This window comes from Ranitomeya variabilis, chromosome 1, assembly GCF_051348905.1.
Source record: "Ranitomeya variabilis isolate aRanVar5 chromosome 1, aRanVar5.hap1, whole genome shotgun sequence".
Classification (NCBI taxonomy): Eukaryota; Metazoa; Chordata; class Amphibia; order Anura; family Dendrobatidae; genus Ranitomeya; species Ranitomeya variabilis.
In genome coordinates, this window is record NC_135232.1 from 989,310,188 (window position 1) to 990,373,778 (window position 1,063,591).

The 1,063,591-nt window shown below is 44.1% G+C and overlaps 1 protein-coding gene across 2 annotated transcripts; it reads right to left on the minus strand.

Annotated features, from left to right (window-relative positions):
- Positions 1-31,297: 31,297 nt before the first annotated feature.
- On the minus strand, positions 31,298-586,696 carry MARCHF1 (membrane associated ring-CH-type finger 1). Of its 2 annotated transcripts, XM_077279450.1 has the most exons (7): positions 585,782-586,696; positions 286,936-286,986; positions 240,385-240,464; positions 239,420-240,163; positions 232,928-233,108; positions 185,202-185,349; positions 31,304-34,872 (listed from the first exon to the last, which is right to left on the minus strand). In XM_077279450.1, exons 1-7 carry the CDS (start codon positions 585,878-585,880, stop codon positions 34,571-34,573), a joined length of 1,605 nt encoding a protein of 534 aa, XP_077135565.1. In that variant the 5' UTR covers positions 585,881-586,696; the 3' UTR covers positions 31,304-34,570. The 2 variants fall into 2 exon arrangements, with proteins under 2 accessions (XP_077135566.1, XP_077135565.1); XM_077279451.1 differs by lacking the exon at positions 239,420-240,163 and having other exon boundaries at positions 31,298-34,872.
- Positions 586,697-1,063,591: the final 476,895 nt, after the last annotated feature.

Here is a 1,063,591-nt window from a genome sequence, read left to right on the forward strand (position 1 = left end):
CACTGCTTTATATGGAGCATCTATGGGGCCATAATGAACGATGCAGAGCATTGTATATGGGGCATCTATGGGGCCATAATGAATGGTGCAGAGCATTATATATGGCACAGCTTTATAAGGAGCATCTATGGGGCCATAATGAACGGTGCAGAGCATTCTATATGGCACAGCTATATATGGAGCATCTATGGGGCAATAATCAACGATATGGAGCATTATATATGGCACAACTTTATATGGAACCTCCTTTGGGGCAATAATGAACGGTATGGAGCATCTATTTTTATTTGTGAAATTCACCGGTAGCTGCTGTATTTTCCACCCTAGGCTTATACTCGAGTCAATAAATTTTCCCAGTTTTTTGTGGCAAAATTAGGGGGGTCGGCTTATACTCGGGTCGGCTTATACTCGAGTATATACGGTATATAATTCCACATGTGTTTATTCATAGTTTTGATGCCTTCAGTGTGCATATACACTTTTCATCTTCATGATAACACAGAAAAATCTTTAAATGAGAAGGTGTGTCCAAACTTTTGGTCTGTACTGTACATATAAGGATTAAATAAATATAGTGATTACGTATATATGAAGATTAACTACATACAGTATACTTACATCATCCACAAGAGGCTTTTAAACATCATCTGTCTGGAATTTCAGTGAAGCAGCACCGAGACAGAGAACCCCTGGGAGATTACCTACACTGCATGGGCATCCTCAATTATGCAGGTATCAGCACACTGTACATGTACAGGTACCTCAGTTTTGTCATCTGTCTTAGTCATGTTTCTCTGGTCTTATATAGTGATTTACACTAGGTAATAACTCTAGTTTCACCCAGACCTTCAAGTGGCCAGCTTTCAAGGTTGTATGAAACTGAAATATCATGGAGTCATCAGACGAGGGGCCATAAACCCCTAGAATATAAAAGCCAAAAGAATTTAGATCAAACCACCACAGGCAGTGTTTCAGTAAACCTTAATGTTTTACAATGACAAACAGCAAGCATGTAGAGGCTTAGAACTGTTTGTGAAGTGAATAAACAAACATTTATCAAGATTGTGTCACTATGAGCATTGTCTGTCACATCTGTAAATGTTTTACAAGAAAGTCAGCTACAGTCATATGAAAAAGTTTGGGCACCCCTATTAATTTTAAGCTTAATGTTTTATAAAAATTGTTTTTTTTGCAACAGCTATTTCAGTTTCATGTATCTAATAACTGTTGGACACAGTAATGTTTCTGCCTTGAAATGAGGTTTATTGTACTAACAGAAAATGTGCAATCTGCATTCAAACAAAATTTGACAGGTGCATAAGTATGGGCACCCTTATCATTTTCTTGTTTTAAATACTCGTACCTACTTTTTACTGACAAACTAAAGCACTTTTTTTGGTTTTGTAACCTCATTGAGTTTTGAACTTCATAGCTAGGTGTATGCAATCATGAGAAAAGCTACTTAAAGTGGCCACTTGCAAGTTGTTCTCCTGTTTGAATCTCCTCTGAAGAGTGGCATCATGGGCTCCTCAAAACAACTGTCAAATGATCTGAAAACGATTAAGATTATTCAACATAGTTGTTCAGGGGAAGGATACAAAAAGCTGTCTCAGAGATTTAACCTGTCAGTTTCCACTGTGAGGAACATAGTAAGGAAATGGAAGAACACAGGTACAGTTCTTGTTAAGGCCAGAAGAAAAACATCAGAAAGGCAGAGAAGAATGGTGAGATCAGTCAAGGACAATCCTCAGACCACCTCCAGAGAGCTGCAGCATCAACTTGCTGCAGATGGTGTCACTGTGCATCGGTCAACTATACAACGCACTGTGTTTTTTTGCCGCCATGCATAACGCCTTTTTGTATGACCAAACAACTCAATCTTGGTTCCATCAGTCCACAGGACCTTCTTCCAAAAAGAAATTGGCTTCTCCAAATGTGCTTTTGCATACCTCAGCCGACTCTGTTTGTGGCGTGCTTGCAGAAACGGCTTTTTTCTCATCACTCTCCCATACTGCTTCTCCTTGTGCAAAGTGCGTTGTATAGTTGACTGATGCACAGTGACACCATCTGCAGCAAGTTGATGCTGCAGATCTCTGGAGGTGGTCTGAGGATTGTCCTTGACTGATCTCACCATTCTTCTCTGCCTTTCTGATGTTTTTCTTGGCCTGCCACTTCTGGCCTTAACAAGAACTGTACCTGTGTTCTTCCATTTCCTTACTATGTTCCTCACAGTGTAAATTGACAGGTTAAATCTCTGAGACCGCTTTTTGTATCCTTCCCCTGAACAACTATGTTGAATAATCTTTGTTTTCAGATCATTTGACAGTTGTTTTGAGGAGCCCATGATGCCACTCTTCGGAGGAGATTCAAACAGGAGAACAACTTGCAAGTGGCCACTTGAAGTAGCTTTTCTCATGATTGCATACACCTAGCGATGAAGTTCAAAGCTCAATGAGGTTACAAAACCAAAAAAAGTGCTTTAGTAAGTAAGTAAAAAGTAGGTAGGAGTATTTAAAACAAGAAAATGATAAGGGTGCCCATACTTATGCACGTGTCAAATTTTGTTTGAATGCAGATTGCACATTTTCTGTTAGTACAATAAACCTCATTTCAAGGCAGAAACATTACTGTGTCCAACAGTTATTAGATATATGAAACTGAAATAGCTGTTGCAAAAAAAACAATTTTTATAAAACATTAAGCTTAAGATTAATAGGGGTGCCCAAACTTTTTCATATGACTGTATGTGATTGTCTGAATGCATTCGGTATACAGTATTTTAATATGGATTCCAAATTACCATTTGTATATTCGCCATTTGTACATTTGAGACAGCCAAAGTTATGGCTCTCAAGGAGAGAAACTAATATAGTCGACAAATAAATATTTGTAATGATCTACTGAGCCAAATTAACAGCATTGCTTTATCAAATCTATATGAAGTGTATTGTGTTCAATGTGAGCAACCAGGCAACACAAAAAGGAGCTTTTCAAGTGAGCTCTTTAAGGTACACAAATGTTATGAAGTCTTTGCCAACAAGGATGTGGTTTCACCAATGGGGGGTACCTTTTTTAAAAGTATACTATTGCCATCACAGCCCCCCTTGCTCAAAATTCTGGGGCCTATAAAAGTACAGAAGATGTTGACCCAGGTCATGTCGTCAGAGATAAGGAAGAGACATTGCAGGAAACAGAGTTAGGAAGTAGGCCCAATGTAGGGGTGTGGGTCTCTGAGATTTGTAGTGGAGGGCATGAGCTGACAAACAATTCCCCCTTGTGGGGTCCTTTCTTTACTAAATAAATTTGTGCCATCACAGCCCCCTTACCCAAAATTCACCGTACAGAGCACGTTCACCCTGGTGAACTAGTGGCAGTTAAAGGACACATTGCAGGAGACAGAGTTAAGAAGTAGGCCCAATTTAATGTAATGCACAATTCCCCAATGTGGGGCCCTTTATTTCCAAAATAAAATAGTGCCATCACATCCCCTTGCCCCAAATGCACCGTACAGAGAACGTTCACCCTGGTGATCCAGTGGCAGTTAAAGGACACATTGCACGAGACAGAGTTAAGAAGTAGACCCAATGTAATGTCATGCCCAATTCCCCAATGTAATACATGTAACAAAACCCGGCACTCAACTTAAAGATGAGATGCTGAACAATTTATTGTGTAGTGTCAACAACAAAAACGTTTCGGTCCATTCAGACCTTCCTCAGTTACAAATTGTGAGGTGTGTAGAATGAGAATGCACTGCCAATAGAACCCTATTGGAATCACTTGTATACCAGTAATTGCTTCTGGAGTACTTTTCAAGCTTATGTCTATCCGGGTGAAGACGCGATGTCCACCGTTAGTCGTTACTGCATACCGGAGTCACTCCAGTATGCAGTAACGACTAACGGTGGACACCGCGTCTTCACCCGGATAGACATAAGCTTGAAAAGTACTCCAGAAGCAATTACTGGTATACAAGTGATTCCAATAGGGTTCTATTGGCAGTGCATTCTCATTCTACACACCTCACAATTTGTAACTGAGGAAGGTCTGTATGGACCGAAACGTTTTTGTTGTTGACACTACACAATAAATTGTTCAGCATCCCATCTTTAAGTTGAGTGCCGGGTTTTGTTACATGTATTACTTAGAAGGTGTGGGAACCTACCCGTGCACCTATGGCAGCAGTGCTCACGGTTCAGTTCACCGCACAATTCCCCAATGTGGCAGCCTTTCTTTACTAAATAAAAAAGTTCCATCACAGCCCCCTTGCCCAAAATGCACCGTACAGAGCATGTTCAAACTGGTGATCTAGTGACAGTTAAAGGACACATTGCACGAGACAGAGTTGAGAAGTAGACCCAATGTAATGTCATGGGTCATGCCCATGGGGGGTACCTTTTTTAAAAATATACTATTGCCATCACAGCCCCCCTTGCTCAAAATTCTGGGGCCTATAAAAGTACAGAAGACGTTCACCCAGGTCATGTCATCAGAGATAAGGAAGAGACATTGCAGGAAACAGAGTTAAGAAGTAGGCCCAATGTAGGGGTGTGAGTCTCTGAGACTTGTAGTGGAGGGCATGAGCTGACAAACAATTCCCCCTTATGGGGTCCTTTCTTTACTAAATAAATTAGTGCCATCACAGCCCCCTTACCCAAAATTCACCGTACAGAGCACATTCACCCTGGTGAACTAGAGGCAGTTAAAGGACACATTGCAGGAGACAGAGTTAAGAAGTAGGCCCAATTTAATGTAATGCCCAATTCCCCAATGTGGGGTCCTTTCTTTACTAAATAAAATAGTGCCATCACAGCCCCCTTGCCCAAAATGCACCGTACAGAGAACGTTCACCCTCTGCCCAAACTTGGAACACTCAGATATATGAGGGCAGTCACGGAAATACCACACTGGCAAATATGTGGCCTTTTTATATTTTTTCATGCTAAATAGTGCTGTATATAATTAGAGTAACAGACAGCAAACAAATTGGTCCACCGGCCTACAATGACCAAACTTGGAGCACGCAGATATATAAGGGCTGTCACAGAAATACCACACTGGCAAATATGTGGCCTTTTTATAATTTTTTATGCTAAATAGTGCTGTATATAATTAGAGGAACAGACAACAAAAAAAGTGGTTCCCCGGCTTACAATGCCCAAACTTGGATCACGCAGATATGAGGGCTGTCATGGAAATACCACACTGGAAAATATGTGGCCTTTTTATATTTTTTTATGCTAAATAGTGCTGTATATAATTGCAGTAACAGACAGCAAAAAAAGTGGTCCATCGCCCTACAATGCCCAAACTTGGAACACACTGATATATGAGGGCTGTTACCGAAATACCACACTGGAAAATATGTGGCCTTTTTATATTTTTTATGCCAAATAGAGCTGTTTATAGTTACAGTAACAGACAGCTAAAAAAGTGGTCCACCAGCCTACATTGCCCAAACTTGGAACACGCAGATATATGAGGGCTGTCACGGAAATACTGCACTGGCAAATATGCGGCCTGGTTTTTTTTAAATGCCAAACAGTGCTGTATATAATTAGAGTAACAGACAGCAAAAACAGTGGCAAAACGGCCTAAAATGCCAAAACTTGGAAGAGGCAGATATATGAGGCTTTTTTGGTGAATTTCAAAACACCAAAAAAAAAGTGGCACAAGGCTAGCACACACAGCTACGTGTGCCTGACAAACTATGATTGTTAAACAGGCCTCAGTCTGACAGAACACACTGTATATTTTTTTTGGGGTGGTGAATTTTTGGGAAAAAAAAATGTGCAACTAAGTATATAGTAAAGAAGCTGCAGCAGACAGTTATGGAGCTTTGGGAGGGATGCAGTGGGAGCTATGTACACACATACAGTGCCTGCAGGCCTTGCACTGATGTGGATATGCTGTGCCCTGCCTACCTAGCGCTGCTCTATCAGGACCCACTAATTAGCCCTAAAAAGGACTGTTGGTTTTCAGGAGTTGTGGATTTAAGAGTTGCAGACCTACACTAAATCTAAAAACCACGATTCTGACCCTATCTTAGCAGCAGCTCTCCCTACTCTCGCTGAATCAGGAACAGAATGCGGCGAGCAGGGCGGCTCCAGGTCGCTTATACTCGGGATGATGCTGTGCGGCCAGCCAATCACTGCACGACCACAACAAAGATGGCATTTCATGGCCTGGCAGACAATCCCTGCAGTGTGATTGGGTCTCTAAAGTCCACCAAAAATGCTGGGTGGTGACACCAGTTACCGCTGAATAATCCCGGAAATGCTCGGTGCTCGCCGAGTACACCGAGCATAGTGATACTCAGGCGAGTAACGAGTAGTGGTGTGCACGTTCGCTCATCATCACTAGTAATTTTCTATCAGCGACATGCAATGCTGCTTGTTTCTGGAATACATGGAGTCAGATAATCACTACATCTGTAGATAAATTCCCAAAGGGGTAATCTTTTCAAAATGGGGTAACCTGAGGGGGGTATTCTGCTCTTCTAGCACTTAGGGTGTCTGTGTATGTGCAGCGCCCCAGAGTCCTGGTCGTTGCAGTACTGTGGCTCCGCCACTAAGGGGAGCTATGGTACGTCTGATGGCACTGAAGGAGTTCATCTGATCAGGTATCACAGACACCAATACATTTCACAGCCGGGCCTCCAGGGGGAGCTAAGGGTTCTATTCATTAGGCCACTCCTCACATACTGGTAAAACTGGGGGTCAGGCAGGAAGTTAGGGAGAAAGCTGACTGAGTTGGAACCAGGCAACACCTTGTGGCAGAGGGTGTTGTGGGGGAAGATACAGTAGGGTCTCTGTCAGGGGTGGGATCCTGACAGAGGCTTGGCAACTTGAACGAACGTAACGGGACCGTGCCTGCTCAGGATAGCGGCGGTGCCCAAGGAAGGATTAGAAGCGAGATAGATTGTGCTGAGTGAGAAACGAGATCACGCAAAAGGAGAAATGCCAGTAGGAGTCGTGCTGTAAGACCGAAGCAACATCCTACTGAGGCGCACTACCGGTGGCCGGAACGCCGAGGGAGTATCATAACATTCAGCTTCAAGCAATACTCCAAACAGCGGCAGGACAGTCAGTCTAAGGCGGGCTGTCTAACTTAAATCACCTATGCAGTCTTGGGGGGCAACTTGTGGAGAGGGGCGACTCTAGGGTCCCGGAAGAGCTCCGAGCCTACCCGTCAAATGGGTGCCGTCCCAACCAGAACATCAGGGAGGGACGGAGGATCAGCAGAACATCATCTAATCGAGTTGTGAGGGAACTTAAGAAACAGACACAACAGTTGTGGGGACTTTCCGTAAGCACAGCAGGGGAGGACCACAACACATAGCGCTAGGGGGAAGGCACAGATTTCCACCTGTGAGGAGGGCTCTGGAGGTGCCATTAGACCGGCCGGACTTGTGCAGCCTGGTGGACCGTATTCTGGACTGAGGACCCAGAGATCTTCAGTAAAGAGGTAAAGAGACTGCAACCTGGTGTCTTCGTTATTTACCGCGACCTGCACCCCACAACTGCACCATTATCCTCACACTTCATACCTATCTACTGTGCGCCCCACGGCAGGGTCACGGACCGGGGCCTAGCCACCATGACAACCCCGGAGCAGAGACTCACAGGCCCGGTACCGGGTACCCCTCGGCCCTGCGGCGGTGGGGGCGCTACATATGGAGCCTGCAAACTATTTTAGGAAGCAAATAGCGCTCTGTCCCTCCTGATTCTTGCCGTGTGACTAAGCAGTTCTGTACAGCTACATATGGGGTACTTCCAAGTTCAGCAGAAATTGTGTGACAAATTTTAGTACCTTTTTTAACCTATTTCCCTTTGCAAAAAATATAAAATCTGGGGCTAAAACAGCATTTTTGTTGTAAAAAGGTACTGTATATACTCGAGTATAAGCCGACCCAAGAAGCCGAGACCCCTAATTTTGCCACCAAAAACTGGGAAAACGTAATGACTCGAGTATAAGCCTAGGGTGGAAAATGCAGCAGCTACCGGTAAATGTCAAAAATAAAAATAGATACCAATGAAAGTAACATTAATTGAGACATCAGTAGGTTGTGTTTTTGAATATCCATATTGAATCAGGAGCCCCATATAATGCTCCATACAGTTCATGATGGGTCCTATAAGATGCTCCATACAAAATACACCCCATATAATGCTCCATACAGTTTATGATGGGCCCCATAAGATGCTCCATATTAAAATATGCCTCATATAATGCTGCACAAATGCTGATTATGGCCCCATAAGATGCTCCATAGACACATTTGCCCCATATAATGATGCACAAATGCTGATTATGGCCCCATAAGATGCTCCATAGACTCATTTGCCTCATATATTGCTCCACAAATGCTGATTATGGCCCCATAAGATGCCCCATAGAGATATTTGCCCCATATAATGCTGCATAAATGCTGATTATGGCCCCATAAGATGCTCCATAGACACATTTGCCTCGTATAATGCTGCACAAATGCTGATTATGGCCCCATTAGATGCTCCATAGACACATTTTTCCCATATAATGCTCCACAAATGCTGATTATGGCCCCATAAGATGCCCCATAGAGATATTTGCCCCATATAATGCTGCACAAATGCTGATTATGGCCCCATTAGATGCTCCATAGGCACATTTGCCCCGTATAATGCTGCACAAATGCTGTTTATGGCCCCATAAGATGCTCCATAAACTATTATGCCCCATATGCTGTTGCTGCGATTAAAAAAAAAATCACATACTCACCTCTCATCGCTCTGGCCCCCGACACTTGCTATAGTCACCTGTCTGCGTTCCACCGTCGGGTACCGCTGTGTCTTCCGCGTCCTCTGCACTGACTGTTCAGGCAGAGGGCGGCGCGCACACTAATCGTGTCATCGCGCCCTCTGACCTGAGCGTCACTGCAGAGGACGCGGAAGATGGAGCGGCACCGACGGTAGAAAGGGGGACAGGTGAATATTGTGCACTGCCCTGGCATACTCACCTGCTCCTGGCATGGTTCCTGCACATCCCTGGTTCTCCGGGCGCTGACAGCTTCTTCCTGTATTGAGCGGTCACATGGTACCGCTCATTGCAGTAATGAATATGCGGCTCCTCCCCTATGGGAGTGGAGTTGGGTCCATATTCATTACTGTAATAAGCGGTACCATGTGACCGCTCAGTACATTAAGAAGCTGTCAGCGCCCAGAGAACCAGAGACGTGGAGGGACCGTGCCAGGAGCAGGTAAGTATGATTAGACAGCTGCCGCTCCCCCTCCCCTGCCGACCCCTGGGGATGACTCGAGTATAAGAGAGGGGCAATTTCAGCCTAAAAAAAATGGGCTGAAATTCTCAGCTTATACTCGAGTATATACGGTAATAATTTTTTCTTCACTGCCCAATAATAGCAAATTCTGTGATACACTCTTGGTGTCTATATGACCATTGCACCCTTAGATTCATTTTTTGAGAGGTGTAGTTTGTAAAATGTGGTTACTTATGGGGGATTCTGCTGTTCTTGCACCTCAGAGGTTCTCCCAGTGGGTTATGGCACCTGCAAACCATAACAGTAAAATCTGGACTAAATTATGGCAATCCTTCCCTTTTGAGTTTTGCATTGTGCCTCAAAACTAGTTCCCAATTACGTGTAGGGTATTGGAGTAATTGCACAACAAACTGAGAGGTCCATTTTTTCCTATTAGCCCTTATAAAAATGTGGGGCTAAAACATAATTGTGAGGCACATGTGATGCCAACATGCTCACTGCACCCCTAGGTGAATTCATTGAAGGGTGCTGTTTTTGCACATCAGGGGCTCTGCCAATGTAACCTGGCACCCTTAAATCTTTCCAGCAAAATATGAACTCCAATATGGCGCTTCTTCCTTTCTGAGCTTTGCACTATGCCTCAAAAGTATCTTTCAACCACATACGAGGTATGATTGTACTCAGGAGAAATTGTACAGCAAATTGTATGGTTCATTTTGCTCGTGTTACCCTTTGGGCAAAGTCGACATTTACGGAATGTTTTTTGAACTTTTTTACAGTTCAATGTTATAAACTTCTGTGAAACACCTGGGGGATAAATGCTTACCACACATCTAGATACATTACACGAGGAGTCTAGTTTTCAAAATGGGTCACTTTTGGTGTGTTTAAACTGTTTAGGCACATCAGGAGCTTTAGACATCTGACATGGCATTTGCTAACGATTTCAGCCAATTTTGAGTTCAAAAAGTTAAATGGCACTCCTTTCCTTCCAAACCCTGCCATGTGCCCAAACAGTAGTTTTTCCCCACATATTGGGTATTGATGAACTCAGGAGAAATTGCACAACAAATTTTATTGTGCAATTTTTTCTGTTACCCTAGTGAAAATGCAAAAATTGGGGCTAAAAAACATTTTTGTGGGAAAAATTAGATTTTTTATTTTCACAGCTCAATGTTGTAAACTTCTGAGAAGCACCTTGCTCACAATACATCTAGATACATTCCTTGATTGGTCTAATTTCAAAAATAGGGTCACTTGTGGGGGGTTTAAACTCATTAGACACATCAGGGGCTCTCCAAATGCAACATGACGTCAACTAATGATTCCAGTAAATTTTGCATTCAAAAAGTCAAATGGAGCTCTTTCCCTTCCCGGGCGCTGCTGTGCACCCAAACAGTAGTTTTCCACCACATATTGGGTATCAGCGTACTCAAGAGAAATTGCACAACACATCTTTAGGACCATTTTCTCCTATTACACTAAAGTAATATTTTTGTAAAAAAAAAAAGTAAAATGTTAATTTTTTTCTTCCACATTGCATCAATTCCTGTGAAGCACCTGAAGGGTTAATAAACTGCTTGACTGTGGTTTTAAGTACTTTGACGGTTGTAAATTTTAGAATGGTGTCACTTTTAGGTATCTTCTATCATGTAGGCCCCCAAAGTCGCTTCAAATTTCATGTGGTCCCTAATAAAATGGTTTTGTAAATTTTGTTGAAAAATGAAAAATTGATGGTCAACTTTTAACATTTCTAACTTCCTAACAATAAAAATTTTGTTTAAAAAATAGTGCTGATGTAAAGTAGACGTGGTAAATGGTATTTATTATCTATTTTGTGTGACATAACCCTCTGGTTTAAAGGCATAAAAATAAAAATTTGAAAACTGCGAAAGTTCCAAAAAGTTCTGCAAAATTCCATTTTTTTCACAAATAAACGCAAGTCATATTGAAGAAATTTGACCACTATCATGAAGTACAATATGTCACCAAAAACAATCTCAGAATCAGTGGGATCTGTTGCAGAGTTATTACCACATAAATTGAAACTGGTCAGAATGATCCAATTTGGCCTGGTCATGAATGTGAATACAAGCTTCGGGGGGTGAAGGGGTTAAAAAAAAAGGAAAACTATACACAACATTTTTTATCACCATAATCATACTGACATAAAGAATCATGTTGCAAATCAATCTTACCATACAATTAATTCTGTGAAATCAAAATAAGAAAAACGGTAGCAGAATGTTTTTTTTAGCAGTTTCACTACACTTTCCATTTTACATTGAATGATAAAATTAATAGCGCCATTCAAGACAACTCATGTAGCAAAAAACAAGCTTTCATACTTCATCGTTGATGGTAAAATAAAAAAAAGCTAAGGATCTTTGAAGAAGTGGAGAAAATATATGCCACAGCGGAAAATCTCCCAATTGGGAAGCCTTTAAACATACAGTTGTTTGATGCTTTTCTTTGCATAGTTTTTGGTAATGAACATGAAGTCTTAAATCTTTTTACATTTTAGGTCACTTTATTTTATTATCCTACCAACCAGACGCCAATTCATACTAATACATGCACACAGGATGTTTTCTGTAAATTACCGTGAGCCATCTTCACCATGAGAGATCGAGAGAGCGAGTAAGATACTTGCTGAAAATCTTTAATGTTGTAATGTGTTTCTGATCTGTATTGAATTTACAGGAATTTTTCAATTTCACATCTAATAGAAACTGTGGCACACAAGTAGAATTACAATGAAATATTGCATCTGGGGTGATGCACATACAGAATTCATTCATAAGAATTCTATTTGATTACTTTATCTAAACACATACACATCAGGCGTTACATACACATGGGTCAATGTTCCTACTGAAATGTAATGTAAAGCAGATTTGTATAGAGATAATAGTGTAAGTGTTTATTTTTATAAAGGTCATGGATCTGAAAGCACTTTTTTATAGATACGGCACATGCGGTTTCCATCTGTTGGCTGCTTGCTGTGTTACTATATAATGGAAAAACAACAGGATATCAAAACACATTGATGTTAAAGCTACTGAAAACAGTGTCAATATCATATATGTTTGTGATGTCATGTATTGTAATTTATAGTATTATGCAAATTAATTGAGACAACCAGATTTAAAAGAGAGATAAAAGTAACAGTATGAAGTCTAATTTATTTCTCAAACTTGATGTGCCCTCTTCTTACTGTTATTTGTTGATTAATAGGGATTGGTGAACACGAACTATAAAGTTCAGAGTCCTTGCCGGTTACCTAGTGTTCGTGCATGGACCCCGAACACTGACTTTTTCCAAAAGTCTGTGTTGGTTCAGGTTCGACACCCCGAACATAGCTTGTTGAAAGGCTGCAATTCAGCCAATAAACAAGCTTTTCTGGTATGGGCACAAGGCCCAAATGCCTACTCTAAATTGTTTGTGCTAAAACTGTGTTTCATTGGCAAATCAGAAGGCCAGATTTCCACTTAAAAATCGTTAGGCCTAATACAGTGGTGCAGCCTGGAGGGCCAAATAGCTACTCCAAATTGTTTGTGATAAAACTGTTTCAATGACAAATCAAAAGGCCAGATTTGAAAATATAAATTCTGTGTGCTAATTCCTTTGTCCTGAAACAATGCCACATTTTTGCAGAATAATATGTTGTGCTGGTAAAATTTTGGCTGTCTGCCGGGCATGATAAAACCTCCAAGGCGTGACAGGTAAGCTCAGGCAACTATTCCATCTTTGAAGACCAAAATGCAAAGGGGTCAAATTCTCCCTTAGGGCATTGATATTGAGCTCCAGATACTCCTGTACCATCTTCTCCAATCATTCACAACATGTCAGACTTGTACTCTGTTCTGCTGGTGCATGGGCTAGTCTAAAAATGTGTGAAACAGCTCACAGAAACTAGTTATGTCACTGACACTGCTGCTGCTAATGTTTTTACGATGACGCCTTGACCTTCCCAGGGTTGGACGTCTAAAACTGCAATGCACACTATGTGCTGTCTTGGGGAAAACCACTCTCACAACTCACAGAAATTGCTTATTTTGATTTGTAGTTATTTTACTCACTTATATAGCATCATTAATTACATGGTGATTCACAGACATTTGCGGCACTGTCCTTATTGGGGCTCACAATCTAAATTTCCTATCAGTATATCTATTGAGTGTGGGAGAAATCCAGAGTAAATGGAGGAAACTCACGCAAACACGGGGAGAACATACAAACTCCTGACAGATGTTGTCCTTGGTAGTGTTTAACCCAGGACCCCAGTGCTACAAAGCTGCAGCGCTAAACAACAAGCCGTCGTGCTTCCCCTGCCACTTACACTGCTGCTGCTGTTTTTGCATTGATGACTAGAAGTTACTGGGGTTGGAAATCTATAACTATGTGCCTCACTGTCTTGTGAAAAATCACCCTTTAGATTCTTTACAAATGTGTTTTCGATATTCCAGCATGCGCGTGTCCTTTTCAAGGGGATGAGGCATCTGGCAAAATTTAGTCTTGTATTGTGGATGTAACAGAGTGGCAACCCAGTAATCAGCAGTATTTGTAATCCTAACAATACGCCCAACAATCATATTGCAGATAGTGCAGCAAGAAGGCGCTCATGTGTCAGCCACTTCCATGAGGTCCAAGTACATGCTGTGTTGGTGGTGAGGAAAGACTTGAGCTTGCTTCCTTCATCCTCTCCTGCTAACCACACACAACAGAGGGGATCATTATCCTCTTCATGTCCTAACTGTTGCTTACCCATCACCTCTTCATCCTTGTCCTCATTAATTTGTTCCTTGGCTTCTGCATCTTAACTAACAGTTTGTCTGGAACCTTGAGCCCCCCTCGATAGATATAATTCATTCTCCCATGGCACCCGCTTGTACGATGACAGTCCAAAAGTTAGAGATATTGTTATTAATGATGGGCGAATACATTTGGCACTGTTCGATACTCTCACGAATAGTACGGTATTCCGGCTATTCGTTATTAGGTGAGTATATGCGCCTCGGTATATTCGAGTGACCTGCACAGCATGTTTGCCACTTTATTTGCAGCCAATGAACATGCAGGGCTTGCTTGCCAATCACAGTAATGCCACCACCATCTTTGTTGTGGCATTACTGTGATTGGCTGGCCTTACAGCTTCATAGAAGGATACTTAAGCCCTGCCGGTGCCATCTTGCACACATTGCTGCCAGAAATAGTATAGGCAGAGCATAGTTTGAGCATAGGGAAAGTGAAAGTAGTGTAGGGAGAGTGATAGGAGTTTATACTGAGGGTTTATTCATTACAAGAGGCTCTTTTAAGAGCTGAAGATAGTGTAGAGATTAGATTACTTGTTTGTTAGGTGGGGATTTCAGTCATAGTGAGAGATTTAGTAGGAGGGAGGGTGGGTGAAAGGCAGGCATCTGGTGGGTGTTCTGATCATTGCAAGTCCATGCTGCAGATCTCTGCAATTTTCCACTGTGTTGTATAGTAGTTAGTGATGGGCAAGCACTAAAATGCTTGGGTGCTCATTGATCAGATTGAGGAAATTGTAGTGCTCAGGTGCTCGACCCAAGAAAGGAGCCCAATGTAAGTCTATGGGAAACTTGAGCATTTTTATGGCAGCCCCCTGGCGATCTGTAGAGGGACTAGAAATTGCGAAATCAATGGGAACAGTGTTCAAATGACATGGGAATAGCATGGGGAAGGGCCCTGGAAGCATTTCTGACTCCCACGTCACTGCTGTGAACACTGTTGTGAGAGTCTTACGTCACTTTTGTAGACTCACAATAAAACTTACAAAAATGAAACCAAAATTACTGTATATACTCCAGTATAAGCCGAGATTTTCAGCCCATTTTTTTAGGCTGAAAGTGCCCCTCTCGGCTTATACTTGAGTCATTGCCCCAGGGGGTCGGGGGGAGTGGGAGCGGCAGCTGTCAAATCATACTCACCTTCTCTCAGGATGTCTCTGCATGTCCCTGCTTCTCTGGTGCCTGCAGCTCTTCCTGTGTTCAGCGGTCACATGGTAACGCTCATTAAAGTAATGAATATGGATGAGACTCCACTACCATAGGGGTGGAGCGCATATTCATTACTTTAATGAGCGGTACCAGTGACCGCTGAGAACAGGAAGAGCTGCCGGTACCTGGAGATCATCGCATTGGAGAAGCTGCCAGGGACCGCAGCGGGAGGGTGAGTCTAATGGGTGGGGTGAGCATTGCGATATTCACCTGTCCCCATTCCATCGCCGCTTGGTCTTCTGCGTCATCTGGCTGTGACGTTCAGGTCAGAGGGCGCGATGATGTGTTTAGTGTGCGCGCCACTGATTGAACCGTGCGGCGGTGGAAAGGGGACAGGTGAATATCGCAAGTGTCGGTGTCCCCGCCTGCTCAGGACAACAGGTGGGTATGTCATTTTTTTTAATCGTAGCAGCAGCATATGGGGCAAATGTTTCTATGGAGCATCTTATAGGGCTGTAATCAACCTTTATGCAGCATTATATGGGGCACATTTTCTATGGAGCATCTTATGGGGCCATAATCCACCTTTATGCAGCATTGTATGAGGCATAATATTCTATGGAGCATCTTATGGGGCCATAATCAACCTTTGTGCAGCATTATATGGGGCAAATGTTTCTATGGAGCATCTTATTGGGCCATAATAAACCTTTGTGCAGCATTATATGGGCATATTTTCTATGGAACATCTTATGGGGCCATAATCAACCTTTGTGCAGCATTATATGGGGCATATTATAGTATGTAGCATCTTATGGGGCCCATCATAAACTTTATGGAGCATTACATGGGGCATATTTTGTATGGAGCATCTTATGGGGCCCTTCATGAACTTTATGGAGCATTATATGGGGCATATTTTGTATGGAGCATCTTGTGGGGCCCATCATGAACTTTATAGAGCATTATATGGGGCTCCTGATTCAATATGGATATTCAAAAACACTTAACCTACTGATGCCTTAATTCATTTTACTTTCATTAGTATCTATTTTTATTTTTGAAATTTACTGGTAGCTGATGCATTTCCCACCCTAGGCTTATACTCGAGTAATTAATTTTCCCAGTTTGTTGTCACAAAATTAGGGGTCTCGGCTAGTGATGAGCGAATATACTCATTACTCGAGATTTCCCGAGCACGCTTGAGTGTCCTCCGAGTATTTTTTAGTGGTCGGAGATTTAGTTTTCATCGCCGCAGCTGAATGATTTACATCTGTTAGCCAGCTTGATTACATGTGGGGATTCCCTAGCAACCAGGCAACCCCCACATGTACTTATGCTGGCTTGCAGCTGTAAATCATGCAGCTGCTTCAACAAAAACTAAATCTCCGAGCACTTACAAATACTTGGAGACCCCCCCGGGCATGCTCGGGAAATCTCGAGCAACGAATATACTCGCTCATCACTAGTCTCGGCTTATACTGAGGTCAGCTTATACTCAAGTACATATGGTATTTTCCTGGGAAATATGTTAAGGAACTTCCTTTCCAGGGTAATGACTTATATATAAGGTAAAATAAATAGCCAGAAACAAAAATGCTCCTTCACACCTTAAGCTATGTTCACATGTAACGTTTTTGATGCGTTTTTGAACTTTAGCATTGCTTTCAACCAAGAGAAATGCATTCACTGGGAAATGTCATTTTAATAATTTACAACCTTATCTGACCATGTGGTGTGTGACACATCATCAGACACATTGTGTTTCTATTATGATGGAGGGACTTTGAAAGTCACAAAGCCTATTTTTATAGGGCCATCAGGTGGCCTTTACTATTCTTAAAGGGCAAGCAGTTGGCCCTCAGTATCCTTAGAGAGCCATCAACCGGCTATGCTTTGCTGTTCCCATTATTAAACAGTGGGTCTCCCATACTGTTTGCCTATGCAGTGAATGCAAGGCCAGCTCAAAATTTAGATGCACCCCAATACCCCTTTGAAGAGACGTGCAAGAAGACTTCCTGAAAACAATGTTCCCATTATTCCGAAATTGGGTCTCCAATACTCCAATAAAACAATTGTTCCCAATATTAGGAAGTGGGTCTCCCATACTGTTTGCCTATGCAGTGAATGCAAGAGTTGCCAAAAATTTGGATGCACCATAATACCCCTTTGAAGAGACGTACAAGAGGGCCTCTTGAAAACAATGTTCCCTGTTGTGAATTTGCTTTTTGCTCCCTCTAGTGGTTACTAGTTTTTTGACTCTGGTTTTTCTGTCATTCCTTTTATCCGCACCTGGGTCGTTAGTTAGGGGTGTTGCTATATAAGCTCCCTGGACCTTCAGTTCAATGCCTGGCAACGTAGTTATCAGAGCTAGTCTGCTGTGCTCTTGTCTACTGATCCTGGTTCCAGTTATATCAGCTAAGTCTGCCTTTTGCTTTTTGCTATTTGTTTTGGTTTTGTATTTTTGTCCAGCTTGTTCCAAATCTACATCCTGACCTTTGCTGGAAGCTCTAGGGGGCTGGTGTTCTCCCCCCGGACCGTTAGACGGTTCGGGGGTTCTTGAATTTCCAGTGTGGATTTTGATAGGGTTTTTGTTGACCATATAAGTTACCTTTCTTTATTCTGCTATCAGTAAGCGGGCCTCTCTGTGCTAAACCTGGTTCATTTCTGTGTTTGTCATTTCCTCTTACCTCACCGTCATTATTTGTGGGGGGCTTCTATCCAGCTTTGGGGTCCCCTTCTCTGGAGGCAAGAAAGGTCTTTGTTTTCCTCTACTAGGGGTAGCTAGATTCTCCGGCTGGCGCGTGTCATCTAGAATCAACGTAGGAATGATCCCCGGCTACTTCTAGTGTTGGCGTTAGGAGTAGATATATGGTCAACCCAGTTACCACTGCCCTATGAGCTGGATTTTTGTATTCTGCAGACTTCCACGTTCCTCTGAGACCCTCGCCATTGGGGTCATAACAGTTTGCCAGGCCCGTATTAAATGTTTAATGCATTGCAGAAGAGGGATTATAAGAAAGAAGATTCTGAGTTTTTTTTTTTTTTCTTTTTCCCCTTTACCTCAGAGTGGCTATGCTTGCTGCAGACATGAATGTCCAGACCTTGATTACAAGTGTGGACCAGCTGGCTACTCGTGTGCAGGGCATACAAGACTATGTTATCAGAAATCCTATGTCAGAACCTAAAATACCGATTCCTGAACTGTTTTCCGGAGACCGATTTAAGTTTAGGAATTTCGTGAATAATTGTAAATTGTTTTTGTCCCTGAGACCCTGTTCATCTGGAGATTCTGCTCAGCAAGTAAAAATTGTTATTTCGTTCTCACGGGGCGACCCTCAGGATTGGGCTTTTTCGCTGGCACCAGGAGATCCGGCATTGGCTGATCTTGATGCGTTTTTTCTGGCGCTCGGTTTACTTTATGAGGAACCCAATCTTGAGATTCAGGCAGAAAAGGCCTTGCTGGCTATGTCTCAGGGGCAGGACGAGGCTGAAGTGTATTGCCAAAAATTTCGGAAATGGTCCGTGCTGACACATTGGAACGAGTGTGCACTGGCCGCTAATTTTAGAAATGGCCTTTCTGAAGCCATTAAGAATGTTATGGTGGGTTTTCCCATTCCCACAGGTCTGAATGATACTATGGCACTGGCTATTCAAATTGACCGGCGGTTGCGGGAGCGCAAAACCGCAAATTCCCTCATGGTGTTGTCTGAACAGACACCTAATTCGGTGCAATGTGATAGAAAAACCGCAAATTCCCTCATGGTGTTGTCTGAACAGACACCTGATTTAATGCAATGTGATAGAATCCTGACTAGAAATGAGCGGAAAATTCATAGACGCCGGAATGGCTTGTGCTACTACTGTGGTGATTCTACACATGTTATCTCAGCATGCTCTAAACGTATAGCTAAGGTTGTTAGTCCTGTCACCGTTGGTAATTTGCAACCTAAATTTATTCTGTCTGTAACTTTGATTTGCTCACTGTCATCTTATCCTGTCATGGCGTTTGTAGATTCAGGTGCTGCCCTGAGTCTCATGGATCTCTCATTTGCTAAGCGCTGTGGTTTTACTCTTGAACCATTAGAAAATCCTATTCCTCTTAGGGGTATTGATGCTACACCATTGGCAGCAAATAAACCGCAGTATTGGACACAGGTTACCATGTGCATGACTCCTGAACACCGCGAGGTGATACGTTTCCTGGTTTTACATAAAATGCATGATTTGGTTGTTTTAGGGCTGCCATGGTTACAGACCCATAATCCAGTCCTGGACTGGAAGGCTATGTCAGTCTCAAGTTGGGGCTGTCGTGGTATTCATGGGGATTCCCTGCCTGTGTCTATTGCTTCTTCTACGCCTTCGGAAGTTCCGGAGTATTTGTCTGATTATCAGGATGTCTTCAGTGAGTCTGAGTCCAGTGCACTGCCTCCTCATAGGGACTGTGACTGTGCTATAGATTTGATCCCAGGCAGTAAATTTCCTAAGGGAAGACTGTTTAATCTGTCGGTACCTGAACATACCGCTATGCGTTCATATATCAAGGAGTCTCTGGAGAAAGGACATATTCGTCCGTCTTCTTCCCCTCTTGGTGCGGGATTCTTTTTTGTGGCAAAAAAGGACGGATCTTTGAGACCTTGTATTGATTATCGGCTTTTAAATAAGATCACTGTCAAATTTCAGTATCCTTTACCGCTGTTGTCTGACTTGTTTGCCCGGATTAAGGGTGCCAAGTGGTTCACCAAGATAGACCTTCGTGGTGCGTACAACCTTGTGCGCATTAAGCAAGGTGATGAATGGAAAACCGCATTCAATACGCCCGAAGGTCATTTTGAGTACTTGGTGATGCCTTTTGGGCTCTCCAATGCGCCTTCAGTTTTTCAGTCCTTTATGCATGACATTTTCCGGAAGTATCTGGATAAATTTTTGATTGTTTATCTGGATGATATTTTGGTTTTTTCTGATAATTGGGATTCGCATGTGGAGCAGGTCAGGTTGGTCTTTAAAATTTTGCGTGAAAATTCTTTGTTTGTCAAGGGCTCAAAGTGTCTCTTTGGTGTACAGAAGGTTCCCTTTTTGGGGTTCATTTTTTCCCCTTCTGCTGTGGAGATGGACCCAGTCAAGGTCCGAGCTATTCTTGATTGGACTCAGCCCTCGTTAGTTAAGAGTCTTCAGAAGTTCTTGGGCTTCGCTAACTTCTACCGTCGTTTTATCGCTAATTTTTCTAGCATTGTGAAACCTTTGACGGATATGACCAAGAAGGGCTCCGATGTAGCTAACTGGGCTCCTGCTGCCGTGGAGGCTTTCCAGGAGTTGAAACGCCGGTTTACTTCGGCGCCTGTTTTGTGCCAGCCTGACGTCTCACTTCCCTTTCAGGTTGAGGTGGATGCTTCGGAGATTGGGGCAGGGGCCGTTTTGTCGCAGAGAGGCCCTGGTTGCTCTGTTATGAAACCTTGTGCCTTTTTCTCTAGGAAGTTTTCGCCTGCCGAGCGAAATTATGATGTGGGCAATCGGGAGTTGTTGGCCATGAAATGGGCATTTGAGGAGTGGCGTCATTGGCTTGAGGGTGCTAAGCATCGTGTGGTGGTCTTGACTGATCACAAAAATCTGATGTATCTCGAGTCTGCTAAACGCCTTAATCCGAGACAGGCCCGCTGGTCATTGTTTTTCTCCCGCTTTGATTTTGTTGTCTCGTATTTACCAGGTTCAAAGAATGTGAAGGCCGATGCTCTTTCTAGGAGCTTTGTGCCTGATGCTCCTGGAGTCGCTGATCCTGTTGGTATTCTTAAAGATGGAGTTATCTTGTCAGCTATTTCTCCGGATCTGCGACGTGTGTTGCAGAGATTTCAGGCTGATAGGCCTGAGTCTTGTCCACCTGACAGACTGTTTGTCCCGGATAAGTGGACCAGCAGAGTCATTTCCGAGGTTCATTCCTCGGTGTTGGCAGGTCACCCGGGAATTTTTGGCACCAGAGATCTGGTGGCCAGGTCCTTTTGGTGGCCTTCCTTGTCAAGGGATGTGCGGTCTTTTGTGCAGTCCTGTGGGACTTGTGCTCGAGCTAAGCCTTGCTGTTCTCGTGCCAGCGGTTTGCTCTTGCCCTTGCCTGTCCCGAAGAGACCTTGGACACATATCTCCATGGATTTCATTTCTGATCTTCCGCTATCTCAGGGCATGTCCGTTATCTGGGTGATATGTGATCGCTTCTCCAAGATGGTCCATTTGGTTCCTTTGCCTAAACTGCCTTCCTCTTCCGATCTGGTTCCTGTGTTTTTCCAGAACGTGGTTCGTTTGCACGGCATCCCTGAGAATATTGTGTCAGACAGAGGATCCCAGTTCGTTTCCAGGTTCTGGCGATCCTTTTGTAGTAGGATGGGCATTGATTTGTCGTTTTCGTCTGCTTTCCATCCTCAGACTAATGGACAGACGGAGCGAACCAATCAGACTTTGGAGGCTTATTTGAGGTGTTTTGTCTCTGCTGATCAGGACGATTGGGTGACATTCTTGCCGTTGGCTGAGTTTGCCCTTAATAATCGGGCTAGTTCCGCCACCTTGGTTTCGCCTTTTTTCTGCAACTCTGGTTTCCATCCTCGCTTTTCTTCGGGTCATGTGGAGCCTTCTGACTGTCCTGGGGTGGATTCTGTGGTGGATAGGTTGCAGCAGATCTGGAATCATGTGGTGGACAACTTGAAGTTGTCACAGGAGAAGGCTCAGCGCTTTGCCAACCGCCGCCGCGGTGTGGGTCCCCGACTACGCGTTGGGGATTTGGTATGGCTTTCTTCCCGCTTTGTTCCTATGAAGGTCTCCTCTCCCAAATTTAAACCTCGTTTTATTGGGCCTTACAAGATATTGGAAATCCTTAATCCTGTATCTTTTCGTCTGGATCTTCCTGTGTCGTTTGCTATTCACAATGTATTTCATAGGTCCTTGTTGCGGCGGTACATTGTGCCTGTAGTTCCTTCTGCTGAGCCTCCTGCTCCGGTGTTGGTTGAGGGCGAGTTGGAGTACGTGGTGGAGAAGATCTTGGATTCTCGTCTCTCCAGGCGGAGGCTTCAGTACCTGGTCAAGTGGAAGGGCTATGGTCCGGAGGATAATTCCTGGGTGGTCGCCTCTGATGTTCATGCGGCCGATTTAGTTCGTGCCTTTCATGCCGCTCATCCTGATCGCCCTGGTGGTCGTGGTGAGGGTTCGGTGACCCCTCACTAAGGGGGGGGGTACTGTTGTGAATTTGCTTTTTGCTCCCTCTAGTGGTTACTAGTTTTTTGACTCTGGTTTTTCTGTCATTCCTTTTATCCGCACCTGGGTCGTTAGTTAGGGGTGTTGCTATATAAGCTCCCTGGACCTTCAGTTCAATGCCTGGCAACGTAGTTATCAGAGCTAGTCTGCTGTGCTCTTGTCTACTGATCCTGGTTCCAGTTATATCAGCTAAGTCTGCCTTTTGCTTTTTGCTATTTGTTTTGGTTTTGTATTTTTGTCCAGCTTGTTCCAAATCTACATCCTGACCTTTGCTGGAAGCTCTAGGGGGCTGGTGTTCTCCCCCCGGACCGTTAGATGGTTCGGGGGTTCTTGAATTTCCAGTGTGGATTTTGATAGGGTTTTTGTTGACCATATAAGTTACCTTTCTTTATTCTGCTATCAGTAAGCGGGCCTCTCTGTGCTAAACCTGGTTCATTTCTGTGTTTGTCATTTCCTCTTACCTCACCGTCATTATTTGTGGGGGGCTTCTATCCAGCTTTGGGGTCCCCTTCTCTGGAGGCAAGAAAGGTCTTTGTTTTCCTCTACTAGGGGTAGCTAGATTCTCCGGCTGGCGCGTGTCATCTAGAATCAACGTAGGAATGATCCCCGGCTACTTCTAGTGTTGGCGTTAGGAGTAGATATATGGTCAACCCAGTTACCACTGCCCTATGAGCTGGATTTTTGTATTCTGCAGACTTCCACGTTCCTCTGAGACCCTCGCCATTGGGGTCATAACAGTTCCCATTATTAGTAAATGGTTCTCCCATACTGTTTGCCTATGCAATGAATGCAAGAGCTGCCAAAAATTTGTACTCACCATAATACCCCTTTGAAGAGACGTATAGCAGGGCCTCCTGAAAACAATGTTCCCATTATTAGGAAGTGATTCTCCTATACTGTTTGCCTATGCAGTGAATGCAAGGCCTCCCCAAAATTTAGACGCACCCCAATACCCCTTTGAAGAGACTTACAGGAGGGCCTCCTGAAAACAATGTTCTCATTAGTAGGAAGTGGGTCTGCCATGCTGTTTGCCTATGCAGTGAATGCAAGAGTTGCCAAAAATTTTGACACACCATAATACCCCTTTGAAGAGACATACAGCAGGGCCTCCTGAAAATAATGTTCCCATTATTAGGAAGTGGTTCTCCCATATTGTTTGCCTATGCAGTGAATGCAAGGCCTACCCAATATTTAGAATCACCGCAATACCCCTTTGAAGAGACATACAACAGGGCCTCCTGAAAACAATATTCCCATTAATATGAAGTGGTTCTCCCATACTGTTTGTCTATGCAGTGAATGCAAGGGTTGCCAAAAATTTGGAGGCAGTCCAATGCCCCATGGAAGAGACGTGGACGATGGTCTCATTAAAAAATGAAAAAAGGGAAAAATACTCCAGCCGGAAACAAACCTTCTTTTATTAAAATTCCATATATTTATTACTCCAAAGGTATGAAAAGGGATAATTTGGTAAACCACTACAGCACTTTACAGCATCATGCGCATAGAGTAGCATTGAGCCAATGCGTTTCGACATCCGTCTTAGTCATGGGATCAATCAATTTACAATTTAATTAAAAAATGTTCCCATTAGAAAGGAGCAGGTCTCCTATACTTGTAATGCCCATGCACTGAGTGTATGGGCTGACAAACATTTACCCCCGGGGGCATACATGAACATACTGTATACCTTTTTTTTTAAGGACATCATAAACACCTTTTAAAAAATATGTGGGTGTTGCATCATGGACCACGGTCACCCTGGTGATTTGGTGGTGGAGAGGGAGGAGGAAAACAACAAATAGCTAAAATCAAGAAGCGTATAGCCATGTGTGGGTGTGAAGAGATGCATAGGAATAGACCTCTCAAAAAAAGACACTGGTTTTGAGTTGACGCTATCATTCGGTGGTGTTGAGAAGTCAGGCCCAATCCAGTCCTTGTTCATTTTTATAAGAGTCAGCCTGTCAGTATTTTCAGTTGATAGGCAGATGTGCTTATCAGTTATAATTCCACCAGCAGCACTAAAATCCCGCTCTGACAAAACGCCATGACCTCCTAGACGTAGAGAGCCAGTTCATGCCATGTGTCCAGCTTGGATACCTAATAATTGTAAGGCACAGATGAATCACAGAAGATGTTGGTACTGTCAGCAAGGTACTTCCTCAGCAGCTTCTCAAACTTTGCAGTCCTTGTGAGATTATCCCACGCCTCAGGGCCTACGCGATGGGAGGGACGGAGAAAACTCTCCCAGAACTTTGCCAGTGTTTCCCTGCCTCTGCTGGATTGGAGTTATGTCTCTCTCACCTGTACTCCTTGGTTGTTCAAGGAACTGTGACCTCTGCCGCCAGCGTTTTCAGATGGGATTTTTTTTAATAATTCCGCAACAAGGGACTTCTGAAACTGCCACATTTAAGTAGACTTATCCACCTCAGGAATAAGTTATAGAAAGTTCTCCTTGTAGCGTGGGTCTAGAAGTGTCACTAACTAGTAATGACTGACACAAAATTTTAAGAACGCGAGAGTCACAGGAAAGGCAGTGTAACATAAACTCAGCCATGTGTGCCAGACTGCTAACAGGCAAGACTTCCGTGTCCTCACCAAGAGGACGACTAACCATGTTCTCCTCCTCCTCTCTGTCCTCAGGCCATCCACGCTGAACAGATGGTATGACAGTTGTGCAGGTAGTACCATCTATAGCACATGAAACTAGCTCCGGGTCTTTCTCCTCCTCCTCTTCCTAATTGTCACCCACTCCACGTTGGGATGAGATGAGGCTTTGCTGTGTGTAATCACCCTGTATGGTTCCCTGTTCCATCTCATTGTGCTCCGCCTGCAATGCATAGTCTTTGATTGTGAGTAGAGAGCATTTCAGAAGACAGAGAAGCGAGATGGTGACACTGGTGACACTAATTATGTCATCATCGCTGCGCACCATCTTGGTGGAGTCCTCAAAGTGTTGGAGGATGTCTGACATCAATGTCCACTCCTGAGGTCTTATGTGTGAAGTCTGAACTGAATAACAATGGCCTTGTTGATGCTGGTAGTCAACAACTGCCCTCTTCTGCTCACAAATCCTTCCCAACATCTGCAGTGTAGAGTTTCAATGCGTGGGGACATCATACAACAGTCGGTGAGCTGGAAGCTGGAAACACAGCTGAAGCACAGCAAGGGTGGCGGAAGCTGTAGCAGACTTTCTAAAATGGGCACACAGGCGGCATACTTTGACAACTAGATCTAGCAGCTCGGGGTAGGTTTCGGGAAACTGCTGAACTACAAGGTTAAGCACATGGGCCAGGCATGGTATGTGTGTGAGCTCTCCTCACCTCAGAGCCGCCACCAGATTCCGGGCCATTGTCACACACGACCATGCCTGGCTGTAATTTCAGCAGTGCTAGCCACAGATCTGCCTGTGCTTTCAGAGCTGTCCACAACTCTTCAACATTTGCGGTTTGTGACCTAAGCATATTAGCTTCAGCACAGCCTGTTGCCACTTGGCTGAGGCAGTGCTGCAGTTCCTCCAGCTTGTGTCTGATGTGGTAATTTTCTATATGGAGGCTGAAGAGGAGGAGGTGCAGGAGCTGTAAACTGTGAGGGCAATCTTCAGCGTCAAGAGGATGTGTTCCATCCCAAGGTCCTACTGGGTCCTGGCTTCCACTATGTTAACTCAGTGTGCCAACACGGAGATGTACCGTCCTTGCCCACAAGCACTTGTCCACGTGTCAGCGGTTAGGTGGACTTTCCCAGTAACTGAATTGCTGAAGACACGGCTAATGCTGTGGGACACATACTTGTGTAATGCAGGGACGGCATACCAGGAGAAATAGTGGTATCTGGAGACCAAGTACCGAGTTACGGCCGCTGACATCTGGTTGCAAAAAGCTTCCTTCTCCATGAGCCAAAAAGGCAACATTTCGAGTGCAAGCAGTCACGAAATGTGTGAATTTAGTAGTGTGGCCTGTGGGGCATTAGCTGTGTATTTGCGCTTCTGTTCCAAAGACTGGGGTATAGACAACTGAACGCTGCCATGGGCAACGACGTGGATGTGCTTGATGATGGTGCTAGTTGACTGTGTGCAGCGACAGGTGCAGGGCAGGAGGCATCTTCACATGCACTGTGGACAGGGGATTTGCTTGCGTGCACAACAGTGGATGAAGCAGTGGTGTCACCCACAGACACTGTTCGTGGACCCTGGGGTTGGGCCCACAAAGTCGGGTGCTTTGTTGCCATGTGTCTGATCATGCTGGTGGTGGTCAACTGGTAGTGTTGAGCAGCTGCTAAATTATCCCAAATCAGCTTCCACAATCCTTCTCTCCTGACCCTTTAGTGTGGCCTATAAATTTAGAAGCATTCTAAAGGGTGCACGCAGTGTGGGGTAGATGTACGCATCCCCTCAGCAAAGCATCCCAGCAGCTAAGCATCTAGAAGAAGCAGTTAATCCATGGCAATGAATTAACATCCATCTTCTCTCTTCAGAAAGGTATAGAACTCTACTTGCTGTCTATCATCTACTGTCTTGTTATCCTGCAATAACTTTAATGGTATGGAACTCTGCTTGCTGTCTATCATATACTGCCTTGTTATCCTGCAACAACTTTAATGGTATAGAATTCTGCTTGCTGTCTATCATCTACTGCCTTGTTATCCTGCAACAATTTTAATCGTATAGAACTCTGCTTGCTTAATCCTTGCTATAATTCATCTGTTGCATTCTACTCCATACTCACTGCTGTATATCAATGGCTGGGATCATTGTAGATATTATCTTGGGAAAGGTGTTATGGCAAAGAGATGGAGCCAAGACTAGTGTCTTTGATCATTTATCCACCCCCTGGGGTGTTGAGCAGCTGCTAAATTATCCCAAACCAGCTCCCACAATCCCTCTCTTCTGACTCTTTAGTGTGGCCTATAAAGTTAGAAGCATTCTAAGAGGTGAAGGCAGTGTGGGGTACATGCCCTCAGCCAAACATCCCAGCAGCTAAGCATCTAAAAGACGCAGTTAATCCATGGCAGTTAGTCAGGGCAGGAGACAGGTAACCCACACTGTGCTCTCCCTTTTACACATGTGCTTTATTTCTATCCTCCTGTGTTCCCTTGTCATCCACATTCACTGCCCCATCCCCCATCATGACTCATACACATCAGTCCTTCTATACTTCCATCTCCCATATACAGTTCCCATGCACTTCCCACCTTCCTGAAAACCTCAGCCCATCTTGCCCAAACACATCACACAAAAAAATTTCTTACAATTCCAATAACAGCTTGCTCTTTATCTCCCTACTCCTACTGATTTTGGGGGACATCTCCCCCAACCCTGATCCACCATCCCCCAGCCTCAACCCCTACCCTAACTCATATTGAAACCTTATTAACCTTTTTAATATTAGTTGCACCCCTTCATCTACTTCTTTTAATTGTGCCCTCTGGAATCCATGGAATAATCCTCTAGATAATTCATTGCTTCCCCTCTCTGACCACAAAATTCTCTCCTCCATGCTCACAAATCATCGTCCATACAGCACACTCCTACCTACCATACATTCAGAAATCTACAAGCCATTAACCCTCATACACTTTCAGACTCCCTACACTCATCACTGTCCCTAATCTCCTCTTTTTCCTCTCCTGATCTTGACCAAGTAACTCGCCCTCAAAACCTCCAAGCACAGAGTAAAACAGCCCTGGCTCACATCACAAACTCGATTTCTCCAGCGATGCTCTAGGAGTGCTGAATGCTTATGGAGGAAATCTCGCACACCAGAAGACTTCATCCACTTCAAATTTATGTTAAGAACCTATAACTCTGCCCTTTATCTCGCCAAACAGAGCTACTTCACCACCCTGACCTCCTCACTTTCCAACAACCCCAAGAAACTTTTTGACACCTTTCACTCCCTCCTCAGGCCGAAAGCACAAGCCCCTATCACAGACATTTGTGCTGATGACCTGGCCTCCCATTTTATAGAAAAAATGGATAACATCTCTCAGGAAATCCGCTCCCAACCACCAGGTGCCATGACTCCCATCACTCTCTGCATTTCCCCTGGCTCATTCTCCATATTTGATCACATCCCAGAAGAAATTTCCAGGCTCCTCTCTTCTTCTTGTCTGACTACATGCACTACTGACCCCATTCCCTCACATCTCCTCCAGTCCCTCTCCCCAATTGTCACAACTCACCTTACTACAATCGTTAATCTCTCCCTCTCCTCGGGCATTTTTCCCTCCTCCTTCAAACATTCTATCATTACTCCATTATTAAAGAAATCCACTCTCAACCCATCCTGCACAAACAACTACAGACCAGTCTCCAATCTCCCCTTCATCTCTAAACTCTTAAAGCACCTGGTCTACTCCCGCCTTACCCGTTACCTCTCCACTCACTCCCTCCTAAACCTTTCACAGTCAGGCATCCGCCCCCTACATTTGATAGAAACTGCACTCATCAAAGTGACCAATGACCTTCTGACAGCAAAATGTAATGGTGACCACTCTCTGCTCATTCCTCTCGACCTTTCTGCAGATTTCGACACTGGTGACCAGCATCTCATACTCTCTAGGCTCCAGTCACTAGGCATTAAGGACACTGCTCTCTTCTGGTTCTCTTCCTATCTTTCTGACTGCTCCTTCAGTGTTTTGTTTGCTGGCTCAACTTCATTCCCTCTCCCTCTCACTGTTGAGGTACCTCAGGCCTTAGTCCTGGCCCCCTTCTCTTCTCTCTCTACACAGCCCCATTTGGACAGACGATCTGCAGATTTTTTATGCTGATGACACACAACTATGCATGTCATCCCCTGACCTTACTCCTGCTGTTCTACAGAACACCAGCGACTGTCTGTCCACAGTCTCCAACATCATGTCCGGTTTTTATCTGAAACTCAACCTTTCCAAAGCTGAACTTCTTCTGCTCCTACCGTTTACTAACGTCCCTGAATCTGACATTTCCCTCTCCATGGTTGACACTATAATAACACCCCAGCAGCAGGCGTGCTGTCTGGGTGTTATGTTTGACACCAATCTCTCCTTCACCTCTCATATACAATCTCTTGTCCGCTCTTGCCGCTTACACCTAAGGAATATCTCTAGAATTTGCCCTTTTCTCACCATGGAAACAACAAAAACCGCCAGAGTCGCCCTGATTCACTCCCACCTGGACTACTGTACCGCTCTATTAATTGGCCTCCTCACTTGACTTTCCCCTCTCCAGTCCATCCTTAATGCAGCAGCCAGGGTTGTTCCTCTGGCTGATCAGTACTCAGACGCGTCTGCTCTTTGCCAGTCATTACACTGGCTTACCATTCATTATAGGATCCAATTCAAAGTACTTGTTCTCACCCACAAAGCTCTCCACAGTGCGGCACCCCCTTACATCTCCTCCCTCATTTCTGTCTATCGGCCTAGCTGATCGCTGCGCTTTGTAAATGACTTTTGACCTCTGCACTAATCCATACCTCCCACTCCCGACTCCAAGACTTCTCCCGCGTTGCGCCAATCCTCTGGAATGCTCTACCCCAAGAAATTAGGACCAGCCACAACTTGAACAATTTTAGTCGCTCCCTCAAAACACATTTGTTCAGAGCAGCCTATCATGTTCCCTAATCATTGTCATTTTATGTGTAAGTTTGTGTGTGTAGCCCATTCACTATCTGTCTATCCCCCACTCCCTCAAGATGGCTGGACCATAATTGTAATCACACACCTGTACTTTATATCTCCCCCATCTCATTGTAGATTGTAAGCTCTCACAAGCAGGGTCGTTTTATTTTGCTCTACTTATTGTATTATTGTTAACCTTGGTTCTTATCACTGTCATGTTTGAAACTGTTAAACTGTAAAGCGCTGCAGAATATGTTGGTGCTATATAAAAAAAGATTATTATCATTATTATTGTTATTAAACTCAAATCCAGTGTCTTTTTTGGGAGGTCTATTTCCATGCACCTCTTCACACCCACACATGGATATACACTTCCTGATTTGGCCTATTTGCTGTTTTCCTCCTCCTTCTCCTCATCCTCATCATCCACTACCACTAGATCACCAGGGTGACCATGGTCCGTGATGCAACACCCACTGTATTGTTTTAAAGGGTGTTTATGATGCCCGTAAACAAAATTTTTTGACAGTACGTTGCTGTCAAGAGAGCAATAGAGATATTTCCTTATCAGCAATGAGTCCCACTTTTGTCTTGGATGCAATGATAGACATAGATTGGAATGGAGACCACATTGGGGAACGGCATTAAGAAGACTTCATTAGGGAATGTCACACTGGTTCTACTTCTGAGATTATGGTCTGGATTTGCATAATGTATGGTAGGCAGACCCCTCTATTCTTTTTTCCAGGTTCACTAATAGCCCGCCATTACATTGATTTGGTCATGGAACTCTTGGTAGAGCCAATTCTTCAAATTGTCCTAGGAGCCTTTGTCCAACATGCCAATGTCAAGATGTATGTTGCTCTTTCTACCGTGAGCAGTTGGTGTGACCTAAATATGCTTTCTTGGCCAGCAGCATCTCCGGATTTTTTTTCTTCACATACATATTAACATGTCAATTGATTCTGTGATTTCAATAATTCCACAATTTACCTTTTCGGTGTTTCAATTTCAATGTTCTGTATTTTGACTTCAGCAGAGAAAGACTCAATAAACCAAATTAATGTCTCTTTGATTCTTCCCTACTATGGCAAAGTTCAAGGATATTATTCTAGCATTGACACAATATTAAAGTAACTGAAAGTCCTGCGAAGATAATACATTGAAAAGCTAGGACAATATTAAATAGAACCTTTGGCACAGATGTACTTTCATATGTAACAGAAAAATTTGAGACATATAAATTCAGTGCTTAGACAATTTTGGTTTTATTCAAAATGCAATAAACCATGAAAATATTGTGTGCAAAACATTCACCATCCCTGCTTTTCTAAGTGGAAAAATGTCACATTAACTTTTAGCCATCTAGAAATACATAGTTGCCAAAATGTTAATAATTTCCAGGAATTTTAATTTAACACATAAGCTCAGTAGCTATAATTAGTGATCTTGTATTTTACATATACTGTAATATAGTTCAGATGCAGTCAAAGGTTTGGACAACAGACTGAATGTTTGTTTTATCCATTTAGTGACACACTGATCTGAAGATTAATGGATATAGTTTTATTAAAATGTAATTTTGTAATTTATGCTTATTGATGTAGGTATAAATTGCACATTTCGTAAGCAAGTTTTTTTTTTCTTTTGAATGCACCCAGGTGCCTTTTTAAAGCTATTTTATGAGGTGTCTTTGCATGTTCATACATAATGCCTATACATTTCAATAAGGGGCATAACTAACAGAGTCCTTTTTGGGTTTTCTGTTGCTAGTATTCCACATTAGGACTAAAACACCATAGCTTACAAAAGACTAAAGATAACCCATCCTTACCTTAAAAAATGTAGGTCAGCCAATATGGAACAATAACTTTGAAGGTTTTTAATGCAATGACAAAAACGATTAGATGTTATGGGGAAACAAGTTGTTCTAAGAAGAAACATTTCTCCTTATGGAGAATACCAAACCAGCGTAAGGAGACTTATAGGCCATGCAATGCTCCTCTGGGAATTTAAATTTGCAAATATCCTCTTCAGAAAAGAATTAGATTGCCTATAAGTCTCCCTATTTTGGCTTGTTTTTTTTCCACAAAGAGAAACATTCCCCTTAGACACCATGTCAGAGCCCTCTCACTTAGCCAAATCAGTTCTCCTACTTTGCACTGATGAGTGGCAAACACCTTTAATTACATATCAGCAAAAGGAGTGAGGGTCTATCTTGGATATTTATCTCACATAATGTGGCAAGGTTCGTTAAGAAGTCAATATTGTCTTCTAGGATTGCACTCCCAATAGGTGGCACCAGAGTTCTAGTTCTTTTTCTCTTTGAAGTTGATCTTTGCCCATGAGGAAACAAGTTTTAATGAAGAACAACATAGAAAAGGCAGAGGAAGAGTTACTTTTACTGCACAGGACAAGTATATAGAATTTATTAGTCTTGGAAAATATAAGCAGGCATCAGAACTCGACATCAACTGTTCAAGGGAGGAAATGTGAATCAGGCCTATGTAGTTGAATTGTTTGCAGAAAACTAATAAGAATATTTGTTGGGTTAAGAAACATATATATGTAAAAATATAAAGATGTTATTCAAATGAACAACAGTTGTGGTTGTTCCATTACAAAAACTGCTGCTTGACTAAAAATTAAATGATAACAATCTAGCATGCCACACAGGACTTTTTAAGGCCTAATAAGTCCGTAGACAGTGGACACCAGACCAGTAGAAGCATGTTTTTTGGTTTCATGAGTCGAGATTTGAGAAAGTGATGACTTCAGGTTAACCTGGTTGCCAACATTATGCAAAAAGGAGATGGTGTGATGGTGCTTTTCTCTTCACACAGTTGGTGATTTATATAGCATTGGATGCACACCCAACCAACATGGCTACGGCAATGTTCTGTATCAAACAACATTTTATCTGCTTTGCACTTAAGCTTGCCATAAACAATAAGCAAAAATGGCTTTCGGCCAAAAATGGTTCAGCTGATTGTTTGGACAGCTCTCCCCTACACAGAAACGTTAGTTCAACGAAGCGCTCCTGTTCTCTCTATAATATGTCATGTCTGATAGCAGTTTACACCCTGGAGACAATATGATGGGCAGTCAAAAATTGGACTTTGCGGTTCAATATTTTCTCCAACAATAAATGATCCATAACTCGAACACACAATTAATTATTGGCCAAACACATCGCCATTAGCAGGTTTAGCTTAGTTTAGTCTGCCATGTATGAGGAGCTTTGGTTGGACCATCTTTTATATTTCAACAGTATAATGACCCAAACACACCACCAGGCTGTGTAAGATCTACTTGACAAGAAAGGAGAGTGACAGTCACCTAATTTAATCCCATAGACTGGAGATTCAAGGAAAAACAGTCATCACATGCTTAGAATACCTAGAAACATTTTCAAGACTATTAAAAGTGCATCACTACTAGGTATGAAAGATGGGCTAGGATCCATTAAGATGTTATCAAGGCAATGGTTGTCTGTTGTGCAGAAATTAAAATATAAGATACTGCAGCTATTAATTCTGTTAACCTGTTTTGGCCACAGTTCCATTTATATTATTTATTTTCAACAGAAAAAATAAATTATTGACTAATATGCAACTAAAGTATAAGCAAATAGAAAGTTCAAATATATGACTACATGAGCAAACATGGTTTTCATTTAGGCTTCATATGCAAACTTTTTTTTCCTGGCAAAACTTTAAAAGTTGGATCTGTCATGTGCATACAAACTTTCTGGCTGTAGTTTTGCTATGAGAAAATATCATATGATGTAGCAGATTTTAAACTTTTTGCATTATTTGTAATGATTACGACACCCCACTCCACGACGCCCCTTAGGAAACAACTATTGCTGTGATGGACATGGTGAAACCATTTTTGCCTTTCACCTGTAACTTTGGAAATTAGTATCATTTGGCAACTATGGCACTAAAAACAGTTCAAAATTCCACAAGTAAAACAAATGTTATATGGTTCATTTCATTTGCCACAATTTCTAAATTCAAATCTTTAATAATGTATCATAACCTTGTACAAATTTTAAGTGCATTTTTTATATTAGTTCTGAACTAGTAAAGCTTTTTATTCAGAACATTGAATAGATGACACAGAGCTATAGGGGAGAATTTGTAGAATGCGCTGTACATGTATTTTGTAAAATGTGTTTTTCAATAAAAAACATTCAACTCACTCACACAGTAACAAACACAACAACTTGGGAAAAAAAAGTTTTCCCTAACAAAACTAATAACGTCAGCTGTTTGAGTTTGCTGGCTTTCAAAATTGTGGACTTTGCTCTGATGTAGTTTCTCACTGTTTATGCTCTTCATGGTAATACTACGACATTTGTAACATTCAGGGAACTGTCATTTCCACATTGGGTGTCACGGTTGCACTCCTTGATGAAGAGTAGCTCCCAGTCGCATCTTTGCAGTGAATCAGAAACACTTTCATTATAACCTCTGGAAATGTACAAATATATTGAAAAATTCCACCATGTTCATCAAACAGACATGAGTCCAGCTACACTTGCACTGGAACATGACTGGAGATTAGTAGATGTCTGTGAAACTGGAACACATACAGAATCCTTGAGTTCACTGTTCTGATTACTTGGATAGTTCTTAGTTTCCAACTTCTTTGTGGTGTCAGGACAGTTCTGAACAAATATCACTCTATTGTAAGCCTTCAGTCTTCTCCACAGCTGTACGTAGACTTTACACTGAACATACATAAAAACTAAGCCGCCTGTAAATCCAATAGCAACAACAACTAATTTTGTCCAAAATGGCCATTCCAGGACACCTGTGAACATAAAAATGGATACAAAATAATATTTTATTTTTAGGAAAAATTTATAGAAATCGATTTAGCTTTTCAAAGAACAGAAACAGCACATCTCCACTGATTCACATAAAAACATTTAGCATATGCACAGCATTCAGGTTCAGTATAGGACAGAATTGAAAGACTTACTGTTATCCTAGTAGATATAGGAAAATTAGGCTAAATGAAGCAATAAATGGCAATTGTCTGTAAAGGAAACTCCTTCTTTTTGATGTCCTGAGATCACAGCAGGATAAACACTGATCTCAGAGTTAGCTATTAAGGAGGGTCCTTATGTAAGGCCTTCATATACTACTCATAGAGCAGCTACAAAGAGTTTCTCCCACTCTACAAGACCTCGAATATCTTAGAATTACACTTATGTAACATGCTATATTTTTTCTACTGCTATGGTAGGGATTTCATCTTATCGATGGCACCTGCAGTGGATTATCCTGTGAGCACCTTATTGTGAACGACTCCGTCCAATTAACAGGGATTTCATTTAAATATATTCTGACTTATCCTGATAAATTGCTGGTATAGATGATAGGCTGAGTACTGCAGATTTTTAAAATCTGGTCATTGATACCTATGTTAGATTTTGGATCTTTAATTTATCCCAGTAATGTTCTATGCTAAAAAAGGGTGATAGTTCAGCTGTGTTTAGGGAAGTAGTGAAAAAATAACTGTGTTACACACAAAAGCACCTCTTCATTAATTAAATATATATTTCTGGCCTGTCAAGATAGATAGACTTATATGTCACACATTGAATGAAAGATTATTTTACATGATTAATTAAACGTTGTTATTATAATAATAATAATAATTATAATATATAATATTACGAAAATGCAGTAACAGTGTATTTTTTATCAATTAACACAATGCATCTGCTCTGCATGGTAGGAGGAGTGGCTGCTATACTCCCTGGAGCTATTTATCAATGAGAGAACAATAGAGTTTAATAAGAAATATGCAATATATTCAGAATAATTTTTCCATCAGCTTCTGATACTCATCAAAGGTACTGCAAAAGATATAGACATCTTGATGACAAATTTCTTTGAATATTCTCAAATTGTAACTGTCCTTTTAGGGCTTTGGTGAAATTAGGAGCTAGGTGAGTATGACTGTGTTTATTATTTTTAAATAAAAATGGAAACGTGTGTTTTGTTTTATTTCTAACATAGGACTTTATTCTGGCTGTGTCTTTATTTACCATATAACTATAGTTAGTAATGGATAGGTATCTTATAGACACCTCTCCATTACTAAACCATGGGTTTGATGTCACCTGACAATACAAAGGTGACATAAACCCCACAAATATAAACCCCACTTGCCACCACTGCAAGGCAAGTGGGAAGAGCCAGGCAAAGCACCAGAATTGGTGCATCTACTAGATGCACCTTTTCTGGGCACATGCAGGCTGCTATTTTAGGCTTGGGGGGCCTATATCAATGGCCCCTTACCAGCCTGAGACTACCAGTCCTCAGCTGTCAGCTTTTGCAAGGCTGGATGTCAAAAATGGGGGGACCCCATGCCATTTTTTTAAATTATATATTTAAATAATTTAAAAAACAGTGAGGAGACCCCTATATTCTTCATAACTAGCCTTGGTGAAGCTGACAGCTGAGGATTGCAGTCCCCAGCTGTCAGGTTTGCCTGGCTGGTTACAGAAAATTGAGGGGAACACATGCCAGATTTTTTTATATTTATTTTTTTACAGCGCAGGACCCGGCTGATGAATACTCCCATCAGCCGCAAATGCTGTCACTGTTATTAGCGGCAGTAGGTATATACTGATGAGAGTTATGGTCCCATCAGGCTCCACCTGCTGTCATTGTTCTCACTTAAATACAACTCTCATCATTCTCCCTTGCTCACGCTGATCGCAGGCAGAGCAAGGGAGAATGATGAGAGCCGTGTAAAACACCAAGTGCCGTGGAATAGCCTTTACTGTACTGCTGCTTCTCAGGCGCTGGGACATGTAACATGGATGACATTCCAGTGTTCCATCTGTGCGCACGTGTGTGTGAAGTTTTGCGGTCCGTGCTAACGGTAAAAAAAGGATATGTCTACATGTGGGTCACATGGACACACAGTCCGTGGAAACACACTGACATGTTTTCAGACCCATTCACTTGAATGGATCTATGTGTGTAAGTATCCCTGGTATGTGTGAAAAATGTCACCTCACTTCCTAGAGACACTGATGCATGTCTAGACAAATGGGATAAGAGAAAAGGATGCCCCCTTTCCCCGGTTAATACATGTCATAGTTATGGAATGTTTGGCAATTGCAATAAGAAATAACCCCAGTGTACTGGTCTGTGCATAGGCTGTAACCAGTATAAAACTTTCCTACATGCATCTGATCTTGTACTGTACATATCACAACTAGGAATGGGTGAACCTGATCTGTGAAGTTCTGGACCCATACCAAACACAATATTCGGTCACAAGGCCCCCGAACACGGGTTTCCATGGGAAACCCGTGTTACAGTTCGGGTCTAGTTAAGGTCCAGGGCCTATAAAAGCATAAAATTAATAATAAACATTATAATTATACTTACCTGTCCAGCAATGCATCATCCCGTCCAGCTGTCTACTGGCCGCATCTGCTTTCGGGGCCGCTCATTAGCTTCCCGTGTTATTCACTGAACTCAGCAGTCTACGGCTTTTTCTGGCAGTGTTCGTGCGGTGATGTCACCGAACGAACATTGCAAACGCCGGCCGAAAATTGGTGATCGGCGAGCTTTTGGAGTGAATAATCAGGAAGTTAATGAGTGGCCCCGGAAGTAGATGCGGCTGGAAGACAGCAAGATGGGAGGATGCATTGCTGGATCGGTAAGTATAATTATATTGTTTATTATTAATTTTATGCTTTGTTTTACAACCCCCCTGCCCCATCCCATATCTGTGAAGTCCAAGCTCAGGGTTCGGACACAAGTTTGCATCATCTCCGGCCCCGAACTCGAACTTTACAAAAAACTCAGGTTAACCCGTCGATTCTGATCATCGGGGGGTTCGCCCATCACTAATCACAACCTCACATTACATTTCTCTCTCTCATGTATGAATTTGACCAATTTGATTATCTAATTACTTTTAAAGTTAATTATTTCAAAACTGAGGCGCTAAAAAATTCCTTGAAACCTCTCAAAGACTTTGCTACATATGATAAAAAAGCTATTTTGTGCTTTGGGCGAATAAATACACTTAAAATGGATATCTTCACCAGGTTCTTATACATTTTTCAAACAGCTCCAATTATCCCGCTGGCGTGAATCTTCAGAATACTTAAGTCTGCTCTGATCAGGTTTGTCTAGACAAAATAAATCAAGAATAAAATTTCAGATTTTTATCCATAATTTCTAAAGTTATGGGAGTAGCAGGTCTCCCAAACCTGTTGTGTCAACAGGCCTCTTTATTAGTCTGATTATTTGATTGGCACTTTTACTCAGACTCAAAACAATGGGTCATATTGGAATAACAGTATTTCTCTATTTCCTTAAAATACATTCCCTGGATTTTCTGACCTGAAGATTTGGGTCCAATTAAGAATATAAATCTTCTCACAAGACCTTACAGCCCATTTATTGACATGTTTTCCAATGATTAATTCCCACCAGACTACACAAGGGACAAATTCCTTAGATGGAATGTACACTCTGAAATAACTTTTTGTCATATATTAAAAGGAACCAATATTACCTCTTTTGAAGAAGAACAAACTCTTTGACCCATCACAACAACACTCTTGGTTAGAGTACGAACAGCTGAGATCTTTTATATTTTATATTTTTTACTTGTGGAAAAAAGGGGGACCTCACTCTTTACTTGCTATACTAACTCCATTTGAAGATCTATTCCTTTTGGTACTCACCACCATCTCATCTGTTTTCTCTTGTATATAGTTTTTTGATTTAATCATCTCACCTTACAGACCCTAACTTTATTCACTCTTGGGAAACTGAGTTAGACACTATCTTCTCAGAAGAGGAAAAATAAAAGACCTTTCTGTTTATTCACAAAGTGTCAGTGGCAATGTATGCTCAAGAAAGAAACTACAAGATTTTGACAACGGTAACAGTACCCAACTAAGCTACATATCTTTCCCTTCATACCAGATTCATGTGAGTGCTGTTGAAAAGAGAATGGTATGATGTTCTGCATTTGGTGGTATTGTGATAAAATAAAACCTTTTTGGGAAAATGTATTTTCTATTTACCTTAAGATTACAGGAGAGAGAATTATTCCTTCCCGTCAGATAACCATCCTGTCTAAGCTCTCGGGTTCAATAGGTGTCCAGAACCGTCTCCTGTGATTCTGCCTAACTGCTGATTGCTCACTGATAACTAGACACTGGCGTTCAACAGAAATCCTGTCTATGTCTGAGTGTTAGCAAGAATTCTCACACAAATGTCATATGAAAGACTTATCAGCGGAAGCTCCCGGAGACATGATATTTGTCCATCTTTGGCAACCCTGGATCACTTTTAGAGACACACCCAATTTCCATTACATATTTTCAGGGTATTAAAAGAAACTTCCCAAATCCTGCAGCATATAGAGAATAAGCTGAAATTGTTCCTCCCTCTATTCCTCCCCTTTTTTTCTTTCTCCCTTTCGCTCTCTCCTCTTGATCTTTCCCCTAATGCTTTTTCCTCCTAGTTATACTTCTCTCTTCTTCTTCCTTCTCTAATCACTCCAACTCTTTACAAATTGGGATATTTTTATCCTTTTCATTTGCTGACTTAATTCGGGTGTGTGAGTTAATATCATATATCTGCTAAACAACTGTTTATTCACAAATTCTATTGGATACCTTACGTTTACGGATCAAAGCTCATATGTTTAGACAGAGTTCTTCCTTTTACACCATTAGGAACTGAATACAGTTAAACATTTACTTTTTTGAATATTGATTGCTTATGTATGAATATTGCTTATGCTGATGGATCAAAGCGTTATTGTCAGTTTTTCAATATACTTGTTTGTGATCGGGCCCTGTGTGGTCTTGTATTCATTTATTTCTAAAACTATTTTTAGGCTGTTTCAGTTGAAAATTCAATAAAGTTAGATTAATAAAATAAATCTGCATTCAATAAAGACAGTATGCCCCTTACTGAGATAGAAGGTGACCTTTGATGCTTATGAGATTTTATGGAGCGGGGGAGGGGAGGCAGCTAGAGGTAAACACGTATTCTGGTGTAAATTCTCTTGAAACATGGAGATTTAATTGTCACCTTTTCTACTCATTGTGGTTTCACATGTTCCCACTTACCGTAATAACATGTTCCCTATGAGACATTTGTACCTGAAAATTTTAGAAACATCTACTTTTATACTATACATTATCTGCACCATTAATGCTAGAATAAATAATGCGTGAATACAATTATTATTGTATGGCTATTACTTTAATTTAAAGGGAGTCTGTCAGCACAAGATGACTGTTCAAACCAATCACAAGCGATTGGTGCACCAATGGCATGGCTAAACCGTTGAGTGCACCTTCCCACTTCCTTGTTTTTTACCTATCTTTTCTAGTTTTGTAAAACCAGATCTACCAATCAAGGAAGAAGGAGATAGAAATGCATACAAAATATGTAGGTTTGAAGGGGTATTGAATTATTCGACCACACCAATTATTAGTTCTTCTGCTTGCATTTTGTGCTGACAGATTGACTTTAGGGAGTGATTTTTTAAATAAATATAAGTAATAACTCAGTGTCATGTCTCGGTTTTGGGACTCGATACGGTGACCTCTTGCTGTGTGGTCGGTATTCCTTTTTTTCTGAGCCACAGCTTGTTTGGTCTCTGTCCAACTGCTGATAGTTCCCTTGTCTTTGCTTTCCATGCCTTGGTTTTCTTTACAGGTGTCTCTCACTTTTCCAATTGGTTCTGTCCTATCACATCTTGGGATGGGCTATTTATGCTCACCATGTACCTGCCTTCTTTGCTGGCTATAATTCATGATGGATGGATGTTTGAAGTTACAGCTCCTTATCTAGGGATTATCTTGCCTGCTTAATCTCTGTTGCTTCTCTTGCAGTTTGTTTGTGAGATGTCCTTCCCAAGCACCCATTCCCTTCTATTACGTTTAGGGACAGGGAGGTTTCCATGTATTCTATTTGTATTTTGGTTCTTCTTATTTTCCTCCGTCTTTCCTGTCTGACTGTTTGAACAAGTTCATAGACCTGTGCACTATCCTATGATCTCTGGTTCTTGTGTATTTAATTTTATAGCTATACTTCTGTTTGTGTTGCACATTATCTATAAAGAGTGCATTTAAGGGTACCGTCTCACAGTGGCACTTTGGTCGCTATGACGGCACGATTCGTGACGTTCCAGTGATATACATACGATCTCGCTGTGTCTGACACGCTACTGCGATCAGGGACCCTGCTTAGAATCGTATGTCGTAGCAGATCATTTGAAACTTTCTTCCGTCGCTGGATCACCCGCTGTCATCGCTGGATCGGTGTGTGTGACACCGATCCAGCGATGTGTTCGCTTGTAACCAGGGTAAATATCGGGTTATTAAGTGCAGGGCTGCGCTTAGTAACCCGATGTTTACCCTGGTTACCATTGTAAACGTAAAAAAAAAACCACTACATACTTACATTCCGGTGTCTGCCACGTCCCTCGCCGTCAGCTTCCCGCAATGACTGTGAGCGCCGGCCTTAAAGTAAAAGCAGAGCACAGCGGTGACGTAACCGCTGTGCTGTGCTTTACGGCCGGCACTGACACAGTCAGTGCGGGAAGCTGACGGCGAGGGACGTGACAGTCACTGGAATGTAAGTATGTAGGGTTTTGGTTTTTTTACATTTACAATGGTAACCAGGGTAAACATCGGGTTACTAAGCGCGGCCCTGCGCTTAGTAACCCGATGTTTACCCTGGTTACCCGGGGACTTCGGCATCGTTAGTCGCTGGAGAGCTGTCTGTGTGACAGCTCCCCAGCGACCACACAATGACTTACCAACGATCATGGCCAGGTCGTATCGCTGGTCGTGATCGTTGATAAATCGTTTAGTGTAACGGTACCCTTAGATATTCAAGGTCCGTCGATGTTGAGTGAGGGCTCCACTATATTTACTTAGGGTGCCTACCTCTGCGGTCAGGCAAGGACAAATCAGTGTCAGATTAGGGACTTTTCTAGTCTGAACAGGGACCTGTTGTGTGCAGGTGTTGCATCTCTCCTGGTTTATACGTTACCCATGTGAGTGTTTTGGCACAGTAATAACACTCAGGATACAGTAGTGAAAAATTTGATGAACCCCAAATGTCATTCTTATAGAAACAACAGGCTTCAGGGCTAGATTTATGTTAGATTTATATGCCTCTTTAGCACAAGCCAAATAGACATTCTTACCTATGTCTTAAGGTCTATTTACACAATACAATATTTGTGAAGCAACATTCCTAGCAATTGTTTTTTCATTTGGAGAAATTATTTTTGTGCTGTAAAAAAATCATCAATCTTGAGAGTGCATCATCCTATATAAGCACGATTTGTGCTACTGGGAAAAATGCCAGCCTATATGCACTGACCAATCTGTTACAGATCATTCAGTGCTCATCTAAATCTGGGCAGAACAGCATAGCCAGCCACTAACTAGATAAAACTTAGCCTTTAATATGTATACCTAAAAGAAAAAAACTTTTTTTTAAAAACATTCAATAGAATTAGTGCTCATGGTTAACAGTGCATTAAAAAAATGGCAGAATCTCACCCAATCGTCGCCTCTCGATCTGCTAAAGATTTCTGTGATCTCAGGATCCGTGAGGTTTTTGCAACATGGGGAGCAGGAGATGCCTGGGGGGGGGGGAGAAACAATAGGGCCTACTTTCCCTGTCGTGCCCTGTGCAAAAGACTCCCACCCTCACAAGGGCAGTACCCAAGTATGAGCCTGTTTTTGTGATGCCCTTGACAATATAGCCACCCTGGAAAGTGTGTCTCCCTTTCTCTTTCCAACGCGTTTCCTCCCCTGTTCAGGGGGTTCATCAGGGGAAGTCGTCCAGGTTAAAGGGGGTATTCTGCAGTGGCAGACATATCCTCACTCGGTATCGAATTCCTCAGTATGAGGGTAAAGCAGTCTCCAGGGGAGGAAACGGGGCGGGATTGTGCCATTTCTTTAATGCACTGTTAACCATGAGCACTAATTCTATTGAATGTTTTTTTAAAAAAAGTTTTTTTCTTTTAGGTATACATATTAAAGGCTAAGTTTTATCTAGTTAGTGGCTGGCTATGCTGTTCTGCCTAAATATTTAGTAGTCAGATTGATTTGGAGCAATATGTTCTAGCTTTAATTGCTGTTGCATACACTCATCTAAATCTGGCCTGTGTAGTATATTCAGCAAGCATTGCAGAGTGTAAATTAACTTTTGTAGAAAAGCCAGGTAAGACAGGGTTAAATTCTAGCTTTGTATGATTTGATTAGATGCACCTGACTATCCTTGACTACAAAACAGTGCCTGTGTTCTAGGCATATCAGTCAGCTGAAAGAAGCAGAGGCAAATGTGCTGCTGGTAAGTGACCAGCCAAAATGTGAGCTTTAGCAGGGAGAGAGGCATGCCTGTGTCTCTTTCTGAATAGAGACTGCATTGGAAAGCTAGAAAAGTTGAGCAATCTGTGTGTTGAAGCTGTAGAGAAGCATGTAAAGCTGCCACCGGTTCAGTGTGAACTGTGCATGGAATTGCACACTTCTGTTTGGTGCTGGAAGCTGCTGGAGCTCGAGCTAAAGGGGATACCACCACTAGTGAGATCTTGCTTCTTCTGAGTATGAAGTTTGTTCTGTGTAACAGGACTATAATATGTTCAGGTGAGCTGTCACTAACACGTCTCCTGTTAAATTAACAGTTTATTTGCTGTGATACATTTGTGCCTAGAATAGGCTGTTTTTTGGCTTTGAAACCCTTGGAGTTTTATGAAAGCAATAAAACTGCACCTGTTTGGACCAAACGGTATTGTCTATGTGAACGGTACTTAATGCTTACCTTAGAGCGTGAATCCCTACACCCTATAAAATATTGTCATACAATGTCAAACATCAATACCATATATTCCTTCTTATTATGGATGGGCAAACTTATTATATTTGAATTTCATCCTACTCAAATTTAAAATAAATATATGTACTCCAGAAAACTGATTTTTTGCAATTCGATCCACATGAATTCAACGGCCAGCAAAAGGTTATAAGAATCTACAAAAACTAACTCACCTCGCTGGTTACGTGCCCCTCGCTTCCTCTGGTGCCTGCGGCATGCTGTCTGGTAATTAGGGCCTTTCCTTTTGGCAGCTGCGCTGATGTCATCAATCTAGAGCAGGAATTCTGGCCACAACCAGGTATCAGAGGTTATACTGTGTTGTATCGTTGTGACGTAGCGATATGCATTGTGATGATACTGTCATGTCGGACGCTATTCACACTAGGGCGTCCGACAGACAGCGGTAATTCCACATTCATCCACTTTACACTCAGTGGCGCCAGCTAGATTTTTATCCAGGTTTCCCAGGGTTAATCTAGCTGGTACTCGGGTTGGAGGCTGGGTCACTCCCACGGCCTTTAAATAGTATTGCCGGACTTTGGGCGTCGCCGATTATAGCTTGTGCCTCGTGCCTAGTGATTCCGGTCTGGAGTGGTGGTCTTGGAGAAGAAATATCGTATCTGGTGGTGTATTATCATTTGTTATATTTCTCCTTCCTATATTTGTATTTGTTTCGCCCTGGGCACATTATTGTGTTTTCCTGTGTGTCTGCGGCGTGGTGCGTTTTTTAGTTTTCCCTGTCTGTGCTTTCTGTGGGGGTTGGTGTGTGGTCTATTCAATGGGTGGCGGGTGGGGCTTTCAGCATAGGGCTGAAACAGGAGTCAGGGCCAGGCCTGGTGGCCCAGACAAGCACACCATTAGTGTAAATTCTGGGAGAGGGACAGACAGGGTTTTCCCTAGTCTGAGGGATATCGCAGGGGCCCAGGTAACCAGCCTTAGCCTACCTAGTCTCCCCGTGACATTATAATCGGCCCCCAAATTTTGTATTCCATGGATCCCATGACTTCCATAACCCGCCAGTTGGAGGCGCTGTCCTTACAGGTCACTGAGTTGAAGGGGGCGGTTCAGCAACAGAGTCTAGTAGTATCTAATGTGCAAGCTGAAACTGCAGGTAGAGTTGCAGAGCCAAAGATCCCTTTACCTGAGAGGTTTGCTGGGGAACGCAGTAAATTTGTTATTTTTCGTGAAGCTTGCAAATTATATTTTCGTATGCGCCCGATCTCCTCAGGTAATGAGGCTCAGCGTGTGGGCCTGGTGTTCTCATTTCTGAACGGGGACCCCTGTTGTGAACTCTGTGTTCAGGCTCCCTCTTGTGGTCACTGGTGGTATGGTGTGACTTTTGCTTTGGGCTCCCCCTGGTGGCTTTGCCTGTTATCCTGCTGGTCTCTGGCTATCAGCTGGTTCGTTATCCTCTGGGAGGTTCCTATATAGCTCTGTTTTACTTCCACTTGTTGCCGGCTGTCGATGTAATCAGTGCTACTCAGATTCCTTCTGACTACCTTGCTCCCAGTCCATCCAGGATAAGCTAAGTTTTGTTTGCTCATTTTTTGATCAGCAGTGTTTATCATGTTTTCTGTTCCAGCTTGCTAAAATGTAATTCCCTCGCTTGCTGGTTGCTCTAGTAGGCTGAGTTTCTCCCCACACACCGTTAGTTGGTGTGTGGGTTCTTGAAATCTCAGGATGGATATTTTGTAAGGGTTTTTTATTGATCGCATAGACCCCTGCTCTATTTTCTGCTTTCTAGTACTAGTGGGCCTCTTTTGCTGAATCTGATTTCATCCCTATGTATGTGCCTTCTTCTTACTTCACCGTTAATATTTGTTGGGGGCTTCTATATCTTTGGGGATTATTTCTCTGGAGGCAAGCGAGGTCTTTCTTTCTCTTTAGGGGTAGCTAGTTCCTCAGGCTGGCTCGAGACGTCTAGGAATTTTTTAGGCACGTTCACCGGCTACCTCTAGTTGTTTTGGATAGGTTCAGATTTGCGATCAGTCCAGTTACCATCTCCCTAGAGCTCGTCCTTAGTTTAATCACTTGCTGATATATTTGTGATCCTCAGCCACTAGGGATCATAACAGACCCCCAAGCATGGACATTTTCTTTACCATCTGATTCAGCTGCATTTAACTCAGTGGAGTTTTTTTTCAGCTCTTGGGCTCATTTATGATGATCCTGACAGAATGGCTCTAGCAGAATCTAAAATACGCGCTCTCCGGCAGGGGGAGCGAATGGCAGAGGATTACTGTTCTGAATTTCGCCGCAGGGTGGTGGACACCCAATGGAATGACCCCGCACTGCGGAGTCAGTTTGTTCATAGGGTTTCGAGAAGGGTTAAACAAGCCCTCCTGATGTATGAGACTCCTGCTTCTCTAGAGTCTGCTATGAGTCTTGTTATCCGCATTGATCGCCGTTTGCGTCAGGGGGCGCAAGAGACGCCGCCTATGGGGGAGGGCGTAGGTGCACGTGAGGTTGCTGCAGGTGAGCCCACGGAGCCTATGCAAATCGCAGGGGAGTCACATCATCGAGCCCCCTCGCTCAGGAAGCAGGGAGCCTGTTTTGCTGTGGTAAAAATGGGCATTATGTAAATGCTTGTCCTCTGTTATCTAAGAAAAGTGCAACGGCGGAAAACTACTAAGCTCAAAGGGTGTGGAAGAGGCCAATCTGAGCTTATGCACATCTTCCATGGTGGTCTCTCAATGTATGCTCCCTGCCAGAGTTATGGTCGCAGAGAGCTGCCAATCACTGTTTTTGTGGATATTGGTTCGGCCACTAATCTCATTGATGAGGAGTTTGCACGCACAGCCAGGATCAGGATCGAAAAACTGCCTCATCCTATCCGGGTGGTCACCATCAATGCCGCTCCTCTCTCACAGGGGGAGATTACTGAGTTTGTGGCTGAGGTGAAACTCCACATTGGTGTCCTACATTTTGAGCAGATTACATGTAAGGTGCTCAGTAATCTTCCTGCACAAATGGTTCTGGGTTTTCCATGGTTATCTATGCACAACCCGGTGATTGACTGGAAAACCCAGGACATAATCCAGTGGAGCGGATTCTGCCAGGAGAATTGCCTGGCCACATGTGTGTCTGCTGTGACTCCTAGCATTCCTGAGTCACTGCTGGATTTCGCGGATGTGTTCTCTGAGAAGGGTTGCTCAGAATTGCCACCACATCGACCCTATGACTGTACTATTAGGTTAAAACCAGGGGCCAAATTGACAAAAGCAAGGATGTTTAACATTTTTGGTCCTGAGAGGCAAGCTTTAAAAGACTACATTGCTGAGAGTCTGAGCAAAGGGCACATAAGGCCTTCGTCCTCACCTGTGGCAGCGGGGTTCTTTTTCATTAAGAAGAAAGATGGCGAATTAGGCCCGTGTCTGGATTTCAGGGAGTTAAACCAGATTACGGTTCGTGATCCATACCCTATGCCGCTGATACCTGATTTGTTCAACCAGGTGGCTGGTGCTAAGTGGTTCTCCAAGCTGGACCTCAGGGGGGCGTACAACCTCATAAGAGTCCGTCAAGGGAATGAGTGGAAGACGGCTTTTAATACTCCTGAGGGTCATTTTGAAAATTTGGTGATGCCATTTGGGTTGACAAACGCGCTTGCTGTATTTCAACATTTCATAAATGATGTGTTCTCGCATGTCCTGGGGAAATTCGTTATTGTGTACCTAGATGACATTCTCATTTATTCATGCTTCCGTGATACTCATTTCGAGCATGTTAGGCAGGTGTTACAGCTACTCAGAGAGAATAAGCTCTATGCAAAACTTGAGAAATGTGTATTTTCGGTTCAGGAGTTGCCTTTCTTGGGTTATATTGTGTCTGATTCAGGGTTTAAAATGGACACTGCTAAGGTGCAAGCGGTGCTGCGTTGGGAACGGCCTGATAACCTAAAAGCGCTCCAGCGGTTCCTTGGGTTTTTTAACTATTATAGAAAGTGACAGATACAATGCTCTGTAAATTCTGAGGCCTGGCTGCAGCCAAAGGATGAGATGGAAGCCAATGGGAAATGGAGGCAGCAGGGCATCTGGGACCAATGAGCAATAAGGGGAGTATAAGCTTTTTACTTTTATATACTACGTTTATTATGCCCTGGGGTCTAGAGAGACCCCACTGTTAGGTGTCGAGTTCCTGCCGCTGCACAGGAGGAATCTCGAGCCATGTCCGCTGTGGTCTCCCATTCTTCTCCAGCAGCAGGGGAGCCTGCTCAGCGGAGACGTCGGTCCCAGCACCTGGCTCGGACAGATACTGCACGTTTGGTTACTGCTGCCCTTCCAGTTCCAGCCATTATAACCAGTACTGTTTGGCGCTCCTGGGACTAAGTCCTGCTTTTCTCCTCCTGAGCATGCCCAAGGGAAGACCTCTCATTGGAGGTCGGGGGTCACACGCTCAGGTCCTGTAGCAGCTCCTATTGGTCCACTAGGAAGGTCCTGAACTGCTACAGCTGTAAAAGGTTTGCATGGCCGCACGGCCATGCACTAGTATCATTTGTGTTTGGCAGTTGCCAGTGGATACTCTGCCACACTGTATGTAAGTGGTGTGAGTCTGTTAAAGCCTTGGGGCTGTACACTCAGGTAGGCAGCTAGCGTCAGTGGGGGCAATTAGCCTTGGCTTAGCATCTGGTTCCTTCATGTGTGCGGTTAGCACAGAAGAATTCCAGAGCAAGCACAACTTTTAGTTAGGGTTTTAGTCCCTGTGTACAGCATGACTCTGTGAGGCAACAGAGCTCGCTTTCATTTCACACGGGGTGAAGTTTAACTCACGTGTGAGCTCAGTGTCCATCCGCCATTACTTGCAGCAGGTATCTCTGCACGTTGGACCCCAGGCTGCGATCGCACCTTGTATCTATCACCTTATTACTTGGTGCGTTCCGCTATCCCTAACACCCAGAGCCTATTGGGGAACATACAATTAGCGGAGCATAACTGTATTGTAAATTGAATTTCCCAGTAAAACTTGTGCACAATTTTGAATTTTGTCAGATTGCTAATCTTGACATCCTATATAACAAAAGTTAACATTGAACAGATAAATGTTTACATTGTGGTTTCACAATATCCTCATATTGTATCTAAATTCAGTCATTTGTGTCACAAGGTGCAACTTGACTACAATGATAAGGAAAGCCTACAACCTGTGTTTTGGCTGCAGAATAGGAGATTTATATATATATATATATATATATATATATATATATATATATACTGTATATAATAGGAGATGAAAATTGGGCTCCACACACACAGTTTGCTGCAATAGATGTGCATTGTATGTTACCCAGTGGTTTCATGGCAATCTATGCCCTTTGCAGTCCCAAAGACCTGGAGAGAGCCAACCAATTACACTACCAATTGCTATTTTTGCATGGGCCCCCCATTAGGAAAAGAGTTTCATGGAAGAAGAAGTGGACTTTACAATGTCCAAACATTCCATCTGCAATATGCCAAGTAGCACAAACAGAACAACTGCGGGTTCCAAAGGCACCAGAAACATTTTCAGTTGAGTCAAGTGAGGAAGAATAGGGCTCTTGGAGTCATCTTCCTCTGATGACCCAGACTTCCTGTCAGTAACCTTAACTGAATCACACCTTATGACACAAAGTAAACTTAGCCACAACTTAAAACACAAAGTTAGAGATTTGGATCTGCCCAACAGTAAGGCTGAGCCCATAGGTTTATGGCTACAGCCGTGGATCTCTTAAAGGGGACATGTTTGGATTTCCATCATAAGGATCTTGTCTAATACTTCTTTATGGTAGGCAATCTTGAGGCATGTAACAACATCAACAGTTTAACGGAAGCTACAGATAAGTCATAATTCAGAGGAATGTAGGCTTTTCATTGATTTGTTAAAAACAAGCCTAAAAGATGTCTTGCTGCATAATGGCAATTCGCTACCTTCAATTCCAGTTAGTTATGCAGTCCACATGAAAGAAACAGCTGTTCAGGTACCTGAACTATGACCAACATTTGGTGTGGTAAGTGAAAGGTGGTTGCCCTCTTACTTGGTTTTCATGGTGGATGCAAAAAATACAGCTGTTTTCTGTGTTATTGGGATAGTTGTGAGAAGAGAATATCACTACAATAAAAGAGATTGGCTTCTTCAACATTCACTTCAGCAAGGGAGTAAAAATGTTCTGTATCCAGCACTCTTTGACCCACTTAAGATTTTGTTACCACTATTGCATATCAAGTTGGGACTAAAGAAGAACTTTGCAAAGGCAATGGATAAAAAATGCAGAAGCATTAAAGTATCTCATTGATAAATTTCTAATGTTGAGTGAAGCAAAGATAAAGGAAGGAGTTTATATTATACAGGTTTGTAAGCTTCTTCAAGATGAAGAGTTTCTCTGTTTGCTGCAGGGCAAGGAAAAGGGTGCATGGTAGCATTTGCATTATTTGTAACTATACTGAACAAAAATATAAATGCAACACTTGTTTCTGTCATTGTTTAAAATTTGTAATAGTGTATAGAGATGTTTTAGTTATTTGAATTGTTGCTAAGTTTCCTCTAAATAAATATCAGAAAATTGGAATAAAAAAATTGCATCTTTATATTTGCAAAAATAATAATGTTTCAAAGTACTGAAACTTTTATGCATTATTACACATAGAGGTAAAAGGAAAACCATTTGATAGCATAGAAACAAGAGCCGTCTAAAAATTTTCATTGTCAGATTTAATTTCAGAAGGCCAAAATCATTAAGAAATAGCTCATTTCAAAGCCAAACCTGACAACGACTAAAATTATGTAGAACAGTGTACAGTACAAGGGCATATAAATGTTAATGGAAAATGGATACATAATACTAAATACAGAGCTCTTTAGTTTTCTTATGTTAGCTAAGAACCGTGCTTTGTTCTCATTTTTCCTTGATAACACAAAGCATCCAAACAATAACCCATCTAACTCCCAGAGGCAATTAATTTTGTTTCAGTAAGAGAAAAACAGAGTGATGTTTCAAGCTGTTCCCACCACTCCAGTATGTGGTTCTACAAATAGCATTAATGATCTTCAGATAGGAGGATACAGTCAGATTTCATCTCTTCACTTTATAGCAATTTGATGTCAATTAAAAGTCTGGAAAGTTGCTTTTCATTTTATTATTATTAATGTTATTACATGTTTGTACGTTACTGTAATAATTTGTATTAGTCTTAAATGCCTTCTACATGCTGGATATTGACAAGGCAGAGAAGGGGTCAGCAGGGTAGGTCTAGGGCCTAGGGCTTTAGTTCTTTCCTACCCGAGGGGGGCATCTTTTGGTGAAAAAAAAACCCCTGACATTGCTGAATGCCTGCAGCTGCCCATCATCTTCCTCCAGCTGCAGGCATTCAGCAATGTCAGGGTTTTTTTCACCAAAAGATGCAATGTGCAAATGCAATGTGATGGAAAAGGAAGAGGAAAGCCAAACGGTTGGGAGTGGGGGATGTGATACCTCCTGACATCAACCTGTGCCTGTTACTAAGTTTCTCTAATACCCTATGCGGGACCTTGTTCCCCTGCTGCCATCACATGCCTAGTCTCTCTGACTGTCACCTCTACTAACCCTGGCTAGTGCACTGGCCAGCAAGGATGCTAGCCTCGTCACTGCAGATGATAATACACAGGTGAAGAGACAAACAGGGGACAGACTAAAAGGATAATTCTCTGCTCAGGTTCTGCTGCTTAGCTTCATAGCAGCAGAGAACAGGGCACCAGGATAACAGAACTCAAACCCCAGCAACACCACCGTCAGAGTCGAGCTCCACATACCTAGCTTGTCTGCATAGAAGATAAACTCTATAGCCAATGATCAGCTGATGGGTCATGTCATTATTTAAAGGGAGGTGGAAGTGGTTACCCAGCAACATCAGCTGACCAGCCTACAATAAACTGCCAGCAAGAGACTGACATTAACTCATGCAGGCCCAAAGGAAGAATACTTTTACATTTCAGCAGACCCTGTCACACACACAGTGTAGGACAGACTAAGTGCAACACAAAGGACTAAGGGGAACGAGGGCCCAACAGTAGAAAAGAATGGAGTGGGGACCCCTAAGCAGATCTAACGTTATCTTGTCTGCCCTAAGAGACCCTAAATAGGTTCCACATCTCTAGCTGAGCAAGCAATAATCCTGTACCTAGTCCATTTCAGACCCTAGCGGTAAGCCCTGCTTAGGGAAGGAAGGGGTGCATGCTGATTGAACCACAATAACACTAAAGACAGCTAGGATACACAACAAGGGGAAACTTAGCTTGAGTAGACTCAGAGAGAAGCACCGTCTACCTTCAAACTCCAAGGAGGACGCTAGCCGACTGCTGCAGCTCCAAGTTTCAACAGGGAAGTATAAATAGAAAATAACACCCACAACTCCCAACAGGAAGTTGAGAGTTAAAAACACCCACATGCAAGTGACACCATTAAGGTGGGAGGAGATGGCCACTAGTCTGCAAGGTCAACCACTGAGACGGTTCTGCAGCCAGATGCAGAGTGACTGTCTGCAGCCTCTGACTCACCCATGACAGTATCCCCCCTTCTACGAGTGGCCTCCGGACAAGCAGGACCAGGCTTCTTGGGATAAGAGGTGTGAAATGAGTGAACCTGCCTGGGAACATCCACCTCTGATGCCGAGACCCACATCCTTTCCTCTGGACATAACCCTTCCAGTGCACCAAGTATTGTAGAGAACGATATTGGAGACAAAAATCTACAATCCTCTAAATCTGAAACTCCAGATTTCCATCAACCATTATTGAGGTAGCCAAGATGAAACACTGCTGGATTAATGATGGCAGTTATTTTAGAGGGAGCAATGAATTTAGATCCCAACTTCCAGGAAGGAACCCTCAACCTGATATTCCTGGTCGGCAACCACACAAAGTCATTCACATTCAGGTTCGGACCTGGTTCACGTTTTCTGTCAGCCATATGTTTGTACTTTTCTCCCATAATCTTTAAATTACTCAGAACCCTTGCCACACTGAGGAGAGCGACGTGGCAAAACGTTCCTCTTCAGGAACCCCCCGAAGCCCCTCCCCAGCTAAAAGTACCAAACTGTGGATGATAACCGTATGCACCAAAGAACCGTGACCTGCAGGTAGATTCTTGACGATGATTATTGGATGCCCAATCTCCCTGATTTTTGGCAACAAAACACCTGAGGTAGGTCTCCAAATTCTGGTTAACACACTCAGTCTGTCCATTCGACTGGGAATGGAAGACAGAGGAAAATGACAGCTGCACCACCAGTCGAGAACAGAAAGCCCTTCAGAACTTGGAAACAAATTGGGCCCCGGAAATGACACCACATCAGAGGGAACCCTGCCAAGCTTCACTCATTTACAGACACCTGAACAAGAGTCTTGGCATTCGGAATGCGATGAAATGGACCATTTTATTGAACCTATCTACAACCGCCAAAACCACAGTCTTGCCCTACTGATGGTGGTTCTGGTGATGTATTCATGTACGGATGGTGGTTATAGTGACCTATTAATTTATTGCTGATTGTTCTGGTGTTGTTTGCATGTACTAGTGATGTGTTCAATGTGTTTAATGTTTTTTGTTTCTTATACATGAACTGTTAGTGGTCCTTGTGATGAGAACAGCACCAGAACTATCATCTCTATGCAAAAGTCATCAATAGTACATGAATACAGCACCAGAGCAACCATCACTACATGAAGATGTCCCAGAACCAACATCAGTACAGGAATACGAGACCAGAACCACCATCAGTGCATGAATAGATCACCAAAGCTACTGTCAATACCGGAAAATGGCACAAAAACCACCATCAGTTTTGTTGCAAACTATTTGTTCCATGATGGATGTCAAAACCATTATACATATCCATTAATATTTTATCTTCCATTGAGGTATCCGCCAAATGCTGCCCACCTTAACTGAAACCAAATGACCCTAATTATAGTGCAATAAAATTAGTTTATATGACTGTTGAATTTTACATTTAAAATATAAGATGTCATGGGATAAATATCAGTATTTTTCACTAGTATTTTGTAACTGACCTGCAAGCAATGACTGATTACATATCTAACTATGAAAACACACACCCTGTTGAGGCTGAGCAAAACCTCTAAAGTGCAGTATTTTTTTTATTTTTCTGGTATCTTTTGGTGAAACTGGTAACAATTCTAGAGAAAGTGGTCATCGGAGCTTGTTACCTGACCCACTGGAGTGGAAGTGCATTAGGGGACCTGTTACGTTCGCCTCTGACCCATTCCTTTACATGTGGGCTGAGAGTTCATGTGGGGGAAAAGACATCAGCTCTATCTGCTGTAAGATGGCCGTCAGACAAGTCCTTGAGGGGACATATGTGTCATGGCGGCTATTAGCTGTGGTGATGTGCGCTTGGAAGTAAGGTCCAGCATGTATAGTGCTGAGAGAGTTGTTTGGGCCGCTCCATGGCTGGGTTTTACGAGCGGTCATGAGAGATGGGTGGGAATGACCACTCACATATCCCCACCCCAGGAGCATGGTTTGGATAGTAAAATAGAGTCCAATTGACTCATTCAGTGTCTGTGGCTAGAATTGTGAAGAACTCCATGTGTGTGTTGCTGAATACACTGACCTGAGCAGGTGGACCCGCAGTCCTATATGGACTGTTTATTGTCTGTTTGTTTTCACATTGTGCTGGAAAAGGCTGTTCATTTGTTTTTCTATCCAGAGTGGTTGATACAAATTAATAAACTAGCTTGGACATTCCAGTAATACAGCTTCCTGTGCCTGCCTCAACTGCAGCCAAGTGATTACAGATCCCTACATTGCCTAGGGCAACAAAATACAGATCCCTACAATTGGTGCTAGAAGAACAGGCATGAATTTCAAGACGTAGTGTGACTGCCGATACTGCTTGTCCTGGATGAAAGCGGCTGCAGGAGGGAAATCTGTCAACATGGAGGAAGTGCTTAAACACCTGGTCCAAGCGCAGCAGCAACAGCAGGAGACCAATAGGCTGTAGTTACAGCAGATCCAGCAGGAGCAGTGGCAGCAGATTCAGCAGAGCCAGCAGGAGCAGTTACAGCAGATCCTGCAAAATCAGCAGATGCAGCTTCTGAAGACCACCATCCAGGGCAGGATGAGCGCCACAACCCAAAGTCCGGCTGATGAATTCGGTAAGAAGAGTGTTGCAAAAGATGACCCCAGGGGATGACATCAAGGTGTTCCTGGTCGTGTGTTTTAGAGGGTGGCAGACCAGGAAAAAATGCCCCTGGAGCAGTGGGCTGAGGTTCTGGTGCCATATTTGACAGATAAACCGCAGATAGCTTTTTATGACTTGGCGTTGCAGGACGCAAAAGAATATGCCAAGATAAAGGCTGAGATCTTGGCTTGCTTAGGAGTCACTTTGACTGTCAGGGCACAATGGGTACACAAGTGGGCATATCGCAGTGACAAACCTCCTTGGTTCCAAATGTTCGATCTCCATCACCTGGTCCAAAAATGGTTGTAACCTGGAATCCTCTTCCCCAGCACAGATGGTGGAGAAGGTTATCATGGACAGATTAGTACACTCCTTGCCCAAGCCGGTGTAATTCTGGGTTTCCCAGGGAGAACCCCATAATGCCGATGACCTAGTGAGCTTGGTGGAGAGGTACCAGGTGGTCAAGAGGTCCTTGGGGAAGCAAGGGATTGTAGCATCCCCATACTGGGGTTCCCAAGTGGGGTTGACACCCAAAAGAGGGGAGTTAGAGCCACACCTGGGGGGCATCATAAAGCACAGGAGATAGTGGCCAAGGTCCTTTCACATTGTGTAATTTGTTGGTAGTGTCATACGCTTGGCCACATAGCCGTCCATTGTCCCATGACCTCTGAGTCAATGGACTGCAGCACAGGATGGCGCTGCTCGTATTTTGCCTATCCAGCCTGCAGTGCTGTTCCCCAAGTGGGAGAGGGGCCACAGGCATGCCCTGTGACAGTAAACGGGGGGCAAGTGACTGCTTTGCTGGACTCAGGAAGTTTGGTAACCCTAGTGAGGGCAGCTGATTCCTGGAAAGAGGCTGGGCGTCCACTGTATCCATGGCGACACAAAGGACTACCCTGTGGCCCAGGTGGTCATAAAAAAAACTGTGGCACCGAGTCCCATGAGGTCGGCTTGGTCAAGGACCTATTGCACCCTATTATAATAGGGCGGGACTTTGGGTTATTTTCGGACTTATGGGGAAAAGGGAGGACGTCTGGTTGCCCGGACAACAGCCAGGTTGCTCCTAAAGAAACCTCGTTGCAGGCTGCAGATGACAGGTTTCTATTTTGACTGAGGTCAACATCGCTGAGCTGGAGGTGTCTGGGGGAAACTTTTGGACCACCCATCTCAGGGATTTGACTCTAAAAGAGGTATTTGATAATGTAACAGTACTTAATAGTGTTGCTCAAGAGCCAGGGGCTGACACTCGATACTCACATTTTGCCATAAATGGGGACATGATATATCGCATCATCAAGCTGAGAGCGGAGGTAATTGAGCAGTTACTGCTGCCATGGCCATACAGACGCTGAGTGTTAGACATAGCCCATACACATGTGTTAGGTGGTAACCTGGGCATAGAGAAAACTCAGGAACGGATCCTCGGGAGGTTCTACTGGCCCGGTTGTCACCGTGATAATAAATTCCTTTCTCTGGTACCACCATCTCCTCACTCAGACTATCCAAAGTGTGCTCCAGCATGTAACATAGTAATATAGTAACATAGTAAGGCCGAAAAAAGACATTTGTCCATCCAGTTCAGCCTATATTCTGTCATAATAAATCCCCAGATCCACGTCCTTCTACAGAACCTAATAATTGTATGATACAATATTGTTCTGCTCCAGGAAGACATCCAGGCCTCTCTTGAACCCCTCGACTGAGTTCGCCATCACCACCTCCTCAGGCAAGCAATTCCAGATTCTCACTGTCCTAACAGTAAAGAATCCTCTTCTATGTTGGTGGAAAAACCTTCTCTCCTCCAGACGCAAAGAATGCCCCCTTGTGCCCGTCACCTTCCTTGGTATAAACAGATCCTCAACGAGATATTTGTATTGTCCCCTTTTATATTTATACATGGTTATTAGATCGCCCCTCAGTCGTCTTTTTTCTAGACTAAATAATCCTAATTTCGCTAATCTATCTGGGTATTGTAGTTCTCCCATCCCCTTTATTAATTTTGTTGCGCTCCTTTGTACTCTCTCTAGTTCCATTATATCCTTTCTGAGCACCGGTGCCAAAAACTGGACACAGTACTCCATGTGCGGTCTAACTAGGGATTTGTGCAGAGGCAGTATAATGCTCTCATCATGTGTATCCAGACCTCTTTTAATGCACCCCATGATCCTGTTTGCCTTGGCAGCTGCTGCCTGGCACTGGCTGCTCCAGGTAAGTTTATCATTAACTAGGATCCCCAAGTCCTTCTCCCTGTTAGATTTACCCAGTGGTTTCCCGTTCAGTGTGTAATGGTGATATTGATTCCTTCTTCCCATGTGTATAACCTTACATTTATCATTGTTAAACCTCATCTGCCACCTTTCAGCCCAAGTTACCAACTTATCCAGATCCATCTGTAGCAGAATACTATCTTCTCTTGTATTAACTGCTTTACATAGTTTTGTATCATCTGCAAATATCAATATTTTACTGTGTAAACCTTCTACCAGATCATTAATTAATATGTTGAAGAGAATAGGTCCCAATACCGACCCCTGCGGTACCTCACTGGTCACAGCGACCCAGTTAGAGACTATACAATTAATAACCACCCTCTGCTTTCTATCACTAAGCCAGTTACTAACCCATTTACACACATTTTCCCCCAGACCAAGCATTCTCATTTTGTGTACCAACCTCTTGTGCGGCACGGTATCAAACGCTTTGGAAAAATCGAGATATACCACGTTCAATGACTCACCGTGGTCCAGCCTATAGCTTACCTCTTCATAAAAACTGATTAGATTGGTTTGACAGGAGCGATTTCTCATAAACCCATGCTGATATGGAGTTAAACAGTTATTCTCATTGAGATAATCCAGAATAACATCCTTCAGAAATCCTTCAAATATTTTACCAACAGTAGAGGTTAGGCTAGGTTCACATTGCGTTAGGGCAATCCGTTTAGCGCTAGCGCTAGTGGATTGCGCTAACGCAATGTTTTTTTCGGGGCCGCGTTTAGGGGTCACGTTAACGTCCCCGCTCTAGCAGATCCCCGATCTGCGAGAGCGGGGAACGGACCTCGGGCACGCCACGGACACTGCAAGCAGCGTCCGCGGCGCGTCACAAAAGAACGGCACATCGCTAGCGCGAGCCGAAAAAGGCACGCGCTAGCGATGCGCTACAGGCGAAATTTATATTGCTGTCAATGGGTGCGCTAACGGACCCGTTGCACGGCGTTAATTGCGACATTTTCGCCGTGCAACGCTGTCCGTTAGCGTGCACACATTAACGCAATGTGAACCTAGCCTAAGACTTACTGGCCTATAATTTCCAGGTTCACTTTTAGAGCCCTTTTTGAATATTGGCACCACATTTGCTATGCGCCAGTCCTGCGGAACAGACCCCGTCGCTATAGAGTCCCTAAAAATAAGAAATAATGGTTTATCTATTACATTACTTAATTCTCTTAGTACTCGTGGGTGTATGCCATCCGGACCCGGAGATTTATCTATTTTAATCTTATTTAGCAGGTTTTGCACCTCTTCTTGGGTTAGATTGGTGACCCTTAATATAGGGTTTTCATTGTTTCTTGGGATTTCACCTAGCATTTCATTTTCCACCTTGAATACCGTGGAGAAGAAGGTGTTTAATATGTTAGCTTTTTCCTCGTCATCTACAACCATTCTTTCCTCACTGTTTTTTAAGGGGCCTACATTTTCAGTTTTTATTCTTTTACTATTGATATAGTTGAAGAACAGTTTGGGATTAGTTTTACTCTCCTTAGCAATGTGCTTCTCTGTTTCCTTTTTGGCAGCTTTAATTAGTTTTTTTGATAAAGTATTTTTCTCCCTATAGTTTTTTAGAGCTTCAATGGTGCCATCCTGCTTTAGTAGTGCAAATGCTTTCTTTTTACTGTTAATTGCCTGTCTTACTTCTTTGTTTAGCCACATTGGGTTTTTCCTATTTCTAGTCCTTTTATTCCCACAAGGTATAAACCGCTTACAGTGCCTATTTAGGATGTTCTTAAACATTTTCTATTTATTATCTGTATTCTTACTTCTGAGGATATTGTCCCAGTCTACCAGATTAAGGGCATCTCTAAGCTGGTCAAACTTTGCCTTCCTAAAGTTCAGTGTTTTTGTGACTCCCTGACAAGTCCCCCTAGTGAAAGACAGGTGAAACTGTACAATATTGTGGTCGCTATTTCCTAGATGCCCGACCACCTGCAGATTTGTTATTCTGTCAGGTCTATTAGATAGTATTAGGTCTAAAAGTGCTGCTCCTCTGGTTGGATTCTGCACCAATTGTGAAAGATAATTTTTCTTGGTTATTAGCAGTAACCTGTTGCCTTTATGGGTTTCACAGGTTTCTGTTTCCCAGTTAATATCCGGGTAGTTAAAGTCCCCCATAACTAGGACCTCATTATAGGTTGCTGCTTCATCTATCTGCTTTAGAAGTAGTCTTTCCATGATTTCTGTTATATTTGGGGGTTTGTAACAGACCCCAATGAGAATTTTGTTACCATTTTTCCCTCCATGAATTTCGACCCATATGGACTCGACATCCTCATTCCCTTCGCTAATATCCTCCCTTAAAGTGGACTTTAGACAAGACTTTACATAGAGACAAACCCCTCCTCCTCTCTGATTTTTACGATCCTTTCTAAACAGACTGTAACCCTGTAAGTTAACTGCCCAGTCATAGCTTTCATCTAACCATGTCTTGGTTATTCCCACTATGTCAAAGTTACCTGTAGATATTTCTGCTTCTAGATCTTCCATCTTGTTTGTCAGGCTTCTGGCGTTTGCGAGCATGCAGTTTAGAGGATTTTGTTTTGTTCCAATCTCCTCGCTGTGGATTGTTTTAGAAATGTTCTTACCTCCCTTCTGAGTATGTTTTCCTGGGTCTTCTTTGTTCGAGTCTAATGTTTTTCTTCCCGTCCCCTCTTCTTCTAGTTTAACGCCCTCCTGATGAGTGTAGCGAGTCTTCTGGCGAATGTGTGTTTCCCAGGTTTGTTGAGGTATAGTCCGTCTCTGGCGAGGAGTCCATCGTACAAGTAATTCACACCGTGGCCCAGGAATCCGAATCCTTGTTGTCTGCACCATCGTCTTAGCCAGTTGTTCGCATCAAGGATCCTGTTCCATCTCCTGGTGCCATGCCCATCTACTGGAAGGATAGAAGAAAAAACTACCTGTGCATCCAGTTCCTTTACTTTCTTCCTCCACTCTTCAAAGTCCTTGCAGATTGTCGGGAGGTCCTTCCTTGCCGTGTCATTGGTGCCAACATGTATCAGAAGAAACGGGTGGACGACCTTGGAGCTGAAGAGCTTTGGTATCCTATCGGTCACATCCTTGATCATCGCACCTGGAAGGCAGCATACTTCTCTTGCGGTTATGTCCGGTCTGCAGATGGCTGCTTCTGTGCCTCTCAGTAGTGAGTCTCCCACCACCACCACTCTTTGTTGCTTCTTGGCTGTACTTTTTGCTGTCACTTGTTGCTGTGTGCCCTTTTCTTTTTTGCTTGCTGGTATTGCTTCATCCTTAGGTGTGCCATCTTCATCCTCTACAAAGATTTGATATCGGTTCTTCAGTTGTGAGGTTGGTGATTTCTCTTTGGTCTTCTTGCTTCTTTTGGTCACATGCTTCCACTCATCTGTTTTTGGAGGTTCTCTGACACTTTTTTCACCTTCTGTGACCAGTAGAGATGCTTCTGTTCTGTCTAGGAAGTCTTTATTCTCTTTGATGAGTTTCAAAGTTGCTATTCTTTCTTCCAGACCCCGCACCTTTTCTTCTAAAAGGGCCACTAGTCTACACTTCTGACAGGTGAAATTGGATTCTTCCTCTGGTCGATCTGTGAACATGTAGCACATGCTGCAGCTCACCATGTAGGTTGTCACATCTGCCATGTTGCTCCTAGATCCTGCTGACTTGCTGTGTGTTTTCTTTCTTGTGTAATCTACTCAGCCAAGCTTTCTTGCAATAATGTCCTGCAGGCAAAAATTCGCGCTCCGTAAGGTAGGTGACCAGAATAGTGATGTTGATGATGGCACCTTCAGCGCTAACCATCTTAGTAGCCATTTCAAAACTGTGCAGAAGGGTGCAGAGGTCCTACAACTGTGCCCACCTGCAAGTGTGACTTGCACCACGTCCGTACTGTGTTGGCCCAGGCTATGCAAAGGACATACTGTACCAGGGCTCATCACGGCTGCCTCAGTTGCTGCAGCATGTGCAGAGTGGAATTCCACCACGTGGGAACATTGCAAATCAAACAGTAAACCGTTAGGTCGGACAACCTCTGGAGCAATGCAAGTCGATGACTTGCGGGGTACAATTGGCAGAAGTGACCACACAGCAACCATGCTTTCTGCAGCAGTGCACCAGGCCGGGATAAAGGCAGAGAAATTGCAGTACCACCAGGTTCTGAGGATCTGAACCATGCACGTGTTTGAGGCTGCCAAAGAAAAGGAGTCAACCAGTCTGTCCAGGAACAGATGTTGTCAGTGGTATATGGATAGGACGAGATGATGTCTGTTCAGTTGAGCTTTCATTAACATTAACACCTAACCCACGAACACGTCGAACACCAAGCCTATTCCCCCTTCCACCATGACCTCCCTTTTTCCTACTTACGAGTATGTTGAAAGTAACCTTTCCCTCTTGTAACCTGCTGTTTCACAACTTTAGGGTACCGTCACACAGTGCCATTTTCATCGCTACGACGGCACGATCCGTGACGTCGCAGCGTCGTATGATTATCGCTCCAGCGTCGTAGACTGCGGTCACACTTTGCAATCACGGCGCTGGAGCGATGCCGAAGTCCCCGGGTAACCAGGGTAAACATTGGGTTACTAAGCGCAGGGCCGCGCTTAGTAACCCAATGTTTACCCTGGTTACCAGCGTAAACGTAAAAAAACCAAACAGTACATACTTACATTCCGGTGTCTGTCCCCCGGCGTTCTGCTTCTCTGCACTGTGTAAGCACCATAGCCGGAAAGCAGAGCGGTGACATCACCGCTGTGTTCGCTTTCCGGCCGGCAGGCGCTCACAGTGCAGAGAAGCTGAGACGCCGGAGGACAGACATCGGAATGTGAGTATGTACTGTTTTTTTTTTTTACGTTTACGCTGGTAACCAGGGTAAACATCGGGTTACTAAGCGCGGCCCTGCGCTTAGTTACCCGATGTTTACCCAGGTTACAAGCGAACACATCGCTGGATCGGTGTCACACACAACGATCCAGCGATGTCAGCGGGTGATCAAGCGACGAAAGAAAGTTCCAAACGATCTGCTACGACGTACGATTCTCAGCAGGGTCCCTGATCGCTGCTGCGTGTCAGACACAACGATATCGTAACGATATCGCTAGAACGTCACGGATCGTACCGTCGTAGCGATGAAAATGGCACTGTGTGACGGTACCCTTAGGCCCACAGCTGTCAGTCTCTTGTCACTAAATCAACACTCATTATTTATTTTCTTAGATAGTGTGCCTGAACAATACCTAATGATTTTTAAGTGGAATTCTGGCTTTCTGATTTCACACTGGATTAGCTAATTGGGCCTAATGATATTGTAGTGGAAATCTGGCCTTCTGATTTGTCTCTGAAACACAGTTTGATCACAAAGTATTTGGATTAACTAATTGGACCTCGTGGGTATAACCCAATATTAGGCCTCATGATTTTTAAGTGTAAATCTGGCCTTCCGATTTGTCACTGAAACACAGTTTTAGCACAAATGATTTGAAGTAGCTAATTGGGCCTCATGGCTGCACCACAATGTTAGGCCAGCAATTTTTAAGGGGAAATCTGGCCTTCTGATTTGTCACTGAAACACAGTTTTATCACAAACTATTTGAAGTAGCAAATGGGGCCTCCAGAGACTGCCACACAGTTTTTGCTTAATGAAGTTAGATGCTGGAAGATCAATTTGACTGAGATCAAGATCCTATCTAGCTAACTGACAAGTTCACTTGCAGCACTATCAGGAGTGACCACTTTGCACTGTGACACTGAGCAAATTCCGCCAGTAAAACAAGATGTCCGTTTTTTATATGGCCAGGAACATGTGGCTTCGTCAACCAATTACAGAAGACCTTGTGGACAGTTTCTGCACCCTGATTGGCTGCCAGAATCAACACACATAAAGTTAAGAAGTTAAGGGAAGAAAAAAAGAAAAAGAGTGCCCCACTGCTCTAAGTTCCCCACACCCCCTCCCCTCATCAAATACATCACCCCGTCCCCCTTGCTCATAGTGCAGAACCACTATACTAACCAAGGTAATAATATACTGTAAGCATTAGTGGAAAAGAGATGATTTACCGAGCTATGACAGAATTTTGATGACTTTGAGTAAAAATGCTTGTGAAACTGAACACGAATCCGAATGCGCTACATTAGTGCTGAATTGGAGATTGGCGAATGTTTTCCGAACAAGTTCACTCATCTCTAATAATTAATGATATAAGTAGATATGCTGAACAAGACGGCGTGTGCAGGTATACGGTGACCAACAAGTGAAAACATTGCTTGTGTAGAAGTCATTGGAAAATGCCACACATTGCTCAAGATACTTCAGCTGCTGTTTTCTAAAAACACATTGTAATTCATCAGTATTTATAAAAGAAGAGCTTTTCAAGTGATTTTTCCACAAAATATGAAGAAAGTTACTGTGAGTTTTTTATTGGCCATAAGCGGCCATGTTGCAATAGATAGGTTTATTATTTGTTATTTAATTGTGCACTATTTTTATTCTAGCTGCAGTCACTACAACCTTGACGCTAAGTCTGTGCATTTTTAAAAGAACAACCCAGCAATTTATATAGTGACATATCTTTTAGGTTACAGGGCCTCTGTACCAGGTCGTTCTTTATGTAGATGTGGTGCATTCATCAGTTCTAAGAGAAATTAAATCAAGCTCATCGTAAATGGCATCCTGAAGGTGTTCAAAGCTTGGAGACACCTCATCAAGACATAGAAAATAACAAAATCAAAGGAATCTGGCTCAATAAAACATGACTACTTTATCATGATTAAAGGTGCGTAGCCATCTGAAACGCATTGATGCCGCGTGTCATGCAACTTGTGCCGATGACTTCGCAAGTCCTCCTTGAATAAAGTTTTCACGTTTCATTGACCTGGATTCCTTTCATTTTGTGCACTCACCAGTTCACATGTACCCAGAAAGTTCTAATAAACAAAGTTTACTAATTTCTTAGGTCAGATTAAATCATGGAATGAAAGGCCGAACATGAGTATTAGTACACACTGATTTCTATGTGAAGGACTAATCGTCTATCCCCATGACTGTATCAGGAAATGGACTGAAGAGCAGAACAGTTATGCATCATTTTGCACTGCGAGAGGGGGAAAGAGCCATGTACAGGCCAGTATTAATGCTGTAATATTCACATTTCCTCTGTCACATGGTTTGGACAGAAGCAATGCTAAAAAAAGTAGTAAAAAAACCCATATCTAATAAGAAACAAAACTCATTCAACCCATTTAGTGGAATTCTCAATTGAGAAAGAGACATCAAAACATTTTATAACCATAGAAAAGCTCAGAGATCACACTGTTAAATTTGACATTTATGTTTATACTAGATGGCAGCCCGATTCTAAAGAATCGGGAGTCTAGAATCCATATATACTTTATTTATTCAAATGTAAGAATAATACAATTAATAAATAATAGTAAGAAAGAACAAAAAATGGCTGCACTCACCAGCTCTTGACAATTCTTGACAGTACGGCACATTTCTGATTGGTCGCTCGCGGCAGGCGGCAACCAATCAGAAAAGTGCCGCGCACCACGAAGGCATATACAGTGGGGCAAAAAAGTATTTAGTCAGTCAGCAATAGTGCAAGTTCCACCACTTAAAAAGATGAGAGGCGTCTGTAATTTACATCATAGGTAGACCTCAACTATGGGAGACAAACTGAGAAAAAAAAATCCAGAAAATCACATTGTCTGTTTTTTTATCATTTTATTTGCATATTATGGTGGAAAATAAGTATTTGGTCAGAAACAAACAATCAAGATTTCTGGCTCTCACAGACCTGTAACTTCTTCTTTAAGAGTCTCCTCTTTCCTCCACTCATTACCTGTAGTAATGGCACCTGTTTAAACTTGTTATCAGTATAAAAAGACACCTGTGCACACCCTCAAACAGTCTGACTCCAAACTCCACTATGGTGAAGACCAAAGAGCTGTCAAAGGACACCAGAAACAAAATTGTAGCCCTGCACCAGGCTGGGAAGACTGAATCTGCAATAGCCAACCAGCTTGGAGTGAAGAAATCAACAGTGGGAGCAATAATTAGAAAATGGAAGACATTCAAGACCACTGATAATCTCCCTCGATCTGGGGCTCCACGCAAAATCCCACCCCGTGGGGTCAGAATGATCACAAGAACGGTGAGCAAAAATCCCAGAACCACGCGGGGGGACCTAGTGAATGAACTGCAGAGAGCTGGGACCAATGTAACAAGGCCTACCATAAGTAACACACTACGCCACCATGGACTCAGATCCTGCAGTGCCAGACTTGTCCCACTGCTTAAGCCAGTACATGTCCGGGCCCGTCTGAAGTTTGCTAGAGAGCATTTGGATGATCCTGAGGAGTTTTGGGAGAATGTCCTATGGTCTGATGAAACCAAACTGGAACTGATTGGTAGAAACACAACTTGTCGTGTTTGGAGGAAAAAGAATACTGAGTTGCATCCATCAAACACCAAACCTACTGTAAAGCATGGTGGTGGAAACATCATGCTTTGGGGCTGTTTCTCTGCAAAGGGGCCAGGACGACTGATCCGGGTACATGAAAGAATGAATGGGGCCATGTATCGTGAGATTTTGAGTGCAAACCTCCTTCCATCAGCAAGGGCATTGAAGATGAAACGTGGCTGGGTCTTTCAACATGACAATGATCCAAAGCACACCGCCAGGGCAACGAAGGAGTGGCTTCGTAAGAAGCATTTCAAGGTCCTGGCGTGGCCTAGCCAGTCTCCAGATCTCAACCCTATAGAAAACCTTTGGAGGGAGTTGAAAGTCCGTGTTGCCAAGCGAAAAGCCAAAAACATCACTGCTCTAGAGGAGATCTGCATGGAGGAATGGGCCAACATACCAACAACAGTGTGTGGCAACCTTGTGAAGACTTACAGAAAACGTTTGACCTCTGTCATTGCCAACAAAGGATATATTACAAAGTATTGAGATGAAATTTTGTTTCTGACCAAATACTTATTTTCCACCATAATATGCAAATAAAATGATAAAAAAACAGACAATGTGATTTTCTGGATTTTTTTTTCTCAGTTTGTCTCCCATAGTTGAGGTCTACCTATGATGTAAATTACAGACGCCTCTCATCTATTTAAGTGGTGGAACTTGCACTATTGCTGACTGACTAAATACTTTTTTGCCCCACTGTATCTTTGTCCACCCTGAGCGGGTGTATGAGGCTGGTGACGTCACTTATCTCCGGACATTATCTCCGGACAAAGCCACGGAAGTTGGCACAAATTGCCGGAAGTAGTATTCTAGGCAATTATATATTAGATTTTAATGTTATCAGTGTTTACCTTTGAACGTTTATATTGTATTGTCCTGTCACCAGCCATGTGTACGATTATCGGCCGAAAGCCTCTCTGGAACCAATAATCACCCCATGTAAAGGTATCTTTATAAGTTAAAGATTCAGAATACTATGACTTTTATCATATCCTGAACAGTCAAGTTTTTTATGAACCGTTAAGGTTTTCTGGTTGAAGTAAAAAAAACTCTGAGTGTTTACAGTTTGAAACCATAAAATGTTGAAAAATTATGTCATTCTTGAGTATATCACTCAATGGTGCTCATAAACGTGTCAAATTTGATCTATAATATACTTTAATATACGTTACTTTAATCTTTAATATACTTAAGAACAGGGCCCCAGACATCACACAGGGGGTCTGAAACACCGCACAGTGGTCCAAAATATCGCTGTGCTCTGCCTGGGGCCCCATATGCTGCCTGGGGCCCCTGTGCTCTGCCTGGGGCCCCATATGCTGCCTGGGGCCCCTGTGCTTTGCCTGGGGCCCCTGTGCTCTGCCTGGGGCCCCATGTTCTGCCTGGGGCCCCTGTGCTCTGCCTGGGGCCACTGTGCTCTGCCTGGGGCCCCATATGCTGCCTGGGGCCCCTGTGCTCTGCCTGGGGCCCCATATGCTGCCTGGGGCCCCTGTGCTCTGCCTGGGGCCCCTGTGCTCTGCCTGGGGCCCCATGTTCTGCCTGGGGCCACTGTGCTCTGCCTGGGGCCCCATAGGCTGCCTGGGACCACTGTGCTCTGCCTGGGACCACTGTGCTCTGCCTGGGGCCCCATATGCTGCCTGGGGCCCCTGTGCTCTGCCTGGGACCACTGTGCTCTGCCTGGGGCCCCATATGCTGCCTAAGGCCCCTGTGCTCTGCCTGGGGCCCCATATGCTGCCTGGGGCCTCTGTGCTCTGCCTGGGGCCCCTGTGCTCTGCCTGGGGCCCCATGTTCTGCCTGGGGCCCCTGTGCTCTGCCTGGGGCCACTGTGCTCTGCCTGGGGCCCCATGTTCTGCCTGGGGCCACTGTGCTCTGCCTGGGGCCCCATAAGCTGCCTGGGGCCCCTGTGCTCTGCCTGGGACCACTGTGCTCTGCCTGGGGCCCCATATGCTGCCTGGGGCCCCTGTGCTCTGCCTGGGGCCACTGTGCTCTGCCTGGGGCCCCATATGCTGCCTGGGGCCACTGTGCTCTGCCTGGGGCCCCATATGCTGCCTGGGGCCCCTGTGCTCTGCCTGGGGCCCCATATGCTGCCTGGAGCCCCTGTGCTCTGCCTGGGGCCCCTGTGCTCTGCCTGGGGCCCCATGTTCTGCCTGGGGCCCCTGTGCTCTGCCTGGGGCCACTGTGCTCTGCCTGGGGCCCCATATGCTGCCTGGGGCCCCTGTGCTCTGCCTGGGGCCCCATATGCTGCCTGGGGCCCCTGTGCTCTGCCTGGGGCCACTGTGCTCTGCCTGGGGCCCCATATGCTGCCTGGGGCCCCTGTGCTCTGCCTGGGTGTAGGACACTGGTGACGTCACTTATCTCCGGACATTAGCTCCGGACATTAGCTCCGGACATTATCTCTGGACATTAGCTCCGGACATTATCTCCGGACATTAGCTCTGGACAAAGCCACGGAAGTTGGCACAAATTGCAGGAAGTAGTATTCTAGGCAATTATATATTAGATTGTGCTGTGCCTATTAATGAGAACTTTGACACCAAGAACCTTAACACTATTCAATTCTGTATGAACTAAATTGCATTGAGGACTTTGGTGGTACATGGATGTAAGAAATTTCATTATCAGATATACGTCTTTCACACTTTCTGGGAAAAGCCTCTCACATACTGTGTGAAAATATTGCTCCAGGTTTTCATCGGTTAAACATTTGTCTGGTGTGTCAAAATTCATAAAGTGACTATTTTATGGAAGAACAACATCATACAAGGAAATAAAACCACTAGACTTACAGATTGGAAGGAAAATATTACAACTCCATGTAAGAATATTTTCTAATATGCTATTGCTGACGTTTTGACCTCTGGTTCTCCTGCCAAGACAGATTGAGATTTTGTACTGCACTGATTGGGCTGAAAAACTGCATCCAAGGATTTAAAAAAGTTCAGGCAGTTGGCCTTCTATGGATAAGGGAGTGCTGGCATTCTCTAACACAAATACATCAAGTCCTATAGAGGGAAGATGGCTTAAAAAACTTGCAAAATGATTATTGGTCATTCTGTATCCATAGGATAGGGGATAAGTTATCTATTGCTGAAAGTCTGACAACTGAGACCCTTACCAATCCAAAAGAACAGGGCTCTGAAAGGCACCATCTTGAAGTGAGTGGAGGTTGAGCATGCATACCTCTGTGCCATTCATTCTCAATAGAAGTGCTAGCCAAGCACAACATTTGGCTAACTCTGGTTGGTCCAAATGAGAATGGAAGAAGTTTCATTTTTCATCTTTGAACATAGAACTGATGAGACTTTCATAAACGTTTTGTCTGATTTGTCCAAAAGACATTTTCCCTGAATCTTTATTATGATTTGCTTTCAACAGTAGTTTCATTCTCAATCGTCCTCCATGAAGTCATGTTCTGACACTGATGTACCTTGACGGAAGCGGGTGTATGGAGCGGGCTCATGGAGCGAGCCAGTACCATGCCTGGCAGGAGATGTCTGTGTATTACAGCCAAGACCTGCAACCAACAATCGTAGTGGTGCAGAGCCCACAATTGTTAACCTGTTAAATGCTGCTGTCTATGTCTGACAGTGGCATTCAACTTGCACAGACAAGCGCGCGTGTGCTTACTTCCGCCCATCGGCGCACTCATGACGTGATTGCGGGTCACCAATGGGTTATCATGAAAGCTGCAGACCCCTGTGACTGTCATCCCCTGTGATTGTCATTATGGAACTCCTTTGAAAGTCTGCCTGTGGCTGGACTTTAAAGGAGACTGTGATTTCTGACACAGTGGGGAAAAAAGTAATTAGTCAGCCATCAATTGTGTAAGTTCTCCTACTTAAAAAGATGAGAGAGACCTGTTATTGACATCATAGGTAGACCATAACTATGAGGCTGCTGTCACACTAGCAGTATTTGGTCAGTATTTTACATCAGTATTTGTAAGCCAAAACCAGGAGTGGAACAAATAGAGGAGAAGTATAATAGAAACATATGCACCACTTCTGTATTATCACCCACTCCTGGTTTTGGCTTAGAAAATCACCTTGTCTGATTTGGCAAGATTTATTTTACAAATTATGGTGGAAAATAAGTATTTGGTCATTAACAAAAGTTCTTCTCAGTATTTTGTTATATATCCTTTGTTGGCAATGACAGAGGTCAAATGTTTTCTGTAAGTCTTCATAAGGTTGGCACACACTGTTGGTGGTATGTTGGCCTATTCCTCCATGCAGATCTCCTCTAGAGCAGTGATGTTTTGGGCAACATGGACTTTCAACTCCCTCCAAAGGTTTTCTATGGGGTTGGAGACTGGCTAAGCCACTCCAGGGTCTTCAAATGCTTCTTACGAAGCCACTTCTTCGTTGCCCTGGCGATGTGCTTGGGATCATTATCATGCTGAAAAACCCATTCACATTTCATCTTCAATGCCTTTGCTGATGGAAGGAGGTTTGCACTCAAAATCTCACAATATATGGCCCCATTCATTCTTTCATATAAACGGATCTGTCGTCCTGGTCCCTTTGCAGAGAAACAACCCCAAAGCATGATGTTGCCACCCCCATGCTTCACAGTAGGTACAGTGTTCTTTGGATGCAACTCAGCATTCTGTCTCCTCCAAACACGACGTGTTTGTTTCTACCAAACAGTTCTACTTTGGTTTCATCAGAGCATATGACATTCTTCCAATACTCTTCTGGATAATCCAAATGCTCTCTAGCAAACTTCAGATAGGCCCAGACATGTACTGGCTTAAGTAGGGGGACACATCTGGCACTGCAGGATCTGAGTCCCTGGTGGCGTAGTGTGTTACTGATGGTAGCCTTTGTTATGGTGGTCTTAGCTCTATGCAGGTCATTCACTAGGTCCCCCCGTGTGGTTTTGGGATTTTGGCTCACCATTTTTGTGATCATTTTGACCTGACGGGGTGAGATCTTGCGTGGGGCCCCAGATCGAGGGAGATTATCAGTGGTCTTGAATGTCTTCCATTTTCTTATTATTGCTCCCACAGTTGATTTCATCACACCAAGCTGCTTGCCTATTGCAGATTCAGTCTTCCCAGCCTTGTTCAGGGCTACAATTTTGTTTCTGGTGTCCTTCGACAGCTCTTTGGTCTTCACTATAGTGGAGTTTGGAGTGTGGCTGTTTGAGGTTGGGGACAGGTGTCTTTATACTGACAACAAGTTCAAACAGGTGCCATTACTACATATAATAAGTGGAGGACAGAGCCTCTTAAATAAGAAGTTACATGTCTGTGAGAGCCAGAAATGTTGCATGTTTTTAGGTAACATAAATCTTGCCAAATCAGACAAGATGATTTTCTGGATTTGTTTTCTCAATTTTGAATCTCATAGTTGTGATCTACCTATGATGTCATTTACAGGCCTCTCTCATCTTTTTAAGTGGGAGAACTTGCACAATTTGTAGCTGACTAAATACTTTTTTTCCTCACTGTATATGCAGCGAAGAACCATAGCTGCATGTAGCACGATAGATCAGATGATCACATCTTGGGGCTAACAAACTCAATAAAAAGTACCAAAAATGTTTTTAAAAAAATATGAACAAAAATATAAAAATAAAAGTTCGAATCACCCTTCTATCCCCCTAGTTAAAATAAAGCTATTAAAAAAAATACACATATTTGGTATCGTTGCATTCAGAAAAGTCTGATCTATCAAAATACAAAACAATTAATCTGGTCAGTAAAAACGAAAAAATTCAAGAACACCAAAATTACATTTTTTTGGTAGCCACAATTCCAGAAAAAATCCTGCAACAAGTGATCAAAATGTCACAACTATCCCATAATATTACTAATAGGCTATCATACAGCTCCATTGGACAAAAAATAAAAATGTTATGGGTCTCAGAAAATGGCAATACAACTCCCAAAAGTTTTTTGCAAACTTCAGATTTTTTTATGACAGTTATATTGCATGGTGATTTTTTTTTACCACAAAATGTACACTATAAAAATAATTCCTCCAAAATCAAATTCAATATTGTAATTTTTTCACAATTTCACCTCACTTGGATTTTTTTCCCCAGTTTTCAAGTACACTATGTGGTAAACTGAATGGTGCAGTTCAAAAGTACACCTCACCCCACAAAAAAAAAGCCCTCATATGTCTATGTGGACAGAAAAATAAAAGCGTTATGGCTCTGGGAAGAAGGGGAGTAAAAAAACAAACAAAAAAACAAAATGGGTTGTGGCGAAGGGGTTAAATGGAATCTGTCCTCAGGTTTTTGCTATAGAATCTGAGAGCTGCATAACGTATGGGCAGAAAGCCGGATTCCAGTGATGTATAATTCACAGGCCTGCTTGGTGCAGTTTTCCTAAAATCCCTCTTTTCTCTGTTGTAAATGTAGCAGTGGTCAGAATACTGAGCTGTGTATAACCCCACCCACACCCCTGATTGGCAGCTTCCTGTGTGCACTGTGCATAGTCAGCAAGCTGACAATCAATGGTGGGGGCGTGGTTACAGAGATTAGCTGGTCTGTCTTGCATGTGATACCTACCCGGCAGTGATAATCTCCTGCTGCTCTGTACTGAAACTACCACGTTACTGAGCAAGTGACAGATCACTAGAATACAGCTCTCTGCCCCTACATTATGCTGATCCAAGATTAAATAGCAAAAACCTGCTGAGATATTCCCTTTAATGAATATATAGTTTTATGTAAGATACACTACTGTTCAAAATTTTGGGGTCACCCAGACAATTTTGTGTTTTCCATGAAAACTCATACTTTTATTAATCAAATGAGTTGCCAAATGAATTGAAAATCTAGGTCCAGACATTGACAAGGTTCGAAAAAAAGGATTTTTATTTCAAATAACAATTTTCTCCTTCAAACTTGCTTTTGTCAAAGAATGCTTTCTTAGCAGTTAATTTGCTGAGGTAATGCTTCCAGAAGCCCCTCCCACAAGTTGGTTTGGCTTGATAGGCACTTTTTGGGCACCATAAGGTCAAGCTGCTCCCACAACAGCTCAATGGGGCTGAGATCTGGTGACTGCGCTGGCCACTCCATTACAGATAGAATACCAGCTGCCTGCTTCTTCCCTAAATAGTTCTTGCATAATTTGGAGGTGTGCTTTGGGACATTGTCCTGTTGTAGGATGAAATTGGCTCCAATCAAGCGCTGTCCACAGGGTATGGCATGGCGTTACAAAATGGAGTGATAAGTGACAGCCTTCCTTATTCAATATCCCTTTTACCTTGTATAAATCTCCAACTTTACCAGCACCCAAGCAACCCCAGATCATCACATTACCTCCACCATGCTTGACAGATGGCATCAGACACTCTTCCAGCATCTTTTCAGTTGTTCTGCATCTCACAAATATTCTTCTGTGTGATCCAAACACCTCAAACTTGGATTTGTCTGTCCATAACACTTTTTTGCAATCTTCCTCTGTCCAATGTCTGTGTTATTTTGCCCATATTAATCCTTTCCTTTTATTAGCTAGTCTCAGATATGGCTTTTTCTTTGCCACTCTGCCCTAAGGGCCAGCATCCCAGAGTCGCCTCTTCACTGTAGACGTTGACACTGGCGTTTTGCATGTACTATTTAATGAAGCTGCCAGTTGAGGACCTGTGAGGCGTTGATTTGTCAAACTACAGACTCTACTGTACTTGTCTTGTTGCTCAGTTGTGCATCGGGGCCTCCCACTTCTCTTTCCACTCTGGTTAGAGCCTGTTTGTGCTCTCCTCTGAAGGGAGTAGTACACACCGTTGTAAGAAATCTTCAGTTTCTTGGCAATTTCTCACATGGAATAGCCTTAAATTCTAAGAACAAGAATAGACTGTCGAGTTTCACATGAAAGTTCTTTTTTTCTGGCCATTTTGAGAGTTTAATGCAACCAACAAATGTAATGCTCCAGATTCTCAACTAGCTCAAAGGAAGGTCAGGTTTATAGCTTCTCTAATCAGCCAAACTGTTTTCAACTGTGCTAACATACTTACACAAGGGTTTTCAAGGGTATTCTAACCATCCATTAGCCTTCTTACACAGTTAGCAAAAACAAAGTACCATAAGAACACTGGAGTGATGGTTGTTGGAAATGGGCCTCTATACACCTATGAAGATATTGCATTACAAACCAGACGTTTGCAGCTAGAATAGTCATTTACCATATTAACAATGTATAGAGTGTATTTCTGAATCATTTAATGTTAGCTTCATTGGAAAAAACTTTGCTTTTCTTTCAAAAATAAGGAAATTTCTAAGTGACCCAAAACTTTTACACGGTAGTGTATTTGCCCTACTCTTCCTTATTTTGATATGTGTTGCTTTTTTATGGTGCTGTAGGCTAGTACTGTACATAAAAGTGCACTGTATAGATGTCTCCCTCTTTTCTGGAATGTAACATTAACCCCTTCCCGACCCATGACGCCACATAGGCGTCATGAAAACCCGTGCCAATCCGACCCATGACGCCTATGTGGCGTCATGGAATGATCGCGTCCCTGCAGATCGGGTGAAGGGGTTAACTCCTATTTTACCCGATCTGCAGGGAGAGGGGGAGTGGTGCTTCAGCCCAGGGGGGGTGGCTTCACCCCCCCGTGGCTACGATCGCTCTGATTGGCTGTTGAAAGTGAAACTGCCAATCAGAGCGATTTGTAATATTTCACCTAAAAAACAGGTGAAATATTACAATCCAGCCATGGCCGATGCTGCAATATCATCGGCCATGGCTGGAAAACCTGAAGTGACCACCCCCCACCCCACCGATCGCCCCCCCAGTGCTCCGGTGCGTGGTCCGGTCCCCTCCGTCCTGTGCTCCGCTGCCCCGTGCTCCTGCCCGCTCCCCCGTCCTGCTGTCCGCTCCCCCCGTCCTCCGATCACCCCCCCTGTGCTCAGATCCACCCCCCCACCACCCCTTCATACTTACCGATCCTCCCGGTGTCCGGCCGTCTCCTTGCTGGGCGCCGCCATCTTCCAAAATGGCGGGCGCATGCTCAGTACGCCCGCCGGCCGGCAGATTCCTTACAGGTACATTTTGATCGCTGTGGTAGGTTCTACCACAGCGATCAAAATAAAAAAAATAATAAATAAACCCCCCCCTTTATCACCCCCATAGATAGGGACAATAATAAAATAAAGAAAATATATATATTTTTTTTTCCCACTGTGGTTAGGGTTAGAACTAGGGTTAGGGTTAGAACTAGGGTTAGGGTTACGGGTAGGGTTAGGGTTATGGCATGTGCGGATTTGGCAGCGGATCCGCAGCGGATCGGCCGCGGATCCGCAGCGGATCGGCCGCGGATCCGCAGCGGATCGGCCGCGGATCCGCAGCGGATCGGCCGCGGATCCGCAGCGGATCCGCAGCGGATTGGCCGCTGCGAATTCGTAGCAGTTTTCCATCAGGTTTACAGTACCGTGTACACCTATGGAAAACCAAATCCGCTGTGCCCATGGTGCGGAAAATTCCGTGCAGAAACGCTGCGTTGTATTTTCCACAGCATGTCAATTCTTTGTGCGGATTCCGCAGCGTTTTACACCTGTTCCTCAATAGGAATCCGCAGGTGAAATCCGCACAAAAAAACACTGGAAATCTGCTGTAAATCCGCAGGTAAAACGCAGTGCCTTTTACTTGCAGATTTTTCAAAAGTCGTGCGGAAAAATCTCACACGAATCCGCTACGTGGGCACATACCCTTAGGGTTAGGGTTGGAATTAGGGCTAGGGTTGGAATTAGGGTTACGGGTGTGTTGGGGTTAGGGTTGTGGTTAGGGGTGTGTTGGGGTTAGGGTTGGGATTAGGGTTATGGTTACAGTTGGGATTAGGATTAGGGGTGTGTTGGGGTTAGTGTTGAAGTTAGAAATGAGGGGTTTCCACTGTTAGGGCACATCAGGGGTCTCCAAACGCAACATGGCGCCACCATTGATTCCAGCCAATCTTGCATTCAAAAAGTCAAATGGTGCTCCCTCCCTTCCAAGCCCCGACGTGTGCCCAAACAGTGGTTTGCCCCCACATTTGGGGTACCAGCGTACTCAGGACAAACTGGGCAACAACTGTTGGGGTCCAATTTCTCCTGTTACCCTTGCAAAAATAAAAAATTACTTGCTAAGACATAATTTTTGAGGAAAGAAGAATTATTTTTTATTTTCACGGCTCTGCGTTGTAAACTTCTGTGAAGCACTTGGAGGTTGAACGTGCTCATCACACATCTAGATAAGTTCCTTGGGGGGTCTAGTTTCCAAAATGGGGTCACTTGTGGGGTGTTTCTACTGTTTAGGCACATCAGGGGCTCTGCAAATGCAACGTGACGCCCGCAGACCATTCCATCAAAGTCTGCATTTCAAATGTCACTACTTCCCTTCCGAGCCCTGACGTGTGCCCAAACAGTGGTTTACCCCCACATATGGGGTATCACTGTACTCACAACAAACTGGGCAACAAACATTGGGGCCCAATTTCTCCTGTTACCCTTGTGAAAATAAAAAATTGCTTGCTAAAACATCTTTTTTGAGGAAAGAAAAATGATTTTTTATTTTCACGGCTCTGCGTTGTAAACTTCTGTGAAGCACTTGGGGGTTGAATGTGCTCATCACACATCTAGATAAGTTCCTTGGGGGGTCTAGTTTCCAAAATGGGGTCACTTGTGGGGTGTTTCTACTGTTTAGGCACATCAGGGGCTCTGCAAATGCAACGTGACGCCCGCAGACCATTCCATCAAAGTCTGCATTTCAAATGTCACTACTTCCCTTCCGAGCCCTGACGTGTGCCCAAACAGTGGTTTACCCCCACATATGGGGTATCACTGTACTCACAACAAACTGGGCAACAAACATTGGGGCCCAATTTCTCCTGTTACCCTTGTGAAAATAAAAAATTGCTTGCTAAAACATCTTTTTTGAGGAAAGAAAAATGATTTTTTATTTTCACGGCTCTGCGTTGTAAACTTCTGTGAAGCACTTGGGGGTTGAATGTGCTCATCACACATCTAGATAAGTTCCTTGGGGGGTCTAGCTTCCAAAATGGGGTCACTTGTGGGGGGTTTCTACTGTTTAGGCACATCAGGGGCTCTGCAAATGCAACGTGACGCCCGCAGAGCATTCCATCAAAGTCTGCATTCCAAAACGTCACTACTTCCCTTCCGAGCCCCGGCATGTGCCCAAACAGTGGTTTACCCCCACATATGGGGTATCACCGTACTCAGGAGAAACTGGACAACAACTTTTGGGGTCTAATTTCTCCTGTTACCCTTGCAAAAATAAAAAATTCTGGGCTAAAAAAATATTTTTGAGGAAAGGAAACACATTTATTATTTTCACGGCTCTGCGTTATAAACTTCTGCGAAGCACTTGGGGGTTCAAAGTGCTCACCACACATCTAGATTAGTTCCTTGGGAGGTCTAGTTTCCAAAATGGGGTCACTTGTTAGGGAGCTCCAATGTTTAGGCACACAGGGGCTCTCCAAACGTGACATGGTGTCCGCTAATGATTGGAGCTAATTTTCCATTCAAAAAGCCAAATGGCGTGCCTTCCCTTCCGAGCCCTGCCGTGTGCCCAAACAGTGGTTTACCCCCACATATGGGGTATCATCGTACTCAGGACAAACTGGACAACAACATTTGGGGTCCAATTTCTCCCATTACCCTTGGAAAATTAAAAAATCCTGGGCTAAAACTCATTTTTGAGGAAAGAAAAATTATTTTTTTATTTTCACGGCTCTGCGTTATAAACTTCTGTGAAGCACCTGGGGGTTATAAGTGCTCACTATGCATCTAGATAAGTTCCTTGGGGGGTCTAGTTTCCAAAATGGGGTCACGTGTAGGGGAGCTCCAATGTTTAGGCACACAGGGGCTCTCCAAACGCGACATGGTGTTCGCTAACGATTGGAGCTAATTTTCCATTCAAAAAGTCAAATGGCACGCCTCCCCTTCCGAGCCTTGCCGTGCACCCAAACAGTGGTTTACCCCCACATATGAGGTATCAACATACTCAGCAGAAATTGCCCAACAAATTTTAGGATCCATTTTATCCTGTTGCCCATGTGAAAATGAAAAAATTGAGGCTAAAAGAAATTTTGTGTGAAAAAAAAGTACTTTTTAATTTTTACGGATCAATTTGTGAAGCACCTGAGAGTTTAAAGTGCTCACTATGCTTCTAGATAAGTTCCTTGGGGGGTCTACTTTCCAAAATGGGGTCACTTGTGGGAGCGCTCCAATGTTTAGGCACACGGGGGCTCTCCAAACGTGACATGGTCTCCGCTAGCGATGGAGATCATTTTTCATTCAAAAAGTCAAATGGCGCTCCTTCCCTTCCGAGCCTTACCATGTGCCCAAACAGTGGTTTACCCCCACATGTGAGGTATCAGTGTACTCAGCAGAAATTGCCCAACAAATTTTAGGATCCATTTTATCCTGTTGCCCATGTGAAAATGAAAAAATTGAGGCTAAAATAATTTTTTTGTGAAAAAAAAGTACTGTTTAATTTTTACGGATCAATTTGTGAAGCACCTGGGGGTTTAAAGTGCTCACTATGCTTCTAGATAAGTTCCTTGGGGGGTCTAGTTTCCAAAATGGGGTCACTTGTGGGGGAGCTCCAATGTTTAGGCACACGGGGGCTCTCCAAACGCGACATGGTGTCCGCTAAAGATTGGAGCCAATTTTTCATTCAAAAAGTCAAATGGCGCTCCTTTCCTTCCAAGCCCTGCCGTATGCCCAAACAGTGGTTTACCCCCACATATGAGGTATCAGCGTACTCAGGACAAATTGGACAACATCGTTCGTGGTCCAGTTTTTCCTTTTACCCTTGGGAAAATAAAAAAATTGTTGCTAAAAATCATTTTTGTGACTAAAAAGTTAAATGTTCATTTTTTCCTTCCATGTTGCTTCTGCTGCTGTGAAACACCTGAAGGGTTAATAAACTTCTTGAATGTGGTTTTGAGCACCTTGAGGGGTGCAGTTTTTAGAATGGTGTCACTTTGGGGTATTTTCAGCCATATAGAACCCTCAAACTGACTTCAAATGTGAGGTGGTCCCTAAAAAAAATGGTTTTGTAAATTTTGTTGTAAAAATGAGAAATCACTGGTCAAATTTTAACCCTTATAACTTCCTAGCAAAAAAAAAATTTGTTTCCAAAATTGTGCTGATGTAAAGTAGACATGTGGGAAATGTTATTTATTAACTATTTTGTGTCACATAACTCTCTGGTTTAACAGAATAAAAATTCAAAATGTGAAAATTGCGAAATTTTCAAAATTTTCGCCAAATTTCCGTTATTTTCACAAATAAACTCAGAAATTATCGACCTAAATTTACCACTAACATGAAGCCCAATATGTCACGAAAAAACAATCTCAGAATCGCTAGGATCCGTTGAAGCGTTCCTGAGTTATTACCTCATAAAGGGACACTGGTCAGAATTGCAAAAAACGGCAAGGTCATTAAGGCCAAAATAGGCTGGGTCATGAAGGGGTTAAATTATACATTTCTTGGCACTACTGATAAATCTATCCAACAATTCTAAGAAAATATTGCTACACATAATGTGAAATGTGATATCAAACTGTAATACTACATGTTAGACAAGTGGGTTGAGTCTTTTTAATTTTTATTTTTTTCAATAGTTTTTTAAGAGGTAAAACAATGTCAAATGCTTATTTTAAAATATTATATAGAATAGGATACAAATATTGTAATATTAAAGGGCTTCTGTCAGTAGGATCAACCCTCCTAAGCCATCTACATTGGCTTACGGAGCATTGAAAGTCGAATAAAATTATACTTTGATGTTTGTAACCAGATGTCATATTCCAGAGAAATCCACATTTTCTTATATGTAAATGAGCTGTTAAGATCTATGGGCTGGACATTGATCTCCCTGAGAATCTGCCTCCAGAGATTATTGTAAATGAAAGGGGCATTACTAGTGTGATATGTAATGACTGCCAGTATCATCTTATAATCACACACAACTCTGCAATGGGATCGGAACTAACTCAGTCTGTCAGGAGTGACACAGGCCAACAGAAGTGAACTTTGTCTCAAAACAAACACATTTGCAGCTGCAGTTGTCTTATTTTAGTGCTTCAGCTTCCATCTCACATGTAACCAGTGAGGGAGGAAGCACAGCAGAGCTGACAGAAGTTTGAATATATAACTAAAAATGGGTTTGTAATTAAACAACCTTCAGCTCTGCTGTACTGTATCTATTCTACTGTACTGTTATATTTGCTATATTGTGTTATCTCTGCTTAACTGTGCCAGCTCTGCTGTACTGAGTTGGCTTTGCTGACTTATTAGCTCTGCTGCATTGTGTCAGCTCTGTCGGACTGCATCAGGTCAGCCAGACTGTGATAGTCGTGATTTCACTGCAGAGCTGTGCATGGTTATTAGAGTATTTCCTTTACAGTCTGTGATAGTCGTGATTTCACTGCAGAGCTGTGCATGGTTATTAGAGTATTTCCTTTACAGTAAACTCTGGAGGCAGATTCTCAGGGAGTTCTATGTCAGGCCCATAGAACTGAACAGCTCATATACATATAAAAAGCATAGATTTTTCTGGAACAAGACATCACATCACAGACATCTAGACATAGATAAGATATCGGATTACAGATATCAAGGTATCATTTTATTCCATTTTTCATGCCCTGCATGCCCTTATAGACGGCTTGGGGGGTGATGCTACTGACAAATTTCCTTTAAAAAAAATTCATACTGCAAAAGCTGGAAGCTCAGCTATCTAACCATATCTTGATAAAACATATAGGATATATGAGGATTACTGGACTATATCAGCCAAATAATAAAAATACATTAAAAGTGCCTGTCTCATAAATGGAAAAATTATAGGAGAATTCTCACACATCTCCACTCCCAATGCCTTCCATCATGACACCTAAATGATGTTCCTTTGTTACAGTCCTTTGTGGGTCTCCAACCTCAAGACACTTAAAGCCCCCATCAAGTCTCCTACAGAGTACCTCTCAATGTACCAAAATGGGCTCACTAAATCTCACATCTCCTCCTTTTTCTAGCATATACTGTATCAACACTGTTTCCACTTTTTAAAGAATTTACTAACCGTATATACTCGAGTATAAGCTGAGATTTTCAGCCCATTTTTTTAGGCTGAAAGTGCCCCTCTCGGCTTATACTCGAGTCATTGTCCCAGGGGTCAGCGGGGGAGGGGGAGCGGCAGTTGTCAAATCATACTCACCTGCTCCCGGCACATCTCTGCATGTCCCTGCTTCTCCGGCACCTGCAGTTCTTCCTGTGTTCAGCGGCCACGTGGTACCTCTCATTAAAGTAATGAATATGGACGCGACTCCTCTCCCATAGGGGTGGAGCGCATATTCATTACTTTAATGAGTGGTACCCGTGAACGCTGAACACCGAAACAAGCTGCTGGCGCCGGAAAGACCATCGCATCGGAGAAGCTGCTAGGGACCGCGGGAGGGTGAGTATAACAGTAGAGAGGGTGAGCATTACGATATTCACCTGTCCCCGTTCCACCGCCGCCTCTGCATCTTCCGCATCCTCTGGCTGTGACGTTCAGGTCAGAGGGTCCAATGATGTGTTTAGTGTGCATGCCGCCCTCTGCCTGAACAGTCACTGCAGAGAGACAGAAGACAGAGCCGTGGCTGTGGAACAGGGACAGGTGAATATCGCAAGTGCCAGTGTCTCCGCCTGCTCAGGACAAGAGTTGAGTATGTCAATTTTTTTTTAATCGCAGCAACATTATATGGGGCAAATGTTTCTATAGAGCATCTTTTGGGGCCATAATCAACCTTTGTGCAGCATTATATAGGCCACATTTTCCATGGAGCATCTTATGGGGCCATAATCAACCTGTATGCAGCATTATATGGGGCAAATGTTTCTATGGAGCATCTTATGGGGCCGTAATCAACTTTTGTGCAGCATTATATGGGACAAATATTTCTATGGAGCATCTTATGGGGCCATAATCAACCTTATGGAGCATTATATGGGGCATATTTTATTTGGAGCATCTTATGGGGCCAATCATGAACTGTATGGAGCATTATATGGGGCTCCTGATTCAATATGGATATTCAAAAACACTTAACCTACTGATGTCTCAATTAATGTTACTTTCATTGGTATCTATTTTTATTTTTGACATTTACCGGTAGCTGCTGCATTTTCCACCCTAGGCTTATACTCGAGTCATTAAGTTTTCCCAGTTTTTTGTGGCAAAATTAGGGGTCTCGGCTTATACTCAGGTCGGCTTATGCTCGAGTATATACGGTATATCTCTTTCTTCATGTTTCTGTGTCAAGTCGGTCTACACGGAACAATTGTAATTTGATAACTGCCATATCACGGAGTCTTTGGCCCTAATAATTGATAGAAAAAAGACACTGTTAAACTACCAACAAGATTATATGAACCATTTTAGCACAGTGGCAATGCCTGTTGTACCAACCTATGGGGACTAAACTGGTGAAATAAGCTTGGATTGACTCTAAGGGGAGCCTTTATCCTTCAATCTCTGTGTATATATTCTGATATCTTCTTCCACTCATTTTGTGTGTGAATATACACTCCTGAACCCATAAGTTGGTGAGGTGAGTTAGCATTTCAAGCTTACTGGAATCTGATTTGGGAAGTTAGGGGATGGCCATATATTGAAACCACACAAGGCAGCATGAGTTATTTTAAAGAAGCATTCCCTCCATTGTCCATTAATTACGCATTTCGCAGCTTGTATCTGTTCTGTAATGTCTTCATCAACTGTCCATCTTGCCCAAGTTCTACATATCTTTTTAGATTAAGGAAGTTGTTTATGAGAAAAGGACAGGGATACTCTGGCCATCTGTCATGATCCAGACCGGGTTTTGAGTCCTGCCTTCCCTTTTCCTGGTCTGGTCATGTCGGGGGTTAACTTTCTCAGCCTCAGTCTGGTTTCAGGTTTGATATTTAGCCCCACTGTGTCCAGCAGATCATGTCCGTTATAGATTTTATCTAGTGCTGCTGTAGCTGGCCCTTCTGTCATGACTCAGTGTTTCCCTTTAGCGTGCAGACTCCTTGGTTTGACTTGGCATGTATCCTGACCTGTTTTCTGTCCTTTGTCTTTTGGCTTATCCGCTCCTGACCGATACTGATCCCCTAGCTTGTCTCTGACCATGAGTTTGCTCATTCCTTTGGTACTGCGCTACAGTCTAGGATTTGACCCGGTTTGTTTTGACTATTCTGCTGCCATCTGTGGTAGCCTCACTGTTGCAGTTCAGTTTAGCTCTGTTTAGGTGCAGACCTGCTTCATCTCTACTGCCATCTAGTGAAGCCTGCACCTACCTGCATTGAAGCAGCATGACATAACTGACCAGAAGCAGTTTTTTTTCCTCTGCTCTGCTTTCTATGGATCTGCTCCATACCTTGGCAAACCAAATGGCTAGTTTGACATAAATGATGCAGGATCTGTCTGTGGAACATAGGGCCTTTGCCACGTCTCATAACCTCCTGCAAAGAGAGATTTCTGACACAGTAAGATCTTTTCAGGGATAATCATTTCTTTACTTTGGGAGGGACCACAATCATGGGCTTTCTCTTTACCTGCTTCTGCCCCTGAATATATGTCTGTTGATAAGTTCTTTGAAGACTTAAGACTTATTTTTCATGAGCCTGACCAGGTCAGAGTGGCAGAGGACGCAATCATGAATCTATTTCAGGGTAAGCTATCAGCTGAATGTTATAGCTCCGAGTTCCGCCAATGGTCCACTGAGGTGTCCTGAGATGACTCTGCGCTGAGATGTCAGTTCAGGAGAGGACTGTCTGATCACCTGAAGGACGCTCTGGCTCTCTATCCACCTCCTAACTCATTGGAGGAGGCTATGACTCAGGCTGTCCATATAGATCGGAGGATGCGGGAAAGAGGTGTTATATAGCGAGAGGTTATGCTGCTCCCTGCTAATCCTGTTTTTTTGTCACCATCTGAACCCATGGAGTTGGGGGACACCAACTCCAAGGAAAAGGAGAGGAAGCGAAGACATGATGGTAAATTATGTTTTTATTGTGGAGATTCAGGACATTGGAATAAGGACTGCCCCTCTTGTCCATCGATTAACAAGCTTCCGAGTCTGGGTGATTATCGAGGAGGTCACCCAGACTCTCAGGTACCATTTTCATAATTTCAAAATATTTTTGTTAGAGGTGCAACTGTGTTATGGAGGTGGTTACATATCCACTTCAGCTTTTGTGGACTGTGGATCTTCCATGAACTCTAGTCTGGTGTCCTAGTTAAAGTTAGGGACAGTTAGGATAGAGTCTCCTATCCATATCATTGCCATTGTTAAGACACTGTTGGCTCAAAATGTTATTAAGTTTGTTTCTGAGGAGTTCCTCCTCAAGGTGGGTTCCTTGCACCATGAACAAATATCATGTAATGTTATGAATAATCTTCCTGCAGGACTGGTGTTGGGGTTCCCCTGGTTACAGAGGCATAACCCTGTTATAGACTGGGGATCTCGTGATATTGTTAAATGGGGTCCTAATTGTTCCAGTGGTAGTCTTTCTACTGGTTTTGTGTCTGCTATTAACCTGGAGGGTATTCCAGAGTACCTGAAGGATTTTGGGGATGTGTTCTCCGAAAAAGAGGCTTAGGTCTTGCTACCACATCACCCGTATGATTGTACAATTAATCTTATTCCGGGTTCTAAATTGCCCAAGGCCCGTTCGTACAATTTTTCTGGCCCAGAACGTACCCCTATGAAAAACTATATCTCTGATAGTCTAACACAAAGGTCACATCCTTCCTTCTGTTTCACCTGTGGCCGCTGGATTCTTTTTTGTCAAGAAAAAAGATGGTGGTTTACGCATGTGCCTCGATTTCCAGGAACTAAATAAAATTATAGTGAGAAATAACTACCCTCTCCCACTCATTCCAGATCTTTATAACCAATTGTCTGGGGCTAAGTTGTTTTCCAAACTCGACCTCAGGGGAGCATATAACCTTATACACATTCAGGAAAGGGATGAGTGGAAAACGGCATTTCTCACCTCTGAGGGACTGTTTGAAAATTTGGTCATGCCCTTCGGTCTCATGAATGCGCCCGCAATGTTTCAGAACTTCATGAATGATGTTTTTTCTTATTTTATTGGCCGCTTTATGGTTGTATACCTGGATAATATCCTTGTTTTCTCACCTGACAAGTAGTGTTGAGCGATACCTTCCGATACTTGAAAGTATCGGTATCGGATAGTATCGGCCGATACCCGAAAAATATCGGATATCGCCGATACCGATACCAGATACCAATACAAGTCAATGGGACTCAAGTATCGGAAGGTATCCTGGATGGTTCCCAGGGTCTGAAGGAGAGGAAACTCTCCTTCAGGCCCTGGGATCCATATTCATGTAAAAAATAAAGAATTAAAATTTTGGTCCATTGGAGGGGTTACAGTCCTGAGGATTGATCTAGGGTCCAGGCGCGATCTGTCCATGCTGATCGATTGGTTTGGGCATTTCATATATGTTATCCTGGAAAACCTGGAGGTCCGGTGGCCCCCCTTGAGAGGAGGGTACTGTCATGATCCAGAATGGGTTTTAAGTCCTGTCTTCCCTTTTCCTGGTCTGATCATGTCAGGGGTTAACTTTTCTCAGCCTGAGTCTGGTCTCAGGTTTGCTATTTAGCCCCACTGTGTCCTGCAGATCATGTCAGTTATAGTGCTGCTGTAGCTGGCCCTGATTGCTCCAATTTGTCCTGCTGCATTTGCTGTCTGAACCAATGTCTCTGTTTTCCCCTATTCCTGTCTTGACTCAGTGTTTCCCTTTAGCGTGCAGACTCCCTGGTTTGACTTGTATCATGACCTGTTTACTGTCCTTTGTCTTTGGCTTATCCGCTCCTTTGACAGTTACTGATCCCTTGGCTTGTCTCTGACAGCGAGTTTGCTATTTCATTTGGTACTGCGCTACAGTCTAGGATTTGACCCGGTTTGCTTTGACTATTCTGCTGCCATCTGTGGTAGCCTCAGTGTTGCACTGCAGGTTAGCTCTGTTTAGGTGCAGACCTGCTTCGTCTCTACTGCCATCTAGTGCAGCCTGCACCTACCTGCATTGCAGCAGCATGACACCCGCCTTATCCTCCAAGGTGTCAGTGCTTCCTCACGAAGAATAGCAGCTTTTTTAGAAAACCAAATAGTTTCTAGCCATCTTATGTGAATGGAATTTCAAAAGATCTCCTTTGCAATAACGCAAAATCACTGCGAATGAAGAAATGAGTCTTAAATAATGAATGCTATTTCTGTGACTTACTGGCAAGCATGATGGAAAATTCTCAAGATATGTACTGAACATTTTACTTGATCATTTAAATTTATTGCAATCAGTTTCGGAGAGTTATTCAGAGGGATGGTGTAACTTGTATTATATTGTAGATTGTGAGCCCTCGCGGGCAGGGTCCTCTCTCCTCCTGTACCAGTCGTGACTTGTATTGTTTAAGATTATTGTACTTGTTTTTATTATGTATACCCCTCCTCACATGTAAAGCGCCATGGAATAAATGGCGCTATAATAATAAATAATAATAATAATATGCTTAATGTGGCATGCTTCCATTCTTCTGTAGAACAATGAAAATATTCTCATTTGGATTCGTAATGTTCAGTGAATGCAAATTCTGTCTGAGCAGAGGTCATTTATCTCTGTGCTATGGGTTCATGTGTGTTTACAAACATATTGGAAAGAGATTTAAGTGCTTATACTGGAGAAAATGATGCATGACCGTTCTGCTCTTCAGTCCATTTCCTGATACACTCTTGGGGACAATTAGTCCATGACATAGAAATCAGTGATGTACCTCCAATATGTTTCTATGGGGAACGCTGCCTAATACGTGTGTACAGCCTTTCATTCCATGATGTAATCTAACCTAAGAAAACTCTTTTCATTGGAAACTTTGTCTAATAGAACTTACTCCGTAAATGTGATATAATTCATGGCAACGGGCGCATACGCTACATCTTCAAAATTATTGCAATTCCTCATACGTAACCTTGACCTTCAATGTTTAGGATCATGCAGTTTGAGCTAGGATGTGGGTTATGCATTTACTTAAAGGGGTTGTCCGAGCATAAAACACTAATGATCTATCTTGGACAGGTCATCAATATCAGATCAATGGGGGTTTGACACCGTGCTCCTCCACCGATCATCTATTATTAACTCCAGCAGCTACCCAATGTAAGCATTGAGTGGAGGTGAACAGCACAGCTTAAGTCAATGTATAACTGGCGCTGCCAAGAATTACGGTTCAACTTCTATTCAATGTTTTATGCCTGGACAACCCCTTTAATGTACACATTATTGTTACAGTTATGCATTGACTATCCTAAAGACATATAAGAACTTTATTCTGGATACTATTTGTGGTGTCATACTGTATTCTTCTACATATGTGGTTAAATGAATAGCATCTCAAGACAGACTAAAATGTCTGTAGTTCAAACAACTGTTAGGGTAAAGGTACCTTCACACTGACCAACTTTCCAACGATAACGATAGCAATCCGTGACGTTGCAGCGTCCTGGATAGCGATATCGTTGTGTTTGACAGCAAAAGCGATCTGGATCCTGCTGTGATATCGCTGGTCGGAGCAGAAAGTCCAGAACTTTATTTGGTCGTCAGATCGGCGTGTATCGTTGTGTTTGACAGCAAAAGCAACGATGCCAGCAATGTTTTACAATGGTAACCAGGGTAAATATCGGGTTACTAAGCGCAGGGCCGTGCTTAGTAACCCAATATTTACCCTGGTTACCATTGTAAAAGTAAAAAAAAAAACACTACATACTCACCTTCTGATGTCTGTCACGTCCCCCGACGTCCGCGCTGCTGCTCAGAGCTTCCTGCACTGAATGTGTCAGTGCCGGCCGTAAAGCAAAGCACAGCGGTGACGTCACCGCTGTGCTTTAGGGCCGGCGCTTACACAGTGCAGGGAAGCGGACGCCGGGGGACGCGACAGGCACCGAAATGTAAGTATGTACTGTTTTTTTTTTTTTTACATTTACACTGGTAACCAGGGTAAACATCAGGTTACTAAGCACGGCCCTGCGCTTAGTAACCCGATGTTTACCCTGGTTACCCGGGGACTTCGGCATCGTTGGTCGCTGGAGAGCTGTCTGTGTGACAGCTCTCCAGCGACCACACAACGATGAAACAGCGACGCTGCAGCGATCGGCATCGTTGTCTATATCGCTGCAGCATCGCTTAATGTGACGGTACCTTAAGTTCACACAGGGCATTTTTGCTGCTTTTTTTATGCTAATTTTCAGCTGCTTTTTACAGTACCAGCAAAGCCTGTAAGATTTCAGAAATCTCATACACACATACTGTTTTTTTGTTTGATCAGTATTTTGTGCTTTGCTGCGTTTTTTGGACATAGAGCATGTCACTTCTTTAAGCGCTTTGCTTCGTTTTTTCAGCATTATTCACCCATTGACTTGAATGGGTGTTGAAAAAACACAGCAAAAGCGCAGGTATCATTATTTGCTGCATTTTTGCTGCTGAAAATCCAAGGACATTAGCATAGACAAAGAGGGAAAAAACACGCACCAAAAAGCTTCTTTCCTGACAAGAAAATCAGGTTTTACTGCAAAAAAAAAGGCAGCAAAAACGCCATGTGTGAACGATAACAATCGACATTTTGGTTGGTGCAATGACATGTACTTAGACTTCCACCAACCACTTAAACGAAGGGGGCAGAGGCCGGCTGGGGGCTGTGTATCTTTGGCTGTGATTGACTCTTTCATAGAGGATGAGTTAGTAGCATGCAGAGTCTTACTTTACTTTAATTAGGACATTGTTTCCTTTAAATTGTCTCTCTGGACTCTTTGGGCCCAATTCATCAAAGCTTTGATGCCAGAATTCTAAAGTATAAACCTGTGGAAAGTTGTTAAATTTTGTCGCAACTTGAGGCTGCGCTAAAATTTCAAGAATTTGTGTATTCTCTTGTGTATTGCTCTGGCAAAGTGAGGGGAGCTGTAGTGTTATAGGAGCGCGATAACCCCAGGCAACAAACTAATGACAAGTTCCTTATGCTACAAATCTTATTCCAAACCCCAAATGGAGTAGGATTTCTGTCAAGGCGAACATAGAGGTGCACGCCACTTGTCCGATGGTTCTGATTCATTAAGAGGCACATGCCTCTTTATAAATCTGACTCCAGCATGCTCCATCTTCAAGACCAGCATGAACAACACCAGTCTTGATGATTTGAGACCTTTGTTTCTCGCAACCGTTACGTATCTCAGAACCATTGCTCAACAAAACTTCTGACGTGTCAAATATTTTATAGAGTAAGAGTTGCAATTTAAGAAATAAGTTGTTCCATAATGAAGTAGTAGAAGAAGAGTTTCTTTGATTCCCTGTCACTTTATATATCTGCAAATACTGATGATGTACAATGAGGTAGTTCAAGGCCAGGGCAATGAGCAATGTGGGGCTACAGCTGTGTCAAAATGTCTGTCTACACCCTCTTGAACACTGTTTCTGAGCATTTGGCATTTATTAAGTACCTGTACAAACACATTTAGAAATTAAATCCATAGACATAACGTATATTTTCTTTTGACTGGTTGAATCCCAACGGAAAGCTGTGAGATGACTGTGATTTTCCATTCAACAGCCATTGTGGTAAAGTTTCTGAAATCATTGCATTTAACTGTAAAATAACTGACATATTGTGTGCCTGAAATACCATTATCATCAACATTGCACAATTACTTGGTTTTATACTGCACATTTTTAAAATAATTTAAAAAACACAATAAAGACAAAACTTGACTTCAATGTGAACATTAAAGAGCAGTCCGCTTAGGTAATACAGAAAATACTGTTTTCTACAGAGACAGCAGCTCAAGGTAAGTGAAGTGTTGATGTCAGAAACAATTAGAAATGAACAAGAGAAAAGACCTAAGAGGACTTTGAAGATGTGCTGTGAAGCAGAAAGTCAAAGGGTATAGTCTGCTGGGAAGGATGAAAATGACAGTGAATTAATTCAGTTTGCTCCATGTAGGTTGTAGAGCGCATATATCATGTAAGCATTTTAAATTAAAGTAAAACACAGAAACATTAAACCCATCATAGAGACCAGGTAAGACATGCAGACTGATCTGTGTGTATTCTGGAGCTGAAAATTCATTTTAGAGTCTGAGTGCAGCTGCAAAAAGTTCATTTTAAAGAATATCTCTTTGTAGGCAGCAAGATCAAAACCAAACTCCAGACTTAGCTGTAAGCATTTTTTAGAGTTTTCTTTCATCTTGACTATGCACATATTTGGCACACCATCTGAGTTCAGCGTATAAATAAAACATAATGAGATTAAAATAAACTAGGCTCAAATCAATGCTGTTTGTCGCATATTTAGAAATTATTTCTAAAACTGCAGTTACAACCGAAAATGAGATTTTATCTTTTTTTCTCTCATAAGATTAGTTAAAAGGAAACCCTCCTAAGTCGTCTATATGGGCATGTAGGTCATAGAAAACTAAATAAAATTATATCTTTTCTGTGAAATCTATTGTTTCTTATATGTAAATGAGTTGTTAAGAACTATACACTGGAAAATGATCTGCATGAGAATCTGACTCCAGAGATTATTTTAATTAAAAGGTAAAGTTACCAGCGTGAGACATGTAATAACCCAGGATAGTAGACCTAAACTTTGTCTTTTTACAAACACATTAACGACCGCTTTCATAGCTCTACTGTGCTGCAACACTATTGCAGCTCGGACTGCCTGTGAGTTGGAAGCCGAACCTGAGAGAAACCTGCAGATGTGTCAGGTATATTCACACACAGCTCTGCAGTGAGATCTGGAGAGCAGAGAGTGGCCAGTAGATATCACACTGGTGACTATTATATCTCACACAGGTAATGTCCCCTCTCATCTATAATAATCTCTGGAAGCAGATGCTCATGCATATCAGTGTCCGGCCCATAGTCTGGAACAGCTCATCTATAAATTAAGAAAAATTTGCATATCTCTGGAATAAGACATGATTGCAGATATTAAAGTTTAATTTTATTAAACTTTCTATGACCTACATGCCCATATAGACTGCTTAAGACGGTTGATCCGACTGACAAATTGCCTTTAATTTTGCAACTAACAAGGGTAAAAGTACAGGATTTATACTACTATAATTGTTAAAATACACAATATAGCAAATAGTAAGGTTATGGGTACTAAATTTCTTAATGCAACGTTGACTTAGGAAACTTGTATGATTACTGTATGCAGAGTAGGAAGGAATATGTTCTCTAAGAAGGGGTAATTAACAGCTGCCTCATGGGGTTTTTGCCTTCCCCTAAATCTGTGGTTCCTATCCTTTCTGACCTTGAGAGTTACATTCAGCTTTGAGAAAGTCTCACAAGCCATATTAAGTTCTAAGGCTACCTTCACACTAGCGTCGTACGACGCACGACGAATTGCGTCGTTGCGACGTACCGACGCAAGCAGTGAAAGCGCCGCACAACGGGGGCAGCGGATGCTGTTTTTCAATGCTTCCGCTGCCCCATTGTGAGGTGCGGGGAGGCGGGGGCGGTCGGAAAAGACGGACACGATGCACCAAAAAACGTTACATACAACGTTTTTTGGTGGTGATGGTCCGACGCAACACGACGCAACTGTCGCACGACTGTTGCGACGTGTGGCAATGCGTCGCACTTCGTCGCTAATGCAAGTCTATGTAGAAAAAACACATCCTGCGAGCACTTTTGCAGGATGCGTTTTTTCTACAAAACGACGCATAGCGACGTGCAGTGCACGACGCTAGTGTGACAGTAGCCTTAGAGAGAGTAAACAGCCACATCCAACTCTAGCCTTCCTTACATTAGTGACACACAGAGTCCCGATTGCTGGTAAATTGACAGCCAAAGCTTTTCTACAGAAACTCCACAGTATACCAAGATCTAGAAGTTCCACAATTCCTCCATTCAGTATTCTCAAATTAATCATCCCCACAGCATGCAATTACAAGAAGAAAAGCAGCGAGTAGAACCACTTGTATAAGGTAAAATCACCTCTTTATTGAGGTTCCATTAAAAATTTGTTCAGACTGTTCAAACTCTCATCTCTGCTGCTGCTGCCCCAAATGATTAAGTTGTCATCCACATGGTGGCCATACCAGAATTAATCAATTATCTAAACTGTAATGAATACAAATTAAAATCCACTTTTTCCAAACCAAATAGCATATTCTAATTTTGTATATTAATTTAGAAGGCGATTTTCATCTAAATAATGTGCATACCTCCACGTATCGTAAACACATGAATGGCAATACAATATTACAAGCCAACAGATGTCACCCAATTCACACCTTAAACCTCAACTGGTGAGGTGGGGTTTTTGTAACACAACTGGTGATGTGGGGTTTCCTATAACCCCCAGTGTTTAGAAATCTCTTATTTTTACAGAAAATGCAAATATCACGTTTGTTTAATCGTTTTCTTATTGGCAATTGATTACACATGAGTATAACAAATTTTTGACACCGACAAGTATCGGAAAATGTAATACTTTGATAAAAATAAAAAAGAATTACATGAGTGGTGATGTGGGGTTCAGCAAGGCCAAGACAGCACTTAGCAACAGCTAGCTCTGTTATGCGTGGCCAGAAGAGAGAGGCCTTGATGACATCCTGTTGACAAAGAAATGGATGGAAGCTAGTGAGACACGTATCCTCATACCAACATTTTTCAATGAATGGCAGTAGAACAAAAATTCCCTGTGGTGTGGCAAACCCCACCTCACCAGTTGAGGGTTAAAAGCAATTCATTTTAGTGAATTTTAGCAAGCCAAATTATTTCTTTTAGATAAATATAAATTTAAAGAAGTGTGCAACAATATCAGTGATTGACTATTTAAAAGAGGATACAATCCAAATAATATATTGAAATCACATGACAAAGTATCAATAAAACCGCTTACACAAATTATTATCCAATAAACCAAAAAATAAATAATAATCTTTATTTATATAGTGCAGACCCTGTAGTATAAGGCAGCACCCCACAGGCAGACCCTGTAGTAGAAGAGAGCACCCCCATAGGCAGACCCTGTAGTATAAGGCAGCACCCCATAGACACACCCTGTAGTATAAGGCATTACCACACAGGCAGACCCTGTAGTAAAAGGCAGCACCCCACAGGAAGACCCTGTAGTATAAGGCAGCACCCCATTGGCAGACCCTGTAGTATAAGACAGCACCTCCATAGGCAGACCTTGTAATATAAGGCAGCACCCCACAGGCAGACCCTGTAGTATAAGATAGCACCCCGAGAGGCAGACCCTACAGTGTAAAGCAGCACCCCACAAGCAGACCCTGTAATATAAGGCAGCACTCCATAGGCAGACCCTGTAGCATAAGGCAGCATCCCTATAGGCAGACCCTGTTGTATAAAGCAGCATCCTACAGGCAGACCCTGTAGTATAAGACAGCACCCCTATAGGCAGACCCTGTAGTATAAAGCAGCACCCCCATAGGCAGACCCTGTAATATAAGGCAGCACTCCATAGGTAGACCCTGTAGCATAAGGCAGCACCCTACAGGCAGACCCTGTAGTATAAGACAGCACCCCCATTGGCAGACCCTGTAGAGTAAGTCAGCACCCCACAGGCAGACCCTGTAGTATAAGACAGCACCCCAATATTCAGACCCTGTAGTATAAGGCAGCACCCCCATACACAGACCCTGTAATAATAGGTAGCAACCCCATAGGCAGATCCTGTAGTATAAGGCAGCCCCCACAGGCAGACCCTGTAGTATAAGGCAGCACCCCATATGCAGACCCTGCAGTATAAGGCATTACCCCACAGGCAGACCCTGTAGTAAAAGGCAGCACCCCATAGGCAGACCCTGTAGTGCTGCCTTATACTGCAGGGTCTGCCTATGGGGTGCTGCCTTATTCTACAGGGTCTGCCTGTGGAGTCCCCCTTATACTACAGGGTCTATCTGTGGGGTGCTGACTTATACTACAGGGTCTGCCTATAAGGGTGCTGCCTTATACTACAGGATCTGCCTATATATATGGGGTGCTGACTTATATTACAGGGTCTGGCTATGGGGGTGCTGTATTATATTACAGGGGGATGCCTATGGGGGTGCTGCCTTATACTACAGGGTCTGCCTATGGGGGTGCTGTCATACACTACAGGGTCTGGCTGTGGGTGTGCTGCCTTATACTACAGGGTCTGCCTATGGGGATCCTATCTTATATTACAGGGTGTGCCTGTGGGGTGCTGCATTATACTACAAGGTCTGCCTATAGGGGTGCTGCCTTATACTACAAGGTCTGCCTATGGGGATGCTGCCTTATACTACAGGGTCTGCCTATGGGGGTGCTGCCTTATACTACAGGGTCTGCCTGCGGGGTGCTGTATTATACTACAGGGTCTGCCTATAGGGGTGCTGCCCTATACTACAAGGTTTGCCTTTGGGGATGCTGCCTTATACTACAGGGTCTGCCTATGGGGGTGCTGCCTTATACTACAGGGTCTGCCTATGGGGGTGCTGCTTTATACTACAGGGTTTGCCTATGGGGTGCTGCCTTATATTACGGGGTCTGCCTATGGGGGTGCTATCTTACACTACAGGGTCTGCCTGCGGGGTGCTGTATTATACTACAGGGTCTGCCTATAGGGGTGCTGCCCTATACTACAAGGTTTGCCTTTGGGGATGCTGCCTTATACTACAGGGTCTGCCTATGGGGGTGCTGCCTTATACTACAGGGTCTGCCTATGGGGGTGCTGCTTTATACTACAGGGTTTGCCTATGGGGTGCTGCCTTATACTACAGAGTCTACCTATGGGTGCTGCCTTTTGCTATAGAGTCTGCCTATGGGTGCTGCCTTGTGCTATAGAGTCTGCCTATGGGGGTGCATTATACAATATATAGTAGGCCTATGGGGAGTGTATTATACTATTTGGAGGCTTATGAGGAGTGCATTATACTATATGGAGGCTTATGGGGAGTGTATTATAGGATTATCTGGTGCATTATACTATATGGAGGCTATCTAGGGGGCATCATACAGTGTGGAGATTATAGTGAGGGGGCCATTGTACAGTATTGGAGCCATCAAACAGTTTTGAGGTTACTAAGTGGTCAGTATACTGTGTGGGTGGTACTATACAGTGAGGGGGCATTATACTGTGTATAAAAGAGTATCATACTGTGTATAGGGGAGCTGTACAGGGGGGAAGCTCGGGACATTATTAAATGTAAAATGGGCACTTATTGTTATAGGGGAACTCAGGTTACTGTGTCTATCAAAGGGGCACACAGGGCATTATTACTTTCTAGGGGGCAAAATGTGCACACTGTTTTCTAGGGCACTTGCACCCAGCATTACTATATTATAGAGGGTTGCTTTAGAATTTAGAGGGCACAGAGAACCGCACAGCAGGTGCAGTAATAGGGACACATACGGCAGCAGCGGCTCAGTATTGGGGTATCAGCAGGATGAGGAGTTTGTGCAGGTTCGAGATAGATGGTGATGGGGCTGGAATGTGAGAAGTAAAATGTGTCTTTTTTGTATTCTCTGCAGACGAGTCCTGTCTGGAAGAAGTTGTCATTTCGGTCTGGATCAGATTGAAAAAACAGGAAAAATGAACAATTCCATCAGAAAGAACGTCAGCGGTAAGACATTATCTGTAACTTTTCAGTGATCTCTTACATGTTTTGTAGGACTGGTATTTACCACTGACCATATGGCGGTAATATCTATGTTGGTCTTTATATAGAGATTGTCTTCAGTAATAGCGCGGTCATCTGCTGAGGTTCTCCTCCACTATTAGGGCGCGTCACTGAATTGTAATCAAGGTTACCTGGTTAGGGGCCCACTCAGAAGTTTAGCCCCCCCCCAAACAAAACCCTATATACGCCTTTGGTTTAAGAGTTCCAGAGTTATGACCCCATGAAGTGATACTAGTCAGAATTATAAAAATTGGCCTGGCCATTAGCGTGCAAACCAGTGGTTAAGTGGTTAATCAGCCCCAATTGGTTCCAAAACTGTCCCAGGCCAATACCGCTGGATGTCAGCTGTTATGTACAGCTGTCACCTGTTGGAATTTTGCTTGTGGGACAGCACTATTTGCTTATTCTACGCTATTTAAAAATGTTGATGAGGGAATAAGACTGTAAAACAACCACAGTTTTCAGGCGTATTGGCGATCGTTAAGGGATTAAAACCCTTTTCTAAATCCTTTTTTAAGTAGCTCAGTTAAAAAAAAGCTCAGCTTTTCATGTCTAAGTGACTGGCATGGTTAGAATTTAGCTACTTGATCAAAAGAGATTTGTAACCAGATTTTTGCTACTATATATTAGAGCAGCATGATTTAGGGGCAGAGACCCTGATTCCAGCGATATATCATTATTGTGCTGCTTCCTGCAGTTTTGATAATGTCCCTGTTTATCTGCTGCTGATCTACAAATTCTCTGAATACTGAGCTCCGAATAATCCCTTCCACATCATGGATTGGCAGCTGTCGGTGTACACTGTGCATAGGCAGAAAGCTGCCAACCATTGGTGAAGGTGAGGTTACACAGAGCTCATGAAAATAGAGAACTAAAATGTCAGCAGGTTTACTAGTCCTCTAGTGATTTTATCAAAGCTACATCAGGCAGCTCAATGAGTGACACATCATTGGAATCAAGGTCTCAGTCTCTATATTATACGGCTGTAGGAGTAAGTGGCAAAAACCTTGTGACAAATTTCCTTTAGAACTTTGCAACCAGTTAGGACTTCAAGAATACTTAGAATTAGATGATAGTGTAATTAATTTAGACATTAATTTTAACACTACAAAAGAAAAGAGCATTAGAGCATAGCCATTAATAGACAAACACAAATAGTATTTTTAAAAAAGATCCACAACTTCCATTCAAACATAGACATGTCATTAGGATGCAAATATGATTAGCTTTTTCTAGATTTTATGAATTGAATCCCCTCACACATTGATGGCTTGTCCAGGTCCTAAAAATAGACTGTCAATGTTATAACCTAGACATCCCACAAGTCAAAACTGTCGAAAGGAAAATCAATTACTATTGACCCCAGCAGCCAATCACAATTTACCATAGCAGTTTAAAAAAGAAAGCCAAGCTCTGATTTGTTTCTGTGCACGACAAAAACATTTTCCTTTTAGACAGTTGATGTATAAGGACCAATATCTATACCCCTATAACACATTATGGAACACAGATTAACAATTCTCATTGGTTTTGTGTGACTATATCGCGGCATGGGGCTGTACTTGGAAGCGAGGTACTTGTGTTTCACACTCCGGCATACTACATGAAAATTTTGGCAGTGAGGCACCTGTCCGCACTGCCAAAAGTAACAATACCTGGTTTAAAAATGAACAGTATCACTGTGCTTGATTGGCCAGCAAATTCACCTGATCTTGACCCATAGAGAATCAATGGGGTATTGTGAGGAGGAAATCAGAGACATCAGATCCAACAATGCAGACGAACTGAAGGATGCTATCAAAGCAACCTGGGCTTCCATAACACCTCAGCAGTGCCACAAGCTGATCTCCTCCGTGCCACACCGCACTGAAGCAGTAATTGACGCTAATGGAGCCCCGACCAAGTTTTGAGTGTATTTATAGGACATTCATTTCAGTAGGCCAACATTTCCGATTCTAAAATCATTTTTTCAAGTTGCCATTATAAAGTATTCTAATTTACTGAGATAATGACTTTTGGGTTTTCATTGGTTGTAAGCCATAATCATCAACATTAACAGAAATAAACACTTGAAATAGATCACTCTGTTTGTGATGACTCTATATAATACACATGGTCAAAATTGTTGGTACCCCTCGTTTAATGACAGAAAAACCCACAATGGTCACAGAAATAACTTGAATCTGACAATAGTAATAATAAATTGAAAATCTATGAAAATGAACAAACGAAAGTCAGACATTGCTTTTCAACCATGCTTCCACAGAATTTTTAGAAAAATAAAACTCACGAAATAGGCCTGGACAGAAGTGATGGTACCCATAACTTAATATTTTGTTGCACAACCTTTTGAGGCAATCACTGCAATCAAACGATTCCTGCAACTGTCAATGAGACTTCTGCACCTCGTGAGGACATTTTGGCCGACTCCTCAAGAGCAAACTGGTCCAGTTATCTCGTGTTTGAAGGTTGCCTTTTCCAGATGGCATGTTTCAGCTCTTTCCAAAGATGCTCAATAGGATTTAGGTCAGGGCTCATAGAAGGCCACTTTCTCATGGTCCAGTGCTTTTCTCTTTGCCATTCTTGGTGTTTTCAGCTGTGTGTTTTGTGTCATTATCCTGTTGCAAGACCCATGACCTGCCACTGAGACCAAACTTTCTGACACTGGGCAGCACATTTCTCTCTATCCCTTGACAGTCTTGAGATTTCATTGTACCCTGCACAGATTTTAGACACCCTGTGCCAGAAGCAGCAAAGCAGCCCCAGAACATAACAGAGCCTCCTCCATGTTTCACAGTAGGGATAGTGTTCTTTTCTTGATATGCTTCATTTTTCCATCTGTGAACATAGAGCTGAAGTGCCTTGCCAAAAAGTTCCACTTTTGTCTCATCTGTCCATAGGATATTATCCCAGAAGCGTTGTGGCTTGTCAACATGTAGTATGGCAAATTCCAGTCTGGCTTTTTTATGATTTTTTTCAACAATAGTGTCCTCCTTGGTCGTCTCGCATGAAGTCCACTTTGGCTCATACAATGATGGATGGTGCGATCTGACATTGATGTTCATTGAGCTTGAAGTTCACCTTTAATCTGTTTAGAAGTTTTTCTGGGCTCTTTTGTTACCATTCATATTATCTGTCTCTTTGATTTGTCTTCAATTTTCTTCCTGCGGCCACATCCAGGGAGGTTGGTTACAATCCCATGGACCTTAGATTTCTGAATAATATGTCAATTGTAGTCACAAGAACATCAAGCTGCTTGGAGATGGTCTTATACCTTTAGCCTTTAACATGTTTGTCTATAATTTTCTTTCTAGTCTCCTGAGACAACTCTTTCCTTCACTTCCTCTGGTCCATGTTGAGTGTGAAATGCACCATGTCACTAAAGAGCAGTGACTAGCTGTAGCCCCTTATACAGGCCCACTCACTCATGCCAAGATTATAAACACCTGTGATGCTAGATAGTGGACACACCTTGATTTAACATGTCCCTTTTGTCAACATTATTTTCTGACTTTTATTTGTTCATTTTCATAGATTTTTAATTTATTATTACTTTAGTCAGATTCAAGTTATTTCTGTGACCATTGTGGGTTTTTCTGTCATTAAAGGAGGGGTACCAACAATTTTGACCACGTGTGTATATGAGTTTCACTTTTAGTATTGAAGAACTGAAATAAATTAACTTTTTGATCATATTCTAATTTAGTGAGAAGCACTTGTATTTCTATCTATAAATATACACCAGGATGGAAGGGACCTGATCCAAATCTTGCACCAGGGCCAATCAGACTCTAGTTACGCCACTGTTGGGGAAGAGTATGTACAATGGATACCGGATGTAAATCTCCATAGACATTTCTTTCTTTACTTCCTAGACTCACACAATTCAGCCTCAGTTGGTTTCTTTGCTTTCACCACAACCCAGCACAGTGCTTCAGGAGTTTCCCTTGCCCCCAATAATGACGCAATAGTTAAGTAAACGAAAGTCCTAATTTTCAACCTACAGTTCTGCATCCTTTTCCCTTTAGGGGAGCTACTTTTGCCACTATGGTATTGTCGGTTTACCATGACAGAGAGGGGCCAGAAAACTGTGGTGTCTGATTTCTTGTACTTCTACCTGGATTAGAAGCACTTCATCTTCATGTTAAACAGCAGGATTCCTTTAGCAGTGCAGGAGTTAATATGTTCAGTTGAGAGCTCCTGGAAGCTTTCCTGCTTTGATTGTCTCTGCTGTTCAGTGTTGGTTATTTCAGCCTTTCTGGACAGTGGGTGGGGTTTAATTTCATCGATGCTAGGTTCGTCCAAGTTCAGGACATCAAACCACATACAACACATACGCAAAATTGCCAAAGACTCTGTCCCCTTGAGCCAGGGTTATTTTACTCAGGTTGCCTGAGGGATACATCTACAGGAAGGGGCCATGCACTCAGAGTTTATTGATTGTTATGTGCTAGAGGGCTTACCCTCTCCTGTAGTTTTTGGACTGCCTTGACTTATGCTGCACAACCCCATGGTTGATTGGCAGACTTGGGTGGTAATAAAGTGGAGCGAGTTTTGTCAAGGAAACTGCTTGGGCACCCAGCTGGCCAGGGTGGGCACCCAGTCTTTGCCTGAATACCTATCTGACTTTGGAAATTTGTTTTCTGAACAGGGGTACAGAGAACTTCCTCCTCATTGTTATTATGATTGTGCCGTTAACCTTATTGTTGAGGCTAAGCTGCCAAAGAGCAGACTATATAATATGTCTGGTCTAGAGATGCAGGGCATGAAGGACTATGTCACTGATAGTCTGGCAAATGGTCATATCAGACATTTCCCATTGCTGCCTTTTTTTTTCTTTGTTAAGAAAAAAGATTGGGGGGTATTTCCTTGCCTAGATTTCCACGAACTTAACTGGATCGCGGTCCAGGATCCCTATCCTCTGCATATCATTCCACATCTGTTTAACCAGATCGTAGGAGCAAAATGGTTTTTTAAATTGAATCTCGGGACATATAATTTCATTCAAATTAAGGAGGGGGATGAGTGGAAGAGAGCCTTCAATACTCCTGAGGCACACTATTAAAACCTTATGATGCCATTTGGGATGACTAATGTCCCAGTGTCTTTCAGCACTTTGTAAATTACATTTTTAGTAATCTGGCAGGTAGATTTGTTGTTATCTATCTTGATGAGATATTAATTTATTCGCCTGAACTCAAGTCACATCAGGTACATTTCAGGCAGGTCTTACAGATACCCAGAGAAATGTATGTTCTCGGTTCAGGAGTGCCCTTTTCTGGTTTATTTCTTGTGGTCCACCAGTTTTCGCATGGATCCATCAAAAGTACAGGCGGTACAGGATTGGGATCACCCTGAGGACTTAAAGGCGTTACAAAGATTTTTGGGCTTCGCCAACTACTACCATAAGTTCATCAAGAACTTTTTGATAGTGGCCAAACCACTGTCAGATATGAGCAGTAAAGGGATGTACTTTTCCAAATGGTCAAATCCAGCCAGGGAGTGGGCTTTTGAAGAGTCACGTCATTTTCTGGAGGGGCAGTTTATCCGGTCATGGTAATCACTAATCATAAAATATTTTAACTTTAGAAACTTCTGACATCCAGACAGGCAAGATGGTCATTGTTCTTTACCAGATTTAATTTTTTTGTGAGATATAGACCGGGGAATAAGAACATTGTTGCTTTCCTTGGGGTGAAGATAATTGTGAATCAGTTTCTATGCTACAAAAAGGTGGGGTTATTGCATCTATATTCTCTGATCTTGAGAAAGAGGTTGTAGAGGCTCATGGGGATGCCTCTGCTGCCTGTCTATTAGGTAACTGTTCTTACCTGTGACTCTCCATCTTAAAGTTTTAAGTGAACATTATGATTCAGTCGTGGCTTGACATCCTGGTAGTAAAGTCATCGCAGTTATCCTTATTCAGTGTTTTGTGGTCTGGGGTGCACCAGGATGTTTCGGAGTAAATAGCTGCCTGCAGTGTTTGTAAATATTCAAAAACCCCTCATACTTGCCCGTCCGGGTCTTTCCAGCCATTGGTGATTCCCACTAGACCTTGGACTCATTTATATGTAGATTTCATCACTGACCTACCCGTGTCTGCAGGTAATACAGTAATTTTAGTGGTGATGGACAGGTTCAGTTAAATGTCACATTTCATAGCGCTACCTGCTTTACTCAGTGCCAAGACTTTAGCGCAAATTTTCATCAGAGAGATTGTAAAATGACATGGGAATCTTATCAGTACTGTTTAGGGTGAAATTTATTCGCAAATTTTGGAAAGCGTTTTGTGATCATTTGGAGAACCATATGTTATTTTCTTCAACCTATCATCCACAGTCTAATGAGCAAACTAAATGTGTTAACCAGAATCTTGAGACTTTTCTTAGGTGTTTTGTGTTTGAGAATCAGGAGGATTGAGTTACTTATTTACATCTCGCTGAATTTGCGGTGAATAACATTTTCATGAGTTTACTGGTACGCCCCGAATCTTCGGGGCATATGGGTTTCATGCACAGTTCTGCTCTAATAGGAATTGTTTTCATCATCTATTACTTCTGTGTGGCAGAGGGTTTTGAACAATTTGAAAAGGATGGGGTCCAAATATAAGTGTGTGGCTTAAAGGAGAGATTTGGTGTGGTTGGCCTCAAGGAACATTAAGTTAAAGGTTACTTCTTGGTAACTGAGACCCAGGTTCATTGTTCCTTATAAGATTGTGGCCATCGTCAATCCTGTAGCATTGCTTTGCTACTCACTTTTAGGATTTATAATGTGCTTCACCAGTCTCTACTCAAAAGATATGTTGCGTCTTCTGTACCATCACCACCACCTCCATCCCCGATCATTGTTGTTGGATATTTGGAGTTTCAGATCCTTGATTCTTGGTTCTCACTTGGTTTGTCATTCGTTTCAGTATCTGGTACACTGGAAGGTTTACAGTCCTGAAGAGGGAATGTGGGTACCAGTATCTGATGTAAATAATGTCAGGTTGACCCAGTCTTTTCATGCAGCACTCCCTGAGAGACCCAGCCCTAAGGTTCCAGAAGTCTCTCGTGGAAGGGGGTACAGTCACGGGTTTACCACTACAGAGAAGGGCCAGAACACCATGCTGTCTGATTTTTCTTACTCCTGCACTGATTAGAAGCCCTTCACCTTTATATTAAAGAGTGCAGGTTCTGTGGGCTGTGCAGGGGTTAATCTGATCAGTTGAGAGCTTCTTTAAGCTTTCCTGCTTTGATGGTCTCAGGTATTCAGCATTGGTCACTCTGCTCTGTTATATATACTTGCCTCTGGAAAACAGCGTTTGACAGTGTTAGTTTTATACTGCCTAGTTTTGGAGTTGGAAATGTTGATTGTTAAGAGGTGTTTGGAGTGTTGTTTTAAAGACTGTTGCTTGGTGATTTGTCTTTGTGCATATCCTCATCCTCTCCTATTTAGTTTTTCCTCCCTTTACTTCTTGGTGTTCCACTCTGCTCTTTGTGAATGCATATTTGTATATGAGGTATTTTCATTTATCCCTGTATGTCTTTCCTTGTTAGTCTGGTTTGTGTATTTGTCTACACTGCTACTCCCCACTTACCTGGGTGAGAGAGGTGACAGATAAGGGCTGATTTAGTAGCTCAGTAAGGCACGTAGCCCAGGCATCTTCACCATCAGAAGTAATCTGAGGAGCAGGGATAGCTATGGTGCCCCTCGCTTTAGGGATAGGGAAGGAGCTCCTAGCCCCAGGATCTCTGGTAACTGCACTGTGACATTTGGCCTTTACTTAGGTTCTCTGCTTGCTCCCTTGGGATTACCACTTTCTTTTTCCACTCTGATTTGTACTGTTACCTCTTCAGCTTGCGAACTTGGGACCTTCCTGATAGGTCTCCTGCCCTAGAATCACTCACTCCTTCTATCTCGTTTCCTCGGCTCTACTCTGGATCTTGCTATCTTTTGCCTCAGCCTCCTCTCACTTCAGGAACACCTATTTCATGTGGCACATGCTTCTATTGCATGCTAGGCCCTATCTGCCTCCCTGACAGAAAACTGTCTCTGTCCCTTCATTTTCCCCCTCACACTGTAGGTTAGTCCCAACTATTAACACAAACGGTCCCTATTAACTCCCTGCTAAGGGGCAGAATAATCTATCAGTAATAACACACATTACTTAACATTATTATTATTATTATTATTATTTATTGTTATAGCGCCATTTATTCCATGGCGCTTTACAAGTGAGGAGGGGTATACATAATAAAAACAAGTACAATAATCTTGAACAATACAAGTCATAACTGGTACAGTAGGAGAGAGGACCCTGCCCGCGAAGGCTCACAATCTACAAGGGATGGGTGAGAATACAGTAGGTGAGTAGTGTATTTTATTAACATAAAATACATTGCAACAATACACATCTCTTTCAGGAAAAACATCTTCTTACACGACACTCAGTCCCAGATCTAATATCTAATAATATAACTGTGAATATACTGTATTACTGGGTGGTGATGGATGATTCGTTACTGCTCATCACTGAAGTAAATCATTTGTACAGTGATCATATCAAGAGGCAGTTACTCTGCAAAAATTGAAATAAACTCTGACATCATGGTTCACTTATTATAGATCTAGTCTCAACCGGTGCACACAATAGACCAATTAATATTCATTGAACTCTAAACCCCTCTGCTACTGAAGACTGACAAGAAGCTATTAATACCTGTATGCACTAAGAAAATAGGACACTTAATAATTCAGTACTGAAACTCTGCTTCAAACCTGGAAAATCGCATATCAGGAAAGAACAGCAAAAACATGTAAAAAGTGTAGCAAGGCTATTCGTATATAATGTTCACTAACACAACTCTTCTCCATATAGTGTAAATGCGGACACGCTCACAATGGCATTTCACATGGCTGAGGGCTATGGGATGTTATATAGGATAGCACTTGGCCCAATGTTGTACTACGGGGCAGTGCAGATCTGCAATTTTTTTCTTGTGTTGATTCGGCATGAGAAGAGAATTGCAGCATACTGTGGGTGCATCTCATGCGAGAGAATCGGATCATACTAAGGTGACATTCCTCTGACAGAGTTTGATCTGGGTGACATTAGTATAATCAGTCCAATTCTCTGTGACCCCAGACTCAGGATGAGGTAACATGGCTGTAAGATGCTAGCAGGTGATGCGGGACAGTGACGGACTGGACGCAGAGCAAGGGTTAACACAGGTTTATTTACAGGGGAGATACTCCACGCAGGGAGGTAAAGCGTTAAAGGTATTAAAGGCACGGTAAAATGCAATAGTTCAAGCACAACAATTAGGAAGCAAGAGTATATGGAAGATCTCACAATGCAGCTCCTGCAGCGCACTAAATAGCGCCGGCAACGGGGGGTGCAGTGCCTACTCCTGGAGGGTACTGTAGTCACTGGTTCCATCTTCTGGCGGCAGTGGTCGGTCTCCAATACATTCAACTGGGCCTAGTCCATATACTAATGTAGCTATTAAGGAGACGGGCCACAGTCCAGTGCGAGCCCAATGTGGCTCATTAACTATCTCAAAATGGAGGGTAGTCAGGTGACAGATGGTCAGGGCAACTATTGTCTCCCTATGTAAGGGTGCAAGTCTCAGTCCCGTGTGTGATCTCTCTTGGGGGCAGCACGTGTGCGGTACTCATGGTGACGTCGTGTACAGCACCTGGTACTCTCTGGCTATCACTAGGCACACACCACACGTCCTGCTCTCCCTGGTCCCCGCTGTTGGTGGCAGGTGACGCTGGTCTCTTTGGCACTGATGCTCCCGACTTGGGCACTCTTCTCTAAGTCTGCTGCGATACCCGGCTCAGCTCTGCTCTGTGTGCACAGCTCTGCATACCTCTGTCCTGCACGGTCCCTCACTCCGGAATGCTGCTGGGCACACTTGGCTCTGCAGGTGACTGGGTCCCCTCTATGTGGCCTGCTATAGCGCCAGTACCCTCTGAGGGTAAGGGAGACACTGCTCTGCCCACTCCTCTGCTTTGGCCCGCAACTCTCCTCTTGTGTGCGCTTACTCTTCACTAGCTGCGTGCCCTTTTCTGGCTCTCCCCGCCTCTCTGGGTCTGCAGGAAGGTCCCTCCCAATCAGGCTTCCCTCAGGCTGCAAGGGAAGGTCTGCCTCCTCAAAGCTGTCCCCTGGGAGCAGAGGATGCAGCCTTTCTAGTTCCGGACCCGGCATGCAGGTACCCAAGTTCCGGTCTATTTCCCTACATGACGACAATTAATGTGACAACAATTTTTTGACAAGTCTTGCAACTAAAAAATTGGAGCAAATTATCTGCTAATATTTTAGGGCTCTGATTTTGCAGTAAATAAAACAACTAAGTTGTAGCTAAGCCGCATGCAAGTCGCATTTCCCATGCACGTGCAGTGTACGACCAGCGACAGAAAGTCCAACACATTTAGAAACAAATGCTACAAATGCCACTATGTGCTACAGTTGTGGTATGTCTCAAATTGCAATGTGACACCATAATAAATCGTTACATCCAATGCTACAATGTATCACTGCCATTTCAGTGTTTTCAGTGTTGGGCAACACATCGACGTATCCTTATAGCCCTTGCCTTAGATGTAGTATATAACTTCCATCAAAAAATTTTATAATCACAATCTTACTTATATTTAATGTTGATAACGCCAAGACAAATCAGGTTTTCATACAAAGTGAATATAGCCTGATAAAAGTGTAGTAACAACAGCAACAACCAAAAATGCAGCAAGGAAATGGTCAGTTCTTAAAATTTGTGAAGTGGGAAGCAGGAAAATGGGCAAGTGTAATAATCTAAGTAACTTTGACATAGACCAAATTGTGATGGCTGTTTCCAGAAGTCGATGGTTAGTACCAAAAGTGATCCATGGAAGAACTGATGATTTGACAGGTTCATGGGGGCCCAAGTTTTATTGATGTGTGCAAAGATTGAAGGGTGGAGCGTCCTAGTCGGGCTTGCAGGAGACATGATGTAACCCAAATCGCTGAAAACATTAAAGGAGTTGACTACGTTGGGGTAACATTTTCTTATTCGATTCCATGGATTTTGAGCTAAATACCATTTTGCAATAGAGTCTCTTTAAAAAAAAAATATCAGACTATGACTTTTATAGCCTCTGTCTATTGTTGGTTGCAAAGTGAGTTAACTGAGTATTCATCAGTGAGATCCTTTTGATGGTTCTCACAGGAGTGTCTGTAAAAAACGAATAATGCAACATTTTAAATGAACCCAATTAAAAAAATAATTTTTAGCCCCAAATACATGCACTTAGGCCGGGGTCACACTAGACCGTAATACGGACGAGTGCAATGCGATAAAAAATTGCATAGCGCTCGACCCAATGTTAATCTATGGGGCAGCTCCCATTATCCGATATTTTCTCGGCCGTATTCAGGATCCGAGTGAAATCGCAGCATGCTGCGATTGTCAGCGTATCTCGGCCGAGAATCACCAATGCAAGTCTATGGGTGCGAGAAAAAAAATCGAGATTTACAACGTGGGACAGAACGACGGAAGGTATGGAATATTGTTGTTTGTTTTGTTTAACTTTGTTACAGGTGACAAGGGTCTTCAGGTGGATTACCAGTATAATAAAATATTCAAACACCCTGTGTCTTTATTTCATTAAAATACTTATAAATAATGTTTGTGTGTTTTATTAACCATTTCCTAGTATTGGATTAATAATGGATAGGTGTCATAATTGACGTCTCTCCATTATTTACCTGGCTTAATGTCACCTTACAATAGCAAGGTGATATTAACCCTTCATTACCCCATATCCCACCGCTACACGGGAATGGGAAGAGAGTGGCCAAGTGCCAGAATAGGCGCATCTTCCAGATGTGCCTTTTCTGGGGTGGCTGGGGGCAGATGTTTTTAGCCAGGGGGGGGCCAATAACCATGGACCCTCTCTAGGCTATTAATATCTGCCCTCAGTCACTGGCTTTACTACTCTGGCGGAGAAAATTGCGGGGGAGCCCACACCAATTTTTTCCACGATTTAACCCTTTATTTTACAAGCTACAGCGCCCAAATTTTGCACATACACACTACTAACATTAGTAGTGTGGAATATGCAAAAAAAAAAGGGATATGAGATGGTTTACTGTATGTAAACCATGTCTCATATCCTGTCGGGTTTGTGAAGGAGAAATGAGAAGCCGGCAATTGAATTACCGGCTTTTAGGATATCTAGCGCTGAATTAAATATAAATACAGTATATATATTATATATATATATATATATATATATATATATATATGTGTGTGTCTCAATGACATATATATATATATATATATATATATATATATATATATATATATATATATACTGTATATATGTTTAAACGAACATTTGAGCCGAAAAATCCATTAGATGTTTGTTTTGCAAGCCTGCGAGAAAATCTCGCCATACGGATGTCACACGGATAATTTGATGCGAGGATATCGCATCCTCGCACTGCATACGGATCACTGTTTTGGAAACATTTGTGCGATTCTCGTCCGTGAAAAATGGACCGTTTTTTAATACGTTGTGTGTGTCCCCGGCCTTAAAAGGAAACTGTCAGGTCCCCCATGCACTCCAACCCAGCATCATTTACTTATTTATGAGTAAATTCCCTGCCTAAGCAGCCCTGTAGAACATCTTTTTGTAAAAATTAGGTTTAAAAAAGTCCCCATTTCCTATGCTAATTAGGGCTTTCACTAGTCGATGGGGCGTTAGTTGGCTCAGACTCGTCAGCCCTCATCACCGGCTCCTGCAAATCTTATGCACGCGCGCCGCACATTTTGGCAGCGTCACTGCACCTCTGCAGCGGGGTGTACACTTTCCGACTTCAGAGGCATACTGCACATGGCCAGAAGCCATCTTCTGAACTTCCATTCATGCGCAGTACGCCTCGGAAGCTGGGTGTACGGTTCTCTGGCTTCACAGGCGCAGTGCGCATGACTGGAAGTTCTGAAGATGGCTTGCTTTAAGTTAAAAAATGCCTGTCTTCAAAAGCGGGCAACATTTTTAATTGTAGCAAGACAGGTTTAAAAATACACAGTGCAATTGAGCTTAATGTGATATGGTATGTGTGTAGCTGCAAACACATGGTAGCCCAGGGAGCAATAGAAGAAGTTAGCACTTATGTGTGCCTTATAATCTGGTGCGTCTTATAATTCACAAAATACAGTACTTCCTTTTCTGCAACATTTTGAAGGGTGCCAACTAGTGTTGAGCGATACCGTCCGATACTTGAAAGTATCGGTATCGGAAAGTATCGGCCGATACCGGCAAAATATCGGATCCAATCCGATACCGATACCCGATACCAATACAAGTCAATGGGACTCATGTATCGGACGGTATTCCTGATGGTTCCCAGGGTCTGAAGGAGAGGAAACTCTCCTTCAGGCCCTGGGAACCATATAAATGTGTAAAAGAAAGAATTAAAATAAAAAATATCGCTATCCTCACCTCTCCGACGCAGCCGGGACTTCAGCGAGGGAACCGGCAGCGTTGTTTGTTTAAAATTCGCGCTATTACTTGGTTACGTGAATTCCCGGCTTGTGATTGGTCAGGTCGGCCATGTTGCCGGGACGCGGACCAATCACAGCAAGCCGTGACGAAATTACGTCACGGCTTGCTGTGATTGGTCCGCGTCCCGGCAATATGGCCGCCCTGACCAATCACAAGCCGTGACGTCACGGGAGGCTGGACACGCGCTCACTTTAAAATTGGCGCGTGTCCAGCCTCCCGTGACGTCACGGCTTGTGATTGGTTGCGCCGCGGTCAACCAATCACAAGCCGGGAGGCTGGACGCGCTCATTTTAAAATGGGCGCGTGTCCAGCCTCCCGTGACGTCACGGCTTGTGATTGGTTGCGCCGCGGTCAACCAATCACAAGCCGGGAGGCTGGACGCGCTCATTTTAAAATGGGCGCGTGTCCAGCCTCCCGTGACGTCACGGCTTGTGATTGGTCAGGGCGGCCATATTGCCGGGACGCGGACCAATCACAGCAAGCCGTGACGTAATTTCGTCACGGCTTGCTGTGATTGGTCCGCGTCCCGGCAACGTGGCCGACCTGACCAATCACAAGCCGGGAATTCACGTAACCAAGTAATAGCGCGAATTTTAAACAAACAACGCTGCCGGTTCCCTCGCTGAAGTCCCGGCTGCGTCGGAGAGGTGAGTATAGCGATATTTTTTATTTTAATTCTCTCTTTTACACATTTTAACATTAATGTTGTTGCGATACCCGATACCCGATACCACAAGAGTATCGGAATCCCGGTATCGGAATTCCGATACAGCAAGTATCGGCCGATACCCGATACTTGCAGCATCGGAATGCTCAACACTAGTGCCAACACTTTCGGCATGACACACACTACAAAACAATGGAGGCAACAAGCCACGGTCAATTATATATATATAGCTCCTTACATTTCTCATGCTGTTTTTTACTTTAGTGAAGTCATTCTTTTTTAACATTATACAAGAATGAAGAATACATGACGTGACCAGGACACCCACTTACAGTCCGCAGGGAATGAATTTCACAGCAAGAGATCATCTCACTTGTTTACATGCCATCTCTTGAACATAAATGGAAAAATATGTAAGATTCATCAGCTTTAGTTAATGTGAAAGCCTCTGCCACCTGATGAAAGCACTATTATATCAAAAGTCATGGCCGGAAAATATCCACAGCCGATCTTGTAAGTCAGACAATGAATTTAAACCAGAGTAAAATTCTCTATCAGGGTAAAAGAAAACTGGATGAAAATGAAAAAAAAAAAATGTATTTATTTAAAACTGATATCAATAAATGATTTGTCCATCTCGTGATAAAGAGAATTGTCTTGAACTACTGATTCTTCACAGTTTATAGTATATTCATTGGTTATGGAAAAATAAAATGTATTGCATTTTAAAAGAGAAAAAAGACTGCACTTACACTATGGGTCACATTTTCTAATAGAGTCTGAGTTTAGACTGCATAGAAATTAGACCATTTAACTCCCCTTTGTCACTAAGCCAAACTCATTTTGTTGCCAATTAGTGATGAGCGAATATGCTCGTTACTCGAGATATCCGGAGCACGCTCGGGTGACCTCCGAGTATTTTTTAGTGCTCAGAGATTTAGTTTTCATCACTGCAGCTGAAAGATTTACATCTGTTAGCCAGCATAAGTACATGTCGGATTTGCCTGGTTGCTAGGGAATCCCCACATGTACTTATCCTGGCTAAGAGATGTAAATCATTCAGCTGCAGCAAGAAAAACTAAATCTCCGAGCACTAAAAAATACTCGGAGGACCCCCGAGCGTGCTCCGGATATCTCGAGTAACGAGCATATTTGCTCATCACTATTGCCAATCTTTGCACCCTAGCCAAGATTCAAAGCCCTCAATACATTTGGCACATGTCTTCTGCATTTTGATTAGTAAATGTTACCCTATGACTTGGCATATGAAAATATAAAAATCCCCTATCTAGAGTTGAGCAAAAAGATTTGCACTGTCCTGGCCCAGTATCCAATCCAGTCTTCCATGGCAGCGGAATAAAGCTTGTCTTCACTTCTGCGTGCAGCATCCTGGGCACTCCTTGCTCGTAGAGGGCCCTTCACCTTTATGACATTATGCGAGGTCTGGTCACTTATCCTCAAACAACATCATGACACTGAGGATCCAGTAAACACAACAGGGGCCCCAGATACTGAGTGCAGAAGTGAAAACTCGCTGCTACAGAGGGAGGCATGAGTCTTTTCGCTCAACTCTAATGTTAACAGGACCATATGTATTACTTTCAAAATACCTCTCAAAAGGTTGTCCTTATGGCTCGTACATTTGGCTGGTTTACATCAAGCTCCTGCAGATACATTTGTATTAAAAATTACAGAAGATTGCACTCCGTGTAATGCAATATCCATATATAAACAATAAACTACAAAATCTAGCATACATTTTATACTGATAGTCAGTGGGAGACCTGTGTCACTGTATAGATGTACAGCTGAATAAGTCGGTTCAAAAGTACTAAAGGGTTGTACAGTGGTAAGCTACAGGTCTGCATTCATTCTATGTGACTACAGACTTGTGAATCCTCACATTGTGCCCAGTGTGGGTGGTGAGCGTTCTCGGTTGCCAGGCAATCATATGACCACAACAATGCCATTTGCTTACTTCCGGCCACATTTCGACTGAACTGTTTACGGCGCTGTTCAATACACTTGCATCGCCCATCTAGTCGGAATGTGGCCAGGAGTATGCCTATCGCATACGTGTTGTCACATGACATTCTGCCTCCAGCCCCGGCACCAGACAATCAACAGCACACAATGTGAGGATTCACAAGTCTGCCCTGACATAGTGACTACAGACTTGTAGCTTTAAACTGGACAACCCCTTTAATGTTACACTCCCTTTAGAACTGGTATTTGAATACATATACCAAGTAGAACATGTATTTGTGTCCACAGGTATTTTAAACCAAATATCCAACATGACTAATAACGGTGTACCAAGGTGACAGTCTACATGTCAATTGGTAATATTAGACATTCCAGGATGAATGGTTTTAGACTATTAGAGCTTAAAATTAGAAGCTATTTTACTGATTTAATGAATATACTGTATCTGGCATATCCATCCAAAAGAAGACAAATTACTGAGAGATAGCATACAGACAATATCCAAAGTGGTGTTCAATTGAAACAGAGTTTCCTCTTACAAGAGAAATCTTGTTAGACGTACAATGTCTTTGAAATTAAAAAAACAACAAGTAGCAGAAATGGATGGAAACACATTGATCCGTCTATTTATTCCTTGAAACCTATTACATTTGTGACCCCTGAGAATATAAGGTCATTCCTTGTAGCTAAAAGAATATAGACTTATTCTTAAAATATGAAAGTGTTATTTACCGGTCAAGATTGTAAAATTCCAGATTATTAAATTATCTGCAGAAGACAAAAAGTGTTGACAAGAAAGGTTTAGACATTTTCTTTTAGAAAGGAATGTGCGGGGTTAATGCCATTAATACTATTTAATTGCCTTTAGGGTATTGGCCTATCTCGTTCAAGAGTGGTTTTTGTCCGATTCAGGTTTGCACGCAGAAAAGGTTGAACTTGATGGACGTATGTCTTTTTACAAACGACTAACTATATAATTATGTATTGATTCATCATCCATCTTTTCAAAGAAGCAAAATAATCAATAGTAATACTATGTAACATCTGGTAAAATCATGACAAACCTTCTGTAACAGCAGGTCTTAAGCCAAAATTAAAAAGGAAAAATGAGGCAGTAAAAAGCAATGCTATCCCTAGAAAAACCTGAGACAAGGTCCATTATCAAGGTAAAAAGCCATTATATTAACGGGAAAAGGTTAAAAAACATGCACATTTTGTGACGTATGGGTGCAAAATTTCTACCATAATTTATTAGCAGACTAACCATTTAAAGGCCATATTACTATGACATTCTGGGAAATACATTTTTAAAAAGTAAAAAAAACAAACATTATTATTATGTTACTCCTAGAGCAAACTGTAGCTTTAAATCCTATATTAGCAGTATATGTACAATGATGTAACATACTAGCAGGTACGTAGGAGGCAGTGACACACAGGAGACAGAGCAAGGGTTAGCAGGGATTTTATGTAACACAACAATAGATCAAGCAGGGGAGTATTATAATAAAGAAAACAACAGTTCAACTTATCAGTCTCTGGGCCTTGGTAAGAGGTGGCTGGAAGATCCCTCAGTGGCGCCGCAGGCAGCACGAGAAGTCTCAAATCAGCTCCCACAGAAAGGCGATGCACTGTCTCCTTGCGGTGGTGAATCCTATGGGTCCTTCGGCACGTGGACTTATGGTACAGGCACGAGATGTTGTAGAGATGTGGGTCCACGGCACAGTGGACATAGCAAACAGTTCAGCAGACAAAGCCGCAGAAGAAGTATGCAGTCCAGCGGTTACGGCCACAGGAGCGGCACTCACTAGGCACCGCAGGGATAGGACTCAGCGGTGCCTCTGTGGTGGTGAGCGGAATGATGCTCTGAAGTCCGTACTGGTCACTGTGTCGTGCGGGGATCTCTCTGGGCTCGGTGTCGTCAGTCGGGATGGTGCTGCTAACCGAGTGGGAAGGCACGGATAGCGGGCATGGGAAAGTCGAGAGAGAGTCAACTGTCTCTGTGCTCTCAGGCTGGTTCCCCACCAAAAGCCTCGTCTTCCCACGCACAACGCCATTTCAGTCGGGCCTGCCCCCATCAGTCAGGTGTCCTGAACTGCTCCGGTCAGAAATCTCTTCCCCCCCGGAATAATGGTGACAGCCCCGACAGTTCCAGCACAGACACACAAGAGAGACCGTTAGACTGACTCTGCTCCCTACAATGACATAAAATTATTATCGGGTACTCATTTTAAGACCCTTTTTTAGGATCACTTCGTTTGATTACACATTTCTAGATATAATTGTATCTAGGGTTTAAATTAATAACTGAGGCTGTATTTCATATATATGGGGTGATGTGCTCATTGCCAGTAGGGGTCAGGAAATGATCCTCAGCTTCATGTTGAAGATATTGTTCTTATTTCACTCCATTGCTCTAGTCTATAGGAAGCAGAAATCATCGGCTTGATCTATGAATATTAAAATGTTGATGTTTTTTATTTACCTTTACCACAGTCAACTGTTAGCATATTATTATTTACTCTACCATTCTAGGTAACATGGGCCAATTCATCAAGGCTGGTGTTGTTCATACCCGTCTTGATGAGAAAATGTAATGAAGTTAGAAACTCCTGATTCATTAGCAGATGTTTGATGATTGGTGTAAACTTCTCTTTACACCTCGCCATAAATCCTACTCCAGTCACCATGAATTTAATTATTGGTGGTTGCAATGCCCCAGCTCCGCTCCAATTATGTCCGCTTTGTCAAAGCTGGGAGAAATTGGTTTGAGAATGCTAAAAGTTGCAATATTTTACTACTGCCTCAGGTTGTGCTAAAATTATATGACTTTTAAAAGCTTTTTATACCAGTGTAAAAGCTTTGATGATTTGGGCACCATATATTGGCTTTTACTCCATGTAAGATAATGAACTGGATTTTCAGTGATATTGCTACATTAATACAAATCTAAGCATAGGACAAATAGTTCCACTAACATGTACTTTAAATTACTGTCAACCTTTCAATGCTGTGTAATTTCTAGGTCTAACATGTTGATAAATTTTCATAATAATTGCCCAAAACTTCTGATATCCTTTATATAAAAACTTCCTACTCACTCCCCAATGTGGGTGGTGGTTTTTGTCCTTTCTCATTCTCAAGTCCTCTACCAGAGGAGGAGTTGTTCCAAACATTGCGCTTTTCTGGACAGAGAGTTCAGATGTTGCTCCTGGGATCTGTTGTAACCATTTTCCCAACTTAGGGTATGTTTCCACGTTCAGGAAACGCTGCTTGTTTGATGCTGCGCAGCGCTGCAGCGTCAAACAAGCAGCGTCCAGATGTTCCAGCATAGTGGAGGGGATTTTATGAAATCCCGTCTCCACTATGCGTGGAAACCCGCACGCGGCGGCCCTGCGACTACGGACATGCTGCGCGTCTTTTCAGATCGCAGCATGCCCGTACACCTTGCGGGGACGCAGCGTCCCCGCAAGGCATATCACAGGGCCCCATGGGACAGAGCGATCATCCCGGATGTGAAGAGTTAACACATCCGGCATGATCGCGTCCCATTAAGGGGGCGGGGCTTAGCGCCGAGCGGCTTCGCCGCTGCGGCGATACCGCCGGCCATCCTGATCGTGGAGTCATACCCTTAGGGGTCACAGCTCCAAGTGCTCCTATCACCACTGGAATCACTGTTGCCTTCACTTTCCACATCTTCTCCAGTTTTCCTGTGAGGCCCTGGTTCCAGCTTCTCATATTCCTTCTTTCTGATGTTGCTGTCACTTGGCACTGCCACATCGAATATCATTGCTGTCTTCTGATCCTTGTCTTCTAATACAATGCCTGATTGGTTAGCCAACACCTGCTTATCCATCTGGATCTTAAGGCCCCGTCTCACATAGCGAGATCGCTAGCGAGATCGCTGCTGAGTCACAAGTTTTGTGACGCAACAGCGACCTCAGTAGCGATCTCGCTATGTGTGACACGTACCAGCGATCAGGCCCCTGCTGCGAGATCGCTGGTCGTGTCGGAATGGCCTGGACCTTTTTTTGGTCGTTGAGGCCCCGCTGACATCGCTGAATCGGTGTGTGTGACACCGATCCAGCGATGTCTTCACTGGTAACCAGGGTAAACATCGGGTTACTAAGCGCAGGGCCGCGCTTAGTAACCCAATGTTTACCCTGGTTACCAGCGTAAATGTAAAAAAAAACAAACACTACATACTCACCATCTGATGTCCATCAGGTCCCTTGCCGTCTGCTTCCCGCTCTGACTGAGATCCGGCCGTACAGCGAGAGCAGAGCGCAGCAGTGACGTCACCGCTGCGCTCTGCTCTCAGTGTACGGCGGCTCAGTCAGAGCAGGAAGCAGAAGGCAAGGGACCTGACGGACATCAGAAGGCGAGTATGTAGTGTTTGTTTTTTTTGGTAACCAGGGTAAACATCGGGTTACTAAGCGCGGCCCTGCGCTTAGTAACCCGATGTTTACCCTGGTTACCCGGGCGCTGCAGGGGGACTTCGGCATCGTTGAAGACAGTTTCAACGATGCCGAAGTCGTTCCCCTGATTGTTGGTCGCTGGAGAGAGCTGTCTGTGTGACAGCTCCCCAGCGACCACACAACGACTTACCAACGATCACGGCCAGGTCGTATCGCTGGTCGTGATCGTTGGTAAATCGCTATGTGAGACGGGGCCTTTAGGGTATGTGCACACGTCAGGATTTCTTGCAGAAATTTTCCTGACAAAATCCAGACATTTCTGCCAGAAATCCGCATGCGTTTTTTTTTTGCGGATTTTATGCGGATTTTTTGCGTTTTTTTCCTGACACTCCAATTTCATGAGAAATCCGCAAAAAAACTGCAAAAATAATGAACATGTTGCTTCTTTTTCCGGAATGCATTTTTTTTGCGGAAAAAAACGCAACATTTGCACAAAAAATGCGGAATGCATTCTAAATGATAGGATGCATAATGTATGCGTTTTTTATGCATTATTATAGCGTTTTTTGGGGGGAAATCCGCAAAAAATCCTGAAGAAATCCTGACGTGTGCACATACCCTTAAAGTTCCACATGATTTTAGTCATTTCATTCTCCACCACTTTCTCTGTGGTCTCTTAACTGGACTGGTTTCTTTGCATAGTCTGCACCTTGGTATATTGTAATATGGTATATTCCTGCTTCTATGGATCTGGTACTTAGTGCTTGCTCTTGTTCCGCTATCCAAAAAAAAAAAAAAGTGGTTACTCCAGCTCCAGTAAAATCCGCTATGATTAGTGCCTCTGCTGTCTCGCAGTCCAGCTTTCTCCAGCCATTGGTAGGATTTCTCCATGTCAGCCACCTTCATTATCTTTTGATGGTACATCCTATGCAGCGGCTTATCTTGCCATGGTGCTTCAGGTTCTTGTTCTTCCTTCCATATGTATTGTTGTTGCTGCCTTAGGGTACGTGTCGACTTTCAGGATGGCCGGCGGTTTGGACGGAGCGGCAAACCCACTCCACCCTAAGCTCCGCCCCCTTCTGTGACGCGATGATGCCAGATGTGTTCATTGCACACATCCGGAATCATCGCACCCCACACATAGGGCCCTGTGTTTTGCCTTGCGGCGGCGCAGCGTCGCCGCAAGGTAAACGGATATGCTGCGATCTTAAAAGACGCGCAGCATGTCCGGAATCGCAGGGCCGCCGGGTGCGTGTTACCACGCATAGTGGAGAGGGGATTTCATAAAATCCCCTCCACTATGCTGTAACATCTGGACGCTGCGTGTTTGACGCTGCGGCTCTGCGCAGTGTCAAACACGCAGCGTTTCCTGAATGTGGAAACACCCTAAGGCTTTCTCTCAGTATCTCATGCTTTGGTGCCATTTTTCTGATGTATTCCTGGATACTCCTTGTTTCATCCATGATGGTGGCTTGATGCTCGACCACCCTCCTTTCTGTTGGTATACAATCTTCGCGTGCTAGACTTAGGGTGGAGACTTCCATGCATTGTAAGAAGCTTTCGTGTCTTAACATCTACAGCTTCCATCTCTTCTTTTGGCCATCATACTGTGCCAGCACGGTATCTGAAAAATTGGCTGGGCATATGTATTGATGGTGTGGATTTTATTATTCCCATTGAGCTGACTCTTCAGGACCTGTCTTACTCTTAGGTGCATTTTTCACTGATTTTTTTGCGCATTTTTGGCTAACTTGTGTCTCTTTGTACATGCTAATGAAGTTCAGAACCCCAGGGAAAAAGAAATCATCACTTCCTGCTGTCCATGACTTTCTGCACAAAAAAGGCTGCAAATAATGATACCTGTGTTTTTGCAGCATTTTTTTCAATACCCATTCAAGCAAATGGGTGAAAAACACTGAAAAAATGCTGCAAAAATGCTGAAAGAAGTGACATGCTCTGTTCTGTCTCTTCCTAATGGCTGCAAATCCCAAGCATTCTAATTATACATTTTTTATCAATAATTTAGGTAATTAGATAATTGTGTGACTCCTACTTACACCACCAGGTGTCCACAGACAGTTTAACTCTACTGAAACTGCAACTGTAGAAAGATCAGGAGCTGTTTTCTTCCAAAATCTTGTATTAGTTACAATGACCAGTAGGTAAAAAGGAGTAATCTGTACAGGGCAGTACACATACATCTTGAGTAATGCTACTGTACACTAAACTGAGGAAGAAGGGAAGAGCAACCTAATACAGAACCCAACTTTGGGAGGGACATAGGGACAATCTTAGCACAGTCTAATTCTGCCTAGCAACAACAGGGAATTTTGCTGATTGGAGGAAAAAACTCAACACAGAGAAATATACATTACAGGTTGTTCCCATGCGTGGGACACAACATGCTCTATGTCCAAAAAGAGCAGCAAAGCACAAAATCCTGATGACTAAATAAAAATGTGTGTGCATGAGATTTCTGAAATCTCATATGCTTTGCTGGTACTGTATAAAGCAGCTGAAAATTAGCATAAAAAAGCAGCACAAATGCCCCTATGGGTATGTTCAGACTGGGTGTTTTTCATGATCAGCCCTGCATGGTCCTGCAGCGCTGTGATCAACAGTACTGGCGGTAGCGTTACCGCACACAGCCACACCCACAGACAACCGCACACACAGACACCCGCACACACACAGACAACCGCACACATACAAACAGACACCCACACACAGCCGCACACACAGAGACAACCGCGCACATGCACACAGACACCCACACACCGGCGCACACACAGACAAGCGCACACACACACAGACACCCACATAGCTGCACACACAGAGACGACCGCACACACATACAGACAACCCGCTCACACACATACAACCGCACACACACAGACACCCACACACAGCCGCACACACAGACAACCGCACACACACACCCACACACAGCTGCACACACACACAGACAACCGCACACACATACAGACAACCATACACACACAGACACCCACTCACACATGCAGACAGCCGCAAACACCCACAGACACCCACACACACATATAGACACCCGCACACACATATAGACAGCCGCACACACATGCAGACAGCCGTACACACACGCAGACAGCCAAAAACACCCACAGACACCCACACACACATATAGATAGCCGCACACATACGCAGACAGCCGCACACACCCACAGACATGAGCACACACATATAGACAGCCACACACATACGCTGACAACTGCACACATGCAGACAGCTGCACACACACATATTCTCTGGTAAAGTACAAAAACGCAACATTGTTCACAGCAGTGACCTGGGAGTCAGAAATGCTTCCAGAGGTCTTTCCCATGCTGTTCCCATGTCATTTGAGCACTGTTCCTGTCAATTTCCGCAATTTCTAGTCCCTCTAAACACTGCCATGGGGGCCACCTGAAAAATGCTCAAGTTTCCCATAGACTTACATTGGGCTCGTTGCTCGGTTCGAGCACCCGAGCATTCCAATTTGCTTGATCCCAGCAATGAGCACCCGAGCATTTTAGTGCTCGGCCATCACTAGTTCTCACCTTTATTATCTGTAAATAAGTTCTTTCATACTCTTCACTTATCTGAGACATATAGTGGATGTACAAAATATCAATGTAAATTGTATCATAGCCATAATGCTCTGTAGGGATACATGGCCTTTACAGAACAGTGAGACATCCTGTTTAGCTGTAAATTCCCCTCAGCCCTAAGAAGTTGATTATAAGCAGGATTTTTATGTCACATTATTTACACTTACACATAAATAATGATTATAAACCTATTGTGATGTCCCAAAAATCTTGAAGGGCTGAAAACTAGGTTCAGTAAACCATATAGGAAATTATCCGATATACAGTATTAGCCCTTACTGTAATTGTCCCCTTAATTTATGGCCTGATCAAGTTATATATGCTATAAATATATTGGTTTATGTACTGTAAGAGGATATGAGAGCTGACATTAATCATCAATTTAAAGCATTATTGTCCTTCTATCATTGTACAAAAGGAAATACTAAGAATAGAGGCAATAAACAGTTTTCACTACTACCCCAATGCCATGAATCAGTCATGCCACTTAAAAACACTCCCATCAAAGTTTTTTACTTGTAAATATATTACAATCATCATATTACTTGACACTGTGTACTTGTAATTGCTCATTTTGCCTTTCTACCCAGCTAATTTTACTCTTTTCTATTCTCTATGTAGAAACATTAAGTCTCTTTTTCCTACATGAGACATCCCCCTCTTCGCCTCCTTACCCAGGTGCTCCACTTCACCCTCCTGCCAGGGACTTTTGCAGTGATAACTCATGCAGGGAAAAGAGACTTCCTGTTTCTACATAGAGCTTAGAAGGAGTTAGCTAGTCATTTTTTAAATCAGTGATGTCATGGATCTAAATGAAAAGGGAAGCATTAGCTGGGTAGAAAAGCAAAATGAGCAATTGTAAGTACATAGTGCTATATAATATGATTGCAATATATTAAGAGGATAATTTTTATGGGAGTGCTTCTTTAGAAGAAATTATCCAGTACGTCGGTAAATAGTACTGAAACAAAGGACAAAAAAGACATTCATCAGCTACTCATTTACTCAGTAATCTTCGTCTTTTTAGAACATCATGGAGAGAATACAACAGTAATACAAAACTCATCAAAACTGTTTCCTGCAGGACATGAAGGTAGATGTTCTTGCAATACCCCTATATACATTACATATGCAATAAATGGGCTACTCATCACCTCTGTTGAATTTATATCTTGCAATAGATAGTCAGACAGTCACTATTATAATTTTGCTCCAAAAATCTTTTGCTTCACTCTTTTTATCCTATATGAGCTTTTCGCCGGTCATTTACACATCATATCTTCAGTTTTGTGTGCCTTTGACAGTTTTCCTGGTTTCACGTTGTAGTCGTTATCCAGCAAGAAGCACCTGCTCTTCCCTATGCAATGTTATTCTTCTACCTTGGCTCCATAGTGTTTGCTTTTCCAGTTATTAAATATGATATGTTTACTGACTATTCATGTGCTTGCCTAATCAATAATGTCCATCTACTGTCTTCCAGTCATTTTTCATCACTGTGACCAACTATATTTCCTCTATCAATTCCAATTCAAACATTGAATTTGTAAAGCAATAAATGAGGAAAAACCACATACAACTTAAAAAAAACTAAACATAAAAATTTCTGTAACAATTAATACAGATTGTTTTCTTGTGCTTTTTGTTTAATTGAAATATCACATTAAACTTGAGTTTTGTTAATTACAAAAAAAATCTGCTTATCAATCTATAATATTCAGGTAAAGTAAAAACAGAAGTTTCACTACTGCCCTTCACTATTACTAACTTTCTAATAGTAATAGCATTTTAATATACAGTGGCATGTAAATGATTAGGCAGGCACCCCTGGTCAAGATTACTGTTATTGTGAACAGTTAAGCTGAAGATGAAACGATCTCTACAAGGCCTAAAGTTAAAGATTACACATTTTATTTCTATTTTAGACACACACAAAATACATAAATAAATATATATACTTCCAATGTCTATATACACTGCTCAAAAAGATAAAGTAGACCACATCCTAGGTATCACTACTCTTCATTGGAAAATTCCTCCAGTTCTGTGAGATTCCTGGATCGTCTTGCATGCACTGCTACTTTGAGGTCTAGCCACATATTTTCAATGATATTCAAATCAGGGGACTGTGAGGGCCATTGTAAAACCTTCAGCTTGCGCCTTTTGAAGTAGTCTATTGTGGATTTTGATGTGTGTTTAGGATTATTATCCATTTGTTGAAGCCACCCTCTTTTCAACTTCAGCTTATTTGCAGATGGTGTTATGTTTGCATAAAAAAATTGTTGAAATTTCATTGAATCCATTACTCCCTCAACCCATGAAATGTTACTAGTGCCATTGGCTGCAACACAACTCAAAGCATGATTGATTAACCCTCATGCTTAATGGTTGGCAAGATGCTTTTTCCTGAAATCCTGTGCCCTTTTTTCCCACACATACCTTTGCCCATTGTGACCACAGAGTTCTATTTCAATTTCATCTGTCCACAAGACTTCTTTGCAAAATGCATAAGGCTTGTTTAGATGTTCTTTTACATACTTCAGATGTGGAATTGTATGGGTGGACTGGACACAGAAGAGGTTTTCTTCTCATGACTCTTCCATGAAGCCCATATTTGTGTAGGTGACTATGAACAGTAAAATAATGTACCACATTTCCAGAGTCTGGTAAATCTTTCTGATGGTCTTTTGCAGTCAAGCGGGGATTCTGATTTGCCTCTCTAGCAACCCCATGAACAACTCTCACTGAAATTTTGCTTGGTCTTCCAGACCTTATGTTGACCTCCACTGCTCCTGTTAAGTGCCATTTCTTAATTACTTTTAGAAATGAGTAAAGAACAACTTGAAAACGCTTTGCTATCTTCTTATAACCTCTTGCTTTGTGGACCTCCACCATTTTTAGTTTCAGAGTGCTAGGTAGCTGCTTAGAAGGACACCCATGGCTGCTGTTTTTTTTGGCACAAGGTTAGAGGAGGCTGGGTTTTCGTAAAGCATTGAAATTTGCATCACCTGGCTGTTCCTAATGATGATAGTATGCAAGCCATAACCTTAACAGGCTAACTAAGGTCTGAAATCTTGGTCAAAGTTACATAAGCACACAAATCTCCAAGAGTGCCCAAGCTTTTACATTTGCCCATTTTCCTTTTTGTCATTTTTAAAATGTAAAAAATTACAATTATTTTTTACTAAAATACAAAGGATAGGTATCATCTTTATCTTTAGGCCTTTTAGAGATATTTTCATCTTCAACTTGCTTAACTGTTCATAATAACAGTAATTTTGACCAGGTGTGCCCAATATTTTACATCACTATACCTGGTGTTTTACTGTGACTTTCAAAAGGGTAGTGCAATAGTGTGTGTGGGAGAAGTGCAAAATCCAGCTCAGGAAACCAAAAGACCTATCCCATTATCATTATTTTTATTATGACAAATACCTATTCAGAATTATAATGGCTAAGCTTTGAAAACAAAAGCATTATACAATTACTGCACACAATGAGTTTTGCCTTCCGAAGGAGATGGCAGTCTTTATCTCCACCTTCTGATGAATTGGTCCTTCCATCTTGGTATATATGTCTCTCATCTTGGCCCCATCCTGTTATATATATATATATAATCCTCCATCCTGGTATATATGTTCCCTTTCTGGCCCCATCCTGGTATACATATCCCTACTGATACCCTTCACTCAAAAGCCTCCAAACTCCTGTCCCTAAGTTCATCTTTTGGACTTACTCAGTGGTCCTCCTCAGCCACCCACACAGACAGACATACATTAGACCTGATCTTCACTCATCTCTGCACTCTATCTAACTTCACAACCTCCCCCTTCCCTCTATCTGGCCACCATCTACTCACTTTCTAATCCCTGTCCTCCTCACCTGTCACTAGTGTTGAGCATTCCGATACCGCAAGTATCGGGTATCGGCCGATACTTGCGGTATCGGAATTCCGATACCGAGATCCGATACTTTTGTGGTATCGGGAATCGGAATCGGAAGTTTCCAGTGTATGGTTCCCAGGGTCTGAAGGAGAGGAGACTCTCCTTCAGGCCCTGGGATCCATATGAATGTGTAAAATAAAGAATTAAAATAAAAAATATTGATATACTCACCTGTCCGGAGGCCCCTGGACATCACCGCTGGTAACCGGCAGCCTTCTTTGTTTAAAATGAGCGCGTTCAGCACTTTCCATGACGTCACGGCTTCTGATTGGTCGCGTGCCGCTCATGTGACCGCCACGCGACCAATCACAAGCCGCGACGTCATCCCTCAGGTCCTAAATTCCCTTCTAGGAATTTAGGACATGAGGGATGACGTCACGGCTTCTGATTGGTCGCGTGGCGGTCACATGTGCGGCACGCGACCAATCAGAAGCCGTGACGTCATGGAAGGTGCTGAACGCGCTCATTTTAAGCAAAGAAGGCTGCCGGTTCACAGCGGTAAGGTCCAGGCTGCGTCGGAGAGGTGAGTATATCAATATTTTTTATTTTAATTCTTTATTTTACACTTTAATATGGATCCCAGGGCCTGAAGGAGAGTTTCCTCTCCTTCAGACCCTGGGAACCATCAGGGATACCTTCCGATACTTGAGTCCCATTGACTTGTATTGGTATCGGGTATCGGTATCGGATCAGATCCGATACTTTGCCGGTATCGGCCGATACTTTCCGATACCGATACTTTCAAGTATCGGACGGTATCGCTCAACACTACCTGTCACCCATGTCCAGCAATATGCGCACCCCTGCAGAAACCTCACACTCCTAGACACCCACATGCACTCTGACTCTATTCTACCACTGGTATCCATATCCTCGCTCCATGACACAGACAGTGCCACTGCTTTCTACAATACCACTCTCGCTTCTGCTATTGACATGGTCGCCCCTCTCATTCATGGCAGAGTGTGATGTGTCAATAGGCAACCCTGGCACAATAACATCACTAAAAAGCTCCGGCAAGTGTCCAGGGTTGCAGAGCGATGTTGGAAGAAAACAAATTTGCAAGATGATTTCACTGCACTCAAACAAGCAACACTCGCTTTCAAATCTGCCCTCAACTCTGCTAAACAGGCCTACTTTACAACCCTCGTATTTTCCCTATCCTACGACCGCAAACAGTTATTCAAAACTTTTAACTCCCTCCTCCTTCCACCACTGCCCCCTCCAACCTTCCACATCTCTGCTGAGGACTTTGCCACACACTTTAAGAATAAGATCTACCAAACAAGGCAAGTCTTTATTGTTCAACCACCACAACCCCTTTGTACACCAGACCAATGCCCCTCCCCCATAATCTACTTCTCCAACATCACTGAAGGGGAGCTTAGTTGTCTCTTCTCCAAATCACTCCTCACCACTTGTGCACTAGAACCCATCCCACCCCACCTCCTCTCCAACCTCACCATCACACTTATCCCATCCCTAACCCATCTCCTCAACCTATCACTAACTTCTACTACCTTCCTTTCTGCTTTAAAACATGTCACAATCACACCTATCCTTAGAAAGCCAACCCTCGACCCAACTGCTATGTCCACTTATCTCCAAATATTGCTGGTCCCATTGCTTCCAAACACCTGGAGCAGCATTTCCACGCTGAAATTTCCTCCCACCTCTCATCTAACTTGCTCTATTACCATCTACAATCTGGCTTCCGTCCCCATCATTCCACTGAGACTGCCCTGACCAAAATTACTAATGACCTACTTACAGCGAAAGTTAACGGACAATACTCTATACTCTTCCTTCTAGACCTATCCTCTGCTTTTTACACAGGTGACCACTGCCTCCTACTAGAGATCCTCTCTTCTTTTGGCATCAAAGACCTCGCCCTATCCTGGATCTCCTTACACCTTTCCAACCACACATTTAGCATATCCCACTCCCACACTACCTCCTCATCCCACCATTTCTCTGTTTGAGTCCTCCAAAGCTCTTTTCTAGGACCCCACTCTTCTTAATCTATACACTTGGCCTGGGACAGCTCATAAAGTCCTATAGATTCCAGAACCAGTTTTATGCTGATGACACTCAGATCTACCTCTCTGACCCAGAACTCACCTCTCTGCTGTCCAAAATCCCAGAGTGTCTATCAGCCAAATCCTCCTTCTTCTCCTCTTGCCCTGTCCTTTAAATCGCACATCCAAGCTCTTTCCACCTCCTGTTGCCTCCAGCTCAAAAATATTTCCAGAATCCATCCTTTCCTCAACCCTCAATCTACTAAAATGCTTGTGCATGCCCTCATCATCTCCCGCCTCGATTACTGCAACATCCTCCTCTGTGGCCTCCCTGCTAATGCTCTCGCACCTCTCTAGTCCATCCTTAAATCTGCTGTCCGACTAATTTATTTCTCCTCGCTACTCCTCCACTTCTCCTCTCTGCAAATCTCTTCACTGGCTCCCATTCCACAGCGTATCCAGTTCAAATTACTAATAGTGACCTAAAAGCCATCCATAACGTCTCTTCTCCATATATTTCTGAACTAATCTCCCAATATCTCCCATCATGTAATCAACGGTCCTCCCAAGACCTCCTCTCTTCCACACTTATTTGCTCCTCATCCAATTGCCTCCAAGACTTCTCCTGAATATCCCCCATCCACTGGAATTCTGTGCCCCAACACGTCCGACTATCAACCACATTTGGATTCTTAAAGCAGAACCTGAAAACCCACTTCTTCAAGAAAGCTTACAGCACTGAAGTGGTCATATCAGTTCCCCTGCCTCCTTTGCACTTACAGGTGTGGAGGCAGCATGGCATAATTTAACTGCAACCCAGCGCTGTGCACTAAGCTGCAATATCCCTCTGTCACTGCGACTTACAGTGGTGATACGTGGACTGAGAAGAGCTGGTGACTAGAGGTATGGACATGGCGCAGGAGTGGTGAGATACTGTAAGGAAGTAAGTGACTCATACAACAAGAATGTACTGCTATGCTTGTGTGAACAGATGCTGCCACCTAGTGACTAGAGGCTAGAGGGGTCAGAACTAAAAATGACCTAGGAGCCACATAGACAGGATTGTTGATACAGGGGGGAATAGAAAAGTGAGATGAACAGTGACTTGTGATCTGCAATGTATACAATAAACTTGGCACTCAAATCGGTTGTAAGATGAAGTTAATTGACTTTATTGCACGTCCCAGATACAGTTTCAACAGTTAAACGTTTTCGGTCCCACTGGACCTTCTTCAGAACAATTTCCAATTTATCTGATGCAAAATACCAAGAAAAGGCATATGGAACAATGTTTTAGTTACTGTCTGGTAACACAATATCACATATTAGGTGTAAACATTGACAAAGGACATGTCTACAAAGAAAAACACAAAATATAAACAATAAAACAAAAGAAAAAGAATATCAAACAAGTATCAAAATCAAGTATATACAATATACGGTAATTAAGCGGATGCTACCGCAGCTTATGACTAACTCCAAGGTCTAAGCATTTACTGGAGATCTGACACAGAAAAATTGGATATAGTATGCTTTGCTATAAAGAGCCCCTACGAGAAAAGGATATATGTTCATAGGTGAGGGATGGAGCTCCCACGTGGATCAGAAACGAAGTGACGGTATTTTATTCATCTTTATAGCCTGATAAACTTAGTGCATGGTATAGCGTGCCTAAGGAGATAAAGCATATAGGGTGTTGATATATAAACGTAGACTAAACCTATACATACATATGCCTTTTCTTGGTATTTTGCATCAGATAAATTGGAAATTGTTCTGAAGAAGGTCCAGTGGGACCGAAAACGTTTAACTGTTGAAACTGTATCTGGGACGTGCAATAAAGTCAATTAACTTCATCTTACAACTGATTTGAGTGCCAAGTTTATTGTATACATTGATTGACGGGTTGGAGACCCTACTTGAGCACCATATCTCACCATCCAGCAGAGTGCCGTGTTTTGCATAATATTTTGTGATCTGCAATGTCGCAGCAAGAAAATACAAAAAGCACCTGGAGCCAGGACTGAGCTGACTCAATTCCCTAAGTTGCATGCAGATTAAGACCTGCACTAGCTTACAGTCATACCCCAGGATAGTGTGGATATAAATGCATAATTATCATTGGAGGTGAACTAGTCCAGGGGTGCAAAACCTCTCTGAAGAACAAGGAATTCTGTTTCTCCCAATTAAGTGAGGCCGCAGGCAGAACCCCCTGATCGAGTGAGTTGCAGGCAGAACCCCCTGATCGAGTGAGTTGCAGGTAGAACCCCCTTATCGAGTGAGTTGCAGGCAGAACTACCCGATTCGAGTGAGTTGGAGGCATGCAGGCCTGATCAAAGGTACAGAAGTCCCTGATCAGGTGAGCACAAGGCATGGAGGCTTGATCAACAGTATGGAACCCCCCAATCGAGTGAGCAGCAGGCACGGAGGTTTGATCAATGGTACGGAACCCACCAATCAATTGACCGGCAGGCACATAGGCCTGATAAGTGGCAAAGAACCCCTGATTGAGTGAGAACCAGGCACAGAGGCTTGGTCAATGGTACAGAACCCCCTGGTCTAATGAGCAACGGGCTCTAAGGTCTGATCAACGGAACTGTCTGTGGCCTACAGCAGGAGTAAAGAGTTGGCATCTGTTAAGGCCTGAAGTGGTAACCACTAATGCACTCCAGAAAGGCCAAGGAAAGGCTCATACAGATTTCATTAAGACTCTGATGGTTGACAGGACACTGTATTCTTCTCAATATTACTATATTACCAAAGGAAGTAAATCAGTTTTTAATCCATATCCTATATTGCTATGTTATACAGTCAGTGGTCATCAGTATCAGGGAAAGCTAGTTAATCTTTATACTGTAGATGACTAATCTATTGGTGTCACACTTGTAAATGTAGTAGCGCCAGGTTTATTATTTTATAGAGCAGTGGCTAGGGCTAAAGAGATAGAGTTACTGTGGGAACAAATAATAAGCACTAGGGCAGAGAAAGATCTAAAGAATACAATAGTACTACAATGTGTGTTCTCACTGCCACTGTCACAACTAGCATTCAAAGCTGAGCAGCATAATCATCACTCTCCATCATACTAGACACTGACTAATCTCCGGACAGTCAGTGTAAAGCCTCATTTAGACATGATACACAAATGTCTGAATCAGGCCTTACTTCTGCCTTTTCAAAGTGCATCAGACGAGATGTTTGTCATTGGCTACAGCTCTATACTTACACTGTATACCAGTGTTCCCCAACTCCGGTCCTCAAGGCCCACCAACAGGTCATGTTTTCAGGATTTCCTTAGTATTGCCCAGGTGATAATTGCATCACCTGCACAGGCAATAACTCCATCACATGTGCAATACAAAGGAAATCCTGAAAACATGACCTGTTGGTGGGCCTTGAGGACTGGAGCTGGGGAACACTGTACCAGTGTTCCCCAACTCCGGTCCTCAAGAGCCACCAACAGGTCATGTTTTCAAGATTTCCTTAGTATTGCCCAGGTGAGAATTGCATCACCTGCAAAGGCAGGAATTCCATTACCTGTGAAATACTAAGGAAATCCTGAAAACATGACCTGCTGGTGGCTTTTGAGGACCGGAGTTATGGAACACTGCTCTATACGTTCAACTTCAATGTGCAGATTGCAGTAACCAGTTACAAAGTCATCTCTTCTGATGCGCTTTTCAGATCTAGCAGTAAAGCCTTATTCAGATGTTTGTGGTTCATATCTGTGTGCTGAGTTAGCAAAACTGAGTAAGTGTGCAGATTGAAGTCATGAAGACTTCACTGCTGCACCAACATAGTAAAAATAATAGGAAAAAAGTGTAAAAAAAAAGTATATTAAATATAAACAAAATTCAAATCAACCCACACCTTCTCCCTCATTAGAAGTAAAGAAATTTTAAAAATAAATATAATTGATGTTGCCACATCTATAAAAGTCAATTTTGTCAAAAATATAAAACAAATTAATCCCCAAATTAAATTAAATAAACAGAAAATGAATTTAAATGCCAGAATTGTGTTTTTTCATTTACCATACCTCCCAAAAATGCAATAAAAAGCCATAAAAAAATCTAATTTACCCCAAAATGGTATCAATAAAACATCAGCTCACTAATCAAAAAAACAAGTCCCAATTCATCTCCATCAACAGAAAAATAAAAACCTAATGGGTGGCATAAAATTGTGCCACAAACCATTTTTTATGTTTTAAACTGATTTTCTCAACATTAAATCAATGTAACTTTGGTATCGTCATAACCATACTGACCTGGAAAATCATGCTGACAGGTTACTTCTATCATACAATGAACTCCATAGTAAAGTGACCCCCCAAAATTAAGGGATTGTGCTTATTCACTGTATGTTTCTATTGCACTGTGGGGAGCAGAGCCTTTTCAATTTTCTCTTCAGTTAGCAGAAAAGTCCAAGTTGCCCATACAAGTGCTCATCAGCGACACTGTCCACATTTTAGTATCACATTGCAGTTGCCAGCAAAACATCTCTGCAGGGTTATCCTAAACATTATCCCTGCTCCTCTTGAAAACACTCAGAAGGGGAGGTAGGAATGACGTCAGAACGCCAGACTTATATAAGCAGACCCCACCTACATTTTACTGCAGTCATAATGCGAGCTAGCAGTACACTAGTATCAGCAGCTGCTCCTCCTACTGTTTAAATATTGAAAATATAAAAAACTTTTAAAAAAAGTATATTTTATACCATTGGAAAAAAGGAAATGGTTATATTTTTAAAGGGAACCTGTCACCTGAATTTGGTGGGACCAGTTTTGGGTCATATGGGCGGGGTTTTCGGGTGTTTGATTCACCCTTTCCTTACCCGCTGGCTGCATGCTGGCCGCAATATTGGATTGAAGTTCATTCTCTGTCATCTGGAGTCCACGCCAGTGCAAGGCAATATTGCCAGCATGCAGCCAGCGGGTAAGGAAAGGGTGAATCAAACACCCGAAAACCTCGCCCATATGACCCAAAACTGGTCCCGCCAAATTCAGGTGACAGGTTCCCTTTAATTAAAATGTTATAATTTTTCAGCTGCTAAAAATAATTATTTTATGGCACATTATGGCAATATTGCAACTACTATAACACAAACCTAAATTAAATGATCCAGTGGTCCGAAATGAGGGGTTGCCTGAAACACAAATCAATTTTCATCTGTCACTTGCGGCCTTCGTCTCAGCAAGCTGGGTATTTGTCTTACATTGCGCACTGGCAATGTGCTCTGTTGCTGACTCATTACAATTGATCTGAGGTGGCGAGAGTGTGCACTGTCATTGTGCACATCACACTGTGGCAGAGCAGGGAAAAGCCCAGCCCCTGAAATGAAGGTCATCAATGATGCATCATTTCAAGGAGAGTCAGGGACTGTGGCAGTGAAAGCAGCATCTGCCCCTTGGTGATGCTTTGATTGAGTATCCCAGCATGCACTGATTATAGCTTCAGTGTTAAAAATAAAAGTTATTCTACTTCCACACTAAAAAGAGATTTCCAATTGTTTCCAATGCTCGATTAACATGACAGTTCGGCGATGGCATTTTAATCACACCATTACTCATTCATGTCTCTATAGTCGCATAACCTGTATTTAAATGTTTCAGATATGGCTAAGAAATCATCCAAATAAAATCATCTTTTTTTTTTACTTTTATTAAAGTGCTGCTTATTATGTTAACTGGAGGGAAGAAATCAATACTCTGTCAGTGAGAATCAATGGAAATATTATAGTTTTCATTTAGCGTGCATTAAAAATGCATTTTCCATAAATAACCTTTTGTAATTAAATAAAGATAATTAATAGTCTACACATTACTATCATAATGAAATTACAGCTAATTTATTTTTGAACTAAAGACTGCATGAAAAGCCGTTCTAATGATGTCATTTCTTAGATCAATCTAACGGCTTAAACCAAAGGTTAACAACAACTCTAACCTCATGAACGGGCCAAACAGCGGCCGAAGAGCGAATAGTAGTAGTAATAGCGCACAGAAGAGTAATACATGTGACATTGCAGCATATATTAGCTGAAAAGAATCCTTGCTATGTAAATAATTCATGTAATCCAAGAAATTTTATAAAATATGTAACAAATTTAATGGTTTAATTCAACAAAAGATCGAGCAACTGTTCGGTGTAGGAGCTTTGTCTAAAAGGAGTAATAGATCAGACTACAATGTCATCTCTATTATTATATCTACACATCATCTTCTCACTTTCAGGATTCTGAAGGATTTAAGTGTGAATTTCCCCGACAAGAGAATGGGATATTAATCATATGGCCCTCTCCCCTTCTCAACACAGTGGATGCCGAGGATGAGTAATTTTAGGGCCAACTCTCACTACGTTAAAAAGTCAATATGACTGCAGGAGCGCCACAAGCTACTACTATTGGGCCACATTGTGGGGTGAATGCTAATGGCAAGTCAGAACCACGGTGATAAATAACCGAGAGCAGCATAGGGGACTGTCGCCAGCTTTCGATACTCCCATGCAGCGTTCACACAATATAGGGCCAGATAGTAATGCATACATGTGTAGATGACGCAGTATTGCCTCCTCCTCCCTTAGCATTTCCATCATCACCGATGTATAATAGCAGCATGTCCAAGCTTGTGACTGAGATATATGTCACAGTAGGGTCCTTCTTAAACGGAAGGTGCCATCAAAAAATTTATTTTCAAGAATTTAATAAATGTAAAGAATTGATGTTTTAATTTTGTTAAACAATATTATGATTTGCTTTTAAGGAAGTAAAATATGAAAAATAATTTAAAAAGGTTAAAGGTTGGCACTTCCATTTTTAAACACTGAAATTTGCCATGAAAATCTAATGTACAACTAGTTTACATTACGACTGCAGTAAATGTGGGTGGGATCTGCTCACATGCGTGATGTCACTGCTCCCCGCCCCTTCTGGGTGTTTGCAAAAGAATAAGGGAGGATAAAGTTTAGGATCACAGCGCGGAGCCATTTTGTTGGTGACTGCAAAGTGATACTGAAAAGGATGGCAGTGCTGATTCTGTTAGTTAGTTCTGTTCGCTGTATCATAAGCTGGGGTTAGGTACGAGGAGTGTATCTCGTGCGTGACTAGATACGCTTAGAGTAACATGCTGAAATTAGATACAGGGCTAAGCATAGTGTATCACATGATGGGATTAGATATTGAGGTCAGCGAAGTCTATCAAACAGAATGGGATTAGATACGCAGTATCTAATGTATGTAAGATGTGACCCTGCTCTGGCCAATTCTATGGGAGCAGTGGTATAATGTGTGACCCCATCCAGTCCACTATATTACTACTCCATAGAAGCGGACAAAACGGGATCAAACATTACACCACTGATCCCATGGAAGTGGATGGAGTGGGACTCACACATTACACCACTGCTCCAATAGAAGTGGATGGAGTGGGGGTCACACATACACCACTGCTCCCATTGAAGTAGACGGAGTGGAGTCACACATTACACTACTACTCCCATAGAAGTGGACAGAGCAGAGTCATGCATTACACCTCTGCTCACACAAAAGACGATAAAGCGGTGTCACACATTACACCACTGCTCCCTTAGAAATGTGTAACCCTGCTGTGTCCACTTCCATGGGAGAGGTGGTGTAATGGAATAGATGAATGGAATAAATGTCCTGTAGATATATAATTTCACAAGCTCCCCACATATAATAAACTTGCACTCTTTAGTGCCTTTCATGTGGCACTAAATGGTGTTTACCCTAATAAATAAATGAAAAAGCCACGTGGGGTCTCCTCCTATTTTTGTCAACCAGCCAAGGTAAAGCATACAGCTGGGGGCTTACATTATCAGGCAGAGAAGGTCTATGATTGTTGGTACCTTCCTAGCCTAAAAGTACCAGCCAGCAGCCACCCCTGAACTGGCGCATGACATTAGTTGTGCCAATTCTGTCACTTTGTCTGGCTCTTACCGATTGCCCGGGTGCGGCAATTTATTTTTGAAAAAAAAAACCCACCCATGCAGGTCCAACATAGTCCACAAATGGAAACATGGAAAAAAAAATAAAATTAGAGAAATATAGACAAGACACTGTCCCTCATTCACCAATTTATTGAAAAGCAAAAAGTTCCCATGCAGGCCTGCTGTAGTCCGTGGTGTTCCCACGACAAACCCCAAATCAAACATCCAAAGGTTATGGAGCCTCATTTAGAGAATGAAGCCCTATAGGCTGTAGTAGCAGCCACCTCAGGTCCCGCTGCCCTCCACGAGACCCAGCGGCTGTAATGAGCTGTGACAGCAGTAACTACACCACTCATCAGAGATGCCAAGCCCTTTGTATAATGATCCCACATAGTGCACCATAGTGTAATGGCCTCATGTAGTGTGCCACAGTATAATGGCCTCATATAGTGCCCCACAGTATGATAGCCCCATATAGTTCACCACTAAAGGCCTTATATATTGCCTTACAGTATAATAGCCCCATATAGTGTTCCACAGTATAATGGCCCCATATAGTGCGCTACAGTATAATGGCCCCATATGTTGCCCCACAGTATAATGGTCCTATATAGTACTCCACAGTATAATGGTCTCGTATAGTCATCCACAGCATAATGTGCCCCATATAGTACAACACAGTATAATTGATTCACATAGTGCTCCACAGTGTAATGGCCCCATATAGTGCCCTACAGTATAATGGCCCTATGTTGTACCCTACAGTATAATGGACTCACATGTTACCCTACAATATAATGGCCCCATATAGTGCCCCAAAATATAATAGTCCCATATTGTACAACACAGTATAATGGACTCACATAGTGCTCCACAGAAAAATGGCCCCATATAGTACCCCACAGTATAATGTGGTCCATATAGTGCATCCTGGTATATAGGATATATATATATATATATATATATATATATATATATATATATATATATATCCTTATATATGGCCCCATCCTTATGTGTAGCTCCCATCCTGATATTTGGATCCAATCATGATATATGACCCCCATCCTCTTATCTGGCCCCCATTCTGTTATATGGCCCCCATCCTGGTATATGAGGCCTCCATCCTGGTATGTGGACCCATCCTGTTATATGTACTCTATCTTAGTATATGGTCCCTGGTATATGGCCCCCATCCTGGTATATGGCTTCTCCATCCTGGAATATGGCCCCTCCATGCTAGTATAAGGCCCCACCATGCTGGTATATGACCCCTCCATCCTGGTATATGGCTCCGCCATCCTGGTATATTGCCCCATCCTGGTTTTTGGCACCTCCATCCTGGTATATGGCCCCACATATTTAATGCATAGAAACACTTGTACTTATCTTCCCTGCACTCCCACGCATTGCTGCATTCTATTCAGTGTGTTTAGAGTACAGCATTTGATGATCTCCCTGCTGAGCACTGAACATATCAGAAGTGAACAGTGATCTGCAGCCTGTACTCTAATACAGATGACAGGCTGTGATCATTGCTCACCACCGCAACCTCCACTCCCTGGCACCTGCTCTACCGGGCAGCTCCCATCATTGCATGCACTGAGCAGTGTGTGCGATGACAGGAGGAAAATTAGCCCACAGCATACACTACAGGCTTCACAAAGATGGCCGCTATCTCCTCCCACATGTGATGCTAGTCACTTTTCATGGCCAAGCCGTGAGCCAGAGTGGTCAAGAAGTCCAAGGTCAGAAGCCAGGAGAGTACATCATAAACAGAAGGAAGAGACAAAAGCATGAACATGAACACTTGAGACAGCCGACGCCTCACAGTCTCAAATTGGATAGTCGAGCTGTCAATCAGCACACTGACAGCTCAGCATGCCCCGTACCAGATTGGAAGACCAAGCTGTCAATCACAGTACTGACAGCTTCAGCACACCCCTATACCAGATTGGATGGCCGAGCTGTCAGTAACTGCATCCCAGACACCCTGAGGGGTGGAACTGTGACACCACTGCTGTGAACTGGACAGCCCAGGGTGGGTTGCACAGGTCACAGCTAGAGGCAGGAGAAGTAGCCTTAATAGAAGAGATGTGGTAAGACGGCAAATGCAGTCTCTTATGCCCAGGGCTGCCATATTTGTGGTGTGCAAGTGTCGTGCTCAGACACTTACACACACCCAAATGCAAATGGCAGTCCCCAGTTGCTGAAATAAAAATTAATAAAAAACCTAATTAAGTTGTACATTTAATTATGTTTTAAAAATAATTGATTACATAGTCAATAATTATTAATACGACATTACAAATTGTTGCACCTTCCCTTTAAGTGTGCACTTCACCCACTGCTTCACTGATAGGCCAGGCCTGCATCAAGCTGAGATCCACTGTGTGTTCTGATAACCTGTCTATCATAGCCTAGCAGGTAGTAACTTTTTAAGCAACTTGCACTCCATAGCTCTACACTGCCCATACACATTAGCCTTGGATCCCCATGAACCTGTTACTATTTCCCCTTTTGTTCTTCCTGGGGTCACCTTGCAAGGTACTAACAATTGCATACTGGGAAAACCCCACCTGATATTATGTTTTGCACATGTTCAGACCCAGTGAACAGGCTTCAATAACTTGACCCTTGTTAAAGACATTGGTAATTCTTCCCGACTTCCAACACTTCAACTTCAGATATTCACAGTTTACTTTCTGCCTTATTATATATACCTCCCCCCCTTGACAAGTTCTGTTGCCACAAGATAATCTACAGTTGAAGCCAGAAGTTTACATGTACTATATGAAAAGACACATATGCATGTTTTTCTAAATATCCGACAAGAAATCAGAATAAACCTTTCCCGTTTTAGGTAAATTAGGATTACCATAATTATTAATATTTGTTAAATGCCAGCACAACGAGAGAGAATGTTTTATGGCACTTACTGCAAAGTCAAAAGTATACATACACAAAGATTACTATGCCTTTAAACAATTCTGTACTGTCCATATGATGATGTCATGTGTTTGGAAGCTTCTCATAGGATTCTGAGCTAATCAGAGACACACCTGTGGATGTATTTTAATGCACACCTGAAACACACTTCTTCTTTATGTATCATCATGGGAAAGTCTACAGAAATCAGCCAAGATATGAATTGTGGACTTGCACAAGTGTAGCTCACCCTAGAATGCAATTTCAAGATACCTGAAGGTGCCTCTTTCATCTCTGTAAACAATTATATGCAAGTACAAACAAGATGGGAATGTCCAGCCATCATACCGCTCAGGAAGGAGTCGGATTCTATGTACCAGAGATGAATGTGCTTTGGTCTGACATGTGCATATCAACCCAAGGTCAAAAGGATAAGACATTGTGAAAATGATGGCAGAAGCTGGTAAGATTGTGTCAATATCCACAGTGAAACAATTACTGTATCAAACATGGGCTGAAAGGCAACTCTGCCAGGAAGAAGCAACTACTCCCAAAAGAAAGATAAAAAAGCGAGATTTACGTTTGCAAATGCACACAGGAACAAAGACCTTAATATTTGTAGACATGTCCTATGGTCTGATGAAGCAAAAAATTGACTTTTGGGCAAAATGACCATCGCTACGTTTGGAGGAAAAAGGGAGAAGCTTGAAGCCTAAGAACACCAACCCAACTGTGAAACACAGGGGTGGCAGAATCATGTTGTGGAGTTTTTTTTGCTGCAGGAGGGACTGGTGTGCACTTCACAAAATAGATGGCATCATGAAAAAGAAGATTATGTGGCAATACTGAAGCAACATCTTAAGACATCAGCCAGGAAGTTAAAGCTTGGGTGGAAATGGGTCTTCCAAATAGACAATTACCCGAAGAATACTGCCAAAATGGTAACTAAGTGGCTTAAGAATAACAAAGTCAATGTTTTGGAATGGCCATCACAAAGGCCTGATCTCAATCATATTGAAAATTTATGGGTAAAGCTGATATGGCAGATGCGAGCAAGATGACCTACAAACCAGGATCAGTTACTCCAGTTTTGTAAGAAGGAATGGGCTCAAATTCTGACCAACTATTGTGAGAAGCTTGTGGAAGGATATCCCAAATGTTTGACCCAAGTCATTCAGTTTAACCCCTTCACCCCCAAGGGTGGTTTGCACGTTAATGACCGGGCCAATTTTTACAATTCTGACCACTGTCCCTTTATGAGGTTATCACTCTGGAACGCTTCAACGGATCCCAGTGATTCTGACATTGTTTTCTCAAGACATATTGTACTTCATGATAGTGGTAAAAATTCTGTGATAGTACCTGCGTTTATTTGTGAAAAAAACGGAAATTTGGCGAAAATTTTGAAAATTTTGCAATTTTCCAACTTTGAATTTTTATGCAATTAAATCACAGAGATATGTCACACAAAATACTTAATAAGTAACATTTCCCACATGTCTACTTTACATCAGCACAATTTTGGAACCAAAATTTTTTTTTGTTAGGGAGTTATAAGGGTTAAAAGTTGACCAGCAATTTCTCATTTTTACAACACCATTTTTTTTTAGGGACCACATCTCATTTGAAGTCATTTTGAGGGGTCTATATGATAGAAAATACCCAAGTGTGACACCATTCTAAAAACTGCACCCCACAAGGTGCTCAAAACCATATTCAAGAAGTTTATTAACCCTTCTGGTGCTTCACAGGAATTTTTGGAATGTTTAAATAAAAATGAACATTTAACTTTTTTTCACAAAAAATTTACTTCAGCTCCAATTTGTTTTATTTTACCAAGGGTAACAGGAGAAAATGGACCCCAAAAGTTGTTGTACAATTTGTCCTGAGTACGCCGATACCCCATATGTGGGGGTAAACCACTGTTTGGGCGCATGACAGAGCTCGGAAGCAAAGGAGCGCCATTTGACTTTTCAATGCAAAATTGACTGGAATTGAGATGGGACGCCATGTTGCGTTTGGGGAGCCCCTGATGTGCCTAAACATTGAAACCCCCCACAAGTGACACCATTTTGGAAAGTAGACCCCCTAAGGAACTTATCTAGAGGTGTGGTGAGCACTTTGACCCACCAAGTGCTTCACAGAAGTTTATAATGCAGAACCGTAAAAATAAAAAATCATATTTTTTCACAAAAATTATCTTTTCACCCCCAATTTTTTATTTTCCCAAGGGTAAGAGAAGAAATTGGACTGCAAAAGTTGTTGTACAATTTGTCCTGAGTACGCTGATACCCCATATGTGGGGGTAAACCACTGTTTGGGCGCATGGGAGACCTCGGAAGGGAAGGAGCGCCGTTTGACTTTTCAATGCAAAATTGACAGGAATTGAGATGGGACACCATGTTGCGTTTGGAGAGCCACTGATGTGCCTAAACATTGAAACACCCCACAAGTGACACCATTTTGGAAAGTAGACCCCCTAAGGAACTTATCTAGATGTGTTTTGAGCGCTTTGACCCACCAAGGGCTTCACAGAAGTTTATAATGCAGAGCTGTAAAAATAAAACAAAAATTTTTTCCCACAAAAATTATTTTTTTAGCCCCCAGTTTTGTATTTTCCCGAGGGTAGCAGGAGAAATTGGACCCCAAAATTTGTTGTCCAAGTTGTCCTGAGTGCGATGATACACCATATGTGGGGAGAACCACTGTTTGGGCGCATGGGAGGGCTCGGAAAGGAAGGAGCGTCATTTGGAATGCAGACTTAGATGGAATGGTCTGCAGGTGTCACATTGCGTTTGCAGAGCCCCTAATGTACCTAAACAGTAGAAACCCCCCACAAGTGACACCATTTTGGAAAGTAGACCCCCTAAGGAACTTATCTAGATGTGTGGTGAGCGCTTTGACCCACCAAGGGCTTCACAGAAGTTTATAATGCAGAGCCGTAAAAATAAAACAAAAATTTTTTCCCACAAAAATTATTTTTTAGCCCCCAGTTTTGTATTTTCCCGAGGGTAACAGGAGAAATTGGACCGCAATAGTTGTTGTCCAATTTGTCCTGAGTGCACTGATACCCCATAGGTGGGGGGGAACCACCGTTTGGATGCATGGAAGGGCTCGGAAGGGAAGGAGCGCCATTTGGAATGCAGACTTAGATGGAATGGTCTGCAGGCGTCACATTGCGTTTGCAGAGCCCCTAATGTACCTAAACAGTAGAAGCCCCGCACAATTGAACCCATTTTGGAAACTAGACCCCCCAAGGAACTTATCTAGATGTGTTGTAAGAACTTTGAACCCCCAAGTGTTTCACTACAGTTTATAACGCAGAGCCGTGAAAATAAAAAATCTTTTTTTTTTCCCACAAAAATTATTTTTTAGCCCCCAGTTTTGTATTTTCCCAGGGGTAACAGGAGAAATTGGACCACAAAGGTTGTTGTCCTATTTGTCCTGAGTACGCTGATACCCCATATGTTGGGGTAAACCCCTGTTTGGGCACACGGGAGAGCTCGGAAGGGAAGGAGCACTGTTTTACTTTTTCAACGCAGAATTGGCTGGAATTTAGATCGGACGCCATGCCGCGTTTGGAGAGCCCCTGATGTGCCGAAACAGTGGAAAACCCCCAATTATAACTGAAACCCTAATCCAAACACACCCCTAACCCTAATCCCAACAGTAACCCTAACCACACCTCTAACCCTGACACACCCCTAACCCTAATCCCAACCCTATTCCCAATCGTAAATGTAATCTAAACCCTAACCGTAACTTTAGCCCCAACCCTAACCCTAACTTTAGCCCCAACCCTAACTGTAGCCTTAACCCTAGCCCCAACCCTTGCCCTAACCCTAGCCCTAACCCTAGCCCTAACCCTAGCCCCAACCCTAACCCTAGCCCTAACCCTAGCCCTAACCCTAGACCTAGCCCTAACCCTAGCCCTAACCCTAGCCCTAACCCTAGCCCCAACCCTAGCCCTAACCCTAGCCCTAACCCTAGCCCTAACCCTAGACCTAACCCTAGCCCTAACCCTAGCCCTAACCCTAGCCCCAACCCTAACCCTAACCCTAACCCTAGCCCTAATGGGAAAATGGAAATAAATACATTTTTTTATTTTTCCCTAACTAAGGGGGTGATGAAGGGGGGTTTGATTTACTTTTATAGCGAGTTTTTTAGCGGATTTTTATGATTGGCAGCCGTCACACACTGAAAGACGCTTTTTATTGCAAAAAATATTTTTTGCGTTACCACATTTTGAGAGCTATAAATTTTCCATATTTTGGTCCACAGAGTCATGTGAGGTCTTGTTTTTTGCGGGACGAGATGACGTTTTTATTGGTAACATTTTTGGGCATGTCACATTTTTTGATCGCTTTTTATTCCGATTTTTGTGAGGCAGAATGACCAAAAACCAGCTATTCATGAATTTCTTTTGGGGGAGGCGTTTATACCGTTCCGCATTTGGTAAAATTGATAAAGCAGTTTTATTCTTCGGGTCAGTACGATTACAGCAATACCTCATTTATATTATTTTTTTATGTTTTGGCGCTTTTATACGATAAAAACTATTTTATGGAAAAAATAGTTATTTTTGCATCGCTTTATTCTCAGGACTATAACTTTTTTATTTTTTTGCTGATCATGCTGAATGGTGGCTCGTTATTTGCGGGACAAGATGACGCTTTCAGCGGTACCATGGTTATTTATATCTGTCTTTTTGATCGCGTGTTATTCCACTTTTTGTTCGGCAGTATGATAATAAAGCGTTGTTTTTTGCCTCGTTTTTTTTTTTTTCTTACGGTGTTTACTGAAGGGGTTAACTAGTGAGCCAGTTTTATAGGTCGGGTCGTTACGGACGCGGCGATACTAAATATGTGTACTTTTATTGTTTTTTTTTATTATTTAGATAAAGAAATGTATTTATGGGAACAATATATATATTTTTTTCATTATTTTGGAATATTTTTTTTAATTTTTTTTTTACACATTTGGAAATTTTTTTTTTTACTTTTTTACTTTGCCCCAGGGGGGGACAATACAGATTGGTGATCTGCCAGTTTGCATAACACTCTGACAGATCACCGATCTGAGAGAAGTGCAGGCTGCTTCACAGTGCCTGCTCTGAGCAGGCTTCTGTGAAGCCACCTCCCTCCCTGCAGGACCCAGATCCGCGGCCATTTTGGATCCGGGTCTGGAGCAGGCAGGGAGGGAGGTAAGACCCTCGCAGCAACGCGATCACATCGCGTTGCTGCGGGGGGCTCAGGGAAGCCCGCAGGGAGCCCCCTCCCTGCGCGATGCTTCCCTGCACCGCCGGCACATCGCGATCATGTTTGATCGCGGTGTGCCGGGGGTTAATGTGCCGGGAGCGGTCCGTGACCGCTCCTGGCACATAGTGCCGGATGTCAGCTGCGATAGGCAGCTGAGACAGCGCCGCTGATCACGCTGGACGTACTATCCCGTCCGTGGTCATGGGGGCCCACCCCACCTCGACGGGATAGTACGTCCGATGTCAGAAAGGGGTTAAGGGCAATGGTAAAAAATACTAATGAAATGTATGTAAAGTTTTGACTTTGCAGTAAGTAATAAAAATGCCTTAAAACATTCTCTCTCTCTCTCTCTCTCTCTCTCTCTCTCTCATTATTCTGGCATTTGGCAAATATTAATAATTATGGTAATCCTAATTGACCTAAAACCGGAAAGGTTTATTCTGATTTCATGTTAGATATTGAGAAAAACATGCATATGTGTCTGTTTATATAGTGTACAGTATGTAAACTTCTAATTTCAATGGTATGTCAGTGGTCAGTGTCAGTGTCTCATGTCACAGGTTTTAATTTTACGGCTGCTTGAGCTATCCAAAATGGTTTGATGTAGCTTTGAAATTAAGAAAAAATATGAGATCTATGTCTGATTTCCTTATGTTTATCACATGGTATTTTCTATGGATTGATTTCTGTTTTTCAGCATGCCCTTCATCCCTCTTAGGTAGATTTTAGTTTTCTGTCACAATGTCACACTGGAAGAAGATGGTAATCAGCTGAGGCATATTCAGAATGGGAGACAGACAGTATCCTTACAGCACTTTGTTGTTACCAGCTGTGGGCATATTTGAAAACGCTGTCTAGAAGCCGTTCTACTTCACAGAATGTCGAGGGAATTAAAAGAGAGATTTCATGAAAAAATTTCAAGTGATTGTTGGAGACTTTCTTTCCTGTTAAGTGTCATTAAAATAATTTTTCCTATCAGTTTTACTCATAAAAAACAACTGCGTTAACAAAAGTTAATGGAGTTTGTCCACACAAGACATATTGAAGAGCATAATTATTCATAGATTGTTAACTTGTAAAATTGTACATAGATTGTAAAGTTGTTTATTCACAATTTTGGAAAGGTGACAGCAATTTTGTCCAGACTCATTTTGGGGGTTTTGTGTAAAATGATGTCCAATTTGCCTTTTTTTATCTGTTTTTGTTGTCCTGTTCCGATACGCACAAAGGAAATAAACACACCGTATTTTTCTGACTATAAGATGCACTTTTTTCCTCCAAAAATGTGGACAAAAATGGGGGGTGCATCTTATAGTCTGGATGTACCTGCTCTGGTGGGGAGATGGGGGAGCGGTTTCAGCGGAGCAGTGGGTGACAGAACCAGGAGCTGGCTGCTGTGGCTAACTCCTGTGCCCACTGCTAAAGAGAAATGAATATTCACTGCATTCCATGCCCATGGGCATAGAGGGCAATGAATATTCACATCTCTTTAATGGCATCCTGGTATGACTGGTCCCATCCTTTCCTTATGCTGGTATGATTGGCCCCCAAGCTCATTCTAGTATGCATGGCCCAATCAGAAAATATTAAAAAAACAAACCATTATACTTACCTTCCCAGCGCTCTCTCACTGTATCCTGCTTCTATGCCAGCAGCTGCTCAATGCTTTTTTTGTGAGTATTCATTGCTCTCTAGCCAGCACAATGTCAGCCGCAGCCTTCCTGCTGCTGCCGTTGGTCACGTGTGCCAATACTTAAGAGGAATGAATATTCTATTCACCCCATTCCATGAATATTCATTTCTCTTAAGTATGGGCACACGTGACCGCCTGCAGCAGCAGAAAGAATCCGGCTGACACTGTGCTCGCTAGAGAGCAAAACTACCAAAGAAATAAAATGCTAAAAAAAACGTAGAACTCTATTAAAATAATAATATACAAATCTTTATTGGACATGATAATTAAAACATAGACATTATAAGGTAGTACATGATTAGACAGAGTATTTAGCCCCATTTCATTGGAGGTATCACTATAGGGTCCACTTGGGACCTGTCCTTGTTAGGACAGGAGCAATACTGGGGCACGACAGGAAAATCATTCTAGGAAATCATTGCATACTGCTTATGTCTCTCTCCCTATACTGTATATAGTCCCCTTTTTCTTAGTGTGTGTGGATCCATTTCTCAGCTAGGTACTTCCAGAAGGAGGCCAGGATCTTTTGTCCATCAACAGTGGTGAGACCAAACCATTTTTTAATGAGCACTGGTTTGCATGAGCACTTTATTTGGTTTGTTTGTGATATTTGTCCTTTTAATAATTGATTAAAGGTTATGTTTTAATATTTGGGGACCCCTCCAAGCTATATTTGTTAGTTAACCCCTGAGGGTACTTTGAATGGTGGTGAGAACCTCACACCATAGCTGATATCATTTTAGTTGAATTATCATTAGGGACTCCCAGGGATAGCCATCGCTGAGCGGGGGTGCCATATCCGCTGACAAGCAGGGTGCCTACCTCCGCTGTCCGGCAGGGCTCATATCAACAGGGAACAGTATAGCAAGGTACTACATATTTCTTTATGCACATGTCACTTTAACAGTGTAATATTGTTCACCTTTTTAAGCACATCTCTATTATTGCCGTCTACCTATGCTATCAGTCCTTATATGGCATTCATAGAATCATAGAATGGTAGAGTTGGAAGGGACCTCCTGGGTCATCTGGTCCAACCCCCTGCTCAAAGTGGGATTCACTAAATCATCCCAGACAGATGTCTGTCCAGCCTCTGTTTGAAGACTTCCATTGTAGGATAACTCACCACCTCTTGTGGCAGCCTGTTCCACTCATTGATCACCCTAACTGTCAAAAAGTTCTTTCTAATATCGAATCTGTGTCTCCTCCCATTCTGCTTCATCCCATTGCATCTAGTCTTTCCTTGTGCAAATGAGAATAAAGATGATCCTTCTACAATGTGAGAGCCATTGAGATATTTGTACACAGCTATTAAGTCTCCTCTCAGTCTTCTTTTTTGCAAGCTAAACATTTCCAAATCCTGCAAACGTTCATCATAGGACATGGTTTGCAGACCGGTCACCATTCTGGTTGCTCTTCTTTGAACTTGCTCAAGTTTATTGATGTCTTTTTTAAAATGTGGTAACAAAACTGGACACAGTATTCCAGATGAGGTCTGACCAAAGAGGAGTAGAGGGCAATAATGACTTAACAAGATCTAGACTGTATGCGTCTGTTAATACATCCCAGAATTGCATTTGCCTTTTTTGCTGCTGCATCACACTGTTGACTCATGTTCAGTCTGTGATCTATTAGTATACCCAAGTCTTTTTCACATGTGCTGTTGCTTAGCCCTATTCCTCACATTCTGTATATACTTTTTTCTTTTTTATTGCCCAGATGTAGTATTTTGCATTTCTCCCTGTTAAAAAACATTCTGTTAGTTGCTGCCCACTGCTCCAGTTTATTTATATCTTTTTGAATCTTCTCTTTCTTCTCTAGTATTAGCTATCCCTCCTAGCTTTGTGTCATCAGCAAATTTAATCAGTTTACCCTTAATTCCTTTATCTAAATCATTGATAAAGATGTTGAGCAATACAGGGCCCAGGACAGAGCCCTGTGGTACCCCACTTGAGACATTCCTTCAACTGGACGAGCAGCCATTTACGACCACTCTTTGGGTCCGATCACTAAGCCAGTTATGAATCCACCTAACAGTTGCCTTGTCCATTCCATACTTAGTCATTTTTTCAATAAGGATTGTGTGAGATACTTTGTCAAATGCTTTGCTGAAGTCAAGATATACTATATCTACAGCATTTCCCTGATCCACCCAGTCAGTGATTCTGTCATAGAAGGAAATTAAGTTAGTCTGACATGGCTTATTAGTTACAAACCCATGCTGACTCTGTTTAATCACTTCATTCTTATCAAGGTACATGCATACATGTTGTTTAATAATTTGTTCAAAGATCTATCCTGGTATAGACGTCAGACTCACCAGCCTATAGTTCCCTGGATCCAACTTCTTCCCCTTTTTGAAGATAGGAACAACATTTGCTCTTCTCCAGTCTTCTGGGACTTCTCCTGTTCTCCAAGAATTTTCAAAGGTTATAGAGAGTGGCTCAAAAATTTCTTCTGCTATCTCCTTCAGTACTTTGGGGTGTAATTCATCTGGACCTGGAGACTTGAATTCATTCCCTGTCTACTCCTTTCCCCTATGCATGCACAATTAGGTGGTTGCATGGTTCACCAGCATAGGGCTATCTAGGAGATTTAGGGATAGCTGCCGAGGAGCAGGGGCGCCATCACTCATTTATTTGCTTAGGGTGCCAACCTCCGCTGTTAGGTAGGCATTGGATACAGGAAAATTGGTGCACGTTAAACAAAGCCAGCACTGCTGCTTTTACGGTGATTGTGTTTTTTTTATTCTTCTTTTCTGAACCTTTTTTAGAGTAACTCATTAAAAGTTAAATTTTATCTGATATCTTTAAGTGATATAGGGTTAATTTCTTTGGTAGTTTTTCTTGATTTATTGACCATATCAGTTCATTTTGAAATTTATTCTCTCGCTAGTGAGCAATGAATACTCACTGCTCTCTGCGTACACAGTCCTGGCGTACAGAGCATTGACTATTCCAGCAGCTGCCCTTCGGCTTGCAAGCAGCGCATGACATCCCTGCCATGCGCTGCTTACAAGCATAAAGCAGTTGCTGGCATCGGAACAGGATGCTGCGAGGGAGCGCCAGGAAGGTCAGTGTAATGGTTTGGTTTTTTTTATGTTTTCTGATGGGGCCATGCATACCAGGACCGGGATGGGGGCCAATCATACCAGAATAGGGATGAGGCCATTCATACTGGGATGAAATGGGGCCCTGCATACCAGGATGAGGGTGGGGCCAACCATACAAGGATAAGGATTGGACCATGCATACCAGGACCAGGATGGGAGCCAATGATACCAGGTTAAGGATGGGGCCCTGCATACCAGAATAGGGATAGGGCCATGCATACTAGGATGAGATGGGGGCAATCATTCCTATCAGGGTAGGGATGAGGGGGATCATTACTACCAGTATAGGGATGAGGGGGACCATTTCTACCAGGATAGGGATGAGGGGGACCATTCCTACCAGAATAGGGATAAGAGGAGCATGCTTACCAGTCTAGGGATGAGGAGGCATGCATACCAGGATGGGGATGAGGGAGCAAGCATACCAGGGTAGGGATGAGGGGGGCCATGCATACCAGGGTAGGGATGAGGGAGCCATGTATACCAGGATAGGGATGAGGGGGCCATGTGTATCAGGATGGGGATGAGGGGACCATATATACCATGATAAGGGCTATTAAGTACAGAATTGATCACATTTTTTCTTCAATTTTTTTTTCCTAATTTTCTCCTCTAAAACCTAGGCACGTCTTATGGTCCAGTGCGTCTCCGAAAAATACGGTATACGTATAACAAAACATGTACAATTGTAATAATTTTCTGTGAGAAATACTTCATTTTCTGGAACAATTTCAAGGGTGCAAACACTTTCAACTGTAATTGGTATCGTCACATTCCTACAGACCTCAGCTATAAAATGTTATTTAACCCATAAAGGAAAAGGCTGAAAAAAAACAGAAGTGTTGTTCATCTTTCATCCACCACTAAAAAAATGCAATAAAAAGCGATAAAAAAAATTACATGTACTCCAAAATTATACAAAAAAAAACTATCAAAAAGTTCCTCCAAAGGAAAAATAATAAAGTTATTGCCCTCAGAATATGGCGGTACAAATAAAAATGTATTTAATTGTTTTTAATTGATTAGAATGGACAAAAGTAGGAAAAATAAAACTATATAATTTGATATTGCCATAATCGCACTGACAAACAGAATACAATTACTGTATATACTTGTGTATAAGCCAAGATTTTCAGCACATTTTTTTGTGCTGAAAACAGCCCCCTTGGCTTATACACGAGTCACGGTCCCAGAAAGCCGGTGGGAGAGGGGGGCAGCTGCAGAAGCCGGCGGCTGTGACATCATACTCACCCTCCATCGCTACATCTCCATCCCTGCATCTCAGTTGTCCGGCGCCGGCATCTCTCCTCTCCTCTGCTCAGAGGTCACATGGTACCGCTCATTAAGGCAATGAATATGTACGCGTCTCCACTCCCATAGGCGTGGAGTGTATAATCATTACCTTAATGAGCGGTACCACGTCACCGCTGAGCAGAGGAGACTTGCCGGCACCGGACAGCGGAGATGCAGGGACGTGCAGGACCGCGCAAGGAGGGCGAGTATGATGGGGAGGACGAAGGAGAACGGGGAAGGACGCAGAGCCGTGCATATAAGGGGAGGATGGGGGAGGATGCCGAGCCATGTATAGAAGGGGGGAGGGCGCCGAGCCATGCATAGAAGGGGGGAGGGAGGGGAGGAAGCCGAGCCATGCATAGAAGGGGGAGGAAGGGGAGGATGCTGGGCCATGCATTGAAGGGGGAGGACGCTGAGCCATGCATAGAAGGGGGAGGAAGGGGAGGACGCTGAGCAATGTATAGAAGGGGGAGTACGGGGAGGATGCCGAGCCATGCATTGAAGGGGGAAGACACTGAGCCATGCATAGAAGGGGAAGATGGGGAGGACGCTGAGCCATGCATAGAAGGGGGAGGTTGCTGAGCCATGCATTGAAGGGGGAGGACGCTGAGCCATGCATAGAAAGGGGAGGACGCTGAGCCATGCATAGAAAAGGGAGAATGGGGAAGATGCTGAGCCATGCATAGAAGGAGGAGGATGGGAGAGGACACCAGGCCATGCATACAACTAGGAGACCGGGGGAGCCACACAGGACAGGGATGAGGGGACAATGCATACCCGGTTTATACTCAAGTCAATAAGGTTACCCAGTTTTCCGTGGCAAAATTAGGTGCTTGGCTTATAGTCAGGTTGGCTTATACTTGAGTATATACGGTAACATGTCAGTTACACTGGACCACTGGACATTAACACATTATGTGTACCCAAAAATGCTACAATTAAAATATTTTATTCATGTCATAAAAAAAATAAGGACATGTCGACTTAAAAAAGAAATAGCCATGGGTCTTGGAAAACACTTTACACCATTTAGGGCCTGTTCATACAGTGCATTATCTTTAGCACATTATTGCCACAAAAAACAAACAGCGTTTTCCATTACCATCAACGTAAATACAATTTTTTGGAATCTCATTAACATGCTCCATATTTTTTCCTTGTGGATTTGAACCATCAAAGTGTTTTTTTCAAACATGCAGCATTTCAGATTTTTTCGACATTTTTTTGCAGCATTTTTCACCCATTCAAATGATTGAAAAAAAAAAAAACACGTGAAAATACATGTAAAAATGTGTCAAAACCGTACTGTATAAAAAGCATATGTACCGTACTTTATGCAGCATTTTTCCTGCCAATACTTGAGTGCTTGCATCAAATTTTTCTGTAGCAAAAACAAAATGTATGCGCAGAGCTTTATAACTCCCTTTGTATATAACACTTTGTATATCAATTAATGTAATTGAATTCAGCAACAAGAGATTAATTTAAAAAAAACCAAAAAAAAGCAAATGTAGTTCCTTGTGCGGTGCAGCCATTCTTTTACTATGCAGGTGAAAGACATGAGCTGTTACCTAGGGGGTGGTTGCATGCAGAAATTCCTCATTATTTCTGCACCGACACAGTCTACACAAGTCATTCTGCAGAGACTTTTTTCCAGAGCTCTTCCCGGCTGTACAGGACAGAAATGCACTATAGAGACTGCAAATCAACTTACGGTATATTAACTCTCAATTCCTACTTGCGAGCACAATATTTCGACAGATTTACAGTTTATTCATCTGACTGGACACAAATGTTTTATATGTAAGTATAATTTACAGTAATCAACTTCAAATGATACAGTATATTCCATCACATAGTAACCAAATAATACCACCATACTAATCATTAAAGGGAACCTGTCACCCCCTCAGGAGTTTGTAACTAAAAGATCCACCTTGTGCAGCACTAATGCTGCATTCTGACAAGGTGGCTCTTTTAGTTATGCTCCCTGAGCACGCTGAAATAAATGCTTATAAAATGTGCCCCCTCATACCGTGAAATCGTCCCGGGGCGGGTCTTTCCCCCCTAAACAGACGCAGCACAGCCGTCACTCTGGGCCTGTGCGCGCCAGGCGCCACCTCCTCTTGCTTCATCAGTGTTCCCGGCGCCTGCGCTGTATGTTTTCCAGGCATGCGCAGTTGCGCTGCCCTTCGAACTTAAAGCGCAGGCGCCAGGGATGCTAATGAAGAATGATATTTAACAGGGAAAAATGCAAGATTCTACATCTGGGCAAGAAAAGCAAAAATTACATCTACAGAATGAGAGGAATAGAACTACAACGCACTTGTGAAAAAGGCAAAGCAGTTCTAGGATATATTAAGAGAAGCATAAAGTCTAGATCACGTGAAGTAATTATCCCCCTCTACTCCTCCTTGACAGGCCTCATCTGGAATACCGTGTCCAGTTCCGGGCACCACATTTTGAAAAATACATATAAAAACCAGAGCAAGTTCAGAGAAGAGCAACCAAGATGGTAAGCAGACTGCAAAGTATGTCCTACAAGGAACGATTAAAGGATCTCGGAATGTTTAGCTTTCAAAAAAGTAGCCTAAAAGGAGACTTAATAACTAAAAATATCTGAAGGGATGTCACAGTGTAGAGGGATCATCCTTATTCTCATTTGCACATGGAAACACGATAAGCAATGGATTAAACTAAAAGGGAGAAGATACAGATTAGATATTAGAAAAAACGCTTTGACAGTGAGGGTGATCAATGAGTGGAACAGGCTGAGACAAGAGATGGTGAGTTCTCCTTCAATGGAAGTCTTCAAAAAGAGGATGGACAGACATCTGTCTGAGATGGTTTAGTAAATCCTTCATTGAGCATGGGGTAGGACACAATGACCCTTGAGGTTCCTTCCTACTCTAACATTCTATGATTCTATTAATGGGCAAGAGTTTCAGTCTCTAAGTGTACAAAGCTGGCAAAGACATACTGCAAAAGGTTTTTATCAGCAATTGCAACAAAAAGTTGTCTTGCAAAGTATTGACTCAGGGTAACTGAATACAGATGCTTGTCACAAATTTCAGATTTATATTTTTTAAATATTTAGAAAACTATATATAATTTCCTTTACACTTCACAATTACTTGCTACTTTGTGTTGATATATCACATCAATTCCAAATAAAAAACATTTAAGTTTGTGGGTATACCATGAAAAAAAATTGGAAAGATTTACAGGGTATGTACACTTTTTCAAGGCAATGTATCTATTTTGGAGCAGGTGCTGACTTATAGAGCAGGCTCAGGCATTGAGCCTGCTTTACACAGGTCAGGTTCTAGATGTTTTACACAGTCAGCATCTGCCTCTAACAGCAGATATTGGCGCTAGCTCTGAGTGCTGCTGTTTAACCACTTAAATGCTGTAGTCTAACTCTGAGAGCAGAATTTAATAGGCGCTTTCCTGCCTGTGTAGCCATCAGGGCCCAAGTTGTTTCTCCCCTTTCCAGATGCAATCCTGGTGGATGAATTGATTGCCATAGCAGTTGGGTGCCTTGTTAAAAAAATGCTTTTAAAATCTTTAAAAACAAAAAAACTAAAAACTAAAATCACACCCTTTTTCTCCATCCAAAAATAAAGAACTTTCAAAAATTAAAAATTAAGCATTTCCACATTGCTGTAAGCTGTAAAGAAAACAAAAAATGAAAAGTCAGAATTGATATTTCTTTAGTAATTGCACTTTCCCCAAAATAAGAGAAAGGCAGGATCTAAATGTACCCCAACATGGTACCAATAAAGACCAAAGTTTGGCAAGCTAACAATACGCTCTCATTCGGGTCCATGAACAGAAAAAGAAAAAAAGTTATTGGCATATGAAAAGAATAGTGTCACTGACATTTTTCAGGGCAATTTAGGACTTTGGGGTATGTTTATTTGCAGTGAAGTGATTTACTGTATATTGACTTTCCTGGGACAATTCATTGAGTCTGGCAAATTAGACTTTTCAAGGATTCAATCATCTCTAGTACTAACCTTTGGACACAACACTCTACAATTCCTGTCATTTTGGAACTTCCCACTCATCTGGACAGTGGACAGCCTACTACCTCCCTACTTAATATAGTTTACGGGCCTTTTTATGGGATAGTCAATGTTATTCTCTCCATTGGGTCATTGGTGGATATAGATAAGATTTCAATAAATTGGCAAAAGAATATTCTGCCTATTTATGCATCTTCGTTGATGTTTGCCAGGAGAATATTCCCCTTGAAAGAATTACTAAATACTACACAACAATGCGATACATACAAATGATTTCTCCTAAGAAGAATTCCAGCTATAATGAGGACAATATTATTATTATTTATTTATATAGCACCATTAATTCCATGGTGCTGTACATGAGAAAGGGGTTACATACAGAGTTATAGATATCATTTACAGTAAACAGGTTTACAGTGACACACTGGTACAGAGGGGAGAGAGGACCCTGTCCTTGCGGACTTACATTCTATGGGATAGTGGGGAAGAGACAGAAGGTAGGGGTGAGGCGGCAGCGGCTCTGGCGGTGGTGAGGCGGCGGCTCGGTTATTGTAGGCTGTAGGCTTTCCTGAAGAGATGGGTTTTCAGGTTCCATCTGAAGGATCCGAGGGTGGTGGATAATCGGACGTGTTGAGGCATGGAATTTCAGAGGATGGGGGGAACGAATAAGTGTGGAGGAGAGTAGGAGGTCTTGGGATGAACGAAGATTACGTGAGGGAAGATAGTGGGAGATTAGTTCAGAGATATAGGGAGGGGACAGGTTGTGGATGGCTTTGTAGATCAGTGTTAGTAGTTTGAACTGGATTTGTTGGGGGATTGGGAGCCAGTGGAGGGATTTGCAGAGGGGAGAAGCAGGGGAGTAGCGAGGAGAGAGGTGGATTAGGCGGGCAGCAGAGTTGAGGACAGACTGGAGTGTTGAAAGAGAGTTAGCGGGGAGGCCACAGAGGAGGGTGTTGCAGTAATCGAGGCGGGAGATGATGAGAGCATGCACAAGAGTTTTGGTAGATTGTGGACTGAGGAAGGAACGGATTCTGGCAATATTTTTGAGTTGGAGGCGACAGGAGGTGGCAAGAGCTTGGACGTGAGGTTTAAAGGACAGGGCAGAGTCAAGAGTTACCCCGAGGCAGCGGATTTCAGGAACGGGAGAGAGCGTGATGCCGTTCACCATAATAGATAGATTGGGTAGGGGGGATACGTGAGGTGGGGGAAAGATGATGAATTCGGTTTTGTCTACATTGAGTTTTAGGAAGCGAGAGGTGAAGAAGGAGGATATGGCTGACAGACACTTTGGGATTCTGGACAGCAGGGAGGTGACATCTGGGCCAGAGAGGTAGATCTGAGTGTCGTCTGCATACAGGTGGTACTGGAAGCCATGGGGCTTTATGAGTTGTCCTAGGCCAAGGGTATAGATGGAAAAAAGTAGGGGTCCTAGGACAGAGCCTTGAGGGACTCCGACAGAGAGAGGGCGGGATGAGGAGGTAGTGTGGGAGTGGGAAACACTAAATGTGCGGTTGGATAGGTATGAGGCAATCCAGGACAGGGCGAGGTCTTTGATGCCAAGGGAAGAAAGAATCTGTAGCAGTAGGCAGTGATTGACTGTGTCGAAAGCAGAGGACAGGTCAAGAAGGAGGAGGATGGAGAACTGTCTGTTAGCTTTGGCTGTGACTAGGTCATTAGTAATTTTTGTCAGGGCAGTTTCGGTGGAGTGGTGGGGGCTGAAGCCAGATTGGAGGTTGTCAAGGAGAGAGTTAGATGAGAGGTGGGAGGAAAGTTGACCATGGACATGCTGCTCAAGGAGTTTTAAAGCAAACGGGAGCAGTGATATGGGGCGATAGCTGGGCATAGCAGTTGGGTCAAGGTTAGTTTTTTTGAGGATGGGTGTGATGGTGGCATGTTTGAAGGCAGAGGGAAAGGTACCAGAAGAGAGCGATAGGTTGAAGAGATGGGTTAGGGCTGGAATAAGCATGTTAGTGAGGTTGGGGAACAGATGGGAAGGCATGGGGTCAAGTCCACAGGTGGTGAGGTGTGATTTGGAAAAGAGGCAAGTAAGCTCTCCTTCAGTGATTTTGGAGAGGGAGGTTATTAGGGAAGGGCAGAGGTCTGGTATATGGAGTGGTTGGGGTGGTGGACAAGTAAAGGTTTGCCTTGTTTGGTCGATCTTGTTTTTGAAGTAGGTGGCAAAGTCCTCGGAAGAGATGAAGGGAGTTGGAGGTGGCAGTGGTGGGCGGAGGAGGGAGTTAAATGTGCTGAACAGTTGTTTTGGGTTGTAGGATAGTGAAGATACAAGGTTAGTGAAATAGGTCTGTTTAGCAGAGGTGAGGGCTGATTTTAAGTCAAATGTAGCTTGTTTGAAGGTAGTGAAGTCGTCTGGCAGGTGTGTTTTCTTCCAACGCCGCTCCACAACCCTGGATGCTTGTCGAAGTTTTTTTGTGACATTGTTATGCCAAGGTTGCCTATTGGTTTGTCGCACTGTGCCATGCGTGAGAGGGGCGACTGAGTCTATGGCTGATGTGAGGGTCGAGTTATAGAAAGCGGTGGCGCTGTCCGTGTCGTGCAGTGAAGATATGGAGGACAGGGGTAGAAGAGAGTCTAATTATTATTATTATTATTATTTAAAACAAAACTACCAATGGCAGACTGGTACAGAGGGAAGAGGACCCTGCCCTTGCGGGCTTACATTCTACAGGATTATGGGGAAGGAGACAATAGGTTGAGGGTTGCAGTAGCTCCAATGGTGTTGAGGTGGCCGTGTGGTCTTTACAGGCTGTAAGCTTCTTTGAAGAGGTGGGTTTTCAGGTTTCTTTTAAAGGATCCAAAAGAAGTGGATAACCGAATGTGTTGGGGCACTGAATTCCAGAGGATGGGTGATATTCAGGAGAAGTCTTGGAGGCGATTGGGTGAGGAGCGAATAAGTGTGGAGGAGAGGAGGAGGTCTTGGGAGGACCGGAGATTACGTGAGGGAAGATATTGAGAGATTAGTGTGGAAATATACGGAGGAGAAAGTTATGGATGGCTTTGTAGGTCAGTCATTGTAGGTCAATATTACTACTTTTACTATTATTGCCGGTGAAATCATCTACTATATAATGGTCTAATTCTGTCTGTTTGTCTGTAACGGAAATCCCGCATCGCTGATTGATCATGCCAGCCGCCGGTGACTATCAGCGACAGGCGCAGTCCGGCTGCGAATTGGCACGGGATTTGAACCACACTTCGCTGATTGGTCGCGCCCGGCCGGCCGCGACCAATCTGCGGTATTGGTGTTGAATTTAACCCCCACTCACAGCGTGACGTAGTTCACTCATGTTTAATGAACAAGTTCTGTCAGTCACAGTGTGATGTAGTTCACTTATGTTTTCTGGACAAGTTTTGTCAGTCACAGTGCCACATAGTTCACTCACGTTTACTGAATAAAAGTTCTGTCAGTCACAGTGCCACATAGTTCAGTCCTGTTTACTGAACAAGTTCTGTCAGTCACAGTGTCACATAGTTCACTCACGTTTACTGACCAAGTTCTGTCAGTCACAGTGCCATGCAGTTCAGTCAGGTTTACTGAACAAGTTCTGTCAGTCACAGTGTCACGTAGTTCAGTCACATTTACTGAACAAGTTCTGTCAGTCACAGTGCCACATAGTTTGGTCACGTTTACTGAACAAGTTCTGTCAGTCACAGTGTGATGTAGTTCAGTCACGTTTACTGGACAAGTTCTGTCAGTCACAGTGCCACATAGTTCAGTCACGTTTACTGAACAAGTTCTGTCAGTCACAGTGCCACATAGTTCAGTCACGTTTACTGAACACGTTCTGTCAGTCACAGTGCGATATAGTTCACTCACGCTTACTGAACACGTTCAGTCAGTCACAGTGCGACATAGTTCAGTCAGGTTCACTGAACACGTTCTGTCAGTCACAGCTTCTTACTGTACGCTATCACGATTAACGCTTCCTGTCTTCCAATGGGTTTTAAGCGAAAATACGCCAATGAGGATGACAGAAAAGCAGCAGCAGCAAGGCAATGACAACGTCGAGAGCAAGAGACACTTCAGCTAACTGCCGCCAGACAAGCCCAGGATGCAGAATCTCACAGACAACGTCGCCAACAGGAGACACCACAACAAACTACCACACGAGAGGTACAAGTAGCTGATTCACAGAGACAACATCGGGAACAGGAGACACCACAACACACTGCCGCTAGGCAGGAACACAATGTGGAATCCCACAGACAATGTCGGGTGAATGAATCTCCACAATCTAGGGAAAACAGACAACAACACGATCGCCAAATTAATAAAAAACGAATGCTCTACCAACTAAGGCAAGCCCAGCAGAATATTCAACAACTTGCACGTTACCTAACAGACAACGAAACTACAATTATTGAACACTACTGTGTAGTGTTGAGCATTCCGATACTGCAAGTATCGGGTATCGGCCGATACTTGCTGTATCGGAATTCCGATACCGAGATCCGATATTTTTGTGGTATCGGGTATCGGTATCGAAACAACATTAATGTAAAAATGTGTAAAAGAAAGAATTAAAATAAAAAATATTGCTATACTCACCTCTCCGACGCAGCCTGCACCTTACCGAGGGAAGCGGCAGCGTTCTTTGTTTAAAATTCGCGCTTTTCTTTCCTTTACTGAAGTCCCGGCTTGTGATTGGTCGCGTGCCGACCATGTGGCCGGGACGCAACCAATCACAGCAAGCCGTGACGTAATTTCAGGTCCTTCAGGATTTTAAAATTACGTTCCAGCGTTGTGATTGGTTGCGTCGCAGTCACATGGGCAACGCAACCAATCACAGCAAGCCGTGACGTAATTTCAGGTCCTTAAGGATTTTAAAATTACGTCCCGGCTTTGTGATTGGTTGCGTCGCAGTCACATGGGAGACGCAACCAATCACAAGCCGTGACGTTACGGGAGGCTGGACATGCGCGCATTTTAAAATGGGCGCGTGTCCAGCCTCCCATGACGTCCCGGCTTGTGATTGGTTGCGTCGCGATCAACCAATCACAAGCCGGGAGGCTGGACACGCGCGCATTTTAAAATTTTAAAATGCGCGCGTGTCCAGCCTCCCGGCTTGTGATTGGTTGATCGCGACGCAACCAATCACAAGCCGGGACGTCACGGGAGGCTGGACACGCGCCCATTTTAAAATGCGCGCATGTCCAGCCTCCCGTGACGTCACGGCTTGTGATTGGTTGCGTCTCCCATGTGACTGCGACGCAACCAATCACAAAGCCGGGACATAATTTTAAAATCCTTAAGGACCTGAAATTACGTCACGGCTTGCTGTGATTGGTTGCGTTGCCCATGTGACTGCGACGCAACCAATCACAACGCCGGAACGTAATTTTAAAATCCTGAAGGACCTGAAATTACGTCACGGCTTGCTGTGATTGGTTGCGTCCCGGCCACATGGTCGGCACGCGACCAATCACAAGCCGGGACTTCAGTAAAGGAAAGAAAAGCGCGAATTTTAAACAAAGAACGCTGCCGCTTCCCTCGGTAAGGTGCAGGCTGCGTCGGAGAGGTGAGTATAGCAATATTTTTTATTTTAATTCTTTCTTTTACACATTAATATGGTTCCCAGGGCCTGAAGGAGAGTTTCCTCTCCTTCAGACCCTGGGAACCATCAGGAATACCGTCCGATACATGAGTCCCATTGACTTGTATTGGTATCGGGTATCGGTATCGGATTGGATCCGATACTTTGCCGGTATCGGCCGATACTTTCCGATACCGATACTTTCAAGTATCGGACGGTATCGCTCAACACTACTACTGTGTTAATATGAATGCAGTTTGCTCTAAATGCGACTCTCTTAATTTCACTGATGAAAAACCATCTGACAATCAGTTTACTCAATGCTGCCAAAAAAGAAAAGTTATGCTACCGAGACCTCACTACTCAGATCTGTTTGAGCAGTTGATGAAAGGAAGGCATCAACACAGTAGAACTTTTATGGAAAATATCAGAAGTATCAACAGTTCTCATGCATTTGCTTCATTTGGTGCCAACATTGAACTGCCCCCTGGATTCAGACCGTATTATTTTAAAATTCATGGCCAGATCTACCACCGCACTGGAACACTTCACCCAGAAATAGGACAACCACCAAAATTTGCACAATTATACATCCTTGATACAAATGAGGCTACAGAACAAAGGATGAACCTGAAAGAAAACGAAAAATGTGGTGCTGAACTGATGAGCCAAATTGCCGTACATTTACAAAAAATCAGCCCATTTGCTGTCGCATATCGCATGTTAAAAAAGGTCAAAGCTGAGGAGGAACAGAGGGCTATACAAAATGGGACTGAAATGCCTTCTATTTTCATGGCCATTAAACAAGAACTTAAGCAGGATCCCCGACTTTACAACAAACCACGTGTAAGTGAGGTCGCAGTTGTTTTTCAAAACGATGATGGAGATCCTCCTTTTCAAAGCGATATATTAGTCCATCTTAAGCCAGACCAAAACAAGTGTTTGGTTCCTAAGACACAACGAATTAGCATTTTGCACAGCAACCTTGATACTCTTCTGTATCCGCTATTCTTTCCAAGAGGTGATCAAGGGTGGCATGAACACCTACACCAGCAAGGAACTTCAAGAAGAATTACATAACTGCAGTACTACAGTTTTCTTATATCTGTCCGAAATTACTTCAATCCTATTTTAAACGGGGGGAAACTGACACAACAGTACTTAGTTGACGCATACGTTAAAATTGAAGCTAATCATCTCAATTTCAGGCGAATGAACCAAAAACAACCTAAAGTTGAAGACTACTGCGTTCTTCAAGAATATTTGCAAAAACAATCAATTCAAAAGGGAATTTCAATTGGAAAAACAGTAATTCTCCCGTCATCGTTTGAAGGTAGCCCCCGCAAAATGCAACAGAGTTATCAAGATGCAATGGCAATAGTAACAAAGTATGGAAGACATGACATTTTAGTGACAATGACCTGTAATCCTAAATTGACAGAAATTACCAAAAATCTAGAACCCTGGCAACAAGTTGAACACAGGCCGGATTAAGTCGCACGTGTTTTTCAACTGAAACTCAGCAGCCTTTTGAAAGACATAAAAAATAGGCTTTTTGGACAGTCATAGCAATGGTACACATCATAGAGTTTCAGAAACGAGGCCTCCCACATGCGCATATACTAATTATCTTAGACGCGGATTCCAAGTTTCGCACGGAGGAAAAAATCGACAATATAATGTGGGCTGAAATTCCTAACCAAGAAAATTATCCTGAACTGTATAATATTGTAGCCTCTCATATGGTTCATGGTCCATGCAGTGTAGCAAATCCAAAAAGTCCATGCATGGAAAATGTAAAGTGTACAAAAGGGTTTCCAAAGGAGTTCAATCAGCACACTGTTAAAGACTTGGATGGCTACCCATCCTACCGGCGACAGCACATTGATAACATTGTTCACAACAAAAAAATTATAAATAACTCATGGATAGTCCCATACAACCCGTACTTATCAAAACGCTACAACTGTCACATCAACGTAGAAATCTGTGCTTCAATAAGAAGTGTAAAATAGCTTTTCAAGTACATCTACCAGGGGCATGACAAAGCTAACATCGAATTACAACAGAAAACAGTCAATCATGATGAATCATCAACTTTTGTTGACTCAAGATATGTGAGTGCTCCAGAAGCTGCTTGGAGGATATTTGCATTTCCAATGCATTCACAGTCCCATGCCATTATATGTTTAGCTGTTCATTTACCAAATCAACAGCAGCTTTATTTTTTTGAAGATGTTCAAGTCAAAGAGGTTTCAAAAACTTTAAGCACGATGTCAACATTAATGGAATAGTTTTTGCTGAACCAACGTGACGAAAACGCAAGGCAGTATTTGTATCGAGAGATTCCAGAGCATTACGTTTGGAATAAAACTTGGAATCCAAGACAACGAGGCCTTATCAGAATAATTGGACACATGTATACTGTTAGTGTCAAGTATCAAGAAAGATATTGCGTTCGGCTGTTACTACTGCATGTCAAAGCTACAAGTTATGACAATTTGAAAACAGTTAATGGAGTATTGCACGATACATTTAAAGCTGCAGCTTTGGCTTCAGGACTTCTATTGGATGATACTGTGTGAAGACTTACTGTAGAAGACGCAGTTACCCTACATATGCCTAAGCAACTTCACAAATTGTTTGCCTACATCTGCGTATTTGAGCCGCCTACAAATCCGGCTCAACTTTGGACAAATTTCAAAAAACATATAATCGAGGATTACTGCTTACATCTCCACAACAGAAGTGGAAATTGTCAAAATTGCGAATCTTATGGAAGATGTCCAAAATGTCTTACTACTGCAAGGAATAACTTTTCAGACTTTAATTTGCCACAGCCTGCAATTCAAGTTCCACAAGTTCCAGAGTATGTTGAAGCTTACGAATTATTGTTGGCAACAGAGAAGAGAAACTCCTTAAATGAACAACAACGGATTGCATATGACACTATTGTGAGCGCTATAGAAAATCAAGCAGATGCAAGGCCAAAATGTTTCTTTATTGATGGTCCAGGAGGGAGCCGTAAAACATACCTCTATGAAGTTTTAATACATCACGTTAGAGGGTTGGGAAAAGTCAAACCTTTTACAAGGAGGTCGCACTATCCATTCATTTTTTTGGATACCAGTTCCAGACAATGAAATCTCCGTTTCCAGAATAAAACAAGACACATTTGCAGGAAGACAGTTAAACAACACAAATCTTTTGATACCTGATGAGTGTACCATGGCACCCAGATATGCTTTGAGCTTAATTGACAGACTTCTGCGTGAAGTAATGACTAAAACTGTTGCTGAAAAAAATGAGATTTTAGGCAATGCCTTCCAGTCATACCAAATGGAACAAGAACAGATGTTATCGAGTCCAGCTTAAAAATGACTGACCTTTGGAAACAGTTTAATAAACTCCAACTAATTAACAACATGCGATCTTCTGACCCAGAGTACAGCAACTGGCTTCTTTAACTAGGTAACCGTGAACTTAGCAATGAATACAACCTTGGAGAAGACATTACTGAAATACCAGAAGACATGTTCTGCACTGACTGCATCGTAAGTGATGTTTTTGCACAATGCATTGATATTGATGTGAATGACCAAAGCAGTGTTGAGAGGGCCTCTTCCCATGCAATTCTCTGTCCCAAGAACGATGATGTGGCTCTGCTAAATTTCCGTGTGATGGATAGAATGCCTGGTGAGTATAAGTTGTATAAAAGTGATGATTCAGTGGATGTAGACAATGAAGATGAATGAGAGCATTATCCAGTTGAAGTTTTAAATAGACTTACGCCATCAGGAATGCCATCCCACAGACTACAACTCAAAGTTGGAACAATCGTAATGTTGCTGCAGAATCTAAATACAAAAAATGGTCTTTGTAATGGAACTCGCCTTATTGTTAGTGGACTCCATTCCCACATAATTCAAGCAAGAATGATCACTGTATCAGCAAAGGAGACGAAGTGTTCATTCCACACATTGATTTATTTCCTTCGGACACCGGTCTTCCATTTAGGCTTCGGCATCGACAGTTTCCAGTAAAACCAGCTTTTGCCATGACAATAAACAAGTCACAAGGTCAAACTCTACACAGTGTTGTCATATATCTACCAGAGCCCGTTTTGGTCATGGACAACTCTACGTTGCATTTTCAAGAGTTAAAAAGAGATCCAACGTCAAGGTGCAAGTTCTTCATACCCCTTTACAAGGAAAGCTGCTTAAGATAGTCAAAAGGTATTCACAAGAAATGTGGTGTACAAAAATATTTTAGGTTAATGTTGTTAACAAATATATTATAGTGTCGATGTACTTCTTTCGTTCAATGATTTATTTAAATACAGTTAGATATTCATGCAATGGTTCATATATTTTAATGATCTGTTTAATAATTTCATTCAGTTGTATTAAGTTCTATGAGCAATAAGATTTAATGATAATGTATATATTTTACCTGGAAAATCATGTGTATTCATTGCAATATTCTTAAATCTTCATAAATAAACTACATACATATTCTAGAATACCCGATGCGTTAGAACCGGGCCACCATCTAGTAACATATATAAATATATATACAGTATATATATATATATATATATATATATATATATATATATACGTATATATATATATATATATATATATATATATATATATATATATATATATATATATATATATATATATATATATAAATTATTAGTAATCTCTTGTTTTCTAATATGGAATTTTATGAACAGAATGAAAAGAAGAACACTTGGCAGAAATGGTGTCTAATTAGCAGTGGAGATGAAAAAAAAACAGTATCTTATTGTACACTTGACAGCTCTCATTTTAGCATTTCAAGGTTTAAAGCTTCTCACAAGGCTGTCATGAGGAATATTGCATGTATGTTAATTATTCATACAAAGTGGAAGGAATATTAATTGTGCCTCATTAGTGGAATAAGAATAACAAGAAATACTGTTTTAAACGTTGGGGATCCATTAACATCATAATTTAAAGAGAGTTGTAAAAATGTAATAATAAATATAAAAATATGAAATAAATAAAAAAAAAATTCAAAAGGCAGGTGATGCAGTGTCAAGAAATAATGGATGAATGTGCCCTACATTAACTTATAGTTTATCAATGCAGGTGCTGTTATGAAGAGCTCACAAGAGCTGCTTCAGCTTAAAAACAGTTTATTTCAGCATCTCAAAAAAGCCAGAAAAGAGTGCAAACACAGCAAAAGTGGGAGAACATCAGGCCCAGCACTATTGGCACATTAAAAGTACTGATAATAAGTAGTATATGTGGCATAAACAAGAACTTCAGGCAACTCAGATTTATTTAGCCAAAAGGACACTTAACAGGTTCATCAGGCGAAAAGGAGGTATCCCCTATCTACGGAATAGATGATAACTTATAGATCGATGGGATCTGACTGCTGGAAACTCCACTGTTTGTTGGAATGATGCACTTTCATCCTTGTTTGAATTAAGCGCCAGTCCACACATTTGAACACCACTCTAGTCATTCTCTAAGGGACTGCCAAGCACTCGCTCAGCTTTTTCTGGCAGTGCCATGGAGAATGAATGAAGCGCCACTCCAATCTAAAGGGAATAGCAGTGTCTCCTCTGCTGATTAATTAGGGTCTCAGCAGTTGTATCCTCACTAATCTATGATATCACCTATCCACTGCAAGGGTAGCCCAATGTACGTCTATTGGAGACTCGAGCATTTTTCCGGTGGCCTAGAAATTGCGAAAATCAATGGGAGCAGTGCTAAAATGACATGGCCACAGCATGGGGAATACCCCTGGAAGTTTTTCTGACTCCCAGGTCACTGCTGTGAACAATGTTGTCAGAGTCTTATGCCACTTTTACCCACAAAAAAACATACAAAAACGAAACCAAAATGGATTTTCCTGGTAAATATGTTAAGAAACATTACCAGGGTAATGACTTGTATATAAGGCAAAATAAATAACCAAAACCAAAAATGTTCCTCCACACCTTGGGATATGTTCACACGTAGCGTTTTTGATGCATTTTTGAACTTTAGCATTGCTTTCAGCCAAGAGAAATGCATTCACTGGGAAATGTGATTTTAACATTTTACAACCTTATCTGGCCATGTGGTGTGTGACACATCATCAAACACATGTGGAGCGCCCCCACTGCCGCAGGGCCGAGGGGTACCCGGTACCGGGCCTCTCTGTCTCAGTTCTGGGGTTGTCACGGTGGCTGGGCCTGGTCCGTATCCCTGCTGAGGGGCGTCCAATGAAGGTGGGGAGTGTGATGAGATTGTGGTGCAGTGCAGGTCGCAGTAAATAACGAGGACACCAGGTTGCAGTCTCTTTACCTGTTTACTGAAGGCTCCAGGATCCTCAGTCCGGAATACGGTTAACCGGGCTGCGTGAGTCCGGCTGGTCCGATGGCACCTCCAGAATTCCCTTTGCAGGTGGAAATCTGTGCCTACCTTCTAGCGCTTGTGTGTTGTGGTCCTCCCCTGCTGTGCTTACGGGATAGTCCCCACAACTGTTGTGTCTGTTTCTGAAGTTCCCTCACAACTCGATTTTGATGTTCTTCTTCGTCCCCCCAGATGATATGGCTAGGACGCACCCGTATGACGGGTAGGCTCGGAGCTCTTCCGGGACCCTAGTGTCACCCCTCTCCAACTGTTGCCCCCTATGTCTTCTTAGGTGATTTGAGTGAGACAGCCCGCCTATAACTGACTGTCCTGCCGTAGGTTTGAAGTAAGGCCTGGAGCTCAATACTTCCTCGGCGTTCCGGCCACCGGCTATGCGCCTCAGTAGGATGTTGCCTCGTCTTACAGCACGACTCCTACTGGTAATTCTCCTTGTTGCGTTGATCTCGTTTCTCACTCAGCACAATAAACCTCGCTTCTTGTCCTTTCTTGGGGTACTGCCGCGATGAAGTGCAGGTGCGGTCCCATAACGTTCTTTCCTGTTCGCTAGGCCTCTGTCAGGATCCCACCCCTGACAGGGACCCCCCTGAATCTTCCCCTGCAACACCCTCTGCCACAGGATGTTGCCTGGTTCCAACCCAGTCAGCTTCTCTCTAACTTCCTATCTAACCCCCAGTTTTACCAGACTGTGAGGAGTGGCCTAATGCATAGCACCCTTAGCTCCCCCTGGAGGCCAGACTGTGAAGTGTATTGGTGTCTGTGATACCTGGTCAGGTGAACTCCTTCAGTGCCATCAGAGGTACCATAGCCCCCCTTAGCGGCAGAGCATCAGTACTGCAACGACCAGGACTCTGGGGAGCTGCACTCCCCCCCGGTTAAATCCAGTACTCCTGGACTGGGAAGAAAACAACAATACATGTCAGCAAAAAGATATACAATTTTGGAATGCAATAACAATAAGCAAATTTGAACAGAGCTTCCCTTTATGGGAGGTGAGGACACTTGAACGTTACAAACATGGTTAAATACTTTAAATAACATACTATAAATAACTTTTCTTACCCAACCGGGTATTCTACTAAGTGCAAATTTTTGAACAATACTTTAACGTTGCCTTTAAGGACGTACACACTGAATCCACTAAAGACCTTCTTATAAAACACTATAAGGCTAATCAACTTTTCTTCATTTTCCATCATCACATCTGCCTGTGTATCTGCCCCAGGCCTACTGCCTCTCGTTCTGTTGCAGGACCGCCCCTTTCCGCCCGGGCCTACTGCCTTTCTGCTACTATACACAGTATAGAACTTATCAACCTTCTCTCAGTTCAAGATCACTGAGCTATCTCTGTATGGCTCCTAGGAGGACTCACCGACTAACCCCGTACGGGTTCACTTCCTGTCCTCATTATCTAACACATTATTAAAAATTTCTTACAATTAACTAGCTAACTACATATAACTTTTACATGTAAGCATTATTTGACTTAAAGTGCTATTGGCGAACGTCCCCTTTAAGAAGGGACCAAGTCTCTCGGAGATAGTGCAACTTCTCAAGCTGCAAGTCCGTATGCAGCAATGACTCCAGTACTGTTTCCAGGAACAGTTTCTTCGCAAAGAGTCCTTTTCTTTGTAAAACCAGCAGAGGGCACCTTTAAGAAGGAGCAAACTATTTACAATGAGTTTGTAATCATGCAGTGTTCATGATCCAGCAGTTCTTTTCAACAATGATGAACAAGAAACAAAAACAAAAGCAAAAAGGCAAAATAGGGATCCCGGGTAAACTAAGGGATCCCTTTAAGAGTTAACCCTAGACGGGTTGTAGCAGCAAGAAAACACATAAAAGGACGGACAGTTAACTATATACAGTTTGCAAAGCACTTTAAAGCTTCATAGTAAATTGCAAGACATCAGCCGGTAGTGGACATCTCCTGACCGTGGCGGCTTTGGCCCCTGGTCTCTGGCTGATGCAGTGTCGGTATCGGTGGTTGGTCTCTCGGGTGCAGTCAGGTCACCCGGTGTCTGGATTCGAAGGCTAACCCTAGCTGCGAGCTCAGTAGCCGCAACAAGGCGTACGGTGGCAATAGTAGCAAGATCTGTCAAGTCTGGTCCAATCATGGCTGAGGCAACAGGTGACGCCCCCTCAGGCCCACATCATTGGACGTTCCGAGCACACCATCCTTGTGCACCCCGGTGGCGAGTGTAGGTCACCTGATCCCCCCTTTGCAATAGTGGGTCACCATATCGGTTGCAGAAAGGAGTCTTCACATCGTGACTAGTAACAAAGACGTCAGTCGGTAGTCCCGGTTCCTGTATGGAGACCCAACCCCGCTTTGGGTGAAAGGCCAACACAGTTCCCCGCTTTACCACGTCTTTCCTGCCGTGCGCAGGCTTTGGGTGTTTCACTTTTGGCGCGTCAGTTTGTTCTGTCTCTTTTCGGTTTTTCCAGTGCAACATCAGGCATTGTTTATATTGTTCCCAAGTGAGCACAGCAAGGGTGAGGCCTTCCTCCTGAGCTCCATCTGGCCCGATCCAGGGGGTGTCCCACTGGAGGATCACCCCGTCTGAGCTCACATCTAGGGGTTCCCCCATCTTGGTCGGTAGTGGAGGCACCAGTTTCCCCATCGTGTCTGGAGTCAGCACCACCCGCTCCACTGAGAGGAAACGGTTATTGTTGGGGTGAGGAGCGGTCGCAGGAGCGGGATCGGTCAGGAGAGCAGGATCGGTCGGGGGAGCAGAATCGGCCGGGGGAGTAGGGGCGCCTTCCATACCTGCGCCTGATGTGATTCCACCGATGTCGATCTGTTCCGTTTCCGGCGGCTCCAAGGAGTTCAGATCCTTCAGCTGCGGTGGATGCGGATCCACCTCTGGTGGGGGAGGGCAAGCCGAGATCACTTCGCCGTCGCTCGGGCACTTGCTGATCATCATCACTGTCCGGCATTCGGCGGCAACGCATGCACCTGGCTCCACCATTTCTCCAAGGTTGAGCTCCCTCTTCACCTCGCTCCCGCCGTTGCAAATCAGGGGGCAGTTCTCCTCTGCTGCTGGGCAGGTCGTCATCTCGCAGCAGAAGTCAGAGGGGGTGGTCGCTGCTTTTGGCGCCACTTTGGTAGTCTCCTCCCATGGCACGCCCTTCTTCTTCCTCTGCACTCCCTGTGGTGCTGCAATGGCGGTGGCTTTTGGCGGGAACTTTTGGCGGCAAGTGGCAACACACAGCCTTTGCAATAAGTCACAGTCCAAGCACAATAAATCACAGTTCCAAGGCACACATGACCTGATTCTTCAGGCTTAAGTAGATCCTGTTCGTGACGCCAAGTTGGAGCACCCCCACTGCCGCAGGGCCGAGGGGTACCCGGTACCGGGCCTCTCTGTCTCAGTTCTGGGGTTGTCACGGTGGCTGGGCCCAGTCCGTGACCCTGCTGAGGGGCGTCCAATGAAGGTGGGGAGTGTGATGAGATTGTGGTGCGGTGCAGGTCGCAGTAAATAACGAGGACACCAGGTTGCAGTCTCTTTACCTCTTTACTGAAGGCTCCAGGATCCTCAGTCCGGAATACGGTTAACCGGGCTGCGTGAGTCTTCTAGCGCTTGTGTGTTGTGGTCCTCCCCTGCTGTGCTTACGGGATAGTCCCCACAACTGTTGTGTCTGTTTCTGAAGTTCCCTCACAACTCGATTTTGATGTTCTTCTTCGTCCCCCCAGATGATATGGCTAGGACGCACCCGTACGACGGGTAGGCTCGGAGCTCTTCCGGGACCCTAGTGTCACCCCTCTCCAACTGTTGCCCCCTATGTCTTCTTAGGTGATTTGAGTGAGACAGCCCGCCTATAACTGACTGTCCTGCCGTAGGTTTGAAGTAAGGCCTGGAGCTCAATACTTCCTCGGCGTTCCGGCCACCGGCTATGCGCCTCAGTAGGATGTTGCCTCGTCTTACAGCACGACTCCTACTGGTAATTCTCCTTGTTGCGTTGATCTCGTTTCTCACTCAGCACAATAAACCTCGCTTCTTGTCCTTTCTTGGGGTACCACCGCGATGAAGTGCAGGCGCGGTCCCGTAACGTTCTTTCCTGTTCGCTAGGCCTCTGTCAGGATCCCACCCCTGACAGGGACCCCCCTGAATCTTCCCCTGCAACACCCTCTGCCACAGGATGTTGCCTGGTTCCAACCCAGTCAGCTTCTCTCTAACTTCCTATCTAACCCCCAGTTTTACCAGACTGTGAGGAGTGGCCTAATACATAGCACCCTTAGCTCCACCTGGAGGCCAGACTGTGAAGTGTATTGGTGTCTGTGATACCTGGTCAGGTGAACTCCTTTAGTGCCATCAGACGTACCATAGCCCCCCTTAGCGGCGGAGCATCAGTACTGCAACGACCAGGACTCTGGGGCGCTGCACATGCTGTTTCATTTATGAAGGAGGGACACTGAAAGTCACAAAGCCTATTTTTATAGGGCCATCAGGCGGCCTTTACTGATCTTAAAGGGCCAGCAGTCAGCCCTCACTATTCTTAGTTGGGTATGCTTTGTGTTCCCATTATTAAACAGTGGGTCTCCTATACTGTTATTGTGTATGCAGTGAGTGGCAGGGCTGCCTAAAATTTGGATGCACCCCAATGCCCCTTTGAAGAGATGTACAGGAGGGCCTCCTGAAAACATTGTTCCCATTATTAGGAAGTGGGTCTCCCATACTGTTTTCCTATGCAGTGAATGCAAGGGCTGCCAAAAATTTGGAGGCACTCCAATGCCCCTTTGAAGAGACGTAGAGGAGGGCCTCATGAAAAAATGTTCCCATTATTAGGAAATGGGTCTCCAATAGAGTTTGCCTATGCAATGAATGCATGGGTTGCCAAAACTTTGGAGGCACTCCAATGCTCCTTGGAAGAGACGTGGAGGAAAACAAAATGTTCCCATTTGAAAGGAGCAGGTCTCCTATACCCCAAGGTGTTGTACTTGGAGGGGCGGACATTTAAGGTATACATTATTGTTCTACTTCATACTTTAATCTGTGATGCGCACTAAATGTGGTTTATAGGTATATATACTTACACTACATCATTTACAATTGAGTGCTTCCTTGTCTGATTATATTTTTTTACACTAGGATCTATTTTTAGATTTATTATTCCGACATTGCACTTGTACACTTTTTTGCACTTTTGCACGTATAGTGTTTTTTTTGCACATGTTTATATATTTATATATACCTATATTTTTTAACATATATATTTTTTAATACATATTCTTTGATGGATTATCATGCACACCATAGTCTAATTATTAATTTTTGCTGCTCATTTTTTTTGTATGAATTTATATCTCTTTCCCTTTTGTGTCCGTCCAGCTATCTTTGTTATTATATATTTTTTATTACATATGTATTTTTAAACTATTGTATTTCTCCAAGTTCAGGCACACTACATAGTGTCATTTCTGCCAAAAATTAAATAAAGGCATTTTATACTTTAATATGCTTTGGTCTTAATCTTCTTACTATTTTATATTTATATGGTATATTTGTTTAATTTCTATTCCTGGGTTTTCTGCTTTTTCAGACTTCTAATAGGCAAGACTTCCCTGTCCTCAGCAAGAGGATATCTGACCATGCTCTCTTCCTCCTCCTTCTCCTCCCTGTCCTCAGGACATCCACACTGAACAGATGGTATGAGGTATGACAGTTGTGCAGGTAGTACTGTCATGAAACTATCTCCTGTTCTTCCTCCTCCTCCTCCTACTCTTCCTCACTGTCACTCAATTGTTGGGATGAAATGAGGCTGGGCTATGTGTAATCATCCTGTATGGCTCTCTGCTCCATCTCATCGTGCTCTGCCTGCAGTGCATCCTATTTGATTGTGAGCAGAGAGTGTTTCAGAACACAGGGAAGTGGGATGGTGATGCTAATTATGGCGTCATTGCTGCTCACCATCATGGTGGAGTCCTCAAAGCTTTGGAGGATGGTACATATGTCTGACATCCATGTCCACTCCTGGGGTCTTATGTTTCGAGTCTGAACTGAATATCGTCATGGAAACATTGTAGAGTAGGGTAAAAGTGCATTAGCCTAGGTAAATATTAACTCCATCAAAAGACATAATTTACTATGCTATATGTTACTTAGAAATTAGAACACAGCACCTTATGGGGAGAACAAGGTCAGCATTACCCATACATGATGCGCACATCTCAGCCAAGGAGTCCTTCTTAGCATAAAGTCTAATATCCAAAAATGAAAAAGACAGCGCCTCACACGTTGGTGAAATAAATCACGCTTTATTCTGCCTTCTGTGGCGATGTTTTCATCCCAAAGATCTTTATCAAGCACTTGATAGTGCTTGATAAAGATCTTTGGGATCGAAACGTCGCCACAGAAGGCAGAATAAAGCGTGATTTATTTCACCAATGTGTGTGTAATTTCCTGTTATGTACATTTCCAAGTTACATATCCATTTGTTACACGTTGAAGAGGCAATCGAGCAGCTCATAGAGCAGTTCTAAAACACACGGAAATAATAATGTCCTATGTCACTCTTATGATCACTAGTGAAGTTCGATAACAAGAGATGAAGATAAAGGAAGGCTGAAACAAATGAGATATGGTGCATATCAGTATCAGATATGGATTATCAAATACATATCTTCCATCATCTGTAGGTATGACTTCAGTTACCAGATCTATGGGAGAATGTTTAAGCACCCTTTCTTATAACCTTTCTTTGACCTGAGGCTGAGCAATTTTAGAATAGTGTTGATACCTCTTGGTTTTCAAAAAAAAGAAAGCAAGGAGCTCAATGTGCTTTTGAGATGCAGCCACCGCAAGGAATATTTCTCAACATTGGCTTAGTCCAGCCTTACCTCCTGTCTTTTTGATCCAATCAAAAGTTACATTTCTATCTAAAATGGAATGGGCTAAACACAATAGCAAATAAAGAAGGAATGGAAAATACTAAGGACATATTCCCAAATAAGAACAATAATGAAGATAATTTGGATTGATCTACTTTGTAGTCTGAAGTAGACTAGAATAGTACACATGAATTAAAGAATACCCCCTTCTGTTCTACCTGCAGGGACTACTGTAATTTCTTGCCAAGCTTATTTCCTAGTTTTGCATTGCATAATAAGGGTATTCCAGCAAAAATCATTTATTACCTATCCACTTTATAGGTATAAATGATAGATTGTTCATGGATGTGAATGCTGGAACCCCTACCAAAGTCACTAAGCACAGCTGTTCCCCACAGTGCCATAGACTAGAGCAGTAGACATGTTTGATGGCTACTCTTTTCAAACCATCTACTCCAGTACACCCAGCAATTAGACATTAATGGCATATCTTTGCATAAATCTAAAAAAAGTATTATTTTTTTTCTCCAAAATAATATGTCTGAAGGTACCGTCACACTACAGCGACGCTGCAGCGATACAGACAACGATGCCGATCGCTGCAGCATCGCTGTTTGATCGCTGGAGAGCTGTCACACAGACCGCTCTCCAGCAACCAACGATGCCGAAGTCCCCGGGTAACCAGGGTAAACATCGGGTTGCTAAGCGCAGGGCCACGCTTAGTAACCCGATGTTTACCCTGGTTACCAGTGTAAAATGTAAAATAACAAACACTACATACTCACCTTCGCATCCCCCGGCGTCCGCTTCCCGCACTGACTGTGAGTGCCGGCCCTAACAGCAGAGCGGTGACTTACGGCCGGCATTCACAGTCAGTGCGGGAAGCAGACGGCGAGGGACGTGTGACAGACATCAGAGGGTGAGTATGTAGTGTTTGTTTTTTTACATTTTACACTGGTAACCAGGGTAAACATCGGGTTACTAAGCGCGGCCCTGCGCTTAGTAACCCGATATTTACCCTGGTTACCATTGTAAAACATCGCTGGTATCGTTGCTTTTGCTGTCAAACACAACGATACACGGCGATCTGACAACCAAATAAAGTTCTGAACTTTAATCAACGACCAGCGATATCACAGCAGGATCCAGATCGCTGCTGCGTGTCAAACACAACGATATCGCTATCCAGGACACTGCCACATCACGGATTGCTAGCGATATCGTTTAGTGTGACGGTACCTTAAGTTAGGATAATTTTTGCCCAGCATTTGTACAAATATGTGAGCGGACACAAAAATTGGATTATTTTTGAAAATGACCCCTGGCTTTGTGAAGGTAGGGTATGAAAAACTCAGTATTCATAACTAGTTTGTAAATTATATAAATGTATACATGACCTACACGAGATGCTTTTTCTTTGATGTTATCTACCTACAACATTTTGCTAAAATATATTTACATATAAGTGATGTTGCAGTATGTTACATTACCAACAAAATTTGTCTCTAGACATAATATTTCAATCACGTTTATAGTCTTTAATGTTTCTACTTTGAGAACAATATCAAGGACAGAAATTTTGTTCTACAAAGAGAAAAAGGTCATGCTGTGTATCAAAAACAAGTGACTATTGATTTCCTTGGAAGACATGTGCAGATTCCTAGGGCTTACATAAAAGTATCAGTCTCCAATAATAATGAATTGCTGTTATTACTTTAACTACCTTAATGAAATATATAGGAAAAAAACACTTGTGCCATGAAATTAATCTTTTCCTTACAACTATAATGGAAGCAGCAGAAAATATCCTCGTAAAGCAAATAGATAAGACTGTAAATTAGGAAGAAGCAATAATTATTGGGGACTAGTGTTGAGCATTCCGATACTGCAAGTATCGGGTATCGGCCGATACTTGCTGTATCGGAATTCCGATACCGAGATCCGATATTTTTGTGATATCGGGTATCGGTATCGAAACAACATTAATGTAAAAATGTGTAAAAGAGAGAATTAAAATAAAAAATATTGCTATACTCACCTCTCCGACGCAGCCTGCACCTTACCGAGGGAAGCGGCAGCGTTCTTTGTTTAAAATTCGCGCTTTTCTTTCCTTTACGTGAGTCCCGGCTTGTGATTGGTTGCGTGCCGCCCATGTGACCGGCACGCAACCAATCACAGCAAGCCGTGACGTAATTTCAGGTCCTTCAGGATTTTAAAATTACGTTCCGGCGTTGTGATTGGTTGCGTCGCAGTCACATGGGAGACGCAACCAATCACAGCAAGCCGTGACGTAATTTCAGGTCCTTAAGGATTTTAAAATTACGTCCCGGCTTTGTGATTGGTTGCGTCGCAGTCACATGGGAGACGCAACCAATCACAAGCCGTGACGTCACGGGAGGCTGGACACGCGCGCATTTTAAAATGGGCGCGTGTCCAGCCTCCCGTGACGTCCCGGCTTGTGATTGGTTGCGCCGCGGTCAACCAATCACAAGCCGGGAGGCTGGACACGCGCCCATTTTAAAAAGCGCGCGTGTCCAGCCTCCCGTGACGTCACGGCTTGTGATTGGTTAATGGCGGCCATGTTGCCGGGACGCGGACCAATCACAGCAAGCCGTGACGTAATTTCGTCACGGCTTGCTGTGATTGGTCCGCGTCCCGGCAACATGGCGCCGTGACCAATCATAAGCCGGGACGTCACTGGAGGCTGGACACGCGCGCTTTTTAAAATGGGCGCGTGTCCAGCCTCCCGTGACGTCCCGGCTTGTGATTGGTTAATGGCGGCCATGTTGCCGGGACGCGGACCAATCACAGCAAGCCGTGACGTAATTTCGTCACGGCTTGCTGTGATTGGTCCGCGTCCCGGCAACATGGCCGCCCTGACCAATCACAAGCCGGGACTTCACGTAACCAAGTAAAAGCGCGAATTTTAAACAAACAACGCTGCCGGTTCCCTCGCTGAGGTCCAGGCTGCGTCGGAGGGTGAGTATAGCGATATTTTTTATTTTAATTCTTTCTTTTACACATTTATATGGATCCCAGGGCCTGAAGGAGAGTTTCCTCTCCTTCAGACCCTGGGAACCATCAGGAATACCGTCCGATACTTGAGTCCCATTGACTTGTATTGGTATCGGGTATCGGTATCGGATTGGATCCGATACTTTGCCGGTATCGGCCGATACTTTCCGATACCGATACTTTCAAGTATCGGACGGTATCGCTCAACACTATTGGGGACTTTAACTGATATAAGTTGGGGAGCAGAAAACTGCAAGTCCAGCAAAGGAAGCAGGTTTTTTGACAATAATAAAAGACAACTTGTGCAAGTGTGAGATGCAGAGCCATAGCCATAGTCGTGACCGAGGATTGCGGTATATCTGTGCCCTGGCCTGCCATCACATGTAAACACTTTCTGTGGTGTCAGGATTTGCTTTACTTTGCTGAAGGCTCACTCCACACAGTTTTGTACATATTGAGACACAGTTCATTTCAACTTTTATATGAACAATTTTACTGACTTCGTTACACAGCACATCCGTATTTGTCACAGTATTTACAGCAGGTTTCACAACGCACGTTCCTTTCTCTTTCTCTGCACTCCTTTCTCCGTCACACAGCACGTCCCCGGGATGGACCGTATCATGTGGTTCCTCAGCGTACTCCCAGTCCAGGTTTGCAACAGTTAGGCATCCCCTCGTCTGTTTCGCTACATCAGCCCACAAAGTCAGCTGCCATGTGGTGAGTGATCTGCCCGGCTGCACTTTCCCTTGTGGTATCACAGCATCCTCCTTATTCATATTCACTGCGTTTGGGGTACCCCTCAGTCATTTCGCACCAGATCTGAGGGCATCAGCCTATGCAATGCGCTGCCACATTCTGGAGCCACCTGTGTATCTGCCTTGTTCTTTCCTTGTTCCCAGACTGCGTTCCCACTCTGCTGCAGCCTGATGCTGTCCTGGCTTGGTCCTGTGGATGACTGGGCTCCCGCTTATAAAACTTTGCGGGGCTACTGGGGAGCCTGGGCTCAAATGCCCACCCAAGCTGTATGGGTGCCCCGGCCCCAACTATCTCTATCCAGGAAGCTACTCCTGCCTTATATCAGTAAACCCCTTTTATGTTTTGTTTTAACTATCTATAGTGTGGAAACCTATCCTTACTAAACATCCTAGAATGCCCCCCATCTAGTGGCCAAAGATGGGCACTACGCTCTCCCTAACTCAAACATTAGTACAGTACATTACATACAATAATTATATACATATAGCAGCATATAAAGATTAAGGGGTAGACTTTCCATCCCCTTACGCTAGAACCAGCAAGAGAGGAAGCACACCTAGATATAATTTTAACCCCTTCACGTCATATGACATATTATTACGTCATATGTCATGTCTGCCTGTTTAATGTGGGATTTGGCACATGACAGCTGACATGTGCCTCTGACAGCCAAGAGTGGAATAGCATTTCACCTGTGGCTGTTAACATGTTAAATGCGCCTGTCAATCTCTCACAGCAGCATTTAACATGATTGCGCCGGCAGTGTGTCACTAGCTCCACCCATCAGCACCCCTGTCACATGACCAGTGGGCGCCGATGGGTTGACAATGACAATCCAGGATCTGCAGGCGACACCAGTTGTTGTCATTGCTGATCTGCTATGATCACTTCCTAGTTTTTCCCCATTGAAAATAAAACAGTAAAAAAGCGCATATTTGATATTTCCACATTCAGAAACACCATGACATATCAAAATATGAAAAGAATTAAACTGATCGGTAAAAGAGTAACGAGGAAAAAATTCAAAATGATCAGAATTACATTTTTTTGGCTGCCTCAACATTACAATAAAATGTAATAACAAGTGGCCAAAACATTGTATTGTCCTCAAAATGGTGTACATAGAAAAGTCAGCTTGGTGCTAAAAAAAAAAGCCCTTACCCAGCTCCAGATCTCGAAAAATGGAGATGCAACGGGTCTCTGAAAATGGCACCATATTTTTTTTTAACAAACTTTGGATTTTTTTCACCACTTAAATAAAAAAGAACTTGTACATGTTTGGTATCTGTATACTTGTACTGACCTGGAGAATCATAATGGCAGGTCAGTTTTAGAACTTGGTGAACATGGCAAAAAAAGTAAACTTTTTTTGCAATTTCACCACACTTTTCAGTATATTATATGGTAAAATCAATAGTGTTGTTCAAAAGTACAGCTCCTCTAAAAAAAAGCCCTCACATGGCCATATGGACAGAAAAACAAAAACAAAAATTATGGTTCTGGGAAGACAAAAAAGTAAAAATGGACAATGGCTTGGGGTGAAGGGGTTAATCAATAGACAGAGTATCAAATGTACAAATTGGGGATCGATTGGATAATTGTTATCACAAGATAACCGCTAAATAAAATGTTTTCAAGTATCCTTTAATAAGTTGTACAGTAGAGGCGCTACAATGACATGAGAAAGGCCCATTGCCATAGAAAGTAAAAATACTGCAAAACTAGTCCTTAAATAAACTGTAAGAAACTCACAGATGATAATGTTGGCCCCTTAAAAAATAATCTGGGTGAAATGGAGAAAATGAAAAGGAAAGGCAAATCTACAAAATACTTTCTTCTTTTATTCTCTAAAGTATTTGCAAAAGAAAATCCCACAAGAGATGATATGATTAGGGTTACTTAAATTGTCTACTAAATGTCACCTGCTTACCCCAGCAGGAAGTACAGCACCAAGTCAAAAACACTAAAGTAGACAAATCACCTGGCCAGATTGCACACATCCCTGAGTATTGCAGGAATTAAGTACTGAGATAAACAGATTACTATTCATAATGTTCAAGGTCTGTACTATTGGACTGGCACTTAGACAATTTAGTGCCAATATTCAAAAAGATGTAAAAAAGCAAGGATAAGAATTATAGGCTAGTAAGTTTAACCTCTACTGTTGATCAAATTTTTGAGGATTTTTAAAGATATGATTTCTTGCAGCATCTCAATAAAAAATAACCTCATCATGACCCAATATGGGTTTATGAGGTATTGGAACGATAAAACTAATCTTTTCAGTTTTTATGTGGGGGTAAGTTTCAGACTGGATCAGGGTAAGACTGTAGATGTCTTCTATCTGGACTTTTCAAATGTGTTTGATACAGTGCCACATTAATGGTTGGTACAGAAAATAAGAGCAATAGGACTAGAGGAAAATATCTGTAATTGCTGTAACAACTGGAAATAGGAAACAGAGTGGTTATTAAAGGAACACAAAGATTGGATCACTCTTAAAACAGTAGGATTCCACAAGAGTCATTATTGGGCCCTATTCTTTTTAACATATATACTACTCACATTTTAGAGAGCTTACAGAGTAGAATTTCAATATTTGCAGATGATAATAAACTTAGCCAGATTATCAACACAGAGAATGATATTTAAATATTACCAAGGGATTTATGTATACTGGAAGCTTGTTCTCAGGAATGGTACTTGAACTTTAATATAAATAAATGAAAGTCAATACACTTGATCGAGGAAATAAAATGTACAATCATGTACTAAATAGTAAAATACTATAATGAATAATTGGGTGCTCAATGGAAAGAGTTATAGCTATACAAGTAGAAAGCTAAGGTACTCCAGGTTGAAAACAAAAATTTCGAGATTTATTGTAATATCATCAAATTATGTGTAAAACATTGGACCAACATCAATTGTTCACAGCCTAGTTATTACTTGATTTACAGTATATATATATATATATATATATATATATATATATATATACAGTACAGACCAAAAGTTTGGACAAACCTTCTCATTTAAAGATTTTTGTGTGTTTTCATGACTATGAAAATTGTACATTCACACTGAAGGCATCAAAACTATGAATTAGCACATTTGGAATTATATACTTCACAAAAATGTGTGAAACAACTGAAATTATGTATTATATTCTAGGTTCTTCAAAGTAGCCACCTTTTGCTTTGAAGACTGCTTTGCACACTCTTGGCATTCTCTTGATGAGCTTCAAGAGGTAGTCACCGGGAATGGTCTTCCAACAATCTTGAAGGAGTTCACAGAGATGCTTAGCACTTGTTGGCCCTTTTGCCTTCACTCTGTGGTCCAGCTAACCCCAAACCATCTCGATTGGGTTCAGGTCTGGTGATTGTGGAGGCCAGGTCATCTGGCGTAGCACCGATCACTCTCTTCTTGGTCAAATAGCCCTTACACAGCCCGGAGGTGTGTTTGGGGTCTTTGTCCTGTTGAAAAATAAATGATGGTCCAACTAAACGCAAACCGGGAGGAATAGCATGCCGCTGCAAGATGCTGTGGTAGCCATGCTGGTTCAGTATACCTTCAATTTTGAATACATCCTCAACAGTGTCACCAGCAAAGCACCCCCACACCATCACACCTCCTCCTCTCCTCCTCCATGTTTCACAGTGGGAGCCAGGCATGTAGAGTCCATCCGGTCACTTTTTCTGCATCACACAAAGACCCTGTGGTTGGAACCAAAGATCTCAAATTTGGACTCATCAGACCAAAACACAGATTTCCACTGGTCTAATGTCCATTCCTTGTGTTCTTTAGCCCAAACAAGTCTCTTCTGCTTGTTGCCTGTCCTTAGCAGTGGTTTCCTAGCAGCTATTTTACCATGAAGGCCTGTTGCACAAAGTCTCCTCTTAACAGTTGTTGTAGAGATGTGTCTGCTGCTAGAACTCTGTGTGGCATTGACCTGGTCTCTAGTCTGAGCTACTGTTAACCTGCGATTTCTGAGGCTGGTGACTCGGATAAACTTATCCTCAGAAGCAGAGGTAACTCTTGGTCTTCCTTTCCTGGGGCGGTCCTCACTTTTAAAGTTTTCCCAATTTTTCGGACTGACTGACCTTCATTTCATAAAGTAATAATGGCCACTCGTTTTTCTGCTTTTTTCTTGCCATAATACAAATTCTAACAGTCTATTCAGTAGGACTATCAGCTGTGTATCATCAGACTTCTGCACAACACAACTGATGGTCCCAACACCATTCATAAGGCAAGAAATCCCATTTATTTAACCTGACAGGGCACCCCTGTGAAGTGAAAACCATTCCTGGTGACTACCTCTTGAAGCTCATCAAGAGAATGCCAAGAGTGTGAAAAGCAGTCATCAATGCAAAAGGTGGCTACTTTGAAGAACCTAGAATACAAGACATAATTTCAGTTGTTTCACACTTTTTTGTTAAGTATATAATTCCAAATGTGTTAATTCATAGTTTTGATGCCTTCAGTGTGAATGTACAATTTTCATAGTCATGAAAATACACAAAAATCTTTAAATGAGAAGGTGTGTCCAAACTTTTGGTCTGTATTGTATATATATATATATATATATATATATATATATATATATATATATATATATATATATATTCTACCTATATATCTACAGTGGTGAACTCTCATATGTATACTACAATATTGTATATTGACCAAAATAGATTTAGTTTCAAGCGAAAATGTGTAAGAAGCTGGAAAACACAAGGTGGACAAACTGAAAGGAACAGGTCATAAAGAGTTTACATGAAAGTACTTGGAGAACTGTGCTGTGCTGCTCAAGGGATTTTTAAAAGGATTGCTCTTTGGATGATTAATATTTCATTGTTGCTTGTATCACTGTTGTAGTTTAATGTCACCGATAGATTTTGTGCCTCTTTCTTTTGCTGTCAACGGTCAGCAAAAACTTCAATGGAAAAAAGAAATTCCGAGTTTGCTGTACACAGGACCTGCAGTGGGCTACATTGGCCGAAACCACTTAATCATATCCATGTCCTCAGGGCGTAAATACTTTTACTAACTGTGGCACAACAGAGAGTCACAAATTCTCTTCTCCCCCACATTCACAGTAGCCGACACCATGTGTTGGATGTCTGGAAATTTAATTACACAACTGCAGTTCACCACTTCCACCAGGCAAGAGATTGTAGTAGAGGAGCACATTACCCTTTGGCGTGGGAGCTGGGTGGAGTGACTAATAGTTCATTGTATTTTTTGGTAGGCACAGTGGGGGTAATATTGTTAAAAAGAGGCACATGAGCACTAGTATAAGGAGGCACAGGGTGCATTGTTATTATTATGAGGTGTAGCAGGCATTATTTTTGTTATAAGGAGACATGAGGGACATTATTATTATTATTAAGCACATGGCAAGTAACATTCATTTATCCTCCACATGCCTCACTCACTACAGAATTGCATACTGTTTCTAGAAATGACCTCAATACAAGGACTGTGCGTCAGGAGCTTCATGACTTTTTCTTGGTAGCAGCTGCATTCTAGTCTATGTATAATGGAAATCGTTGGCTGGAGTGGTGTAACACACACAGTTACTGGACTGATCTTTTACTAGTTGGTTAGTGTGATGAACGATTTTGAGTATGGTGATTGCCAGGAGGAAGCTACTTATCAGCATGCATAATCTACTGTAAAATAGGGTCAGAACGAGAGATAGTGATATGAAGCTGCTTTTCAGGCCTTGGGATATGCCCCTTATTTCAAGTGAAGGTAAATGGTGCTTCTAAAACATATAGAGGCATTTTAGACATCTGTATGCTGCCAACTTTGTGTAACCAGTTTTGTGAAAGGTCTTACCTGTTCTAATGTCCACAAGGACCTTAATCCCAATTCATCAAAGCTTTTACATCAGTATTTTGGTTTAAAAACTTTGAAAAGTCACAAACGTTTGGTAGAACTGAAGCTGTCTTAAAATTTGGTGAGTTTTAGCATTCTCACACCATTTCTGCTCAGCTCTTTGAAAGTAAGCATAGCTGTGGTGCGACAAATACATGATGGGGGGCTGCTTTTCTTACTCCACAAATCTTACTGTTGTGTCAATGAATCAGGGCCACTGTGTCTACTCTGGTATGAAGAAAACTGCTCAATGACGTGATATCAAACATTTTTGGGATAAATTGGAATGCCAATTAAGAATTAGATCTTCTTGTCCAAAATCAGTACTTGACCACAAAAAAAGATCTTCAGGCTTAACAGACACAAATTTAGGCATCACAGTGACTTAGTGATTAACACTGTTGATTTCCAGCTTAGGTATCCTGGGTTCCAAGGACAACATTTTTCCAGAGCAAGGCAAAAATCCCTTGAGGCAGATCCTAATATTAGGCCTGGATCACACATGCGAGAAATACGGCCGAGTCTCGCATGTTAATACCCGGCATTGCCACTGTCACTCAAGAGCGGAGTGTGTGGCTGCATGTATTGCTATGCAGCCGCATGCTCCGCCGGGCCGGGTAGAGGGAAGAGTGCCAGGGAGGCTAGTCCTGATCTGGCACACCCCAATAAGTTTGCTAAGTTGGCAGATGAGGGGGGTGCCAGTACCAGGGTAGCACTGCTGCAGCCAGGCATGTCCTCTGAAAGCCGGAGGAGTGACTGCTACAGTAAAGAGGGAAATAGGAGAGCAGGGCAGGCCAGACAAGTGCTGGTAGTGGGGGACTCAATTATTAGAAAAACAGATAGGGAAATCTGTCACAAAGACAGGGATCGTCGAATGGTGAGCTGCCTACCTGGCGCTCGAGTCCGACACATCGCTGATTGGGTGGACAGATTACTGGGAGGGGCTGGTGAGGACCCAGCGTTCATGGTGCACATTGGCACAAATGACAAAGTTAGAGGTAGGTGGAAGGTCCTTAAAAATAATTTCAGGGAATTAGGCTGCAAGCTGAAAGCAAGGACCTTCAACGTGGTATTTTCCAAAATACTGCCTGTACCACGTGTCACGCCAGAGAGGCGACGGGAGATTAGGGAGGTTAATAAGTGGCTCAAGAATTGGTGTAGGAAGGAGGGGTTTGGGTTCCTGCAGAACTGGGCCGACTTCTCAGTTGGCTACAGGTTCTACGCTAGGGACAGGCTGCACCTCAATGGGGAAGGTGCAGCTGTGCTGGGGGAGGAAATGGCTAGAAGGTTGGAGGAGTGTTTAAACTAGGGAATGGGGGGAGGGTATTCAATTTATAGGAGGGGAAGATAGTGCAGATAGAGACCTGGTTACAAATAAGGAAGTTGGGGGTGGCGGTGGAATGGGGGGTGGGGTTAGATCAATTAATAATTTAAGGAAGAATAGAGGTGCAGAGAGATACATAAAATGTATGTATACTAATGCCAGAAGCCCTGCCAACAAAATGGACGAATTAGATTTCATGTTGTTGGAGCATAATTATGACATGGTGTGGATATCTGAAATGTGGCTGGATGAGAGCCATGACTGGGCTGTTAACTTGCAGGGCTATAGCCTGTTCAGAAATGACCGTACAGATAAGCGAGGGGGAGGGGTGTGTCTATATGTAAAATCATCCTTAAAACCCATCCTGCGTGATAATATAGGTGAATCTAATGAAAATGTAGAGTGCCTGTGGGTGGAGATAAGAGGAGGGGAAAAAAAAAATAAAATACTGATAGAGGTTTGTTATAAGTCTCCAAAAATAATGGAAGCAATGGAGAATATCCTCATAAAGCAAATAGATGAGGCTGCGACTCAAGGAGAAGTCATTATTATGGGGGACTTCAACTACCCTGAAATAGATTGGAAAATGGAAATCTGCAGTTCCAGCAAAGGTAATCGGTTTTTAACAACTATGAGAGACAATTACCTTTCACAATTGGTTCAGGACCCAACAAGAAGGGGGGCACTGCTAGACCTAATATTAATCAACAGGCCAGACCGCATATCAAATATAAGGGCTGGGGGTCACTTGAGGAATAGTGATCACAAAATAATAAGTTTTCATGTATCCTTTAATAAGATGTGTAGTAGAGGGGTGACAAGGACACTAAACTTCAGGAGGGCAAATTTCCAATGGATGAGAGATGATCTTAGTGCAATTAACTGAGACGATATATTCCTGAGACGATATATTCCTGAGACATAAAAATACACAAAGAAAATGGGAGACATTTATTAGCATCCTGGATAGGACCTGTGCACAGTACATACCGTATGGGAATAAACATACTAGAAATAGGAGGAAACCAATATGGCTAAATAGAGCTGTAAGGGGCGCAATAAGTGACAAAAATAAAGCGTTTAGAGAATTAAAGGAAGTAGGTAGTGATGAGGCATTAAATAAATACAGAAAGTTAAATAAATTCTGTAAAAAGCAAATCAAGGCAGCAAAAATTGAGACAGAGAGACTCATTGCCAGAGAGAGTAAAAATAATCCCAAAATATTATTTAACTACGTAAATAGTAAGAAACTAAAAAATGATAGTGTTGGCCCCCTTAAAAATAGTCTGGGTGAAATGGTGGATGAGGATGAGGAAAAAGCCAATATGCTAAATGACTTTTTTTCATCAGTATTTACACAAGAAAATTCCATGGCAGACAATATGATCAGTGATAACAAAAATTGCCAATTAAGTGTCACCTGCTTAACCTAGCAGAATGTTCGGCGGTATCTAAAAATCATCAAAATTGACAAATCTCCGGGCCCAGGTGGGATACACCCCCGAGTACTGCAGGAATTAAGAACAGTCATTGATAGATCATTATTTTTAATCTTTAAAGAGTCCATAATAACAGGGTCTGTATCACAGGACTGGTGTATAGCAAATGTGGTGCCAATATTCAAAAAGGGGACAAAAACTGAACTCTGTAATTATAGGCCAGTAAGCTTAACCTCTACTGTGGGTAAAATCCTGGAGGGTATTCTAAGGGATGCTATACTGGAGTATCTGAAGAGGAATAACCTCATGACCCAGTATCAGCACGGGTTTACTAGGGACCGTTCCTGTCAGACAAATCTCATCAATTTCTATGAGGAGGTAAGTTCCGGACTGGACCAAGGGAACCCAGTGGACGTAGTGTATATGGACTTTTCAAAAGCTTACGGTGCCATACAAAAGGTTGATACATAAAATGAGAATAATGGGGATAGGGGAAAATATGTGTAAGTGGGTTAAGAGCTGGCTCAGGGATAGGAAACAAAGGGTGGTTATTAATGGAGCACACTCGGACTGGGTCACGGTTAGCAGTGGGGTACCACAGGGGTCAGCATTGGGCCCTCTTCTTTTTAACATATTTATTAATGATCTTGTAGGGGGCATACAGAGTGGAATTTCAATATTTGCAGATGACACTAAACTCTGCAGGGTAATCAATACAGAGGAGGACAATTTTATATTACAGGATGATTTATGTAAACTAGAAGCTTGGGCTGATAAATGGCAAATGAGCTTTAATGGGGATAAATGTAAGTTCATGCACTTGGGTAGAAGTAATAAGATGTATAACTATGTGCTTAATTCTAAAACTCTGGGCAAAACCATCAGTGAAAAAGACCTGGGAGTATGGGTGGATGACAAACTCACATTTAGTGGCCACTGTCAGGCAACTGCTACAAAGGCAAATAAAATAATGGGATGCATTAAAAGAGGCATAGATGCTCATGAGGAGAACATAATTTTACCTCTGTACAAGTCACTAGTTCGACCACACTAAGAATATTGTGCACAGTTCTGGTCTCCGGTGTATAAGAAAGACATAGCTGAACTAGAGTGGGTGCAGAGAAGAGCGACCAAGGTTATTAGAGGACTGGGGGGTCTGCAATACCAAGATAGGTTATTACACTTGGGTCTATTTAGTTTGGAAAAACGAAGGCTAAGGGGTGATCTTATGTTAATGTATAAATATATGAGGGGACAGTACAAAGACCTTTCTGATGATCTTTTTAATCATAGACCTGAGACAAGGACAAGGGGGCAGCCTCTACGTCTGGAGGAAAGAAAGTTTAAGCATAATAACAGACGCAGATTCTTTACTGTTAGAGCAGTGAGGCTATGGAACTCTCTGCCGTATGATGTTGTAATGAGTGATTCATTACGTAAATTTAAGAGGGGACTGGATGCCTTTCTTGAAAAGTATAATGTTACAGGGTATATACACTAGATTCCTTGTTAGGGCGTTGATCCAGGGAACTAGTCTGATTGCCGTATGTGAAGTCGGGAAGGAATTTTTTTCCCCAATGTGGAGCTTACTCTTTGCCACATGGTTTTTTTTTGCCTTCCTCTGGATCCACATGTTAGAGCATGTAGGTTAGGCTATGGGTTGAACTAGATGGACTTAAAGTCTTCCTTCAACCTTAATAACTATGTTACTATGTTACTATGTGTGATCCTGGCCTCAGAGGAATAATTCCTTCTCAGTTCTACGTGAGAATCAGACCAGTGCCATGGATCCACCCCATCCCAGAATTCAGTATCCATTACCTGTAATATTGTATTTTTCATAAATGAATGAATCAACAATTACAACGTCATAAGAGACTAAGTTCCATAGTCTTACTGCTCGCTCATTAAAAAATTACCATCAGTGATGATGTTAAATAGTGATGAGCGAATATACTCGTTACTCGAGATTTTTTATTTATTAGCAAATAAATAAATGAGATGTAAATATACTTATAATGTCTTACCATTGTCATTCCCTTGCCGGATTTCCTCTGCTGTCCGGTCTATCAGCACATATAGAGACCATACTACGCATGTAATGGCAATTATGTGGAAAGATACAGAACAGACTATTTTCCTCCTTTCACTTTTGGTCATCTGCAGTTTTTCCCACTGAAATAAAAAAATGGAAAAAAATAATTCATTTTGACTGCAGTTAAAAAGAGAAAATCTTCTGAATGAATAATATTTTTCAAGATCTCTTATAACTATGCATGAAATCTGCTGCAGCTCATCCTGTATAATCACATAATGACCATGTACATTAGTATATAAAGGCTCTGTTCACATTGATGTCAAAGCTTTAATGCATATGGAAACAACCAATGCCAAGACCTCTAACTGCAGCCAGCTGTTTCAGGATTTTCTATACATGACATATTTTATGTCTTTACACCTGTTTAGTGATTAGCACCCCTGGTGATTTAATAATGCACTCAGATCCAATCACGTACTACTCTCTCCCGGCTTCCCTCCCACACACACAGCAAGAAGATGTTTCACAGAAAGCCAGTGATGCTGCAGCTCCATTCTCCTTCTCCAAAATGGATTATTTAATGTATCACTGTACGGAGTTATTTTTGAGAATTTACCGTATATACTCAAGTATAAGCCAAGATTTTCAGCCCATTTTTGGGGGCTGAAAGTCCCCCTCTCGGCTTATACTCGAGTCATACCCAGGGGTCGGCAAGGGAGGGGGAGCGGGGGCTGTCTAATTATAGTCACCTGCTCCTGGCGCGGTCCCTGCACATCTTTTCTCCGGCAGCTTCTTCCTGTACTGAGCGGTCACATGGTACCACTCAATACAGTAATGAATATGCGGCTCCACCTCCCATAGGGATGGAGCCGCATATTCATTACTGTAATGAGCAGTAACAGTGACCGCTCAGTAGAGGAAGAAGCAGCAGCGCCGGGGAACCTGTTCCTCATTCCGGCGCCGCTCCGTCTTCCGCATCCTCTGCAGTGACACTCAGGTCAGAGGGCGCGATGACGTGGTTAGTGCGCGCCCTCTGCCTGAACGTCAGTGCAAAAGTCGCTAAAGATGGGGCGGCGCCGGAACTAAGTCAGGTGAATATTGAAAGTGCCGGGGGCCTGAGTGACGAAGAGGTGAGTATGTGATTTTTTTTTTATCGCCGCAACAGCAAATGGGGCAAGTGTCTGTATGGAGCATCTTATGGGGCCATAATGTTTGTGCAGCACTATAATGGGGCAAGTGTCTGTATAGAGCATCTTATGGGGCCATAACATTTGTGCAGCACTATAATGGGGCAAGTGTCTGTATAGAGCATCTTATGGGGCCATTATTAACCTTTATGCAGGATTATATGGGGCATATTTTAATATGGAGCATCTTATGGGGCCATCATAAACTTTATGGATCATTATATGGGGCTCCTGATTCAATATGAATATTCAATAACACTTAACCTACTGATGTCTCAATTAATTTTACTTTTATTGGTATCTATTTTTACTTTTGACATTTACCGCTAGCTGCTGCATTTCCCACCCTAGGCTTATACTCGAGTCATTAAGTTTTCCCAGTTTTTTGTGGCAAAATTAGGGGGGTCGGCTTATACTCGAGTCAGCTTATGCTCGAGTACATATGGTAGCTCATTTCAGTAGATGGGGAAATTGGATCTAAGGTCAAGAAAGTGCCACTTTCTCCTAATAGGATATATTATAATATTTCCTTTTTTTCCCATGTACTGCTAATTTATGCAAAAATTGACAACCATAGCTATGCTTTAGAAAGTGTTCAATGGGAGTTATCATTCTTGGCATGTGAAAAATGAAAAATTATAGAAACAATGCAACATTGTATTGTTGCTTTACAATATTTGGGCCAATATAAATAAATAGTGTAGTGTAACTGTAAACTGTCAGGACCATAATCAATGGGAAGAGATAAATTTCGCCAAATATCCAGTCCATAAAAATAGGTCACATTTTGCCCCCGTCCGTATAAAAAATATGATTTTTTTTACAGTTCACAGTGAATGCAGCTGATGTCTTCCTATAGGATTTATGGTCTGCAGATATAGATCACTTACAATCTTATTGATTTCTTATGGACATCTAATGAGTCCGTAAATAAAAAATTGGATATCCTTAATTTTTTGAGAAGCTGTCCAGAAAAAAAAAGAAAAAAAATCAAGTTGACAACCCTGGTTTCAATGAACTCTAGTTATTTGGGGGAAAATCGAAGTCTGGTGGAGAAGGGAGTAGAATTGGGGCAACGTGATCTATAGACACAAAAAGGATTATCCTCAATTTATTGGACTATTTGTATTATTACAACGATATTGGAAACATCACTGCATGCATATAACAGATCATTGGGGAGGAAATATTGACCAGTGATTGGCAATGTCTCTTGTTAATGACATTAAGACCAACAAGGAACATCTTCAAATCTGTATATAAGGCGTTAACTCAATTGTCATGATGAAAGCGACACGCAACATCACATTTAAACTGCCCTTTTCGAGTCTGATCTAGAAGACAGCAAGATGTTAAAATAAATTGACCGGATTTGTATTTAAAGTAGAATTCAGCCTTCTTGGCCCCCGAGTGACAATCAGACAAGTCCTTGGATCTAAGCACTGCGTTACTAAGGCTGGTAGTCCTTGTACTTGCCCACAGCCTTCCTGATTCAATTCTTCTAAGAACGCGCTCCATAACTTAAGCCGTGGAATAAAACCCTTTGTCGTTGCTGGTGGTCACATTTTCATGTAAAGGTGACCTTGTGTCAAGCGGGAGCCCGTGAGAGTCCGCAAATTGTGCTAAACTTATAATTGCATACCACAATTGTATTCCCTTTTGTAAACACACAAGATCTGCCCTACCCCCTAGTAATGCAATAATTAGAATGAAGGGATAATTAGACGTTTGGGAATTATTGTTGGGGAGAATATAATGGAATTCTAGGGGTTTAGTCTCTTAAATTATGACAATATCAGCAAGCAAATTTGCATACAATAACTAAAAAAAAAAACATTTTTTTTAAATGTAGAACTTACTAGACCTTTTTACAGTTTTGCTCTAGGAAAGGATGATTCTCTCCTTCAGGCAAGAAGACATATAGAGAAACTCAAAAGATATTTAAAGCCAAAGACTATTAGCACTGCGGTCATAGCTGATGGGAGGATGCTGCCACCTAATGGTAAAAACGAGGAACACAGCAAGTGACCGTCCATTTTCTCAGCAAATACAAGGAAGAATGACAATGTGGTGAAATATTTTCAAGCAGATTTAATGTCCTATTTAATGTTGCTTTTTGCAGCCTGATGAAAAAATATTTTGCTGAGGATATTCTAGCTCTGTCTGATGAGTTGTTAGGAATTTACTCTCTGGAAGTGGCTGCTGTACGAAGTTAAGCATTCACCTTGAAATTAAAGATTTACAAGGTCTATTATTTGTGAAGTACATCTTGTTAATTGATTATCCCATGAAATTAGACGATGAAATACTTCTGTGCAGTCGACAAGGTTACTGATACAATAAGCAATAATTTATATGTGTCATGCTTCTGGCTAGTAATAATTATATATTATATCAGAATGGTCAAGGACTGATACCGGGCACCCTGAGCAATAAGTTACTATCTGCTCCTACAGTAGCATATACTCTACAGAGCCAGAACACCACAACTGCATACAATACATGGTATTGAAGCTCAGCTTCTATTGAGGAGAATGGGAATTGAGCTGCAGTATCTGAGAACAACCACTTCACATTGAGTGGCACTATCATTGTACAGCTCTTTTACACTGTGCTCATCTGGCAGCTACTGGGACCGGGTATCAACTGTCAGACCTCCACCAGTCTTATATTCATGACCTGTCCTAAAGAAAGATATTCGGTAAAGATGAGCCAGTCGTTTCAAAATTGAATTAGCCAATACAGGAAAGTTTGTAATTGCTCATTAAATAAACATGGAGAAGAGGAGAGAGAGTGATCTCCACTGACCATAAGACTTTACTCCCTGCAGAAGATTCATGACCCCATTGATCGTAAGAGCTTACACCATGCAGAAGAGAGATGACCTCATTGACAATAAGAACTTACACCCTGCAGAAGAGAGATGACCCCATTGACCATAAAAGCTTACACCATGCAGAGGAGAGATTACCCCATTGATCATAAGGGCTTACACTCTGCAGAAGAGAGATGACCCCATTGACCATAAGAGCATACACCCTGCAAAAGAGAGATGAATCCATTGACCATAAGAGCTTACACCCTGCAGAAGAGAGATGACCCCACTGATCGCAAGAGCTTACACCCTGCAGCCGAAAGACTACCTCATTGATCATAAGGGCTTAAAACCTGCATAAGAGAGATGACCCCATGGACCATAAGAGCTTACACCCTGCAGAAGAGAGATGACCCTATTTACCAAAGGAGCTTACACCCTGCAGAAGAGAGATGACCCCATTGATCATAAGAGATTACACCCTGCCATAGAGAGATGACCCCATTGATCATAAGAGCGTACACCCTGCGAAAGAGAGATGACTCCATTGATCATAAGAGCTTACACCATGCAGAAGAGAGATGACCCCATTGATCATAAGAGCTTACAACCTGCAGAAGAGAGATGATCCCATTGATCATAAGAGCTTACCCTCTGCAGAAGAGAGATGACCGCATTGACCATAAGAGCTTAAACCTTCAAGTAGATAGATGACCCCATTGACCATAAGAGCTTACACCATGCAGAAGACAGATGACCTAATTGATCAAAATGGCTTTCACCGTGCAAAAGAGAGATGACCTCATTGACCATAAGAGCTTACACCCTGCAGAAGATAGATGAATCCATTAACCATAAGAGCTTACACCCTGCAGAAGAGAGATGACCCCATTGATCATAAGAGCTTACACCCTGCAGAAGAGAGATGACCCCATTGATCATAAGAGTTTACACCCTGCAGAAGAGAGATGACCCCATTGATTATAAGAGTTTACACCCCGCAGAAGAGAGATGACCCCATTGATCGTAAGAGCTTACACCCTGCAGAAGAGAGATGACCCCATTGATCATAAAAGCTTACACCGTGCAGAAGAGAGATGACCCCATTGATCATAAAAGCTTACACTCTGCAGAAGAGGGATGACCCCATTGACCATAAGAGCTTACATCATGCAGAAGACAGATGGCCCCATTGATCATGGGTGCTTACACCCTGCAGAAGACAGATGACCCCATTGATCATAAGAGCTTACACCCTGCAGAAGAGAGATAACCCCATTGATCATAAGGCTTACACTCTGCAGAAGAGAGATGACTTCATTGACCATAAGAGCTTACACCATGCAGAAGAGAGATGACCCCATTGTTCTTAAAAGCTTACACCCTGCAGAAGAGAGATAACTCTATTGACCATAAGAGTTTACACCTTCAAGAAGATAGATGACCCCATTGACCATAAGAGCTAACGCCAGGCAGAATAGAGATGACTTAACTGACCATAAGAGCTTACACCCTGCAGAAGAGAGATGACCCCATTGATCATAAGAGCTTACACCGTGCAGAAGAGACATGACCCCATTGATCATAAAAGCTTACACACTGCAGAAGTGAGATGACCCCATTGACCATAAGAGCGTACACCCTGCTGAAGAGAGATGACCCCATTGATCATAAGCGCTTACACCCTGCTAAAGAAAGAAGATCCCATTGACCATAAGAGCTTACGCCATGCAGAAGACAGATGACCCCGTTGATCATAAGTGCTTACACCCTGCAGAAGAGAGATGACCCCATTGATCATAAGAGCTAACACTCTGCAGAAGAGGGATAACCCCATTGACCATAAGAGCTTACACGATGCAGAAGAGAAATGACCCCATTGTTCTTAAAAGCTTACACCCTGCAGAAGAGAGATAACTCTATTGACCATAAGAGTTTACACCTTCAAGAAGATAGATGACCCCATTGACCATAAGAGCTTTCTCCAGGGAGAATAGAGATGACTCAACTGACCATAAGAGCTTACACCCTGCAGAAGAGAAATGACCCCATTAATCATAAGAGCTTACACCCTGCGGAAGAGAGATGATTACCATTGACCATAAGAGCTTACACCCTGCAGAAGAGGGATGACCCCATTGATCATATGAGTTTACACCCTGCAGAAGAGAGATGACCCCATTGATTATAAGAGTTTACACCCCGCAGAAGAGAAATGACCCCATTGATTGTAATAGCTTACACCCTGCAGACGAGAGATTACTCTACTGATCATAAGGGCTTACATCCTGCAGAAGAGAGATGACCTCTTTGATCATAAGAGCTGACACCCTGAAGAAGAGAGATGACCCCATTGACCATAAGAGCTTACACCTGCAGGAATATAGATGACCCCAGTGACCATAAGAGCTTACACCATGCAGAAGAGAGATGACCCCATTGGTCTTAAGAGCTTACAACCCTGATGAAGAGAGATGACCCCATTGATCATAAGAGCTTTCATTCTGCAGAAGAAAGATGACATTATGGTGAGCCTGCTACATGGCGTCATTAATAGGCTTTGAGCCATATACTTTGCATTCCTGTGTGAACATGCCACATACAGACTATTTGTTTGCACAGGTGCACCAAGAGGCCAATTCCTGATTGAAGGTTGGCTGCATTATCGGTATTATTGCACCTGTGCATTTGCCATCTTAACTTGGGTCCGCTGTACCTTGGTTAGTGCAATTGTTGGAGGCCTTGAACAAGTAAGCATCTCTGCCTGTATACTGTTTTTTTTTTGTTTAGAATAGTGGAGGTTTTTCCTCTTATGGTGTTTTTTTAGAAGAAAGATGACCCCATTGATCATAAGGGCTTACACATTGCAGAATAAAGATGACCCCATTGACCATAAGAGCTTACACCGTGCAATCGAGAGATGACCCCATTGACCATAAAAGCTTACACTCTGCAGAAGAGAGATGACCCAATTGACCATAAGAACTTACACCCTGCAGAAGAGCGATGACCCCTTTGACCATAAGAGCTTACACCCTGCAGAAGAGAGATGACTCCATTGACCATAAGAGCTTACACCCTGCAGAAGAGAAATTACCCTATTGACCACAAGAGATTACACCCTGCAGAAGAGAGATGACCCCCATTGGCCATAGAAGCTTACACTCTACAGGAGAGAGACTTACCCAGTGACTCTGGAGATGGAATACCATTCTGCCTACAAAATGTGCTCCACTGGGAACAGCTGATCTGTGATGGCACAGGTACTGACCACGACTGTATAAGGTATAATAGATCCACTCATCTCTAGTAATCAATACCTAAGCCCAGGACAACCCATTTAAGATATTACTTTTTTTAAATCACTAATAACAGATGTGTTGTTTTGATGCCATTTTGTGCATTTCTTTAAGGCAGGAATCACCCACCAATGTGCATATATGCTCATGAATAGGTTGGATTTGGGTTAGGAGACCCATGACTGGTATATGCATCACGGATCACAACACATGGATGCGTGAATGTAGTTTTAGCAACATCTAGGGGTGGATAAACAAAGAAATATACCATATCCTCTATAACCACCCTTCCATTATCATCCACTTCTGACTTTGCCTTCAAAAACTGCATCAAGAAGCAGCACACGCAAAGGCACTCATACAGATAATAATTGGAGTTGTGTGCTACATTTTAATTAACTGAGTGGAGCACACATTCATGCTTTCATGACAGCTTAGGTCTCTTCTTCAGGCGTAATGTAGTTCTAAACTGGCATGTTCCATTATATGTATGGACAGAATAGCAAAAGGTTTTAATCACTTTGACAGGTACAAGTAAACTGAGAAATCACAAAACAGTAGAAGGCATCCATACATGTGAAATGTAACATACAGATAGTGGAGTGGTTAGATAACAATAGCTGATTAACAACTGGTATGTATCAAACTGTAGATAAAACACAATCAGGTGGATAGAGAATGATGAATATAGATTACATTGGTAATTGACCAACTGAGGACAACAGAAAAAAATCATTGAAGGGATTATCCAGGAATTTGTTTCTTTATCGCTGCATGGTGCTAGTTTGGCCACTGAAAAAGACATAAACAGTCTGTTATTTTAAGTGTAGGTTAATTTTAACATTGAGAGATAGAATATCAAAAATAAAATCCAGAAAATCCCATTGTATAAATTATATAAATTTATTTGCATTTTGCAGTGAGAAATACGTATTTGATCCCTCTGGTAAACAAGACAATACTTTGTACTTTGTGGCAAAACCCTTGTTGGCAAGCACATCAGTCAGACATTTTTTGTAGTTGGTGATGAGGTTTGCACAAATGTCAGGAGGAATTTTGGTCCACTCCTCTTTGCAGATCATCTCTAAATCATTAAGATTTTGAGGCTGTCGCTTGGCAACTTGGAGCATCAACCCTCTCCATAAGTTTTCTATGGGACTAAGGTCTGGAGACTGGCTAGGCCACTCCATGACCTTAATGTGCTTCTTTTTGAGCCACTCCTTTGTTGCCTTGGCTGTATGTTTTGGGTCATTGTCTTGCTGGAAGACCCAGCCACGACCCACTTTTAATGTCCTGGTGGAGGGAAGGAGGTTGTCACTCAGGATTTTATGGTACATGGCTGCATCCATTCTCCCATTGACGCGGTGAAGTAGCCCTGTGCCCTTAGCAGAGAAACACCCCCAAAACATAATGTGTCCACCTCCATGCTTGACAGTGGGGACGGTGTTCTTTGGGTCATAGGCAGCATTTTTCTTCCTCCAAACACGTTGAGTTAATGCCAAAGACCTCAATTTTTGTCTCATCTGACAACAGCACCTTCTCCCAATCACTCACTGAATCATCCAGGTGTTCATTGGCAAACTTCAGACGGGCTTTGTTGGGCGCAGCGTCGGTGACGCAACGCAAAACGCATGCACAACTGTTGTGAATTCTGCTCTTGGGCTCCCTTCGGTGGTTGTAAGTGGTAGCGCTGCTGTCTCTGAATCGCAGATCAGGTGTGTTCACTTTGTGCAATTGTGACTGGGCTATTTAATCTTGCTTCACCCTTTAGTCTGTGCCAGTTGTCCATTGTTCCTGGAGGATTCACATCCCTGCCTGGTCTCTTCTGCTTTGCAGTTCTTTTCAACAAAGATAAGTTCTGGCCTGGATTTTGCTGTCCACATGCTGTGGCCTTATGGTTCAGTTCTATTCATTGTTTTGTCTTTTCCAGCTTGGTCTGTTATAAGGATCTGTTTATCCAAGCTGGTATCTCTGGAGATGCAGATATACCCTCCATATCTTTAGTTAGCTGTGGAGATTTTGGATTTTCTGTGGTGGATATTTTCTAGTATTTTTATACTGACCGCATAGTACTCTGTCCTATCCTTTCTATTTAGCTAGAAGTGGCCTCCTTTGCTAAATTCTCATTTCAGCCTGTGTATGTTTTTTCCCTCTCCTCTCACAGTCAATATTTGTGGGGGGCTGCTTTTCATTTGGGGATTTTCTCTGAGGCAAGATAGTTTTCCTTTTTCTATCTCTAGGGTTAATTAGTCCTCCGGCTGTGTCGAGATGTCTAGGGAGCGCTAGGTACATTCCACGGCTACTTCTAGTTGCGTTGTTAAGTTCAGGGTCTGCGGTCAGTACAGGTACCACCTTCTCCAGAGTACGTCTCATGCTGCTCCTTGGCCACCAGATCATAACAGTACAACTGGCCGACAATGAGTTAACCGCATCTCAAAAGAAGGGAAGGAAAGTGCTGAGCCATTTTTTTTTCTGTAGTCTGTTGTGTTGTTTTTTTTTCTTCCCTCTTTACCTCTGGGTGGTTCAGGAGTTCAGCGCTGATATGGATGTTCAGGGATTGGCTTCTTGTGTGGATCAACTTGCTGCTAGAGTACAGGGTATTTCCGATTATATCGTTCAGACTCCGGTTTTAGAGCCTAGAATTCCAACTCCTGATTTGTTTTTTGGGGATAGGTCCAAATTTCTGAGCTTTAAAAATAACTGTAAACTGTCTTTTGCTCTGAATCCCCGTTCCTCTGGTGATCCCATCCAGCAGGTTAAAATTGTTATATCTCTGCTGCGTGGTGACCCCCAGGATTGGGCATTTGCCCTGGAACCTGGGAATCCGGCGTTGTTTAATGTAGACACCTTTTTTCAGGCGCTTAGGTTATTGTATGATGAACCTAATTCAGTGGATCATGCTGAGAAGACCTTGTTGGCCCTGTCTCAGGGTCAAGAAGCGGCAGAATCATATTGCCAGAAGTTTAGAAAATGGTCTGTACTGACTAAATGGAATGAGGATGCCTTGGCGGCAATCTTCAGAAAGGGTCTTTCTGAATCCGTTAAAGATGTTATGGTGGGGTTCCCCACGCCTGCTGGTCTGAGTGATTCTATCTCTCTGGTCATTCAGATTGATCGGCGTTTGCGCGAGCGCAGAGTTGTGCACACTATGGCATTGTCTTCCGAGCGGAGTCCTGAGCCTATGCAGTGTGATCGGATTGTGTCTAGAGCTGAACGACAGGGATTCAGACGTCAGAATAGGTTGTGTTTTTACTGCGGTGATTCTGCTCATGTTATTTCTGATTGCCCTAAGCGTATTAAGAGAATCGCTAGTTCTGTTACCATCAGTACTGTACAACCTAAATTTCTGTTATCTGTGACCCTGATCTGCTCATTATCGTCATTTTCTGTCATGGCATTTGTGGATTCAGGCGCCGCTCTAAATTTAATGGACTTAGAATTTGCCAGGCGTTGTGGTTTCCCCTTGCAGCCTTTGCAGAGTCCTATTCCTTTGAGGGGTATTGTTGCTACACCGTTGGCTAAAAATAAACCTCAGTTTTGGACACAGCTGACCATGTGCATGGCGCCAGCCCATCAGGAAGATTGTCGTTTTCTGGTGTTGCATAATTTGCATGATGCTGTTGTGCTGGGTTTCCCATGGTTACAGGTGCATAATCCGGTATTAGATTGGAAATCTATGTCTGTGACTAGTTGGGGTTGTCAGGGGGTTCATGGTGACGTTCCTTTGATGTCAATTGCCTCTTCCCCCTCTTCTGAAATTCCTGAGTTTTTGTCAGATTTCCAGGATGTATTCAATGAGCCCAAGTCCAGTTCCCTTCCACCGCATAGGCACTGTGATTGTGCTATTGACTTGATTCCAGGCTGTAAGTTCCCTAAGGGCCGACTTTTCAACCTGTCTGTGCCAGAACATACCGCCATGCTGAGCTATGTTAAGGAGTCCTTGGAGAAGGGGCATATTCGGCCATCTTCTTCACCATTGGGAGCAGGTTTTTTTTTTGTTGCAAAAAAGATGGGTCCTTGAGACCCTGTATTGATTATCGCCTCTTGAATAAGATCACGGTCAAATTCCAATACCCTTTGCCTTTGCTTTCTGATCTGTTTGCTAGGATTAAGGGGGCTAGTTGGTTTACTAAGATTGACCTTCGAGGGGCATATAATCTTGTTCGTATTAAGCAGGGTGACGAATGGAAAACTGCGATTAATACGCCCGAAGGCCATTTTGAATACCTTGTGATGCCATTCGGACTCTCTAATGCTCCATCTGTGTTTCAGTCCTTCATGCATGATATATTTCGGAATTATCTTGATAAATTCATGATTGTATATTTGGATGATATTTTGATTTTTTCAGATGATTGGGAGTCTCATGTGAAAGAAGTCAGGATGGTATTTCAGATCCTTCGTGATAATGCCTTGTTTGTGAAGGGGTCTAAGTGCCTCTTTGGAGTACAGAAGATTTCTTTTTTGGGCTTCATTTTTTTCTCCCTCATCTATAGAAATGGATCCGGTTAAGGTTCAGGCCATTCATGATTGGATCCAGCCCACATCCGTGAAGAGCCTTCAGAAATTTTTAGGCTTTGCTAATTTTTATCGTCGTTTCATTGCTAACTACTCCAGTGTGGTTAAACCCCTGACCGATATGACGAAGAAAGGCGCTGATGTGACGAATTGGTCCTCTGCGGCTGTTTCTGCCTTTCAGGAGCTTAAACGCCGATTTACTTCTGCCCCGGTGTTGGGTCAGCCAGATGTTTCTCTTCCTTTTCGGGTTGAGGTTGACGCTTCTGAGATTGGGGCAGGGGCCGTTTTGTCTCAGAGGAATTCTGATGGTTCCTTGATGAAACCGTGTGCCTTCTTTTCTCGAAAGTTTTCGCCGGCAGAATGCAATTATGATGTCGGCAAACGTGAGTTGTTGGCTATGAAGTGGGCATTTGAGGAGTGGCGACATTGGCTTGAGGGGGCCAAGCACCGTATTGTAGTCTTGACCGCTCATAAGAAGCTGATTTATCTTGAGTCTGCCAAACGGCTGAATCCTAGACAGGCCCGATGGTCCCTGTTTTTCTCCCATTTTGATTTTGTGGTCTCGTATCTTCCGGGTTCTAAGAATGTTAAGGCTGATGCCCTCTCTAGGAGCTTTTTGCCTGATTCTCCTGGGGTCCTTGAGCCGGTCGGTATTCTGAAGGAAGGGGTGATTCTTTCTGCCATCTCCCCTGATTTACGACGGGTTCTTCAGGAATTTCAGGCTGATAAACCTGACCGCTGTCCAGTGGGGAAATTGTTTGTTCCTGACAGATGGACTAGTAATGTGATTTCGGAGGTTCATTGTTCTGTGTTAGCTGGTCATCCTGGGATTTTTGGTACCAGAGATTTGGTTGGTAGGTCCTTTTGGTGGCCTTCTTTATCACGGGATGTGCGTTCTTTTGTGCAGTCCTGTGGGACTTGTGCCCGGGCCAAGCCTTGCTGTTCCCGCGCTAGTGGGTTGCTTTTGCCTTTGCCAGTCCCTGAGAGGCCTTGGACGCATATTTCTATGGATTTTATTTCGGATCTTCCGGTTTCCCAGAGGATGTCAGTTATCTGGGTGGTTTGTGACCGGTTTTCTAAGATGGTTCATTTGGTACCTTTACCTAAATTGCCTTCCTCTTCTGATTTGGTTCTGTTGTTTTTTCAGCATGTGGTGGTTCGTTTGCATGGCATTCCGGAGAATATTGTGTCCGATAGAGGTTCCCAGTTTGTTTCTAGGTTTTGGCGTGCCTTTTGTGCTAGGCTGGGCATTGATTTGTCTTTTTCTTCCGCATTTCATCCTCAGACAAATGGCCAAACCGAGCGAACTAATCAGACTTTGGAAACTTATTTGAGATGCTTTGTGTCTGCTGATCAGGATGATTGGGTGGCTTTTTTGCCATTGGCCGAGTTTGCCCTTAATAATCGGGCTAGTTCTGCCACATTGGTTTCACCCTTCTTTTGTATCTCTGGTTTTCATCCTCGTTTTTCTTCGGGGCAGGTTGAGCCTTCTGATTGTCCTGGGGTGGACTCTGTGGTTGACAGGTTGCAGCAAATTTGGGCTCATGTTGTTGACAATTTGGTGTTGTCTCAGGAGGGGGCTCAGCGTTTTGCTAACCGTCGTCGGTGTGTTGGTTCCCGGCTTCGGGTTGGGGATTTGGTCTGGTTGTCTTCCCGTCATGTCCCTATGAAGGTTTCTTCCCCTAAGTTTAAGCCTCGGTTTATTGGCCCTTATAGGATTTCTGAGATTATTAATCCTGTGTCTTTTCGTTTGGCCCTTCCAGCCTCTTTTTCCATCCATAATGTTTTTCATAGATCTTTGTTGCGGAAATATGTGGTGCCCGTTGTTTCCTCTGTTGATCCTCCTGCCCCGGTGTTGATTGATGGGGAGTTGGAGTATGTGGTGGAGAAGATTTTGGATTCTCGTTTTTTGAGGTGGAAGCTTCAGTATCTTGTCAAATGGAAGGGTTATGGCCAGGAGGATAATTCTTGGGTTGTTGCCTCCGATGTTCATGCTGATGATTTGGTTTGTGCCTTTCATTTGGCTCGTCCGGATCGGCCTGGGGGCTCTGGTGAGGGTTCGATGACCCCTCTTCAAGGGGGGGGTACTGTTGTGAATTCTGCTCTTGGGCTCCCTCCGGTGGTTGTAAGTGGTAGCGCTGCTGTCTCTGAATCGCAGATCAGGTGTGTTCACTTTGTGCAATTTTGACTGGGCTATTTAATCTTGCTTCACCCTTTAGTCTGTGCCAGTTGTCCATTGTTCCTGGAGGATTCACATCCCTGCCTGGTCTCTTCTGCTTTGCAGTTCTTTTCAACAAAGATAAGTTCTGGCCTGGATTTTGCTGTCCACATGCTGTGGCCTTATGGTTCAGTTCTATTCATTGTTTTGTCTTGTCCAGCTTGGTCTGTATAAGGATCTGTTTATCCAAGCTGGTATCTCTGAAGATGCAGATATACCCTCCATGTCTTTAGTTAGCTGTGGAGATTTTGTATTTTCTGTGGTGGATATTTTCTAGTATTTTTATACTGACCGCATAGTACTCTGTCCTATCCTTTCTATTTAGCTAGAAGTGGCCTCCTTTGCTAAATTCTCATTTCAGCCTGTGTATGTTTTTTCCCTCTCCTCTCACAGTCAATATTTGTGGGGGGCTGCTTTTCATTTGGGGATTTTCTCTAAGGCAAGATAGTTTTCCCTTTTCTATCTCTAGGGTTAATTAGTCCTCCGGCTGTGTCGAGATGTCTAGGGAGCGCTAGGTACATTCCACGGCTACTTCTAGTTGCGTTGTTAAGTTCAGGGTCTGCGGTCAGTACAGGTACCACCTTCTCCAGAGTACGTCTCATGCTGCTCCTTGGCCACCAGATCATAACACACAACGCAGCGCTTTGTGACGCATGCGTCCGATGTTTACATGAAATTTGACGCTCAAAAAACTGCATCATGTAGCGTCGGCTGCGGCCTGACTGTTGCGCCCAAATGACGCAGGCATTAGAAAACACTTGACAACGCATACTGGCGCATGTCCATGCGCCCCCCATGTTAAATATAGGGGCGCATGATGCATGCGTCGGTATCCGTCGACAACGCTGCACCCAACAACGCAAATGTGAACGTTACCTTATGCAACCTGTGTGGCCACGCAGGGGCCCAGTAGATAAGGAGGCTCATTTTTACCTCCAAAGCAGGTGTAATTTTGCATTTTTGCTCTCGAGCTGCAAAGGGCCCAGTTATTGTTTTTGCACAGTGGCTCTTTTCTGTCTGTGTCCACCAGTGATGAAGTAATAGATATTCATATATATGTAGAAAAGGTTAAAAATGGATCTCTCATCACTGTCATGACTCTGTTATAAATGGACGCTACTACATGGGAATGGACAGAACTTTTCATGACAAATTCTACAATAACCATATGTGTCATGATTTCACAGCAACTCCTCAGAAGGCTCGGTACAATCATTCATCAATCATCACACAAGTCGTTTAGGACCATCTTCACCCTTCACAGATGCAATATTTTACAATACTTTACATTCTGACATTGAGCTGTTCATGCTGCTGAAAATCTTTAAAGAATTATCACCTAATTCATTCCTTCTAAGGTAAAATAGAATGTTACAGGCAACATTGACTATAAGGCAGTCTTAGTCGTATTTGTAGAGTGCTGCTGCCATCTGCCTGGCCTCACTTCCATTGCAGTTCCATATTCATTTTATTAAATTGAAATATTCCCAAAAGAGCATAAACTAAAGTATTTAGGAAAACACAGCACTTCTGGAATTCTGGTGGTGCACAAGTAGGATAACTAAATCCGTCAGCTGCGATGTAGAAATACTTGGCACTCATATAGGTGTGTAAAAGAACTTATTTATTGAATGAAGCAATTCCAGAACATTAAGGCTATGTGCACACGTTGCGGATTTGGCTGCGGATCTGCAGCTGATTGGCCGAGGCGGTTTCGCAGCAGTTTTCCATGCGGTTTACAGTACCATGTAAACCTATGGAAAACCAAATCCGCAGTGCACATTCTCCGGAAAATACCACGCGGAAACGCTGTAGTGTATTTTCCGCAGCATGACAATTCTTTGCGCGGATTCCGCAGCATTTTACACCTGCTCCTCAATAGGAATCCGCAGGTGTAAAACCACAGTTGATATTTGCACAAAAAACGCAGGAAATCCGTGGGTCATTTTTCAAAACCGGTGTGGAAAAATCCGCATAGAAATCCGCAACGTGGGCACATAGCCTGAGGGTCTGCAGTGTCCACTGCAAAGACAGGAAGTGTCAAGTATTTCTACACCGAGCATAAATGAAAAGCTGCCTGTCTATAAGTTCATATAGTCAGCTATTTTGCAATGTTAATTGGTTTTACATTATTTTTCATTCATTGGGACAGTGCAACCTTAGATGAGGGAATTTTTCAATAAATTCTTGCTGCCCAAACCACAGGCAGCATGACTCAGAGCCTGGCTCCATGACTGCAGCCAGCTTTATTTTTCTTTAAATTGCTCATGCGTTTCAGAGAAAATATTGCTTAAGGACCCAGCTGGGAACAAAGGGGAGAGATGACTACAGTCTGCTAGTTTCTCCCCACACCACTGTAGTTCCTGACACACATTGAAGATCAATCAAGTAGAGAAATAAGAAATGCATGCTCTTCAGTTCCTATATAACTGTGGTGCAGAAGTGTCAGTATGGAGTGTTATTAGATACTTTTCACTGGGTTACGTACTTCTCCCTGTGTCAGTTCTCTCTGGTAACACCCACTTCACACCACAGAGGTGAAAGAAAAAAAATGTTTACTGTTCTGCAGCCACTATTACATCATGTGTCCTGTTCAACAAAAAAAATGGTGAAAGTTGCTCTTTAAAGCAAGATTTTGTAATGTAATGTAAAAGCATGGATGTAATGGTGCGGTAACACAGATTACGTTGATACTTTTGGTGAAGAAATCCACTTTGTGGTTCTTCTTTAATCGACATTTGAAGTTTTCTGTGAGGGTAAGTTCATACTAGGTGCTTTTTCAGAATTTTTGCTGCGTTTTGGGCAGCAGATTCCTTTTTTAGCCTGAGTATCCTGTAACAGTTATGAAGGTACTATGGAAGCTCAGAAGCCAACAGCAAACAAAATACTCAGGCAAGGAGTGTTTCCCAACCAGGACTTAAATACAACTGACAGGAACTTCAAGGACAAGGTGAAGTACCTGACTCCATCTTGGATGAGGGCAAAACCTTACACCCTGTCTGATTCACGACACCACCTGCTGCCTCCAGTCACTGATTGAAATTTTAGCAGTGCCCTGCCATTCCAAGACGGGAAGCAGGTGGCGGAGCTGGGGAGCCAAAGATTGAAATCATGTGGAAGGGCCGGGAAACCAAAGATTGAGAACATTGGAGAAGTACAAACTGGAGGCAGGTGGAAGGGCCAGAAAACCATAGACACAAGTCCGGCAGAGCCACTGGGGAACCACAGACTGGAGACAGGTGGAGGGGCCAGGGAACCACAGACTGGAAGCAGGTGGAAGGGCTGGAGAACCACAGACTAGAGGTAGGTGGAGGGGTCGGAAAACCCCAAACTGGAGTCTGGCAGAGGGGCCGGAGAATCACAAACAGGGAGGAGAAGACCTAATTTGTAGAAACTTCAATTGCCGATTACAGAAGAACAACAGAGGTGATTTCTTCACCAAAGGTGTGTAATCAGTATTACAGCGGTGGAGTGGAAGTGAAGAATAACTGGAGAAAGACGAATATACATGTATCAGATACAGTATATTAAAAAGTTTCTTAGATTTGCATTTACTATTGATTTATGCAAAGTTTCTGGAAACGATAATGATAATTTAAGCTAATGGATAGTACCTTTTCGCTCACTTCTTCCATTGTGATATATATACAAGAGTGGTGATTGCCGATATGTTAGCTGTTAAATCTATCTCTACTGGACACTCAGGGTTCCGAGCTCTTCATCAAACAACTGAAGCTCCAGGCTCTACAGTTATACTTTTATAAGCAGAACATTTTCATTTTATTCTGGGTTTGGAAAGCTGGAAATGTACTTTACAGCACAAATAACAGATCTAATGATGACATAGCACAGCTGAACTTGTCACTTAGCTGTTTTACTATTCAGTGTGATAATATGATGTCAAAGGAGAACCACAACTATGCTTCATTAGAAAGGGCAGCATGGGTAGTGGACATCTTCAGCAGGATTGCTGATTCACATACAGTCATTACTCACAGTATTGCCACAGAATAGGCACATCTGTGCTCATGTCTTGCATTTAATAATTAGATGATATTATAAGAAGGTGTTACAGGTGACACATGTACTAATTTGTCGAGTAGAAAATGTTATTTCTTTACTGAGTATAAGTGAATTTTCAAATGAAAGCAAGTTATCACCTATCCACAGGATATTGGGCAGTCATGGGTCAGTTCCAGGCTACCAAAGATGGCCAGTCATCCACCAGAGAAGGTAATAATGCCATTCTACTCCTTCTGCCTTCCCAACCCTTCTATACACAGCACTCGCATGAATGCTGTGCATGCAATGGAGGCAGTCAGCTATGTCTTAGTGTCTTCGTCTGCATTATTATAGTCTATGGCCCCATCAGCGCTTGCATCCACATCCTGTTTATCAAGGCTGCGGAGGCTGTACACTGTAGCTGATACACTGCTGCATCAGTCACGATCGGTATTGACATGGACCATGGCCGTTTAACCCCTTATATGCTGCTGTGAATAGTGACTATGGCATCTAGATGGTTAGCAGAGTGTGGGTGCACCCTCTTTAACCCATTTAGTACCTTGAGATCATGATTGTGTGGTCCTGATGGTTGCCATGGCCTAGTAACGGCCCTTGAATCAGCCGGCTATAGGGACCTGTTCAGAAGTTAGCAACATTTAGGTGATAAAAATAACATTTTTCTTTCCCGTCATGTTACTTTGCATTAATCCTTGAAAAGCACCTAAAGGGTTAATAAACACCAGTTTTTAATATGTTGAGGGGTGCTGTTTTTAAAATGGTATCACTTTTGAGGATTTTCCAATATGTAGGTCCCTTAAAGCCACTTCATAACTGAATAGTTCCCTAAACAATGCGTTTTGTAAATTTAATTGAAAAAATGAAAAATTTCTCCTACAATTTTAAAGCTCCTAACAAAATAAAAGAACATTTTACAGATGCTGATGTAAAGCAGACAGGATGTAAATGTTATTTCTTAACTACTATGCGTGATATGGCTATCATGATTAAAAGGATAATTATTGAAAGTTTGAAAATTGCTAATGTTTGTTGATATTTTTATAAATAAACGTAATTCATATCAACTTAAATTTATCATTATCATTCATAACATACATAATGTATCACGAGAAAACAATCTCAAAATCAGTGTAATCCGTTGAAGCGTTCCAGAGTTATTGCCACATAAAGTGACACTTGTCAGATTTGAAACAAATTGTGCCTGGTCACTAAGGGGTTAAAAGCATAACTTTGATTGTTCTAAATATTATCTTTGTAAAATATGTGGTGGAGCTGTTAGCCACACTGGAGCCTATTCTGAACTTTCTTATAAGAGCCTTTCATATTATTATTATTATTTATTGTTATAGCGCCATTTATTCCATGGCGCTTTACATGTGAGGAGGGGTATACATAATAAAAACAAGTACAATAATCTTAAACAATACAAGTCATAACTGGTACAGGAGGAGAGAGGACCCTGCCCGCGAGGGCTCACAATCTACAAGGGATGGGTGAGAATACAGTAGGTGAGGATTTCATATCTGAATACTTTCCTAGGCATTAGAACTATTGAATCTACCTAGTTTCATGTTGAAGGACTATCTTGAGTTGTCATTGTCCTCTCGATTTTACTTTCTCGAGTTCATGATGTGTGGTTGTTTACTGTTCTATTTTTGTGCGTATTCATTGTTCCTCATTTATTGTAAATATAATATCTTGTATATAGCACTGTGCAAAAGTTTTAGACAGGTATGAAAAAAATAATGATGCAAAGTAAGAATGCTCTCAAAAATAGAACTTATAAATGCTTATAAGTTAATGAACAAAAGAAAACTCTAAATCAAATCATTAATTGTTGTCACCATCCTTTGACTTCAAAATAGTATCAATTCTCTTAGATACATTTGCATGCAGTTTTTGAAGAAAATCAACATGTAGGTTGTTCCAAAACTTTTGGAAAACTAACCACAGATTTTCTGTTGAATTTAGGCGTGTGCAGATTCTTCTGTCTCTTCACTTAATTCCAAATTGTCTCTTCACAGAGGAAGAGGCTAGAACTCTACTGCCACCTATAGGAAGTAGCAATCCTAAAAGTCAATGTCAACCCTTTAACGAGCCTTGTCACATGATTTAGGATAAAAGCCAAATCCAGAATCTCAATTTGCAGACACTGTGTTTCGTGGTACTTCCTCTCATCAGTGCAAAGTGTGAGATTTGGTTTGGCTGCGTGAGAGGCACCTGACCGGGATCCAAGGGTAACGTTTCTCCTTGGATTCATTTAATTCCGCAACAGACTTGATGGTGAAATCATACAACCAACTTATTCACATTTTGACTCATCAGTCCTGATCACCTACTGCTATCTTTCTGCACATTGGTTTTTTTGCGTAGTTGAGTGATTTGACCTTGCTTACATGTTCAATTTATGTTATTTTGACTGCAATTATTTCATATAGACCACTTTTGGAAATACTTATTTGAACAGTGGATGAGTGTAGCTAGGCCCCACTTGTTGCTGCCAGTTCTGAGCACAAAATCCCTCACTTTGTGTACTGATTGATGCTATTTTGAAAGCCAAGGGTGTCACACCAAATATGGATTTGATATAGATTTCTTTTTTTGTTCATTTTCTCCCGTTAATTGATAAAATATATCAACAACACTTATATTTTGAAAATATTTTTTACTTTACAGCACTTTTTTCAATACCTGCCTAAAACTTTTGCATGGTACTGTATATATAGAAATAATATAAAATATGGGAAGCAACACCAGCTAAAGCATTCGATATATAGAGACATTACAATAACAAAATGCCCTGATGATCAAAAAGGTAACAATGTTTTGAACTTTTGACTTTCAGGCTCCATATCTCACCATCCACTACAGGTTCTTATACATATAAATTTGACTTATAACTATTTAGCATATGATTAGTTATTCATAATATTGTCTTTTCACTGCATTGTTACTGTTTTGCTTCTAAAAATCTAAATTTTTATTTTTATTATTTTGTTAGTATTTTGTAAATTCACCTTTGCACCTATGGCTTCCAACACAGTCCGAATCCTTCTGGGCATGCTCTTGATCACATTCAAGCAAATCTCGACCGAAATCTTCTCTCAGGTCTCGTGTACACGTTGATGTACACTGGTCAACTCACTTGGGTATGTTTACAGCTTTTTCTTCAGCTCTATCCACAAGTGTTCGATTAGGTTGAGGTAAGGGGACTGTGGAGGCCAATCCAGCGCCTCTACTTCATTGACATTGAACCATTTGTTCGCCAATCTCGATGTATGCTTCTGGTCATTGTCCTGCTAAAAACATTATGTCCCATTTTTCATACCCATAGTGCTCCAGTGTATAAAGTAACTTGTCTTGTACTCACATATAGCTCAGCATCGAGAACACTATCTATCCTGCTCAAGTATCCAACAACTTTGGCCTGTGAACAACCCAATATCATCAGGGTTCCGCATAGAACTTGACAGTTCCTTCAGTTTCTCAATCCATTAGCCCCCTTTTTCCCTTGTTTCTTCCAGACCCATTTGCACCTATCAGAGCCTAGTCTATTGACTTCCATCTTATTGTTCCAAATCACCCATTTTCATTTTTGTACTGACCACTTTTACACTTTGTTTCAAACTTGAGCAGACGCTACATATGACAATATTGTGGGCAACGCTTCTCTACTTTTTTGGATCGCCATTCCAGATTTGTGTAACATGTGTCTTACGGTGCTTGCATTGACATTTGTGATCTCACAAGTAAGAAGAACACAAGCCGCCTCCACTGCCATGTTTGCCGCACCAGAACTGATAGATCTTGTGATGAGCCAAATTGTTGACTCAGATATTTAGCCTGGAAGTCCACCTCTTGGCTTTTGAATGGATAGACTGACTTAATTTTGAATTCTCCCAACTGTCATGGCACTCACTTAATGGAATTTGTCATTTTTCTTGGCTGAAAGACCACTATCGATGTGGTGGATGGCGCTGGTTCTCTTTTCTTGGGAAATCTTCTTCATGGCTGCTCCTCGAATAGAACGAGTGGCCTTTCACTTGGAAGTTGACCTAATAACACACTGAGCTATTAGGTCATGTGAGAACAGGTTGTATTTTGTAGTATACAGGAAGAAAAAGATTTTTCCCCCCACCAGGAGCAAAACAGTAACAATGCAGTGACATGACAAGAATCCACATAAATAATCATATGCTAAATAGTTGCAAATCATATTTATTTATGAGATATCCAAGATGATTATCTATAAAATGATGGTAGTCTCACATTTGAAGCAGTAGTGGATGGCGAGATATGGAGCTTGAAAGCCAAAAGTTCAAAACATTGTTACCCTTTTGCTTGTCATTGTACATACACACCAATATAGCTATATACTGTAAAAAAAAATCCCTGAGGACATTAAATAACCATAATTTGTTGGTGTAATTGATATTTATGGTAGAAATATAAACATTAGTATTATTAGAATATGCATTACAAATCTCCATCTTTCTGATTTCTGTTGTCATGCCACTCCATTGTGCTAAACTGAGACTGCACAGCTTGTTGTCATGGTGCAAATAATTGTACAGGAATCTATACTAGAAATATAAAATGCTGTAAATAAGTAGCTTCTAACATGCACAAATGGAGCTTTGCTTGTGTGCTGCCCCCCACCTCTCGCTGGTCTCCACTGCAGAATAACCTTCGGAAAATAACAAAATAAAGATAAGAACATTTAGCAATCATTAAAAACGACCAGAGCCCCAATAGGAATCATTTTACCCTGAACACACTAGGACAAAGCAAAGAAGTACATTAATTAGGTAAAGGGTCATCTTAGTGGTCAATATACAGGCTTTCCTTTAGGGCTCATTCAGACATCCGTGTTTGTATGCCAAAACCAGGAATGATTGACTCCAGTTCTGTGTTTTGGAGACACTCCTGGTTTTGTCACACAAATACTGATGAATAATCACTGACATCTGAATGAGCCAAAAGCTTGCTAATTTTTTGCTATCATATTGAAGGGGCTATGTATTGGTACTTCTTATGGTATAATATATGATTATTGGTACATTACAAAGATCATCATTTAATAAAAGGGTATCTTATCTGTCAATCTGTGTGCCCCATATATTGAATTTATGGCTGGCCTCTATACCACTATGGCCACTGCATTATATATAAATATTTCACCTTTTAATTTGTTTATCTACATTGTTGTAATTGTAATAAAGTTCGTTATCTGGATAGCATTGTTATTATTTAGAGTCTTTTGTGTGTGTCATATTGCATATAGGAAACTTTTTTTGGTTCTTTAACAAACTCTATAAGCTATTTGTTTTCTCTTAACTGTAAGAACATCACACCGAGCCTGCAATGAATTACTGTGTGACACTGATGTAGAACACTAGAGGGTGCAATGGTATTTCACAAATAGTCTTTACTGCTTAAAGCAAGAAGAAACAAGAACTTGTCTGAACGGAATCATTTTCACAGCATTACCGAGCTATCATAGGGAGTTACATACACTACATGTATAAGGCGGGTGAGGTGCCAGAAAAAAGAGGAAAGCCATAGGACTGCATTAGATAATTGTGACTGTTATATAAAAGTTGACAGATAAATAAAATCAAGCACAAAATATTATTATACTCAATATTCGCTAAACTACAAATCCCAACATACACTGACAACTGGAATGAAATGGAATACAGCAATTGCCGTTGTATATTGTAATGTTAGAATGGGTGATGAGCGTCAGCTCACATCTGCGCCATCTCTGATACAGACTAGTTTAGTAGAGCTTTGCTCTGCCATGAATAAGACCTATGTCGAAACGCATAGGCTAACGCTGTTCCTAACGCTGGTATGTGCATGATGTTCTAACAGCTGGTTTTAACATTAAGTGGGGTACCATATGGGATGATATTTTCAATTATGCACAAATAAATGTTGGAATTTTAATCAAGATCCCTATTTTTTCCTCTGGAATATTTTCATTTCTCTGAATCTTTAAGATTAGGATAATATCCATTGCTCAGATACAAAAAATGCAGATAGACTTTCTTATCTATGGGCCAAATTGACAATTTTACTCTTTTGTCTAAATACTCTGAACAAGGCAAAGTAGGTTGTTGCCTCTCCATTCCCCTGTCTCCCTGGCATTCAGCACTCAGGACACACGCCCATGTAGCCAACCAGTCATCAAGCACAAGCTCAAACAACTTTAAAGATATCACAGTTGCACTAATTTGTTATTACGGATGGTGCGCGATCTCCATCAGATCCAAACCATTTTAGAATCATAGGATTTCGTTTCATTGTTACAACACCCTTCTCTTTCTTCTCTAACGTATCCCTCTACACCCAATCCTTGTTTTCTTTCTCTTCCTTTTTTCCCTTTCTACTTTCTATCCCAGATAATTGGAACACTTGCTTTCTACTGGTTGTGATATTAGATGATCAAGACATTCATTCCTGATAAAAGGCCTTCCTGAACAGACTGTCAATCACCCAACAAGTATAATGCTTGTTCATTGGGTGAAATAATTTTTCAGCTTTTTTTAAACAAATCATTATTCTTGACAGCACATCATCCTGTGTAAACAAGAGAATTGTTGCAGAGAACATGTTAGGGTTTGCGGAACGCACTGAATATATTTATTGATGTGATTGGTGCGTTCGCAACCCGGGATCCACCGTGCAGGAAATATCCTGCCGCTAAGTAAATGGCGGCACTATATGGCGGTATTAACCAGCTCTGTTAGCTTCACAGAGCAGCCGAGAAAGCAAAGCTCTGTGCCCTGTTAACTCTCACAGAGACACAGGCTAACTACCCAGAAGAGAGCAGTCAGTGGTCATGCATGCACACAACACTCCTCGCCGGAGGTGCCAGCATTCTAAGGGCTTATTTCAGCCGGGTCCCTGAATACTCTCACACACAAACTCCTCGCCGGAGGTGCCAGCATTCTAGGGGCTTATTTCAGCCGGGTCCCTGAACACATTCACACATATGACCACAGTGGCACAAAGCATGTAACTTTAGAAGATACTAGCGCATGGCCGTGCGGCCGTGCGAGCCTTAAATAGCTGCAGCACGTACAGGACCTTAAAGAAGAGGACCAATGAGAGATTGCTACTGAGTCTGCATACCTACAGGACCTTCCTAGAAAGACCAATAGACTTGGCTGCAGTACCTGAACATGTGACCCTCGATCTCCACTGAGAGATCTTACCCTGGGCATGCTCAGTGTGTGCAAAGCAGGACTTAGTCCCAGAAAAGGCTGTTCACCGTAGATCAGTGCAGGGTACAATAGCAGAGCCTGGAGAGGCAGCAAAAACCCTTTGCACTGAATCAGACTCAGTGAGACGCTGGGACCGACGTCTCCGCTGAGCAGGCTCCACTGCGGCCGAAGGAGAATGGGAGACCGCAGCAGGGACGGATCGAGATTCCCCCTGTGCAGCAGAGGAAACTCGACTCCTAACAGAACAATGATCATTCTGTATGCCTGAAAGTGCATTCAACCTGCCTAAAGAAGCTAGTAATTGTTGTCCAGGCAGCAATTATGAAGCCAATCAGTGGTTGTTTATTGGCTGCAGTTCAGCCAGTATAAATGCACTCTAGCAGGTTTGAAATGCATCAGTGATGCTATCATACAGGTTCATATTATACTATTTTTAAAAGGATTGATTTTTTTTAAAAAAATTTAATCTGTTTTTCTCTGCTACTGGAATCTTGGAAATATTGAGTTGAATGCTGCAGCCAGAATCATGTTCCTCACCAACCGTTACACTGATGCCTCTACCTTGTGCCAGTCATTGCACTGGTTACTCATCTACTCCAGAGTTTAATATAAACTTATCTCTCTCACCCACAAAGCGCTCCACTGTTCAGCATCACCGTACATCACCTGTCTCGTCTCAGTCTTCCACCCTACCCATGCCCTCCATTCTGCTAATGACCTAAGGTTACCATCCTCAGAACGTCCCACTCCCATCTCCAAAACTTTGAGTGCTTGGCCAATTCTCTGGAACGCACTACCTAAGATAATGCGATTAATCCTCAGCACCCACAGTTTTAAGCGTGCCCTAAAAACGCATTTCTTCAGACTGGCCTACCACCTCAACACATTTATCTAACTATCCCTGTGTTGCCCATTCAAAATTTTCTTCATAACCAGGACCCTTGTATCATCTGTTTTTATGCATTAAATAGCCCTCTGTGTCTGTACTTTTAAACATTCTGGTTGGTAACAGGTTCATGCAGCATTAAATGAACACACAGTTTATTATATTATGGCTGTTTAGAACAATGAAAGCAATTGTTACCACCCACCTCTCGTGTCTCCCCTATTTCCTCATAGATTGTAAGCTTGTGAGGAGGGCCCTCACTCCTCTTGGTATCTGTTGATTTATGTGATGATGGTTATTCTGTAATGTCCTTTTTTTGTCTGTACAAGTCCTCTCTAAAATGTAAAGTGCTGCGGAATATGTTGGCGCAATAGAAATAACATTATTATTATTGAAACCTAAGGACTTCTGAATGCATAAATTACAAAACCCTAAATCTAAAGGGTCTGAATGAAGCCACCAAAGTGATTTTATGAACCAGCGAAGAAAATGTTGCAGTGGATCAACATTAGAAATGAGTGAATTGATCTGTAGAGCATTGAAAGCAAGACAAATTTCCTGAAATTCACAGTTTCACGCAAATTCAAACATTTTGATAATCAATTTGTAAAAAAAACTTGCTCTGCTCCATTTGCCACACTGCTGTAGCATCATAGAGCAAGCTAATGTAATTTTGTGTTGTCGTGTGGGCCTCTGTAATGCCCTGAAGCTAAGATATCTTACAGGTGGTCAGTACCTGGGTTGTCACAGATCAGCGGTTCCCAGCGGAGCACAGTTTATATGACAGAGTTGTTTTCTATCTCTAGTCACTTGGTAAGTCTTTCTTTCTTGCAGAGTGTAAGTGTAGGGAGGAGAACCAAGTTGATGGTCTCTCCTGCGCATCTGGGCCGGAACAGTAGGTGCTGTCACCAGTGATGCAGGGGGAAGAGATTACTGACCGGAGCAGTACAGGACACTTGACTGATGGGGGGGCGGGTCGGACTTAGCAGTTTGAGTGGGATGACAGCACACTTGGAAGGGACTGAGCTTGTGAGTATAAGACAGTTAACTCCCTCTTCACGGACCCATGCCCGCTAGCTGTCCCTATACCCCAGCTAGCCAGACACCTGACGCTTCCTACCCACAGTACAGAGAGACTTCCTCACCGGGTAGTGACCAGGATAAAAAAAGATCTTCACTCCATTCACCACCGCGGAGGCACCGCTTAGTCCCATCCTTGCGGTGCCTGCTGAGGACCGGCCCGTGCCTGTGGCTGTGTCCGCTGGACTGTGTGCTCCTACCACTGCCTTGCTCACTTAACTCTCTGCTTCTTCTTCTGTGCCACCCACCATCGCCCCTGCCTCACCGTACGCACGGATCAGGAGATCGCGTGCCAAAGAACCCGGAGGATTCGTCGTTGCAAGGAGAAAGTGCATCGCTCATCTGCAGAACCAGATCAGAGACATCTCACGCCACCTGAGGCGCCACCGTGGGATCTTCCAGCCACCTTCCTCCAGCGCACAGAGACTGATAAGTTAATAAGTTAACCTGTTACATTCTATTGCACTTCACTTTCCCCCATCCTGCAATCACATTCCTTACCCCCCTGCTTGTAAGATTACTGTTCTTATATATAAAGAAAATGTTAACCCTTGTTCTGCCTCCTGTGTATCATTGCATCCTACGCACCTGCTAGCATCCTATATAAGCGCTTATGGTCAGCAGGGTTCTACCTCTGTAACCTATAGATTGTAAGCTCTTATGGTCAGCGGGATTTTCTCTCTCTGCTGAAGAGTGTAAGCTCTTAGGGTCAGCATTATCTTCTCTGTCTGTCTTGTTTCTTGTAAAATGTAAGTTCTCATGGTCAACAAGGTTCCCTCTTTCTCCTCTCCCTATGTGCATTTTCCATGTAGTTACAACTTATCCAGTTTTGAGATTCTCACAAAATGTAATCATGCTTAATTAAAATTTGGGGTAAAATTTGGTCAAGTCATCTAATTCAAATTTAAAAAGATCAGCTAATCTCTAATCGGCCTTGACTAAAACAACTGAAAATATTCTCACTAAGGACACCCAGTGGTGATAACATTGGGAGTACAACATGAAGAAGCCTTATATGTTTAAATAGATTGACCCACTCCAGCTTCTGTAGCCCCACTGTGATGATCTATGTTTGGATTGCAGTAGAGCATATCAATATTTAAAGGGGGTATCTGTAACTTTGCAAAAAACAAAAAATGTACCCATGCACTAACAGGCAGGTAACTGCTGCTTACCTGCCTGTTGTGCATGGTGCCGTTCTTCCCCAGTAAAGAACAGTCAAATACCGCTCATGCTGTCTGCAGTCTCTAACATCATGTCCGCTCTCTATCTGAAGCTCAACCTCTCCAAAACTGAACTTCTTCTGCTCCCGCCTTCTACTAACCTCCCTAAATCTGACATTTCCCTCTCCGTGGGTGGCACCATAATAACACCCCGGCAGCAGGCACGCTGTCTGGGTGTCATGTTTGACTCCGATCTCTCCTTCACCTCCCACATACAATCTCTTGCCCGCTCGTGCCGCTTACACCTAAAGAACATCTCTAGAATCCGCCCTTTTCTCACCATGGAGACAACAAAAACTCTCACTGTCGCCCTAATCCACTCCCGTCTGGACTACTGTAACTCTCTTTTAATTGGCCTCCCCCTCACGCGACTTTCCCCTCTCCAGTCTATCTATCCTTAATGCAGCAGCCAGGGTCGTCCATCTGGCTAATCGTTACTCGGACGTGTCCGCTCTTCGCCAGTCATTACACTGGCTGCCCATTCATTACAGGATACAATTCAAAGTACTTGTTCTCACCCACAAAGCTCTCCACAGTGCGGCACCCCCTTACATCTCCTCCCTCATTTCTGTCTATCGGCCTAACCGACCTCTGCGCTCTGCAAACGACTTTCGACTAACCTCTGCACTAATCCGTACCTCCCACTCCCGACTCCAAGACTTCTCCCGTGCTGCGCCAATCCTCTGGAATGCTCTACCCCAAGATATTAGGACCATCCACAACTTGCATAGCTTTAGGCGCTCACTCAAAACTCATTTGTTCAGAGCGGCCTATCGCGTTCCCTAATCAGTCATTTTATGTTTGTGTGTGTGTGTAGCCCATTCACTATCTCACCTACCCCCCACCCCCTGAAGATGGCTGGACCATCATTGTAAATACATCATTGTAAATACACACCTGTACTTTGTATCTCCCCACCTCATTGTAGATTGTAAGCTCTCACGAGCAGGGTCATCTTATTTTGCTTTATTGCTGTATTGTTAACATTGTTACCTATGACTGTTGTGTTTGAAACTGTTAAACTGTAAAGCGCTGTGGAATATGTTGGCGCTATATAAATAAAGATTATTATTATTATTATTATATGCGGATTCAGCTGCCTCTGCTGATGTGACGGGGCTTGACTTCTGTCATCATTCTGACTGACAACCAATTCCCCAAGATAAGCAGCTGGGATCAGACCGTCAATCAGAATGATGCTGTAAGTTCCGTCCTGTCAACAGACTGGAGAAAAATAGAAGCCTCTACCCTGTGACATCAGCAGAGGCTTCTGAATCCCAGGCAGGAGTGGTCTCTAACAGCTCTGTGCTGAGGAAGAATGGCACTAGGCACAACAGGCCGGTAAGTTGCAATTAACTGCCTGCTAGCTGTTAAGTACATTTTTTTTGTAAAGTCTCAGATAAATCCTTTAAAGAGGTGGTCCGAAGCTAAAATTAATATTCATCCTAAATATCTCCATATTTTAATAATGCAATAGTTTTTACAATATGGTTTACTTAAACTGTCCCTACCCTTCTCTCTCTAATCTACCTGCTTAATTTTTTTTCTTCACCTAGTTCTATTTTGATAACGCTTTGTTTTGAGAATTCTCAGTGCATATTGAGACACTCAAACAAGACGGATTCTCTATCAGGGGGCAGAGGCTGCGGTCACTAACACAGCCTCTGTCTCCACCCTGAAACAAAACATCACCAGTGACTTCTGTTTCAGGGGCTAATCCATGCTGTAATGAGCATGTGTCTGTTATGAACCCCAATGTGTGCTCAGTACGAGCTTCCTTGTCACTGTGCAATATTCTTCTTGATGCACAGTGACAGAAGTCATTTTCAGGATGGGGCTGGTCTCTGCTCTCTGCTTCTTTCCTTACAATGCACATTGACAATGCGCTCTGTTGCTAGCTTGTCACTTCTACTTATAGGCGGCAAGGGAGCGCACTGTTACTGTTGCATGGTATGAAGGGAGCTCATACTGAGCATACCTCAGAATTGACATCCGACGAGTGCTCAGTAGAGCAGGTACCAACCCAACCCCTGAAATGGACATCACTGATGACATTTAATTTCACGGGGGCATGCTGTTTGAGTATCCCAGCATGCACTGAACATTCTCAAACAAAATGTCAAAATAGAAATAGATAAAAAGAAAAAAATAAAGCAGATTAGCGAGGGAAGGGAATTAACTTTTTAAGTAAACTGTATTAGAAAAACTATTATATTATTAAAAGAAATATAGAGACATTTGGAGTGAAAATTCTGAGTTTCGGACCACCCATTTAATAAAGCTAACATATCAAACTCTTGCCACTTCCTGTCGCCTCCATTTCAAAAATATTGCCAGAATCCATCCCTTCCTCTGCCCACAATCTACTAAAACTCTTGTGCATGCCCTTATCATCTCCCAGCTGAATTACTGCAACACCCTCCTCTGTGGCCTCCCCGCTAACTCTCTTGCACCACTCCAGTCTGTCCTCAACTCTGCTGACTGGCTGATCCACCTCTCTTCTCGCTATTCCCCTGCTTCTCCCCTCTGCAAATCCCTCCACTGGCACCCAATTCCCCAATGAATCCAGTTCAAACTACTAACACTGATCTACAAAGCCATCCACAACCTGTCCCCTCCCTATATCTCTGAACAAATCTCCCAATATCTTCCCCCACATAATCTTCAATCCTCCCAAGACCTCCTACTCTCCTCCACACTTATTCGTTCCTCACACAACCGCCTCCAAGATTTCTCCCGAATACCCCCCATCCTCTGGAATTCGACACCTCAACACGTCCCATTATCCACCACCCTCGGATCCTTCAGACGGAACCTGAAAACCCATCTCTTCAGGAAAGCTTACAACCTGCAATAACCATTCTGCCGCCTCACCAACCACCCTAGCTGCCGCCTCACCAACCACCCGAGCTGCCGCCTCACTAACCACCCGAGCTGTCGCGTCACCACCACCAGAGCTGCTGCGTCACCACCACCAGAACTGCCGCCTCACCACTCCCAGAGGTGCCGTCTCAACACCACCAGAGCTGCCGCACCCCCGACCTTCTGTCTCTTCCCCATTTTCCCATAGAATGTAAGTCCGCAAGGACAGGGTCCTCTCCCCTCTGTACCAGTCTGTCATTGTAAATTTGTTTACTGTAAACTATATCTATAACCCTGTACGTAACTCCTTTTTTCATGTACAGCACCATGGAATTAATGGTGCTATATAAATAAATAAATAATAATAAGAATAAGAATATGGTGCTATGATATTCATGCGTCTTTATCTCCTTATCTTCTTATGTTCTTCAATAGGAGTCCCTAATGATGGATTCCCACCTGATCTGCTGGGTATGGTGAGAACTCATATCACATAAGGGAATCCGACATTGGACGAACTAGCATGTGGTATGACCAAAGTTGGCAAGGGGTTATAGACCAATCAAAAAAAAAAAACTAATCAAACTTTTTTATACAAGACAATTTTTCTTGAATATATTTTATTCTTCTTCCGAATTCACTGTCAACAGAGGAAGGGTGAATCAAGGGCCAAGCATTTATGACACAATCTACATTTGTTCATAACAACATAAAAATATTTTTTGTTGGTGAAAAAGTTAAACAAGTGCCAAATAAGTTGAGCAGCACACTCTTTTAATACATTTGGAGCAAATGTTACTGTGTATCCCCTCTGTGTATCCTCCTAATGTAAAGTACGCCATTATTAGACACTGTGGACAGGCGTCTCTGTATCTTTTCTAAACCAGTCTCAAACACAGTAGAACATTGCCTCTTCATTTTTAGGTTATAGATTTCTGTTGACTTTATTAAAGCCGCACAGTACAATACATATTAAACTAAGTGCAGTACTACAGATAATAGGGAACTTATCGTTCTACCAGTTGCCTTGGTAACTGTGACAGTATCTACATCTGACAAACTGTCACTACAAGAACAAGTCTTCAAGAGTAGACTTTGTTATGATAAATGGAGTCTTACGTTACATGACATGATAACGATCAGAACTAATTTGAATTTGTACATTGCTTGCTGTGTTTTACAAGAATAACATGAAGTATGTCTACATATCTAACATAGTAAACACATACTGAGTGTTGAAGGGATTGTCCACTATTTTAACCCTTTCACGACGAAGCCCTTTTTTGTTTCTGCATTTCCATTTTTTGCTCCCTTACTTCCCAGAGCCACAACTTTTAAATTTTTCTGTCGATATGGCCATGTGAGGGCTTTTTTTTGTGGACGAGTTGTACTTTTGAACGACACCACTGGTTTTATTATATTGTGTACTCGAAAGCAGGAAAAAAAATTTCAAGTGCGGTGAAATTGCAAAAAAGTGCAATTGCACAAAGTTTTTTTTACCATGTTCACCAAATGCTAAAACTGTCCTACCATTATGATTCTCCAGGTCATTATGAGTTCATAGACACCAAACATGTCTAGGTTCTTTTTTATTTAAGCGGTGAAAAAAAATCCAAAGTTTGTTAAGAAAAAAAATTGCGTCATTTTCTGGGACCTGTAGCATCTTCATTTTTCAGGATCTGGGGCCGGGTGAGGTCATTTTTTGCATGCTGAGCTGCCGTTTTTAATGATAATATTTTAGCCTGTATTTGATCTTTTGATCGCCCATTATTGCATTTTAATGCAATGTTGCGGCGACCAAAAAACATAATTCTGCAGTTTTCTTTTTTTTTCGCTACGTCATTTACATTAATCACTTTCTATAGCTTGATAGTTTGGGCGATTCTGAATGCGGGGATACAAGATATGTAAATGTTTGATTTTTTTTTTGCTTTATTTTGAATGGGGTGAAAGAGGGGTGATTTGAACTTACTTTTATATTCTTTTATTTCTTTAATATTTTTAAACATTTTTTCTTTTCTTTTTACATGCTTGAATAGTCTCCATGGGAGATTAGAAGCTGCAGTTGTCTGATTGCCTCTGCTACACACAAGCGATGATCAGATCGCCATTGTGTAGCAGAAATGCTTGCTTTCTATGTGAGCTGACCACCGGGAGGCGTGCATACCAATCCGGCTATGACAACCATAGAGGTCTTTTGGAGACGTCTGATTGTCATGCCAACCCATCGGTGATGGAGTAGTATTTCACTTATCAGAGCAATGTTTTGGCATAGTGAAAGAAGAAAATAATGTATTTTTATTGAGAATAACAATAATCCTTTTTAATTTTAGAAAGAAGCTGCACCAACCCTAGCACAACTTTTTTTCTGCATATAACTCTCAAGGCATTATTTACTTTATTTACTCAGTTTGCATTATTACAAATGACATGCTTTGTATATTTCTCTTGTGTGATCGAATACCGATGCATAAGATCATTTATTATTCAGAATACATGAATACTGCATGAATGTGACAATTCAGATGACATCTATTTACACCATTGTGCAGTACAACCAAGCAAATAGGATTCTCAACAAAACTCAAACTATTTTTATTTTACAGCTTGTGTTTGTAAAGCAGCAATAATTTGTAAGAAATGAATAATAAAAATGTACATATTCCAAGCTCAATAGGAGCCTCATGAAAAATTAAAAGATACAAACATCTAAACTCTGTTAAACTCGGCTAATTCTCTTGGATTATTTTGGTCCATTACTGTAATATTCACTTAGAGAAACATTTCTGCCTCTTGGTAAGGATTTTTGTAGGTATACTCCACTAGTGTGAGGAGGTGGACCAGCTGCCATGTTCCCCTTTGAAGACATCAGTGCTACTGTGGTTTGGTTACATGTGGTATACATTATGTTGAATGTGAATAAAATTTTGTTCATGATATGCTTTGCTGAGGTAACAACTGTTAATTTATCTGTGGGCTGCAGTACTAACAAACGACCACAAGATGTCACTGTCTTCTTTTTTTCACTCTTGTAGATAATGTAAGTGAAAGGTGAAATCTGCCCAGTAACATAGACAGCAGGCACAAAGATATTGTGAGGGTTAACTTGAAGTATGGCCCATAGAGAGAGGGAGTTCTGTGGATTCTGGGAAATGGAATCCATTTTAGGCAATCAAGAAGAGGAAGAGAAAGAGGCAAGACAGGTTTTTCCTAGTATGCAACTACAAGGCTCATGAGGAAAAAGATCTAGTTACACAGGCAGCAGGAAAACACAGGCAAGTGGAGAACCATGCAAGAGAGAGGCTTAGAAGTCTGGGAAGCATACTGTCCTGCGAGAAGTGGACCTCAGGATGAGGTGCTCTGGGTACTGTCCAGTGAGAATGGGACCTTGGAACAAGGTATTGCCATGCTAGGGGTACTGAAACAGGGAGCAGGTTTCTTCGAGCAACCCCTGAGATAAGTAAGGACACAGGGTATCATGGCATAGCAATGCACATGGACCCGTATGAACCTGTCCCTAAGAAAAATGCAGGCATTTAATATCTCTTCTCATTATTGTGCCAGTGTATTGTGTGAGAAGTGATGAAGGATGCATAACCTATTACTCCCTGTTCAGCTGTTTGACTGTACATAAAAAGAACACTGTTTATAACAGCTGGTTTGACTTCTTGACTGAGAGGGTAAAATGTGATGGTTCTGCACCCAGTGCATTAACGGGGACTGTGGAGATCTCAGATCTCGAAGCATCATCCCACATGCAACCCCACAGTACACAATTTCCAAAGAAGTGATGCTCGGACATGACTACCACCCTGAAGGCCATTACATTTGCATAGTCATCAGGATTCAAATTCCTCGCATATAGAGAGCTGGATAAGGAAGACCCATGGTGCAAGAGAGTGTGTGCTAGAACACATGTGGCCCAAGATGGCCACCAGATGCATGGATTCCAAGATGGTGATGGCAGCAGTGAAGAGAAGAAGGACCATCTATCGTGGGCGTGGACGGCGCCTAAGAGCACAAAAATGTATCCATCCCCCAAGGGTGTTGGCCAGAAGAAGGATGTGCCCTGCATCCAGGATCCAGCCCGGTGTGGGAGGTGTATACCTAAGGAGGGCACTGTGCAGTGCAAGACCCATTGGGTGACAAATGGCAACAGCAAGAGGAGTGGTCAAAAGCAGGATCCCCAGGAGTGAAGTGTGTGATGCAGTGGATGAGTAAGAAATCCAACCCACGAAGAGGCACAGCCAAACCCACAGGAAGCACGTAGTAAGTGACAAAGGCCCTGAAGGTGATGGGACAAAGCTGTGGAGGGGAAACACAGATGGCACTGGTGGGCCGTAAGTACCGCATCTACTGCTGAGAAAAACCACAAAAGGAGGAAAAAGAGGAAAAAAACTCCATTATTCTAGAAAAAACACCAAAAAAACAGGCAAAAGTGCTTACCTGTTTAGGCATTGAAGCAAATGCACTATCATGGTGCAGCGGGCCCATGTAAAGATGGCAATTACAGGTGTGATAATTCCAATGAGACAGCCAGCCTACAAACAGCAATTGGCCGTTTGGCACACCAGTGCAAACAAATAATCTGCAGCAGTGTTCACACAGAGAATGCAAAGCATCTGGATAATAGCCTATTAATAACGCCCTGCGGCGGGCTGCCCAGTGCTAACTGTAATGCGTCCCGTGTGAACAGAGGCCACAGTCTACAAAGACATCTGGGCCCAACTGCACACTGAAATGTAAAAATAAAGTGCACAAAAGAATATCAAAATATGTAAGGTATTAGTTGATATTATGGCCACAATACGTAAGCTGGCAACCCACGTCAAGGTTTTTTTTGGTGTTTTATCTACTGCTGGGATCATCAGAGTGTGCCAGATTAGCTGATGTACCAAGCTATGGCAAGTTTGAGGGAATCACCGCAGTTAGAGACCTGAGAGGCCCATGAGAAGGAAGACAGAAGGTTACCATAGACAGAAGTGCCTGTACAATTTCCCCAAGTTGGCTAAATAGCCAGGAAAATTGGTCCTGTTGGAGAGACCAGTCCGGTCTTAAGGACTCACGTTTGAGGTGTTCCACCTCTGTTTGTTTGTGAAAAGAAAAAATGGACTGGTGGAACCTTTTTGGCCATAAGGCCTATTGTTTTTTCCCTTAAAAGGGATGGAGGGACAATGCGGGACTCCATTGTGAGCCGCGGACGACAGACGTTGTTTTACTCCCTTGCTGGATTGGAGTACTTTGGAGCTGCGAGAGAGGTGCACACTAGTGTTGAGTAGTGTTGAGCGATACCGTCCGATACTTGAAAGTATCGGTATCGGAAAGTATCGGCCGATACCGGCAAAGTATCGGATCCAATCCGATACCGATACCCGATACCAATACAAGTCAATGGGACTCAAGTATCGGACGGTATTCCTGATGGTTCCCAGGGTCTGAAGGAGAGGAAACTCTCCTTCAGGCCCTGGGATCCATATTAATGTGTAAAAGAAAGAATTAAAATAAAAAATATTGCTATACTCACCTCTCCGACGCAGCCTGCACCTTACCGAGGGAACCGGCAGCGTTGTTTGCTTAAAATTCGCGCTTTTCCTTCCTTACGTGAAGTCCCGGCTTGTGATTGGTCGCGTGCCGCCCATGTGGCCGCGACGCGACCAATCACAGCAAGCCGTGACGTAATTTTAGGTCCTTCAGGATTTTAAAATTACGTTCTGGCTTGTGATTTTTTAAAATGCGCGCTTGTCCAGCCTCCCGTGACGTCACGGCTTGTGATTGGTCGCGTCGCCCATGTGACCGCGACGCGACCAATTACAAGCCAGAACGTAATTTTAAAATCCTGAAGGACCTAAAATTACGTCACGGCTTGCTGTGATTGGTCGCATCGCGGCCACATGGGCGACACGCGACCAATCACAAGCCGGGACGTCACGGGAGGCAGGACACGCGTGCATTTTAAAATGCGCGCGTGTCCAGCCTCCCGTGACGTCACGGCTTGTGATTGGTCGCGTCGCCCATGTGACCGCGACGCGACCAATCACAAGCCAGAACGTAATTTTAAAATCCTGAAGGACCTAAAATTACGTCACGGCTTGCTGTGATTGGTCGCGTCGCGGCCACATGGGCGGCACGCGACCAATCACAAGCCGGGACTTCACGTAAGGAAGGAAAAGCGCGAATTTTAAGCAAACAACGCTGCCGGTTCCCTCGCTGAGGTCCATGCTGCGTCGGAGAGGTGAGTATAGCAATATTTTTTTATTTTAATTCTCTCTTTTACACATTTTTACATTAATGTTGTTTCGATACCGATACCCGATACCACAAAAGTATCGGATCTCGGTATCGGAATTCCGATACCCGCAAGTATCGGCCGATACCCGATACTTGCGGTATCGGAATGCTCAACACTAGTGTTGAGCGATACCTCCCGATATGCAAAGGTATCGGTATCGGATTGGATCGGCCGATACCCAAAAAGTATCGGATATCGCCGATACCGATACCCGATACCAATGCATATCAATGGGACACAAAATATCGGAATGGTTCCCAGGGTCTGAAGAAGAGGAAACTCTCCTTCAGGCCTTGGGATCCATATTCATGTATAAAATAAAGAATAAAAATAAAAAATATTGATATACTCACCCCTCTGACGGCCCCGGCTCTCATCGGTCCAAGCGTCTGCCTTCGTTCCCTAAGAGTGCAGAGTGAAGGACTGTTTTTGGACTGATTTTTAATAAAAGTAAAAACATAAAAATTCCATCAGTGCAGCATTTTATTAATTGGGTGGTTGGTTACGACTGGTTGCCATCTGCATACCCATAGCCATATACAGTGCGCTGACGTTGCATTGACATTCTCTTATCTCTAACCTAAAAGTTTTCCATTTTAAAAACTCTTTGTAAAATTCTAACTGTCATTTCAGGTGAATGTTTGTCTAACTCTAGATCCTACTTCTTCCTCTTCTCTCCCATTTCCAAAGAACTTTACGACTGCCAACTACCATATCCTGTTCAATAAAAGGAAACTCAGTATTCAATGAACACATATTTTCTCGCAAATTGAGAATTTTCAGAATGAAAGATTAGACCAAGAGGAGAAAGAAATAAATTTGTCTGATAAGATATATTACAACGTTTCATATTTTCATGTGTACTATTGATTTCTGAAAAAAATGGACACCCTTTCGGTGTGTTTAAGTTAGTAAGTAAAGCAACTTACTAATTTAGTTTTTGTTTACATGGTGCCCCGATCTTCAGCTACAAACACCAGTCCCAGGCCTCTCCAAGTTTGTGTCCAACATAGGAGAGTATTTACTGCGTTAGATAATAATAATCTTTATTTTTTTATAGCGCTAACATATTCCGCAGCGCTTTACAGTTTTGCACACATTATGATCACTGTCCCCGATGGGGCTCACAATCTAAATTCTACTGAACTGACTGAAACCATGGGTGAAGGGGCTGGCTGACTGCTCTTTTTTATGTTTAAGTTAGGCTGCTTTCACACACCAGTTTTTTGCCATCAGTCACAATCTGTCTAATGTTGAAAAAAACGGATCCGTCGCAGATTGTGAAAAACTGATGCGACGGATCCGTTTTTTCGACGAATCTGACTAGCTGATCCAGCTAATTGGATCCTAAAAAAATCAGAGCATGCTCAGTTAAAAAAAACGGAATCCGTCACCAGATTTCGTCATTTGATGTTCTGGCGCCATAAGGTTCCATTCTAGCAAATGACGGATCCGTCGCTGTCCGTTTGTTCGACAGACACAAAAAACTTCACTATGTCCGTTTTCTCCGGCCACCAGAAAAACAATTTTTGATGGATCAGGTGAAAAACGGTTGAAACATGAGGCCATCCATTGCAATCCGTTGCTAATACAAGTCTATGAGAAAAAACCGGATCCAGCGCCAACTTTTGCAGGATCCGTTTTTTTCAAAATTTGTCGGATTGTGAGTGACGGCAAAAAACTGATGTGTGAAAGCAGCCTTAGCCCCCCCCCATCTCTGTCTATACATTGTCTGTGACTGAGAAGGGGACTGGCTTACCTATGGAACTCGGGAGAAAAAAGAAAAACAATCACCCGCACCACCGCAGAACGTAAGCACTTATAGGTCACAGCTGGTCTTCAGATGTCGGGTGCAGAAAGCCTCAGAGACTTCCAATGTAACATACGAGTAAAAGAGAAAAACGAGGCTGCACTCACCAATCTTCTTATGCAGGAAATTTATTAGGAAAATCTTCACGGCATCGGGGGTGAGTACAAGCAGGGAAATGTGCAAGCGGAACGACGGCCGTTTCGCACCTGTCCGGTGCTTCAACGGGTTCCATGTGAAGACAGGACGTGATGCCATAAGAAGTGCACGGAAAGGTGTCACTCCCCGCGGCTACACTCCTCCCCCACATGGTACAAAATATAAAAACAATTAAAAACAATGTTTACTATAAACATCCTGGAGCACTCGACCGAATAAAAGTACAGTGATTCATCAACAATATTCTAACTAACAAAGTGCAAATTCTATATATCGCAGAAAACAAAAACAGAGATAAAGGAATGATATTATCTTAGTTCTGTTACGTTGCCCTTTACTTAGGCTAACTAAAACCAATAAGGAAAAAGAGAAACATTATATCAAAAACTGGGACCTAATGTTAATCTACTAACTATAGTAGACTATAGTCTATAGTATATAGTATAGTATATATACTATAGTATAGTAACTATAATCCCATATTATGTAGACTGAACTGAACTGAACGCAATGTCTGAACAGGTAATACGGAGGTACAACTTATGTGTCTATAAAAAGATGGACATATCTACCTTGTCATTAAGACCTGCGGGGCCCATTGCCCCTGTTCTCATGATCCAAGTCGCCTCTCATCGTAGTAGCATGTTGTGATGGTCCCCTCCGCGTCTAGGGAATTTGATCTGTTCTATCCCCGCAAAAGTCATTATATCAGGGTCACCATTGTGTACTTCTCGTATATGGCTAATTAGCCGTGGTACCCCCTTCCCTGTTTTGATGGACCTATAGTGTTCACTAAAACGAATATAAAGGCATCTGATGGTTTTGCCAATATAAAATTTGCCGCATGGGCATAAAACAATGTAGACAACATGTTTGGTCTGACATGTGATAAGTTGTCCCACTTTATGTAAAATCGGACCACATTGTAGGGTCTTCCCCGTGATGTGATGTCTACAGTGCGTGCAGTGCCCACAACGATAATTACCTGTAGGGGTATTCTGTCCCAACCAGTACCCGCGTTTACTGTCTGTGATCCGATTATGTACTAAAATGTCCCTAATTCTAGTACTTCTCCTATTGGAGATCAAAGGACCTTTTGCAACCATCTCAGATAGCTCCTTATCACTGTCCAATAGATGCCAATTGTTTCTAATAGCGGATCTAATCTGCTGGTCCATAGGACCGTATTGGAAACAAAATGTAAATCTCTTATCTTTGGGGCCTGGCTTGTTGTTACCTTTATTCATTGGCCCCTTCATTTTGTTACAAGCACCTTGCCACATCCGTTTGGGATATCCTCTATATTGCAGTTTCTGTTCCAGTTCGCCTAGTTGTCGGGCTAGCCCTTCTTGTGTATTGTTAGCCCTCCTGGTTCTAACCATCTGTCCATACGGCAGCGCACGTTTTGTGTGGTTGGGGTGGTAGCTGTCAAAGTGCATAAGTGCATTGGTGGCTATGGTTTTCCGGTACAGTGAAGTACGGATCTCTCCCTCTACTATGTCTAAAGACACATCTAAAAAGTCTAGATGTAATCCACCAAATACGGAGGTAAAAGCCATACCCATTGCATTGTCATTCAATTGGGTTACGAATTCCTCAAATTCTTGTTGAGACCCGTCCCATACTACAAACATGTCATCGACATAGCGTAAATATAGCTTAATATGTTTCATAAAGCTATTCCTAGTCGAATAAAAGTAAACTTTCTCGAAATGACCCAAATAGAGATTTGCGAATGTGCATGCTGCCGGAGTCCCCATCGCGGTGCCAACTGTTTGGAGGTACCAGAGGTGTTGATGAATCACTGTACTTTTATTCAGTCGAGTGCTCCAGGATGTTTATGGTACACATTGTTTTTAATTGTTTTTATATTTTGTACCATGTGGGGGAGGAGTGTAGCCGCGGGGAGTGACACCTTTCCGTGCACTTCTTAAGGCGTCACGTCCTGTCTTCACATTGAACCCGTTGAAGCACCGGACAGGTGCGAAACGGCCGTCGTTCCGCTTGCACATTTCCCTGCTTGTACTCACCCCCGATGCCGTGAAGATTTTCCTAATAAATTTACTGCATAAGAAGATTGGTGAGTGCAGCCTCGTTTTTCTCTTTTACTCGTATGTTACCTATGGAACTGCTTAGTCAGCCAGCTCCTTCACACACAACTCTGGTCATGTGCTGACACTGAAAATGCGTTCCTGTGATGTATACAAGATGTCAGCTTTTTATATTGGGACTATTTTAGTAGGTAATAAAACTCTATAAGTTAAACGGGTTGTCCAGGACTATTTAATTTTTTTAACTATGGGCCTAAAAACAGAGGCAATCATCTTCCTGTTCGACCCGGCATCGGTAAAGAGCAGTCGCTGACCACTCCTGCAATTGACTTGGCTGCTCCATACCGACAAAGCAGCTCTTGTTCTTCCAGCCTGCCCCATGGACAGTATATGACTGCCGATGTCATGAAGATTGAGAGCCATTTCCCTATAATTAGGCAGCAGAGAGCCATCTGTCAATCAGTATGATGTCATCAGCCACGCCCCATTGAATGAGAAGCCACTGGTCTGCCGATGTGATGTCAGCAGAAGTAGCTAAATCACCGATTGGAGCAGTCTGTGACTGCTCTGTGCAAAAAGAGATTGGCACCTGGCACAACAGGCAGGTAGCTAGTAACTATCGTTTTAGGTTCAGCTCCCCTTATGGGATTGCTAAATATCATAGACAGAAAACAAAGTATAAAAATTTATTAAGTGTTCCAACAAAAAATGTAAAAATAAAAATCATATAATCACAGTTTCAGTAATGCAGGATTTGTTTATATGTAAAAAATTAACTAAAAGAAAAAGTCACATTCTGAACTTGTAATAATCCATGCTAAAACATTAAATTAATTTTTATTTCATACGGTGAATGCTATAAAACAAATATGGAAAACTATGCCGTAATTACCATTTTTATTTTTTGCTCAAAGAAATTAAATAAAAAGTGATCATGTGTGTTCCAAAATGCTACCAATAAAAATAACTTCTCATTATAAAAAAGCAGCTACAAAGTTCCATAAATAGAAAAATAAATATGTTAGTCCTCTTACAATATGATGACCAAAAATAAGTGATTTAAAAAAAATTGTGTGAAAAAGTACTAAAACATAAAAAGGTTATAAATTGGGTATCAACTTAATAAATAAACAAAAAATAGAATTGCTGCATTTTGTTTGCCTCACAAAGAAATAATATAAAGTGATAAAAAAAATCACGTGTACCACAAAATGGCACCAAGGAAAACTATATCTTTTAATGCAAAGAATAGGCACTCAAACAGCGGATTGAAAATTGTGAAATTTATGGCTCACAGAATATAGCCACACCAAGACAAATGATTTTTTTTTTAAAGGAGTATTAATTATAGAAAAGCAATAAAATAAAAATAAACACAATTATATCAATTTGGTATCACCATGTTTATAATGACCCACAGAATGAAGATAACAGGTTATATATGTAGCATGGTAAATAGCATAATAATTAAAATGGGTCAGAAGAACTGCTCTTTATATTCCTTTCCATAAAGAGTTAATCAAAGTTTGGCAATAAATGCTAAGAACTTTAAAATGATGCCACAGAGAAGTACAACTAACTCAGCCCCCAAAACGCCCTCATAGGACTAGATTACTGAAAAAAAAAATAAAAACAATTATGACTCCCTTAAAACAACAATAGAAAAGTGAGAAATAACACGGTCTGGCAACTGGCTATGACATCAAAGTTTTAAAAACAGCATGTCTTGACTTTAGCAACACAAGATATTTTGTTTACAGTATAATTGTGCAACAGGCATTCTGATGGCCTTAAAGAAGCATTCTTCCCATCAATGGTTTATCCTCTTAATATATTGAAGTGACTCATGACTCATACAGGGATAATTGATCTCCTGTTTCTACATAGATCTTAGAAGGATTCAGCTAGTTAGTTTTTAATCATGTGATGCCATAGACCTAATGGATCAGTCAATAAATAGCTGGGTAGAAAGGCAAAATGAGCGACTGTAAGTACACATTGCTATATAATATGATGACTGCAATATATTTAGAAGATAAAAATTTTGATGCGAGTGATGTACTTATTTTATTTTTTCATAGGAATTTCTATATGAAAGATTGTATTTTTGCTCGATTAAATGTGTTTCTCAGTAGCCCCATATGAAGATTTTACTTCTATGAAAAGCAATCATGCGGTTGTTCTAGGTTTTGTTTTGTGTGCAGTCCATAGTGGTATATAAATTACAATATTTTTTAATTGGAAAGAATAAGTTGAGATTCTCCATATGTAGCTTACATTCATTCACAATCACACCAGTTAGTGAAATAAATAATTAGTTAATTTGGAGCATCTACAAGTGCATCTCACTAAATTAGAATATCATCAAAAAGTTAATTTATTTCAGTTCTTCAATATAAAACTTGAAACTCATTATATAGAGTCATTACAAACAGAGTGATCTATTTCAAGTGTTTATTTTATTTATTATTAATGTTGATGATTATGGCTTACAGCCAATGAAAACCCAAAAGTCATTATCTCACTAAATTATCAAAGAACACCTGCAAAGGCTTCCTAAGCATTTAAAAGGTCCCTTAGTCTGTTTTAGTAGGCTCCATAATCATGGGGAAGACTGCTAACTTGACAAATGTGCAGAAGGCAGTCATTGACACACTCCACAAGGAGGATAAGCCACAAAAGGTCATTGCTAAAGAAGCTGCCTGTTCACAGAGTGCTGTATCCATGCACATTAATGGAAAGCTGAGTGGAAGGAAAAAGTGTGGCAGAAAAATGTGCATAACCGCAGCCTTGAAAGAATTGTTAAGAAAAGGCAATTCAAAACTTTGGGGGAGATTCACAAGGAGTGTACTGCAGCTGGGGTCATTGCTTCAAGAGCCACCACACACAGACATGGGCTACAAGTGTCGCATTCCTTGTGTCAAGCCACTCACGACCAATAGACAATACCAGAAGCATCTTACCTGGGCTGAGAAGAAAAAGAACTAGACTGTTGCTCAATAGTCCAAAGTGTTGTTTTCAGATGAAAGTAAATTTTGCATTTCATTTGGAAATCAGGGTCCCAGAGTCTGGAGGAAGAGTGGAGAGGCCACAGTCCAAGCTGCTTGAGGTCTACTTGGAAGTTTCCACTATCAGTGATGGTTTGGGGAGCTATGTCATCTGGTGGTGTAGGTCTACTGTGTTTCATCAAGACCAAAGTCAGCACAGTCATCTACCAGGAAATTTTAGAGCACTTCATGCTTCCTTCTGCTGACAAGCTTTTTGGAGATGGAAATTTCACTCTCCAGCAGGACTTGTCACCTGTCCACACTGCCAAAAGTACCAATACCTGGTTTAAAAACAACAGTAGTACTGTGCTTGACTGGCCACCAAACTCGCCTGACCCTAACCCCAAGAAGAATATATGGGGTATTGTCAAGAAGAAGATGAGAGACACCAGACGCAACAATGCAGACGAGCTGAAGGCTGCTATCAAATCAACCTAGGCTTCCATAACACCTCAGCAGTATCACAGGCTGATCGCCTTCATGCCACGCAGCAATGATGCAGTAATTGATGCAAAAGGAGCCCCGACCAAGTATTGACTGCATTTACTAAACATACATTTTAGTAGGCCAACATTTTAGATTTTAAAATCATTTTTCAGGCTAATGTTGTAAAGTATTCTAATTTACTGAGGTAATGGAAGCTCCCATAACAAATATAATGGGGGCTCATGATAACACAACCTCCCCCTTTATTTCTTGTGTGGTGTATTTATGGTTTATGGTATGGTCCTAATCTGAGGTCAAAAGTTCAAATATAAGTCAGCTGTGAATTCACAAGCAGGTTGTTATTCCAGTTCAAACCAGTTTTTTGGCGGTCTTTTTATTTAAATCTGATTGCATAACTTGAAAAAGTGCGGGATGATTTTGGCATATAAATATCCTAGTTTTTTGTCAGCTGTTCATTAAATCTGCTAAAGAGTGAAGCATCCACCCACCCTCCCTCTTTTTTCAACTTCATTTTATTGTCATGATGTTTATTAGTAGGAAAATCGCCCAGCCTTGGCCTTATGGTTATGATATAATGGTTGTTATATATTTATTTATGGTTATTTATTAAAATGTAATATGTTACTCTTAATAAACATCATGGCCTTTTTTCTATCCAACATTGGTATCCTGGTGTATTCTTTCCGTCTGGTATGTCTCAATGTGTTTTGTGTTATTATGACTTTTGGGTTTTCATTGACTGTAAGTCATAATCATCAACATTAACAGAAATAAACACTTGAAATAGACCACTCTGTAATGACTCTATATAATACATGAGTTTCAATTTTTGTATTAAAGAATTAAAATAAGTTAACTTTTTGATGACGTTCTAATTTTGTGAGAAGCACCTGTACATTTTCAAAATATTACTGTAACTTTTATGTTGAATTATTGCTTTCAGTCAAATTTACAAATATTTTTTGCTAGAGTAAGCAGCATTTTTATACTTAAGTTAAAAGGTACAGTGCTTTAGATATCACGGACAGCCTTTAAAACGATGAAAGGAGCTGTAGTGCACATGTGTGACCACCACTTAAAGCCTCATTCTTAGAATTGTGGGGTCCAAGTGAATTATTACAAGTTTATTTCCAATCCTGTGGATAAGTGATAGGTTCTTATGGCAAGCCAAACCCATAAGGGAGTAAAACTTAATAAGTTAGAAGCAGAATGATCAGTGAAAATAATGATAATTAGTTTGGGGATCACAAAAAATTTAATAATGGTTAAAGAAATAATTACAGTGAGCAACTAGTAGACAAATATAGAAACGCTCCCTTAATACTGTGGTGTTTGATAAAAGCTTACATTGTCACATTTCATTACCGACTTAACAATATATTGCAATATATTATCTGCATTTTATGGATGACACACATGGATTAAGCACTATGTGACAGTTTTTGACACATTTTCAGAGCAGTGAGCCCTTGGGGGAAATTGGCTTTTGCACCCATTTTCTCACATTAAAAGTGTAACGTTTTGCCATTTGGAGTAAAAATGTCATTTTTTTGACATTTTTAAGACATTCTCATTAGGTTCAAAGAGTGGGTGGGTGGAAAAGACAAATTTCTGTATGCTAGATATAAGAATTGCAACTTTTTAAAAAGTAAACAGTAGGGCAGTGGCATAAAAAGGGTGAAATATATCTAAGGTTAGTTTTAAATATGTTTTAAATTTATCAAACATTATGTGACACTTTGAAAAGTATGACGCAAATAAGAGCAACGTAGCCTTGAGGAAAACTAACTTCAAAAAGTCCACTTATCAAAAATATAGCCCTTGATCTATGGATTTTTGTCTAGGAAACAGAATTGGTTTGACACCTCTTGCATCATTCTGTGCTTCATTGTAGCTTGCGTGATTATGGGTAGACTTACTTTCTAACCACATTTAAGAATAAGAACCTGCCACCATTTTACACATTGTAGAAGATTGTACTAGCCAAAAGAGGCTCACATGTTCTTGGGTGATGCTGGATGGGCTCCCCCATATTGCCTTTGCAGCTATCACATCTCATGGCATAGGGTGGAAAATTAAGATGGACTATCACAGCCAGTATAAAAGCAGAGTTAGGGAATGCAGCAGTCTGTAACTATGAATAGTGAAAGAATATCACTGCAAAGCCATAAAACTATGAATAAATTCTTCAGATAGTGTGTGGGACAGAACCGTTTTATTCATTTCCATATTTGTTGAGATCACGTTGATATTACTAAGGCTGTGTTTGCAGTACAAAGCATGAAAGGATTTCATTTCACTCCTAAGAGACCTCAGTAGGTCTTACACATTGCAATTCAATGCATTTGGAGTGCTTGTCTGTGAATGGTGAATCGATTTGCTGCAAATTGAATTTTATGATTTTTATGAAAAAAACATTTGTGAAGCTGGCAAATTTGAATTTCAAAAGTTATATACAGGATATTTATATGGCTTACAGAGTGATCGGATGTCACCATAATACCAGAGATATAGTGTTTTGTTGTACATATCTGGAGATTAGCACATGCCAATAATCATTATATTTCCTTACCTTTCTTAAAGGTTTAAGTTTCGTTTCCATTACAAAATCATACTTGCAAAGTTCACAGCAACGTGTATCCGAGCTTTTAATCCACTGATGTAGGCAGCTTTGATGCACAAATCTCAGTGTTCCTGTACAGCGGCATGGTGTAATTAAGGGATTTTCATCATCTCCCTCACAATGGCAAATTCTGAAAAAATGTGGCACAATTAGTTTATATTTGTCAAAATGGTCACTGTACTTTCAGATAACTTGATCTCATTTATTATTTACTATTATTTACTCATTTATGACAAATCAATACAATGTGCCGGCTGCTTGGTGTTTCCTATTCTACTATCTGCCTATTGTCAAGAGTAATCTGTCTCTAGCAGCTGAGTTGCTGAGACAGATTTCAGGAAGGGAAGGCAGGTCGGTGACTCTCTGATCCTGCTCTCCAGTCTGAAAAACTAGGTAAATGCCATAATTTGCCAAAACAAAATATTAATCATTTATCCTATATCATAGGGCAACTTTCTTTTTTGTAGAGCAGTAATACTACATCCTAATTAATTGCTGTGTACCTATAGGTAGCATTTCTATGACGTGGCTCTTGTGTGTGTCATAAAATACTTAGGCCCCAGATGCGGTAGAATCTCATGGTAAATGAATATGCAACTGTATCCTTTTTTGAAAAGGATGATGTTATTCAATCAATAGATGGTGGTCAGAAAACTACTCCTTACTCTTAAAATAAAAGTTTTGAAATGGACATATATTTTAATCAATAATATATGTCATGGCATACATTATTATACATTTTCAAGGTTGCTTCAGAGTTGCCTGACTGTTAGCAATGTTCTCAGCCTGAGGCGCTATTCTTTTCTTCAGTCATTATGAAACACCTAAATGATTTCTGAAATTCTTTTCATTGATATTGCATTTATATATAATGCACTATTCATAGTCAACTAAAGGAAGTTCGGATATATTGCCTTCTGTACAAAGCTTTAGATGTAGTTAGAATCTTTGTCCTCCTTGGATCAGTTCTGACGCTATCTACAGTACTGTGTACAGTTCAATGTTGTTGGATCTGCCCCCACCCCCCTAATGTCCTCCTATCTTACACTAGAAAGCAGATATTTTCAAAAATAAAGATCAGGGTTATTTTCTTCTACTGAACGTAAGCCAATGCTAATATCAGATTCATATGCCCATCTTAACTCCTTCATGACGGAGCCCTTTTTTTTTTTTGCATTTTCGTTTTTCGCTTCCCTCCATAACTTTTTTATTTTTCAATCAATACGAGGGCTTGTTTTTTGCAGGACAAGATGTACTTTTGAACAACATCATTGGTTTTAGCATGTTGTACTAGAAAATGGGAAGAAATTCCAGGTGCCGTGAAATTGCAAAAAGTGCAATCCCACACTGTTTTTTGTTTTACTTTTTTGTTAGGTTCACTAAATGCTAAAACTGACCTGCCATTTGATTCTCCAGGTCATTCTGAGTTCATAGACACCAAACATGTCTAGGTTATGTTTCATCTAAGTGGTAAAAAAAAAAATTGCGCAATTTTCAGATACCCGTAGCGTCTCCAATTTTTGTGATCTGGGGTTTAGTGAGGGCTTATTTTTTGCGTGCCGAGCTGATGTTTTTAAAGATACCATTTTAGTGCAGATATGTTCTTTTGATCGCCCGTTATTGTATTTTAATGCAATGTTGTGGTGACTAAAAAATTCTGGCGTTTCAATTTTTTTTCGTTACGCCGTTTGTCGATCAGGTTAATCCTTTTTTTTATTGATAGATCTGGCAATTCTGAATGCGGCGATACCAAATATGTGTAGGTTTGTTTTTTTATTGTTTTATTTTGAATGGGGCGAAAGGGGGGTGATTTAAACTTTTATAATTTTTTTATTTTTTTCATATTTTTAAAACATTTGTTTTTTACTTTTGCCATGCTTCAATAGCCTTGGGAGGCTAGAAGCTGGCTTGAAGCTGGCACAACTGGATTGGCTCTGCTACATAGGAGCGAAGCATAGATCGATCCTATGCAGGAGAATTACAGCATTGCTATGAGCACCGACCACAGGGTGGTGCTCATAGCAATCCGGCATCAGCAACCAGCAACATATCGCTGACCCTCGATCACATGATGATCTGGGGTTGGGTGAGGGCATGATGGCCAGAAGCGCTAGTTAAATGCCGCTGTCAGTGTTTGACAGCGCACATGTCCGCTGTACAAAACAGCTGACATGTCACAGCTTTGATGTGGGCTCACCACCGGAGCCCACATTAAAGGGGGAGTCACGACATGCGCAGTAGTAGTACAGCGCATGTCGTGAAGGGGTTAAAGCCTGATTCAGATGTCATACCTGTTGTTCTCATAGTTTTAACGTAAAGAACATGTACTTATTGGAATCAATGGACATGCTTCAATGTCTGATTCTCCGTATTAAAAATGGAGGCGTTTTTCTCCTTTTGAACAGATTTGTGGATTTAACCCACCATTCAAGAGAATAGGCTAGAGTGAGAAATGGACAGCACTCAGCTCCGTGTGTCATTTACGTTCTTTCCATTTTTTATTGAGCAGTGTATAGAAGTATAGAAGCTTTGAAAAGCCTCTTTATTTTTTCAGAAGAGAAAAACGACATCGATTATAAAAACTGACACACAAGCTAAACTGGATCTAACACATTGAAAACACAAATGGCCAGCTTTTCAAAAATGAGGAAAAAAAAGGATGTTAAGGCCTTAGATTTATCCAAGTAAATACTAATCCACTATTGTGGGCTTTTTTACGGTCTTCTTTAGTTGGCACATCATCCCTCGACATTGGGTCACCAATGAAAGTGAAAACAATGTATACTCAACTTCCATAGCGGCACCATTCCAACGATGTCAGTGCCAACGTTTCCGGACAGTCACATGACATTGTTGTGTCATGGGTCAGCTGATTGGCTACATCCTTTACTAATTTGTCATGTCGGAGACGGCTGCTCTGACAACTATACTTATGTGTTACAGACAAGCAAAGGCAGTAGACATATGATACAATAGTGACACGTGACCAGCCTGGAAAACCATCACCGGTGGGTGGAATGGTGCTGTGGGTGATAAGTGAATTAATTGATATTTAAAATAAAAAGACTTTAGAAGTTGAGTAAAAGATTGGTAGTACACTGGCCTTTTCAGTAGTCTTTGTCCGCTGGACCAGGGCACTGTAAACCTCATACAACCCGTGGCATCTGCGGCACATCTTCTGGATATTAGACCCCCTTGAAGTCATGCATTTAATACATGGCAACAAAATGACGTTAAAAAACTTACTAACCAAAATATGCACTTGGGTAGTAGAAGGTTCTCAGTGCTCTAGGCCAGCAGCCATGGACAACCTATGTGGACGCTAGACCATGGTCCTGAAAATCTTTGTTTTGATTTTTTTTCATGTAGAAAAATAAAAGTCTTAATGGCAGAGAATTTTTAGCTTTTACAAACTTAAAAGTAAACAGTAAAAAATGATAACAATTCACAGACTAAACATCTTCAACCATATATTTACATCAGGGTGATGGCTGCTTAGACCACTCATTTCCATTTGATGGACCATTATTAAATTAAATTGCTAAGCACAGGTTTCTAGAAGATGCCATTATCTTCTAATGTATGTCTCTACTTAATGTACAACATACATTTTCACTCAATTTATAAATTGTATGTTATAACAAACCCTCCTTATCCAATTAATGCATTTGGTTAACAAAATTCTTACATAGAAAATTATACACTCTTAGCTTTTAGTTCAGTATAAATTATTCTTCCCGACATATCAAAATATTTCACTAAAATATATAGTCAGGAATTTCTTCTTGAGAACTTGACAAATGTGATTGACATGTTGAAAGCCATGCATCTACACTGTGTTCCAAATTATTATGCACAAAGAGTTTATGAGTGATATGGTTAGAATTTTTTTGTTTGTCATTTAAACTCATTGATGGTGATGTGTGTCAGGGCTCTTTATATCACTGAAATCAATTGCAGATACCTGTGCACATTAGTTTGGCCGGTGTGTCCAAATAAAGGCAGGACTACTTAAGAAGGCTGTTCCACATTATTAAGCAGCCTACATTTTTTGCCAAAATGGGAAAGAAAAAGGATGTGTCGGCTGCCGAGAAGCAACAAATTGTGAAATATTTAGGTCAAGGCATGACTACAATCAACATTGCCAAGACACTTCATCATGATCATCGCACAATCAAGAAGTATGTAGCTGATTCCCAGAACACACGAGTGCGTGCTGATAAGGAAAAATTGAGGACTCTTTCCAACAGGCAATTGCGTAAGGTTAAAAGAGCAGCTGCAAAAATGCCTTGTCATAGCAGAAGACAAGTTATTGAAGCTGCTGGTGCCTCCAACGTCCCCAGAACAACAAGATGCAGGGTCCTTCAGAGGTTTGCAGCTGTGCGTAAGCCATCCTGTCGACCACCTCTATCCACTGCACACAAGCAGAAATGGCTCCAGTGGGCCAAACGATACATGAAGACTGACTTCCAAACTGTTTTGTTCACCGATGAGTGCCGTGCAACGCTCGATGGTCCAGACGGATGGAGTGGAGGATGGCTGGTTGATGGACACCCCATGAAAACACAGCTAAGGCGCCAACAAGGAGGAGGTGGAGTAATGTTTTGGGCTGGAATCATGGGGAGAGAGATTGTCGGCCTCTTTATGATCCCTGAAGGGGTAAAGATGAACTCCGTAATCTATGTGGAGTTTCTAAAACAACACTTCCTGCCATGGTTCAAGAGGAAGACCCGTGCTTTCCGCAGCAAGATCATTTTCATGCATAATAATGCACCATCTCATGCTGCAAAAAACACATCTGCATCTCTGGCTGCTATGGGCATAAAAGAGGACAAACTTATGGTGTGGCCACCATCCTCCCCTGACCTCAACCCCATTGACAACCTCTGGAGCATCATCAAAAGGAGTGTCTATGATGGCGGGAGGCAGTTCACATCTAAGCAACAGCTCTGGGAGGGTATTCTGTCCACATGCAAAACAATTGAAGCAGAAACCATCCAAAAACTGACAAATTCAATGGACGAGAGAGTTCAGAAGCTTCTTTCGAACAAGGGGTCCTATGTGCAAATGTAACATCACCTAGAATAAAGTTTTCACTTTAAAACTGTTTGATTTCATTTTGTAATAAGCTGATAATTCTTATAACTTCACAACTGACCATTTTTTTGTTCAAAATAAAATAAAAAAGGTTGAAAACTCTGCTGTGCATAATAATTTGGAACATGCATTTTGAGTGTTTATTTTTTTTAAAAAGATACTGTTTTCATAGGCAGTTTGTTCCAAAACATTGCAATTATACTAGAATAGTAGATGACTGGAAAATAACAATGACTGCAATTCAGATAGGTAATTTAGAGAAAATATGAGGAAATATTATTTGCATAATAATTTGGAACACAGTGTAGACTACATTTTGATTGCTGTATTTTACTGTGTCTAATGTTAAGGCGGTTGCTCTTTGGGAAATATTTTGGGATTTGACATCTTTTGTCTGCATTCTAGCAGACCTCTATATAGATTATCTAAAGGTACCTTCACACGAAGCGACGCTGCAGCGATAGCGACAACGATGCCGATCGCTGCAGCGTCGCTGTTTGATCGCTGGGGAGCTGTCACACAGACCGCTCTCCAGCAACCAACGATGCCGAGGTCCCCGGGTAACCAGGGTAAACATCGGGTTGCTAAGCGCAGGGCCGCGCTTAGTAACCCGATGTTTACCCTGGTTACCAGCGTAAAAGTAAAAAAAACAAACAGTACATGCTCACCTGCGCGTCCCCCAGCGTCTGCTTCCTGACACTGACTGAGCTCCGGCCCTAACAGCAGAGCGGTGACGTCACCGCTGTGCTTTCACTTTCACTTTAGGGCCGGCGCTCAGTAAGTGTCAGGAAGCAGACGCTGGAGGACGAGCAGGTGAGCATGTACTGTTTGTTTTTTTTACTTTTACGCTGGTAACCAGGGTAAACATCGGGTTACTAAGCGCGGCCCTGCGCTTGGTAACCCGATGTTTACCCTGGTTACCAGTGTAAAACATCGCTGGTATCGTTGCTTTTGCTTTCAAACACAACGATACACAGCGATCGGACGACCAAATAAAGTTCTGGACTTTATTCAGCGACCAGCGACATCACAGCAGGATCCTGATCGCTGCTGCATGTCAAACGAAACGATATCGCTAGCCAGGACGCTGCAACGTCACGGATCGCTAGCGATGTCGTTTCGTGTGAAGGTACCTTAACACCTTCTCCAACTCTGCTACGACATATTCTAAGCTCTGATAAGGCCACAATCTTTATGAAATCATATTTTATTCATGTTTATTGCATGGTTGAAACTGTAATGATCTGTGAGGATTAGGAATAGCATGTAGATGATCAAATAATAAAAAATTAAAAAACAAAACATGAAAGTTTTTCCAACTAAATACTACAGTTGAAGACTGACCTGCAAACTTCTAAATCATCACCCCATTCATCGCAGTTAACAGGTGTAGTAGTATGTTCATATTGGGATAGAGGAACTGGCGCCAAGGTCTCTGCACCAGATCCTTCCTCCTTTATAGTTTTCTTAATACGTTTATCTTCTTTCATGTGACATTGACACTTCTGATTACCAGTACAACATGATTTCACTCTTCTCTTCACTCTTCTATTAGCATAGCGCTTTGTTTCAGCCGATGATCCTGATGATGTAGGGCTGCTGGACTCTTTGAACTTTGATGGTTTTCTCCTTCTGTAGTAGGAAGAACTATTGGTAAAATTACTGGTATGTGCCTGTTGTTGCTGCTGTTGATGATGGCGATGATGTTGATTAAGATTTTGTGCTTGTGAGAATTTGGATCTTAGAGGCACCATTTCAATGCCACTAGAGTCTGAAGAAGCAGCATGTGATTTATTATGTTTTCTTCCTCTTTTACGCTGTTTAGGATTTTCATTTCTTCTCACTCTTGTAGCCCACTGTCTGTCATCCGATGAAGAATCTGTGTCTATTCCCTCTAATTTCTCTGTTACCTCTCTAGGTTGCATTTCTCTTTGCTTTGCTTTTTGGGCACAGGTGGAGCAATATGTTCTTCTACGTTTATACCTTCGTTTTACTTGCTTTTTACCAGACTCCCTACCAGAAGGTGCAATTGGCATGACAGGTGTAGTATGGTTAAAGTCATCTTCCGAAACATCAAGCAAGGCAGTTCTAAAAAAATATCCATGACAGATGGGGCATGCAAAAGTAATGAAAGAAAAGATGAAAAACAATGATAAATGGAACAGAAACGGCATGTGAATCTACATGAAATGATAGGAAATTTGATGCATAAAATGGTAACTAAAAATGGAAAATAATGATACATTAGGACCTCAAAGCGTATGGTCATTTTTGCCATTTAGAAATAGAATATAATGCGCTTTACATACCTACATATATCCTGAGTAGATGGACAGACAGATGTTTGTGAATGGCTCCTTGGAGCTGTATCTGTGGTTGGACTGCTTGCCTAAAAGAAAATGAAGTATTATACCACATGATAATATATCGTGCTCTGCCTGCATATACAGCTCTGGCAAAAATTAAGAGACCACCACATCAAAACCCTGTCATGGGCAGCCCAATCTCCAGACCTGAACCCCATTGAAAACCTCTGGAATGTAATCAAGAGGATGATGGATAGTCACAAGCCATCAAACAAAGAAGAACTGCTTACATTTTCCACCAGAAGCAGTGTGAAAGACTGGTGGAAAGCATGCCAAGACGCATGAAAGCAGTGATTAATAATCATGGTTATTCCACAAAATACTGATTTCTGAATTCTTCCTGAGTTAAAATATTAGTATTGTTGTTTCTAAATGATTATTAACTTGTTTTCTTTGCATTATTTGAGGTCTGAAACCACTGGGGTTTTTTTTTTGTAATTTTGACCATTTCTCCTTTTCAGAAAAAAATTACAAATTTATTGCTTGGAAATTCGGAGACACGTTGTCAGAAGTTTATAGACTAAAAGAATAATTTACATTTTACTCAAAAATATACCTATAAAGAGAAAAATCAGACAAACTGAACATTTTGCAAGGGTCTCTTAATTTTTGCCAGTGCGGCAATATATTAATATTCCTTGTTGTGCAAGCAGTATAAGTATGGATTTATTTCTTAATTTATTTATTGCAATGTTTGCTTAGCTACACATGAAAGAAGGCTTCAAGTCACCACCAGATACACATTAACATTTTCAATACTTTATTGTGGAGTAGAAAGGGGTGTAACAGGCTGTTAGGGGCTCAAGTACATGATTGTATCTCAGCTATACTGAGTTTGTGAATTATACATCGCCACAATATTGCACCTGTAAAGTTGCATGTGCTCTATTGTAATGTCACCTTTCTTCAAGGTTGACTTGCTGTTCTTTGTCAAATCCTTCATTCCACTGGTATTCTACTATGCGGTGGTGAATATTTCTATAATACAACATTGTATAGAGGCCAATATAACTGCATAAGAAGTGCCCTTCACTCCACTATATGTGGATATGTATAATATCTTAAAGGAAACAGTTCATCAGGTTTTTGATCTGACTGCAGCATGCTATAGAGGCAGAGTTCCTGATTCCAGTGATGTGTTACTTATTGAGCTGCTTCTTGTAGTTTTGATAAAATTAGCAGATTATCTCTAGAGGATCCTGCTGTGATGTAGTCCAACCACTCAGTCACCACTGATTGGCAGCTTACTGGTTTAGGGGTTGAGTTCCCGCCTCTGCACAGGGGGAATCTCGGGCCATCTCCTCTGCGGTCTCCCATTCTTCTCCTGCCGCAGTGGAGCCTGCTCAGTGGAGACGTCGGTCTCAGCGTCTCGCTCAATCTGACTCAGTGCAAAGGGTTACTGCTGCTTTTCCAGCTTCTGCCATTGAAGCCAGTGCTGGGCAGCGGCGAGCAGACACTTTTGGGACTAAGTCCTGCTTTTCCCCTTCTGAGCATGCCCAGGGTTAGATCTCTCATTGGAGATCGAGGGTCACATGCTTAGATACTGCTGCAAAACCCATTGGTTCTCCTGGAAGGTCCTGACGTTGCTCAGGCTCTGTGGCAGCATCTCATTGGTCCTTCTAGAAAGGTCCTGTACTTGCTGCAGCTATAAAAGGTTCGCATGGCCGCACAGCCATGAGCTAGTATCAAATCTAAGTTATGTGCTTTGCGCCAGTGTGGTTACGTGTATATGTGTTCAGGGACCCGGCTGAAATAAGCCCCTAGAATACCGGCACCTCTGGTGAGGAGATTGTATGATTGCCTCTTTGATTGCGTAACCACAAACTGCTATCTGCTCAGCAGTTGCTGTGTAATCCTGTGAGGTTAACAGGACACAGTGCTTTCATTAGGCGACTCTGTGAAGTAACAGAGTTCGCTTCTACCGCCATATCGGGCCGCCATTTGCCAGCAGCAGGTTCTCTCCTGCACGGTGGACCCTGGACTGCGAACACACCAAATAACATCTCTCTATTTACTCGGTGCGTTCCGCCAGCCCTAAGATACTGACTATGCACAGTGTGAACAGAAAGATGACATTCAGTGGTGTGAGCGGGGTTCTATAGAGCTCAGCATTCAGAGAACTGGCAGATGTGCAGCAGAGAAAGCAGTATTTAATCCAAACTGAAGCGGCAGTAAAGTAAGTGACATAATGCAGGAATTGGTGTCCCTGTCCCTACATAATACTGCTCTCAGATGGGGTAGCACAAACTTGGTGCCAGATACCCTTTAATCTGCCATTTTTTCAAATTAACCAACTATAAACATGAGGATCTTTTGCCTGAAAGGAGGCAAAATAATATTTTGTTACTTATTTTAGGAATTATGTTCTAGTTTTAAAAAATATTCAGTTTTTATACTATTATTATTTCACACTTTTGCAAGTCATGTTATTTTTGCATAGCGGTAGACTCATTGCAGCAATAAATGTACTGCATGTTACACATTTTGGTGCATAAAGTCCAGAATTGTTAAAGGGAACCTACCACCCCATTTTTTAAAAATTAGATAAAAATAGTGTGAAATAGGGGCAGAGCTGGGCTTTACATTAGGGCCTTTTCGGTGCCTTTACACCCCCGTTAGGCTGCCCAAATACCTTTGTGAAGTGGCCGTTTTCTGCTGTCACTCAAGTGGGTCAGGTCGGATGGGCGTGGTCACAGCGCTGTTTGTCCCCCAGGATCCTGCTCATCATTACGTTGGTGGCGTAGTGGTGTGCGCATGTCCAAAGAAGATCCACTGCCCAGGAGATGAATAACGGCGCGGTCTTCGCTATTCAGCCGTTTACCGGTGGGCACGGCCATCTTTCCTGTGGCCGCGCCTGCGCAGATGGAGCGCTCTGCTGCCCGGGACTCAGGAAAATGGCCGCCGCGATCTCCATCTGCGCACGCGCGGAATCCCGCGGCCATTTTCCTGAAGTCCCGGGCAGCAGAGCGCTCCATCTGCGCAGGCGCGGCCACAGGAAAGATGGCCGCGCCCACCGGTAAACGGCTGAATAGCGAAGACCGCGCCGTTATTCATCTCCTGGGCAGTGGATCTTCTTTGGACATGCGCACACCACTACGCCACCAACGTAATGATGAGCAGGATCCTGGGGGACAAACAGCGCTGTGACCACGCCCATCCGACCTGACCCACTTGAGTGACAGCAGAAAACGGCCACTTCACAAAGGTATTTGGGCAGCCTAACGGGGGTGTAAAGGCACCGAAAAGGCCCTAATGTAAAGCCCAGCTCTGCCCCTATTTCACACTATTTTTATCTCATTTTTAAAAAACGGGGTGGTAGGTTCCCTTTAAAAGGGTTGTTTGTTTTAAAATGTTATGTGCCAAACCTATGACATACCAGTTACAGCAGTTAATCATCATCAATGGGTCCAATGATGCCCCTCCATTTCTGATTTTTTAATGGACGGAAGTGGTATATTAATTTCGACAGCGCATATCTCCATTAGTGCCAATCACTAGGCTTAGCAGTGCATAGTGTTTACGTCGGTATCTCCACTGAGCCCCGTAATTGGCTGCTGCAGTAACGTACTGTAGACAAGATGTCACCACTGCAGCCAATCAACCAAGACTGGAATAGTGACTGAGAGGTATCACTAGAACTAGAGAACGTGACTAACAGCTATAATTGTTATTTAAATGGTCTGCAAACCTAGTGACACATAATATTTTAAACCAGAGAACTCATCTAAAATAAATGTAATATTCAGTGGCAAGTAAATTCAATTCTTTAAAAAAGTCATTTTTTAATTGTGATAAATATAATTGGCCATTTAGATTGCTTAATTCAAGTGAATGGCAAAACAAATTGTAATCTTTTCCTTGACTTTTCCTTGACTGGATAAGTAATAATTATAATTTACTTAATAGTTTGCACCTTGATTGCTGACCCTTCATTCTCATAAAACATTAATTAAAAAGTTCTACATAAATTGTTGAATGGCATCTGCTTATAGCACGATAAATACCGGAGAACAAATTATGGCGCTTAATTACATCAAAATAACTCAAAGTCACATATTTCACACCACATTAAGTGCCCACATAAAGTACTAGTCAAAGAACAAATGAAAGAAAGTCAATACCATTTTTCTTGCAGTTGGAAGTGGTTCTCTAAAACATACAAATCTTTTTATTAAACGTCAAATGGAATAATCAAAGAGTAGAACTGAATTTATTAAATAAGTCATGCATAGATATATTCAAAGTGTTTAGAAAGTATTCACAAGCCTCAGAATTGTTTTACTGTGTAAAAACATTGAGTCACTGTCAGTTTGATTACAATGCTTTCTGGTTTACAGTAGAGTAGTACAATAATTAAAAAATAGAATTAATAGCTGTTTGCACTGAAAGAGAATCTCTGGGACATAAACATCGATAACCTGTTCTATGTTTAATGATCCATCAATGAGTAATTATGAGAGTCCATTATCTATTATCCATGAAAGTCAGCACAGTAAAAGCATCACAGAGGTCATTAGAACCCCATGTTAGTACATAGCCATGTAAAGGGCATGGTTATGAGCTGAGATGAGGTATTGCATGTGTGAGGGGTTGACTCACTCAGCTGCTTCCCAAGGTAGACGCAGGAAAGGTTCTTCTAGTAAGTCACATGCTGGTTTATTATGGACTGCATAAACCACAGCAGGGTTCAGCCAAATAAACAGAGCTTTCCTGGCATGACGGCAAACAAAAATATAACATATGGAAAAGTCCAATTGTCTGAGCGATTCACCTGCTCAGACCACCAGGTGTCTTCAGCTCCATCTCGAGCCATTCTTTGTAGTCTTACTCTCTCCAAACCACACCACTGTCTCTCAAGTCAAGCTATTTAAGCCAGACCATGTGATGATCACATGACTGTGACATCATCACAGGTTCTGTCAGTACACATGCCGATGTTGACTCTGCAGGTGGAGATATGGTGGACACCTTCCCACGCACTCTATAGATGTCCATTTGTCAAAATCATTTTGATATTAACATTTATGGGAAAAAAGAAGATATGGGTTTGGAGAGAAATGGATTTTGGAGGAAGAAATAGAGAAAGAATAGAAAAGAACTTGGAGGAGGATTTGAGAGGATAATGAATGGGTGAGAGACGAGAAAAAAAATGCATAAATACAGTGCTATGCAAACTTTTTAGGCAGGTGTGCAAAAAGGCTGCAAAGTAACAATGCTTTTAAGTATATGTAGAGACTTTGAAGACCTAGGCCGAAAAGTGAAGGAACTGGTAGTGCAGGTCATCTTCTCATCCTTCCTCCCAGTGGATGGACATGGATCAAGGAGATTGAACAGGATTCTACAGGTGAACAGCATTTTGGGTTTCTTGACCATGAAGTGAATTACCTCTATGATGAACTCCTTGTTATAGATGGGTTGCATGTTTAAAAAAAACAGGAAATCACATTTTTGGTAGATGTCTTGCTACACTCATAAGGAGAACTTTAAAATAGGGATGGGATGGGAAATACAGTACAGACCAAAAGTTTGGGGACACATTCTCATTTAAAGATTTTCTGACTATGAAAATTGTACATTCACACTGAAGGCATCAAAACTATGAATTAACACATGTGGAATTATATACTTAACAAAAAGTGTGAAACAATTGAAATTATATCTTATATTCTAGGTTCTTCAAAGTAGCCACCTTTTGCTTTGATGACTGCTTTGCACACTCTTGGCATTCTCTTGATGAGCTTCAAGAGGTAGTCACCGGGAATGGTCTTCCAACTGTTAGAGCAGGATTTATTTTATTTTGCTTGCCTCCATTTTGTATAAGTGTTATTAGAGGTCAGAAAAACAAGACATAATTCACTATTCTTCATTGTGCTGTTATCGCTGATTCCTAAGAACTAATTGTAGCAGTGAATGTCCTTGGTAAAATAACGAATAATGTACTGTGTAAAATATGTTTGCAAAACCGTAGGGAGGCAAGGGATTAATACACTCCGACGCTTAGCCAATACATGGAGAATCCGCCTCCAACACAAGAATGCATAAAAAGTGTGTGTAAGCTTATTAAAGACTAGAGATATTTCAGATACAGCCGTGGTGTACTGTGTCATGTCTCTCCGGTGCCGTGACGTCATCTCTACGGTGGACTCATCAGAAAGTAGGTCGAGACCTGCGATAACACAACAATCTTGAAGGAGTTCCCAGAGATGCTTAGCACTTGTTGGCCCTTTTGCCTTCACTCTGCGGCTCGATTGGGTTCAGGTCTGGTGACTGTGGAGGCCAGGTCATCTGGTGTAGCGCCCCATCACTCTCCTTCTTGGTCAAACAGCCCTTACACAGCCTGGACGTGTGTTTAGGGTCATTGTCCTGTTGAAAAATAAATGATGGTCCAACTAAACGCAAACCGGATGGAATAGCATGCCGCTGCAAGATGCTGTGGTAGCAATGCTGGTTCAGTTTGCCATCAATTTTGAATAAATTCCCAACAGTATCACCAGCAAAGCACCCCCCACACCATCACACCTCCTCCTCCATGCTTCACAGTGGGAACCAGGCATGTAGAGTCTATCCGTTCACCTTTTCTGCGTCGCACAAAGACACAGTGGTTGGAACCAAAGATCTCAAATTTGGGCTCATTAGGCCAAAGCACAGATTTCCACTGGTCTAATGTCCATTCCTTGTGTTCTTTAGCCCAAACAAGTCTCTTCTGCTTGTTGCCTGTCCTTAGCAGTGTTTTCCTAGCACCTATTTTACCATGAAGGCCTGCTGCACAAAGTCTCCTCTTAACTGTTGTTGTAGAGATGTGTGTTATGGATCCCAATGGCTAGGAGATCGCACTGGACAAGCAAAAAATAACTCAAATAACGGACGAGCTCTAGGGTGATGGAACCTGGGCTGACCGCTGCCCTACTCCTGACAAACACAACTAGAAATAGCCAGGGAGCGTGCCTACGTTGATTCTAGACGCCTCGCGCCAGCCTAAGAGCTAACTAGCACTGCAGAGAAAATAAAGACCTAACTTCCCTCCAGAGAAATAAACCCCAAAGGTATAGTTGCCCCCCACATGTATTGACGGTGAAAATGAGAGGAAGGCACGCACATAGATATGAAAATAGAGTTAGCAAAACGAGGCCCGCTATAACTAGAAAGCAGAAGGATACAAAAGGGGTCTGAGCGGTCAGCAAAAAACCCTAATCAAAAACCATCCTGAGATTACAAGCACCCATGTGCCAACTCATGGCACATGGGGAGCACCTCAGCCCACTAGAGCTTCCAACTAGCATAGAGTAATATTTAGCAAGCTGGAAAAAAAACAAAACAACTGAAAAGCATAACTTAGCTTATCCTGAGAGATCTGGAAGCAGGTAGTCAGAACCAAACTGAGCACATCTGAATACATTGATAGCCGGCAAGGGAATGACAGGAAAGCCAGGTTAAATAGGAAACACCCAGCCTCAGATGGACAGGTGGAAACCAGAGACCGCAACCCACCAAAGTCACCCAGTACCAGTTGTAACCACCAGAGGGAGCCCAAAAACAGAATCCACAACAGTACCCCCCCTTGAGGAGGGGTCACCGAACCCTCACGAGAACCCCCAGGGCGATCAGGATGAGCTCTATGGAAGGCGCGGACCAAATCAGTCGCATGAACATCAGAGGCGACCACCCAGGAATTATCCTCCTGACCATAACCCTTCCACTTAACCAAATACTGGAGTTTACGTCTGGAAACACGAGAATCCAAGATCTTCTCAACAACATACTCCAATTCTCCCTCCACCAGCACCGGAGCAGGAGGCTCAACCGAAGGAACAACGGGCACCTCATACCTCCGCAATAACGACCGATGGAACACGTTATGAATAGCAAACGATGCTGGGAGATCCAAACGAAAAGATACAGGGTTAAGAATCTCCAAGATCTTATAAGGACCGATGAACCGAGGCTTGAACTTGGGAGAAGAGACCTTCATAGGGACAAAACGAGAAGACAACCACACCAAGTCCCCAACATGAAGTCGGGGACCCACGCGGCGACGGCGATTAGCAAACTGCTGAGCCTTCTCCTGAGACAACTTCAAATTGTCCACCACCTGATTCCAAATCTGATGTAGCCTGTCCACCACCACGTCCACTCCAGGACAATCCGAAGGCTCCACCTGACCAGAGGAAAAACGAGGATGAAACCCCGAATTACAAAAGAAAGGAGAAACCAAAGTAGCAGAACTAGCCCGATTATTAAGGGCAAATTCGGCCAGTGGCAAAAAGGCAACCCAGTCATCTTGATCAGCAGAAACAAAACACCTTAAATAAGTTTAAGTTTCCAAGGTCTGATTAGTTCGCTCCGTCTGGCCATTCGTCTGAGGATGGAATGCAGACGAGAAAGACAAATTAATGCCCATCTTAGCACAAAACGTCCGCCAAAATCTAGACACAAACTGGGATCCCCTGTCAGAAACGATATTCTCCGGAATCCCATGCAAACGAACCACGTTCTGAAAAAATAAAGGGACCAACTCAGAGGAGGAAGGCAACTTAGGCAAGGGTACCAAATGAACCATCTTAGAAAAGCGGTCACACACAACCCAGATAACGGACATTTTCTGTGAGACAGGGAGATCTGAAATAAAATCCATGGAAATGTGCGTCCAAGGCCTCTTCGGGATAGGCAAGGATAACAACAACCCACTGGCCCGAGAACAGCAAGGCTTAGCCCAAGCACACACTTCACAAGACTGCACGAAGGTGCGCACATCCCTTGACAAGGAAGGCCACCAAAAAGACCTGGCCACCAAGTCTCTAGTACCAAATATTCCCGGATGACCAGCCAACACAGAAGAATGGACCTCGGAGATGACTCTACTGGTCCAATCATCCGGAACAAACAGTCTTTCTGGTGGACAACGATCAGGTTTATCCGCCTGAAACTCCTGCAATGCACGACGCAAGTCTGGGGAGACGGCGGACAATATTACCCCATCCCTAAGGATACCAGTAGGCCCAGAGTCTCCAGGAGAGTCAGGCACAAAACTCCTGGAAAGAGCATCTGCCTTCACATTCTTTGAACCTGGCAGGTATGAAACTACAAAATTGAAACGAGAAAAAAACAACAACCAACGAGCCTGTCTAGGATTCAGACGCCTGGCAGACTCAAGGTAAATCAGATTTTTGTGATCAGTCAAGACCACCACACGATGTCTAGCACCCTCAAGCCAATGACGCCACTCCTCAAATGCCCACTTCATGGCCAAAAGCTCCCGATTACCCACATCATAATTGCGCTCGGCGGGCGAGAATTTTCTAGAAAAGAACGCACATGGCTTCATCACCGAGCCATCGGAACTTCTCTGTGACAAAACCGCCCCCGCTCCAATCTCGGAAGCATCAACCTCAACCTGAAAAGGAAGTGAAACATCTGGTTGACATAACACAGGAGCAGAAGAAAACCGGCGCTTAAGTTCCTGAAAGGCCTCCACAGCCGTAGGAGACCAATTAGCAACATCAGCACCCTTTTTAGTCAAATCAGTCAAAGGTTTAACAACACTGGAAAAGTTAGCAATGAACCGACGATAAAAATTAGCAAAACCCAAGAACCTCTGAAGACTCTTAACAGATGTAGGTTGTGTCCAGTCACAAATCACCTGAACCTTGACGGGATCCATCTCAATAGTAGAAGGAGAAAAAATGTACCCCAAAAAAGAAATCTTCTGGACTCCGAAGAGACATTTCGAGCCCTTCACAAACAGAGAATTGGCCCGCAGGAGTTGAAACACCTTCCTGACCTGTAGAACATGAGACTCCCAGTCATCAGAAAACACCAAAATATCATCCAAATACACAATCATAAACTTATCCAGATATTCACGGAAAATATTGTGCATAAAGGACTGAAAGACTGAAGGAGCATTAGAAAGTCCAAAAGGCATTACCAAATACTCAAAATGGCCCTCAGGCGTATTAAATGCGGTTTTCCACTCATCACCCTGCTTTATCCGCACAAGATTATACGCACCGCGAAGATCTATCTTAGTGAACCACCTAGCCCCCTTAATGCGAGCAAACAAATCAGTCAATAATGGCAATGGATACTGATATTTGACTGTAATCTTATTCAGAAGGCGATAATCTATACAAGACCTCAGGGAACCATCTTTTTTAGCCACGAAAAAAAAACCTGCTCCCAGAGGGGACAAAGATGGACGAATATGTCCCTTTTCCAAGGACTCCTTAATATAATTCCGCATAGCAGTATGCTCTGGCACTGACAGATTAAATAAATGACCCTTAGGGAACTTACTGCCAGAAATTAATTCTATAGCACAGTCACAATCCCTATGAGGAGGGAGCGAATTGAGCTTAGGCTCCTCAAAAACATCCCGATAGTCAGACAAAAACGCAGGGACCTCAGAAGGAGTAGATGAAGCAATTGAAATCAGAGGTGCATAATCATGAACCCCCTGACATCCCCAGCTTAACACAGACATTGTTTTCCAATCCAGGACTGGATTATGAGTTTGTAACCATGGCAGACCAAGCACTAGTACATCATGTAAATTATACAGTACAAGGAAGCGAATCACCTCCTGATGAACGGGAGTCATGCGCATGGTCACTTGTGTCCAGTACTGCGGTTTATTCATAGCCAGTGGTGTAGAGTCAATTCCCTTCAAAGGAATAGGAACTTCCAGAGGCTCCAGACTAAAACCGCAGCGTTTGGCAAATGACCAATCCATAAGACTCAGGGCAGCGCCCGAATCCACATAAGCATCGACGGAAATGGATGACAGTGAACAAATCAGAGTTACAGACAAAATGAACTTAGACTGCAGAGTACTAATGGCAAAAGATTTATCAACCTTTTTTGTGCGTTTAGAGCATGCTGATATAACATGAGCTGAATCACCACAATAAAAACACAATCCGTTTTTCCGCCTATAATTTTGCCGTTCACTTCTGGACTGAATTCTATCACATTGCATAGTCTCAGGTGCCTGTTCAGAAGACACCGCCAACTTGTGCACAGGTTTGCGCTCCCACAAACGCCGATCAATCTGAATGGCCATAGTCATAGACTCATTCAGACCTGTAGGCGCAGAGAACCACACCATAATATCCTTAATGGACTCAGAAATACCATCTCTGAAGTTTGCAGCCAGGGCGCACTCATTCCACTGAGTAAGTACCGACCATTTCCGAAATTTTTGACAATATACTTCCGCTTCATCATGCCCCTGAGAGAGGGCTAATAAAGCCTTTTCAGCCTGAATCTCCAGGTTAGGTTCCTCATAGAGCAATCCCAGTGCCAGAAAAAACACATCCACACTGAGCAATGCAGGATCCCCTGGTGCCAATGCAAATGCCCAATTCTGAGGGTCGCCCCGCAGGAAAGATATTACAATCTTGACCTGCTGAGCAGGGTCTCCAGAGGAGTGAGATTTCAAAGAAAGAAACAATTTGCAATTGTTCCTGAAATTCAGGAAGGTAGATCTATCTCCAGAAAAAAACTCTGGAATAGGAATTCTAGGTTCAGACATAGGAGTGTGAACAACAAAATCCTGTATGTTTTGAACTTTTGCAGCGAGATTATTCAGGCTGGAAGCCAAACTCTGGACATCCATATTAAACAGCTAAGGTCAGAGCCATTCAAGGGTTAAGAGGAGGTAAGAAGCAGCTAGACAGCAATTAAAGGCTAGGCAGCAAAACTCTGAGGGAAAAAAAAAATATATCCCTTCAACACTTCTTTTTCTCCTGCTTCAGCCCAAACAATTATCACTTTGTTGGCCGGCTATACTGTTATGGATCCCAATGGCTATGGGATCGCACTGGACAAGCAAAAAATAACTCAAATAACGGACGAGCTCTAGGGTGATGGAACCTGGGCTGACCGCTGCCCTACTCCTGACAAACACAACTAGAAATAGCCAGGGAGCGTGCCTACGTTGATTCTAGACGCCTCGCGCCAGCCTAAGAGCTAACTAGCACTGCAGAGAAAATAAAGACCTAACTTGCCTCCAGAGAAATAAACCCCAAAGGTATAGTTGCCCCCCACATGTATTGACGGTGAAAATGAGAGGAAGGCACGCACATAGATATGAAAATAGAGTTAGCAAAACGAGGCCCGCTATAACTAGAAAGCAGAAGGATACAAAAGGGGTCTGAGCGGTCAGCAAAAAACCCTAATCAAAAACCATCCTGAGATTACAAGCACCCATGTGCCAACTCATGGCACATGGGGAGCACCTCAGCCCACTAGAGCTTCCAACTAGCATAGAGTAATATTTAGCAAGCTGGACAAAAAACAAAACAACTGAAAAGCATAACTTAGCTTATCCTGAGAGATCTGGAAGCAGGTAGTCAGAACCAAACTGAGCACATCTGAATACATTGATAGCCGGCAAGGGAATGACAGGAAAGCCAGGTTAAATAGGAAACACCCAGCCTCAGATGGACAGGTGGAAACCAGAGACCGCAACCCACCAAAGTCACCCAGTACCAGTTGTAACCACCAGAGGGAGCCCAAAAACAGAATCCACAACAGATGTGTCTGCTGCTAGAACTCTGTGTGGCATTGACCTGGTCTCTAATCTGAGCTGCTGTTAACCTGAGATTTCTGAGGCTGGTGACTTGGATAAACTTATCCTCAGAAGCAGAGGTGACTCTTGGTCTTCCTTTTGGGGCGGTCCTTATGTGAGTCAGTTTCTTTGTAGCGCTTGATGTTTTTGCCACTGCACTTGGGGACACTTTCAAAGTTTTCACAATTTTTCAGACTGTCTGACCTTCATTTCTTAAAGTAATGATGGCCACTTGTTTTTCTTCACTAAGCTGCTTCTTTCTTGCCATAATACAAATTCTAACAGTCTATTCAGTAGGACTATCAGCTGTGTATCCACCAGACTTCTGCACAACACAACTGATGGTCCCAAACCCATTTATAAGGCAAGAAATCCCACTTATTAAACCTGGCAGGGCACACCTGTGAATTGAAAACCATTCCTTCATGAAGCTCATCAAGAGAATGCCAAGAGTGTGAAAAGCAGTCATCAAAGCAAAAGGTGGCTACTTTGAAGAACCTAGAATGTAAGACATAATTTCAGTTGTTTCACACTTTTTTGTTAAGGATATAATTCCACATGTGTTAATTCATAGTTTTGATGCCTTCAGTGTGAATGTACAATTTTCATAGTCATGAAAATACACAACAATCTTTAAATGAGTAGATGTGTCCAAACTTTTGGTCTCTACTGTATATGTCCAGGAAAAATTATGGAGCTAATGAATTATTGCTATTAGATGTAGAAATAAAGAAAAAAAACATTAAATTCTAAATGAAACTAGAGGAACAAGAGAAACCGAATACAAACTAAAATGTGTCTATACAAATGCACAGCACATAGGAAGCAAACTAGGAGAATTGGAGCTGCTAGCACAGAAAGAGTAATATGATGTCATAGGCATCACGGAAACTTGGTGGGATGATAAACATGATTGAAATACAAACCTTGAAGGCTACAACTTATTTATTAGAAACAGGACTAACAAGAGGGGAGGAGATGTTGCATTGTATGTTAGGAAAAAGTATATCTCCACAGAGATCCAAGCATCAGAGAATGGTAGCTCTGTAGAAACTGTTTGGGTAAGAATACAAGAAGAGAAGAGCAGAAAGGACACTATTGTATGTGTTTACTATAGACCACCTGAACAGACTGAAGATATGGATGAACTCTTTTTGCATCCAATGTCCCTGTTTTCAAAAAAGTGCAACATAGTGATCATGGGAGATTTTAACTATCTAAATATTTGTTGGCAATCTCTCTCAGGCAAAAGCAGAAAGGTCCAGAAAAATCTATCCTTGACAACTTTATATTTCAAAAGGTAGAAGAGAGGACAAAAGGATCTGCCAACTTTGACCTAACTCTCACCAACAAGGAGAAAATGGTTGAGGAAGTAAAGGTGGCTGGGAATATAGGCGGCAGCGATCATGCTATGTTCAAATTTTGGATTACAAGAGGAGGAAGACTCGTGCGAGGACTCAAGATTTTAAGGTTGGACTTCAGGCAGGCAAATTTTAATGGACTCAGAAAAAGGGTACAAAAAGGTTCAATGGCTGGATGATCTAAAGGATAGAAATGTCCAAAAAGGATGGGAGAATTTGCAAAATGGAATTATTCCTGCACAATCAGTAACAATCACTAAAAGAAGGAAGAATTGAAAGCATTTAAATAGACCATTATGGATTAACACAGAACTTGAAAGCTTGTTAAAAAGGAAAAAATAAATGAATAGTAAACGGAAAGAGGTTGTCACATGTAATGAAGAATGTAATGATGTCTGCAGGGAATGCAGGGCAGGCGTTAGAAGAGTTAAAGCCAGTAACAAAATGAGCCTTGCTAGGGAGACCAAAAGCAATAAAAAAAGGATTTGGGGGGGATATGTCAAAAGCAAAAGAAAAGTCAAATAGGATATAGGATATTTAAAGAATTAAAAGGGTGAAATTGATGTTGAGAAGGCCAAACTTTTAAATTCCTATTTTGCATCTGTTTTCTCTAAGAAATCAGTTGTAACATCAACTGATGTTCATGGTGCTATCGAAGGGATAAAAGAATCCACACTATCTGTAAACAGAAAGTTGGTGAGGGAACACTTATTTAAATCTTTTTCCAGATGAATTACATCCTAGGGTGCTGAAAGAGATAGCAGAGGAAATTGCAGAACCACTGGCCATAATCTTTTGAAAAATCCTGCAGAAAAAGAAGTCCCAGAAGATTGGAGAAGGGCAAATGGTGTCCCTGTCTTCAAAATAGGAAGGAAGATAGAGCCAGGAAATTACAGGCCAGTGAGCCTTACTTCTATTATTAAACCACATATATGTAAGCACATGGATAAGAATGCAGTAATTAGCCAGAGTCAGCATGGCTTTGTAGAAACAAGTCATGCCAGACTAATCTAATTTCCTTTTTTTTTAGCTAGATAAGGAGGAGTATATCCCTAATATATAACCACATAGATATGTGCAATACGAAGCACAACTCAAGCAGACAACATATTAGATGCAAAAAGAAAACTATTTGAAGTAAAAAATAGTCAAATATTATTGCCAATTACATGATTTTATTAAGGACACCAAAAATAGACAAGACCAATTAAAAAACATGAAATTACAAGACATAATTAAAAATGCACAAAGGTTAAAAATGAGGCTATAGAACAGCATCAGCAACATGAATAAAATATGACATCCGAAGAAGTTAGATGTAGATGTAAAGTACAAGTGCAAGTGTACAGTAGAAATTACTCAAACACTCATAATAATGAGACATGTATAAATATAAAGTGCAGTGCATAATACGGTTAATTGACCCAACATAATATAAGAAACAGAACAAGTCATGATAGAAGTGTCAAGTGACTATAGCAGAATTATAATAAAGATAATAAAAGCAACAATAATGAGTAAAACTGAAAAGGATATGGTGTAAGATTACAAGGAATATATAGATCACATTACTGACCCAGGTTCATGCTGTGAATGCCGTTGCCAGTCACTCCAAGGTGTGTTTCACGTGAGCTTCTTCAGGGAGTGATGTAGTGGGGGGAAGTGCATGGAGTTTGAATATAAGCATAATGATCTCTAGACCAATGACAAGTAACTTATTCAGGTGCCTACTACTGGGTACATGAATTGTCTTGCCAGTGTTGCCGTGCATCCATTGCGCGCCCCTCATCAATGTCACAAGCAGGCGAGAACGCACCTGACTAAGTTACTTGTCATTGGTCTGGAGATCATTACTGTTATATTTAAACTCCATGCAGCCCCCCATTCCATAATTCCCTGAATAAGCTTGTGTGAAACGTGCATTGGAGTAAATGGCGGCGACAGCAGCATTCGCAGCAAGAACCTTGGTCGGTAATCTGATCTATACATTCATTTTATTCTCACACCCTATCACTTTCAGTTTTACTCATTATTGTTGCTTGCATTATCTTTATTATAATTGTACTATACTCACATGAAACTTCTATCATGACTTGTTCAGTTTCTTATGATATGTATCGTCAATTAACCCTATTGTGCATTGCATTTTATATATATATATATATATATATATATATATATATATATATATATATATATATATACATAGCTCATTGCTATGAGTGTTTGAATATCTTATACCATGTACTTGGAGTTTATATCTGCATCTAATTTCTTTGGTTGTCAAATTGCATTCATTCTGCTAATGCTGTTCTGCCTCCTCTTTTTTAATCTTTGTGTTTTTTTTATTATGTCTTGTAGTTTCATGTTTTTTAATTGGTCTTGTATATTTTTGGAGTCCTTAATAAAATCATGTAATTGACAATGATATTTGACTATTTTTTACTTCAAGTAATTTTCTTCTTGTATCTAATTTCCCTCTATGATGGAATCACTGACTGGGTGTATCAGGGAAATGCAGTAGATATACAGTTATGTCCATATATATTTGGACAGAGACAACATTTTTATAATTTTGGTTATAGGCATAACCACAATTTTAAAGAAAACAATTCAGATGCAGTTGAAGTTCAGACTTTCAGCTTTCATTTGAGGATATCCACATTAAAATTGGATTAAAGGTTTAGGAGTTTCAGCTCCTTAACTTGTGCCACCCTGTTTTTAAAGGGACCAAAAGTAATTGGACAATTATTATTATTATTTATTATTATAGCGCCATTTATTCCATGGTGCTTTACATGTGAGGAGGGGTATACATAAAAACAGGTACAATAATCTTGAACAATACAAGTCACAACTGGTACAGTAGGAGAGAGGACCCTACCCGTGAGGGCTCACAATTGACTCCAATGCTATTTCATGGACAGGTGTGGGCAATCCCTTTGTTATGTCATTCTCAATTAAGCAGATAAAAGGCCTGGAGTTGATTTGAGGTGTGGTGCTTGCATTTGGAAGGTTTTGCTGTGAAGTAAGCATGCTGTCAAAGGAGCTCTCCATGCAGGTGAAACAAGCCATCCTTAAGCTGCGAAAACAGAAAAAAACCATCCGAGAAATTGCTGCAATATTAGGAGTGGCAAAATCTACAGTTTGGTACATCCTGATAAAGAAAGCAAGCACTGGTGAACTCATCAATGCAAAAAGACCTGGGTGCCCACGGAAGACAACAGTGGTGGATGATCGCAGAATAATCTCCATGGTGAAGAGAAACCCCTTCACAACAGCCAATCAAGTGAACAACACTCTCCAGGAGTTAGGCGTATCAATATCCAAATCTACCATAAAGAGAAGACTTCATGAAAGTAAATACAGAGGGTTCACTGCATGGTGCAAGCCATTCATAAGCATCAAGAATAAAAAGGCTAGAATGGACTTTGCTAACAAACATCTAAATAACCCAGCACAGTTCTGGAGGAACATTCTTTGGACAGATGAAACCAAGATCAACCTCTACCAGAACGATGGAAAGTGAAAAGTATGGCAAAGACGTGGTACAGCTCATGATCCAAAGGATACCACATCATCTGTAAAACACGGCGGAGGCAGTGTGATGGCTTGGGCATGCATGGCTGCCAGTGGCACTGGGTCACTAGTGTTTATTGATGATGTGACACAGGACAGCAGCAGCCGAATGAATTCTGAGGTATTCAGAGACATATGGTGTGCTCAGATCCAGCCAAATACAGCCAAACTGATTGGTCATCATTTCATACTACAGATGGACAATGACCCAAAACATAAAGCCAAAGCAACCTAGGAGTTTATTAAAGCAAAATAGTGGAATATTCTTGAATGGCCAAGTCAGTCACCTGATCTCAACCCAATTGAGCATGCATTTCACTTGTTAAAGACTAAACCTCAGATAGAAAGGCCCACAAACAAACAGCAACTGAAAACCAACACAGCGAAGGCCTGGCAGAGCATCAAAAAGGAGGAAGCACAGCGTCTGGTGATGTCCATGAGTTCAAGACTTCAGGCAGTCATTGCCAACAAAGGATTTTCAACCAAGTATTAAAAATGAACATTTTATTTACAATTATTGAATCTGTCCAATTACTCTTGGTCCCTTTAAAAACAGGGTGGCACACGTTAAGGAGCTGAAACTCCTAAACCCTTCATCCAATTTTAATGTGGATACCCTCAAATGAAAACTGAAAGTCTGAACTTCAACTGCATCTGAATTGTTTTCTTTAAAATTCATTGTGGTAATGTCTATAACCAAAATTATAAAAATGTTGTCTCTGTCCAAATACATATGGACGTAACTGTAGTATATCTCAACTTTAGCAAAACATTTGATAAAGTATCTCATACTAAACTTACTGAAAAAAAGATCAATTATGGGAATGAGGAGGCTACAGTTAGGCGGACTCCTAACTGGTCCAGTGATCATACTCAAAGAGTGATAATAAAAATAAATGTTTGCACATCCAATTAGAAGACTGTTTTAATTGGGCTACCACAAGGTCCCGGCCCTAGTTTTGTTCAGCATTTTCATAAATGATCTTGAAAAGGGAACTGAAGATAAACTAATCAATTTTGCAGATAATATAAAGCTAAGAGGGATAGCTAACCTTAGAGAAGATAGAGAACAAATTCAGAAAGTAAGCTTGAACATAACCACCGATCCACCAAACCGCTGCCCGACCAGCTCTACCCTCACCTATTGTATCCTCACCAATACCTTGTAGATTGTGAGCCTCATGGGCAGGGTTTCTGTCCTCATGTACTGACTTTTACTGTTTAAGATTATTGTACTTGTTTTTATTATGTATACCCATTTTCACATGTAAAACGCCGTGGAATAAATGCCACTATAATAATAATAATAACAGTGGGCAGCAACGAATAGACTGGTATTTAACAGGGAGAAATGCAAGATTCTACATCAGGGCAAGAAAAATGAAGATCACATCTACAGAATGGGAAGTATACAACTAAGCAACAGCATGTATGAAAACTTGAGTATACTAATAAATGACAGATTGCACATGAGCCAACAGTTTGATGCAGCGGCAAAAAAGACACAGTTCTGTGATGTATTAAGGGAAGCATAAAGTCTAGATCACGTGAAGTATTTATCCTCCTCTACTCCTCCTTGGTCGGGCTTCACCTGAAATACTTTGTCCAGTTCTGGGCACCACATTTTAAAAAATACATTGAAAAACTAGATCAAGTTCAGAGAAGATCTACCAGGATAGTGAGCGGACTACAAAGAATGTTGTACCAGGAATGGTTAAAGGATCTGGGAATGATATCTTGCAAAAACAAAAGATTAAGAGGAGAGTTAATATCTTTTTACAAATATCTGAAGGGATGTCACATTGTAGAGGGATCATCCTTATTCTCATTTGCACATGGAAACACGAGAAGCAATGGAATGAAACTAAAAGGGAGAAGATGCAGATTAAATATTAGAAAAACATTTTTGCCAGTGAGGGTGATCAATGAGTGGAACAGACTGACATGAGTGGTGGTGAGTTCTTCAATGGAAGTTTTCAAACAGAGGCTGGACAGACATCTGTCTGAGATTGTTTAGTGAATCCTGCATTGAGTAAGGAGTTGGACATGATGACCCACCCTGAAGGTCCCTTGCAACTCTGTCATGCTATGATTCTATGATATAAATAATATATATATATATATATATATATATATATATTAATGTCCTATTTTTTAACCCCTTTCTGATATCAGACTTAATAATCCGTCCATGTGCTCTGGGCCTATTTGACCAGGATTGGATTATTATGTCTGCGCGATCGCCCGCGCGACGTGGGGTGTGAGGGCGAACGCTGCCGAGTGTCAGTTGATTTTGACTGCTGACACCTGGGACTGTGTGCCAGTAGTGGTCACAGATTTCTCCCAGTACTTTAACCCCCAAACACGATTGCAGCATTCCAGGAGCCGGTAGAGGGCTGACAGCCCCTCTGCCTTTGGATCAGAGACCCTGCAGTGTCATTCGGAGATTTAGATGGAAACCTCAAAGTAAGTGCTCAGCATAGAGTGCTGGATAAATGTGATCCCTTATGTTATGTAAAATATTCACAATAAAATCATCAACTCAATCCATAAAAAAGCAAGTCCTCCCTCAGGTCTGTCATTTGTTAAGAGAAATATAGAGTGCATCCCTGTTACTGGTAGCACAAATGCTCTGGAAACGTAAAATCGCTCCTCAACCGCCAAAAGAAATTCAGCAAATTCTGTGCTCCAAAATCCAAATGCCCCCTCCCTTCTGAGCCCCTCAGTGTACCTAAACCATATATTGCATCCACGTTTAGCATTTCTGAAGCGATGAGAGCCCGCTTACCTTACGTGTGCATGGTTCCACAAGCACAGATTGGGCATAACATACTGGTGATTGCAATGTACAGGTCACTACAACGTACTGGTCACTAGAGCGTACTGGTCACTAAAACGGCAGTTTGTAATTTTCACTCGGCAACATTCATTGCTGCTTGTTTCTGGAAAATACCCATGGAGTCAAAATCGTCACTACACCTGTAGATAAAGTCCCCAATGGGTATAGTTTCCCAGATTGGGTCACTTGAGAGGGGATTTTGTTCTTCTAGCAATTAGGAGCTCTGTATAAGGAGTCCATAAACTGTTCTAGGAAAATCTGCACTCCAGGAGGCAAAAATGCACTCTGTTCCTCCTGAATCTCTCCGTATGACTAAGTAGTACTGTACAACCACATATGGGGTATTGCTATGTTCAGTAGAAATTGTTGGACACATTTTGGTGCCATTTTTACCCACTTCTTGTGTGAAAGTGTAAAATCTGGGGCTAAAACAAAATTTTGGTGGTAAAAATGTAGTTATTTTGTCTTCACAGCCCAATGGTATAAAATTCTATGACACACCCATTGTGTCAATATGATCACTCCACCACTAGATGAATTCATTGATAGGTGTAGTTTGTAAAATGGCACTTATGGGGGCTTCTGCTGTTCTGGCACCTCATGGGCTCTCGCAGTGGGTCATGGCACGTGCAAACCATAACATTAAAATCTGGCGCTCCTTGCCTTCTGAGCTTTGCACTGTGCCTGAAAAATATTTCCCGATTACATGTAGGATATTGGCGCACTCAGGAAAAAATGAACCTCAACATTTGAGTGGTAAAAATGTAATTTATTCTTTCTTCACCGCTCAGTAGTATAAAACTATGTGAGGCATATGTGGTGTCAATATGTTCACTGCACCCCTAGCTGATTTCATAGTTTGTAAAATAAGTTCACATATATGGGTTTCTGTTGTTCTGGCACCTCAGGACCTCTGCCAATAAGACATGGCACCTTCAAACCTTTCCAGCAAAATCTGAACTCCAATATGGCTCCTCTTCCCTTCTGAGCTTTGCACTGTGCCTCAAAAATTGTATTCCCCCACATATGGAGTAATGGCGTACTCAGGAGAAATTGCACAACAAATTGTGTGGTGCAATTTGCCCCATTGCCTTTATGAAAATGCAAAAATTTGGGACTAAACTAAAATTATAGTGATGAAAATATGATTTTATTATTTTCATGGCTCAACATTATAAATTTATGTGAAGCACCTAGGGGTTCAAAATGCTCACCATGCATCTAAGTACATTCCTTGAGGTGTCTAGTTTCCAAAATGAGGTCACTTGTGAGGGTTTTCCACTGTTTAGGCACATCAGGGGCTCTCTAAATGGGACATGATGTCCGCTAATAACTCCAGGAATTTTTACAGTCAAATGACGCTCCTTCCTTTCTGAGTCGCGCCTTGCTCCCGAACAGTAGTTTTCTCCTATATTTTGGGTATAGGTGTACTCAGGAGAAATTGCACAACAAATTTTATGGTGGATTTTTTCCTGTCACACTTATGAAAATGCCATATTTTGTGCTAAAAACATATTTGTGAGGAAAATTATATATTTTTTTTATTTTTACAGCTCAACGTTATAAACTTCTGTAAAGCACCTGAGGGTTCAATATGCTCATGACACATCTAGGTCAGTTCCCTGAGGGGTCTAGTTTCCAAAATGGTGTCACTTGTGGGGGATTTTCACTGTTTGGGCACATAAGGGGCTCTTCAAACACGTCATGGCATCCGCCAATTGCTTCAGCAAATTTTGCATTCAAAGAGTCAAATGGTGCTCCTTTCCTTCCAAGCTCTGTCTTGCGCCCAAACAGTGGTTTTCTCCCTCAAATGGATATCAGCGTACTCAGGAGAAATTGCACAACAAACTATGTGGTGCAATGTCTCCTGTTACTCTAATGAAAATGCAATATTTTAAGCTAAAAACATATTTGTGAGGAAAATTAGATTTTTTTTATTTTTACAGCTCAACGTTATAAACTTGTGTGAAGCACCTAAGGGTTCAATGTGCTCACCACTCATCTAGATCAGTTCCTTGAGGGTTCTTGTTTCCAAAATGGTATCATTTGTGGTGGATGTTCACTGCTTAGGCACATCAGAGGTTCTCCAAACGCAGCATGCCCTCTGCCAAATGTTCTAGCAAATTGTGCATTCAAAAAGTCAAATGGCGCTCCTTCCCTTCCGAGCTCTGCCATGCGCCCAAACAGTGGTTTTCCCCCTCCTATGGGGTATCGGCATGCTCAGGAGAAATTACACAACAAATGTTGGGGTCCATTTTTTCCTGTTTTTCTTGCCAAAATAAAAAAATTAGGATCTGAAATAATTTTTTTGTGAAAAAAGTTAAATGTTCTTTTTTTTCCACGTTCCAAAAATTCCTATGACACACCTGAAGAGTTAATAAACGTCAAGGGTCCCCATACTTGTGAGTCCTACCACTAATATCAAAAACAGCTAACATAGAAAATCAAGAAAAAAGCACATACCACACACCTGTCTGATGACAAATGCACTTCTAGCAGGATACAGCAGGCCTCCACTGATAAAGGCAAGGGGCAGCACAGATGCAAACTTTGGGTTGCGAGCTTATCTATTTTTGGCCAAAATATTAACCAATACCTCATTTAATGTATTTATAATATACATTAATTTTTTTGAACTTTTTATCATATAATTTTTTTTGCAGGATGTAGCTAGGCCTCTTTTTTTTGGCTTGATTCACTGGGGCGTCTGTCCCTGTGTGGTGCATATATTTAGTGCTGGGTAGCTCGCCTGCTAATACTATGGGCATGATCAATAGGCTGTTAACCAGACACTGTGCATCACACATATCTGTGTGACTGGCGTCCTATGCAAGCCCTATTAGGGCTCCTTTCCACTTGTGAGAAATACATCCGTGTGAAAACCAAGCTCTGGCGCCGGCACTCCGGAGCGGAGCATGCGGCCGCAAAACAACACATGGAGCCGCACGCTCCGCTCCAAAGTGCTGGCGCCAGAGCTTGGTTTTCACATGCGAGACATGGACTTATTTCTTGCAAGTGGAAAGGAGCCCTTAGCGTGTAATTTTTTTCTGCTAGGCAGCCAACCCTCCATAATCTGGTAGCTGTAGGGGTGGCTATTTTTATCAAGTAGCTTGCACCTGTGCTGCCCCTTTCATTTATCAGTGGAGGCTGCTAGAAGTGCATTTGTCATCAGACAGGTTTTTCGGAAGGCTGTATCTGTGTGGTATGGGATTCAAAAATCTGCAGTCACACAGAGTGACTGCAGACTTATCAAGTTGGACCAAACAGTTTTGTTTTGCAGTCTTTTGTGGGTTTTTTTTTCTTCCATTCTATGAAGAACCATAGCTTCTTCTACTGACGTAACCAGACAAAAGCTTCTTTTTATTGCTGGATAAATTGCAGTTTTAAATGGCATCATTCATTTCACCACATAATGTACTCAAAATCTCAATTAAATTGGTGAAAAGAAATGCAATTCCATCTTTTTTTATATATATTTTTCCAACAGAGTTCATTATGCAGTGCAAACGAACTGGCAATATATTTTTTTTATTTTGGCAGTTTAAAAAAATCATAACATCTTTTTTTGTGCCAAGGTGATGTTTTTATTAATACCATTTTGGCGGTACACATAATATTTTAATCTCTATTTAGTTAATTTTTTTGGAGGAAGTGCAGCAAATGAAATATATATATTTTGTGACCTTGTTTTCAGAATTCAACATATGAGTTAAATTATTTTACATTTTGATAGATCTGACTCTTATAAATACAATGTTACCATGCATGCTTATTTTTATTTTTTCATTTTTGAACTGGGTAAAGGGTGAAATTTAAGCTATTTAATGTTTTGTTTTGTTTTTTACTTTATTTTTTAACCACTTTTTGGGATTTGAACCTGTGGATTGTTTTCTTACACCAGCTGCTGCAATATTGCAATAATATAATGATAGATAATGATAATGGACACATTCAGGAGGCCTCTGTCGGCAAGGGCAACCCATCAGCTCCCTGTAACCTTATTGCAGGGAGTGGGTCAATGGGCACAGGAAAAATTGGAACACACATTCAAGCTATTTAAATACTACTAATTATTATTGCCATTTAAGTGGTTTAACAGGAGCAATCTAAACTCGCCCTTCTTCCTTCATTTGATGACAGGTGCCGGCTGTATGACACAGCCAGCACCTACTAGTTGTAGTTCGGATTCCATTCCTAAGTTTCCTCCATGCATTCACACATGATGTAGGATGTAATATTATATCATACATTAAAAAGGGGCCACTAATATCTATTTCTGAAATGGCTGAGTGCTTTTTCATGTGGTATATAAGTATTTACTAAAAGGGATGCCAGGAGAGATCTAAAAATAATATATAATAACATGACAAAAGAAGTTGGGTCATTATGGCTAGGTTCACATTAGCGTTTCTGTGTGCAGCGCATCATCTGCATGCACAAACGAATGCTGAAACGTTAAAGGGAACCTGTCACCAGTTTTTTTGCAACTAAAAATATCATCTAATAGAGTGTGAGCTATACATTCCCCAACTACTTGTGAAACCCCCCGACTCCCCATGAATCCCCCATAAGAACCTTTTATATTGCTCCCGCGCTGTATGGAAATATCCTCGGTCCGGTCCGATGGGCGTTGGTTCTGGCCCCTCTCCCCACCCCAAACCAGCGTGCTGTACGCATTCTGTTCTGTGAATAGCGTTGTTTGCATAGAGGTCCCGCGTGTGCGCCTTCAAATTGCCTTCTGCGCGTGCGCAGCATGCTTTGCCCAACTGCGGACAAAGCCGAAAAGCAGTAGTACGCATGCACCGGTAAACTACGTCCCGGAACACAGCAAAAGACTTCAGGGATATAGTACTTCCGGAGCATGCACACTAATGCTTTTTAGCTTTGCCAGTAGTTGGGCAAAGCATACTGCACACGCCCAGGAGGCAATTTGAAGGCGCACGCGCGGGACCTGTATGTGAACAACGCTATTCACAGAACAGAATGCGTACAGTATGCTGATTTGGGGTGGGAAGAGGGGTCAGAACCAACATCCATCGGACCGGACCAAGGATATTTCCATACAGCGCAGGAGCAATATAAAAGGTTCTTATGGGGGATTCATGGGGAGTCAGGGGGTTTCACAAATAGTTGAGGAATGTATAGCTCACACTCTATTAGATGATATTTTTAGTTGATAGGCAAAAAAACTGGTGACAGGTTCCCTTTAATGGTTACGCTGCATCTTTTTTCAGCATCAGCTTACTCATGACGGCAAAAATAAGCTGCGTGTGCATGTGTTTGTACGCGTTTTCACATGCATTTGCGTTGTTTATGTGCATGCGTTCAATAGGACAATGCTTTCCAGGAGAATTTCCTTGACACCAGACACACACAATGGGCGTGTCTCATGGGATTTCTATATATAGACACACTGCACAGATGAAATCCTCATCTTTTGATGGTGTATTCAGCTGCAAGATGAATCTTAACGTGGAGAGCTTCAATATGAATCTGGCTTTGTCATGGAAATTGGCTGTTGCTTTTGCTGTGGCTTGTGAGGAAGAAATGAGAAGAGAAAGATGGAGAAGATGTCATTGTCGCTATCGGCAACACCCCATTGTTGAAGTCCGAGAGAGCCATGGAGCCTGCCACTCATTGTACACCGAGCTTCGTGAAAACCTACAAAAGTTTTTCGAGTACACGAGAATGTTGCAACAGAGCTTTGAAGAATTGCTGCTATGCGTCTGAGGATCCATCACCAGGCAGGACACACAGCTACGTAGAGCAATTCCTGCTGAGGAACGTCTGTTGGTGACCCTAAGGTACGTAATTTTGAAAAAGAAACACCTGTCATACTTTTCTAAAAGCCATGTACTGATTTTTTTCTCATTTTATTTTCCACATATTCCTGGCTACCAGAGAGACCTTAAGATCTCTACATTTTCATTTTCGGATTGGAGTGTCCACCCTTTCTGGGATTGTTGGAGACACCCACTGTGCATTATGTGACGTTCTGAGTGCAGAATTCCTCCCCCAACCCACAGCTGAACTCTCGCTGAAAAATGCAGAAAAAGTCTATGAAATTTGTAATTTTCCAAACTGCGTGGGGGCTGTGGATGGCAAACACATTCCGATTATGAAACCTGATGGAAGTGGATCCGAGTACTTCAACTCTAAAAAATACTTTTCCATTGTTCTCTGTTGTGAATTAGACTTTTTTGGCTCCCTCTTGTGGTCACTAGTGATATGACTCTGGGATTGTCTTTCCTCAGTTTGGCACCCACCTGGGTCGTTAGTCCAGGGGTGTTGCTATATAAACTTCCTGGATCCTCAGTCCAGTGCCTGGCATCGTTGTAATCAGATCCTTCTGTTTGCTCCTGTCTGCTGGTCTGGGTCATTGCAAAATTAAGCTAAGTCCTGCTTCCTTGTTTTTTGGTTATCTGTATTGCTTTTATTTTCTGTCCAGCTTGTACTAAATGTGATTCCTGATTTTGCTGGAAGCTCTAGGGGGCTGGTATTCTCCCCCCGGGCCGTTAGACGGTTCGGGGGTTCTTGAATATCCAGCGTGGAAATTTTGATAGGGTTTTTGCTGACCGTATAAGTCATCTTACTATATTCTGCTATTAGTCAGTGGGCCTCTTTTTGCTAAATATCTAGTTCATTCTTACGTTTGTCTTTTCTCCTTACCTCACCGTTATTATTTGTGGGGGGCTTGTATCCAACTTTTGGGGTCTTTTCTCTGGAGGCAAGAAAGGTCTATCTTTTCCCTTCTAGGGTTAGTTAGTTCTCCGGCTGGCGCGAGACGTCTAGAACCAACGTAGGCACGTTCCCCGGCTGCTATTATTTGTGGTGCTAGGATTAGATATACGGTTAGCCCAGTTACCACTGCCCTATGAGCTGGTTTTTTATGTTTGCAGACTTGGTATGTACTTTTGAGACCCTCTGCCATTGGGGTCATAACAGTTCTCATGGCAATTGCAGATGCTGAGTGTCGATTTGTCAGGGTTGATGTTGGCTCACTTGGACGAGGAAAAGATTCACATACTTTCAAAAACTCTGACATGGAACGGTATGGTGATAATTTAAATTTTCCACCGCCACAACCTCTTTCGAACACTGAAGGACCGCCAGTGCCATTTGTTGTTGTTGGGGATGAGGCATTTCAAATGTGTGCCAACCTCATAAAGCCATACTCGAGTCAGGACTTGATTCACACCAAAAGGACTTTCAACTACAGACTGACAAGGGCACAAAGAACTGTGGAGTGTGCCTTTGGTTTGCTGGCAGATAAATGGCGCATTTTGGGAACACCAATCAATCTTAAAATAGAGACAATTGATGAGGTTGTGAAATGTGTGTTGTTCTGCTTAATTACATCCTGGCAAAAGAGCAACCCCACTTTGAACTTGAGGAACCTGTTAATACCACATTGCCGGATTATCATGCTCACCCTCTGAGGACTACAGTGGAAGTTACCTAAATGAGGGATAAATTGACTGCCTACTTTGTCTCTGATATTGGACGTGTGTTATGGCTAGATGAAATGGTTTAAGCTGTAAATAAGTCAAATGTACCTGTAAATTTATGTACCTGTACTGTTTTCAGACTGTAAAATTAACACCTTGAATGTAACATTAATAATAAACACCTTAACTGTAGCACCCATTAATACTTCACTCAACAATACACTCAACAATACACATATGCTTAAATAAAGAGATAATGAAAACACAGTGAGACAGTTATTGTGAAACAAAAGAATTTTTACTATCAAAAATAAAAACAAGTTGACATTTTAGATAAAAAAGGAAAATGTGATTTACTTTCGGGGTCTGCGTGAGGGAATTACATGGTGGACCTGGAGTGTGTCGGGCTGAGATGGTAGGCTAGGAGTGTCCCTGCGTACACCATGTTAAAGATATGTACGCATGATGCATGCGGATGTATGTGGATCATACGCATCGCACAGAAACGCTAATGAGAACCCAGCCTATGAACTACCCTTATTTGAAGTGAAAATGCTTCATGATGTGTCAGGAGAAAAGAATACACTTTTTTATGCTACATACATAAAATACATGCCATTTGTAACCTGACAAACAAATAAAATGGTTAAGATTGATTAGTAACTGTAGCACCCTGCTGCCTATCCCACAGCTGTTTTATCTATTATATCTATTATATTTCAGTGTTATTCTTGATAGTGTAAAAGTGGGGAGTTTTTGGTATAATTTTACACGGCAGCTAAATTGACTTTTAAATTGACAGTAATTTTCAGTAAGATAAACATATACCAGATGAATAGCACAATCTCATCTATTCTCTCCAGGATGGCAAGTGTTTGTGCTTTTATCTAGTAGCATGAGAGCTTCTATACAGTAGCCAATGTAAGAGGGAGGTCTTCTCGGAAGCCACTAGCTTTTATGCATAATTAGTTGAAAGTATTCTTGAAGCCATGGTACTTGCACATCTAAACTATCCAACCATATGAAGTGCAAGCTTCTGAAAAGAAACGAGCAGGCTACTCTTCGCTCTTTGTGTTTTAAATGGAATCCAGTAATTACCATCTGAACAAGCTAAAGTAATATTCTGACAAATTTAGGTTTCTTCTTGTAAATTAACCCCTCATTGTCTAGGCCTGAAAGAGCTTTTACGGCCAGCCAATTTCTTTTTTTTAACATTTGTGCCTCTCAGAATTTCAGCAATTACACTGTTTTTGTTGAGTTTTAGGTTTTCTATTCAAACACTTACATGTCACTTTTGGTTGTTTTAGCCAGTCATGTTGGATTTAACATGTAACTGTTATGTAACTATCTTTTTGGTCACCTTTCAATATAAAGCTTTACTGGTATTCATTATCATCTAGCTCTGACAAAGAATACCTGCGTGCGTTCTAATTGCATCACTCTGGGCTATGGTTTAATGTTTTTACATTTTTTTTAAATAAACACTGGAATTTTAGGAGCTGGAATTTTCCCATTTTTTCCTGTTTCCACACGTGTGGTCATACGGTTTTTCCAGCTCCTGCACACTTAGTACCAAGAAAGTGAGCTGGTTTCTGAACCTCTTTTTCTCATAATAATCTCTTCACCCCCAGCCTATTTTCACTTTCCATATCAAGACAATTTTTTTCAATTCTGACTAATATTATATTACAAGATTATAACTCCAAAACCCTTCAACGGATCCTAATGATTCTGAGACTGTTTTTTGACACATGTTGTATTTCATGACAGTGGTAAATTTTGGTCAGTATGATTTGTGTATGTTTATGTAAAAATCAAAAATTGGACAAAAATTTTGCAATTTTCAAACATTGAATTTTTATGTCTTTAAACCAGATAATTCTATCACACCAAATAGATAATAAACAACTTTAGCCACATGTCTACTTCACATCAGCAAATTTTTTGAAAGATAATTTTTTGTTAGGAAATTAGCATGGTTAAAAGTTTACCATAACAATTTTTTTAGAGACCACACCCAATTTGAAGTGACCTTGAGGGGCCTATGTGATAGAAAATGCACAAAAGTGACACTATCTTAAAAACTACACCCCTTAAAATGCTCAAAAACACATTAAAATGTATTAACCCTTTAAGGGCTTTACCAGACATAAAGCAATTTGAAAGGATTCATTTATTTAAATGTGCAGTGATCAATTGACACAACAGGTGTGTCAGAATTTTATATCATTGGACAGTAAAGAAAAATTAATAACATCATTCACAAAAATTTTGCTTTAGCCCCAGATTTTACATTTTCAAATAGGGAAATGGGTAAAAATGGCACAAAAGTTTGTCACACAGTTTTTGCTGCAAGTGGCAAAACCCCATATGTGACTCAAGAGGCATGGAGCGGTATTTGAATCTCGGAGTGTAAATTATTGTAGAATAGTTTGCAGACTTCATATAGAGAGACCCTAAGTGCCAGAAGAGCAGAATCCAACCTCAAGAGACCACATTTTGTAAATTACACCCCTCTGGGAATGTATCTACAGTGGCATGTAAAAGTTTGGGCACCACTTGTTAAAATTATTGTTATTAGGAACAGGTGAGCAAGTTGAAGATGAAGTGAACTCTAAAAGGTCTAAAGTTAAAGATGACACATTTCCTTTGTATTTTAGGCAAAAAACAATAACTATATATATATATATATATATATATATATATATATATATATATATGGTTGTGTGAAAAAAGTGTAATGGTTGTGATCTGGGTTCTCTCCCAGTCCTCACGGGGTTAATTGTCTTTGGCCTCCTTTAGGATCTGGGAGGGACATATATTCCCTCACCAGGCTTAGGTTCCCTATCAGTTATACTTATGCCCTCGGCTGAGTGTGTTGACCCTCATGTGCCTGTGCTTTGTGCCTGCTCTTGTGCTTGATCTTTTGGCTCTGACCCGGTTTGCCCCTTTGTTTGTGATTTGGTATTCTGTCTCGGTACTGTTTGGTTGCTCGTTTGGTATATTGACTCTTGCCTGGCTTTTTGACTACCCTCTCTGTGTTTCCACTCTGATACCGCTACTATATCTCTGGTTCTGACCCTGGCCAGGCCCTGATTACGTCCCTGACTGTCCCCTCTGGTAACAGTGTCATCCTCTGGTTGTGACCTCTGCCTTTCTGGCAGCTCTCCTTCTTTCCACGTTGGAGCCTAGCTCCCCCTCGGTGGTCACATGCTTCAGGTCCTGTCCACCTGAAGCACATCTCGTCGCCACCACCGCTCCACATCTCTGGCATCCAAAACAGACCCCATAGTCTGTCATTCTGGACACTCGCACCGGGCTAGTCTGTAAGTACCGTGCAGAGTGCATGACAAAAAGTCTTCCTGACTTCCTATTATTTTGCATGTTTGTCACACTTAAATACTTAAATATTTCAGATCACCAAACAAATTCACATGTTAGACAAAGATAATATAAGTAAACACAAAATTCAGTTTTTAAATTAAGGTCTGTATTATTAAGGGAAAAGAAATCCAAACCTACAGGGCACTGTGTGAAAAATTGTTTGCCCCCCCCCCAAGAATATAAAATAGCTGTGGTCTCTCACATCTTTGGCATGCTGAGTTCAAATTCTCTAGCCACATCCAGGCATGATTACTGCCACACCTGTTATCAATAAAGAAATCACTTAAAAAGTACCTGAATGGCAAAGTGAAGAAGGTCAAACATCCTCAAAAGCTAGACATCATGCTGCAATCCAAAGTAATTCTGGGACAAATGAAAAGCAAAGTAATTGAGATTGATCAGTCTGGAAAAGGTTATGAATAGTGTTGAGCATTCCAATACTGCAAATATCGGGTATTGGCAGATATTCGCTGTATCGAAATTCCGATACCGAGTTCCGATATTTTTGCGATATCGGATACCAGAATCAGAAGTTCTCATAGTGCAATGATGCACTATAACTGAGTGTGGGCAGTGTGTGGGCGGAGACTGCGTATGTGTGTGTGTGCGGGGTCTGTGCATGCCTGCCGGGGCTCTGTGCGGGCCTGCCGGGGCTCTGTGCGGGATGCCGGGGCTCTGTGCATGCCTGCCGGGGCTCTGTGCAGGCTGCCAGGGGTCTGTGCGTGCCTGCCGGGGCTCTGTGTAGGCTGCTGGGGCTCTGTGCGGGCTGCCAGGGCTCTGTGCGGGCCTGCTGGGGCTCTGTGCGTGCCTGTCGGGGCAATGTGCGACCTGCCGGGGCTCTGTGCAGGCTGCCGGGGGTCTGTGCATGCCTGCTGGGGCTCTGTGCGGGCTGCAGGGGTCTACACCTGCCTGCTGGGGCTCTGTGCGGCCTGCCAGGGCTCTGTGCAGGCTGCTGGGGTCTGTGCGTGCCTGCCGGGGCTCTGTGTGGCCTGCCAGGGCTCTGTGTGGGCTCTCGGGGGTCTGTACGGGCTGCCGGGGCTCTGTGCGGGCTGCCGGGGCTCTGTGCAGGCCTGACGGGGCTCTGTGTGGCCTGCCGGGGCTCTGTGCGGGCTGCCGGGGGTCTGTGCAGCCTGCCGGGGCTCTGAGCGGGCTGCCGGGGGTCTGTGCGTGCCTGCTGGGGCTCTGTGTGGGCTGCCGGGGGGTCTGTGCGTGCCTGCCGGGGCTCTGTGTGGGCTGCTGGCGGTCTGTGCGGGCTTTTAGTCCCATCGGACGATGCCTGCACTCACGCACAGACCCCTGGCAGCCCGCACAGACCCCCAGCAGCCCGCACAGAGCCCCGGCAGGCACGCACAGACCCCCGGCAGTCCGCACAGAGCCCCAGCAGGCACGCACAGACTCCCGGCAGCCCGCACAGAGCCCCAGCAGGCACACACAGACCCCCAGCAGCCCGCACAGAGCTCCAGCAGGCACACACAGACCCCCTACAGCCCACATAGAGCCTTGGCAGGCCACACAGACCCCCGGCAGCCCACACAGAGCCCCGGCAGCCCACACAGAGCCCCGCCAGGCCCGCACAGAGCCCCGGCAGGCCCACACAGAGCCCCGGCAGCCTGCACAGACCCCCGAGAGGCCCATACAGATCCCCGGAAGGCCCGCACAGACCCCGCCTGCACACACAGACATGCACAGTGTCCGCCCACAGACTGCCCATGCACCACCCACACTCCTCCCCTCTCCGGAACAGGATGTAGAAGGACAGAAAGGGCTTATTTACATTCCGATATTTGTGTCCCATTGACTTGCATTGGTATCGGGTATCGGTATCGGCGATATCCGATATTTTTTGGATATCGGCCGATCCAATCCGATACCGATACTTCTGGATATCAGAAGGTATCGCTCAACACTAGTTATGAAGCCATTTTTCAAGCTTTGGGACTCCATCGAACCATGAATTCTGCTGTCTACCAAAAAAATCTCGTAGAAGAATGTCTAGCCATCTATTTGTGACCTCAAGCTGAAGCGCAACGATCCAAAACACACCAGCAAAACCACCTCTAAATGACTTAAGAAAAACTAATATAGCTTTACCATCTGCTTAAACACTGCAGATTCCATCGTTCTGAGTTCAATATTTTATAGCATGGAAAATTTATTTAAAATATAACCCGTAATAATGCACAGTTAAAATACATTAACCCTGGATATAGCAAACTCTAGGTCCATAAGTGAGTGCAAATAGTAAATTGGACTTATAAGTACAGATTCTGCTAGGTAAAGACAATATACTCGCTTAGAAACGAGATCACACAAGCAGAAAAGTACCAAAACAAAATAGAACATACAACAATAAAAAGTCTTATAGTGCATAAAAGATGCAACAACGTGTCAATCTCCCCATTTAATCTGTGGAGGGTAACCATATTGGACAGATTCAACTGGATGTTCAGGAGCTGATGTATAAACCTATGCTCCTTGTTGTGTCCTCTGCAGGTGCTCCCACCCTGACAAGGGCAGTAAATAAGTATGGTCCTCAAATTGAAAACCAAATGAAAATCCTCCCAATGCATTTGTTTTCTCAGTCTTGAGATTTCATCAGGGGAGTGTACTTGTTGATGGGAAAAAATTCTGTACAACCAAATCATGAGGTCCACATTGCTCTCTCTTTCATAAAGTAGAAAGGTGCATCAATGCTTCAAAGAGCTTAGTGCTAGAATAAATAAAAAAGCAGAGAAAAATGATCCCATAGTGGTAGGTAATCCTTGATGGAGATCAGAGTGCTTTCCCCTCCTTGCAAAAAATGGAGCAAATATGAGTGGGCCAAAATTCCTCCAGAACGTTGCTAAACACTCATTGAGAGTTATCACAAATGCTTAATTGCAGTTTTACTGCTATGGGTGGCCTAACACGTTATTAGGTTTAGGAGGCAATCACTTTTTCACACAGGGCCCTGTAGGTTTGGATTTCTTTTTCCTTTCCCTTTTTAACAAAGACCTTCATTTAAAAACTGCATTTTGTGTTTACTAGTGTTATCTTTTTACATAGTTACATAGTTGCATAGTTACGTAGGTAGAAAAAAGTTCATCAAGTTCAACCTTTCTCCACCAACTGTACATTTCGTCACTAATTTAACTACAGTATAACCTGCAATGTTATATTTATCAAGGAAATTGTCCAGCCCTTTTTTAAAATCTGTTATAGCATCTCCTATTACTACCTCTTGTGATAGGGCATTGCACGGTCTGACTGTTCTAACTGTAAGGAACCCTTTCTTGTTTAGCTGCTGGAATCACATTTCTTCCACCCGTAATGAGTGCCCCCTCATCCTCACTACAGTCTTTGGATGAAATAAGTCATGTGCCAGTGTTTTGTATTGGGCACACATATATTTATATATGTAAATGAGATCTCCTCTGAGGTGTCTTTGTTCTAAGCTAAACGAGCCCAACTTTTCCAACTCTTCTCATATGAGAGGCCTTCCATCCCTTGTAATAATCTAAATGCCTGTCTTTGAACTGATTCTAACTTCTGAATATCCTTTTTAAAATGTGGAGCCCAAAACTGGGTCCCATATTTTAGATATTTCCTCACCAGTGATTTATAAAGGGTTAATAATATGTTGGGATCACAGGATTTTATCTCTTTTTTTATACATCTTAAAACCTTGTTTGCTTTTGCGTCTTCTTCTTGACATTGATTACTGCTGCTCAGCTAACTTGTAATGAGAATATCCAAGTCCTTCTCCTGTTCTGTAGTCCTGAGTATACGCCCATTTAATGGATACGCAGCAATAGGATTGCTCCCTCCTAGATGCATTACTTTACATTTATCTACATTAAGTCTCATTTGCTAAGTGTTTGCCCATTCGGTCATCTTATTCAGACCTTTTTGCAATATTGTAATGTCAAGGTCAGATTTTAATATCCTACATACAGCCCTGGCAAAAATTAAGAGACCATCGCAAAATTTTCAGTTTGTCTAATTTTTCTCTTTATAGGTATATTTTTGAGTAAAATGTATATTGTTCATTTATTCTATAAACTTCTGACAACATGTCTCTGAATTTCCAACCAATAAATTTTGTATTTTTTTTCTGAAAACGAGAAATGGTCAAAATAAAAAAAAAACCCAGTGCTTTCAGATTTCAAATAATGCAAAGAAAACAAGCTCATAATAATTTAGATCTAACACTACTAATGTTTTAACTCAGGAAAAGTTCAGAAATCAATATTTTGTGGAATAGCCATGACTTTAAGGCTATGTGCACACGTTGCGGATTAGGCTAGGATTTCTGGTGCGGATTCTGCCTCTCCTGGCAGAAAACGCACCTGTGGTTTTTTGTGCGGTTCCGCAGCATTTTTTTGTGCATTTTTGCTGCGGTTTTCTTGCGGATTTGCTGCTTTTTTTACCCCTGCGGTTTTCTATAATGGAATGGGTACAAAAACACTGCAGATTCACAAAAAAGAAGTGACATGCTACTTCTTTTAAACTGCAGCGTTTCCGCAGCGGATTTTCTGCAAAGTGTGCACAGCATTTTTTTTCTCATTGATTTACATTGTACTGTAAATCAATTGTGAATCTGCAGCGTTTCTGCACTGCAAAAAACGCTGCGGATCCGCAGAGAATCCGCAACGTGTGCACATACCATTAATCACAGCTTTCATGCTTATTGGCATGCTTTCCGCCAGTCTTTCACACTGCTTCTGGCGCAAAAATGTAAGCAGTTCTTCTTTGTTTGATGGCTTGTGACTATCCATCATCCTCTTCATTACATTCCAGAGGTTTTCAATGGGGTTCAGGTCTGGAGATTGGGCTGCTCATGACGGGGTTTTGATGTGGTGGTCTCTTAATTTTTGCCAGAGCTGTAATTTGGTGTCGTCAGCAAAGACTTATACTCTACTCTCAATCTCAATCAAAAGGTCTTTAAGTAAAAGGTTAAAAAGAATCAGTCCTATCACAGATGCCTGCAGCACTCAACTGCTGACTATAATATAATATACTATACTATAATTTCTGACAACTATTTGTTTACTGTCATTTAGCCAATTCCTTATCCATCTGCATGTACAATTGTGCTCAAAAGTTTTCATACCCGGCAGAATTTTTGCTTTCTTAGCCTTTTCTCAAAGAATATGAGTGATAACTAGTGATGAGCGAACGTGCTCGCCACTACTCGGTACTCTCCCGAGTATCACTATGCTCGGTGTACTCGGAGAGGATTATTCAGTGAGTGCTCGGGTCTCCTTTTAATTTGAACCCTTTGGGAGCACCAATCAGCATGCAGGGATTGTCTGCCATTCACTGTAATACTGCAGCCATCTTTGTTGTGGTATTACAGTGATTGGCTGGCCGCACAGTGTCATCAGGTCTATAAGAGAACTGGTGCCGCCCAGCTCGGCGCATTTTGCTCCGGACTCAGCTAGTGTAGGGAGAACTGCTGCTGAGATAGGGTCAGATTTGTTCTTTTAATAGTGTGGGTCTGCTAGTGTTCAGTCCAAAAATCCTGATAAACCAACAGTCCTTTTTAGGTCTATGTGCACATATCCACATCAGTGCAAGGCATGCAGGTACTGTATGTGAGTACATAAATCTCACTGCATCCATAAAAAGGCTCCATTACTGTCTGCTGCTACGTATTTTATATATACCTAGCTGCAGTTATCCATGGCATTTTTTTTTCAGATTATACCTGCTCATTATATTGGAAAGCAATCAATAGCCCACTTTTTTCTACATTTATTTGCTTGGTCACGCTGCGCACAACAGCCAGGTCATTTCAATACAAGAGCGTGAAAATCTAACGATTTAAAAAATAACATTTGTCCCAGGCATCAGATGTGAGTGCACAGAAAAATCTGGCCTTGTTTTTGGTACTGTATAATTTTTTGTAGCATCTTACAATATTTTTCGACACTATTTTACTGCCCAAAACATCTGTAGCTGGCCCAAAAATATTTAGCTACAGTTCTTATATTTATCACTGTGATTTGTATGCTACACGCATCGCATATCATTGTGCTAAATATCTTACAATTTTAGTGCTCCAATTTTTTTTTTGTGTCAAAGCCTACTTATTGACACAATTTTGGTGGGCCCCAAAAAATCAAGGCCACATTTTTCTCAGTCTGTTATCTCTGGCTGACGCCTGGTGTGTCTGTGGTGTAAAAATCCTTGCTTTGCAGGCATATGTTGTTGTTTTGTTTGCTAGCCTTGGTCTACTCAGTATTTGGTGTTTTCAAAAATTACAAAAAAAAAATTATACAGTCTGTTATCTCCGTCAGACGCCTGGTGTATCTGTGGTGTCCAAACCTTCGCTTTGCAGACATATGTTGTATTTTTTTGTCTGCTAGCCTTGGTCTACTCATTATTTTGTGGTTACAAAATATTTTTTTTTTAAAAAGACAACATATTTTAAGTGTCTGTTATCTCCATCAGACAGTGTATTTGTGGTCTCCAAATACTTGCTTTTAAGGCATAATGATCACATATAAGTTTTCTCCAAATTAATCCATTTGTATTGAGCTTTTCAAATATTTCAGTAGTCCATTTAAAATGGGCAAGGCAAGGGACGGGGAAGTGGACGTGATGCTGATAGTACATGCAGAGGGCGAGGCCGTGGCCAAGCTGAAAGTGGGCCACAACAAAGACCCACATCTTCTCGCTTGACCTTCCTGTCCCAGTTTCTAGGGGACTGCAGCACACCACTATTGAAGCCAGAGCAGTGTGAAATAGTTGTTGGTTGGATAGCGGATAATGCTTACAGTTACTTAGCATCCACCACCACCAACATGTCTTCCACACGGTCAAGTCTGAGTGTGCCTTGCTGCTAGCATTCTGTCAGAGCGGGTTTTTAGTGCTGCTGGTGGAATTAAAACACATAAGCGCATCCATCTGTCATCTGAAAATGCTGACAGGCTGAATCTTATAAAAATGAACAAGGGCTGGATTGGGAAAAGCTTCTGTGCACCAAGTGAAAACAGGGAAACATAACCTCAAATACATTCTCTGTTTTGGGGAGGTGTATTCTCATGCAACTTTTCACAACCACACATGGGTATATGCTTGCAGATTTGGTCTGCTTGTTGTTATCCTCCTCCTTATCCTAATCCTCATCATCCACAACCAGTAGAGCACCAGAGTGAACGGATTCCGTGATGCCAAAGTCATTTTTTTTTGCAAGGTTGTAAACAAGATGCACGTAACTAATTGGAAACCAAAACAAATGTTACTCCCACAGGGGGAAATGTAATGAAAAAGAGATGTACATTTATTATTACCATTTATTCTTATATTTTCAATTTTCCCTATCTCTGGACAGTCCTCTAATGAGGTAGTGTACACCTCTACAATAGAAAATTATTCAAAGACTTATATTATATTTTTATTTATAGCCCTGTCTCTGAGCTGTTGCTAAGGACAATCATTTCCCATTGGACACATGCAGGCTTCAAATCTATGAACCTGTGTTCGCCCCTCCCTTTTGTTATTTACTTTCATCGGTGGATTCACATTTTTTATTTATTTGTTTTATTTTGTTATGATTTAGCTTTATGTCTCCACCACCAGATCACCAGGCTTATCGGCTTCTGTGCCGCTACAGGCAGTCACATTTTTTGCAAGGGTGTCTATGATGCCCATAGTATGTTTTTAATAAACGTATTCCCCTTGGGTAAATGTTTGTCAGCCTATACACTTAGTGTATGGGCATTAAAAGAATAGGAGGCACGCTCCTTTAAATTGGGCCTAGGTTTTAATAAGGCCTTCCTCCATCTCTCATCATTTTCCACCACTAGATCACCAGGGTTCATGTGTTCCACGCTGCTACAGACAGTCAAATTTTTGGCAAGGGTGTCTATGATCCCCATGAAATATTTATAAAAAATGTACCCCCATGAGCAAATGCTTGTCAGGCCATGCACTCTATTACAAGTCTCAGAGACCCACACCCCTACATTGGGCCTACGTCTTAACTCTGTCTCCTGCAATGTCTCTTCTTTAACTGCCACTAGATGACCAGGGTGAACGTGTTCTGTACTGTTATAGGCCGGTGAATTTTGGGAAAGGGGGCTGTGATGGCACTATTTTATTTATTAAAAAAGGGCCCCCATTGGGGAATTGTTTGTCAGCTCATGCACTCCATTACAAGTCTCAGAGACCCACACCCCTACATTGGGCTACTTCTTAACTTTGTTTCCTGCAATGTCTCTTCCTTATCTCCGATGACATGACCTGGGTGAACGTGTTCTGTACTGTTATAGGCCACAGAATTTTGAGCAAAGGGGGCTGTGAAGGCAATAGTAGATTTTTAAAAAAGGTATTCCCCATTTGGTGAAACCACATCCTTGTTGGCAAAGACTTCATAACATTTGTGAGAGCTCACTGGAAAAGCTCCTTTTTGTGTTGATTGGTTGCTCACATTGGACACAATACACTTCATATAAATTTGATAAAGCAATGCTGTTAGTTTTGGGTCAGTAGTTCATTACAAATATTTCTTTGTCCTCTATATTTCTCTATATTAGTTTCTCTCCTTGGGAGACATAACTTTGGCTGCATCAAATGTACAAATGGCGAATATACAATTGGCGATTTGGAATCCAGATTAATATACTGTATACCAAAAGCATTCAGACAATTACATAGCTGCATTTCTTGTAAAACATTTACAGATGTGACAGACAATGCTCATAGTGACACAATCTTGAGAAATGTTTGTTTGTTCACTTCACAAACAGTTATAAGCCTCTATATGTTTGCTGTTTGTCATTGCAAAACATTAAGGTTTACTGAAACTCTGCCTGTGGTGGCTTGATCTAAATCCTTGTGGCTTTTATATTCTAGGGGTTTATGGCCCAACATCTAATGACTCCATGATATCTCAGTTTCATATAACCTTGAAAGCTGGCCACTTGAAGGGCTGGGTGAAACTAGAGTTACTATATAGTGTAAATCACTATATAAGACCAGAGAATCATGACTAAGACAGATGCAAAAACTGGGGTACCTGTCCATGTACAGTGTGCTCATACCTGCATAATTGGGGATGCCCATGCAGTGTAGTGAATCTCCCAGGGGTTCTCTGTCTTGGTGTTGCTTCTCTGCTATTCCGGACAGATGATGTTTAAAAGCCTCTTGGTGATGATGTAAGTATACTGTATGTAGTTAATCTTTATATATACGTAATCATTATATGTATTTAATCCTTATGTGTACTCATTAACCTTTTTATGTTAACATATACAAAAGTGTACGCACTCATACTATTCAATCATACTATTCCTTGAATTTTGTACTTTGCAATAAAATTGCAGAAGTATTAGCCTTCTTTAAAGCCGCATCTGAACCTTAGTGTTAAAAAAATGGCAAATAAAATTGCCAAATTCTCCTGTAAATAATTCTGCAAAGAGGGAACCATCATACCATTAAAAAATAGAAGTGGATTTTCATGGGCCCATCCAGTATGTGAGTTCCAAGGCATAATGGGGTGCATATGACTATGCAGCAGGGTGCAGCAGGGCTGGCCTTGCTGCCAATGTGTAAAACAAAGGAGTACGGGAGTACAAAACGCATATTGTGAAGTGGATTTTCATGTGTCCTTCCAGTATGTGGGTTCCAAGGCGTAATGGGGTGCATATGACTATGCAGCAGGGCTGGCCTTGCTGCCAATGTGTAAAACAAAGGAGTACGTGAGTACAGAATGAATATTGTGAAGTGGAATTTCATGGGCCCATCCAGTATGTGGGTTCTAAGGTGTAATGGGGTGCATTTGACTGTCTATGCAGCAGGACTGGCCTTGCTGCCAATGTGTAAAACAAAGGAGTACGGGAGTACAAAATGAATATTGTGAAGTGGATTTGCATGGGCCCATCCAGTATGTGGGTTCAAAGGCTTATTGGGGTGCATATGAATTGGTAGCAGGGCAGGCCTTGCATTCAATGCAACTTTTTTCAGAAGGCCCTCCTGGACATCTTATGAAAGGGGTATTGTGGTGCGTTGTAATTCTTGGCAGCCTATCCACTTACAGCGTAGGCTACAACAGTTTAGGAGACCCAATGTTCAATAATGGCCCTTTAAGAAGAATAATGCCACTTGATGCACCAGGGTTGAGCAAATTGAAATACTCAGGTACTCGACCCTAGCAACGAGCCCAAGTATTTTTACCGCGATCCCCCCGTGGTCCTTTTAAGGTCTAAAAATGTCTAAAATGATGGAAACACTGCTCAGATGACATGGGAAAATCATGGGGAAGCATTTCTGACTTTTAACTTTAACATTACTTTCAACCAATACAAGTGCATTCACTGGGAAATGTCATTGTAACATTTAACAACCCTAGCTGGCCATGTGGTGTGTGACACATAAGGAGACACATCTTGTTTAATTTATGAAGAAGGGACTCTTAAAATCACAAAGCTTATTTTTAGAGGGGCATCAGGCGGCATTAATATTCTTAAAGGGCCATTATTAAACAGTGGGTCTCCTATGCTGTTATTGCCTATGCAGTTAGTGGCTGGGCTGCAAGAATTACAACGCACCCCAATACCCCTTTCATGAGAGGTATAGGAGGGCCTCCTGAAAAAATGTTGCATTGAATGCAAGGCCTGCCCTGCTATCAAGTCATATGCACCCCAATAAGCCTTTGAACTCAGGTACTGAATGGCCACAGGAAAAGCCACTTCACATTCTTCAGTTGGTCCTGCCATGCTGTTTTCTTATGTATTAACTGTAAGGCTTGCCCTGCTATCAAGTCATATGTACCCCAATAAGCCTTTGAACCCCGGTACTGGATGGCCACAGGAAAAGCCACTTCAAATTCTTCAGTTGGTCCTGCCATACTGTTTTCTTATGTATTACCTGCAAGGCCTGCCCTGCTATCAAGTCATATGTACCCCAATAAGCCTTTGAACCCAGGTACTGGATGGCCACAAGAAAAGCCACTTCACATTCTTCAGTTGGTCCTGCCATACTATTTCCTTATGCATTGAGTGCAAGTACCACCTTGACCCAAATTTGCACGCACCCCAATCCCCTTTGCAAGAAACATGGAGGAGGGCCTCGTAAAAAAACTGTCCCATTACAAAGGAGTGTATCTCCTAGACTTATAATGCCCATACACTAAGTGTATGGGCTGACAAACATTTTCCCATGGGAGTTACATTTATTAGATGCCCTTGGCGAAAAGTTGAATGGCTGTAGCACCACAGCCACGCCATGGTGTTCTAGTGGCGGAGAATGATGATATGTGGAGGTAGTCATTATTAGAAACTAAGCCCAATGTTAAGGAGCATGTCTCCTAGATGTGTAATGCCCATACACTAAGTGTATGGGCTGACAAACATTTCCCCATGGGGGATATATTTGTAAAAAAATATTTAATTGGGATCACAGACACCCTTGTCAAAAAATTGACTGTCTGTAGCAGAACATAACACGTGAACCCTGGTGATCTAGTGGTGGAAAATGATGAGAGGTGGAGGAAGGCTTCATTAAAAACTAGGCCCAATGATAAGGAGTGGGTCTACTAGAGAAGGAGCGCCATTTGACTTTCCAATACAAAATTTACTGGAATTGAGATAGGAAGACATGTCGCGTTTGGAGAGCTCCTGATGTGCCTAAACAGTGAAACCCCCCACAAGTGACACCATTTCGGAAAGTTGACTCCCTAAGGAACTTATCTTGATGTGTGGTGAGCACTTTGAAACCCCAAGTGCTTCACAGAAGTTTATAATATAGAGCTGTAAAACTAAAAAATCATGTTTTTTCACAAAAATGGTCTTTTCGCCCCCAATTTTTTATTTTCCCAGGGGTAACAGAAGAAATTGGACACCAAAATTTGTTGTGCAATTTGTCCTGAGTATGCTGATACCCCACATGTGGGGGTAAACCACTGTTTGGGTGCATGGCAGAGCTTTGAAGGAAAGGAGCGCCATTTGACTTTCAATGCAAAATTGACTGGAATTGAGATAGGACGCCATGTCGTATTTGGAGAGCCCCTGATGTGCCTAAACAGTAGAAACCCCCCACAAGTGACACCATTTTGGAAAGTAGACCCCCTAAGGAACTTATCTAGATGTGTTGTGAGAACTTTGAACCACCAAGTGTTTCACTACAGTTTATAACGCAGAACTGTGAAAATAATTTATTTTTTTTTCACAAAAATTATTTTTTAGCCCCCAGTTTTGTATTTTCTGAAGGGTAAAAGGAGAAATTGGACCTAAAAATGTTGTTGTCCAATTTGTCCTGAGTATGCTAATTCCCCATATGTGCGGGGAACCACCGTTTGTGCTCATGGCAGAGATCGGAAGGGAAGGAGCACCGTTTGGAATGCAGACTTAGATGGAATGGTATGCGGGCATCACGTTGCATTTCCAGAGCCCCTGATGTACCTAAACAGTAGAAAGCTCCCACAAGTGATGCCACATTGCAAACTAGACCCCCCAAGGAACTTATCTAGATGTGTTGCAAGAACTTTGAACCCCCAAGTGCTTCAATACAGTTTATAATGCAGAGCCGTGAAAATAAAAATATTTTTTCCCACAAAAATGATTTTTTAGCCCCCAAATTTTTATTTTCCCAAGGATAACAAGAGAAATTGGACCCCAAAACTTGTTGTCCAATTTGTCCTCAGTACACTGATACCCCATATGTTGGGGTAAATTCCTGTTTGGGCATACGGGAGAGCTCGTAAGTTACTTTTTCAACGCAGAATTGGCTGGAATTAAGATTGGACGCCATGACGCATTTGAAGAGCCCCTGATGTGCCTAAACAGTGGAAACCCCCCAATTCTAACTCCAACGCACCCCTAACCTTAATTCCAACTCTAACCCCACCCCTAACCCAAACATGCCCCTTACTCTAATCCCAACCCTAACCACAACACACCCTTAACCCCAACACACCCCTAACCCTAATCCCAACCCTAACCACACCCCTAACTCAAAACACCCCTAACCCTAATCCCAACCATAACCCTAACCACACCCCTAACCCTGACACACCCCTAATCCTAATCCCAGCCGTAAATGTAATTTAAACACTAACCCTAACTTTAGCCCCAACCCTGACTTTAGCCCCTACCCTAACCCTAACTTTAGCCCCAACCCTAACCCTAACTTTAGCCCTAACCCTAACTGTAGCCCTAACCCTAACTTTAGCCCTAACCCTAATGGGAAAATAGCAGCAAATACATTTTTTTATGTTATTATTTTTCCCTAACTAATGCAGTGGTAAAGGGGGGTTTGATTTACTATTCGTAGTGGGTTTTTATAGCGGGTTTTTATGTTTGGCAGCTGTCACACGCTAAAAGATGCTTTTTATTGCAAAAAATAGTTTTTGCATCACCACATTTTGAAAGCTATAATTTTTCCATATTTTTGTCCACAGAGTCTTGTGAGGTCTTGCTTTTTGCGGGACGAGTTGATGTTTTTATTGGTACTATTTTTGGGCACATGACATTTTTGGATCACTTTTTATTCCGATATTTGTTAGGCAGAATTAACAAAAACAAGCAATTCATGAATTTCTTTTGGGGGGGGCGTTTATACCATTCTGCGTTTGGTAAAATTGATAAAGCAGTTTTATTCTTTGGGCCAGTACAATTACAGCGATACCTCATTTGTATTATTTTTTTATGTTTTGGCGCTTTTATACAATAAAAACTATTCTATAGAAAAAATATTTATTTTTGCATCACTTTATTATGAGGGCTATAACTTTTATATTTTTTCGTTGATGATGCTGTATGGCAGCTCGTTTTTTGCAGGACAAGATGACGTTTGCAGCGGTACCATGTTTATTTATATCCTTCTTTTTGATCGCGTGTTATTCCACTTTATGTTCGGCGGCATGATAATAAAGCATTGTTTATTGCCTTTTTTTTTTACAGTGTTCACTGAAGGGGCTAACTAGTGGTCGGGTCTATAATAAATATGTGTACTTTTATTGTTATATATATTATAAATATAACACAGCAAAATACTTCCGGGACATAGTGCGCCAGCACATGCACTCTAATGCTTTTCGGCTTTGCCTGCAGTTGGGCAAAGCATACTGTGCGTGCGCAAGGCAAGATTGCCTTGCGCAGGCGTGTACTACGGAGGACAGAGAATGAACTTCAAGCCAATATTGCAGCCAGCATGCAGCCAGGGGGAAAGGAAAGGGTGAATCAAATACCCGAAAACACCGCCCATCGGACCGAAAACCGGTCCCGCCAAATTCAGGTGACAGGTTCCCTTTAATGGTTGTCTGAGGAATGTTCTGCCAGGTTGTTTGCTTTGGTGCATGTATATCGTCAAGATCTGTTTGTGGCTGCTTCCTTTGCTATTGCTAACCAATGACATCCAGACTATGGTAGCACATTTCAGTTACATTTAAGTTACGCAGGTTGCTCCAGTAGCACAAGCAACTTTCGGCCTGGCATTGTCAAAGCTGAAAAACTTCTGGGACACTTTGAGGAAATAGCAGTACCACTGGTTGCTTTATTGATACATTCTGTACTACAAGTAAAATTTGATGTCACATACAGGCTTACGGTGTCAAACAGTGTTTACGCAAACCATTAGAAGTCAAACTCCTTTATATGTGCTGTACTGTTAGTGCGCTTAGAATGAAGACTAGAGAGGTGCAGCTACCATACATTATGGTACCTGACTCCATAATATGATGTCATGTTCTCTCGGGAAGGCTTCTTCATGTCCCTGCCCATGTGATTAGAAGAATGGTGCAGTAGTGATCCGTTCTGTACTGAAAGTGAATTATTTGTCACATACCAAGCCTAAGGAGTCAAACAGTGTCTACACAAACTATTCAAAGGCATTTTTGACATTGCATTACAAGCCAAACATCCAACCCCTTTACCCATTACTAATGGTGAGACAACCCCTTTAATCCTACTATTATTTGCATTACATTATCTTACTTCATTACAGATTACTCATTGCATATCCTTGCAGTGTGTGACCATGTATATGTAAAATATTTTGCATATATTCATTTATTAACATTTGTCACTAGTTGCATCTCATGAATATCAAATAAGAACAAAGAAATGAAACATTTATCCATCCTTCACATTTGTTGCATTGTCTGGGGTAGATGGCTTGAATAACATGAAAGCAATATGCCATGTTAAAATCTTGACATGTGCAAATTGGATTGGCAGTGTATCATTCTAATTAAAGTCAGAAAAGAAATGTTAAACTGAAGCCGACAGGTGAAATCCAGTATTTGCATATAATGTGCAATAAATAATGTATCCTAATGCTTGGCACCTCAGTGTACTCTATCAAGCGTAATAGGTAACATTTTAAACGTACCTTTGAAATGTTGCTTGATCGACTAGCTGAGCACCCTGGGGATTTGTCATTCTGCAAAACAAAATTAGATTACCAAAATAGGTGTGATAAGCATGTAGGATTGTATCTTCTCTCCTCACTTTTATCCATGCTGAGTCAATTAGTTTTAATTACTACGGAGAACTGTGAAGCATGAACTGTTTTCTTCCATGCTATAATTATCAAAGTATTGTACTGATGTGTATACAATAACTGACTGCAACCAGAGAATAAGCAAAATATACATGATTTGGTCATTATTTACAGTACATTTTCACATAGAATGATGGAATCAAGACTGCTGTGCAATAGGTTAGTGCTTCAGGGCGACCCCCAAGCCATGGTAAGAACATAATTTGTCTACAATGGTCCTTTATGAGATAAAAAGTTGACCTCAAATCACACCCACAGCTCTTATTTTACTGTAACAGATGACAGGATCATGTTGACACAGTCCAGGACTTCTTAAGCCTCTTCTTTTGGGGAAATCATAGTAGACATCCATGCTAAAAGTAAAAATGTCTTACAATATTCATTTTTATTTCATCTGAACCCAGTATAGATAAACATTATAGATGAGGGATCGATCCGCAATTTTACGCAATTTCAAACATTTTGAGATTTGAGTCACAGTTTGCAAAAAATTATAATTTCCCAAACTGCTGAAGCATCAGAAAGCGGGCTAATGTCATTTTGCAGGCCTTTCCATATTGCCCTGCAGCTGTAAACGTCATAAGGGTATCATGCTTTGTACAGTGTTGGTCAGTACCTGGGCCATCACAGATCGGCAGTTCCCAGCGAACCACAGTTTTGTGCAGAAGAGTGGTTTTCCATCTCCAGAGTCACTAGGTAAGTCTCTCTTGTCTGGAGAGTTTAAGCAGGATTCTCACTCTCTCACCTGGACAGTATAATCTCTTATCCTCAGCGGGGTCCTCCCTCTCTCTTGCCTTTAAAGGGTAGACTCTTATGTTCATTAGGGTCCTCTCTCTCCCTCACTCTCTTTCATGTGGAGAGTATAAGTGCTTGTGATCAGCAGGATTCTCTTTCTCACTATCTCCATCACCTGGAGAGTGTAATCTCTTATGGTCAGCGGGGTCCTCCCTCTCTCTTGACTATAAAGGGTAAACTATTATGTTCATTATCGTCCTCTCTCTCCTTTGCTCTCACGTGGAGAGTATAAGATCTTATAGTAAGCAGAGTCCTCCCTTGTTTCCCTGTAAAGTGTAAGCTCTTATGGTAGGGAGGATCCTCTATCACTTGTAGTATATGAGCTCTGATGGTCAGCAGGATCCACTCTCTCTCTCTCACCTGTAACGTGTAAGCTCTTATGATCAATGGGATTCACTCTCTCTCCGCTCACACATATACAGTATATTTTCCAAGCAATTACAAGCTTTCAATTACTGAGGTTAATGCAAATGTATATGCCACAAATTGTCTGTAAACTCGAATTTCCAAAGATCTGAACACCTCTAAAATACATCCAAAATGAGTTGCGTATCTTGATAAATTAGACATAACTGCATTTATTATGCAGAAAATGATCACTTTTTTGTAAAGCCTCTCTCCAGCCTTGTGTCAGTACAAGGGGGCTAATCACTTTGAGGCACACCTCACAGTTTGAGAAGAAGAACTGCCTCAGTCAAAGATAAATAAAGTTGATCGGCACATCCAAAAATGTAGATAAAATCTTCAAATTTTATTCCATACACTGTACCCTAGAATGCGTGACCATAGAAATCTACACTATTACGTACCTGGGGCCTTTGAGGCCTGTTTTCAAATAACATGGAATAACTCAAAAAAATTTTTTTTTCAAAGTTATTTGAAAGTAAGCATGCATTCCCACTAGCTCTGGGGTCCGCCTGGATGGGATTTCGTAATGGATCTGACCTCCTGGTGACCCCGGCTAAGGCTGGTAGAACGCGTACCTGGGGCCTCGCAGGCCTGTCAGGTTACTTTTTTATTATTTTCTGTAAAACTACTGTAGTTACAATTTTGAAACTCTAGGTATTCCTCAGCTATATAGTTGTTAGTAATTTCCAGTTGTTCATATATTTTTATGTTATAGGCATTTCGTATAGCAACGCTTTTTTTGTGACTACCCCATATTCACGTACCTTGGGGCCTTTTAGGCCTGTGTGCAAATAACATGGAATAACTCAAATAAAAATACTTTTCAAAGTTTATTTTAAATTTGCAAAGTAAGGATGCATTCCCACTAGCGCTGGGGTTCACCAGGAGGGGATCCGTAATGGATCTGACCTCCTGGTGACCTCAGCTAAGGCTGGTGGAATCCCGGCATTGCATCAGCCTTAGCTGGAGTTACCAGGAGGTCAGATCCATTATGGATCCCATTCTGGTGAACCCCAGCGCTACTTGGAACATAGCCTAAGATGTGTATAATTCAAAAAAAAAATTATGTACATAAAACAACAAAAATGTAACTAAACGGGCACGCCCAATATATTCACTCAGTACAATTTTTTATGATGGATACATTTTTTCTTATAAAAAGTTTTTACATAAAGTCTGTAGCAAACTTGGTGCAGGAATATTTATTTTCCACTTTACGTATTCCCCCGACAATTCTCGCATATTATTTTTTCTTCAGAATGTTCCCTGCATACATTTTGTCCGCAAGTAGAACAGAAACGGTCCGATTTTCTTTCTTTCTTTGCTGGACAAATATAGCGGCGCTTTCTTTTTTTTTCTCTTTGCTCTGGCTGTTCCTGAAAGCATATTCCACATCGGATCATTGCCTCTGTAATTTGCCTTGATAAGCATTTTGTGCTGCTTCTCTCTAGCATAGTAGGCATCAAAAGTTCATAACAAAGTTCTGTCAAAAATATACGTCTATTGTCCTTCCTGTTGGCATGGAATTCTGGATTAGTTTGACAATAAACAATGTAGCTATTGAGGGCTGACACATCAAGGATATTGGAAAAGGCAACAGGCCAACGTTTAGTCTGCCTTTTACACGAATATTCAGTAATCATTTTGTCTATCTTGTCGACACCTCCTTTTGTCTTATTATAATGAAGTATAATTTCAGGTTTTTGTTTCCTGTCATTGGTGTCAATACTTTCATCGTGATGCATTGTGCTCAGTAATATCACAGATTTTTCTTTCTTGGCTTTATAGGACACCATTGTTGCCTCATTGCAGAAACCGAATACACTCTCGTAGATTGGTCGCTGTGCATTGTGCTTCATTATTGGTGGAATTTCGTGGCGGTTTGGTCTCATTGTACCAACAAGTGTTAGTTGTTTCTGAAGCAAAAAATTGGCCAGTTCTAAATTAGTAAAATAATTATCCATAGTGATATTTTTTCCAGAATGGAAAATTGGTAAAGCTAGTGTTTTCACTATGTTGGAACATAGATCTTTCTGGACTGGAGCGTCAGCTTCTTTTCCACAGTAAATCATGCCATTCATCCCATAATAAGTTGCTGAATCGCACATCCAGAAAATTTTTATGCTGTATTTAGCTGGCTTACTGGGCATATATTGGATAAATTTGCAACGTCCCCTAAAGGCAAGAAGTTGTTCGTCCACTGTCACATATTCGCTAGAATTGTAAAGTTTGTAACAGTTCTTGATAAAAAGATTCCATATATAGCTAATAGGCGCTAATTTATCGGTTGCCAACCTCACAGGCCGAGTTCTCTTTTCATCAAATCGAATGCATCTCCGAATAGCCTCAAATCTATCTACGGACATAGTGGCTTTGTAATGTGGATCTGCAAATGAAAACAAGTAAATGGGTGGAGGGCACCACAAAATGTATCAAGGGGAGGAGGGTTCACCATGGGTTTGTAACAAAACATGAAAAAGACAGCAAGACAAAAAGATCATGCCCATATATAAAGGAACACCTCCAAACAATGATAAATGATGAAAATATATATTTATTATTGGCAAAAGACCTCAAAAAATGTATATGTGTACATGCAAGGAACGATGACACAAAACATTTAAAAACATTTAAAATTGCATACAATGCAATAACATGCCTATGCTGGAATAATAGTCAAATCCTATGATAGGGAAAATGACATCCCACAAAAGGCATGCTTCTCCCCATAAGACAATCCACAAAATCTAACCACACAGTCAAAATATAGAAATAATGACCACTGAACAAAGTGGTATCAATGTTGCAATACCATGACTACCAACATGAGGTGCATGATTCCTATATAGAATGACCGCAACAATATATAAATCATGGTCAGGGAGATACAGTACAAAGGGGCCCTAAAGGAAACACGTGCCTGTAGATAGAGTCAGAAATATGACTCAAGAGATAGCTATTATGTGGTAAACACACGTGGCCTGAAAGGGAAAGGGAGAGGAAGGACTGCAAGGAATGTATGAAAGCCCAATGAAATAAACCTCAATCCCATGAAACACCCCTATCATACCAAAAATTCAAGCCCATGACCATGAATGAAAATCCGTGTGGAAAGGGTAAAGATCCATGTAGAGAGGGGAAGCAGCCTGTGGGTAGGCTCCCACGCGTATCGCCGCCCAAATGGCGGCTTCCTCAGGGAAAGAAAATTGTGACACAATTTTCTTTCCCTGAGGAAGCCGCCATTTGGGCGGCGATACGCGTGGGAGCCTACCCACAGGCTGCTTCCCCTCTCTACATGGATCTTTACCCTTTCCACACGGATTTTCATTCATGGTCATGGGCTTGAATTTTTGGTATGATAGGGGTGTTTCATGGGATTGAGGTTTATTTCATTGGGCTTTCATACATTCCTTGCAGTCCTTCCTCTCCCTTTCCCTTTCAGGCCACGTGTGTTTACCACATAATAGCTATCTCTTGAGTCATATTTCTGACTCTATCTACAGGCACGTGTTTCCTTTAGGGCCCCTTTGTACTGTATCTCCCTGACCATGATTTATATATTGTTGCGGTCATTCTATATAGGAATCATGCACCTCATGTTGGTAGTCATGGTATTGCAACATTGATACCACTTTGTTCAGTGGTCATTATTTCTATATTTTGACTGTGTGGTTAGATTTTGTGGATTGTCTTATGGGGAGAAGCATGCCTTTTGTGGGATGTCATTTTCCCTATCATAGGATTTGACTATTATTCCAGCATAGGCATGTTATTGCATTGTATGCAATTTTAAATGTTTTTAAATGTTTTGTGTCATCGTTCCTTGCATGTACACATATACATTTTTTGAGGTCTTTTGCCAATAATAAATATATATTTTCATCATTTATCATTGTTTGGAGGTGTTCCTTTATATATGGGCATGATCTTTTTGTCTTGCTGTCTTTTTCGTGGATCTGCAAATGGGTTCAGAAATAACTCTCTGATTGGCACATCATATGATTTAGTCGACCCTGCCAGAAGAGTAAGGCCAATATAGGCATATAGTTCCTCTTTAGTTAAATTTTTCCAAGTTTTTTTTTTTCCGAAGCAATACGTTTACCTTCCACATTCGTACACAAAACTACCTCATCTGCAATATCATCTGAAACAAATTTACTGAAAACATCTTTTTTGGACATGAATTGGGAAATTCCGACAGCTCCTTGAGGAACTCTAATAATGTTATGTGATGGGGTGCGTGTATGAGCCACAGCAGTACTGTTCCAAAAAACATTTGTTTTAGATGTTCTACTTGCACATTCTGCTGGATCCATTACTTCTTCATCATCTGAGGAATCGCTGGATGATGAAGTTGATACATTAGCTGGTGGAATATACTCTTCATCCGACAAAGAAATGTCACTGTCTTCATCACTATTGAAAATAATCGCCTCAATTTCTTGGACAGTCAATCCCCTTGATGTAGACTGTGCCATTGTTATCTTAGATGTGAGTAAACTAAAATGAAAAGTAAAAAATAAAGATTACAATCAGGCTTGTGCACTATACACTGTGTGTGCTAAGACTTTGTTAGTGTTTGTGTGCTTAGGGTAAAGTACAGCCCCCCTACTCTTACCTTCAACAGATCACTTTCTTGTAAGTGCAGTAGAAGCCTCTGGTTTTGGAGCTCAGAAAGGTTCTTTGTTACAGACCAAAGAAAGCTGACTTCTTCCTCCAAAGTCTCTCCAGCAACTAGGATTTAGGACTAAAGGACCTGTACTGACATCATAATCACGTTACTTTGTGAGGGGAAACTCCCTTCCAGGATCACATTACCATGTCAGGCAGAATCCACACTCTTCCCAGCAACAGCCATTGACCAATAGTCATAAAGACTGAGTCATAAGTTCTTCCCCAACAACAGTACAGACAAAAAGACTGAGGAGTACATGTAAACCAAAGCAGGCCTCAAAGGCCCCAGGTACGTGAATCTGGGGTAGTCACAAAAAAAGCGTTGCTATACGAGATGCCTATAACATAAAAATATATGAACAACTGGATATTACTAACAACTATATACCTTAGGATTACCTTGAGTTTCAAAATTCTAACTAATGTAGTTTTACAGATAATAGAAAACAAGTAACCTAGCAGGCCTGTGAGGCCCCAGGTACGCGTTCTAGGCTTAAACAATTAAAATACACATGTTGGTGATAGAAAAAAAACACGCTTTTGCGTTTCTAGTGCTGTGTGCTTTTTGCTTTTAGCTTTTTTTTTGTTTAGTATTTTTTCTATGAGCAAAATGTGGATTGTAATTGTTTGACATATAGGGAATAAAATGTAAAGATTTTATCTATTTCTTTGGATGTGCCAAACAACATTCTTGGAAAAAAGAAAGAAAAAAAGGAACCGCTTCATATAAATGCACACCACAAAAATAATTTATGGATAAAAAGGTAAACTTTAATTGACACACAATTAAAAACCATTAAAATGGCATCATACCATCATCCCCACACATGCCCGCCAAAACAATACAATGTAAACAAATAAAGGCGCAAATATACAAAATTGCTAAATAACCATAAATAACACAGCACACTAATCAGTGTCCTGTAAGGCACAGCATCAACATGTCAGACCTGAGATGATGTAAAAAGTACAACCAATACCCCCACAGAATGGATGCAAATATAGCCAACTGTGGGACATGGAATAAGCCCATGCGCACTGAAGTGGCGTATAAAGACAAAGGGGTGCCTATGCATCTGGATCCAGACCCAATAATGACAGCAAAAAACTGTCCATCCGTGACAATGCCTATGTAAAAAGATAACTACCACATGGAAGAAAGGTGTATCCAGGTCCCAGGTCCGGCCAGACAGAACGCAAAACTGTGCTGGAGAAAGACCCACTAAGGATGTAGAGCGCCAAAGGCAGGGTGGGAGTGGGGAGAAAGCCCAACGCGTGTCGCCGTCACAAGGACGGCTTCGTCAGGGGAAGATGCGCTGCAATGGTCAATGCCAGTTTAAATACATTACATGAGGAAACGCTGAGGGACGAGCTACGCCGGGAGCCGGAATCGGAAATGACGTTGAAAGGGCGGAAGTGTATGTAATGGCAGACGTCTCTGCCAATACTACACAATGCGCATACGCCAGAGCCTCCAGCGCCGCGTATTGTGTAATCAACTAAGGGGTACCACAATAACAAAGTAGGTAGACTAATATATAAAGAACGCCCACCTGGAAACATGCTAATAGTGAAAAGTCTTTAGAGTTATAAGAAACCCTGGATTAATAAATAGACGAAACATAAAACATAAAACACCCAGACACAACAGGATACATGACGGATTAACAAGGGGAAACCACATACATAGTAGTGTTCGGGTATAATGATCATCAAATTATAGTGTGACAAACAATCAGATACCGCACACCTAAAGGAAAAATAAATAAATAAATAAATAAATAAATAATAACAGAATAATAATAAAGACAAGCAGGCCACATAATTATGAAAATGTATTCAATATTTTAGAACGCACACCTGTAATGTGAATATATAAAATGGCTATTTTGAGTCCATTTTGTAATATACTGAACGCATTCAGACCATTACAGAGCAGCATTTCTTGTAATACATTTACAGACAGACAATGCTCATTATGACACAAACCTGAGAACTGTTTATTTATTGTCTGAAGACCTTTGAGGTTACAAACAGTTTTAAGTTTGTTTGTTATTGTAAAACAAGGTTTATTTAACCTCTGTCACTGGTAGTTTTATCTAACCCTTGTGGGCTTTTATTTATCTATGGGTTTATGGCTCATTGTCTGATGATTCCATGATATCTCAGTCTCATCCCACCTTAAAAGCTGGCCACTTGAAGGGCGGGATGAAACCAGAGTTACACATAGTGAAAATCACTATATAAGGCCAGAGAAACATGACTAAGACAGAAGCATAAGCTGGTGTACCTGTACTTACATGTACAGTGTTGTGATACCTGCATAATTGGGGACGCCCGTGCAGTGTTGTGAATTTTCCAGGGGTTCTCTGTCTTGGTGTTGCTTCTCTGATTTTCCAGACGGATGATGTTTAAAAGCTCCTTGGTGACGGATGATGTGAGTATATGTACTTAATCATTATATGTATTTAATCCTTATATCTACTTAATCATTATTTGAATTTAATCCTTATATGTACTTTGTATCTTAAAATATACAAAGGTCTATGCGATCATACTATTCAATCATACCATTCCTTTAATTTTGTACTTTGAAATAAAATTGCGTTATATCGCAAATAGTAGCCTTCTTTAAAGCCGTATCCGAACCTTAGTGTTAAAAACTTGGCAATACAGAATTGGCGTAGTCGGCAGGATACGCAGAAGGCTCAGTTTTTTATTAATATTAACAGGACTGTGTGTGATAGTGTGATATTGTGTAAAACATGCCTCTCTTTAAGAAAAAGGTGGCGGTGAGTAAGTCTATTGAGATTCCAGGTTGGGAACAGGCTCCTTATCATATTTTGGCAACCAAGTGGTCGCACAGTGCTGGTTTGGGTGAAGCTTGGGACAAATGTTTGAAGGATGCTGAACCTGCTGATGTTGTTGCATGCTTGCAGAAAGTGAAAGTGGAGAAAGGTAAAGAGTTGGGCGGTGTTGCTAGGCGCGGATGGATATTGTTGTCTGCATATAGAAAACAGCATGAGGAAAGAATACGTATATTAACAAAAGTCCAGAAATTGGAAAAACAGTTGTGTGAGGCCCAGAATGCATTGGTTAGAGCACAATGTCAGAATAAGTTATTAATGGACAGATGTGATGGGTATCAGAATGTTGCAGAAAAGGCTGCCGTACGTGTAGCAGAGTATAAATACAGAAAGAGGCGAGGGAAGGTGAATAAAAACAAAGTAGCTTTGGCCATAGCCAAAGCAGGGATAGAGTGGAACCCTGATCAGTGGGATGGTGATGTGTGGAATTCAACTGACTCCGAAAACATCACCGATCCCGAGTCTGAGGAGGAGCATTTCCATGGGAAGAGGGAAATTGATACTCCTCTTAACCCAGTGAAAGCTCATCCTATATATCGGAGACGGATTGTAGAGACAGCGACAGGCAGACGGAATGAGAATGCAGTTGAGGATTACAGTCAGCAGGAGCTTAATGACCTTCATGATCGCTTTTCTCAAAAGTCAAATGAATCCTTGGTAGCTTGGGCAGTCAGATTATGGGAGATGGGGGCTCATGAAGTACAGGTGGATGCTGTGGATGGCCCCAAATTTGTCCAACTCAGTCATGAGCCTGTAGTGAAGGAGGCATTCCGTACCTTGATAATCCAGCGACCACATGTGGTGTGTAGTATGCTTGATGTTGTGGCTATGGCATTGCAGCATAAATACCCATCTGAGGCGGACTGGCCGCCCAATGAAAAAACATGGTTTACGTTGAAAGATTGTGCTCAGAGGTTGAAAGAGGAGGTCATGAAAAATGCTATTTCAGCAAACACCTATGATGATTATATGCAAGTTGTTGTAAGTGTATCTGTTAGAAATCGTATTATTAGAAATGCCCCTCCAGCTTATAAACATATCATGATGACGCTAATGGTAAATCAGACTGGGAAAACAATCGCCAGTACATTGGAGGCAATTCGACAGTTAAGGGATCTGGGAGATTGGGGTCCCAAACAAAAGGGTAATTTTCCCTCTGAAGAGCAGCATGATGATGTAAAAAGTAATTACAATCCTAGGACCCGTATTACACGGAAATATATGTTTAGGGCCTTAATAAAGGATGGCGTCCACAGGGATGAAATAGATGGGATTGGTACTGACGAGATGTGGAAATTGTATCAAAAGAGAGGAATTAATAAAAAGTCAGATGTTTCACATAATAAAAAGGTTACAGTAAAAGATTCTGAATCTCCACAGCAGGGGCCAGAGAGGACACGGGGAGAGAGAGGGCCCACTCCCTTTTCGTCTCCGTCAAAGCCCACAGCACTGGGGATTGAGGATCTTTATGCTGAAGTGAAATCCTTGATACAGGAATTCAAAGCCCAACTGAGGGGGCTATCATTATCTCCTACCAAGATGCCTTCATCTGAAATGGAGGATCAATGGGGAGGGGAAATAAGAGTGATTAACTAGCTGGCCAAGCCCCACAAATGGATAGACGCCCTTATGTAGATTTAGTGATTAACTGGAAAAATAAAAACAGCCAACATGTTAAATCTTTGGTAGACACAAGGGTGGGGGCCATTTTGATTTATGTAAATCCAAAATAGTTCAGTTGGAGCAAGGTTATAATTACAGAATTTATTAGAGAGCCGTGTGCTTGTGCTTACTACTACTGAATGGAACAATCCTGTAGTGTGGGGAAAGAGTTGTGGCAAGATATCTGGCTAATTGTACAAAGAATTAAAGTGACTGTGTTTAATGTTGATGCTAATTGTGCTTCAGGTACTCTGGAAAGACTTTTCAACTCAGTAGCAGATGAACATTCCAAAATATCAGTCGCTGAATCCAGTTCAAAGACTGACACCACTGAGGGACTGCTCGGATTGACTCAGTGGGCACTCCAGAAACATGGACACCTGGGAGTAAAAGCTACTTAGCTATGGGCACAGACCAGAGGCGTGCCCATCAGGTTAGATTTGCTAAAGGATTTGGATTCTCACATCCTATCAATGATGGTGTAAAAATCTGGGGGACAAAGGTCCTCTAGAACCTGCAAAAGTAATTGCTCGTGGAGCAAATAATGTGCTGATAGTTATGAAGCTCGGGCAAGACTAGTGGGAACACGACTATACAGACAAGTGTTATCTCAGAGAATAATATATATTTTCCCTTTAGATCAAAATCTGGAAATGGTGCATCGTTGCAGCCACCGAGTACATGGTCCTTTCAAGTTCGGTCACTACTCAAGAGATCTTCAGAAAGAAACCCGAGAGTCCAACCATGGAAAGTGGAGCTTAATGAAGACCAAACAGAATCTATGAATTTACTTGGCTAAGCTGATGAACACTAGCCATTTTTATATGACAAAGACTACTACTACTATCAAAATATTAGAAGCGTGTCTGGTGGCAGTACGGACCCCTTTACAGTTATGGACAAAGCTGATGGGGGTACTAACTCAAGATGAAGACATAGAAGAAGATGTGACTTAAAACTTTACATATAATAGTACTCTTGCTATAATTTGTGCATGCATTGCTTTGTGCTGTTGTATACAGTGGACACTTCCATTATTATCCATATGCCAATCGTCCACTAAAACCATCCCCTTAGGATTTGGTACCTTGTATAAATAATGTTTGGCTCAAAATAGCCAAGGGTGGAATGTAATGTGAATATATAAAATGGCTATTTTGAGTCCATTTTGTAATATACTGAACGCATTCAGACCATTACAGAGCAGCATTTCTTGTAATACATTTACAGACAGACAATGCTCATTATGACACAATCCTGAGAACTGTTTATTTATTGTCTGAAGACCTTTGAGGTTACAAACAGTTTTAAGTTTGTTTGTTATTGTAAAACAAGGTTTATTTAACCTCTGTCACTGGTAGTTTTATCTAACCCTTGTGGGCTTTTATTTATCTATGGGTTTATGGCTCATTGTCTGATGATTCCATGATATCTCAGTCTCATCCCACCTTAAAAGCTGGCCACTTGAAGGGCGGGATGAAACCAGAGTTACACATAGTGAAAATCACTATATAAGGCCAGAGAAACATGACTAAGACAGAAGCATAAGCTGGTGTACCTGTACTTACATGTACAGTGTTGTGATACCTGCATAATTGGGGACGCCCGTGCAGTGTTGTGAATTTTCCAGGGGTTCTCTGTCTTGGTGTTGCTTCTCTGATTTTCCAGACGGATGATGTTTAAATGCTCCTTGGTGACGGATGATGTGAGTATATGTACTTAATCATTATATGTATTTAATCCTTATATCTACTTAATCATTATATGAATTTAATCCTTATATGTACTTTGTATCTTAAAATATACAAAGGTCTATGCGATCATACTATTCAATCATACCATTCCTTTAATTTTGTACTTTGAAATAAAATTGCGTTATATCGCAAATAGTAGCCTTCTTTAAAGCCGTATCCGAACCTTAGTGTTAAAAACTTGGCAATACAACACCCTATCGCTCCTACTCAATATAAAAATCATTTTATAGGAGAACTGCTAACGAAAGATAAAGCAGTACTTGATAGGGCCCTGGAGTTAGGTATCATCAATACTGGGGAACGAGACTTTATCTGGGTGAAGCATCCCATTACATCAACATTCTATATGCTACCCAAGGTCCACAAGGACGTTCATAGACCACCTGGACGTCCTATTGTGTCCAGTATAGGGAGTTTATGTGAGAAGGCCTGTACCTATATAGATTTTTTTCATGCAGCCACTCGTGTTGAAGCTTCTGTCATATACTAGGGACTCATCCGACTTCATAGCATCTCTACAAGATATCACTCTGGCTCCAGGTGAGATCATGGTGACATGTGACGTTGAGTCTTTGTACTCCAACATTGATCATGACCATGGCCTGCAAGCAGTGCTTTTTTTCCTTGACCAACAACAGAACTCTGATAGGCTACATGATTCTTTCTTAGTGGACCTCCTTGATTTCATTCTGAGACACAATTTTTTTCTTTTTGATAGAAATTTTTTTCTTCAAACCTCTGGTGTCGCCATGGGGGCTCGTTGTGCCCCGGCCCTGGCGAATTTATTTCTAGGGTGGTGGGAGTCCACTGTTGTCTACAAGTCTGTTCGGTTCTTATCTAAGGTACGATGTTGGCACAGATACATCGATGATGTATTCTTCATTTGGACGGGTGGTCAGGATGAGGTTGAGACTTTCATTGGTTTTCTCAATGACAATCCATATAACATCTTCCTTACCTCTTCATGTTCTTCTTCCTCAGTGACCTTTTTGGACTTGAATGTGGTTTGTCAGGATGGCGCTCTATCTACTTGCCTGTATCGAAAGCCTACTGCCACTAACAATCTATTGGAGTTTCGGAGTTTTCATCCGTCCCATATGAAGAAGGGCATCCCAGTGGGACAATTCCTTAGAACAAGGAGGAACTGCACGCGGGATGAGGATTTCTATAGGGAGGCACATGATCTGACTCAGAGATTTAAGAAGCGGACTTATCCCAATAAATATATTTCTCAGGCATACCAACGGGCTAAGGGGCAGTCACAAGTTGCCCTCTTACAGCCAAGAGAGAAGACATCGGATAGATCTGTTCGCTTCATCACCGGGTTTAATACACACTGGTCTCAGGTAAGGCATATTTTGCAGAGACATTGGGGGATCCTCACAACAGATTTGTCAACATCTCAGATTGTTAGTAAACAACCACTAATAACTGCAAGAAGAGTGCCTAATCTCCGTGACATCCTTACAAGGAGTCACTATGCTAGGCCCACGGTAAAATTGAATAGGGGCATTTCATTGAAGGGCTCCTTCCACTGTGGTGACTGTAACGTCTGCCAGTTTATACATCCCATGAGGGATAACTTCTGTAACCCCATTGATCAGAAGGAGCATTGGCTTAAGAGCTATATTAATTGTAGGACTACAAATGTCATCTATGCTATTATATGTCCCTGCCCACTGGTCTACGTGGGACAGATGTCCCAGGAGTTGCGCCGGCGCATACAAAAACATCTTTCTACCATTAGTTTGGCCGCGGCAGACTCCCGTAAGGACAAAACGCTCACCACGGTGGCAGCCCACTTTCTGAGACATCATGCTGGTAATTATTCTGGCACTGTGGTAGTTGGTCTTGAGCGTATCCGTGGGTCTGATAGAGGGGGATCATTGGAGAGTAGGCTTTTGCAAGCAGAGGCCCGCTGGATTTTTTCACTACATTCTACGGCTCCTTCTGGCATTAATGAAGATCTTCTTTTTACCGGCTTCTTGGGTTAAACTAACATGGTGCCTTTTTGTTCCAGATGTCTCAATCCAGATGTCTCAATCTTCTTCGGATTACCACCGGGATGATTTTTTGTATCCATCATCCACCTTCGAGGGGTTGCCTGTACCCCCTGATGTACGAAGCTCTCTGGGATTGGGATGTTCCTGGGATCCCCTGATATATGTCCCTGTGATTATGGATGAGGACTCCTGTTTTAGTAACAAGAAATGTATGGACCGCTTGGACATTTCAACAAGAGTTCTGTCTACTTCTGGTTTATGTGTTCCAGTGGACCGTAGTGCTATTATATGCCATGGTATGGGCGTCCAGGTTAAATCCATCTGGCAGACTTATAAATTCTCAGCACCCTTCGGTGCGTTTTTTGGACCTCGGCTTGCCTGGGAATCTTCTCCACTTGTTTCTCTCTGTATGGGAATTAGACATGTATTTTTACATCTTGTTCATGTTGTTCATTGGATCCACATTTATTATTTACCTTGGTACCGGTATTCAATTTGTGATCGTGTGAGGGCTTGTTGCCCCCATCTGTATCCATATGGGCACAGGTTGGCAGCTCCTTTTTAGCGGTGTTACTTTACCTTTCGGCCCATATACACTGCTTCATTTTGTTTTTTGCAATGTGCTACTTGTTCTCCTTTCCCCCTTTTTGTATCCAGGTCCATTGGCCATGTGATATCCTTTGGTATTGTTCTAGGTGGTACGAGCCCTAGGCTCCCCTTTTATACTGCTTATCTTTCGTTAGCAGTTCTCCTATAAAATGATTTTTATATTGAGTAGGAGCGATAGGGTGTGCGTTCTAAAATATTGAATACATTTTCATAATTATGTGGCCTGCTTGTCTTTATTATTATTCTGTTATTATTTTTTTTTATTTTTTTTTTTCCTTTAGGTGTGCGGTATCTGATTGTTTGTCACACTATAATTTGATGATCATTATACCCGAACACTACTATGTATGTGGTTTCCCCTTGTTAATCCGTCATGTATCCTGTTGTGTCTGGGTGTTTTATGTTTTATGTTTCGTCTATTTATTAATCCAGGGTTTCTTATAACTCTAAAGACTTTTCACTATTAGCATGTTTCCAGGTGGGCATTCTTTATATATTAGTCTACCTACTTTGTTATTGTGGTACCCCTTAGTTGATTACACAATACGTGGCGCTGGAGGCTCTGGCGCATGCGCATTGTGTAGTATTGGCAGAGACGTCTGCCATTACATACACTTCCGCCCTTTCAACGTCATTTCCGATTCTGGCTCCCGGCATAGCTCGTCCCTCAGCGTTTCCTCATGTAAGGTATTTAAACTGGCATTGACCATTGCAGCGCATCTTCCCCTGACGAAGCCGTCCTTGTGACGGTGACACGCGTTGGGCTTTCTCCCCACGCCCACCCTGCCTTTGGCGCTCTACACCCTTAGTGGATCTTTCTCCAGCACAGTTTTGCGTTCTGTCTGGCCGGACCTGGGACCTGGATACACCTTTCTTCCATGTGGTAGTTATCTTTTTACATAGGCATTGTCACGGATGGACAGTTTTTTGCTGTCATTATTGGGTCTGGATCCAGATGCATAGGCACCCCTTTGTCTTTATACGCCACTTCAGTGCGCATGGGCTTATTCCATGTCCCACAGTTGGCTATATTTGCATCCATTCTGTGGGGGTATTGGTTGTACTTTTTACATCATCTCAGGTCTGACATGTTGATGCTGTGCCTTACAGGACACTGATTAGTGTGCTGTGTTATTTATGGTTATTTAGCAATTTTGTATATTTGCGCCTTTATTTGTTTACATTGTATTGTTTTGGCGGGCATGTGTGGGGATGATGGTATGATGCCATTTTAATGGTTTTTAATTGTGTGTCAATTAAAGTTTACCTTTTTATCCATAAATTATTTTTGTGGTGTGCATTTATATGAAGCGGTTCCTTTTTTTCTTTCTTTTTTCCATGGTTCTATACTGCTTCTTTTGCACCCCTTATATATTGTTCCATATTTTGTAGTGCGCTGGTATACAGTTATTTAAACAACCTTCTTGGACATATTTTCTGGCAGTCTGCAGTACTTGAAATGACACCCATCACATATAAACGACAGATTTCATCATTCATTGCACGGTGAGCAATTTATCCAATAGGTTTTCTCACTGTCCAAGCCTATATAATATTTTGTAGGTTTAAAGGATGTCATCTATTGTAATCTCTGACAGGAAAAAAAGACTCAGGAAATCAATTATAAGGCTGATTACAACTAATAGAAACTGCAATGCAGCAAAAGAAAATAGTTCAAGAGTAGCCTGCTGAGATATACAAATGTCACTATTTCCCAGTAGTTTTCCTGGGTCTGCTATTGGCATGTGTCATAAAGGCGATCTAAAAAATAAATTACTGTGCTATTGGTTAAATAAATAGTGTATATTTATCTAGCAGTAGTGCGACTGGTGCAAAACCTGCTGAGATACACAAATGTCACTATTTACCGGTAATTTCACTGAGTCTGGTTTTGGCGTGTGTAGTAAAGATGATTAAAAAATCACTCTGGTATTGGTTAAATATATAGCGTATATTTATCAAGCATTTATGCGACTGGTGCAAAGCCTGCTCAGACACACAAACGTTACAATTTACCGTAAATTTTCCTGAGCTGCTGTTGACGTGTGTAATAAAGGCGATAAAAAAATCACTCTGCTCTTGGTTAAATAGTGTATATTTATCTACCATTTGTGTAATTGGCGCAAAGCCTGCAGAGTTATGCAGACCTTACTATTAACCTTTAATTTTCCTGAGTCTGGTGTTGGTGTGTATAATATAGGCAATCTTAAAAAAATTACTGTGCTTTGGTTAAATAAATAGTGTATATTTATCTAGCATTTGTGCGACTGACACAAAGCCTGGTGAGATACAGAAATTTTATTACTTACCTGTAATTTTCCTGAGTCTGCTATTGGCGTGTGTAATAAAGGTGACAAAAATATCACTCTGCTATTGGTTAAAAAAATAGCGTATATTTATCTCACGTTTGTGTGACTGGCGCAAAGCCTGCTGAGATATGCAATCGCGACCATTTACCAGTAATTTTTCTGAGTCTGCTGTTGGCATGTGTCGTAAAGGCAATTTAAACAAAATTACTCTGCTATTGGTTAAATAAATAGCGTATATTGTGTAACTGGTGCAAAACCTGTTGAGATATGCAAATGTCCATCACTATTTACCAGTAATTTTCCGGAGTCTGCTGTTAGTGTGTGCCATAAAGGCAATATAACAAAAAATAACTCTGCTATTGATTAAATAAATAGCATATTTTTATCTAGCATTTGTGCTTAAAGCCTGCTGAAATACACAAATGTCATTATTTACCAGTAATTTTCCTGAGTCTGCTGTTGGCTTGTGTCATAAAGGTGATATAAAAAAATTACTCTGCTATTCGTTAAATAAATAGCATATATTAATCTAGCAGTTGTGCGACTAGCGCAAAGCTTGCCGAGATACGCAAAGGTGACTATTTACCAGTAATTTTCCTAAGCCTACTTTTGGCATGTATCATAAAAGTGATATAAAAAGTGAAATTACTGTGCTATTGTTTAAATAAATAGTGTACGTGTATCTAGCATTTGTGCGACTGCTGAGCTACACAAACGTTACTATTTACCAGTAATTTTCCTGAGGCTGCTGTTGTCATGTGTGATAAAGCTGATAGCTAAAGAAAAATTACCCACACATTGATAGATACAGGGAATTTTTACATAATACCTCTGTGAGGGTACTTGTGAACAATAAAGTCAGGAATTTTTTTTCATAACACATTCACTATGGGAAAGAGTGACGTTAAGGAATGGGGATGTTGATATGGTGCCCGCCAAGGCCCAGTGACAAATCAGAAGGTGACTTTATCTCGTTCTAACTTCCTGTCAAAATTCCATCTGCGTGCTACACCACTGTCTAACCCAGACAAGTGTGAGGATGTTGTGAGTTGGATGACAAAGGCTGCAGTGTGTTGACAAGCAGCACAAGAAAGTCTTCCCTCATGGTCCAGTCTCAGTAGCCAAGAGGCTGGGCCTCACAATCCTCAACCTGGTTCTCATTCCTTCCATCATCAAGAGTCCCAGGAGACATATGATCCCAACACTGGCAACTCCAAGGAACTGTTTACATTCCCTTGTAATTATACTGGAATCTCACCATGCACCATTAAAGAGGGTCATGAGAAGGTGCAGTGCAGTGATGTACAAACATTTGAGCACCCACGGCTAGAAGAAAGCCACATTGGGGAAGGTCAATTCATGTCCGAAGATGTGGATAATCATGATTCACAGTTGCCATCAGGTCAGCCTAAAATCGCAACTCAGAAGGAGGATCAGATTGATGAATTGGAAAACGACTTGGTCGATGATGAGGCCACTGGTCCAACCTGGCATGGTGGCATAATGAGCACAGCAGTGCAGAGAGGGATGGATCTGTTGTACGAAAACAGGCAAAAAGAGGTAGTTGTTTTACTAGAGGGAGAACTGGGTCAACTGTATGACTGAGCCCCCCACTTGGCTAGATAACAGGTCAAGGGTGTGTTGTTTCCCTGTATGGCAGTTTTTTTCTGAAAGTCCTTCAGACAAAACAACTGTAATTTGCTGCATCTGCCATAACAAGCTGAGAAGAGGCAAGAACACTGCCAACCTGAGCGCCACCAACATGCTGAAGCACATGGCAGCCAAGCACCCCAGTAGGTGGGCGGAATGCCTGGGTACAAAATCTGTGTCTGAGGAAGAAATCCCTGCCCCTTCCCCTATGTTACGGCGTTCCCAATGTGCTTCCCAGGAAGCAGGCAATGAAGTCTCCTGCCCAAATTGTGCAGTTGCACAGACACAAGAGTCAGCAGCCATATCCAGTTCATTGTCCCAGCGCAGCATCCAGTTGTCCCTGCCCCAGACATTTCACAAGAAGCAGAACTGTCTACTCACCCACCCACAGGCCCAAACATAAACCCTCACATTTCCAGATTGCTAACAGTGGAAATGTTGTCATTTCAGCTTGTGGGAACTGAGTCTTTCCATGACCTCTTGGTGGTGGCAGCCCCGTGGTACTCGATTCCCAGCCACCACTATTTTTTCGGTGTGCAGTCCCCACAATACATAAGCACGTGTTACACAATATCAGCCATTCTCTGGCCAACTCAGTAATAGGGAAGATCCACCTCACCACGGACATGTGGACAAGTTCTTTTGGACAGGAATACTACATTTCCCTGATGGCAAACTGGGTGAACCTGCTGGAGTCTGGGAAAGAATCATAGGCTAGAACATTTCACATCTTACCCACACCAAGAATAGTGGGCCCAACTTCCATCATGGTTTCAGTCTCCTCATATTCCAGTTCCTGTCTCTCCTCCTCATTATCACCCTCAGCTGGGAGCTCTACAGCACTGCCTTGGCGAAGCAGCAGCACGCTCTGCTTCATCTGCGATCTATTTAGGTGATAAAGCTCACAGTGCAGCAGAGCTGTTGAAAGAGATAACATACCAGACTGATTAGTGTCTCTCCCCGCTGAACCTCCAACCAGGTCTGGTTGTGTGCAATAATGGGCGTAACTTGTTGGCGGCTTTAAAGCTCGGTAAGCTGGTACACGTTCCATGCATAGCCCACATGCTGAGCTTGGTTGTACAGCAGATTTTAAAAACATACCCTGACTTGCCGAACCTATTTGTCAAGGTACGCTATGTCAGCGCCCATTTCTGAAAGTCATCCCTTGCTTTCGTCGGTCTGGCTTTGCTGCAGCAGCGCTTTAATTTGCCCTGTCATCGACTGATTTGTCACCTGTAGGGATGAGTGAGTAGTGAAATATTCAGACTTGCTATACTCATAACGAGTAGGTCCTAATACTCGGGTATTCATAACGAGTAGCGAGTCCAATGCAAGTCAATAGGTAAGAGAAACAATCGCACAGCACTCGCACCATGCGAGTGCTGTCCAATTTGTACGCACCGGTGTCCTTGCAGGAGCCGACAGGATAGGAGACATGGTTTACATACAGTAAATCCATGCAGAATAGTTTGATATATGGATGTGTGTGACCAATACAATTAGTATAGTGTGTGCGCAAATTATGGGACTTGTATGTATTTAATAAAAGAATCTTTTCATGGGAAAAAATGGCATGGGCTCCAGCGCAATTTTCTGTACCAGAGAAGGAAAGCCAGTGACTGGGGGCCGATGTTTATAGCTTAGGAAGGGGTTAATACCTGCCATGGTTGCAGACAGGGTTCCTTCCCTGTCCTAAGGGAGTTAATTTGTATAGCCTCCTTCTGGTTTGGGGAAGGCTATATTTACCTGCCTTCATCTGGGGATCCTTGTCAGTGATATATCTGTCTTGGCTGTGTGTCTGACTCCTTGTTGTGCTTGCATACTGTTTAGTCCATTTGCTTTCTTGTGTATGACTTGGTCTGCTTTCTTGTTCTGTGCTTTGACTTGTGACTCTGTGCTAATTGTCTGTTTCTGGCTCTGACCTTCGGCTTGGTACTCTAACTTCCCTCCTGTCTGCCCTGCTTGTACTGCACTGCTATCTTCGGCTCCCTGACCTTTTCGCTACGTCTCGACAATGCTTACGTCTCACCTTTTTGGCACTTCATCAACCTCTCGGCTTGACTTAGGCACATTCTTACTACTCTCCGGCTCCGCTGGTCACTGACCCACTCGATGTCTGGCTCCGCCTCCGTCCACTCCCCCGGAGGTCAAGTGTTTAAGGTCCTGCACTCCAGCAGGTAAGCTCACTGCAGCGCTCCTTACACTCTCTCTGTCCTTCTGTAACACGTGCACAGACTCCTGCTGTAAGTCTGCAACAGGGCTCATGATAATACCCATGGATCTTCTCAGGCTATGAATCTCAGCCCGCAGCTGTATATTTAGCCTTTACTGGCTATGAAAATAAGGGGACCCCCCAAAAAATGACTTGGGGTCCCCTATAATTGATAGCCAGAAAAGGCTATACAGACAGCTGCGGGCTGATAATCATAGCCAGAACAGTACCCGGACCCGAACCTGGACCCCATTCACTTGAAAGAGAGGCCCAGACATCCAGTGTTTGCCACGCAGTCATGTGCATGACAGAACAGCAAACATCGCTTGTGATCGGCAGTGAAATAATCACCACCTTTCAGAGAGCCGTGGTTCCCTTGCTGTCAAAAGACAGTGGAGTGCCCGCTAGGACCCTGGGGTACTCGGGCCAGGTCCAGTGGTCATTAAAGGGGTGGTCACGGTGGCAGTGACCCGAGCCGTGGCTCTAAGCTTCCAAATAAAAGGAAAGGACTTTAAAGGGGTTATTTGAATAAAGAGTGTTTGTGACACCACCTGTGGTATTCGGTCAGGGATAACCGACGCTGCTTAAAGGGGTCCTCTGGGGTGATGGCACTGCAGCAAGGATGGTATGGCTTCCCACAGGTGAAGCTGGGTCCCCAGGGCTCTCGATCTAACAGGCGAAGATGGTTTGGTGCTAGAAAGAATCAGAGGACACAAGGTTGCAGTCTCTTTACCTGTTTACTGGTGGTGAAAAGCCACAGTCCAGGGTACTGGTAATGGTAACTGGTGATGGTGAGGTCCAGGTAGCCTGGAAACAATTAGGGATCCCCTTAGCCAGGTGGGATTAGGAGCCTTCCTTGCTGAGCTGTAAAATGCATCCCTTGCTGCCTATGGCTTCTTACAAGGTCTTCTCTCTTTCTCTCTCTGTGTCCTATGACAGTACCCGCATAGCAGGCAGCACGAGCATTTTTATAGATTTCTGTACTTACCTTGACTCCTGGCTCTAGATGCTGCTGTGCCTTCTGGTATAGATGTGGACAAGTAACTTTCAATCTACTGTCCTCCGGTTTCTGCTCTGGGGCATACAGTCCCACACAGCCTCGGACTCCCGGTGCCTGGTTCCTGCGTTTCAGCGTGGAGGGAGCCTAGTCTCAGCTCTCCTCCAGCTTCCCCACTTCTCCTCTGCTCCTTCCTCCTTCACTGTCTAACACAATCTGATCTAACTCCTCCCCCAGCCAGAATATATATCTAGGGAAGCTCCCCTGAAATCGGGTTTAGAGCTCCCTCTTCTGCCTGGAGTCGGAACATGTTGCATGAATGTGCTACCTGTTAAAGGGATCCTCCTCATTTCCAGGCATGGCATCACCCTCCCCGAGAGGAAGGCAATACCACTGTGGTACCCGAACTCCTGGGGTGCCACAACAGCATGAGCCCTCACCTATGATCGGAGATATAAAGTTCACTTCTGGTCACTGGTGTCAGCTGATGGGACTGCTGCCACTAATAACAGTGAGAGTAGAAACGACTGATGAGAGAATTCATCAGCCGGCTCCTGCACTGTAAATAAATAATGAAAAAAAACTGAGGTGTATTCCCCCATATTTTTGATAAAAAGCTAGGCAAAGCTCACAGATGTGGGCTGCAAGCTTCAGCTGTCAGCTTCAGCAAGGCTGGACTCAACAATAGAGGGGTCCCCTTCCCACATGTTTTAATTATTTAAGTAAATAATTTAAAAAAACAAAAACGGCATGGGGTCCCCCATTTTGACTTCCAGCCTTGCTAAAGCAGACTGCTGGGGGCTGGTATTCTTAGGCTGGTAAGGGGCCATTTTAACATATTAATATATTATTTTTATTGCTGAACTCCCCTGAAACTGGGGTTGGTAATCTAGCCACAGTTACAGGGGAGCATAGCAGAGCTGAATGGATCTCTTAGGATCCATACTATCTCCTACTTCCTATAGATGAGGAATAAATGACAATGCTACTCAATCTGTATACAAAAACACTGGATCCACTGTGTATACAGTGAACGGGAAGGTAGACACAGTAATAAACCATGTTTAAGGCTGGTTTCACACTTGCGTTTTGATCTGCAGCGTTTTAGCGCTAAAAAACGCATGCGTTTTTTTTCTATACTTAACATTAAAAAACGCATGCAGTTTTTAGCATGCATTTTGATGCATTTTCGGCAACGCATGCGTTTTTTGACGCGTGCATTTAGTTGCAGAAATGCAACCTGTAGTAATTTCTAGTATAACTCAGGAGAAAAGAAGAGTAACCCGGTTTTTTATAAAAGTATACATAGAATTTTATTAATAAATGTATAACACCATAGCAAACAATTTATATATAGTAGATAGCAGGGGAGAACCCCAAGAAAGGAAACACAGGACTCCCAAAACAGGCCCATGTGCTGTGCTGGCATCGTTATATAGACGATATTTTCTTTTTGTGGGACGGGACGGTGCAACAGCTCGGGGAATTTATGGGGACACTTAACCAAAACGCTCTAAACATCCGTCTAACTTATACTTACGATATCAAGAAAGTAAATTTCTTGGATGTCACTTTTGAGGTGGACAATAGTGGCTGTATCCAGACGGATGTTTACTGCAAACCAACATCGGTTAATGCACTTATCCATGCATCCTCAGCCCATAATCCATCCACAATCAGGGCCGTCCCGGTCGGTCAGTTCTTGAGGATGAGGCGGATCTGCTCGTCTGATGCAAAATTTGAGAGCCAGAGTGCGGACCTCAAACAACGTTTTTCCGCACGTGGCTACTCGAATAGATGCATTAAGCGTGGATACCAACGGGCTAGAGCTACCTTACGCAATGACCTACTACAGCCCTCAAGGACTAGAAATGTGACCCGTGACAATGGCCCGATTAGGTATATTTCAACATATAATCATGAATGGGAGGAGATGCGAAACATTTTTAAAAAACATTGGGGTAGGCCCATTCATGACCGCTAGGAGATCCAAAAATCTAAAAGACCTCCTGGCGAAAAGCCATTATGTTCCATCTCGAGTCAACCCTTTTGGGTCGAGAGGGCCTACTGTTGGATCTATACCCTGCGGTCACTGCCTGGCCTGCGCGAATGTCCTGCGATGCACCACATTTAAATCATCCGACGGTAAAAGGGAGTTAATAATAATAATAATAATAATTTTATTTATATAGCGCCAACATATTCCGCAGCGCTTTACAACTTATAGAGGGGACTTATACAGACAACAGACATTACAGCATAACAGAAATCACAGTTCAAACAGATACCAGGAGGAATGAGGGCCCTGCTGCTCGCAAGCTTACAATCTATGAGGAAAAGGGGAGACACAAGAGGTGGATGGTAACAATTGCTTTAGTTATTTGGACCAGCCATAGTGTAAGGCTCGGGTGTTCATGTAAAGCTGCATGAACCAGTTAACTGCCTAAGTATGTAACAGTACAGACACAGAGGCTATTAACTGCATAAAGTGTATGAGAACATGATGGAGGAACGTGATTATGTTGTTGTTTTTTATTAATAGGCCACACAGGGATAATTAGGTTAATGCGTTGAGGCGGTAGGCCAATCTGAACAAATGAGTTTTTAGTGCACGCTTAAAACTGTGGGGATTGGGGATTAATTGTATTAACCTAGGTAGTGCATTCCAAAGAATCGGCGCCGCACGTGTAAAGTCTTGGAGACGGGAGTGGGAGGTTCTGATTATTGAGGATGCTAACCTGAGGTCATTAGCAGAGCGGAGGGCACGGGTAGGTTGGTAGACTGAGACCAGAGAGGAGATGTAGGGTGGTGCTGAGCCATGGAGTGCTTTGTGGATGAGGGTAGTAGTTTTGTACTGGATTCTGGATTGGATGGGTAGCCAGTGTAATGACTGGCACAAGGTAGAGGCATCGGTGTAACGGTTGGCGAGGAATATGATCCTGGCAGCAGCATTCAGGACAGATTGGAGCGGGGAGAGTCTGGTAAAAGGTAGGCCAATTAGTAGAGAGTTACAATAGTCCAGACGAGAATGAATAAGTGAGACAGTAAGAGTTTTTGCAGAGTCGAAAGTAAGAAAAGGGCGAATTCTGGAAATGTTTTTGAGATGCAGATAAGAAGAGCGAGCCAGTGATCGGATGTGGGGGGTGAATGAAAGCTCGGAATCAAGGATGACTCCAAGGCAGCGGGCATGTTGCTTTGGAGTAATGGTGGAACCGCACACAGAGATGGCAATGTCGGGCAAAGGTAGGTTTGTAGAGGGAGAGAACACGAGGAGTTCAGTTTTTGACAGGTTCAGTTTCAGATAGAGGGAGGACATGATGTTAGAGACAGCGGTAAGACAATCACTGGTGTTTTCTAAAAAGGTCGGCGTGATAACAGGAGAAGAGGTATATAATTGGGTGTCGTCAGCATAGAGATGGTACTGGAAACCAAATCTACTGATTGTTTGTCCAATAGGGGCAGTATACAAAGAGAAGAGGAGGGGGCCTAGGACTGATCCTTGAGGAACCCCAACAGTAAGGGGAAGGTGAGAGGAGGAGGAACCAGCAAAACAAACAGTGAAGGATCGGCCAGAGAGATAGGAGGAGAACCAAGAGAGAACGGTGTCCTTGAGGCCGATGGAGCGGAGCATAGTGAGGAGGAGCTGATGATCCACAGTGTCGAATGCTGCGGAGAGATCCAAGAGAATTAGCATGGAATAGTGACCATTAGATTTAGCTGTTAGTAGGTCATTAGAGACTTTAGTTTAATATAAGGCACCGTATTTCGTGCGGGAGTACTAATATTATTTATTATGCCACTTGTGGCTGCTCCAAAATTTACGTCGGTTTGACTTCAAGAGAACTTAGAAAACGTGTGCGTGAGCATGTGCGGGACATTGACGCGGCCAGGACAGTGACCGACCTATCCCTCCTCAAAACTATCCCACGCCACTTTAAGCAATTTCATGGCTGTGACCCCACATCATTTATGGTGCGGGGCATTGATGTAATCCACTTGGGGATTAGAGGGGGGAATTATAAAAGAACACTCGCACAGGTAGAGGCCAAGTGGATTGTGGTCCTAGATACCATGACCCCAAGAGGATTAAATGAGTCACTTTCCTTTTCCTCATTTCTTTAAATATACATTGTAGATATTGATATTTATTATACTTCTTGAAGGGGAGAAAAAAAGAAACAATATGTCTTCTGATGTCCTGTCCTTCCCCTAGGGTTTGGGTATGTGTTCGTGTTTTTAATTTACTGTTTTTAACTTTCTTTTTTCTTTTTTATTACCTCTCTTGTTATCCCAGGCATGATATCTTTATTGGTTTTTATCCATTCATCACTGTTTCGCCAGTAATCTCAATACTATGGTCCTCAGAATGTCCGACTACAAGCTACAAAGATGGGACATCACGCAGCGCTATATATCGATTTGGACTGTATTGGATTATTATATCCCTTATATTACTGCTATCTTTATGTCCAATGTGTATACCTCTGTCTATGAGCTCGTATCCCTGTAAAATGTCACATATCTTATGTTTGTTTACTTTATGAAATTTACCATTGGTGACATAGTGGGTGTGCGCGTGCGTGCCGCGGTGCTGACCCTCGGCTGTGTAGCGGCGCGTCTTCATCCTTCTCCATGGGACGGGGGATTGCTCCTCCTCCCCCCTTCCATGTGATGACGATGACGCTCTGCTCCTTCGGCCGGGGGTTTCGTAACCGCGGTGCGCATGCGCCATTAATCCCACTTGTGATTGGCTGGCCGATGTCACATGCCGGTTCAAAGGGTAATATAAGGTCCTGCCTGGGCTAACACAATATGATATTCCCTTGAGAAAGCGGGGCTTGTTACCCGCGAAACGCGCGTCGGGGTCCGCACACCTGACCCAGGACCTCCTAACTCTGACTGCCCGGTAAGCATTTCACCCTAAGGGGCTAATTACCGCCACAGTATTGCGCTGCGACGCATGGGGTTATACATTGATATGCTGCCTGGATGCGGCTCTGATCTAGCACTGTGCACTTTATGCCATGCTTTGGAATTATGATGTGCTTAGCATCTGGTAACCGGGCCTGTTTTGGGAGTCCTGTGTTTCCTTTCTTGGGGTTCTCCCCTGCTATCTACTATATATAAATTGTTTGCTATGGTGTTATATATTTATTAATATAATTCTTTGTATACTTTTATAAAAAACCGGGTTACTCTTCTTTTCTCCTGAGTTATACTATACCATATTGAGTGGTTTGTTTTCCCTTTTTTGTCTTGTCATATGCTTTTAATGACATGTGTGGCATTGACATTATGCCATTAAGGTTGTGTTACCTGTAGTAATTTCTAGCGGCTTTTTTGCCGCAAAAAAAGCATGCGTTTATTCGCGGCAAAAAAATGTATTGCTGTTTTTAAGCACATGCGTTTGCTTGCTTTAAAAATGCATGCGTTTTTATAGCAAAACACAAGAAAACACAAGAAAAAACAAGAAAACCCTAACCCTAATCCTAAACACAAGAAAAAACAAGAAAACCCTAACCCTAACCCTAGGGTTACTAGGGATCCTAACCCTAACCCTAACTCTAAGGTTAGGATCCCTAGTAACCCTAGGGATCCTAACCCTAAACCTAACCCTAGGGATCCTAACCCTAACCCTTAGGGTTAGGGTTAGGATCCTAACCCTTAGGGTTAGGGATAGGGTTAGGATCCCTAGGGTTAGGGTTAGGGTTAGAGTTAGGGTTAGGGTTAGGATCCCTAGGGTTACTAGGGATCCTAACCCTAACCCTAACCCTAGGGATCCTAACCCTAACCCTTAGGGTTAGGGTTAGGATCCTAACCCTTAGGGTTAGGGTTAGGGTTAGGATCCCTAGGGTTAGGGTTAGGATCCCTAGTAACCCTAGGGATCCTAACCCCAACCCTAACCCTAACTCTATCCTAACCCTAACCCTAGGGATCCTAACCCTAACCCTTAGGGTTAGGGTTAGGATCCTAACCCTTAGGGTTAGGGTTAGGGTTAGGGTTAGGATCCCTAGGGTTAGGGTTAGGGTTAGGGATAGGATCCCTAGGGTTACTAGGGACCTTAACCCTAACCCTAACCCTAGCTATTTCTGTTTATAGTGGGTTTTCTAGTTGATTTTGATGATTGGCAGCTGTCACACACTTCTCAGCATGCGTTTAAAAAACGCAAACGCAGGAAAAAATGCATGTAAATGCAACAAAACGCCGTGTTTTTTTTCTGCATGCAAAAACGCATGCGTCTAAAAAACGTGGCGTTTTGCCGCGTTTACATGCGTTTTTTCACCACCTGCGTTTTTTTTTAAAACGCTGCAGATCAAAACGCAAGTGTGAAACCAGCCTAAGTTCTCTAAAGGAAGTCTGGCTGTGTCTTACAGTTAGCTCCCCATCCTCATAGCTGCACAGTCTCATGCTAGCTGCTGCACTGCATAGGTGTTTTACAATGTCAGTGAACAGTAATTTGTGGACCTCATGGACGTTTAAAGTCTATGAGCAAACTAAAAGTAGTTAAATGGCTTGCTCAAATTATGATGTCATAAAAAGGTATTAATAAAATATGAATGAACTTAAAACAAAATGTCCTTAGAAATGATGCTGTACTGACTAATAAATAATTATAAAAAAGTCTTTCAGAAATAAAGGTTGTCTTTTTAATGCATTTACAACTTCATGTTTATAAGCCTATTTACATTGGAAACTGATTTTCTTTGACCACAGCATTGGCAAATTTGATATTTCAAAACAATAAAACAAATTAATGGAACAATCTTAATCTCTCATCAACTGGCCTTGAAAAAGCCTTGAAATAAATGGCCACACATTAGAATGGCAAATGTTTTAATATGACTGAAATTATGCTTTTAGCTTTTTACCCTCTGTATTCTTTGGTAATCCGCTAATATATTTTTTCTCCCTTCTCATTTTCTTTTCAGACATTCGGGAAACATTTTGCAATGCATAACCCAGTAGTATATTAGGTTGTGGGACTAGGCACCAAACTAGTGCCACAGAGTCACACACAGAAAACCACTCCAAAGCATACTAAATATAAGGAGAGAGAAAGTCGAAGTATATTGGTTTAAAAAGCTAAATTTTATTGTCAGGCAACATAGCCAAAAGATATAAAATTGAAGGAACAAGACATACAGACAAATATAGGACCCCACAATTAATGTTAAAACTGACTGTTAAAATATATTAAACCATTGCCCAGGGGTTGACAAATTTTATAGACTGAGGGGATGACACTATAATTTGGATATAAGTCTACAAAATGATGGTAATATATATGCGCTACAGTCAGAAAATCTATATTAGAAAGTCACCACATCTTACCCAGTGATGGAGAAGAAGGAATCAGAAGACCAGAAAATCGGTTACATAAATCTGCATCCCTAATGGCGCTGGTTGTTCCTGCTCACTAGCATAATTCGGAATGCGATAGATGCTACTACGTAGGTGCCACCACCAGCACCATTTTACTAGAGGAGAAAAAAACTGTTTCCACAAAGATGGCACCAGCGGCATCTATTGGATCACCGACAGATGCAACTGCGCAGGTGCCGCTGGCACCATCTTGGTGGAGCCAATTTTTTAATTAGCAAAATGGTGCTGGCGGTGCTTGTGCAATAGCATCTCCTGATTCGTGAGAAAAGTTGCCAGGTCCGTTTTACCACATAGTAAAAATGATAAGTAAACCCCCCCAAAACATTGTACTTTTCTTGCAATTTCACCATAGTTGGAATTTTTATAGTACTTTCTAGTACATGACATGATAAAATGAACGGTGTAATTTAAAGGTACAACTCATCTCGCAGAAAACAAGCCCTCATATGGCTATATTGACAGAAAAATAAAAAAGTTATGGCTCTTGGAGAAAGGAGGGGGGAACTTAAGCGAAAAACTGAAAACTTGCCTGGGGTGAAGGGGTTTAAAAGTAGTCTTATTGTTTGGTTGTTTTGAAATATGTTATGTGAATGTGGCTTTTATACATGTTTCGCTAATATACTAATATACTAATCAAATATGACTTTTTGAAAATGTTGCAAAATTTGGCATTAATGTTCTCCAGTACCCCAGTTATTTGTTAGAATTTTTCAAAGAGTGAGTTTTTGCACTAAAATTCATAAAACGGGTCAAAGACAAAAAGATTATTTTTGACTGCACACAATTCATGAAGCACGTGCACCATTTTGAAGCATTTGGCTCAAAAAATGGCAATGAAAAACAGGGCAAAAAAAAGTGAATGTTAGGGTTGGCGGAACGCACCGAATATATTTATTAGATGGGATAGGTGCGTTAGCAACCCGGGATCCACCGTGCAGGAAAGAACCTGCTGCTAAGTAAGGCAGCGAAACAAATTAGAATAAATGAACTCTGTTACTTCACAGAGCCCGTAGTAAAGAGAACGCTGTGCCCTGTTTAGCTCACAGGGGACACAGCTATTGTGTAGAGCCAACAGTGGTCATGCAGTCCAACCAACACACAGCTCCTCTCCGGTGAAGCCGGAATTCTATCGGCTATTAGCCAGCCCTGAATTCAAACATAAACTCCTTGCCAGAGGTGCCAGCATTCTAGGGGCTTATTTCAGCCGGGTCCCTGACTGCATACACAAAACTCCTCACCGGAGGTGCCAGCATTCTAGGGGCTTATTTCAGCTGGGTCCCTGACCACACACATGACCACACTGGCGCTGAGCTTGTACATATTTGACACTAGCGCATGGCCGTACGGTCATAAGAAACTTATATAGCTGCAGCACCTACAGGACCTTCCAAGAAGGACCAATGGAAGGCTGCCACAGGTGTTGTGTATCCGCTTTTTGGGCTACCCTGGTGGTTGCTGGTGGTACTGGTGACTTGTTTGCACTTTGCTTCTTCTGTTCACCTGCTTCCATCAGTGTTTGGGAGTTTCCTATTTAGCCTTGCTCTCCAGTCATTTCCTTGCCGGTCATCATTGTAACCAGAGCCTTCGGTTGCATGTTCCTGCTACTAGTCTGCTGATCAGCTAAGTGGACTTTGTCCTTTTGTTTTGTACCTTTTGTCCAGTTTGCAGTTTTTGTAATTCTCTGTAGCTGGAAGCTCTTGCGGGCTGAAATTGCCACTCCTGTGTCATGAGTTGACACAGGAGTCTTAAAGTAATTTCAGGATGGTTTTTGAAAGGGTTTTCAGTTGACCGTGAAGTCCTCTTTTGTATCCTTCTGCTATCTAGTAAGTGGACCTCTCTTTGCTAAATCTACTTTCATACTGTGTATGTCTTTTCCTCTTAATTCACCGTTATTACATGTGGGGGGCTGCTATCATCTTTTGGGGTATTTCCCTAGAGGTAAGCCAGGTCTGTTTCTTCCTCTACCAGGCGTAGTTAGTCCTCCGGCTGGCGCGTGGCATATAGGAAGCCGTAGGTATGCTCCCTGGCTACTGTTAGTTGTGTGGTAGATTTAGCTCACGGTCAACTCGAGTTTCCATCACCCGAGAGCTCGTTCGTTACTTATGTGTTTTTTACGTTCCCTTGCCATTGGGAACCATGACAGTATGACCGGCCTACAAAGTGTTAATTGTTTGGGCTGAAGCAGGAGAAAAAGAAGTGTTGAAAGGAAATTTTTTTTTTTTTTCCTTTTCCTCAGAGTTTTGCTGCCTAGCCCTTAATTGCTGTCTAGCTGCTTCTTACCTCCTCTTAACCCTTGAATGGCTCTGACCTTAGCTGTTTAATATGGATGTCCAGAGTTTGGCTGCAGGTTTAAATAATCTTGCTACGAAGGTTCAAAATTTACAAGATTTTGTTATACATGCTCCTATTTCTGAACCTAAAATCCCTACACCAGAGGTGTTTTCCGGAGATAGATCTCGGTTTTTGAATTTCAAATATAATTGTAAATTATTCCTTTCTCTCAGACCTCACTCCTCAGGAGATCCTGTCCAGCAGGTTAAGATTGTAATCTCTTTGCTGCGAGGTGACCCTCAAAATTGGGCATTTTCATTGGCACCAGGGGATCCTGCGTTGCTCAATGTGGATGCGTTTTTCCTGGCTTTAGGGTTGCTTTATGAGGAACCTAATTTGGAGATTCAAGCTGAAAAAGCTTTGATAGCCCTATCTCAAGGGCAAGATGAAGCGGAGATATACTGCCAAAAATTTCGTAGGTGGTCTGTGCTTACTCAGTGGAATGAGTGCGCCTTAGCGGCAAATTTCAGAGAGGGCCTTTCTGATGCCATTAAAGATGTTATGGTCGGGTTCCCTGCGCCTACAGGTCTGAATGAGTCCATGACATTGGCAATTCAGATTGATCGGCGTTTGCGGGAGCGCAAACCCGTGCACCATTTGGCGGTATCTTCTGAAGAGACGCCAGAGAAAATGCAATGTGACAGAGTTATGTCCAGAAGCGAGCGGCAGAATTATAGGCGTAGAAATGGCTTATGCTTCTATTGTGGTGATTCTGCTCATGTTATATCGGCATGCTCTAAGCGTACTAGGAAGGTTGACAAGTCCATTTCAATTGGCACTTTACAGTCCAAATTTATTTTGTCTGTAACCTTGATTTGTTCATTATCAGTTATTACCGTGGATGCCTATGTGGACTCGGGCGCCGCTCTGAGTCTTATGGACTGGTCCTTTGCCAGGCGCTGTGGGTTTGATATAGAGCCTCTGGAAGTCCCTATACCTCTGAAGGGTATTGATTCTACACCTTTGGCTTGTAATAAACCACAGTTCTGGACGCAAGTGACTATGCGTATGACTCCAGACCATCAGGAGGTGATTCGCTTCCTTGTGTTGTACAATTTACATGATGTTTTGGTGCTTGGATTACCATGGTTACAGTCTCATAACCCAGTCCTTGACTGGAAGGCTATGTCTGTGTTAAGCTGGGGATGTCGGGGGGCTCATGGGGACACTCCTATGGTGTCCATTTCATCATCTATTCCATCTGAGATTCCGGCATTTTTGTCTGATTATCGTGATATTTTTGAAGAGCCTAAGATTGGTTCACTCCCTCCTCACAGGGATTGTGATTGCGCCATAGATCTGATTCCTGGCAGTAAATTTCCAAAGGGTCGTTTGTTTAACCTTTCTGTACCTGAACATGCTGCTATGCGCGAGTATATTAAGGAGTCCCTGGAAAAGGGACATATTTGTCCTTCTTCATCACCTTTAGGAGCCGGTTTTTTCTTTGTCTCTAAAAAGGATGGCTCTCTGAGGCCTTGTATTGATTATCGTCTCCTGAATAAAATTACAGTCAAATATCAGTATCCGTTGCCTTTGCTGACTGATTTGTTTGCTCGCATAAGGGGGGCTAAGTGGTTCTCTAAGATTGATCTTCGTGGGGCGTATAATTTGGTGCGAATTAAGCAGGGGGATGAGTGGAAGACCGCATTTAATACGCCTGAGGGCCATTTTGAGTATTTGGTAATGCCTTTCGGCCTTTCTAATGCACCTTCTGTCTTTCAGTCCTTGATGCATGATATTTTCCGGGAATGTTTGGATAAATTTATGATTGTGTACTTGGATGATATTTTGATTTTTTCTGATGACTGGGAGTCTCATGTTCAGCAGGTCAGGAGGGTTTTTCAGGTTTTGCGGGAGAATTCTTTGTGTGTAAAGGGTTCAAAGTGTGTTTTTGGGGTTCAAAAAATTTCATTTTTGGGGTATATTTTTTCCCCTTCTTCTATTGAGATGGACCCTGTCAAGGTTCGGGCTATTTACGACTGGACGCAGCCTACTTCTCTGAAGAGTCTCCAGAAATTCTTGGGCTTTGCTAATTTTTATCGTCGATTTAAAGCTGGTTTTTCTGGCGTTGCTAAACCTCTGACGGATTTGAATAAAAAGGGTGCTGATGTTGCCAATTGGTCCCCTGCGGCCGTGGAGGCCTTTCGGGAGCTTAAGCGCCGCTTTTTGTCTGCCCCTGTGTTGCGCCAGCCTGATGTTTCTCTTCCCTTTCAGGTTGAGGTCGATGCTTCCGAGATCGGAGCGGGGGCGGTTTTGTCGCAGAAAAGTTCCGACTGCTCAGTGATGAGACCTTGTGCGTTCTTTTCGCGAAAATTTTCGGCCGCCGAGCGAAACTATGATGTTGGTAATCGGGAGCTTTTGGCCATGAAGTGGGCATTTGAGGAGTGGCGTCATTGGCTTGAGGGTGCCAGACATCAGGTGGTAGTTTTGACTGATCACAAGAATTTAATTTATTTGGAGTCTGCCAGGCGCCTGAATCCTAGACAGGCACGTTGGTCGTTGTTCTTTTCCCGGTTTAATTTTGTGGTCTCGTACTTACCGGGTTCTAGGAATGTGAAAGCAGATGCTCTTTCTAGGAGTTTTGAGCCTGACTCTCCTGGGAATTCTGAACCTGCTGGTGTCCTTAAGGATGGAGTGGTTTTGTCTGCTGTCTCTCCAGATTTGCGACGTGCTTTGCAAGAATTTCAGGCGGATAGACCTGATCGTTGTCCGTCTGGTAGACTGTTTGTTCCTGATGAGTGGACCACTAGAGTCATCTCGGAAGTTCATTCTTCTACTCTGGCAGGTCATCCGGGAATTTTTGGCACCAGAGATTTGGTGGCTAGATCCTTCTGGTGGCCTTCCCTGTCTCGAGATGTGCGTGTTTTTGTGCAGTCTTGCGATGTGTGTGCTCGGGCCAAGCCTTGTTGTTCTAGGGCTAGTGGGTTGTTGTTGCCCTTGCCTATTCCGAAGAGGCCTTGGACGCACATCTCTATGGACTTTATCTCGGATCTCCCTGTTTCTCAGAAGATGTCTGTCATCTGGGTGGTGTGTGACCGTTTTTCTAAAATGGTTCATTTGGTGCCATTGCCTAAGTTGCCTTCCTCATCTGAGTTGGTCCCTCTGTTTTTTCAAAATGTGGTTCGCTTGCATGGTATTCCGGAAAACATCGTTTCTGACAGGGGTACCCAGTTCGTGTCTAGATTTTGGCGGGCAGTCTGTGCCAGGTTGGGCATTGATTTGTCCTTTTCGTCTGCATTCCATCCTCAGACCAATGGCCAGACGGAGCGAACTAATCAAACTTTGGAGACTTATTTGAGGTGTTTTGTGTCTGCAGATCAGGATGATTGGGTTGCCTTTCTGCCGTTGGCGGAGTTTGCTCTTAATAATCGGGCTAGTTCTGCCACTTTGGTTTCTCCTTTCTTTTGCAATTCAGGGTTTCATCCGCGCTTTTCATCTGGTCAGGTTGAGTCTTCGGATTGTCCTGGAGTGGATGCGGTGGTGGATCAGTTGCATCGGATTTGGGGACAAGTGGTGGATAATTTGGAATTGTCCCAGGAGAGGACTCAGCAGTTTGCTAACCGTCGTCGTCGTGTTGGTCCCCACCTTCGCGTTGGGGACTTGGTGTGGTTGTCTTCCCGTTTTGTCCCTATGAGGGTTTCTTCTCCCAAATTTAAGCCTCGGTTTATCGGTCCTTATAGGATTTTGGAGATTCTTAACCCTGTTTCCTTTCGTTTGGACCTCCCGGCATCTTTCGCGATCCATAATGTGTTCCATCGGTCGTTGTTGCGGAGATATGAGGTACCGGTGGTTCCTTCTACTGAACCTCCTGCTCCTGTGCTGGTGGAGGGTGAATTGGAGTACGTCGTGGAGAAGATCTTGGACTCCCGTATTTCCAGACGGAGACTTCAATATCTGGTTAAATGGAAAGGCTATGGTCAGGAAGATAATTCTTGGGTAACTGCCTCTGATGTTCATGCCTCGGATTTGGTTCGCGCCTTTCATAGGGCTCATCCAGATCGCCCTGGCGGTTCTTGTGAGGGTTCGGTGCCCCCTCCTTAAGGGGAGGGTACTGTTGTGTATCCGCTTTTTGGGCTCCCCTGGTGGTTGCTGGTGGTACTGGTGACTTGTTTGCACTTTGCTTCTTCTGTTCACCTGCTTCCATCAGTGTTTGGGAGTTTCCTATTTAGCCTTGCTCTCCAGTCATTTCCTTGCCGGTCATCATTGTAACCAGAGCCTTCGGTTGCATGTTCCTGCTACTAGTCTGCTGATCAGCTAAGTGGACTTTGTCCTTTTGTTTTGTACCTTTTGTCCAGTTTGCAGTTTTTGTAATTCTCTGTAGCTGAAAGCTCTTGCGGGCTGAAATTGCCACTCCTGTGTCATGAGTTGACACAGGAGTCTTAAAGTAATTTCAGGATGGTTTTTGAAAGGGTTTTCAGTTGACCGTGAAGTCCTCTTTTGTATCCTTCTGCTATCTAGTAAGTGGACCTCTCTTTGCTAAATCTACTTTCATACTGTGTATGTCTTTTCCTCTTAATTCACCGTTATTACATGTGGGGGGCTGCTATCATCTTTTGGGGTATTTCCCTAGAGGTAAGCCAGGTCTGTTTCTTCCTCTACCAGGCGTAGTTAGTCCTCCGGCTGGCGCGTGGCATATAGGAAGCCGTAGGTATGCTCCCTGGCTACTGTTAGTTGTGTGGTAGATTTAGCTCACGGTCAACTCGAGTTTCCATCACCCGAGAGCTCGTTCGTTACTTATGTGTTTTTTACGTTCCCTTGCCATTGGGAACCATGACACACAGGACTTGATCAGGTACAGGACCTTCCTGGAGGACCAATATAAGTTGCTGCAGTACCTGAGCATGTGACCCTTGATCTCAACTGAGAGATCTTACCCGGGCATGCTCAGTGTGTGCAAAGCAGGGCTTAGTCCCAGAAAAGCCTGCTCGCCGCAGATCAGTGCAGGGTACAATAGCAGAGCCTGGAGAGACAGCAGTAACCCTTTGCACAGTATCAGACTCAGTGAAACACTGGGACCGACGTCTCCGCTGAGCAGGCTCCACTGCGGCCGATGCAGAATGGGAGACTGCAGCAGACACGGCTCAAGATTCCCCCTGTGCAGCAGCAGGAACTCGACTCCTAACATTACCCCCCCAGGGCCCCCCTCCTTGAGCCTCGCTACGCTCAAAAGCTGCAATGAGCAGCGGAGCCCGAATGTGCTCCACAGGTTCCCAGGTTCTATCTTCTGGACCGTGACCCTTCCAGTCCACCAGATAAAATTTCTTGCCACATACCACCTTGCACCCCACCATAGCATTCACCTCAAACTCATCCGAGGCTGAACCCGATGTCCCGGCAGATGACTCAGAAAACCGGGACAAATGAACGGGCTTTAAGAGGGAAACGTGAAAAGTGTTGGTGATACCAAGGCGTGGAGGCACAGCCAAACGGAAGACCACAGAGTTGACCTATTCCAGAACCTTGAACGGGCCAATGTAGCGAGGCAAAAACTTAGTGGACTCAACTCGCAGCCTGATGTTACGGGCGGAGGGCCACACTAAGTCGCCAGGAGCAAAGGTCGGAGAGGGGCGCCGGTGTGTATCAGCAGAAACCCTCATTCTCTCCTTGGAGGCCCGGATGGCATCCTGTGTGCAGTCTAAGATGTCACGTGCCCCCACCGCCCAGTCTGCAACCCTAGAATCGGTGGATGACACGGGCATGGGCACAGGGACATGCGGTTGCTGGCCGTAATTAAGGAGAAAAGGAGTCTGCCCAGTGGAATCGGCCATGGCGTTGTTCAAGGCAAATTCCGCCCAAGGTAGAAAAGATGCCCAATCATCCTGCCTAGCAGAGACAATATGTCGCAAGTATGTCACCAGAGTCTGGTTGGTCCTCTCTACCAACCCATTCGTCTCGGGATGGTATGCAGAGGAGAGATTCAACTCTATGCTGAGTAAACGGCAGAGCTCTCTCCAAAACCGAGATGCGAACTGGGGACCCCCGTCGCTGACAATTTTATCAGGCATTCCATGTAAACGGAAAACGTGCTTTATGAACAACGCCGCCAAGGCCCGTGCAGAAGGTAACCGTGGAAGCGGCACCAAGTGCATCATCTTAGAGAAATGATCGGTGACAACCCAGAAAACGGTGCAGCTATGCGACTTGGGTAAGCCCACCACAAAGTCCATCCCGACCATTTCCCAAGGCCTGTCTGCCACCGGTAGGGGGTAGAGCAACCCAGCAGGCCGTTGCTGAGGAGACTGATTCTGGGCACAGGAAACGCACGCCCGAATATAGTCCCCGACATCATGGGCCATATGAATCCACCAGTAGGTTCTCGCCCAAAGCTCAGATGTCCTTTTGGTCCCTAAATGCCCACCCACTCTGGACGAGTGAGCCCAAGAGAGAACCTCCGGTCGCAAATTAGCAGGCACAAAAGTCTTGCCTGGGGGCACAGACTCTAGCGAAACCGGAGCTACAGTTCTCAGGCTCTCAGAAGGGAAAACAAGCCGAGGCTCCTCCTCCTCCTCCTCCTCAGATGACACTACGGAGCAGGAGAGAGCGTCGGCGTGAATGTTCCTCTCCCCGGAGAGAAAATGAAGAGTAAAATGAAACCGGGAGAAGAACAGGGACCATCTAGCCTGGCAAGAATTCAGCCATTGGGCCGTCTGTAGATATACCAAGTTTTTGTGGTCAGTGAAAACCTGGAAGGGAAAGCGAGCTCCCTCCAAGAGATGTCTCTACTCTGAGAAAGCCAACTTCATGGCTAGCAACTTCCTGTCCCCGATGGAATAATTCCTCTCCGCCGGTGTGAAGGTCTTGGAGAAAAAACATGGATGCTTCCGACCTTGAGCATCCTTTTGGAAAAGGACTGCTCCAGCACCAACAGATGAGGCATCCACATCCATGATAAATGTCTTATCTACATCGGGGTGATGTAGAATGGGAGTGCTAGCGAAGTGTGACTTAACCAAGAGGAAGGCCTTGGAGACATCCTCTGACCACAACTTGGGATTTGCTCCCTTCTTGGTGAGGGCAACCAAGGGATCTACCAAAGTTGAGAAGTGTGGGATGAACTGACGATAATAATTAATGAACCCCATAAAGCACTGCACCGCTTTAAGTGAATGGGGTTCCTGCCAGTCCATCACAGCCTGTAGCTTGGCAGGATCCATAGCCAAACCCTGGGCAGAGATGATATAACCAAGGAAAGGCAAGGACTCCTGCTCAAACACACGCTTCTCCAACTTGGCGTAGAGGGAGTTTGCCCGTAAGAGGTCGAAGACTTTGCAAACATCTCTGCGATGGGAGTCAATATCTGGAGAGTAGATGAGAATATCATCCAGATAGACTACAACCGAGGTGGTGAGCATATCCCGGAAGATGTCGTTCACAAAATCTTGGAAAATGGCTGGGGCATTACAGAGCCCGAAGGGCATCACCAGATATTAATAGTGCCTATCCCTGGTGTTAAAAGCCGTCTTCCATTCGTCCCCCTCATGGATGCAAATCAGGTTGTAAGCACCCCGCAGATCTAATTTTGTAAATACCCTTGCTCCCCGTAGCCTATCAAAAAGCTCAGATATCAGGGGTAATGGGTACTTGTTCTTAACGGTGATGGCGTTAAGACCCCTGTAGTCTATGCATGGACGTAAGTCACCACTCTTCTTCTGTACGAAGAAGAACCCAGCCCCTGCAGGTGACACTGACTTCCTAATGAATCCTCTTGCCAGATTCTCTTGGATGTACTGAGACATTGCCTCCATCTCCGGGAGAGATAACGGATAGACTCGACCCCGGGGAGGCTCAGCACCAGGCAAGAGGTCAATAGGACAGTCATAGGAGCGGTGAGGTGGAAGGGTCTCCGCAGCCCTTTTGGAGAACACATCCGCATAGGGCCAATAGTGCTTGGGGAGAGAGGAAAGATCTGCGGGTACCTCTGTAGTAGCAACCTGAACGCACTCCCTCTGACATCTACCCTCACAGGATTTACTCCATCTCAAAATTCTCCCTGAGGACCATTTTATATGAGGAGAATGATAGCGTAGCCATGGTATCCCCAACAGGACCTCATCAATTCCCTCAGGAATGACTAATAGGGAGATAATCTCCTGATGTGATGGAGACACAGAAAGAGTGAAAGGAATGGTTTGGTGGGTAATCTGTGAGGGTAGTGTCGACCCATTTACCACTCGAACGGTTACTGGTTTGGCGAGCATCACCAGGGGTATTGCGTGACGCTGGGCGAAAGCGGATGACATAAAATTACCCTCTGCCCCAGAGTCCACGCATAGCTCTACCATAAGAGTGGATGGGCCTATGGTAATTGTCCCCTTGAAGGACAACTTAGAGGCAAACGTCGCCTTGTCTAGTGTACCTCCTCCAACTGCCACTAGACGCTGACGTTTCCCCGACCGCTGAGGACATTTGGAGGCAAGATGTCCTGACTGCCGGCAAACATGACAGACCTTAAGTGCACGAGGACTTGGATCCCGCTCGTGTCACCTCTATGGCCTCATGTGACTCGGACGCCTGGACTGGAGATTCCAAAGGTCTGGCGAAGGTGGGAGCCAGGCGAAACCTCTGCCTACACTGGGCTCGCTCCAACCTTTGCTCGTGAAAACGAAGGTCTATGCGAGTTGATACAGCTATGAGCTCCTCCAGTGTGGCGGGAATCTCCCTAGTGGCCAAAGCATCCTTCACATGGTCAGCCAGCCCCCTCCAAAATACAGGGATGAGGGTTTTATCTGGCCATTCCAACTCAGACGCTAATGTCCAGAAGCGAATGGCAAAATGGCTGATCGTGGTTGAACCCTGAGTCAAAGCCATCAGTTGGAGCGCTGTATCATGGGTGACTTGAGGTCCTACAATGACCTGTTTCAGAGTGTCCAGAAACCGAGGAACACTCCGCACCACATGATCGTTGCGCTCCCACAGCGGTGTAGCCCACTCCAACGCTCTGTCCGACAGGAGAGAGATTATGAATCCCACCTTTGCCCGCTCTGTGGGAAAACGTGCAGCCAGGAGCTCGAGGTGTATACCACACTGGCTCACGAAACCCCTACAGGACTTACTGTCCCCAGAGTATCTCTCAGGCAATGGAAGGTGAGATAAAGTTGTAACAGAGGTGGCAGTGGGTAAAGCTGCTGCAGCCACGCTAGCAGCCTGAACAGCTATTGCGGTAACATCCACCGCCGAGGTTGCACGCTCAAGAGACGCCAACCGGCCCTCCAGCAGCTGGATGTACCCCTGCAATCGCTGTTCATCCACCATTACTTAGCCAGATCCTGGTGCTAGTGTACTGTTAGGGTTGGCAGAACGCACCGAATATATTTATTAGATGGGATAGGTGCGTTCGCAACCCGGGATCCACCGTGCAGGAAAGAACCTGCTGCTAAGTAAGGCGGCGAACCAAATTAGAATAAACGAACTCTGTTACTTCACAGAGCCCATAGTAAAGAGAACACTGTGCCCTGTTTAGCTCACAGGGGACACAGCTATTGTGTAGAGCCAACAGTGGTCATGCAGTCCAACCAACACGCAGCTCCTCTCCGGTGGAGCCGGAATTCTATCGGCTATTAGCCAGCCCTGAATTCACACATAAACTCCTCGCCGGAACTGCCAACATTCTAGGGGCTTATTTCAGCCGGGTCCCTGACTGCATAAACAAAACTCCTCGCCGGAGGTGCCAGCATTCTAGGGGCTTATTTCAGCCAGGTCCCTGACTGCAAACACAAAACTCCTCGCTAGAGGTGCCAGCTTTCTAGGGGCTTATTTCAGACGGGTCTCTGACCACACACACGACCACACTGGCACTGAGCTCGTACATATTTGACACTAGCGCATGGCCGCGTGGTCATGAGAACCTTATATAGCTGCAGCACCTATAGGACCTTCCAAGAAGGACCAATGGAAGGCTGCCACAGAACTTGATCAGGTACAGGACCTTCCTGGAGGACCAATGGAAGTTGCTGCAGTGCCTGAGCATGTGACCCTTGATCTCCACTGAGAGATCTTACCCTGGGCATGCTCAGTGTGTGCATAGCAGGACTTAGTCCCAGAAAAGCCTGCTCGCCGCAGATCAGTGCAGGGTACAATAGCAGAGCCTGGAGAGACAGCAGTAACCCTTTGCACAGTATCAGACTCAGTGAAATGCTGGGACTGACGTCTCCACTGAGCAGGCTCCACTGCAGCCGATGCAGAATGGGAGACCACAGCAGACATGGCTCGAGATTCCTCCTGTGCAGCAGCGGGAACTCGACTCCTAACAGTGACTTTAAAGAAATGGAAATGATGAATAGAGGCCATAGTACCTCATGCAGGGCCAAAAAAACGCTCTTATGTAGCAAGTTCCCACATTAAGAGGGTTGTTCATTCTGTTATCTCTGGACATCAAGACTGAGTGATCGGCTGCAGCTCTCACATTTATGTTCAGATGAAACAGGAAGCAGCAGCTGGGGATCCAGACAGCATTGGAGTAGGAGCTAAGAAAAATATGCAAGGTACGTATTACTTATTTACTACTTAGTTTATTACTTATTTTAGCATTTTACAGAATTATGAAAGTTTTTTCTTTATTTCAACAATATTACAACACCTCTAATTGCTTACAAAATGATAGAGATCTTATTTCAATATGATCTGTATAACCCACATACCCGGGGAATTTTAAGACGAAATCCAACTCTGCCAAACAAAATGGCAATCCTGTGCCAACTGTACTGCACTGTGACCCATTGATCTCTGATAATCCAGGTACTGTTGATCACTGTACAAGTGCGGCCAAAAAAAATATCAATAGCCTGTTGTCAGCAGTATGTGAAATGGTGCATGTTTAATTTTTTTGCGATCCTTGTGAATCACATTGTAAATTCCTTAGACTCACATGGAACTGCAGATTTCAGGAAATTCGACTTGATGTCGATACTTCATGTACAGATCTTCTCAACTCTAGTTGCTAACTAATACTAGTCCATGCAAAAAGTAAACAAAAAACTAATATCTAAACGATAATTTTATTTAATCAAAAATACACAAAATAGGACTTATAAAAGCATATACAACATCCCACCACTTACAAAAAGAGTGGGTCAATAAAAACCTGGCCCGATTATTAGAAGAGGTCGGATGGGGACATATATATATATATTATTGCTCTACCTGTCCCTAAATTTATCACAGCCTGTCAGCGGAGGTTGGCACCCTCTTGAACGCAATATGGCGCCCCCGCTCACCGACGGCTCACCCTGTCAACCCTATGGGTCCCTAAACACTCATGGGAATCCTAAATTCCTACTGGTATAGTCCTGAATTACCCTCAATACAGGGCCCAAGAAATAACAAAAGACCAAGTCGGTGCCATGTGATATTTTCACCAAAGTGTAACACAAACCTTATATGGTCTGACCCTACCCTGTATCTAACTGTCCTACTCTAATGGCTATTACACCCTTAAGGGTCCCTAACCAGGCAACCCTACCTGCCAGCGGAGGTTGGCACCCTCTTGAATGCAAAATGGCGCCCCCGCTCCTCGGCGGCTCTCCCTGAAAGCCCTATTGAATCCCTTTATATACTGGGATGCTGCAGGGATTGGTGCCTTGGGGGCTACACTAGTGATCCATGCCCCCGGACAGCTCTTAGGGTATGTGCACACGTCCGGATTTCTTGCAGAAATTTCCTGAAGAAAACCAGAAATTTTCTGCAAGAAATCCGCATTTTTTTGTGTTTTTTTTCTGTTTTTTTCGCGGTTTTTTTAGCATTCTGCAAGCGTAATTAGCTTGCAGAATGCTAAAGTTTTCCAAGCGATCTGTAGCATCGCTTGGAAAACTGACTGACAAGTTGGTCACACTTGTCAAACATACTGTTTGACAAGTGTGACCAACTTTTTACTATAGATGCTGCTTATGCAGCATCTATAGTAAAAGATAGAATGTTTAAAAATAATAAAAAAAATAAAAAAAATGGTTATACTCACCCTCTGCAGACAGCCGATCTCAGCGGCGTCCGTTCCTATAGATGCCGGTGTGGTTCAGGACCTTCGATGACGTCGCGGCTTGTGATTGGTCGCGTGAGTCACATGAGCGGTCACGCGACCAATCACAAGACAGCGACTTCATCACAGGTCCTGAACCACACCATCTATAGGAACGGAAGAGAGAGCATGCATGGGAGAGGCGGGAACACTTCGGGGGCCATCAGAAGGTGAGTATATCACTATTTTTTATTTTAATTCTTTTTTTTTTACCAATTATATGGTGCCCAGTCCGTGGAGGAGAGTCTCCTCTCCTCCACCCTGGGTACCAACCGCACATAATCTGCTTACTTCCCGCATGGTGTGCACAGCCCCGTGCGGGAAGTAAGCAGATCAATGCACTCCTAGGTGTGCGGAATCCCCGCAATTCCGCATTTTTAATGAACATGTTGCTTTTTATTCCGCGATGCGATTTTTTCGCGGAAAAAAATGCAACATTTGCACAAAAAATGCGGAATACCCTGTAAATAATAGGAGGCATATGTAAGCGTTTTTTTCGCGTTTTTATCACGTTTTTATAGTGAAAAAACGTGAAAAAAACGCGAAAAATCCTGAACGTGTGCACATGGCCTTAACAGTCAGACCATAAAGAGAAACAAAACTCAAAATAACCGATTTCACTCAAAAAGATAATACAAAACCTAGGAAACTTGCTGCTACTAGCTGTAACTTGCTACAACTCCTTAACGAGTAAATAGGGGTTTGATAACAAAAATCCCTAATACACATATAATATAGATCATATTTATTACAGTGTATTCTCCCCAATGTATGTACATAGGATCTTTGTATTAATAATCACAGCATGCTCTTAATGCGTCCAAATGATGCCAAAAATATATACCTAGGCACAGATTGTAAAACCACAAATGGTGAAAAACCAAAGTAAGATTAAAAAAACCCACTGATACACTTATCTGTGTTCATGTCTCGCCTCAACGCGTTTCCCCCCCATGATATGGTTCCTCAGGAGGCATATGGGAAAAGATTCTGTGTGTATAGATCACATCAGAGATGTATGTTGCGCCTGGTTGCAGGTGTATCAGTGGTTTTTTTTAATCATACATTGGGGAGAATACACTGTAATAAATATGATCTATATTATATATGTGTATTAGGGATTTTTGTTATCAAACCCCTATTTACTATTAGATATTAGTTTTTTGTTTACTTTTTGCATTTAACACTAATTTCAACTATCTAGTAATAATTTTTGTTAATACTAGTCCATGAACAACAAAAAATGGGTGGCACTCACCGGTCTGTAAGATCCATAGTTTATTGCAAATCATTAAAACATCTTCGGGACCCGTAGAAGCGCAAATGTGCAAAATGGCCGTCGTCCTCACACTCTGCTCTCCACTTACCTGCCGAAGATGTTTTAAAGATTTGCAATGAACTATGGATTTTACAGACCAGTGAGTGCCTCCCATTCTTTCTTGTCCATGGACTATTAGTGCTGTTTTTTCCGGGAGGGCACCTGAGAGTCCAGGTGTATATGTCTGCAGTGTTTTAGTATTGCAAGGTGGACATTGTGTCATAGGTACGGCAGCAGTGCGGATCGCTGTGCGTTTTGTGTGGTTTGTTTTAACTAATACTAGACATTTAATCATTAGTGTGCACCATACTGAAGGACATGGATAAGTACATGTATCTACATTATCTGGTATATCTCTACTAAAACATTTTCGTATTCCGAGTGGTCTTAAGTATTCACTGGTTATCTGCTCCGTCTCCAAGTTTTGAAGTGGATGGAGATGGAACAAAATGTTCTGCAATTTGCTGTAGCTCAGAGCTCACATATATAATTTCCTTCTGAAATCCTGTGAAGTTTTAGTGAATATGCATGAGTCCAATTCCAATTTTTGATGATGACAGGATAGAAGTGAAGAGTTAATGCCTAAAATTATCTTACTACATAAACCTCTTCAGCTCTGTACTTCTCAAGCAGCATTTACACCACATTTGTGGAGCCTTGGCTATCATAATCCCAGCATAAAACAGTCTCAATCTTCTGTTCTTTAAAGTTTGGAATAAATCTGAACACAATTAGTCTGGGCATTCATTATTATCACACATTTCTAATTTTTTCACACTACCTTGCTTTACTTCTTATTACTTTTCAAGAGAACTCCCAGAAATAGAGCTTCATATTCACACTGTTTACACTGAATAAGTGACTGGATGACTAATCTCCTTATGTGAAGCTACACATGAAAGAGAAATTATGTTTTTGAGCCAAACAAGAAAGAAACCATATTTTATGAGGTCGTGTTGAACACAAGGCAGGCACAGCTTCTGTGGTTTTTCTGAATCCTTCCAGTTATTTCACAACTTAAATGTTCTCAAAATAAAATAGAGAAGTGGGAGCCGGAGGTAAAAATACAAAAATGTATATATTTGATTAGCACTACTGTACAGCAATTTCAAAGGCTGGTGATAGAAAAAAACTGAATCCATTAACACTTGGTACAGAGAACTACACCATGAGTAAGGCCAAACGTAGACCATGGCTTAGAAGGGAGGCCGCCATGACGGGAGTTTAGATGGGAATGTAGTTTTATTTAATGTAAAGTATGTGATGATCAGTGAGAAAGGAGGGGTTTATAGTGGGTGTGGAGGTTATATGATGTCAGAAAAGATAGGGGTAGGTGTAAGGGAAGGTATAAAAGATGAGGGCTGTTAGAAAGGGGCAGTCATTTTAGGTTTTAGGTTGAGCTGACCCCATTAAACTACTCCCAGTAATTTATTAATGGAGTTGACAGAGACTGTACTTAGGAGGGCTGCAGGGGTCCATGAAGGAAACTGGGTACAGAAACCCATTCAAAATCTGCTGGGGGGTCAGGTAATGATTCCTCTCAGCCATCCCCTAATATGCACCTGCCACGAATGACTAGGCACCGGTCCCTTAGTCCTGATTTAAACCCCCAGGTTTGGCATCTCATCCAAAGCTCTTTTCCACCCTTCTGGGTCTGGAGATGGGCCGTACTGCTGCCTCCCATCTATCTCGGCCCAGGAGGAGTCTTTTTGTGCAGCAGGGCGAGAATAAAGGTGAGAATAAAGGTTAATAGAGCTTTAAGTTTAATATGGCTCGGAACGGGGCAGTTTTGGTGTGACATCCTTTGCTGCAATCAGGGGAAGGTGAGTTATAGAGATGGGATGGAGTCCATTTAAATGCAATAGGTTTGGATTTGTGGTGGCTGGTGATCCAGTAGGACACTGAGCTTGATTAAATGTTGTGGAGAGAAGTAAATGTTTGCAGGTTGCAAAACATTTACATTAGTGACAGAGGGAGGTCCTCAAAGTTGGGGATGTGGTTCATAGGGAATGGATTGGGGGGAGCTTGCAAGGCTCTGGACTTTCCAGGTGGACTCAAATTTGATGGTGGAGAGCGGAATGCCTGCATAAAGGGTGCTTTGGGGGCCTGAGATTGGTGGGTTATGAAATAAAATGCCAGGTTGTTTTAAAGGGAATCTGTCACCTCATTTTTCGCATATAAGCTGCGGCCATCGCCATTAGGGGCTTATCTATGGCATTCTGTTTTGCTGTAGATAAACCCCCGATATAACCTGAAAGATAAGAAAAACAAGCTAGATTTTGCTCACCCAGGGGCGGTCCTGGTGCGGTCCGGGTCCGATGGGCATCGCAGGTCAGTGTCCGGTGCCTTCCATCTTCATGCAATGATGTCCTCTTCCTTGCTTCTGTTGCGGCTCCTGCGCAGTCATAAGTCTTTGCCCTGTTGAGGGCAGAGCAAAGTACTGCAGTGCACAGGTGCCGGGAAAGGTCAGAGAGGCCCGGCGCCTGCGCACTGCAGTACTTTATGCTGTCCTCAACAGGGCAAATCAGTATGCCTGAGCAGGAGCCGCAACAGAAGCAATAAACAATGCTGCAGATAAGCCCCTAATGGCGGTGGCCGCAGCTTATATGCAAAAAATGAGGTGACAGATTCCCTGTAAATGATTCTTCTGAGCAGGTGATTAATCGGATAGAGGTAATACAATGTGATTAGTGATATGTTTATCGTGCCTGTCAAATATGTTGGGCTTCATAGACCACCCACTTTTTTTATATATAGGATCATTTGGGGGATTGCTTTTCTAATAGAGTTATACACTGCTCAAAAAAATAAAGGGAACACAGACAACAGAATATAACTCCAAGTAAATCAAACTTCTGTGAAATCAAACTGTCCACTTAGGAAGCAACACTGTTGACAATCAATTTCACATGCTGTTGTGCAAATGGAATAGACAACAGTTGGAAATTATTGGCAATTATCAAGACACACTCAATAAAGGAGTGGTTCTGCAGGTGGGGACCACAGACCACATCTCAGTACCAATGCTTTCTGTTTGATGTTTTGATCACTTTTGAATGTTAGTTGTGCTTTCACACTTGTGGTAGCATGAGACGGACTCTACAACCCAGACAAGTGGCTCAGGTAGTGCAGCTCATCCAGGATGGCACATCAATGCGAGCTGTGGCAAGAAGGTTTGTTGTGTCTGTCAGTGTAGTGTCCAGAGAATGGAGGTGCTACCAGGAGACAGACCAGTACACCAGGAGACATGGAGGGGGCCATAAGAGGGCAACAATCCAGCCACAGGACCACTACCTCAGCCTTTGTGCAAGGTGGAACAGGAAGAGCAGTGCCAGAGCCCTGCAAAATGACCTCCAGCAGGCAACAAATGTGCATGTGTCTGCACAAACGGTTAGAAACCGACTTCATGAGGATGGACTGAGTGCCCAACGTCCACAGATGGGGATTGTGCTCATAGCCCAACACCGTGCAGGATGCTTGGCATTTTCCACATAACACCAGGATTGGCAAATTTGCCACTGGTGCCCTGTGCTCTTCACAGGTGAAAACAGGTTTACACTGAGCACATGTGACAGATGTGACAGAGTCTGGAGACGCCGTGGAGAGCGATCTGCTGCCTGTAACATCCTTCAGCATGAACGGTTTGGCAGTGGGTCAGTAATTGTGTGGGGTGGCAATTCTTTGGAGGGCCACACAGCCCTCCATGTGCTCGCCAGAGATAGCCTGACTGCCATTTGGTACCGAGATGAGATCCTCAGACCCATTGTGAGACCATATGCTGGTGCAGTTGGCCCTGGATTCCTCCTAATGCAGGAGAATGCCAGACTTCATGTGGCTGGAGTGTGTCAGCAGTTCCTGCAAGATGAAGGCATTGAAGCTATGGAGTGGCCCACCCGTTCCTCAGACCTGAATCCGACTGAACACATCTGGGACGTCATGTCTAGCACCATCCACCAACGTCACATTGCAGTACAGACTGCCCAGGAGTTGGCGGATGCTTTAGTCCAGGTCTGGGAGGAGATCCCTTAGGAGACCATCCGCCGCCTCATCAGGAGCATGACCAGGTATTGTAGGGAGGCCATACAGGCACGTGGAGGCCACACACACTACTGAGCATCATTTCCTTGTCTTGAGGCATTTCCACTGAAGTTGGATCAGCCTGTAACATCATTTTCCACTTTGATTTTGAGCATCATTCCAAATCCAGGCCTCCGTGGGATATTAGTTGTGATTTACGTTGATCATTTTTAGGTTTTATTGTTTTCAACACATTCCACTATGTAATGAATAAAGATTTACAACTGGAATATTTCATTCAGTGATATCTAGGATGTGAGATTTTAGTTTTCCTTTAGTTTTTTTGAGCAGTGTATATATGTTGACCATTTAATAAAGGCTGCTAAGGCCAATTTATTCCACCTCAGTGTGCAGTCTTGTTAATTTTGGTCTAGAAATAAGAAATGATGGGTTCGGAGGTTTATGGGTGTGTAGCAGGCTAAAGGGTCATAACAGAGTAATTTCTTAATACTTTTTGTCATGCGCTATCCTTTTAAACAATAGCTGTATTATTAATGTTCAGCTCCATCTTCATTTTGACTGAAAGGCTTTGAAAACATTTTAGTTGTATTCGCATGGCTACTTTCACCAAGTGTAGTGTTAAAACCTCTACTGTTAATTGAGTTTTTCAGTACACAATACTATTACTTTGGGAATAAACTGCCTTGAGTAACTGTGCTGATCTGATGTAGCACTATAATTTTAATTTTTTTATCCCAAGTATAATGACATCACTCATATAATAGCATTTGGAGGATACAACAACTGCAGGCTTATGCTGTGAGGACATATGTTTATCTAACAGGAGATATTATTTTTTTCTAGTTTTATGTCTCTCCAGTTTATTTTTGTCTTGAATTTCTTGTAATTCTTCATGTCATGGTGATGCAGACATTGGTTGCTGTAAGTACCACATTAAAGAATTAAATTTTCCACAAGATCTAAGTGTTGAAGAATTATGCTGAAGGCTGTAATTCTGCAGCATGTTTTGTGCCTGAACACCCACAGAAAGAGTACAACACAGCTTGATGATATAAATCTTTTACAGATTCTCATCTACTGTATATTCATACAAGGGAAAGAAAGACATTGGCTATCAGCTAAGCATAAAAGGAACCTGTCAGGTCCCCCATGCCCCCCAGTCCAGCAGTATTCACCTAGGTAAACTTCCTGCCTAACCAGCCCTGTAAAAATTAATTCAGTTAAATAAATGCTTAAAAAAAGCATTTATAAAGTTCCTGTTTCCTATGCTAATGAGGTGTTTGACTAATTGATGGAATGTTAGCTTCCCTAGAATAGTCAGCCATCCTTCCATGTTATTACATCCCTGTGGCCGTTGTTATAGCAGGATCAATTTTATCTTGCTTGCCTCCATTTTGTGTAAGTGTTACTATAGTTCAGAAAAACAAGTTGTTATTCACTATTCTTCATAGCTGATATTGCTGATTGCTAAGAACTAATTGTAGCAGGGCATGGGGGATGAAATGTCCTTGGTAAGATAATGAATAATGTTCTGTGTAAAAATGTGGTTGCGAAACCACAGGGAGACAAATGGTAAACTCTCCGACGCTTAAGCCCATATATGGTGAATCCGCTTCCGACATAAGTATAAATAAAAAGTCTGTGTAAGCTCAATAAACTAGAGATACTTCAGATACATACCGGGTGTACTGTGTCTTGTCTCTTCGGTGCTGTGACGTCATCTCTAAGGTGTACCCATCAGAGAACAGGTCGAGACCTGCGACAACACAGTTATAGCATAATTTGCAAAAGCCAGCCTCATCATCAGCTCATGCAAATTTGGCAGTGTCAATGCGTCTCTGAAGCCAGGTGTACAGTTCCAGACTTCAGAGACCCACTGCGCATGATCAGAAGTTCTGTACATGGCTTCAAGCTATGCGCAGTATGCCTCTGAATCCAGGAAGTGTACACCCAGCTTCAGAGATGCATTGACGCTGCCGAAATGAGCACTGAGCACGTGTTAACTTTGCATGAGTTAGCAAAGAGGACAACTTGTGAAAATTATGTTGTCACGCCCACAAGGGAGTGATAACATAGAAAGAGGCCTTACTAGTCTGGGGAAACTAATGCCCTATTGACTAGTCAAAGTCCTCAATAGCATAGGAAATGGGGAGATTATAAATGCTTTTTTAAAGCATTTATTTAATTGAATTACGTTATACAAGGCTGGTTAGGCAGGGAGTTTAATTATACATAGGTGAATGCTGCTGGGTTGGAGGGCATGGGGACCTGACAGATTCCCTTTAAATGTACAGTCTCCACACTGAATATTGACAATCACCAGCTATGGAAGTTTAAAGTGGAAATCTTACTGTGCATAGAAGAGAGATTTGATTCACGATTCACAAAATAAGATTGATCTGCACCATTTCCCAAACTACTGGACTCAGGTCTCAATATAATGCCCTGCAACTGTAATATGTTATAGATTGTTGTACCTTTTATAGTGGTGATCAGTACCTGGGCCATCACAGATCAAGGGCTCCCAGTGGAGCACAGGTTGCATGACTAAGTCGTTCTCTAACTCCAGAGTCACTGGGTATGTCTCTCTCACTCCTGCAGCTCTTTTTATTTTAATGTTCGGTTTGGATTATGATTTGCAATATTTGCCAAATTATTTGTCGAATATTCATCGAAAATAGCCGAACGACATTCAAGTCGATGGGAGGAAAAAACAAGCGCATGCACAACACCTTCTAACGGCCCCAAAAGCTGCCAAAACACATCAAATGAGAGACAGACACCAGGAAAGTAGCCTCAATTCACCCACAGTGCAAATTGTAACATGGCACTGCAGCAATCAGCCCTGCAGGAGGTATCATTGTCTGGGTCAGAATTTACAGCTTTCAATTGAACGTCAAAGTAAGATGAGGTAGATGAGGGATTGGTGTAGGCCTGCTGTGCTTGGAGCCCTGATACCACATACAACAGCTCAACCTGCTTTCATGCTGAGCCACATATTTGGCACAAATATCAGTTTCATAGACTACCATTGGCAGAAAAATCTAAGGATAGTAATAAGACGGGTAGTTGACTCCAATGAACTGGAGGCCTGACTGTCTTGGAGGCCTACTGCTACAGGCAACGTACATGAAGGAGATACAACTAGGAGTCTACACATTTTCAAAAATTAGTGTCAGACACCAACAAACTGCCATCAATTTCACCACAGTAGAAATTGTATAATAGAGACCGACAGGTCTTCCACTGCAACCAATCCAGCAGATGGAAAACCAAACAGGAGTGTTCACATTTTAAAAAATTATTGGCAGACAACACCAAAGTAGCATCAATTTCACCACAGTAGAAAAAGTATAATAGCACTGACAGGTGTTCCACTACTCCCAATCCAGTAGATGGACACCCAACCAGGAGTTTTCAAATTTAAACAAATTAGGTCCTGACAACACAGAACTGGCATAAATTTCACAAGAGTAGAAATAGTATAATAGTGACCAACAGATCTTCCACTACATCCAACACAGCAGATGGACACACAACCAGGAGTGTTCAGATTTCCAAAAATTATTGGCAGACACTACCAAAGTGGCATCAATCTCACCACAGTAGAAATAGTATAATAGGGACGACAGGTGTTCCACTATGCCCAATCCAGCAGATGGACACCCACCCAGAAGTGTTCACATTTCCAAAAATTAGTTGCAGACACCAGAAAAGTGGCATGAGTTTCACCACAGTAGAAATATTTTTATAGGGACCGACAGATCTTCCACTTCACCAAATCTAGCAGATGGACACCCAACCAGGAGTGTTCACATTTTCAAAAATTATTGGCAGACAACAACAAAGTGGCATCAATTTCGCCACAGTAGAAGTAGTATATTATGGACTGACAGGTCTTATTCAATGCCCAATCCAGCAGATGGACACTCAACCAGGAGTTTTTAAATTTAAATAAATGAGGGCCTGACACCACAAAAGTGGCATAAATTTCACAAGAGTAGAAATAGTATAATTGAGACCAACACATCTTTAACTACAGCCAACCCATCAGATCTAGACCAACCATGACTGTTAACATTTCCACAAGTTTGTGTTAATATGTGCAGCAGCAGCAGCAGCAACAGCAGGCATAGAAGCCACACTAAAGCTATCACAGAGTGCAGTTACATGACATTAATGCAGCATATTAAAAAATGCAATATCGCCTAGTCTGTACAGTCTGCAATTGGGGTGCAAAAGTCCTTGGAGATCCATGACTTGTTCATCTTGATGAAAGTTAGGCGGGCAGTCTACACTTTCAGGGGACAGCAGGCTGCACTTATCAGTCAGGATACCACCAGTAGCGCTGAAGACATGTTATGAGAGAATGCTGGCTGTCGGACACAATAAAACCTCCAAGGCGTGAGGCGAGCTCAGGCCACTCAACAATTTTGGAAGACCAAAATGTGAAAGGGTTCAAACCCCTTCCTGCACATCCTCTCCATTCGTTCACCACGTGTAAGAATTGAACTCTGTTGTGCTAGAGCACGAGCTGGTCTAAAAAAGTGTTAAAGGACTCACAGAAATTGCTTCTTCCACTTACACTACTGCTCCTGACAATGTTTTGGCATTGATGAATTGACATGCTGGAGGTTGGAAGTCTAGAGCTGCGATGCAAACTGTGTGCTTTACTGCTGTCTTGAGGTCAAGGTCTCTCAAGGTTGTGTAAAAGCGTGTTTCTATACTCCAGCATTTGTGGGTCAATCTCCAGGGCGGGAAGCATCTGGCAAAATTTGGTTTTATAACGTGGATCTAACAGAGTGGCAACCCAGTAGTCAGCTCTATTCCTAATCATAACTATACGGGGATCATGTTGCAGATAGTGCAGCAATAAAGCACTTATATGATGACCTCTGCCATGAGGTCCACTCCATGGTGTGTTGGTGGCTGGATAACTCTGATGCTTGTTTCTTCTGTCCCTTCCCATCAACCTGGAACAACAGAAAGGGGAGGAATATCCTGCTGACAGTTTCTCATCCATCATTTCTTCCTCCTCCATTTGTTCCTCAATCTTGCACTGTGTGACAACAGTCTTGAACTTTGGGACAATATTATCCCTTCTGTATTCTCCTCTGCTTGCTCCTCTTCTTCTGGGACCACCATCTGCTCCCGCAGGCTATTCAAAGTCTGCTCCAGCATATACAGTAGATGACCGGAAAAGTGATGCTGATGACGGCGGCGTCAAGGCTAACCATGTTAGTAGCCATTTCAAAACTTTGGAGAAGGGAGCAGAGGTTCTTAATCTGAGCCTACTCCATCCGTGATATGGACCATGTTTGTACTGCGTTGGCTCAAGCTATGCGACATGACATACTGCATCAGGGCTCATTACTGCTGCCACAGTCACTGCAACTTTTGCAGAGTGGAATTTCACCGTGTCTGCGCATCGCTTATCAACCTGTTAACTGGCATGGACAAAGACCTCTGTATCAATGCAAGTCGATGACCTGAGGGGTGCAAATGGCAGAAGTGAGCACACAGCTTCCATTCTTACTGTAACAGTTTACCCAGGTTAGAATAGTGGTGGAGAAAATACTGTGCCCCCAGGTTTAGGACATGAGCCATGCACATGTGTGAGCTTGCCTCGCTCTAGGGCCACCACCAAGTTTGCACCGTTATCGGATACAGCTTTCCCTGGATGCAGGTTCAGCAGAGACAGCCATTGATCAAAATCAGCCTGGAAAGCTGTTCACAACTCTTCAGCTGCATGACTGCGATCTCCAAGGCATATCAATTTTAAGACTGCCTGATTGCGGTGAGCCCTAGCTGTGTAGTACGAAGATGGTGGGATTCATTCTGCACTATTGGAAAGCGTGTCTCATTAGAAGAGATAGAGGAGGTGTCACAGTCTGCAGACTGCTGCACTGCATCTACCTGCAGAATCATAGAATGTTAGAGTTGGAAGGATCCTCCTGGGTCATCTGGTCCAACCCCCTGCTCAAAGCAGGATTCATTAAATCTCAGCAGTTTGCTTTGCAGTCTTCTGCCTTGTCCTTCTCATGCTAGGACCCAGTGGTCACCTCCCCCAGCTCTAATGGTCACACCTGGATCTGGGTGTTTATAACTCCCAACTTGCTGTTGGGAGTTGTGAGTGATATTTCCTATTTGCTTTTCCCTATTGAGGCTGAAGCTTCAGCCAGCAGTCAGCTAGCTTCTTCTTTGGAGTTTGGAGGACGTTGGTGTTTCTCTCTGAGTCTACTCAAGCTAAGTGTTCCCTTGTTTTGTGTATCCTAGCTGTCTTTAGTGGTAGTGGGAATTGACTAGCATCATTCTGTCCTTCCCGGTGCAAGGCTTATCACCAAAGTCAGTCATGAATTAGGTATCCTGCTCGGTGATAGTTGTGGAACCTATATAGGGATGTATGGCAGACAGGGTGACATTAGATCTCTCTAGGGATCTACACTCCCCACTTTCCTAGTGTTTGGTTCTCTTTTCCTTATCCCTTCATGTTGCACTTAGCCTTTTCTACATGTTGAGTGACAGGAGGAAGCAGAAGCAGTGGAGGAAGTGTTAAATGTAGAGGTTTATCCTGCAAGTCTTGGGAATTCCAAGACTTGTGGAGCAGCATCTGCCCCCACAGCCACCAGATTCACCCAGTAACCAGTCAGCAAAATGCTACACCCTTGGCCATGCTTACTCATCCAAGTGTCTGTGGTGAAATGCACGTTGGCAGACATAGATTTAGTCAAGGAATGGGTGATGTTTCTTAGGAAAGTAATGGCGACTGGGCAATTGGTACTGGGGGACTGTGACAACCATCAGCTTTCAGAGACCATCTGTATTTACCAGGTGGAAAGACAGCATTTCAATGGCCAACAGATTTGAGATGTGGAATTCTACCTCTTAGCTTTGTCATGCGTAGGAGGAAACAATATTTTACGTCACCACAACTGCAGTACTGTCGGCTGGCTGTAGTGCTGAGAGAGGGCGGAGTACAGTGAATTGGACAAACTGCTGGACCATGAGAGAGGTGAATTTGGAGACGTTATGGTGGATTGAGAAAGTTGTGGTGTGCTCGTTCTCTGAGATCGGTAAAAAACAGCAGGCATGTCCACTTCAGTTAAAGCTTACGGCGGGCTATCAGTCAGCGTGACTGGAGCACACAAACAACCTGAGGTCCTGGGGTCAAAGACCTGCGTCTCAGTAGTTGGCACAGTAACAGAGGAGGAGGTAGAAGCAGCAGATGCAATTAATGGGGAATTTGATGGTTGTTGAGGTCCTTTGGTCCGCATTTTTGCGCACTGGGATTCCCACATTAAAGCATGTTGATTGCGCAAGTGAAGGTTCATACATGTAGTAGTCAAATTATTGCACTTATTACTTCTACTCAGTTTTTTTTTGCAAAGTTGGCAGATTACATGAGTTGGGTCATCCTTTGTAGTGTCAAAAAAGGCCCAGGCTACGCAACCCTTGCCACCCCTATGAGCTGTAGACCCAGGGATGCAGCTGGTCACAGCCACAGTTGTGGCTGAGGATACATTGCTCATCATGGCTGCATTACTATGTGTCTATGATGTACGGTGCAATGTAACCTCGTCTTCCTCCTCAGATGACCTACTCAGCTGTGTGCCTCTGTGTTCATGTCAACTGGGATCTAACACCTCATTATCATCATCCTCTGTGTTATCACATTCCTCGCCCTTGGAGTCACCCTCCTCCTCTTCCTGCCCTGACAGCACAGTTCAGTCCGCATGAGCCTCAGATATCTGAGTCTCATCAGGATCACTTCCCTCTGGGGGTTAATGTCTGATGACGATGATCAGGATGCTGCCCAGACCCAACTTCATCCTGCCCCGGATCCAAGCTAAAAAAATGTTGGGCTTCAGTGTTGATTTCTTCCTCTTGACTCTGTGAAGCTTTTGAGTACACTTCTGATGACCATGGCATAAAATGTGTGAACAATTATTCATACTCACCCATCTGTGGTTCTGTACAGTCAGTTGTATGGTTAGAGAGTTGGGACGCGGTGGGAAGCGATAGTAATTTGGATGCCACCTCTGTGGACTGTACTGGGTGTGATGTTGAGGAGGAGAGGTCACTTGAAGCTGCGCTTGCCATCCACTTGACTGCATGCTCTTTCTGTGCCTCATCAACAAGGCACAACACCGTGCATCTGCCAAAGAAAGGTAAGAGAAGCCCATCCAGTAACAAAAGTTGTCAGTTTTCTTTGCATAGGACGCGATGTTGTTGGTTCACTAGTGCTTTCACAAACGTTACCACCTACCCCACGTACACCTTGAACACCAAGCCTCATCCCTCTTCCACCACTGCCTTGCTTTTTCCCAGTCATGTTGTTCAGATAGTGTGGTAGGAGCACAGTATTAGCAACAAAACATTTGATTTTAAACTCTGCACCAGCTCTGCAAACAGCTGAGTTTCAGCGGCAGTAAATTACAAGGTGAAATATTGCATGCTGAATCGCATTAGTCACAAAAGAAAGAAGTGTTTGAGTGTAGATGAGGCTTGTATGACATAGAAGATATGTTACAAACAATTTGAAAGTGAGATGTCCTCCACTGTATGATGTCAGTAGAAGAATAATTTTTTGGAGGCCTGTGGATTAGGCCTCTATAACAGACTAGATGGTACAAACAATTTGAAAATCAAATGTCCTCTTCTGTGTGATGATAGTAACAGAATAATTTTGGGGGGACCTGTGGATCAGGCCTCTATAACAGACTAGATGCTAGAAACAATTTGAAAGTCAGATGTCCCCTACTGTATGATGTTATCAACAGAAGAATTTTTTTTTTGGGGGGGGCTGTGGATCAGGCCTCTAAAACATACCAGATCCATTGCTGCCAGGGCAATAGAGTGGCTTTGTAGGAAGCATATGAAGGTCCTGGAGTGGCCTAGCCAGTCTCCAGATCTCAACCTCATAGAAAACCTTTGGCGGTAGTTGAAACTCTGTGTTGCCTGGCGACAGGCCCAATACAATACTGCTCTAGAGGAGATCTGCATGGAGGAATGGGCCAACATCCCACCAACAGTGTTTGTCAACCTTGTGAAGACTTAAAGAAAATGTTTGATCTCTGACATTGCCAACAAAGGATATATAACAAAATATTGAGATGAACTTTTGTTTATGACCAAATACTTATTTTCCACCATAGTTTGCAAAATATATCTTGCCAAATCAGACAAGGTGATTTTCTGGATTTGTGTTCTCATTTTGACTCTCATAGTTGTGATCTACCTATGATGTCAATTACCGGCCTCTCTCATCTTTTTAAGTGGGAGAACTTGCACAATTGCTGGCTGACTAAATACTTTTTTTCCCCACTGTACATGTCAGAGGAAAGAAAATTAGGTCTCAAGCCCCAACCAGTACCTCCGACATCCCCGGTCCCTCTAGCTCCATTTCCCTGCCTTCTGCCTCTTCCTGAAAAAAATTGGTGGCTGCATGCCCAGTGTGCCCACCAAGATCTGCCAGCCACCACTCGGCAACAGCAGGGATTTTTCCTATTGGTTCATTTAGCTCATCGTGATAGATCCTATCACAGTGATCAAAAGCTAATAACACAGGTCTACAAAAAAATACTTTTTATAATCATGGCAGGTGACTTTGTACTTTTCTGAATCATCTTTTTGTCCTGATTTCAAAAATGTATACAGTTTTTCTGTAGCACATACTGTATAGTTTCCATGGAGCCGCATAATTATTATAAGGTATAGGAAATATACTGGCGACATTAAGAAAACAGTAATCTACATAACAGAAAAAAAATGCTTCACTTTACAATACAGTTTTTATTGAACCAAAATAATTTCACATGCAAGATAGAAACCAAAATATCAGCAGAAATTCTAAGTGCTTGACATTAGGCTGTCGTTGATATGATTTTTCAGGGTTGTCCCTATGTAATATCCAACAGTAATCTGCCATCATTGAGTCATTCCAAAAACCCTAGTAGCGGTGTTCCATTACTTTAATTTCCTGGTGAAATTGCTCACCTTGTTCATCGCTTACATCCCCAAGATTTTTAGGGAAGAAATCTAAATGTGAATGCAAAAAGTGCATTTTCAGAGACATGCAACATCCAAGACACTGGCATGCATTTAGCAGTTCCTCGACACCTTCAACATATTCTGGAAATTTTTGTTTTCCTAAGAAGTTTTCACAGATCCACTTCAAGCTTTTCCAGGATCTCAATTCCTTATAATTTAGAGTTCCTTCAAACACATCATCTCTCATAAGCTCTCTGCTCTCAGAACCAACAAATACCCCTTCCTTCAGTTTTGCTGGTGAAAAGCTGGAAAATGTCTGCGAAATGTACTGGAACTCTTGTGAATTTGTCTTTGCCATTGCTTTCACAAAGTTTTTAATCAATCCCAAATTTATATGTAGTGGAGGATGAAATATTTTTATTGGTGCAACTAAAGAACTATGCTGAACATTGTCTCTACCTGTAGCATACATGTTTCCCTGTCCCCAATCATGATGAACATAATGCTCTACTGTATTTCTACTGTCCCAGAAACACAAGCAGCAACAATATTTTGTGAAACTTCCTTGCATTCCCATTAGCAGACCAAACACTTTCAAATCTCCACAGATATTCCATTGATGATGCTTATATTGTATAACATCCCAAACAACTGACAGATTTTCATTGTGAAGCAACACTGCTTTTAAACTTCTCTGGGATGAGTCATTTAACAGTCTGCAACAAAATATCCTTGATTCAGTTCTTCAAAGAGGCCATTTACATTGTTAACGTACACCATTGGTCCATCAACTGTAAAAAATTGTGTTAAAGTGTTAATTCTTTTTCAGTAATAACACACTTTGACATCATCAAGAAGAAGATTCTTCTGTTTCAACCTACAGTAGATGCAAAAACAATGAATGAAAAGTCTGTGATGAGATCATTTAATTTATGTTGAGTAAAGCGTTCTGGCTGCTCCATCAGGTACATACTCATCTTGACTTGAGGTCTCCATGTCTTCACCAGTAGCTTCGCCAGTAGCTTCAGCTCCATAGTCTTCATATTCTACTTCATTTTCATCCAATCCAGACCATGGTGGTACAGGAACTAGCAAGGTATCATCATGTGGAACTGGCCTAATCGCATATCCAAGTTCAGGGTAATTAATCTTATTTTTGTTCTTTGTAGAAAAGCCCTTCAGTTTGACAAAAGTAGCAGTCATCACTGTGATGTTTGGGTTCTCTAAAAATCATGGGATCAGCAAATGACATAGCCACTTTCCTCATATTCAACCAGTCAAGAAGACCATTTGAACAACTTGAGCACATCACATGAGGGGTCCAGCTTTTGTCTTGATCACAAAGTGGGCACTTAAAGTACATTTTTTTAATATCATGAGTGATTGAGCGTACTTGGCCTTTTGGTGTAAAATAACCACACACATAGCAGAATCTGTTCGGATGATTAATACACTGTCGGGCATTTTTCTTCTTTAACTCAGACGAAAGAGTAGAGTAAGTTCAGTTCAATGGTGGTGACTAGGGTTGAGCGAAACGGATCGTTCATTTTCATAAGTCGCCGACTTTTGGCAAAGTCGGCGTCTCATGAAACCTACCCGATCCCTGTGTGGGGTCTGCCATGCGGTACGCGACTTTCGCGCCAAAGTCGCGTTTCAATGACGCTAAAAGCGCCATTTCTCAGCCAATGAAGGTGGACGCAGAGTGTGGGCAGCGTGATGACATAGATCTCAGTCCCCACCATCTTAGAGAAGGGCATTGCAGTGATTGGCTTGCTTTCTGCGGCGTCACAGGGGCTATAAAGGGGCGTTCCCGCCGACCGCCATCTTACTGCTGCTGATCTGAGCGTAGGGAGAGGTTGCTGCCGCTTCTTCAGAAGCAGGGAGAGCGTTAGGCAGGTGTTATGATCCTAGTGGCAAGGATTGCAAGTAGGACTAGCTAAGTAACTAAACCGACTACAAACTCTGGGGAAGTGGTAACTGAATTGACCGCAACCTGAACCTATCCGCAAACAGCTATAGGCAGCCGTGGAACGTTTCCTGAAATCCTAGACGTCTCTTCACGGCCTGAGAAACTGACTATTCCTAGAGGGAAACGAAAGTCCTCACTTGCCTCAGTGAAATGACCCCAAAGATATAGAATAGCCCCCCACAAATATTAACGGTGAGTCAAGGGGAAAGCACAAACGCAGAGATGAAATTAGATTTAGCAAATGAGGCCCGCTAACACTAGAAAGCAGAAAATAGGAAGGGAGCTGTGCGGTCAATTAAAAACCCTATTCAAAAATATCCACGCAGAGATCGCTCGAGCCCCCGCACCAACTAACGATGCGGGGAAAGCAACTCTGTACCCCAGAGCAAACCAGCAGAAGAAATCACATATTAGCAAGCTGGACTAAACTCATCATACACAGAAATCATATTGCAGACTGATGAGCAAAAAATAATTAAACAGAACTTAGCTTCTCCTGAAGAGACAGAAACCGAAGATAATCAGGAGTAATCAGAATAGCACTGAGTACATTGACAGCCGGCAACAAATGGAAGTGGAACAGAGCTAAATAGGAAACTCCCAAGTGACTAACGAGGCAGCTGATCAGCCACAGACCCGCAGGATAACAAACAAAACCACCAGGGGGAGCCCAAAACAAAAGTCACACAATACCATCTGTGACCACAAGAGGGAGCCTGAAAACAGAGTTCACAACAGGCAGGGTACATAAAGCCACAAACCGCTTGTGCTGTAGCGATTTTCACTGTCCAACACCACCTTTTGTTTGCAGGGACAGTGGAAGCTACATTTTTTTTTTCTCAGCGCTGTAGCTCATTGGGCTGCCCTAGAAGGCTCCCTGATAGCTGCGTTGTTTTGTGTGTACGCCGCTGTGCAAACCAACTGCTTTTTTCAAAGCACAAATCCTGTTGTTCCTTCCTTTCTGCACAGATATCTTGTGTGTTTGTCCCCACTTTTGTGTGCAGCAGTCCTTTTTATAGCTGCCTGCCATACTTTCCTGAGATTACTGCAGGGAGATAAAGATAAAGTCTGCCTCTGTGCCAGTCCTGTGTGTGGCATCTGTCTCTCATTGTGTGCCACCAAAAACCACTGTGTAATACTGGGCCTTTTTTTTTTTTTCTAAATTCTCCCTTTTAAAAAAAAAATAATTAGTGGGAGATAAAGATTGGCAAGTCTGCCGCTGTGCCAGTCCTGTGTGTGGCATCTGTCTCTCATTGTGTGCCACCGAAAACCACTGTGTAATAGTGGGCCATTTTTTTGGGGGGGTAAATTCTCCCTGTAAAAAAAAAATTATTAGTGGGAGATAAAGATTGGCAAGTCTGCCTCTGTGCCAGTCCTGTGTGTGGCATCTGTCTCTCATTGTGTGCCACAGAAAACCTAGTGTGTAATATTTTTTTTTTTTTATTTTTTTTTTAAATTCTCCCTGTTTAAAAAAAAAATAATTACTGGGAGATAAAGATTGGCAAGTCTGCCTCTGTGCCATTGCTGTGTGTGGCATCTGTCTCTCATTGTGTGCCACCGAAAACCACTGTGTAATAGTGGGCCATTTTTTTGGGGGGTAAATTCTCCCTGTAAAAAAAAAAAATATTAGTGGGAGATAAAGATTGGCAAGTCTGCCGCTGTGCCAGTCCTGTGTGTGGCATCTGTCTCTCATTGTGTGCCACCGAAAACCACTGTGTAATACTTGGCCATTTTTTTGGGGGGGGTAAATTCTCCCTGTAAAAAAAAAAATTATTAGTGGGAGATAAAGATTGGCAAGTCTGCCTCTGTGCCAGTCCAGTGTGTGGCATCTGTCTCTCATTGTGTGCCGCAGAAAACCTAGTGTGTAATATTTTTTTTTTTTTTTAAATTCTCCCAGAAAAAGAAAATAATTAGTGGGAGATAAAGATTGGCAAGTCTGCCTCTGTGCCATTGCTGTGTGTGACATCTGTCTCTCATTGTGTGCCACCAAAAACCACTGTGTAATACTTGGCCATTTATTTTTTGGGGGTAAATTCTCCCTGTAAAAAAAATAATAATTAGTGGGAGATAAAGATTGGCAAGTTTGCCTCTGTGCCAGTCCCGTGTGTGGCATCTGTCTCTCATTGTGTGCCACTGAAAACCACTGTGTAATACTTGGCCATTTATTTTTTGGGGTAAATTCTCCCTGTAAAAAAAAATTATTAGTGGGAGATAAAGATTGGCAAGTCTGCCTCTGTGCCATTGCTGTGTGTGGCATCTGTCTCTCATTGTGTGCCACCGAAAACCACTGTGTAATACTGGGCCTTTTTTTTCTAAATTCTCCCTGTAAAAAAAAAAATAATTAGTGGGAGATAAAGATTGGCAAGTCTGCCGCTGTGCCAGTCCTGTGTGTGGCATCTGTCTCTCATTGTGTGCCACCGAAAACCACTGTGTAATAGTGGGCCATTTTTTTTGGGGGGGGGTAAATTCTCCCTGTAGAAAAAAAAATTATTAGTGGGAGATAAAGATTGGCAAGTCTGCCGCTGTGCCAGTCCTGCGTGTGGCATCTGTCTCTCATTGTGTGCCACCGAAAACCACTGTGTAATACTTGGCCTTTTTTTGGGGGGGGTAAATTCTCCCTGTAAAAAAAAAAATTATTAGTGGGAGATAAAGATTGGCAAGTCTGCCTCTGTGCCAGTCCTGTGTGTGGCATCTGTCTGTCATTGTGTGCCACAGAAAACCTAGTGTGTAATATTTTTTTTTTTTTTTTAATTCTCCCAGAAAAAAAATAATAATTAGTGGGAGATAAAGATTGGCAAGTCTGCCTCTGTGCCATTGCTGTGTGTGGCATCTGTCTCTCATTGTGTGCCACCGAAAACCACTGTGTAATACTTGGCCATTTATTTTTTGGGGTAAATTCTCCCTGTAAAAAAAAAAATAATTAGTGGGAGATAAAGATTGGCAAGTTGGCCTCTGTGCCATTGCTGTGTGTGGCATCTGTCTCTCATTGTGTGCCACCGAAAACCACTGTGTAATACTGGGCCTTTTTTTTTTTTTTTTCTAAATTCTCCCTGTAAAAAAAAAATAATTAGTGGGAGATAAAGATTGGCAAGTCTGCCGCTGTGCCAGTCCTGTGTGTGGCATCTGTCTCTCATTGTGTGCCACCGAAAACCACTGTGTAATAGTGGGCCATTTTTTTGGGGGGGGTAAATTCTCCCTGTAAAAAAAAAAAATATTAGTGGGAGATAAAGATTGGCAAGTCTGCCGCTGTGCCAGTCCTGTGTGTGGCATCTGTCTCTCATTGTGTGCCACCGAAAACCACTGTGTAATACTGGACTTTTTTTTTTTTTCTAAATTCTCCCTTTAAAAAAAAAAATAATTAGTGGGAGATAAAGATTGGCAAGTCTGCTGCTGTGCCAGTCCTGTGTGTGGCATCTGTCTCTCATTGTGTGCCACCGAAAACCACTGTGTAATAATTGGCCATTTTTTGGGGGGGGTAAATTCTCCCTTTTAAAAAAAAAATAATTAGTGGGAGATAAAGATTGGCAAGTCTGCCTCTGTGCCAGTCCTGTGTGTGGCATCTGTCTCTCATTGTGTGCCACCGAAAACCTAGTGGGTAATATTGTTTTTTTTTTTTTTTTTTTTAAATCTCCCATAAGAAAAAAAAATAGTGGGAGATTAAGATTGGCATTTCTGCTTGAGTTCTGGTCCTGTGTGTGCCATCTGTCTCAAATTATTGGGGCACAGAAAACCTAGTGTGTAACATTGGGCCTGATTTTCCTTTCAGTGTCAGGCACCTATAAAGGTATATATAAATCCAACAGAAGTTTGAGTTCACCTTATCAGTTGTTTTACAGTAACAAATACCGTTACTTTGGTTACGTTTTGCAAACAATGAGGAAGTCTAGTGGAAGAGGTCGTGGCCGTGGGCGGTCATTGTCAGCTGGTAATGATGGTAGTGGTGGTGGAGCATCAGGTGGTCATGGTAAAAGCAGTACAGCACCTAAGTCTCGAGTTGTTGAGCCAGGTTCGTTGTCTGGCTACATAAGGCCTCGAACGCTCTCTTTTCTGGGAGTAGGAAAACCACTTTTGAAGCCGGAGCAGGAGGAACAAGTATTGGCTTTCATTGCTGACTCTGCCTCTAGCTCTTTCGCCTCCTCCTCGGAAAGTGCCAAATGTCAGAGCAGTGCATCGTCAGTGGATGCTCCCGGTCCGGAGCAAGTCACTTCCTTGTGTCCTTCACCCAGAACAACAGTGAAGGATGCGTCAGTCGACAGAACAGGTTACTCCATGGAGCTCTTTACACATACCGTTCCTGGGTTAGACAGTGAAACAGTTAACAGGCCATGCCCATTCGAAGTTGAATCGGACATGGAGTGCACAGATGCACAGCCACAGCCAGATTACTATGCTGTTCCTTTGACTCAGACCAGAACATTGCCCTCGCAGTGTACTGAGGCAGAATCAAACCCAGCGGAGACTATGGTGCCCTGTCACGAACGCAATACCACCGGCTTACACGGTGACACAGACGAAGTTGCACACAACATAGAAGAGGAGGTCATAGATGACCCAGTTGTTGACCCCGATTGGCAGCCATTGGGGGAAAAGGGTGCAGGCGGCAGTAGTTCTGAAGCGGAGGAGGAGGAGCCACAGCAGGCATCAACATCACAACAGGTTCCATCTGCCGGGCCCGTATCTGGCCAAAAACGTGTGGCAAAACCAAAACCAGTTGGAGGACAGCGTGGCCATCCGGTTAAAGAAGCTCAGTCTGCAATGCCTGAAAAGGTATCCGATAGTAGAAAGAGTGCAGTCTGGCATTTTTTTAAACAACATCCAAATGATCAGCGCAAAGTCATCTGTCAAAAATGTTCAACTACCTTAAGCAGAGGTCAGAATCTTAAAAGTCTAAATACAAGTTGCATGCATAGACACTTATCCACCATGCATTTGCAAGCCTGGACTAACTACCAAACGTCCCTAAAGGTTGCAGCACCCTCGGCCAATGAAGCTAGTCAGCAACGCTACATCCCTTCCCTCACTGTAAACCCACCATTTCCCGCACCACCTGCAGTATCTGTGCAGCTTTCGTCGCCAGGCCAAAGCAGTCAGGGAATCACCAGTTTGCAGTAGGAAACACTGCATGTAGGGCACCGGCAAGAATACCATCTCCAACCCTCTCTCAGTCACCCATGTCCACCGGCACCACTGCTAGTTCTACGATCTCCAGCTCTCCAGTCCAGCTCACCCTACATGAGACTCTTGTTAGGAAAAGGAAGTACTCATCCTCGCATCCGCGTACACAGGGTTTGAACGCCCACATTGCTAGACTAATCTCATTAGAGATGATGCCCTACCGGTTAGTTGAAAGTGAAGCTTTCACAGCTCTGATGGACTACGCTGTACCACGCTACGAGCTACCCAGTCGACACTTCTTTTCTAGAAAAGCCATCCCAGCCCTCCAACAGCATGTTAAAGATCGCATCGTCCATGCACTCAGGCAGTCTGTGACTACAAAGGTGCACCTGGCAACAGATGCATGGACCAGTAGGCATGGCCAGGGACGTTACGTGTCCATCACGGCACACTGGGTGAATGTGGTGGATGCAGGGTCCACAGGGGACAGCAATATTGGGACAGTTCTGCCTAGCCCACGGTCAAGGAAAGAGTTGGCTGTAGGCGTTCGCCCCCCCTCCTCCTCTTCCTCCTCCTCCTGCAGAAGCGAGAGCTCGTCCACAGACCGCAGTCGCACATCCACTCCATCCGCAGCTGCCACTGTTGCACATCAGGTGTGCCACTATGGGACAGCTAGTGGCAAGCGTCAGCAGGCTGTATTGGCAATTAAGTGTTTGGGCGACAAAAGACACACCGCGGAAGTTCTGTCCGAGTTCTTGCAGAAAGAAACTCAGTCATGGCTGGGCACTGTACATCTTGAGGCAGGCAAGGTAGTGAGTGATAACGGAAGGAATTTCATGGCTGCCATAGCCCTTTCCCAACTGAAACACATTCCTTGCCTGGCTCACACCTTAAACCTGGTGGTGCAGTGCTTCCTGAAAAGTTATCCGGGGTTACCCGACCTGCTCCTCAAAGTGCGCAGACTTTGCTCGCATATCCGCCGTTCGCCCGTACACTCCAGCCGTATGCAGAACTATCAGCGTTCTTTGAACCTTCCTCAGCATCGCCTAATCATCAACGTTGCAACAAGGTGGAACTCCACACTGCACATGCTTCAGAGAGTGTGCGAACAGAGGCGTGCTGTTATGTATTTGTGGGAGGATACACGGGCAGGCAGTTGGATGGCAGACATGGAGTTGTCAGGTGTGCAGTGGTCGAAGCTACAAGACCTGTGTCAAGTCCTTCAGTGTTTTGAGGAATGCACACGGCTGGTTAGTGCAGACAACGCCATAATAAGCATGAGCATCCCCCTAATGCGTCTGCTGATGCAAAGTTTGACGCACATAAAGGAGCAGGCATCTGCAGCCGAGGAAGAGGAAAGCCTTGATGACAGTCAGCCATTGTCTGGTCAGGGCCGTGTAGAAGACGCGGTAGCGGGCGAAGAGGATGAGGAGGACGAGGAGGATGATGGGGATGAGTACTTTTTTAATGAGGAAGCTTCTCCTGGGCCAACAGAAATTAGTGGCGTTGCAAGGCCGAGTTCTGGTTTTTTAAGGGAGACAAGTGACGTAGATTTGCCTGTAACTGCCCCTCAAACCAGCACAACCGCATATTTGACAACTGGAACTTTGGCCCACATGGCGGATTATGCCTTACGTATCCTCAAAAGGGACCCACGCATTATTAAAATGATGACCGATGACGATTACTGGTTGGCCTGCATCCTTGACCCTCGCTATAAAGGCAAATTGCAAAATATTATGCCACATGAGAACCTCGAACAAATATTAGCAACCAAACAAGCAACTCTTGTAGACTGTTTGATTCAGGCATTCCCAGCACACAGCGCCGGTGATGGTTCTCACACGAGCTGCAGGGGGCTACAGGGCAGAGGTGTTAGAGGTGCACAGATCAGAAGTGGCGTTGGACAGAGGGGTTTTCTGACCAGGTTGTGGAGTGATTTCGCAATGACCGCAGACAGGACAGGTACTGCAGCATCTATTCAAAGTGACAGGAGACAACATTTGTCCAGTATGGTTACTAACTATTTTTCATCCCTTATCGATGTTCTCCCTCAACCGTCATTCCCATTTGATTACTGGGCATCCAAATTAGACACCTGGCCTGAATTGGCAGAATATGCATTGCAGGAGCTTGCTTGCCCAGCAGCTAGTGTGCTATCAGAAAGAGTATTCAGTGCTGCTGGTTCAATATTAAACGAAAAAAGGACTCGTCTGGCTACCCAAAATGTGGATAATCTCACCTTCATTAAAATGAACCACTCCTGGATTTCAAATTATTTTGCCCCACCTTTCCCGGCTGACACCTAGCTTTCCTATAAAAAGGTCTTGCTTGTGGACTGGTCTTACTGAGTGTTCCAATCTCTTAATTTGCAGCAGCTGTTTGTCCAGCATACGAGATGTTTACACCTCCCTCAATGGGAAAATTCCCCCCACGGGGCCGTGGTCTCGCCACTTGGCGCAAGCACCCGTTACAGTGCTGTTTGTCTGAAGAGGTGGGTGTGCCCGCTTTTGGTCGACGGCACTGGCACTGGGTCCCTCATAGTACAATGAAGTGTCTCTGGCGGTGGTGGTGCGCACCCAACGTCAGACACACCGTTGTAACATGAGGGGCCCTGGGACGGTACCGCCGGCCACAAGAGAGTTCACCCCCCCAGCTCAAACTGTGCTCTAACACGTGCAAAATTATCTCGCACAGCTCCACCAATGTTTAGTCTATGTGCTGACATCATTCAATGCCTGGCACTGACAATACCAATTTGTTGACATCTATGATGCTAGTTAAAGTAGTCTGGGTCAGTGTCCTATATTGACACCAGTAAATACTTACTGCCAAATTACTTTGTCAGAAACTCAGCAGATGAGCCCACTCCTGTACCTAAGTATGCCACACTTTTTTTTTTGTTGTTTTGCGAGACATTAACATCTATTTATTTTTTGTGAGTGAGTACTGTGTCAGACACTCCTTGCAATCCTCCTCCGCTGACCGCAATGCTGCCTGTGTATCCATGTAACCGATTTAAAACTGCCATGAGCCTATCTTTTGTTATTTTAGGCCTTCATTAGCCTGTCTGAGGGCCTTCGTTAGCCTGTCTGCGGTCCCTCCTTGCAATACTCCTCCACTGACCACAATGCTGCCTGTGTATCCATGTAACCGATTTAAAACTGCCATGAGCCTATCTTTTGTTATTTTAGGCCTTCGTTAGCCTGTCTGCATTCCCTCCTTGCAATACTCCTCCACTGACCACAATGCTGCCTGTGTATCCATGTAACCGATTTAAAACTGCCATGAGCCTATCTTTTGTTATTTTAGGCCTTCATTAGCCTGTCTGCGGGCCTTCATTAGCCTGTCTGCGGTCCCTCCTTGCAATCCTCCTCCACTGACCACACCAATGCTGCCCGTGTACCCCTGGAACCTATTTAAAAGTTCATAGAGCCTATTTATATATTTTATTTAATATTAATAAAGCCATGATGGACTACGCTGTACCATGCTACAAGCTAACCAGTCGACACTTCTTTTGCGAGAAAAGCCATCCCAAACCCTCCACCAGCATGTAAAAGACCGCATTGTCCATGCACTCTGGCAATCTGTGAGTACAAAGGTGCACCTGACAACAGACGCATGGACCTGTAGGCATGGCCACGGAAGGTTACGTGTCCATTACGGCACAATGGGTTAATGTGGTGGATGCATGGTCCACAGGGGACAGCCTACTAAGTCTGTCTGCAGTCCCGAATTCAAATTGTCCTCCACTGTCTAAATCAGAGCTTCAACCTTCTGGCTCTCCTTAAGTGCTTTTTTAAAAAAAATTGGTGTTTGTGGCCTAATACCTCTGTTTGCCGCTCCCTGGTGTTTGTCCTCAACTGTATAAAGCTGAGCTTCAACCTTCTGGCTTTCGGCCTATAGTATCAGATATTAAACTGCATTTGGCCTTCAACTTTGGTTACGGCCTACTAACGGTGTCTGACGCTCCCTGGTGTTTGTCCTCAACTGAATAAATCTGAGCTTCAACCTTCTGGCTCTCATTAAGTGCTGTTTTTTAAAAAATTTGGTGGTTAGGGCCTACTAACGGTGTCTGCCCCTCCCTGGTGTTTGTCCTCAACTGAATAAAGCTGAGCTTCAACCTTCTGGCTTTCGGCCTATAGTATCAGATATTAAACTGCAGTTGGCCTTCAACTTTGGTTAGGGCCTACTAACGGTTTCTGCCCCTCCCTGGTGTTTGTCCTCAACTGAATAAATCTGAGCTTCAACCTTCTGGCTCTCATTAAGTGCTGTTTTTAAAAAAAATTGGTGGTTAGGGCCTACTAACGGTGTCTGCCCCTCCCTGGTGTTTGTCCTCAACTGAATAAAGCTGAGCTTCAACCTTCTGGCTTTCGGCCTATAGTATCAGATATTAAACTGCATTTGGCCTTCAACTTTGGTTAGGGCCTACTAACGGTGTCTGCCCCTCCCTGGTGTTTGTCCTCAACTGAATAAATCTGAGCTTCAACCTTCTGGCTCTCATTAAGTGCTGTCTCATTAAGTGCTGTTTTTTAAAAAATTTGGTGGTTAGGGCCTACTAACGGTGTCTGCCCCTCCCTGGTGTTTGTCCTCAACTGAATAAAGCTGAGCTTCAACCTTCTGGCTTTCGGCCTATAGTATCAGATATTAAACTGCATTTGGCCTTCAACTTTGGTTAGGGCCTACTAACGGTGTCTGCCCCTCCCTGGTGTTTGTCCTCAACTGAATAAAGCTGAGCTTCAACCCTCTGGCTTTCGGCCTATAGTATCAGATATTAAACTGCATTTGGCCTTCAACTTTGGTTACGGCCTACTAACGGTGTCTGACGCTCCCTGGTGTTTTCCTCAACTGAATAAATCTGAGCTTCAACCTTCTGGCTCTCATTAAGTGCTGTTTTTTAAAAAATGTGGTGGTTAGGGCCTACTAACGGTGTCTGCCCCTCCCTGGTGTTTGTCCTCAACTGTATAAAGCTGAGCTTCAACCTTCTGGCTCTCATTAAGTGCTGTTTTTTTAAAAATTGGTGGTTAGGGCCTACTAACGGTGTCTGCCGCTCCCTGGTGTTTGTCCTCAACTGTATAAAGCTGAGCTTCATCCTTCTGGCTTTCGGCCTATAGTATCAGATATTAAACTGCATTTGGCCTTCAACTTTGGTTACGGCCTACTAACGGTGTCTGCCGCTCCCTGGTGTTTTCCTCAACTGAATAAATCTGAGCTTCAACCTTCTGGCTCTCATTTAGTGATGTTTTTTAAAAAATTGGTGGTTACGGCCTACTAACAGTGTCTACCGCTCCCTGGTGTTGACCTCAACTGAATAAAGCTGAGCTTCAACCTTCTGGCTCTCATTAAGTGCTGTTTTTTAAAAAGCTTGGTGGTTACAGCCTACTAACGGGGTCTGCCGCTCCCTGGTGTTGTCCTCCACTGTATAAAGCTGAGCTTCAGTCTTTAGGCTTTTGGCCTATAGTAGCAGATATTAAACTGCATTTGGCCTACTAGTGTGGTTGAGCCATTAAAACAGTGTCTGCTGCTCCTGGGTTTGCTACTCCACTGAACAAAGCAATGCCGCCTGTTTAGTCCTGTTACCAATTTTGAACTGCCTTTAGCCTACTTTATTCTTTGGCCCTATATCTGTGTTTCCTCCTCATCCTGCCCATTGCCCAGCCACTGCTAGATGAGTCTGCTGGTACATTGACCTAGACCATTACATTCCCCTTGCACTCTACACATCCAGAATCTGACCCTGCTGAAAGTAAGGTTCCCCTTCCCGCATGTTATACCACCTTACACAGGGACAAAGAGGAAGGTGCAGATGAAAGTGCAAGTTCCTTCATCAGGTGGGGGGGCATACTCGTTGGCGACGTCACTGGCACAGGGCCCCTCAGAGTACGCAAAAGTGTCACTGCTGGTGGGAGGCGCCCCCGCCGTGCAAACACACCGCTGTACTTTGAGGGGCCCTGTGCCAGTGCCAATGCCAACGAGTGGGCCCCCCCCTGCTTGCTTAGGATCACAGCACTTGCAAACTTGACATACTTACCTCTCACTGCTCCACCGCCATGACGTAGTCCACGTTTCCTGGGCCCACTAAAACCTTGAACCAGCCTTACCCCCCACAACTTTTGCCAAATGACCCCCAATTTCCAATGCCCAACTATTATTATAAAGTTAATTAAGATTGACAAGCTTCAGAAACAAGAATGGATGTTTTTGGCATTAAAATGGGCACTGTAGGTGTTTTCCTGGCCTCCACTCACTGTCGACTATGCTTCCCCATTGACTTGCATTGGGTTTCGGGTTTCGGTCGATCCCCGACTTTTAGCGATAATCGGCCGACTGCACTCGACTCGACTCTGGACAAAGTCAGGTTTCGCAAAACCCGACTCGATCTTAAAAAAATAAAAGTCGCTCAACCCTAGTGGTGACACATTAAAAAAAAAAATTGATGAGTCGACCGACTATCTGTAGATATTTCCCCAGAGATGACAGAAGCAGCTTGTATTTAGAACTGATTTTACTGGAGGAAATCTGGTAGATAACTATATACAGTTGGGTAAATAGGTCAGCCTATGTCTTACATATGAACATTTGCAGACAGGCAGTTTTTCAGTGTGATATTTGCTGCTTTCAGGTTCTCTCTCTGTGGAGACCCTCACTCAGTTACACCTCAGTGGCTGAGCTGTTTTCTTCCCTCTGAGGTGATTTGCCCTCCCAGTAGTGCAGTGAAAATCCTCTCACAATGGCGGATGTTCATTGCCTTTCCTTATATCTCCCTGTGGCAGGGCTCAGATCCCTGAAGAGGCCTGTCTCCTGTCAGAGTCTCACATACCAGTCCTTGCTGCCATCACCATCCTTTCCTGTGTGACTCAAATCTTACCGCCTCACAACAGTTAGCTCCTCCCTATAACTTGTGACTTTCCGAGAAGCAGTCATTGGTTGACTGCACTGTCAATACTCCTTCCCATAAAACTCACTTAAACCTTTACTGATGTTGTTCCTGTAAGAAAATTCACAATTAAGTAAGACAAGCAAAGAAATGGGAATAACATAGGAAAAACCACATACATTGAAAATAAAGAAATAACATAATAACAAAAATACTTCTATCTCAGAAACTTTATGTGATAAAGCAAAACTAAGCATATTTTTGGAATCATCACATCAATCTCCATTAAACAGATATATTACCTTTGCTGATGATGTTTTTTGTATTGACCAGTGTAATTAGCATGTCTTTCTCCCTGTGTCATGCCCTTAGTCAGATTTCTTTTTTTATTTTATGATTTTTATTTTTCATTTATTGCCATTAGGGTTAGGGTTGGTCTTGCGGTTAGGGTTGGACTAGGGTTAGGGATAGGCTAAGGCTAGTGTTAGGAACAGACTAGGGTTAGGGTTGGGCTAGTGTTAGGGTCGGGTTAGGATTAGGGCTAGGCTAGAGCTAGGGATGGGCTAATGATAGGGTTGGGTTAGGGTTGAACTACAGTTAGGGTTAGGCTAGGATTAGGTTTAAGGTTGGGATAGCATTAAGGTTAGCGCTGGGGTTACATTTTTTTCAAAAGTTAAAAAAAATTGATGACGATATGGCGACTAGTGTTCAGCGCATATGCTCGCTACTCTAGTATACATCGGGGTCACTCGAGCACCCATGATACTTACCTTAACGGAGTACCCCGATGCAAACTCTAGTACCGAGCACTTGCGCTCCACACTAATGATGACATTCAAAATGATGGCCTAATATTATCAAATGTTGTGTAGTACCTCTTGGTTCAAAATCCTCACTATACCACCGAATAATGTTCTGGAGGTTTATAGTTTCCAAAATGAGGTCACTTTTGGGGTGTTTCCACTGTTGAGGCACATCAGGGGTTCTTCAAACGTGGCATGGTGTCCACTATCGATTTCAGCCATTTTTGCTGCTTCCCTTCCAACCCCTGCGGTGTGCCCAAACAGTAGTTTCAACCCACATATGAGATATGGGAGTACTCAAGAGAAATTGCACAGCAAATTTTGGAGTCCATTTTCTCCTTTTGTCTTTGTGAAAGTAAAAAATTTGAGGCTAAATACATTTTTTGTGAACAAAGTAAAATATTTATTTTTTCCTTCCACATTCCATTAAGTCCTATAAAGCACCTGAAGGGTTAATAAACTTCTTGAATGTGGTTTTGAAGACTTTAAGGGTGCGGTTTTTAGAATGGTGTCACTTTTGGGTATTTTCTGTCATATAGACCGCTCAAAGTCAATTCAAATGTGAGGTGGTCCCTAAAAAGTTTTGGAAATTTTGTTGGAAAATTGAGTAAATTTATGATCAACTTTGAACCCTTATAACTTCCTAACAAAAAAATGTTTTTCAAAAACTATACTGATATAAAAGTGACATATGAGAAATGTTATTTACTAATTATTTTCTGTGGTATACCTATCTGATTTGAGGGTATAAAGATGTAAAATTTGAAAATTGTGCCATTTTTAGTCAAATTTTCAATATTTTCATAAATGTACGCAAATCATGTAGACCAAAATTTACAACTAACATGAATTACAATATGTCATGAAAAAAACAACCTCAGAATAACTGGGATGCGTTGAAGCGTTCCAGAGTTATTACCACAAAAAGTGTCACTTGTCAGATTTCAAAAATTTGGCCTGGTCATTAAGGTCAAATTAGCTCTGTCACTAAGGGGTTAAAGCAGTCGATCAAGCAAAAGATTCATCAAAGAAAGAAGACTCAGTTAGTATGGAAATGCAGATGAGGGAAAAAGGTAAAACGACTGAGACAAAGCTTGGTAGCAGGGGCGTTCATTAAAGATTTCCCCTGACCCACTTCTATTTATCACAGGACACTGAAACTGCACATATGTATATAAGTCTCTAAAGGTTACATGACAATTTGCCACTCAGAACTGATAACAGTCTTGATTTCACAGGTGCTGAAGTGGTGTGAGGTTTGATAATGGACTAAGTAGAATACGGAGCAGTCATCAAGTTTCTTTACTTGAAAGGCTGCACACCAAAGGAGACATTTAATGAGATGAAAGTGGTTTATGTTGATAATTCCCCATCATATGATGTAGTCAAAAACTGATATTGTCAATTCAAATGTGGTCGGACTTCGGTGCAAACAGCTCCAATTCCAGGGTGACCCCACTCTGTTATTCATGAACACACCATCCTGAAAGTGGAGGTCGCCATTTTGGAAAATTGATGCATAACCATTCGCCACCTAGCTCAAAATGTCAAGATTAGTGTGGGGTGTGTGGAAAAAATCATCCAAGACCATCTTCACCTGCATAAGGTATCCGCTCGCTGGGTTCCCTCGCTGCTCACACCTTCCAGGAGCAGGAACGATTCAAATGCTCTCAGGCTCTATTGATAATGTGCCATGGAAGCCAGGAGGAATTTTTCAACAGACTGATCACACAGGATGAAATCTAGGTCTATCACTATGATCCTGAGACTAAAGTCCAGTCGATGCAATGGTAGCATCATGACTCACCACCTCCAAAGAAGGCAAGTGCCCATCCCTCCGCAGGCAAGGTCATGCTCACAGTGTTTTGGGACCAGCATGGAGTAGTATCGATGAATTACCTAGCAAAGGCTACCATGACCACTGGGGCATGATATGCGTCACTGATGTGGAAATTGCAGGAAGCCATCAAAACCAAGAGATGTGGCATGCTCACCAATGTTGTCCGCCTTCTGCAAGACAATAAATCAGTTCACAGCTCACATGTTGCCCAAATGGTAGCATACTTCTGTGGCTTTGAAGTTCTATCGCATCCCCCTTATTCACCAGACCTTGCACCATTTACCAGATGATGAGACGCTTATTTCCGATGTCACAACGTGGCTTTTGGAGCAACCTGTTGACTTCTAGAAGCGAGGTATTAACAGTTACTTAAAGAGATGGGAGAAGCGTGTGTCCCTAGGTGGCACCTATGTAGAGGATGACTAATAACTGTGCCAAGTTTCATTGCTCTCAGTTCACAGGAAGTGGGTCAAAGTAAATCATTAATTACTCCTTGTAGATAAAGAGCAAGAGGAAGGAAGAAGATAGAAATGTTTTGAGGAAGTGTTATGACTTCTTTAGGCTGCAGAAGAAAATGAGAACTAAATAGACATGATGATGAATGAAAAAAACCTTCTAAAATGAAAAGATTGGAAAACTTAGACAAGCCATGATGGATATTTTTCCAAAGTCCCTGTCTGCAAAGAAAAATGTTTTTAACTGGTCAAGATGCTTGGTATAACAGACTATGAACAATTTATGCAGAAGGGGACGTGAAAAATATAACTGCAGGCTTATGATGATGATGGGCTTTCTGTGACAGCAGATAGTGCTATGTTCTAGACTTTATAATATGGCATCTCTGTTTTTCTTCTGTCTTTCTTTTTGTAGTTCTGCTGTGATGATGAATAAATTGGTTTCTGTATAACCCAAGAAAAACAGTTCATTCTCCCACAATGACTGAGTACTGCAGTCTGAAATTCTGCCTTCTGTACCAACAACACTGATATAATAAACCCAGCAAGTGACCGATAACTTGTGAAATGTAATGTTCACAAGCGGATACAATGACATTATAAAGCCAGAATGATAACGTTAACACATTATGTTGACAAATTTGACATAATGCTTTAACCCCTTCCCGACATGCGTCATGAAAGGCGGTGCCAATCCGACCTGTGACGCATATGCTGGGTCACAGAATGATCGCGTTCCTGCAGATTGGGTGAAAGTGTTAACTGTAATTTCACCCGACCTGCAGGGACAGGGGGAGTGGTACTTCAGCCCAGGAGGGGGGCTTCACCCTCCCGTGGCTACGATCGCTCTGATTGGCTGTTGAAAGTGACTTTCACTTTCACTTTCAATCAAAGCAATTGTAATATTATAGGTTCTATTACAGTGATCAAAATAAAAAAAAGTAAACAACCCCCCCTTTATCACCCCCATAGGTAGGGACAATAATAAAATAAAGAAAATATATTTACTATTAATTTTCCACTAGGGTTAGGGTTACAATTAGGGTTGGTTTGCAATTAGGGTTAGGGCTAGAATTAGGGTTAGGGTTGCAATTAGGGTTAGGGTTAGAAGGAGGGTTAGGGTTGCAATTATGGTTAGGGTTAGAATTAGGGTTAGGGTTAGAATTAGGCTATGTGCAAACGCTGCGAATTTGGCTGTGGATCTGCAGCGGATTGGCCGCTGCGGATTCGTAGCAGTTTTCCATCATGTTTACAGTACCATGTAAACCTATGGAAAACCAAATCCGCTGTGCCCATGGTGCCGAAAATACCAAGTGGAAACGCTGCATTGTATTTTCCGCAGCATGTCAATTCTTTGTGTGGATTCCGCAGCGTTTTACACTGGAAATCTGCGGTAAATCCACAGGTAAAATGCAGTGCCTTTTACCTACGGATTTTTCAAAAACGGTGCAGAAAAATCCTCACACGAATCCTCAACGTGGACACATAGCCTTAGGGTTAGGGTTGGAATTAGGGTTAGCGTTGGAAATAGGGTTAAGATTAGGGTTAGGGGTGTGTTGGGGTTAGGGTTAGGCTTGTGGTTAGGGTTGGGATTAGGGTTAGGGGTTTGTTGGGGTTAGAGTTGTGGTTAGGGTTAGGGTTGGGATTAGGGTTAGGGATGTGTTGGGGTTAGGGTTGTGGTTAGGGGTGTGTAGGGGTTAAAGTTGTGATTAGGGTTATGGCTAAAGTTGGGATTAGGGTTAGGGGTGTGTTGGGTTTACTGTTGGAATTAGAATTGAGGGGTTTCCACTGTTTAGGCACATCAGGGGTCTCCAAACGCGACATTGCACCACCATTGATTCCAGCCAATCTTGCGTTCAAAAAGTCAAATGGTGCTCCATCCCTTCCGAGCCCCGACATGCGCCCAAACAGTGGTTTACACAAAACATATGGGGCATAAGCGTACTCAGGAAAAATTGCACATCAACTTTGGGGGTCTAATTTCTCCTGTTACCCTTGAGAAAATAAAAAAATGGGGGCTAAAAATTATTTTTGTGGGAAAAAATGATTTTTTGTTTTCACGGCTCTGCGTCATAAAATTCTGTGAAGCACGTGGGAGTTCAAAGTGCTCACCACACATCTAGATAAGTTCCTTGGGGGTCTAGTTTCCAAAATGGGGTCACTTGTGAGGGGATTCTGCTGTTTAGGCACATCATGGGCTCTGCAAACATAACATGACACCCGCAGACCATTCCATCTAAGTCTGCATTCCAAAACATCACTACTTCCCTTTCGAGCCCCGACATGTGCCCAAATAGTGGTTCCCCCCACATATGAGGTATCAGTGTACTCAGGACAAACTGGACAAAATCTTTTGTGGTCCAATTTCTCCTGTTATCCTTGTGAAAATAAAAAATTGTGGGCTAAAAAATAATTTTTGAGGAAAGAAAAAAGATTTTATAATTTTACGACTAGTTTCCAAAATGGGGTCACTTGTGGGGGAGATTCAATGTTTAGGCACACAGGCGCTCTCCAAATGCAACATGGTGTCCGCTAACGATTGGAGTTAATTTTTCATTCAAAAGTCAAATGGCGCTCCCTTCCGAGCCTTGCCGTGTGCCCAATCAGTGGTTTACCCCCACATGAGAGGTATCTATGTACTCAGAAGAAATTGCCCAACAAATTTTATGATTCATTTTATTCTGTTGCCCATGAAAAAATGATAAAATTGAGACTAAAATAAATTTTTTGTGAAAAAGAAAATACTTTTTCATATTTACTGATCAATTTGTGCAGCACCTGGGTGTTCAAAGTGCTCACTATGCAACTAGATAAGTTCCTTGGGGGGGTCTAGTTTCCAAAATGGGTTCACTTGTGGGGGAGCTCCAATCTTTAGGCACACAGGGGCTCTCCAAATGCGACATGGTGTCCAATAAAGATTGGAGCCAATTTTTCATTAAAAAAGTCAAATGGCGCTGCTTCCCTTCCAAGCCCTGTCGTGCACCCAAACAGTGGTTTCCCCCACATATGGGGTATCAGCGTACTCAGGACAAATTGTACAATAAATTTCGGGGTCCAGTTTCTCCTTTTACCCTTGGGAAAATAAAAAAATTGTTGCTAAAAGATCATTTTTGTGACTAAAAAAGTTAAATGTTCATTTTTTCCTTCCATGTTGCTTCTGCTGCTGTGAAGCACCTGAAAAGTTAATAAACTTCTTGAATGTGGTTTTGAGCACCTTGAGGGGTTCAGTTTTTAGAATGGTGTCCCTTTTAGGGTATTTTCAGCCATATAGACCCCTCAAACTGACTTCAAATGTGAGGTGGTCCCTTAAAAAATGGTTTTGTAAATTTTGTTGTAAAAATGAGAAATCGCTGGTCACATTTTAACCCTTATAACTTCCTAGCAAAAAAAAATGTTGTTTCCAAAATTGTGCTGATGTAAAGTAAACATGTGGGTAATGTTATTTTGTAACTATTTTGTGTCACATAGCTCTCTGGTTTAACAGAATAAAAATTCAAAATTTGAAAATTGCAAAATTTTCAAAATTTTTGCTAAATTTCCATTTTTGTCACAAATAAATGCAAAAATTATCGACTTAAATTTACCACTAGTATGAAGCCCAATATGTCACGAAAAAAACAGTCTCAGAACCGCTAGGATCTGTTGAAGCGTTCCTGAGTTATTACCTCATAAAAGGACACTCGTCAGATTTGCAAAAAATGGCCAGGTCATTAAGGTCAAAATAGGCTGGGTCATGAAGGGGTTAAAACTGTTGACTATGATGTCATTGTCATCTTCTTGCAGCATAGGTTGTGCTTAGTCTTCAAGAGCAGGACTTATTTTTTGCAGTGTTTCTATGCTCTAGTTAACCTCTTTATGACCAGGCGATTTTCCGTTTTTTTATTCTTCTTTTTTTCCTCTCCTTTTACCAAGAACCACAACTTTGTTAATTTCACATATCTATATGAGAGAATTATTTTTTGCAGGACAATTTGTACTTTTACAAACAACTGAATCCGCGCTGGAGCGATGGAAAAACACAATAGTTCTAAAGAACTCAAATGTGACAAAGTCACCTCTCACAACTCGGCTAAGAAACCCCGGCACATGGAAGTAGTACAATGACAGTAAAAAATGAACTCACTGACACAACATAGGGCCACAGCAGGCCAGCTGCCGCTAATAGCAGGCCAGTCCTGGAATCAGGGCTATACCCGTGCCGGGAAAGACAGTGGTAACGTACCAGATAGAGACTCACCGGAACGAGAAGTGTGGCACCATGTGGGGCAGTGAATGCAGTCCGGTCTAGGTGGAAGGGTCCGCCGAGTAAACGAGCAGGCACGAGAGCAAGCAGGTAGAGATAATCGACCGCTGAGCAGCGATGCAGTGTGGGAGCTGCGTAGAGCCAGGGAGAGCTCCGGTCGGTAGCGTCCCTGGATACGAGCGGGAGAAAACAGGGGGCGGGGATAGCTGACACAAGGCTCAGCGTGTGACGTCATAGAGCTCGTGAATAGTAGGGCTACCCCTATATCAAATGGCATAATAACTACCCATTTAGTAATCCAAATAGGGGGACAGAGGACGTATAAAATTATGAACTAGAAGAATAAATACACTAGTAGCTTGCCCTGGCCCAAAGCAATAAATATCTATAAACAAATAAACCTAAAAGGAGAACACACTAATAGGACCGCAAAAGAGCTGAATAGTGTTGAGCATTCCGATACCGCAAGTATCGGGTATTGGCCGATACTTGCGGTATCGGAATTCCGATACCGAGATCCGATACTTTTGTGGTATCGGGAATCTGAATCGGAAGTTCCCAGTGTATGGTTCCCAGGGTCTGAAGGAGAGGAAACTCTCCTTCAGGCCCTGGGATCCATATCCATGTAAAAAATAAAGAATTAAAATAAAAAATAGGGATATACTCATCCTCTGACGTGCCCTGGTAGTAACCGGCAGCCTGCTTTGCTTAAAATGAGCGCATTCAGCACCTTCCATGACGTCACGGCTTCTGATTGGTCGCGTGCCGCTCATGTGACCGCCACGCGACCAATCACAAGCCGCGACGTCATTCTCACGCCCTAAACTCCTCATTCTAGGAATTTAGGACCTGAGAATGACGTCGCGGCTTGTGATTGGTCGCGTGGTGGTCACATGAGCGGCACGTGACCAATCAGAAGCCGTGACGTCATGGAAGGTGCTGAACGCGCTCATTTAAGCAAAGCAGGCTGCCGGTTAACAGCGGTAAGGTGCAGGGGCCTCCGGACGGGTGACAATATCAATATTTTTTATTTTAATTCTTTATTTTACACATTAATATGGATCCCAGGGCCTGAAGGAGAGTTTCCTCTCCTTCAGACCCTGGGAACCATCAGGATACCTTCCGATACTTGGTGTCCCATTGACTTGTATTGGTATCGGGTATCGGTATAGGCGATATCCGATACTTTTCGGGTATCTGCCGATACTATCCGATACCGATACTTTCAAGTATGAGTATGAGTCTTTGATGGCTTCCAGTAGGAGGGAGCCTCTTACTCACGTATATGTTAAACACCGATCACTTAGAAAATGGCTGCCTCCATGGTCTCCGGTGGGTGGATCTTCGGCTGTGCGCGTGCGCACCCTGGATTCTGTGATCCTGAGTTCCTGGGCGGTTATCATTAGACACCGCACACACACAATGTGATGTCACTGAGCGGATTTCCGCCCTCAGTGTGCGTGGCTCTGACGACCGCCGGGTATGAAGGAGCTGGATCCTGGGCGTGTACGCGCCGATATGCCCGATGACACTTCCGGTATGCGTCCTATTTTAACTGGTGGGAGAGCGAGCTACTACCAAACCCCTTTTGAAAAAGCAAATTGCGAAACGTGCATCAGGGGGCGGTTGTGTGGAGCGGGGTGAGACATCCGGACTAGATGGGTAAGCTGCTATAGATAATATGAGCTGCTCAGCCCAATTTGCACTGTGGCACTTTAACTGTTGATATAGTTTTGCACTATTGCACTTTTTTCAGTGATTTAACCATGATGTCTTGAATAATTGTTATATAGTGCCCTCTTACTATGGACCTCATGTCAGCATTCCCCGTGATGTGATAGGTTCTCTGCCTGCTCCGCCATTGTCATTTGGTTCCTCCTTTACTCATCCTGTGATAGATGTACTTGTATTATTGACTCATTTGAGTATTACTATTTGATAAATAAAAATTATATATATTTTAAAGTAAAATGTGTATTGGGATCTATATACTCCGTTCTTTGGTTTTCTATGTATTGGGGAGTATCCTATACTGTCTCATAAGTGTAGACAGAAATATTGGGAGAGACATAATAATTTCGTACTTTCAAGTATCGGACGGTATCGCTCAACACTAGAGCTGAATGATTACACTGGTCAACAGCATTTTTGGTGCCAAAGATATTTCATCGAATTTAGGGTATTTTTGGGGTGCTGATTCTGAATATGTCATCAGTTTTGCCAGATTGGCTCAAGTTTTTGAGATTTTTGGTATCTTATTTATAGCACTTGTTGGTAAATGTGACGCATCATCTCATTAATTTCTTTGGATTAGTACTTGAACTGAGCAGTTCTCAATATAGTTTTGTGTTAATTAGTGTTCTAAAAGTTTGTTCATAGCTTGATTTTTGCACTAACTTTATGTTGTTGTCTGTTTTCCAGTGAAAAGCATGAACTCATCAAGAAGAAGTTGTCTTAACGATCCAGACTCATTCTGTTACATTTGTGGTGAATACACACTGCCAAAACATAGAAGAAACATAACAGACTTCGTAAAAAAAGTGTATTTTGCCTATTTTGGGGTTATGCTTGGGGACCAAGACAAGTTTTGGGCACCACACATAGTGTGCAAAGCATGTATCGAATTATTACGAAAATGGAGCAAAGGACAAAGAAAAAGCTTCAAATTTGGTGTTCCAATGGTGTGGAGAGAGCCAAAAAATCATCATGATGACTGTTATTTATGGTAAACACAGGTACAGGCACATCTTCACAATGAGGGACAGGCCTTCTTGCAGATTCCATGTTACTCCCATTTTCGTTTCTTATGCTTATTGAATCCTTGCACTTGCACTGCACAGAAATAACAGTCATCATGATGATTTTTTGGCTCTCTCCACACCATTGGAACACCAAATTTGAAGCTTTTTCTTTGTCCTTTGCTCCATTTTCGTAATAATTCGATACATGCTTTGCACACTATGTGTGGTGCCCAAAACTTGTCTTGGTCCCCAAGCATAACCCCAAAATAGGCAAAATACACTTTTTTTACGAAGTCTGTTATGTTTCTTCTATGTTTTGGCAGTGTGTATTCACCACAAATGTAACAGAATGAGTCTGGATCGTTAAGACAACTTCTTCTTGATGAGTTCATGCTTTTCACTGGAAAACAGACAACAACATAAAGTTAGTGCAAAAATCAAGCTATGAACAAACTTTTAGAACACTAATTAACACAAAACTATATTGAGAACTGCTCAGTTCAAGTACTAATCCAAAGAAATTAATGAGATGATGCGTCGCATTTACCAACAAGTGCTATAAATAAGATACCAAAAATGTCAAAAACTTGAGCCAATCTGGCAAAACTGATAGCATATTCAGAATCAGCACCCCAAAAATACCCCAAATTCATTAAAATATTTTGGACACCAGAAAAAAATTTTTTTTTTGTTGACCTGTGTTATCTAAGGGTACCGTCTCACAAAACGATTTACCAACGATCATGACCAGCGATACGACCTGGCCGTGATCGTTGGTAAGTCGTTGTGTGGTCGCTGGAGAGCTGTCACACAGACAGCTCTCCAGCGACCAACGATGCCGAGGTCCCCGGGTAACCAGGGTAAACATCGGGTTACTAAGCGCAGGGCCGCGCTTAGTAACCCGATGTTTACCCTGGTTATCGTCGTAAATGTAAAAAAAACCAAACAGTACATACTCACATTCCGGTGTCCGTCAGGTCCCTTGCCGTCTGCTTCCCGCACTGACTGACTCCCGGCTGTAAACTGAAAGCAGATCACAGCGGTGACGTCACCGCTGTGCTGTGATTTCACTTTACGGCCGGGAGTCAGTCAGTGCGGGAAGCAGACGGCAAGGGACCTGACGGACACCGGAATGTGAGTATGTACTGTTTTTTTTTTTTTACATTTACGACCGTAACCAGGGTAAACATCGGGTTACTAAGCGCGGCCCTGCGCTTAGTAACCCGATGTTTACCCTGGTTACAAGCGAACGCATCGTTGGATCGGTGTCACACACACCGATCCAACGATGACAGCGGGAGATCCAGCGACGAAAGAAAGTTCCAAACGATCTGCTACGACGTACGATTCTCAGCAGGATCCCTGATCGCTGCTGCGTGTCAGACACAGCGATATCGTATGGATATCGCTGGAATGTCACGGATCGTGCCGTCGTAGCGACCAAAGTGCCACTGTGAGACAGTACCCTTAGAAGTATAAACTGAAAAAGACCCAGGGTACTATTGACATAGGCATGAAGGAACATAGAAATAAAAATGAAAATAAAAAAAAACAAAAAAAACTAGATGCCTGGGCCCCCCTGAAGACCAGAGGGAAGTAAATGAGGAAAAGCCGTGTACAAAAGGGGGAGAAAATGGCAACAGCTAGAAAGCAAATATTTCTAACCCGTGATTGAGGCCTTTGGGGGCAAGACTGTCCAGGGAGAAAATCCACTGGGATTCGGCCCTGGACATAGCTTTTATTAGGTTACCCCCTCTTAAATTCGGTCTAATTTTTGAATTCCCCAAAAAAGGACCCCCTTGGACGATTAGCTGTGTTTTTCACTAAAATGACGAGAAAGTGGGTGGCCCATGAAGCCTTTGTGGATGTTCATGAAATGTTCCTTAATCCGGATCATAAGGGGCCTCTTAGTGTGGCCAACAGAGTTTTCTGCATGGGAACTCAATTATATAGATGACTTTCGAAGTGGAACATGTGATATTGTCCCTGATGTTAAATTCATTCATGTCATCAGAGTCAGTGAAAGTAGAGCGGTGTATTTTCTTAACGGATGTATGCCGACACCCATAACAAAACCCGCAAGATGTGAATCCTGCCTTATTAGTGACAGGGACATCCGCTGATTGTTTGTGGTTGAAGGCTTGTTTTGTGGTGGGGGCTATAATACTGCCCAAGGATTTTGCCTTCTTAAATACAAATCTAGGTGCAGATGGCAGAAGCTCCCCTATAGTTTTGTCCCCCTGAAGCACGGACCAGTGCTTCTGAATAATGGATCTAAATTTAGTATGACCAGCGTGAAATTGGGTGATAAATGGTAGCGGGCGGATTTGGTCATGAATGTTAGTTGCTTGATTGGTGGGATTAACTCTGTGTAACAGAGAATCCCTGGGTATCTCCATAATGTTCTTCTTAGCTTGTTCTAACAGTGCGCTGGGATAACCCTTATCTAAAAATTGTTGAGTAAGAAAGGCAGAGTCCCTATTGTAGTCCTCCAAAGTAGTGCAATTTCATCTGATCCTAGTATACTGGCCCTTAGGGATATTTGTGAGCCAGACTGGTAGATGGCAACTAGTAATACTAATAAAACTATTGGAATCCACCTCCTTCCGAAAACATTTAGTGAATAACTGGCCGTTCTCTATATATATACTGAGATCCAAAAAGTTAATGTTTGTCGTGCTGATCCTGGGAGTGAATTCTAATCCAAAGTTGTTTTTGTTCAAATTTGATATAAAAGAATCCAAGTCACACTTAGGACCATTCCAAACAAACAGAACGTCGTCGATGAAGTGGCGCCAAAGGACCAAACCTGTACGTAGATTGCCCGAGGAAAAAATGCAAGACTCTTCCCACTTGGCTACAAACAAGTTGGCATAGCTGGGGCAAATCGTGTGCCCATAGCGGTGCCACAGGTCTGCAAGAAAAAATCACCTTCGTACCAAAAATAATTGTGCTGTAGAATAAATTCTATACACTCTTCAATGAAGGTGACCTGGGTGTTAGGATATGTTCCCAGGGAATGGAGATACTGTCCCGCAATTTGGCAACCCATTTTTTGGTCTATCACCGTATATAGAGATTTTATGTCCAGGGTGCCTAAAAAGTAAGTGGGTTCCCATTTGACCTTTTCAAGGATTCGTAAGATATGGTCAGTGTCTTTAAGATAGGCCGGAATAAGCTGCATGCACTTTTATAAGTGCATGTCCACATACCGGGACAGATTTGCTGTAAGGCTATTAATCCCCGAAATGATAGGCCTTCCTGGAGGACAAGTCATGCTTTTATTTATCTTAGGAATATGGTAGAAGATGGCTAGACTCGGATCCTTGTTAAATACAAAGTCAAATTCCTTTTTGTTCAGTATGCCTAGGGATTGACCTCTAAGACACAAGATTTTCAGTTTCTTAATATACTGATGTGTCGGGTCACTTATCAGTTTTCTGTAAGTATTAGTATCACTGAGTAGTCGAATCGATTCCTCATGGTACATAGCTTGGTCCAAAATGACGATGCCCCCTCCCTTATCCGCTGGGCGAATAGTAATATTGCTATTGTTTTGTATGTCTTTGATTGCTTTTTTCTCTGAGTTATTTAGATTACAGGGAACAAATCTGGACTTTACTCTTTTTAATTTTCTAATATCATTAGTGACTAGTCTGTCAAAGGTCAAAAATGCCTCTGACTGTTCATGAATGGGGTTAAAGGAAGAGGAATTAGCTAATGTGGTATGGATGTATGCGTCAGGGTTGGGGTTAGTACCACCTATGGATAATTTGTCCTTTTTAAGGAAAAATTTTTTCAATGCTAAGTTCCTCAAATATTTCTTCATACTTATATAAAGAAAAAATGGTTTCCCCATAGAGGTGGGTGCATATTTTAACCCTTTTTGAAGAAGGGAAATTTCGCTATTAATTAGCTTGTGTGAGCTTAAATTAAATATTTTCTGTGGGTTTTTAGCTGATGAATTTACTTTAGTTTTGGAGAGTTTCCTCCCCCTCCTGCCCCTCTTAGTTTTGTAGACCTTACCCGGAAAAAATCCTGGTTAACCGGTGGGCGAGCCTTAGACTTAACTGGCTGTTTTGATGATATGCTGGCACCCTTATTTCTATTGAGTACGGTGGTCCTGTTTCTAAGAATAGTGTTCCTACTAGGTCCAAAGGATAAATTGACGGTCATACTCCCACTAGATGCTGTTACTGGGCCCCCAGACTTTTTCATGGGTCTACTTTGTGTAGAAGTGACTTGGTGGGTAGCCTGTTGGGAGGTGCGTTGATGTTTGTCTCCTTGCGTAGTGGCAGGTTCTACGTCCGCTCCACCCGGAGATAGCGGAGAAAATCTGTTGGAAGTTTGGAGGGGGGCAGTAGAGCATGAATGAATCTCATGGTGCACATTAAAATTCACGTAAGGAGGTGTACTGGGGTATATTGAGACCTCCAGGGTATTATCCTGATTATAGATCATGGCCTCTGATTACTCCGAAGGGAGCTTGTTTCTAATCGACACCGGTGTATACTAGGTTGAGTTAAGGTACCTTCACACGAAGCGACGCTGCAGCGATAGTGACAACGATGCCGATCGCTGCAGCGTTGCTGTTTGATCGCTGGGGAGCTGTCACACAGACCGCTCTCCAGCGACCAACGATGCCGAGGCCCCCGGGTAACCAGGGTAAACATCGGGTTGCTAAGCGCAGGGCCGCGCTTAGTAACCCGATGTTTACCCTGGTTACCAGCGTAAAAGTAAAAAAAACAAACAGTACATGCTCACCTGCGCGTCCCCCAGCGTCTGCTTCCTGACACTGACTGAGCTCCGGCCCTAACAGCACAGCGGTGACGTCACCGCTGTGCTTTAACTTTCAGTTTAGGGCCGGCGCTCAGTAAGTGTCAGGAAGCAGAGGCTGGGGGACGCGCAGGTGAGCATGTACTGTTTGTTTTTTTTACTTTTACGCTGGTAACCAGGGTAAACATCGGGTTACTAAGCGCGGCCCTGCGCTTGGTAACCCGATGTTTACCCTGGTTACCAGTGTAAAACATCGCTGGTATCGTTGCTTTTGCTTTCAAACACAACGATACACAGCGATCGGACGACCAAATAAAGTTCTGGACTTTATTCAGCGACCAGCGACATCACAGCAGGATCCTGATCGCTGCTGCGTGTCAAACGAAACGATATCGCTAGCGAGGACGCTGCAACGTCACAGATCGCTAGCGATGTTGTTTCGTGTGAAGGTACCTTTAGACTCAGCATATGTGGAAAATACCAGTGAGAGATCTGCCTCATTCTGCTCAGTCGTTAGGTTATACTCATCTAGTACTAGCAATTCTTCAGGTTTCTGTTGTATATCACCACTACACGTGTCGCCCAGACATGTGCTTGAATGTTGATTCATATATAATTCCTCCGGTATTCCATCCCTTTGGAGTTTCCTGATTTTCTTATCTATAATCCCTTTTTCCTTTTCTTTGAGTCTATATAGGATATTATCAGCTAAAACCTGTGCATCCTCAGTCAGGATGCATGTGTGTAATTGCTCAAACGTCTGTTCAATAAGCCGGCTTGTTTTGTCAATGTTAGATAGCCGTTTATCAATGACAAACTGAAGTATTTTAAGTGAAAAAGCATTGAACATGCTATCCCACTCTCCCAATGTGATGGGGTCACCAAAATTGCCTGCTAATGTTTTATAAATGGTTAGACCTTTTGGGACTATGCGGGCTTGAGCATATTTTTCAAAGGAGGACACCTCCCACATGTCCCGCATTTCAGAAAAAAGTAATTTCTCCATGGACTTCAACAAGTCCCTGGCTTTGAAAGAATCAGTCACTGGTGGGCCTTTAAATGGAAATTTCTCCTTAATGAACAATAATCGATAATCCCTGTCCCTACGCAAAGCGTGGACAGCCATTGAGGTGCTGCTAAAGTGTATAAGCACCTAAAGCGTATGAAATATAGTACAAAAGAATACACAAGCGCAACCTCACCCAGAGTAAATAAATCACTCAGCCGCAGGAGACAGAACAGATAGGTGCTACTACTGTCAAATAGGGAAAACAATACAAACAACTGAATCCGCGCTGGAGCGATGGAAAAACACAATAGGTCTAAAGAACTCAAATGTGACAAAGTCACCTCTCACAACTCGGCTAAGAAACCCCGGCACATGGAAGTAGTACAATGACAGTAAAAAATGACACAACATAGGGCCACAGCAGGCCAGCTGCCGCTAATAGCAGGCCAGACCTGGAATCAGGGATATACCCGTGCCGGGAAAGACAGTGGTAACGTACCAGATAGAGACTCACCGGAACGAGAAGTGTGGCACCATGTGGGGCAGTAAATGAAGTCCGGTCTAGGTGGAAGGGTCCGCCGAGTAAACGAGCAGGCAGGAGAACGAGGTAGCCCTCTTATATAGGGATATATTACAGGGAATAGGAACATTATTCACATTTCCCCTGGGTTAATCTTGTGGTTTGCTTTATCCCACTTTCTTTGAGAATGTGCTATTAGTCATTGCTTGATTTTCACATATTCTCACTTTTACATTTTTACACAATCTCACTTTTAATTTCACACTATTCTAGTAAATGTGACTCAGTTGTAATTATCACTTTCATGTTCTGTGAATGTTAGGATGCTCAGTCACTAGACTGTCATATTAACATAGAAATGTTCTGGAGAAGACAGCAGTGGAAACAGACATGGAAACATTTAAAATGCATATTTGTTTCCAAGGTAACAAACAAAACATAAAAACACATCCAAGAAGAAAACCATTAAGCAGAAAGACGCTATGTAAAATAAAGACAATAAAATATATAAACCTCTATGGAATTAAATTGATATAGCCTAAAGAAACTGCATTTCTATATATGGGGCTACTGCACAAGCTTTCCCTGAGGAATTCTTCTCCTAGGTGATTATTTTCATTACCATTGTCTAAAATCCCCACTAATTTTTTAACAAAGCACGTGCAAGAAACCTCATTCAAATTAGTGCAAGGAGTGTGGAGTTGTAGAAAGGAGGAACTGTGATCACTGTAAAGCGGATCAAGAAGTAGTAAATATGATAACGCTTAGGAGCAGATGCAGGGAGCACCAAAGGGACAGTCAGCAGAACTGATGAGATGACAATACTACACAAAAGGAAGGGTAGTCAGACAACCTGTGTGTCAAGCAACCAAGCACCACACAGATTTAGGGACAAAAAAAAAGGGAGAAAAGTAAAGGTAGCTCGGAAAATGTCTAAATGAACACCTATTAAATATTTATATTGATTGTAATTTTTAGCATGACTGGACTAACCCTTTGGTCCCTATTCATATTTGTAACTTCTCTAGTTTACTTCAGTAATTTGTTTTTTTTTTAATGGTTTTAGCATTTGCACCTTTGTTTCCATACTTTTAGCCCACTTTTTACGTTGTCTTTCCATTATAAGTATTTTTTTCATTTTTCCCCAACAACTTTGCTTATACCATTGTTTAATCAGATGGTTGACTTCACTCCAGTCCCTACCTGCAGTAAGGTTTCTGGCGGGGTTTTCAATTTGGCATATGTTAAGACAAACTTGTGATTTTCTAAAGGATTTCAGAATTTTGCTGCAAAAAAAAATTTGGAAAAATCCGTAAAAAACAAAAAAAAGTGCATTTTATTTTGGAGATAAATCCATGACACACGTGCACCATTTTGAAGAGCTTGGCACAAAAAAGACAACAAATAAGAAAAAAGTGAAAAAAAGAAAAATCAAAATTGCTTAAATTATAACTAATATAGCTTTATAATATCCATATAACTAGGTTAACATTGTAATGATGGAGCACTAAGGCCCCCCCAACAATTTCAGCCACATACTACCCTCCCAACAATGCTAGCCATGCAGTTTTATCCTTTATAGCCAGTCAGACTGTACCACAATTTCTGCAAGCCACATAGCACACTGTTGTGAATTCTGCTTTTGGGTTCCCTCCGGCGGTAGTAGGTGGTAATGCAGTTGTCCCTGGGTTGCAGTCCTGGTCAGGTGTGTCTGCTGATTGCAGTTCTGACTGGGGTATTTAGGTGTGCAGGATTCATTAGTCCTTGCCAGTTGTTCAATTGCTGTTGGGAGGTGTAGGACCTCTGCCTGGTTCCTCCTGCCTTTCTGCCAAATCAGCAAAGATAAGTGTCTGTTTTTTTTTCCTGTGGCACACATTCTGTGTGCTTCACAATTCAGTGCTATTCTTTGTGTTTTCTTGTCCAGCTTAGATTGTGTCAGTATTTTCTCAGTCTTGTTGGATTCTCTGGAGTGGCAGATATACATTCCATTGTTATGACCTGGTGGTTAGGAGCACCCGAAGTGACCTGATGGTTAAAACAGAAAACATGGGACAAGCTCTGAGGAAGTGGTAACTCTACTGACCGCAATCCCTAATCCTATCACAAACACTAGAAATAGCCGTGGAGCGTACCTAACTCTCCCTAGACGCCTCTTCACAGCCTAAGAGCTAACTACCCCTAAAGATAGAAATAGTAGCCTACCTTGCCTCAGAGAAATTCCCCAAAGTAAAGGTAGCCCCTCACAAATATTAACTGTGAGTTAAGAGGGAAGTGACAAACACAGGAATGAAACAGATTTTAGCAAAGGAGGCCGAATCTTCTCTAGAAAGACAGAGGATAGGAAAGGGAACTATGTGAACGGAATTCACAACATTCCATGTCTTTAGTTAGATTGTGGAACTTTTTGTATTATCTGTTGTGTATATTTGATTTTTTCCGATGATTGGAAGTCTTATGTGGAACAGGTCAGGATGGTATTTCAGATCCTTCGTGACATTGCTTTGTTTGTGAAGGGGTCTAAGTGTCTCTTTGGGGTGCAGAAGGTTTCTTTTTTGGGCTTTATTTTTTCTCCCTCATCTATGGAGATGGATCCGGTTAAGGTTCAGGCCATTCATGATTGGATTCAACCCACATCCGTGAAGAGCCTTCAGAAATTTTTGGGTTTTGCAAATTTTTATCGCTGGTTCATTGCTAACTTCTCCAGCGTGGTTAAACCCTTGACTGATTTGACGAAAAAAGGCACTGATGTGGCGAATTGGTCCTCTGCGGCTGTCTCTGCCTTTCAGGAGCTTAAACGCTGATTTACTTCTGCTCCGGTGTTGCGCCAACCAGATGTTTCTCTTCCGTTTCAGGTTGAGATTGATGCTTCTGAGATTGGGGCAGGGGCCGTTTTGTCTCAGAGGGATTCTGTTGGTTCTTTGATGAAACCGTGTGCCTTCTTCTCCCGCAAGTTTTCGCCGGCTGAACGCAACTATGATGTCGGCAATCGGGAGTTGTTGGCTATGAAGTGGGCGTTTGAGGAGTGGCGACATTGGCTTGAGGGAGCTAAGCACCATATTGTGGTTTTGACCGATCATAAGAATTTGATTTACCTCAAGTCTGCCAAATGGCTGAGTCCTAGACAGGCTCGATGGTCCTTGTTTTTTTCCCGTTTTGATTTCATGGTTTCGTATCTTCCGGGTTCTAAGAATATTAAGGCTGATGCCCTTTCTAGGAGTTTTTTGCCTGATTCTCCTGAGGTCCTTGAACTGGTCGGCATTCTGAAAGAAGGGGTGGTCCTTTCTGCCATTTCCCCTGATTTACAGCGGGTTCTTCAGGAATTTCAGGCTGTTTGTTTGTTCCTGACAGATGGACTAGTAGAGTGATTTCTGAGGTTCACTGTTCCGTGTTGGCTGGTCATCCTGGTATTTTTGGTACCAGAGATTTGGTTGGTAGGTCCTTTTGGTGGCCTTCGTTGTCACGTGATGTGCGTTCTTTTGTGCAGTCCTGTGGGACTTGTGCGCGGGCCAAGCCTTGTTGTTCCCGTGCTAGTGGGTTACTTTTGCCATTGCCGTTTTGCCATTGTGTTATTATTGTGGTGACGCTTCTCATGTCATTTCAGTCTGCCCTAAGCGGACAAAAAGGATCGCTAGTTCATTTACTATCAGTACTGTACAACCTAAATTTCTGTTATCGGTGTCCTTGATCTGCTCATTGTCATCATTTTCTGTCATGGCGTTTGTGGATTCAGGCGCCGCCTGGAACTTAATGGATTTTGAGTTTGCCAGGCATTGTGGTTTTCCCTTGCAGCCTTTGCAGAACCCTATTCCTTTAAGGGGGATTGATGCTACACCTTTGGCTAAATATAAGCCCCAGTTTTGGACACAGGTGACCATGCACATGGCGCCAGCCCATCAGGAAGATTGTCGATTTCTGGTGTTGCATAATTTGCATGATGTTATCGTGCTGGGTTTCCCATGGTTGCAGGTACATAATCCTGTGTTGGATTGGAAATCTATGTCTGTGACTAGTTGGGGTTGTCAGGGGGTTCATAATGATGTTCCTTTGATGTCAATCTCCTCTTCTTCCTCTTCTGAAATTCCAGAGTTTTTGTCTGATTTTCAGGATGTATTCGATGAGCCCAAGTCCAGTTCCCTTCCACCGCACAGGGACTGTGATTGTGCGATTGACTTGATTCCAGGCAGTAAGTTTCCTAAGGGCTGACTTTTCAACCTGTCTGTGCCTGAACATACCGCCATGCGGAGTTATGTTAAGGAGTCTTTGGAGAAAGGGCATATTCAGCCATCTTCTTCACCGTTGGGAGCAGGTTTTTTTTTGTTGCTAAGAAGGATCCCTCCTTGAGACCTTGTATTGATTATCGCCTCTTGAATAAGATCACGGTCAAGTTTCAATACCCTTTACCTTTGCTTTCCGATTTGTTTGCTAGGATTAAGGGGGCTAGTTGGTTTACGAAGATTGACCTTCGGGGGGCATATAATCTTGTTCGTATTAAGCAGGGTGATGAATGGAAAACTGCGTTTAATACGCCCGAAGGCCATTTGAATACCTTGTGATGCCATTCGGGCTCACTAATGCTCCATCTGTTTTTCAATCCTTCATGCATGATATCTTCTAGACTTATATTGATACATTTTGGATTGTATAATTGAACAACTGGCAAGGACTAATGAATCCTGCACACCTAAATACCCCAGTCAGAACTGCAATCAGCAGACACACCTGACCAGGACTGCAACCCAGGGACAACTGCATTACCACCTACTACCACCGGAGGGAACCCAAAAGCAGAATTCACAACAGCACACCAATAGTAGTTAGGTACAATTCAAAGAAACTTGAAATGTAAGAAACTAAAAAATATATGCGAAAAATATACTTTATTGCTAATCTATTTAAAGTGCTTGCAATTTACATTACATCAGTACTCACATATGTGTCTCTACTTTGGTACAGTGCAACACTCTTCTCAGACCTGGAAAATTGAGCGAGCTATGATTGCAAGGTGCTCATCATCCCGCAATTATAACTAAATAAGGCCCCCTTCACACGTCCACTTTTTGTGTCCATAGAAGGTCGATTTTTTAAGGATCGCAAATGCGGACAACCGCACACCCATTGTATTGAATAGTGGTGCGCACATGTCAGGATTTCCACACAGAACTTGTGTCCGTGTGGAAAAACCAACAGACATGTCATCAGCGTGACACCTACCAGCGCCTGGGAAAAATCCATACAGTTCACACTGTTCCCAGGTGCCGGATGTAAAGACAACTCTAATCATTGTCGCCTGATCTCTCTCAGGCAACAATGATGGGAATTGTATTCAGCACCCGCTGTGTACATGTCTAAAATAAAGAATTAATTTAAAAAATTGGCATGGGCTCCCACGCAATTTTAATAACCAGCAGAGGGAAAGCCCATGGCTGGGGCTGATGTTTCTAATTTGGGAAAGGGGACAATATCCTAAAACATTCCCGGCTATTAATAACAGCGCACAGCTGTTTGCTTAGCCTTTACTGGTTAGTTTATGGGGACCCCAGAAAAAAAATTATGTAGGGTACCCCTGTAAATTCTAACCAGCAAAGGCTAAACAGACAGCTATGGGTTGATGTTAATAGCCTGGGAAGGGGCTAGGGATATTGGCCCTCCTCTCAGCCTACCAACATCAGCCATCAGCCACTCCAGCAATTTCACAACCATAAGATGAGCCAAATCTGGTGCTTAGCCTTGCTCTTTCCACTTGCCATGGTGCGGTGGCAAGTGGGTTAATAGAGTTGGGGTTGATCTCAGCTTTGTATTGTCGGCTGATATCAAGACCAGAGGTTAGTAATGGAGAGGCATATATAAGATGCCCCATTACTGACCCAAGAGTCAAAATGTAAAAAATACACAAAAATAATAAAGTCCTGTAATTGAATTAAACACACAGAACCCTCATTCTCCCATTTATTATTGTAAAAATGAAAATATTTAAAAACTAAATTCCTCGCCTATCCAACAATGAATTCCAGCTCTGCTACACCTGGATTACATGGCTTAGCAGTGGCATCATGTGACTAATCAGCCATGAATCCAGGAGGTAACGTCATTGAGGTTACTACTGGTCACTGACAGCTGTTCCCACGATCACTTCAGTGTGAGGCAGCCGATGAACTGCAGTAACCTTCATAACATCATCGCTAGCACCATGAGAAAATTCTCACTGTGCTGGTGGTGATCTCATTGAGGTCACCGCAAATAATCGGGCCACTCACAATGAGCTGCCCGTGGGAACTGCAGCTTCAGTGACTTTCGGCAACCTCAATTACATCACTGCAGGTCACTGAAGCTACGCTCTGAAGCTCAGCTCATGTGTTCTGGGTGTTAAGTTGAACAGTCGCATCATGCCACCATTAAGCAGAGGCATCCAGAGGTAGCAGAGACAGATTACTGCGTGGGACAAATGGATTATATTCGGACAGGTAAGGAATATGGTGTTTTATTATTTTTTAATTTATACTGTAATAAATGAGAAAAAGAGGGTACAGGAATGTTTATTTCAAATAAAAGATGTTAATTTTGCTGTGTGTTTTCAAAACTTATTATGGGGATAGTAATTGGGGTGTCTTATAGATGCCTCTCCATTACTAACCTGTGGGCTTGATGTCAGCTGACATTACAAAGCTAACATCAACCCTAACCCTATTGCCCCCTTGCCACCGCACCATTGCAAGTGGGAAGAGCGAAGGCTAAGTGCCAGAATTGGCACATCTTATGGATGCACTACCTTGCTGTCTGTTTAGCCTTTGCTGGTTTTTGATTATAGGAGGGATGGCACCTACATTTTTTGGGAAGGGTCTCCCCTATAATAACTAGTAAACCAACAGCTGTGAGCTGATATTAATAACCTGGGAACATTTATGGCTATTGGCACTTTTCCCAGAATATTAACCCCCTAGCAGTCGGCTTTCCATCTGATGGTTAAAAAAATTAAGCTGGAGCCAACTCTATATTAAAAAAAATATTTATTTTCTACACGATGTACACAACGGGTGCTAAATACAACTCCTATCATTGTCGCCTGGTCGTGGTGTTCTAAGGGAGATCAGGTGATAATGATGACAGCTGCCCCCAGCACCTGGGAACAGCTTACTGTACTGATTACCCATGTGCTGGTACGTGTCACATGGGCACACGGATGCTACTCGGATACAACACATGGATTAAACCAAAAAGAAAAAGAGACATGCCAAAATTTGGGGAACACCCTAAATATGATAATATATAGAAAAAGTTTATTTATTCCAGTCCAAACAACACACACCACATGAACAATAGTTGCATAAAAACATAAGCATTAAAAACATCAGTAGTAAAGACCACCTCATGGAAAAAGAGGAAGACGTGAAAACCCCCAGACCAAGGGTCAGGTGCACACAGTAACTCTGTATAATTCAATAACTGTACTTAATGCAAAAAATTGTTGTAGGACATGATAAAGTGTACTGGTAATACTGGTATAAAAGGTGAAAATTCTATACCCATAGGCTAAGTAGGAATCAATGCCCCAGTTAGCTAGTCCTTACCAAGAATGTAATATCACCATATACCTATATTTAGGAAGTCCACTGAAATGAGTGGACCCTATATGACCAGCCAAACTACATAATAACCGTTTAGTACTTAAATAACAGTAAACCATAGGCTGGCTTGTCCAGCACCCAGTACAAACAATGAGGGAGATGTTTAACCCCTTAACGACCGCCGATACGCCTTTTAACGGCGGCCGCTAAGGGTACTTAAACCACAGCGCCGTTAATTAACGGCGCTGTGGAAAAAGTGAATAGCGCCCCCCAGAGTCGGATTTTCTCTGGGGTCTCGGTTACCGGGGGTAGCCGAGACCCCAGAGAACATGATTCGGGGTTTTTTTACCGACCACCGAGTTGCGATCGCCGGTAATTAACCGTTTACCGGCGATCGCAAAAAAAAAACGCGATTTCCCATTTAATTTCTCTGTCCTCCGATGTGATCGCACATCGGAGGACAGAGAAATGGGGTCCCCGGTCACCCCCGATGCCCCCCCGATACTCACCTGTCTCCCCCGGTGCTCCTCGTGGTTCCCCATGGGCGCCGCCATCTTAAAAATGGCGGGCGCACGCGCAGTGCGCCCGCCAGCCGGCACCTGGGAGATCTTTGTGGTCTCGGCTGCTGGGGGTAGCCGAGACCCCAAAGAACATGATCGGGGTCGGTTTTTACCGACCCCTGTTTTGCGATCGCCGGTAATTAACTGTTTACCGGCGACCGCAAAAAAAAAAAGAAAAAAAAAAAGTGATGTGTAATTCTCTGTCCTCTGATGTGATCGCACATCAGAGGACAGAGAAATAGGGGGATTCGGGGACCCTATCATACTTACCGGTGTCCCTGGGTCCTCCCGTGTCTTCTCCTGCCGGCCGGCTTCTTCCTATAGAAAGAAAATGGCGGGCGCATGCGCAGTGCGCCCGCTCTCTGCTGCCATCTGCCGGCCGGCAGGAGAGAAGAGTTGGGGCTAAAATTAGGGTTAGGGTTAGGGCTAGGGTTAGGGTTAGGGCTAGGGTTAGGGTTAGGGTTAGGGCTAGGGTTAGGGCTAGGGTTAGGGTTAGGGCTAGGGTTAGGGTTGGGGCTAAATTTAGGGTTAGGGTTGGAGCTAAATTTAGGGTTAGGGTTGGGGCTAAATTTAGGGTTAGGGCTGGGGCTAAATTTAGGGTTAGGGTTAGGGTTGGGGCTAAAGTTAGGGCTATAGTTAGAGTTGGGGCTAAAGTTAGGACTAGGGTTGTGGCTAAAGTTAGGGTTAGGGTTGGGATTAGGGTTTGGATTAGGGTTGGCATTAGGGTTACGTTTGGGATTACGGTTAGGTTTGGGATTAGGGTTAAGGGTAGGGTTGGGATTAGGGGTGTATTGGGATTAGGGTTAGGTTTGAGGTTAGGGTTGAGATTAGGATTAAGGGTGTGTTGGATTTCGGGCTCTGATTAGGGTTATGGTTGTTTTGAGGTTAGAGTTGCGATTATCCTTAGGGTTGTGATTAGGATTATGGATCGGGTTGGCATTAGGGTTAGGCCTCTTTCACACTTCAGTCTTTTGGCGTCAGTCTGAAACGGCCATTTTCATCAAATAGCGGATCCGCCATTTTTTTTGGCGGTTCCGCTATTTTCCCATAGACATGCATTAGCGACGGATTGTGGCGGATGGTCGTCCATTCCATCCGCCATGTGATGGATCCGTCGAGATTTGGCGGACGTCATCTAGACATTGATGGCCATTGTAACGTTTCTTGTCTGCGCCGAAATGGCGGTTCGCGACGGATCCGTCATTTCGGCGGATCCGTCACCCCAATCCGCTTTTTCAATTGCGCATGCTCCAAAAAGTAGATACTTTTCCCAGACAACCCCCAAGTAACGGATCCGTCAAAAAAACGGATCCGTTAATACCGTTTTCTCAACAATTGTGACGGATCCGTCACTATGTCGGAGCTGACTGACGCCAAACAACTGAAGTGTGAAAGAAGCCTTAGGGGTGTGTTGGGGTTAGGTTGGAGTTAGATTTGGGGGGTTTCCACTGTTTAGGTACATCAGGGGGTCTCTAAACGCCACAGCCAATTTTGCACTCAAAAAGTCAAATGGTGCTCCCTCCCTTCCGAGCTCTGCCGTGCACCCAAACAGTGGTTTACCCCCACATATGGGGCATCAGCGTACTCAGGATTAATTGGACAACAACTTTTGGGGTCCAATTTCTCCTGTTACCCTTGTGAAAATAAAAACTTGGGGGCTAAAAAAAATTTTTTGTGGAAAAAAAAATATTTTTTATTTTCACAACTCTGCATTATAAACGTCTGTGAAGCACTTGGGCATTCAAAGTTCTCACCACACATCTAGATAAGTTCCTTGGGGGCTCTAGTTTCCAAAATGGGGTCACTTGTGGGGGGTTTCTACTGTTTAGGTACATCAGTGTTTCTGCAAATGCAACATAATGCCCGCAGACCATTCTATCAAAGTCCGCATTCCAAAATGGGGTTCCTTCCCTTCCGAGCTCTGCCATGCGCTCAAACAGTGGTCCCCACCACACATGGGGTATCAGTGTACTCAGCACAAATTGGACAACAACTTTTGTGGTCCAATTTCTTTTGTTACCCTTGCTAAAATAAAAATTTGGGGGATCAAATATCTTTTTTGTGGAAAAAATGTTTTATTTTTTATTTTCACGACTCTGCATTATAAACTTCTGTGAAGCAGATGGGCATTCAAAGTTCTCACCACACATCTAGATAAGTTCCTTGGGGGGTCTAGTTTCCAAAATGGGGTCACTTGTGGGGGGTTTCTACTGTTTAGATACATCAAGGGCTCTGCAAATGCAACATAACGCCCGCAGACCATTCTATCAAAGTCTGCATTCCAAAACGGCGCTCCTTCCCTTCCGAGCTCTGCCATGCGCCCAAACAGTGGTTTACCCCAACATATGGGGTATCAGCCTACTCAGCATAAATTGCACAATAAATTTTGGGGTCCAATTTCTCCTGTTACCATTGAGAAAATAAAAAATTGCAGGCTAAAAAATCATTTTTGAGGAAAAAAAAAGGATTTATTATTTTCACGCCTCTACTTTATAAATTTCTGTGAAGAACTTGGGGGTTTAAAGTGCTCACCGCACATCTAGATAAGTTCCTTAAGTGGTCTAGTTTCCAAAATGGGGTCACTTGTGGGGGGTTTCTACTGTTTAGGCACATCAGGGGCTCTCCAAACGCGACATGGTGTCCGATCTCAATTCCAGCCAATTCTACATTGAAAAAGTAAAACGGCACTCCTTCTCTTCCAAGCTCTGCAGTGCGCCCAAACAGTGGTTAACCCCCACATATGGGGTATCGATGTACTCAGGAGAAATTGCACAACAACTTTTGTGGTCTAATTTCTCCTGTTACCCTTGTGAAAATAAATATTTTGGGGCAAAAACATCATTTTTGTAGAAAAAATGTGATTTTTTATTTTCACGGCTCTACGTTATAAACTTCTGAGAAGCACCTTGGGGTTTAAAGTGCTCACCACACATCTAGTTAAGTTCCTTAAGGGGTCTAGTTTCCAAAATGGGGTCACTTGTGGGGGGCTTCTACTGTTTAGGCACATCAGGGGCTCTCCAAATGCGACATGGCGTCCAATCTCAATTCCAGCCAATTCTACATTGAAAAAGTAAAACGGCACTCCTTCTCTTCCAAGCTCTGCAGTGTGCTCAAACAGTGGTTTACCCCCACATATGGGGTATCAACATACTCAGGAGAAATTGCACAACAACTTTTGTGGTCTAATTTCTCCTGCTACCCTTGTGAAAATAAGAATTTGTGGGCGAAAATATCATTTTTGTGTAAACAAATGCGATTTTTTATTTTCACGGCTCTACTTTATAAACTTCTGTGAAGCACTTGGGGGCTCAAAGTGCTCACCACACATCTAGTTAAGTTCCTTAAGGGGTCTCGTTTCCAAAATGGGGTCACTTGTGGGGGGTTTCCACTGTTTAGGCACATCAGGGGCTCTCTAAACGTGACATGGCATCCGATCTCAATTCCAGCCAATTCTGCATTGAAAAAGTCAAACGATGCTCCTTCTCTTCCAAGCTCTGCGGTGCGCCCAAACAGTGGTTTACCCCCACATATGGGGTATCGGCGTATTCAGGAGAAATTGCACAACAACATTTATGGTTAAATTTCTGTTTTTACACTTGTGAAAATAAAAAAAAAATGGTTCTGAAGCAAAATGTTTGCAAAAAAAAGTTAAATGTTCATTTTTGCCTTCCACATTGTTTCAGTTCCTGTGAAGCACGTAAAGGGTTAATAAACTTCTTGAATGTGGTTTTGAGCACCTTGAGGGGTGCAGTTTTTAGAATGGTGTCACACTTAGTTATTTTCTATCATATTGACCCCTCAAAATGACTTCAAATGTGATGTGGTCCCTAAAAAAAAAAATGGTGTTGTAAAAATGAGAAATTGCTGGTCAATTTTTAACCCTTATAACTCCCTAACAAAAAAAAATGTTGGTTCCAAAATTGTGCTGATGTAAAGTAAACATGTGGGAAATGTTATTTATTAACTATTTTTTGTGACATATCTCTCTGATTTAAGGGCATAAAAATCCATATTTTGAAAATTGCTAAATTTTTAATTTTTTTGCCATATTTCCATTTTTTTCATAAATAATCGCAAGTAATATCGAAGAAATGTTAACACTAACATGAAGTACAATATGTCATGAAAAAACAATCTCAGAATCAGCAGGATCCGTTGAAGCGTTCCAGAGTTATAACCCCATAAAGTGACAGTGGTCAGAATTGTAAAAATTGGCCTGGTCATTAAGTACCAAATTGGCTCTGTCACTAAGGGGTTAACAAACAAGTATATAACACCTGCGTGTGGCCAATATGCACGTGACATATATGACCAAGCCCCTCAGCTCAAACAGATGAAAAAATGCACTCAATACGGTAAGATATATTATGTCCAACAAGCATGGAAAACAGGCACATGTACCCACCGTAACCATCCATGAGAAAGATATACTGTTGTATGTATGGAACAATAACCATAAATGCAGCTGAAATCTACAACACAAATACATGGGGAGAGGGTGGATACATGACCTGTGAAAGCGTGACGGAGCAGTCCGAGATAGCTGATACAGCTGCCAACCTATATAGCCACACCGCAAGTCCCATTATTCATGTCCATACAGGAAGTGTGCACGACCCCAAAAAGGGTCCAGGGGGGATTAAGAACCCGACGCGTGTCGCCACCGCTGTGGCTTCATCAGGGGTAAGAAATGGTATGCGCCATTGGACTCAAATGTTGCATTTTAAGTACTTTACCCGATAGCATGAGATCCCGAACAGCTGTGGAAGAAAGCGCCGCATGCGACCGGAAATGACATCGCACCGGAGACAAGCTGAGGTGTACACCTCGCAAACTAGGTGTGCCAAGATGGTGGCTTAGAACCCATACAGCGCATGCGCATGGTGCATCATAGAAGATCCCTGTCTGTATTGGACGAGACCGCCCACCTACAGTGAAGCGATCAATAAGGGAATATGAACGAGATGTCACAGCGTTACTGCAGCCACATACCCCACATTGTATTGATCATGATTTATACCGCACACCAAAAACTAACTGTTGTAAATACATAAAAAGCTAGGTACAATGATATTGAGATTTGGCATAAGTGCCGTGCTTACACTAATAACTTTGAACAAAAATTAGAAGGTTCTCGTAGGAATTCCTTTCCCCATAGGTAAGTTTAAGAACACATACATATCCTGCTGTACGTGCTCGGATGGTGTGGAAGATACCAGTTCTAATAGGACGATAAAAGAACCTCCTATTACGTCAGGCATGTAACCACAACATATATAACCCTAGCGCCGCATATCTAGGGATAGCGCCAAACAGGAGACTGTATCGTATCTATATTGATGTGTGCAGCTCTATATCACACAAAACTAAAACCAGAGGTAAAGGGCACCTGAAAATTTATTGAATGGCCAACAGGCCCGAAAAAACGAAAAAGGGGACGGCACCATCCCAAGGGGCAGGATACACAGCCTAACAAGGTAAATATATATATTCTCATATGTCAATAAATCAAGATACTGTTGAATCAATTTAAGAAAAATCCTTAATTGGTATAAAAATGCTACGGTAAGTGTACCCATAACGGCGCCTCTGCTATATAGCATGCGCCTATGGTAATGATGTTGTCTGGTCAATAGAGACTACACCTTATCATGAATAGATGGAGACCAGGAGCAGATGTTATAATTACTTGAGGGTTTACAAAAGGAAGTACCACCCCCATGAGATCCTATGGTGGGGGGCTCATAGATAAAAAAAAAAAAAATTGCTTTTACTCATAAATGTTAGTCCGAACAGAGGACAGGACCACATATAAATATGTAGATATGGCCCACTGTGCGGAAGTTAGGCTGGTCATATATATTAGTGAACCCAAACAAAGGGCAGAATTACTAACTTAACCCACTAGGTGTATGTTTAACTGGTCATATATATATATAGATGCAAAGGTATATATACACATACCATCATTAGAGAGTATATCACATACGAAATTATACCAAAGACATATAAAGACAATATTCAAGATTGAAATATGAGTGAAATAGCATCAAGAGTCTATAGTTGTTTGTAGTATCCTGTGAACAAAAATTCTTCGTTCAGGCCCTTGGGTGAAAGGCTTTGAAGTTCATATATCCACTTGGTTTCACATCGGAGTAGGAGGTTGTGGATATCACCCCCCCTAATGTTCATTTTAACGGATTCAAGACCCATTACTTTAAAGCTGGAAATTTTTCCCCGGTGTCCATCCAAAAAATGCGCGGCCACTGATGTTAACGTCTTATTCCTGTCTCGATCCCTCTGGACTGTAGAGATGTTGGAAAGGTGTTGCTGCATCCTTCTCCTTATTTCCTGCGTCGTCTGTCCTACGTAAATTTTTGGACAATCACAAAATATAGCGTAGACCAGATTGCGTGATCTACATGTGAAGAATTCCTTAGGTCGGATCTGAAAAGACAGAGTAGAAACTGAGAACTATCCCAATCATTTCTTCCTCCCCTTGTCTGGTGGCGAGGAGAGCTAAAAATCTGAAGGACAATTTGTGTCATAGCCATTACCAAAGACCAGTCACCAGACTTAAGGGTGGTAGGAGGACTTTTGGATCCTATCCATGTGGTAACTGCAATATATGCCAGTTCATGATTGCACAAGACGGTTTCTCAGTTTCTACTCTGTCTTTTCAGATCCGACCTAAGGAATTCTTCACATGTAGATCACGCAATCTGGTCTACGCTATATTTTGTGATTGTCCAAAAATTTACGTGGGACAGACGACGCAGGAAATAAGGAGAAGGATGCAACAACACCTTTCCAACATCTCTACGGCCCAGAGGGATCGAGACAGGAATAAGACGTTAACATCAGTGGCCGCGCATTTTTTGGATGGACACCGGGGAAAAATTTCCAGCTTTAAAGTAATGGGTCTTGAATCCGTTAAAATGAACATTAGGGGGGGTGATATCCACAACCTCCTACTCCGATGTGAAACCAAGTGGATATATGAACTTCAAAGCCTTTCACCCAAGGGCCTGAACGAACAATTTTTGTTCACAGAATACTACAAACAACTATACACTCTTGATGCTATTTCACTCATATTTCAATCTTGAATATTGTCTTTATATGTCTTTGGTATAATTTCGTATGTGATATACTCTCTAATGATGGTATGTGTATATATACCTTTGCATCTATATATATATGACCAGTTAAACATACACCTAGTGGGTTAAGTTAGTAATTCTGCCCTTTGTTTGGGTTCACTAATATATATGACCAGCCTAACTTCCGCACAGTGGGCCATATCTACATATTTATATGTGGTCCTGTCCTCTGTTCGGACTAACATTTATGAGTAAAAGCAATTTTTTTTTTTTTTATCTATGAGCCCCCCACCATAGGATCTCATGGGGGTGGTACTTCCTTTTGTAAACCCTCAAGTAATTATAACATCTGCTCCTGGTCTCCATCTATTCATGATAAGGTGTAGTCTCTATTGACCAGACAACATCATTACCATAGGCGCATGCTATATAGCAGAGGCGCCGTTATGGGTACACTTACCGTAGCATTTTTATACCAATTAAGGATTTTTCTTAAATTGATTCAACAGTATCTTGATTTATTGACATATGAGAATATATATATTTACCTTGTTAGGCTGTGTATCCTGCCCCTTGGGATGGTGCCGTCCCCTTTTTCGTTTTTTCGGGCCTGTTGGCCATTCAATAAATTTTCAGGTGCCCTTTACCTCTGGTTTTAGTTTTGTGTGATATAGAGCTGCACACATCAATATAGATACGATACAGTCTCCTGTTTGGCGCTATCCCTAGATATGCGGCGCTAGGGTTATATATGTTGTGGTTACATGCCTGACGTAATAGGAGGTTCTTTTATCGTCCTATTAGAACTGGTATCTTCCACACCATCCGAGCACGTACAGCAGGATATGTATGTGTTCTTAAACTTACCTATGGGGAAAGGAATTCGTACGAGAACCTTTTAATTTTTGTTCAAAGTTATTAGTGTAAGCACGGCACTTATGCCAAATTTCAATATCATTGTACCTAGCTTTTTATGTATTTACAACAGTTAGTTTTTGGTGTGCGGTATAAATCATGATCAATACAGTGTGGGGTATGTGGCTGCAGTAACGCTGTGACATCTCGTTCATATTCCCTTATTGATTGCTTCACTGTAGGTGGGCGGTCTCGTCCAATACAGACAGGGATCTTCTATGATGCACCATGCGCATGCGCTGGTATGGGTTCTAAGCCACCATCTTGGCACACCTAGTTTGCGAGGTGTACACCTCAGCTTGTCTCCAGTGCGATGTCATTTCCGGTCGCATGCGGCGCTTTCTTCCACAGCTGTTCGGGATCTCATGCTATCGGGTAAAGTACTTAAAATGCAACATTTGAGTCCAATGGCGCATACCATTTCTTACCCCTGATGAAGCCACAGCGGTGGCGACACGCGTCGGGTTCTTAATCCCCCCTGGACCCTTTTTGGGGTCGTGCACACTTCCTGTATGGACATGAATAATGGGACTTGCGGTGTGGCTATATAGGTTGGCAGCTGTATCAGCTATCTCGGACTGCTCCGTCACGCTTTCACAGGTCATGTATCCACCCTCTCCCCATGTATTTGTGTTGTAGATTTCAGCTGCATTTATGGTTATTGTTCCATACATACAACAGTATATCTTTCTCATGGATGGTTACGGTGGGTACATGTGCCTGTTTTCCATGCTTGTTGGACATAATATATCTTACCGTATTGAGTGCATTTTTTCATCTGTTTGAGCTGAGGGGCCTGGTCATATATGTCACGTGCATATTGGCCACACGCAGGTGTTATATACTTGTTTGTTAAACATCTCCCTCATTGTTTGTACTGGGTGCTGGACAAGCCAGCCTATGGTTTACTGTTATTTAAGTACTAAACGGTTATTATGTAGTTTGGCTGGTCATATAGGGTCCACTCATTTCAGTGGACTTCCTAAATATAGGTATATGGTGATATTACATTCTTGGTAAGGACTAGCTAACTGGGGCATTGATTCCTACTTAGCCTATGGGTATAGAATTTTCACCTTTTATACCAGTATTACCAGTACACTTTATCATGTCCTACAACAATTTTTTGCATTAAGTACAGTTATTGAATTATACAGAGTTATTGTGTGCACCTGACCCTTGGTCTGGGGGTTTTCACGTCTTCCTCTTTTTCCATGAGGTGGTCTTTACTACTGATGTTTTTAATGCTTATGTTTTTATGCAACTATTGTTCATGTGGTGTGTGTTGTTTGGACTGGAATAAATAAACTTTTTCTATATATTATCATATTTAGGGTGTTCCCCAAATTTTGGTATGTCTCTTTTTCTTTTTGGTTTAATAAATTTTGTTTGACATACTCTTGGGCAGATCCCCTGTACTATTTGGCCACTACTGTTGATGGTGCCCTCCTTCTCTGTTTGTAAAGTGGATACAACACATGGACACACAGACATAGACAACAAACGGGTGCACGGATTTTACATATGTACATACGGATGTCGCACGAACCACGGATCAGAAGGACGTGTGAAGGAAGCTTTATGTAGATTTTTTTTTCCGTAATATTAAAAAAAAACTACATTTAGCAGGAATTTAAAATAGGAGAAGAAATATACACCTGCAGCTAAGGCATACCTATAATCATATAGAGCATTTGAACAGAGCTATTTAATAAATGCACAGCAGATAACTGCTGAGATGGAACTTCTCATCAGATAGTAGTAGAATAAATAGACCATTGGAAGGATACTGCACTTTCTGAAATCATGCATGCTTATGCATTTTGCAAAGATCTAGCATTTTATAACCAACCATTCCTTCTGCATTGCTAAGAACTCCGCTTTCATTTCCATTTCAGTGTTAGGGTGGAATCACATGTGGCAGATTTTACTGTAGAAACATTTACTGTTCCATTAACCTGAATAGAGAAAATAACGTTCTTGCAGCCAAAATAACGCCATTCTGATGAATAGATCGGATTTAAAATACCGTAGCAGAAATTTTCAAAGCAAAATCTGCATATAAATCTACCCTTAGTAACCTAGCTCAAACTTTCATCCTATAATTCTCATAAATGTTTTTACTATATTATGTACTGATAAATAGGATCCAAGTGTGGTAAAATAGGGAAAAAGAAGACTTTTTTTTGTAATTCCAAGTTGTAGTTTTCGGCAATGGTACCATTTTTTGTGTGCATATGTCATTTCAATCTTGTTTTATTGCAGAGATTAAAAAAATGTAATTTTTTTCTTTATGTTGTTTATGTAATGCATCTAAAAATGTAAGATTTTGTCAGTCTGCACTTACAGCAATAGCAAATCCTGCAATATCCTTTCAGTCCTGCATTTATGAGGAATGAAAAGGGAGTAAGATCTTTTAGAGAATGCAAACACATTGGACAAGGTAAGCAGACATTACTACCAAGTTTCCAAGGATCAAATTAACTTTCAGTCAATTGTTGCCTACAGATTGAACAGTTATGGAAAGCTATATGATTTTACAAGCCAGCAATATGGTGCAAATTGCATAAAGGTTTTAAGGCTATGTAAGCACAATGAGATTGAGTCTTTGACGCTGCGTAGTTTTGCTGAGCAAAAAATTCAGCATCTTACAGTTTTAATAAAGTGGATGGGATTTATAGAAATCTCATGCTTGCTGAGCTTCTTTTTTACTCAGAGCAAAGTGACCTGCGGTGCGTGTTTCTAATTCGCAGCATTTCAATTCATTTTGCGAGTACACTGAGTTTTATTTTTATTTTTCCCATTGACTTCAATTAGATGCAGAAAAACCTCAGGTAAGATAACACACATGCTTTTTTAATGCATTTCAGCATGTAATCTGCACATGACTATCAAAACCAACTACTAGGAAATATTAAAAATAAAGAAGCTTTATTTAAAACTTGACAAATCTAAAAGAGACAAAAACTGCAGCATCAAAAATGTGATAAAAATGCTAGTACAAAATGTACTCAAAAATGCAATGAAAAATGTAAGTAACTTAATTTACTAATAGGTGCAGAAATGGTGCAAAAAAATCTTCAACATCAAAAGCTTATAATGGAAAGCCTACAATAGATACAAATTGCATGACCTAACTCTCCACAACTCTTTTCTTTAGTGTACAATACAGTAAGCCAATATATTTTTACCATAAGAAAGACCCACATTCATAATTAGTTAATAATATTTTATTACTCGTCTTAGCTACTTGCTCTTTATCTAGGAAAATGGTAAAACATATACTAATTTGTTGGCACCCTTTAGGCCAGAATTCTCACATGTCTTACTTAGTATGATTTATATATGACTAAACTTTCGCTTCAAACCTATTGCAATAGTGAATTTGTTAACCAATGGAGAACACAGATACTTGTTTAGATAAATTAAATGGATTCTCCAGTCTAAGAAGCAGAGTATGCAGACACTATATGTGACTGTGGACGGTCAAATTGCGCAGTATTCTGTATGCTCCATGCGAGTCGTCGGTCATGTGACTGAATGCAGAGTTAAGGCTCATACCCATTTGCGAGAAAAAAAACGGTCCGTAATCTGGACCCCCAAAAAAACAGATGAGTGCCATGCGAGTGTCATGTGAATACAATGCGTTTTTTCTCACATAGCATCCGTATGACATCCATGACATCTGTTGAATACAAGCTTTTTTTCTCTGCAACTATTTTTCTGCAATCATTTATAGGACCATTTACAGTGTTCTATGCCACAGAATGGTAAGGGATCTGTAAAAAATGGACGCATACGGATTGCATTGGCGAGTCTCATGCAAGATATGCAGCAAATTGTAGCATGCTGCGATTTTTTTTCTCAGTTCGATTTCAGCTGAGAAAAAAATCGTAGATGAGATATCACCCATTGAATAACATTGGTCCAAGTGCAATCCAATTTTTTATGGGATTGCACTCGTCCGTTTCTCGCACAAGTGAGTATGAGCCCTTACTGTCAAATCTTGAGTAGTTGCTTCTGACTTCTCTCAATGTAAGAGAATTTAGAAAACAGCAGGAGACTTGTGGGCACATGCAGGGCCGGTTTTAGACAAAAAATTAAAATAAGGATCCCAATACTCACATATTGCACCATGACACTCAAACATTTTGGTTGTATATGTGCTGAGTTTAGGCCATTCAATGAGTGTGTTCGACAATATTGAAGTTGTTTGGCTCTTGTTTCTCCGCCTCTTTACACCGGCTAATGAAGAATGAATGGGACAGAACATTAGTAGCTCAATTTGTCCCCATACTGTATCATGTTATAAGCAGCAGGGCTGTCGAGTCGGAGTCAGTGTCCATTTTGGTGGAGCTGGTATGAAATGGACAGACTCTGACTCCTTAAATACAGTATAAAATACTAGATGAGCGCACACCTGGATGTTCGAGTCTGGCAGGTTCGGCTGAACAGTTACAAAAAGCTTTGGCTCGGGTACCAGAACAGTACCTGGACTGTAACCCGGACCCCATCCATTTGAATGGGGGCCTGAACATCCAGTGTTTGCCAAGCTGTCATGTGCATGACAGCATGGCAAACACCGCTTCTGATTGGTGATAAAATCATCCCCGCCGGTCAGAGAGCCATGGTTCCCACGCTGTCAAAAGTCAATGAGCGCTCAGCTGAGATCGGAGGTATATGTGTATGAACTCTTGTCCGTGCAGCCAGTATTCAAAAATGTGCATGACACACACACACACTGCCACTGTGTGTCTATACCCAGCCGTCGACATATACTAATAACATATATTAGTATAGTATAGTATAGTTAGAGGATGCAAAAAAATATATATATATAATAATACATAATAATAATCTTTATTTATATAGTGCCAACATATTCCGCAGCGCTTTACAGTTTAACAGTTTCAAACACAACAGTCATAGTTACGTTACGTTAACAATACAATAATAAAGCAAAATAAGACGACCCTGCTCGTGAGAGCTTACAATCTACAATGAGGTGGCAGAGATACAAAGCACAGGTGTGTATTTACGATTATGTATTTACAATGGTCCAGCCATCTTCAGGGGGTGGGGGGTGGGGGGTGGATGGAGATAGTGAATGGGCTACACACACACAAATATAAAATGACTTTGATTAGTTAACGTGGTAGGCCGCTCTGAACAAAGGTGTTTTGAGCGAGCGCCTAAAACTATGCAAGTTGTGGATGGTCCTAATATCTTGGGGAAAAGCATTTCAGAGGATTGGCGCAGCACGGGAGAAGTCTTGGAGTCGGGAGTGGGAGGTACGGATAAGTGCGGAGGTTAGTTGAAAGTCATTTGCAGAGCGCAGCGGTCGGCTAAGCCGATAGACAGAAATGAGGGAGGAGATGTAAGGGGGTGCCGCACTGTGGAGAGCTTTGTGGGTGAGAACAAGTGCTTTGAATTGTATCCTGTAATGAATGGGCAGCCAGTGTAATGACTGGCGAAGAGCGGATGCATCTGAGTAACGATTAGCTAGATAGACAACCCTGGCTTCTGCATTAAGGATAGACTGGAGAGGGGAAAGTCGAGTAAGGGGGAGGCCAATTAATAGAGCATTGCAGTAGTCCAGGCGGGAGTGGCTTAGGGCGACAGTGAGGGTTTTTGTTGTCTCCATGGTGAGAAAAGGGCGGATTCTAGAGATGTTCTTTAGGTGTAAGCAGCACGAGCGGGCAAGAGATTGTATGTGGGAGGTGAAGGAGAGATCGGAGTCAAACATAACACCCAGACAGAGTGCCTGCTGCCGGGGTGTTATTATGGTGCCACCCACGGAGAGGGAAATGTCAGATTTAGGGAGGTTAGTAGAAGGCCGGAGCAGAAGAAGTTCAGTTTTGGAGAGGTTGAGTTTCAGATAGAGAGCGGACATGATGTTGGAGACTGCAGACAGACAGTTAATGGTGTTCTGTAGTACAGTGGGGGTAAGGTCAGGGAATGACGTGTATAGTTGTGTGTCATCAGCATAAAGATGGTACTGAAAGCCAAATCTGCTGATGGTCTGTCCAATTGGTGCTGTGTAGAGGGAGAAGAGAAGGGGGGCAAGGACTGAGCCCTGAGGTACCCCAACAGTGAGAGGAAGGGGAGATGAAGTGGAGCCAGAGAACAGAACACTGAAGGAGCGGTCAGAAAGGTAGAAGGAGAACCAGGAGAGAGCAGTGTCCTTAATGCCTAGAAACTGGAGCCTAGAGAGTAGGAGAAGGTGGTCAACAGTGTCGAAAGCTGCAGAAAGGTCGAGGAGAATGAGCAGAGAGTGGTCACCATTACATTTTGCCATCAGAAGGTCATTGGTCACCTTGATAAGTGCAGTTTCTGTCAAATGTAGGGGGCGGAAACCGGACTGTGAAGAGTCTAGGAGGGAATGAGTGGAGAGGTAACGGGTAAGGCGGGAGTAGATCAGGTGCTCCAAGAGTTTTGATATGGAGGGGAGATTGGAGACCGGTCTGTAGTTGTTTGTGCAGGATGGGTCGAGGGTGGGTTTTTTTAGTAATGGAGTAATGATAGAGTGTTTGAAGGAGGAGGGGAAAATGCCAGAGGAGAGGGAGAGATTAAATATTGTAGTTAGGTGAGTTGTGATGACTGGAGAGAGAGATTGGAGGAGATGAGAGGGAATGGGGGGGTAGTGCATGTGGTCGGACGAGAAGAAGAGAGGAGCTTGGAGACTTCTTCTTCTGTGATGGGATCGAATGTGGAGAGTGAGCCAGGGGAGATGCAGGGAGGGATGGGAGTCATTGCACTTGGTGTCTGGGAGCGGATTTCCTGACCGATATTGTCTATTTTCTCTATAAAGTGGAAAGCCAGATCATCAGCACAAATGTCTGTGATAGGGTCTTGTGCTTTTGGCCTGAGGAGGGAGTAAAAGGTGTTCAAAAGTTTCTTGGGGTTGTTGGATAGTGAGGAGATCAGGGTGGTGCGGTAGGACTGTTTGGCAGGGTGAAGGGCAGAGTTATAGGTCCTTAACATAAATTTGAAGTGTATGAAGTTTTCTAGTGTGCGTGTTTTCCTCCATAAGCGTTCAGCACTCCTAGAGCATCGCTTTAGGAATCGGGTTTGCGATGTGAGCCAGGGCTGTTTCACTCTGTGTTTGGAGTTTCTGAGGGTGAGGGGAGCTACTTGGTCAAGGGTGCTTCTAAGAGTGTCGTTGTAGTGATGTACAGCCAGATCAGGACTGGAAAAGATTGGGGACAACGATGAGTGTAGGGAGTCTGACGTGTATGAGGGTTAATGGCATGTAGATTTCTGAATGTGTGGTAGGTAGGAGAGTGCTGGGGTGGGCGAGGAATTGTGAGTGTGAAGGATAGAATGTTGTGGTCAGAGAGGGGAAGCGGTGAGTTATCTAGGTAGGAGATTGAACAGAGCTGGACAAAGACCAGGTCCAGGGTGTTACCGTCTTTGTGTGTTTCAGAGGTTGAGAGCTGAGAGAGGCCTAGAGAAGTGGTTAGTGATAGAAGCTGGGATGCAGATGTGGAAGTGGGGCTGTTAATGGGGATGTTGAAGTCTCCCAGGATAAGGGTTGGGAGTTCTGAGGACATGAAGTGCGGCAGCCAGGCAGAGAAATGGTCCAGGAAGTGGGTGGGTGAGCCTGGGGACCGTATATGACCGCTATTCTGAGGGAGAGGGGATGGAAGAGCCTGATGGTGTGGACCTCAAAAGAAGGGAATGAAAGTGATGGCACCGGGGGGATGACCTGGAAGGTGCATTGTGGGGAGAGGAGTATGCCAACTCCACCACCAGGTCTGTTTGTGGGTCTTGGGGAATGGGAGATGTTGTGATCCGCTTTTTGGGCTCCCCTAGTGGTGGCTGGTGGTACTGGAGACTTGTGTGTTCTTCTGCCTCAGCTCACCTGCTTCCATCAGTTTTGGGAGTTCCCTATTTAGCCTTGCTCTCCAGTCACTTCCTTGCCGGTCATCATTGTAACCTGAGTCTTTCAGTTGCATGTTCCTGCTACCAGTCTGCTGATCAGCTAAGTGGACTCTTGTCCTTTTTGTTTTGTATTTTTTGTCCAGTTTACAGTTTGTCTTTTCCTGTTACTGGAAGCTCCTGTGGACTGAAATTGCCACTCCTGTGTCATGAGTTGACACAGGAGTCTTAAAGTAATTTCAGGATGGGTTTTTGAAAGGGTTTTTCAGCTGACCGTGAAGTCCTCTTTTGTATCCTTCCTCTATCTAGTAAGTGGACCTCGCTTTGCTAAATCTACCTTCATACTGTGTATGTCTTTTCCTCTGAACTCACCGTTAATATATGTGGGAGCTACTATCATCTTTGGGGAATTTCACTAGAGGTAAGCCAGGTCTGTTCCTTCCTCTTCCAGGTGTAGTTAGTTCTCCGGCTGGCGCATGGCATCTAGGCAGCCGTAGGAATGCTTCCTGGCTACTGTTAGTTGTGTGGTAGATTTAGGTCACGGTCAGCTTGAGTTTCCATCACCCGAGGGCTAGTCTGTTATTTTGTGTTTCTGATGTTCCCATGCCATTGGGGAATCATGACAGTAAGGAACAGACCTGGCTTACCTCTAGTGAAATTCCCCAAAGATGATAGTAGCTCCCACATATATTAACGGTGAGTTCAGAGGAAAAGACATACACAGTATGAAGGTAGATTTAGCAAAGCGAGGTCCACTTACTAGATAGAGGAAGGATACAAAAGAGGACTTCACAGTCAGCTGAAAAACCCTTTCAAAAACCCATCCTGAAATTACTTTAAGACTCCTGTGTCAACTCATGACACAGGAGTGGCAATTTCAGTCCACAAGAGCTTCCAGTAACAGGAAAAGACAAACTGTAAACTGGACAAAAAATACAAAACAAAAAGGACAAGAGTCCACTTAGCTGATCAGCAGACTGGTAGCAGGAACATGCAACTGAAAGACTCAGGTTACAATGATGACCGGCAAGGAAGTGACTGGAGAGCAAGGCTAAATAGGGAACTCCCAAAACTGATGGAAGCAGGTGAGCTGAGGCAGAAGAACACACAAGTCTCCAGTACCACCAGCCACCACTAGGGGAGCCCAAAAAGCGGATCACAACAGGGAGAATTGTAAGCCACCATGGGAAATGGCAGCAAGGGAGACAGTGTCAGAGTCCTGGATCCAAGTTTCAGTGAGGGCCAACAGATTCAGAGAGTTGTTCAGAAAGTAGTTGTGCAGGAAAGGAAGCTTGTTACATACAGACCGTGGATTCCAAAGGGCACAATTGAAAGAGAGAGATGATGGAGTGCAAGTAATATTAATAAGGTTAGTACGGTTTTGATATGAGGTAGGGTAGCGGTTGAGGTTGGGGGATGGAGGCCCGGGCTTGGGGGAGATGTCCCCCGAAATCAGTAGGAGTAGGAAGATAAAAAGCAATTAGTTTTTGGAAGTGTATGAAGTTTTTTTGTGCAGTGTGTTTGGGCAAGATGGGCTGAGGTTTTTCAGGAAGGTGAGAAGTGCATGGGAGCTGTACATGGGAGAGGGAAGGAGAGAGGAGCTGATTTATATGAGTCGTGGTGGAAGGGGGATTGGGCGGTGAATGTGGATTGCAAGGAAGCATAGGAGGATAGGAATAAAGCACATGGATAGAAGGGAGAACAGAGTGTGGGTTACCTGACTCCTGCCCTGACTAACTGCCATGAAATAACTGCTGTATCACGACGCTTATCTTCGTGATGCTTTCCTTCTGGGACGCTTGTGTGCACCCCCACTTGTGTGCACCCCTAAGGATGTTTCTAAATTTATAGTCCAGACTGCTGGGTCAGAAGAGATGGATTGTGGGACCAGGGTGGGGATAATTTGGCAGTTGGGGCCAGCACACCAGGGGGTGATTAAATGATCAAACACATTGTGGCTGGCAACATCTATATGCTATAACAGCTTCACCAAGATAATATCTAGAGTGACCACAGTCATGGGTATACATCAAACAGTGAGTAAAACATACAAAGCAACAAATGAATTATACCAATCATTATGCAGGCACATTAAAATATGTTGCTAGATGCTAGAGTTGCAGATGACAGACAGGAGACAGCAAGCAGAGGGAGTGTATACCATTAGAGCCTATTGCAGCAGATGAGACAGCTATCAGAGGTAGGAAGTTGCACCATTTGAATGTATTGCAGGAGACAGCAAGCAGAGGGAGTGTATACCATTAGAGTCTATTGCAGCAGATAAGACAGCTATCAGAGGTAGGAAGTTGCACCATTTGAATGTATTGCAGGAGACAGCAATACAATATATACATACACACACGTACATATTATATATATACATTTATATATAAATATATATATATATATATACGTACATATATATATATAACACACACTTATACACACACACGTACATGGCACATACTTATACATATGTGAGCAGGCTGGCAGATACAGTGACCGACAGGAGGCAGCTGAAGGTTTAACAGGTTTTAATAAACAAGGACTTACTCCATGCAGGGAGATAGAGAAAGCGTGAGGTAAAAATACAGGTAGAATAGGGAAAACGTGAGGTAAAATACAGGCAGAATAGGGAGTACAGGGGTTTGGTTGGGGAAAAATCAACGCAGGTAAAACAAAGAAAGTCATTCTCAATAAACTCCCTTATCCATCAGGCGTCTTCCTGACTGGAAAAGTTCACGAGTAGATAATGGCGCCAACAGCCGTCGACACAATGTAGATCCGGTGAGGTCCTGAAGAAGGCGATGATCCATTACCAGCTGGCAACGTTAAGTCTTTGAAATGTCTCATGGAGTCCGCAGTAAAGAGACTCCGGTGGCTGGCAAAGTATAGGCCACAGTCCTGTCAGACTGTGAGGCTCGACAAATATGCATCGGGGTGTCAGGCGGCACATGCGCAGCACTCTGACTGTTACAGGGCGATTGGCACCTCGATGCCCGTGTGCCAACCTGCACACGACGGGCTTCTTGTCAGAGTCTCTGCAGTCCGTCTCTGTCACAGCCAGGTGCGTGCCTCTGCTACTAACTGCCCTGAAGCAGGAGCTCTCACCCTCCACAGTCATGCGCTGCACCTTCCCGCCCACTCTGTCTGGTCCCGCATGCTGTGTTGCCCCTGGTAATGCTTAGCCACGCCCCCTGCCAGCCCTTGCAAAGATCGGTCCAGTTGCCTAAACTTTCCCCCAGACAATAGAGGATGCAGCCTCATCAATTCCAGCCCTGATACGCAGGTACCCACGGTGCGGTCATCCCCCTTACACACACACACGACACACACTTTTACATGGCACACACATGGTGCACAACAAATGCTCATTTGATACATGTGATTCATATAAACACATACACATAGCTCACAGACAGCACACACTGCACATACCACACACTATATACACCACACATACACACACACTACACACACCTCAGATACACACACTGCTTTATGCTGGAGGGAATGAGATGTCCACACTATGAGCTGCAGCTCCTCCTGCTCCCAGCAGCACTGTCCCAGAAGACACGTCCCTGCCCTCTCCTCTGCTAGGACTGCCAAGAAGAGCAGGAGTTGTTGACAGCAGGCCAGGAGCCATCATCACCAGGAGCATCGCACACAGTGGGTGCTGCACTACTTACCTCACAGCTCAGGTTGGTAGGTGCCGGGTCTCTAGCTCTCACTTCCCCTCAGAAGCTCCGTGCAGGAGGACAGATGCACTGGCCAATGAGTACATGGCCTGTGGTGAAATCATGGTCACCTGGCAGGTCACATGATCATGATGTCACTACAGGTCCTCAACCAGTCTCTACATCAGAAACTTCACTAATTATCAGTGGAGCTTCTGTAGTAGACACTGCGGGCCCCTAAGGGAGTGGGGCCCTAGGCAGCTGCCTAGACTGCCATGCCCTAATGCCAGCTCTGGGCACATGACCACAATAGCGTATCACATGCAGTCATGTGACTGTCGACTCACCTCAGATACACAGGCAAATCGTGAAAGTGTTCACATCACACACTGTCACAATTCAGTAGTAAGCAGTCATATTGAGAGACTGCAGACTTATTATTATCTCAGACTAGACAATCCCTTTAAATTAAATTAAATTTGAGAAGATGTTTGCATGGAACAGTCTTCAAGTAATATGCTGAAGACTCAATTAATTTAGCTGGGGTCATTTTGCCTTTATACATAATACAGAGATTAACGTAAACTTCTTAAAACTATATTTTAATTAACATTAGCAATTAGAAAAGAGCATGAAGGCATGAGCGCATTCCCTCAATAGAATGCTCTATTATCAATTATTTTCTGCTTTAATTAAAATCATCTCGCCGGCATGGCTAGCACAAATGTAATCATTTCATTTCTCAAAGGAGGACTTAAGAGATAGTAGAACAGTTACTAAACATGTCACCAATTAACCGAAAGTTTATAGACCACTATAGCAGAGATTTGTATTCATTCCAAAACCCGAAATTGCAAATTTCCACTACTAAAGCCTTGTCTTCACACATGCTCTTCAGCTGATAGAGGGGACACTTGCTAAGCGATGGATGGATACTTTTATTCTGCTGATATTTTTGTTTTAGTTTAAGCATTCAGTTAACAAAAAACAACTCTGATGACTTAATTTATATGTTTCAAATAGACATTAGAGCTGAACATTATTTAGTTTGTTTATTTCCTTCATTTATCATGTTTCTTACTATTGTTGTCATATTTTATGATTTCTGACCTTAAATATAATGTAATATTAGACAAAAGAAAAAAAATCATATTAGAAAGGGAAAATTGGACGATTGTGCTGGGCCTCCACCACCTTGGGACTTGAGAGGGCCTTGATCATCCATCATTTATAAATCTACTAAACATTATCTGTCTAAATAGTTTATTGACTTCCTTTACTATAAGTTACTGAATTTTAGAATGTTATCAACTTACTTTTATCAAATATTTAACTGTTGCTAGCAGGCAGAGCTGAGTATGTGTCTTCATCTATGAACAGGATTTTACCTATATCTGCACCACATTACTATTAGTTTGCCTATTATTTTTACTGTAAATTATCAAAGGTGTCCAAATAATCAATTAATGGCACTTCACATCAATGAAACATCAAAAAACCTTGGTGCAATAAAATCCAAGGTGAAGAAGAGATCCATAAAGTTAAAATATACAGCTCTGGCAAAAATTAAGAGATCACTGCAAAATGTTCAGTTTGTCTGATTTTTCTTTTTATAGGTATACTTTTGAGCAAAATGTAAATTGTTCTTTTATTCTATAAACTTCTGACAACATGTCTTCGAATTTCCAAGCAATAAATTTAGTATTTTTTTCTGATAAGGAAAAATGTACAAAATTAAAAAAAAAAACCCAGTGCTTTCAGACCTCAAATAATGCAAAGAAAACAAGTTCACAATAATTTAGAAACAACAATACTAATGTTTTAACTCAGGAAGAGTTCAGAAATCAATATTTTGTGGAATAACCATGATTTTTAATCACAGCTTTCATGTGTCTTGGCATGCTTTCCACCAGGCTTTCTCACTGCTTCTGGTACAAAAATTTAAGCAGTTTTTATTTGATTGATGGCTTGTGACTATCCATCATCCTCTTCATTACATTCCAAAGGTTTTCAATTGGGGTTCAGGTCTGGAGATTGGGCTGCCCATGACTGGGTTTTGATGTGGTGGCCTCTTAATTTTTGCCAGAGCTGTATAATTTTTATTTCCATAAGATTAAAACATCAAATACATAGACAAAAATGATAATAAAAAGGCAGAGTGTCTCGTTAACGGAGACGCCACCATATCACAATTTATACCCTTAAATAATAATGTCCTCAAATAGTAGGCTAAGCAGTAATTACAAAAAGGTGAAAAAAAATTAATTATCTTCTGAAATAATGGGGTTATAGTACAGTAGAGGCCTATTCAAAAAGTGTGCAAGATGCGAATGTCCATCAAAACAAAGTACAGGGTGCTATTGAAATTATTTCCATGCATCTTCTATCACAATACACAAAGTACTATGGTTCTTAAGTAGTTCTATGGTATCTGCACCACATTGCCACTAGTTTTTACTGAGTATAGCATGAGATATAGCATCTAAAAATAGAACACTGCCATCAGGCACAACATTTTGGGGGGTGTTGCATAATGAGCCAGCCACCAACCATGCGCCTTTGGGATGCTTCATGCGGTGGTCCAAAATGTCTCTCCCTCTTCCAACAAAGGGATTTAGCTATTCTTCAAGCTAGTTGCTAAAAAGACAACTGCTCTCTGTATTCAATTGTAATAACGCCCCCCAAAAGAAGCACCAAGGGAAACACCCGTTGGGGTCTTCATTCCCTCGTCTGCCTGAGGTTGGTCTAAATGTTTTTGGGTCACTCTTACTTTCAGTAGTGGCATCCATCTAACATCACATAGGAAGGGTTTCTCCTGATATGGAACTATAGGGTTGTATTTAGTGCAAGCATAGGCTTCTTTTCACTAGGTCTGTGCGCTTTATATATATTCCTAACTTATGGGTTACCATATGGCACTTGCCAATTGTATCTGCATTTATGTTTAGCTATATTAAGTTATAAACCGCACAATGCACTTTGCATTTTGTATTTCATTATACTTTTGCCTATCTATTTTGATATGATCTAACTACCATGTGGAGAAACAGCCATATATATTTTCTATATATTATAGAGTGGATTGCATGCATCTAGTATATTTTTTGTCTACCAATGGATACTTAAATGATCTTACTGTGTGCAATCATGTTTACTAAAGATATCATTATTACGCATATATATGATTATATTATTATTGGCTGCTCTGTCTATTATTACTTTCATTTGGTCCTCCTCAGGCATGTATGTGGCACTTGTGTGTCATCCTCCATTTTGATTTTTGTGTCATTTTTATTTATCTTTATGACTCTTTTGAATACTAAACAGAAAATTATTTATCCTCAATAAAGATTGAATATTTTTTTATTCAGCTCTAGCGTCCATCTTTCTTTTGGTTTTCAATTGTAATAACTAGTGATGAGCGAACGTGCTTGCCAATACTTGGTACTCGCCCGAGTATTGCTGTGCTCAGTGTACTCGGCGAGCATTTCCGGGATTATTCGGCGGAAGCTTGGGTCTCCTCCTTTTAATTTTAGTGCATTTGAGAGCACCAATCAACATGCAGGGATTGTCTGCCATGCACTGTAATACCGCAGCCATCTTTGTTGTGGTATTACAGTGATTGGCTGGCCGCACAGCGTCATCAGGTCTATAATGTGAAGTGGATTTTCCTGTGGCCATCCAGTACCTGGGTTCAAAGGCTTATTGGGGTGCTATGACTTGATAGCAGGGCAGGCCTTGCATTCAATGCAACATTTTTTCATGAAGCCCTTCTGTACCTATCGTGAAAGGGGTTTTGGGGTGCGTTGTAAAACTTGCAGCCCAGGCACTCACTGCATAGGCAATAATAGCACAGGAGACCCACTGTTGAATAATGGCCCTTTAAGATTATTAATGCCACCTGATGCCCCTCTAAAAATAGGCTTTGTGACTTTAAGAGTGCATCCTTCATAAATGAAACAAGATGTGTATCATTATGTGTCGCACAACACATGGCCAACTAGGGTTGTTAAATGTTACAATTTCCCAGTGAATGCATTTGTATTGGTTGAAAGCAATGTTAAAGTTCAAAAACGCATCCAAAGTGCTGCATGTAAACATATCCCAAGTGATGGAGGAACATTTTGGTCTGGGGTTAATTATTTTGCCTTATATACAAGTCATTACCCTGGAAAGGAAGTACCTTTTCATATTTCCCAACAAAATCCATTTTGGTTTTGTTTTTGTATGTTTTTTGGTGCACCTGAAAAAATGGTGTGAAACTCTGACAACATTTCTTACAGCTGTGACCTTGGAGTCAGAAATGCTTCCAGGGGCGATCTCCATGATGTTCCCATGTCATTTAAGCAGTGTTTTCATCATTTTCAGACGTTTTTAGACCTTAAAAGGACCCCCGGGGAGATCGTGATAAAAATACTAGTACCCGAGTATTCCAATTTGCTCGACCTGAGCATTTTAGTGCTCGCGCATCACTATTAATAGCATCTTTCAGAGGGTAGCGTGATGACACTCTTGATGAGTTGTGAGGGGACAGTGTGGAGAGGTGACCACAATTGGAAAGGAGACAGTGTGACTGTAGTAGTTATAGCTAATAAAGGTGGACACTTTGACAGTTACAGCTGATAAGGCTGGCCAGTTGCAGTTATTGTTAATAAGGGCACAGTGTGGAGGTTATAGATAATCCGAGTTGACAGTGTATAGATTATACAAATTAAGGGCAGACAGTGTAGTGTTAATAACCAATAAAGAGCACAGTGGCAATTATAGCTATCAAGATGGAACAGTCTGGCTGGTCACAGCTAATTAGGATGACAGTGAGGCAGATATAGATAATTAGTGTGTACAGTTAAGGCTGAGTCACACATAACGACTTACCAACGATCACGACCAGCGATACGACCTGGCCGTGATTGTTGGTAAGTCGTTGTGTGGTCGCTGGGGAGCTGTCACACAGACAGCTCTCTCCAGCGACCAACAATCAGGGGAACGACTTCGGCATCGTTGAAACTGTCTTCAACGATGCCGAAGTCCCCCTGCAGCACCCGGGTAACCAGGGTAAACATCGGGCTACTAAGTGCAGGGCCACGCTTAGTAACCCGATATTTACCCTGGTTACCATTGTAAAAGTAAAAAAAAAAAAAAAAAAAAAACAGTACATACTCACATTCTGATGTCTGTCACGTCCCCCGCCGGCGTCCACAGGGTTAAAACTGCTTTCAGCAAGAGCGCTGCTAATGCACGCACTGCTGCCGAGAGCTTCCCTGCACTGAATGTGTCAGCGCCAGCAGTAACAGTGGTGATGTCACCCTGTGCTCTGCTTTACGGCCGGCGCTGACACAGTCAGTGCAGGGAAGCTCTCGGCCGGAGCGCGTGCATAAGCAGCGCTCTTGCCGAAAGCAGTTTTAACCCTGTGGACGCCGGGGGACGTGACAGACATCAGAATGTGAGTATGTAGTGGTTTTTTTTAACTTTTACAATGGTAACCAGGGTAAATATCGGGTTACTAAGCGCGGCCCTGCGCTTAGTAACCCGATATTTACCCTTGTTACAAGTGAACACATCGCTGGATCGGCGTCACACACGCTGATCCAGCGATGACAGCGGGTGATCAGCGACCAAAAAATGGTCCTGATCATTCCCATCGACTAACGATCTCCCAGCAGGGGCCTGATCGTTGGTCGCTGTCACACATAACGAGATCGTTAGCGGGATCGTTGCTACGTCACCAAAAGCGTGACGTTGCAACGATATCGTTAACGATATCGTTATGTGTGACTCAGCCTTTAGGCAGTTATAGTTAGTCAGAGCAGACAGTACTGCAGTTAAAATAAGGGGGTCAGGGTGCTGATTATAGCTTAAAAGGGTAGTGGAAGTTTTAATTAACAAGGAATGACATTGTGCCAGTTATAGCTAATCAGGGCAGACAGAGTATCTATAATAGTTAATCAGGGTGCGCAGTGAAGTGGTTAGCGCTAATAATGGGAGCCAGTATGGCCAGTTGCAGCTAATCAGGGTGGACAGTGTGGCAGTTAAAGCTAATTGGCGTGCAAAGTGTGACAGTTATAAATAAAGCTGGATCAGTGTAGTTATAGCTAATAAGTGCAGGCAGTGACAGTTATACTTATTAAGGGTGAACGGAGTTGCAGTTATGGCTAATGAGGGCCGACAGTGTGGCAGTTTTAACTAATCAGGGAAGACAGTGTGGCCATTAAAGTTTAGAGGGGCAAATAGTCACAGCTGTAGTTCCTAAGTCGCAGCTATAGTTCATTCAGTGTGGCATTTATATTTCATAAGTGCGGGGTGGTGTGGAAGCAGTATTTTATAGAAGAGGACAGTGTGGAGGCCAAGTATCATAAGAGAGGCAGTGTGGGGGTTATATACCATACGAGTGTGGTGATCATATTTTGTGGTGGGAGCACAGTGAGGTGCAATTTTTTATTCAGGGGCACTGCACAGAGTAGATATTTTGATTTTGGAAAGTTATAATGACATTGTTATTTCTAAGGGTACTTTGTTGATGTGTGCTGCAGAATACCAGAGAAGAGGGATGATCTGTGGAGGTGAAAAGTCATCATAGCATCTGGATCAGATGGAGAAGAAATGGAAGATTACTACTCCATTCAGAGAAGATGTCTTCTATAAAATATCTGGAAGTAAATATCTCTTTGTGACACTGACTGCATCTCATCAGTGCTTGAATGGTCTGCAGTCTGATGATGGCTACTAACTACAACTCCAAGTATGCACTGCTAAGGAAATACTTGGAGGTTTATGTGATGCAATTGTATATCTGGCTGATCTGACATTGCAATTAATCACTATACAGCCCTTGCAAAAATGTTCAGTTTGTCCGATTTTTCTCTTTATAGGTATATTTTTGATTAAAATGTAAATTGTTCTTTTAGTCTATAAACTTCTGACATTTTGTCTCCGAATTTCCAAGCAACGAAAAATAGACAAAAAAAGGACAAAATTAAAAAAAAAAAACAGTGCTTTCAGACTTCAAATAATGCAAAGAAAACAAGTTCATAATCATTTAGAAACAGCAATACTAATGTTTTAACTTAGGAAGAGTTCAGAAATCAATATTTTGTGGAATAACCATGATTTTTAATCACAGCTTTACACGGCTTCTGGCGCAAAAATGTAAGCAGTTCTTCTTTGTTTGATGGCTTGTGACTATCCATCATCCTCTTGATTACATTCCAGAGGTTTTCAATGGGGTTCAGGTCTGGAGATTGGGCTGCCCATGACAGGGTTTTGATGTGGTAGTCTCTTAATTTTTGCCAGAGCTGTATGACGCTTGCGAATGTATTTATGTACTGAATTTAGTGTTGGGGCTATATAAATGTACTGATTTGTGGTATTGTATGTCATCAGAGGTGGTACTATGTTCCATCCCTTGAGATCCTTTACCAGGTTTCTTTTACAGCAAAATATAGTTTTCTTCTATAAACTTCAAAAATACTTCTTCTACTTCTAACTACATCAAAAGAAACACCTGTTACTCAGTTCTGCTGGCAGCAATAACAGAGCATGCTATAATACTGCCTCTACCATATTTTTATGCAAGATGTGGTGTACTACAGAAGATCCCGTCCCTCCACTGAACTCCATCCTTCGGTTGAGCTTAATGTAACCATGCAACTATGAGCTATTGCTTCCCTTCTTCATACTGTTCTTGTACCATCATTTAAAGAATCGCTGTATTGCCAGCGTCCCTGCACGCTTCCCACATCCCTCGGCAGGGACGCAGACTCACTCACCGTTGCGGCCCCCGTCCTACACTTACTCCTCCTCTGCTACTGCCTTGGGTCTGTGTATGGCTCTCAGATTCTGGTGTACCATACTTAGGGCATGGGCGCACTCCCCCTTTTCAACCCCATGTGCCATACTAGTACTGCTCTGCGGGAATTGCGTTTGTGCCAGCCGCAGTACTAGTACAACACCGCCATTTTCCGGTCACATCGCTGCATCGCGCGGTGATCGGGTTATGATGGCTGCTGTCAGGCTGCTGTCAGACCATCCCTGCATGTCACAGCGGGAGGCTGCATCGCCCTCCCCGCATCAGCTATCGCTGTGATTGGCTGGTCACAATCACAGCAATATGACAATAAAGTTAATAAAAAAAAACATCTGACATGCTGTGACGGCTGCTGTCAAGCTGCTGTCAGACCATCCCTGCATGTCGCACCGGGGGGCACGGCCCCTCCCCCCCTGCATTGGCGTTCGCTGTGTTTGGCTGGTCACAATCACAGCAATATGACAATAAAGTTAATTTTAAAAAATTTTGACATGCTGTGATCTGTGCTGTGTGACAGCACCAATCACAGCCGTCACAATGGGTGGGGTGATTATGACATCACCTCACCTGATTAACCCCTTTGGCTCTAATTGGCTGAAAAATAGTTTCTAGCCAATCAGCGCCAAAGGGGTTAATCTAAAATAGCGATCATCGCCCTGCACGTCATCTTTACCTCAGATTTGATGTGCAGAGTGGTTCTCTAGCCCCTTTGTGTCACCTGAGAAAAAGAATCCAACGGTGGCCAGTGTGATTCTCCCTGCGATCTCCTGCTCCATTGAGATCCTCCTGTGATCTGTGCTCTGCTGTGTGCTGTGTGACTCATCTGTGATCACAGCAGCAGCAACAGCACCTCTTCCATCTCCTTCCCAGTCCCCCATCCCTGTTCCAGTACCCCCTCTCCCCTCCCCTTCCAATTGAATTTTTAGCGCACTTTTTTGCGCTTTTTTTCTCATGTGCACAGCGTCCTGCACAGAGCATAAGTGCTCTTCCTGTGTCCACAGCACACTGATCAGTATCGCTGCTGATCAGAGACTATGCCACAGGACTTTTCCTTTTTTTTAGCTAGTTAGCGTAGCGGGCGTTGCATTTTTTTTTTTTTAGGAAAAATAATAATAGAAGTTAGTACAGTGTAGTTTTAGAGGTAGCAAGGTGGCGAAGCCAGCATCAGAGTGTTAGTGATGACCAATTGATTTTTTTTAGAAAAAATAAAATAATAGTAGTTAGTACTGTGTCGTTTTAGAGGCAGCATAGTAGTAACAGCGTTAGTGACAACTGATCTGCTGTTAGAGAGAAAAAAAATTGTACATAGTAGTTTTATAGGTAGCGTGTTAGTATAGCCAGAATCAGTGTTTCCGGACGTCCGATCTTGTTTTAGAAAAAATAAAACGTATGCAGTATTTTTATTGTGGAAGTAGCATTTTTTTTGCATAAAAAAACTGCTATCGCTGGGTAATTTCTAGTGCACTAGGAGAGGGTACGTCACATTGTTGGTGCCATTAGTTTTTATTTTGTAAAAAAAATAATTTTTAGTGAGTGCATTAGGGGAGCACAGGTCACATTGTTGGTGACGCTCGCTTTTCTTTAGTAAAAAAATAATTAGTTGCGTCAAGTAATTTTTTAGCGAGTGCATTAGGGGAGTGTACATCACATTGTTGGTGACATTTTCTTTTCTTTTGTAAAAAAAAGAATTAGTTGTGTCGAGTAAATTTTTAGCGCGTGCATTAGGAGAGTGTACGTCACATTGTTGGTAACATTCAATTTTCTTTGGTGAAAAAAGAATTAGTTGCATTGGGTAAATTTATAGGGAGGGCATTAGTGTAGTGAACATCTGTATTTTTTTATGCAAGTTTTTTTTTTCATCTGATTTTTCTTTTCATTTTTTTCTTGTGTCTTCTCTCTACTTTTTTTTCTCTCTGTTTTTTCTATAATAAATAGTACTCTGTACATAAGCCCCACACATTACAAGTGTAACAGCACCACTTACACACACATCCCTGGGGTTTGGGAAAATCAAAATATAAATGGCTCATTTGTCATGAAGACAATATTCACCAGAGGAGGCTTACGCCTTCTGTGCCTCTGACACTGATTCAAGCAGTGAGGAAGATCCCACATCTCTCTATTCCTCCTCCTCCTCCTCATCTAGTGAGGAAGGACCCCCAGCAAGGCGCCCTGAGGACCCTTGACGTTGGGATGAGAGCTTGCATATCTTGGCCAAAATATCAACCAATACCTCACATATTTCTATGTATTTTGTGCACTTTATTTTTTAGGGTGAAGACAAGCCCAACACGTTAGGTCTTATAAACAGGGATGCCCACATGGGATGCATTTAGAGAGTGCTAGCCAGCCCGCCTGAATAGCATGGGCGTCACTAATAGGCTGTAAACCAGATACTGTGCATTACCTGTATGTGAACAGCGCCCTATACAAGCCTCTTTTGTGCAATCATATACTGAGCAATCACCCCCTCCATGAATTGGTAGGCTGAGTGATTGTCTTATCAGTATTTTGCTCCTGTGATGCCGCCATCTTTGCTATATGAGTTTGCCTTGGTCTATACATGGAGAATTGAGAGTACTGTGGCAACTACTGCTCATATTGAGATGTGGAGGGCCCACTTTGAGAATCACGTATTCACCTGTGGGTCAGCCCAAGCTTGTCTACATAGTCCAGAGTCTTGACATTACTCTGAGAGGAAAGTGATTGCCATTTGCTTCTAATGAAATCAATGTTGAGGTTTTGGCTTTATAGTGAATTTCAGTAATCAGCAGATCAAATGTTTGAACCTTCTATATAGCTGTGAAAACAGATTTAGAACTGATATTGTAAGCTAAATATCGCTAATTTTCTGTATAAGAAGATCATTGGAATTTATAGAGGCTTTTCAAATACAATCAGCTGTACTGCTGTTTGTCTACAAACTCGTGTCTGTTTGGGAAGAGGCCATAATGAACAGGAGTTTTGTAGGAGAACTGCAGTAAAACTTGTGAAACATACAGATTCCATGTTATCACTGTGCATCTCAGCCAGTTGGCAGCCTTTACATGTGGCTGTATATTTATACACAAAGTGGTAAAATCAATGACAGGTGAAGTGAAAATCATTAATCATTTTATCAAAATGAGTTAAAGGGTAGGATAAATATGACAGTAAGTGAATAGTCAGTTGGCTACGTTTAAAGACGTACAAATTTCCCAGAATATGGATCTGAGTGACTATGACAAGGTTATAGCATAAAAAGTACACCCCTTTATGACTTCCTAATGGAATTGAAAAATTAGCCTCTAAATTCCCTATATCTCAAGCAGATCGAGTATCTTTGCCATGTGTTATATAAGGGCAGTACGGTGGCTCAGTGGTTAACACAGCAGCCTCGCAGTGCTGGAGTCCTGGGATCAAATCCCACCAAGGACAACATCTGCAAGGAGTTTGTATGTTCTCCCTGTGTTTGCGTGGATTTCCTCCCACATTCCAAAGACATACTGATAGGGAATTTAGATTGTGAGCCCCATCGGGGACAGCGATGCTAATGTGTATAAAACTGTAAAGCGCTGCAGAATATGTTAATGCTATATAAAAATAAAGATTATTTATCTAATTATTATTAATAAATTCTGATTATAAAGGCTCCATCTCGCAATTTATAGGACTTCCTTTAATGTCTTGGTCATAGATATCCCAGAACACTTTTAGAGGTCCATACCCCAAAGGGTCAGTGCAGTTTTGGCAGCACGTGGAGGACTTACACAATAATAGGCTAGAACAACACTCTGACATATGTCGTGCGACACTGAAATTGCATTGTCACATTGGAAGACTGCATCCAATGATTATTAATTGCTACCTGCAACCTATATTTTCCAAATATTTTGGATTTTCTGTCACTTGTTGCAAGTTGCACCTGACTAACCTGACATAGACTTCAATGCAAGTTTCATGTTTTTGACTTTTGTGCGACTAATCTGCGATTCGGCCCTTTTCTACAGTTAAATCATATTTCTAAAACACACACGCAACAAGCAAGTCACAGACTAGATGCACAGACATTTTTGTACACGCAACTTGTCTTAGAATTGTTGACACCCGACACGTTGACGTTTAGGTAAATGGTTTGAATGTTATTTGTGATATTGGTGTAATTGCTTCTTAAATTTATCATTTTGCAATTTTACCAAATGAAAGCAAACTCATTTCCATACGCATCAAAGTATACGTGTAAAGTTATCAAATGAATATTTACTAATGTGCATAAAAATGGCCATATAAAGATGCAGTGCAACATTTCTTTTGTGGATAAAAAAAATGCTAATTTTTGTATACTTTTTTTCAATTTTCTTTTGTGCAGAAGTTTTGCTATGTGACAAAAGTATTCATCAACTACAAATAGTTATGTTGCATTAAGTTCAGTTTGTTGTCAACTAGTAGGTAGTCCCTGACATTGTTAAAGGGTTGTATAAATTCTAGTTTTTAGTTCAATTCCATTAATAAATAAACTTTTATTTAAAAATGTAAGTATTGTCAATAACATCAATAGTAAGAAAATAAACCTTAAAATATAAAAGTTGAAAAATACCAGACTCTATGGATTCTTCAATGTAGCTAATACATTTCTTTGTGAAAAAATAAAATATGCTGAGGAATAAAATGTACAGAAAGGGCAAGGATTGCATATATATCAATAAATGTGCTTTACATTAAAATAAGACACAACAAAATGATAAACGAAGTTTGTATCACGAACATCTTAGAATTTCATGGCAGAATAAGAAATTAATGTAGGCATAATTTTTACAATCTATAAATACTATGGAGTAATATACAATTCGTGAAATAAAATACAACACCCACAGAGAAAGAAATCAGTCTTACTGAGAATATTGTGGCATTCGAGGGATAATGCTATATTATATAATTACTGTATAACCTTGCAATACTAACAATACATTCTACATGAAGTGCTGTGTGTAATCATAAGTAGAAATTGGCTTCTCTTTGAGCATGGCCATAAATAATTCATACATACTGTAGCTGTATTTTGAACTATAAGACCTGGTGTTTGTTTGCTAGGAAAATAAATTCAGATATACTCTTGATGTCACATATAGTCTATCAGCCATATCCTCCTCCTTCTCCTCTCGCATCCTCAAACTCAATGTGGACAAATCTGAACTCATCATCTTACCTCCATCTCATAGATCTTCCTTACCTGACCTATCTATCGCAATTAACGACATCATGCTTTCCCCTTTACCGAAAGTCCACTGCCTCGGAGTAACCCTTGACTCTGCCCTGTCCTTCAACATATCCTTCCACATATCCAAGCTCTTTCCACCTCCTGTCGCCTCCTGCTCAAAAATATCTCCAGAATCCATCCTTTCCTCATCCGTCAATCAACTAAAATGCTTGTGCATGCCCTCATCATCTCCTGCCTCAACTACTGCAACATTATTTTCCGTGGCCTCCCTGCTAACACGCTTGCACGTCTCCAGTCCATCCTTAACTCTGCTGCCTGACTAATTCATCTCTCTCCTCGCTACTCCTCTGCTTCCCCCCTCTGCAAATCTCTTCACTGGCTCCCATTCCCTCAGCATATCCAATTCAAATTACTAATACTGACCTACAAAGCCATCCATAACCTGTCTCCTCCATATATCTCTGAACTAATCTCCCAATATCTTCCCTCACGTAATCTCCGGTCCTCCCAAGACCTCCTTCTCTCCTCCACACTTATTTGCACCTCACCCAACCACCTCCAAGACTTCTCCCAATATCCCCCATCCTCTGGAATTCTTTGCCCCAACACGTATCAACCACATTCGGATCCTTCAGATGGAACCTGAAAACCCACCTCTTCAAGAAAGCCTACAGCCTGCACTGACCCCGCTGCCTCCTCACCGCTACCGAAGCTACAGCCTCACCAACACCAGAGCTGCTGCAACCCTCAACCTATTGTCTCCTTCCCCACCATCCTGTAAAATGTGAGCCCGCAAGGGCAGGGTCATCTCTCCTCTGTATCAGTCTGTAATTGTTAGTTTGCTTACTGTAAGTGATATCTGTAATTTGTATGTAACCCCTTCTCATGTACGGCACCATGGAATCAATGGTGCTATATAAATAAACAATAATAATATAGGCTTTAGTTGCTGTACAGTGCAATGATGTCTAGTTTAACTATCGTCTTGCAGGAGCAGCCTTGGACTGGCCCACAGAAGAACTGATAAATCCCCGGTGGACCTCACATGAGTATTTCTTGGCATATGATGCACTATATGCAGACAAAGGCAAGGTCTTATCAGTTATTTAGCAAATTACACATTTTATTATTATATTGAATTGTTGACTGAGGGTACATAAAAGATCAGTAGCAGATTATAAAGTATCCTCCATTCCAACCAATCATATCACTATGTAGCTGAAAAGTGAGCCCATGGAACCAATGTTACTGGTGGGCTATTGGTACCGCAGTCTCACAAGGTTGCTAAATCTAAAATTGTCTAGTTAGGAACAACTGCCACATAGGCATTCTAGACTTCCCAAATTATAGTATAGTGTAGTGTAGTACAGCCATTGGAGATCAAGTAGATGTCAGTATGGGTAGCAGACAAGAGAACAAGGTCAGAAAAAATATGCCAAGTTCCAACTCTATAGCAGATTACTCTCTGAATGGACCTTATTGTTTGGGTCCAGAGATGTGAGGCTAACCCTAATAAATCCTAGACCAATCAGCATTGGCTCGTCAAAGGAGCATCAGGTGCCTTTTTTTAGTAAAGAGTTTGGGAAGAAATTGGTGGGTAGTGACAGGAATAAGCTGATATCTCACTACATGTGGCTTATCTAGATATTAGGACTATGACACTAGTTACTTCATCCAATCAAAAGTGACTTTACAATTACTACCCCAGCAGAACAGTAATCTAATATTCAACCATTTGAACATAATATGAAATGGTTCAATATAGAACTGTAGCTACTGTGAAAGAAATATTTGATCCTTTACATCAAACACTTAGGAACTACAGTATATTCATCAATAGAACAGTTTACACTGCACTCGAAAAAGATGCAATGTGCTTAGAATATGCTATCAGTCTGCATTGTCATTTGCTCAAAAGTTGAATAAATTGTTCATTAAATTAATATTTTGCCAAATTGAATGCTTCTATAAAAAAAGGAAATGTTTAGATGCTACAGTTTTAGAGCAAGAATAGGATGTTGTTTCTCAAACTGAATTTCCAATGAATAAAGATGTATAAAGAAAAGGTCACCTCATTCCCTAGCCCTGGGATGGCATTCTCATGAGTCTCTTCCTCGGTGTGGCATTCTCTTTCCGTCTTCATTCAGATCTGTCCTTTCCTATAGCTGTATAACAAAAAATCCTTCTTTCTTCATTTCAGTTTTTAAGAATAATGAGGCATAAATGTTTAAATGCCCCCTGATCCAATTGAGGCCGCCTGGTACAGTGTTTAGAGCCTAATGAAGTCAGTTGAAGTTAATCCACATATCACCTATGCACAGTAATTCAAACACGCCAGAACATTGCATATTTCATGAAAGCAAATGAGATTCAGCCTGCCCTGAAAGTTCCCTGGAAACCAATATAATATTTCCAGTTTTTATCAAAATGTATCTTTATTACTTTCATTTGCTTGCAAAAATATGCAGGACCAAGAGTTTATGAAATATATTGAAAATAAAAATGTTTTATTCAGCTAATCAATATACTGAAAATAAAGCAAGAAGGAGAGCAGATAAAATGTAAATGATATTTATTTCTGATTCTTTTGTATAATTGAATTGCGCATGATTGTCTGAAATTAAATGTCTTTAGAATGAATGTGCTGCCAGCGCTGATATTAAAGTGTGTGTTACTCATTCAGTGAAATTCCACATAATACAATTGGTTTTTATTTTTTTAAAGAAATGATGATATTGAATAATAAGAGTGAATTGCAAGTTTTAGGACCATAAAACATAAAACTCTACTGAATATCCCATGAAAAGCATACACTGTGACACTCCACTCTGTAGTTACAGGACTGTTTTCCTATGAAACTCCATCTAAAGTCTAAAGACAAATAAAGTAAAACCTGGGAGATAAAATTAAGTAATAGGTGTAAAACATTGACAGTCAACCTATTACATTGCCAGGGTCTTATTATATATTCGGCAATATAGTACATTGAGTAATAAAGCACTTTTCTGTTACCTTGCTGGTTACTAAATGAATGGCTACACAACAATTACTAATTTACACGCGTAAAGTAAGGATAATGAACTCCAATGCAAAACCTGCTACAGTACCTTCAACCATTCATGTGCCATTTATAATACTGAAGCCTTCCTATAAGGTGGGGCAAGAGCCCCTTAAGGCACAGCATCCAGGTTTTAAAGCAACCAGCTCACCCCCTGGTCTGTCCCTAAATTATTGTAAGGTGCCTATATTTGCTGCCATGCCTATCTAGGTAATGTAAGATGATACATGCTCTTTTCTTGTGACATTAATATTCAATTCTGACCTCCCATATTCCTTTAGATGATAGGTTAGGATTACCCTATCCCTATTCTTATGGTTGTACTGTAGACTATATACTACTTATTTTATTTTTGGTGGCATCTACGGTCACAAGTGGGCATATAAATACTTTAATGAATAATCCTTTTAAAGGAAACCTGTTACATTGTACATACAGTCCAATCTATAAACAGCATTATAAAGAGAAGGAGCTAAGCAGAATGATATATAGGGTGGTTGGAAAAGATTTAGTATAACTTGTATTTTATTCCTTGAAGTCCATTGTGTTTGTTTAATGAGTTCAGTGGGTGGTCCTACTAGTGATTTACGCCTATCTCTGCAGGCACAGTACTACAGGGAAGACTGTCAATCACTGGATACAAATGGATATAAAGATCTGGGATTTCAATGAATAAAATGCCAGTTAGACTGTAAATTATCCAATAAACAGATACAGCAATCTGAAAAGCTCCTTCCACTCTATAACATCCTGCCTGCAGATCAGACACCATTTTCTACCTGGCAAGTTCTTTAAGGACTACGTATGCTTATATACTATTTTGAGCATACTCTGTGTGATTTATATTTTTCCATCCTTTCAGTAGGTAAAATTGAAAATACTGCTTTACAATTCTGAGGAATCATTCAGTTCACTGTGGCATAAAAAAAATATAATTCATATGCTTAGTTACTGCTTCTATCAACCATAGTTAAGAGCTGCTAGCAAAGAGAAGAGTATTGCTGCAACTGACAGCTCCTGCCCTTCTATCTATATATATGAGGCAACGTGATTACTCGCTAATCCCGCCCCCTGCACAGTAGCTCCGCCCTCCACCAAATTACCACACACAATCCCGCCCCCACCACATTACCACACACAATCCCGCCCCCCACCACATCACCACACACAAATCCCGCCCCCACCACATTACCACACATAATCCCACCCCCCCACCATATTACCACACACAATCCCACCCCCACCACATTACCACACACAAAACTGCCCCCCCACCACATTACCACACATAATCGCACCCCCACCACATTACCACACACAATACCGCCCCCCTACCACATTACCACACACAATCGTGCCTCCACCACATTACCACACACAATACCGCCCCCCACCACATTACCACACATAATCCCGCCCCCACCACATTACCACACATAATCCCACCCCCCACCACATTACCACACACAATCCCGCACCCCCACCACACATAATCCCGCCCCCCACCACATCACCACACATAATCCCTCCCCCACCACATTACCACACATAATCCCGCCCCAACACATCACCACACATAATCCCGCCCCGCCACCCCATTACCACACATAATCTCGCCCCCCAACCCCATTACCACACATAATCCCACCCCCACCACATCACCATACATAATCCCACCCACCCACCACATCACCACACATAATCCCGCCCACCATCACATCACCACACATAATCCCGCCCCCCACCACATCGCCACACATAATCCCGTCCCCCACCACATTGCTACACATAATCCTGTCCCCCACCACATTACCACACATAATCCCGCCCCCCACCACATCACCACACATAATCCCGCCCCCCACCACATCACCACACAAAGTCCCACCCCATCACCACACATAATCCCACCCCCCACGACATCACCACACATAATCCCGCCCCCCACCACATCGCCACACATAATCCCATCCCCCACCACATTGCTACACATAATCCTGTCCCCCACCACATTACCACACATAATCCCGCCCCTCCACCACATCACCACACATAATCCCACCCCCCCACCACATCACCACACATAATCCCTCCCACCATCACATCACCAAACATAATCCTGCCCCCACCACATTACAACACATAATTCCGCCCCTCCACCACATCACCACACATAATCCCGTCCCTCCACCACATCAACACACATAATCCCACCCCCCACTAAATTACCACAAATAATCCTGCCCCCCACCACATCACCAAACATAATCCCGCCTCCCACCACATTACCACAGATAATCCCACCCCCCCACCACTTATCCACACATAATCCCGCCCCTCGACCACATCACCACACATAATCCCGCACCCCCACCCCATTACCATACATAATCCCGCCCACCACGACATCACCACACATAATCTCGCCCCCCCCACCACATCACCACACATAATCCCACCCCCACCACATAACCACACATAATCCCGCCCCCCCACCACATCACCACACATAATCCCACCCCCCTCCACATCACCACACATAATCCTGCCCCCAACACATTACCACAGATAATCCTGCCCCCCACCAAATTACCACACATAATCCCGCCCCCCACAACATCAACACACATAATCCCTCCCCCCACCACATCACCACACATAATCCCACCCCCCACCACATTACCACACATAATCTCGCCCCCCCACCCCATTACCACATATAATCCCACCCCATCTCCACGCATAATCCCGCCCCATACCACATTACTACACATAATCTCGCCCCCCACCACATTACCACTGATAATCCCGCCCCCCACCACATTACCACACATAATCCCTCCCCTCCACCACATCACCACACATAATCCCACCCCTCCACCACATCACCACACATAAACCCGCCCCTCCACCACATCACCACACATAATCCCGCCCTCCACTCCATTACCACACATAATCCCACCCCCCACCACATTACCACACATAATCCCTCCCCTCCACCACATCACCTCACATAATCCCGCCCATCCACCACATCACCACACATAATCCTGCCCGCCACCACATCACCACACATAATCCCACACCCCCACCACATCACCACACATAATCCCGCACCCCCACCCCATTACCACACATAATTCCGCCCCCCCACCACATCACCACACATAATCCCGCCCCCCACACATCACCACACATAATCCTGCCCCCCACCACATTACTACACATAATCCCACCCCTCACATTACTACACATAATCCCACCCCCACCACATTACCAGATAATCCCACCCCACCACATTACCACACATAATCCCTCCCCCCACCACATCACCACACATAATCCCGCCCCCCCACCACATCACCACATGTAATCCCGCCCCCCCACCACATCACCACATGTAATCCTGCCCCCCACCACATCACCACACATAATCCCACCCTCCCACCCCATTACCACATATAATCCCGCCCCATCACCACACATAATCCCGCCCCTCCACCGCATTACAACAGATAATCCCACCCCCACCACATTACCACACATAGTCCCGCCCACCACATTACCACAATTATTGTTATTAACTTCATTTTAAGTTAATTTACCACCTACGTAAGCACTATTGATTGTTGTCATTATTTACTTTAGTTTAATCACCAGCAGCGATAATTAGATAGCAATGAGTGTGCCGAACGTTAGCTGGCTGGAAACAGCTAGTGTATTGCATATGTTAACATGAGTAACAAGACACTATCTGTAGTAAATCGACTGACTTTTAAAACTAAACTCGCAGTGATCAACTGATTTTTGTTATTGAAAAAACTTATTATCATACATTCATCAAAAGGTATAACAAACAGTGTACTGTGCTGCAAACTGAAATGCTGTCTAGTCAGACTATAAATACAATGGGGAAGGGTAATGTAAAAAGGAGATAGAGAGGGGGAAATCACAGGCCCAAAGCTTTATTGAAACACAGCACACACATAGATGGAAAAGGGGGAGGAAAAGAGGGTTTAGTGTTCGTCCTGGTCCTCATTGTCATCCGGTTCATCAAAGATGGAATAGTCTCTGAGCAGGCTGTGGATCAGTGTTCAGCAGTCCCACTTTGACATTCTCTCCCTTCTTCCTCCCTTGTGACCCAAATAGCATCCTTAAAACATTGCACAAGGCTCCAAGCCACCTGGTTGGAGCCAACTGTAAGAGTCCGTAAAGTACCAAATGATATGCTTGCTCTGGAGTCAGAGTTCCTGAGGTTATCCTCCAGGGTGACCAACAGGCATTGTGAAAATGGCAATCCCAGCAGTCATTCACAGACGTTTCCTTTTTATGAAGTGACACATTGGGCAGTATTGGGTTTTGCACAGGTTCCAAGCATGCATGAATGACCAACCTGGCTTCAAACTTACAACCTTTGGACTTGATGAGAAAGAACTTTATAGGGATTGTCCACTAATTGGACAAACCCTTGTTAGATGCCAGAGTGTTAGGTATTGAGATCACGCCTCTGCACAGGGGGATTCTCAAACCATCTCCGCTGCAGTCTCCCATTCTTCTCCAGCCGCAGTGGAGCCTGCTCAGCTGAGACATCAGTCCCAGCATCTAGCTCAGTCTGATACAGGATGACTGGTTACTGCTGCCTTTCCAGCTTCTGCTGCCTTTCCAGCTTCTGCCATTGTAGCCAGTACTGGGCAGCGGTGAGCAGACGTGTTTGGGACTAAGTCCTGCTCTTCCCTTTCTGAGCATGCCCAAGGCAAGATCTCTCGTTGGAGATCAAGGGTCACATGCATAGATACTGCAGCAAATCCCATTGGTCCTTTAGGAAGGTCCTGAAGGTGTTCTTCTTCTGTGGCTGACTCCCATTGGTCCTTCTGGGAAGGTCCTGTTCTTGCTGCAGCTACAAAAGGTTTGCATGGCCGCACGGCCATGCGCTAGTGTACATTTGGAATCGTGTGTGTGTTGATGAGTGCAAGTCGTTCTTTAAAATCCCCTCCCTTGTGTATGACTGTTTGTAAAAGGTGGATGCTTGCTGTCTAGCGCCCGACTAAGCTGTCAACATAAAGACACACGATACAGCGTCTATTGCTGTAACCACCAGTGTGGCGCCGTGCGCTTATAGAGCGCTTTCCTATCCCAAGTCTGGGTGGTTAGTGGCGTCCGCCAAAGCGGCACAGCATGCACTCTTCTGCTTTAAATTATATTTTTAGTTACTCTGACACCCCAGTTGCGGTGTCGAGCGCAAGTGGTCTGAACGTACTCTAATCCTGTGTCTTGGGATTGAGTTCTGAGACTCCTTGCTTGCGCTCTTGGTGCGATACTGTGGCCCTGTGACGCAACAGGGTTTGCTTCCTTCACACAGGGTGAAGTTAACCCATGTGTGTATCCACATTGAACCGCCATATAGTCCATCATTACTTGGCAACAGGTTCCATCTCTGCACGGTGGACCCCGGGCTTCGAACGCACCTTATACCATCTCTCTTATAATTTGGTGCGTTCCGCTAGCCCTAACACAGAGTCCCTTGAGTCAGGGCAGAGTATTGATGAGCGACAGCTGATCATTGTCATGTGAACGTCAGGTGGCTCGGTGTTGACATTGTTCAAACGGCGCCGATGCAGGAGATGACTAGACTGTGTACTTGTCATCTACGAGGCCATGAATTGATTGAGCAGAATTTGTTCAGTCCTGGACAATTTCTTTTATACTAGTATTAGCTAGACTGTATGCTAATACAAATTGGAAACATATATAGTTGCTTAGTTAAATTGCCTACAAGTACATAATTTTTTTTTCTATAATATGATTTTCTAAATGCATATCAATAAGCGTATAAATATTAGTATTATAGCCCTAGCTATATTCAGCCAGAAACTGCAGCTCATTTTCCTAATATTATTATGTTGGGGGCCGCGCACAGACAATATGAAATTGCTATGCTAGGAAGTAAAATGCTGTTAAAGCAATTTATTATATGCTGGATCACAGTGTAGCTAAAAATGAATATCCATTTTCAATCTTCTTTGACTTGTAAAATCATTACTTATAAGAGGTAAAATCCGTAAGGTTTTGTAGAAATTTTGTATCACTATTTATTTATCATCATTGCAGAGCACGCAGCAGTGAAATTCAAGAATGTAGACTATTGTGTAACACTAAATAATTGATATGTATTGTATCCATATCCAGTGGCCTGACTTGTGTTCTAGCTGTCTGTATTATGTTGTATTACATCAGTACCATACAAATAGCTTCATTCTTATAAAATCCAGACTTAGGCCACACAGCTGATTTGTTCCATCAGTGTAGGTATGGGCTGTCAGTCTCCAGACCAGGGATTGTATATTGCTCATCTATTAGGTGACGATCACACTGCAGTATTTTAATTAGCATTTAAAGGCCAAAATCAATAGAATAAAATAGCAAGGTGAAATGAAAAGATTTTACCTCTTCCTTGGTTTGGAAATACCCTTGAATCTGGCTTGCAAAGCTATGTCCAAAATATTGTTGTATTAGAAAGGGTGCTTTGTAAAAAAAAATTCTAGATAATGTCCAACAGAGGAGTAGTTGTTGTGTTGTCAATGAATATTGCTAGTAAAGCAGATCCATGCAATAAACTGCATACCTATTAGGCCGGGGTCACACTAGACCGTAATACTGACAAGTGCTATGCCATAAAAAATCGCATAGCACTCGGCCCAATGTTAATCTATGGTGCAGCTCCCATCATCCGATATTTTCTCTGCCGTATTCAGGATCCGAGTAAAATCGCAGCATGCTGCGATTGTCAGCATATCTCGGCCGAGACTCGCCAATGCAAGTCTATGGGTGCGAGAAAAAATCGGATTACACACGGACCATGCATGTGCATTGCTAGAAATACGCACCGGTGTTAGAGAAAAGCCGGTAATTCAATTGCCGGCTTTTCATTTCTCCTTCCGAAACCCGACATGATATGAGACATGGTTTACATACAGTAAACAATCTCATATCCCTTTTTTTTTGCATATTCCACACTACTAATGTTAGTAGTGTGTATGTGCAAAATTTTGGCGCTGTAGCTTGTAAAATAAAGGGTTAAATGGTGGAAAAATTTGGTGTGGGCTCCCGCGCAATTTTCTCCACCAGAGTGGTAAAGCCAGTGACTGAGGGTAGATATTAATAGCCTAGAGAGGGTCCATGGTTATTGGCCCCCCCTGGCTACAAACATCTGCCCCCAGCCACCCCAGAAAAGGCACATCTGGAAGATGCGCCTATTCTGGCACTTGGCCACTCTCTTCTCACTCCCGTGTAGCGATGGGATATGGGGTAATGAAGGGTTAATGTCACCTTGCTATTGTAAGGTGACATTAAGCCAGATTAATAATGGAGAGGCGTCAATTATGACACCTATCCATTATTAATCCAATATTACGAAATGGTAAAAAAACACACACACACATTATTTAAAAGTATTTTAATGAAATAAAGACACAGGGTGTTGTAATATTTTATTGGACTCTTAATCCAACTGAAGACCCTTGTCACCTGAAACAAAGTTTCAAAAAAACAAACAACAAAATTCCATACCTTCCGTCGTTCTGTCCCACTTTGTAAATCCATCTGAAAGGGTTAACTAATTTTACAAGCAGAAGCCTGTTAATGCAGCCGCTTCTGCCTGTAAAAACCCGGGGAATTAATGGGAAGCAGGGTGACCTGTAGTTACCTTGAGTCGCGGTGAGGCGCCCTCTGCTGGATGTCCTCATGAACTGGAGCCTTGGAATTTTTCCCACGCTCGAGTTCATATGAGGACATCCAGCAGGGGGCACCTCATCGCGACTCAAGGTAACTACAGGTCACGCTGCTTCCCATTCATTCCCCGGGTTTTTACAGGCAGAAGCGGCTGCATTAACAGGCTTCTGCTTGTAAAATTAGTTAACCCTTTCAGATGGATTTACAACGTGGGACAGAATGACGGAAGGTATGGAATATTGTTTTTTTGTTTTTTTTGAAACTTTGTTTCAGGTGACAAGGGTCTTCAGGTGGATTAAGAGTCTAATAAAATATTACAACACCCTGTGTCTTTTTTTCATTAAAATACTTTTAAATAATGTGTGTGTGTTTTTTTTAATCATTTCGTAATATTGGATTAATAATGGATAGGTGTCATAATTGACGCCTCTCCATTATTAATCTGGCTTAATGTCACCTTACAATAGCAAGGTGACATTAACCCTTCATTACCCCATATCCCACCACTACACGGGAGTGGGAAGAGAGTGGCCAAGTGCCAGAATAGGCGCATCTTCCAGATGTGCCTTTTCTGGGGTGGCTGGGGGCAGATGTTTGTAGCCGGGGGGGCCCTAACCATGGACCCTCTCTAGGCTATTAATATCTGCCCTCAGTCACTGGCTATACCGCTCTGGCAGAGAAAATTGCGGGGGAGCCCACGCCAATTTTTTCCGCCATTTAACCCTTTATTTTATAAGCTACAGCGCCAAAATTTTGCACATACACACTACTAACATTACTAGTGTGGAATATGCCAAAAAAAGGGATATGAGATGGTTTACTGTATGTAAACCATGTCTCATATCATGTCGGGTTTCGGAAGGAGAAATGAAAAGCCGGCAATTGAATTACCGGCTTTTCACATATCTCGCACTGAATTAAATATAAATACAGTATATATATCTATATATGTGTCTCAATGACATATATATATACAGTGGGGCAAAAAAGTATTTAGTCAGTCAGCAATAGTGCAAGTTCCACCACTTAAAAAGATGAGAGGCGTCTGTAATTTACATCATAGGTAGACCTCAACTATGGGAGACAAACTGAGAAAAAAAAATCCAGAAAATCACATTGTCTGTTTTTTTATCATTTTATTTGCATATTATGGTGGAAAATAAGTATTTGGTCAGAAACAAAATTTCAAGATTTCTGGCTCTCACAGACCTGTAACTTCTTCTTTAAGAGTCTCCTCTTTCCTCCCCTAATTACCTGTAGTAATGGCACCTGTTTAAACTTGTTATCAGTATAAAAAGACACCTGTGCACACCCTCAAACAGTCTGACTCCAAACTCCACTATGGTGAAGACCAAAGAGCTGTCAAAGGACACCAGAAACAAAATTGTAGCCCTGCACCAGGCTGGGAAGACTGAATCTGCAATAGCCAACCAGCTTGGAGTGAAGAAATCAACAGTGGGAGCAATAATTATAAAATGGAAGACATACAAGACCACTGATAATCTCCCTCGATCTGGGGCTCCACACAAAATCCCACCCCGTGGGGTCAGAATGATCACAAGAACGGTGAGCAAAAATCCCAGAACCACGCGGAGGGACCTAGTGAATGAACTGCAGAGAGCTGGGACCAATGTAACAAGGCCTACCATAAGTAACACACTACGCCACCATGGACTCAGATCCTGCAGTGCCAGACGTGTCCCACTGCTTAAGCCAGTACATGTCCGGGCCCATCTGAAGTTTGCTAGAGAGCATTTGGATGCTCCAGAGGAGTTTTGGGAGAATGTCCTATGGTCTGATGAAACCAAACTGGAACTGTTTGGTAGAAACACAACTTGTCATGTTTGGAGGAAAAAGAATACTGAGTTGCATCCATCAAACACCATACCTACTGTAAAGCATGGTGGTGGAAACATCATGCTTTGGGGCTGTTTCTATGCAAAGGGGCCAGGACGACTGATCCGGGTACATGAAAGAATGAATGGGGCCATGTATCGTGAGATTTTGAGTGCAAACCTCCTTACATCAGCAATGGCATTGAAGATGAAACGTGGCTGGGTCTTTCAACATGACAATGATCCAAAGCACACTGCCAGGGCAACAAAGGAGTGGCTTCGTAAGAAGCATTTCAAGGTCCTGGAGTGGCCTAGCCAGTCTCCAGATCTCAACCCTATAGAAAACCTTTGGAGGGAGTTGAAAGTTCGTGTTGCCAAGCGAAAAGCCAAAAACATCACTGCTCTAGAGGAGATCTGCATGGAGGAATGGGCCAACATACCAACATCAGTGTGTGGCAACCTTGTGAAGACTTACAGAAAACGTTTGACCTCTGTCATTGCCAACAAAGGATATATTACAAAGTATTGAGATGAAATTTTGTTTCTGACCAAATACTTATTTTCCACCATAATATGCAAATAAATTGATAAAAAAACAGACAATGTGATTTTCTGGATTTTTTTTTCTCAGTTTGTCTCCCATAGTTGAGGTCTACCTATGATGTAAATTACAGACGACTCTCATCTTTTTAAGTGGTGGAACTTGCACTATTGCTGACTGACTAAATACTTTTTTGCCCCACTGTATATATATATATATATACATACTGTATATATGTTTTAACGAACATTTGAGCACATAAATCCATTAGATGTCGGTTTTGCAAGCCTGCGAGAAAATATCGCAGTACGGATGCCATACGGATGTCACACGGATGTCACACGGATAATTTGATGCGAGGAAATCGCATCCTCGCACTGCACACGGATCACTGTTTTGGCAACATTTGGGCGATTCTCGTCCATGTAAAACGGACCGTATTTTTATACGTTGTGTGTGTCCCCGGCCTTACAAAGATCTTTTAAACTTGATGAGGCTAGTTTACTTACTGTGTTAATCCAAGTGGGAATGGCTTATAAGCTACTGATTATTATGTACGAAGTATGTGGGTTCGGACCTCATCCTCTCTACATTATTAATTTACTTAGCTGTTTAGTTGTTTGGGATTATTCTACATGTTGTTTAAAACAACAAAAAAAAATAGTTTTAAACCCTTCACAACCCTAGACGTATCCATGCATCCAGGTCTCATGGTACTTACTGACCTTTGACATATGGACACATCCAGGTAATTTTGCACACACAGAGGCTGTGATCACGCAATCGCCGCTGGGTGTCAGCTGATTCTGACAGCTGACACCCAGCTCTCAGTGCCAGGAGCATTATCGATTTTACCATACATGAAACGGCATAAAACAAAAAACAAAACAGTCATTAAATTGTTAGTTTTTGTTTATTCTGCCTCCCAAAAATTGAAATAGAAAGCTATTAAAAAATGTCACAAGCCCAAAACTGGTACCAATAAAAACGTCAACTCGTCTTGCAAAAAACAAGACCTATATGACTTTGTCAGCAGAAATATGGAAAAATTATAGCTCTCAAAATATGTTAAAAAGTGCTTCTTGGTGTCTGACAGCAGCCAAACAGAAAAAACTATATAAATCTGGTATCGCACCAACCCAAAAATATAGTTGTCTAATCACTTATATCGCACGGGGAATCGCGTAAAAAAGAATTTTTTCATTCTGCCTTCCTAAGTCTCAGCTCACATTTATCCTGTGCTCTGCGTTGAGTGCTTACACAGGGATTTCTGTGTAAATCTCTGAAATGCATAATTCAGATGGACCTCCAGCAGAAGGTTCCCTATAATGACGCAGATGGAGACACTTTGGATGTCGTCTGACCTGTGATGCGGCAGTCTCTGTCTTTTAATTTGGAGTGCATAACAGTGCACCTCTGATAAAAAGGATATTGCTGCGCAGATGCCAGACACAGCCCAGAGTAACTGTGCTGCCGTATTATGGTGAATGCATCCCTCAGAGGGTTCTATCTGAATTACATTACTTGGAGATTTAACCCCTTCCAACCTCGGCCCTTTTTCAATTTTGCGTTTTCGTTTTTGCTCTCCTCCTTCCCAGAGCCATAACTTTTTTATTTTTCTATCAATATGGTCATGTGAGGGCTTGTTTTTTGCGAGACGAGTTGTACTTTTGAACGACATCATTGGTTTTACCATGTCTTGTACAAGAAAACGGGAAAAAAATTCCAAGTGTGGTGAAATTGCAAAAAAAGTGCAATCCCACACTTGTTTTTTGTTTGGCTTTTTTTCTAGCTTCACTAAATGCTAAAACTGACCTGATATTATGATTCTTCAGGTCATTATGAGTTCATAGACACCAAACATGTCTAGATTATTTTTATCTAAGTGGTGAAAAAAAATTCAAAACTTTGCTAAAAAAAAAAAAATTGCCATTTTCTGATACCCGTAGCGTCTCCATTTTTCATGATCTGGGGTTGGGTGTGGGCTGATTTTTTGCATGCCGAACTGACGTTTTTAATGATACCATGTTTGTGCAGATATGTTCTTTTTATCCCCCGTTATTGCATTTTAATGCAATGTTGAGGCGACCAAAAAAAACATAATTCTGGCGTTTCTAATTTTTTTCTCGCTCTGCTGTTTAGCGATCAGGTTAATGCTTTTTTATTGATAGATCGGGCGATTCTGAACGCGGTGATACCAAATATGTGTATGTTTGATTTTTTTTTATTGTTTTATTTAGGATGGGGCGAAAGGGGGGTGATTTAAACTTTTATTTTTTTTATTTTTTTCAAATTTTTAAAAACTTTTTTAACTTGTGCCATGCTTCAATAGCCTCCATGGGAGGCTAGAAGCTGGCACCACTTGATCAGCTCAGCTACATAGCAGCAATCATCAGCGGAAATGCAGGCTTGCTATGAGCGCCAACCACAGGGGGCGCTCACAGCAGGCCGGCATCAGAAACCATAGAGGTCTCAAGGACCTCTATGGCTACTGTCCTGACACATCGCCGACCCCCAATCATGTGACGGGGGTCGGCAATGCGCTCATTTCCGGCCGTGCGGCTGGATGCGGTAGTTAAATGCTGCTGTTAGCATTTGACAGCGGCATTTAACAGGTTAATAGCAGCGGGTGAATCGCGATTTCACCCGCCGCTATTGCGCGCACATGTCAGCTGTACAAAACAGCTGACATGTCGTGACTTTGATGTGGGCTCACCGCCGGAGCCCACATCAAAGGGGGAGACACGACATGCGCCGTACTAGTACGGTGCATGTTGTGAAGGGGTTAAAGTGAAACCCCTATGTAAGTGCTCAGCATAGTGCACCAGATAAATATGATCCAAACATGTTACAGTATGTAAAATGTTTAAAATAAATGCTTCAACTCAATTCACAAAAAAGGAAGTCCCCACTCAGGTCCGTCATCTGTTAATGTTAATATAGGAAGCATCCATGATACTGGTAGCACAAAGGATCTGGAAAAGCAAAATGGCCTTCGCCCCCCAAAAGAAGTCAAACAAATTCTGCAGTCCCAAATCCAAATACTCCCCTCCCTTCTGAACTCCAGTGTGCCTAAACCGCAGTTAGTGTCCACATGTTTGGCATTTCTGTAGCGATGAGAGCCCACCTTACTTACTGGTGCATGAACTAGGCACAATGTACGGGCACTACAATGTACTGGTCACTGCAACATACTGGTCACTACAACGGCAGATTGCAATTTTCACTCAACGACATCTATTGCTTGTCTCTGGAAAACACAGATGGAGTCAAAATCATCACGACACCTGTAGATAAATTCCCAAAGGGGTATAATTTTCAAAATAAGTTAACTTGAGCATTTTGGGGTTCTGTATATGGAGTTAACAAACTATTATAGAAACTTTTGCACTCCTGGATGCCTCCTGTATAAGAGTACTACTTATCCATATTGCAAGATGTAGGAGAGATGGAGCACTATTTGCCATTATTTCCCGAGTCTTGAAGTATGGCTAAGTAATACTGTACAGCCACATATGGGGTATTTCTGCATTCAGCAAAAATTGTGGGACACATTTTGGTGCCATATTTACCCATTTCCCAGTATGAAAAGGTAAAATATGGAGATAAAACAAATTTTTGGCGGTAAAAATGTAATTATTTTTTTCTTCATTGCTCCATGGTATAAAATTCTGTGACCCACCTGTAGTGTCAATATGATCATTGCACCCCTAGAAGAATTAATTGAGAGGTATGGTTTGTAAAATGGGGACTCTTATGGGAGGTTCTGCTGTTCTGGCACCTCAGGGGCTCTGCCAATGTGACGTGGCACCCTCAAACCAGTCCAACAAAATGTGAACATCAATATGGTTTTTTTTCCATTCAAAGCTTTACACTGTGCCTCAAAAGTAGTTTTCGACTACATATGGGGTATAGGTGTACTCCGGTGAAATTGTGCAAAAATTGATTTCTTTATTTTCACGGCTCTACTTTCCAAACCTTTGTGAAGCACCTGGGGGTTCAAAGTGCTCACCACACATCAAGATAAGTCCCTGAGGGGTCTAGTTTCCAAAATGGTGCATATTGAGGGGATTTTCCACTGTTTAAGCATGTCAGGGGCTTTTGAAAGGAGATTTGACACCAGCAGACCATTCCATCAATGTCTGCATTCCAAAAATGTCACTCCTTCTTTTCTGAGCCCTGCCATGAGCCCAAACAATAGTGCTCAGGAGAAATTGCACAATAAACTGTATGGTGAATTTCTCCTGTTACCTCTGTGGAAATTCAAAATTTGGGGCTCAAAACAATTTTGTAGAGTGAATGTGATTTATTTTATTTTCAAGGTTCAGTGTTATAAACTAGTGTGATGCACCTGGGGGTTAAAGGAGCTCACACTTCTAGATAAGTTCCCTGAGGGGTTTAATTTCCAAAATGGTGTAACTTGTGGAGGTTTCCACTGTTGATGCACATCATGGGCTCTCCAAACGCAACATGATGTCTGCTAATTATTCCATCAAATTTTGCATTCAAAAGTCAAATGGTGCTCTTTCCCTTACAAGCCCTGCTGTGCGCTCAAACAGTAGTTTTCCCAAACATATTGGGTATCAGCGTACTGAGTAGAAATTGCACAATAAGCTGTATGTTGCAATTTCTCCTGTTACCATTGTGAAAATTCAAAATTTGGGGCTAAATACATTTTTGTAGGGAAAATGTGATTTTTTTTTATTTTCACGGCTCAATGTTATAAACTTCTGTGATGCACCTGGGGGTTCAAGGTGCTCACCACACATCTAGATAAGTTCCTTGAGGGTTCTGGTTTCCAAAATGATGCCATTGTGGGAGGTTTCCACTGTTTATACACATCACGGGCTCTCCAAATGCAACATGGTATTCGCTAATTATTCCAGCAAATTTTGCATTCAAAAAGGGATGGAACCCCTTTCCTTCCGAGCCCTGCTGTGTGCCCAAACAGTGGTTTTCCCCAGCATAAGGGGTATTGGCAAGCTCAGGAGAAATAGCACAACAAAAATTGTGGTCAATTCTTTCCTGTTATCTTTGCGAAAATAAAAAAAAATTGATTTAAGGTAACATTTTTGTGACAAAAAGTTAAATGTTAATGTTTTCCTTCAACATTCTAAAAATTCCTGTGAAGCAGCTGAAGGGTTAATAAAATTCATGAATGTGGTTGTGAGCACCTTGAGGCATGCAGTTTTTAGACTGGTGTCACTTTCTGTTATATAGACCTCTCAAAGTCACTTCAAATGTGATGAGGTCCCTAAAAAAATGGTTTTGCAAATTTTGTTGGAAAAATTAGAAATCACTGGTCAACTTTACACCCTTTCAACTTCCTAACAAAAAAAACAAGTTTCAAAAATTGTGCTGATATAAAGTCGAATTATGGGCATCAAAATTAAAAGTTTAAGAATTGCTAAATTTACTAAATTTTTGACAATTTTCATTTTTTTCACAAATAAACGCAAGTCATATCGAATAACTTTTACCACTGTCAAAGTACAATACACTAAAAAAACTGTCTCAGAATCAGTGGGATCCGTTTAAGCGTTTAAGAGTCATTACCTCATAAAGTGAACAGTGGTCAGAACTGTAAAATTTGGTCTGGTCATGAGGGTGAAAACAGGCTTGGCGAGTGAAGGGGTTAAGAAATGTTAAAGATGTTGCACCAAGATATCAAGTATGAAATGATACACCATTAAGATAAAACAAAGCAAAATAATTGCCTTGACTTTTCCTAATGATGCATCTCTCATTTGCAATGTATCCCTGTAATATGTCTCAAATCTTGTGCTCTTCCCTTATTCATTTGTCAACCAGTCTGATGAAGATCCATTTGTGCTCCAAAGCTTGCAATTGTGAGTTTCAGATGAGAAAATAAAGGCACAAAATGATTTTTTGTTCATATTTTACTTAAAGAGGTTTTCCGCTACTTTTACACTGATGACTTATCATTAAATACTTCATCAACGTCTCATCGGCCATTGTCCAACACTCAGCACCCCTGCCAATCAGTTGTTATCAGTGTCACAGCTGCTCCGTGTTCTGGTAGTGGCTAAGGATTGGTACTGCACATCCATTTCCTATTCAAATCAATAGGAGCTGGATGTGCAGTACCCTGCGGCCGCCATTATCAGAAGATGGAGCAGCTCTGCAAGTGAGTACTTCTAGCTGGCGGCTGGGTGTCGGACCCCAAGCCGATCAGACATTGATGTCCTCTCCTAAGGAGAGGTCATCAATGTAAAAGTAGTCGACAACCTCTTTAATAGTTAAATAACAATTCTTTCTGAATCGTTTTTCTTTGGCTGTCACTTTAGCCTGTCCATACTTTTGGCTGTTTACATCTGCTGATTCTACAGCTTTCTGAAAGAATTGAAGTACGGCATCTAATTTATTGTCATTATGAATATTCTATTTTCACTGCATAGGTAAATTACTGGAGTATTTTCGAGATTGCTTTCTGCAAAATCACATTACTTAAGTATACCATGTTTCACTGCTTTTTAATTATTTCAGTTATTTTGATTACAAAAAATGTAAAGTCAACCAAGCCACAATGTTCCAAGGGTAGAGGAATGACTGATAGGATTATCACTTATTGATAGTACAAATTTACTTTCCTTTTGCCAAAATATTATTCCTCAGCTACAAATTCCTAGTTGTGGTCAGTTCCACATTGTTGGACATTAATAGTTCAGACAGGTAATATACAGATGATCAGGTTTTTAAATACCGTATATACTCGAGTATAAGCCGACCCGAGTATAAGCCGACCCCCCTAATTTTGCCACAAAAAACTGGGAAAACTTATTGACTCGAGTATAAGCCTAGGGGGGGAAATGCAGCAGCTACCGGTAAATGTCAAAAGTAATAATAGATACCAATAAAATTAATTGAGACATCAGTAGGTTAAGTGTCTTTGAATATCCATATTGAATCAGGAGCCCCATATAATGCTCCATACTGTTCATTATGGCCCCATAAGATGTTCCATATTAAAATATGCCCCATATATTCCTGCATAAAGGTTAATAAAGGCCCCATAAGATGCTCCATAGACACATTTGCCCAATATAATGCTGCACAAATGCTGATTATGGCCCCATAAGATGCTCTATAAAGATATTTGCCCCTTATAGTGCTGCACAAACGTTATGGCCCTATAAGATGCTCCATACAGACACTTGCCCCATATGCCGTAGTTCCCTACAAATGTTAATTATGGCCCCTTACAGACACTTGCCCCATATAGTGCTGCACAAACATTATGCCCCCATATAGTGCTGCAGAAACGTTCTGGCCCCACATAGTGCTGCAGAAACGTTATGGCCCCATATAGTGCTGCAGAAACGTTATGGCCCCATATAGTGCTGCAGGAATGTTATGGCCCCATATAGTGCTGCAGGAATGTTATGGCCCCATATAGTGCTGCAGGAATGTTATGGCCCCCATATAGTGCTGCAGGAATGTTATGGCCCCATATAGTGCTGCAGGAATGTTATGGCCCCCATATAGTGCTGCAGGAATGTTATGGCCCCATATAGTGCTGCAGGAATGTTATGGCCCCCATATAGTGCTGCAGGAATGATATGGCCCCATATAGCGCTGCAGGAATGTTATGGCCCCCATATAGTGCTGAAGGAATGTTATGGCCCCATATAGTGCTGCAGGAATGCTATGGCCCCATATAGTGCTGCAGGAATGTTATGGCCCCATATAGTGCTCCAGGAACGTTATGGCCCCATATAGTGCTGCAGGAATGTTATGGCCCCATATAGTGCTGCAGGAATGTTATGGCCCCATATAGTGCTGCAGGAATGTTATGGCCCCATATAGTGCTGCAGGAATGTTATGGCCCCATATAGTGCTGCAGGAATGTTATGGCCCCATATAGTGCTGCAGGAATGTTATGGTCCCCATATAGTGCTGCAGGAATGTTATGGCCCCATATAGTGCTGCAGGAATGTAATGGCCCCCATATAGTGCTGCAGGAATGTTATGGCCCCCATATAGTGCTGCAGGAATGATATGGCCCCATATAGCGCTGCAGGAATGTTATGGCCCCCATACAGTGCTGCAGGAATGTTATGGCCCCATATAGTGCTGCAGGAATGTTATGGCCCCATATAGTGCTGCAGGAATGTTATGGCCCCATATAGTGCTGCAGGAATGTTATGGCCCCCATATAGTGCTGCAGGAATGTTATGGCCCCATATAGTGCTGCAGGAATGTTATGGCCCCCATATAGTGCTGCAGGAATGTTATGGCCCCATATAGTGCTGCAGGAATGTTATGGCCCCCATATAGTGCTGCAGGAATGATATGGCCCCATATAGTGCTGCAGGAATGTTATGGCCCCATATAGTGCTGCAGGAATGTTATGGCCCCATATAGTGCTGCAGGAATGTTATGGCCCCATATAGTGCTGCAGGAATGTTATGGCCCCATATAGTGCTGCAGGAATGTTATGGCCCCCATATAGTGCTGCAGGAATGTTATGGCCCCATATAGTGCTGTAGGAATGTTATGGCCCCATATAGTGCTGCAGGAATGTTATGGCCCCATATAGTGCTGCAGGAATGTTATGGCCCCATATAGTGCTGCAGGAATGTTATGGCCCCATATAGTGCTCCAGGAATGTTATGGCCCCATATAGTGCACCAGGAAAGTTATGGCCCCATATAGTGCTGCAGTAACGTTATGGCCCCATACAGTGCTGCAGGAACGTTATGGCCCCATAGATGCTCCATACAGACACTTGCCCCATTTGCTGCGATAAAAAAATAAATCACATACTCACCTCTCCGTCGCTCAGGCCCCCGGCACTTTCAATAGTCACCTCTCCTCGTTCCGGGCGCTGATCTGTCTCCAGCACTGACGTTCAGCAGAGGGCGCGCACTGACCACGTCACCGCGCCCTCTGACCTCAGCATCACTGCTGGAGACAGATCGGCGCCCGGAACGAGGAGCAGGTGACTATCGCGCAGCGCTGCGCTCCCCTCCCCGTATACTCACCTGGTCCTGCCGCTGTGTAGATCCTGCTTCCGCGACGCCGCAGCGCTTCATCCTGTACTCAGCGGTCACATGGTACCGCTGATTACAGTAATGAATAGGCGGCTCCACCCCTATGGGAGGTGGAGCCGAATATTCATTTACTGCAATGAGCGGGACCATGTGACCGCTCAGTGCAGGAAGACGCTGAAGCTGCTGCTGCCGGCGCTGGGGAAGCAGGGACCGCGCCTGGACTAGGTGAGTATTTTTAGACAGCCCCCGCTCCCCCTCCCCTGCCGACCCCCAGTATGACTCGAGTATAAGCCGAGAGGGGCAATTTCAGCCCAAAAAAGTGGGCTGAAAATCTCGGCTTATACTCGAGTATATACGGTACATCAGATAGGGATTGCATAAATCAGTTAGGACTGCTCTGATATGGGTATACCTTGACGTTTGGTGGAGCAGCTTAGTATACATGTTTTGCAAAAAACGTATCAACCAAATACCCTGTTTTTTACATCTCTTTACTAGCACTTGCGGATTACTGTGATTTTTTGAAACTGAGTATTTTTGGTTTTACTATGCTCTTTTGTGTCTTCAAGTTTCTTGGTGGTGTGTGAACATGTTACTACAGACTTGTTCACTGTGCAAGTAGCCCATGTGTTCCTGTTTCCATAATTGTTCTCTTGTGTCTACAAGACTAGGGAGTTACCCACCACTCCTCTTGGGCTATCTGCACAAAAGCTGTTCCACCCAGCATGTCCACATGGCCTTTTCCTCTCTGAACCCTGTTCACACAGGTAATATACAGATGATCAGGTTTTTAAATACATCAGGTAAGGATTGCATACATCAGTTAGGACTGCTCTGATATGGGTATACCTTGACGTTTGGTGGAGCAGCTTAGTATACATTTTTTGCAAAAAACGTATCAACCAAATGCCCTGTTTTTTACATCTTTTTACTAGCACTTGCGGATTACTGTGATTTTTTTGAAACTGAGTGTTTTTGGTTTTACTATGCTCTTTTGTGTCTTCAAGTTTCTTGGTGGTGTGTGAACATGTTTCTACAGACTTGTTCACTGTGCAAGTAGCCCATGTGTTCCTGTTTCCATAATTGTTCTCTTGTGTCTACAAGACTAGGGAGTTACCCACCACTCCTCTTGGGCTACCTGCACAAAAGCTGTTCCACTCAGCATGTCCACATGGACTTTTCCTCTCTGAACCCTGTTCACACAGGTAATATACAGATGATCAGGTTTTTAAATACATCAGATAGGGATTGCATACATTAGTTAGGACTGCTCTGATGTGGGTATATCTTGATGTTTGGTGGAGCAGCTTAGTATACATTTTTTGCAAAAAATGTATCAACCAAATACCCTGTTTTTTACATCTTTTTACTAGCACTTGCGAATTACAGTGATTTTTTAAAACTGAGTGTTTTTGGTTTTACTATGCTCTTTTGTGTCTTCAAGTTTATTGGTGGTGTGTGAACATGTTCCTACAGACTTGTTCACTGTGCAAGTAGCCCATGTGTTCCTGTTTCCATTCCTCTCTGAACCCTGTTCACACAGGTAATATACAGATGATCAGGTTTTTAAATACATCAGATAGGGATTGCATACATCAGTTAGGACTGCTCTGATATGGGTATACTGTTATGACCCCAATGGCGAGGGTCTCAGAGGTACGTGGAAGTCTGCAGAATACAAAAATCCAGCTCATAGGGCAGTGGTAACTGGGTTGACCATATATCTACTCCTAACGCCAACACTAGAAATAGCCGGGGATCATTCCTACGTTGATTCTAGATGACACGCTCCAGCCGGAGAATCTAGCTACCCCTAGTAGAGGAAAACAAAAGACCTTTCTTGCCTCCAGAGAAGGGGACCCCAAAGCTGGATAGAAGCCCCCCACAAATAATAACGGTGAGGTAAGAGGAAATGACAAACACAGAAATGAACCAGGTTTAGCACAGAGAGGCCCGCTTACTGATAGCAGAATAAAGAAAGGTAACTTATATGGTCAACAAAAACCCTATCAAAATCCACACTGGAAATTCAAGAACCCCCGAACCGTCTAACGGTCCGGGGGGAGAACACCAGCCCCCTAGAGCTTCCAGCAAAGGTCAGGATATAGATTTGGAACAAGCTGGACAAAAATACAAAACCAAAACAAATAGCAAAAAGCAAAAGGCAGACTTAGCTGATATAACTGGAACCAGGATCAGTAGACAAGAGCACAGCAGACTAGCTCTGATAACTACGTTGCCAGGCATTGAACTGAAGGTCTAGGGAGCTTATATAGCAACACCCCTAACTAACGACCCAGGTGCGGATAAAAGGAATGACAGAAAAACCAGAGTCAAAAAACTAGTAACCACTAGAGGGAGCAAAAAGCAAATTCACAACAGTACCCCCCCCTTAGTGAGGGGTCACCGAACCCTCACCACGACCACCAGGGCGATCAGGATGAGCGGCATGAAAGGCACGAACTAAATCGGCCGCATGAACATCAGAGGCGACCACCCAGGAATTATCCTCCTGACCATAGCCCTTCCACTTGACCAGGTACTGAAGCCTCCGCCTGGAGAGGCGAGAATCCAAGATCTTCTCCACCACGTACTCCAACTCGCCCTCAACCAACACCGGAGCAGGAGGCTCAGCAGAAGGAACTACAGGCACAATGTACCGCCGCAACAAGGACCTATGAAATACATTGTGAATAGCAAACGACACAGGAAGATCCAGACGAAAAGATACAGGATTAAGGATTTCCAATATCTTGTAAGGCCCAATAAAACGAGGTTTAAATTTGGGAGAGGAGACCTTCATAGGAACAAAGCGGGAAGAAAGCCATACCAAATCCCCAACGCGTAGTCGGGGACCCACACAGCGGCGGCGGTTGGCAAAGCGCTGAGCCCTCTCCTGTGACAACTTCAAGTTGTCCACCACATGATTCCAGATCCGCTGCAACCTATCTACCACAGAATCCACCCCAGGACAGTCAGAAGGCTCCACATGACCCGAAGAAAAGCGAGGATGGAAACCAGAGTTGCAGAAAAAAGGCGAAACCAAGGTGGCGGAACTAGCCCGATTATTAAGGGCAAACTCAGCCAACGGCAAGAATGTCACCCAATCGTCCTGATCAGCAGAGACAAAACACCTCAAATAAGCCTCCAAAGTCTGATTGGTTCGCTCCGTCTGTCCATTAGTCTGAGGATGGAAAGCAGACGAAAACGACAAATCAATGCCCATCCTACTACAAAAGGATCGCCAGAACCTAGAAACGAACTGGGATCCTCTGTCTGACACAATATTCTCAGGGATGCCGTGCAAACGAACCACGTTCTGGAAAAACACAGGAACCAGATCGGAAGAGGAAGGAAGCTTAGGCAAAGGAACCAAATGGACCATCTTGGAGAAGCGATCACATATCACCCAGATAACGGACATGCCCTGAGATAGCGGAAGATCAGAAATGAAATCCATGGAGATATGTGTCCAAGGTCTCTTCGGGACAGGCAAGGGCAAGAGCAAACCGCTGGCACGAGAACAGCAAGGCTTAGCTCGAGCACAAGTCCCACAGGACTGCACAAATGACCGCACATCCCTTGACAAGGAAGGCCACCAAAAGGACCTGGCCACCAGATCTCTGGTGCCAAAAATTCCCGGGTGACCTGCCAACACCGAGGAATGAACCTCGGAAATGACTCTGCTGGTCCATTTATCCGGGACAAACAGTCTGTCAGGTGGACAAAACTCAGGCCTATCAGCCTGAAATCTCTGCAACACACGTCGCAAATCCGGAGAAATAGCTGACAAGATAACTCCATCTTTAAGAATACCAACAGGATCAGCGACTCCAGGAGCATCAGGCACAAAGCTCCTAGAAAGAGCATCGGCCTTCACATTCTTTGAACCTGGTAAATACGAGACAACAAAATCAAAGCGGGAGAAAAACAATGACCAGCGGGCCTGTCTCGGATTAAGGCGTTTAGCAGACTCGAGATACATCAGATTTTTGTGATCAGTCAAGACCACCACACGATGCTTAGCACCCTCGAGCCAATGACGCCACTCCTCAAATGCCCATTTCATGGCCAACAACTCCCGATTGCCCACATCATAATTTCGCTCGGCAGGCGAAAACTTCCTGGAGAAAAAGGCACAAGGTTTCATAACAGAGCAACCAGGGCCTCTCTGCGACAAAACGGCCCCTGCTCCAATCTCTGAAGCATCCACCTCAACCTGAAAGGGAAGTGAGACATCGGGCTGGCACAAAACAGGCGCCGAAGTAAACCGGCGCTTCAACTCCTGGAAAGCCTCCACGGCAGCAGGAGCCCAGTTAGCTACATCGGAGCCCTTCTTGGTCATATCCGTCAACGGTTTCACAATGCTAGAAAAATTAGCGATAACACGACGGTAGAAGTTAGCGAAACCCAAGAACTTCTGAAGGCTCTTAACCGACGAGGGCTGAGTCCAATCAAGAATAGCTCGGACCTTGACTGGGTCCATCTCCACAGCAGAAGGGGAAAAAATGAACCCCAAAAAGGGAACCTTCTGTACACCAAAGAGACACTTTGAGCCCTTGACAAACAAAGAATTTTCACGCAAAATTTTAAAGACCAACCTGACCTGCTCCACATGCGAATCCCAATCATCAGAAAAAACCAAAATATCATCCAGATAAACAATCAAAAATTTATCCAGATACTTCCGGAAAATGTCATGCATAAAGGACTGAAAAACTGAAGGCGCATTGGAGAGCCCAAAAGGCATCACCAAGTACTCAAAATGACCTTCGGGCGTATTGAATGCGGTTTTCCATTCATCACCTTGCTTAATGCGCACAAGGTTGTACGCACCACGAAGGTCTATCTTGGTGAACCACTTGGCACCTTTAATCCGGGCAAACAAGTCAGACAACAGCGGTAAAGGATACTGAAATTTGACAGTGATCTTATTTAAAAGCCGATAATCAATACAAGGTCTCAAAGATCCGTCCTTTTTTGCCACAAAAAAGAATCCCGCACCAAGGGGGGAAGAAGACGGACGAATATGTCCTTTCTCCAGAGACTCCCTGATATATGAACGCATAGCGGTATGTTCAGGTACCGACAGATTAAACAGTCTTCCCTTAGGAAACTTACTGCCTGGGATCAAATCTATAGCACAGTCACAGTCCCTATGAGGAGGCAGTGCACTGGACTCAGACTCACTGAAGACATCCTGATAATCAGACAAATACTCCGGAACTTCTGAAGGCGTAGAAGAAGCAATAGACACAGGCAGGGAATCCCCATGAATACCACGACAGCCCCAACTTGAGACTGACATAGCCTTCCAGTCCAGGACTGGATTATGGGTCTGTAACCATGGCAGCCCTAAAACAACCAAATCATGCATTTTATGTAAAACCAGGAAACGTATCACCTCGCGGTGTTCAGGAGTCATGCACATGATAACCTGTGTCCAATACTGCGGTTTATTTGCTGCCAATGGCGTAGCATCAATACCCCTAAGAGGAATAGGATTTTCTAATGGTTCAAGAGTAAAACCACAGTGCTTAGCAAATGACAGATCCATAAGACTCAGGGCAGCACCTGAATCTACAAACGCCATGACAGGATAAGACGACAGTGAGCAAATCAAAGTTACAGACAGAATAAATTTAGGTTGCAAATTACCAACGGTGACAGGACTAACAACCTTAGCTATACGTTTAGAGCATGCTGAGATAACATGTGTAGAATCACCACAGTAGTAGCACAAGCCATTCCGGCGTCTATGAATTTTCCGCTCATTTCTAGTCAGGATTCTATCACATTGCATTAAATCAGGTGTCTGTTCAGACAACACCATGAGGGAATTTGCGGTTTTTCTATCACATTGCACCGAATTAGGTGTCTGTTCAGACAACACCATGAGGGAATTTGCGGTTTTGCGCTCCCGCAACCGCCGGTCAATTTGAATAGCCAGTGCCATAGTATCATTGAGACCTGTGGGAATGGGAAAACCCACCATAACATTCTTAATGGCTTCAGATAGGCCATTTCTAAAATTAGCGGCCAGTGCACACTCGTTCCAATGTGTCAGCACGGACCATTTCCGAAATTTTTGGCAATACACTTCAGCCTCGTCCTGCCCCTGAGACATAGCCAGCAAGGCCTTTTCTGCCTGAATCTCAAGATTGGGTTCCTCATAAAGTAAACCGAGCGCCAGAAAAAACGCATCAATATCAGCCAATGCCGGATCTCCTGGCGCCAGCGAAAAAGCCCAATCCTGAGGGTCGCCCCGTAAGAACGAAATAACTATTTTTACTTGCTGAGCAGAGTCTCCAGATGAACAGGGTCTCAGGGACAAAAACAATTTACAATTATTCACAAAATTCCTAAACTTAAACCTGTCTCCGGAAAACAGTTCAGGAATCGGTATTTTAGGTTCTGACCTAGGATTTCTGATAACATAGTCTTGTATGCCCTGCACACGAGTAGCCAGCTGGTCCACACTTGTAATCAAGGTCTGGACATTCATGTCTGCAGCAAGCATAGCCACTCTGAGGTAAAGGGGAAGAAGAAAGAAAAAAAAAAAACAACTCAGAATCTTCTTTCTTATAATCCCTCTTCTGCAACGCATTAAACATTTAATACTGGCCTGGCAAACTGTTATGACCCCAATGGCGAGGGTCTCAGAGGTACGTGGAAGTCTGCAGAATACAAAAATCCAGCTCATAGGGCAGTGGTAACTGGGTTGACCATATATCTACTCCTAACGCCAACACTAGAAATAGCCGGGGATCATTCCTACGTTGATTCTAGATGACACGCTCCAGCCGGAGAATCTAGCTACCCCTAGTAGAGGAAAACAAAAGACCTTTCTTGCCTCCAGAGAAGGGGACCCCAAAGCTGGATAGAAGCCCCCCACAAATAATAACGGTGAGGTAAGAGGAAATGACAAACACAGAAATGAACCAGGTTTAGCACAGAGAGGCCCGCTTACTGATAGCAGAATAAAGAAAGGTAACTTATATGGTCAACAAAAACCCTATCAAAATCCACACTGGAAATTCAAGAACCCCCGAACCGTCTAACGGTCCGGGGGGAGAACACCAGCCCCCTAGAGCTTCCAGCAAAGGTCAGGATATAGATTTGGAACAAGCTGGACAAAAATACAAAACCAAAACAAATAGCAAAAAGCAAAAGGCAGACTTAGCTGATATAACTGGAACCAGGATCAGTAGACAAGAGCACAGCAGACTAGCTCTGATAACTACGTTGCCAGGCATTGAACTGAAGGTCTAGGGAGCTTATATAGCAACACCCCTAACTAACGACCCAGGTGCGGATAAAAGGAATGACAGAAAAACCAGAGTCAAAAAACTAGTAACCACTAGAGGGAGCAAAAAGCAAATTCACAACAGTATACCTTGACGTTTGGTGGAGCAGCTTAGTATACATGTTTTGCAAAAAACGTATCAACCAAATACCCTGTTTTTTACATCTCTTTACTAGCACTTGCGGATTACTGTGATTTTTTGAAACTGAGTATTTTTGGTTTTACTATGCTCTTTTGTGTCTTCAAGTTTCTTGGTGGTGTGTGAACATGTTACTACAGACTTGTTCACTGTGCAAGTAGCCCATGTGTTCCTGTTTCCATAATTGTTCTCTTGTGTCTACAAGACTAGGGAGTTACCCACCACTCCTCTTGGGCTATCTGCACAAAAGCTGTTCCACCCAGCATGTCCACATGGCCTTTTCTTCTCTGAACCCTGTTCACACAGGTAATATACAGATGATCAGGTTTTTAAATACATCAGGTAAGGATTGCATACATCAGTTAGGACTGCTCTGATATGGGTATACCTTGACGTTTGGTGGAGCAGCTTAGTATACATTTTTTGCAAAAAACGTATCAACCAAATACCCTGTTTTTTACATCTTTTTACTAGCACTTGCGGATTACTATGATTGTTTTGAAACTGAGTGTTTTTGGTTTTACTATGCTCTTTTGTGTCTTCAAGTTTCTTGGTCGTGTGTGAACATGTTCCTACAGACTTGTTCACTGTGCAAGTAGCCCATGTGTTCCTGTTTCCATTAATAGTTCAGTCCTGAAAGACTTTGTTCACCTACAGTGCCTACAAGTAGTATTCAACCCCCTGCAGATTTAGCAGGTTTAATAAGATGCAAATAAGTTAGAGCCTTCAAACTTCAAACAAGAGCAGGATTTATTAACAGATGCATAAATCTTACAAACCAAAAAGTTTTGTTGCTCAGTTAAATTTTTATAAATTTTAAACATAAAAGTGTGGGTCAATTATTATTCAACCCCTAGGTTTAATATTTTGTGGAGTAACCTTTGTTTGCAATTACAGCTAATAATCGTCCTTTATAAGACCTGATCAGGCCGGCACAGGTCTCTGGAGTTATCTTGGCCCACTCCTCCATGCAGATCTTCTCCAAGTTATCTAGGTTCTTTGGGTGTCTCATGTGGACTTTAATCTTGAGCTCCTTCCACAAGTTTTCAATTGGGTTAAGGTCAGAAGACTGACTAGGCCACTGCAACACCTTGATTTTTTGCCTCTTGAACCAGGCCTTGGTTTTCTTGGCTGTGTGCTTTGGGTCGTTGTCTTGTTGGAAGATGAAATGACGACCCATCTTAAGATCCTTGATGGAGGAGCGGAGGTTCTTGGCCAAAATCTCCAGGTAGGCCGTGCTATTCATCTTCCCATGGATGCGGACCAGATGGCCAGGCCCCTTGGCTGAGAAACAGCCCCACAGCATGATGCTGCCACCACCATGCTTGACTGTAGGGAAGGTATTCTTGGGGTCGTATGCAGTGCCATCCAGTCTCCAAACGTCACGTGTGTGGTTGGCACCAAAGATCTCGATCTTGGTCTCATCAGACCAGAGAACCTTGAACCAGTCAGTCTCAGAGTCCTCCAAGTGATCATGAGCAAACTGTAGACGAGCCTTGACATGACGCTTTGAAAGTAAAGGTACCTTACAGGCTCGTCTGGAACGGAGACCATTGCGGTGGAGTACGTTACTTATGGTATTGACTGAAACCAATGTCCCCACTGCCATGAGATCTTCCCGGAGCTCCTTCCTTGTTGTCCTTGGGTTAGCCTTGACTCTTCGGACAAGCCTGGCCTCGGCACGGGAGGAAACTTTCAAAGGCTGTCCAGGCCGTGGAAGGCTAACAGTAGTTCCATAAGCCTTCCACTTCCGGATGATGCTCCCAACAGTGGAGACAGGTAGGCCCAACTCCTTGGAAAGGGTTTTGTACCCCTTGACAGCCTTGTGACCCTCCACGATCTTGTCTCTGATGGCCTTGGAATGCTCCTTTGTCTTTCCCATGTTGACCATGTTTGAGTGCTGTTCACAAGTTTGGGGAAGGTCTTAAATAGTCAGAAAAGGCTGGAAAAAGAGATAATTAATCCAAACATGTGAAGCTCATTGTTCTTTGTGCCTGAACTACTTCTTAATACTTTAGGGGAACCAAACAGAATTCTGGTGGGTTGAGGGGTTGAATAATAAATGACCCTCTGAAAAAACTTATCACAATTAAAAAAAAAAATAAACAAAGAAATAACATTCTTTTTTGCTGCAGTGCATTTCACACTTCCAGGCTGATCTACAGTCCAAATGTCACAATGCCAAGTTAATTCCAAATGTGTAAACCGGCTAAATCTGCAGGGGGTTGAATACTACTTGTAGGCACTGTATATTATCACAAGGGAACAATTTTGTCTGCTTTTCAAAAGACCTAGTCAGATGGGAATGACTGACTTGGATATTTCCTATTCACTGCTCAGTTGAATGCTAGCACTAAAGGTCTTAATCCAATTAGGGCTCTCTTCACATCTGTGTTAGAGGCACTATTTAAGCTTTTCCATCTCAGATTAAATGAAAAAAATCCATAAAATGGTAGGCTGTATTACAGAAACCTGACCAATATCATCAATAGGGGTCCATATTGTGCTTTTGGGACCTGTCATGTCATGGATTTAGCACTTCTGTGATTTTAATTGTTCTGCTTCCAAGAGAGCAGAACCATGAAAGAAGATGCAGATGTGAATGAAGCCATAGCTAGACAGATAGGGAGTACAAATAAGTCTCCCATCCAATGCCTACCTAATCATTGTGATTTGGATCAATGCTCACTAGGTAAACCTTTTTGAAAATAAAAGAAATTCTAAAGTACTAAAGTTCTAAATATTAAGCAATAAATTAAACTATTAAGACTGGGTATCAGCCAATTCTAATACAAGTTTACTGTCTAAGTCATTAGTTTTAAAGGAATCATCACAACGGCATATGTATGCTAAATTGGGACTTGTAGGTCCAATGTGGATCAAAGCATGTCTTAAACTGAACACTATGCATTCCAAGTCCCAGAATGTCAAGGATTACAATCAGTAAATTCAAGTTTATCATATATAAGCTTATGCCGAAAGTCAGTGGTTCCTCTCAACTGCTAAAAGTCCAAGCTATATAATAAACAGCATAAAACACATCCAGTCTGTTGAAAGAGTTTCCTTTACGATTATATTTAAATAGAACAATCTCATAGAATCAATATTCAAGTTCACTTAATCAATATTCATCATAATCACCATAGTGAATAAAGGAATCAGACTTTGGTGCAAACATGTCATGGTTAGGACATGGTTAATGTCCTGTTCTCTCAGGGTTAATGTTGTTGGCATCTCTTTCAAGATGGGAGGGGTATTTATACTCACTCCTAGCTGAGTTTCTCTTTCAGCTATACGTTTTGCTTTAGTCTGTGTGCTTGACCCCTGGAGTGTGTGCCCAGTTTGCATTGTGTTAATCTTGCTCTCCGTGTGTTACTCTGTTTGTTCCTCTGTATTACTGAACTCTGGCTTTGATTCTGACTATCCCCTGTCTCTCCCTTTTGGTACCTCGTGATCTCCTGCCTCCAATCTTTGCTTGTTTGATAACTCTCTAGTGTTTATCCCTTCTCTGTTCCCATGCGTCTGGCTCTGCCACCTGACCTCCTCCTACTCTGTCACATGTCTAAGGTCCTGTTGGTTACCTGGTTAGTAGCCCGGTGTTTAGGTCAGCTCCTTTGCTGTTGTGTGCAGCTCTCCCCACAGCATTAATACCTGGGAGCTGTGACAAAACAGACAAATACTCAAGACAACATCAGGCATGTGGAAGCAGATAGGAAAAGACACTGTCTTACAAACTGAGGTCTGCACCTGTGGCGACTTTTCAGGGGCATGCCCCCTTCCTCACACACTCACTGCAGGTGCAGACTTTGGATTAACTGTTTCATAAGGCCTCATTCACACTTTCTGATTTTTCTGGTGCTCAAAAAACCAGTAATGGTGCTATCTATCTTTGGGTGTCCATGTTTCTGTGTACAACATCTGTGTGGCATCCGTGGGCACCATCAGTGTGACGAGTATGGGCATCTGGGAAAAGCAGTTCAGTTAGCACTGATCCCAGGTGCCAGTGCTGAATCCAGCTATCATCATCGTCGTCTGCTCTTCCTGCAATCAGCGTGACCAGGCAACGCAGATGAGAGTTGTTGTAAGCACCCACCATCTGTGAATAGCACATTTTTTTAAAAAAACAGGCGTGGGGTCCCCCTTATTTTTCCTAACCAGCTGAGGGAAAGTAGAGCCTTTGGGGCATGTGTTAATATTCTGGGAAAGGGCCATTTGCCATAAAGATTCCATGCCTATTAAAAAAAGCTCACAGCTGTTTGATAAACCTTTTACTGGTTATTAAAGGTTCAACCCCAAAAAATGACATGGGATCCCCCTATTTTTAATAATTAGCAAAGGCTAAACAGACAGCTGTGGGATGATATTAATAGGCTGGGAAGGGGCCATGGATTTTGGCTTCCTCCCAGACTAATACTATCAGCCACCCCAGACATGGTGCATCCATTTGATGCGCTGATTCTGGTGCTTATATTTCATCCATCTGCCTGAAGTCATACAACATAGAGGCTGACAGTCAATCAAGAGGAGGGGGCAGTGGGCAGGGAATAGAGCTGGAGTGACAAAGGCTTCAGATCTAGAATAGCTCTTCAGTCCCATTTGCATATCATGTTAAACATTGATTTCTCAGTAACGGAGGACTGGCCATGTAAAATTATTACTGGATTTTTCTTGGAAAGAGCTGAATGTTTGAGGGGTGTATGTGAAATTCTGCTGACAGATTGCCTTTAACAATGGTCACCATTCAACTTCAAGAGTCTTAACTTTCCCAATACATAATGTAAAAACGCAAAAAAATGCCTAAATACATATTTACTTTGAAAATGTACAGGCAACTCACTCATCAAACAAAAACTGATATATCTTGTCCCTAAGAAAAAAGACAAATGTACTTAGATTCAAAATAGAATTCATGTTCCACCATCTTCAAATGGTAATAAACATGTGCAACAATGTATTTTAGCATTTCTAGAAACTATTTAAAATTATTCATTTGTGTACATTTTCAAATAATACTTTTTAAAAGAAGCAAACCTAGGTAATCTCCCAGCAACATATTCTCAAGGCTTTCAGTAGTACCTGATCTTATAAGGACCTCTGGACTAAACCGGTGCAAGTTACTAAAAAGCTGCTAGGCCCAAATCATCCAGCCATTCTGCAACTAATATCATATAATCTCATTGCAAGGAAGAGCTGCAATTTACATCCACCTAATTTGCTCACTTGACAAGTATTGCTATTTGTACAGACACTTTCTATAATTTCCCAAACAAAAGGCCCAATTCATCATTTTGTCAGAATTCTGGCATAAAACACTATGAAATGTCTGCAATTTTTTGTTCAACTCAAGTTGTGCAATCATTTGCGACTTTTGTTGCTTTTATGCCAGTTTTGGCCAGCTCTACCAATGTTGGGAGGGATGAATGGGATAAGGAATGAAGAAGCCTAACTGATAAATTCAGCATTATTATACCACTAAAGTAGAAATTACACCAGAAATGTATGCTATCTCTGGGCTGCAGTAATTTTACTGTGGAAAGAATATACGGTTGTAAGATTCACCAAATTTTTGAAATGACACATGCCTCTTAATGAATTAGGTACGGTATGCCAGTCCAAAAAGAAAAGAAGGTCCAGCTTCACCGAATCCGTAAATCATGGTGTCATGATCTCTGCAGGCAGAGATCATAGCAAGCCTATAGAGGGACAAGCTCTCGGAAGATGGAACTATACTGACCATGAACTAAGCCTGCCGCGCAACTAGAAATAGCCAGGTAGCATTTCCTATTTATCGCTAGATGCCCAGCTCTGGCCTAAGACCTAAATAGCTAGCAGAGGGAAATATAAGACCTGGCTCACCTCTAGAGAAATATTCCAAAGAAGACAGTAGCCCCCCACATATAATGACGGTGAGTTCAGATGAAACAACAAACGCAGCAGGAAAATAGTCTTAGCAAATTTGAGGTCCGCTTACTAGATAGCAGAAGACAGATAGTATACTTTCATGGTCAGCAGAAAAACACTAACAAAACACCATCCAGAGATTACCTTAAACTCTGGCATTAACTCATAACGCCAGAGTAGCAATCCCTGATCAACGAGAGCTTTCCAGACACAGTAACAAAACTTCAGCTGTGAACTGGAACAAATAGGCAAAACAAAACATGGACAAAAGTCCAACTTATCTAGTAGTAGTCTAGAAGCAGGAACAAGCACTGAGAGGCATCAGATAACATTGTTGACCGGCAAGAAACCACCAGAGAAATGAGCTTAAATAGCGACACCCACTACTGATGGAATCAGGTGAAACAGGAAAGAGGATGACAAGTCCAATTCCACAAGCGGCCACCGGGGGAGCCCAGAATCCAAATTCACAACAGTACCCCCCCCTCAAGGAGGGGGCACCGAACCCTCACCAGATCCACCAGGGCGACCAGGATGAGCCCTATGGAAGGCACGAACAAGATCAGAAGCATGAACATCAGATGCATTGACCCAAGAATTATCCTCCTGGCCGTAACCCTTCCAGTTGACCAGATACTGGAGTTTCCGTCTGGAAACACGAGAGTCCAAAATTTTCTCCACAACGTACTCCAACTCACCCTCAACCAACACCGGAGCAGGAGGCTCAACTGAAGGTACAACAGGTACCTCATACCTGCGCAATAACGACCGATGAAAAACGTTATGAATGGAAAAGAACGCAGGGAGGTCCAAACGGAAAGAAACAGGATTAAGAATCTCCAATATTCTATAAGGGCCGATGAACCGAGGTTTAAACTTAGGAGAAGAGACCCTCATAGGGACAAAACGAGAAGACAACCACACTAAATCTCCAACACAAAGCCGAGAACCAACACGACGATGACGGTTGGCAAAACGCTGAGTCTTCTCCTGGGACAACTTCAAATTGTCCATAACCTGCCCCCAAATGTGATGCAATCTCTCTACCACCGCATCCACTCCAGGACAATCCGAGGATTCCACCTGACCGGAGGAAAATCGAGGGTGAAACCCCGAATTACAGAAAAACGGGGACACCAAGGTGGAAGAACTGGCCCGATTATTGAGGGCGAACTCTGCCAATGGCAAAAAAGCAACCCAATCATCCTGGTCAGCAGAGACAAAACACCTCAGATATGTCTCAAGGGTCTGATTAGTCCGCTCGGTCTGGCCATTAGTCTGAGGGTGAAAAGCAGACGAAAAAGACAAATCTATGCCCATCCTAGCACAGAATGCCCGCCAAAATCTAGACACAAATTGGGTACCTCTGTCAGAAACAATATTCTCAGGAATACCGTGCAATCGGACAACATTCTGAAAAAACAGAGGAACCAACTCAGAAGAAGAAGGCAACTTGGGCAGAGGAACCAAATGGACCATTTTAGAGAAACGGTCACAGACCACCCAGATGACAGACATCTTCTGGGAAACAGGCAGATCTGAAATAAAATCCATCGAGATGTGTGTCCAAGGCCTCTTAGGAATAGGCAAGGGCAACAGCAGTCCGCTAGCCCGAGAACTACAAGACTTGGCCCGAGCACAAACGTCACATGACTGCACAAAGACTCGCACATCTCGTGACAGAGAAGGCCACCAGAAGGATCTTGCCACCAAATCCCTGGTACCAAAAATTCCGGGATGACCTGCCAATGCAGAAGAATGTACCTCAGAGATGACTCTGCTGGTCCAATCATCCGGAACAAACAGTCTATCAGGCGGACAACGATCCGGTCTATCCGCCTGAAACTCTTGCAAGGACCGCCGCAGATCAGGAGAAACGGCCGACAAAATTACTCCCTCCCTAAGGATACCTGTGGGTTCAGAATTACCAGGAGAGTCCGGGTCAAAACTCCTAGAAAGGGCATCTGCCTTAACATTCTTAGAACCCGGTAGGTATGACACCACAAAATTAAAGCGAGAAAAAAATAAAGACCAGCGCGCCTGTCTAGGATTCAGGCGTCTGGCAGTCTCAAGATAAATCAAATTTTTGTGGTCAGTCAATACCACCACCTGATGTCTAGCCCCCTCGAGCCAATGGCGCCACTCCTCAAACGCCCACTTCATGGCCAAAAGCTCCCGATTCCCAACATCATAATTCCGCTCTGCGGGCGAAAATTTGCGAGAAAAGAAGGCACAAGGCCTAATGACGGAGCAGTCGGAACCTTTCTGCGACAACACTGCCCCAGCTCCGATCTCCGAAGCGTCAACCTCAACCTGAAAAGGCAGATTCACATCAGGCTGACGCAACACAGGGGCAGAGGCAAAACGGCGCTTAAGCTCCTGAAAGGCCTCTACAGCATGAGGGGACCAATTAGCAACATCAGCGCCTTGTCTGGTCAAATCAGTCAGTGGTTTAACGACATCCGAAAAACCAGCAATAAATCGGCGGTAAAAGTTGGCAAAGCCCAAAAATCTCTGAAGACCCTTAAGAGAGGAGGGCTGAGTCCAGTCACAAATAGCTTGCACCTTGACGGGATCCATCTCAATGGAAGAGGGAGAAAAAATATACCCCAAAAAGGAAATTTTCTGGACCCCAAAAACGCACTTAGACCCCTTCACACATAAAGAATTAGACCGCAGAACCTGAAAAACTCTCCTGACCTGCTGGACATGAGAGTCCCAGTCATCAGAAAAAATCAGAATATCATCCAGATATATTATCATAAATTTATCCAGAAAATCGCGGAAAATATCATGCATAAAAGACTGGAAAACTGAAGGGGCATTAGAAAGACCAAAAGGCATGACCAAATACTCAAAGTGGCCCTCGGGCGTATTAAATGCGGTCTTCCACTCATCCCCCTGCCTGATCCGCACCAAATTATACGCCCCACGAAGATCAATTTTAGAGAACCACTTAGCACCCTCTATACGAGCAAACAAATCAGTAAGCAATGGCAATGGGTATTGATACTTAACAGTGATCTTATTCAGAAGCCGATAATCAATACATGGTCTCAAAGAGCCGTCTTTTTTTTGAGACAAAGAAAAACCCAGCTCCCAAGGGAGAAGAGGATGGACGAATATGTCCCTTTTCCAAAGACTCCTTTATATATTCCCGCATAGCAGCATGTTCCGGCACAGACAAATTAAACAAACGACCCTTTGGATATTTACAACCCGGTATCAAATCTATGGCACAATCGCACTCACGGTGCGGAGGTAACGACCCAAGCTTGGGTTCGTCAAAGACGTCTTGATAATCAGAGAGGAACTCAGGGACTTCAGAGGGAATGGACGACGAAATAGAAACCAAAGGTACGTCCCCATGAATACCCTTACATCCCCAGCTCAACACAGACATTGCTCTCCAGTCCAAGACTGGGTTGTGAGACTGCAACCATGGCAATCCCAGTACCAAATCGTCATGTAAATTATACAGCACCAGGAAACGAATAATCTCCTGGTGATCCGGATTGATACGCATGGTTACTTGTGTCCAGTATTGTGGTTTATTATTAGCCAATGGGGTGGAGTCAATCCCCTTCAGAGGAATAAGAGTCTCCAAAGGCTCTAAATCAAAACCACAACGATTGGCAAAGGACCAATCCATAAGACTCAGAGCGGCGCCAGAGTCAACATAGGCGTCCGTGGCAATGGATGACAAAGAGCAAATCAGGGTTACAGACAAAATAAACTTAGACTGAATGGTGCTAATGGAAACAGACTTATCAAGCTTCTTTGTACGCCTAGAGCATGCTGATATAACATGAGTAGAATCCCCACAATAGAAACACAATCCATTCTTCCGTCTAAAATTCTGTCGCTCGCTCCTGGACAGAATTCTATCACACTGCATACTTTCTGGCGTCTTTTCCATAGACACCGCCAGATGGTGCACCGGTTTGCGCTCCCGCAGACGCCTATCAATCTGAATAGCCATTGTCATGGACTCATTCAGACCTGCAGGCAAAGGGAACCCCACCATAACATCCTTAACGGCATCAGAGAGACCTTCTCTGAAAGTTGCCGCCAAGGCGCACTCATTCCACTGAGTAAGCACAGACCATTTACGGAATTTTTGGCAGAAAACTTCAGCTTCGTCTTGCCCCTGAGATAGTGCCATCAAAGTTTTTTCTGCCTGAAGTTCCAAATGAGGTTCCTCATAAAGCAAGCCCAAGGCCAGAAAAAACGCATCCACATCGCGTAACGCAGGATCCCCTGCTGGCAATGAGAAGGCCCAATCTTGAGGGTCACCCCTGAGCAAGGAAATCACAATCCTAACCTGCTGAGCAGGGTCTCCAGCTGAACGAGACTTCAGGGACAAATAAAGCTTACAATTATTTCGGAAATTCTGGAAGCTAGCTCTATTCCCTGTGAAGAACTCCGGCAAAGGAATTCTCGGCTCAGATACCGGAGCATGTACCACAAAATCTTGTAAATTTTGTACTTTCGTGATGAGATTATTCAAACCCGCAGTTACACTCTGGAGATCCATTATTGTCAGGTGCACACAGAGCATACAGAGATTAGGAGGAGAGAGAGAGAAAAGACTGCAGCAAGGCAGACTGGAGGAAAAAAAAAAAAAAAAAAAATTTCAGCAGACTTCTTATAACTCTCCTTTCTCAACCTGGGTCTTTAACACTTTACTGGCCGGTCAAACTGTCATGATCTCTGCAGGCAGAGATCATAGCAAGCCTATAGAGGGACAAGCTCTCGGAAGATGGAACTATACTGACCATGAACTAAGCCTGCCGCGCAACTAGAAATAGCCAGGTAGCATTTCCTATTTATCGCTAGATGCCCAGCTCTGGCCTAAGACCTAAATAGCTAGCAGAGGGAAATATAAGACCTGGCTCACCTCTAGAGAAATATTCCAAAGAAGACAGTAGCCCCCCACATATAATGACGGTGAGTTCAGATGAAACAACAAACGCAGCAGGAAAATAGTCTTAGCAAATTTGAGGTCCGCTTACTAGATAGCAGAAGACAGATAGTATACTTTCATGGTCAGCAGAAAAACACTAACAAAACACCATCCAGAGATTACCTTAAACTCTGGCATTAACTCATAACGCCAGAGTAGCAATCCCTGATCAACGAGAGCTTTCCAGACACAGTAACAAAACTTCAGCTGTGAACTGGAACAAATAGGCAAAACAAAACATGGACAAAAGTCCAACTTATCTAGTAGTAGTCTAGAAGCAGGAACAAGCACTGAGAGGCATCAGATAACATTGTTGACCGGCAAGAAACCACCAGAGAAATGAGCTTAAATAGCGACACCCACTACTGATGGAATCAGGTGAAACAGGAAAGAGGATGACAAGTCCAATTCCACAAGCGGCCACCGGGGGAGCCCAGAATCCAAATTCACAACATCATGGGTCATGATTAAGGGAGCTTAGTCTCCAGAAACGCGTTGAGATTCTTACCCATATGGCTTGTGCTGAAGTCTGTATCCTCTATGCTCAATAGTATGTGAATAAAGAAAACTCTTTTTTACGGATTCGGTGAAGCTGGACATTCTTTTCTTTTTTGGACTCTATACACCTGAACACAGCGGGTCCGTGCTCCCGAGGATTGGTTTATGCATCACGGGTGAGCTGGTTTATATTTCTTCTTTCACGGTATGCCAGTGCTGACTTCACTACTGGTATAAAACGCCTTCTTCAAGCATAGCGCCCATAGTGTTATGATCCTTTGTACCTGCAATGGTGTACAAATGTTATGGAAATTTGGTTTGGATAAATCTATCCCTGTGTGTGCTGTGGCCATTCCCAATAAGACTGAGTATTTTGAGCGCTCATCAAGAATGGACTGTACACCACTGTGACAGAAAAACATTCCATCAATACCTTGGTACACAACCAAAACCTTAAAATTCTGATGCAAAAGGAAAAACTTTTTAAAAAAGTAAAGAGACAGAAAGGAAAACTTAAAAAAAACCTTAAAAAAATCTTTAAAATGAAAAAAGACAGAAGAAAAACCTTCAAAAGAGTAAAAAGTTAAAACAGCTTTTTTTTCCCTTTCCCTCTCCGTGCTCAAACGCAGTCAGACACACACACTTCCCCTTTTCTTATGCTGCTGTATCCAATGTCTAAAATCACGTATCTGAAAACAAGTATGTCACAGCAAAAATGATAGATACCACTTAGTTTCACTTCTTCAAAAATTGCTACACTGTAGCACTACTCAGAATGCAGAAACAGGAAACTTTCCAAAAACAGATGTGACAGTGTGATTTACAATGGATATATCTCTGCTAGCAGCATGGAGAAGGGGAAGTTCAGAAAAGAGAAAAAAAAATTTCCTTTACAATTGTATGCACTTACAACTGTTATCACTTAAAGCAGCAATACGTGACATTAACAAACAGATACACGTCCGGGAGAACCGATGCCCTTTTTATTATTTTGTGACACGTGCAAGTTGCGCTGGGAACAGACTACTGCCAATCGCACTGGGCACACCTGTGCCCGGGCTGCCTGAGTGAGAAACACAACAAGCGGGAAATCTACCACCCTGGTCCGTTCATCCTAACTGGTTCGCCGGCACTATGGGAATCTGCAGTAGCCCTCTAAGTTATCACTACCCAAGCCTGGAGCCTGGGAACACCTGTCCCCAGGACTACCTGTCCCTCCTATTGCACGGGAATCCTGCAATAACTTATCGAGCGATTTGACCTCCTGCGGTCTGTTACCCAGCAACCACAAGCAAAACAGTCACCGTTCCAACTTTCTCCCGAATCTTACACAAACATGGAACACATACACGGCACACAGCAGACACCTTGACTTATATCCCAGGGTTTGTTGGATACGGGCTTGGACTTTTTACACTACCTGGGAATGCGGTGGTGACCACACCTGACCGGCAAGAGGTATAGACCCGGACTGGGCACAGGGGACTTTCAGGTAAGATGATAACATTTTCTTATCTTACTTATGGAGCTGCACAGTCTCCATCCGTGAACAAAGGCCGTGGCCAACACCTCCGTCTCTCCAGTCAGCAGGGTCCCCTGTGTGTTTCGTCCACGCCCCACGGGCAGACACCAGTTGTTATGGAAATTTGGTTTGGATAAATCTATCACTGTGTGTGCTGCGGCCGTTCCCAATGAGACTGAGTATTTTGAGCGCTCATCAAGAATGGACTGTACACCATTGTGACAGAAAAACATTCCATCAATACTGATGATTTATTGTACATACACAGTTTTATAATTGCATATAGAAAGGAGTGGTTAGGGGTAGTTAGTTAATTACCATATTGTCTAGCTCCATATTGTTGAGACATCTGATCATCACTTAATACATCTGGCGTTCTTCTGCTTTTGCCTGGAAAACCCCATATAGTCTGTCTGGCTCATATCAGTATATGTCAGCCATTTTAAACCATTAATTATAATGTATATATTAGCTGTGAGTATATATAAGTAGGGTTGAGCGAAACGGATCGTTCAATTTCATAAGTCGCCGACTTTTGGCAAAGTCGGCGTCTCATGAAACCGAGCCGATCCCTGTGTGGGGTCTGCCATGCGGTACGCGACTTTCGCGCCAAAGTTGCGTTTCAATGACGCTAAAAGCGCCATTTCTCAGCCAATGAAGGTGGACGCAGAGTCTGGGCAGCGTGATGACATAGATCTCAGTCCCCACCATCTTAGAGAAGGGCATTGCAGTGATTGGCTTGCTTTCTGCGGCGTCACAGGGGCTATAAAGGGGCCTTCCCGCCGACCGCCATCTTACTGCTGCTGATCTGAGCGTAGGGAGAGGTTGCTGCAGCTTCTTCAGAAGCAGGGATAGTGATAGGCAGGGTACATAAAGCCACAAACCGCTTGTGCTGTAGCGATTTCCACTGTCCAATACCACCTTTTGTTTGCAGGACAGTGGAAGCTACATTTTTTTTTTCCTCAGCGCTGTAGCTCATTGGGCTGCCCTAGAAGGCTCCCTGATAGCTGCGTTGCTTTGTGTGTACGCCGCTGTGTAAACCAACTGCTTTTTTCAAAGCACAAATCCTGTTTTTCCTTCCTTTCTGCACAGCTATCTTGTGTGTTTGTCCACACTTTTGTGTGCAGCAGTCCTTTTCAGCTGCCTGCCATACTTTTCTGAGATAACTGCAGGGAGATAAATATTGTCAAGTCTGACTCCGTGCCATTGCTGTGTGTGGCATCTCTCTCTCATTGTGTGGCACCGAAAAGACTGTGTAATACTTTTTTTTTTTTTTTCTAAATTCTCCCTTTTCCAAAAAAAAAATTAGTGGGAGATAAATATTGTCAAGTCTGACTCCGTGCCATTGCTGTGTGTGGCATCTCTCTCTCATTGTGTGGCACCGAAAACACTGTGTAATACTTGTCCTTTTTTTTTTTTTTCCTAAATTCTCCCTTTTCCAAAAAAAAAATTAGTGGGAGATAAATATTGTCAAGTCTGACTCCGTGCCATTGCTGTGTGTGGCATCTCTCTCTCATTGTGTGGCACCGAAAACACTGTGTAATACTTGGCCTTTTTTTTTTTTTTCTAAATTCTCCCTTTTCCAAAAAAAAATTAGTGGGAGATAAATATTGTCAAGTCTGACTCCGTGCCATTGCTGTGTGTGGCATCTCTCTCTCATTGTGTGGCACCGAAAACACTGTGTAATACTTGTCCTTTTTTTTTTTTCCTAAATTCTCCCTTTTCCAAAAAAAAATTAGTGGGAGATAAATATTGTCAAGTCTGCCTCCGTGCCATTGCTGTGTGTGGCATCTCTCTCTCATTGTGTGGCACCGAAAACACTGTGTAATACTTGTCCTTTTTTTTTTTTTTCCCTAAATTCTCCCTTTTCCAAAAAAAAAATTAGTGGGAGATAAATATTGTCAAGTCTGACTCCGTGCCATTGCTGTGTGTGGCATCTCTCTCTCATTGTGTGGCACTGAAAACACTGTGTAATACTTGTCCTTTTTTTTTTTTTTCCTAAATTCTCCCTTTTCCAAAAAAAAAATTAGTGGGAGATAAATATTGTCAAGTCTGACTCCGTGCCATTGCTGTGTGTGGCATCTCTCTCTCATTGTGTGGCACTGAAAACACTGTGTAATACTTGTCCTTTTTTTTTTTTTCCTAAATTCTCCCTTTTCCAAAAAAAAATTAGTGGGAGATAAATATTGTCAAGTCTGCCTCCGTGCCATTGCTGTGTGTGGCATCTCTCTCTCATTGTGTGGCACCGAAAACACTGTGTAAGGGTATGGCTCCACGATCCGGAGGGGTGGCGGTTTCGCCGCAGCGGCGAAGCCGCTCGGCGCTAAGCCCCGCCCCCTTTCTGGGACGCGATGGTGCCGGATGTGTACAGTACACATCCAGGATCATCGCACCCCTCGCCATAGGGCCCTGTGATATGCCTTGCGGGGACGCTGCGTCCCCGCAAGGTGTACGGACGTGCTGCGTTCTGAAAAGACACGCAGCATGTCCGGAGTCGCAGGGCCGCCGCGTGCGGGTTTCCACGCATAGTGGAGACGTGATTTCATAAAATCCCCTCCACTATGCTGGAACATCTGGACGCTGCTTGTTTGACGCTGCAGCGTCAAACAAGCAGCGTTTACTGACCGTGGAAACATACCCTAATACTTGTCCTTTTTTTTTTTTTTCCTAAATTCTTCCTTTTCCAAAAAAAAAATTTGTGGGAGATAAATATTGTCAAGTCTGCCTCCGTGCCATTGCTGTGTGTGGCATCTCTCTCTCATTGTGTGGCACCGAAAACACTGTGTAATACTTGTCCTTTTTTTTTTTTCCCTAAATTCTCCCTTTTCCAAAAAAAAAATTAGTGGGAGATAAAAGAGATAAAAATTGTCAAGTCTGACTCCGTGCCATTGCTGTGTGTGGCATCTCTCTCTCATTGTGTGGCACCGAAAACACTGTGTAATACTTGGCCTTTTTTTTTTTTTTTTTCTAAATTCTCCCTTTTCCCAAAAAAAAATTAGTGGGAGATAAATATTGTCAAGTCTGACTCCGTGCCATTGCTGTGTGTGGCATCTCTCTTTCATTGTGTGGCCCCGAAAACACTGTGTAATACTTGGCCTTTTTTTTTTTTTTTTTCTAAATTCTCCCTTTTCCAAAAAAAAAATTAGTGGGAGATAAATATTGTCAAGTGTGCCTCCGTGCCATTGCTGTGTGTGGCATCTCTCTCTCATTGTGTGGCACCGAAAACACTGTGTAATACTTGTCCTTTTTTTTTTCCCCTGAATTCTCCCTTTTCCAAAAAAAAAATTAGTGGGAGATAAAAATTGTCAAGTCTGACTCCGTACCATTGCTGTGTGTGGCATCTCTCTCTCATTGTGTGGCCCCGAAAACACTGTGTAATACTTGGCCTTTTTTTTTTTTTTTTTTCTAAATTCTCCCTTTTCCAAAAAAAAAATTAGTGGGAGATAAATATTGTCAAGTCTGACTCCGTGCCATTGCTGTGTGTGGCATCTCTCTCTCATTGTGTGGCACTGAAAACACTGTGTAATACTTGTCCTTTTTTTTTTTTTCCTAAATTCTCCCCTTTCCAAAAAAAAAATTAGTGGGAGATAAATATTGTCAAGTCTGCCTCCGTGCCATTGCTGTGTGTGGCATCTCTCTCTCATTGTGTGGCACCGAAAAGACTGGGTAATACTGGGCCTTTTTTTTTTGGGGGGGGGGGGGGGTAAATTCTCCCAGAAAAAAAAAAAATAGTGGGAGATTAAGATTGGCATTTCTGCTTGAGTGCTGGGCCTGTGTGTGCCATCTGTCTCAAATTATTGGGCCACAGAAAACCTAGTGTGTAACATTGGGCCTGATTTTCCTTTGAGTGTCAGGCACCTATAAAGGTATATATAAATCCTACAGAAGTTTGAGTTCACCTTATAAGTTTTTATATTGTTTTACAGTAACAAATAGTGTTACTTTGGTTACGTTTTGCAAGCAATGAGGAAGTCTAGTGGAAGAGGTCGTGGCCGTGGGCGGTCATTGTCAGCTGGTAATGATGGTAGTGGTGGTGGAGCATCAGGTGGTCATGGTAAAAGCAGCACAGCACCTAAGTCTCGAGTTGTTGAGCCAGGTTCCTTGTCTGGCTACACAAGGCCTCGAACGCTCTCTTTTCTGGGAGTTGGAAAACCACTTTTGAAGCCGGAGCAGCAGGAACAAGTATTGGCTTTCATTGCTGACTCTGCCTCTAGCTCTTTCGCCTCCTCCTCGGAAAGTGCCAAATGTCAGAGCAGTGCATCGTCAGTGGATGCTCCCGGTCAGGGACAAGTCGCTTCCTTGTCTTCTTCACCCAGAACAAGAGAGAAGGATGCGTCAGGAGACACAACGGGTTACTCCATGAAGCTCTTTACACATACCGTTCCTGGGTTAGACAGTGAAACAGTTAACAGGCCATGTCCATTAGAAGTTGAATCGGACATGGAGTGCACAGATGCACAGCCACAGCCAGATTACTATGCTGTTCCTTTGACTCAGACCAGAACATTGCCCTCGCAGTGTACTGAGGCAGAATCAAACCCAGCGGAGACTATGGTGCCCCGTCACGGACGCTATACCACCGGCTTACACGGTGACACAGACGAAATCGCACACGACATAGAAGAGGAGGTCATAGATGACCCAGTTGTGGACCCCGATTGGCAGCCATTGGGGGAACAGGGTGCAGGCGGCAGTAGTTCTGAAGCGGAGGAGGAGGAGCCGCAGCAGGCATCAACATCACAACAGGTTCCATCTACCGGGCCCGTATCTGGACAAAAACGCGTGGCAAAACCAAAACCAGTTGGAGGACAGCGTGGCCATCCGGTTAAAGAAGCTCAGTCTGCAATGCCTGAAAAGATATCCGATAGTAGAAAGAGTGCAGTCTGGCATTTTTTTAAACAACATCCAAATGATCAGCGCAAAGTCATCTGTCAAAAATGTTCAACAACCTTAAGCAGAGGTCAGAATCTTAAAAGTCTAAATACAAGTTGCATGCATAGACATTTATCCACCATGCATTTGCAAGCCTGGACTAACTACCAAACGTCCCTAAAGGTTGCAGAACCCTCGCCCAATGAAGCTAGTCAGCAACGCTACATCCCTTCCCTCCCTGTAAGCCGACCATTTCCCACACCACCTGCAGTATCTGTGCAGCTTTCGTCGCCAGGCCAAAGCAGTCAGGGAATCACCAGGTTAGTAGTAGGAAACACTGCATGTAGGGCACCGGCAAGAATACCATCTCCAACCCTCTCTCAGTCACCCATGTCCACCGGCACCACCGCTAGTTCCACGATCTCCAGCTCTCCAGTCCAGCTCACCCTACATGAGACTCTTGTTAGGAAAAGGAAGTACTCATCCTCGCATCCGCGTACACAGGGTTTGAACGCCCACATTGCTAGACTAATCTCATTAGAGATGATGCCCTACCGGTTAGTTGAAAGCGAAGCTTTCAAAGCGCTGATGGACTACGCTGTACCACGCTACGAGCTACCCAGTCGGCACTTCTCTTCTAGAAAAGCCATCCCAGCCCTTCAACAGCATGTTAAAGACCGCATCGTCCATGCACTCAGGCAGTCTGTGACTACAAAGGTGCACCTGACAACAGATGCATGGACCAGTAGGCATGGCCAGGGACGTTACGTGTCCATCACGGCACACTGGGTGAATGTGGGGGATGCAGGGTCCACAGGGGACAGCAATATTGGGACAGTTTTGCCTAGTCCACGGGCAAGGAAAGAGTTGGCTGTAGGCGTTCGCCCCCCCTCCTCCTCTTCCTCCTCCTCATGCAGAAGCGAGAGCTCGTCCACACACCCCAGTCGCACATCCACTCCATCCGCAGCTGCCACTGTTGCACACCAGGTGTGCCATTATGGGACAGCTAGTGGCAAGCGTCAGCAGGCTGTATTGGCAATGAAGTGTTTGGGCGACAACAGACACACCGCGGAAGTTCTGTCCGAGTTCTTGCAGAATGAAACTCAGTCATGGCTGGGCACTGTACATCTTGAGGCAGTGTTGTGAATTTGCTTTTTGGCTCCCTCTAGTGGTTACTAGTGATTTGACTCTGGGTATGTCAGTCATCCCTTGTATGCTCACCTGGGCCGTTAGTTCAGGGGTGTTGCTATATAAGCTCCCTGGACCTTCAGTTCAATGCCTGGCATCGTTGTAATCAGAGCTAATCTGTTGTGCTCTTGTCTACTGATCCTGGTTCCTGCAAGATTAAGCTAAGTCTGCTTTCTTGCTTTTTGCTATTTGTTTTTTGTTTGCATTTTTGTCCAGCTTGTACATAATCTGTATCCTAACCTTGCTGGAAGCTCTAGGGAGGCTGGAGTTCTCCCCCCGGGCCGTTAGACGGTTCGGGGGTTCTTGAATTTCCAGTGTGGAATTTTGATAGGGTTTTCGTTGACCATATAAGTTATCTTACTACATTCTGCTATTAGTAAGTGGGCCTCTCTTTGCTAAACCTAGTTCATCTCTGTGTTTGTCATTTCCTCTTACCTCACCGTTATTATTTGTGGGGGGCTTGTATCCAACTTTTGGGGTCTATTATCTGGAGGCAAGAGAGGTCTTTGTTTTCCTCTTCTAGGGGTAGTTAGTCCTCCGGCTGGCGCGAGACATCTAGCGACCAACGTAGGCATGTTCCCCGGCTACTTCTAGTGTTGGCGTTAGGAGTAGATATATGGTCAACCCAGTTACCACTGCCCTATGAGCTGGATTTTTGTACTTCGCAGACTTACTTGTTCCTCTGAGACCCTCGCCATTGGGGTCATAACAGTTTGCCAGGCCAGTATTAAATGTTAAATGCATTGCAGAAGCGGGATTATAAGAAAGAAAATTCTGAGTTTTTTTTTCTTTTTCTCATTTTTTTTTTTCTTTTCCCCTTTACCTCTGAGTGGCTTGTGTTTGCTGCAGACATGAATGTCCAGACCTTGATTACAGGTGTGGACCAGCTTACTGCTCATGTGCAGGGCATACAAGATTATGTTATCAGAAATCCTATGTCAGAACCTAAGATACCGATTCCTGAACTGTTTTCCGGAGACCGATTTAAATTTAGAAATTTCAGGAATAATTGTAAATTGTTTTTGTCCCTGAGACCCTGTTCATCTGGAGACTCCGCTCAGCAAGTGAAAATTGTTATTTCTTTTTTACGGGGCGACCCTCAGGATTGGGCCTTCTCGCTGACGCCAGGAGATCCGGCATTGGCTGATATTGATGCGTTTTTTCTGGCACTCGGTTTGCTTTATGAGGAACCCAATCTTGAGATTCAGGCAGAAAAAGCCTTGCTGGCTATGTCTCAGGGCCAGGACGAGGCTGAAGTGTATTGCCAAAAATTTCGGAAATGGTCCGTGCTGACCCAGTGGAACGAGTGTGCATTGGCTGCAAATTTCAGAAATGGCCTTTCTGAAGCCATTAAGAATGTGATGGTGGGTTTTCCCATTCCCACAGGTCTGAATGATTCCATGGCCCTGGCTATTCAAATCGACCGGCGGTTGCGGGAGCGCAAAACCGCAAATTCCCTCATGGTGTTGTCTGAACAGGCACCTGATTTAATGCAATGTGATAGAATCCTGACTAGAAATGAGCGGAAAATTCATAGACGCCAGAATGGCTTGTGTTACTACTGTGGTGATTCTACACATGTTATCTCAGCATGCTCTAAACGTCTTACTAGGGTTGTTAGTCCTGTCACCATTGGTAATTTGCAACCTAAATTTATTCTATCTGTAACTTTGATTTGCTCACTGTCATCGTATCCTGTCATGGCGTTTGTAGACTCAGGTGCTGCCCTGAGTCTGATGGATCTGTCATTTGCCAAGCGCTGCGGTTTTGTTCTGGAGCCATTAGAAAATCCTATCCCTCTTAGGGGTATTGATGCTACGCCTTTGGCAAAAAATAAACCGCAGTTTTGGACACAGGTTACCATGTGCATGACTCCCGAACATCGGGAGGTGATAGGTTTTCTTGTTCTGCATAAGATGCATGATTTGGTTGTTTTGGGTTTGCCATGGTTACAGACCCATAATCCAGTCTTGGACTGGAAGGCAATGTCGGTGTCAAGTTGGGGCTGCCATGGAATTCATGGAGATTTCCTGCCCTTGTCTATTGCTTCTTCTATGCCTTCGGAAGTTCCGGCGTATTTGTCTGATTATCAGGATGTCTTCAGCGAGTCTAAGTCCAGTGCACTGCCTCCTCATAGGGAATGTGACTGTGCAATAGATTTGATTCCTGGCAGTAAGTTTCCTAAGGGGAGACTGTTTAATTTGTCGGTACCTGAACATACCGCGATGCGTTCATATATCAAGGAGTCTCTTGAGAAGGGGCATATCCGTCCTTCTTCTTCCCCTCTTGGTGCGGGATTCTTTTTTGTGGCCAAAAAGGACGGATCTTTGAGGCCTTGTATTGACTATCGGCTTTTAAACAAGATCACTGTCAAATTTCAGTATCCTTTGCCGCTGTTGTCAGACTTGTTTGCCCGGATTAAAGGTGCCAAGTGGTTCACCAAGATAGACCTTCGTGGTGCGTACAACCTTGTGCGCATTAAGCAAGGCGATGAATGGAAAACCGCATTCAATACGCCCGAAGGTCATTTTGAGTACTTGGTGATGCCATTTGGGCTCTCTAATGCACCTTCAGTTTTTCAGTCCTTCATGCATGACATTTTCCGGAAGTATCTGGATAAATTTTTGATTGTTTATCTGGATGATATTCTGTTTTTTTCTGATGATTGGGACTCGCATGTGGAGCAGGTCAGGATGGTTTTTAAGATTTTGCGTGAAAATTCTTTGTTTGTTAAAGGCTCAAAGTGTCTCTTTGGTGTACAGAGGGTTCCCTTTTTGGGGTTCATTTTTTCCCCTTCTGCTGTGGAGATGGACCCAGTCAAGGTCCGAGCTATTCATGATTGGACTCAACCCTCGTCAGTTAAGAGTCTTCAGAAGTTCTTGGGTTTTGCTAACTTCTACCGTCGTTTTATCGCAAATTTTTCTAGCGTTGTTAAACCATTGACGGATATGACCAAGAAAGGCTCTGATGTAGCTAACTGGGCTCCTGCTGCCGTGGAGGCTTTCCAGGAGTTGAAACGCCGGTTTACTTCGGCGCCTGTTTTGTGCCAACCTGACACCTCACTTCCCTTTCAGGTGGAGGTGGATGCTTCGGAGATTGGGGCAGGGGCCGTTTTGTCGCAGAGAGGCCCTGGTTGCTCTACTATGAGACCTTGTGCCTTTTTCTCCAGGAAGTTTTCGCCGGCAGAGCGAAATTATGATGTGGGCAATCGGGAGTTGTTGGCCATGAAGTGGGCATTTGAGGAGTGGCGTCATTGGCTCGAGGGTGCTAAGCATCGTGTGGTGGTCTTGACTGATCACAAAAATCTGATGTATCTCGAGTCTGCTAAACGCCTGAATCCTAGACAGGCCCGCTGGTCATTGTTTTTCTCCCGTTTTGACTTTGTGGTCTCGTATTTACCAGGTTCTAAGAATGTGAAGGCCGATGCTCTGTCTAGGAGCTTTGTGCCTGATGCTCCTGGAGTCGCTGAACCTGTGGGTATTCTTAAGGAAGGAGTTATCTTGTCAGCTATTTCTCCTGATCTGCGGCGTGTGTTGCAGAGATTTCAGGCTGGTAGGCCTGACTCTTGTCCATCTGACAGATTGTTTGTGCCTGCTAAATGGACCAGCAGAGTCATTTCCGAGGTTCATTCCTCAGTGTTGGCAGGGCACCCGGGAATTTTTGGCACCAGAGATCTGGTGGCCAGGTCCTTTTGGTGGCCTTCCTTGTCAAGGGATGTGCGGTCATTTGTACAGCCCTGTGGAACTTGTGCTCGAGCTAAGCCTTGCTGTTCTCGTGCCAGCGGGTTGCTCTTGCCCTTGCCTGTCCCGAAGAGACCTTGGACACACATCTCTATGGATTTCATTTCTGATCTTCCGGTGTCTCAGGGCATGTCTGTCATCTGGGTGATATGTGATCGTTTCTCCAAGATGGTCCATTTGGTTCCTTTACCTAAGCTGCCCTCCTCTTCTGATCTGGTTCCTGTGTTCTTCCAGAACGTGGTTCGTTTGCACGGCATTCCTGAGAATATTGTGTCGGACAGAGGGTCCCAGTTTGTTTCCAGGTTCTGGCGATCCTTTTGTGGTAGGATGGGCATTGATTTGTCGTTTTCGTCCGCTTTTCATCCCCAGACTAACGGACAAACGGAGCGAACTAATCAGACTCTGGAGGCTTATTTGAGGTGTTTTGTCTCTTCTGATCAGGATGATTGGGTGACCTTCTTGCCGTTGGCTGAATTTGCCCTTAATAATCGGGCTAGTTCCGCCACCTTGGTTTCGCCATTTTTCTGCAACTCTGGTTTCCATCCTCGTTTTTCCTCGGGACATGTGGAGCCTTCTGACTGTCCTGGGGTGGATTCTGTGGTGGATAGGTTGCAGCGGATCTGGAGTCATGTGGTGGATAACTTGAAGTTGTCACAGGAGAAGGCTCAGCGTTTTGCCAACCGCCGCCGCGGTGTGGGTCCCCGACTTCGCGTTGGGGATTTGGTATGGCTGTCTTCTCGATTTGTTCCTATGAAGGTCTCCTCTCCCAAATTTAAGCCTCGCTTCATTGGTCCTTACAGGATTTTGGAAATCCTTAATCCTGTATCCTTTCGCCTGGATCTTCCGGTGTCGTTTGCCATTCACAACGTATTTCATAGGTCCTTGTTGCGGCGGTACGTTGTGCCTGTGGTCCCTTCTGCGGAGCCTCCTGCTCCGGTGCTGGTTGAGGGCGAGTTGGAGTACGTGGTGGAGAAGATCTTAGATTCTCGTCTCTCCAGGCGGAGGCTTCAGTACCTGGTCAAGTGGAAGGGCTATGGTCAGGAGGATAATTCCTGGGTGGTCGCCTCTGATGTGCATGCGGCCGATTTGGTTCGTGCCTTTCACGCCGCTCATCCTGATCGCCCTGGTGGTCTTGGTGAGGGTTCGGTGACCCCTCACTAAGGGGGGGGTACTGTTGTGAATTTGCTTTTTGGCTCCCTCTAGTGGTTACTAGTGATTTGACTCTGGGTATGTCAGTCATCCCTTGTATGCTCACCTGGGCCGTTAGTTCAGGGGTGTTGCTATATAAGCTCCCTGGACCTTCAGTTCAATGCCTGGCATCGTTGTAATCAGAGCTAATCTGTTGTGCTCTTGTCTACTGATCCTGGTTCCTGCTAGATTAAGCTAAGTCTGCTTTCTTGCTTTTTGCTATTTGTTTTTTGTTTGCATTTTTGTCCAGCTTGTACATAATCTGTATCCTAACCTTGCTGGAAGCTCTAGGGAGGCTGGAGTTCTCCCCCCGGGCCGTTAGACGGTTCAGGGGTTCTTGAATTTCCAGTGTGGAATTTTGATAGGGTTTTCGTTGACCATATAAGTTATCTTACTACATTCTGCTATTAGTAAGTGGGCCTCTCTTTGCTAAACCTAGTTCATCTCTGTGTTTGTCATTTCCTCTTACCTCACCGTTATTATTTGTGGGGGGCTTATATCCAACTTTTGGGGTCTATTATCTGGAGGCAAGAGAGGTCTTTGTTTTCCTCTTCTAGGGGTAGTTAGTCCTCCGGCTGGCGCGAGACATCTAGCGACCAACGTAGGCATGTTCCCCGGCTACTTCTAGTGTTGGCGTTAGGAGTAGATATATGGTCAACCCAGTTACCACTGCCCTATGAGCTGGATTTTTGTACTTCGCAGACTTACTTGTTCCTCTGAGACCCTCGCCATTGGGGTCATAACAGGCAGGCAAGGTTGTGAGTGATAACGCAAGGAATTTCATGGCTGCCATAGCCCTTTCCCAACTGAAACACATTCCTTGCCTGGCTCACACCTTAAACCTGGTGGTGCAGAGCTTCCTGAAAAGTTATCCGGGGTGCGCAGACTTTGCTCGCATATCCGCCGTTCGCCCGTACACTCCAGCCGTATGCAGAATTATCAGCGTTCTTTGAACCTTCCCCAGCATCGCCTAATCATCGACATTTCAACAAGGTGGAACTCCACACTGCACATGCTTCAGAGACTGTGCGAACAGAGGCGTGCTGTTATGTTTTTGTGGGAGGATACACATACACGGGCAGGCAGTTGGATGGCAGACATGGAGTTGTCAGGTGTGCAGTGGTCGAAGCTACAAGACCTGTGTCAAGTCCTTCAGTGTTTTGAGGAATGCACACGGCTGGTTAGTGCAGACAACGCTATAATAAGCATGAGCATCCCCCTAATGCGTCTGCTGATGCAAAGTTTGACGCACATAAAGGAGCAGGCGTCTGCAGCCTTGGAAGAGGAAAGCCTTGATGACAGTCAGCCATTGTCTGGTCAGGGCCGTGTAGAGGACGCGGTAGCGGGCGAAGAGGATGAGGAGGACGAGGAGGATGATGGGGATGAGTACTTTTTTAATGAGGAAGCTTCTCCTGGGCCAACAGAAATTAGTGGCGTTGCAAGGCCGGGTTCTGTTTTTTTAAGGGAGACAAGTGACGTAGATTTGCCTGTAACTGCCCCTCAAACCAGCACAACCGCAGATTTGCCAACAGGAACTTTGGCCCACATGGCGGATTATGCCTTACGTATCCTCAAAAAGGACCCACGCATTACTAAAATGATGAGCGATGACGATTACTGGTTGGCCTGCATCCTTGACCCTCGCTATAAAGGCAAATTGCAAAATATTATGCCACATGAGAACCTCGAACAAATCTTAGCAACCAAACAAGCTACTCTTGTAGACCGTTTGATTCAGGCATTCCCAGAACACAGCGCCGGTGATGGTTCTCACACAAGCTGCAGGGGGCTACTGTTGTGGATTCTGTTTGTGGGCTCCCTCTGGTGGTTACTGCTGGTACTGGGTGACTTTGGTGGGTTGCGGCCTTTGGTTTCCACCTGTCCATCAGAGGCTGGGTGGTTCCTATTTTACCTGGCCTTTCTGTCATTCCCTTGCCGGCTATCAATGTATTCAGATGTGCTCTGTTTGGTTCCTGCCTACCTGCTCCCAGATCTTTCAGGATAAGCTAAGTGCTGATTTTCAGTTGTTGGTTTTTTGTCCAGCTTGCTTATTATGTCTCTATGCTAGCTGGTAGCTCTAGTGGACTGAGGTTCTCCCCATGTGCCATGAGTTGGCACATGGGTTCTTGTAATCTCAGGATGGTTTTTTGATTAGGGTTTTTTGCTGACCGCTCAGACCCCTTTTGTATCGTTCTGCTTTCTAGTTTACAGCGGGCCTCAATTTGCTGAACCTATATATATCATCTCTATGTGTGTGCCTTCCTCTCATTTCACCGTCAATACATGTGGGGGGCAACTATACCTTTTGGGGTTCATTCCTCTGGAGGCAAGTGAGGTCTTTATTTTCTCTGCAGTACTGGTTAGCTCTTAGGCTGGTGCGTGGCGTCTAGAACCAACGTAGGCACGCTCCCTGGCTATCTCTAGTTGCGTTTGTCAGGCGTAGGGCAGCGGTCAGCCCAGGTTCCATCATCCTAGAGCTCGTCCGATATTTTGTATTACTTTGCTTGTCCCTTGCTATCCTTAGCCATTGGGATTCATGACAGTATAGCCGGCCCACAAAGTGTTAATTGTTTGGGCTGAAGCAGGAGAAAAAGAAGTGTTTAAGGGAATTTTTTTTTTTTTTTTTTTCCTTTAGAGTTTTGCTGCCTAGCCCTTAATTGCTGTCTAGCTGCTTCTTACCTCCTCTTAACCCTTGAATGGCTCTGATATTAGCTGTTTAACATGGATGTCCAGAGTTTGACTTCCAGCCTGAGTAATCTCGCGGCAAAAGTTCAAAACATACAGGATTTTGTTGTTCACACTCCCATGTCTGAACCTAGAATTCCTATTCCAGAGTTCTTTTCTGGAGATAGATCTACCTTCCTGAATTTCAGGAACAATTGTAAATTGTTTCTTTCTTTAAAATCTCGCTCCTCTGGAGACCTTGCTCAACAGGTCAAGATTGTAATATCTTTCCTGCGGGGCGACCCTCAGAATTGGGCATTTGCATTGGCACCAGGGGATCCTGCATTGCTCAATGTGGATGCGTTTTTTCTGGCATTGGGATTGCTCTATGAGGAACCCAACCTGGAGATTCAGGCTGAAAAGGCTTTATTAGCCCTCTCTCAGGGGCATGATGAAGCGGAAATATATTGTCAAAAATTTCGGAAATGGTCGGTGCTTACTCAGTGGAACGAGTGCGCCCTGGCTGCAAACTTCAGAAATGGTCTTTCCGAGGCCATTAAGGATATTATGGTGGGGTTCCCTACGCCTACAGGTCTGAATGAGTCGATGGCTATGGCCATTCAGATTGATCGGCGTATACGGGAGCGCAAACCCGTGCACCACTTGGCGGTGTCTTCTGAACAGGCACCTGAGACTATGCAATGTGATAGAATTCAGTCCAGAAGTGAACGGCAAAATTATAGGCGGAAAAATGGATTGTGTTTTTATTGTGGTGATTCAGCTCATGTTATATCAGCATGCTCTAAACGCACAAAAAGGGTTGATAAATCTTTTGCCATTGGTACTCTGCAGCCTAAGTTCATTTTGTCTGTGACTCTGATTTTTTCACTGTCTTCCATTTCCGTCGATGCCTATGTGGATTCAGGCGCTGCCCTGAGTCTTATGGATTGGTCATTTGCTAAACGCTGCGGTTTTAGTCTGGAGCCTCTGGAAGTTCCTATCCCTCTGAAGGGAATTGACTCTACACCATTGGCTATGAATAAGCCGCAGTATTGGACACAAGTGACCATGCGCATGACTCCCGTTCATCAGGAGGTGATTCGCTTCCTTGTACTGTATAATTTACATGATGTACTAGTGCTTGGTCTGCCATGGTTACAAACTCATAATCCTGTCCTGGACTGGAAAACAATGTCTGTGTTAAGCTGGGGATGTCAGGGGGTTCATGATGATGCACCTCCGATTTCAATCGCTTCATCTACTCCTTCTGAGATCCCTGCGTTTTTGTCTGACTATAGGGATGTTTTTGTGGAGCCTAAGCTGAATTCGCTCCCTCCTCATAGAGATTGTGACTGTGCTATAGAATTGATTCCTGGCAGTAAGTTCCCTAAGGGTCGTTTATTTAATCTGTCACTGCCAGAGCATACTGCTATGCGGAATTATATTAAGGAGTCCTTGGAAAAGGGACATATTCGTCCATCTTCGTCCCCTCTGGGAGCAGGTTTTTTTTTCGTGGCAAAAAAAGATGGTTCCCTGAGGCCTTGTATAGATTATCGCCTTCTGAATAAGATTACAGTCAAATATCAGTATCCACTGCCATTATTGACTGATTTGTTTGCTCGCATTAAGGGGGCTAGGTGGTTCACTAAGATAGATCTTCGCGGTGCGTATAATCTGGTGCGGATAAAACAGGGTGACGAGTGGAAAACCGCATTTAATACGCCTGAGGGCCATTTTGAGTATTTGGTAATGCCTTTTGGACTCTCCAATGCTCCGTCAGTCTTTCAGTCCTTTATGCACAATATTTTCCGTGAATATCTGGATAAGTTTATGATTGTGTATTTGGATGATATTTTGGTGTTTTCTGATGACTGGGAGTCTCATGTTTTACAGGTCAGGAAGGTGTTTCAGGTTCTGCGGGCCAATTCTCTGTTTGTGAAGGGCTCAAAGTGTCTCTTCGGAGTCCAGAAGATTTCTTTTTTGGGGTACATTTTTTCTCCTTCTACTATTGAGATGGATCCCGTCAAGGTTCAGGCGATTTGTGACTGGACACAACCTACATCTGTTAAGAGCCTTCAGAAGTTCTTGGGGTTTGCTAATTTTTATCGTCGGTTCATTGCTAATTTTTCCAGTATTGTTAAACCTTTGACTGATTTGACTAAAAAGGGTGCTGATGTTGCTGATTGGTCTCCTGCGGCCGTGGAGGCCTTTCGGGAACTTAAGCGCCGGTTTTCTTCTGCTCCTGTGTTGTGTCAACCAGATGTTTCACTTCCTTTTCAGGTTGAGGTTGATGCTTCCGAGATTGGAGCGGGGGCGGTTTTGTCACAGAGAAGTTCTAATGGCTCGGTGATGAAGCCATGTGCATTCTTCTCTAGAAAATTCTCGCCCGCCGAGCGCAATTATGATGTGGGTAATCGGGAGCTTTTGGCCATGAAGTGGGCATTTGAGGAGTGGCGTCATTGGCTTGAGGGTGCTAAACATCGTGTGGTGGTCTTGACTGATCACAAGAATCTCATTTACCTTGAGTCTGCCAGGCGTTTGAATCCTAGACAGGCTCGTTGGTCGTTGTTTTTTTCTCATTTCAATTTCGTGGTTTCATACCTGCCAGGTTCAAAGAATGTGAAGGCAGATGCTCTTTCCAGGAGTTTTGTGCCTGACTCTCCTGGAGACTCTGGGCCTACTGGTATCCTTAGGGATGGGGTAATATTGTCCGCCGTATCCCCAGACTTGCGACGTGCATTGCAGGAGTTTCAGGTGGATAAACCGGATCGTTGTCCGCCAGAAAGACTGTTTGTTCCGGATGATTGGACCAGCAGAGTCATCTCCGAGGTCCATTCTTCTGTGTTGGCTGGTCATCCTGGAATATTTGGTACTAGAGACTTGGTGGCCAGGTCTTTTTGGTGGCCTTCCTTGTCTAGGGATGTGCGTACCTTTGTGCAGTCTTGTGAAGTGTGTGCTCGAGCTAAGCCTTGCTGTTCTCGGGCCAGTGGGTTGTTGTTATCCTTGCCCATCCCGAAGAGGCCTTGGACGCACATTTCCATGGATTTTATTTCTGATCTCCCGGTTTCACAGAAAATGTCCGTTATCTGGGTTGTGTGTGACCGCTTTTCTAAGATGGTTCATTTGGTGCCCTTGCCTAGGTTGCCTTCCTCCTCTGAGTTGGTCCCTTAATTTTTTCAGAACGTGGTTCGTTTGCATGGGATTCCGGAGAATATCGTTTCTGACAGGGGATCCCAGTTTGTGTCTAGATTTTGGCGGACGTTTTGTGCCAGGATGGGCATTGATTTGTCTTTCTCGTCTGCATTCCATCCTCAGACGAATGGCCAGACGGAGCGAACTAATCAGACCTTGGAGACTTATTTGAGGTGTTTTGTTTCTGCTGATCAAGATGACTGGGTTGCTTTTTTGCCACTGGCCGAATTCGCTCTTAATAATCGGGCTAGTTCTGCCACGTTGGTCTCTCCTTTTTTTTGTAATTCGGGGTTTCATCCTCGTTTTTCCTCTGGTCAGGTGGAGTCTTCGGATTGTCCTGGAGTGGACGTGGTGGTGGACAGGCTACATCAGATTTGGAATCAGGTGGTGGACAATTTGAAGTTATCTCAGGAGAAGACTCAGCAGTTTGCTAATCGCCGTCGCCGCGTGGGTCCCCGACTTCTTGTTGGGGATTTGGTATGGTTGTCTTCTCGTTTTGTCCCTATGAAGGTCTCTTCTCCTAAGTTCAAGCCTCGGTTCATCGGTCCTTATAGGATCTCGGAGATTCTTAACCCTGTATCTTTTCGTTTGGATCTCCCAGCATCGTTTGCTATTCATAATGTGTTCCATCGGTCGTTGTTGCGGAGGTATGAGGTGCCCGTTGTTCCTTCGGTTGAGCCTCCTGCTCCGGTGCTGGTGGAGGGAGAATTGGAGTATGTTGTTGAGAAGATCTTGGATTCTCGTGTTTCCAGACGCAAACTCCAGTATTTGGTTAAGTGGAAGGGTTATGGTCAGGAGGATAATTCCTGGGTGGTCGCCTCCGATGTTCATGCGACTGATTTGGTCCGCGCCTTCCATAGAGCTCACCCTGATCGCCCTGGGGGTTCTCGTGAGGGTTCGGTGACCCCTCCTCAAGGGGGGGGTACTGTTGTGGATTCTGTTTGTGGGCTCCCTCTGGTGGTTACTGCTGGTACTGGGTGACTTTGGTGGGTTGCGGCCTTTGGTTTCCACCTGTCCATCAGAGGCTGGGTGGTTCCTATTTTACCTGGCCTTTCTGTCATTCCCTTGCCGGCTATCAATGTATTCAGATGTGCTCTGTTTGGTTCCTGCCTACCTGCTCCCAGATCTTTCAGGATAAGCTAAGTGCTGATTTTCAGTTGTTGGTTTTTTGTCCAGCTTGCTTATTATGTCTCTATGCTAGCTGGTAGCTCTAGTGGACTGAGGTTCTCCCCATGTGCCATGAGTTGGCACATGGGTTCTTGTAATCTCAGGATGGTTTTTTGATTAGGGTTTTTTGCTGACCGCTCAGACCCCTTTTGTATCGTTCTGCTTTCTAGTTTACAGCGGGCCTCAATTTGCTGAACCTATATATATCATCTCTATGTGTGTGCCTTCCTCTCATTTCACCGTCAATACATGTGGGGGGCAACTATACCTTTTGGGGTTCATTCCTCTGGAGGCAAGTGAGGTCTTTATTTTCTCTGCAGTACTAGTTAGCTCTTAGGCTGGTGCGTGGCGTCTAGAACCAACGTAGGCACGCTCCCTGGCTATCTCTAGTTGCGTTTGTCAGGCGTAGGGCAGCGGTCAGCCCAGGTTCCATCACCCTAGAGCTCGTCCGATATTTTGTATTACTTTGCTTGTCCCTTGCTATCCCTAGCCATTGGGATTCATGACAGGCTACATGGCAGAGGTGTTAGGGGTGCACAGATCAGAAGTGGCGTTGGACAGAGGGGTTTTCTGACCAGGTTGTGGAGTGATTTCGCAATGACCGCAGACAGGACAGGTACTGCAGCATCTATTCAAAGTGACAGGAGACAACATTTGTCCAGTATGGTTACTAACTATTTTTCTTCCCTTATCGATGTTCTCCCTCAACCATCATTCCCATTTGATTACTGGGCATCAAAATTAGACACCTGGCCTGAATTGGCAGAATATGCGTTGCAGGAGCTTGCTTGCCCAGCAGCTAGTGTGCTATCAGAAAGAGTATTCAGTGCTGCTGGTTCAATATTAACCGAAAAAAGGACTCGTCTGGCTACCCAAAATGTGGATGATCTCACCTTCATTAAAATGAACCACTCCTGGATTTCAAATTATTTTGCCCCACCTTTCCCGGCTGACACCTAGCTTTCCTATAAAAAGGTCTTGCTTGTGGACTGGTCTTACTGAGTGTTCCAATCTGTTAATTTGCAGCAGCTGTTTGTCCAGCATACGACATGTTTACACCTCCCCCAATGGGAAAAATCCCCCCACGGGGCCGTTGTCTCGCCACTTGGCGCAAGCACCCGTTACAGTGCTGATTGTCTGAAGAGGCGGGTGTGCCCGCTTTTGGTTGACGGCATTGCCACTGGGTCCCTCATAGTACAATGTAGTGTCTCTGGCGGTGGTGGTGCGCACCCAACGTCAGACACGCCGTTGTAACATGAGGGGCCCTGGGGCGGTACCGCCGGCCACAAGAGAGTTCCCCCCCCCAGCTCAAACTGTGCTGTACCACGTGCAAAATTATCTCGCACAGCTCCACCAATGTGTAGTCTATGCACTGACATCATTCAATGCCTGGCACTGACAAACAATACCAATTTGTTTGCATCTATGATGCTAGTTAAAGTAGTCTGGGTCAGTGTCCTATATTGGCACCAGTAAATACTAATTTACTGCCAAATTACTTTGTCATAAACTCTGCAGATGAGCCCACCCCTGTACCTAAGCATGCCACCCTTTTTTTACTTATAGTTGTTTTGCGAGACATTAACATCTATTTGTTTTTTTGGAGTACTAACTGTGTCAGACACTTCTTGCAATACTCCTCCACTGACCACAATACTGCCTGCCCGTGAATCCATGTAACCGATATAAAACTGCCATGAGCCTATTGTTTGTTATTTTAGGCCTTTGTGAGCCTGTCTGCGGCCCCTACTTGCAATACCCCTCCACTGACCACAATGCTGCCTGGAGTGCCTGCCTGTGTATCCATGTAACCGATGTAAAACTGCCATGAGCCTATTGTTTGTTATTTTAGGCCTTTGTGAGCCTGTCTGCGGCCCCTACTTGCAATACTCCTCCACTGACCACACCAATGCTGCCCTTGTACCCCTGGAACCTATTTAAAAGTTCATAGAGCCTAGTTATATATTTTATTTACTATTAATAAGGCCATGATGGACTACGCTGTACCACGCTACAAGCTAACCAGTCGACACTTCTTTTGCGAGAAAAGCCATCCCAACCCTCCACCAGCATGTAGAAGACCGCATTGTCCATGCACTCTGGCAATCTGTGAGTACAAAGGTGCACCTGACAACAGACGCATGGACCTGTAGGCATGGCCACGGAAGATTACGTGTCCATTACGGCGCAATGGGTTAATGTGTTGGATGCATGGTCCACAGGGGACAGCCTACTAAGTCTGTCTGCAGTCCCTAATTCAAATTGTCACTTATGCACTTCTCTTCAATATTGAAGTATTGCACCTATGTATATTGTTGTCTGTTTATACCTAATTCAAATTGTCCTCCACTGTCTAAATCGGAGCTTCCACCTTCTGGCTTTCGGCCTATAGTAACTATCAGATATGAAACTGCATTTGGCCTTCAACTTTGGTTACGGCCTACTAACGGTGTCTGCCCCTGCCTGGTGTTTGCCCTCAACTGAATAAAGCTGAGCTTCAACCTTCTGGCTCTCATTAAGTGCTGTTATTTTAAAAATTGGTGGTTAGGGCCTACTAACGGTGTCTGCCCCTCCCTGGTGTTTTTCCTCAACTGAATAAAGCTGAGCTTCAACCTTCTGGCTCTCATTAAGTGCTGTTATTTTAAAAATTGGTGGTTAGGGCCTACTAACGGTGTCTGCCCCTCCCTGGTGTTTGCCCTCAACTGAATAAAGCTGAGCTTCAACCTTCTGGCTCTCATTAAGTGCTGTTATTTTAAAAATTGGTGGTTAGGGCCTACTAACGGTGTCTGCCCCTCCCTGGTGTTTTTCCTCAACTGAATAAAGCTGAGCTTCAACCTTCTGGCTTTCGGCCTATAGTATCAGATATGAAACTGCATTTGGCCTTCAACTTTGGTTACGGCCTACTAATGGTGTCTGTTGTGAATTTGGATTCTGGGCTCCCCCGGTGGCTACTGGTGGAATTGAACTGGTGTCTTCATCTTCTCTGTTCACCTGTTCCCATCAAGATGTGGGAGTCGCTATATAACCTTGCTGCTCTGTTAGTTGCTTGCCGGTCAACAATGTTATCAGAAGCCTCTCTGTGCTTGTTCCTGCTCCTAGACAACTACTAGATAAGTTGGACTCTTGTCCATGTTTGTTTTTGCATTTTGTTCCAGTTCACAGCTGTAGTTTCGTTACTGTGTCTGGAAAGCTCTTGCGAACGGGAATTGCCACTCTGGTGTTATGAGTTAATGCCAGAGTTTTAAAGTAATTTCTGGATGGTGTTTTTGATAGGGTTTTCAGCTGACCATGAAAGTGTCCTTTCTGTCTTCTGCTATGTAGTAAGTGGACCTCAAATTTGCTAAACCTATTTTCATACTACGTTTGTTATTTCATCTCAACTCACCGCCAATACATGTGGGGGGCCTCTGTCTCCTTTCGGGGTATTTCTCTAGAGGTGAGCTAGGACTAATATTTTCCTCTGCTAGCTTTATTTAGTCCTCCGGCTGGGCTGGGCATCTAGAATCAACGTAGGCATGCTACCCGGCCACTGCTAGTTGTGCGTTAGGTTTAGTTCATGGTCAGCTCAGTTCCCATCTTCCAAGAGCTAGTTCCTATATATGCTTATGCTATGTTCTCTTGCCATTGAGATCATGATAGTTTGACCGGCCCGCAAAGTGTTAATTGTTTGGGCTGAAGCAGGAGAAAAAGAAGTGTTGAAGGGAAATTTTTTTTTTTTTTTTTCCCCTCAGAGTTTTGCTGCCTAGCCCTTAATTGCTGTCTAGCTGCTTCTTACCTCCTCTTAACCCTTGAATGGCTCTGTGTCCACCTGTTTGTAATGGATCTTCAGAGTGTAACTGCAGGTTTGAATAATCTCGCCACGAAGGTACAAAATTTGCAAGATTTTGTTTGTCATGCACCTGTATCTGAGCCGAGAATTCCTTTGCCGGAATTTTTCTCGGGGAATAGATCCGGGTTTCAGAATTTTCGAAATAATTGCAAATTATTTTTGTCTCTGAAATCTCGCTCTGCCGGAGACCCTGCACAGCAGGTCAGGATTGTGATTTCCTTGCTCCGGGGCGACCCTCAAGACTGGGCTTTTTCATTGACACCAGGGGATCCTGCGTTGCTCAATGTGGATGCGTTTTTTCTGGCCTTGGGGTTGCTTTATGACGAACCTCATTTGGAGCTTCAGGCAGAAAAAACTTTGATGTCCCTATCTCAGGGGCAAGATGAAGCGGAAATTTACTGCCAAAGATTCCGTAAATGGTCTGTGCTTACTCAGTGGAATGAGTGCGCCCTGGCGGCGACTTTCAGAGAGGGTCTCTCTGATGCCATTAAGGATGTTATGGTGGGGTTCCCTGTGCCTGCGGGTCTGAATGAGTCCATGACAATGGCTATTCAGATCGATAGGCGTTTGCGGGAGCGCAAACCAGTGCACCATCTGGCGGTGTCCACTGAGAAGTCGCCAGAGAGTATGCAGTGTGATAGAATTCTGTCCCGAAGCGAGCGGCAGAATTTTAGACGGAAAAATGGGTTGTGTTTCTATTGTGGTGATTCTACTCATGTTATATCAGCATGCTCTAAGCGCACTAAAAAGCTTGGTAAATCTGTTTCCATTTGCACCTTACCGTCTAAATTTATTCTATCTGTGACCCTGATTTGCTCTTTGTCATCTATTACCACGGACGCCTATGTCGACTCTGGCGCCGCTTTGAGTCTTATGGATTGGTCCTTGGCCAAACGCTGTGGGTATGATTTAGAGCCTTTGGAGACTCCTATTCCTCTGAAGGGGATTGACTCCACCCCATTGGCTAATAATAAACCACAATACTGGACACAAGTAACTATGCGTATTAATCCGGATCACCAGGAGATTATTCGCTTTCTGGTGCTGTATAATCTACATGATGATTTGGTGCTAGGATTGCCTTGGCTGCAATCTCACAACCCAGTCCTCGACTGGAGAGCTATGTCTGTGTTGAGCTGGGGATGTAAGGGGGCTCATGGGGATGTACCTGTGGTTTCCATTTCATCATCCATTCCCTCTGAAATTCCTGAGTTCCTGTCTGACTATCGTGACGTCTTTGAAGAATCCAAGCTTGGTTCGTTACCTCCGCACCGAGAGTGCGATTGTGCCATAGATTTAATCCCGGGTAGTAAATACCCAAAGGGTCGTTTATTTAATCTGTCTGTGCCTGAACATGCTGCTATGCGAGAATATATAAAGGAGTCCTTGGAAAAGGGACATATTCGTCCATCGTCATCTCCCTTAGGAGCCGGTTTTTTCTTTGTGTCAAAAAAAGACGGCTCTTTGAGACCATGTATTGATTATCGGCTTTTGAATAAAATCACTGTTAAATATCAATACCCATTGCCGTTGCTGACTGATTTGTTTGCTCGCATAAAGGGGGCCAAGTGGTTCTCTAAGATTGACCTTCGTGGGGCGTATAATTTGGTGCGAATCAGGCAGGGGGATGAGTGGAAAACCGCATTTAATACGCCCGAGGGCCACTTTGAGTATTTAGTGATGCCTTTTGGTCTTTCTAATGCTCCGTCAGTTTTCCAGTCCTTTATGCATGATATTTTTCGCGATTATTTGGATAAATTTATGATTGTGTATCTGGATGATATTCTGATTTTTTCGGATGACTGGGACTCTCATGTCCAGCAAGTCAGGAGGGTTTTTCAGGTTTTGCGGTCTAATTCTTTGTGTGTGAAGGGTTCTAAGTGTGTTTTTGGGGTACAGAGGATTTCCTTTTTGGGATATATTTTTTCCCCCTCTTCCATTGAAATGGATCCTGTCAAGGTTCAAGCTATTTGTGATTGGACGCAGCCCTCTTCTCTTAAGAGTCTTCAGAAATTTTTGGGCTTTGCTAACTTTTATCGTCGATTTATTGCTGGTTTTTCGGATATTGCTAAGCCATTGACCGATTTGACTAAGAAGGGTGCTGATGTTGCTGATTGGTCCCCTGATGCTGTGGAGGCCTTTCGGGAGCTTAAGCGCCGTTTTTCCTCTGCCCCTGTGTTGCGTCAGCCTGATGTTGCTCTACCTTTTCAGGTTGAGGTCGACGCTTCTGAGATCGGAGCTGGGGCAGTGTTGTCGCAGAAAAGTTCTGACTGCTCCATGATGAGGCCTTGTGCCTTCTTTTCCCGTAAATTTTCGCCCGCTGAGCGGAATTATGATGTTGGGAATCGGGAGCTTTTGGCCATGAAGTGGGCTTTTGAGGAGTGGCGCCATTGGCTTGAGGGGGCCAGACATCAGGTGGTGGTATTGACTGACCACAAAAATTTGATTTATCTTGAGACCGCCAGGCGCCTGAATCCTAGACAGGCGCGCTGGTCATTATTTTTCTCTCGGTTTAATTTTGTGGTGTCATACCTACCGGGTTCTAAGAATGTTAAGGCGGATGCCCTTTCTAGGAGTTTTGAGCCTGACTCGCCTGGTAACTCTGAGCCCACAGGTATCCTTAAGGATGGAGTGGTATTGTCAGCCGTTTCTCCAGACCTGCGGCGGGCCTTGCAGGAGTTTCAGGCGGAGAGACCTGATCGTTGCCCACCTGATAAACTGTTTGTTCCTGATGATTGGACCAGTAGAGTCATCTCTGAGGTTCATTCTTCTGCGTTGGCAGGTCATCCTGGCATTTTTGGTACCAGGGATTTGGTGGCAAGGTCCTTCTGGTGGCCTTCCCTGTCACGAGATGTGCGAGGCTTTGTGCAGTCTTGTGACGTTTGTGCTCGGGCCAAGCCTTGTTGTTCTCGGGCTAGTGGATTATTGTTGCCCTTGCCTATTCCTAAGAGGCCTTGGACGCACATCTCGATGGATTTTATTTCAGATCTGCCTGTTTCTCAGAAGATGTCTGTCATCTGGGTGGTGTGTGACCGTTTTTCTAAGATGGTCCATTTGGTTCCTCTGCCCAAGTTACCTTCTTCTTCCGAGTTGGTTCCTCTGTTTTTTCAAAATGTTGTTCGTTTGCATGGTATTCCTGAGAATATCGTTTCTGACAGAGGGACCCAATTCGTGTCTAGATTTTGGCGGGCATTCTGTGCTAGGATGGGCATAGATTTATCTTTTTCGTCCGCTTTCCATCCTCAGACGAATGGCCAGACCGAGCGGATTAATCAGACCCTGGAGACATATCTGAGGTGTTTTGTGTCTGCTGACCAGGATGATTGGGTTGCTTTTTTGCCATTGGCGGAGTTCGCTCTCAATAATCGGGCCAGCTCTGCCACTTTGGTGTCCCCGTTTTTCTGTAATTCGGGGTTTCATCCTCGATTTTCCTCTGGTCAGGTGGAATCTTCGGATTGTCCTGGAGTGGATGCTGTGGTGGAGAGATTGCATCAGATCTGGGGGCAGGTGGTAGACAATTTGAGGTTGTCCCAGGAGAAGACTCAGCTTTTTGCCAACCGCCACCGTCGTGTTGGTCCTCGGCTTTCTGTTGGGGATTTGGTGTGGTTGTCTTCTCGTTTTGTCCCTATGAGGGTCTCTTCTCCTAAGTTTAAGCCTCGGTTTATCGGCCCGTATAAGATATTGGAGATTCTTAACCCTGTTTCCTTCCGTTTGGACCTCCCTGCATCCTTTTCTATTCATAACGTTTTTCATCGGTCATTATTGCGCAGGTATGAGGTACCGGTTGTGCCTTCCGTTGAGCCTCCTGCTCCGGTGTTGGTTGAGGGTGAGTTGGAGTATGTTGTGGAGAAAATCTTGGACTCTCGTGTTTCCAGACGGAGACTCCAGTATCTGGTCAAGTGGAAGGGATACGGCCAGGAGGATAATTCTTGGGTGAATGCATCTGATGTTCATGCCTCCGATCTGGTTCGTGCCTTTCATAGGGCCCATCCTGATCGCCCTGGTGGTTCTGGTGAGGGTTCGGTGCCCCCTCCTTGAGGGGGGGGTACTGTTGTGAATTTGGATTCTGGGCTCCCCCGGTGGCTACTGGTGGAATTGAACTGGTGTCTTCATCTTCTCTGTTCACCTGTTCCCATCAAGATGTGGGAGTCGCTATATAACCTTGCTGCTCTGTTAGTTGCTTGCCGGTCAACAATGTTATCAGAAGCCTCTCTGTGCTTGTTCCTGCTCCTAGACAACTACTAGATAAGTTGGACTCTTGTCCATGTTTGTTTTTGCATTTTGTTCCAGTTCACAGCTGTAGTTTCGTTACTGTGTCTGGAAAGCTCTTGCGAACGGGAATTGCCACTCTGGTGTTATGAGTTAATGCCAGAGTTTTAAAGTAATTTCTGGATGGTGTTTTTGATAGGGTTTTCAGCTGACCATGAAAGTGTCCTTTCTGTCTTCTGCTATGTAGTAAGTGGACCTCAAATTTGCTAAACCTATTTTCATACTACGTTTGTTATTTCATCTCAACTCACCGCCAATACATGTGGGGGGCCTCTGTCTCCTTTCGGGGTATTTCTCTAGAGGTGAGCTAGGACTAATATTTTCCTCTGCTAGCTTTATTTAGTCCTCCGGCTGGGCTGGGCATCTAGAATCAACGTAGGCATGCTACCCGGCCACTGCTAGTTGTGCGTTAGGTTTAGTTCATGGTCAGCTCAGTTCCCATCTTCCAAGAGCTAGTTCCTATATATGCTTATGCTATGTTCTCTTGCCATTGAGATCATGACAGGTGTCTGCCCCTGCCTGGTGTTTGCCCTCAACTGAATAAAGCTGAGCTTCAACCTTCTGGCTTTCGGCCTATAGTATCAGATATTAAACTGCATTTGGCCTACTAGTGTGGTTGGGCCCTTAAAACAGTGTCTGCTGCTCCTGGGTTTGCTACTCCACTGAACAAAGCAATGCCGCCTGTTTAGTCCTGTCCTGTTACCAATTTTGAACTGCATTTAGCCTACTTTATTCTTTGGCCCTATATCTGTTTCCTCCTCATCCTGCCCATTGCCCAGCCACTGCTAGATGAGTCTGCTGGTACATTGACCTAGACCACTACATTCCCCTTGCACTGTACACAGCCAGAATCTGACCCTGCTGAAAGTAAGGTTCCCCTTCCCGCATGTTATACCACCTTACACAGGGACAAAGAGGAAGGTGCAGATGAAAGTGCAGGTTCCTTCATCAGGTGGGGGGGCATACTCGTTGGCGACGTCACTGGCACAGGGCCCCTCAGAGTACGCAAAAGTATCGCTGCTGGTGGGAGGCGCCCCCGCCGTGCAAACACACCGCTGTACTTTGAGGGGCCCTGTGCCAGTGCCAATGCGAACAAGTGTGCCCCCCTGCTTGCTCAGGATCACAGCACTTGCAACATTGAAATACTTTCCTCTCCCTGCTCCACCGTCGTGACGTAGTCCACGATTCCTGGGCCCACTAAAACCTTGAACCAGCCCTACCCCCCACAAATTTGCCAAATGACCCCCAAGTTCCATTGAACAACTATTATTATGAAGCTAATTAAGATTGACAAGCTTCAGAAACAAGAATGGATGTTTTTGGCATTAAAATGGGCACTGTAGGTGTTTTCCTGGCCTCCACTCACTGCCGACTATGCTTCCCCATTGACTTGCATTGGGTTTCGTGTTTCGGTCGATCCCCGACTTTTAGCGATAATCGGCCGACTGCACTCGACTCGACTCTGGACAAAGTCGGGTTTCACAAAACCCGACTCGATCTTAAAAAAATGAAAGTCGCTCAACCCTATATATAAGTATACATGCAAGTGAGATCTACATGATATATATATATATTTCTATCACACAAATGGCATACATAGCTCACTACTTTTGCAACATGTATTAGACTAATAGTTGCAAGACATCTCACTGACTAATGAAATCATCATGAAATCATAGGCCTCGATTCATCATTTGATCATTTTTAAAGTGACTTGTCTTTTCTGTCTTGAAAGAACACGATTAAGGAACTTGCAAAAAGTCAACAATGGACTTTTTCCTGTCTTTAACAGCTTTTCAAAACAACATTTTTGCATACTCTGAAATACAGCAGGGCGCTGTATTTCACTCTTTGTTTCATTGCAGCCAATAGATGCATTCAAAAAAGTTCATTTTTGTCTCATTAATGTACACTCTGCACCCCATCTTGACTGAAAAAAACTCAGAAATGTATTAATTTTTGCAAATTTATAAAAAAAACTGAAATATCATATGGTCATAAGTATTCAGACCCTTTGCTCAGAATTGAGTAGAAGCACCGTTTTGAGCTAGTACAGCCATGAGTCTTCTTGGGAATGATGCAACAAGTTTTTCACACCTGGATTTGGGGATCATCTGCCATTCTTCCTTGCAGATCCTCTTCAGTTCCATCAGGTTTGATGTTGAACATTGGTGCACAGCCATTTTCAGGTCTCTCCAGAGATGCTCAATTGGAATTAGGTCAGGGCTTTGGCTGGGCCAGTCAAGAATGGTTACAGAGTTGTTCTGAAGCCACTCCTTTGTTATTTTAGCTGTGTGCTTAGGGTCATTGGCTTATTGGAAGGTGAACCTTCGGCAAAGTCTGAGGTCCATAGCACTCTGGAAGAGGTTTTGATCCAGGATATCTCTGTACTTGGCCACATTCATGTTTCCTTCAATGACAACCAGTTGTCCTGTCCCTGCAGCTGAAAACACCCCCATAGCATGATGCTGCAACTACCATGTTTCACTGTTGGGATTGTATTGGGCAGGTGATGAGCAGTGCCTGTTTTTTTCCACACATACCACTTAGAATTGTCACAAAAAATGATCTATTTTCATCTCATCAGACCAAAGAATTTTATTTCTCATAGTCTGGGAGTCCTTCATGTGTTTTTTTAGCAAACTCTGTGTGTGCTTTAATATGTCTTGCACTGAGGAGAGGCTATCGCCTGGCCCATCTGCCATAAAGGTCCTACTGGTGGAGGGCTGCAGTGATAGTTGACTTTGTGGAACTTTCTCCCATCTCCTTACTGCATCTCTGGAACATTAATCTTGGGGTTCTAATTTACCTTTCTCACCAAGGCTCTTCTCCCATGGTTGCTCACTTTGGCTGGACAGCCAGGTCTAGGAAGACTCCTGGTGGTCCAAAACTTCTTCCATTTAAGGATTATGGAGGTCACTATGCTCTTAGGAACATTGAGTACTGCACAAATTCTGTTGTAACCTTCGCTAGATCTGTGCCTTGCCACAATTCTGTCTCTGAGCTCCTTGGCCAGTTCCTTTGACCTCACAATTTTCATTTGGTCTGACATGCACTGTGAGCTGGGAGGTCTTATATAGACAGGTGTGTGCTTTTCCAAATCAAGTTCTATCAGTCTAATTAAACACAGCTGGCCTCCAATGAAGGAATAGATCCATCTCAAGGAGGATAACAAGGAAATGGACAGCATGTGACTTAAATATGAATGCCTGAGCAAAGGGTCTGAATACTTATGACCATGTGATATTTCAGTTATTCTTTTTAATAAATTTGCAAAAATATCTACATTTCTGTTTTTTTCAGTCAAGGTGCAGAGTGTACATAAAAGTGAAAAAAATTAACTTTTTTTGAATTTACCAAATGGCTGTAATGAAACAAAGAGTGAAAAATGTAAAGGGGTCTGAATACTTTCCGTAACCACTGTATTATAATTCATTATCTTCACTTGTAGTCTTGATTTATAAAAAATAAATAACTAAAATGAATGGAAGCAACACAAATACAATTTTTGTGAGAAGAGTATGTTAGGTTCTAATAGAATTTCATAGAATTTCAAAGAATTTAACAAAAACTTGATAATTCCAAAATGTTTTTTGTCTTTTATGAAAATGTTACAGGAAATGACTGTTTTATAGAGTAATTTTGGAGATTAAAGGATTGAATTTTTAAAAATTGGATTGATGTAAATTTCGTAGAATTGTGGAAATCAAGGCTATTCTCCAATCAAGATGGGCCGGTCAATGAGGCAATAGTCACATAGTTTAATTCTTCCACCTTTTGGGCACAAGCTCACACCTCATGCTACAGTGGAATGTAAAAGTTTGTGCACCCCTGTTAAGAATTATTGTTATTGTGAACAGTCCTGAGAGCAATGATCTCTAAATCTCTAAAAAGCCTAAAGTTAAAGATGACACATTTCTTTTGTATTTTATGCAAATATATATATATTTGCATAAAATATATGCACTCCTGGTGATTTTACAAAAAATGAGGAAGTCTGGTGGAAGAGCCCATGGGCGGTGGTTGCCAGCTGGTACTGATGGTGGTGGTGGTGCATCTGGTGGTAGTGGCAAAAGCACAATAGCACCTAAGGCTAGAGGTGTTGAGCCAGTGTCATCATCTGGCTACACAAGGCCTCGAAGGCTCCCTTATCTGGGAGTAGGAAAACAGCTTTTAAAGCCAGAGCAGCAGGAAAAAGTTTTGGCTTTCCTTGCTGACTCAATCTCTAGCTCTTTCACCTCCTCTTCAGAAAGTTCCAAATATAAATATGGGCTGGCTCCCCCCACAGGGCCGTGATCACCACCTGGCGCAAGCACCCGTGCGAGTGCCATTTGCCTGGACAGGTGGGTGGGCCCACTCTTGGGCGACGGCACTGGCACAGGGTCCCTCATAGTACAATGAAGTGTCTCTGATGGTGGTGGTGCACAACCAACGTCAGACACACCGTCGTAATATGAGGGGCCCTGTGCCAGTACCGCCGCCCAGGAGAGAGTGTTCCCCCCCAGCTCGAACAGTGCTCTATCATTTGCAATACTTACCTCTCCCTGCTCCACCACTGTGTAGTCTGTGCTGTTAAATCCTTCAATGGCACTGCCAATACAAATTTGTTGAAATGATAGATGATAGTTAAAATCTTTCAGGGGCCCTGGCCTCCATTTAGACCAGTTAATACTTTGCGCCTACTACCAGTGTCTGCTACTTAGCAGAGGAGCCCACCCCTGTACCTAGCTATGCCACCTGTTTATTTATGAACAATTTTTTGGCAGACATTTAGCCCACTTTATTATTTGGGCCTAGTGACTGCCACTCATTACAGTTTTCCTCCACTGAACAAAGCAATGCCACCTGTTTAGTCCTGTTACCACATTTGAACTGCATTTAGCCTACTTTATTATTTGGGCCTACTAACTGTGTCTGCCACTCATTACAGTTTTCCTCCACTGAACAAAGCAATGCCACCTGTTTAGTCCTGTTACCAATTTTGAACTGCATTTAGCCTACTTTATTATTTGGGCCTATATCTGTGTTTCCTCCTCATCCTGCCCATTGCCCAGCCACTGCTAGATGAGTCTGCTGGTACATTGACCCAGACCACTACATTCCCCTTGCACTCTACACAGCCAGAATCTGACCCTGCTGAAAGTCAGGTTCCCCTTCCCGCATACTATACCACCTTACATGGGGACAAAGAGGAAGGTGCAGATGAAAGTGCAGGTTCCTTCATCAGGTGGGGGGGCATGTTCATTGGCTACATCACTGGCACAGGGCCCCTCATAGTATGCAAAAGTGTCTCTGCCAGTGGGAGGCGCCACCCACCGTCAAACACACCGCCGTACTATGAGGGGCCCTGTGCCACTGCCAACGAGTGGGCCCCCCCTGCTTGCTCAGGATCACAGCACTTGCAAAGTTGAAATACTTACCTCTCCCTGCTCCACTGCCGTGACGTATTCTGCGTTTCCTGGGCCCACGAAAATCTTGAGCCAGCCCTACCCCCCACAACTTTAGCCAAATGACCCCCAGTTTTCAATGCCTAAATATTATTATAAAGTAAATTAAGATTGACAAGCTTAAGTAATAAGGATTGATGTTTTTGGCATTAAAATGGGCACTGTAGGCGTTTTCCTGTCCTCTACTCCCTGACGACTTTGATTCCCCATTGACTTGCATTGGGTTTCGTGTTTCAGTCAGCCCCCGACTTTTCGCAATAATCGGCCGATTTCACGAAACCTGACTCGATCCGAAAAAAAGTAAAAGTCGCTCAACTCTACTTGTGACTATCCATCATCATCTTGATTACATTCCAGATGTTTTCAATTGGGTTCAGGTCTAGAGATTGGGCTGCCTATGACAGGGTTTGATGTAGTGTTCTTTTAATTTTTGCCAGAGCTGTATATATATTTGCCTATAGTAAAAAGGAAATATGTCATTTTTAACTTGTTGTTCACAATAACAGTAATTTTGAACTGGGATACCTAAACTTTAACATGCCACTGTATACTACCATGATGGTCTACCTGCATATCTCTGCTCTACTCATAAACAATATTCTGTAGCTTTTCATGTTTTATTTAATGCAGAACAGATTTTTAATCTCTCTCTAATCTTCCATGCAGACAAGGTTCATTTTCCTACGATCTGTCTCGCCCACATTAATTTTGGTTGAAACAAATGAAGTATTCATAGCGTGCACATACATAAAAGATAATGTAAAAGCATCCTTATATCCAGACAACTGAAATTTGTGGATTTATTCTTAGATTCTTTAGAAATATCTAAGAGTCTGATTTTTATAGCCCTATAATATTGTAAGGTAGAAGATCAAGGCATTAAGCAACAGGGATGCAGAACTTTTTGAAGTCATGCCATTATCACATTATCATCACATAAAATGTCATTTTTGCATGTTTATCTTTTAGAAGATATAGATTCCTTTAGAATGGCTTTTATGACAACAGAAGCATTCAATTTATTGATGGTATTTCCACCAGGGTTAACTAGCAAATTATTCAATCTGTTTTCCACACTGACTATTTAACCACTTTACCCCCAAGGGTGGTTTGCACGTTAATGACCGGGCCAATTTTTACAATTCTGACCACTGTCCCTTTATGAGGTTACATAGTTACATAGTTATATAGTTATTAAGGTTGAAGGAAGACTGTAAGTCCATCTAGTTCAACCCATAGCCTAACCTAACATGCCCTAACATGTTGATCCAGGGGAAGGCAAAAAAAACCCATGTGGCAAAGAGTAACTCCACCATGGGGAAAAAAATTCCTTCCCGACTCCACATACGGCAATCAGACTAGTTCCCTGGATCAACGCCTAATTATAGGTTATAATTCTGGAACACTTCAATGGATCCTGATGATTATGACATTGTTTTCTCGAGACATATTGATGATAGTGGTAAAATTTATTTGATATTACCTGTGTTTATTTGTGAAAAAAACAGAAATTTGGCGAAAATTTAGCAATTTTCCAACTTTGAATTTTTATGCCCTTAAATCACAGAGATATATCACACAAAATACTTAATAAGTAAAATTTCCCACATGTCTACTTTACATCAGCACAATTTTGGAACCAAAATGTTTTTTTATTAGTGAGTTATAAGGGTTAAAAGTTGACCAGCAATTTCTCATTTTTACAACAGCATTTTTTTTAGGGACCACATCACATTTGAAGTCACTTTGATGGGTCTATATGATAAAAAATACCCAAGTGTGACACCATTCTAAAAACTGCACCCCTCATGGTGCTCAAAACCACATTCAAGAGGTTTATTAACCCTTCATGTGTTTCACAGAAATTTTTGCAATGTTTAACAAAAAAATTACTTCAGCTCAAATTTGTTTTATTTTACCAAGGGTAACAGGAAAAATTAGACCCCAAAAGATGTTGTACAATATGTCCTTAGTACGCTGATACCCCATATGTGGGGGTAAACCACTGTTTGGGCGCATGGCAGAGCTCGGAAGGGAAGAAGCGCCGTTTGACTTTTCAATGCAAAATTGACTGGAATTGAGATTGGACGCCATGTCGCGTTTGGAGAGCCCCTGGTGTGCCTAAACATTGAAACCCCCACAACTGACACCATTTTGGAGAGTATACCCCCTAAGGAACTTATCTAGATGTGTGGTGAGCACTTTGACCCACCAAGTGCTTTACAGAAGTTTATAAATGTAGAGCCGTAAAAATAAAAAATCATTTTTTTTCACAAAAATGAACTTTTTGCCCCAATTTGTTATTTTCCCAATGGTAACAGAAAAATTGGACCGCAAAAGTTGTTGTGCAATTTGACCTGAGTATGCCGATGCCCCATATGTGGGGGTAAACCACTGTTGGGCACATGCAGAGCTCGGAATGGAAGGAGCGCCATTTGAATTTTCAATGCAAAATTGGCTGAAATTGAGATCGGACGCCATGTCGCGTTTGGAGAGCCTCTGATGTGCCTAAATGGTGGAAACCCCCCAATTCTAGCTGAAACCCTAACCCAAACACACCCCAACCCTAATCCTAACCCTAACCATAACCCCAACCATACCCCTAACCCTAACACGCTCCTAAACCCTAATCCCAACCATACCCCTAACCCCAACACACCCCTAACCCTAACCCCAACCCAAACCACACCCCTAACTCCAACACACCCCTAACCCTAATCCCAACCTTAACCCTAACCACACCCCTAACCCTGACACACCCCTAACCCTAATCCCAACCGTAAATGTAATCCAAACCCTAACCCTAACTTTAACCCCATCCCTAACTTTAGCCCCAACCCTAACCCTAACTTTAGCCCTAACCCTAACTTTAGCCCCAACCTTAACACTAACTTTAGCCCCAACCCTAACTTTAACCCCAACCCTAACTTTAGCCCCAACCCTAACCCTATCTTTAGCCCTAACCCTAGCCCTAATTGAAGAATGGAAATAAATACATTTTTTTTATTTTATTATTTTTCCCTAACTAAGGGGGTGATAATGGGGGGCTTGATTTACTATTTATAGTGGGTTTTTTAGTGGATTTTTATGATTGGCAGCTGTCACACACTAAAAGACGCTTTTTATTGCAGAAAATTGTTTTTGCGTCTCCAAATTATGAGAGCTATAATTTTTCATATTTTGGTCCACAGAGTCATGTGAGGTCTTGTTTTTTGCAGGACGAGTTGACGTTTTTATTGGTACCATTTTCAGGCACAAGACATTTTTTGATCGCTTTTTATTCCAATTTTTGTGAGGCAGAATAACCAAAAATTCATGAATTACTTTTGGGGGGGTGCGTTTATACCGTTCCACGTTTGGTAAAATTGATAAAGAAGTTTTATTCTTCGGGTCAGTACGATTACAGCGATACCTCATTTATATCATTTTTTATGTTTTAGTGCTTTTATACCATAAACAACACTATTTAATATAAAAAATAATTATTTTTGCATCGCTTTATTCTGAGGACTATAACTTTTTTTATTTTTTCGCTGATGACGCTGTATGGCGGCTTGTTTTTGTGGAACAAGATGACGTTTTCAGCGGTACCATGTTTTTTTATATCAATTTTTTTGATCGCGTGTTATTCCACATTTTGTTCCGCAGTATGATAATAAAGAGTTGTTTTTTGCCTTTTTTTTACGGTGTTCACTGAAGGTGTTAACTAGTGGGACAGTTTTATAGGTCGGGTCGTTACGGACATGGCGATGCTAAATATGTGCACTTTTATTGTTTGTTTTTTTTAGATAAAGAAATGTATTTATTGGAACTATATTTTTTTTTTCTTAATTTAGGATTTATTTTTTTTTACACATGTAAATATTTTTTTTTTTTACTTTCTTACTTTTCCCAGGGTGGGACATCACTGTATAGTGTCAGGTCCGTCACTTCTTTCGATGTAGTATAACTTTTTTTGCCTGCTTTTACTTGCTTTTTCATTGTCTTTACTTTCTAAACAATGCTGGGTATGGTTTTTTCATACGTAGTAATATTGCTCTATAGGTTCTTGTCCACAATAATAATACCTTTTTTGTAGAGATCCGATCTGCCAGTATTAATAAATCTAGTGTAGAAACTATGTACACATCAAGCTGTAAGTGCATTTTGAGTGTTTCAAGAAGAGAAACTTATTCAATGAAAACCCTTTTAACTTCCGATACCCTATGTCTATTGGTGGCTTTCTTTTAGATCAATAGTGAAGATGTTAGGGCTAGCGGAACGCACCAAATAATTAGAGAGATGGTATCAGGTGCGTTCGCAGCCCGGGGTCCACAGTGCAGAGATGGAACCTGCTGCTGAGTAATGACAGACTATACGGCGGTACAATGAGGATACACACAGGGGTTAGCTTCACCCTGTATTAAAGAAGTGAACCCTGTTGCACAGGGCCGCGGTACCGCACAAAGAGTGCAAGCAAGTAGTCACAGAACTCAATCCCAAGACTCAGGATTAGAGTTCGTCTAGACCACTTGCGCTCGACACCGCTAGTGGGTGTCAGAGTATATCTTAAATAATAATTTTTATGCACAAGAGTGCATGCAATGCTGCTCTGGTGGGCGCCACTAACCACCCAGACTTGGGTCAGGAAAGTGCTCTAATAGCGCATGGCGCCGCACAGGCGGTCATAGCAAAAGACGCTGTATCATGTGTTAAGTACTGATAGCTCTGTCGGGTGCTAGATAGCAATAATCCTCCTTACACGAGCAGTCATACACAAAGGAAAGGATGATTAATGAGCGACTTTCACACATCAACACACACGTTTTCAAATATACACTAGCGCATGGCCGAGCGGCCATGCAAACTTTTTATAGCAGCAGTGCTACAAGACCTTCCAGATGGTCCAATTGGAGCTGCAACAGGACCTGAGCATGTGACCCCCGACCTCCAATGGGAGGTCATCCCATGGGCATGCTCAGTATGGGAAAAGCAGGGCTTAGTCCAAGAAAGACCTGCTCATTGCTGATCAGTGCTGGCTACAAAGGCAGAGCCTGGAAGAGCAGCAGTAACCAGTCGCACAGTATCAGCCTGAGCCAGATGCTGGGACCGATGTCTCTGCTGAGCAGGCTCCACTGTGGCTGGAGAAGAATGGGAGACCGCAGCGGAGATGGTTCGAGATTCCCCCTATGCAGAGGCGGAACTCAACACCTAACATGGCCCCCCTCCTTGGACCTCGCTACGCACGAAGGCAGCAAGAGCTGCGGAGCTCGAATGTGCTCAACAGGCTCCCAGGACCTGTTCTCTGGTCCATAACCCTTCCAATCCACCAAATAAAATTTTTTACCACTTAACACCCTAAGATAGCGTTCACCTCGTAATCGTCTGTAGACGAACCCGATGTCCCGGCAGATGACTCGGAAAACTGGGACATGTGTACGGGTTTTAAGAGGGACACATGAAAGGTGTCGGTGATACCTAGGCATGGAGGAAGGGCCAGATGGTAGACCACATGGTTAACCTGTTCCAGGACCTTGAAGGGACCCAAGTAGCGAGGTGCAAACTTAGTGGACTAAACTTGCAACCTGATGTTACGGGCGGAGAGCCACACTAAATCGCCAGGAGCAAAGGTCGGAGCAAGGCACCGATGTGCATCGGCGGAGGACTTCATTCTCTCCTTGGTGGCCCGGATGGCATCCTGAGTGTGGTCCCAAATGTCCCATGCCCCCACAGCCCAGTCTGCCACCCTGGAGTCGGCAGAAGACATGGGCATAGGCACAGGAACCCGCGGATGCTGACCATAGTTAAGGAGGAATGGTGTCTGCCCAGTGGAGTCAGCTATGGCGTTGTTCAGCGCAAACTCCACCCATGGTAGTAAGGATGACCAGTCATCCTGCCTGGCTGAAACAAAATATCACAGAAATGTGACCAAGGTCTGGTTGGCCCTCTCTACTAACCCATTCGTCTCGGGATGGTATGCTGAAAAGAGATTCAACTCGATGCTGAGTAGATGACAAAGCTCTCTCCAGAAGCGAGACGCAAACTGGGGACCCCGATCACTGACAATTTTGTTCGGCATACCATGTAGGCGGAAAATGTGTTTTATAAACAATGCTGCCAAGGCCCGTGCAGAAGGTAGCCATGGAAGCCGCACCAAGGGCACCATTTTAGAAAAATGGTCGGTGATTACCCAAATGACGGTGCAACCACGGGACTTGGGTAAGCCCACCACAAAGTCCATCCCAACCATCTCCCCGGGCCTGTCTGCCACTGGCAGGGGATAAAGTAATCCAGCTGGCCGTTGTCGAGGAGACTTATTCTTGGCGCAGGAGACACACACCCGAATATAGTCTCCGACGTCACGGGCCATATGCGGCCAGCAGTATGTCCTCGCCAGCAGCTCAGATGTCCTTTTGGTCCCAAAGTGTCCACCCACCCTGGACGAGTCAGCCCAAGAGAGAACCTCCTGTCGCAAATGAGATGGTACAAAGGTCTTGCCCGGGGGCACAGACTCTAGCGAAACCGGAGCCACGGCGGTTCTCAGGCTCTCAGAGGGGACAATAAGCCAAGGCTCCTCTTCCTGCGCCTCAGATGACACAACGGAGCGAGAGCGTCGGCACGAATGTTCTTCTCCCCGGAGAGAAAATGGAGGGTGAAATGGAACTGGGAGAAGAACAGGGACCATCTGGCCTGGTGAGAATTTAGCCGCTGGGCTGTCTGTAGGTACACCAAATTTTTGTGGTCTGTGAAAACTTGGAAGGGAAAGCGAGCCCCCTCCAGGAGGTGTATCCAGTCTGAGAAAGCCAACTTCATGGCTAGCAACTCCCTGTCCCCGATGGAATAATTCCTCTCCGCTGGTGTGAAGGTCTTGGAAAAGAAGAAGCAAGGATGCTTCCGACCTTGAGCATCCTTTTGGAAGAGGACTGCTCCAGCACCTACGGATGAGGCATCCACCTCCATAATAAATGGTTTATCAACATCATGGCGATGTGGAATGGGAGCGTTAGCAAAGTGTGACTTAACAGAGAGAAAGGCCTTGGAGAGCTCCTACGACCACAATTTGGGATTTGCTCCCTTCTTGGTGAGGGCTACCAAAGTTGAGAACTGTGGAATGAACTGGCGATAGTAATTAATGAACCCCATAAAGCGCTGCACCGCTTTAAGAGAATTTGGGTTCCTGCCAGTCCTTCACAGCCTGTAGCTTGGCAGGATCCATAGCCAATCCCTGGGCAGAGATGATATAGCCAAGGAAAGGCAAGGACTCCTGCTCAAACACACACTTCTCCAACTTGGCGTAGAGGGAGTTTACCCGTAAGAGGTCGAAGACGTTGCAAACATCTCTCCGGTGGGAGTCAATACCTGGAAATTAGATGAGAATATCATCCAGATAGACTACGACTGAGGTGGTAAGCATATCCCAGAAGATGTCGTTTACAAAGTCTTGGAAAACGGCTGGGGCATTACAGAGCCCGAAGGGCATAATCAGGTATTTATAGTGCCCATCCTTGTTGTTAAAAGCTGTCTTCCATTCGTCCCCCTCACGGATGCGAATCAGGTTGTAAGCACCCCGCAAATCTAGTTTAGTAAATACTCTTGCTCCCCGTAACCTATCAAAGAGCTCAGATATAAGGGGTAGTGGGTACTTCTTGTTAACGGTGATGGCGTTAAGACCCCTGTAGTCTATGTATGGACGTAGTTCTCCATTCTTCTTCTGCACGAAGAACCCAGCACCTGCAGGTGACACTGACTTCCTAACGAATCCTCTTGCCAGATTCTCTTGGATATACTGGGACATTGCCTCCGTCTCCGGAAGAGATAACGTTAGCTTCACCCTGTATTAAAGAAGCGAACCCTGTTGCGTCACAGGGCCGCCGTACCGCACAAAGAGCGCAAGCAAGTAGTCACAGAACTCAATCCCAAGACTCAGGATTAGAGTTCGTCTAGACCAGAGGTGTCAAACTGCATTCCTAGAGGGCCGCCAACAGGTCATGTTTTCAGGATTTCCTTAGCATTCCACAAGGTGCTGGAATCCTTGCAATACAAGGAAATCCTGAAAACATGACCTTTGCTGGCCCTCGAGGAATGCAGTTTGACACCTCTGGTCTAGACCACTTGCGCTCGACATCGCTAGTGGGTGTCAGAGTATAACTTAAATAATAATTTTTATGCACAAGAGTGCATGCAGTGCTGCTCTGGTGGACGCCACTAACCACCCAGACTTGGGTCAGGAAAGCGCTCTAATAGCGCACGCTGCCGCACTGGCAGTCACAGCAATTGACGCTGTATCATGTGTTAAGTACTGATGGCTCTGTCGGGTGCTAGATAGCAATCATCCTCATTACACTATCAGTCATACACAAGGGAGGGGATGATTAATGAGCGACTTTCACACATCAACACACACGTTTTCAAGTATACACTAGCGCATGGCCGAGCGGCCATGCAAACTTTTTATAGCAGCAGTGCTACAAGACCTTCCAGATGGTCCAATAGGAGCCGCAACAGGACCTGAGCATGTGACCCCCGACCTCCAATGGGAGGTCGTCCCATGGGCATGCTCAGTATGGGAAAAGCAGGGCTTAGTCCAAGAAAGACCTGCTCATTGCTGATCAGTGCTGGCTACAAAGGCAGAGCCTGGAAGGGCAGCAGTAACCAGTCGCACAGTATCAGCCTGAGCCATATGCTGGGACCGACATCTCCGCTAAACAGGCTCCACTGCGGCTGGAGAAGAATGGGAGACCACAGCAGAGATAGTTCGAGATTCCCTCTGTGCAGAGGCGGGAACTCGACATCTAACAGAAGACACATGAAATAATGCTGAAATACAAAAGAGTATGGAATTAATATAATTAAATGTATTTTTGCATTCAGAAAGGTAATACACGTGCTCTAAGTCCAAAGATGGATAGTTGAATTGCAACAACGCTATTCTAACATTCATGGCTATCTGAAATCAGTTTGGCTTTTATGAAAATTTGGGGTAATTCCTTTAACCCCTTCATGACCCAGCCTATTTTGGCCTTAATGACCTTGCCGTTTTTTGAAATTCTGACCAGTGTCCCTTTATGAGGTAATAACTCAGGAACGCTTCAACGGATCCTAGCGATTCTGAGACTGTTTTTTCGTGACATATTGGGCTTCATGTTAGTTGTAAATTTAGGTCGATAATTTCTGAGTTTATTTGTGAAAAAAAACGGAAATTTGGCGAAAATTTTGAAAATTTTGCAATTTTCACATTTTGAATTTTTATTCTGTTAAACCAGAGAGTTATGTGACACAAAATAGTTAATAAATAACGTTTCCCACATGTCTACTTTACATCAGCACAATTTTGGAAACAAATTTTTTTTTTGCTAGGAAGTTATAAGGGTTAAAATGTGACCAGTGATTTCTCATTTTTACAACAAAATTTACAAAACCATTTTTTTTAGGGACCACCTCACATTTGAAGTCATTTTGAGGGTTCTATATCGCTGAAAATACCCAAAAGTGACACCATTCTAAAAACTGCACCCCTCAAGGTGCTCAAAACCACATTCAAGAAGTTTATTAACCCTTCAGGTGTTTCACAGCAGCAGAAGCAACATGGAAGTAAAAAATGAACATTTAACTTTTTAGTCACAAAAATGATTTTTTAGCAACAATTTTTTTATTTTCCCAAGAGTAAAAGGAGAAACTGGACCACGGACGTTGTTGTCCAATTTGTCCTGAGTACGCTGATACCTCATATGTGGGGGTAAACCACTGTTTGTGCGCACGGCAGGGCTCGGAAGGGAAGGAGCGCCATTTGACTTTTGAATGAAAAATTGGCTCCAATCTTTAGCGGACACCATGTCGCGTTTGGAGAGCCCCTGTGTGCCTAAACATTGGAGCTCCCCCACAAGTGACCCCATTTTGGAAACTAGACCCCCCAAGGAACTTATCTAGAAGCATTGTGAGCACTTTAAACCCCCAGGTGCTTCACAAATTGATCCGTAAAAATGAAAAAGTACTTTTTTTTCCCAAAAAATTATTTTAGCCTCAATTTTTTCATTTTCACATGGGCAACAGGATAAAATGGATCCTAAATTTTGTTGGGCAATTTCTCCTGAGTACACCGATACCTCACATGTGAGGGTAAACCACTGTTTGGGCACATGCTAAGGCTCGGAAGGGAAGGAGCGCCATTTGACTTTTTGAATGAAAAATTATCTCCATCGTTAGCGGACACCATGTCGCTTTTGGAATGCCCCTGTGTGCCTAAACATTGGAGCTCCTCCACAAGTGACCCCATTTTGGAAACTAGACCCCCCAAGGAACTTATCTAGAGCATAGTGAGCACTTTAAACCCCCAGGTGCTTCACAAATTGATCCGCAAAAATGAAAAAGTACTTTTTTTTCACATAAAATTTCTTTTAGCCTCAATTCTTTCATTTTCACATGGGCAACAGGATAAAATGGATCCTAAAATTTGTTGGGCAATTTCTCCTGAGAACGCCGATACCTCATATGTGGGGGTAAACCACTGTTTGGGTGCACGGCAAGGCTCGGAAGGGGAGGCGTGCCATTTGACTTTTTGAATGGAAAATTAGCTCCAATCGTTAGCGGACACCATGTCGCATTTGGAGAGCCCCTGTGTGCCTAAACATTGGAGATCCCCTACAAGTGACCCCATTTTGGAAACTAGACCCCCCAAGGAACTTATCTAGATGCATAGTGAGCACTTATAAACCCCAGGTGCTTCACAGAAGTTTATAACGCAGAGCCGTGAAAATAAAAAATAATTTTTCTTTCCTCAAAAATGATTTTTAGCCCAGAATTTTTTATTTTCCCAAGGGTAATAGGAGAAATTGGACCCCAAATGTTGTTGTCCAGTTTGTCCTGAGTACGATGATACCCCATATGTGGGGGTAAACCACTGTTTGGGCGCACGGCAGGGCTCGGAAGGGAAGGCACGCCATTTGGCTTTTTGAATGGAAAATTAGCTCCAATCATTAGCGGACACCATGTCGCGTTTGGAGAGCCCCTGTGTGCCTAAACATTGGAGCTCCCGCACAAGTGACCCCATTTTGGAAACTAGACCTCCCAAGGAACTAACCTAGATGTGTGGTGAGCACTTTGAACCCCCAAGTGCTTCACAGAAGTTTATAACGCAGAGCCATGAAAATAAAAAATAATTTTTCTTTTCTCAAAAATGATTTTTTAGCCCACAATTTTTTATTTTCCCAAGGGTAACAGGAGAAATTGGACCCCAAAAGTTGTTGTCCAGTTTCTCCTGAGTACGCTGATACCCCTTTTTGTGGGGGTAAACCACTGTTTTGGCACACGTCGGGGTTCGGAAGGGAAGTAGTGACGTTTTGAAATGCAGACTTTGATGGAATGCTCTGCGGGCATCAGGTTGCTTTTGCAGAGCCCTTGATGTGCCTAAACAGTAGGAACTCCCCACAAGTGACTCCATTTTGGAAACTAGACCCCCAAGGGAACTTATCTAGATGTGTGGTGAGCACTTTGAACCCCCAAGTGCTTCACAGAAGTTTATAACTCAGAGCCATGAAAATAATAAATGTGTTTCCTTTCCTCAAAAATATTTTTTTAGCCCAGAATTTTTTATTTTTGCAAGAGTAACAGGAAAAATTGGACCCAAAAGTTGTTGTCCAGTTTCTCCTGAGTACGCTGATACCCAATATATGGGGGTAAACCACTGTTTGGGCACATGCCGGGGCTCGGAAGGGAAGTAGTGACGTTTTGGAATGCAGACTTTGATGGAATGGTCTGCGGGCATCATGTTACATTTGCAGAGCCCCTCATATGCCTAAACAGTAGAAACCCCCAACAAGTGACCCCATTTTGGAAACTAGACCCCCCAAGGAACTTATCTAGATGTGTGGTGAGCACGTTCAACCCCCAAGTGCTTCACAGAAGTTTACAACGCAGAGCAGTGAAAATAAAAAATCATTTTTCTTTCCTCAAAAAAGATGTTTTAGCAAGCAATTTTTTATTTTCACAAGGGTAACAGGAGAAATTGGACCCAAAAGTTGTTGTCCAGTTTCTCCTGAGTACGCTGATACCCAATATATGGGGGTAAACCACTGTTTGGGCACATGCCGGGGCTCGGAAGGGAAGTAGTGACGTTTTGGAATGCAGACTTTGATGGAATGGTCTGCGGGCATCATGTTACATTTGCAGAGCCCCTGATATGCCTAAACAGTAGAAACCCCCCACAAGTGACCCCATTTTGGAAACTAGACCCCCCAAGGAACTTATCTAGATGTGTGGTGAGCACGTTCAACCCCCAAGTGCTTCACAGAAGTTTACAACGCAGAGCAGTGAAAATAAAAAATCATTTTTCTTTCCTCAAAAAAGATGTTTTAGCAAGCAATTTTTTATTTTCACAAGGGTAACAGGAGAAATTGGGCCCCAATATTTGTTGCCCAGTTTGTTGTGAGTGTGCTGGTACCCCATATGTGGGGGTAAACCACTGTTTGGGCACACGTCAGGGCTCGGAAGGGAAGTAGTGACATTTGAAATGCAGACTTTGATGGAATGGTCTGCGGGCATCACGTTGCATTTGCAGAGCCCCTGATGTGCCTAAGCAGTAGAAACACCCCACAAGTGACCCCATTTTGGAAACTAGACCCCAGAAGGAACTTATCTAGATGTGTGGTGAGCACGTTCAACCCCCAAGTGCTTCACAGAAGTTTACAACGCAGAGCCGTGAAAATAAAAAATCATTTTTCTTTCCTCAAAAAAGATGTTTTAGCAAGCAATTTTTTATTTCCACAAGGGTAACAGGAGAAATTGGGCCCCAATATTTGTTGCCCAGTTTGTTGTGAGTGTGCTGGTACCCCATATGTGGGGGTAAACCACTGTTTGGGCACACGTCAGGGCTCGGAAGGGAAGTAGTGACATTTGAAATGCAGACTTTGATGGAATGGTCTGCGGGCATCACGTTGCATTTGCAGAGCCCCTGATGTGCCTAAACAGTAGAAACACCCCACAAGTGACCCCATTTTGGAAACTAGACCCCCGAAGGAACTTATCTAGATGTGTGGTGACCACTTTCAACCCCCAAGTGCTTCACAGAAGTTTATAACGCAGAGCCGTGAAAATAAAAAATAATTGTTCTTTCCTCAAAAATTATGTTTTAGCAAGTAATTTTTTATTTTTGCAAGGTTAACAGGAGAAATTGGACCCCAACAGTTGTTGCCCAGTTTGTCCTGAGTACGCTGGTACCCCAAATGTGGGGGTAAACCACTGTTTGGGCGCACGTCGGGGCTTGGAAGGGAGGGAGCACCATTTGACTTTTTGAACGCAAGATTGGCTGGAATCAATGGTGGCGCCATGTTGCGTTTGGAGACCCCTGATGTGCCTAAACAGTGGAAACCCCTCAATTCTAACTTCAACACTAACCCCAACACACCCCTAATCCTAATCCCAACTGTAGCCATAACCCTAATCACAACCCTAACCCCAACACACCCCTAACCACAACCCTAACCGCAACACACCCGTAACCCTAATTCCAACCCTAATCCTAACCCTAATCCCAACCCTAACCCTAATCCCAACCCTAACCACAACTGTAACCCCAACGCACCCCTAACCCTATCCGTAACCCTAACCACAAGCCTAATCTTAACCCTATTTCCAACCCTAGCCTTAATTCCAACCCTAACTCTAATTCCAACCCTAACCCTAAGGCTATGTGCCCACGTTGCGGATTCGTGTGAGATTTTTCCGCACGATTTTTGCAAAATCTGCAGGTAAAAGGCACTGCGTTTTACCTGCGGATTTACAGCAGATTTCCAGTGTTTTTTTGTGCGGATTTCACCTGCGGATTCCTATTGAGGAACAGGTGTAAAACGCTGCGGAATCCGCACAAAGAATTGACATACTGCGGAAAATACAACGTAGCGTTTCTGCACGGAATTTTCCGCACCATGGGCACAGCGGATTTGGTTTTCCATAGGTGTACATGGTACTGTAAACCTGAAGGAAAACTGCTACGAATTCGCAGCGGCCAATCCGCTGCGGATCTGCGGCCAATCCGCTGCGGATCCGCGGCCAATCCGCTGCGGATCCGCAGCCAAATCCGCACTGTGTGCACATGCCATAACCCTAACCCTACCTCTAACCCTAACCCTACCCGTAACCCTAACCCTACCCCTAACCCTACCCCTAGTTCTAACCCTAGTTCTAACCCTAACCCTAGTGGAAAAAGAAAAAAAATATATTTTCTTTATTTTATTATTGTCCCTACCTATGGGGGTGATAAAGGGGGGGTTTTATTTATTATTTTTTTTATTTTGATCGCTGTGATAGAACCTACCACAGCGATCAAAATGTACTTTGTAATGAATCTGCCGGCCGGCAGATTCGGCGGGCGCACTGAGCATGCGCCCGCCATTTTGGAAGATGGCGGCACCCATGATGGAGGCGGACGGGCACCGGGAGCTTCGGTAAGTATAAGGGGGGGGAGATCGGGGCACGGGGGGGCGTCGGAGCACGGGGGGTGACATAGGAGCAGGGGGGGAGCGGGCAGGAGGACGGGGGAGCGGAGCACAGGACGGAGGGGACCGGACCCCATAACGGAGCACTGGGGGGGCGATCGGTGGGGTGGGGGGGGTCACTTCAGGTTTTCCAGCCATGGCCGATGATATTGCAGCATCGGCCATGGCTGGATTGTAATATTTCACCAGTTTTTTAGGTGAAATATTACAAATCGCTCTGATTGGCAGTTTCACTTTCAACAGCCAATCAGAGCGATCGTAGCCACGGGGGGGTGAAGCCACCCCCCCTGGGCTGAAGTACCACTCCCCCTGTCCCTGCAGATCGGGTGAAATCGGAGTTAACCCTTTCACCCGCTCTGCAGCGACGCGATCATTCCATGACGCCACATAGGCGTCATGGGTCGGATTGGCACGGGTTTTCATGACGCCTACGTGGCGTCATGGGTCGGGAAGGGGTTAATGGGCCACTGTCACCCCCCTCCAGCCGTTATAAACTAAAAGAGCCACCTTGTGCAGCAGTAATGCTGCATTCTAACAAGGTGGCTCTTTTAGTTATTGGTTCAAGTATTCCCAAAATAAAGCGTTTTGAAACTTATCCAAAATAAGGGAGGCGGGTTCTCACTCCCCAGCTTGAACCGCTACTCTGCCGTCACTCAAATCTTCCGGGGCTTTCGGCGCCGCCCCCTCCGCGCTTTTTTCGCTTCAAAACCAGCGGCTGCGCTGTGTTTAAGCTCTGGCCGTCTGACACCCCAGCCAGGCTTGCAGACTGCACCTGTGCGGGCAGTGCGGCCACCCTGCTACTGAATCCCCACCCCACCCTATGCATTATGCACAGTGCGGGGCTGGGATTCCTAGGCACGGCACAGGCGCAGTCCGGAACCCGGCATCTGAGCTGACGGCCAATGCTCAATGCGCCTGCCCCAGGCAGAAGAGCACAGCGCAAGTGCTGGATTTCAGAGGTAAACATCACTGAGGGGGCGGCAACCAGCGCCCCAGAAGAGATGAGTGACGGCAGTTGGGCGCTTCAAAGAGGGGGGTTCAGACCCGCCTCCCTGCATAAAGACAGGTATTTTGGATAAGTTTCAAAACGCTTTATTTTGGGAATACTTGAACCAAAAACTAAAAGAGCCACCTTGTTAGAATGCAGCATTACTGCTGCACAAGGTGGCTCTTTTAGTTTATAACGGCTGGAGGGGGGTGACAGTGGCCCTTTAACAAAACTTATGCCATCATAGCTCCATAATGTCATTGCTGTTAATACTGGAAAAAGTCACAGGTTCATCAACATAAAACCTACAATTCATTTAGGAGACCCACTTTCTGGTATAAGAATGTAATAAAGGGGGTTCCCTTTCTTTTAACCTTTTCTAGGAGTCATAGCAGAAGTCGCGAAAAAGAATAAGACTGTTACATATGATGCAGATTAAATGAGTGCCTAGACAACATTACACGCATTTGTAAAGACTTGCCTTTTTTGTTGTTGAGACACTTTTATAATTCATCCATAGACCTAGTTCATTGGATTTATAGTTTTCCATCAATATAGTAGTAAATCTTATTTACTGTAATATTAGCATTTTGAAGGGCAATTTCTTTGACCAAACCACGCTGTACAAAAAAATTCAATTACATGTTTGTAGAGTAAGCATCATATTCAAGGTTTAAGTACTTGTGGAAAAAATATGCGGAACTCAGTTGCAATCAATGATGTGCTGTTCAAGTGAAAAACTAAAAGACATATAACTCAAAGAAACAAATGAACATTTTTGTATCTTGATATGGTATGTAGCTTGAGTTGTCACAAGCTCAGAAGTTTGATACAGTTTTATGTTTACTTCTTTCTACATTTTAACATTTTACACTTTATTGTTATTTTACTTTTCTATTTTCTTTTTACGTTTCTCAGAATTCAGTAAGCTTACAGGCTATATCACTCTCCTTTTTTAGATAGATACTACTAACAGTGATCTATGACTAACCAGCTGTGATTACATTACTGTCAGCAATGATCTACAGACCGGACAAGGCGGGAGAGACACCATAGGAGAAATCTTAGCTTTTAGTCAAGGGAACACTGGAATAAAGGTGTAATCACTCAGTAATATTATTTCTTACTTCTAACCTATCTCATTCATGAATTAGAGGACTGTTAAATTAAAAAGAAAACTTCTTTCTTTTCCACTGGATAGAAATAACTAATCGTTGCAGCATGTACGTTTTTTGGCAATCCAAAAGTGGTAGATATCTCTGTATAACTCAGCATGCATACCATTAATTTCTTAAACTAAATTCAAGATAGACAAAGCTAATAAACTGGATTGCAGTTTCAAAAGCCATTTAAGGGTTAAATTGTTGCCTTGTAGAGACAGTCAAGTCAACATAGGACAATGTTCCCATATATATGCAAATCATCTCTTCATAGAGAAAGATGAAAGGACCTCTAGTGTCACTTGCTGGAAGTAGCAATCCTAAAAGTCAAGATTAACCTTTTTAAAGAGCTTTGCCACATCACATAGGATAGCAAGCAAAGCCATAAACTCCATAGGCGACATGTGTTTCGGGGTGTTTGCCACTCATCAAGGCCAAACAGGACTGATTGAATGGGTGAGAGGTGTCTGATAGGGGCTCTGATGGGTAAAGTTTCTCCTTGTGGAGAGTGTCAACTTGGCAAAGGGAGACTTAGGAACTCTAGTGCCAGTTATTGTAAGTAGCAATCCTAAAAGTCTACATTGATCCTCTAAAGAGCCTTGGATAAGTGTGGTTTGGTCCAAATACATGTGTAATCAAAGGGATTTTCTAGCTTGACTTCTTGCCCTAAGTCATGTGCCAAGGCTCTCTAAAGAGTCGCTTTTAACTTTTAGGATTGCTACAGTTCCTGCCCTCTTTTACTCTGAAGAGGTTATTTGCATATATGTGATTTAGTAACTTAGTATAGCATAGTATGTTAACATCATCCTTACAAGACTTGATGAAGACCTTGTATTGGTGAAAAGTTGCGAGTGTGATGCTGATACAGGTCTTTATAAAATACTACATACCATAGAAAACTGGAATCTGGTATATTGGCCTTGTCTTTACTGCAAATAATACAGTACCATTCAGTCCTTAGAAGGTTTTTCCCTTTCTTCAAGGACATGGAATATATGGGGGAGATATGTTGTCCCTCACTTCAGTCATGTCAATTACTGCCTCAAAGGAGAAATCCACAGTGCAGATAAACTTTACACAGTCGGAAACATGAGACCATGTACTGCAATATTTGGACACTGTAGGAAGGGATTTTGTAATTCAAAAGATTTTTATGTTTTATTAATCATAAGGTTTTGATTGAAGTAATACTATAAATGATTGTCATATAGAGACATTACAGAGATTTATACAGAAAACTCCCCTACAAATAATAGATGTGCAAAAAACTGTACAACCTAGGCTGACTTGTCACTGAAATCCATCATTATTTCATTTTTTTATTTTTTTTTATAAAGAGGTACATTTTGAATCAAAGTCAGACTATGCAACGTACTGAGACAACTGCTGTGTGGCAAATTGATAGGCTTTGTTAATCACTGCCAAAGCTTATCAAAGAATGAGAAAAACAGTGATTACTAAACATATTTTATTAATTAAAATAATTATATATTAGATGGCAACAAAGTAATGTGACTTCAAATATCACATTTACTACACTATTGATTGTCTCATTCATCATGTGTATAAGCTATATTTATATGACATGCCTAGCAAGATATTGTGCTTCTGTTTTTCTTTAGTATTGTTCTATCTGCATGATGACAGAAATCAGTATTTCAGCTGTACATTATATGACTTGATATTATGCTTCCATTTCTGTGAGCTCTGAGTGATGCTATCACAATATGTGCCTGCTGTATATGTATGAGTTAATCATCTGTGCTCTGGCAGCTTAAATACCTAGAGTAGACCTTGTTGACATAGGATTCTGAGATGCTATGCTGCAAATCTAACATAAGGATTCAAGATGTAGGCTAAACTAATGGCTGCCTATGCTAGCATCAGACAGCTTTATCCATAGTGAATACAATACTTCTGTCTTTGAAAAATGCACAGTAGAACTAAAAAATTACATGGCACATTCTTGTGTGCAAAGAGAGACTAAAGTAATACAATATTGTAAAAAAAATCAAATCAACAATAATATTCATAATATTAAATGGCAATTGTAGCAAATACACAAATAAAATACATCAATACCATACCTCCCAACTTCTACAGAAGTCACAATCATTTACCATTTTTTCAACCCTGGCAGGAGGAGACGTCAGATGGGGGAGGTGGTGTGATGCCCCAGGGTCCTGGTTGTCACAGTGGCATTGCTTTCCTCATGGGGAGAGTGATGTCACACTTGGAAGGGATGAAGGATTCCATTTATCAGGTAACCACAAAGCACACAACATGTTCACACTCCAGGCCAGAAGGGGGAGCTCCGAACCTGGTTTTCAGGGGAACTCCCCTATTGATATATTCTGGTTTGGAGGGAAAGTCAGTCAGTCGGTCCAGGGAGACCAATAGAGAAGGAAGTCTGTCAGAGGGGAGAGCAGAGTGAGAGAGAGGGCCAGACAGCAGACTGGAGCAGTCTGAGGCCAGAAAGAGAGTTGGAGAAAGCCAGAGAGGAGCTTGTCACGGAACTTCAGCTGAGGCAGAGCTGGTACGATAGGAGAATAGCTGAGCAGACGTGGGGGTCTGCAGCTCGTGGTGAAAAGAGGAAAGAAGAGACACATGTGAGGGGCCGTGCAGCCATAGGTGCTGCAGCTCCTGGGAAGTGAGATAACGAAAGAAAAACAGTGTTTAGTGAGCGTGCAGGAGAGCGAAGCATAGGAGAGTGACATTTGGGGAGAACAGCAGCAACAGGGCTACCTCCCTGGCAGAGCGCAGATACCGGTAGCCGGAAGACCGAGGTTGTGAGGAACTCTAAGACTTACAGCAGAAACCGGCAGGACAGCTGGATTACAAATCACCTGTCTGCCTTAATACCCAGGAGGCACAGTGACACATAGAGCCCGGGTCATGATGATAGAGACCCTTTAAAAAGGCTCGAGCCACCTGTCATAGGGTCTTTGTCCACCTTTATGGAGGACAGAGAGAACTGTGAGGACCTTGCCAGAAGCCATACGCAGTAAGGGACTATAATACTACCATGCTATGAGGAAGGCTTTTAACTCCACCTGGTAAAGGGGACTCTGAATTCGCTTCTAAGCCAGCCGGACCCTGCATGTACCTGTGATCTGGTGCCCTGGACTGTGGCTGCCTGAAGCCTTCAGTAAACCAGGTAAAAAGACTGCAAACCTGTGTCCTCCATTCTTTACTGCACCACTCACCATCCTCATCTACACTCCAGGAGCCCTGGGGACCTAGTTCACCTGTGGGAAGTTATACCATCCTAGCCGCTATAACATCACCCAGAGGACCCCTTTAAGCAGCGGCTACTGACCGAATACCACAGGTGGCATCACGAACTCAAACATTATTCAATTCCCCTTTACATGGGCGCCCAGGGCCACGGACCAGGCCGCCACAGTGACATATCCCCTTAAGTACCGGACCCATTATCGAGTACCACCATGGCCCTGGCGGGCGTTCCACTGGCAGTGAGGGACATTCAGCAGACCGCCAAGAACTAATGGGTGTAGACATCAGTAGAAATCTGGGACTGTCCCGCTATATATGTGATGATTGGGACAAGAGATGAGCGGATTGATTTTTGGGACTCTGGTCCAGTTTCCAGGTGAATCACACGGCTTGTAAGCACTACCCTACTTACCACGTGCACTGCTCTTCTTCTTCCAGGGTCTGACCATCTCACTGGGCTGCCTCTTCCAAACACTGCAATGACCACTGCTACTCCCTCCTGTTGCTGAGAGTCTTCACACAGCTACAGGGAGGCATGGCCAGAATTTGCAGGAATTTAAAATCCCTGTGCCATTCAGAGTTCAGCTTCCCTGGCCTATCCTCTGCCAGCAGGTTGTATATAAAGCAGCTTCTTCATCCACACCTTGCCTGAGCTTAGCTCCTAGTTTCCGTTTGCCCTAGTGCTATGTCAAGAAGTTACATAGTTCTGACTGTTCCTGGTACCGACCTGGCTTGTTTGATTCTGTATGATCTCTCTGCTCCTGACCACAGCTATTTCTTCTGAACGTGTGCTGTCTGCCCTGACCTGAGACTTCCTGACCATGTCCCAGCTTTCCTCTTTTATGCCTTGTATTCCTGCCCATCAGTCAGCATCTGCAGGTCCAGGGGCAGCTCTGGAGTGGCACCTGGTGGCTACCCGAATGTCCCAAGCTTACCCTCACCTACTGTATCCTCACCCATTACTTGTAGATTGTGAGCCCTCACGGGCAGGGTCCTCTCTTCTCCTGTATCTGTCGTGACTTCTCTTACTGTACTCATTTTTATTATGTATACCCCTTTTCACATGTAAAGTTCCATGGAATAAATGGTGCTATACTAATAAATAATAATTATAAACAGAGGCTCTAGCACAAACCAGGTAGACACTTGGCAGAAGAAATAAGATGTATAATTATGTGTTTAAAGGTAAAACACTGGGTAAAACTCTTACTAAAAAAGACCTGGGAGTATGGGTGAACGACAAACTCACATTTAGTTGCCAGTGTGAGGCAGCTGCTGCTAAGGCAAATAAAATAATGGGATGCATTAAAAGAGACATAGATGATCATGAGGAGAACATAGTTTTACCTGTATACAAGTCACTAGTGTGACCACACTTAGAATACTGTGTACAGTTCAGGTCTCCGATGTATAAGAAAGACATAGCTGAACTGGAGCGGGTGCAGAGGAAAGCGACCAAGGTTATTAGAGTACTGGGGGATATGCAATACCAAGATAGGTTATTACACTTGGGGCTATTTAGTTTGGAGAAATGAAGGCTTAGGAGTGATCTTAATATAATGTATAAATATATAAGGGGACAGTACAAAGACCTTTCTAATGAACTTCTTACTCGTAGACCTGAGACGGCGAAAAGGGGGCATCCTCTTCGTCTGGAGGAAAGAAGGTTTCATCATAATCACAGATGCTGATTCTTTACTGTAAGAGCAGTGAGACTATGGAACTCTCTGCCGTATGATGTTTTAATGAGTGATTCACTACTAATATTTTAGATGGGAATGGATGCCTTTCTTGAAAAGTATAATGTTACAGATTATGTATACTAGATTCCTTGATAGGGCGCTCATCCAGGGAACTAGTCTGATTGCCGTATGTGGAGTCGGGAAGGAATTTGTTTCCCCAATGCTTACTGTTTGCTGCATGGGTTATTTTTTTGCCTTCCTCTGGATCAGCATGTTAGGCTATCGGTTGAACTAGATGGACTTGAGTCTTCCTTTAACCTTAAATACTATGTTACTGTGTTACTTAATCATGGCCCCTCAAGGGTAAGCCCAGCCTGTGGTGCAGCGGTTTGACACCTTTTGCTGTCACAGTAGGTGAGTTAGAGCCAGCCCTGACAAATCAAATGTGGTGTCGGGGGCACTGGAAGGTAAGAGATTCGTAGATTTCCCATCTAGCCTCCAGGTACCCAAATCAATCTGGTCATCCCTAGTCATTTTTTGTTTAATCATTCATAGTTTTAGCAGTCATAATGTTCTCACTTTTAAGTAAGCTTCACTATAGGACATCTTGCTGTTTTGTATATGCAAGGCTCTTGTAAATTCCGTGTTTTTGTTCCTGAACATCTTCTGTAGGTGTCCGCACCAATCTACGCAATAACAATCTTTTCTGACTATTATAGCTGTTATGTTAAATTTTTTATGCGTTTCCCTCTTTTTTGGTGTGTTTTTTAAGCAAATTTGAAGCAGTGTTTTAATGCATTTTTTATAGTACAGAAATACTTTGATTCTGCACTTTAAAAAGCAACTGCAGTTTTTACATGCATTTTTTCAGGCTCCCCATATAAGCTTACAGAGAAAAAAGCTCCAAAAAAGGCACAGCAGTGTATTTAGATATACGATGGGCAGTGTTATCATTAAATCACATCCGATTTAGAGACAAAGAAAAGCAGCAGAAAAAATGCAGCATTTATGTTACACGTGCATACAATATCTGTATTTCATTTGTGTTACATTTCTAAACATAGGTTTAAAGTATAAAAAAAATCATTCATGCAATTTACTAATCGCCACAAATAATCTATTAAGTGTGTTGTACGGGTTGTTCCAGTTAAAAGAATACCAAATGTGTCTATGTCATTTGCTAATTTGTGATGTGTGTGTGTGTATATATACAGTATACAGTATAAGTATATATATACCGTATTTTCCGGCGTATAAGACGACTTTTTAACCCCTGAAAATCTTCTTAAAAGTCGGGGGTCGTCTTATACGCCGGGTATCGCCTTGTACGGGGGTGTATATGGTGGGTGGGGGAGTGGTCCTGATGACGATGAGGGGGCGTCTCACAGGAAAGTGAGTATCCCCCATTACCTCATCATAGCGCTGCAGCGTGGGGTCTCTGTGCTGGGAGCGGCGGCTGCTGTGCTGTGGGGCGGCAGCTCCTCTTCTGCAGTGTGGGGCCTCTGGTGCTGTGGGGCGGCGGCGGCGTATCTTCATGCAGTCGGGGCTCCTCCGGCATCGCAAAGCTCGGAGGCCCCGCTGGCAGCTCCATCGGTACAATGCGGTGGCCTCCGGGAAAATGGCCGCTGCTCAGATTCAGATCTCGTGTCCCGAGATCTCGGGACGAGATCTGAATCTGAGCATGCGCCGCCCCCAGCGGCCATTTTCCCGGAGGCCACCGCATCGCACCTATTGAGCTGCCTCCGGGAAAATGGCCGCTGCTCAGATTCAGATCTGGTCACCTGAGATCTCGGGACGAGATCTGAATCTGAGCAGCAGCCATTTTCCCGGAGGCCACCGCATTGTACCGATGGAGCTGCCAGCGGGGCCTCCGAGCTTTGCGATGCCGGAGGAGCCCCGACTGCATGAAGATACGCCGCCGCCGCTGCCCCACAGCACCAGAGGCCCCACACTGCAGAAGAGGAGCCGCCGCCCCACAGCACAGCAGCCGCCGCTCCCAGCACAGAGACCCCACGCTGCAGCACTACGATGAGGTAATGGGGGATACTCACTTTCCTGTGAGACGCCCCCTCGTCGTCATCAGGACCACTCCCCCCCCCAAAAGGCACATATTCACCGGCCCTATAAGACGACATAGGGTGTATAAGAAGACCCCCGACTTTTAAGAAGATTTTATATTTTAACTGGTAAAGTTGGGGGGTCGTCTTATACGCCCAGTCGTCTTATACGCCGGAAAATACGGTATATATATATATATATATATATATATATATATATATATATATATATATATACACTCACCGGCCACTTTATTAGGTACACCATGCTAGTAACGGGTTGGACCCCCTTTTGCCTTCAGAACTGCCTCAATTCTTCGTGGCATAGATTCAACAAGGTGCTGGAAGCATTCCTCAGAGATTTTGGTCCATATTGACATGATGGCATCACACAGTTGCCGCAGATTTTTCGGCTGCACATCCCAAAGATGCTCCATACAAGGCAGGATGGATCCATGCTTTCATGTTGTTTACGCCAAATTCTGACCCTACCATCCGAATGTCGCAGCAGAAATCGAGACTCATCAGACCAAGCAACATTTTTCCAATCATCTACTGTCCAATTTCGATGAGCTTGTACAAATTGTAGCCTCCGTTTCCTGTTCTTAGCTGAAAGGAGTGGTACCCAGTGTGGTCTTCTGCTGCTGTAGCCCATCTGCCTCAAAGTTCGACGCACTGTGCGTTCAGAGATGCTCTTAGGCCTACCTTGGTTGTAACAGGTGGCGATTTGAGTCACTGTTGCCTTTCTATCAGCTCGAACCAGTCTGCCCATTCTCCTCTGACCTCTGGCATCAACAAGGCATTTCCGCCCACAGAACTGCCGCTCACTGGATTTTTTTTCTTTTTCGGACCATTCTCTGTAAACCCTAGAGATGGTTGTGCGTGAAAATCCCAGTAGATCAGCAGTTTCTGAAATACTCAGACCAGCCCTTCTGGCACCAACAACCATGCCACGTTTAAAGGCACTCAAATCACCTTTCTTCCCCATACTGATGCTCGGTTTGAACTGCAGGAGATTGTCTTGACCATGTCTACATGCTTAAATGCACTGAGTTGCCGCCATGTGATTGGCTGATTAGAAATTAAGTGTTAACAAGAAGTTGGACAGGTGTACCTAATAAAGTGGCCGGTGAGTGTATATATATACAGTGGGGCAAAAAAGTATTTAGTCAGTCAGCAGCAATAGTGCAAGTTCCACCACTTAAAAAGATGAGAGGCGTCTGTAATTTACATCATAGGTAGACCTCAACTATGGGAGACAAACTGAGAAATAAAAATCCAGAAAATCACATTGTCTGTTTTTTTTATCATTTTATTTGCATATTCTGGTGGAAAATAAGTATTTGGTCAGAAACAAACAATCAAGATTTCTGGCTCTCACAGACCTGTAACTTCTTCTTTAAGAGTCTCCTCTTTCCTCCACTCATTACATGTAGTAATGGCACCTGTTTAAACTTGTTATCAGTATAAAAAGACACCTGTGCACACCCTCAAACAGTCTGACTCCAAACTCCACTATGGTGAAGACCAAAGAGCTGTCAAAGGACACCAGAAACAAAATTGTAGCCCTGCACCAGGCTGGGAAGACTGAATCTGCAATAGCCAACCAGCTTGGAGTGAAGAAATCAACAGTGGGAGCAATAATTAGAAAATGGAAGACATTCAAGACCACTGATAATCTCCCTCGATCTGGGGCTCCACGCAAAATCCCACCCCGTGGGGTCAGAATGATCACAAGAACGGTGAGCAAAAATCCCAGAACCACGCGGGGGGACCTAGTGAATGAACTGCAGAGAGCTGGGACCAATGTAACAAGGCCTACCATAAGTAACACACTACGCCACCATGGACTCAGATCCTGCAGTGACAGACGTGTCCCACTGCTTAAGCCAGTACATGTCCGGGCCCGTCTGAAGTTTGCTAGAGAGCATTTGGATGATCCATAGGAGTTTTGGGAGAATGTCCTATGGTCTGATGAAACCAAACTGGAACTGTTTGGTAGAAACACAACTTGTCGTGTTTGGAGGAAAAAGAATACTGAGTTGCATCCATCAAACACCATACCTACTGTAAAGCATGGTGGTGGAAACATCATGCTTTGGGGCTGTTTCTCTGCAAAGGGGCCAGGACGACTGATCCGGGTACATGAAAGAATGAATGGGGCCATGTATCGTGAGATTTTGAGTGCAAACCTCCTTCCATCAGCAAGGGCATTGAAGATGAAACGTGGCTGGGTCTTTCAACATGACAATGATCCAAAGCACACCGCCAGGGCAACGAAGGAGTGGCTTCGTAAGAAGCATTTCAAGGTCCTGGAGTGGCCTAGCCAGTCTCCAGATCTCAACCCTATAGAAAACCTTTGGAGGGAGTTGAAAGTCCGTGTTGCCAAGCGAAAAGCCAAAAACATCACTGCTCTAGAGGAGATCTGCATGGAGGAATGGGCCAACATACCAACAACAGTGTGTGGCAACCTTGTGAAGACTTACAGAAAACGTTTGACCTCTGTCATTGCCAACAAAGGATGTATTACAAAGTATTGAGATGAAATTTTGTTTCTGACCAAATACTTATTTTCCACCAGAATATGCAAATAAAATGATAAAAAAACAGACAATGTGATTTTCTGTATTTTTTTTTCTCAGTTTGTCTCCCATAGTTGAGGTCTACCTATGATGTAAATTACAGACGCCTCTCATCTTTTTAAGTGGTGGAACTTGCACTATTGCTGACTGACTAAATACTTTTTTGCCCCACTGTATATACACAGCTCTGGCAAAAATTAAGAGAACGCTGCAAAATGTTCATTTTGTCTGATTTTTCTCTTTATAGGTATATTTTTGAGTAAAATGTAAATTGTTCTTTTACTCTATAAACGTCTGACAACATGTCTCCGAATTTCCAAGCACTACATTTTGTATTTTTTTTTTGACAAAGAAAAATGGTCAATTTTTTTTTAAAAAAAACAGTGCTTTCAGACCTCAAATAATGCAAAGAAGACAAGTTCATAATCATTTAGGAACAACAATACTAATGTTTTAACTCAGGAAGAGTTCAGAAATCAATATTTTGTGGAATAACCATGATTTTTAATCACAGCTTTCATGCGTCTTGGCATGCTTTCCACCAGTCTTTCACACTGCTTCTGGCACAAAAATTTAATCAGTTCCTCTTTGGCTTGTGACTATCCATCATCCTCTTTATTACATTCCAGAGGTTTTCAATGGGGTTCAGGTCTGGAGATTGGGCTGCCCATGACAGGGTTTGATGTGGTGGTCTCTTAATTTTTGTCAGAGTTGTATATATATATATATATATTTTATAAAGTACATTAAAAATGATATATCTATTATTTTTCAGAATACAGGGACTTAGAAATACACATTTATATAAAATGTATTTCTATGTACCAGTACAATCTGCCTTGGATTTCAGAGTCTTTTGCTACTGCCTTCAATGATACTGGCTGTGTGTTTGAATCCTGCTGAGACCAGATTACAAGAAATTAAATGTTAATTTAATTCAATATGAATGTAGAACAGAGAGATGCTGGTCTCAACTCCCAGGTGGAGGAGCTCAGAGTAATGAAGATGGACGGAGAGAAGATGGAGTGAGTGGAAAGGGGGACACAGTCCTTACCTGCCAGAACTGCCAGACTGCTCCTTCAAATCAGGACAGTCTTGCTAGATCCGGGATGGTTTGGAGCTATGCACTTCCTTTCTCAGTATTGTACTTTGCTTTTATAATAATTTATCTCATGTTACAACTGTGAGAAATGTATATAAAGACATCTTAATGTGTCCCAGGTAGAGCTGATCAAATCTGCCAAGATTTAAATATGGCAATTCACAGCACGGCACACAGTGATATCACAGACCTACTTATCGTAAAATACGGCAGGATGCACCAGACATCAGAAGGCAAAATGGAGATGCACGAAGGACCAGTTGCTGGGTGGTAGAACAGAAGAGTTATGAGGTATTAATTTTCTTTTCTATTTTTGCTGGCCTTTTAGCTGAATATCTGTCAACAACAGTTGTATACTTTTTTTAAATTTAAGTTGCATTTAATTTTCATGGACTAAATTCACTCTTCTCTCGTCTCAGGTCATCAGTCAATACTCCCTCCTCCTCATAAACCCATGATTATAATATAAGACATCTATCTTTCCCTTTATCTCTACCTGCTCTGTCTACAATAGGGAGCCAAGATGATTATGTCTCATTCATGTTATTGATCCCCTCCCTCGTCCACTAATCAGTCATATGAAAAGAAGAAATTAAGAGAAAATTAGTGCCATTGTTCTCTGCAAGATGGGAGTTTTCAGAATTCCTGACAAACACTGTGACTAGTGATTTTTCAGTTTAGTTTTCCATTAAGAGTTATGAAACATCTGCCGGCATATCTTTCCATATTTTATGAATACTTAGATTTTTTTTATTTTCTGCAGTACAGTTTCTAAAATGTAGCTCAATAATTCATTTGTTTTATGAATAAAAAAATAATTTTGTTAGGTATATGTGTGGCACCCCAGGAGTCTGGATGCCACAGTGGCAATGCCTCCCTCATAGGGGGTGATGTCATGCCTGGAAGCAAGAAGGGATTCCCTTAGCAAGTACACTGGCATACAACACCTTTCCTGACTCCAGACCAGAAGGGGGAGCTCTAAACCCGGTTTCAGGGTAGCTTCCCTACAAGTTCTGGTCTGGAGGAGGGGTTAGTTAGTTCTGTCTTAGTGTGAGACAGTGAAGGGAGAGGAAGCATGTGAAGAGAAGCCTGGGAGTGGAGCTGCGACTGAGCTCACCCCAGGATTAAGCACAACAGAGCAGACACCAGAGTCCGTGGTTGTGTGGGAACTACACTCCCCATAGCCAAATCCGGAGGACAGGAAATTGCAGGTCTCCTGGCTACAACTGACACCTGAAGGCACAGCAGCAGACTAGAGCTCAGAGTCACCACAAGGAATTGACTCTTGGAACAGGCTAAAGCTGCCTTCTATGTGGGTAGTATTCCACTTAAGGAACAGACTGTGAGAGGGACTTGAGGAGAACTACAAGCATCAGGAACCCAGAGAGCAGCACAGTAGTGAGGCTTCCAACCCCACCTGGCTAGAGGAATTCTGTACTGTTTCCAGGCTGCCCAGATCTCTAATACCACCTGTTACTTGTGCTCCGGACTGCACCTACAATTAAAGGTAAAGAAACTACACTGTGTGCAGAATTATTAGGCAAGTTGTATTTTGATCACATGATACTTTTTATACATGTTGTCCTACTCCAAGCTGTCCAGGCTTGAGAGCCAACTACCAATTAAGTAAATCAGGTGATATGCATCTCAGTAATGAGGAGGGGTGTTGTCTAATGACATCAAAACCCTATATAAGGTGTGCGTAATTATTAGGCAACTTCCTTTCCTTTGGCAAAATGGGTCAGAAGAGAGATTTTACGGGCTCTGAAAAGTCCAAAATTGTGAGATGTCTTGCAGAGAGATGCAGCAGTCTTGAAATTGCCAAAATTTTGAAGCAAGATCACTGAACAATCAAGCGTTTTATGGAAAATAGCCAACAGGGTCGCAAGAAGCGTGTTGGGCAAAAAAGGCGCAAAATAACTGCCCATGAATTGAGGAAAATCAAGCGTGAAGCTGCCAAGATGCCATTTGCCACCAGTTTTGCCATATTTCAAAGCTGCAACATTACTGGAGTAACAGAAAGCACAAGGTGTGCGATACACAGGGACATGGCCAAGGTAAAGAACGCTGAAAAACTACCACCTTTGAACAAGAAACATAAGATAAAACATCAAGACTGGGCTAAGAAATATCTTAAGACTGACTTTTCAAAGGTTTTATGGACTGATGAAATGAGAGTGACTCTTGATGGGCCAGATGGATGGGCCAGAGGCTGGATCAGTAAAGGGCAGAGAGCTCCACTCCGACTCAGACGCCAGCAAGGTGGAGGTGGGGTACTGGTATGGGCTGGTATCATCAAAGAACTTGTGGGACCTTTTCGGGTTAAGGATGGAGTGAAGCTCAACTCCCAGACCTACTGCCAGTTTCTGGAAGAAAACTTCTTCAAGCAGTGGTACAGGAAGACGTCGGTATCGTTCAAGAAAAACATTATTTTCATGCAGGACAATGCTCCATCACATGCCTCCAACTACTCCACAGCGTGGCTGGCCAGTAAAGGTCTCAAAGAAGAAAAAATTATGACATGGTCCCCTTATTCATCTGATCTGAACCCCATAGAGAACCTGTAGTCCCTCATAAAATGTGAGATCTACAGGGAGGGAAAACAGTACACCTCTCGGAACAGTGTCTGGGATGCTGTGGTGGCTGCTGCACGCAATGTTGATCGTAAACAGATCAAGCAACTGACAGAATCTATGGATGGAAGGCTGCTGAGTGTCATCATAAAGAAAGGTGGCTGTATTGGTCATTAATTTTTGAGGGTTTTGTTTTTGCATGTCAGAAATGTTTATTTCTAAATTTTGTGCAGTGATATTGGTTTACCTGGTGAAAATAAATAAGTGAGATGGGAATATATTTGGTTTTTATTACTTTGCCTAATAATTATGCAGAGTAATAGTTACCTGCACAAACAGATATCCTCCTAAGATAGCCAAATCTAAAAAAAAAAAACACTCCAACTTCCAAAAATATTAAGCTTTGATATTTATGAGTCTTTTGGGTTGATTGAGAACATAGTTGTTGATCAATAATAAAAATAAACCTCTAAAATACAACTTGCCTAATAATTCTGCACACGGTGTACAGTCCCTGTGTCCTCCAACCATTCTGGCGCCCACCATCCACAACCCCTCATAAACTGTTCTGGTAGCCCTGGGGCCCCCGCTCCACCTGTGGGGAGCTATACCAACTCTGTTGTAACACCAACAGCTCCAGTGGTCCCTTTAAGCAGCGTCGGCCATGCCTGGCTGAGTACCACAGGTGGCGTCACGAATAGGGTTGAGCGAAACGGGTCGATCATTTTCAAAAGTCGCCGACTTTTGGCTAAGTCGGCGTCTCATGAAACCCGATCCGACCCCTGTGCTTGTCGGCCATGCGGTACGCGACTTTCGCGCCAAAGTCGCGTTTCAATGACGCGAAAAGCGCCATTTCTCAGCCAATGAAGGTGAACGCAGAGTGTGGGCAGCGTGATGACATAGATCCTGGTCCCCACCATCTTAGAGAAGGGCATTGCAGTGATTGGCTTGCTGTCTGCGGCGTCACAGGGGCTATAAAGGGGCGTTCCCGCCGACCGCCATCTTACTGCTGCTGATCTGAGCTTAGGGACAGGTTGCTGCCGCTTCATCAGAAGCAGGGAGAGCGTTAGGCAGGGTCCACTAACCACCAAACCGCTTGTGCTGCAGCGATTTCCACTGTCCAACACCACCTTCGGTGTGCAGGAACAGTGGAAGCTATTTTTTTTTTTTTTTCCCCTCAGCGCTGTAGCTCATTGGGCTGCCCTAGAAGGCTCCGTGATAGCTGTATTGCTGTGTGTACGCCACTGTGGAAACCAACTGCTTTTTTCAAAGCACATATCCTCTTGTTCCTTCCTTTCTGCACAGCTATCTTTTTTGTTTGTCCACACTTTTTATTTAATTTGTGCATCAGTCCACTCCTATTGCTGCCTGCCATACCTGGCTTACATTACTGCAGGGAGATAGTAATTGTAGGACAGTTTTTTTTTTTTTTTTGTTTTTTTTTTGTGGGAGATTAAGATTGGCATTTCTGCTACAGTGCCATCCCTGTGTGTGCCATCTCTCACTGAGTGGGCCATAGAAAGCCTATTTATTTTTTCCGTGATTTGTGTTCTAAAATCTACCTCAACACAGAAACACTACATCAATCAGTGGGAGAAAAATATTGGCCTCAGTCAGGGCTTGTGTGCCACTGCTGTGTGTGCGCTATCTCTCATTCAGTGGGCTATAGCAAGCCTATATTTTTTTTTTTTTTTTTTTTTTAATATTATTTGGTTTCAAAAGTCTCCCTGAAAAAAAAAAAAAACCTAAAAAAACAGTGGGAGAGTAATATTGCCCTTTCAGCTTGTGTGCCAGTCTTGACTCCTGGGTGTGCCACCTCTCTCCCTCTCATTCAGTGGGCCATAGAAAGCCTATTTATTTTTTTTTTTTAATATTATTGGGTTTCTAAAGTCTCCCTGAAAAAAACAAAAAATACATAAAAAAACAGTGGGAGAGTAATATTGCCCTTTCAGCTTGTGTGCCAGTCTTGACTCCTGGGTGTGCCACCTCTCTCCCTTTCATTCAGTGGGCCATAGAAAGCCTATTTATTTTTTTTTTTAAATATTATTGGGTTTCTAAAGTCTCCCTGAAAAAACAAAAAAAACCTAAAAAAACAGTGGGAGAGTAATATTGCCCTTTCAGCTTGTGTGCCAGTCTTGACTCCTGGGTGTGCCACCTCTCTCCCTCTCATTCAGTGGGCCATAGAAAGCCTATTTATTTTTTTTTTTAAATATTATTGGGTTTCTAAAGTCTCCCTGAAAAAAACAAAAAATACATAAAAAAACAGTGGGAGAGTAATATTGCCCTTTCAGCTTGTGTGCCAGTCTTGACTCCTGGGTGTGCCACCTCTCTCCCTCTCATTCAGTGGGCCATAGAAAGCCTTTTTTTTTTTTGGTTTTTTTAATATTATTTGGTTTCTAAAGTCTCCCTGAAAAAAACAAAAAAAACATAAAAAACAGTGGGAGAGTAATATTGCCCTTTCAGCTTGTGCGCCAGTCTTGACTCCTGGTTGTGCCACCTCTCTCTCTCTAATTGTGGGCCATAGAAAGCCTTTTTTTTTTTTAAAATATTATTGGGTTTCTAAAGTCTCCCTGAAAAAACAAAAAAAACCTAAAAAAACAGTGGGAGAGTAATATTGCCCTTTCAGCTTGTGTGCCAGTCTTGACTCCTGGGTGTGCCACCTCTCTCCCTCTCATTCAGTGGGCCATAGAAAGCCTATTTATTTTTTTTTTTAAATATTATTGGGTTTCTAAAGTCTCCCTGAAAAAAACAAAAAATACATAAAAAAACAGTGGGAGAGTAATATTGCCCTTTCAGCTTGTGTGCCAGTCTTGACTCCTGGGTGTGCCACCTCTCTCCCTCTCATTCAGTGGGCCATAGAAAGCCTTTTTTTTTTTTGGTTTTTTTAATATTATTTGGTTTCTAAAGTCTCCCTGAAAAAAACAAAAAAAACATAAAAAACAGTGGGAGAGTAATATTGCCCTTTCAGCTTGTGCGCCAGTCTTGACTCCTGGTTGTGCCACCTCTCTCTCTCTAATTGTGGGCCATAGCAAGCCTTTTTTTTTTTTTAAAATATTATTGGGTTTCTAAAGTCTCCCTGAAAAAACAAAAAAAACCTAAAAAAACAGTGGGAGAGTAATATTGCCCTTTCAGCTTGTGTGCCAGTCTTGACTCCTGGGTGTGCCACCTCTCTCCCTCTCATTCAGTGGGCCATAGAAAGCCTATTTATTTTTTTTTTTAAATATTATTGGGTTTCTAAAGTCTCCCTGAAAAAAACAAAAAATACATAAAAAAACAGTGGGAGAGTAATATTGCCCTTTCAGCTTGTGTGCCAGTCTTGACTCCTGGGTGTGCCACCTCTCTCCCTCTCATTCAGTGGGCCATAGAAAGCCTTTTTTTTTTTTGGTTTTTTTAATATTATTTGGTTTCTAAAGTCTCCCTGAAAAAAACAAAAAAAACATAAAAAACAGTGGGAGAGTAATATTGCCCTTTCAGCTTGTGCGCCAGTCTTGACTCCTGGTTGTGCCACCTCTCTCTCTCTAATTGTGGGCCATAGAAAGCCTTTTTTTTTTTTTTTTTTAATATTATTTGGTTTCTAAAGTCTCCCTGAGAAAAAAAAATAAATAAATTAGGTGGGAGATTAATATTGACATTAGTGCTTGAGTGACAGTCCTGCGTGTGTGTCATCTCTGTGATTTTGTGCCACAGAAAACAGAGTGTGTAACATTGTGCCTGATTTTCCTTGTGGTCTCACCAACCTGTTAAGGGATATTGAAATCATACTGAAGTTATAGCTCACCGTGTAAGTTGTTTGATAGCAACAAATAAAGTTACTTTGGTTAAGATTTTAAAACAATGAGGAAGTCTGGTGCAAGAGGTCGTCGTGGGCGTTCATTGTCAGCTGGTAATGATGGTAGTGGTAGTGGAGCATCAGGTGGTCGTGGGGATAAAAATATTCCACCTAAGTCTGGAGCTGTGGAGCCAGTTTCGTCGTCAGGCTACACAAGGCCTCGAACGCTCTCTTTTCTGGGAGTAGGAAAACCGCTTTTAAAGGCGGAGCAGCAACAGCAAGTTTTGGCTTACATTGCAGACTCAGCCTCTAGCTCTTTTGCCTCCTCTTCCGAAACTGGTAAATGTAAAAGCAGCGCGTCGCTTGTGGATGTTCACGGTCAGGGACAAGTCGCTTCCTTGTCCTCCTCAGCAAAAACTACAACAAGAGAGAAGGATGCAGCAGGCGACACAACGGGTCACTCCATGGAGCTCTTTACACATACCGTCCCTGGCTTAGAAAGTGAAACATTTAACAGGCCATGCCCATTACAAGTATATTCTGACATGGAGTGCACTGATGCACAGCCACAGCCAGAGTACTATGCTGCTCCTTTGACTCAGACCACCACATTGCCCTCTCAGGGTACAGATCCACAATCAGACCCTGATGAGACTATGTTGCCCCGCCACGAACGCTATACCACCGACCGACACAGTGACACAGACGAAGTTGCACACGAGCTCGAAGAGGAGGTAATAGATGACCCAGTTATTGACCCCGATTGGCAGCCATTGGGGGAACAGGGTGCAGGCGGCAGTAGTTCAGAAGCGGAGGTGGAGGAGGGGCCGCAGCAGGCATCAACATCGCAACAGGTTCCATCTGCCGGGCCCGTATCTGGACCAAAACGCGTGTCAAAGCCAAAACCTGTTGGAGCACAGCGTTGCCATCCGGTTAAAGCTCAGTCTGCAATCCCTGAAAAGGGATCAGAGTCTAGGAAGAGTGCAGTCTGGCATTTTTTTAAACAACATCCAACTGATCAGCGCAAAGTCATCTGTCAAAAATGTTCAACTAGCTTAAGCAGAGGTCAGAATCTGAAAAGTCTAAATACTAGTTGCATGCATAGACACTTAACCACCATGCATTCTCAAGCCTGGACTAACTACCAAACGTCCCTCAAGGTTGTAGCACCCTCGGCCAATGAAGCTAGTCAGCAACGCAACATCCCTTCCGTCACTGTAAGGCCACCATTTTCCGCACCACCGGCAGTATCTGTGCAGGTTTCTTTGCCAGCCAAAAGCAGTCAGGGTCAGGGAATCACCAGTTTTGTAGGAGGAAATATTGCATGTAGGGCACCGGCGGAAACAATACCGTCTCCAACCGTCTCTCAGTCTGCCATGTCCACCGGCACACCCGAAAGTTCCACGATCTACAGCTCTCCAGTCCAGCTCACCCTACATGAGACTCTGGTTAGAAAAAGGAAGTACTTATCCTCGCATCCGCGTACACAGGGTTTTAACGCCCACATAGCTAGACTAATCTCGTTAGAGATGATGCCCTACCGGTTAGTTGAAAGCGAAGCTTTCAAAGCCCTGATGGAGTACGCTGAACCACGATACGAGCTACCCAGTCGACACTTTTTTTCCAGAAAAGCCATCCCAGCCCTGCACCAGCATGTTAAACAGCGCATCGTCCATGCACTCAGGCAATCTGTGAGTACAAAGGTGCACCTGACTACAGATGCATGGACCAGTAGGCATGGCCAGGGACGTTATGTGTCCATCACGGCACACTGGGTGAATGTGGTGGATGCAGGGTCCACAGGCGACATCAATTTAGGGACAGTTGTGCCTAGCCCACGGTCTAGGAAACAGTTGGCTGTAGGCGTTCGCACCCCCTCCTCCTCCTCCTCGTCCTCCTGCAGAAGCTACAGCTCTTCCACAGAACGCAGTCGGCCAACCACTCCATCGGCAGATGACACTGTTGCACACCAGTTGTCCCATTATGGGCCAGCTACTGCCAAGCGTCAGCAGGCTGTATTGGCTATGAAGTGTTTGGGCGACAACAGACACACCGCGGAAGTTCTGTCCGAGTTCTTGCAACAAGAAACGCAGTCGTGGCTGGGCACAGTAGATCTTGAGGCAGGCAAGGTAGTGAGTGATAACGGAAGGAATTTCATGGCTGCCATCTCCCTTTCCCAACTGAAACACATTCCTTGCCTGGCTCACACCTTAAACCTGGTGGTGCAGTGCTTATTGAAAACTTATCCTGGGTTCTCCGACCTGCTCCTCAAAGTGCGTGCACTTTGCTCACATATCCGACGTTCGCCTGTACACGCCAGCCGTATGCAGACCTATCAGCGGTCTTTGAACCTTCCCCAGCATCGCCTAATCATAGACGTTGCAACAAGGTGGAACTCAACACTGCACATGCTTCAGAGACTGTGCGAACAGAGGCGTGCTGTTATTTATTTGTGGGAGGATACACGGGCAGGCAGTAGGATGGCAGACATGGAGTTGTCAGGTGTGCAGTGGTCGAAGATACAAGACATGTGTCAAGTCCTTCAGTGTTTTGAGGAATGCACACGGCTGGTTAGTGCAGACAACGCCGTAATAAGCATGAGCATCCCCCTAATGCGTCTGCTGATGCAAAGTTTGACGCACATAAAGGAGCAGGCGTCTGCACCAGAGGAAGAGGGAAGCCTTGATGACAGTCAGCCATTGTCTGGTCAGGGCAGTGTACAGGACGAGGTAGCGGGCGAAGAGGAGGTGGAGGACGAGGAGGATGATGGGGATGAGTATATTTTTAATGCGGAAACTTTCACGGGGGCACAGGAAATTGGTTGCGTGTCACGGCCGGGTTCTGGTTTTTTGAGGGACACAAGTGACGTAGATTTGCCTGCAACTGCCCCTCAACCAATCACAACCGGAGATTTGACAAGTGGAACTTTGGCCCACATGGCGGATTATGCCTTACGTATCCTACAAAGGGACACACGCATTACGAAAATGATGAACGATGACGATTACTGGTTGGCCTGCCTCCTTGATCCACGCTATAAAGGCAAATTGCAAAATATTATGCCACATGAGAACTTGGAACTAATATTAGCAACCAAACAATCAACTCTTGTTGACCGTTTGCTTCAGGCATTCCCAGCACACAGCGCACGTGATCGTTCTCACACGAGCTCCAGGGGGCAGCAGACTAGGAGTGTTAGGGGTGCACACATCAGAAGTGGCGTTGGACAGAGGGGTTTTCTGACCAGGTTGTGGAGTGATTTTGCTATGACCGCAGACAGGACAGGTACTGCTGCATCAATTGAAAGTGACAGGAGACAACATTTGTCCAGTATGGTTACTAACTATTTTTCATCCCTTATCGATGTTCTCCCTCAACCGTCATTCCCATTTGATTACTGGGCCTCCAAATTAGACACCTGGCCAGAATTGGCAGAATATGCATTGCAGGAGCTTGCTTGCCCGGCAGCAAGTGTCCTATCAGAAAGAGTATTCAGTGCTGCAGGGTCAATATTAACCGAAAAAAGGACTCGTCTGGCTACCCAAAATGTTGACGATCTAACATTCATTAAAATGAACCACAACTGGATTTCAAAATCTTTTGCCCCACCTTGCCCGGCCGACACCTAGCTTTCCTATGAAAAGCTCTTGCCTGTGAATTACTTTTCTAATGTCTAATTTGCTGCTGCAGATTGTACAGCATACGACATGTTTACACCTCCCTAAATGGCCAAACTCCCCACACGGGGCCGTGGTATCGCGACTTGGCGCAAGCACCCGTGAGACTGCTGTTTGTCTGAAGAGGTGGGTGTGCTCGCTTTTGGTTGACGGCATTGCTACTGGGTCCCTCATAGTACAATGTAGTGTCTCTGGCGGTGGTGGTGCGCACCCAACGTCAGACACACCGTTGTAACATGAGTGGCCCTGGGGCGGTCCCGCCGGCCTCAAGAGAGTTCCCCCCTACCCCAGCTCAAACTGGGCTCTACTACGTGCAAAATTATGTCGCACAGCTCCACCAATCTTTAGTCTATTCGCTGACATCATTCAATGTCTGGCACTGACAATACAAATTTGTAGACATCTATGATGCAACTTAAAGTAGTCTGTGTCTGTGTCCTATATTGGCACCATTAAATAGTTACTGCCAAATTACTATGTCAGAAACACAGCAGATGAGCCCACCCCTGTACCTAAGTATGCCATCTTTTTTTTTGTTTTGGTTGTTTTGCGAGACATTAACATCTATTTATATTTTGGGAGTACTGGGACAGACACTCCTTGCACTACTCCTCCACTCAGCACCAAGCTGCCTGCCCGTGTATCCATGTAACCGCTGTAAAACTGCCATGAGCCTATTGTTTGTTATTTTAGGCCTTTGATAGCCTGTCTGCGGTCCCTACTCCTCCACTGACCACCAAGCTGCCTGCCCGTGTATCCATGTAACCGCTGTAAAACTGCCATGAGCCTATTGTTTGTTATTTTAGGCCTTTGAAGCCTTTCTGCGCTCCCTCCTTCCACTAGTCCTCCACTGACCAGACCACTGCTGCCCGTGTACCCCTGGAACCAATTTTAAAGTGCCTACAGCCAGCCCATTTTATTGTGTTAGGCCTTCGAAGCCTGTCTGCGGTCCCTCCTTCCACTAGGCCTCCACTGACCAGACCACTGCTGCCCGTGTACCCCTGGAACCAATTTTAAAGTGCCTACAGCCAGCCCATTTTATTGTGTTAGGCCTTCGAAGCCTGTCTGCGGTCCATACTTCCACTAGTCCTCCACTGACCAGACCACTGCTGCCCGTGTACCCCTGGAACCAATTTTAAAGTGCCTACAGCCAGCCCATTTTATTGTGTTAGGCCTTCGAAGCCTGTCTGCGGTCCATACTTCCACTAGGCCTCCACTGACCAGACCACTGCTGCCCGTGTACCCCTGGAACCAATTTTAAAGTGCCTACAGCCAGCCCATTTTATTGTGTTAGGCCTTCGAAGCCTGTCTGCGGTCCATACTTCCACTAGGCCTCCACTGACCAGACCACTGCTGCCCGTGTACCCCTGGAACCAATTTTAAAGTGCCTACAGCCAGCCCATTTTATTGTGTTAGGCCTTCGAAGCCTGTCTGCGGTCCATACTTCCACTAGGCCTCCACTGACCAGACCACTGCTGCCCGTGTACCCCTGGAACCAATTTTAAAGTGCCTACAGCCAGCCCATTTTATTGTGTTAGGCCTTCGAAGCCTGTCTGCGGTCCATACTTTAAATACTCCTCCACTCACCACCAAGCTGCCTGCCCGTGTATCCATGTAACCGCTGTAAAACTGCCATGAGCCTATTGTTTGTTATGTTAGGCCTTTGATAGCCTGTCTGCGGTCCTTACTTTAAATACTCCTCCACTCACCACCTAGCTGCCTGTGTATCCATGTAACCGATGTAAAACTGCCATGACTGCCTACTGTTTGTTATTTTAGGCCTTTGATAGCCTGTCTGCGGCCCCTACTTGCAATACTCCTCCACTGACCACAATGCTGCCTGGAGTGCCTGCCTGTGTATCCATGTAACCGATGTAAAACTGCCATGACTGCCTACTGTTTGTTATTTTAGGCCTTTGATAGCCTGTCTGCGGCCCCTACTTGCAATACTCCTCCACTGAGCACAATGCTGCCTGGAGTGCCTGCCTGTGTATCCATGTAACCGATGTAAAACTGCCATGACTGCCTACTGTTTGTTATTTTAGGCCTTTGATAGCCTGTCTGCAGCCCCTACTTGCAATACTCCTCCACTGACCACACCAATGCTGCCCGTGTACCCCTGGAACCTATTTAAAAGTTCATAGAGCCTAGTTATATATTTTATTTACTATTAATAAGGCCATGATGGACTACGCTGTACCACGCTACAAGCTAACCAGTCGACACTTCTTTTGCGAGAAAAGCCATCCCAACCCTCCACCAGCATGTAGAAGACCGCATTGTCCATGCACTCTGGCAATCTGTGAGTACAAAGGTGCACCTGACAACAGACGCATGGACCTGTAGGCATGGCCACGGAAGATTACGTGTCCATTACGGCGCAATGGGTTAATGTGGTGGATGCATGGTCCACAGGGGACAGCCTACTAAGTCTGTCTGCAGTCCCTAATTCAAATTGTCCTCCACTGTCTAAATCGGAACTTCCACCTTCTGGCTTTCGGCCTATAGTATCAGAAATTAAACTGCATTTGGCCTTCAACTTTGGTTAGGGCCTACTAACGGCTTCTGCCCCTCCCTGGTGTTGCCCTCAACTAAATAAAGCTGAGCTTCAACCTTCCGGCTCTCATTATGTGGTTTTAAAAAAAAAAATGGTGGTTAGGGCCTACTAACGGCTTCTGCCCCTCCCTGGTGTTGCCCTCAACTAAATAAAGCTGAGCTTCAACCTTCCGGCTCTCATTATGTGGTTTTAAAAAAAAAAATGGTGGTTAGGGCCTACTAACGGCTTCTGCCCCTCCCTGGTGTTGTCCTCAACTAAATAAAGCTGAGCTTCAACCTTCCGGCTCTCATTATGTGGTTTTAAAAAAAAAAATGGTGGTTAGGGCCTACTAACGGCTTCTGCCCCTCCCTGGTGTTGTCCTCAACTAAATAAAGCTGAGCTTCAACCTTCCGGCTCTCATTATGTGGTTTTAAAAAAAAAAATGGTGGTTAGGGCCTACTAACGGCTTCTGCCCCTCCCTGGTGTTGTCCTCAACTAAATAAAGCTGAGCTTCAACCTTCCGGCTCTCATTATGTGGTTTTAAAAAAAAAAATGGTGGTTAGGGCCTACTAACGGCTTCTGCCCCTCCCTGGTGTTGTCCTCAACTAAATAAAGCTGAGCTTCAACCTTCCGGCTCTCATTATGTGGTTTTAAAAAAAAAAATGGTGGTTAGGGCCTACTAACGGCTTCTGCCCCTCCCTGGTGTTGTCCTCAACTAAATAAAGCTGAGCTTCAACCTTCCGGCTCTCATTATGTGGTTTTAAAAAAAAAAAAAATGGTGGTTAGGGCCTACTAACGGCTTCTGCCCCTCCCTGGTGTTGTCCTCAACTAAATAAAGCTGAGCTTCAACCTTCCGGCTCTCATTAAGTGGTTTTAAAAAAAAAATGGTGGTTAGGGCCTACTAACGGCTTCTGCCCCTCCCTGGTGTTGTCCTCAACTAAATAAAGCTGAGCTTCAACCTTCCGGCTCTCATTATGTGGTTTTAAAAAAAAAATGGTGGTTAGGGCCTACTAACGGCTTCTGCCCCTCCCTGGTGTTGTCCTCAACTAAATAAAGCTGAGCTTCAACCTTCCGGCTCTCATTATGTGGTTTTAAAAAAAAAAAAAATGGTGGTTAGGGCCTACTAACGGCTTCTGCCCCTCCCTGGTGTTGTCCTCAACTAAATAAAGCTGAGCTTCAACCTTCCGGCTCTCATTAAGTGGTTTTAAAAAAAAAAATGGTGGTTAGGGCCTACTAACGGCTTCTGCCCCTCCCTGGTGTTGTCCTCAACTAAATAAAGCTGAGCTTCAACCTTCCGGCTCTCATTATGTGGTTTTAAAAAAAAAATGGTGGTTAGGGCCTACTAACGGCTTCTGCCCCTCCCTGGTGTTGTCCTCAACTAAATAAAGCTGAGCTTCAACCTTCCGGCTCTCATTATGTGGTTTTAAAAAAAAAAATGGTGGTTAGGGCCTACTAACGGCTTCTGCCCCTCCCTGGTGTTGTCCTCAACTAAATAAAGCTGAGCTTCAACCTTCCGGCTCTCATTATGTGGTTTTAAAAAAAAAATGGTGGTTAGGGCCTACTAACGGCTTCTGCCCCTCCCTGGTGTTGTCCTCAACTAAATAAAGCTGAGCTTCAACCTTCCGGCTCTCATTATGTGGTTTTAAAAAAAAAAAAAATGGTGGTTAGGGCCTACTAACGGCTTCTGCCCCTCCCTGGTGTTGTCCTCAACTAAATAAAGCTGAGCTTCAACCTTCCGGCTCTCATTAAGTGGTTTTAAAAAAAAAATGGTGGTTAGGGCCTACTAACGGCTTCTGCCCCTCCCTGGTGTTGTCCTCAACTAAATAAAGCTGAGCTTCAACCTTCCGGCTCTCATTATGTGGTTTTAAAAAAAAAATGGTGGTTAGGGCCTACTAACGGCTTCTGCCCCTCCCTGGTGTTGTCCTCAACTAAATAAAGCTGAGCTTCAACCTTCCGGCTCTCATTATGTGGTTTTAAAAAAAAAAATGGTGGTTAGGGCCTACTAACGGCTTCTGCCCCTCCCTGGTGTTGTCCTCAACTAAATAAAGCTGAGCTTCAACCTTCCGGCTCTCATTATGTGGTTTTAAAAAAAAAAAAAATGGTGGTTAGGGCCTACTAACGGCTTCTGCCCCTCCCTGGTGTTGCCCTCAACTAAATAAAGCTGAGCTTCAACCTTCTGCTCCAAATTACCATTTTAAAAAATGCAATAGGCTTTTCCGGCCTACTAAAGGTGTCTGCCCCTCCCTGGTGTTGTCCTCAACTGAACAAAGCTGAGCTTCCACATTCTGGCTTTCGCCCTATACTATCAGATATTAAACTGCATTTGGCCTACTAGTGTGGTTAGGCCCTTGAAACAGTGTCTGCTGCTCTTGGGTTTGCTACTCCACTGAACAAAGCAATGCCGCCTGTTTAGTCCTGTTACCAATTTTGAACTGCATGTAGCCTACTTTATTCTTTGGCCCTATATCTGTTTCCTCCTCATCCTGCCCATTGCCCAGCCACTGCTAAATGAGTCTGCTGGTACATTGACCTAGACCACTACATTCCCCTTGTACTCTACACAGCCAGAATCTGTCCCTGCTGAAAGTAAGGTTCCCCTTCCCGCATGTTATACCACCTTACACAGGGACAAAGAGGAAGGTGCAGATGAAAGTGCAGGTTCCTTCATCAGGTGGGGGGGCATACTCGTTGGCGACGTCACTGGCACAGGGCCCCTCAGAGTACGCAAAAGTGTCGCTGCTGGTGGGAGGCGCCCCCGCCATGCAAACACACCGCCGTACTTTGAGGGGCCCTGTGCCAGTGGCAATGCGAACGAGTGGGCCCCCCCCTGCTTGCTCAGGATCACAGCACTTGCAACGTTTAAATACTTACCTTTCCCTGCAACACCGCCGTGACGTAGTCCGCATTTCCTGGGCCCACGAAAAACTTGAGCCAGCCCTACTCCCCCCACAACTTTCCCCCAATTCCCTATGCCCAACTATTATTATACAGTTAATTAAGATTGGCAAGCTTCAGAAACAAGAATGGATGTTTTTGGCATTAAAATGGGCACTGTAGGTGTTTTCCTGGCCTCCACTCACTGCCGACTATGCTTCCCCATTGACTTGCATTGGGTTTCGTGTTTCGGTCGATCCCCGACTTTTAGCGATAATCGGCCGACTGCACTCGACTCGACTCTGGACAAAATCGGGTTTCCCAAAACCCTACTCGATCTTAAAAAAATGAAAGTCGCTCAACCCTAGTCACGAACATTTCCTTTATTCCCTACAAACTTTATTCCTTTCCATCATCCATCCCTTTTAATTGAGTGCCCAGGGCCATAGATCGGGTCACCACTTCCGTGACCACCCCTTTAAGAGCCGTGCAACCTGGTTCTGAGTATCCCACGGCCCTAGCGGATGTTGCATATGTATATTATAAAGTTGTTCATTAGTATTTATAAAAATTAGCTTTTTGTGATTCTGGAAACTGAATGTTGACCTACATTAATTATTTGGCTGACTATTGTAAAGTAAATGTGCCCACTTTCTAATAGAATGTAGTATTTAGCTTTATCCAGCCAACATCAGATGAAGCTTAGAAGTGTGTTGCCTACAATGTTATCATTAAAAGTAATTTGTCAGCAGGTTTTTGCAATTTAATCTGAAAGCAGCGCAATGTAGGAGCAGAGACCCTGATTCCAAGGAAGTGTCATTTATTAGGTGGTGTGCTGTAGTCGCAATACAATAAGTGTTTTATCAGCAGGAAATTATCACTAGAGGACTAGGTCTCATATGCAAGCCAGTCAGGCATATCTGTGTAACATCTCACCCATCACTGATTGGCAGCTTGCACATTGGGGCGTGAGCTGGGTTAAATACGGCTCAGCATTCAGACAACTGCTACTTCTACAACAGAGAAAATAGGGATTAGTGACTTCAGAACACTAATAATCTGCAGATTAACCCCTCATCTGCAAGTAATAATGTAGTTTTACAAGATGGGTTTCCTTTAAGGTTACTTTAACCCCTTCATGACCAGAGGTATTTTTGTTTTTGCGTTTTCGTTTTTTGCTCCCCTAATCCTCAGAGCCATAACTTTATTTTTTGGTCAATATGGCCATGTGAGGGCTTGTTTTTTGTGGGACAAGTTGTACTTTTGAATGACACCATTGGTTTTAACATATCATGTACTGGAAAATGGGAAAAAATTCCAAGTGCAGTGAAATGGCAAAAAATAATTCCACAATTGTTTTTTGTTTTGCTTTTTTCCTAAATGCTAAAACTAGACACCAAACATGTCTAGGTACTTTTTTTTCCTCTAAGCGGTGAAAAAAAATTCCAAAATTTTGGAAAAAAAAAAAAATTGCCATTTTACGATACCTGTAGCGTCTCTATTTTTTGTGATCTTGGGTTGGGAGAGGGCATATTACTACACCAGATGTCGGAAAGGGTTAAGCCAATTCTCTTTTCTAGACACTTTTTAATACTGTGTAGTAGGTTGAAAAACTGTCTAAAACACATATTCAGTATGGTGGGTTGTGCAAATTAAGGAAATGCCCATAGTAAGCAATCAGATTTCATCTCTCAGTTTCTAGAGACTTTTTAAAAACATTTGCTATAGTCAAGTGTTGCACATTCCATTTACACTCATTTTGATACATTCCACTACCGTCTTTTTACTTTCCAATAACACGTTTACAGTCAAATTATGAAGGCAAATTAATTAAAACTGTTGAAACATCAGCTTTTCCCCTAATATACATATTATCTGTTGTCTAATTGGATTCTCTCCACATCTCCACCAGCAATCAGCTGAACATTTCCACACTTATTTTTTGAGTGTAGTAGCAGCTTCAAGGAATTCTGTGTGGGTGTGCGGTTAATGTTGTACATAGCACAGCTGTAGATAATTTGTCTCAAAGTTAAAGTGTCTTATCATAACAAATTATATTTTTTATTTCAAATTAATTTTGTTTTTCCTAAATCAACTACTAAAATGTTTTAAGCGTCCATTATGGTTTTTTTGCATAATTGATTTTTCTATCTTGCCTACTGCACTTAGCTGAAATCTCCTTCACTTACAATTTTTCATAATTTTCTGAAACTAACATCTATATTTATTCAATAGGTTTTACATTAATTTATATTTAAAATACTAAAAAGTATATAAATATTCACATGACAGTTATGTTTAAGTGCTTACCTTGTAGGCTCTTAATTGTGTTATTTATTCTCTAAATTCTTTTTTTCTCATGACCAGTACTCTAATGTGTCATGGATTAGTGGACCTACTATGCCACTGGACCAGGCCTGGAAAGTAAGGGCATGGCTAAGTGACTACCTGTGTTCACTGGAGCCTCTAGTGGTGAGATCAGGCGTGTGTGGCAGGTAGTCACCAGGTACCACTCCTAGGCAGTACTGCAGCTGCTGACCCCAGGGGTCAGGTACACTGACACTGAATAGGGCTCCATTCAGACTAACAGGTGAAGTGCCATTTCACTGTAGAATGATACTGACACGGAGATTCAGATGGGGACAATGTTCAGATACTGGTCGCACCGGGATCAGGGGAATTTGGGAAAAGGACTGGTCACACCAGTACAAAGAACCAGGGGACATTGTTCAGGATATGGCCGCACCATGACCAGTGGAGTTTGGAGACAGGACTGGCCGCATTGGGACCAGGGGACAATGTTCAGGACAGCGCCACCTTAGGTCCAGGGGAGTTCAGGAACAGGACGAGCTGCACCAAGAGCAGAGATTCAGGGTAAGGGCACTGGCCACAACCGGACCAGAAGGCCTAACTACTCACTAATAGGTGAGACTACATAATAAAGAATGCTGTTACTTTGGCGAGGAATTATACAGGATGACTCTTAGCAATTGGCTGGGAGCCATCTTGCAGGTGAACTAATTATGTCAAATTCCTCACAGTAAAAGGCTGAGGGCATTACACTCTATGTGCAGCGCCCCTTTAAGAAGGAGGAAGCGCATTTGTCCAAACACTAGGCATGTTGCCAGGAAGTGCAGAGTGCACAAGACATGCCAGCAGGCAGGGACCACTCGTGGGGCTGGAGCAGTGAGTATGTCAGCATCTCTGCATGCAGGGGGAGGGGAAACCATGTAGAGGAGTTGGTAATAGTGCTACAATATACACTCACCGGCCACTTTATTAGGTACACCATGCTAGTAACGAGTTGGACCCCCTTTTGCCTTCAGAACTGCCTCAATTCTTCGTGGCATAGATTCAACAAGGTGCTGGAAGCATTCCTCAGAGATTTTGATCCATATTGACATGATGGCATCACACAGTTGCCGAAGATTTGTCGGCTGCACATCCCAAAGATGCTCCATACAAGGCAGGATGGATCCATGCTTTCATGTTGTTTACGCCAAATTCTGACCCTACCATCCGAATGTCGCAGCAGAAATCGAGACTCATCAGACCAAGCAACATTTTTCCAATCTTCTACTGTCCAATTTCGATGAGCTTGTACAAATTGTAGCCTCAGTTTCCTGTTCTTAGCTGAAAGGAGTGGTACCCGGTGTGGTCTTCTGCTGCTGTAGCCCATCTGCCTCAAAGTTCGACGCACTGTGCGTTCAGAGATGCTCTTAGGCCTACCTTGGTTGTAACGGGTGGCGATTTGAGTCACTGTTGCCTTTCTATCAGCTCGAACCAGTCTTCCCATTCTCCTCTGACCTCTGGCATCAACAAGGCATTTCCGCCCACAGAACTGCCGCTCACTGGATTTTTTTTCTTTTTCGGACCATTCTCTGTAAACCCTAGAGATGGTTGTGCGTGAAAATCCCAGTAGATCAGCAGTTTCTGAAATACTCAGACCAGCCCTTCTGGCACCAACAACCATGCCACGTTCAAAGGCACTCAAATCACCTTTCTTCCCCATACTGATGCTCGGTTTGAACTGCAGGAGATTGTCTTGACCATGTCTACATGCATAAATGCACTGAGTTGCCGCCATGTGATTGGCTGATTAGAAATTAAGTGTTAACAAGAAGTTGGACAGGTGTACCTAATAAAGTGGCCAGTGAGTGTATATGTATATGTATACAGTGCGCAGAATAAATTAGTACATCCCCTTTGAAAAGTAATAATTTTGTCAATGTCTCATTGAATACATGAACAACTTCAAAAATTTTGACAAGACTGAATTGCATAGAACATTTTTTTAACCCATAACTTGAAAGTAACAATAATAAAATGACTTACAATAAAAAAATATTCAGTTTTACTCATATTAGTTGAAGAAAAGTGAATACACCATTAATGCTAAATATTTTACACCTTGCTTTGGTTATCATTTAGGCAATTTATATATCTACTAGTGTTGAGCATTCCGATACTGCAAATATCGGGTATCGGCCGATATTCGCTGTATCGGAATTCCGATACCGAGTTCCGATATTTTTGAGATATCTGAAATCGGAATCGGAAGTTCCTATAAGTTCCCAGTCATCTTGCGGTGCGTATGGTTCCCAGGGTCTGGAGGAGAGGAGACTCTCCTTCAGGCCATGGGATCCATATTCATGTAGAAAATAAAGAATAAAAATAAAAAATATGGATATACTCACCCACCGACGGCCCCTGGCTCTCAGCGGTGCAACCGGCAGCCTCCGTTCCTAAGAATGCAGTGAGTGTAGGACCTGCGATGACGTCGCGGTCTTGTGACTGGTCACATGACCGATCACAAGGCCGCGACGTCATCGCAGGTCCTACACTCACTGCATTCTTAGGAACGGAGGCTGCCGGTTGCACCGCTGAGAGCCAGGGGCCGTCGGTGGGTGAGTATATCCATATTTTTTATTTTTATTCTTTATTTTTTACATGAATATGGATCCCAGGGCCTGAAGGAGAGTTTCCTCTCCTTCAGACCCTGGGAACCATCCAGGATCGCTCCCTATTACGTTCCGATATTTGTGTCCCATTGACTTGTATTGGTATCGGGTATCGGGTATCGGTATCGGCGATATCCGATATTTTTTGGATATCGGCCGATCCAATCCGATACCGATACTTTTGAATATCGGAAGGTATCGCTCAACACTAATATCTACACATCTTTGATAATATTGTGTGCTTGTATTAGTTTTCTAAATGTAATTCATATAATCAGCAAGACAACATTGTCTCTGATATAGAGACAATAGATATAGAGAAGTCTTGTGTTAAGTCTTCTTTGTAGCTGAAAGCTTAGAAAGCTGGATAGAAACAGTTTGAATGAATTCAGCAGAATCCATAATTTATGACTTTGTTTTTCCCAGCTTACAAATCATTTTCCTTAGGTAATGTACTTAACCCATTTCCCTTTCTTTTGTGGTTGAAATAAACTTGTGACTGGGCATCTGGGAGATCAGGTAAGCCTGGGTGCACTGACACACTGGTTGTATACACTTGCCTCCAGTGCAGTGTTTTAAATTGGGTCAATATTGTCAGATCTGAAGAACTTAGCTCTTTATAAAAGGGGTTTCCACGAAACACCCCACATTAAAAACCACTTAATTTAGTATTTTGTATGACCTCCGTGATTTTTAATGACAACAACAAGTCTTCTAGACATGGAATGAACAAGTTGGTTACATTTTGCAACATAAATCTTTTTCCATTCTTCACCAACGACCTCTTTTAGAGCCTGGATGCTCGAGGGAGAATGATGCTCAATGTGTCTCGTCTGAATTCCCTGTAAGTGTTTTATTAAGTTCACATGTTCACATCAGGAGATATACTTGGCCCCAGAATCACGTTAATCATATTCTTCAGAAATACACCAGTGGCATTAGATGTGTGTTTTGGATCAATGTCATGTTGGAAAAGTGCATGTCTGCCAAGGGCATAGAGTGATGGTAGCATCTATTTTTCCGATATAGAGCAGTACTTCTAGGAATTCATGATATCATCAATTAAATTTAACTTCTTGACATCAGCAGCACTCACAATAGGCACAATACATTTTTAGGGGAGAACTGTAGGGATATTTTCATTTTTATGATTTTCCTGTATTTAGGATCAAAATTATTATTATGGAAAAATACAGTAAAATGACATGCATCACTATTCTGCGAATTCTACAATTCATATATTCACACTTAGAACTTATTATTTACCCACATTTTTCATTTAAAGTGTATTTGTCTTTAGGACGAACCCTAAGAAGCTGAATAAAATGATACTTTTACATCTGCAATCAAATGACTTATCCCAAAGAAATCCAATTTTTTCATAATATTTAAATGATCTGTTAAAGGGGTTGTCTTCTACTTGGACAACTCCTACTCATTCCCCATGTTTGGCCCCATTAAAATAACAAAGCTTACATTCACCTCCCATGCCAGCGCCATTACAGCAGTGTCAGCACTCGAGTTCTCAGGCTCACGTGAGACTGTTTTGATGTATGAGCCCTGTGCCCAATCAACGCTGGCATGACTGTCCCCATCTTCAGACATATAAGTAACCAAGAGGAAATGAGAGCTGCGGCTTGCCGCTTTCCTCTTATTAATTATTTATGCGTCTGAACATGGGACTGCAAGGACAGCAACGTTAGTGCTGATTGAGAGCAGGACTCAAGTGTCATCAACCATAAGTGACCCCTGGGATGGCACGTGCCGACACCGCTGGAATGGAGCCGGCACAGAAAGTATTAGTGTTTTTATGTCAACGGTGCCAAACATGGGGAATGAGAAGGAATTGTCCAAGAAGTGGGCAACTCTTTTTTAGATATATGGGCCGGACACAGATTTCCCCAAGAATCTGCCTCCAGAGCTTATCTTAAATGAGATGGGGCGTTACCAGTGAGAGACATTTACCTAAGACAGAACAGGAGAACTTAACTTTGTCTAATTGCAAACATATTTGCTGCAGCTCTCACAGCACATCTATATTGCAACACTATATCACACACAGCTCTGAATTGAGATCAGGAAATCGCAGAGCAGCTATTTCACATCACACTGGTAATTCCAGCTTCCATTTAAAAGAAGCTGTGGAGGCAGATTCTCATGCAGATCAGTGTTCGACCTATAGATCTTAATAGCTCATTTCCATATAACAATGTCATGGATTTCATTTCACAGATTTTAAGTTATCATTTTATTCAGTTTCCTATGACCTACATGCCCAAATAGACTGCTAAAGGGGCTTTCTCAGTGCGTTTTGTCACATGTTCCTTGGTGACGTTGAGGCTTATATCTGAAACTCGCATAAAACAGGATTTGGGAATATAGACTATAATGGTACTGACAAAGTGAATGTGTGCTCTGTCCTGCTTCATTTTTGGGCCTGTACAAGCATTGGAAATGGACACCCAGTCTACTACATCTAAGTCTCCACCTCAAGTAGGCATATATGCTTGCAGATGATGTATGACAGAAGACACATTCACTCTGCAGGCATCATTATAGTCTATGGCTTCGTTGGCGTATACAGTGCCTACAAGTAGTATTCAACCCCCTGCAGATTTAGCAGGTTTAATAAGATGCAAATAAGTTAGAGCCTTCAAACTTCAAACAAGAGCAGGATTTATTAACAGATGCATAAATCTTACAAACCAAAAAGTTTTGTTGCTCAGTTAAATTTTTATAAATTTTAAACATAAAAGTGTGGGTCAATTATTATTCAACCCCTAGGTTTAATATTTTGTGGAATAACCTTTGTTTGCAATTACAGCTAATAATCGTCTTTTATAAGACCTGATCAGGCCGGCACAGGTCTCTGGAGTTATCTTGGCCCACTCCTCCATGCAGATCTTCTCCAAGTTATCTAGGTTCTTTGGTTGTCTCATGTGGACTTTAATCTTGAGCTCCTTCCACAAGTTTTCAATTGGGTTAAGGTCAGGAGACTGACTAGGCCACTGCAACACCTTGATTTTTTGCCTCTTGAACCAGGCCTTGGTATTCTTGGCTGTGTGCTTTGGGTCGTTGTCTTGTTGGAAGATGAAATGACGACCCATCTTAAGATCCTTGATGGAGGAGCGGAGGTTCTTGGCCAAAATCTCCAGGTAGGCCGTGCTATCCATCTTCCCATGGATGCGGACCAGATGGCCAGGCCCCTTGGCTGAGAAACAGCCCCACAGCATGATGCTGCCACCACCATGCTTGACTGTAGGGATGGTATTCTTGGGGTCGTATGCAGTGCCATCCAGTCTCCAAACGTCACGTGTGTGGTTGGCACCAAAGATCTCGATCTTGGTCTCATCAGACCAGAGAACCTTGAACCAGTCAGTCTCAGAGTCCTCCAAGTGATCATGAGCAAACTGTAGACGAGCCTTGACATGATGCTTTGAAAGTAAAGGTACCTTACGGGCTCGTCTGGAACGGAGACCATTGCGGTGGAGTACGTTACTTATGGTATTGACTGAAACCAATGTCCCCACTGCCATGAGATCTTCCCGGAGCTCCTTCCTTGTTGTCCTTGGGTTAGCCTTGACTCTTTGGACAAGCCGGGCCTCGGCACGGGAGGAAACTTTCAAAGGCTGTCCAAGCCGTGGAAGGCTAACAGTAGTTCCATAAGCCTTCCACTTCCGGATGATGCTCCCAACAGTGGAGACAGGTAGGCCCAACTCCTTGGAAAGGGTTTTGTACCCCTTGCCAGCCTTGTGACCCTCCACGATCTTGTCTCTGATGGCCTTGGAATGCTCCTTTTTTTTCCCCATGTTGACCATGTATGAGTGCTGTTCACAAGTTTGGGGAGGGTCTTAAATAGTCAGAAAAGGCTGGAAAAAGAGATAATTAATCCAAACATGTGAAGCTCATTGTTCTTTGTGCCTGAACTACTTCTTAATACTTTAGGGAAACCAAACAGAATTCTGGTGGGTTGAGGGGTTGAATAATAAATGACCCTCTGAAAAAACTTTTCCCAATTTAAAAAAAAAATAAACAAAGAAATAACATTCTTTTTTGCTGCAGTGCATTTCACACTTCCAGGCTGATCTACAGTCCAAATGTCACAATGCCAAGTTAATTCCAAATGTGTAAACCTGCTAAATCTGCAGGGGGTTGAATACTACTTGTAGGCACTGTATGCCCAGAACCCTTTTTGCAGGGAGGTGTGGATGTAAGCCCTGACAGGACCAAGAAAAGTGTGGCAAAACACAATGTGAAAGTCTCCTAAAGAGAATTGATCCTATTGACAGATTCCCTTTAATAACAAAATTACAAATCACAGATTACAAAACAATGTTTAATAGTTGGCCTTTTTGGGGTCATGAGCATACCTCAATCAAATGAAAGGATATTATTTGGAATAAAGGGGTATTCTTATTCCCACAATGAATATTACAGATTGACTATCTCAAGCAGTCCCATAGAGAGTGAAAAGGAGCAATGGCTACAAGTGTTAATAAATGTGAGCCACAAATTTGAAAAAAAGTATACATTATAAATTCTGCAATCTTACAGTCATTTCAATTCAAAAACACATTTGATTAAAGTAAACCCTGAAAAATGACACCAGATACATGGGCACAAGCTGTTAGTAACCACAGAAGTGGTCATTCTACATCTTGTACAAGAAATATGGCAGTCTATATGTCAACGCAATGATTCAATTATAAGATTATAGTGTGCGACATTTTACTATCAAAAAGATTTAAGAGTCAGGACTGAAAAGACAAGGGCTTTGAGTACATAGTCATTTCCTATAGTGTTTCCACAGTTGACCAGCAACATAATTACATACAAATTGAAGCTTTATGACACCCATGTTTTTACATAACAATTACAAAATTCTTTAGTTATGAAAAAATAAAATATTTTTTCTGTTATGATGTATTTATGGCAGTATTTAGAAATGGTAGAAATGCAAAATATAAATGAGAGAGCTGTTCAGTCCTTGCTTAGGCCTTCAAAATCGAATGCTTGTAGGACATTGAGTGTATTTCCATAGATTGGGTATTTAATTGCAGCATGGACATTCAATTTTCTCCCAATACACAGTGCCTTGTGTTTTGAGACTTGAGAACATTTCCCCAGTTGTATATAATTAGCGGTATGCCTTGGTCTTGAGAGTACTGCAGTAATTACAGAATGACATATTTCTAGCCTATTTGCTAGCTTTACACAAGCAGTTATTGATTTTATTAGCATTTATCTGCAGTAAAGCTGGAACCGGCTATCACCTACAATTATAGACTTATTAGAAATTTAATGGAGAATTAAGAATCCTAATAAATGTCTACAAATTAAGAAACTTACATTACAAAATACTGAAAACAATAAGGACACTTTCTAACTCACATTTATTATTTTCTTGTCCCAAAACATGGATGGTTAGGGAGGGAGATCACATTTCTCTCTTCCAACTCCAGCAAACTTTTTGTTTTAACCTAAAGGTACCGTTACACTAAACGACTTACCAACGATCACGACCAGCGATACGACCTGGCCGTGATCATTGGTAAGTCATTGTGTGGTCGCTGGGGAGCTGTCACACAGACTAATTTGTTGTTGTTGCGTTACTTTAATGTCCTGGTGAAACCGCTTGCCTTGTTCATCGCTTACATCCCCAAGATTTTGAGGGAAGAAATCTAAATGTGAATGCAAAAAGTGCATTTTCAGAGACATGCAACATCCAAGACACTGGTATGCATTTGCATTTAGCAGTTCCTCAACACCTTCAACATATTCTGGAGATTTTTTTTTCCTAAGAAGTTTTCACAGATTCACTTGAAGTTTTTCCAAGATCTCAATGCCTTATCATTTAGAGTTCCTTCAAACACATCATCTCTCATAAGCTCTTTGATCTGAGGACCAACAAATACCCCTTTCGTCAGTTTTGCTGGTGAAATGCTGGAGAATTACTGTGAAATGTACTGGAACCCTTGTGAATTTGTCTTTGCCATGGCTTTTTAAATTTTTAATCGATCACAACTTTATATGTAGTGTAGGAAGAAAGATTTTTGTTGGAGCAACTAAAGGATTATGCTGAACATTGTCTCTACCTGGAGCAGAGCTCCTGGGTGAAAAATGATTTAACCCCTTCAGATGGATTTACATCTTGGGACGTGACCTGAACAACGGAAGGTATGGGATATTGTTGATTTTTTATTTTTCCTTTTTTACAGAACGAGGGTCTTCAGGTGGATTAAGAGTCTAATAAAATATTACAACACCCTGTGTCTTTATTTCATTAAAGTACTTTGTAATAATGTGTGTGTGTTTTATTAACCATTTCGTACTATTGGATTAATAATGGATAGGTGTTATAATTGACGCCTCTCCATTATTAATCTGGCTTAATGTCACCTTACAATAGCAAGGTGACATTAACCCTTCATTACCCCATATCCCACCACTACACGAGAGTGGGAAGAGAGTGGCCAAGTGCCAGAATAGGCGGATCTTCCAGATGTGCCTTTTCTGGGGTGTCTGGGGACAGATGTTTTTAGCCAGGGGGGGCCAATAACCATGGACCCTCTCTAGGCTATTAATATCTACCCTCAGTCACTGGCTTTACCACTCTGGCGGAGAAAATTGCGCGGGAGCCCACACCAATTTTTTCCACGATTTAACCCTTTAATAGCTAGAGCGCCCAAATTTTGCACATACACACTACTAACACTAGTAGTGTGGAATATGCAAAAAAAAGGGATATGAGATGGTTTACTGTATGTAAACCATGTCTCATATCCTGTCGGGTTTGTGAAGGAGATAGCAAAAGCCGGCAATTGAATTACCGGATTTTATGATATCTAGCGCTGTATGAAATATAAATATATATATATATATGTGTCTCACTGACATATATATATATATATATATATATATATATATATATATATATATATATATATATATACAGTGGGGCAAAAAAGTATTTAGTCATTCAGCAATAGTGCAAGTTCCACCACTTAAAAAGATGAGAGGCGTCTGTAATTTACATCATAGGTAGACCTCAACTATGGGAGACAAACTGAGAAAAAAAAATCCAGAAAATCACATTGTCTGTTTTTTTATCATTTTATTTGCATATTATGGTTGAAAATAAGTATTTGGTCAGAAACAAAATTTCATCTCAATACTTTGTAATATATCCTTTGTTGGCAATGACAGAGGTCAAACGTTTTCTGTAAGTCTTCACAAGGTTGCCACACACTGTTGTTGGTATGTTGGCCCATTCCTCCATGCAGATCTCCTCTAGAGCAGTGATGTTTTTGGCTTTTCGCTTGGCAACACGGACTTAACTCCCTCCAAAGGTTTTCTATAGGGTTGAGATCTGGAGACTGGCTAGGCCACTCCAGGACCTTGAAATGCTTCTTACGAAGCCACTCCTTCGTTGCCCTGGCGGTGTGCTTTGGATCATTGTCATGTTGAAAGACCCAGCCACGTTTCATCTTCAATGCCCTTGCTGATGGAAGGAGGTTTGCACTCAAAATCTCACGATACATGGCCCCATTCATTCTTTCATGTACCCGGATCAGTCGTCCTGGCCCCTTTGCAGAGAAACAGTCCCAAAGCATGATGTTTCCACCACCATGCTTTACAGTAGGTATGGTGTTTGATCGATGCAACTCAGTATTATTTTTCCTCCAAACACGACAAGTTGTGTTTCTACCAAACAGTTCCAGTTTGGTTTCATCAGACCATAGGACATTCTCCCAAAACTCCTCTGGATCATCCAAATGCTCACTAGCAAACTTCAGACGGGCCCGGACATGTACTGGCTTAAGCAGTGGGACACGTCTGGCACTGCAGGATCTGAGTCCATGGTGGCGTAGTGTGTTACTTATGGTAGGCCTTGTTACATTGGTCCCAGCTCTCTGCAGTTCATTCACTAGGTCCCCCCGCGTGGTTCTGGGATTTTTGCTCACCGTTCTTGTGATCATTCTGACCCCACGGGGTGGGATTTTGTGTGGAGCCCCAGATCGAGGGAGATTATCAGTGGTCTTGAATGTCTTCCATTTTCTAATTATTGCTCCCACTGTTGATTTCTTCACTCCAAGCTGGTTGGCTATCGCAGATTCAGTCTTCCCAGCCTGGTGCAGGGCTACAATTTTGTTTCTGGTGTCCTTTGACAGCTCTTTGGTCTTCACCATAGTGGAGTTTGGAGTCAGACTGTTTGAGGGTGTGCACAGGTGTCTTTTTATACTGATAACAAGTTTAAACAGGTGCCATTACTACAGGTAATGAGTGGAGGAAAGAGGAGACTCTTAAAGAAGAAGTTACAGGTCTGTGAGAGCCAGAAATCTTGATTGTTTGTTTCTGACCAAATACTTATTTTTCACCATAATATGCAAATAAAATGATAAAAAAACAGACAATGTGAGTTTCTGGATTTTTTTTTCTCAGTTTGTCTCCCATAGTTGAGGTCTACCTATGATGTAAATTACAGACGCCTCTCATCTTTTTAAGTGGTGGAACTTGCACTATTGCTGAATGACTAAATACTTTTTTGCCCCACTGTATATATACCTATTCTATGTGTAGACATTTATTCTACCTATTCTATTCTATTCTGTCAGTGTGATTTTACTGTACACCGCACTGAATTGCCGGCTTTTCTCTATAACACCGGTGCGTATTTCTCGCAAGTCACACGCATGGTCCGTGTGTAATTCGTATTTTTCTCGCCCCCATAGACTTTCATTGGCGATTTTATGCGCAATGTGGTGACAAACGCAGCATGCTGCGATTTTCTACAGCCGTACAAGACCGTATAATAAAGATCAGTAAAATACGGCAGATAGGAGCTGGGCCATAGAGAATCATTGTGCCGTATGCAATCTGTATTTTCTGCACCTCTCATACGTCCGTAAAACACGCTAGTGTGATGCCGGCCTAAGGCTGCCGTCACACTAGCAGTATTTGGTCAGTATTTTACATCCGTATTTCTCAGCCAAAACCAGGAGTGGGTGATAAATGCAGAAGTGGTGCATATGTTTCTATTATACTTTTCCTCTAATTGTTCCACTCCTGGTTTTGGCTTACACATACTGATGTAAAATACTGACCAAATACTGCTAGTGTGATGGCAGCCTAAGGCTACTTTCACACTAGCATCGTGCACTGCACGTCACTATGCGTCGTTTTGCAGAAAAAACGCATCCTGCAAAAGTGCTTAGTGCTCCATAGACTTTTATTAGCGACGCAGTGCGACGCATTGCCACACGTCGCAATCGTCGTGCGACGGTTGCGTCCTGTTGCGTCAGACCGTCGCCACCAAAAAACGTTGCTTGCAACGTTTTTTGGTGCGTCGTCTGCAGCATTTCCGACCGCACATGCACGGTCGGAACTCTGCCCCCTCCTCCCCACACCTCACAATGGGGCAGCGGATGCGTTGGAAAACTGCATCCGCTGCCCACATTGTGCGGCGCTTGCACAGCTAGCGTTGGTGCGCTGCAACGTCGCATAGCGACATGCAGTGCGCGACGCTAGTGTGAAAGTAGCCTAACACTGTCAGGTCTCTTTGAATGCAATAAATGCGTATTGCATTGGAAGAGACCTGTGATCAGACAAATAAAAATTGATGTCCCTTAGAGGGAATAAGTAAAAAAGTTTTAAAAAAATGTTTTACAACTATTAAAAAAACCCACTAAATAAATAAATGAAAAAATAAAAATATTAAACCAATAAATATATATATATGTAGAAACAAAAAAAGTACACATATTTTGTATTGCTGCGTCCAGAACGAGCCAAACTATACAACGGTCACACTTGTTCACTCCTTCAGTGCACACTGTAAAAAAAAAAGAAAATGGAGCAAAAACCTTTGCTTTTTCATCATGCTGCCAAACAAAAAGTAGAATAAAACGCGATCAAAAAGTCATATCAAAATAAAAATGGTATCGCTGAAAACGTCATCTTGTCCCGCAAAAAAACAAGCCACCATACAGCTCCAATGGCAAAAAAAGAAAAAAGTTATAGCTTTCAGAATAAAGCGATGAAAAAACAATTATTTTTTTATAAAATAGTTTTTATTGTGAAAAAGTGGCAAAACGTAAAAAAAAATGGTATCACTGTAATCGTACTGACCCGAAGAATAAAGCTGCTTTATTAATTTTACTACACACAGAGCATAATTAAAAAAAATAAACAATTCCTGGTGTTTGATCATTCTGTCTCCCAAAAATCAGAATAGAAAGCATCAAAAAATTTCATATGCCCAAAAATGGCACCAATAAATACGTCAGCTCGTCCCATAAAAAAACAAGCTGTCACATGACTCTGTCAGCCAAAATCTGAAAAAATTATAGCTCTCAAAATATGGTGATGCAAAAACTTGTTTATGCAATAAATAGCATCTTTTAGTGTGTGACAGCTGCCAAACATAAAAACCCGATATAAATCTGGTATCGCTGTAATCGCACCAACCCGAAGAATAAAGTTGCCTAATCACTTATACCGCATGACGAATGTCGGAAAAAATAAATAAAACCAATTCTTCACATGCTGTTGATTTTTTCATTCTGCCTGCCAAAGATGGCAGTAAGGCTCAGCCCACATTTATCCCGCACAATGCGCTGAGCGCTTACACCAGGGTTTCCGTGTAAGTCTCTGAAATAAGTGATTCAGACGGAACCCCGGAGGAAGATTCCCCATAATGAGGCAGATGGAGGCACTGTGGGCGCCATAAGACCTGTGATCTAGCGTATCTGTCTTTTTAGCCATACATAAAAGCACAGTCAGCCAGTTTTGTGCACCTCTGAAAAGAAGGACACCGCTGAACAGAGGCCAGATGGAATCCAGAGTAACTCTTCTGCCTCATCATAGTGAATGGATCGGGGGGTTTCATCTGTCATGTCACTCAGATGTTTAGATGAAAACCCCAAAGTAAATGGTCAGCGTAGAGCACCAGATAAATGTGATCCCAAACGTTATGTAAAATGTTCCCAATAAAAGCTTCCACTCAATCCACAAAAAAAGCAAGACCCCACTCAGGTCTGTTATCTTTTAACGGAAATATAGGGGGCTTCCACGTTACTGCTAGTACAAAGGCATTGGAATAGCATTATGGCTACTCACCCCCTTAAAAGAAATTCTGCACTCCCAAATTCAAAAGCCCCCCTCCCTTCTGAGCCCCACAGTGTACCTAAACCCACATATATCATCCACATGTTTGGCATTTCAGTAGTGATGACAGCCCACATAATTTATGGATGCATGCATCCAGAAGCACGGGTTGGGCATAATGTACTGGTGACTGCAACGTACTGGTCACTACAGTGGACTGGTCACTATAATGGCAGTTTGTGTTGGTTTGAACAATTAATATAATGTTCAATTCTCTAGTTGCCTACTCCTGGCCTAATGGATATTGATCAGGTGCACACCAAAAGAAATACACCACACAGTTGGATGTAAACTCTCCTTGATCAATCTGTGGCTCAGCTCCAAGAAGGGCTTTATTTGGCATAAAACACAAGCTTATATATTTCCTGTAAGGGGGCTCGGTTAGCTCTAAAATGGGAGTGATCGGATGTATTCCATTGGTTAGTGGGTTGGGCAATGAGCAAGTCCATGGGCGGATCCATGAGGTTATCAGGGTGGGTTGGTCCATGAGGTCATCAGGGTGGGTGTCACTGTGGGTGGATCCATGAGGTCATCAGGGTGGGCGTCATCTTTGATACTAGCACATGGTCTGCTGATACAGGAAATGGCAGCCATCTTTAGGGTCTCACTGATCATCTTGGATACCAGCACATGGCATGCTGATACAGGAAATGGCAGCCATCTTTAGGATCTCACTTTGATCTGAGGAAACTTATGTAAGGTTAAACAATACATGTTATGGGTTGCTTCTCTCAATTACCTGTCTTATGTGTTGAGGTCCACTGCTGCCTGTTTCTGGAAAACACTTATGGAGTCAAAATTATCACTACACTATCTTGGGCTAAAACTTTTTTTGTGATAAAAATATAATTATTTTTTCTTCACTGCCCAATGGTATCAAATTCTGTGACAAACTTGTGGTGTCACTATGATCACTGCACCCCTAGATGAACTAACTGAGAGGTGTAGTTTGTAAAATGGGGTCACTTACTGTTGTTTCTGCTGTTCTGGCATCTCAGAGGCTCTGCAAATGTGACATGGCCCCCTCAAACCAATGCAGCAAAACCTTCACTGTAATATAGCGTTCCTTCCCTTTCTTGTTCTGTCGTGCTCCCAGACAATAGTTTTTCCACCACATACTGAGTATTGGCATACTCAGGAGATATTGCACAACAAACTTTGGAGTCCATTTTTTCTTGCTAGCTTTGTGAAAATAAAAAAGTGGGGGCTAAAATAGCATTTTTGTGGTAACTTTTTTTTTTATTTTGATGGCTCAATATTATAAAACTTTGTGAAGACCCTGGAGATTTAATGTGCTCACTAGACATCTGGATAAATTCCTTGACGGGTCTAGTTTCCAAAATGGGGTCACTTATTGGGGGTTTCCACTGTTTAGGCATGTCAGGGGCTCTTCATACGCAACATGGCGTCCGCTATCGATTCCAGCCAATTTTACATTCCAAAAGTCATATGGCGCTACTTCCCTTGCCTTCCAAGCCCTGCCGTGTGCCCAAATAGTAGTATTCCCCCACATATGGGGTATCGGCTTGCTCAGGAGAAATTGCACAACAAACTGTATGGTGCAATTTCTACTGTTACCTTTATGAAAATGCAAAATATGGAGCTAAAATTTATTATTTATTTATTTGGGAAATTTTTTTTTTTTTTTCCACGGCTCTACGTTATAAACTTCTGTGAAGCATCTGTGGGTTCAAGGTGCTCAATACACATCTAGATAAGTTTCCTAAGGGGTCTAGTTTCCAAAATGGTGTCACTTGTTGGGGGTTTCCACTGTTTAGGCACATCAGGGGCTCTACAAACATGACATGGCAACCGCTAATTATTCCAGCATATTTTACATTCAAAAAGTCAAATGGCGCTCCTTCCCTACCAAGCTCTGCCATGTGCCCAAACATTAGATTTCCCCCACATGTGGGGCATCGCCATGCTCAGGAGTAATTGCAAAACAAAATATATGGTCCATTTTCTACTGTTACCCTTGCGGAAAAAAAATGTAAATGCTTATTTTTTCCTTCCACATAATAGGGGTTGAGTTCCCACCTCTGCACAAGGGGAGTCTCAAACCATCTCCGCTGCGGTCTCCCATTCTTCTCCAGCCACAGTGGAGCCTGCTCAGCAGAGACATCGGTCTCAGCATCTGGCTTAGCCTGATACTGTGCGGATGGTTACTCCTACCTTTCCAGGCTCAGCCATTGTAGCCAGTACTGGTTAGCGGCGAGCAGACATCTCTGGGACTAAATCCTGCTTTTCCCCTTCTGAGCATGCCCAAGGTAAGACCTCTCATTGGAGGTCAGGGGTCACATGCTCAGGTACTGCAGCAGCTCCCATTGGTCCTCTAGGAAGGTCCTGAAGTTGCTCAGGTACTGTGGCAGCTCCCATTGGTCCTCTAGGAAGGTCCTAAAGTTGCTACAGCTATGAAAGGTTTGCATGGCCGCACGGCCATGGGCTAGGATCAGCTTATGTCATGAGCTTTTGCTATCCCATGGTCTTGTCTGCTTGTGGCCAGGGTCCGGCTGAAATAAGCCACTAGAATACCGGCACCTCCGGTGAGGAGTTTTGTATGGTGAATTTAGGGCTGGCGTAAAGCCATTAGAATTCCGCCTCCACCGGAGAGGAGGTGTTTGTGTGCTTGCTACTCCCTGACTACTGATTGCTTTTGCTCTGTTAGGCAGCTGTGTTCCCCTGTGACGCTAACAGGGAACAGCGTTTTCCCTTCTGTGCGACTCTGAGAAGTAACAGAGGTCTCTTATACCACCATATTGTGCTGCCATTTGCTAGCAGCAGGTTCGTCTCCTGCACAATGGACCCCGGGCCACGAACGCACCAATAATTATATCTAAATATACACAGTGCGTTCCGCCAGCCCTAACACCACATTCCATTCATTCCTGTGAAGCACCTGAAGGGTTAATAAACTTCTTGAATGTGGTTTTGCTCACCTTGAGGAGTGCAGTTTTTATAATGATGTCATTTTGGGGTATTTTCTTTCATATACACCCCTCAAAGTGACTTCAAATGTGAGGTGGTCCCTAAAAAATGATTTTGTTAAATTTGTTGAAAAATGAAAAATCGCTGGTCAACTTTTAACCCTTATAACTTCCTAACAAAAAAAAGTTGGTTCAAAAATTGTGCTGATGTAAAGTAGACATTTGGGAAATGTTATTTATTAACTATTTTGTGAAATATGACTCTCTGATTTAAGGGTATAAAAATTAGAATTTTTAAAATTGCAAAAGTTTCAAGATTTTCATCAAATTTCCATTCTTTTCACAAATAAACGCAAGTCATATCGAAGTTTTACCACTATCATAAATTGCATCATGTCACGAGAAAACAGTCTCAGAATCACTGGGATCCATTGAAGCATTCTAGAGTTATGACCTCATAAAGTGACAGTGGTCAGAATTGTAAAAATTGGCCCAGTCACAATGGCAAAAACAGGCACAAAAGGGTTATCATAGAGAGTTTGGTAGTACTGCTTTATAGAGGTTTTTCAAGTGTCACATCTACCTGATGACACAAGCCCAGGGTCAGAGCCGAGAGGTCATGTCAAGGACAAATCAGGATCCTTAAGAATCGCCAGAAGCAAGCCAGGGTCAAAACAGAAATACACTAAACCAAATAGGAGCAGAAGATGCACACCTAGCCAGGGAAGCACTAAGCTATATCTGGCAGCTTTCAGCAGTAAGCTGGAAGCCTTAGTAAGGTGTGGTGCTCTCCAATTGGCTGGAGCAGGGAGCTTACAACTTCAGCTGGACAGCACATACACCCATACTGCCAAACTGGACAGCACTACAGGCCCCAGCCACTCTAACCTTAGTAGCTGGTCAGAGCCTGCCATCCAGAGCTTCTGGTTCTGACATGTACTTTATCACCAGCACCAGTCACAGAGTGAATACGGTAGCTTATGGCAACAGAAGCAGAAGTCGCAGGAGCAGGTTCTGTTTAGATATGTGACACCAAGTTTATAAAAAATAAACACGGTATAAGACAGCAACATTTGTATTGAAAAACTTTGTTAGACTCCCACTATGAGGCAACATGTAAAACTTCGATAAAGTAGAACTTCACACTAGAGAGAGTTAGATTATACTGTACTAGCTATTGAACCCGTTCTACGCCCGGGTGGTGAGCATTTATATTGGTATATGGTCTCCATCCTGGTATGTGTTGCTTCCATCCTGCGCCCTAATCTTGTCATGTGCTGCTACCATCTTGCGCCCCCATCCTGTCATGTGCAGCCCCATCCTGTTTTGTGTGCCTCCATCTTGTGATGTGCTACTGTCTTCCTGAGCACTCATCCTGTCATGTGCTCCCATCCTGTACCCCAATCCTGTCATGTGGTGGTCCCATCCTGTACCCCAATCCTGTCATGTGGTGCTCCCATACTCCACCCCAATCCTGTCATGTGCTGCGCACCATCATGCGCCCCCATCCTGTCATGTGCTACTCTCTTCCTGAGCCCTCATTCTGTCATGTGCTCCCATCCTGCGCCCCCATGCTGTCATATGGTGCTCCCATCCTGCACCCCCATGCTGTCATGTGCTGCTCCCATCCCACGCCCTCATCCTGTCATGTAGTGCCTGCTTCCTGCACCCACATGCTGTCATGTGCTTCTCCCATCCTGCGCCCCATCCTTTCATGTGCTGCTCTCATCCTGCGCCCCATCCTGTCACGTGCTGCTCTCATCCTGCGCCCCCATCATGTCACGTGCTGCTCCCATCCTGCGCCCTTATCCTGCCATGTGCTGCTCCTATCTTGTGCCCCCATCCTGTCATGTGCTGCTCCCATCCTGTTATGTGCTGCTGCCATCCTGCTCCCCCGTTCTGTCATGTGCTGCTCCCATTTTGCGCCCCCGTTCTGTCATGTGCTGCTCCCATCCTGAACCCTGATTCTGTCATGTGGTGCTGCCATCCTGCGCCCCCATTCTGTCATGTGCTGCTCCCATCCTACCTCCCGTTCTGTCATGTGCTGCTCCCATCCTGTGCCCCCATGCTGTCATGCGCTGCTCCCATCTTGAGCCCCTATTTTGTCATTTACTGCTCCCATCCTACGCCCCAGTTCTGTAATGTGCTGCTACCATCCTGCAGCCCCATTCTGTCATGTGCTGCTCCCATCCTGCGCCCCCATTCTGATATGTGCTGCTTCCATCCTGCGCCTCCATTCTGTAATTTGCTGCTTCCATCCTGCGCCCCCATCCTGCCATGTGCTGCTTCCATCCTGCACCCCCGTTCTGTCATGTGCTGCTGCCTTCCTGCACCGCCATTCTGTCATGTGCTGCCCTATTCTGTCATGTGCTGCTCTATTCTGTCATGTGCTGCTCCCATCCTGCGCCACAGTTCTGTCATGTGCTGCTCCCATCCTGCGCCACCATTCTGTAATTTGCTGCTCCCATCCATATGCCCCATACGCTGCTCCATAAAGGTTGATGGCCCCCATAAGATGCTCCATAGTATATGCCTCATATGCTGCTCCATTATGGTTGATGGCCCCCATAAGATGCTCCATAGTATATGCCTCATATGCTGCTCCATTATGGTTGATGGCCCCCATAAGATGCTCCACAGTATATGCCTCATATGCTGCTCCATTATGGTTGATGGCCCCCATAAGATGCTCCATAGTATATGCCCTGTATGCTGCTCCATAAAGGTTGATGGCCCCCATAAGATGCTCCATAGTATTACATGCCCTGTATGCTGCTGCAATAAATAAAATAACATACTCACCTATCGTCGCTGGGTGCCGAGTGCTGGGGGGCCTGAGCAGGTGGGGACACCGGCGTGCTGTGGGGGTGAGGTGCCGGAGTCGCCGCTAGCTCAGGCCCCCGACACTTGCTATAGTCACCTGGCCCTGATCCAGTGCTGCGTGCCGCTCCATCTTCCGGGTCCTCTGGCTGTGACTGTTCAGTCAGAGGGCGGCGCGCATTAAGCGCGTCATCGCGCCCTCTGAACTAAACGTCACAGGCAGAGGATGTGGAGGACAGAGCAGCGCGCATCACTGGAACGGGACAGGTGAATATAGCATACTCACCCTCCTGGCACGACCCTGCTTCTCCGTTGGAGATCGTGGTGTGCGTTCAGTGCTTGCGCATACCGCGATCTCCTGGGAGCGTCACTCTGTGGGGTCCAGACTGTGCTGGTGCTTGCGCTTGTGCAGTCTATAAAGGCTTCAGACAGAGTGATGTTCCCAGCGTTATATTATAGATATCTTGAATCTTAGTTGGAGACAATGTAGGAATTGTTCCATGTATGCATGTATGAATCCCCGGGGACAAATGTTGTGTGATTGACCATGTACAGTATGTGGGTATGTTCAAGATGCTATGGGTTAAGGATACCCTAATTACACTATATGTATAAAATGGTCTGGGTTACTGTTCAAGTCCCCTGGTTTGTGCTATTTTTGTTGCACTTACACTTGCCTCTATTCAATCCCTATCAATGGGACCATATGCGCATACGGAGCACGTGTGGCTGGTCATTTTTGTTCCAATCTATGCCTGTGTATGTCCTTTTTCTACTTCTATGGCAGGAATGGAGCCGAGCACCCTTTATCATATGGCACATGCGCGGCTATATGGCCTGCATTCTGGTCTGCGCCTATGTACTCTTTCTTGGGTCCCTCATAGCAACCGTTGCTGCTTTTCAGCTTGTGCCTGTGTGCAGCTTCCTTTTTTTGCTCTATATGATGTATATACGGCCATTAGGCCAGCACTTCAATCTGCGCCTGCGCGTTTTTTGTTTGGACCTTCACGGCTGCTGTGGCTGTGCTTTAGCCTGCGCCTGCGCATTTCCTTCTTCTCGGCGTTGCGGCGACTGCGGCCTTGCTGTGGGTTTCGCCTCCGGTATTGATTACGGCGAATAACACCGGTAGGCTATTAAGCAGGGAAGTTTTGTATATTTATTCACGGATTGGTCACACACCCTTCACTTCCCCTGACGAAGCCTCATTTTGGAGGTGATACGCCTTGGATGGGGCGTGTACTGGGTAACTTCTGACAATATATCTATCTTATCCATCTTATTATTCATTTGGTTAGGAGTTCTTAAGTGCCCCATGAGCCATTAAATTAGAGGTATATTTTATATTTATGCATGTGTATATATATTATCATATGTCAGGTTGTATATTGGGGTTGATGCTATATACCCAGGATGGGGACAATTGTGTGGTTATTTTTAATTTTACCGTAATTATGTTTTATATGTGGGGTACTAATAAAGTGGATTTTTTCATATTATAATGGTTGCAGTGGTGTGCATAATTCCAGTAGTGTCTTTTTTCTTTTCATGTTCAATGCTTTATGGACACATCCCTAGATTAATGTCTTCTTGCCTAACATTTTTGCGTTATTATATAATGCTACACAACTCCAATGTCTCTTTTGCCAAGTCTGGCACTTCATTTTCTCAACATATATACCTTCTCCCCTAAATTGCTTTCTATAATAAGCCAACATACTACTGACAGCCAAGCTAGTGATTATGAAACATTGGAAACTGCCAAATTCCTCTAGCCTCTTAGAACTTCCTCCTTACAACCCAATTATTTGTACAAAGCAGTCCTCTCCTTTAGAGCTCATTCAGACATCGTTGACTTTTCTCATACACAAAACATAGTCCAAGTTTCATAAGTGGCTTTGATCAGATTTTCATCAGAGTTTGGTCAGTGACTCGTTTTATCAGCAGAGTTTCATCAGTTTTTTGTATGAAAAAAAATACATGATGGAAGTTTCTTCAGCTTGTCCTATTAGGCACATGGATGCTAGGAAAATGCTGTCCAATTTTTTCATGTGCAATAGACTTGCAGTGACTCCACAATTTTATGTGGCCCACTGGGTATGGAAAAATGCACAGACATGTGAACAGCCTTAAAGAATATAATAAGTATGAGTTCTATGCATGAAAAAGACGGATAGAACTTATACGTGAAAAATTGACATCTGAATGAGACCTTAGTGTTTTTAGGTGAAAGAAAATTGGTGAGAATTGGAAACCCTGGTCTACACACTTTGAATCTCTAGCTGATTCAAAATGATTAAGTTAAATCAAAAAGTGATTTGTACCACTAAGTCTGTGAATTGCAAGGTGTACAGTTATGGCCAAATGTATTGAGACTGGCACAAATTTTCAGACATACACAAACAAAACATTTACATTATTAGTAAATGGCCAGAAAAATCCCCAGATTCAATCTTTTGAGAACTTTTGGTTAATTCTCAAAAAGCAAGTGGACAAACAAAGCCACAAACATTTTAACCCCTTAACTCCACAGCTTTTTTCAGTTTAGCGTTTTAGTTTTTCACTCCCCTTCACTCCAGAGCCATAACTTTTTTATTTTTCCATCAATATGGGCATGTGAGGGGTTGTTTTTTTGCGGGACTAGTTGTACTTTTGAACAACACCAATGGTTTTACCATGTTGTGTACTGGAAAATGGGAAAAAAATTCCAAGTGTGGTGAAACTGCAAAAAAGTGCAATCCCACACTTGTCTTTTGTTTGGCTTTTTTACTAGGTTCACTAAATGATAAACTGACCTGCCATTATGATTCTCCAGGACATTACGAGTTCATAGACACCAAACATGTCTATGTTCTCTTTTTATCTAAGTGGTGAAAAAAATTTCAAACTTTGTTAACCCCTTCATGACCCAGCCTATTTTGGCCTTAATGACCTTGCCATTTTTTGCAATTCTGACCAGTGTCCCTTTATGAGGTAATAACTCAGGAACGCTTCAACGGATCCTTGCGGTTCTGAGATTGTTTTTTCGTGACATATTGGGCTTCATGATAGTGGTAAATTTAGGTCGATAATTTCTGAGTTTATTTGTGAAAAAAACGGAAATTTGGCGAAAAATTTGAAAATTTAGCAATTTTCACATTTTGAATTTTTATTCTGTTAAACCATAGAGTTATGTGACACAAAATAGTTAATAAATAACATTTCCCACATGTCTACTTTACATCAGCACAATTTTGGAAACAAATTTTTTTTTTGCTAGGAAGTTATAAGGGTTAAAATTTGACCAGTGATTTCTCATTTTTACAACAAAATTTACAAAACCATTTTTTTTAGGGACCACCTCACATTTGAAGTCAGTTTGAGGGTTCTATATGGCTGAAAATACCCAAAAGTGACACCATTCTAAAAACTGCACCCCTCAAGGTGCTCAAAACCACATTCAAGAAGTTTATTAACCCTTCAGGTGTTTCACAGCAGCAGAAGCAACATGGAGGGGAAAAATTAACATTTAACTTTTTAGTCACAAAAATGATCTTTTCGCAACAATTTTTTTATTTTCCCAAGGGTAAAAGGAGAAACTGGACCACGAATGTTGTTGTCCAATTTGTCCTGAGTACGCTGATACCTCATATGTGCGGGGTAAACCACTGTTTGGGCGCACGGCAGGGCTCGGAAGGGAAGGAGCGCCATTTGACTTTTTGAATGAAAAATTGGCTCCAATCTTTAGCGGACACCATGTCGCGTTTGGAGAGCCCTCGTGTGCCTAAACATTGGAGCTCCCCCACAAGTGACCACATTTTGGAAACTAGACCCCCCAAGGAACTTATCTAGAAGCATAGTGAGCACTTTAAACCCCCAGGTGCTTCACAAATTAATCCGTAAAAATGAAAAAGTACTTTTTTTTCACACAAAATTTCTTTTAGCCTTAATTTTTTCATTTTCACATGGGCAACAGGATAAAATGGATCCTAAAATTGGTTGGGCAATTTCTCCTGAGTACGTCAATACCTCATATGTGGGGGTAAACTACTGTTTGGGCACATGGTAAGGCTCGGAAGGGAAGGAGCGCCATTTGACTTTTTGAATTAAAAATTATCTCCATAGTTAGCGGACACCATGTCAGGTTTGGAGAGGCCCTGTGTGCCTAAACATTGGAGCTCCCCCACAAGTGACCCCATTTTGGAAACTAGACCCCCCAAGGAACTTATCTAGATGCATAGTGAGCACTTTAAACCCTAAGGTGCTTCACAAATTGAGCCGTAAAAATGAAAAAGTACTTTTTTTTCACACAAAATTTCGTTTAGCCTCAATTTTTTCATTTTCACATGGGCAACAGGATAAAATGGATCCTAAAATTTGTTGGGCAATTTCTCCTGAGTACGCCGATACCTCATATGTGGGGGTAAACCACTGTTTGGGTGCACGGCAAGGCTCGGAAGGGAAGGCGCGCCATTTGACTTTTTGAATGGAAAATTAGCTCCAATCGTTAGTGGACACCATGTCGCGTTTGGAGAGCCCCTGTGTGCCTAAACATTGGAGCTCCCCTACAATTGACCCCATTTTGGAAACTAGACCCCCCAAGAAACTAATCTAGACGCATAGTGAGCACTTAAAACCCCCAGGTGCTTCACAGAAGTTTATAACGCAGAGCCATGAAAATAAAAAAATTATTTTTCTTTCCTCAAAAATGATTTTTAGCCCGGAGTTTTTTATTTTCCCAAGGATAATAGGAGAAATTGGACCCCAAATGTTGTTGTCCAGTTTGTTCTGAGTACGATGATACCCCATATGTGGGGGTAAACCACTGTTTGGGCGCACGGCAGGGCTCGGAAGGGAAGGCACGCCATTTGGCTTTTTGAATGGAAAATTAGCTTCAATCATTAGCGGACACCATGTCGCGTTTGGAGAGCCCCTGTGTGCCTAAACATTGGAGCTCCCACACATGTGACCCCATTTTGGAAACTAGACCTCCCAAGAAACTAATCTAGATGTGTGGTGAGCACTTTGAACCCCCAAGTGCTTCACAGAAGTTTATAACGCAGAGCCATGAAAATAAAAAATTATTTTTCTTTCCTCAAAAATGATTTTTTAACCCACAATTTTTTATTTTTCCAAGGGTAACAGGAGAAATTGGACCCCAAAAGTTGTTGTGCAGTTTCTCCTGAGTACGCTGATACCCCATATGTGGGGGTAAACCACTGTTTGGGCACATGCCGGGGCTCGGAAGGGAAGTAGTGACGATTTGGAATGCAGACTTTGATGGAATGGTCTGCGGGAATCATGTTACGTTTGCAGAGCCCCTGATGTGCCTAAACAGTAGAAACCCCCCACAAGTGACCCCATTTTGGAAACTAGACCCCCCAAGGAACTTATCTAGATGTGTGGTGAGCACGTTCAACCCCCAAGTGCTTCACAGAAGTTTACAACGCAGAGCCGTGAAAATAAAAAATCATTTTTCTTTCCTCAAAAAAGATGTTTTAGCAAGCAATTGTTTATTTTCACAAGGGTAACAGGAGAAATTGGACCCCAATATTTGTTGCCCAGTTTGCTGTGAGTACGCTGATACCTCATATGTGGGGGTAAACCACTGTTTGGGCGCACGTCAGGGCTCGGAAGGGAAGTAGTGACATTTGAAATGCAGACTTTGATGGAATGGTCTGCGGGCATCACGTTGCATTTGCAGAGCCCCTGATGTGCCTAAACAGTAGAAACCCCCCCTAAGTGACCCCATATTGGAAACTAGACCCCCCAAAGAACTTATCTAGATGTGTGGTGAGCACGTTCAACCCCCAAGTGCTTCACAGAAGTTTACAACGCAGAGCCGTGAAAATTAAAAATCATTTTTCTGTCCTCAAAAAAGATGTTTTAGCAAGCAATTTTTTTTTCACAAGGGTAGCAGGAGAAATTGGACCCCAATATTTGTTGCCCAGTTTGTTGTGAGTATGCTGGTACCCCATATGTGGGGGTAAACCACTGTTTGGGCGCACGTCAGGGCTTGGAAGGGAAGTAGTGACATTTGAAATGCAGACTTTGATGGAATGGTCTGCGGGCGTCACATTGCATTTGCAGAGCCCCTGATGTGCCTAAACAGTAGAAACACCCCATAAGTGACCCCATTTTGGAAACTAGACCCCAAAAGGATCTTATCTAGATGTGTGGTGAGCACTTTCAACCCCCAAGTGCTTCACATAAGTTTATAACGTAGAGCCATGAAAATAAAAAATAATTGTTCTTTCCTCAAAAATTATGTTCTAGCAAGTAATTTTTTATTTTTGCAAGGGTAACAGGAGAAATTCGACCGCAATAGTTGTTGCCCAGTTTTTCCTGAGTACGCTGGTATCCCATATGTGGGGGTAAACCACTGTTTGGGCGCACGTCGGGGCTTGGAAGGGAGGGCGCACCATTTGACTTTTTGAACGCAAGATTGGCTGGAATCAATGGTGGCGCCATGTTGCGTTTGGAGACCCCTGATGTGCCTAAACAGTGGAAACCCCTCAATTCTAACTTCAACACTAACCCCAACACACCCCTAACCCTAATCCCAACTGTAGCCATAACCCTAATCACAACCCTAACCCCAACACACCCCTAACCACAACCCTAACCCCAACACACCCGTAACCCTAAATCCAACCCTAACCCTAATCCTAACCCTAATCCCAACCCTACCCACAACTGTAACCCCAACACAACCCTAACCCTATCCTTAACCCTAACCACAAGCCTAATCTTAACCCTATTTTCAACCCTAGCCCTAATTCCAACCCTAAGGGTACCGTCTCACATAACGATTTACCAACGATCACGACCAGCGATACGACCTGGCCGTGATCGTTGGAAAGTCGTTGTGTGGTCGCTGGGGAGCTGTCACACAGACCGCTCTCCAGCGACCAACGATGCCAAGGTCCCGGGTAACCAGGGTAAACATCGGGTTACTAAGCGCAGGGCCGTGCTTAGTAACCCGATGTTTACCGAGGTTACCAGCGTAAAAGTAAAAAAAAAAAAAAACGTACATACTCACATTTCGGTGTCCTTCAGGTCCCTTGCCATCTGCTTCCCGCTCTGACTGAGTGCCGCCGTACAGTGGGAGCAGAGCGCAGCGGTGATGTCACTGCTGTGCTGTGCTCTCACTTTCCGGCCGGCAGACAGTCAGAGCGGGAAGCAGACGGCAAGGGACCTGAAGGACACCGAAATGTGAGTATGTAGGTTTTTTTTTTTTTAACTTTTACGCTGGTAACCACGGTAAACATCGGGTTACTAAGCGCGGCCCTGCGCTTAGTAACCCGATGTTTACCCTGGTTACAAGCGAACGCATCGCTGGATCGCTGTCACAACGATCCAGCGATGACAGCAGGAGATCCAGCTACGAAAGAAAGTTCCAAACGATCTGCTACGACGTACGATTCTCAGCAGGGTCCCTGATCGCTGCTGCGTGTCAGACACAGCGATATCGTATGGATATTGCTGGAACGTCACGGATCGTACCGTCGTACGATCAAAGTGCCACTGTGAGACGGTACCCTAACTCTAATTCCAACCCTAACCCTAAGGCTATGTGCCCACGTTGCGGATTCGTGTGAGATTTTTCCGCACGATTTTTTAAAAATCTGCAGGTAAAAGGCACTGCGTTTTACCTGCAGATTTACAGCAGATTTCCAGTGTTTTTTTTGTGCGGATTTCACCTGCGGATTCCTATTGAGGAACAGGTGTAAAACGCTGCGGAATCCGCACAAAAAATTGACATGCTGCAGAAAATACAATGCAGCGTTTCTGCACGGAATTTTCCGCACCATGGGCACAGTGGATTTGGTTTTCCATAGGTGTACATGGTACTGTAAACCTGATGGAAAACTGCAACGAATTCGCAGCGGCCAATCCGCAGCCAAATCCGCTGCGGATCCGCGGCCAAATCCGCTGCGGATCCGCGGCCAAATCCGCTGCGGATCCGCGGCCAAATCCGCACATGCCATAACCCTAACCCTACCCCTACCCGTAACCCTAACCCTACCCCTAACCCTACCCCTAGTTCTAACCCTAACCCTAGTTCTAACCCTAACCCTAGTGGAAAACGAAAAAAAAAAAAAAATATATTTTCTTTATTTTATTATTGTCCCTACCTATGGGGGTGATAAAGGGGGGGGGGGGTATTTATTATTTTTTTTATTTTGATCGCTGTGATAGAACCTACCACAGCGATCAAAATGTACCTGTAAGGAATCTGCCGGCTGGCAGATTCGTTGGGCGCACTAAGCATGCGCCCGCCATTTTCCAAGATGGCGGCGCCCAGCGAGGAGACGTCCGGACACCGGGATGATCGGTAAGTATGAAGGGGTGGTGGGGGGGTGGATTGGAGCACAGGGGGGGTGATCGGACCACAGGGGGGGTTTATTCAAACAAGGAGGGAGCGGGCAGGAGGACGGGGGAGCCGGCAGGCGGACGGAGGGGACCGGACCCCATAACGGAGCACTGGGGGGGCGATCGGTGGGTGTGGGGGGGGACATATTAGGTTTTCCAGCCATGGCCGATGTTATTGCAGCATCGGCCATGGCTGGATTGTAATATTTCACCAGTTTTTTAGGTGAAATATTACAAATCGCTCTGATTGGCAGTTTCACTTTCAACAGCCAATCAGAGCGATCGTAGCCACGGGGGGGTGAAGCCCCCCCCCTGGGCTGAAGCACCACTCCCCCTGTCTCTGCAGATCGGGTAAAATGGGAGTTAACCCCTTCACCCGATCTGCAGGGACGCGATCCCTCCATGACGCATACGCTGCGTCATAGGTCGGGAAGGCACAGACTTTCATGACGCAGCGTATGCGTCAAAGGTCGTGAAGGGGTTAAACAAAAAAAATATTGCGCCATTTTCCGATACTCGCAGTGTCTCCATTTTTCATGATCTCGGGTTGGGTGAGGGATTTTTTTTAGTGTGCCGAGCTGACATTTTTAATGATACCATTATAGTGCAGATATGATCTTTTGATCGCCGTTATTGCATTTTAATGCAATGTCATGGTGACCAAAAAAATATAATTCTGGCGTTTTACATTTTTTTCTCGCTACGCCGTTTAGCGATCAGGTTAATTTTTTTTTAATTGATAGATTGAGCAATTCTGAATGCGGCAATACCAAATATGTGTATGTTTGATTTTATTTTTATTGTTTTATTTTGAATGGGGTGAAAGGGGGGTGATTTGAACTTTTATATATTTTTTTTAATTTTTTTAATATTTTTGAAAATATTTTGTTTTTACTTTTGGCATGCTTCAATAGTCTCCATGGGAGTCTAGAAGTTGCCACAACCCGATCAGCTCTGCTACATAGAGGCGATGTTCAGATCGCCTCTATATAGTTGATTTACTGAGTTGCTATGAGCACCGACCACTGGGTGGTGCTCATAGCAAGCTGGCACTGACAACCATAGAGGTCTCCAGGAGACCTCAGGTTGTCATGCCAACACACCAGTAACCAGCAATCAGGTGACGGGGTCACCGATGTGCGTATTTCTGGCCTGATGGCCGGGAGCGTGATTGAAATGCTGCGGTCAGAGTTTGACAGCAGCATTTAACTGGTTAATAGCGGCGGGTGGATCGCAATTCCACCCATGGCTATTGCAAGCACATGTCAGCTGTTCAAAACAGCTGACTTGTCCCTGTGTAAGGAGTCTGGATTCCTTGTTTATCTGTGGTGTTTTATTGCCATTTTCCAAGATGGCATCTGCTGCCTCATGTGATCTGACTTCCCTGTCTTTATAAGCCTGGCTTGCTTCATTCTCCTTGCTTGTGTATTCTGCCTGAATCCCTGGCTTGTGCTGCAAGAGACTTCCCCTCTCCAGATTGTCTGGCTCCACCTATTCAGCTAACCTTCTCAGCTCTCAGAGGTTCTCCTGCATTTCTCTGCATTCTTCTCCTGCCTGCTGGGACATGTAAGCTCATCCTGTTACAGCTAAGCTTGTTTGATTTCCACTGCTGGTTTATTTGACTGTTTTGGACTTGAAGCTCTGCACTGCTTCTGGACTCATTGCTAATACTGCCAGCCCTGGTTTGAACTGTGTCTTATCATCTGCATTTCCTCAGAAAGTGCTATGCCCATAAGACTTTGCCTGCAGCAGAGCTGCAAACAAACTATTTCTAAGAAGGACCCAGTTTGCCGTCCACTTGAACTGTTGTGCACATGCTGCACCCACGTTTGTGCGTTTGAATATTGACTTTGCCTGCAGCCGAGCTGCAAGGAACTTATCCTGATTTCACCTTATTTGCTGTGTTTTGAACTTGCTCACACTTTGCACCAGTGTTTGTTTGAATAATACAGACATCACTATATTTGGTTCTGCTGTTTATTTGTCTCAAGCCAAGAGATTCCTGAGTGTTCCACTATAATTGTTACACCCTGGAAAGATGTGTTCTCACCACCGGAGCCCACATCAAAGGGAGGGAGACCGACATTGGCGTAAATGTACGCATGATGTTGGTAAGGGGTTAAGGAGATCCAAGAATTGATGAGGTAAGAATGGTTTGCCATTTGCCAGAATTTGGCCCATAAGCTGATATCCAGCATGTCAGGACAAGTTGCATAAGTCTTGAAAAAATCAGGGTCTACACTGTAAGTACTGAAAGAGAAAAAGGGATCGCAGCATTTAGAAGGCAGGCACAGGGAGGGATCCCCCTCTGCTCTCCGATCGGCATCCTTGCAATGTAATCGTGGGGTCCTGATCATTGCTATGGTGATCCGGATATCAACATGACCATATCTTGGTCACCAGGTTATGGCAAGTGCTTTAGAGCATGAGCAGAGCAAGATCCAAGGGGCTTGTGTCAGTGCAGCACTAGTAGTTATAAGCCATTGTAATGCTCCTCCATTGCAATGATTTATAACAACAATCAGGCTGCTTAAAGTCAAAGTCTCATAAGTGGAACAAAGTAAAAAAAAGTTAAAAAAATTGTATAAATATTTTTAAAAAATAAATTTTAAATAATTAAAAGATATATACAGTATACTGTACTGATAAATTTCTATTTATGTAAAAAAAGCACGTTTGGTATTATCGTGTCCAGCACGAGGTCCATAAAATTGTTCCACTAGTTAACCCCTTCAACAAACACCACAAAAAAATAAATAAAAAAACAGGGCAAAAAATGTTTCCTTATCATCATATTGCCGAACAAAAAATGTAATTAAACGCAATCAAAAAGATGAATGTAAATAAAATGGTATCACTGAAAGCGTCATCTTTTCCAGCAAAAAGCAAGCCACTACACAGCTCCATCAGTGGAAAAATAAAAAAGTTATAGCTGTCAGAACAAAGTGATGCAAAAATTATTATTTTTCTATAAAATTGTTTTTATTGTGAAAAGCGGCAAAACATAAAAGATAAATGTGGTATCTCTATAATATTACTGACCCAAAGAATACAGGTGCCTTATCAATTTTACTACATGTGGAAGAGCATAAAAAAATCCCTAAAAACAATTCCTAATTCCTGAATTGCTGTTTTTTATTCAGTCTGCCTCCCAATAAAATAGAAAGCAATAGAAAAGTCATGTGCCCTAAAATGGTACAAATAAAAATGTCAACTTGTCCCCCAAAAAACAAGCCCACACATGACTCTGTGGGCCAAAATATGGAAAAATATTGCGATGCGCAATAAAAAGTTGTTTGTCAGTGTGTGACAGCATCCAAGCATGAATAACTGCTATTGCTGTAATTGCAGTGACCTGAAGAATAAAGTCGTCTAATCACTTATACAGCACAAGGAATTGCGTGAAAAATAAAACAAAACAATTCTTCACCTGCTGTTGATTTTAAATTCTGCCTCCCAAAGATCGCAGTAAAGCTCAATTCTCATTTATCTTGTGCTTCGCGCTGAGCGCTTATACAGGGGTTTCAGTGTAAATCTCTGAAATATGTGCTTAAGAGGGAAGATTCCCTATAATGAGGCAGATGGAGTCACTCTGAATGCTGTCTAGTCTGGCAGTGGCCATCTTTTTAACCCCTTTCTGCCATTTGACGTACTATTCCATCCATGTGGGGTGGGCCCTAATTCCCAAGGATGGAATAGGACGTCCAGCGCGATCGGCCGTGCTCACAGGGGGAGCGCGGCCGATCATGGCTGGGTGTCAGCTGCCTATCGCAGCTGACATCCGGCACTATGTGCCAGGAGCGGTCACGGACCGCCCCCGGCACATTAACCCCAAGCACACCGCGATCAAACATGATCGCGGTGTGCCGGCGGTATAGGGAAGCATCGTGCAGGGAGGGGGCTCCCTGCGGGCTTCCCTGAGACCCCCGGAGCAACACGATGTGATCGCCTTGCTGCAAGGGTCTCTTACCTTCTATCCTTGCAGGCCCCGGATCCAAAATGGCCACGGGGCTGCATCCGGTCCTGCAGGGATTACTGCCGGGTGCAGACCAGGCTCTGGTAAGCCTGCAGCACTGGAACTCAGATCGGTGATCTGACAGAGTGCTGTGCAAACTGTCAGATCAGCGATCTGTGATGTCCCCCCCCTGGGACAAAGTAAAAAAGTTTAAAAAAAAATTTCCACATTTGTAAAAAAAAAAAAAAAAAAAAAAATCCTAAAGAAAAAAAAAATATTATTCCCATAAATACATTTCTTTCTAAATAAAAAAAAAATCAAACAATAAAAGTACACATATTTAGTATCGCCGAGTCCGTAACGACCCCACCTATTAAACTATATCACTAGTTAACCCCTTCAGTGAACACCGTAAAAAAAAAAAAAAACGGGGCAAAAAACGCTTTATTCTCATACCGCCAAACAAAAAGTGGAATAACACGCGATCAAAAAGACGGATATAAATAACCATGGTACCACTGAAAACATCATCTTGTCCTGCAAAAAATGAGCTGCCATACAGCATCATCAGCGAAAAAAAAAAAAAGTTATAGTCCTCAGAACAATGAGGTGCCAAAATTATTATTTTTTCTATAAAATAGTTTTTATCGTATAAAAGCGCCAAAACATAAAAAAAATGATATAAATGAGGTATTGCTGTAATCGCACTGACCCGAAGAATAAAACTGCTTTATCAATTTTACCAAACGCTGAACGGTATAAACGCCTCCCCCAAAAGAATTTCATGAATAGCTGTTTTTTTGTCATTCTGCCTCACAAAAATCGGAATAAAAAGCGATCAAAAAATCTCCCATGCCCGAACATGTTACCAATAAAAACATCAACTCGTCTCACAAAAAACAAGACCTCACATGACTCTGTAGACTCAAATATGGAAAAATTATAGCTCACAAAATATGGTAACGCAAAATATATTTTTTGCAATATTGCAATAAAAAGCGTCTTTCAGTGTGTGACGGCTGCCAATCATAAAAATCCGCTAAAAAAACCCACTATAAAAGTAAATCAAACCCCCCTTCATCACCCGCTTAGTTAGGGAAAAAATGTATTTATTTCCATTTTCGGGTTAGGGTTAGGGTTAGGGCTAGGGTTAGGGTTAGGTTTGGGGCTAAGGTTAGGGCTAGGGTTAGGGTTAGGTTTGGGGCTAGGGTTAAGGCTACAGTTAGGGTTGGGGCTAAAGTTAGGGTTAGGGTTGGGGCTAAAGTTAGGGTTAGCGTTTGGATTACATTTACGGTTGGGAATAGGGTTGGGATTAGGGTTAGGGGTGTGTCTGGGTTAGAAGTGTGGTTAGGGTTACAGTTGGGATTATGGTTAGGGTTGTGTTTGGATTAGGGTTTCAGTTATAATTGGGGGGTTTCCACTGTTTAGGCACCTCAGGGGCTCTCCAAACGCGACATGGCGTCCAATCTCAATTCCAGCCAATTCTGCGTTGAAAAAGTAAAACAGTGCTCCTTACCTTCCAAGCTCTCCCGTGCGCCCAAACGGGTTTACCCCAACATATGGGGTATTAGCGTACTCGGAACACATTGGAGAACAACTTTTGGGGTCCAATTTCTCCTGTTACCCTAGGGAAAATACAAAACTGGGGGCTAAAAAATATTTTTTTGTGGGAAAAAAAATATTTTTTATTTGCACGGCTCTGCGTTATAAACTGTAGTGAAACACTTGGGGGTTCAAAGCTCTCACAACAGATCTAGATGAGTTCCTTAGGGGGTCTACTTTCCAAAATGGTGTCACTTGTGTTTTTTTTTTTACTATTTAGGTACATTAGGGGCTCTGCAAACGCAATGTGACGCCTGCAGACCAATCCATCTAAGTCTGCATTCCAAATGTGCTCCATCCCTTCCGAGCCCTCCCATGTGCCCAAACGGTGGTTCCCACCCACATATGGGGTATCAGCGTACTCAGAACAAATTGTACAATAACTTTTGGGGTCCAATTTCTTCTCTTACCCTTGGGAAAATAAGAAATTGGGGGGCGAAAAGATAATTTTTGTGAAAAAATATGATTTTTTATTTTTACGGTTCTGCATTATAAACTTCTGTGAAGCACTTGGTGGGTTAAAGTGCTCACCACACCTCTAGATAAGTTCCTTAGGGGGTCTACTTTCCAAAATGGTGTCACTTGTGGGGGGTTTCAATGTTTAGGCACATCAGGGGCTTTCCAAACGCAACATGGCGTCCCATCTCAATTCCAGTCAATTTTGCATTGAAAAGTCAAATGGTGCTCCTTTGCTTCTGAGCTCTGTCATGCGCCCAAACAGTGGTTTCCCCCTACATATGGGGTATCGACGTACTCAGGACAAATTGTACAACATCTTTTGGGGTCCATTTTCTCCTATTACCCTTGGTAAAATAAAACAAATTGGAGCTGAAATACATTTTGTGTGAAAAAAAGTTAAATGTTCATTTATATTTAAACATTCCAAAAATTCCTGTGAAACACCTGAAGGGTTAATAAACTTCTTGAATGTGGTTTTGAGCACCTTGAGGGGTGAAGTTTTTAGAATGGTGTCACACTTGGGTATTTTCTATCATATAGACCCCTCAAAATGACTTCAAATGAGATGTGGTCCTTAAAAAAAAAATGGTGTTGTAAAAATGAGAAATTGCTGAAAAACTTTTAACCCTTATAACTCCCTAACAAAAAAAAATGTTGGTTCCAAAATTGTGCTGATGTAAAGTAGACATGTGGGAAATGTTACTTATTAAGTATTTTGTATGACATATCTCTGTGATTTAAGGGCATAAAAATTCAAAGTTGGAAAATTGCAAAATTTTCAAAATTTTCGCCAAATTTCTGTTTTTTTCACAAATAAGCACAGGTAATATCAAAGAAATTTTACCACTATCATGAAGTACAATATGTCATGAGAAAACAGTGTCAGAATAACCAGGATCCATTGAAGCGTTCCAGAGTTATAACCTCATAAAGGGACAGTGGTCAGAATTGTAAAAATTGGCCTGGTCATTAACGTGCAAACCACCCTTGGGGGTGAAGGGGTTAAGCATGCATAAAAAAATGGTCCTACACAGTTTTGTGCAAATCTAAAAAGAAGGGCACTGCTGAACAGAAGCCAGACGGAGTAAGAGTTACTCTGCTGCCCCATTATAGTGAATGAATTCCTCGGGAGTTTCATCTGAATCTTGTCACTCAGACACTTAGGCCGGCGTCACACTCAGCATATGTAAATACGGTCCGTTTTTTACAGCCGTAATACGCAGAAAAGTCCCCAAAATATTGATCCGTATGTCATCCGTAGGCAGGGTGTGTCAGCTTTTTTTGTGCATGGCATCCTCCGTATGTAATCCGTATGTCATCCATACTGCGATATTTTCTCGCAGGCTTGCAAAACTGACATCTAATGGATTTATGTGCTCAAATGTTCGGTAAAACATATATACAGTGTATATATATATATATATATATATATATATATATATATATATATATAATTGAGACACATATATATATATTCTGTATTTATATTTAATTCAGCGCGATATATGTGAAAAGCCGGTAATTCAATTGCCGGCTTTTCATTTCTCCTTCCCAAACCCGGCAGGATATGAGACATGGTTTACATACAGTAAACCATCTCATATCCCTTTTTTTTTTTTGCATATTCCACACTACTAATGTTAGTAGTGTGTATGTGCAAAATTTGGGCGCTGTAGCTTGTAAAATAAAGGGTTAAATCGCGGAAAAAATTGGCGTGGGCTCCCGCGCAATTTTCTCCACCAGAGTGGTAAAGCTAGTGACTGAGGGCAGATATTAATAGACTAGAGAGGGTCCATGGTTATTGGCCCCCCTGGCTACAAACATCTGCCCCCAGCCACCCCAGAAAAGGCACATCTGGAAGATGCGCCTATTCTGGCACTTGGCCACTCTCTTCCCACTCCCGTGTAGCGGTGGGATATGGGGTAATGAAGGATTAATGTCACCTTGCTATTGTAAGGTGACATTAAGCCAGATTAATAATGGAGAGGCGTCAATTATGACACCTATCCATTATTAATCCAATAGTACGAAATGATTAATAAAACACACACACATGATTACAAAGCATTTTAATGAAATAAAGACACATGTGGTTGTAATATTTTATTAGACTCTTAATCCACCTGAAGACCATCGTCCTGAAACAAAGTAAAAAAAACAAACAACAATATTCCATACCTTCCGTTGTTATGTCCCACGATGTAAATCCATCTGAAGGGGTTAAATCATTTTACAGCCAGGAGCTGTGCTAATGCACTTGCTCGTGCCTGTAAACCCCGGGTACTGAAAGGAAAGCTGGGTGACCTGTAGTTACCTTGAGTTGCGGTGAGGCGCCCTCCGCTCATATCCTGTCGGGTTTGGGAAGGAGAAATGAAAAGCCGGCAATTGAATTACCGGCTTTTCTCTAACACTGGTGCGTATTTCTCACAAGTCACACTGCTGGTCCGTGTGTAATCCGTATTTTTCTCACCCCCCATAGACTTTCATTGGCGATTTTTTTTTTTTTTTTTTTTTTTTTTTTTTTTTTTTTTTTTTTTGCGCAATACGGTGACAAACGCAGCATGCTGCGATTTTGTACGGCCGTACAAGACCGTATAATACGGATCAGTAAAATACGGCTGATAGGAGCTGGGACATAGGGAATCATGTGTTATGCGTATTTTACGGACGTAGTTTATGCGCTCATACGTCCGTTAAACTCACCAGTCTGACGCCGGCCTTAGATGGAAACACCGATGTAAGTGCTCAGTATAGAGCACAGGATCAACATGATCTGAAATGTTCTATAAAAGTTTTCCAATAAAAGCTTAATTTCAGTCCACAAAAATGGCAAGTCCCCACTCAGGTCTGTCACCTGTCAATGGAAATATAGGGGGCTTCCGTGTTACTACAAGTACAAAGGCTCTGGAAAAGTGCTACAAATCCTTGTCCTCCAAAAGAAATCCAGCAAACTCTGTGCTTGCAAATCCAATGCCCACTCACTTCTGAGCCCAAGTGTGCCTAAACCACATATAGCATCCACATGCTTGGCATTTTTGTAGCGATGTGAGCTGGCCTAATTTACCAGTTCATGTGTCCAGAAGCAAAAACTGGGCATAACGTATTAGGCACTACAACATACTAGGCACTACAATAACAGTTTGCAACTTGGGCTACTTTCACACTAGCGTCGCTTGCTGTATGTCGCAATGCGTCGTTTTGGAGAAAAAACGCATCCTGCAAAGTTGCCCGCAGGATGCGTTTTTTCTCCATAGGCTTGCATTAGTGACGCATTGCAACGTATGGCCACACGTTGCATCCGTCGTGCGACGGATGCGTCGTGTTTTGGCGGACCGTCGGCACAAAAAAAGTTACATGTAACGTTTTTTTGTGCGTCATGTCTGCCATTTCCGTAGTAGTAGTTTTTCCCCACATATGGGGTATTTATGCACTCAGAAGAAATTGCACAACAAGTGGTATGGTGCAATTTCTCCTATTACCGTTGTAAAAATTATTTTTTTTTACAAAAATAACTTTTTGCGGGAAAAATTAGATGAGTTTTTTATTTTCACAGCTCAATGCTATCAATTTCTGTGAGCCACCTGGGGGTTCAAGGTGCTCAACTGTTGTGAATTTACCTTTTGGCTCCCTCTAGTGGCTACTAGTGATTTGACTCTGGGTATGTCATTCATCCCTTGTATGCTCACCTGGGTCGTTAGGTCAGGGGTGTTGCTATATAAGCTCCCTGGACCTTCAGTTCAATGCCTGGCAACGTTGATATCAGAGCTAATCTGTAGTGCTCTTGTCTACTGATCCTGGTTCCTGATTAAGCTAAGTCTGCTCTCTTGCTTTTTGCTATTTGTTTTTGTTTGCATTTTTGTCCAGCTTGTACCTAATCTGTATCCTATCCTTGCTGGAAGCTCTAGGGAGGCTGGAGTTCTCCCCCCGGGCCGTTAGACGGTTCGGGGGTTCTTGAATCTCCAGTGTGGTTTTGTGATAGGGTTTTTGTTGACCATATAAGTTATCTTGCTACATTCTGCTATTAGTAAGTGGGCCTCTCTTTGCTAAACCTAGTTCATCTCTGTGTTTGTCATTTCCTCTTACCTCACCGTTATTATTTGTGGGGGGCTTGTATCCAACTTTTGGGGTCTTTTCTCTGGAGGCAAGAGAGGTCTTTGTTTTCCTCTTCTAGGGGTAGTTAGCTCTCCGGCTGGCGCGAGACATCTAGCGACCAACGTAGGCATGTTCCCCGGCTACTTCTAGTGTTGGCGTTAGGAGTAGATATATGGTCAACCCAGTTACCACTGCCCTATGAGCTGGATTTTTGTACTTCGCAGACTTGCTGATATCTCTGAGACCCTTGCCATTGGGGTCATAACAGTTTGCCAGGCCAGTATTAAATGTTAAATGCATTGCAGAAGCGGGATTATAAGAAAGAAAGTTCTGAGTTTTTTTTTCTCTCTCTCATTTTTTTTTTTCTTTTCCCCTTTACTTCTGAGTGGCTTGTGTTTGCTGCAGACATGAATGTCCAGACCTTGATTACAAGTGTGGACCAGCTTGCTGCTCGTGTGCAGGGCATACAAGATTATGTTACCAGAAATCCTATGTCAGAACCTAAGATACCGATTCCTGAACTGTTTTCCGGAGACCGATTTAAATTTAGAAATTTCAGGAATAATTGTAAATTGTTTTTGTCTCTGAGACCCTGTTCATCTGGAGACTCCGCTCAGCAAGTAAAAATTGTTATTTCTTTTTTACGGGGCGACCCTCAGGATTGGGCCTTCTCGCTGGCGCCAGGAGATCCGGCATTGGCTGACATTGATGCGTTTTTTCTGGCGCTTGGTTTGCTTTATGAGGAACCCAATCTTGAGATTCAGGCAGAAAAAGCCTTGCTGGCTATGTCTCAGGGCCAGGACGAGGCTGAAGTGTATTGCCAAAAATTTCGGAAATGGTCCGTGCTGACCCAGTGGAACGAGTGTGCATTGGCTGCAAATTTCAGAAATGGCCTTTCTGAAGCCATTAAGAATATGATGGTGGGTTTTCCCATTCCCACAAGTCTGAATGATTCTATGGCCCTGGCTATTCAAATCGACCGGCGGTTGCGGGAGCGCAAAACCGCAAATTCCCTCATGGTGTTGTCTGAACAGGCACCGGATTTAATGCAATGTGATAGAATCCTGACTAGAAATGAGCGGAAAATTCATAGACGCCAGAATGGCTTGTGTTACTACTGTGGTGATTCTACACATGTTATCTCAGCATGCTCTAAACGTCTTACTAAGGTTGTTAGTCCGGTCACCATTGGTAATTTGCAACCTAAGTTTATTCTATCTGTAACTTTGATTTGCTCACTGTCATCGTATCCTGTCATGGCGTTTGTGGACTCAGGTGCTGCCCTGAGCCTTATGGATCTGTCATTTGCCAAGCGCTGCGGATTTGTTCTTGAGCCATTGGAGAATCCTATCCCTCTTAGGGGTATTGATTCTACGCCATTGGCAAAAAATAAACCGCAGTTTTGGACACAGGTTACCATGTGCATGACTCCCGAACATCGGGAGGTAATACGTTTTCTTGTTCTGCATAAAATGCATGATTTGGTTGTTTTGGGTTTGCCATGGTTACAGACCCATAATCCAGTCTTGGACTGGAAGGCTATGTCAGTGTCAAGTTGGGGCTGCCATGGAATTCATGGAGATTCCCTGCCCTTGTCTATTGCTTCTTCTACGCCTTCGGAAGTTCCGGCGTATTTGTCTGATTATCAGGATGTCTTCAGCGAGTCTAAGTCCAGTGCACTGCCTCCTCATAGGGAATGTGACTGTGCAATAGATTTGATTCCTGGCAGTAAGTTTCCTAAGGGGAGACTGTTTAATCTGTCGGTACCTGAACATACCGCGATGCGTTCATATATCAAGGAGTCTCTTGAGAAGGGGCATATCCGTCCTTCTTCTTCCCCTCTTGGTGCGGGATTCTTTTTTGTGGCCAAAAAGGACGGATCTTTGAGGCCTTGTATTGACTATCGGCTTTTAAATAAGATCACTGTCAAATTTCAGTATCCTTTGCCGCTGTTGTCAGATTTGTTTGCCCGGATTAAAGGTGCCAAGTGGTTCACCAAGATAGACCTTCGTGGTGCGTACAACCTTGTGCGCATTAGGCAGGGCGATGAATGGAAAACCGCATTCAATACGCCCGAAGGTCATTTTGAGTACTTGGTGATGCCATTTGGGCTCTCTAATGCACCTTCAGTTTTTCAGTCCTTCATGCATGACATTTTCCGGAAGTATCTGGATAAATTTTTGATTGTTTATCTGGATGATATTCTGGTTTTTTCTGATGATTGGGACTCGCATGTGGAGCAGGTCAGGATGGTTTTTGAGATTTTGCGTGAAAATTCTTTGTTTGTTAAAGGGCTCAAAGTGTCTCTTTGGTGTACAGAAGGTTCCCTTTTTGGGGTTCATTTTTTCCCCTTCTGCTGTGGAGATGGATCCAGTCAAGGTCCGAGCTATTCATGATTGGACTCAACCCTCGTCAGTTAAGAGTCTTCAGAAATTCTTGGGTTTTGCTAACTTCTACCGTCGTTTTATCGCAAATTTCTCTAGCGTTGTTAAACCGCTGACGGATATGACCAAGAAAGGCTCTGATGTAGCTAACTGGGCTCCTGCTGCCGTGGAGGCTTTCCAGGAGTTGAAACGCCGGTTTACTTCGGCGCCTGTTTTGTGCCAGCCTGACGTCTCACTTCCCTTTCAGGTTGAGGTGGATGCTTCGGAGATTGGGGCAGGGGCCGTTTTGTCGCAGAGAGGCCCTGGTTGCTCTACTATGAGACCTTGTGCCTTCTTCTCTAGGAAGTTTTCGCCGGCAGAGCGAAATTATGATGTGGGCAATCGGGAGTTGTTGGCCATGAAGTGGGCATTTGAGGAGTGGCGTCATTGGCTCGAGGGTGCTAAGCATCGTGTGGTGGTCTTGACTGATCACAAAAATCTGATGTATCTCGAGTCTGCTAAACGCCTGAATCCTAGACAGGCCCGCTGGTCATTGTTTTTCTCCCGTTTTGACTTTGTGGTCTCGTATTTACCAGGTTCTAAGAATGTGAAGGCCGATGCTCTGTCTAGGAGCTTTGTGCCTGATGCTCCTGGAGTCGCTGAACCTGTGGGTATTCTTAAGGAAGGAGTTATCTTGTCTGCTATTTCTCCAGATCTGCGACGTGTGTTGCAGAGATTTCAGGCTGGTAGGCCTGACTCTTGTCCACCTGACAGATTGTTTGTGCCTGCTAAATGGACCAGCAGAGTCATTTCTGAGGTTCATTCCTCAGTGTTGGCAGGGCACCCGGGAATTTTTGGCACCAGAGATCTGGTGGCCAGGTCCTTTTGGAGGCCTTCCTTGTCAAGGGATGTGCGGTCATTTGTGCAGTCCTGTGGTACTTGTGCTCGAGCTAAGCCTTGCTGTTCTCGTGCCAGCGGGTTGCTCTTGCCCTTGCCTGTCCCGAAGAGACCTTGGACACACATCTCTATGGATTTCATTTCGGATCTTCCGGTGTCTCAGGGCATGTCTGTCATCTGGGTGATATGTGATCGTTTCTCCAAGATGGTCCATCTGGTTCCTTTGCCTAAGCTGCCTTCCTCTTCTGATCTGGTTCCTGTGTTCTTCCAGAACGTGGTTCGTTTGCACAGCATTCCTGAGAATATTGTGTCGGACAGAGGATCCCAGTTTGTTTCCAGGTTCTGGCGATCCTTTTGTGGTAGGATGGGCATTGATTTGTCGTTTTCGTCCGCTTTCCATCCCCAGACTAACGGACAAACGGAGCGAACTAATCAGACTCTGGAGGCTTATTTGAGGTGTTTTGTCTCTTCTGATCAGGATGATTGGGTGACCTTCTTGCCGTTGGCTGAATTTGCCCTTAATAATCAGGCTAGTTCCGCCACCTTGGTTTCGCCATTTTTCTGCAACTCTGGTTTCCATCCTCGTTTTTCCTCGGGACATGTGGAGCCTTCTGACTGTCCTGGGGTGGATTCCGTGGTGGATAGGTTGCAGCGGATCTGGAGTCATGTGGTGGACAACTTGAAGTTGTCACAGGAGAAGGCTCAGCGTTTTACCAACCGCCGCCGCGGTGTGGGTCCCCGACTTCGCGTTGGGGATTTGGTATGGCTGTCTTCTCGATTTGTTCCTATGAAGGTCTCCTCTCCCAAATTTTAAGCCTCGCTTCATTGGTCCTTACAAGATATTGGAAATCATTAATCCTGTATCCTTTCGCCTGGATCTTCCGGTGTCGTTTGCCATTCACAACGTATTTCATAGGTCCTTGTTGCGGCGGTACGTTGTGCCTGTGGTTCCTTCTGCTGAGCCTCCTGCTCCGGTGTTGGTTGAGGGCGAGTTGGAGTACGTGGTGGAGAAGATCTTAGATTCTCGTCTCTCCAGGCGGAGACTTCAGTACCTGGTCAAGTGGAAGGGCTATGGTCAGGAGGATAATTCCTGGGTGGTCGCCTCTGATGTGCATGCGGCCGATTTAGTTCGTGCCTTTCACGCCGCTCATCCTGATCGCCCTGGTGGTCTTGGTGAGGGTTCGGTGACCCCTCACTAAGGGGGGGGGGTACTGTTGTGAATTTACCTTTTGGCTCCCTCTAGTGGCTACTAGTGATTTGACTCTGGGTATGTCATTCATCCCTTGTATGCTCACCTGGGTCGTTAGGTCAGGGGTGTTGCTATATAAGCTCCCTGGACCTTCAGTTCAATGCCTGGCAACGTTGATATCAGAGCTAATCTGTAGTGCTCGAGTCTTGTCTACTGATCCTGGTTCCTGATTAAGCTAAGTCTGCTCTCTTGCTTTTTGCTATTTGTTTTTGTTTGCATTTTTGTCCAGCTTGTACCTAATCTGTATCCTATCCTTGCTGGAAGCTCTAGGGAGGCTGGAGTTCTCCCCCCGGGCCGTTAGACGGTTCGGGGGTTCTTGAATCTCCAGTGTGGTTTTGTGATAGGGTTTTTGTTGACCATATAAGTTATCTTGCTACATTCTGCTATTAGTAAGTGGGCCTCTCTTTGCTAAACCTAGTTCATCTCTGTGTTTGTCATTTCCTCTTACCTCACCGTTATTATTTGTGGGGGGCTTGTATCCAACTTTTGGGGTCTTTTCTCTGGAGGCAAGAGAGGTCTTTGTTTTCCTCTTCTAGGGGTAGTTAGCTCTCCGGCTGGCGCGAGACATCTAGCGACTAACGTAGGCATGTTCCCCGGCTACTTCTAGTGTTGGCGTTAGGAGTAGATATATGGTCAACCCAGTTACCACTGCCCTATGAGCTGGATTTTTGTACTTCGCAGACTTGCTGATATCTCTGAGACCCTCACCATTGGGGTCATAACACTCAACATACCTCTAAATAAGTTCCTTGAGGGGGTCTAGTTTCCAAAATGAGGTCACTTGTGGAGGGTTTGCACTGTTTAGGGGCCTAAACAATCCAATAATGATTCCAGCTAATTTTGTGTTCAAATAGTCAAATGATGCTCCTTCCCCTCCGAGCCCTGCCATGCGCCCAAACAGCAGTACTTTTCCCCCACATGTGAGGTATCGTCGTACTCAGATTGTTGTGAAATTGCACAACAATTTGAATGGTGCAAGTTCTCCTGTTACCTTTGTTAAAATAAAAAAATGGGGCTAAAATAATATTATTGTGGAAAAATGTGTTTTTTATTTTCACAACTCAACATTAGGCCAGTCTCACACGTCCAGATAATTCCGGTACCAGAAAAATCGGTACCGGAGTTATCCGTGTCCGTGTGCTCACGTGGCACATCAGTGTGCACTCGTGCGGCAGCCGTGTGCTGCCCTTGTGCCGACTGGGTACCACACGGACCGTGCAGGAGACAGCACTAGAGATAAGCGCTGTACCCTGCATCTGGTGCTGAAGCCACCATTCATTTCTTCTCTCCAGTAGCGTTCGCTGGAGAGAAGATATGAAAAATCTTTTTTTTTTTTTTTTGTTTCAAATAAAGATCCCTATCACCACCCCCTTCCACCCCCTGTGCGCCCGCCCGCTGGAAATAAAATACTCACCCGGCTCCCTTGCTGCTTCCTCTCAGCGCCGCAGCTTCTTCCTGTATGAGCGGTCACGTGGTACCGCTCATTACAGTGATGAATATGCGGCTCCACCCCTATGGGTGGGTATTTTATTTCCAGCTGGCGCACAGAGGGTGGGAGGGGGGTGCTGACAGGGATCTTTAGTTGAAACATAAAAAAAAAAAAAAATGATTTTTCATATCTTCTCTCCAGCGAACGCTGCTGGAGAGAAGAAATGAATGGCGCCTTCAGCACCACAAGCTGGGGGGACAGCGCTTACTGTAGCGCTGTCTCCTGCACAGCACACGGACGGCACACGGACAGCATCCATGTGCAGTACGTGTTTTACATGGACCAATTGACTTTAATGGGTCCGTGTGATACGTGCGCTCCCACGAACACTGACATGTCTCCGTGTTTTTCAAACGGACACACGGTCCGTGAAAACACGCTGACATGTGCAGAGACACATTGATTTTAATATGTCTACGTGAGTCAGTGTCTCCGGTACGAGTGGAAACTGTCACCACACGTACCGGAGCCACTGACGTGTGAAACCGGCCTTATAAACTTCTGTGAAGCACCTGGGGGTTCAAGATGCTCACTACACATCTAGACACCTCTTTGAGAGGTCTAGTTTCCAAAATGGGTTCACTTGTGGGGGCTTACCACTGCTTAGGCACATTAGATACTCTCCAAACAGGAAATGGTGTCCAATTTCGATTCCAGACAATTTTGGTTAAAAATGTCAAACTGTGCTTGCATTCCTATACCTGCCATTTGCCCAAGCAGTAGTTTTCTTCAACATATTGGGTATCGGCATGTTGAGGAGAAATTGCACAACAAACTTTGGGGTACATTTTCTCCTGTTTCACTTGTGAAAAGAAATAAATTTGTGAAAAAAAAGTTGATGTACAATAACAAATTGTATTGTGGTACCGTGTTAGCCAGAAAAATCGATGTGAATGCCCAATGATGACAGAATTATTCTAGGAGTGATACCTTTATTGGCTAACCAGAAAATGAAAAAAAATTAAATGTTAATCTTTTCCTTCCATATTGCACAAAATTCCTGTGAAGCACCTGAAGGGTTAGTACATTTATTGAATGAGGTGTTGACCAACTTGAGGGGTATTATTTTTAGAATGGTACCAATTTGGAGAATTTTCTGTCACATAGGACCCTCAAAGTCACTTCAAACAAACTTGGGGGGTGAAGGGGCTAACTAAGTACTGTGTCTTTCCATAATGCTGATAATAATGGAATGCTGATAATTTTTCTTCAGTAACCATATAAATATCTGTCTAAATTATCTAGAAACACTGTCTCTAAACTTTTGGCCACGGCGGGAAAATTCTGTGCAAAATCCTGTATACACTTGTTCTGCAGCCTGTGAGATCCTCTGTATTTTTTCATGTATGCATTTACTTGATTTCCTTTTATGAAACATATATTTGCTTTGATTTTGTTTTCCCCCATGAAGAGGCTCATATCTTCACAATATATGGTTGTTGTTCTAACTTGTATATCCGAAACCACTCATGTAGTTAGGAGTAATATGTATAGTCCTGTGCAAAACCCCTTGTACACTTGATTAGTATTTTGTGAATTTTCTTGCACTTTTTGATGCATGCACAATACATGCTTTGTATTTTTGAAAAACAGTCTTGATTTTTATTTAACTTATTCCCATCAAGGGACATCTATCTTTTTTTTTATTATATATGGTTGTTTCAAATTGCATCTTTGAAAAATTCAATAAAAACCATTGAAGTGAAAAATATACAAAATTATTTGTGTTTGAATTCTCACTGTATGGTGCTATGATAGATCCAAAGTGATAATTTATCATTTTCAATATATTGCCCTGAGCTGTGCAGGACCTTTGTTTTGATGCTAACAGGACTTTTCGTGGATGAGATTACCATGTGAAGCACTAAAGTTCCCATAGTTCCTATCTCCTGTCATAGACATTGCCTTTATTTATAGACACCTGCATGTCCAAGGTATAAAGTAGCGCTATAATCTTCACATACAACAATGATCTGTTACTGAGACGTAGCTCTGCTGTGCTGTTGATCGCTAGACATTTTCCCCCAGTGACAGAAAAGAAGGTCCAGAGAACATTGTTCGTAAGATAAATGATATATGCCCTACTGTATTACAGAGATGGAGATGGAAGAAATAACCTTGTACCCATGATTCTAGACATCCCACAAACACTAGATAGACACCAGGAGCAGGTCACGTAACCTCAAAGTAACTGGCTGACATAGGTACAACTTTCAGCTATAAGCAGAAGTTATTAGTAAGGGATAAAGAATTTTGCATGGTAGCCATTTGAAAATAATTTTTGGAAATCAGAAAACCATTTTTAATGACATTTTGGAAATGCAAAGTATATTTAGGTATTGCCTTGCCTATAAAAGAGCAGAAAGCTTAGAAAACATGTTGCATAAGACAATAAGAATACAATAATAAAAAGGCATGCTGTTTATGTCTAATCAGGTCAATCCTTTTTGTAACAGAGCTTAGTGTATCTGTTAGCACAGACTTAGAAAGGAACACTTACAAAACCTGTTTCTTAAGCACATCTTTCCAGACTTACACAACAATCAGTAACATACTCCGCAAGCACTGCATACAAAAATATATGAGAAAACAAAAAATATTATGGGGAGTATTGTGAAAAACACAAATTTCTGCTTGATTTTTTTCCCAGGTTTCATTCATATAGAGAAATAAATATTGTAATTGCACTGTATTCTTATATAATGTGTTCTTTGCTGTATAATTCTAAGTTGTGTCTTGCATTAGAGTTCAATACATTTTTCATTATTAAATATTAAACCTTTAAAATTGAGATATTAGAAGGTTTTCTGGTAAGAAAGATACATCCTGTATAGGAAGGGGATGTAATAGCAGAATAACCGGATATCTGAATAATGACTTCCTTGGAGTTTCCTCTTCTATCCACACCAGCTTTACTACCGTACGGTATTTTTCTGCTTCAGCAAATTAATGGCGCTATGGAATCCAGATGGTTCACCGTATGCTATTACTGAGTTGGCATTCCCTGTCTCAAAAAGTGGCAGCTCTTTGGCAATAGCTTGATGTCCAGCAAAGGCTGGACATTGCTTGCTAATTTTCAGATTGTACAAGTACCAACTGCCAAGGTTTTATGAGGTGCCAGGTGGTGTTATTATACTAATTCTATCATAGGAGCTGAAATTCTTAATGTGACAATAAGACATAAAAAAACGAAAGTAAAATGTTGGCCACCTGTAGACACCATTAGGTCAAATATAGGACGTTATTGCCCACTGTTTTAATGTTGGATGGATTTAGTATGTCTGATCAGGAACCAGGTTGTGCTAATGGTTTTCTACTTTGGCTCAAAAAGAATAGTTCAGTGTAGAGGAAACCCCACTAGAAAGTCCATATGCTCTAATAGAATTATCTGACATTTACATTTCAAAAAACTGTGAGTGCTTATAATTATTGGAACGATCATTAGATCAATCTCAAAATCTCGTAAAAGTATCAGGTTATCTCCAGCAAGCGTTACCTTATGTGTCTATTTTCTAGTTATCCCCAATGATCATGGTAGATCATTAATAGCATAAGCAGCCACAATTGACGATTTGACGAACCATATATCAAGAAGTACACATAGTTGTACTAGATAGGAATAGCCACCAATATGTGCTTCCCTATAAAACTACTTGCACTTGTGTTGAATCCCCTCAACCATTGCGCCATATTGTGGCTGCTACTGTTATTGTTATACCAACGCATGTGGTTCAAGATTGCCAATTTAACTTTTACGTCTTCATGGACAGCTGATCAAAAATTCGAGGATAGCCAATATTTTTTACAGACACAATGAAAAACTATAATAAATCATTAATATTATAAGTGATGTATGCCCATGACCAGACATGAAAACATTAGCTACACACACTGTGAACTATAAAATGGTAATAAATACAATCATCTTTAAAAGAATAGAGTGCATCAAATATTTTTATGTACAGACGAAAAAAAGTGCCCCATTTTTACAGACTGTCCAGGAATTTCTTGACAGTTGACAACCTGGATGTGAAATCAAGCTCTAAGACATGTGGAGACCAATGACCGTACAGTGGGAAAATCAAAAATAAATCATCTGTTTTTCCTTTACTGGAATATTGATCATAAATTTGGAAGTATCAAGATATGGCCATTCCAACAATATTAAGGGGTTGTCCATATACTTATAGATTAACCAATAGAACAAATTAAATGGTTTTAGGGGCACATATGTTTTTCTCAGGAAAGCATGCTTCACGTTGTACAAGTATGTTTGGATTCATAAAATTTCCCAAATTGTGCTAACAGTATATAAAATGTATGCATTATGTCATTATACTTTAAACATTTAACAACAATATGATGTTAATTAAGGAGATAAAGATGCCAAACTCAACACAGCACAAGATGTTGCTGTCTATTCAATGATTTTTTCACAATGATTTTGACCAATCAGCTATAACAAGAGGCCTGACAAAAATGATTGGCCAAGAGAAGCTTCACAGACAGGTAGTCTTTCAACCCCTTCCAGCCAGCAAACCATTTTGGGGTAGGCACAATTTTAGGAAATAAAGATGAAATAAATCCACCAAATTTCACAGCTAACACCATCTCAGATCATTCAACTTACATTTTGCTTGTGGTATGGTGGGAACTGACGATAGAAAAGCGATAATCCTTCTAATTGGTGGTTCTTACTAACCCTTGTAGTAACATGAACCTCCTAGCTTAATAATTATAGAGTATCACGTACCACATTGTGTGATTTTGAAAAACAACATATTTATATATGGATTGACACAACTCAGGTAGTATGGCTCGGTGGCCACTACGCAGAAGCAGACAATGAAGAGCATGCAGTTCTACACCAAAGGTCTGACCCCCACTGAAAGTGATAATAACACCTTCATGATAGGGGAAAACACCTTTACATATTCTCACTCCAAAAACTTACTTTAAAGCAAATTTTACTTGTTACATCACAGACATTGTAAGATTTCTATCATTTCAAAACATTCCATCATATTAATCCTCTGAATTCCCTTCAACAAGCTCTAGTCATTAGGAACGAGGATTATAATTAATTATAAAGCTGGTAACAATGCAATGACTGACTCCATGCAAAAGGTCTGCGGTGCTTAATATAGCAGCTTAAGATTCAGTAAGTGCTCTGGTAATGAAAGCTTTAATGAGTGGTGGATAATTGATGCCACCGTTTCATTTTCCTAATGCTGTCATTACTATTACTTTTTTTTTATTATTTTTATATAGTTTTACACAAATACATTTATCACTGTCTTTTGAAAAATAGAATTCATGCAGTAACTAGAACTACATAATATAAGACATTTTAATACATTTTAACTTAAACATATCATAGACCTGGATATCTAGGTGGCATCATACATGGCATTAGAATCAGCACAGTTTTATCAGGAAAAGCAATACTATCAGTCTTGGAATCCATCTAGACAGTTCACCAGATAAGATCAAGAACAATACTCTACTTACCTCAACTTCTTTGTTCTTTTCTCTGTTTTTTCCCATTGAACTTCTCCCATTACTAGCAGTTTCCCTTGCAGGAACTACAGAAATCTGTTGCAGGGGCATATTGCTGATATTGCAGGTAGCCAATTCCTGATTGGATGTTTGATACTTTCACTCCCCCTTGGTAGCCCACCTGTATAACAGCTCATATCCTTGATTTTCCAAGATTAGTTCTACGCACAAACAAATAAATAAAAAAATAGAAAATATCATTGGAAATGAATGTTTAGAAGGAATCCAGATCTTTTGCAAGCTAGAGACACAAAAAAAGCCATAATCCAGTTAGTTTTGCAAAAAGATGAACACGACAAGTTCTAGGTAATATGCTCTGTCATTCGAACACCCTTTCACTCCCCCAGGAGCAGTGTGCAATTCAATTTCTATGGTACCTAATAGCTGTCATGGAAACCAAGGAAACCTGGGTCTCACAGGCCATTATTAGCAAGTGCTTTCTCTAATGGCACAGACTTCCACATTTGCAGGGGCTGCCACTTCTGCTTTTGTTTCCCAGTTGATTCCCCGGGAGGCTACTAAGCACCCTGAGACACTGCATCATGCTGACTAGGTAAATAGGCAGAAGGCTGAACAGCTTAGTGCCCTATTTTGGAGCCAAATCTCTTCCTTGAAAAGCGCAGATAGCTTGCTGTGTCGTTCATGCATCTAATCTGCTTAGGTCAAAGGATCTGCCTTCAAGTGAAGAACAGCAGTGAGTGAATCAGGTGTAAAGAGGAGTACCACACCGGCAGCAGCAATGTGCTATTCTGAGGCTGATTGTTAAGCTCTAGCCACTCGCTGTATTGTGTGTATATGAGACATAATCAGCTGCTGCAGAACAGGCGAAACCAGCAGACACTGGAAACACACAGCCGTCCTCACACAGCCGTCCGCACTCCGGGCTTCCATACTATGCTAGCAAGCTATACACATTTCTAGAAGTGTGGCAATTACAGCACCAGCCTTATTATCACAGGAAGACATTCACTTTTAGCTTTCTGTCACGTTTATGACATTATCTAATGGCAGCGCTGATTAAAATGCTAATTTGTAAAGTGCCAACACTATATTCCTACAAAAAGACACCCACAGTGAGAAAAGGAGTAAGATTAATGTGAAACACGCTGATGAAAAGGGCACTAAGGAGAACGTCATGAGAAGGTAACTATGTGGCAACTCTGGGAAGGAAGACTTCTTAAACGATACGTTAAAATAAAATGAGATAAACGGGCACAAAGCATCATATGTTCACATCTGCCTAGATTTTATGTCGTTGTTCAGATGGAGTTGTCCCCAGAGTACCCTGGGTTCCCAACAATTGGTATCATTGCATCTAAGTGTTTTAGAGAAAAATTAAAATCCATAAGACATCTCCAGAGAGGGGACATATCACCCTCAAAAATGGGAAGAGAGGAAGAACTAATACTCATACCTCTGTTAAAGTAGAACTCCACATGGAACATATGGGATTAATTATAGCTGGGGAGGAAAAAAAACTAATTGTAACTGGGGAAGTGGGAGGAAGCTAAAACTTTAACATTCATTGAAGTAGGGACCTCCTGCAGTGACCAGGTAATTATAGCAGGAGATGCTATGAGAGCCAGACACTACGAGTGGAATCCATTTACACAGTCAGAGAAGTACACTTCAAAGGGATAGCGCTTCCTCCAATCAAAGCACATTTCTGAGACATTTTAGAGTCAGTGATATATATTGAAGTTTGTATCGATCCGATAGTTATGCAAGATATATTTTCAGCGGCATAGTCAAGGGACGAACATGATGCATTCACTCACATCACTGTAAGGCCATTCTAATTCATCCAACTTTATAAGGGGCCCATTGATGATGCTATCCAGTCCATGTTTCATCTCTATAGACAGGTAAAATTGTGATAAGATAAATGATGACTATATATATACAGCCTGGGACCCCCAGGAGTGAAGATATCCTGAAAGTTAGGGATCACATAAAAATCTAAAAGACCTAACACATCCAGCAATCAGCCCCCACAAGAGCTCACCTAGATGATATATGTGGCAAGCTAGTTTTAGCTAGTAGTTCTTTTTGTTATTGTATGGTTGGTAGCGACCGTACCAGTGTATATACACTTACAGACAAAATGGTAACAATGTTTTGAACTTTTGACTTTCAGGCTCCATTTCTCATGATCCACTACTGCTTCAAACGTGAAACTAAACTTACAGTTGTGCTCAAAAGTTTACATACCCGGCAGAATTTTTGCTTTCTTTGCCATTTTTTCAGAGAATATGAATGATAACACTAAAACTGATGACAAGTTGACAACCCAAAGCATCCAAATGACCCATTTCTTAATACCATGTATTGCCCCCTCTAACATCAATGACAGCTTGAAGTCTTTTGTGCTAGTTGTGGATAAGGTTCTTTATTTTCTCAGATGGTAAGGATGCCCACTCTTCTTGGCAAAAAATCTCCAGTTCCTGTAAATTCCTGGGCTGTCTAGCATGAATGCTTGAGATCTCCTCAGAGTGGCTCAATGATTCTGAGGTCAGGAGACTGAGATGGTCACTCCAGAACCTTCACTTTTCTTCTGCTGTAGCCAATGACAGGTCGAGTTGACCTTGTGTTTTCAATCTTTGTCATGTTGAAACTTCCAAGTACATGTCATGCGCAGTTTCTGAGCTGATGAATGCAAATTTGCCTCCAGTATTTGCTGATAACATGCTGCATTTATCTTTCCTTCAACTTTGACCAAGTTTCCTGTGCCTTTGTAGCTCACACATCCCCAAAACTTCAACAATCCACCTCCGTAATTTACAGTGGTAATGGTGTTCCTATCATCATAGACCTTGATGACCTCTCTCCAAATGTAACATATATGATTGTGGCCAAAAAGTTCAATTTTGATCTCATCACTCCAAATTACCTTGTTCCAAAAGTTTTGACTCAACCATGCAGCCCATTTTTCTTCAAGTGCCCCCTTATTAGGCATCTTGAAACAGCCACAAGGCTACTTTTCATAGAGTCCTGTATTTCATCCAATGTTATTTGTGTTTTTTTTTCTTTGCATCCCGAACAATTTTCCTGGAAGTTGTGGACACAATTTTTGTTGGTCTACCTCACCGTGGTTTTGATTTTACAGAGCCCCTGATTTTCCATTTGTTAATCACAGTTTGAATGCTGCTGACTGGTATTATCAATACTTTGGATAACTTTTTGCATCTCTTTCCTGTTTTATACAGTTCAACTACCTTTCCCGTAGATCCGTTGACAATTCTTTTGCTTTCCCCATGACTCACAATCCAGAAACATCAGTGGCTGAATGAAAAATTCAAGAGTCTGTCTGGATCCCAGAAACTCGCTCAGCTTTTATGCACACATACTGATTACAAGCAAACAGGTCACAGGTGAGATGTTACCTTTAGTAGCAATTCAAACCCATTTGTGTCAACTTCTGTGCATGTTATCAGACCAAAATCACCAGGGTATGCAAACGTTTGATCAGGCTCATTTGGATGTTTTGAGTTGTCATTATGATTTTAAAAGAGAAAACATATTAGTTTAGCAATAAATAGCTTCACCCAAATACTAACCATAAGCGGAGAAAAAGTTTTGGTGTAATCATTCATATATGGGGATAGGGGAAAATATGTGTAAGTGGGTTGAGAGCTGGCTCAGGGATAGGAAACAAAGGGTGGTTATTAATGGAGCACACTCGGACTGGGTTGCGGTTAGCAGTGGGGTACCACAGGGGTCAGTATTGGGCCCTCTTCTTTTTAACATATTTATTAATGACCTTGTAGGGGGCATTCAGAGTAGAATTTCAATATTTGCAGATGACACTAAACTCTGCAGGGTAATCAATACAGGGGAGGACAATTTTATATTACAGGATGATTTATGTAAACTAGAAGCTTGGGCTGATAAATGGCAAATGAGCTTTAATGGGGATAAATGTAAGGTCATGCACTTGGGTAGAAGTAATAAGATGTATAACTATGTGCTTAATTCTAAAACTCTGGGCAAAACCGTCAATGAAAAAGACCTGGGTATATGGGTGGATGACAAACTCATATTCAGTGGCCAGTGTCAGGCAGCTGCTACAAAGGCAAATAAAATAATGGGATGCATTATAAGAGGCATAGATGCTCATGAGGAGAACATAATTTTACCTCTATACAAGTCACTAGTTCGACCACACTTAGAATACTGTGCACAGTTCTGGTCTCCGGTGTATAAGAAAGACATAGCTGAACTGGAGCGGGTGCAGAGAAGAGCGACCAAGGTTATTAGAGGACTGGGGGGTCTGCAATACCAAGATAGGTTATTACACTTGGGGCTATTTAGTTTGGAAAAATGAAGACTAAGGGGTGATCTTATTTTAATGTATAAATATATGATGGGACAGTACAAAGACCTTTCTGATGATCTTTTTAATCATAGACCTGAGACAGGGACAAGGGGGCATCCTCTACGTCTGGAGGAAAGAAGGTTTAAGCATAATAACAGACGTGGATTCTTTACTGTAAGAGCAGTGAGACTATGGACCTCTCTGCCATATGATGTTGTAATGAGTGATTCATTAATTAAATTTAAGAGGGGACTGGATACCTTTCTGGAAAAGTATAATGTTACAGGGTATATACACTAGATTCCTTGATAAGGCGTTGATCCAGGGAACTAGTCTGATTGCCGTATGTGGAGTCGGGAAGGAATTTTTTTCCCCATGGTGGAGTTACTCTTTGCCACATGGGTTTTTTTTGCCTTCCTCTGGATCAACATGTTAGGGCATGTTAGGTTAGGCTATGGGTTGAACTAGATGGACTTACAGTCTTCCTTCAACCTTAATAACTATGTAACTATGTATATTCTCTGAAAAAGTAAGCCAAAATTCTGCCGTGGTATGTAAACTTTTGAGCACAACTGTATTTTATAGACAATTATCTTGGCTATATCTTACATAGATTTAACTTACATATATTTAGCATGTGACTACTTATGCAAATTCTTGTCATATAACTGCATTGTTACTGTTTGCTCCTAGTGGTGGAAAAATCTTTTTCTTCCTTACACTATAAAATACAACCCGAGCGATAGATCACTGACTGGTTTGAATCAAGGATCAGCCATGAAGGAAATTTCCCAATAAAAGAGAAACAGTATCATCCAACTCATTGATAGTGGTCTACCAGCCAAGAAAATGTTCAAACTACATCATGCAAGAGCCATGACAGTTAGAAAAATACGAGAATAAGTCTATCCATCCATTCAAAAGCCAAGAGGTAGATTTCCAGGCAAAACATCGCACTTACCAAGTAATCTCATCACAAGGCCTATCAGTTCTGGCTCAAGAAACATGGGAGTGGAGGTGGTTCGTCTGCTTTGTAACTCATCTGGAGAGCCTGCTACACTCATCAGGAGAGCATTTAAAAAAGAGCAATATGGGATGTGAAATTCACGGGCAGGAAAAAATATGCAGCTAATGAATTTTTTTGAGATCCCTGTTATTACAAGTGGAAATAAAGAGCAAAATAACAAATTCTGACTGAAAATAGAGAAGCAAGAGAAACTGACTACAAACTAAAATCTGTCTATACAAATGAGCAGAGCATGAGAAACAAAAAAGGATAAATGGAGCTGCTAATAAGCATGGGAAACAATCAAGGAGAATTGGAGCTGTAGGCGCAGGATGAGCGATATGATTTCATAGGCATCACTAAAACTTGGTGGGATGATACACATTATTGGAATACAAACCTTGAAGGCTACACCTTATTTATTAGAGACAGTATTAACAAGAGGGAATGAGGTGTTGTATTATATTTTAGGAAAACATTTATCTCCACAGGAATCCAACCTTCAGAGGATGGTAGCTCTTCAGAAACTGGGAAAGAATACAAGGAGAGAAGAACAAAAAGAACACTATTGTAGGTGTTTATTATAGGCCAACTGGACAGACTGAAGACATGGATGAACTCTTTTTACATCAGATCTTCTCAAAAAAAGAACGACATAGTGATCATGGGAAATTTTATCTATCCAGATATTTGTTGGGAATTTATCTTGGGCAAGAGTAATGGATCAAGAAGATTCTTATCTTATCTTGCTGACAATGTTATCTTTCAAAAGGTAGAAGAGAGAACAAGAGGATCTGCCATCTTGGACCTAATTCTTACCAACAGGGAGGAAATGTTTCAGAAAGGTGACTGGGAATTTAGAAAGCAACGATCAGGCTATCTTCGAATGTTAGATTACAACAGGATGAAAACCAGGAAGGAGTCAGACTTTAGGTTTGGACTTCAGAAAGGCAGATTTTAATGGACTCAAAAAGATCATAGAAAATGTCCAATGGTTGGACAGAAATGTCCAAAAGTATGGGAGATTTCGCTAAAAGAAATTCTCACTGCACAATCGGTAACAATCCCAAAAAGAAGGAAGAATTGGAAGCATTTAAAAATACTTGGATGGGTGAGCACAAAAATTAAACACTTCTTAAAAAGGTAAAATGAAATGTAAATTAAATGGAAAGAGGGGGCAGATATAAACAAGAATATAATGCTGTCTGCAGGGAATACAGGGCAAGAGCTAAAAGAACTATAGCCACTAAGGATGTGAGGCTTGCAAAGGAGACCAAAAGCAATTATAAAAGGATTTCGGGGGGTATGTCAAAAGCAAATGAAAAGTCAAAGATGCTATAGGATCTTTATTGGATGAAAAGGGTGAAGTGGTCAAAAATTATGTTGAGAAGGCCAACCTTTTTAATTTACTATTTTGCATCTGTGTTCTTTAAGAAATCAATTAAAACATCAACTGATTTTCACTGTGCCATCAGAGGAATAAAAGAATCCACACTATCTATAAACAGAGAGATGGCGAGGGAATACTTAGCTAATTTATATGAATTTAAATCTCCTGGTAAAGATGAATTACATCCTAGAGAACTGAAAGAGTTAGCAGAGGAAATTTCAGAACCACTAGCCAGAATTTTTGAAAAATCCTGGAGAGCAGGAGAAGTCCCAGAAGATTGTAGAAGAGCAAATGTTGTCCCTATCTTCAAAACAAGCAAAGAGTTCAAGTGGAATAGTATTTAAGTCCAGTACTGCAAGGCTCTGTCCTGGGCCTAGTGTTGAAGAAATTGTAAACACCAAAAGGGGTAAAAATGACCAATTTATATGAATATATTATACCCCAGTGAAAACAAAAGAAGCGAGTGGGAACCACTCCTGTACGTAGAACCAACGAACCAACCACCACGAGCAAGGATACCGACCCCAGAAAAAGGATAAAAAAACAGGGTATACGTATTAAAATTAATAAATCTTTATTGGTAGTAGTGATACATATAAATAAAAGTGCACATGTTGGAAAATATAATAAGAATAAAATCTCCAAATATAATAACCAATATAGGTATACGGTGTGCCAATAAGGTAACTATATATATATGTCTCCAGGGAAAAGGTAATAAAAAATGTGTGTAAAATCGTGAAGCATTATAAAGAATAAAAGGATAACCCGTAATAGGGTTAAAAAACCAGTGTAAGATACAAAGTGCCAAGTGTGCAAGGTGCACTCGTGCAACATAAATTGAGATAAATTACTCACACATATATCCAGTGCATAGCACACAAAAAGGAGTGAAATAAACGAGCTAATAATGGAGAACATATACCTTATGGTGTCACCGTATCCAACAAAGCGCACCCCTATATTGGTTATTATATTTGGTATCCTTGCTCGTGGTGGTTGGTTCGTTGGGCCTAGTGTTGGTCAACATTTTTATAAATGATCTCAATAAGGGAATTGAAGGTAAACTAATCAAATTTTCTGATGATGCAAAGCTAGGAGTGATAGCTTACACTAGCGAAGACAAAGAAAGGATTCAGATGGATCTAGATAAACTTGAACAATGGGCAGCAACTAATAGAATTGTATTTACCAGGAAAAAATGCAAGATTTTACACCAGTGCAAGAAAAACTAAAATTAAATCTACAGAATGGGAGGAATAGAACTAAGCAATAGCATGTGTGGAAAAAGACTTGGGTATACTAATAGATCACATACTGCACATGAGTCAACAGCAACAAAAAAAGCAAACATATTTCTAGGATGTTTTAAGAGAAGCATTGAGTCTAGATCATGTGATGTAATTATCCCCCCTACTCCTCGGTCAAACCTCATCAGGAATACTGTGTCCAGTTCTGGGCACCACATTTTAAAAAATACATTGAAAACTGGAGCTAGTTCAGAGAAGCTTTACTAGGATGGTGAGCAAACTGCAAAGTATGTCCTACAAGGAACTGTTAAAAGATCTGGAAATGTTTAGGTTGCAAAAAAAGAAGGTCAAGAAGAGACTTAATAGTTGTCAGCAAATGTCTGAAGGAAAGTCACAGTGTACAGTGATAATCCTTATTCTCAATTGCATATGGAAACATGAGAAAAAATGGAATGAGACTGAAAGGGAGAAGATACAGATTACATATTAGAAAAACATTTTTGACAGTGAGGGTGATCAATGAGTGGAACATGCTGCCACGAGAGGTAGTTAGTAGAGTTGAGTGAATTTTTTAAAATTTGGTTCCGATTACGATCGGCAGCGAATATTGTTTTTGTAATATTTGCTGAACACAGCCAAATGTTATTGGAGTCAAATGTGCCATGGGTGTGTCAGATGTTACAGACAGTCGCTCTGCATCTGGCTGCTGATGGCCTCTGTGTTTGAAATTGCAGATGCTTTTTTAATCCTTCTGACTTTTGGACCCAGTGGCAACATCCCTCTGGCTTTAATTTACACACCTGGACCTGGGTGTTTATAGACTCCCAGTCTGCTTCAGGGAGTCACTGGTGATATTCACATTTTCCCTTGTGAAGGCTTGGAGCAATAGCATTCAGCTAAAATTCTCTCTGGTGCTGTTGAAGAACATTTGGTGTTACCTCTCTAAGTCTGCTCAAGATAAGTTGCTTCCCATTGTTTGTCTTCCTTATTCTTTTTAGTTTACAGTGGGGACTGACCAGTGAACTTCCCCCTTCCCTATTCAGAACCTAGCTCTAGGGAAATACAGGGCTTAGGTTAATGCTCAGCGCTTGGTGCGGAACCAATATAGGGACAGTAGGGGAGGCAGGGTGCTATTAGATCTGCCTATAGGGTCTGCACTCTTCCTGTCCCTAGCTGTCATGTTGGATATTCAACATCTCTGGTCCGGAGAGACAAGCGTTAAAAGATTATATTGCTGAAAGCTTGAGCAAAGGGCACATCAGGCCGTCATCCTCGCCGGTGGCAGCAGGGTTCTTCTTCGTGAAGAAGAAAGATGGAGGATTACGCCCGTGTTTGGATTTCAGGGAGTTGAACCAGATTACGGTTCGTGATCCATACCCTATGCCACTGATACCAGATTTGTTCAACCAGGTGGCAGGTGCTAAGTGGTTTACCAAGCTTGACCTCATGGGGGCGTACAACCTCATAAGAGTCCGTCAAGGTGATGAGTGGAAGATGGCTTTTAATACCCCTGAGGGTCATTTTGAAAATTTGGTGATGCCATTTTGGTTGACTAACGCACCTGCAGTGTTCCAACATTTCATCAATGATGTGTTCTCGCATGTTTTGGGGAAATTTGTTATCGTGTACCTAGATGACATTCTCATATATTCTTGAGACCGTGATGCTCATTTACATCGTGTCAGGCAGGTGTTACAGCTTCTCAGAGAGAATAAGCTGTATGTTAAACTTGAGAAATGTGTATTTTTTGCTCAAGAGTTGCCGTTCTTGGGTTATATTGTGTCTGCTTCTGGTTTTAAAATGGACGCCGCTAAGGTGCAGGCGGTGCTGCGTTGGGAACGTCCTGATAACCTGAAAGCACTTCAGCGGTTCCTTGGGTTTTCTAACTACTATAGGAAATTTATCAAGGATTTTTCCATCATTGCTAAACCGCTAACTGACATGACTAAAAAGGGTACCAATTTCTCCGTTTGGCCTGAGGCTGCTGTGCGCGCATTTGAATTTCTTAAGAACAGTTTTGTTTCAGCCCCCATTCTTGTGCAGCCAGACGTATTGAAACCCTTTGTTGTGGAAGTCGATGCATCTGAGGTTGGTGTGGGGGCGGTACTATCTCAAGGCTCATCTTTGAGTGGTTTGCGTCCGTGCCCCTATTTCTCCAAGAAACTGTCGGCCGCCGAACGTAACTAAGATATCGGCAACAGGGAGTTGTTGGCTATTAAGTTGGGTTTTGAGGAATGGCGACACTTCTTGGAGGGGTCGGTACATCAGGTTACGGTTATTACCGATCATAAGAATCTGCTGTATTTGGAGTCAGCCAAGCGTCTGTCCCCCAGGCAGGCTCGCTGGGCATTGTTTTTCAATTTTGTTGTCACTTACAGACCGGGGTCTAAAAACACTAAGGCGGATGCTCTGTCCAGGTGTTTTCCAGGGGGAGAACCTCGGGAGGATCCAGTACCCATCCTCCAAAAGGGTGTTGTTGTTTCGGCTCTCACTATCGAGGTTGAGGCTGAGATTGCCGAGGCTCAGGAGGAGGTACCATCTGAGCTTCCCATCAACAAATCTTTTGTACCGCTTCATCTCCGCTTAAAGGTTTTGGCGGAGCATCATGATGCTGTCCTGGCTGGCCACCCAGGGGTTAGAGGTACCTTGGAATTGGTGTCACGTCGGTTTTGGTGGCCCAAGATCTGACAGGACGTGGTCTCATACGTGTCAGCTTGTACCACGTGCGCTAGGGCTAAGACGCCCCGCTCCCGTCCTGTTGGCACACTACTTCCTCTTGAGGTACCTAGTAAGCCATGGATGGAAATCTCCATGGATTTCATCACTGATTTGCCCTCATCAGCTGGGAACATGGTCATCTTGGTGATTGTTGATCAGTTTTCAAAAATGTCGCACTTTGTGTCTTTGCCTTCGTTGCCTAACGCTAAGACTCTGGCTCAGGTATTTGTGCAGGAGGTGGTCAGACTTCATGGGGTTCCGTCTGACATCGTGTCTGATAGGGGGTCTCAGTTTGTGGCAAAATTTTGGAAAGCATTTTGCTCACGGCTGGGGATCAAGTTGTCCCATTCTTTGGCGTTTCATCCTCAGTCAAATGGTCAGACTGAGCGTATGAACCAAAATTTAGAACAGTACCTACGCTGTTTTGTCTCTGATAACCAGGAGGAGTGGTCTACCTTTCTTCCTTTGGCTGAGTTTGCTATCAATAATCACCGCCAGGAGTCATCTGGGGAGTCTCCGTTTTTTTGTGTTTACGGGCTACATCCTCAATTTTGGACTTTGAGTCAGAGGGGCGTTCCGGAGGAGGACCAGTTAGGAGCACAATTGTCGTCAGTTTGGAGGAGAGTTAAACAGCATCTGTTGAGTGTGGGTGCTAGGTACAAACGTGTGACTGACAGTAGGCGTGTGCCAAGTCCGGACCTGAGTGTGGATGACAGGGTGTGGTTATCCACAAAAAACATAAGACTCAAGATACCATCCCTTAAATTGGGTCCACGATTTATTGGTCCATTTAGGGTCACCGCCGTCATTAACCCAGTAGCGTACCAACTGGAGCTCCCTATGGTGTATAAGATACACAACGTGTTCCACAGGTCTCTTCTGAAGAAGATGGTGGGTTTTGTGGACGCGGCGCCTATGCCACCTCCAGTCTTGGTGGATGGTAACCTGGAATTTGAAGTCTCCAAGGTGGTTGACTCTCGTGTAGTGCGCCGCACTTTACAGTACTTGGTACACTGGCGTGGTTATGGGCCTGAGGAGAGGTCCTGGGTACCAGCCTCGGATGTTCATGCGGATCGGCTGGTCAGGTTTTTTCATCGTTGCCATCCGTACAAGCCGGGTCCTATAAGCCGTGAGGGCCCTGGGGTCCCTCGTAGAAGGCGGGGTACTGTCATGTCGGACGCCGTTCAGACCACGTCGTCCGACAGACAGCGGTAGTTCCGCTTTTGACCACTATTTGCTCATTGGCGTCGGCTAGATTTTGTCTGTTCGTGACACAATGGGTGTTGAAATTAATGAAGATGTTCAGTATAGATTGTCAAGAATAAAGTTGGCACAATTAAGGTACCAATATAGCACGAATATAGCAAATTCAGATTCGAAGACTGATTCTGAACATATTTGCTCAACTCTACTGGTGAGTTCTCCTTCAATGGAAGTCTTCAAACAGATGATGGACAGAGGTCTGTCTGGGATAGTTTAGTGAATACTGCATTGAGCAGGGGTTGTACATCAAGACTCTGGAGGTCACTTTCAATTCTAACATTCTATGATGTCTATGATTTCTAGTGATCAAATATATAGATAGTCCATGGCACTCAAGGTTCCTAGGTGGTGCACAAGTAGGGTATCCAACCCGTATATAAACAATAAAGCACTTGGCACTCAGAGATTCATTTGCAAAAAAACGTTGAAGTTTTTATTTATTTGTGCGACCAGTTCAAGAGTGTTTAAACGTTTTCGGTCATACGACCTTCATCAGAAACATCTCTCATGAAACTGGAGGCAGGACAGCGCAATACATAGGCCTGAAAGACCCATATATATGTATGAAGGACCTGGCAAAACCACCTCGGGGGTCCTGGAGGATATGTAAGAGGAAGAGCGCTCTGGGAGGGCAAACAACCGCTGCAGGAAATGGCGCAAATAGATCCAGGTCCGGGGTGCCGAGGTGCTAAGGGTCCGGTGTAGCCGGCTACACCGGACCCTTAACACCTCGGCACCCCGGACCTGGATCTATTTGCGCCATTTCCTGCAGCGGTTGTTTGCCCTCCCAGAGCGCTCTTCCTCTTACATATCCTCCAGGACCCCCGAGGTGGTTTTGCCAGGTCCTTCATACATATATATGGGTCTTTCAGGCCTATGTATTGCGCTGTCCTGCCTCCAGTTTCATGAGAGATGTTTCTGATGAAGGTCGTATGACCGAAAACGTTTAAACACTCTTGAATTGGTCGCACAAATAAATAAAAACTTCCACGTTTTTTTGCAAATGAATCTCTGAGTGCCAAGTGCTTTATTGTTTATGATTTCTAGTGAGTTCACAGATTACCATGCAAACACACCGTGCAGCGCCTGTTACACAAGTCTGGAATGGTGGCCCATAGAGATGACTGAGCACTAAAATGCTTGGATGCTCATTTAGAGTAATGAGTATAATGGGAGTCAAAGGGAAATCTGAGCATTTTTCCCGCAGACCCTTCAATGAGGTCTGAAGTGCAGTGAAAATGTTGAAATGGATGGAATAAGGGCTGAATGGAAGGAGAATAGCATGGGAAAGACCATCTCTGAATCACAGATCGCTGCTGAAAACAATTGTGTCACAGTTTTACTCCACTTTAAGGACTGACAAAAAAACATTCAAACTCGTTGAAAAACTCGTAGTTTATACGAAAAACAATGTTAAGAAACATTTTTTCCTGTAAGGCACATTTTTAAAAGGATTTAAAAAAATAATATTTACGTAGACCAAATTGAAATTTGTATTAAGAAAGTTGGAAATTTCAGTGTAAATTATGAAGGAAGCAAGAACTGCCAAAATGTGATGGAAGAGGAACACAAATACACCCTGTAATAGGCATAAAGAAGGGCCTCATACACATTTTGTTCAAATTGTCATATAGTGGTACTCCTAGACTCTTAAAGGCTGCATACTAAGTGCAAAGCATGCCAAAAATTATAAGGAAGGTCATCCATACACCCTTGAATGCACCAACTGTAGTACCCCATGCAAATATTGTGAACAAAGTATAGTTGGGATACTCCCACACTCATAAAAGTTCTACACAGTGCAGTGTTCAGAAACTGATGAACTACCAAGTGGAGCATGTGGGCCAAGCATGGTACATGTGTGAGCTTGCCAAGCTTTACAGCCGCCACTAGGTTACGGCCATTATCACACATAACCATGCCTGGTTGTAGTTTCAGCGATGAGAGCCACAGATCTGTCTGGTCTGTTATTCCTTTTAATAACTGTTGTGTAAGGCGGTTTGTCTCCTAGACAAATTAGCTTCAGCAGAGCCTGTTGCAGTTTCACTGAGACAGTGCTGCAATGCTTCCAGCTGATGTATGCTCATCAGATGCCACATCAGAGAAGGAAGATGAGGAGGAGCAGGACTGGATACAGCAACTGCTGTAGGAGGTGGAAGAAACCCTGATAGATAAAGGTCCACCAATGCTCGGAGTCAGTAGAGCATGTGCCGTGCCAGGGTGGGACTTGGCCCTGGATTCCACAAATTATCACCAGGCTCACCCATAGACCCTTGAAGGCAACAACTGGAGGACCTAATTAAAATATTAAAAAAGTGTATTTGACATGCTCCTACAATCAAAAAGGCTCTGAACAAAGTGCTAAGCCATGAAAAAATGATAAAGGGGTACTGTAATACTGTGCATTCATCCATAGAGCCTTGAAGGTAACAAGTGAAGGACCTCATTAAAATATTTTGAAAATGTAGTTGATGTACTCCTAATAAAGACTTTGCACAAAGTGTAAAGCCAGGAAAAAATTCTAACCAAGGTCAACCAGTCATCCATAGACCTTTGAAGGCAACAACTGGCAGGCCTCATTCAAATATTAAAAACAATTTATTTGCTTCTGTCATCTATAGATGTAGAAAAGTCTGGGATAATCCAAGCTTTGTTAATTTTTATCAGAGTGAGCCTGCCAGCACTCTCTGAAGTCAGATCAATGTGTCTGTCTGTTTTGACCTGCCGGCTGCACTAACAACCCGCTCAGGCAAGACCCTAGTGGCAGGGCAGCACAACACCTCCAAGGCATAGAGAGACAGCTCGTGCCAGGTGTCCAGCTTTGAGACCTTATAGGTGAAGGTCACATAGAAATTAAGGAGTACACTGGTTTTGTCATCCAGATATTTCTTGACCATCTTTAAAAACATTCCCCTACTTGTCAAAAATACTCAGTCATCAAAGCCTGGACCTGGGATGGTGTCATGAAATTGGAACTGGTCTTTGATAGTCTGCCTCTGCTGTGTGTCTCCCTATCCTCTCCTCCATGGTTGGGCAAAGAAGCTTGCCCCTGCCCCTAGCTTTGTCTGATGGGAATTTTCCAACATATCCATTTTAGTATACCTTTCCGCCCCAAGAAGGAGAGCTGCAAGGTTCTCTTTGTAGTGGGGGGTCTAGCACAGTGAACAACCATTACTCTTTTTTGGCCAAGATGAATATAACGCAAGGGTCATGGGAAAGGCAGCGGTACATGAAGTCTGCCATATGTGTCAAGATCCCTACAGTCCACATTTCCCTCTCTAAACCATGATGACTACTCTCCATTTCCTCCTCATTTCCCTCAGCCCGTTGACATAGGAGATGCAGGACAAAGATTGTGTGGATACTAGCCTCTGATGCCAGCTCCTGTTCCTCCTCCCCCTGCTGATCAGCCTTTATATCCTCATTGTTACCTAATCCGCACTGAGGAAATCAAATGAGGCTAGTCTGGGTAGTATCTCCCTGTCTCATGTCTTCATCCATCTCCATCTGGTCAGCATACAAAGCTTAATGTTTAATTGTTAGCAGCAACAGTTTAACTAGACACAGAAGCGGGATCGTTGTGCTGATGATGGCATCATGACCACTCACCATCTTTGTGGAGTCCTCAAAGTCTTGGAGAATTGCACAAATGTCAGACATCCATGTCCACTCTTCAGTAGTTATGTGCGGAGGCTGACTAAAATAGTGATGGGCATGTTGGAGCTGGTATTCCACTACTGGCCTCGGCTGGTCAGAAAGCCTTGCCAGCATGTGCAGTGTGGAATTCCAGTGGATAGTAATGCTGCACACCAGTTAGTGATCTGGCACTTGCATGTTCTGCTGCAGCCCTGCCAGAGTGACCACAGCTGTAGCTGACTTGTGGAAATGGCTGCTGACATGCTGTACAGTGGGTACGGAAAGTTTTCATACCCCTTTAAATTTTCACACTTTGTTTCATTGCACCCATTTGATAAATTCAAATGTACACTCTGCACCCCATCTTGACTGAAGAAAAAACAGAAATGTAGAAATTTTTGCAAATGTAATAAAAAAGAAAAACTGAAATATCAGATGGTCATAAGTAGTGTTGAGCGATACCTTCCGATATTCAAAAGTATTGTTATCGGATTGGATCAGCCGATATCCAAAAAATATTGGATATCTCCGATACCGATACCCGATACCAATACAAGTGAATGGGACACAAGTATCGGAATGTAAATCAGCCCTTTCTGTCCTTCTATATGGGGTTCTGGAGGGGGGAAGAGTGTGGGCGGTGCGTGGGCGGACACTGAGTGTCTGTGTGTGCGGGCGGGGTCTGTGCGGGCCTGCCAGGGATCTCATTCTATGCGGCCGGCGCTGTATCTGGGCTGCCCAGGCTCTATGCAGCATGCCGGGGCTTGATGCGGCATGGGGGGTGTCTCTGCGGCGTGCTGGGGGGTCTCTGCGGCATGCTGGGGGGTCTTTGCGGCGTGGGGGGGGGTCTCTGCGGCGTGGGGGGGTCTCTGCGGCGTGGGGGGGTCTCTGCGGCTTGCGGGGGTCTCAGTGCGGGAATCGTCCGATGGGACTACAAGTCCCATCGGGCTATGCCTGCTACACTGACAGTGATTGACACATTAGCCAATGATGGGACAGTAGTAGTCCCATCATCCGGCTAATGTGTTGAATGAAAAAAAAATACTCCATACATGCTACATACATACATACATGCTACATACATACATACATACATGCTACATACATACATACATACACACATGCTACATACATACATTCTACATACATACATACATACATGCTTTTTTGTGTTTTCAAGTCTCTTGGTGGTGTGAACATGTCTTTACTGGCTTGTTCACTGTGCGCGCAGCTCATGTGTTCTGGTTCTACATAATTGTTTTCTTGTTTCTACAAGACTGGGGAGGCCTCCACCCCTCTTTTTTTGAGCTGTGCGCACAGGAGCCGTTCTGTCCAACGTGTCCACATGGACATTCCTTTTCTGAATCCTGCTCATACAGGTATTGTACATATGACCAGGTTTTAAATACATCAGATAGGGATTACATTCATTAGTTAGGACTGCTGTGATATGGGTATACCTTGGCGATTGGTACAGCGGCTTAATATACATTTTTTGCAAAAAACGTATCAACCAAATACCCTGTTTTTTCCATCTTTTTACTAACACTTGCTGTCCACTGTGATTTTTTTTGCAACAGAGTGGTTTTGGTTTTACTGTGCTTTTTTGTGTTTTCAAGTCTCTTGGTGGTGTGAACATGTCTTTACTGGCTTGTTCACTGTGCGCGCAGCTCATGTGTTCTGGTTCTACATAATTGTTTTCTTGTTTCTACAAGACTGGGGAGGCCTCCACCCCTCTTTTTTTGAGCTGTGCGCACAGGAGCCGTTCTGTCCAACGTGTCCACATGGACATTCCTTTTCTGAATCCTGCTCATACAGGTATTGTACATATGACCAGGTTTTAAATACATCAGATAGGGATTACATTCATTAGTTAGGACTGCTGTGATATGGGTATACCTTGGCGATTGGTACAGCGGCTTAATATACATTTTTTGCAAAAAACGTATCAACCAAATACCCTGTTTTTTCCATCTTTTTACTAGCACTTGCTGTCCACTGTGATTTTTTTTGCAACAGAGTGGTTTTGGTTTTACTGTGCTTTTTTGTGTTTTCAAGTCTCTTGGTGGTGTGAACATGTCTTTACTGGCTTGTTCACTGTGCGCGCAGCTCATGTGTTCTGGTTCTACATAATTGTTTTCTTGTTTCTACAAGACTGGGGAGGCCTCCACCCCTCTTTTTTTGAGCTGTGCGCACAGGAGCCGTTCTGTCCAACGTGTCCACATGGACATTCCTTTTCTGAATCCTGCTCATACAGGTATTGTACATATGACCAGGTTTTAAATACATCAGATAGGGATTACATTCATTAGTTAGGACTGCTGTGATATGGGTATACCTTGGCGATTGGTACAGCGGCTTAATATACATTTTTTGCAAAAAACGTATCAACCAAATACCCTGTTTTTTCCATCTTTTTACTAGCACTTGCTGTCCACTGTGATTTTTTTTGCAACAGAGTGGTTTTGGTTTTACTGTGCTTTTTTGTGTTTTCAAGTCTCTTGGTGGTGTGAACATGTCTTTACTGGCTTGTTCACTGTGAGCGCAGCTCATGTGTTCTGGTTCTACATAATTGTTTTCTTGTTTCTACAAGACTGGGGAGGCCTCCACCCCTCTTTTTTTGAGCTGTGCGCACAGGAGCCGTTCTGTCCAACGTGTCCACATGGACATTCCTTTTCTGAATCCTGCTCATACAGGTATTGTACATATGACCAGGTTTTAAATACATCAGATAGGGATTACATTCATTAGTTAGGACTGCTGTGATATGGGTATACCTTGGCGATTGGTACAGCGGCTTAATATACATTTTTTGCAAAAAACGTATCAACCAAATACCCTGTTTTTTCCATCTTTTTACTAGCACTTGCTGTCCACTGTGATTTTTTTTGCAACAGAGTGGTTTTGGTTTTACTGTGCTTTTTTGTGTTTTCAAGTCTCTTGGTGGTGTGAACATGTCTTTACTGGCTTGTTCACTGTGCGCGCAGCTCATGTGTTCTGGTTCTATACATACATACATGCTACATACATACATACATACATACATACATACATGCTACATACATACATACATGCTACATACATACATACATGCTACATACATACATGCTACATACATACATACATACATGCTATATACTACATACATACATGCTACATACATACATACATACATGCTACATACATACATTCTACATACATACGTACATGCTACATACTACATACATACATGCTACATACATACATTCTACATACATACATGCTATATACTACATACATACATGCTACATACATACATGCTACATACATACATGCTACATACATGCTACATACATACAGTCATGGACAAAATATTCACACCCCTGCAATTCTGTCAGATAATACTCAGTTTCTTCCTGAAAATGATTGCAAACACAAATTCTTTGGTATTATTATCTTCATTTAATTTGTCTTAAATGAAAAAACACAAAAGAGAATGAAGCAAAAAGCAAAAATTGATCATTTCACACAAAACTCCAAAAATGGGCCAGACAAAAGTATTGGCACCCTCAGCCTAATACTTGGTTGCACAACCTTTAGCCAAAATAACTGCGACCAACCGCTTCCGGTAACCATCAATGAGTTTCTTACAATGCTCTGCTGGAATTTTAGACCATTCTTCTTTGGCAAACTGCTCCAGGTCCCTGATATTTGAAGGGTGCCTTCTCCAAACTGCCATTTTTAGATCTCTCCACAGGTGTTCTATGGGATTCAGGTCTGGACTCATTGCTGGCCACCTTAGAAGTCTCCAGTGCTTTCTCTCAAACCATTTTCTAGTGGTTTTTGAAGTGTGTTTTGGGTCATTGTCCTGCTGGAAGACCCATGACCTCTGAGGGAGACCCAGCTTTCTCACACTGGGCCCTACATTATGCTGCAAAATTTGTTGGTAGTCTTCAGACTTCATAATGCCATGCACACGGTCAAGCAGTCCAGTGCCAGAGGCAGCAAAGCAACCCCAAAACATCAGTGAACCTCCACCATGTTTGACTGTAGGGACCGTGTTCTTTTCTTTGAATGCCTCTTTTTTTCTCCTGTAAACTCTATGTTGATGCCTTTGCCCAAAAAACTCTACTTTGCCTCATATGACCAGAGAACATTCTTCCAAAACATTTTAGGCTTTTTCAGGTAAGTTTTGGCAAACTCCAGCCTGGCTTTTTTATGTCTCGGGGTAAGAAGTGGGGTCTTCCTGGGTCTCCTACCATACAGTCCCTTTTCATTCAGACGCCGACGGATAGTAAGGGTTGACACTGTTGTACCCTCGGACTGCAGGGCAGCTTGAACTTGTTTGGATGTTAGTCGAGGTTCTTTATCCAACATCCGCACAATCTTGCGTTGAAATCTCTTGTCAATTTTTCTTTTCCGTCCACATCTAGGGAGGTTAGCCACAGCGCCATGGGCTTTAAACTTCTTGATGACACTGTGCACTGTAGACACAGGAACATTCAGGTCTTTGGAGATGGACTTGCAGCCCTGAGATTGCTCATGCTTCCTCACAATTTGGTTTCTCAAGTCCTCAGACAGTTCTTTGGTCTTCTTTCTTTCTCCATGCTCAATGTGGTACACACAAGGACACAGGACAGAGGCTGAGTCAACTTTAATCCATATCAACTGGCTGCAAGTGTGATTTAGTTATTGCCAACACCTGTTAGGTGCCACAGGTAAGTTACAGGTGCTGTTAATTACACAAATTAGAGAAGCATCACATGATTTTTCGAACAGTGCCAATACTTTTGTCCACCCCCTTTTTTATGTTTGGTGTGGAATTATATCCAATTTGGCTTTAGAACAATTATTTTTGTGTTTTTTTTATTTAAGACAAACTAATTGAAGATAATAATGCCAAAGAATTTGTGTTTGCAATCATTTTCAGGAAGAAACTGAGTATTATCTGACAGAATTGCAGGGGTGTGAATACTTTTGGCCATGACTGTACATTCTACATACATACATACATGCTATATACTACATACATACATGCTACATACATACATACATGCTACCTGCTACATACATACAGGCTACATACATACATTCTACATACATACATACATGCTATATACTACATACATACATGCTACATACATGCTACATACATACATACATACATACATACATACATACATGCTACATACTACATACATGCTACATACATACTACATACAGGCTACATACATACTACATACATGCTACATACATACTACATACATACATACATACTACATACATGCTACATACATACTACATGCATACATCCATACATACATGCATACATACAATACACACATATAGACATACAGTACATTAAACATAGATTACATACTCACCATTACTTGTCACTTTGTTCCCCGAAGCCAGTGTCATCTGTAAAAAATGTGAAAAAAACAAACAACCAATATACTCCCTGTCCGCAGAAATCCACGAGTGTCCCACAACGATCTCCCGTGGAGAGCAGCAGCATCAGATAATGTGACTGCTCTCCAGGGGCTCCAGGAACACAATGACGGGAGGAAGGTATCCTTCCGCCACTGTATTCCTCCGCCGCTGTAAAAAAAAAGTCCCTAGTCTCAATTTATGGCATTGCTGTATGAGACATTTTCCCATGCAGCAATTGGCATAAAGTGACATTTTGAACTCAGGTAACCTCAGTGATACACTGCAGGAGCCATTGTCTCCTGTCAGTGTGTCACTGAGGGTCCTATAGAGCAGTGACATCACCCGATGTGACTGTTCTATAGGGGAGATCGTCGTGGGACACTCGTTATTAATTGGACTACGGCGGACAGGTAGTATGCGGTTTATTATTTTATGTTTTTTGCAGGCGCTAAAGTATGGTAAGTATGGTGAAATGAAGAATATTAAAATACTTTTTCCTAATGTGTGCGTGTTTTATTAACCCTTTTCTTACTATTGGATTAATAATGGATTGGCGTCTTATTGACGCCTCTCCGTTATTAACCCGGCTTAATGTAACCTTACGATAGCCATGCGCCATTTCCGGGGCGGCTGCGGACTGGTATTTGTAGCCGGGGGGGGGGCAATATCCATGGCCCCTCTCTAGGCTATGAATATCAGCCCGCAGCTGTCTGCGTAGCCTTTCTGGCTATAAAATATAGGGGGACCCCACGTCATTTTTTGGGGGGGTCCCCCTATTTTAATAGCCAGTAAAGGCTACGCAGACAGCTGCGGGCTGATATTCATAGCAGGCTACAAATATTGGCCCCCGGCCGTCGGCTTTCCCCCTCTGGCGCAGAAAATTGCACTGGAGCCCACGCCATTTTTTTCCATTTTTTTTTTAAATTCAACGCTCATAAAGGCCTCTTTCACTCTTGCATCGGTACGGGTCCGTCGCTATGCGTCGGGCCGACGTACCGATGCACGTTGTGAAATTTGCCCATTCTGAAGTGTAGAGGAGGGGGCAGAGTTTCTGCCGCGCATGTGCGGTAGAAAATGGCTGGCGCGACGGACAAAAAAACATTCAATTGAACGTTTTTTCGTGCCGACGGTCAGCCAAAACTCGACGGATCCGTTGCACGACGGACGCGACGTGTGGCCATTCGTCGCGATCCGTCGCTAATACAAGTCTATAAGAAAAAAACCGCATCCTGCGAGCACATTTGCAGGATCCTTTTTTTCCACCAGATCCGTTTTTTTCCCTTGGATCCGTTTTTTTCCGCCAGATCTGTTTTTTTTTCCACCGGATCCGTTTTTTTCCACCAAAAACTGCATAAAAAAACGCAACAAAACCTGCACCAAAAACTGCATCAAAAACCGCACCAAAAACCTGCATCAAAAAAGCACCAAAAACTGCATCAAAATCAGCATCAAAAACCCCACCAAAAACCTACATAAAAAACCGCACCAAAAACTGCATCAAAAACTGCACCAAAAACTGCATCAAATACTGCACCAAAAACCTGCACCAAAAACTGCACCAAAAACGGCATCAAAAACCTACACCAATAACTGCGCCACAAACTTGCATCAAAAACCGCATCAAAACTGCACCAGTTTTTTATGCAGGTTTTGATGCAGTTTTTGGTGCAGGTTTTTGGTGCGGTTTTTAATGCAGTTTTGGGTGCTGTTTTTGATGTATGTTTTTGGTGCTTTTTTTCTATGCATGTTTTTGGTGCGGATTTTGATGCGGTTTTCAATGCAGTTTTTGGTGCAGTTTTGATGCAGTTTTTGGTGCAGTTTTTGGTGCAGGTTTTTAGTGCGGTTTTTGATGCAGTTTTTGGTGCAGGTTTGTGGTGCGGTTTTTGATGCAGTTTTTAGTGCTGTTTTTGATGTAGTTTTTTGGTGCGGTTTTTGATGCTGTTTTTGAAGCAGTTTTTGGTGCTTTTTTGATGCAGGTTTTTGGTGCGGTTTTTGATGCTGTTTTCGATGCCGTTTTTGGTGCAGTTTTGATGCAGTTTTTGGTGCAGGTTTTTGATGCGGTTTTTGGTGCAGGTTTGTGGTGCGGTTTTTGATGCAGTTTTTAGTGCTGTTTTTGATGTAGCTTTTTGGTGCGGTTTTTGATGCTGTTTTTGATGCGGTTTTTGGTGCTTTTTTGATGCAGGTTTTTTGTGCGGTTTTTGATGCGGTTTTCGATGCAGTTTTTGGTGCAGTTTTGATGCAGTTTTTGATGCAGTTTTTAGTGCAGGTTTGTGGTGCGGTTTTTGATGCAGTTTTTGGTGCTGTTTTTGATGTAGCTTTTTGGTGCGGTGTTTGATGCTGTTTTGATGCAGTTTTTGGTGCTTTTTTTGATGCAGGTTTTTGGTGCGGTTTTTGGTGCAGGTTTTTGGTACGGTTTTTGATGCAGTTTTTGGTGCAGGTTTGTGGTGCAGTTTTTGATGCAGTTTTTGGTGCTGTTTTTGATGTAGCTTTTTGGTGCGGTTTTTGATGCTGTTTTTGATGCAGTTTTTGGTGCTTTTTTTTGATGCAGGTTTTTGATGCAGTTTTTGGTGCATGTTTGTGGTGCTGTTTTTCATGCAGTTTTTGGTGCAGTTTTGATGCAGGTTTTGATGAGGTTTTTGGAAAATAAATAAACGAAAAATGTGCATGATTTGAATGGAAACATGCATGAAAAAAACAGACAAAAACCGTTCCTATGTGTTTTCCTTCTGGCGGAAACAGCTTTTTTGACGGATCCTGCAAAAAACGGATGAAACGTGTGGCCATCAGGCGCAATCCGGCGCTAATACAACTCTATGAGAAAAAAAACGGATCTGGCGGCAAAAAACGGATCCGGTGGAAAAAACAGATCTGGCAGAAAAAAACGGATCCAACGGAAAAAAACGGAGCTGGCGGAAAAAAACGGATCCTGCAAATGTGCTCGCAGGATGCGTTTTTTTCCCAAAGACTTGTATTAGCGACGGATCGCGACGAATGGCCACACGTCGCGTCCATCGTGCAACGGATCCGTCGAGTTTTGGCGGACCGTCGGCACGAAAAAACGTTCAACTGAACTTTTTTTGTCCGTCGCACCCGCCATTTTCTACCGCGCATGCGCGGCAGAAACTCTGCCCCCTCCTCCCCGCATTTCAGAAAGGGCAGCGGATGCGTTGAAAAACTGCATCCGCTGCCCACGTCATGTACAAATTTCACAACGTGCATCGGTACGTCGGCCCGACGCATAGCGACGGACCCGTACCGACGCAAGGGTGAAAGAGGCCTTTATGAGCGTTGAATTTAAAAAAATAAAACAGAAAAAAATTTTCTGCGCCAGAGGGGGAAAGCTGACGGCCGGGGGCCAATATTTGTAGCCTGCTATGAATATCAGCCCGCAGCTGTCTGCGTAGCCTTTACTGGCTATTAAAATAGGGGGACCCCCCAAAAAAATGACGTGGGGTCCCCCTATATTTTTTTTAGCCAGAAAGGCTACGCAGACAGCTGCGGGCTGATATTCATAGCCTAGAGAGGGCCCCCCCTGGCTACAAATACCAGTCCGCAGCCGCCCCGGAAATGGCACATCTGTAAGATGCACCAATTCTGGCACTTAGCCCCTCTCTTCCCACTCCCGTGTAGCGGTGGGATATGGGGTAATAAGGGGTTAATGTCACCTTGCTATCGTAAGGTGACATTAAGCCGGGTTAATAACGGAGAGGCGTCAATAAGACGCCTATCCGTTATTAATCCAATAGTAAGAAAAGGGTTAATAAAACACACACACATTAGGAAAAAGTATTTTAATATTCTTCATTTCACCATACTTACCATACTTCAGCGCCTGCAAAAAACGTAAAATAATAAACCGCATACTACCTGTCCGCCGTAGTCCAATTAATAACGAGTGTCCCATGACAATCTCCCCTATAGAACAGTGACATCGGGTGATGTCACTGCTCTATAGGACCCTCAGTGACACACTGACAGGAGACAATGGCTCCTGCAGTGTATCACTGAGGTTACCTGAGTTCAAAGTCTCACTTTATGCCAATTGCTGCATGGGAAAATGTCTCATACAGCAATGCCATAAAGTGAGACTAGGGACTTGTTTTTTTACAGCGGCGGAGGAATACAGTGGCGGAAGGATACCTTCCTCCCGTCATTGTGTTCCTGGAGTCCCTGGAGAGCAGTCACATTATCTGATGCTGCTGCTCTCCACGGGAGATCGTCGTGGGACACTCGTGGATTTCTGCGGACAGGGAGTATATTGGTTGTTTGTTTTTTTCACATTTTTTACAGATGACACTGGCTTCAGGGAACAAAGTGACAAGTAATGGTGAGTATGTAATCTATGTTTAATGTACTGTATGTCTATATGTATGTATTGTATGTATGCATGTATGTATGGATGTATGCATGTAGTATGTATGTAGCATGTATGTAGTATGTATGTATGTATGTAGTATGTATGGATGTATGTATGTAGCCTGTATGTAGTATGTATGTAGTATGTATGTATGTATGTATGTAGTATGTATGTATGTATGTAGCATGTATGTATGTATGTAGTATGTATGTAGCATGTATGTATGGATGTATGTATGCAGTATGTATGTAGCATGTATGTATGTAGTATGTAGCATGTATATAGCATGTATGTATGTAGTATGTAGCATGTATGTATGTAGTATGTATGTAGCATATATATGTAGTATGTAGTATGTATGTATGTAGCATGTATGTATGTAGCATGTATATATGTATGTAGCATGTATGTAGCATGTATGTATGTATGTATGTAGCATGTATGTAGCATGTATGTATGTAGCATGTATGGAGTATGTATGTAGCATGTATGTATGTATGGAGTATGTATGTAGAATGTATGTATGTAGCATGTATGTATGTATGTAGCATGTATGGAGTATGTGTGTAGAATGTATGTATGTATGGAGTATGTTTGTAGCATGTATGTAGCATGTATGTATGTATGTAGCATGTATGGAGTATGTATGTAGCATGTATGTATGTATGGAGTATGTATGTAGCATGAATGTGGCATGTATGTATGTATGTATGGAGTATTTTTTTTTAGATCTTCTTGTCAAACTCAAAGTAATTGTGGGTGAGGATGAATTTTATAAGTTGTGGTGATGTGGTGAAACTTATAAAATTCATCCTCACCCACAATTACTTTGAGTTTGACAAGAAATCTTTTCATGGCCAAGCTTGAAAGTGACTTTTTGTCCTCATGTCCCATCAGGCCTCTGGTGTACTACCACTACATTGATGACATTTTAATCATCTGGACGGAGTCTGAGCCACAGCTAAAGACGTTCCATGAACAGCTTAATAAATTTCATCCCACCATCAACTTGACACTCAACTACTCCTGCACTGAAATTAACTTTCTGGACACCATCATTAAGCTGCAGAACAATAAAATAGAGACATCACTGTATCAGAAGCCAATCGACCGTCCAACATACCTTAAATGGGACAGTTTCCATCCAAAACACATAAAAAACTCCATTGTCTACAGCCAAGCCATCAGATACAATCGTATATGTTCCAACCCAATGGATAGAGATGAACACCTTGGTCGCCTCAGAAAGACCTTTTTGAATCAGGGCTACCATCCAAGAACAATTGAAAATCAGATCACAAGAGCCACCAAAATATCAAGGAATCACCTGCTACATTACAAAACTAAAGAAGAAAATAACCGGGTACCTCTAGTAGTTACCTACAATCCAAATCTGGAGGCGCTAAGGGGAGCTGCACAGAAATTACAACCTTTACTGCAAAAAGATGCCCGACTACAAGCAATTTTTCCAGACCCCCCACTGCTGTGTTTTAGGCAGCCCCCGAATCTAAGAAGCATCATTGTCAAGAGCTCCCTGTCCTCTCCAACAGCTGCAGGTACCTTTCCCTGCAACCAGAAAAAATGTAAAACCTGTCCATTTATAATGACCACGGACAAGATAAAGATCCCCAATTCACATCAGGACTACAAGATCCCAGGTACATTCAGCTGCGTCACTTCTAATGTGGTGTATCTAATCATTTGTACTAAATGTCCAACTGGGGGTCTATATGTAGGGGAGACAGGGCAGAAACTGAGAACAAGGATGAACTCTCATCGCCACACAATAAGAGAAAAAAGAATGGATATACCTGTGGCAATACATTTCTGTCTCCCAAATAATAACATTATGGACATGAAATTACTTGTATTAAAGGGTAACTTCAAATCGCAGAAAGACAGGAGAGTCTGGGAATATAAACTGATGACGACCTTTGACACTCTAAATGCAGGAATGAATGTGTCACATGGATTTATGTATTTTTACATCAACTAATGAACTTGCCCATCAGACCACGTGGGGTCATCACAACAGAGACCCTAATCACAGGACAATAAAACAATCCTTATCTAAGAATTGGCCCAATATTTATGGACGTAACTGTTTATCACCCATGGTAATTCTGCTTCATGTCACCTGGCTTATCCATGATTTTTTCCCCTCTCCCTTTTTTTTTTCTTTTCTATACTATGTTGTGCATAAATATGTGATTCTTCAGAATTTGTTTTAGTCTTTGCCTGATGAAGAGACGTATGTAGTCTCGAAAGCTTGCAATTTGTTGCCATCTTTTCAGTTATCCATTAAAAGGTATCAACCACTGAGGACTCTCAATTCTAAATATGTAAAAAATTGCAATTCGTTTTTTAAGTGTATTATTATTAAAGCTTTTCTGTACTGTAAAAAAAAAAGACATTACAAAATGTTGCTTGAAATCGACATTAAAAATAATCAAATAAAAGGGAAACATGCATAAAAAATGCAATAACCGGAGAAGATTTTTATTGCGCAGTTTGGTGCGAAGGCACTTGTATGGTTCTGAAAAGTGTAGCCACAATAAAGTGACTATATCTTTTTTCCAGCAGCACATAGTGGTTCCTTGTTTCTCTTCCATACCCTGCATTAATCAGTGGTTTGTGTTATACAGAGTTCAGCATTCAGAGAACTGGTAGATTATCAGTAGATGAAACAGTATTTAATCAAAGCTGCAGCAAGCAGCTCAGTAAGGGACACAACGCTGGAATCTGGGTCTCTGCTCCTATATCATGCTTCTCTCAGTTAAGGTAGCAAAAACCTGGTGACACTTTACATTTAATTTTATTCGCCTTGCTACAAACATCTTATCTGACAATATATCTAAATGCGCTGATTAATTATGTAAAGTTTATGCATGATATGTGCACCAAACACAATTCCTCAGCAGGTCCTTTTTTTACATTACCATAATAAATTCTGATACCGTAGCATAACTCAGAAGAAATTGGCAGAATAATGTACAACTTAGCAGAGCTGGGTCCATTCCAACAGCAGCATGCAGTGAATATATAATAGTGTGATAGTGATATGTAGAGTCTGTTGTGCCATCAGTTTCTGGAATCCTAGTCGACATTTGATTGCTTGTCTTTACTATGGATATGGTTATTTCATATAATGCTAAGAAACCTTTCTGACTCTAAAATTTCAAACACTATTTAATTTATCATATTTTTTTTATTTATCTATTTAATCAAAAATTGTGTGAAAGGTTTTTAATTTTTGTCTGCATCCAATTGGAGTTTCTTCAGCAAAAAAAGGAAATACAAAGGACTGACCATCAGCCTATGCAGAACATAGGCAAATTCTCCTTAACCCCTTTCTGACATTACTATCTCATCGAGGTGGTATGGGCCCGTATGACCACCGACGGGATAGTACATCTAACACGATCAGCCGCACTCTCGGGGGGAGCGCGGCCAATCGTGGCCGAGTGTCAGTTGACTATCGCAGCTAATGTCCGGCACTATGTGCCAGGAGCAGTCACAGACCGCTCCTGGCACATTAACCCCCGGCACACTGCGATCAAAGATGATCGCAGCGTTCCGGCGGCATAGGGAAGCATCGCGCAGGGAGGGGGCTCCCTGCGTGCTTCCCTGAGACCCTCGGAGCAACGCGATGCGATCACGTTGCTCCGAGGGCCTCCTACCTCCTCCTCCCTGCAGGCCCAGATCCAAAATGGCCACGGGGGGCCTTCTGGGTCCTGGAGGGAGGAGGCTTTCAAGCGCCTGCTCAGAGGAGGCACCGGGAAGCCTCTCTGCACTGCCTGTCAGATCGCTGTTCTGACACAGTGCATTGCAAAGTGTCAATTCAGTGATCTGTCACTTTACTGTGATGTCCCCCTCTGGGGCAATGTAAAAAAGTTAAAAAAAATATTTACATGTGTAAATAAAAGAAAAAAATCCTAAATAAAGAAAAAAAAATATTGGTCCAATAAATGCATTTCTTTATCTAAATAAAAAAATAAAAAACAATAAAGGTACACAGATTTAGTATTGCCGTGTCCGTAACGTCCCAACCTATAAAACTGTCCCACTAGTTAACCCCTTCAGTGAACACCGTAAAAAAAAAACAGAGGCAAAAAACGATGCTTTATTATCATACCGCCAAACAAAAAGTGGAATAACACGTGATCAAAAAGACGGATATAAATAACCATGGTACCGCTGAAAACGTCATCTTGTCCCGCAAAAAAATGAGCAGCCATACAGCATCATCAATGAAAAAATAAAAAAGTTATAGTCCTCAGAATAAAGCGATGCAAGAATAATTATTTTTCATATAAAATAGTTTTTATCGTATAAAAGCGCCAAAACATAAAAAAATTATGTAAATGAGGTATCGCTGTAATCGTACTGATCCGAAGAATAAAACTGCTTTATCAATTTTACCAATCGTGGAATGGTATAAGCGCCCCCTCCCCCCAAAGAGATTCATGAATAGCTGGTTTTTGGTCATTCTGCCTCACAAAAATCGGAATAAAAAGCGATCAAAAAATGTCATGTGCCCGAAGATGGTACCAATAAAAACGTCAACTCATCCCACAAAAAACAAGACCTCAGATGACTCTGTGGACCAAAATATGAAAAAAATATAGCTCTCAAAATGTGGAGACGCAAAAACTATTTTTTGCAATAAAAAGCGTCTTTTATTGTGTGACAGCTGCCAATCATAAAAATCCGAAAAAAAACCTATAAAAGTAAATCAAATCCCCCTTCATCACCCCCTTAGTTAGGGAAAAATAATAACATTTTAAAAATGGATTTATTTCCATTTTCCCATTAGGGTTGGGGTTGGGGCTAAAGTTAGGGTTAGAGTTGGGGCTAAAGTTAGGGTTAGGGTTGGGGCTAAAGTTAGGGTTGGGGCTACAGTTAAGGTTAGGGTTGGGGTTGGGGTTACATTTATGGTAGGTAGGGTTGAGCGAAACGGGTCGATCATTTTCAAAAGTCGCCGACTTTTGGCTAAGTCGGCGTCTCATGAAACCCGATCCGACCCCTGTGCTTGTCGGCCATGCGGTACGCGACTTTCGCGCCAAAGTCGTGTTTCAATGACGCGAAAAGCGCCATTTCTCAGCCAATGAAGGTGAACGCAGAGTGTGGGCAGCGTGATGACATAGATCCTGGTCCCCACCATCTTAGAGAAGGGCATTGCAGTGATTGGCTTGCTGTCTGCGGCGTCACAGGGGCTATAAAGGGGCGTTCCCGCTGACCGCCATCTTACTGCTGCTGATCTGAGCTTAGGGACAGGTTGCTGCCGCTTCGTCAGAAGCAGGGAGAGCGTTAGGCAGGGTCCACTAACCACCAAACCGCTTGTGCTGCAGCGATTTCCACTGTCCAACACCACCTTCGGTGTGCAGGGACTGTGGAAGCTATTTTTTTTTTTTTTTCCCCTCAGCGCTGTAGCTCATTGAGCTGCCCTAGAAGGCTCCGTGATAGCTGTATTGCTGTGTGTACGCCACTGTGGAAACCAACTGCTTTTTTCAAAGCACATATCCTCTTGTTCCTTCCTTTCTGCACAGCTATCTTTTTTGTTTGTCCACACTTTTTATTTAATTTGTGCATCAGTCCACTCCTATTGCTGCCTGCCATACCTGGCTTAGATTACTGCAGGGAGATAGTAATTGTAGGACAGTCCCTGTTTTTTTTTTGTTTTTTTTGTGGGAGATTAAGATTGGCATTTCTGCTACAGTGCCATCCCTGTGTGTGCCATCTCTCACTGAGTGGGCCATAGAAAGCCTATTTATTTTTTCCGTGATTTGTGTTCTAAATTCTACCTCAACACAAAAACACTACATCAATCAGTGGGAGAAAAATATTGGCCTCAGTCAGGGCTTGTGTGCCACTGCTGTGTGTGCTATCTCTCATTCAGTGGGCTATAGAAAGCCTATTTTTTTTTTTATTTTTTTTTAATATTATTTGGTTTCTAAAGTCTCCCTGAAAAAAAAAAAAAAACCTAAAAAAACAGTGGGAGAGTAATATTGCCCTTTCAGCTTGTGTGCCAGTCTTGACTCCTGGGTGTGCCACCTCTCTCTCTCATTCAGTGGGCCATAGAAAGCCTATTTATTTTTTTTTTTAAATATTATTGGGTTTCTAAAGTCTCCCTTAAAAAACAAAAAATACATAAAAAAACAGTGGGAGAGTAATATTGCCCTTTCAGCTTGTGTGCCAGTCTTGACTCCTGGGTGTGCCACCTCTCTCTCATTTAGTGGGCCATAGAAAGGCTATTTTTTTTTTTGGTTTTTTTAATATTATTTGGTTTCTAAAGTCTCCCTGAAATAAAAAAAAAACTTAAAAAAACAGTGGGAGAGTAATATTGCCCTTTCAGCTTGTGCGCCAGTCTTGACTCCTGGGTGTGCCACCTCTCTCTCTCTAATTGTGGGCCATAGAAAGCCTTTTTTTTTTTTTTTAATATTATTTGGTTTCTAAAGTCTCCCTGAGAAAAAAAAAAAAATAAATTAGGTGGGAGATTAATATTGACATTAGTGCTTGAGTGACAGTCCTGCGTGTGTGTCATCTCTGTGATTTTGTGCCACAGAAAACAGAGTGTGTAACATTGTGCCTGATTTTCCTTGTGGTCTCACCAACCTGTTAAGGGATATTGAAATCATACTGAAGTTATAGCTCACCGTGTAAGTTGTTTGACAGCAACAAATAAAGTTACTTTGGTTAAGATTTTAAAACAATGAGGAAGTCTGGTGCAAGAGGTCGTCGTGGGCGTTCATTGTCAGCTGGTAATGATGGTAGTGGTAGTGGAGCATCAGGTGGTCGTGGGGATAAAAATATTCCACCTAAGTCTGGAGCTGTGGAGCCAGTTTCGTCGTCAGGCTACACAAGGCCTCGAACGCTCTCTTTTCTGGGAGTAGGAAAACCGCTTTTAAAGGCGGAGCAGCAACAGCAAGTTTTGGCTTACATTGCAGACTCAGCCTCTAGCTCTTTTGCCTCCTCTTCCGAAACTGGTAAATGTAAAAGCAGCGTGTCGCTTGTGGATGTTCACGGTCAGGGACAAGTCGCTTCCTTGTCCTCCTCAGCAAAAACTACAACAAGAGAGAAGGATGCAGCAGGCGACACAACGGGTCACTCCATGGAGCTCTTTACACATACCGTCCCTGGCTTAGAAAGTGAAACATTTAACAGGCCATGCCCATTACAAGTATATTCTGACATGGAGTGCACTGATGCACAGCCACAGCCAGAGTACTATGCTGCTCCTTTGACTCAGACCACCACATTGCCCTCTCAGGGTACAGATCCACAATCAGACCCTGATGAGACTATGTTGCCCCGCCACGAACGCTATACCACCGACCGACACAGTGACACAGACGAAGTTGCACACGAGCTCGAAGAGGAGGTAATAGATGACCCAGTTATTGACCCCGATTGGCAGCCATTGGGGGAACAGGGTGCAGGCGGCAGTAGTTCAGAAGCGGAGGTGGAGGAGGGGCCGCAGCAGGCATCAACATCGCAACAGGTTCCATCTGCCGGGCCCGTATCTGGCCCAAAACGCGTGTCAAAGCCAAAACCTGTTGGAGCACAGCGTTGCCATCCGGTTAAAGCTCAGTCTGCAATCCCTGAAAAGGGATCCGAGTCTAGGAAGAGTGCAGTCTGGCATTTTTTTAAACAACATCCAACTGATCAGCGCAAAGTCATCTGTCAAAAATGTTCAACTAGCTTAAGCAGAGGTCAGAATCTGAAAAGTCTAAATACTAGTTGCATGCATAGACACTTAACCACCATGCATTTTCAAGCCTGGACTAACTACCAAACGTCCCTCAAGGTTGTAGCACCCTCGGCCAATGAAGCTAGTCAGCATCGCAACATCCCTTCCGTCACTGTAAGGCCACCATTTTCCGCACCACCGGTAGTATCTGTGCAGGTTTCTTTGCCAGCCAAAAGCAGTCAGGGTCAGGGAATCACCAGTTTTGTAGGAGGAAATATTGCATCTAGGGCACCGGCGGAAACAATACCGTCTCCAACCGTCTCTCAGTCTGCCATGTACACCGGCACACCCGAAAGTTCCACGATCTCCAGCTCTCCAGTCCAGCTCACCCTACATGAGACTCTGGTTAGAAAAAGGAAGTACTTATCCTCGCATCCGCGTACACAGTGTTTTAACGCCCACATAGCTAGACTAATCTCGTTAGAGATGATGCCCTACCGGTTAGTTGAAAGCGAAGCTTTCAAAGCCCTGATGGAGTACGCTGAACCACGATACGAGCTACCCAGTCGACACTTTTTTTCCAGAAAAGCCATCCCAGCCCTGCACCAGCATGTTAAACAGCGCATCGTCCATGCACTCAGGCAATCTGTGAGTACAAAGGTGCACCTGACTACAGATGCATGGACCAGTAGGCATGGCCAGGGACGTTATGTGTCCATCACGGCACACTGGGTGAATGTGGTGGATGCAGGGTCCACAGGCGACATCAATTTAGGGACAGTTGTGCCTAGCCCACGGTCTAGGAAACAGTTGGCTGTAGGCGTTCGCACCCCCTCCTCCTCCTCCTCCTCGTCCTCCTGCAGAAGCTACAGCTCTTCCACAGAACGCAGTCTGCCAACCACTCCATCGGCAGATGACACTGTTGCACACCAGTTGTCCCATTATGGGCCAGCTACTGCCAAGCGTCAGCAGGCTGTATTGGCTATGAAGTGCTTGGGCGACAACAGACACACCGCGGAAGTTCTGTCCGAGTTCTTGCAACAAGAAACGCAGTCGTGGCTGGGCACAGTAGATCTTGAGGCAGGCAAGGTAGTGAGTGATAACGGAAGGAATTTCATGGCTGCCATCTCCCTTTCCCAACTGAAACACATTCCTTGCCTGGCTCACACCTTAAACCTGGTGGTGCAGTGCTTATTGAAAACTTATCCTGGGTTCTCCGACCTGCTCCTCAAAGTGCGTGCACTTTGCTCACATATCCGACGTTCGCCTGTACACGCCAGCCGTATGCAGACCTATCAGCGGTCTTTGAACCTTCCCCAGCATCGCCTAATCATAGACGTTGCAACAAGGTGGAACTCAACACTGCACATGCTTCAGAGACTGTGCGAACAGAGGCGTGCTGTTATTTATTTGTGGGAGGATACACGGGCAGGCAGTAGGATGGCAGACATGGAGTTGTCAGGTGTGCAGTGGTCTAAGATACAAGACATGTGTCAAGTCCTTCAGTGTTTTGAGGAATGCACACGGCTGGTTAGTGCAGACAACGCCGTAATAAGCATGAGCATCCCCCTAATGCGTCTGCTGATGCAAAGTTTGACGCACATAAAGGAGCAGGCGTCTGCACCAGAGGAAGAGGAAAGCCTTGATGACAGTCAGCCATTGTCTGGTCAGGGCAGTGTACAGGACGAGGTAGCGGGCGAAGAGGAGGTGGAGGACGAGGAGGATGATGGGGATGAGTATATTTTTAATGCCGAACCTTTCCCGGGGGCACAGGAAATTGGTTGCGTGTCACGGCCGGGTTCTGGTTTTTTGAGGGACACAAGTGACGTAGATTTGCCTGCAACTGCCCCTCAACCAATCACAACCGGAGATTTGACAACTGGAACTTTGGCCCACATGGCGGATTATGCCTTACGTATCCTAAAAAGGGACACACGCATTACGAAAATGATGAACGATGACGATTACTGGTTGGCCTGCCTCCTTGATCCACGCTATAAAGGCAAATTGCAAAATATTATGCCACATGAGAACTTGGAACTAATATTAGCAACCAAACAATCAACTCTTGTTGACCGTTTGCTTCAGGCATTCCCAGCACACAGCGCACGTGATCGTTCTCACACGAGCTCCAGGGGGCAGCAGACTAGGAGTGTTAGGGGTGCACACATCAGAAGTGGCGTTGGACAGAGGGGTTTTCTGACCAGGTTGTGGAGTGATTTTGCTATGACCGCAGACAGGACAGGTACTGCTGCATCAATTGAAAGTGACAGGAGACAACATTTGTCCAGTATGGTTACTAACTATTTTTCATCCCTTATCGATGTTCTCCCTCAACCGTCATTCCCATTTGATTACTGGGCCTCCAAATTAGACACCTGGCCAGAATTGGCAGAATATGCATTGCAGGAGCTTGCTTGCCCGGCAGCAAGTGTCCTATCAGAAAGAGTATTCAGTGCTGCAGGTTCAATATTAACCGAAAAAAGGACTCGTCTGGCTACCCAAAATGTTGACGATCTAACATTCATTAAAATGAACCACAACTGGATTTCGAAATCTTTTGCCCCACCTTGCCCGGCCGACACCTAGCTTTCCTATGAAAGGCTCTTGCCTGTGAATTACTTTTCTAATGTCTAATTTGCTGCAGCTGATTGTACAGCATACGACATGTTTACACCTCCCTAAATGGCCAAACTCCCCACACGGGGCCGTGGTATCGCGACTTGGCGCAAGCACCCGTGAGACTGCTGTTTGTCTGAAGAGGTGGGTGTGCTCGCTTTTGGTTGACGGCATTGCTACTGGGTCCCTCATAGTACAATGTAGTGTCTCTGGCGGTGGTGGTGCGCACCCAACGTCAGACACACCGTTGTAACATGAGGGGCCCTGGGGCGGTCCCGCCGGCCTCTAGAGAGTTCCCCCCTACCCCAGCTCAAAATGTGCTCTACCACATGCAAAATTATGTCGCACAGCTCCACCAATCTTTAGTCTATTCGCTGACATCATTCAATGTCTGGCACTGACAATACAAATTTGTAGACATCTATGATGCAACTTAAAGTAGTCTGTGTCTGTGTCCTATATTGGCACCATTAAATAGTTACTGCCAAATTACTATGTCAGAAACTCAGCAGATGAGCCCACCCCTGTACCTAAGTATGCCACCTTTTTTTTTGTTTTGGTTGTTTTGCGAGACATTAACATCTATTTATATTTTGGGAGTACTGGGACAGACACTCCTTGCACTACTCCTCCACTCACCACCAAGCTGCCCGTGTATCCATGTAACCGCTGTAAAACTGCCATGAGCCTATTGTTTGTTATTTTAGGCCTTTGAAGCCTGTCTGCGGTCCCTCCTTCCACTAGTCCTCCACTGGCCAGACCACTGCTGCCCGTGTACCCCTGGAACCAATTATAAAGTGCCTACAGCCAGCCCATTTTTTTATGTTAGGCCTTTGAAGCCTGTCTGCGGTCCCTCCTTCCACTAGTCCTCCACTGACCAGACCACTGCTGCCCGTGTACCCCTGGAACCAATTATAAAGTGCCTACAGCCAGCCCATTTTTTTATGTTAGGCCTTTGAAGCCTGTCTGCGGTCCCTCCTTCCACTAGTCCTCCACTGGCCAGACCACTGCTGCCCGTGTACCCCTGGAACCAATTATAAAGTGCCTACAGCCAGCCCATTTTCTTATGTTAGGCCTTTGAAGCCTGTCTGCGGTCCCTACTTTAAATACTCCTCCACTGACCACCAAGCTGCCTGCCCGTGTATCCATGTAACCGCTGTAAAACTGCCATGAGCCTATTGTTTGTTATTTTAGGCCTTTGAAGCCTGTCTGCGGTCCCTCCTTCCACTAGTCCTCCACTGACCAGACCACTGCTGCCCGTGTACCCCTGGAACCAATTATAAAGTGCCTACAGCCAGCCCATTTTTTTATGTTAGGCCTTTGAAGCCTGTCTGCGGTCCCTCCTTCCACTAGTCCTCCACTGACCAGACCACTGCTGCCCGTGTACCCCTGGAACCAATTATAAAGTGCCTACAGCCAGCCCATTTTTTTATGTTAGGCCTTTGAAGCCTGTCTGCGGTCCCTCCTTCCACTAGTCCTCCACTGACCAGACCACTGCTGCCCGTGTACCCCTGGAACCAATTATAAAGTGCCTACAGCCAGCCCATTTTTTTATGTTAGGCCTTTGAAGCCTGTCTGCGGTCCCTCCTTCCACTAGTCCTCCACTGGCCAGACCACTGCTGCCCGTGTACCCCTGGAACCAATTATAAAGTGCCTACAGCCAGCCCATTTTTTTATGTTAGGCCTTTGAAGCCTGTCTGCGGTCCCTCCTTCCACTAGTCCTCCACTGGCCAGACCACTGCTGCCCGTGTACCCCTGGAACCAATTATAAAGTGCCTACAGCCAGCCCATTTTTTTATGTTAGGCCTTTGAAGCCTGTCTGCGGTCCCTCCTTCCACTAGTCCTCCACTGACCAGACCACTGCTGCCCGTGTACCCCTGGAACCAATTATAAAGTGCCTACAGCCAGCCCATTTTTTTATGTTAGGCCTTTGAAGCCTGTCTGCGGTCCCTCCTTCCACTAGTCCTCCACTGGCCAGACCACTGCTGCCCGTGTACCCCTGGAACCAATTATAAAGTGCCTACAGCCAGCCCATTTTCTTATGTTAGGCCTTTGAAGCCTGTCTGCGGTCCCTACTTTAAATACTCCTTCACTGACCACCAAGCTGCCTGCCCGTGTATCCATGTAACCGCTGTAAAACTGCCATGAGCCTATTGTTTGTTATGTTAGGCCTTTGATAGCCTGTCTGCGGTCCCTACTTTAAATACTCCTCCACTCACCACCAAGCTGCCTGCCCGTCTATCCATGTAACCGCTGTAAAACTGCAATGAGCCTATTGTTTGTTATTTTAGGCCTTTGATAGCCTGTCTGCGGCCCCTACTTGCAATACTCCTCCACTGACCACAATGCTGCCTGGAGTGCCTGCCTGTGTATCCATGTAACCGATGTAAAACTGCCATGACTGCCTACTGTTTGTTATTTTAGGCCTTTGATAGCCTGTCTGCGGCCCCTACTTGCAATACTCCTCCACTGACCACAATGCTGCCTGGAGTGCCTGCCTGTGTATCCATGTAACCGATGTAAAACTGCCATGACTGCCTACTGTTTGTTATTTTAGGCCTTTGATAGCCTGTCTGCGGCCCCTACTTGCAATACTCCTCCACTGACCACAATGCTGCCTGGAGTGCCTGCCTGTGTATCCATGTAACCGATGTAAAACTGCCATGACTGCCTACTGTTTGTTATTTTAGGCCTTTGATAGCCTGTCTGCGGCCCCTACTTGCAATACTCCTCCACTGACCACAATGCTGCCTGGAGTGCCTGCCTGTGTATCCATGTAACCGATGTAAAACTGCCATGACTGCCTACTGTTTGTTATTTTAGGCCTTTGATAGCCTGTCTGCAGCCCCTACTTGCAATACTCCTCCACTGACCACACCAATGCTGCCCGTGTACCCCTGGAACCTATTTAAAAGTTCATAGAGCCTAGTTATATATTTTATTTACTATTAATAAGGCCATGATGGACTACGCTGTACCACGCTACAAGCTAACCAGTCGACACTTCTTTTGCGAGAAAAGCCATCCCAACCCTCCACCAGCATGTAGAAGACCGCATTGTCCATGCACTCTGGCAATCTGTGAGTACAAAGGTGCACCTGACAACAGACGCATGGACCTGTAGGCATGGCCACGGAAGATTACGTGTCCATTACGGCGCAATGGGTTAATGTGGTGGATGCATGGTCCACAGGGGACAGCCTACTAAGTCTGTCTGCAGTCCCTAATTCAAATTGTCCTCTACTGTCTAAATCGGAGCTTCCACCTTCTGGCTTTCGGCCTATAGTATCAGAAATTAAACTGCATTTGGCCTTCAACTTTGGTTAGGGCCTACTAACGGCTTCTGCCCCTCCCTGGTGTTGCCCTCAACTAAATAAAGCTGAGCTTCAACCTTCTGCTCCAAATTACCATTTTAAAAAATGCAATAGGCTTTTCCGGCCTACTAAAGGTGTCTGTCTGTGTGCCCCTGCCTGGTGTTGTCCTCAACTAAATAAAGCTGAGCTTCAACCTTCTGCTCCAAATTACCATTTTAAAAAATGCAATAGGCTTTTCCGGCCTACTAAAGGTGTCTGTCTGTGTGCCCCTGCCTGGTGTTGTCCTCAACTAAATAAAGCTGAGCTTCAACCTTCTGCTCCAAATTACCATTTTAAAAAATGCAATAGGCTTTTCCGGCCTACTAAAGGTGTCTGTCTGTGTGCCCCTGCCTGGTGTTGTCCTCAACTAAATAAAGCTGAGCTTCAACCTTCCGCTCCAAATTACCATTTTAAAAAATGCAATAGGCTTTTCCGGCCTACTAAAGGTGTCTGTCTGTGTGCCCCTGCCTGGTGTTGTCCTCAACTAAATAAAGCTGAGCTTCAACCTTCCGGCTCTCATTAAGTGGTTTTAAAAAAAAAAAATGGTGGTTAGGGCCTACTAACGGCTTCTGCCCCTCCCTGGTGTTGCCCTCAACTAAATAAAGCTGAGCTTCAACCTTCTGCTCCAAATTACCATTTTAAAAAATGCAATAGGCTTTTCCGGCCTACTAAAGGTGTCTGTCTGTGTGCCCCTGCCTGGTGTTGTCCTCAACTAAATAAAAGCTGAGCTTCAACCTTCTGCTCCAAATTACCATTTTAAAAAATGCAATAGGCTTTTCCGGCCTACTAAAGGTGTCTGTCTGTGTGCCCCTGCCTGGTGTTGTCCTCAACTAAATAAAGCTGAGCTTCAACCTTCCGGCTCTCATTAAGTGGTTTTAAAAATAAAAAATGGTGGTTAGGGCCTACTAACGGCTTCTGCCCCTCCCTGGTGTTGCCCTCAACTAAATAAAGCTGAGCTTCAACCTTCTGCTCCAAATTACCATTTTAAAAAATGCAATAGGCTTTTCCGGCCTACTAAAGGTGTCTGTCTGTGTGCCCCTGCCTGGTGTTGTCCTCAACTAAATAAAGCTGAGCTTCAACCTTCTGCTCCAAATTACCATTTTAAAAAATGCAATAGGCTTTTCCGGCCTACTAAAGGTGTCTGTCTGTGTGCCCCTGCCTGGTGTTGTCCTCAACTAAATAAAGCTGAGCTTCAACCTTCCGGCTCTCATTAAGTGGTTTTAAAAAAAAAAAATGGTGGTTAGGGCCTACTAACGGCTTCTGCCCCTCCCTGGTGTTGCCCTCAACTAAATAAAGCTGAGCTTCAACCTTCTGCTCCAAATTACCATTTTAAAAAATGCAATAGGCTTTTCCGGCCTACTAAAGGTGTCTGTCTGTGTGCCCCTGCCTGGTGTTGTCCTCAACTAAATAAAGCTGAGCTTCAACCTTCCGGCTCTCATTAAGTGGTTTTAAAAAAAAAAAATGGTGGTTAGGGCCTACTAACGGCTTCTGCCCCTCCCTGGTGTTGCCCTCAACTAAATAAAGCTGAGCTTCAACCTTCTGCTCCAAATTACCATTTTAAAAAATGCAATAGGCTTTTCCGGCCTACTAAAGGTGTCTGTCTGTGTGCCCCTGCCTGGTGTTGTCCTCAACTAAATAAAAGCTGAGCTTCAACCTTCTGCTCCAAATTACCATTTTAAAAAATGCAATAGGCTTTTCCGGCCTACTAAAGGTGTCTGTCTGTGTGCCCCTGCCTGGTGTTGTCCTCAACTAAATAAAGCTGAGCTTCAACCTTCCGGCTCTCATTAAGTGGTTTTAAAAAAAAAAAATGGTGGTTAGGGCCTACTAACGGCTTCTGCCCCTCCCTGGTGTTGCCCTCAACTAAATAAAGCTGAGCTTCAACCTTCTGCTCCAAATTACCATTTTAAAAAATGCAATAGGCTTTTCCGGCCTACTAAAGGTGTCTGTCTGTGTGCCCCTGCCTGGTGTTGTCCTCAACTAAATAAAGCTGAGCTTCAACCTTCCGGCTCTCATTAAGTGGTTTTAAAAAAAAAAAATGGTGGTTAGGGCCTACTAACGGCTTCTGCCCCTCCCTGGTGTTGCCCTCAACTAAATAAAGCTGAGCTTCAACCTTCTGCTCCAAATTACCATTTTAAAAAATGCAATAGGCTTTTCCGGCCTACTAAAGGTGTCTGTCTGTGTGCCCCTGCCTGGTGTTGTCCTCAACTAAATAAAAGCTGAGCTTCAACCTTCTGCTCCAAATTACCATTTTAAAAAATGCAATAGGCTTTTCCGGCCTACTAAAGGTGTCTGTCTGTGTGCCCCTGCCTGGTGTTGTCCTCAACTAAATAAAGCTGAGCTTCAACCTTCCGGCTCTCATTAAGTGGTTTTAAAAAAAAAAAATGGTGGTTAGGGCCTACTAACGGCTTCTGCCCCTCCCTGGTGTTGCCCTCAACTAAATAAAGCTGAGCTTCAACCTTCTGCTCCAAATTACCATTTTAAAAAATGCAATAGGCTTTTCCGGCCTACTAAAGGTGTCTGTCTGTGTGCCCCTGCCTGGTGTTGTCCTCAACTAAATAAAGCTGAGCTTCAACCTTCTGCTCCAAATTACCATTTTAAAAAATGCAATAGGCTTTTCCGGCCTACTAAAGGTGTCTGTCTGTGTGCCCCTGCCTGGTGTTGTCCTCAACTAAATAAAGCTGAGCTTCAACCTTCCGGCTCTCATTAAGTGGTTTTAAAAAAAAAAAATGGTGGTTAGGGCCTACTAACGGCTTCTGCCCCTCCCTGGTGTTGCCCTCAACTAAATAAAGCTGAGCTTCAACCTTCTGCTCCAAATTACCATTTTAAAAAATGCAATAGGCTTTTCCGGCCTACTAAAGGTGTCTGTCTGTGTGCCCCTGCCTGGTGTTGTCCTCAACTAAATAAAGCTGAGCTTCAACCTTCTGCTCCAAATTACCATTTTAAAAAATGCAATAGGCTTTTCCGGCCTACTAAAGGTGTCTGTCTGTGTGCCCCTGCCTGGTGTTGTCCTCAACTAAATAAAGCTGAGCTTCAACCTTCCGGCTCTCATTAAGTGGTTTTAAAAAAAAAAATGGTGGTTAGGGCCTACTAACGGCTTCTGCCCCTCCCTGGTGTTGCCCTCAACTAAATAAAGCTGAGCTTCAACCTTCTGCTCCAAATTACCATTTTAAAAAATGCAATAGGCTTTTCCGGCCTACTAAAGGTGTCTGTCTGTGTGCCCCTGCCTGGTGTTGTCCTCAACTAAATAAAGCTGAGCTTCAACCTTCCGGCTCTCATTAAGTGGTTTTAAAAAAAAAAAATGGTGGTTAGGGCCTACTAACGGCTTCTGCCCCTCCCTGGTGTTGCCCTCAACTAAATAAAGCTGAGCTTCAACCTTCTGCTCCAAATTACCATTTTAAAAAATGCAATAGGCTTTTCCGGCCTACTAAAGGTGTCTGTCTGTGTGCCCCTGCCTGGTGTTGTCCTCAACTAAATAAAGCTGAGCTTCAACCTTCCGGCTCTCATTAAGTGGTTTAAAAAAAAAAAAATGGTGGTTAGGGCCTACTAACGGCTTCTGCCCCTCCCTGGTGTTGCCCTCAACTAAATAAAGCTGAGCTTCAACCTTCTGCTCCAAATTACCATTTTAAAAAATGCAATAGGCTTTTCCGGCCTACTAAAGGTGTCTGTCTGTGTGCCCCTGCCTGGTGTTGTCCTCAACTAAATAAAGCTGAGCTTCAACCTTCTGCTCCAAATTACCATTTTAAAAAATGCAATAGGCTTTTCCGGCCTACTAAAGGTGTCTGCCCCTCCCTGGTGTTGTCCTCAACTGAACAAAGCTGAGCTTCCACATTCTGGCTTTCGCCCTATACTATCAGATATTAAACTGCATTTGGCCTACTTGTGTGGTTAGGCCCTTGAAACAGTGTCTGCTGCTCTTGGGTTTGCTACTCCACTGAACAAAGCAATGCCGCCTGTTTAGTCCTGTTACCAATTTTGAACTGCATGTAGCCTACTTTATTCTTTGGCCCTATATCTGTTTCCTCCTCATCCTGCCCATTGCCCAGCCACTGCTAAATGAGTCTGCTGGTACATTGACCTAGACCACTACATTCCCCTTGTACTCTACACAGCCAGAATCTGACCCTGCTGAAAGTAAGGTTCCCCTTCCCGCATGTTATACCACCTTACACAGGGACAAAGAGGAAGGTGCAGATGAAAGTGCAGGTTCCTTCATCAGGTGGGGGGGCATACTCGTTGGTGACGTCACTGGCACAGGGCCCCTCAGAGTACGCAAAAGTGTCGCTGCTGGTGGGAGGCGCCCCCGCCATGCAAACACACCGCCGTACTTTGAGGGGCCCTGTGCCAGTGGCAATGCGAACGAGTGGGCCCCCCCCTGCTTGCTCAGGATCACAGCACTTGCAACGTTTAAATACTTACCTTTCCCTGCAACACCGCCGTGACGTAGTCCGCATTTCCTGGGCCCACGAAAAACTTGAGCCAGCCCTACTCCCCCCACAACTTTCCCCCAATTCCCTATGCCCAACTATTATTATACAGTTAATTAAGATTGGCAAGCTTCAGAAACAAGAATGGATGTTTTTGGCATTAAAATGGGCACTGTAGGTGTTTTCCTGGCCTCCACTCACTGCCGACTATGCTTCCCCATTGACTTGCATTGGGTTTCGTGTTTCGGTCGATCCCCGACTTTTAGCGATAATCGGCCGACTGCACTCGACTCGACTCTGGACAAAATCGGGTTTCCCAAAACCCTACTCGATCTAAAAAAAATGAAAGTCGCTCAACCCTAATGGTAGGTATTAGGGTTAGGGGTGTGGTTAGGTTTATGATTGGGATTAGGGTTAGGGGTGTGTTTGGATTAGGGTTTCAGTTAGAATTGGGGGTTTCCACTGTTTAGGCACATCAAGGGTTCTCCAAACACGACATGGCGTCCGATCTCAATTCCAGCTAATTCTGTGCTGTAAAAGTAAAACAGTGCTCCTTCCCTTCCGAGCTCTTCCATGCGCCCAAACAGGGGTTTACCCCAACATATTATTTACCCCAACTTTTGGGGTCCAATATCTCCTGTTACCCTTGGGAAAAAACAAAACGGGGGGCTAAAAAATAATGTTTGTGGAAAAAAAAGATTTTTTATTTTCACGGCTCTGTGTTATAAATTGTAGTAAAACACTTGGGGGTTCAAAGTTCTCACAACACATCTAGATAAGTTCCTTGGGGGTCTAGGTTCCAATATGGCATCACTTGTGGGGAGTTCTACTGTTTAGGTACATCAGGGGCTCTGCAAATGCAATGTGATGCCTGCAGACCAATCCATCTAAGTCTGCATTCAAAACGGCGCTCCTTCCCTTCCAAGCTCTGCCATGCACCCAAAAGGTGGTTCCCCCCACATATGGGGTATCAGCATACTCAAGACAAATTAGACAACAACTTTTGGGGTCCAATTTCTCCTGTTACCATTGGGAAAATACAAATCCGGGGGCTAAAAAATAATTTTTGTGGAAAAAAAAAGGATTTTTTATTTTCACGGCTCTGCGTTATAAACTGTAGTAAAACACTTGGGGGTGCAAAGTTCTCACAAAACATCTAGATAAGTTCCTTGGGGAGTCTAGTTTCCTATATGGGGTCACTTGTGGGGGGGTTCTACTGTTTAGGTTCATCAGGGGCTCTGCAAATGCACCGTGATGCCTGCAGACCAATCCTTCTAAGTCTGTATTCCAAACGGCGCTCCTTCACTTCCGAGCTCTGCCATGCACCCAAACGGTGGTTACCCCCACATATGGGGTATCAGCATACTAAGGACAAATTGGAAAATAACTTTTGGGGTCTAATTTCTCCTCTTACCCCTGGGAAAATACAGAACTAGGGGCTAAAATAGAATTTTTGTGGAAAAAAAATAATTTTTATTTTCACGGCTCTGCGTTATAAACTGTAGTGAAACACTTGGATTTTTAAAGTTCTCACAACACACCTAGATAAGTTCCTTAGGAGGTCTTCTTTCCAAAATGGTGTCACTTGTGGGGTTTTCAATGTTTAGTCACATCAGGGGCTCTCCAAATGCGACATGGCGTCCCATCTCAATTTCAGTCAATTTTGCATTGAAAAGTCAAATGGCGCTCCTTCCCTTCCGAGCTCTGCCATGCGCCCAAACAGTGGTTTACCCCCACATATGGGGTATCAGCGTACTCAGGACAAATTGCACAACATCTTTTGTGGTCTAGTTTCTTCTGTTGCCCTGGGGAAAAAAATTGGGGTGAAAAGCTCATTTTTGTGAAGAAATATGATTTTTTATTTTTACAGATCTACATTATAAACTTCTGTGAAGCACTTGGTGGGTCAAAGTGCTCACCACACATCTAGATAAGTTCATTAGGGGGTCTAGTTTCCAAAATGGTGTCACTTGTAGGGAGTTTCTGCTGTGGAAAAAAAATAAAAATGCATGCAATCCATATATGACTGTATCAATAAAGTTTTGTCAAAGCCAAACTACAAGAAGTATAAAAAATAAAGCAGCTGTATTTAAAACATGACATGCCAAGAAGAGACAAAAAACACAGGGTCAAAATATGTGATAAAATCACATAAAAAACGCAATGAAAAGAACACATGTAACCTAATTTAACTAATTGGTGCAGTGATGCTGCAGAAAATCTGGAACATCAAAAACTCATCAAATACTCACCATTGGAACATAGTCTTAAGGCCACATTCACAAGATTAGTGTTTGGTCATTATTTTACCTCAGTACTTGTAAGCCAAAATCAGGAGTGGAACAGTCAGATGAAAAGTATAATAAAAACATGTCACCACTTCAATATTTTTCACCCACTCCTGGTTTGGACTTACAAAAACTGAGGTAAAATACTGACCAAATACTGAATGTGTGAACATGGTCCATTCTAGCATTTTTTTTATATTAAAGCCTGAGTGGTCACTAATGTAAGTTCCTTGTCCCTAGTGCTATACTCATTTGTCACCGTCTTCATGTGTCCTCAGCACTGTTCAGGTCATCTACTGTGGTTGTCACCTGCTACATCGCTCCAGTGTTTGCTGGGCTAGATGGAAGCCACAACTCAATATAAATCTGTGAGAAGCAGAACAAAGCCAGAATTAGGCCCTCCTAGACTTGGAATGAGAGCTTGTCTCCGTTACCTCTGACTTCTGGTAAGTAGTGATGCGCGAGTGTACTCATTGCTCGGGTTTCCCCGAGCACCGTCGGGTGATCTCCGAGTATTTATGAACAGCTCGGGGATTTAGTTTTCCTCCCGGCAGCTGAATGATTTACAGCTACTAGCCTGCTTGATTACATGTGGGGATTCCCTAGCAACCAGGCAACCCCCACATGTACTTAGGCTGGCTACTAGCTGTAAATCATTCAGCTGCCGTGATAACAACTAAATCTCCGAGCAGTCATAAATACTCGGAGGTCACCCGAGCGTGCTCGGGAAAACCCGAGCAACAAGTACACTTGCTCATCACTACTGGTCAGTCAAAAGCTGCTGTCACAAAATGGTGGAGTAGGACTGGAGTGGAGCCGGAAGACAGTGGCCGATAAGTATATTAGTAATTCCACTCTATCAGTGAAATTTAAAAAAAATGCTGAAGTTGTACTTTAAGGTGCAATGTTATAGAATTATTGGAATTTCATTGGATTTTTTGTGCCAAGTCCATAACATCGTCATTAGTATCAAGCAATAGTCTCCAGATGGTATATTTCAGATGGTGTATTTGTCACATCTGACTTGCCTTGACTTCACAATAAGCTAATACAAGACAAAAGAAATGAAAGAAAATAATGTGTTTGAACATGAGATGCTGCAATTCTTACAGAATGTTCTATCTACACTTTCAACAAGTGCTGGGTTATCACAACATGCCTCTTCTAGGAAAGAAATCATTCTTGTTTTTTTATCCATTTCCTTAAAGCAGGGCATGAATTAAATGGATTTCTAAATATACGCTGTTAAGATGTCATGTGAGTAACTACAAAATCGCTGCTCCGCGGTTGTTCCCCGCTGTGTGCGCTTCTTGCAGTGCAAGCAAATAAATGAGCTGCTGTAGGACACAATCTCCGTGGAGATTCCTGCATTTATTACTCATAAAGTTAATAAAGAAAACTTTTATTGTTTGGAATTGACTAAAGTATCTAAGTGTCCTGTGCTAGCAATGCTATACTTCTTCACATGTTAGAAATTTAAACCATTTACCCTACAACAATAAAAGAAAAATAGAATTTTAGAGATACATTTACTAGACAAAAAATTGTATAATGCTGTATATAACTGAAAATGGTGCCAGGTGTTAACCCGCCTTAGTAATATGACCCCTAATGTGCAGTTTTCCTGCTTTAATCCATGAGATCAGACTTCCAAGAAGCTCATTTCTCAGACAAGATATTTCACATTATTAGTTCAGTAGCTACTAGCAACTTTTCTTTATAAAGAAAACTGTCAGCAGGAGACATTGGGACACTTTTATTAAAAGAAATGAATACATCTGTTACATGTTGGATGGATAGGAAAGAAACATGGTGAAACCACAGGAGTTAGTTGTACCAAATGTGATTTATTTGCTCAATTTTTAATATAATGCCTTATAAATAGGATAAGGGTATCTTGAATGATAAGAGCTAAGATATATATTAGGTCGACTTCCATTTTTAGAAAATGAATGCAAAATTAAAGAAAAAAGTATATATTCCTTAATCCCACAGCAATACTTATGTAGCGTAAAGTACATTTGTTTGAGTACATACAGTTGTGCTCAAAAGTTTACATACCCCGCAGAATTTTTGCTGTCTTGGCCTTTTTTCAGAGAATATGAATGATAACACCAAAACCTTTTCTCCACTCATGGTTACTGGTTGGGTGAAGCCATTTATTGTCAAACTACTATGTTTTCTCTTTTTAAAGCATAATGACAACCCAAAACATCCAAATGACCCTGATCAAAAGTTCACATACCCTAGTGTTTTTGGCCTATTAACATGCACAGAAGTTTAACCAAATGGGTTTGAATGGCTACTAAAGGTAACATCCTCACCTGTGAGCTGTGACAAATGCCAGGAATCACCTGCGTTCAAAAGCGCTGCCGATTACTGACCGTCTGCTCTACCCTAAATGTTGTCCCTAATGCCAAATGACATAAAGCTCATCTTTACAATTTGTCTGGGCCTGAACGTACTGCCATAAAAAATACTTTATGAAAAGGTCATATCTGTTCTCTACTCTGGGTTTTTATTTGTAAAATAGAAGGGCGGTGTTCTCCCTCTTTGCCTCAATTTCCAAGAACTGAATAAAATCACAGTTAAGAATTCATACCCACATACAGGCTTCTTCCAAATATATAATCAGCTTCTGGGGGCTGTTGTTGTGGTAGTTTAGAAAACCAACGTGAAGATAATCCTCCGATGACCATGTACGCTTTAAAATAAATAAAAATAATAATAAACAAACCATATTCCTCACTTGTCCAATGATATGATAATCCAGTAAGTTCTCATGCAGTGAGTGGTGCCATAAGTAAGGTGACCGGGGTTCATCAGCCCAGTGACCTTTCTCACGGGCAGCTTATTGCTGCATACTGCAGGTGCGTGAGTACACTCCTGCCTCAGTGTGAGCCAGCTGCCTTGGATAATGGTCGTGTCAGTGATTTGACCGCTAGCCAAATCATCCGGACCTTCAAGGGACAGATATTGATTTTCTTCTTGTCGGACAGGTGAGGAATATGGTTGTTTATTATTTTTGTTTTTTTTACAGGGGACATAGGCATCGGAGGATTATCTTCATGTTGAACAGGTGAGAAATATGGTGGTTTATTATTTTTATTCTTTTACAGTGGACATGGGCATCAGTGAACTGGGCGTAAAGATAAGTATAACTTTGCTTTTTTTATTTTTCTTTCAAATAAAGGTGTTACTGTCTTTATTTCAATTAAAGGACTTTTTTTTTCTGGATGTTTTTTACTCACAATCTTACAATGGGGTCAGTAATGGGGTGTCTTATAGACTCCTCTCCATTACTAAAACCTGGGCTTCATGTCAGCTAACCATACGTAGCTGAGATCAACCCCAATACTATTACTCCACTTGCCATCACACAAGGGCAAGTGGGAAGAATAAGGTTAAGGGCCATAACTGGCATATCTAATGGATGTGCCATTTCTGGCATGGCTGAGAGCTGATGTTTTTAGTCTGGGAGGGGGCCAGTAACCATGGCCTCTTCATAGGCTTTTAATATCAGCCCATAGCTGTCTGTTTAGCCTTTCGTAATTAAATATAGGGTGAACCCCACGTCATTTTTGAGGGGTTTTCCCCTATAATAACTAGTAAAGGATGATCAAACAGCTGTGAGCTGATATTATTAGCCTGGTAACCTTTATGGATATTGGCACGTTCCCAAAATATTAACATCAGCCCCAAGCCATCGGCTTTGCCTCAGCTGTTTATGAAAATTTGTTTGTTTATTTTTTTATTTATTAGCAAGTATAGTAAAATTCACACCCAAGGTTACCTTAGTTCACAATTTCCAGGTGTTTCAGCAGTTGGAAACTTCAGTAACCTTCAAATGTCCTTCAAATATTCCCATGAGGTTTGCAGCCTCTGAGCTGCCAGACACCCCATGGCTTGAACTCTGGTAACCTAGTGGTTACCAGAGTTCAAGCCACCATGTCTCACAATAGCTCCAGTGCCAGACTGCTGAATGCCATAGTGGTGAGTGCTGGAATCGCGGACATTCATCAGTCTGGCACTGTCACTTCTAAAGCAAGAGAACTCTTTTTACATTTCTATTCTTGCTAATAAATAACAAAATATTTGAAAAAATTTTGTCATAATCAGCTTAGGGAAAGATGACGCCTGGGGCTTATATTAATATTCTGGGAAGGAAACAACATCCATAAAGTTTCCCAAGTTATTAATTTCAGCTCACAGTTGTTTGCTTAGCCTTTATTGGTTATTGTAGGGGAGACCCCTCAAAAAATGTCTCAGGGTCCCCCTATACTCAATAACCAGCAAAGGCTAAACAAACAGCTGTGTGCTGTTATTAATAGCCTAGGAAAGGGCCATGGAGATTTTAACTTCACAGAATAAAACATCAGCCTTCAGCTGCCTCAAATCTGGCACTTAGCCTCACTCTTCCCACTTACACTGTGGAGGTGGCAAGCGGGTAATAAGGTTGGGGTTGATGTCAGGTTTGCATTGTCAGCTGACATCAAGCCCAGGGGTTAGTAATGGAGAGGTGTCTAAAAGACGCCCAGTTACTAACCCATAGTAAGTTTTGAAATAAACACACAGCAAGAAAAAAATACTTTATTGAAATAAAGACTATGAATCCTTTATTTAAAATAAAACTAAAAAAGCAGTTATACTCACCTTTACACCTAATCCTTTGATGCCCATTTTCCCTGTAAAAGATCAAAACTAAAAAAAAAAAATATTGCTCACCTGTCTGATGAGAAGATAATCCAGTTGTCCCGCGACAGGTCCAGCTCTGCTACATCTAGATGCAATGCTGAACATTGGGATGATAGAAGCATTCAGCCTGGTATCCAACAGAGAAATAAATAAAACCTGGCACGCAACTGAAGGTGAATCTCCTTTTATTGGCAAAGGAGAATATAAACGTTTCGGCCTATTTGGCCTTCCTCAGTAACTATATACAGAAATAAGAAAACACAAAACGAGTTGTCATCACTCAGAAAATAAACAAAGTATATACATAGCTAGAAACAATGGTCACAAATCATGTCATATGAGAAAGGTCAGCGGAGGATGTGAATACCAACATATTGTACAATCAAATCATTACATAGTACGGCTTGCTATATAGGGTATACAACAGAGAAATATATGTGATTACATAAGGGTAAATTAAACAAGACATACCCTATTTATCAGGATATAGCAGGAATGCTTATGAACCATATGGTGGAGCTGTATAACGCCAATCGTCTATGAGTAAAGCGTAAGTACAGGAATGGTGAGAGCAGGGAAAATAACTTGGTGATCTGCTGCACTATAAAGAGTGACCTGGTGATGTGCCTACCATGTAAATAGGAGAGGGACTCCAATGGATCCGGCTGTAATAGATGTCCGGATTGCAGACAGTAGCCTGTGAAGATTCAGGAAATATGATTCCATATAATTGGTGGATCAGTGGTGTGGTGGCGATTAGTGTTGAGCGATACCGTCCGATACTTGAAAGTATCGGTATCGGAAAGTATCGGCCGATACCGGCAAAGTATCGGATCCAATCCGATACCGATACCCGATACCAATACAAGTCAATGGGACTCAAGTATCGGACGGTATTCCTGATGGTTCCCAGGGTCTGAAGGAGAGGAAACTCTCCTTCAGGCCCTGGGATCCATATAAATGTGTAAAAGAAAGAATTAAAATAAAAAATATTGCTATACTCACCTCTCCGACGCAGCCTGGACCTCAGCGAGGGAACCGGCAGCGTTGTTTGTTTAAAATTCGCGCTTTTACTTGGTTACGTGAAGTCCCGGCTTGTGATTGGTCAGGGCGGCCATGTTGCCGGGACGCGGACCAATCACAGCAAGCCATGACGAAATTACGTCACGGCTTGCTGTGATTGGTCCGCGTCCCGGCAACATGGCCGCCATTAACCAATCACAAGCCGGGACGTCACGGGAGTCTGGACACGCGCCCATTTTAAAAAGCGCGCGTGTCCAGCCTCCAGTGACGTCCCGGCTTATGATTGGTCACGGCGCCATGTTGCCGGGACGCGGACCAATCACAGCAAGCCGTGACGAAATTACGTCACGGCTTGCTGTGATTGGTCCGCGTCCCGGCAACATGGCCGCCATTAACCAATCACAAGCCGTGACGTCACGGGAGGCTGGACACGCGCGCTTTTTAAAATGGGCGCGTGTCCAGCCTCCCGTGACGTCCCGACTTGTGATTGGTTGCGCCGCGGTCAACCAATCACAAGCCGGGAGGCTGGACACGCGCGCATTTTAAAATTTTAAAATGGGCGCGTGTCCAGCCTCCCGGCTTGTGATTGGTTGACCGCGGCGCAACCAATCACAAGCCGGGACGTCACGGGAGGCTGGACACGCGCCCATTTTAAAATGCGCGCGTGTCCAGCCTCCCGTGACGTCACGGCTTGTGATTGGATGCGTCTCCCATGTGACTGCGACGCAACCAATCACAAAGCCGGGACGTAATTTTAAAATCCTTAAGGACCTGAAATTACGTCACGGCTTGCTGTGATTGGTTGCGTCTCCCATGTGACTGCGACGCAACCAATCACAACGCCGGAACGTAATTTTAAAATCCTGAAGGACCTGAAATTATGTCACGGCTTGCTGTGATTGGTTGCGTCCCGGTCACATGGGCGGCACGCAACCAATCACAAGCCGGGACTCACGTAAAGGAAAGAAAAGCGCGAATTTTAAACAAAGAACGCTGCCGCTTCCCTCGGTAAGGTGCAGGCTGCGTCGGAGAGGTGAGTATAGCAATATTTTTTATTTTAATTCTCTCTTTTACACATTTTTACATTAATGTTGTTTCGATACCGATACCCGATATCACAAAAATATCGGATCTCGGTATCGGAATTCCGATACAGCAAGTATCGGCCGATACCCGATACTTGCAGTATCGGAATGCTCAACACTAGTGGCGATATATAAATAAGACTACTAACAGACCTGTGCAGCCTCCTGTATGTGGCGTGTGCCCCAGCGACGCGGCATCCACCGCTCGTCTGATGTGGGAGTGTTGAGCACCGAAATTAGTAGAGGAAGTGGGCATGGCTAAAGTCCCGGTCAGCTGGTGAGTGCAGGAGATACCCAGAGAATGCTGGGCGTGCGCAGTATGTGCGTTCCAGCAGGCAAGTTTGTGTTCCACTGTAGGACGGTGGCTCTAGAGGTAAAAAAAGGGTGCCGTATACTATGTAGTCCCGTAAGGTGGAAAAGGGACAAACAGCGTGATATGTTGTCAGACGGTGGAGGGAAGAGGGAGCGATCAATAGAGGCGACTCTGAAAAAGGAGAGATATTATTAGTATATATGAATATACAAAGGAATAATACATACATAAATTGATGGGAACAATACGATTGATATAGCCCATGATGTAATGATTCTAATACATAATCCAGCATGCTGTTATAAAACAAAGCAAACAAAACAAACCAAACCAGGCCCGTTTCATGGGGGTATTTCCTAAATAAATGATAGTAAATCATAATCCCTGTTAAGACCTCTGAGATGTAGGGTCCCTAAAGTGTGGATCCAATACGCTTCGCGTTGTTTTAATCTCTGAATATGATCGCCTCCTTGCCTTGATTGTGGAACGTGTTCTATAATTTAGTATTTCAATTGAGAAACATTATGTTTATGGGAGGCGAAATGTTGGGGTATTGGAAGGAGAAGATTATTACATCGGATAGTGGATTTATGTTTTGAAATCCGATCCCGCACTGGTTGAGTAGTTTCCCCTATATACACTAAACCGCAGGGACATTTAATGAGATAGACTACAAACGATGTATCACATGTGAAATAATCACGTATTTTAAACCGTTTGCCTGAGTGTGGGTGTGAGAAATGATCCCCTTTGATGACATTACCACATTGATTGCAGTGGAGGCACGGGAAGGTGCCGTATTTGGGATTTTGCAAGAACCATTGTCATGATGTAGTTTGAGGTTGAGCCATATCAGCCCTCACAAGTTTATCTCTTATATTAGGGGCCCTATAGTGCAGCAGATCACCAAGTTATTTTCCCTGCTCTCACCATTCCTGTACTTACGCTTTACTCATAGACGATTGGCGTTATACAGCTCCACCATATGGTTCATAAGCATTCCTGCTATATCCTGATAAATAGGGTATGTCTTGTTTAATTTACCCTTATGTAATCACATATATTTCTCTGTTGTATACCCTATATAGCAAGCCGTACTATGTAATGATTTGATTGTACAATATGTTGGTATTCACATCCTCCGCTGACCTTTCTCATATGACATGATTTGTTGTGCCCATTGTTTCTAGCTATGTATATTCTTTGTTTATTTTCTGAGTGATCACAACTCGTTTTGTGTTTTCTTATTTCTGTATATAGTTATTGAGGAAGGCCAAATAGGCCGAAACGTTTATATTCTCCTTTGCCAATAAAAGGAGATTCACCTTCAGTTGAGTGCCAGGTTTTATTTATTTCACTATAATACGGTTTGGGAACCTACCGTGGCACCTTTTTCGGTAGTGCATACGCTATCTATCTCCATGGTATCCAACAGAGACACTGAGCAGCATGTACTATCGCATCATTTGTGTCTCTTGGTGACGTGAATAATGTGAGTGGAGTTCATAGTTGATGAAATCCATTCACCTCACTGACATCACTGCTAGGGTGTGCAAATTTTCTTGCACTGTCTTTTACAGGGGACAAGGGTATCAATGGATTAGGCGTAAAGGTGAATATAACTTTGCTTTTTCATTTTTATTTCAAATAAAGGTATCAGTGTCTTTGTTTCAATTAAATTACTTTATTCTGTTTGTGTCTTTCTTACAAGCAAACTATGGGGTTAGTAATGGGGGTGTCTTATAGAAGTCTCACCATTACTTACTCGTGGACTTGCGGTCTGCGGCCTATTACACCACTTGCCACTGCACTAGGGCAAGTGGAGAAAACAGGGCATGGTGCCAGAATTGGCACATCTAATTGATGTGCCTTTCATAAGGCAGAAGCTGGCTGCCATATTTAGGCTGGGAAGGCAATATCCAGTCTGAGAATACCAGCCCCCAGCTGTCTGCTTTAGCTTGGTTCGTTGTCAAAAATGGGGGAGACCCACGCTTTTTTTTTTTTATTTAAATAATTGTTAAAAAAATGGGAACTCTCTATTCTTCAACTTCAGCACTGATACAGCTGAAAGCTGGGGGCTGCTGCTCACAGCTGTCTGTTTCCGCTGCAGTGGCTACCAAGAAAAGAAGAGACCCCATGCCATTTTATTTATTTACTTTTTTATAGCACAGGCACCGGCTGATGAATACTTTTATCAACCTCGCCTCTCTCTGCCATCTGAGACAGCAGACTTTCGCTTAAGAAAGTGGAACTCTCTCATCAACTAATGCCTGTGACCAGCTGCTGGCTCACATGCTGACATCTGACAGTGTGGGAACAGCATCTCTGTGACCGGCGGTAGCTAACTTACCACCAATCACACCCTCCAGTGTTTCTCACGCTGTCACACAGATGACAGGATAGGAAACAGCTGATGTTTGGGCTACAGAACCTGAACAGTAACACAGACTTCCTGGAAAGTACGTGTTTATGGTCCATGCACTGAAGCTAGGTGTTCGGTATGGATCCTGAACATTACTGTTCGGGTTTACACTAAATCACAGAAAAACCCCAGTTTAAAAAAATTACCTTTTTATTAATCATTAATATAAAATCTGGTGCACACAAAACCATCACCAACACAGAAAAAACATTAATAGAAAAATTGATAGAAAGGCCTCAGGAGGTGCCTGACCCTATAGTCTAATACTCACTGGCACCCTACCTAGCAGCGGAGGTTGGTACCCCACAACCTACGCCGTGGCGCCCCCGCTCACCGTCGGCTGTCCCTTCTAATCTTTGTAACCCTATGGGACAGCGGGTAAGAAAAAGAAAGATATAGTATTACTACAAACAATTTAGTGGATAGGGATTGTTAAGGGCCAGGAAGGATAAGTGCTGACCCTATATTCCGACCCTACCTCACAGCGGGGGTTGGCACCCTAAAATAATCACGACATATGGTGCCCGCACTCCTCGGCGGCTAGCCCTAGGGGTTGCCAGAGGGATTCAAAGTGCTACAGTGCATTGAAACCAAGGCCTGCAAGGGCAATATATATTGGGCTTTTAACAATCGTTATTACAATTGTAACCATACAGTACAGTATTCATAATTAGTGTTGAGCGATACCGTCCGATACTTGAAAGTATCGGTATCGGAAAGTATCGGCCGATACCGGCAAAGTATCGGATCCAATCCGATACCGATACCCGATACCAATACAAGTCAATGGGACTCAAGTATCGGACGGTATTCCTGATGGTTCCCAGGGTCTGAAGGAGAGGAAACTCTCCTTCAGGCCCTGGGATCCATATTAATGTGTAAAAGAAAGAATTAAAATAAAAAATATTGCTATACTCACCTGTCCGACGCAGCCTGGACCTCAGCGAGGGAACCGGCAGCGTTGTTTGTTTAAAATTCGCGCTTTTACTTGGTTACGTGAAGTCCCGGCTTGTGATTGGTCAGGGCGGCCATGTTGCCGGGACGCGGACCAATCGCAGCAAGCCGTGACGAAATTACGTCACGGCTTGCTGTGATTGGTCCGCGTCCCGGCAACATGGCCGCCATTAACCAATCACAAGCCGTGACGTCACGGGAGGCTGGACACGCGCGCTTTTTAAAATACGCGCATGTCCAGCCTCCCGTGACGTCACGGCTTGTGATTGGTTAATGGCGGCCATGTTGCCGGGACGCGGACCAATCACAGCAAGCCGTGACGTAATTTCGTCACGGCTTGCTGTGATTGGTCCGCGTCCCGGCAACATGGCCGCCCTGACCAATCACAAGCCGGGACTTCACGTAACCAAGTAAAAGCGCGAAATTTAAACAAACAACGCTGCCGGTTCCCTCGCTGAGGTCCAGGCTGCGTCGGAGAGGTGAGTATAGCAATATTTTTTATTTTAATTCTCTCTTTTACACATTATTACATTAATGTTGTTGCGATACCCGATACCCGATACCACAAAAGTATCGGATCTCGGTATCGGAAATTCCGATACAGCAAATATCGGCCGATACCCGATACTTGCAGTATCGGAATGCTCAACACTATTCATAATAGTTCCATGGAACCTGTTACATTGGTACTGATTAATAATTCATATAAGGACCTTTCACCTCTGAACAAAAAATGAGGCAAAGGTTTACCTAAAGGCAATGCTCCACATCCCTTATCAACCCTATCTCAAACTGCCCAAACTCTCATAGATATTATGCCCCACTATATGTGTATACATTGAAGCTCATAGACATATGTGTAAATGAAAATCTCAAACATATAACTCGACGCATTTCCCCTCTCAACATGAGGTTCATCAGGAGTATATACACATCTCATTGAAGACTGCTTCTTAGCTCCGTAACAGGCGATGTCCATAGCGGTAGTCATCAGCACATAGGGCCGGTCCCCTCCAGATAGTGTGCCTTGAAGGAAGTGCCCAGATCACCCAATATATAGACTCCACTGATTACAAGAATGAAATCACATGAGTAGTTAGCCGTACGTACCAAAAAATTATCGCCTCCATACATCTATACACCATATTACATGCGTGCGCTTCACTGCGTTCCACCCCACGCAGGCACACTACGCAGTAGCGGAAGGGACCACAGCATTGTATGCTTCCGGTATCTGTGCACTTCAACAGTATTCCAATGCGCAGCAGCGGAAGCAGCCCCAACGCCACTACCATACGTCATACTTCTGGTACCTATGCGCTTCACTAGCGTTCCATCTTGCGCAGGCGCACAGATCATGCGGTACCTATGCGCTTTACTAGCGTTCCATCTTGCGCAGGCACACAGATTGTGCATCCCACACTACCGGTATTTGCAATATACTAGCGTTCTTAGAAAAAAACCAAAATTCATCTGTTCATTCAGACCCATAGGGGAAACAGTGTCCATCCTATGGATCCACTTGAGCTCTTTTTAAAGAATCTTTTTGTCCAGATTGCCACCCCTAATTGACGGGGTGATGACTTCAATTGCACAGAATGAGAAGGACTTGAGATCACAATTGTGGACTTCACAGACATGCCTCGATATGGGAGTATCCCTCGCATGCCTAATGTCCCCAGTGTGATCCCTGATCCTACTTCTGAGCTCCCTTACTGTCTTACCAACATAATTAAGCGGACAGGTGCACATAAACATATACACCACACCAGTTGTCTTACAGTTGGCGAGTATGAGAGTTTGGGCAGTTTGATTGAGGGGTTGATAAGGGATGTGGAGCGATGCCTTTAGGTAAACCTTTGTCTCATTTTTTGTTTGGAGGTGGAAGGCTCCTTATATGAATTATCAATCAATACCAATGTAACAGGTTCCTTGGAACTATTATGAATACTGTACTGTATGGTTACAATCGTAATAACGATTGTTAAAAGCCCAATATATATTGCCCTTGCAGGCCTTGGTTTCAATGCACTGTAGCACTTTATATCCCTCTGCAGGGTAACCCCTAGGGCTAGCCGCCGAGGAGTGGGGGCACCATATGTCGCGATTATTTTAGGGTGCCAACCCCCGCTGTGAGGTAGGGTAGGAATATAGGGTCAGCACTTATCCTTCCTGGCCCTTAACAATCCCTATCCACTAAATTGTTTGTAGTAAAACTATATATTTCTTCTTCTTATCCTCTGTCCCATAGGGTGACTAAGATTAGAAGGGACAGCTGACGGGGAGCAGGGGCGCCACGGCGTAGGTTGTAGGGTGCCAACCTCCGCTGCTAGGTAGGGTGCCAGTGAGTATTAGACTATAGGGTCAGGCACCTCCTAAGGCCTTTCTATCAATTTTTCTATGAATGTTTTTTTTGTGTTGGTGATGGTTTTGTGTGCACCAGATTTCATATTAATGATTAATAAAAAGGTAATTTTTTAAACTGGGGTTTTTCTGTGATTTAGCTTAGTTTGATCTATTCTCCTAATAAATCTAGATTTACTGTGGACTACTTACTGTTCGGGTTTACACATCACTAGTGACGAAGTGAAACTCGCGATTTTAATGTCTGAGGGTCAATATGAGGATTTTGTCATGCTAGCAGTATTTCAAAACTTTATGAAATATATTTTTTATTGCATTGGAAGATTTATTGTGAGTTACCTTGATGATATTTTTTTTTTTTTTCTGATTTGGATTCTCACCATATACAATACATATCTGTTTTGTATCACAAAAGTTGAGAGAGAATACTTTGTTTGCTAAATTAGAGAAATGTATTTTTTCTATTCAGGAAATTTAGTTCATTATATCAGCTGAAGGATTTAACATGGATCCTGGGAAGGTTAAGGCCATAATTGATTGGGTTCAACCTTGTGATCCTAAAGTATTGCAAGATTTTCTAGGATTCACTAACTATTATAGAAAATTCATTAGGGGTTTTTGTCAGATTGTTAAGCCTCTTACTGACCTGGCAAATAAGGTGTAGAATCTAACAGTATGACCCATCACTGTCACATTGCCAGCAACACACAATAATAACCACTAATATCAATGTGTTCATCTAAAAAATTACAATATTTTATTATACATTATCTTAAAAAACACATATAAGCAGTGTGATAAATATCAACAAGGTGCCGTTCGTGTGAGGGAAGGCATGCCAGTCACCGCATATATTGTATTAGCATAAATGCCCACATAATTTAAGCTGGACTATATCCACTTTGTATAGCAAAAAAGCTTGTCTATCATGTAAAGAAGCCAGTGTAAAAGATCCTAAACTAAATTCATTGTGCAAAGTAATTTTGTTTTGAAATACAGACAAAATATAAAAGGGTACAAGTGCCCATATAGTGTCAGTAATGAAAATCAAAACAACCTGTGGTGCAACATGATGCAAAATGTAGATAGTGAAAAGAAGAAGGTAGATTTACCTATAGTGATGAGAGTCCAAGTGTGGGGTCCAGTGTGTTGGTGTGGGATTTGGCAGTACTTTCCTCCACCCCAACACATGTTTCGTAGATCAGTTCCAAAAATGGGCACTTGCTGGGCATTGACACTGTTTAGGCACATCAGGGGCTCTGCAAATGCTACATGACGTCCATGTAGACCATTCCATCTGCATTTCAAAACATCACTCCTTCCCTTCCAAGCTTTGCCATGCACCCAAACATATGGGGCATCAGCGCACTCAGTTGAAATTGCACAACAACTTTTGTGGTCCAATTTATCCTGTTACCCTTGTGAAAATGAAAAAAAGAGGCTAAAATATCATTTTTGTGAAAAAAATTGATTTTTTATTTTCACGGCTCTACGTTGTAAACTTTAGTGAAACACTTGGGGGTTCAAAATGATCACCACACATCTAGATACTTTCCTTAAGGGGTCTAGTTTCCAAAATAGAGTCACTTGTTGGGTTTTTTCACTGTTTAGGCACATCAGGGGCTCTCCAAACGCGACATGGTGTCGGCTCTCGATTCCAGCGAGCTTTGCATTGAAAAAGTCAAACGGTGCTCCTTCCCTTCCGAGTCCTGCCGTGCGCCCAAACAATGGTTTTCTTCAACATATGGAGCATTGGCGTAATCAGAAAAAATTGCCAAACAACCTTTGGAGTCCAATTTCTTCTGTTATCTTTCTAAAAATAAAAGATTGGTCTAAAGTAACATTTTAGTGAAAAATACTTAAATGTTCATTTGTTCCTTTCACATTCCATTATTTGCTGTGAAGCACGCGAAGGGTTAATAAACTTTTTGAATGTGGTTTTGAACACCTTGAGGGTTGTAGTTTTTAGAATGGTGTCACTTTTGTTTTTTTTCTGTCATATAGACCCCTCAAAGTGACTTCAAATGTGATGTGGTCCCTTAAAAATGGTTTTCTAAATTTTGTTGTAAGAATGAGAAATTGCTGGTCAACTTTTAACCATTGTAGCTTCCTAACAAAAAAAAATTTGGTTCAAAAATTGTGCTGATGAAACGTAGACATGTGGGAAATGTTACTTATTAACAATTTTATGTGACATATCTCTGATTTAAGGGCATGAAAATTCAAAGTTTGCAAATTATAAAATTTTCAAAATTTTTGCTAAATTTCTGTTTTCTTTTACACAAGTCATATCAAAGAAATATTTCCACTATCCTGAAGTACAATATGTCACGTATAACCATTCTCATACTTACCGGGATCTGTTGAAGCATTCCAGAGTTATTGCCTCAAAAACTGAGAGTGGTCAGAATTGTAAAAATTGTCCTGGATATTAATGTGCAAACCACCTTTGGGGTAAAGGGGTTAAAGGAGTTTGTCCTTTCTTTATTATCTCCCTCATCCCCACCTTCTCGGGTTTGAGTGAATGGAGGTTTGGAATACAAGATACAGCTGATCATAGATTCTCAGAGGGTCTAAAGTTCTCTCCAAAATCTTTTTCATTCAAGGGGATACAGACCTGAGGAGAGATCCTGGGTCCTGGCTCAATCTGTGAAGGCTGATCACTTTGGTCAGGATCTTCCATTTAAGGTTTCCTGGGAAACTTGGGTGTCCAGTGGCCCCCTAGAAGAGGAGATACTTTCATGAATCCATTGCTCACTCTATTCTAGGGATGCAATGAGTGACATCTCAGCCACACAATAGACAGCAGGAGCATACTGGGCTGTCAGTATTGTGAATGGAGAGACAAGCTGCCAAATTAGGGACTGGAACATGCTGACTATCTTAATCAGAGGCTAGAGCAGTGATGGGCAACCTTTTGAGCTTGGTGTGTCAAAATTCGCCAAAAAACCGAGCATAACTTGGGTGGTGTGTCACCTTGATAAAAACCATAATTTTGCGACATGTATAGTTTAACCCCTTCATGACCCAGCCTATTTTGGCCTTAATGACCTTGCCGTTTTTTGCAATTCTGACCAGTGTCCCTTTATGAGGTAATAACTCAGGAACGCTTCAACGGATCCTAGCGATTCTGAGATTGTTTTTTCGTGACATATTGGGCTTCATGTTAGTGGTAAATTTAGGTCGATAATTTCTGAGTTTATTTTTGAAAAAAACGGAAATTTGGCAAAAAATTTGAAAATTTCGCAATTTTCACATTTTGAATTTTTATTCTGTTAAACCAGAGAGTTATGTGACACAAAATAGTTAATAAATAACGTTTCCCACATGTTTACTTTACATCAGCACAATTTTGGAAACAATTTTTTTTTTTGCTAGGAAGTTATAAGGGTTAAAATTTGACCAGTGATTTCTCATTTTTACAACAAAATTTACAAAACCATTTTTTTTACGGACCACCTCACATTTGAAGTCATTTTGAGGGTTCTATATGGCTGAAAATACCCAAAAGTGACACCATTCTAAAAACTGCACCCCTCAAGGTGCTCAAAACCACATTCAAGAAGTTTATTAACCCTTCAGGTGTTTCACAGCAGCAGAAGCAACATGGAAGTAAAAAATGAACATTTAACTTTTTAGTCACAAAAATGATCTTTTAGCAACAATTTTTTTATTTTCCCAGCGGTAAAAGGAGAAACTGGACCACGGACGTTGTTGTCCAATTTGTCCTGAGTATGCTGATACCTCATATGTGGGGGTAAACCACTGTTTGGGCGCACGGCAGGGCTCGGAAGGGAAGGAGCGCCATTTGACTTTTTGAATGAAAAATTGGCTCCAATCTTTAGCGGACACCATGTCACGTTTGGAGAGCCCCCGTGTGCCTAAACATTGGAGCTCCCCCACAAGTGACCCCATTTTGGAAACTAGACCCCCCAAGGAACTTATCTAGAAGCATAGTGAGCACTTTAAACCCCCAGGTGCTTCACAAATTGATCCGTAAAAATGAAAAAGTACTTTTTTTTCACAAAAAAATTATTTTTGCCTCAATTTTTTCATTTTCACATGGGCAACAGGATAAAATGGATCCTAAATTTTGTTGGGCAATTTCTCCTGAGTACACCAATACCTCACATGTGGGGGTAAACCACTGTTTGGGCACATGGTAAGGCTCGGAAGGGAAGGAGCGCCATTTGACTTTTTGAATGAAAAATTATCTCCATCGTTAGCGGACACCATGTCGCGTTTGGAAAGCCCCTGTGTGCCTAAACATTGGAGCTCCTCCACAAGTGACCCCATTTTGGAAACTAGACCCCCCAAGGAACTCATCTAGAGGCATAGTGAGCACTTTAAACCCCCAGGTGCTTCACAAATTGATCCGCAAAAATGAAAAAGGACTTTTTTTTCACACAAAATTTCTTTTAGCCTCAATTCTTTCATTTTCACATGGGCAACAGGATAAAATGGATCCTAAAATTTGTTGGGCAATTTCTCCTGAGTATGCCGATACCTCATATGTGGGGGTAAACCACTGTTTGGGTGCACGGCAAGGCTCGGAAGGGGAGGCGTGCCATTTGACTTTTTGAATGGAAAATTAGCTCCAATCGTTAGCGGACACCATGTCGCGTTTGGAGAGCCCCTGTGTGCCTAAACATTGGAGCTCCCCTACAAGTGACCCCATTTTGGAAACTAGACCCCCCAAGGAACTTATCTAGATGCATAGTGAGCACTTATAACCCCCAGGTGCTTCACAGAAGTTTATAACGCAGAGCCGTGAAAATAAAAAAATAATTTTTCTTTCCTCAAAAACGATTTTTAGCCCAGAATTTTTTATTTTCCCAAGGGTAATAGGAGAAATTGGATCCCAAATGTTGTTGTCCAGTTTGTCCTGACTACGATGATACCCCATATGTGGGGGTAAACCACTGTTTGGGCACACGGCAGGGCTCGGAAGGGAAGGCACGCCATTTGGCTTTTTGAATGGAAAATTAGCTCCAATCATTAGCGGACACCATGTCGCGTTTGGAGAGCCCCTGTGTGCCTAAACATTGGAGCTCCCGCACAAGTGACCCCATTTTGGAAACTAGACCTCCCAAGGAACTAATCTAGATGTGTGGTGAGCACTTTGAACCCCCAAGTGCTTCACAGAAGTTTATAACGCAGAGCCGTGAAAATAAAAAATGTGTTTCCTTTCCTCAAAAATATTTTTTTAGCCCAGAATTTTTTTATTTTTGCAAGAGTAATAGGAGAAATTGGACCCCAAAAGTTGTTGTCCAGTTTCTCCTGAGTACGCTGATACCCCATATGTGGGGGTAAACCACTGTTTTGGCACACGTCGGGGTTCGGAAGGGAAGTAGTGACGTTTTGAAATGCATACTTTGATGGAATGCTCTGCGGGCATCAGGTTGCGTTTGCAGAGCCCCTGATGTGCCTAAACAGTAGGAACTCCCCACAAGTGACCCCATTTTGGAAACTAGACCCCCCAAGGAACTTATCTAGATGTGTGGTGAGCACTTTGAACCCCCAAGTGCTTCACAGAAGTTTACAACGCAGAGCCATGAAAATAAAAAATCATTTTTCTTTCCTCAAAAAAGATGTTTTAGCAAGCAATTTTTTATTTTCACAAGGGTAACAGGAGAATTTGGACCCCAATATTTGTTGCCCAGTTTGTTGTGAGTACGCTGATACCCCATATGTGGGGGTAAACCACTGTTTGGGCGCACGTCAGGGCTCGGAAGGGAAGTAGTGACATTTGAAATGCAGACTTTGATGGAATGGTCTGCGGGCGTCACATTGCATTTGCAGAGCCCCTGATGTGCCTAAACAGTAGAAACACCCCACAAGTGACCCCATTTTGGAAACTAGACCCCCGAAGGAACTTATCTAGATGTGTGGTGAGCACTTTCAACCCCCAAGTGCTTCACAGAAGTTTATAACGCAGAGCCGTGAAAATAAAAAAATAATTGTTCTTTCCTCAAAAATTATGTTTTAGCAAGTAATTTTTTATTTTTGCAAGGGTAACAGGAGAAATTGGACCCCAACAGTTGTTGCCCAGTTTGTCCTGAGTACGCTGGTACCCCAAATGTGGGGGTAAACCACTGTTTGGGCGCACGTCGGGGCTTGGAAGGGCGGGAGCACCATTTGACTTTTTGAACGCAAGATTGGCTGGAATCAATGGTGGCGCCATGTTGCGTTTGGAGACCCCTGATGTGCCTAAACAGTGGAAACCCCTCAATTCTAACTTCAACACTAACCCCAACACACCCCTAATCCTAATCCCAACTGTAGCCATAACCCTAATCACAACCCTAACCCCAACACACCCCTAACCATAACCCTAACCGCAACACAACCGTAACCCTAATTCCAACCCTAATCCTAACCCTAATCCCAACCGTAACCCTAATCCCAACCCTAACCACAACTGTAACCCCAACACACCCCTAACCCTATCCGTAACCCTAACCACAAGCCTAATCTTAACCCTATTTCAAACCCTAGCCCTAATTCCAACCCTAACTCTAATTCCAACCCTAACCCTAAGGCTATGTGCCCACGTTGCGGATTCGTGTGAGATTTTTCCGCACGATTTTTGAAAAATCTGCAGGTAAAAGGCACTGCGTTTTACCTGCGGATTTACAGCAGATTTCCAGTGTTTTTTTGTGCGGATTTCACCTGCGGATTCCTATTGAGGAACAGGTGTAAAACGCTGCGGAATCCGCACAAAGAATTGACATGCTGCGGAAAATACAACGCAGCGTTTCTGCACGGAATTTTCCGCACCATGGGCACAGCGGATTTGGTTTTCCTTAGGTGTACATGGTACTGTAAACCTGATGGAAAACTGCTTCGAATTCGCAGCGGCCAATCCGCTGCGGATCCGCGGCCAATCCGCTGCCAATCCGCTGCGGATCCGCGGCCAATCCGCTGCGGATCCGCGGCCAATACGCTGCCAATCCGCTGCGGATCCGCTGCCAATCCGCTGCGGATCCGCGGCCAATCCGCTACCGATCCGCTGCGGATCCGCGGCCCATCCGCTGCGGATCCGCTGCCAATCCGCTGCGGATCCGCGGCCAATCCGCTGCGGATCCGCGGCCAATCCGCTGCGGATCCGCTGCCGATCCGCTGCGGATCCGCGACCGATCCGCTGCGGATCCGCGGCCGATCCGCTGCGGATCCGCGGCCGATCCGCTGCGGATCCGCTGCCGATCCGCTGCGGATCCGCGGCCGATCCGCTCTGTGTGCACATGCCATAACCCTACCCCTAACCCTACCCGTAACCCTAACCCTACCCCTAACCCTACCCCTAGTTCTAACCCTAGTTCTAACCCTAACCCTAGTGGAAAAAAAAAAAAAAAAATTCTTTATTTTATTATTGTCCCTATGGGGGTGATAAAGGGGGGGGGGGTTATTTATTATTTTTTTTATTTTGATCGCTGTGATAGAACCTACCACAGCGATCAAAATGTACAAATGTACTTGTAAGGAATCTGCCGACTGGCAGATTCGGCGGGCGCACTGAGCATGCGCCCGCCATTTTCCAAGATGGCGGCGCCCAGCGAGGAGACGGCCGGACACCGGGAGGATCGGTAAGTATGAAGGGGTGGTGGGGGGGTGGATCGGAGCACAGGGGGGGGGATCGGAGCACAGGGGGGGGGATCCTGAGCAAGGAGGGAGCGGACAGGAGGACGGGGGAGCCGGCAGGCGGACGGAGGGGACCGGAGGACTAACGGAGGGCTGGGGGGGCGATCGGTGGGTGTGGGGGGGGGTGACTTCAGGTTTTCCAGCCATGGCCGATGATATTGCAGCATCGGCCATGGCTGGATTGTAATATTTCACCAGTTTTTTAGGTGAAATATTACAAATCGCTCTGATTGGCAGTTTCACTTTCAACAGCCAATCAGAGCGATCGTAGCCACGGGGGGGTGAAGCCACCCCCCCTGGGCTGAAGCACCACTCCCCCTGTCTCTGCAGATCGGGTAAAATGGGAGTTAACCCCTTCACCCGATCTGCAGGGACGCGATCCCTCCATGACGCATACGCTGCGTCATAGGTCGGGAAGGCACAGACTTTCATGACGCAGCGTATGCGTCAAAGGTCGGGAAGGGGTTAAATAACAAATATGTATAATTAGAATTAACTTACCTGCTTAGTGACTTCTTTGTTCATCTGTCAGTTGGTTTCTTTTGTTGTTCTTGCTATTATTTAACTTGTGTGGGGTGCCGTGAACTAAGATAAGTGAGGGGGAGGGGGAATTCTTCCAGTGATGGCGAACCTGTGGCACTCCAGCTGTTGCAAAACTACAATTCCCATCATGTCTTCACAGCCAAAGCCTTTGCTTTGAATGGCCAGCCATGATGGGAATTGTAGTTTTGCAACAGCTGGACTGCCACAGGTTCGCCATCACTGACAGCCTCCCTCTCACTTATCTCAGTAATGGCCAATGACACCCCACAGTTCACTGGATGATGGTTGCTGTAGTAGTCACAGGGCCTGCAGACAGCAATCACAGGGCCTCCAGACAGCAATCACAGGGCCTCCAGACAGCAATCACAGGGCCTCCAGACAGGGCCTCCAGACAGCAATCACAGGGCCTCCAGACAGCAATCACAGGGCCTCCAGACAGCAATCACAGGGCCTCCAGACAGCAATCACAGGGCCTCCAGACAGCGATCTCCTCAGGCCTCAGAAGTGCAGCCTGGGACTTCTGGCCGGCGCAGCAGGGAGCAGGGAGCAGCGCAATGCCACCCAAACAACACAGATCCGACGCAGAGGCCTGGGACTTCCGGGAGCTGCGCCTGGCCTACCGGAAGTCCCAGGCCTAGACGCTCTGCACCGGAGCTCTGTTGTTTGGACCCACAGACCTCCTGCATGGCATCCGATCCAATAAAAAATCGGATCGGATGCCATTGTTGAGCATTCCGATACCGCAAGTATCGGGTATCGGCCGATATTTGCTGTATCGGAATTCCGATACCGAGATCCGATACTTTTGTGGTATCGGGTATCGGTATCGAAACAACATTAATGTGTAAAATAAAGAATTAAAATAAAAAATAATTTTTTAAAATGCGCGCTTGTCCTGCCTCCCGTGACGTCCCGGCTTGTGATTGGTCGCGTCGCCCATGTGACCGCGACACGACCAATCACAAGCCAGAACGTGATTTTAAAATCCTGAAGGACCTAAAATTACGTCACGGCTTGCTGTGATTGGTCGCGTCGCGGCCACATGGGCGGCACGCGACCAATCACAAGCCGGGACTTCACGTAAGGAAGGAAAAGCGCGATTTTTAAGCAAACAACGCTGCCGGTTCCCTCGGTGAGGTCAAGGCTACGTCGGAGAGGTGAGTATAGCAATATTTTTTATTTTAATTCTTTATTTTACACATTAATATGGTTCCCAGGGCCTGAAGGAGAGTTTCCTCTCCTTCAGACCCTGGGAAAGAAGCAATTTCTATGGGGCCGCGGCCGGCGGCCGGCGTGTCACTGAAAATGACTACGCGTGTCAGCACTGACACGCGTGTCATAGGTTCGCCATCACTGGGCTAGAGTGTGCTTGGCAGTCCCAATGCAAATTTAGGATTGCCCAGAAACCCAATCACAGGTTGAGATTGCTGGATTTCCTCTAGGTGTTACCCTTTCAGGGTCATTGTCTGGCTATTTAGCTGGCTGGCAATGGTCAGACCATTTTCAGTTGTAGCTTTGCTTGGTGGAGTGTGTTCCAATTGTTATAGTATACTGCTATACTGATCTTTTGCTATATAAAATGTAGAAGAGAAAAAATGAGCAAAAACCCTGCTGTAACTAAGTGAAATGCCAAAAGTGCATCTAAATAACACAGAGTTTTTAATGATACTGTTTTTGATCAAAAATAGCATAAAAGCCATCCCACCACGACAAGGTAACTCTGATCGGGACAGTCCTACGCTGTCTAATATTGAAAACCTTACCATGTGTCAATGTTGACCTCAGTGTGAATAAGGGCAGACAAAAAGGACTTTACAGCAGGGTTTTTGCTCATTTTTTCTCTTATAGGTTTTATATGTTTTATGGCCAATGTGAACATTCATTTATGTGTTGCATGTATACCAACTAAAGTCAAGCTTAATTTTTGTGTTTTTTCTATGCTGATCTTTTGCTGCCTGTCCTCAGACCTTGCCTTTGACTATTCATTTGCCTAGCCCCTTTGGCTTGACTTGCATCGTTTGGACTGCTGACTGCGTGCTCTGACCTGTTTACTGTTTTGTCTAGCCCCATTACATTTGATGTACACTCTTGGTATTTGACCCTGGACTTCTTGACTCCCCTGCCTTACTGCTTGTCTGTAAGAAGTGACCATAGTAAGTGTCACAATATGTTAACTAGGATTGTAGGTGTGAACATTGCACTAGCTTCAAGGGATCACCATACTGCTAATGGCTGTCCTTGGTCTCAGGAGAACACAGGTATTTTTCCATTACATGACTCTCCTCTGATTCCATTAGTTTCTAATCTACTTTTGTTCTGTGCACAATTTCTTGCACTACTGAGCATTTCTTTATTGCCACAAATTAACTCATTATGGTCAAACAATAGCTTGATTGTTTATATATATATATATATATATATATATATATATATATATATATATATATATATATTTGTACATTAGAAAACTGATATTAACACCCAATTAAAAAACGTTAAGCTCATATAAGGCAACATCTCATCTATTAGCCAGAGTAGAGATCAGTTACAAAGTGAGGACCAGGCTTATTAGTACATTAGACAGTCTACACATGGAACTATGTAATGTTTCATTCCCTAATCTGCAACTTGAACTTAGATAAGCCCTTTAAATACCTGTTTTTCAAGACTTTTGATGCCAGTAGTAATTACAGCTGTAATAAGTACTGTTCTGAGATTTCAATAGTGAATTGCAAACTAAACCTTTGTCTATCTACTCCACAATTCATTAAGATCCAATTTAGTTCAGACTCAGCTTATTAGCGAAATATAATTTGCTTAATACTATTCAATAATTGTAATTTTTGAAAGCAGTGTTTACATAGGTGCCTCCTACACACCCTAGATACATATCCTGGTAGTCTCCTTATTACAGATTTGCATTTCAATTCCATGTATAAATTCTTGATATCCTGAGGAACATTTCATTTTACTGAGATAAAGGGCTTTGACCACCTTGGAATGGCATATCACTTCATATACTGTACTAAAGAAAGGTGTACAACTGTTGAGATCCCATTGATCCATAAAACAAGGGGTCAACAATGCTCCCACATCCTCTGCACATATCTGTTAAATGGATATGGGTTGTAGCTCTCGGCACAATGACTGTTCTTCACAGAATGGTTCTAAAGTCCATAAAAAGTGACCATTCTACAGAATGTGGGCATCAAAAATGCAATATCACTGTCAATCATAACGTTACAACAAATTACAGGAATGCATAAAAGAATCTGTGTTTAGAGAATTACTCCTAATTGTAAGGTTCAAATGAAAAGAAAAATGATGTAGTTTGGTAAATCCCCATTTGTTAGATTAAATAGCAGGTTAATCCAGTCCATAGGTAGCATGGTAGCTCAGTGGTTAGCACAGTTGCTTTAAAGTATTGGGGTCTTCAGTTCAAAATCCACCAAGTTTGTATATTCTCCCCATGTTTTTGCTTGCTTTCTCCCACGCTTCAAAAGCATATTGATAAGAAACTTAGACCGTGAGCCCACTTCATACAATGATGACAATGTCTGTAAAGTAAATCAGAATATTTTGGTACTATGTAAGCAAGCATAATAAATATAAGACAGTTCTGTTATGGATAGTGACTAGCATCTGAGAAGACAAGAATGTGTGGATAGCTATATAGTCATGGTCAAAAGTTTTGAGACTGACACAAATTGTGGATCTCACATACAGTAAAGTGTTGCCACCCTTGAAATTGTTCCAGAAAATGAAGTCCCAATTAAGTTTCAAAGAAATTCAAGTTGTCCTGCAGGCTCAGGGTGCATCAGTGTCAGTGTAAACTATCCGTTGACAGTTGACTGAAATGAAACGCTATGACAAGAGACCCAGGAGGACCCCAGTGCTGACACATAGACATAAAAAAGCTAGACTGCACTGTGCCAAAATGTACGTGAGTAAGCCTAAGTCCTTCTGGGAAAGCATCTTGTGGACAGATGAGACCAAGATAGAGATTTTTGGTAAAACACATCATTTTACTGTTTACAGAGAACAGAATGAGGCCATCAACGAAAAGAACACAGTGCCTACAGTCAAATGTGGTGGAGGTTCAAAGATGCATGGTGTCTTGACCATGTGCACAGTATCATGAAATCTGAAAATAACCAAAGGATTTTGGGTTGCAATTTTGTGCCCAGGGTAAGAAAGCTGGGTTTGCGTCCTAGGTCATGGGTCTTCTAGCAGGACAATAACCCCAAACATGCATCAAGATGTCTCCAGAATTGGATGGAAAGAAAGTGCTTGAGAGTGGCTAGCAATGAGTTTAGATCTAAATCCTATTGAACATCTGGGGCATGATCTTAAAATTGCTGTTTGGAGAAGGCAGCCTTTGAAAATGAGAGACTTGGAGCAGTTAGCAAAACAAGAGCGGTCCAAAATTCCAGTTGAGAGGTGTAAGTATCTTGTTGATAGTTTAGGAAGCAATTAATTGCAGTTATCATCAGTTTTCATATTGACCATACCTGTTACTTACCACAGTGCGTTTGAATGAGATTCACATGCTTGAAACAAAGTTGTTCACTCACATTTTTGGAAAAGTGCCAAAGTTTTGTCCATTCCATTTTTGTGGTCTCATGTGAAATGATGTACAATTTACCTATTTTTCTCAATTCTTTGTTTTGTGTTGTTCCAATACACACAATGAAAATAAACATGTACAGTGCCTTGCAAAAGTATTCGGCCCCCTGGAACTTTTCAACCTTTTCCCACATATCAGGCTTCAGACATAAAGATACCAAATGTAAATTTTTGGTGAAGAATCAACAACAAGTGGAACACAATTGTGAAGTTGAACGAAATTTATTGATGATTTTAATTTTTTGTGGAAATTCAAAAGCTGAAAAGTGGGGCGTGCAATATTATTCGGCCCCTTTAACTTAATACTTTGTTGCGCCACCTTTTGCTGCGCTTACAGCAGCAAGTCGCTTGGGGTATGTCTCTATCAGTTTTGTATATCCAGAGACTGAAATTCTTGCCCATTCTTCCTTGGCAAACAGCTCGAGCTCAGTGAGGTTGGATGGAGATCGTTTGTGAACAGTAGTTTTCAGCTCTTTCCACAGATTCTCAATTGGATTGTGGTTTGGACTTTGACTTGGACATTCTAACACCTGGACATGTTTATCTGTGAACCATTCCATTGTAGATTTTGCTTTACAGTGGGGCAAAAAAGTATTTAGTCAGTCAGCAATAGTGCAAGTTCCACCACTTAAAAAGATGAGAGGCGTCTGTAATTTACATCATAGGTAGACCTCAACTATGGGAGACAAACTGAGAAACAAAAATCCAGAAAATCACATTGTCTGTTTTTTTATCATTTTATTTGCATATTATGGTGGAAAATAAGTATTTTGTCAGAAACAAAATTTCATCTCAATACTTTGTAATACATCCTTTGTTGGCAATGACAGAGGTCAAACGTTTTCTGTAAGTCTTCACAAGGTTGCCACACACTGTTGTTGGTATTTTTTCACAAAAAGAGAAAACTGAACGGCACTGTCCCATACACCAGAACCGAATATGCAGGTAGAGGCAAATACTCAGATGCGAACTATCCTGGTCGACCTCGGGTGCTCCTTCATATGACTGAAATCTTCAATGTAATACAAACGTAGATGCTGAGAAAGCTGAGTGCACTCACCGGTCTTCCATGAAAAAAGGCTTCTTTATTAACAGTAAAACATCCAGAGACAGGTGGAGGCCGGGGGAGAGAGGGAGCAGGGGAGGACGACAGCCGTTTCGCGCTTATCCGGCGCTTCTACGGGTCCCGGCTGTCTCTGGATGTTTTACTGTTAATAAAGAAGCCTTTTTTCACGGAAGACCGGTGAGTGCACTCAGCTTTCTCAGCATCTACTGTTGTTGGTATGTTGGCCCATTCCTCCATGCAGATCTCCTCTAGAGCAGTGATGTTTTTGGCTTTTCGCTTGGCAACACGGACTTTCAACTCCCTCCAAAGGTTTTCTATAGGGTTGAGATCTGGAGACTGGCTAGGCCACTCCAGGACCTTGAAATGCTTCTTACGAAGCCACTCCTTCGTTGCCCTGGCGGTGTGCTTTGGATCATTGTCATGTTGAAAGACCCAGCCACGTTTCATCTTCAATGCCCTTGCTGATGGAAGGTTTGCACTCAAAATCTCACGATACATGGCCCCATTCATTCTTTCATGTACCCGGATCAGTCGTCCTGGCCCCTTGGCAGAGAAACAGCCCCAAAGCATGATGTTTCCACCACCATGCTTTACAGTAGGTATGGTGTTTGATGGATGCAACTCAGTATTCTTTTTCCTCCAAACACGACAAGTTGTGTTTCTACCAAACAGTTCCAGTTTGGTTTCATCAGACCATAGGACATTCTCCCAAAACTCCTCTGGATCATCCAAATGCTCTCTAGCAAACTTCAGACGGGCCCGAACATGTACTGGCTTAAGCAGTGGGACACGTCTGGCACTGCAGGATCTGAGTCCATGGTGGCGTAGTGTGTTACTTATGGTAGGCCTTGTTACATTGGTCCCAGCTCTCTGCAGTTCATTCACTAGGTCCCCCCGCGTGGTTCTGGGATTTTTGCTCACCGTTCTTGTGATCATTCTGACCCCACGGGGTGGGATTTTGCGTGGAGCCCCAGATCGAGGGAGATTATCAGTGGTCTTGAATGTCTTCCATTTTCTAATTATTGCTCCCACTGTTGATTTCTTCACTCCAAGCTGGTTGGCTATTGCAGATTCAGTCTTCCCAGCCTGTTGCAGGGCTACAATTTTGTTTCTGGTGTCCTTTGACAGCTCTTTGGTCTTCACCATAGTGGAGTTTGGAGTCAGACTGTTTGAGGGTGTGCACAGGTGTCTTTCTATACTGATAACAAGTTTAAACAGGTGCCATTACTACAGGTAATGAGTGGAGGAAAGAGGAGACTCTTAAAGAAGAAGTTACAGGTCTGTGAGAGCCAGAAATCTTGATTGTTTGTTTTTGACCAAATACTTATTTTCCACCATAATATGCAAATAAAATGATAAAAAAACAGACAATGTGATTTTCTGGATTTTTGTTTCTCAGTTTGTCTCCCATAGTTGAGGTCTACCTATGATGTAAATTACAGACGCCTCTCATCTTTTTAAGTGGTGGAACTTGCACTATTGCTGACTGACTAAATACTTTTTTGCCCCACTGTATGTTTGGGATCATTGTCTTGTTGGAAGTCTTTTGCAGACTCCAACAGGTTTTCTTCAAGAATGGTCCTGTATTTGGCTCCATCCGTCTTCCCATCAATTTTAACCATCTTCCCTGTCCCTGCTGAAGAAAAGCGGCCCAAACCATGATGCTGCCACCACCATGTTTGACAGTGGGGATGGTGTGTTCAGGGTGATGAGCTGTATTGCCTTTACGCCAAACATATCGTTTGGCATTGTTGCCAAAAAGTTCGATTTTGGTTTCATCTGACCAGAGCACCTTTGTCCACATGTTTGGTGTGTCTCCCAAGTGGCTTGTTGCAAACTTTAAGCAACACTTTTATGGATATCTTCTTGCCACTCCTCCATAAAGGCCAGATTTGTGCAGTGTACGACTGATTGTTGTCCTATGGACAGACTTTAACACCTCAGCTGTAGATCTCTGCAGTTCATCCAGAGTGATCATAGGCCTCTTGGCTGTATCTCTGATCAGTCTTCTCCTTGTTTGAGATGAAAGTTTATAGGGACAACTGGGTCTTGGTAGATTTGCAGTAGTATGATACTCCTATGATTTCAATATGATCACTTGCACAGTGCTCCTTGGGATGTTTAAGGATTTGGAAATCATTTTGTATCCAAATCCACCTTTAAACATCTCCACAACAGTATCACGGACCTGCCTGTTGTGTTCCTTGGTCTTCATGATGCTCTCTGTGCTTCAAACAGAACCCTGAAACTATCACAGAGCAGGTGCATTTATACGGAGACATGATTACACACAGGTGGATTATATTTATCATCATGAGGCATTTAAGACAACATTGGATCATTGAGAGATCCACAATGAACTTCTGGAGTGAGTTTGCTGCACTGAAATTAAAGGGGTCGAATAATATTGCTCGCCCCACTTTTCAGTTTTTGAATTTCCCAAAAAAATTAAAAATAACCAATAAATTTCGTTCAACTTCACAATTGTGTTCCACTTGTTGTTAACTCTCCAGGGGGCCGAATACTTTCGCAAGGCACTGTATATAACAAAATGTGTAATTGCAATAATTTTCTGGGAGAAATACTTCATTTTGTGGAACAACTTCTATGGTGCCAATTCTTTCAGCCATGACTTTAGTTTGCAGCTTCAGTGTTTTGAGATCTTTCAGTCAGATGTTTCTATTCTTACTGAAGTACAATTATCAGCATTTAAAATGTTATTAATCTTTTATTGACAAATTCATCATGTTTGTGCACAGACACAATTTCTAAATAGTTGACCCTTAGATTTCAAGAATTCTGCGATTTGCCCTGGCAGCTGAATTTCAACTTCGGGCCAAATTATAATGACAAATGATTACAATTAGTGATGTGCAACCTCGTTGATTTCTGGGTCGAGCATGTTTGGCCAAACATCTAAAAGAAATTCAGTTCAGGTACGGTACCCGAATGGGGGGCCTAAACATCCACTGTTTGCCATACTGACATCTGAATAACAGCACGGAAAACACTGCCTCAGATCGGCAGTCATATCATAGAGCTGTGGTTTCCACACTGTCAGATGAGAGAGTGCTGCAGCTAATGGGATTGTTCGTCAGCTGGTTCCTGTGCTATAAATAATTAAAAAAATAACAAGTGTGGTCTCTTCTTTTTTTGATAACCAGTGCAGGCAAAACTGACAGCTGTGGGCTGCAACCCTCAGTTGTTAGGTTTATCATGGCTGGTTGTCAAGAATAGAAGGGTCTCCACACCTTTTTTAAATAATATAAAAAAACGCATCACTGATGTGACCGATATCCAAATCATCCAAATTGTTGTGGGACAGTGTGGTTTATCTTCACATCGTACAAGTGGGGGACATGGTTGTGCCAGGGGACAAGGGCTTCAATGGATTATGAGTAAGGTGAGCATTATTGTTGTTTATTCTTTTACAGGAGACATGGGCTTTTTCTTCTTAATGACTGCCAACATGTCTTTTTACTGACCTGAGATATAAGAGAATAGCATCCCCATACAGGTGACAATTCAGCACCTGTCGATCGGTGTTGGTACCATCCATATCTTTTTAACCCCTTAGATGCTGCTGTCAATAGTGACTACATCATATAAATGGTTAACAGAGTGCGGGGGCTCCCTATTTAATCCCATCAGCACCCTGAGATCATGATTCTGTGGTCCTGATGTTTGCCATGGCAACTCACAGCCAAATAGCAGCCCTAGAGTCTGCCGGCTACAGTGACCCGTTCACAAGTTAATGACATTTAAGTGGTAAAAATACATTTTTTCATTCCTGTCATGCCACTTTGCATTTATTCCTTAACATCGCCTGAAGGTTAACAAACTACCTGACAGCAGTTTTCAATATGTCAGGGGGTGCTGTTTTTAAAATGTTATCACTTTTGGAGGTTTTTCAATATCTAGGACCCCAAAAGTCACTTTAAACCTGAATAGGTCCCTTAAAAAAATAAGTTTTGTAAATTTCCTTGAAAAAATGAAACCTTACTGCTACATTTTTAAACCTCCTAAAAGGCTAACAAAATAAAATAACATTTTACAAAAAAATGCGGATGTAAAGCAGACATGAGGGAAATGTTATTTATTAATGTTTTGTGTGGTATGACTAACTGGCTTAAAGGGATAATCATTCAAAGTCTGGAAATTACATTTTTTTACTTTTTTGTCAAATCTCTGATCATTTTTATAAATAAACACAAAACATATAAATATAAATTTACCATTATCATAAAGTACAACATGTCATGAAAAAATAATTTCAAAATCATTGAGATCTGTTGAAGAATTCCAGAGTTAATACCACATAAAGGGACACTGGTCAGATTTCAAAAATTTGGCCCAGCCAATAAGTGGTTAATGGAACAGGCGTAAGGTGAGTATAACTTTGTTTTTTATTTTTAAATAAATGGATTTGATGTATCGTATTAATGCACCATTTCTGAGGTGGCTGAGCGATGATGTTCAGGTTCCCCGATGCGAGACCGGGGAACTTCATGGGAAACTTTGAAGGACATTTTATGGTTACTTGAGTTTCCAGCTCTTGGAACACCTGGAGACTGTGAACTAAGGTTACCCTGGGTGTATATTTTACTTCAATATTTAATCAATAAAAAACAACTTGAAAAAAAAAACTGTGTGGGGTCCCCCAAAATTTTCAGAAGCAGCAGAGGGAATGCCAACACTTCAGGGCTGATGTTAATAATCTGGGAAGGAGGGCAGTATCCCTAATGGTTCCCAGACTATTAATATCAGCTCACAGCTGTTTGGTTAGTCTTCACTGATTTTTTTTATGGGGCGACCTCAGAAAAAAAATGATGCAGGGTCCCCCTATATTTTCAAACCAGCAAAAGTTAAACAGACAGCTTTGGGCTGATATTAATAGCCAGGGAGAGGCCATGGTAATTATATCACAATGGATAGATTGAGATCTGTGGATTTATCAGGCCATATAACAAAAATTTCAATGTTTTGTTTATCAACTCACCTAGTCATCACTTTTGCCTTGTGAAATGATGTTCCATCATGCATTAATCATCAAATTGCTCTTAGATCATTGGGAGAAATTGCTTTTGGAAGATGCTCAAACAACACCATTCTTTATTCATGGAAGTGTTCTTAACTAAAATTGTAAGTGAGCTCAATCCCTTGGATGAAAAGCAACCCCACACATGAATGGTTTCCAGATGCTTTAGGGTTGGCACCACACAAGATTCATGGCAGAGCTCACCTTTTCTTCCCCAGACAATCATGCTTCTTGATGTACCAAACAGTCTGAAGGGGGTTTTATTAGAGAAAATAACTTTACATCAGTCCTCTGCAATCTAATCCATATACATTCTGCAGATTGTCAGTCTTTGTTTATATTAGAGAGAAGTGACTTTTTTGCTGCCCTTCTTGATATCAGACCAGCTTTCAAAAGCTTTCACCTCACTTTGCATTAAATACTTGAACCTCAATGGCGAGGTGCACATATAAATCGCATAAAAGGGGTACCATCACCACCAGTGCACACGATGGGACTATAAAACAGACAAATCGGTGATTATATAGTATATGAAGAAAAAGAAATCAAAGCAATGTCCCATAATTAAATGAATAGAAATATTTATTAGGGAATGTACAACAACTTGAGGTAGAGTGGGGAACAAAATACCAAAAGGGGGCACTACACAAGGGACAACATGAATTGCAAAGTGTGGCAACGGCAGTAAAATGTAACAAAAATGTTATGATCACAATGGTAATAAATAACATATATAGGTGCCACTGTTGAAGGTAAAAATAGCAATCAGCAACATTAACAATGTGCAAGGTAAAATACCGAAGTAGAAAATAAAGTGCAAATGCAGAGTAAGTAAGGTGGCTTAGAGCAATAATCAAAAGATTTGATATATAGTAAGATGATGTCTATGATCAAGGTGCTGCAAATATATAGATCAAATAGATAGCCACCTAGTATTTACCTTGAGCAGTATGAGAGGAGTCTCCAGGATGTGCCCTGCCCTGATGCCCCCCCAACAATGGCAGATGCCGAAACGCGCATCGGGGCAGGGCGCATCCTGGGGACTCCTCTCATACTGCTCATTTCTGACCATTGTCAATTTATGAGGTTAAAGCTCTGGAACACTTCAACATATCTGTTGTGAATTAGACTTTTTGGCTCCCTCTTGTGGTTACTAGTGATATGACTCTGGGATTGTCTTTCCTCAGTTTGGCACCCACCTGGGTCGTTAGTCCAGGGGTGTTGCTATATAAACTTCCTGGATCCTTAGTCCAGTGCCTGGCATCGTTGTAATCAGATCCTTTCTGTTTGCTCCTGTCTTCTGTCCTGGTTCGTGCAAAATTAAGCTAAGTCCTGCTTCTTTGTTTTTTGGTTATTTGCTTTGCTCTTATTTTTTTGTCCAGCTTGTACTAAATGTGATTCCTGACTTTGCTGGAAGCTCTAGGGGGGCTGGTGTTCTCCCCCCGGGCCGTTAGACGGTTCGGGGGTTCTTGAATATCCAGCGTGGATATTTTGATAGGGTTTTTGCTGACCATATAAGTCATCTTACTATATTTTGCTATTAGCTAGTGGGCCTCTCTTTGCTAAATACCTAGCTCATTCTTACGTTTGTCTTTTCCTCTTACCTCACCGTTATTATTTGTTGGGGGCTTGTATCCAACTTTTGGGGTCTTTTCTCTGGAGGCAAGAAAGGTCTTTCTTTTCCCTTCTAGGGTTAGTTAGTTCTCCGGCTGGCGCGAGACGTCTAGAACCAACGTAGGCACGTTCCCCGGCTGCTGCTATTTGTGGTGCTAGGATTAGATATATGGTCAGCTCAGTTACCACTGCCCTATGAGCTGGTTTTTTGTGTTTGCAGACTTAGTAATTATTTCTGAGACCCTCTGCCATTGCGGTCATAACAGTATGCCAGGCCAACATTGAATGTTTAATGCATTGCAGAAGTGGGATAATAAGAAAGGAAATTCTGAGTTTTTTTTTTTTTTTCCTCTCTTCCTCCCCTTTACCTCTGAGTGGCTTGTGCTTGCTGCAGACATGAATGTCCAGACCTTGATTACAAGTGTAGACCAGCTTGCTGCTCGTGTGCAGGGCATACAAGATTTTGTTACCAGTAGTCCAATGTCTGAACCTAAAATACCTATTCCTGAACTGTTTTCTGGAGACCGATTTAAGATTAGGAATTTCAGGAATAATTGTAAATTGTTTCTATCTCTGAGACCCCGTTCATCTGGAGATTCAGCTCAGCAAGTTAAAATTGTTATCTCTTTTTTAAGGGGCGACCCTCAGGATTGGGCTTTCTCGCTAGCGCCAGGAGATCCGGCATTGGCAAATATTGATGCGTTTTTTCTGGCGCTCGGATTGCTTTACGAGGAACCCAATCTTGAAGTTCAGGCAGAAAAAGCCTTGCTGGCTATTTCTCAGGGCCAGGATGAAGCTGAAGTGTATTGCCAAAAATTTCGGAAATGGTCCGTGCTTACTCAGTGGAATGAGTGTGCTCTGGCCGCAAATTTCAGAAATGGCCTTTCTGAAGCCATTAAGAATGTGATGGTGGGTTTCCCCATTCCTACAAGTCTGAATAATTCCATGGCGCTGGCTATTCAAATTGACCGGCGTTTGCGGGAGCGCAAAACCGCTAATCCTCTGGTGGTGTTGTCTGAACAAATACCTGATTTAATGCAATGTGATAGAATTCAGACTAGAAATGAGCGGAAAAATCATAGACATCAGAATGGGTTGTGTTTTTACTGTGGTGATTCTACACATGTTATATCAGCATGCTCTAAACGCCTAACAAGGGTTGTTAGTCCTGTCGCCATTGGTAATTTGCAACCTAAATTTATTTTGTCTGTGACTTTAATTTGCTCATTGTCTTCTTACCCTGTTATGGCGTTTGTGGATTCAGGTGCTGCCCTGAGTCTTATGGATCTGTCATTTGCCAAGCGCTGTGGTTTTGTTCTTGAACCGTTGGTAAATCCTATTCCTCTTAGAGGTATTGATGCTACGCCATTGGCGGAAAATAAACCGCAGTTTTGGACGCAGGAAACCATGTGCATGACTCCTGAACATCGGGAGGTGATTCGTTTTCTTGTTCTGCATAAAATGCATGATTTGGTCGTTTTGGGTCTGCCATGGTTACAGACCCACAATCCAGTCTTGGATTGGAAGGCAATGTCTGTGTCAAGTTGGGGCTGTCAGGGAATTCATGCTGATTCCCCGCCGGTGTCTATTGCTTCCTTTACTCCTTCGGAAGTTCCTGAGTATTTGTCTGATTATCAGGATGTATTCAGCGAGTCCAGGTCCAGTGCTCTGCCTCCTCATAGGGACTGTGACTGCGCCATAGATTTGATTCCAGGTAGTAAATTTCCTAAGGGAAGACTGTTTAATCTGTCTGTACCTGAGCATGCCGCAATGCGTTCATATATCAAGGAGTCTCTGGAGAAGGGGCATATCCGTCCATCCTCTTCCCCTCTTGGTGCGGGATTCTTTTTTGTGGCCAAGAAGGACGGATCTTTGAGACCTTGTATTGACTATCGGCTTCTGAATAAAATCACTGTTAAATTTCAGTATCCTTTGCCTCTGTTGTCGGACTTGTTTGCCCGGATTAAAGGTGCCAAGTGGTTCACCAAGATAGATCTTCGTGGTGCGTACAACCTTGTGCGCATTAAGCAAGGAGATGAATGGAAGACAGCATTTAATACGCCCGAAGGTCATTTTGAGTACTTGGTGATGCCTTTTGGGCTCTCTAATGCTCCCTCAGTGTTTCAGTCCTTTATGCATGATATTTTCCGGAAGTATCTGGATAAATTTATGATTGTTTATCTGGATGATATTCTGGTTTTCTCTGAAGATTGGGACTCACATGTGGAGCAGGTCAGGATGGTGTTTCAGGTTTTGCGTGAGAATGCTTTGTTTGTTAAGGGCTCAAAGTGTCTCTTTGGAGTACAGAAGGTTCCCTTTTTGGGGTTTATTTTTTCCCCTTCTGCTGTGGAGATGGACCCAGTCAAGGTCCGAGCTATTCATGATTGGACTCAACCCACGTCAGTTAAGAGTCTTCAGAAGTTCTTGGGTTTTGCTAACTTCTACCGTCGTTTTATCGCTAATTTTTCTAGCGTTGTTAAACCTTTGACGGATATGACCAAGAAAGGTTCTGATGTTGCTAACTGGGCTCCTGCAGCCGTGGAGGCGTTCCAAGAGTTGAAGCGCCGGTTTACTTCGGCGCCTGTTTTGTGCCAGCCTGATGTCTCACTTCCCTTTCAGGTCGAAGTGGATGCTTCTGAGATTGGGGCAGGGGCCGTTTTGTCGCAGAGAGGCCCTGGTTGCTCGGTAATGAGACCATGTGCTTTCTTCTCTAGGAAGTTTTCGCCTGCTGAGCGGAATTATGATGTTGGCAATCGGGAGTTGCTGGCCATGAAGTGGGCATTTGAGGAGTGGCGTCATTGGCTCGAGGGTGCTAAGCATCGTGTGGTGGTCTTGACTGATCACAAAAATTTGATGTATCTCGAGTCTGCTAAACGCCTGAATCCTAGACAGGCCCGCTGGTCATTGTTTTTCTCCCGTTTTGACTTTGTGGTCTCGTATTTACCAGGTTTAAAGAATGTGAAGGCTGATGTTCTTTCAAGGAGCTTTCTGCCTGACTCTCCTGGAGTCGCAGAACCAGTTGGTATTCTTAAAGAGGGAGTTATCTTGTCGGCCATTTCTCCTGATTTGCGACGTGTGTTGCAGAGATTTCAGGCTGGTAGACCTGACTCTTGTCCACCTGACAGACTGTTTGTTCCTGATAAGTGGACCAGCAGAGTCATTTCCGAGGTTCATTCCTCGGTGTTGGCAGGGCATCCGGGAATTTTTGGCACCAGAGATCTGGTGGCTAGGTCCTTTTGGTGGCCTTCCTTGTCACGGGATGTGCGGTCATTTGTGCAGTCCTGTGGGACTTGTGCTCGAGCTAAGCCTTGCTGTTCTCGTGCCAGCGGGTTGCTCTTGCCCTTGCCTGTCCCGAAGAGGCCTTGGACACACATTTCCATGGATTTCATTTCAGATCTCCCGGTGTCTCAGGGCATGTCTGTCATCTGGGTGGTATGTGATCGCTTTTCTAAAATGGTCCATATGGTGCCTTTGCCTAAGCTGCCTTCCTCTTCTGATTTGGTTCCTGTGTTCTTTCAGAATGTGGTTCGTTTACACGGCATTCCTGAGAATATTGTGTCTGACAGAGGATCCCAGTTTGTTTCCAGGTTCTGGCGATCCTTTTGTGCTAGGATGGGCATTGATTTGTCGTTTTCGTCTGCCTTTCATCCTCAGACTAATGGACAAACGGAGCGAACTAATCAGACTCTGGAGGCTTATTTGAGGTGTTTTGTTTCGGCAGATCAGGATGATTGGGTGAACTTCTTGCCGTTGGCTGAGTTTGCCCTTAATAATCGGGCTAGTTCCGCTACTTTGGTTTCGCCATTTTTCTGCAACTCTGGTTTCCATCCTCGTTTTTCCTCGGGACATGTGGAGCCTTCTGACTGTCCTGGGGTAGATTCTGTGGTGGATAGGTTGCAGCAGATCTGGAATCATGTGGTGGACAACTTAAAGTTGTCACAGGAGAAGGCTCAGCGTTTTGCCAACCGCCGCCGCGGTGTGGGTCCCCGACTTCGTGTTGGGGATTTGGTATGGCTGTCTTCTCGATTTGTTCCTATGAAGGTCTCCTCTCCTAAATTTAAGCCTCGCTTCATCGGTCCTTACAAGATATTGGAAATCCTTAATCCTGTGTCCTTTCGCTTGGATCTTCCGGTGTCGTTTGCCATTCACAACGTGTTCCATAGGTCTTTGTTGCGGCAGTACGTTGTACCTGTGGTTCCTTCTGTTGAGCCTCCTGCTCCGGTGTTGGTTGAGGGCGAGTTGGAGTACGTGGTGGAGAAGATCTTGGATTCTCGTCTCTCCAGACGGAGGCTTCAGTATCTAGTCAAGTGGAAGGGCTATGGTCAGGAGGATAATTCCTGGGTGGTTGCTTCTGATGTGCATGCGGCCGATTTAGTTCGTGCCTTTCACGCTGATCATCCTGATCGCCCTGGTGGTCTTGGTGAGGGTTCGGTGACCCCTCCTTAAGGGGGGGGTACTGTTGTGAATTAGACTTTTTGGCTCCCTCTTGTGGTTACTAGTGATATGACTCTGGGATTGTCTTTCCTCAGTTTGGCACCCACCTGGGTCGTTAGTCCAGGGGTTGTTGCTATATAAACTTCCTGGATCCTTAGTCCAGTGCCTGGCATCGTTGTAATCAGATCCTTTCTGTTTGCTCCTGTCTTCTGTCCTGGTTCGTGCAAAATTAAGCTAAGTCCTGCTTCTTTGTTTTTTGGTTATTTGCTTTGCTCTTATTTTTTTGTCCAGCTTGTACTAAATGTGATTCCTGACTTTGCTGGAAGCTCTAGGGGGGCTGGTGTATGGTCAGCTCAGTTACCACTGCCCTATGAGCTGTTTTTTTGTGTTTGCAGACTTAGTAATTATTTCTGAGACCGTCTGCCATTGGGGTCATAACTCATATCCCATTGATTCTGAGACTGTTTTTTCATGGCATGTTGTACTTCATGTTTGTGCTAAAAGTTATTCAATAAGTCTTGCATTTATTTCTGAAAAAGATGGAAATTTGGCAAAAATTATGAAAATTTAGCAATTTTCCAAATTTTCATTTTTGTGCCCATAAATCACAGTTATGTGTTGTGAATTCTGCTCTTGGGCTCCCTCCGGTGGTTGTAAGTGGCACTTTTGTGAGTTCTGCTCTTGGGCTCCCTCCGGTGGTTTTAAGTGGAACTGCTGCTCCTTGGATTTAGTAGTCAGCAGCTGCTTCCACTGATCGTCTTTCTGGCTCGGCTATTTGTCCTGGCTCTATCCTTCAGCCAGTGCCAGTTGTCAATGGTTCCTGGTTGGATTCAGAGATCTCTTGGATTTCCCTGATATTCTGTCCAGTTCAGCAAAGATCAGTCCTTGCTTTGTTCTTTTGCAGTCCACTTTTTGTGGACTTAATCGTTCAGCACTTTCTATGTTTTTTCTAGTCCAGCTTGTCAGTATGGATTTATTCAGTTAAGCTGGAAGCTCTGGGAAGCAGATTTACCCTCCACATCTTTAGTCAGGTGTGGAGATTTTTGTAAACTCTGTGGTGGATTTTTCTAGTTTTTTTAATACTGACCGCACAGTATTCTGTCCTGTTCTATCTATCTAGCTAGAGTGGTCTCCTTTTGCTACATCCTGGTTTCATTCTGTGTATGTCATTTCCCTCTCCACTCACAGTCAATATTTGTGGGGGGATGTCTGTCCTTTGGGAATTTTCTCTGAGGCAAGATAGCTTTCCAGTTTCTATCTTTAGGGGTAGTTAGTCCTCCGGCTGTGACGAGGTGTCTAGGGAGTGACAGGAACATCCCACGGCTACTTCTAGTGTTGTGTTAAGCTCAGGAACTGCGGTCAGTACAGGTACCACCTCCTCCAGAGCACGTCCCATGTTGCTCCTAAACCACCAGTTCATAACAGTTATGTCACACAAAATAGTTAATAAATAACATTTCCCACATGTCATCTTTACATCAGCACAATTTTGGAAACATATTTTTTTGTGATGAAGTTATGAGGGTTAAAAGCGATTTCTCCTTTTTCCAGCAAAATTTACAAAACCATTTTTTAGAAACTACATCACTTTAAATTGACTTTGAGAGGTTAATATGACAGAAAATACCCCAAAGTGACACCATTATAAAAATTGCACCCTTCAATGTGCTGAAAACCACATGCAAGAAGTTTATTAATCCTTCAGGTGCTTCACGAGAACTAAGACAATGTGGAAGGAAAAAAATGAACATTTAACTTTTTTCACAAAAATTTTACTTTAGGCTCAAACTTTTTTCTTTTCACAAGGGTATCAATTGAAAATGAACCACAAAATTTGTTGTGCAAAATTTGTTCTCCTGAGTACACCGATATCTCTTATGTGGGTTGAATCCACTGTTTGGGTGCATGGCATGGCTCAGAAAGGAGGGTGCACCATTTGACTTTTTGAACTCAAAATTGGCTGGAATCGATGGCGTGCACCATGTCATGTTTGGAGACCCCCTTATGTGCCTAACCAGTGAAAACCTTCAATTCTAACTCCAACATTAACACAGCCCTAACCCCAACACACCCCTAATCAAAACCCTGATCGCAACCCTAACCACAACCCTAACCTAAATCACAACCCTAACCCCAAGGCATCCCTAACACCAACCCTAACCCCAAACCTAACTCCTAACCCTAACACGACCATAGCTCTAACCCCAACCTTAACCCTAACCTAACCCTAAGTGTTGTTAAACATGCCCAAGCCACAATTATCTTTTTGTGTAAACAGGCTGCTGATCACATAATGAAAGAGAAAAAACATTTGTTCTCTGATTGAAATGATCTTTTACGCAGAATCAGTTCTCAGCGGTGCATCCATCTGTATAGACTTACACTGCTTATAGCAATGGCAGCCTATGCTCACTGAGTGATCCATTAAAGATCAATCAATGCATATAGTTTACTTTGGTCTGCCTGTGTAAATGGGCATTCAAACAATGCCAATCAGTAAAAGTTTACTGATTGGTGGTCATATTGTGCTACCAGATGGTCTATGTAAACGGACCCTAAAATCTAAAAAGGTAAGTAGGGAAATGTTTCTACACAAACACAATAAATTCTGTGCTTTGCCCTGAAATAGTTACACATGTTGATCACCAAAAAGATAATTCTGTCTACAAAACTATTGGCTGGTTAACAGTGGGTTAAACAGAATAAATGCAAAATTGCTCACAGAATAACAAATATTTATGTTTACCGGTATAACGGCTGCTTATTTGTATGTGTTTCTTGCCTGTAGAAGTGAGGTGTGGGTGTAAGAGCTGTTAAAACCTTGCATCACAATAAGCCATTGGTTAATAGTATGTATAGATACAATAGGGATATTGTGCTGGATTGAAGTCACCTTTTCTTTAAGATTTGGTAAATGCAGAAATTGCACTTAATTACCACGCTGGCGTTTGATTTGTGCCTCTCTATTATATTGAGCCTGTTTTGGGAATTTCAGAATGTTTCTGATTACATTCCAATTAATCATTGGCACATGTTTACTTAGCTTTTCATGTCTTTGGGTACTGGGATTAATAGAAAACACATCAATCTGTTATGCTTTTATTCCATTTACTGAAGCCGACACAGACCCGCTGTTCAATAGAATTGTTTTTTTTAAATATCTGCTTAAAACATAATTCTCAATTAAATCTTGCCTCCTTCTGTTTTAATTTGCTGAAAAACTGATTTAATATACACTATGTGGACAATAGTATTGAAATACCCCATCAATCATTGAACGCGGGATTGTTAATCAGGCCGATTGTCACAGGTGTAGAAAAACCAATCCCTAGTCATATACTCTGCCTTGACAAAGAGCTCTCTGAATTTGAGCGTGGTACAGTAAGGGTATGTGCACACGTTCAGGTTTTTTCGCGTTTTTTTCACTATAAAAACGCTATAAAAACTCATTATAAATGCATACATTATGCATCCTATCATTTAGAATGCATTCTGCATGTTTTGTGCACATGGTGCATTTTTTCCACGAAAAAAAAAACGCATCGCGGTAAAAAAAGCAGCATGTTCATTAATTTTGTGGATTTTCCGTGTTTTTCCCACAATTCTATGCATTTGGAAAAAAACGCACAAAAAACGCATCACAAAACGCGTGCACATACCCTAAAAGGATGTCATCATTGTAACAAGTTGGTTTGTAAAATGTATTTCCTCTAAATATTGCACAGTCAATGGTCAATGGTATTATTGAAAATTGAAAGTGTTTAGAAACCACAATACCTTGGCTGAAAAGTGGCAGACCACATAAACTTGCAGAGCCGGGTTACCGAGAGCTGAGGTGCGTAACACTGCTGACTCAATAAATGCAGTGTTGCAAACCTACAGTACTTGGGAAAAACTGTACCCCAGGAGCTTTATGGGATGGCATGCCATGGATGAGCACCTGCATGCAAACGTTACATCACAAAGCTGTAACATCAGTGCAGGTTTCTGCTACGGCCACTAGGCAGCGCCACACCTTTGATGCAGGTGATGTTTGATAGCAGCAATTCAATTTTATTCCTGGGTCTTGTGGCTATGGCCAGTCCTGCAGTTACAGGATTACATCAACCCGTAAGAGCCAGTACCCACTGCCATTCAAAAGTGAATATTGCTGTGCTCTGGTCCTGTTTGCTCTTATTATTCCTCTTATTTGACCTCAGCTTGTCTTCTGACTACCGTATTTTCCGGCGTATAAGACGACTGGGCGTATAAGACGACCCCCCAACTTTACCAGTTAAAAAATAAAATCTTCTTAAAAGTCGGGGGTCTTCTTATACACCCTATGTCGTCTTATAGGGCCGGTGAATATGTGCCTTTTGGGGGGGGGGGGAGTGATCCTGATGAGGACGAGGGGGCGTCTCACAGGAAAGTGAGTATCCCCCATTACCTTATCATAGCGCTGCAGCGTGGGGTCTCTGTGCTGGGAGCGGCGGCTGCTGTGCTGTGCTGTGGCGGCTCCTCTTCTGCAGTGTGGGGCCTCTGGTGCTGTGGGGCGGTGGCGGCGGCGTATCTTCATACAGTCGGGGCTCCTCCGGCATCTCAAAGACTGGAAGCCCCGCCGGCAACTCCATGGGTACAATGCGGTCAGGTGGCCTCCGGGAAAATGGCCGCTGCTCAGATTCAGATCTCGTCCCGAGATCTCGGGAGACGAGATCTGAATCTGAGCAGTGGCCATTTTCCCGGAGGCAGCTCAATAGGTGCGATGCGGTGGCCCGGCCGCTGGGGGCTGCGCATGCTCAGATTCAGATCTCAACGAGATCTGAATCTAAGCAGCGGCCATTTTCCCGGAGGCCAGCGCATTGTACCGATGGAGTTGCCGGCGGGGCTTCCAGGCTGAGATGCCGGAGGAGCCCCGACTGCATGAAGATACGCCGCCGCCGCCACCGCCCCACAGCACCAGAGGCTCCACACTGCAGAAGAGGAGCCGCCACAGCACAGCAGCCGCCGCCGCTCCCAGCACAGAGACCCCACGCTGCAGCGCTATGATAAGGTAATGGGGGATACTCACTTTTCTGTGAGACGCCCCCTCGTCGTCATCAGGATCACTCCCCCCCCCCACCCACCATATACACCCGGCGTACAAGGCGATTCCCGGCGTACAAGACGACCCCCAACTTTTAAGAAGATTTTCAGGGGTTAAAAAGTCGTCTTGTACGCCGGAAAATACGGTACTTGCTTTCTTTATGGTTTTTGTCTCTGACTTGACTTCTTGACTTTGACTCTGCTGGATAACCATTCTTAGAAAATACAAGAGAAAAACTCCCAACTATATACATCAACTTTATTGAACCAATTATTAAAAGGAGGGCTTTTTAAAAATGTACCACAGCAGGGGGGAGCTAGAAAAGTGATAAGTAGGGGTTGTGGCCCTAATTGCGGTCTATCATTTGCCTTACTTTGCCATGGAGATGGCACCATAAGAAACAATACGGCACCCCGCTCAATGACAGCTTACCCTCATTGCCCGTAATTAACCCTGTAAAGAACAAAATAAACACCACCACAAAAAATATATATGTATAAGTAACCCATATAAACCAGATTATTGTAAACACAGTAGGTGTCTAAATATATAGGCCAGAAAGAATCAGCTCATATATGGAAATCCAGACTTCAATGACAGGGTTCAAGGATATTGTTTCCAAAGAACAAGCCATAATGAATAGTGTTGAGCATTCCGATACTGCAAATATCGGGTATCGGCCGATATTTGTTGTATCGGAATTCCGATACCGAGTTCCGATATTTTTGCGATATCGGAAATCGGAATCGGAAGTGTGCGGTGCGTATGGTTCCCAGGGTCTGAAGGAGAGGAAACTCTCCTTCAGGCCCTGGGATCCATATTCATGTAAAAAATAAATAATAAAAATAAAAAATATTGATATACTCACCCCTCCGGCGGACCCTGGCTCTTAGCGGTGCCTCCGTTCCTTAGAATGCAGGGAGTGAAGGACCTTCGATGACGTCGCGGCTTGTGATTGGTCGCGTGAGCGGTCACATGAGCGGTCACGTGACCAATCACAAGCCGCGACGTCATCGAAGGTCCTTCACTCTGCATTCTTAGGAACGGAGGCAGACGCTTGGACCGGTGAGAGCCGGGGCTGTCGGAGGGGTGAGTATATCAATATTTTTTATTTTTATTCTTTATTTTATACATGAATATGGATCCCAGGGCCTGAAGGAGAGTTTCCTCTCCTTCAGACCCTGGGAACCGTTCCGATATTTTGTGTCCCATTGATATGCATTGGTATCGGGTATCGTTATCGGCGATATCCGATATTTTTTGGATATCGGCGGAACCAATCCGATACCGATACCTTTGCATATCGGAAGGTATCGCTCAACACTAATAATGAATAATCAATATGTTAAAAAAATACCAAAATTTAAAATGTAAAAATAAAAAATAACCAAACAAAAAAAATCACAAACGTAATCTAAAACATCGCTTTTGCAATCAAAACGCGTCACTCTTGTGTCCCAGTGTGCATCACAGTGCGATCTTGGAGCTTATCATGTTTTAAATGGATTAAACAAATTTGAAGAATTTTATCCTGAAGGAGCTGGAACAAAGACTCTTTTCTTCTCATTTATCATATGTCTATTCATCTCCGTCCTAACGCGTTTCCCCCCTCTCGTATCAGGAGTTCATCAGTGGAACTGTGTAACAGAGAGCACATTGCATGCAGGCATTCTCGTGGAGATAGAAAGGATACTATAATCATAATTATTAAAAAAGCCCCTCTTTTTAATTATTGGTTCAATAATGTTGATGTACAGTATATAGTTGGTGGGCCTTTTCCTTGTGTTTGCTGAGTTTTTTGACCTGCTAAGCACCTGACCCTTGACAAGGGACCCCTGTGTAAATCCAGATCCAATTACAAGGTTAATGGATGAAGGCCAGAGAAACCCATGGGCTATGGGAAATGGAGTAGCCTGTGCCAAGCCTGCTTGTGGTAGCCATTTTGGAACTGCTAAGTCACTACAAACAGTGCCCACGTGACACAAGCAAGATGTCAAGCACTGGATGAAGTGATGTAAAGCACGCTACCACTGGAATCTGGAGCAGTGGTAATGTGTTCTGTAGGGTGATGATGAATCATGCTCCTCTATCTGGTAGTCTTTTGGATGAGTCTGGGTTTGCAGGGGAACATTACCTGCGTGTTCATATTGTGCCAACTGTAATTCTTGATAGGGGAAGGATAATGTTATTTGATTGTTTTTCAGGATTTGTCGTAGACCTCCCAATTCCAGTAAAAGTAAATCTTAATGCTTCAGAATACCAAGACATTTTGGTCAGTTTGATCATTAATTACACAGTGCTTCACATAAATTATGGGCACTGTCCCCATTGGGGCTCACAATCTGTATCCCTATCAGTATGTCTTTGGAGTGTGGGAGGAAATTGGGGTACCCAGAGGAAACCAACACAAGCACAGGCAGAACATGCAAACTTCTTTCCTTTGCATTTCTGTTACAGCATGGTTGTGTCTCAGTGCGCAGAGCTGGGAACCTAAAGGTATGATTGGGTGAGTTTGGTGTGAAAGAATAGAATGGGCCCACACAAATCCCTGAACTCAAGCCCATTCAGCACCTTTGAGAAGATCTAAAACAGAGATTGTGGACCAGGAGATCTCCTTTACATCAAGAATGATGACCTCAAGAATGCTTTTCTCAATAAAAGGACACAAATTCCTCGGCACAGACCAATACCTTGTAGAAAGTCTTCCTAGATGAGTTCCAGCTGTGTTAGCTACAAAAGACCAACTCTATATTAATTCCTATGAATTTCTAATAGGATGTCATAAAAGCTTCTGTAGGTGAAATGTGTAGCTTCCCCAATACTATATAATAATATTTGTCTTACTAAACCTGACACAAGTTATATGATTGGATATTATAACAGAAAGCAAAAAAATGTCCCTTCTCGAAGCACCAAGCCTTGTCATTTAGGTGACCAGTGCATCAAAATGTTTAGGCTATTGAGAGATTGTATATTGTTTTTTATCACAGTTTCATGGAGAAGGAGATTTTTAATACTTTTTATAACCCAGTGAAACCTCACAATTTGAAAGTACACAAGGTTTAGAAGTTATGCAAAATATAAAAGTAGAAAGTCAATGGTATTGAGGAAAATGTCAAATACTTTCTATGACAACAATCAATGTATTTGAGATTGAAAATCTTTCTCAAACAGATGAAGTAATTGTAGTACAGACCCTCTACCAAAGCATCTGTATGAAGACTATCAAATGTCATTGCCAAAATTCACAATCCATTCTCTGCTCCAGCAAGCACAATGAAGGTGGGCGAAATGACTTCCGTCCTCTTGGCTAATTGCAACCGTGGATCACATTCATTTTATTGTTGTTATTTAGACATCGTAGTATTAAAACCGCTGAGAGTCCAATGGGGATAAAGGAAAGTACACTTAAGACTCAATGCTAAACAAAATCAGATTACACCAAGACATAATCCTTCAAGATCATGTAGTTTATTTCAGGAAACTTGTCGTAATGGTTTGCGTAAAATTAGCACATCCCATTAAAATGTCATATGAAAAATAATTGCCATGTCACATAATTGTCAAACTTTTGAAAACATTATAACATGTTAGTGAATCTGGGTGTAAGTTTCTGTGCATTGCTAAGTAATTACTGTTAGACAAGATCTGTCTTCTAATGTTAAAAGATTAAATCAAATGTGCCAGAAATTACCCTCTAGCTTGAATCAATTTTTTAAGTTAACCCTCTTCTTTTCTGTGCTTTTGTTTGATCCTGCTTTTCCTCCGAAAAGCATAGTTTTTTTAAATTATTTTGAAGCCAACATAACCGATTAAGGCTTTATCATATAATGCACTGGAAACATTCCATATGGGATGAAATGGTAATTTATTTATTTATTTATTTATTTTTAATAAAATTTATGTTGTTTTATATTTTGTTCTATATAAAAAATTTAGTAAAACAACTTAAAAAAAAAAATTGTTTTTTGACAGAATGTGTTCGTTTACTACAGGGGTGCACAACATTTTTAGGTCCAAGGACCACAATGCCATTGTTAGGGTTGGCGGAACGCACCGAATATATTTATTAGATGGGATAGGTGCGTTCGCAACCCAGGATCCACCATGCAGGAAAGAACCTGCTGCTAAGTAAGGCGGCGAAGCAAATTAGAATAAACGAACTCTATTACTTCACAGAGCCCGTAGTAAAGAGAACGCTGTGCCCTGTTTAGCTCACAGGGGACACAGCTACTGTGTAGAGCCGACAGTGGTCATGCAGTCCAACCAACACGCAGCTCCTCTCCAGTGGAGCCGGAATTCTATCGGCTATTAGCCAGCCCTGAATTCACACATAAACTCCTCGCCGGAGGTGCCAGCATTCTAGGGGCTTATTTCAGCCAGGCCCCTGACTGCATACACAAAACTCCTCACCGGAGGTGCCAGCATTCTAGGGGCTTATTTTAGCCGGGTCCCTGACCACACACACGACCACACTGGCGCTGAGCTCGTACATATTTGACACTAGCGCATGGCCGTGCGGTCATGAGAACCTTATATAGCTGCAGCACCTACAGGACCTTCCAAGAAGGACCAATGGAAGGCTGCCACAGAACTTGATTAGGTACAGGACCTTCCTGGAGGACCAATGGAAGTTGCTGCAGTACCTGAGCATGTGACCCTTGATCTCCACTGAGAGATCTTACCCTGGGCATGCTCAGTGTGTGCAAAGCAGGAATTAGTCTCAGAAAAGCCTGCTCGCCACAGATCAGTGCAGGGTACAATAGCAGAGCCTGGAGAGACAGCAGTAACCCTTTGCACAGTATCAGACTCAGTGAGACACTGGGACCGACGTCTCCGCTGAGCAGGCTCCACTGTGGCCGATGCAGAATGGGAGACCGCAGCAGACACGGCTTGAGATTCCCCCTGTGCAGCAGCGGGAACTCGACTCCTAACATTACCCCCCCTCCTAGGGCCCCCCTCCTTGAGCCTCGCTACGCTCAAAAGCTGCAATGAGCAGCGGAGCCCGAATGTGCTCCACAGGTTCCCAGGTTCTATCTTCTGGACCGTGACTCTTCCAGTCCACCAGATAAAATTTCTTGCCACGTACCACCTTGCACCCCACGATAGCATTCACCTCAAACTCATCCGAGGATGAACCCGATGTCCCGGCAGATGACTCAGAAAACCGGGACAAATGAACAGGCTTTAAGAGGGAAACGTGAAAAGTGTCAGTGATACCAAGGCGTGGAGGCACAGCCAAACGGTAGACCACAGGGTTGACCTGTTCCAGAACCTTGAACGGGCCAATGTAGCGAGGTGCAAACTTAGTGGACTCAACTCGCAGCCTGATGTTACGGGCGGAGAGCCACACTAAGTCGCCAGGAGCAAAGGTCGGAGCGGGGCGCCGGTGTGTATCAGCAGAAACCCTCATTCTCTCCTTGGAGGCCCAGATGGCATCCTGTGTGCGGTCCCAAATGTCACGTGCCTCCACCACCCAGTCTGCCACCCTAGAATCGGTGGATGACACGGGAATGGGCACAGGGACACGCGGATGCTGGCCGTAATTAAGGAGAAAAGGAATCTGCCCAGTGGAATCAGCTACGGCGTTGTTCAAGGCAAATTCCGCCCAAGGTAGCAAAGATGCCCAATCATCCTGCCTAGCAGAGACAAAATGTCGCAAGTATGTCACCAGAGTCTGGTTGGTCCTCTCTACCAACCCATTCATCTCGGGATGGTATGCAGAGGAGAGATTCAACTCTATGCTGAGTAAACGGCAGAGCTCTCTCCAAAACCGAGATGCGAACTGGGGACCCCGGTCGCTGACAATTTTTTCAGGCATTCCATGTAAACGGAAAATGTGCTTTATGAATAATGCCACCAAGGCCCGTGCAGAAGGTAACCGTGGATGCGGCACTAAGTGCACCATCTTGGAAAAATGATCGGTGACAACCCAGATAACGGTGCAGCTACGCGACTTGGGTAAGCCCACCACGAAGTCCATCCCGACCATTTCCAAAGGCCTGTCTGCCACCGGTAGGGGGTAAAGCAACCCAGCAGGCCGTTGCCGAGGAGACCGATTCTGGGCGCAGGAAATGCACGCCCGAATATAGTCCCCGACATCACGGGCCATATGCGGCCACCAGTATGTTCTCGCCAAAAGCTCGGATGTCCTTTTGGTCCCAAAATGCCCACCCACTCTGGACGAGTGAGCCCAAGAGAGAACCTCCAGTCACAAATTCGCTGGCACGAAAGTCTTGCCCGGAGGCACAGACTCTAAAGAAACCGGAGCTACAGTTCTCAGGCTCTCAGAAAGGACAATAAGCCAAGGCTCCTCCTCCTCAGATGACACTACGGAGCGGGAGAGAGCGTCGGCGCGAATGTTCTTCTCCCCGGAGAGAAAATGAAGAGTAAAATGAAACCGGGAGAAGAACAGGGACCATCTAGCCTGGTGAGAATTCAGCCGCTGGGCCGTCTGTAGATATACCAAGTTTTGTGGTCAGTGAAAACCTGGAAGGGAAAGCGAGCTCCCTCCAAGAGATGTCTCCACTCTGAGAAAGCCAACTTCATGGCTAGCAACTCCCTGTCCCCGATGGAATAATTCCTGCCGGTGTGAAGGTCTTAGAGAAGAAGAAGCATGGATGCTTCCGACCTTGAGCATCCTTTTGAAAAAGGACTGCTCCAGCACCAACGGATGAGGCATCCACCTCCATGATAAATGGCTTATCTACATTGGGGCGATGTAGAATGGGAGTGCTAGCGAAGTGTGACTTATCCGAGAGGAAGGCCTTGGAGACATCCTCTGACCACAACTTGGGATTTGCTCCCTTCTTGGTGAGGGCAACCAAGGGAGCTACCAAAGTTGAGAAGTGTGGGATGAACTGACGATAGTAATTAATGAACCCCATAAAGCGCTGCACCGCTGTAAGTGAATGGGGTTCCTGCCAGTCCATCACAGCCTGTAGCTTGGCAGGATCCATAGCCAAACCCTGGGCAGAGATGATATAACCATGGAAAGGCAAGGACTCCTGCTCAGACACACACTTCTCCAACATGGCGTAGAGGAGTTTGCCCATAAGAGGTCGAAGACTTTGTGAACATCTCTCTAATGGGAGTCAATATCTGGAGAGTAGATGAGAATATCATCCAGATAGACTACGACCAAGGTGGTGAGCATATCCCGGAAGATGTCATTCACAAAGTGTTGGAAAACAGCTGGGGCATTACAGAGCCCGAAGGGCATCATCAGATATTCATAGTGCCCATCCCTGGTGTTAAAAGCCGTCTTCCATTCGTCCCCCTCACGGATGCGAATCAGGTTGTAAGCACCCTGCAGATCTAATTTTGTAAATACCCTTGCTCCCCGTAGCCTATCAAAAAGCTCAGATATCAGGGGTAATGGGTACTTGTTCTTAACGGTGATGGCGTTAAGACCCCTGTGTTCTATGCATGGACGTAAGTCTCCACTCTTCTTCTGTACGAAGAAGAACCCAGCCCCTGCAGGTGACACTGACTTCCTAATGAATCCTCTTGCCAGATTCTCTTGGATGTACTGAGACATTGCCTCCATCTCCAGGAGAGACAACGGATAGACTCGACCCCAGGGAGACTCAGCACCAGGCAAGAGGTCAATAGGACAGTCATAGGGGCGGTGAGGCAGAAGGGTCTCCGCAGCCCTTTTGGAGAACACGTCCGCATAGGGCCAATAGTGCTTGGGGAGAGAGGAAAGATCTGCGGGTACCTCTGTTGTAGCTACCTGAACGCACTCCCTCTGACATCTACCCTCACAGGATTTACTCCATCCCAGAATTCTCCCTGAGGACCACTCTATATGAGGAGAATGATAGCGTAGCCATTAGTGTTGAGCATTCTGATACCGCAAGTATCGGGTATCGGCCGATACTTGCGGTATCGGAATTCCGATACCGGTATTCCGATACTTGCCGCGTATCGGATACCGGAATCGGAAGTTCCCAGATTCAAAATGCACAAATTCAGCCAATGAGAATGATTCCAAGTGTGGGCACATCCTGTTTAGCATGGAGGGCATGAAACTACTGGCAAGGCTGTGATTGGCTGCTGAAATGATGTCATGATGCAGTTTAAAAGTCGCTGGCGCCATTTTGCGATCACTCTGCTGTGAATTCAGTTAGTGACAGGACGCTGTTTGCTGACTGAGGGCCAGTTTAGAGATAGCGATTTGCTTCTTTGTGCTTTCCAAAGGCTAATTTAGCAACTGCTGTGTTCACCTACTATTCACCTTGCTTTTGCCTTGTAGCGCTGTTTTCACAGCGATCTGCAAGGTCTGTGTGTGTGTGTGTGTGAGTGCAGCCCACTCTCTAGTCTGAGTGCAGCCACATAGGCCATCCATAGCTGGTTGTTTTCAGTTCAGGGAGGGTGGTTCATTGCCTCATACTGTTCTTTTTTTTTTTTTTTTTCCAAGTAGTGTAGTCTGCTGCTAATTTATTCAAAAAAATCCTATTAGTATCTTTCCACCCGTCTCCAGCTAATTTGTGGAAAAACACTACATAGGATAACATAGAGGAGGGTTTTTGGGCCTTGCAGCGCTGTTTACGGCTGTCTGCACGGTCTCCGTGTGACTGCAGCTCGCCCTGTAGTCTGTGAGCAGCCATAGCCTGGTTGTCTCCAGCTCAGGGTTCTTCACTGCGTCATACCGCCAAATCAATTTTCATTTTGTTTTAAGTAGTGCAGGCTGCTGCACATTTTTTCAAAAAATTCCTATTAGTGTCTTTCCACCCGTCTCCAGCTAACTTGTGGAAAAACACTACATAGGATAACGTAGAGGAGGGTTTTTGGGCCTTGCAGCGCCGTTTACGGCTGTCTGCACGGTCTCCGTGTGACTGCAGCTCTATCTGTTGTCAGTTCAGCCCCAAAAAAATAAATAAATAATAAAGTTCACCAAACACACCAGTTACACCACTTTACATTTGTGTAGGCCACATTAGCTCATATTAAAGTCTAGTCCACACTTTAGAAAATTAGTGTTTCTTATACCTGTTAGGAGGAGTTGTTCAGGAATAAGCACACAAAGCCGTTAGTACTTTTCTGCTTATCTTTATCAGTCAACCAAGATGAAGAAGGCAGTGAGTAAGGCACGTGGGCGTGGGCGTGGGCGCGGAGCAGGGAGGGGACGTGGGGATTCTGTGCCTGCTGCGGGCACCGGTGACTCATCAGCACCCACTTTCACCAGGCAACAGTCATTCATGCGCAGCTTTGTGTCAGAGCGCCGTACACCGCTGCTGCGTGAAGAACAAATTGAAGCCGTTGTCGGATGGATGGCAGCTAATGCATCAACTTCAATTAGTGCCACATCCTCTCAGACACAGAGCACTGGAGAGCAGCCATCTGTCTCTTCACCACCTGCCAAATTGCCCAGGCAGACAGAGAGCCCAGGACAGGAGCCGTCTCTACTTCTGTTCTCTGAATCTCTTGGCTTGGAAACAGGGGGCCAGCCAAGCAGCATTGGAGAAATGGAAGTAGAGGCAGGGTGCAGTGATGCCCAACAGCTTTTTCTCTCTTCCTCTGAAGAGGCGGGTGGGCCAGTGGCTCCGGTCACCACATCGCAGGCCGCATCAGCTGATGATGACACTCAGGTGCCACTTACTGGTGCGTGCTCTGCTGCTGAGACTACCCAGGAGGAGCAGTTGGGGGCAGAGGGTAGTGTAGATGATGAGGTCCTTGACCCATCTTGGCGTGAGGGACAGGAAGGTGGTGGGAGCAGCTCTGAGGAAGAGATTCCCCGTTCGGCCCAAAGAGGGAGAGGGAGGGGGAAGACTGCGGATCCTGCAGCCTCCGCTTTGGCACCCGTTAGGAGCATGTCTCTTCCAAAAGCCAAAAAGGGCGCTCCCAAGACTTGCAGTGCCTGGTCCTTTTTTGACACAGTTGCAGATGACATTTGCTATGTCAGATGCAAGGTGTGTCATCAAAAAGTCAAAAGAGGGAAAAATGTCAGCAACCTCAATACCTCCAACATGTGGAAACATGTGCGCACCAGGCACCCGGCGGAGTTAGAAAAACACACTGAAGAGCTAGGCCAACCAACAGCGGCAGCTACCACCTCTTCAGCTCGTGTTGCCTCTTCCTCCAGCTCACACGCAGCTGGTTCGGCTTCCTCCCAGGATCGCCGTGGAAGAACCTCTAGCCCTGTTGTCCAGAGACCCGCTGTAATTCCACCCGCAGCACCACTTTCCCAGTCATCCACACACTCCCAGCCCAGTCTACAGCCATCGGTAGTACAGGCATGGGAGAAAAGGCGGCCTTTCTCGTCAAACCACCCACGAGCACAGGCTCTGACTGCAGGCATTGCCAAACTTCTGTCACTGGAAATGCTGTCATTCAGGCTGGTGAAGACTGACAGCTTCCGTGACTTGATGTCATTGGCAGTCCCACAGTACAATGTGCCCAGCCGCTTTTACTTCAGCAGGCAAGCCGTCCCTGCCCTGCACAAGCATGTGGAGGGACACATAAAACACGCGCTACTGAACGCCGTCAGTAGCAAGGTCCACCTCACCACCGATGCGTGGACCAGTCAACATGGACAGGGGCGATACCTTTCCCTCACTGCCCATTGGGTTAATGTCGTTGAGCCGGGTACAGACCGTGCGAGTGGCGCAGGACGTGTCCTGCCCACTCCAAGGATTGCAGGAATCCATTCTGTACGCATTGACTCCTCCTCTTACACCAGTTCCTCAGAATCATCGCTGCAGGAGCCGTCACAGTCCACCTCCACATGGACCCGTGATGAACGTGTACCTGTTACGACCGACATGAGCACAGCCGTGGCCAAACGTCAACAGGCCGTCTTGAAATTAATTTTTTTGGGGAATCGTAGCCACACAGCGCAGGAGCTCTGGAATGCCATCAAGCAGGAGAGCGATGTGTGGTTTGTGCCAGCGAATCTCCAGCCAGGCATGGTAGTGTGTGATAATGGCCGAAATCTGGTGGCAGCTCTGGGCCTCGGCAACCTCACTCACATCCCATGTCTGGCACATGTGCTCAATTTGGTCGTGCAGAGCTTTTTGAGGGACTATCCGGATCTTGATGCACTGCTACACAAGGTCCGCCTAGAGTGTGCTCACTTGCGGCGTTCCAGCACGGCAAAAGCGCGCATTGCGGCTCTGCAGCGCCGACACCGCCTGCCGGAACATCGCATCATATGTGACCTACCTACCAGGTGGAATTCCACGTTACATATGTTGGAGCGGTTGTGTGAGCAGCAGCAAGCTGTAATGGAGTACCAGCTGCTTCAGGCGCAAAGAAGTCGCACTCAGCGCCGTACAGACTTCACAACCACAGAGTGGGCCACTATGAATGACGTCTGCCAGGTTTTGCGTCCCTTTGATTATTCCACACGGATGGCGAGTGCAGATGATGCACTAGTCAGCATGACTGTCCCCCTTATCTGCCTGCTTGAAAAATCACTGCAAGCGCTAAGGGATGATGTTGTGGAAGAGGTGGAGGATGAGGATTCACCACTTCCATCATCTTCTGGACAGTCAGCGCCACGTGGTTCCTCACAAACGCGTAGGCAGGGGACAGTTTGTAAGGAGGATGAGGAGGAGTCAATGGAGGAGGAAGACATCCGTCCAGAGGAGGGAGTTACACAATTGTCCAGTACTCAGTGTGTACAGCGAGGGTGGGGTGATGACGAGCGGGCAGAGATCACGCCTCCAGCAGGGGACAGCGTTTCTTGGGCAGTTGGCAGTCTGCAGCACATGGTGGATTACATGCTGCAGTGCCTGAGAAACGACCGCCGCATCGCCCACATTCTCAACATGTCTGATTATTGGGTGTTCACCCTCCTCGATCCTCGCTACCGGGACAACGTAGAAAGCCTCATCACACCGTTGAACCGGGAGCGAAAAATGCGGGAGTACCAAGACACACTGGTGAATTCCATCATCTTCTCCATTCCAACTGAGAGAAGTGCTGCTAGTGCATTCCAAAGCAGCTCAGTGCGTCCAGGCAGTGGTGGAGGCTCTGCACAAAGAGGGAGCAGAAGCAGTGCCTCTGCCCAAGGCAAGACCAGTATGGCCCAACTGTGGCACAGTTTTCTGTGCCCCCCACAAAAGTCTACACCATCACAGACGGCACCAGTCAGCAGGAGGCAACGGTTCCGTCAGATGGTGACAGACTACATGTCTTGCCCTCTTGCTGTACTCCCAGACGGCTCTTCCCCTTTCAAGTTTTGGGTCTCAAAGCTGGATACATGGCCAGAGCTAAGCCAGTATGCATTGGAGGTGCTGTCTTGCCCTGCGGCCAGTGTATTATCGAAACGTGTCTTTAGTGCTGCAGGTGGTGTACTAACTGACTGTCGCATGTGACTATCCTCCGATAACGTTGACCGGCTTACTTTCCTGAAAATGAACAAGGCCTGGATCTCGCAGGAATTTGCCACTCCTCTTCCTGATTATATAATTAGGTCACTGTATACGTTATCCAGGTCTCCTGTTGTGTTCATCTTTCTACCACCTGAACTTAAATTCCTGGGCTCCAACACCGCCAGTTGAGGCTCAGAAGTGCCGTCTGCACAGTCAAAACATACGACCCAGTGTTATTGGGTTTCAGTAACGTCAGCTGATCCCCAGCTGTGTAGCCGGCAATGTGTCCTGCGACCGCCACGCTGACACAACAACTGAAATGTAAGGGAATCTGTCCTCCCCCCCAAGGCGTTTGTTACTGAAAGAGCCACCTTGTGCAGCAGTAATGCTGCACAAGGAAAAGGTAGCTATTTTTGTTTAGCTCCTTGCACACGCAGAACTTAACACTTATAAAATGTGTCCACTGATACCGTAAAACCGTCCCGGAGGTGTGACTTTCCTTCGTAATATGACGCAGCACAGCCGTCATTCCTACCGCCCCGGCGCCGTGCCCCGGCGCCTCAGCGTTGTTTGATTCCGTCCCGGAGCCTGCGCTGTTATGTTATCCCGTGGCCAGGCACACTTAGCGCTGCCCGTCTTCTGGCATCATTTGGTGTCAGGATGGCTGCGCCTGTGCGGCCGCGCTGGCCGAGAGCCCGCCTCGCAGTGTCTTCTGATTTAATCCCACTGGGGGCCTGGGATCCATGGACATGCGCAGTGCATATCTGAACCTCCACTTCTCACTCATCTCCCTATGGCTTCTTCAGACTGTTCGGTGTCAGCTGTTCCCTAATAGCATGCCACGGCCGTGACACCGCACAGTCTTAAGAAGCCGTAGGGAGGGGAGTGAGAGGCGAGGATATGCACTGCGCATGGCCATGGATCCCAGGCCCCCAGTGGGATTAAATCAGAAGACACTGCGAGGCGGGCTCTCGGCCAGCGCGGCCGCACAGGCGCAGCCAGCCTGACACCAAATGATGTCAGAAGATGGGCAGCGCTAAGTGTGCCTGGCCACGGGATAACATAACAGCGCAGGCTCCGGGACGGAATCAAACAACGCTGAGGAGCCGGGGTGCGGCGCCGGGGGGGTAGGAATGACGGCTGTGCTGCATCATATTACGAAGGAAATTCCCACCTCCTGGACGGTTTCACGGTTTCAGGGGACACATTTTATAAGTGTTTAGTTCTGTGTTTGCAAGGAGCATGATGAAAAGAGCCATCTTTTCCTTTTGCATCTTTTGTGCTGCACAAGCTGGCTCTTTCAGCTACAAACGCCTTGGGGGGGAGTTAAAGGTTCCCTTTCGACTTTCTCAGGCTTCGGCCTACATTGTGTTCCTCTGCTTTTCCACCTGTCCCTGGGCTCCAACACCGCTAGTTGCTGTCCAGAAGTGCTGTCCGCACAGTCCCAACAGTCGCTCCTCTGTTATTGGGGTTCAGTAACGTCAGCTGTTCCCCAGCTGTGTGTGTGGCAATCCCTCCTACCTCCTCCACCTCCTCCTCCTCCACCTGTCCCTGGGCTCCAACACCGCTAGTTGCCGTCCAGAAGTGCTGTCCGCACAGTCCCAACAGTCCCTCCTCTGTTATTGGGGTTCAGTAACGTCAGCTGTTCCCCAGCTGTGTGTGTGGCAATCCCTCCTACCTCCTCCACCTCCTCCTCCTCCACCTGTCCCTGGGCTCCAACACCGCTAGTTGCCATCCAGAAGTGCTGTACGCACAGTCCCAACAGTCCCTCCTCTGTTATTGGGGTTCAGTAACGTCAGCTGTTCCCCAGCTGTGTGTGTGGCAATCCTTCCTACCTCCTCCTACCTCATCCACCTCCTCCTCCTCCACCTGTCCCTGGCCTCCAACACTGCTAGTTGCCGTCCAGAAGTGCTGTCCGCACAGTCCCAACAGTCCCTCCTCTGTTATTGGGGTTCAGTAACGTCAGCTGTTCCCCAGCTGTGTGTGTGGCAATCCCTCCTACCTCCTCCTACCTCCTCCTCCTCCACCTGTCCCTGGGCTCCAACACCGCTAGTTGCCGTCCAGAAGTGCTGTCCGCACAGTCCCAACAGTCCCTCCTCTGTTATTGGGGTTCAGTAACGTCAGCTGTTCCCCTGCTGTGTGTGTGGCAATCCCTCCTACCTCCTCCTACCTCCTCCACCTCCTCCTCCTCCACCTGTCCCTGGGCTCCAACACCGCTAGTTGCCGTCCAGAAGTGCTGTCCGCACAGTCCCAACAGTCCCTCCTCTGTTATTGGGGTTCAGTAACGTCAGCTGTTCCCCAGCTGTGTGTGTGGCAATCCCTCCTACCTCCTCCTACCTCCTCCACCTCCTCCTCCTCCACCTGTCCCTGGGCTCCAACAAAGCTAGTTGCCGTCCAGAAGTGCTGTCCGCACAGTCCCAACAGTCCCTCCTCTGTTATTGGGGTTCAGTAACGTCAGCTGTTCCCCAGCTGTGTGTGTGGCAATCCCTCCTACCTCCTTCTACCTCCTCCTCCTCCACCTGTCCCTGGGCTCCAACACCGCTAGTTGCCATCCAGAAGTGCTGTCCACACAGTCCCAACAGTCCCTCCTCTGTTATTGGGGTTCAGTAACGTCAGCTGTTCCCCTGCTCTGTGTGTGGCAATCCCTCCTACCTCCTCCTACCTCCTCCACCTCCACCTGTCCCTGGGCTCCAACACCGCTAGTTGCCGTCCAGAAGTGCTGTCCGCACAGTCCCAACAGTCCCTCCTCTGTTATTGTGGTTCAGTAACGTCAGCTGTTCCCCAGCTGTGTGTGTGGCAATCCCTCCTACCTCCTCCTACCTCCTCCTCCTCCACCTGTCCCTGGGCTCCAACACCGCTAGTTGCCGTCCAGAAGTGCTGTCCGCACAGTCCCAACAGTCGCTCCTCTGTTATTGGGGTTCAGTAACGTCAGCTGTTCCCCAGCTGTGTGTGTGGCAATCCTTCCTACCTCCTCCTACCTCATCCACCTCCTCCTCCTCCACCTGTCCCTGGCCTCCAACACTGCTAGTTGCCGTCCAGAAGTGCTGTCCGCACAGTCCCAACAGTCCCTCCTCTGTTATTGGGGTTCAGTAACGTCAGCTGTTCCCCAGCTGTGTGTGTGGCAATCCTTCCTACCTCCTCCTACCTCATCCACCTCCTCCTCCTCCACCTGTCCCTGGCCTCCAACACTGCTAGTTGCCGTCCAGAAGTGCTGTCCGCACAGTCCCAACAGTCCCTCCTCTGTTATTGGGGTTCAGTAACGTCAGCTGTTCCCCAGCTGTGTGTGTGGCAATCCCTCCTACCTCCTCCTACCTCCTCCTCCTCCACCTGTCCCTGGGCTCCAACACCGCTAGTTGCCGTCCAGAAGTGCTGTCCGCACAGTCCCAACAGTCCCTCCTCTGTTATTGGGGTTCAGTAACGTCAGCTGTTCCCCTGCTGTGTGTGTGGCAATCCCTCCTACCTCCTCCTACCTCCTCCACCTCCTCCTCCTCCACCTGTCCCTGGGCTCCAACACCGCTAGTTGCCGTCCAGAAGTGCTGTCCGCACAGTCCCAACAGTCCCTCCTCTGTTATTGGGGTTCAGTAACGTCAGCTGTTCCCCAGCTGTGTGTGTGGCAATCCCTCCTACCTCCTCCTACCTCCTCCACCTCCTCCTCCTCCACCTGTCCCTGGGCTCCAACAAAGCTAGTTGCCGTCCAGAAGTGCTGTCCGCACAGTCCCAACAGTCCCTCCTCTGTTATTGGGGTTCAGTAACGTCAGCTGTTCCCCAGCTGTGTGTGTGGCAATCCCTCCTACCTCCTTCTACCTCCTCCTCCTCCTTCTGTCCCTGGGCTCCAACACCGCTAGTTGCCATCCAGAAGTGCTGTCCACACAGTCCCAACAGTCCCTCCTCTGTTATTGGGGTTCAGTATCGTCAGCTGTTCCCCTGCTCTGTGTGTGGCAATCCCTCCTACCTCCTCCTACCTCCTCCACCTCCTCCTCCTCCACCTGTCCCTGGGCTCCAACACCGCTAGTTGCCGTCCAGAAGTGCTGTCCGCACAGTCCCAACAGTCCCTCCTCTGTTATTGGGGTTCAGTAACGTCAGCTGTTCCCCAGCTGTGTGTGTGGCAATCCCTCCTACCTCCTCCTACCTCCTCCACCTGTCCCTGGGCTCCAACACCGCTAGTTGCCGTCCAGATGTGCTGTCCGCACAGTCCCAACAGTCGCTCCTCTGTTATTGGGGTTCAGTAACGTCAGCTGTTCCCCAGCTGTGTGTGTGGCAATCCCTCCTACCTCCTCCTACCTCCTCCTCCTCCACCTGTCCCTGGGCTCCAACACCGCTAGTTGCCGTCCAGAAGTGCTGTCTGCACAGTCCCAACAGTCCCTCCTCTGTTATTGGGGTTCAGTAACGTCAGCTGTTCCCCTGCTGTGTGTGTGGCAATCCCTCCTACCTCCTTCACCTCCTCCTCCTCCACCTGTCCCTGGGCTCCAACACCGCTAGTTGCCGTCCAGAAGTGCTGTCCGCACAGTCTCAACAGTCCCTCCTCTGTTATTGGGGTTCAGTAACGTCAGCTGTTCCCCTGCTGTGTGTGTGGCAATCCCTCCTACCTCCTTCTACCTCCTCCAACTCCTCCTCCTCCACCTGTCCCTGGGCTCCAACACCGCTAGTTGCCGTCCAGAAGTGCTGTCCGCACAGTCCCAACAGTCCCTCCTCTGTTATTGGGGTTCAGTAACGTCAGCTGTTCCCCAGCTGTGTGTGTGGCAATCCCTCCTACCTCCTCCACCTCCTCCTCCTCCACCTGTCCCTGGGCTCCAACACCGCTAGTTGCCGTCCAGAAGTGCTGTCCGCACAGTCCCAACAGTCGCTCCTCTGTTATTGGGGTTCAGTAACGTCAGCTGTTCCCCAGCTGTGTGTGTGGCAATCCTTCCTACCTCCTCCTACCTCATCCACCTCCTCCTCCTCCACCTGTCCCTGGCCTCCAACACTGCTAGTTGCCGTCCAGAAGTGCTGTCCGCACAGTCCCAACAGTCCCTCCTCTGTTATTGGGGTTCAGTAACGTCAGCTGTTCCCCAGCTGTGTGTGTGGCAATCCTTCCTACCTCCTCCTACCTCATCCACCTCCTCCTCCTCCACCTGTCCCTGGCCTCCAACACTGCTAGTTGCCGTCCAGAAGTGCTGTCCGCACAGTCCCAACAGTCCCTCCTCTGTTATTGGGGTTCAGTAACGTCAGCTGTTCCCCAGCTGTGTGTGTGGCAATCCCTCCTACCTCCTCCTACCTCCTCCTCCTCCACCTGTCCCTGGGCTCCAACACCGCTAGTTGCCATCCAGAAGTGCTGTCCGCACAGTCCCAACAGTCCCTCCTCTGTTATTGGGGTTCAGTAACGTCAGCTGTTCCCCTGCTGTGTGTGTGGCAATCCCTCCTACCTCCTCCTACCTCCTCCACCTCCTCCTCCTCCACCTGTCCCTGGGCTCCAACACCGCTAGTTGCCGTCCAGAAGTGCTGTCCGCACAGTCCCAACAGTCCCTCCTCTGTTATTGGGGTTCAGTAACGTCAGCTGTTCCCCAGCTGTGTGTGTGGCAATCCCTCCTACCTCCTCCTACCTCCTCCACCTCCTCCTCCTCCACCTGTCCCTGGGCTCCAACAAAGCTAGTTGCCGTCCAGAAGTGCTGTCCGCACAGTCCCAACAGTCCCTCCTCTGTTATTGGGGTTCAGTAACGTCAGCTGTTCCCCAGCTGTGTGTGTGGCAATCCCTCCTACCTCCTTCTACCTCCTCCTCCTCCACCTGTCCCTGGGCTCCAACACCGCTAGTTGCCATCCAGAAGTGCTGTCCACACAGTCCCAACAGTCCCTCCTCTGTTATTGGGGTTCAGTAACGTCAGCTGTTCCCCTGCTCTGTGTGTGGCAATCCCTCCTACCTCCTCCTACCTCCTCCACCTCCTCCTCCTCCACCTGTCCCTGGGCTCCAACACCGCTAGTTGCCGTCCAGAAGTGCTGTCCGCACAGTCCCAACAGTCCCTCCTCTGTTATTGGGGTTCAGTAACGTCAGCTGTTCCCCAGCTGTGTGTGTGGCAATCCCTCCTACCTCCTCCTACCTCCTCCTCCTCCACCTGTCCCTGGGCTCCAACACCGCTAGTTGCCGTCCAGAAGTGCTGTCCGCACAGTCCCAACAGTCGCTCCTCTGTTATTGGGGTTCAGTAACGTCAGCTGTTCCCCAGCTGTGTGTGTGGCAATCCCTCCTACCTCCTCCTACCTCCTCCTCCTCCACCTGTCCCTGGGCTCCAACACCGCTAGTTGCCGTCCAGAAGTGCTGTCTGCACAGTCCCAACAGTCCCTCCTCTGTTATTGGGGTTCAGTAACGTCAGCTGTTCCCCTGCTGTGTGTGTGGCAATCCCTCCTACCTCCTTCACCTCCTCCTCCTCCACCTGTCCCTGGGCTCCAACACCGCTAGTTGCTGTCCAGAAGTGCTGTCCGCACAGTCTCAACAGTCCCTCCTCTGTTATTGGGGTTCAGTAACGTCAGCTGTTCCCCTGCTGTGTGTGTGGCAATCCCTCCTACCTCCTTCTACCTCCTCCAACTCCTCCTCCTCCACCTGTCCCTGGGCTCCAACACCGCTAGTTGCCGTCCAGAAGTGCTGTCCGCACAGTCCCAACAGTCCCTCCTCTGTTATTGGGGTTCAGTAACGTCAGCTGTTCCCCAGCTGTGTGTGTGGCAATCCCTCCTACCTCCTCCTACCTCCTCCACCTCCTCCTCCTCCACCTGTCCCTGGGCTCCAACACCGCTAGTTGCCGTCCAGAAGTGCTGTCCGCACAGTCCCAACAGTCCCTCCTCTGTTATTGTGGTTCAGTAACGTCAGCTGTTCCCCAGCTGTGTGTGTGGCAATCCCTCCTACCTCCTCCTACCTCCTCCTCCTCCACCTGTCCCTGGGCTCCAACACCGCTAGTTGCCGTCCAGAAGTGCTGTCCGCACAGTCCCAACAGTCGCTCCTCTGTTATTGGGGTTCAGTAACGTCAGCTGTTCCCCAGCTGTGTGTGTGGCAATCCTTCCTACCTCCTCCTACCTCATCCACCTCCTCCTCCTCCACCTGTCCCTGGCCTCCAACACTGCTAGTTGCCGTCCAGAAGTGCTGTCCGCACAGTCCCAACAGTCCCTCCTCTGTTATTGGGGTTCAGTAACGTCAGCTGTTCCCCAGCTGTGTGTGTGGCAATCCTTCCTACCTCCTCCTACCTCATCCACCTCCTCCTCCTCCACCTGTCCCTGGCCTCCAACACTGCTAGTTGCCGTCCAGAAGTGCTGTCCGCACAGTCCCAACAGTCCCTCCTCTGTTATTGGGGTTCAGTAACGTCAGCTGTTCCCCAGCTGTGTGTGTGGCAATCCCTCCTACCTCCTCCTACCTCCTCCTCCTCCACCTGTCCCTGGGCTCCAACACCGCTAGTTGCCGTCCAGAAGTGCTGTCCGCACAGTCCCAACAGTCCCTCCTCTGTTATTGGGGTTCAGTAACGTCAGCTGTTCCCCTGCTGTGTGTGTGGCAATCCCTCCTACCTCCTCCTACCTCCTCCACCTCCTCCTCCTCCACCTGTCCCTGGGCTCCAACACGCTAGTTGCCGTCCAGAAGTGCTGTCCGCACAGTCCCAACAGTCCCTCCTCTGTTATTGGGGTTCAGTAACGTCAGCTGTTCCCCAGCTGTGTGTGTGGCAATCCCTCCTACCTCCTCCTACCTCCTCCACCTCCTCCTCCTCCACCTGTCCCTGGGCTCCAACAAAGCTAGTTGCCGTCCAGAAGTGCTGTCCGCACAGTCCCAACAGTCCCTCCTCTGTTATTGGGGTTCAGTAACGTCAGCTGTTCCCCAGCTGTGTGTGTGGCAATCCCTCCTACCTCCTTCTACCTCCTCCTCCTCCTTCTGTCCCTGGGCTCCAACACCGCTAGTTGCCATCCAGAAGTGCTGTCCACACAGTCCCAACAGTCCCTCCTCTGTTATTGGGGTTCAGTATCGTCAGCTGTTCCCCTGCTCTGTGTGTGGCAATCCCTCCTACCTCCTCCTACCTCCTCCACCTCCTCCTCCTCCACCTGTCCCTGGGCTCCAACACCGCTAGTTGCCGTCCAGAAGTGCTGTCCGCACAGTCCCAACAGTCCCTCCTCTGTTATTGGGGTTCAGTAACGTCAGCTGTTCCCCAGCTGTGTGTGTGGCAATCCCTCCTACCTCCTCCTACCTCCACCAACTGTCCCTGGGCTCCAACACCGCTAGTTGCCGTCCAGATGTGCTGTCCGCACAGTCCCAACAGTCGCTCCTCTGTTATTGGGGTTCAGTAACGTCAGCTGTTCCCCAGCTGTGTGTGTGGCAATCCCTCCTACCTCCTCCTACCTCTTCCTCCTCCACCTGTCCCTGGGCTCCAACACCGCTAGTTGCCGTCCAGAAGTGCTGTCTGCACAGTCCCAACAGTCCCTCCTCTGTTATTGGGGTTCAGTAACGTCAGCTGTTCCCCTGCTGTGTGTGTGGCAATCCCTCCTACCTCCTTCACCTCCTCCTCCTCCACCTGTCCCTGGGCTCCAACACCGCTAGTTGCCGTCCAGAAGTGCTGTCCGCACAGTCTCAACAGTCCCTCCTCTGTTATTGGGGTTCAGTAACGTCAGCTGTTCCCCTGCTGTGTGTGTGGCAATCCCTCCTACCTCCTTCTACCTCCTCCAACTCCTCCTCCTCCACCTGTCCCTGGGCTCCAACACCGCTAGTTGCCGTCCAGAAGTGCTGTCCGCACAGTCCCAACAGTCCCTCCTCTGTTATTGGGGTTCAGTAACGTCAGCTGTTCCCCAGCTGTGTGTGTGGCAATCCCTCCTACCTCCTCCACCTCCTCCTCCTCCACCTGTCCCTGGGCTCCAACACCGCTAGTTGCCGTCCAGAAGTGCTGTCCGCACAGTCCCAACAGTCGCTCCTCTGTTATTGGGGTTCAGTAACGTCAGCTGTTCCCCAGCTGTGTGTGTGGCAATCCTTCCTACCTCCTCCTACCTCATCCACCTCCTCCTCCTCCACCTGTCCCTGGCCTCCAACACTGCTAGTTGCCGTCCAGAAGTGCTGTCCGCACAGTCCCAACAGTCCCTCCTCTGTTATTGGGGTTCAGTAACGTCAGCTGTTCCCCAGCTGTGTGTGTGGCAATCCTTCCTACCTCCTCCTACCTCATCCACCTCCTCCTCCTCCACCTGTCCCTGGCCTCCAACACTGCTAGTTGCCGTCCAGAAGTGCTGTCCGCACAGTCCCAACAGTCCCTCCTCTGTTATTGGGGTTCAGTAACGTCAGCTGTTCCCCAGCTGTGTGTGTGGCAATCCCTCCTACCTCCTCCTACCTCCTCCTCCTCCACCTGTCCCTGGGCTCCAACACCGCTAGTTGCCATCCAGAAGTGCTGTCCGCACAGTCCCAACAGTCCCTCCTCTGTTATTGGGGTTCAGTAACGTCAGCTGTTCCCCTGCTGTGTGTGTGGCAATCCCTCCTACCTCCTCCTACCTCCTCCACCTCCTCCTCCTCCACCTGTCCCTGGGCTCCAACACCGCTAGTTGCCGTCCAGAAGTGCTGTCCGCACAGTCCCAACAGTCCCTCCTCTGTTATTGGGGTTCAGTAACGTCAGCTGTTCCCCAGCTGTGTGTGTGGCAATCCCTCCTACCTCCTCCTACCTCCTCCACCTCCTCCTCCTCCACCTGTCCCTGGGCTCCAACAAAGCTAGTTGCCGTCCAGAAGTGCTGTCCGCACAGTCCCAACAGTCCCTCCTCTGTTATTGGGGTTCAGTAACGTCAGCTGTTCCCCAGCTGTGTGTGTGGCAATCCCTCCTACCTCCTTCTACCTCCTCCTCCTCCACCTGTCCCTGGGCTCCAACACCGCTAGTTGCCATCCAGAAGTGCTGTCCACACAGTCCCAACAGTCCCTCCTCTGTTATTGGGGTTCAGTAACGTCAGCTGTTCCCCTGCTCTGTGTGTGGCAATCCCTCCTACCTCCTCCTACCTCCTCCACCTCCTCCTCCTCCACCTGTCCCTGGGCTCCAACACCGCTAGTTGCCGTCCAGAAGTGCTGTCCGCACAGTCCCAACAGTCCCTCCTCTGTTATTGGGGTTCAGTAACGTCAGCTGTTCCCCAGCTGTGTGTGTGGCAATCCCTCCTACCTCCTCCTACCTCCTCCTCCTCCACCTGTCCCTGGGCTCCAACACCGCTAGTTGCCGTCCAGAAGTGCTGTCCGCACAGTCCCAACAGTCGCTCCTCTGTTATTGGGGTTCAGTAACGTCAGCTGTTCCCCAGCTGTGTGTGTGGCAATCCCTCCTACCTCCTCCTACCTCCTCCTCCTCCACCTGTCCCTGGGCTCCAACACCGCTAGTTGCCGTCCAGAAGTGCTGTCTGCACAGTCCCAACAGTCCCTCCTCTGTTATTGGGGTTCAGTAACGTCAGCTGTTCCCCTGCTGTGTGTGTGGCAATCCCTCCTACCTCCTTCACCTCCTCCTCCTCCACCTGTCCCTGGGCTCCAACACCGCTAGTTGCTGTCCAGAAGTGCTGTCCGCACAGTCTCAACAGTCCCTCCTCTGTTATTGGGGTTCAGTAACGTCAGCTGTTCCCCTGCTGTGTGTGTGGCAATCCCTCCTACCTCCTTCTACCTCCTCCAACTCCTCCTCCTCCACCTGTCCCTGGGCTCCAACACCGCTAGTTGCCGTCCAGAAGTGCTGTCCGCACAGTCCCAACAGTCCCTCCTCTGTTATTGGGGTTCAGTAACGTCAGCTGTTCCCCAGCTGTGTGTGTGGCAATCCCTCCTACCTCCTCCTACCTCCTCCACCTCCTCCTCCTCCACCTGTCCCTGGGCTCCAACACCGCTAGTTGCCGTCCAGAAGTGCTGTCCGCACAGTCCCAACAGTCCCTCCTCTGTTATTGGGGTTAAGTAACGTCAGCTGTTCCCCAGCTGTGTGTGTGGCAATCCCTCCTACCTCCTCCTACCTCCTCCTCCTCCACCTGTCCCTGGGCTCCAACACCGCTAGTTGCCGTCCAGAAGTGCTGTCCGCACAGTCCCAACAGTCCTTCCTCTGTTATTGGGGTTCAGTAACGTCAGCTGTTCCCCAGCTGTGTGTGTGGCAATCCCTCCTACCTCCTCCTACCTCCTCCTCCTCCACCTGTCCCTGGGCTCCAACACCGCTAGTTGCCGTCCAGAAGTGCTGTCCGCACAGTCCCAACAGTCGCTCCTCTGTTATTGGGGTTCAGTAACGTCAGCTGTTCCCCAGCTGTGTGTGTGGCAATCCCTCCTACCTCCTCCTACCTCCTCCACCTCCACCTGTCCCTGGGCTCCAACACCGCTAGTTGCCATCCAGAAGTGCTGTCCGCACAGTCCCAACAGTCCCTCCTCTGTTATTGGGGTTCAGTAACGTCAGCTGTTCCCCTGCTGTGTGTGTGGCAATCCCTCCTACCTCCTCCTACCTCCTCCTCCTCCACCTGTCCCTGGGCTACAACACCGCTAGTTGCCGTCCAGAAGTGCTGTACGCACAGAGCCAAACACCTCGCCAATGTGTTAGTGGGGTTCAGCACCGCCAGCTGTTCCCCTGCTGTGTATACGGCAACGTGTACTGCGACCGCCACGCAGGCACAACAAGTTAAATTTAAGGGAACCTGTCCCCCCCCCATGCGTTTGTTACTGAAGGAGCCACCTTGTGCAGCAGTAATGATGCAAAGGGAAAAAGTGCCTCTTTTCGTGGTGCTCCTTGCACATGCTGAACCTAACACTTATGAAATGTGTCCCCACACACCGTTAAACCGTCCGGTAGGTGGAACTTTCCTTTGTCGTGTGACGCAGCACAGCCATCATTTTTACCCCCTTGGCGCCGTGCGCCGCCTCCTCAGCGTTGTTTGAATCTGTCCCGGAGCCTGCGCTGTTAGGTTAGCCCTTGGCCATGCACACATGTTGCGCTGCCCGTCTTCTGACATCATTTGGTGTCAGGCTGGCTGCGCCTGTGCGGGTGCGCTGGCCGAGATCCCGCCTCGCAGTGTCGTCTAATGTAATCCCACCGCGGGCCTGGGCCGGTGTCACGGCCGTGGCATGCTATTAGGGATCAGCTGACACCGCACAGTCTGAAGAAGCCGTAGGGAGGGGAGTGAGAGGCGAGGATATGCACTGCGCATGGCCACGGATCCCAGGCCCGCGGTGGGATTACATTAGACAACACTGCGAGGCGGGATCTCGGCCAGCGCACCCGCACAGGCGCAGGCAGCCTGACACCAAATGATGTCAGAAGACGGGCAGCGCAACATGTGTGCATGGCCAAGGGCTAACCTAACAGCGCAGGCTCCGGGACAGATTCAAACAACGCTGAGGAGGCGGCGCACGGCGCCAAGGGGGTAAAAATGATGGCTGTGCTGCGTCACACGACAAAGGAAAGTTCCACCTACCGGATGGTTTAACGCTGTGAGGGGACACATTTCATAAGTGTTAGGTTCAGCATGTGCAAGGACCATAATTAAAAGAGCTAAGTTTACCTTTTCCAGCATTAGTGCTGTACACAATGGCTCTTTCAGCTACAAACGCCTGGGGGGGGGGTTAAAGGTTTCCTTTCAACTTGCTCCAGTGCAGGCTTTGGCCTACACTCCGCTCCCCCTGCTCCTCCTGCTGACCCTGGGCTCTAACACCGCCAGTTTTGGCCCAGATGTGCTAGCTGCACAGAGAAAAACACCAGCCAATGTGTCAGTGGGGTTCAGCACCGCCAGCTGTTCCCCTGCTGTGTAGCCGGCAACGTGTCCTGCGACCGCCACGCAGACACAAGAACTGAAATTGAAGGGAACCTGTCCCCCCTCCCCCAGGTGTTTCTATGTTTTACAGCCACCTTGTACAGCAGTAATGCTGCATGTGTGCAAGGTGGCTCAGAAACTTATTCTCCTTGCACTCGTGGAACTGAACACGTCTAAAATGTGTCCTCTGTGACCATTAAAACGTCCCTCAGGTGTGATTTTCCTTTGTATTGACATGCAACAAGCTCCTTGGTAACACTGCCCGTCTTCTGGCATCATTGTTTGGCTGGGTGCGCCTCTGCGGCCGCCTTGCCCCACACAACGCCCCTCGGTGTCTTATTTATTTTGACTGCGAGGGTGTGATTGACGGGCATGAACGGTGCATTTCTTCGCCTGTCTCTCATCTCCTTCCGCCTTCTTCGGACTGTGCGGCTTCATGGCCGTGGCATGCGATAAGGGATCAGCTGACGCCGCATAGTCTGAAGCAGGTGTAAGGACCCGAGTGTGAGAGGCGAACATATGTGCTGCGCCAGGCCATTAATCCCAGCCCCGCAGTGTTTTAACTATGTCAAGACACTGCGGGGCTGGGATTCATGGGCATCGCGAACCGCACCGGCCGACATCAAATGATGTCAGAGGACGGGCAGCACTAACAGCGCAAGGCCAAGGGATAACACGACAGCGCAGACTCCTGTGCAACAAATAACAACGCTCAGGAGGCTGCACCCAGCACCAAGGTGGGATTCTTGACATCTGTGCTGCGTCTCATTACAAAGGGAACTCGCGCCTCCAACACAGTTTGACTGTATAAAGGGCTAAATGTTATACGTGTTTCATTCAGCGTGTGCAAGGAGCAAAATTAAAAGAGCAACCTTTGACTTGTGCAGCACTACTGCTGCATAAGCTGTGGCTCTTCTACTTTGTAACCCCTGAGGGGGGGTTAAAGGTTACCTTTGAAATTGGTTCAATTAGGCTTCGGCCTACACTCTGCTCCCCCTGCAGAGCCCGGGCTCCAACACCGCCAGTTGGGGCCCGGTACTGCTAGCTGCACAGAGAAAAACACCAGCCAATGTGTCAGTGGGGTTCAGCACCGCCAGCTGTTCCCCTGCTGTGCAGCCGGCAACGTGTCCTGCAACTGCCACGCAGGCACAACAGACCCAAAGCTGCCGCCAGTGCAGGCTTCGGCCTACACTCTGCTCCCTCTCCTCCTCCTGCTGACCCCGGGCTCTAGCACTGCCAGTTGGGGCCCGGTACTGCTAGCTGAACAGAGAAAAACACCAGCCAATGTGTCAGTGGGGTTCAGCACCGCCAGCTGTTCCCCTGCTGTGCAGCCGGCATCGTGTCCTGCAAAAACCACGCAGACACCAGAACTGAAATTGAAGGGAACCTGTCCCCCCTCCCCCAGGCGTTTGTACGTTTTACAGCCACCTTGTACAGCGGTAATGCTGCATGTGTGCAAGGTGGCTCATAAACGTATTCTCCTCGCACATGTGGAACTGAAAACACGTCTAAAATGTGTCCTCTGTGTGACCATTTAACCGTCCCGGAGGTGTGACTTTCCTTTGTAATGACACGCTGCAACCCCCTTGGTAGCGCTGCCCGTCTTCTGGCATCATTGTTTGGCTGCCTGCGCCTCTGCGGCTGCCCTGACCCACACAACGCCCCTCGGTGTCTTATTTATTGGGACTGCGAGGGTGTGATTGATGGGCATGAGCAGTGCATCAGTTCGCCTGTCCCTCATCTCCTTCCGCCTTCTTCAGACTGTGCGGCTTCATGGCCGTGGCATGCGATAAGGGATCAGCTGACGCCGCACAGTCTGAAGCGGGTGTAAGGACCCGAGTGCGAGAGGCGAACATATGTGCTGCGCCAGGCCATGAATCCCAGCCCCGCAGTGTTTTAACAATGTTAAGACGCCGCGGGGCTGGGATTCATGGTCATCGCGAACCGCACCGGCCGACATTAAATGAGGTCAGAAGATGGGCAGCGCTAACAGCGCTAGGCCAGGGGATAACACGACAGCGCAGACTCCTGTACAGCAAATAACAACGCTCAGGAGGCTGCACCCAGCACCAAGGTGGGATTCTTGACATCTGTGCTGCGTCTCATTACAAAGGGAACTCGCGCCTCCAACACAGTTTGACTGTATAAAGGGCTAAATGTTATACGTGTTTCATTCAGCGTGTGCAAGGAGCAAAATTAAAAGAGCAACCTTTGACTTGTGCAGCACTACTGCTGCATAAGCTGTGGCTCTTCTACTTTGTAACCCCTGAGGGGGGGTTAAAGGTTACCTTTGAAATTGGTTCAATTAGGCTTCGGCCTACACTCTGCTCCCCCTGCAGAGCCCGGGCTCCAACACCGCCAGTTGGGGCCCGGTACTGCTAGCTGCACAGAGAAAAACACCAGCCAATGTGTCAGTGGGGTTCAGCACCGCCAGCTGTTCCCCTGCTGTGCAGCCGGCAATGTGTCCTGCAACTGCCACGCAGGCACAACAGACCCAAAGCTGCCGCCAGTGCAGGCTTCGGCCTACACTCTGCTCCCCCTGCAGAGCCCGGGCTCTAACACCGCCAGTTGGGGCCCGGTACTGCTAGCTGCACAGAGAAAAACACCAGCCAATGTGTCAGTGGGGTTCAGCACCGCCAGCTGTTCCCCTGCTGTGCAGCCGGCATCATGTCCTGCAAAAGCCACGCAGACACCAGAACTGAAATTGAAGGGAACCTGTCCCCCCTCCCCCAGGCGTTTGTACGTTTTACAGCCACCTTGTACAGCGGTAATGCTGCATGTGTGCAAGGTGGCTCATAAACGTATTCTCCTCGCACATGTGGAACTGAAAACACGTCTAAAATGTGTCCTCTGTGTGACCATTTAACCGTCCCGGAGGTGTGACTTTCCTTTGTAATGACACGCTGCAACCCCCTTGGTAGCGCTGCCCGTCTTCTGGCATCATTGTTTGGCTGCCTGCGCCTCTGCGGCCGCCCTGACCCACACAACGCCCCTCGGTGTCTTATTTATTGGGACTGCGAGGGTGTGATTGATGGGCATGAGCAGTGCATCAGTTCGCCTGTCCCTCATCTCCTTCCGCCTTCTTCAGACTGTGCGGCTTCATGGCCGTGGCATGCGATAAGGGATCAGCTGACGCCGCACAGTCTGAAGCGGGTGTAAGGACCCGAGTGCGAGAGGCGAATATATGTGCTGCGCCAGGCCATGAATCCCAGCCCCGCAGTGTTTTAACAATGTTAAGACACCGCGGGGCTGGGATTCATGGTCATCGCGTACCGCACCGGCCGACATTAAATGAGGTCAGAAGATGGGCAGCGCTAACAGCGCTAGGCCAGGGGATAACACGACAGCGCAGACTCCTGTACAGCAAATAACAACGCTCAGGAGGCTGCACCCAGCACCAAGGTGGGATTCTTGACATCTGTGCTGCGTCTCATTACAAAGGGAACTCACGCCTCCAACACAGTTTGACTGTATAAAGTGCTAAATGTTATACGTGTTTCATTCAGCGTGTGCAAGGAGCAAAATTAAAAGAGCAACCTTTGACTTGTGCAGCACTACTGCTGCATAAGCTGTGGCTCTTCTACTTTGTAACCCCTGAGGGGGGGTTAAAGGTTACCTTTGAAATTGGTTCAATTAGGCTTCGGCCTACACTCTGCTCCCCCTGCAGAGCCCAGGCTCCAACACCACCAGTTGGGGCCCGGTACTGCTAGCTGCACAGAGAAAAACACCAGCCAATGTGTCAGTGGGGTTCAGCACCGCCAGCTGTTCCCCTGCTGTGCAGACCAGGCAACGTGTCCTGCAACTGCCACGCAGGCACAACAGACCCAAAGCTGCCGCCAGTGCAGGCTTCGGCCTACACTCTGCTCCCTCTCCTCCTCCTGCTGACCCCGGGCTCTAACACCGCCAGTTGGGGCCCGGTACTGCTAGCTGCACAGAGAAAAACACCAGCCAATGTGTCAGTGGGGTTCAGCACCGCCAGCTGTTCCCCTGCTGTGCAGCCGGCATCGTGTCCTGCAAAAGCCACGCAGACACCAGAACTGAAATTGAAGGGAACCTGTCCCCCCTCCCCCAGGCGTTTGTACGTTTTACAGCCACCTTGTACAGCGGTAATGCTGCATGTGTGCAAGGTGGCTCATAAACGTATTCTCCTCGCACATGTGGAACTGAAAACACGTCTAAAATGTGTCCTCTGTGTGACCATTTAACCGTCCCGGAGGTGTGACTTTCCTTTGTAATGACACGCTGCAACCCCCTTGGTAGCGCTGCCCATCTTCTGGCATCATTGTTTGGCTGCCTGCGCCTCTGCGGCCGCCCTGACCCACACAACGCCCCTCGGTGTCTTATTTATTGGGACTGCGAGGGTGTGATTGATGGGCATGAGCAGTGCATCAGTTCGCCTGTCCCTCATCTCCTTCCGCCTTCTTCAGACTGTGCGGCTTCATGGCCGTGGCATGCGATAAGGGATCAGCTGACGCTGCACAGTCTGAAGCGGGTGTAAGGACCCGAGTGCGAGAGGCGAACATATGTGCTGCGCCAGGCCATGAATCCCAGCCCCGCAGTGTTTTAACAATGTTAAGACACCGCGGGGCTGGGATTCATGGTGGTCATCGCGAACCGCACCGGCCGACATTAAATGAGGTCAGAAGATGGGCAGCGCTAACAGCGCTAGGCCAGGGGATAACATGACAGCGCAGACTCCTGTACAGCAAATAACAACGCTCAGGAGGGTGCACCCAGCACCAAGGTGGGATTCTTGACATCTGTGCTGCGTCTCATTACAAAGGGAACTCGCGCCTCCAACACAGTTTGACTGTATAAAGGGCTAAATGTTATACGTGTTTCATTCAGCGTGTGCAAGGAGCAAAATTAAAAGAGCAACCTTTGACTTGTGCAGCACTACTGCTGCATAAGCTGTGGCTCTTCTACTGTGTAACCCCTGAGGGGGTGTTAAAGGTTACCTTTGAAATTGGTTCAATTAGGCTTCGGCCTACACTCTGCTCCCTCTGCAGAGCCCGGGCTCCAACACCGCCAGTTGGGGCCCGGTACTGCTAGCTGCACAGAGAAAAACACCAGCCAATGTGTCAGTGGGGTTCAGCACCACCAGCTGTTCCCCTGCTGTGCAGCCGGCAACGTGTCCTGCAACTGCCACGCAGGCACAACAGACCCAAAGCTGCCGCCAGTGCAGGCTTCGGCCTACACTCTGCTCCCTCTCCTCCTCCTGCTGACCCTGGGCTCTAACACCGCCAGTTGGGGCCCGGTACTGCTAGCTGCACAGAGAAAAACACCAGCCAATGTGTCAGTGGGGTTCAGCACCGCCAGCTGTTCCCCTGCTGTGCAGCCGGCATCGTGTCCTGCAAAAGCCACGCAGACACTTGCTCTTGTACCTTCTGCTCCCCATCCTGGTTCCAGTACCGTCAGCTGGTTCCGGGCAGAGCCTTTGGCTTAGGTGCCTCCCTCTGGGTATCCGAGTTCCACCAACGTCAGGTGGTCCTTGGTAGTGCTTTCAGGCACGGGTACCTCCTGCTTAGTAACCGGGTTCCAGTAACGTCAGCTGGTCCTCGGTAGTTCCATTGGCTCTTGGACCTTCGGGTAGCCATCCGAGTTCCAGTTCCATCAGCTGGTTCTCGGCATTTTCTCAGCCTTCTTGTACCTTCTGCTACATTTCCAAGTTCAAGAGACTAAACACGATGACCCGGAAGACCACCCCTAAGATGACGACGACACCAGAGACGACAACCACCGTGATGACGACGACCCTGGAGACGATGACCCTGAAGACCACCCCGATGACAACGACCCCAGAGACGACGACCCTGAAGACCACCCCGATGACGACGACCCCGGAGATGACGACCCTGGAGACGACGACGACCTGGAAGACCGAGAAGCAGAAGAACAAGAGGCTGCAGAACAAAGAGCAGAAGAACATTAAGCATAACACTAAATATCAGAGCAAAAAATATTATCTAAATTATAAGCAGAAGAAGACTAAGCAGTGTATGGGGGTGAGTCCGTTCCTCCTCGTGGTGCCCCTGGATAAAGCCTGATGCTGCAGGCCAAACTGAACGCGGACAAATGTAACTGTTTTGTGACAGGCAGAACGGAAGGTGTAATCTTCAAACTTTTATAGATAACAACTACGGGAATGCCTGTCACAAATAAGAATATGATGAAGAAGTAGAATATGATGAAGATAATAGTAAAATAAAAAGAATATGAACAATGTAACCAAAAAAATAATAGGTAGAAGATGAAGAAGAAGATGAATGAGGTGAAGAAGTTGATGTCAAAGAAGCTGATGATGAGGATAATGAAGAAGAAAGTGTGGGAGAAGTAAAAAAGAAGGTGAAGGGCGTGGAAGTAGTGAAACATCAATATCTGACAAAATAAAAAAAAAATTAACATAGTCAAAATCTTTCTAACGCCGAACGTCATAAAAAAAAAACAAAATCCTGCTATTCTATTACATTGGGCTAAACCTCTGTGCCTTTAATGTCTCCGCCACGTCCCCCAATACATCCTACATTATTCTTAGTTGTTTTCCTTCATGTAGAATGAACCTACAAGTTTATAAAGGGTTTATTTTAATTCCGATATTTTCGTCCCATTGACTTGCATTGGGATCGGGTATCGGTATCGGATTAGATCCGATATTTTGACGGTATCGGCCGATACTTTCCGATACCGATACTTTCCGATATCGGAAGGTATCGCTCAACACTAGTAGCCATGGTATCCCCAACAGGACCTCGTCAATTCCCTCAGGAATGACTAATAGGGAGATAATCTCCTGATGTGATGGAGACACAGAAAGAGTGAAAGGAATGGTTTGGTGGGTAATCTGTGAGGGTAGTGTCGACCCATTTACCACTCGAACGGTTACTGGTTTGGCGAGCATCACCAGGGGTATTGCGTGACGCTGGGTGAAAGCGGATGACATCAAATTAACCTCCGCCCCAGAGTCCACGCATAGCTCTACCATAAGAGTGGATGGGCCAATGGTAATTGTCCCCTTGAAGGACAACTTAGAGGCAAACATTGCCGAGTCTAGAGTACCTCCTCCAACTGCCACTAGACGCTGATGTTTCCCCGACCACTGAGGACATTTGGAGGCAAGATGTCCTGACTGCCGGCAAACATGACAGACCTTAAGTGCACGAGCGGACTGGGACTTGGATCCCCCTCGTGTCACCTCTATGGCCTCATGTGACTCGGATGCCTGGACTGGAGATTCCAAAGGTCTGGCGAAGGTGGGAGCCAGCCGAAATCTCTGCCTACACTGGGCTAGCTCCAACCTTCGCACGTGAAAACGAAGGTCTATGCGAGATGATACAGCTATGAGCTCCTCCAGTGTGGCGGTAATCTCCCTAGTGGCCAAAGAGTCCTTCAGATGGTCAGCCAGCCCCCTTCAAAATACGGGAATGAGGGTTTTATCTGGCCATTCCAACTCAGACGCTAATGTCCAGAAGTGAACGGCAAAATGGCTGACCATGGTTGAACCCTGAGTCAAAGCCAGCAGTTGGAGCGCTGTATCATGGGTGACTTGAGGTCCTACAAAGACCTGCTTCAGAGTGTCCAGAAACCGAGGAACGCTCCGCACCACATGATCGTTGCACTCCCACAGCGGCGTAGCCCACTCCAACGCTCTGTCCGACAGGAGAGAGATTATGAATCCCACCTTTGCCCGCTCTGTGGGAAAACGTGCAGCCAGGAGCTCGAGGTGTATACCACACTGGCTCACAAAACCCCTACAGGACTTACTGTCCCCAGAGTACCTCTCAGGCATTGGGAGGTGAGATAAAGTCGGAACAGAGTAAAAGCAAGAGAAAAAAACAAGAGAAAAAAAAGTGATCAGCACTCACCATTCCCGATGCTACAAAAAAGTCTTTATTAGGACATGGACACGGACAGGGAGATCATGGTATGCAGGGATGACAGCTGTTTCGCGCTACATGCGATGTGGATCGGGATCTGTGGAAGCGCATGTAGCGCGAAACAGCTGTCATCCCTGCATACCATGATCTCCCTGTCCGTGTCCATGTCCTAATAAAGACTTTTTTGTAGCATCGGGAATGGTGAGTGCTGATCACTTTTTTTTCTCTTGCTTTTACATTATTACCTCTTTTGATTGAGCACCCCATATGCCCATGCACTGAGTAGGGGGAATAGGAGCTGGTACAGCGTATTGTAGCACGCTAATAGGTGATCGCAAGGGACAGCAGTGCGAGTATATTACCTTTTGCTTGTAAAGTCGGAACAGAGGTGGCAGTGGGTAAAGCTGCTGCAGCCACGCTAACAGCCTTAACAGCTATTGCGGTAACATCCACCGCCGAGGTTGCACGCTTAAGAGACGCCAACCGGCCCTCCAGCAGCTGGATGGACCCCTGCAATCGCTGTTCATCCGCCATTACTTAGCCAGATCCTGGCGCTAGTGTACTGTTAGGGTTGGCGGAACGCACCGAATATATTTATTAGATGGGATAGGTGCGTTCGCAACCCGGGATCCACCGTGCAGGAAAGAACCTGCTGCTAAGTAAGGCGGCGAAGCAAATTAGAATAAATGAACTCTGTTACTTCACAGAGCCCGTAGTAAAGAGAACGCTGTGCCCTGTTTAGCTCACAGGGGACACAGCTACTGTGTAGAGCCGACAGTGGTCATGCAGTCCAACCAACACGCAGCTCCTCTCCAGTGGAGCCGGAATTCTATCGGCTATTAACCAGCCCTGAATTCACACATAAACTCCTCGCCGGAGGTGCCAGCATTCTAGGGGCTTATTTCAGCCAGGTCCCTGACTGCATACACAAAACTCCTCACCGGAGGTGCCAGCATTCTAGGGGCTTATTTCAGCCGGGTCCCTGGCCACACACACGACCACACTGGCGCTGAGCTCGTACATATTTGACACTAGCGCATGGCCGTGCGGTCATGAGAACCTTATATAGCTGCAGCACCTACAGGACCTTCCAAGAAGGACCAATGGAAGGCTGCCACAGAACGTGATCAGGTACAGGACCTTCCTGGAGGACCAATGGAAGTTGCTGCAGTACCTGAGCATGTGACCCTTGATCTCCACTGAGAGATCTTACCCTGGGCATGCTCAGTGTGTGCAAAGCAGGACTTAGTCCCAGAAAAGCCTGCTCGCCGCAGATCAGTGCAGGGTACAATAGCAGAGCCTGGAGAGACAGCAGTAACCCTTTGCACAATATCAGACTCAGTGAGACACTGGGACCAACATCTCCGCTGAGCAGGCTCCACTGCGGCCGATGCAGAATGGGAGACCGCAGCAGACACGGCTCGAGATTCCCCCTGTGCAGCAGCGGGAACTCGACTCCTAACAGCCATACTAAGCCAATCCCTAGGGCTGCAAAAAATTTAATGGGGCACTTCCATGAATATATCACTAGAGCCACTATCAGAACATTAATACATCCTCAGAACCAAGTTTTGAGTATGTGAGGAGGATTTGGAGGGATTCTGCTCAGTTTCTTCTCCAGAAGATAAGTGTGAACATATTCAAACTTACACTGAGTTTTTAGAGCAGCAACTGAGCAGAATCTCGCCAAATCCTCATCATATTATCAAAACTCAAAGTTTTGAGAATTTTTAATTATTAACATAGCCAGGAAACACATTTTGGATTGCTACATGTGTATAAGATCAGAATCATTATCAACATGAATGCAGTGCCAGAACCACTTTCAGTATATAAATGCAGAGTCAGAACCACTATCAGTACTTTAATAAGTCACCAAGCTTAGTACAGCAATCAATTGCAATGTCAAGTCAGACCCATGTACATGTAAGGGTATGGGCCAGGGACGTAATCATGGTTGAGGACAACTGGGTTTCTGTGCCCTGGTCTCCCTTCACAGGAAAATTATCAGCATTAGTTAGCATACCTGGGTCTTCTGGTCCAGCTCCTTCTGGATCTTCCCTTTGCTGCGGGAGACTCTCTCCAGGCCGATTTGCATTAATTGAGACATAGTCCATTTCAACTTCAACAAGAACATCTTTACTAGATTCTTCACACAGCTACGGAAATGGATCACTCAGTCTGTTTCGCCCCAGACACAAGATCATTAGTTCCCAGAGTCAGAAGCCACTGAGAGAGACCTGCCCTACTGTTCTGTATCCTGTGCTTGTACCACATTTTTACTGTCCAAACTCACTGCATCTGTCGGTTCCTCCAGTCGTCTCGCCCCGGCCGTGAGGATATCTACCCAAGTGATGAGTTGCCACATTCTGGAGCCACTATAGGCCGCCAACTGTACTGGCCCGCTGCTGTACTGGTCTGGTGCTGTAGATGCCAGGGCTTCACTACTTTAATGTGTTTTGTGGCTGCTGTTATGTCCTGGGCCTATAGCCCATGTGGATTGTTCGGGTGTCCCTCACTCTCTGCCTTCTCCTAACACCTACAGAGACTTATCACACAGCCGCCCCTCCTACGATTAACCATTTAATTACACAATATGCTATTTAAGAGCTGCATACACTAAAATGCCCCATCTAGTGGCCAAACCTACAAACTGCAGTCTCCCTAACTTTATACATAACAGAACATTAATATACATTACACATTTAACCATTAAGGTAATACACAGAATAGTGTAGCAGTACCTATGTGACACACTAAATGGTAATACACATGATAGTGTAGCAGTACCAGTAAAATACGAGAAAGAGGTAAAAGACAAAATGATAACATTTTCCATTCCCCTACATACAGTGGGGAAAATAAGTATTTGATCCCTTGCTGATTTTGTAAGCTTGCACACTGACAAAGACGTGAACAGTGTATAATTTTAAGGGTAAGTTAATTTTAACTTTGAGAAATAGAATATCAGAAATAAAATCCAGAAAATCACATTGTATACTGTACATTAAATACATTTATTTGCATTTTGCAGTAAGAAATAAGTATTTGATCTCCCTGACAAACAAGACTTAATACTTGGTGGCAAAACCCTTGTTGGCAAGCACAGCATTCAGACGTTTTTTGCAGTTGATGATGAGGTTTGCGCACATGTCAGGAGGAATTTTGGTCCACTCCTCTTTGCAGATCATCTCTAAATCAATAAGCATTTGAGGCTGTTGCTTGGCAACTCAGAGCTTCAACTCCCTCCATAAGTTTTCTATGGGATTAAGGTCTGGAGACTGGCTAGGCCACTCCATGACCTTAATGTGCTTCTTTTTGAGCCACTCGTTTGTTGCCTTGGCTGTATGTTTTGGGTCATTGACTTGCTTGATGACCCAGTCACTATCCATTTTCAATGTCCTGGCAGAGGGAACGAGGTTGTCACTCAGGATTTTACAGTACATGGCTCCATCCATTCTCCCATTGATGTAGAGAAGTAGTCCTGTGCCCAGAGAAACACTACTGAAACTTAATGTTTCCACCACCATGCGTGACAGTGGGGACAGTGTTCTTTGGGTCATAGGCAGCATTTCTCTTCCTCCAAACACGACGAGTTGAGTTAATGCCAAAGACCTCCATTTTTGTCTCATTTGACCACAACACCTTCTACAAATCACTTACAGAATCATCCAGGTGTTCAATGGAAAACTTCAGACGGGCCTGCACATGTGTCTTCTTGAGCAGGGGGACCTTGCGGGCACTGCAGGATTTAAAACCTTTATGGCGTAATGTGTTACCAATGGTTTTCTTGGTGACTGTGGTCCCAGCTGCCTTGAAATCATTTACAAGTTCCTCCGTGTAGTTTTAGGCTGATCTCTCACCTTCCTCATGATCAAGGATACCCCATGAGGTGAGATTTTGCACAGTGCCCCAGATCGATGTCGATTGACAGTCATTTTGTATTTCTTACTATTGCACCAACAGTTGACTTTTTCTCACCCAGCGTATTACTTATGGTTTTGTAGCCCATTCCAGCTTTGTGCAGGTTTTTGATCTTGATGCTGACATCCTTATAAAACTCTATGGTCTTGCCCATGTTGCAGAGGTTAGCGTCTGACTGATTAATCGAGTCTTTGGACAAGAATCTTTTATAAAAGGTGACTATGCAAGACAGCTGTCTTTAATGCAGGTAACAAGTTGATTAGCAGCGTCTAACTGGTCTGTAGAAGCCAGAACTCTTAATGGTTGGTAGGGGATCAATACTTATTTCTCACTGCAAAATGCAAATAAATTTATATAATTTATACAATGTGATTTTCTGGATTTCATTTTTGATATTCTATCTCTCAATGTTAAAATTAACCTACCCTTAAAATTATAGACTGTTCATGTCTTTGTCAGTGGGCAAACTTACAAAATCAGCAAGGGATCAAATACTTATTTCCACCACTGTATAATTGTATCACATGAACCCACAGCTTCCAGTGTGATTTTAACAATGGTAAGGAGATGCAGGGAGTTGTTGTTAACAGCCATGCCCTCAGTGAAAAGTATCTAATAACATCCAAGTGGACTTAAAGGGAACCTGTCACCACGTTTTTGGAAGATGGGATAAAAATAGCGTTAAATAGGGGCAGAGGTGGGCGTTACATTAGTGTGTTTGTTATGCGTTTATTACCCACCTAAGTTGCCGAAATACCTTTGCAAAGTCTCCGTTTTCGCCTGTCAATCAGGCTGGTCTGGTCAAAAGGGCGTTGTCTTCCCCCAGATTTTGCGTAGTTTTCCGTTGGTGGCGTAGTGGTGTGCGCATGCCCAAGGTCCCGAATCCACTGCCAGGGGATTTAAAAGAGCGCGCTGTTCGTTATTTCCTTGGTGATCGGTGGGCGCGGCCATCTTCCTTTGGCCGCGCGTGCGCAGAAGCGGCGCTCTGCTGGCCGCGGCTTCATGAAAATGGCCGCCGCGATATCCATCTGCGCACGCGCGGCATCCCGCAGCCATTTTCCTGAAGCCGCGGCCAGCAGAGCGCCGCTTCTGCGCACGCGCGGCCAAAGGAAGATGGCCGCGCCCACCGATCACCAATGAAATCACGAACAGCGCGCTTTTTTAAATCCTCTGGCAGAGGATTCGGGACCTTGGGCATGCGCACACCATTACGCCACCAACGGAAAACTACGCAAAATCTGGGGGAAGACAAGACGCCCTTTTGACCAGACCAGCCTGATTGACAGGCGAAAACGGAGACTTTGCAAAGGTATTTCGGCAACTTAGGTGGGTAATAAACGCATAACAAACACACTAATGTAACGCCCACCTCTGCCCCTATTTAACGCTATTTTTATCCCATCTTCCAAAAACGTGGTGACAGGTTCCCTTTAACTAAAGTTAACTCAATACTTTGATTGCTAATATCTCCACAATGGAGAGGAGAAAATTAAAAAAGTGTTCTACTCTGCTCGGCAGCCACCATTAGATCTTATGTCCAGCTCAACATGAAAAATTGGGTGAAAGGTCCTCTTTAATACATGCACTTTCATACATACTCTTACTTTTTGGCAAATATTCTAACTACATACATTTTGGTACATTCTCCTAATACATACCCTTGGGTAAGACCTGTCAGTGCTTTAGCAAGTGGTAACAACAATGTATTTCTTGCAGCAGACTGGCATAATAAATGTATTTCAATCTGATGATTTACAGTATGAGCACAATGAAAAAGCAGCATATTATGTTATTAATTTAGTCTATTTATCATCTTGCTGTCCTATCCTTCTCTAATATTGTAAATCACTGCCGAGAGAAAACAATGAAAGCTTCAAAATCATGTTGTATGTTTTATTATTAATATATAATACTAGGATATAATACTAGACTAATCTTACATTTTTATTACTCGAGTCTCAGCAATATTAGGCAATTAATTATAAAATAATTATATTTTTTTCTGCCAGCGTATTTTAAGAAGCATGCTAAAAACTTGATAAAAAAGGGAAATACGTTACTGATCCCCAAGTACTCCACTGCTGGTGAACCCATATTGGTCTCTACTGAATTAATTACTATGTATTTTCTCATTTTCCATAAGCTCAGGATGGACAAAGCCATGAAACAGATTAAATTACTATTAGATCTGGCTTATTTTGGCAGGATACACTGAAATTGTTCTAATGTATTTTGGTAGGAAAAATGATATATGTGATTAAATCCAGCATCACCCATTACTCCTATTCCGATGTTGCTTGGTTCCCTATATTTGCAATGAAAATCACAGAGCCATTTGTCTGCCAAAAAATTGCCTGTAGCATTCACATGTCCCTGTGACCAAAATGGGTTGAGTCTGATGAATATTTCATATGTATGGTGAATTTTTTTAGTCTAAGTTTGTGAAAATTAGAAAATACAGATAGCCAACACTTCATACAACTGCATTCCTGAAAGCCAGGATGCATCCGTAAGAACTGACACAGCAGCCCAGGGGAGGACACTGACAGAATGGGGCCCCTGAGGAAGACATTTGTATGGGCCCCCTTCATTTATGGCGACAAATATATTATATATATATATATATATTAAATTAAGAGACCACCACATCAAAACCCTGTCATGGGCAGCCCAATCTCCAGACCTGAACCCCATTTGAAAACCTCTGGAATGTAATGAAGAGAGTGATGGATAGTCACAAGCCATCAAACAAAGAAGAAATGCTTACATTTTTGCGCCAGAAGCAGTGTGAAAGACTGATGGAAAGCATGCCAAGATGCAAGAAAGCTGTGATTAAAAATCATGGTTATTCCACAAAATATTGATTTCTGATATCTTTCCGAGTTAAAACATTAGTATTGTTGTTTCTAAATGATTATGAACTTGTCTTCTCTGCATTATTTGAAGTCTGAAAGCCCTGTTTTTTTGTTTTGTTTTTTTTAAATTTTGACCATTTTTCTTTGTCAGAAAAAAACACAAAAATGATTGCTTGGAAATTCGAAGACATGTTGTCAGAAGTTTATAGAATAAAATAACAATTTACATTTTACTCAAAAATATACCTATAAAAAGCAAAATCAGATAAACTGAACATTTTGCAGTGGTCTCTTAATTTTTGCCAGAGATGTATAATGCAATGACGGCTGATGGAGCATAGGAAAGCTTCTTTTCTGATGGAGGTAGCTGATGGACTGGTCTTCTGATTGGAGCGCCCCCAAATGCAGGGCCGCCGGGTACTCGGTACTGGGCCTCTCTGTCTCAGTTCTGGGGTTGTCACGGTGGCTAGACCCGGTCCGTGACCCTGCTAAGGGGCGTCCAATGAAAGATGAGATGATGGTGCGTGGTGCAGGTCGCGATGAATAACGAGGACACAGGGTTGCAGTCTCTTTACCTCTTTACTGAAGGCTTCAGGATCCTCAATCCAGAGTACTGCTAACAGGGCTGGCTGAGACCGGCCGGTCCGAAGGCACATCCAGAGTTCCCTTTGCAGGTGGAAACCAGTGCCTACCTACTAGCGCCTGGGTGTTGTAATACTTCCCTGCTGAGCACCACGGGATAGTCCTCACAACTGTTGTGTCTGTTTCTGATGTTCTTCTTTCTCACAACTCGTATCTATTCTGATGTTCTTCTCCGTCCCCCTGATGATATGGCTAGGATGCACCCGTATGACGAGTAGGCCTGGAGTTCTTCCGGGACCCTAGCGTCGCCCCTCTCCCACAATTGCCCCCTATGTCTGCTTAGGTGATTTAGGTGAGACAGCCAACCTATAATTAACTGTCCTGCCATTGGTTTGAAGTAATGCGTGGAGCCCAATACTTCCTCGGCGTTCCGGCCACCGGCTACGCGCCTCAGTAGGATGTTGCCTCGAACTTACGGCACGACTCCTACTGGTATTATCTCCTTTTTGCTGTGATCTCGTTTCTCACTTCTCCACAATAAACCTCGCTTCTTGTCCTTTCTTGAGATACCGCCGCAATGTAGTGCAGGCGCGGTTCCTTAACGTTCTGTCTGGTTCGCTAGGCCTCTGTCAGGATCCCACCCCTGACAGGGACACCCCTGAATCTTTCCCCGCAACACCCTCTGCCACAGGATGTTGCCTGGTTCCAACCCAGTCAGCTTCAAACTAACTTCCTATCCAACCCCCAGTTTTACCAGATTGTGAGGAGTGGCCTAATGCATAGTACCCTTTGCTCCCCCTGGAGGCCAGAGTGTGAAGTGTAATGTGTGACTGATACCTGGTCAGGTGAACTCCTTAAGTGCCATCGGACATACCATCACTCCCCTTAGTGGCGGAGCAACAGTACTGCAACGACCAGGACTCTGGGGCGCTGCATGATCACCAGCTGTTCCATCAGCAGTCATTTTCTATCCAACAAGAGATGACTATGTAATAAAAGAGGGAGCTGTGATTAAGAAAAATAACAAGAATACACTATGTAAAGGACAGCACTGTGCATTACAGCAGAGGAAACTATATAAGGGACCATCCCATGCATAACTTGAGAGGATGCTATGTAATATGGGACAGTGTTATACATAATAAAAGCGATAAAAGAGGAAACTATGTAATCAATGATATAACTAAGGACAGCGCTATACATAATAAGTGAGTACACTAGATAATAAGGGACTGTGCTTTACACAATAAGTGAGTACACTACATACTAAGGGACTGTGCTATACATAATAAGACTACAATCCTGTATCCCTATGCCATGTCCGTGTGCTGCTTGCATTTAAAGATGCATTGAGCATGTCTTATTCTGATCCTCAAAATCAAATCAGAACAGGACATTCTCTGACCATCACGAATCTCATTCTCAGATCCGTGTGTGAATTGACCTATAAAACTCTGAGACCATATGCCAGCTGATAAAAAAAATCAGTCAGTACACGGACATTTCACTTTTTACAAATAACATTATCACTCCAAGTCATGTAGTACAGATACAGAATAAATACTTACATCCAGTGGCCGCTTACATCTCATCTGATTAGACATCTCCCAGCCACAGTTTGTCTTGTCACAATGATCACTTCAGCTCTAGATATAACAAGGTCTCATGTATTGTATACAGACATGGGTCTCCCTCGCACTGCACACCTGAATACAGATATGTACCCCACCAGTAATATGTTATTAGCCACACATCAATCAAAATATAAAGTGATCAGTAGGAGTGTTCCCCCATTAACTATAATCTCTGCCACCCAGTAAATGTAAATTGTTCAGTATCTCTGACTCTCCCCAATTAAGTTTAAGGCTTTGTGAACATGCTGCATTTTTGTTGGAGAAAATATTCAAGGTTTCACAGTACAAGCAAAGTGAATGAGATTCCTGAAGTCTCATGCACATGTTGTTATTATTATTATAATTATTATAGCGCCATTTATTCAATGGTGCTTTACATGTGAGGAGGGGTATACATAATAAAAACAAGTACAATAATCTTGAACAATACAAGTCACAACTGGTACAGGAGGAGAGAGGACCCTGCCCGCGAGGGCTCACAATCTACAAGATGCTTATTTTTTATTACAGATTTGCAGCAGATTAAAATCTGCATAATGTCAATACTTGCTGCGTATTTCACCCATACTAATGGGGGAAATACACAACACAAGCATGTCAAAAACGTGGCCAAAAAATTATTTTAGCCAGGTTTCTTCCTGCTAACACATTAGGATATGCAGCAGAATTTTCAGCTGAAAATCCCAAATGTATGCACATACTTAGTCCCTGTAATATGTCGGTCCCTCCATTTATTATAAGTCCTTGATAGCATCATAATGAATTTGTCGCTGGGAGAAGATGTTATCAGGTACTCAACTTTCTCTGCCACCTCCCAATTCATTACAATTCCTTAGTGGTGTCTATTCCCACCTTTCAATTCATTACAAAGTGTCCTATGCACTTTACACCCTCTTCTCCCACTCCCCAATACATTTTATGTCCCTGATAGTGTCATAATGAATTATGAATTAGCACCCTACTCTTCCACCCAATTCATTTAATATCCATATCTAACATCCTGCTCCTCATCCCCATGTTTATAAGTCCACTATAAGACCCCTTTACTCCCATCCCAATCCCCAAAATCCTTCACTGTCCTCTTCCCTACCCCATTGACTTCTCCCTACTCCCATCATTGTCCTCTTCCCACTACCATCATTGTCCTTTCCCCACTCTCATCATTGTCCTCTCACACATCACATCATTGTCCTCTCTCCATTCCTTTCATTGTCCTCTCCCCACTCCAATCATTGTCCTCTCCCCCATCATTGTCTTTTCCCATCCCATTATTGTCCTCTCCCCATCCCATCAATGACCTCTCCCCACTCCCATCACTGTTTTCTCCCCACTCCCAGCACTGTCCTCTCCCCAGTGTATTGGAAAATAAAAAACACACTCACTTCTCCATCTTTTTCCCTGCAGCATTTATGCTACACACTCACTTCTCCATCTTTTTCCCTGCAGCATTTATGCTTTCTTCTTAGCAGGCAACTTTTCAAATGACACAGGAGCGCGCTGCATGCTGACATCATTAATCCGCGCACCTATGTCACTGAGAAAGCGCCTGGCAGGAGGCTGTGGATTGAATCCTGCAGCTTCACAGGCAGCGGAACTGCAGTATCACTTGCTGCACAGCACACCGCAGATGATGAGGGCAATCTGGCCATGGGCCACCTGGAATCTCGGACTCCAAGAAACAGGCCAGATTGCACTCATTATTAGCTGCACTACAAGGACCTCTCTTCACCTCCAGGCCCCAGAGCAGCTGCACCAGCCATATGTCCACCCCTGCATTAGCCCCATAACAGAGAAACATTTTGGGGTGAACTGTTTGACTTTGTGGAGACCAGCAACTGATATAGAAAGTATTACAGGTGAGGAAATACCCTGGTAAAAAAAGTATACAAATTATCTTTCATTTATAAAGAAAACAAAATTCTCTAGGGCCCCCTACTGAAGGGAACTACACTCTAAGTAAATGCCTAATCCTTTAAGGAATGGAGCATCGGAAGCCTAAAAAACTCTTTTTTTTAAATGACAAAGAAATGCTTATTTTTGGCCTGTTCCTTAGAGTAGGTGTATACAGTTTTCCAATTAACCATTGCTTGACCAGTTAGAGTCTAAAGACTTACTTGTGGTTTACACAAGGAAAATCACTACCAATCATTGCCTGCATATGTTTCTTTTCTATCAGAGAACAATCAGGTTTAGCTCATATTCTTAGTCAAGCAGAAGATTCATTTAAGGGCTCCTTCTCACTTGCGAGAAATACATCCGAGTCTCGCAGGTTAAAACCCTGCTCCGGCGCCAGCACTCCAGAGTGCAGCGTGCAGCTCCATGTATTGCTGTGCGACCGTACGCTCCGCTCTGGAGTGCCGGCGCCAGAGCAGGGTTTTAACCTGCGAGACTCGGACGTATTTCTCGCAAGTGAGAAGGAGCCCTAAAGGTCAAACACAGACAATTTCCCCTGATTAAGACTGGTGTTTCATACACCAGTCTTAATGAACAGCGTGAAGTAATAAGTTGCACTAAAGTCATTAAAAGGCGCACACCACTTAATTAATTCAGTGCATTTTATCAGTGGCATGTGCCTTGCCTGAAATGTTCTAACCTTGCTAGAAAAGTAACCCCAGTCATAAAGGTAAGTAATGTCTTTTAACTAAGATTCACTGCCACTTTAGAAGAAATAGGCATGCTGGCATAGCCTCCCTGGCTCCTCCCCAGCTCTAGCGATTTTGACTGAGCTACCCAAAACTGGAATAATAAAGAACAAAATGTCACAAATTTTTTGTGCAACTACGCATTGTGCAAAAAATTTTCAACTATTCAAAGTGTTTTATACCAGTTTTCTAGTGTAAACACGACTTTGATTTGGGGCCACTAACTTTTAGTTTGGCAAATGCCAAATTGTGTCACCAGAGATTTCCTTCTGAAGGAGAGCTGATGTGCATGCCCATAAAAGATAGTAACGCAATTGCTGGTGTCAACATCAACAGTTCATAATTGTAACCCAAAACACTACAATAAACCTGTCAGGACTCAAACCCAGCAGCTCTTGTGCACCAGGCGGTGGCTATTCCTTCTGAGCTAGTAGTTCCGTGTTAACCTAGATACTTGTACCTGTGTTGTTTCTGATTGTCTCCACCCTGAGTTCATGATTGTCTCCTCCCTGAGTTTCTCATTGGCTCCACCCTGATTGAACAACCTATTTAAACCTGGAATAGCACTCCCTTCCTTCTGAGATTATTGAGCTACCAGCCTCTAGTCAAGCTCCCTTTCACCTGCTCCTTCATTGTAAGACTATATTGCTGCTCCTGTGTACTAATTCCTTGGCTATCCCTGAGTATGCTACCTGCCGTTGCTGCCCCTGGTGGTTGCAATAACACTACTCCAACCCAGATCAGCCAATATGAAAACCACACTGATGATAACACATTACAACATTAGAGATGAGCAAATACCTTCACACAATCTCAATCCAGGACAGTGCACATGGAGTGGAGCTGAGCAAATTAGTCTAAAGGCCCCGTCACACATAGCGATTTACCAACGATCACGACCAGCGATACGACCTGGCCGTGATCGTTGGTAAGTCGCTGTGTGGTCGCTGGGGAGCTGTCACACAGACAGCTCTCTCCAGCAACCAACGATCAGGGGAACGACTTCGGCATCGTTGAAACTGTCTTCAACGATGCCGAAGTCCCCCTGCAGCACCCCGGTAACCAGGGTAAACATCGGGTTACTAAGCGCAGGGCCGCGCTTAGTAACCCGATGTTTACCCTGGTTACCAAAAAAAACAAACAGTACATACTCACCATCTGATGTCCGTCAGGTCCCTTGCCGTCTGCTTCCCGCTCTGACTGAGTGCCGCCGTACAGTGAGAGCAGAGCGCAGCGGTGACGTCACTGCTGTGCTCTCAATGTACGGCGGCACTCAGTCAGAGCAGGAAGCAGACGGCAAGGGACCTGACGGACATCAGATGGTGAGTATGTACTGTTTTTTTTTTTTTTACATTTACGCTGGTAACCAGGGTAAACATTGGGTTACTAAGCGCGGCCCTGCGCTTAGTAACCCGATGTTTACCCTGGTTACCAGTGAAGACATCGCTGGATCGGTGTCACACACACCGATTCAGCGATGTCAGCGGGACCTCAACGACCAAAAAAAGGTCCAGGCCATTCCGACACAACCAGCGATCTCGCAGCAGGGGCCTGGTCGCTGGTACGTGTCACACATAGCGAGATCGCTACTGAGGTCGCTGTTGCGTCACAAAACTTGTGACTCAGCAGCGATCTCGCTAGCGATCTCGCTAGCGATCTCGCTATGTGTGACGGGGCCTTAAGCCTCCAGGTTTCTTGGAGTAATGTTTGATTTGCTGGCCTGCTGTGATGTCATCTGTGCTGCATGCAACGCATCGGTGACAACTAGTCAGCCTAATAATAAGCCAATTCTGGGATTTTGGAGAGAAGGAAATTCATGAATCTCCTGTCCACAGCTAGAATGTGCTGACCTGGTTCATGGACCATGGTTGCACAAAGCGATCAGCTCATCTCAAAAATGCATAGTGTGCAATCAAAAATTTAATTACATGTTGCTTTTTGACTGTGGTACGATAGAGAAAACAGAGCAACTTCAGAGCCAATTGTGCTATCACTGAGATTATACAGAGATTGGTCTAGAGAGTAGAGCTACTGTCTGATTGGAACTTTGAAGGCAGCTGCCCCCTTTTTTTGGTCACATGTTGGATCATGTAGTCTTGGAACACTATTTAGGCATCATTAGACTATTCCACTGTTCTTACTAAAGACGAGGGAAGCCAAAACCATGTCATAGAGTTGACTTATCCTCATGAGGAGAGAGCATCATATACCTTTTGGCAATTAGGCCCAAAGAAAAAACAAAATCAGTGCAGCACCAAGACCAAAGACACAGAAAGAGCTAAAAATAAAATATTAAACTATTTTTATCTAACATGTACAAAACAAATGAAGTATACAACAAATGCACAGTTACTGTCTACAAACAGTAGATATATAATATAAACATAATAATTGGTATTAATTATATATAATATTGAAAATAAATGTAATTAAATGCAATTCTTAACATATAAACTTACCAATAGATTGTGTGGTATAGTTAATAAAGAAACATTCTTCCAGATTAATAAATTGTTTGATGTAGAATATATCATTTTAATTAAAAATGAAACGTGAGAACACATGTTATGGATTTTGCAAGGAAATAATAAAACATTAATTGTTAATAGTGAAAGGCTGATGGACAATTGTTGAATTTCCCATCTCAAGTACATAGACATAGGGTGAACAACCACTAAAGCTTTTGGGTTTTAAATAGAATAATAATCCACAGAGGTACTAATAAAATCCAGGATAAAGTCGTACTTATTATAGACTTGTCTGAATGAAAGTATCAAGGTTAAAAGCTGGGTCACGTTAACTCTACAGAGCAGCTGAGGATTAGCCTATATAGGGCAATGTCCTAGGAGTTGTTTGATCTCTAGTCCAATATAACAAGAAAATGAAGTACAAATTCAAATCAATAAGTCATAACAATATGTTTTATCCATGACATATTTCAACATCCTATAAAACTGGTTATAAATTGAAAAAAATAATAATCCAGTATACCGAGAGAAAATATAACTAAGGCAGTAATGTGCCAAAGAATTCTAAAAAATTCATGGGGTGGGTTACTTCATTATAAGGGTAGTAGATGTAAATTGACGAGGAGAGGAAAAGGAGCTGGCAAAAGATACAGTGAAGGAGCGGTCAGAGAGGTAGGAGGAGAACCAGGAGAAGGCTGTGTCCTTGAGGCCTATAGAGCGGAGCATAGTAAGGAGGAGCTGGTGATCCACAGTGTCAAATGCGACAGAGAGATACAGGAGAATCAGCAGGGAGCAATGACCTTTGGATTTAGCTATTATTAGATCATTAGAGACTTTAGTGAGGGCAGTTACAGTGGAGTGTAAAGAGTGGAAACCAGATTGTAAGGGGTCGGGAAGAGAGTTATCCAAGAGATAGCGGATTAGACGAGAGTGGACCAAGCGTTCCAGGAGTTTAGAGATGAAGGAAAGGTTAGAGACAGGTCTGTAGTTAGCAGTGCAATTCTGGTCCAGGGATGGCTTTTTAAGTAAAGGGGTTATGATGGCATGTTTAAATGAGGAGGGAAAGATACCTGAAGAAAAGAGAGGTTAAATACTTAAGTCAGGTGAGTGGTGACCACTGGTGAGAGAGACTGCAGGAGATGTGAAGGAATGGGGTCACTGTTGCAGGTTGTAGGCCGAGTATAAGCAAGGAGCTTGGAAACTTCTTCACCTGAAACAGGCTCAAAGATGTCTAGTGAGCTTGAGGTGCGGCAGGGAAGGGGATCCAGGCACTGAGGAGATTAGGCTGAGATATCCTGATGGATGTGGTTGATTTTTTCTAGGAAATAAGTAGCCAGATCCTCACCACTGAGGTTAGTGATGGGAGCCTGTACTTTATGTTTCACGAGGGAGTTTAAGGTTTCAAAAAGTCGTTTTGAGTTGTTGGATAGTGAGGTGATGAGGGTGGTGAAGTAGGATTGTTTGGCTAGATGAAGGGCAGACTTATAGGCTTTGAGCATGACGTTATAGTGGATGAAGTCTTCTGCTAAGAGAGATTTTCTCCACTGCCACTCTGCACACCTTGAGCAGTGCTAAAGAAAGCGTGTTTGCATTGTGTGCCAGGGCTGCCGTTGTCTGTGTCGGGTCTTTCTGCATGTAGAAGGTGCTGCTTCATCTAGGGCATTCTTCAGTGAATTATTGAAGTGTGACAATGCTATGTCTGGACAGGAGAGGGAGGATATGGGGGTTAAAGATGTATGGAGGTTGCCTATAAGCTGCTGGGTATTAATGGTACGTGTATTTCGATAAGTGTGGTAAGTGGGGGTATCCCGAGTGAGGAGACAATTCTTGACAGAGAAGGAAAGAAGGTTGTGGTCCGAGAGCAGGAGAGGGGAGTTAATAAAGTCGTGGAGCAAGACGGGACAGGAGAAAACCTGGTCAGGAGTTTTCCCGTCCTCATGCATAGGAGAATTACTAAACTATGAGAGGCTGAATGAAGAAGCTAAAGAAAGAAGATGAGAGGCAGATTGGGAGAGGGGATCATTGATGGGGATGTTAAAGTCTCCCATGATGAGGGTGGGGATGACACAGGATAGAAAGTGAGTAAGCCAGGTGGCAAAGTGGTCTAGAAACTGGTGGGAGGAGCCTGGGGTGATAAACAACCACCACTCGCAAGGAAAAGGGCTTAAAGAGTCTGACGGCGTAGACTTCAAAGGAAGCAAATGTAAGTGAAGGAACGGGGGGGTGACCTGGAAAGCACATTGTTATGAAAGGAGCAAACCAACACCTCCACCCTGTCTGTTCTCAGGTCTGGCGGTATGTGAAAATTTCAGCCCACCAAACAAGAGAGCTGCAGCGGCGGTGGTGTCAGAATGCTGGAATGCTTAGGAATATACTCACCCTCGGACGCGCCCTGCTTCTTTCCGGCAGCCTTCCTTCCTAAGAAAGAGCGCGTGAAGGACCTTAGATGACGTCGCGGCTTGTCCATGTGACCGCTCGCGACCAATCACAAGCCGCGACGTCACCGCTGGTCATTCACGCGCTCATTCTTAGGAAGGAAGCCTGCCGGTTAGTACCAGGGCGCGTCCGAGGGTGAGTATATCAATATTTTTTATTTTGATTCTTTATTTTACACATTAATATGGATCCCAGGGCCTGAAGGAGAGTTTCCTCTCCTTCAGACCCTGGGAACCATAGTATCCCATTGCACTGCATTGGGTTTCGTGTTTCGGCCGACCCCGACTTTTTTATAGGATCGGCCGATATCACTCGACCCGACTTTTGAGAAAGTCGGGTTTCGTGAAACCCGACCCGATCCTATAAAAATAAAAGTTGCTCAACCCTACTGCACACAGCTGGATTTCGCAGCCATAAAATGAGAAGGTGGGATATGGCATACTGTATCATGTTTGTAACAAAAAAAATAGTTTTTTTCACTCTGCCACAGCTCGGCACAGAGATGAAGTTCTACAGCACAAAATGACAAGGCAAGATATGCCTTGCTGAACCACGTTTAGCAATTGAAAAAAATAGACTTGGAAAGGTCCACTCATGCATGGAGCATAATAGAAGCAGTACACAACACAATTCTATGAAATGTGCCCTGCTGTATTTGTCTGTGGACCACACTAATGGCTAGTGTTGAGTAGAGTTGAGCGAAACTATTCAGTCATTTTCATAAATCGCTGACTTTTAGGCAAAGTCGGGTTTCATGAAACCCGAACCGATCCTAGTGTGGGATCGGCCATGCGGTCGGCGATCAGAGCGCCAAAGTCGCGTTTCGTACGATGCTGTTACCACCGTTTTTCATCCAATGAAGAAGGACGCAGAGTGTGGGCAGCATGATGACATAGGTCTCTGTCCCCACCATCTTAGACAAGGGCATGGCAGTGATTGGCTTGCTGTCTGCGGCGTCACAGGGGCTATAAAGGGGCGTGCACGCCGACCGCCATCTTACTTCTGCCGATCTGAGCATAGGGAGAGGTTGCTGCAGTTAGTCAGAAGCAGGGACAGAGTTAGGGAGGAAATATAAACCCCCAAACCGCTTGTGCTGGAGCGATTTTCACTGTCCCACACCACCTTTTTGTGCAGGGACAGTGGAGGTCGTATTTTAGTGCAGCAGCTGCATAGCTGTGTGCACGGTGCTGTGCAAACCAACTGCTTTTTTCAAAGCAAAAATCCTGTTGCTCCTTTCTGCACAGTTACCTGTCTTGTTTATTTGTCTACCAATTTTTTTGTTCAGCAGTCCTTTTTATTGCTGCCATACTTGTCCTGAGATCATTGTAGGAAGCTTGTTATTGCAGTAATTTTTTTTTTTTTTATATATAATAATTACAGCCACTTTCTGCCACGTTCATATTGTTGTGTTATACCACTGGGCCAGAGTTGTGGTTCAGTGTCTCCCCCCAAAAGTGAGATAGTAATTGTCACACAGTTTATATTCTGCAGTACTGCTAGTGTGTCATATATCAGGCAGCCACTTTCTGCCACGTTCATAGTGTTGTGTTATACCACTGGGCCAGAGTTGTGGTTCAGTGTCTCCCCCCAAAAGTGAGATAGTAATTCTCACACAGTTTATATTCTGCTGTACTGCTAGTGTGTCATACATCAGGCAGCCACTTTCTGCCATGTTCATAGTGTTGTGTTATACCACTGGGCCAGAGTTGTGGTTCAGTGTCTCCCCCCAAAAGTGAGATAGTAATTCTCACACAGTTTATACTCTGCTGTACTGCTAGTGTGTCGTATATCAGGCAGCCACTTTCTGCCACGTTCATAGTGTTGTGTTATACCACTGGGCCAGAGTTGTGGTTCAGTGTCTCCCCCCAAAAGTGAGATGATAATTCTCACACAGTTTATAATCTGCTGTACTGCTAGTGTGTCGTATATCAGGCAGCCACTTTCTGCCACGTTCATAGTGTTGTGTTATACCACTGGGCCAGAGTTGTGGTTCAGTGTCTCCCCCCAAAAGTGAGATAGTAATTCTCACACAGTTTATATTCTGCAGTACTGCTAGTGTGTCATATAGCAGGCAGCCACTTTCTGCCACGTTCATAGTGTTGTGTTATACCACTGGGCCAGAGTTGTGGTTCAGTGTCTCCCCCCAAAAGTGAGATAGTAATTCTCACACAGTTTATATTCTGCAGTACTGCTAGTGTGTCATATATCAGGCAGCCACTTTCTGCCACGTTCATAGTGTTGTGTTATACCACTGGGCCAGAGTTGTGGTTCAGTGTCTCCCCCCAAAAGTGAGATAGTAATTCTCACACAGTTTATATTCTGCAGTACTGCTAGTGTCTCATATATCAGGCAGCCACTTTCTGCCACGTTCATAGTGTTGTGTTATACCACTGGGACAGAGTTGTGGTTCAGTGTCTCCCCCAAAAGTGAGATAGTAATTCTCACACAGTTTATATTCTGCAGTATTGCTAGTCTGTCATATATCAGGCAGCCACTTTCTGCCACGTTCATAGTGTTGTGTTATACCACTGGGCCAGAGTTGTGGTTCAGTGTCTCCCCCCAAAAGTGAGATAGTAATTCTCACACAGTTTATATTCTGCTGTACTGCTAGTGTGTCATATATCAGGCAGCCACTTTCTGCCACGTTCATAGTGTTGTGTTATACCACTGGGACAGGGTTGTGGTTCAGTGTCTCCCCCAAAAGTGAGATAGTAATTCTCACACAGTTTATATTGTACAGTACTGCTAGTGTGTCATATATCAGGCAGCCACTTTCTGCCACATTCATAGTGTTGTGTTATACCACTGGGCCAGAGTTGTGGTTCAGTGTCTCCCCCCAAAAGTGAGATAGTAATTGTCACACAGTTTATATTCTGCTGTACTGCTAGTGTGTCATATATCAGGCAGCCACTTTCTGCCACGTTCATAGTGTTGTGTTATACCACTGGGCCAGAGTTGTGGTTCAGCGTCTCCCCCCAAAAGTGAGATAGTAATTCTCACACAGTTTATATTCTGCAGTACTGCTAGTGTGTCATATATCAGGCAGCCACTTTCTGCCACGTTCATAGTGTTGTGTTATAACACTGGGCCAGAGTTGTGGTTCAGTGTCTCCCCCAAAAGTGAGATAGTAATTCTCACACAGTTTATATTCTGCAGTACTGCTAGTGTGTCATAGATCAGGCAGCCACTTTCTGCCACGTTCATAGTGTTGTGTTATACCACTGGGCCAGAGTTGTGGTTCAGTGTCTCCCCCCAAAAGTGAGATAGTAATTCTCACACAGTTTATATTCTGCTGTACTGCTAATGTGTCATATATCAGGCAGCCACTTTCTGCCACGCTCATAGTGTTGTGTTATACCACTGGGCCAGAGTTGTGGTTCAGTGTCTCCCCCCAAAAGTGAGATAGTAATTCTCACACAGTTTATATTCTGTTGTACTGCTAGTGTGTCATATATCAGGCAGCCACTTTCTGCCACGTTCATAGTGTTGTGTTATACCACTGGGCCAGAGTTGTGGTTCAGTGTCTCCCCCCAAAAGTGAGATAGTAATTCTCACACAGTTTATATTCTGCTGTACTGCTAGTGTGTCGTATATCAGGCAGCCACTTTCTGCCACTTTCATAGAGTTGTGTTATACCACTGGGCCAGAGTTGTGGTTCTGTGTCTCCCCCCAAAAGTGAGATAGTAATTCTCACACAGTTTATATTCTGTGTACTGCTAGTGTGTCGTATATCAGGCAGCCACTTTCTGCCACGTTCATAGTGTTGTGTTGTACCACTGGGCCAGAGTTGTGGTTCAGTGTCTCCCCCCAAAAGTGAGATAGTAATTCTCACACAGTTTATATTCTGCTGTACTGCTAGTGTGTCGTATATCAGGCAGCCACTTTCTGCCACGTTCATAGTGTTGTGTTATACCACTGGGACAGAGTTGTGGTTCAGTGTCTCCCCCCAAAAAATGAGGAAGTCTGGCGGAAGAGGCCGTGGGCGGGGGTTGCCAGCTAGTACTGATGGTGGTGGTGGTGCTGCATCTGGTGGTAGTGGCAAAAGCACAGTAGCACTTAAGGCTGGAGGTGTTGAGCCTGCGTCATCGTCTGGCTGCACAAGGCCTCGAAGGCTCCCTTACTTGGGAGTAGGAAGACAGCTTTTAAAGCCGGAGCAGCAGGAAAAAGTTTTGTCTTTCCTTGCTGACTCAGCCTCTAGCTCTTTCGCCTCCTCTTCCCAAAGTTCAAAATCTAAGAGCAGCCAGTCGTCAGTGGATGCTTCCGGTCTGGAAAAAGACGTTTTCTTGTGTTCTTCTCCCAAACCAAAAGTGAAGGATGCGTCAGGCGACACTACAGGTTACTCCATGGAGCTCTTTACCTATACCGTGCCAGGGTTAGAAAGGGAAATTGTACACTGCCCATTACAAGAAGAATCGGACATGGAGTGCACTGATGCACAGCCACAGCTAGATTATGATGCTGTTCCATTGACTCAGATCACTACATTGACCTCATAGTTTCCTGAGCCAGAATCTGACCCTGAGGAGACTATGGTGCCCTGTCCTGAACACTATAGCACCGGCTTACACGGTGACACTGAGGAAGGTGCACATGACATTGTGGAGGAGGAGGTGATAGATGACCCAGTTCTTGACCCAGATTGGCAGCCATTGGGGGAAGAGGGTGCCACTGGCACTAGCTCACAAGCGGAGGAGGGTTATCCGCAGCAACACCAATCTACATCGCAACAGCTGTCATCAGCAAGGCCCGTATCAGGCCAAAAACGTGTGACAAAAACAGTTTTAGGACAGCGTGGCCAACCGCTGAAAGTTGCACAGCGTGCAATGCCTGAAAAGGAATTCCATAGTAGGAAGAGTGCAGTGTGGCATTTTTTTGACCAAGATCCCAATGATCAGTCTAAAGTAGTGATCTGTAAGAAATGCTCAAAGACCTTTAGCAGAGGGAAGAATCTTCTAAATTTAAATACAATGTGCATGCGTAGACATTTAACCAGCATGCACTTGCAAGCCTGGACTAATTACCAAACGTCCTGTACCGTTGGTGCACCTGGTCAGAATGAAGGTAGTCAGCACCGCTACATTGCTTCCCTCACTGTAAGCCCACCGGTTCGGACACCACCAGCATCAAATGTGGAGGGATCGTCACAAGGCCAAAGCAGGCAGGGAATCAGAAAGTTATTGGTAGGAAGCACTGTATGTAGGCCAACATCATCAACTGTCTCTCAATCCGCCATGTCCACCACCACCACCACCGCTAGTTCCACCATCTGCAGGTCTCCTGTCCAGCTCACCCTAGAAGAGACTCTCGTGAGGAAAAGAAAGTACTCATCCTCTCATCCGTGTACACAGGGTTTGAACGCCCACATTGCCAGATTAATCTCGTTAGAGATGATGCCCTACCGGTTGGTCGAAAGCAAAGCTTTCAAAGACCTGATGGCCTACGCAGTACCACGCTATGACCTACCCAGTCACCACTTCTTTGCGAGAAAAGCCATCCCAGCCCTCCACCAGCATGTCAAAGACCGCATTGTCCATGCACTGAGGCAGTCTGTCAGTGGAAAGGTGCACCTCACCACAGATGCATGGACCAGTAGGCATGGCCAGGGACGTTACGTGTCCATCACGGCGCACTGGGTTAATGTGGTGGATGCAGGGTCCACAGGGGACAGCCATAGTGGGACAGTTCTGCCTAGCCCACGGTCTAGGAAACAGTTGGCAGTAGGCGTTCGACACCCCTCCTCCTCCAGAAGCGACAGCTCGTCCACAGAGCGCAGTCGCCTGGCAACTCCATCCGCAGCTGCCAGTGTTGCACATGAGGTGTCTCATTATGGAACAGCTAGTGGTAAGCGTCAGCAGGCTGTGTTGGAAATGAAGTGTTTGGGCGACAACAGACACACCGCGGACCTGCTGGCCGAGTTCTTGCAGCAAGAAAGTGAGTCATGGCTGGGCAGTGTACATCTTGAGGCAGGCAAGGTAGTCAGTGATAACGGAAGGAATTTTATGGCTGCCATAGCCCTTTCACAACTTAAACACATACCTTGCTTGGCTCACACTTTGAACCTGGTGGTGCAGTGCTTCCTGAAAAATTATCCGGAGTTACCAGCCCTGCTCCTGAAGGTGCAAAAACTTTGTTCGCACATCCGCCGGTCGCCCGTACACTCCAGCCGTATGCTGAACCATCAGCGATCGCTAAATCTTCCACAGCAACGCCTAATTCAGGGCCGGACTGGCCATCGGGCAGTTCTGGCAAATGCCAGAAGGGCCGGTGGCAGTAGTGGGCTGCTCAAGTGTGCCGGTCGGCACACTACCTCCGCTGTCGGCACACTGCCCCCACTGTCGGCGCACTCCCCCTGCTGTCGGCACAGTCCCCGCCCTGCATTCAACTATACCGGCGTCATAGGCTCTGGTACAGTTGAATGCAATGATGGAGGAGAGAGCGTCTGCTGACGCTCCCTCTCCCATCATTCCCCGCTCTGCCTGGCGCTGACACTGCTTGTGCGCGATGACGTCATATCATCGCGCACCTGCTGTGTGTCAGGCGGGCAGACTGCAGCTGCTGAGACCGGAGCCAGGAGCAGTGCGGGGCACGAGGAGGGGTGAGTAGAGTGTTTTTTTTTTTATTATATATATATATATATATATATATATATATATATATATATATATATATATATCAATGAGTGATTACTGGATTGTGGGGCTTTTGGAGGGGATGCATTACATTCTATGGAGATTGTGCTGCATTACATTCTATGGGGTTGTGCTGCATTACATTCTATGGGGTTGTGCTGCATTACATTCTATGGGACTGTGCTGCATTACATTCTATGGGGCTGTGCTGCATTACATTCTATGGGGCTGTGCTGCATTACATTCTATGGGGCTGTGCTGCATTACATTCTATGGGGCTGTGCTGCATTACATTCTGTGGGGCTGTGCTGCATTACATTCTATGGGGGCTGGCTGTATTACATTCTATGAGGCTATGCTGCATTACATTCAATGGGGGCTGTGCTGCATTACATTCTATGGGGGCTGGCTGTATTACATTCTATGAGGCTGTGCTGCATTACATTCAATGGGGGCTGTGCTGCATTACATTCTATGGGGGCTGGCTGCATTACATTCTATGGGGCTGTGCTGTATTACATTCTATGGGGGCTGTGCTGCATTACATTCTATGGGGCTGTGCTGCATTACATTCTATGGGGGCTGTGCTGCATTACATTCTATGGGGGCTGTGCTGCATTACATTCTATGGGGGCTGTGCTGCATTACATTCTACGGGGGCTGTGCTGTATTACATTCTATGGGGGGCTGGCTGCATTACATTCTATGGGGCTGTGCTGTATTACATTCTATGGGGGCTGGCTGCATTACATTCTATGGGGCTGTGCTGTATTACATTCTATGGGGGCTGTGCTGTATTACATTCTATGGGGGCTGGATGCATTACATTCTATGGGGCTGTGCTGCATTACATTCTATGGGGCTGTGCTGCATTACATTCTATGGGGGCTGGCTGTATTACATTCTATGGGGGCTGTGCTGTATTACATTCTATGGGGGCTGTGCTGTATTACATTCTGTGGGGGCTGTGCTGCATTTCATTCTATGGGGACTGGCTGTATTACATTCTATGGGGGCTGGCTGTTTTACATTCTATGGGGGCTGGCTGTATTACATTCTATGGGGGCTGTGCTGTATTACATTCTATGGGGGCTGTGCTGTATTACATTTATTGGGGGCTGTGCTGTATTACATTCTATGGGGGCTGTGCTGTATTACATTCTATGGGGACTGTGCTGTATTAAATTCTATGGGGACTGTTGTGAATTCTGCTTTTGGGCTCCCTCCGGTGGTTGTAGGTGGTAATGCAGTTGTCCCTGAGTTGCAGTCCTGGTCAGGTGTATCTGCTGATTGCAGTTCTGACTGGGGTATTTAGGCGTGCAGGATTCATTAGTCCTTGCCAGTTGTCCATGGTTGTTGGGAGGTTTTGGTCCTGGTTTGGTTCCATCTGCCTTCTGCCAAATCAGCAAAGATAAGTGTCTGGTTTTGTTTCTGTGGCACACATGCTGTGTGCTTAATAATTCTGTGCTATTCAGTGTTTTTTTGTCCAGCTTAGATTGTCAGTATTTTCTCAGTCTTGTTGGATTCTCTGGAGTGGCAGATATACATTCCATGTCTTTAGTTAGATTGTGGAACTTTTTGTATTATCTGCTGTGGATATTTTTGGAAGGGTTTTAATACTGACCGCTTAGTATTCTGTCCTATCTTTCCCTATTTAGCTAGAGTGGCCTCTTTTGCTGAATCCTGTTTTCTGCCTGCGTGTGTCTTTCCTCTCCTACTCACAGTCAATATTCGTGGGGGGCTGCCTATCCTTTGGGGTTCTGCTCTGAGGCAAGGTAGTATTCCTATTTCCATCTATAGGGGTATTTAGTCCTCCAGCTGTGTCGAGGTGTCTAGGGTTTGTTAGGCACACCCCACGGCTACTTCTAGTTGCGGTGTTAGTTTAGGTTTTGCGGTCAGTACAGTTTCCACCTTCTCCAGAGAAAGTTCATGCTGCTCCAAAGTCACCGGATCATAACAGGGGACTGTGCTGTAATGCTGGATACAGCTGTGATTATATGTTATATAGTCGTGTTACACTCCCCTCGCTTCTTGTAACCTACAAGTGTACAAAGATATTATACAGTCACCAGGCGACAAGTGGGCCTGTGTAACTTCAAATGCCAGGGCTGAATTTTAGTCCCAGTCCGTCCCTGGCCTAATTATAGATGTTGCAACAAGGTGGAACTCCACACTGCACATGGTTCAGAGGCTGTGTGAACAGAGGCGTGCTGTAATTTATTTGTGGGAGGATACGCATACACGGGCAGGCAGTTGGATGGCAGACATGGAGTTGTCTGGTGTGCAGTGGTCGAAGCTACAAGACCTCTGTCAAGTCCTTCAGTGTTTTGAGGAATGCACACGGCTGGTAAGTGCAGACGACGCCATCATAAGCATGAGCATCCCACTTATGCGTCTGCTGATGCAAAGTTTGACGCACATTAAGGAGCAGGCGTCTGCAGCTGAGGAGGAGGGAAGCCTTGATGACAGTCAGCCATTGTCTGGTCAGGGAACTGTCCAGGATGAGGTGGCGGATGAAGAGGATGAGGAGGAGGATGATGGGGATGAATATGTATGGGAGGAGGGAGCTTCTCAGGGGGCAATAAAAACTGGTGCCGTTGCAAGGTCTGGTACAGGTTTCTTGCGGGACACTTGTGATGTAGATTTGCAAGAAAGTGCTCCTCAACCCAGCAGAAGCAGTGAATTGACACCTGGAACATTGGCCCACATGGCTGAGTATGCCTTGCGTATCCTAAAAAGGGACCCCCGCATTGTCAAAATGATGACCGATGACGATTACTGGTTGGCCTGCCTACTGGATCCACGCTACAAAGGGAAATTGCAAAATATCATGCCACATGAGAACCTAGAGCAAATATTGGCTACCAAACAAGCAACTCTTGTAGACCGTTTGGTTCTGGCATTCCCAGCACACAGCGGCGGTGATGGTTCTCACACGAGCCGTAGGGGGCAACATGGCAGAGGTGCTTGCGGTGCAGAAATCCGAAGTGGCGTTGGACAGAGGGGTTTTATGACAAGGTTGTGGAGTGATTTTTCAATGACCGCTGACACGACAGGGACAGCTGCATCGATTCAAAGTGACAGGGACAGCATTTGTCCAGTATGGTTACAAACTACTTTTCCTCCCTTATCGATGTTCTCCCTCACAGGTCATTCCCCTTTGATTACTGGGCATCTAAACTAGACACCTGGCCTGAATTGGCAGAATATGAATTACAGGAGCTCGCTTGCCCTGCTGCCAGTGTGCTATCAGAAAGAGTCTTCAGTGCTGCTGGTTCAATACTGACCGAAAAAAGGACACGTCTGGCTACCCAAAATGTTGATGATCTAACCTTCATTAAAATGAACCAATCATGGATTTCAAATTCTTTTGCCCCACCTTCCCCTGCTGACACGTAGCTTTCCTTTAAAAAGGTCTTGCTTTTGGACTCCTCTTACTGACTGCTCCAATTCCTCCATTTGCTGCTGCTGAATGTCCACCATAGGCCATTTTTAACACCTCCCTAAATGGGCTGACTCCCCACACAGGCCCGTGGTCACCACTTAGCGCAAGCACCCGTGCGAGTGACGTTTGCTTGGACAGGTGGGTGTGCCCACTTTTGGCAGACGGCACTGGCACAGGGTCCCTCATAGTACAATTAAGTGTCTCTGGCGGTGGGGGTGCACACCCAACGTCAGACACACAGTCGTAATATGAGGGTCCCTGGGCCAGTACCGCCGCCCACGAGAGAGTGTTCCCCCCCAGCTCAAACAGTGCTCCACCGCTGTTTAGTCGGTGCTGTTAAATCCTTCAATGGCACTGCCAATACAAATTGAGAGATGATAGTAAATATATACAGGGACCATGCCCTCCATTTTGACCTGTGAATACTGTGCACGAACTACCACTATCTGGTACTCAGCAGAGGAACCCACCCCTGTACGTTGCTTTGCCACCTGTTTATTTACGAACATTTTTTTTGCAGACATTTAGCCCACTTTACTATTTAGGCCAACGTACTGTGTCAGCCACTTATTCCAGTTGTCCTCCACCGAACAAAGCAGTGCCACCAGTTTACTCCTGTTACCAGTTTAGAACTGCATTGAGCCAACTTTTTTATTTTAGGCCTAGTAAGTCTGTCTGCGCCACTCCTAGCAATCATCCTCCGCTGACTCTTATGATCCGGTGGTAGGATCTCAAAACTGACCTGACACATGTGACCAGAATATAGGACCAGTTCTGGGGAGGTGGAAGCTATACTGACCGCAATCCTGATCCTATCCACAAACACTAAAGGCAGCCGTGGAGCGTTCCTAAAATCCTAGACGCCACGTTCACAGCCTGAGAAACTGACTACCCCTAGAGAGAAAGTAAAGACCTCACTTGCCTCAGAGAAATAACCCCAAAGATTTAGTCAGCCCCCCACAAATAATAACGGTGAGTTAAGGGGAAAAGACAAACGTAGAAATGAAACAGGTTTAGCAAATGAGGCCCGCTAACACTAGATAGACTGAAAATAGATAGGCATCTGTGCGGTCAGTACAAAAACTATCAAAAATAAACCACGCAGAGAATACAAGAACCCCCACACCGACTCACGATGTGAGGGGCGCACTCTGCACCCCAGAACAAACCAGCAAGCGCAAGATCACATATAAGCAAGCTGGACTGAACTCATCATATACAGAGAAACGTTTTCAAGGAAATAATGAGCAAAATGAACAAACAAACTTAACTTCTCCAGCAGGAGACTGGTCACAAGGAATATTCAGGAGCTCTCAGAAACAGGACTGAATACACCGACAGCAGGCAACAAATGAAGGGCCAGGTGAATTAAATAGTCCCAGCATAGCAGGAAATGAAGAAGCTGAGCCCAGCCAAGACCAACCATATCGCTAAAGGCCACCAGAGGGAGCCCCAGAACAAACTCACACAATACCGCTCATGACCACAGGAGGGAGCCCGAGAACGGAATTCACAACAGCTGACCAAACCAGTGCTGCCTGTGTACCCCTGTTACCCATTTTAAACTGCATCGAGCCAACTTTTTTATTTTAGGCCTAGTAAGTCTGTCTGCGCCACTCCTAGCAATCATCCTCCGCTGACTCTTATGATCCGGTGGTAGGATCTCAAAACTGACCTGACACATGTGACCAGAATATAGGACCAGTTCTGGGGAGGTGGAAGCTATACTGACCGCAATCCTGATCCTATCCACAAACACTAAAGGCAGCCGTGGAGCGTTCCTAAAATCCTAGATGCCACGTTCACAGCCTGAGAAACTGACTACCCCTAGAGAGAAAGTAAAGACCTCACTTGCCTCAGAGAAATAACCCCAAAGATTTAGTCAGCCCCCCACAAATAATAACGGTGAGTTAAGGGGAAAAGAAAAACGTAGAAATGAAACAGGTTTAGCAAATGAGGCCCGCTAACACTAGATAGACTGAAAATAGATAGGCATCTGTGCGGTCAGTACAAAAACTATCAAAAATAAACCACGCAGAGAATACAAGAACCCCCACACCGACTCACGATGTGAGGGGCGCACTCTGCACCCCAGAACAAACCAGCAAGCGCAAGATCACATATAAGCAAGCTGGACTGAACTCATCATATACAGAGAAACGTTTTCAAGGAAATAATGAGCAAAATGAACAAACAAACTTAACTTCTCCAGCAGGAGACTGGTCACAAGGAATATTCAGGAGCTCTCAGAAACAGGACTGAATACACCGACAGCAGGCAACAAATGAAGGGCCAGGTGAATTAAATAGTCCCAGCATAGCAGGAAATGAAGAAGCTGAGCCCAGCCAAGACCAACCATATCGCTAAAGGCCACCAGAGGGAGCCCCAGAACAAACTCACACAATACCGCTCATGACCACAGGAGGGAGCCCGAGAACAGAATTCACAACAGCTGACCAAACCAGTGCTGCCTGTGTACCCCTGTTACCCATTTTAAACTGCATCGAGCCAACTTTTTTATTTTAGGTCTAGTAAGTCTGTCTGCGCCACTCCTACTAATCGTCCTCCGCTGACCAAAATAATGCTGCCTGTGTACCCTTTACCCATTTTGAACTGCATTGAGCCTACTTTTTTATTTTAGGCCTAGTAAGTCTGTCTGCGCCACTCCTAGCAATCGTCCTTCGCTGACCAAACCAGTGCTGCCTGTGTACCCCTGTTACCCATTTTAAACTGCATTGAGTCAACTTTTTTATTTTAGGCCTAGTAAGTCTGTCTGCGCCACTCCTAGCAATCGTCCTCCGCCTAACAAAACAATGCTGCCTGTGTACCCCTGTTACACATTTTTAACTGCATTGCGCCTACTTTTTTATTTTAGGCCTACTATGTCTGTCTGGGCCACTCCAGTCCTGACAATCGTCCTCCGCTTAACAACGCTCTGCTGCCTGTGTACCCCTGTAACCAATTTTAAACTGCATTGAGCCAACTTTTTTAATTTAGGCCTACTACCTGTGTCTGTCTGCACCACTCAATACAGCTGTCCTTCACTGCACAAAGCAGAGCCTCAATTTGCAGCCGATATCACATATTAAAGTGCATTTGGCCTACTAGTTTGGTTGGGCCTACTAACGGTGTCTTCCGCTCCTTAGTATTCTCCTGTGTTTTTCTCCTGAGCTTCAATCTTCAGGCTTTCGGCCTATAGGAATTTTAAAACAGCATTTGGCCTACTGGTTTGGTTGGGCCTACTAACGGTGTCTGCCGCTCCTTGCTGTTCTCCTCCACTGAACAAAGCAGTGCTGCCTGTTTACTCCTGTTACCAATTTTGAACTGCATTTAGCCTACTTTATTCTTTGGGCCTATATCTGTGTTTCCTCCTCATCCTGCCCATTGCCCAGCCACTGCTAGATGAGTCTGCCGATACATTGACCCAGACCACTACATTCCCCTTGCACTCTACATAGCCAGTATCTGACCCTGCAGAAAGTCTGGTTCCCCTTCCCGCATACTATACCACCTTACACGGGGACAATGAGGAAGGTGCAGATGAAAGTGCAGGTTCCTTCAACAGGTGGGGGGGCATACTCGTTGGCGACATCACTGGCACAGGGCCCCTCATAGTATGCAAAAGTGTCTCTGCCGGTGGGAGGCGCCCACGCCGTCAATCACAACGCCGTACTTTGAGGGGCCCTGTGCCAGTGGCAATGTGAACGAGTGTGCCCCCCCTGCTTGCTCAGGATCACAGCACTTGCAAAGTTGAAATACTTACCTCTCCCTGCTCCACCGTCGTGACGTAGTCCGCGTTTCCTGGGCCCACGAAAAACTTGAGCCAGCCCTACTCCCCCCACAACTGTTGCCAAATGACCCCCAAATTTTCAATGGCTAACTATTATTATAAGGTAAATTAAGATTGACAAGCTTAAGTAACAAGAATTGATGTTTTTGGCATTAAAATGGGCTCTGTTGGTGTTTTCCTGTCCTCCACTCACTGCCGACTTTGATTCTCCATTGACTTGCATTGGGTTTCGTGTTTCGGTCGGATCCCCGATTTTTCAAAATAATCGGCCGATTTCACCCGACCCGACTTTTGACAAAGTCGGGTTTCGCGAAACCCGACTCGATCCTGAAAAAGTAAAAGTCGGTCAACCCTAGTGTTGAGTGATACCTTCCGATATCGGAAAATATCGGATCAGATTGGATCGGACCGATACCCAAAAAATATTGGATATCGCCGATTCCGATACTGGAAACCAATGCAAGTCAATGGGACACAAATATCGGAATTAAAATAAACCCTTTCTTTCCTTGTAGGTTAATTCTACATGAAGGAAAACAACTAAGAATAATGTAGAATGTATTAGAGACATTAAAGGCATAGAGGTTTAGCCCAAATTCCAAATGGAATAGCAGGAATTAATTTTTTTTAAGACGTTCGGAGTTACAAAGATATTGACTATGTTAAGCTTTTTTATATTTTGTCAGATATTTATGTTTCACTACTTCCATGCTCTTCATCATCTTTTTTACTTCTCCCACACTTTCTACCTCATCATCCTCAGCAGAGGAAGTGTGGTCCTGTGCGGCATCCGTCCTCTGTCTTCTTGTTTTGGTGACGTCACCTTTACCACGCCCCCTTTTTTTCACCGCTCCATGCACCAGCTTCCCCTGGTCCACGTGTGCCGGCAAGCGGTGCTCCTGACGTGTGCGGCGGGCACACACTCACCAGGGAGGACGCTCCCTTCATTTTCGGGTGTTTGTGCCGCCCCACGCCGCTGCCCTGCATATCGCCACTCTGGATACTGGACTAATGCTTCTATGGGCCGCTGGCGATCCTGTTTCTACAAGCTATTAGGACTATTGCAGCTCTCCTGAGAACGTATTACCCTTACAAGCAGCTACATCATTAGCCAGTAAGTGTATGTTTCCTTTTTAATAGCAGCCACGCAATTCATGTGGAATTTCGGACATAATAGGCACCTATTCTGCTATTGATACTACCTATATTCTCATTGTGCATCACGCTGTGTCCAGTTAGACGCTCACTCTGTATATTTACGTATTATGTATCTAGTTGGCGCGGTGCCTTTGTTTATTTAGTATTTCCCTTTGTTATTCGACAGAATCAGCACAGTTACTGTCTAGGCACCTGCAGCCTTCTTGTTCACTCCCCTGGGAGCGCCGGTGTGTGTTTATTTCTTTGTTGTGTCTTCTTCACCTTATTCATCTTCTTCTTCTTCACCTTCTTCCTATTATTCTTTTTTTTACATTCTTCATATTCTTCTTATTCAACTATTATTATTCTTCATATTCTACTTCTTCATCTTCTTCATATTCTTCTTCTTCATCATATTCTTATTTGTGACAGGCATTCCCGTAGTTGTTATCTATAAAAGTTTGAAGATTACACCTTCCGTTCTGCCTGTCACAAAAGATTTACAACAGGATTTGTCCGCGTTCAGTTTGGCCTGCAGCAGCAGGTATTTTCCAGGGGCACCACAAGGAGGAATGGACTCACCCCCATACACTGCTTAGTCTTCTTCTGCTTATAATTTAGATAATATCTTTTTCTGTTTTTTAGTCTTATGCTTAATGTTCTTCTGCTTTTTGTTCTGCAGCTTCTTGTTCTTCTGCTTCTTGGTCTTTTGTCTCTTGTTGTTCTGCATCTTGGTGGTTGTCTTCTTGTTCTTTGTCCTCTTGGTCATCTTCTTCAGGGTCATCTTCTTGGCCTTCTTTGGGGTAATCTTCAGGGTCGTCGTCTTCGGGGTCGTTGTCTTCTTTGGGGTGGTCTTCAGGGTCGTCTTCTGGGTCATCGTCTTCGGGGCCGTCATCACTGCTTAGTCTTCTTCTGCTTATAATTTAGATAAAATCTTTTTCTGTTTTTTAGTCTTATGCTTAATGTTCTTCTGCTTTTTGTTCTGCAGCTTCTTGTTCTTCTGCTTCTTGGTCTTTTGTCTCTTGTTCTTCTGCATCTTGGTGGTTGTCTGCTTGTTCTTTGTCCTCTTGGTCATCTTCTTCAGAGTCATCTTCTTGGTCTTCTTTGGGGTAATCTTCAGGGTTGTCATTTTCGGGGTCGTCATCTTCAGGGTCGTCGTCTTCGGGGCCGTCATCTTCTTCTGTTGGAGCCCAGGGATTACAGTTCAGGTGGTAGAAATATGAACACAACAAAAGACCTGGATACTGTTGCCAACCAATTATTTAATCTGGAAGAGGACTGGCAAATTCCTGCGAGATCCAGGCCTTGTTCATTTTCAGAAAAGTAAGCCGGTCAACGTTATTGGAGGATGGTCGCATGCAACGGTCTGTTAGTACACCACCTGCGGCACTAAAGATGCGTTCCGATAATACACTAGCAGCAGGGCAAGCCAGCACCTCCAATGCATACTGGCTAAGCTCTGGCCATGTAGCTTAGAGACCCAAAACTTGAAGGGAGAAAAGCCATCTGGGAGTACACTGAGAGGGCAAGACATGTAGTCTGTCACCATCTGACGGAAACGTTGCCTCCTGCTGACTGGAGCCATCTGATGGTGTAGACGTTTGTGGCGGGGACACAAAACTTTGCAACATTTCAGCCATACTGGTCTTGCCTTGAGCTGAGGCGCTTCTTCTGCTCCCTCTTTGTGCTGAGCTTCCTCCACTGCCTCGATGCACTGAGCTGCTTTGTAAAGCACTAGCAGCACTGCTCTTGGGTGGAATGGAGAACATGATGGAATGCACCAGTGCGTCTTGGTACTCCCGTATTTTACACTCCCGGTTCAACGGTGTTATGAGGCTTTGTAAGTTGTCCCGGTAGCGAGGATCTAGGAGGTTGGACACCCAATAATCAGCCGTGTCGAGAATGTGGGCGATGTGGCAGTCGTTTCTCAGGCACTGCAGCATGAAATCAACCATGTGCTGCAGACTGCCAACTGGCCATGAAATGCTGTCCCCTGCTTGAGGCATGATCTCTGCCTGCTCTGCATCACCCCACCCTTGCTCTACATACTGACTACTAGAGCATTGTGTACCTCCCTCCTCTGGACAGATGTCTTCCTCCTCCATTGACTCCTCCTCATCCTCCTCACAAAGTGTCCTCTGCCTAGGCCTTTGTGAGGAACCACGTTGCGCAGACTGTCCAGAAGCAGATGGCATTTGTGACTCCTCATCCTCCACCTTTTCCAAAACCTCCTCCCTTAGTGCTTACAGTGTTTTTTCAAGCAGGCAGATAAGGGGATAGTAATGCTGACTAGTGCATCATCTGCACTCGCCATCCGCATGGAATCATCGAAGGCACTCAAAATGTGGCAGATGTCCTTCATAGGGGCCCACTCAGTGGTGGTGAAGTGTGAACGGCCGCATTGCGACTTGTTTGATGCAGCTGGTACTCCATTACTGCTGCCTGCTGCTCACACAACCTCTCCAACATATGTAACGTTAAATTCCACCTGGTGGGTAGGTCACATATGTTGCGATGTTCCGGAAGGCTGAATCGGCGCTACAGAGCTGCAATGCGTGATCTTGCCATGGTGGAACGCCACAAGTGAACGCACTCTATGCGGACCTTGTGCAGCAGTGCACCAAGATCCGGATAGTCCCTCAAAAAACTCTGCATGACCAAGGTGAGCACATGTGCCAGATATGGGATGTGAGTGAGGTTGCCTAGGCCCAGAGCTGGCACCAGATTTCAGCCATTGTCACACACTACCATGCCTGGCTGGAGATTTGCTGGCACAAACCACAGGTAACAGGTAAGCGTTCACGGGTCCATGTGGAGGTAGACCATGATGGCTCCTACAGTGCTGATTCAGAGGAACTGGAGTATGAGGAAGAGTCAATGTGTACAGACTGTATTCCTACAATCCTTGGAGTTGGCAGAACATGTACAGCACCACTCTCAAGATCTGTACCCAGTTTCACAACATTTACCCAATGGGCAGTGAGGGAAAGGTATCATCCCTGTCCATGCTTACTGGTCCACGCATCGGTGGTCAGGTGGACCTTGCTACTGACACTGTTTAGTAGCGCATGTTTAATTTTTCCCTCCACATGCTTTTGCAGGGCAGGGACGGCTTGCCTGCTAAAATAAAAGCGGCTGGGCAGGTTGTATTGTGGGACTGCCAATGCCATGAAGTTACGGAAGGTGTCACTCTCCACCAGCTTGAATGACAGCATTTCAAGGGACAGTAGTTTTGCAATGCCAGCATTCAGAGCCTGTGCTCGAGGGTGGTTTGCCGAGTATGGGCACCTTTTCTCCCATGCCTGTGCTACCGATGGCTGTAGACTGGCCTGGGAGTGTAAGGATGACAGGGAATGTGGTGCTGTGGGTGGAATGACACTGTGTCTCTGCACAACAGTGCCAGAGGTTCTTCCATGGTGATCCTGTGAGGAAGCCGAACCAGATGTGTGTGAGTTGGAGGAAGAGGTGGTAGGTGGTGCTGTAGGTTGGTCTAGGTCTTCGGTGTGTCTTTGTAACTTCACCACATGCTTGGTCCGCACATGTTTCCACATATTTGTGGTATTGAGGTTGATGACACTTTTCCCTCTTTTCACTTTCTGATTACACAGCTTGCATTTGACAAAGCAAATGTCATCTGCAACTGTGTCAAAAAAGGACCAGGCACTGCAAGTCTTGGGAGCGCCCGTTTTGGGTTTTGGAAGATGCATGCTCCTAATGGGTGCCGAAGTGGAGGCTACAGGCAACCGAGTCTGCCCCCTCCCTCCTTTTTTGGGCCGTTCAGGGAATCTCTTCCTCAGAGCTGCTCCCATCACCTTCCTGCACCTCACGCCATGATGGGTCAAGGACCTCATCATCTACACTACCCTCTTCAAACAACTGCTTCTCCTGGGTAGTCTCAACAGCACAGTACGTACCAGAAGGTGGCACCTGAGTCTCATCATCAGATGCGCACTGAGGTGTGCTGACCATAGGCACTGGCCCACCCGCCTCTTCAGATTCAGAGAGACAAAGCTGTTGCGCATCACTGCAAACTACCTCTTCTTCAAATTCTAGAATGCTCCTTGGCTGGCCCGCTCTTTCCAAGCCAAGAGATTCAGAGAACAGAAGTAGAGATGGCTCCTGTCCAGGGCTCTCTGACTACCTGGGAAATTTGGCAGGTGGTGAAGAGACAGATGGGTGCTCTTCAGTGCTCAGGAACTGAGAGGATCTGGAACTAATTGAAGTCGATGCGTTAGCTGCCATCCATCCGACAGCGGCTTCAATTTGGTCCTCCCGCAGCAGTGGGCTACGGCGAGCTCCTACAAAGCTGCACATAAAGGACTGTTCCCTATTAAAACTGGGGGATGCTGAGTCACTGGTGCCTGCAGCAGGCACAGAATCCCCACGTCCTCTCCCTGCAGAAACTCCACACCCACGACCACGTGCCTTACTCCCTGCCTTCTTCATCTTGGTAGACTGATAAAGATAGGCAAAAAAGTACTAAGGGCTTAGTGTGCTTATTCCTGAACAGCTGCTAACAGGTATAAGAAACACTAATTTTAATATGAGCTAATGTGGCCTACACAACTGTAAAGTGGAGTGTTTGGTGAACTTTATTTCCTTTTTTTTCACAAAAAGACACTGGATGTGCCCAAAGATGTAAAACCAATAGTATCACAAACTTTTTGTAGCTATTACAATGCAGGAAGGTAACCTACAATGCAAAAGATGAGGCTCCAAAAAATAGGCTAATACTAATCTGGCTGGGGCTGCAGGGCACAAGCCAGCAGAAAGGCTCCTCTATCTGCTCTTATATAGTGTTTGCAAGCAGTCTAGCTGGATATGGATGGAACCACACTAATAGGAGAAATCAGGAAAAATGAGCAGCACTAATGCAAAAAAGGACAAGGTATGAGGCAGTGACGCACACTGAGCGGACTACAACCGGAGGTGGCTGCAGAACACACTACAGCGTGAGCTGCACTCACACACAGAGACCTCGCAGACAGCCGTGAACAGTGCAGAGAGCTGTGCACTAGCGCTGCAAGGCTGCAGAAAGGCTCCTCTATCTACTCCTATATAGTGTTTGCAAGCAATCTAGCTGGATACGGATGGAACCACACTAATAGGAGAAATCAGGAAAAATGAGCAGCACTAATGCAAAAAATGACAATGTATGAGGCAGTGACGCACTCAGAGGACTACAACTGGAGGTGGCTGCAGAACACACTACAGCGTGAGCTGCACTCATGCACACACACCTCGCAGACAGCCGTGAACAGTGCAGAGAACTGTGCACTAGCGCTGCAAGGCTGCAGAAAGGCTCCTGTGTCTACTCCTATATAGTGCTTGCAAGCACTCTAGCTGGATATGGATGGAGCCACACTAATAGGAGAAATCAGGAAAAATTAGCAGCACTAATGCAAAAAAGGACAATGCATGAGGCAGTGACGCATGCTGAGCGGACTACAACTGGAGGTCGATGCAGAACACACTACAGCGTGAGCTGCAGTCACAAACAGAGACCTTGCAAACAGCCGTGAACAGTGCTGCAAGGCAAAAGAAAGCTTCTCACACAGCAGTTGCTAAAGTAGCCTGGGTAAAGCACAATAAAGCAAATCGCTAGCTCAAACTGTCCCTCAGAGTCAGAACAGCAGCGTCCTGTCCCTAAGTAAATTCACAGCAGAGTGAATCTAAAATGGCAGCGGAGGCTTTTATAGTGCATCATGATATAATTTCAGCAGGCAATCACAGCCATGCCATTAGTTAACATGCCTAACAGGATGTGCCCACACTTCTTAGGATCCTCATTGGCTGAATAAAATCAAACTGCCTCATTGCATTATGGGAAATTCCGATTCCAGTATTTGATATTCTAAAAGTATTGGAAATCAGTATCGGAACTCCAATACATTGAATATTGGTCGATACCCGATATTTCAGTATCAGAATGCTCTACACTACTAATGGCACAAGAAAAAAATCTGCTGGAAGATTGATTTCACTGCCACACAGGACACCAGCTATCTAAACTATCTGGCTTAGAAACAAATGCCTAGCTAAGTAGCTAAAATCTATCAGCACTCAGGAGAAGCATCAGGAGCAGCCTCTCTGCGCTGTTATACTGACAAAATGGTGCTAAAACAAAATGTCTGCTCTTTATATAGAGAGGGATGTGTGATTTCAGCAGCCAATGGCACAAGATGTTTTGTCTGGACATTGTGGATGCTTCCTGTGCTCTGATTGGCTAGCTCCAATGCGCATACATAAAGTTAGCCAAAATAAATTAATTTTGCAAGCACGCCACGCCTCTGAGCTCTCCCCAACCCCTCCCTTCATTAAACACATCCCCCCCCTCATCATACACAACCACTATACTAGACAAAGTGCAAAAATACTTTAGTGGCAATGCAGATATTTTTTCGCACTTTTACCAAATATTGCCGATTTTTCCCGATTTTAAGAAAATGTGCTCTTGTTTCTGATCATGAATCTGAATGTGCCATATTCATGCCAAATTTATGTTTGGCAATTGTTTTTTGCTCATCTCTAGTTGTGTTAGTGTTAGGGTTGGGGCTGGATTGAGGTTGTGTTTTGGGGGTTACGGTTGGGGTTATGTTAGGGTTAGGGTTGGGGTAGAAATGTTTTTTTTTTTCAAACGTAAAAAAAATAAGATGCTTTGCTTTGAGTGCAGGTGCTCGCTACTCGAGTTTGCATCGGGTGCTCGGGTAAGCACAAAGTATCACCGATTTATGCATTTTTTTGGTGTCTTACAGTCATGAAACATGTGGGGCAGAGACTCGAGCATGTCACTCGAGCACCTGTGATATTCTGTGCATACCCGAGCACCCAATGTAAACTGGAGTAGTGAGCTCTTGTGCTCAACACTAATGACGGCATATTCAATATGAAAACCTAATGTTATCAAATTCTGTGTTGTACCTATGGGTTAAATATGCTCACGATACCCCTGGATAAAATGCTTGAGGGGTGTGGTTTCCAGAATGGGGTCACTTGTGCGGGAAGTTCCACTCTTTAGGCACATCAAGGGCTCTCCAATTGCGATTCAGCGTCCGCTAAATATTCCAGCAAATTTTGCATTCCAAAAGCCAAATGTCTTTCCTTCCCTTCTGAGCACTGCCATGGGCCCAAACAGTAGAATTCCCCAGCAAATAAAGTATTGGTGTGCAATCCTTATAAGAAAAAATGAGGGCACTCACCAGTCTTCGGTAAAGTCACTTCTTTATTAACAACGACAACTCCAGATAAAAATCATGGCCGGGGGAGAGGGAGCCGAAGTTCGTGTGAGCAGGGGAGGACGACTGCCGTTTCGCGCTGTGCCTGCACTTCTACGGGTCCTGTATTGTATTGGCGTGCTCAGGATAAATTGTACAACAAATTTTGGGGTCCATTTTCTCCTGTTACCCTTGTAAAATTAAAACGTTTGGGACTAAATTAAATTTTTTGTGAATAAAATTAAATGTTAATTTTTTCCTTCCACTGTTTCAGTTCTCTTTATGCACCTGAAGGATTAATAAACGTCTTCAATGTGGTTTTGCGCACCTTGAAGGGTGCAGTTTTTAGGATGCTGTCTTTTTTTGGTACTTTCTGTCATATGAGCCCCTCAAAGTCACTTCAAATGTGATGTGGTCTCTAAAAAATGGTTTTGTTAATTCTGCTGTAAAAATATGAAATCCCTGGTCAAATTTTAACACTTCTAACTCCATAACAAAAAAATATGTTTCATAAATTGTGCTGATGTAAAGTAGACATGTGGGAAATGTTATGTATTAACTTTTTTGGGTGACTTAATTCTCTGATTTAAGAGTATAAAAATTAAAAGTTTGAAAATTGCTAAATTTTCTAACTTTTTGCCAAATTTCCATTTTTATCAACAAATAAACGCAAGTCATATCAAAGAACTTTTACCACTCATGAAGTACAATATGTCATGAAAAAACAGTCTCAGAATCAGTAGGATATGTTGAAGCATGCTAGAGTTGTAACCTCATAAAGTGACACTGGTCAGAATTATTGGCTTGGTCATTAAGATCAAAATTGGCTTGGTTATTAAGGGGATAAGATTCACAAATATCTTATTTGTTGCCGGGATTCTATATCTGAAGGTCTATTCCATTTTAATAAGTGGGACTTTTTTATTTATCATGTGAATGTATTTCTACAAATTACACATAGATCGATACCATTACTTAAAAATGTCTGCAAGAAATGCCAACCAAAGATCCACTAATGAAATACTGAGAGTGATGCTGTTTTACATTTAGAGATGCCTGCCCAAACTCCTGTCCTCAACTGCTAATGTAAATTTACTGGTCTTTACAGTTTAAGATTATATGCATGTGACCAGAGACAAGAGCTAAGCCCCACACAAATATAATATTTATATTATATAAGATATAAAGGTATTTTCTTATTGAACATATATGAATTTTTACAAACGGAACATATTGCATTGTTATGTAAATACAAACGTAATCTTTTCTCCTGTTATGCTAATACTCTACTTCATGATTTATAAATGCAGAATGTGTTATTATAAACATTTAAACATTCCCAGGCTTACATAAGTAGTCATAAACCTTGCAATAAAAATGAAAATGCCACAGAAAGGATACAACTTGAATTACCACATTTGTGTAGAACAATTATTCTTCACTATGCTAGGTCAGATAATAAAATACGTTTAGTACCATTTCATTTATTGCACAACATGCCTTAAAAAAAACCCTGCATATAAAGCCTTCTGTTTTGCAATATGCCCTATCTATTGCAACAACAATTAAAATTAAAGGTGAGCGAATATGTTCAGAAAACAATTGCCAAACATAAATTTGGCACAAATATGGCACATTCGGATTTGTAATCGGAAACATTATTACATTTTCTTAAGATCGGAAAAAATCAGTAACATTCGTTAAAAGTGCAGGAAAATATTTGCATTGCCACTAAAGTATCTTAAGCACTTCGGCTAGGATAGTGGGGGGGCATGTGTTTGATGAGAAGAGGGGTTGGGGAAAGGGCAGAGGAGCGGCATGCTTGCAACATTTTTTTTTCTAACTGTATGTGTGCGCATTACGGCTAGCTAGTCAGGGTGCAGGAAACACCCACAATGTCCAGACACAACAGCTTGTGCCATCGGCTGCTGAAATCACATGTCCGCTCTATATAAAGAGCAGATACCTAGTTTTAGCACCATTTTGTTGTATAGCAGAACAGAAAGGCTGCTCCTGATGCTGGTCCTGAGTGCTGATAGAAGTAACCACCTAGCTGACTAGCTAAAAATTAAGTCAGATAGTTTAGATCGCTAGTGTCCTGTGTGGTTGTGAAATCGACCTTCCAGCAGTTTTTCAGATTTCTCACCTTGTCATTTATTTATTGGCTGTGAAATTATTTTTTGTAGAGCTGTTGCTGATTAAAAGAAAAAGCTATTTTTTTCTGTTACATATGTGAAACAGCACACCATATCACATCCTTCTCATTTTGTGGCAGTGAAATTCAGCTGTGTGCAGAGCTGTTGCAGAGTAAAAAAAAAATATTTTTTTCAGTTGCTAATGTGATTCAACACTCCATATCTTACCTTGTCATTTAGTGGCAATGAAATTCATCTTGATGCAAAGCTGTTGCAGAGAAAAAAAAATTTTTTTGTCACAAATGTGATACAGCACACCATATTCCAACTTGTCATTTAGTGGCAGTGAAAATCATCTGTATGCAGAACTGTTGCAGAATAAACCATTTTTTTTCAGTTGCTAACAGGATTCAGCAGGCAATATCTCACCTTGTAATTTAGTGGCTGTGAAATTCATCTTTGTGCAGGGCTGTTGCAGAGTAAAAAAAAATATTGTTTTCTGTCACAAATATGAAACAGCACATCATATCCCACCTCATTTTGTGGTGGTGAAATTCATCTGTGTGCAGAGCTGTTGCACAGTAAAAAAAACTATTATTTTCTGTTGATAAACATGATACAGCATGCCATATCCAACCTTGTCAGTTAGTGGCAGTGAAATTCATTTGTGTGCAGAGCTGTTGCAAAGTAAAAAAAATATTTTTTCAGTTGGTAACGTGATACAGCACACCATATCCCACCTTGTCATTTAGTGTCAGTGAAATTCATCTGTGTGCAGAGCATTTGCAGAGTAAAAAAGCCTATTTTTTCTGTTACAAACATGAAATATCACGCAATATCCCACTTTCTCAATTTTTGTCAGTGAAATTAAGCTGTGTGCAGAGCATGATACAGCAGGCTAGATCTGACTTTGAAATTGTTTGGAGCGAATATATTCTATTGTATACTGGCCCCATCCACACAAAAAAAAAACTTTCTTCTGTTGCTAATGTGATACAGTAGGGAGATCTCAGTTTGAAATTTTTTGTAGCATACACCATGTTCCAAATTATTATGCAAATTGGATTTAAGTGTCATAAAGATTATAAACGGTCATAAATGAAAACTGCTTAAAAATGATGTTCCACATTATTAAGCAGGCCACAGGTTTCAAGCAATATGGGAAATAAAAAAGATCTCCCTGCTGCTGATGAAAAGCGTTAAATAGTGCAATGCCTTGGACAAGGTATGAAAAAATTAGATATTTCACAAACACTTTTTTTCATGAACAAGGTTTCTGCCAGACAAATTCTGCCAAGATACCATTACAAAGCAGCAAACAGTTATTTGAAGCTGCTGGTGCCTCTGGAGTCCCTTGAACCTCAAGGTGTAGGATCCTTCAAAGGCTTGCTGTGGTGCATAAACCAACTATTCGGCCACCCCTAAACAGTGTTCACAAGCACAAACGGTTGCATTGGGCCCAGACAAACATGAAGACTAATTTGCAAACAGTCTTGTTTACTGATGAGTGTTGAGCAACCCTCGATGGTCCAGATGGATGGAGTAGTGGATGGTTGGTGGATGTTTAGGACCGGAATCATGGGGAAACAGCTGGTAGGGCCCTTTAAGGTTCCTGAAAGTGTGAAAATGACCTCTGCAAAGTATATAGAGTTTCCGACTGACAACTTTCTTCCATGGTATAAAAAGCAGAAATGTGCCTTCAGGAGCGAAATCTTCTTCATGCATGACAATGCACCATCTCATGCTGCAAAGAATACCTCTGAGTCATTGGCTGCTATGGGCATAAAAGGAGATAAACTCATGGTGTGGCCACCATCTTCCCGTGACCTCAACCCTATAGAGAACCTTTGGAGTATCATCAAGCAAAGATCTATGAGGGTGGGAGGCAGTTCACATCAAAACAGCAGCTCTGGGAGGCTATTCTGACTTCATGCAAATAAATACAAGCAGAGACTCTCCAAAAAGTCACAAGTTCAATGGATGCAGGAATTGTGAAGGTGATATCAAAGAAGGGGTCCTATGTTAACATGCAACTTGGCCTGTTAGGATGTTTTGGAGTTAAATAGCTTTTTTGTTCAGTTAATGAGAGCTCCTAATGCAGCAAATTCCATAAATGAGCATTTTCAGTTCTTTAAAACATCAAATATTTAGAAATTCTTTTGTGCCTAATAATTTGGAACAGTGCATTTTGAGTTTTTATTCATTTTGGAGATTATACTGTTATCATTAGGAGGTTTCTTCAATTAAATTCGATGTATACTCTTAACGGGTGATGACTTTTATTAGACTGACTGTCATTTGCACCGACCATTTAGGAAAATCCGAGAAAAATATTTGCATAATAATTTGGAACATGGTGTATATTCTTTGCTATACAGGAGTCATCCACAATAAAAAAAATAATTCCTTCTGTTACTAATGTCATACAGTAGGGGAGATCTTACTTTGAAATTGTCTGAAGCATATCTTCTATGTTATACAGGCTTCATGCACACAAAACATACTTTCCTGTGTTACTAACGTGATTTACATGCCATATTTCACCTTGTCATTTAGTACCACTCAAATTCAACTGTGGGCAGAGCTGTTGCAGAGGAAAAAATATATTTTTTTCAGTTGCTAACTAGTGATGAGTGAATGTGCTCGCCACTACTCGTTACTCGCCCGAGTATCAGTGTACTCGGTGTACTCGCCCAGCACCTAGCACTTCCAGGATTATTCGGCGGTAACTGGTGTCTCCAAGCAGCAATTTTGGCGGACTTTAGAGACCCAATCACGCAGCAGGGATTGTCTCCCAAGACATGAAATGCCACAGCCATCTTTGTTGTGGTCGTGCAGTGATTGGCTTGGCCACACAGCATCATCTCTAGTATAAGAGACTTGGCGTACCCCTTGCTCGCCGCATTCTGCTCCGGATTCAGTGAGAGTAGGGAGAGCTGCTGCCGAGATAGGGTCAGAATCGTGGTTTTTATAGTAAGTGTATGTCTGCAACTGTTAAATTCACAACTCCTGAGAAACCAACAGTCCTTTTTAGGGCTAATTTGTGGGTCCCAATATTGCAGGGCTAGGTAGGCAGGGCACATCATATCCACATAAGTGCAAGGCCTGTATCCCTCCCAAAGCTCCATAACTGTCTGCTGCTGCAGCTTCTTTACTATATACCTAGTTGCATTTTTTTTCTCAAAAATTCACCCCCCAAAAAAATATATGCAGTCTGTTCTGTCAGACTGAGGCCTGCTTAAAAATCATAGTTTGTCAGGCATACGTAGCATAGTTGTGTGTATTACCCTTGTGCCACTGTTTTTTTGTGTGTGTGTTTTAAATTCACCAAAAAAGGCCTCAAACATCGGCGTGCTCCAAGTTTGGGCATTTTAGGCCATTTTGCCACTGTTTTTGTTGTCTGTTGCTCTACTTATATACAGCACTATTTTGCATTTTACAAAAAACAGGCCACACATTTGGCAGTGTGGTATTTCCGTGACAGGCCTAATGTCACGGGAAGCCTAGGTAGGCAAGAGCTAATAACCCAGGCCCCTGCGATTTCCCTCAACTCTGGGAAGCCCTGACTGACCCTTCTCCCAGAGTTTACACTGATGGTGTGCATGTCTGGGCCTCGACCCTCACCCTGTCTCCTGTTTCAACCCTAGGCTGAAACCAACACCCACCACCCAGTGAAGAGACCACATACCAATACCCACAGTTAGCACAGACAAGGATAACGGAAAATATGCACCACGCCGCAGTCACACAGGAATACACTATAAGTGCACAGGGCAAAACAATACAAATAAAGGAAGGAGAAAATATGGCAAAGGGAAATACACCACCGGATACGAAACTCCTTCTCCTAGACCACCACTCCAGACCGAGATAACCAAGCACAAGACAGAAGCTATAATCGGCGACGCCCAATGTTCAGAAGAACTATTTAAAGGCAGTGGGCGTGACCCAGCTTCCAATCCGAGCACCAGCTAAATTAACCCCGGACCAGCTAGATAAAAACTAGCCGACGCCACTGAGCGCATAGTGGACAAAAGCGGAATTACCGCTGTCTGTCGAATGCCCTAGTATGAACAGCGTCCGACATGACAGTACCCCGCCTTCTACGAGGGACCCAGGGCCCTCACGACTTATAGGACCCAGCTTGTCCGGATGGCGGCGGTGAAACATACTGACCAGCCGATCCGCATGAATGTCCGAGGCTGGTACCCAAGACCTCTCCTCAGGCCCATAACCACGCCAGTGTACCAAGTACTGTAAAGTGCGGCGCACTACACGAGAGTCAACCACCTTGGATACTTCAAATTCCAAATTACCATCCACCAAGACTGGAGGTGGCATCGGCGCCGCGTCCACGGAACCCACCACCTTCTTTAAAAGAGATCTGTGGAACACGTTGTGTATCTTATACACCGTAGGAAGCTCCAATCAGTATGCTACTGGGTTAATGATGGCGGTGACCCTAAATGGACCAATAAACCTAGGACCCAATTTAAGGGATGGTATTTTGAGTCTTATGTTTTTTGTGGATAACCACACCCAGTCATCCACACTCAGGTCCGGACCTGGCACACGCCTACTGTCAGCCACACGTTTGTACCTTGCACCCACACTCAGCAAGCGCTGTTTAACTCTCCTCCAGACTGATGACAGTTGTGCTCCTAACTGGTCTTCCTCCGGGACGCCGGAAGAGCCCCCCTGACTCAAAGTACAAAATTGAGGATGTAGCCCGTAAACACAAAAAAAACGGAGACTCCCCAGAAGACTCCTGGCGGTGATTATTGATGGCAAACTCAGCCAAAGGAAGGAACGTCGACCACTCCTCCTGGTTATCAGAAACAAAGCAGCATAAGTACTGCTCCAAATTTTGGTTCATACGCTCGGTCTGACCATTTGACTGAGGATGAAATGCCGACGAATGAGACAACTTGATCCCCAGCCGTGAGCAAAACGCTTTCCAAAATTTTGCCACAAACTGAGTACCTCTATCAGAAATGATGTCAGACGGAACCCCATGAAGTCTGACCACCTCCTGCACAAATACCTGAGCCAGAGTCTTAGCGTTAGGCAACGAAGGCAAATACACAAAGTGCGACATTTTTGAGAACCGATCAACAATCACCAAAATGACCGTGTTCCCGGCTGAGGAGGGCAAGTCAGTGATAAAATCCATGGAGATCTCCGTCCATGGCTTACTAGGTACCTTGAGAGGAAGTAGTGTGCCAACAGGACGGGAACGGGGCGTCTTAGCCCTAGCGCACGTGGTGCAAGCTGACACGTATGAGACCACGTTCTGTCAGATTTTGGGCCACCAAAACCGACGTGACACCAATTCCAAAGTACCCCTGACCCCTGGGTGGCCAGCCAGGACAGCATCATGATGCGCCGCCAAAACCTTTAAGCGGAGATGAAGTGGTACAAACAATTTATTGATGGGAAGCTCAGATGGTACCTCCTCCTGGGCCTCGGCAATCTCAGCCTCAACCTCGGTTGTGAGAGCCGAAACCACAACACCCTTTTGGAGGATGGGTACCAGATCTTCCCGAGGTTCCCTCCCCGGAAAACACCTGGACAGAGCGTCCGCCTTAGTGTTTTTAGACCCAGGTCTGTAGGTAACAACAAAGTTGAACCGCGTGAAAAACAATGCCCAGCGAGCCTGCCTGGGAGAAAGACGCTTGGCAGACTCCAAATAAAGCAAATTCTTATGGTCGGTAATAACAGTAACCTGATGAACCGACCCCTCCAAGAAATGTCGCCATTCCTCAAAGGCCAACTTGATTGCCAATAATTCCCTGTTGCCGATATCGTAGTTACGTTCGGCAGACGACAGTTTCTTGGAGAAATAGGCGCAAGGACGCAAATCGCTCAAGGATGAGCCTTGTGACAACACCGCCCCCACACAAACCTCAGATGCATTGACTTCCACAACAAAAGGTTTCGATACGTCTGGCTGCACAAGAATGGGGGCCGAAACAAAACTGTTCTTAAGAAATTCAAATGCGCGAACAGCGGCCTCAGGCCAAACAGAGAAATTGGTACCCTTTTTAGTCATGTCTGTTAGCGGTTTAGCAATGATAGAAAAATCCTTGATAAACTTCCTATAGTAGTTAGAAAACCCAAGGAACCGCTGAAGTGCTTTTAGGTTATCAGGCCATTCCCAACGCAACACCGCTTGCACCTTAGTGGCGTCCATTTTAAACCCAGAAGCTGACACAATATAACCCAAGAAAGGCAACTCCTGAACCGAAAATACACATTTCTCAAGTTTTGCATAGAGCTTATTCTCACGGAGAAGCTGTAACACCTGCCTGACATGATCTAAATGAGTATCACGGTCGCAAGAATATATGAGAATGTCATCTAGGTACACAATAACGAATTTCCCCAAAACATGCGAGAACACATCATTTATGAAATGTTGGAACACTGCAGGTGCGTTTGTCAACCCAAATGGCATTACCAAATTTTCAAAATGACCCTCAGGGGTATTAAAAGCCGTCTTCCACTCATCACCTTGATGGACTCTTATGAGGTTATACGCCCCCCTGAGGTCAAGCTTGGTAAACCACTTAGCACCTGCCACCTGGTTGAACAAATCTGGTATCAGTGGCATAGGGTATGGATCACGAACCGTAATCTGGTTCAACTCCCTGAAATCCAGACACGGGCATAGTCCGCCATCTTTCTTCTTAACGAAGAAGAACCCCGCTGCCACAGGCGAGGATGAAGGCCTGATGTGCCCTTTGCTCAAACTGTCAGCAATGTAATCCTTTAACGCTTGTCTCTTCGGACCGGAGATGTTAAACATCCTTGCTTTAGGCAATTTGGCCCCTGGTTTGAACCTGATAGTACAGTCATAGGAGCGATGTGGCGGCAACTCTGAACAACCCTTCTCAGAGAACACATCCGCAAAATCCAGAAGTGACTCAGGAACGCTTGAAGTCACAGCAGACACACATGTGGCCAGGCAATTCTCCTGGCAGAATTCGCTCCACTGAATTATGTCCTGAGTTTTCCAATCAATAACCGGGTTGTGCATAGACAACCATGGGAAACCCAAAACCACCTGTGCAGGAAGATTCCTGAGCACCTTACATGTAACCTGCTCGGAATGTAGAACCCCAATGTGGAGTTTCACCTCAGCCACAAACTCAGTAATCTCCCCCTGTGGGAGAGGAGCTGCATTGGTTGTGACCACGCGGATAGGATGAGGCAGTTTTTCGATCCTAAAACCTGCTGTGCGCGCAAACTCCTCATCAATGAGATTTGTGGCAGAACCACTATCCACAAAAACAGTGATTGGCAGCTCTCTGCCAGCGATAATAACTTTGGCAGGGAGCATGCATTGAGAAACCACCATGGAGGATATGTATAAGCTCAGATTGGTCTCCTCCACACCCACTGAGCTTAGAAGTTTTCCGCTGTTGCGTTTTTCCTTAGATAGCAGAGGACAAATGTTAACAAAATGACCAGTTTTACCACAGTAAAAACAGGCTCCCTGCTTCTTGAGCACAGGGGCTCGATGCATAACATGTGACACCCCTGCGATCTGCACAGGCTCCGTGGGCTCACCTGCAGCAACCTCACGTGAACCTACACCTTCTCCCATAGGCGGCGTCTCAGGCTCCCCCTGACGCAAACGGCGATCAATGCGGACAACAAGACTCATAGCGGAGTCCAGAGAAGCCGGAGCCTCGTACATCAGGAGGGCTTCTTTAACCCTTCCAGAAACTCCATGAATAAACTGACTCCGCAGCGCGGGATCATTCCACTGAGTGTCGACCGCCCAGCGACAAAATTCAGAACAGAAATCCTCTGCAACACGCTCCCCCTGTCGAATAGTGTGTATCTTAGATTCTGCTAGAGCCATTCTGTCAGGGTCATCGTAAATGTTTCCAAGAGCAGAAAAAAAACTCTCCACTGAGTTAAATGCAGCAGAATCAGAAGGCAAAGAAAACGCCCATGCTTGAGGAACACCATTCAGTAATGACAACACCAGACCCACACGCTGAGCCTCATTACCTGAGGAGATCGGGCGCATACAAAAATAAAGTTTGCAAGCTTCACGAAAAGTAACAAATTTACTGCGTTCCCCAGCAAACCTTTCAGGCAAAGGAAACTTAGGCTCAGCAACTCTACCTGCCGCTCCAGCTTGCACATTAGATACTGCCAGTCCCTGTTGCTGCACTGCCCCCCTCAACTCAGTGACCTGTAGGAACAGCGCCCTCAACTGGTGGGTTATGGAAGTCATGGGATCCATGAAATTCAAATGATGTTGGCCGATTATAATGTCACGGGAAGCCTAGGTAGGCAAGAGCTAATAACCCAGGCCCCTGCGATTTCCCTCAACTCTGGAAGCCCTGACTGACCTTTCTCCCAGAGTTTACACTGATGGTGTGCATGTCTGGGCCTCGACCCTCACCCTGTCTCCTGTTTCAACCCTAGGCTGAAACCATCACCCACCACCCAGTGAAGAGACAACACACCAATACCCACAGTTAGCACAGACAAGGATAACGGAAAATATGCACCACGCCGCAGTCACACAGGAATACACTATAAGTGCACAGGGCAAAACAATACAAATAAAGGAAGGAGAAAATATGACAAAGGGAAATACACCACCAGATACGAAACTCCTTCTCCTAGACCACCACTCCAGACCGAGATAACCAAGCACAAGACAGAAGCTATAATCGGTGATGCCCAATGTTCAGAAGAACTATTTAAAGGCAGTGGGCGTGACCCAGCTTCCAATCCGAGCACCAGCTTAATTAACCCCGGACCAGCTAGATAAAAACTAGGCGACGCCACTGAGCGCATAGTGGACAAAAGCGGAATTACCGCTGTCTGTCGAACGCCCTAGTATGAACAGCGTCTGACATGACACCTCATATATCTGCGTGCTCCAAGTTTGGGCATTGTAGGCCGGTTTCCCACTTTTTTTCCTGTCTGTTACTCTAATTATATCCAGCACTATTTTGCATTTTAAAAAAAACAGGCCAAATATTTGGCAGTGTGGTATTTCCGTGACAGGCCTCCAATATCTGCGTGCTCAAAGTTTGGGCATTGTAGGCCAGTTTACCATGTTTTTTGCTGTCTGCTACTCTACTTATATACAGCACTATTTTGCATTCAGAAAATACAGGCCACATAATTAGCAGTGTGATATTTCCGTGACAGGCCTCATATATCTGCGTGCTCAAAGTTTGGGCATTGTAGGCCGGTTTACCACTTTTTTGCTGTCTGTTACTCTACTTATATACAGCACTATTTTGCATTCAGAAAATACAGGCCACATAACTGGCAGTGTGATATTTCCGTGACAGGCCTCATATATCTGCGTGCTCAAAGTTTGGGCATTGTAGGCCGGTTTACCACTTTTTTGCTGTCTGTTACTCTACTTATATACAGCACTATTTTGCATTCAGAAAATACAGGCCACATAACTGGCAGTGTGGTATTTCCGTGACAAGGGGTGTTGTCACAAGAAGTGCAATGTTTGTGAAGATGGTGAGGGAGTACCTTGCAGATCGTAAAATGTCCTCCGTGATTCCTCTGTGCCTTTTAATTATTGGGTATGAAAGCTGGACACGTGGCATGAACTGGCTCTCTACGCTGGCTCTCTAGGTCCTGACCTGCCCTGCTGCTAGATTTCTGTCAGAGCGGGTTTTTAGTGCCGTTGGTGGAATTATACCAGATAAGCGCATTCGCCTGACAACTGAAAATGCTGACAGGCTGACTCTTATAAAAATGAACAAGGGCTAGATTGGGAAAGACTTCTGTACACCACCAAGTGAAAACAGCAAAACATAACCTCACATACATTCTCTCTTTTGGGGAGGTGTATTCTCATGCACCTTTTCACAACCACACACGCTTCCAGATCTTGTCTGTTTGTTGTTATCCTCCTCCTTATCCTCATCCTCATCAGCCATAACCAGTAGAGCACCAGAGTGAACGGATTCCATGATGCCAAAGTCACAATTTTTTTTTGGCAAGGGTGTAACTATTATGCCCGTAACTAATTGGAAACCAAAACAAATGCTACTCACAGAGCGGGAAATGTCATAAAAAAAGAGAGGTAAGTCTATTATTCCCATTTATTTTTATATTTTCCATATTCCCAATCTCTGGACAGTCCTCTAATGAGGTAGTGTATACCTCTACAATAGAAAATTATTCCAAGACTTTTATATTATATTTTTATTTTTAGCCTTGTCTCTGAGCAGTTGCTCAGAACAAACATATCTCTTTGGACACATTCAGGCTTCAAATCTATGAACCTGTGTTCGCCTCTCCTTTTTGTTATTTACTTTCATCGATGGATTCACATTTTTATTTAATTGTTTTATTTCATTATGATTTAGCTTTATGTCTCCTCATTCTCCACCACTAGATCATCATGCTTATTGGCTTGTGTGCCCCTACAGGCAGCCAACTTTTTGGCAAGGGTGTCTTGGATGCCCATAGTATGTTTTTAATCGATGCCCCAAATTTTTTTAAGCTGGGATCAGGACAGGATAAAGTAGTGTACGAGCAGCATTCTGACCCTCATCAGCATACGTTACCTCCTGAGGAGAGATGATCCTAATGAGACTCTGATATCTGAGGCGATATCAGGGTGAGGAATGGGATAACACAGAGGATGATGATGAGGTTGTAGATCTTACTTTTTTGTGAACACAGATGCACGCAACTGTGTAGGTCATCTGAGGAGGTGGTGGAGGAGGAAGACGAGGAGGTTATATTGCCCCGAACAGTGCAGACACAGAGTGATGCAACCACAACAAGCACTGCATCCCCAGCCAGAACTGTGGATGTGGCCAGCAGCATTCGCATGTCTGCAGCCCACAGGAGTGGCAAGGATTGCCTAGCCTGGGCCTTTTTTGACACTGCAAAGGATGGGCGAACTTACGTTATCTGCCAACTTTGGAAAAAAACTAGAGGGAAAAAGTACAATAATTTTACTACTAAATGCATAAACTTTCACATGAGCAGTCAACATGCAGTACTCTGGCAATCCTACTGCAATAAAACGTGGACCCGCGGACCTCGACAACCATCAGCCGCCCCATGAACTGCAGCTGCTGCTTGTTCCTCCTCCTCTGTTATGGTGCCAAGTTTTGGTACTGGTAGATGGTTCCAAAAAGCTGATGGCCGTTGCAGTCCAGTGTGCATTTCACCACAGACAGACGAGTAAGCATGGCCAAGGGCATTACATATTGTTGACTGGGCACTCAATGACTCTAGTAACTGTGGGGGCAGGTGGAGAAGGTGCTGCTCCATAAGTCTTGGAATCCCCAAGGCTTTCAGGACAAACCTCTGTATTTCACACTTCCTCCACTGTTTCTGCCTCCTCCACCTCCTCTAGGGTCTCCACCTGCACCCTCAACCTCTGCCTTAATGAGACATGTGTTCCAACAGTGCAGAATAGTGTTGAGCATTCCGATGCTGCAAGTATCGGGTATCGGCCGATACTTGCTGTATCGGAATTCCGATACCGGGATTCCGATACTCTTGTGGTATCGGGTATCGCAACAACATTAATGTTAAAATGTGTAAAAGAGAGAATTAAAATAAAAAATATCGCTATACTCACCTGTCCGACGCAGCCGGGACTTCAGCGAGGGAACCGGCAGCGTTGTTTGTTTAAAATTCGCGCTATTACTTGGTTACGTGAATTCCCGGCTTGTGATTGGTCAGGTCGGCCACGTTGCCGGGACGCGGACCAATCACAGCAAGCCGTGACGAAATTACGTCACGGCTTGCTGTGATTGGTCCGCGTCCCGGCAATATGGCCGCCCTGACCAATCACAAGCCGTGACGTCACGGGAGGCTGGACACGCGCCCATTTTAAAATGAGCGCGTCCAGCCTCCCGGCTTGTGATTGGTTGACCGCGGCGCAACCAATCACAAGCCGTGACGTCACGGGAGGCTGGACACGCGCCAATTTTAAAGTGAGCGCGTGTCCAGCCTCCCGTGACGTCACGGCTTGTGATTGGTCAGGGCGGCCATATTGCCGGGACGCGGACCAATCACAGCAAGCCGTGACGTAATTTCGTCACGGCTTGCTGTGATTGGTCCGCGTCCCGGCAACATGGCCGACCTGACCAATCACAAGCCGGGAATTCACGTAACCAAGTAATAGCGCGAATTTTAAACAAACAACGCTGCCGGTTCCCTCGCTGAAGTCCCGGCTGCGTCGGACAGGTGAGTATAGCGATATTTTTTATTTTAATTCTTTCTTTTACACATTTATATGGTTCCCAGGGCCTGAAGGAGAGTTTCCTCTCCTTCAGACCCTGGGAACCATCAGGAATACCGTCCGATACTTGAGTCCCATTGACTTGTATTGGTATCGGGTATCGGTATCGGATTAGATCCGATACTTTGCCGGTATCGGCCGATACTTTCCGATACCGATACTTTCAAGTATCGGACGGTATCGCTCAACACTAGTGCAGAACAAATCCCCACCACCTCCATAGTGCACAGCCAGGGCTCTCCGCAATCAGGCAGTGTTAAAATTGATATGCCTTGGAGATCGCAGTCATACAGCTGAAGAGTTATGGACAGCTCTCCAGGCTGAGTTTGAGCACTGGCTGTCTCCGCTGAACCTGCATCCAGAGAAGGCTGTGTCCGATAATAGTGCAAATCTGGTGGCGGCCCTACGCCGAGGTAAGCTCACACATGTGCCTTGTATGGCTCATGTCCTCAACCTAGAGGTACAGAGATATCTCTGCCACTATTATGGCCTGGGTGAGCTGCTGCAGAAAACACGAAAGCTGTGTTGTTCACTTCCGCCGTTCACATCCCTCAGGTCATTGACTTGCATCGATACAGAGGTCTTTGCACTTGCCTGTTAACAAGTTTGTATGCAATGTGCCAAAACAGTGGAATTCCACTCTGAACATGTTGCAGCAACTGTGGCAGCAGCAGCGATCCCTGATGCAGTATTTAATGTCGTATAGCCTGGGCCAACACGGTACATACGTGGTGCATATCAAGTTTACGGAGTGGGCACAGATTAAGGACCTCTGCATCCTTTTGCACAGTTTTGAAATGGCTACTAAGATGTTTAGTGCTGATGATGCTTTCATCAGCATCACTATTCCGGTCATCTATATGTTGGTGCAGACTTTAAATAGCCTGCGGAAGGAGGTGGTGGTCCCAGAGGAAAAGGAGGATGCGGAAGGGCTAACATTGCCTCAAAGTTCCAGACTGTCTTTACACAGGCGGGTGCCAAAGGAAGGTGGATTACTGCATACGAGGGGGGCTGGTGATACCAGACAGACTGTTAGTGAAGGTGCAAGTGTCAAGAAACAAATGAAGGAGGAAGAGGTGATGGGCAAGCAACGGTTAGGAGATGAAGAGGATAAGCAACCCCTCTCAGTTTTTTGTGGTTGGCAGGAGGGTATGGAGGAAACAAGCATTAGTGTTGCCCAGCCACCAACACAGCATGGGCTTAGACCTCATGGAAGAGCCTAATATATGAGTGCCTTCTTGCTGCTCTATCTGCAACATGATCCCTGCATAGTTATGATTCGAAATAGTGCTGACTACTATGTTAAATCCACATTATAAGAGTAAATTTTGCCAGATTCTTCTCGCCCTGCAAATGGACCCGCGAATGCTGGAGTATTGAAACACGCTTTTACACAATCTTAAGAGAGATTTCCCCCAAGACAGCAGTGAGGTACAAAGTGTGAATCGCAGCTCTAGACTTTGAACCTCCAGCACGTCAATTCGTCAATGCCAAAACATTAGCAGCAGCAGTAGTGAAAGTGGCAGAAGTAATTTCTGTGAGTCCTGTGACACAATTTTTAGACCAGCTCAAGCACCAGCACAACTTAGTCCAAGTCTGACATGTGGTGAATGACTGATGAGGATGCTGCAGGAATATCTAGAAGTCAATATCAATACTATCAGGGAGGGTTTGGACCCTTTTACATTTTCTTTTTCAAAAGTGAATTAGTGGCCTGAACTCGCCTGTCGCGCCATGGAGGTTTTATCATGCCCGTCAGCCAGTGTTCTCTCAGAACGTGTCTTCAGCGTTGCTATTGGTGTTCTAACGGATAAGCGCAGCCGACTGTCCCCTGAAAGTGTAGACTGCCTTACGCTCATCATTGTGAACAAGTCATGGATCTCCAAGGAATTTTGCACCCCAATTGCAGACTGTACAGACTAGGCAATGTTGTAGTTTTTAGTGTGCTTCATCAATCTCGTGTATTTGCAGTCTATGATATCTTTAGTGGGGCTTCTGTCCCTGCTGTTGCTTCTGATGCTGCTGGTGCTGCAGATGTTAACACTAATTTGTGGAAATGTGAATTCTCCTGGTTGGGTCTCCATCTGCTGGGTTGGCTATAGTGGAAAAGTTGTCTGTCCCTATTATACTGTTTCTACTCTGGTAAAATTGATGCCAGTTTGTTGGTGTCTGCCACTAATTTTTAGAAATGTAGGGACTCCTGATTAGGTCTCTCCATCTGCTGGGTTGGCTGTAGTGGAAGAGAGGTCACTCCCCATTATACTATTTCTATTTTGGTGAAATTGATGCCACTTTGGTGGTGTCTGCAACTAATTTTTTGAAATATGGAGACTCCTAATATTGTTTCCATCTACTGAGTTGCCTGTAGTGGAAGAGATGTCAGTCCCCATTATACTATTTATACTCTGGTGAAATTGATGCCACTTCGGTGGTGTCAGACCCTAATGTTTGGAAATGTAGAGACTACTGATTGGTCTCCTCTGCTGGGTTGGCTGTAGTGGAAGAGGTGTTGGTTCCCAATATACTACTTCTTCTCTTCTGAAATTGCAGTCACTTTGGTGGTGTCGGGCCCTAATTTTTGTAAATGTGGAGACTCCTGATTGGGTCTCCATCTGCTGGGTTGGCTGTAATGGAACAGGTGTCAGTCCCCATTATACTATTTCTACTCTGCTGAAATTGATGCCACTTTGGTGGTGTCAGGCTCTAATTTTTGTAAATCTGGAGACTCCTGATTGGGACTCTAGCTCCGTCGCCTCTGCCTTCTTCCTCACTCTCCTGGCCGAGATGCCGACTTTCTCACCACCGCACTTCCTTCTTTATCCACGTCTGCCCAGGCCCAGGGTGTGTGCACTATTCGCAGGCCCCCTGGCACTATGTTTAGGGCGCAAGCACAATAGCTGGACAACACCTTCTATTGAAAGCTCCTCCTCCAATATGGATGTGCCTGAGCAATGTTGTTTGTTTGCCTTGCATGCTTGCTAGTTGTCAGGTTCCCCAGGTCCGTCCATCTGCTCATAAATGTCTGGTTGTTTCTGTCCATCAGCTGGTCTAGCTTGCACCTTCCAGTGCTCCTCTATTTAACACCCCGTCGAACCTGCACCTGACAGTGCTCCTCTGTCCAATACCCTGCCCAGCCTGCCCCTGCCAGTGCCCATCTGTTCAACACCCGGTTCAGCTTGCACCTACCGGTGTCCATCTGTTCAACACCTTGTCCAGCATGCACCGGCCAGTGCTCATCTATCTAACTCCTGGTCAAGTCTGCATCTACTGGTGCCCATCTGTTCAACACTTGGCCCAGCTTGCACAAGCCAGTGCTCATCTGTCTAACAGCTGTTTCAGCTTACAACTTCCAGTTCCAGTTCCCATCTGTTAAACACCTGGTCCAGCCTGCACCTACCGTTGCCCATCTATTCAACACCTGGTCCAGCCCTTACCTACTGTTACCCATCTGTTCAAAATGTAGTTCAACCTGCACTAGCCTGTGCTCATCTGTCTAACTCCTGGTCAAGCCCACACCTGCCAGTGCCCATCTGTCCATCATTTGGTCCAGCCCGCACCAGCCCAATCTTATCTGTCTAGCAGCCGGTTCATCCCGCACCTGTGAGTGCCAATCTTTTCAATACCTGGTCCTGCCCATACCTACTGTTGCTCATCTGTTCAACATGTGGTTCAGTCTGCACCGGCCAGTGCTCATCTGTCTAACTCCTGGTCATGCCCACACCTGCTAGTGCCCATCTGTTCATCATTTAGTCCAGCCCGCACCAGCCCGTTCTCATCTGTCTAGCAGCCAGTTTATGCTGCACCTGGGAGTGCCAATCTGTTCAACACCTGGTCCAGCCCCCACCTGCCAGTGCTCATCTGTCTAACAACGGGACCAGCCCTCACCTGCCAGTGCTCATCTGTCTAATAGCTGGTCCAGTCTGCACCTGCCAGTGCTTTTCTGTTCCTCAGCCATTCCCATCTGAACCCGTGGTTCCAGTGTCCATGCATTGCCTTCCTGCATTCTTCGTCCCTCCTTCAGGGAACATAAAAGCAAGTTGAGCTGTTGCATGTGGTATCAGGGCTCCCAGCACAACAAGCTTACACTGATGCCTCACCCACCTCGTCTTAATTTGAAGTTCAATTCAAAGTTGTAAATGCTGCCCCAGACCCTTCTACCTCATGCATGATTGATTGCTGCCTGTGGTGAATTCCGCACTTGGGCTCCCTCCGGTGGTTATAAGTAGCATTTTTGTTAGTTCTGCTCTTGGGCTCCCTCCTGTGGTTTTGAGTGGTATGGCTGCTTCTTGGATTTAGCATCAGCAGCTGTTTTCACTGATCGTAGAGCATGCTGAGAAAACACTGTTGGCCCTGTGTCAGGGTCAGGAAGCAGCAGAATTATACTGCCAGAAATTTAGAAAATGGTCTGTGCTCACTAAATGGAATGAGGATGCTCTGGCAGCAATTTTCAGAAAGGGTCTTTCTGAAGCCCTTAAGGATGTTATGGTGGGGTTCCCCACGCCTGTTGGTTTGAGCGAGTCTATGTCTCTGGCCATTCAGATTGATCAGCGCCTGCGCGAACGCAAAGTGGTGCACCATATGGCAGCATCCTCTGAGCAGAGTCCTGAGCCTATGCAATGTGATAGGATTCTGACTAGAGCGGAACAGAGGGGATACAGACGTCAGAATGGGCTGTGTTTTTACTGTGGGGATTCTGCTCATGCTATTTCTGATTGCCCTAAGCGTATTAAGAGGGTCGCTAGATCTGTTACCATTAGTACTGTGCAGCCTAAGTTTCTCCTGTCTGTGACCCTGATTTGCTCATTGTCATCTTTTTCTGTCATGGCATTTGTGGATTCGGGCGCTGCTCTGAACTTAATGGACTTAGAATTCGCTAGGCGCTGTGGTTTTTCTTTGCAGCCTTTGCAGAGTCCCATACCCTTAAGGGGTATTGATGCTACACCGTTGGCCAAGAATAAACCTCAGTATTGGACTCAGCTGACTATGTGCATGGCTCCAGCACATCAGGAAGAGTGTCGTTTTCTGGTGTTGCATAATTTACATGATGTTGTTGTACTGGGTTTTCCATGGTTACAAGTACACAATCCAGTGCTGGATTGGAAATCAATGTCTGTGACTAGTTGGGGTTGTCAAGAGGTACATAGTGACGTTCCTTTAATGTCAATTTCCTCTTCCCCCTCTTCTGATGTTCCTGAATTTTTGTCAGATTTCCAGGATGTATTTGATGAGCCCAAGTCCAGTTCCCTTCCTCCACATAGGGACTGTGATTGTGCTATTGACTTGATTCCTGGCTGTAAGTTCCCTAAGGGCCGACTTTTCAATCTGTCTGTGCCAGAGCATGCAGCCATGCGGAGCTATGTAAAGGAGTCTTTAGAGAAGGGGCATATTCGGCCGTCTTCATCACCATTGGGAGCGGGATTCTTTTTTGTTGCCAAGAAGGATGGCTCCTTGAGACCCTGTATTGATTATCGTCTTCTTAATAAGATCACGGTCAAATTCCAATACCCTTTACCTTTGCTCTCTGATTTGTTTGCTCGGATTAAGGGGGCTAGTTGGTTTACCAAGATTGACCTTCGAGGGGCATATAATCTTGTTCGTATAAAACAGGGTGACGAATGGAAAATTTTGGATTCTCGTTTTTCGAGGCGGAGGCTTCAGTATCTTGTCAAGTGGAAGGGTTATGGCCAGGAGGATAATTCTTGGGTGGTTGCCTCCGATGTCCATGCCGCCGATTTGGTTCGTGCTTTTCATTTGGCTCGTCCTGATCGGCCTGGGGGCTCTGGTGAGGGTTCAGTGACCCCTCCTCAAGGGGGGGTACTGTTGTGAATTCTGCTCTTGGGCTCCCTCCGGTGGTTATAAGTAGCATTTTTGTGAGTTCTGCTCTTGGGCTCCCTCCTGTGGTTTTGAGTGGTATGGCTGCTTCTTGGATTTAGCATCAGCAGCTGTTTTCACTGATCGTCTTTCTGGCTCTGCTATATTAGTCTGGCCTTTTCCCTAATTCAATGCCAGTTGTCAATTGTTGAGCTTGGAGTCATGGTTCTCTGAGGATTTCCCTGCCACTCTGACCATTTCAGCAAAGCTAAGTCCTTGCTTGTTTTTTTGCAGTTCACTTGTTGTGGACTTTGTTGTTTGGCATTTTCTATGTTTTGCTCATTTGTCCAGCTTATCAGTATGGATCTATTTAGCTAAGCTGGAAGCTCTGGGCAGCAGAGTTTGCCCTCCACACCTTTAGTCAGGTGTGGAGATTTTTGCATTTCTCTGTGGTGGACTTTTTCTAGTTTTTTTTTACTGACCGCACAGTTTTCTGTTCTGTACTAATTCTGTCTAGCTAGTAGTGGCCTCCTTTGCTAAATCTTGTTTCATACTACGTATGTCATTTCCTTCTCCTCTCACAGTCATTATTTGTGGGGAGGCTGTCCTATCCTTTGGGGATTTTCTCTGAGGCAAGATAGCTTTCCTGTTTCTACCTCTAGGGGTAGCTAGTTCTCCGGCTGTGACGAGGTGTCCAGGGAGTGACAGGAACATCCCACGGCTACAGCTAGTGTCTGTGTTAAGATCAAGAACTGCGGTCAGTATAGTTACCACCTGCTCAGAGCTAGTCGCATGTTGCTCCTTAATCACCAGACCATAACAGTACAACTGGCCAAAAATGAGCTGAATGCATCTCAAAAGAAGGAAAAGAAAAAGAGTTCTGAGCCATTTTTTTTTTCTTTAGTCTGTTTTGTCTTTTTCCTTCCTCTTAATCTCTGGGTGATTCAGGATTTGGATGCGGGCATGGATGTTCAGGGGTTGTTTTCTCGTGTGGATCAACTTGCTGCAAGAGTACAGAGTATTCAAGATTATGTTGTTCAGACTCCGGCCTTAGAGCCTAGAATTCCTACTCCGGATTTGTTTTACGGGGATAGAAGTAAGTTTTTGAGCTTTAAAAATAACTGCAAATTGTTTTTTGCTCTGAAACCCCGTTCCTCTGGTGACCCCATTCAGCAAGTAAAAATAGTTATTTCTCTGCTGCGTGGTGACCCTCAGGACTGGGCATTCTCCCTTGAGTCAGAGGATCCGGCATTGCTTAATGTAGATGCATTTTTTCAATCGCTCAGATTATTGTATGATGAACCTAACTCTGTAGAGCATGCTGAGAAAACACTGTTGGCCCTGTGTCAGGGTCAGGAAGCGGCAGAATTATACTGCCAGAAATTTAGAAAATGGTCTGTGCTCACTAAATGGAATGAGTATGCTCTGGCAGCAATTTTCAGAAAGGGTCTTTCTGAAGCCCTTAAGGATGTTATGGTGGGGTTCCCCACGCCTGTTGGTTTGAGCGAGTCTATGTCTCTGGCCATTCAGATTGATCAGCGCCTGCGCGAACGCAAAGTGGTGCACCATATGGCAGCATCCTCTGAGCAGAGTCCTGAGCCTATGCAATGTGATAGGATTCTGACTAGAGCGGAACAGAGGGGATACAGACGTCAGAATGGGCTGTGTTTTTACTGTGGGGATTCTGCTCATGCTATTTCTGATTGCCCTAAGCGTATTAAGAGGGTCGCTAGATCTGTTACCATTAGTACTGTGCAGCCTAAGTTTCTCCTGTCTGTGACCCTGATTTGCTCATTGTCATCTTTTTCTGTCATGGCATTTGTGGATTTGGGCGCTGCTCTGAACTTAATGGACTTAGAATTCGCTAGGCGCTGTGGTTTTTCTTTGCAGCCTTTGCAGAGTCCCATACCCTTAAGGGGTATTGATGCTACACCGTTGGCCAAGAATAAACCTCAGTATTGGACTCAGCTGACTATGTGCATGGCTCCAGCACATCAGGAAGAGTGTCGTTTTCTGGTGTTGCATAATTTACATGATGTTGTTGTACTGGGTTTTCCATGGTTACAAGTACACAATCCAGTGCTGGATTGGAAATCAATGTCTGTGACTAGTTGGGGTTGTCAAGGGGTACATAGTGACGTTCCTTTAATGTCAATTTCCTCTTCCCCCTCTTCTGATGTTCCTAAATTTTTGTCAGATTTCCAGGATGTATTTGATGAGCCCAAGTCCAGTTCCCTTCCTCCACATAGGGACTGTGATTGTGCTATTGACTTGATTCCTGGCTGTAAGTTCCCTAAGGGCCGATTTTTCAATCTGTCTGTGCCAGAGCATGCAGCCATGCGGAGCTATGTAAAGGAGTCTTTAGAGAAGGGGCATATTCGGCCGTCTTCGTCACCATTGGGAGCGGGATTCTTTTTTGTTGCCAAGAAGGATGGCTCCTTGAGACCCTGTATTGATTATCATCTTCTTAATAAGATCATGGTCAAATTCCAATACCCTGTTGTGAATTTACCTTTTGGCTCCCTCTAGTGGCTACTAGTGATTTGACTCTGGGTATGTCATTCATCCCTTGTATGCTCACCTGGGTCGTTAGGTCAGGGGTGTTGCTATATAAGCTCCCTGGACCTTCAGTTCAATGCCTGGCAACGTTGATATCAGAGCTAATCTGTAGTGCTCTGGTCTTCTGATCCTGGTTCCTGCCCGATTAAGCTAAGTCTGCTTTCTTGCTTTTTGCTATTTGTTTTTTGTTTGCATTTTTGTCCAGCTTGTATATAATCTGTATCCTGACCTTGCTGGAAGCTCAAGGGTGGCTGGTGTTCTCCCCCCGAGCCGTTAGACGGTTCGGGGGTTCTTGAATCTCCAGTGTGGATTTTTGATAGGGTTTTTGTTGACCATATAAGTTGTCTTACTACATTCTGCTATTAGTAAGTGGGCCTCTCTATGCTAAACCTAGTTCATCTCTGTGTTTGTCATTTCCTCTTACCTCACCGTTATTATTTGTGGGGGGCTTCTATCCTACTTTTGGGGTCTTTTCTCTGGAGGCAAGAGAGGTCTTTGTTTTCCTCTTCTAGGGGTAGTTAGCTCTCCGGCTGGCGCGAGACATCTAGCGACCAACGTAGGCATGTTCCCCGGCTACTTCTAGTGTTGGCGTTAGGAGTAGATATATGGTCAATCCAGTTACCACTGCCCTATGAGCTGGATTTTTGTACTTCGCAGACTTGCTGATATCTCTGAGACCCTTGCCATTGGGGTCATAACAGTTTGCCAGGCCAGTATTAAATGTTAAATGCATTGCAGAAGCGGGATTATAAGAAAGAAAGTTCTGAGTTTTTTGTTTTTTTTGTTTTTTTTTCTCTCTCTCATTTTTTTTTTTTCTTTTCCCCTTTACCTCTGAGTGGCTTGTGATTGCTGCAGACATGAATGTCCAGACCTTGATTACAAGTGTGGACCAGCTTGCTGCTCGTGTGCAGGGCATACAAGATTATGTTACCAGAAATCCTATGTCAGAACCTAAGATACCGATTCCTGAGCTGTTTTCCGGAGATCGATTTAAGTTTAGAAATTTCAGGAATAATTGTAAATTGTTTTTGTCCCTGAGACCCTGTTCCTCTGGAGACTCCGCTCAGCAAGTGAAAATTGTCATTTCTTTTTTACGGGGCGACCCTCAGGATTGGGCTTTCTCGCTGGCGCCAGGAGATCCGGCATTGGCTGATATTGATGCGTTTTTTCTGGCGCTCGGTTTGCTTTATGAGGAACCCAATCTTGAGATTCAGGCAGAAAAAGCCTTGCTGGCTATGTCTCAGGGTCAGGACGAGGCTGAAGTGTATTGCCAAAAATTTCGGAAATGGTCCGTGCTGACCCAGTGGAACGAGTGTGCATTGGCTGCAAATTTTAGAAATGGCCTTTCTGAAGCCATTAAGAATGTGATGGTGGGTTTTCCCATTCCCACAGGTCTGAATGATTCCATGGCTCTGGCAATTCAAATTGACCGGCGGTTGCGGGAGCGCAAAACCGCAAATTCCCTCATGGTGTTATCTGAACAGGCACCTGATTTAATGCAATGTGATAGAATCCTGACTAGAAATGAGCGGAAAATTCATAGACGCCAGAATGGCTTGTGTTACTACTGTGGTGATTCTACACATGTTATCTCAGCATGCTCTAAGTGTCTTACTAAGGTTGTTAGTCCTGTCGCCATTGGTAATTTGCAACCTAAGTTTATTCTATCTGTAACTTTGATTTGCTCACTGTCATCGTATCCTGTCATGGCGTTTGTAGATTCAGGTGCTGCCCTGAGTCTTATGGATCTGTCATTCGCCAAGCGCTGCGGTTTTGTTCTTGAGCCATTAGAAAATCCTATCCCTCTTAGGGGTATTGATGCTACGCCATTGGCAGAAAATAAACCGCAGTTTTGGACACAGGTTACCATGTGCATGACTCCTGAACATCGGGAGGTGATACGTTTTCTTGTTCTGCATAAGATGCATGATTTGGTTGTTTTGGGTTTGCCATGGTTACAGACCCATAATCCAGTCTTGGACTGGAAGGCAATGTCAGTGTCAAGTTGGGGCTGTCATGGAATTCATGGAGATTCCCTGCCCATGTCTATTGCTACTTCTACGCCTTCGGAAGTTCCGGCGTATTTGTCTGATTATCAGGATGTCTTCAGCGAGTCTAGGTCAAGTGCATTGCCTCCTCATCGGGAATGTGACTGTGCAATAGATTTGATTCCAGGCAGTAAGTTTCCTAAGGGAAGACTGTTTAATCTGTCGGTACCTGAACATACCGCAATGCGTTCATATATCGAGGAGTCTCTGGAGAAGGGGCATATCCGTCCTTCTTCTTCCCCTCTTGGTGCGGGATTCTTTTTTGTGGCCAAAAAGGACGGATCTTTGAGGCCTTGTATTGACTATCGGCTTTTAAATAAGATCACTGTCAAATTTCAGTATCCTTTGCCGCTGTTGTCAGACTTGTTTGCCCGGATTAAAGGTGCCAAGTGGTTCACCAAGATAGACCTTCGTGGTGCGTACAACCTTGTGCGCATTAAGCAAGGAGATGAATGGAAAACCGCATTCAATACGCCCGAAGGTCATTTTGAGTACTTGGTGATGCCATTTGGGCTCTCTAATGCACCTTCAGTTTTTCAGTCCTTTATGCATGACATTTTCCGGAAGTATCTGGATAAATTTTTGATCATTTATCTGGATGATATTCTGTTTTTTTCTGATGATTGGGACTCGCATGTGGAGCAGGTCAGGATGGTTTTCAAGATTTTGCGTGAAAATTCTTTGTTTGTTAAAGGCTCAAAGTGTCTCTTTGGTGTACAGAAGGTTCACTTTTTAGGGTTCATTTTTTCCCCTTCTGCTGTGGAGATGGACCCAGTCAAGGTCCGAGCTATTCATGATTGGACTCAACCCTCGTCAGTTAAGAGTCTTCAGAAGTTCTTGGGTTTTGCTAACTTCTACCGTCGTTTTATCGCTAATTTTTCTAGCGTTGTTAAACCGTTGACGGATATGACCAAGAAAGGCTCTGATGTGGCTAACTGGGCTCCTGCTGCCGTGGAGGCTTTCCAGGAGTTGAAACGCCGGTTTACTTCGGCGCCTGTTTTGTGCCAGCCTGACATCTCACTTCCCTTTCAAGTTGAGGTGGATGCTTCGGAGATTGGGGCAGGGGCCGTTTTGTCGCAGAGAGGCCCTGGTTGCTCTACTATGAGACCTTGTGCCTTTTTCTCTAGGAAGTTTTCGCCGGCAGAGCGAAATTATGATGTGGGCAATCGGGAGTTGTTGGCCATGAAGTGGGCATTTGAGGAGTGGCGTCATTGGCTCGAGGGTGCTAAGCATCGTGTGGTGGTCTTGACTGATCACAAAAATCTGATGTACCTCGAGTCTGCTAAACGCCTGAATCCTAGACAGGCCCGCTGGTCATTGTTTTTCTCCCGTTTTGACTTCGTGGTCTCGTATTTACCAGGTTCTAAGAATGTGAAGGCAGATGCTCTGTCTAGGAGCTTTGTGCCTGATGCTCCTGGAGTCGCTGAACCTGTGGGTATTCTTAAGGAAGAAGTTATCTTGTCAGCTATTTCTCCAGATCTGCGACGTGTGTTGCAGAGATTTCAGGCTGGTAGGCCTGATTCTTGTCCACCTGACAGATTGTTTGTGCCTGCTAAATGGACCAGCAGAGTCATTTCCGAGGTTCATTCCTCAGTGTTGGCAGGGCACCTGGGAATTTTTGGCACCAGGGATCTGGTGGCCAGGTCCTTTTGGTGGCCTTCCTTGTCAAGGGATGTGCGGTCATTTGTGCAGTCCTGTGGTACTTGTGCTCGAGCTAAGCCTTGCTGTTCTTGTGCCAGCGGGTTGCTCTTGCCCTTGCCTGTCCCGAAGAGACCTTGGACACACATCTCTATGGATTTCATTTCGGATCTTCCGGTGTCTCAGGGCATGTCTGTCATCTGGGTGATATGTGATCGTTTCTCCAAGATGGTCCATCTGGTTCCTTTGCCTAAGCTGCCTTCCTCTTCTGATCTGGTTCCTGTGTTCTTCCAGAACGTGGTTCGTTTGCACGGCATTCCTGAGAATATTGTGTCGGACAGAGGATCCCAGTTTGTTTCCAGGTTCTGGCGATCCTTTTGTGGTAGGATGGGCATTGATTTGTCGTTTTCGTCCGCTTTTCATCCACAGACTAACGGACAGACGGAACGAACTAATCAGACTCTGGAGGCGTATTTGAGGTGTTTTGTCTCTTCTGATCAGGATGATTGGGTGACCTTCTTGCCATTGGCTGAATTTGCCCTTAATAATCGGGCTAGTTCTGCCACCTTGGTTTCGCCATTTTTCTGCAACTCTGGTTTCCATCCTCGTTTTTCCTCGGGGCATGTGGAGCCTTCTGACTGTCCTGGGGTGGATTCTGTGGTGTATAGGTTGCAGCGGATCTGGAATCATGTGGTGGACAACTTGAAGTTGTCACAGGAGAAGGCTCAGCGTTTTGCCAACCGCCGCCGCGGTGTGGGTCCCCGACTTCGCGTTGGGGATTTGGTATGGCTGTCTTCTCGATTTGTTCCTATGAAGGTCTCCTCTCCCAAATTTAAGCCTCGCTTCATTGGTCCTTACAAGATATTGGAAATCATTAATCCTGTATCCTTTCGCCTGGATCTTCCGGTGTCGTTTGCCATTCACAACGTATTTCATAGGTCCTTGTTGCGGCGATACGTTGTGCCTGTGGTTCCTTCTGCTGAGCCTCCTGCTCCGGTGTTGGTTGAGGGCGAGTTGGAGTACGTGGTGGAGAAGATCTTAGATTCTCGTCTCTCCAGGCGGAGGCTTCAGTACCTGGTCAAGTGGAAGGGCTATGGTCAGGAGGATAATTCCTGGGTGGTCGCCTCTGATGTGCATGCGGCCGATTTAGTTTGTGCCTTTCACGCCGCTCATCCTGATCGCCCTGGTGGTCTTGGTGAGGGTTCGGTGACCCCTCACTAAGGGGGGGGTACTGTTGTGAATTTACCTTTTGGCTCCCTCTAGTGGCTACTAGTGATTTGACTCTGGGTATGTCATTCATCCCTTGTATGCTCACCTGGGTCGTTAGGTCAGGGGTGTTGCTATATAAGCTCCCTGGACCTTCAGTTCAATGCCTGGCAACGTTGATATCAGAGCTAATCTGTAGTGCTCTGGTCTTCTGATCCTGGTTCCTGCCCGATTAAGCTAAGTCTGCTTTCTTGCTTTTTGCCTTTTTTTTTTTGTTTGCATTTTTGTCCAGCTTGTATATAATCTGTATCCTGACCTTGCTGGAAGCTCTAGGGTGGCTGGTGTTCTCCCCCCGAGCCGTTAGACGGTTCGGGGGTTCTTGAATCTCCAGTGTGGATTTTTGATAGGGTTTTTGTTGACCATATAAGTTATCTTACTACATTCTGCTATTAGTAAGTGGGCCTCTCTATGCTAAACCTAGTTCATCTCTGTGTTTGTCATTTCCTCTTACCTCACCGTTATTATTTGTGGGGGGCTTCTATCCTACTTTTGGGGTCTTTTCTCTGGAGGCAAGAGAGGTCTTTGTTTTCCTCTTCTAGGGGTAGTTAGCTCTCCGGCTGGCGCGAGACATCTAGCGACCAACGTAGGCATGTTCCCCGGCTACTTCTAGTGTTGGCGTTAGGAGTAGATATATGGTCAATCCAGTTACCACTGCCCTATGAGCTGGATTTTTGTACTTCGCAGACTTGCTGATATCTCTGAGACCCTCGCCATTGGGGTCATAACAATACCCTTTACCTTTGCTCTCTGATTTGTTTGCTCGGATTAAGGGGGCTAGTTGGTTTACCAAGATTGACCTTCGAGGGGCATATAATCTTGTTCGTATTAAACAGGGTGACGAATGGAAAATTTTGGATTCTCGTTTTTCGAGGCGGAGGCTTCAGTATCTTGTCAAGTGGAAGGGTTATGGCCAGGAGGATAATTCTTGGGTGGTTGCCTCCGATGTCCGTGCCGCCGATTTGGTTCGTGCTTTTCATTTGGCTCGTCCTGATCGGCCTGGGGGCTCTGGTGAGGGTTCAGTGACCCCTCCTCAAGGGGGGGTACTGTTGTGAATTCTGCTCTTGGGCTCCCTCCGGTGGTTATAAGTAGCATTTTTGTGAGTTCTGCTCTTGGGCTCCCTCCTGTGGTTTTGAGTGGTATGGCTGCTTCTTGGATTTAGCATCAGCAGCTGTTTTCACTGATCGCCTTTCTGGCTCTGCTATTTTAGTCTGGCCTTTTCCCTAATTCAATGCCAGTTGTCAATTGTTGAGCTTGGAGTCATGGTTCTCTGAGGATTTCCCTGCCACTCTGACCATTTCAGCAAAGCTAAGTCCTTGCTTGTTTTTTTGCAGTTCACTTATTGTGGACTTTGTTGTTTGGCATTTTCTATGTTTTGCTCATTTGTCCAGCTTATCAGTATGGATCTATTTAGCTAAGCTGGAAGCTCTGGGCAGCAGAGTTTGCCCTCCACACCTTTAGTCAGGTGTGGAGATTTTTGCATTTCTCTGCGGTGGACTTTTTCTAGTTTTTTTTTACTGACCGCACAGTTTTCTTTTCTGTACTAAGTCTGTCTAGCTAGTAGTGGCCTCCTTTGATAAATCTTGTTTCATACTACGTATGTCATTTCCTTCTCCTCTCACAGTCATTATTTGTGGGGGGGCTGTCCTATCCTTTGAGGATTTTCTCTGAGGCAAGATAGCTTTCCTGTTTCTACCTCTAGGGGTAGCTAGTTCTCCGGCTGTGACGAGGTGTCCAGGGGGTGACAGGAACATCCCACGGCTACTGCTAGTGTCTGTGTTAAGATTAGGAACTGCGGTCGGTATAGTTACCACCTGCTCAGAGCTAGTCGCATGTCGCTCCTTAATCACCAGACCATAACAGCTGCCGTGCCATTCTAAAATTTGTACTGTGTGTTAATTGAAGCCACTTTCCTGGTGTCTGCCCCTAATTTCATGTGTTTTGGAAGCTTTGCAGCCCATTTGAAGATGTTGTGTGTGCGTTTGTTTTTGCCTCCCATTGACTCCAATGGCGTTTGCTATGTTTGACGAATATTTGGCTAATAATTAGGGTGAATATTGCAAAATCGGCAATCGTAATCAAAACAGAATATTAAAATATTGACTCATCTCTACTTAAAATCCATCAATTAAACAAGTCATGTATGAAGCAATCATGCGCAGGAATGAACTACAGTTGAAACCAGAAGTTTACATACACTATATAAAAAGACACATATGCATGTTTTTCTCAATATCTGAAATGAACTCGGAATAAACCTTTCCCGTTTTATGTCAATTAGGATTACCATATTTATTAATATTTGCCAAAATGCCAGAATAATGAGAGAGAGAATGTTTTAAGGCATTCTTATTACTAGCTGCAAAGTCAAAAGTTTACATACGCTAAGATTTATATGTCTTTAAACAATTCTGGGCTGCCCATATGATGATGTCACGTGTTTGAAAGCTTCTCCTAGGCTTTTTGGCAACATCTGAATTAATTAGAAACACACCTGTGGATGTATTTTACTGCACACCTGAAACACACTGCTTCTTTGAGTAGCATCATGGGAAAGTCTAAAGAAATCAGCCAAGATATCAGGAAGAGAATTGTGGACTTGCACAAGTCAGGCTGATCCATCATATAGCTCAGGAAGGAGACGGGATCTGTGTACCAGAGATGAATGTGCTTTGGTCCAATATTTGCATATCAAGCCAAGGACAAAAGCAAAAGACCTTGTAAAGATGATCAAACAAAAAAGTTCCAGCAACAGACATCCAAAATCAGGCTATTGAGTGGACGTTAAAAACTTCATTTTATTACAATGCCTTTAAAAACATGCTGATAAAATAGTGAATGATGGATTACGCATTTCGAACAAAAGTGTTCTTAATTATAACCATATCTGTGATCAGTGCAAAAGCATAGCTAAATAGAAATGGAGGCAAAGGAAATGAGGTGAGCAATTAGTCATGCAAATGAGACAATTATGCTAATGAAAAAAATGCATAATACATGCAAAAACATGAGTTCAATAGTAATACATAATATCCGTTCCCTTTTTCAGTCCAGAAGGAACTCTGGAATCAAACTTGAAAATGAATTGTGCTTCTTTAAAATGCAATACTTTGTCTTTATCACTGTCTTGATCACTGATAAGAACTTCCTCTAATGCATAAACATGAAAAAAGTCCAGACAACCTTTGTGAACAGATGAAAAATGATAAGAAGCTCCTGATAAACTTCTTGTTGTGGTATTTGTAGCATCATATACAGTATATGTTCTGCAATTCTAGTCCTGAGAGATTGTGTAGTGCATCCGACATATTGAAGACTGCACTGTGTGTACGTAATAACATAAACCACATAAGTTGTGCTTCAATTATTATATGTGCGGTTCTTGTGTATATAAGGAGCAGCTGTGGCTTTGATTTCATTTGAATTGTCCATATAACGACATAAGCCACACTGGCGTTTACCGCATTTATATGAACCAGATAGGGATAACCAGCATTTTGTTTTAACCTTTTGCCTTACTGTGTGATCAGAAGGTGATATCATGTTACCAACAGTAATTCCTCTACTGGTTACAAAATTTACACCTCTGTCCAACAGCTTTTTGAAGATGTCATCAGCATGTACAGGGCCGGACTTAGCCCAAAAGGCGCCCTGTGCGAGACTGCAGGACGGCGCCCCCCCCCCCCTCCAAACTTTGAAAGAAAACAATAACTCTTTAATAAACACGTTTACTTAGAAAACTTGTGTTTCCCTGCAAAACACTTGAAGAAACACTAATATTGCAATAACGGGAATTATAAAGTGCTTTAAAGCGGACCAAAAGGAAAAAATGACGCTTGGTCCAAAGCCATATGGGCTGACAGCCAATCAGAGTGCAGAGCAGCGGCCTGCAAGGCCAAACACCGCCCTGCACTCTGATTGGCTGTCAGCCCAACGCTGACAGCCAATCGGAGTGCAGAGATGATGGCCAGCATGGAGAAGAGTTCCGGACGGGTGGCAGCAGGTCGGGTGCCGTGCGGACCAAGAGTCATTCTATGACTTTTGATCCACCTTAATACTAAATAAAATATCTTAAAATATCAAATATAAATAATATAATAAATATGCAACATACATGAGAAAAACTGTCATTAAATATGTGCACAATTTTCAACCTTCAAGACAAAAAAATAAAAATAAAGTGCACTATACTGTAATCCAGCAACAACAAGAACATAATAACGTGCTACATAAACTGATTTAAAAAGCAACTTTCCGTGCTTTTACTTTGGCAAACTCATCAATAGTTTCATTTAAGTCTAGAGATGCCAACACATCATTTTCAATTGACAAGACTGCAAGTGAGGATAACCTGCTCTCTGTCATAGTGGACCTTAAATATGTCTTAATGAGCTTAAGTTTTGAAAAACTGCGCTCTCCTGAGGCCACAGAAATCAAGATGGTGCACAGAATCTGAAGTGCAGTCCAGCCTACGTCACACGCAGAGAGCCGAGCGACAGGGCGGGCGCCGGGCGGGCGGCACTGGGCAGGAGCAGGCGAGCAGCAGATACAGATAGCGCAAATGGCGCGGCGGGGGGCGCCACAAGAGGTGCGGGCGCCCTCAGGCCATTAAGCGTCTACATTGTGATCAGGGGTGGGATTCAAATTTTTAACAACAGGTCCTCTAAGTCGCGGCGGCCGGAATTTTGGCCACGCCCATTTTCAATAACCCCGCCCATACTAATAAGCCACGCCCAGTTCAATAGACAGACCAGACACCATATCACCACAGTGACCTATAATACTATCTACAAGGCACAAATACCGCCACACCATGACCAGATGACATATTACCACCACAGTGATCGAATAATATCAAATACAAGGAACGAATACCACAACATCATGACCAGACCACATATTACCACCACATAGTGACTGAATACTACAATACTGATCAATAATAAAAAAAACCACAATACTATCACCATAAGTGCCATTATACACAGGAGATCTGTACTTAGTATGCAGCGTCTGTGTATAGGTAATACAGTGATCACCGGTGACATACACAGGACCTCAGTATATAGTATACAGTGTATAGTGTCAGTGTATAGGTAACACACTGACTCACCAGTGACATCTCTAGGTGAAGTCCTTCATCTTTCATCCCGCACAGACCGCCATCACTTCATCCAGCCAGGACTCGTCTCTGCAGGAAATAACACAGTTATCTCGAGTTCCACTTGCAGAACACATTACTTAATTTTCCCAACTTCTACATTACACCACATGAAGAAGGCGACATAGTGTCACTCTACACAGTAATAGGACCGCCCCTCCATTTAAAACAGTATACTCAAAAAATAAAATAAATACATCACTGCAGTAATAATATCCCTTAATTAGCCCCTATGGTAATAATATTCGCCATCCTGGCCCCCGTGTGTCTCATTCCTGGCGTCAGCCATATATTCTCCCATCCTGCCCTAATGAGTATCTATCCTGCCCCATATGATCTTCCCATCCTGCCCCATCTGTCTCCATCGTATCCATCCTGCCCCATCTGTCTCCAATCCTGCCTCCAGTGTCTCCAGTCATGACGCCATGTCTGTCATCCTGCCCCGTGTCTCCATTCTGCCCCTGTGTCAAGCATTCTGCCCGTGTCCAGCATTCTGCACCAGTGTCCAGCATTCTGCACCAGTGTCCAGCATTCTGCACCAGTGTCCAGCATTCTGCCCCTGTGTCCAGCTTTCTGCCCCCTGTGTCCAGCTTTCTGCCCCAGTGTCCAGCTTTCTGCCCCAGTGTCCAGCTTTCTGCCCCAGTGTCCAGCTTTCTGCCCCAGTGTCCAGCTTTCTGCCCCAGTGTCCAGCGTTCTGCCCCAGTGTCCAGCTTTCTGCCCCAGTGTCCAGCGTTCTGCATCAGTGTCCAGCGTTCTGCCCCAATGTCCAGCGTTCTGCCCCTGTGTCCAGCGTTCTGCCCCTGTGTCCAGCTTTCTGCCCCAGTGTCCAGCTTTCTGCCCCAGTGTCCAGCTTTCTGCCCCAGTGTCCAGCGTTCTGCCCCAGTGTCCAGCTTTCTGCCCCAGTGTCCAGCGTTCTGCATCAGTGTCCAGCGTTCTGCATCAGTGTCCAGCGTTCTGCCCCTGTGTCCAGCGTTCTGCCCCAGTGTCCAGCGTTCTGCCCCAGTGTCCAGCTTTCTGCCCCAGTGTCCAGCTTTCTGCCCCAGTGTCCAGCTTTCTGCCCCCGTGTCCAGCTTTCTGCCCCCGTGTCCAGCGTTCTGCCCCCGTGTCCAGCGTTCTGCCCCCGTGTCCAGCGTTCTGCCCCCGTGTCCAGCGTTCTGCCCCAGTGTCCAGCGTTCTGCCCCAGTGTCCAGCGTTCTGCCCCAGTGTCCAGCGTTCTGCCCCAGTGTCCAGCGTTCTGCCCCAGTGTCCAGCGTTCTGCCCCAGTGTCCAGCTTTCTGCCCCCCCCTGTGTCCATCGTTCTGCCCCAGTGTCCAGCTTTCTGCCCCCCAGTGTCCAGCTTTCTGCCCCTCCCTGTGTCCAGCGTTCTGCCCCAGTGTCCAGCTTTCTGCCCCCCTGTGTCCAGCTTTCTGCCCCCCTGTGTCCAGCTTTCTGCCCCCCAGTGTCCAGCGTTCTGCCCCAGTGTCCAGCTTTCTGCCCCCCTGTGTCCAGCTTTCTGCCCCCCTGTGTCCAGCTTTCTGCCCCCCAGTGTCCAGCTTTCTGCCCCCCAGTGTCCAGCGTTCTGCCCCAGTGTCCAGCTTTCTGCCCCCCTGTGTCCAGCTTTCTGCCCCCCTGTGTCCAGCTTTCTGCCCCCCAGTGTCCAGCTTTCTGCCCCCCAGTGTCCAGCTTTCTGCCCCCCAGTGTCCAGCTTTCTGCCCCCCAGTGTCCAGCTTTCTGCCCCCCAGTGTCCAGCGTTCTGCCCCCGTGTCCAGCGTTCTGCCCCCGTGTCCAGCGTTCTGCCCCAGTGTCCAGCGTTCTGCCCCCCGTGTCCAGCGTTCTGCCCTTGTGTGCAGCGTTCTGCCCCAATGTCCTTTCTGCCCCCCTGTGTCCAGCTTTCTGCCCCCCAGTGTCCAGCTTTCTGCCCCCCCCTGTGTCCAGCGTTCTGCCCCAGTGTCCAGCGTTCTGCCCCCCTGTGTCCAGCTTTCTGCCCCCCTGTGTCCAGCTTTCTGCCCCCCAGTGTCCAGCTTTCTGCCCCCCAGTGTCCAGCTTTCTGCCCCCCTGTGTCCAGCTTTCTGCCCTGGGCCCCCCCCCCCGATCGCCGCTCTCAATAAAAAAAAAAAAAAACAAGTTCTGCTTACCTGACCGCGATCCTGCTCTGTCTGGTTATCGGTGGGGGCGGCCATCTTCCTGAGGCCGCGCGTGCGCAGGTGGAGTGCTCTGCTGCCTGGGGCTTCAGGAAAATGGCCGCGGGATGCCGCGCATGCGCAGATGGAGATCGCGGCGGCCATTTTTCTGAAGCCGACATGCGAACAGGTAAATTCTGCGCCGCCGGCGACCCGCCCCCCGCATTATGCCGCCCCCCGCATTGCGCCCCCCTTCCTACGCCACTGCTTGGCACCCTGTGCGGCCGCACAGGTCGCACAGGGCAAAGGCCGGCCCTGAGCATGTAACACAGGAAGGTATTTTTTAATCACATCAATTACTTGATGAAAATTATTACTATATGTAGTTGAAAAGGTTAAATTAGGCTGATTCTTGCGTGCAGTTGTAAGTATTCTGCTCTGCTTTTACTATCAGCCTTAATTCTTGCCTTTTCTAGCACATTGGTTGAATAACCATGGTTTTTAAATCTGCGGTCAATAGCAGCCCACTACTTCAAAAAATCTTCTTTATTAGTACATCTTTTGGCTCAAATATACACTCCTGTTGGGACATTATTAACAACAAGTCTGGCTGATCCATCATATAGCTCAGGAAGGAGACAGGTTCTGTGTGCCAGAGATGAATGTGCTTTGGTCCAACATATGCATATCAACCCAAGGACAAAAGCAAAAGACCTTGTAAAGATGATGGCGGAAGCTGGTAAGAAAGTGTCAATATCCACAGTGAAATCAGTACTATATCAACATGGGCTGAAAGGCATCTCTGCCAGGAAGAAGCCATTACTCCAAAAGAAGCATAAAAAAGCCAGAATAGTGTTTGCAAATGCACACAGGAACAAATACCTTAATTTTTGGAGACATGTTGTGTGGTCTGATGAAACTGAAATTGAACTTTTTGGGCATAATGACCATCATTACGTTTGAAGGATAAAGGGAGAAGCTTGGAAGCCTAAGAACACCATCCCAACTGTGAAACTCGGAGGTGGCAGCATCATGTTGTGGGGTTGATTTGCTTCAGGAAGGACTGGTGCACTTCTAAAAATAGATGGCATCATGAGAAAAGAAGATTATGTGGCAATACTGAAGCAACATCTCAAGACATCAGCCAGGAAGTTAAAGCTTGGGCAGAAATGGGTCTTCCAAATGGACAATGACCCGAAGCATACTGCCAAAATGGTAACTAAGTGGCTTAAGGATTACAAAGTCAATGTTCTGGAGTGGCCATCACAAAGCCCTGATATAAATCCTAATTAAATTTTATGGGCAAACCTGAAAAGGCCGGTGTGAGCAAGGCACCCTACAAACCTGGATCAGTTGCACCAGTTTTGTCAGGAGGAATAGTCCCAAATTCCGACCAAATATTGTGAGAAGCTTGTGGAAGGAAATCCCAAACACTTAACCCAAGTCATTCAGTTTAAGGACAATGGTACCAAATACTAATGAAATGTATGTAAACTTTTGACTTTGCAGTAAGTAATAAAAATCTCTTAGAACATTCTCTCTGTCTCATTGTTCTGGCATTTGACAAATATTAATAATTATGGTAATCCTAATTGACCTAAAATGTGAAAGATTTATTCTGATTTCCTTTCAGATATTGAGAAAAACATGCATATGTGTCTTTTTATATAGTGTATGCAAACTCCTGGTTTCAACTCTATATGTTTGCATATGCCTCAAGTTCAACAAGTTAAAATACTGATTTGTATAGTACAAAAATTGGCATTCGCTAAGAGGCAAATTATTTTGTCATTAAATTCCACATGGATTTAGCAAAATAGCAGCCGATTGCTGACACTTTTCTGAATCATAGTGGGCCATCAAAAGGTTTAAAATAAAGAAAATCCTTATACGCCCTTCAATGCTCATCTCTTCGACCTCTCCACAAGTCACTGCCACATGTCCAGTCCACCTCATCTTCTGATCCTTTACTGCTCGTAATGAAATCTTTGGGTCTCCCACACTGTGCCAGACTTCTATGTGTCCCAGTGACTGGGTGGATTCTGTGCTGCTGCATGGTAGGTCGCTGCACATGTCTCGATGTTGCTAACCTCCTGCATGCCTACCAGACATCCGGACATTTGACACAGTGTGAAAGGTCCGAAGAGGTGTCACATGTGCTTATCATTTCTGTAAGTGTCGAAGAGGTACAAAAGGTTTGCTTAGCATTTTTGTAATGATGTTTTCCTTTTTTTTGTTGTATACTTATCTTACTTACTAATTTAGCTGTGGCTGTACATCTTTGCTATTGATTTGTGCAGGTCCGAAGAGTCCAAAGCAAGCAGTTGGTGATCAGAAGTTGTGGAGAGAACTAGATTAGTGGTGGCGACTAGTGGAATTGCCAAAGAGGTAAGTTGAGTATGAACATAACATTTTTTGACTTTATAAATATTGTGTTTATTATGCACTGGGAGGTCAAAGCACAACAAGGGACTTTAAACTCCGTGTTAACAGGAAAATTCTAATTTTGCCTGATCCACGAATCTCTAATTCTAACTTGAGTGAATCTTTTCACTCCTCCTCTTTGTCATAAAGGACAAGCAGTCTTTAGTCCTTAGAAAGTGTTTTAATTTAAACATGTTGCTTTATTTGTAGATGGAGAAATAACTCTTCCAAACTTATGCAAATACTCTGATTTCTAAAAGCTGAATACATTATCATTAATATACAGACATGCTATCCTCTGATAAAGTTACTTTATGGGAGTAGAGAAAACTGGAAAAAGAGAGCACAATATGGTCTTAACCGATAAAAAATGTGGTGTAAAGGAAGGGAATCGACTCACCTAGTATGGTTGCTATGAAGCAACGTGTATCTCGCATATATAATTACACTGGTCTTGAAAAGGACCAAAATGGATGAAGACAATGTAACAGAGATGCCACTCATGTGCTGCCAATGATGAATTCACAGTGCATCCAACGGGATATGTTGATTGATTTATTGAATAGGTTTACAGAGTAAACGCGTTTTGAGGTCTCGCAGGACCTCTTCATCAGGACAGAAACTTGGTGTGACCAACAGAAATGGACGTCCTTTTATGCTGCATTGTTTTAAAAAAAAAAAAAACGCCACACCGGCACCTGCCCGCATCAAAGTTCAGCATTGTCACGGGGCTGATGATGATTAAAAACCTGATATGAAATGTTTCACTGACAAAATTGTTAAACACTGACATAGAGAAAATTAATACAATAAAATTTATCACATTGTCATGAAATGAAAAACCATAAAATAATAAAATTGATGGATCTTGGACCCATTCAATGAATGTGTGTGTGTGTTACAAGAGGGATCCGAACTTGAGCAGAAAAAGTATACGGGCTTATATCAGCTGAAACTGTGTTTGGAACCACTGTGCTTGAGCTGTGTCACTGAAGAGAGGATAAAAACAGCAATCAGATCGAAGTATGTGTGTAGAAATTCACCATTGCAAGTTAAATGAAGTGGCCCCTGTTATCTAAAATACTGACATATGAAATAATGAGTGTTGTCAGAATACATATATTGGAAAGAGAAATTGTGTGTATATTAAAATGGAAAATAGAAATAAAAAGGAAGATAATGCTCTAAATATCTGCAAATGTATAATGAAATTGTAACAATGAAAGTGGCTACCTAAAAGTGAAGGCAGAGTGGAGTAACACAGTAACATAGTATTTAACCCCTTACTGCCATCAGATGGAATAGTACATCCGATGGCAGTACTTCCCCTCTTTGATGTGGGCTCTGGCGATGAACCCACATCAAAGCTGGGACATGTCAGCTGTTTTGAAGAGCTGACATGTGCCCGCAATAGTAATAGTAACATTAACTAGTTAAATGCCGCTTTGAAACTCTGACAGTGGCATTTAACAAGTGCTTCCGACCATCCAGTGACCCCGTCAAATGGTTTGGGGTCATTGGTGCGTCGGCATGACAACCAGAGGTCTCCTTGAGACCTCTATGGTTGTTGATGCCGGATTTCTATGAGCACTACCCTGTGGACGACGCTCAGCAAGTGCTACATAGAGGAGATCTGAGCATCACCTCTATGTAGCAGAGCCGGTCAAGTTGTGGCAGTTTCTAGCCTCCCATGGAGGCTATTGAAACATGGCAAAAGTAAAAAAAAATGTTTTTAAAAATATGAAAAAAATAAAAAATATAACAGTTCAAATTACCCCCTTTCGCTCCATTCAAAATAAACCAATAAAAAATTTCAAACCAACACATATTTGGTATTGCCGCCTTCAGAATCACCCGATCTATCAATTAAAAAAAGGATTAACCTGATCACTAAATGGCGTACGATAAAAAAAAAGTCAAAATGCCAGAATTACGTTTTGTGGTCGCAGCAACATTGCATTAAAATGCAATAAAGAGTGATCAAAAGATCATATCTGCACCAACATGATATCGTTAAAAACATCAGCTCGCCATGCAAAAAATAATCCCACCCAACTCCAGATCACGAAAAATGGAGACGCTATAGGTATTGGAAAATTGCACAATTTTTTTTTATTTTTATTTTTAGCAAAGCTTGGAATTTTTTTTCACCACTTAGATAAAAAAAAACCTAGACATGTTTGGTGTCTATGAACTCGTAATGACCTGGAAAATCATAATAGCAGGTCAGTTTTAGCATTTAGTGAACCTAGCAAAATAGCCAAACAAAGAACCAGTGTGGGATTGCACTTTTTGCAATTTCACCCATTTTTCAGTACACGACATGGTAAAACTAATGGTGTCTCTCAAAAGTACAACTCGTCCCACAAAAAATAAGCCCTCACATGGCCATATTGACTAAAAAAAATGAAAAAAGCTCCGTGGGTAAAGGGGTTAATGTTGAAGGAAGACTTTAAGTCCATCTAGTTCAACCAATAGTCTAACCTAACATGCCCTAACATGTTGATCCAGAGGAAGGCAAAAAAAAAAAACATGCGGCAAACACTAAGCTACACATTGGGGAAAAAAATTCCTTCCCGACTCCACATACGGCAATCAGACTATTTTCCTGGTTCAATACCCTAACAAGGAATCTAGTGTATATACCCTGTAACATTATACTTTTCAAGAAAGGCATCCAGTCCCTTCTAAAATGTTAGTAGCGAATCACTCATACGGCAGAGAGTTCCATAGTCTCACTGCTCTTACAGTAAAGAATCCGCATCTGTGATTATGATTAAACCTTCTTTCCTCCAGACGTACAGGATGCCCCCTTGTCCCCGTCTCAGATCTGAAAGTAAAAAGATCATTAGACAGGTCTCTGTACTGTCTCCTTATATATTTTTACATTTTAATAAGATCACCCCTAAGCCTTCGTTTTTCCAAACTAAATAACCCCAAGTGTAATAATCTATCTTGGTATTGCAGACCCCCCAGTCCTCTAATAACCTTGTTTATTCTTCTCTGCACCTGCTCTAGTTCAGTTATGTCTTTCTTATACACCGGAGACCAGAACTGTACACAGTATTCTAAGTGTGGTCGAACTAGTGACTTGTATAGAGGTAAGATTATGTTCTCCTCATGAGTAGTGTTGAGCATTCCGATACTGCAAGTATCGGGTATCGGCCGATACTTGCTGTATCGGAATTTCCGATACCGAGATCCGATATTTTTGTGATATCGGGTATCGGGTATCGCAACAACATTAATGTAAAAATGTGTAAAAAAGAGAATTAAAATAAAAAATATCGCTATACTCACCTGTCCGACGCAGCCGGGACCTCAGCGAGGGAACCGGCAGCGTTGTTTGTTTAAATTTCGCGCTTTTACTTGGTTACGTGAAGTCCCGGCTTGTGATTGGTCAGGGCGGCCATGTTGCCGGGACGCGGACCAATCACAGCAAGCCGTGACGAAATTACGTCACGGCTTGCTGTGATTGGTCCGCGTCCCGGCAACATGGCCGCCATTAACCAATCACAAGCCGTGACGTCACGGGAGGCTGGACATGCGCGTATTTTGAAAAGCGCGCGTGTCCAGCCTCCAGTGACGTCCCGGCAACATGGCCGCCATTAACCAATCACAAGCCGGGACGTCACGGGAGGCTGGACATGCGCGTATTTTGAAAAGCGCGCGTGTCCAGCCTCCCGTGACGTCACGGCTTGTGATTGGTTAATGGCGGCCATGTTGCCGGGACGCGGACCAATCACAGCAAGCCGTGACGTAATTTCGTCACGGCTTGCTGTGATTGGTCCGCGTCCCGGCAACATGGCGCCGTGACCAATCATAAGCCGGGACGTCACTGGAGGCTGGACACGCGCGCTTTTCAAAATACGCGCATGTCCAGCCTCCCGTGACGTCACGGCTTGTGATTGGTTAATGGCGGCCATGTTGCCGGGACTCGGACCAATCACAGCAAGCCGTGACGTATTTTCGTCACGGCTTGCTGTGATTGGTCCGCGTCCCGGCAACATGGCCGCCCTGACCAATCACAAGCCGGGACCTCACGTAACCAAGTAAAAGCGCGAATTTTAAACAAACAACGCTGCCGGTTCCCTCGCTGAGGTCCCGGCTGCGTCGGACAGGTGAGTATAGCGATATTTTTTATTTTAATTCTTTCTTTTACACATTAATATGGTTCCCAGGGCCTGAAGGAGAGTTTCCTCTCCTTCAGACCCTGGGAACCATCAGGAATACCGTCCGATACCTGAGTCCCATTGACTTGTATTGGTATCGGGTATCGGTATCGGATTGCATCCGATACTTTGCCGGTATCGGCCGATACTTTCCGATACCGATACTTTCAAGTATCGGACGGTATCGCTCAACACTACTCATGAGCATCTATGCCTCTTTTAATGCATCCCATTATTTTATTTACCTTTGCAGCAGCTGCCTCACACTGGCCACTGAATATGAGTTTGTCATCTACCCAGGTCTTTTTCAGTAACAGTTTTGCCCAGGGTTTTACAATTAAAGAAGTTGTCCACTACATTAAACTTTTTTTTTTCATAAATCTTGCTATAATGTGCCACTGAAAACATCTACTGTGTTTATTTTAGCAATATTACCTTTTATCATGCTGTAGCAGCACATCTTCAGTGCTGGATCCAGCTCTCATGGGGTTAATCGACAACTTCCTTTCTCCTGAGTTATTGTGCTCTAATACTACAAGTTCCATGATGCATTGCACTCGCCTGTAACTCTGCACCTGGCACACCCACTCCAAAACACACCCCAACCCCTCCCTCCTCTCCCTCCTATATCTTCAAAAGGATTTGTGATGTAATTTCTGTCCAACCTCCTCTTTTACATTTGTCCAACCCACACTCCATTCCACACAGATAGATAGATACATAGATAGATGAATACATACAGATATATCTATATATCTATGTCTATTTCCATATACACTGTGTTCCAAATTATTATGCAAATTGGATTTAAGTGTGATAAAGATTTAATTGTTTTGTTTTTCAAATAAACTCGTGGATTGTATTGTTTCTCAGGGCTCAATGGATCACTGAAATCAATCTTAAACACATGGGATAATTAGTTTTCCAGGTGATTCTAATTAAAGGAAAACTACTTAAAAATGATGTTCCACATTATTAAGCAGATCACAGTTTTCAAGTAACATGGGACAGAAAAAGGATCTCTCTGCTGCTGAAAAGCATCAAATAGTGCAATGCCTTGGTGAAGGGTTGAAAACATTAGAAATTTCCCGAAAACTTAAGCATGATCATCGTACTGTTAAGAGATTTGTGGCTGTATCTGAGCACAGATGTGTTTGTGCTGATAAAGGCATAATGAGGAAGATTTCTGCCAGGCAAGTTCATTGGATTAAGAGAGCAGCTGCTAAAAAGCCATTACAAAGCAGCAAACAGATATTTGAAGCTGCTGGTGCCTCTGGAGTCCCTCGAACCTCAAGGTGTAGGCTCCTTCAAAGGCTTGCTGTGGTGCATAAACCTACTATTCGGCCACCCTTAAACAGTGTTCAGAAGCAGAAATGGTTGCATTGGGCCCACACATACATGAAGACTAATTTCCAAACATTCTTGTTTACTGATAAGTGTTGAGCAACCCTGGATGGTCCAAATGGATGGAGTAGTGTATGGTTGGTGTATGGCCACCATGTCCCAACAAGGCTGCAACAACAGCAAGGAGGTGGAGGAGTCATGTTTTGGGCCAGAATCATGGAGAAACAGCTGGTAGGGCCCTTTAAGGTTCCTGAAGGTGTGAAAATGACCTCTGCAAAGTATATAGAGTTTCTGACTGACAACTTTCCTCCATGGTATAAAAAGCAGAAATGTGAATTCAGGAGCAAAATCATCTTCATGCATGACAATTCACCATCTGATGCTGCAAAGAAAACCTCTGAGTCATTGGCTGCTATGGGCATAAAAGGAGATAAACTTCATGGTGTGGCCACCATCTTCCCCTGACCTCAACCGTATAGAGAACCTTTGGAGTATCATCAAGCAAAAGATCTATGAGGGTGGGAGGCAGTTCACATCAAAACAGCTCTGGGAGGCTATTCTGACTTCATGCAAAGAAATACAAGCAGAAACTCAATGGATGCAGGAATTGTGAAGGTGATATCAAAGAAGGTTCCTATGGTAACATGTAACTTGGCCTGTTAGGATGTTTTGGAGTTAAATAGCTTTTTGTTCAGTGAATGTGACCTCCTAATGCTGCAAATTCCACAAATGAGCATTTTCAGTTCTTTAAAACATATCAAATGTTTAGAAATTCTACTGTGCCTAATAATTTGGAACAGTGCATTTTAAGTTTTTATTCATTTTGGAGATTATACTGTTATCATTGGGAGGTTTATTCAATTATTCAATAAAATTTGATGTATACTCTAACGGGTGATGACTTTATGAGACTGACTGTCATTTGCACCAACCATTTAGGAAAATCAGAGAAAAATGTCATTTGCATAATAATTTGGAACATAGTGTATTTGTCCATACCCATGTTTCTAAACCCCTTCACCCCTGGAGCTTTTTTCGTTTATCGCTCCCCTTCTTTCCAGAGCCATAATTTTTCCATCAATATGGCCATGTGAGGGCTTATCTTTTGCGGGACAAGTTCTACTTTTGAACGACACCATTGGTTTTACCATGTCGTGTAACAGAAAATGTGAAAAAAAGTCAAAGTGCGATGAAATTGCAAAACAAGTGCAAATCCCACACTTGTTTTTTGCTTGACTTTTTTGCTACGTTCCCTAAATGCTGAGGCTGTGTGCACACGTTGCGGATTTGATTGCAGATCCGCAGCATTTTTTGCCTCACAGAATTGCATCAAATCCGCAGTGTAGTGCACAACCAATGTTAAGGTACCTTCACACTCAGCAACTTTACAACGAGAACGACAACTATACGTGACGTTGCAGCGTCCTGGATAGCGATCTCGTTGTGTTTGACACGCAGCAGCGATCTGGATCCCGCTGTGATATCGCTGGTCGGAGCTAGAAGTCCAGAACTTTATTTGGTCATCAGATCGGTGTGTATCGTCATGTTTGACAGCAAAAGCAACGATGCCATTAATGTTTTACATGGAGCTAACGACCTGTGAGAGCGATAAGTGAGTCACCGTTACGTCACAGGATCGCTCCTGCATCGTTCTGGAGCTGCTGTGTTTGACGTCTCTACAGTGACCTAAACAGCGACGCTGCAGCGATCGGCTCGTTGTCTATATTGCTGCAGAGTCGCTGAGTGTGACGGTACCTTAAGTCTATGGCAGCCGCAGACTTGTTGTGCACATGCAGCTGAAAAAGCTGCACCGAAACGAAGCTTTTTTTTCCGCAGCATGTCACTTCTTTTGTGCCGAACCGCAGCGTTTATGCACCCATAGATTTGCATTGAGTCGGGCACATCAGCAGCAAAACTTCAGATATAAAAAAGATCTGCAGTTTAGATGCGAATGTGGGTCCGAGAAACACTGCAGTTCGGGAGGAGGGAAGTGTGTGGGCGGTGACGGTGTGCGTGTATGTGTGTGCGGACAGGGTCTGCGGGCTGTTCGGATGTGTGCGGCGCTGTGCGGGACTGTTCAGGTGTGTGCGGGGTCTGCGGGCTGTTCGGATGTGTGCGGGACTGTTCGGATGTGTGCGGCGCTGTGCGGGACTGTTCAGGTGTGTGCGGGGTCTGCGGGCTGTTCGGGTGTGTGCGGGACTGTTCAGGTGTGTGCGGGGCTGTGCGGGGGGTATTTTGGGGTGTGTGTGGAGGCATCATCCGATGGGACTACAAGTACGCAGCATCCAATCTGCAGCTAATTCGGATGTAATCCGGACAGTGGACACGCACCCTACACTATCCATACATCTATCAATAGATATATCTATCCTGATATATCTATAGATAGATATAGGAATAGGTAGATGTATGCATCTATAGATCTATCTATATGTAGATCTGTCTATCTATTTCATCTATCAACTATATGTCTATCTATCTGTGTGTAATTGAGTGTGGGTTGGACAATAATGACATCCCAAATCTTTTTTTTTTGTTCAATAATACATCTTTATTTAGCTTTCAAAAACGCATACAAAAACACCCAAAAAACATGCAAAAACCGCAACAAAAACCGCACCAAGAACTGCATCAAAACCACACAAAAAACCCGCATCAAAACCGCGCAAAAAAAGAGAAAAAAACGTGAAAAAAATGCATCCAAAACGCAGCGGCGTTTTCTGCAAGGAGATGCAGATTTTGTGCAGAAAATTCTGCACCCAAATCTGCAACGTGTGCACACAGCATAAAACTGACCTGCCATTATGATTCTCCAGGTCATTACGAGTTCATAGACACCAAACACGTCTAGGTTATTTTTTATCTAAGTGGTGAAAAAAAATTCCAAAGTTTGCTAAAAAGAAATAAAATAATTGCGCCATTTTCTGATACCTGTAGCGTCTATATTTTCTGAGATATCGTGTCGGGTGAGGGCTAATTTTTTGTGCGCCGAGCTGACGTTTGTAATGATACCACATTTGTGCAGATACGTTTTTTTGATCGCCCGTTATTGCATTTTAATGCAGTGTCGCGGCGACCAAAAAAACATAATTTTGTCTTTTGTTTTTTTTTTCTCGCTATGCCGTTTAGCGATCATGTACATTTTTTTGTTGTATTGAAAACAGCTGACATGTTGCGGCTTTGAAGTGGGCTCACCGCCGAAGCCCACCTCAAAGAGAGGGATACTGCCGCTGATGTTCCATTCCGTCAGCTGGCAGAAAGGGGTTAATGAACAATATGTTTCAGTTAAAAAATAAATAAATGGCGTGGGCTCCCGCAAAATTTTCTGCGCCAGAGGGGGAAAGCCGATGGCCGGGGGCCAATATTTGTAGCCTGCTATGAATATCAGCCCGCAGCTGTCTGCGTAGCCTTTACTGGCTATTAAAATAGGGGGACCCCACAAAAAAAATGACGTGGGGTCCCCCTATATTTTATAGCCAGAAAGGCTACGCAGACAGCTGCGGGCTGATATTCATAGCCTAGAGAGGGGCCATGGATATTGGTCCCCCCCGGCTACAAATACCAGTCCGCAGCCGCCCCAGAAATGGCGCATCTGTGAGATGAGCCAATTCCGGCACTTAGCCCCTCTCTTCCCACTCCCGTGTAGCGGTGGGATATGGGGTAATAAGGGGTTAATGTCACCTTGCTATTGTAAGGTGACATTAAGCCGGGTTAATAATGGAGAGGCGTCAATAAGACACCCATCCATTATTAATCCAATAGTAAGAAAGGGTTAATAAAACACACACACATTAGGAAAAAAGTATATTATTCTTCATTTAACCATACTTACCATACTTCAGCGCCTGCAAAAAACGAAAAATAATAAACCGTATACTACCTGTCCGCCGTAGTCCAATTAATAACGAGTGTCCCACGACGATCTCCCCTATAGAACAGTGACATCAGGTGATGTCACTGCTCTATAGGACCCTCAGTGACACACTGACAGGAGACAAAGGCTCCTGCAGTGCATCACTGAGAGGTTACCTTAGGACAAAGTCTCACTTTATGGCAATTGCTGCCTGTGCCTCACACAGCAATGGCATAAAGTGAGACTAGGGACTATTTTCTCACAGGGGCGTAGGAATACATTGTGGGGAATACATTGTGGAAGGATACCTTCCTCCCCTCATTGTGTTCCCAGAGCCCCTGAAGAGTGGTCGCATCAGCTGATGCTCCTGCTCTCCACGGGAGATCGTCGAGGGACACTCGTTGTAACTGGATTTCCGCGGATCAGGGAGTATAGTGTTTGTTTATTATTTTAATATTTTTTACAGATGACAATGGCTTCGGGGATCAAAGTGACAAGTGATGGTGAGTATGTACTCTATGTTACATGTACTGTATGTCTGTCTGTATGTTGTATGTATGTACTGTATGTATGTACTGTATGTGGCATGTCGCATGATGTCACATGTTGCATGTCATCGCATGGTGCATGTCGTCACATGCCATCACATGTCACATGGTGCATGTCGCATGATGTCACATGTTGCATGTCGTCGCATGGCGCATGTCGCCGCATGTCGCATGCTGCATGTCGTCACATGCTGCATGTCGTCGCATGTTGTCACATGTAGCGTGCTGCATGTGGCATGTCGCATGGTGCATGTCGCATGATGTCGCATGGCGCATGTCGTCACATGGCGCATGTCGTCGCATGCTGCATGTCGTCGCATGTTGTCACATGTAGTGTGCTGCATGTGGCATGTCGCATGGTGCATGTCGCTGCATGGCGCATGTCGGCGCATGGCGCATGCTGCATGTCGTCGCATGCTGCATATCGTCGCATGTTGTCACATGTAGCGTGCTGCATGTGGCATGGTGCATGTCGCATGGCGCATGTCGTCGCATGGCACATGTCGCCGCATGGCGTATGTCGCCGCATGTCGCATGCTGTGTTGTGAATCCGCTTTTTGGGCTCCCCTGGTGGTTGCTGGTGGTACTGGTGACTTGTGTGTGCTTTGCTTTCTCAGTTCACCTGCTCCCATCAGTGTTTGGGAGTTTCCTATTTAGCCTTGCTCTCCAGTCATTTCCTTGCCGGTCATCATTGTAACCAGAGCCTTCGGTTGCATGTTCCTGCTACTAGTCTGCTGATCAGCTAAGTGGACTTTGTCCTTTTGTTTTGTATCTTTGGTCCAGTTTGCAGTTTTTGTTATTCTCTGTAGCTGGAAGCTCTTGCGGGCTGAAATTGCCACTCCTGTGTCATGAGTTGACACAGGAGTCTTAAAGTAATTTCAGGATGGTTTTTGAAAGGGTTTTCAATTGACCATGAAGTCCTCTTTTGTATCCTTCTGCTATCTAGTAAGTGGACCTCTCTTTGCTAAATCTACTTTCATACTGTGTATGTCTTTTCCTCTTAACTCACCGTTATTACATGTGGGGGGCTGCTATCATCTTTTGGGGTATTTCCGTAGAGGTAAGCCAGGTCTGTTCCTTCCTCTACCAGGCGTAGTTAGTCCTCTGGCTGGCGCGTGGCATCTAGGAAGTCGTAGGTATGCTCCCTGGCTACTGTTAGTTGTGTGGTAGATTTAGCTCACGGTCAGCTTGAGATTCCATCACCCAGAGCTCGTCCGTTATTTTTGTGTTCTGATGTTTCCCTGCCATTGGGAATCATGACAGTATGACCGGCCTATGTTAAAGTTATTGGCAGAAGAAAGGAGAGAAAAAAGAAGTCTGTAGATTTTTTTTTTTTTCCCCCTATGCTTGCTCCATAGTTGGATCAGTTGTATTTCAGCTCTAATTACAGCCTTTGCCTTTCTCTCCTTCTAATCCTTGAATGGCTCTGATCTCACCTGTTTAAAGATGGACCCTCAGAGTTTGGCTGTAGGTTTAAATAATCTTGCTACCAAGGTTCAAAATTTACAAGATTTTGTTATACATACTCCGATGTCTGAACCTAAAATTCCTACACCAGAGGTGTTTTCCGGAGATAGATCTCGGTTCCTGAATTTCAAATATAATTGTAAATTGTTCCTTTCTCTCAGACCTCACTCCTCTGGAGATCCTGTCCAGCAGGTTAAGATTGTAATCTCTTTGCTGCGAGGTGACCCTCAAAATTGGGCATTTTCATTGACACCAGGGGATCCTGCGTTGCTCAATGTGGATGCGTTTTTTCTGGCTTTAGGGTTGCTTTATGAGGAACCTAATTTGGAGATTCAAGCTGAAAAAGCTTTGATAGCCCTATCTCAAGGGCAAGATGAAGCTGAGATATACTGCCAAAAATTTCGTAGATGGTCTGTGCTTACTCAGTGGAATGAGTGCGCCCTAGCGGCAAATTTCAGAGAGGGCCTTTCTGATGCCGTTAAAGATGTTATGGTCGGGTTCCCTGCGCCCACAGGTCTGAATGAGTCCATGACAATGGCGATTCAGATTGATCGGCGTTTGCGGGAGCGCAAACCCGTGCACCATTTGGCGGTATCTTCTGAAGAGACGCCAAAGAAAATGCAATGTGACAGAATTCTGTCCAGAAGCGAGCGGCAGAATTATAGGTGTAAAAATGGGTTATGCTTCTATTGTGGTGATTCTGCTCATGTTATATCAGCATGCTCTAAACGTACAAGGAAGGTTGACAAGTCTATTTCAATTGGCACTTTACAGTCTAAATTTATTGTCTGTAACCTTGATTTGTTCATTATCAGTTATTACCGTGGATGCCTATGTGGACTCTGGCGCCGCACTGAGTCTTATGGATTGGTCCTTTGCCAGGCGCTGTGGGTTTGATTTAGAGCCTCTGGAAGTCCCTATACCTCTGAAGGGTATTGATTCTACGCCTTTGGCTTGTAATAAACCACACTTCTGGACGCAAGTGACTATGCGTATGACTCCAGACCATCAGGAGGTGATTCGCTTCCTTGTGTTGTACAATTTGCATGATGTTTTGGTGCTTGGATTACCATGGTTACAATCTCATAACCCAGTCCTTGACTGGAAAACAATGTCTGTGTTAAGCTGGGGATGTCGGGGGGCTCATGGGGACATACCTTTGGTTTCCATTTCGTCATCTATTCCCTCTGAGATTCCGGCATTTTTGTCTGATTATCGTGATATTTTTGAGGAGCCAAAAATTGGTTCACTCCCTCCCCACAGAGATTGTGATTGCGCCATAGATCTGATTCCTGGCAGTAAATTTCCAAAGGGTCGTTTGTTTAACTTATCTGTACCTGAACATGCTGCTATGCAAGAGTATATTAAGGAGTCCCTGGAAAAGGGACACATTCGTCCTTCTTCATCTCCTTTAGGAGCTGGTTTTTTCTTTGTATCTAAAAAGGATGGCTCTCTGAGGCCTTGTATTGATTATCGACTCCTGAATAAAATTACAGTCAAATATCAGTATCCGTTGCCTTTGCTAACTGATTTGTTTGCTCGCATAAGGGGGGCTAAGTGGTTCTCTAAGATTGATCTTCGTGGGGCGTATAATTTGGTGCGAATTAAGCAGGGGGATGAGTGGAAAACCGCATTTAATACGCCTGAGGGCCATTTTGAGTATTTAGTAATGCCTTTCGGCCTTTCTAATGCACCTTCAGTCTTTCAGTCCTTAATGCATGATATTTTCCGTGAATATTTGGATAAATTTATGATTGTGTATTTGGATGATATTTTGATTTTTTCTGATGACTGGGAGTCTCATGTTCAACAGGTCAGGAGGGTTTTTCAGGTTTTGCGGGAGAATTCTTTGTGTGTAAAGGGTTCAAAGTGTGTTTTTGGGGTTCAAAAGATTTCCTTTTTGGGGTACATTTTTTCCCCTTCTTCTATTGAGATGGACCCTGTCAAGGTTCGGGCTATTTTGACTGGACGCAGCCTACTTCTCTTAAGAGTCTTCAGAAATTCTTGGGCTTTGCTAATTTTTATCGTCGATTTATAACTGGTTTTTCTGGCGTTGTTAAACCTCTGACGGATTTGACCAAAAAGGGTGCTGATGTTGCCAATTGGTCCCCTGCTGCTGTGGAGGCCTTTCGGGAGCTTAAGCGCCGCTTTTTGTCTGCCCCTGTGTTGCGCCAGCCTGTTGTTTCTCTTCCCTTTCAGGTTGAGGTCGATGCTTCCGAGATCGGAGCGGGGGCGGTTTTGTCGCAGAAAAGTTCTGACTGCTCAGTGATGAGACCTTGTGCGTTCTTTTCTCGAAAATTTTCGGCCGCCGAGCGAAACTATGATGTTGGTAATCGGGAGCTTTTGGCCATGAAGTGGGCATTTGAGGAGTGGCGTCATTGGCTTGAGGGTGCCAGACATCAGGTGGTAGTTTTGACGGATCACAAGAATCTGATTTATCTAGAGTCTGCCAGGCGCCTGAATCCTAGACAGGCACGATGGTCGTTGTTTTTTTCTCGGTTTAATTTTGTGGTTTCATACTTACCGGGTTCTAAAAATGTTAAGGCAGATGCTCTTTCTAGGAGTTTTGAGCCTGACTCTCCTGGGGATTCTGAACCTGCTGGTGTCCTTAAGGATGGGGTGGTTTTGTCTGCTGTCTCCCCAGATCTGCGACGTGCTTTGCAAGAATTTCAGGCGGATAGACCTCATCGTTGTCCGCCCGGTAGACTGTTTGTTCCTGATGATTGGACCAGTAGAGTCATCTCGGAAGTTCATTCTTCTTCGCTGGCAGGTCATCCTGGAATTTTTGGTACCAGAGATTTGGTGGCTAGATCCTTCTGGTGGCCTTCCCTGTCTCGGGATGTGCGTGTTTTTGTGCAGTCTTGTGATGTGTGTGCTCGGGCCAAGCCTTGTTGTTCTAGGGCTAGTGGGTTATTGTTGCCCTTGCCTGTTCCGAAGAGGCCTTGGACGCACATCTCTATGGACTTTATTTCTGATCTCCCTGTTTCTCAGAAGATGTCTGTCATCTGGCTGGTGTGTGACCGTTTTTCTAAAATGGTTCATTTGGTACCATTGCCTAAGTTGCCTTCCTCATCTGAGTTCGTCCCTCTATTTTTTCAAAATGTGGTTCACTTGCATGGTATTCCGGAAAACATCGTTTCTGACAGGGGAACCCAGTTTGTGTCTAGATTTTGGCGGGCGTTCTGTGCCAGGTTGGGCATTGATTTGTCTTTTTCATCTGCATTCCATCCTCAGACTAATGGCCAGACGGAGCGAACTAATCAAACCTTGGAGACTTATCTGAGGTGTTTTGTGTCTGCTGATCAGGATGACTGGGTTGCCTTTTTGCCGTTGGCAGAATTTGCTCTTAATAATCGGGCTAGTTCTGCCACTTTGGTTTCTCCTTTCTTTTGCAATTCAGGGTTTCATCCTCGTTTTTCATCTGGTCAGGTGGAATCTTCGGATTGTCCTGGAGTGGATGTGGTGGTGGATCGGTTGCATCAGATTTGGGGACAAGTGGTGGACAATTTGAAGTTGTCCCAGGAGAGGACTCAGCAGTTTGCTAACCGCCGTCGTCGTGTTGGTCCTCGCCTTCGTGTTGGGGACTTGGTGTGGTTGTCTTCCCGTTTTGTCCCTATGAGGGTTTCTTCTCCTAAGTTTAAGCCTCGGTTCATCGGTCCTTATAGGATTTTGGAGATACTTAACCCTGTGTCCTTTCGTTTGGACCTCCCGGCATCTTTCGCTATCCATAATGTATTCCATCGGTCGTTGTTGCGGAGATATGAGGTACCGGTGGTTCCTTCTGCTGAACCTCCTGCTCCTGTGCTGGTGGAGGGTGAATTGGAGTACGTTGTAGAGAAGATCTTGGATTCCCGTATTTCCAGACGGAGACTTCAATATCTGGTTAAATGGAAGGGCTATGGTCAGGAAGATAATTCTTGGGTGACTGCCTCTGATGTTCATGCCTCGGATTTGGTTCGTGCCTTTCATAGGGCTCATCCAGATCGCCCTGGCGGTTCTCGTGAGGGTTCGGTGCCCCCTCCTTAAGGGGGGGTACTGTTGTGAATCCGCTTTTTGGGCTTCCCTGGTGGTTGCTGGTGGTACTGGTGACTTGTGTGTGCTTTGCTTTCTCAGTTCACCTGCTCCCATCAGTGTTTGGGAGTTTCCTATTTAGCCTTGCTCTCCAGTCATTTCCTTGCCGGTCATCATTGTAACCAGAGCCTTCGGTTGCATGTTCCTGCTACTAGTCTGCTGATCAGCTAAGTGGACTTTGTCCTTTTGTTTTGTATCTTTTGTCCAGTTTGCAGTTTTTGTTATTCTCTGTAGCTGGAAGCTCTTGCGGGCTGAAATTGCCACTCCTGTGTCATGAGTTGACACAGGAGTCTTAAAGTAATTTCAGGATGATTTTTTGAAAGGGTTTTCAGTTGACCGTGAAGTCCTCTTTTGTATCCTTCTGCTATCTAGTAAGTGGACCTCTCTTTGCTAAATCTACTTTCATACTGTGTATGTCTTTTCCTCTTAACTCACCGTTATTACATGTGGGGGGCTGCTATCATCTTTTGGGGTATTTCCGTAGAGGTAAGCCAGGTCTGTTCCTTCCTCTACCAGGCGTAGTTAGTCCTCTGGCTGGCGCGTGGCATCTAGGAAGTCGTAGGTATGCTCCCTGGCTACTGTTAGTTGTGTGGTAGATTTAGCTCACGGTCAGCTTGAGATTCCATCACCCAGAGCTCGTCCGTTATTTTTGTGTTCTGATGTTTCCCTGCCATTGGGAATCATGACAATGCTGCATGTCGTGGCATGCTGCATGTCGTCGCATGTTGTCACATGTAGCGTGCTGCATGTGGCATGTCGCATGGTGCATGTTGCATGTCGTCGAATGGCGCATGTTGTCGCATGGCGCATGCTGCATGTCGTCGCACGGCGCATGTCATCGCATGCTGCATGTCGTCGCATGTTCTGTATGTGTGTTCTATGTATGTATGTACTGTATGTATATGTGTGTTTTTTTTTTAGATTCAACACATTAGCCGGATGATGGGACTACTACTGTCCGATCATTGGCTAATGTGTCACTCACTGTCACTGTAGCAGGCAGGGCCCGATGGGACTTGTAGTCCCATCGGACCATGCCTGCACACAGAGACAACGCCACCGCCACCACCACCACACAGCCACACTCCAGCACCTTCAGTTTCACCCCCGCCGATGCACCGTCCGGCACCGGGCGCCGACGCACCGGCCGCCGCCACGGGACCGGCCGCCGCCGCCGACGCACATCTCGGCCAGCAGATCCCAGCACAGATACCTGGCCTGCACACACAACCCTGCCCCCCCAGCAAAGTCCCACCCGCCCCCAGCACAGCGCCGCAGGCAGCCCCCAGCCCCGCCCACAGCCCAGTCACTCTTGAGTGAATGCTGACTGTGCGGCTTGGACATGCCTGTTACTGACGTCACATCAATTTCCAGAGTCTGGAAATTGATGTGACGTCGGCGGAAATTAGCGGTGGCTGCAGCCTGAGGGTCACGTGACCCAGACTCAGCCGCCGCCATAGCGCCGCTCACAGGCGAAAACGGCAACAGAAGGTATTTATAAAATTCATTAGGGGCCTCGGGGGGATACATTGGGGGGTTAACTGAAAGTAGTGGACAACCCCTTTCAGCACATAATTATACATCTTATTTCTTATGCCCAAGTGCATTACCTTATATTTATCCCCATTAAAGCTTATTTGCCATTTATCAGCTCAAGCTTCTAGCTTACATAGCTTATCAGATTAGTCTGACATAAACGGTCCCTCGTAAACCTATGTTGATATTGGGTCATAAGGTTATTCTTCTTCAGATACTCCAGTATAGCATCTTTTAGAATACCCTCCAGGATTTTACCCACAGTAGAGGTTAAGCTTGCTGGCCTATAATTTCTGAGTTCAGTTTTTGTCCCCTTTTTGAATACTGGCACCACATTCGCTATACGCCAGTCCTGTGGCAAAGACCCTGTTATTATGGAATCTTGAAAGATTAAGAATAATGGTCTATCAATGACTGTTCTTAATTCCTGCAGTACTCGGGGATGTATCAAACACAAAAGTCTCTTTAATGTGTTACTTCACACATAAAGGTGCATAGCATTTTATAGTACATGTCATCTAAGTTCAATACACACAGTTGCATCTCATCTCAGTGCCCGTTTCATAGCACTACACATCATATGGCTTTTAGATTGCAGTCCCTAAACACGCTGGGCCTCTCCTTGTCTAGTATCCGTGGGGCGACCGCATGCCATATTACAGTCTCCAAACACAGCTTCACATGCTGCAGACACTACACATGCCAGTCCTCCTCTGACTAGTTCCCGTGGGTGTCCTGCACCACTTTATCACAGACTCTTTACTTACACAGCCGTACACAACCCAGGATATTCTCAGGATAGCAGCCAGACACCATATCCACCTGTTTGCAATCATTACACATGCCAGTTCTCTTTTAGGCATAGGACATCCACCTCCGGCACCTTCGGCCACAGGACTGTCCACATCCGAGACCAGTTACCATGGACGACTTGCATCGCTATGTACACTGCGGGTGCCAGGCTATTCAGCTGCTATAGCTGCTGGCTAAGCTGGCCTGTGCTGCTTCACACACACAGCCAGCACTCTGCAGGCCTCTGCTCTGCACAACAGCACACACCAGACTGACACTGACATTGCAAATTACACTTGACACACCCATACCCCTTACTGCAGAGTTTTTAACAAACAAATCTGTGGCTTTCAGCCACATGGAAAACCCGGACCGGAAATCCATGACTGCCATGTACACCTTTAGACTTCATCTGTCTCCATGCACAATCTGGGGAGAACACTCAGCGACCCCTACATGAGACACGAGTCACTGCCTCACACAACCTATAGTGAGCAAAAGGGAGAAAAAGCATGGAAGAGAAAAGATTGGAAATATGGTTTAGTGGAATTGACGGGACTAAAAACATGGCTGGTTCCAGACCAAATCAGTTATATATCTTGCAAGCACACTTCAGTGTGAATATGAGCAGATATCCTGTATTGAGGGCAGGAATGAGTTATCACTATTTGGTGTAGAAAAAAGGACTAAATGGTTACTAAAATAACAAAGATGGGGGATTATAAAAAAAAACTGTCCATGATTTTATTTAACCCATTTGGAGTGAGTGTGCCAAGTTTATAGATCCAATCTCCTTCCGATTTTATTGTTTATTGGGATTTCCTCAATGGGGAAAATCCTTAGGCTGCCGTCACACTAGCAGTATTTGGTCAGTATTTTACCTCAGTATTTGTAAGCCAAAACCAGGAGTGGAACAATTAGAGGAAAAGTATAATAGAAACAAATGCACCACTTCTGCATTTATCACCCACTCCTGGTTTTGGCTTACAAATACTGATGCAAAATACTGACCAAATACTGCTAGTGTGACGGCAGCCTTACTTGATTGAAATCCTTGTTATGTACTATAGTACGGTGTCTTGACAGAACATGTTTAAGGAATCCTTTTTGAATATTAGACCTATGTGAATTTAAATGTTTATGAAGGGGTTTGGTTGTCCTCCACACTAATTTTTTACAGCTGAAGATAATGACATATATCTTCGGTTCTAGGATGTTTCGCCCCCAGCAGTTCGCCCCTGGGTACATTTCGCCCTCGCACATTTCGTCCCCAGCCTTTGGCCCCCAGGATGTTTCGCACCCGCACATTTCACCCCCGCACATTTCGCCCCCAGCAGTTCGCCCCCAGCAGTCCGTCCCTGGGTAGATTTCGCCCCCGCACATTTCGTCCCCAGCATTTGGCCCCCAGCATGTTTCGCCCCCGCACATTTCACCCCCCCACATTTCGCCCCCAGCGGTTCGCCCCCAGCAGTTCGCCCCTGGGTACATTTCGCCCCCGCACATTTCGTCCCCAGCATTTAACCCCTGGATGTTTCGCCCCCGGCAGTTCGCCCCAGATGTTTTCACCCTTGTGGTTCATGAATTCCCATCCGTCATCAATGTTTCCCCAGCATTTGGCCCCCGGATGTTTCACCCCCAGCAGTTCGCCCCCGAAGGTTTGTACCCTTATGGTTCATGAATTCTCATCCATCATCAATATTTTGCCCCCAGCCGTTCACCCCCGGCAGTTCGCCCCCACATGTTTGTACCCTTGTGGTTCATGAATTCCTTTCCATCATCAATGTTTCACCCCCAGAAGTTTGCCCCTGGCAGTTCATCCCCGGATGTTTGTACCCTTGTGGTTCATGAATTCCCGTCCATCATCAATGTTTCGCCCCCAGCAGTTCGTCCCCGACAGTTCGCCCCCAGATGTTTGAACCCTTGTGGTTCATGAATTCCCATCCGTTATCAATGTTTCACCCCCTGCAGTTTGCCCCCAGCAGTTTGCCCCCAGATGTTTCAACCCCGAATGTTTCTCCTACAGCATTTTGTCCCTGGATGTGTCGCCATCTGATGTTTCACACCTAACATTTTGACCCCAGATGTTTCACCCACAACTTTTGGGGTCAACATGCAGGGATCAAAACATCTAGGGCTGAACATACCTGGGGTAAAATATACAGGACCCCAATTGCTGGGGATTCCTGTGGCAGCCTTTTTAGCAGCTCACCCAGTGTCTCTTCTCCCTGGCCTTAAAGGAGTAGTATCACCCTAGAACAAAAAAAATGGACATACTTACCTGTCACAGCTGCAGCTCCTTGGGTCATGGAGTGCAGTCTAGCAGTTCCCCGTGATGTCTTCTTCTGCTTCTGGCTGTCTCTTCATCTTCCCTGGATTACTGATCCATGAAGCATGATGAATGCCGCAGCAGTGAGGCCAAATGTCTCCAGGCCACTCACTGACATGACGTCACCCTGCCCCATTCATCAGTCTATCCAGGGGGCAGGATGCCTCTCCTGTCACCAAGGAATTGCATATATAGATCAATAGTTGGCGGTTTGTAAGTAGAGCGCTGGCAGTAGTCCCAGGAAGGGGAAGGTAGACAGCCGAGTCCCCGCAGCTCCAGCCGGGCACCTCCAATAGAGGATATAATAACAGGTTATAGAAGAAAAAGCCGTTACTAGGAGAGCAGAAAAAAGGACTCTGACACCAGGTTGAGTTGAGCCACAACGCGTTTCAAAAGCATACACCGTCTTCTTCTTCTATCTCCTGTCACCAAGACTCATGGTGGCCTCCGGATCCAGCATGGCCATCGTCAGCCCACACAGCCAGGAGAAGATTAGGCAAAGATGATCAGAAGACCTCTAGGTAAGTACCAGGAGGGGAAGATCGGCAGCATGCTTACTGCAACATGATTGCTACCTTATTTTGATTTTGCTGTTCGGCATGAGAATACCCCTTTAATGCAGGCTATGTATGGAAGCAGGGGGATTGTTGACTGACTACAGGGTTAATCCCACCAACCATCTCTGCAGAACTGAGATATTGGCTTTGCTGAACTAAAGTGGTGGTTAACCAGCTTCTACCGATCTTCTTTAACAGGTCTTCAGATGGGGTTTTGGGATTAGCCCTCACAGAACACTCTGCCAGTATTTAAAAGAATTGAGCAGCAGATAAAAGTGGTATTCTCACTTCAGGATCCGTTTTTCTATAGATACCCATTCCTCAGATTAGGCCAAGAATAGGGTCCAGTTGTATTCTGCATTGAACCAGCTGTTTATCAGCAACTTTCAGCACCAACGACAATGACAAGTGACTGGAAGCTGCAGCCATAGCTCTCCATGATTTCAGTCAGATCCAGGGAAGATGTGACAGTGCCTGGCAAAGAGCTGATCCACCGTGCCATGCCTTATACAGGGGCATGAACTGCAGAGAAATGCATGTTCTGGATGGGACTCAGTTGTGTGCATTCGGTCTTTCAGCAACAAATGGCCCTTTGGGGACAACCATTAAATTGGTGTGGCCCTTGGTGAATATGAGTTTGACACCCCTGATCTAAGACAAGTTACCATCATTTTACTGTCATGTACTAGTGGCGTTACACTTAATGGCTTCTTTTTGTCATCCATTACATATCATACTGTATCTAGTGATGAGCAAACCCGATCTGCTCGGGTTCAACCACACCAACCCCAAAAAGGCAATGTTCGGAGTTTGCTCATCAGAAAATAAAAATTACTTCTCTCCCTTTTGCTGAGGTCCCGACCTGTGTGGAGAGTCTTCTTGACCAAGGGAATCCCTAGCTAGGAATCCTGAAAGGGATTCCCTCGGGTAGGATGACCTATTCACACAATGTGGAAGTGCATGGAAGAGGACTGAAGAGGACCCTCCGCGTCTGCCCGTACCTCAGCAAAGGGGTAAGTAGCAATATATAAATATTTTCTTTTTACTATCTGGTTAGTGATGAGGATGTGGTGAACAGATCCTTCACTCCTCTGAGTCTCCATACCCATTGAGTTCAATGGAGATGATAGTTTGGGGGTGCTGAATCTGGCAGGTTCATTTCTCACTAATCATATTTTGGGTCTAAGATGTATAAATGTGATCAAGTTACAGTTTTTTTTACTTCCAAAACTTTGAGTTTTCTAGATAAGTAACTTTACAAACAGACAGAAAAATATTAACAATTGGTCAAACCAACCAACATTGCAGAACAATATAATTAAAGCGTAACTCTAAAAAAAGCCCAAAAACTTTTGATATGTTATAGTACCTGGGTCACTGATCTTTTCCAATGGAGAACCCCATCCAGCAGCTTTAGTTTATTTTTTAAAATATAATATTTTGTAAATTTTATTTCGTTTTGTGTGAAAAGTCGCATCCGAGTTACAGCAGCAGGCTCTATGTGCTGCAGGATTTCAGTGGTTACTAAGGAAGTTGGGCCCCCTTGGTAGCAGAAATTGTGGGCGGATTCAGGCTTCCTGTGATACATTCAGGGCTGTTCAATCACAGCCCTCTGGAAAGTTCCCCTTCCACCTCCCCTCATGTGGTAGGTCCTGGACAAGAGGAGGGCTTCCCCCCTGTGTAAAGCCAGTAAAGGACTGAGCACATGGGGCCTTGGGGAGCTTTGCAGGGGGCTGTGAACCAGCAGCCCTATATACATCATAGGGAACACGTTGATGCCTTTTTCAGACTTGCTGTTTTCCTGGCGATTACCACGGCGGTTTAAAACCGCGGTGGTAATCGCCAGGAAGATAGAACATTTTTTAAAATGGAAAACCATTTGGCTTTTGCTGCAGTTTTCCCGCGATTTGAGCCCATTGACTTGCATTGGGCAAATCGAGTGCTATGTAGTGGTTTTGCTGGCGACTACCGCCACGGTTTTAAACTGCTGCGTTAATCGCCAGCAAAACCGCTAGTCTGAAAGAGGCCTGACAGTTGCACGTCCCATGTAGCCATGCCCCATAGAGTCCATCCACAAGTTCTGCTACTAAGGCAAAACGACCTCCTTATTAGCCACTGAAATCCTGCACAACACATGGAGCTGCTGCTGAAACTTGGATGGGACTTTTCACACAGAAGTGAAGTTGCTGGAAGGGGTTCTTCATTGGAAAAGTAGATTAGTGCCACAGGTACTATAACATAGCAAAACTTGTTTTTTTTAGAGTTACGCTTTAACTGTATAAATTAAAACTGTTAAACAAGAAACATAAACGGTATAGAGGGGGAAGGGTTAGAGAAAAAGAGGAAAGAAAAGAAAAATTGCAGGTGTTAATGTTTTAATTATTTTACAGCTAAATATATGACCATCAACTAAAATTCAAAGCTGTAGGTGATGCCTCTTAATCTATCAAGCTTCTATTGCTGAAATCTTGCACAAAACGTTTAATCCTTGCTGAAATTGCAGCGTATTTTTTGTTTCTTGCAGTGGTGGGATTTCCTGCTCTGAATAATTTCTAAACTGTGGAGCTCTTGCTGATGTTTCAGACAGTTAATGAACTGGTATATATTTGGGAAAAGAGTACCACATTTTTCTTGAATGCTATGTTGCCATCCTTCAACATTATTATTTGTTCACTATTGATCATTTAGTGTTCGTTCATACATATTCCAAAGTTCAACTGGAAACAAAGGTGTCTGACGTCCTCTCCGAGTCATTTGACCAATATAGGTATCTTCAAAATAGTTGGCAATGGGTATGGCTTCTTGTGGAAAGTCAGGATTTTCCACTAACTCTTCAAATGAAGGCACAACATTCTGTGTTGGTAGAAAGGCAAGGGCAGGTATCATGCGTATCCAACGAGCAAATTCATGGTCACCTTAATATTGCACCTTGAGTCCTTCATTTTGAACTTTACGCCAAACTGACTGTGATAGGTGGAAGAAGCAACCGGTCTTCTTGAGGGTGGGGAATTCATTCTCAAATGCCTGGATTGCAGCTAGTTTAAAATCCAACATCAGGTTGTGTGGCTGCAGTCCAGGTTGCATGTTCTTCAGCTCTTGTTGCAATCTCTGGTATGTTGAATGGCTCTTGTCCGTCAGTAAGGCGTGCACTACAGGAACAACAAGGCCTCTGTGGACTACATGATCTGTATAAAGTTGCTTGAACAGGGATAGTGTAGTGGAAAAAATGCCACCACTCTCTACTTTGGGCCAGTAGATGGAGATTGTACTGCAGTGCGCAGGTGCCGGGCCTCTCTGACCTTTCCAGGTGCCTGCGCACTGCAGTACTTTGGTCTGCCCTCAACAGGGCAGGAAAAGTACGCCTGCGCCGAAACCGCAGAGTGAAGACAAGAAGAGGACATAATCGTAAGAAGATGGGAGGCCTCGGACCGGACACCCATTGGACCAGAACAGAACCGGGACCGCCCCTGGGTGAGTATAATCTAACCTCTTTTTCTCATCTTTCAGGATACATCGGGGGCTTATCTACAGCATTACAGAATGTTGTAGATAAGCCCCTGATGCCGGTGGCCACAGCTAATAGGTGAAAAATTGGGTGACAAGTTCCCTTTAATGTCCATTCATGTGCACTAAGTAGTTGCAGCAGACAATCTACAGCTAATTTATAGCAGAAAATTCTACACTAAAATTAACATCTAGTGATGCGGGTTTGATGCGACAACCTTGTCCTCTGGCTGTGATTGACAATCGCTGGATACCTGCAAATCATGGTTGGTGGACAAGGTTACCACTCTGCTTATGAACATGGCAGACCACTGTATCTTAAAGGCAGGACTTATACTTTGAAGCTGAGCAGAGAATTAAACTGCAACTAAACAAGTGAGGCATAGTGGGAATCAGTAGGTCTCATCCTACATTATACTATCCTCAAAGTTTCCCTTTAAGGCAAAAAAAATCACATAGTATTCTATATTAGCTCTTTGTAATATATAATTTTTCACATTTGTGCAACATAAACTTTGCAATAATTCTGCATAATGGAAATGTTAAATGCTTATCAGAGTCATGCAGAAGGAACTGCTGCTGAATGCCATCAATATTGATCCCCTGGAACTCCTGGGGAATAACATGTTGATCAAGGGTTTGGGGCAACCTTAGAATGTTGCCAAGTTGCCTTGATAATCGTATTGTTCTCTTCAGTGATATTTTCTTTGGGAGAAGTGCTACAACATTAGAATGGGCTCCTGAAATGACTTCTGTGAGAATCTGTTGTGGTGTCTCCTGTGTTGTCCTTGCCCTGGTGACCGCCTCATTGACAAGTCGGATTGCTTCAGGTCTTGCTGCTTGTGCTGCGTGGTTGTGAGGATTGGTTACTTTCACCACTTCACCAGTTGCTTCATTGGTCCAAACACGTCCCTTGCAAGTCGACCATTTTTCACACACCCAGATGCCATGGACATCGTCAGCCGTTCGTTTGGAAAATATGTAAATGTGATTCTCGTAGACCAACTTCTTCTTCCCATGTGTGGATAGAACTGAATTCATAATTGTAGAAAGTGAATTGCTGTGGAAGCTGACTGATTTTTTTGTGCTAGTACACCTCTCTCTTTGTAGAGATTTTAGACATTGCTATATTCTGATGTAAAGATGGAATAAGAGCTAGTCTAAGGTAACTTGCAGGAGGAAACCTGACATGAAAATTGTTACATCTGCAACAAAACTTGCAAACAAGCAGGTCAGTGCTGGGTCAGGTAAAAGTTCACAAAATGTTTTGATTTTAGAGTGGTTTACATTCCCCACCTAAATCAGGCCTCATTCACACTACATTTTTTTAATCCATTTATTTTTTTCATGTTATGTTTTTGTAACACAAACATGTTTTAGAAAAGTTTTGGAAAATGTCTTGTTAAATTTGTGCGCAAAATGCTCTGACACTATAATGCAATCAGTTGTGAGGTTAACAGATGAAAACAGTTGATTTAACATGTCACAAAAGTGCAGCACTCTGTACAGTACTTTTGTGGCATGTGGATTGATGACGGATGGGAATTCATGAACCACAAGGACAAACTAGCAAAACATCCAAACACAAAATTCTGGGGGCAAAACAGGGTACAAACATCCGGGGGCGAACTCCTGGGGGCAAACTGCTGGGGGCGAAACATTGATGATGGACGGGAATTCATGAACCACAAGGGTACAAACATCCGGGGGCGAACGGCCGGGGACAAACTGCTGGGGGCGAACAATTGATGATGGACAGGAATTCATGAACCACAAGGGTACAAACATCTGGGGGCAAACTGCCGGGGCGAAACATTGATGATGGACAGGAATTCAAGAACCACAAGGGTACAAACATCCGGGGGCAAACTGCCGGGGGCGAATTGCTGGGGACGAAACATTGATGACAGACAGGAATTCATAAACCACAAGGGTTCAAACATCTGGGGGCAAACTGCCGGGGGTGAACTGCTGGAGGCAAACTGTTGGGGGCGAAACATTGATGATGGACGGGAATTCATGAACCACAAGGGTACAAACATCCGGGTGCGAACTGCCGGGGGCGTTCTGCTGGGGGTGAAACACTGATCACGGACAGGAATTCATGAACCACAAGGGTACAAACATCTGGGGGCGAACTGCTGGGGGCAAAACATCCAGGGGCCAAATGCTGGGGACGAAATGTGCGGGGCGAAATGTACCCAGGTGCGAACTGCTGGGGTGTTGTGAATTAGACTTTTTTGGCTCCCTCTTGTGGTCACTAGTGATATGACTCTGGGATTGTCTTTCCTCAGTTTGGCACCCACCTGGGTCGTTAGTCCAGGGGTGTTGCTATATAAACTTCCTGGTTTCTCAGTCCTGTGCCTGGCATCGTTGTAATCAGTTCCTTTCTGTTTGCTCCTGTCTGCTGGTCTTGGATCTTGCAAAATTAAGCTAAGTCCTGCTTCCTTGTTTTTTGGTTATTTGCTTTGCTCTTATTTTTTGTCCATCTTGTACTAAATGTGATTCCTGATTTTGCTGGAAGCTCTAGGGGGCTGGTGTTCTCCCCCCGGGCCGTTAGACGGTTCGGGGGTTCTTGAATATCCAGCGTGGAAATTTTGATAGGGTTTTTGCTGACCATATAAGTCATCTTACTATATTCTGCTATTAGTCAGTGGGCCTCTCTTTGCTAAATATCTAGTTCATTCTTACGTTTGTCTTTTCTCCTTACCTCACCGTTATTATTTGTTGGGGGCTTGTATCCAACTTTTGGGGTCTTTTCTCTGGAGGCAAGAAAGGTCTATCTTTTCCCTTCTAGGGTTAGTTAGTTCTCCGGCTGGCGCGAGACGTCTAGAACCAACGTAGGCACGTTCCCCGGCTGCTGCTATTTGTGGTGCTAGGATTAGATATATGGTCAGCCCAGTTACCACTGCCCTATGAGCTGGTTTTTTGTGTTTGCAGACTTGGTATGTACTTTTGAGACCCTCTGCCATTGGGGTCATAACATGGGGGTGAACTGCTGGGGGCGAAACACCAAATCCCATATCTTCTGAATGGTTTCAGGTTCTAAGGTGCAATTTCTCCTAATTCTTAGTTACTTTTTAACTCAGGAGATTTTCTTGAGAGATCAGCTCTTGGTTAACAACAACAGCTAAGCAAACATTTACACTTTATAGTTAAAGAGGTTGTCCACTACTAGGACAGCTCCTTGATCAGTGTTTGGCCCCCACAAAATAACAAAACCGAAAATCACCTCTCGTGCATGCACCAATCCCGCTGTGTCAGCACTCGCTCTCCCCGTGGCTCTTGTGTGGTTGTTGTGACATGTGACGCTGGCACCCAATCGGTGCTGGTGTTACTGTCCCCACCTTCATAAAAATCGAACATTAAGAGGATGTCTGGCCTGCAGCTGATCTCTGAGGTCCTCTTTCTGCTCAATTCAACAGGAAGCGGGAACAGTGATGCCAGTGATGATTGGTCACCGGTGTCCCATGTCACAACAACAGCACAGGAGCTCCGTGAGACCGACACTGTGCGAAAGGAGCCAGCACGGGAGGTGAGTATCAGCTTTATTATTTCATGGGGGCCATATGAGAGGTATGAGAAGAAGTTGTCTAAGTAGTGAACAACTTCTTTAAAGGTTATGGAATAAAACTTTTAGATGTTTGTCTGGAATCATTTTTTAATCACCTTAATTAGTGGAAACCAATCTTAGTACTGTTTCGGAGATACTTTAAACTTGTGTGCATCATCCATAGGCTTTCCTGCAGTACAAAATAAATTATCATCAGAATTTCATTTGTAAGACAGATTGATAGATTTCCAATTCCCTCCTTCAGGTGGTTCCCTTCTCTGCCCACAAAACTGTCAGAACTGACAGTGCTCCAACAAGGCGACATTAAACTTAAGCAGTGTATAAAACAGAACAGGATTGGCAATCCTACTGTATACTTAGCAAGGAGTCAAAAGACCTAGGCTCAAACCCAATACCCTGGAGAATTAGGGGTCATAAAAGTATGTAACCAGTATGGCAAGAAGGAGATTACTGCATGAGATTCCAAATAAATATTTTAGGAAAAGAAAGAGATGAGATGAAAACATGCAGCGAGAAACCTACAAAGGTCAATGCTCAGTCAGGGAAAAGAAAAATATCTGTGGAAAGTATACAATGGATTTACAATATCCTGCTAGATTTTCAAAAGTTCTTTAAAAATGAGATCACATTATGCTACAATCAACACCTCATCTAGTATCAGGCTTAATATCTTATCACTGTGAATCGCTTTGTTACAGTACTTGCAAACTTGCATATTTTAGATTTTTGACTCCCATTATCAGCATTCAAGAGAAGAAAGCAGGATTTAAAAGCGAATGTTAGAATTAAATTGTCAGACAAAATAACAGAAACATAAAACACATTTCTAAAATAGATAATGTTTTTCATAGAAATGATAATATCCAGCAGCAGAATGATACAGACAGCAATAGCTTGAAAAGCAAAGACCAGCTAGAAGATAATAAAATATGCAGTTTGTCAAGCCAAATATTGCCAAATATTTATCCATTTTGAACAATCCTTTAAAGCTCCACTTCAGAATATTTTTTTCATTATCCCATCTGAAGTACATATATATATATATATATATATATATATATATATATATATATATATACTAGATGGTGGCCCGATTCTAACGCATCGGGTATTCTAGAATATGTATGTCCACGTAGTATATTGCCCAGCCACATAGTATATATGTATGTCCACGTAGTATATTGCCCAGCCACATAGTATATTGCCCAGCCACGTAGTATATTGCCCAGTCACGTAGTATATTGCCCAGCCACGTAGTATATTGCCCAGCCACGTAGTATATTGCCCAGCCACGTAGTATATTGCCCAGCCATGTAGTATATTGCCCAGTTACATTGTATATTGCCCAGTGACATTGTATTTTGCCCAGTGACGTAGTATACAGCACAGAGCCACATAGTATATTGCCCAGTGATGTAGTATATTGCCCAGTGACGTAATATATTGCCCAGTGACGTAGTATACAGCACAGAGCCACGTAGTATATTGCACAGCCCATGTAGTATATTGCCCAGCTACGTAGTATATTGCCCAGCCACGTATGACACAGGTTAAAAAAATAAAAAATAAACATATACTCACCTTCTGCAGGCGCGTTGTAGCTCTGTTGCATGTGTGGGGTGCAGGCGGCAGCTTCCGGTCCCAGGGTGTGATGATGTCGCGGTCACGTGACCGTGTCGCGGTCATATGACCGTGACGTCACGGCAGGTCCTTGTCGCACAGGACCTGTGATGACGTCGCGGTCACATGACCGTGTAGCGGTCACAAGACCGTGACGTCACGGCAGGTCCTTTCCGCACTGGCGCGCAGGACTTGTCCTTGCCACCGGAACGTGCCGCTTGCATCGCGAGGAGCGGGAAAGGCAGCGTAGGTGAGTATGTAATCATTTTTTATTTTTTTAATTATTTTTAACATTAGATGTTTTTACTATTGATGCTGCATAGGCTGCGTCAATAGTAAAAAACTTGGTCACACAGGGTTAATAGCAGAGGTAACGGAGTGCGTTACCCGCAGCATAACGCCGTCCGTTACCGCCGGCATTAACCCTGTGTGAGCGGTGACCGGAGGGGTGTATGCGGGCGCCAGGCAGTGAGTGCGGGGAGTAAGGAGGGGCCTTTTTCTTCCGGACTGTGCGTGTTGCTGATTGGTCGTGGCAAAACACCCATAACCATTGCCACGACCAATCAGTGACTTGGATTCCATGACAGACAGAGGCCGCGACCAATGAATATCCGTGACAGACAGAAGGACAGACAGACAGACAGAAAGACGGAAGTGACCCTTAGACAATTATATAGTAGATATATATATTTATATATATATACTGTATAGATATTAAACCTGACAGGGCACACCTGTGAAGTGAAAACCATTTCCGGTGACTACCTCTTGAAGCTCATCAAGAGAATGCCAAGAGTGTGCAAGAAAAATATTTAGAATTGAGAGTCCTCAGTGGTTGATACCTTTTAATGGCTAACTGAAAAGATGGTAACAAATTGCAAGCTTTCGAGACTACATACGTCTCTTCATCAGGCAAAGACTGCGTGTGCAAAGCAGTCATCAAAGCAAAAGGTTGCTACTATGAAGAACCTAAAAAATATGACATATTTTCAGTTATTTCACACTTTTTTGTTAAGTATATAATTCCACATGTGTTAATTCATAGTTTTGATACCTTCGGTGTGAATTTACAATTTTCATAGTCATGAAAATACAGAAAAATCTTTAAATGAGGTGTGTCCAAACTTTTGGTCTGTACTGTACAGTATATACAGTATATATATATGGTCCGCTCTCCTTTGCAGATCATCTCTAAAGCAGTAAGATTTTGAGGCTGTCGCCTGGCAACTCAGAGCTTCAACTTCCTCCGTAAGTTTTCAATGGCATTAAGGTCTGGAGACTGGCTAGGCCACTCCATGACCTTAATGTGCTTCTTTTTGAGCCACTCCTTTGTTGCCTTGGCTGTATGTTTTGGGTCATTGTCTTGCTGGAAGACCCAGCCATGACCCATTTTTAATGTCCTGTTGGAGGGAAGGAGGTTGTCACTCAGGATTTTACAGTACATGGCTCCATCCATTCTCCCATTGACGCGGCAAAGTAGTCCTATGCCCTTAGCAGAGAAACACCCCCAAAACATACAGTGGGGATGGTGTTCTTTGGGTTATAGGCAGCATTTCTCTTCCTCCAAACACAGCGTGTTGAGTTAATGCCAATGACCTCAATTTTTGTCTCATCTGACCACAGCACCTTCTCCCAATCACTCACAGAATCATCCAGGTGTTCATTGGCAAACTTCAGATGGGCCTGCACATGTGCTTTCTTGAGCAGGGCACCTTTACGGTGCAATGTGTTAGCAATGGTTTTATTGGTGACTGAGGTCCCAGCTGCCTTAAGATCATTAACAAGTTCCCCCATGTAGTTTTATGCTCACCTTCCTTATGATCAAGGATACCACACGAGGTGAGATTTTGCACGATGCCTCAGATCGATGTCGATTGACAGTCATTTTGTATTTCTTCCATTTCCTTACTATTGCACCAACAGTTGTCTCCTTCTCACCCAGTGTCTTACATATGGTTTCCAGCTTTGTTAAAGTCTACGATCTTGTCCCTGACATCATAATAAAGCTCTTTGGTCTTGCCCAAGTTGTAGAGGTTAGAGTCTGACTGATTGAGTCTGTGAACAGGAGTCTTTTTATAAAGGTGACTATGTAAGACAACTGTCCTTAATGCAGGTAACAAAGAGCCAGAACTCTCAATGGCTGGTAGGGGATGATCAAATACTTATTTCTCACTGCAAAATACAAATAAATGTATATCATTTATACAATGTGATTTTTTGGATTTTATTTTTGACATCTCTCAATGTTACTGTTAACCTACCCTTAAAATTATAGACTGTTCATGCCTTTATCAGTGGCCAAACTTACAAAATCAGCAAGGGATCAAATACTTATTTCCCCCACTGTATCTATATTTACTGTATACGTATATACATACTGTTACGGCCAAAAAATGTTAGCAGCCTTGAAAATGTTTAAAAAATGAAGTATTTCAACCAGAAACTTATGGCAGTTATACATGTTTTGTTATACACATGTTTATTTCCTTTGTTTGTATTAGAGCAATACAAAAAGTAGTGAAAAAAAGGCAAATTTGACATAATTTCATGAAAAACACCAAAAATAGGCTGGACAAAATTGTTGGCACCTTTCCAAAACTTTTGGTAAACAACTTTATTTCAAGCTTGCTACGCTCATTCAAACTCACCTGTGGCAAGTAACAGGTGTGGACAAAATGAAAGTCACACTTGAAACCAGATAAAAGAAGTTGACTCAATCTTTGTACTGTGTGTCTGTGTGTTCCACAGATAGCACAGAGAACAGAAAAAAGATAAGAGAACTGTCTGAGGACTTGAAAACCATGACTGTATATGTCACTGGGAAACTGTGACAGAGAGGTGACAGAAGATTGTGTCATCTAGTTACATGAGCTCCTGTATTTATTAACACTGCTTCACCATCCTATTAAACTAAGCAGAGTAGATTTTCCTTGCTCTGTCATAGCAAGGGTTAATCAGTTAAGTTGAGCTCCCCTTTCTGTATTTTCTCAGCTGTTCTGTGTTGGTCACTCCCCTCTGCTCTATATGTTTTCCACTGGCACTTGGGAGCTGCCAGTGATAGTTCTACTTCCTGGTTTCGTGTTGAAAGAGATACTTCAGTGTGTGGAGTTCTCAGTTTGACCGTTTTTTTGTAGATTTCTGCATGGAGTTGGTTTGCATGTTTACCCTTATCCTCTCACATTTGGTTTCTCCTTCCTATACCTCCCCTGCTTCCCACTCTGTTGTTTTGCGAGTTTGAGAGATATGATTGTAGTTTTCTTTTATACCTGTCTGTTTACCACTGTCTGTCTGGTTAGTGTTTTCCTAAAATCTTTTGACCCCTCACCAACCCAGGTGGGGATGGGATCAGATAAGGGTTAAGTTAGGAGCATAGCTAGGCACCAGACCCCAGTGTCTCCGTGATCAGGGGTAATCCAAGAGACAGTGATAGACTAGAGCGTCCTTAGCTCGAAGGATTGAGTAGGTGCCCACAGTCCCTTGAGACTACGTGACTAGTGTTGAGCATTCCGATACCGCAAGTATCGGGTATCGGCCGATACTTGCGGTATCGGAATTCCGATACCGAGATCCGATACTTGCCGCATATCGGATACCGGAATCAGAAGTTCTCAATTCAAACAGCACAAATTCAGCCAATGAGGAATGATTACAAGTGTGGGCACATCCTGTTCAGCATGGTGGGCATGAAACTACTGGCAAGGCTGTAATTGGCTGCTGAAATGATGTCATGCGGCAGTTTAAAAGTCGCTGGAGCCATTTTGCGCTCACTCTGCTGTGAATTCAGTTAGGCATAGGACGCTGTGTTCTGACTGAGGGCCAGTTGAGATAGCAATTTGCTTCTTTGTGCTTTTCCCAGGCTAATTTAGCAACCGCTGTGTGTTCACCTTGCTTTTGCCTTGCAGCGCTGTTTTCACAGCGATCTGCAAGGTCTCTGTGTGTGTGTGAGTGCAACCTACTCTCTAGTCTGTGTGCAGCCATAGCTGGTTGTATTCAGGTCAGGGTGGTTTACTGCCTTATACTGTTCTATCCATTCCATTGTCCTTTTTTGCAAGTAGTGCAGGCTGCTGCACATTTTTTTCAAATAATTCCTATTAGTGACTTTCCACCCGTATCCAGCTAAATTGTGGAAAAACACTACATAGGATAACCTAGAGTAGTTTTTTTGGGCCTTGCAGCGCCGTTTACGGCTGTCTGCACGGTCTCCGTGTGAGTGCAGCTCGCCCTGTAGTCTGTGTGCAGCCACAGCCAGTTGTATCCAGCTCAGGGTGGTTCACTGACTCATACAGTTCTATCCATTCCATTGTCCTTTTTTGCAAATAGTGCAGCCCGCTGCACATTTTTTCAAATAATTCCTATTAGTGGCTTTCCACCCGTATCCAGCTAAATTGTGGAAAACACTACATAGGATAATGTAGAGGAGGTTTTTGGGGCCTTGCAGCGCCGTTTACGGCTGTCTGCACGGTCTCCATGTGAGTGCAGCTCACCCTGTAGTCTGTGTGCAGCCACAGCCGGTTGTATCCAGCTCAGGGTGGTTCACTGACTCATACAGTTCTATCCATTCCATTGTCCTTTTTTGCAAATTGTGCAGCCCGCTGCACATTTTTTCAAATAATTCCTATTAGTGGCTTTCCACCCGTATCCAGCTAAATTGTGGAAAACACTACATAGGATAACGTAGAGGAGGTTTTTGGGGCCTTGCAGCGCCGTTTACGGCTGTCTGCACGGTCTCCGTGTGAGTGCAGCTCGCCCTGTAGTCTGTGTGCAGCCACAGCCGGTTGTATCCAGCTCAGGGTGGTTCACTGACTCATACAGTTCTATCCATTCCATTGTCCTTTTTTGCAAATAGTGCAGCCCGCTGCACATTTTTTCAAATAATTCCCATTAGTGGCTTTCCACCCGTATCCAGCTAAATTGTGGAAAAACACTACATAGGATAATGTAGAGGAGGTTTTTGGGGCTTTGCAGCGCCGTTTACGGCTGTCTGCACGGTCTCCGTGTGAGTGCAGCTTGCCCTGTTGTCAGTTCAGCCCCCAAAAAATAAATAAAAAATAAAGTTCACCAAACACACCACCTTACAGTTGTGTAGGCCACATTAGCTCATATTAAAGTCTAGTCCACACTTTAGAAAATTAGTGTGTCTTATACCTGTTAGGAGCTGTTCAGGAATAAGCACACTAAGCCGTTAGTACTTTTCTGCTTATCTTTATCAGTCAACCAAGATGAAGAAGGCAGGGAGTAAGGCACGTGGGCGTGGGTGCGGAGCAGGGAGAGGATGTGGGGATTCTGTGCCTGCTGCGGGCACCGGTGACTCATCATCACCCAGTTTCAGCAGGGAACAGTCCTTCATGCGCAGCTTTATCGGAGAGCGCCGTACACCGCTGCTGCGTGAAGACCAAATTGAAGCCGTTGTCGGATGGATGGCAGCTAGCGCATCGACTTCAATTAGTGCTACATCCTCTCAGACACAGAGCACTGGAGAGTACCCATCTGTCTCTTTGCCACCTGCCAAATTGCCCAGGCAGACAGAGAGCCCAGGACAGGAGCCGTCTCTACTTCTGTTCTCTGAATCTCTTGGCTTGGAAACAGGGGGCCAGCCAAGCAGCATTGGAGAAATGGAAGAAGAGGCAGTGTGCAGTGATGCCCAATAGCTTTTTCTCTCTGAGTCTGAAGAGGCGGGCGGGCCAGTGCCTCCGGTCACCACACCGCAGAACGCATCCGCTGATGACACTCAGGTGCCACTTTCTGGTGCGTGCTGTGCCTCTGAGACTACCCAGGAGGAGCAGTTGGTGGCAGAGGGTAGTGTAGATGATGAGGTCCTTGACCCATCGTGGCGTGAGGGACAGGAAGGTGGTGGGAGCAGCTCTGAGGAAGAGATTCCCCAAACGGGCCAAAGAGGGAGAGGGAGGGGGAAGACTGCGGATCCTGTAGCCTCCACTTTGGCACCCATTAGGAGCATGTCTCTTCCAAAAGCCAAAAAGGGCGCTCCCAAGACTTGCAGTGCCTGGTCCTTTTTTGACACAGTTGCAGATGACATTTGCTATGTCAAATGCAAGGTGTGTCATCAGAAAATCAAAAGAGGGAGAAATGTCAGCAGCCTCAATACCTCAAATATGTGGAAACATGTGCGGACCAGGCACGCGGCGGAGTTACAAAAACACACTGAAGAGCTAGGCCAACCAACAGCGGCAGCTAGCACCTCTTCAGCTCGTGTTGCCTCTTCCTCCTGCTCACACACAGCTGGTTTGGCTTCCTCCCAGGATCACCATGGAAGAACCTCTGGCACTGTTGTCCAGAGACCCACTGTAATTCCACCTGCAGCACCACGTTCCCAGTCATCCTCACACTCCCAGCCCAGTCTACAGCCATCAGTAGTACAGGCATGGGAGAAAAGGCGGCCTTTCTCGGCAAACCACCCACGAGCACAGGCTCTGACTGCAGGCATTGCCAAACTTCTGTCACTGGAAATGCTGTCATTCAGGCTGGTGGAGACTGACAGCTTCTGTGACTTGATGTCATTGGCAGTCCCACAGTACAATGTGCCCAGCCACTTTTATTTCAGCAGGCAAGCCGTCCCTGCCCTGCACAAGCATGTGGAGGGACACATAAAACACGCGCTACTGAACGCCGTCAGTAGCAAGGTCCACCTCACCACGATGCGTGGACCAGTCAACATGGACAGGGGCGATACCTTTCCCTCACTGCCCATTGGGTTAATGTTGTTGAGCTGGGTACAGATCGTGCGAGTGGCGCAGGACGTGTCCTGCCCACTCCAAGGATTGCAGGAATCCAGTCTGTACGCATTGACTCCTCCTCTTACACAAGTTCCTCAGAATCATCGCTGCAGGAGCCGTCACAGTCCACCTCCAGATGGACCCGTGATGAACGTGTACCTGTTACAACCGACATGAGCACAGCCGTGGCCAAACGTCAACAGGCCGTCTTGAAATTAATTCCTTTGGGGAATCGAAGCCACAAAGCACAGAAGCTCTGGAATGCCATCAAGCAGGAGAGCGATGTGTGGTTTGTGGCAGCGAATCTCCAGCCAGGCATGGTAGTGTGTGATAATGGCCGAAATCTGGTGGCAGCTCTGGGCCTCGGCAACCTCACTCACATCCCATGTCTGGCACATGTGCTCAACTTGGTCATGCAGAGTTTTTTGAGGGACTATCCGGATCTTGATGCACTGCTGCACAAGGTCCGCCTAGAGTGTGCTCACTTGCGGCGTTCCAGCACGGCAAAATCGCGCATTGCGGCTCTGCAGCACCGATTCCGCCTTCCGGAACATCGCATCATATGTGACCTACCTACCAGGTGGAATTCCACATTACATATGTTGGAGTGGTTGTGTGAGCAGCAGCAAGCAGTAATGGAGTACCAGCTGCATCAGGCACAAAGAAGTCGCACTCCGCGCCGTTCAGACTTCACAACCACAGAGTGGGCCACTATGAAGGACGTCTGCCAGGTTTTGCATCCCTTCGATTATTCCACGTGGATGGCGAGTGCAGATGATGCACTAGTCAGCATGACTGTCCCCCTTATCTGCCTGCTTGAAAAATCACTGCAAGCGCTAAGGGATGATGTTGTGGAAGAGGTGGAGGATGAGGATTCACCATTTCCATCATCTTCTGGACAGTCAGCGCCACGTGGTTCCTCACAAACGCGTAGGCAGGGGACACTTTGTGAGGAGGATGAGGAGGAGTCAATGGAGGAGGAAGACATCGTTCCAGAGGAGGGAGTTACACAATTGTCCAGCAGTCAGTGTGTACAGCGAGGGTGGGGTGATGACGAGCGGGCAGAGATCACGCCTCAAGCAGGGGACAGCGTTTCTTGGCCAGTTGGCAGTCTGCAGCACATGGTTGATTACATGCTGCAGTGCCTGAGAAATGACCGCCGCATCGCCCACATTCTCAACATGTCTGATTATTGGGTGTTCATCCTCCTCGATCCTCGCTACCGGGACAACGTACAAAGCCTCATCCCACCGTTGAACCGGGAGCGTAAAATGCGGGAGTACCAAGACACACTGGTGAATTCCATCATCTTCTCCAGTCCAACTGAGAGAAGTGCTGCTAGTGCTTTACAAAGCAGCTCAGTGCATCCAGGCAGTGGAGGAGGCTCTGCACAAAGAGGGAGCAGAAGCAGTGCCTCTGCCCAAGGCAAGACCAGTATGGCCCAACTGTGGCACAGTTTTGTGTGCCCGCCACAAATGTCTACACCATCACAGACGGCTCCAGTCAGCAGGAGGCAACGGTTCCGTCAGATGGTGACAGACTACATGTCTTGCCCTCTTGCTGTACTCCCAGACGACTCTTCCCCTTTCAAGTTTTGGGTCTCTAAGCTGGATACATGGCCAGAGCTAAGCCAGTATGCATTGGAGGTGCTGGCTTGCCCTGCGGCTAGTGTATTATCGGAGCGTGTCTTTAGTGCTGCAGGTGGTGTACTAACTGACCGTCGCATGTGACTATCCTCCGATAACGTTGACCGGCTTACTTTCCTGAAAATGAACCAGGCCTGGATCTCGCAGGAATTTGCCACTCCTCTTCCTGATTAAATAATTGGGTGACTGTCTACAGTATCCAGGTCTCCTGTTGTGTTCATCTTTCTACCACCTGAACTGTAATTCCTGGGCTCCAACACCGCCAGTTGAGGCTCAGAAGTGCCGTCTGCACAGTCAAAACATACGACCCAGTGTTATTGGGTGTCAGTAACGTCAGCTGATCCCCAGCTGTGTAGCCGGCAATGTGTCCTGCGACCGCTACGCTGACACAACAACTGAAATGTAAGGGAACCTGTCCCCCCCCAGGCGTTTGTTACTGAAATAGCCACCTTGTGCAGCAGTTATACTGCACAAGGAAAAGGTAACTATTTTTGTTTAGCTCCTTGCACATGCAGAACTTAACACTTTTAAAGTGTGTCCACTGATACCGTAAAACCATCCCGGTGGTGGAACTTTCCTTTGTAATGTGACACAGCCCAGCCGTCATTCCTACCCCCTTGGCAACGTGCGCCGCCTCCTCCGCGTTGTTTAATTCTGTCCCGGAGCCAGCGCTTTTATGTTATCCCTTGGCCAGGCACACTTTGCGGTGCCCGTCTTCTGACATCATTTGGTGTCAGGCTGGCTGCGCCTGTGCAGCCGCGCTGGACGAGATACCACCTCACAGTGTCTTCTGATTTAATCACACTGTGGGCCTGGGATCCATGGGCATGCGCAGTGCATATGTTCACCTCAGGCTGTCACTCATCTCCCTCCGCCTTCTTCAGACTGTGCGCCGTCAGCTGATCCCTAATAGCATGCCACGGCCGTGACACCGCACAGTCTGAAGAAGCTGGAGGGAGGGGAGTGAGAGGCGAGGATATGCACTGCGCATGGCCACGGATCCCAGGCCCGCGGTGGGATTACATTAGACGACACTGCGAGGCGGGATCTCGGCCAGCGCAGCCGCACAGGCGCAGCCAGCCTGACACCAAATGATGTCAGAAGACGGGCAGCGCAAAGTGCACCTGGCCAAGGGATAACATAACAGCACAGGCTCCGGGACGGAATCAAACAATGCTGAGGAGGCGGCGCATGGCACCAAAGGGTTAGGAATGACGGCTGGGCTGCGTCACATTACAAAGGAAAGTCCCACCTCCGGGATGGTTTTACGGTATCAGTGGACACACTTTAAAAGTGTTTAGTTCTGTGTTTGCAGGGAGCATAATGAAAAGAGCCACCTTTTCCTTTGGCATCCTTTGTGATGCAAAAGCTGGCTCTTTCAGCTACAAACGCCTTTTGGGGGGGTTAAAGGTTCCCTTTCGACTTGCTCCAATCAGGCTTCGGCCTAAACGGTGTTCCTCTGCACCTCCTGCTGTCCCTGGGCTCCAACACCGCTAGTTGGTGCCTGGAAGTGCTGTCCGCACAGTCAACAGTCGCTCCTCTGTTATTGGGGTTCAGTAATGTCAGCTGCTCCCCTGCTGTGTGTGCTGCAATACCTCCTATCTACTCCTCCTGCTGTCCCTGGGCTCCAACACCTCTAGTTGGTGCCTGGAAGTGCTGTCCGCACAGTCAACAGTCGCTCCTCTGTTATTGGGGTTCAGTAACGTCAGCTGCTCCCCTGCTGTGTGTGCTGCAATACCTCCTATCTGCTCCTCCTGCTGTCCCTGGGCTCCAACACCGTTAGTTGGTGCCTGGAAGTGCTGTCCACACAGTCAACAGTCGCTCCTCTGTTATTGGGGTTCAGTAACGTCAGCTGCTCCCCTGCTGTGTGTGCTGCAATACCTCTTATCTGCTCCTCCTGCTGTCCCTGGGCTCCAACACCGCTAGTTGGTGCCTGGAAGTGCTGGATGCACAGTTATCACTTGCTGCCGTGTTATTGAGGTTCAGTAATGTCAGCTGCTCCCCTGCTGTGTGTGCTGCAATACCTCCTATCTGCTCCTCCTGCTGTCCCTAGGCTCCAACACTGATAGTTGGTGCCTGGAAGTGCTGTCCGCACAGTCAACAGTCGCTCCTCTGTTATTGGGGTTCAGTAACGTCAGCTGCTCCCCTGCTGTGTGTGCTGCAATACCTCCTATCTGCTCCTCCTGCTGTCCCTGGGCTCCAACACCGCTAGTTGGTGCCTGGAAGTGCTGTCCGCACAGTCAACAGTCGCTCCTCTGTTATTGGGGTTCAGTAACGTCAGCTGCTCCCCTGCTGTGTGTGCTGCAATACCTCCTATCTGCTCCTCCTGCTGTCCCTGGGCTCCAACACCGCTAGTTGGTGCCTGGAAGTGCTGTCCGCACAGTCAACAGTCGCTCCTCTGTTATTGGGGTTCAGTAACGTCAGCTGCTCCCCTGCTGTGTGTGCTGCAATACCTCCTATCTGCTCCTCCTGCTGTCCCTGGGCTCCAACACTGCTAGTTGGTGCCTGGAAGTGCTGGATGCACAGTTAACACTTGCTGCCGTGTTATTGGGGTTCAGTAACGTCAGCTGCTCCCCAGCTGTGTATCCTGCAACGTGTCATGCGACCGCCACGCTGGCACAACTAACAGACATTTACATGCCTCCAGTGCAGGCTTCGGTCTACACTCTGCTCCTCCGGCTGTCCCTGGGCTCCAACACTGCTGGTTGCTGCCTGGAAGTGCTGTTTGCACAGAGCCAAACACCTCGCCAATGTGTTATTGGGGTTCAGTAACGTCAGCTGCTCCCCCGCTGTGTATCTGGCAACGTGTCATGCGACCGCCACGCTGGCACAACTCAAATTTAAGGGAACCTGCCCACCCCCACCCCCCCAGGCGTTTGTTACTGAAAGAGCCACCTTGTGCAGCAGTAATGCTGCAGAAGGAAAAGGTGGCTCTTTTAATTATGCTTCTTTCAAAGGCTGAACTACACACCTATGAAATGTGTCTCCTCACACCGTTTAACCATCCCGGAGGTGGGACTTTCCTTTGTAATGTGACGCAGCCCAGCCGTCATTGCTACCCCCTTGGCGCCGTGCGCCGCCTCCTCAGCGTTGTTTGATTCTGTCCCGGAGCCTGCGCTGTTATGTTATCCCTTGGCCAGGCACACTTAGCGCTGCCCGTTTTCTGACATCATTTGGTGTCAGGCTGGCTGCGCCTGCGCAGCCGCGCTGGACGAGATCCCGCCTCGCAGTGTCTTTTGATTTAATCACACTGCGGGCCTGGGATCCATGGGCATGCGCAGTGCATATCTTCACCTCAGGCTGTCACTAGTGTTGAGCGATACCATCCGATACTTGAAAGTATCGGAATCGGATAGTATCAGCCGATACCCGAAAAGTATCGGATATCGCCGATACCGATACCCGATACCAATACAAGTCAATGGGACACCAAGTATCGGAAGGTATCCTAATGGTTCCAGTTTGTAACACCTGAGGGGGGTTAAAGGTTACCTTTAAAATTGGTTCAATTAGGCTTCGGCCTACACTCTGCTCCCTCTCCTCCTGCTGTCCCTGGGCTCTAACACTGTCAGTTGGTGCCCGGAAGTGCTGGCTGCACAGAGAAAAACACCAGCCAATGTGTCAGTGGGGTTCAGTAACGCCAGCTGTTCCCCTGCTGTGTAGCTGGCAACGTGTCCTGCAAACGCCACGCAGACACAAATCTGCCGCCAGTGCAGGCTTCGGCCTACACCATGCTCCCTCTCCTCCTGCTGACCCTGGGCTCTAACACCGCCAGTTGGCGCCCGGAATGCTAGCTGCAGAGAGAAAAACACCCGCCAATGTGTCAGTGGGGTTCAGTAACGCCAGCTGTTCCCCTGCTGTGTAGCCGGCATTGTGTCCTGCAAACGCCACGCAGACACAAAGCTGCCGCCAGTGCAGGCTTCGGCCTACACTCTGCTCCCTCTCCTCCTGCTGACCCTGGGCTCTAACACCGCCAGTTGGCGCCCGGAATGCTAGCTGCAGAGAGAAAAACACCCGCCAATGTGTCAGTGGGGTTCAGTAACGCCAGCTGTTCCCCTGCTGTGTAGCCGGCATTGTGTCCTGCAAACGCCACGCAGACACAAAGCTGCCGCCAGTGCAGGCTTCGGCCTACACTCTGCTCCCTCTCCTCCTGCTGACCCTGGGCTCTAACACCGCCAGTTGGCGCCGGGAAGTGCTAGCTGCACAGAGAAAAACACCTGCCAATGTGCCAGTGGGGTTCAGTAACGCCAGCTGTTCCCCTGCTGTGTAGCCGGCAACGTGTCCTGCAAACGCCACGCAGACACAAAGCTGCCGCCAGTGCAGGCTTCGGCCTACACTCTGCTCCCTCTCCTCCTGCTGACCCTGGGCTCTAACACCGCCAGTTGGCACCCGGAAGTGCTAGCTGCACAGAGAAAAACACCAGCCAATGTGTCAGTGGGGTTCAGTAACGCCAGCTGTTCCCCTGCTGTGTAGCCGGCATCGTGTCCTGCAAATGCCACGCAGACACAACAGACCTCCAAATGCCTCCAGTGCAGGCTTCGGCCTACTCTCTGCTCCCCCTGCTGACCCTTTGCTCCAACCCCACTAGTTGGGGCTCTAAGAAGACAAGCTTGAATAGGTCCCCATCCTGGTTCCAGTACCGTCAGCTGGTTCCGGGCAGAGCCTTTGGCTTAGGTGCCTCCCTCTGGGTATCCGAGTTCCACCAACGTCAGGTGGTCCTTGGTAGTGCTTTCAGGCACGGGCACCTCCTGCTTAGTAACCGGGTTCCAGTAACGTCAGCTGGTCCTCGGTAGTTCCATTGGCTCGTGGACCTTCGGCTACCCATCCGGGTTCCAGTACCGTCAGCTGGTTCTCGGCAGTGTCTTTTGCTCTTGTACCTTCTGCTCCCCATCCTGGTTCCAGTACCGTCAGCTGGTTCCGGGCAGAGCCTTTGGCTTAGGTGCTTCCCTCTGGGTATCCGAGTTCCACCAATGTCAGGTGGTCCTTGGTAGTGCTTTCAGGCACGGGTACCTCCTGCTTAGTAACCGGGTTCCAGTAACGTCAGCTGGTCCTCGGTAGTTCCATTGGCTCTTGGACCTTCGGCTACCCATCCGGGTTCCAGTACCGTCAGCTGGTTCTCGGCAGTGTCTTTTGCTCTTGTACCTTCTGCTCCCCATCCTGGTTCCAGTACCGTCAGCTGGTTCCGGGCAGAGCCTTTGGCTTAGGTGCCTCCCTTTGGGTATCCGAGTTCCACCAACGTCAGGTGGTCCTTGGTAGTGCTTTCAGGCACGGGTACCTCCTGCTTAGTAACCGGGTTCCAGTAACGTCAGCTGGTCCTCGGTAGTTCCATTGGCTCTTGGACCTTCGGGTAGCCATCCGAGTTCCAGTTCCCTCAGCTGTTTCTCGGCATTTTCTCAGCCTTCTTGTACCTTCTGCTACATTTCCAAGTTCAAGACCCTAAAGACGATGACCTGGAAGACCACCCCTAAGATGACAACGACACCAGAGATGACAACCACTGAGATGACGACGACCCTGGAGACGACGACGACATGGGAGACCGAGAAGCAGAAGAACAAGAGGCTGCAGAACAAAGAGCAGAAGAACATTAAGCATAACACAAAATATCAGAGCAAAAGATATTATCTAAATTATAAGCAGAAGAAGACTAAGCAGTGTATGGGGGTGAGTCCGTTCCTCCTCGTGGTGCCCCTGGATAAAGCCTGATGCTGCAGGCCAAACTGAACGCGGACAAATGTAACTCTTTTGTCACAGGCAGAACGGAAGGTGTAATATTCAAACTTTTATAGATAACAACTACGGGAATGCCTATCACAAATAAGAAATTGCTGAAGAACTTGAATATGAAGAAGAAAAATAGTTAAATAAAAAGAATATGAACAATGTAACAAAAAAAATTATAGGTAGAAGATGAAGAAGAAGATGAATAAGGTGAAGAAGAACTTGATGTCAAAGATGCTGATGATGATAAAGAAGAAAGTGTGGGAGAAGTAAAAAAGAGGGTGAAGGGCGTGGAAGTAGTGAAACATCAATATCTGACAAAATAAAAAAAATCTTAACATAGTCAATATATTTGTAACTCCGAACGTCTTAAAAAAAATTAAAATTCCTGCTATTCTATTTGATTGGGCTAAACCTCTATGCCTTTAATGTCTCCGCCACCTCCCCCAATACATCCTACATTATTCTTAGTTGTTTTCCTTCATGTAGAATGAACCTACAACTTAGAAAGGGTTTATTTTAATTCCGATATTTTCGTCCCATTGACTTGCATTGGTATCGGGTATCGGTATCGGCGAGATCCGATATTTTGCCGGTATCGGCCGATACTTTCCGATACTTTCCGATATCGGAAGGTATCGCTCAACACTATACGAGACACTTTATATACATATACGTACACTCACTGCTCAACTTCCTCAAACAAATGATACGCACGTGACAAAATGTTTTACAGTAACACATGAAATTATGCCATATAGTGCACTGCTAGGTGAAAATCTTCAAGGGAAGAACAATCCCATACAGAAGGTTTACACATGCTGCTCAATTTCTAGAAAGTTATTTTACAGCAGATTTGTACAAAATGTTTTCTGTTGGAATAGTACTTCCATATGATCTCAAATTCCTGTAGGGAGACCTTTATACCTCTCTATGGGTGGCACACTGCATCTCTATACAACAAGGAGCTATAATACTTCTGTTAGGTCCTATATAGATGAGTTGACTGCAGACCTTACAGAGTAGCCATCATTTTAATACTTAATTCATAAATCATTATTACACATGAAAATAAGCAACTTTGTAAAATATTTTATCAGAGAAATTTGCTTCTTTCTTTGCCAGGACAGATAATTTATTTTCAAAATTCTCAATTTATGGGTAAAATCTGTATTCAGTGAAGATGGCTTTTTACAATACTGAGGCTGACAAAAGTATTCTCAGAGTGATGCCTTTATTGGCTAACCAGAAAATAATATATATTTGCAAGCTTTCAGAGCACAGAGGTTCCTTCTTCAGGCAGGATTACAAATAAATTAATAAGAAAAAGGCACAACATTTAAGGGATACTACAGTAGGACATTTGATCATGAGGTGGGAGGTGTGATGCCTCCTAAAGATAAGCCAAGGAAATTAAATTAGGCATGTTATTACAAATGTAGAGGCAGTGGGAATGATGTTCTTAGTTACCTGGAGTCAGTCTGGTGGAGGTGTGAATTGTTTCCATGTAGTAGAGGATGCCAATACTATTAACATTTGTGTCTGAGCACAGAGGCCCAGGCTCCATCACTTACTCAGGCAGACACGGGCATTCCTTCTGCTGGGTCCTGCAGGAGGCCAGCGCATGCAGGTGATGTCGACAGTGTAATGATGTCACTGCATCGCACCGCCAGCTTTCACTGAGAGATCGGATAAAAGAGGAGACAGACACTGTGGAGGACGAAGAACCTGGATTACAAGAGTATAAGGATTTTTTTTACTTTTGGGCGTCCGTGGGGGACCATCATACTATATGGAGGCTGTTTGGGGGAACCATATTATACAGTATAAGGGCCTCTTTTGGAGAACACCATACTATATGGGGACTGTGGAGTGGACCATATTATTTAGGGAGCTGTTTGGGGGGACCATCATCACATATGGGCGCTGTGGGGTGGACCACCATTCTATTTATAGGGTACTGTTTGGGGAACGATCATACTATATAGGGGGCTGTGGGGGATCTTCATAGTGTGAGGCATGTGGTGAACATTATACTGTGTAGAGATTTATGGGGTACATTATACTATGTGAGGGGCTGTTTTGACCTTCATACTGTATGGGAATCAGGATGTGAAATTGCAGCATGTTGCAATTTTTTTTCTCATGCTGAATACAGCTGTGAAAAAATATGCAGATCTGCACTGCCTCATTGAATCACATTGGTCTGAGTGCAAGCCAATTTTTCTATCAGATTGCACTCGTCCGAGTTATATGTCTCTGTGAGTGAGTCCTTATAAGGAGGCATAATTGGGGGTCAATGTCATTATAGTAGAAGCAAGGAGACATTATTATTATTATAAGAAAGCATAGGGGTTCTTGTATTATAAGGAGGTGGATGGTCACTACTGTAAGGGGTCAAGGGGAGTATTATTAAAGGAGGCACAGAGGAATTATTATAAGGTAGCACAAGGGGATAATATTAATGTATGGTACTCTACAGCTGTAAGGAGCCACAGGAGAATTATTATAAGGCAGTACAAGTTGTGGTTTGTGTAGAGATGGTAGAATGTAAAGAGGGTCTTGGAAAATCAGTAAAGTGAAGCTGTATATGTTTAGTATTTTACAGGGACAAATTATGGAGGGAAGAAGAGGTTATAATGGCAGAGCTGTCACTAGGAATTTCAGGGCCCCATACTGGCAAAATTTTCAGGGCCCCCCAAGACTCCACCCAGCCTCCACCCCAGCCCCGCCTCCACCCCTCGAACTGTACACAGGCACCACTCTCTATTGGAAAAACTCCACTTCTCACCAATCACACATTAACAGTTTCCATCACCAGATTACACATATAGCCACAAGCTTTTGTTTTGGCCAAAAGATTTTTTAAGCCACCACGACGACAAGGTAGACTCTTTTGACGGAGCTCTACTCTACTCTATCCTATTAATCATTTGTTAAAATATCCAATACAATTTAGGTATATTTTTATTTACTTTTCAATTTTTAAAAAGACCAATAATATGATATACAAGGGACAAATACCACAGCACCATGACCAGACACCATATTACCACCACATAGAGACCTATAATACCACATTCAAGGAACAAATACCGGTGTCTCCCATCCTGCCCCTTGTGTCTCCATTCATCCCCAAGTCACCATTCTTCCCCCTGTATCTCCATTCCTCCCCTTGTGTCTCCATTCTGCCCCTGTGTCTCCATTCTGCCCCTGTGTCTCCATTCTTCCCCCTGTGTCTCCATTCTTTCCCTGTGTTTCCATTCTTCCCCCTGTGTCTCCATTCTTTCACCCTGTATCTCTATTCTGCCCTCGGTCTCCATACTTCCCCCTGTGTCTCCATTCTTCCCCCTGTGTCTCAATTCTTTCTTCTGTGTCTCAATTCTTTCCTCTGTGTCTCCATTGTTCCCGCCATGTCTCCCATCCTGTCTCTGTGTCTCCCATTCCACCCCAGGCTTACCACTTTCCCTCAATGCAGTACAGGCGCCCTCGCCGGAGAATAACAATGATGTCATATGCCGGCGACGTGCGTGCTGATGTCAGCTGCCACTCTCCAATTGGCTGGCAGATTTTAACTATTGCCATGCGGGCCCGGGCCTGCACGACAATAGAGTTTAACTGATCCTGCCTCTCAGACACAGGTACAGTTACTGCACCGGCAGAAGCCTGCCGCTGGGGCCCGATGACCATGCGGGTCCCCTTTGGTCATCGGGCCCCATACGCCAGTCAGGGCAGTAATGCCCTGATGGCGGCCCTGTATGTTGGTCTGGACTGAATGCAAAGGAAAAAGAAAATAAACAACAGCAATCAGTGAGACGTCACTGGTGAGAGAGGTGCAGGTGTACAGTACACACATATATGGCCTGCAGACCACAGGTGTACACCTGATATCACAATTATACGGTCAGTGCATGCTGGTGATATCTGTCCTTGTACAGTGGTTTTGGTTAAAGGGGTTGTCTAGGTTTGATATTAACATTTGCAGTCACTCTGCATGTGAATCACAGTGTGTGCATGGCGCACTATGAGGATTCTCCGGTGCAGGGAACGGCCTGTCATGTGACCGCAAGTATGCAATTTGCATTCATGCAGTCACATGCTGACTAAATGTGCACAGCCTTGTTCAATACAAGCGAATCTCGCAAAGCCAAATACGTTTAGTTGGAATGTGGCCGGAGGTGTGGAAATCACCTTCTTGCGGTCACATTACAGTCTCTCCCAGAGCAGGCACCGGACAATCCTGACTGTTCTCAATCCTGACTGTGCTCGCTGTGAGGATTCAGAAGTCAGAAGTCATATAGACTTTAACCCCCAACCCTGGAAAAGCCCTTTAACGATCAGTTGGTGATATAGTTACTATTGTATATGGTAGTAATATTTGCTATGATTTGTTGGTATTTGTTATATAGCAGTATTGTTATTGCAGTATTGTTAATATTATTCAATCTTATATCGCCGTATTATCGGTATTGTTAGAAATATTAGTTTTGTAGTAAATATTGTTTTCCTTCAGGCATGGTAATATTAGTAACAGATATCCCCATATGGGGGTCTGGGATGGGGACAGAATGGACCTGTGTGCTTTCAAATGCCAGGGCTGAATTTCAGTCCCAGTTGGTCCCCGTGTTTAGGACTGTCATGAAATGCAAGCAAACGTCACAGAAATCCATTTTGTTGAATCATAGTGTGATAAAGCAACTTCTTACGTTTCATGTAATCCTACTGACTCACATATATACATTCAACTCCATGATGGATTTTGTCAATCATTGTAAATCACATGAAATCCCTCTCCAGAGTGATATCAAAATCACATATTGTGATTTTCTAATGCAATATTGTGGACCAATTTTGATTTTCTTACCTTCTAAAAGAACATTCCATTGCTGAAACTGCAGAAAACTTCAATTTGTAAAAGTACAATGTATGTATCCTATGTGACATTTGGTTGCAACACATCACGAGACAGAAAATAGCTGCAACAACTCACAATATTGCACAGCGAATTAATGAGATTATCCAGAACACAGCTCAATAACTGCAGTGTGTATTATCCCAGAGAAGTAACTCATATGGGGTCATGTAAAGAATGCTAATTTTCTTATAATTCCTGGAAAAAAATAAATCACATCACCCGCTAGCATATAAACCGGCTTGGAATAAAATGTGTTGAATCAGTTGATTTCTAATTTTTTTTTCATTTGTTTTTAAAATAATAAATTAATAGTTAAAAAAGTGAAGTTTAACAGAAGGTTTATAATATAAAGATTGAACTTGTGTCCAATAACTCCATTTATTTTTCAAAGGACTTGTTTTGAAAGGTTTTAGAATTCATCTGTCAAGAACAACCCCTCCTCTACCAAACTCCTACTGAAACTACACATCTGCTGTTTTTCTAAATCACCATAACAAAGAAAATCTGAAGAAATAGCTGTACTATTTATCCCCTGTGCTTTTCTTCACTGAATGTTTTACCTGGGACACGGTTATCCACTGGTGCAAGGTTGTTTTTCTTGTTGCTTTTCACGTTATAATATTTGCTGAGGTCACTGATTTAACTGAAAACCTAATTAAATAATATGAAAGAAAATGCAAAATTATAAAAAAAAAAAGTATTGTGAGCCAGAAGAGAAAGAGGTAGTGAATGGCTCTGTTGACGGGGTGGGACGCATAAGTTTACTCTGATTGACAGCTGGATGGATCTCCACTGCCTTTCTGGGGGAATAGGATGTCAATCAGAATGACCTCGGAAGTCCCGCCCATCACATCAGTAAGAGAGCTGAATCCATGGCGGGAGTGCTCTATGACCACTCTGTGTAGGGAAAGAACGGCAATTACCTGCCTGTTAGTGCTTAGATAATTTTTTAGTTTTTTGTAAAGTTCCAGAAATCCCCTTTCAATGAATTGAGATGCTAGCTACTTCCACATCACATAAAAATTCAATTAAGCATGTGTAATGGAAGATATGGGTACACCTTCAATAGAGTATTCAAACCTGAAGAACACATAACTGAAGATATATTATTTTTGTGAACGCATAATAATTTCCACAAGGCTAGGGTAGCACAATTGTATTTTCTCTCATCCGAGTGAAATGTGCCGATTATGCCAATTACACTCTTATCACACTCTCATCAGAGTTTGATCAAAGTGTGATCAAATTTTCTCGGATGAAAAGAAGATGTAAGAAAAAAAATCCAACTACTCTACTCTGTCAGTCCGTGAACATTTTGCATTTTTTCCATGGCTGAGTGAGACCCAAATATTACATGCGAATCGCGCGTGCTGCGATTTCTTCCCTTGAACAGACTCTGTCTGAGGAAAAAAATCGGACATCGTCATGGCCCCATAGAAAATACATTTGACTGCACAGGCACTATGGTGAGATGCTTTGTAGAGCTTCCTCTCATAAAATTACATAAAACCAAGGGAGAGTAAACACATCAGATTAGTTGTTATTTTAGAAGGCAACATTTTTACAGTTGCATATCTTCTAATGTATAATGCAAATACAGAATAATAATAGCCTGTCAAACATATCAAAGCAAAGTATGAATAATAGAACAATATTCATGTCTAAGGAGGAAGCACTAATGTATAATGAATTGTTATTTTGTACAGGGGAGACATAAGTCAAGCAAATTGTAGATAAAAAAAAATAAAAACACAGTCGCAGTCATTCAAAATGTGAAAAATAGACAACACTTAAAGAAAAATTGTTAAGCTAGAACAGAATAAGATATTGACACATTATGTTTGACTCTCCAGGACTGTGCTGGGAATACATGGATTCTTCAGCAGGTGATGTCCACCCCGAACACTTCTTAGAGTCAAGTACATTTTGAAATAAATTTAAACAGTTCCTGTAGATTTACTACTAATAAGACCCAAGGCTCACTATTTGATTATGGTCCAGAGTTCATACATGATAGAGTTGAATGTGCAGCAAGAAACCTCAAAGTACACATATCAGAATATATTAAAGCGGTTGCCCCCTTTCAGTTAATATTTGTCCCTGCAAATTAAAAAAATATATAGCGGTCTGGATGGAGCACTGATGACAGAGGCCACCGGAGCACAGGTTTAGGGGTTTAAAATCTTTAATCACAACGCGTTTCAACAGCCAATTGCTGTCTTCTTCAGGTGACAATGAATAAAAAGGTTAAACGGAAAGAAGGAAGTATTTAAAGATTTAAAGGGACAAAGACCAATGAAAATTGAGGAGGGGGGTGCAATGGAGGAAAGGGGGAGGAGGTACAAAAAGTGATAAATAACCAGTAAGATGGTGTATACAAAATGCAACTATGCTATAAAATATTAAAAACCAAAGTAGATGTAAAATGTATAGTGTAAAGATAGCATAATGAACAACCATAATATACAGTTAAAAGAGCAGACAAAAAAATCAAAAATATGTAAGATAAGATAAATGTCAGATTATTTAGCCACATTTTCTATTGTAAGACTAAGTCCCTCCGGGGAGAGAGTGCCCAATTTAAAAATCCAAAAGCTCTCCCTATTGATTAATCTCCTATACCAGTCAGGAACATTATCAGGTATGTAATCAATAATAATAAGATTCAAATAGCTGGGATCTTTCTGATGTACTAGTGAAAAATGCTTAGATAGACTATGCAAAAGGAACCCATTGCGGATATATCGGCCTATGTTTATTCAGACGGGCGTGCATCGTCTGGATGGTGCGTCCCACGTACTGGAGCCTGCATGTACATTGGATTAGATAAATAACATACGAGGACTGGCAATTGACATGATTGATGTTAAAGTTAGTGCCCGTGATAGTCAATTTAAATTGTTTAGCACCATGCACAATAGAAGTGCAGCAAAGGCATTTTGGCGCCTTACATGCGAAGCAACCAGGATTACGCGTATTAATGATTGATGGAGGGTGAATATTGAGCGTCGGATTACTGGGGGCAACCATATTCCGAAGAGCACGATTCCTTCTAAAAATAAATTTAGGTTTAGCAGGAAGACATTTTGAAAGGATCAAGTCCCCCCTTAAAATAAACCAATATTTCTTGAGTAATCCCTGAATGGATGCATGTGAATAATTATAAGTTGTAATATAAACTCCACTTACTAATTTCAGAGGTTTCTTTCCTCTTATCGGTTTTAATCTTGCTGAGACAGTCTTTTTGAGAAAGGGGTTGAACTTTATTAAAAGCATCATGGATCAATTTTTTAGGGTAGCCCTTCTCTAAAAAACAATTCTTTAAAATCTTGGATTCCTTCTGAAAATCGTTCTCATTGGTACAATTTTTTTGGATACGCCAGTACTGGCCATAGGGGATATTAGTGATCCACCTCGAAAGGTGACCACTATTAAAAGGTAAATAACTATTTACGTCCACTTTTTTGAAAAATGTAGAAGTGTGGAATTTACCCATTGGGTCAACATGTATCATCAAATCCAAAAATTGTATATTGGTATTTATAAATCTAAATATTGGCCTGCACTCTATAATAGGTCGGGGTGCTGGTAAGACAGACCGTAAGGTCCAATAACAGAATATGATAAATCTACCGCACTCCCTAAGTAGAATATCTTATGCAGTAATATAATTTTTGAAATGCTAATTTATTCAAATACAAGTGGAAATAGAATCAATCATATATATGAGATCAAAACAAAGGTAACTTAATACGACGTGTACATGTGACACAACAATCGTGACGTTTCGACCCTCCCGGGTCTTAGTCTAAAGTCGCTTAATCCAGGTATAGTGAGTGACTCTTTAGGAGCAAGGTATCCCTGTAATTTCCAGGGGCGGTTACTGCTCTCTAGATGTGTGACCTGGTTAGTGATCCATTTCAGAGTGGGAACCTTAATAGGTAGTACGTGGTCTAAGCGGCATCCGCGTCTTGCTTAGTGTAGATTCCTTCGTGAATATGAAAACCTTGTCAGGTGAATGAGCGACACTCCAAAAAAGGGGGGCCCATGACATTTTTTTAATTATTTGTTTAAATAACTAAAAATACAGCATGGGGACCCCTCTATTCTTGTTAACCAACCTTGCTAAAGCTGATGGCTGAGGTTTGCAGCCCCCCAGCTGTCAGTTTTGCCTGGCTGGTTAGCAAAAATACAGAGGAAGCATGTTGCTTTTTTAAAAAATTATTTATTTAGAGAGCAAGCACCAGCTGATGAATGCTCCTCATTAGAGGCAACAGGCATAGGCTAATGAGAGCAGTAGTCTCATCAGATGATGCCAGTTATTGGAGGTTAAATGTTTTACCTCCAATCACAGCGGCAGTCTGATGCTGTCTCACAGTAACATGGACTTCCTGGTGAAGTCCGTGCCCGAACATTAGGTGTTCGTTACAGATGCCGAACTTTAATGTTCGGTTTTGCCCATCTCTACTGTGTTTTTGTTGTTTATTATTTTCTGCTTTTTCACAGTGAACCAGGGCTTCAATAGCATGGGCATAAGGTGAGAATAACTGTGCTTATTATTTTAAAATAAATTTGTAAAACAGTATTTTTATTTGAAGTAAAGGACTTTATTCTTATAGACAACTCTCCGTTACATTGCTGGTCTTGATGCCACCTGAAAATGCAAAGGTGACTTCAACCCCGCAAATATGAACCCCACTTGCCACCGCCACAGGGCAAATGGAAAGAACCAGGCAAAGTGCCAGAATTGGCTCATCTAATAGATGTGCCTTTTCTGGGGTGGCAGTGGGTTCCTATTTTTAGGCTGAGGGGCCAATATCCATGGCCCCTACCAGCCTGAGAATACCAGTCCCCAGCTGTCTGTTTTAGCTCAGCTGATTGTCTAAAATGTCAGGACCCCAAGTCATTATTTTTCGAACTACAAGATGCACTTTTTTCCCCAAAAATGTTAGGGGAAAATGGGTGTGCATCTTATAGTCGCAATATACTTACAAATCATGCGGCAGTGGCAGCGGCGGCGGTCCCGATGCAGCCTCCCTTCCCATGCTGCGCACGCTCAGATTAAAATCTCGTCAACGAGATCTCGTCTCCCGAGATCTTGGGGCGAGATCCCGGCAACAAGATCTGAATCTGAGCGTGCGCCAGCCCGGCAGCCATTTTCCCAGCGCCCATGTTCCCAGAGGCCACTGCAACATGCCATTAACGGATGAGCGGGGGTCCTCAAGGCTTTGACGAAATGCCGTTGGAGCCCCCACGGAGCCCAGAGACCCGCTGCCACAGCCCCACAGCACAGCCACTGCCCACAGCATAGCTCCTGCCCTGGAGCACAGCCACTATTCTGGAGCACAGCCACTGCCCCGGAGCACAGCCCCTTCCCCAGAGCACAGCCCCTTCCCCAGAGCACAGACACTGCCCCGGTGCACAGCCACTGTTCCGGAGCACAGCCCCTGCCCTGGAGCACAGCCCCTGTCCTGAAGCACAGCCACTATTCCGGACCACAGACCCTGCCCCGGAGCACAGCCACTGTCCTGGAGCACAGCCACTATTCCGGACCACAGCCCCTGCCCCGGAGCACAGCCACTGTTCTGGAGCACAGCCCCTGCCCTGGAGCACAGCCCCTGTCCTGGAGCACAGCCACTATTCCGGACCACAGCCCCTGCCCCGGAGCACAGCCACTGTTCTGGAGCACAGCCCCTGCCCCGGAGCACAGCCACTGCCCCGGAGCACAAAGCCTCCACCCCTGCCCAAGCACAGAGCACCACACCAGCCTGGGATGGGATTTCCTAGAGGCCAACGCACCAGCCTCGACCACCGAAAGACCCCTGTGACCACTCCTCCACCTGTGCCAATCCCTTCACTGGTAAGCTGAATTCGGACTGTAAGACGGACCCCCATTTGAAACATTATTTTTTTCCTTATTTTTATTCTGAAAATTTGGGGTGCGTCTTATGGTCCTGTGCCTCTTATAATCAGAAAAATACGGTATTTATTTAAATCATTTAAAAAAACAGCGTGGGGAACCCTTTATTCTTGAGAACCAGCCATGATAAAGATAAAGTTCAATCGCACAGCCGCTATATGCTAGACCCTTACTGCTCCAGGGGCATGAAATATATCGCACCGTCTGAGCCTTTTGTCAAAAAAACACAGTTGGATCTGTTGCAGTGCTCACCGGGCACGAAACAGCTGTCATCCGCTTTGTATTCACAACCCTCCCTGCACCGCATGACTTCATGTGAATAAACCGCTTCCTTTGTTCAAAACCGGTGAGTGCGCTTTCATTTTCTTTTTCGTATATCCCAGCCATGATAAAGCTGATACCTTAGAGTTGCAGCCCGCAGATGTCACTTTTTGCATTCTGGTTATCAAAAATAGAAAAGATCTCACATCATTTTTTAAAATTATTTATTTAATTATAGCGCAGGCGCCGGATGATGAATACTCCAATCCTCTGCGCCTGCTCTTGCTGTTATTAGCGGCAGCAGGCAAAGGCTAATGGGAGTAGTACTAAAATCAACTGACACCTCTGTGACCAGAGGTAAACTTTTAATAAGGTAATAGTCTTAGCGCTGATCAGAGCCGCTGGTGTTTCTTATGCTGTCATGCACAAGACAGCATAAGAAACACCCAATGTTCAGGGTATCAAACTCGAACAGTAATATGGACTTCCAGGAGAAGTCTGTGTTTGGGGCCCATGCCTGAACAGTAGGTGTTCGGTACGGACCTCAAATTTACTGTTCGCGTTCGCCCATCTCTAATGCTTGATCTTCCTAAAGACAGAAATATTTTTTCGGCACCCAATAGGCCTGATCCATTAAAGATTTAATACCAGAATTCTGACCTAAAAAGCTTTGAAAATTCACAGAATTTAGGAATGCTAAAAATATTGGACTTTTGGTGTTCTCACGCCATTTTCTCCCTGCACATACAAAGTGAGCAGAGCTGAAAAGGGACAAGGCATGACAATTATTGGTCTTCAAATTTATTCAGTGTTCGCTATACCACACATTTTACTCAAGCAGTGGCTCCTGATTCTTGAAGAGGCGTCCTCATCAAGACTGGCATGAACAACACTAGTCTTGATGTATTGAGTCTATTGTATCTCTTCAATTAAGAAAAACTTAGTTTATTCCCTAAGAGATGCAAATAACAAGCAGACTGAAGACTGGATGCAGGTACAATACTTCTGTTAAATATTACACCCGTGTAGGTCAGCACTTCTGTTTACTCTTGTTAGGGGACAACAGTAAAAAAATGCTATGCTGCAGGTAAAATATCCAGTGATTAGTCACATAGGTCACTTACCTTAAATTCAATATATTATCCCAGCCTAAGGGTGTGTTTCCACGTTCAGGAAAGGCTGCGTGTTTGACGCTACATTGAGCCGCAGCGTAAAACACGCAGCGTCCAGATGTTACAGCATAGTGGAGGGGATTTCATGAAATCCCGTCTCCACTATGCATTAAAAGACGCATGCGGCAGACCCGCGGAAACGGACATGCGGCATATCTTTTCAGAACGCAGCATGTCCTTACAATGAGCAAAACACGCAAGAACAACGCAGGTGATCTGCCAGTGACCTCATGTGCAGATTTGGTCAGGATTTTACCTGCATCAAATCCTGACCAAATCCTGATGCAATCCTGAACGTGGACACATACCCTAAGACAGATTGTTAAAAGCTGGAGTCTGATTGATGGTATTACTGCAAATATCTTCTGCCGTTCTACATTGATTATATATATTCACCAAGGTTTAAGCCTAAACAGCACCTTACCTCCTCTTGTTTCATTCCTAAATTATTCTTCTTTCATAAAGCCTGGCAGTAATCCTTTGATTCTAGATAATGGAAAATAATATTTGTCACTCAAATATAACCCTGCTTTATATTAGCTATCAGAAAGAGATGAAAGCAAATTCTAAGTTACAGTCTGTTAGATCAGACATAAGGATCCATCTGTTTTTTTAACAAATATATTCATAAACATTGCTTTCTCTTTCTCACTCTGTTATTGTTATCGACAAAAGCACAGTATTATTTATACCACTGGTTATAAGATTCTGCTGGATGGGGGAGTATACTACAAGCACTTTGAGCACATTCCAGAATATTATGTGAGATCCAACACTATTTTAACCCCTTCACGACATGAGACGTACATGTACAGCTTATGTCGTGTCTCTCCCTTTGAGCTTGGGCTCCAGCGATGAACCCACATTTTTCCCGGCACATGTCAGCTGATTTGAATGACATGTGCCCCTAAAAACCACAGGTGGAATCGTAATCCACCCGCAGCAAATTAACCTGTTAAATGCTGTAGGTTTATGTCCTGATGAAGAGGACCTGTGTTGACCTCGAAACGCGTTGACTTTGTAAACCTGTTAAAATAAAGTGTCTAAGGAAAATATTCGTGGAATTCTATTAATAGCAGCACATCCTTTGGACTCGTGTCTTGCGGCAGCTGATCTATGTGTTTTTTACATGTTGCTTTTTTTGAAACACCACCAGGTGAGCAGATCCATGTTGGTTTATGTGTTGTTTTAACATTTAAAGCCCTATTGTGTGCTCTTCCCCTTCCCAGTTTGCCTTACTACCAATCTCTGACAGTGGCATTTAATGTGACCACACTGGAAATGCGTCACTAATCCCACCCATCGGCACCCGTGTCACATGACCGTGTGTTGCAGATGGGTCGGCATGACAACCTAGGGATCTGTAGCAGACCACTGTGGTTGTCACTACCGGACTGCTATGAATACTGCCCAGTGGTCGGCACTCACAGGAAGTGAACATTTCTGTTACATGGAGTAGGGCTGAAGCCCTGCTCTACGCAGCACAAGTGATCAGATGATAACAGCTGCTAGTCTCACATGGAGACTATTGAAGCAAGTGTAGAGCAAAAAAAGTTTTTAAAAATATTAAAAAGATAAAGTATAAAAGTTCAAATCACCCCCCATTCTCCCCATACAAAATAAACCAATAAAAAAATTCAAAACACACATATTGGGTATCGGTGTGTTCAGAATCACCCGATCTATCAAGATATAAAACAAATCAATCCAATCAATAAACGGTGTAGAAATAAAAAAAAAGTAAAAACGACAGAATTATGTTTTTTAGTCCCCGAAACATTGTGATCAAGAGATTGTATCTACACAAAAATGGTATCAATAAAAATGTCAGCTAGGCATGCAAAAAATAAGCCCTCATCCAGCCCCAGATCCCAGAAACTGGAGACGCTATGGGTCTCGCAAAATGATGCAATTTTTTTTAACAAACTGTGGTATTTTTTTTTTCACCACTTAAATAGAAAACAACCTATACATGTTTGGTACCTGCGAACTTGTAATGAGAATCATCATTTCAAGTCAGTTTTAGCATTTGGTGAACATGGTAAAAAAGAAAAGTTGTGGAATCGCACTTTTTTTGCAATTTTACCACACTTGGAATTTTTTTTCCGTTTTTCAGTACACAATATGGTTAAAGCAATGGTGTAGTTCAAAAGTACAATTCGTCCTGCAAAATAACAAGCCCTTACATGGCCATATTGATGGAAAAATAAAAAAAGTTAAAACTGTGGGAATCAGGGGAGCAAAAAACAGAAACACAAAAATGAAAATGTCCTGCGGCGTGAAGGGGTTAATAAAGCGCTGACCACTGCAAAATTTTCAGTTTGTCTGATATTTCTCTTTATATGTATATTTTTGAGTAAAATGTAAATTGTGCTGTTATTCTACTGACAACATGTCTCCGAAGTTCCAAGCAATACATTTTGTATTTATTTTCTGAAAATGAGAAATGGTCAAAATAACAAAAAAATGCATTGCTTGCAGACCTCAAATAATGCAAAAAAAAAAAAAGTTCATAATAATTTAGAAACTAAAATACTAATGTTTTAACTCAGGAAGAGTTCAGAAATCTATATTTTGTGGAATAACCATGATTTTTATTCACAGTTTTCATGCGTCTTAGCATGCTTTCCACCAGTCTTTCACACTGCTTTTGGGTGACCTTATACCACTCCTGGTACAAAAATGTAAGCAGTTCTTCTTTGTTTGATAGCTTGTAACTATCCATCTCCTTCTTGATTACATTCCAGAGGTTTTCAATGGAGTTCAGGTCTGTAGATTGGGCTAGCCATGACAGGAATTTGATGTGGTGGTCCTTCAACCACACCTTGATTGACCTAGCTGTGTGGCATGGCACATTGTCCTGCTGGAAAAAAACAGTCTTCAGAGTTGGAGAACATTGCCTGAGCAGAAGGAATCAACTGTTTCTCCAGGATAACTTTGTATGCGGCTTGATTCATATGTCCTTCATAAAGAACAACCTGCCAAAATTCCAGCCTTGCTGAAGTATCCCCAGATCATCACCGATCCTCCACCAAATTTCACAGTGTGTGCAAGACACTGTCGCTTGTACGCCTCTCCAGGTCTCCGTATAACCATTAGACGACCAGGTATTGATCTGGGGTTGCTTCAGCAAGGCTGGAATTGGGCAGGTTAATCTTTGCGAAGGACGCTATAGCGCTTACCGAATAAGCTGCAGAGGTAACCCAGCTTCCTGGATTGCTCTGGCTCATCAGCTGTTCAGCTCCGCAGCTGCAAGTGTCGCAACAGTGACAGTCACGACACATGCATGGAGAGCCCAGCAAACAAGCTCTCCATACAATATTGTTATCAGATGAAAGTACATTTTGCATTTCAGTCTGGAGGAAGAGTGGATAGGCATACAATCCAAGCTGCTTGAGGTCTAGTGTCAAGTTTCCACGATCAGTGATGGTTTGGGGAGCCATGCCATCTGCTTGTGTAGGTCCACTGTGTTGTACCAAGACCAAAGTCAGTGCAGCCATCTACCAGGAAATTTTAGAGCACTACATGCTTCCCTCTGCCGACAAGCTTTTTGGAGATGGAAGTTTCATTCTCCAGCAGGACTTGGCACCTGTCCACACTGCCAAGAGTACCAACACTTGGTTTAAAAACAACAGTATCACTGTGCTTGATTGGCCAGAAAACTCACCTGACCTTAACCCCATAGAGAATCTAATAGGAAGATGAAAGACATCAGACCTAACAATGCAGACGAGCTGAAGGCTGCTATCAAAGCAACCTGGGCTTCCATAACACCTCAGCAGTGCCACAGACTGATCACCTCCATGCCATGCCGCATTGATACAGTAATTGATGCAAAAAGAGCCCCGACCAAGTATTGAGTGCATTTACTGAACATACATTTCAGTAGGACAACATTTCAGATTTTAACATCATTTTTCAAGCTGGTGTTATAAATTCTAATTTGGTGAGATAATGACTTTTGGGTTTTCATTGGCTGTAAGCTATAATCATCAACATTAACAGAAATAAACACTTGAAATAGATCACTGTTTGTAATGACTAGTGTTGAGCATTCCGATACCGCAAGTATCGGGTATCGGCCGATACTTGCGGGTATCGGAATTCCGATACTGAGATCCGATACTTTTGTGGTATCGGGAATCGGTATTGGGATTAATATCAATGTGTAAAAGAAAGAATTAAAATAAAAAATAGGGATATACTCACCTCTCCGACGCAGCCTGGACTTTACCGCCATAACCGGGAGCCGTTGTACCTAAAAATGCGCGCTTGAAGGGCCTTAGATGACGTCACGGCGCTCTGATTGGTCCGTAGCGGTCGCGTGACCGCTACGCGACCAATCACAAAGCAGTGATGTCACCTAAGGTCTTTCAAGCGCTTGAAAGACCTTAGGTGACGTCACTGCTTTGTGATTGGTCACGTAGCGGTCGCGCGACCGCTACGCGACCAATCAGAAGCTGCGGACGTCTTCTAAGGTATTTCAAGCGCTTGAAAGACCTTAGGTGACGTCACTGCTTTGTGATTGGTCGCGTAGCGGTCACGCGACCGCTACGGACCAATCAGAGCGCCGTGATGTCATCTAAGGCCCTTCAAGCGTGCATTCTTAGGTACAACGGCTCCCGGTTACGGCGGTAAAGTCCAGGCTGCGTCGGAGAGGTGAGTATATCCCTATTTTTTATTTTAATTCTTTCTTTTACACATTGATATGGATCCCAGGGCCTGAAGGAGAGTTTCCTCTCCTTCAGACCCTGGGAACCATACAGGATACCGTCCGATACTTGGTGTCCCATTGACTTGTATTGGTATCGGGTATCGGATTAGATCCGATACTTTGCCGGTATCGGCCGATACTTTCCGATACCGATACTTTCAAGTATCGGACGGTATCGCTCAACACTAGTAATGACTCTATATAATATGTGAATTTCACTTTTTGTATTTAAGAACTGAAATAAATAAATTTTTTGATGATATTCTAATTTTGTGAGAAGCACCTGTATCCCCAATGCAGCTCCCTACTTCTACGTTTGTCCCAAGCAGGTCTCTTTGTGCCAAGCATCCCCCATTTTAAAAATTAAAAAGAAATAGTGGTAAAATGCCAACAATTTTGTAAAAAAAAGCAAAACATATATTGTATGTTATTGACTATAGAACTTCTAAGCATTTCTGTAAAACCTTTGTACAAAGAGAAGAACTTCAGTACTTTTTTGGGTAGTGATTCATCTGAGTATGGTATATTTGTGATTATTTACAGGGTGGGCCATTTATATAGATACGCCTAAATAAAATGGGAATGGTTGGTGATATCAACTTCCTGTTTGTACGCATTTGTATATGGGAGGGGGAAAAACTTTTCAAGATGGGTGGTGACCATGGCGGCCATTTTGAAGTCAGCCATTTTGGATCCAGCTTTATTTTTTCTGTCAGCCTGTCTCCTGGTAGCACCTTCAGCCTCTGGACACTACGCTGAGAGACACAGCAAACCTTCTTGCCACAGCTCGCATTGATATGCCATCCTGGAGGAGCTGCACTACCTGAGACTCTTGTGTGGGTTATAGAGTCCGTCTCATGCTACCACGACTGTGAAAGCACAACCAACATTTAAAAGTGACCAAAACATCAGCCAGAAAGCATTGGTACTGAGATGTGGTCTGTGGTCCCCACCTGCAGAACCACTCCTTTATTGAGTGTCTTGATAATTGCCAATAATGTCTATCTGTTGTCTATTTCATTTGCACAACAGCATGTGAAATTGATCGTCAAACAGTGTTGCTTCCCAAGTGGACAGTTTAATTTCACAGAAGATTGATTTATTGGAGTTATATTCTGTTGTTTTAGTGTTCCCTTTATTTTTTGAGCAGTGTACTATCACATTCAATAAAAGCACAGACTCAACCACAATCTCTTTATTGGACCCCGATATAGCGGTTTACCTGCCTGTATAGCTACATGAACCTACCTCATTTAGTGAGGACAGAACAAATGCATTACACACAGATGATCATACAGAGAACACTTGTGCAACTCTTGGCAGGGAGACTCGGACCAATTTTCCATACAGTGAGTGGTACCCCAGCCTATGTGTCAGTATCTGTGTTTACTTCTGTTCATACAAGAGCTTTTATTACTCTTCCTCCCATGGGGACATACATACCCCTTACATTTTTACTTGGCACAGTAGTAATCTGAAGTTATCACATTATATAAGGACACTCACTGTGTCAGGACTCTGAACATTTTTTATTACCTTTTTGTGCATTACTGCCCTTTTCCAAGATGGCGTCTTTGGTCTCAGTGCACTGTGTCTTCCTGCTATAAAACTCCACCCCAGCCTTCAGTCTGTGCTAGAGTATTCTGCCTTGCATCCAGCTCCTGACCTCTGGTGACTCCCTGGCTACATACCTGCTCCTGTGAACCTGTGGGGTTATCCTGCTACTCTGCTCTGAGTTCCTGCTGCATACACCAGTTCCAGTAATCCTCCTTCATCTGCTGCTCGTGTTTGCTTCCATCTGCATTTGCTGGACATGTAAGCTGTTTCTGCTCTGCAAGAACCTGAGACTATTACCCAGACCTCCCTGGTTGAGCTAAGATATTATTTGAACTGCCTTATAAGCATATCTATCTGTGTTGTGGACTAAAAAAGGACTTATTCGTGTCAAGTATCCTCAAGAATAATTGTGCTTCATAGACTTTCTGCGTGATTGCATTTTGCTCTGAAGTTTCCTATAGACTGCTGAGCTGCATTTGATATTTGCACCAAGTGTTGTGGACTTGAGTTTCTCTCTGCACCTGTTTGAATCACCGTGTGATAATATAGACTTTACCACTTATAAAACTGTGTCCTGTAGTTGTCTTGTTCCACGCAAAGAGTCTCCTGAGTTATCCCCTATAATTATTACAGGATACTCTAGCCTAAAAAAAAAAAAGGAGACTGCTGGAACAATGACTGCAGAAAGCAGACTAGAGCAGATGTTTTCCATAATTAGATCACTGCGGAAAGATGTGGAAGGTCTGCAAAAGAAGTTTGGAAGCTTTGAACTCAACAAGTGTTTGGACAGACTTTGAAGGACTTAAGCACCCGCATGGCAGCCCAGGAAAACAAACTTGCTGGCATAGAGTCCCAGTATGGATGGGCTTTTCAGGACATAAGCACGCAAATAGCTGCACAAGCGACTTTTCCCTCTGGGCTACCGCCACCAGCCCACCTAAGTTGCCCCATTGAGATTTAATGGTGATCACGACAAATTTAATGGCTTTGTAAATCAATGTATGCTATATTTTGATGTGCATGCTGACCGTTTTCCTAATGATAGATCCAAAGTATTGTGTGTAATAATGCTGCTGACCGTACGAGCGCTCGCCTGGGCGAATCCGATGATTGAGTCTCGTGACCAACGGTTAAATAACTTGGATGATTTCTTGGCCGCTATGGCATTAATGTTTGATGATCCTAATCGCTGTGCAACCGCTGAATCTGCTTTATTGTCTTTACGCCAGGCAAAACGTTCTGTTATTGAGTATGCTACTGAATTCAGGAGATTAGCGGTAGATACCAATTGGGACAGTTATGCACAATTGCCTATTTTTAAAAGGGGTCTGTCTAGTATTGTAAAAGATGAACTAGCTCGCTCTGAGTCACCACAAGAGCTAGAGACATTTATACAGCATTTTGTGCGCATTGACATTCACCTTACTGAGCGTAGGCAGGAGAAGTTTGCTGCATATAACCATATTTCTAACTTTTCCCTTCCTTCCAAAGAGCCTGCAAGTAAAACATCTCGGGAGGTGGAGGAGGTGCTCATGAAAATTGATTCCGTTCAGAGGTGCGAGATCAATGAGCGCCGGGAGCATCGCCTTCGTGAAAGTCTATGTTTCTACTGCGGCCAGTGTGACCACTTCTTGATCAATTGTCCTAAGTGTCCTAGACAGCCTAACAAGGTGCTAGCAGCAGTAGGGGAGTATGACAGCTGTGATGATGAATCTGACATCTCTGAATGTAGCCTGCCTTTAAATGCTGTATTCCATTCACTTTCTATGACTTCACCCCCCAAGGAGCTTAAGGAAAATAACTCTCACTGTTCTCTCCCTATTAAGATCCTGTGTTCAGGACAGTGGATTTCCAGTGCAGCTATGATTGACTCTGGTGCAGGTGGCAATTTTATGGATATCGCATTTGCCAAGGAACACGGTATTGAAATTCAGCAAAGAGCCTCTCCAATTACCATGGAAACAGTGGATGGGTCACCTTTAATCTCTGGGCCTGTGGATCAGGAGACCGTACCCCTTGAAATTTTGTTGGAGCCTAATCATCAGGAGCAACTTTCTTTCTTGCTAATTTCTTCTCCTCATTTTCTTGTGAGACCAAGGAGATTATCTTTCCAGCAAGGAGCAACTCAGCATTAACAGAAGCTGTCCCTGAGTCCACAGCTACGGAACCACATGTACAGGTGTTTTCTTTACCTCCAGCATATAAAGAGTTCTCTGACATCTGTGACAAGAAGAATGCAGATCAGCTTCCTCCACACAGGCATTATGACTGTCCCATTGAGTTGCTTCCTGGGGCAGCTATTCCTTTTGGTAACGTATACCCTTTGACGGCACCTGAGCTTCAAGCCTTAAAGGAGTATAATGATGAAAATCTGGCCAAAGGCTTCATACGTCCGTCTTCCTCACCAGCAGGGGCACCTATCTTTTTTGTTAAGAAGAAGGATGGGACTCTGAGACCCTGTGTTGACTATCGGGAACTCAATAAGGTAACCGTATGAAACCGTTACCCTTTGCCTCTGATTCCCGAACTACTGGAAAGAGTCCGCCATGCTAAGGTGTTCTCTAAACTGGATCTTCGTGGGGCTTATAATTTGGTGCGTATTCGTCCAGGGGATGAGTGGAAGACAGCATTCAGATGCCGGTATGGACATTTTGAATCTCTTGTGATGCCCTTCGGGCTTTGTAACGCTCCTGCAACATTTCAACACCTTGCTAATGACATTTTCAGAGATTTGCTGGACCAGTTTGTAGTGATCTATTTGAACGATATACTAATCTTTTCTGACTCTCTACAGGAACATAAAAAACATGTCAAAACTGTTTTAAGACGTCTGAAAGAGAACCATCTGTATATTAAGCTGGAGAAATGCGAGTTCCATCGTTCTGAGATACAGTTCTTAGGTTATATCATCTCTCCCCAGGGGCTGAACATGGAATCTGGTAAGATTCAGGCTATCCTTGACTGGCCGGTACCCAAGAACGTTAAGGAGGTCCAATGTTTTATTGGTTTTGCAAATTTCTACAGACGCTTCATTCGAAATTTTTCTGATATTGTCCGTCTCATTACTTCCTTGACAAAGAAGGAAAAGCCCTTTAAGTGGTCATCACAGGATCAAGAAGCTTTTGATTGGCTTAAGGTCTGTTTCACATCAGCACCGCTGTTGATACACCCAGATCCAACACTTTCTTTCATTGTGGAGGTGGACAATAATGCTTTGGGGGCTATTCTCTCCCAAAGAACTGGAGAGAAGGGTCTGCTACATCCTTGTGCTTTTTTTTCCCGTAGACTAACCTCAGCAGAGAAGAATTACGATGTGGGAGACAAGGAATTGCTGGCTATTATTGCGGCTTTCAAAGAATGGAGGCATCATCTGCAAGGAGCTGCACAACAGATCATAATGCTCACTGACCATCGCAATTTAGAGTTCCTTATATCCGCTAGATGTCTTTCTCCTCTTCAGGCTCGTTGGAACTTATTTTTAAATCAATTTAACTTTGTTATCTAGTCCCGTCCAGGTTCTCGTAATGGGAAGGCTGATGCTTTATCCCGAATCCATGCTGCGGATTCCGTACCTGGAGCCCCGTCCAAGACCATTATATCTGATGCCAATTTCATCGGAGTTATCCATGATCAGGACTTGTGGAAGGAGTTCAGGGAGGCCTATGACGGTGATGTATTTCTGGCCAACCCACCTGTGGATATTAATCTTGTCTTTAAGGGTGGCATGTGGTTCAGAGATCGACGTATCTACGTCCCTGATGTCGTCCGTCTGCAGATCCTCAAGTTGGTACATGACTCCAAGTTGGCTGGTCACAGGGGGGTACAGAAGACACAAGAGTTCCTGAGCTGATTCTTCTGCTGGCCAACTTGCCTGAAGGATACCAAGGACTATGTTCTCTCTTGCGAGGTATGTGCTCGTTACAAGACTCCTCATGTGGCACCTACGGGTCTTCTACAACCATTACCTGTTCCGTCCCGCCCTTGGGGGTCTATATCAATGGACTTTATTGTGGAGCTGCCTACATCGGGGGGCATGAATACAATCATGGTGGTAGTTGATTGCCTGACTAAAGCTGCTCATTTTGTTCCGTGCACCGGCCTCCCCTCAGCTAAAGATACAGTGAACTTGGTTATACAGAATGTCTTTCGGTTGCATGGGGTTCCGGATGAGATCATCTCTGACCGTGGAGTGCAGTTCACTTCAAGATTCTGGAAGGGGTTTTGCTCTGCACTCAATATTAATGTCTGTCTCTCTTCCGCTTACCATCCCCAGACAAATGGTCAGACTGAGCGTACAAACCAGATGCTGGAACAATATCTAAGATGCTATGTCAGCCATCTCCAGGATGATTGGTTGGAGTTGCTGCCGTTAGCCAAATTTTCATATAACAATTCTCAGAGCGCCTCCACTAAATTTACACCTTTCTTTGCCAATCTGTGTTATCATCCATGTATCTTACCTAGGTCTCCAATTAATTCTCCGGTTCCGGCAGTGGAGGAAAGGCTGACTGTGATGAGGCAAAATCTGGAGGTTCTGAAGGAATCCCTGACCACAGCTCAAGAACTTTATAAGAGATCGGCTGATAGATTCCATAAACCTGCACCCATGTTCAAGGTAGGAGATTCCGTGTGGTTAGCAACTAAGAATCTGAAGTTAAACGTTCCTTCACAAAAACTTGGACAGAAATTCATTGGCCCTCTCAAGATCAACGGTATTGTGAGCTCTGTGGCCTGCCGGCTGAAGCTGCCTAAGACTATGATGGTACACCCAGTTTTTCATGTATCTTTACTAAAGCCTGTATCTCCTAATACCTTCCAGGGACGAGTTATGCCACCTCCGCAGCCTGTGGTGATTGATGGGCAAGAACAATTTGTGGTGGAGGAAATTGTTGATTCCAGGATTCACAGGAATTGGCTCCAATATCTGATAAGATGGCAGGGATATACCCCTGAGGAAGACTCTTGGGAACCTGTGGAAAACATCAATGCCCAACAGAAGATTTCTCGTTTTCATCAGAGATTCCCTGAGAAACAAGGTCCAGGATAGTCCTGAGGCCGCTTCTAAGGAGGGAGTAATGTCAGGACTCTGAACATTTTTTATTACCTTTTTGTGCATTACTGCCCTTTTCCAAGATGGCGTCTTTGGTCTCATGTGCACTGTGTCTTCCTGCTATAAAACTCCACCCCAGCCTTCAGTCTGTGCTAGATTATTCTGCCTTGCATCCAGCTCCTGACCTCTGGTGACTCCCTGGCTATATACCTGCTACTGTGAACCTGTGGGGTTATCCTGCTACTCTGCTCTGAGTTCCTGCTGCATACACCAGTTCCAGTAATCCTTCTTCATCTGCTGCTCGTGTTTGCTTCCATCTGCATTTGCTGGACATGTAAGCTGTTTCTGCTCTGCAAGAACCTGAGACTATTACCCAGACCTCCCTGGTTGAGCTAAGATATTATATTGTCAAGGTGAGAATATATTTTCTTATATACCTTTGTACTTTTATATATCTTATACTGTGAAACAATAAGTTTTTCCTATCTGCCAGCTAATGCAAATGTAATTGTATCTAAAGATGGCTGCCAGTGTTCATTCTTCACTTCAGTTTAGAATCTGAAGGGTTAAGTTTCATTTCTCCTGAAAAGATAACTCTGGAATGTGAAGAAAGAAGTAACCACCGGGAGACGTTCTGACGAATCAGAGAGAGAGACTGAGCACTAGATGTATGCTGCTTAAACTCCGCCTAATGCATTCCTTTTTCCTAAACAATAGTACTGTGTATTCAAAAATAAAGTTGTTGCTGTAACTGCTCTGGACACAAGTGGACGCATGAGCATCAGCAAAGATTGAATCAGCTACGTGCTTGAATCATTTCTTTTCTCGGTACCATATGCCCAGCGCACACTTTAATTTGGAATGACTGGTGAATGAGGATTTATTGTCGTTACGACCCCGACAATTTGGCGCCCAACGTGGGGCGTGGACAGCGATCCGAGACCCTCTGGACCCATGCCTGGATGTCTGCGGATGATACCCGTAGTGGCTGACCTCAAGGACTGATCACCCTCCGAACACGGTAAGTGGCGATCATATACACTGTATATGTCACACTTGCTAGTGTCTCAGCCGTTATTGGTTTGTCTGTGGTCTCCTTGGGTCTGGGGAGTGACCGGTCGAGTGGTGAGATCGAACGCGATCCTGTGCCACGCTCTGAACCAGCAACTGAGAGACGTCGCATCCGGCGCGTCCTCATGTACACCACACCTCCTCCACCGGTCATTGTACTCCATTCAACCACCCTACCCGTGACTATTGTCTAGTAGTGAAGTGGAGTGAAAGATTGAGCTAGTTGTAGAGTGTGGGGCGGCTTAGAGAAAGGTATGGGAGATGCAGCCTCTGTGATATTGTACTAACCGGTAATTAAGACGTCCCAAGTGGGGGACCACCAGAATTTTGAGTACAAATAGGTAATTAAGACGCCCTGTACGGAACCACCAGAAATAGGTAATTAAGACGTCCCGGAACGGGACCACCAGAAACCGGTAATTAAGACGCTCCGTACGGGACCACCAGAATTTTTGTGGAGGGCTCTCACTAGGAGACCGCCTCCCGACTGTTTAGAATATCGTGGCAGGATAGTCTGTTAATCACTGGTGTTCAGGTTAGGGACAGAAAATATTGAGCGCGAGGCTCTTTTTCTAATACGTTGAGCGAGATTCCGTATTGTAGAATACCAGTGTTGAGATCGCTGCCAGTGGTTTACTGCAGAAAACCATAGTATTCTGTAAGAGTCATGCTGCGTCTCTTAAAGCAGAAAAAGTCTGTGCCCCACAAGTTAGATGAGGATGCTGTGGAAGTCAAGGCAATAGTAGAGTCACGGGAGGGAAAGAAGGCAGTCAAGAATGTTGAGAGATTGTATAAGCATGTAGGATTGCCCTCGTCAGGGAGATTGCAGCCGGCTATGTGGCCCAATCTCATAGAAAATAAAAGGGGCATGTTGAAAGATAAAGGATTGTTAGAACAAGCGCAAGCTCATCTGCGAGTTGCGCGAAGCTTAAAGAACAAAGGATGAAAATAGGTTGATGGAGAGGGAGGATCAGACAATGTAGAACCCGTGTTTGGTTATAAAATGCCTTTGAACTGTGATTTTACAGATTGTAAAATGGCCGCCGTGCCACTGATGATGAAAATGCAGTCCCAGCCACCGCCCTGTAATGGCGGCGGAAAGAGATCTCCAGAAGTGTAGGTGTGTCCTGTTTGTGTTGTGCAGAATCCAACCTGGGTGGAAACCTGCCGTGTGCGTGTACGGGCCGTCCTTGGGGCTCCGCCCAGACCACGGAGGATCATAGGAAAGTTTTGTAGAAATTAAGTCTGAAAACTGCTGTAATTTGTGACTGTGTAGAAGATACGGAGCCTTGTATCAGTGCTGTGTAGGAAAGGGGAGGAGGGAGCGGACCGCTCCTCTTTCCTCATCTGTGCTACGAACTTAGAGAAAGGGGGGCAAAGAGCTGGGCTTTTGTATTCTCCCTTGTGCGCTGTGGAATGCAGTGATTTTTCTTATCTCCGTGTTACTAGATGGGAGGGGGTGAGTGAATCTCTGCGCGACCTGCTTGAAATTTCTCCCCTTGGTGCTGTGGGCTAGAGGGAAGGGGGGCAATGTATTGCATTCTAAGTTTTCTCTGTCCTTGGTTTAGTACACGCTGAGAGATTTATGTTTAAAGCCATAAGTACTGTATGAAATTGAAAGTGAAATAGACCTGTGCCTAGTCTTAGAGGAAAACTTGTAAGTAATTGAAAGATTGGTAATTACCTGTATCAAGTTGAGTGGTTGATATATAGCAAATTGAAGATAAACAGGGGGGGCTCCCTGTTAGATGATATGGTCTTTTCTCAGGAAATTAAGCCTCCACTCCCGACTGTAAACCCTGTGCCCCTTACAGTCAAGGCAGCAATATATACTGGATTGCCGAGAAGTTCTATGGGCGTCTTATGGTAGTGTTTGAAGATCTGGGATTTTCACTGTAATAAAAAGCCCATTCATACCTTTTTGTAGTAGATCCGATATTGAGATTTCCACTCCGGATGATGCATTGAAAATAGTAAAGAGTTTTCAAAAGAATTTAGCCCAGCAGGAAAGGAAAGGGGTTAAGTCAGCAGCGCTTCTTACTGTCTACGTAACAGACTCCAGTTTCTGCCCCCTCCTATCGTACACGCAAGTCCAGCCTCACATTCCAATATGTCTTTAACCCTGTATAGGAATCTCACTCTATTCCCAGTCTCGTTATGTCAATTTTCAGACCAAGAGCTTGTTTTAATCGGTGTAAATGGCAGACCTCCCAGCCCAGAAAGGCCCCTACATCTCCTCTTCCCGTGAAACCTTCACACTTACAAGGCCAGATTTTCCAGGAATCTGAAGTTTGGTTCCCTGTCATTCATGCTACTGCATCACACCTCAGTAATCCCAGGTTCTTTTCTCAGTAGGGGTATGGGAACATAATTACCCACCAGGTAGGAGCCATAGTAAACCCAGCTAATTCTACCCTGTCACATAGAGGTGGTTTGGCCCAACAGATAGCTAGAAAAGGGAAGCCCAGTCATAGCCCAAGAGTGTCAGGCCTACCTTGCCGCTTATGGCCCCTTGCATCCAGGAGACGCTATGTCCACCCAAAAAGGGAATTTGCCCTGTGATATAGAGTTACACACTGCAGGCCCCGTATATGATTACAAGACACCCGAGCACTGCCGTACAGTATTGCAGACTGCCTTGCAGACAGAGCTCACCTATGCAGGACATGCTACAGATGTGCTGATTCAGCTTCATGGAAACACAGAGATCTGTTGCTTATTACAGCGGCCGCCTGGATACGGTGGCAAGAGGAAGTCCCTTATGTGTTTGGGCTGTGTTGTCTGTCCAGCTGTTGCTACACAAATCTTCAGAGATTGTTTTGGATTACCCACTGATGGTCCACACCCCACATGATGTACATAGTATCCTTAATCAGGTACAATCTAGCCACATGTCTATGGCCAGACAGCTGCGACTTCAGTGTGCTAGTCTCATGCCTACTAATGTGACTTTGAAAAGGTGCACTGTCCTGAACCCCGCTACTCTTCTCCTAGTTCCTATGGATCCAAAGGGGGGAGGAGTAGGTGACATAAGGAGTAGGTGACATGAGCAAGGACACTTTTTCTTTCTAGAATGGATCCAGAGGAACAGGATCAGGTTTCCAAACCACATGATTGTCTAGAATTGATGTCTCAGGAAACGGCTGGTCTCTAGTGTGCCTGTTCTAATGCTGATTTTGAGCTTTTTGTAGATGGATCCCATCACCAAGATGACCAAGGACACTTCTGTACCGGATATGCTGTGGTCTCAGAACATGAGGTAATCAAGGCAGAGTCAATGCCAGCTCATATGTCTGCACAAGAAGCAGAACTCAAGGCGCTCATAGAAGCGTGCAAACTAGCAGAAGGTAAGACTGTAAATATCTACACTGATTCCAGGTATGCTTTTGGCATTGCACACGATTATGGGCCTATCTGGAGAGCCAGGGCTTTCCTGACAGCAAATGGCCACCCCATTAAACATGCTGAGGCAGTCCAGCAACTTATGAATGCACTACAGCTTCCCACCCAAGCAGGCATCATAAAGGTAAAGGCACATACCAAAGGCACTGATGGACGGACAAAGGGTAATGCACTGGTAGACCAGGCTGCCAAGAAAGCAGCAAGCACTCCTGTAGCCTCTCAAGTACATCACCTAGACACCCCACCATATCCACTTGTGTTGAAAGACATCTTAGCCCGGTTACAAGAACAGGCAAGTAAGGAGGAGAAAAATAGGTGGCAAAAGATAGGGGCTTGCTCTGATACCGTCACTGGACTATGGGGGAGGGGTGAAAAGGTCTGCCTACCACAGGTACTGTACCCAATGATGGCACAGGTTCTGCACGGGAATGTGCACCACTCGAAGACGGCCATGTGTGACACCCTACAGAAACAATGGATTGCCCCCGGGGTTTTCCACCTGCGCAGAAAGGCAGGTACAGAGCTGCATGATATGTGCCACACATAATCAGAGTAGGACAGTGAAAACCCCATCCAAACACACTCCCCGGCCCTTTAACCAATTCCAGAGACTGCAGATTGATTAAATTCAGTTACCCAGGGTAGGTACGTATGAGTATGTGTTGGTCTGCATTGATTTATTTTCAGGTTGGCCAGAAGCCTACCCAGTTGCCAAAGCTACGGCTAAGATAACGGCGAAGAAACTGATGGCTGAGATCATATGCAGGTATGGAGTTCCTGAAGTCATTGAAAGCGATCGGAGTTCCCATTTTACTGGCGAGATCATGTCAGAGGTAATGGCAGCACTGGGGGTAAGTCAAGCATTGCATACTCCATCTGCAGAACAGTGGAAAAGTGGAGAGACTAAATGGAATTCTTAAGCTTAAAATCCAGAAGGCAATGGCAGAGACTGGTAAACCATGGACAGAATGCCTTCCTCTAGTTTTGTTTTCAGTAAGATATACCCCAAACAGGAAGACAGGACTGTCACCGTATGAGATTCTGTTTGGCAGGAGCCCCAATTTTGAATGTTTCTTTCCACAACAGTTGCAACTCAAGTACCAGGACTTGACTAGCTATGTGCAGGCCTTACATGGACACCTTGCCAAAGTGCATTTAACTGTTTTCAGTTCTCTTCCAGACCCAGACAAGGTTCCTGGACACCATCCCTTTGTGCCAGGAGACCTGGTGTATGTGAAAAAGTTTGTGCGCAGAGATTGTCTCCAGCCGAGATTTGAAGGACCCCACACGGTGATCCTGGTCACCCCCACTGCAGTAAAACTTGAAGGAAAGAGCACTTGGATCCACGCCTCATATTGTAAAGAGACCGAACCAGTGTTTAGTCACAGAAGTGACTGAAGGGAAATGTTGCTGTTGTTTTTGACCTTGGGACTAGGGGCCATCCTCGCCCCTACCTCTTCGGCCTCTATTGTAAATAAGAATTCTGGTCCCACTATTCTCTGGGTAAACCTGACAGCCCTGGTGAATATCTGGCGATTTGATTTCTGTGATGTAGTCAAGTGCCTTGAGACTGAACGGGTGGTAGAGGGAATCATCCAGTTTTATACGGGAGATGATTGGGGATATAAACCTAGCAAAGCCATGTTCCCTAAGGATGGGACGGTAGGAGTCTTTGTGAGAGAATGCATCTAACAGCCCTTCTGCAACCACTTAGGGGCTGTAAATGGAGTAGAAGCTGTCACCCCCTCCTCCTGAATCTTGAAAACCCCAATCTTCTGATCTGCAGACGTTCGTATTGGGAAGGCATTATAATTATGTATTTAGTGCTGGACCCTATGGGAATTTAGGCCATGTACAGCTCCAGGATATTAGCTCTAGACCAACCAAGGCCCCTGTTACCAGTACACCTAAAACAGGCCCAGGTGAGCGTTTGCAAAATGTAGTTAATGAAGTAATCCCCATTCCAGGTCTCAGTTGGCAAGAAGTTTTCTCCATAGAAACACAGCCCCAAGAAAAAAAAAAACCTATGGTTAGAATGGGTGAGATACAATGTAAGAGTCCAGAATATCTCTGTAGGATGTATTGCTTGTGCTGCTGCGAATACACATCTCTACACACATGCATTGCTTTTCCCTGATGACAACACCACTGCCTGTGTCATGAATCTGTTGAAAGCTTTGAAGCCCACTGATTGCCCAGATTACGTCCCACTAATTCATAAGGAACCCAGACTAAAGGTCCCAGGAGAAGTAACCGTATTAGCTGACAATTACACCTGCTATAATTCCCATGACACCACAGGTACACCAGTAGAGATCTCCGAGACAGGTTTCTGCAAAGAGAACAGTTCCTTAGATACTGATTTGCTAATCAAACATACACAATATATGTACGATATTTATTGGTTATGTGGAGATGGTAAGCTCCGTCCCAGGTTGCCTAATGCCTGGATAGGCCAATGCACTCTTGTTAAACTAGCCATGCAGTTCAAGATTTTACCTTGGGATCCAGAGGTACCTGATAAACCTACCAGAAAGAGGAGAAGCCTTGATCAGCTCCACATGAGTTATGAAGAAGATCCACTGATATATATTGATGCCATTCGAGTGCCAAGGGGGGTGCCTGACCAGTTTAAAGCCCAGAACCAGATTTATGCCGGCTTTGCTTCTATAGTACCACAGATGCAGATTAATAAAAATGTTGAATGGATCAAATATATATATTACAGGGAACAAAGGTTCGTCAATTTTAGCCAAGATGCCTTTCAGGATATAGTTGAGGGTTTGGGCCCTAACACTTGTATGACCCATGCTGCAACCCGACCTAAGAGAATTACACTGAATCCTGTCCAGACAAGATCACATGTAGTGAGCATAAAAACAGGTGACGTGCTAGGACGCAAATTAAGATTTTCTACAGATGTGACAAAGGAGAGAGTGTAGAGCTATACTTTGGACGGTTACAGCTGAAATAGGAAGACATGAGGTACAGTCCCATAAACCCACTTGATGTTAGAGTATTGGTAAATACATTCATTGACGGTATGATCAAAGACTTACGGTATGAAATATAGACAGCCAGACCTGAATGGCGAAATGTAGATCCAAAAGACCTGAAGGTTTCTAAAGAAGTTGAACAAATTAGGACAATAAGACGACGTGTCATGAATGCTGGAGCAGACACATCTTTCTTCTCCAGTTGGTTAGGTGGGATCTAGGGATTCCTTCAATAAGTTTGTTTGGTACTGATTGCCCTCCTTATAGTTGGATCGATAATTCTCTGTTGTGTTATTCCCTTGTATAAAAAGGTTATTGCCAAAGCAACTCCAACTGGCACCTTCCTCAGTCAAGAAATAGACCCACCAGAGTACAATGGTACTGATCCAGGGGAGATCCCGAAGTATATTTCTCTCAAGAGAATAGACAAAACCCCCCATTCTCAGATGATGCTAAGAGATTTAGTTTAGGGACAGTGGGAGAACTCCATGTGAGGTTAGTGAAGGGTTCAGCTGCCTGGAGGCCTCTCGCTAGGGGAGAGTTTCTGAGGTGTCTGGATGAAGAAATCCACCTCCCCTTTTCCCATCACATGGACAGTCTCGAAGGATCCTTCTTTAAGGGAAAAACTTAGTGTTTAGGGGGCATTGTCAAGGTGAGAATATATTTTCTTATATACCTTTGTACTTTTATATATCTTATACTGTGAAACAATAAGTTTTTCCTATCTGCCAGCTAATGCAAATGTAATTGTATCTAAAGATGGCTGCCAGTGTTCATTCTTCACTTCAGTTTAGAATCTGAAGGGTTAAGTTTCATTTCTCCTGAAAAGATAACTCTGGAATGTGAAGAAAGAAGTAACCACCGGGAGACGTTCTGACGAATCAGAGAGAGAGACTGAGCACTAGATGTATGCTGCTTAAACTCCGCCTAATGCATTCCTTTTTCCTAAACAATAGTACTGTGTATTCAAAAATAAAGTTGTTGCTGTAACTGCTCTGGACACAAGTGGACGCATGAGCATCAGCAAAGATTGAATCAGCTACGTGCTTGAATCATTTCTTTTCTCGGTACCATATGCCCAGTGCACACTTTAATTTGGAATGACTGGTGAATGAGGATTTATTGTCGTTACGACCCCGACAATTTGAACTGCCTTATAAGCATATCTATCTGTGTTGTGGACTAAGCAAGGACATATTCGTGTCAAGTATCCTCAAGAATAATTGTGCTTCATAGACTTTCTGCGTGATTGCATTTTCCTCTGAAGTTTCCTATAGGCTGCTGAGCTGCATTTGATATTTGCACCAAGTGTTGTGGACTTGAGTTTCTCTCTGCACCTGTTTGAATCACCGTGTGATAATATAGACTTTACCACTTATAAAACTGTGTCCTGTAGTTGTCTTGTTCCACGCAAAGAGTCTCCTGAGTTATCCCCTATAATTATTACACACTGGAAGACTAAATTAAGAGTTAGGCTACGTTCACATTTGCGTTGTTGTGTGCTGCTTCGGCGACGCAACACACAACGCACGCACAACGCATGCATGACGCATGCGTTCATTTTTTTAACGCAAAAAAATTGCTACAGGCAGCATTCTCTGCGCCCTGACAGTTGCACCAAAAATGACCCATGCATCACAAAACGCGAGACAATGCATGTCCATGCGCCCCCCATGTTAAATATAGGGGCGCATGACGCATGCGTCGCCGCGGCTGTGCCCGACGCAATGCAAATGTGAATGTAGCCTTAATGGGCTGCATGCATACAATATGACATGGCTATTAAATGTTCTTTTGGGCTCTGGATCTAATACAGTCCACATTAACTCTAATATATATTTACCTGACTAAATGCAAAGTGATTTAGGCTCACATTTTATGGCATGTACTTTGCTGACTGTGGAAATCTAAATCATTACTTTAGGTAATTACGCTTTGAAAGCATGTGGTTAGAACAGCTTCCTTATTACTACAAAGGGATTTGTGTGGGTGTTATGTCATAATCACATAAAAAGTTAGGCAAATAAACATCTACCTGCATGTGCTGCGGTTGTACAATGATCCCCTCGCTGGTGATGCCTCCAGCAGAAACGTGTTAAATTACATTCTGAAACCTATCAAATCAAAGCAATTAGATGAAAAGCTGAGATAATGGAAAACCACATGAGCTTTCATTTACACCAAAAACAGTATGTGTTCAGGAAAGTAACTCAATGTTTACAGCTTACACAAATCACAACAGAGTATCTGGACATACGGGCACATTAAGATATAGTACATACCTTACAAATATAGATTTTGAGGGGAATTTTTAAATAAATTTGTGCCTCTTTGTTGACATAGAAAATGTGGTGAGGGGGAGAAGGTATGAGTACGCGGTGGGGCACCCATCAGTAATGCCGATTTATTAAAAATTACTGCAGGAAATGAGACAAAAAAGTAGCGCAAACCTACACCTACTCATAACCACCATAAATTTTAATTTTTATATTTGGGATTGGTTCAAAATGGGTTAAATGTACTAAATTTGGCACATTTTACACCTGGATTTTCTCAATTTGATATTTGTTAGACATTTTGAACTTAAAGGGATTGGTCACCTTTGAGGACAATTATTTTTTTTACTTAAATACATGTATTTTGGGTTAAAAATCAGTTTTGATATTGGGTTTCATTGCAAAATTTGAACCTTATTATGTCCCCATATTCCCACAGAAGTATCATGTCCCCAGAGCCCCACACATGTGTGACCTTTTCAGGTACATGCACATTATCCTTTGCTCATGGCGATGCAAAGACGCAAAAAAGACATTATATTGTTAATACATCTTTGTTACATTGTTACCTTTTTATCAGTTCATTTTTGTAGAAAGAAAATCTCCTGAACAACATAAACATGTAGAATCGCTTTAGTGAACAGATCTCATTTGTTACAATTAAAGTTAATGTCAGCCTGCCCTAGGACATCTCAGCTTAGGCATAACTTATATTTATTAAAATAAGGACATGAGGATATAATGCAAAAGAAATTCACAAGTCATTGGCAACAATATAAGGGATATCAGAGTATTAACTCCTTCCTGACATCAGCCATACATGTACGGTGCAAGTTAGGAGGGGGTGTATGGAACGGACTCACAGGCTCAGCCCGCCCAATACCTGGCAGATAATGGCTGAGTGTCACAGCCAGGATCTAATGCTAACAGTCACCATGGAACAGAGTTCTATGTGCGGCTATTAACCTGTTAAATGTTGCTGTTAATCTGTTAGATGACAGCTGCATTAACAGTGCACGGATATAGGTTCTATGTTTCCAATGGCCGCCCCTTCGAAGAATTGTTATGATAGCTTGGGTTCTGTTCACTGGACTTCAAAAGGAGACAATGATTTTTCCCACATATAGCAATGCTGTGATATTGCTGAACATAGCACAAGCGATTGAGCAATAGCAGTTTAAAGTGTCCTGAAGGGATTACCAAACACAATAAAAGGTTTTTAACAAATATGAAGAACATTTTTCCCCCACTAAACATAAAGATATCAAAACTTTTTTGATCACCGCAATGCTGATAAAAATGCAAAATGTCATATTCAAAATGGTATAAATGAAAATCTCGGCTCACCCTGAAAAAGACAAGTGCTCACACAACTCCATCGACCAAAAAAATGACACAATCAAAAAATTGTACAAAATCTATAAGTAAATATAAACGTCTGATTTTTGTTCACAACTAACATAATAAAAAAAAGGATGAATTTGGTATTGCCATAATTGCATTGGCCGGGACATACATGAAGCCAGGTCATTTTTATCACACAATTCCATAACCCAAATAGTTCCCAAAAAAACTATGTCAGAATTGTGGGGGTTTTTTGCAATATCATTGGACTTGGAATTTTATTCCATTTTTCAGTACATTATGTGATAAAATGAATGACATTTCAAAACTAAAACTTATCTAAAAAAAAAACAAGCCATCATACGTTTATGTGATGGGAAAAATAAAAAATGTATGGATCTTGTAAGAAGTGGAGGAAAGTTGGAAAAGCAAAAAATGGAAATTGGACTTGTCAGAAAGAGGTTAATAAACTCATTAGATCTACATTCAAAACTGTACAATTGAAGTACTAAATTTTTAAACACTATTAGGCCGGAGTCACACTACCGTATAATACGGATGAGTGCTGTGCGATAAAAAATCGCATAGCACGAGGACCAGTTTTCCTCTATGGGGCAGCTCTGCAAACTTACACAAAATAAATGAAAAAATATACATATTCATCATATTGAGCATATTAGTCAACAGTGGAAGGCTAAATAACCTTGGGCTTACATATGATTCTTTACAATAAACTATTACCCATAACTAGTGATATTTACATATCCTCCGGCCTCTATTAAATGACTCAACCTCAAAATCTTCCACTGCTAGAAAGATCTATACACTCACTGCTATTTCAGTAAAGAAGCCCCTTAAAAACTGAAGATAAAACCCTTCCTCTAGACATAGTACATGTCCTTTTGTCATGGTTGCAGGTCTGGAAAAAAAAAAGATTACATTTTTCCAAAGTAATAAACCTCAAATGTCTCGTGTAACTGAGGTTTATTTGCTGGTATTCAGTATATCAATTTCGTATTAATATTGTAGACAATCATGTGACTCTAGTGCTCCAGAAAACGAAAAGAACATAGGAAAAAATGTAAAAACCTATGAATATTTATTAATAGAATGTCGCCATCTAGTGACAAAGTCCATAAAAAATACACAGCAAATGTCAAATGCCTAAAGGGAACATTGGAGAATCAAAAAGTAATCTAATCTCATTGTTCCTAGGTGAGCAGTTTTATCACAAGAGACATACCTTAGGATTCTTTTGAAATAAGGAAGTGATGGCTGTAATATTCGAGAATATATGCACACTTCTTTTACCTTCATTAACAGAACTTAGTGATAAAAATTCCCCATTAAATGTCACCTGCTTAACCCAGCAGGAAGTACAGCGGCGTCTAAAAATAACTAAAATTGACAAATCTCCGGGCCCGGATGGGATACACCCCCGAGTACTGCAGGAACTAAGTACAGTCATTGATAGACCATTATTTTTAATCTTTAAAGACTCCATAATAACAGGGTCTGTACCACAGGACTGGCGTATAGCAAATGTGGTGCCAATATTCAAAAAAGGGGCAAAAACTGAACTCGGTAATTATAGGCCAGTAAGCTTAACCTCTACTGTGGGTAAAATCCTGGAGGGCATTCTAAGGGATGCTATACTGGAGTATCTGAAGAGGAATAACCTCATGACCCAGTATCAGCACGGGTTTACTAGGGACCGTTCATGTCAGACTAATTTGATCAGCTTCTATGAAGAGGTAAGTTCCGGACTGGACCAAGGGAACCCAGTGGACGTAGTATATATGGACTTTTCCAAAGCTTTTGATACGGTGCCACATAAAAGGTTGTTACATAAAATGAGAGTAATGGGGATAGGGGAAAATATGTGTAAGTGGGTTGAGAGCTGGCTCAGGGATAGGAAACAAAGGGTGGTTATTAATGGAGCACACTCGGACTGGGTCACGGTTAGCAGTGGGGTACCACAGGGGTCAGTATTGGGCCCTCTTCTTTTTAACATATTTATTAATGACCTTGTAGGGGGCATTCAGAGTAGAATTTCAATATTTGCAGATGACACTAAACTCTGCAGGGTAATCAATACAGGGGAGGACAATTTTATATTACAGGATGATTTATGTAAACTAGAAGCTTGGGCTGATAAATGGCAAATGAGCTTTAATGGGGATAAATGTAAGGTCATGCACTTGGGTAGAAGTAATAAGATGTATAACTATGTGCTTAATTCTAAAACTCTGGGCAAAACCATCAATGAAAAAGACCTGGGTGTATGGGTGGATGACAAACTCATATTCAGTGGCCAGTGTCAGGCAGCTGCTACAAAGGCAAATAAAATAATGGGATGTATTAAAAGAGGCATAGATGCTCATGAGGAGAACATAATTTTACCTCTATACAAGTCACTAGTTCGACCACACTTAGAATACTGTGCACAGTTCTGGTCTCCGGTGTATAAGAAAGACATAGCTGAACTGGAGCGGAGAAGAGCGACCAAGGTTATTAGAGGACTGGGGAGTCTGCAATACCAAGATAGGTTATTACACTTGGGGCTATTTAGTTTGGAAAAACGAAGACTAAGGGGTGATCTTATTTTAATGTATAAATATATGAGGGGACAGTACAAAGACCTTTCTGATGATCTTTTTAATCATAGACCTGAGACAGGGACAAGGGGGCATCCTCTACGTCTGGAGGAAAGAAGGTTTAAGCATAATAACAGACGCGGATTCTTTACTGTAAGAGCAGTGAGACTATGGAACTCTCTGCCGTATGATGTTGTAATGAGTGATTCATTACTTAAATTTAAGAGGGGACTGGATACCTTTCTGGAAAAGTATAATGTTACAGGGTATATACACTAGATTCCTTGATAAGGCGTTGATCCAGGGAACTAGTCTGATTGCCGTATGTGGAGTCGGGAAGGAATTTTTTTCCCCATGGTGGAGTTACTCTTTGCCACATGGGGTTTTTTTGCCTTCCCCTGGATCAACATGTTGGGGCATGTTAGGTTAGGCTATGGGTTGAACTAGATGGACTTACAGTCTTCCTTCAACCTTAATAACTGTGTAACTATGTAACTATGTAACTTCGCCTATTGGCTATTTTTATGCAGAACAATGTATTACAAAATGATTTGGCTACATGGGGTCCCATTTGTCATAAGATTAATGTTCCTTTAGCTATGGTTATTCCATTTAACCACATGCAGATTCAATGATAATAAAAAGAAATAATCTCCTCTTATTAATTAGTCACATGCAGGCATAATGACTATTAGGAAAGAGGTCTGATCTACATTAACTTTAAACTTTAAGAACATTAAATCAAGATGATTGCTTTAAATATTAATTTATGTCACTGTTGCGCGTTATATGGCACACGTACTATTGTAGCACAAAATGCCTGAACACTTTTCTCCTAGGATTCTGAGGATTTTGAAATTGCGCTATATTCATTAAGCACAACTTAGAGTGCTTATTAAATATAGTGTGTGTACTAGTTCTATATACCACACTCTTTTTGTTAGTGCTCACTATCAGGACTACTGATGGGCGAACTCCTATATGTTCGGGTCTGGCGGGTTCAGCTGAACAGTTAAAAAAAATTGGTTCGGGTACCAGCACTGTAACCGAACCTGAACCCAGACTCATTCAGATGAATGGGGGAATTGAACATTTGTTGTTTGTCATGCTGTCATCTGAATCTGAATGGAGGTAAGATCATCACCACCGGTCAGAGAGCTGCGGTTCATCTGATAGCCAGCAGCTATGACCGGGAGTAAAAAGTTTACCTCCAGTCACAGATGCGTCAGCTGATGAGAGATTAGTACTCCCATCAGTCTACACCTGATGTCGCTAATAACAGCAAAAGCTGATGCGTCTGATGGGAGTATTCATCAGCCGGCACCTGCGCTATAAATAAAAAACTAAATAAAAAAAAATGTCGTAGGGTATTTTTATTTTTAATAACCAGCATGGCAAAAATGACAGTTGTGGGCTGCAACCCTCAGCAGTCAGCTTTATCATGGCTGGTTAAAAAGAATAGAGGGGTCCCCAAGTTGCTTTTTAAATTATTTAAATAAATAATTTTTAAAAAATGGCAAGGAATCCTCCCCGTTTTTGACAACCAGTCAAGCTCAAGCAGACAGCTGGGGTCTGGTATTCTCAGCCAGGTAAGGGGCCATAGATATTGCCCCCTTAGTCTAAGGCTATGTGCACACGTTCAAGATTTCTTGCAGAAAATTCCTGAGAAAAACCTGAAATTTTCTGCAAGAAATCTGCCACGTTTTTGCTGCGTTTTTGGTGCGTTTTTTTCCGGACATTTCCCAATGCATTATAGTGGGAAATCCGCAAAAAAAACCCTCAAAATTAATGAACATGCTGCTTTTTTTACCACGATGCGTTTTTTTAGCGGAAAAAAAAACGCATCATGTGCGCAAAAATTGCGGAATTCATTCTAAATGATGGGATGCATATTGTATGCTTTTTTTGCGGTTTTATAGCATTTTTATTGCTAAAAAAACGCGAAAAAAATGCGAAAAATCAGCAACGTGTGCACACAGCCTAAAAATAGCAGCCCATAGCCACCCCAGAAATTCTGGCGCATTTTCTGGCTCCTCCCACTTGCCTTGGTGTGATGGCAAATGGGGTTCATACTGTATATGTGGGGTTGATGTCACCTTTGTATTTTCAGGTGACATCAAGTCCACAGATTAGTAATGGAGAGGCATCTATAAGACACCTAGGCATTGCTAATCCCATAGTCATAGTAATATTGTCAGTAAAAATACCCAGAATAAAGTCCTTTATGTGAAATAAAAATACACACTGTTTTACAAATTTATTTAAAAATAACATACACAGTTAGGCCATGTGCACACGCTGCGGATTCCATTGCGGAATTTTCCACAGCGTTTTTGATAAATCCGCAGTGCAAAACCGCTGCGGTTTTTACTGCGGATTTATCGCGGTTTTTATTGCGGTTTCCGCTGCGGTTTTTCACCTGCAGTTTCCTATTGGAGCAGGTGAAAAACCGCTGCGGATTCCGCACAAAGAATTGACATGCTGCGGAAAATAAACCGCAGCGTTTCCACGCGTTTTTTTCCGCAGCATGTGCACTGCGGATTTCATTTCCCATAGCATTACATGGTACTGTAAATGCATGGGAAACCGCTGCGGATCCGCAGCTGCGGAAGCAAAATCCGCAGCGTGTGCACATACCCTTATACTCACCTGACGCCCATTCTTTGAAGCCCTGGTCCACTTTAAAAAACAGAAAATAATAAACAACAATATCTCTTACCTGACCGACATACTGTCCACACCGTAATCCATGCCTGCAATAATTGTTTTTCAACCTGGATGGTGCCAAGATACGAACGTCCAGGATGAGAACCACGGGAGAATGAGTTGCGGCGAGTGCAACATCAGTGTCTAGTGATAACATAATCAAGACTACCACAGGACCCTGAGGCTGCATTCCCAGCTCATTTCAGTGTGAGCTGAGTCGATGAACTATGGTGACCTCAGTGAGAGCATTGCTAGCACCTTGACAAAAAGTCTCACAGTGCAGCTCTAAGTTCAGTGAGTTCACCGCAAGAAATTTCTCATTTTGCTTCCATCGAATAGGGTATAACATATTCTTGGGTACAGTTTGCTGCTAAGACTCCAAAAACTTGTTCAAAATTTTAGGCTGTGCTGACATGTTAAAGATTGGGTGCAATTTTTCTCGTGTTTTTTTCAGCTTGGATTTGTGATAAAACCTGAATCAAAACCTGATGACAGCAAAGTGAATGAGAAACCTAAAGTGTCATGCACACGTTAATCATTTTTGATTTGCAGATTTGCTGGATTTTTCATCAATCATTTTACTCAAATCAACCAAAAACAAAAGGCTTAAAAATGCTGCAAAACAGCACCAAAAATTAGCATTTTTGCAGCTTCTTTTTTCCTACTAAGAGATGCAGAAATGGTGTCGAAATTTTACTCATCATGTGCACATACCATATCGGCATTATATTGCTCACACATAGACTATTCCTTGGTCTGGAGTACATTTCCTTGGCATAAAACCTTCAAAAGTGCATAGCCTTTATGTGTCTAGCAGGAGTACCAATACATGACAATTTAAACAGAATATGTATGAGACCCTTCTTTCTGTCTAATACAGGTGGTATCTGAGTCCCTTATTTTTAGCGGTTCTAGCTTCACAAAATAAAATGAAATTTCCTTTTTTTGTAATAAGAAAGCAAAGGAAAAAATGTTTCTTAAAATATTTTTTTTTTCTGTAAAATGAAATTTCTCGTGAGTTTGGAATATTTTATTGTCACTCCTAAAAGTGGAGTAAAAGTATGACACCATTGTTCTCAGCAGTGATCTGGGAGTCAGAGATGCTTCCAGGAGTCTTCCCCCTGCTGTTCTCCTTCCATTCAGCACTTTTCCCATCCATTTGAACATTTTTCACTGCCTCCCAGACCTATTTGTAGGGTTTACCGGAAAAAACTTGGCTCCAATTATACTCGTTACTCTAAACGAGCATGCAAGTATTAGGCTATGTTCACACGTTGCGGTTTTTGCTGCGGGTCCGCAGCGGTTTTGACGCTGCGGATCCGCAGCAGTTTTCCATGAGGTGTACAGTACAATGTTAACCTATGGAAAACAATAACCGCAGTGCACATGCTGCGGAAAAATCCGCACGGAAACGCTGCAGAAAAAAGAAGTAGCATGTCACTTCTTTGTGCGGATTCCGCAGCGGATTTCAACAAGCACCAATAGGAAAGTGCAGTTGAATACCCGCAAAGGAATCCACAGAAGAAACCGTGTGAAAATCCGCAGTGAAAACCACCGTGGTTTTGCACTGCGGATTTTGCAAATCCGCTGCGGAAAAATCCGCAGCAGAATCCGCAACAGGTACACATACCCTTAAGAATTGTTTGGTTAAACCAATGAGCACCTGATCATTTTAGTGCTCGGTCATCCCTAATTTCATCCCAGATCTAGATTAAAACATCAGTCAACTCCGGGACAGTCTGTGGTGCAATGTGGCATTCCTGTCTCTGGATCTTCTGGTGGCATACCTAGTGAGCACGCGCTCCTGATTATTAAAGGGGCAGCAAGCACACACTGAAAATGCCCCAAGCCAACAGCTGGGAGGCATTAATTACTGTATATTAATCACGCTCCCCAGTAGGTAAGTGCCTGAGTAACCACCTTGATTTAATTAGTGTCAGTTGCCAAGTCCCGCTTGTTGTCTGAACCATAATCTGGTCCTGAAACCCTTCTTGTCTGAACCAGAACCTATTCCTGAAACTCCTGTTAGCTGAACCAGTACCTGTCCCTGAAACCCATGTTGTTTTTTGAGATGAGCTCCCTTCTGTAACTGCACAGTATGGTCTGCTAGCTGTTCTATGTCGCGCCGCACACAAGAAATTTTACTTTTGAGTGTTCCCTTCACTTCAGAAATCAGTGCCTCAAAATCCTCTTTATAGCAGAGATGTCTCATATATTTCTTCCATAAATAGCGAAGGAAGGAGACGCTGATCCTGCCAGTCATCATCTATGTCTGAGGTCAATGAGGTCCAGCTTGGACAGGAAACTTGAAGAGTGAGGGTGTTATGGTTGCATCTCGTGATGCTGCACTGGGATGGTCCTGTTCTAACTGCTAATAAAGGTGTCAGGTTTATTCAATCTGAGAAAAAAGGGTATTTAAGGTGTCAGTAATTGAGGAGTGACACTAACAATGTAGCCATCATGGTTACAGTTGGAAAAGTCATGAGATCCCATAGCCTGGGCTGGATGCCCTGTTGTCTGTGAAGCAGACATCCCCTCACCCCTTGATTATCAATGGTATTGCTGGAGTGATAAGAGCAAAATTGAGAGCTCCAAGGAGAGGGAATTTCCCAGATCAGCTTGGTTCTCTGGAAATTTATCATACACAGGTGTAGGAGGAAGCAAGGGTACGGGTAAAGATGATGCCGGAGTGCTGGAGCTAGGGATCACTTTAATTAGGAATGTGTGAAGTGGTGTTCCAGCTTCGACTGCCAGAGCTGAGATCTCCAGGGTTTTATTCTTGCAGAGACCTATCTGAAGCAGGAAACTGGCCAGTAAAATGCAGGTGAATACATTCTAATAGCAGAGCCTTGTAGGACCGAATCTTACAAACAAGCCCTCACATTGGCTTCCTGGAAATGTCCCCCCTGCAGGCAAATAAAATTATCTAATATGCAATATATTCAGAAAGGCATTTTATTAGCTCCAAATAATTTTTGAATCAGGACGATGACCCCTAACATACAGCTGATGTAATTAAGAACTATTTTCAGCATAATGAAGAATAATGAGGCTCGGAAGTGATGATACAACCCCACAGAGCCGTGATCTCAACATCATCAAGTCTACGTGGTGTAACATGAAAGGACAGAAGTACTCATGTTATCCTACTTCCAAAGAACACCTGTGGTTAATTGTCCCAAGATATTTGGAACAACAGTCCTGCGAAGTTCCTTTAGAAGCTGTGTGCAAGTGTCCTCCACAGAATTAATACTTGGATGCTTTTTTGAAGGCAAAGTTGGTCTCACAAAGTAATGATTTTATTTTGATTTCTGCTTTGCGCTTGCACTTTTCTCTTTTGCAATTTGAACTTCATGAATTTATAAAAATAAACTATTAACGTTTATATCTTTGAAAGCATTCTTACTAATCACTTGCCTAAAACCTTTGCACCGTACTGTATATGTTATACTGTATATGTATATTGTGGCACCCCAGGAGTCCGGTTGCCACAGTGGCATTGCCTTCCTCAGGGGGGTAATGCCATGCCTGGAAGCAAGAGGGATCCCCTTAGCAGGTAATACAGTCAGCATGCAACACTTTTCCTGATTCCAGACCACAGGGGGAGCTCTAACCCAGGTTTCAGGGGAACTTCCCTGTAAGTTCTTGTCTCGAGGCGGGGTTAGCTAGTGTTAGTCAGAGAGCAGACAGTGAAGGAAGAAGAGGCAAGAAGTGAGGAGAATCTGTGGGATAGGAGCTGCGACTGAGCTCACCCCAGGACTAAACGCCGAAGATTGGACACCGGAGTCCATGGTTGCATGGGAATTGCAGGTCACTCAACCAAATCCAGAGGACAGGAGATTGCAGGTCTCTTGGCCCCATTGGACACCCAAAGGCACAGCAGCATACAAGAACCTGGAGATACCATGAGGGAGTAACACCTGGAACAGGCTCAAGCTGCCTGCCATGCGGGTAGCGTTTTACTTAGTGGACAGACTGAGAGAGGGACTTGAGAAGAACTAAAAGCACCAAGCACCCAGAGAACAGCACAGCAGGGAGGCCTCCAACCCAACCTGGCTAGGTGGATCCTGAATTGCTTCAAGGCTGCCAGGATCTCCATCACCAGCTGTGATTTGTGCCCCAGACTGCACCTGCAACCTGGGATTAAAGCTAAAGGAAACTGCCACCCTTGAGTCCTCTAGTTATTCCTTCACCCTAATTCCTGCACTCCAATGTCCACCATCTCTCATAAACTGTTCTGGTAGACCTGGGGCCCCCGGCCCACCTGTGGGGAGCAGAACCATCCCAGCTGCATCACCATCGTCCCCAGCGGTCCTTTAAGCAGCGTTGGCCATCCCTGGCTGAGTACCACAGGTGGGGTCATGAATAATTCCCTTTTCCAATAGAAACTTTAGTCCTTACCATCATCCATCCTATTTCATTGCACGCCCAGTGCCATAGACCGGGTCACTGCTGATGTGACCACCCCTTTAAGAACTGACCGACCCGGTTCCGAGTGCCCCATGGCCCTAGTGGGTGTTGCAATATGGCATCAGCAGTTCAGATAATTCCACCATGCATACAGCACAACCTACTATCTATAGATAATGTTAAAAAAGATCACACAGATCGAAATGATGGAAAATTATTTCTGTATTCACTAATCAGATTTAATAAGCACCACTTATCAACTCATTCTGCCTTGCATATAACTGAGATCCGAAATATTAATCAATAATTTATGACATATGCCATTTTCCTGAGGATGTATTTTACCCTAACAGAGGAGCTACCATATCCTTGGATATATATCATATATACTCGAGTATAAGCTGAGATTTTCAGCCCTTTTTTTAGGCTGAAAGTTCCCTCTTGGCTTATACTCGAGTCATGGTCCCTGGGGGGTCGGCGGGGGAGGGGAAGCAGCGGCTGTGACATACTGACCTGCTCCTGGTGAGGTCCCTGCATCTCCGGTCTCCGGGCGCTGACAGGTTCTTCCAGCATTGAGTGGTCACATGGTACCGCTCATTACAGTAATGAATATGGACCCGACTCCACTCCTATAGGGGTGGAGCCACATATTCATTACTGTAATGAGCGGTAACAGTGACCGCTCAATGCTGGAAGAAGCTGTCAGCACCCGGAGACCGGAAATACAGGGACCGCGCCGGGAGCAGGTGACTATAATGGGGAGGGGGAGCACTGTGTGATATTCACCTGTTCCTCGTTCTGGGCGCCGCTCCATCTTCCGCGTCCTCTGCTGTGACGCTCAGGTCAGACGGTGCAATGACGTGGTTAGTCCGCACCCTCTGCCTGAACGTTAGTGCAGAGGACACGGAAGACACAGCAGCGCTGGAACGAGGACCGGTGAGTATTGCAAGTGCCGGGGGCCTGAGCGGCGGAGAGGTGAGTATGTCATTTTTTTTTAATCGCAGCAATAGCGTATGGGGCAAATATCTCTATGGGGCATCTTATGGGGCCATATTCAACGTTTGTGCGGCACTATATGGGGCAAATATCTTTATGGAGCATCTTATGGGGCCATAATCAATGTTTATGCAGCACTATATGGGGCAAATATCTTTATAGAGCATCTTATGGGGCCATATTCAACGTTTGTGCAGCACTATATGGGGCAAATATCTTTATGGAGCATCTTATGGGGCCATAATCAACGTTTGTGCAGCATTACATTGGGCAAATATCTTTATGGAGCATCTTATGGGGCCATAATGAACGTTTGTGCAGCATGATATGGGGCAAATATCTTTATGGAGCATCTTATGTGGCCATATTCAACGTTTGTGCAGCACTATATGAGGCAAATATCTTTATGGAGCATCTTATGGGGCCATAATCAACGTTTGTGCAGCATTATATGGGGCAAATATCTCTATGGAGCATCTTATGGGGCCCTTATTAACCTTTATGCAGTACTGTATGGGGCAAATGAGTATATGGAGCATCTTATGGGGCCATTATTAACCTTTATGCATATGGGGCATGTTTTAATATGGAGCATCTTATGGGGCCCATCATGAACTGTATGGAGCATCTTATGGGGCCCATCATCAACTGTATGGAGCATTATATGGGGCTCCTGATTCAATATGGATATTCAAAAACACTTAGCCTACTGATATCTCAATTAATTTTACTTTTATTGGTACCTATTTCTATTTTTGAAATTTACCGGTAGCTGCTGCATTTTCCAACCTAGGCTTATACTCGAGTCATTAAGTTTTCCCAGTTTTTTTGTGGCAAAATTAGGGGGGGGCGGCTTATACTCGGGTCGGCTTATACTCGAGTATATACGGTAGATTGGTACAGTAGTTTGTTCGTAAATTAATTGGAAACTCCTAGGAAGCAGACACCAACTGACTTGCCTAATTTTTCTTTTTGTCTCCGATTGGTCCAGTCATTTTGCCAGTAAATTAATATTCACTCTTGTGTTTAATTTTTTGGTCATGGTCTTGAGATCAATAGGTTCTGGAGAGCTGAAACTCTAAAACTTTCGAAAGCTCCTGATTTACCCACATGCCAAATTTGGTGGAGATTGCTAGAGTCTTCTGGAGGTAAATTAATATTTGCTTTCAAATTCCATTTTTCGGTGAACAAAACTTATTCATATTCTGTTTTTTATGAATATGTCGGGAACAGCAGGCCACAGAGAGGTGAGACCTGGTAAAACCTTTGATAGTGCCTGATTTACCTATGTTGCAAATTTGAAGCAGATTGGTACAGTTTTTTGTTGTAAATTAGTATTTGTGATCCACTTTGTCAAATATCTTAAGAACCTAGAGAGCTGAAACTCACACTATTTTACAGTTAAACCAAAATTACCCTCTTACCTTTCTATAAAGATTCTATAATGCATAGATGCAGCTTAATACTCGTCCATCAATAGAAACTTCTGCATCTAAGGATTTTGTCAGAGGAAAGCATCTATATCTTTTTGCCTGAATAGTCAGTATTTAGTCAACACAAAAATGATTGGTTAAAGATTTAAAAATAGTTACATTTCTCAATAGATTTTCACAAATTTTCATGTAAAGCCAGCTGTATTGGCCAGCTTTGGACATAGTGTGGAGGTTCTGCAAGAAAAATATGTTGCATAGTTTGGTCGCAGAAGAAACTTGTGAGAGTAGATTATACAGCTCTGGAAAAAATGAAGAGACCACCACATCAAAACCCTGTCATGGGCAGCCCAATCTCCAGACCTGAACCCCATTGAAAACCTCTGGAATGTAATCAAGAGGATGGTAAATAGTCACAAGCCATCAAACAAAGAAGAACTGCTTGAATTTTTGCGCCAGAAGTGGAGTTCCCGCCAGGGCCGTGGGGGTACTCGGTACCAGGTTCGGTACTTAAAGGGATGTGTCAGGGCAACGGTGACCCGGTCCGTGGCCTTGGGCGCCCAATTAAAAGGGACGGTCTTTAAAGGTGTTTTTGAAATAATAACAGTTTGTGACGCCACCTGTGGTACTTGGTCAGGGGTGACCGACGCTGCTTAAAGGGGTCCTCTGGGGTGATGTTATGGCAGCAGGGATGGTATGACTTCACACAGGTGTGTTTGGCAAGGATGGTGCGGTGCCAGAAAATAAACAGAGGACACAGGGTTGCAGTCTATTTACCTGGTTTACTGATGATAGACAGCCACAGTCCAGGGAACCGTATCACAGGTGCTGGTATGGTCCGGCCGCTTGGAAGTGAATCTGAAGTCCCTCTAACCAGGTGGGGTTGGAAGCCTTCCTTCTAGTGCTGCATTGTAGTCCCTTGCTGCCTTAGGCCTCACTAAAGGTCCTCACGTTTTCTCTGTCCCCCTTTTGGTAGGACACTACCTGCATGACAGGTAACTTGAGCCTTTTAGCAGGATCTTTATCACGACCTGGGCTCTAACTGCTACTGTGTCTTTGGGTGTTGAAGGTGGACAGGTGACTTGCAATCCAGCTGTCCGCCGGTTTCTGCCATGGGGCATAAAGTTACCGCCACAACCTCGGTCTTCCAGCTACCGGTATCTGCGCTTCAGCGTGGAGGAAGCTCAGTCGCATCTTCTCTCTCCAGCCCTTCACTCTCCTTCACTCCACTTCCTCTCTCAGTCTCAGTAGACTGATCTGCTTTCCTCTTTGCTCTTCCCAGGAGCTGCAGCACCTCACGTGGCAACACGGACCCAGAACTCCTTCCTCACTCCTCACTCTCCTCTCACAAACTCCTCTCTGTCTCTCCCTCCAACAGACTGACTAACTCCTCCTCCAAACCAGAATATATCTATATCTAGGGTAGCTTCCCTGAAATTGGGTTCAGATCGCCCCTTCTGGCCTGAGTCAGAATAGTGTTGTATGTGCTGATTAACTGATAAATGGATCCTTCCAAGCATGCACCACTCTCTCCATGAGGAAAGCAAAGCCACTGTAACAACCAGGAACCTGGGGTGCTACAGAAGCAGTGTGAAAGACTGGTGGAAAGCATGCCAAGACGCATGAAAGCTGTGATTAAAAATCATGGTTATTCCAGAAAATATTGATTTTTTTAACTTTTTCTGATTTAACACATTAGTATTGTTGTTTCTAAATGATTATGAACTTGTTTTCTTTGCATTATTTGAGGGCTGAAAGCAATTTTTTTTGACCATTTTTCTTTGTCAGAAAACAATACAAAATGTATTGCTTGGTAATTCGCAGACATGTTGTCAGAAGTTTATAGAATAAAAGAATAATTTACATTTTACTCAAAAATATACCTATAAACAGAAAAATCAGACAAACTTAACATGTTGCAGTGGTCTCTTAATTTTTTCCAGAGCTGTATGGTGTAATTCACCTTTTATCTTCACAGAACATGAGATACATGCGTCAGCTTCTTAATACAGCATAACAGGAAGTCTGAAAGGACCTTTTACCAGAGAGAAAATGAAACCAAAGTACAACAAGTATATGCATTACATTCAACTAAGCATATAACAGTAACAACATTGCCATCTACTGTCAGAAAAGTGTAAACTCCTCCTGCACACAAATAAATCTGTATCTGTTGCATATCTGCCAACAACATAAGCATTGGTCGAGTAAAAAAGTAAAGTTCTCCAGGGGCTAGGAACGTAAAAATTAACAAACCAAGTGATACTCCTTTACTAGTAGCCACCTTGATTTAGTGCAAGCCAAGCCATGATCCATGCAGACACAGAAAGAAGAGACTTTGCCATTCTACCAGCAACAGAACCACTGCAGTCTGTGATCGGTTAGGTGACAGGAGTAGGTGAGTATTATTCTTATTATACTGCTATTTAATCTATGGTGCTTTATATGTGAAAAGGAGCATACGTAATAAAGTACAATTATAATAATCTTGAACAAAACAAGTCACCGACTGGTACAAGAGGAGAGAGGAAGTATACAAGGAATGGTTGAGGATAAAATAGGTGACGATAGAGCTGGTCGTGCAGCATTATGGTGGACCTCGTTACTGCAGGTTGTAGGCTTGCCAGAAGAGGTAGATCTTCAGGTTCATTTTGAAAGTTTCCATGGTAGGCGAGAATCTGATATGTTGGGGTAGAGAGTTCCAGAGTAGGAAAGATGCACAGGAGAAACCTTGTATGCGATTGTGAGAAGAGGAGAGTAGAGAAGGAGATTTTCTGAGTATCATTTAGTTTATTATTTTTATGGCTCCAAGCCCCTAGGGAACTTTTTGTTTTGCAAACACAAAAGGTAAAGGGTATGTTCACACGTTCCTGATTTCAATCCTTTTTTTCAGGACTAAAAACCGCAGCTCTTGGCAGAAAACGCAGGTGCGTTTTTGGTGCGCTTTTGGTGCGTTTTTGATGCGGTTTTTGATGCGGTTTTTAGTGCGTTTTTTTATGCAGTTTTCTCTGCAGATTGTCTGTGTTTGACACAAATAAAGCTTTAACTGCAGTGGGGGAAAAAAAAAAGAAATGATGTCATTTCCTTGTCCAACCCTTTTCTTCTTCCATCCTCCATTTTGGGACTAAACACCAAAATGAGTGGACGTGTTTTGAATGACAGCGCTCCGCAGAGTGCTGAGCGTAGGCCAGATCACAGCCCGTGGATCCAGCTCTATCCAGCTATTTAAGTCTACGTTCACATTTGCGGTCTGCGCCGCAGCGTCGGGCACCGCAGCGTCACCGCATGCGTCATGCGCCCCTATATTTAACATGGGGGCGCATGGACATGCGTCGCACTTGCGTTTTGCGCCGCATGCGTCACTGCAGCGCACGCATCCGGGCGCAGAGGACGCAGCAAGTTGCATTTTTGCTGCGTCCAAAATCAATCAAAAAAAGGACGCATGCGGCGCAAAACGCAGCGTTGTGCATGCGTTTTGCTGCGTTTTTGTTTGCGTTGTGTGTTGCGGCGCCGACGCTGAGGCGCGCAACGCAAATGTGAACATAGCCTAAGTGCCACGTATTTAAGTGCCACGTATCACGTATTTCAGTGCCACATATTTCAGTGCCACGTATTTCAGTGCCACGTATTTAAGTGCCACGTATCACGTATTTAAGTGCCATGTATTTAAGTGCCACGTATCACGTATTTAAGTGCCACGTATTTAAGTGCCACGTATTTAAGTGCCACGTATTTCAGTGCCACGTATTTCAGTGCCACGTATTTCAGTGCCACGTATTTCAGTGCCACGTATTTAAGTGCCACGTATCACGTATTTAAGTGCCATGTATTTAAGTGCCACGTATTTAAGTGCCACGTATTTCAGTGCCACGTATTTCAGTGCCACGTATTTCAGTGCCACGTATTTCTTTGCCACGTATCACGTATTTCAGTGCCACGTATTTCAGTGCCACGTATTTCAGTGCCACATATCACGTATTTCAGTGCCACGTATTTAAGTGCCACGTATTTCAGTGCCACATATTTAAGTGCCACATATTTCAGTGCCACATATTTAAGTGCCACGTATCACGTATTTCAGTGCCACGTATTTCAGTGCCACGTATTTCAGTGCCACGTATTTCAGTGCCACATATCACGTATTTCAGTGCCACGTATTTAAGTGCCACGTATTTCAGTGCCACATATTTAAGTGCCACATATTTCAGTGCCACCTATTTAAGTGCCACGTATTTAAGTGCCACGTATCACATATTTAAGTGACACGTATCACGTATTTAAGTGCCACGTATTTAAGTGCCACGTATCACGTATTTCAGTGCCACGTATTTCAGTGCCACGTATTTCAGTGCCACGTATTTCAGTGCCACGTATCACGTATTTAAGTGCCACGTATTTAAGTGCCACGTATCACGTATTTAAGTGCCACGTATCACATATTTAAGTGACACGTATCACGTATTTAAGTGACACGTATCACGTATTTAATTGCCATGTATTTAAGTGCCACGTATCACGTATCCCACGAAGATCTTCCATGGAGAACAGACACATCCAGAGATATGTCTGCTCTCCACGGCTGCAGCAACACACTGACAGGAGCCATAGTTCCTGTCGGTGTGTCACTGCGCATGCGCGAGCGAGTTTACCGGCGGTCATTGACCCCGGCACTCTCGCTTAACGGCAGTGCTGCGTGGGAAAGTTCAACGCAGCTGTCCTGCCGTTAACCGAGACGCCGGAGTCATTGAACTCCGGAACAGTACGCGATACACTGCTAGGAGCTTCGCTCCTGGCAGTGTATCGCCGGAGAGCAGCCGATCGGCGTGGGACACTCATTTTATGGATTCTGCGGACAGGGAGTATGAATTTGATTTTTTATTTTGTGATTTTTTCCTGGAGGATCGAGGGCTTCGCCTACAAGTGTGCTGTTGGTGAGTATATACTCTGTGTTATATGTTGTATGTACTGTACTGTGTGTCATGTATGTGTATTGTGTGTGTTTTGTGTAACTTTACAACTGTGCTAAGTCGCCGGACACAGGGACAACTCTCCCATCCTAATACCGGATGGGAGTAGTAGTCCCATACGGCGACTTAGCACAATGGTGGCACTAGCGTCGCATGGGGACACGCACACACACACGCACACACACAGACACACACATACACACACAGACACACACACATACATACACACACACACACACACACATACCAAATCAATCAAACGGCCGACACGATCCCCATGCGACGGTATGCCTCCATGTCTCTCCGCCCAAGCACTTCCGCCCACGCACTTCCGGCCGCTTCCCCGCACTTCATGCTGCAGCGGTTCTGCACCACAAACCGCAATAAAACCCGCAGATATATTTTTGATCTGCGGGTTTGACCTCACAATGGAGGTCTATGGGTGCAGAACCGCTGCTGTTTCGGGCAAAGAAGTGACATGCTCCTTCTTTTTTCCCGCAGCTATTCAGCGCGGCTTTTTTTTTTAAATTCAGGATCATGTGCACAGTGGTTCCTGTTTTCCATAGGGTACATTGTACTGTACCCTGCATGGAAAAAAGCTGCGGAACCGCAGCGGCAAAACCGCTGCGGTTCCGCGGTAAAAAACGCACTGTGTGAACATGGCCAAAGACTGGTTTTAAAATGTTCCTACTGGGTTCATTCAGGACAAGTTATAGTAGCTTGATATAACATGCTGGAAATAAAGATGAAAAAGTCAAAATTTAATACCACTGGTTAAATACTTGAATACAGTCTGTGTAATGACATTCTGTCGTGTTACACAGGCAGGTTGTTTGCAGAGTAACAATACTATACCTTATCAATTATTTAAGACAATAATAAAGTTATTCTGACACGTCACAAAGGCCAAAGCGACTGAACCTTGAGCTGTATTGACATAGGACAAAGTAAGCTTCCTTGCTTTGCTGTTGGCAGCTTTGTGAAGAAAAGGTTAACACATGCTGAATTCAAAGCAGAAATTTGCCCTACAATTCAACATAAAATCCCACAGAGTTTTCTGAAATGCTAAGACATTCAGACTGTGGTGATAAACTTATTTGTCTATAATAGAATTCTTGAACAGACTTCAGAGTTTTATGAAGATTGTAAGTATCAGATTCTTTCTTTTCATTGCATAGAACTGTGTAAGCTATTCTCCAAAATCATGTGTATGGTACCAATGAGTGATGCTTATACCAACGCGTCCTTTGAGTCTATATGCTGTGCTTAGTAAATCTACTACAAACTGAACTGTAAGAATCTAAAAGCAACTAAGGTACAATGAAGGCAATAAGCTGACTGTAAGCTAAAATACATACAAGGGGACACAATGTAGCATTCTAAAGAACCTTTTCCAATTTGTTTGTGGTCACAACAGAGATGAAAATTGTCTTTATTAAATTTTTTTGCCAACTTTCTATATGTTACATTTTCATGCATAGTGGTTGTGGAGTTAGTTATGGTGTTCCTGTACTATACAGTAAGACTATAGTTTAAGCTCTTCATGACCGGGCTATTATCTGTTTTTTTGGTTTCGTTTTTTTCTTCTAAAGCTATAACTTTATTTTTTCATAGCTGTATGACAGGTTGCTTTTGCAGAACAAATTATACTTTTGAATAATACCATTAATTTTATTCTGTGATACGCTGTAAAGAAGGAAAAAAAATCCAAGTGCATTTAAATTGAAAAAAGTGAAATTCCACAATAGGTTTTTTTTTTATTTACCATGTTCACCATACGAAAAACTGACCTGGCAATATGATTCTTCATGTGAGTATGTGTAGGCAGATACAAAATATGTATTTTTTTTTGCACTTAATTAGTAAAAAAAATATGTTACATTTGTTTAAAACAATGTTAGTTTTTGTCGCTACTTCCAAGAACCACAATGCTTTCAATTTTTGGTATATAGGACTTTGTGAGGGCTTATTTTTTGCACTATGAGTTGATGTTTTTAATCATTTCATTTTGAGTTAGATATGTTTTGATTGTCGCTTATTGCATTTAAATGCAATGTTGCGGCAGCCAAAAAACCCTAATTCTGGCATTCCCATTTTTTTCTCGTTTCTCCCACTTACCAATCGAATTATTTAATTTTTTTATTATGATAGCTCGGACTTTTCATTTTTACCGACCCTGGTGTTGCGACCGCCGTTATTAACGATATAATGGTGACCCAAAAAAAAAGTGCAATTTTCCATTTAATTTCTCTCTCCTCTGATGTGATCACACATCAGAGGAAAGAGAAATAGGGTTCCCCAGTCTCCCGATCAACCCCCAGTACCTCTGGTGTCTGTGCTTGCCCCCCTGAAGTCCTACGGGCCGCCGGCGTCTTCTTCCAGGAGAAAATGGTGAGCGCATGCGAAGTGCGCCCACCAAGATCTGCCGGCCGGCACATGGCAACAGTAAGAAATTTTTCCTATTGGTTCATTTTGATAATATCACAGTGATCAAAATAAAATAAAAAATAGTAAATAAAACCCACTTTTATCACCCCCATAGATAGGGAAAAGTAATAAAATTAAAAAAAATATGTATTTCCGTTTTTCCATTAGGGTTAGAGATGGGCTAAAGTGAGTTGGGCTAAAGTTACAGTTAGGGTTAGGGCTAAGGTTAGTGTTAGGGTTGGCGTTAAGGTTAGGGCTGGGGGTAGCATTAGGGTTAGGGCTAGTGCTAGGGTGAGGGTTAAGGCTAGGGATAGTGTTAGGGTTAGTGCTAGGGTTAGGGTTAGCGTTAGGGCTAGGGTTAGGGTTAACATTAGGGTTAGGGCTAGGGTTACCTTTAGGGCTAGGGTTAGGGTTAGCATTAGGGCTAGAGTTAGGGTTAGGGATGGGATTATGGTGAGGGTTGGGATTAGGGTTAGGGGTGTATTAGGGTTAGGTATGTGGTTAGGGTAATGGTTATGGTTGGGATTAGGGGTGTGTTGGGGTTAGGTTTGTGGTTAGGGTTGTGGTTAGGCTTATGGTTAGGGTTGGGATTAGGGTTAGAGGTGTTAGGGTTAGGGCTAGGGTTAGGGTTAACATTAGGGTTAGGGCTAGGGTTACCTTTAGGGCTAGGGTTAGGGTTAGCATTAGGGCTAGAGTTAGGGTTAGGGATGGGATTATGGTGAGGGTTGGGATTAGGGTTAGGGGTGTATTAGGGTTAGGTATGTGGATAGGGTAATGGTTATGGTTGGGATTAGGGGTGTGTTGGGGTTAGGGTTGTGGTTAGGGTTGTGGTTAGGCTTATGGTTAGGGTTGGGATTAGGGTTAGAGGTGTTAGGGTTAGGGCTAGGGTTAGCACTAGGGCTAGGGTTAGCGTTAGGGCTAGAGTTAGGGTTGGGATTATGGTTAGGGTTGGGATTAGGGTTAGGGGTGTATTAGGGTTATGTTTGTGGTTAGGGTTGGGATTAGGGTTAGGGGTGAGTTGGAGTTAGTTATGTGGTTTGGATTATGGTTAGGGTTGGGATTAGGGGTGTGTTGGGGATAGGGTTGTGGTTAGGCTTATGGTTAGGGTTGGGATTAGGGTTAGAGGTGTTAGGGTTAGCGCTAGGGTTAGCGTTGGGGCTAAGGTTAGGGTTAGCTTTAGGGCTAAAGTTAGGGTTAGGGTTGGGATTACAGTTAGGGTTGGGATTAGGGTTAGGAGTGAGTTGGAGTTAGGTTTGTGGTTAGGGTTTGGATTAGGGTTAGGGGAGTGTTAGGATTAGGTTTTTGGTTAGGGTTATGGTTAGGGTTGAGATTAAGGTTAGGGGTGTGTTCGGGTTAGGGTTGGAGTTAGAATTGGGGGATTTCAACTGTTTAGGCACATCAGAGGCTCAACAAACGTGACATAGCGCCAACATTCATTCCAGCCAATTTTGCGTTCAAAAAGTCAAACGGTGCTCCCTCTCTTCTGAGCCCTGCCATGCACCCAAACAGTGGTTTACTGTTGTGAATTCTGCTCTTGGGCTCTCTCCGGTGGTTGTTAGTGGTAGTGCAGTGGTCTCTGGATTATAAGCTGGGCAAGTGTTTCTGCTTATTGCAGCTCTATTAGGTATTTAGGTTTGTAGGATCCATCAATCCCTGCCAGTTGTCCATTGTATCTTGGAGGGATTGCATCTCTGTCTGGCTCCACTTGCCCTGCTGTCATTTCAGCTAAGATAAGTGCCCTGTTTTGGTTCTCTGTAGCACGCATGCAGTGTGCTTTTATGTGCAGTGCAATCTATTGTGTTTTTGTCCAGCTTTGACTTGTTTGGATTTTTCTGTCATGCTGGTTTCTCTGGAGATGCAGATATACATCCTATGTCTTTAGTTAGATGTAGTGTATAGTATATTCTGCTGTGGATTTTTCTAGTGTTTTAATACTGACCGCTTAGAACTCTGTCCTATCCTTTCTATCTAGCTAGAAGTGCCTCTTTTGCTAAACTGTCTTTTCTGCCTGTGTACGTATTTCCTCTTAAATTCACAGTCAATATTTGTGGGGGGCTGCCTATCCTTTGGGGCTCTGCTCTGAGGCAAGATAGGATTTCCCATTTCCATCTTTAGGGGTATTTAGTCCTCCGGCTGTGTCGAGGTGTCTAGGCCTGGTTAGGTACATCCCACGGCTACTTCTAGTTGCGGTGTCAGAATTAGGATTGCGGTCAGTACAGGTTCCACCTACTCCAGAGATAGTCTCATGCGGCTCCAGGGTCACCGGATCATAACAGTACAACTGGCCAACAATAAGTTAAATGCATCTCAGAAGAAGGGAAGAAAAGTCCTGAGCCATTTTTTTTTCTGCAGTCTGTTTTGTTTTTCCTTCCCTCTTTTCCTCTGGGTGACTGAGGAGCTGTGTGCTGGCATGGATGTTCAGGGATTAGCTTCTCGTGAAGACCAACTAGCTGCTAAGGTACAGGGTATTTCCGATTATATTATTCAGACTCCGGTTTTAGAGCCTAGGATTCCTACTCCTGAGTTATTTTTTGGGGACAGGTCTAAATTTTTGAGTTTTAAAAATAACTGTAAACTGTTTTTTGCTCTGAAACCTCGTTCTTCTGGTGATCCCATTCAGCAGGTTAAAATTGTCATCTCCCTGCTGCGTGGCGATCCTCAAGATTGGGCATTCTCCCTGGAATCTGGGAATCCTGCCTTGCTTAATATAGAAGCCTTCTTTCAGGCTCTAGAGTTATTATATGATGAACCAAATTCTGTGGATCATGCTGAGAAGACCTTGTTGACCCTGTTTCAGGGTCAAGAAGCAGCAGAATTGTATTGTCAGAAATTTAGAAAATGGTCTGTGCTGACCAGATGGAATGAGGATGCTTTGGCGGCCATTTTCAGAAAGGGTCTTTCTGAATCTGTTAAAGATGTTATGGTGGGGTTTCCCACGCCTATTGGTCTGAGCGATTCTATGTCTCTGGCCATTCAGATTGATCGGCACCTGCGTGAGCGCAGAGCTGTGCGCGCTGTGGCGTTGTCCTCAGAGCAGATACCTGAGCCTATGCAGTGCGATAGGATTCTGTCTGGAGCTGAACGACGGGGATTCAGACGTCAGAATGGGTTGTGTTTTTATTGTGGCGATGCTTCTCATGTCATTTCGGTCTGCCCTAAGCGTACTAAGAGAATCGCTAGTTCAGTTACCATTGGTACCATACAACCTAAATTTCTGTTATCTGTGACATTGATCTGCTCATTGTCATCATTTTCTGTCATGGCGTTTGTAGATTCTGGCGCCGCTTTGAATTTAATGGACTTTGAATTCGCTAGACGTTGTGGTTTCCCCTTGCATTCTTTGGAGAACCCTATTCCTTTAAGGGGCATTGATGCTACACCTTTGGCTAAAAATAAACCCCAGTTTTGGACACAGGTGACCATGTGCATGGTGCCAGCCCATCAGGAGGATTGTCGCTTTTTGGTGTTGCATAATTTGCATGATGCTATTGTGCTGGGTTTTCCATGGTTGCAGGTACATAATCCGGTGTTGGATTGGAAATCTATGTCTGTGACTAGTTGGGGTTGTCAGGGAGTCCATGGTGACGTTCCTTAGATGTCAATCTCCTCTTCCTCCCCTTCTGAAATTCCAGAGTTCTTGTCTGATTTTCAAGATGTGTTCAATGAGCCCAAGTCCAGTCCCCTTCCACCGCATAAGGACTGTGATTGTGCAATTGACTTGATTCCAGGTTGTAAGTTTCCTAAGGGCCGACTTTTCAACCTGTCTGTGCCTGAACATACCGCCATGCGGAGTTATATTAAGGAGTCTTTGGAGAAAGGGCATATTCGTCCATCTTCTTCACCATTAGGAGCGGGTTTTTTTTTTGTTGCCAAGAAGGATGGCTCCTTGAGACCTTGTATTGATTATCGCCTCTTGAATAAGATCACGGTAAAATTTCAATAACCTTTGCCGTTGCTTTCCGATTTGTTTGTTAGGATTAAGGGGGCTAGTTGGTTTACTAAGATTGACCTTCGAGGGGCATATAATCTTATTCGTATTAAGCAGGGTGACGAATGGAAAACTGCGTTTAATACTCCCGAGGGCCATTTTGAATACCTTGTGATGCCCTTCGGGCTCTCTAATGCTCCATCTGTTTTTCAGTCCTTCATGCATGATATCTTCTGGAATTATCTTGATAAATTCATGATTGTATATTTGGATGACATTTTGATTTTTTCCGATGATTGGGAGTCTCATGTGAAACAGGTCAGGATGGTTTTTCAGATCCTTCGTGACAATGCTTTATTTGTGAAGGGGTCTAAGTGTCTTTTTGGAGTGCAGAAGGTTTCTTTTTTGGGCTTTATTTTTTCTCCCTCATCTATAGAGAAGGATCCGGTTAAGGTTCAGGCCATTCATGATTGGATTCAGCCCACGTCTGTGAAGAGTCTTCCGAAATTTTTGGGCTTTGCTAACTTTTATCACCGTTTCATTGCTAACTTCTCTAGTGTGGTTAAACCCCTGACCGATTTGACGAAAAAGGGCGCTGATGTGACGAATTGGTCCTCTGCGGCTGTCTCTGCCTTTCAGGAGCTTAAACGCCATTTTACTTCTGCCCCGGTGTTGCGTCAGCCAGATGTTTCTCTTCCATTTCAGGTTGAGGTTGACGCTTCTGAGATTGGGGCAGGGGCCGTTTTATCTCAGAGGAATTCTGATGGTTCCTTGATGAAACCATGTGCCTTCTTTTCCCGAAAGTTTTCGCCTGCTGAACGTAATTATGATGTCGCCAATCGGGAATTGTTGGCTATGAAGTGGGCGTTTGAGGAATGGCGACATTGGCTTGAGGGAGCCAAGCATCGTATTGTGGTCTTGACCGATCATAAATATCTGATTTACCTCGAGTCTGCCAAGCGGCTGAATCCTAGACAGGCTCGATGGTCTTTGTTTTTCTCCCATTTTGATTTCGTGGTCTCGTATCTTCGTGGTTCTAAGAACATTAAGGCTGATGCCCTCTCTAGGAGCTTTTTGCCTGATTCTTCGGAGGTCCTGGAACCAGTCGGCATTCTAAAGGAAGGGGTGGTCCTTTCTGCCATCTCCCCTGATTTGCGACGAGTTCTTCAGGAATTTCAGGCTGACAAACCTGACCGCTGTCCAGTGGGGAAACTGTTCGTTCCTGATAAATGGACTAGTAGGGTGATTTCGGAGGTTCATTGTTCGGTGTTGGCTGGTCATCCTGGTATTTTTGGTACCAGAGATTTGGTTGGTAGGTCTTTTTGGTGGCCTTCTTTGTCGCAGGATGTGTGTTCTTTTGTGCAGTCCTGTGGGACTTGTGCGTGGGCTAAGCCTTGTTGTTCCCGCGCTAGTGGGTTGCTTTTGCCTTTGCCGGTCCCTGAGAGGCCTTGGACGCATATTTCTATGGATTTTATTTCGGACCTTCCTGTTTCCCAGAGGATGTCGGTTATCTGGGTGGTTTGTGACCGGTTTTCTAAGATGGTTCATTTGGTGCCTTTGCCTAAGTTGCCTTCCTCTTCTGATTTGGTTCCATTGTTTTTTCAGCATGTGGTTCGTTTGCATGGTATTCCGGAGAATATTGTGTCCGACAGAGGTTCCTAGTTTGTTTCTAGGTTTTGGCGAGCCTTTTGTGCTAGGCTGGGCATTGATTTGTCTTTTTCTTCTGCATTTCATCCTCAGACAAATGGCCAAACCGAGCGAACCAATCAGACTTTGGAAACTTATTTGAGATGTTTCGTGTCTGATGATCAGGATGATTGGGTGGCTTTCTTGCCATTGGCCGAGTTTGCCCTTAATAATCGGGCTAGTTCGGCTACCTTGGTTTTGCCTTTTTTTTGTAATTTTGGTTTTCATCCTCGTTTTTCTTCAGGGCAGGTTGAGCCTTCTGATTGTCCTGGTGTGGATTCTGTGGTTGACAGGTTGCAGCAGATTTGGGCTCATGTGGTGGACAATTTGGTGTTATCTCAGGAGGAGGCGCAACGTTTTGCTAATCGTCGTCGGTGTGTTGGTTCCCGGCTTCGGGTCGGGGATTTGGTCTGGTTGTCTTCCCATCATGTTCCTATGAAGGTTTCTTCCCCTAAGTTTAAGCCTCGGTTTATTGGTCCTTATAGGATTTCTGAGATTATCAATCCGGTGTCTTTTCGTTTGGCCCTTCCGGCATCTTTTGCTATCCATAATATTTTCCATAGATCTTTATTGCGGAAATATGTGGTGCCCGTTCTTCCCTCTGTTGATCCTCCGGCTCCTGTGTTGGTTGGTGGGGAGTTGGAGTATGTGGTTGAGAAGATTTTGGATTCTCGTTTTTCGAGACGGAAGCTTCAGTACCTTGTCAAATGGAAGGGTTACGGCCAGGAGGATAATTCTTGGGTTTTTCCCTCTGATGTCCATGCTGCTGATTTGGTTCGGGCCTTTCATCTGGCTCGTCCTGATCGGCCTGGGGGCTCTGGTGAGGGTTCGGTGACCCCTCCTCAAGGGGGGGGGGTACTGTTGTGAATTCTGCTCTTGGGCTCTCTCCGGTGGTTGTTAGTGGTAGTGCAGTGGTCTCTGGATTATAAGCTGGGCGGGTGTTTCTGCTTATTGCAGCTCTATTAGGTATTTAGGTTTGTAGGATCCATCAATCCCTGCCAGTTGTCCATTGTATCTTGGAGGGATTGCATCTCTGTCTGGCTCCACTTGCCCTGCTGTCATTTCAGCTAAGATAAGTGCCCTGTTTTGGTTCTCTGTAGCACGCATGCAGTGTGCTTTTATGTGCAGTGCAATCTATTGTGTTTTTGTCCAGCTTTGACTTGTTTGGATTTTTCTGTCATGCTGGTTTCTCTGGAGATGCAGATATACATCCTATGTCTTTAGTTAGATGTAGTGTATAGTATATTCTGTTGTGGATTTTTCTAGTGTTTTAATACTGACCGCTTAGAACTCTGTCCTATCCTTTCTATCTACAGTAGCTAGAAGGTCCTCTTTTGCTAAACTCTGTCTTTTCTGCCTGTGTACGTATTTCCTCTTAAATTCACACTTAATATTTGTGGGGGGCTGCCTATCTTTTGGGGCTCTGCTCTGAGGCAAGATAGGATTTCCCATTTCCATCTTTAGGGGTATTTAGTCCTCCGGCTGTGTCGAGGTGTCTAGGCCTGGTTAGGTACATCCCACGGCTACTTCTAGTTGCGGTGTCAGAATTAGGATTGCGGTCAGTACAGGTTCCACCTACTCCAGAGATAGTCTCATGCGGCTCCAGGGTCACCGGATCATAACAGTTTACCCCCATATTTGGGGTATCAGCATACTCAGAACAAATTGCACAACAACTTTGGTGGACTAATTTCTCCTGGTACCCTTAAGAAAATAAAAATTTGGTGGCGAAAAGATAATTTTGTGGGAAAAATATGATTTTTTATTTTCATGCCTCTACATTATAGACTTCTGTGAAGCACTTGGGGGTTCAAAGTGCTCATCACACATCTAGATAAGTTTCTTGGGGGGGAGTTTCACTGTTTAGGCACATCCGATCTCAATTCCTGCTAATTCTGCGTTGAAAAAGTCAAATGGCGCTCCTTCCCTTCCAAGCTCTGCCGTGCACCCAAAAAAATGGTTTACCCCCACATATCGGGTATTGGCGTATTCAGGAGAACTTTTGTGGTTGAGTTTCTCTTTTTACACTTGTGAAAATAAAAAAAATAGTTCTGAAGTAAAACATTTGGAAAAAAAAATTAAATGTTCATTTTTTCCTTCCATGTTGCGTCAGTTAATGTGAAGCACATAAAGGGTAGGGTTAATAAACTTCTTGAATGTGGTTTTGAGAACACTGGGGGATTCAGTTTTTAGAATGGTGTCATGTTTAGGTATTTTCTGTCATGTAAAACCCTCAAAGCGACTTCAAATGTGATTTGGTCCCTAAAAAAATGGTTTTGTAAATTTTTTGGGAAAAATGAGAAATCGCTGTTCAAATTTTAACCCTTATAACTTCCTAACAAAAAAAATTGTTTCCAAAATTATGCTGATGTAAAGTAGACATATGGGAAGTGTTATTTCTTAAGTATTTTTTGTGACATCTGTAAAGACTCACAGATCTATAAAGCCTCACAGATGAGGGTGAGTTCAAGCTGTGAAAAAGATCATATTAGATCGAAATGTGTTGCTTGTCTTTCTATATCCACTGTAACTACATCCACTTTGCACAAGGACTTTGCATTTTTAATGGAAAAATAAAGAATTGGAAATTTTAAAAGGAGCTGGAACTACGAACTTTTTTCGCATATTGGCATAAAAATTCTAAGTTTGAAAATTGCAAAATGTTCAAAATTGTCACCATATTTCCATTTTTTTCATAAATAAACGCAAGTCATATCAAATAAATTTTACTGCTAACATGAAGTACAGTATGTCACGAAAAAACAGTCTCAGAATCAGTGGGATCTGTTGAAGCTTTCCAGAGTTATAACCACAAAAAATTACAGTGGTCAGAGTTGTAAAAATTGGCTTGGTCATTAAATAGAAAATTGGCTCGGTCACTAAGGGGTTAACAAAAAAACACATAACATACAGCACAGTCCGTGTTGCTGCGGGGATTCACCAGCTCAAAAAAACAAATAAAAATAGTTCAGCTTTCACCATTAGGACACACAGCTATAGAGTTCGCATCTACAGGCATACCGAACACCGAATGAGACTTAGGGCTGTGTATTTACCTTGCAGACCCCACCCTGGGAGATATGGTAGACAACCTCCAGCCCACTCTTTAATTGTGCCCAAAAACCTCTCCCTTAACATTGCTGATTAACCCCTCTCAGCACATCATGACATGTTGGAGCAAACTTCCAGTTTTCAAATCATGGAAGCTAATAGCCTCAGTGAAACATATCTCCACTCAAGTATTTTGCCAGTGACTTTGTCACATATCCCCCCATCTACCCAAAGCTGGGGTTTTTGGCACCTTCAGTCACCAAACAGGGAAGTCTAGACATGGCATCTGCATTACGGTGTAGCTTTCCAGGCCAGTGGTCCACATGAAAGTTGAAGTCCTGGAGTCCTAGAAACTACCTAGTCACCAGCAAGTCTTCCCCTTTCTTTCCCTCATCTATCTCTGGGGCACATGATCAGACACTAGCATGAACTTCCAGCCTAACAGGTAGTACCTCAGAGTTTCAATTGCCCATTTGATGGCCAAGCACTCTTTTTCCACAATGGCACAGTTTTTCTCATAGGCAGAGAGTTTTCTGCTTAGATACAGGATGGGATGTTCCTCCCTGTTTACTTCTTGGGACAACATGGCTCCCAACCTGACCTCTGAGGTGTCCATCTGGACCACGAACCCCTTACTGAACTCAGGTGCGATCAAGACCGACTGCTTACATAGGGTGAGTTTCAACTCTTGGAATGCCATCTCTGCTTCAGAAGACCATTTGGCCATCGATGCCTACATGCCTTTAAGAAGGTCAGTTAAAGGTGCAGATATCATGGCAAAATTTGGGATAAATCCGATGACATAGCCCAAGTATTTTGCCTCTTCATTGCCTATGGCAAACTTTTTGGTGTTTAGGGTAAACCCTGCCTTCCTCAGTGCATCCAGTACCACCTGGACCTTCTGCATATGACTTCCCTAATCCGGGCTGTAGATCACAATGTCTTCTGGGTAAGATGTGGCATATTTTTTGTGAGACACTAGGTTCCTGTCCTTGGCCCAATGAAAAGTAGCTGGGGTTCGCTGTAACCTGATGGGTATCCTGGTATGCTATAAGCACCCATCAGGTGTAAAGAAGACTGCCTCTCAATCAGCCAAACCAGATCTCCACTTTGCACTGACGAGGGGCAGTACCCCAAAACACAGTGTCTGCAAATTGAGATTCTGGTTTGGCTTTTATCCTAGGTCATGTGACAAGGCTCATTAAAGGGTTGACATTGACTGTTAGGATTGCTACTTCCAATAGGTGGCACTAGAGTTCTAGTCCTCTTCCTCTCTGAAGAGACAATTTGCATATTTCCCAGAGGAACATTGCGGCTTTAAGTCTCCTCACCTCGACATGCTTAATATGTCACTCTCTGCAAGGAGAAACGATACTTCTTGGATCCCGGACAGATGCCTCTCAATCAGCCAAACCAAATCTCCACTTTGCACTGATGAGGGGCAGTACCCCGAAACATAGTGTCTGCAAATTGAGATTCTGGTTTGGCTTTTATCCTAAGTCATGTGACAAGGCTCATTAAAGGGTTGACATTGACTGTTAGGATTGCTACTTCCAATAGGTGGCACTAGAGTTCTAGTCCTCTTCCTCTCTGAAGAGACAATATGCATATTTCCCAGAGGAACATTGCGGCTTTAAGTCTCCTCACCTCGACATGCTTAATATATCACTCTCCGCAAGAAGAAATGATACTTCTTGGATCCCGGACAGATGCCTCTCAATCAGCCAAACCAAATCTCCACTTTGCACTGATGAGGGGCAGTACCCCGAAACACAGTGTCTGCAAATTTAGATTCTGGTTTGGCTTTTATCCTAAGTCATGTGACAAGGCTCGTTAAAGGTCTGACATTGACTGTTAGGATTGCTACTTACAATAGGTGGCACTAGAGTTCTAGTCCTCTTCCTCTCAGAAGAGACAATTTGTCTTCTCCTTGGCATTTTCAGACAGAAGAAATTGTCCGTACTCTTTCAATAGGTCCAGGGTGGTGATGTATCTGGCTGACCCTAGCCTCTCAATGAGTTCATCAACCTGGGACATTGGCTATGCATCTATTTTGGACAACTCATTTAGCTTCCTGTAGTCATTACAGAAACACCAGTCTCCATCCCGCTTTGGCACAAGGACAATGGACCAACCGCCCTTTGACTTGTCGATGATGCCCAGGCTCAACATTCTCCTCACCTTTTTCGAAATCACCTAGCGGCGGGGTCAGGGATTCAATGTGGCTTTTGGTTCACCCGCTCATGCGGTTCCATCAAGATCTCATGCTCAAACACCTGCGTACATCCTGGCAACTTCAAAAACAGGTTCCGCTGAAGCAGTTCTTGGCATTGTTATTTCTGGCAAGTGACAGTGTCTCAGCCACTGTGACAGCCTTGACCTTGGCTTCAGGACTGGTCCCCAGACACGTAGCTTCCAGGGGTTGCCTGTATATCCACGGTTTAAACAGGTTGATGTGGTACACCTGGTATGTCTTTCTTCTTCCTGGCTGGTGGACCTTGTAGTTGATGTCACTCAGCATTTTTACCTCTTTGTATGGCCCTTGCCACTTGGCCAGAAATTTACTTTCAACCTTGGGGATCAATACCAACACCCGGTCTCCAGGGCAAAACTGTCTCAGTCTCGCCGACCGATTGTAGACACTTGCTTGGGCCTCTTGTGCTTGAAGGAGGCTTTTCTACACAATTGCCATCACCTTCACAATCATGTCCTGCATCTGGGCCACATGTTCAATGATGTTCTGGCAGGGTGTAACCTCTGCTTCCCAGGTCTTTTGCAATGTCCAGAAGTCTCTGAGGGTGCCATCCGTATGGAAGCTCGAACGATGAGAACCCCATAGACGCCTATGGAACTTCCCTAATAGAGAATAACAGGTATGGGAGTTGGCAAGCACAGTCTCGGACATCCTTCTTCATGACCTTCTTAAGGATGGACTTTAGGGTCTTGTTGAATTTCTCCACCAGGCCGTCCGTCTGCGGATGGTACACTGACGTCCTGAGTTGTGTAATCTGGAGAGCCTTACATAACTCTCTCATTACTGTGGACGTGAAAGGCATTCTTTGGTCCATCAGGATCTCCCTTGGTAGGCCCATTTGGCAGAAAATATGGACTAGCTTTCGGGCTGTACTCCTGTTGGTGGAGTTTCTCAGTGGTATCGCTTCCGAATACCGAGTTGCATTGTCCATGACTGTCAAGATCTATTGATGCCCTTTGGCAGACTTAACTAGGGGCTCGACAAGGTCCATGGCAATCAAGTCAAATGGGACCTCTATAATAGGTAACGGGACTAGAGGACTGTGAAAGTGAGAAACAGGAGCAGTTAGCTGCCAAGTAGGACAGGATCGACAACAATTAACAATCTATCTGTGACACCCAGGCCAGTAGAACCTTTAAGGTTTGGGGTTTGTCTATGCCCCAATGTCCACCCAGGAAATTAAAATGAGACAGGTCTAGTGCCATATGCCTATAAGGTCCTGATACTAACAGCTCTAATACTTCCTCTCTTAGTTTAGTGATGCGATATAGCAAATCCTCATTGACTATGAAATAAAGAAACGTGGTGTTGGCCCCCAACTCTTGGGTAACCCCATTTATCACAGTAACATTGTCCCATGCCCCTTGTAACATAAGGTCCTCCATTTTAGCAGTCCCAAAATTCCACCCAAAAACCACCAACTCAGGGATCTCATCCTCATGGGTCACCGTCTTGTCCTCATCCCCAGCAAGGACACACAGAGGGAACTCATCTGCCTCCGACTGCAATGGGGATCTTCATGTCTGAGAAAGTGGGCACCTTTGCCTTTCCCCATAAGTCCCAGAGCAAGCTAAAGTCCCACCCGATTATCACTAGATGGAGTAAGTCTTTAACTACCTGGACCTCATGGTACTTAGTGCTATCATTAATTTTTATAGTCACTCTGGTGATGGAGTAGTCCTTGGCGTCACCGTGAATACAACAAATGTCCACAAACTTTCTGGGGCTCAACTGGTGGGGAAGTGTGGCCCTTACCAGGGTCCCCAAAGTCCCCGAGTTCAATAGTCCATACACCAGTACCCCATTATTTGTCATGAGACATGCTTGCGGCCTCTCAGTGGGCTAATAGTCCACACTGCAGGCTGCATAGGCATAACACAAACAGCACCTCCCTATGCTGCAGTCCATTTGTACAGCGGACATAGGACAATGGATGGCTATATGCCTAGGACCGTGGCACCTCCAACAGATCAAGTACTTACCAGCGACCTTTTGAAACCCCTCAGCAACCATTTGGGACCTTGGACTCCCACCAGTTGTGGCTCTAGTATCCTTCTTTTGAGAGTCTAGCTCCTTTTGAGTACCCCAGTATGGAGATACAACATCACCCGATTTCCTAAAGGACCACCTGGTACCTTTCATCTGCATTCCAGGGGTCTCCCTAGGCAACTCAGGTCTGCACCTGCCTAGTAAGGGAGTGGATAAATCTGTCCATGATAAACCACTCGACCCTCTGGGCTGGAATGGAGGACACCAGCTGCAACCACTTCTGTACAAGATGCAGTAAGTCGAACATTTGTGAGCGAGGGGGTTTGTCACCATAATACGTCCAGTGGTGGACCCTTTGTGCGCTGACTGACATAGGGCCTACTGAGCACGCCAAAATCTAAGTTTTTAATTTGGCATACTCCTGTGCATCCTGTAATGCCAAATCAAAATAATCCCTTTGGGGCTCCCAACTTAGATAGGATGCTAGCACCTCTGCCCGCTGCTCGGACGATGGCTTCTCTGTCATGATTCCCCAATGGCATGGGAACATCAGAAACACAAAATAACAGACTAGCCCTCGGGTGATGGAAACTCAAGCTGACCGTGACCTAAATCTACCACACAACTAACAGTAGCCAGGAAGCATTCCTACGGCTGCCTAGATGCCATGCGCCAGCCGGAGAACTAACTACACCTGGAAGAGGAAGGAACAGACCTGGCTTACCTCTAGTGAAATTCCCCAAAGATGATAGTAGCCCCCACATATATTAACGGTGAGTTCAGAGGAAAAGACATACACAGTATGAAGGTAGATTTAGCAAAGCGAGGTCCACTTACTAGATAGAGGAAGGATACAAAAGAGGACTTCACGGTCAGCTGAAAAAACCCTTTCAAAAACCCATCCTGAAATTACTTTAAGACTCCTGTGTCAACTCATGACACAGGAGTGGCAATTTCAGTCCACAAGAGCTTCCAGTAACAGGAAATGACAAACTGTAAACTGGACAAGAAATACAAAACAAAAGGACAAGAGTCCACTTAGCTGATCAGCAGACTGGTAGCAGGAACATGCAACTGAAAGACTCAGGTTACAATGATGACCGGCAAGGAAGTGACTGGAGAGCAAGGCTAAATAGGGAACTCCCAAAACTGATGGAAGCAGGTGAGCTGAGGCAGAAAAGAACACACAAGTCTCCAGTACCACCAGCCACCACTAGGGGAGCCAAAAAGCGGATCACAACAGTACCCCCCCCTTAAGGAGGGGGCACCGAACCCTCACAAGAACCGCCAGGGCGACCTGGATGAGCCCTATGAAAGGCACGAACCAAATCCGAGGCATGAACATCAGAGGCAGTTACCCAAGAATTATCTTCCTGACCATAGCCCTTCCATTTAACCAGATACTGGAGTCTCCGCCTGGAAATACGGGAGTCCAAAATCTTCTCTATAACGTACTCCAATTCACCCTCAACCAGCACAGGAGCAGGAGGCTCAGCAGAAGGAACCACCGGCACCTCGTATCTCCGCAACAACAACCGATGGAACACATTATGGATAGCGAAAGATGCCGGGAGGTCCAAACGAAAGGAAACAGGGTTAATAATCTCCAAAATCCTATAGGGACCGATGAACCGAGGCTTAAATTTAGGAGAAGAAACCCTCATTGGGACAAAACGGGAAGACAACCACACCAAGTCCCCAACACGAAGGCGAGGACCAACCCGACGCTGGCGGTTAGCAAACCGCTGAGTCCTCTCCTGGGACAAATTCAAATTGTCCACCACTTGTTCCCAAATCCGATACAACCGATCCACCACAGCATCTACTCCAGGACAATCCGAAGACTCCGCCTGACCAGAAGAAAAACGGGGATGAAACCCCGAATTGCAAAAGAAAGGGGAAACCAAAGTGGCCGAACTAGCCCGATTATTAAGAGCAAACTCCGCCAACGGCAAAAAGGCAACCCAATCATCCTGATCCGCAGACACAAAACACCTCAAATACATCTCCAAAGTCTGATTAGTTCGCTCCGTCTGGCCATTAGTCTGAGGATGGAAGGCAGACGAAAAAGACAAATCAATGCCCAACCTGGCACAGAATGCCCGCCAAAATCTAGAAACGAACTGGGTACCCCTATCAGAAACGATATTTTCAGGAATACCATGCAAGCGAACCACATTTTGAAAAAACAAAGGAACCAACTCAGACGAGGAAGGCAACTTCGGCAATGGCACCAAATGAACCATCTTAGAAAAACGGTCACACACCACCCAGATAACAGACATCCTCTGAGAGACAGGAAGATCAGAAATAAAGTCCATCGAGATGTGCGTCCAAGGCCTCTTCGGAATAGGCAAGGGCAACAACAACCCGCTAGCCCTAGAACAACAAGGCTTGGCCCGAGCACACACATCACAAGACTGCACAAAAACACGCACATCTCGAGACAGAGATGGCCACCAGAAGGATCTAGCCACCAAATCCCTGGTACCAAAAATTCCAGGATGACCCGCCAGCGTAGAAGAATGAACCTCCGAGATGACTCTACTGGTCCAATCATCAGGAACAAACAGTCTACCAGGTGGACAGCGATCAGGTCTATCCGCCTGAAACTCTTGCAAAGCACGTCGCAGATCTGGGGAAATAGCGAATAATATCACCCCATCCTTAAGGATACCTGTAGGTTCCGAATCACCAGGGGAATCAGGCTCAAAACTCCTAGAAAGGGCATCTGCCTTCACATTCTTAGAACCTGGTAGATATGAGACCACAAAATTAAACCGAGAGAAAAACAACGACCAGCGCGCCTGTCTAGGATTCAGGCGCCTGGCAGACTCAAGATAAATCAGATTCTTGTGATCAGTCAAAACCACCACCTGATGTCTAGCACCCTCAAGCCAATGACGCCACTCCTCAAATGCCCACTTCATGGCCAAAAGCTCCCGATTACCGACATCATAATTTCTTTCGGCGGCAGAAAATTTTCGAGAAAAGAACGCACAAGGTCTCATCACTGAGCAATCGGAACTTTTCTGCGACAAAACCGCCCCCGCTCCGATCTCGGAAGCATCGACCTCAACCTGAAAGGGGAGAGAGACATCAGGCTGGCGCAACACAGGGGCAGACGAAAAGCGGCGCTTAAGTTCCCGAAAGGCCTCCACAGCGGCAGAGGACCAATTGGCAACATCAGCACCCTTCTTAGTCAAATCCGTAAGAGGCTTAGCAACACCAGAAAAACCAGTTATAAATCGACGATAAAAATTTGCAAAGCCCAAGAACTTCTGAAGACCCTTTAGAGAAGTAGGCTGCGTCCAGTCACAAATAGCCCGAACCTTGACAGGGTCCATCTCAACAGAAGAAGGGGAAAAAATGTACCCCAAAAAGGAAATCTTTTGAACCCCAAAAACACACTTAGAACCCTTTACACACAGAGAATTCTCCCGCAAGACCTGAAAAACCCTCCTGACCTGCTGAACATGAGACTCCCAGTCCTCAGAAAAAATCTAAATATCGTCCAAATACACAATCATAAATTTATCCAGATATTCACGGAAAATATCATGCATAAAGGACTGAAAAACTGAAGGTGCATTAGAAAGGCCGAAAGGCATTACTAAATACTCAAAGTGGCCCTCAGGCGTATTAAATGCGGTTTTCCACTCATCCCCTTGCTTAATTCGCACCAAATTATACGCCCCACGGAGATCAATCTTGGAGAACCACTTAGCCCCCCTTATGCGAGCAAACAAATCAGTAAGCAGTGGCAACGGATACTGATATTTGACAGTAATTTTATTCAGGAGTCGATAATCAATACAAGGCCTCAGCGAGCCATCCTTTTTAGAGACAAAGAAAAACCCAGCTCCTAAAGGAGATGAAGAAGGACGAATATGTCCCTTTTCCAGGGACTCCTTAATATACTCGCGCATAGCAGCATGTTCAGGTACAGATAGGTTAAACAAACGACCCTTAGGAAATTTACTGCCTGGAATCAGATCTATGGCACAATCACACTCTCTGTGGGGAGGGAGAGAACCAATTTTAGGCTCTTCAAAAATATCCCCAAAATCCGACAAAAATGCCGGAACCTCAGAGGGAATAGATGACGAGATAGAAACCAAAGGTATGTCCCCATGAGCCCCCCAACATCCCCAGCTTAACACAGACATAGTTTTCCAGTCCAGTACTGGGTTATGAGATTGCAACCATGGTAATCCAAGCACTAACACATCATGTAAATTATGCAACACGAGGAAGCGAATCATCTCCTGATGGTCTGGAGTCATACGCATAGTCACTTGCGTCCAGAACTGTGGTCTATTACAAGCCAGAGGTGTAGAATCAATACCCTTCAGAGGTATAGGAACTTCCAGAGGCTCCAAATCAAACCCACAGCGCCTGGCGAAGGACCAATCCATGAGACAGAGCGGCGCCAGAGTCCACATAGGCATCCACGGTAATAACTGATAATGAACAAATCAGAGTTACAGACAGAAGAAATTTAGACTGTAAAGTGCCAATAGAAACAGACTTGTCAACCTTCCTAGTACGTTTAGAGCATGCTGATATAACATGCGCGGAATCACCACAGTAGAAGCACAAGCCATTTTTGCGCCTATAATTCTGCCGCTCGCTTCTTGACAGAATTCTGTCACATTGCATTTTCTCTGGCGTCCCTTCAGAAGATACCGCCAAATGGTGCACGGGTTTGCGCTCCCGCAAACGCCGATCAATCTGAATCGCCATTGTGATGGACTCATTCAGACCTGTGGGCGTAGGAAACCCCACCATGACATCCTTAACGGCATCAGAAAGGCCTTCTCTGAAAATTGCCGCTAGGGCACACTCATTCCACTGAGTAAACACAGACCATTTACGAAATTTTTGGCAGTATATCTCAGCTTCATCTTGCCCTTGAGACAGGGCTATTAAAGCTTTTTCAGCTTGAATCTCCAAATTAGGTTCCTCATACAGCAACCCTAAAGCCAGAAAAAACGCATCCACATTGAGCAACGCAGGATTCCCTGGTGTCAATGAAAATGCCCAATTTTGAGGGTCACCTCGCAGCAAAGAAATCACAATCTTAACCTGCTGAACAGGATCTCCAGAGGAGTGAGGTCTGAGAGAAAGGAATAATTTACAATTACATTTGAAATTCAGAAACCGAGATCTATCTCCGGAAAATACCTCTGGTGTAGGAATCTTAGGTTCAGAAATAGGAGTACGTATAACATAATCTTGTAAATTCTGAACCTTCGTAGCAAGATTATTTAAACCTGCAGCCAAACTCTGAGAGTCCATCCTTAAACCGGAGAGATCAGAGCCATTCAAGGATTAGAAGGAGAGAAAGGCAAGGCTGTAAATAGAGCAGAAATACAACTGAGCCAACTAAGTAGCAAACATGTGAGGAAAAAAAAAAAAAATCTACAGACTTCTTTTACTCTCCTTTCTTCTGCCAATTACTTTAACAGTGGCCGGTCATACTGTCATGATTCCCCAATGGCATGGGAACATCAGAAACACAAAATAACAGACTAGCCCTCGGGTGATGGAAACTCAAGCTGACCGTGACCTAAATCTACCACACAACTAACAGTAGCCAGGAAGCATTCCTACGGCTGCCTAGATGCCATGCGCCAGCCGGAGAACTAACTACACCTGGAAGAGGAAGGAACAGACCTGGCTTACCTCTAGTGAAATTCCCCAAAGATGATAGTAGCCCCCACATATATTAACGGTGAGTTCAGAGGAAAAGACATACACAGTATGAAGGTAGATTTAGCAAAGCGAGGTCCACTTACTAGATAGAGGAAGGATACAAAAGAGGACTTCACGGTCAGATGAAAAAACCCTTTCAAAACCCCATCCTGAAATTACTTTAAGACTCCTGTGTCAACTCATGACACAGGAGTGGCAATTTCAGTCCACAAGAGCTTCCAGTAACAGGAAATGACAAACTGTAAACTGGACAAGAAATACAAAACAAAAGGACAAGAGTCCACTTAGCTGATCAGCAGACTGGTAGCAGGAACATGCAACTGAAAGACTCAGGTTACAATGATGACCGGCAAGGAAGTGACTGGAGAGCAAGGCTAAATAGGGAACTCCCAAAACTGATGGAAGCAGGTGAGCTGAGGCAGAAAAGAACACACAAGTCTCCAGTACCACCAGCCACCACTAGGGGAGCCAAAAAGCGGATCACAACACTTCTCCCGCTCTGCTACCTTTTCAAATGCAGTCAAAAATGCCTCCACATCATCCCAGGGGTAAACTTTTGCATGGCTCGTCTTATCAATTTCCAGATGTATGAGTCATCACCTGGACTTGGGGGAAGGGCTGCCATTATCCGACTAACGGCCTCTGCGAGGAGTTCTATCTGCCGCATAAGCACCTTCTGTTGTTGACGCTGCTGTTCCTGTTGGAGCTGCTGCCTCAACAGTTTATTTGTCTCCTGTTGTACTAACTGCTGCTGTTGTTCTACTTGCTGCTGCTTATGCTGCTGCTATTGTTGGACTTGGACAAAGCGTTTGATCAGCTCCTCCATGGTGTCTGACATCGCTTCCTGGCTTCTGGCCACCTTCACCAAGGACATGCGTTTTTTCCACAGCGATCACATGTTCTTCCTGAGGAAATTGCCCACAATTCTATCACCAACTGTGGTTGATCGTCTCACTTGGCTGCACACAGAGGTAGACACAAGAACGCCATCTCTTTAAATCTCTCACTGGTTTATTAAGGGTGCTGCATAATCCAGTGCAGAGTTAGCAAAACTAAACATGGCCTTTCTAGCCTAAGGAAAAACATAACATAACATATAGCACATATGTTGCTGCGGGGAAACTCCCGCTCAGGAAAGCAAAAATATAACTTCTAGGTTTCAAATCACTGAAGCTAATAGCCTCAGTGAAAAGTATGTCCCCTTCAGTACTTTGCCTCTAACTTTGTAATCCATGATGTAAAGTAGCAGACACAACAAGAAGAGGGCCTCTGTGGAAGAACAATATATGGACCGTTTGCGGTCCAGTAACTCATAATAATGCATATTTCCACTGATTTTGAGGTGAGAATGGGCCCCTTACATCATGGGCCCTTGCACAGGTTGCACTAATACTATGTGTGCCCCTGGATCAGACACTTATCTATCCTGTGGATAGGTGAGAAGTTCTTATGGTGGGGCAACTCCATTAAGTTGATCATATAGTCTGCGCTATGGGTAAGCCATCTTAGTGGTTAAGCAGACTCGTTACGCAGATCAGAAATAGATACAATTCTCATACACCTCTGGAAAAAAAACTTAGAAATGCAGAACTTTGCCCCTGTTGACATAGTTACGTTATCCTCTTAGATAAATAAACTACTACAGCAGCACAATACAACAGGGGTGGAAATAGGATAAGTCAGGCTATCTGAACATTACAAGTATTAGCGGCAGATTTTCTGCAGCAAAAACCAGAGCATTGGCAGGAAAAATACTGCATATAATATTTGTGGTGTTCACTTGAGGCTTCTTCCCATTCATTTGAATGAGTGAAGAGCACTGAAAAAATTGACATTCTGCCAATTTGAAAAAAACTCTTTGATAGTTCAAATCTGCAAGAAAAAAATAAGCATTGTATGCATGAGATTTCAGAAATATTAATTCCATGTAAATACTGTAAAATTATGCATTTTTTCTAAATCATAAACATGTGGAAATAAGTGACAAAGACACAGCATGTGAACAATGTAATGTAGCCTAGGCATAATTCTGAATAAAGCATAAAATAGTATAAAATAATATTAGTACTTTTCATTTCTTGGTATTCTTCCCAGAAATGTTTTACAGCAGTAAAATACTGACGAGCCCATAAAAAAGTTTAATCCTCTAACTAAATATATTCACATGACCGTACTAGGCATAATTTTAACACTTTAGTTTATGAGGCTGTTCAGAAGTCCAGGTTATTATGCGAACTGACTTTGCGGAAAAAAAAAGCAATGTGTTAAATTTTATAGATCAAAATAGTACATTCAAGCATATGGGTGCCCAAAAAACTAAGACAGCATGTGGATGGATTACATCAATGTTACATTCTAGTGCTGTCTGATTTTCGTCTGATTTTCTGCTGGTTAATATGCAAATTGTCTCTTTAGAGAGGAAGAGGACTAGAACTCTAGTGCCACCACACATGAGCGGGTGAACCAAAAGCCACATTGAATCCCTGAAGCCACCGCTAGGTGAGTTCGAAAAAGGTGAGGAGAATGTTGAGCCTTGGCATCATCGACAAGTCAAAGCCGTTGGTCCATTGCCCTTGTGCCGAAGCGGGATGGAGACTGGTGTTTCTGTAATGACTACAGGAAGCTAAATGGGTTGTCCAAAATGGATGCATAGCCAATGTCCCAGGTTGATGAACTCATTGAGAGGCTAGGGTCAGCCAGATACATCACCACTCTGGACCTATTGAAAGAGTACTGGCAATTTCTTCTGTCCGAAAATGCCAAGGAGAAGACAAATTGTCTCTTCAGAGAGGAAGAGGACTAGAACTCTAGTGCCACCTATTGTAAGTAGCAATCCTAACAGTCAATGTCAGACCTTTAACGAGCCTTGTCACATGACTTAGGATAAAAGCCAAACCAGAATCTAAATTTGCAGACACTGTGTTTCGGGGTACTGCCCCTCATCAGTGCAAAGTGGAGATTTGGTTTGGCTGATTGAGAGGCATCTGTCCGGGATCCAAGAAGTATCGTTTCTCCTTGCGGAGAGTGACATATTAAGCATGTCGAGGTGAGGAGACTTAAAGCCACAATGTTCCTCTGGGAAATATGCAAATTGTCTCTTCAGAGAGGAAGAGGACTAGAACTCTAGTGCCACCTATTGGAAGTAGCAATCCTAAAAGTCAATGTCGACCCTTTAAGTCTCCTCATCTTGGATCTTAACATTTCACTCTCCGCAAGGAGAAACTATACTTCTTGGATCCCGGTCAGACGCCTCTAATACAGCCAAACCAGATCTCACGCTTTGCACTGACAAGGGGCAGTATCCTGAAACACGGTGTCTGCAAATTGAAATTCTGGTTTTGTTTTTTATCCTGAATCATATGACAAGGCTCATTAAAGGGACGACATTGACTTTTAGGATTGCTACTTTCAATAGGTGGCAATAGAGTTCTAGTCCTCATCCTCTCTGAAGAGACAATTTTGCATATTTCCCAGAGGAGCATTGCGGCTTTAAATCTCCTCATCTCTGCATGCTTAACATGTCACTCTCCACAAGGAGAAATGAAAGTTACTGGATCCCAGTCAGATGCCTCTCATACAGGCAAGCCAGATTTCACACTTTGCACTGATGAGGGGCAATACTCTGAAATACAGTGTCTGCAAATTGAGATTCTAGTTTTGACTCTTTTCATGAGTCATGTGACAAGACTTGTTAAAGGGTCGACTTTGACTTTTAGGATTGCTACTTCCAATAGTTGTCACTAGAGTTCTAGTCCTCTTCCGCTCTTCCGAGACAATTTGCATATTTCTCAGAGGAGCATTACAGCTTTAAACCTCCACATCTTGGCATGCTTAACATGTCACTATCCACAAGGAGAAATGTTACCCCTTGGATCCCGGTAAGACTGCTCTCATACAGCCAAACCAGATCTCACACTTTTCACTGACTAGGGGCAGTACCCCAATACACAGTGTCTGCAAATTGAGGTTCTGGTTTTGGCTTTTATCCTAAGTCATATGAAAAGGCTCGTTAAGGGGAATCTGTCACCCCAAAATTCACCTATAAGCTAAGGACACCGGCATCAGGAGCTTATCCACAGCATTCTGTAATGCTGTAGATAAGCCTTTGATGTAACGTGAAAGAGAAGAAAAACAAGTTAGATTATACTCACCCAGGGGCGGTCCCGGTGTGGTCCGGTTCGATGGGCATTGTGGTCCGGGTCCTCCCATCTTAATACGATGACGTCCTCTTCTTTTCTTCCTGCTGTGGCTCCTGTGCAAGCGTACTTTACCTACCCTGTTGAGGGCAGAGCAAAGTACTGCAGTGCGCAGGCGCCGGGAAAGGTCAGAGAGTACTTTGCTCTGCCCTCAAGAGGGCAGATAAAATACGCCTTCCCAGGAGCCACAGCAAGAAGCAAAGAAGAGGACGTCATCATATGAAGATGGGAGGCGCTGGACCCGGACCGCGACGCCCATCGGACCGGACTGCATTGGGACCGCCCCGCATCGGGATCGCCCCTGGGTGAGTATAATCTAACTTGTTTTTCTTCTCTTTCAGGTTACATTTGGGTCTTATCTGCAGCATTACAGAATGCTGTAGATAAGCCCCTGATGCCGGTGGCCTTAGCTTATAGCAAATTTTGGCATGACAGATTCCCTTTCAAGGGTCGACATTGACTTTTAGAATTGCTATTTCCAATAGGTGGCACTAGAGTTCTAGTCCTCTTCCTCTCTGGAGACAATTTGCATATTTCCCAGAGGAGCATTGCGGCTTCAAGTTTCCTCATCTCGGCATGCTTAACATGTCACTCTCCACAGGGAGAAATACTTATTGGCTACTGGTTAATTGTTAGGCGAAGCCTTGAAAATGTTTTGCTTTGTTTTGGGCTTTTTTTTGTATATGAGTAAATGTATGCCACAATTATGGTAAAAAATAGACCAATAGATCAAAAAAGGATGAAAATGAGATAAAAGAAAAAGAATATCAAAATAGATTTGTTTGTTTTTTTTTGTAAATGACCCAGTGAACACCCTTTGCAGGCTCTGAATGGTTCTCTATAAGTGGTATGAAACACTTAAATAAAATGTTTCCAAATCCAGCACCTACATTCCTCAATTCTTAAGGTACCATCACACTCAGCAACTTTGCAACGAGAACGACAACAATCTGTGACGTTGCAGCGTCCTGAATAGCGATCTCGTTGTGTTTGACACGCAGCAGCGATCTGGATCCCGCTGTGCCATCGCTGGTCAGAGCTAGAAGTCCAGAACTTTATTTCATCGCCAGGTCGGCGTATATCGTCATGTTTGACATCAAAAGCAACGACGCCAGCAATGTTTGACATGGAGCTAACAACCAGCGAGAAGGAGAAGTGAGTCGCCATTACGTCACTGGATCGCTCCTGCATAGTGTTGAGCGATACCTTCCAATACTTGAAAGTATCGGTATCGGATAGTATCGGCCAATACCCGAAAAATATCGGATATCGCCGATACCGATACCCAATACCAATACAAGTCAATGAAACTCAAGTATCGGAAGATATCCTGGATGGTTCCCAGGGTCTGAAGGAGAGGAAACTCACCTTCAGGCCCTGGGATCCATATTCATGTAAAAAATAAAGAATTAAAATAAAAAATATGGATATACTCACCCCTCCGGCGGCCCCTGGACCTTACCGATTGTAACCGGCAGCCTCCGTTCCTAAGAATGAGCAGTTTAGGGCGTTCGATGACGTCGCGGCTTGTGATTGGTCACGTGCCGCTCATGTGACCGCTCACGTAACCAATCACAGGCCGCGACGTCATCGCAGGTCTTAAACTGCTCAAAAGTATCGGAACTCGGTATCGGAATTCCGATACCGCAAGTATCGGCCGATACCCGATACTTGCGGTATCGGAATGCTCAACACTACTCCTGCATCGTTCTGGAGTTGCTGTGTTTGACGTCTCTACAGTGACCTAAACAGCGACGCTCCAGCGATCTAGTTTAGGTCGGCTCGTTGTCTATATCGCCACAGCGTCGCAGAGTGTGACGGCACCTTTAGATATGTAATACAGAGTTGTCTATATTTCTTCATAACTACACTGATGCCTGGTATTGTCAGGAATGTTGTTCATATCTAATTTTACTTTAGTATTTATTTACCGTATTTTGCGGTTTATAAGACGCACCAGATTATAAGATGCACCCCAAATTTTGAGGAGAAAAATAGGAAAAAAAACTTTTTTTAATAATGTGGTGGTGCTTCTTATAATCCATGCATCTTATTTTTTAACGGGGGTGATGGCTGCAGTGAAACGGAGTCCCAGGGTCGCTGCTGGGGGAGGTGTTGTGAATTAGACTTTTTTGGCTCCCTCTTGTGGTTACTAGTGATATGACTCTGGGATTTCCTTCCCTCAGTTTGCACCCAGCTGGGTCGTTACTTCAGGGTTGTTGCTATATAAACCTCCTGGAACCTTAGTCCAGTGCCTGGCATCAGTGTTATCAGACACATTCTGTTTGCTCCTCTTTGCTGGTCCTGGTTCGTGCAAAATTAAGCTAAGTCTTGCTTCTTTTTTTTGGGGTTATTTGTTTGCTATCATTTTTGTCCAGCTTCTACTAATGTGATTCCTGACCTTGCTGGAAGCTCTAGGGGGCTGGTGTTCTCCCCCCGGGCCGTTAGACGGTTCGGGGGTTCTTGAATTTCCAGTGTGGATATTTTTGATAGGATTTTTTGCTGACCATATAAGTTATCTTTCTATATTCTGCTATTAGCTAGTGGGCCTCTCTTTGCTAAATACCTAGTTCATTCTTATGTTTGTCTTTTCCTCTTACCTCACCGTTATTATTTGTGGGGGGCTTCTATCCAACTTTTGGGGTATTTCCTCTGGAGGCAAGAAAGGTCTTTCTTTTCCCTTCTAGGGGTAGTTAGCTCTCCGGCTGGCGCGAGACGTCTAGGATCAACGTAGGAACGTTCCCCGGCTGCTGGTATTTGTGGTGCTAGGATTAGTTATATGGTCAGCCCAGTTACCACTGCCCTATGAGCTGGTTTTCTGTATTTACAGACCTGGCATTATTCCTGAGACCCTCTGCCATTGGGGTCATAACAGGGAGGCAGGAGTGGGGCGATGCTGTGGACCACAGGCTGGGAGAAAGGGGTGTTCGGTTGTGCGACGCTGTATGTGTTTGGTGGTGCAGGGGCTCCACCGACATTTTGTGAAAGCCCGGAGCCCCCGTACGTCCTTGGTTTACTATGCGGTGGACTCTGGGAAAATGGCTGCCAGTGGCGACGCATACGCAGATGGAGATGTTGGCTCTGAGATCTCATCTCCTGAAATCTTGGTGCCGAGATCTCCATCTGCACATGCGCTGCCCTAGGCAGCCATTTTTCCAGAGTCCACAGCATAGTAAACCATGGAAGTGCGGGAGCTCCTGTCTTTCACAAAATGACGGTGGAGCCCCCGCACCACTGAACACCTGCAGCGTAGCAAATCCAAACACCCCCCTCATCCAAGCCTGCAGCAATGCTCCAGTCTTGCCTCCTCCAGCAGCGACCCTGGGACCCTGCTTCACCGCGACCAGTAAGGTGTATTCGCATTATTAGACGCACCCCCATTTTCCCCAAAAATTTTTGGGGAAAAAAGTGTGTTTTATAATCCGAAAAATACGGTAATTTGTTCTTGACAAAGATTGTTTCTTTGGTTTATGATTTGTGCCTTTATTATTTTGCTTTATGCTATCGGTTCTATGGCTCTGTAAAATACAGCTCTGGAAAAAATTAAGAGACCACTGCAAAATGTTCAGTTTGTCTGAGTTTTCTCTTCATAGGTATATGTCTGAGTAAAATGTAAATTGTTCTTTTATTCTTTAACCCCTTCCCGACCCATGACGCCACGTAGGCGTCATGAAAACCCGTGCCAATCCGACTCATGACGCCTATGTGGCGTCATGGAATGATCGCGTCCCTGCAGATCGGGTGAAGGGGTTAACTCCCATTTTACCCGATCTGCAGAGACAGGGGGAGTGGTACTTCAGCCCAGGGGGGGTGGCTTCACCCCCCCCCCATGGGTACGATCGCTCTGATTGGCTGTTGAAAGTGAAACTGCCAATCAGAGCGATTTGTAATATTTCACCTAAAAAACTGGTGAAATATTACAATCCAGCCATGGCCGATGCTGCAATATCATCGGCCATGGCTGGAAACACTGATGTGAGCCCCCCCCCACCCCACCGATCGCCCCCCCAGTGCTCCGTTATGGGGTCCGGTCCCCTCCGTCTGCCTGCCGGCTCCCCCGTCCTGCTGTCCGCTCCCTCCTTGTTTAGATTCACCCCCCCTGTGGTCCGATCACCCCCCCTGTGCTCCAATCCACCCCCCCACCACCCCTTCATACTTACCGATCCTCCCGGTGTCCGTACGTCTCCTCGCTGGGCGCCGCCATCTTCCAAAATGGCGGGCGCATGCTCAGTACACCCGCCGAATCTGCCAGCCGGCAGATTCCTTACAAGTACATTTTGATCGCTGTGGTAGGTTCTATCACAGCGATCAAAATAAAAAAATAAATAAATAAACCCCCCCCTTTATCACCCCCATAGGTAGGGACAATAATAAAATAAAGAAAATATTTTTTTTTTCTTTTTCCACTAGGGTTAGGGTTAGAACTAGGGTTAGGGTTAGAACTAGGGTTAGGGTTACGGGTAGGGTTAGGGTTAGGGGTAGGGTTAGGGTTACAGGTAGGGTTAGGGTTAGGGGTAGGGTTAGGGTTATGGCATGTGCGGATTTGGCTGCGGATCCGCAGCGGATTGGCCGCGGATCCGCAGCGGATTGGCCGCGGATCCGCAGCGGATTGGCCGCTGCGAATTCGTAGCAGTTTTCCATCAGGTTTACAGTACCGTGTACACCTATGGAAAACCAAATCCGCTGTGCCCATGGTGCGGAAAATTCCGTGCAGAAACACTGCGTTGTATTTTCCACAGCATGTCAATTCTTTGTGCGGATTCCGCAGCGTTTTTACACCTGTTCCTCAATAGGAATCCGCAGGTGAAATCCGCACAAAAAAACACTGGAAATCTGCTGTAAATCCGCAGGTAAAACGCAGTGCCTTTTACTTGCAGATTTTTCAAAAGTCGTGCGGAAAAATCTCACACGAATCCGCTACGTGGGCACATACCCTTAGGGTTAGGGTTGGAATTAGAGTTAGGGTTGGAAATAGGGTTAAGATTAGGCTTGTGGTTAGGGTTACGGATAGGGTTAGGGGTGTGTTGGGGTTACAGTTGTGGTTGGGGTTGGGATTAGGGTTAGGGTTGGGATTAGGGTTAGGATTAGGGTTAGGGTTGGAATTAGGGTTACGGGTGTGTTGGGGTTAGGGTTGTGGTTAGGGGTGTGTTGGGGTTAGGGTTGGGATTAGGGTTATGGCTACAGTTGGGATTAGGATTAGGGGTGTGTTGGGGTTAGTGTTGAAGTTAGAATTGAGGGGTTTCCACTGTTTAGGCACATCAGGGGTCTCCAAACGCAACATGGCGCCACCATTGATTCCAGCCAATCTTGCATTCAAAAAGTCAAATGGTGCTCCCTCCCTTCCAAGCCCCGACGTGCGCCCAAACAGTGGTTTACCCCCACATTTGGGGTACCAGCGTACTCAGGACAAACTGGGCAACAACTGTTGGGGTCCAATTTCTCCTGTTACCCTTGCAAAAATAAAAAATTACTTGCTAAGACATAATTTTTGAGGAAAGAACAATTATTTTTTATTTTCACGGCTCTGCGTTGTAAACTTCTGTGAAGCACTTGGGGGTTGAACGTGCTCATCACACATCTAGATAAGTTCCTTGGGGGGTCTAGTTTCCAAAATGGGGTCACTTGTGGGGGGTTTCTACTGTTTAGGCACATCAGGGGCTCTGCAAATGCAACGTGACGCCCGCAGACCATTCCATCAAAGTCTGCATTTCAAATGTCACTACTTCCCTTCCGAGCCCTGACGTGCGCCCAAACAGTAGTTTACCCCCACATATGGGGTATCACTGTACTCACAACAAACTGGGCAACAAATATTGGGGCCCAATTTCTCCTGTTACCCTTGTGAAAATAAAAAATTGCTTGCTAAAACATCTTTTTTGAGGAAAGAAAAATGATTTTTTATTTTCACGGCTCTGCGTTGTAAACTTCTGTGAAGCACTTGGGGGTTGAACGTGCTCATCACACATCTAGATAAGTTCCTTGGGGGGTCTAGTTTCCAAAATGGGGTCACTTGTGGGGTGTTTCTACTGTTTAGGCACATCAGGGGCTCTGCAAATGCAACGTGATGCCCGCAGACCATTCCATCAAAGTCTGCATTTCAAATGTCACTACTTCCCTTCCGAGCCCTGACGTGCACCCAAACAGTGGTTTACCCCACATATGGGGTATCACTGTACTCACAACAAACTGGGCAACAAACATTGGGGCCCAATTTCTCCTGTTACCCTTGTGAAAATAAAAAATTGCTTGCTAAAACATCTTTTTTGAGGAAAGAAAAATGATTTTTTATTTTCACGGCTCTGCGTTGTAAACTTCTGTGAAGCACTTGGGGGTTGAACGTGCTCATCACACATCTAGATAAGTTCCTTGGGGGGTCTAGTTTCCAAAATGGGGTCACTTGTGGGGTGTTTCTACTGTTTAGGCACATCAGGGGCTCTGCAAATGCAACGTGACGCCCGCAGACCATTCCATCAAAGTCTGCATTCCAAAACGTCACTACTTCCCTTCCGAGCCCCGGCATGTGGCCAAACAGTGGTTTACCCCCACATATGGGGTATCAGCGTACTCAGGAGAAACTGGACAACAACTTTTGGGGTCCAATTTCTCCTGTTACCCTTGCAAAAATAAAAAATTCTGGGCTAAAAAATATTTTTGAGGAAAGGAAACACTTATTATTTTCATGGCTCTGCGTTATAAACTTCTGTGAAGCACTTGGGGGTTCAAAGTGCTCACCACACATCTAGATAAGTTCTCTTGGGGGTCTAGTTTCCAAAATGGAGTCACTGGTGGGGAGTTCCTACTGTTTAGGCACATCAGGGGCTCTGCAAACGCAACCTGACGCCCGCAGAGCATTCCATCAAAGTCTGCATTTCAAAACGTCACTACTTCCCTTCCGAACCCCGACGTGTGCCAAAACAGTGGTTTACCCCCACATATGGGGTATCAGCGTACTCAAGAGAAACTGGACAACAACTTTTGGGGTCCAATTTCTCCTGTTACCCTTGGGAAAATAAAAAATTGTGGGCTAAAAAATCTTTTTTGAGAAAAGAAAAATTATTTTTTATTTTCATGGCTCTGCGTTATAAACTTCTGTGAAGCACTTGGGGGTTATAAGTGCTCACTATGCATCTAGATAAGTTCCTTGGGGGGTCTAGTTTCCAAAATGGGGTCACTTGTAGGGGAGCTCCAATGTTTAGGCACACAGGGGCTCTCCAAACGCGACATGGTGTCCGCTAACGATTGGAGCTAATTTTCCATTCAAAAAGTCAAATGGCGTGCCTTCCCTTCCGAGCCCTGCCGTGCGCCCAAACAGTGGTTTACCCCCACATATGGGGTATCATCGTACTCAGGACAAACTGGACAACAACATTTGGGGTCCAATTTCTCCTATTACCCTTGGAAAATTAAAAAATCCTGGGCTAAAAATTATTTTTGAGGAAAGAAAAATTATTTTTTATTTTCACGGCTCTGCGTTATAAACTTCTGTGAAGCACCTGGGGGTTATAAGTGCTCACTATGCATCTAGATAAGTTCCTTGGGGGGTCTAGTTTCCAAAATGGGGTCACTTGTAGGGGAGCTCCAATGTTTAGGCACACAGGGGCTCTCCAAACGCGACATGGTGTCCGCTAACGATTGGAGCTAATTTTCCATTCAAAAAGTCAAATGGCACGCCTCCCCTTCCGAGCCTTGCCGTGCACCCAAACAGTGGTTTACCCCCACATATGAGGTATCAACATACTCAGCAGAAATTGCCCAACAAATTTTAGGATCCATTTTATCCTGTTGCCCATGTAAAAATGAAAAAATTGAGGCTAAAAGAAATTTTGTGTGAAAAAAAAGTACTTTTTCATTTTTACGGATCAATTTGTGAAGCACCTGAGAGTTTAATGTGCTCACTATGCTTCTAGATAAGTTCCTTGGGGGGTCTAGTTTCCAAAATGGGGTCACTTGTGGGAGCGCTCCAATGTTTAGGCACACAGGGGCTCTCCAAACGTGACATGGTGTCTGCTAGCGATGGAGATAATTTTTCATTCAAAAAGTCAAATAGCGCTCCTTCTCTTCCGAGCCTTACCATGTGCCCAAACAGTGGTTTACTCCCACATGTGAGGTATTGGTGTACTCAGGAGAAATTGTCCAACAAATTTTAGGATCCATTTTATCCTGTTGCCCATGCGAAAATGAAAAAATTGAGGCTAAAATAATTTTTTTGTGAAAAAAAAGTACTGTTTCATTTTTACGGATCAATTTGTGAAGCACCTGGGGGTTTAAAGTGCTCACTATGCTTCTAGATAAGTTCCTTGGGGGGTCTAGTTTCCAAAATGGGGTCACTTGTGGGGAAGCTCCAGTGTTTAGGCACACGGGGGCTCTCCAAACGCGACATGGTGTCCGCTAAAGATTGGAGCCAATTTTTCATTCAAAAAGTCAAATGGCGCTCCTTTCCTTCCAAGCCCTGCCGTGTGCCCAAACAGTGGTTTACCCCCACATGTGAGGTATCAGCGTACTCAGGACAAATTGGACAACATCGTTCATGGTCCAGTTTCTCCTTTTACCCTTGGGAAAATAAAAAAATTGTTGCTAAAATATCATTTTTGTGACTAAAAAGTTAAATGTTCATTTTTTCCTTCCATGTTGCTTCTGCTGCTGTGAAACACCTGAAGGGTTAATAAACTTCTTGAATGTGGTTTTGAGCACCTTGAGGGGTGCAGTTTTTAGAATGGTGTCACTTTTGGGTATTTTCAGCCATATAGAACCCTCAAACTGACTTCAAATGTGAGGTGGTCCCTAAAAAAAATGGTTTTGTAAATTTTGTTGTAAAAATGAGAAATCACTGGTCAAATTTTAACCCTTATAACTTCCTAGCAAAAAAAAAATTGTTTCCAAAATTGTGCTGATGTAAAGTAGACATGTGGGAAATCTTATTTATTAACTATTTTGTGTCACATAACTCTCTGGTTTAACAGAATAAAAATTCTAAATGTGAAAATTGCGAAATTTTCAAAATTTTCGCCAAATTTCCGTTTTTTTCACAAATAAACTCAGAAATTATCGACCTAAATTTACCACTAACATGAAGCCCAATATGTCACGAAAAAACAATCTCAGAATCGCTAGGATCCGTTGAAGCGTTCCTGAGTTATTACCTCATAAAGGGACACTGGTCAGAATTGCAAAAAACGGCAAGGTCATTAAGGCCAAAATAGGCTGGGTCATGAAGGGGTTAAACTTCTGACAACATGTCTCCGAATATTACATCACTTTGTCCATCCATTGATTTACTAACTTCTACATTGAAAATAATGAATGAAAAATGGCATTTCTTCGCCTTTGGAGTCAATAGGACAATTTTCGTTTTAACATCCTTTTTGAACATTAGAATAACTGGGAGACATAAAAAAGTGGACAATTAAATGTCATCAGTTGTTTATTTTCTTGGCATCCTTAGTTGCACTTGGTGCAATGAAAAATCAACACAGATGGGAGTGAAAACACAATTTTCACAAAATTACAAGTTTTGTTAACAGCATGTCCTGTTTGTCTTCATAACCTCCCATTTCAACAAACTTCTGTGCAGAATGGTTGAAACAGGTCACTGGAATAAATGGGATCTATAAATAAATGAGATCCAAACATCTTTAGGTCAAGACTCAATATATAAAAAAACTGACTCCATTGTGTTAAGATCATTATAACAATCCAAAGTATAAGAAAATATTGTAGATAACTTGCCTACCTCACCTGTACAACACCTGCTGTATGCTTACTTTTTATACATCCTGTTAGCACAGATAATTGCATCCTGGATCACTGGCCAGTCTATAGCAATACAATATTAATAAGATTTAGTACCGGTTTTGCAACATTCCATGGGTGTTACCAGTAAATGTAAACGCTAAACACTTATATTACAAAGCTTGTCAGAATCCTGTTCTATGACATGGAGGAAAGACGATGAGCCTCTAACCTGACACAATATCTCCTGCCATCACTGCCATGACTTGCAGTTTAGAGGTAGATGTTTACATCTTGTTGTTCTGTATATATATACCATGAATATAAATGTTTCATGAAATGAAAATCAAGTTTACAGAAAAAAAAAATGAATAATAGGTATAGCCCACTATAACAAGTAAAGTATAAATATAGGTTAGAAGTTCTGTCAAGTATCATATCACTAATAGGGTACAAAGTCTTTTTAGTTCTGTAAGACAAATTCATTTTTTCTTGTTTCAGATACAATACTGCATGTAGTTCATGGAGCTCCCATTCTCTAAACTAGAAGTAGCTTTCATTTTATTGGCTTTCATCATTTTCTCTCTCTTCTCTTTGGCATCCATCTACAGTGAACCCGACCAAGGCAATGAAGGTGAGTGAAAAAACAAATGGGTTAACCTGTTGACAATATTCATTACAATATCGTTAGCAATATCTTACAAATAACCTTTTAGTGATGAAATAACTGTATACATGTTCCATATAGCTGGAGGGTGAGCAAACATTGGGGCAACATGGTGGCTCAGTGGTTAGCACTGTCGCTTTCATGCGCTGTGGTCTTGGGTTAAAATTCCACCAAGGACAACATCTTCATGTAGTTGGCATGTGTTCTCCCCGTGTTTATGGGGATTGTTATAATCCTAGTGGCAAGGATCGCAGGTCGGACTAGCTAGGTAGCTGAACAGACTACTAGCTCTGGGGAAGTGGTAACTAGATTGACCGCAACCTGATCCTATCCGCAAACAACTATAGGCAGCCGTGGAACGTTACCTAAAAATCCTAGACGTCTCGTCACGGCCTGAGAAACTGACTATTCCTGGAGGGAAAGTAAGTCCTCACTTGCCTCAGTGGAATGCCCCCAAAGATATAGAATAGCCCCCCACAAATATTAACGGTGAGTTAAGGGGAAAGCACAAACGCAGAGATGAAATCAGATTTAGCAAATGAGGCCCGCTAATACTAGATAGCAGAAAATAGGAAGGAAACTGTGCGGTCAATAAAAAACCCTATTCAAAATATCCACGCAGAGATTGCTCGAGCCCCCGCACCAACTAACGGTGCGGGGGAAGCAACTCCGTACCCCAGAGCTTACCAGCAAAAAGAAATCACATATTAGCAAGCTGGACTAGACTCATCATACACAGAAATCATATTGCAGGCAGATGAGCAAAAAATATTCAAACAGAACTTAGCTTATCCTGAAGAGGCAGAAAACGAGATAATCAGGAGTAATCAGAATAGCACTGAATACATTGACAGCCGGCAACAAGTGGAAGTGAAGCAGAGCTAAATAGGAGCCTCCCTGGTGAATAACGAGGCAGCTGATCTAGCCAGACCCGCAGGATAATAAACCAAACCACCAGGGGGAGCCAAAAAACCAAAGTCACACAATACCATCTGTGACCACAAGAGGGAGCCTGAAAACGGAGTTCACAACAGTACCCCCCCTTGAGGAGGGGTCACCGAACCCTCATCAAAACCCCCAGGGCGATCAGGGTGAGCCACATGGAAGGCACAAACCAAATCGGCCGCATGAACATCAGAGGCGACAACCCAGGAATTATCCTCCTGACCATAGCCTTTCCACTTAACCAAATACTGAAGCCTCCGTCTAGAAATACGAGAATCCAAGATCTTCTCCACCACGTATTCCAATTCTCCCTCAACCAGCACAGGGGCAGGAGGCTCAACCGAAGGAACCACAGGCACCACATACCTCCGCAACAACGACCGATGGAACACATTATGAATAGCAAACGATGCCAGGAGGTCCAAACGAAATGACACAGGGTTAAGGACTTCCAAAATCTTATAAGGACCGATAAACCGAGGCTTAAACTTAGGAGAGGAGACCTTCATAGGAACAAAGCGAGAAGACAACCACACCAAATCCCCAACGCGAAGTCGGGGACCCACACAGCGACGGCGGTTGGCAAAGCGCTGAGCCTTCTCTTGTGACAGCTTCAAATTGTCCACCACATGATTCCAAATCTGATGCAACCTATCCACCACAAAATCCACTCCAGGACAGTCAGAAGGCTCCACCTGACCCGAGGAAAAACGAGGATGAAACCCTGAATTACAAAAAAAAAGGCGAAACCAAAGTAGCAGAACTAGCCCGATTATTAAGGGCAAACTCGGCCAATGGCAAAAAAGTCACCCAGTCGTCCTGATCAGCAGAAACAAAACATCTTAAATAGGTTTCCAAAGTCTGATTAGTGCGCTCGGTTTGGCCATTCGTCTGAGGATGGAAGGCCGACGAAAAAGACAAATTAATGCCCATCTTAGCACAAAAGGTCCGCCAAAATCTAGACACAAACTGGGATCCTCTGTCGGAAACAATATTTTCAGGGATCCCGTGCAAAACCCAAGAACTTCTGAAGACTCTTAACAGATGTAGGCTGAGTCCAGTCATGAATAGCCTGAACCTTGACTGGGTCCATCTCAATAGCAGAAGGAGAAAAAATGAAACCCAAAAAAGAGACCTTCTGGACTCCAAAAAGACATTTTGAGCCCTTCACAAATAAAGCATTGGCACGCAGGACCTGAAACACCATCCTGACCTGCTTAACATGGGACTCCCAATCATCCGAAAAAACCAGAATATCATCCAGATACACAATCATAAATTTATCCAGATATTCGTGGAAGATGTCGTGCATAAAGGACTGAAAGACAGAAGGAGCGTTAGAAAGTCCAAAAGGCATCACCAAGTACTCAAAATGGCTTTCGGGCGTATTAAATGCAGTTTTCCATTCATCACCCTGCTTAATACCCACAAGGTTATACGCACCACGAAGATCTATCTTGGTGAACCAACTAGACCCCCTAATGCGAGCAAACAGATCAGATAACAATGGCAAAGGATACTGAAATTTGACCGTGATTTTGTTTAGAAGGCGATAATCAATACAAGGTCTCAAGGAACCATCCTTCTTAGCCACAAAAAAGAACCCCGCACCAAGAGGGGAGGAGGAGGGGCGAATAAGTCCTTTCTCCAAAGACTCCTTTATATAACTCCGCATAGCAGCATGCTCCGGCACTGACAAACTGAAAAGTCGTCCCTTAGGAAACTTACTACCAGGAATCAAATTTATAGCACAATCACAATCCCTATGAGGAGGTAGAGAACTGAGTTTGGGCTCATCAAATACATCCTGGTAATCTGACAAAAACGCAGGGACTTCAGAAGGAGTGGATGAAGCAATTGACACCACAGGAGCGTCGCCATGAATTCCCTGACAACCCCAACTTGACACAGACATTGCTTTCCAATCCAGGACTGGATTATGAGTCTGCAACCATGGCAGGCCCAACACGACAACATCATGCAAATTATGCAATACAAGAAAGCAAATCACCTCCTGATGAACAGGAGTCATGCACATGGTCACTTGTGTCCAGTACTGAGGTTTATTCGTAGCCAATGGTGTAGCATCAATTCCCCTTAGTGGAATAGGGAATTTTAAAGGCTCCAAAACAAAACCACAGCGCCTGGCAAATGACAAATCCATCAGACTCAGGGCAGCACCTGAATCCACAAAAGCCATAACCGGGTAAGATGACAGGGAACAAATCAGGGTAACAGACAAAATAAACTTAGGCTGTAAAGTACCGATGGTGACAGATTTATCAATCTTTTTTGTGCGCTTAGAGCATGCTGAGATAACATGAGCTGAGTCACCACAGTAAAAGCACAACCCATTTTGCCGTCTATAATTTTGCCGTTCACTTCTGGTCAGAATTCTATCACATTGCATAGACTCAGGTGTCTGTTCAGAAGACACCGCCAAATGGTGCGCAGGTTTGCGCTCCCGCAAACGCCGATCAATCTGAATGGCCAGAGTCATTGACTCATTCAGACCTGCAGGCGTAGGGAACCCCACCATGACATTCTTAATGGCTTCAGAAAGACCTTTTCTGAAATTTGCAGCCAGGGCACACTCATTCCATTGAGTAAGCACCGACCATTTCCGAAATTTCTGGCAGTACACCTCTGCATCATCTTGCCCCTGAGAGAGGGCCAACAACGCTTTTTCAGCCTGGTTCTCAAGATTAGGTTCCTCATAGAGCAATCCAAGGGCCAGAAAAAATGCATCCACACTGAGCAATGCAGGATCCCCTGGAGCCAATGTGAAAGCCCAATCTTGAGGATCGCCACGCAAGAAAGAAATAATAATCTTAACTTGCTGAACAGAATCCCCAGAGGAACGAGGTTTCAAAGAAAGAAACAACTTGCAATTGTTCTTAAAATTCAGGAACCTAGATCTATCTCCAGAAAACAACTCCGGAATAGGTATTCTAGGCTCTGACATAGGACTGTGCACAACAAAATCCTAAATACTTTGTACCCTTGCAGCAAGATGATCTACACTGGAGGCTAAACTCTGGATATCCATATCAGCAGCTGAACTCAGAGCTACACCAAGATTAAGAGGAGGAGAGAAGCCAGACACACAGCAGCTAGACACACGGCAGCAAAAAAAAAAATATATCTCCAAGGTTCTTTTCTCCTGCTTCTGCCATGCAATTAACACTTTACTGGGCCGGCTGTATTGTTATGATCCTAGTGGCAAGGATCGCAGGTCGGACTAGCTAGGTAACTGAACAGACTACTAGCTCTGGGGAAGTGGTAACTAGATTGACCGCAACCTGATCCTATCCGCAAACAACTATAGGCAGCCGTGGAACGTTACCTAAAAATCCTAGACGTCTCGTCACGGCCTGAGAAACTGACTATTCCTGGAGGGAAAGTAAGTCCTCACTTGCCTCAGTGGAATGCCCCCAAAGATATAGAATAGCCCCCCACAAATATTAACGGTGAGTTAAGGGGAAAGCACAAACGCAGAGATGAAATCAGATTTAGCAAATGATACTAGATAGCAGAAAATAGGAAGGAAACTGTGCGGTCAATAAAAAACCCTATTCAAAATATCCACGCAGAGATTGCTCGAGCCCCCGCACCATCTAACGGTGCGGGGGAAGCAACTCCATACCCCAGAGCTTACCAGCAAAAAGAAATCACATAATAGCAAGCTGGACTAGACTCATCATACACAGAAATCATATTGCAGGCAGATGAGCAAAAAATATTCAAACAGAACTTAGCTTATCCCGAAGAGGCAGAAAACGAGATAATCAGGAGTAATCAGAATAGCACTGAATACATTGACAGCCGGCAACAAGTGGAAGTGAAGCAGAGCTAAATAGGAGCCTCCCTGGTGAATAACGAGGCAGCTGATCCAGCCAGACCCGCAGGATAATAAACCAAACCACCAGGGGGAGCCAAAAAATCAAAGTCACACAATACCATCTGTGACCACAAGAGGGAGCCTGAAAACGGAGTTCACAACAGGGGATTTCCACCATGTATTCCAGTTTTTTCCCATACTCCAAAGTCATACTAAAAGGGAATTTAGATGGGGAGCCCCAAAGAAGACAGTAATGATGATGTCTGTAAAGTACTGTAGAATTAGATTAATTTACTTGTGATATAATTGAGTAAATAATGTCATACCTCTATGAGGCCCATGAGTCAAGGGGCTGGTGCAGCCCCTGCTACCCCAGCCTGTAAACATACGGATACTCAGGCCCAGGTGTTGGTGATTTAGCCAAATGAGGCAAACTGCATTGAATGCTGCACTGTGACGAGTTCACTCATTGAAAAGGGGGCATGTCACGCAGGAAGAGAGGCACACTGGACATTGAATGATTCCCCATTAGACTGATAAGAGCTTTCACTGGCTGCTGTATCTGTCCTCCTGCATGTCACACTCGAATGGTAAGTATCTGTGAAGAAAGTGAAGAAGGACTTATAATTAGGGATGAGCGAGTGTACTCTTTGCTCGGGTGACCTCTGACTGAGTATTTATGACTGCTCGGAGATTTAGTTTTCATCACGGCAGCTGAATGTTTTACAGCTATCCTGCTTGATTACATGTGGGGATTCCCTAGCAACCAGGCAACCCCCACATGTACTTAGCTTGGCTAGTAGCTGTAAATCATTCAGCTGCCATAATGAAAACTAAATCTCCGAGCAGTTACAAATACTGGGAGGTCACCCGAGCGTGCTCGGGAAAACCCAAGCAATGAGTACACTAGCTCACTATTACTTATACTTATAATGTGTCTTCTGCTCGCTGCACTGTTTCCTTCACAGAAGCATTACTTCAAAGAGTAGAGGTCATGGGAGGAAGTCTTATATCATGGCAGGATCAGGGAGCTGTTGTTTGTCCTGTCTGCTGTGTCTCCATCTCAACAGTGGTTTGTGAAGCCCCATTTCATTTGTTCTCTGTGGCCAACTAAAAAAAATTACAAGCAGGATCATCCATACATCCTTCACGGTACCAACTGTAGTGCCTCATAAAAAAATTAATAAAGTGTAGCTGTGGCACTTTTACACTTATAAATGCTTTGCATACAGAGCAAAGCCAGGAAAAATTGATAAGGAGGGTAATGCAGTCATCAATAGATCCTTGAAAGCAACAACTTCAGGGCCTCAATACAATATTTTGAAAGTGACGTTGATGTACACTCGTACACTCATAAAGGCTTTGCACAAAGTGCAAAATCAGGAAATAATTATATCCAGTCATCCATAGACCCTTCAAGGTAACGAATATTGAAGATTTAACATTTTTATGTGATGCTGTCATCTGGTGGTATTGAAAAGCAGGGGCTAATCCAGGTTTTGTTCATTTTTATCAGAGTGAGAATGTCTGAACTTTCTGTTGACAGATGAAATTGCCTCTCTGTTATCACCTTCCCCGGCGACACTAAAAACCCGCTCCGACAAGGCGCTAGCAGCAGGGCAGTACAACACCTCCAAGGCATAGAGGGACAGCTAATTCCAGGTATCCAGATTTGAGACTCAATAGCTGAGGGTCGCAAAGGAATTATGGAGTATGCTAGTTTTGTTGGTCAGGTTTTCTTGACCATCTTTTAAAACTTTTCCTTCTTGTCAAAAATACATGGCTATCAGGGTCTGGACGCTAGGAGGGTGTCATAAAATTTGCCCCAGGCCTTTGTCAGTGTACCCCTGCCTCTGCTATACCTGATTTGTGTCTCCCTTGTCTCTCATCCTTGGTAGGCCAGGATGCTTGCCCTCTGCCGCTAGCTTCTGATAGGAATTTTTTCAACATATTTTCCACTTTGGCCTTCTGGTATAGCACCATTTTAGTAGACCTATCCACCTCAGGAAGGAGAGATGCTAAGTTCTCCTTGTAGCATTGGTCTAGCAGGGTCAATAAACAGTACTTGTTTTTGGCCAAGATGAATATACCACAAGGGTCACAGGAAAGGTCTGCCATATGTGCCAAGCTTCTTACAGCCAATACTTCTCTGTCTACACCATGTTGACTACTCTCCATCTCCTTCTCCTCCATTTCTCCCAACTCATTTCCCTCCTCAGCCCATCCACATAGTAGTAATGGTACTAGCCTCTATTGCCAGCTCCTGTTCCTCCTCTTCCTCAGCCTCCACCTCCTCATTGTTACTCAATACACGCTGAGCAGATGAGATGAGGCTGGGCTGGATAGTATCTCCCTGTCTCAAGGCTTCATCCATCTCCACCTAGTCCACAAGCAAAGTTTCATGTTTAATTGTCAGCAGAGTATGCGCAGAAATGGGATGGTTGTGTTGATGCTGGCGTCAGTGATGAGGTCACCGCAGTTCAAGCACAGTGTCTTCACAGCAGATCACTGAGAAAAATCCTCACGGTGATCTGCTGTGAAGACACTGAGCTTGAACTGCAGTGAGCTCATCACTGACTTCATGACTTTTTCCCATGGTCCTGAGGTCACCGCAGTTCAGGCCGGCTAGGAACGCAGCCTCAGTGACGTCACTGAGGCTGTGCTCGCAGCTGTTCATTCATCAGTGGTTTTCTGCCTGGACGGTTGCATCTTGGCACAGTCCAGGTTGAAAACTAATTATCCCCCAGACATGGATTACGGGGTGGGACAGAATGACGGACAGGTATGGTATATTGTTGTTTTTTTAATTTTTATTACAGGAGATCGAGGGCATCGGTTTAATTAGGCGAGGTCGTAAGTATGGTTTAATTGAGAATATTAAAGGAGTATGTGTAATTTTTTCAATTAAAGAACTTTATTCTGGCTGTGTCTTTATTTAACAAATAACTATAGGATTAATATAGTTTTTAGCCTGAGAATACCAGGCTCCCACTGAGAGCTTTAGCAAAGCTGGCTGTCAAAAATGGGGGGACCCCATGCCATTTTTTAAAATTATTTATTCAAATAATTAAAAAAAACTGCGTGGGAACCCCTCTATTCTTGATAACCAACCTTGCTGAAGCTGACAGCTGAGGGTTTCAGCCCCCAGCTGTAAGTTTTGCCTGGTTGGTTTAAGAAAATAGGGGGGAACCCACATCTGGTTTTTCATTCATTCACTTCCAATACCCTGATCATCCACTCCTGCTGTCACTGTTATTAGCGGCAACAGGTGTCGGATGATGGGAGTAAGAGTCCCAAAAGCCCCCACCTGCTGTCATCATTCAGACTTTAATATAACTTTCATCATTCTCTTCTGCTCATACCAATCACCGGCAGAGCAGGGGAGAATGCTGAGAGCCATCTTCAGCACCTGCCGCTGGGGAACAGCGCTTACTGAAGCACTTTTTCCTAGGGCCGATGCTTGTCACATAGAGGACATCAATGTGTGTTCTCTGTGTGCGGGATGTTTTGCCGTCTGTGCTGACTGTAAAAAATGGACATGTCTAAGTGTGGGGCACATGGACACACAGTCCATGGAAACACACTGACATGTGCACAGACCCATTCATTTGAATGGGTCTACCTGTGTCAGTGTCTCTGGTACGTGTGAAAACTGTCACCACACGTACAGGAGACACAGATGTGTGAAAGAGGCTTTAGAATGACTGTTAGTATTATGGTTCAGATTCAGCACTAGTATTAACGCTAGAGGACTCTGATTCATTCAAATGTGCGCACAGCCCTGGACAAACAGTCTCTTCCTCTAATATAAACAGTCACTAAACTTTGCAATGGTGTCAGTGTGCCAATTATGATGGTGCCTGTCCTTTCATAACCTGTTATGAGGTATTACGGCCAGCCAATCATAGTAATGCCACTACCAAGATGGCTACGGCATTAGAGAGACTGGCATGAAATCCCTGCAGCTTATTGGCTGTGTATCAGGTGCCAAACATGCAGGGCGGGGATGAGCACTAATTCTGAGAACCAAATAATGCTCTTCGGGTAATATCTGAGCATCACCAAGCACGTTCACTCATCATTAGTCCTCACAATTTAATTCAGTGTCAAAAGTATACAAAAGAATATCTAAACAAGCCTGTTACATTTTGAAAACAAGTCCTCTGGACAGATGAGGTTAAAATAGAACTCTTTGGCCACAATGATCAAATGCATGTTTGGAGAAAAAAGGGTATAGAATTTCAGGAAAAGAACATCTTGCCAACCATTAAGCTTCGAGGGTGGATCAATCATGCTTTGAGGTTTTGTTGCAGCCAATTGCACGGGGAACATTTCACAGGTAGAGTGAGGAATGGATTCAATTTTAATTTTAACAAATTCTTGATGCAAACATAACACCATCTGTAAAAAAGCTGAAGTTGAAAAGAGGATGGCTTCTACAAAAGGATAATGATCCTAAATACACTTCAAAATCCACAGCAGACAACCTCAAAAGGCACAAACTGAAGGTTTTACAACAGCCCTCACAAACCCCTGATCTGAACATCATTGAAATCTGTGGCTAGACCTCAAAATAGCAGTGCATGCAAGACGACCCAGGAATCTCACAGAACCAGAAGCATTTTCCAAGGAAGAATGGATGAAAATATCTTAAACAACAACTGAAAGACTTTTGTCTGGGTACAAAAAGCATTTACAGGCTGTGATGCTTGCACACAGTGGTGCTACTAGAAACTAACCATCCAGAGTGCTCAAAGTTTTGCATTGGCCCATTTTTCTTTTTCTAATTTTTAAAATGTAAGAGCTAAAAATATGTATTTTTCTTTACCAAAAATACAAAGAAAATGTGTCATCTTTAAACTTTAGGCTGTGTGCACACGTAGCAGATTTTTCGCTGTTTTTTTCACGGTTTTTCGCTATAAAAACGCTATAAAACCACTAAAAAAACGCTCACATTAAGCATCCTATTTAATAGAATGCAATCCGCATTTTTTGTGCGTTGTTTTCCTGAGTGGAATCGCATTCAAGGAAAAAACGCAGCATGTTCATTAAATTTGCGAAATCGCGGGGATTCCGCACACCTAGGAATGGATTGATGTGCTTACTTCCCGCATGGGGCTATGCCCACCATGCAGGAAGTAAGCAGATCATGTGCGGTTGGTACCCAGGGTGGAGGAGAGGAGACTTTCCTCCACGGACTGGGCACCATATAATTGGTAAAAAAAAGAATTTTAAAATAAAAAACAGTGATATACTCACCTTCTGATGGCCCCGGAGTCTTCCCGCCTCTCAGCGGTGCATGCGGCCGCTTCCGTTCCCATGAATGCTTTGGGTAAAGGACCTGCGATGACATCGCTGTCACGTGACCGTGACGTCATCGCAGGTCCTGAACACAAAGCAGCTATAGGAACGGAAGCCGCCGCGTGCACCGCTGAGGAGATCGGGGGCCATCAGAAGGTGAGTATAACCATTTTTTTATTTTTTATTATTTTTAACATTATAACTTTCTTCTATTGATGCTGCATAGGCAGCATCAATAGTAAAAATTTGGTCACACTTGTCAAACACTATGTTTGACAAGTGTGACCAACCTATCAATCAGTTTTCCAAGCGATGCTACAGATCGCTTGGAAAACGCTAGCATTCTGCAAGCTAATTATGCTTGCAAAACGCTAGGAATATGCATGCCAATTCCGCATGCGATATACCCACGGCAGGAGTGCCGCGGAAATTTCAGCGGCAATTCTGCAATGTGTGCACTTAGCCTTAGCCCTGTTTCTTAAATATTTATGAAATGTAATGGATGCTTCGATCATTTCTTTATTACAATAGGTAAAATGTTGTTGGCTATGGTCAAAACTATTAGCTTAGAGTTTATATATTTTTTTTTTGCCTCTCTGAGACCTAAGTCTACTGAATAAGCCATGGTAAGCTATCAATTAATTTATGCTAATATACCAATACTTGGTTGCAGGTAATTCTCCATTAGTGCCAGTAGATCTAGGTACAGTTCACTAATAAGTTTCCTCCCCTTCAGCTATAGCATGGGAGTAGATTGTACTGGGATAGAAATCATTTAGGTTATGTTCACACATTGCTTTTTTCAGCTTTTTTATGCAAATTTTCAGTTTCACAGTACTAGCAGAGTCTGAGATTTCAGAAATCTCATGTACACAGCTTGTTGTTTTTTCCTGACGGTTTTGACAAACAGCTGTGTTTCTGCATAATGCAGATGTCACTTCTCTCAGCATTTTTTCAGCATTTTTGCAGCATATTTCACCCATTGAAAGCAATGGGTTGTGGAAAAAAGGGTGGGAAAATGCTGCAAAAAACACGTGTATCATGTTTTGCTGCGTTTTTGGTGCCAACACCTAATGAAGTTGAATCAGATTATTTTTTTATGTACTAAACTTTATCAGCATGCACAAGAGACAAATGTACCCTGATAAAAACACAGTATAAACTGTAGCAAAAGCACCGCAACAAAAGACGGCACTCAGCAAAACCTGCTTTTTCAATGTTGGTGTTATACTACCAAGAGAGCAGGTTTTGCCTCTTGAAAAAAGCATCAAAAACGTAACGCGTGAACATAGTCTTACAGATTGCAGATATTGCCTGCTTTATGGAAAATTGAAGGGTATGTCCATTCAATGAAATTATACTGTATAAAGTCTAATGAAAAGGCAATGAAAAAGCAACTAATGTGGAAGTGTGTTTCTATTGGTTTCTTTAACCCCCTCCTACAAAAGGAGGTGACTGCATGTCCACATTTATGATGATTTCCCACAATAGGGCATACAGTTATGTCTCTGGGATGGCATGGGTACAGAAGTTGGGCCAGTAACATCCCCAGAAAGAGCAGGCTGGTTTCGGAGCATCCAAAGGCCTAGCAATGCTTATGTCTTCCCTATCCCACAACCTATCAGATCTCACCAGAGACAGAGCCTAATGGCTAGTGAAGTATATCGTGGCACTACTGTGTTGGTGCACAAGGTAGGTTCCCCAAACCAGTGGACATAAATAAAGTAAAGAAACTTGGCACTCAACTTGGTTATGTAGATAGTATTGAATATGCTTTTTTATTTCAAATAGCAGTCCCAGTATAAACGTTTCGGTCTGTCATAGACCTTCTTCAGTACAACCGACTGCTCAAGAGCTAAATATGTGAGATGTCTCAGGATATAACGTAGATCCTTGTATGTAGGAATACTTGTGGATCATAAAGAGGACTGGACGGGTCGCTCCGGTATAGTTTAGAGGATAGTGTTGTTTATAGGTGGTACATTTTCATTAAGGTATAGCGTAGCTACTGGCAGTAATAGTATGCGGCAAGATTGTATATCTATTGTAGGTAGAGCAGGATTAGATAACCCTGTGAATAAAGGCTTTACCATGTATAATGAGAGAGATTATAGCCGCAGGATGGAATATGCATCAGTAGTGATTCGGTCCCCAGAATACTACGGAGTATGAGTGGGACGTGCCAAAACGGAAGTGTACCTAAGTGTTAAGTGTAGTAACGCCACGCAACGCGGTATCCGCCGCTATACGGATACCGCGTTGCGTGGCGTTACTACACTTAACACTTAGGTACACTTCCGTTTTGGCACGTCCCACTCATACTCCGCAGTATTCTGGGGACCGAATCACTACTGATGCATATTCCATCCTGCGGCTATAATCTCTCTCATTATACATGGTAAAGCCTTTATTCACAGGGTTATCTAATCCTGCTCTACCTACAATAGATATACAATCTTGCCGCATACTATTACTGCCAGTAGCTACGCTATACCTTAATGAAAATGTACCACCTATAAACAACACTATCCTCTAAACTATACCGGAGCGACCAGTCCAGTCCTCTTTATGATCCACAAGTATTCCTACATACAAGGATCTACGTTATATCCTGAGACATTTCACATATTTAGCTCTTGAGCAGTCGGTTGTACTGAAGAAGGTCTATGACAGACCGAAACGTTTATACTGGGACTGCTATTTGAAATAAAAAAGCATATTCAATACTATCTACATAACCAAGTTGAGTGCCAAGTTTCTTTACTTTATTTAAGAGCCTAATGGCTGTCAGTCAAACACTACATTCTGGTTGTGCATGTGCCTTTTCGCTTTATGCTTTCCCATTGCTTGGTTAAACTAGATGGACATTTGCTCATAATGTACAGCCTATTATGCTAATACAGAGCAGCTTAAAAACACGCGAAAGTAGGGTTGAGCGAAACGGATCGGACAAATTCAAAAATCGCCGACTTTTGGCAAAGTCGGGTTTCATGAAACCCGACCCGATCCTAGTGTGGGATCGGCCATGAGGTAGGCAATCTTCGCGCCAAAGTCGCGTTTCATATGACGTGTTTCAGCGCCATTTTTCAGCCAATGAAGGAGGACGCAGAGTGTGGGCAGTGTGATGACATAGGTCTCGGTCCCCACCATCTTAGAGAAGGGCATGACAGTGATTGGCTTGCTTTCTGCGGCGTCACAGGGGGTATAAAGGGGTATGCACGCCGACTGCCATCTTACTTCTGCCGATCTTAGCATAGGGAGAGGTTGCTGCAGCTTCATCAGAAGAAGGGATATAGTTAGGGAGGGAAGATTAACCCCCAAACCGCTTGTGCTGTAATGCTTTCCACTGTCCAACACCGCCTTTTTTTTGCAGGGACAGTGAAGGGTATATTTTTGTGCATCAGCTCTGTAGCTTATTAGGCTGCCTTATAAGGCTCCCTGATAGCTGCATTGCTGTTTGCACGCTGCTGTGCAAACCAACTGCTTTTTTAAAAGCAAAAATCCTGTTGCTCCTTTTTGCACACTTATCTTGTTTATTTGACCACACTTTTGTGTACAGCAGTCCTTTGTATTGCTGCCATACTTGTCCTGAGATCATAGTAGGGAGATTGAAATTGTACTACAGTCCTTGTATTTTTTCATATATCTTCCAGTCACTTTCTGCCACTTACATTGTGTTGTGTTATACACTGGGCCTGAGTTTTTGTGCAATCTCCCCCCCAAAAAAAAGGGAGATTCAAATTGTCAAAAAGTGGATATATGTCAGTTCTGTTAGTTTGTCGTATATCAGCCAGCCACGTTCTGCCACTTACATTGTGTTGTGTTATACACTGGGCCGGAGTTTTGGTGCAGTCTCCCCCCAAAAAAGGGAGATTCAAATTGTCACAAAGTGGATATACATCAGTTCTGTTAGTTTGCCGCATATCAGCTAGTCACGTTCTGCCACTTACATTGTGTTGTGTTATACACTGGGCCGGAGTTTTGGTGCAGTCTCCCCTCCAAAAAGGGAGATTTAAATTGTCACAAAGTGGATATACGTCAGTTCTGTTAGTTTGTCGTATATCAGCCAGCCACGTTCTGCCACTTACATTGTGTTGTGTTATACACTGGGCCTGAGTTGCGGTGCAGTCTCCCCAAAATAAAAAGGGAGATTTAAATTCTCATCAAGTTTATACACACCTTCTACCTTGTTTTACAGTACCATATAATGGTTGTTATTTTGGTAACATTTTCCCAAAAATGAGGAAGTCTGGTGGAAGAGGCCGTGGGCGGTTGTTGCCAGCTGGTACTGATGGTGGTGGTGGTGGTGGAGCATCTGGTGGTAGTGGGAAAAGCAAAATAGCACTGAAAGCTGGAGGTGTTGAGCCAGTGTCATCGTCTGGCTACACAAGGCCTCGAAGGCTCCCTTATCTTGGAGTAGGAAAACCGCTTTTAAAGCCGGAGCAGCAGGAAAAAGTTTTGGCTTTCCTTGCTGACTCAGCCTCTAGCTCTTTCGCCTCCTCTTCAGAAAGTTCAAAATATAAAAGCAGCGAGTCGTCAGTGGATGTTCCCGGTCAGGAACAAGATGTTTCCTTGTGTCCTTCATCCAAACCAAAAGTGAAGGATGCGTCAGACGACACTACAGGTTACTCCATGGAGCTCTTTACACATACCGTGCCTGGGTTAGAAAGGGAAATTTTTAACTGCCCATTACAATATGAATCGGACATGGAGTGCACTGATGCACAGCCACAGCTAGATTATTATGCTGTTCCATTGACTCAGATCACTACATTGCCCTCGCAATGTACTGAGCCAGAATCTGACCCTGATGAGACTATGGTATCCCGTCCCGAACGCTATAGCACCTTACACGGTGACACAGAGGAAGGTGCACATGACATTGAAGAGGAAGTGATAGATGACCCAGTTGTTGACCCAGATTGGCAGCCATTGGGGGAAGAGGGTGGCGCTGCCAGTAGCTCGGAAGCGGAGGAGGATGATCCACAGCAGCCATCTACATCGCAACAGCTGTCATCTTGCAGGCCCGTATCAGGCCAAAAATGTGTGTCAAAAACAAAAACAGTTTTAGGACAGCGTGGCCATCCTGTGAAAGTAGCACAGCGTGCAATGCCTGAAATGGTATTCGATAGTAGGAAGAGTGCAGTGTGGCAATTTTTTAACCAAGATCCGAATGATCAGTCAAAAGTTATCTGTAAGAAATGCTTAAAGACCTTTAGCAGAGGGAAGAATCTTCAAAATTTAAATACAACGTGCATGCGTAGACATTTAACCAGCATGCACTTGCAAGCCTGGACTAACTACCAAACATCAGGTACCGTTGGTGCATCTGCTCAGAATGAAGGTAGTCAGCAATGCTACATTGCTTCCCTCACTGTAAGCCCACCGGTTAGGACACCACCAGCAGCAAATGTGGAGGCATCCTCGCAAGGCCAAAGCAGTCAGGGAATCACAAGGTTATTGGTAGGAAACACTGTATGTAGGCCAACATCAAGAATACCATCACCAATAGTGTTGAGCGATACCTTCCGATACTCAAAGGTATCGGTATCGGATGGGATCGGACGATATCCAAAAAATATCGGATATCGCCGATACCGATACCCGATATCACTGCAAGTCAATGGGACACAAGTATCGGAAGCTATCCTGGATGGTTCCCAGGGTCTGAAGGAGAGGAAACTCTCCTTCAGGCCCTGGGATCCATATTCATGTAAAAAATAAAGAATTAAAATAAAAAAATATGGATATACTCACCCCTCCGGCGGCCCCTGGACCTTACCGATGTAACCGGCAGCCTCCGTTCCTAAGAATGAGGAGTTTAGGACCTTCAATGACGTCGCGGCTTGTGATTGGTCGCGTGACCGCTCATGTGACCGCTCACGCAACCAATCACAAGCCGCAACGTCATCGCAGGTCCTAAACTCCTCATTCTTAGGAACGGAGGCTGCCGGTTACATCGGTAAGGTCCAGGGGCCGCCGGAGGGGTGAGTATATCCATATTTTTTATTTTAATTCTTTATTTTTTACATGAATATGGATCCCAGGTCCTGAAGGATAGTCTCCTCTCCTCCAGACCCTGGGAACCATACACTGGGAACTTCCGATTCCGATTTCCGATATCACAAAAATATCGGAACTCGGTATCGGAATTCCGATACAGCAAATATCGGCCGATACCCGATACTTGCGGTATCGGAATGCTCAACACTAATCACCAACCCTCTCTCAATCTGCCATGTCTACCACCACCACCACCGCTAGTTCCACCATATGCAGCTCTCCAGTCCTGCTCACCCTACAAGAGACTCTCATTAGGAAAAGAAAGTACTCATCCTCTCATCCGCATACACAGGGTTTGAACCCCCACATTGCTAGACTAATCTCGTTAGAGATGATGCCCTACCGGTTGGTTGAAAGCGAAGCTTTCAAAGACATGATGGCCTATGTAGTACCACGCTATGACCTACCCAGTCAGCAAGAAAAGCCATCCCAGCCCTCCACCAGCATGTCAAAGACCGCATTGTCCATGCACTGAGGCAATCAGTGAGTGGAAAGGTGCACCTCACAACAGATGCATGGACCAGTAGGCATGGCCAGGGACGTTACGTGTCCATCACGGTGCACTGGGTTAATGTGGTGGATGCAGGGTCCACAGGGGACAGCCATAGTGGGACAGTTCTGCCTAGCCCACAGTCTTGGAAACAGTTGGCTGTAGGCATTCGCCACCCCTTCTCCTCCTCCTCTTCCTCCTCCAGAAGCGAAAGCTCATCCACAGAGCGCAGTCGCATGACCACTCCATCCGCAGCTGCCAGTGTTGCACACGAGGTGTCCCATTATCGAACAGCTAGTGGTAAGCATCAGCAGAGTGTGTTACAAATGAAGTGTTTGGGCGACAACAGACACACCGCGGAAGTACTGGCCGAGTACTTGCAGCAACAAACTCAGTCATGGCTGGGTAGTGTACATCTGGAGGCAGGCAAGGTAGTCAGTGATAACGGAAGGAATTTTATGGCTGCCGTAGCCCTTTCAGAACTGAAACACATACCTTGCCTGGCTCACACCTTGAACCTGGTGGTGCAGTGCTTCCTGAAAAATTAACCGGGGTTACCAGCCCTGCTCCTGAAGGTGCGAAGACTTTGCTCGCACATCCGCCGGTCGCCCGTACACTCCAGCCGTATGCTGAACCATCAGCAAACGCTGAATCTTCCCCAGCACCACCTAATAATCAACCCTGCAACAAGGTGGAACTCCACACTGCACATGGTTCAGAGGCTGTGCAAACAGAGGCGTGCTGTAATTTATTTGTGGGAGGATACACATACACGGGCAGGCACTTGGATGGCAGACATGGAGTTGTCTGGTGTGCAGTGGTCGAAGCTACAAGATCTCTGTCAAGTCCTTCAGTGTTTTGAGGAATGCACACGGCTGGTAAGTGCAGACGACGCCATCATAAGCATGAGCATCCCACTAATGCGTCTGCTGATGCAAAATTTGAAGCACAATAAGGAGCAGGAGTCTGCAGCCGAGGAGGAGGGAAGCCTTGATGACAGTCAGCCATTGTCTGCTCAGGGAACTGTCCTGGACAAGGTGGCGGACGAAGAGGAGGAGGATGATGGGGATGAATATTTATGGGAGGAGGATGCTTCTCAGGGGGCAAGAGAAACTGGTGGCGTTGCAAGGTCAGGTACAGGGTTATTGAGGGAGACAAGTGATGTTGATTTGCAAGAAAGTGCTCCTCAACCCAGCACAAGCAGTGAATTGACACCTGGAACATTGGCCCACATGGCTGAGTATGCCTTGCATATCCTAAAAAGGGACCCCCGCATTATCAAAATGATGACCGATGACGATTACTGGTTGGCCTGCCTCCTGGATCCACGATATAAAGGAAAATTACAAAATATCATGCCACATGAGAACCTTGAGCAAATATTGGCTACCAAACAAGCAACTCTTGTAGACCGTTTGGTTCAGGCATTCCCAGCACACAGCGGCGGTGATGGTTCTCACACGACCCGTAGGGGGCAACATGGCAGAGGTGTTAGAGGTGCACAAATCCGAAGTGGCGTTGGACAGAGGGGTTTTATGACCAGGTTGTGGAGTGATTTTGCAATGACCGCTAACACGACAGGTACTGCTGCATGTTACGCCATCCTATACTTACCTTTCCGGCCGGCGCGCTCCCGATGCTCCTCCTCGCTCCTCTGTCTCTGCTTTCCGGGGTGCTCGTCCCTTTGCCGGTCCACGCATGCACAGACGGGCTTCTCGTACTGCCGGGGCTTCTGGGAGTTCGTGACCTGTTGGCTCCGCCCCCAATATGGCGGCGCCCATCGGGTATTTCACTCCTGCAGTTGCCCTGGTTAGACGCCTTTGCGTCTATCGTGTTTGTCCGCTCCTAGCCGGCATCCCTTTAGTTTCCTTGGCTCCCCCAGCGTTTACTCTGTTTAGGTCCTTGTCTCATTGTTGCCTTCCTTGCCAGTCCTGTGTTCCTGCCTCCATACCAGTCCAGTGTTCCTACCTCCGTGCCAGTCCTGTGTTCCTGTCTCCGTGCCAGCCCTGTGTTCCTGCCTCCATGCCAGTTCTGTGTTCCTGCCTCCGTGCCAGCCCTGTGTTCCTGCCTCCGTGCCAGTCCTGTGTTCCTGACTCCGTGCCAGCCTTGTGTTCCTGCCTCCGTGCCAGTCCAGTGTTCCTGCCTCCGTGCCAGTCCTGTGTTCTAGCCGTCCTTGCCAGCCCTGTGTTTCTGACGTTCCCCATCTACCGTGTGTCTCCTTCATACCGGTCAGTACTTTTTCCCTACATAATCTGCTCGTCCTGTGATTCTTCTTATCTGTTTGCCTCTGAGACACCACCTCTCCCCTATCTTCTGATCCATCTCTGGTTCTTATATCAGTCGTCCCTTTGGCTCCGGCAGTCACGGCTTCACCCTCCGTGGGCCTGCCCCAAACACTCCCTGTATAGGGGGTGGCTCCATCTGGTCCACTCGCCTTTGGGGGCTCTGTAGCCGTGACCCAGAGGGTCCACTACTCTGGTCGTAATAGTACGCAAAGGCCATGGATCCCGCTGGATCTGCCGCCGCTCAGAAGGAACTAGTTTTCCTTCGGGAGAATCAAAGTCGGATGATGTCCTTCATGAAATCCATGGACTCTCGACTCTCTCTCGATGATTACATGTGGGGATTCCCTAGCAACCAGGCAACCCCCACATGTACTTAGCTTGGCTAGTAGCTGTAAATCATTCAGCTGCCATAATGAAAACTAAATCTCCGAGCAGTTACAAATACTGGGAGGTCACCCGAGCGTGCTCGGGAAAACCCAAGCAATGAGTACACTAGCTCACTATTACTTATACTTATAATGTGTCTTCTGCTCGCTGCACTGTTTCCTTCACAGAAGCATTACTTCAAAGAGTAGAGGTCATGGGAGGAAGTCTTATATCATGGCAGGATCAGGGAGCTGTTGTTTGTCCTGTCTGCTGTGTCTCCATCTCAACAGTGGTTTGTGAAGCCCCATTTCATTTGTTCTCTGTGGCCAACTAAAAAAAATTACAAGCAGGATCATCCATACATCCTTCACGGTACCAACTGTAGTGCCTCATAAAAAAATTAATAAAGTGTAGCTGTGGCACTTTTACACTTATAAATGCTTTGCATACAGAGCAAAGCCAGGAAAAATTGATAAGGAGGGTAATGCAGTCATCAATAGATCCTTGAAAGCAACAACTTCAGGGCCTCAATACAATATTTTGAAAGTGACGTTGATGTACACTCGTACACTCATAAAGGCTTTGCACAAAGTGCAAAATCAGGAAATAATTATATCCAGTCATCCATAGACCCTTCAAGGTAACGAATATTGAAGATTTAACATTTTTATGTGATGCTGTCATCTGGTGGTATTGAAAAGCAGGGGCTAATCCAGGTTTTGTTCATTTTTATCAGAGTGAGAATGTCTGAACTTTCTGTTGACAGATGAAATTGCCTCTCTGTTATCACCTTCCCCGGCGACACTAAAAACCCGCTCCGACAAGGCGCTAGCAGCAGGGCAGTACAACACCTCCAAGGCATAGAGGGACAGCTAATTCCAGGTATCCAGATTTGAGACTCAATAGCTGAGGGTCGCAAAGGAATTATGGAGTATGCTAGTTTTGTTGGTCAGGTTTTCTTGACCATCTTTTAAAACTTTTCCTTCTTGTCAAAAATACATGGCTATCAGGGTCTGGACGCTAGGAGGGTGTCATAAAATTTGCCCCAGGCCTTTGTCAGTGTACCCCTGCCTCTGCTATACCTGATTTGTGTCTCCCTTGTCTCTCATCCTTGGTAGGCCAGGATGCTTGCCCTCTGCCGCTAGCTTCTGATAGGAATTTTTTCAACATATTTTCCACTTTGGCCTTCTGGTATAGCACCATTTTAGTAGACCTATCCACCTCAGGAAGGAGAGATGCTAAGTTCTCCTTGTAGCATTGGTCTAGCAGGGTCAATAAACAGTACTTGTTTTTGGCCAAGATGAATATACCACAAGGGTCACAGGAAAGGTCTGCCATATGTGCCAAGCTTCTTACAGCCAATACTTCTCTGTCTACACCATGTTGACTACTCTCCATCTCCTTCTCCTCCATTTCTCCCAACTCATTTCCCTCCTCAGCCCATCCACATAGTAGTAATGGTACTAGCCTCTATTGCCAGCTCCTGTTCCTCCTCTTCCTCAGCCTCCACCTCCTCATTGTTACTCAATACACGCTGAGCAGATGAGATGAGGCTGGGCTGGATAGTATCTCCCTGTCTCAAGGCTTCATCCATCTCCACCTAGTCCACAAGCAAAGTTTCATGTTTAATTGTCAGCAGAGTATGCGCAGAAATGGGATGGTTGTGTTGATGCTGGCGTCAGTGATGAGGTCACCGCAGTTCAAGCACAGTGTCTTCACAGCAGATCACTGAGAAAAATCCTCACGGTGATCTGCTGTGAAGACACTGAGCTTGAACTGCAGTGAGCTCATCACTGACTTCATGACTTTTTCCCATGGTCCTGAGGTCACCGCAGTTCAGGCCGGCTAGGAACGCAGCCTCAGTGACGTCACTGAGGCTGTGCTCGCAGCTGTTCATTCATCAGTGGTTTTCTGCCTGGACGGTTGCATCTTGGCACAGTCCAGGTTGAAAACTAATTATCCCCCAGACATGGATTACGGGGTGGGACAGAATGACGGACAGGTATGGTATATTGTTGTTTTTTTAATTTTTATTACAGGAGATCGAGGGCATCGGTTTAATTAGGCGAGGTCGTAAGTATGGTTTAATTGAGAATATTAAAGGAGTATGTGTAATTTTTTCAATTAAAGAACTTTATTCTGGCTGTGTCTTTATTTAACAAATAACTATAGGATTAATATAGTTTTTAGCCTGAGAATACCAGGCTCCCACTGAGAGCTTTAGCAAAGCTGGCTGTCAAAAATGGGAGGACCCCATGCCATTTTTTAAAATTATTTATTCAAATAATTAAAAAAAACAGCGTGGCTATACGGATACCGCGTTGCGTGGCGTTACTACACTTAACACTTAGGTACACTTCCGTTTTGGCACGTCCCACTCATACTCCGTAGTATTCTGGGGACCGAATCACTACTGATGCATATTCCATCCTGCGGCTATAATCTCTCTCATTATACATGGTAAAGCCTTTATTCACAGGGTTATCTAATCCTGCTCTACCTACAATAGATATACAATCTTGCCGCATACTATTACTGCCAGTAGCTACGCTATACCTTAATGAAAATGTACCACCTATAAACAACACTATCCTCTAAACTATACCGGAGCGACCAGTCCAGTCCTCTTTATGATCCACAAGTATTCCTACATACAAGGATCTACGTTATATCCTGAGACATTTCACATATTTAGCTCTTGAGCAGTCGGTTGTACTGAAGAAGGTCTATGACAGACCGAAACGTTTATACTGGGACTGCTATTTGAAATAAAAAAGCATATTCAATACTATCTACATAACCAAGTTGAGTGCCAAGTTTCTTTACTTTATTTAAGAGCCTAATGGCTGTCAGTCAAACACTACATTCTGGTTGTGCATGTGCCTTTTCGCTTTATGCTTTCCCATTGCTTGGTTAAACTAGATGGACATTTGCTCATAATGTACAGCCTATTATGCTAATACAGAGCAGCTTAAAAACACGCGAAAGTAGGGTTGAGCGAAACGGATCGGACAAATTCAAAAATCGCCGACTTTTGGCAAAGTCGGGTTTCATGAAACCCGACCCGATCCTAGTGTGGGATCGGCCATGAGGTAGGCAATCTTCGCGCCAAAGTCGCGTTTCATATGACGTGTTTCAGCGCCATTTTTCAGCCAATGAAGGAGGACGCAGAGTGTGGGCAGTGTGATGACATAGGTCTCGGTCCCCACCATCTTAGAGAAGGGCATGACAGTGATTGGCTTGCTTTCTGCGGCGTCACAGGGGGTATAAAGGGGTATGCACGCCGACTGCCATCTTACTTCTGCCGATCTTAGCATAGGGAGAGGTTGCTGCAGCTTCATCAGAAGAAGGGATATAGTTAGGGAGGGAAGATTAACCCCCAAACCGCTTGTGCTGTAATGCTTTCCACTGTCCAACACCGCCTTTTTTTTGCAGGGACAGTGAAGGGTATATTTTTGTGCATCAGCTCTGTAGCTTATTAGGCTGCCTTATAAGGCTCCCTGATAGCTGCATTGCTGTTTGCACGCTGCTGTGCAAACCAACTGCTTTTTTAAAAGCAAAAATCCTGTTGCTCCTTTTTGCACACTTATCTTGTTTATTTGACCACACTTTTGTGTACAGCAGTCCTTTGTATTGCTGCCATACTTGTCCTGAGATCATAGTAGGGAGATTGAAATTGTACTACAGTCCTTGTATTTTTTCATATATCTTCCAGTCACTTTCTGCCACTTACATTGTGTTGTGTTATACACTGGGCCTGAGTTTTTGTGCAATCTCCCCCCCCAAAAAAAGGGAGATTCAAATTGTCAAAAAGTGGATATATGTCAGTTCTGTTAGTTTGTCGTATATCAGCCAGCCACGTTCTGCCACTTACATTGTGTTGTGTTATACACTGGGCCGGAGTTTTGGTGCAGTCTCCCCCCAAAAAAGGGAGATTCAAATTGTCACAAAGTGGATATACGTCAGTTCTGTTAGTTTGTCGTATATCAGCCAGCCACGTTCTGCCACTTACATTGTGTTGTGTTATACACTGGGCCTGAGTTTTGGAGCAGTCTCCCCCCCAAAAAAGGGAGATTCAAATTGTTACAAAGTAGATATACATCAGTTCTGTTAGTTTGCCGCATATCAGCTAGTCACGTTCTGCCACTTACATTGTGTTGTGTTATACACTGGGCCGGAGTTTTGGTGCAGTCTCCCCTCCAAAAAGGGAGATTTAAATTGTCACAAAGTGGATATACGTCAGTTCTGTTAGTTTGTCGTATATCAGCCAGCCACGTTCTGCCACTTACATTGTGTTGTGTTATACACTGGGCCTGAGTTGCGGTGCAGTCTCCCCAAAATAAAAAGGGAGATTTAAATTCTCATCAAGTTTATACACACCTTCTACCTTGTTTTACAGTACCATATAATGGTTGTTATTTTGGTAACATTTTCCCAAAAATGAGGAAGTCTGGTGGAAGTGGCCGTGGGCGGTTGTTGCCAGCTGGTACTGATGGTGGTGGTGGTGGTGGAGCATCTGGTGGTAGTGGGAAAAGCAAAATAGCACTGAAAGCTGGAGGTGTTGAGCCAGTGTCATCGTCTGGCTACACAAGGCCTCGAAGGCTCCCTTATCTTGGAGTAGGAAAACCGCTTTTAAAGCCGGAGCAGCAGGAAAAAGTTTTGGCTTTCCTTGCTGACTCAGCCTCTAGCTCTTTCGCCTCCTCTTCAGAAAGTTCAAAATATAAAAGCAGCGAGTCGTCAGTGGATGTTCCCGGTCAGGAACAAGATGTTTCCTTGTGTCCTTCATCCAAACCAAAAGTGAAGGATGCGTCAGACAACACTACAGGTTACTCCATGGAGCTCTTTACACATACCGTGCCTGGGTTAGAAAGGGAAATTTTTAACTGCCCATTACAATATGAATCGGACATGGAGTGCACTGATGCACAGCCACAGCTAGATTATTATGCTGTTCCATTGACTCAGATCACTACATTGCCCTCGCAATGTACTGAGCCAGAATCTGACCCTGATGAGACTATGGTATCCCGTCCCGAACGCTATAGCACCTTACACGGTGACACAGAGGAAGGTGCACATGACATTGAAGAGGAAGTGATAGATGACCCAGTTGTTGACCCAGATTGGCAGCCATTGGGGGAAGAGGGTGGCGCTGCCAGTAGCTCGGAAGCGGAGGAGGATGATCCACAGCAGCCATCTACATCGCAACAGCTGTCATCTTGCAGGCCCGTATCAGGCCAAAAATGTGTGTCAAAAACAAAAACAGTTTTAGGACAGCGTGGCCATCCTGTGAAAGTAGCACAGCGTGCAATGCCTGAAATGGTATTCGATAGTAGGAAGAGTGCAGTGTGGCAATTTTTTAACCAAGATCCGAATGATCAGTCAAAAGTTATCTGTAAGAAATGCTTAAAGACCTTTAGCAGAGGGAAGAATCTTCAAAATTTAAATACAACGTGCATGCGTAGACATTTAACCAGCATGCACTTGCAAGCCTGGACTAACTACCAAACATCAGGTACCGTTGGTGCACCTGCTCAGAATGAAGGTAGTCAGCAATGCTACATTGCTTCCCTCACTGTAAGCCCACCGGTTAGGACACCACCAGCAGCAAATGTGGAGGCATCCTCGCAAGGCCAAAGCAGTCAGGGAATCACAAGGTTATTGGTAGGAAACACTGTATGTAGGCCAACATCAAGAATACCATCACCAATAGTGTTTAGCGATACCTTCCGATACTCAAAGGTATCGGTATCGGATGGGATCGGACGATATGCAAAAAATATCGGATATCGCCGATACCGATACCCGATATCAATGCAAGTCAATGGGACACAAGTATCGGAAGCTATCCTGGATGGTTCCCAGGGTCTGAAGGAGAGGAAACTCTCCTTCAGGCCCTGGGATCCATATTCATGTAAAAAATAAAGAATTAAAATAAAAAAATATGGATATACTCACCCCTCCGGCGGCCCCTGGACCTTACCGATGTAACCGGCAGCCTCCGTTCCTAAGAATGAGGAGTTTAGGACCTTCAATGACGTCGCGGCTTGTGATTGGTCGCGTGACCGCTCATGTGACCGCTCACGCAACCAATCACAAGCCGCGACGTCATCGCAGGTCCTAAACTCCTCATTCTTAGGAACGGAGGCTGCCGGTTACATCGGTAAGGTCCAGGGGCCGCCGGAGGGGTGAGTATATCCATATTTTTTATTTTAATTCTTTATTTTTTACATGAATATGGATCCCAGGGCCTGAAGGATAGTCTCCTCTCCTCCAGACCCTGGGAACCATACACTGGGAACTTCCGATTCCGATTTCCGATATCACAAAAATATCGGAACTCGGTATCGGAATTCCGATACAGCAAATATCGGCCGATACCCGATACTTGCGGTATCGGAATGCTCAACACTAATCACCAACCCTCTCTCAATCTGCCATGTCTACCACCACCACCACCGCTAGTTCCACCATATGCAGCTCTCCAGTCCTGCTCACCCTACAAGAGACTCTCATTAGGAAAAGAAAGTACTCATCCTCTCATCCGCATACACAGGGTTTGAACCCCCACATTGCTAGACTAATCTCGTTAGAGATGATGCCCTACCGGTTGGTTGAAAGCGAAGCTTTCAAAGACATGATGGCCTATGTAGTACCACGCTATGACCTACCCAGTCAGCAAGAAAAGCCATCCCAGCCCTCCACCAGCATGTCAAAGACCGCATTGTCCATGCACTGAGGCAATCAGTGAGTGGAAAGGTGCACCTCACAACAGATGCATGGACCAGTAGGCATGGCCAGGGACGTTACGTGTCCATCACGGTGCACTGGGTTAATGTGGTGGATGCAGGGTCCACAGGGGACAGCCATAGTGGGACAGTTCTGCCTAGCCCACAGTCTTGGAAACAGTTGGCTGTAGGCGTTCGCCACCCCTTCTCCTCCTCCTCTTCCTCCTCCAGAAGCGAAAGCTCATCCACAGAGCGCAGTCGCATGACCACTCCATCCGCAGCTGCCAGTGTTGCACACGAGGTGTCCCATTATCGAACAGCTAGTGGTAAGCATCAGCAGAGTGTGTTACAAATGAAGTGTTTGGGCGACAACAGACACACCGCGGAAGTACTGGCCGAGTACTTGCAGCAACAAACTCAGTCATGGCTGGGTAGTGTACATCTGGAGGCAGGCAAGGTAGTCAGTGATAACGGAAGGAATTTTATGGCTGCCGTAGCCCTTTCAGAACTGAAACACATACCTTGCCTGGCTCACACCTTGAACCTGGTGGTGCAGTGCTTCCTGAAAAATTAACCGGGGTTACCAGCCCTGCTCCTGAAGGTGCGAAGACTTTGCTCGCACATCCGCCGGTCGCCCGTACACTCCAGCCGTATGCTGAACCATCAGCAAACGCTGAATCTTCCCCAGCACCACCTAATAATCAACGCTGCAACAAGGTGGAACTCCAGACGACGCCATCATAAGCATGAGCATCCCACTAATGCGTCTGCTGATGCAAAATTTGAAGCACAATAAGGAGCAGGAGTCTGCAGCCGAGGAGGAGGGAAGCCTTGATGACAGTCAGCCATTGTCTGCTCAGGGAACTGTCCTGGACAAGGTGGCGGACGAAGAGGAGGAGGATGATGGGGATGAATATTTATGGGAGGAGGATGCTTCTCAGGGGGCAAGAGAAACTGGTGGCGTTGCAAGGTCAGGTACAGGGTTATTGAGGGAGACAAGTGATGTTGATTTGCAAGAAAGTGCTCCTCAACCCAGCACAAGCAGTGAATTGACACCTGGAACATTGGCCCACATGGCTGAGTATGCCTTGCATATCCTAAAAAGGGACCCCCGCATTATCAAAATGATGACCGATGACGATTACTGGTTGGCCTGCCTCCTGGATCCACGATATAAAGGAAAATTACAAAATATCATGCCACATGAGAACCTTGAGCAAATATTGGCTACCAAACAAGCAACTCTTGTAGACCGTTTGGTTCAGGCATTCCCAGCACACAGCGGCGGTGATGGTTCTCATACGACCCGTAGGGGGCAACATGGCAGAGGTGTTAGAGGTGCACAAATCCGAAGTGGCGTTGGACAGAGGGGTTTTATGACCAGGTTGTGGAGTGATTTTGCAATGACCGCTAACACGACAGGTACTGCTGCATGTTACGCCATCCTATACTTACCTTTCCGGCCGGCGCGCTCCCGACGCTCCTCCTCGCTCCTCTGTCTCTGCTTTCCGGGGTGCTCGTCCCTTTGCCGGTCCGCGCATGCACAGACGGGCTTCTCGTACTGCCGGGGCTTCTGGGAGTTCGTGACCTGTTGGCTCCGCCCCCAATATGGCGGCGCCCATCGGGTATTTCACTCCTGCAGTTGCCCTGGTTAGACGCCTTTGCGTCTATCGTGTTTGTCCGCTCCTAGCCGGCATCCCTTTAGTTTCCTTGGCTCCCCCAGCGTTTACTCTGTTTAGGTCCTTGTCTCATTGTTGCCTTCCTTGCCAGTCCTGTGTTCCTGCCTCCATACCAGTCCAGTGTTCCTACCTCCGTGCCAGTCCTGTGTTCCTGTCTCCGTGCCAGCCCTGTGTTCCTGCCTCCATGCCAGTTCTGTGTTCCTGACTCCGTGCCAGCCCTGTGTTCCTGCCTCCGTGCCAGTCCTGTGTTCCTGACTAGGTGCCAGCCTTGTGTTCCTGCCTCCGTGCCAGTCCAGTGTTCCTGCCTCCGTGCCAGTCCTGTGTTCTAGCCGTCCTTGCCAGCCCTGTGTTTCTGACGTTCCCCATCTACCGTGTGTCTCCTTCATACCGGTCAGTACTTTTTCCCTACATAATCTGCTCGTCCTGTGATTCTTCTTATCTGTTTGCCTCTGAGACACCACCTCTCCCCTATCTTCTGATCCATCTCTGGTTCTTATATCAGTCGTCCCTTTGGCTCCGGCAGTCACGGCTTCACCCTCCGTGGGCCTGCCCCAAACACTCCCTGTATAGGGGGTGGCTCCATCTGGTCCACTCGCCTTTGGGGGCTCTGTAGCCGTGACCCAGAGGGTCCACTACTCTGGTCGTAATAGTACGCAAAGGCCATGGATCCCGCTGGATCTGCCGCCGCTCAGAAGGAACTAGTTTTCCTTCGGGAGAATCAAAGTCGGATGATGTCCTTCATGAAATCCATGGACTCTCGACTTTCTGCTCTTCAGACCTCTGACCCGGGGAATGCCTCCCAGTTAGCAACTTTACAACAAGAGCTGGTACAGCAGCGGGACACTCAGTCCCATATTTTGAGTTATATGGCATCTGTCGATTCCCGACTCCTTTCTTTACAGACTGCAGCGCCTGTTCCTGTGCCTGCTCCTGCTCCTCATCCCCCTCCCCGATTGGCTAAACCTCCTCATTTTAATGGTGATCCCAAATTTTGCCGGGGATTTCTAAATCAGTGTCATCTTCATTTCGAGCTCCTTCCCCAGCAATACCCTTCTGACCGGGCCAAGATAGCCTTTATTATTTCTCATTTGGAGGGAGATGTGCTAGCATGGGTTAACCCTCTCTGGGAGCGCGATGATCCAGTGGTTAACCAATTAACGTCTTTTTTTGAGACTTTTCGTCGAGTGTTCGACGAACCAGGTCGTTTGGCTTCCACCACAGAAGCCCTGTTTAATTTACAGCAGGGGTCTCTAACTGTTGGGCAATATGCAATTCAGTTCCGAACTTTATCTACCGATTTAGGTTGGAATAATGAGGCGTTGGTCGGGGCTTCCTGGCGGGGGCTTTCCAGTCGTATCAAGGATGAATTAGCTGGCCGGGATACTCCTACTATTTTGGAGGATTTAATTTCTTTAGCTCCGCGAATAAATCTTCGCTTTCAGGAGCGAGCTCGGGTGAGAAAATTTCCGCGTTCTTCGATGACTTCCCGCAGACCTCCCAGTCCTCGTCCCAGGGTCGCTGCTTCAGTTTCTGCCCCCGAACCGATGCAAGTGGATCGTGTTAAACTCTCCGAACAGCGTCGCAAGGAGAGGCGTACCCAGGGTCTCTGTTTTTACTGTGGAAGTCCCTCACATCTTCTTCGAGCCTGCCCTGACCGTCTGGAAAACTCCTCCGCCTAGGTCAGGTAAGAGAGGCCTCCCTAGGTACATGTGAAACCTCTCAACCCCTCACGTTGCCCATTTTATTGCAAATTCATGACAAACGTTTCTCTCTTGAGGCTTATTTGGACTCGGGTGCAGCAGGAAATTTTATTAGGTTAGAGGAGGTAATTAAATTCTCAGTTCCCGTTAGACCTTTAGAGAATCCTCTTCTTCTCGCTTCTGTAGATGGGAGACCCCTGCAGGAGACTATTACTCAAGTCACGCACTTGGTGGAGCTTCAGGTGAGGGCTCTTCATAGAGAAAGAATTTCGTTTTTTGTTCTGGCCAACATCTCTCACCCTGTTCTTCTCGGTCTTCCGTGGTTGCGTCTCCACGAACCTTTCTTGGACTGGCGTGTGAGCAATATTCTTCATTGGGGAGATTCCTATCGGTCTTGTTGTCTGCTGCCAGTGCGTCCTGTTGGTGTTCCTAGTCCTTCTCCCATTCCCTCCGGGTTTCCCTCTGCTTATTCTTCTTTTTCTGATGTTTTTCACAAGAAGGAGGCTGAGTCTCTTCCGCCGCACCGACCTTACGACTGTCCCATTGATCTCGTTCCTGTTACCACGCCTCCTAGGGGAAGAATCTATCCGCTCTCGCCTGCAGAGACACAAGCTATGTCGGACTACGTTCAAAAGAATCTTGCTAGAGGCTTTATTCGGAAATCTTCTTCTCCAGCTGGGGCAGGTTTCTTTTTCGTGAAGAAGAAGGATGGTTCCCTTCGTTCGTGTATTGATTACAGAGGGTTAAACAACATCACCGTGAAGAACAAATACCCTTTACCACTTATCTCTGAACTCTTCGACCGACTGAGAGGAGCACAAATTTTCACAAAGCTCGATCTTCGAGGAGCTTACAACTTGGTTCGTATCCATGCGGGTGATGAGTGGAAGACCGCATTCAATACCCGGGACGGTCACTACGAGTATCTGGTAATGCCTTTTGGGCTTTGTAATGCTCCAGCAGTGTTCCAAGAGTTCGTCAATGACATCTTTCGTGACTGTCTCTATACCAGTGTTGTAGTCTACTTGGATGACATCCTCGTCTTCTCTCCTGATCTTTCCACCCATCGACGAGACGTTCGCCGAGTCTTACTTCGTCTAAGGGAGAATCATCTCTTCGCAAAGTTTGAAAAATGTGTCTTTGAGCAGTCGTCTGTGCCTTTCCTGGGATATATTGTTTCAGAGAATGGTCTAAGGATGGATCCTGAGAAGGTGTCTGCCGTCTTGAATTGGCCCCGTCCTTCGGGAGTAAAAGCTATCCAGCGATTTCTTGGCTTTGAAAATTACTACAGACAATTTATCCCTCACTTCTCCTCTTTGTCTAAACCAATCTCTGCTCTGGTCCTCAAGGGGGTCGATCCTAAGCTTTGGCCTCCAGAGGCAGAAACTGCCTTTCAAACTCTGAAACAAGAATTTGCTTTATCGTCCGGATACCAATACGCCTTTTATTCTTGAAGTGGATGCATCTTCTATTGGAGCCGGAGCTGTGCTTTTACAGAGATCTAACTCTGGACGGTTAGTTTCCTGTGGCTTTTTCTCCAAGGCTTTTTCTCCTCCAGAACGCAATTATTCCATCGGTGACAAAGAATTGTTAGCCATCAAATTGGCCTTGGAGGAGTGGTGGTATCTTCTCGAAGGGGCTGTTCATCCCTTCGTCATTTTTACGGATCACAAGAATCTCCCTTACCTTCAGTCAGCCCAAAGGCTGAATCCTCGATAGGTTAGATGGTCCCTGTTCTTCGGACGTTTCGACTTCAAATTACACTTCCGACCCGGGAACAAAAACATCAAGGCTGACGCCTTATCACGATCTTTTCAACCCTTGGATGAAGAGGAGAGACCTACACATGTTCTTGATCCATCCAGGATTGTTTCTTTGGCTCCTCTAGATTTGATCACTCCTCCTTCGGGTAAGACCTTCGTATCTAATCTTGACAGGCTGAAGATCTTGTGTTGGGGTCATTCCTCCCGGATCGCTGGACATGTTGGAGGTAAGAAGACTCTTTCTTTGATTTCTCGTCATTAGTGGTGGCCCTCTCTTCGCCAAGATGTATTGGATTTCATTGCTTCCTGTTCTTTGTGTGCTTGGAACAAGGTTCCTCGACAGCTTCCTTCCGGATCTCTGCTTCCACTTCCTGTTCCATCTATTCCTTGGAGTCATATAGCCATGGACTTTGTCACCGACTTACCTAAGTCTTCTAGTTGCACAGCAATTTTGGTGGTGGTAGACAGATTTTCCAAAATGGCTCACTTCATTCCTCTGACTGGTCTACCATCTGCTCCTGACCTAGCAAAGATTTTTTTACTTCAAGTTTTTCGGCTCCACGGATTCTCTCAGCATATCGTGTCTGACCGAGGAGTTCAGTTTACTTCCCGTTTTTGGAGAGCTCTTTGTGGTCTTTTGAAGGATTCGCTAGATTTTTCTTCTGCGTACCATCCCCAGTCCAACGGTCAAGTGGAGCGTGTAAATCAAATCCTCATATACTATCTTTGACATTTTACTAATGCGCACCATGATGACTGGGTATCTCTTCTTCCCTGGGCAGAATTCGCCTACAATAACCACACTAGCGAATCTACATCCAAGTCTCCCTTTTTTATTGTTTTTGGGCAACATCCCGGCATCCCTCTTCCCGTTCTCCCCACCTCAGGCGTACTGGCGGCGGACTCCTTGTCCCAGGAGTTTTCCAAGATTTGGCAGGAGACTAAGGAGGCGCTAGTAAAGGCTAGTAGTAGAATGAAAAGGTTTGCCAACAAAAGGCATTTGGATGTTCCTCCTTATCAACCTGGCAATAAGGTCTGGCTTTCCTCTCGCTATATCAGACTTAAAATTCCCTCTCAGAAGCTGGGTCCGCGTTACATCGGTCCCTTTGAGGTTTCTAGCCGAGTTAATGACGTAGCGTACAAGTTGAAATTACCCGCCTCCCTACGCATTCCTAACGTTTTTCATGTATCTCTCCTCAAACCCGCAATTTTCAATCATTTTCATTCTGTTCCTTCACATTCTCACCAACCTATTTCCTCTGATGCTTTCTTTGAGGTTAAGAATATTCTCGCCAAGAAAACTGTCAAGGGCAAAACATTTTTTCTAATTGATTGGAAAGGGTTTGGACCCGAGGAAAGGTCATGGGAGCCTCTTGAGAATATCAATGCTCCTTTGGTTTTGAAGAGATTCCTTTCCAGCTCTAAAGAGAGGGGGGTAAGAGAGGGGTCCTGTTACGCCATCCTATACTTACCTTTCCGGCCGGCGCGCTCCCGACGCTCCTCCTCGCTCCTCTGTCTCTGCTTTCCAGGGTGCTCGTCCCTTTGCCGGTCCGCGCATGCACAGACGGGCTTCTCGTACCGCCGGGGCTTCTGGGAGTTCGTGACCCATTGGCTCCGCCCCCAATATGGCGGCGCCCATCGGGTATTTTACTCCTGCAGTTGCCCTGGTTAGACGCCTTTGCGTCTATCGTGTTTGTCCGCTCCTAGCCGGCATCCCTTTAGTTTCCTTGGCTCCCCCAGCGTTTACTCTGTTTAGGTCCTTGTCTCATTGTTGCCTTCCTTGCCAGTCCTGTGTTCCTGCCTCCGTACCAGTCCAGTGTTCCTACCTCCGTGCCAGTCCTGTGTTCCTGTCTCCGTGCCAGCCCTGTGTTCCTGCCTCCGTGCCAGTTCTGTGTTCCTGACTCCGTGCCAGCCCTGTGTTCCTGCCTCCGTGCCAGTCCTGTGTTCCTGACTCCGTGCCAGCCCTGTGTTCCCGCCTCCGTGCCAGTCCAGTGTTCCTGCCTTCGTGCCAGTCCTGTGTTCCAGCCGTCCTTGCCAGCCCTGTGTTTCTGACGTTCCCCATCTACCGTGTGTCTCCTTCATACCGGTCAGTACTTTTTCCCTATATACTCTGCTCGTCCTGTGACTCTTCTTATCTGTTTGCCTCTGAGACACCACCTCTCCCCTATCTTCTGATCCATCTCTGGTTCTTATATCAGTCGTCCCTTTGGCTCCGGCAGTCGCGGCTTCACCCTCCGTGGGCCTGCCCCAAACACTCCCTGTATAGGGGGTGGCTCCATCTGGTCCGCTCGCCTTCGGGGGCTCTGTAGCCGTGACCCAGAGGGTCCACTACTCTGGTCGTAATACTGCATCGATTCAAAGTGACAGGAGACAGCATTTCTTCAGTATGGTTACGAACTACTTTTCCTCCCTTATCGATGTTCTCCCTCACAGGTCATTCCCTTTGATTACTGGGCATCTAAAATAGACACCTGGCCTGAATTGGCAGAATATGCATTACAGGAGCTCGCTTGCCCTGCTGCTAGTGTGCTATCAGAAAGAGTCTTCAGTGCTGCTGGTTCAATACTGACCGAAAAAAGGACACGTCTGGCTACCCGAAATGTTGATGATCTAACCTTCATTAAAATAAACCAATCATGGATTTCAAATTATTTGGCCCCACCTTCCCCTGCTGACACATAGCTTGCCTGAAATATGTCTTGCTTTTGGCCTCCTCTTACTGCTCCATTTGCAGTTGCTGAATGTCCACCATAGGCCATTTTTATACCTCCCTAAATGGGCTGACTCCCCCCACAGGGCCGTGGTCACCATCTGGCGCAAGCATCCATGTGAGTGCCATTTGCCTGGACAGGTGGGTGTGCCCACTCTTGGGTGACGGCACTGGCACAGGGTCCCTCATAGTACAATGAAGTGTCTCTGATGGTGGTGGTGCACAACCAACATCAGACACACCGTCGTAATATGAGGGTCCCTGTGCCAGTACCGCCACCCACGAGAAAGTGTCCCCCCCAGCTCGAACAGTGCTCTACCACTTGAAATACTTACCTCTCCCTGCTCCACCACTGTGTAGTCTGGGCTGTTAAATCCTTCAATGGCACTGCCAATACAAATTTGTTGAAATGATAGATGATAGTTAAAATTTACAGGGTCCCTGGCCTCCATTTAGACCAGTTAGTACTTTGCACCTACGACCACTGTCTGCTACTCATCAGAGGAGCCCAACCCCTGTACCTAGCTATGCCACCTGTTTATTTATGAACAATTTTTTGGCAGACATTTAGCCCACTTTATTATTTGGGCCTACTAACTCTGTCTGCCGCTCATTACAGTTGTCCTCCACTGAACAGAGTAATGCCGCCTGTTTAGTCCTGTTACCAATTTTGAACTGCATTTCATCTACTTTATTATTTGGGCCTACTAACTGTGTCTGCCCCTCATTACAGTTGTCCTCCACTGAACAAAGCAATGCTGCCTGTTTAGTCCTGTTACCAATTTTGAACTGCATTTAGCCTACTTTATTATTTGGGCCTACTAACTGTGTCTGCCACTCATTACAGTTGTCCTCTACTAAACAAAGCAATGCCGCCAGTTTAGTCCTGTTACCAATTTTGAACTGCATTTTGCCTACTTGATTATTTGGGCCTACTAACTGTGTCTGCCCCTCATTACAGTTGTCCTCCACTGAACAAAGCAATGCCGCCAGTTTAGTCCTGTTACCAATTTTGAACTGCATTTAGCCCACTTTATTATTTGGGTCTACTAACTGTGTCTGCCACTCCTTACAGTTGTCCTCCGCTGAAGAAAGCAATGCCGCCAGTTTAGTCCTGTTACCAATTTTGAACTGCATTTAGCCCACTTTATTTTTTGGGCCTACTAACTGTGTCTGCCCCTCATTACAGTTGTCCTCCACTGACCAAAGCAATGCCGCCAGTTTAGTCCTGTTACCAATTTTGAACTGCATTTAGCCCACTTTATTATTTGGGTCTACTAACTGTGTCTGCCACTCCTTACAGTTGTCCTCCGCTGAACAAAGCAATGCCGCCTGTTTAGTCCTGTTACCAATTTTGAACTGCATTTAGCCTACTTTATTATTTGGGCCTATATCTGTGTTTCCTCCTCATCCTGCCCATTGCCCAGCCACTGCTAGATGAGTCTGCTGGTACATTGACCCAGACCACTACACCCCTTGCATTCTACACAGCCAGAATCTGACCCTGCTGAAAGTCAGGTTCCCCTTCCCGCATACTATACCACCTTACACGGGGACAAAGAGGAAGGTGCAGATGAAAGTGCAGGTTCCTTCATCAGGTGGGGGGGCATAGTCATTGGCGACTTCACTGGCACAGGGCCCCTCATAGTACGCAAAAGTGTATTTGCTGGTGGGAGGCGCCACACGCCGTCAAACACACCACCGTACTATGAGGGGCCCTGTGCCAGTGCCAATGCCAACGAATGGGCCCCCCCTGCTTGCTCAGGATCACAGCACTTGCAAAGTTGAAATACTTACCTCTCCCTGCTCCACCGCCGTGACGTATTCCGCGTTTTCTGGGCCCATGAAAATCTTGAGCCAGCCCTACCCCCCCACAACGTTAGCCAACTGACCTCCAGTTTTCAATGCCTAACTATTATTATAAAGTAAATTAAGATTGACAAGCTTCAGTAATAAGAATTGATGTTTTTGGCATTAAAATGGGCACTGTAGGTGTTTTCCTGTCCTCCACTCACTGCCGACTTCCCCATTGACTTGCATTGGGTTTCGTGTTTCAGTGGCCCCCGACTTTACGCAATAATCGTCCGATTTCACCCGACCCGACTTTTGTCAAAGTCGGGTTTCGCGAAACCTGACTCGATCCGAAAAAAGTAAAAGTCGGTCAACTCTACGCGAGAGCACTTTGAACAATGCCCTCTTGGTAAAGACCAAGATCATTTGCATACTGACACACTAAATGTAAAGACCCATATTTTTGGAGCATTATGGAAGATTTAAGAAAAAGAAAAATACTCAATACTCAGTGGAGAAGCAAGAATAGAATAAGACCAAACACTGGTACTTCTGAGCAGTTGGTAAAATTGTTATCATTAACGCCAACAAAACGCCTCCAATTTAGAAAAAAAAATATTTGACCTGAAGATATTTTCTGACAAACATGAATAGCAGCCTGTGAACTAGTCAGTAATAATTCATAAAGTAATATATTATGCCAGTGTTATTGTATGCTGCATGTCTCACATGCTATTCTAGTGGGATTTTTCACATTCAAGCAACATTAGCAGCCTTGTAGAAATAATAACATTCAACCTCCAATTAACCCCAGGAAGCTTTCAAACATTCCTGTTTTATTTAGCTCTAATTTATTTTTCTGTTTTGGTTTCTCAAAATGTTTGTGTAATTGTAATTTTCTTGTCGTGTTAGGCATACATACAATTATCATATCTCTACATTTACCAAAATATTCTAATTACATCATATTCAAAGCTAAAACATAAATTTAATTTTAGTACTCTTAGAATTAGTACAAAATGTGTATCAACGTTTAACAACATTATTAATGCTTTTCATTTTAAATTCCACTAGAAAGTGAATGATTTAATATTTATTTTACAATGTAATTGATTTATTTTATTTTACTTTATACATATCTTTATACATTAATTTAAAGAACTCCTCCCATCAAAGTTTTTATCCTCTTAATATCTTGTAATCATCATACTATATAGCACTCTGTACTTACAATTGCTCATTTTGCCTTTCTTCCCAGCTAATTCATCTCCTTTCTCTGTTCTATTTAGAAACAGGAAGTCTCTTGTCCCTGCAGAAATCATTCTTCTCTTCAACTCCCGACCCAGCTGCTCCCTCCTCCCCCTGCCATTGACTTTTACGGTGAACTATGAATCATACAGGGAAATTGACCTCCTGTTTCTACATAGAGATTAGAAGGATTCCGCTCTAAGGGGTGGCAGAAACTGGTGTATGTCCCCACCCTTTTAAACACGTCCTGGTTAACTGTATATGGTTGTGTTTACTATAGTGCTTCTGTGCATATATATTACCTTCATGTATATGATGTTGTAGGGAAAATGCAGTACTGAAGTTTTCCCACTAGATGGAGTACCTTACAATAGTGTGCACAGTGCTAGGTAGGAGTTTCACATAGTTAAGAGCTAGTTTATGTAGGAGAGGTCTGCTGTTTGGTAAGCTAGAAGCATTTCCTGAATCTAGTGAGAAGGCCCTGGGTGCCCAAACAGTCAACACGGGCTTAAGTGCCCGGAATGATAACAGCGACCACACAATGTTGATTAAGGGAGAAGCCCAGCCATCTGCAGCACCAGGCCTGTACAGTAATAGGCCAGTACAGCAGCAGGAAAAGAAGCTAAAGACAGAAGCAGTGACAATACAGGGACACAGGTGGCTTCATAATGTGGCAACTTATCGCATGGGCTGACGCCCTCAAATCCAGTGCGAAATGGCTAAGGGAGCACTCAGGTGCCGTGAGTGTGGACCAGGAGGACACTGTGTCACCGCAAGAGACAGTACAGGTGGGCAAGTCGCTCACCATGTGGCAACTGACTTCGGAGGCTGATATTCTCATGTCTGGGGCAAAGCAGACTAGGAAAAGTCTAACCGTAGCAGAGCTGAACAGGGAGGATGGTGACGAACTATGTGAGATGGTCCGACTCGGGTACATGCTGTGTGACAGAGAGAGAAGTGCAAGGAAAGAGAAAGAAATGTGCAATGTGAAACCTGTTGTAAATGCTGTGAAGAATATGGATGTGCTATGTAAATAAACTAGTAAAGTTGTTCATTTGAAAGTTGAAATGGACTGTGTCTCTATTTATGTGAAACCGTCTATAGGGAGCTTACAGCAGAGCAGAGAGGACCCTGATGGTGTGAAAGTGAAGCCACAGGTATGCAGCGTAATGGACACTATTTTCATGTGACAGGAGGCCAGGGCACAGATGCTCCGGAGTCCTCAGCCATGAATACGGCTCTGGCCCTCCCATACACAGCTAAGCAGTTTTAATCACGTGATGCCATAAACTTAGTGGAAAAGAGAAGAATTAGCTCAGGTAGAAGGGCAAAATGAGCAATTGTAAGTTTACAGTGCTATATAATGTGATGACTGCAATATATCAAGAGGATAAAAACTTTGATGGGATCAGATGTCAGTACAGCAAGATACACTTTAAGCTGTAAAGTGATATATTTTTTAAACATTTTGTGAATATGAGTGCAATTAGCTTATCATCACCAATATAATGAAACACAAAAAAATGTCCTTATTTAGTGGCTATGGCACTTCGAAGCATATGTTAACCAAAAAGCGGACTCTCCCCTGCTGCACTCTCTTATGGTGGCTTCCACCTTTCTCACACCCCCCGCCCCAGCAGCAAACATGGCGGAGGAGTTGGTTTTCTCCTGTCAGATAACTGCTCCTTCACCCCAATCCCACTGCCACCCTCTGTTACCCTCCCTTCCTTTGAGGTGCACTCTGTGCGCATCTACTCCCCCTCCAACCTCCAACTGGCTGTCATTTACCGCCCCCCAGGGCCAGCCACCACCTTCTTTGACCACTTCACCACCTGGCTACTTCATTTCCTTTCCGCGGACATCCCCACTATCATCATGGGCGACTTCAACATCCCCATTGACACTTCCCTCTCAGCTGCCACTAAACTTCTATCTCTCACTTCCTCCTTCGGCCTCACTCAATGGTCTTCTACAGCCACCCACAAAGATGGTCACACACTGGACCTCATCTTCACCCGCCTCTGCTCCCTATCTAACCTCTGTAACTCACCTGTTCCACTCTCTAACCACAACCTTCTCACATTCTCTCCCCTCTCCACTCCATGTCTACAATCCCCACCCCACAAACTTTCACACCCTCGTAGAAATCTTAAACATCTTAACCTATATTCATTCTCTGAATCCCTCCTCCCTCTCACAGATATAAGTTCCTTGCACAATGCGGATGACTCTGCCGCTCTATATAACACCACAATAGCTGTAGCTTTGGAATCTGCTGCCCCACTTACACATACCAAATCTCGCAAAATCGACAGACAGCCCTGGCACACCAGCCTGACCAAAGAACTGAGGCGAGCTTCCAGGGCTGCTGAGCGCAGATGGAAAAGATCCCACTCCAACGAGCATTTCATCGCATTCAAACAGTCCCTCACAACTTTCAAGACCACACTCGCCACAGCTAAACAAACCTACTTCTCATCTCTCATATCCTCCCTGTCTAACAACCCTAAACAGTTATTCAACACCTTCAGTTCTCTCCTCCGTCCCCCAGCACCTCCTCCCTCCCCACTTATCTCAGCTGAATACTTTGCCTCATTTTTCAAGCAGAAGATTGATATCATCAGAGACAGTTTTGGTTAACAACCCCCAGAGCCCTTCCTCCCGAATTCCCAGCCCTCCACCTCCTAAACCAACTTCTCCACCATTACAGAAGATCAACTCTCCACTCTACTCTCAAGATCGCATCTCACCACCTGTGCACTTGACCCGCTCCCATCCCACTTCATCCCAAACCTCACCACAGTCTTCATCCCAACCCTAACCCATCTCTTCAATCAATCACTAACTGGTGTTTTCCCCTCAAGCTTTAAACATGCCTCCATCACACCTATCCTCAAAAAGCACTCTCTTGACCCATCCTCTGTATCTAGCTATTGCCCTATATCACTTCTCCCCTATGCCTCCAAACTACTGGAACAACACGTCTACCTTGAACTGTCCTCCCATCTCTCTTCTTGCTCCTTCTTTGACCACTTACAATCTGGCTTCCGGTCACACCATTCCACTGAAACTGCCCTAACTAAGGTCACCAATGACCTCTTAACCACCAAGAGCAAGCGACACTACTCTGTCGGCTGCCTTTGACACAGTGGACCATTCCCTATTATTACAGACCCTCTCTTCCCTTGGCATCACAGACTTGGCCCTATCCTGGATCTTATCATACCTAACAGACCGGATATTCAGCATCTCCCACTCACACACCACCTCCTCACCTCGCCCCCTATCTGTCGGAGTCCCACAAGGTTCAGGCCTAGGGCCCCTGCTCTTCTCCATTTACACCTTTGGCCTGGGACAGCTCATAGAATCTCATGGCTTTCAGTATCACCTCTATGCTGATGACACACAGATCTACATCTCTGGACCAGATATCACCTCCCTACTAACCAGAATCCCTCAATGTCTGTCCACTATTTCATCCTTCTTCTCCGCTAGATTTCTGAAACTTAACATGGACAAAACAGAATTCATCATCTTTCCCCCATCTCACGCGACCCCCTAATGAACCTATCCATTACAGTAAATGGCTGCCCACTCTCCCCAGTCCCACAAGCTCGTTGCTTCGGGGTAATCCTTGACGCTGATCTCTCCTTCAAACCACATATCCAAGCCCTTTCCACTTCCTGCTGACTTCAACTCAAAAATATTTCACGAATCTGTACATTCCTCAACCAAGAATCTACAAAAACCCTAGTCCATGCCCTCATCATCTCTCACCTTGACTACTGCAACCTCCTGCTCTGTGGCCTCCCCTCTAACACTCTTGCACCCCTCCAATCTATTCTAAACTCTGCTGCCCGACTAATCCACCTGTCCCCCTGCTATTCCCCGGCCTCTCCCCTCTGTCAATCCTTTCACTGGCTCCCCATTGCCCAGAGACTCCAGTACAAAACCCTAACCATGACGTACAAAGCCATCCACAACCTGTCTGCTCCATAAATCTGTGACCTCGTCTCCCGGTACTTACCTACACGCAACCTCCGATCCTCACAAGATCTCCTTCTCTACTCTCCTCTTATCTCCTCTTCCCACAATCGTATACAAGATTTCTCCCGTGTATCACCCCTACTCTGGAACCCTCTACCACAACACATCAGACTCTGGCCTACCATCGAAACCTTCAAAAAGAGCCTGAAGACCCACCTCTTCCGACAAGCCTACAACCTGCAGTAACCACCGATCGACCAAACCGCTGCATGACCAGCTCTATCCTCGCCTACTGAAATCTCACCCATCCCTTGTAGATTGTGAGCCTTCGCGGGCAGGGTCCTCTCTCCTCCTGTACCAGTTATGACTTGTATTGTTTAAGATTATTGTACTTGTTTTTATTATGTATACCCCTCTTCACATGTAAAGCGCCATGGAATAAATGGCGCTATAACAATAAATAATAATAATATAATATAACCTAATAGTATATAAGTCCGCATTTTGGTTAACATCACCAATATAAGTTGGAATCATATCTATTTACACATAATAAGCAGTGGAGTACCACTAATAGGGGCACACCACACGGTCACTATTTATTAGTGATGAGTGAGCACTAAAATGCTCGTGTGCTCATTGTTCGGGTCAAGCAGATTGGAATACTCGGGTACTAGACCCGAGCAACAAGCCCAATGTAAGTCTATGGGAGACCTGAGTATTTTTACCGCGATCCCCCCCCCCGGGGGTCCTTTTAAGGTCTAAAAATGTCTGAAAATAATGGAAACACTGCTCAAATGACACAGGAACATCATGGGGATCGCCCCTGGAAGCATTCCTGACTCTTAGATCACAGCTTTAAACCATTTTTTCCAAGATTCATGCCTTTTTTCCCTGAGCCACAAAAAGCACATTAAAATGAAACCAAAACAGGTTTTGCTTGGAAATATGTCAAGGTACATCCTTTGCAGGTTAATGACTTGCCTGTAAGGCCAAATATTTAACCCCAGACCGAAAATTTCCTCCCCCACTTAGGCTTAGTTCAGAGGCAGCGTTTTTGAGGCGTTTTTCAATTTTAACATTGCTTTCAACCACTATAAATGCATTCACTGGGAAATGTCATTGTAACATGTAACAACCCTAGCTGGCCATGTGGTGTGTGACACATAAGCAGACCCATCTTGTTTCATTTATGAAGGAGGGACTCCTAAAGTCACAGAGCCTATTTTTACTGGTGCATCAGATGGCATTAATCTTCTTAAAGGGCCATTATGAAACAGTGGGTCTCCTAAACTGTTGTAGCCTATGCTGTGAGTGGATGGGCTGCCCAGAAATACGACGCACCACAATACCCCTGTCATAAGATGTCTAGGGGGGACTCCTGAAAAAGTGTTGCATTGAATTCAAGGCCTGCCCTGCTACCAATTCATATGCATCCCATTACGCCTTTGAACCCACATACTGGATGGGCCCAGGAAAATCCACTTCACAATATGCATTTTGTACTCCATACTCCTTTGTTTTACACATTGGCAGCAAGGCCAGCCCTGCTGCATAGTCAGTCATATGCACCCCATTAGGCCTTGGAACCCACATGCTGGATGGGCCTAGGAAAATACAGTTCACAATATGCATTTTGTACTCCCATACTCCTTTGTTTTACATATTGGCTGCAAGGCCAGCCCTGCTGCATAGTCAGTCACATGCACCCCATTACGCCTTAGAACCCAAATACTGGATGGGCCCATGAAAATCCACTCGTATTTTTTAATGGTATGATGGTTCCCTCTTTGCAGAATTATTTACAGGAGAATTTGGCAATTTTATTTGCCATGTTTTTAACACTAAGGTTCAGATATGGCTTTAAAAAGGCTAATACTTGCAATACAATGCAATTTTATTGCAAACTACAAAATTCAAGTAAAGTATGATTGAATAGTGTGAGTGCGTACACTTTGTATATGTTAACATACAAAGGTTAATAAATACATATAAGGATTACATAAATATAGTGACTATGTATATATGAAGATTAACAACTACATACAGTATAGTTAGATCATCACCAAGAGGCTTTTAAACATCATCCATCTGGAATATCAGAGAAGCAACACCAAGACAGAGAACCCCTGGGAGATTACCTACACTGCATGGGCGTCCCCAATTATGTAGGTATCAGCACACTGTGCATGTACAGGTACCCCAATTTTGGCATCTGTCTTAGTCATGTTTCTCTGGTCTTATTTAGTGATTTACACTATCTAGTAACTCTAGTTTCACCCAGACTTTGAAGTGGCCACTTTTCAAGGTTGGATGAAACTGAGATATCATGGAGTCATCAGACGAGGGGCCATAAACCCCTAGAAAATAAAAGCCACAAGGATTTAGATCAAACCACCACAGGGATAGTTTCAGTAAACCTTAATGTTTTACAATGACAAACAACAAACATATAAAGGCTTAGAACTGTTTGTGAAGTGAATAAACAAACATTTATCAAGATTGTGTCACTATGAGCATTGTCTGTCACATCTCTAAAAGTTTTACAAGAAATGCAGCTATTTGATTGTCTGTATGCATTCGGTATACAGTATTTAAATCTTGGGTACATATCACCATTTGTATATTTGCCATTTTTACATTTGAGGCAGCCAAAGTTATGGCTCTCAAAGAGAGAAACTAACATAGTGGATAAAGCTATATTTTTAATGAACTACTGTGCCAAACTAATAGCATTGCTTTATCAAATTTATATGAAGTGTATTGTGAGCAACCAGGCAACACAAAAAGGAGCTTTTCAAGTGAGCTCTTTAAGGTACACAAATGTTATGAAGTGTTTGCCAACAAGGATGTGGTTTCATCAATGTGGGGTACCTTTTTAAATTGGGGTACCTTTACTATTGCCATCACAGCCCCACTTGCCCAAACTTCACCAGCCTATAACAGTACAAAGCACGTTCACCCTGGTGATCTAGTGGCAGTTAAAGAAGAGACATTGCAGGACACAGAGTAAAGAATTAGGCCCAATGTAGTGGTGTGTGTCTCTGAGACTTGTAATGCAGTGCATGATCTGCCAAACAATTCCCCAATGGGGGTACCTTTTTTAAAAATAAACTAGTGCCATTGCAGGCCCCTTGCCCAAATTTCACCGGCCTATAACTGTACAAAGCACGTTCACCCTGGTGATCTAGTAGCAGTAAAACAAGAGACATTGCAGGAGACAGAGTTAAGAAGTAAGCCCAATGTAGTGGTGTGGGTCACTGAGACTTAAAAGGGAATGCATAAGCTGCCAAACAATTCCCCAAAGGGGGTACCTTTTTTACAAATAGACTAGTGCCATCGCAGGCCCTTTACCAAAAATTCACCGGCCTATAACAGTACTGAGCATGTTCACCCTGGTGATCTAGTGGCAGTTAAAAGACACATTGTAGGAGACAGAATGAAGAAGTAGGCACAATGTAAAGTCCTGCCCAAATCCCCAATGTGGGGTCCTTTTTTAAAAAAAGAAGAGTGCAGTCACAGTTCCCTTGCCAAAAATGCACCGTACAGAGCACGATAACCCTGGTGATCTAGTGGCAGGTAAAGAACACAATGCAGGAGACAGAGTTAAGAAGTAGGCCCAATGTAGTGGTGTGTGTTTATTAAACTTGTAATGCAGTGCATGAGCTGCCAAACAATTCCCCAATGGGGGTACCTTTTTTAAAAATAGACTAGTGCCATCGCAGGCCCCTTGTCCAAAATTCACCGGCCTAAAACAGTACTGAGCACCTTCACCTGTTGTGAATTTGCTTTTTGCTCCCTCTAGTGGTTACTAGTTTTTTGACTCTGGTTTTTCTGTCATTCCTTTTATCCGCACCTGGGTCGTTAGTAGGGGTGTTGCTATATAAGCTCCCTGGACCTTCAGTTCAATGCCTGGCAACGTAGTTATCAGAGCTAGTCTGCTGTGCTCTTGTCTACTGATCCTGGTTCCAGTTATATCAGCTAAGTCTGCCTTTTGCTTTTTGCTATTTGTTTTGGTTTTGTATTTTTGTCCAGCTTGTTCCAAATCTATATCCTGACCTTTGCTGGAAGCTCTAGGGGGCTGGTGTTCTCCCCCCGGACCGTTAGACGGTTCGGGGGTTCTTGAATTTCCAGTGTGGATTTTGATAGGGTTTTTGTTGACCATATAAGTTACCTTTCTTTATTCTGCTATCAGTAAGCAGGCCTCTCTGTGCTAAACCTGGTTCATTTCTGTGTTTGTCATTTCCTCTTACCTCACCGTCATTATTTGTGGGGGGCTTCTATCCAGCTTTGGGGTCCCCTTCTCTGGAGGCAAGAAAGGTCTTTGTTTTCCTCTACTAGGGGTAGCTAGATTCTCCGGCTGGCGCGTGTCATCTAGAATCAACGTAGGAATGATCCCCGGCTACTTCTAGTGTTGGCGTTAGGAGTAGATATATGGTCAACCCAGTTACCACTGCCCTATGAGCTGGATTTTTGTATTCTGCAGACTTCCACGTTCCTCTGAGACCCTCGCCATTGGGGTCATAACAGTTTGCCAGGCCAGTATTAAATGTTTAATGCATTGCAGAAGAGGGATTATAAGAAAGAAGATTCTGAGTTTTTTTTTTTTTCTCCTTCCCCTTTACCTCAGAGTGGCTATGCTTGCTGCAGACATGAATGTCCAGACCTTGATTACAAGTGTGGACCAGCTGGCTACTCGTGTGCAGGGCATACAAGACTATGTTATCAGAAATCCTAGGTCAGAACCTAAAATACCGATTCCTGAACTGTTTTCCGGAGACAGGTTTAAGTTTAGGAATTTCGTGAATAATTGTAAATTGTTTTTGTCCCTGAGACCCTGTTCATCAGGAGATTCTGCTCAGCAAGTAAAAATTGTTATTTCGTTCTTACGGGGCGACCCTCAGGATTGGGCTTTTTCGCTGGCGCCAGGAGATCCGGCATTGGCTGATCTTGATGCGTTTTTTCTGGCGCTCGGTTTACTTTATGAGGAACCCAATCTTGAGATTCAGGCAGAAAAGGCCTTGCTGTCTATGTCTCAGGGGCAGGACGAGGCTGAAGTGTATTGCCAAAAATTTCGGAAATGGTCCGTGCTGACACATTGGAACGAGTGTGCACTGGCCGCTAATTTTAGAAATGGCCTTTCTGAAGCCATTAAGAATGTTATGGTGGGTTTTCCCATTCCCACAGGTCTGAATGATACTATGGCACTGGCTATTCAAATTGACCGGCGGTTGCGGGAGCGCAAAACCGCAAATTCCCTCATGGTGTTGTCTGAACAGACACCTAATTCGGTGCAATGTGATAGAAAAACCGCAAATTCCCTCATGGTGTTGTCTGAACAGACACCTGATTTAATGCAATGTGATAGAATCCTGACTAGAAATGAGCGGAAAATTCATAGACGCCGGAATGGCTTGTGCTACTACTGTGGTGATTCTACACATGTTATCTCAGCATGCTCTAAACGTATAGCTAAGGTTGTTAGTCCTGTCACCGTTGGTAATTTGCAACCTAAATTTATTCTGTCTGTAACTTTGATTTGCTCACTGTCATCTTATCCTGTCATGGCGTTTGTAGATTCAGGTGCTGCCCTGAGTCTCATGGATCTCTCATTTGCTAAGCGCTGTGGATTTACTCTTGAACCATTAGAAAATCCTATTCCTCTTAGGGGTATTGATGCTACACCATTGGCAGCAAATAAACCGCAGTATTGGACTCAGGTTACCATGTGCATGACTCCTGAACACCGCGAGGTGATACGTTTCCTGGTTTTACATAAAATGCATGATTTGGTCGTTTTAGGGCTGCCATGGTTACAGACCCATAATCCAGTCTTGGACTGAAAGGCTATGTCAGTCTCAAGTTGGGGCTGTCGTGGTATTCATGAGGATTCCCTGCCTGTGTCTATTGCTTCTTCTACGCCTTCGGAAGTTCCGGAGTATTTGTCTGATTATCAGGATGTCTTCAGTGAGTCTGAGTCCAGTGCACTGCCTCTTCATAGGGACTGTGACTGTGCTATAGATTTGATCCCAGGCAGTAAATTTCCTAAGGGAAGACTGTTTAATCTGTCGGTACCTGAACATACCGCTATGCGTTCATATATCAAGGAATCTCTGGAAAAAGGACATATTCGTCCGTCTTCTTCCCCTCTTGGTGCGGGATTCTTTTTTTGTGGCAAAAAAGGACGGATCTTTGAGACCTTGTATTGATTATCGGCTTTTAAATAAGATCACTGTCAAATTTCAGTATCCTTTACCGTTGTTGTCTGACTTGTTTGCCCGGATTAAGGGTGCCAAGTGGTTCACCAAGATAGACCTTCGTGGTGCGTACAACCTTGTGCGCATTAAGCAAGGTGATGAATGGAAAACCGCATTCAATACGCCCGAAGGTCATTTTGAGTACTTGGTGATGCCTTTTGGGCTCTCCAATGCGCCTTCAGTTTTTCAGTCCTTTATGCATGACATTTTCCGGAAGTATCTGGATAAGTTTTTGATTGTTTATCTGGATGATATTTTGGTTTTTTCTGATAATTGGGATTCGCATGTGGAGCAGGTCAGGTTGGTCTTTAAAATTTTGCGTGAAAATTCTTTGTTTGTCAAGGGCTCAAAGTGTCTCTTTGGTGTACAGAAGGTTCCCTTTTTGGGGTTCATTTTTTCCCCTTCTGCTGTGGAGATGGACCCAGTCAAGGTCCGAGCTATTCTTGATTGGACTCAGCCCTCGTCAGTTAAGAGTCTTCAGAAGTTCTTGGGCTTCGCTAACTTCTACCATCGTTTTATCACTAATTTTTCTAGCATTGTGAAACCTTTGACGGATATGACCAAGAAGGGCTCCGATGTAGCTAACTGGGCTCCTGCTGCCGTGGAGGCTTTCCAGGAGTTGAAACGCCGGTTTACTTCGGCGCCTGTTTTGTGCCAGCCTGACGTCTCACTTCCCTTTCAGGTTGAGGTGGATGCTTCGGAGATTGGGGCAGGGGCCGTTTTGTCGCAGAGAGGCCCTGGTTGCTCTGTTATGAAACCTTGTGCCTTTTTCTCTAGGAAGTTTTCGCCTGCCGAGCGAAATTATGATGTGGGCAATCGGGAGTTGTTGGCCATGAAATGGGCATTTGAGGAGTGGCGTCATTGGCTCGAGGGTGCTAAGCATCGTGTGGTGGTCTTGACTGATCACAAAAATCTGATGTATCTCGAGTCTGCTAAACGCCTTAATCCGAGACAGGCCCGCTGGTCATTGTTTTTCTCCCGCTTTGATTTTGTTGTCTCGTATTTACCAGGTTCAAAGAATGTGAAGGCCGATGCTCTTTCTAGGAGCTTTGTGCCTGATGCTCCTGGAGTCGCTGATCCTGTTGGTATTCTTAAAGATGGAGTTATCTTGTCAGCTATTTCTCCGGATCTGCGACGTGTGTTGCAGAGATTTCAGGCTGATAGGCCTGAGTCTTGTCCACCTGACAGACTGTTTGTCCCGGATAAGTGGACCAGCAGAGTCATTTCCGAGGTTCATTCCTCGGTGTTGGCAGGTCACCCGGGAATTTTTGGCACCAGAGATCTGGTGGCCAGGTCCTTTTGGTGGCCTTCCTTGTCAAGGGATGTGCGGTCATTTGTGCAGTCCTGTGGGACTTGTGCTCGAGCTAAGCCTTGCTGTTCTCGTGCCAGCGGTTTGCTCTTGCCCTTGCCTGTCCCGAAGAGACCTTGGACACATATCTCCATGGATTTCATTTCTGATCTCCCGCTATCTCAGGGCATGTCCGTTATCTGGGTGATATGTGATCGCTTCTCCAAGATGGTCCATTTGGTTCCTTTGCCTAAGCTGCCTTCCTCTTCCGATCTGGTTCCTGTGTTTTTCCAGAACGTGGTTCGTTTGCACGGCATCCCTGAGAATATTGTGTCAGACAGAGGATCCCAGTTCGTTTCTAGGTTCTGGCGATCCTTTTGTAGTAGGATGGGCATTGATTTGTCGTTTTCGTCTGCTTTCCATCCTCAGACTAATGGACAGACGGAGCGAACCAATCAGACTTTGGAGGCTTATTTGAGGTGTTTTGTCTCTGCTGATCAGGACGATTGGGTGACATTCTTGCCGTTGGCTGAGTTTGCCCTTAATAATCGTGCTAGTTCCGCCACCTTGGTTTCGCCTTTTTTCTGCAACTCTGGTTTCCATCCTCGCTTTTCTTCGGGTCATGTGGAGCCTTCTGACTGTCCTGGGGTGGATTCTGTGGTGGATAGGTTGCAGCAGATCTGGAATCATGTGGTGGACAACTTGAAGTTGTCACAGGAGAAGGCTCAGCGCTTTGCCAACCGCCGCCGCGGTGTGGGTCCCCGACTACGCGTTGGGGATTTGGTGTGGCTTTCTTCCCGCTTTGTTCCTATGAAGGTCTCCTCTCCCAAATTTAAACCTCGTTTTATTGGGCCTTACAAGATATTGGAAATCCTTAATCCTGTATCTTTTCGTCTGGATCTTCCTGTGTCGTTTGCTATTCACAATGTATTTCATAGGTCCTTGTTGCGGCGGTACATTGTGCCTGTAGTTCCTTCTGCTGAGCCTCCTGCTCCGGTGTTGGTTGAGGGCGAGTTGGAGTACGTGGTGGAGAAGATCTTGGATTCTCGCCTCTCCAGGCGGAGGCTTCAGTACCTGGTTAAGTGGAAGGGCTATGGTCAGGAGGATAATTCCTGGGTGGTCGCCTCTGATGTTCATGCGGCCGATTTAGTTCGTGCCTTTCATGCTGCTCATCCTGATCGCCCTGGTGGTCGTGGTGAGGGTTCGGTGACCCCTCACTAAGGGGGGGGTACTGTTGTGAATTTGCTTTTTGCTCCCTCTAGTGGTTACTAGTTTTTTGACTCTGGTTTTTCTGTCATTCCTTTTATCCGCACCTGGGTCGTTAGTAGGGGTGTTGCTATATAAGCTCCCTGGACCTTCAGTTCAATGCCTGGCAACGTAGTTATCAGAGCTAGTCTGCTGTGCTCTTGTCTACTGATCCTGGTTCCAGTTATATCAGCTAAGTCTGCCTTTTGCTTTTTGCTATTTGTTTTGGTTTTGTATTTTTGTCCAGCTTGTTCCAAATCTATATCCTGACCTTTGCTGGAAGCTCTAGGGGGCTGGTGTTCTCCCCCCGGACCGTTAGACGGTTCGGGGGTTCTTGAATTTCCAGTGTGGATTTTGATAGGGTTTTTGTTGACCATATAAGTTACCTTTCTTTATTCTGCTATCAGTAAGCGGGCCTCTCTGTGCTAAACCTGGTTCATTTCTGTGTTTGTCATTTCCTCTTACCTCACCGTCATTATTTGTGGGGGGCTTCTATCCAGCTTTGGGGTCCCCTTCTCTGGAGGCAAGAAAGGTCTTTGTTTTCCTCTACTAGGGGTAGCTAGATTCTCCGGCTGGCGCGTGTCATCTAGAATCAACGTAGGAATGATCCCCGGCTACTTCTAGTGTTGGCGTTAGGAGTAGATATATGGTCAACCCAGTTACCACTGCCCTATGAGCTGGATTTTTGTATTCTGCAGACTTCCACGTTCCTCTGAGACCCTCGCCATTGGGGTCATAACATTCACCCTGGTCATCTAGAGGCAGTTAAAGGACACATTGCCGGAGACAGACTTAAGAAGTAGGCCCAATGTAATGTAATGCCCAATTCCCCAATGTGGGGTCCTGTTTTTACAAAATGAAATAGTGCCTTCACAGCCCCGCCTATAACAGTACAGAGCAAGTTCACCCTGGTCATCTAGTGGTTCTGGATGATGATGAGGAGGAGGAGGATAACAACAAACAGACCAAATGTGGAAGCGTATACCCATGTGTGGTTGTGAAGAGGTTCATGCGAATACACCTCCCCAAAAGAGAGAATGTATTTGAGGTTATGTTTCGCTGTTTTCACTTGGTGGTGAACAGAAGTCTTTCCCATTCCAGGCCTTGTTCATTTTTATAAGAGTCAGTCTGTCAGCATTTTCAGTTGACAGGCAGATGCGCTTATCTGTTATAATTCCACCAGCGGCACTAAAAACCTGCTCTGACAGAACGCTAGCAGCAGGGCAGGCCAGGACCTCCAAGGCGTAAGAGCCAGTTCATGCCACATGTCCAGCTTGGATACCCAATAATTAAAAGGTACAGAGGAATCCCGGAGGACATTTGTACGATCTGCAAGGTACTCCTCAGCATTTTCCCAAACATTGCACTTCTTGTGACAGCACCCCTTGCCTCTGTGCCATCACGATGGGAGGGTCTGAGAAAACTGTCCCAGAACTTTGCCATTGTTCCCCTGCCTGAGCTGGATTGTACTTCTGTCTCTCTCGCTTGGACTCCTTGGTTGTACAACAAACTCTGACGTCCGCTGCCAGCATTCTCAGATGGGAATTTTCTAAGCTACAAGGGCCCTCTGGTACTGCAACATTTTAGTACACCTCTCTGCCTCTGGTAGAAGAGATTGAAAGTTCTCCTTGTAGCGTTGGTCTAGAAGTGTCACCAACCAGTAATGAGTGTCACCCAAAATTTTTATAATGTGAGGGTCACGTGAAACGCAGGACAACATAAAGTCAGCCATGTGTGCCAGACTGCTAACAGGCAAGACTTCCGTGTCCTCACCAACAGAACGACTGACCATGCTGTCCTCCTCCTCCTCATCCTCCTCCTCCTTGTCCTCAGGCCATCCCCGCTGAACTGACGGTATGACAGCTGTGTTTGTAGTACTGTCTATAGCACATGAAAGTAGCTCCTGTTCTTCCTCCTCCTCATTAACTACCAATCCACGATGAGAAGACATGAGGCTGGGCTGAGTGTAATCCCCCTGTATGGTTCCTTGCTCCATGTCCTCGTGCTCTGCCTGCAATGCATCCTCTTAAATTGTGAACAGAGAGGTTTTCAGAATGCTGAGAAGCGGGATGGTGATGCCAATTATGGCATCATCGCTGCTCACCATCTTGGTGCAGTCCTCAAAGTTTTGGAGGATGGTACATATGTTGGACATCCATGTCCACTCCTTGAGGTCTTATGTGTGTTGTATGAACTGAATATCGACGGCCTTGTTGATGTTGGTAGTCAACAACTGCCCTCTTCTGCTCACAAAGCCTTTCCAACATAAGTAGCGTAGAGTTCCAGTGCGTGGGGACATCACACACCAGCCGGTGAGCTGGAAGCTGCAAATGCTGCTGAAGCACAGCAAGGGCGGCTGAAGCTGTAGCTGACTTTCTAAAATGGGCAGACAGACGGCGTACTTTCACTAGCAGATCCAGCAGCTCAGGGTAGCTTTTCAGAAAACGTTGAACCACGAGGTTAAACACATGGGCCAAGCAAGGTACGTGTGTGAGCTCACCTTGACTCAGAGCTTCCACCAGGTTACGGAAATTGTCACACAAGACCATGCCTGGCTGTAGGTTCAGCGGTGTCATCCAAACATCTGACTGCTCTTTCAGCGCTGTCCACAACTCTTCTGCATTGTGCGGTTTGTCACCAATGCAGATTAGCTTCAGCACAGCCTGTTGCCGCTTGGCTGAGGCAGTGCTGCTGTGCTTCCAGCTTCTGACTGATGTGTTGATTTTAGAGATGGAGGATGACGAGGAGGAGGAGGTGCAGGAGCTGTAGACTGTGGGGGCAACCCTGATTGACATAGGACCAGCAATCCTCAGCATGGGAAGGATGTGTTCCATCCCAAGGTCCGACTGGGTCCCGGCTTCCACTATGTTAACCCAGTGTGCCGTCAGTGAGAAGTACCGTCCCTGCCCACAAGTACTTGTCCATGTGTCAGTGGTTAGGTGGACTTTATAACAGCATTGTTGAGGGCACAGGTAATGTTGAGGGGACACATGCTGGTGTAATGCCGGTACGGCACACCAGGAGAGATAGTGGAGACTGGGGACCGAGTTCCTTGGGACGGCCACTGCCATCAGGTAGCGGAAAGCTTCCATCTCAACAAGCCTAAAAGGCAGCATTTCTAGTGCAAGCAGAAGAAAAATATTAGAATTGAGGACTGTGGCCTGTGGGCTGTTGACTGGGTATTTCTGCTTGCGTTCCAAAGACTGAGTTATAGACAACTGAAGGCTGTGCTGGGACAAGTGCTGTATATCATTTCAGTAACAGAGAGCAAAAAAAGAGGTCCTCTGGCCTACAGTGACCAAACTTGGAGCACGCAGATATATGAGGGCTGTCACTGAAATACCACACTGGCAAATATGTGCCCTTTTTACATTTTTTTATGCTAAATAGTGCTGTATATAATTTCAGTAATAGACAGCAAAAAAAGTGGGCCCCCAGCCTACAATGACCAAACTTGGAGCATGCAGATATAGGAGGGCTCTCACGGAAATACCACACTGGCAAATATGTGGCCTTTTTGTAATTTTGGAAGCTAAATAGTGCTGTATAGAATTAGAGTCTCAGACAGCAAAAAAAGGGGTCCACCGGTCTACAATGCTCAAAGTTGGAGCACGCAGATCTATGAGGCCTTTTTCGGTGAATTTAAAACACACACAAAAAAAAGTGGCAGAAGGCTAGCACACATAACTATGCTACATATGCCAGACAAACTATGATTTTTCAACAGGGCTCAGTCTGACAGAACAGACGGTATATTTTTGTCTTTTGGGAGTGAATTTTTGGGAAAAAAATGCAACTAGGTACATAGTAAAGAAGCTGCAGCAGCAGCAGACAGTTATGGAGTTTTGGGAGGGATGCAGTGGGAGCAATGGATGCACATACAGTGCCTACAGGCCTTGCACTGATGTGGATATGCTGTGCCCTGCATACTTAGCGCTGCAATATTGGGACCCACGGATTAGCCCTAAAAAGGACTTTGGTTTCTGAGGAGTTGTGGATTTAAGAGTTGCAGACCTACACTAACTCTAAAAACCACGATTCTGACCCAGAATGCGGCAAGCAGGGTGGCGCCAGGTCTCTTATACTTGGGATGATGCTGTGCAACCAAGCCGATCACTACATGACCACAACAAAGATAGCTACGGCGTTTCATGGCCTGGCAGACAATCCCTGCACCATGATTGGGTCTCTAAAGTCCGCCAAAAATGCTGGGTGGAGACACCAGTTACAACCGAATAATCCCAGAAATGCTCGCTGCTCGCCGAGTACACCGAGCATAGTGATACTCGGGCGAGTAACGAGTAGTTGTGAGCACGTTCGCTCATCACTAGTCACTATGAGCTCCAGCTCTACTCCCTGCCCAGCATTGCACTTTCCTGGATGTAGATACAGTTGAAAGCAATGAAGAAACAGGAGCTGTCAGCTCCATCCTCCATCATTCCCCTGTGTGTCTGACGTTTGATGTTTCAGTACATAAGGCACGAGGAGATCAGTATATCGCATCTGCTCTGCATTTTATTCAGTGAGTACATTGTAGGGGACATTTATATTGCATTGCTATGTGGGGGCTATTATACTGTATGGAGGACTATGCGGGGGTCCATTATACTGTGTTCACTTCTATATGGGGGCTATTACACTGTTCGCAGTGCTATGTGGGGGCTATTATACTGTTTGAAGGGCTATGTGAGGGGCCATTACACTGTTTGCAGAGCTATGTATAGCCCATTATTCAGATTGCAGGGTTATTTGGGGCCATTATACTGTCTACAGGGCTATATTTAGCGCCATTAAACCTTTTGCAGGGCTATGTTTAGTATTATTAAAGTGAAAAAGAAAATCAGCTTACCCTTGTGGGAAGCGTCAGATGAGTTCTATGAGTGACGCATGGACTCTCGTGTCTGCAAGACGTGAGAATTGCTTGTGCAAAAATAGGAATAGAGCTTCAAGCATAAAAATGTGTAAAGTCTTTATTCAATCGTATAAAAAATTATTGTCAGCGTTGCTGTTATACATCAGCATAGATGTAGTTGGAAGTGGTGGGTGTGAAAAAAGAGATGAATAGAACTGAACGCGTTTCGAACACTGGACGTGTTCTTTGACTTGGAAAGGTGGGAGTTGAAAGTTCTCTATTTTATCCAATTGTTTCAGAAAATATATGCAATTAATCATTAAATTAGAGAATACAGAGCTAATTCAAATGCAATCTGATTATAATTTTGTACAATTATGCACAAATTCCCATAGTTGTTACATCACAATGTTAATCTGGATCAACAGCTATGTACACATCCACATATATATTAGATCGTAAATGAGAACTGGTTTTGTAAATACACTGATAACCTCACTATGACATATGTTCACTAAAGAATGTAAGTAAGAGAGAGGTATTATCTATATTGGTGTACAGGAGTACGCCACACCACTACCCCAACACGCGTTGCGCATGCACCACCGCTAGTGCCATTTTGCTGAAGTAATTTTTTTTTCAAAGCCATCACTATTATATGCAGTATGTAAAATAGAAGGCAGAGCACCACATAAAGATATGCCCACAGGAACGCACGAGAATCTCATTAGCTGAAATCTGAAAATACAGATTAAACAACATCTACGAGACAGATTTCATCAACCAAGGAATCATTTTAATCAACATAATGGCACCAACTTGACAGTGTCTGTAGTTTACTTAGCAAAATCCTGATGACATGTTCCCTTTAAAGCTTTAACTGACTCCTATTTCTCCTGTTTTGTATATGTACAATAGAGTGGCTAAGCAAATATATGTTTTCCAAACATGCAAATCTGGTACTGTTTAGGGAGTATTTTCTTATTCAGCATTTTTTTATTTTTTATTTATAGATCCTAAATTTTGTAATTGTCATCATAGATCTTTTTTTACAATATAGTTGTATGGCAATAGTCATAAATGGAGTAAAGTCACATTGCTCTTTTATGTATATACTGTATCTTTGCAGTTTTCAAAGGAAATTGATTAATACAATACATATTTGGTTAAAAGACAATATCTACTTGTATTTCTTCAGTGTATAAACACCAGGAGAGAAAACACATTGCTGAAAAAAAAACACATGCAGAGAATTAACTTATTAACTGGATGATAATCAGGGCTGAGTAAATTCACCCAGTATAGGGGCAAAAGTCATGGGAAGATTGAAATAGAGCAAAAGCAACCTAATTTATTATTATTTCTGTCACCATCTGCTAAGACACAAAACCTCCAAAAACAATAATTGTATAGAAAGTCATTTCAAAAGCGTTATTTATACAGCAAGGTATCACTACTGCCAGCAGCTGCGGAGCATGAATGTGATTGAATTCAACTCATAATGGATTCACTTCAAAACAATGGTAAAAAAAAATTCTCCAACTTTAGTGGATTGCTTTCTCAACCCAAAATATGCAGACACACCAAGGAATAGAATGGACATTGCATTTTTCTATTTTATGAGGAATACAAGGCAGTCGTATGAGTGAAGACCATATCCCTGAGCTTATCTCTTCTACGCTTCACAGTAAAAGAAAAAAAAATATTCATTTATTAGCTATATTAGTTTTTGTAAAGGCCGGATTTGAATTAGTTTGGAACTGTGCTTCATTTTCCCCATGGCTAAGCTCTGGAGGAATTAAACATTTCAATTCTGGTAACAAACTACAGCTGATTGCTGTAAAGCCAGAAGCAAGAAACCCTGTGATCAGTACCCACGATGAGTTTTTGGACGCTGTAGAATTTTTGCACCTATAATTTAACTATAGTTATTTGTGTTTTTATGTGCATTTTTATCGCGTTGTGTTTTGTTGTCTCTTGCTGGTGCGTCATGCTTTAAATAAAGCTGCTTTGTTTATGTTACTTCATTGTGTTTCGCTTGGAAAAAACTTTATTGATATACAGGGTGGGCCATGAATACGGATACACCTGGCTGGGCCATGTATATGGATACACCTAAATAAAATGGGAATGGTTAGTGATATCAACTTCCTGTTTGTGGCACATTAGTACATGGGAGGGGAAAACTTTTCAAGATGGGTGTTGACCATGGTGGCCATTTTGGATCCAACTTTATAAATGGCCCACCCAGGTGTATCCATATAAATGGCCCTCCCTGTACTTAGGTGCAAATTACATGCCTTTTTGATGCATTTCTGCCATGGAAACATACTAAACACACTAAAAACACTAAAAACTGCATCTAATGCACGTCTAGGAGAAAAACTCAGCGCACCCGCTAGAGAAATTGACATGTTGTGGATTTGAACCACACACCGCAGGTCAGTTTATGCTGAGTAAAAAAAAAAACACAATGGGAATGAGATTTCTATAAATCCTATCCAGTTTGCTGGACTTGTAAGATGCTGTGTTTTTGATGCAACAAAAATACGCAAAAGAAAACTCATCGTGGAAACGTAACCTAACACTACTTATTTACTGGAGCTATTTTCTCTTTATTTAGACAAAATATTTCTTAATGACAAATTTTCCCCAAAAGAAATGTTGAATCGATTTAGTGTACTATACATGTAGATAAACATGCAGATTTTATTTAAGTCTTTGATGTCACATTGTAAGTTGAAGTCAGAAGTGGATTTAACCTTCCTCTAGTGTTAGCTTTCTGCTACTCTTTCTTATGTTAACGGGTCAGTTTTGACCCGTGTCTTAAATCACCCCTAGGATACCCTAAAAACAGTTATTTATGATCCAATTTGTTTCTTACCTCTTAGTTACCTTGTTAGGGTTTCTCATCCATGGAAGGATTGATTTTAATATTTTTGTTGTGCCGGGGCCTTTCATTTGAGAGCATACCCTTCATTTTCAATATAAAAAATATTGTCAAATGAACCTCAAGAGAATAATATAAACTTTAAAAAGTTTTTTATATTACCTGACTATTACTGAAGGGTTTTAGAACACTTTTCTTAAATGTAAAAAAAATATACATATATATATTTTATATTATTAACTCTAGTAACATCTATGGTGTTACGGGTCAATTTTGACCCATATCTAACTACTTTATGAAAAAAGCAAAAAACTGATTTTTTTTTATAGAACTTTAATACAAATAAAAGATGAAAATTATATTAACATTAATAGCAATAATAATAATAATAATAATAATAAAAAGTAGCTTTTCTAGGTCAAACAAACAAACAACAATCAATCAAGCAAATCAAATCAACAGAAATCAAGTACTAGTTTTTAGATGCATTAGTATTTAGATGCATGTGTGGCAAAAAGTGACACTTTTTGTGTGTTCTTTGCAGAGGTATTTTTTGCAGGCGAAGCACGATGTGTTTGTCTTTCTGTCCTTATTGCTAGGGCAGACCTGACACCTCTTTCTTTTAGAATCAGGTGGTCTCACTGGGTTTGTGGCTGTTGTGGTTGATGTTGAGGCAGGCCTGGTTGAGGAGGATGCTGGTGATGATGCTCTTTGTGTTGCTGTGGGTGTGGATGAAGCACTTGTTGAGCTCTGGAGTTGTCGGACCAAGGCTGCAGAGGCTGGGTCTCAGGGCACTCGTTCCCTTTGGTCAATGTGCGCCATGATGAGGGATCTTCCTAGTTCCTCAAGAAACATCCTCCGCTTGTTTTTTTTCTTTGAATTCCATCCTTGGTGAATGTGGGTCCACAACACAAATGAATTGCATGCTGACACATCAAGGTTGTTGTAAAATACAACCATAGGCCATCTCCTAGTCATTTGCTGGCAAGTGTAGGTGGCAGTCAGCTTGTCCAGGTTGTCCACTCCTCCTTTGTTTTTGTTATAGTCCAGGATGATTCTGGGCTTTTTGTCACTTCCTGATGACACAGCTGCATCTTTGTGAAGTGTAAACATCAGTACCACATTCCGTCGTTTTTTGGGGCAGTATGAAACAGCAGTGGTGGTGTCTGTAAAAACAAACTTTGAGGAAAGTGGAGCCCTGTCCTTCATCTGCAACAATTCAGCGGGCAGCTCAGGTTTGTTTTCTTTCACTGTGCCCACCATGGTGATTTTCCTCCTGAGAAATTCTTGTCCAAGGTCATAGCTGGTAAAAAAATTGTCACAAGTAATGTTGTGACCCTGCAGTCCAGTAGTCATATCGAGGACTACACGTTTTCCTTGTTTTTTTTCAGGGATGCCGCTTGCAGACTTGCCTGTGTAAATCTGTAGATTCCATGCATAGCTAGTTTTTGCATCACAGGCTGCCCAGATTTTTATGCCGTATTTGCCTGGCTTACTTTTCATGTATTGCCGGAAGGGGCATTTTCCGCGGGAAGGGAGAAAATGTTCGTCTACTGTCACCTCTGGCCCTGGGTTGAACATCAGTGGAAGGAGCTGCACCCATTTCTCTTAAACATCCCTGATGGGAGCAAGTTTGTCAGATTTTGTTCTGGTGTCTGCTGTCAAATCTGAGGACTCTTGATATCATTTGAAACTTTTGAAGTGACATTGGTGCCCGGAAAATATTCCTGCCTGTCGATGCGTCCAAGAGACTATCAGTGGCCTCATTGCAGGATTTGTACACTCCAGCAAGGAGAAGAACACCAATGTAGGCATCCAGGACATCATCATGAAGGTCATTCCACATGTCGCCGTGGACTTTTTTTCCTTCAAGGTTTGTCATAGCAATAATGACTTTTTTTATTGACAATGGCATAAACAGATCAAAACATGTCTTGATGTCACTTACTTTTGTCACAGCAAACCTTGTGATCCCAGGGGTCATTTTTATGACATTTGCAGCATCTGCCCTGCCATGTACATCTGGAGGTACTGAGCTCCAACTTATCTTGCCACTTTTGGATTTGAATCTTTCAGCTTCAGCACCAGTGACCGCCTCATCAGACTGATCAGAACTGTCTGTGTCTTCCGGTTGATACTCCACATCATCTTCCTCCTCAGAAACCTGTTCATCTGTATCAGTTTGCTGCTGTGTGTCCTCTGATTCATTATCATCTAAGATGTAATCCAGAATTTGGCTTACATCAAATCTTCTCCTCATTGTTGCATGTGTAAACTGGAGATGTATACTCTGCAAAGTACCAACTCTAAGCTGATTTGGCCATACATGCCTGGACATGTCCTTAACTCAAGTTGTTGGAGGTAGAGCTGGCTGTGGGATGTTGGCTTATATTGTGTTTATGAGTTCAGTTTTGGGACTTATTATTGTTTTTTTACTCTTATATTAGACCTGGGTCGAAATTGACCCCAACAACACAAATGTTATAATTTTAATAAGAGCATTTTACAATTTTGTAAAATAGTTTTATTTTATTGTATTTTGTTTAAAAATAAGTTCCTAAAAAAGTCAAAAAGTCTTGATGCAATAAACAAATGTATGTAGAATTTGTATGCATTTAAAACCTAAAACGGGTCGGTCACGACCCTAACACTAAGGTTTTTAAACAAAAAAGGAGATTTTTCATCTGTTCTTCATTCTATCTATGTTTTTACATTTTGGGATAAGTCCTGCTGAAAATGTCTATAGCCCCTATTGATACCTGTAGGACACATCAATCTCAGGCCTATGTATTACTTTATTTCAAGAGTAAGAACTCTTTAATTTTTTTTGATTGCAATAGTATGGCTTGATTTTTGTAGGGCAAGTTGTATTTTTAATGGGACCATAAACATACTTATCGAACAGGTTGGTACGATAAGGCCGACATCAAATCTACACTCTTCAATATTAAAACTGCAACACAATTGCACACTGGAGAAGTCATGAAATTATGAATATCACAAGTTCAATAGACATGTCAATCCCAATTTATTTAGTATCGAGTATGAGCACCACATGCAAAATTACATGTACTATATATACTCGTGTATAAGCTGAGTTTTTCAGCACATTTTTTTGTGCTGAATATGCCCCCTTGGCTTATACATGAGTCAATTGTCCCAGAAGCTGGGGGGAGGGGGAGCGGTGCAGTAGCGAGTCACAGAGGCAAGAGCCAGTGGCTGTGGCTGAAGCCTGTGCCGCTGCTGTAATAGTGCACATTGCCAGCTGCAGCTGCCGGCTTCCAGCACATATCCTACTCACCTACCGATGATGCTGGCACTGCATCTCCTTCGTTCCAGCACCATCAGCTCTTCCTGTGCCGAGTGATCACGTGGCCCCGCTCATTAAGGTAATGCATTTGCACGTCTCTCCACTCCCATAGGCGTGGAGTGCATATTCATTACCTTTAATGAGTGGGGCCACATGATCCCTTGGCCGGAAGACAGAGCTACAGGCGCCAGAACGAATGAGATGCAGGGCCACCAAGGGTGCACAGGCAGGCAAATAGGATGCTTTTTTTTTAACAGGAGTCATGCATACAAGGATAGGGGATAAATAGCCATGCATACAATGACAGGGACGCTGGAGTCATGCATACAATGACAGGGACAGGGGAGCAATGCATGCCAGGATGGGGATGAGGGGACAATGCATACCCGGCTTATAATCGATCGAGTCAATAAGTTTTCCCAGTATTTCGTGGCAAAATTAGGTGCCTCGGCTTATACTCGGGTTGGCTTATACTTGAGTATATATGGTATTTATAAGCCTTGCCTGCTATCAATGAGGATCTTAATACTTGTCTGAGGATTCTTCTGCCTGGATGAATGCATTTGGGCATGCAAATAATCAAGATCCGCTGATGGCAATTTATTTGCAATTGCTGACCAATGACATTCCAGATTTGCTAGATGAGAGAAAATTCTACAAAATTCTAGAACATAGGTTTGGGGAATAAAAAAAAACATTATTTGGACACACATTGGCATATAGTGGCATTAAAGAAAAAAAGTGTCCGCCCTTGTAGAAAAAAATGTACAAACATAGTTACATACATAGTTACATAGTTATTAAGGTTGAAGGAAGACTGTAAGTCCATCTAGTTCAACCCATAGCCTAACCTAACATGCCCTAACATGTTGATCCAGAGGAAGGCAAAAAAAACCCATGTGGCAAAGAGTAACTCCACCATGGGGAAAAAAATTCCTTCCCGACTTCACATACGGCAATCAGACTAGTTCCCTGGATCAACGCCTTATCAAGGAATCTAGTGTATATACCCTGTAACATTATACTTTTCCAGAAAGGTATCCAGTCCCCTCTTAAATTGAAGCAATGAGTCACTCATTACAACATCATACGGCAGAGAGTTCCATAGTCTCACTGCTCTTACAGTAAAGAATCCGCGTCTGTTATTATGCTTAAACCTTCTTTCTTCCAGATGTAGAGGATGCCCCCTTGTCCCTGTCTCAGGTCTATGATTAAAAAGATCATCAGAAAGGTCTTTGTACTGTCCCCTCATATATTTATACATTAAAATAAGATCACCCCTTAGTCTTCGTTTTTCCAAACTAAATAGCCCCAAGTGTAATAACCTATCTTGGTATTGCAGACCCCCCAGTCCTCTAATAACCTTGGTCGCTTTTCTCTGCACCCGCTCCAGTTCAGCTATGTCTTTCTTATACACCGGAGACCAGAACTGTGCACAGTATTCTAAGTGTGGTCGAACTAGTGACTTGTATAGAGGTAAAATTATGTTCTCCTCATGAGCATCTATGCCTCTTTTAATACATCCCATTATTTTATTTGCCTTTGTAGCAGCTGCCTGACACTGGCCACTGAATATGAGTTTGTCATCCACCCATATACCCAGGTCTTTTTCATTGACGGTTTTGCCCAGAGTTTTAGAATTAAGCACATAGTTATACATCTTATTACTTCTACCCAAGTGCATGACCTTACATTTATCCCCATTAAAGCTCATTTGCCATTTATCAGCCCAAGCTTCTAGTTTACATAAATCATCCTGTAATATAAAATTGTCCTCCCCTGTATTGATTACCCTGCAGAGTTTAGTGTCATCTGCAAATATTGAAATTCTACTCTGAATGCCCCCTACAAGGTCATTAATAAATATGTTAAAAAGAAGAGGGCCCAATACTGACCCCTGTGGTACCCCACTGCTAACCGCAACCCAGTCCGAGTGTGCTCTATTAATAACCACCCTTTGTTTCCTATCCCTGAGCCAGCTCTCAACCCACTTACACATATTTTCCCCTATCCCCATTACTCTCATTTTATGTAACAACCTTTTGTGTGGCACCGTATCAAAAGCTTTGGAAAAGTCCATATACACTACGTCCACTGGGTTCCCTTGGTCCAGTCCGGAACTTACCTCTTCATAGAAGCTGATCAAATTAGTCTGACATGAACGGTCCCTAGTAAACCCGTGCTGATACTGGGTCATAAGGTTATTCCTCTTCAGATACTCCAGTATAGTATCCCTTAGAATGCCCTCCAGGATTTTACCCACAGTAGAGGTTAAGCTTACTGGCCTATAATTACCGAGTTCAGTTTTTGCCCCTTTTTTGAATATTGGCACCACATTTGCTATACGCCAGTCCTGTGGTACAGACCCTGTTATTATGGAGTCTTTAAAGATTAAAAATAATGGTCTATCAATGACTGTACTTAGTTCCTGCAGTACTCGGGGGTGTATCCCATCCGGGCCTGGAGATTTGTCAATTTTAGTTATTTTTAGACGCCGCTGTACTTCCTGCTGGGTTAAGCAGGTGACATTTAATGGGGAATTTTTATCACTAGTCATATTGGCTGCCATGGGATTTTCTTTTGTAAATACTGATGAAAAAAAGTCATTTAGCATATTGGCTTTTTCCTCATCCTCATCCACCATTTCCCCCAGATTATTTTTAAGGGGGCCAACACTGTCATTTTTTAGTTTCTTACTATTTATATAGTTAAAGAATATTTTGGGATTATTTTTACTCTCTCTGGCAATGAGTCTCTCTGTCTCAATCTTTGCTGCCTTGATTTGCTTTTTACAGAATTTATTTAATTTTCTGTATTTATTTAATGCCTCCTCACTACCTACTTCCTTTAATTCTCTAAATGCTTTCTTTTTGTCCCTTATTGCGCCCCTTACAGCTCTATTTAGCCATATTGGTTTCCTCCTATTTCTAGTATGTTTATTCCCATACGGTATATACTGTGCACAGGTCCTATCCAGGATGCTAATAAACGTCTCCCATTTTCTTTGTGTATTTTTGTGTCTCAGGATATCGTCCCAGTTAATTGCACCAAGATCCTGTCTCATCCGTTGGAAATTTGCCCTCCTGAAGTTTAGTGTCCTTGTCACCCCCCTACTACCCATCTTATTAAAGGTTACATGAAAACTTATTATTTTGTGATCACTATTCCCCAAGTGACCCCCAACCCTTATATTTGATATGCGGTCTGGCCTGTTGGTTAATATTAGGTCTAGCAGTGCCCCCCTCCTTGTTGGGTCCTGAACCAGTTGTGAAAGGTAATTGTCTCTCATAGTTGTCAAAAACCGATTACCTTTGCTGGAACTGCAGGTTTCTGTTCCCCAATCTATTTCAGGGTAGTTGAAGTCCCCCATAATAATGACTTCTCCTTGAGTCGCAGCTTCATCTATTTGCTTTACGAGGATATTCTCCATTGCTTCCATTATTTTTGGAGATTTATAACAAATCCCTATCAGTAATTTATTATTTTTTCCCCCTCCCCTTATCTCCACCCACAGGGACTCTACATTTTCATTAAATTCACCTATATTATCACGCAGGATGGGTTTTAAGGAAGATTTTACATATAGACACACCCCTCCCCCTCGCTTATCTGTACGGTCATTTCTGAACAGGCTATAGCCCTGCAAGTTAACAGCCCAGTCATGGCTCTCATCCAGCCACGTCTCAGATATCCCCACCATGTCATAATTATGCTCCAACAACATTAGTTCTAATTCATCCATTTTGTTGGCGAGGCTTCTGGCATTAGTATACATGCACTTGATGTTACTCTCTGTACCTCTATTCTTTCTTAAATTACTAACTGTTCTAACCCCACCCCCCATGCCACCGCCACCCCCAACTTCCTTATTTGTGCCCAGGTCTCTATCTGCACTATCTTCCCCTCCTATAAAATGAATACCCTCCCCCCCAATCCCTAGTTTAAACACTCCTCCAACCTTCTAACCATTTTCTCCCCCAGCACAGCTGCCCCTTCCCCATTGAGGTGCAACCCGTCCCTAGCGTAGAGCCTGTAGCCAACTGAGAAGTCGGCCCAGTTCTGCAGGAACCCAAACCCCTCCTTCCTACACCAATTCTTGAGCCACTTATTAACCTCCCTAATCTCCCGTTGCCTCTCTGATTAAACAATGATTAAAAAATAAAGTAAGGACTACACAGGTAAAGTCCATGCATAAGTAAATTCAGATGTGAACAAAGAGTGGCTCAGAACTACTATCAATAATGATTTTACCCAACATAGAGGGTATTACCAGTAGATGTGGATTGTATGCATTTCAGAAAAGACTTATCTAACTATACACTAAATGATCACAAAATCCATGCATAACAGGTGCTCAGATCTGTTCCATATGCTAATACTTATATTTGGTTGGCAATATGGATGATTGCACCTGAGAAGTATGTGGTATAGAAGGAATAACTGGGTGCCCCATAGATGTCGAAGGAATAATCATAATCATAATCTTTATTTTTATATAGCGCTAACATATTCTGCAGCGCTTTACAGTTTGCACACATTATCATCGCTGTCCCCGATGGGGATCACAATCTAAATTCCCTATCATTATGTCTTTGGAATGTGGGAGGAAATCGGAATACCCAGAGGAAACCCACGCAAACATGGGGAGAACATGCAAACTCCTTGCAGATGTTGTCCTTGGTGGGATTTGAACCCAGGACTCCAGCGCTGCAAGGCTGCAGTGCTAACCACTGAGCCACCGTGATGCCATAATGCAATGGAAAGTAAAGTGTGTCAATGGAAGAGCAGACATGAGAAACCAACAAGGGGCGGTGTGTGATATTACCTGTATTGTTCATGGATCAAGTGCGGTGCACACCCTGATGCGCGTTTCAGTACAAGTCCTTCATCACAAGATGAAATATCCCCCACACACACTGCCCCTCTGCAAAATATCCCACACACCTGCAAAATGTCCCCACACACACACTGCATCTCGACAAAATACTCCAACAGACACACACTGCCCCTCCGCAAAATACCCCCACACAGACACACTGCCTCTGACAACACAGCACTTAATCTTAATTATGCCAAATGTACCTAAACTTGCATGCCAAGGAAACTGTCTCCGATCATCTCATTATAATAGACCCACCAAAAAAGGGTCAAATTCAATCAAGGTGCACAGTATAACAAATATATAAAATACATAATAATTGACACATTTGGTAAATACTAGCCAAATTATGCAATAGGCTACAAAGATTCTAAAGTAAACCCTATATTTTATGGTGCTGGCTCAAGTAAAGAGCCTAATCATAAAAAAGTTTGATCAAACTGGGAACTGACATTTTTTTAAGAGATTCCTTTTTCAATACCTATAGACAATACATACAAAATAAGGTCCATAAACTGAAGAAACTCTTCATGAAGAAAAATAATAACTGACAAATTATTATAAAATGGCACAAATACATGAATAAAATTGTGCTGACAAAACACAGTCCAAAGAACATGTTCCTGATAATGAGGGATAATTACTGACCCCATCGGTAATGATACCGCAAAGTGAAGACAACCTGATTTTGGTCCCAGGATTACAAAAATACATGGCAGGATCTTTTTGTTGATCCTTTTTTCACAGATCCTCCCATGGATTGCTTGCCACCTGGGACACCAGAAACCGCTGGCACACATTACTGTTGGTCATACTATTTATACATGCATTAACCTTGTTAATCAATACTTAATCAATACTCATTCCTGAGGAAGACACATTGTGTCAATACTCGTTGGGTCCTCTTGTCCATCCCTGACCTGTCCTATGTTCTTTTAGGGGCTGTTATTTATGGAGTGAAAATTATTTCTTGTCTGATTTGTATATTGCTCATTGATTGTTATGTGAGTGCACCTTTGTTTACAGGGCTTTGCATTTGAACCTTTTTTCATTAGGATATTTTTTGTATGTTTCATTTATCTCCCTATGGATACAATATTTTGTATGCTCTGTTTGTTTGTTACATCTGATTTGCACCTCACTGCATATACTATGGTATTTGTTATAACATCAGCTTAGCAGCTCGCCCCTATAATCGCTCTGTTATTGCGCACATTCAGGTCATAAGTATGCTTTAGGTAGATCCCTTTACTATTTGGTAGTGCCCACTACCCCAATACTTTTTTATTGCAGCTGATGTGTTAATCCATGAGATGGCTACTGGCTAGCAGTGGGTTAACTGACAAAACTAAGGGTATACAGGATCAAAGAGGTTTTGCAAGACCAATGCACAATAAGAATAGAGTCCAATAACAGTTTGCTAGCTTACTGCACCCAATGGATTATTCCAGGAGATGTCTAGCAGAGGTCTAAGACTAAAGGTATGTAAGGTCACTGAGGGTTTGATGAGCAGATCATGGAGTAAACCAAACAGTAGCTGAACTAGAATCTCAGTACTAAGACACAGGTGTGTATCTATCTAACTGGGCTTTATGAGGCCAAGGAATATGATGTCTCAGGTTCACGCCGGGCAACCTACAAAATCTGATGTGTGCAAAGTCCAAACATTCCTTGCCATATACAAAAGGGAGAGGCGACGTTCCCAAAATGGGTCTCCTACCCCCTTCACCATACAACCACTTTCAAAAGACCCAGGCCCGTCAGCTGCCATGACATAAGGCCACACAGCAAACAGCCACACCATACACAAGTCAGGGTTTTAACCTACATCACAATACCATAAAATCACATTTGGGAGCGTGGGTGAGGGACTACTCCAAAAATCGACTGTCTCTGCTCTGTCCTGTAGGCCCTATATGCCCCAGTTCCTGCAAGCAATTACTTATGGCCTCAAATAATACAACTCCCCTGGTTCATGCCACCCTTCTACCAATAACTTTGCATTGTGCCTTATGAAAAATGTCATCTTACAATCCTTGATAGCTTATGCCACAAAATGGTATTATAATAATAATAATAATCTTTATTTATATAGTGCCAACATATTCTGCAGCACTTTACAGTTTAACATCAAACACAACAGTCATAAGTAACAAAGCAACACAAGACGACCCTGCTCATGAGAGCTTACAATCTACAATGAGGTGGGGGAGATACAAAGTACAGGTGTGTTTTTACAATGATATATTTACAATGATGGTCCAGCCATCTTCAGGGAGTGGGGGATAGATGGAAGTAGTGAAAGGGCTACACACAAACAAAATAACTGATTAGGGAACATGATAGGCCACTCTGAACAAATGTGTTTTGAGGGAGCGCCTAAAACTATGCAAATTGTGGATGGTCCTAATTTCTTAGGGTAGAGCATTCCAGAGGATTGGTGCAGCACGGGAGAAGTCTTGGAGTCGGGAGTGGGAGGTACGGATTAGTGCAGAGGTTAGTCGAAGGTCATTTGCAGAGCGCAGAGGTCGGTTGGGCCGATAGACAGAAATGAGGGAGGAGATGTAAGGGGGTGCCGCACTGTGAAGAGCTTTGTGGGTGAGAACAAGTACTTTGAATTGTATCCTGTAATGAATGGCAGCCAGTGTAATGACTGGCGAAGAGCGGATGCGTTTGAGTAACGATTAGCTAGATAGACGACCCTGGCTGCCGCATTAAGGATAGACTGGAGAGGGGAAAGTCGAGTGAGGGGAGGCCAATTAATAGAGCGTTGCAGTAGTCCAGGCAAGAGTGGATCAGGGCAACAGTGAGGGTTTTTGGTCTGTCCAATTGGGGCCGTGTAGAGGAAGAAGAGAAGGGGCAAGGACTGAGCCCTGGGGTACCCCGACAGTGAGAGGAAGAGGAGATGAAGTGGAGCCAGAGAACAGAACAGAACACTGAAGGAGTGGTCAGAAAGATAGGAGGAGAGCCAGGAGAGAGCAGTGTCCTTAATGCCAACTGACTGTAGTCTAGAGATTAAGAGGGGGTGGTCAACAGTGTCGAAAGCTGCAGAAAGATCAGGAAGAATGAGCATAGAGTAGTCACCATTACATTTTGCTGTCAGAAGGTCGTTGGTCGCTTTGATGAGTGCAGTTTCTGTCGAGTGTAGGGGGCGGAAGCCGGACTGTGAAGGGTCAAGGAGGGAGTGAATGGAGAGGTAATGGGTAAGGCGAAAGTAGACTAGGCGCTCCAACAGTTTAGAGATGAAGGGGAGAATGGAGACTGGTCTGTAGTTGTTTGTGCAGGATGGGTCGAGGGTGGGTTTCTTTAGTAACGGAGTAATGATAGAGTGTTTGAAGGAGGACGGGAAAATGCCTGAGGAGAGTGAGAGATTAAAGATTGTAGTTAGGTGAGTAGTGACGACTGGAGAGAGAGACTGGAGGAGATGAGAGGGAATGGGGTCGGTAGTGCATGTAGTCGGACGAGAAGGAGAGAGGAGCCTGGACACTTCTTCTTCTGCAATGGGATCAAATGCGGAGCGTGAGCCAGGGGAGATGCAGGGAGGGATGGGAGTCACTGAACTTGGTGATTGGGAGTGGATTTCCTGACGGATATTGTCTATTTACTCTATAAAGTGGGAGGCCAGGTCATCAGCACAAATGTCTGTGATAGGGGCTTGAGCTTTTGGCCTGAGGAGAGAGTGAAAGGTGTCAAAAAGTTTCTTGGGGTTGTTGGATAGTGAGAAGATCAGGGTGCTGTAGTAGGTCTGTTTGGCGATTTGAAGGGCAGAGTTATAGGTTTTTAACATAAATTTGAAGTGTATGAAGTCTTCTGGTGTGCGAGTTTTCCTCCATAAGCGTTCAGCACTCCTAGAGCATCGCTGGAGAAATCGGGTTTGCGATGTGAGCCAGGGCTGTTTTACTCTGTGTTTAGAGGTTCTGAGGGTGAGGGGAGCTACTTGGTCTAGGGTGCTTCTAAGAGTGTCATTGTAGTGATGTACTGCCAGATCAGGACAGGAAAAAGAGGAGATTGGGGACAGTGATGAGTGTAAGGAGTCTGAAAGTGTATGAGGGTTAATGGCTGGTAGATTTCTGACTGAATGGTAGGTAGGAGGGTGCTGGGGTGAGCGAGGATTTGTGAGCATGAAGGAGAGAATGTTGTGGTCAGAGAGGTTAAGCGGTGAGTTATTTAGGTAGGAGATTGAGCACAGCCGGACAAAGATCAGGTCAATGGTGTTATTGTCCTTGTGTGTCTGAGGTTGAGAGCTGTGAGAGGCCGAGTGAAGTGGTTAGTGATAGAAGCTGGGATGCAGATGTAGAAGTGGGGCTGTTTATGGGGGATGTTGAAGTCTCCCAGGATAAGGGTTGGGAGTTCTGAGGACATGAAGTGCGGCAGCCAGGCAGAGAAATGGTCCAGGAAGTGGGTGGGTGAGCCTGGGGACCGTATATGACCGCTATTCTGAGGGAGAGGGGATGGAAGAGCCTGATGGTGTGGACCTCAAAAGAAGGGAATGAAAGTGATGGCACCGGGGGGATGACCTGGAAGGTGCATTGTGGGGAGAGGAGTATGCCGACTCCACCACCAGGTCTGTTTGTGGGTCTCGGGGAATGGGAGAATTGTAGGCCACCATGGGAAATGGCAGCAGGGGAGACCGTGTCAGAATCCTGGATCCAGGTTTCAGTGAGGGACAACAGATTCAGAGAGTTGTTCAGAAAGTAGTTGTGCAGGAAAGGAAGCTTGTTACATACAGACCGTGGATTCCAAAGGGCACAATTAAAAGAAGGAGATGAGGGAGTGCAAGTAATATTAATAAGGTTAGAATAGTTTTGATGTGAGGTAGGGTAGCAGTTGAGGTTGTGGGATGGTGGACCAGGGTTGGGGGAGATGTCTCCCGAAATCAGTAGGAGTAGGAAGATAAAAAGCAAGAAGTTTTTGGAATTGTAAGAAGTTTTTTTGTGCAGTGTGTTTTGGCAAGACGGGCTGAGGTTTTTCAGGATGGTGAGAAGTGCATGGGGCCTGTACATGGGAGAGGATAGGAGTGAGGAGCTGATGTATATGAGTTGTGATGGAGGGGGGATTGGGCGGTGCATGTGGATTGCAAGGGAACATAGGAGGATAGGAATAAAGCACATGGAGTTGGAGCAACAGTGTTGTAGGTTTTTTTTCCAAAACTCCGCAAAGTCATGCCTCCTAGTCATGGAGCCCAACCTTTTACCCTCTTTGGGGATCAGTCCAGACCTTACTGTTTTCTCATTTATATTGTTCACTTAGGAGTCAGAGCTTTTTTAAATTCTGTATGGTTAATTATATTGTCTTTCTTTTACTTACAGAGAAAAATTTGCACTTGCAGACAAATCATTTTAAGGTGAAGAAATTAAATAAGAAAAAGAAGAAAAGAAAAAGCTCCAGCAGTGTTGGAGTAGTAGAAGTAGTATAGAGGGATGGCACCCACTGGAGATGGAAACAGCCTTGTAATTGCAATGGCTATGGAAAATGGCTGCCTAAAGTCAGGTAGATGAAGGATGAGTTGGACTGAAAACTGACCCCTGATGGGTCAAGACATCAACTAGACACAAGTATAATAAGAGATCACAGACTGCATCCTAGACAAGTGGCTCTGGCACCTTTGATTTCTCCTCTTCATGACCTTCAAACAAAGTCTTGCCACATCTCAATCTCGCAAACAACGAAAACCTCAGATAAAAGAAATGGTTATTCAGTCACTCTTATAGAGAATATTTTGTAATTTATTAATTCCTTTGAAATATTTATTATTCCGAACAAACTTACAATCAAGGTAGAAATAGTTGTATTTTCTACTGCAATCAAAGTACTTTTAACTTATCAAATTCTGTAAATTAATAAATGTTTAATTATGATGCTATACGTCCATTTTTCACTATGTAGAAGAAAGGATTTCATTGTTTTGCAATTTATTCTATTAATGCCTGGCAATGAAAGCAAGGTACACAAATAATGAATACAAATCAGGATCATTAATATTATTTTATATTTATTTCCTTTTTATTGTTTTTATTTTAGTGTATTAGCCATCCTTGTCTAATAGCATAATATTTTACAGCACTTTACAAAAACAATGTTTATTCACATGAACCCCTTCGCACATCAATGCTTAGTCATAAAAGCCAAAATGAAAACTGGGACTATAATTGAACAAGATGTAATAATTTTCAGTGTCAAGTCATATTATACACTAGATGGTGGCCCGATTCTAACGCATCGGGTATTCTAGAATATGTATGTCCACGTGTTATATTGCCCAGCCACGTAGTATATTGCCCAGTCACGTAGTATATTGCCCAGTTACATTGTATATTGCCCAGTGATGTAGTATACAGCACACAGTCACATAGTATATTGCCCAGTGACGTAGTATATTGCCCAGCCATGTAGTATATTGCCCAGTGACGTAGTATACAGCACAGAGCCACGTAGTATATTGCCCAGTGACGTAGTATACAGCACAGAGCTACGTAGCATATTGCCCAGCCACGTAGTATATTGCCCAGTGATGTAGTATACAGCACAGCGCCACGTAGTATATTGCCCAGTGACATAGTATACAGCACAGAGCCACGTAGTATATTGCCCAGCCACGTAGTATATTGCCCAGTGACGTAGTATACAGCACAGAGCCACGTAGTATATTGCACAGCCCATGTAGTATATTGTCCAGCTACGTAGTATATTGCCCAGCCACGTATGACACAGGTTAAAAAAATAAACAATAAACATACTCACCTTCTGCAGGTGCGTTGTAGTTCTGTCGCCTGTGTGGGGTGCAGGCGGCAGCTTCCGGTCCCAGGGTGTGATGACGTCGCGGTTACGTGACCGTGTCGCGGTCACATGACCGTGACGTCATGGCAGGTCCTTTCCGTGCAGGCGCGCAGGACTTGTGATGACGTCGCAGTCACATGACTGTGACGTCATGGCAGGTCCTTCTGCCAGACCATCCTTGCCACCGGAACGTGCCGCTTGCATCGCGAGGAGCGGGAAAGGCGGCGTAGGTGAGTATATAATCATTTTTTATTTTTTTAAAATTATTTTTAACATTAGATGTTTTTACTATTGACGCTGCATAGGCTGCTGCGTCAATAGTAAAAAAAACTTGGTCACACAGGGTTAATAGCAGCGGTAACGGAGTGTGTTACCCATGGCATAACGCAGTCTGTTACCGCCGGCATTAACCCTGTGTGAGCGGTGACCGGAGGGGTGTATGCGGGCACCGGGCAGTGAGTGCGGGGAGTAAGGAGCGGCCATTTTCTTCCAGACTGTGGGCGTCGCTGATTGGTCGTGGCAATGTTCGTGGGCGTTTTGCCACGACCAATCAGCGACATGGATTCCATGACAAACAATAAAGCACTTGGCACTCAGAGATTCATTTGCAAAAAAAACGTGAAAGTTTTGTTTATTTGTGTGACCAGTTCAAGAGTGTTTAAACGTTTTCGGTCATAAGACCTTCATCAGAAACATCTCTCATGAAACTGGAGGCAGGACAGCGCAATACATAGGCCTGAGAGACCCACATACATGTATGGAAAACCTGGCAAAACCACCTCGGGGGTCCTGGAGGATATGTGAGAGGTAGAGCGCTCTGGGAGGGCAAAAAACCGCTGCAGGAAATGGCGCCAAAAAGATCCAGGTCCGGGGTGCCGAGGTGCTGAGGGTCCGGTGTAGTCAGAAGCCGCTCAGAAGCGGCTTCTGACTACACCGGACCCTCAGCACCTCGGCACCCCGGACCTGGATCTTTTTGGCGCCATTTCCTGCAGCGGTTTTTTGCCCTCCCAGAGCACTCTACCTCTCACATATCCTCCAGGACCCCCGAGGTGGTTTTGCCAGGTTTTCCATACATGTATGTGGGTCTCTCAGGCCTATGTATTGCGCTGTCCTGCCTCCAGTTTCATGAGAGATGTTTCTGATGAAGGTCTTATGACCGAAAACGTTTAAACACTCTTGAACTGGTCACACAAATAAACAAAACTTTCACGTTTTTTTTGCAAATGAATCTCTGAGTGCCAAGTGCTTTATTGTTTATATACGGGTTGGATACCCTACTTGTGCACCACCAAGGAACCTTGAGTGCCGTGGACTATTTATTTATATATATGGATTCCATGACAGACAGAGGCCGCGACCAATGAATATCCGACAGACAGAAGGACAGACAGACAGACGGAAGTGACCCTTAGACAATTATATAGTAGATATTGTCATATCTGCAGTGTTACATTAGCTATATAGTAATGTTGGGAATCTCTTGGTTGATTGTTTAAAAGGGACTATTTGGCAGCATCAGACAAAGGCGCAGGCAGAACTAGGCTTTGCTGTACTCAGGCAAAAATTCAGTTTGGTGCGCCCTCCGCTTATCCACTCACCGAAAGTAACTTAAAATTCAAAAAAATATCAGAGAAGAAAAACAACCATATTTACCAACACAGATCACAATGTGAGGGTGGTGAGGATAGTGTTCCACTCCTCTGACAACTCTCGTGAGTTGAATATATTTATACATGTAATTTAATGTGTAAGGATGTGATAGGATTAATGGCTGCTAGATGTCAGTGGTGATTTTAGACAATTACTCTTCTTTGGCACAATGCCAGTTAGTTTTAATAAAGGGTTAACTGTAGAGGCCAGCCCTAAGGGGAAGGAGCTTTCTGGAATATCTGGGGGAAAAGGGGATCCAAGTGAGCAGGGTTGGGCTAGAGAAGAAAGGAGCAAGTGGCGAGTGTTGGAAAGGTAAGAGGACAGGACACCCTCTGGATGAAGTGTTCTTTACTAGAGATGAGCAAACCTTTTAAGGTTTCCTTATTCCTATTGTGCTAGGCAATCCAGTGAAATAGTTAAAAGGAGTATTTCTGCAAAAATAATTGCCTAGGTACCATAATTTCTAATGTTTCCACCAAACCATACCCTCTTTTCTGTCTGCGCTTGTGGATGTGTTCTCCAAAAAGGGTTGCCAAGAACTGCCTCCCCAACATGTTGACGATTGCCATGTAAACTTGGAGCGAAATTACCCAAGACCAGTGTTAGGATGTGTGCACACGATGCGGATTTAGTGCAGATCGGCAGCGTTTTTTTCCGTGCAGAAACGCTGCAGATCCGCAAAGTGATTTACAGTACAACGTAAATCAATAGGAAAAAAAAATGCTGTGCTAATGGTGTGGAAAATTCCGCATGAAAAACGCTGTGGATCAAAAGAAGTAGCATGTCACTTCTTTTGTGCGGATCTGCAGTGTTTCTGCACTCTTCCATTATAGAAATCCGCAGTGGTAAAAACCGTATAAAATCCACACAAAATCTGCATCAAATCCGCAACAAAAACACACAAAATCCGCATAAAAAAGCGTCAAATCTGCACCTGCATTTTCTGCCAGGAGATGCGGATTTTGTGCAGAAAATTCTGCACCCCAATCTGCAACGTGTGCACATAGCCTTAGGGTTGGTGGATTGCGCTAAATAAAATAAATAATAAAGTGCAATTGTTACACCCCAGGGTCCTGGTTGTCACAGTGGCATTGCTTTCCTCACGGGGAGAGTGATGTCACGTTTGGAAGCAAAGGAAGATCTTCTTTATCAGGTATCCACAAACATACAACATGTTCACACTCCAGGCCAGAAGAGGGAGCTTTGATCCAGCTTATGGGTGGCTCCCCTATATATATATTCTGGTTTGGGGGGAAAGTTAGTTAGTGCCAGACAGCAGACTGGAACAGTCTGAGGGGCCGTGCAGCCAAGAGGGTGCTGCAGCTCCTGGATTGAGAGAACACAGAGAGAACACATTGTAGAGAGCGTGCAGGAGAGCGGAGCACAGGAGAGTGAGACCTGGGGAAAATAGCTGCGACTGAGCTATCTCCCTGCAGAGTACAGATACCGGTAGCCGGAAGACCGAAGTTGTGTCGAACTTCATGAGACAAGCAGAAACCGGCTTTACAGCTGGACTACACGTCACCTGTCCACCCTAACACCCAGGAGACACAGTGGCGCATAGAGCCCGGGTCGTGATAGAGACCCTGTAAAAAGGCTCGAGCCACCTGTCATATGGGTTTGTGTCCCACCTTTAAGGAAGACAGAGAGAACAGTGAGGACCTTGACAGAAGTCACAGGCAGCAAGGGACTACACTACAGCACTAGTAGGAAGTCTTTTAACTCCACCTGGTAGAGGGGACTCTGAACTCGCTTCCAAGCTGGCTGGACCCTGCCTGTACCTGTGATCTGAAGCCCTGGACTGTGGCTGCCTGAAGTCTTCAGTAAACCAGGTAAAGAGACTGCAAACCTGTGTTCTGTTTCTTACCGCAGCACCCACCACCTTCATCTACACACCGGGAACCCTGGGGACCCAACTTCACCTGTGGGAAGTTATACCATCTTAGCTGCCATAACATCACCCCAAAGGACCCCTTTAAGCAGCGTTAGTCCCCACTGACCGAATACCACAGGCGGCGTCACGAACACAAACTTTATTCAAATCCCTCTCACATGGGTGCCCAGGGCCACGGACCGGGTCGCCGCCACCGTGACACATCCCCTTTAAGTACTAGACCCGAGTATCCCACGGCCCTGGTGGGAATTCCACAATCGCAACCCGGGGTCCATCGTGCAGATATGGAACACTGCTGCTAGTAAACAATGATGGAACACACAGCGAGCAATTGCCTGCACACACTGGGTTATCGTCACTCAGTGTGAACAGGATGCTGAGTTCCAACCTCTGTTACTCCACAGAGAGGAACAGTACAGAAGCGAAATAGCTGCTCTGAAACTGAGCTATGCCATTCGCACACAGAAATGAAATAGCTGCTCTGACACTGAGCTGTGTCACTTGCACACAGTAACGGAACAAATGCTCTGAGCTTAATACCCTGACTAGGGTCATGCTTGCTCTGGAATTCTGCTGTGCTATCCACACACATGTAAGAACCAGATGCTAAGCCAATGGCTAATTGCCCCCACTGACGCTAGCTGCCTGCCTATGTGTACAGTCCCAAAGCTTAGACAGACTCACAACACTTGCAGATAGAGTAGAATAGACTCTCTCAGGCTATGTTCACATTTGCGGTCTGCGCCGTAGCGTCGGTCGCCGCAGCGTCGCCGCATGCGTCATGCGCCCCTATATTTAACATGGGGGCGCATGGACATGCGTCGCACTTGCGTTTTGCGCCGCATGCGTCGCTGCGGCACCTGCGTCCGGGCGCAGAGGACGCAGCAAGTTGCATTTTTGCTGCGTCCAAAATCAATTAAAAAAAGGATGCATGCGGCGCAAAACGCAGCGTTGTGCATGCGTTTTGCTGCGTTTTTGTTTGCGTCGTGCGCTGCGGCGCACAACGCAAATGTGAACGTAGCCTCACATAGCCATACATAAAATGATACTAGTGCACCGGCGTGCATTAGTTTCCACCCCAAACACTAACGCCCAGCTGGCCATGACATCGCCCACAGGCCAATCCGGAGCTGCCACATCACGGACATGCTCAGTAAGGTGATTTCTGGACTTAGGCTCCAGAGTGCTGGACTGCACCTGAATATTACTGGTTACTAAGGGATTGGCTGGAGAGCCAGCAGTAACCAAATGAGCAGCACGAACCTGAGCAAGACACTGGAACCGACATCTATGTTCAGCAGCACCCACAGTGGCTGAAGTTGAATGGGAGACCGATAAGGGTCTATCTTATAGGCAGATAAGGCTTGGGGTCTATCCTATGCAGCGGGAGAATACCAATGCCTAACAACCAGATTATACAATCTGTCAGGCCATGAAAGATGACATCTTGGAGAGTCTTAATAAGGGACATATTAGACCCTAATCTTCGCCCGTAGCCGCAGGGTTCTTCTTTGAGGAAAAAGAAAGATGAGAGCCTGTTTAAGTAATGGTAAACTGACTGAACAGAGAACTAGTCTGAACTGGTGCAGAACCAAAAACAACTTGCATAGCAAATAGATGAATGGCTGCACCCAATTGTACTAAAGCAAATGAATGTGCGATACGTGAAATGTGAATAGCATAATGCCTTGTGAAATCTATGAAAAAACACATGAGATGCATAGCAAAAAATGTGGGCCCATCTACCATCATCAAGGTAATCTCATGGATCGGATGGGTCCCTGACCTAACTACCTAGTATGAACACTTACCTCTAGCTAATGTCATGTTAAAGCCTGTTTTTATAGGAAGATCGGAACCAAATGTGTTTGGATGTAAGTAAAATCACAGCATGGTGAAGGGAGGGGCATTCAAGTCAGAAAAAAATAGTACATAGCAAGTAATGGTAAACTGACTGAACAGAAAACTAGTCTGAACTGGTGCATAGCCAAAAACAACTTACATAGCAAATAGATAAATGGCTGCACTCATACCTGACCGTCCATGCAGGGTCGGCTCCAGGTTTTTGAGTGCTCCGGGTGAAAGAGTCTCAGTGGGCCCTCCCTTTAACACATACCACGATTCATGATGCACAGATACAGCAGAGAAATATAGGTATAGTACAATGCCAGATTTCACTTGAGTGATAGCTATTGTAAATTCTACAATACCATACAGCAGAGAGGCTTTATATAAGTCAACCCCTTATATGCCAATTTTTGTGACCTACTCCCTCTTCCTCAGTTACCAGTAGGCATTTTATTGTTAGCTGAACTTGCTGCAATGAAAAAACTGCATACATTGAATATGACAATTTTTTAATGGAAAACTTTTTAAAGTAAACATTAGAAAGTATTAATGTTGAGCATTTGTAAAAGTGCAAAATGGGTAGCATATAGCACAGCCACGTAGTATATAGCACAGCCACGTAGTATATAACATAGCCCACGTAGTATATAACACAGCCATGTAGTATATAGCACAGTATATAGCACAGCCATGTAGTATGTAACAGCCATGTAGTATATAACACCACCACGTAGTATACAACACAGCCTACATAGTATATAGCACAGCCATGTAGTATATAGCACAGCCACGTAGCACATAACACAGCCCACATAGTATATAGCACAGCCTACGTAGTATATAACACAGCCACATAGTATATAGCACAGCTACATAGTATATAGCACAGCCCACATAGTATATAGCACAGGCCATGTAGTATATAGTACAGCCACGTAGTATATAGCACATCCAAGTAGTATATAACACAGCCCATGTAGTATACAGCACAACCATGTAGCATATAGCACAGCCCACATCATATGTAACACAACCCACATAGTATATAGCACAGCCACGTAGTATATAGCACAGCCATGTACAGTGGCGTAACTACAAAGTTATGGGCCCGGGTGCGAACTTCCAAATGGGCCCCCCCCACCCCGGGTCCCCCCGCCTCAACCCCCCCCCACCCCCGCCCCACCCCCATCTTCCCCTAGATACGCCTTGGACTGTCGCAGGAATCTCCTGCACTGCAACATGGTGTTGGGTGCCAGCACAGCCCGCACAGTGGTATATACAGCACAGCCCGCACAGTGGTATATCCAGCAGAGCCCTCACAGTGGTATATCCAGCACAGCCCGCACAGTGGTGTATCCAGCACAGCCCGCACAGTGGTATATCCAGCACAGCCCGCACAGTGGTATATCCAGCACAGCCCGCACAGTGGTATATCCAGCACAGCCCGCACAGTGGTATATCCAGCACAGCCCGCACAGTGGAATATCCAGCACAGCCCGCACAGTGGTATATCCAGCACAGCCCGCACAGTGGTATATCCAGCACAGCCCGCACAGTGGTATATCCAGCACAGCCCGCACAGTGGTATATCCAGCACAGCCCGCACAGTGGTATATCCAGCACAGGGATATATACAGCAGAGGCCGCACAGGGATATATACAGCAGAGCCCGCACAGGGGTATATAGAGCACAGCCCGCACAGGGGTATATAGAGCACAGCGATATATACAGCACAGCCCGCACAGGGATATATACAGCAGAGCCCGCACAGGGGTATATAGAGCACAGCCCGCACAGGGGTATATAGAGCACAGCCCGCACAGGGGTATACACAGCAGAGCCCGCACAGGGATACATAGAGCACAGCCCGCACAGGGGTATATAGAGCACAGCCCGCACAGGGATATATAGAGCACAGCCCGCACAGGGGTATATAGAGCACAGCCCGCACAGGGATATATACAGCAGAGCCCGCACAGGGATATATACAGCAGAGCCCGCACAGGGATATATAGAGCACAGCCCGCACAGGGGTATATAGAGCACAGCCCGCACAGGGATATATAGAGCACAGCCCGCACAGGGATATATACAGCAGAGCCCGCACAGGGATATATACAGCAGAGCCCGCACAGGGATATATAGAGCACAGCCCGCACAGGGGTATATAGAGCACAGCCCGCACAGGGATATATAGAGCACAGCCCGCACAGGGGTATATACAGCAGAGCCCGCACAGGGATATATACAGCAGAGCCCGCACAGGGATATATACAGCAGAGCCTGCACAGGGGTATATAGAGCACAGCGATATATACAGCACAGCCCGCACAGGGATATATACAGCAGAGCCCGCACAGGGGTATATAGAGCACAGCCCGCACAGGGATATATACAGCAGAGCCCGCAAAGGGGTATATAGAGCACAGCCCGCACAGGGGTATATACAGCAGAGCCCGCACAGGGGTATATACAGCAGAGCCCACACAGGGGTATATACAGCAGAGCCCACACAGGGGTATATACAGTAGAGCCCGCACAGGGGTATATACAACAGAGCCCGCACAGGGATATATACAGCAGAGCCCGCACAGGGATATATACAGCAGAGCCCGCACATCTCATCTCCCCCCCCCCCGATAATGGCCCCACAGTCCAGTTAAAAAGGAAAAAAAAACTCTCCTCACCTTTCCTTTTGCCCGCGCTGCTCCCGGCGGCTGCAGTCTGCCCAGGACACTGCAGGTGCGCGATGATATGACGTCATCGTGCACCCGCAGTGTACTGTCAGAGGCAGAGCGGGGAATGATGGGAGAGGGGGCGTCAGCAGACGCTCTCTCCTCCATCATTGCATTGAACTATACCGGTGTCATAGACGCCAGTATAGTTAAATGCGGCGGCGGCGGCACTGGCGGAGGGCGGAACTCTGCAGCGGCCCACTACTGGCACCGGCTCTTCTGGCATTTGCCAGAAGTGCCCGATGGCTAGTCCGGCCCTGCACTGACTTGCCAACCTGGGGCCCCTGACCTGCGGGGCCCGGTCGCAATGGCGACCGCTGCGACCGCGGTAGTTACGCCCCTGGCCATGTAGCATATAACACAGCCCACATAGTATATAACACAGCCCATGTAGTATATAGCACAGCCCACGTAGCATATAGCACAGCCATGTAGTATATAGCACAGCCCGCATCTCCCCCCGAGAATGGCCCCACAGTCCAGTACTCACTGTTATAGTAAAAAAACAAAAAAAACACACTCCTCACTTCTCCTCGTGCCCGCGCAGCTCCCTTCTCAGTGGCTGCACTGCCTGCCACACAGTGAGTGCGCGATGACATCATCGCGCACCCGCAGTGTCAGAGGCACAGCAGGGAATGATGGGAGAGGGAGCGTCAGCTGACTTTCTCTCCTCCATCATGGCTTTGAACTGTACCAGCAGATGCCGGTATAGCTCAATGCGGCGGCGGGGGAGTCGGCGCTGGCAGCGGGCGGGCCCCCCTGCCTCACAGGGGCCCTCAGCTAGCGGCACATCATGCAGCCGCTATGGGGGAGCCGGGGCCCTAGGCAGCTGCCTAGGCAGCTGTATGCAAGGGCCCCCAGGAGCCTCAGTGTACCGTACTGTGAATGGGCCCTCCAGTCTCGCCAGGGCCTCGGCACTTGCCCGGGTGCTGACGCCGGCCCTGCGTCCATGGACACATTTATCAATGGATTTTATTACAGCTCTTATTTCTTCCTCTAGTAAGACTGTTATCTTGGTTGTGGTGGATAGGTTCAGAAAAATGGACACTTCATTGCTGTACCTACTCTACCTAACACAGAGACCCTGGCTCAGATGTTTTTCAGATCAGGGGAACCAGTTTGAATTTAATTCTGGAGGGCATTTTGTTCTTGCCTGGGGATGCTTATGTTCTTTTCTTCAGCTTTAATCCTCAAACTAACGGTCATACTGAACTGTGCAACCGAAGTCTGGAGACATACCCTGGGTGTTTTGTGTCAGATAACCAGGTGTCACACTCAGACACGGGTAAGTCCAGTGGATGACACAGCTTACAACAACAATGGGATGGAAAATAATAATAAATAATAATAATCTTTATTTATATAGCACCAACATATTCTGCAGCGCTTTACAGTTAAACAGTTTCAAACACAACAGTCATAAGTAACAGCGTTAATAATAATATAATGTTTAAAGCAAAATAAAACAACACTGCTCGTGAGAGCTTACAATCTACAATGATGTGGGGGAGATACAAAGCACAAGTGTGTATTTACAAATATGTATTTACAGTGAAGGTCTAGCCATCTTCAGGGGGTGGGGGATAGGTGGAGATAGTGAATGGGCTACACACACACTTACACATAAAATTGCTTTGATTAGGGAACGTGATATGCCGCTCTGAACAAATGTGTTTTGAGTGAGCACCTAAAACTGTGCAAGTTGTGGTTGGTCCTAATTTCTATGGGTAGAGCATTCCAGCGGATTGGCTCAACACAGAAGAAGTCTTGGAGTCAGGAGTGGGAGGAGTAGAAAGTCGTTTACAGAGTGCAGCGATCGGCTAGGCCGATAGACAGAAATGAGGGAGGAGATGTAAGGGGGCGCCGCACTGTGGAGATCTTTGTGGGTGAGAACAAGTACTTTGAATTGGATCCTATAATGAATGGGCAGCCAGTGTATTGACTGGCGAAGAGCGGACGCGTCCGAGTAATGATTAGCCAAATGGATGGCCCTGGCTGCTGCATTAAGGATGGACTGGAAAGGGAAAAGTCGAGTAACAGGGAGGCCAATTAATAGAGCGTTACAGTAGTCCAGGTGGGAGTGGATCAGGGCCACAGTGAGGGTTTTTGTTGTTTCCATGGGAGAAAAGGGTGGATTCTAGGGATGTTCTTTAGGTGTAAGGGGCAAGAGATTGTATATGGGAGGTGAAGGAGAGAATGGTGTCAAACATAACACCCAGACAGTGCGCCTGCTGCTGGGGCGTTATTATGGTGCCACCCACAGAGAGGGAAATGTTAGATTTGGGAGGTTAGTAGACGACGGGAGTAAAAGAAGTTCGGTTTTGGAAAGGTTGAGTTTCTGATAGAGAGCGGACATGATGTTGGAGACTGTGGACAGACAATCAGTGGCGTTCTGTAGTACAGCGGGGGTAAGGTCAGTGGATGACGTGTATAGTTGTGTGTCATCAGCATAAAGATGGTACTGAAAGCCAAATCTGCTGATGGTCTGTCCAAATGGGGCCGTGTAGAGGGAGAAGAGAAGGGGGCCAAGGACTGAGCCCTGAGGTACCATAACAGTGAGAGGAAGAGGAGATGAAGTGGAGCCAGTGAACAGTACACTGAAGGAGCGATCAGAAAGATAGCAAGAGAACCAGAAGAGAGCAGTGTCCTTAATGCCTAGTGACTGGAGCCTAGAGAGTAGAAGAGGGTGGTCAACAGTGTTATAGAAGGGTTAATAGTTTGCCTTTAACTGCCTTGCCTTTAAGTGCCTTTTACCTTTAAGTGTTAGAATTATTAGAATCTGTTGACTCAGTAGTCTGATGGTCTCCTCTCCAAGGAGACTACACTTCTTATCATGTATGTTCTCAATAGTCAGTTACAATATGTTCTGAGCTATGGTAAATAGAATATGACCCTGGGTGCTGGTGGGGGCTACATGAGTTACATTGAAATGCATTGGATGTAAATGGTATAAAACATTGCTTTCGCTTTTTATATATCAGATAAAAGTGACTTGCTCACAGGAATATGTGTGAGGTGTCCTTTGTCTCCAAGCGCGCTTGTAAAATGACGGGCGTAACTACTTGACTTGGGTCTCACTGGTGATCTGTCAGCTGACATTTTGGGTCAGAATGAAAACAGCTACGACAGTTTTGGCGCCCGACGTGCGGCCGTGTAACCAGCCTATTCGGAATCCGTATGTGGGAGCTTCCTGAGTGTATCGTCAAGGTAACAGCACACACGGACGGTGACTCTGTGGAGGTAGAGGGCAACAGAAGGGCGGACGAGGCTGCTAAAGTAGCAGCAAGGCGGCCTAGGGAGCAGTGTACGGTGGCAGAGAGTCAGCGTATTCCAGCCACACTGAGCCTAGATGTCCTGAAATCCCTCCAGCTGCCCAAACAGAGAAGGAACACGGGGGAGAATGGGAGCTGAGCTGAACTCAAAAAGAGTTTTGGGAGAATAAGGATAAATTGTATATACCAAAGTCCCTGTTCCTAATAATGGCGCAAGCAACACCTGGCCCCACTCACACCTCAAAATGTCACATGCCTTCCGGATCGCTCCTGGTTTCAGTTACGCAGCAGCAAAGCTCGTACGGTCCTGCCTCATCTGTGCACAGCACAACCCTGGTAAAACAGTAAAAATCCCTAAGAAAGCGACACCCAGGCCTCTCTACCCGTTTCAGAGACTGCAGACGGGCTACATACAGCTACCCAAGGTAGGAGTGTGTGAAAAATGTCCGAGTACGTGTAGATCTCTTCTCTGGTTGGCTGGAAGCCTATCTGGTAAAATGTGCAAATGCTAAAGTGACTGCAGACAAACTGATGAAAGAACTGATCTGCAGGTATGGTGCCCAGAAACCATAGAGAGCGATAGGGGCACACACTTCACGGGAGAAATATTGAGGGAAGTCATGCAGGCCCTGGGAGTACAGCAAGCATATCATGCACCATATAGACAACAAAGTAGTGGGAAAATGGAAAGACTAAGTGGGACACTTAAACTGGAAATTCAGAAGCCATGGCAGACACAGGAAAGAGCGGGGTAGAGTGCTTGTCTCTTGCACTCTTTCTAGTTAGACACACTCCAAATAGAAAGACAGGCTTGTCCCCTTTTTGAAGTCCTGTTTAGTAGTTTGCCAAAGACTGGTCTGTACTTCCCACAGGTGCTACAAATGCAACACGGTGCTATGACAGCCCATGTCCAGGCCTTGCAGAACAGACTTAATGTGGTGCATAAACATGTGTTTTCATCCATTCCAGATCTTAATGCCAGTGCGGACCCACATCTGCTAAATCCAGGTGATTGGGTGGTCATACACAGACACGTAAGAAGGAGCCTATATCCACGGTTTGACGGCCCGTTGTAAAGTCCAGTTGACCACATTCACTTGAGGGAACGCCCACCTGGATCCATGCCAGTCACTGCAAAAAGATCTTTTCACTAGCAGAAAGACTGTTGTCCTAATCACCTTGCTGGCAGTGGTAGGATGTTTGCACCTTACAGAGACACTGGATAAACTTTTAAGTGTTGACAAGGACAACAAACTTATTCAGCATCTTGCTTTTCTTACAAGCGACGCGGAAGGACAAAAACTGCTGGACTGTTGGATCTGTATACACAGCCCAGTATTTGTAAGGGCTATGCTGTACTTAGCCTTTACCCCTGGAGCCAAGGAAGGTATTAACACCACACAGCATACCCAATGAGACTTGGACTCAGGTTTTCTAGGTTCCTTAAGGCTCTTAATGAGACTAATACAATATAGAGACTCCTTTTTAAATCCAGCCGATTGGCTTAGCGGCCTAGCAGGATGGATTATTTTTGGTATTTTTCAGACTTGTATGCAAATCTTGTTGCTTTGCTTATTGTTTTATGTAGCCGTAAAAGCGCTAATATATGTATTACCTAAGGCTGAACCTTCTGTAGTATATCATAGGCCCCGTATGGCCACTGCTGATGGGAAGTTGAGTGTCCACACTGAGGGTGGATGGGCGAAGCAGGTAGCAAGTCCCCTTGTGGGTACTAGACCCATGAGACAGTAGCTCCTTTGTGGACATCAGCTGACCCCATAGCAAAGGTTATACCATTTACAAAAGGGGGAAATTGTTATAGAAGGGTTAATAGTTTGCCTTTAACTGCCTTGCCTTTAAGTGCCTTTTACCTTTAAGTGTTAGAATTATTAGAATCTGTTGACTCAGTAGTCTGATGGTCTCCTCTCCAAGGAGACTACACTTCTTATCATGTATGTTCTCAATAGTCAGTTACAATATGTTCTGAGCTATGGTAAATAGAATATGACCCTGGGTGCTGGTGGGGGCTACATGAGTTACATTGAAATGCATTGGATGTAAATGGTATAAAACATTGCTTTGGCTTTTTATATATCAGATAAAAGTGACTTGCTCACAGGAATATGTGTGAGGTGTCCTTTGTCTCCAAGCGCGCTTGTAAAATGACGGGCGTAACTACTTGATTTGGGTCTCACTGGTGATCTGTCAGCTGACATTTTGGGTCAGAATGAAAACAGCTACGACAACAGTGTCGAAAGCTGCAGAAAGGTCGAGAAAAATGAGCAGAGAGTGATCAGAAGGTCATTGGTCACTTTGATTAATGCAGTTTCTGTCAAATGTAGGGGGCAGAAATCGGACTGTGAAAGGTCTAGGAGGGAATGAGTGGAGAGGTAACGGGTAAGGCGGGAGTAGACCAAGTGATCCAAGAATTTAGAGATTAAGGAGAGATTAGAGACTGGTCTGTAGTTGTTTGTGCAGGATGGGTCGAGGACAGGTTTCTTTAATAATGGAGTAATGATAGAGTGTTTGAAGGAGGAAGGCAAAATGCCAGAGGAGAGGGAGATATTAAAGATTGTAGTTAGGTGAGTTGTGATGACTGGAGAGAGAGCCTGGAGGAGATGTGAGGGAATGGGGTCAGTAGTGCATGTAGTTGGACGAGAAGAAGAGAGGAGCGTGGAGACTTCTTCTTCTTCTGTGATGGGATCGAATGTGGAGAGTGAGCCAGGGGAAATGCAGGGAGGGATGGGAGTCACTGCACTTGGTGGCTGGGAGCAGATTTCCTGACTGATATTATCTATTTTCTCTATAAAGTTGGAGACCAGGTCATCAGCACAAATGTCTGTGATAGGGCCTGAGGAGGGAGTGAAAGGTGTCAAAAAGTTTCTTGGTGTTGTTGGATAGTGAGGAGATCAGGGTGGTGAAGCAGGTCTGTTTGGCAAGGAGAAGGGCAGAATTATAGGTTTTTAACATAAATTTGAAACGGATGAAGTCTTCTGGTGTGTGAGAAAAAAGAACAGGAAGGCCCTATTAGTAGGAAGCAAGGGATGGGACACCTCCTGACTCCAACCTGTGCCTGTTTTTAAGCTCCCCTAAAGATCTAAAGATCTATTTTGGGTCCTTCCCCTGATGCTTTCACGTGCCTAGTCCCTGATTGTCGAAAAACATATATAAATCCCCTTAAAAATATGATTTTATTGTTTAAATATTTTAAAAATACCACTTCCCAGTGAAAACAGACAAAATGTATAAATATATAAGGAGATACTAATATAGGTGCACCTGTCCTCAAGGATAGCCCTACAATGGCCTACTGCCCCTGCCTGACAGTGGAGGTTGGCACCCTGATAGTGAATTTGGCGCCCCCACTCCGCGACGGCTAACCCCTGCTGGCCCTAATGAAACCCTGCCAGCTGAAAGGGAAGAAAACAATGAGCAATGTGAAAGAAATGAAAAAAAAGACAAATAAGCAAATAATCAGGTGCACACTATATAAAAGTTAACCAACTCCCTATTGTTTGGTCCCAGATGTGGACAAGGTACCACACACATATATTCACAATAGCTCAAACAATATTTTGGGTACAATTGTCCTTGTGCAGTCTTGCAGTAAAAAAATATTTCTTTACTAATATATATCAATAATGGGACCTCGGTAGGGAGGTAGAAATAGATACAAATGACCAAATTCAGTCCGGATGTTATCATAGAAACACTGCCTGGCAAAATATATTTCTATTGACCACCCTCATATATGAAATAAAATGCATATGGTGGACAAATAATATCCAATTGATATCTTTTAGACGCAGCGATATCGTGGCATCACTGCACATAGAATCACATGCCAGTACTGATAGTAGTTAATAGCCATTGGTCAGTGTTTGTACAAATGCGGATGTTATCATAGAAACACTGCCTGGCAAAATATATTTCAATTGACCACCCTCATATATAAGATAGAGTGCATATGGTGGACAAATAATATCCAGTTGATATCTTTTAGAAGCAGCGATATCGTGACATCACTGCACATAGAATCACATACCAGTACTGATAGTAGTTAATGGCCATTGGTCAGTGTTTGTACAAATGCATAATGTGCTAGACCAAAGAATTGTTAAAGTGCTATCGCAGGCAGCCAGTGAAGAAAATATCCTCCCCAAGGGAGACACTTAGCTGTCAGTATAGCGCCCCGACGCGTTTCCCCGACAAACGGTTCCTCAGGGGGCAGGCACAGATGTACTGGACCGATAGTCAATGATGCAGGTGCCCTGATGATGGAGCAGACCAGGAACACTTTTTTTTTTCATTTCTTTCACATTGCTCATTGTTTTCTTCCCTTTCAGCTGGCAGGGTTTCATTAGGGCCAGCAGGGGTTAGCCGTCGCGAAGTGGGGGCGCCAAATTCACTATCAGGGTGCCAACCTCCACTGTCAGGCAGGGGCAGTAGGCCATTGTAGGGCTATCCTTGAGGACAGGTGCACCTATATTAGTATCTCCTTATATATTTATACATTTTGTCTGTTTTCACTGGGAAGTGGTATTTTTAAAATATTTAAACAATAAAATCATATTTTTAAGGGGATTTATATATGTTTTTCACTTGATATCCCTTTTGGTTACAAAATCCTTTTGTTTATGATTCTAGTCCCTGATTGTCACCTCAATATTCCCTGGCTAGTGCAGTAGCCAGCAAGGATTCTATTCTCAACACTGCAGATGGTAAACACACAGTGGAAGTGACAAACACGGGACAGACAAAGATAAGGGAATCAATACTCAGCTATTGGCTCTGCTGCTAAGCTCCAAGCGGCAGAGGATATCACCAAGAATCCAAACTCCCACAGCAGCAGCAGCTACACCACGGACACCAGAGAGCTCACAATTCCAGGCTGGTCTGCAAAGAATAACACTATTACTGACAGTCAGCTGATGAGTCATGTGACTATTTAATGGATGGTGTGAGTGGTTACTAACCAACATCAGCTGACAAGCCTATAAAAGCTGCTTCCAGCAAGGATACAGACATTAACCCTTGCTGGACCAAAAGGAAAAAACATTTAAATTATAGCAGAACCAGAGCTGCCAAGAATCACATAATGAATTGTGACAGTACCCACCTTTCAACAAGGGGCCTCTTGACCCTTAAGACTGGACTTCTGGACTTCACTGGAAATGACTCACGGTAAGGATGCATCAACCCACTAGGATTCACCTCTGCAGTCATCTGATCCTCAAAGTCATGGTAAACTCAGCCCAATGGTGATAGTAATAATGTAAGCAAATCTCCAGAGTGATGAATAGTGGAACACATTGTATACATGTATTACTGGGGGGTAACTCTTACTGGAAGGTCCCAGGGCTGAGAACGGCTGACACCCTATATGTCCCGGTCACTCTAGAATACCAAATCCCAGATGCAGTACTTCCACCTGATGTTTTTATTTGACACCCACATGTACTCTTTCACACACAGGCCCGGACCTGAACATTTATTAACATGCATACGTTTGCCATTTGCCAACGTTTGAGGGACAACAGAGCTGTCCCTTCATGTCACCAAACTCATATTCTCAGGATATTCAGAGGGAACCACCACCCTACCCTGACCACTCCTCCTGGGAGGACACCAAGACTCACAGTTTACCTGAAGTGAGGTTAGAGTCTTGCCCCTATTCCCTGGTAGCACCTTAGCTTCCTCCAATGGAGAAGAAGGGGTAGATTTAAGAAGGACAGCAGTGATAATACCTCCCAGGCAACAGTTTTTGAAAAACTTGCCCCAACTAACTACTTCTCTGGACTGCCAATTAATGACTGAATTATGTTTCTTCAACCAGGGAAGGCGTAAGACACTGGGAGTAGGCACACCCTCCAAGATGTAGCATGACAGGAACTTGTTAGAATCTGTTTAGTTTGTGACTATCCGCCATTTACAGTACTTGTGGAGTTCTGGCTGCTGGTCTTTTTCCTCTGGTGCTGGGTTTGTCTTGCGTCAGGTGTTTGTTTCACTCTTTATTAACCCCTTCGTGCCATGCGCCGTACTAGTACGGCGCTGCCGGCACTGCATTAGTGCCAGCCGCAGTACTAGTACGGCGCCCCGATCACCGCGGTCTCACGCTGAGCGCCGCGGTGATCGGGTGCGGGTGTCAGCTGTATATGACAGCTGACACCCCGCAGCAATGCCCACGATCGGCGCTGTCGCCGATCGCGGGCATTTAACCCCTCTGATGCCGCTGTCGATAGTGACAGCGGCATAGAGGGGGATCGCGCAGGGACGGGGGCTCCCTGCGCTCTCCCACCGGAGCAGCGCGATGAGATCGCGCTGCTCCGGTGACCTGGAAGGAGTCCCCGGATCCAAGATGGCCGCGGGACTCCTTCTGGGTCATAAGATGACCCTGCTTGCCGGCGTCTGCTGAGAATCCTCATAGCAGGCGCCGGCAAGCCTGTGGAACGTGCCTGTCACATCGGTGATCAGACCGAGTGCTATGCACACGGTCTGATCACCGATCTGTGATGTCCCCTCCTGGGACAAAGTAAAAAAGTAAAAAAAAAAATTTTCCACATGTGTAAAAAAAAAAAAAAAAAAAAAAAATTCCTAAATAAAGAAAAAAAAATAAATATATTCCCATAAATACATTTCTTTATCTAAATAAAAAAAACACCACACAATAAAAGTACACATATTTAGTATCGCCGCGTCCGTAACAACCCCACCTATAAAACTATATCACTAGTTAACCCCTTCAGTGAACACCGTAAAAAAAATAAAAAAAAACGAGGCAAAAAACAATGCTTTATTCTCATACCGCCAAACAAAAAGTGGAATAACACGCGATCAAAAAGACGGATATAAATAACCATGGTACCGCTGAAAACGTCATCTTGTCCCGCAAAAAAAAAGCCGCCATACAGCATCATCAGCAGAAAAATAAAAAAGTTATAGCTCTCAGAATAAAGCGATGCAAAAACAATTATTTTTTATATAAAATAGTTTTTATTGTGTAAAAGCGCCAAAACATAAAAAAATTATATAAATGAGTTATCGCTGTAATCGTACTGACCCGAAGAATAAAACTGCTTTATCCTTTTTACCAAACGCGGAACGGTATAAACGCACCCCCTAAAAGAATTTCAGGAATTGCTGGTTTTTGTTCATTCCGCCTCCCAAAAATCGGAATAAAAAGCGATCAAAAAATGTCATGTACCCAAAAATGGTACCAGCAAAATCGTCAACTCGTCCTGCAAAAAACAAGATCTCACATGACTCTGTGGACCAAAATATGGAAAAATTATAGCTCTCAAAATGTGGTGATGCAAAAACTATTGTTTGCAATAAAAAGCGTCTTTTAGTGTGTGACGGCTGCCAACCATAAAAATCCGCCCAAAAAACGCTATATAAGTAAATCAAATCCCCCTTCATCACCCCCTTAGTTAGGGAAAATAATAAAATTTTTAAAAATATATTTATTTCCATTTTCCCGTTAGGCTACTTTCACACTAGCGTCGGTACGGGGCCGTCGCGCTGCGTCGGCCCGACATACCGACGCATACTGTGCAAGCGCCGCACAACGGGGGCAGCGGATGCTGTTTTTCCACGCATCCGCTGCCCCATTGTGAGGTGCGGGGAGGTGGGGGCGGAGTTCCAGCCGCGCATGCGCGGTCGGAAATGGTGGACCGTCAGCACAAAAAAAGTTACATGTAACGTTTTTTGCTGCCGGCGGTCCGCCACAACACTTGCGACGTGTGTCAATACGTCGCTAATGTTAGTCTATGGGGAAAAAACGCATCCTGCAGATGACTTTGCAGGATGCGTTTTTTCGCCAAAACGACGCATTGCGACGTATGCAAAAAAACGCTAGTGTGAAAGTAGCGCTAGGGTTAGGACTAGGGTTAGGGTTGGGGTTAGGGTTTCAGTTAGAATTGGGGAGTTTTCACTGTTTAGGCACATCAGGGGCTCTCCAAACGCGACATGGCGTCCGATCTCAACGCGTTTGTTTGCGTTAAAAACGCATGCGTTTTTATAGAAAAAAAACAGAACACACACTGAAAAGTCACCCACCACCATCAAGGTGATAAAGTGATCCAAACCCTAACCCTAACCCTACCCCTAAACTCATCCCTAACCGTTTAATGAACATTTTCTGACAGTCATAGTGCCACGTATTTCAGTGCCACGTATTTCAGTGCCACGTATTTCAGTGCCACGTATTTCAGTGCCACGATATTTCAGTGCCACATATTTAAGTGCCACGGTATTTCAGTGAAATACGTGGTACTGAAATATCGTGGCATTTACGTGAAATACGTGGCACTTAAATACGGGCACTTAAATACGTGGCACTTAAATACGTGGCACTTAAATACGTGGCACTTATATACGTGGCACTTAAATATCGTGGCATGTACATGAAATACGTGGCACTTATATACGTGGCACTTATATACGTGGCACTTATATACGTGGCCACTGAAATATCGTGGCACTTATATACGTATATACGTATATACGTATATAAACGTATTTCAGTGCCACGTATTTCAGTGCCACGTATTTCAGGTTAGGGGTAGGGGTAGGGTTAGGGGTAGGGTTAGGGTTTTTTGGTTTTTTCTTGTTTTCTTGTGTTTTTCTATAAAAACGCATGCGTCTAAAAAAACGCATGCGTTTTACCGCGATTACATGCGTTTTTTCACACATGCGTTTTTTAAAAAAACGCAAGTGTGAAACCAGCCTTACCCTTGGGAAAATAAAAACATGGGGGCTAAAATATAATTTTCGTGGAAAAAAATATATTTTTTATTTTCGCGGCTCTGCGTTATAAACTGTAGTGAAGCACTTGGGGGTTCAAAGTTCTCAAAGCACATCTAGATAAGTTCCGTGGGGGGTCTAGTTTCCAATATGGGGTCACTTGTGGGGGGTTTCTACTGTTTAGGTACATCAGGGGCCAGTGGCGTAACTACAAAGTTATGGGCCCCGGTGCGAACTTCCAAATGGGGCCCCCCCCCCCCCTACCCCCCCCACCTTCCCCCGCCCCCACAACCCCCCCACCTTCCCCTGCCCCGCTTCCCCTAGATACGCCTCGGACTGTTGCAGGAATCTCCTGCACTGCAACATGGTGTTGGGTGCCAGCACAGCCCGCACAGTGGTATATCCAGCACAGCCCGCACAGTGGTATATCCAGCACAGCCCGCACAGTGGTATATCCAGCACAGACCGCACAGTGGTATATCCAGCACAGACCGCACAGTGGTATATCCAGCACAGCCCTCACAGTGGTATATCCAGCACAGCCCGCACAGGGGTATATACAGCACAGCCCGCACAGGGGTATATACAGCACAGCCAGCACAGGGGGTATATAGAGCACAGCCCTCACAGTGGTATATCCAGCACAGACCGCACAGTGGTATATCCAGCACAGACCGCACAGTGGTATATCCAGCACAGACCGCACAGTGGTATATCCAGCACAGACCGCACAGTGGTATATCCAGCACAGACCGCACAGTGGTATATCCAGCACAGACCGCACAGTGGTATATCCAGCACAGACCGCACAGTGGTATATCCAGCACAGCCCGCACAGTGGTATATCCAGCACAGCCCGCACAGGGGTATATACAGCACAGCCCGCACAGGGGTATATACAGCACAGCCAGCACAGGGGGTATATACAGCACAGCCCTCACAGTGGTATATCCAGCACAGCCCGCACAGTGGTATATACAGCAGAGCCCGCACAGTGGTATATACAGCAGAGCCCGCACAGTGGTATATACAGCACAGCCCGCACAGTGGTATATACAGCACAGCCCGCACAGTGGTATATCCAGCACAGCCCGCACAGTGGTATATACAGCAGAGCCCGCACAGTGGTATATCCAGCAGAGCCCGCACAGTGGTATATACAGCACAGCCCGCACAGTGGTATATACAGCACAGCCCGCACAGTGGTATATACAGCAGAGCCCGCACAGTGGTATATACAGCACAGCCCGCACAGTGGTATATACAGCACAGCCCGCAGTGGTATATAGAGCACAGCCCGCACAGTGGTATATAGAGCACAGCCCGCACAGTGGTATATAGAGCACAGCCCGCACAGTGTTATATACAGCAGAGCCCGCACAGTGGTATATAGAGCACAGCCCGCACAGTGGTATATACAGCACAGCCCGCACAGTGTTATATACAGCAGAGCCCGCACAGTGGTATATAGAGCACAGCCCGCACAGTGTTATATACAGCAGAGCCCGCACAGGGGTATATAGAGCACAGCCCGCACAGTGGTATATACAGCACAGCCCGCACAGTGTTATATACAGCAGAGCCCGCACAGTGGTATATCCAGCACAGCCCGCACAGTGTTATATACAGCAGAGCCCGCACAGTGGTATATACAGCAGAGCCCGCACAGTGGTATATACAGCAGAGCCCGCACAGGGATATATACAGCAGAGCCCGCACAGGGAAATATACAGCACAGCCCCCACAGGGGTATATACAGCAGAGCCCGCACAGGGATATATAGAGCACAGCCCACATCTCATCCCCCCCCCCCCCCGATAATGGCCCCACAGTCCGGTTAAAAAGAAAAAAAAAAAAAAACTCTCCTCACCTTTCCTTTTGCCCGCGCTGCTCCTGGCGGCTGCAGTCTGCCCAGGACACTGCAGGTGCGCGATGATATGACGTCATCGCGCACCCGCAGTGTACTGTCAGAGGCAGAGCGGGGAATGATGGGAGAGGAAGCGTCAGGTGACGCTCTCTCCTCCCATCATTGCATTGAACTATACCGGTGTCATAGACGCTGGTATAGTTAAATGCGGCGGCGGCGGCGGCACTGGGGGGGGTTCCGGGGGAGGAACAGTGCAGCGGCCCACTACTGGCATCGGCTCTTCTGGCATTTGCCAGAAGTGCCCGATGGCCAGCCTGGCCCTGCTCAGACCTGCCGGCCCGGGGCCCCTGACCTGCGGGGCCCGGTCGCAATGGCGACCGCTGCGACCGCGGTAGTTACGCCCCTGTCAGGGGCTCTGCAAATGCAACATGACACCTGCAGACCAATCCATCTAAGTCTGCATTTCAAACGGCGCTCCTTCCCTTCCGAGCTCTGCCGTGCGCCCAAACAGTGGTTTATCCCCATATATGAAGTATCAGCGTACTCAGGACAAATTGGACAACAACTTTTGTTGTCCAATTTCTCCTGTTACCCTTGGGAAAATAAAAATGTGGGGGCTAAAATATAATTTTTGTGGAAAAAAAAATATTTTTTATTTTCACGGCTCTGCGTGATAAACTGTAGTGAAACACTTGTTGGTTCAAAGTTCTCACAACACATCTAGATAAGTTCCGTGGGGGGTCTAGTTTCCAATATGGGGTCACTTGTGGGGGGTTTCTACTGTTTAGGTACATCAGGGGCTCTGCAAATGCAACATGACACCTGCAGACCAATCCATCTAAGTCTGCATTTCAAACGGCGCTCCTTCCCTTCCGAGCTCTGCCGTGCGCCCAAACAGTGGTTCCCCCCAATGTATGGGGTATCAGCGTACTCAGGACAAATTGGACAATAACTTTTGTGGTCCAATTTCTCCTGTTACCCTTGGGGGAAAAAAAATTGCGGGCTAAAACATCATTTTGTGGAAAGAAAAAATGATTTTTTGATTTTCACAGCGCTACATTCTAAACTTTAGTGAAACAACTGGGGGTTAAAAGTGCTCACCACACATCTAAATAAGTTCCTTAGGGGGTCTTCTTTCCAAAATGGTGTCACTTGTGGGGGTTTCCACTGTTTAGGCACGTCAGGGGCTCTCCAAACACGACATGGGTTCCGATCTCAATTCCAGCCAATTTTGCATTGAAAAGTCAAATGGCGCTCCTTCCCTTCCGAGCTCTGCCATGCGCCCAAACAGTGGTTTATCCCCATATATGAAGTATCAGCGTACTCAGGACAAATTGCACAACAACTTTTGGGGTCCAATTTATCCTGCTACCCTTGGGAAAATAAAAAATTTGGGGCAAAAATATCATTTTTTGTGAAAATTAATATTAATTTTTTTTTACGGCTCTACATTATAAACTTCTGTGAAGCACTTGGAGGTTCAAAGTGCTCACCACACATCTAGATTAGTTCCTTAGAGGGTCTACTTTCCAAAATGGTGTCACTTGTGGGGGTTTCCACTGTTTAGGCACGTCAGGGGCTCTCCAAACACGACATGGGTTCCGATCTCAATTCCAGCCAATTTTGCATTGAAAAGTCAAATGGCGCTCCTTCCCTTACGAGCTCTGCCATGTGCCCAATCAATGGTTTACCCCAACATGTGGGGTATCGGCGTACTCAGGACAAATTGTACAACAACTTTTTTGGTCCAATTTCTCCTGTTACCCTTGGTAAAATAAAACAAATTGGATCTGAAGTAAAAATTTTGTGAAAAAAAAGTTAAATGTTCAATTTTTTTTAAACATTCCAAAAATTCCTGTGAAGCACCTGAAGGGTTAATAAACTTTTTGAATGTGGTTTAGAGTACCTTGAGGGGTGCAGTTTTTAGAATGGTGTCACTTTTGGACATTTTCTGTCATATAGACCCCTCAAAGTCACTTCAAGTGTGAGGTGGTCCGTAAAAAAAATGGTTTTGCAAATTTTGTTGCAAAAATTAGAAATCGCTGGTCAACTTTTAACCCTTATAACTCCCTAACAAAAAAAAATTATGTTTCCAAAATTGTGCTGATGTAAAGGAGACATGTGGGAAATGTTGTTTATTAACTATATTATGTGATATAACTCTCTAATTTAAGGGCATAAAAACGAAAAATTTGAAAATTGCTAAATTTTCATAATTTTCGACAAATTTCTGTTTTTTTCACAAATAAATGCAAGTCATATCGAAGAAGTTTTACCACTATCATAAAGTACAATATGTCATGAGAAAACAATCTCAGAATCACCAGGATCCGTTGAAGCGTTTCAGAGTTATGACCTCATAAAGTGACAGTGGTCAGAATTGTAAAAATTGGCCGTGTCACTTAGGTGAAAACAGGCTTTGGGGTGAAGGGGTTAACCAGCACCTGCCTCCCAGTCCTTTCTGGACAACAGTGTTTATCTGCTTGAGCTCTAGCTTGGTGCTTTGCTTTGTCTTCTGTGTGTGTTATTTGTGCAGTGCTGGTACCTCTGGTTCTGCTAGCCTTAGTTTCTGTTTTCTATTGGTTTCTGCAGCCTTCTCTTTATTGTCTTTTAGGAGGTGACTCTTTTTCTACCCAGTCCTTAGTTCTTTTAGGGAACCCCTTCCCCTTATCTATAGGTTTTCGCTTGAGATTAACCTAGGATCGTCGGTGGGTCTATTCGCAAGGAAAGGGTCACCCACTCCATTGTAGGGTTTCAGCCTAGTCATAGTGCAGGGTCAGTTTTCCCCCTTCTACCTTAGTCCTGTGTTGCAGATCCGTAACAGTTTGTCCAGCCAGAAAGAAGTATAAAAAAAACAAAAAACACCCCTCCGGGGTTTCTGCAATATGAACAGCGTTCAAGATCTTGCTCAGCGTCTGCAAGGGTTAACCTTGGAAGTTGCCAGCTTACAACAGCACTTGAGTAATTGCCCTGGAATCCACTCTGAAGAACCTTAGGTGGGTTTGCCTGAATGTTTTTGTGGTAAATGGCAGGAATTTTTTTTCGTTTAAAAATGCATGTTTACTTTATTTTCGGCTTAGACCCAGGTCTTCAGGGGCTGAATTACAGCGTGTGGGGTAGGGTTGAGCGACTTTCATTTTTTTAAGATCGAGTTGGGTTTTGTGAAACCCGACTTTGTCCAGAGTCGAGTCGAGTGCAGTCGGCCGATTATCGCTAAAAGTCGGGGATCGACCGAAACGCGAAACCCAATGCAAGTCAATGGGGAAGCATAGTCGGCAGTGAGTGGAGGCCAGGAAAACACCTACAGTGCCCATTTTAATGCCAAAAACATCCATTCTTGTTTTCTGAAGCTTGTCAATCTTAATTAACTTTATAATAATAGTTGGGCATTGGAAATTGGGGGTCTTTTGGCAAAAGTTGTGGGGGGTAGGGCTGGTTCAAGGTTTTAGTGGGCCCAGGAAACGTGGACTACGTCATGGCGGTGGAGCAGTGAGAGGTAAGTATGTCAAGTTTGCAAGTGCTGTGATCCTAAGCAAGCAGGGGGGGCCCACTCATTGGCATTGGCACTGGCACAGGGCCCCTCAAAGTACAGCGGTGTGTTTGCACGGCGGGGGCGCCTCCCACCAGCAGCGACACTTTTGCGTACTCTGAGGAGCCCTGTGCCAGTGACATCGCCAACGAGTATGCCCCCCCACCTGATGAAGGAACCTGCACTTTCATCTGCACCTTCCTCTTTGTCCCTGTGTAAGGTGGTATAACATGCAGGAAGGGGAACCTTACATTCAGCAGGGTCAGATTCTGGCTGTGTAGAGTGCAAGGGGAATGTAGTGGTCTAGGTCAATGTACCAGCAGACTCATCTAGCAGTGGCTGGGCAATGGGCAGGATGAGGAGGAAACACAGATATAGGGTCAAAGAATAAAGTAGGCTACATGCAGTTCAAAATTGGTAACAGGACTAAACAGGCGGCATTGCTTTGTTCAGTGGAGGAGCAAACCCAGGAGCAGCAGACACTGTTTTAAGGGCCCAACCACACTAGTAGGCCAAATGCAGTTTAATATCTGCTACTATAGGCCAAAAGCCTAAAGACTGAAGCTCAGCTTTATACAGTTGAGGACAAACACCAGGGAGGGGCAGACACCGTTAGTAGGCCCTAACCACCAAATTTTTTAAAAAACATCACTTAATGAGAGCCAGAAGGTTGAAGCTCAGATTTATTCAGTTGAGGAAAACACCAGGGAGCGGCAGACACCGTTAGTAGGCCGTAACCAAAGTTGAAGGCCAAATGCAGTTTCATATCTGATACTATAGGCCGAAAGCAAGAAGGTTGAAGCTCAGCTTTATACAGTTGAGGACAAACACCAGGGAGGGGCAGACACCGTTAGTAGGCCCTAACCACCAATTTTTTAAAAAACATCACTTAATGAGAGCCAGAAGGTTGAAGCTCAGGTTTATTCAGTTGAGGGCAAACACCAGGGAGGGGCAGACACCGTTAGTAGGCCCTAACCACCAATTTTTTAAAAAACATCACTTAATGAGAGCCAGAAGGTTGAAGCTCAGATTTATTCAGTTGAGGAAAACACCAGGGAGGGGCAGACACCGTTAGTAGGCCCTAACCACCAATTTTTTAAAAAACATCACTTAATGAGAGCCAGAAGGTTGAAGCTCAGATTTATTCAGTTGAGGAAAACACCAGGGAGCGGCAGACACCGTTAGTAGGCCGTAACCAAAGTTGAAGGCCAAATGCAGTTTCATATCTGATACTATAGGCCGAAAGCCAGAAGGTTAAAGCTCAGCTTTATACAGTTGAGGACAAACACCAGGGAGGGGCAGACACCGTTAGTAGGCCCTAACCACCAATTTTTTTAAAAACATCACTTAATGAGAGCCAGAAGGTTGAAGCTCAGATTTAGAGAGTGGAGGACAATTTGAATTAGGGACTGCAGACAGACTTAGTAGGCTGTCCCCTGTGGACCATGCATCCACCACATTAACCCATTGCGTAACGTAACCTTCCGTGGCCATGCCTACAGGTCCATGCGTCTGTTGTCAGGTGCACCTTTGTACTCACAGATTGCCAGAGTGCATGGACAATGCGATCTTTTACATGCTGGTGGAGGGTTGGGATGGCTTTTCTCGCAAAAGAAGTGTCTACTGGTTAGCTTGTAGCGTGGTACAGCGTAGTCCATCATGGCTTTATTAATATTAAATAAAATATATAAATAGGCTCTATGAACTTTTAAATAGGTTCCAGGGGTACACGGGAAGCATTGGTGTGGTCAGTGGAGGAGTATTGCAAGGAGGGACCGCAGACAGGCTAACGAAGGCCTCAAATAACAAAAATTAGTCTCATGGCAGTTTTAAATTGGTTACATGGATACACAGGCAGCATTGTGGTCAGTGGAGGAGTATTGCAAGGAGGGACCGCAGACAGGCTAATGAAGGCCTAAAATAACAAAAATTAGTCTCATGGCAGTTTTAAATCGGTTACATGGATACACAGGCAGCATTGTGGTCAGTGGAGGAGTATTGCAAGGAGTGAAAGCAGACAGGCTAATGAAGGCCTAAAATAACAAAAATTAGTCTCATGGCAGTTTTAAATCGGTTACATGGATACACAGGAAGCATTGTGGTCAGCGGAGGAGGATTGCAAGGAGGGACAGCAGACAGGCTAACGAAGGCCTAAAATAACAAAAATTAGTCTCAAGGCAGTTTTAAATCGGTTACATGGATACACAGGCAGCATTGTGGTCAGTGGAGGAGTATTGCAAGGAGGGACCGCAGACAGGCTAACGAAGGCCTCAAATAACAAAAATTAGTCTCATGGCAGTTTGAAATCGGTTACATGGATACACAGGCAGCATTGTGGTCAGTGGAGGAGTATTGCAAGGAGGGACAGCAGACAGGCTAATGAAGGCCTAAAATAACAAAAATTAGTCTCAAGGCAGTTTTAAATCGGTTACATGGATACACAGGCAGCATTGTGGTCAGTGGAGGAGTATTGCAAGGAGGGACAGCAGACAGGCTAATGAAGGCCTAAAATAACAAAAATTAGTCTCATGGCAGTTTTAAATCGGTTACATGGATACACAGGCAGCATTGTGGTCAGTGGAGGAGTATTGCAAGGAGGGACCGCAGACAGGCTAACGAAGGCCTAAAATAACAAAAATTAGTCTCATGGCAGTTTTAAATCGGTTACATGGATACACAGGCAGCATTGTGGTCAGCGGAGGAGGAGTGCAAGGAGTGTCTGACACAGTTAGTACTCACAAAAAATAAATAGATGTTAATGTCTCGCAAAACAACAACAAAAAAAAGTGTGGCATACTTAGGTACAGGGGTGGGCTCATCTGCTGAGTTTCTGACAAAGTAATTTGGCAGCAAGTATTTACTGGTGTCAATATAGGACACTGACCCAGACTACTTTAACTAGCATCATAGATGTCAACAAATTGGTATTGTCAGTGCCAGGAATTGAATGATGTCAGTTCATAGACTAAACATTGGTGGAGCTGAGTGAGATAATTTTGCACGTGGTAGAGCACAGTTTGAGCTTGGGGGGGGAACTCTCTTGTGGCCGGCGGTACCGTCCCAGGGCCCCTCATGTTACAACGGTGTGTCTGACGTTGGGTGCGCACCACCACCGCCAGAGACACTTCATTGTACTATAAGGGACCCAGTGGCAGTGCCGTCGACCAAAAGCGGGCACACCCACCTCTTCAGACGAACAGCACTGTAACAGGTGCTTGCGCCAAGTGGCGAGACCACGGCCCCGTGGGGGGAATTTTCCCATTGTGGGAGGTGTAAACATGTCGTATGCTGGACAAACAGCTGCTGCAAATTAAGAGATTGGAACACTCAGTAAGACCAGTCCACAAGCAAGACCTTTTTATAGGAAAGCTAGGTGTCAGCCGGGAAAGGTGGGGCAAAATAATTTGAAATCCAGGAGTGGTTCATTTTAATGAAGGTGAGATCATCCACATTTTGGGTAGCCAGACGAGTCCTTTTTTCGGTTAATATTGAACCAGCAGCACTGAATACTCTTTCTGATAGCACACTAGCTGCTGGGCAAGCAAGCTCCTGCAATGCATATTCTGCCAATTCAGGCCAGGTGTCTAATTTGGATGCCCAGTAATCAAATGGGAATGATGGTTGAGGGAGAACATCGATAAGGGATGAAAAATAGTTAGTAACCATACTGGACAAATGTTGTCTCCTGTCACTTTGAATAGATGCTGCAGTACCTGTCCTGTCTGCGGTCATTGCGAAATCACTCCACAACCTGGTCAGAAAACCTCTCTGTCCAACGCCACTTCTGATCTGTGCACCTCTAACACCTCTGCCCTGTAGCCCCCTGCAGCTTGTGTGAGAACCATCACCGGCGCTGTGTGCTGGGAATGCCTGAATCAAACGGTCCACAAGAGTAGCTTGTTTGGTTGCTAATATTTGTTCGAGGTTCTCATGTGGCATAATATTTTGTAATTTGCCTTTATAGCGAGGGTCAAGGATGCAGGCCAACCAGTAATCGTCATCGCTCATCATTTTAATAATGCGTGGATCCTTTTTGAGGATACGTAAGGCATAATCCGCCATGTGGGCCAAAGTTCCAGTTGGCAAATCTGCGGTTGTGCTGGTTTGAGGGGCAGTTACAGGCAAATCTACGTCACTTGTCTCCCTTAAAAAAACAGAACCCGGCCTTGCAACGCCACTAATTTCTGTTGGCCCAGGAGAAGCTTCCTCATTAAAAAAGTACTCATCCCCATCATCCTCCTCGTCCTCCTCCTCCTCTTCGCCCGCTACCGCGTCCTCTACACGGCCCTGACCAGACAATGGCTGACTGTCATCAAGGCTTTCCTCTTCCTCGGCTGCAGACGCCTGCTCCTTTATGTGCGTCAAACTTTGCATCAGCAGACGCATTAGGGGGATGCTCATGCTTATTATGGCGTTGTCTGCACTAACCAGCCGTGTGCATTCCTCAAAACACTGAAGAACTTGACACAGGTCTTGTAGCTTCGACAACTGCACACCTGACAACTCCATGTCTGCCATCCAACTGCCTGCCCATGTATCCTCCCACAAATACATAACAGCACACCTCTGTTCGCACACTCTCTGAAGCATGTGCAGTGTGGAGTTCCACCTTGTTGCAACGTCGATGATTAGGCGATACTGAGGAAGGTTCAAAGAACGCTGATAGTTCTGCATACGGCTGGAGTGTACGGGCGAACGGCGGATATGCGAGCAAAGTCTGCGCACTTTAAGGAGCAGGTCGGGTAACCCCGGATAACTTTTCAGGAAGCACTGCACCACCAGGTTTAAGGTGTGAGCCAGGCAAGGAATGTGTTTCAGTTGGGAAAGGGCTATGGCAGCCATGAAATTCCTTCCGTTATCACTCACTACCTTGCCTGCCTCAAGATGTACAGTGCCCAGCCATGACTGAGTTTCTTTCTGCAAGAACTCGGACAGAACTTCCGCGGTGTGTCTGTTGTCGCCCAAACACTTCATTGCCAATACAGCCTGCTGACGCTTGCCACTAGCTGTCCCATAATGGCACACCTGGTGTGCAACAGTGGCAGCTGCGGATGGAGTGGATGTGCGACTGCGGTCTGTGGACGAGCTCTCACTTCTGCAAGAGGACGAGGAAGAGGAGGAGGGGGGGCGAACGCCTACAGCCAACTCTTTCCTTGACCGTGGGCTAGGCAGAACTGTCCCAATATTGCTGTCCCCTGTGGACCCTGCATCCACCACATTCACCCAGTGTGCCGTGATGGACACGTAATGTCCCTGGCCATGCCTACTGGTCCATGCATCTGTTGTCAGGTGCACCTTTGTAGTCACAGACTGCCTGAGTGCATGGACGATGCGGTCTTTAACATGCTGTTGGAGGGCTGGGATGGCTTTTCTAGAAAAGAAGTGCCGACTGGGTAGTTCGTAGCGTGGTACAGCGTAGTCCATCAGCGCTTTGAAAGCTTCGCTTTCAACTAACCGGTAGGGCATCATCTCTAATGAGATTAGTCTAGCAATGTGGGCGTTCAAACCCTGTGTACGTGGATGCGAGGATGAGTACTTCCTTTTCCTAACAAGAGTCTCATGTAGGGTGAGCTGGACTGGAGAGCTGGAGATCGTGGAACTAGCGGTGGTGCCGGTGGACATGGGTGACTGAGAGAGGGTTGGAGATGGTATTCTTGCCGGTGCCCTAAATGCAGTGTTTCCTACTGCAAACCTGGTGATTCCCTGACTGCTTTGGCCTGGCGACGAAAGCTGCACAGATACTGCAGGTGGTGCGGGAAATGGTGGGTTGACAGTGAGGGAAGGGATGTAGCGTTGCTGACTAGCTTCATTGGCCGAGGGTGCTGCAACCTTTAGGGACCTTTTTTGGTAGTTAGTCCAGGCTTGCAAATGCATGGTGGATAAGTGTCTATGCATGCAACTTGTATTTAGACTTTTAAGATTCTGACCTCTGCTTAAGGTAGTTGAACATTTTTGACAGATGACTTTGCGCTGATCATTTGGATGTTGTTTAAAAAAATGCCAGACTGCACTCTTTCTACTATCGGATACCTTTTCAGGCATTGCAGACTGAGCTTCTTTAACCGGATGGCCACGCTGTCCTCCAACTGCTTTTGGTTTTGCCACGTGTTTTTTGCCAGATACGGGCCCGGCAGATGGAACCTGTTGTGATGTTGATGACTGCTGCGGCTCCTCCTCCTCCGCTTCAGAACTACTGCCGCCTGCACCCTGTTCCCCCAATGGCTGCCAATCGGGGTCAACAACTGGGTCATCTATGACCTCCTCTTCTATGTCGTGTGCAACTTCATCTGTGTCACCATGTAAGCCGGTGGTATTGCGTTCGTGACGGGGCACCATAGTCTCCGCTGGGTTTGATTCTGCCTCAGTACACTGCGAGGGCAATGTTCTGGTCTGAGTCAAAGGAACAGCATAGTAATCTGGCTGTGGCTGTGCATCTGTGCACTCCATGTCCGATTCAACTTCGAATGGGCATGGCCTGTTAACTGTTTCACTGTCTAACCCAGGAACGGTATGTGTAAAGAGCTCCATGGAGTAACCTGTTCTGTCGACTGAGTCATCCTTCACTGTTGTTCTGGGTGAAGGACAGAAGGAAGCGACTTGTTCCTGACTGGGAGCATCCACTGACGATGCACTGCTCTGACATTTTGCACTTTCCGAGGAGGAGGCGAAAGAGCTAGAGGCAGAGTCAGCAATGAAAGCCAATACTTGTTCCTCCTGCTCCGGCTTCAAAAATGGTTTTCCTACTCCCAGAAAAGAGAGCGTTCGAGGCCTTGTGTAGCCAGACAACGAACCTGGCTCAACAACTCGAGACTTAGGTGCTGTACTGCTTTTACCACGACCACCTGATGCTCCACCACCACTACCATCATTACCAGATGACAATGACCGCCCACGGCCACGACCTCTTCCACTAGACCTCCTCATTGTTTGCAAAACGTAACCAAAGTAACGGTATTTGTTACTGTAAAACAACTTATAAGGTGAACTCAAACTTCTGTTGGATTTATATATACCTTTATAGGTGCCTGACACTGAAAGGAAAATCAGGCCCAATGTTACACACTAGGTTTTCTGTGCCCCAATAATTTGAGACAGATGGCACACACAGGACCAGCACTCAAGCAGAAATGCCAATCTTAATCTCCCACTATTTTTTTTTTATGGGAGAATGTAAAAAAAAAAAAATTACACACTAGGTTTTCGGTGGCACACAATGAGAGACAGATGCCACACACAGGACTGGCACAGCGGCAGACTTGCCAATCATTCTCTCCCACTAATTATTTTTTTTTTAAAAGGGAGAATTTAGAAAAAAAAAAAGGCCAGTATTACACAGTGGTTTTCGGTGGCACACAATGAGAGACAGATGCCACACACAGGACTGGCACAGAGGCAGACTTGCCAATCTTTATCTCCCACTATTTTTTTTTTTTTTACAGGGAGAATTTACCCCCCCCCAAAAAAAAAATGGCCAAGTATTACACAGTGGCTTTCGGTGGCACACAATGAGAGACAGATGCCACACACAGGACTGGCACAGAGGCAGACTTGCCAATCTTTATCTCCCACTATTTTTTTTTTTTTTTACAGGGAGAATTTACCCCCCCCAAAAAAAATGGCCAAGTATTACACAGTGGTTTTCGGTGGCACACAATGAGAGACAGATGCCACACACAGGACTGGCACAGAGGCAGACTTGCCAATCTTTATCTCCCACTAATTTTTTTTTTTACAGGGAGAATTTACCCCCCCCAAAAAAATGGCCAAGTATTACACAGTGGTTTTCGGTGGCACACAATGAGAGACAGATGCCACACACAGGACTGGCACAGAGGCAGACTTGCCAATCTTTATCTCCCACTAATTTTTTTTTTTTACAGGGAGAATTTACCCCCCCCCAAAAAAATGGCCAAGTATTACACAGTGATTTTCAGTGGCACACAATGAGAGACAAATGCCACACACAGGACTGGCACAGAGGCAGACTTGCCAATCTTTATCTCCCACAAATTTTTTTTTTTTACAGGGAGAATTTACCCCCCCCCCCCCAAAAAAAAAATGGCCAAGTATTACACAGTGGTTTTCGGTGGCACACAATGAGAGACAGATGCCACACACAGGACAGGCACAGCGGCAGACTTGCCAATCTTTATCTCCCACTAATTATTTTTTTTTTTTTAAAGGGAGAATTTAGAAAAAAAAAAAAAAAGGCCAGTATTACACAGTGGTTTTCGGTGGCACACAATGAGAGACAGATGCCACACACAGGACTGGCACAGAGGCAGACTTGCCAATCTTTATCTCCCTGCAGTAATCTCAGGAAAGTATGGCAGGCAGCTATAAAAAGGACTGCTGCACACAAAAGTGGGGACAAACACACAAGATAGCTGTGCAGAAAGGAAGGAACAACAGGATTTGTGCTTTGAACAAAGCAGTTGGTTTGCACAGCGGCGTACACACACAGCAACGCAGCTATCAGTGAGCCTTCTAGAGCAGCCCAATGAGCTACAGCGCTGAGGAAAAAAAAATGTAGCTTCCACTGTCCCTGCAAACAAAAGGTGGTGTTGGACAGTGGAAATCGCTACAGCACAAGCGGTTTGTGGCTTTATGTACCCTGCCTATCACTATCCCTGCTTCTGAAGAAGCGGCAGCAACCTCTCCCTACGCTCAGATCAGCAGCAGTAAGATGGCGGTCGGCGGGAACGCCCCTTTATAGCCCCTGTGACGCGGCAGAAAGCAAGCCAATCACTGCAATGCCCTTCTCTAAGATGGTGGGGACTGAGATCTATGTCATCACGCTGCCCACACTCTGCATCCACCTTCATTGGCTGAGAAATGGCGCTTTTAGCGTCATTGAAACGCGACTTTGGCGCGAAAGTCGCGTACCGCATGGCAGACCCCACACAGGGATCGGGTCGGTTTCATGAGACGCCGACTTTGCCAAAAGTCGGCGACTTATGAAAATGAACGATCCGTTTCGCTCAACCCTAGTGTGGGGATTATTATTTCGTTATTGCGAGGTGAGCCGCAAGTTTGGGCATTTTCATTGCATCTGGATGATCCTTGTTTGATGTCAGTAGAAGCGTTTTTTTCTGCTATGGGGGTATTATATGATGATCCTGATCAGGTCACTACAACCAAGGCAGAATTCAGGCAGCAGAAACAGGGTTCTGGCGATGCTGAGAGATATTGTACCCAGTTCAGATGATGGTCTGCAGAGGTCAGCTGGAATGATCCAGCACTCAAGAGTCAGTTTTTAGCAGGTTTGAATGACAGGGCTAAAGATTTGCTCATTGCTAGTGTTGAGCATTCCGATACCGCAAGTATCGGGTATCGGCCGATACTTGCGGTATCGGAATTCCGATACCGGGATTCCGATACTTGCCGCGTATCGGATACCGGAATCGGAAGTTCCCAGATTCAAAATGCACAAATTCAGCCAATGAGAATGATTTCAAGTGTGGGCACATCCTGTTCAGCATGGAGGGCATGAAACTACTGGCATGGCTGTGATTGGCTGCTGAAATGATGTCATGATGCAGTTTAAAAGTCGCTGGCGCCATTTTGCGATCACTCTGCTGTGAATTCAGTTAGTGACAGGACGCTGTTTGCTGACTGAGGGCCAGTTTAGAGATAGCGATTTGCTTCTTTGTGCTTTCCAAAGGCTAATTTAGCAACCGTTGTGTTCACCTACTATTCACCTTGCTTTTGCCTTGTAGCGCTGTTTTCACAGCGATCTGCAAGGTCTGTGTGTGTGTGTGTGTGAGTGCAGCCCACTCTCTAGTCTGAGTGCAGCCACATAGGCCATCCATAGCTGGTTGTATTCAGTTCAGGGAGGGTGGTTCATTGCCTCATACTGTTCTTTTTTTTTTTTTTTTTTCCAAGTAGTGTAGTCTGCTGCTAAGTTTTAACAAAAAATCCTATTAGTGTCTTTCCACCCGTCTCCAGCTAATTTGTGGAAAAACACTACATAGGATAACGTAGAGGAGGGTTTTTGGGCCTTGCAGCGCCGTTTACGGCTGTCTGCACGGTCTCCGTGTGACTGCAGCTCGCCCTGTAGTCTGTGAGCAGCCATAGCCTGGTTGTCTCCAGCTCAGGGTTGTTCACTGCGTCATACCGCAAAATCAATTTTCATTTTGTTTTAAGTAGTGCAGGCTGCTGCACATTTTTTCAAAAAATTCCTATTAGTGTCTTTCCACCCGTCTCCAGCTAATTTGTGGAAAAACACTACATAGGATAACGTAGAGGAGGGTTTTTGGGCCTTGCAGCGCCGTTTACGGCTGTCTGCACGGTCTCCGTGTGACTGCAGCTCGCCCTGTAGTCTGTGAGCAGCCATAGCCTGGTTGTCTCCAGCTCAGGGTTCTTCACTGCATCATACCGCAAAATCAATTTTCATTTTGTTTTAAGTAGTGCAGGCTGCTGCACATTTTTTCAAAAAATTCCTATTAGTGTCTTTCCACCCGTCTCCAGCTAACTTGTGGAAAAACACTACATAGGATAACGTAGAGGAGGGCTTTTGGATCTTGCAGCGCCGTTTACGGCTGTCTGCACGGTCTCCGTGTGATTGCAGCTCTATCTGTTGTCAGTTCAGCCCCAAAAAAATAAATAAATAATAAAGTTCACCAAACACACCAGTGACACCACTTTACATTTCTGTAGGCCACATTAGCTCATATTAAAGTCTAGTCCACACTTTAGAAAATTAGTGTTTCTTATACCTGTTAGGAGGAGTTGTTCAGGAATAAGCACACAAAGCCGTTAGTACTTTTCTGCTTATCTTTATCAGTCACCCAAGATGAAGAAGGCAGTGAGCAAGGCACGTGGGCGTGGGCGCGGAGCAGGGAGGGGACGTGGGGATTCTGTGCCCGCTGCGGGCACCGGTGACTCATCAGCACCCACTTTCACAAGGGAACAGTCATTCATGCGCAGCTTTGTCGCAGAGCGCCGTACACCGCTGCTGCGTGAAGACCAAATTGAAGCCGTTGTCGGATGGATGGCAGCTAATGCATCAACTTCAATTAGTGCCACATCCTCTCAGACACAGAGCACTGGAGAGCAGCCATCTGTCTCTTCACCACCTGCCAAATTGCCCAAGCAGACAGAGAGCCCAGGACAGGAGCCGTCTCTACTTCTGTTCTCTGAATCTCTTGGCTCGGAAACAGGGGGCCAGCCAAGCAGCATTGGAGAAATGGAAGAAGAGGCAGGGTGCAGTGGTGCCCAACAGCTTTTTCTCTCTTCCTCTGAAGAGGCGGGTGGGCCAGTGGCTCCGTTCACCACATCGCAGGCCGCATCAGCTGATGATGACACTCAGGTGCCACTTACTGGTGCGTGCTCTGCTGCTGAGACTACCCAGGAGGAGCAGTTGGGGGCAGAGGGTAGTGTAGATGATGAGGTCCTTGACCCATCTTGGCGTGAGGGACAGGAAGGTGGTGGGAGCAGCTCTGAGGAAGAGATTCCCCGTACGGCCCAAAGAGGGAGAGGGAGGGGGAAGACTGCGGATCCTGCAGCCTCCGCTTTGGCACCCGTTAGGAGCATGTCTCTTCCAAAAGCCAAAAAGGGCGCTCCCAAGACTTGCAGTGTCTGGGCCTTTTTTGACACAGTTGCAGATGACATTTGCTGTGTCAAATGCAAGGTGTGTCATCAGAAAGTCAAAAGAGGTCAAAATGTCAGCAGCCTCAATACCTCCAACATGTGGAAACATGTGCGCAACAGGCACGAGGCGTTGTTAGAAAAACACACTGAAGAGCTAGGCCAACCAACAGCAGCAGCTACCACCTCTTCAGCTCGTGTTGCCTCTTCCTCCAGCTCACACGCAGCTGGTTCGGCTTCCTCCCAGGATCGCCGTGGAAGAACCTCTGGCCCTGTTGTCCAGAGACCCGCTGTAATTCCACCCGCAGCACCACTTTCCCAGTCATCCACACACTCCCAGCCCAGTCTACAGCCATCGGTAGTACAGGCATGGGAGAAAAGGCGGCCTTTCTCGTCAAACCACCCACGAGCACAGGCTCTGACTGCAGGCATTGCCAAACTTCTGTCACTGGAAATGCTGTCATTCAGGCTGGTGGAGACTGACAGCTTCCGTGACTTGATGTCATTGGCAGTCCCCCAGTACAATGTGCCCAGCCGCTTTTACTTCAGCAGGCAAGCCGTCCCTGCCCTGCACAAGCATGTGGAGGGACACATAAAACACGCGCTACTGAACGCCGTCAGTAGCAAGGTCCACCTCACCACCGATGCGTGGACCAGTCAACATGGACAGGGGCGATACCTTTCCCTCACTGCCCATTGGGTTAATGTCGTTGAGCCGGGTACAGACCGTGCGAGTGGCGCAGGACGTGTCCTGCCCACTCCAAGGATTGCAGGAATCCATTCTGTACGCATTGACTCCTCCTCCTACACCAGTTCCTCAGAATCATCGCTGCAGGAGCCGTCACAGTCCACCTCCACATGGACCCGTGATGAACGTGTACCTGTTACGACCGACATGAGCACAGGCGTGGCCAAACGTCAACAGGCCGTCTTGAAATTAATTTATTTGGGGAATCGAAGCCACACAGCGCAGGAGCTCTGGAATGCCATCAAGCAGGAGAGCGATGTGTGGTTTGTGCCAGCGAATCTCCAGCCAGGCATGGTAGTGTGTGATAATGGCCGAAATCTGGTGGCAGCTCTGGGCCTCGGCAACCTCACTCACATCCCATGTCTGGCACATGTGCTCAATTTGGTCGTGCAGAGTTTTCTGAGGGACTATCCGGATCTTGATGCACTGCTGCACAAGGTCCGCCTAGAGTGTGCTCACTTGCGGCGTTCCAGCACGGCAAAAGCGCGCATTGCGGCTCTGCAGCGCCGACACCGCCTGCCGGAACATCGCATCATATGTGACCTACCTACCAGGTGGAATTCCACCTTACATATGTTGGAGCGGTTGTGTGAGCAGCAGCAAGCTGTAATGGAGTACCAGCTGCTTCAGGCACAAAGAAGTCGCAGTCAGCGCCGTACAGACTTCACAACCACAGAGTGGGCCACTATGAATGACGTCTGCCAGGTTTTCCGTCCCTTTGATTATTCCACGCGGATGCTGAGTGCAGATGATGCACTAGTCAGCATGACTGTCCCCCTTATCTGCCTGCTTGAAAAATCACTGCAAGCGCTAAGGGATGATGATGTGGAAGAGGTGGAGGATGAGGATTCAGCATTTCCATCATCTTCTGGACAGTCAGCGCCACGTGGTTCCTCACAAACACGTAGGCAGGGGACAGTTTGTGAGGAGGATGAGGAGGAGTCAATGGAGGAGGAAGACATCCGTCCAGAGGAGGGAGTTACCGAATTGTCCAGTACTCAGTGTGTACAGCGAGGGTGGGGTGATGACGAGCGGGCAGATATCACGCCTCCAGCAGGGGACAGCGTTTCTTGGGCAGTTGGCAGTCTGCAGCACATGGTGGATTACATGCTGCAGTGCCTGAGAAACGACCGCCGCATCGCCCACATTCTCAACATGTCTGATTATTGGGTGTTCACCCTCCTCGATCCTCGCTACCGGGACAACGTAGAAAGCCTCATCACACCGTTGAACCGGGAGCGAAAAATGCGGGAGTACCAAGACACACTGGTGAATTCCATCATCTTCTCCATTCCAAGTGAGAGAAGTGCTGCTAGTGCATTCCAAAGCAGCTCAGTGCGTCCAGGCAGTGGTGGAGGCTCTGCACAAAGAGGGAGCAGAAGCAGTGCCTCTGCCCAAGGCAAGACCAGTATGGCCCAACTGTGGCACAGTTTTCTGTGCCCGCCACAAAAGTCTACACCATCACAGACGGCTCCAGTCAGCAGGAGGCAACGGTTCCGTCAGATGGTGACAGACTACATGTCTTGCCCTCTTGCTGTACTCCCAGACGGTTCTTCCCCTTTCAAGTTTTGGGTCTCAAAGCTGGATACATGGCCAGAGCTAAGCCAGTATGCATTGGAGGTGCTGTCTTGCCCTGCGGCCAGTGTATTATCGGAACGTGTCTTTAGTGCTGCAGGTGGTGTACTAACTGACCGTCGCATGAGACTATCCTCCGATAACGTTGACCGGCTTACTTTCCTGAAAATGAACAAGGACTGGATCTCGCAGGAATTTGCCACTCCTCTTCCTGATTAAATAATTAGGTGACTGTCTACAGTATCCAGGTCTCCTGTTGTGTTCATCTTTCTACCACCTGATCTTAAATTCCTGGGCTCCAACACTGCCAGTTGAGGCTCAGAAGTGCCGTCTGCACAGTCAAAACATATGACCCAGTGTTATTGGGTTTCAGTAACGTCAGCTGATCCCCAGCTGTGTAGCCGGCAATGTGTCCTGCGACCGCCACGCTGACACAACAACTGAAATGTAAGGGAACCTGTCCCCCCCCCCAAGGCGTTTGTTACTGAAAGAGCCACCTTGTACAGCAGTAATGCTGCACAAGGAAAAGGTAGCTATTTTGGTTTAGCTCCTTGCACACGCAGAACTTAACACTTATAAAATGTGTCCACTGATACCGTAAAACCGTCCCGGAGGTGGGACTTTCCTTCGTAATATGACGCAGCACAGCCGTCATTCCTACCCCCTTGGCGCCATGCCCCGGCTCCTCAGCGTTGTTTGATTCCGTCCCGGAGCCTGCACTGTTATGTTATCCCTTGGCCAGGCACACTTAGCGCTGCCCGTCTTCTGACATCATTTGGTGTCACGATGGCTGCGCCTGTGCGGCCGCGCTGGCCGAGAGCCCGCCTCGCAGTGTCTTCTGATTTCATCCCACTGGGGGCCTGAGATCCATGGACATGCGCAGTGCATATCTGAACCTCCACCTCTCACTCATCTCCCTATGGCTTCTTCAGACTGTGCGGTGTCAGCTGGTCCCTAATAGCATGCCACGGCCGTGACACCGCACAGTCTTAAGAAGCCGTAGGGAGGGGAGTGAGAGGCGAGGATATGCACTGCGCATGGCCACGGATCCCAGGCCCGCGGTGGGATTACATTAGACGACACTGCGAGGCGGGCTCTCGGCCAGCGCGGCCGCACAGGCGCAGCCAGCCTGACACCAAATGATGTCAGAAGATGGGCAGCGCTAAGTGTGCCTGGCCAAGGGATAACATAACAGCGCAGGCTCCGGGACAGAATCAAACAACGCTGAGGAGCCGGGGAACGGCGCCAAGGAGGTAGGAATGACGGCTGTGCTGTGTCATATTACGAAGGAAAGTCCCACCTCTGGGACGGTCACACGGTATCAGGGGACACATTTTATAAGTGTTTAGTTCTGTGTTTGCAAGGAGCATCATGAAAAGAGCCACCTTTTCCTTTTGCATCTTTTTTGCTGCACAAGCTGGCTCTTTCAGCTACAAACGCCTTGGGGGGGGGGGGTTAAAGGTTCCCTTTCGACTTTCTCCAATCAGGATTCGGCCTACATTGTGTTCCTCTGCTTCTCCTCCTGTCCCTGGGCTCCAACACCGCTAGTTGTTGCCTGGTAGTGCTGTACGCACAGTCAACAGTCCCTCCTCTGTTATTGGGGTTCAGTAACGTCAGCTGTTCCCCTGCTGTGTGTGTGGCAATCCCTCCTACATCCTCCACCTCCTCCTCCACCTGTCCCTGGGCTCCAACACCGCTAATTGTTGCCTGGTAGTGCTGTACGCACAGTCAACAGTCCCTCCTCTGTTATTGGGGTTCAGTAACGTCAGCTGTTCCCCTGCTGTGTGTGTGGCAATCCCTCCTACCTCCTCCTACCTCCTCCACCTCCTCCTCCTCCACCTGTCCCTGGGCTCCAACACCGCTAGTTGCCGTCCGGTAGTGCTGTACCCACAGTCAACAGTCCCTCCTCTGTTATTGGGGTTCAGTAACGTCAGCTGTTCCCCTGCTGTGTGTGTGGCAATCCCTCCTATCTCCTCCACCTCCTCCTCCACCTGTCCCTGGGCTCCAACACCGCTAGTTGTTGCCTGGTAGTGCTGTACGCACAGTCAACAGTCCCTCCTCTGTTATTGGGGTTCAGTAACGTCAGCTGTTCCCCTGCTGTGTGTGTGGCAATCCCTCCTACCTCCTCCTACCTCCTCCACCTCCTCCTCCTCCACCTGTCCCTGGGCTCCAACACCGCTAGTTGCCGTCCGGTAGTGCTGTACGCACAGTCAACAGTCCCTCCTCTGTTATTGGGGTTCAGTAACGTCAGCTGTTCCCCTGCTGTGTGTGTGGCAATCCCTCCTATCTCCTCCACCTCCTCCTCCTCCTGTCCCTGGGCTCCAACACCGCTAGTTGTTGCCTGGTAGTGCTGTACGCACAGTCCCAACAGTCCCTCCTCTGTTATTGGGGTTCAGTAACGTCAGCTGTTCCCCTGCTGTGTGTGTGGCAATCCCTCCTATCTCCTCCACCTCCCCCTCCTGTCCCTGGGCTCCAGCACCGCTAGTTGCCATCCGGTAGTGCTGTCCGCACAGTCAACAGTCCCTCCTCTGTTATTGGGGTTCAGTAACGTCAGCTGTTCCCCTGCTGTGTGTGTGGCAATCCCTCCTATCTCCTCCACCTCCCCCTCCTGTCCCTGGGCTCCAACACCGCTAGTTGCCGTCCGGTAGTGCTGTACGCACAGTCCCAACAGTCCCTCCTCTGTTATTGGGGTTCAGTAACGTCAGCTGTTCCCCTGCTGTGTGTGTGGCAATCCCTCCTATCTCCTCCACCTCCCCCTCCTGTCCCTGGGCTCCAACACCGCTAGTTGCCGTCCGGTAGTGCTGTACGCACAGTCCCAACAGTCCCTCCTCTGTTATTGGGGTTCAGTAACGTCAGCTGTTCCCCTGCTGTGTGTGTGGCAATCCCTCCTACCTCCTCCTACCTCCTCCACCTCCTCCTCCTCCACCTGTCCCTGGGCTCCAACACCGCTAGTTGCCGTCCAGAAGTGCTGTCCGCACAGTCAACAGTCCCTCCTCTGTTATTGGGGTTCAGTAACGTCAGCTGTTCCCCTGCTGTGTGTGTGGCAATCCCTCCTACCTCCTCCTACCTCCTCCACCTCCTCCTCCTCCACCTGTCCCTGGGCTCCAACACCGCTAGTTGCCATCCAGAAGTGCTGTCCGCACAGTCAACAGTCCCTCCTCTGTTATTGGGGTTCAGTAACGTCAGCTGTTCCCCTGCTGTGTGTGTGGCAATCCCTCCTACCTCCTCCTACCTCCTCCACCTCCTCCTCCTCCACCTGTCCCTGGGCTCCAACACCGCTAGTTGCCATCCAGAAGTGCTGTCCGCACAGAGCCAAACACCTCGCCAATGTGTTAGTGGGGTTCAGTAACGTCAGCTGTTCCCCTGCTGTGTATACGGCAACGTGTACTGCGACCGCCACGCAGGCACAACAAGTTAAATTTAAGGGAACCTGTCCCCCCCCCCCAGGCGTTTGTTACTGAAGGAGCCACCTTGTGCAGCAGTAATGATGCAAAGGGAAAAAGTGCCTCTTTTCGTGGTGCTCGTGGGAAAATTTAAACCCCCCCAGGCGTTTGTAGCTGAAAGAGCCATCGTGTACAGCTCTAATGCTGGAAAAGGTAAACTTAGCTCTTTTAATTATGGTCCTTGCACATGCTGAACCTAACACTTATGAAAAGTGTCCCCTCCTACCGTGATACCGTCCGGTAGGTGGAACCTTCCTTTGTGATGTGACGCAGCACAGCCGTCATTCTTACCCCCTTGGCGCCGTGCGCCGCCTCCTCAGCGTTGTTTGAATCAGTCCCGGAGCCTGCACTGTTAGGTTAGCCCTTGGCCATGCACACATTTTGCGCTGCCCGTCTTCTGACATCATTTGGTGTCAGGCTGGCTGCGCCTGTGCGGCCGCGCTGGCCGAGAGCCCGCCTCGTACTGTCTTCTGATTTAATCCCACTGGGGGCGTGAGATCCATGGACATGCGCAGTGCATATCTGAACCTCCACCTCTCACTCATCTCCCTACGGCTTCTTCATACTGTGCGGTGTCAGCTGGTCCCTAATAGCATGCCACGGCCGTGACACCGCACAGTCTGAAGAAGCCGTAGGGAGGGGAGTGAGAGGCGAGGATATGCACTGCGCATGGCCACGGATCTCAGGCCCCCAGTGGGATTAAATCAGAAGACAGTACGAGGCGGGATCTCGGCCAGCGCGGCCGCACAGGCACAGCCAGCCTGACACCAAATGATGTCAGAAGACGGGCAGCGCAAAATGTGTGCATGGCCAAGGGCTAACCTAACAGCGCAGGCTCCGGAACTGATTCAAACAACGCTGAGGAGGCGGCGCACGGCGCCAAGGGGGTAAGAATGACGGCTGTGCTGCGTCACATCACAAAGGAAAGTTCCACCTACCGGACGGTATCACGGTAGGAGGGGACACTTTTCATAAGTGTTAGGTTCAGCATGTGCAAGGACCATAATTAAAAGAGCTAAGTTTACCTTTTCCAGCATTAGAGCTGTACACGATGGCTCTTTCAGCTACAAACGCCTGGGGGGGTTTAAATTTTCCCTTTCAACTTGCTCCAGTGCAGGCTTCGGCCTACACTCTGCTCCCCCTGCAGAGCCCAGGCTCCAACACCGCCAGTTGGGGCCCGGTACTGCTAGCTGCACAGAGAAAAACACCAGCCAATGTGTCAGTGGGGTTCAGCACCGCCAGCTGTTCCCCTGCTGTGCAGCCGGCAACGTGTCCTGCAACAGCCACGCAGGCACAACAGACCCAAAGCTGCCGCCAGTGCAGGCTTCGGCCTACACTCTGCTCCATCTCCTCCTCCTGCTGACCCTGGGCTCTAACACCGCCAGTTGGGGCCCGGTACTGCTAGCTGCACAGAGAAAAACACCAGCCAATGTGTCAGTGGGGTTCAGCACCGCCAGCTGTTCCCCTGCTGTGTAGCCGGCATCGTGTCCTGCAAAAGCCACGCAGACACAAGAACTGAAATTGAAGGGAAACTGTCCCCCCTCCCCCAGGCGTTTGTACGTTTTACAGCCACCTCGTACAGCGGTAATGCTGCATGTGTGCAAGGTGGCTCATAAACGTATTCTCCTCGCACATGTGGAACTGAAAACACGTCTAAAATGTGTCCTCTGTGTGACCATTTAACCGTCCCGGTGGTGTGACTTTCCTTTGTAATGACACGCTGCAACCCCCTTGGTAGCGCTGCCCGTCTTCTGGCATCATTGTTTGGCTGCCTGCGCCTCTGCGGCCGCCCTGACCCACATAACGCCCCTCGGTGTCTTATTTATTGGGACTGCGAGGGTATGATTGATGGGCATGAGCGGTGCATCAGTTCGCCTGTCCCTCATCTCCTTCCGCCTTCTTCGGACTGTGCGGCTTCATGGCCGTGGCATGCGATAAGGGATCAGCTGACGCCGCATAGTCTGAAGCAGGTGTAAGAGCCCAAGCGAGAGGCGAACATATGTACTGCGCCAGGCCATGAATCCCAGCCCCGCAGTGTTTTAACAATGTTAAGACACTGCGGGGCTGGGATTCATGGTCATCGCGAACCGCACCGGCCGACATCAAATGTTGTCAGAGGACGGGCAGCGCTAACAGCGCAAGGCCAAGGGATAACACGACAGCGCAGACTCCTGTGCAACAAATAACGAAGCTCAGGAGGCCGCGCAAAGCACCAAGGTGGCATTTTTGTCAGCTGTGCTGCTTCTCATTACGAAGGGAACTCACGCCTCCAACACAGTTTGACTGTATAAAGGGCTAAATGTTATACGTGTTTCATTCAGCGTGTGCAAGAAGAAAAATGAAAAGAGCAACCTTTGACTTGTGCGGCACTACTGCTGCATAAGCTGTGGCTCTTCTAGTTTGTAACCCTTGAGGGGGGGTTAAAGGTTACTTTTAAAATCGGTTCAATTAGGCTTCGGCCTACACTCTGCTCCACTGGCAGAGCCCGGGCTCCAACACCGCTAGTTGCTGTCCGGAAGAGCTGGCTGCACAGAGCCAAACACCTCGCCAATGTGTCAGTGGGGTTCAGCAACGCCAGCTGTTCCCCTGCTGTGTAGCCGGCAACGTGTCCTGCGACCGCCACGCAGACACAACAGACCCAAAGCTGCCGCCAGTGCAGGCTTCGGCCTACACTCCCCTCCCCCTGCTCCTCCTCCTGCTCCTCCTCCTCCTGCTGACCCTGGGCTCTAACACCGCCAGTTGGGGCCCAGATGTGCTAGCTGCACAGAGAAAAACACCAGCCAATGTGTCAGTGGGGTCCAGCACCGCCAGCTGTTCCCCTGCTGTATAGCCGGCAACGTGTCCTGCGACAGCCACGCAGACACAAGAACTGAAATTGAAGGAAACCTGTCCCCCCTCCCCCAGGTGTTTCTACGTTGTGCAGCCACCTTGTACGACAGTAATGCTGCATGTGTGCAAGGTGGCTCGGAAACTTATTCTCCTTGCCCATGGGGAACTGAACACGTCTAAAATGAGTCCTCTGCGACCATTAAAACGTCCCTCAGGTGTGATTTTCCTTTGTATTGACACGCAACAAGCTCCTTGGTAGCGCTGCCCGTCTTCCGGCATCATTGTTTGGCTGCCTGCGCCTCTGCGGCCGCCTTGCCCCACACAACGCCCCTCGGTGTCTTATTTATTTGGACTGCGAGGGTGTGATTGATGGGCATGAACGGTGCATTTCTTCACCTGTCCCTCATCTCCTTCCGCCTTCTTCGGACTGTGCGTCTTCATGGCCGTGGCATGCGATAAGGGATCAGCTGACGCCGCATAGTCTGAAGCGGGTGTAAGAACCCAAGCGAGAGGCGAACATATGTACTGCGCCAGGCCATGAATCCCAGCCCCGCAGTGTTTTAACAATGTTAAGACACTGCGGGGCTGGGATTCATGGTCATCGCGAACCGCACCGGCCGACATCAAATGTTGTCAGAGGATGGGCAGCGCTAACAGCGCAAGGCCAAGGGATAACACGACAGCGCAGACTCCTGTGCAGCAAATAACAATGCTCAGGAGGCCGCGCCAAGCACCAAGGCGGCATTTTTGCCAGCTGTACTGCGTCTCTTTACGAAGGGAACTCACGCCTCAAAATCAGTTTGACTGTGTAGGGGCCTAAATGTTATACGTGTCCCTTTCAGCGTGTGCAAGGAGAAAAATTAAAAGAGCAACCTTTGACTTGTGCAGCACTACTGCTGCATAAGGCGTGGCTCTTCTAGTTTGTAACACCTGAGGAAGGGGTTAAAGGTTAACTTTAAAATTGGTTCAATTAGGCTTCGGCCTACACTCTGCTCCCCCTGCAGAGCCTGGGCTCTAACACCGCCAGTTGGTGCCCGGTACTGCTAGCTGCACAGAGGAAAACACCAAAGTGTCAGTGGGGTTCAGCAACGCCAGCTGTTCCCCTGCTGTGCAGCCGGCAACGTGTCCTGCAACAGCCACGCAGGCACAACAGACCCAAAGCTGCCGCCAGTGCAGGCTTCGGCCTACACTCTGCTCCCTCTCCTCCTGCTGACCCTGGGCTCTAACACCGCCAGTTTGGGCCCGGTACTGCTAGCTGCACAGAGAAAAACACCAGCCAATGTGTCAGTGGGGTTCAGCACCGCCAGCTGTTCCCCTGCTGTGTAGCCGGCATCGTGTCCTGCAAAAGCCACGCAGACACAAGAACTGAAATTGAAGGGATCCTATCGCCCCACCCCCAGGTGTTTGTGTGTTTTCCAGCCACCTTGTACAGCAGTAATGCTGCATGTGTGCAAGGTGGCTCATAAACGTATTCTCCTCGCACATGTGGAACTGAAAACACGTCTAAAATGTGTCCTCTGTGTGACCATTTAACCGTCCCGGAGGTGTGACTTTCCTTTGTAATGACACGCTGCAACCCCCTTGGTAGCGCTGCCCGTCTTCTGGCATCATTGTTTGGCTGCCTGCGCCTCTGCGGCCGCCTTGCCCCACACAACGCCCCTTGGTGTCTTATTTATTTGGACTGCGAGGGTGTGATTGATGGGCATGAGCAGTGCATATCTTCGCCTGTTGTCACTCATCTCCTTCCACCTTCTTCAGACTGTGCGGCTTCATGGCCGTGGCATGCGATAAGGGATCAGCTGACGCCGCACAGTCTGAAGCGGGTGTAAGGACCCTAGTGCGAGAGGCGAACATATGTACTGCGCCAGGCCATGAATCCCAGCCCCGCAGTGTTTTAACAATGTTAAGACACTGCGGGGCTGGGATTCATGGTCATCGCGAACCGCACCGGCCGACATTAAATGATGTCAGAAGATGGGCAGCGCTAACAGCGCTAGGCCAAGGGATAACACGACAGTGCAGACTCCTGTACAGCAAATAACAACGCTCAGGAGGCTGCACCCAGCACCAAGGTGGGATTCTTGACATCTGTGCTGCGTCTCATTACGAAGGGAACTCGCGCCTCCAACACAGTTTGACTGTATAAAGGGCTAAATGTTATACGTGTTTCATTCGGCGTGTGCAAGGAGAAAAATTAAAAGAGCAACCTTTGACTTGTGCGGCACTACTGCTGCATAAGCTGTGGCTCTTCTAGTTTGTAACCCCTGAGGGGGGGTTAAAGGTTACCTTTGAAATCGGTTCAATTAGGCTTCGGCCTACACTCTGCTCCACCGGCAGAGCCCGGGCTCCAACAACGCTAGTTGCTGTCCGGAAGTGCTGGCTGCACAGAGCCAAACACCTCGCCAATGTGTCAGTGGGGTTCAGCACCGCCAGCTGTTCCCCTGCTGTGTAGCCGGCAACGTGTCCTGCGACCGCCACGCAGGCACAACAGACCCAAAGCTGCCGCCAGTGCAGGCTTCGGCCTACACTCCCCTCCCCCTGCTCCTCCTCCTGCTCCTCCTCCTGCTGACCCTGGGCTCTAACACCGCCAGTTGGGGCCCGGTACTGCTAGCTGCACAGAGAAAAACACCAGCCAATGTGTCAGTGGGGTCCAGCACCGCCAGCTGTTCCCCTGCTGTGTAGCCGGCAACGTGTCCTGCGACAGCCACGCAGACACAAGAACTGAAATTGAAGGGAACCTGTCCCCCCTCCCCCAGGTGTTTCTATGTTTTACAGCCACCTTGTACAGCAGTAATGCTGCATGTGTGCAAGGTGGCTCGGAAACCTATTCTCCTTGCCCATGGGGAACTGAACACGTCTAAAATGAGTCCTCTGAGACCATTAAACCGTCCCTCAGGTGTGATTTTCCTTTGTGTTGACACGCAACAAGCTCCTTGGTAGCGCTGCCCGTCTTCTGGCATCATTGTTTGGCTGGCTGCGCCTCTGCCGCCGCCTTGCCCCACACAACGCCCCTCGGTGTCTTATTTATTTTGACTGCGAGGGTGTGATTGACGGGCATGAACGGTGCATTTCTTCGCCTATCCCTCATCTCCTTCCGCCTTCTTCGGACTGTGCGGCTTCATGGCCGTGGCATGAGATAAGGGATCAGCTGACGCCGCATAGTCTGAAGCAGGTGTAAGAACCCAAGCGAGAGGCGAACATATGTACTGCGCCAGGCCATGAATCCCAGCCCCGCAGTGTTTTAACAATGTTAAGACACTGCGGGGCTGGGATTCATGGTCATCGCGAACCGCACCGGCCGACATCAAATGTTGTCAGAGGACGGGCAGCGCTAACAGCGCAAGGCCAAGGGATAACTCGACAGCGCAGACTCCTGTGCAACAAATAACGAAGCTCAGGAGGCCGCGCAAAGCACCAAGGTGGCATTTTTGTCAGCTGTGCTGCGTCTCATTACGAAGGGAACTCACGCCTCCAACACAGTTTGACTGTATAAAGGGCTAAATGTTATATGTGTTTCATTCAGCCTGTGCAAGGAGAAAAATGAAAAGAGCAACCTTTGACTTGTGCAGCACTACTGCTGCATAAGCTGTGGCTCTTCTAGTTTGTAACCCCTGAGGGGGGGTTAAAGGTTACCTTTGAAATCGGTTCAATTAGGCTTCGGCCTACACTCTGCTCCACCGGCAGAGCCCGGGCTCCAACAACGCTAGTTGCTGTCCGGAAGTGCTGGCTGCACAGAGCCAAACACCTCGCCAATGTGTCAGTGGGGTTCAGCACCGCCAGCTGTTCCCCTGCTGTGTAGCCGGCAACGTGTCCTGCGACCGCCACGCAGGCACAACAGACCCAAAGCTGCCGCCAGTGCAGGCTTCGGCCTACACTCCCCTCCCCCTGCTCCTCCTCCTGCTCCTCCTCCTGCTGACCCTGGGCTCTAACACCGCCAGTTGGGGCCCGGTACTGCTAGCTGCACAGAGAAAAACACCAGCCAATGTGTCAGTGGGGTCCAGCACCGCCAGCTGTTCCCCTGCTGTGTAGCCGGCAACGTGTCCTGCGACAGCCACGCAGACACAAGAACTGAAATTGAAGGGAACCTGTCCCCCCTCCCCCAGGTGTTTCTATGTTTTACAGCCACCTTGTACAGCAGTAATGCTGCATGTGTGCAAGGTGGCTCGGAAACCTATTCTCCTTGCCCATGGGGAACTGAACACGTCTAAAATGAGTCCTCTGAGACCATTAAAACATCCCTCAGGTGTGATTTTCCTTTGTGTTGACACGCAACAAGCTCCTTGGTAGCGCTGCCCGTCTTCTGGCATCATTGTTTGGCTGGCTGCGCCTCTGCCGCCGCCTTGCCCCACACAACGCCCCTCGGTGTCTTATTTATTTTGACTGCGAGGGTGTGATTGACGGGCATGAACGGTGCATTTCTTCGCCTATCTCTCATCTCCTTCTGCCTTCTTCAGACTGTGCGGCTTCATGGCCGTGGCATGAGATAAGGGATCAGCTGACGCCGCATAGTCTGAAGCAGGTGTAAGAACCCAAGCGAGAGGCGAACATATGTACTGCGCCAGGCCATGAATCCCAGCCCCGCAGTGTTTTAACAATGTTAAGACACTGCGGGGCTGGGATTCATGGTCATCGCGAACCGCACCGGCCGACATCAAATGTTGTCAGAGGACGGGCAGCGCTAACAGCGCAAGGCCAAGGGATAACTCGACAGCGCAGACTCCTGTGCAACAAATAACGAATCTCAGGAGGCCGCGCAAAGCACCAAGGTGGCATTTTTGTCAGCTGTGCTGCGTCTCATTACGAAGGGAACTCACGCCTCCAACACAGTTTGACTGTATAAAGGGCTAAATGTTATATGTGTTTCATTCAGCCTGTGCAAGGAGAAAAATGAAAAGAGCAACCTTTGACTTGTGCAGCACTACTGCTGCATAAGCTGTGGCTCTTCTAGTTTGTAACCCCTGAGGGGGGGGTTAAAGGTTACCTTTGAAATCGGTTCAATTAGGCTTCGGCCTACACTCTGCTCCACCGGCAGAGCCCGGGCTCCAACAACGCTAGTTGCTGTCCGGAAGTGCTGGCTGCACAGAGCCAAACACCTCGCCAATGTGTCAGTGGGGTTCAGCACCGCCAGCTGTTCCCCTGCTGTGTAGCCGGCAACGTGTCCTGCGACCGCCACGCAGACACAACAGACCCAAAGCTGCCGCCAGTGCAGGCTTCGGCCTACACTCCCCTCCCCCTGCTCCTCCTTCTGCTGACCCTGGGCTCTAACACCGCCAGTTGGGGCTCTAGGAAGACAAGCTTGAATAGGTCCCCATCCTGGTTCCAGTACCGTCAGCTGGTTCCGGGCAGAGCCTTTGGCTTAGGTGCCTCCCTCTGGGTATCCGAGTTCCACCAACGTCAGGTGGTCCTTGGTAGTGCTTTCAGGCACGGGTACCTCCTGCTTAGTAACCGGGTTCCAGTAACGTCAGCTGGTCCTCGGTAGTTCCATTGGCTCTTGGACCTTCGGCTACCCATCCGGGTTCCAGTACCGTCAGCTGGTTCTCGGCAGTGTCTTTTGCTCTTGTACCTTCTGCTCCCCATCCTGGTTCCAGTACCGTCAGCTGGTTCCGGGCAGAGCCTTTGGCTTAGGTGCCTCCCTCTGGGTATCCGAGTTCCACCAACGTCAGGTGGTCCTTGGTAGTGCTTTCAGGCACGGGTACCTCCTGCTTAGTAACCGGGTTCCAGTAACGTCAGCTGGTCCACGGTAGTTCCATTGGCTCTTGGACCTTCGGGTAGCCATCCGAGTTCCAGTTCCATCAGCTGTTTCTCGGCATTTTCTCAGCCTTCTTGTACCTTCTGCTACATTTCCAAGTTCAAGACCCTAAAGACGATGACCCGGAAGACCACCCCTAAGATGATGACGACACCAGAGACGACAGCCACCGAGATGACGACGACCCTGGAGACGATGACCCTGAAGACGACCCCGATGACGACGACCCCGATGACGACGACCCCGGAGACGACGACCCTGGAGACGACGACGACATGGGAGACCGAGAAGCAGAAGAACAAGAGGCTGCAGAACAAAGAGCAGAAGAACATTAAGCATAAGACTAAATATCAGAGCAAAAGATATTATCTAAATTATAAGCAGAAGAAGACTAAGCAGTGTATGGGGGTGAGTCCGTTCCTCCTCGTGGTGCCCCTGGATAAAGCCTGATGCTGCAGGCCAAACTGAACGCGGACAAGTGTACCTCTTTTGTGACAGGCAGAACGGAAGGTGTAATCTTCAAACTTTTATAGATAACAACTACGGGAATGCCTGTCACAAATAAGAATATGATGAAGAAGTTGAATATGAAAAAGATAATAGTTAAATAAAAAGAATATGAACAATGTTAAAAAAAAAAATTAGAGGTAGAAGAAGATGAATAAGGTGAAGATAGTTGATGTCAAAGAAGCTGATGATGAGGATAATGAAGAAGAAAGTGTGGGAGAAGTAAAAAAGAAGGTGAAGGACGTGGAAGTAGTGAAACATCAATATCTGACAAAATTTAAAAAAAAAATAGTCAAAATCTTTCTAACGCCGACCGTCATAAAAAAAAACAAAAAAACCTGCTATTTTATTTGTTTGGGCTAAACCTCTGTGCCTTTAATGTCTCCGCCACCTCCCCCAATACATCCTACATTATTCTTAGTTGTTTTCCTTCATGTAGAATTAACCTACAAGGAAAGAAAGGGTTTATTTTAATTCCGATATTTTCGTCCCATTGACTTGCATTGGGATCGGGTATCGGTATCGGATTAGATCCGATACTTTGACGGTATCGGCCGATACTTTCCGATACCGATACTTTCCGATATCGGAAGGTATCGCTCAACACTACTCATTGCATATCCTGCACCTGCTACGCTTGGGGCTGTTATGCAATTAGCTATCTGGGTGGATAGAAGATTGAGAGGTAGATAGAATGAGAGGGTTTCAATTTTGCTGGAGAGCCCCATTGACGGTGGGGAGCCGATGCAACTTGGGGCGATGTCGTCTCGTTCCCAGGAAAGGCAGAGAAGATTCTCTGAGGGGCTATGCCTTTATTGTGGTAAGGCTGACCATTTTATTAAGCAATGTGAAGAACCAATAAACAATGAAAAGAGAAAAAAAAAAAAAGGTCAATCAGAATAACCCTCCCTTTCGCATTGCATTTTTACGGTCGGCATGAATTTCTTTTTGTGGTAGTTCTACCTGTCGTGGTCATTCGATTGATTTTCAAGTGATGGTGGACTGTGGTTCTGCACTTAATTTGATTGATCAACAATTTCTAGACAAGTATAAGATTGATTCTGTACCTTTATCATGCCCTTTTCCTGTAGTGGCGATTGATAACACTCCTCTAGAGCATGGGTGCGTTTCTCGATAGATCACTGGGTTTGCACTCACTGTGAATATGGAACACCAGGAATCTTTACATTTGTTTGTACTTAATACATTGCCTTTACCAGTTGTCCTGGGGTTACCCTGGTTAAAGATGCACAATCCTGTACTGGACTGGTCGTCAAATACGATAAGATCCTGGGGTCAGGAGTGTTATGGGAAATGTTGTGATGTACACATTGCTGCTGTTGTGAAAAAAGAGCTACCTGAAGCTATTCTGGAATTCTGGAAAGTCTTTTCAGAAGTGGAGTCACAAGCACTCCCACCTCATAGAGATTACGATTGCGCTATTGAGTTTGTCCCAGGTGCTACTCTCCCTAAGAGTCATTTATTTAAACTGACGATTCCTGAGAGGGATACCTTAAAGGAATACCTGCAGACTAGTCTTGCTGCAGATCATATAAGACCCTCTAAGTCCCCTGTGGCAGAGGGGTTCTTTTTTGTAAAAAAAAAGATGGGGGTCTTAGGCCATGTCTGGATTTCAGGGAGATTAATAAGATCACTGTGTGCAATACTTACCCCTTGCCGCTAATTTCGAATTTGTTTAACTAACTAGTTGGAGCCAAGTGGTTCTCTAAGATCGATCTCCTTGGGGCATATATTTTGCAGCAGGTTAAAGAAAGCGATCAATGGAAGACAGCCTTTAATACCCCAGAAGGTCATTTTGAGTGTCTAGTTATGCCTTTCGGCCTTACAAATGCTCCGCGTTCTTTCAAAATTTCATTAACAACATCCTGAGGCCATTAATCAGTAGGAGTGTGATTGTTTATTTGGATGATATTTTGATCTATTTGCCCGATCTGGAGTCGCATTGGCAGAGAGTCTGTGAGGTTCTGCAGATTCTGAAAGAAAACACACTCTTTGCTAAACTGGAGAAATGCAAGTTTGCGGTACAGAAAATTAGTTTTTTTGGGTACTTTGCTTCCAGTGATGGTTTTGAGATGGACCCGGTGAAGGTTCAGGTGGTATTGGAGTGGCCTAGACCTGAATGCTTGAAGTTGATTCAGAGATTTTGGGGGTTTGCTAATTATTCTAGAAAATTCATAAATAATTTTTCTGTAATCGCAAAATCCCTTACTGATCTTACTTAAGAAGGGTTCCAATACTGTCCAATGGTCCTCTGAGGTTGTTAAGGCTTTTGAGCATCTCAAGGAGAGGTTTAGCTCTGCTCCTGTTTTGATCCAGACAGATGAGACTAAGCCTTTTCTGGTAGAGGTGGACACCTCATCAGTAGGAGTGGGGGCTGTTCTGTCCCAGGAGGGAGAGGATGGGGTGCATCCCTGTGCTTTCTTTTCTAAGAAATTTTCAGAGGCGGAGCTCAACTACGATGTTGGGTACCGAGAATTGCTGGCTATTAAGCTTGCGTTTGAGCATTGATGATACAAGTCTTTACTGTTCATAAGAACCTGATCTATCTGGATGCTGCTAAGCGTTTTAATGCCCGTCAAGCTAGGTGGGCATTGTTTTTTGCCCGGTTCCATTTCTCTGTGACATATATACCTGGGACAAAAAATGTTAAAGTCTCGAAGTTTCTCCCCAGCGGTAAATACTGAAATGGAAGAGTCTATTCTGCAGAGAGGGGTGGTGGTGGCAGCATTAGGTTCTGAGTTGGAAAACAGCATTCTTAAAGCCCAGGATGCGGCACCAACTTATAATTTGTGAAATTATTTGTGCCTAAAGCCCTGAGGAGAGGTTTGTTTACGGAATATTATGGGTCTTGTTTGGTGGGTCATCCAGGGATTGCCGAAACAAGAAAGTCCATCAGTCGGAATTTCTGGTGGCCGGGGTGGCAAAGAGAAATTGTCAAGTGGGTGCGTCAGTGTACCATGTGGGCTAGGTTTAAGGCTTCTCATGCTCCGGCGGCAGGGTTGCTTTGCCCGTTAGGGGTTCCTAGTTCTCCATGGACGTATCTTGTAGTGGATTTTATCACCGACCTGCCGGTCTCTGAGGGTTTTTCTGTTATCTGGGTTGCTGTGGACCGATTTAGTTAGATGTGTCATCTGGTCCTGTTCAATAAATTACCCTGCGCTAAGACACTTGCCAGGGCATTTGTGAAAGAGATTATCAGACTCCATGGTGTTCCCACGGACATTGTCTCCAATAGGGGACCACAGTTTGTGGCTCGCTTTTGGCATGCCTTTTGTGACAGACTTGAGGTTCATTTGTCATTTTCGTCAGGCTATTATCTGCAGTCCAATGGACAGACTGAGAGGAAGAACCAGGACGTTGAGCAGTTTTTGAGATGTTCTGTAGCGGACAATCAGAAGATGTCGTCGGAATATCTACCATTAGCTGAGTTTGCTCTCAATAATCATACGTCTTCCTCGGCTGTGTGTTCTCCTTTCTTTTGTTGTGCTGGGAAGAATCCATCTTTCGGTCCTTTTTCTAGGATTGGGGCAGCGGTGCCTCAGGAGAGTTTTTCTGCAAATTTGGAAAGGGTTTGGACCAGTGTGCGCCATAATCTTAAACAGGCTAATAGGAGGTCTAAGAAATTTTTTGACAAGAGAAGAAGGGAGGCGAGGTTTGTTGTTGGGAAAACGGTTTGGTTGTCCTCTAGGAGTCTGCATTTGAAGATCCCTTCTAAAAAGTTGGGGCCGAATTTTGTAGGACCTTTCAAAGTGATTCATATTGTCAACTAGGCAGCGGTGAGATTAGACATTCCTTCGTCCTGGAAAATTAATTCAGCTTTTCATGTATCTTTGCTGAAGAAGGTTGACACGCCAGATAAGGTGGCTATGCTGTCTGCTCCTTCAAATGATGAGAACTGCGAGTTTTAGATTTCACGCATTCTTGATTCCAGGTGGCATAGAGGAGGGTTACAGTATCTTGTGTCCTGGAAGGGTTTCCGACCCCAGGACAATTCCTGGGTGAAAGCTGTGGACGTCTCAGCCTCAAGGTTAATTAAGGCTTTTCACAGGAGATTTCCGAATAAGGCCTGGCCTAGAGGATCCGGGGATCCTCATTAAAGGGGAGGTACTGTTAGAATCTGTTTAGTTTGTGACTATCCGCCATTTTCTTGTGGAGTTCTGGCTGCTGGTCTTTTTCCTCTGGTGCTGGGTTTGTTTTGGGTGAGGTGTTTGTTCAACTCTTTATTAACCAGCACCTGCCTCCCAGTCCTTGCTGGACAACAGTGTTTATCTGCTTGAGCTCTAGCTTGGTGCTTTGCTTTTACTTCTTTGTGTGTTATTTGTGCAGTGCTGGTACCTCTGGTTCTGCTAGCCTTAGTTTCTGTTTTCTATTGGTTTCTGCAGTCTTATCTTTGTTTTCTATTAGGAGGTGACCCGTTTTTCTACCCAGTCCTTAGTTCTTTTAGGGAACCCCTTCCTCTTATAAATAGGTCTTCACTTGAGATTAACCTAGGATCGTCGGTGGGTCGATTCGCAAGGAATTGGTCACCCACTCCATCGTAAGGGTTTCAGCCTAGTCATAGTGCAGGGTCAGTTTTCCCCCTTCTACCTTAGTCTTGTGTTGCAGATCCATAACAGATTTCTTCATGAAGAATCTGTTATGCCAGGGACAGAGTAAAGTCAGAGACGGTGGTGGACAAGAGTGGACCCACTGGACCGTGATACCGAACCTCCTCCAAGTGAACGATCCAGTATAGACAACCCCTATACAGGGATAGTTAGGAAAGAAACTCGGAGGCCTCAAGTACCACGGATGCCAGGACCAGGGATCGGCTCAGGAGAGGACGGAAGGTGGACGTCACAAGGGAACTGAATAGGGAGAGGAGAGGATTACATATAGGAGAGGATAAGGGAACTGGGAAGAATGGAGAAACCAGAAGGAAAACAGAGACACAAGGAGCATAAAGTACAAGGAGCTTAGGGGAACTGACAGAGACTGCGATCCGATGAAGAAACAACTGAAAGCAGGAAGAGCCTAGAAAGGCGAGCAGAACCAGAGCGGAGACTCAAGTAGAACTCAGCAATCAGGCGCCTCCACAAGGAAAGGACTGCCTGAAATACCAGATGCCCAGCCCCTATTGGCTAACAAACAGTACCGGGTCATGTCACAGCCCAGGATAAAGAAGAGGAATGTGTGCGCGCCCGATCTCTAAGAAGAGGACGGGAGGAGACAGAGCGCGTTACAGGCTGCAGAGGGGAGGTGCGCCGACGTGACCGAAGAGAGAGACGCCGGGAACCAGACCAGGAAGCGACGGAGCGAGGACTGCGGAGGAGGAAGAGGCAGTGAGCGCGTCTTTGGCAGGAACAGACCCGGGACTGGCGGAGGTAAGTATAGTAGTAACAGAATCCCTATGCGCAAGTTTACATTATGTATGACTTGGGTCAAAATCTTTTGGCTGAGAGGAGCAGAGTCAATTTCATGAATGGGAATGGGTCTCACCAGAATCCTATTGATAAGACCATGTATCTGAGCAAACTGTGAATCCACCAAACTGACTCCAGCTCCACTATACACAAGAATCGGTATGGTCTCAGTTTTCCCACCAACCACTATTTCAGCTGAAATGGCAAATTGAGATGAAAAAGTGGAGGAAATGTAAACACTATGGTCTTCTCCCTCCACACCAATAGGGGAATGCAGCTATTGTGATGGAGTACCAATTTTGGCATGAGATGGGCAGACTAATATAATGATCAGTCAGACCACAATAAAAACATGCACCTCATCCTGTGGTGAACCGCATGCAACCTAGTTTGAGAGGAGACTCCCAACAACTGCATGGATTTGTCCATCAGCACCTGTGTATCCTCCTCCCTTAAAATAACAACAGGGGGCAGAGTCGATGTATGGCTCTCTCTGAGGCATCTATTCACTTGGATAGCAAGGGCCATGGCAGCCTCCAATGACCTAGGAGTAGCATTTTGCACCAGAGAATCCTGAAGCCTAGCTGACAGACCCTGACAAAAAATGACTCCTGAGGGCAGGGTCATTCCACTGAGTGTCAATGGCCCATGTCCCATGTCTAACTCCAAAAGTTATCCTCAGCAGGATGGCCACCCTGCTTGATTTTACGGAGTTTAGACTCAGCCAGGTTGACACCATCAGGATCCCCATACACCAGTGTCAAAGCCACAAAAAATTCATCCATTGACAGAAAAGATGGTGAGTTGTTCGGCAGGGAGAAAGCCCAGGATGAGGATCACCCTTAAGAAGGGAGACTACAATCCTCACTTGTTGTTCCTCACTCCCTGAGGAACAAGTGTGGAGCCTGAAATTCAATTTACAGGCTTCCTTGAAAATCATTAATTTATCTCTCCCACCTGAAAACCTGTCAGGAAGAGATATTTTGGGTTCAGGTTGAGCCTGGGCATGAGCCGATACCAAGAACCCAGATACAAGTTGAAGCTGTTGCACCACCTGAGACCGCAACTCTGTGGGATTGTGGGAAGAGGAGATATGAGGAGAGTAGAGAAGGAGATCTTGTGAGGATGGGAGGTTGCATGCTGGTAGGTACTGGGAGACGAGGTCACAGATGTATAGAGGAGACAGGTTGTGGATGGCTTTGTATGCCATGGTTAGGGTTTTGAACTGGGGTCTCTGGGTAATGGGGAGCTAGTGAAGGGATTGGCACAGAGGAGAGGCCGGGGAATAGCGAGGGGATAGGTGGATTAGTCAGGCAGCAGAGTTTAGGACAGATTGGATGGGCGTGAGAGTAATAGAGGGGAGGCCACTGAGCAGAAGGTTGCAGTTGACAAGGTGGGTGATGATGAGGGCATGCCCTAGAGATTGCAGATTTTAGGTTAAGGAATGTACGGATCCGGGAGATGTTTTTGAGTTGAAGTCGTGAAGTCAGCAGAAAGTGGAAAGGGCTTGGAAATGTAGTTTGAAGGAGAGATCAGAGTCAAGGATTACCCGAGGCAGCGAGCTTGTGGGACTGGGGAGAGTGAGCAGCCATTTACTTTAATGAAATCATCTACATCACTGACACCAGAGAGCTCCTAACTCCAGGCTGGTCTGCAATAACTCTATTACCAACAGTCAGCTGATGAGTCATGTGACTATTTAAAGGATATGGGAGTGGTTACCAACCAATGTCAGCTGACCAGCCAAAAAGCAGTTGCTCTTGCTAGACCAAAAGGAAAATGCAACATTTAAATTATAGCAGAACCAGAGCTTCCACGAATCCCATAATGAATCGTGACACAAGGGGATTAGTATTCTTTTCTACCATTAGCTGAGTTTAACTTAAACAATCTTTACTGTGAATTCACTGTTAAATCACCACGTTTTGGTGCAAATGGCTTTCATCCGCAGTTCTCTGCCTTCAGTAAAGATTGGACTTCAGAGGTTCTTGGCAAAAAACAATTCCCTTCTTCACTCTCAGCCATACAGCAAGGGGTTCAGAACAACTTAAAGATGGGGGACAGATACAAATGCAAGGCTGATATGAAATGGTTCTCCAGTCCGAACCTGGGTGGGAATGATTTAGTATGACTGTCTACCAGAAATATTAAACTGAAGATTCCTTCCAGGAAATTTGGTACTAGGATCATTGGTCCTTACAAGGTGGTCACCATAATTATCACTGTAGCCTCTTGCCTTGAGCTTCCTCTAACTGTCAAAATCTACAACATTTTCTGCAGGTCATTGCTCAAAAAATTGTCACGATACCCGGGTATTAATGCTGCAGGGGAAACTGCACCTAGCAGCAACGGAGCCGAACCAGAAACTGGGTAACTAACATGAACACCAACGGGACCTTTCACATGAGACAGAGTGACCAGGTAAAGCAAAAGGACCTACAATCATGTGACAGAGTGGGAGGCGGTCAGGGGGCAGAGCCAGACGCTGGGGAAACAGAGAAGGAACAAGCATAAAAGAATAGTGAAACAAGCCGAGGTCATAGCCAGGAGATTACAAGATACCAACAGGGAGAGTCAGAGAATAGTCAGAAGCCAAGCCAGGGGTCAGTAATCCAGGAAAGCGAATAAAGCAGGTGACAGCAAGACACAAAGCAAGCCAGCACACACTACAGAGGTCAAGCATACAGACTGCAGAAAACCTATAGCTGACAAGGATACCAAGTTAAGAGCGAGTACAAATAGCCCTCCCATCTTGAAAGAGAGGCTGAGAACATTAACCCTGAGAGTACAAGACATAACCTTGTCCTAACCATGACAAAAATATGTAGCGCCTGTGGAGCCGTCAGCCTTTCCGCAGTCACCGATTGTTGTTGATGGTAATTTGGACTTTCAGGATGGTAAGAATTGTGGATTCTCATATGGCTCGCCGCTCTTTAAAATACTTGGTGCCCTGGATGAGGAATGATCATGAGCATGATGTAGGTACTGGCATCTGAGGATAATGCCAGTAAACAAATTAGTGCCTTCCATGTGGCCCATTCAGATAAACCCAGTCCTGAGGGTCCAGTGGCCCTCACTGTCACAAAGGTGTTACAACTTCTTGGAAGACCTGGAGGTAGACAGTCACGTCTGGTAATGAATCACAGGTTTTCTTTAGAGATGGTGTGATTCATGTCCTATTTTAAATGGATTTGGCTTCATTCAGTGCTAAGAGTGTTAAGGACTTTTTAGATGCAGGCTGAGACCATACAGCCTGATTGTTCTCAGGTGCAACTGCTTATCATTTACTCCCTCTATATATAGTTGCTCTGGGTGGTTAGTTCCTGCTGGTGAAAAATTCTTCTTCCTGTGCTGAGTGCTAAAGCTACAGTAAGTGCTTGGAGAGGAGTTGTTGTAGTAGTAATCTGCAGTTTGCTGTAGTATGTGTGTTTATCTCCTGGTCCTTATTCCTATTTAGTTTATTCCTCTCTATGACTATCCTCCTCCCTATTGTTGGTTTGTCCTTTTTTATGATAGAGGTTTTCTGCTATCCCTGTTTTGTCTTCGTGTCTTGTTTACCTCACTTTTTTCTGTCCCATGCCTCATCAGGTGGGGGAGGGGACAGATTATTGTATAACAGGAACATAGCAAGATCGGAAACCGGGGCCTCTCTAACTTCAAGAGTACACCCAGAACAGGGATATTTAGGTTCCCAGTTCCAGGGACAGTTTGAGGGCCCTCTCCCTTACTGAAGACCGCCACAGCATGACAGGCACAACGTGTGATAATGCATTAGAATTTAGAATACAATGAAAGATTGTGACTCAATATCACCACATTCCATATAAACCCTTATCCAGCTAATAACAAAATGAAGAATAAAAGAACATGGATATCACTGGATTCTTTTTAAGTTAAATAAATTTATTTTTGGTTAACAAATGCAGGGTTTTATTAAAATGGCAGCATGTTTGGCTCCTGCAGCCTCAATCTACTATCGTTGGAGAGATGATGTCTCCAGACCATTTTAAAAGCTCACTGACAGATTTCCTTTTAAATGTAGTTGTCCAGCCCCTTAAACAAATCTAAAACACATTTGAAATTTTGTAAAAAGGAGAGTAAAATTAATAGTATTCACCTAATTGTATAAAACCTTGCTGAACTATATACCAGGACATCAGGCGCCTCCTGAGTTTAACGCACGATGCTGTGGATGTTCTTATATCTATCATTGAAAAGAGATATGTTCAGCCATGAATGAAGTAGAGAACACTCCTGGGGAAAAAATTGATAAGATATATTCTCGACTTTAGCCCAGTCCAAAGCAATCAGTATGAATGAGCAAGCAGGTAATATATGTACCTGGATTTGCTGCTAAGATGCATTCGGCACATATTCCCTCAGGAGCTATCCTGCCAATATTACACAACTCCTTTGGAGATATAGAGAATGGCAGAGTGAGATATAAACTCATCAGATCTTATTCTTTTTCCCTGAAGTTAAGCAGCAACAAATGAGGTTTGCAGTTGTTTATCTTTCTTCATCCTTAGAAATCGCATGTTCATTCAGGGAAGATGTTAATATGGCAGCCATTATTGATTTCCTACTGCATACATTGACTTTCAACAGACACAACATGGGGTGCTACTTTTTCCTGTAAAATGACAGACACCATGCTTAACCCGACATGCCCCATTATACTCAATTTAATCTGTCAAGTGAGAGATCTGTCTCCTACGTGAATTTCATTTTTCTGTGCCTATAATGGAAAAATTAGGTTTTGCAGATGTGAACATAGCCTTATGATTATATATTCATCTAGATAATCCTTCATTAGCTAATCCCAAACTACACATATAGCAAAATTGGAATATGAAGGGCCACATTTTTGCAGAAGATGTTTTCAGAGCTGACATTATTTTCCTTTAAGATGTTTCAGTCATAATTTTTTAAAAATGGCATTTTTTAAATTCTTTTTAATGGTGTTTATCATACATTTTATGATACAGGTCTTCTCTTTTACTTACATTTTTACATAAAACAGTATTTTTAGTGGCCAAATATCTTTCAGTTTTTTTATTTCAAACTTTTATTTTTTTTCTCCTTTTTTGTGCCCCCCAATCGGCCCTGTTCAATAATACTGTTTTACAATTTGCCCCTCACAGTAATTATGGCCCCATCCTGTAATAAAATCTCCAGTCCTATAATAATAACACATATCCTTTAATAAAGTCCACTCAACCTATAATAATGGTCCCTAAACTTGAAATAATGGCCCTCCATCCTGTAATAATGGTACCGTATCCTGTAGTAATGATCCCGATCTTGTAATAATGTCTCCCATCCTGATCCTCATTGTGTAATAATATTCTCCATAACATTCTATATCCTGTAATAATAATCTTCATGTAGTAATGTCACCAACTTTGTCATCATCTTGTAGTAAAGTCCCCAACCTGATTCCTTCTTATAGTAATGTCACTATCCTGGTCCGCATATTATAATAATGCCCCATTCTGGTGCCATTTTGTAGTAATGTGCCAATCCTGGTGCGCTTTTGTAGTAATGTCCTTATCCTTGTCCCTATCAAATAGTAATGTCCCCATCATGGTCCCATCTTATAGTAAAGACCCCATCCTGGTCTCCATCCCATCTTACAATAATATCACTATCTTGGTCTTCATCATATAGTAATGCCCCCATCCTGGTCCCATCTTATAGTAATGTCCACATCTTGTTGCCCTTCTTGTAGTATTGTTCCTATCCTTGCCCCTATTTAAACGTAATGTCCCATCCTTGTCCCATCTTATGGTTATGTCCCCAGCTCGGTCCCATCTTATACTAATGTCCACATCTTGGTGCTCTTCTTGTAGTAACTTCCCCATCCTGGTTCCATCTCCTAGTAATGTCCCCAATCGTGTCCCCATCTTCTAACAATGTCACCCAAACTGGGCTCTTAACATACACAAAAAATAATTCTTCTCACCTTACCTTGCTCTCTCAGCTAACAGCGTCCTTCACAGCTAGGTTGCTTAGATCTCAAGTGCGGCCGTGTTGGGACGCTATAGTCAGCCACTGGCCTCTGATTGACTAATGGCTTGTACTGGTAGAGAAGTGAAGAGAGACGGTCTCTTCTCCACCATAAATTTGAATTGAATTTGCGTCCGAGGATGCACATTCAGTTGAAGAGAAGGGCTGACGTCGACGGCCCCCTGACTCCCTGCAATTCCCTCCCTGCAGTTGTCTCAGGGAACCGAGAACCGCACAATGGAGCCTCAGGGGCTGCATGTGGCACGTGAGCCGCATGTTTGAGACCTCAGCTCTAATGTTCATAGGGGCACCGGCTGACTGATAGTTGGGGGCAGGGGTCAGGCAGGCATGCCAATGGCTTTGCTTTCCTGGAGATAAGCTGACGGGAGAGATGTCGGTTGACAGTTTTGTCATAGAAAACACAGGCATGCTTAGCCAAGTGAGGACTCATGGGTATGGGAGAGCGAATTGAGATGAGCATTTGCCGAATTATCTGCTGATGCATTGTTTAGTTCAAAGCCATCTAATGGGTATGGCCGGCTTAACTGTTAAGCTTTGAAAATATTCCCTAAATATATCTAAGTATACTGATTGAAGGACTTGTAAAAGAAAATATGTTTATATTGTTTAATTATTTTTGCGAACATAAAAATTGTTATTAGACATTCTGACTTTGTGTTAAAATGAATCACTTAATTGATAACCAACTTGTGAAATTGTTAAATAAAGATCAAACAAAACTAATTTTTAAAGATCAAATGAAACTATGAGGAACTTAAAATGCTAATGTACATATTAATGTACCCTGATAATTTCTTCTATTCATACATTTACTCACATAAAACAGTGCAGTGTCGAGGATCCTGAGATTTAGGAGTATTTTTCTTTCATTTAGTGTGAAGCTTCATCCCGGACAGCTAGAAGAAATATGAATGTCTGTTTCCTAAACTGTCTCTTTCATGCAGAACTCTCACAAGGAGTACAATACAAATCTATCATCAGCCTGTCCATGTGACATTATTACAAATTAGCTTATAATTACATTCCTGAGTAAAATGTAAAAGATGCAACAGATGAAGGTACTTATTTCGGGAATATATTACTGTGAACCCAGGATCCGATTCATCTTGCACACAGTCATCCTTCATCATGAGTGTGAGATTGCATTTGTCAGCTAGGTTTTCTTGCTGGGATAATGACACTTTTCACAGCAACCTACAAATCCATTGTTCCAAATATGACAGTCATCAGAGCAGATGGAAGAAAGACATCTGGCTAAGAACCTATGTTTTCTTAAAAGTTCAAGACAAAGTATATATTGGTCAGATGACGTTCTCAAAAGTGGAAAATGTGTCATTTAGTAATTAATCATCAATGTGGCGTGAACTGGTGACTTACACAATGTGACAAACCATTCAGAGGTATTCATGAAGCAATATACTAATTTACACATCTAGCTCATTCATTCGTTGATATCAGAGATGAGCAGATCAATTTGCGGAGAATCTAGTTCAAGTCAAATTTCCTGAAATTCATGTGTTCATGCAAATTTGAACATTTTAAGATTCGATTCACAAAAAAAAACTTTCACAGTACCATTTCTCACACTGCTGAAGTATCAGAGAGCTGGCAAATATCATTTTTGGGCTTCCCTATAAAATCCTGCAGCTATGACATCGTACAGATCATTATACCTTGTACAGTGATGGTCAGTACCTGGGCCATCACAGATCAGCGGTTCACAGTGGAGCACAGTTTTGCATGGCTGAGTTGTTTTCCATCTCCAGAGTCACTGGGTAAGTCTCTCTTTTCGGTAGCGTGTAAGCTCATATGGTCAGCAGGGTCCTCTCTCTCCTGTAGAGTGTAAGCTGTTATGGTTAGCGAGGTTCTCTCTCTGCTCTCCCCTACATGTATTTTACAAACAACTATAAGATTTCCAGTATTGAAATCTCTGCAAATTAATTTGCCACCAATCAAATAATTTGGGAAAATTCAAAAATGTCAAAAATCTTGTAATAATTATAGGGGATAACTCAGGAGACTCTTTGCGTGGAACAAGACAACTACAGGACACAGTTTTATAAGTGGTAAACTCTATATAATCACACGGTGATTCAAACAGGTGCAGAGAGAAACTCAAGTCCACAACACTTGGTGCAAATATCAAATGCAGCTCAGCAGTCTATAGGAAACTTCAGAGGAAAACGCAATCACGCAGAAAGTCTATGAAGCACAATAAGGCCGGCGTCACACTCAGCGTATGTAAATACGGTCCGTTTATTACGGCCGTAATATGCAGAAATGTTCCAAAAATAGTGATCCGTATGTCATCCGTAGGCAGGGTGTGTCAGCGTATTTTGCACATGGCCTCCTCCGTATGTAATCCGTAGGGTATCCGTACTGCGATATTTTCTCGCAGGCTTGCAAAACCGACATCTAATGGATTTATGTGCTCAAATGTTCGTTAAAACATATATACAGTATATATATATATATATATATATATATATATATATATATCATTGAGACAAATGTATATATATTCTGTATTTATATTTAATTCAGCGCGAGATATGTGAAAAGCCGGTAATTCAATTGCCGGCTTTTCATTTCTCCTTCCCAAACCCGACATGATATAAGACATGGTTTACATACAGTAAACCATCTCATATCCCTTTTTTTTGCATATTCCACATTACTAATGTTAGTAGCGTGTATGTGCAAAATGTGGGCACTCTAGCTTGTAAAATAAAGGGTTAAATGGCGGAAAAAATTGGCGTGGGCTACCGCGCAATTTTCTCCACCAGAGTGGTAAAGCCAGTGACTGAGGGCAGATATTAATAGCCTAGAGAGGGTCCATTGTTATTGCCCCCCCTGGCTACAAACATCTGCCCCCAGCCACCCCAGAAAACGCACAGCTGTAAGATGCGCCTATTCTGGCACTTGGCCACTCTCTTCCCATTCCCGTGTAGCGGTGGGATATGGGGTAATGAAGGGTTAATGTCACCTTGCTATTGTAAGGTGACATTAAGCCAGATTAATAATGGAGAGGCGTCAATTATGACACCTATCAATTATTAATCCAATAGTACGAAATGGTTAATAAAACACACACATTTTTTACAAGTATTGTAATGAAATAAAGACACAGGTTGTTGTAATATTTTATTATACTAGTAATCCACCTGATGACCCTCATCCTGTAACAAAGGAAAAATAAAAACTCAACAATATCTGATACCTTCCGACGCTCAGGTCAAGTCCCACAAAGCAGTGCTCGTGGCTGTAAAACCCCCGGGAATGAATGGATTGCAGGGGAATGACCTGTAGTTACCTTGAGTTGCGGTGAGGCGCCATCTGCTGGATGTCCTCATGAACTGGAGCCTGGTAAAAGTTCCCACGCTCGAGTTCATATGAGGACATCCAGCAGAGGGCGCCTCACCGCAACTCAAGGTAACCACAGGTCATTCCCCTGCAATCCATTCATTCCCGGGGTTTTTACAGCCACGAGCACTGCTTTAGCACAGCTCCTGGCTGTAAAATGATTTAACCCCTTCAGATGGATTTACTTCGTGGGACTTGACCTGAGCGTCGGAAGGTATGAGATATTGTTGAGTTTTTATTTTTTCTTTGTTACAGGACGAGGGTCATCAGGTGGATTACCAGTATAAAAAAATATTACAACAATCTGTGTCTTATTTCATTAAAATACTTGTAAAAAATGTGTGTGTGTTTTATTAACCATTTCGTACTATTGGATTAATAATGGATAGGTGTCATAATTGACGCCTCTCCATCATTAATCTAGCTTAATGTCACCTTACAATAGCAAGGTGACATTAACCCTTCATTACCGCATATCCCACCACTACACGGGAATGGGAAGAGAGAGGCCAATTGCCAGAATAGGCGCATCTTCCAGATGTGCCTTTTCTGGGGTGGCTGGGGGCAGATGTTTGTAGCCAGGGGGGGGCAATAACCATGGACCCTCTCTAGGCTATTAATATCTGCCCTCAGTCACTGGCTTTACCACTCTGGTGGAGAAAATTGCGCGGGAGCCCACGCCAATTTTTTCCACCATTTAACCCTTTATTTTACAAGCTACAGTGCCCAAATTTTGCACATACACACTACTAACATTAGTAGTGTGGAATATGCAAAAAAAAAAGGATATGAGATGGTTTACTGTATGTAAACCATGTCTCATATCATGTCGGGTTTGGGAAGGAGAAATGAAAAGCCGGCAATTGAATTACCGGCTTTTCTATAGAACACTGCTGTGTATTTCTCGCAAGTCACACTGCTGGTCCGTGTGTAATCCGTATTTTTCTCGCCCCCATAGACTTTCATTGGCGATTTTTTTTCCGAAATACGGTGACAAACGCAGCATGCTGCGATTTTGTATGGCAGTAGAAGACCGTATAATACGGATCCGTAAAATACGGCTGATAGGAGCTGGGCCATAGAGAATCATTGGGCCGTGTGTTATGCGTATTTTACGGGTGTATTTTCTGCGCTCATACGCCCGCAAAACTCACCAGTGTGACGCCGGCCTTATTCTTGAGGATACTTGACACGAATAAGTCCTTGCTTAGTCCAAAACACAGATAGATATACTTATAAGGCAGTTCAAATAATATCTTAGCTCAACCTGGGAGGTCTGGGTAATAGTCTCAGGTTCTTGCAGCAACAGCTTACATGTCCAGCAAATGCAGATGGAAGTAAACACGAGCAGCAGATAAAGGAGGATTACTGGAACTGGTGTATGCAGCAGGAACTCAGAGCAGAGTAGCAGGATAACCCCACAGGTTCACAGGAGCAGGTATATAGCCAGGGAGTCACCAGAGGTCAGGAGCTGGATGCAAGGCCAAATACTCTAGCACAGACTGAAGGCTGGGGTGAAGTTTTATAGCAGGAAGACACAGGGCACATGAGACCAAAGACGCCATCTTGGAAAAGGGCAGTAATGCACAAAAAGGTAATAAAAATTGTTCAGAGTCCTGACATTACTCGCTCCTTAGAAGCAGCCTCAGGACGATCCTGGACCTGGTTTCTCAGGGAATCTCTGATGAAAACGAGAAATCTTCTGTTGGGCATTGATGTTTTGGTTCCCAAGAGTCTTCATCAGGGGGATATCCGTGCTATCTTATCAGATATTGGAGCAGATTCCTGCGAATCCTGGAATCAACAATTTCCTCCACCACAAATTGTTCTTGCTCATAAATCACCACAGGCTGCGGAGGTTGCACAACATGTCCTGTTGTGAACTATACTTCTTGGCTCCCTCTTGTGGTCACTAGTGGTTTGGCACTTGGATTGTCTTTTCCCAGGTTGGTACTCACCTGGTTCGTTAGGCCTGGGGTGTTGCTATTTAAACTTCCTGGATTCTCAGTCCAGTGCCTGGCATCGTTGTAATCAGTTCATTTCTGTTTGCTCCTGTCTTCAGGTCCTGGTTCTTTGCAAGATAAGCTAAGTCCTGCTTTCTTATTTTTGTTTATTTGCATTGTTCATATTTTTGTCCAGCTTGTACAAAATGTGATTCCTGATATCGCTGGAAGCTCTAGGGGGCTGATATTCTCCCCCCTCACCGTTAGTCGGTTCGGGGGTTCTTGGATATTCAGCGTGGATATTTTGCAGGGTTTTTTGCTGACCATATAAGTCATCTTACTATCTTCTGCTATTAGTCAGTGGGCCTCTCTTTGCTAAAATCTAGTTCATTCTTACGTTTGTCTTTTCTTCTTACCTCACCGTTATTATTTGTTGGGGGCTTGTATTATAACTTTGGGGTCTTTTCTCTGGAGGCAAGAGAGGTCTTATTTTCCCTGATAGGGTTAGTTAGTTCTCCGGCTGGCGCGAGACGTCTAGAATCAACGTAGGCACGTTCCCCGGCTACTGTTAGTTGTTTGTGCTAGGATCAGGTATATGGTCAGCCTAGTTACCACTTCCCTATGAGCTGGTATTTATGTTTGCAGACTTTGCTGTAATCTCTGAGATCCTCTGCCATTGGGATCATAACAATGTCCCTGGAAGGTATTAGGAGATACTGGCTTTAGTAAAGATACATGAAAAACTGGGTGTACCTTCATAGTCCTAGGCAGCTTCAGCCGGCAGGCCACAGAGCTCACAATACCGTTGACCTTGAAAGGGTCAATGAATTTCTGTCCAAGTTTTTGTGAAGGAATGCTTAACTTCAGATTCTTAGTTGATAACCACACGGAATCTCCTACCTTGAACACGGGTGCAGGTTTACGGAATCTATCAGCAGATCTCTTATAACGTTCTTGAGCTGTGGTCAGGGATTTCTTCAGAACCTCCAGATTTTGCCTCTTTGCAGTCAGCCTTTCCTCCCCTGCCGGAACCGGAGAATTAATTGGAGACCTAGGTAAGATACACGGATGATAACCCAGATTGGCAAAGAAAGGTGTAAATTTAGTGGAGGCGCTCTGAGAATTGTTATATGAAAATTCGGCTAACGGCAGCAACTCCAACCAATCATCCTGGAGTTGGCTAACATAGCATCTTAGATATTGTTCCAGCGTCTGGTTGGTACGCTCAGTCTGACCATTTGTCTGGGGATGGTAAGCGGAAGAGAGACAGACATTAATATTGAGTGCAGAGCAGAACCCCTTCCAGAATCTTGAAGTGAACTGCACTCCACGGTCAGAGATGATCTCATCTGGAACCCCATGCAACCGAAAGACATTCTGTATAAGCAAGTTCACTGTATCTTTAGCTAAGGGGAGGCCGGTGCACGGAACAAAATGAGCAGCTTTAGTCAGGCGATCAACTACCACCATGATTGTATTCATGCCTCCCGATGTAGGCAGCTCCACAATAAAGTCCATTGATATAGACCCCCAAGGGCGGGACGGGACAGGTAATGGTTGTAGAAGACCCGTAGGTGCCACATGAGGAGTCTTGTAACGAGCACATACCTCGCAAGAGAGAACATAGACCTTGGTATCCTTCAGGCAAGTTGGCCACCAGAAGAATCGGCTCAGGATCTCTTGTGTCTTCTGTACCCACCTGTGACCAGCCAACTCGGAGTCATGTACCAACTTGAGGATCTGCAGACGTACGACCTCAGGGACATAGATACGTCAATCTCTGAACCACATGCCACACTTAAAGACAAGATTAATATCCACAGGTGGGTTGGCCAGAAACACATCACCGTCATAGGCCTCCCTGCACTCCTTCCACAAGTCCTGATCGTGGATAACTCCGATGAAATTGGCATCAGATAGAATGGTCTTGGACGGGGCTCCAGGTACGGAATTCGCAGCATGGATTCGGGATAAAGCATCAGCCTTCCCATTAAGAGAACCTGGACGGTACGAGATAACAAAGTTAAATTGATTTAAAAATAAGTTCCAACGAGCCTGACGAGGAGAAATACATCTAGCGGATCTAAGGAACTCTAAATTGCGATGGTCAGTTAGCACTATGATCTGTTGTGCAGCTCCTTGCAGATGATGCCTCCATTCTTTGAAAGCCGCAATAATAGCCAGCAATTCCTTGTCTCCCACATCGTAATTCTTCTCTGCTGAGGTTAGTCTACGGGAAAAGAAAGCACAAGGATGTAGCAGACCCTTCTCTCCAGTTCTTTGGGAGAGAATAGCCCCCAAAGCATTATCAGAAGCGTCCACCTTCACAATGAAAGGAGGTGTTGGATCTGGGTGTAACAACAACGGTGCTGATGTGAAAAAGATCTTCAGCCAATCAAAAGCTTCTTGAGCCTGTGATGACCACTTAAAGGGCTTTTCCTTCTTTGTCAAGGAAGTAATGGGATGGATAATATCAGAAAAATTTCGAATGAAGCGTCTGTAGAAATTTGCAAAACCAATAAAACGTTGGACCTCCTTAACGTTCTTGGGTACCAGCCAGCCAAGGATAACCTGAATCTTACCAGATTCCATGTTCAGCCCCTGGGGAGAGATGATATAACCTACGAACTGTATCTCAGAACGATGGAACTCGCATTTCTCCGGCTTAATATACAGATGGTTCTCTTTCAGATGTCTTAAAACTAGTGTTGAGCGACACCGTCCAATACTTGAAAGTATCGGTATCGGAAAGTATCGGCCGATACCGGCAAAGTATCGGATCTAATCCGATACCGATACCAATACAAGTCAATGGGACTCAAGTATCGGACGGTATCCCTGATGGTTCCCAGGGTCTGAAGGAGAGGAAACTCTCCTTCAGGCCCTGGGATCCATATTACTGTGTAAAATAAAGAATTAAAATAAAAAATATTGCTATACTCACCTCTCCGACGCAGCCTGGACCTTACCGAGGGAACCGGCAGCCTTCTTTGCTTAAAATGCGCGCGTTTACTGCCTTCCGTGACGTCACGGCTTCTGATTGGTCGCGTGCCGCCCATGTGACCGCGACGCGACCAATCACAACAAGCCGTGACGTAATTTTCAGGTCCTGAATGCCTAATTCTAGGAATTCAGGATTTGAAAATTACGTCACGGCTTGTGATTGGTCGCGTCGCGGTCACATGGGCGGCACGCGACCAATCACACGCCGTGACGTAATTTTCAAATCCTGAATGCCTAGAATTAGGCATTCAGGACCTGAAATTACGTCACGGCTTGTTGTGATTGGTCGCGTCGCGGTCACATGGGCGGCACGCGACCAATCAGAAGCCGTGACGTAATTTTCAAATCCTGAATGCCTAGAATTAGGCATTCAGGACCTGAAATTACATCACGGCTTGTTGTGATTGGTCGCGTCGCCGTCACATGGGTGGCACGCGACCAATCAGAAGCTGTGATGTCACGGAAGGCAGTAAACGCGCGCATTTTAAGCAAAGAAGGCTGCCGGTTCCCTCGGTGAGGTGCAGGCTGCGTCGGAGAGGTGAGTATAGCAATATTTTTTATTTTAATTCTTTATTTTACACATTGCTATTAATCCCGATACCGATTCCCGATATCACAAAAGTATCGGATCTCGGTATCGGAATTCCGATACCCGCAAGTATCGGCCGATACCCGATACTTGCGGTATTGGAATGCTCAGCACTACTTAAAACAGTTTTGACATGTTCTTCATGTTCCTGTAGAGAGTCAGAAAAGATTAGTATATCGTCCAAATAGATCACTACAAACTGGTCCAACAAATCTCTGAAAATGTCATTAGCAAGGTGTTGAAATGTTGCAGGGGAGTTACAAAGCTCGAAGGGCATCACAAGAGATTCAAAGTGTCCATACCGGCATCTGAATGCTGTCTTCCACTCATCCCCTGGACGAATACACACTAAATTATAAGCCCCACGAAGATCCAGTTTAGAGAACACCTTAACATGGTGGACTCTTTCCAGTAATTCAGGAATCAGAGGCAAAGGGTAGCGGTTTCGTACGGTTACCTTATTGAGTTCTCAATAGTCAACACAGGGTCTCAGGGTCCCATCCTTCTTCTTTACAAAAAAGATAGGTGCCCCTGCTGTGATGAAGAAGGACTTATGAAGCCTTTGGCCAGATTTTCATCAATATACTCCTTTAAGGCTTGAAGCTCAGGTGCCACCAAAGGGTATACGTTACCAAAAGGAATGGCTGCCCCGGGAAGCGGATCAATGGGACAGTCATAATGCCAGTGTGGAGGAAGCTGATCTGCCTTCTCCTTGTCACAGATGTCAGAGAACTCTTTATAAGCGGGAGGTAAAGAAAATACCTGTACATGTGGTTCCGTAGTCGTGGACTCAGGGACAGCTTCTGTTAACGCTGAGTTGCTCCTTGTTGGGGAGATAATCTCCTTGGTCTCCCAGTTGATAATTGGGTTCTGAGAACGCAACCAAGGAATGCCTAAAATCACAGGAAAATGAGGAGAAGAAATTAGCAAGAAAGAAAGTTGCTCCTGATGATTAGGCTCCAACAAAATTTCAAGGGGTACGGTCTCCTGATCCACAGGCCCAGAGATTAAAGGTGACCCATCCACTGTTTCCATGGTAATTGGAGAGGCTCTTTGCTGAATTTTAATACTATGTTCCTTGGCAAATGCAATATCCATGAAATTGCCACCTTCACCAGAGTCAATCATAGCTGAACTGGAAATCCACTGTCCTGAACACAGGATCTTAATAAGGAGAGAACAGTGAGAGTTCTTTTCCTTCAGCTCCTTGGGGGGTGAAGTCATAGAAAGTGAATGGAATACAGCGTTTAAAGGAAGGCTACATTCAGAGATGTCAGATTCATCATCACAGTTGTCATACTCCCCTACTGCTGCTAGCACCTTGTTAGGCTGTCTAGGACACTTATGACAATTGATCAAGAAGTGAAAAACACCAAAAAAGGAACAATTCAAGAAAACACACCAAAAACAGGCAGAGATGCTTACCTGTCTGAATAGGCCTCAATACAAATGCACAAGCAGGGTGCAGCGGACCCAAATAAAATAGCAAATGCACAGGTGCAATACCTAATGAAACAGCCAGCCTTCAATCAGGGATTGGCCGTGTGGTACACCAATGCACTAAGATAAAAACTGTATGTGGCATGTTCACACAAGGAATGCAAGCATCTGGCTCCAGCCTATTAATGACGCCCTATGGCGGGCTGCCCAGTGCTAAAATGCATCCTGTGTGAACAGAGGCCACAGTATACAGAACCATTTGGGCCCAACTGCACCCTGCAAAAAAAATATACGTGCAAAACAAAACATATAAATATGTGTAAGGTATTAGTTGATATTCTGGCCATAATATGCAAGCCGGCAACCCACGTCAAGGGTCCTTACTTTTTGCCAGTCCTACACTAACATGAAAAACACCAAAAAAGGAACAATTTAAGAAACCACACCAAAACCAGGCAGAGATGCTTATCTGTCTGAATAGGCCTCAATACAAATGCACAAGCAGGGTGCAGCGGACCCAAATAAAATAGCAAATGCACAGGTGCAATACCTAATGAAACAGCCAGCCTTCAATCAGGGATTGGCCGTGTGGTACACCAATGCACTAAGATAAAAACTGTATGTGGCATGTTCACACAAGGAATGCAAGCATCTGGCTCCAGCCTATTAATGACGCCCTATGGCGGGCTGCCCAGTGCTAAAATGCATCCTGTGTGAACAGAGGCCACAGTATACAGAACCATTTGGGCCCAACTGCACCCTGCAAAAAAAAATATACGTGCAAAACAAAACATATAAATATATGTAAGGTATTGGTTGATATTCTGGCCATGATATTAGCTTCCATATTAGGGTCATTAGCATATCGCATCCAATTCTCTCACATAGGTTACCTAAGGGTACTGTCACACTCTGCAACTTTCCAACGATCACGACCAGCGATACGACCTGGCCGTGATCGTTGGAAAGTCGTTGTGTGGTCGCTGGGGAGCTGTCACACAGACAGCTCTCCAGCGACCAACGATGCCGAAGGCCCCGGGTAACCAGGGTAAACATCGGGTTACTAAGCGCAGGGCCGCGCTTAGTAACCCGATGTTTACCCTGGTTACCATCGTAAAAGTAAAAAAAAAAAAAACAGTCCGTCAGGTCCCTTGCAGTCTGCTTCCCGCTCTGACTGAGTGCCGCCGTAAAGTGAAAGCAGAGCGCAGCGGTGACGTCACCGCTGTGCTCTGCTCTTACTTTCCGGCCGGCAGTCAGTCAGAGCGGGAAGCAGACGGCAAGGGACCTGACGGACACTGGAATGTGAGTATGTACTGTTTGTTTGTTTTTTACTTTTACGATGGTAACCAGGGTAAACATCGGGTTACTAAGCGCGGCCCTGCGCTTAGTAACCCGATGTTTACCCTGGTTACAAGCGAACGCATCATTGGATCGGTGTCACACACACCGATCCAACGATGACAGCGGGAAAGAAAGTTCCAAACGATCTGCTACGACGTACGATTCTCAGCAGGGTCCCTGATCGCTGCTGCGTGTCAGACACAGCGATATCGTATGGATATCGCTGGAACGTCACGGATCATACCGTCGTAGCGACAAAAGTGCCACTGTGAGACAGTACCCTTACGCTAGTGTGACTGAAGCCTAATTCTAATAGAAGCTCTGTATAATGTAGAAGTAGTGCCATTAACATGTAAGCTGACTTGTGGGGTGAGGGAGAAATTGTGCTCTGCAGGAAGCTTAGTAGTCAGAAAAAGAACACAGAAACGGTCTGAAATGGAAGATTTCTTGACTCTTCAGACTTGAAGGTTCCACAAATGGACACAACACTTTTTAATCAAACTTTTCTACACAATTACATACTAAGGCCAGTTTCAAAGAGAGTTGGGGTTTGCTGCAAAATACCATGGAAAATGTCCTGTGTGCCTGAAGCAACCTCAGGTAAAATGCAAATTCTAGTAGTATGTAGTAGTGTTGAGCATTCCGATACCGCAAGTATCGGGTATCGGCTGATATTTGCGGTATCGGAATTCCGATACCGAGATCCGATACTTTTGTGATATCGGGAATCGGTATTGGGATCGATATTAATGTGTAAAATAAAGAATAAAAATAAAAAATATTGATATACTCACCTCTCCGACGCAGCCTGGACCTTACCGATGTAACCGGCAGCTTCCGTTCCTAAGAATGAGCACCGCCACGCGACCAATCACAAGCCGCGACGTCATCTAAGGTCTTTCAAGCGCTTGAAAGACCTTAGATGACAAAGGAGTGGCTTCAGAACAACTCTGTAACGATTCTTGACTGGCCCAGCCAGAGCCCAGACCTAAACCCAATTGAGCATCTCTGGAGAGACCTAAAAATGGCTGTCAACTAACATTCATCATCCAACCTGACGGAACTGGAGAGGATCTGCAAGCAAAAATGGCAGAGGATCCCCAAATCCAGGTGTGAAAGACTTGTAATTTTTGGCAGACTTTGCACTGAGCAGAACGTTTATAAGAGTAGGAGTACCACAACTACACTTTGCTGACAATATTTGATTGAGGCAGTGCAGTTGGTACCTTCAAGGGTGTATGGGTGACCCTGCTTCTAATTTTGGGCAGGATTTGCACTTAGTGAATAGCATTTATGAGTCTAGGAGTACCATTACATGACAATTTGAACAGAATGTGTATGAGCCCCTTCTTTATGTCTAATACAGGGTGTATCTGAGTCCCTAGCTTTTGGCATATCTTGCTTCCTTCATTAATTACACTGAAATTTCCAATTTTTTAATTAAAAAAATTAAATTTTGGTTTACTTAAATTATAATTTTTTAAAAATCATTTTTAAACAACATGATAATAGCTGATGGCTTCCATTTTTAGGCTGAGGGGTCAATAACCATGGCCCCTTACCAGCCTGAGAATACCAGTCCCCAGCTGACTGTTTTATGTTGGCTGATTGTCAAAAATGGGGGGCCGCACGCCATTTTGTAAAATTATTTACATAAATAATTTTTAAAAAACAGGGTGAAGACACTTCTATTCT

Excerpts from the sequence above, each read along its gene's own strand:
- MARCHF1 (XM_077279450.1), bottom strand. The coding sequence starts at position 585,880 with ATGCCCCTGCAACAGATTTCTGTAGTTCCTGCAAGGGAAACTGCTAGT. Across the intron at positions 185,350-232,927 it reads AACTTAAACCTTTAAGAAAG|TGGGAAAAACTGCAGATGAC; the intron begins GTAAGGAAATAT and ends TTTTTATTTCAG. Across the intron at positions 34,873-185,201 it reads CCGGCAAGGGAATGACAATG|GTGTCCTGGAATGGCCATTT; the intron begins GTAAGACATTAT and ends TTATGTTCACAG.